The 1,153,433-nt window shown below is 37.7% G+C and overlaps 2 non-coding genes and 2 pseudogenes across 2 annotated transcripts; 1 reads left to right on the plus strand and 3 right to left on the minus strand.

The window, feature by feature from the left end:
• Positions 1 to 17,821: 17,821 nt before the first annotated feature.
• Positions 17,822 to 18,920, minus strand: LOC138437014 (superkiller complex protein 8 pseudogene; annotated as a pseudogene).
• A 289,902-nt stretch (positions 18,921 to 308,822) lies between these two features.
• On the minus strand, positions 308,823 to 308,892 carry TRNAG-UCC (transfer RNA glycine (anticodon UCC)). The gene has a single exon. It is a non-coding gene; the product is annotated as a tRNA-Gly (tRNA).
• A 215,004-nt stretch (positions 308,893 to 523,896) lies between these two features.
• Positions 523,897 to 524,028, plus strand: LOC138438464 (small nucleolar RNA SNORA70). Its single transcript, XR_011256392.1, has one exon. It is a non-coding gene; the product is annotated as a small nucleolar RNA SNORA70 (small nucleolar RNA).
• A 51,523-nt stretch (positions 524,029 to 575,551) lies between these two features.
• On the minus strand, positions 575,552 to 575,864 carry LOC138436270 (large ribosomal subunit protein eL36 pseudogene; annotated as a pseudogene).
• Positions 575,865 to 1,153,433: the final 577,569 nt, after the last annotated feature.

A 1,153,433-nucleotide genomic window follows, 5' to 3' on the forward strand; every position in this document is an offset into this window, starting at 1 on the left:
TGCTCAAAAGATTTTGAAAGTAGTAAGCAGAGATTTCCCTTCTCTTATGGTTGTGCAAAGAATTTACTTACTGAGCAGAGGCTCTGTATTTTATTTTCTGGAGCTCCCTCCCCTGCCCCAGTCTGTTAACAGCTGCTCATTAAGGACAATAGGAATGTGTATTTCGCCATTTTTTTCTGGGGAAATTTCTGGAAGGCGGATAGAACTGAGATATTTCAAGCCAGTTCTCAGATACCTACTTGTCTAATATGACCTATTTTAATATTTTATTCCCATACTTCCAATGTCCTCTTAGGTCTCCCCACTAAAGGGAATCATAGCATTTATCATTTAGACAAGAGATTATTTATTTAGGGTCTGCTGAGGTCCTTGAGGGCTTCACAGGGGGCTCAAGCGGTACAGAATCTGTCTGCCAATGCAGGAGATGCAGGAGATGTGGGTTTGATCCCTGGTTTGAGAATATCTGCCGGAAAAGGAAACACAACCCTCTCCAGTGTTCTTGCTGGGAAAATCCTATGGACAGAGGAGCCTGGTGAGCTACATGGATTGCAAACAATCAGACACGACTGAACGACTGAGCACTGAAGGTCCATGAAGGCTGAAATCAGTCATGTCTATTTCATCCACTGCTGGCTCCTCAGTACCCAGTGAAGTATCTCACATGCAGTAGGTGCTAAACTATTTGTTGAATGAAATCAGGTTTAATGGAACTACCCCACCTCCCCAAATCAGGCCAGTTTTATGCTGAAGTTCATAATGAATTTATTCTTATTCCCTATACAAGTCTAAGAAGCTTGCTTGCCTGGTTTCCAGATTCACAACTGATCAAAAGTCAGATTCAAATGTAAATCACATATTTATATCTATATCCATGTCTACATTTCAGGTATTGGGTGGGAAGAGAAATTCCTAGATTTAATACAATCTTGGAAAGAAATCTCTCCTACTATACAAAACCTGCTGACTTGGTTATATCTCTGTGTTGCAATGTCAAGCATCTATAGTTTTCACTCTTATTATTTCACGCTCATTGTCGAGGATAAACCCTCAACATCAGTAAGCTTCTGCTAATCCCAACAGTGAAGACCTCAGTGAAGACCTCTCTTAGAATTTATGTCAGGGATTATCAGCTTTGTAAAATGTTTTGTGGAAACAAATGGTTCACTGCTACCTCAATTGCAACTGTGTGTGATTTTAGAAGCTTTATTTGAGGTTCTGAGAAGTAAGAAAAACATTAATTTGGCTTAATCCATTTTTTCCCAACCTAATTTGTTCAGGAAAACTTTCCTACTCATGTAACAACTAGTAGCATCGTCACGATTTGAAGAAGGAATTTTGGGAAATATGGTTGACGGCTGGAGCCTCTTCAGCTGCTCTGTGGCAGGCTGAATAATAGTTATCTAGGTTCAAAGGTCAAAGGTTATCTAGGGTCAAATTCCTTAAATCCACAAGTGTTACCTATATGGTAAGAGGGATTTTGCAGATCTGATTAATGATCCTGATATGGGGAGATTATACTGGAGTATCTTGGTGGACCCTAGATGTAATCATAAGCATCTTTATAAGAGGGAAGCAGAGGGAGATTTGAGGATAGATATAGGTAGATTTCCACAATGGAAGCAAGAGATTGGAGTGATATGAGGAAAAAGTCCCTAGCCAAGGAACGAGGTAGGTCTCCAGTAGCTAGAAAATACAAAGAAATGGATTCTCCCATAGAGATTTCGGAAGGTGCTAGTCATGCTGACACTTGCTTTAGTCCAGTGAATGGTTTGGACTTCAGCTCTCCAGAATGGCAGAAGAATGTACATTTGTATTGGGTTAAGCCACTGTTCGTAATTTGTTATAGTAGCATAGGAAACTAACACGCTCATCATATCACTGCCTACTCAAACCCTGCAGTGACTCTCAGTTACCCTTAGGAAAGAAAAATCCAAGCTCCTCAATGTGGCCTACAAGTCTGTACCCAGTTCCACAAACCCTTCAGCCTGAGCCCTGCTGGTTTCTCTTGTCCATAGTGTTTAAATTGCACTACTCTGCTTTCTATTACTTGAATCTGCCAAATTCAATCCTGTGTCATGGCCTTGCACTGCTAAGCCCTCTGATGCATTTGTTGATCTATGTATTATCTGTTTTTCCACTGCTCGGAGAAGAGAGCCTGCACATAGACAGCACTCAGAGGACACTGGTTGTTGAATGTACAGGTGGATAATTGAACATGAATGTGGTTTCAGCTTTCTTTGCCATCCTGATTGCTTCCTTCGGATTATGTTCTGGCTGGTTTATGTCTTTTAAATTATGATTCCCAGGCCTGACTCCAGTAGTACAGACCTGATCTGACCATTGCCAGGCAAAGCTGAGATATTTCTTGAAAGCTTTAGAGAGCTTATATTTCATATTTTTGTGTCTGAATTATTTTATAATACATTTTTTAAAAAGGAGCAAAGTCTGAATCTGTTTTTAAAAACACCAAACTCAGATGGTATTAACACTGACATCTTCCCCAGACATCCTGTCTAAAGTTGTAGACTACTTTTCACCAACATTCCCTGTCTCCTTTTCTGCTTGATTCTTAATATGCACCCCTAAGCCCCTATGTATTTTGCTTATTTTTCTTGTTTGGTGTCTGACTCCACTAGAAAATGAATTTTATGTTGATGAGGAGTTTGCTATTTTTAAAAAACTGCTGTATTCCCAGTGCCTGAAGACTGAGTAGCTCAAAGTAGATGGTCAATAAATGCTTATGAAGAGAACAGATGAGTGAGTCAACCAACCAGTTGCATTTATCCAGTCAAATATTGGCTGCAAATTATTTTCAAAATTATTATTCTTTTAAATTATTTCTAGAAAGACAGATTTTTAAGAAAATTCATTTTCTCTTTTTCCCAGATTGTACTTCTTCTGTTTCCCCTGCTGTTCTGTGTTGCTAATTAATGGAACGTAAGTGGAGGAGTCAGGCCTCCCTCCCACGTCTGCTCCATTAAACCTCTCTAACCTAATTCTCTCTGCTCTTTACCCTTCTGGCTGTGACATCGATGCCAGGACAACATGGAATGCCATGTGTTGAGGCTGGCAGAGTCTCTATCAGTCTGGGACCCTGTGCAGTTTTATGGAACCAAATAGGAAATGCTTTGAACTGTCTATATGAGGTAGAAACTAGACTCATTTCATGTGAGCCTGTGATACATCTGTGGGTGTATTTGAGGCAATAGATAGTCTTCCCTAACAAACAAATATATACAAATAAATAGTCTTCACCTATTAAAGCAATTAACATGCAAAAAAGGCTAAGACAGATGAAGGATAGTATTTTCATTATCATCTTTATTTTTCCTGCATCCTACCTTTGAGGTCCGTGCTTACACATGACAGTTTGAGGAATGGGTTACGGGATAACTAGGTCACCCCTAAAGGATACCCTTAAAACCATTTATTCTCCCTTTGAGGTGGCAGGAAGCAATATCCCTGTTTTAGCATTTCTCCCACATCAGGGTGATTTACGGAAGCCTCTGACTTCTTGGGATTGCAGCAATTGTTTGGCCATTGCCCAGGTGCCAGTACATAGTCTTTAAAGAATCAACCATCTTGTAGTTCCCCTCACACACACCCTCATTGGCAAAGACCTGTGTAAGCACTGTAAACCCTAGACACCTTTGGTGAAAGATCAAATCGATAATCTGGTGTGCTCAGCAAACACAGATAGAGGAGGTTGGACGCAGAATGGATGATGCCCATTATAGTTGACACATGCATTCTTCACAACAATATTGCACGCACATGCAGTGTATAACCCAGGCAGTGTATAGTCCATGCATTGTATAATCCATGCAGTGTATAATCCAGGCAGTGTATAGTCCAGGCAGTGTATAATCCAGACAGTGTATAATGCATGCAGTGTATAATGCATGCAGTGTATAATCCAGGCAGTGTGTAATCCAGGCAGTGTATAATCCAGGCAGTGTATAGTCCAGGCAGTGTGTAGTCCAGGCAGTGTATAGTCCAGGCAGTGTATAATCCAGGCAGTGTATAATCCAGGCAGTGTATAGTCCAGGCAGTGTATAATCCAGGCAGTGTGTAATCCAGGCAGTGTATAATCCGGGCAATGTATAGTCCAGGCAGTGTATAGTCCAGGCAGTGTATAATCCAGGCAGTGTATAATCCAGGCAGTGTATAGTCCAGGCAGTGTATAATCCACGCAGTGTATAATCCACGCAGTGTATAATCCACGCAGTGTATAGTCCATGCAGTGTATAGTCCATGCAGTGTATAGTGCAGGCAGTGTATAATCCAGGCAGTGTATAATCCAGGCAGTGTATAGTCCAGGCAGTGTATAATCCATGCAGTGTATAGTCCAGGCAGTGTATAATCCATGCAGTGTATAGTCCAGGCAGTGTATAATCCAGGCGTGCTCAGTTGCTTCAGCTGTGTCTGACTCTTTGTGACCCAATGGACCATAGCCTGGCAGCCTCCTCTATCCATGGGAGATTCCCAGTAAGAATACCAGAGTGGGTTGCCATTTCTTCCTCTGGGAGTTGAACCCGTGTCTCCTGCATCTCCTGCATGGCAGGCAGATTCTTTACCTGCTGAGCCACTGGGGAAGCCTGTATAATCCATACTTCAAAATATATTTATGGCTTTCCCATTATTTGTTTTCTACAATATCTCATCAGGTGGGTTGGCACATATAGTTCCCAGTTTGTAGGAGGAACTGAGCTATAGAGGCATTAAGGAGAGCACCCATTTTAGGGGGTAACAAGCTGCTTTGGAAGAAATGGGGCAACATCATTAGATGATGCTGAACTGGCATGACCTGCATGAACATTTCTCTTCACTGGGAAGAGGGATAGGACTAGGGTCAAAGTCAGGACGAGATGGATTGGCTCTAGCAGGATATGAACATCCTGAAATCACAAACAGCCTTTATGTGTGCCTGTGTGCACTGTATTGGAAACAGTCCATAGCCTTCAGCAAACTTTTGAAGGGATTGCTGCTGCTGCTGCTGCTAAGTCGCTTCAGTCGTGTCCGACTCTGTGCGACCCTATAGACAGCAGCCCACCAGGCTCCCTCATCCCTGGGATTCTCCAGGCAAGAACACTGGAGTGGGTTGCCATTTCCTTCTCCAATGCATGAAAGTGAAAAGTGAAAGTGAAGTCATTCAGTCGTGTCTGACTCTTAGTGACCCCATGGACTGCAGCCCACTAGGCTCCTCCGTCCATGCAATTTTCCAGGCAAGAGTACTCGAGTGGGGTGCCATCGCCTTCTCCGTTGAAGGGACTACACACTCTCAAATGGTTAAGCACCACTGTACAGGTGTTCTGTAGCTGTAAATTGTTTTGTGTTCTGCAGAAACAATTGATATCCAAAGCCTTGCTATGGGAAAATAGTGCTTCTGTATAAGAGGAAAGGCCCATAGAATCTTCTCAGGCAGAATTTATATCTGTCTTATGGATATTTACTTTACAGCAGAAACAATATGAGTACCCATCCCCATAATCCCAGAGAATTCCTTTGGCTCTACAGGATCAGATTTACTATTTTGCCAAAAAATAATAAAGACAAGCTTGCCATTTTTAGAGGAAAATGCTTAGCATTAACAAAATCCTGCGGATCCATCCTAGGTCAGGTGTATGAGGCTCAGAAAGCTTTTATTTTGTACATTGATGTTTATACAGAGGGAAGGCTGGCTTACCAAGTTCCTGAAGGAAGTCAAAGTTGCTGGGATATCAGATAAAGGAAATAGGGACTTAGGCTCTTATTTTATAAGCATTTCTTTGCTTAGAATTTCAGAGGGGTTGACAAGGTCATGCTCACAACTCTGACTATAAACATGCCTGTCCTAGGGACAGTTTACACATTTTTCTGAACAAGTTGCTTAGCCAAGCATAGACCAGGAATGAAACCATCACCCTGGGAGGGTGCTATGCTCAGGGCACAGGGCCTACTGAGGGACAAAGTGTGAGGGAAAGGAGAAATAGCTCTTAGAGTTGTCCTAAAATTGGGGTCATTATAAACTTCACTTTTTTTTTGTCTAGAAATTAAACATTAAGCTTGCTTGGTCACCAAGGGCAAACCCTGAAGGCAGTTGCTGGCACCAGCTGGTTGTTTGGTATTTTGGCCCTAGGAGCTGACTCTAGGGGAGTTCCTTTTCATAGCTTGGAAGTGAAGTAACTGAATTCTCAGCACAGTGTTGATTTGGGGAGATCATTTTGGTTTGCACAATTTGGAGTTCTGAGCACAGCATGTAATCGGAGTGACAGTGATGAGGTGAGGAAACTGAGGAGGCTGCCTATTCTTATTGAATCTCTCATCTGTGTGTTTTAGTGAGACTAGAATGTCCTAGATGCCACCTCATGATTGCTGGCAACATGGTGAATGGGTCAGGTTTTCCACTCAGGATGTAGAAATATATTCAAGAAACTGAAGTGAAATGGAAAACATGAAGAGGCTATCTTCTTTATATCCCTCCCTTCTTCCTTCACTCTTTTTTAAATTTAAATTTGGCCATGCCTGGTCTTAGTTGCAGCATGGGAAATCTTGGTTGCAGCATGCAAACTATTAGTTGCAACGTGTGAGATCTAGTTCCCTGACCAGGGATCGAACCCCAGCCCTCTGTATTGGGAGCGTAGCCACTGGACCACCAGGAAAGTCCCTCTTCCTTCACTCTTTACCTACTGATTGTAATAATGGTCATCTCAGCATTCATCTCTTTGCCTTTCTAGAACTTATCATGTCTCAGCTACAAATAGATTACTGTGACGCTGCAGGCAGGCCTGAGCTCTACTCGTTTTCTGAGTCTTGAGCTCTGTTGTTGGCCAGGATTTTGCATGTTTTGCTGCTGCTTAAAGGAAAGAGATTGGGATTCAAAATAATCCATTTGCCCATAGAAGATAGGAATGTATGCGTGTGTACTTATATGAACGTTGCAATAAGGATCTACTGCAATGGAGTAAATGGAGACGCTGGAGACAGCATAGAGAAAGGGAGGGTATTCTTTAGTTAGAGGACATGGGTTCTAGTCCCAAATACCCTCTCCCCACCCCATGCTAGCTATGTGGCTTTGGCCAATTCAGTTAAGCTTTTTAAGCCTCAATTTCTTTTGTATTTAAATATATTTAAAATAGAGCGCCCTATCGTGTAATTATCAAGACCAGATGAGCTAATGCCTTATTCAAACATAAGATGGTGTTTCAGTCAGGAGAGTTTAGGTTATGTTGTCGTACCAAACATTTTTGGAATTTCAGTTGCTGAAAGTAATAACTTTTTTTTTCTTTTCTCACAGTTCATGTCCAGAATGGGTTGGACTCTTCTCACTGAAGTTTCTCAGAGAGCAAGCTGATAAAGATTCCATCTTGTGTTGCTACTGTCTCTGTGTGCAGTGACCATGTGCTTCCATGATTAGTGCATCAGGGAAGGAGAACACTAGAGTCCAACGCTGGCAATTACGTACATAGCCTAGAAGTGCCATTCATTTCTGCTCACGTTTCATTGGCCACAAATAGGGTCTTATGTAACTTTAGAGGAGACAGCGGTGTCATCCAACAAGAACCTATTGAACTTTAGTAATGCCAAAAGCATAGGTGGTTTTGTGGAGTTTTGTTGGTCCTAAGATGTACCTTTTCTCCCCTCATTTTAGTATCTCTGAAGTTGAGATGCGTTTAACAATTAATATCATCTAATAATCACCAGAAGCCATTCTTTCAAATTTTACCTCTGAAACCAGAATGCAGCTGACAACTGGTGGTATCCTGGATTTAATGATAATATGGCATTATTGCTGTTCTTTCCAAATGCTTGGCCTTCCATGATCCAGAAGGACCATGATCGCGTCGGGCCTATAATCACAGCAGTGCTAGATAACGACCTAATTACTATTGCGAGATGTATGCTAAGCCCTTTCTCTCAGTTCATTCACTCAGTCATGTCCGACTCTTTGCAACCCCTTGGACTGCAGCACGCCAGGCTTCCCTGTCCATCACCAGCTCCTGGACCTTGCTTGAACTCATGTCCATCAAATCAGTGATTCCATCCAACCATCTCATCCTCTGTCGTCCCCTTCTCCTCCTGCCCTCAGTCTTTCCCAGCATCAAGGTCTTTTCCAATGAGTCAGTTCTTTGCATCAGGTGGCCAAAGTATTGGAGTTTCAGCTTCAGCATCAGTCCTTCCAATGAATATTTAGGACTGATTTCCTTTAAGATTGACTGGTTGGATCTTCAAGTATTCTCCAACACCACAGTTCAAAAGCATCAATTATTTGGCACTCAGCTTTCTTTATGGTTCAATTCTCACATCCATACATGACTACTGGAAAAGCCATAGCCTTGAATAGATGGACCTTTGTTGGTAAAGTAATGGCTCTGCTTTTTAATATGGTTTCTAGGTTGGTCATAGCTTTTCTTCCAAGGAGCAAGTGTCTTTTAATTTCATGGCTGCACTCACCATCTGCAGTGATTTGGAGCCCCCCAAAATAAAGTCTGTTACAGTTTCCATTATTTCCCTATCTATTTGCCACAAAGTGATGGGACTGAATGCCATGATCTTTGCTTTTTGAATGTTGAGTTTTAAGTTAACTTTTTCACTCTCCTCTTTCACTTTCAAGAGACTCTTTAGTTCTTCTTCACTTTCTGCCATAAGGGTGGTATCATCTGCATGTCTGAGGTTACTGATATTTCTCCCAGCAATCTTGATTCCAGCTTGTGCTTCATCCAGCCCGGCATTTAGCATAATGTACTCTGCATAGAAGTTAAATAAGCATGATGACAATATACAGCCTTGACATACTTCTTTCCTGATTTGGAACCAATCTGTTGTTCCATGCCCTGTTCTAACTGTCGCTTCTTGACGTTCTTGTACTGTTTGTGTGGGGCCCCTGGGAGGAGAGAGTTTCCTGAGGTTTTCTCTCACTCCCAGGAAAGACAATCTTCTTTTCTCTTACCTTGATATTGGGCTCCCATTCTGAGACAAGTCTTTGAGGCCAGAAGGGCCCATAAAGAATTATAAGACAGAAGCCTCCTCAGTGGCAGTGACAGCATCGTTTCTTTCTGTCCAGACAATTCCCTAGACATCCAGAGGGTCAAGATAAATGATGATTTGTGATTCAAAATTCTCATTCCAACTGCTGAAGAAGTGTCACCATTAGTTCATGTCTGGATGGGTGTCCAGGCTGTCTTACTTTCGGACTTTCAGTTCCGTTGCTCAGTCATGTCTGACTATTTGTGACCCCACGGACTGCAGAACGCCAGGCTTCCCTGTACATCACCAACTCCGGGAGCTTGCTCAAACTCATGTCCATCAAGTTGGTGATGCCATCCAACCATCTTATCCTCTGTCATCCCCTTCTCCTCCTGCCTTTAATCTTTCCCAGTATCAGGGTCTTTTCCAATGAGTCAGTTCTTCCCATGAGGTGGCCAAAGTATTGGAGTTTCAGCTTCAGCATCAGTCCTTCCAATGAATATTCAGCACTGATTTCCTTTAGGATTGACTGGTTGGATCTCCTTGCAGTCCAAGGAACTCCCAAGAGTCCTTCTCCAACACCACAGTTCAAAAGCATCAATTCCTTTATGGTCCAACTCTCACATCCATACATGACCACTGGAAAAACCATAGCTTTGACTAGACGGACCTTTGTCGGCAAAGTAATGTCTCTGCTTTTTAATATGCTGTCTAGGATGGTCATAACTTTTCTTCCAAGGAGCAAGCATCTTTTAAATTTCATGACTGCAGTCACCATCTGCAGTGATTTTGGAGCCCTCAAAATAAAGTCTGTCACTGTTTCCATTGTTTCCCCATCTATTTGCCATGAAGTGATGGGACTGGATGTCATGATCTTAACTTTTTGAATCTTGAGTTTTAAGCCAGCTTTTTCACTCTCTTTCACTTTCGTCAAGAGGCTCTTTATCCTTTTCCTTTCATGGCCTTCCAGGTCATTGCCTTGAAACACCAGATATTGTCTTCTCTCTCATTCCTGGTTTCCTCACCTGTGGACTCCTAGAGTGTCTGCTCTGCACACCTGTTCACTCAGATGATGATGGCTGGTTAGAAGCAGGAGGAGAGACTGAGGATTGTGCAGGCTGGGTAGGGGGCTTGAAGGGGAGTAGGGAATAGAAGGGAGCATGAGGTATATCTTAGCCTGAAGCCATCTGAGGGTTGAAGTAGGGAGAAGAAAGCACAGGTTTTCTCCATGGCTTCTTCTCAAATTTTGTGGGTTTCCTGGCCTCTAGCTCATATATCATAATACTTTATGCATATCTCTGCAAATAACATCATTTTTGGCAAGAAGATTGAGATTAGCCTTCCACACTATTCTCATTTGCAGCCCAGGCAGCCTGTCATGTACAATTTAGTATTTAAACCCTCTCAATTATGGCCAAGATAATGACCTTTATGGGAATTAGTGGCTGGGTAACAGCATGTCCTTTTGGGGAGCTTCATGGCAACACATCTAAGTTAGACCCACCTCTTGGGCATTCGTATCTGCTTAGAGACCACCTGGGGCTGACCCTGCAGCCAGAGAGCCCTCTTCTGTCAGGCTATGGTTGCCACTGGAGAGTTTGGGGTAATGTGCTTATTCAGAGCCTGCTTGGTTTGTGTTCTGACTCAGATTTCCTAGGTATTGACACTTCTTTTCCTCTCATCTCTGCTTTTAACTTGATTCACATGTTCAAGTTTTGTTGGAGGCCACCTTCAAATACCATTGCATTTATGAGTCACTCCCTGGTGACTGCTGGGTCTCTACACGGCCCTGTGCTTTACCTACTCCTTCCCTACCCAACATGTCCTGTGTGCCCCCAGAGAGCTGCATTTCAGGCTTTGCTTCAACCCTCTGGCCTCAGGCTGCTGCCAGGTCCTAGCCTCCTCTTGTTGACTCCAACTGGTATTGCTCCAGCTTCTTGCTGCTGCTGCTCCTTGAGGATATGGAAAGTCCCTACCACAGGGCGCAGAAGCCCTGCTGCTGCATTTCCAGCCTTGCTGCCTCCACCTGATCCTGCCGTTGTACTCCACCCCTCCTCCCAGTGGAGACAGTCCTACCCTGGCTCAGTCAATAACAAGCCTCCATGGTCATGGGGGCTGTTAACCGTCTTGCTCCCTTTCTCATTCTTTTTTTTTTAATTAAAAATACTTCTTTTATTGTGTTACAGTATAGTTGATTTACAATGTTGTGTTAGTTTCAGGTGTATAGCAAAGTGATTCAATTTTATATATACATATATCAATTCTTTTTCAGATTCTTTCCCCATATAGGCCATTACAGAGTACTGAGTAGAGTTCCTTGTGTTATATAGTAGGGCCTTGTTGATTATCTAATGTATATATAATAGTACTCTTGCCTGGAAAATCCCATGGATGAAGGAGCCTGGTAGGCTGTAGTCCATGGGGTCTCTAAGAGTCAGACACGACTGAGCGACTTCACTTTCACTTTTCACTTTCATGCATTGGAGAAGGAAATGGCAACGCACTCCAGTATTCTTGCCTGGAGAATCCCAGGGATGGGAGAGCCTGGTGGGCTGCCATCTATGGGGTTGCACAGAGTTGGACACGACTGAAGCGACTTAGCAGCAGCAGCAGCAGCAGCAGCAGTGGGTTTATATTAGTCCCAACCTCCTGCACCTTTCTCCTTTGATAACCATAAGTTTTTGTTTTCTAAGTCTGTGAGTCTCTTTCTGTTTTTTAAAATAAGTTCATTTGTATCATTTTTTTTTGTAATTTCACATGTAAATGATATGATATTTGTATTGATAATATTTAATAACCATCTCAACATGGTCATCCGTGTTGCTACAAATAGCATTATTTCCTTCTTTTTCATGACTGAGTAATATTCCACTGCATACATGTACAACAACTTCTGTATCCATTCGTCTGGCATTGGATTTTTAGGTTGTTTCCATGTCTTGGCTATTGTAACTAGTGCTGCTATGAATATTGGTGTGCATGTATTTTTTCAAATTAGAATTTTCTCCAGATATATGTCCAGGAGTAGGATTGCTGGATCATATGGTAGTTCTACTTTTAGTTTCTTAAGAAATCCCCATAGTATTCTCCATAGTGGTTGTACCAATTTACATTCTCCCTAACAGTGTAGGAGGGTTCCCTTTTCTCCACACCCTCTGTAGCATTTATTGTTTGTAGACTTTTTGATAATGCCTTTTCTCATTCTAACCTGTCTCTTTTCAATGGACACTTGATTGATGTCACAGAAACGTTAGCATTGGACAGCACTGGGCTCAAATATTGGTACTACCACGTATTTTACCAAAGTTGGTTTCCCTAACTATAAAAATTGAGTATGTTGTTGTTTAGTTGTTAAGTCATGTTGGACTCTTGTGTTCCCATGGACTATAGCCCACCAGATCATATGTCCATGGGATTTCCCAGGCAAGGATACTGGAGTGGGTTGCCATTTTCTTCTCCATGGGATATTCCTGATCCAGGGATCAAACTTGCATCTCCTGCAATGGCAGGCAGGTTCTGTATCACTCAGTCACTAGGGAAGCCCCAGAATTGAGTATCAGTTCAGTTCAGTTCATTTCAGGCACTCAATTGTGTCCAACTCTTTGAGTCCCCATGAACTGCAGCACACCAGTCTTTCCTGTCCATCACCAACTCCCAGAGCCCACTCAAACTCATGTCCATTGAGTCAGTGATGCTATCCAACCATCTCATCCTCTGTCGTCCCCTTCTCCTCCTGCCTTCAATCCTTCCCAGCATCAAGGTCTTTTCTAATGAGTCAGTTCTTCTCATCAGGTGGCCAAAGTATTGGAGTTTCAGCTTCAGCATCATATTCAGCACTGATTTCCTTTAGGATTGACTGGTTTGATCTCCTTGCAGTCCAAGGACTCTCAAAAGTCTTCTCCAACACCACAGTTCAAAAGCATCAATTCTTTGGCACTCAGCTTTCTTTATGGTCCACCTCTCACATCCATACATGACCACTGGAAAAACCTTATTTTCCAACTGAGTGTAGCAATACCCAATTGAGTATAGCAATACCCAATTAAGCACTCAGTATACAGTTCATGAACACTGACTATTAGCATGTTATTAGTATAGGAAGTGGGATAACTATGGTTAAGTCCACAGAGTTTAGGGCCAAACAGACTTGAGTTTTAACTTTTGCCTTTCTGCTTAACCGAGGTCTGTTTCAGTTTCTGACTCCCAGCCTGGTGCTCTTGCCATTTCTTGGGGCTGTCTCTCCATAGTTTACTTTTCATGTTGGTAGATGGGGGCCGAGCCAACTCCTTGGACAGACTACTGTAAACTGCTAGATCTAAATAAAGAGGTGTTTATTATTGCAAGGAGGAGGACATACAAGTAATTGATGATCTCAGTCCATCCTCTTAACAGAAGAATACTGGCTCTCTGTGGCTCCAGGAATTCTGTTTTCCTTGGCTCAGATTGTGTTTTGGAGAAGAGCTAGTGCCAGGGTCAAAACTGGCACTTCTTATTGAACACGAGTGATGGAGAAGTTATTAAGGTGCTTGGAAGGAAAATGTGCCCTTTGTCTCTGGACAAAGAAAGAGGGAAGAACCACCATTTGATTGGGCTAGGATAGAAGGAATGAACTCATAGGACTTAAGAAATTTGTAACCAGATTGTCTCTTTGCCTGGCAAGCAAGCCAGTGACTTAGCAGTTTTCTTGTCAGCAGAAGGAGAAAGGCTGAGAATGTCAGAGATCAAGACTCTGAAGGGAGCAGGTTATCTTTTTGGGAGATTTGACAGCAGTTAGGCTAGAGATGGGTTTAACATGGATAATTGAAATTCACATATAATCCTAAGCAGCAGCAGTGATTGCCTTGATTTTATCTTGTTCCATTCTTCTGCCTACCTTGAGGGAAGCTGCAAATAAATTTTGGAGGATGAGCTTAAAGATGAGCTGGCAAAGCAGAAGAGGGGAGCCCAAGTTAACCAGAGCCCTGGGGTTTGAGCTGGAAGACCAGCAGGTGCCGGAGAGAGGCACCAGGACAGCTCATACCTCTCCCTCCAGGCCCCAAACATGCAGAGGCTAATTTCTCCTTGGTTATTTGGGTCAGATGGGTTCCCAGACACACAGGACTTGCATACCTACTGTCCACCTTTCGAGGATTGTAGAAATACATTGTTGCATTGGAACACTCAAATTCCTGCAGTGTGCTGCTTTAACTGCATCATCACGTGAATTGTGTTTGGAATAGGCTGGGGAGCATTGACTGTTAAGAGCTTTTCTATGAGCTCCTTTTAGAAGGAGAGAAATCACTGTTTAATCATCTTTTTGCAAAACTCCGCATTTCCATTTATCCCAAGTGTATGAAATCTCCCTCCATCTCAGATTCCAATTTAGTCCTCTAAGAAATTCTGATAGCTCCAAATTTGTAACTCTCAAACCTTGTTCTTAAAAATAGTTCTATAATTTCTCTACAACATGATAGAATTTGCAGAAATTCTGGTTGTGTTTCCTGGCTTTCCCCAAAGGCCTTTCTTCACCAGGGGATGCACTATAGAGAGTGAGGGCTGCATGATGATAGAGAGGGCCATCCCCAGAGTGCTCCAGGAGCAAAGGAAGAAGAAATACCTGCCAAATGCACAAAAGGAAATAGGACAAGAACCCTGGGTTAGAAACTCACAGCGCTCAGTCCCGAGGGGCTGGGAACTTGCTGTTCAGATGATCTCACTGTGAAAGTTTCAGAGACTCAAGGGGGTTTATTAATAGTTGGGGCACTGAAACTTCTGCTGCTTGTAGCAGTGACCTTTACAATAGCAGGTTTGTCTTTTAAAATATCTAGAACTTGTGCTTAATGTTCTTACTGATTTAAAGCAGGCAAGGGAGCAGTAAATCAGATTATCATCCTCAGGAAGGAGAGCAATCTGGAATGTTAATTTTCCAGCTGAGGTTACTGGAAATTTCTTTTCTGTTTATTTATTAACAGGAGAGAATTAAAAAAGGAGGAAAGCCAAAGGTAAGAGGTGTTTTTTTTTTAATTCAGAAAAGCATGTATTCCAGGTTTCCATTCTTGACACTTGCTGAATTATTAACTTCTTGTCTCTTATATTTGCCTTAAAGTTATAAAGATCCAGAGAATCTCTTTCAATGGAACAAGAGATTTTGTCCCTGTATGGCATATGGACCCTGGGGATTCGTAAAGGATCTATTAGCCACCCCATAATCAGAGAAGAGGTTTCTAGATGGCAGATCAAATGTAAGATCACTGTGTTTCTTAGCTACTTAACTGTGACTGTATTAGAAAATGCCTTAATTGTTTTTTTTTTTTTAAAGTAACATATGGGGTTTTGGCAGATATGTTTGCCTTTTCCCTCTTTAATTGTAAATGTGGAATATTCTTGCCATTTAGCACGGCTAGTAGATATTTTCCCTTTCCCAGGTAGTTTATTATTGGAGTTTACCCTTTGTGTCATTACTGTCTGTATGTACAGTGTGATACATACTCTGTGAACTCATCTTCTCAGAACCACGAGAGTTGAGCAGCTTCTCTGGTGGTGAGGGTACATCAGGGCAGAGACCTGCTCTGGGAAAGGGTCTGGAGTTGGGTGCCAGAGAGACCCAGACTCAACCTGGCACTGCTGCTCACTCACTCTGTGGTCTTAAAGCCCATGAGCACTCAGAGCTGCAGATTTACACTTTTATGCATGGGATAGTGGCATTGACCTTGAAAAATGGTTGTAAGGTTGGATCTGTATGTTTATGAAGTGCCCAGTGTGGTATCTGACTGGTTAGTCTGGAATTTCATGGCTGTAGGATTGGCCCAATCCAACAATAAAAGTCCTGCTAAATCCCCCCAGTGTCCTGATTTTGTGAAACTGCTGATTGAAGCTGGAGGGAAGAAAAATAAGTCTATTATGAATGGAGCGATCATGAACTCAGAATTCCAAGTCCCCTCAAAGAACATGATGTATCAACTTCAGCTCCCTTTTGTGGGAAATGCTGTAGGAGTTTTAAACACAGGCTCTGAAGCTTTCTCTGGAATCACAAGAATTGTAGGCTAATTACCAGTGTCAGAGGAGTGCCTCATGAGTAATGGCTGCATTCTCTAATGACTCTTGGGATAATTAATCAGCATAATTTAGTGAGCTTTCCATGGCCTTCTTTTCTCAACAGTGACAACTTGATTAGTTTGGACATAGGATAATAGTTTGGTACTTAAACAGCGCTGGCTTCATAATGCTCATTTTCATGATTCTCATTTTCTTCCTCTTGAATTTTTTGAAACTTTTAATTATTTAAAAACCTGAAAATTCCTTTAAAAAATTAATAGAGAATCTTGAGGCTCTAGTTTTGATCATTTATGTGCTATCATTAATGGATAAAATTTTATTCCTCATAGAGAGGACACAGCTGTGCAACAGCTATGAAATTCTATTTCTTATTGCTGGGTTCTTCCTGGGCTTAAATATTTGAGGCAGAGCCAGTAGTGCATCTTATCAAACTGATAGCAGGCAGATTCATATAGAGAAGAGAGCACTGGACTTGGATTGACCAGTTGGTACTGGTTTATCTGGGGCTTTCCCTGTCTTTGCCCTGAAAATCCTGTATCCTAGGAAACCTCTCAGTCTTAGGTCTACAGAGACATCTTGCCCAGGCTGTTCTGATTATGGAAGTTTCATGTCCAGAGAAACTTAGGAAAACTAAAGATCTGAGTTCTAGTCCTTGCTCTGCTGCCACATAGCCATGTGACATTGGCCAAGTCACTTTGTTGAAAAAATTGAGGGATTGGATCATATAACCCCTCAAATCCCTATTAGGAGCGCCCCTTTGGCTGAAGAGGCAGCTTATTATTGGAATTTACCCTGTGTGTTATTATTCAAGGTTTTCCTTTCTTCTAAGAAACCAGTATCCAGTTTGTTTTGAAAGGCCCTATAAATGAATTCAGGCTCTGAATTGGGTAAATTTGTTCAGAATACTTCTGGATCAAATCGGGTATGGAGGTAGTTGATGCTGATGATATTGTGGTCCTGAAGTAAGCAGGTGCTGCTCTTGATGTTAGAAACCGAACACCCGGCGCAAGTATCCTACATTTCATGACCAGGGAGGAAATCGGCTGTGATTTTCTGTTTTAGCTAACATGTAGTAATTCTCCACTAGTGAGGCTGAAGCCTTGGTTGCAACTCTGCAACCAAGCCTATTTATAAATTGGAATAAATGTTTCCAAACCAAGATCAGCCATGTGCACAGAGCTGGGGTGACACTGATGGTTTGGGGGCACTTAGAATGGGGGGTGTTGTTCACACTGGACCAATGATCACTCGATGTGAAAATAGCTTCCTAATTGCCCATCATGTGCTTGGGATCCAGACACAGATAAGACTCGGCCCTGCCTTCCACAAGCACTCTGTCTTGTGAGGGATGTGGAATAGTCATTAACTATTAAATACAATATGGCAAGTCCTGTAATGGAAGCATAAGCAGAATGATATGGGGGCGTGAGGAGGAAGCAATTGATTCCACTGTTCTGCTGCGTATGGCTGTGGCACCCACATCCCCAGGCTGCCAGCTCATGCATGCGTCTTCATAGCCCAAAGTGTGGGACCAAGATGCCCTGAAGTTGTGAAGCTCTGTGGTTGTTTTCTTTGAATAGGATAGAATGTCATCATTATGGCTGTTACTGTTCAAGGCAAAAAATAAAGATAATAAGCATGATTTGAGTTTCCATTGAGTTTTCCTGAAATCCCATATCTAATTTCCTTCCATTAAGCTTTTCAACTTAATAGCTGATGAAACAGTATGTGCACACATTATAAATATGTCCTTTTAAAATCTAATTACTCCCTGTAATGGGAGATAGCAAAGAAACTTGGCTTCTGTCATTTTGAACTGTTGTTCAACTTTTATTTATTTTATTTTTTTTAAGTTTTTGATAAACTTTTTAATAAATGCTATATTAACAAGCTAGAAAGGTAAGGAATGTCATAATCAATCTATACGTTCTCTCTGCAGCATTAGCCTGGAAGATGTTGATGTTTGAATGGGACAATCATAGATGTGAATTTCCTGGTCATCTCCAACAGACACAATTTTTGAGCCATTTCCATTGTATTTTACTCCCCAGACCTGATCCTGGTGATCAAAGAAGGTGTGAACACAAGTCCTCATTCCAACATCCCAAACTTTAAAACTCTTTCGTCAGATGAACTGGAAACAAAGTGTGTCATCAGGACAAACTGCAACGTTCAGCACCCGGGATGCATGGCCACTCAATGTGCCAGCCAAGTTGGCATGTTGTACATCATAGATCTTGATGTAGCCAATATCTGAAGCAGTGACAAGGAGCTGTGAATCCGGGGAAAAAGTCAAGGAGCGAATGGGCATAGCATGGCCTTCCAGCGTATGCAGAAGTTTCCCAGTTGCAATATCAAAAATATTGATGATTCCGTCTATGGCTGCACTGGCCAGGTATTTCCCATGAGGACTATGTGCAATACTAAGAATGAATTTCCCTCTTGTGTCCAAAGAATACTCCTTTTCCCCACTCTCCACACCAAAAATATTCACTTTTCCCATGTGAGTTCCTGTGGCCAGATATTGAGAATCAGGAGAAAAGGCCAAAGTCCAGGTATCCACAGGTCCTGCATCTATAGACTTTACCTGTTTGCCATTTTCCAAGTCCCAGAGATGAATATGAGCATCAAGAGAACTGGATGCAGCAATGGGCAGGGTGTGGCTGATGTCCAAAGACACCACACCCAGCTGGTGGCCCTCCAGACTCCACTGCAGGTCCAGCTTCTCATCATGCCATTTCCAGACCTTCACCAGGTCATCCAGGGATGCTGTGACCACTGTCTCAGAGTTTTCTTTCTTGTTTGACCCCCAGGCACCTGACCAGATGGCATCATCATGGGCTTGCTCTTGTTTAAAGAGAATACTGTACTGGTTGGTCATCTCCTTAACCAAGGATGAAGGGCTAAAGGCCAGACAGCTCGCCTCACTGTCCGGCTGCACTGCCTGTTGTTCAACTTTTAAATAACAGTAAAATAATGACTCCAACATGAAGTTTCTAGGTAAATGAGCATTAGTGTAGTCCCATGGTTAATAGTATAGTGATTATTAGAATAAAGTGCTATAGGACACTTGATTTTATATCTTACATTAAGGAAAACTTGACTTTTGTGTTTAATAACAAGAAGTTTGAAACTTTAGAGAGTGCTTTTCCTCCTAGTAATGGGGAGCATTTCATGTATTTTTTGATTTCTCTTTATAATATCCTTGAAAGAAGGGAGGAAGAGGTATTGCATTGTATGTTTTATAGAATAGGAAATTGCAGCCTTGCCTAATGATGTACAGCTGATTAAGGAAAAGCCTTTTCTCTGCTTCCGTGTCTCCTCACCTATTGTCCTCACAGCAGGTTGTGCTGTTTTGCTGTGATCTTCAAGATATCTCAGGAAGTCACATTTTCTGATGAAAAAGTTCACTTGCGCTTGTGGAAACTCAAAACTCCATGGGGGCCACTCCTCCAGGTGTCATTATAGCTGAGATTATGCAATTTTGAAAAATTTATACCAGCATTCTTCAGGTCTTCACTCCCAACAGCTAAGGTTCTGGAGGAGTCAGACTCCTTTCTTTAAAATAGAATGTTTGAATTCAAACCAGGTTTCATGGTACAAGAGTACTTGTTGCCACAAAACCCCAGCACATGTCATTAAGGTTGGATATAGCCAGGAAGCCCAGTGCTAAACAGTGACCTGGGTGTGAGAGCTGAGAAGTGGTGGGCAGAATTGGCCGGAGACTATGGGATGTGGATCTTTGTGCTGACTCTATCATAAATTTGCTGAGTGATACTGGGCCTCAGGGTCCTACCTGTTTGTAAAGTGAAGGAGCTACACTGTATTGTCCAATAGTGTAACTATTTTAATTAATTAATTTAATGAAGTTAAAAATCTAGTTCTGTCGCACTAGCCACATCTCAAGTGCTTGATAGTCACATGTAACTGGTGGCTGCCGAAACGGACAGTATAACATAACATATTTCCATCACTGCAGAAAGCGCTGTTGGAGAGCCCTAAGTTAGATTGTATAAATGGCTTCCCAAGTGTGTTTTGGTAAGTCTTCAAAATTTTGTAGAAGTTCCTTAGAGGCTCTGAGAAGAGTAAGGGAGAGCCTAGCAAGCAAATGGAGCTCCGAGCATCCATCCTGTCTTCATTTTCACCTTCTTTAAATACAATGGGTGTAGTAATTTTGAAACACCTTTGAATTTAGGTTCTTTCATCAATCTGTAACTGTTCTATCTCCACTGTGTTCACCATTATAAACTCTAGAGAAAAAGGGGGGAAAGAACAGGGCAAATGTTCTAATCAAACAGAAAGGGGAAGAAAGAAAACCTGTCCCATCCAGCCGGAGGAGCTGTGGGAAGCAGAAGGGGAATTGGGGAATGGGAAGGAAGGCACATATGTTCGGGTTCTCCTCACTGGCTGAAGAACTGTGATGGGGGACTGAGTTGGTAGTTGAGGGGAGCTGGGCTTTTGGTGCTGCTCCCATTCAAAGCCCTGGGAGGTATCCTTGAGGTGAGACCATTGTAAGCTGGAGTTGTCATTTGGTGACAATGAGAACCTGATCTTAGCTCCTGAGTGGAGCAGAAGTTGGCTCCTTTCTTTAGGGAGCCTGGCTGGGAAGCTTGCTGGAAGTGTGAGTGGGTGGTATGGTGTACATGGTCATGTTGCTAAGGCTGCAGGATAGGAATTTAGGGTCAGAGGAATCACTGCTAAACTTTAGGGGCCCAGCAGGTCTGGTAGGAGCTGAGATGGGGCCAAGAGAGAAGGGGGATCCTGGACCTGACCAGGCCAAGAAAGAACAGCTTGTGAATTAAGTATGTCTGCTGTAGATGGGCAGTTGTAGAAGCCGCTGGAATGCCTAGGTGGGGTTGTGAGGTTGAGTAACCATACTTCATGTGGACCTGACCAGTATACACTCAAGAACTGGCATGAGGTGTTGGTGGAGGGGGAGGGCTACCTGCTCTCCATCCCAACCTCCAATGTCACAAAACCCCATATGCTCCCTGTACACCCAGACACCTCCTGGGGAGGACCTGGGATGGGCAGAAAACCAGAAAGGCTGAGTCAGTCAAAATGAAACTAAGTTAACTCAGTCAGTCACTCAGTTCAGTTGCTCAGTCGTGTCCGACTCTTTGCGACCCCATGGACTGCAGCATGCCAGGTCTCCCTGCCTATCATCAACTCCCAGAGTTTACTCAAACTCATGTCCATTGAGTCAGTGATGCCATCCAACCACCCCATCCTCTGTCATCTCCTTCTCCTCCTGCCTTCAATCCTTCCCAGCATCAGGGTCTTTTCAAATGAGTCAGCTCTTTGCATCAGGTGGCAAAAGTATTGGAATTTCAACTTCAACATCAGTCCTTCCAATGAATATTCAGGACTGACTTCCTTTAGGATGGACTGGTTGGATCCCCTTGCAGTTCAAGGGACTCTCAAGAGTCTTTTCCAACACCACAGTTCAAAAGCATCAATTCTTCAGTGCTCAGCTTCTTTATAGTTCAACTCACATCCATACATGACCATGGGAAAAACCATAGCCTTGACTAGACAGACCTTTTTTGGCAAAATAATGTCTCTGCTTTTAATATGCTGTCTAGGTTGGTCCTAACTTTTCTTTCAAGGAGTAAGTGTCCTTTAATTTCATGGCTGCAATCACCATCTGCCGTGATTTTGGAGCCTGAAAAAATAGTCTGCCTCTGTTTCCACTGTTTCCCCATCTATTTGTCAGGAAGTGATGGGACCAGATGCTACTTTCTGCCATTAGTGTGGTGTCATCTGCATATCTGAGGTTATTGATATTTCTCCCAGCAATCTTGATTCCAGCTTGTGTTTCTTCCAGTCCAACGTTTCTCATGATGTACTCTGCATAGAAGTTAAATAAGCAGGGTGACAATATACAGCCTTGATGTACTCCTTTTCCTATTTGGAGCCAGTCTGTTGTTCCATGTCCAGTTCTAACTGTTGCTTCCTTACCTGCATACAGGTTTCTCAAGAGGCAGGTCAGGTGGTCTGGTATTCCCATCTCTCTCAGAATTGTCCACAGTTTATTGTGATCCACACAGTCAAAGGCTTTGGCATAGTCAATAAAGCAGAAATAGATGTTTTTCTGGAACTCTCTTGCCTTTTTGATGATCCAGCGGATGTTGGCAATTTGATCTCTGGTTCCTCTGCCTTTTCTAAAACCAGCTTGAACATCTGGAAGTTCACGGTTCATGTACTATTGAAGCCTGGCTTGGAGAATTTTGAGCATTACTTTACTAGCATGTGAGATGAGTGCAATTATGCAGTAGTTTGAGCCTTCTTTTGCATTGCCCTTTTTTGGGATTGGAATGAAAACTGACCTTTTCCAGTCCTGTGGCCACTGCTGAGTTTTCCAAATTTGCTGACATATTGAGTGCAGCACTTTCAGAGCATCATCTTTTAGGATTTGAAATAGCTCAACTGGAATTCCATCACCTCCACTAGCTTTGTTCATAGCGATGCTTCCTAAGGCCCACTTGACCTCACATTTCAGGATGTCTGACTCTAGGTGAGTGATCACACCATCGTGATTATCTGGGTCATAAATTGATATGCACTTGTTCATTTCTTCATTTCTGTGTCCTGTCTAAGCAATGTGGTGTCAGGACTTTGGGGGTGGCTTTGTTGATCTGAGGTCTTTTATTCATTTTTCCACTAGACAATAATTTACTATTGTTGTTCTTGTCGCTGTTCAGTTGCCCAGTCATGTCTGACTCTTTGTGACCCTATGGACTACAGCACGCCAGGACTGCCTGTCCCTCACCATCTCCCAGAGTTTGCCCAAGTTCATGTCCATTGCATTGGTGATGCTATCCAGCCATCTCATCCTCTGGCATTCTGCCTTCTTTATAAAAATCAGCTTCATTACAAAAACATTAAAAAGTTCTGTCTTCTTTGCAATGAGTATAGTGTAAGTAAGTTTTTTACTCTAAACCTTAATTGTTGACCTTGAATTAAGCATTTGGAAAAAAAAGAATCACTTACTAAAATAACATTGAAACTCATTGGATAAGATGACCTCTACAGTTTACTTTCTCTGAGTCTTTGTGATTATTTTATTCTAAGATGCTCAGAAAGCAGTATAGCCACCGCACACCATATCAACCAGTCAGCCAGCAAGCGTACTGAGTAAGGGTCCTGGGGGAAGATATACTGTTTATGATTGTACACGTGTATAGACTAAGTCTCTATGCAAAATGTATATCTTACTTTATTTCCTGGTCAAAGAAGTTAGATAATGCTTGTCTAGATGGGGAGAGAGGATATACATACCCATAACTGGAGCTTTCCTAGATTTCACCCTCTGTGGGTAACTGGTTAAATCAGCAATGCTAGCTGAAAATTCTGTCATCTTTTGACATAGAATATTGGATTTAAGGCCCTTGTGAGGCCCAAATGCACTCCTTGACCTTGAATTTTCCCACTAAATTTCCCCTTTTCAAGCATTTTCTTTTTGTATATGTATAGTTGAAGAGATTTATATTACTTGCAACCGAAAGTGCCTTTAATAAGATAAGAAGGGAGATCTTGGGGTCAGGGAGAAACTTTGAAAGGCTTGCATGAAGGGCTAAAGCTCCTGAGTGGAAATGAAGGCCAGTCTCCTCTTCATCTCATTTCAGATGCTCTGAATCTAGCCTCGTGTTTGCCACCATATTTTCCTTTGTCCTCATCACGCCCTCTGGGCTCCTCTTCATTGTTTTCATGTGTCTCACCAATTCCCACCTTCTCACCCTCCAGGTTATATTAATTCCTCTGCTTTGTCCAATTTCTGCTTCCTCCTCAAAGGTCACCTCCAAACTCTGAATTTCTCAGGGAGGCAGCACTGATGTTGGTTCAAATCCTGTTTCTGCCAGTTACTAGCTTTGCAATTTTGGGCAAAGTGCATAAAGTCTATGCCCTGGTTTTCTCATCTGTGAAGGGGGTGGGTAATAATAGCATCTACCTGTTAGGACTGGTCTGAAGGTTAAGTGCTTGTAACAGCAGCTGGCATGGTGAACACACTTTCTTCATCAGTTCTGCATTTGCCCTGTGTCGCTATTAATTGCCCCTTTCTCCCTCACTACTTGGTTCTAAGCTTCTCCCGTTTATTCATTAGTACTGTGGCCCCTCTGTCTGTAATCTCCCATTTTCACAGAATCCAGCTACTTCCCTTTTTGGTAACTAAGATGGTATTGGCTTAGCTTCAGCCTTTGACTCTTCTCTCCTTGTCCATGGTTTCATGCAGATTTGCAGCTCTGGGGTCTGATCATACCTGCAGGTTCTTTCAGTGTCTTGGAAACAATTCATCTGGGCCATGAACAAATGTAAAGCTGCTCTTGCGGGATCTTCTCATTCATTCTCTGCTTTCCTTCTTTATTGATGATGTGTGCTCTGCTCTGCAGAGTCAGCATCATTTTCTTAGCAGCAAAGAGGAAAGCAAAATAGGATTTGAGTAATTCTGCCTTCTCCCTGTGACTGAGTACCATTATATTTTCTGGCTCTGAGATTGCACCTATTCCCTTCTCGTACATAAGTTAAAGTGCCTTTATGGCTGTCTCTGTCTCTCTGTACAGGCTTCTGTTATACTCGATGCACCTGAATCATGCAGCTGAATCACTGCAACATGCCTGCGCTTCCTCCAGGACTTGTCTGCCTGATTCTAGCTTTGTCTCTTTAACTCCTACCAATGGATGTATGTGCTTCGGCTTCTGCATCTTGCTTGGTTCTAGATCTGTTTCATTTTTGTTTGTTTTGTTACGCTGACCTTCTTTGTTCTTTAGTTCAGGGTTCAGATGCCTTGTCCCCCTTGGAAGTGTGTCCTGATTCAGAACTTTGGTCCTGGTATGGCCTGGGTTTCTTGGGGAAATAGAAATAAACTGAATCTTGGAACGTGGTGGGTGGTATATTAAACACTGTGTTAATGAGGTTAAGACCATACAAAGTTCTAAACCTGATCTTTGGGCTCTGTTGACTGTGATTTGAGCCTTTCTTTATGGAAAAGTTGTTGGTCTCTGTCTTTTTGAAATCAGGAACTTACTGCTTTCTGAGGCTATAAATTTCATGTCACTGAAAGTGTTCAAACGAAGAGCAGGTTTCTATTTAGGTTATTGAAATAAGATTGGATGGGAGATGAGAGCCAGAAGGCCACTGGATTCTCTGCTTTACAGAAGATTGACCTTGAGGATACCTTTTCCCTTTTAAAACTTGTCTTGGTACCTAGCCCAGCACCCAGGACAGATTGGACTTAGAGTGGATGCTTGTTGTAGGGTGTATGTTGTCCCAAGTTTTAAGGCCCAGGCCTTCTGTTCCAGGCTCACTTCCCATTTGAGGCTCCAGATATACTAGACTGTTTCCACTCCCTGAACTATGTATGTTCTCTCTTACTTCCTTGTCTTTGAACATATAACTTCATGTTCTTGGAGTTTGTCCCCTCTCTTCTCCCCCTGCCCCTCTCTGCTTTACACCTGCCTCTTTTTAAAAAATTCATTTTAAATTAGAGGATATTTGCTTTACAATGTTGTATTGGTTTCTGCTGTACAACGATGTGAATTAGCTATAAGTATACATATATTACATATATCCGGGCTTCCCAGATGGTGCTAGTGGTAAAGAATCTGCCTGCCAGTGCAGGAGATATGAGAGACACAGGTTTGAGCCTTTGGTCAGGAAGATCCCCTGGAGGTGGGCATAGTAACCCACACCAGTATTCTTGCCTGGAGAATTCCCATGGGCAAAGGAGCCTGGCAGGCTACAGTCCATGTGGTCACAGAGTCGGACGTGACTGAAGCAACTTAGCACACACGCACATACATATAGCCCCTCCCTCGCGAGCCTCTCTCCCACTCCAGCCTCGCCACTCCACCCGTCTGGGTTGTCTCGGAGCACAGAGCAGAGCTTCCTGTGCTACGGAGCTGCTTCCCCCCAGCTATCTGTTTCGCACATGGTAGTGTATATATTTCAATGCTAGCCTCTCAATTCATCTCACCCTCTCTTTCCCCTACTGTGTCCACAAGTCCTTTTTTTACATCTGTGTTTCTGTTCCTGTCTGGCTAACTCTTAACTTGACCTTGGGACAGTCTGGCTTTGGCGTCTCTCAGTGTTGTCCACTGCACCCTGGGCTTACCTTGTGGACTCACAGGACTCACCTCATAGTGCTATGATCCTCTTTTATTCTCTCTCCCATATGAAATGTCCCTCTTTCTGGGGCCCAGGGACTGTGTCTAATGCCTTTTCATTTCTCCGAGTGTCCATCACAGTGCCTGGCAGACTAGGAGTCTAATCAGTGGTTGCCAAGTGAGTTGTGACTGTGGTTTCCAGGTTTTGCAGACCAAACATGTTTCTGTTGCCTGATTTATTTCTGTCTCTGATCTTTCCTTTGTGGGGCTCAATTAGAAAGAACTTTGAAAGGAAAACATAAGTGATGACATAAGAAAAATTGCCCTAGTGCACTGGAGACACCAAACCACCCAGCACCTCTTTCTCAGTCAATATGTGCAATATGAGAGAAATTGAGCTGTGCTGGGCAATCCTTATCTGCTTTTTAGTGTGACTTGGCAGAATTAAATTATTCTTTCCCTTGCACTTCAGGGAGTAGTTGGATGCTTTAAAATTCAAACCAGTACTTTGGGATATCAGAGCTGGACAAATTTTTGTCCAGACAGATACGTAGTGGATGGAATAATCACTCAGTGGGCATTGGGACTTTCTCTGGGCATCAGTTTAATTACCAAAATTTGTTATAAAGCTGTACTTTGGCTTCTTTAATGCATATGCATATCATTCCTGAATCGAATTTATGAAAATGTATTGGGGTGGTATTTAAAAAACTTTAGGGAATAAGTCAGAATTGAAAGTTCCAAACAAATGTAATTATTATTGTATGCATATTGTGTCCCACCTCCCTGGTGGCTCAGAGGGTAAAACATCTGCCTGCAATGCAGGAGACCTGGGTTCGATCCTTGGGTCAGGAAGATCCCCTGGAGAAGGAAATAGCAACCCACTCCAGTACTCTTGCCTGGAAAATCCCATGGACAGAGAAGCCTGGTAGACTACAGTCAATGGGATCACAAAGAGTTGGACACGACTGAGCGACTTCACAAAAATCTTGTGTTCAAAACTTTGGCCCTCCTGAGAAGGTGTTGACTTCACAGAATAGGCTGACTTCCTATTAATTAAAGGAAAAACAAATGTGCTGACAGAGTAGTTCTCACCTCTCCTTGGGCTGACCTTGGGAGATTCACTTCAGCTTTCTGGACCTCCATTTCTCAGATGAAAAATTAGGAATTTGTTCATCTTCAGAATCTATCCAGGTTTTAAAATCTGTAAATAAGGTACATCTGCTTTTCTTCTTTCTGAGGATTTGCACCTGAATAGTAACTTTGTGGCTGAAATGATAAACTTCTTAAACATAATTTATGCAATGAATGTTTATTGAACACTTACTTTGTGCTGGTCCCTGAGTTTATAACAAAATCTCTGTTTCTGAGTCTTGAAGAGGGCTTGACAAACTTTTTCTCTAAAGGGCCAGGTAGTAAATATTTCTGGGGGCTACCCTGGTGGCTCAGATGGTAAAGAACCTGCCTGCAATGCAGGAGACCCAGGTTCTATCCCTGGGTTGGGAAGATCCCCTGGAGAAGGGAATGGCAATCCACTCCAGTATTCTTGCTTGGAGAATTCCATAGACAGAGAAGCCTTGTAGGCTACAGTCTGCGGAGTTCGAGTCAGACACTACTGAGTGACTAAAACTAAATAAGTATTTTTGGCTTTTCAGACCAGTGTCTTTCACAGCTATTCAAATCTGCCTTTGTAGTGGGACTGTGAAGAAGGCTGAGCGCCGAAGAATCGATGCTTTTGAACTGTACTGTTGGAGAAGATTCTTGACAGTCCCTTGGACTGCAAGGAGATCCAACCAGTCCATTCTGAAGGAGATCAACCCTGGGATTTCTTTGGAAGGAATGATGCTAAAGCTGAAACTCCAGTACTTTGGCCACCTCATGAGAAGAGTTGACTCATTGGAAAAGACTCTGATGCTGGGAGGGATTTGGGGCAGGAGGAGAAGGGGACGGCTGAGGATGAGATGGCTGGATGGCATCACGGACTCGATGGACGTGAGTTTGATTGAACTCCGGGAGATGGTGATGGACACGGAGGCCTGGCGTGCTGCGTTTCATGGGGTCGCAAGGAGTCGGACATGACCGAGCAACTGAACTGAACTGAACTGAACTTGCAGTGGGAAGGCAGCCTCTGGCAATATGCAAATGAGAGGGTGTGGCTTTGTAAATAATCTCCTTATTTACTAAAAAATGGGATGATGGGCTTGATTTGTCCTGTGGGCCAGTTTGTAGATTTCTGATTTAGAAGGTAGAGGTATTCACTAAATACATAAACAAATAGATTTCTCTGAGATAGAAGATTTTGCACAAGCTAGGTATTTCCTGTTCATGGAAGTTAAACATTCTAGTTTTAAAAAAAAGCTTTGACTTTAATAAGAAACAAAAAACAAGGAAAACAGTGAGTGTCAGCACATAATTAATCACCACAATGGGGTGCAGGTTTTGCCATGATACAATATAGGGCAATTTATCTGAATCAGGTTGAGGATTGGGGCAACCATGACCTGTCCTAAACTGCATGGTGATGGGCAGCTGAGAAAGTACAGATTTGCACAGATATCGGTCACCATGAAATGACTATTAAATGTATGGCATTTGGTGACATATAATTGATCAATAATATTCTTACAATTTCTGCTTTGCTCCTGTTCAATCAATCTTAGTTTGTAAAAACTTTCTGTAATTGGAAAATGAGTCAGAACCAAGAAAACAAGTTTCATCATTTAAAAGTACATTTTGGGAAACTCGAAAGGCATCAGTTATTTGTCACCGATGCAGAGAACAAAAAGTGAAAAAAAAGGTTCATTTGCTTTCTGGTGCCAGGCTTCCTAAAAAAACAACATAAATTTAACAATACTCCTTTGTGCAAAAGTGTATTTGCAGACCTGTCCGGGAGACTTAAGATTAACTAAGAAAACAGTTCTACTATCCAGAGATGATTTTGCTGCTGTGAATTATACTGGTGATATTGCCTTACTCTGCAGTCATTTTTAGTTCTTTGCCTTTGTGGCAAGTTGGTCTGGTGCAGAGGGAGGCTAGCATGTCCTTGGCCATGCTTTTCTATGTGGCCTTTCCCTTAAACTTTGTATCAGCCCTACTGGGCAGATGGAGAAAAAAATTATGACCCTATCAGTGATGTCTCCGGACAAAGAGCAAGTGCCATTTAGACCCTCCATGGACTGAGACCTAGCAAGCAGACACATAATAATATTTCACTCCAAGAGAATTGGCAGTAGGATCTTTAGATGCATGTGAAAGGCAGATAGTTCGACCCCTTCATCATATACAGACCCATGTAATATAATTGTGTTGTCCTTGCCTTTGGCTCCAGTGGTCAACAGTAGGCTACCCAAGGATGCTTAGCAGCTTGTTCAAGAATCCTTAGGTAAAGAGGGAAAGAAATGGATATCTATTGATTGTCTACTATGAGGGCATTTTATGTCCTGAATCTCACTTAAACACCTTCTGTGGTAGGGATTATTATACTATTTGCCTTAGCAGGAAATCAGGGCTCAGAGGTTAAATGAGGTTAAGGAGGTTAAATGACTTGCTCCAAGTCATGTCCCCAATAACTAACTGACCACGGATTTAACTATCACTTGGACTCCAAAACCTCTTTCTACTCTGTGCTATTTCAAAACGGTTTGATCAGAAATAGCCAGCTTATTTTGCTGGCAGTTCAAAGAGAGAAATAGAACTGCATTCCTGGTATACACTGATACCTAGTGCAATGCCTTCCATTCATAGGCAGGGAAGGTAAGGGCCCCAGGAGTGGTTCTCAACCTTGGAGATACATTTAGGGAACTCGAAAAAACTACTGGAGTTGTGTCTCCTTCCCAGTGATTCTGCTTTGATTGTCCTGGGTTGTGACTTGGGCATGGATTAAACCAAAAGGAATATAATCGCATTACAATGTTATATTAGTTTCTCCTGTACAATGAAGTGAATCGACCATATGTACACATACATCCCCTCCCTCTTGGACCACCCTCCCTTCACCTGCCCCCCTCCCACCCATCTAGGTTATCACAGAGCAGTGAGCTGAGCTCCCTGCGCTATTCTATGATCCCCACTAGCTATCTGTTTTTACACATGGTAGTGTATAAATGTCAATCCTAATTTCCAAATTCGTCCCACATCGCTGCTCCCCTCCTCACATTGACACGTCTGTTTTTTGCTTCTATTCCTGCCCTGCAAATAAGTTCATTTGCACCATTATTTTGGGATTCTGCATATATGTGTTAATAGACAATATTTGTTTTTCTCTGTCTGACTTACTTCACTCTGTATGACGGAATCTACTTTCATCCATGTCTCTACAAATGATGCTATTTTGTTCCTTTTAGTGGCTGAGTAATATTCCATCATATATACATACTACCACTTCTGTATCCATTCATCTGTTATTGGATATTCAGGTTGTTTCCATGTCCTGGCTATTGTAAATAGTGCTGCAATGAACACTAGGGTGCATGTGTCCTTTTGTTTTTTTTTTCTTTTTTAATATGAATTTATTTATTTTAATTGGAGGCTAATTACTTCACAATATTGTATTGGTTTTGCCATACATTGACATGAATCTGCCACGGGTGCACATGTGTTCCCCATTCTGAACCCCCCTCCCACCTCTCTCCCCATATCATCTCTCTGGGTCATCCCAGTGCACCAGCCCTGAGCACCCTGTATCATGCTATGAACCTGGACTGGCGATTTGTTTCCCATATGATAATATACATGTTTCAATGCCATTCTCCCAAATCATCCCACCCTCACCCTCTCCCACAGAGTCCAAAAGACTGTTCTATACATCTGTGTCTCTTTTGCTGTCTTGCATACAGGGTTATCATTACCATCTTTCTAAATTCCATATATATGTGTTAGTATACTGCATTGGTGTTTTTCTTTCTGGCTTACTTCACTCTGTATAATAGGCTCCAGTTTTATCCACCTCATTAGAACTGATTCAAATGTATTATTTTTAATGGCTGAGTAATATTCCATTGTGTATATGTACCACAGCTTTCTTATCCATTCATCTGCTGATGGACATCTAGGTTGCTTCCATGTCCTGGCTATTATAAACAGTGCTGCGATGAACATTGGGGTACATGTGTCTCTTTCAATTCTGGTTTCCTCGATGTGTATGCCCAGCAGTGGGATTGCTGGGTCATAAGGCAGTTCTATTTCCAGTTTTTTAAGGAATCTCCACACTATTCTCTGTAGTGGCTATACTAGTTTGCATTCCCACCAACAATGTAAGAGGGTTCCCTTTTCTCCACACCCTCTCCAGCATTTATTGCTTGTAGACTTTGGGATAGCAGCCATTTTGACTGGTGTGAAATGGTACCTCATTGTGGTTTTGATTTGCACTTCTACATGTGTCCTTTTGAATTATGATTTTTCTCTGGGTATATGCCTGGTGGGATTGCTGGGTCATCTGATAGTTCTATGTTTAGTAGTTCTATGAGATGTTTGTCTATTTTGGAGATTAAATAAAAGCTACCCAGGTGATTTGTTTTATTTATTTATTTTTTTTTAATTTTAAAATCTTTAATTCTTACATGCATTCCCAAACATGAACCCCCCTCCCACCTCCCTCCCCATAACATCTTTCTGGGTCATCCCAGGTGATTTGAATGTAAAGCTAACTAGGATTGAGAGCCACTGCCTAGAAAGGCTGTATTATATGACATGATAAGATGGACATCATTTGAATGTGGTTCATGAGGGACTTAAATATATACATATATACTATATATATATATATATATTTTATTTTTTGTCTGAGACAGAAAAGAGAGAATATTTGGAGTTTCTGGTTAAAGCAGCTTTTTGTCCAAATCACAGCATATTTTATGGCTTAATATGAATTGCACTGCTGGTTTGACACCCTCCCAGACTGTCCCTTAGGATTTTAACTGTGAACTTGGGATTTAACATTTAGGATTTTATCTTAAGAAGAAAGCATGATACTCCAACAACAAAAATGATGGAATGTACAATTTCAGAAAGGTCAAGAATAAATAGGAGGAGGCAATGGCACCCCACTCCAGTACTCTTGCCTGGAGAATTCCATGGATGGAGGAGCCTGGAAGGCTGCAGTCCATGGGGTTGCGACGAGTCGGACATGACTGAGCGTCTTCACTTTCACTTTTCACTTTCCTGCATTGGAGAAGGAAATGGCAACCCACTCCAGTGTTCTTGCCTGGAGAATCCCAGGGACGGGGGAGCCTGGAGGGCTGCCATCTATGGGGTCGCACAGAGTCAGACATGACTGAAGTGACTTAGCAGCAGCAGCAGCAGCAGCAGCAGCAGCAGCAGCAGCAAGAATAAATAACACCAAGCTTGGAAATAATTTTCCTTGATTTTTAATTCTGGAAGAAATTTTGAATTTAATAGAATAGAAGTGTGGATGTAGTCTTGGTGTAAGAACAGAGGGGAAAATCTTATGTGAATTCCGAGACCTTAAGAAAAACCTGATATATGATTCTCATTTTGTGGCTTTGTTCAGCTCTTTTCCACAAGCTCAGCTGGAAGAGATAATAGCTATGGAAACAAGCAAACAAATCGTCCTTGGATTGGTGGCAGAGACTGGTGCTTTTCAGGAAGGGTGGGTTTTAGTTAAGGAGCCAGTGGGGTGGCAGTTTGTAGTTTGGAAAGTGTATTTACATATATTCTGTTATAGAGTGATTGTAAAGTAGCCCCATTTGTTCAGTTTTTTGTGTATATGTGTCCTGTGAAATGTTTTTTAGAGTCTACCCCCAAACCTTTGAATCCAGGCTGGTCTTGTGGTTTAGTTAGCTAAGAGAATGTGGTGTAAGTCCTACCACATTCTGTCCCTAGGACTCAAGAGAACTTTGTTGCTCTCTCTGTCTCTGTAATGGGAACAAATCTGGACTTGCCTGTTAGAGATGAGAGGCCACAGGGAACAGACTAGTTATCCCAGTGATGCCATGCTAGATCACCAAAGACCAGTGCCAAGCACATGCTCAGACCATTAAAACTGTCCCATCAAGTCCAGCCAAGATCAGAGGAATGCCTAGCCTTCTCATGGACCCAGGAGAAATAACAAATTAAGTTACTGTGGCATTATGCAGCAAAAACTAATACAACATTGTAAAGCATGTATATCCTAATTTTTTTTTTTTAAAAGACAACAGATACACATCCTCAGATGTAAGGGATGTGGGTTTGATCCCTGGGTTGGGAAGATCCCCTGGAGGAGGGCATGGCAACCCACTCTTGCCTGGAAAATCCCCATGGACAGAGGAGCCTGGCCGGCTGTAGTCCATAGGGTCACAAAGGGTCAGATACAACTGAAGCAACTACTTATATAAGTGACTTATAACACATGCACACATCCTCATGTGACTGTAAAAAGGATTATAATGATCCCTTTGTAGATGAAGAGACTGAGGTTCTGAGAGGACACATCTCGAAGATATCCCTCCACTGTAGAAAGGGTGGAGGTGTTCAAAGTAAACACAGGCTTTCAAACCAGGGAATCCCTGGTTCTGATATCTACTAGTTGTAAAATTTTGGGATGAGTAAGTTTTCTCAGTTTGTTTCTCTGTCTCTAAAGTGGAACCAACAGGATCTTGCTTATAAAGTTGCAGTGAGGATTAAAGAAGATAATCTCTAATCTGTGTAAAGGGTGAGTCTGTTGTAAATTCTCTGTAAGTTATAGCTTGTGATGATGATGATGATAATGGTGATGAGAACTAGTCAATATTACCTAGTTAGGAGGGGTCCGGGACATGAATTCAGGTCTCTTATTTGCTAATTCAACAAACTTTCTGTCTCCCTGCTCCCAACCTCCCTTTCATTTTCTCCTCTGTATTTCTCTTTCCTGTTGTCATCTCCTCTGATATGTTCTAAGAACTTATTTTATGTTTCGAAGCCAGCATCAGCTCTACCGTATTTTTAAAAGTCTTGCTTTGTCCTTGAAGTGTCTTCTCCTCACCTTGCAGAAAGCTTATTTAGTCTCAACAATTTTTACGTTTTGTGTAACTCTCACCGGCCCATCTCTGTGTATTTGAGAATACGGTTTTATTCTTGCATTTCCACTTATTGCAATGAAATTAACTTCTTGGAATAAACATTTTAGTCCTTGTTTTAAATGTTATTGTCTATTTGTTTATTATTTCTCCACATTTGGATGATTTCTCCTCTAGAAACCAGTGAGTGAAGATGCTGTGCAGGACATGGCTCATGTTTGTAGGTGGGCAGTGAACACCACTGACTTGTGGGTTAACTATAAGAGCAAAGCTGTGCAGCAGAAAAACAGTGCATCTCAGAGTCCCATTGTCTAAAATCCTGGAGAGAAAGGAAATATATATCAAGATTATTTGTGGAAACAATTATTCAGTACTGCTGGCTTCATCAGAATGTCTTTTAACTAAAATTTGGAAGCCTACTATTAATCAAGTTGCCTTGGGAAAGATCACTACTTCCCTGAGGATCCCCATTTTAGCATCGAAAAGCAGATGTTTTGCTAGCTAAGAAACAAGCATTTTTTTAACAGCAACATGCAGAGTTTAGTCAGCAAGAAACACTAAGTTTAATTTATGGTCATGGCTGTATTTTTCCCTCTTGGAATTATTAACTCAAATGATGCTAACAAGAACTAATCTCTAGGCTTCTGAGGTTGCTGGTTGTTTTATTTTAAATGAAGGTTTTCAATCATTTCTAATTTTAACTTGGTTTAACTGTTAAAAATCTGATGATTCAACCTATGGTATTCTGGGTGCCTATGTATGTATGTGTGTATACCATCTAATTATGGTCTAATTATATACCTAGATTTAAAAAATCAGTAATTTTGGATCTTTAAGCATAACTTTTGAAAACCCTACCTCTGGATGTATGGCTTACTACACTTGTACTTTCATTGTTTATATCCATTTCTATATATGAATTACCTTGTAAATCTCCTTCACTGGCAAAACTTAATGTTATTTTGAGTTAAAAATGACTTAAACAGAATATTCTAGATTTATTTAAGAAAGTGATGGCTAGTAAAACAATCTATTTGAAGAAAGAGAAATAAAGCACTGATTTAGGTTGCAGTTTAAGATTAATTTTTTGGTTGTTTTTGTTTTTTGCCTTTCATACATGATTGTTAAACAAAGGATACCAATGACATAGAGCTGGAAATGTGACTTGGTACATAATCACTTTTTTTTTTTTAATAGCAGAAAGATTTAAAAGTACATGAAATCTTGTGATCAGATCCTTGGTTGGTATGTGGGTATAATTTCAGCTTTATACTGAATATTGAAGTCTTCATGGTATTTCATTAGACAGTCATGCTCTCGCGGCTGGAACCCTTCCAGTGAGGGGGGACTCATTACTTGAGAGGCAGCTTCCATTATGGCATCACGCATTTTGTTATAAAAGTTGTAATTAGCTACTCAGTTCCATTCTCCACAAAGCACTGTTACTAATTTGGACATGGGAACAGAATTGATTCAAAATCTGAAAGTAGACCCAAAGGTAGGAATCCAAGGCTGTTTCGTGCCCACCATTCGTACTCCTGTTGCTCTTTGTACCTCCTCCCTTCTGCTAAGCGGACATCAATAGACTCAGCATACATTTTAGTTTTTATCTGGTATGTTCCTGTTAACCTAGAACTCAGCACATAGCTGGACACACAGAGTGCTGTTCTCTGAATTTAACCAGAAATAGGAGTTGAAAGTGAGGTGGCAGTTCTCTGTCTGTGGTTGGGCTTGAAACAGTACTAGACAAGTTTGGTGTATCCAGAACTTTGTTTTCCTCAGCTTTTAAAACACTGTTTCCTGAGATGAGCAAGTTATAGATTCAGAGGTTTACTTATCTCTCAGAATGTCAGTGAAAGTGAAAGTGAAGTCGCTCAGTTGTGTCCGACTCTTTGTGAACCCATGGACACCAGGCTCCTCTGTCCATGGGATTTTCTAGGCAAGAGTTCAGGAGTGGGTTGCCTTTTCCTTCTCCAGGGAACTTCCCGACCCAGGGATTGAACCCAGGTCTCCCGCATTGTAGACAGACACTTTTTTTGGGGGGGTGACAACTGTTCATGAGATTTCTTCATAAGGCTAAACAAAAAAAAGTATAAAGGGATTCTAGGGTAGCTCTCTGAACTACTTTCAGAAGTTATAGAAGGAAATCTTAGTACCTTACCATTGTATAATTGAACCTTTTTTCTTTGTGTTAGAGACTTGTTAGGTATTAATAAATCCTATTTCCTTTTCCTGGGCACACAGAAAGGTTGAATTTACCATCATTCCTTGCATTTGGTTTGGGGCCAAGTACCTGGGTTTTGTTCAGTGAAATATGGTTGGGAGTGATGTGTGCTATTTGTTGGCCTAGTCATAAAATCTTCCACGTTTGTCTTTCCCTTTCTGGGAAAGGCCATGTGTTGGAGATGATAATATCAAAAGCTACAAGGGGACAATCTCTGAATCATTTAGTTCAGTTCTTAATTATTCCATAATTATTTCTTACATCAATGCCACTGTCATTATTTATGCTATTAAAACTTGAAGACCCTCCTTATTTCTTTACCTTATTACATAGGTATTTTAATTTTGTAAGTGAAATGAAATAAGAAACATAGGAAGTTGGCAATATTTTTTAAAAATGACATAATTCTAAAGGAAATGACCTTATATTTGAGATAGAGGATTGGGGAAAAAACTAAAAAAATTTAATGTTCAAAGGTTGGATAAATGAAATACTGACAAATTGCCTTTCAAAGATAATTTTGATTTGAATATTTCTAAAACTTGATTATATGCTCCCGTATTAAAATCAATGCTTTTTTTTTTTTCAAATGCTAAAGCAAATGATTCCTGAAGGGTCCACTTTGTTTTCCAGTATAGCTTAAAATTGAAAGGAAAATATTAGTGCAGTAAAGCATGTACTACTGTAATAGAATTTTCCCCTCCATTTACTGCAGTGGCATTGCTTGAATGGAGTGGTATGAAAGCCATATACACTATATTATTTTTATACATCTTAATAAAAATATCATACATTTTTTTCACCAGCTTTTTTCAAGATTGATGTATCCTGATCAATATGACATGAATCTTATTGAGAAATCATAGGCAAGATACAAGATAAACACACTTTCAACTTAAAGTGCAGTTTTTCCTGGTAAACAGTTTGCAATGACTAATCTGTAGGCACCTTAATTACTCCATAGAATCCATGTACTAGGTTGGGATGGCACCAGGCTTCCTGCTCATCCACGTCCATCTGCCCACTCGGTTGATGCCTCTGCTTCATAATATGCTAATATCCTCCTCCACATCTCCACTTTGGAAGCATTCTTTGAATATGCTCCTTTAAAAATAGTTTGTTTATTTATCTACGTTTGGCCGTGCTGGGTCTTCGCTGCCATGTGGAGTTTTCTTTGGCTGCGGCGAGTGGGGGCTGCTCTCTAGTTGTGCTTGTGGGCCTCTCATTGTGGTGGCTTTTCTTACAGGCTCTAGGGCTTTGGTAGTTGTAGCAGGTAGGCGCAGTAGCTTCGGTTCTTGGACTCTAGAGCACAGGCTTAATAGCTGTGGCACACAGGCTTAGTTGCTCCACGTCATGTGCGATCTTCCCTACCAGGGATCGAATACCACTGAGGCACCAGGGAAGCCCCTGAATATTCTCATTTTTGCAGCTGCTATGCAGTTGGGATTTTTTTTTTGTTTGTTTTTTTTTTTTTTTTTTGTGAGCATGTCTAGAGCTTAATTAACCTTTATTACTTTGAAATCTGTATTCATGCTTAAGTGTATGTCTTTCTGCTTTTGAATTTTCAGAAACGCACATTTGGATAACAATGGGAGCATTTGGGAAAATCAAATAATTATCTCAGCTTGGCCACTACGAAGTTGCATAATTGCTAGCAAATTATTCTACTTCGCTGAATCTCTATTTTACTGTCGGGAGCTGACAGCAATTACCACTATTTACCTCCAAGTAGATTATTCGTTTTGATATTTGTCTTTTAAAATGGTAGAAAAGAGGATTATGGCTGATAAGAAGACTATAAAAAGGACAATGTGATGTGGAGCTTTGCATCAGGAAAGCTGGGTGTGAATCTAGGTTCTATCATTTATTGTTTTAAAATCTTACACAAGTTATTTAATCTCCAGGCCTGTTTCTTCAAATATGGAATAGGATAATCTTACCACTATCACAGGATTGTTATGAGGATGAAATAAAATGCCTAGCACAGAAGTGGTCTATAGGAAGAGCTCAATAAATATTTGTTAACTCAAGAAATTAGATGTAAAACTTAAATTCCCCTGCAAATGGCATAGAGCCGTGTGGAGAGTGACACCACCCTATAAATAGACCACCCTATAAATAGTTATCTCTTTGTTGATCCAAGGTGATTCATATTTATGGTGAATAAAGAATTCTGATTTAATTCTATCATTTCACTGTCATTAAGAGTGGAGAAAGAAAGAAGGACGGATCTTTTGATTAGTATAATTACAAGAAACCCAGAAGTCAGAAGTCCTGCCAAGTCATTTTCTGCTCCAAACCTGCTGATAGAATTCATTCTGTTTGGAATAAAATCTGAAGTCTTTACTGTGGACTACAAGTCCCTGTAAGATGGATGGTGGATTAGCTTCCTCTCTCTCCTCCTTACTCCCTCTAATCCAGTTCCACATGTCTTCTTGCTGATTTGGACCACTGAGCTCATTCCCATCTGAAGCCCTTTACCATCCCCTGCATGGAACATCTTTTCCCCTTTTCCCGGATTTTTGTGTAGCTGAATCATTTCCATCATCCCAGTGATTCCTTTAGGATCACTTCCTCAGTAAGAATAAGATAGTGTAAGATAGTCCCTTCCTCGACCAACCCTGTTACCTTCTATCCCATGAATCTGCATATTTTCCTTATACAATAGTAAATATATCAGACAGCACTTATCATCTTCTAACATTGTCTACGTATAGATTCCTTGTTGTTTAGTCACTAAGTTGTGCCCGATGCTTTGTGACCCCATGGACTGCAGCCCACCAGGCTCCGCTGTTGATGGCATTTCCCAGGCAAGAATACTGGAGTGGGTTGCCATGTCTTCCTCCAGGGTATCTTCCCGACCCAGGGATTGGACCTGTGTCTCCTGCATTGCAAGTGGATTCTTTACCACTGAGCCACCAGGGAAACATAGATTTCTTATTCATTATTTGTCTCTCTCACTGAAATATAAACATCCGAGAGTGCAGAGGATATTGTTTTGCTCATTGCTATTCCTCGTGTCTAGAACAGAGCTCAGTACAACAGGTCCTCAAAAATATTTGTTGCAGCAATGCATTACTGTGTGGATTGACCTTACTATTTCGACAATATTATTTACTACTGACCTGTGTTTTAATGCTTTTTCATTAAAGCATTAAAAGGTTCAAATCTTATGGACTCAGAGGTAGAAACACTTAGCTAGCTGCAATTGAGAGCTTGATGAAGGAAGATACTTTTAGAAATACTGAATTTCCTGTTGGTAAAGAGAATGGGCTTATAGGAGGGAGGTGTTGACTTGGGACTGAAGATCACTTTAGGTGCCAAGAACCGTCAGGAAATTGGAAAGGTCATGATGATTTTTACCACAGAACTAAGGATGCTGTGACAGGCTGTGGGACAGAGAGAGGAGTAATCCTGCTAGTCATTTTAAGAGTGAAGGCTGGAGACTAGGATGAACTATAGTAAGAAATGGTGAATATATATATTTGAAACATTCATTCATTTGGCTGCCACCAGGTCTTATTTGTGGCATGCAGGATCTTCAGTTGTGGTGTGTGAATTCTCAGTCGTGGCATGTGGGATCTAGTTCCCTGACCAGGGATCGAACTTGGGACCCCTACAGCGGAAGCATAAAGTTTTTACCACTGGACCACCAGGGAAATCCCTCGGTAAATATGTTTTGTTCATGAAAGCTGGGGACAGATCTGCCCACCATGATCCCTAATGCCATCATGCTGACCCATAGAGTGACCTTGTGATCCTCTCCTGTGTGTGGACATTGTCTGCCTACATTCTTTCCTCTTTCCACCCTTGTGCCCTTCCATCCCTATTTTTTTCTAAAGCCTTTATCTGTGACCAAGTTATTTTCTTCTTTTATGATATTTTATTATTTTATTTTAAATTTGTTTAAACATTTCAATTTCTTGGCAAAGTAATATATGCCTAAGATAATTCAAATCATGTAGAAGAGGTTCTGATTCTCTTCTATAAAGAGCAACTGGTTTCCACCCCATGTGTCACTTTCCCTCGCTTGTTTCCTTGAGGCCAACTCCTTTATTTATATTTTCAGTCCTTCTGATGTTTAAGGTCAAAACTCTAAAGTAGTCCTATCTAACAGAAATGTAATGTGAGCCACATCTATAAATTCTAAATTATCTAGTAGCCACATTAAAAAAGCAAAACACACATACAAAGCTGATTTTAGGAATATATCTTATTTAACCTAGTATATCCAAAATATTATCACTTCAACATGTAATTATTTTATTAATGAGATATTTTACATTTTTATATTATTTTCAAAATTTGTGGTGTAAATTATACCTACAGCATAAGTTGTGGCATAACTTATACCTCAAGTTGCAGTAGATACATTTTAAGCGCTCAGTCTGGAGAAGGAGATGGTAAGCTACTGCAATATTCTTGCCTGGTGAATCTCATGGACAGAGGAGCCTGGTGGGCTATGGTCCATAGGGTTGCAAAGAGCTGGACACGACTGAAGTGACTTAGCATTCACGCAAGTGCTCAATAGCCGCACGTGGCTGGTCTGCTATATTGAACACCGATGCTCCAGATAATGTATACCAGATGGTATTTTTTGATTTATAATACAGTACATATTTATTTTTCGTGATATATATAATTGCTCTTTGATTTGAAAGATAAAGTTGCTTAAACACTGCTTGTTTCTCCTGTTCTCTTCCTAGTGTTTATAGAAACATACACACACACAAACGTACAGCTGTATATCTGTATATATGTATGTAATTTATACTTACAATTTCAGGTCTTCTATTGGTTAACTTTTATAAATTTAAGTAATATGTAAATTTCTGATTCTTCAGCTTCAGTAATAGCTCAGTTATGTCTCTTGACCCCTCACCTTCTACCACATTCTGCACATTTCTGTCCTTTCTCTCGGCTCCATCTTTTGTCAGCCACTCTTCAGTAGAGCCCGGTTTGTAAATATTAACAACTGATTCTGCAACTGGGTGTTTTAATCCTGCTAGAAAATTATATAGACAAGGAGGGAATCTCTGTGTAATTTTGATTAATATTGATGGAGATATAGGCAACCATCTGAGAGCTGAAAAGGCATTCCCTTTCTGTAGGCCAATAAATTATGTAGTAATGGTTTTTGATAATGGAATGAAGTATCAGATGTGAATCTGAATTGGGACTTTTATTATTTTATGAGGCCATTCTTCGAGATTAAATATAGTAAGGAAATAGATTCACATTTGACATGTAAATGATTCTTCCTCCTGCTGAAGACAGCTGGTTCTTTATGGGTCAGGGTTATATTCTGCAGAAGACCAAATGCCAGAGGTCCAGAGTCAAAGGAAACATAGAATTGGAAATGGCATGTGTGTTTTAGTAATATTGGGGGCTAATGTTGTTCACAGAAAAGAGTATTTGCAGGTACTTTTGTGTTTAAAATTAGAATTTGATATATTAAAATTATAAAATAAAAAATTTAAAAATTGAGCTATTACAGTCTGATCTAAAACTCTTACTTACTATTACTCTATTTATAAATCTAGTAAATGTTACCAGTCACTCTTAATTGAGTTTATTAATTAACTTGATTAATTATAGTCCTTTAAATATTTTAAACTTTAATGGATTTTCTCTTCTTAGAACTAAATGTCTATAACAAGTAAATTATTTCAAGGTACTTAAATTCTCTGGTTAGTTTAATAAATAAAATTTATAAATATGGTAGTTCTCAAGTTTTTCTAATATATTTTAATAGTATATACAAACATAGGCAAATTCATTTATACCTTTTAACTTAAACTCTAAGTTTGAAGCTCAGTTATTCAATTACACATTTTATTTGATTATATATTTTAATCTGTAAGTTGCTTTGAAGTGCCAGATTTTCTAAGCAATTAAAAAATATTGAGACCATGGGTTTGATTACTGTATCATCTCTATTTCTTGTCTCATTATTCTGGGCATTAAAAAATCCTTAGCCACTGAGGACAGGGTCACCATCCTGAGCAGACTGTGGTTACTTTTCTGGCTAAGAAGGTTAGGAAGGGTAACTGGCTAGAGATTTGGAGCTGGGCTACAGTTATTCAAAGAGGTTTTCCTCATGGCCACGTGAGTCTTGCCCAAGACCCTTTTCCATCAGTGTTATAGTTTTTTTTTTTTTTGGCAGCCTAATTGCCTGGAGTCCGAGTTAAGACCTTCTTGATTCTTATGTGACATATTTCAGTTTTATTATTTTATGTAGGTAGATGAAATTCTATAATTCCTACCCAGGTTGCTTTATCACTAGATGGGAATCAATTAACCAATTCAAGGTTCACATCTATCCTTAATTCTTTTCTTCATCTCTCCTAACTGGCAGAGCTGGGACACCTAGGAATTCTTTAAAAAAATATTTATCTATTTTAATTGAAGGATAATTCAGTTCAGTTCAGTTCAGTTCAGTCGCTCAGTCGTGTCTGACTCTTTGCGACACCATGAATCACAGCACGCCTGCCTCCGTGTTCATAACCATCTCCCGGAGTTTACTCAGACTCACGTCCATCGAGTCCATGATGCCATCTAGCCATCTCATCCTCGGCCGTCCCCTTCTCCTCCTGCCCCAAATCCCTCCCAGCATCAGAGTCTTTTCCAATGAGTCAACTCTTCTCATGAGGTGGCCAAAGTACTGGAGTTTCAGCTTTAGCATCATTCCTTCCAAAGAAATCCCAGGGTGGATCTCCTTCAGAATGGACTGGTTGGATCTCCTTGCAGTCCAAGGGACTCTCAAGAGTCTTCTCCAAAACCACAGTTCAAAAGCATCAATTCTTCGGCGCTCAGCCTTCTTCACAGCCCAACTCTCACATCCATACATGACCACATGAAAAACCATAGCCTTGACTAGATGGACCTTAGTTGGCAAAGTAATGTCTCTGCTTTTGAATATACTATCTAGGTTGGTCATAACTTTTCTTCCAAAGAGTAAGTGTCTTTTAATTTCATGGCTGCAGTCACCATCAGCAGTGATTTTGGAGCCCCCCCCCCCCCCCCCAAAATAAAGTCTGACACTGTTTCCACTGTTTCCCCATCTATTTCCCATGAAGTGATGGGACCGGATGCCATGATCTTCGTTTTCTGAATGTTGAGCTTTAAGCCAACTTTTTCATTCTCCTCTTTTACTTTCATCAAGAGGCTCTTTAGCTTCTCTTCACTTTCTGCCATAAGGGTGGTGTCATCTGCATATCTGAGGTTATTGATACTTCTCCCGGCAATCTTGCTTCCAGCTTGTGTTTCTTCCAGTCCAGCTTTTCTCATGATGTACTCTGCATATAAGTTAAATAAGCAGGGTGACAATATACAGCCTTCATGTACTCCTTTTCCTATTTGGAACCAGTCTGTTGTTCCATGTCCAGTTCTAACTGTTGCTTCCTGACCTGCATACAGATTTCTCAGGAGGCAGGTCAGGTGGTCTGGTATTCCCATCTCTTTCAGAATTTTCCACAGTTAATTGTGATCCACACAGTCAAAGGCTTTGGCATAGTCAATAAAGCAGAAATAGATGTTTTTCTGGAACTCTCTTCCTTTTTCCATGATCCAGTGTATGTTGGCAATTTGATCTCTGGTTCCTCTGCCTTTTCTAAAACCAGCTTGAACATCAGCGAATGCACGGTTCACATATTGCTGAAGCCTGGCTTGGAGAATTTTGAGCATGACTTTACTAGTGTGTGAGATGAGTGCAATTGTGTGGTAGTTTGAGCATTCTTTGGCATTGCCTTTCTTTGTGATTGAAATGAAAACTGACCTTTTCCAGTCCTGTGGCCACTGCTGAGTTTTCCAAATTTGCTGGCATATTGAGTGCAGTACTTTCACAGCATCATCTTTCAGGATTTGAAATAGCTCAACTGGAATTCCATCACCTCCACTAGCTTTGTTCGTAGTGATGCTTTCTAAGGCCCACTTGACTTCACATTCCAGGATGTCTGGCTCTAGATGAGTGATCACACCATCGTGATTATCTGGGTCATGAAGATCTTTTTTGTATAGTTCTTCTGTGTATTCTTGCCATCTCTTCTTAATACCTCTGCTTCTGTTAGGTCCATACCATTTCTATCCTTTATTGAGCCCATCTTTGCATGAAATGTTCCCTTGGTATCTCTAATTTTCTTGAAGAAATCTCTAGTCTTTCCCATTCTGTTGTTTTCCTCTATTTCTTTGCATTGATCGCTGAAGAAGGATTTCTTATCTCTCCTTGCTATTCTTTGGAACTCTGTATTCAGATGCTTATATCTTTCCTTTTCTCCTTTGCTTTTTGCCTCTCTTCTTTTCACAGCTATTTGTAAGGCCTCCCCAGACAGCCATTTTGCTTTTTTGCTTTTCTTTTCCATGGGGATGATCTTGATCCCTGTCTCCTGTACAATGCCACGAACCTCATTCCATAGTTCATCAGCACTCTGTCTATCAGATCTAGTCCCTTAAATCTATTTCTCACTTCCAATGTATAATCGTTAGGGATTTGATTTAGGTCATACCTGAATGGTCTAGCGGTTTTCCCTACTTTCTTCAATTTAAGTCTGAATTTGACAATAAGGAGTTCATGATCTGAGCCACAGTCAGCTCCTGGTCTTGTTTTTGTTGACTGTATAGAGCTTCTCCATCTTTGGCTGCATAGAATATAATCAATCTGATTTCGGTGTTGACCATCTGGTGATGTCCATGTGTAGAGTCTTCTCTTGTGTTGTTGGAAGAGGGTATTTGCTATGACCAGTGCATTTTCTTGGCAAAGCTCTATTAGTCTTTGCCATGCTTCATTCCACATTCCAAGGCCAAATTTGCCTGTTACTCCATGTGTTTCTTGACTTCCTACTTTTGCATTCCAGTCCCCTATAATGAAAGGACATCTTTTTTGGGTGTTAGTTCTAAAAGGTCTTGTAGGTCTTCATAAAACCGTTCAACTTCACTTTCTTCAGAGTTTCTGGTTGGGGTATAGACTTGGATAACTGTGATATTGAATGGTTTGCCTTGGAGACGAACAGAGATCATTCTGTCGTTTTTGAGATTGCATCTAAGTACTGCATTTCGGACTCTTTTGTTGACCATGATGGCGACTCCATTTCTTCTGAGGGATTCCTGCCCGCAGTAGTAGATATAATGGTCATCTGAGTTAATTTCACCCATTCCAGTCCATTTTAGTTCACTGATTTCTAGAATGTCAATGTTCACCCTTGCTATCTCTTGTTTGACCACTTCCAATTTGCCTTGATTCATGGATCTGACATTCCAGGTTCCTATGCAATTTGCTCTTTACAGGATCAGATCTTGCTTCTATCACCAATCACATCCACAACTGGGTATTGTTTTTGCTTTGGCTCCATCCCTTCATTCTTTCTGGAGTTATTTCTCCACTGATCTCCATTAACATATTGGGCACCTAATGACCTGGGGAGTTTCTCTTTTGGTATCCTATCTTTTTTTTGCCTTTTCATACTGTTTTGGGGTTCTCAAGGCAAGAATACTGAAGTGGCTTGCCAGTCCCTTTTCCAGTGGACCACATTCTGTCAGACCTCTCCACCATGACCTGCCCGTCTTGGGTTGCCCCACGGGCATGGCTTGGTTTCACTGAGTTAGACAAGGCTGTGGTCCTAGTGTGATCAGATTGACTAGTTTTCTGTGAGTATGGTTTCAGTGTGTCTGCCCTCTGATGCCCTCTTGCAACACCTACCATCTTGCTTGGGTTTCTCATACCTTGGGCGTGGGGTATCTCTTCACGGCTGCTCCAGCAAAGCACAGCCGCTGCTCTTTACCTTGGACGAGGGGTATCTCCTTACCACCGCTGTTCCTGACCTTCAACATGGGCTAGCTGCTCTAGGCCCTCCTTCGCCTGCGCAGCCATTGCTGCTCGGGTTGGTCCTCTCCGCCGCCGGCCCTGGCCTCGGGCGTGGGTGGCTCCTTCCAGCTGCTGCCCCTGGCCTCGGGCTAGGGATGGCTCCTCAGGGTCAACGCCCCTGGCCTCGGGTGCGAGGTGGCTTTTCCCGGCCGCCTCTGACCTCGGACGCGGGGTGTCTCCTCCCAAACGCCCCTCACCTTGGACGCAGGGTGTCTCCTCCCAACCGCCCCTGACCTAGGACGTGGGATAGCTCCTCCCGGCCACCGCCCCTGACCTCGGACGCAGGGTGTCTCCTCCCAGCTGCTACTGACCTCGGACGCAGGGTGTCTCCTCCTGGCTGCCACTAACCTCGGACATAGGGTAGCTCCTCTTGCCGCCTGCGCTTAGTGCGCCGGCTCTCGCAGCCGCCTGAGCATAGCATAATTACTTTACAATATTGTGGTGGTTTTTCCCATACATTGACATGAATCAGTCATGGGTGTACATGTGTCCCTCCATCCTGAATGCCCCTTCCTCCTCCCTCCCCATCCCATCCCTCTGGGTTGTCCCAGTGCAGCAGCTCTGAGTGCCCTGTTTCATGCACTGAACCTTCAATCTGTTTCACATACGGTAATATACATGTTTCAATGCTATTCTTTCAAATCATCCCATCCTCGCCTTCTCTCATAGAGTCCAAAAGTCTGTTCTTTTTATCTGTGTCTCTTTTGCTGTCTCGCATACAGGGTCATCGTTACCTTCTTTCTAAATTCCATATATATGCAGTAATATACTGTATTGATGTTTTTCTTTCTGACTTACTTCACTCTGTATAATAGGCTCCAGTTTCACCAGTCTCATTAGAACTGACTCAAATGTGTTCTTTTTAATGGCTGAGTAATACTCCATTGTGTATGTACCACAACTTTCTTATCCACTCGTCTGCCAATGGACATCTAGGTTGCTTCCATGTCCTAGCTATTGTAAACAGTGCTGCAATGAACATTGGGGTGCACATGTTTCTTTCATTTCTAGTCTTCTCGGTGTGTATTCCCAGCAGTGGGATTGCCGGGTCACATGGCAGTTTCACTTCCAGTTTTTTAAGGAATCTCCACACTGTACTAGTGGCTGTACTAGTTTGCATGCCCACCAATAGTGTAAGAGGGTTCCCTTTTCTCCATACCCTTTCAAGCATTTATTGTTTGTAACCTTTTTGATAGCAGCCATTCTGACTGGTGTGAGATGGTACCTCACTGCGGATTTGATTTGCATTTTTCTGATAATGAGTGATGTTGAGCATCTTTTCAGACACATAGGAATTTAAGTGGATTCTATACATCTGACATCTTTACCTGGCTCTTCAGTTACCAGACTAAGGCCTTGCTAATGTACAGGAGATAGTGGTTTGTTTTTGGTAAATACTTCAGAAGTCATGATTTTCTTTGTAGATCATGGAAGTGACCATTGTGCTGGGAAAGATTGAAGGCAAAAGGAGAAGAGAGTGGCAGAGGATGCTGGGACCATTGTGTAGGAACTTGCAGTAGAACTTTCAAGTCAAAAGAGCTGCCATTCCACTGAACTGGAAGCCTCTAAGAAGGATGAGCTCCTAGAACTTCAAATGCATGATCAGGGGCTGGAGGAACACAGTCATGGAATACCTGCTTTGGGGGAAGGTGGGACTTTTTAGCTTCCACAGTCCTTTATTCTCTCATAAACAAGGGTGAAAAAATCTTATTTTTCAGACTCTTTCCCTATTAACCCAGCATATACTCTTATTTATAACTTCTTGAGTAACTAATGTGTGCTAGGTCACGGGATGTTCTAATCTCTGTGGAGTAGAAGTTCCTTCCGTTGCTGTCCTAAGATGTTTACCTATAATCTACTAATCACTACTTCTTGTTGAAGAGAAAATAGCTAATCTCCCTGGTCAGCGTCTGAAATATTCCTTGGGTCACACTTTCCCAGGGGGTAGAGTTATATAGCCTTGACTAGACAGACCTTTGTTGGCAAAGTAATATCTCTGCTTTTCAAGATGCTATCTAGGTTGGTCACGACTTTCCTTCCAAAGAGTAAGCGTCTTTTAATTTCATGGCTGCAATCACCATCTGCAGTGATTTTGGAGCCCAAGAAAGCTGAGCACCAAAGAATTGATGCTTTTGAACTGTGGTGTTGGAGAAGACTCTTGAGAGTCCCTTGGACTGCAAGGAGATCCAACCAGTCCATTCTAAAGGAGATCAGTCCTGGGTATTCTTTGGAAGGACTGATGCTGAAGCTGAAACTCCAATACCTTGGCCACCTCATGCAAACAGTTGACTCACTGGAAAAGACCCTGATGCTGGGAGGGATTGAGGGCAGGAGAAGAAGGGGATGACAGAGGATGAGATGGCTGGATGGCATCACCGACTTGATGGACATGAATTTGAGTGAACTCCGGGAGTTGGTGATGGACAGGGAGGCCTGGCGTGCTGTGATTCATGGCGTCACAAAGAGCTGGACACGACTGAGCGACTGAACTGAACTGAGAGTTATATGGGACTCTGAAATGCTTTCTTTTCCTCTCTGTACCTTCCCTTTCTGTACTCTGCACCCACGGGCTTCTCCCCTGTCCCTCCAGGTGAGTAAGGCAGGCTGGGCATACTGTTTAGGCAGTTTGGTATGCAGACTCAGACTCTGCTCAGACAGCTGGTCATTCTCAAGTTCAGAGGCCAGGGAGAAGAAAGAGCCTTGCTTGAGGTCTTTACCTTCTTCTCCAGTCTACCTTCTAGTAGAGTTGGGGTTTTGGGCACTTGTTCAACTTTGATAAAATTAGCCTTTGTTTCTCATTTTGCTATTGGTTCTTGTGGGTATGTTTCTTTTGGTTGAGGATCTCAGAGTGATAGATGGAGAATAGAAGGATTTAAAACTCTGTTCCTATGAGTCCTCATATTGAGAAAGACTTAGTAACATGCTTTGCTGTTGTTGTTGTTCATTTGCTAAGTTGTGTCCTACCCTTTGTGATCCTATGGACTATAGCAGGCTTCCCTGTCTTCCACTATTTCCCGGAGTTTGCTCAAATTCACGTCCAATGAGTCAGTGATGCTATCTAATCATCTCATCCTCTGCTGCCCTCTTCTCCTTTTGCCTTTATCTTTCCCGGCATCTTTTCCAATGAGTTGGCTCTTTGCTTCAGGTGGCCAAAGTATTGGAGCTTCAGCTTCAGCATCAGTCCTTCCAATGAATATTCTGGGTTGATTTCCTTTAGGACTGACTGGTTTGATCTCCTTGCAGTCCAAGGGACTCTCAAGAGTCTTCTCCAACACCACAATTCAAAAGCATCAATTTTTCAGTGCTTGATCTTCTTTATGGTCCAACTCTCACATCTGTACATGACTACTGGTAACAAGCCTAGGTTACATAAACCAATCAATAGTTAAAATAGGGTTTGAAATAGACTTGTCTCCCAAACCAGGGTGCATTTCACGCTGCCTTGTGGCTCCTGAACTAGTGCAGGTTTTGAACCACAGAGGAGTGATCACGATACTTCCTGTGGCTGCTGCTTCTTACGGGATGCAGGTCACACTGTAGACATCTACTCACTCACTGGTTCACAACCTTTTGAATCTCAAGACTTCTTTACACTCTTAAAGTGATTGAGGATTCCAAAAAACTTTTGTTTGTATAGGTTGTATCTTTTGACATTTACTCTGTAAGAAATTAACACTGCAACTTCTGTAACACTTGATGTTCTTTTCATTGGCTGATCTTGGCGGCCTGATTTCGACCCTACCAACCTCTGTCCCTGTTATAGCATCTCACCTCGGGGTTGTGGTGTGTATATGGACACACACATGGGCATTAACTATGCATACTGCCCATGACATTTGCTTCTTGGCATTCTGGGGACATGTGAGCAGATGGGAGTATGGCTTAACAATCTGTTCAGGTTGTGCCTTCATACACTATGCATATATATATATATATATATATATATATATATATATATATATACTCTTTACTTGAGAGGGTGCCATTTAAAATTTTTGCTTAAGGATGCTTTGTGTGTTAGAGGCAGCTCTGAAGTAGTGTGATTGGACTCGCTTTTTTGGAAAGATGACTGTGACATCAGTATGTATTGAATGATTTGGAATGGGGAGGGGTAAGAATCAGGCAGTTCAGTTAAAAGGAATCTAGCTCAGAAAAATTAAATTCAGATAACTTACGCTTGTAAAGTGACCTATATTGCTGAACCTTTCCTGCAGGCTTGTCAAATTGCTAATATGGAACATAAAGTTGGGGATTCCCTGACAATTCTATGTTTACTTTCTTAACCTTAAGTTTACCTTACCTTTAGTTTTTGCATTTAACCACATCATAATTTATCACCCCCAATTTTCCCCATAGTTAATCTATTAGTTACTAGCCCTCAGGGACTTTTGGTGCTTTAGAACTGCTTTGGAGTCTTAAAGACATTTTGCTTGTGTTAGTTTCTTACTCAGAGGGAAACATGGCCAGTTCGGTGGTGCCACTTCCCCCCAGTGACCTTCACAGGCTCAGTGATTGATCTGAGGATGAATGAAATTTGAGAGCAGCTCTGTATTCCCCATAGATAAGAGGCTTGTTTGCTTCACAAGCTTGGCTTTGTAAAATACCTCCCTGTCCTTCTTGTGTCCAGTCACTGTGACTTACAACTAGGTTTAAGGCACCCTGTGGTGATAAGCAGAAGTAGAAAAGCTGTGAAATCCAGGTGGTATGCCATTTAAATCAATTAAGTGGCATTTAAAAATTGCTGCTCTCTCTAACCTTGGAAAATGGAAGACTGTTAAGGAGAAAAATTTACTTTTATTATATGAAGGAAAAAATTTACTTTGTATTTCAAGCAATATAATCTTTTTGGTATTGTTTAATATATATATTAACATTCCACTGTCTTCTTGCAAAGCCTGGCCACAATTGATTAGATTAAGCAATTTGGCTCTTAAAAGTTAAATGAATTATTTATCAATTATGGGTTGTTTCCAATAAGTAAGCATTTTTTTTCACATTTAAAATCTTTGTAGATAATTTGTGATTCTAAGTCAGCTACAAGGTGAGTCAGCAACATACACTGGAATATGATTACTGTGTGATTAGCAGCTTGATTTCAGGATGATCCAACCTGCATATTTGGCAGGCATCAAGTATTTTCTAATACAGCGTCAGGCACACTCATGTGCTTGTTAAATTTCTTCCTATGTGATGAGTATATGAATCTTTACAGTAAGCCCTGGTTTCCCCAGCAAATTCCTTGTGCCTTCTGCTACCAGGCATACTATTGATGTGTATGTGGGGTCCCCAGCCACTGGGATCTAATGCCTGATGATCTGAGTTGTAATTGATATAGTAATAATAATAGAAATAAAGTACACAATAAATGTAATGCTCATGAATCATCCTGAAACCATCTCCCCCTGATTCCAGGTCTGTGGACAAATTTTCTTCCACAGAACTGGTCCCTGGTATCAAAAAGGTTGGGGACTGCTGGGACTATCTACTCATTCAAACAGAAGAAGGGACAGTTTTCTTGTTTACTAGTGCTTCCTGGGTGTTATAGGCTGAATTGTTTTCCTCCCAAATTCATATGTTGACATGATAGCCCCCAGTGCCTCAGATTGTGATCCTTTTTGAAGATAGAATGTAATTAAGATGAAGTCATACTGGAGTAAGGTTGGCCCCTCATTCAATATGGCTGTTATCTTTATATATTAAAGAAAGGACATTTGGACACAAAGATATACACACATGAAAGTAAAGGCAAAGGTTGGGGTGATCCTCCTGGAAGCCAAAGATTGCCAGCCAACCACTGAAAGCTAGCTGAGGATATGGAATGGATTCTTCCTTCCAACTCTTGAAAAGGAACCAACCCTGCCAACATCCTGATTTTAGACTCCATAACTGAGACAGGGATTCCTGCTGTTTAAGCTACCCACTTTGTGGTTCTGTACTAATACACTGCATTTGGGAAAGGAGCAAAATCAGCAATGAAGGAATATTTCCTAGTGCTGTGCACTCCTTTCACAGCTTCCCATGCTTTATGTGCTGTCAGAATTCTCACTCTTTTATTACCTTCATCATAGTTCCTCATCGTTTCTTTCTCTTTGGAGAAATTGCATAAAGCCTTTAGTATCTAGAATGGGAGACTTTTGCATAGATTAATGAGTCTTAGAAGTGCAAAGACTTACTAAGTGGCTTGGAATATGTTTAGAATGTCCAACTCTAGCAAATTTGAGAATTTTCAGGTTGTATGCATATTTTTTTCTGTAATCCTAGAAGTGAAAGGCAAACATCTGAAAAATGGTGGATATTTTAGCATACTCAGTAAAAAGATGAAAGACAGCAAAACTACAATTAATGAAAAATAAAGTTGGAATGAGGACCTTATATGTATAGGTGAATGTTTTATTCTATGAATAATGAGAGCTACAAGTAACTTCTGAAGGGAGTGACATAATCAGTTATTTAAAACAATTTTCCTTTTTTTAAATTGGGGTAAAGAATCTGCCTGCAATGCAGGAGACCTGGGTTTGATCCCGGGGTGGATTTCAGTGGATCCCTGGTGGAGTTCAGTCCCTGCGTGGGGAAGATCCCCTGGAGAAGGGAATGGCAACCCACTCCAGTATTCCTGCCTGGGAAATCCCATGGGCAGAGGAGGCTGGTGGGCTACAGTCCATGTGGTGGGAAAATAGTTGATTTACAAGGTTGTGTTAGTTTCCGGTATACAGCAAAGTGAATCAGTTATACATACATATAATATACATTCTTTTAAAAATTCTTTCCCCATATAAGTCATTACAGAGTATTGAGTGGAGTTCCCTGTGCTCTACAGTAGATCCTTATTATAGGTTTTATATATAGTAGTGTGTATATGTCAATCCCAGTCTCCCAATTTATCTTTCCCCTCCATTTATCCCCAGGTAGTTATTTGAAAATTTATTTTGAAATAAGTAGGAAGATGCAAAGAAATATCCAGGGAGATCCAGTGTGCCCTTTATCCAGGCTCTCTTAATGTGAACATCTGTCATAACTATAGTGTAAAATGAAAACCAGGAAATTAACATTGACATAATCTGCTTATTCAATTTCACCAGCTAATATATGTACTAATTCATCTCATTTGTGTGTGTGTGTGTTGCTATGCAATTTTATTACATTTGTAGCATAGCATAACCACCATTACAACCAAGATTTTTTTTATTGTACCATTACTGCAAGATTTTCTCATGTTAGCCTTTTATAACCTTACCCATCTCCTCCCTCACCTATTTCTAAACCCTGGTGACCATTAATCTCTTCTTCATTTGTATAATTTTACCATTTCATAAATTTCACATAAGTTGAATCTTGAAAAATACACCCTGTGACCTAAACTTTTTTAAAATTAATTTTTATGGAGTTGAGTTGATTTTTACAGCGCTGTGTTAGTTTCTCTGTGTGCAGGCTCAGTTGCTCAGTCATGTACCCCATAGACTGTAGCCTTCCAGGCTCCTCTGTCCATCGATTTCCAGGTTAGAATACTGGAGTGGGTTGCCATTTCTTGCTGCAGGAATCTTCCCAACCCAGAGATTGAACCTGCATCTCTTGTGTCTCCTGCATTGGCAGGCAGATTCTTTACCACTGTGCCACATGGGAAGCCCATGTGTTCCGCTGTACAGCAAAGTGAATCAGTTATACAGATATTTATATCCACTCTCTTTTAGGCTCTTCCCTATATAGGGCATTACAGAGTATTGAGTAGAGTTCCATGGGATATACAGCAGGTTCCTTTTAGCTATCTCTCTCTCTCTCTCTCTGTCTCTCTCTGTCTCTCTCTCTCTCTCTATATATATATATATAGCATTTATATGACAAACTTTTTTTATTCAACATATTTTTGTTGAGGTTCATTCCTTTTTATTACTGAGTAGTATTCCATGGGCTGTCTGTACTAAAATTTGTTCAAGCATTCACTTACTGAAGGGCATCTGGGTAGGTTTTGGTTATTGAAAATGAAGCTACTATGACATTTGTATCTAAATTTCTGTGTGAAAACAAGTATTCATTTCTCGGCTGTATATGCCCGAGAGTGCAACTGCAAGGTCTGTTGGAGTAAGTCTATTGTTAGTTTTAAAAGGAAATGTCAAACTGTTTTCCAGAGTGGCTCTACCATTTTGCATTCTCACTAGTGATCCCGCTTCTCTACGACCCCCCCAGCTTTGGTGTTATCACAGTTCTTTTATTTTCAGTCACTCTGAGACATATAATGATATCTTATTGTAGTCTTAATCTGTGTTTTTCAAATGGCTTATGTTGTACACCTTTTCATGTGCTTGTTTTCCATCTGTATATGCTCTTCTGTGCAATGTCTGCGCATACCTTTTGACCATTTTTGAGTCGAATTGTTTTTCTATTGTCAAGTTTTCAGAATTCTTTATATATTCTGGATGCAAGTTCTTTGTTGAGTATGTGACTGTGAATAGTTTCTTCTGGTCTATAGTTTATCTCATCATCCTTTTAACAGCATCTTTTTCAGAGCAAAAGTTTTAAATTTTGATAAAATCCAATTTATCAGCTTTCTCTTGTATGTACTGTGATTGTAGTATCAAGGATGTGATCATTTTTATATTTTTGAATGTAAAGGAAGAAAAGGAGAACACTAAGTGAGGTGAAAGGTAGATAGTTGCAAGGCTGTTTCAACAGTACACGTGCAAAGCCAGGGTCAGCAAAGCTGAAGAGAAGAGAGTAAATAGTTCTATCAGGTATAGATGTAACAGGACTTAGAAAGCAATCATATTAAGGCTAGGGTATCAGGAGACATTTGGAGTTTGGGTTTGTATAATGGAGTGGATAGCTTTGCCATTACCTAGAATGATTACAGAGAAGGCGATGGCACCCCACTCCAGTACTCTTGCCTGGAAAATCCCATTGATGGAGGAGCCTGGTAGGCTGCAGTCCATGGGGTCACAAAGAGTCTGACACGACTGAGCGATTTCACTTTCACTTTTCACTTTCCTGCGTTGGAGAAGGAAATGGCAACCCACTCCAGTGTTCTTGCCTGGAGAATCCCAGGGACCGGGGAGCCTGGTGGGCTGCCGTCTATGAGGTTGCACCGAGTCGGACACGACTGAAGCGACTTAGCAGAATGATCACATGAAGGAAGAGCAAGTTTGAGAGATGGGGCTGGGATGACCAAGTCTGAGATTAGACACAAAGAATTTAAGGTGCCCATGGGACATCCAGGGTGAAATATTTAGTGGATGGTTAGAGAGATGGGTCTAGACCTCAGGTGAGTGTTGGAAACTAAAGACATGGGCTTAAAAGTTGTGACATTCAGGTGTGCTTGAGGCCATGGGAATAAGTGAAACCACCTGGGGAGATGCTGTGATTTTAATTCTATGTGTTAAATCAGAAGACAGTAGTGGGCTTCAGTGAACATGAAAACAATCTGAAAACTGAGAAATTCCATATTCTCTTCTGTTATCAAAAGGTTCTGTAAATCTGGAAAGGCAAGAATCTTTCAGTGTCTTCCTTTGGAAAGTGGATCAGAGAATGATTCTAATTTATCTGAGTCACTGAACCTTAAACATATGAAGGACATGTCACTAGATAGGTCCCTGACTGACAGAAATGGTATGGACCTAACAAGCAGAAGATATTAAGAAGAGGTGGCAAGAATACACAGAAGAACTATACAAAAAAGATCTTCATGACCCAGATAATCACGATGGTGTGATCACTCACCTTGAGCCAGACATCCTGGAATGTGAAGTCAAGTGGGCCTTAGGAAGCATCATTATGAACAAAGCTAGTGGAAGTGATGGAATTCCAGTTGAACTATTTCTCATCCTAAGAGATGATGCTGTGAAAGTGCTGTACTCAATAGGCCAGCAAATCTGGAAAAACACAGCAGTGGCCACAGGACTGGAAAAAGTCAGTTTTCATTCCAACCCCAAAGACAGGCAATGCCAAAGAATGCTCAAACTACCACACAATTGTACTCATCTCACATGTTAGCAAAGTAATGCTCAAAATTCTCCAAGCCAGGCTTCAACAATACATGAACCATGAACTTTCAGATGTTCAAACTGGTTTTAGAAAAGGCAGAGGAACCAGAGATCAAATTGCCAACATCCGCTGGATCATGGAAAAAGGAAGAGAGTTCCAGAAAAACATCTATTTCTGCTTTATTGACTATGCCAAAGCCTTTGACTGTGTGGATCACAATAAATTGTGGAAAATTCTGAAAGAGATGGGAATACCAGACCACCTGACCTGCCTCTTGAGAAATCTGTATGCAGGTCAGGAAGCAACAGTTAGAACTGGACATGCAACAACAGACTGGTTCCAAATTGGGAAAGGAGTACGTCAAGGCTGTATGTTGTCACCCTGCTTATTTAACTTATATGCAGAGTACATCATGAGAAATGCTGGACTGGATGAAGCACAAGCTGGAATCAAGATTGCCAGGAGAAATATCAATAACCTCAGATATGCAGATGACACCACCCTTATGGCAGAAAGCAAAGAAGAACTAAAGAGCCTCTTGATGAAAGTAAAAGAGGAGAGTGAAAAAGTTGGCTTAAAACTCAACATTCAGAAAACAAAGATCATGGCATCTGGTCCCATAACTTCATGGCAAATAGATGGGGAAACAGTGGAAACAGTGACAGACTATTTTTTGGGTTCCAAAATCACTATAGATGGTGACTGCAGCCTTGAAATTAAAAGATGCTTGCTCCTTTGAAGAAAAGATGTGGTCAACATAGACAGCATATTAAAAAGCAGAGACATTACTTTGCCAACAAAGGTCCGTCTAGTCAAGGCTATGGTTTTTCCAGTAGTCATGAATGGATATGAGAGTTGGAATATGAAGAAAGCTGAGTGCCAAAGAATTGATGTTTTTGAACTGCAGTGCTGGAGAAGACTCTTGAGAGTCCCTCGGACAGCAAGGAGATCCAACCAGTCCATCCTAAAGGAAATCAGTCCTGAATATACATTGGAAGAACTGATGCTGAAGCTGAAAGTCCAATACTTTGGCCACCTGATGCAAAGAACTGATTCATTGGAAAAGACCCTGATGCTGGGAAAGATTGAAAGCAGGAGGAGAAGGGGATGACAGAAGATGAAATGGTTGGATGGCATCACCGACTTAGTGGACACGAGTTTGAGCAAGCTCTGGGAGTTGGTGATGGACAGGGAGTCCTGGCGTGCTGTAGTCCATGGGGTTGCAAAACGTCGGACATGACTGAGTGACTTAACGGAACTGAACTCTCTAACTCATCTTTGTATTCCAGACTTATAACATTAAAAGAAAATGTGGTTTAACTACATTTGGAATAAGAGAAGCATTTCAGTCTGTTGCATTTATGCAATGCCACATGAGGTAAATCAAAGAAAAATGAAAAAGGCAACTTAAAAAACGTAATAGTTGCCGGAAAGAGGTATTTGAAGATCAGCTTTTGATCAGCATGTGCCATCTAAGCCTTTAATTTTTAAAATGCTCCAGCACAGTAATCTATTTTCATGCTGTGATTGAAAGAAAGGGGAAGATTACAATTCTTTTAAAGAGAAAGACTGCTGCTTGTGGTCTTGGAAAATAATAGCACTATGTTCTGAAGCTGGAAGCCCACCCTGCTCTTAGCACCATAAGCTGTGCTTAAAGGAAAAAAAAATATGCAAGGAAGAATACATCACACTATATTTAAAAGGGATTTTTTGTTAGTGCTGTGGCCGAAGAACCTTGAGATTCTGGAGTAGACAAATGAATTTCAGGTGCAGTGGTCTCTCCTAGGTACCCTCACAAGCCCACGGTGGCCTCCCCATCACCGCCTTCCCCTGCCCTGGCTTCCTCACAGAATATTCCCTTGTACTCTTGGCTCCCCTCCACCAACAGAACATGCATGGATTCCTATTTGCCTTTCTTATGTATCAGGCTGTAAAGAGTTTGGGGTCAGAAAATCAGAGTTCCTCTTGCATATGACACTGTAAAATACAAAAAAGAGGCAATCAAGTGTGAGCAATCAATCTGCAGGGTAGGCTGTATGGGTCTCCAGGTGGACTCTTTGGGGAAGTAGAGATGTGTGTGATGTCCAGCAGGTGGCAGTGTGAGCACATGACAAGGTCAGTAGAGGCACCCTTTTCCCGAGGGCCAGGACCTGTCCATCTCTGAGGGTTCTGTTCATCTCTGAAGGTAGGTTTCCTACCCTTTAGCCGCTTCCTTTTAAGTCCTTAACAAATCCTAAACAAGTCTTTCCATCTGATGATTTGTAGAAGCATCACTTGTCTCTCTCTTCCATTGGTGGCTTATTTTGAAAGGCCGAGCTCTTTGAATAAATGAGCCAACTATACAATGTGAAGGGAAATGAAATGCTTGATAGCCATGTGATGGCAAGTTTGTTTGCCTCAAGCACTTTGTTGGCAGAATGATCAAATAAGGACAAGGTCGTGGTTTTGATCTCTGTAGAGGCCAGTTAGCTTTGTTCTATTGGGTGGCCAAGGGTTTCATCTGACATGTGTTTAACTACCTGAAAATGTCTGTTTTGCATATGGGAGTCAGTGTTAAAGTGTTGCTCGGTCAAAGAAATTCACTAGGGTTAAAAAAAGATTGACCTCAGAGTCATGCAACCTTGGGTCCAAATTCCTGCTCTGTCACACAGTGGCTGTGTAACCTCAGTAAGTTTCTCTCAATCCTGCTTCCTGTTGCCATAATGCTGTGTGAAGGTGACAATGTAAAGAAAGTGCCTGGCATTCTGTAAGTGCTTGAGCGAGAGTAGCTAGAAATAGTAATGATGTGAAAATCCATTGACTGTTCCCATGGCAACTTGCCTGCATTCTTTGTATACCAAGGGGAGCCTGGTTTTGTCCTCATGCCCTGTGAAGATACAGTCATTTCTTTGCTTCAGTGGAGCATCTGTTTAGAGCCTTATCCTTTCTCCTCTTGCTGGTCTCAGGCTACAGAGAGGAGCCTGAGGTGGAAGATGGTCTGGGTTAGAAAGAGCAGGTTAAATGTACAGTGTTCGCATATTGCTGTGTCCCATGGCCAAATATAGATGACCTTTGGATGATCTCCCCTGTCTGCAGAACTATGAATGGAATATGAGATACCTAGGTCAGGTGACTTCTCCAAGGGAAGAGGACCAGATTCCTCACCCTCTGATCACTCACACACATTGTTATTTAGCAGGCACTCCTAACCTTTGTTATATCCTTGCTATTCTTGTAGGGATCGTTCTCCATCTCAGTGCATAGCTCCACCATCCATTCAGTTTTGTAAGCCAGGCATCTAGGAACCATGCTGCTTATCTGTCTCTGCTTTTTGACGGGTTCACCCAGTCTTGTTCAGTTTTATCTTCAGAACACCTCTTAAGTCCATTCCATGTCTTGTTATCTGTATTACCGTCCCTCTTGTCCACGACATCCTAATTCCTTCGAGATCTCTACAGTGAACTCCCAGTGGTGGGCCTGCATTCTCTCTGTCCCTTCACTAGTCCCTAAATGGCAACCCACTCCAGTAGTCTTGCCTGGAAAATTCCATGGATGGAGGAGCCTGGTAAGCTACAGTGCGTGGGATCCCAAAGAGCCGGACACGACTTTTCTTTCACTTTGACTTTCTCTGCCCTGAAGTTAGAGTGGTCTGCCTGCTCTCTCACTGCCTACAGGGTCAGGATGAAACTCTTGACCACTGCTTACAAAGTCCTGCCTGGTCTGCCTTCATTTCTCAGCTGCAATCATCTGTTATTAGTTCCTTGGGTTTGTTACTTTCATTTCCACCTGTGGACACTTGCCTGTGCTTTTCTCTCCTCCATTTCATCATTAACACTATTAACCTTTCCTCAGTTCAGATAGTCTTAGGAATTCTTCTTTTTTACCACCCCAATTAAGTAAAGTAATAATAATGAAACAGCAAATCCTTATATAGTAGTTATTAGGCACCAGTCCTCTCTATGATAACTCAACTTATTTAATCTTCATAACAACCCTGTGTGGTAGATATGCTACTGTTACCCCTGTCTTACAGGTAAGCAAACAGAAACATAAGGAGGTAAGTACACCGACTTGCTCAAGGTTATCTGCTTGACTAGTGGTGGGGCTAGAAGTCAAACCAAGGGCAGCTGGCTGCAGAGCCTGCCCTGGGTCTCAGCCTCGCTCCATGGTGACAGGCGCTCACAGCACCGTTTCCTCTGTAGCCCCAACTACAGGCGCAGGTTTATCTTTGGTTATTGGAACGTTTATTTCCCTGAAGAGACTGTAGGCTCCATGAAGACATGTTTGTTTTTTGCTCTCCTGGTAGCCTTTGCCACTTGGGGCACACAGTAGGAGCTGAATAAATGCTCGGATGAGCAAGTACACGTGGATGGGAACTATGGACAAGCACTGCTAGGTGCTTCCACATCCAGGCCGGACACGCTTTACATGATCTGGTTCTCAGGACAAGCTAATGAGGCAACTCTGTCTTTATCTTTCAGCTGTGGAAGCGTAGGACTAAAGAGGCCAAGGGACCTGCCTGAGGCCAGGACTGAGGCAGGGTGTGATCCACGTGGTCTGACGTCAGAGCTCAGCTCTCTGCACCTTGCCATGTTGCTTCTTGCTTTTTTCCTACCCTCTTTTCCTTCTCTTCTCCTAACGTTGTTTTTCCCTCTTCTTCTAGGTCCCTGAATAAGACCTTCTGTTCTCAGAATATGGGAGGTATCAGCACAGTAGAAAGTGAAGCTGACCATCTCTCAGGAGGCAGGTAGGCTACAGCTATTTAGTGCCAATATTACTTCACTTTGAGCTCTTAATGATTACAGACATTTTCAGTATATTTAGTAAGTTTATTTATTTTGTTGCATTTGGCCACACTGTTATCTGAACGCAGGGATTTTTACATTTTTGTATCTGCAGGTTTCAGAACACTGTGCCTCCACGAGTTCATCTTAATGCCAGATGTGGGAGAGCAGGGGGGTGGTGCTTTGTTTTGGCAGGAAGACACAGAAGAATAGCCCTGGTGTCAAGAGGCTCACATTCTTGTGGGGAGAGACTGACATACAAACAAAAGGCCCCGGAGCAGTGTGTCATATGCGTGGGGTTGGGGGAGGGCGGTGGGCTCTGGGAAACCTTCACAGACACATCTGCTCCACAGACCTGGGTGTGGGTTTCTGGACTTCCTGCTCAGGGCTAAGGTTCCATCCTTGTGAATTTTACCATCTGGAGGGAGAAAAGATTGTTCAGTAATTACAGATTATAATTCATATTATGAAGGAAAAGAGCAGGGTAGGATGAGAGAGAATCACAGAGCCATGATTCAGTCTGTGGAGATGGGAAAGGGTTTCGAGAGGATGAGGCCCTGGAGCTGAGCTGGGGAGAAGGAGTGGGTGTGAGGCCCACTAAGGACAGGTGTCCAGGAGTCTCAAAGCAGGAGCTGGTGCTCACATGAGGCAGGAAAGGCTTGAGGCTGGAGTAGCTGCAGACGGTCAGTGTGGCTGGGTGCAGTGACCAAGGGTGACAACGTGAGGGGTCAGATCAGGCAGGGCCTCACAGGCCATGGTTGGGGGACAGATTTCACTCAACTCTGCTGGGAACACAATCACTGAAGGTTTTACGCAAGTGACTGCCATAACGGGACTACTGTGTACAAGCAAGGCTGGTTGCATTTTGAAGAATGAACTAGACAGGGACAGACAGGAAAGTGGAGAGAACAGTTTGGCAGAGGTTTGAGTCTGTTAGTAGTTTGTAGGATGCTATGGCTAGAGTGTGGCTCCTCAAGGGGATTTCAACAAGCGGAAGTGGTTGGACTGGAAGGGAACAGAATGTGCAAAATCAGGGAGCAGGAGGAAGGAGGGTATGGTAGGGAAGTGGCTCTGCAAGGAGCAGAGGGAGGTGGTGGTAGGAGAGCTGGGCACCGCAGGGCCCCCGGCTCTGCCAAGAAGATAGAGTTGGGAGATGAAGGTACTAAGCATTTAAAGCAGATCTTTAACAGATCAGCTTTGCTTTGCAGAAAGAGCTCTCTGGGGTGCTCCTAGGAGACTCAGTGGGAGGGGAGATTGGAGCTTGGTGGTTACTGAAATAGCCCAGGGACAGGAGAGATGGTGTTTTCCCAGTAGTTGTCAACAGCGATAACTACCATTTATCAAATGCCTGATGACATGCAAGCCATTGTACCAAGTACCTGACATCTGTCATTTCTAATCTTTGTCACTAAAATTCCCCACCACACGTCCTCTAAGGGGAACACAGGGGAGGAGAATGCTCTGATCAGACACCCCCTCCTAGCAGCCATGGAGCCTCTCAGCACTGTGCGGGGTAGCATTCTGTTTCTATGAGGAAATCACTATTCTTTGATGAAGCAACTTTTCTAAAGTCAGTAGAGCTGAATGCATTGAAGAAGTGAGATTTGAACCCTAATCTCTCTGATTCCAAAGACCATGTTCTTTCCATTATATCAAACACTTCTTCATAACTCTAGCAAAACCTGTGCTGATATAATTATTTATATGAATGTTTTTCTTTGTCTACTAGAATTTGCACTTGTTGAGAATGGGCATGCATGCTAAGTCGCTTTAGTCATGTCCAACTCTTTGTGACCCATGGACTGTAGCCTACCAGGCTCCTCTGTTTGTGAGATTCTCCAGGCAAGAACACTGGAGTGGGTTGCCATGCCCTTCTCCAGCAGATCTTCCTGGCCCAGGGATTGAACCTGTGTCTGTTGTGTCTCTGGCATTGGGAGGTGGCTTCTTTACCACTAGCGCCACCTGGGAAGCCCTTGTTGAGAACAGAGACTGTGTATTATTCATTCCTGCACCCCCAGTGCCAAGCACGGGAACTGGCACAGAGTAGGTATATTTTGACCAGAAGAACCTATATAGATGTGGTGAATATACACAATGGAATATTACTCAGCCATAAATAAGAATGGAAAATCCCCATTTGCAGCAACATGGATGGACCAAGGGAATATTGTACTTGGTGAAGTAAGTCAGACAAAGATAAATACTATACCACTTATATGTGGAATCTAAAAAATAATATAAATGACTCTACAGACAAAATAGAAACAGACTTACAGACACAGAAAACAAACTTATGATCACCAAAGGGGAAAAGGAGGTAGGGGATAAATTAGGAGTAGGGGACTAGCAGAGACAAGCTACCTATATAGAATAGATAAGCAACAAGGATTCACTGTACAGTGCAAGGAATGATATTCAATATCCTGTACTAGCCTATAATGGAAAAAAATCTGAAAAAGATAGCTGAATCACTTTTCTATAAACCAAAACCTAACATGATATTGTAAATCAAGTCTACTTCAATTTAAAAACCTCTATTGAACAGAGGGTAGTTCTCCTATTAAGAATCTGAAGTCCTCTTTCATTGCCCACTTGAGTGCCTTGTCTGTTGCCGTGAGAGACAGCGCAAGTGAAGAGCAGCTGGCCCATGTTTCCACCTTTGTAATAAAGTCGTCAGTCCTGATGGCTGCAGGGAATACAACCAGAGGAGAAAACCCCATGTTCTGTGCCGACTTTCCTCCAAACCTGCTCACACTGATGCCAGCTTCCCCAAGCCCACATGCCTTTAGTTTGAGGTCCTTCACTGTGAAAGCATCGGCAGGGCTGACAAGTGGAAAATCAGTTGGTAAGTTTATTGCGAGGCTGTGGGTTATAGGCATCTTATGGGTTTTGAGAATTATGCACACACATTACTGCAGAGATGCAGGTTTGCTGAAAGAAGAGATGGTAATTGTGCAGCCAATTAAAATTCACACTGCGTAACACCAACATTTTCTCCTAGTGCTAGCTGATAGTAGGTTTTAATTATGCAGTAATAAAAAAACCCCAGAAAAACAGCAGTAAATTACAATCTGTTTCTGTGAACGATCTTAGTCCAATAGCTAAAATCTACAAATTATATAAAGCAAATATTTCCAATTAAATCACAGAATGTTTGTAGAGCTCTGTTTGTGCATCAGGCATCAGCATATTTTTAATTGCCACCTTGCCGTAATGGTTACAGAGCATGATCATTGAGTAGGGGATGGGGGACAAAATGGAATTGGCACATAGGGGAGGGGCTGGGGTGAGAAACCAGAAGCTCTGGGACAATACAGAGGAATTTAAGGGAATTCCCTGGTGGTCCAGTAGTTAAAACTTAACCTTCCAATGCAGGGGGTACGGGTTGGATCCCTGGTTGGGAAGCTAAGATCCCACATGCCTTGGGGTCAAAAAACATAAAAAAAAAGTAGTATTGCAACAAATTCAATAAGGACTTTAATAACGGTCAACATATTTTCTTTTTTAAAGGAATTTGAGTGTCAGAGCCAGTGGAGGTCTTCCTTGGCTCCTTGCAGCGTCTGGGATCAGGCAAGAGTAAGAGCTCTGCACCGCTGGCCAGGCATAGAGACGAGGGATCAGCTGTGCCCAAGGCCAGGACTACAGTTTGTTCACTTGCTCGGAGCATAACCTGTTGGTGTTGGGGGCTCCAGGCTGCAAGGAGGGCATGGCTGTCTCAAGCATCTTATTCCCCTGTCCTCCTAGCAGTTCTAAACCTCTCTTTGAAGAGTTATGGTGGAGCCTGAAGCTTATAGAACTTTGGGATCCTTTAGAAAAAAAAACAGTACAAAAATATCTTTTCTTTTGAAGAGTTTATAAAAGTATATGACCTTGCCAGGACTTAAGTTTAATTAATTTCACATAAATCCATTTTTATCTGTGACCCTTGAGTTCTACACTCTTGCAAGAGGTAGAGTGTCTTGAAGATGTTTGTGAACTTCATATAGCCAAGAAAACCCACGGCAGGCAAGGAAAGCAGCACCCCTGGGATGTCACTCACTCAGTTGTACACTTGGGTCAGGATGTATCTAAACCAGCAGCTGTTTCTTGAGTGTTTCCTTTGTGCCAGGTGCTGTGAGCAAGGCCAGTGCTTTGATGCTTCATACTCTAGCATAACAGTTTTCATTTCATCCCTTCCCCAAATAATGTTAGCATTAACTAGCCACTTTAAAAAATTTTTTATTTTATTTTGGAGCATAGTTGATTAACAATGTTGTGTTAGTTTCAGGCATATGACAAAGTGATTTGGCTGTACATATACATTTATCTATTCTTTTTCAAATTTTTTCCCCATTCAGGTTATTACAGAATATTGAGAAGCATTGCCTGTGTTATACAGTGGCTAGTTTAGCTACTTTGAATGACAGAAACTGGGGTGGAAGGAACTTTCTTAAGGGCCTATGTGTGAATTTGCTGTTGCAGACTTTGCATTAGCAGGGGGTTGCAGGGGGTGCTTGCATTTTTTCCTGACAAGATCTTGGTATCCTGTGACAGTGCCCACGGTGGCACTAGAAGGGTCTTGGCTTTTGAGGATATCCTGGCACATGCCCTGCCCTCTCTCCCCCACCCCCGGCTCCTACAACCAGTATCAGTGGCTGAAAACGACCATGATTACGTAGATCCCAGTCCTTAACCAGGACAATTCATAGGAGTCATCTGAGGCCCTTGATAAAAATGGTGGATTTCTCGAGCTTTCCTGACTCCTACAACAGAGATTACAGAGACAGAGCCTGTGAATTTGTACTTTTAGCAAGTACTTTAGGTGTTTCTTAACATCAAGCAAGTTTGGGTATCGCTGAACCAAAGAACATGTGAAACACTTTCTAAGGTAATAAGGAAATGTGAGTTTTCACTGGGTAAATTAATTGAATAGGTAGGAAAAAAGGGAGTGCCATAATATTCCTAATGATGGGTGATAAGAAGTAAAAAACAGAGATGATGTAATCATGCATGTATTGCTTGCCAGGTACTGCACTAAGCGTCTAGTGGCTAAATCATTTAATGCTCCCCACAGATCTTTGAGGTAGAGCCTTTTTAACCTCCCTTTTACAGAGGGAACACATAGTAACTTGCCCAAGTCATGTAGAGGATGAACTCCAGATTTGAACCTTGGCAGCAGGATGCTGGAGCCCATATGCTTTCTGCTATTTTATACAGACTGAAATATTGTCTAATCCTGGAGAAGCTACATCACTCAATATGGAGGTCAGGAGAAGAGCCTAGAACACTCTTCCAGCTGCAATGGAACCCCTTAAAGATGCTCTGGTTCAATATCCAGGGTCTTGAGGCTGCTGTGGCGTGGAAGGCAGTGAAGTGGAATATCATCAGGGTGAGTTTGGATCTTGTGTGTGAGACACTGCGGGCCTCCCTGAGCAGTTTGCTGCAATGATGCCCTTGATCATGTGAGAGGGGATGTGGCCCTGGGTGAGAGAGGCACCCGGGGGCAGTGGCAGGAGTGGTGTTGTGTACCAATCCACCTCCTGGGGAGGGTGGTTAACAGTGGGGTGGTATCTAACAGCCTTTGTTCACTGTGTGAGCATGTCCGTTTTCTTTTTTTAAAAAAAATTGTATTTGTTTATTTATTTTTAGCTCTGCTAGGTCTTTGTTGCAGTTTGGGCTTTTCTCTAATTGTGGCTAGTGGTTGTGGCTCCCAGCCTGTAGAGAACAAATTCAGTAGTTGAGGTGCTTGGATTTAGTCACTCTGCTGCATGTGGGATCTTTCCTGGATCAGAGATCAAACCCGTGTCTCCTGCACTGGCAGGTGGATTCTTTACCACTGAACCACTCAAGAAGCCTGATTGTGTCCATTTTCTGTTGATGTTGTAGCAGATTACTATAAACTTGGCAGTTTAGAGTAACACCCACTTATTTTCTCAATCATGTGGGTTGGGAGTTTAAAGTAAAATGTGGCTCTCTACTTAGAGCCTCGCAAGACTAAAATCCAGAAGTTGGCTAGTTTGGGCTCTTATCTGGGAGTTATGGGGAAAGTTCCACTTCAAACTCGTTCAGGTTGTTGGCTGAATTCAGTTTCTTGCTATTATAGAATTGAAATTCTTATTTACTTAATAAGTGACTCCTTTCATCTTGAAATAAAAAGTGGCATTTCAAGTATTCTTACTGTTTGAAACTTTGATGACTTCATCTGCTACCAGGCAGAGAAAGATTTCTACTTTCAAAGTCTTATTTGATTAGGTTAGGCTCACTGAATACTCCAGGATAATCTCTTTACTTTAAATGATCAGTAAGTGTCAGTTGCTCAGTGGTGCCTGACTCTTTGCGACCCCATGGATTACAGCCCACCAGGCTCCTCTTCATGAGATTTTCCAGGCAAAAGTACTGGAATGGGTTGCCATTTCCTTCTCCAGGGGATCTTCCCAACCCAGGGATCGAACCTGGGTCTCCTGCACTGCAGGCAGATTCTTTTACTGACTGAACTACAAGGGAAGCCCCAAATGATCAGTAGTCTATCTGATTAGTCAACTGATTAGTTACCTTAATTACATCTGCCATGTAATTATATAACAATGCAAATTACATAGTCAATATTCAGTGAGCAAAGGCCATGGGCCAAAATTCTGTCTAGCACAGTGACCTCAGGCAAGATCTCTTGGAGTTAGTAGCCTAAAAGAAATGCTAGTTTTCATAGACATGTGATATGTATAGAAAGCAAGATATTTTGCTTTAACACAAGGAGTTATATATTATTCTGAAATTCTGTGTTCCATTCCAAGACAGCATATATTTTCCAAATAATGACTTGAAAGCTAAGAATGAGCTAAAATAATTTCTTTTGGAAAATCTGCTAAAATAATACCAGAAGCAGTATGCATCATTTATCCTGCTCATCCTCCACCTACCCTCCCACTTCCTCACTCACCAAGTTGACTTGAAAGTTTCAAAGATCCTTTTCATTAAATTCTGGAGTGTAAAGCTAATAGACTATTAACCAGTGATAACGCCAGACTACACTTTAATGTGTTCCCCCCCACCCCAGAAAAAGCATACCTCTAAGCGACACTATTTAAAAAGAGTATTTGAACCAGTGTCTAATTTGAAGAAAATGAATACCTTGAGAAATAACATGGATACCTTATAATTTTTCAGTCAAAAACTGTCAAACAGAAGTTCCCATGTACTGCAATTTTTTTTTATACGAATTCACTCTAAAGTATTTGTCTTCCTCCATGTCCTTTGCAGAAGTTCATTGAGTTTCACACTCTTCTGTAAGTTATTGGAAATGAATGTGGTCTTTTATTCTATGTACATTCCAAAGAACATGTTGGCATTGAACGATGACAGTAAGGATGGAAAAAATGAAAAACTAAATGTAGTTCCAGTTTCCAAGATTTAAATGCATCATATTTTAAGGTTGGCACCTTCATATACATGCTATTTCTTGGTAGTACAGAGAGGACAAACAAGAAGCTTAATTTTTCTGAGTACAAAACAATGGGAAAAAAAATCTATTTTTAATTAGCTTGGGCTGATATGAATGATGAGAGCAATGCAGACTCTGTATTTTATTTGCATTGTTTTTACAGTTATACAGGGATACGTGACCTTGAATTCAGTATAATGAATGAGCCCTTTAATCAACTTTTATATAGATGATCGATCTGAAAATTTAGCTCAGCAAGATAATCCATAGCATGCTGTCCAGGATGCATGTGTCTGACAGCTTTGTGCAGCCCATTATGGGGCAAACAATAGGATAGTGTTAGTCGTTCAGTCATGTCTGACTCTGCAACCCCATGGACTGCTGCCCGCCTCTGTCCATGGAATTCTCCAGGCAAGAATACTGGAATGGGTTGCCATTTCTCCAGGGGATCTTTCCAACCCAGGGATCAAACTTGGGTCTCCTGCACTGCAGGCAGATTCTTTACCATCTGAGCCACACAGATTAGATGGGGCAAGTAGACAGAGGTAATATACCTATGTTCTATTGTAACTTCTGCAGCGCGATCCCACTTATACTGAGTATTTTATTTTTATGAGAATTGAAGTTATTCATATTCCTATGAGTTCCTTTTAGAAACATTAGAAAATACAGATAAAGAAAAAAGGAAAAAATAATTCCATGTCACAGATAGCCTCTTTTCCTCATGGTGAGGGTATATATACACATATACACAAACATATATCATCTATCTATCTACATACTTTCAGATTTTAAAAAATACACGTGTAGATAAATTAAGCTATGTACTATGTTGTGTATATACTCTGTGTCTTCAGATAGTAGCTGGTGTCTTGTGACAATGTTTACTGTGATTGCTGATTATAGTCACAATTCTGAAAATTTAAAGTAATTTAAGAGTTTTTGGTTGTGATCATTTGAGCCCTGTGCTTCAGTGATCCTTGTGCTCATCCAGCATTTCAGCATATTCCAAAAGGCTGAATAGATGAGTGGGTCAGAGGCTGAAACATAGCTCAACTCTAATTACCAGTTCCAAACAGTGTTTTTGGATTTCCCCATTCAGTGCTCCAGGGCTCCATCTCCTGCTACAATTTGATTCTGTAGGGCTTTGAAAAGTCACTTCGCTTAATTCTGCAAATCCTCAGAGGCTGATAAGCATCACAGATGGAAAAACAATCTGATATTTGTTGTCAAGAGACAACAAATTAGCCAGGGTTAGAGTCAACACCCCTTCATTCCAAGTCTACGGCATCTCCTGTTTCTTCACTCCCGCTCTGCCTCAGGAAAGGGAACCTTGTACAAATATTCGCATGCTTTATGCAACCAGGAGAAGTTACTCTGAAGTAAATGAAACTTCAATGATCATATCCTAGCCTTTCCCCCAGAAAACATTTACTATTCAAAATATGTCCAAACATATTTTGAGAGCAAATCTTTAATCCTATACAACTTGAACATAAAAATATTTTCAGTAAACCTCTTTAAATAGTTTTAAAGAGAATGAAACTATGAATTATAAACAAAAAGTAATTTCACATAAGAAATACAACAGTACTTAAACTGTTAAAGGAGAGGAGTGTTGCCCCTCAAAGGGAATTTCCATGAGAGGATTTGTTTTTGTTGTGATGAAGCTGTTGTTTTTGCAACTATTTTGAAATTCATCCTAGCTTCAGGATCAGTTTATAAGGTATACTAGGAAAATACTATTACCTGGTAGTCTCACTACTGGTATTTGAGCAGACCCAAATGTATTATCCACCTTGAACATCTATTTCAGTTCTCTCCATGTCATGTTTACATCTTAAAGACAAAATGAAGTAAGAATAACTCTTCCGTGATGGTGATTTTGCTATCCTAGAAGCTGGGATAGCCTCTGTTCAAAGCAATGTAGACCAGGCCCTAAAGACCATTCTGAAAGAGAAGTTCCAAAAATGTTCTGAGCAAAGCCAACAGTGCCTGTGAGAACCGTGAAGACACATTCTACACTGCCTACTTTGTAGGAGATAAAAAATGGGATGTTGAGTTCTGGCACATTGTTCAAATGATCAGTTTCTATTACTTTGTATGTTGATCTAGCATATACGCTTTCTGTATTATTTATAATAGCTGTCATTCTTTTCAGCTGACAAATCATCGGTGAGAATTTCTTTGCCACTAGAAAATATATATGAGGAGTTCCTCTTTTGGAAAGATAGTAAGGGCTGAATAATCAAACAACAGGGTTGTATTGAAGCAATATAGTTTCTGCTGTACTGAGTTCAAGAATCAGTTCGATACAGGATACAGGATGCTTGGGGCTGGTGCATGGGGATGATCCAGAGAGATGATATGGGGTGGGAGGTGGGAGAGGGGTTCAGGATTGGGAACTCATGTACACCCGTGGTGGATTCATGTCAATGTATGGCAAAACCAATACAGTATAGTAAAGCAAAATAAAGTAAAAATAAAAATTAAAAAATAAAGTTTGTAAATGAGGTACATGTAGAGAGCCAAAAATCAATCTATATTTAATCCTTCCAGTCACTGTTAACAGACCTACAGTCCCAGTAAAGAAGGGAGAAACACAGAGATGTATGGAAATGTAGGGGTGACATATAGAAATGCAAGCAGAGTGGGGGAATCAAGCAGTGTCTGCCTGTGCCTTTACATTCCTCCCTTTTTGTATTTTGGCCAGGACAAGGCAAAATAGACTGGATCAGAGGCCCAAAGGCTGATGTCAGAAGTCTTTATGTAGGCACTATCTCTTATTAAAAGACGGGCAGGTAGAAGGACACGTGAATGGGGGCAATCTTTGCGCTATTTACAATATAAGGAAGATTGAGAGTCCCTGCGAAACTTCCACTTTCCACACCGATTAGTGAAGTCAGGAGTAAGGAATATTTAAAGCACAAAAAAGACATACGATTTTTTTTTTTAAAAGAAAAGAGGTCATTCATGTATAAACATAATATTTGGTCTTACTACAAAGCATAGCGATTATTTCGAGGAGATGACCCACAGTATTCATATTTTTTGTTAAAATGTCTTCATTATAATAACTGGAGGACTGAAGATGAACAAATACTCAAATAACTGCTGAAACCACTGAATATTGTACTGAAATGCAGTCTTTCCCTACCATCCTGAGCAGCAATAGACAAGGATTTGTAGAGTGATTTATTTCTCAGTGATCCTTTCCTTATGTAGCTTAGATCACAATTCGACTTTTGTCCTTGAATAGAATATGATTTTCAAAATGAGGTTAGTATATACATGTATGTAGATATATGGTATATGTAATAATGTTTTTTTCTCACTTATTGGATATCAACAAAGGCCTTTTCCCCCAAGGGGGACTATGTTAAGTTGCAAATACTTTTAATATATTAATTTGCATGAAATGTTACCATCTATTGACCAAAGGTATCATGCTTTAGGAGAATATTAAAAACAACAGAGCTTATTTTTTGCATACGACATTAGATCCTCAGTGTTATTTCTGATGGTGTTCATAATGAAACAGCAAAAAAAACCAAAAAAGTCATTTAGTTGCCCCTCTATAAAGCACGTCACTTGTGGTCTAGGTCTTGAAGTGTTCTTAATTAGGCAGACAACCTTGTTAAAGGGAAATGGAAATAGCCAATAATTGTGCATGAGATCTAATAAAGGCATTATTGAGGGAACCAAGGAAGATATATTTCTGGACAAAAAAGAGCAGTTACTCCCTTTCTGTGACATTAGTTTCTTAAAGGAATGAAAAAAAAAAAAGATTCTGAAGAGAACATAGAAGTTCAGTTTCAAATAATTTCAAATAGTTTCAAGAACACCTGAACTACTTGGCTTTGATTTTCTGCAAGCATGTCTTTAAGCTGGTTGAGTAAATACTGGGAATGACTGAGTGGGATATTTCAAATCAAAACTGGCTTTGAGAACTAAGGTTTAGGACAAGAGAATTAGAAAAGGATTTTAACTCCTACATAAAACAAGACACCCCAGTGAAACGTCTAACAACCAAGTGAATCAAACCAATGTAATCAGTACCCTCAATGCTACAAACACAGACACATGCTGGATAAAAGCAAAATAACGATAACAACATAATAATAATGAAACTGAGCTTAAAAGGTGAATACCTAAGCAGAAAAATGGAGAGGGAACTCAAAGCCAGAGCAACAGAACAGAATATATGGACTTAAGCTACAGAGAGTTAGAGGGGAGCTCTTGCATATAGCATGGAAGATTGGATGGCTACCGCATCCAGAGAAAAGAGATGAGAAAACTAAGGAAATAGCATGGAAGTTTTCTGGATGCCTGGAGCTAGAAGTAAGGTTAAAAACAAAAGTCAGTTACAAGAAATCAAATCCCCAAATTTAACTTATTTTACTATTACAGTATTAGAACTACAAGCTGAGAAATCATTAACAAATCTGTTTTGAAGTCCTCAGAAAAGCAAATAGTAAACCACTAAATGTGGATTCTTCCATAAAACAGAGCCCTTAAGATATCTTCGAAAATAGAACCCTCACTGAGTATGAGTTCATAATTAAAATGGTAAATTATGTGAGAAAATTATGTATCAGGACAGAAAATTAGCTGGTGCAAGATAGAGGGGGAGAATTAGTACTCCAAGCAGAGAAAATAGAACAATCTGAAAGATTCTTTACAATAAGTATAATTAAAGGACTTTTGAGCTTAATGAAGGAATAGAAACTGTAATAAATATGAACTGATGTATAGAAAAAGAACATGTAGATTTGAAAAAATTCAAGTAGAACCTCTAAAAATAAAAAAGTAATTAAAATTATAAATAATACATGACTTAAATAACATATTAAATACCAAAAGGAGATAACTGACCAAGTGGAGAGGGATCTGAGGAAGGTACTAGTGGGCTGAACCTAAAGATAAAAAGAAAGACAGACAGTAAGTACTGGCTAAGAAACATGGAAGAGAGAATGAGAAGGCCCAACAGAAAGATGGGACAGAGGCAATAATTTAAGATATAATACCTGATTTTTTTGTAGAATTGAATAAATGTATTAATGCCTAAGTGGCAGAAGCACACAAGTTCTAAAGAATATGAAATAGATTTGCACATGGACATCCTATGGTGAAAACTGCAGATCCATTTAAGGCATAGACAAAAATGTAAAAGCAGCCAGAGAGAAAAACTAACGTCCTGCTGACAGTTATCAACAGTAGACTGCAAAAGAAAATAGAATAATAGGGAGAAAAATTTAAGGGAAAAATAACTGTTAACTTAGACTTTTTTTTTTTACTTTACAATACTGTATTGGTTTTGCCATACATTAACATGAATCTGTGGAGAAGGCAATGGCACCCCACTCCAGTACTCTTGCCTGGAGAAACCCCTGGATGGAGGAGCCTGGTAGGCTGCAGTCCACAGGATCGCGAAGAGTCGGGCACGACTGAAGCGACTTAGCAGCAGCAGCAGCAACATGAATCTGCCACGAGTGTACACCTGTTCCCCATCTTGAACCACCCTCCCACCTCCCTCCCCATACCATCTCTCTGGCTCATCCCAGTGCACCAGCCCCAAGCATCCTGTATCCTGCATCGAACCTAGACTGGCGATTCGTTTCTTATATGATAGTATGCATGTTTCAATGCCATTCTCCCAAATCATCCCACCCTCTCCCTCTCCCACAGAGTGCAAAAGACTGTTCTATACATCTGTGTCTCTTTTGCTGTTTCACATACAGGGCTATCGTTACCATGTTTCTAAATTCCATATATATGTGTTAGTATACTGTATTGGTGTTTTTCTTTCTGGCCTACTTCACTCTGTATAATCGGCTCCAGTTTCATCCACTTCATTGCTGCTGCTGCTGCTAAGTCGCTTCAGTCATGTCCGACTCTGTGACCCCAGAGACGGCAGCCCACCAGGCTCCCCCGTCCCTGGGATTCTCTAGGCAAGGACACTGGAGTGGGTTGCCATTTCCTTCTCCAATGCATGAAAGTGAAAAGTGAAAGTGAAATTGCTCAGTCGTGTCCTACTCTTAGCGACCCCATGGACTGCAGCCCACCAGGCTCCTCTGTCCGTGGGATTTTCCAGGCAAGAGTACTGGAGTGGGGTGCCATTTCCTTCTCCACCTCATTAGAACTGATTCAAATGTATTCTTTTTAATGGCTGAGCAATACTCCATTGTGTATATGCACCACAGCTTTCTTATCCATTCATCTGCTGTAGTATATCTAGGTTGCTTCCATGTCTTGGCTATTATAAACAATGCTGCGAAATGAATTGCCAGTCTAGGTTCAATGCGGGATACAGGATGCTTGGGGCTGGTGCACTGAGATGACCCAGAGAGATGGTATGGGGAGGGAGGTGGGAGGGGGGTTCAGGATTGGGAACTCATGTATACCCGTAGCGGATTCATGTTGATGTATGGCAAAACCAATACAGTATTGTAAATTAAAATAAAGTTCTATTTCCAGTTTTTTAAGGAATCTCCACACTGTTTATGTAGATACTTTTAAAGATTCTTTTCTATTACAGATTATTACAAGGTATTGAATATACTTCCCTGTGCTATATAGTAGGTCTTTGTCTATTTTATATATGGTAGTGTGTGTATGTTAATCCCAAACTTCTAATTTATCTCTCCACTGACCTCCATCACCATGATCCCCTCTGGTAATCATAAGTTGGTTTTGTATTTCTGTGAGTCTATTTCTATTTTGTAACACATCAAAATTTAAAGTAAGATAACAGTATCATGTTGTTGATTTTAACCATTTTTGAAAACTATATTTTACCCCACCTAGAGATATATAGGTATCCTTATCTCCTCTTCTTTTGGAAGTAAATGGATTTTCTTCTAGCTGTCTTTTTCAATGAGTGTAGGTCTTTTAAATGTCCTGACATTTAATGCTGTTTTTTCAATGGGCCAAAAGTTTAGGTTCCTGTTCTCCCAGACAGCCATTGGTCTCCAAACCTCTAGTTTTGTGGTGTTAACATTTAATCCCAGGGCACTTCTGGCTGCTGAGTTTGTCTAGCAGTTTGGTTTCAGTATATTAATTTTATGAGCTTTGGGGATTTCTGTTTCTTTCTTGTAAGCTGAGCAATGCATTTGAACTTACATTTGCAATTTTTTATCCAGTGTCTAGATTTTCTGTAGCAGGTGGGCTTTTCAAAACTTCTAGTCTGAGAAGTGCACACCCTTAAAGCATTCTTCTTACTGCAGTTAGAGTGAAATTTCCAAATATGAGTCTGACCATATCTCAGTTTACTGTTCAAAACTCATCAATGACCTCAATAACTGTAGAGATAAAGCCCATATTCTTCTTTTCTAGGATGGTTAATTTATTTCTTTTCTTTTTAAACTTGTAAATTTTGTATTAGGGTGTAGCTGATTAACAGTGTTGTGATTGTTTCAGGTGGACAGTGAAGGGGCTCAGCCATACACATAGAGGAGCCCACCATGCTCCTCTGTCCATGTGATTTTCCAGTGGAAAATTCTCCGCCAAACTCCTCTCCTGCCCAGGCTGCCACATGACATTGAGCAGAGTTCCATGTGCTCAGTATTGGTTATCCATTTTAAGTATAGCAGTGTGTACATGTCCATCCCAAACTCCCTAATTATCCCTTTCCTCACCCTTCCCCCTGGCAACCGTAAGTTCATTCTCTAAGTCTGTGAGTCCCTTTCTGTTTTATAAGTTCATTTGTATCATTTCTTTTGAGATTCCACATATAAAGGGTGTCACACAATATTTCTCCTTCTCTGTCTGCCTTATTTCACTCAGTACGACAATCTCTAAGTCCATCCATGTTGCTGCCAATAGCATTATTTCATTCTTTTTAATGGCCAAGTAATATTCCATTGCTATGTATGCTACATCTTCTTTATCCATTCTTGAAATGGTCCATCAGCACCTGCACAATCTGGAAACACCTCTATCCTCATCAGGTGCCTTCCTCTCTTTACTTCAGCCTGAGAACTCCCTTACTTCTGTAAAGGTGGTATTTCTTTCAGCCTCAAGACTTTCACATATACTTTTCTCCTGGATCACTTTCCTTGTATGCTCTCCTGTATCACACTTCCTGGATCACTTTTCTTGAATGCTTTTATCTAGTTAACTTTCTTGCTAGCATCTAAGTTCCATGAGGAGTGGGGTCATCTTTGCAGGTTCCTTGCTGCATGCCACGTGTTCTGGTATTTTAGACATTCCACAGTATCTGTTGAATGATGTGGTTTAGTCGCTAAGTCGTGTCCGACTCTTTGTGACCCCATGGACCATAGCCCACCAGGCTCCTCTGTCCACGTAATTTTCCAGGCAAGAATACTGTGGGTTTCCATTTCCTTCTCCTTCTTCCCCACCCAGGGATTGAACTTCGGTCTCCTGCGTTGCAGGTGGATTCTTTATCAACTGAATCACCAGGGGAAGCTATGATTCCCGTGGGAATCATTCAATAAGTGAGCTGCTTGTCTTCATCTTTACACTTACTTTTCCTCCTCTGTTCATTGTCTTTTGAATAGGACCATGCATTATCTTTCAGGCTAGAAATTGGAGCCATTCTAGTCTCCTCTCTCTTCTACCACTGGTAATTAATAATCTTGCTAAATATTTAAGAAAACTATTCTTTCTTTTTAGTCTTGCTACCACTATCCTGCCTGAGTTCATTATTTCTTACTTGGATTATTGCATATATTTCCTAACTGAGTAGCTTGCTGTAGCTTGGCTCCTGCAAACAAATCTATTTCCCTTCCCTTAAAGTTCTTAAATGTTTGCCCACTAATGCCTTAGTCTGACATGCATATTTATTGTGTTCCTTCTTCATCTCCTGTCTCTCTCTATTCCACATGCATCACAAACTTGAGCTACATGAATTAAACTTTCATAGAGCACCTATTATTTGGCAAGCTATACACTAGAAACTGTAACCTACATCACTTCAGTTACTCCTCTGAAACTCTGAGTTTGTATTTTCCTCAGGAGGGAACAGAGATGTAGGGAGGAATGGCATGGTCTCTAGATCATGTTGCTGACCTGCGGCAGAGCCAGGACTGAAAGCCTGATCTTCTGAACTCCAGAACCCATCTTCGTTCCATTAGTGTGCTTCCAGGAAAAAAGTCTGAGAACATCTTGAAGAAGAATGAAATCTACCATTGAGTCACTGAGGCAAATCGCAAGATGATGTCATGGTGATATAAATATCAGATGCCAATTAAGAGATGCATCTTTAAAAGGTCTTAAAGGAAGCTTTTTGTTATTTTCTGTTTTTTTTTTTTTTTTTCTTTTCTGGTTTCTCTCCACCTCTTCCTTTCCTAGTCCATGGAAACAAAATCAAATAATATTCCTTAGAAACAAACTCAGACTTACCCCAACCCTAGACAAAATTAGAAGACATGTTTTTTTTTTTAAATCTTTTTATTTATTTTGGAATATAACCAATGAACAATGTGGTGATAGTTTCAGGTAGACAGCAAAGGGACTCAGCCATACAAAAACATTTATCCATTTAGAGGGCAGGTTTTATATGCATCATTTTGATATGTCTTCTGATAGAGTTTAGAGTTATATTTTCCTTGACTTTCAGTCTTAAGATTCTCTTATTACTGCTTGATGCTCTTGTTGTTTTTTTTTTTTTTCTGTCAGTAATATAGAAGGAGCACCTGGGATCTATGTGTATCCCCAGTTTCCTTTCTTCGGTATTTCCTGATCCTGTGGGGAAGCAGTAAAGAATCTGCCTATAATGCAGGAGACGTGGGTTCAATCCCTGAATCAGGAAGATCCACTGAAGGGAGAAATGCCAACCCACTCCAGTATTCCTGCCAGGGAAATCCCATGGACAGGGAAGTCTGGTGGGCTACAGCCCATGGGGTCGCAAAGAGTTAGACAGGACAGCTTGATGTGTATGCGCACGAAGAGCCTAAATAGCGGTTCTTAGAGCTAGGATCCGGATTCCCGGAGCCAGTCCCTTTACCAGCTCCTCCTTGTTGTACCTCTAAATAACTACTGAATTCTTCATTTCTTCTCCAGCTTCCCAATCACCTTTTTAACCACTGACTTTGACCATCTCAGATTTATTCTGCACATTATTTCTAGAGTAATCTGTTTGAAGCAGAGCACAAGTATAACTGTGTTATTTCTTTGCTAAAAAAAAAAAAAAAGCCTCTCAGTGGCTCCTGGTCAGCACAGGATAAAAGTCAAATAGCTCAGCATAGCCGATACCTGCCCCTGCTCCAGCTTTCTCTCATAATCCAGTGACATTGAATGAATGTGGTTTCTTAAAATGCTGACTTTTAAAACATTTTAACTTATTTTTAAATTAAATATAGTTGCTTTGCAATGTTGTGTTAATTTCTGATGTACAGCAAAGTGATTCAGTTATATATAGACATACAGTTAAGACCTTGTTGTTTATCCCTTCTATATACAATAATTCACATCTGCTAATCCCCAATTCCCAAAGCATCCCTCCCCTTGCCCAGCATTGGCAACCACAAGGCTGTTCTCTACATCTATGAGTCTGTTTCTGTCTCGTAAATAGGTTCATGTGAGTCATATTTTAGATTCCACATATAAGTGGCTTCATATGGTGTTTTTCTTTCTCTTTCTGACTTATTTCACTAGTATGGTAATCTCTAGGTCTCTCCATGTTGCTGGGTTTCCCTGGTAGTTCACTTGGTAAAGAATCTGCGGGCAATGCAGGACATCTAGGTTTGATCCCTGGGTTGGGAAGATCCTCTGGAGACAGGATAGGCTACCCACTCCAGTATTCTTGGTCTTCCCTGGTGGCTCTGACAGTAAAGAATCCACCTGCAATGCGGGAGATCTGGGTTCAGTCCTGGGTTGGGAACATCCCCTGGAGGAGGGCATGGCATCCCACTCCAGTGTTCTTGCATGGAGAATCCCCACGGACAGAGGAGCCTGGCAGGCTACAGTCCATGGGGTAATAAAGAGTTGTGCATCACTGAGTGACTAAGCACATCCATGTTGCGGCAAATGGCATTATTTCATTCTTTTTTATGGCAAGGTAGTATTACATTGTATATATGCACCACTTCTTTATCCATTCATCTGTTAACGGACTTTTGACTGCTTCCACATCTTCGCTAATGTGAGCACTGCTGCTATGAGCATAGAGATGCATGTTTATTTTAAAATTAGAGTTTTATTTGGATATATGCACAGGAGTGGGGTTGTGGATCATATGGTAGCTCTATTTTGAGTTTTTTAAGGAACATCCCTGATGTTTTCCATAGTAGCTACACCAATTTACATCTCCATCATTACTGTAGGAGGATTTCTTTTTCTCTATACCATCTCCAGAATTTGTTATTTGTAGACATTTTAAAGATGGCCACTCTGACTGGTGTGAGGTGGTGCGTATTGTTAGTTTTGATTTGCATTAAGGAACTACTTTTTATACTTCTTCAAACAGATGGTGGGTTTGGGTTATTTTGTTAGGCACAGTTACCTTGTGCCTGCCTATTGACATTTTTTTCTGAAAATATTTCAAAGGTGAATGGATTTCTAATTCCCTGGTCTCAAATCTGATCTGATGTGGCTAGGAGAAGCAGGCTGTGACATAACACAGTATGGTACAGAAACCACCAAAGCAGGGCCAGAGGGTCAGGTGGGGACTTGAGGACTCTTTCATCAGGCCATGGGTAGGTTCATGGAAAATATGTAAAGTCCCATAGACTCATTCTTCGGCCACTCTAACAAAGACATTCTGAAGAGTTCAGTGCTGGTACCTCATTAAAGACTGCATTTAGCTTGGGTTCATTCTCCCACTTCTCAACTCCTGTTCATCCAGCAGAACTTTGAAATATTGTAAATGTCCAGCCCTTGCCAACACAATTCCATTACAGATAACTAGTGAACCCAAACAGCAAAGCATAATAGGCAAAGCTTCAGATCAAATCACTATCATGAAGGAGAAGAAATCACTATCATGAAGGAGAAGAAATCACTATCATGAAGGAGAAGCTTGAGTTAATTTCATGAATGTGTGGATAAAGAAAAAAAGAGAAACTAGAACAATTAGAGAGGAGGTGTCCTCTACAGTAGACAAATGAATCCTAACAGGAGTTATGCTCCTAAAAGAGAGAAACTAACACATGGAATACAGTGTTTTAAATAATAACTCAAAAAGATTCTCCTAAAATAAAGAACCCAATGAACAATGTTGGAAAGACTATATAAGGGGTGGGGTGAAATATAGCTGTCTAGATCAAGATATATTTTGCTCAAGTTATACATTATGTCAAAATTATCAAAGATTAAAAAACAGAAGTTAAAGTAATGGAATTACTTTTGGAGAGAAGAAGCAATGCACCTTCAAGAGGTCAGTGCCTGGAATAGCTTCAGACTTCTTCCCGAATGTGATTCTAGGAGACAACAGAGCAGCTGCTACAGAGTTCAGAAGGAATATGTGGCCCCAGATGTTATAATTGGCCAAGTTCTCACTCATTTATAAAGCAGCAAGTAAACGTTCTTAAATATGGAAGAATTTATGGAATATGATCCCTATGATCCCTTTGAAAAAGCACTCCTTGACAAAACCAAAACCAAAACAAACCAAGCCAAACAAAAAACCCCAGAGAATCAAAGGGTCAGTCAGAGTATTGAACTCAGAAATGGAGCACATATAGGATCACTGATTCCAAAGAAATACGGACCTAAGAGGAAACACCTAGGGGATTATGGTTGTGAATGGAATGGAAATGTGACATATTTTAGGGCAGAAAAACAGTAAAACACCAAGATAAATGTGGATGTAGGGAAAAGAGAAAGAAGGAGGGAAGAAGGGAACAATTTTAACATTTCATCCTCCATAACAGGGTTGATATGAACTAAAGCTGAAACATGAAATTAAGAATAAGGAAAATATAATAAATAGTCATTTATCAGAAGTTCAGCAATTTCCTTTCGTTTTCTTTCAGATAATTGTACTTCTGTTAAATTAATGTGAAACTGTACTTAATACTCCCAGTTAAAATGTTATATATGTTCTGGCCCTATTGTCATAAAATTCTTCCTGTCCAACTCTGCTCGCCTGTCTGAGCGGCAGTATGTTTAAAGCAGAGCTTCTCAACTTTATTGTGTCTATGAGTCACCTGGGGTTCTTCCTGGAGTGGAGGCTTGGGGGAAGGGCATGAAACTCTGCATACTGAGTAAGTTCCCAAGTGTTGTTGGCTTTCCTGGTGGTGCTGGTGATAAAGAACTCACCTGCCAATGCAAGAGGCCTAAGAGATGCAGATTTAATGCCTGGGCCGGAAAGATCCTCTGGAGAAGGGCGTGGCAACCCATTCTCTCATTCTTGCCTGGAGAATCCCATGGACGGAGGGAGTCTGTCGGGCTACAGTCCATGGGATCACAAAGCGTCCGACACGACTGAAGTGACTTAGCATGCACACACACACATAAGTATTGCTGGTGCTGCTGCCACTTGGACCTTACTTCGAGCAGCAAAGGAGTTTAGGCAGTGAACACTGAACTGACCTGGTCCCAGATGGCCTACATTGGATTGCTGGAGCAATATTCTCAACAATAATCTATAAAACGAGAATAATAATAGTGCCTGCCAACAAAAGTTAACTATGATGGAAATTCCAGTCAATCCTAAAGGAAATTAACCTTGAATATTCATTGGAAAGACTGAGGCTGAAGCTGAAGCTCCAATATTTTGGCCACCTGATACTAAGAGCTGATTCATTGGAAAATTCCCTGATCCTGAGAAAGATTGAAGGCATGAGGAAAAGGGGGCGACAGAGGATGAGATGGTTGGATGGCATCATTGACTCAATGGACATGAGTTTGAGCAAGTTCTGGAAGATGGTGAAGGACAGGGAAGCCTGGCATGCTGCAGTCCATGGGGTCGCAAAGAGTCAGATACGACTGAGCGACTGAACAACAATGTGATAAAAATTGATTATTGTTACAAACCATGTTAATCCTGGACCAGAAGCCTAACTTCTCCCGGCTTCAGTTTCCCCATTTGTAAAAACTGCTACCTCATAGAACTGTGTGACAACTAGAAGTAATTTATTTAAGATGCCCTTCATTGTATCTGGCATAATATAGATAATCAGTAAAGGAGAATTACCTATATTTATTGTTATTATATGTTATAATGTAATAATACTTACTAATCATTTCTTCTAATAACCCATATAATCATAGATCTACCAATCCATTTATTCACTCACTCACATTTTATTTATTCATTCTATAACTAATTTTTGAGTTTTTCCTCTGTTTTAGGACATGCTAGTTCAAGCAGTAGGATTATGTCCATAAACAAGACAGTCTAGCGGACCTTTCAGTCTAGTAGGAGAGAAGCAAAGACATCTTATGCAAAGCCATAGTTAAGTGTTGTGAAGAAAAACTAAAGCAAGATTGAGGATAGAAGATGATGCTTGGGGTAAGGAGAAGGATTGTTAGACAAGCGGTCAGGACTGGTCTCTTAGAGGAAGGGACAACTGAGCAGACACCCAGATAAGGTGAGGGAGCGGAACCTGAGAAGTTCCAGGGAAAATATTTCCATCAGAGGTTCTTATGAGGTTGGGGGTCTGTGTTTCTAGTTCTGAGAGAATGTGATACAATGCCAGAAGTTAGAGGCAGGGCCAGATCAGTATTTTCCAAACCCAAAGTCATAGTTCATCAGTGGGTTGCAAACAGCATTAAAAAAAAAAAAAAAAAAAAAAGGATGGGTCAGGATAGAAGGCATCACAGTGCATAGTGTAAGGGTAAGTGCTGCTTTGTGGAATTAAATATATGTACATGCATGTGAATATGTGCTAAGTTATGATTTAAACATGAATTTCTTACTTTAAGTACCGGTGCGATGTTTCAAATATAGTGGACCAAATCATGTTGACCCTTGTGGTCTGTGATAAAGAGCAAAGGTTTTATTCAGAAAGGCAAGAAGCCACAGAAGGAGTCTGGCGAGCAGAGGAGAGCCACAGTGGGACTGATGTATTGAAGTTCTTTGACTTCTGAGTGGAAAGCTGACTGAGGGGAGCAAGAATGAGAGGAAACAAGGATAACTTCTTGCCAAATCACCTCTTACCTATAGCACTGTGGTAGGCAGGTAGTGTCTCCCTGCGCCACCAAAGGTATCCAAGTCCTAGACCTTGGAACTTGTGCATATGTTATGTTACGTGGCAAAGGGGACTTTGCAGATATGATTAAAATTGAGATGCAGAGAGTATCCTGGATTCTCTGGGTGGACTCAGTCTAATCACAAGAGTCCTTAAATATGGAAGGGAGCGGCAGAAGAGAAAGTCAGGGTGATACGATATGAAAGACACATCACCTACTATTTCTGGCTTTAAAGATGGTGGGAGAGGCCATGAGTCCATGGATGTGGGGTATTTGTAGCTGCTGGAAAATACAAGCATCCTAGAGCTTTTGGAAAGCAACTTGACACTTTGATTTTAGCCTGGCATGGTCTGGTTGGACTTGTTAACCTACGGAACTGTATGCTTATAAATCTGTGTGTTTTAAGCCACTGCATTCATGGTGATTACTTCTGGGAGCAGCAGGAAAGTGGCACAAGCATGTTGTCTCTTAAGCCCGTCTTCACCCCCAGCCTCACCACAGACCTCTTCAGAGCACTGACATGAGGTCTGGATTTAAGTTCCCTCAGTTTCCCTCACTGCCCCACTGGTTCCCCACAGAGCTCTCTGTTCCTTCTGCTGTCTACCCTGTGTCTCGTTTCCATTCTGCATTTCCAGCACCTTCTCTCAGTGATTCTCAATAGAGATGCCCAGCAGTGAGGGAACACTCAATCTGAAATCTTTTGTAGTCAAAAAGAGATATAGAATTAAGTTGAGGAAAATGAGGAAAGAACTGAGGTTGGGGGGAGGCTGCAACTAATTTCTTTCACTTTTGAATTTTCATTTTAAAATGTTAAGACAAGTGGCTTATCTCATAGCTGTTGGTATTCAATGATGAAAAGTTGATGATTAATTCACTTTGGGTTTATTATAGCAAAGGGCAATGGTTTAGTTTGTCCAAATTCAAATATAGGGCTGAGCTAGTTGCTTTTAATACCTTCTGTAAATTTGTGGGCTCTACTGAAGCCAAGTTCTTTGTGGTTTATCACCACTGGCTGGATCAGTGTTACTCAAATACTCTACTAGCCATATGGTCTTCAAATAGAAATGAGATGTCATCATTTTACTGTGAATGGCATCATTAGATTGATCTAATGAAAAATATAAGGGATAAATGTTTCATTAGAACTTATTCAGTAATGATACTGTCTAGTATTGAGGAAGTTTTTTCTAATTTTGACAGTTTTCTCACACAAAGAACTCTTAATCCTCATAGAGATCTTGTTTGGCAAGAAGGACAGGTGTTCATATATTCTGCAGATGATAAGCAAGGGACTCTGGGAGGTTACGAGATCTACCGAGAGTAAGTGGCAGAAACTAGAACCCAGGTTGTCAGATTCCTAATTAGCATCTTCACCAATTCCCCTTGATATCCTAAAAAGCTTCACCTTGTTTGTTTGGTATCTTAGTGGGAATGATCCACATGAGGTTGGCCCTGACACTCTGAAACTCCAATTTTTAAATATTTCCAACCATTCAAATAGAGATTTGTAACATCTACAACCTTGGTATGCAGTGAATAATAAGTACAGTTTAACCACTTCTTGCTGGTTAGGGTGTATTAATATCAATGTTGATTATTGTATTGTGAGGTCCTTAAAAACCATTAGGGTTGTCAGTGCCTATCCAGTATGGTTCTGCACTGCCAGCCTGTTATTATTGTATTGTCTTTTCTCCTCAATAGTTTTTGCCTTCCCAGGACAATGGCTTCTATTAATAACACTTGCTTGTTTTCTTCTCAAAGAAAAGTTGCCTGTGGAGTAAGGTGCATGGACTTTGTGACAGTCTCCCTTAATGAATTTGATATATCCTAGATGGTTCATGTTATCAGAAGTCTGACTATAATACCATTCACACTGGATATTACTATGAAACTATAAGTAACACTCTCTTGAAAAGGAGACTATATGGAGCTTATTTATTTGCTGTCCTGGGTCTTCTCTAGCTGTGGCTCTCAGGCTCCTCTTGCTGGGATGTGTGGACTTAGTTGCTCTACAGCATGTGGGATCTTAGCTCCCTGACCTGGGATCGAGTCCACATTCCCTCATTGGAAGGTGGATCTTTAACCACTGGACCACCAGGGAGTCCCTGCCTGGAGCTTATTTTTAAAATATTGCTTACATTTATTATCTCGTAGGAATCTGATGACAGGTGTTGAATAACATTCAAATGCATAGATAAACAGGGCACCTTGAAATCTGCCCTCAGATAAGATTGTCTTTTATGGAGCAGCCACTAAGTAACAGAGTTTAAACAATATTACAAAATAGAACAGGATAATGTCAACTTAACAGAGTGTTTTTTTATTCCTATAAATTCCTTGCTGCTGCTGCTGCTGCTAAGTTGCTTCAGTCCTGTCTGACTCTGTGCAACCCCATAGACAGCAGCCCACCAGGCTCCCCCATCCCTGGGATTCTCCAGGCAAGAATACTGGAGTGGGTTGCCATTTCCTTCTCCAATGCATAAAATGAAAAGTGAAAGTGAAGTCGCTCAGTCGTGTCCGACTCCTAGGGACCCCATGGACTGCAGCCTACCAGGCTCCTCTGTCCATGGGATATGCCAGGCAAGAGTACTGGAGTCGGTTGCCATCACCTTCTCCAATAAATCCCTTATGCAAGTCTTAATAACCTTTAATCATGTTCCACTCTGCCATTATAAACAAAGTACTAATTTGTTATTTGGTAAATAGATCAATGGTATTTACAAGTTAATCTTAGAATACAAATTCTAGGGCATTTTTTTCCCCCCTGTAAAGCTGTTTGAACTTTACAGCCACCTTATTAGTTCTTATTTTAAAATATTGAAACAATATTACCAGGAGAAATTTCAATTTTGTATGAGATAGTTCATTGACTATATTAAATACTCATGCCCAGGAGAATTTTGATTGAGAACACTGTTAAAAAGAAAAAATAAAAACCGTGTAAATTTGCAAAAGAAAGCAAATGTCATATTACTTAGCAAAATGTAATTTCATAATTTAAATTCCATTGATGGCAGAAGGGTATTTCTTGGGGATTTTGCCTACAGTGGAAAGGAGAGAGCTAGAATGGACTTGATTCTGGCCTGTGTGAATCACACCTGTTGGGTGGTGAGAGAGCAGGCTTGTTAGCTCTCGGTGCCATTTGAGCTGTGCTTCTTACTCCTGGTTGAAATTGCTTGAAGTCTTCCCCTGTTTTTACCACCTCTGCTGTATGACTAGTGCTGAATAAAATGCTGAGATGCAGGCTTCCACTGAAACTGGTGCATGAGCTTGAAAGGATGCGGACACTTATCCTCTCTTAGACAGATATAAGTGTCATCTGCACGTGGTTTTCTATTATGCTATTGAACACATCTCTTTATTGACTCATATCCTCTTAGACCTTCTTGCAGGGCAAGCTCTAGTGTCTTATTGCTTGGGTTCAAATATTGGCTTTTCTGCTAACTGCCTTAGTTGCTTTGAGCAAGTCATTGAATGACTCTGGGCTTTAGTTTCCTCATCTAAATAAAAAAAAGATTATGCCTCATAATTTTGTCATGAAGTCTAGGTGAGTTAATAGCTGTAAAGCACTTGGATCAGTGCCTGGTACAGTAATAAATATGGAATATTAATAAGTATCAGCAATTAATGGTATTGGGCTACAAAATCTTTGAGGTCACTGGTTTATTTAAAATTGCTATATCTGCAATATCTGACATGACATACAGTAGAGGTTCAGTATTTAGGCTGAATATTTATGTAGTATATTTTCTAAGAATTGAAAGTCAATGCTGATACTAAAGTTTTATATTTTCTAGTCAACCCATTAGGAAACAAATCACTGTCAGAAAAGGTCAGGTTGAAAATATCAGATTAAAGATACAACCCCCAAAGAGCATATATATAAAGATGTTTATAGCAGAAACTTTGTTTCTATTGAGAGAAAATAATATACCTTGATATGTATTTATAGGCAAAATTCTTATGACAGAATATCTATCTTAAATGTTCACCTGTTTTTGGCTGTTCAATGAATGATTTACTACTAATGACTGAAACTCTGATCAAGTATTTCACATCACTTTCTGAGTGAATTGACCACCATTCTTATCTCCCAAATCTGGCAGTCCCAATTTCCCTCACCCTATTCTACTCTTTCCCATATAGACACAAAGCACCTTATTATATTATATTCTATCTGGTTTAATTGTTTGTTATTTGGCATCTATATTCTTTGGCTAGAATATAAGCTATATGAGGGCAGGTATCTTTGTTTGGTTCACTAATGTATCTTAAGTGCCTGGAATAGCACTTGGCTTGATAATACTTAAACTCAACAAATCTTTTTTTCTTTTTAAAAAATAATTATTTATTTTTAAATTGAAGGATAATTGCTTTCCAATATTATGTTGGTTTCTGCCATACATCAACATGAATCAGTCTTAGTTATACAATATGTCCCCTCCCTCGTGGCCCTCCTTCCCACCTCCCACCGTATCCCACCCCTCTATGTTGTCACAGACCACAGTTTGAGCTCCCTGTAGACTCAATAAATTTTTATTGGCTGAATGAATGAACTGATTCCATAGGCTTAATTCTTTAAACCTCTTTCCTCTCTGTAGTGAAAATATTCTTAAATTTGAGGGCACAGGATTTCATGTGTGCCCTTTCATTGGTTATACCACTTTTACCCCTAGTCAACCAAGTTACTCATATCAGTTCAGCTGAAATGAAACCTTCCTTGATAAAAGTGAAATTAGACGTTGCTAAGATTTAATCCCCAACATAAGCATAAATACTAAAATAGCACTGGAACACAGTGTTTAAAGAGAGAGTATGACTGTCCAAAGCATTTTATGTCAGCAACAAATCAAAATATCAGCTTCAAAGTATGCCACGGGGCTTAATTTTATTTCTCTTGCTAAGAAAGCTGCAGCCATGTAAACCTATTTTCATTTCTCAGTAGGCAGTCACTGAAATTTCTTGCATGGATCTTGAAACTCTGGAAAGGCTTAATAAACTGTGTGTATATGTCTGTGTATCTCTCTGTGTGTATAGTTGGAGATGGAGGAGGGTGTTGTGCTAGGCCAGATTCCAAGTTTAGAGTGGCTTACTTCATACAACACAGAGTCATATGGAGCTACCCAATATCTTGTACTTAACTTCTGGTTTTGCTCTAGTCTTAACTATACAGCTTGGAGTTAGTTATATGTAGGTAGAAATAGAGGTGGGCTTCCCTGGTGGCTCAGACAGTAAAGAATCTGCCTGTGATGCGGGAGACCCAGGTTTAATCCCTGGGTTGGGAATATCCCCTGGAGAAAGAAATAGCAAGTCACTCCAGTATTCTTGCCTGGAAAATTCCATGGACAGAGGAACCTGTATAGTTCGTGGGGTCACAAAGTCAGACACAACTGTGTGACTGACAGAGAGGTAGAGGTACAGATGGTTAGAGAAAAAGGGAGAAAGGAACAGACCTTCAGTGTGATATTTCATGTTTTGACAAATGACCCGTATGATCACATTAGTAGTGAAGATGCTGAAATTTGTCACTCCAGAAAGTTCCTGTGTGCTTATTTCCAATTAATTCTGCAAACTATAGGTAAATATTGCTTTGATTTCAATCACTTTAGGTTAAGTTTGAATTCTTTTGAATTTCATATAAATGGAATTATGTAGTGTATACTTTGTATCTGGCTTTCTTCGCTAAATATAAAAATTTTAAATTCATTCACATTGTTATGTGTTGAATTCAGTTCAGTTGCTCAGTTGTGTCAGACTGCTTGCGACCCCATGGACTGCAGCAAGCCAGGGCTCCCTGTCCATCACCATCTCCCGGAGTTTACTCAAACTCATGTCCTTTGAGTTGGTGATGCCATACAACCATCTCATCCTCTGTCATCCCCTTCTCCTCCCGCCTTTAATCTTTTCAGCATCAGGGTCTTTTCCAAGGAGTCAGTTTCTCACATCAGGTGGCCAAAGTATTGGAGTTTCAGCTTCAGCATCAGTCCTCCAATGAATATTCAGGACTGATCTCCTTTAGGATGGACTGGTTGGATCTCCTTGCTGTCCAAGAGACCCCCAAGAGTCTTCTCCAAGACCACAGTTCAAAAGCAACAATTCTTCAGCACTCAGCTTTCTTTATAGTCCAACTCTCACAACCATACATGACTACTGGAAAAACCATAGCTTTGACTAGATGGACCTTTGTTGGCAAAATAATGTCTCTGCTTTTTAATATACTGTCTAGGTTGATCATAACTTTTCTTCCAAGGAGCAAGCATCTTTTAATTTCATGGCTGCAGTCACCATCTGAAGTGATTTTTGGAGCCCCCCCAAAATAAAGTCTGTCACTGTTTCCACTGTTTCCCCATCTGTTTGCCATGAAGTGATGGGACCAGATGCCATGATCTTAGTTTTCTAAATGTGGAGCTTTAAGCCAACTTTTTCACTCTCCTCTTTCAGTAGTTAATTTAAAAATTTTAAGTGGTATTTAGTTGTATAAATATACCCCTACTGGTTTATTCTGTATTGTGTTGATGGGCATTTGGATTGTTTGCAGTTTTTGGTTATTATGTAAAGAGCTACTTGAGGAAGTCTTCTTGTGGACATGTGGATGTATTTTTTTTGTGAACATACATTTTCATTTCTCTTAGGCAAATATGTAGCTGTAGAACTGCTGTGTCAGGGTAGGTGAGTTCTTAGCTGTATAAGTAACTGCCAAGATTAATATTAAAAGAAACACAAAACTGATGCCTTTTTATTACTGTAGTAATGTGAGAGCTGGCCAGCTGCATTGTACACCTGAATTTTAATGCAACAAATTTTCTTAGTTTAATAACTTCTATGAATTTTTTAAAATAAATTGAATCTAACTGACATACTATCACATAAGACTTAAGTTTTAATTGAAATACAGGGTAAAATACTGTAAATGTTTTTTTGATGTGCCTATGTAATATGTTGCATCCATAAGGGCATATGTTTGCTTAAGACACAATTCTGCAGGATGCTTCTCTAGGTCACTTTATCTTGACCATGATCCTTGGGAAGGATCCAGCCAGTAGAGGTTTCCATATATACCAAGCACTCTATTGAGATGTTATCAGTGGTGAGTTGAGAAGACTAGGCTCATAGTACATAATGAGAACTGTGGGAGGACAGAATTTTCTTTTATGCAGTTAGGAATGTGATTTTATTTATTTACTTTAAAATTTTATTGATGTATTATTGGTTTACAATGTTAACTTCTGTTGTACAGCAAAGTGATTCAGTTATACATATATATACATTTGTCTTCATATTTTGCGTATGATTTTAGACAAGTGCCAAGGTTATCACTGCTGTTCTGTAGATTGGTATATTGAAGTTACTTTTCAAGTAGGAGTTTAAAACAATTAGTAATAGTTATGCCAGTGATGTATATATCAATATATGGTTGTTCAGTACCTAAGAAGCACCCAATGAGGTTATTTCCAATTGTATCCCTCTTCCTCCACTGCTCCCAGGGATAGCTGTAATCTTGAATTTTGTGCTTAGCATTTCCTTACCTTTTTTTAAAAATAGCTTTACCTTCTATGTTTTCATATAATATATAGCTTACATTTGCACGGTTTTTACATTTGTATGAAAGAAAGCATATCATATTTTTTGAGACTTGCTTTGTTCACGTTTAATTTTAGATTTATTCATATTGGTGCGTGTGGTTGTAGTTCATTCATTCTTTTTTTTTTTTGAACATTTGCTAATTCATTTCTCTTCTTGGTAAAAATTAGAATCATTTCTAGTTTTCCTTTTCTTTGCTGTTAAAAACAATGATGTTCTAAATACATTTATACATGTCACTTGGTGAATATGTAAGTACAAAACTCTCTCTAGAGTAGTCTTTGGAGTGGAAATTGATAGGTCATGTGGATTTCCATTTTCCTAGATTTTTTTTTTTTGTCTAGACAAGTTGTTTTCTGCCAGACAAGTTATTTTCCAAAGTAGTCATATTAATTTAAACTCTAACTGATAGTGTATTAAAAATTCTCTTTGTGTCAGCACTTCTTATTGTTTGCTTTTTAAATTTTGTCAGTTTGGTACATTTAAAATGGAACCTCATGGTTTGATTTACATTTTTCTGATTACTAATGAGATTAGAGTGCTTTTTCTAATTTTCTATTTGTGTTTCTACTTCTGTGAAGTGTCTGCTTGTTTATTGCCCATTTTTCTAAAAGTTTCTCTTATTATTTGTAGATTTTCTTTTTTAACTCTTTGTGGATTACATATGTTGCAAATCACTTCTCCCAGTCTTAATCTCAAAGATAAATTCAACCAGTGAAGTATATTTGTTCAGTTGTGTCCGACTCTTCGAGACCCCATGGACTGTAGCCTACCAGGCTCCTCTGTCCATGGGATTTTCCAGGCAAGAATACTGGAGTGGGTTGCCATTTCCTTCTCCAGGAGATCTTCCCGACCCAGGGATTGAACCCGGGTCTCCTGCATTGTAGGCAGATGCTTTACCATCTAAGCCTCAATCAAATAAATCAGTTTTTTCCTTTGGAATTTGCACTACTTTGTCCTGTTAAAAAAATTCTTCCTTGTCTGGAGTTCATTAAGAAATTCAATTATACTTTCTTCCAGAAAATTTTCAAGTTTTCTTCTTTTAATTTACAATTTTCAATTTAATTTTATTTTTTTCCATATGAAAAGCCATTTGTTTCAACACAGTTTACTGCAAGGTTCTTCCTGTTCCTCTGTTTCTATCACATATAATGTTTGCATGTATGTGTCAGTTGCTCAGTTGTGTCTGACTCTTTGCAGTCTTATGGACTGTAGCTCCATGATTCCATGGACAAGAATACTGGAGTGGGTAGCTATTCCCTTCTCCAGGGGATTTTCCCAACCCAGGGATCGAACCTGGCCTCCTGCAGTTGCAGGTGGATTGTGTATGGTCTGAGCCACCATGCATAATTTTATTCTTGTACTTTCTGCTGAGTTCTTTTGGTCTACTTTTCTTTTCCTATGCTAATATCACACAGTCAGATTTGGTTACAAAATACTAAGCATCATTGCAGCAATGACTAACTAAATAGCCTCTTTAAACAATTCTCTCCTTTGTAGTCTTTGGAAAAGTTTGCACAAAATTAGAATGGGTTTGTTCTTTGAACATTTGGTAGAAACTTGCCTGTAGAGCCATCTGGGTAGATCCTAAATTACTGATTAAATTCATTTTGTTAGAGGAATTTTCAGGCTGGTATAGTGTTAATATTCTTTTATATTTTCATTCTCTGTTGCATCTGCAGTTGTGTTCTTATTTTAATAACATTTTAGTTTAATTGTGCTCTCTCTTTTTTTCTTTGATTAATTTTGCTAGTACTGTAAGTTCAGTATTCTTTTTCAAAAACCAACTTGTGGCTTATTTAGTTTTCTTCTTTATACTTTTATTGTCTATTTAAGTTAATTTTTGTTTTTGTCCTCATTGTCTTTATATGGATTTCTTTGAGCTTATTATCTTGTTCTCTTTCTTTTTTGAAATTGAAGTATAGTTGATTTACAATGTTTCAGGTGTACAGCAAAGTGATTCAGTTATACATAAATATATATGTGCACAAATTTTTTCATTTTCACTCATAGGTTATTGTAAGATACTGAATATAGTTTCTTGTGCTATACAGTAGGTCTTTGTTAATTATCTATTATATATATAGTAGTGTGTATGTGTTAATCCCAAACTCCTAATTTATTTATATATTATTCTTTTCTAATGACTTGAATGTTTAGACTATTAGTTTTTAGCCATTCTTATTAAGTAGTAGAAGCATATCTGGCTATCCATTTGTTTCAAAGTACCATTATGACCAACCTAGATAGCATTTTCAAAAGCAGAGACATTACTTTGCTGACTAAGGTCCATCTAGTCACGGCTATGGTTTTTCCTGTGGTCATGTATGGATGTGAGAGTTGGACTGTGAAGAAGGCTGAGCGCTGAAGAATTGATGCGTTTGAACTGTGGTGTTGGAGAACATTCTTGAGAGTCCCTCGGACTGCAAGGAGATCCAACCAGTCCATTCTGACGGAGATCAACCCTGGGATTTCTTTGGAAGGAATGATGCTAAAGCTGAAACTCCAGTACTTTGGCCATCTCACGCGAAGAGTTGACTCATTGGAAAAGACTTTGATGCTGGGAGGGATTGGGGGCAGGAGAAGAAAGGGACCACCAAGGATGAGGTGGCTGGATGGCATCACTGACCCATGGACGTGAATCTGAGTGAACTCCGGGAGTTGGTGATGGACAGGGAGGCCTGGAGTGCTGCGATTCATGGGGTCACAAAGAGTCGGACACTACTGAGCGACTGAACTGAACCGAACCATTTTAGCCATATCTTAGAAGTTATGATATGTGGGGATTATCTCTTTTGTTTAGCTATAAACATTATATAATTTAATGTGATTTCTTTCCTGACCTTTTATTTCTTTAACAACATTCAACATAGATTTTTCGTGTGTGTACCTACTATACGTCAGTCTTTTCTAGAACATGGGGATATACCAATTAAAACAATTGGAGATTTTTTTTTGATGGTAGTATGGATCAGCGGTGGCTTGCTGCAGGGTTGGGGGCACTGAGGGTAGCAGTACGTGCATGGGATCTTCTGAAGGAGGTCACCATTATCTTCATTACCTCCACCGTGGTTTGAACGTGAACATGAAGTCACTCAGTTGTGTCCGACTCTTTGCAACCCCATAGACTGTAGCCAACCAGGCTCCTCTGTCCATAGGATTTTCCAGGCAATAGTACTGGAGTGGATTGCCATTTCCTTCTCCAAGGGATCTTTCCAATGCAGGGACTGAACCCAGGTCTCCCGCATCAAAGACAGACACTTTACCTTCTGAGCCACCAAGGAAGTCCCACCATAGTTTGGCCCCAGGTAAATAGCAGGGAGGGAACACAGCTCCATCCATCAACAGAAAATTGGTTAAAGATTTACTGAGCATGGCCCCGCCCATCAGAACAAGACCCAGTTTGCCCCTCAGTCAGTCTCTCTCATCAGGAAGCTTCCATAAGCCTCTTATCCTTCTCCATCAGAGGGCTGCTACTAAGTCGCTTCAGTCTTGTTCGACGCTGTGTGACCCCATAGACGGCAGCCCACTAGGCTCCCCTGTCCCTGGGATTCTCCAGGCAAGAACACTGGAGTGGGTTGCCATTTCCTTCTCCAGTGCATGAAAGTGAAAGGTGAAAGTGATGTCTCTCAGTCCTGTCTGACTCTTAGCGACCCCATGGACTGCAGCCCACCAGGCTCCTCCGTCCATGGGATTTTCCAGGCAAGAGTACTGGAGTGGGGTGCCATTGCCTTCTCCCCATCAGAGGGCAGACAGACTGAAAACCACAATCACAGAAAACTAACCAAACTGATCACATGGACTAGTCTTGTCTAACTCAATGAAATTATGAGCCAGGTCATGTAGGGGCACCCAAGACAGATAGGTCATGGTGGAGACTTCTGACAAAATGTGGTCCACTGGAGAAGGAAATGGCAAACCAGTTCAGTATTCCAGTCTTGAGAACCCCATGAACAGTATGAAAAGGAAAAATATAGGACATTGAAAGATGAACTCCCCAGGTCAGTAAATGCCCAATATACTGCTGGAGATCAGTGGAGAAATAAGTTCAGAATTATGAAGATATGGAGCCAAAGCAAAATCAATACCCAGTTGTGGACGTGACTGGTGATGGAAGCAAGGTCCGATGCTGTAAACAGCAATATTGCATAGGAAACTGGAATGTTAGGTCCATGAACCAAGCCAAATTGGAAGTGGTCAAACAGGAAATGGCAAGAGTGAACATTGACATTTTAGGAATCAGCGAACTAAAATGGACTAGAATGGGTGAATTTAACTCAGATGACCATTATATCTACTATTATAGCCAAGAATCCCTTAGAAGAAGTGGAGTAGCTGTCATAGTCAACAAAAGAGTCTGCAATGCAGTACTTGGATTCTATCTCAAAAATGACAGAATGATCTCTGTTTGTTTCCAAGGCAAATCATTCAATATCACAGTAATCCAAGTCTATGCCCTGACCAGTAATGCTGAAGAGCTGAATGGTTCTAGGAAGACCTACAAGACCTTCTAGAATTAACACCCCAAAAAGATGTCCTTTACATTATAGGTGACTGGAATGCAAAAGTAGGAAGTCAAGAAACACATGGAGTAACAGGCAAATTTGGACTTGGAGCCAAACAAAATGAAGGTGGGCAAAGGCTAATAGAGTTCTGCCAAGAGATTGCACTGGTCATAGCAAATACCCTCTTCCAACAACACAAGAGAAGACTCTACACATGGACATCGCCAGATGGTCAACACCAAAATCAGATTGATAATATTCTTTGCAGCCAAAGACGGACAACTATACAGTCAGCAAAAGCAAGACTGGGAGCTGACTGTGACTCAGACCATGAATTCTGTAGTGCCCAATTCAGACTAAACTGAAGAAAGTAGGGAAAACCACTAGACCATTCAGGTATGACCTAGATAAAATCCCTAACTATTATACATTGGAAGTGAGAAATAGATTAAAGGGACTAGATCTGATAGACAGAGTGCCTGATGAACTTTGGTTCGTGACACTGTACAGGAGACAGGTATCAAGACCATCCCCAAGAAAAAGAAATGCGAAAAAGCAAAATGGCTGTCTGAGGAAGCCTTACAAATAGCTGTGAAAAGAAGAGAAGTGAAAAGCAAAGGAGGAAAGGAAAGATATAAGCATCTGAATGCAGAGTTCCAAAGAATAGCAAGGAGAGATAAGAAAGCCTTCCTCAGTGATCAATGCAAAGAAATAGAGGAAAACAACAAAATGGGAAAGACTAGAAATCTCTTCAAGAAAATTAGAGATACCAAGGGAACATTTCATGCAAAGATGGGCTCGATAAAGGATAGAAATGGTATGGACCTAAAAGAAGTCGAAGATATTAAGAAGAGGTTGCAAGAATACACAGAAGAACTATACAAAAAAGATCTTCATGACACGGATAATCATGATGGTGTGATCACTCACCTAGAGCCAGACATCCTGGAATGTGAAGTCAAGTGGGCCTTAAAAAGCATCACTGTGAACAAAGCTAGTGGAGGTGATGGAATTCCAGTTGAGCTATTTCAAATCCTGAAAGATGATGCTGTGAAAGTGCTGTACTCAATATGCCAGCAAATATGGAAAACTCAGGAGTGGCCATAGGACTGGAAAAGGTCAGGTTTCATTCCAACCTCAAAGAAAGGCAATGCAAAAGAATGCTTAAACTACTGCACAATTGCACTCATCTCACACTGTAAGAAAGTAATGCTCAAAATTCTCCAAGTCAGGCTTCAACAGTATGTGAACCATGAAATTCTAGATGTTCAAGTTGGTTTTAGAAAAGGCAGAGGAACCGGAGATCAAATTGCCAACATCTGCTGGATCATCGAAAAAGCAAGAGAGTTCCAGAAAAACATCTATTTCTCCTTTATTGACTATGTCAGAGCCTTTGACTGTGTGGATCACAATAAACTGTGGAAAATTCTTCAAGAGATGGGAATACCAGACCACCTGATCTGCCTCTTGAGAAATTTGTATGCAGGTCAAGAAGCAACAGTTAGAACTGGACATGGAACAACAGACTGGTTCGAAATAGGAAAAGGAGTACATCAAGTCTATATACTGTCACCCTGCTTATTTAACTTATATCCTGAGTACATCATGTGAAATGCTGGACTGGATGAAGCACAAGCTGAAATCAAGATTGCTCAGAGAAATATCAATAACCTCAGACATGTAGATGACACAACCCTTATGGTAGAAAGCAAAGAAGAATTAAACAGCCTCTTGATGAAAGTGAAAGGCGAGTGAAAAAATTGGCTTAAAGCTCAACATTCTGAAAACTAAGATCATGGCCTCCTGTCCCATCACTTCATGGCAAATAGATTGGGAAACAGTGTTAGACTTTATTTTTTGGTCTCCACAATCACTGCAGATGGTGATTGCAGCCATGAAATAAAAAGACACTTCCTTCTTGGAAGGAAAGTTATGATCAACCTAGATAGCATATTAAAAAGCAGAGACAATATTTTGCCAACAAAGGTCCATCTAGTCAACCCTATTGTTTTTCCAGTAGTCGTGTATGGATGTGAGAGTTGGACTATAAAGAAAGCTGAGTGCCAAAGAATTGATACTTTTGAACAGTGGTGTTGGAGAAGACTCTTGAGAGTCCCATGGACTGCAAGGAGATCTAACTAGTTCATCCTAAGGGCAATTAGTTCTGGATGTTCATTGGAAGGACTGATGCTGATGCTGAAACTCCAATACTTTGGCCACCTGATATGAAAAACTGACTCATTGGAAAAGACACTGATGCTGGGAAAGATGAGGGTGGGAAGAGAAGGGGACAACAGAGGATGAGATGGTTGGATGGCATCACCAACTCAAAGGACATGAGTTTGAGTAATCTCCAGGATTGGTGATGGACAGGGAAGCCTGGCATGCTGCAGTTCATGGGGTTGCAAAGGATTGGACACGACTGATCAACTGAACTGAACTGAAGTGAGGTGATTGGTACCTGCCTATATATCTTTGGCTTATCTTGTGGTAGTCGCCTGCAGACTCTTTCTATAGATGTTAATGTTTTCCTGCATCTTTCAGTCTGAGGATGTTCTCTAGCTACAGAAGTAAGGTTGGTCATGTGGGAAGTCTAGAAATACTGCAGAATTAGTACCCAGGGGTATGGGATAATTATGATCCACGCCTCACTTAATCTTTCTGGACTGTGGGATGGAGCCTGTTTCTCCAGTGGTAACCTGCTCAGGATCACTGGCTTTCTTCCCTTTCCTCCCTCATTTCTCAGCCCTGCACTGTGCTTTCTGGCGTTTCCTCTCAAATGAACTACTTACATTCATCTCTTTATTTCAGAGTCTGCTTAAAACAAGCATTCATGAAAATTACATTCTGATGGGGAAGACAAGAAACAATAGATGTAATAAATAAGCAAATTACACAGTATTTTACAGGTGATAAATATTACATGGAAACAGTAGAGCAGGGTAAGGAGTTCTTTGGATAGGAGATGTTTTGCAATTTTATGTATTTGTTTACTTACCCCTGTCTTGCAGTCATTTCCTACCTGGAACCACATGCTAGTCAGACACGACTAGTGACTGAAGTGACTGACTGACTGAAATGATATCGTAATAGTATATGTCTTTCTCTGACTTATTTCACTTAGCATAATGCCTTCAAAGTCCATCCATGCTGTTACTAAAGGCAAGACTTGACTATTTTTTATGGCTGAGTAATATTCCATTGCATGTATAAGTCACAGCTTCTTTACTCTTTCATCTGTTATAGCTACTTAGGTTGTTTCCACATCTTGGCTATTGTAAATGGCACTGCAATGAACATGGGGTGAAGATGTCATTTTGAGTTACTAGTTTTGATTTTTTTCTGCAGTTTTATATTGGGTGGTATGGGTAGGCTTCATTGAGACAGTAGCATTTAAGCAAAGACTGAGGAAGTGACAAATTGGGCCATGTGGTGTCTGAAGATTATGCTTCGTGTATCTGAGGAACAGTAAGGACCTCAATATGCTTGATGAACAGCATGAAACCTGGTAGGAAAGGTGGATAAGAAGGTAGTGTAATCAGTTTATGTAAAGTGTTTTATGTCATTAGATGCATTTTGGTTTTTACTCTGAGTGAGATGCAGAGCCATTTTGGTTTTGTGAAAAGAAATGACATGATTGGCTGTAAATTTCAAAAGGAGCACTGGGACTGCTGGGGTGGGAACAGTCTCTAGAAGGCCAAGAGTAGCTCAAGGAGATACGTTTAGAGGTCATTGTTACATTTCAGATGATTGATGAAGTGTTTTGCTTGAGAGTAGGAGCAGTAAAGATGGGGGGTGGTAGTTCAGTTCAGTTCAGTTCAGTCACTCAGTCGTGTCCAACTCTTTGCAAGCCCATGAATTGCAGCACGCCAGACCTCCCTGTCCATCACCAACTCCTGGAGTTCACTCAGACTCATGTCCATCGAGTCAGTGATGCCATCCAGCCATCTCATCCTCTGTCGTCTTCTTCTCCTCCTGCCCCCAATCCATCCCAGCATCACAGTCTTTTCCAATGAGTCAACTCTTCGCATGAGGTGGCCAAAGTACTGGAGTTTCAGCTTTAGCATCATTCCTTCCAAAGAACATCCAGGGCTGATCTCCTTCAGAATGGACTGGTTGGATCTCCTTGCAGTCCAAGGGACTCTCAAGATTCTTCTCCAACACCACAGTTCAAAAGCATCAATTCTTTGGCACTCAGCCTTCTTCACAGTCCAACTCTCACATCCATACATGACCACAGGAAAAACCATAGCCTTGACTAGACGGACCTTAGTTGGCAAAGTAATGTCTCTGCTTTTGAATATGCTATTCAAGCTGGTTTTAGAAAAGGCAGAAGATCCAGAGATCAAATTGCCAACATCCGCTGGATCATGGAAAAAGCAAGAGAGTTCCAGAAAAACATCTATTTCTGCTTTATTGACTATGCCAAAGCCTTTGACTGTGTGGATCACAAACTGTGGAAAATTCTGAGAGATGGGAATACGAGACCACCTGACCTGCCTCTTGAGAAATCTGTATGCAGGCCAGGAAGCAACAGTTAGAACTGGACATGGAACAACAGACTGGTTCCAGATAGGAAAAGGAGTATGTCAAGGCTGTATATTGTCACCCTGCTTATTTAACTTACATGCAGAGTACATCATGAGAAACGCTGGGCTGGAAGAAACACAAGTTGGAATCAAGACTGCCGGGAGAAATATCAATAACCTCAGATATGCAGAAGACACCACCCTTATGGCAGAAAGTGAAGAAGAACTCAAAAGCCTCTTGATGAAAGTGAAAGAGGAGAGCAAAAAAGTTGGCTTAAAGCTCAACATTCAGAAAACGAAGATCATGGCATCTGGTCCCATCACTTCATGGGAAATAGATGGGGAAACAGTGGAAACAGTGTCAGACTTTATTTTTGGGGGCTCCAAAATCACTGCAGATGGTGACTGTAGCCATGAAATTAAAAGACGCTTACTGTAAATATTTTGAAGGTAGAGCCAAATGAATTTCCAAATGATTGATCTATGGGTTGTGAGAGGAGAAAAGGGATCAAGGATCAATCCAATTTAGGATGTACAAGGCAATAGATGGAGCAATATTGAGGGAGAAAATTTCAGACATGTAACTTTGAGGTGTCATAATATGAATATTTAAAGCCGTGAGATTGTGAGTGGAAACGAACAAGAGTAAAAGTCAAAGATCTAAGCCACTGCTCACTCCAACATGCAAAGATTGATGAGGGGAGGAGGAATTTGCAAAGTAGATTTAGAAGGAGTGATTAGAGGGGTGGATTGTGGTGTTCTGGGAGCCAAGTAAAGAAATAAATATAAACACCATGGATTACTTATAATAGATGAAGAATGAGAACTGGAGGTTGAATTTTTCCCCAGTTTTATATAACTGAAATACAGCACTGTATAAATTTAAGATGTACAGCATAATCTGACTTACATATGCTGTGTAAAGATTAATCTCTAGTTGACATCCATCATCTCATACAGATACATATGCTATATAGCAGTTTTCCTTTTTGCCTATTTTCTGTGGAGAATTTTATTCTGGAGTTGTAATTAGGCATATGTTAGCCCTTCTCATTTTATTTCCTTGCCACTTTACCTCTGTTTCATATTTCACTTAAAAAATTCTGAGGAACATACTGTGTAATAGTATTAGTTCTGTTTATTTTTATCTAATTTGCTCTTGACCCACTCATATTAGTCAATTAAGTTAGGCTATGCTGCGGAGACATATAAATCCTAAACTCTTAATGACTTGAAACATCAAGTTTATTTTTCATTCACACAAGTTGCTCTGAGTGTCTAGCAGTTCTGTAGAACAGCTCGCTTTCACACTGGGATCCAGGAATCTAATTTGCTTACATTTTGTGGCTTTTCCATTTCAGCATGGGGATTCAAGGCTTGCCACAGCAGGAAACAGAGAATATGCAAAACTTATGCCTGTTCCTGCTTCAGATTAGAAGGGACACATACAACTTCTGCTAGCATCCTGTTAGCCAGAAATAATCACGTTGGCCACAAACTAATTTCAAAAGGGGCTATAAAATTTAGAGGAACACATGGAATAATAATAATGACCTCTGTAAAATGCTTGTTTTAAATTTCTATATTAACAATGATTTGAATTGCCATATGAATGTATCAGGAATACAAAGTTTTATGTACAGCCTAAAAATGTTTAAGCTCCTCTAGTGGCTCGGTGGTAAAGAATCTGCCTGCCGATGCAGGAGAAATGGATTTGATCCCTGGGTTGGGAAGATCCCCTGGAGGAGGAAGCGGCAACTCACTCCAGTATTCTTGCCTGGGGTGTCCCATGGACAGAGGAGCCTGGCGGGCTACAGTCCACGGGGCTGCAAAAGAGTCTCACACAACTTAGTGACTAAACAACAACAACAACAACAACAATAAATGATTATAAAAAAATTTTCTGTATAACTCCACCCAGGTTAAAAACATTATTAGCACTCTAAAATACAGCATTCACTTCTCTTTATCATAATCTTCTCACCTCTAAAAGCAACCACTTTCCTGACGTTGATGATAACTATTTCCTTATATTCTTTATAGTTTTCCACTTATAAATTTCTCCCTAAACTATATAGTTTAGTATTGCCTGTTTTGGACTTTATATGTACTGTCAGTCAGTCAGTTCAGTCGCTCAGTCGTGTCCAACTCTTTGTGACCCCATTAATCGCAGCACGCCAGGCCTCCGTGTCCATCACCATCTCCCGGAGTTCAATCAAACTCACGTCCATCGAGTCCGTGATGCCATCCAGCCATCTCATCCTGGGTCATCCCCACCTCCTCCTGCCCCCAATCTCTCCCAGCATCAGAGTCTTTTCCAATGAGTCAACTCTTCTCATGAGGTGTCCAAAGTACTGGAGTTTCAGCTTTAGCATCATTCCTTCCAAAGAAATCCCAGGGTTGATCTCCTTCAGAATGGACTGGTTGGATCTCCTTGCAGTTCAAGGGACTCTCAAGAGTGTTCTCCAACACCACAGTTCAAAAGCATCAATTCTTTGGCGCTCAGCCTTCTTCACAGTCCAACTCTCACATCCATACATGACCACAGGAAAAACCATAGCCTTGACTAGATGGACCTTAGTCGCAAAGTAATGTCTCTGCTTTTGAATATACTATCTAGGTTGGTCATAGCTTTTCTTCCAAGAAGTAAGCGTCTTTTAATTTCATGGCTACAGTCACCATCTGCAGTGATTTTGGAGCCCCAAAAAATAAAGTCTGACACTGTTTCCCCATCTATTTCCCATGAAGTGATGGGACCGGATGCCATGATCTTCATTTTCTGAATGTTGAGCTTTAAGCCAACTTTTTCACTCTCCTCTTTCACTTTCATCAAGAGGCTTTTTAGCTCCTCTTCACTTTCTGCCATAAGGGTGATGTCATCTGCATATCTGAGGTTATTGATATTTTTCCCAGCAATCTTAAATCCAGCTTGTGTTTCTTCCAGTCCAGCATTTCTCATGATGTACTCTGCATGTAAGTTAAATAATCAGGGTGACAATATACAGCCTTGACATACTCCTTTTCCTATTTGGAACCAGTCTGTTGTTCCATGTCCAGTTCTAACTGTTGCTTCCTGACCTGCATGTATTTTTTAATTAAAAAGGTATTTATATATTTTTTTATTTTCAGTTGTTTTGGATTTTCATGGACACACAGGCTTTTTCTAGTTGCGATGAGGTGGGGCTACTTTCTAGTTGCAGTGTGTGGTGGCTTCTCTTGTTGTGCCTCATGGGCTTTAGAGCTCTGGCTCAGTAGTTGTGGTACCTGGGCTTAGATGCTCCATGGCATGTGGGATCTTCCTGGACCAGGGATTGAACCTGTGTCCCTGGCATTGGCAGGCAGATTCTTAACTACTGGACTACCATGAAAGTCCCTGCCCCCCCGCCCTTTTTTAAAATAACTTTTTCTTACCTCCTGTGATGCATCTATGTTCTTGTTGTAGTTTGTTCGTTCCCTGTGTCAGCTATTGATGGCCATTTAAATAGTTTCCAGGTTTTTTGTTTTCTTTTGGTATCATGAACAATGCTGCTATAGCCATTCTTGTATCAGTTCAGTTCAGTTGCTCAGTCGTGTTCGACTCTTTGAGACCCCATGAATCACAGCACGCCAGGCCTCCCTGTCCATCACCGACTCCCAGAGTTTACTTAGACTCATGTCCATTGAGTCAGCGATGCCATCCAGCCATCTCATCCTCTGTCGTCCCCTTCTCCTCCTGCCTCCAATCCCTCTCAGCATCAGAGTCTTTTCCAATGAGTCAAATCTTCGCATAAGGTAGCCAAGGTACTGGAGTTTCAGCTTCAGCATCATTCCTTCCAAAGAAATCCCAGGGTTGATCTTCAGAATGGACTGGTTGGATCCTTGTAGTCTAAAAGACTCTCAAGAGTCTTCTCCAACACCACAGTTCAAAAGCATCAATTCTTTGGTGCTCAGCCTTCTTCACAGTCCAACTCTCACATCCATCAGTTCAGTTCATTTCAGTCTCTCAGTCATGTCCAACTCTTTGTGACCCCATGAATTGCAGCATGCCAGGCCTTCTTGTCCATTACCAACTCCTGGAGTTCACTCAGACTCACATCCATCGAGTCAGTGATACCATCCAGCCATCTCATCCTCGGTCGTCCCCTTCTCCTCCTGCCCCCAATCCCTCCCAGCATCTAAGTCTTTTCCAATGAGTCAACACTTTGCATGAGGTGGCCAAAGTACTGGAGTTTCAGCTTTAGTATCATTCCTTCCAAAGAAATCCCTGGGCTGATCTCCTTCAGAATGGACTGGTTGGATCTCCTTGCAGTCCAAGGGACTCTCAAGAGTCTTCTCCAACACCACAGTTCAAATGCATCAATTCTTTGGTGCTCAGCTTTCTTCACAGTCCAACTCTCACATCCATACATGACCACAGGAAAAACCATAGCCTTGACTAGATGGACCTTAGTCAGCAAAGTAATGTCTCTTCTTTTGAATATGCTATCTAGGTTGGTCATAACTTTTCTTCGAAGGAGTAAGCGTCTTTTAATTTCCTGGCTGCAATCACCATCTGCAGTAATTTTGGAGGCCAAAAAAATAAAGTCTGACGCTGTTTCCACTTTTTCCCCATCTATTTGCCGTGAAGTGATGGGACCAGATGCCATGATCTTTGTTTTCTGAATGTTGAGCTTTAAGCCAACTTTTTCACTCTCCTCTTTCACTTTCATCAAGAGGCTTTTTAGCTCCTCTTCACTTTCTGCCATAAGAGTGGTGTCATCTGCATATCTGAGGTTATTGATATTTCTCCCAGCAGTCTTGATTCCAGCTTGTGCTTCTTCCAGTCCAGCGTTTCTCATGATGTACCCTGCATATAAGTTAAATAAGCAGGGTTGTGTTGTCTTTTTTTTTTTTCAGCTTTATTTATATAGAATGCCATATAGCATGAAGTAAGTTTAGAGTATACAGATTTTACTATATACATCAGAAAATGTTTAACACAATAAGTTTAATGAATGTTCATCACCTTATATAGATGTAAAGTTAAAGAAATAGAAAAAGGCTATTTCTTATGATAACTTAGAATTTATTCTCAACTTTCATATGTAACATTCAGTAGTGTTAATTATATTTATCATGTTGTACATTACATCTCTAGTAATCATTTATCTTATAACTGGGAATTTGTTCTTTTTGACCACCTTTATCCAGTTCCCACTCCCCCATCCCTTGCCTCTGATCTCTCTTTCAATGAGTTTGTTTGTTTTTGAAGAATAATTAAGTCATAGCATTATGTTACTTCCTGTTAAGACAAAATAGTGATTCTATATTTTCATATATTTTTAAATGAGCACCATGATAAATCTAGTTACCATCTGTCACCATGCAAAGATATTATATAGTTATTGATTATATTCCCCACACTATATACAGCCATATATAAACATATATATGATTATTTTCAATTACTGATCTCTTAAGTTCAAATGTATTTAAATAATCCTGCATTTTTCGTGGTTTTGTTTAGTTGCTCAGTTGTATCCAGCTCTTTGTGACCCCATGGACTGCAGCACTCCAGGCTTGCCTGTCCTACACTATCTCCTGGAGTTTGCTCAAACTCATGTTCATTGAGTCAGTGATGCCTTCCAACCACCTCATCCTCTGTTGCCCCCTTCTCCTGCCCTCAATCTTTCCCGGCATCAGGGACTTTTCCAATGAGTCGGCTCTTCATGTCAATTGGCCAAAATATTGGAGCTTCAGTTTCAGCATCAGTCCTTCCAATGAATATTCAGGACTGATTTCCTTTAGGATTGACTAGTTTTATCTCCTTGCTGTTCAAGGGGCTTTCAAGAATATTCTCCAGTATCACAGTTTGAGAGCATCAATTCTTCAGCCGTCAGCTTTCTTTTTGGTCCAACTCTCACATCTGTGCATGACCACTGGAAAAACCATAACTTTGACTATACAGACCTTTGTCGGCAAAGTGATGTCTCTGCTTTGTAATATGCTGTCTAGGCCATCATAGCTTTCCTTCCAAGGAGCAAGTGTCTTTTAATTTCATGGCTGCCGTCACCATCTGCAGTGATTTGGAGCCCAAGAAAATAAAGTCTCTCACTGTTTCCATTGTTTCCCCTTCTATTTGCCATGAAGCGATGGGATTGGATGCCATGATCTTTGTTTTTTGAATGTTGAGTTTTAAGCCAGCTTTTTCACTCTCCTCTTTGACCTTCACCAAGAAGCTCTTTAGTTTCTTTTAGCTTTCTGCCATTAGGGTGGTGTCATCTACATATCTGAGGTTATTGACATTTCTCCTGGAAATCTTCATTCCAGCTTGTGCTTCATCTAGCCTGGCATTTCACATGGTGTACTCTGCATATAAATTAAATAAGCAGGGTGTATTTTAATAATCCTGCATTTTTACCCATTGCCTATTTTTACTATTTTTGTTATCATATTTTACATTGTTCTGTTTTGTGTATCCCTTAACTACTTATTGCAGAAAGAGATGATTTTTGCTACTTTTGTCTTTAGCCTTCCTACTAGCTTTGTATATGGTTGTCTTACTACCTTTATTGTATATTTGTCTTTACCACTGAGGTTTTTCCTGAAGGGGGGGGCCAGTTCTGGAGCTAATAAAATGGCATTCCAAAATGGCACTTGCCAGCACCAGTGTTCTTATCATAGAATAATCTCCCTCCAGCCGCTGCTAATGTCTATGCCCCTGGAATGAGCTTCCATTGCCTCCTCCCTCCCTGGGTGGCTCTCCAGAGGTGCATCTGACCCAGGCTCCTTTCAAATTCTTGCCTCTGCCCTGGATCCCAAAGTGTGTGAAGATTTTGTGTGCACTCTTTTAAGAGTGGAGTCCATTTCCCACAGGCCCCTAGGTCTTCTGCAAGTAAGCCTTGATCCCTGTCTCCTGTACAATGTCACGAACCTCATTCCATAGTTCATCAGGCACACTATCTATCAGATCTAGGCCCTTAAATCTATTTCTCATTTCCACTGTATAATCATAAGGGATTTGATTTAGGTCATACCTGAATGGTCTAGCAGTTTTCCCTACTTTTCAATTTGAGTCTGAATTTGGTAATAAGGAGTTCATGATCTGAGCCACAGTCAGCTCCTGGTCTTGTTTTTGTTGACTGTATAGAGCTTCTCCATCTTTGGCTGCAAAGAATATAGTCAGTCTGATTTTGGTGTTGACCATCTGGTGATGTCCACGTGTAGAGTCTTCTCTTGTGTTGTTGGAAGAGGGTATTTGCTATGACCAGTGCATTTTCTTGGCAAAACTCTATTAGTTTTTGCCCTGCTTCATTCCGCATTCCAAGGTGAAATTTGCCTGTTATTCCATGTGTTTCTTGACTTCCTACTTTTGCATTCTAGTCCCCTATAATGAAAAGGACATCTTTTTGGGGTGTTAGTTCTAAAAAGTCTTGTAGGTCTTCATAAAACCATTCAACTTCAGCTTCTTCAGCATTACTGGTTGGGGCATAGACTTGGATAACTGTGATATTGAATGGTTTGCCTTGGAGACGAACAGAGATCATTCTGTCATTTTTGAGATTGCATCCAAGTACTATATTTCAGACTCTTTTGTTGACCATGATGGCTACTCCATTTCTTCTGAGGGATTCCTGCCCGCAGTAGTAGATATAATGGTCATCTGAGTTAAATTCACTCATTCCAGTCCATTTTAGTTCGCTGATTCCTACAATGTCGACATTCAGTCTTGCCATCTCTTGTTTGACCACTTCCAATTTGCCTTGATTCATGGACCTGACATCCCAGGTTCCTATGCAATATTGCTCTTTACAGCATTGGACCTTGCTTCTATCGCCAGTCACATCCGCAGCTGGGTATTGTTTTGGCTTTGGCTTCATCCCTTCATTCTTTCTGGAGTTACTTCTCTACTGATCTCCAGTAGCATATTGGGCACCTACTGACCTGGGGAGTTCCTCTTTCCGTATCCTATCATTTTGCCTTTTCATACTGTTCATGGGGTTCTCAAGGCAAGAATACTGAAGTGGTTTGCCATTCCCTTCTCCAGTGGACCACATTCTGTCAGACCTCTCTGCGGCAGCCGAGAGGAGCTACCCCGCGTCCTCTAGACCTCTAGGGATCAGCAAATGTTCCCATGACAGATACTGACATCAGGATTTTGTTCCCTCTTGGATTCTGCTTCTTGTCGCTGTCTTAGCCTCTGAGGATTGCTCTCAGTTTCTTGTCAGTTCTGTGCAGTTGTAGAGGTGTCTTTCCTATTCTTTCTGCTTCCCCCAAAGGAAGGAAATCCAACCTGGAGAGATAAATATTCAGTCCCATGAGGATTTTAAATGAGATCTGATGTTTCATATTGTGTAAAAATAAATGAAGTATTATTTTCTTAAATAAGCTGTAAAGTAGATTCAAGATAGTCATTATAAAATGTCACTCTCCCTTGCCTTTGGTTATTTCTTGACTAGGAGGAAAATTATTTGGGTTAAGATTAGAAATGCCCACGTGGGTGGACCATATGGGCCAGAGGATAAAATACTTGAAAATTAATAATAAACAGTGAGGGAAGCTGGCTGAGAGGGTGCTACCTTCATACTGCACTTATTTCATCTTAGATGCTGATAAGAGGAACTAGAAAAGGTAAATATTTTGATTGCTGTTGAAGATGATTTTATAAACTGCCTGCTTAAATTTAAAGATGGAAGCAATTAGAATTGAATTTATTTTCTTTGGAAACAGTGTTTAATATATTATTTAAGACCTATTTAACAAATAATAAAATATGTACAATTGTCTTACAGATCCTGTTGACGAACATGTGAACATTGTTTGCCAGCGCAGTGGGTCCCTAATCTATATAATTTAACAATACATAGGAATTATTGGTGTGGAGAACTTTTAATATTGATGCAAAATGACCGACTTTGATTTTTTAATTGTTCTTAGCTAGCAGTTGAAATTTATTCTTATTTTAAAAGGAATATCTCTGGCTGTTTAAATGCTCTTTAAGTTCCACTTTTAAAAATAAATCCATTAAACAGTAAAATTCTTCATATATTTTCATCTAAACAAAAGTATAGAAGCAGAGATTATTTTTAATAATTATAAAGCACATTTTTGAATCTAGATTGTATTTTACTTAATTCTATTACCTAAATTGTATAATTTAAATATTTAATGTATAAATATATATGATTTTTTAAGAAACAATTTTTCATAAGTGGAAGGCAAATGTATAAACCTTTATTATATAATACCACTCTATTTTAGGTTAAAAACGATTAGATTTGAAGCTCAACAGAAAATCATCTTTTATATAAGAAAATTGAATTTTAGTATATTTTAGTAATTTCCTTTTTAGTTACTCACCCACAAATTAAATATTAAATAAAACACTTATCTTGCAACCTAAGTTTAATTTATAAAATATGCCTGTAGTATTGTTACATTTACTGTAGAGTTTAACTATTGTTTTTGGCTTGGTTATACTATGACTTAATAATTTTACAGTGTTGACTTGTGTATAATATTTTACAGATTTTCTGGGTAGCACTATCCTTTAAAGAATTTTTTCCATATTAAGAAGTTAAGTGAATTAAAAACAAATGCTAGTATTTATTTTAAAATAGCCAATAAAGCAAAATTTCCTTTAATGAGTTTTAAATGAAACTATAAATTTTTTCTAGTACTGGTTTATACTACTTTAGCCACGACCAAGTATATTAACAGCAGAATTTTTATAGCCAATGGAAGGGATATTGTTAGGAATTTTATATTCTAAAAATTAATAAGTGGGAAGAAAACTTCCTGTTTAAATGTTATCTAAACTCTACTTTAAAAAATAAATTCATTAAAGAATATTCCTATTGACAGAGGGCTAATTAATCTCCAGTAATCATTCTCCCACTCTTCTTTAGAGAAATAAAATCTCCCAGCCAAAGTTGTAACAGGGTACATGGCCGTACAACTTGATCACTTTTCTCAGCCTTTCTGACAATCAGATGTGGGCTGTAGACACAATTCTGCCACAAGTGTGTGTGCAAGTGATATGTGCAGCCTTCTGGTCATGTTCTTTGTAAAGGAAACTTCTTGCCCTTCATTTTCTCTTCTTCCTCCTGTGACAGTCTGGACCAGGCAGATACGATGTTGCAGAGGAGAGCTAGTTCTTGATATGCACAATAGGGTAGCACCGCAAGGGACAGCAAGATAAGAAAGAAGGACCTGAGCCGTTGGAGACCTCATGGGGCTGAACTTGCCTTTCTACCTAGTGCTGCACTGAGACCACCTACCAAGTCTAGACTGTTGAGTTCAGTTCAGTCGCTCAGTTGTGTCCGACTCTTTGCGACCCCATGAATCGCAGCACGCCAGGCCTCCCTCTCCATCACCAACTCCCAGAGTTCACTCAGACTCAGGTCCATCGAGTCCGTGATGCCATCTAGCCATCTCATCCTCTGTCGTCCCCTTCTCCTCCTGCCCCCAATCCCTCCCAGCATCAGAGTCTTTTCCAATGAGTCAACTCTTCGCATGAGGTGGCCAAAGTACTGGAGTTTCAGCTTCAGCATCATTCCTTCCAAAGAAATCCCAGGGCCGATCTCCTTCAGAATGGACTAGTTGGATCTCCTTGCAGTCCAAGCAACTCTCAAGAGTCTTCTCCAACACCACAGTTCAAAAGCATCAATTCTTCAGTGCTCAGCCTTCTTCACAGTCCAACTCTCACATCCATACATGACCACCGGAAAAACCATAGCCTTGACTAGACAGACCTTAGTTGGCAAAGTAATGTCTCTGCTTTTGAATGTGCTATCTAGGTTGGTCATAACTTTTCTTCCAAGGAGTTAAGTGTCTTTTAATTTCATGGCTGCAATCACCATCTGCAGTGATTCTAGAGCCCCCCAAAATAAAGTCTGACACTGTTTCCACTGTTTCCCCATCTATTTCCCATGAAGTGATGGGACCGGATGCCATGATCTTTGTTTTCTGAATGTTGAGCTTTAAGCCAACTTTTTCACTCTCCTCTTTCACTTTCATCAAGAGGCTTTTTAGCTCCTCTTCACTTTCTGCCATAAGGGTGGTGTCATCTGCATATCTGAGGTTATTGATATTTCTCCCAGCAGTCTTGATTCCAGCTTGTGTTTCTTCCAGTCTGGCGTTTCTCATGATGTACTCTGCATATAAGTTAAATAAGCAGGGTGACAATATACAGCCTTGACATACTCCTTTTCCTATTTGGAACCAGTCTGTAGTTCCATGTCCAGTTCTAACTGTTGCTTCCTGACCTGCATACAGATTTGTCAAGAGGCAGGTCAGGTGGTCTGTTAGAGAGGAGGAAAAGGGCTTCTCTCTTGACTGCATCAGTTGAGCCACTGATTTTTTTTGAGTCTCATAAATATAGATGTTTAGTCTATATCCTAACTAACGCATCTAAAAATAGGCTAATACATCTTCTATATCTCTCCAACTGGATAAGGTCACCATCACTCTGTGACTATTGAGCACAGAATGATGGCTAGTGAGATTGAAGAACTGAATCTTTTATTGTATTAAATTGGTTAGTTAATTTAAATTTATTTATTTTAATTGGAGGATAATTACAATATTGTGATGGTTTTCATCATGCTTTGGTATGAATAGGCCATAGGTGTACATGTGTCCCCTTCATCCTGAATTCCCTCTCACCTCCCTCCCCACCCTATCCCTCCAGGTTGTCACAGAGCACTGGATTTGGTTGTCTTGTATTACACTGTATTTAATTTTAATTCACTTAAATTTAGATAGCACATGTAGCTAGTGGGTACCATATCAGGAAACACAACTCTAAAATTTTAGACATTATGCATATAGCTAATAAATGAAAATCTGAATATTTATCAGGATAAAATTTTACAGGGACAAAACATTGTTTACAAAAATATTTTTTAAATGAAATAATAGTGGACCCTTGAGCAACACAGGTTTGGATTGTGTGAGTCCACTTATGCATGATTTTTTTTCTACTAAATGCATACTACAGTGCCACATGATCTGGGGATAGTTGAACCTATAAGAGTAGAGGAGAACTGACTGTAAGTAGAAGTCAGAGAGCTGACTGTAAAGTTATACATGAATTTTTGACTTCATGGACAGTCAGTGCCCCTAACCCCTGAGTTCTAAGGTCAACTGTACACTTGATATACAATATCATGTTAGTTTCAGGTGGATTGCACAGTGATTTGATATTTGCATAAATTATGAAATAATCATGAAAATAGGTCTAATGTCCCCATACAAAGTTACTACATTGACCACATTTATTGTGTTGTATATTACATCCAAGTGGCTTATTTTATACCTGTAGGTTTGTACCTCTTAATCTCTTTGACCAATTTTGCTTACTACTCCACCTCCCTCTCTTCTAGAAACCACCCGTTTGTTCTCTATATCTATGAGTCTGTTATGTTCTGGTTGTTGATTGGTTTTGTGTTTTAGATTCCACATATAAGTGAGATCATATGACATTTTTCTTTGTCTGACATTTCACTTAGCATAATATCCTCTGGATCCATCCATATTATCCCAAATGGCAAGAATCACTGGGATACAGATACCTTTCAAAATAGTGTTTTTGTTTTGTATGGAGAATACCCAGAAATGAAATTGCCAGCTCTTATGGCAGTTCTGTTTTTAATTTTTTGAGATGCTTCCATACTATTTTCTGTAATTGCTATACCAATTTACAATCCATCAACAGTGTACAAGGTTTACCTTTTCTTTGCATCCTCACCAGCCCTGGTTATTTGCTGTTTTTTAGAATATTTAGTGATGGGATGGTATCTGATGGATTTGATTTGGAATTCTCTGATGATTAATGATGCCGATTATTTTTTGTGTGTCGATTGGCTATCTGTATGTCTCATTTTGAAAAATCTCTATTCAGGGTCTTTGCCCAATTAGGTTAGTTGTTGTTGGGGTTTTTTTTTTTTTGATGTTGAATTGTATGAGCTCATTATATATTTTGGATATTAACTCCTTATTATATATGTTTACCATTCAGTAGTCTGCCTTTTCATTTTGTTGATAGTTCCTTTGCTGTGCAAAATTGATTTAGTTTGATACAGTCCTATTTGCTTATTTTTGGTTTTGTTTCCCTAGCCTGAGGTGACAGATCCAAAAAAAAAAATATTGCTAAGACCAATGGGATTAGTTACCTTCCAAATTTCCTTGTTCTTTTTGATATAAGAGTGTGTACATGAAAATTGATGATGAGGAAACATTTTGAGTTGGGTTGCTGCACTCAATATGCCAGCAAATTTGGAAAACTCAGCAGTGGCCACGGGACTGGAAAAGGTCAGTTTTCATTCCAACCCCAAAGAAAGGCAATGCCAAAGAATGCTCAAACTATCACACAATTGCACTCATCTCACATGCTAGTAAAGTAATGCTCAAAATTCTCCAAGCCAGGCTTCAACAATATGTGAACCGTGAACTTCCTGATGTTCCAGCTAGTTTTAGAAAAGGCAGAGGAACTAGAGATCAAATTGCCAACATGCCCTGGATCATGGAAAAAGCAAGAAAGTTCCAGAAAAACATCTATTTCTGCTTTATTGACTATGCCAAAGCCTTTGACTGCGTGGATCACAATAAACTATGGAAAATTCTGAGAGAGATGGGAATATTAGACCACCTAACCTGCCTCTTGAGAAATCTGTATGCAGGTCAGGAAGCAACAGTTAGAACTGGACATGTAACAATAGACTGGTTCCAAATAGGAAAAGGAGTATGTCAAGGCTGTATATTGTCACTCTGCTTATTTAACTTATATGCAGAGTACATCATGAGAAATGCTGGACTGGAAGAAGCACAAGCTGGAATCAAGATTGCTGGGAGAAATATCAATAACCTCAGATATGCAGATGACACCACCCTTATGGCAGAAAGTGAAGAGGAGCTAAAAAGCCTCTTGATGAAAGTGAAAGAGGAGAGTGAAAAAGTTGGCTTAAAGCTCAACATTCAGAAAACAAAGATCATGGCATCCGGTCCCATCACTTCATGGGAAATAGATGGGGAAACAGTGGAAACAGTGTCAGACTTTATTTTTGGGGGCTCCAAAATCACTGCAGATGGTGATTGCAGCCATGAAATTAAAAGATGCTTACTCCTTGGAAGAAAAGCTATGACCAACCTAGATAGTATATTCAAAAGCAGAGACATTACTTTGCTGACTAAGGTCCATCTAGTCAAGGCTATGGTTTTTCCTGTGGTCATGTATGGATGTGAGAGTTGGACTGTGAAGAAAGCTGAGCACCGAAGAATTGATGCTTTTGAACTGTGGTGTTGGAGAAGACTCTTGAGAGTCGCTTGGACTGCAAGGAGATCCAACCAGTCCATTCTGAAGGAGATCAGCCCTGGATGTTCTTTGGAAGGAATGATGCTAAAGCTGAAACTCCAGTACTTTGGCCACCTCATGCGAAGAGCTGACTCATTGGAAAAGACTTTGATGCTGGGAGGGATTGGGGGCAGGAGGAGAAGGGGATGACCGAGGATGAGATGGCTGGATGGCATCACTGACTCGATGGATGTGAGTCTGAGTGAACTCCAGGAGTTGGTGATGGACAGGGAGGCCTGGCGTGCTGCGATTCATGGGATCACAAAGATTCGGACGTTACTGAGCAACTGAACTGAACTGAACTTCTGTCAAGGTAGAAGAAATTTTCTCTTACCTGTCTAGGTTCTTCTGGCTGGTCTAAGAATTAAATTGATATGAGACAGATTCACAAGAGACAATCAAACACACGTTTAAGAACAAGGAGAGACTCAGGAGAACTGAGTAACTTACCAAAATGGCTAAAGCCCTTTACCTTAAATATTATCCTCAGCTAACAACAAAAGAGGATGTTGAGAATGGGGAGAATCAGTTATGGGAGGTGACCAAGAAAAGCACAGTAAGCAAGGGTAAGATTGTTATACATATTTAAGTCATTGCCTTCTCTGCTGGTAAGAATTACTAGAGATTTCATCATTCTTCTCTTCCTCTTACAAATGTAGCTTTCTCTTATAAATGTAAATGTTTCTGATAAAGGTATAATTCCTCCTTGATTTTCAGAGTTGCTCCCATGTCTGTTGTTTCTTAGAAAATAAACAGCTTAAGATAAGTCGTATGCCAAAGACAGATCTTTTGGGGTTCTGTGGCATAACAGAGTATGTTCTGTTTCCCTACACTTCTAATTAACAGAAATGCAAAAGAAAATATTTCTGCTTAAGGCCTTGGGTTCACATTGGTTTTTCCACTTTAGCAGCTATCATTATTAAATCCTTTAAATTTTATGTCTAATATGAATATTATAAATAATGTTTATAGTATAGATTTTTAACCTCTCCTCCAAGTTGAAAATGTACTCTTTTTATTGAAAAAAAAATTAGTTTTCATCCATTATAATTTTGAAGGGAGGAGGGACTAAAAGTATCTAACTTCAGAAATTGTAGATTTTTTCAACTGGCAGGGGTTTTAGAGATCATTTAGTGCATTCCTTTCATTTTACAGGTAAAAATGGAATGCTCAGCATAGACAACTTGCTTCAGGTTGTATATATGTGTATATGTTTACACACATATTACTTCTTAAACCTTTAAAATTATTAGTTGTACTGTTACTGGAGGATCTCCCAGTGGGAGATCCCTTCCAGGGCTCTTGTCTAACACTTGGAAATGAATTGTCTGAGAAGGCCCATGTACTGACAAAACAAAAGACTTTATTGAAAAGGGGCACTTGAGTGGAGAGCAGCAGGGTAAGGGAGCCCAGGAAGACTGCTGTCATGTGACTCACAGTCTCATGCTTGATAGCAATGAGCTTAGCTTTTCAATGATTGTCTCTGGGCAATCATCTTGCCTGTTCTATATTTGATCTGCCTTGGGATTCTTCCTGGTGGTGTGCACATCTCTTAGTCAAGATAGATTCCAGCATGAGGGTTTCTGGGAGGTTGGCAGGACCTCTTATGGGCTGACATCTCCTCCCTCCTATTGGCCCCTCCCCAATTCTTTGGGCTGGTGGTAGCTTCTCAATTCTGGGACCTTCTATTGTTGCATAGCTCAAGCAAACATTTATTTTTGTGCCTGGCCAGGGCTGGCAGTTTTGGTCAATGGTTCCCTATAAACACACCTCAAAGTTGGGCTTTGGTGAGTTCTCCGTAGGTATCTCAGGATTCTCAGACAGATTGGGAGATGGATCAGAACATCCTGAAGTCTGAATTAAGACTAATGCTCTCTCCCTAAGACTGCACTGACGCTATACCCGAGGATGGGAATGAAATCAAACTTCTCAGAAACTGAAGGGATAATCAAACTGTTCATAATCACAGTGGGAAAAAACATGATGCCAGAGCAGTGGTTAAGGTCTTAGGTTAGTCTGAGCTCATACAAGCTCTGTGTCTGCTAGTTTTGTTCTGTATTTTAAGAAATTTTCAAGATAAATGGTATGCCTTATGACTAAATTCTAGCATGAAATATTAGATAAAAATTAGATAATCTTAGAAATCATGGAAATCATTTAGTTCAGTTTCCTTATTTCAGAATAGTAAAACAAATCTGGTTTCAGTTTTATAACATATTTAATTATGGTAGCATCAAAACACATAATGAGCAATTTGCTATTTTTTAAGAGTCAGAATAAAAATAAGCAACAATGTACTTTAATTAGATATAAAGCAGTTTCTGACTAGAGTGTTTGGGATTATTAGAGTTAAAACTTTCTACATAATATTTTAAAACATTTTAATTTCAAATAGATGTCAGGTAAACATAACCAGTATGCTGTATTCATTTGAAACATATTTTGTAATTTTGCTACACAGCAGAAGTCTAGGGGTGAACATCCATGATCATTACCATCATATTTAAGATAAATTGATTTCAAGATTTTGGATCATTTTCACTATCAATATTCGGAATTCCTTCTCCGGTAGATTCCCTACTTCTTCCTCTTTTGTTTGGTTTGGTGGGCAACTCTCCTGTTCCTTTACCTGCTGAATATTCCTCTGTCTCTTCATCTTGGTTATATTGCTGCGTTTGGGGTGGCCTTTTTATATTCTGGTAATTTGTGGAGTTCTCTTTATTATGGAGCTTCCTCACTTTGGATGGAGTTCTATCAGTGGCTTGTCAAGGTTTCCTGGTTAGGGAGGCTTTTGTTGGAGTTTTGGTGGGTGGAGCTGGGTTTCTTCTCTCTGGAGTGCAGTGGAGTGACCCGTAATGGGTTATGAGACATCAAAGGTTTTGGGATAATTTTGAGCTGCCTGTATATTGAAGCTCAGGGGAGTGTTCCTGTGTTGCTGGAGAATTTGCATGGGATGTCTTGTTTTGGAACTTGTTGGCCCTTGGGTGGAGCTTGGTTTCGGTGTAGGTATGAAGACATTTGATGAGCTCTAAAGTGAAGGGCTGGAAAAAGATATACCACGCAAATAGAGACCAAAAGAAAGCAGGAGTGGCAATACTCATATCCGATAAAATAGACTTTAAAACAAAGGCTGTGAAAAGAGACAAAGAAGGCCACTACATAATGATCAAGGGAACAATCCAAGAAGAAGATATAACAATTATAAATATATATGCACCCAATATAGGAGCACCGCAATATGTAAGACAAATGCTAACAAGTATGAAAGGGGAAATCAACAATAACACAATAATAGTGGGAGACTTTAATACCCCACTCACACCTATGGACAGATCAACTAAACAGAAAATTAACAAAGAAACACAAACTTTAAACGATACATTAGATCAGTTAGACCTAATTGATATCTATAGGACATTTCACCCCAAAACAATGAATTTCACCTTTTTTTCAAGTGCTCATGGAACCTTCTCCAGGATAGATCACATCCTGGGCCATAAATCTAAACTTGATAAATTCAAAAAAATCGAAATCATTCCAAGCATCTTTTCTGACCGTAATGCATTAAGATTAGATCTCAATTACAGGAGAAAAACTATTAAAAATTCCAACATATGGAGGATGAACAACACACTTCTGAATAACCAACAAATCACAGAAGAAATCAAAAAAGAAATCAAAATATGCATAGAAACTAATGAAAATGAAAACACAACAACCCAAAACCTGTGGGACACTATAAAAGCAGTGCTAAGAGGAAAGTTCATAGCAATACAGGCATACCTCAAGAAACAAGAAAAAAGTCAAATAAATAACCTAATTCTACAACTAAAGCAACTAGAAAAGGAAGAGTTGGAGAACCCCAGAGTTAGTAGAAGGAAAGAAATCTTAAAAATTAGGGCAGAAATAAATGCAAAAGAAACAAAAGAGACCATAGCAAAAATCAACAAAGCCAAAAGCTGGTTCTTTGAAAGGATAAATAAAATTGACAAACCACTAGCCAGACTCATCAAGAAGCAAAGAGAGAAAAATCAAATCAATAAAATTAGAAATGAAAATGGAGAGATCACAACAGACAACACAGAAATACAAAGGATCATAAGAGACTACTATCAGCAGTTGTATGCCAATAAAATGGACAACGTGGAAGAAATGGACAAATTCTTAGAAAAGTACAATTTTCCAAAACTGAACCAGGAAGAAATAGAAAATCTTAACAGACCCATCACAAGCACGGAAATTGAAACTGTAATCAGAAATCTTCCAGCAAACAAAAGCCCAGGTCCAGACGGCCTCACAGCTGAATTCTACCAAAAATTTCGAGAAGAGCTAACACCTATCCTCCTCAAACTCTTCCAGAAAATTGCAGAGGAAGGTAAACGTCCAAACTCATTCTATGAGGCCACCATCACCCTAATACCAAAACCTGACAAAGATGTCACAAAAAAAGAAAACTACAGGCCAATATCACTGATGAACATAGATGCAAAAATCCTCAACAAAATTCTAGCAATCAGAATCCAACAACACATTAAAAAGATCATACACCATGACCAAGTGGGCTTTATCCCAGGGATGCAAGGATTCTTCAATATCCACAAATCAATCAATGTAATTCACCACATTAACAAATTGAAAAATAAAAACCATATGATTATCTCAATAGATGCAGAGAAGGCCTTTGACAAAATTCAACATCCATTTATGATAAAAACTCTCCAGAAAGTAGGAATAGAAGGAACATACCTCAACATAGTAAAAGCTATCTATGACAAACCCACAGCAAACATTATCCTCAATGGTGAAAAATTGAAAGCATTTCCCCTAAAGTCAGGAACAAGACAAGGGTGTCCACTTTCACCGCTACTATTCAACATAGTTCTGGAAGTTTTGGCCACAGCAATCAGAGCAGAAAAAGAAATAAAAGGAATCCAAATTGGAAAAGAAGAAGTAAAACTCTCACTGTTTGCAGATGACATGATCCTCTACATGGAAAACCCTAAAGACTCCACCAGAAAATTACTAGAGCTCATCAATGAATATAGTAAAGTTGCAGGATATAAAATCAACACACAGAAATCCCTGGCATTCCTATACATGAATAATGAGAAAGTAGAAAAAGAAATTAAGGAAACAATTCCATTCACCACTGCAACGAAAAGAATAAAATAGGAATATATCTACCTAAAGAAACTAAAGACCTATATATAGAAAACTATAAAACACTGATGAAAGAAATCAAAGAGGACACTAATAGATGGAGAAATATACCATGTTCATGGATCGGAAGAATCAATATAGTGAAAATGAGTATACTACCCAAAGCAATTTACAAATTCAATGCAATCCCTATCAAGCTACCAGCCACATTTTTCACAGAACTAGAACAAATAATTTCAAGATTTGCATGGAAATACAAAAAACCTCGAATAGCCAAAGCAATCTTGAGAAAGAAGAATGGAACTGGAGGAATCAACTTGCCTGACTTCAGGCTCTACTACAAAGCCACAGTCATCAAGACAGTATGGTACTGGCACAAAGACAGACATATAGATCAATGGAACAAAATAGAAAGCCCAGAGATAAATCCACACACATATGGACACCTTATCTTTGACAAAGGAGGCAAGAATATACAATGGAGTAAAGACAATCTCTTTAACAAGTGGTGCTGGGAAAACTGGTCAACCACTTGTAAAAGAATGAAACTAGATCCCTTTCTAACACAGCACACAAAAATAAACTCAAAATGGATTAAAGATCTAAATGAAAGATCAGAAACTATAAAACTCCTAGAGGAAAACATAGGCAAAACACTCTCAGACATAAATCACAGCAGGATCCTCTATGATCCACCTACCAGAATTCTGGAAATAAAAGCAAAAATAAACAAATGGGATCTAATTAAAATTAAAAGCTTCTGCACAACAAAGGAAAATATAAGCAAGGTGAAAAGACAGCCTTCTGAATGGGAGAAAATAATAGCAAATGAAGCAACTGACAAACAACTAATCTCAAAAATATATAAGCAACTTATACAGCTCAATTCCAGAAAAATAAACGACCCAATCAAAAAATGGGCCAAAGAACTAAATAGACATTTCTCCAAAGAAGACATACGGATGGCTAACAAACACATGAAAAGATGCTCAACATCACTCATTATTAGAGAAATGCAAATCAAAACCACAATGAGGTACTACTTCACACCAGTCAGAATGGCTGCGATCCAAAAATCTGCAAGCAATAAATGCTGGAGAGGGTGTGGAGAAAAGGGAACCCTCCTACACTGTTGGTGGGAATGCAAACTAGTACAGCCACTATGGAGAACAGTGTGGAGATTCCTTAAAAAATTGCAAATAGAACTACCTTATGACCCAGCAATGCCACTGCTGGGCATACACACCGAAGAAACCAGAATTGAAAGAGACACATGTACCCCAATGTTCATCGCAGCACTGTTTATAATAGCCAGGACATGGAAACAACCTAGATGTCCATCAGCAGATGAATGGATAAGAAAGCTGTGGTACATATACACAATGGAGTATTACTCAGCCGTAAAAAAGAATTCATTTGAATCAGTTCTGATGAGATGGATGAAACTGGAGCCGATTATACAGAGTGAAGTAAGCCAGAAAGAAAAACACAAATACAGTATACTAACACATATGTATGGAATTTAGGAAGATGGCAATGACGACCCTGTATGCAAGACAGGGAAAGAGACACAGATGTGTATAACGGACTTTTGGACTCAGAGGGAGAGGGAGAGGGTGGGATGATTTGGGAGAATGACATTCTAACATGTATACTATCATGTAAGAATTGAATCGCCAGTCTATGTCTGACGCAGGATGCAGCATGCTTGGGGCTGGTGCATGGGGATGACCCAGAGAGATGTTATGGGGAGGGAGGTGGGAGGGGGGTTCATGTTTGGGAACACATGTAAGAATGGAAGATTTTAAAATTTAAAAAATAAAAAACTGAAAAAAAAAAAAAAAGGACACAGTAAGCTGTTAAAAAAAAAAAAAATGTCAGGAGCAAAAGCATCAATTCTTCGCCACTCAGCTTTCTTTATAGTGTAACTCTCACATCCATACATGACCACAGGAAAAAACATAGCTTTGACTAGGTGGACCTTTATTGGCAGAGTAATATCACTGCTTTTTAATATGCTGTCTAGGTTGGTCATAGCTTTTCTTCCAAGGAGCAAGCATCTTTAATTTTATGGCTGCAGTCACCATCTGCAGTGATTTTGGAGCCCAAGAAAATAAAGTCTCTCACTTCTATTGTTTCCCCATCTGTTTGCCATGGAGTGATGGGATCAGATGCCATGATCTTAGTTTTCTGAATGTTGAGCTTTAAGCCAACTTTTTCACTCTCCTCTTTCACTTTCATCAAGAGGCTCTTTAGTTCTTCTTCACTTTCTGCCATAAGGGTGGTATCATCTGCATATCTGAGGTTATTGATATTTCTCCCAGCAATCTTGATTCCAGCTTGTGCTTCTTCCAGTCCAGCATTTCTCATGATGTACTCTGCATATAAGTTAAATAAGCAGGTGACAATATGCAGCCTTGACGTACTCCTTTCCCAACTTGGAATCAGTCTGTTGTTGCATGTCCAGTTCTAACTGCTGCTTCTTGACCTGCATACAGATTTCTCAGGAAGCAGGTCAGGTGGTCTGGCATTCCCATCTATTTAAGAATTTTCCACAGTTTGTTGTGGTCCACACAGTCAAAGGCTTTGGCATAGTCAAAAAGCAGAAATAGATGTTTGTCTGGAATTCTCTTGCTTTTTCGATGATCCAGGGCATGTTGGCAATTTGATCTCTGGTTCCTCTGCCTTTTACTCTCCCTAGCAGAAGCTTTAAAAATTTTTTATTATAATTTCTTACATTTTTTTTCTTTGGATCTCCTTTTGGAAAGAACATAAGGTAAAAATAATATTTGTTGTTAGGCTAAAATACTTTCTTTGCCTATGTTAAAACTTGACACTCTCAATAACTATGGACCCCATGAAATTAAAAAGATGCTTACTCCTTGGAAGGAAAGTTATGACCAACCTAGATAGCATATTCAAAAGCAGAGACATTACTTTGCCAATAAAGGTCCGTCTAGTTAAGGCTATGGTTTTTTCAGTGGTCATGTAAGGATGTGAAAGTTGGGTTGTGAAGAAAGCTGAGTGCCGAAGGAGATCCAACCCCTGTCCATTCTAAAGGAGATCAGTCCTGGGTGTTCTTTGGAAGCAATGATGCTAAAGCTGAAACTCCAAAACTTTGGCCACCTCATGCAAAGAGTTGATTCATTGGAAAAGACTCTGATGCTGGGAGGGATTGGGGGCAGGAGGAGAAAGGGACGACAGGATGAGATGGCTGGATGGCACCACCGACTCAATGGACAAGAGTTTGGGTGAACTCTGGAGTTGGTGATGGACAGGAAGGCCTGGCATGCTGCAATTCATGGGGTCGCAAAGAGTCAGACATGATTGAGTGACTGAATTGAACTAAGGTCCATGTAGTCAAAGCTATGGTTTTTCCAGTAGTTGTGTATGGATATGAGAGTTGACTAAAAGGAAGGCTGAATGCCAAAGAACTGATGCTTTCAAATTGCGGTGCTGGAGAAGACTCTTGAGAGTCCCTTGGACAGCAAGATCAAACCACTCAATCCGAAAGGAAATCAACCCTGAATATTCATTGGTTCCAATGAATGCTGAAGCTGAAAGTCCAGTACTTTGGCCACCTGATGGGAAGAGCTACCTCATTGGAAAAGTCCCTGATGCTGGGAAAGATTGAGGGCAGGAGGATAGAGGGTAACAGAGGATGAGATGGCTGAATGGCATCATTGACTCATTGGATACGAGTTTGAGCAAACTCTGGAAGATAGTGAAGGATAGGGAAGCCTGGTGTGCTGTAGTTCATGGGGTCGCAAAGAGTGGGACATGACTTAGTGACTGAGAAACAGCAATAATATGATAACATAATCTTACAGAAGTTGATAAGACCAGCTTGGTCTTATTCTGTGACCTATAACAAAGTCAATGTGAGTGGTGTTTTTTACAACTAGTTTTACAAGTACATGATTGTTTTCAATATTTGCTAAAAATCCTCAAAAAAATAATCCTGGTCAATTCTATTACTTTAGAAATTACACTCTTAAACTCAAAGAACAAAAAATGAGAAATTAAAACTTTCCTTTAGAAAATGTCTTAAAAAGCTGTCACTGAGTCAAAGAAGTAATTTGATAAAGACAGTAGTCGACTAGAAATAGAAACTGCTATTTAGCTCCTGGAATAAAGCCCTGGAAACAAGCAGCTACACAGCTACATTTTATAGACTTTAACTGGGCTATTAGCTTTATTGTTCGGAGAATATTAATTTATACAAAAGAATAAGCAACCTTAACTATTTCTTGGATGAAATGAACAATTATTTCATATTAAAACTTAAGAAAAAATTACACAACTCATTTAAATTCATGGTACTGCCTTGGTAATTTTCATTACACTGATTTGCAACTACAACTCACTCCTGAAATCCCCTTGTCTGGCACTTACTTCTTAGCAAAATCTAATAGTACAGAATTTCACCAAAGTCTCACGTCACAATGATTTCTCTCCTTTTCTTACTTGGGGAAGATTTTGTTCTCAACCTAGTTTAAAGCAGTCGGGAAAACAAGTGATTAAAGCATATCCAGTGACACAGCATCCTTAGTTTTGTAGCATAAGTTGCTTTCTTAAGTTATGTACAAAATATTCATTGTAAATTTATTGTAAGGGGAGATATGCACTGAAATTGGCACACTATAACTCAGAAATGTGAAGAAAACCATCTATCTTCCTTTATTTTATAGCTGATCTCATATGTTCTCAAATCCTTCTGCTCACAAAGAGAAAGAAAAGCTTAATTTTTTCTATTATGAGTAATCCCATCTTCCTTCAGTTTAAACCAGTTTTTCGGTAAGGAGATTGACAAATGCTTCAAAGTCTTTTCTCCCTCCTTTTCTGGTCTTCGCAAGACTGTTCTCACCTTGGGAAACAGAGAAGGGCCCATCCATGCATGACGTTGACTGACAGCCCATGCACAATTGTTTTTCTTCGGTTGAGGTATTCATCTTGATAGTTTCTGGGTAGCAAAGTCTGATGTCATTGCTCTCTTTTATCTGTTGTGATGATGGTCCTTGGTGGGTGTGATTCTTGTTTTGTTTGTTTGTGTGGTTAAATGCAATGATAGCTTTTCTCTTGGGTGACTGTGTCATTCCCCTGATGACTGTGACCTAGCTTCAGCTCCTGTTGGCAGTGGTTTCCCTGATTTTGGCTAAACTTCCAGTTTGCTCATTTTCTTAGACAGACTCTCTTATGAACCTTCTGCTACAGATTTCCTCATCTTCTTTCTGCAATAATCTTATTAGGGAGCTCACTAGCTAGAATACTCAGCTATTTTTTGCATTCTTCCTGGGACATGATGGGAGCTTTCACCCTCTACATACCTGGCATAGGCCAAAACACAGCATCCTGCTACTGTTTGCTCTATGTTAATGCAAGGCCTTCTTCAAGATGGTCCCCTTATAGACTCTCAAATGGGAATGATGACACCGAACCCTCTGCTTTTGGTTACTCTGGCGTCTCTGGGATCTTCCTACCATTTTCCCTTAGAGCTGGCCCCAGTGCAGAAGGTACCTTGGGAACAGAGCAGGAGACAGGAGAACACCCATGAATAGCCTCTCGTTCCTTTCTCTCTCTACTCGATCCTCTTCTTTTGCCCAGAAGGGCTTTATTCTTACTCCTCTTGTCTTGCCGGGACTTCCATTAGTTAAATCCTGCTTTCTTCTGTGGATTTGCTCTTTTTAGTGGGGACAGAAAATGGTTAAGGATTGCAAGGAAAGAAATCAAAAGGGAAAGTATATCAATAGATATTAAAAAAAAAATGCTCAGTACATTCTTCAAAATATCCTTAAAATTTCATGGAATGCTATGCCTATTTTTGAAGTAAGCAGCCAGTGAGAGAAATTAAGGGAAGTGAGATACAAGCTTATACCTTGGTTTCCCTGCTGTAGAAACACACCAACCAGGAATATTTACTGGAGTCCCTATACTGTGCTTGAAGTTTGGGGAATAGTAACAAAGCACAGGACATTGAAACCTATCCTTAAAGAACTTATCATGTAGTTATGGAGATAAGACTGATGTGCTATTGATTAAAGGTGGCAAATGAATGCTTAATGGATCAACACTATCATAGTACATAGACAAAGTGATTAATTTTGGCTGAGCTTGTGAAAGAACATTTCACTGAAGGAGGGGGTGACATGTAAACTAATCTTAAAGATATGATAGGACTCGTATTGGTAGAGTAAAGGGAGGATGGTGGTCTAAGGAAAGGACATGACTATAAGAAATGTATGGAGGAGGAAGGCAGAAAGTGCATTTGAGAAAAAGTAATTAATTATTTTAGTCAATCATCTATGAAAACAGTACTTGATAAGACTGAACAACAACTTTGCGATGTCATATTTTGAGACATGGCTTGATTTCCCCCTATTAACAGTTGACTGAGACACGGCACTTGGAAACAGTTGGGACCTGAAAATAAACTCTCAGTGCAGTAAGGTGGCTGCTATGAGCACACACACGTGTCCTCGGGTAACTTGGTGGTCGGGGTCCAGGCTCCAAACAACTGGCTTTTGTTTTATCAAGGCTTCAGTGGTCATAGTAAATGTGGAAGGAAGCCAGGGATCTTTACAAGCAAGTAGAGTACAGAATTCAGAAGCTGTACTGCTTAAAGACCAGGTGGCTACAGGGGAAGTTTTTAGTGGCGGCAAAAGCTATAATCCAAAGGAAGACTTGAGAGTGGCAAGAAGAAAGGGCTGTATCCCTGTGGGAGTCATCAGATAAGGACACAGGCTTGCTGGACAGGAAGGGTCCCTCAAACTCTCTGGGAATCTCATCCAATCTCAAGGCTTATGGATGACACACAAGTGTATATGAGTTGCTCCAGGCTATGCAGTTTACTGGAAAGAATAGAATCTGGAGTTACAGATTACTAGAATCCAGACAGTGTCAGTTTCAGCACTGGCTCCATGTTTGGGGTCAGTAACTTTAATATCCATTAATTAGAAAAAAATAATGGAGATGAAACCTCATAGTTAAAGAGTCATGTTGAGAATTGTTGGTAGATGTGATTATATATGTAGACCATCTGGTACATAATAGACATTGAGTAAGTATTCATTTCCCTTCTACTTACTGATAGCATTTTCTCATTCTCAAATACTTAGAGCTCTTTTTTTTGCCTAGATGCCCACACAGTATCTCAGATCAGTTGCCTGCTGTTGAATTCATTACCTTCACTCCCAAGCCTGTTTTCTTCCTATTTCCTATATGCATGTATGGCACGACCACACTCCCTGTTGGAAAGCCTTTTACCCAGAGGTTATGAGGATGCAGCATTGGGATGAGGGGGAGGCAAGATATGTTAACTATGCAAATGCAGGGTCAGATTTTATCTTTATTGAAAATCTGTTGTTTTATTCTTAATGCATATTTAGCAATAAATTTTGTTTTAAAAATATTGCATTAAAATATCACTTGATTGCTGAAGTTTAAAAACCAAAGTGCATCCTTAAACATTTCTTACCTGCCTCACCCTAGTCTTGGCCCTACAGTAACGCTCTTCAGTAATGCTCTACCTGGAGAATAGTGTGTTTGCTCTGCATATTAATATTTAAAATTTGAAATGGTTTGCCCACATTTAAAAATTAGGAGAGGTCATGTAAGAATGCAGATTTCTGACTTTTCTTGAAAGACTCCAAAACCTGGCAACACTGGATCTGCGTTTCTGATGACAGCAGTTGGATAGAGATAAATAGCAGCGACCTTCTGTAGAGAGTCATGAGCTCACCAGTTTGCCACAGTCCTCCCGTTTCCTCTTGTATGTACCAGTGTGTTCCTACACTTTACCTCTGTACGTTGTTTTTTTCCTTCTCAGATCCCTGATTATTTTCCTCCTTCATTCATTCCTTCCTCACTGCTAAGCCGCTTCAGTCGTGTCCGACTCTGTGTGACCCCATAGACAGCAGCCCACCAGGCTCCCCCGTCCCTGGGATTCTCCAGGCAAGAACACTGGAGTGGGTTGTCATTTTCTTCTCCAATGCATGAAAGTGGAAAGTGAAAGTGAAGTCGCTCAGTTGTGTCTGACTCTTCGCGACCCCATGGACTGCAGCCCACCAGGCTCCCCGTCCATGGGCTTTTCCAGGCAAGAGTACTGGAGTGGGGCACCATTGCCTTCTTCGTCCTTCCTTACTAGTGGTTTTTTTTTTTTTTTTTTTTTTTTTTTACTGAAAATGAGCCTTTTGGGAATGAATACAGACTGGTTTGTATTAAAACTTATCAAATGCTGAAGAAAAACCTGTGGCTGGTCCATGAGGCAGCCACAAAGGGGTGCATGTAAGGCTTTGGCCAGTGAGGGAGCCCCCTAAAAGGCGAGAAGGGAAGGGCCCAAGCCTTCCTCCTTGCACATCAGCAGGGATGCTTGCGTCCTGCTCAGGTGCAACCCCTGGGCTCAGAGATTTGTGGCAGAGACCCAAACACACAGCCCATTCTTGTGGTATGACACTTTTATTGGTGTTAGCTGGGGCAAGAGGTTAATGATTACAGAGCCAGAGCCTGGGCCAACCAGGGCATCCATCTAGCCCCAAGATGGAAAATAATTTTCCACACTAGAAAATACTTGTGAAAATAAATAAAAATAAGTGATGTATAGATCTAGAAAAATTTCTTACAAACTGAACTATTGTACAACAAATCAATGTGAGAATAATATATGCAAGTAATATAAAATATATTAAGTACATTGCATCAACATGTTTCATAATTCATAAATATATTTCACCTACTTGCTGTTTGTAATAATCTCTGGGTTCTGGAACTAGATGATTTCTTACCAAGTGACTATTTAATTCTGCTTTATTCTTTAAGTTACTCATCTATCCTTCTTTTTCTGGCCAGCTCATCTCCATGTTATACTGCCTTATGTTTATAGGATCAAAAAGTAGTAGAACTTTAAAAGAATTTTTTTCAGCCTTTCTCTTTGACTATAGGCAAGAAAGCTGAATACAAGAAGGTTGAGACTTGTCAAAGATCATACAATTAATAAATGAAAGACAGGTGAATGGGTAAAAGAGTTGTGGTACACACACACACACACACATACACACACACACAATGGAATATTACTCAGCCATAAAAAAGAATGAATTTCAGTCAGCTAAAATGTGGTGGATGATCCTAGAGACTGTTATAAAGACTGAAGTTCAGTCAGAAAGAGAAAAATAAATATCATATATTAATGCATATATATGGAATCTAGAAAAATGATACTGATGAACCTATTTGCAGGGCAGGAATAGTGATTCAGATGTAGAGGACCATCTTGTGGACACAGCGGGGGGAAGAGAGTATGGAATGAATTAAGTGAGTAGCACTGAAATATATACATTGCCATGTGTAAAATAGATAGCTGATGGGAAGTTGCTGTATAACACAGGGAGCCCAGGCTGGTGCTCTGTGATGACCTAGAAGGGTGGGATGAGGAGGTGGGCAGAAGGGAGGCTCAAAGGAAGGGATGAGGAGGTGGGTGGAGGGGAGGCTCAAGAAGAAGGGATATATGTATATATAAATGCTATGTAAATAACTCTTAAGAGTATTCTTTACCAGCTGAGCCACAAGGGAAGCCCAAGAATACTGGAATGGGTAGCTTATCCCTTCTTCTTCCTGACTCAGGATCTTCCTGACACAGGAATTGAACTGGGGTCTCCTGCATTGCAGGCAGAGTCTTTACCAACTGAGCTATGAGGAAAGCCCATATATATATATATATATATATATATATATATATATATATATATATATATATTCAACTGTAAGTATATATATACTTAAGGCTGATTTGCATCAGAGGGCAGACAGAATGAAAACCACAATTACAGAAAACTAATCAAACCAATCACATGGACCACAGCCTTGTCTAACTCAATGAAACTATGAGCCATGCCGTGTAGGGCCACCCAAGACAGATGGGTCATGGTGGAGAATTCTGAAAAAGTGTGGTCCGCTGTGAAGGGAATGGCAAACCACTTCAGTATTCTTGCCTTGAGAACCCCATGAACAGTATGAAAAGGCAAAAAGAAAAGACACTGAAAGATGAACCCCCCAGGTCGGCAGGTTCCCAATATGCTACTGGAGATCAGTGGAGAAATAACTCCAGAAAGTATGGAGAGATGGAGCCAAAATGAAAACAATGCCCAGTTGTGGATGTGACTGGTGATGGAAGTAAAGTCCAATGCTGTAAAGAGCAATATTGCATAGGAACCTGGAATGTCAGGTCCATGAATTAAGGCAAGTTGAAAATGGTCAAACAGGAGATGGCAAGAGTGAACATTGACATTTTAGCAATCAATGAATTAAGATGGACTGGAATGGGCAAATTTAACTCAGATGACCATTATATCTACTACTGTGGGCAAGAAGAAACGGAATAGCCATCACAGTCAACAAGAGTCTGAAATGCAGTACTTGATTGCAGTCTCAAAAACGACAGAATGATCTCTGTTCGTTTCCAAGGCAAACCATTCAATATCACAGTAATCCATGTCTATGCCCCAACCAGTAATGCTGAAGAAGCTGAAGTTGAACAGTTCTATGAAGACCTACAAGACCTTTTAGAACTAAAACCAAAAAAAGATGTCCTTTTCATTATAGGGGACTGGAATGCAAAAGTAGGAAGTCAAGAAACACATGGAGTAACAGGCAAATTTCACCTTGGAGTACACAATGAAGCAGGTCAAAGGCTAATAGACTTCTGCAAAGAGATTGCACTCATCATAGCAAACACCCTCTTCCAACAACACAAGGGAAGACTCTACACATCATCACCAGATGGTCAACACCAAAATCAGATTGATTATATTCTTTGCAGCAAAGATGGAGAAGTACTATACAGTCAGCAAAAGCAAGACTGGGAGCTGACTGTGACTCAGATCATGAACTCCTTATTACCAAATTCAGACTTAAATTGAAGAAAATAGGGAAAACCACTAGACCATTCAGATATGACTTAAATCAAATCCCTAACGATTATACATTGGAAGTGAGAAATATATTTAAGGGACTAGATCTGATAGACAGAGTGCCTGATGAACTATGGACGAGGTTCGTGACATTGTACAGGAGACAGGGATCAAGACCATCCCCATGGAAAAGAAATGCAAAAAAGCAAAATGGCTGTCTGACGAAGCCTTACAAATAGCTGTGAAAAGAAGAGAAGTGAAAAGCAAAGGAGGAAAGGAAAGATATAAGCATCTGAATGCAGAGTTCCAAAGAATAGCAAGAAGAGATAAGAAAGCCTTCCTCAGTGATCAATGCAAAGAAATAGAGGAAAACAACAGAATGGGAAAGGCTAGAGAACTCTTCAAGAAAATTAGAGATACCAAGGGAACATTTCATGCAAAGATGGGCTCGATAAAGGACAGAAATGGTATGGACCGAACAGAAGCAGAAGATATTAAGAAGCAAGAATACACGGGAAAACTGTACAAAAAAGAGCTTCACAACTAAGATAATCACGATAGTGTGATCACTCACCCAGAGCCAGACATCCTGGAATGTGAAGTCAAGTGGGCCTTAGAAAGCATCACTATGAACAAAGCTAGTGGAGGTGATAGAATTCCAGTTGAGCTATTTCAAATCCTGAAAGATGATGCTGTGAAAGTGCTGCACTCAATGTACCAGAAAATTTGGAAAACTCAGCAGTGGCCACAGGACTGGAAAAGCTGTTTTCATTCCAATCCCAAAGAAAGGCAATGCCAAAGAATGCTCAAACTGCTGCACAATTGCACTCATCTCACACACTAGTAAAGTAATGCTCAAAATTCTCCAAGCCAGGCTTCAGCAATACGTGAACCATGAACTTCAGAAAAGGCAGAGGAACCAGAGATCCAATTGCCAACATCTGTTGGATCATGGAAAAAGCAAGAGAATTTGAGAAAAACATCTATTTTTGCTTTATTGACTATACCAAAGCCTTTGACTATGTGGATCACAATAAACTGTGGAAAATTCTGAAAGAGATGGGAATACTAGACCTGACCTACCTCTTGAGAAATCTGTGTGCAGGTCAAGAAGCAACAGTTAGAACTGGACATGGAACAACAGACTGCTTCCAAATCAGGAAAGGAGTATGTCAAGGCTGTATATTGTCACCCTGCTTATTTAATTTACATGCAGAGTACATCATGAGAAAAACTGGGCTGGTTGAAGCACAAGCTGGAATCAAGATTCCTGGGAGAAATATTAATAACCTCTGACATGCAGATGACACCACCCTTATGGCAGAAAGTGAAGAAGAACTGAAGAGCCTCTTGATGAAAATGAAAGAGGAGAGTGAAAAAGTTGGCTTAAAGCTCAACATTCAGAAAACTAAGATCATGGCATCCGGTCCCGTCACTTCATGGCAAATAAATGGGTAAAAATGGAAAAAGTGAGAGACTTTATTTTTTTTGGCTCCAAAATCACTGCAGATGGTGATTGCAGCCATGAAATTAAAAGATGCTTCCTCCTTGGAAGAAAAGCTGTGGTCAACCTAGACAGCATGGACAGCATATTAAAAAGCAGAGATATTTCTTTACCAACAAAGATCTGTCTAGTCTAAGCTATGGTTTTTGCAATAGTCCTGCATGGATGTGAGAGTTGGATTATAAAGAAAGCTGGGCGCCGAAGAATTGATGCTTTTGAACTGTGGTGTTGAAGAGTCCTTGGGACTGCAAGAAGATCAAACCAGTCTATCCTAAAGGAAATCAGTGCTGAATATTCATTGGAAGGACTGATGCTGAAAGTGAAACTCCAATACTTTGGTTGTTTGATGCGAAGAACAGACTCATTGGAAAAGACTCTGATGCTGGGAAAGATTGAGAGCAGGAGGAGAAGGGGACAACAGAGGATGAGATGGTTGGATGGCATCACTGACTCCTTGGACATGAGTTTGAGTAAACTCTGGGAGTTGGTGATGACTGGGAGCCCTGGCGTGCTGCAGTCCATGGGGTCGCAAAGAGTTGGACATGACTGAGAGACTGAAGTAAACTAAACAGCAGAAGCTATTAACACGTTGGAAAGCAATTATCCTCCAATTAAAAAAAGAGAAATTAGAGCCCAGCCCATATCTTTGAAGATAAACTTCACTACCCGTACATTCTATATTAATGTTTTTTTAAAAGCCTCTCCTCTACACTTCCTGCAACCCTGGAAAGCTAACTCAACCACTAAACCACTGTCATGGTTAATTTTCAGTTGTAGTAATATCATCTTTGTTTTGGGTTCCTTGCTCCAGAATACAACGATTTTGGCTAAAAAAGCTTTGATGCTGAAGAGAGAACAGAGCAAAGTCCCCAGGGACAGTTGGTACAGCTGAGTGTGTTTTGGTGTGATAAATGACAAAAAATGAAAAAGGAGGAGGAAAGAGGACAGGTACTGCTTCACCCGACTCCGTATGATCTTTGCCTGCGGAAGTCAAACCAATTTGCTCCACTGAAGCCAGGCCACAGCTTAGCTTCCCTTTCCTATTTTCTCCTGGGATAACAGCTTAGAAAAGTATTATTTTAGGACCTGGAGAGCTATCTTTCTCTTGTCATAGGTTTCACTGGGGATGGTGTTATGCTTGTATACTTTCTAAATATCCTTTAATGCCGGGGTCCAGCCCCGGTGGATCCAGGGAATTCGAAGGGTGGACGGCGTCGGCGTGGAAAGACTTGTTTATTTATTAATGAAAGATTAGATTAAGAAACTATAGTGTAGTAAGAAGATTAAGTGGAAGAAGAGGGCTGAATAGCTTGGTTTACGCGGAAGGCCAATAAAATCCCAGACAAGGAATTTGCACCATCTACGTTGGGCCACCGGCGCCCGCTTGAATATCTAAGGATGCCTCGCCTTAAGCTCCCTTTCTCGCGGGTCTTAACAGCCGGGGCAAGTAAGTAGACGTGGAGAGCCTCCGCGCTCCAGGTGGAAATTCAGCCCGAAATTAAAGTAAAGAGCAGAGAGAGGGAAAGAGAGAGAAGAAGAAAGAGAGAGAGGCACGGGGGGAGCCAGAGTGCCAAGAAACCAGGCCGGGAGACTAGTTAGAGAAGCTGGTCCAAGAAGCTGGCCCCATCCTTTATTGTTCAGAAGGCCTTTTATACTTTTTGATAAAACACAGAGATCAATGGGTAACACAAGATTATGTAGCGTTCGCAGCTCAAGCTCTTTCTATACATCATTTGGCATACAAAAGGTCTCAGGTGATTTACATCATCTTCTGGCCAAGAGGCTTGTTAACACTTTTTGGCTCTCTTCCTTAATGAATGTTAATCTTGTTTCCCCTGAAGTGTTTTTCTTTAATCTACATTTCCTTAAAGCATTAGCATTAAAGTTACATCTCTATAGAACAAAGGTGCAGTGGGATATAACAAAGAAGGTACTTAACTCAAAGATCTAATGTTGCTAACACAAGGTCTACTACTTGTTTTTCTAACTATATCTACAACTAAAGGATGTGAAAATTTGGCAGCAAATATTGACTCAACAAATGAAACCTTTAATCAGTCCTATTCTAAAGATTTTGACTCCTCGGAAGCTCCTACATTCCTAGGATGTTTTAAGCTTCCTGTGCCTCCTGCGGTCAGGAGGCCTCAAACAATCACACGCGCAGCTGTACGAGTCCTGCAGGCAGGCTAGAAAGCCATCAGAGGGTTTTTTGGATTGAAACACTCTTTTAAATGCAGAAGACTAAAGCCCTGAATTGACTTTTTCCAGAAAATGTCAGAAGAGTGGAAACGCAGAGCACAAAAGCCGGCAGATTTTTGTTGGGGTACATGCTTAGGAATTTCCAGAGGGGTCCCTGAAGTCTGAGCACGCCTTGCGTATGTCAGCTTCCTTCCTCATGACCTTGTCACGGGCGGGATTCCTCACACTGGCTTCCGGCACTTTAAGTCAATATTTATTAGTGGGAATTGAACTCTTAGGGCTGAGGATGACCCTTGTACATTATTGCCTAAGAATCTGTGAAGTTGTGATGTGTTAGTCTTTACCAGTTATTCAAACACTAAGCTAGGTATTACTGTGAAGGTACTTTATAGATGTGTTTAAAGTTGGTAATTGGGCTTCCCTGGTAGCTCAGCTGATAAAGAATCCACCTGCAATGCAGGAGAGTGCTGGAAGCCAGCATGAGGAATTCCACCCGTGACAAGGTCATGCGGCAGAGATCTGATGGGTAGGGTCGAGTCAGATCTCAGGTTTTCCCCCTGGCATTTCCTGAGCATGTACCCCCAAAAATAAGAATCTGCCTGCTTTTCCACTCTTCTGACATTCTCTGGAAAAAGTCGATTCAGGGCTTTAGTCTTCTGCATTTGAAAGAGTGTTTCAATCCAAAACCCCTCTGATGGCTTTCTAGCCTGCCTGCAGGACTCATACAGCTGCGTATGTGATTGTTTGAGGCCTCCTGACCGCAGGAGGCACAGGAAGCTTAAAACATCCTAGGAATGTAGGGGCTTCCAAGAAGTCAAAATCATTAGAATAGGACTGATTAAAGGTTTCATTTGTTGAGCCAATACTTGCTGCCAAATTTTCATATCCTTTATTTTTAGATATAGTTGGTATATAGGGAAACAAGTAGTAGACCTGGTATTAGCAACATTAGATCTTTGAGTTAAGTACCTTCTTTGTTATAACCCACTGTGCCTTTGTTCTATAGAGATGTAACTTTAGTGCTTTAAGGAGACGCAGATTAAAGAAAAACACTTAGGGGAAACGAAATTAACATTCATTAAGGAAGAGAGCCAAAAAGTGTTAGCAAGCCTCTTGGCCAGAAGATAATGTAAATCACCTGAGACCTTTTGTATACAAAAAGATATACAGTAAGAGTCTGGGCTGCTAACGCTATGTAATTTTGTATTACCAATTGATCTCTATGTATAATCAAAAGTGTAAAAGGCCTTGAAGGACAATAGAAGGACAGCCAGTCACTGGACTGGCTTCCCCCATGTCTCCTCTTTACTCTAATTTCAGGCTGAATTCCCATCTGGAACATGGAGGCTCACTATGTCTACTTAATTGTCCTGGCTTTTAAGATCCGTAAGAGAGAGAGCCCAAGGCAGGACACTCTCCAATGTTCAAACGGGCGCTGGCGGCCTAACGTAGATGGTGCAAGCTCCTTGTCTGGAACTTTATTGGTTTTCCACGTAACCCAAGTTAATCAGCCTCTTCTCTCCACTTAATTTTCCTACTACACTATTTTTTCCTAATCTAATCTTATATTACTAAATAAATAAGTTTTCCTCTCCGACTCCGTCCACCCTTCGAATTCCCTGAATCCACCGGGGCTGGACCCCGGCAGGAGACCCCATTTCGATTCCTGGGTGAGGAAGTTTCCCTGGAGAAGGGATCGGCTACCCTTTCCAGTATTCTTGGGCTTCCATGATGGCTAAGATCGTAAAGAATCCACCTGCAATGCGGGGGACCTGGTTCAATCCCTGGGTTGGGAAGATACCCTAGAGGAGAGCATGGCAACCCAGTCTAGTATTCTTGCCTGGAGAATCCCTTTGGAAAGAGGAGCCTGGTGGGCTACAGTCCATGGTGTTGCAAAGAGTTGGACATGACTGAGCAACTAAGCACAGCACAGCCCAAGGTCCATAATCACTAGTGTTTAAGTAATGAGATTAATCTAGATAATTTGTATGAGCCTAGTTCAATCGGTTGAAAGACCTATGAGCAGAGCTGAGGCCTCTCTGAATAAGGAGAAATTCTGCCTGTGCAACTTATCTTTCCTGAGAGTTTTAGCTGGCCTTTCTTGACAGCCTGCCATATGGGTTTCAGACTTGCCTAGATAGCACCCGTAATTGTGTGAGCTGGTTCCTTGCAGTACGTGTTAACACATATCTCCCAGTCTGTTTCATTGGTTGAATGTGACTGATAAGTGGAGAAGTTAGGTACCTGGATGGTGTTTTTCTGTGTGTAGCACTTGGCGTCTTGAAGATGCTATAGCTGAGCACTGGGGTGGGAAAAATGGATGTTCTTAGATGCCAAATCGTAGTACAGATGCTTTTATAAAACCAGTCAAAGGGTTTCTAACTTAGAAGAAGTGGTTCATAGTGACTACTAACCATGAAATAAAATTTGATAGGGTGTTAGGCATGTCCTGTGTTCTAACTCTCCAAAGTGAGGTAAATTTTTATAGTTTTCAGACTTCAACAACTGAAGTTTCTCAAGTTAATAAACCAAGCTCATTTTCTAGTTCTGGATGTTATGGACAAAATGTCAAGCAATTGCATATTTGAGAGGCCAGAGATAGAGGTTGGTGGATTTCATTGTGCTTACTCTGGAGATCTCATTTCGATGACAAGAAGTGCGCTATGGAACATTAATAATACTCAATCTTAATTGTCAGAGCATTTCCCAACAAAATGCTTTCTTTTTCCAATCTCCTGCTTTCTGATCAGGTCCCAGCCTTTCACGATATTTCTTTTACAGAAGTACATCTCAGCGTTCCTCTACCTGGGAGAAGAATGTTAATTGAATAGGGCTCAGGGCCTCAACTCAGGCCAACTCATTGGTATGGAAGCAGTGTGTTCCTGCTCCTTGCATGGCTGAGTTAGCAGAGTCAGGTCTGTGTGACTCATAAATCATTTTAGAATTTTAGCAGAAATGGCATCTAAAAAGAAGAAATAGATAAAGGATAGAGAGATCAAAATTTAAAAGTGCACTATGAAAATGAATTGAAAATGTATTAAAATGTTGAGGAAGAGGCTGACAAGGTATTAACAAATGAATTAACCTCGTATTTTATCAGAGTACTTCTACTTTGGGTTTAATTTGCACATTGTTATGTTCAAATTCAGAACTCTAGAGCTAGAGTTCTGAAGGTCTGTTTCTTTTATAATGTCTCTTAGAAATGTTTGTAAAGGGCTACCAATAGTATGTCTAAAGCCAGTGCTTTACACTTGTGATTTTGCAGAAAATACTCATCAACAATCATTTCTAAGGGACATTATGAAAGAAACAGGCATTCAAAAGTCTAGCTCTATGTATAACATGTATCTACACACTTAGATGGAAAGACATATATGTATATACTTATATACACATATGTGTATCTCTCTTTCTGTATAGACACATATCTCCCTATAATATATAGGTTTATAGTGAATGAATTTTCTTACAGTTCTTTCTGAAATTAGCTGTGGTGGGAAAACTTAACATGAGATCTACCCTCTGAAAGTTTTTCCTAAGTGTCCCAGGAAGGCCCCCATAGGGTCCTGCTTGGTTACATGGGGAAAAAAGAATTCTAAGATGTATAGTAGTTCTGAATGACCATCTCCCAGTTACAAGTTATCTTGTAGCTTCTGTATTTTAGTGATTAACATTCTCTTTGTTGGGGTTATTACTGTGATGCATGTTTAATATCAATCATGGTGGTGGCAGGGTATTTCACTCACTTATTCTCACTGGAGCAAATTGGAAATAAAAATTAACCACCAATGACTCACACAACAAAAAATATTATGCCAGCTTTCTTAATATTGTTAAAACTTGAGTAGCTTTTTGATAAATATTCAAACTTTAAAGCATTTTAAAGCAACCCATTGAGTTTCTGATATGTATAGGGTTTTTTTTTTTTTTCATTTCACATTTGGCATTTTTCCCTCCTTTGTTTCTACTATAAAGATCAGAAACTCAGTTGTTTCCTTTATACTTTACCAACCTTGAGTTGGCCTCAAACCCAGGTTCTTTTTCCTTCAGCGCTCAGTTCTGGGTATTTGTTTTCTCTCACCTTAGGGGATTGTCTGCCTTACTGATTCCAAAGAAATTGTGATATATTTTAATTTTGGGGGGTAAAAAATCTTCATAATCAAACTTTTTCCAATTATAGATGTAATTAAAAAAAATTCTGGGAGTAATTCTGGTGGAGCAGAAATGCTGAGAATGATTCTCTCTAAATCTCCCCAACTCTTGTTTGACTTCTTTGAAGGACAGAAGCTGAGTGTAATGTTAATAGTTCTTTTCCAGTTTACTCAACAACTACACTCCAGGCTCTCAGAAAAAGATTTTCCTCAGTAAAGAATCCATGAAAAAAATCAGGATGTAAGCATCTATACAAATGTGCACATCTGTATACACACAGGATCATGGGGATTAGAGAAAATATAATTACACAATTACAGATGACTTAGAAGCTAGGAAAAGTGCTACCTTCCCCACATATATCACAGTCTTTCTTAGTGCATATCAGAAGAAGACAAATATATTTTCAAAGAGTTTTGCCAACAGAGAGAAAACAGGACTAACATTTCAGAAGGGATCTTAGGTTAGCCGGGGGAGGAATTATTTTTAAAATTTTTAGAAAGTAGAACTAATGATTGTTCAAGAGAGTAAACTCTCCACTGGGTAATTTTAAGACTAGCCCTAACTATCATTTGTTTTACATCATTTACATGGAAACCTGGGGAATGATTAAAAGATCTCCAGCTAATAGATCATGCTAACATAAATATATAATTTTTCCACTGGTACACGGAGTACTTATTTTTCTAAATCATAGCTCTGTTTATAAAAACCATATTCACATTCACAAGTAAGAATAGTAACAGTCTTATAGTACTATATATATATATATATAAGTACTATATATAGTACTTATAGTACTAAGATAACTTAAGTTATTTTACTTGCAGGATTCTGCTTATCTTCTTCCTTGATTTGCTTAGAAGAGAATTAAAGTTGGCTTGCATTTGCTGGCTACATGAGAACTCTTCTTACGCAAAAAAAAAATAACAAAACAAAACAAAACTCAGAACCATGCTAAACAACAGGGAAACATTAAAAGTTGAGTTAAAAATCATCTGGGGATAATCAAGCATCTTATTTAGGAGACTCAGTGACAGAATTTTTGTGCTTTGTTTTGTGTGCCTTACTAAGATGTTCATTTCAGGGCTTTAAACATTCGGGAAATAAATTCAGATCAGGTATTTTTCCACTGGATGAGTTCACTTCAGTTCAGTCACTCAGTCGTGTCTGACTCTTTGCGACCCCATGAATCGCAGCACACCAAGCCTCGCTGTCCATCACCAACTCCTAGAGTTCACTCAAACTCTTGTTCATCGAGTCAGTGATGCCATCCAGCCATCTCATCCTCTGTTGTCCCCTTCTCCTCCTGCCCCCAATCCCTCCCAGCATCACAGTCTTTTCTAATGAGTCAACTCTTCATATGAGGTGGCCAAAGTACTGGAGTTTCAGCTTTAGCATCATTCCTTCCAAAGAACACCCAGGACTGGTCTCCTTTAGAATGGACTGGTTGGATCTCCTTGCAGTCCAAGAGACTCTCAAGAGTCTTCTCCAACACCACAGTTCACAAGCATCAGTTTTTTGGCACTCAGCCTTCTTCACAGTTCAACTCTCACATCCACACATGACCACTGGAAAAACCATAGCCTTGACTAGATGGACCTTAGTCGGCAAAGTAATGTCTCTGCTTTTGAATATACTATCTAGGTTGGTCATAACTTTTCTTCCAAGGAGTAAGCATCATTTAATTTCGTGGCTGCAATCACCATCTGCAGTGATTTTGGAGCCCCCCAAAATAAAGTCTGACACTGTTTCTACTGTTTCCCCATCTATTTCCCATGAAGTCATGGGATCAGATGCCATGATCTTAGTTTCCTGAATGTTGAGATTGAAGCCAACTTTTTCACTCTCCTCTTTCATTTTCATCAAGAGGCTTTTTAGTTCCTCTTCACTTTCTGCCTTAAGGGTGGTGTCATCTGCATATCTGAGGTTATTGATATTTCTCCTGTCAATCTTGATTCCAGCTTGTGCTTCTTCCAGCCCAGCGTTTCTCATGATGTACTCTGCATAGAAGTTAAATAAGCAGGGTGACTAACAATTGGTAATTTGGATTAGAATGTCCTAGAGTTCCCAAGAACATTTTTGCCTATGTTTCACCTTTGATTCTCCCTTCTTCTCTCCATTTCTTACTATTCTTGCAGGCCATTTTTACCTGTCTTTGTGAACCCTTCAATTGCTTGAACCCTTCAAGTTTCCAAAATAGAGTTATTCAGACTAGGTTATAGGAAAGGAGAAACCTGAACAATTTAAACTTTAGATAATTCCCTCATAACTGTTTGCTTAAATGAAAACACTTCCATTATATACATTTCAATATGTACACATTCCAAAGTTCTTTCTTTTGAGGTACTCTTGGTACCTGTGCTCGGTAAGAATTATTACATTTTTCCTTGTGACATGAGATGCTTGCTATTTCCCCTTTGTTGGGAATCCATGGTACAACAGATGCTGAGCAAAAAAGGCCCTGGGAACACATAGCCCCTGATTAATACTGCCCATAGACTTCCCCCAAAGTGTACAGAAATCTAGCACACTTCCTCAAAGTCCATATCCTGCCCTAAGTGCATCTGATGGGCTAGAAAATAAAACAAAGACAGGTCATAATAACAAGATAAGTCACTACCATTATACCCTGTCTGTTTGGTTCTAAGGCAGGAAAATTTTATATTTTAACACATATATGACTGAGCTACATCATAAAATTGATGTATACATTCATTTTGGTAGTTTCTATTTTTCCTTGTTTTTCTCTTATAAAGCTATTTGTAAACTATTTCCTTTATAATCCATGGAACCTTAAAATTGAAGAAATAGGTCATCTTAAAAATACAAAGACGCAAAGAGGCCAGAAGAATGCCAACAAACAAAAACAGTCTTTTAGAAGCTTCAGGTCCTGTGTAGGGAGGACTAGAGAATAGTGTCCTGACTATAATATTTCAGCTTAGATTTATGGTGGACTTGGTTGTCTAGAAAATTATGTTTTCCTAATTGAATCAATATTTATTAGATGCCAGCAGTATGGCAGACACTAGACTGGGAACCGGTTTTATAAAAGTGAATAAGATCAAGTCTGTACATTCTGAAATAAAATTTATGGTTTTAGTTTTAAAAAATTGCCTTAGTGTTCTAACTATAAAATTACTAAATAGTAAGTACATATCTGAAAGAACATAGCAAAAGCAATTTAATGGGATATAATAAAATGTAAACCAACTATATAGTGCTCTTTAACCTGGAATCAGAGTCAAGAGTTTAACAGTAATGAATTTATGACTCATTAGGACTAAGAGATTGTAATTTTAAAAAGAACATGACATTTAGGTGACAGTTTAAAAGGCATTAAATCACTGTGTTCAACCTTGTATTTCACGTATCTTTAAAAGGGCAACAAAAATATTTGTAACAATGTGACTTGTTCCATTTTTTCTGTTAATATTTGTAACAATTTATTGCTACAATGCTGATGAATTAAACTATATTGATTAAAGGTTATTTCAATAGGAGACTTAAAAAGGACTTTAAAAGGGGCTGTTCTTACAGACTCTATATTCTTAAAATCTGTTTATTATTGCCCTTTCTTTTTCCTGTTTAGGGTGTTTTCTTTAATATAAGGTCTTGTTAATAATCATGAGCTGTGGGAAGCAAATGCTCTAATAATGAAATTTGATTAAGTAAAATTTGACAGCCAGTTACATTTATTCAAAGTGTAGACTGAGACTATGAAAAAGTGAGTACATCTTAAATCTGGGCTAGTGAGAGAGAGGATAAAAGGATAAAATGAAGGGTGGGGGCTTTGATCGATGGTAATGCATGAGGATCCAACCACTAGAGGCAGAAGACCAAAGGAAGAGTGAATGTGAATGTGAAGTCGCTCAGTCGTGCCCGACTCTTCGCGACCCCATGGACTGTAGCCTACCAGGCTCCTCTGTCCATGGGATTTTCCAGGCAAGAGTACTGGAGTGGATTGCCATTTCCTTCTCCAAGGGATCTTCCCAACCCAGGGATCGAACCCAGATTTCCCACATCGTAGACAGACGCTTTACCGTCTGAGCCACCAGGGAAGTCTGTGTTTAGAGGGTTTCTTGTATAACTGATCCCCTAGAAGGATTGTCTGCCCATTTAATGCCCTTACATGTACCCAGTTTGTGCTGGACCAAGGTTAAATCTGCAAATGCTGCATAATTCTTGAATTTATTGTGATGGGGACTAGGAGACCAGTGACTGCTACTCCTGGTTCTATGGTTTTCCAAAATATTCCATTACCCTAGGGTTTGTTGTGGGCGCAGCAAAGTGCTGCCGTTAGGGGAGAGTGTTGTCTGGGGCAGGGTGGTCCTTTCTGTTAACATGCACACATGAAGAAATAAGTTGGTCTCAGAGACATGCATCGTGGGTGGGCCTAGGGGTGCATTCACCATTTTGGATGTAGCAGGAAGGAGACAATGAGGCTGTGTCGTGCTGGTTTCTCTCTATCTATGTTATAGGGGAGGTCCAAGCATCATTATTTTGAAGTAACATTATGGAGACAGGGGTTAGAGCTAGGGTGATGATATTAAAATAGGGACAGGGTGGAATTGAGATGTGCCACTCTGTGTCTCAAATGCTAGTGGTTTTTTTTTATTTTATTTTTTTTATTTTGAGGCTAGAGGATCAGAATTCAATAAGTTTTTCCATTTCAAACACCTTGCAGAACACAAAAAATTTTTGATAAAGGTTGGTTTAAATTTCTTATACTTTCTCTCCTTTTTTTGAGTTTTTTTTTTTTTTTCATTTTTCTTGTCCATATGAAATGCTGGTTTTCAATCTGGCAATAACAGTTTTCTCTATATCTATGTCTATCTCTAGCTACATCTTTAGCTCTACATACATAAGACTTAATTTTTTTTTTTTTTAGGGCAAAACAAAGACCTTTGTTTAAGGAATGTGGTTATATGCTACATTTAGATGGGCTGGAAATAGACCTCGTATGTTATTTAGGCAGGGGTGCTCTGTTTGGGGATTCCCAGGTGGCTCAGTGGTAAAGAATATGCCTGCAATGCAGGAGACTTGGGTTTGATCCCAGGGTTGGGAACATCCCTTGTAGAAGAAAATGGCAACCCACTGGAGTATTGTTGTCTGGGAAATCCCATGGACAGAGAAGTCTGGCGGGCTAAGGTCACGGGGTCTCAAAGAGCCAAACATCAACACAGCCACTGAGCATGCACACACATGCGCAATGCTCTATTGAAAATATCATGAAGTGTTTTGGGGTGAAAGGATACCCAGAGAAAACTCTAAACCGTTGTCCAAATCAGTTGATGATAAAAAATAAATTCTTTACAGAGAAAACAATATCTCTGATATTTCAGTGGCAGCTGCATTCTGTGAACTGCTGTTTATATTAAGCAGCATTATTAGGAGGAGATAGAAATTATAAATCACCTCTGCTACTTTACAGTTATTGGAGTATACACAATATCCATACGTGTGAAAAAGAAAAGGATACTACAAAAGTATTAATGTACAGGGTCAGGATTAAAGGTAGCAACCTCTCATGATTGATATTGTTAACTTTTGTCCTTTAAAATATTGTGGTAGAAATATATACAACAGAATATGTACTGTTTCAATATGGTAAGTGTACAATTCAGTGTGAATACATTCACAGTATTTGATGTTGTTACATTTTGAAAATTAAAAATTTGGAACTAATTGGTTTCAAATCAAAATTTTGTGTTCCTTCTACTGGTAGAGGGAAAGGATGGAAAAAAAAATTAAAAAAGTGAGTGTGAGATTGAGGAATAAACAAAGTTGATTACAATTTTAGATGAAGGTTTTGTTTGTTTTGTTTTTACTGACACTATAATTTTTATTTTCTTCTATTGGTTTCATAAAGTCTTAAAACACTATCCCCAAATCAGGTGAAGTGAAAAGCAATTACATTTTGTAATACAGAATGTTTTTTGAAATTTATATTTCTTCCCTTTAATGACTAAGCTCTTAGAAAAATGTTGCAATAACACATCAGAAATATGTTATATTTAAAAGGAGAGTTCACTGTTGTACCAAAACTTATGATAAAATTTTGGGCTTTAAACTTAGAAGACATGTTAGTGATCACCAACTCTGAATTCCTCATTTTATAACCGAGGAAAATGAAGTCCATAAGGATTTATCTTTCTATCTACCCATCTGTTTGCCTATAACATGCTTTGTTTCAGAAAGTATTTTAAAGTGGTTTACAATGATACATAAAAGACAGAAAGATAAGAAATTGGATATAGGTGAAAAAGGCAAGTGGGAAAAAAGAGAAGGATCATAAAAAGAGTAGTCAGAGCTGAAACTGACTCAGAAGTACATACTATTAAATCCTAACAGTTTGGTGAAGTTTAAGTCTCAGACTAAACTCTAAGTGCTCTCCTGGTCAGTGTAGACAAGGAAATCTGATAGCTAAACAATTCAGAATTTCAAAGATAATAGTGATCTAATTGTTCAGAAGATGGACCACTATATACAACACAAAAAAGAAATGTTTCCCGAGAGTCTTATGAAGAGGGCACATTTTCTAAATTAGCAACGTCTTCAAAGCCTTCACTGTGGGAGACAGAGTAACAGATTCCTAGGACTGTTCCTCATGCAAGATGATTGGGTCTTGGCTGAGTGCCATTCAGTAAGAGTTCTCCAGAAGTGATATGAAGCCTACTCCTTCAGTCCTGGGAAGGATACTGGTGTGTTGAGTCCCATGAAGGGCAGCTAAAACTTCTTTCTCATTTAGTCATTAGGGACTCAAACTATGCTTTTCCAGGTGGTTGAGAAGAGAGCTATAACTTGGCATGGTAAAACTTCTGGAACTCAGTTGTCCAATAAATCAGTGTTTTGCAAACCTACTTTGGGCATGTGAATCTTCTGGGTGCTTGTTAACAAAGCAGATTTCTTGTCTCATGTTTATTGGTGATTCAGAAAGTCTAGGCGAGGCCCAAGAACCTGCATGTGACGCAGGCATGAAGAGCTGTACTTTGGGAAATTCTAGATCACCTTTCTCAGAAAGGAGATTGGTCACTTCATCTTTGTGTGGTACATCCACGATTCAGTTGAAGTCTTTGTGGGAGTTTTCCCCTCCTGTTTTCGGCCTTTCCATCTTTCTCCATCTTCTCCTTGAGCTCCATGCATTTTAAATAATTGCCGATTTCGAGCTGGACAGAGCTCTGGTTAGAGCTGAGAGTTCCTGATTTACCCCAGGCAAATGCACAATATTAGCCATTTCCTTAAAGCTTCTTTGCAGTGTTATTGAGAAAATGGGGAAGGGAAAAGTAGGGGATTTACTTGGTGTAAAGAGAAATCTGACTTCTCTGGGATTAGGAGTTTTTAATTCCTGATCAAACTTTCCTACTTTCTGTGGCCCCATTTCTCCAAATCTTTATGGCCATTATAGAAGGAAAAGAAAACAAGAAGGTGATACACAGACTCCTGGTGAGGAGGAATATTTCATCCCTGATAATGTTTAGACTTGTCAACACAAGATGATTTTTTTTTTTTTAAAATGGGGACCAATTTTAGTCAAATTTCTGAATGTTTTAAAATTCCTTGCAGATACTCCCTTATCGCCTGTACCAAGGGTGGACAGCTTTTTTTCCTCTTCCTATGGTACATTACATTTGAAACATTATTGTAGCATATCTGTTTGGGAGCAGGGGGCAGAGGAGAGAGATCAGAGCAGGAAGAGAAGGCTTCATTCCGCTGCTCTGTTCTAGCCTTGCTACTCCGTCAATGGTCTTTATACCAGCAGCATCTGGACATCACCTTGAAACTTGCCCAAAGTGCAGAGTCTCTGCCTCATCCTAGATTTACTGAATCAGAATCTTCATTTTAATGAAATACCTAGTGATTCTTGCACATTAAAGTTTGTGAAGTATTAGGATAGTGCCTCTCAAAATTTTGTGAACATTAGAATCCCTTTCTGGGTGGAATGCTTTTTAAAACAGATTCCAGAGATTCTGAGTAGGTCTGAGATGGGACCCATGAACTTGCACTAACAAGTTCCAAGTGATGCTTATAATGGCTATTCACACACTGAAAGCAGTTTTGGGTGAACAGCAAAATTGAGCAGAAAGTACAGAGATTTCCCATATACCAGCGCCACCCCATAGCTTATTATTATTAACATGCCCTACCAGAGTGATAAATTTGTTACATTTGGTGAATCTACATTGACCCATCATCACCCAAGGTCCATGATTTACGTTAGGGTTCACTCTTGGTGTTGTATGTTCTTTGTGTTTTGACAAATGTATTATGATATATGTGTGTGTGTGTGTGCGCGCGTGCATGTGTGTATACACACACCATTGTAATTTCACACAGAATAGTTTTACATACAGAACATTTGCTGCGCTGTGCTTAGTCACTCAGTCATGTCCAACTCTTTGTGACCCCATGGACTGTGGCCCGCCAGGCTTCTCTGTCCATGGGGATTATCCAGGTAAGAATACTGGAGTGGGTTGCTATGCCCCTCTCCAGAGGATCTTCCCAACCCAAGGATTGAACCCAGGTCTCCCACATTTCAGGCAGATTCTTTACCATCTGAGCCACCAGGGAAGCCCAAGAATACCGGAGTGGGTAGCCTATCCTTTCTCCAGGGAAACTTCCTGACCCAGGAATTGAACCAGGGTTTCCTGCAGTGCAGGCAGATTCTTTACTAGCTGAGCTGCATGAGAAGCCCACATATGGAATAGTTTCCACTAAAAAATCCTCTGTGTTCCACCTATTCATCTTCTTCTCCCCCTTAATGGCAACCACTGATCTTTTTTCCTATTTATTTAGTTTTACGTTTTCCAGGGTCATATAGCTGGAATCATACAGTATGTAGTTTTTTAGGTTAGGTTAGGTTTTGTGGTTAGTAATATGCATTTAAATTTCCTCCATGTCTTTTCATGGCTTGATAGCTCATTTCTTTTTAATGCTGAATAGTAGTCCATTGTCTAGATGTACCACAATTAATTTAACCAGTCACCTACTGAAGAACATCTTGATTTCTTCCAAGTTTTGACAGTTATGAATGAAGCTGTTGCAAACTTTTATGTGCAGGTTTTGTGTGGACATATGTTTTCAGCTCATTTGGGTAATTATCAAGGAGTGTGATTGCTGGATTATATGGTGAGACTAAGTTTAACTTTTTAAGAAACTGCAAAACTACCTTTCAAAATGGTTGTACTATTAATATTTTGTATTCCCACCAGTGATGAATGAGAATGCCTATTGTTTGATGTCCTCACCAGCCTTTGGTGTTGTCAGGGATTCACATCTTCACCATTTTGATAGTCTGTAGTGGTATCTCACTGTTGTTTTCATTAAGACTTCCCTAAATGACATGTGATATGGTGCGTCTTTTTGTGTGCTTATTGGCCATCTGTATATCTTCCTTGTTGAGGTGTAAAAATCTTTTGCCCAATTTTTAATTGTGTTGTTCAATTTCTTATTTTTGAGTTATAAGATTGTGGATTGAAAAAAAAATGCACCAACTGAGAACTGTGAGTTAAGTTTTATTTGGGGCAAAATGAGGACTATCATCGAGGAGACAGCCTCTCAGACAGCCCTGAGGCACTGTTCTGAAGAGGCGGTGAGGGAGGTCAGTATACATGGGATTTTGGTGGAGGGGGGTCCATGCAGTCAAGCACGCATTTTGGCAAAAGATTGCTGCTAATCACGAGGGGCAGATGTCTCCATTAATGATGTGAGCATTTTTCTGGATGGTGCAAGAAAATTGGGCTCATAAAATCTTCTCCTGAAAATAACTATCTGAAGGCCTGTGCTGCCAGTTTTTCCCAGAGCACCGAGCGCCTCATTCCTGACCTCCATCCCGAATGCCTTTCAGGGTGTGTTCATTGTCAGCAACTGCAGTGGTGAGTGACTTCATTCTTGTAAAAACAGATGGCAAGTAATAATTTTCAGTTGGCAGAGTTCTTTGTATATTTTGGATAACTGTCCTGTATGTCTTTGGTAAATGTTTTCTCCCAGTCTTCTCGTTCTCTTGACAAAACGCTGCTTTTTAAATGGGCCATATAGAATCATCTAGAGGATTTTAAAGATACTGATTTCTTGGAACTCATCCCCACAGATTATGATATAATCAGTCAGCATAGGGTCAGGGAATCATAGTTTTAAAAAACTTCCTCAAGGGATTCTTAAGTAGTTCAAGTTTAAGAAGCACTGTCCTAGAGCACTGTTACTCAAACTTGGGTGTACAGCGTAATCACATGGCAAGTTTTCACTTTGTATGTACTGATGCCTGAATCTCGCACCCAGAGATTCTGATTTGATTGGCATATGGTTCAGTCTGAATGTTCAAGGTTTTTAATGGTCCTTGGGTGATTTAATGTGAATCAGAGTTTGAGAACCACTGCCCTAAAATGAACTCTTGAGTAATGCCAGAGCTATCAACACAAGCAATGCCTGGGAGAATTATGAAACATCCCCCATTATGTGGAGGAATTAGTCATATGGTGTCTATTCCTCAGTTTGTCCCCTGGCATGCAGTTGGGGGACAGAATATGGGCTCTTTCACCAAGAGTTGTTGAGCTTTGCATTCACACAGTCACACAGATACCAAATTCCTCGTCACTAGGACAGGGAAGACAAGTTAGTATCAACCTCTTGATGATGTACAAAAATGATTACCATGTGGAGGTAAATTGTCTTTTCTGTACTTCACTGACAAGAACAGAGAACACTTAGACATTACTACTTGGTTTCTTCCTTTCCAGCTTTAAGGAGACCCAAAGGACACACATGGAGGACTGTGGGCAATAGAAGATGGGCTGGGTTGAGAGCACAGGGGGAGACGTGATGAAGGGAATAAGATGATAGGGACCTGATGATCCAGAGGCAGCAAATGTTCACAGGGAAGAGAAGATGAGACGCCCAGGGGTGGCACAATGCCAGAAAATATGAGATGATGGACAATTTTGGCAAATGCTTTTGAAAGATGAAAAATAAGGTTTAAATTAGTTTGGGGGAATTGCTTTGTTAATTGCTACATCATTTATGACCTAGACCACATACGTTGTGGATTTACGAGCATCACATTGTTATGAGAAGATGACACAAAATGGAAGAAAAGATCCTGAAGCTCTAGTCCTTCTCAAGGAGCTTCTACCTGATGCAGCCATTGAGTATCACTGACTTATAGATATAAAGAAAACTGGACCCAGAAATGGTGACTCGTCAGTGTTAGTCAAAGACAGAGATGAAATCTGTATTTTTTTTCTGACTCCAAAGCCCAGCGTTTTTTACTCCACCTTGTGCTGTAGACTTCATGATGACTGTTACTACTTATTGAAAGATTGCTACATGCAAGGGACAAGGCGGTGCGTGTTAAACACATTATTTCATTTAATCTTCAACATTTCTGAGAGGCATGCAGTGTTCTCCCCATTTTACAGATGAGAAAGCTGAGAATTAGAGATTTTAGGCAACTTAACCAAAGTCATCTAGCTATTACAACATGGACCAGGGTTTATATCGATGTCTGTCTAATTCCCAAAAAGTACTCCTTCCATCATATGATACTGATTTTTTGTAAAAAAATAATGGAAATTCCTTAGCCACTTTGACCTACTCTGTCTCTGTTTCATTCACTAGGTCTGGTTTCTAGGTCATAGAAGGGATTGAGCTCTGACTTTCAACCACAGTTCCCATCTCATGCTTCCTCTTTTGCTCAAGTGTCAGACATGCTGGATGATAAATAAGACGTTCTGTTCTCAAGGGCCCCAGCCTGTGCTGACACTTTGGAGGAAGGGATGCTACTTGGTTAGTACAGATTTTACCCTACTTTTTTCTTTGTTCTTAGAGACATTTGGGGAAAAGACACTGAGTAGTAAAGTGGCCAGGGGTCATAGCAGTCATCTGCAAATTTTTTGGTAGTCTATTTTGTGTAGGGCACCTGGTAGGAGGCAAGATATTGAAAGAGGTTTGAGATAAAGTTCTGGCTTTCAAGGAGCCTATAATTTATTTAGATGATTAGAGCTTTTGATCCAAACAAAATCCCCCCACCCAGTACTAGTTAGAATACCATTGTCTATCTTTAAACTTCTCACATAGGCCTAGTAGACTATTTTAAAATATTAAGAAATTCAGTTCCTAAATGGAACACCAGTATATAAAACATAAAAGCAAAACTGTTTTGATTGCAATAGTGGGATATGCCTGGAACCCCACGGGCTCAGTCACCTTTTTCTCATCTGGTAGCTTCTGAGGCATCTCATCAACAGCCTCTTCCAGGGAACACATGTAAAACTCTGTGAGGTGCTTGGAAAGATCCTGGATGCACATTCAGAAGACTAGAATTTTATTCCTTACTCACTGATAACCTTAGCGAACCCTTTAGTTCAGTCATTAGGAAGCTTCTGGTTCATGCAAGTGACTCCATTTCTGAATTTCAGGTTGTCTTCTGTGGGCGTTGAGTATTTCTCAGAGGGAATGTGACTTGGAAAGATCTCCAATGTCCTTTACCACTTTGGCATCATTCTGTTTATTGTGAACACTCAAGACAGCAGTGCAGAGGAGCAGAGGTTTCACGTTCCTCGCCCCTGAGTCAGGGTTGTTCATTCGTTTATCTTCCAGTGATACTGGGGAAGGGAGGCAATACATGCATCTTCTATACTCTCTCTCGCTGCTACTCAGGCTTTTTTTTTCTTTTTTTTTACCCACTCAGAAACAAAAATCTTCTCCAGTATTTATTCAACATTAACTTATTAACCTCACTTCTCTTTCCCCTGGTTTCTAGGGGCATTCTAGCAATTTGTATCATCTGCTCACCTCATCCAGCTCAGTGCTTCATATCTTATAAGGACCCTGCATTTGGTTCATTGTTTCCTCCCCCTGCTCAGTCTTGACAAACTGTAGGAATTATTTGAGTGTCTATGTGGTCAGTCTAGGCAGCACCTAGCCTCTGAGTTCTGTAATGTCTTCAATTGCAGTGTAAACTGCAACCTATTTCATCCTCCTGTTGCAATGATCACATTGGAACTGCTTGCTTTCTGAAGCTTTACACTCTGTTACTCTGATAAAAATATGACAGACACCTTCCTTCTTTCCTGCTAAACCTACTACACTCCGATCAAACCTGTTCTCAGATATAGTCACCTTTGCCAGTGCTTTTCTTTATGTCCTTTAGCCTCTCCTGTCCACAGTTGTTTCCCTTTCTAGCCCAGACAGTCACTAGCATCACTCTCTCCTTAATGCTCATGCATTAAGGGTCTATCCCCTCTGTTTTTCTTCTGTCTGTTAAGGCAGACGGGACACGTCCCCCACTTCTTCCTGTGGTTAGACTTTACCTGAATTAAATTCCTGACTTCTGTTCCTGCATTGCTTCTTCCAGGAGAGGAGGAAAGACTTACCTGACTGGTGCATTTTGAAGAGGCTCTAAGCATGCTTAGTTCAGCTCCTTCTCGATCCTCTTTGGGATTTGCCTGCTTGCAGAGAAGGAGGACACACAGTTGCTTCTGAGCTCTGCCTGCCTACAGAGAGCTTACACTCTGCTCTGCTCCTCCTTGAGGTGGAGGAGGGGTGGGGCTCACATTGTTCCTGCTACCTCAATTTCAGTTCGTTCTGCAAACTAGCCTTTCTCATGAAAGGTTGTCGTGTAGTGCCTCCTCTCCTTCCAAAAAATTTAAAAAATAATTGTTCCAACTCTGGCTCAGTCCTTAAATATGAATTCTCTCCATCTTTACTCAGTTGGCCAAGTACAGCTGGAAGCAAGTCATAAGCTGCTGCTGTTCATTACTATTGTAAATCCACAGTGGAGCCTTGATGCTGCTGGGCAGTCCTTCCCTTGCCATTAGGGGGCTGCTTTCTTCTCTTCCTCCTGGCAGGTCCACTCACATTCCCTGATTCCCCTGAGAGCCTGGTCTGCCCAGTCCATGACCAGCAGTTGAAATCATCCCCTGAACATCAAGAAGTTGATAGACACGAAGGTTCTTACATCTCCATACCTGTAATATTTTCTATCACTGCCCATCTTCTCTTTTCTTCTCTCACCTAGAAGAAGCATTTTCTGCTGGTTCCAGGTTCATTTCTACATTCGTCTCTTGATCTTATCCTTTTGTTTTCCCTCAAGTCTTTATGTCATTGATTGATCCCTCTCTGCTTTCTCTCCTCTTTGCTTGCTTTTAAGAGTGTATTCGGGAGACTAAAAACATTTGAGCCTCTCATCCGGAAGTAAAGGAGTCTGTCCCATGGCTCTGTGTACCTTTCCAGTTACAGCCACATCTTGGCTCCAGTCTGTTCTAGTTCTCTGTCCTCTTGTCCTGCATTAACATTTCCATCCACTTCCTTCAGGTTTTTACTGCCTCCTTCCCTTTCCCTCAACATATATTAAATCCGCCCTTACAAAAGTCTATGCACATGGTTTTAACTACCAGCTGTTTAGGAAATGATCCCAAATCTATCTCCAGGTCTCTTCCAATTCTGTATACTCAGAGGCAACAAGGGCTATTTTTCCGAGCCCCACCAACACCTCAAACAAAGCAATGCTCCAAACCCTACTCTTATCTCCTCACTAATCTTCATTCTCTTTCCTCCTCTTTCCATCCTTCTTCCACTCTTTTTAACAGGTTTTTCCATCTCAGTTAATGGCAACTTTGCCATTCCAGCTTCCTAAACCAGAAACTTTTAAATCACTCTAGATTCAGCCTTTTTTTTTTTTTTTCCTGGCACCTGCTCACCCTCCCATCTGGCTTCCTGTTATTTAGTCACTATTGTAGAGTCACTGAATCAAATTGAATATTTTAAAACAGATCTCAGTTTTGTTCTTCGACTCTTCATTTTTACTGCCATGGCCCAGTTAGAACCTCTGTCTTTTGCCACAATTGCCAAGGAAATGGCAACCCACTCCAGTACTCTTGCCTGGAAAATCCCATGGACTGAGAAGCCTGGTAGGCTACAGTCCATGGGGTGGCAAAGAGTCGGACATGACTGAGCGAATTCACTTTCACTTTCTTTCCAAATAGTTTATCTGTCTTACATGGCTGACTCTCCCTCAATCTGTCCCTCTTAATGCTGTGAAACAGCATGGTTTTTGAAATGTAATCTGATCATGCTATTTTTACACTTAGAACTCTTTTCTGGTTTTGCATTGTCTCTGGAATGAAAGCCCAAATTCCTTTTCATGGCAAGTAATACCCTTCAGCATACTGATCTCTGTCCACCATTAATGGTGTCTTTTTCCATAATTGCCCCCACTCACACCACTGCAATGTGGCAGTGTGGGATGCCTTTCTTTCAGTGCTTATCAGCAGAACTCCTCTTTATCTTTCAGATCCTAGCTAACGGGTTACCTACTCATGGAGGTCTATAGATCTCTACATACTTACACTCTGTGTTGTATTACTTTACACATGGATATCATTTTCTAGATGGAATGCTACGGGGTGGGGGGGCTATCACTGCCTTTATCTTTGCATACACAGTGAACACAGTATTTAGCACATAGTCAACACTCAGAAACTGTTTGCTGAATAAAACTGAAATGTGCTAGAGATTGATGAAACACTATGACTAAAGGGAAATACACCAAATATAAAAATAATTTATGTGTTCAACTGATAGAATCTCAAGTGACTTCCTCTATCTTCTATAATTTGGTAAAATTGAGTTTAAACTGAAAAGAAGTATAAATATTAAAGAGAAATGTTATAGAGGGTAAACCCATAGTGAATGTTCTTCCAAGCTAAAATTTCTCAGGGAAAGTTTACGAAAGGTAGGTAACTTTGACGTTGGGCTCAGGGATTCAGAAAGATAAAATAAAGAAACAAATAAACAAAACAGTGAAGCAATCAGTTGAGAAAGATAAATTTAAAAGAACCAGAGACTTACCTGGCAGTCCAGTGGATAAGATCCCATACTTCCACTGCAAGGCGCACAGGTTCGATCTGTGGTCTGGAAACTACGATCCTGCTTGTTGTATAGTGCAGTCAAAGAGCAAAACAAAAAATCATGCTGTATATGCTTTCTTCATTTATTCATTAAAAATGCTCACATCTTTAATCACTTGTGTCCTACCCTTTCCCAGTGTCTTTAAATGAACTTACAATGAAAGATTAAGTAAATTAAAGTTCTTAAAAAAAAAATGAGGCATAGTGGTCTTGGGTGGCCATGGCAATGAGGGTATTGAACCTAGCCGCTAGACTATGAGGGCTAGTGGCTAGTGACAAGGCCCTGGTTTGTCTGCTTTGTAGAAATGAATTTCAACAAAGAGATGGAAAGCAGTAAAACAAGGAAAGTGTATAGGAGGAGGAAAAAAAAAGAGTACTTGTGAATAGACACACACAGGCAGGCTCAGAAAGACAGAGAGTCATGCCTTCATGGTAGTTTAAATCACTTATATGGGGCATTTCTTCTGGGTTTCCCCTGGCCAGTCATCTTGCTCGGCCTGGCTCTCAGTCCATATTTGGCATATTTCAGCATCCTCACGTGTGTGTGTTCATCTCTTAGCCAAGATGGATTCCAGCACAGAGACCCGTGGAAAGTTTGACACCGCCTATTACGGGGTGGCACCCCTCACTTTTTAGCCCTCAAGGAACCTTTCTGTGCATGAATTGTCGGAAAGATCTTTTTGACCTTAAGAATGAAAAATATGTAGTCTCTTTATCTTTTGTTTGGGCAGGTCTCAGGTCCTCTCTGCCCCTGCCATTATTTTTATCTTGGAGTATCTGTCCACAGGGGACAGACTTCAGCTTCTCAACCTGGGGCCCATCTATCTCATGTCTCAAAGGAAATGAGATCTAACCAAGTAAAATGAAGGCAAGAATTATATTGCACATCAAGTTCGAGCTATGAAGGTCTTTGTATTGGCTAAAGATGAGTCACTGATTTGGCTTTGACCTTTCTAGTGATCAATGGGAGAGAGAAAATGATAAGACCTATTTGTTGCTCCTGTTTAATTGCTAAGTTGTGTCTGACTCTTTTGTGATCCCATGGACTGTAGCTCACTGGGCTCCTCTGTCCATGGGATTTTCTTGGAAAGAATACTAGAGTGAGTTTCCATTTCTTTCTCCAGGGGATCTTCCCAACCCAGGGATCAAACCCAGGTCTCCTGCAATGGCAGACTGATTCTCTACTACTAAGCCTCAAGGAAAGATTTTAATGACCACAAAACACAGACTCAAGACATTCACTTGGAAATGTATATTTTGTCTTTTAGTATACATTTTCACAAAGGATGATGTGTTGAAATTAATGAATGAAATTTTATCTAACCTCATAAAATGAGTTGGCATCTTTGCTTGATCCTTTTACCCTACTACTTCCTGAAGTAGGTCCTTGGAGAATCTCATGAGATGAATACTTTTGGTATTACTAATGGTTTCCAAAATTCTATAGGAGAAATATACCAGAAAGATGGGACCCAGGTGGCACTAGTAGTAAAGAATCTGCCTATCACCGCAGGAGATGCAAGAGACACAGTTTCAATCCCTGGTTGGGAAGATGACTGGTGTAGAAAATGGCACCCCACTCTAGTACTCTTGCCTGGAAAATTCCATCGGCAGAGGAATCTGGCAGGTTACAGTCCACAGGGTTGCAAAGGGTTGGACATGACCAGAAAATAAATTCTGTTGTTATGTTTGATTGTTTCTAATAAGAAATTTAATTTTTGATTTCTTAGGATATCTAGACTATAATGTTTCCTGGATTAAAAAATGTTGTGAGGAATAAAGCATTTGCTTTAATGATATTTGGAAGTATTTTGGAAACTGACCTTCTAAGCTCAAAATTTCCTGTTGTCTTCAGCTTCCACAGTGAAACTAATAACTGTAGTATATACTCAAAAAGCACAGGTCCCACTTAATCATGTGGGATTCAGGGCTGCCTCTGTGAAGGCTCAAACAGAGTGAGTAGGCTTATAGTTAAAGGCAAACTTACAGGTTCTTTACTATGAAGGAAGAAATTATAGTGGAATTGAAATGCTCTATTTTCCCGTTTGTATCTGAAGGGAATGTTCAAAGGGGAAAAAGGCAATATCCAAAGGCTGAGTACATTATGCTTTTTGAGTGTGCTCCAGTAGAAACATAATGTCAAGTATATTGATTTAACGACCAAATCACTGAATGTAGAAACTGTAATTAAATATACTCTTGAGAACATAATTAGGGAGGTAGTATGATTATTTAATGAATAATGAGGACCAAAAATTTTGAGTAATAAAAACAGGGAAAAGAGCCTTGGATAGATACTCTTTTCTAAGAATCCAAGTTTCTCTTTGTTAAAAATAGTTCTCAAAGCAAATCTCTTAATTTATTTCCCATTGAGAGATTTCCCTCCTTAGTTTGCCTTGTCTTGGAAGCTGTTGAGTTTTCTTCTTTTAAACTCCCTCTCATCTTTTCACTACGGTTTTTATACCAGCCTCTTTGTATCTTCCTGGACTTTACAACTATCTTATTGTACCATCTGCTGCCTCCTACTTGAGTCAACAATGTTAACAGATATGGCTTCTGCATTCAAGATAATAGTGTATTTGGGGGCATGTCTTCACTCTCATTCTTTTCCAGATATAACAGATTTGATAGCTACATACTTCTGACCTGACAGCACGGCCCTAATATTTGAAAAGAAAGCTGAACAGTTTTTCATATATCTTGTGTATCTTTGTTATTTGATATGGAACATACTTACAAACTGGATTATCAATATTCTTATATAACTAAATAAGTATCCATATGATTTTAAAATATTTTGATAAGTAAAAAAGACCCTCATGTTCTAAGGCAATGCACAACTTTTCTTCAAAAACACACAATTTTTGTTTCTAGTAGTATCACAAATAAGAGTGGCGAAGGAAAACTGCATATTGTAAGCTAAAGCACTCTGCTTTAATTTTTATGCCATTGATTTTTCAGGCCAAATCAAGGGAAAAAATACTGCATTTTGAAATACCTGAATATATTCACATGGTAAGTTATTTATTTAAATCAGGGTAATTTAGTGGGTTATACTATATGTCAAGAGCCACATTACAATGCCATAAAACATCTCATAAATCACAAAAGAGGTACCAAGAATAAAGGGGACGGCAAAGGAAATCTTAAGAGACATTGTAATAGCACATTTGGCAGTACAGATTGTTGAGTTCTGAACAGACCAGAATGATGCAGTTTTTGCCAACAATAATAGGGAGGAAAAATACTTTCCATGGTAAATCCAAGTTCTAAACGAGTGGAGCTGTATGGCTATTAAAGAGCCCATGGAGACAACTTGAAAGCATGCTTTATTTCTTGTATATTACATTATTAGAGGTACTTACAAAGATTCACAGGTATCTACAAACTACCAGGTTTATGATAATGGGTAAAGTGAATTATGTTTAACTTATATATGTCTCAAGGAACTTCACACAACATTTCCAAAGAGTCCAAAATTTTTAACAATCTATCAGTTTTCTAAATGTGGTATATTAGTTAGCTTTTGTTGTGGTACCAAACAATCCCAATAGTTCAATGACTTATAAGAACAAATGTTTATTTTTAACTTGTATTGTAAGAGGGCTGCAAGTTAGCTGAGATGTCTTGGCTGGGCTCAACTGGGATGATTACCTCTATATATCTTCTCATTCTAGGACCTGGGCTGAAGGAGCAGCCCCTAACCAGGTTATGCCATTCTCACAGCAGAAGGCAGAACACAAAAGAGATAGAGCCTAGCCATGCAAACATAATCTGTATATCTGATGGAAAGTGGCTTAAGCCTGCCCACATTCTGTTTGCAAGAGCAAGACACAAGACCAAGTCGAAAGTCAGTGGGGTTGGAAGTACATCCATCCTATGGTTAAGAATGGCAAATGTAGGGAGGAAATGAGTAATTAAGAACAGATAATACAATCTAACACTTTTGATAAAGGTACTGTTGGTAAAAATTAATGTTTTGTGGAAATTTCCCTAATAAAATTCTGTCAAAGTTCATTGATAATTTCCTGTAGTATAATCTATTAATGCAATTAATCTAAATCCTTATTATCTTCCCTTACCTGCAGCATTTGATAATCTCCTCCTTGAAACATTTTCCTCTTTTTGATTCTATAGTATTTTTCTTGATTCTCCTCTTATCTATCTGAAGATCTCTGTATGTCTTCATTAATTATCTTTCTTCCTGTGGTTCTAGAAATAAGACTTTACCACTTGATCTTTCAATGGCTTTCTTATTGCTAACCAATTTCAACACCAAAACCTCCTATGATTTCAATGATCTCTTTCATGTGGAAATAACTCAAATGACTTTCTCTAGTCCTGACTTTGTACTTCTACCTGCCTTCTGGGATCTCTATCTGAATGGCGTTTGACACTTTGAAGTCAATATTGTCATTAGAAACTTCTTGTCTTTCCATCTACATGTGTCCATCTGGATTTCCCTATTTCTCTTGGCAGCACCATTTTCTAGGTCATTCTGACTCAAACATATGAATCATATTTGAATCCCTCCTTCTTCTATCATCCAATCAACAAATGCTAAATCATGAACTATTTCATCATCACGTTTCCCATAACCATCCACTTACTTTCCCAACACCATCATTCTTCATTCCAGCCCAACCACTTCAAAATAATAGTCTACTCTCCTTTGTTCTACTTCCTTTATCTTCTTGTCACCAAGTTTTCCAGATCAGAGCTCATAGAACTTTCTAGTTACCCTCAATGTCTAAAGTGAAAGTGAAGTCGCTCAGTCGTGCCCGACTCTTTGCGACCCCATGGACTGTAGCCTACCAGGCTCCTCTGTCCATGGGATTCTCCAGGCATTAGTCCTGGAGTGGGTTGCCATTCCCTTCTCCAGGGGATCTTCCTGACCCAGGGATCAAACCCGGGTCTCCCGCATTGTAGACAGGCACTTTACCATCTGAGCCACCAGGGAAGTCCTCAATGTCTAAATCAGTCACAAATTTGCTCTGATATACAAGAATTTTCACAGTATGTTTCTATCTTTTTTGGGTTGCCTTCTAAAAGTTGAGGTTCACAGAAGCTCCTGTCAAAACAAGCAACGTGATATTACTTGAACACATCCAGTTTTTCCAGATAGTGGAAAAACATCTTTTATCTGCTGTTTTTTTTTTTTTTCTTCTTTCTGGTGTATACTCCTGGCTTCAATTTAGGTCCAAGTGCTGCATGTACTCTTAAAGTTCAGTCTCAACCAAAAGATTCCTTCTAAGAACTTTGTTCAGTAGTGCTTGGTTTTCATCTCTCAAGTGCATAGATTTGCTATGTGTTCCAGTGACCAATAAAATTATTCCTTTATTGAGACTACTGTTTTTGAGGGGATGGGGAGCAAGTAGATATTACTTGTAATTCCTATAGCATCTAGCTTAGAACTTTGTATATAGTAAATTTATAATATTAATAAATTAATAAAATTAATAATTTTAAAACTTGAACTCAGGAGGCAGACTGACTCTCTGGCACTATAAAAGTTAATTATAATTATTTTTGTTATTAAATCTTCATTAAGTGCTCACAGAATATGGTTACTTTTGAAAAAGTCATGTTATTTCCTACCTTGTTTATAAAGTAATTATAAATGAGAACAAGCACATTTAACATAGGGATAATTAAGAAATGGTTTATCTTATTATTTACAATGGACAGTCATTATAATCCTTTTTGTTGGGAGTGGGGGGTAAGATCCATTCTTTGCACTAAGTTAATTTCTGTCTTGGGTGTTTAAAATTAGCCTATGCAGTAAAGAAATTTCTTGATGTAAACTGTTTCTGCATCTTGCAAAAGATCATTAAAATAACTGAATCTCCTTAGGAGATAAATATGAAAAGAAATAATGTACTTTTACTCTGACTTGCTCAACAGTTCAACTTACGTTAGTTATTATTCTTTCTGAATAGTTACCTTCTATACAGCTGCCTTGTTTCACAGTGAACTTAGTTATTCAAAAATAGGTGAGTAGGGAGAGTGTGGGCTGATCTGCTCTTAATTTCATTTTTTAAGATACAGACGTTAACTTCTAGTGTTTGTTAGTAATTAAATGATATAATTTTTAGAAATGTTAATATCTCAGAGTCATCACACTACATTAATACAGTTGGGAAATATAATGGTATTGATGTCAGAAAAAGAAGTGAATGTGCACTTAAAAATTTGTTGAGATGGTAGATCTCATGCTAAGTGTTTTTACCATAGAAACAGACAAAAAGATGAGAACAAAATAAAAATCCTAAAGGGATGTAGCTAAAATTTTAGAGGTGATGGATATGTTTATTACCTTGACAATGGTGATATGAGTATATGCATATGTCCAAGCTCATTAAATTGTTTATATTAAATACATGTAGCTTTTTGTATAGCAATTATAACTCAATAAAGTTGTAAAGCAAAACAAAACAAAAACATCTTTAATAGAATCTGAAACATATTCAAGATATAATAACAGTTTCCAGGAATTCTGAGAAGTGAGTGAAGGAAAAATCAGTATGATGGCCTAAAATGAGAACAGGCTTTGGAATAACATTTTGTACATATCCAATTAAACTGTGTGCAGCACAGAAAAAGATAAGTTTCCCAATTCATTTTATGCTAGCATAACTTGACTGCAAAACCTTCCAAGCCAGAATAAAAAGAAAAACAGAGACCATTCTCATTTATGTGTATTGTTGCAAAAATTATTAATAAAATGTTGGCATGTTAAATTGGACACCAAAAAAGGATTAAAAAAAATCATTATACTTCTATGTGTTTTATTAAATTTGAACTTTTTTGGAATAAATATAAAGTTTGTCAGTTTCCCACTGGAGTTTCTTGCTATTAAACTTTCAAAACATTTTTGTGGTTACTGTCAAAAATAAAGGTCTCACTTTTGTTTTTAATTCCTTCAGTCCCCTTGTGTTTGGCAATTACTACATAAAAAAAATTAAAATGACATTGAAATTTATTCCTTAGATCTCTAAATAACACCTAAATTTTGTATGCAAATGTCTTCTTAACATAGTGAGTTTTAAAACTTTCTTAAATGCAGAGGTTTGGCCTGTTCTTTAAAAATCCTCAAAACAAATATGCAAATTAATTAAAATAGGGACAGTAGGTGGTTAGATGTTTATATGTTTAAAATAACTTGTGTTTACCTCATTTTATGAAAACAATCCATCTGAGGTATTTTTGCTTGTTCAAGTTGTACAAGAGACAAAACCAATATAAAAATCACTTGTATGGGAATAAAATATTAAGTATAGGTGATAATTCAGCATTTATTAGTGACTAACCTGTTTCTATAATGTAGTTATTTAGCCACCTAGAGTCTTGAATTTCTTATCTATAAATGAAAGATGAGGACTGGATGGTCTTTTTGGTTCCAAATCCTAATGTTTTTAAAACCCCAAACCAAAATTATTCTGTGAGTAGGATCCATAGATGGCAGTACCATATAATAAACACAATAGAAGAAAAATGATGTTTTCCTGTTCAGATTAGGGAAAACACATAATTAAAACTCATCTGTTTTGGGGTTTCAAATAGAAAAGAGAAAGCAAAAGCAAAATGGCCATCATCACTTAATTTCTAGCTGCTGCTGCTGCTAAGTCACTTCAGTCGTGTCCGACTCTGTGCGACCCCATAGAGGGCAGCCCACCAGGCTCCCCCATCCCTGGGATTCTCCAGGCAAGAACACTGGAGTGGGTTGCCATTTCCTTCTCCAATGCATGAAAGTGAAAAGCTTACATAAGGTAAAGATGGGAGAAGAACTAACATTTTCTTTTTCTATGTAGACAATGTATTGAAGAATAAACAATTAGGAGATTCCTAAAGGACTTAGAGACTCCAACTCTCTTAGAAAACTGGATTTTGAAAAAGGCACTGGAAATAATGCACCTACTGAAAATAAAGTAGAAAACCCAGAAAACAAAACCTTAAACTGAAATGACATTTAAATGTGCAGCGGAAACATTACTTTAGGATGATTTATAGGTAAAAATATGTACCTGACCTAGTAAAAAAAAATCTGCACTGTAGGATATTTTGAAATTGACATTCTTTTACTTTAAATGGCATAAAGTATCTTAACCTAGGGCTTCCCTGGTGGCTCAGTGCTAAAGAATCTGCCTGCCAATGCAGGAGACTTGGATTCAGTCCTTGGGTTGGGAAGATCCCCTGAAGAAAGAAATGACATTCCGCTCCAGTATTCTTGCCTGGGAAATTCCATGGACAGAGGAGCCTGGCAGGTTACAGTCCATGGAGTCACAAAAGAGCTGGACATGACTTTAGACTAAACAACAAAAAAACTTAATTTTTTTTTTAATTGTTGGAGGACAGCACAGTGACTGGCTTTGAAAGTGTATCAAGGGATTTGTTTGTATAGCATTTTACATATCCATGGTAGAGTGGGTGGTTTTAGGAACTTTGAGGACAAATGTAATCGATGAAGACTGAGATTTCCAAATAAAGTCACAATTCAACCCATGCTTTTTATTACCAATATAATCACCCAATTCTTATAGATTTGGAATTAACAAATTAAATTTTCATTAAAGAAAAATTCCTTGAAAACTATATTTGAATATGCTATTAATATCTTACAGTACATGTAAAATCAGGACATATATAATATATAAGACCAGGAAAGAGTTTTTTCCTTTCAGAATGCTTTATAAAGAACTTTCTCACATTATAAATTATTATTACCATGATGAACTGGACAAATAGCCAAGAAGGAGTTACTCATAGAATATGAATTGTTCAACCCTAATATTTAATACTACCAGCCAGGGAAAGTGACTAATATTCTTCACTATAATACGCATTTAGAGGCTGCACAAGGAGAAACTTCATTCAACTTTACTAAAACATCAGTGATGTTGCAATGTAAGAAAATGAAATACATCTCAACAGCAAAAGAGATAAGTACCTATTATCCATGCAATTCATAGTCCTAACAATTATAATGTGGGTGTTGGGGGCTAAAATGTCTGTAATTCATACATTCAACAGTCATTCTTTTAACACCATCTGTTCCTAGATGTCAGCAAATGTGGAAATTTTATGTGGGATAATGCATTGCCCTCTGATTGTCTGCAGTCTCCTTGTCAGGTAGACATGTATAGCTTGAAGTAGATACAGGGCAGAGCACAGAGTGGAACATCAGAGTGGAGTTGGGGAGTTTCCTGGTGGTGAGTTACGGGCATCACATGCAATGGCAGGGAAAAATGAGAACTAGGAGTCTAGAGGGATGGCAGTGGGAGATGCAGTGTTTCTTATTGGAAACAGGGTAACCTTCATGGCTCCTTCTGTAACAATGAGCTTGTAGTGGACACCTTAACAGGCTTTATCCCTTCTAAGCCTGCCTCTTCCGGTCTTTACATTCTCTGTTGCTGGTCATTGCTTAGGGGTCTGGTTCTTGCTCTCTGTCAGCTACACTGGGTGTTTTTTTCTTAGGCTTCACTCACACCTACAGGCTTTCTTCCAGTACCCACTACTCAGCATTCTCCACCAAAGACAATCAGGGGGTCAGAGGGTCAGGGGCCAAGCTCCTGTGTGTGTGGCTGTGTAAAACTAAAAAAAATTGCTTAATTAAGAAAGCAGCACTAAAATTAATCAGGATTGTGAGGTGAATGTGAGAGAACAATTTGATCTTACATGGACAAGAAAATACATCTGAATTTGGTGTGATAGATAATACCTACTGAAAGATACTGAGCAGAAAAGTGATGTAATGAACGTCATTTTTTCACAATGTCTGTTATTTGGAAGTGGCACACTGGATAGGAACCTTGTCACCTGGATTAGACTAGTAGCTCCTTGAAGGCAAGGTTCTTCCATCTGCTCTCAGGGGTCTCCTAGGAGGCCCGAGTTCCTAATCACTCAATAAATACTAGCTGATGGAGAGAGGTAGTTCTTAAATTATCTACTTAGAAATAATTTTGTCTCTTTTGAAATTGTATGAACATTCCCATTTTTGTTTCCAGTCTTTCTCTGAAAGGGCAAAACAGACACAAAATTAAAGAGAGCTTTCATAATGCTGCCCCCCCTTTTTTTTCCCTGTATATCCTATTAACTTTTAAAAATAGTTAAGACATACACTGCTCTTTGAAATAGGCCTGTGCTGTATGACTGTGATTAAATTTGTCTTCATTCATCAAGAGTTTTTCATTTTCCATTTATTTCTTACATTTTAATCCAGTTCTAACTAGGGAAGAGAGCCTTGAATGAACCTGAGGTTACCTAATTCAAATCAGGCATATAAATTGTCTTGATTTTCAAAAATAAAAATACAATAGATGTAGTACCATAATCAGGAACAGAAGGTAATAAAAGTTCACATTAAAAACTTTGCAAATGATTCTGATGGGCTTTTGTTGTATTATAGAATGCTTGCTACCTGAAAATATAAGTAGTGACATATTTTGATGTTAGTATAGTGTTTTATACTTTCAGCATTTTGCTTCGTTTTAAGTCGCTAATATGACCTTAGGAAAACCTGTCTCTTCTTAATTGACAGCTATTACAGAGGCATAGTCCACTTCATTTTCCTCTGTATTATTAGTTTTTATTAGGTTTGATGTTTGAACACCACTATACAAGTTCAAATATTACCAAAAAATTAGGTAGAATAGCAGTATTTAAAAATTATTTCAACTTTACCTCTGAAGACCTAGTTTTTGTTACCATGGAGTAACTGTGGAGACTTTCCCCATGTTTTTCCAAATTCAGATTAGTAAAGTGGCTTGTCTTAAAGACACTTAGTTGATGCAAATAATTATGATCTAGGAATATCTAAAGTTCTAAACTTAACTATAATCATAGATAAAGGAGAGTAAATAATCTTTTTTGAATTTAGATATCCTTGTCACATTCATTCTTTGTTTTCTCCTCTATTGACCCCACAGGCTTAGCACAATGGCTGAATATCAAAGGTGCCAGAAAGATTTAGTAGATAAATACACATGAAGTTAAATGTTAAAGTCACCATCACTTTTCTTAGGTCACTGATTATTGCTGTCCTTTTATTTTTTAAAGACTTTTTTTGGAGGGGTGGGGGGGCTTCCCTTGTGGCTCAGCTGGTAAAAAATCCACCTGCAATGTGGGAGACCTGGGTTTGATCCCTGGATTGGGAAGATCCCCTGGAGAAGGGAAAGGCTACCCACTCCAGTGTTCTGGCCTGGAGAATTCCATGGACTGACTATACTGTCCATGGGGTCACAAAGAGTCGAACGTGACTAAGCGACTTTCACTTTTGGTTTAGAACGAAACTGAGAGGTGGGTACAGAGATTTCTCATATGTCCCCTGCCCCAACCCATGCATTCTCCCCCACCCCTGCTTTAGCAACATCACTCACCCCAGAGTAGTACATTTTTACCAAAGATAAACCTACAGTTACCACAGTTTACCTTAGGGTTTGCTTTTGGTATTGTACGTTCCATGGGTTTGGAGAAATGTATAATGACATATTCATGATAATAATGAATAGAGTATTTTCAGTTCCTAAAAGTCCTCTGTGCTCTGCCTATTGATCTCTTCCTCAATGTCTTCTTCCTCAGCTGCTCCTGGAAACTACGGATCTTTTTACTGTTTTCATAATTTTACCTTTTTCAGAATGTGACACTGTTGGATTCATGCATATATGGCTTTTTCAGATTGACTTGTTTCACTTAATAATATGCATTTCAAGTTCCTCCATGTCTTTGCATGGCTTAAAAGTGCCTTTCTTTTTAGAGCTGACTAATACTCCACTTGTGGGTATACCACCATTTATTCATCCATTCACTGAAGGACAACTTGGTTGCTTCAAATATTGATGCGCTTTTTAGAATAAAACCCAACATGTTCAATAGCATAAGAAAAGAATGTCAGGATGTAAAGTACCTCTTTATCTTTTGTCTAGCTTCCAGATTAGTGATTTCACTCATTGTATTATAGGATTTTACAGTGGGATTGAAGGGGAAGCTAGAGGTGGTGGCAGAGCTGTGATGAGTTTAGATCTCATTTATTTTGAATCTGTTATTTTAGTTGAGGACGATTGATTTTGATCAGTGCCAAAATACAAAGTATCTGCCAGTGCAGACCCATGTAATCTTACTAGCCACTTTGTAGAAAGGATTCACCTTTCTAGTCCTGACAGCTTTGATACAGCAGTGCAAAGGAAGGCTGTTCAGGACCCTGGATGTCCAGGCAGATTTGGAGGAGGGTAGGATTCATATCATGGAGAGAAAGAGAGAAAAGAATGAAGCAAGGAGAGATTGAGCACATAGGATGTCAAACACTTTTTCCTAAATGACCTATCTTTGTATTTACTGTATGTAACTTGTCCTTTATATTGAGTTCTATGGATTTTGTCCACTTCCAGCTACTACTGTCCATTTCTCTGGAGATGGAAAATTTTTCCATGCCCTTTATCTTTTACCACTCTTGAATTGACTTCAAACAGGCTTTTATCCCTCACCAGTCTAATGAAATACATCAGTGGCCTTTATGTTGCCAAAATCAAAGGTCACCTCGCAGTTCATATCTCCCTTGACTTAGCAGCATCATTTGACACAGGTGATTATGTCTTCATTTTTGGAACATTTTTTAGATTTGATCTCCAGGAATAGACTCTTTCCTCATTTTCCTCCTATTTTACAGGCTTCTGTCTTTTATTTTCTCGTATTAAATCCCTCATACATTCATCTCAAACCTCCTAAAACTGGAGGACCCCAGAGTTCAGTTTTCAAACTGCCCCGTTCTGTCTAACTGTACTCACTCCCATGATGATCTCCCCCTGTCTATGGCTTTAAATATAATCTATATGCTGACTATGCTTAAATTAATATTTCTACTGCACACCTTTTCTCTCAACCCTGGATTCAAACAGCTTACTATGTAACAAACATCACTACTTGGATGTCTGATTAGCCACTTCAAACTTCATTAGTTTAAAGTAGATACATGATTTTTCTTCCCAACTGAGAGAGGCAATTCCTAGGCAGGTTGGTAAGAAGTCTGGGGTCCCTGAGATGGAAAAAGGGGTCTGGGGCTCTCAAGGAGGAGTTAGAGGTCTGGAATTCTCAAGGAGGAGAAAAGGACAAACAGCTTTTTTTTCCTCTACATTTCCTAGTCACAACAAACAGCCCAGTTTAAACTCTGTACTAAGGATTATATAATGACCATGTATCCTGCTGAGGACAGTTTTGCTTTCCTGAAAGCCTTCTGACTAATCCTGATATTTTAGAATGTATATTATGGGAGTGGGTCAGGTAAAATCTTTCTATTGTTAACTTCTAATCCTGTTATCTTAAAATGTGAACTGCGAGAGTGGGTCTGGTAAAATTTTTACAACCTTGAGACGTTCTTTTGATTCATTGTAATAACCAATTAAAAATTATGTAACTCCCTTGCTAACACTAGCGACGGGGGCACTCTCCATCACCCTTCTGATGTCTATGTCAGAAGCTTGCTCTGTCCCTTTTCATACTTTAATAAAACTCTGCTACCCTGGTCTGGAAGCTCAATCTTCTTCTTCGGAGATCATCAATCTGACATGGTAAGCTATCATAACCCTATTAGTTCCTGGTATTCTGCATCTTGATGAGTGGAAAATTCATTCTCCCGCTTTCCCTGAACCAAAACTTTGGGGTCACTTTTTACTCCTTTCTTTTTCACATACACCCACATCCAGTGAGTCAGCAAACTCTGCCAGAGCACTTCTTTCAGACCTCTTCTATTATCATTCTGGTTTGCATCATTCTCTTTTGCCTGAATAAATAAAGAGACTTCAAGTCTCTTTATCAGTTTTTCTGTTTTCACCTTTGACCCTACCACATACTCTCTACATAGCATTCATGGAGCTCCTAATGCCGAAAACTCAGCCTCTCTGAAAGGGTGCCAAATTGAATTTTGGAGACCATTTTGGGTGAAGTAGAAAAAGGTAGCTTTATTGTCTTGTCAGATGAAGGGGGACACAGTGGAGCCCTGCCCTAAAACACTGTATGTCCCAACCCAGGAGTGGTTGATGAAGAGTTTTATAGCAATAGTTGAAGGGTGAGGTTGCTGATAAGATTAGGGTATATGCAGGGGCTATATTCCTTTAATATGGTTTTAGGTAATCTTATGAATTTCTGTGGTTCCTTTAATCTGGCCTCTGGTGGTCTTCTTGAAGAGCTTCTCTGCTTCCTTTGATCTGGAATGAAGAATGATGACATCTTCTATTCCACTGGAGGTTTTAGTTCACTCAGTTCAGTTCAGTCGCTCAGTCGTGTCCGACTCTGCGACCCCATGAATTGCAGCACGCCAAGCCTCCCTGTCCATCATCAACTCCCGGAGTTCACCCAGACTCATGTCCATCGAGTCAGTGATGCCATCCGGCCATTTCATCCTCCGTTGTCCCCTTTTCTTCCTGTCCCCAATCCCTCCCAGCATCAGAGTTTTTTCCAATGAGTCAACTCTTCTCATGAGGTGGCCAAAGTACTGGAGTTTCAGCTTTAGCATCAGTCCTTCCAAAGCACACCCAGGGCTGATCTCCTTCAGAATAGACTGGTTGCATCTCCTTGCAGTCCAAGGGACTCTCAAGAGTCTTCTCCAACACCACAGTTCAAAAGCATCAATTCTTCGGTGCTCAGCTTCCTTCACAGTACAACTCTCACATCCATACATGACCACTGGGAAAACCATAGCCTTGACTAGACGGACCTTAGCTGGCAAAGTAATGTCTCTGCTTTTGAATATGCTATCTAGGTTGGTCATAACTTTCCTTCCAAGGAGTAAGCATCTTTTAATTTCATGGCTGCAGTCACCACCTGCAGTGATTTTGGAGCCCCCCAAAATAAAGTCTGACACTGTTTCCACTGTTTCCCCATCTATTTCCCATGAAGTGATGGGACCGGATGCCATGATCTTCATTTTCTGAATGTTGAGCTTTAAGCCAACTTTTTCACTCTCCTCTTTCACTTTCATCAAGAGGCTTTTGAGTTCCTCTTCACTTTCTGCCATAAGGGTGGTATCATCTGCATATCTGAGGTTATTGATATTTCTCCCAGCAATCTTGATTCCAGCTTGTGTTTCTTCCAGCCCAGCGTTTCTCATGATGTACTCTGCATAGAAGTTAAATAAGCAGGGTGACAATATACAGCCTTGATGTACTCCTTTTCCTATTTGGAACCAGTCTGTTGTTCCATGTCCAGTTCTAACCGTTGCTTCCTGACCTGCATACAGATTTCTCAAGAGACAGGTCAGGTGGTCTGGTATTCCCATCTCTTGAAGAATTTTCCACAGTTTATTGTGATCCACATAGTCAAAGGCTTTGGCATAGTCGATAAAACAGAAATAGATGTTTTTCTGGAACTCTCTTGCTTTTTCCATGATCCAGCGGATGTTGGGAATTTGATCTCTGGTTCCTCTGCCTTTTCTAAAACCAGCTTGAACATCTGGAAGTTCACAGTTCACGTATTGTTGAAGGCTGGCTTAGAGAATTTTGAGCATTACTTTACTAGCGTGTGAGATGAGTGCAATTGTGCGGTAGTTTCAGCATTCTTTGGCATTGCCTTTCTTAGGGATTGGAATGAAAACTGACCTTTTCCAGTCCTGTGGCCACTGCTGAGTTTTCCAAATGTGCTGGCATATTGAGTAGAGCACTTTCACAGCATCATCATTCAGGATTTGAAATAGCTCAACTGGAATTCCATCACCTCCACTAGCTTTGTTTGTAGTGATGCTTTCTAAGGCCCACTTGACTTCACATTCCAGGATGTCTGGGTCTAGATGAGTGATCACCCTATGGTGATTATCTGGGTCATGAAGGTCTTTTTTGTACAGTTCTTCTGTGTACTCTTGCCACCTCTTCTTAATATCTTCTGCTTCTGTTAGGTCCAGAGCATTTCTGTCCTTTATCGAGCCTAGTTTTGCATGAAATATTCCCTTGGTATCTCTAATTTTCTTGAAGAGATCTCTAGCCTTTCCCATTCTGTTGTTTTCCTCTATTTCTTTGCATTGATCGCTGAGGAAGGCTTTCTTATCTCTTCTTGCTGTTCTTTGGAACTCTGCATTCAGATGCTTATATGCTTCCTTTTCTCCTTTGCTTTTCACCTCTCTTCTTTTCACAGCTATTTGTAAGGCTTCGTCAGACAGCCATTTTGCTTTTTTGCATTTCTTTTCCATGGGGATGGTCATGATCCCTGTCTTCTGTACAATGTCACGAACCTCATTCCGTAGTTCATCAGGCACTCTGTCTATCAGATCTAGTCCCTTTAATCTATTTCTCACTTCCACTGTATAATCATAAGGGATTTGATTTAGGTCATACCTGAATGCTCTAGTGGTTTTCCTTACTTTCTTCAATTTAATTCTGAATTTGGTAGTAAAGAGTTCATGATCTGAGCCACAATCAGCTCGTGGTCTCGTTTTTGTTGACTGTATAAAGCTTCTCCGTCTTTTACTGCAAAGAATATAATCAATCTGATTTTGGTGTTGACCATCTGGTAATGTCCATGTGTAGAGTCTTCTCTTGTGTTGTTGGAAGAGGGTGTTTGCTATGACCAGTGCATTTTCTTGGCAAAACTCTATTAGTCTTTGCCCTGCTTCATCCCGCATCCAAGGCCAAATTTGCCTGTTACTCTAGGTGTTTCTTTAAAAATACTGTTACATGTATCCCTTAAGGCAGAACCAGGATCCTCCTCCAAGGTCACTCTGTTGTTTCCTGGCTGTTCTTCCAGTTTCTCTGCCTTCCCTTCCTTCCCTCATTAGCAATTGTTTGAGTCTGCCCTTTGGGACTCTTGGAAGTCCTGGGGGCTTGAGTCTATTCCCTATAAAAAGGGAACAGGGGACTTGTTTCCTTCCACCTCAGAGCCTTTAAACTTTGCACGTTCAGTTCCCTCTCTTAGCATTCTCTTTCCTCATGTACCTGCCTGATTTGCTCCAATACTTCATCAGGTATTTTCCCCAAAACAGAATAGCAGTCTTCCATCACTCTATCCTCTTGCTCTGGTATCACCCAGTACCTTCTTTTCCCATCGGACTTATTTATTTGTTTATTTCTTCATTGTTTCTCTCTATTAGGAAACAAATGCCATAAGGGTAAGGACCTTGTCTCTTTCCTTCAGAGTTATACACACGGTTCTGGAACCATACCTGGCATCTAATAATATTAGTTTATTAATATTTAATAAGTATTAAATGAATTAATGTTAAGGGGTTGAGGACAGAGATGTGTGAACAATAACACAGTAGAAATACACATGTAGGGCAGAGCACATTGTAAGTGGCTTTTAAGGAATATAAAAATTCTCTGGTAAAAGTTAGAAAGCTATAAATATCACTACCTGAGACATAAGGACTCGGAAGAAAAATGGTTACTGTCAATCTCTATTGCCTCACTACATTCTTACCTATTCATGACTTCTTTTTTGACCTCCTTCTCTACTTGGGCTTTCTTTGTCTTTTTTCCTTAGAAGTACACCCAGAGGAAAAAATTAAAAATAAAATCTTACTTTCTAAGTTATTCTTAATATAATTTATTCCATCTGACATGTTTCATTGCCCTATTAACTTTGGCAAATATCCTTTCTTACTTGAATGTAACCACAAAGCAAGCCTATAACCAGTTAATTTAAAAATGTTTATTTAAATACTTATTACTCACTTGGATTCAGAAAATACCAGAATGGCTGCACAATTACATAAGCCATAGCCATATAACATAAATATAAGAGAGTAAGAAAGAACAAAGAGAAAAGTAAGTTAAGGTAATTAAGCAGAATCATGATTAAGACTTTGTTATTATGAAAGCATGCCATAGAGAGGGGTCATTTAACTACAGCCAGGAGGTTAAACCCAATTCAATGCCTATTTTTGTAAATAAAGTTTTATTGGAACACAGTCACATTCATTCCTTTGTTCCTTGTCTTTGCTGATTTCACATTACAATGGGAATTGATAGCTATGACAGAGTCAGTATGGCCTTTAGAGATGGAAATATTTACCATCTGGCCCTTATAAAATGTTTGCTGATTCCTGCCATAGAGTCCCATATGCCCATGAAAGATGGGCCCCAAACTTGGTTCTAAGCTTTCTAGTTGCTAATGAAGAGATCCAACTTTCTCCATTCACGAGGGCCTCAGTTTCTATAGAACAAAATAAATTTCAGCTTTCTAGGTTGAATACAATTATTTCTGGGGCTGAAAACCAAAAGGATCTGTCTGTGAAGGATCCTTATCAGTAGAACCTTGACTAATGTAACAGTGTCCTTTGTAAGATGCTCACACTAAACATGGTAAAGGACACATTCCAATTGCTTAAAATATCCCTTCATATAGGCTGATATCTTCACACTAAAGTTCAGTTCTCTCTTTGTGGGAAATTCTGTGAGGAACCATGGCATATGATCACTTGCGTAAGCATCTCCATTCAAATTTTATGACCATTCATTTTTATGATTTTTAATTTTTTCATATATGGTGTTTTATTATCATGTTATACACTCAACATTTGTCTAATCTTGGGCAAGTTAACTTTTCTTGGATTCATTTTGGAAAGAGTGGAAAAAATATTAGGTCAGTGCAAAATACACTTCCAGTGGTGTAGAGGCATTAAAGGGTATGCCACATTTGTGGATTGTTAAAAATTTGAGTATATATGGTAATAAATGGCCTGAGGTAGGGTTGGTGCAAAGTAATTTAGGGTCAGATTGTAAAAGATCTTGTTAAATAATTTGGGCTTTATCCAGTTGGCAATGGGGTCCCCACTAATATTTTCAAAGTCATTTTTGACTGTATGTCTTTTAGCTAAATACTGAGGAAAGTAAAGTCATTTAAAAAACAAAGAATAAGGCCATTGTGCTTTGTCTCCCCCAAAGCAACTCCAAACAGGTGTTCCTGCCCACTGTGGAATGATATAAGTCTAAAGAATTGCTTCTAGTAGGTTCTTCCGCTTTCCACCCCCCCTGGCTTTTTAATACTACCTCCTTAGGGTTCATGACTGTCTTTTTCCAAGGTCAAGCCTTTTCTGAATCCTCCCAGTACCCCTTTCCTGCAGTGTTTTTAACACAAACACATGCTCTGTCTGTCAAGTACAGTGTAAAAATGACTTTGCTGGAAGGCGTGTAGATTTCTGGGCATAAGCTGCACATGGAGCAAGCATTATGAGCAGATGGCCTCATTACTAGATCCAGCCTGAGCCAGACAGAAACAGTGCCGGGGCTTTTACAGGATGAGACAGTTATGGCTTTCTGATCTTCAGCTCCGTGCTTTGGTTTCAGGTCTACAGTTAGATTCAGTTCAAAACAATTCTCTTTGGAACTTCCATTTTATATTCTACCCTTATTTAGCATTATATATATATATATATATATATATATATATATATATATATATATATATATATATAAAATCTCTTTGGAACTTCCATTTTATATTCTCCCCTTGTTTAGCATTATATATATATAATCTCTCCTCTAGCTGCTCTCTGTATGCCTGGATAATTTTACATACTGGTGTTTTTTACTCTGGTCTGCTCCAGTTCCCTTAAGGTCTATCTCGATTCTTTAGTCTCACTGAGTTTGCCTACCTCCTGGTTTTTCAGTTTTCTTAAGCATCTTTCGTGCATCACTCTCCCTGGATTGCCCTCCAATCATGTGAGCATTTCTCAGTCTAACTTTTGGTTGCCTGTCAATCTGTTTAAAAATAAGTATGCCAACATTTCTCCTTTTCTACTGAAAAAAACATGGTTATAAGACAGTTTGCAGTAAAGTCAGGGCAAGGTGAGGGGTATGAGTATTCTTACCCATTAATATTTAAGAATGTGATGGTGAAAGATAAGGGAAACAATTGAGAGACAAATGAAGCCTGAATGCATAATTTATATTCCTTCAAACTCTCTTTCTCAATTTTAGGCAGCTCTTGCTTATCTCAGTAGAAAAGAAGCAAATTCTCTGGTCTTTCTTTCTTGATTCCTTGTAGTGTAAATAGGAAAGAGTAGTTTTCCAGTTTCCTTCTTTCACTTGAGTATTATACCTATTATTGTTTTCTCAGATACAGCTTAAGCTTATTGAAGGTAGGGGTAATGCATTTACTATGCTGTATCTCCTGCTGCACCAACATTTAGCTATGAAAATCTCTTGCTTTTGCTTTGTTCTGTGTTGATTTTATCCTCAGGTTCTTGGTGGGGATAAGCTGGTTTCCAGTTGGCTCTGCTCTTAATAGCTTTCCAAGCTCAAATTCAATAGAAAAGATAGCATTTCCCTAAGTTGTTGTTTAGCAATGAAATTAAAAGATGCTTACTCCTTGGAAGGAAAGTTATGACCAACCTAGACAGCATATTAAAAAGCACAGACATTACTTTGCCAACAAAGGTCCATCTAGTCAAGGCTATGGTGTTTCCAGTGCTCATGTATGGATGTGAGATTAGGACTATAAAGAAAGTTGAGTGCCGAAGAATTGATGCTTTTGAACTGTGGTGTTGGAGAAGACTCTTGAGAGTCCCTTGGACTGCAAGGAGATCCAACCAGTCCATCCTAAAGGCGATCAGTCCTGGGTGTTCATTGAAGGGACTGATGTTGAAGCAGAAACTCCAATACTTTGGCTACTTGATGTGAAGAGCTGACTCATTTGAAAAGACCCTGATGCTGGGAAAGACTGAGGGCAGGAGGAGAAGGGGATGACAGAGGATGAGATTGTTGGATGGCATCATCAACTCGATGGACATGGGTTTGGGTGGACTCCGGGAGTTGGTGATGTACAGGGAGGCCTGGCGTGCTGCGGTTCACGGGGTCACAAAGAGTCAGACACAACTGAGCGACTGAACTGAACTGAACTGTGTCTGACTCTTTTGCAACCCCATGGACTATAGCCCCCCAGGCTCCTCTGTTCATAGGAAATCCCAGGCAAGAATACTGAATTGGGTTGCTATTTCTTTCTCCTTCCTGACCCAGGGATCGAACCCTTGTCTCCTGCATTAGCAGGTGTGTTCTTTGCCGTTGAGCTATCAGGGAAGCCCCATCTCCCTAAGCAGTGCAAACAAAATATCTAGACTATCATTTGTTTTAATTAAATCATGTGTATCCTTGAAGGGTTATCATGTCCAGAGTGATGAAATAACCCAGTTGGTGGCGGGAGGAGTGCAGGAGCTGGACAAAGAGTCACCTCCACTTGAAGCACAGGCTTGAGTGGAAGAGAGATGATCCTCAAAGGAAAATTGATTATTCCCCAAAGATGGGGAAATGGGTGATGGTTATCTAACACAATAAATGTTCACTACAATGGTCTTATTAAGAAAATTTTAAGGGTAGTACTATGCTCTTGTAGCTTCCATGAACTTTGAGTAACAAACACTGAATGATTCTTTGAAAGCTTTAAGTTTCCCAAGAATGGCTCAAGGCAGGCTTTGATGACAATTTGAAAGCCATCAGAGGCAAAGTGAAAGCTACAAGGTGTTGCTAAAAAGATATTCCCCGGAGGGTCAGAGGAGCCCTCCTATTGCTTATAAAATAAGGTACAAAGCCTTAGCTTGATACATAATATCTTTTACAATCTGACCCCAATTTATTTTTATTTCATCTCCTGCCAATTTTTACTGTATTTTGTATAATCCGGCCAAACATACTTTCTTATCAGTCTCTAAACAACACGTCACACTATTTTAGGACTCAGTGACTTTCCCCCCACCTCTTTTCTTGGGTTGGGAAGATGCCCTGGAGAAGGAAATGGCAATCCACTCCAGTATCCTTGCCTGGAAAATCTCATGGACAGAGGAGCTTGTTGGGCTGTAGTCCATGGGGTTGCAAAGAGTCAGGTACAACTGAGCGACTAACACTTACTCAAAGAAAAAATAAAGAAAAATGCTCAACTCAATGACTTATTTTTTTTGAAACTGATACATTTCTATTTTTCATGAATGAGGCTCAAATATTATTACTTGTGTAAAGGTCTCAGAGAGGGTTTAGTCACCTCTACTTGAATACTTGTGTAGATAGTATCACTATTAAGCTTAAAAAGGATTATAGAGTCCCTGGCAATCCAGTGCCTAAGAATCCATGCTTTCAGTGCAGGGAATACAGGTTCAAGTCCTGGTCAGGGAAGTTCTGTATGCTGCATGGCACACCAAAAAAAAAAAAAAAAAAAAGACTATAGAAGAAGGAACAAGTTTGACTAGCAGAAAGAGGATGAGGATAATGAATTCCATCTTGAGTAGGTAAGACTGAGGTAACTGTATAGGACTGATTTGCTGGTATTTAGAAGCACTGGATCTAGGTATTCAGCTGGGTGGCCTGATATGCAGATACTGACCTGGGTGTTGCCACACTGAAGTGGTGAATGAGATTTCATAGTGAGAAGATCATCCAGGGTGGAACTGTGGAGAACACAACATTTAAGAGGAGGCTGAGGCACTGAATAGTCAGTGATGGAGATGAGGGAGAAGGAGCAGAGAGGTATGAGGAGACGATGGGGTAATCTCAATAGGTGAACAGTGACCAGAGAGACAGAATTTGGAGAAGGGAGTGAAGAGTGTTCAGTGGTAGAGGCAGCTCAAGGAGGATAAAGACCAACAAGGGACCAATGCCTTTGAATTCATAGGTGATGAGTTTGAGAGAGTTTGAAAGGACCTTGAAGCCTACAGAGGGGACTGTAAGAAGGAGTACCCCTTTTGGGTATTAATGGTGCTAAAAGGCAAGTCTCATGAGTATCTTGTGATGGGAACCAAAAATACAGAATTTTTTCCAGCATGAATAAAAGAATTGGAGTTACAACCTTAACTCTTTTTCCTGCAGGGGGTGATGGAGATTCATCACAGCATCATAATGGATTTTTTTCTAGAGCATTTCCTTTGAAGAGAGCATTGTTTTTTGTGAACATAATAACAGAAAAATGTAACTTCTTAAAAATCATATCGGTAACTCTTTGGGAATAAAACTGACCAAATATATTGTTACAACCTATCACATAGCACACAAAATGAAGTCTACTGATCTGGATAGAATGGAGTTGTTATTGATATCTTGTTCCCTCTAAACAAATATCCGTCTTTAGTCTATCCTCAGGACCTTTATTTTTCAAGTGAAAAAAGCTTATTTTGTAGTTACTAAATCACTCACTGGTGGTTCCCTGGTGAGAAAACAGTAATAAACTTATAAGGAAAAATATGCTAGAATATGTGGGCTTCTTTGATATTCAGTATTGACATATTAAATCTCCAGATTCATCCTGAATTAGTGAGAGGCTGTGTGGTTGTGGGGTTATGTTTGGTTGTCAGAAAAGATCTCAAAGACATCATGGGTTCATTTTGTTATTATTTCTGGGTTCCCTCCTGTAATCCAGTAGGTCTGGAAATTCAGTTAATAACTTACTCAGGGCAATCTAAGCTTTGAGAAAAGGGACATAAAGGACCTATTTCAGATCTGTGAAACTGATTTTTAGCCAAAGCAGTTATTGATCTTAAGATATGTGTCTTCAGATGTGTAGAGCAGACTTTTGGACTCTTTGGGAGAGGGAGAGGGTGGGATGATCTAGGAGAATGGCATTGAAACATGTATACTATCATGTAAGAAACGAATCACCAGTCTAGGTTTGATGCAGGATACAGTATGCTTGGGGCTGGTGCACTGGGATGGCCCAGAGAGATGGTATAGGGAGGGAGGTGGGAGGGGGGTTCAGGATTGGGAACTCATGTACACCCGTGGCGGATTCATGTTGATGTATGGCAAAACCAATACAGTATTGTAAAGTAAAATAAAGTAAAAAAAAAAAAAATGTGTCTTTACAAACTGCTATGTGGGAAATTAAAACAAAAATTAGAGGGCTGCCTGATGAGTATTCTAAGAATAATAACTAAGTAATCCTGTCTACTGATCTGTATGCCTTGATCTAGGCAATGAAGCAGACATATGGCCCATTTCCCCCTGTTAACTTTGGTTCTTAGGCCTCTTGAAGTCTTTGATAAATGCCATGGAGTGTCTCTGTGCAAAAGCTTTTTCAAACATTTCAGTGATTCCGGAGTCCCAGAAACTGAGACTTACAATCTCAAATCAAAAGATCACAAGTTAGGGATGCATAGTCTAGAGACTTTATCAATGCTTAAGCATGTACTTTCCATTCCTGCACCAGCATTTAGATTAATCAGCCCTTGTTTGCTTCAGGCCATGAAATTCTAGCACCTCCTGACTCATTTCCTAATTGACTCAAGCAAGGAGGTTGGTTATAGGTATCTTCCTCAGCTAGGATGTAAAAACACCTTGAATTCTGCCTCTTGGGTAGAATCAGCAGAAATTCCTCCTACTATGTTTCGTTCAGCTTGTGATTCTGAGACCAAAAAAAAAAAAAGGCAAAGAAACAAAAAATTTAGAGTTAATGTCCAACTCCTGGAAACATAAATTAAAAGTTAGTATGCTGCTTTTGTGATGTGATATAATTTCTCCAAATTGTAATTCTCTTTCAAACTTGATCCTATACTCTGTCTTGAAGTGTGGGCAGTTGAAAAAATAGCATGTCAAGAATATTTTACTCTAACTGTGGGAGAGGATAGTGAGCCTCTTATTCAGCCCTACTGTGGATTAGATTTGTTTGTTTATATCATACCGATGCAGGACAGATTGAGGCAAAACAGCATTTTGATCATCCTTGAGTTCTAAATCTTTGCTGATTTCCTTTTTATGTTTTTAAAATTTTTTTATTACTTTATATTGGAGTACAGTTGATTCATGGCATTGTGTTAGTTTCAGATGTATAGCAAAGTGATTTGGTTATACATATATATCTATTCATTTTTGGATTCTTTTCGCACATAGTGAAGTCACTCAGTCGTGTCTGACTCTTTGCGACCCGTGGACTGTAGCCCACCAAGCTCCTCTGTCCATGGGATTCTCCAGGCAAGAATACTGGAGTGGTTTGGCATTTCCTTCTCCAGGGTATCTTCCCGACCCAGGGATTGAACCCAGGTCTCCCACATTGCAGGCAGAAATACGGTCTCTCAGAAAACTTCCTATAGTGACACAGAACTTCAGATCCAAGTACTAACATCAAAGATTTCAAGGAAGGAAAGGAAGCCAGGTTGAAAGAAGAAGGGGGAGGAGGCAGGAGAGGCGGGGTGAAAGGGGTGGCCTTACAGACGTCTCCTGCCACCTACAGATACCCAGGCGTTATGGGACTTTTCCCTGGGCCTCCAGAGAAGGGAGGGCTGGAACTCAGACCTACCAGAAATCAGACTAGACCAGAACCAGAATTTGAGTTCTCTGCCAAGAGGAGGTGATCAGTCTCCAGTCCTCAGCTCAGGCTGAGGGCCCTTCGACCAGATTCCTGCGTCCAGGACTGGGGGACTAGAAAATCAGGGAAGGATAGGAAGGGTTAGGAGAGGAAAGAGAGAGGGAAGGGGAGAGAGGTCAATAAAGTCTCTTGTTCCTTACTGGTTGGGGCACTCTGGCCAGTTGTCCGCGTCAGGAGGAGGCCAGGGACAAAAGGGTCCCAGTTGCGGCCGCTGGGTCTGGTCCATTGGCAGGCAAGCTGGCCCCTGAGTACCCTGAGTGGTCAGGATGTCAGTCTCAGTGAAGAAAAATCCCACCAGAGTTGCCATTTGTTGCAGGAAGGCGGACCCCTTCCAGGGCCTGAAACTGGGCTCTTGTCTAACACTCGGAAATGAATTGTCTGAGGAGACATATGTGCTGACAAAGCAAGAGATTTGATTGGGAAAGGGCACCCGGGTGGAGAGCAGTAGGGTAAGGGAACATAGCTTGTTAAAAATATTGATTATAGTTCCTTGTGTTATATAGTATTTGCAGATTACCTCGCTTTACCTTGTTAGCAAGGTAATGCTCAAAATCCTTCAAGCTAGGCTTCAACAATACATGAACTGAGAACTTCCACATACAGGCTAGATTTAGAAGGGCAGAGGAAGCAGAGAGCAAATTGCCAACATACGTTGGACCAGAGGAAAAGCAAGAGAATTCAAGAAAAACATCTATTTCTTCTTCATTGACTACACTAAAACCTTTGACTGTGTGGATCACAACAAACTGTGGACAGTTCGTAAAGAGATGGGAATACTGGACCACCTTACCTGCCTCCTGAGAAATCAATATGCAGATCAAGAAGCAACAGTTAGAACAAGACATGGTACAATGGACTGGTTCCAAATTGGGAAAGGGGTATGTCAAAGCTATATATTGTCACCCTGTTTATTTAACTTATATGCAGAGTATATCATATGAAATGCTGGGCTGGATGAATCACCAACTGAAATCAAGATTTTGGGAGAAATATCAACAACCTCAGATATGCAGATGATACCATGCTAATGGTAGAAAGTGAAGAGGAACTAAAGAGTCTTTTCATGAGGGTGAAAGAGGAGAGTGAAAAAACTGGCTTAAAACTCAACATTCAGAAAACGAAGATCATGGCATCCAGTCCCATCACTTCATGGCGAATAGATGGGGCAAAAGCAGAAACTGTGACAGATTTAATTTTCTTGGGCTACAAAATCACTTCAGACAGTGACTGCACCCATGAAATTAAAAGATCCTTGCTCCCTGGAAGAAATGCTATGACAAACCTAGAGAGCATGTTAAAGAACAGAGACATCACTTTGCTGACCAAATCTGCCTCGTCAAAGCTATGGTTTCTCCAGTAGTCATAAATAGGTAGGAGAGTTGGATCATAAGGAAGAATTGATGCTTTTGGACTGTGGTGCTGGAGAAGACTCTTGAGAGTCTTTTCGAATCATCTCATTTTCTGAACTAAAAGACATAAAACTAAATGTCTCTTTAAAAACAGCGAATTTTATTACATCTATTCTCCCCCAAATTCCCTCCCATCCAGGCTTCTACGTAACATTGAGCAGAGTTCCCTGTGCTATACAGTAGGCCCTTGTTGGTTATCCATTTTAAATAGAGCAGTGTCTACCTATCCATCCCAAACTCCCTAACTATCCCTTCCCATCCTTTCCCTCCCCCTGCCCCAGCAACCACTAAAAAAAAAAAAAAAAAAAAATCAAAACAGAATTTTAGAACGGGAAATGGTCCATGGAAAATCATCTGTTTGTTTTTTATTTTGCAGTTGAAAAACTTGAGGCCCAGAGACATAAATTCATCTGGGGCTAGTCACCCTGATAGTGGCAGACTTACAATGAGAGTTTTGGCCTTATAAGGCATCTCCTTCTAGATTCTGATTAATAACATCCTAAAGAGCAGAACTGACTAAAAGTTCCACACCTTATAAATCAGCGTGGAGCTTGCCCAGAGGGTGGAATAGCTTGTGAATTCAATTACCATCTAGATTCCAAGAGACAGAGAGGAGTACATGAAAACAGAACTTTAATGTTTTGCAGCTTATAAAAGAACCTCTTGTGGTAAGCGATCATCTCGATTATACTGCTCTCTGATGTAGATACAATTTGTCTTGAGGTCCTTGTAAAAAAATTATATAATTTCCAGAAAATGTGAACTTTGGCTCTGTATTCTAAGCAGAAGTGGCAGATAAATGCACCCACTTGATATAAAGGATGAGAGTAGTCATCATACAACCCAAGAAAAATAAACTAGTTCTGTGTATTCACAGTGAAAAGTGTCTCACTTAAGTTTTTTTTTTTTTTTTTTTTTGGTGTGATAGTAGGATGGTTTTCTTTAATATCTCTTATGAATTGGAGAAGAAAGCTCATGGATGATAACTTAGAATATTATGTGAGGGGTTATTTATCCTTAGAAAAGGGAATGTGAAAATTCTAAAGAAAATAGAACATTGTCATTTATCCTCAAGAAAAACAGATTTTATCTGAAAGGCATATTATCCGTCTTTCTTACTATGTCTCTTATGAGAGGGACTGCTATTAAGTCTGTTAAAGCATTTTGGGACTCAGAAAAGAAAAATAGCTAAAGGGACTAAGGCTAAAACAATGCTAGTCTCCCGCCATACCACAGGGAGAAGCCATAGAGTAGTTCCTGACTTGCTTATTTTCCTTAATTAGGACAAACCCCACCCTCAAATGCTCTCACATGAAAAGCCAACAAATGCTCCAGGGAATCAACCACAACTTCAGACTTTCCAATTAACTACCCTTTTTCTTACCTTTTATCACTGATAGTCTTTGAGGTATGTTTCAATTAATATAAAGTCTATAATAAAAAATATCTCTAAACTTATCAGCTTCTAAAATATTATACACATTATCCAAAACAATTCCTATGAACAAATCAATACATATAAATTATTATTATCCATTAACAACAACAAAAAATACCCTTAAGAGACACCAGGCAACATGGTGGCATGAACCTGGGACTTTGGATCTCTCTGTGTCACAGGTCCCTCAAGTATAAGATGGGAAAATGTGATGACTTCGTATAGAGTTGTTACATTTCCATGAGGTAAATGGTGAATGCATTTAGAATAGGACATATAGTATGGACTGTATATTTTAGATAATGTTGTGGTTGTTATTGCTATTATTATTACATTATTGTTTGTATTATTTATTAAGCCTGCATTATGTTTAATCCAACATAAGCACATTATATCCTTGTTCTGTATTTCCTCATTTAATCTCCATAACAACCTTGAACTTTGTAGGTAGGTATCATTAATTGCATTTTACTATGGATGAGACCACAGTTGAGAGAGTTTAGGAAACCCAACTAAGCACACAGAGTGAGAAGCAGAGGTATAGTTCCAAAATAAGTCTATCTGACCTCAAAATCCATGCTTTTAACCACTGCACTAAATTTATATCCAGCTGATCTTTTTATATTTGTGAAATTTTTCCTAAATCATGACCATCTTGCAAGACCATAGGATTGAGTAAAAAAATAGTCTTGCAATTCGGTTATGGACTAAGGTCTGGCTATATATTTTTGGATGGAGAGGGAGATGGGAAGGAGCTTCAAAAGGGAGGGGATATATGTATACCTATGACTGATTCATGTTGAGATTGTACAGAAAATAACAAAATTCTGTATAGCAATTATCCTTCAATAAAAAAATTAGCCTCCAATTAAAATAAATTAATTTAAATTAAAAAAATGTTACATTTATTGTTTTTTCTTTTTACATAAACAATAAATACCTTTTGTTGAAAAATTGGAAGTTTCTTCTAATAAAGAGTAAAAATATTATCATCCCTACTGAGAGGTAACTATTGTTATCTCCTTGGTTGTATATTCTTTCACTATTCATGTTCTGAATTTCATCTAGCTCAATGATCTATTCTTCATTGGTTGTAAAGTCTTTATAATTTATTAACAGCATTTGCGTAGAATACATAAGGATAACGACTATTTTCTTTTCTTCTATGAGTAAGATATTTTCTTTCTATTAAATCTTTGAGTGGCACAAAGCCTAGACTGTGGTTTACCAGTGGGGTTAACCCAATGTTTTTAATGACCAAAAAGGTAAAATAAGGACACAAAAATAAAATATAATACAGTAAAACACTGTAGGAAGAAAGAAAATCACTGGTGGTTGGGAGTTCTTCACTTCTTTGGCTTAGCTCTCAGTGTTATTCCATTTTAATAAGCATGTGGTAATGGACATAATCTATGTTTTTTTTCCAGGCCAAGTCTCCATCCTGAGTTCTTTTGTGAAGTGTGGGTTTTTTTTTTTTTAAACCAGAAGAAAAATAATGATAATAAAAAAGCTTCCCTAACCTCAAGACATTTACAGTTCATCCCTTTGCCAGTGAATTTAAAGAAGGTGGTAACAGGAAAATATCAGTTTGTGTTGCCTCAAATTTTAGGACTCATGGAAAGACTGCATGAATTGCAGATGATTCTACTCATAGATTTTAAAGACATTTTATGGACTGTGTTGAGGCAACTAATACCACTTCTGTTGGGAAAACAACAACAAAAACCAAAATAGAGGTTAAATCAAATTACCTATAGGTGGAAAAGCGATAGTACTTTCCTTTCTTATCTACTGTTTTACTTCACTTTTGAACTTCATAAATTTTTCAATAAATCATTGCCACTGTTATTCTTCATTGTGGGGTGACTATAATGAAATAAAAAATCTAGGCTACAGTTAAAAAATGACAGAAGTGGAGGCCACAAAGGAAATAGACTTTTCAAGATAAAATATAGAACAATATCTAAGAACAATAACTTCTCGGTGGCAATGTTAATATTCCAGTTTAATCTAGAGCTATTTTTCATGGAGTGAGAATAAAGAAGCCACATTTACTGCCTGAATGTGACTCGGTTTATTTAAAAATTTATATTAAACATTTTGAAGTTTGTTTTGTGTTTTTTAAAAAATATGTTCATTTGAAAGGAAATCCAATAGTTTCAGAAAACTGTTAAGTAAACTTTAGTCACTTAAATCACAGATACTTGAATGCTTTTCTGTTTTAGGATCTTTAGTTTTTGCTTATGCCACAATTTTTATATTTTTAGATGCATCTGCTGTTACAACAAGGAGTAACTTTTGCAGGAGATTTGATGTTGATTGTTATGAATAGTTATCTAAACAACTGTTTCTAGATTCTAGTTTAACTGTACTGCACTAAGGCATAGCCAGTAGAGATAAATGAAATAGTCATTCAGCCTAATACAGACTAATCCTCTTCATTGTGTTATGCAGAGAGTTTTCACTTTAGATACTCATAAGTCTGAGTTTACAATCTCAGCATCAAAGCCCTTTAATGTCAGTGTGCCTCCTTAACATGCCCCAAAGTACACTTTTCTAGTTTTAGCAGTATTTATTAGAGATTAAAAAAATAATTTGTGTTTTATATTCCAGGCCCCAGGTATGGTCGAAAAATACATCTGCCATTTAAGTCATTTGAAGAACAAATGCTAACCACATTTGATGCATAGACAAGACCTCAAATCTACTTTGGTATTTTCTCAGCCTTACTTGTCCGGCAAAATGTAGCTGAGTTCTATTGTTTTAAGAGCTGTTCTGCCTCTGAGGTCTTATGATTCAATGCTCATGCACAAAAGGTGCCTGTCCTGTATGTGTCAGGGCATCACCAAAGTCTGAAGCAGTGAGAAGAAATCCTCTCACAGCATATTAGTCATTGGCATGCTTTGCTGTTATTGTTGTCAGTTTTAAAAATGGTTCTTCAGAAACAGACCTGCAAACTGGGACATGGAGCAAAAGGGATGGAAAGCAGAGTAAGTGACAGTTGAGAGTGGCTTTATTTTTTTCTTCTCTGCCAAGGAATAGTTATAGCTCATGCCTGTTGGAATGGTGTGAACATGGGATTCCTGCCCATTTGCAATTCACATTTTAAGTAGAGTACCTGAAATTCCTATACACACTGATACTGAGGTTCTGATTGTTCACAATCATAAATGTGCCACAAGCTATCAGAAACATCCAATGGGCTGCAGTTCAAAATCCTTCCCTTATCCAACCCCTTATACCCCTGTTTCAGAGGATTCAGAGAGGCTGAGATGTTATAGCGGTATCACATGTAATTGTGGTGACATCCTCAGATACTGAGATTTTTCTCTGCCTTTGGATATGCTTGTGTACATCCCAGGTGATTCAGTGGTAAAGTATCTGCCTACCAATGTAGGAGACACAAGAGATGCAAGTTTGATCCCTGGGTCAGGAAGTTCCTCTGGAGTAGGAAATAGCAACCCAGTCAAATATTCTTGCCTGGAAAATCCCATGGACAGAGGAGCCTGTTGGGTTACAGTCCATGGGGTTGCAAAGAATCAGACACGACTGAGCAAATGAGAACACAGAAGACACGTAAGTATTAACATTTGGCCATCAAGTGTGTGGATATTTACTTTAGAAGTATGAAGTTGGGACATTTTGACATTCAATCAGAAAAAGAATATCCTGGGAAGTCTGCCATACCCTGGTTGTGATTTTAGTTCCTTCACATAATCCAGAGCTTCCCTGATAGCTCAGTTGGTAAAGAATCCACCTGCAATGCAGGAAACCCCAGTTTGATTCCTGAGTCAGGAAGATCCCCTGGAGAAGGGATAGGCTACCCACTCCAGTATTCTTAGGCTTCCCTTGTGGTCAGCTGGTAAAGAAAATACCTGCAACGTGAGAGACCTGGGTTCAATCCCTGGGTTGGGAAGAGCCCCTGGAGAAGGGAAAGGCTGCCCACTGCAGTATTCTGGCCTAGAGAATTCTATGGACTGTATAGTCAGTCCATGGGGTCACAGAGTCAGACACAACTGAGCGACTTCCACTTTCACTTCAGTTTCACATAAACTAATCTCTCTGAAAGATGATGCTGTGAAAGTGCTGCACTCAATATACCAGCACATTTGGAAAACTCAGCAGTGGCCACAGGACTGGAAAAGGTCAGTTTTCATTCCAATCCCCAAAAAAGGCAATGCAAAAGAATGCTCAAACTACTGCACAATTTCACTCATCTCACATGCTAGTAATGCTCAAAATTCTCCAAGCCAGGCTTCAGCAATACGTGAACCGTGAACTCCCTGATGTTCAAGCTGGTTTTAAAGAAGGCAGAGGAACCAGGAATCAAATTGCCAATATCCACTGGATCATGGAAAAAGCAAGAGAGTTCCAGAAAAACATCTATTTCTGCTTTATTGGCTATGCCAAAGCCTTTGACTGTGTGGATCACAATAAACTGTGGAAAATTCTGAAAGAGATGGGAATACCAGACCACCTGACCTGCCTCTTGAGAAATCTGTATGCAGGCCAGGAAGCAACAGTTAGAACTGGACATGGAACAACAGGCTGGTTCCAAATAGGAAAAGGAGTACATCAAGGCTGTATATTGTCACCCTGCTTATTTAACTTCTATGCAGAGTACATCATGAGAAACTCTGGGCTGGAGGAAACACAAGCTGGAATCAAGATTGCTGGGAGAAATATCAATAACCTCAGATATGCAGATGACACCACCCTTATGGCAGAAAGTGAAGAACTAAAGAGCCTTTTGATGAAAGTGAAAGAGGAGAGCAAAAAAGTTGGCTTAAAGCTCAACATTCAGAAAACGAAGATCATGGCATCCGGTCGCATTACTTCATGGGAAATAGATGGGGAAACAGTGGAAACAGTGTCAGACTTTATTTTTGGGGGCTCCAAAATCACTGCAGGTGATGACTGCAGCCATGAAATTAAAAGATGCTTACTCCTTGGAAGAAAAGTTATGACCAACCTAGATAGTATATTCAAAAGCAGAGACATTACTTTGCCGACTAAGGTCCGTCTAGTCAAGGCTATGGTTTTTCCAGTGGTCATGTACGGATGTGAGAGCTGGACTGTGAAGAAGGCTGAGCGCTGAAGAATTGATGCGTTTGAACTGTGGTGTTGGAGAAGACTCTTGAGAGTCCCTTGGACTGCGAGGAGATCCAACCAGTCCATTCTGAAGGAGATCAACCCTGGGATTTCTTTGGAAGGAATACTGCTAAAGCTGAAGCTCCAGTACTTTGGCCACCTCATGAGAAGAGTTGACTCATTGGAAAAGACTCTGATGCTGGGAGGGATTGGGGGCAGGAGGAGAAGGGGACAACCGAGGATGAGATGGCTAGATGGCATCACGGACTCGATGGACGTGAGTCTGAGTGAACTCCAGGAGATGGTGATGGACAGGGAGGCCTGGAATGCTGCGATTCATGGTGTCGCAAAGAGTCGGACACGACTGAGCGACTGAACTGTACAATGAGTCCTGCCCTGTCACTATTTACTGGACATTTGTCATATTTATGTTTGCCTATCATCTTTTTTTTTAGTCTTTCTATATTTAGAAAAATCCCTAAGTTATGAGGATAGTCTTACTATTCTACAAATCAGAACTAAAATCCTCAGCACCTCCCTGGTACCTAGGATATACCTGGGCTTCACCAGTCAAATGCACCAGGCAGATCTATGCTTCAGTTATGAGCAATGGGAAGAAAGAGTTTTGAGTTCAGTTCTACTTAGCTGGTGGGGAGGCACATGAAGCATTACTGTTGGAGGGAAATAAACTCTACTCATTAAAAGTGTATATAAACTATAAATGTACCCTGATTTTAAAAGTTCAAAATGTAAAAAAAATTAGCATTTTTAGAGCAAACAAAATGCAATAATGTGCACTGTACTATGAATATTTAATAGTTTTGATCCTTCCCTGGAATTGGTTCTGGTTTGTAAAAGAAACCTGCCAATGCCAATCAGTTTTCAGTAGACTATTATGTGGGGAGTTCTCACCCAGGCCTTTAGTTCATCTCTCAACTATGTTAAGTTATGCATCCCTTTATTTGTCCAAAAGAAAGCTTTGAGTTTATAGAGATAGTATCTTATTCAGTTTGTGCTGCTATAATAGAACAATATATAGACAGGGTAGATTATAAACAATAAAAATTTCTGTCTACTAATTCTGGAGCTTGGAAGTTCAACCTCAAGATGCTGGCAATTTGACGTCTGCTAAGGGCCTGCTTTCTGCTTCATAGTTGGGCATCTTCTCCCTGTGTCCTCCATAGCAGAAGGACGGAGAGAGGGGACTCTCTGGGGCCTCTTCCATAAGAGCACTAATCCCATTCCTAAGGTCATGAAGGCAGCTTCATGACTTAATCACTTCCCAAACACCTCACTTCCAGATACCATCACTTTGAAGATTAGGTTTCAACATGGGAATTTTGAGAGGATGCATGGTCTGTAGCAGTTGGTAATATCTCATTTGGAGACCTGATCTATAGTCACTTCTATGATTTTATTTCAAAAAAACTCATCTCCTTTTAGACTTTATCTAAAAGGAGAAAGTTTTCCAAGAGTACATTTGGAAAAAAATATTTTTCTTATATATAAAAGTATTCCATTCTCTGATGAGTTTAGTCAGAAATATTTTGCACCCTGCTAGATGCCTAGTGAAAGTAAATACCAGAAGCCTCCTGTTATTTGATATGGTAAAGATAGTGAATGTTTACATATCCCAGATGCATGCTAAGAACTGCACTTCCTTGGAAAAAAGTTCTAAAGATTAAATTTGCTATGAAGTTAAGCTTTCTTCATCATGATCAGATCAAATGATCTTTAAAATAAGTTACTTAACCAAAATCTATGCAGGATGGCCTTTACTTTTGGATGGGTTTCTCTGACTAGTTGGGAACACCGGGGAAGAGAGAATAACATTTCCTAATTCAATGGCTTGTTGATTTCATGGTTGAGTTCGGCAAGGAGCATCTAGTCAGAATTTTATCCAAATGTACTCATGTACATTTGCACAGAGGGTCCCTTCAGCTCTGTTCAGTCACTCAATCATGTCTAACTCTTTGTGATTTCATGGACTGCAGCACGCCAGGCTTCTCTGTCCATCACCAACTCCCGGAGCTTGCTCAAACTCATGTCCATCAAGTAGGTGATGCCATCCAACCATCTCATCCTCTGTTGTCCTCTTCTCCCGCCTTCAGTCTTTCCCACCATCAAGATCTTTTTCAAGGAGTCAGTTCTTTGGACCAGGTGGCCAAAGTTTTGGAGCTTCAGCTTCAGCATCAGTCCTTCCAATGAATATTCAGAACTGATTTCCTTTCAGATTGACTGGTTTGATATCCTTGCAGTCCAAGGGACTCTCAAGAGTCTTCTCCAATGCCACAGTTCAGAAGCATCAATTTTTCAGTGCTCAGCCTTCTTTATGGTCCAACTCTCTCATTCGTACATGACTACTGGAAAAACTTTAGCTTTGACTATATGGATCTTTGTTGGAAAAGTAATATCTCTGCTTTTTAATATGCTCTCTAGGTTTGTCATAGCTTTTCTTCCAAGGAGCAAGCATCTTTTAATTTCATGGCTGCAGTCACCATCTGCAGTGATTTTGGAGCCCAAGAAAATAGTCTCTCACTTTCTATTGTTTCCCCATCTATTTGCCATGGAGTGATGGGATCAGATGCCATGATCTTCGTTTTCTGAATGTTGAGCTTTAAGCCAACTTTTTCACTCTCCCCTTTCACTTTCATCAAGAGGCTCTTTAGTTCCTCTTCACTTTCTGCCATAAGGGTGGTGTCATCTGCGTATCTGAGGTTATTGATATTTCTCCTGGCAATCTTGATTCCAGCTTGTGCTTCATCCAGCCTGGCATTTTGTATGATGTACTCTGCTTATAAGTTAAATAAGCACAGTGACAATATATAGCCCTGATGTACTCCTTTCCCAATTTGGAATCAGTCTGTTGTTCCACGTCCAGTTCTAACTGTTGCTTCTTGACCTGCATACAGATTTCTCAGGAGGCAGGTAAGGTGGTCTGTTATTCCCATCTCTTCAATAATTTTCCACAGTTTGTTGTGATCCACATGGGCAAAGGCTTTGGCACAGTCGATAAAGCAGGAGTAGATGTTTCTCTGGAATTCTCTTGCTTTGTCTATGATCCAATGAATGTTGGCAATTTGATCTCTGATTCCCCTGCCTTTTCTAAATCCATCTTGAACATCTAGAAGTTCTCAGTTCACATAGTGTTGAGGCCTAGCTTGGAGAATTTTGAGCATTACTTTACTAGTGTGTAAGATGAGTGCATTTGTGTGGTAGTTTGAACATTCTTTGGCATTGCCTTTCTTTGGGATTGAACTGAAAACTGATATTTTCCAGTCCTGTGGCCACTGCTGTATTTTCCAAATTTGCTGGCATATTGAGTGTAATACTTTAACAGCATCATCTTTTAGGATTTGAAATAGAAGATCCCTTGGGAAAGAATTATTAAGTAAGAGATGGTCATGTCACATATGAGTCAGAATTTCTCTTTCTCCTAGTTTGTTAGCCTTGTCACTTGAATCATGTGGTAATAATCCAGGAAAAATAAACTTCATTTCTCAGTAATGATTGTAAGGACATCTCTGCCTTCTTGATGGTATGTTTAGCCCGATTGCAACAATAATCGTCCACACATAAATGTTTTGTTTTCTTTAATTACTGCGCATTTTACACGTGGATAATTATCTCTTAATTAGCCCTGAGGGAGAGGAATACCTTTATGAATTGTTTGGATTCAAATTTTTTTTTTTGGTACAATAACAGAGATATTGTATTCAAGGTGTTTATATTACATAGAATTAAAGAGGATACTCATTAATTTGAAATTTTAAAAATATATACAAGGAAAGTGAAACACCAGTTTATTGATAGAAGCTTTTTCATACATACATACATAGACTGCCTCTACTAGAACAGCATGAAACTGATACCACGTTTAGGTTACTGGCCTTCTGGTTATAATTTAGATTATTTGGGTGAACATTTATTGAATATCTACTCTACAGCAGGCCCAGTACTGGTAAATATAGTAATGAATGAAACATGGCATCTGCCGTTAAGGTCCTCAGAATCTTGTGTCACAGAGACTCAGCTGGGTTAGACTGTAAGGACTGCTGAGTACTAAGAAATCCAGGAGTAAAATTACTTTGATTAGAAATTTGCTTTAGTGAGGGTTTTGAACACCTTTTAGGTCAGAATCAGTAAAAATCAGTAATATAATCTATATTTAGCTATGGTTCACTCTTCTCAAATGACCATAAATGATGTATAAGGTGCTGTTCACAGAAGCTAGCCAATAAAAGTGAAATAAGTTACAGAGTCAACTGTGCTTAATTACAACTAAATATTACCCTTTCTTTTTTTTTTAAATTTGGTTTTTTAAGATTGGTTTTCTATTGAAGGATAATTGCTTTACAGAATTTTGTTGTTTTCTGTCAAACCTCAATATGAATCAGCCATCTCCCTTCTCATCCCACCCCTCTATATTGATACAGAGCCCCTGTTTGAGTTTCCTGAGCCATATAGCAAATTCCTATTGGCTATCTATTTTACATATGGTAACGTAAGTTTCCATGTTACTCTTTCCATACATCCCACCCTCTCCTCCCCCTCCCCATGTCCATAAGCCTATTCTCTATGTCTGTTTCTCCACTGCTGTCCTGTAAATAAATTATTCTGTACTATTTTTCTAGATTCCGTATATATAAGTTAGAATGTGATATTTATCTTTCTCTTTCTGACTTACTTCACTCTGTATAATAGATTGTAAGTTCATCCACCTCATTAGAACTGACTCAAAGGTGTTCACTTTTATGGCTGAGTAATATTCCATTGAGTATATGTACCACAACTTTATCCATTCATCTGTTGATGGACATCTAGATTGCTTCCATGTTCTAGCTATTGTAAATAGTGCTTCAATGAACAATGGAATACATGTGTCTTTTCCAACCCTGGTTTCCTCAGGGTATATGCCCAGGAGTGGGATTGCTGGATCATATGGTGGTTTTACTCCTAGTTTTTTAAGGAATCTCCATATTGTCTTCCGTAGTGGCTGTATCAGTTTACAGTCCCACCAACAGTGCAAGAGCATTCCCTTTCCTCCACACCCCCTCCAGCATTTATTGTCTGTAGACTTTTTGATGATGGCCATTCTGACTAGTATGAGGTGATACCTCATTGTAGTTTTGATTTGCATTTCTCTAATAATGAGCAATGTTGAGCATCTTTTCATGTGTTTGTTAGTCATCTATATGTCTTCTTTGGAGAAATGTCTGTTTAGGTCTTTTTCCCACTTTTTGATTGGGTTGTTTGTTTTCCTGGCATTGAGTTGTATAAGCTGCTTGTATATTTTGGAAATTAATTCTTTGTCAGTTGTTTCATTTGCTATTATTTTCTCCCATTTGGAGGGTTGTCTTTTCACCTTGCTTATAGTTTCCTTTGCTGTGCAAAAGGTTTTAAGTTTAATCAGGTCCTGCTTGTTTACTTTTGGTTTTATTTCCATTACTCTAGGAGGTGGGTCATAGAGGATCTTGCTTTGATTTATGTCATCGAGTGTTCTGCCTATGTTTTTCTCTAAAGGTATATAGTTTCTGATCTTACATTTAGGTCTTTAATCCATTTTGAGTTTATCTTTGTGTATGGTTTTAGGAAGTATTCTAATTTCATTCTTTATTGAAGAATGAAATGAAGCACCATTTATTGAAGAGGCTGTCTTTGGCCCATTGTATATTCTTGCCTCCTTTGTCTAAAATAAGGTACCCATAGGTGCATGGGTTTATTTCTGGGCTTTCTATCTTGTTCCACTGGTCTATGTTTCTGTTTTTGTGCCATCACCATACTGTCTTGATGACTGTAGCTTTGTAGTAAAACCTGAAGCCAGGAAGGTTGATTTCTCCAGCTCCATTCTTCTTTCTTCTCAAGACTGCTTTGGCTATTCAGGGTCTTTTGTGTTTCCATATGAATTGTGAAATTTTTTGTTCTAGTTCTGTGAAAAATGCCATTGATAATTTGATAGGGATCACACTGAATTTGTAGATTGTCTTTGGTAGTATGGTCTTTTTCACAATATTGATTCTTCCTACCCAGGAACATGGAATATCTCTCCATCTGTTTATGTTGTCTTTGATTTCGTTCATTAGTGTCTTATAATTTTCTGTGCACAATTCTGTTTTCTCCTTACGTAGATTTATTCCTAGATATTTAATTCTTTTTGTTGCAATGGTGAATGGGATTGATTCTTTAATTTCTCTTTCTGACTTTTCATTGTTAGTATATAAAAATGCAAGTGATTTCTGAATATTGATTTTGTTTCCTGCAACTTTGCTAAATTCACTGATTAGCTCTAGTAATTTTCTGATACTATCTTTAGAGTTTTCTATGTACAGTATCATGTCATCTGCAAGAGCTTTACTTCTTCTTTTCTGATCTGGATTCCTTGTATTTCATTTTCTTATCTTATTGCTGTAGCTAGGACTTCCAGAACTATGTTGAATAATAAGTGGGCACCCATGTCTTGTTCTTGATCTTAGTGTGAATGCTTTCAGTTTTTCACCATTGAGAATAATGTTTGCTGTAGGTTTATCCTATATGGCCTTTACTATGTTGAGGTAGATTCCTTCTATGCCTATTTTTGAGGGATTACTTTGCAGACTAAGGTCCGTCTAGTCAAGGCTATGGTTTTTCCAGTGGTCATGTACGGATGTGAGAGCTGGACTGTGAAGAAGGCTGAGCGCTGAAGAATTGATGCTTTTGAACTGTGGTATTGGAGAAGACTCTTGAGAGTCCCTTGGACTGCAAGGAGATCCAACCAGTCCATTCTGATGGAGATCAACCCTGGGTGTGCTTTGGAAGGAATGATGCTAAAGCTGAAACTGCAGTACTTTGGCCACCTCATGCGAAGAGTTGACTCATTGGAAAAGACTTTGATGCTGGGAGGGATTGGGGGCAGGAGGAGAAGGGGACGACAGAGGATGAGATGGCTGGATGGCATCACGGACTTGATGGACATGAGTCTGAGTGAACTCTGGGAGTTGGTGATGGACAGGGAGGCTTGGCGTGCTGCGATTCATGGTGTCGCAAAGAGTTGGACATGACTGAGCTACTGAACTGAACTGAACATTTGTTGTAAAGCTGGTTTGGTGGTACTGAATTCTCCTAACTTTTGCTTGTCTGGAAAGCTTTTTATTTCTCCATCAATTTTGAATGAGATTCTTGCTGAGTACAGTAATCTTGTATGTAGATTTTTCCCTTTCAGTACTCTAAATATATTCTGCCATTCCCTTCTGGCCTGCAGAGTTTATTCTGAAAGATCAGCTGTTAAATGTATGGGGTTTCCCTTGTATGTTTCTTGTTGCTTTTAATATTCTTTTTTTGTTTTTAGTTTTTGTTAGTTTGATTAGTATGTGTCTTGGTGTGTTTCTCCTTCGGTTTATCCTGTATGGGACTCTTTGCCTCTTGGACTTGATTGACTATTTCTTTTTCCATGTTGGGGAAATTTTCAACTATAATCTCTTCAAAAAATTTCTCATACCCCTTCTTTTTCTCTTTTTCTGGAACCCCTATAATTCAAATGTTGATGTGTTTGATATGGTCCCAGAGGTCTCTGAGACTATCCTCAGTTCTTTTCATTGTTTCTACTTTATTCGGCTCTTCAGAAGTTATTTCCACTATTTTATCTTCCAGCTCACTAATTCGTTCTTCTGCTTCAGATATGTTGCTATTGATTCCTCCCAGAGTGTTTTTAATTTTAGTAATTGTGTTGTTTGTCTCTGTATGTTTATTCTTTAATTCTTCTAGGTCTTTGTTAATTGATTCTTGCATTTTCTCCATTTTCTTTTCAAGGTTTTTGATCATCTACACTATCATTATTCTGAATTCTTTTTCAGATGGTTTGCCTGTTTCCTCTTCATTTGGGCTTCTGTGTTTCTAATTTGTTCCTTCATTTGTGTAGTATTTCTCTGCCTTTTCATTATATACATATGTGTGTGTATATATTTTAACTTATTGTGTTTGTGGTCTCCTTTTCCCACACTTCAAGTTTGAATTCTTTCTTCCATTTGGTTTCTGCCCTCCTAAGTTTGGTCCAGTGGTTTGTATAAGTAAGGGTGAGATTTGTCCTTAGTTTTTTGTTTGTTTGTTTTTCCTCTGATGGGCAAGGCTGGGTGAGGTGGTTGTCCAGTCTGCTGATGATTGGGTTTGCATTTTTGTTTTGTTTGTTGTTTAGATGAATCGTCCTGCACAGGGTGCTACTAGTCATTGGGTGATGCCAGTTCTTGTACTCAAGTGGTTTCCTTAGTGTGAGTTCTCACTATTTGATACTCCCTAGGGTTAGTTCTCTAGTAGTCCAAGTTCTTGGAGTCAGTGCTCCCACTCCAAAGGCTTAGGGCTTGATCTTTAAAAGGACAAACCCGTCTTCTTTTGTTTCTGGTTCTGATGGCTTTCTAGATTCTAGAGGCTTTCTGAGGAAGTGAAACACTGCTGCTTCTGCTGTTACCTGATGCTCGTGCTGCAGTCCCCCATCATACTGGACCAGAACCCACCACCTTGCTTCCAGGGTTCAGCCGCAGCAAAGACTGAGATCTCAGAAGTCTAAATGTTACCCTTACTTTTGAACAGAGGCTTAAAAGTTGATCATAAGACCAATCTATATTAATTAATGATTTATAGTATCTCATTTGGCTTTCTCCATTCTGTGAAATAGAGTTTCTTAGAGGTTTTAGTTGCACACCATGGAATTTATCTTGGATAGTGTACCAAAACCACAGAGACAGTGTTAAAGAGCTTCTTTGACAGGTCTGAGAATCAGACACAAGGATATGTGTCTAGGAACAACATCCAGCACTTATCTGCAGAACTGGCGCAAAGAAAGAGTATCTTTGTGCCAGCGTCCCAAAGTGAATAAAGTACCTGGGTCTCAAATTTCCTGCAACTATTACCATCATCAGCACCCATTTAACTTTTGTGGCAGGAACTCAATTTGCAACCAAATGCACTGGTGTGTTTGACAATCAATGGTAGCATGCCACTGTAGAAATAAGACAAATGTAAACCCTATTGGCATTTTTTCTGTTCATTCAATTGCTCCTCCTTCTACATTCTTGACAACTCTGAGTTCTCCAGTCAATACTCATCATTCCTATATCACAAGGTTTCCCAGGAGAAGAGGGGTTATAATGGGATATCAAAAAGTAAGCTGGCTGTTTTTGAGCTCTTAACTATCAAGGGGAGGGTGGTCCTAGGTAAAGAGCTGGGGAAGGCCAGAGCAGTGTGAAGACACTGAGACTTTTGTGAAGTGGGGTCTGCAAGTGGATAGGTAGGATGTGACAAAAAGGAGATGGGAGTACAACAAAAGAGAAAGTTGTCTTAAGACCCTTGTTGTGGGGGAACATATACCCAGCACTAGAAGTCATCTCATGCCACGTTTAAAATCATTAAATCAAAATGGGTATTCTTGAGTGAAAGGTAGTGTTGCCATGGCTTTGGATAAGAGACTGCCTTTTTAAAAACAAAAATGACAAAAATAACTAAGAACTGTAAGAAACTTTGGGCCAAAAGTCAGATTTAAAATAGTCAATTCCTGATAATTTTTTATGACTTCATTGATTCTATATTTACTTATCTATTTAAAATTAATTTTTATTGGAGTATAGTTTATTTACAATGTTGTATTAGTTTCTGCTGTACAACAAAGTGAATCAGTTATACACATACAAATATTTATTCTTTTTCAGATTCTTTTCCCATATAGGTCATTACAGAATATTGAGTAGGCTTCCCTGTGCTATACAGTAGGTTTTTGTTATCAATCAGTTCAGTTCAGTTTAGTCACTCAGTCGTGTCCAACTCTTTGCGACCCCATGAATCGCAGCATTCCAGGCCTCCCTGTCCATCACCAACTCCCGGAGTTCACTCAGACTCATGGCCATCGAGTCCGTGATGCCATCCAGCCATCTCATCCTCTGTCGTCCCCTTCTCCTCCTGCCCCCAATCCCTCCCAGCATCACAGTCTTTTCCAATGTGTCAACTCTTCGCATGAGGTGGCCAAAGTACTGGAGCTTCAGCTTTAGCATCATTCCTTCCAAAGAAATCCCAGGGTTGATCTCCTTCAGAATGGACTGGTTGGATCTCCTCGCAGTCCAAGGGACTCTTGAGAGTCTTCTCCAACACCACAGTTCAAAAGCATCAATTCTTTGGCACTCAGCTTTCTTCACAGTCCAACTCTCACATCCATACATGACCACAGGAAAAACCATAGCCTTGACTAGATGGACCTTAGTCGGCAAAGTAATGTCTCTGCTTTTGAATATGCTATCTAGGTTGCTCATAACTTTTCTTCAAGGAGTAAGCATCTTTTAATTTCATGGCTGCAGTCACCATCTGTAGTGATTTTGGAGCCCCCCCAAATAAAGTCTGACACTGTTTCCACTGTTTCCCCATCTATTTCCCATGAAGTGATGGGACCAGATGCCATGATCTTCGTTTTTTGAATGTTGAGATTTAGGCCAACTTTTTCACTCTTCTCTTTCACTTTCATCAAGGGGCTTTTTAGCTCCTCTTCACTTTCTGCCATAACGGTGGTGTCATCTGCATATCTGACCTTATTGATATTTCTCCCGGCAATCTTGATTCCAGCTTGTGTTTCTTCCAGTCCAGCGTTTCTCATGATGTACTCTGCATAGAAGTTAAATAAGCAGGGTGACAATATACAGCCTTGATGTACTCCTTTTCCTATTTGGAACCAGTCTGTTGTTCCATGTCCAGTTCTAACTGTTGCTTCCTGGCCTGCATACAGATTTCTCAAGAGGCAGGTTAGGTGGTCTGGTATTCTGTTTTATTCTATTTTTGCCAAAGATTTTTATTTATGACTCAAGCATATTTGTCCATTTACTTGAAGGTTTCTTCCAAGGTCAAGATACTATCCAGTGATTCAGACAGTCTTAAAAATAGAAAGACATCTTCTACAGTAGAAGTCACAATGCTTCCTCACCACTTTTCCCCCTCCCTCTACTCTCAGCCAAAGCAGGTTATCAGGAGCCTGGCCCCACCCCCTTCACCTCCTCTGTGGAGAAGACGTATGTGGGACTCCATTTTCCTTCTAAAGCTCTCATTGTATTATTTAGGGGATAAAGACAAAGGAAAAGAAGAGCAAAGGATCAGTTTAATGGAGTTTTCTAAAAACTTGTAAACTAAATAACTTATTGAAAAGACTTTAAATATGTATATGCTTCAGTGATTATTATTATTCTTTGCAAACAGCTGATATTTATATGAAAGTTGTGAAGCACATAATAATAGTTTATCTTGTTTATCAGTATATTCCCATGTAGTAAAAATTCCCAAAACATGCTTATCCTCACATCATCTTAAGGATAATAGTTATCTTTAGGAAGAAAGGGAGGGGAAGGGGAAGAACTATGAAATGGGGCTTCCCTGGTGGCTCAGATGGTAAAGAGTCTGCCAATAGTGTGGGAGATCTGGGTTTGATCTGAGGAGGGAAGATTCTCTGGAGGAGGGCATGGCAACCCACTCCATTAGTCTTGCCTGGAGAACCCCACGGACAGAGGAATCTGGTGGGCTACAGTCCATGGTGTCTCAAAGAGTCGGACACTACTGAGCGACTAAATTGAACTGAACTGAAGCACTGAGCTAGAGATATCTTATTTTTAAAAAGAGTCTGTTGAGACAAATGTGGCAAGAGGTCAATGATTATTCTTGAAAAGAATGGTATCAGTGAAATGATTTTGAATTCTTCTGTGCATTACAAGATATTTACCAAGAGGAAAAAGCATGTGAATATGTGAAAAGGAGGATTTGGGCATCAAAATCATGCCCCCCAAATATATCACCCTTAAAAATTCTAAGAAGACAAGAAAAATATCATCAAACGTATTTGTCATGAGCACATTTTTAGATAGGTAAAATTTATGGTAAAAGCATATATATTGCTGTTTACATGCACTGAGGCTTATATAATCATTTGGAAATTTGCATTTATATGTGTATAATTTATTATTTGGGGAAATATCAACTAATACTAATTTAAAAGTTTCTTTTCTATCTTTGACAATAATATATTTTGTTCATAGCTATAATTTATTTGGTCATTAGTCAGAGATGCAATCCTCCAGTTACAGTACTGTTAATATGGAGAAATGTGGTCCAATCAATGACTTAGTTTATGACAATTTCTAGAAGAACGCCTTGATGAAATTTAGAAGTAGAATATTGTGTAGTTTACTTAATGCTTCCTGTGAGGGTGTCCAGCACATACCAGGTGACAAGTTTAATAAATATTCCAAGGTATATTAAACAAACGAACAAAAAAAGCAAATTTGTGACTGGCATGTATAGAATATTAACATGTGTGAAAAATGGAAGGGGATAGGTAAATTCATACTAGTATTTAGTTTTTGTATATATAAACATTTTTTGGAAGGACACACACACACACAGTTACTTATAATAGCCAATCATCCTGTTTGAAGTTGTGGAAGGGGCTGTATAAACAGAGGGACAGACTGGGGGAGTGGCTGTTGCTGTGAGCATTTTCATACTTTTTTGAGTTTTGAACTTTGTGACTATATTATTTGTTCAAAAATGAATTAAAATAAAAAATAGAAAATTTTATGTTTTAAAAATGAGTTATTACTTTTGTGAAACTTTTCTTATAAGCAACAGAGCTATAATTTTCTTTTTTGGTACTCTTTACTCTTGTTCATTTTACCCAAGCCATTCTAAATAACCAAACTGCAACATCTGGGACATAAATTACAAATAGATTTTGCTGTAATTATTTTTATGTTGGTAAGTCATTTGAAAACTATAAATTTAGGGGGACTATCAATATGACCAATTTTACAGTCTGTAAATTTGATGGCTTTCTCAGAAACTATGGCATTAATGGTCCACAGAAGAAAAAAATAATGAAAAGATTAAGAACTACATAAAAGAGAATAACCAAATACATGGGCCTGTAATGTAGACCTCAAGTTTTTATAAATGTTAGCCTTCTGGGAAGCTTTCTGGGTTCATGGTTGGGAGGCAGAGAAGATATGTCTGTGAAAATCGTGAAGACTTTCAGGGTTCATATTGAAACCCACTGAATTATATAATTTAAGTGTTGTTTCCAGCTCAACCAGTCATTCCACTACAAGAAAGGCAAAGAGAAGCAATAAAACCATATGTAAGATGAGTCCTTTTAGAGGAAGTTAAAATAACTTGGTTTATTGGTGAGACTTGACTATACTATATAGCTTCTTGGGCTCCAAAATCATTGCAGATGCTGACTGCATGAGATTAAAAGACACTTGCTCCTTGAAAGAAAATCTATGACAAGCCTAGACAGTGTATTAGAAAGCAGAGATATTACTTTGACAACAAAGATCCATATAGTCAAAGCTATGGTTTTTCCTGTAGTCATGTATGGATATGAGAGTTGGACCATAAAGAAGGCTGAGCACCAAAGAACTGATGCTTTTGCACTGTGGTGGTGAAGACTCTTGAGAGTCCCTTGGATGGCAAGGGGATCAAGCCAGTCAATCCTAAAGGAAATTCAGTCCTGAATATTCATTGGAAATACTGATGCTGAAGCTGAAGCTCCAGTACTTTGGTCACCTGATGTGAAGAGCAAACTCATTAGAAAAGACCCTGATGCTGGGAAAGATTGAAGGCAGAAGAAGGGGATGACAGAAGACGAGATGGTTGGATGGCATTACTGACTTGATGAACGAGTTTGAGCAAGCTCCAGGAGTTGGTGATGAATAGGGAAGCCTGGCATGTTGCAGTCCATGGGGTTGCAAATAGTTGGATATGGCTGAGTGACTGAACAATATATTATGTCAGTACATATTTTGACCTACTCAGTTTAAACAAGAAAAATGGTATTAAATATAACTAAGGATAATATGTATAAACAGAAGAAAGAAGCTCTTGATTATAAAAGTGTTAGTTAACAAGGAAGATCTTCAATCTTATAAATATTGGACAAAATCAGAAGTTCCTTAGGTGATGTAGGCATTTGATGGATAAAGTGTTCCTTTTGAACCTTGAGTAATGGTCCCCATAGACCATTTAAAATGTGTCACAAAGAAATTATCACTTGGTGAAATAATTGTTTCTCTTCTTTATTATGTAAATAATTCAATATTTAGGCAAGATTACTTGTTTAAGGCTTCATATTTTCAAGTTGTATACTCCCTGAATGGTACATAGCAGATCTTTCTGACCCAGGAATTGAACTGGGGTCTCCTGATTGCAGGCGGATTCTTTACCAGCTGAACTACCAGGGAAGCCCGCATATTTTGTAGATTGTTTAAAGCATCAGGTGTTTTAATCACTACAGCCTTTTTTTTTTTTTAGTGATTATAGGAATGATTTATGTTTATTTTTAATGCAGATGGAAAGAATTTACAAAACTATAAGTCAACATTCATTTAAATTTGTCTTATGTGTCATAATTTCTCTTATAACCGCTTCATTGTATCACAATATTATATGTTTGTACAATATTGATTTCCCCTAATAGCTTTTATGATCCCTAACATGCTACCAATATGCAGAGTAAAAATTAATCTTACAGTCAACCTTAAAGTTTTCAAGTTTGTGTAAAACAGCATAAAGTGTATACTAAAACACACTTTTTAAGCTAACAATTTTAGCATGAAATGATTCAACAACACAGATTGGCCAGAAACTGATTTTTGGTTTGGGGAAAATATTATTTCCCTAATCTATTGGTAGCACAATTGACTACTATCTTAAACTACTCTGAGAGATATTAAATATTAAAACAATATAACTATCAGGAGTCTATTGCATCAGTGTGTGCTGAATCACATTTTAAATTCTGAATGTAGTTTCACAGACCCTCAATAATGTTATTTTGCTGTATTATTTTTTTGAATTCTCAGATAATTGTTCCTGAAGGAAATTAATGATCAGAAATTCCTAATCCAGAGAGGATATTTAGGTGTTAGCTTTCAGCTAAAAATTTAGTTTAGTGATTATAATAACATCAAGTCAGGCCAGATAATCACATGCTGAGTTTTTATTCATTCTCCCACAAGGAGATGCCACAACTTGTTCAAACATTTGTTTCAGTGTTTATCAGTTTTCACTGCTGCTGCTGCTGCTGCTGCTAAGTCACTTCAGTCATGTCTGACTCTGTGCGACCCCACGGACAGCAGCCCACCAGGCTCCGCTGTCCCCGGGATTCTCCAGGCAAGAACACTGGAGTGGGTTGCCATTTCCTTCTCCAATGCGTGAAAGTGAAGTCACCGAGTCGTGTCCAACTCTCAACGACCCCATGGACTGCAGCCCACCAGGTTCCTCCGTCCACGGGATTTTCCAGGCAAAAGTACTGGAGTGGGGTGCCATTGCCTTCTGGATTCCACCTAAATCTCTTAGGCTACATTTCAGTGAAGGAAAAAAAGAGAATGGGTAATTTTCTACATTATTTCTCCCAACTTTTTATTTTGACAGATTTTAAGAGTAAAATATACCTTTCATTTAATTGCAAACATTTACCACATTTGCTCTCCCCGGCTCTCCCACCCCATCCACTCATGTGTCAGTCAATCACTGTCTATCATCTATGTATCTATCCATCTCTGTGTCTAAGTTGCAACCATCACTACACTTCACACTTAACTACTTCTGCTTGTAAATCATAAGAAAAAGGACATTCTTGTACAATACCAATCTCGCTCCTAAAATTAGCACTCAGTAATATCACATAGTGTATCATTTATGTTCAACTGGGAGAATGTCTTTTAAAGCTACCTTTAATAATTCAAGAACTGGTCCAATTTCTTGCATTACATTTGATTGTTATGTCATGTCAGTCTCTTAATCCAGAACACTCTGATTACCTTTTTCTTGTTTATTTTTCTCAATTGTTTCATGAAAACTCTTAATAACAAAATAGGACATTGCATAGATAATTAATAAAGAACTTTCTTCTACTGAAGCACCCTTTATATTAAGAGCATACCTTTCTTTAAAAAATTTTTTTTTAACTGGAGGAAGACTGTTTTGCACTGTTGTGTTGGTTTCTGCCATACAACAGTGCTAATCAATCATAATTATATATATATATATCCCCTCCCACTAGAGCCCCCCACCCTTTCCTCCCACTCCACCCCTCAGGTCATCACAGAGTGGCTTCGCTTCCTGCGACATATAGCAGCTTCCCACTAGCTATGTATTTTACCCATGATTGTGTATATATGTCCATGCTACTTTCTCAATTTGTCCCACGCTCTCTTTCCATCACTGTGTCCACAAGTCTATGTCTGCATCTCTATTTCTTCCCTGCCAATAGGTTCATCAGTACCAATGTTCTAGCTTCCACATATATGTGTTAATATACAATGTTTGTTTTTCTCTTTCTGACTTAATTCATTCTGTATAACAGACTCTAGCCTCATCCATCTCACTACCACTGTCTCAAATTCATCCCTTTTTATGGCCGAGTAATATTCCATTGTATATCTTGTTTGTTTTCAATGATATTATCTTTTTTTGAAGAGCATAAACCTATTATCTTGTAGAATGTTCTACATTCTGAACTTCAAACATATTTCCTCCTGATTAGTAATCTTGTATTTAATATGTAATCAGTAGAATTATATGGGAGGTTGTGTGAATATCTTGTTAGCTCCAAACCTTTCACCCAGTGGTTTTGGCCTCTAATGATGATCCTTGTCTCTTATTACATTGATTATAGAAATGGGATTTTGCTGAGTTAGTCCTTCTATCTACACTTATCAGCTATATTTATGCATATGCATGCTTACAATGGTTGACGTTAAGGATAAAAATAAGCCTTCAGTGTGAATAATTCATCAGAGTGGTCAACTTAGTGGCTTGGCACAGTTGGTCAGTACATGCGGCTAAGGAAGCCAAAGACATAGCTTTAGTGTTCATATGGAGCCAATTACCTGGGCTCTGTTTCAAGGCCATGGGTACAATTTTCCTCTGCCAGCTCAAGAATGTGTGCCAGCCACCACCTGGGTAACAGGGCATGAAATAGGGCTAGAGCTGTACACATCATTTTATTCAAAACACAAATTCTACTAATGGTGGGTCATCTTTTTTTACATGAAAGATGACAATTATTACTATAAAAATTCTATTTTCCCAGTTTCTTTCTTTAGGTCTTATTTTATGAATATGTAAAGATTTTTCTGACTTGCTTTTCTATTTCTGGCAGGGATTAAGGACCAGCTACTCTAAATAATACTTCTGCTGAAAGAAATTAAACATGATGTAAAATATATTCTAAAAAAGGCATTTGAAGTTTAAAAAAAGGTGATGCATACTGCCAAAAAATTTGTTCTCTTAAAACCTCCAAAAATCTAAAGGACATTTTTAAGAGAAAGCAAAAACAAACATAGAAGTAAAAGAAAAAAAAAAGTTGAACAATTCAAACAAACATTGTCTGAATAAAAAAATTACAACAGTGTCTGCTGCTGCTAAGCTGCTTCAGTGGTGTCCGACTCTGTGAGACCCCATAGACGGCAGCCCACCAGGCTCCCCCATCCCTGGGATTCTCCAGGCAAGGACACTGGAGTAGGTTGCCATTTCCTTCTCCAATGCATGAAAGTGAAAAGTGAAAGTGAAGTTGCTCAGTCATGTCCGACTCTTCCAGACCCCATGGACTGCAGCCTACCAGGCTCCTCCGTTCATGGGATTTTCCAGGCAAGAGTACTGGAGTGGGGTGCCATTGCCTTCTCCACAACAGTGTCTGCTGCTGCTGCTGCTAAGTTGCTTCAGTCGTGTCCGACTCTGCGCGACCCCATAGAAGGCAGCCCACCAGGCTCCTCCGTCCCTGGGATTCTCCAGGCAAGAATACTGGAGTGGGTTGCCATTTCCTTCTCCAATGCATGAAAGTGAAAAGTGAAAGGGAAGTCACTGAGTCGTGTCCAACTCTCAGCGACCCCATGGACTGCAGCCCACCAGGCTCCTCCGTCCATGGGATTTTCCAGGCAAGAGTACTGGAGTGGGGTGCCATTGCCTTCTACTAGTATTTAAATTGGAAAAAGATATGATTAGTGCTAATGTGTTTTAAATCCTTTTATTATCTGTAGTTTACTGTTAGACCTTATTATATTAAACAAGCATGTTAAAATGTAATGGTAATCATTAAAAGAATAGAAAGAATATATAAATTCCAAATCAATATATGAGACAAAAGTTCATCAAAAAAAAGTAGGAGCCAAAAAATCAATAGAATAGAAGAAGATAGGGAAAAGGAAGGGAACAATTGAGATGAATAAAAAGTAAAAGAGCAGGAAGTTCAAATATGTCAGTAATTATAATAAATGTAAATTGACAACTCATCAGCAGAATGACAGATTGAAAATGATTTATCTTAAATCATTAAGATAAGTGTTATTTCTAAAAAACACATCTATAGTATAAGGACACATAAAGTTTGAAAGTAAAAGGGTGGAGAAAGTTTTATCAGGCAACTACTAATGAAAGAAATCTGGTGTGGATATATTAATACCAAAAAAAAAAAAAAAAGGATTTTAAGGCAGAAAAACTTATGTATAAAGAAGGTCACAAACCAATGAGAAAGGTTTTGTTTCACTAGGAAAATATAACAATTCTAAATAGAAGTGAAGAGAAAGTCACTCAGTAGTGTCTGATTCTTAGCAATTCCATGGACTATATAGTCCATGGAATTCTCCAGGCCAGAATACTGGAGTGGGTAGCTGTTACCTTTCCAGGGGATCTTCCTAACCCAGGGATTGAACCCTGGTCTGCATTGCAGGCAGATTCCTTACCAGCTGAGCCACCAGTGTGAAACTAATAAAATCATCATAGTGAGAGATTCCATAACTTTGCCCATTATTGATAGGACTATAGAAGATAAGCAAAATTTTATAAGATCAGATAGGTACTGCTGCTGCTGCTGCTAAGCCGCTTCAGTCGTGTCTGACTCTGTGCGACCCCATAGAAGGCAGCCCACTAGGCTTCCCCATCCCTACAAACCTGACTAAATAGACATATACAGAATTCTGTATCCGAAATTAAAGAATATTCTGTATCCAACATTAAAGAATACACATTCCTCTCAAGGTTTTATAAATGGGGCATTTATAAAAAATCATTTTGTACTGGGCAATGAAGCAATTTTTCATCAAATTTTGAAGTTATTGTTCTGGTTAAAACCTCAGAGCACAATGTAATTAAGTCAGAGCTTAAAAATGAAGGATAAATAAAAATGTTCTTAATATTTGGGAATTAAAATAAATTTCTAAATTAATCATAAATCAAGGAAAAATTATAATGAATATTAGAGATAAAAACTAAGAACTGAAAGAAAATAAAAATATTTGATATAAAAATTGAGGAAAGCAATACAAGTCATATTTTGAGAAGAACTTTTAGTCTTAAGGGCTTATATTAGAGAAAAATGAAAGTTGAAAATTAGTGAACTAAATATACAACTTAAGATATTCACAAAAGAACTGAAACATTAATCTAAAGAAAGTTGGAGGAAGAAAATAATGGAGGTGACATAAAAAAAAATCAATGAGCTAGAAAACAAAGACACAGTAGAGATTAATCAACAAAGAATTGAATTAAAAACAAGAAAAACATTTGGCAAAACTGAGCAAGAGATAAAAAGGAGGGAAGACAGAAATAAATAAAATATTTAAAAATAAAGGAATGAGATTGGAAAAGAGGAAATGATAGTAATTGAACATAGATTAAAAATTTCAGTTAAAAATCAAATATTTCAGATTATATCTAAAATCCAGATTATATATAAAATCGAGTTTTTAACATACAAACCTGGCACAGTAAGGTATGACATTGGAAGTAAAATTTTGGAAAAGTGATATAGGAGAGTAATACCAAATAAATTATAAAGAAACTATATTAATAGCACACCAAGTAAACTTTAAGACACAAAGTTCAAATGATACACTATGAGAGACATAAAAAATTATAACTTGATAGTTTCAAGTCTCTAGCAAGTTGTAAGAGTTTAAAATATTTATGACCTTAACAAAGATGCACACACATATGACAAAACTACAAGTAGAATTTGTTAAATTCACTGTCACAGTGGAATATTTTAACCCACATCTTTCAGCAATTGACAGACTGAATATGTTGATAAAACCTCTTTGCAAAACCACTTGATATCACCTTGTAAACTTAAAGACTTGTGCTAACCCCATGGCCCATGGTTTTCCCTTCTAGGCACATGCCTAAGAGAAACTCTTGCACATGTGAGCCAAGAAGGTTTGTATCTGCAGTGTTTGTAACTGCAAAAATTTTAAGCAACTCAAATGTCCAACTGAACTGACAGTTGGCTTATTCTACGGTAGTTTGAACAATGCAGAACTGATAATTAATGAATTTCAGTGACATAATTCAATCTGTATGAATTATCATTTTGAAGTAAATAGACCATCTTTAGAAGAATTATGCCATTTAAATAAAGTGTAAATAATGCAAAATAAATATTATGTTATATTATTATACAACCATATGTGATAAAACCACAAAGAGAAATATGGAACTAATAAACACAGAATTTGTGGTAGCAAGGCTGTGAGACATACAGCAGGTGGGAGCTTACATGAGAGCGCACAGGAGCATCAAGATCCTGGCCGTATTTTGTCTTTCAAGCCCGGGACAGGTAGCAGCTTGGAGATTCATATATTTATTGCATATATTATAAATGTTCCTTTGCGCTTATCCAATAATCAGTATAAATAACATGATACAAAATGATGTAAGTAAGATTGAATAATGGAGAAGAAAATGGCAACCCGCTCCAGTATTCTTGCCTGGAGAATTCCATGGACAGAGGAGCCTGGCGGGCTACAGTCCATGGGATTGCAGAGTCGGTCATGACTGTGCTCACACACACACACACACACACACACACACACACACACACACAGAAGATTGAATAAAGAGAAGTATGACTTTCAGAATCCTTAGCTGGTTTTGCTTGGGGAGGGTCTGGAAGGTATTGAATCTAAAAAGTAGATATATTAATGAGATAATTTCTCTTTTTCCAAATGTAATACAGATTCAGAAAATGTTTTCAGAAAAAACAGTGAAATATTATGAGCCTTTGTATCTTCTCCAAATTCTTTCATGTCCTTTTTGTTTGCAGTAAAAATTAGACCTGCCGTGATGGGTTTACCAGTCCTAAATGTATACTCATAATTTACTTGTTCCTCTCTTTTGCTCATGTTTCTTCTTTCTCGTGTCTTCCTGACCTTTCTAGTCATGTTCCTTACAAACTCAAATAATCGACTGTGATCCCCTGTAACCTGAGTGACTGGGATGGGATGATTCAGTCCGTGTTTCCCTTGAAGTTGGGAAAACACTCTTTTGTTTGTGGCAACACTCAGGTCCTTAGAACAGATGGAACTTGGTTCCTGTAAGAGTCCAAACAATGAGTCTCTGGATAGCTGAAGAAAAACTGAGTGGAAAATAAGGCCTAAGGTATGAAGTCAATAAAGGCGTGTGCATGTGGGTGGAGACTGTGGGGAAACTGAGGTGCTAGGAAAGCTTAAAGTAAGTAATAAAACAGGGACACCTTTGGGGAACAAGGCAAATGCGATAGGCTTTTATTTACTCCCTGTACTGTTTGGAGGATGTGAGTCTGTTTCATTAAACTTAGCAGTCACAGAGGGACGCTCTTTCGGCTTCATCTTTGAAAAAAGTGTTTGTTTTAGATTATTCCATCAAAGTCACTTGTTTCTTTTATTTACCAATTTATATACACATAATATGTCACTCATTTCTTAATAGGACATTGAGTTTCATCAATAAAAGTGTCACTATTGCAAAGGGTCGTCAGTGATATGTAAACTTGTAATTTAGGCAGACTATGAATAAAAGCCTAACCATCAGTCATCCTGCAAAGATGAAAAAAATTAATTTACTTTCAAAGGAACATTTTAATCATAAAGCAGTGAGTAAAGATTGCATTTGAATTAGAGAACCGACATTAGTTTGGTTATTTTTAGATTGCTTCAGAGCAGTCATTTCAGTTCAAATCCCTATGTCACTGATGTTTTTCCAATCACATGCCTATTGATTCCTAACTCTCAAGTCAAAGAAAGACAGTAAATAGATCACCTTTTAAAATGAGTAAGTGAAATAGAGTATGCATACTTGTTGCATTCAGAGATGGGGAGAACTATTTTAGTCACATTCCTTTCCCTGCAAGAAAAAAAAAAAGTCAGAGATTACCTCTAGTGCCTAAGAACTTTTGGTCAAATGACTTATATCACAGAATTTAAAGACTCATAAAAATAAATATGTCTCACTTAAACAATTACTAAGTCATTTAGGCTTACAGAAAAAATGTTATGTCTATTTTCTTCATTCCAAAGTCATTCAATGCCTGTTGGATCAATAACAAGTCTAATAACAATATTCTAACTTTGTCAAAGTGGGATGAGAACTACGGAGAAAATAAAATTCTTGTCAATATCAGAGGTTATCTCTCCTATAAAAAATTCATGAAGGCTTGGTTAGCTCTCAAGGAGTGTAAACATTGATTTTGATGAAGTTGATCTCTGGGGAGCTTTAAAAAGTATTTCATATGCACATTTTCCTTAATGAATCCCAGTTTAAACAAGCAACAAATAAACAACAACAAAAAAAACCCAAACACGTACACCACAATTTGAAACTGTTGTAAGGAGGGTAAAGTGAAAGTCACTCAGTTGTATCCGACTCTTTGTGACCCCATGGACTGTCCATAGAATTCTCCAGGCCAGAATACTGGAGTGGGTAGGGTAGCCTTTTGCTTCTCCAGGGGATCTCCAGGGGATCTTCCCAACCCAGGGATAGAACCCAGGTCTCCTGCATTGCAGGCATTTTCTTTGCCAGCAGAGCCACAAGGGAAGCCCAAGAATACTGGAGTGGGTGGCCTATCCCTTCTCCAGTGGATCTTCCCTACCCAGGAATCAAACCAGGGTCTTCTGCATTGCAGGGGGATTCTTTACCAACTGAGATATCAGGGAAGCCCTAACACCAAATTTTGAAACTGCTGTGTAATGGTGAAAAGATGAACTGTATCCAGGACTTGGAAGTAATCATTTAATTTTTAACTTGATGCTAAAATCAATTATGGGTAAAAGAGAATTTTTAAAGACAGTTCAGTTATGTCACTCAGTCGTGTCCAGCTCTTTGCAACCCCATGGACTGTGGCACGCCAGGCTTCCCTGTCCATCACCAACTCCCAGAGCTTGCTCAGACTCAGGTCCATCAAGTCGGTGATACCATCCAACCATCTCATCCTCTGTCGTCCCCTTCTCCTCCTGCCGTCAATCTTTCCTAGCATCAGGGTCTTTTCCAGTGAGTCGGCTCTTTGCATCAGGTGGCCAGAGTATTGGGGTTTCAGCTTCAGCATCAGTCCTTCCAATGAACACCCAGGACTGATTTCCCTTAGGATGGACTGGTTGGATCTCCTTGCAGTCCAAGGGACTCTCAAGAGTCTCCTCCAGCACCACAGTTCAAAAGCATCAATTCTTCGGCTCTCAGCTTTCTTCACAGCCCAACTCACATCCATACATGACTGCTGGAAAAAGCATGGCTTTGGCTAGATGGACCTTTGTTGGCAAATAATGTCTTTACTTTTTAATATCCTGTCCAGGTTTGCCATAGTTTTTCTTCTGAGGAGCAAGTGCTTGTCTTTTAATTTCATGGCTGCAGTCACCATCTGCAGTGATTATGGAGCCCAAGAAAATAAAGTTTGTCATTATTTCCATTGTTTCCCCATCTATTTGCCATGAAGTGATGGGACCAGATGCCATGATCTTAGTTTTTTGAAAGTTTTAAGCCATGTGAACAGACATATCAATATAATAGGGTTATATTTCCTCTGCTTTATTTTTTTAACAGGGTCATTGTCATCTGATACTTAAGAGATAATAATGAACCCCTATTTGTACATAGAAGAAAAAAAAGATTTTTCCTAAACAGTTGCATAAGGGCTCTCTTGCATCTATTTTGAATATGCTCAATCCGCTTGTCCACAGCAGATTCAAAAGATATGCTAAGAATTCTTTTTGGATGTACACAAATCCTGATTTAAACTTACTGGTAAAGTCAGCACAGTAGTACCTCACCTTACTCTTTGTAGCAAGAAAGATAAAAAAAGTTGCTTCGTATCATGGCTGTTGGGAATAATGCATTTTGTTTGTTTTAGAAGTGAGGTAGTTGACAAACTTAATAACTTATAATCAATATGATTACATGACTTACATGGTCTTGGTTGGGATCTGGACTTTAAGTCCTCCCCAGGTAATTCTAATCAGTCCCAGGGTTGAGGATCACTGGGTTGAGGATCATTGGGTTAAACCAATAAAGTTTCCTTGAGGCCTATGGATGGCCTTCATTTCTCTCCCAGGTGAGAAGGCAGAAAGCAGTGATTCTCTTAAATATAAGGAAGTGTAAGAAGTCTCGACCTTTTAATCACCTAGGGAGCTTTACAAATACCGTTGCCTGGGCCACCGGGTAGAGAATCACAAGCATAACAAATATAGGAATGAAAGATTCAAATTACTACAGACTTAATCCTCAATGTACCCTAATTTATATTTTAAAGTAAATAATCTTAACAGTAGTATTAAATTGAGTCCTATAAAAATGTATACAAATGTGCATAAAAATGATCAGACATCAATCACTATTAAAAATACTCATGTTCTAAGTGATTGCAGTTTATTAGTAGCAATGCTAAGAAAAGCTGCTCTAAAATTTAATTTATTAGTTTGTAAAATGAAAGACTGTCTTAGGTGAGGATTGAGAGGGTAACAGGTAGGAAAGCCAGGGGTCTCCAAATGGAGGAAATAGGCTGCAAGTGTCTCTTAAAATTCTGTGTTGCTATGACGACACCTGGTTCCACCTGAACTGAATGTTTCTCGAGCCTTGAGCTAACAAATGTGTTTTCCTTATGGAAATATTTTTCTTAAGCTCTGTTAATGAAACTATGTATTGGAATTTGCCTTTCTTTGGAATATGCTTTGGAATTTACCTTTCTTCAAAATGGTTCCACCTAAGACTAGCTTTTGGCTGATAATAGTTCAACAAACCAGTATTCTTATTAATTGTTTTATGGCTGGGAAATGATACACTTTGTGCCATCATATCTCAAAAATGCATATTGTGGGAGAGGGACCTGGTGAAACTCCGTCAACCTTGAGGTGTCTCTCTTATCTGATTAATTACTTTCTGCTGCCGCTAAATCGCTTCAGTCGTCTCTGACTCTGTGCGACCCCATAGATGGCAGCCCACCAGGCTCCCCCGTCCCTAGGATTCTCCAGGCAAGAACACTGGAGTGGGGTGCCACTGCCTTCTCTGAATTACTTTCTAATAGACATAAAACAGCTTGTTAAAACTAGCGGTGGGGGGTACTCTTCATCCCCCTTCTGATGTTTATGTCAGAAGCCTTCTCTGTTGCTTTTTGTACTTTAATAAAACTCTGCTACACAAAAGCTCTTGAGTGATCATGTCTGGTCCCTGGTCCTGCAGCTAAATCTTCTTCAGATATCAAGAATCCTACACCATTCACCATAAGCTATCAGGATGATGATGAAGTTAATAATGACGATTTTGATGATAATGATGATAGTTAATATCTATGGCCAAGTGTTAGTCAGTGTGTTAAATATGTATATTATTGCATTAGTCATCACTGAAGACCCTATAATAGGTACCAAGATGACTCCCTTTTTATAGGTGAGGGAACTGAGGTTTCTGGAAATTAAATGGTTTCACCAAGGTTACAGTGATATTCCATGGTAGTGCTAAGTCTTTAATTAACACTTACTCCTTAATCAGCAGGCACCAACTCAACCTGGAGAGAAACTCTATGAATATAATCTATGTGGAAAAGCCACCAGAAGAAATTCTAACCATATTACACCCAAAAGAAATTACACAGGAGAGAAATGCAATGAATGTAAAGAATATGGGAAAGTGTATAGTTATCCTTCATTGGTTAGGATCCATGTGTGATAGATCTCAGCTGGTAAGAAGTCCTATTTTAATTTTGTGTGTGTGTTTGGTGGTGGGGAGGCAGAGCTCGGCTGGGGAAGGGAAGCGGGTTGTCAGCCCCCGATAGTGAAAGTGAAGTCCTGGAAGGTACCTGCTCAGTGGCTGTGAGAGACTGAGTGTCCCAGGGTGGGCTCAGGGTGGGCTCAGTGTGGGAGTCTCCCCTGGGAACTCTTCCCAGCCGTGGGTCATGAAGCATCAGCCTGAAAGGCAGAGGCAGGCAGTAGGGGATCCCAGCACACTGTCCTGATGAAGGGATGTTTTTTTCACATTCTCTGCATTCCTCAGGCCTCCCTCATGGCTCAGGGGTAAGGAATCTGCCTGCCAGTGCAGAGGACACAGGTTCAATCCTTGGGTCAGGAAATCCCCTGGAGAAGGAGATGGCAACCCATGCCTGCATTCTTTCCTGGAGAAACCCCACAGACAGAGGAGTCTGGAGGCTACAGTCCATGGGGTCACAAAAGACTCAGACATGATTTTGTGACTAAACATCTGCATTCCTCTTGCTGGACCCCATGCTGGTGAGTAACTTCATATCTGAGATTGCAGAGATCACATTGAAGAAGATGCACTAGTTTTCTTTACTAAGGTCAAAAATAGATGTCATTATCATTATTATTTTCAAATGTTAGAATTAGGAAGGCCTGGGAGATATGACCTAATACTAGCTACAGGCATAGAGTTTTGTGTTTTATTTTGCCAGAACCCAGGTTGAGAACAAGAGGTAAAATTCTATATCAGTTTCCTGAATAGTTGGTATAGGGAAATGAAATAATATTGCTTGAAGCAAAACTGTTGCTTCTTGTTATACTTAAATAAGAATTTTATTTTTTAAGGATTAGAAGTTTGAGGTTTCTTAGGTGCTGAGTAAGTCAGAAGAGGATTTTCTAGTTTTTAGTGAAATTTTAAGCAACTCAGGCATAAATCAAAAAAAAAATTTGTTGGTTACCTAGTTAGAAAAATGAATTTTGCATAAAATTGTTTAATGTCACAGACAAAGCCACAGAAGTTTAATTCATAACAGTTGAAATTAGCACTCTTTTGGATGTTATTCAAACTAAAAGTGTGATGATGGTGTGGGGGTGGGGGGGGGTGATGTAGATTTAATGGCTCAGCAGCTCTGCCAGGGCAGAGACTATCTCTGTTTTGCTCATAGTTGCATCTTCAGTGCCTAGCAAAGTGCTTGGCATAGAGTCAGTGCTCACTGAATATTTACTGAATGAATGAAATAAACCAGCCACAGGAATGTCAGGGGTTTGCCCGAACCATAGACGTGATGGCAGCCGAGGATTTTAATGTCTTGAGGATTATCTTTCTTGGCATTTCCCATTATCTGCCTCTTTGTGTCTTGCCTTATTCTTTCAGTCCAGGTCATCCTTGTGACTGGAAACTTGGTCATGTGGAACATGTGTGTCCACATCTTACATATTCTGCATTAAAAATGTCTCTACTTTTAGAATTCAAACTCTAAGGAGAAAGTTTCTGATTAACTCAGGTGGAATTCAGCACTTACTATTAGAATAGGCACGGCAGCTGGAATTATGTAAGAGCATGAAAGCCTCAGCCTCTGCATGGTTGGAATGAGGAAATGGGCTTTTGCCAGTTTCCTACTCTGCAAACTTCATCATCTTTGAAGAGAAGGGCCTTATCCAAACTACTGGGTCATGAAAAGAAAAAGGAGATATAGTCCCTGTTTCTAAGGTATATATTCTTTATGATGATTCAAGATGACAAGATCTGAAGGACAGGAGCCTTCGGATGTGCAGAAGCCACTAAAGTGAATGGAGGTTATTATGATGAACATGTACAAGGTAGAAAATTATAGGAGAGCAATTGAGAAGTAATGAGAATAACTTTCCTGATTATGCCTAGAGAAGAGAAATGTGATTTCAGCAACATTTGTTACTTAAGTGTTTCTGTTGAGCAACTACCCTGTGGCAGTTATTGCAAATGGATCATGTTTAGATCAGGATGATCTGCGAGGTAGAGTTTTTCCCCAAACAAGCTGGAATCCACTTGTGTGAAACTGACTCATAGGAAGCCAACCGTATGATACCAACAAGGAGAAACCACAAAATCTACTTAAAGAATTATATAGAGCTCCTTCAGACAATGTTCATCAAGTTAACAACAATAAGGTTGGCATTAGGAATTCCTCTCTTCATTTTCACCAACAACCCCTTACCCTCACCCAACCAATGATGTAGCTATTAATATATGTATGCTGAATGTACTCTAGACAATAACAAAGTCGCTAATCTTCTCTTTTCCTTTTTGAACTTTTTCATAAGCCTAAACTTCTAAGGACTATTTCTTTCTCTTACTCCTTTTTCCTCTTTTTTTTTTCCTTTTCTCTTTCTTACATACATACTCCCTTCTGACGTGTTTCTGATATACGCACTTCAAGAGGCTAAATGATCCCTGAAAACCTATTGTTACCTATAATTTCTACATACCTTTCAAGTCACCAGGGTAAAGCACTCCTTGGATTTTTAAGCCATACTGTTGCAACTTGCTTGGTTTAAGGAGAGGTCAGAATGAGAGATAAATTTTAGCCCAGGTCCACAACTATCCATGCAGAGCTTCAGTGTGAAATTGTGCTTTTATTAACTAGATCTTGTTTGAGCAACTTCCTAAATATTATATAAATTCAGAGTTCTATTGCACATACATCATGTGAATGAATGCCAAAGAATAAGTCTCATTTTTCCTCATTTTCCTTCTATTTTTGAACACCTTAGGTTGGGAATCTCTTCAGGCTTGCTTTCTGCAAATCACTGGGTACAGAAACGTTATTGCAAATGTGGAAAAAACGTGCAGAGAACCTGTGCTTCTGATAATGTCTGACATGAAGGAATGCATTTGAAGGTTAGTCCTTGAATACATTTTAATCTTTCACTTAGGTCAGCCAGTGTTTGCCAAGTATGTGCTATGTGCTAGAAGCTTCTCTGGACATTGAGGGTACAAAGATGAATAAGACATGGGTGCTGTACTTGGTTGATAAAACAAGTTTTCTTGCTGGTTCAGACATCAGAGGTAAATTTTAATTACAGAATTCATGTGAGCAAGTTAGGGTATAGTTGACATAAAACAGTGTATTAATTCCAGGTGTACAACCTAATGATTTGAAATTTGTGTATGCTGCAAAAGGATCATCATAATAACTCTAGTTAATACCCGGTTATCTTAATTATTAAGCCAGCAGGCAATGAAGCTGGTTCCACTGCATGTTTCCCCAGTTTGTTCTCTGTTGGTCAAACAGAAGTCACCTGAGTGGGTCTTTCCTTCACGAAGGGTAATATGGTGGTGCCGAGGGGGCCACCTTGTTTCCAGTGTCACATGCTATTGGTCTAGCCTTGGGCTCCACGAGCTTCAGGTGCCAACTGGGTGATTGGGTACTGACTATAAACTAGGCAGGATAACAGAGAGGGGGCAGGGAGCTCTCTTTCCCTTTGAAGTTCTGACTCAAACACTGTGCTAAACCACCCTTTAGAGCTAATGAAAGTTCTCACTTTTCTTGACCCTCTTGTCCTGTCTTCTGAGAATGAGCATCGTCAGAGGAACCACCATCTCTGTGTGGTAGAATTGCCTAAGGCCTTGCCAACAGGCAGCTAACTGGGAATCAGTGGAGATCCAGAATTCGGCTTTTTCCCTGTATATCCTCCTTTATCCAGACCCTGTCTGTGAAGTAGCTTTCTAGTTATAGTAACATTTTCAGGGACCAGTTTTCCTGAGCTTGACCTGAGCTTAAGAACTATATCAGAATGGGATGGGTTGCTTAGAAGGAGGTTAATATGCTTCTCTCATTGGAGTGGTTGGGGTTTGTTACAGAAGGAATTTCTGTATGGAGTGGGTAAAGGTCACTCTTTCTAACTCAGCAAATCTATTGAGATTATTATTCAGGTGGTAAAAGCCGATAATGCCCATCCCTTGAAGGCTTTTGTTTTAACCAGGCTTGTATCTGTCTAGTATTTTTATAACTGACCCAAAAGAGGTCTATCAACAGAAGGGAAAATTCAAGGAGAGGACCAGTATAATGTTTGAATTTTTCTTATACCCCTCTCACTGCAACAATGATCTAATCACTTATTTTATAGCCTCTTAACTGTTGCTTCCCTAAATGTTATTTACATGTAACTGGTTAGAATTACAGACTTGGTTTCAACAAAGGGAAAAATAGAGGTTTTGGAAATAGTTTCCTGTTTCTGTTACAAATATAAACTGTTAAAAATTGTAAGCTGTTAAGCAGTGCTGAATTTTGCTGTTTTGCTGAAAACGTGATCAAACAGGGACAAGATGCCTTATTCATCACCTTTCTTTCTTTATGTGTTCTCTTGGGGTTGCCAGCTTAGCAGATTATCTGAATCTTAATTATGTTAGAAACTAAGTACAAACAAATCCTCTGGTTTCCTCAGGTGATTTTTAAAGAATAAATAACTATGAGTTACTACGCAAAATCAAAAGGGAAAATAATTGAAAATTAACCAGAAGAGGGACAGAGATGATGTTTCATTTAGTCATCTTCAGAGACCTACTTAACCAAAGCACATATTATATAACACATTTCAATGATATTAAGCATAATATAATTAAAATTTACAGAAGCTGCTCAGCTTAAGAACTATGAATTTGTATGCAGAGTGTTATCAAAAAACTGTTGTTCTTCCATATTTATTACTTATAGTCAGTATAATACTTTCCCCATCTTGGTGATAAAGTAACTGAGATCTAAAGAGGTAAGAAGCCTAAATTTTCATAGCTGGAGCCAGAAGCTAACCCTAGGTCTGCCTTCATTGCAAACTCATGCTTTTGGTGGGATGATATGAAAGAATAGCACTGAAACATGTATATTACCATGTGTAAAACAGATGACCAGTAGAAGTCTGATGCATGAAACAGGGCACTCAAAGCCCATGCTCTGGGACAACCCAGAGGGATGGGGTGGAGTGGGAGGGGGTTTCATGATGGGGGGACACGTGCACCCGTGGCTGATGCATGTCAATGTATGGCAAAAAGTACCATAGTATTGTAAAATAATTACCCTCCAATTAAAATAATTAAAAAAACCCTGTTTTGGGGTAGGCGTGGTTCCCTTTACATCAAATGTATGCTGTGATTTTCTAAGAATTGTACAGGCTTCCTGAGAAGTCTCTTGAGAATCTGACTATGTGGTGTGGTGAAATGATGGGAAAGACAGAAGAGCGCTAGCAAGAAGTTTGGTTCTATTTGATGGGGAGTGTATGTGGGACAGTGTAATACTTGCAGCCTACCGCCACCCCGCCGCCCCACCCCGCTTCTGCCTCTTAAAAACATCATCAATTTTTAAAGACAAAAGTATCTCAAACAAAATTAAGTCTAAAGGTTCATTGTATGGTGTTAAAATCCTTTTCAAACATTTTATGGTGTTTTCTTCATTGCAGTTTATTCTGATGAATGTTTCTTTCCAATCTGTTTTTTAGCTGTCTTGTGAGTAAGAGAACTTGGTATTTTGTTTGGCAAGTTGTACACTCAGCCCAGTGATGGTGGTGGTCATGGTGATGTTGAGCTGTGTGTGTGTGTGTGTGTGTGTGTGTGTGTGTGTGTGTGTTGGGTCATGTTTAAGGTTACTGCATTTCTCCTGAAACATAAAGTCTTGGAACCACATAAGTAGAGTTTATGACTACAGTATAATATAAGAGGTATTGAAAAGAAAGTGTGTGGAAGAGAATATTTTCCTTTTAAACATTAAATTTATACTAGACAACAGTGCTTAATGAATATTTGTTTGTTAATATTTTTCCTATACCAACAGTTGTGAGTGGCTGTGGGCCAAAAAGACCAGCACAGTGGTATACACTAAGTTGAATATTGGTGATTCAAAAGCCAAGAAAGGCATAGAAAGAGGACTACATACCCACGAGCAGAACTAATCTTGGGGTTAGTTCCAAGTTCCTGACAAAAAGCCAGAAGCCAGAGGATCTTGACCCTTGACCAACTGTGAATTTGATTTCTATCTCATGAAGACCTTACTGTGAGACTCATAAGGACAAGGGAACAGTAAAGACAGTAGAAATAGTTTATGGCACTCACATCTTTAATACTTAACCACTTTTCGACTGAGCTCTGCTTCCATGATGTACCTCTGGTCGAGTGGGAACCAATCCTAAATTGAGCCTGGCCTGGAGACCTGTTAGTGCTAAGATTAAACTTTATGCTAATTGAGTAGGAACAGGAAAGATTTTTCTTATCAGAGTCATTGCTGGAACCTATAGATCTGATACAGTGTTTCAGAATCTTTTCAGAAGAATTATCCTTTGAAAGTGCAAATATGGTCCTTATCCTGGCTTTTCTGAGAAGAGTCCTCAACATTTTTACAAGGAAGGTTTTCCTTTTCTCAAATCTTGTGTCCTCAGAGAGTGTGGGAAGTGCATGCAGAAGATGAAGATAGAAAGGATTGTTATCTGGGCGTGAGGTTACCTGTCCCATGGTTGGGTCCCCCTCCTTGCTTTCAAGCCTTGGGAATGGATTTGGAAACTGGTTAGGAATGGCAACCCACTCCAGTATTCTTGCCTGGAGAATCCCATGGACAGAGGAGCCTGGTGGGCTACAGTCCATAGGGTCGCAAAGAGTTGGACACGACTGAGCGACTTAACTAACTTAGGAAGATGAAAACAAGTAGGTAAGGGTTTGAGGTCTACAGCCAGGTTCCAACCAATGGATTTTCATTATTAAATTCAACCGTTGACATGAATTGGTGAATCCCTGAGTAGTCACTGAATCATAGGACATAAACATAGGATACAAGGTAGAAGTCAGTCTTTGCTGGACACTATGCCAGGGTACCTTTCTAGGTTCATGAGAATTTGAGCATTTGTTTTCACTCCAGTATTGATGCCTGGAAAATCCCATGGACCGAGGAGCCTGGTAGGCTACAGTCCATGGGGTCACAAAGAGTCGGACACAACTGAGTGACTTCACTTTCATAACGCTTAGTGAACTTCTAAAGGTCAAATTTAGAAAATAAAGCTTGATTTTGAGTTCTGGTAAATAGGCTCAACTTAGGTGCAAATTTAAAATGAATTTACTTTGCTGTAATTATTGCCCTCAACTCTGATTTTAGCTTTTCTTGTGAGTAGCATCTTAAATGATGTTTTGGGCAGGATCTGAAATCTGCCAGTAGTTTCTAGCTTAAAAAAACTCCATACGGGTTAAAATTCTAACCTCCTATATAACTTCAGTTTTGTATTTCTTACCATCTGGAGTGGCAAGCATTGTGTTACCTTTGATACTCTTTGTCATTGTCCTGTTCCTCTTAAATTCCTATTAATTAATACTGGTAAGCCAGGAGGAGAAAGGTACTCCTATCTCTTCCTTAACTGACCTCCATGTGGTTTATTCGTTATTACTACTGGTTTGGACAACACTGCCTAGCCACCGATGACCTCCAAGTGACAGGTGTCCATAGGTTGGCTGTCTGGAGATGCACATGTGTTTGGGATGATTTTTGTGGCAGGGCCCCTTTGTGTGGGACTGAGGTGTCTTCTTATCACACAGGTGCCCTTGAAGAAAACCTGGCTCTGGTTTAGGCTGAATCTCTGTGACCTTCCCTGGCAGCTAGCCTTCACTGGTCTGGTACAGCTTAAGTCTAACTTATCTCTCTGTCTACATGACCCTGAAAAAACACACTTTCTACTACTTCAAGTGGAGGATGTTCAGGCCCTTCCTGGTTTCCTCCTCTTTTTATCCTGCTTTCTCTTGCTAGTTTCCTACCTCCCTAGTTCTACAGGCATGGAATGGGGGAGATCTCTACAGCTGCTGTATAAGCAGACATCCTTGGGGGAATGAGATCATGTTTTCTTAAGTGAAAGTTGCTCAGTCATGTCTGACTCTTTGCGACCCCATGGACTAGACAGTCCATGGAGTTCTCCAGGCCAGAATACTGAAGTGGGTACCTTTTCCCTTCTCCAGGGGATCCTCCCAAACCAGGAATTGAACCCAGGTCACCCACATTGCAGGCAGATTCTTTACCAGCTGAGCCACAAGGGAAGCCCGTTCTTTTCTTAAATTGCCCCCAAATCTCTGAATGAGACCCTGGGAGCCTCCCTCTTCACTTGAGGAATGTCTACATTCCACATAGGTTTCTGCTCCATTCTCTAGGTCAGTAACTCAGGACTCCCACAGTTACTTTTGTCCCATTTATAAGTGAAAAGGAGAGTTGGAGCTGGGGATTGGGATGAGGCTGAATTGATGACTTGAGAGTGTTAGGACAGGTTTGTCTGCTTCCTAGTAAATTCTGACACTTGTTCCTGGACTCTTGATGTTGGCCATCCTGTTTAAAATGTGGCATGGTCTATGCTTCTTGATTTTAAGCTTTGGGTCTTAGGTGCTGATTCAGGAGCAACAGAAAATATCCCACTCAGCTTTCTCTTATACTATCTTTTCTTTCTGCACAATTTTGCCTATCGTGTTTTTTCAGAACTTACCCTATCTCCAAGTAGAGAATAAAAGGACACAACTGAAGCACATTTATTAATAGAGGATCATATAACTTAAATCCAAAAGGCAATACTTTTAAGGGTAAAAGAGCTTCCCTAGTCAAACAAGGATGCCAGGATAGTGCCTGTTGATAGCGTCTGTCCCTGGAAAATTGGGATCTGTGTTCACAGTAGCTACTGGCTCCTTGAATGTGTCAGTTCTTCATGGAATGCCTGTATGTGGTTTTGCTGAAGTGAGGATGAGGGGTACCAGGTTTGTCCAGGTCTCCAGAAGGAGACAGACTGTGCAGTTGTTAATGGCTGCTGAAGGTCATGCTCACTGGAATACCTGAGTCTCCACGAGAGGTTAATAATACAGAGGATAAAGCTATATAATTATAGCATACATCACTTTTGTAAACTTAGTTCCTGAAATACTTTTGATACACTTTTGGGGCCAAACTCTTTGGATCATAAAGGTGGATTGATTGTACATGGACCCTGTTGTAAGGAGTTTATGATCCAATGTTGGAGAAGGATGAACAAATACCTACATCACAGTAGGATGATAGTATCTTACAAAAAGTAACATGGCAGAGTTTCTGTCTCAAAAATAGTAGAAGGCAAGCTATTTTAGAAGGGTACTTTTGTGGTATCTTATAATTTGGTGATTTATTTCAGAGCTTAAACTGGAATTGTAAGACAATGGAATGATGTTTCACAAACTGTACAAATATGAAAGTTTATATGTTGAATCGTTTGTGTAAACAAGGATGAGTAATCTTGTTTGGTGGCTGCACGACTTTGAGGAGATACCCTAGTCCAAGGGCAAAGGAGAAGCTCCAGAAAGATGGTAGGAGGGGTGAAATTGTATTTAGAATCAAACCCCATACCTGCCAGAGACGCTCAGAGGGCTCAAATATACCTTGTGTGCACCAGGACCCAGAGACCACATAGAGACTGAGACAGAACTGTGTTTGAGTGTCTCCTGAGGAGGTACCCTGGAGAAGGAAATGGCAGCCCACTCCAGTATTCTTGCCTGGAAAATCCTATGGACGGCAGAGCCTGGTAGGCTACTGTCCATGGGGTCGCAAAGAGTTGGACATGACTGAGTGACTTCACTTCACTGAGGAGGTACAGGTCAGCAGTGGACTGCTGCAGGGGCAGGGGCTCTGGGTGCAGTAGAGCTGGGTATGGCATAAACCCTCTGGGAGGAGGTCACCATTAACCCCACCACAGAGCCACCAGAACTTATACTGGACTGGGGAAACAGACTCTTGGAGGGCACAAACAGAACCTTCTGTGCACCAGGACACAGGAGAAAGGAGCAGTGACCCCACAAGAGACTGACCCAGACTTGCCTGTAAATGTCCAGGAGTCTCTGGTGGAGGTGTGGTTGGCATTGGCCAGCTGCAGGGTTGAGGGCAGCGAGTGTAGCAGTGTGTGCATGGGATCTTCTGGAGGTCACCATTATCTTCATTACCTCCCCCATAGTTTGGCCTCAGGTCAAATAGCAGGGAGGGAACACAGCCCTGCCCATCGACAGAAAGTTGGATTAAAGATTTACTAAGAATAGCCCTGCCCATCAGAACAAGAATCAGGTTCCACCTCAGTCAGTCTCTCCCATCAAGAAGCTGTCCATAAGACTCTAATCCTTCTCCATCAGAGGGAAGACAGACTGAAAACAGCCATCACAGAAAACTAACCAGTCAGATCACATGGACCAGAGCCTTGTCTAACTCAGTGAAACTATGAGCCATGCTGTGTAGGGCCACCCAAAAAGGATGGGTCATGGTGGAGACTTCTGACAAAACATGGTCCACTGGAGAAGGGAATGGGAAACTACTTCAGTATTCCTGTCTAGGGAACCCCATGACAGTATGAAAAGGCAAAAAGATAGGACACTGGAAGATGAACTCCTCATATTGGGAGGTGCCCAATATGCTACTGGAGATGAGTGGAGAAATAACTCTAGAAAGATTGAAGAGACAGAGCCAAAGCAAAAACACCCCGTTGTGGATGTGACTGGTGATGGATGTAAAGTCTGATGCTATAAAGAGCAATATTGCATAGGAACCTGGAATGTTAGGTCCATGAATCCAGGCAAATTGGAAGTGGTCAAACAGGAGATGGCAAGAGTGAATGCTGACATTTTAAGAATCAGTGAACTAAAATGGACTGGAATGGGTAAATTTAACTCAGATGACCATTATATCTACTGCTGTGGCAAAGCATCCCTTAGAAGAAATGGAGTAGCCATCATAGTCAAAAAAATAGTCTGAAATGCAGTGCTTGGATGCACTCTAAAAAATGACAGAATGATCTCTAAATAAGACCAGGAGCTGACTGTGGCTCAGATCATCAACTCATTGCCAAATTCAGACTAAAATAGAAGAAAGTAGGGAAAACCACTAGAACATTTAGGTATGACTTAAATCAAATCCCTTACGATTATACAGTGGAAGTGACAAATAGATTCAAGGGATTAGATCTGATAAACAGAGTGCCTGAAGAACTATGGACAGAGGTTTGTGACATTGTACAGGAAGCAGTGATCAAGACCATTCCCAAGAAAAAGAAATACAAAAAGGCAAAATGGTTGCCTGGGGAGGCCTTTCAAATAGCTGTGGAAAGAAGAGAAGCAAAAGACAAAGGAGAAAAAGAAAGTTATACCCATTTGAATGCAGAGTTCCAAAGAATAGCAAGGAGAGATAAGAAAGCCTTCCTCAGTGATCAATGCAAAGAAATAAGAGGAAAACAATAGAATGGGAAAGACTAGAAATTGCCAGAGTCCAGCTCCAGCAGCTGAGGATTCAACCTGAAAAGATGGACCGTCAGCGATGATGTAGCTTCTGACTCATAGTACAGAGCTACATCCGGTGGATGATGATGTAGCCTCTGACTCACGGGACTACCTCTTGATGTAGCCTCTGACTCAAAGTATGGGACTACATGTTCATTTCAAGCTTCAGGTTCTCTTTTATACTTTGACAAGAGCATTGCATCAGAGGTTTGACACTCCCAGTTTCCCCCACCCAGATTTATCTTGTTGCCCTACAAACAAGATTTCCTGCTTCAGCTGATTCTCTCAGAATCAACTTAACTATTATCTCCTTTCTCCTATGTGTCCTATACTTATCTTGTGATTACATTGTAACTCATGCCACATTCCTCAGTTTATTTCTTATCTTTCTAGATCCTGTTTGCTCCTGGCATCTTACGATCATTATCTCCTAAAAAGGCTTCTGGCTATTCTTAATTAATCCTAAACCCTAAACTCAGCAAACTTCTTTTGCCATAAACATTCCCTCACAAACAGGTCTCAGATAATAATCCTTCCCATGGCCTCAAGCTTTGGCCTGTGGGCTCATCCTGGGACATTCTTTGTAAAGATCCTTGAACAAATGTCAATGGTTATTTTATAGATTATTTTCAAGGCACAACTGTAGAAGGCTTTGTGCTTTCTCATGCTTCTCTCAAGCACCTTAACATTCTTTCCAGCCAACTCAGCCGAAGAAAGGAAAGAACAAGTCAGAATCACAAGGCCTAACTCCTTCATCCTAGGACCCTGCCTATGAGATGAGGAGAGGGGGTTAGGGCTGTGCCTCCATTTGTCAGTAATGCCTAACTTGGCTCCCAACAAGAAATCACTTCAAGAAAATTAGAGATACCAAGTGAAGATTTCATGCAAAGATGGGCACAATAAATGACAAAAATGGCATGGACCTAACAGAAGCAGAAGATATTAAGAAGAGGTGGCAAGAATAGGCAGAAGAACTATAGAAAAAAGATTTTCATGACTCAGATAATCACAATGGTGTGATCACTCACTTAGAGCCAGACATCCTGGAATATGAAGTCAAGCAGGCCTTAGGAAGCATCACCACGAACAAAGCTAGTGTAGGTGATGGAATTCCAGTTGAGCTATTTCAAATCCTAAAAGATGATGCTCTGAAAGTGCTGCACTCAATATGCCAGCAAATTTGGAAAACTCAGCAGTGGCCACAGGACTGGACAAGGTGTTTTCATTCCAACCCCAAAGAAAGGCAATGCCAAAGAATGCTCAAACTACTGCACAATTGCACTCATCTCACATGCTGGTAAAGTAATGCTCAAAATTCTCCAAGCCAAGTTTCAGCAATACGTGAACCGTGAACTTCCAGACATTCAAGCTGGATTTAGAAAAGGCAGAAGATCCAGAGATCAAATTTCCAACACCTGCTGGATCATCAAAAAAGCAAGAAAGTTCAAAAAAAAAAAACCAACCAAAACACCATCTACTTCTGCTTTATTGACTATGCCAAAGCCTTTGACTGTGGATCACAATAGACTATGGAAAAGTCTTCAAGAGATGGGAATACCTGATGACCTGACCTGCCTCTTGAGACACCTATATGCAGGTCAGGAAGCAACAGTTAGAACTGGACATGGAACAACAGACTGGTTCCAAATAGGAAAAGGAGTACGTCAAGGCTGTATATTGTCACTCTGCTTATTTAATTTATATGCAGAGTACATCATGAGAAATGCTGGGTTGGAAGAAGCACAAGCTGGAGTCAATATTGCCAGGAGAAATATCAATAACCTCAGTTATGCAGATGGCATCACTCTTATGGCAGAAAGTGAAGAAGAACTAAAGAGCTTCTTGATGAAAGTGAAAGAGGAGAGTGAAAAAGTTGGCTTAAAACTCAACATTCAAAAAACTAAGATCATGGCATCTGGTCCCATCACTTCAAGGCAAATAGATGCCAAAACAGTGGAAACAGTGACGGCCTTTATATTTTGGGGCTCCAAAATCACTGCAGATGGTGACTGCAGCCATGAAATTAAAAGACGCTTGTTCCTTGCAAGGAAAGTTATGACCAACCTAGACAGCATATTAAAAAGCAGAGCCATCATTTTGCCAACAAAAGTCCATCTGGTGAAAGCTATGGTTTTTCCAGTAGTCATGTATGGCTGTGAGAGCTGGACTGTGAAGAAAGCTGAGCGCTGAAGAATTGATACTTTTGAACTATGGTGTTGAAGAATACTCTTGAGAGTCCCTTGGACTGCAAGGAGATCCTACCAGTCCATCCTATAGGAAATCAGTCCTGAATATTCATTGGAAAGACTGATGTTGAAACTGAAACTCCAATACTTTGGCCACCTGATGCGAAGAACTGACTCATTGGAAAAGACCCTGATGCTGGAGGAGATTGAAGGCAGGAGGAGAAGGGGAAAACAGATGTTGAGACATTTGGATGGCATCATCGACTCAGTGGTCATGAATTTGAGTAAACTCCAGGAGTCAGTGATGGACAGGGAGGCTTGGTGTGCTGCAGTCCACGGGGTTGCAAAGAGTCGGACACGACTCAGTGACTGAACTGAACTGAACTGAATCTTGTTTGGAACCATCTTTGTGTGTCATAATAGTAATTTTAGATAATGCATACAGATTAATCCTGGAGAGAAAAATGAATTCAGAAGAGATACAATGTAACATTGTTCAGTTAATCAACATGTGAAATAATTCTCTGATTCTCCCACAGCATTTTTTTTTTATAAAACCTTTGTTTAATCTGAACTCAGTAACTTACAAAGCATTAGGAAATGTGTTCTATGGTAAGTTCATATTAAAAAAATACATCAAAATCCAAAATAAAACCATACCTTAATAAATAAGGAAACTTTGCAAAAATTTCAAGCTGGTTTTTTCTTTTTAAAGTTGAAGTATACTTGATTTACGGTGCTTTCCTGATGGCACTGGTGGTAGAATCCACCTGCCAATGCAGGAGACCTAAGAGATGCAGGTTTGATCCCTGGGTCATGAAGATACCCTGGAATAGGAAATGGCACTCTGCTCCAATATTTATAGTTTTTAAAAAAATTTTAAAGGGACCTTCATATTGTTCTTCACAGTGGCAACACCAATCTCCATTCCCACCAACAGTGAAGGAGGTTTCCTTTTTCTCCACATACTCTCCAGCGTTTGTTATTTCTATACTCCCTAATGATAGGCTAGTTTTCTTAGTTGGTTAGGGCTCAAGAACATTTTGGTCAAGACTGAGAGATTAATTCTTAAATAAAATCTTGGTTGCCTAAGCAGGGCAAGCAACAGCTACACCCAAATGTTAGACTTGGAAGTAAATGGTTTTTGGTTTTGATGGAAAATGGATGAGAAACTAGAAATCAGTAATTGCTATGAACTATTCAGTGAGTCATTTTCAAATACATACAGCAAATGTGCTCTGTTTCATAGTAAATGTAATTGAGCAGTAATGTCTGTATATATAAATATTATTTTAATCTAGTTATGCATATAAATATTTTCTTTCTTCCTTTATATTAGAAATAGAATTTCCAGTTGCATAATATTCTATATTATTCTAATATTTTGTGTACATAATTTACTTAAATAGGTAGTGAGGTAGAAGAGACTTGAAACTAATTTCTAGCCTAGCTTCTTCCAGTATCTAATAATATGCTGGACGTGCAGGTATAAGGCACTTTACCTTTCTGTCATTCACTTTTCAAGACCAAATATGCTTATCTTAGTTGAAAACTCTTTGCTTTGAAAAGCATTTCACAACTATTTTCCCATTTTATTGTTTTAAATATCTCTAGACGAAGACATAATGTTATTTTTTGTTGTTGTTGTTTTTTCCCCAGTGGGAAATCGAAGCAGAGAGGTTAAGGTGTTGCTGTAAGCTACCCAGTTATAAATGGCGGGAGCCTGGAAAGTGGGTGTTGTGGTTCCCATGCAGTTTTGCATTCCTGTGCCACCATGGCACTTCCAATCCATGGAGGGCAGGAAAGAGGAATTATTGAAGGAATCTCTATGATAAACAGTTGTATTTTATATCATACAATAAATAGTTTATGGGTTGTTTTTATATACACTAAGGCATCTAGTTATTTTAATAACCTTATAGGCAGAGATGATAAACATTGTTTTATAGGTAAGGAAATTAAATTCATAGAACTGAAGTGACTTATACAAATTGGCACAGAGAGTGAGTGATAAAAGAGACCTTGAATTCTGTGTTTCTGACACCTGGACTGTTATAAATCAGTTGTCTCTTAGATCAGTTGTCTTCTTGGCTCTCAACTTACTCTTAGAAATGGGCTACTTGCTGATGCCAACTTTAGCATGGTAGACAGAGAAACACAATTCATAATTCTGATTATTATTTTCACCCATAGAACTTTTTATCTTCTTTCATTAAATTTAGTACCTGTTACTAAAACTATGGACTAGAAATTTTTTTTTGCTTTAAATTTAAACGATAGAATTCCTTGGACACTGAATTTTGGCCTATTCAGTAAGCCTAAGTCTGAGAAAACAGGCCCTGAAGAACTAGGTCTTGTTTAGTTGACACACTTTCACTGACCCTTAGCTCAAATTGTTGCTTTCCACAGGTACATATGTTTACAGCATGCCATAGGATTTTCTGTTTCTTGATCCTCATATTTTCAATGGCAGAAAAAATCTCTTGAACAAAGATTATAAGGTGTCAGATTCCATCACAGTGTGTTTCACAGATAAAATATGCAGAGCCACCTCCTCATGCCAGGCACTATAAGAAGAATTTGTGTGGAAATACAAAAGAACATTGGGGCTTCCCTGGTGGCTCAGCTGGTAAAGAATCCACCTGCAATGTGGGAGACCAGGGTTTGATCCCTGGGTTGGGAAGATCCCCTGGAGAAGGGAACAGCTACCCAGTCCAGTATTCTGGCCTGGAGAATTCCATGGACTGTATAGTCCATTGAGTCACAAATAGTCAGACATGATTGAGTGACTTGCACTTCACAGAAGAGTAAGACAAAGTCTCTCTTTGGGCCTAAGCAGTGAGAGAGAGACCTGTGAACACAGTTATCTTACTCTGCAAGTGCTGGAGTGGAGCTGCATATGAACAGCCAAGAGAGGAGGAGAAGGTGATATGAGCAGGCAATGGGAAGTTAGTAGAAACTGGATAAGCAGACAAAGGGAAACAACGTTAAGACAACCCTAAATCTTTTCTAAGAAAAATTATACAATATCAGTATAGCTGTGGAATAATTTTATATTTGAAATTCAAAAATAGTAATTGTTGAAAAAAGCATTAAATTCAATATGTGCACTGCAGTTTTCCTATACATTAATTTGGTATAAGCTATTTTAATTGCAGAAGTTACATGTTCATGCTATAAACATTTTTACATTTCAGGAGAATATAAAGAGATGATGTGCCTTTCCCTTACCTAACATACCTCTTCCCATGGACTGTTCTGAATCTTTCTGAACTTGTTTTTAATATACATTCAAATGGCTATATTCTTACCCTAATTATCTTTAAAAACATTCATAGAAAAATTAGTTTCATGTTAGGAAGTTTCTGAAGAGGTCTCCTAATATTTACCAGCTATAAGTTCAAAGACTGACACTGGGAATCGTTTAGTTCAACCTTGTCGCTTTGTCATGTCAGACACGGAGACCCTGAGGGATTAAATGTTGGTGTGGGTCATCCATGCAGTTAATGACAACACTCCCTGTCTCCTGCCCACCAGGACCATGATTTGATGGTCCTGTTTACTTCATTGACTCAGGCTATCTCAACCAACCATCCAAACAAAAAAATAAAATAAAACACCCTGTGTTTCAGGGTATTATTAAGATTTTTTAAACACGCAAATAATGAAAGCAGATACTGGTGTCCTTGAATTCATGCCTGTTCCCTAAATTCTGTGTTTTTTTTTTTTTTCGTTTTTTTCCCTTTAACTATCTTGTGGAAACAGACCAAAGTCTCTCCAAAATGTAGTGGTTTCTATAAATTTTCCTATTTTTAAGATATATTGAAATGAAACTATTCACCAAATTGGTAACTGATTATTCCCAATAAAAATGGGGGTGGGGGTAGTAAGTGTGTATATTGAATGATTAGGGCATTGATGACTCAGGAAAACTGATCACTGGAATCCCTGGAATGAATGCCGCTCAGGAAATCTCTTCAGATTTACCTATTATTAGAGTAATAAGGCCAAGAAGCAATTTATTATGCATTAATTATGTATTCACTCTGAAGAACAAGTAATTCTTCTTAAAATGGCCTTCTCAAGTGAAGACAAGTTTGTAGTTGCAAGAACATCACTAGCAAATTTTTTTTTCCCCTTTAGGAAAAATTATTTTTAGGAAAAATAAGATTTGCATGTATTGAAGTTAACTGTAATCTCTTAAACATCTGTCCTGCTTCAGGGGCAAATAGCAAAGCTAAATTCCTTATTTTTATGTGGCTTTTATAAAAACCCCACAGAATCCAGAGTAATAGATTTCTTTAACTGAAAGGAAAACAATTATTATGACTGTGAAATACCAAGGTGGGTTGTGAAAATTGGAAAAATGGCCCTACCTCGAGCACTAACCTCTGTCTCTGGCTTAACCCCATTTTTGAGATGTGACATTCTCTCCCAAGGTCATCATGACTCATTCCAATTCTTGACTAAAAAGAATAAACTTATTCTCACAATGGTGATCATGACCTTTGCAGCAAGCAAAGCCTCACCTTTGCTGTTTATTCCCTTTAAAAGCCCATGTGTGTTCATTGATCAGAAAATAAATCCGTAATCCTGTGGGTCCCACGGAGTGCCCACACCATAAAACAATTAAACAATGAAAACCCTTTAAAAAATGACAGAGGTCCAGGGTACCGCCAAACGGTCACTTCTTTCACAGCACTTTATGTATTTGGTGCAGCATTTCTGCATAGACTAGATCATGGAAACCAGTGTATAGAAATGCTTCTGCTGTATATTTATAGTTTACATTTTTGAACTATCAATGAAAAATATTGATTTGCTTTAAAGGTCCTACAGTAATGCCCAAATGATCCCAAACTAGGATTTCATAGGATTTACATACTGAGTTTTTTTGACTCTGAGTTGTCTTATACGGTCTGAATTTTTTCTTTGAAATGTATACAATTTATAAATTTGGATTGTCTTTTGTGTCAAAGCGCCATTACATGCAAGCTTTCTTTAAAAACAAAAACAAAAACAAACCTACCAGCCTGTGAAAGATTTATCATTCTGAGAAGTGTCAAGAAGGATGGATTTGGTGGCCATGAGCCCGGGGAAGTACAGCATTTTGCCTGTGTAATATCTCATGCTTCATTTTTATTACAATGACTTGCCTGTAGCATGGTTTCATTTCAGTTTATCCTGTTTCTTTTAGAACTCCCACCTATGCTAATTGTCATGGCTAATTATTCTTACAGCAAAAGGCAGACAAACCAACAGAAGATAGGCTCTTTCAAAGAACAGCTTTGTAAAGATACATTTTCCTGTACAGTAGTGCGGTTGATGAGTAAAACACTCTGACACACACTGACTGCTTAGTCTAGAAGTGTCACAGATCTTGACATTAATCTGTGTATCATAGATTTTGTATGTCAGGATAGGCTTTTAGTCACCAGTTAACATTGTTAGGAAATACACATATCAGATGAGTTGATGTTCACAATAACTCTCCCTTTAATGAGAAATAAGTGATTTAATTAATAAGTTATTTAATAAGTAAGGGTTGATGTACATAAAATTTGCAGGCCAAGTTCCTCTGCCGAAGAGGCCTTTTTAGGATGGACAAGGATCCCTTATCTTTACCCTCTATGATGAAGGGAGAAAACTCTCTGAATTGTAAATTCCACGTAGGCATGCTTAGAGACATTGGGATGAAAACCTTGCAAACTGGATTCAGCTGGTATTGTGCTTGACACTCAGCCACGGCATGTGCATGAAAGCTTCAGTCATCCAAGATACACTTACAAGGGAAAGTTAGTAGGAAATCTCCCAAACCTGTGAACTCCCAGAACCAGGCAGTACAAACCGAAAGAGCACCAGAGCAGTGGTCTGGGTTGCAAGCGCTCTTGGCGCACAGCTCCTGCTATTGTAGTTATTACCTTGTTACCACCACTTACTCTACTGGGTGCCAGCGCTATGCCAGGCACTGTAAATACAGTATCCCTTTACATCCTAAATGAGTTCATTTTGAAAAAGGAAAAAACTGAGCCTCAGAAAGATTGTGGCACTGTTATGGCCACAAACCTAGGAAGGGAGCAAAACACCAGAGTGTCTGTGTCTCATCAGATAGTGAATATCACAGCCTTATTTAGTTGGAGGAAGGGAAAAGGGACATTTGAAAGAGAGATTTTTTTTCCCATAGCAAAACTTGGAGACCTTTTACTGTTTCCGGAAACAGTTTTCCTCCAGAGCAAATCTGTTAACCATTTCTATTTCAAAAGCCATAATGCATCTGACTCACTCTAATGAAAGAAACATAATAGGAAGAGGGTTTTTTTCTTTGAAACTCAGGTATTTTAATAGCTGAGTTTCCTAAAAGTGATTGCTATGTTATTCTAAAAAAAGAATGAGTCATGTAAACAGTGCATTTCCTGAGAAAGGTCATTATCAACAGAGTACAAGGTCACGTGTAATATGTCTATAGGTGACTTTTTTGTGTTTAGCTGGAAAAGGCTTCTTGCAAAGACAAGCAATATCTGAAGTGACATATTCCTAAATCTGTTCTGAGAACTGCCACGTGAAACTCTGTTGTGGAAACTTGGTTTCTTAGCAAGGGTCTAATACTTTGGCCACCTCATGTGAACAGTTGACTCATTGGAAAAGACCCTCATGCTGGGAGGGATTGGGGGCAGGAGGAGAAGGGGATGACAGAGGATGAGATGGCTGGATGGCATCACGGACTCGATGGACGTGAGTCTGAGTGAACTCCGGGAGTTGGTGATGGACAGGGAGGCCTGGCGTGCTGCAGTTCATGGGGTCGCAAAGAGTCGGACACGACTGAGCGACTGAACTGAATGTGGTTTAGTGCCAGGCACATTTGGAATAGATTTGCTTTGTGGCAGTTTCAGACAAGGGGCCCTTGGGGTTCTGTTTCTTCAGGCTAATGTTCTTGACCACAAGGTGTTCCCTTTTGGCTTAATGTGCTAACCTGGCAGGCTTCCCATGAAGACCAACCATTTTACACAGACAGCATTTTCTCCTCAGCGCTTCTGCCTACAGTGTAACCTTCCTGAGTCTTTAACAAGGTGCCTTTCTCCTTCAGCCAAATGAAACATCCCAGTGGAAGAGAATTAAGCAGGAGTAGAACATCATATCCTGGAGAAAGGCAGGGCAACCTACTGCAGTATTCTTGCCTAGAGAATCCCATGTACAGAGGAGCCTGGCAGGCTTCAGTCCACAGGGTTGCAGAGTCAGACACAACTGAAGCGACTTAGCACACAGGCATGCACGCAGAACATCACAAAGAATTCTGGGAGCTCTAGGGGATATTCAGTGTTATCAGGGTAAAAAAGAAAGTGCAGGGGGCAGAATATGCCAGTTTATTAAAAAGACTCAGAAGCTTTGGGAGGTTTAGGATATGATTAAGTATCAATTTAGTATGAGAATAATTTACTTCCTGTGGAATATGATACATATAGAAATTCAAGATTTTACTTGCATGGCAGTAGAGGAATGATGGGGAGTGGTCAGAAGGATCACTCCTGCTCATACTTATCACCCCAACCACCAATTGTCTACTCAACCATAAATTCCTTAGAATTGCGGGCAAATCTCAGATGTAGCTCTCCATTTTTTTTTTTTTTTAAACACCGTGCCTAGCACATACTGGGGACTTAAGAACTGTTTGTTGAAAGAATAATAGAATCCTAGTTTAGAATTCAGACCATTGAATGATAAAGACACAATATTTCCACTTAGGAACTGCATAGTCTCTTAGTATCTTATAGATAAACATTCTGATCAGTTCAGTTCAGTCCCTTAGTCATGTCTGACTCTTTGTGACCCCATGGACTGCAGCATGCCAGGCTTCCCTGTCCATCACCAACTCCTGGAGTTTACTCAAACTCATGTCCATTGAGTCGGTGATGCCATTTAACTATCTCATCCTCTGTCATCCCCTTCTCCTCCTGCCCCTAACCCCTCCCAGCATGAGGGTCTTTTCCAGAGTCAGTTCTTCGCATCAGGTGGCCAAGGTATTGGAGTTTCAGCTTCAGCATCAGTCCTTCCAATGAATATTCAGGATTGATTTCCTTTAGAATGGACTGGTTGGATCTCCTGCAGTCCAAGGGACTCTCAAGAGTCTTCTCCAACACCACAGTTCAAAAGCATCAATTCTTTGGCACTCAGCTTTCTTCATAGTCCAACTCTCACATCCATACATGACTACTGGAAGCACCATAGCTTTGACTAAATGGACCTTTGTTGGCAAAGTAATGTCTCTGCTTTTTAATATGCTGTCTAGGTTAGTCATAACTTCTCTTCCAAGGAGAAAGCATCTTTTAATTTCATGGCTGAAGGCCCCATCTAGAGTGATTTTGGAGCCCGTAAACATAAAATCTGTCTCTGTTTCCATAGTTTCCCCATCTACTTGCCATGAAGTAATGGGACCAGATGCCATGATCTTAGTTTTCTGAATGTTGAGTTTTAAGCCAATTTTTTCACTCTCCTCTTTCACTTTCATCAAGAAGCTCATTAGTTCTTCTCTTTCTGCCATAAAGGTGGTGTCATCTGCATATTATCTGAGGTTATTGATATTTCTCCTGGCAGTCTTGATCCCAGCTTGTGCTTCATCTAGCCCAGCGTTTCTCATGATGTACTCTGCATATAAGTTAAATAAGCAGGGTGACAGCGTATAGCCTTGACATTCATTTCCTCTTTTGGAACCAGTCTGTTGTTCTATGTCCAGTTCTAAATTGTTGCTTCTTGATCTGCATATAGATTTCTCAGGAGGCAGGTCAGGTGGTCTGGTATTCCATCTCTTTCAGAATTTTCCAGTTTGTTGTGATCCACATAGTCAAAGACTTTGGCATAGTCAATAAAGCAGAAGTAGATGTTTTCCTGGAGCTCTCTTGCTTTTTCGATAATCCAGCAGATGTTGGCAATTTGATCTCTGGTTCCTCTGCTTTTTCTAAATCCAGCTTGAATATCTGGAAGTTCATGGTTCACATACTGTTGAAGCCTGGCTTGGAGAATTTTGAGCATTACTTTACTGGTGTGTGAGATGAGTGCAATTGTGCAGTAGTTTGAACATTCTTTGGCACTGCCTGTTTTAGAGATTGGAATGAAAAGTGACCTTTTCCAGTCCTGTGGCCACTACTGAGTCTTCCAAATTTTTTGACATATTGAGTGCAGCACTTTCACAGCATCATCTTTAAGATTTCAAATCGCTCAACTGGAATTCTGTCACCTCCACTAGCTTTGTTCATAGTGATGCCTCCTAAGGCCCACTTGACTTCACATTCCAGGATATCTGGCTCTAGGTGAGTGATCACACCATCGTGATTATCTTGGTCGTAAAGATCTTTTTCTGTATGTTTCTTCTGTGTATTCTTGCCACCTCTTCTTAATACCTTCTGTTTCTGTTAGGTTAACTATCTTATAAATGCTTATTTAATTTTTCATTGGAATATTTAGATGTTTCTTAGTCTTAGCACTATGTATATATTTTTAACCTTGAGTTCTTCTTTTGAAGACTTTCAATGTGGCAAGGTATCTTGAGAGAGAACAAAGACAGTACTTCTTAACTTCTGATTTGTCTTCCTCTTATCCAGCAAGAAGGACTTTTATACTGTAAACTAGAATAGACCTGACTAAGGGCCAGGAAATCAATGTGGAGCAGTGGTCAGAAAGGACCTATGCATAGGTTTTCAGTGATTTCCAGGCTGTATGCACAAACGCATTGCCTCTATAGGTAGTGAAATGATGACTGATGTGATGGGGCAAATGCCTTCAGCACATTTAGAAATATCACAGAGATGAAGTCATCTGGGAGACTGGAAATACTCTCTTTGTTTTGATTCTCTTCCAGAGATGAGGATGTGGATGCAAGTAGGTTTTAGGGACGTAATCCCAGGAAGCACAGAATGGGAGTGGGAAAGTGAGCTGAGGGGAGAAGGAAAGCCAGTAAAGATGCATTGATTAGTGAATTATTCCTGCTGAAAATTAAGCTCACCTCATCTTACATTGTGAGAGACTGCCAGTTATGCCTCAGTTGTCTTACCAAGGGGATCCATCTAGGGTTTTTAATCCATCAAACTTTATCCCTCATTAGGATGGCCTGGAGCATTAACCCTCTGGCAAAGTCTACTCTGCTCAAGTCTTCTTTGTCCCTCTGGCAGATATGAAGGAAGTATGCAGTGACCTTCAAAGGTGGTAATGAGTGGGGTTCTCTTGACATCTGCTATAGAAAGATAAAAGTAATCTTAAACTGCTATAGATAGAAGGAAAACTCCAGAATCTTTATACCAGTGAAATGGATGTTAATTTCCAGAAAAACAAAAAACAGAAAACAAAAAAAACAAACCCCCAAAACCCTGCCTATTGTTTTTGAATGCTCAGAGAAAAAGCACTGAAACTAAACAATGCCAAGTAAGCCTTATTAAAAAAATTTTTTTAGAATGGTTCATCTGACGTCTTGATTTAGAAGCTCATGCAATCAACATTTTCCCCCCTATATCCTATAGACAAAAATGGATGGAAGTGCTGATGGGCAAATTCACAGGTAATTGATCACCATACCTAGCCTGTTGATGACTTATTCTTTGTCATCCTGGGTCAGTGTGTTTAGTCCTTTAAAGCTAATTCCTTTTATTTTGAAAAATATAAAAATATCTCATGCCCACAGGGATTTTGATGTGTCCTTTCACTAAGGCAAGCTTTTCTTCTCAGTCATGAATATCTTTGACCTAGATGAAGGTGTCTGGTGGCATGCCCTAAAGCCTTTCCTGCACTGTTGTTTGTTTGTTGTTTTTAAATGCTTTGAATGAAGACATGGAAGGCATATCTGAAAAATTTCCATCAAATAGCTCCTATGAAAGGTGACATAACTGGATTCAATAAAAGCTCTCAACAGACTGGAATGATGACCTGAACCTCATGATTGATTTTTATGAGGAAGGAAATGTAAAATCTTTCACACAAGTTCAAAAAAATTAAAATATGCCTGAATAAGGTGAGGTGTATTCTGGTTTACAGTAGCGACTATAAGAAAGATCTAGGGCTTTTAGTTCATTGCAAGTTGAAAATGAGCTAATTTATTTTAGCTGTCAAAAAAAAACCTAATGCAGTCTAAGATGAAAGACATAAAAGCTTTATGTCCAGAACATAAGAGGTTCCACTGAGTGTCTCACTAGTTCAGTTTTATCTGTTGGATTGTACTGTTCCAAAAGCTTTTTCTGAACTGGTGAGAACATTAGAGGTCACTTAGATCCTGAGTGTGTATTCCCATGGTGGTATTCAGGGTATGCCAGGCATACGAGAAACCTAAGGATAACTATGTCAGACCTTCCAGGAACACCCATATCACTTATCTGGTGAGAGAAAGGGGACCAGGTTGCTTGAGTTGAGTTGAAAAATGATTTTCAGGTGAAACCACATATTGATATAATTATTAAATCACATATATGACATTATGAAGTAGAATACAAAGTCCACATCACATTTTGAGTTAAAACATGAGACTGCAAAAACATTTCAGCTTGTAGAAGGTGACTTTTGAGAGCTATTTCGAGAACTTTAAAGCCATGGGTTCAATTTCCTCTGCTAGTACTTTTATTCAACAAATATTTGCTGAATACCTGCTGTGTGCTAAGCACTCGTGCTAATTGCTTGAGATATATCAGTGAGCAAAAGGACTGAAGAGTCCTGCCTTGATGGAAACATAAGTAGAAAAGTTTGCAAAGTAAAGTTTATTTTGTAGATGAAAGTGTCAGGAAACACAAAGTTAGTTCTGAGTTATAGTCCTAGTTATAGTCCTATACGTCTACCGTTTGCTGGCTCTGTAATCTTCGTCATTTCTTTGTCTCAGTTTTCTCATCTATATAATGGCAGAATGAGACATATCTACTTTTTTGATGGGAGTATTCAATAAGATAATCTGGGCCAAACACTTGGGAAAGAGCCTGATCTAGAGCTCATGTTCATTATGTCAGTAGACGATGGTCGTATTACAGAGGTCAGGTGCCTTGCTTAAATTCACACCATTAGACAGCTACAGCTTTGTACTTAAGCTCCATCTTTCAACTCCCACTTCTGACCTCTTTGTGTGACAGCACAATTCTGGGTGTTATGACCTGTAAAATAAACAAGGTTTACTTTTACTTTTTCTGTTATTACAATCAGATATAGTGAGAAAAAAATCAGGAAAACACATAGATGCAGAAAATGAAATAACAATAAAACAAAAATGACACAAAAAGAAAAGCTTTATAATCATAACATCTTAGCAGAAATTTAGATGTGATCTGTCAACTTTTTATTTTTTAATTTTTTTGTTATTTACAATGTATTAATTTCAGGATACAGCAAAGTGGTTCATATATAATATTCACATGTATTTTTTTTGGCTTCTCTGGTGGCTTAGATGGTTAAGAATCCTCCTGCAATGCAGAAGATTTGGGTTCAATTCTTTTCCATTATAGGATATTATAAGATATTGAATATAGTTCCATGTGCTTTACAGCAGGTCCTTGTTTATCTATTTTATATTTAGTAGTGTGTATCTGTTAATCCCAAACTCCTAATTTATTCCTCCCTCCCTACCCCTTGCCCTTCAGTAGCTATCAGTTTGTTTTCTATGTTTGTGAATCTATCTATACTTTGTAAATAAGTTAATTTGTTTTGTTTTTTTTTAGGTTCCACATGTAAATGATACTATATATGTTTATCTTTATCTGCCTTAACTTCACTTAGTGTGATAATCTCTTGGCCTATCTGTGTTGCTGCAAATGGCACTATTTCATTCATTTGTATGGCTGAGTAATATTCTGTTGCATCTTTGTCTGTCTATCTTCCACTTTATCATTCATTTGTTGATGGGCATTTAGGTTGCTTGCATGTCTTGGCTGTTGCAAATAGTGCAATCAGCCCTCTTTTTAATGCAGAGTCTTTAGCAGAGTTATATTCTGCACAATCCTGAGTTCCTATTTATTATTAAAGCACATGCTTTGCCCCATGTAATTAGAAGCTTTCTCTTTTTTTTCTTTTATGAGAGGGTTGGACTGGACTATCAGCAGGGCTCTTTTTCCATTTTGCTTTTATTGTTGGTCATGCCTGTGGCTTGTGGGATCTTAGTTCCCTGATCAGGAATTGATCCCGGGCCCCCAGCAGTGAAAGCACCAGGTCCTAACCACTGGACCATCATGGAATTCCCTCAGAAGTTTTTTATTACCATCATGCTTAGTAACTACAAAATAGTCTTCTGAGTATGTGACAGTTTTCTTAACCATTTTCTTCAGAGTGAACATTTAGTCTGTGATAATAAAAATCTTGTATGTGAGTATCTTTTATGGCCCTCCTCTTGTAAGAGTGCCCTTCTTGCCAACAGGGAAAGCTCAAACTTCTGCAGATGGTAGTTCTGCTGTGTAAACCGCTACTTCACGGAACTCAAGCCTGAGTCTTCTACTTACCCTCTCAGACTTATTTAACCTCCCCAGGCAAAAATCTTTCTTTTTGGACATAGTTTTTCACTTGGTTCCCTCTGTCTTGGATAACCTCTTTAGATAACTTCTTTGGCTCCCATGTCATTCCTCTTCTAGAATATTCTCTCTGAATATCCTCTGCTCCTCATTTAACAAAAACAAATTTATTCTGTCCCCACTTATGTCTCTTGCTTTTCAGAACTTACCCATGATATCTGTTAGTGAAATGGCTGAAAGGGTATTTAATGGTGTGTGTGTGCAGCTGTGTGCATGTTCAAGTATATAGTTTTGGACTAAAATTCTGAAAAGCCTTGGAGCACTTTTGAAGTTTATGGCTTGTTAGACTCTGAAAGGAAAATTGTGTGAGTTGCTTTTGGGTTAGGTGTTAAAAAAAATATACTGCTTGGGGTGTTTATTGGGGGAAGTTTTATATAAGCGGAAAACATTCCCTGCCACTCTGATATATACTGTACGCAAAAAGATGATCAATCCAGATCTTCTTTAATATAAAGAAAATATGATCCATAGCTTTTGGTCATACCATTTCAACTCTGCGACTCAAAAATTGAAACAAATTTTTCCATAAAATGCTGGAGAATGATGAAGGCCTCAGGGAAGCAAGTGTGCACTGGCCTCACATCCTAGTGCTTTTTGGAATAAATGTTCAATATTACTGATGTTTCATCTGAAGGTCACAAAGTGTACACAGTGAGGGCTATATGAGTATCAGGCTTTCTGTATTAAGATTCAGAATTCGTACCTAAAGCTTGTGGCTGTGTACCGTTCCACACGACTGACTTTTTCAAATACATCAAATATTCTTTTCCAGTGTAATTAATGCCAACCTACTGACATTATCAGAATGCACATGAAACTCTAAATGAATATGCCTTTATATTTAACTCTTAGTTCTTACCTAGAGGCCGGGAATCATCACAAAAACAGAAATAACCTTCCATTGTACCAGGAACTGTCAAAGCAGCACGTTTGTTGAATTGTAGAGATAAGGCAATTCTGTACTCATGATCAAATGTTTATAAATCTGGAGACCAGGAATGATTCAAATTTGAATTTTTTTGCAGAATTCAGTAAGGTACTACAATGATGTATGATCGTTCGGCTATCTAATACAAGTTCTGATGTCTAATTTTGTCCAAATTTCTTTACATGTTTCCCTTTTGATATTTCTGTAGCTCTAGCACTCTTGTACACTAGTTTTTAGACTCACTGGAACAGTTGGATATTTTCTCAAAATAATCATACAACTTCCTGAACCCCTAGTGAACATTTTTTGGGACATATTTCTATTTTTTCATTGTCTTTATCTCTCATTACTCTTTCTTTATACTCACACGTTTCATGTATCTGAGGTCAGGAGTTAGAAAGTCAGAGCCAGGACCAGAGGGCCAGCCATGGCATTCCTGGGACCTCATGGACCTCAAAGTGGGTAACCTCCACTGCTGATGAGCTCAGTTTTTCTTTCTGTTTGCCTTGTCACTTCTAAGTCTACTGGATACCTGGAGTCTGTTCTGCCACCCCTTGGTTTGGTTCTAAGACAAGACCTGCAGACAGAATGCAAGAGCACTGTAGACCCCTGCCCCTCGCCTAGCTACACTCCGATGGATGCTGGAACAAAGGTGAAGGAGACCACTGTCCTTGTATGGGTTGTACGATTTTGAGGAAGAATTCTAAGCTGGATGAGGGAGGAGTATGAGACAGCTGCCCTCCATTTCTCTCTTAAGAAAGCCAAGATGCTCCTCTCATTCAGGGTGCAAGCATTTCTCTATTCAGATGGATATGTATTTAGTCTCTTAGATGCCTGCCATTGTGATTGGTTCTAAAAAGACATAAACGTGAAAATATATGTCTTCAGTGAACTTACAATTTAAGAGGGTTTGAAGAAGGTGACAAATGAAGGGACTGAGAGGAACAAAACTATGATGTTAGTGAAACACATGGGAGGTGCTTACTAAGCACTTGCTGGAAGAGTGACCGGATGTATGCATGGTTGGTGTGCCACTGGGGGGTCAGAGGCCAGAGACGTCATGTCTGTTTTGGGAAATCAATTCCTGAGATAGGATTTTGAACTTATCTTTAAAATAGAAATAAGATATTAAAAGGTGGCTATGGAGGGAAATCTAGGTGTAGAGTATGGCATAAGTGAAGAGCAGCAGGGAAGTGCTGTGATCTGTTCAGAGGATGTGGGTCACTTTTCAGGCTGCAATGAGCATGTGGTGTGGGGCAAGGAGTAGGAGATTAAAAAGTCTGAAAGATAGTCTTGGATCCCACCATGGAGAACCTTGAATACTTGGCATGGGAGCGTGGCTTTTATTTTTTGAGCTATGGAGAGCCTTCGAAGAATTTTTAAGGAGGGCAGCGGCCTGAGGAGAGGTCTACTTTGGAAGATCCCCTGGTGGCATTTTATTAAACATATTTGAAAGGTGAGAGCCTAGAGGAAGAGGTATGCCAAGAATCTACTACAGTTGTCCAGGCAAGTGTAGAGGAACAAGAAGGCAAGAGGGAAAGGAAACAAAGGAAGCTAATGGGGCTTAATCATTGATTGAACTTAGGAGGATGTGAGAGAGAAGGCATTAAAGATAACTTTGAGGATTTGAGTTGGAGTAACCAAGAATTTTGGAGAAGGCAATGGCAACCCACTCCAGTACTCTTGCCTGGAGAATCTCATGGATGGAGAAGCCTGGTAGGCTACAGTCCATGGGGTTGCTAAGAGTCGGACACGACTAAGTGACTTCACTTTCACTTTTCATTTTCATGCACTGGAGAAGGAAATGGCAACCCACTGTAGTATTCTTGCCTGGAGAATCCCAGGGACAGAGGAGCCTGTTGGGCTGCCGTCTTATGGGGTCGCACAGAGTCGGACACGACTGATGTGACTTAGCAGCAGCAGCAGCAACCAAGAATTCTGGTGCTTAGAAAAGAAATTGTGGGGTCATAAAGGAAAACTGATTTAAGAGGGAAGGAAGAAAATTGGCTTGTTCATTGATACACTGAGAAAGTAGCACATAAAGGCAGACAGGGAGAGATGTCTCTTAACAAAACATGTAGGCATTAAACACAGGAGAGAGAGAGCAGGCATTTGGGATCAATTTCTGCAGTGGGGAGAATGTAGAGAAGAGGACTGTAGAGGGAGCAAGTTGGAGGTGGAAAGGAGTCTACTAGAGGGGCAGGGAGAATGAATTTTAAAACTGTAGCTGTGGATTCTCCTATATTGAAGTGCCTGTTATTTTTTAAGCACCTTGTGAGCTGAATATTTTTGAGGCACTCGCCACCCCTAAAAAACCAAATCTTCTCTAGAGATCAGATCAAATCACCATCTTCTGGGGGTGTTTCAACCTTAGCTATCATTTAACACATAAAAATTGGTATGCCTTCTTTTTCTCTGTGGCTTTTCTTTATCATCTCCATGACTGTCCTAGCTCATTTATTTGTTTCTTTTGGTCTCCTATCTAAATTGTTCGCTGTCTATCATTTTATTATGACTCCAAGTTTTCAATGTTCTGTAGTGATAAAAGCTAGGTCAGGCTCTAGTTATAACAGGGGCCTGGCTGTTGCTTTAAAATCAACAAAAGCTGTGACTTTGGGGGTCTCTGTGGTGCTATTTGCTCTCACTGCTTTACTGTTACTGTCTGCAGAAAAAAAAAAAATCCAAGACTTCAGTATAAAACACAGTGGAGACAAACTCTGTATGTGTACATGTGTGTGTGCATATGTGCACATATGTGCTCGTATGTGAATGAAATTAGCTCATCTGATGATATAATCCATACCAGTACCATGAATGATACCAAGAGTCCCGTGTGATAAATATTAATAGAAACTATCTAAAATTAACAAAGAGTGATGCCAGTCTCCCACGCCGTTTAGGGGTGACTCAGCCTTAAAACCTTGCTGTCGATAATAGTTTCCAAAATGCTTTCACACATACGCCATGTCTGGCTCTAGCCTTTTTCTAACCTCACTTCCTCCTTCTGTTGCTTCAGTAATTTGGCTCCAACAACCCTGGCTCCTTACTGTTCCTGGAAAGTGCTAAGCATGTGCCCACCTCAGGGCCTTTTCCTTGCAATTCTTCTGCCTGGAATATTCTTACAGATGCCAATACAGTTTACCTTCTTGCTGCACTCAAATCTCCTCTCAAAAAGCAGTTCTTCAGATGAGAACCTGCCTCCCTTTCCCCACAAAATACAGACCACCTTGTCATTCTTTATCCCCTAACCTTGGTTTACTTTGCTTCTGAGCTCTCATCACTCCTTGAAGGTGTCCATCCACCCATTTATTTGACTTGTCCTTCTCAATAGAATGTAAGCTCCAGGAGGCCTGGCACTTGGCTTTTGAACAGCTGTATCACTGATGCCTAGAATAGTGACATTCAAAAAATATTTGTTAAAATAAATGTTCAAATGCACGAATTTGATTTCTTAAAATAATTTTGTGAGGCAGGCTGGGCAGACAGCCCTGTTTATAAAGTGGAGACTGGGATGAAGAGACTTTGAATGACTTGCCCAAGGCAAAGACTTGAGATCAAGGTCTCTTGGCTCCAACTTCATAGTTGATCACTTACATGCCCATGTAAAGAGTACCTCTGACAGGTTTTTAATCTTGGGCTTTTGGACTAGATTTAATTTCATGCATACTTTCTGATACGTTGTTCTCTTAAGCCAAAGCTTTTTGCAACTATTAAAAATTCTTTTGAAATTTTGCTTTCTTTCTTCTCTAGAGAAATCCGGGGCAAGAGGAATGTTTTATTTTTGCTGTGTTCGATAAGTCTCTAAGGCACATATTTATGAAGAGCTGAGCTACAAAATGGCTTTGTCTTTCTTAGCATAATGCAAACAATCTTTAGTGTTGAAGGAAAGTGAAAAAGATTTCGTGTTCCTTCCAATTCATTCTGCCACCAGCTCAGAATCTAAAGAGAACTCTGTGCTATGACCAACTATCTGAGATTCAGGAGCAAGGCCAAAATAGAGTCTGCATAGAAAGGTTTCCTATTAGTTGCCACTATTGCTATAGTTGTTATTGTTGTACTTTCACTAAGCAGTGTCTCACTCATTGCAACCCCATAAACTACAGCATGCCAGGTTTCTCTGTCCTTCACTATCTCCCGGAGTAAGTGCAAACTCATGTCTGTTGAGTTAGTGATGCCATCCAACCATCTCATTGTCTTGTCTCCCCCTTCTCCTCTTGCCCACAATCTTTTTCAGCATCAGGGTCTTTTCCAATAAGTCTTGCTTACTCTTTGCCTGTTACTATTTTAAATTATGCAAATTTAAAATGCAATGTGATACTGCCTCTGCCCTGAAGAGACTCACTTTTTGTAAGGCAGGATAGTCAAGTGAACCATTAATTACACAGTACAAATCAATTCTGAGCACTGAAGAATTGATGCTTTTGAACTGTGGTGTTGGAGAAGACTCTTGAGGGTCCCTTGGACTGCAAGGAGATCCAACCAGTCCATCCTAAAGGAGACCAGTCCTGGGTGTCATTAGAAGAACTGATGCTGAGGCTGAAACTCTAGTACTTTGGCCACCTGATGCGAAGAGCTGACTCATTTGAAAAGACCCAGATGCTGGGAAAGATTGAAGGCAGGAGAAGAAGGGGATGACAGAGGATGAGATGGTTGGATGGCATCACCAACTCAATGGGCATGCTGCTGCTACTGCTGCTAAATTGCTTCAGTCGTGTCCAACTCTATGCGACCCCACAGATGGCAGCCCACCAGGCTCCCCCGTCCCTGGGATTCTCCAGGCAGGAACACTGGAGTGGGTTGCTATTTCCTTCTCCACAATGGACATGAGTTTGGATAAACTCCAGGAATTGGTGATGGACAGGGAGGCCTGGTGTGCTGCAGTCCATGGGGTCGCAAAGAGTCAGACACAACTGAGCAACTGAACTGAACTGAACTGACAAATCAATTCATGCTCTGAATGCTCTGACCCCAAACAGGTTCTTCACCCAGATTGGGGCATCAGGTGAAACTTCCTGAGAGGGCAATTAATGCTTGATATGTTTATGACATGGAGCTAGATAAGAGCCAGACCACATACATATTTGTGTGCCATATTCTGTTTACTTGTTTTAAAAAATATCATTGGCCTGGGAGAGATTTTAAGTAGGAATTGATGTGACTAGATATTTTTCTTAATAGCTGATAAAATAGTTGATGCAATCTAGGAGAGAAGTAATGATAACAGCAGTAAGAAGGAAGGGAGAAGCAGTCAGGGTTTAAGAATACTAAGGAGAGAATTTATTGCCAAGATATATTGATTGATGGAGGGTGGTTAGTGAGGAGGTGCAGCCCTGCGTGATGATGCCCAAATTCCAAATTCCTTCCTTAAGCTGTGTGTGGACAGACAGCTTGCTGTTTACTGAGAGAGGGACTAGAGGGAAAGGAATTTTGTTGGGATGAAATGACAAGTTTATATCTGGTCATGTCATGTTTGATATTTAGTTAGGGATATCTAAAAGTTATTTGGATTACATACCAGGAGCTTAGGATCAAGAATGGTAAGATGCATATTTTGGGAAGTTTATCGGTGGGAAAAGGAGTCAATATCTTCAAAGGAGAGTCTGTAGAATGTGAGTAGAGGAGTTTTGAGAGTAGACATTTCAGGAAAACATATTAAAGGAGAGAAGAACAAAAAAATTAAGGAGAGAAGAAGAAGATGGGTGAGAAAGGATGATTAGAGAGTACAAGGTCACCAGTAATTGACTCTTCATTCTTTCTGCAATGTTCTTATATTCTGATACTTTCTCTAAATTGGCTCATTTGAGTTTTTCAAGACATGGACTTCTATATTCTTACAGGGTTTTTAAAAAGTCACCCAACTTAGTTATTTCCCATCACGGAGGCAAAAGGTATGCATTTATCTTACCTAGAGACAAATCAAGAATATCTGAATTCAGACAGGTAAGAAATTATCTGTCACCAAAAAAGGAAGTTTACCATTATTCTAAGTAGTCACAGTTTGAAACATTCTCTTGCCTAGAATTGAAAGTGACATTTTCAAAACTGAAACAACATGACCCCTAGACTTTAGCTGCTATGTGTTGTCACAGCATTACATAGAGTAAGACATAGACATTAAAGACGTCACGGATCAGAACACTGCACACGTGAGAAGTGGAAGACAATACAACAGTGAGTCCCCCCCTTTTGTTCAAGGATAAAACATACAAGCAGGGAAAAAGCCCCGAAAATCGAGTCTTAGACAACCAAAAGTAAGTTTTAGATCTTTATAGTTCTGATATTGCTGATTATGGTCTGTTAGTCCTCTCTATCTCCCCCAAATCTCATCAATCCTGTGTATTTTAAGTTTAATAGCCATATGAAATGACTAGGGCCCAGAGCTGAGTGTAACTGTGTGGGGAAGGGGAAATGAGGTGGCAGAAGTTCAATAAGGGAGTGGGATGGGTCATGAGACCAAATTTAGGGAATGTGGGAAAGCATAAGCATTTATTTTCACTCATTCATTCATTCATACAGTAAATAAGTATTGGGGACTTAATGTGTGTAAACACATGTCTTCTCCAAGGGCACAAATGTAGTCCAGTAAACGATGTATCCATGTAACTGGATTACCAGATAGATCAAGAAGCGGCAACAGGCAAGATACAGGTGGTCATCCACACAGGTTATATATACAGGCGGTTATATATACAGATAGTTTGGAGAACAAAAACATTAAGCAGAACTATACAGAGAAGATTAAAGGAGGGGATAAAGTTTGAGCTGTATGGAGTAAGACTTAGGAATAGTAATTCTCAATTCTGGCTGCTCAATAGAATTGCCTAGGAACTTTAAAAAATGGTCAGTAAGTAGGTGTCTCACTGGACCATCTAAAATACAACCTATGGGAGAGAGGGTCAATTATTGGGGAAAAAAAAAAAATTCTCCAGGTGATTCTCCTATGCATTCAAAATGGAAAACCACTAAATTAAGTTAGGGAGGAAAAGAAATTTCTAATTCTTTTCTAGTCTATGTTTCAATTGTTATTAACTGAACACGCTTAAGTAAAATACTCATTCTTTTATAACCAATTTCTTCTTCTATGACTTATAACTCCTTATAATTTATTTTTTATTTTATTCCTTTGCATATAACATTTAAAAATAGTTTCAAATTCAAGAAATCTAGAATGCAATTGGGTTTTATTTTAAAAAGTCTTCAAAAATTATTCTGAATTTATTATAATTCACTTTAATTTCTAATTAAGTATTTACTTTTGATTATTTCTAATTATGAGAGAACTGTTCAGTTATGGTCACTTTGTTTTAAGGCAGGCAAGTGCAGGAATAAATTTTGAAAAAGAGATGTTTACTGTAGGCTTTGGGAATTTAAATATTCTGAATTATTCAGGAAATTAATTTATAATTAAATAAATTAACTTATTAATTAATTAAATTATAATCAATAAATTAAATTAAATCAATTACATTAATAAATAAGCTATTTTCCTAAGTCATTATGCATAATTGTAGTTATTATATGTGCCATTCAGTTGTCTATAGGGGAGAATTATATTATGCTGATAAACAGCGAATGGAAAGCTATGGAGAAAGTTTAAATACTTTTTATTTTTAAAAAACATAGGTATTGCATTATTTCTTAATTATATCTCCATATAAGTAAAGTAAGCAAAACTAAATGAATAAATAGCATTATATATATATAAATGCATTTACCTGTAGAAATATAAATACAAATGACATTTTGTTAATCAGAGTTTGTGGTTATATAGGATTCTCCATTCTACAACATTCACTTAATACTGTTTTTTTCCTTTCCTTGTATAAACTGAGACTCTAGAGTACCTTGTGACTCAAACAGATGTGCATGACCTAATAGTCTTGTTTGAATGTGATATTGTAGAAAGACCTAAGAGTATCAGATACAAAAGAAAATTTAATCTGGCATATTTTATTTTTGCTGTTATTGTCCAGAAAGAGATTAATATAGCAAAATTCGGCTAAGCACAATAGTTAATTAATATTTTGTAAAATGGAGGAAAATGGTCATAGCAGACACTATTTAGTTTCTATCCAGACTAATTCTGGTCCTCTGTTAATATCCAATTGAGCATCAAATACATACAAGACCCTGTCATGTGTGTTATGGCAAACTAAAAATTACTTTTCAACTGAGGCAGATGCAGAGAAGGAGGGGGAGAGATTGATGATTGAGAGAGAGCTGGAATGATCAGAAAAGGCTTAAGGGCAGGTAACGCTTATAAGAAAAGGTTACCTCAGGGATAGAATCTTATTGATTTAACATTCTTTATTTATATGTTTTTGTATTCTAAAAGTTTTGACAGTCAACAGGTATTTCATTCTAGTCAAATTTATTAGGTAAAAAATTGCTGGTCCTGAACAAGGATGAGGATGTGAGGGTTTGGATAAAGAAGAGGAAGGAGAGAATTTCAGGTGGGATGTGTGGCAGTAGCCAAATTACAGAATAGAAAAGGACAACTGATGTTAGGAAGGGCTGGATGGAGGGAAGAGAAGCAGGAGATAGGCAGATAAGCTATGTTGGGGCAATTTCTGGACTGGTGGTCTACCTTTGGCATTCTAAATGTACCATCTGTACAGATTGATTTTAGGACCTGAGATGGGTCCTGGTTCTCTGAAGGTTACCCCTAACTACCAACAGATTGCTGAAAAAAATACAAATAATTTTAATACTTTAATCAACCTTTCATCAGCATACAGTAAATATCTCTTTTAGATTTGTCTGCTTGGTATGAATTATTTCCATTCTAACATGAACAAAGAATTTGAAAGCAGAGGCTGTTAACTGTATGGGCCAAGAAAACAGGAAAAAAAGGAAACGTGATAGCATAGCCGGGTAGGAGAAGGATCCAAAAAGGGGACTGAGGGCCAGGCACATTTCTCCTTCACAGTAGTTCTGTCCTGTGGCTTTGGTGGCAACAAAGGTCAGCAGTGTTGGAAATGAGAGGCTGCTTGGAGGGACCCATTTTGTATGTAGGTTCTCCGGATATTCATCTGCTTCACTCCCTTGGAATGTAACATCCAATTTCTTTATTTTGGCTTTGACTGTGCTTCATGCTATGGAAAGAACTCAGGCTTCATATTCAGGTCTAGCTGCGACTACAAAGGCAGCTCTCAGTTCAGTTCAGTTCAGTCACTCAGTCATGTCCGACTCTTTGCGACCTCATGAATCACAGCACGCCAGGCCTCCCTGTCCATCACCAACTCCTGGAGTTTACCCAAACTCATGTCAGTGATGCCATCCAGCCATCTCATCCTCTGTCGTCCCCTTCTCCTCCTGCCCCCAATCCCTCCCAGCATGAGGGTCTTTTCCAATGAGTCAACTCTTTGCATGAGGTGGCCAAAGTATTGGAGTTTCAGCTCTGATGCCCATTCATTTTATGATAATGATCAAATTCTGTAACATCTGTTAGATTCTATATCTCTAATAATGGGATATAATAATCCTTCACTGATAGGGTTTTATAGGAGTGAAATAACCGAGCTTTAAGAAGTGCCTGACACGTGATCATTCCTAGTTTCCTTTTCCACTTCTAAAGTTGACCTCTGTAGGCTTATTTCATCTTGGGGATTTGTTTTTCCTTGTGTGCTTCAGCTTGTTGAGAATTCATAAGCATTAAGAATGATCATTTACAGGACTACAGCCCATAAAAGTGTGCCTTTTTAAACAGTAGGCATTCAGAAATATCAATCACTTCATGTTCTAAACAAACAACAATCAGAAATATTGTATGTGACAAAGCATTTTTCCCCTGTGCTAGGAAACGATCCATAATGTTTTGCATTTACATTCAGTACAAGTAGACTTGTGACTTCTTGGTACAATCATTTAATGCTGCAAACCAGCATTTGTTATGTTCCTGCTCTTTACAGATTGGGCTGCTTCAACATTTTATAGGCATTTATGACAGTATAACTTCAATTGTTGTCCAGGTACAAACTGTCCAGTGGGTAGGTTTCCTTGTATTGTTGGCACTTTATTTCATGAAATGACATGGCTTAAAGTGACAGGAAGTGACCTGAAGCCTCTCCTCTTGCCTAGAGAGCAGGCCGTAGCTAGCCTCAGCCATGAGGTATAGGTAATGAATAGGGTGTCCTCAATATGGTACTTTGAGAGTGAGGGAGCCTTAGGTCACCTTAGTCCAGAGAAGTCACAATTTACCTGACCTCTCAATCCACTAGAATAGAAAATTTTGTGGGAATGACCTTTCTGGTCTCAGAAGCTGGAAAGAAATAAAAACATTTAAATCACATCACATTATTCCCTTAATTAAATTCCTCTAGAAAGTGGAGAGTGAAAAAGTTGGCTTAAAGCTCAACATTCAGAAAACTAAGGTCATGGCATCTGGTCCCATCACTTCATGGGAAATAGATGGGGAAACAGTGGAAACAGTGTCAGATTTTATTTTTTTGGGCTCCAAAATCACTGCAGATGGTGACTGCAGCCATGAAATTAAAAGATGCTTGCTCCTTGGAAGGAAAGTTATGACCAACCTAGATAGCACATTAAGAAGCAGAGACATTACTTTGCCAACAAAGGTCCATCTAGTCAAGGCTATGGTTTTCCCAGTGGTCATGTATGGATGTGAGAGTTGGACTGTGAAGAAAGCTGAGTGCCGAAGAATTGATGCTTTTGAACTGTGGTGTTGGAGAAGACTCTTGAGAGTCCCTTGGACTGCAAGGAGATCCAACCAGTCCATTCTGAAGGAGATCAGCCCTGGCATTTCTTTGGAGGGAATGATGCTGAAGCTGAAACTCCAGTACTTTGGCCACCTCATGTGAAGAGTTGACTCATTGAAAAAAGGCTCTGATGCTGGGAGGGATTTGGGGCAGGAGGAGAAGGGGACAACGGAGGATGAGATGGCTGGATGGCATCACTGACTTGATGGATGCTAGTCTGAGTGAACTCCGGGGGTTGGTGATGGACAGGGAGGCCTGGCATGCTGCAATTCATGGGGTCGCAAAGAGTCAGACACGACTGAGCGACTGAACTGAACTGAGTGGCTTTTCATTGTATTTAGAATAATATCCAACTCCTTACAATGGCTTTTGAGATCCTCCCTAATCTGTTCCTGCTTTTTCTGATTTCCTCTCCAACCATTTCCCCTCCTCTCCCATGGGATCTAGTCATTCTGAGATTCTGTCTGTTTCTAGAGTGTGCCAAGTTCCTTCTCCTTTAGTGTGGCACTTCCTGTTCTCCCTGCCTAGAACATTGATCCATGAGCACTTACTTCTTGTTATTCAGTCTCATTTCAATGTCATTTCCCTTGAGAGCTGTTTCTGACCCCCTAAGCTAAGCTATAGTCACCTCTTAAATCTCTAGCACATCCTGTGTTTTATTTTCTTCACAGCACTGAACCCTTTCTGAAATTTTATCACTTAGCATTTAACTTGTTTATTATCAACACCCCTCCTGCAGAATGTAAGTTTCATGACTGTAGAGGGTTTGTGTGTCTTGTTTGCTGTTGCATCTCCACTGCCTACACTGGTGCCTGACCTACAGTCAGGCGCTCAATACATATTTAAATAAATAAGTTGTGGAAATAAGCAATAGAGAAATGGAAAACAGAAATGAGGTTTGAACTGATTGCCTTTATATTCATAGATATGCAGTGCATCATTTTTTTCAGTTATTAATGATTTGCTAATGGGAACAATCTACAAATTGTGTCATCAAAAGATTTCAAGTTTGGCCTTACGACCCAGCAATCCCACTGCTGGGCATACACACCGAGGAAACCAGAATTGAAAGAGACACATGTACCCCAATGTTCATCGCAGCACTGTTTATAATAGCCAGGACATGGAAACAACCTAGATGTCCATCAGCAGATGAATGGATAAGAAAGCTGTGGTACATATACACAATGGAGTATTACTCAGCCGTTAAAAAGAATACATTTGAATCAGTTCTGATGAGATGGATGAAACTGGAGCCAATTATACAGAGTGAAGTAAGCCAGAAAGAAAAACACCAATACAGTATACTAACACATATATATGGAATTTAGAAAGATGGCAATGACGACCCTGTATGCAAGACAGCAAAATAGACACAGATGTGTATAATGGACTTTGGACTCAGAGGGAGAGGGAGAGGGTGGGATGATTTGGGAGAATGGCATTGAAACATGTATACTATCATGTAAGAATCAAATCGCCAGTCTATGTCTGACGCAGGATACAGCATGCTTGGGGCTGGTGCATGGGGATGACCCAGAGGGATGTTGTGGGGAGGGAGGTGGGGGGGGGGGGGTTCATGTTTGGGAACGCATGTACACCCGTGGTGGATTCATGTCAATGTATGGCAAAACCAATACAGTATTGTAAAGTAAAATAAAGTAAAAATAAAAATTAAAAAGAAAAGATTTCAAGTTTGTTTTCCCTTTCTCTGAATCGGAACACTGGCCAATGATATCAAATGAGAATATGTATGTCTCCATGCACTTTCTAAGTAGTTTAGAGCTTACTTTTGGTATTTATACCATGTTGGTCTAGACTTGCTCCCAGAAAATCCCGGGCAAATGAACTTGAATAAGAGACCTCCAATAAAGATTTTATTACTATAAAAACTCACAGTTATTTTCAAATATGATTGGGACCTAATGATTTTGTAAATTGTCAAATTACATTAACAAGAACTATTTTTTGAAGATGGGCTCTAAATCTATTGCATGAACCAGATCTGCCTAGATTTAACCAGTAATATACCCTTGGTAAAGCATAGATTACTTCAGTCAAAATAGCTGTACCAAGCAAAAGTTTCTGGCAAGATGATTAATTCTGCAAATGGGTGAAAGAAATAATAACCTGGTTCCCAAGATTGCTGTCACTAAGCCTTGAGAGGTGGCAGTGAAGGGAAGAGGAAGATGGTTGCTGGGTCCCCAGTGGAAATATTGGGTTGGCCAAAATGTTAGTTCAAGTTTTTTGTGTTACGGTAAAACCAGAATGAAATTTTGGGCCAACCCAATATCACCGCAATAGACCTCAGCCTCCTTACCCTGTCTCTTTACTTCTGACTCTGCAAAAATAACCTAACAGAGGCACTTGCATGATAAATGCCTGCAGGAAAGATTAAAATTCTTTATTCAAAGGGAACAATAGACTATCTCATTTGATGTTTACTCACTGTGGAAATGGAATTAACTTTATTCTACAGACCATACAGAATAAAGAAGATGGAAGAGGTATAGAGACTTGCCGTTCCGTTTTAGAGAGTTTAATTTAACAAACATGAGACTGCATTTTCTTCCAAGAAATTAGCTTCTTAAAATAGATGAAGAATCTGGAATGAGCATTTGAGGGAGCATAACATTTGCTTTTGACTAATATATAATATATAAGTATGTCAAGATCACTGAAATCTAAACTAAAATACAAAGGATGATTAATTCTTTAGGGATGTTTTAATTTTGCATACCTATGTGTTAGTTTTGTGTGCGTTGTATGAAATAAACAGCAATTCTTTTTTTCTGTCTTTTTGAAATATCAGGATTTTAGTAATGCCTTTTAACTTAAGATCGGTTGCTGTCATTCCAGTATATTTAGATCTGGTGACTCAGAAAGCTATTTGGGGCTTTGTTAAACTTCAAATGGAACATGTGTATACCTGTGGTGAATTCATGTTGATGTATGGCAAAACCAATACAATATTGTAAAGTAATTAACCTCCAATTAAAATAAATAAATTTATATTAAAAAAACCCTTCAAATGTTATCCTACATTAAAAGCTAAGGATTCTTGAGGTTAATTTGTATTCTATTGCTATTTTTCTTCACCACTGAGCAACTGAAATTTTCTAAACTACTCGTATTCCATTTCAGCAGGATTTATGTTTTCAGAATAATAGCTAAAAAAAATTGAAAGATGCATTAGGAAAAAAGTAGAACACAAGATATTGTATTGTTACTACCTGTATAATTCATCTTTTTATCCAAAGGAATCAATTTTCTTTGTACTCCAATATTTATCTTTTAGTTTATAAAGTAAATACTTAATGTCAAGCTTATAGGTTTCTCCAAAAGCCTCCTTTTCTTCTTAAAATGGACTGTTTAGTTTGTTTATTTGTATGATGGCCTTGATTCGGAGGGAAAAAGGGCCACTAAGTAAGCCTTGCTTCCTGCTGAAAGAGTGACATAGCAGACAGGTTTCATACTCAGGGCTCAGATTTCAAAGAAAACTTTAGTATCAATCTGTGAGATCTGCATCAAGAAATGAATAGATTCTTGCTAAAAAGTGAAAATCCTGATAAAGCACAAATTATTTCAAATTATCCCCACTTTAGTAGACAATATAATTAGGAATTTTTGAGTCTTGGATTTCTACTTTGTAACCCTTTCTGTCATGCAAGTTCTAATACTAGAACATTCCCTTAATCTTGATATCTGACTGACGATCCTAATAATACCCTATTCAACATAGTACCCTTGATACCGATTCAATAGCACAGTCACCTTGCATGTGTGTAATAGAGCAATCACATGTGAGAATTAATGTTTTTGTTCTCAATTTGCACTTAAGGAGAAATCAAGGACCTCATAAATTCAGTTCAGTCTATAGCCTGTTACATATAGAAACTTCATCTTGGTCAGTGGCTTAAGTTCTGACTCAAATTTTTTTCATCCTTAAACTGCATCAGTTTCCCTAGAAGACCAGTTTTATATCTCCCTCCTCAATGGGAAAGGTAACAAAAAAACAATAATCTCTTAACTTCCTCTTTCATTGAAAAAGAGGATGTCTTCATTTTCCCCTAATAGTTTCTCACCCTGAGGTGGAGAAGTTGAAAATCATATGAAGTACCCACTGGTAAGTTCTTGGCTGTAGTAGAACAGTATGGCTCTCAGCATCTCTCATTGGCTATACTTCCCATAGGGCTTGGCAGTTAAGTGAAGTCTGTTTACTTTGGCGGTGGCTCTCCCAGGGCCTCCTAAACTGGTGCTATGTGCCCTCTACTCTTGGCCAGCTCAGAGTGACTCTCTCCAGCCTACCTACTAGAAGGTTATTTATAGTAGTCCCCCTTCTGAGGAACCATTTCCTTAAAAAAGAAATATTTTGGAATACTTTTGAGTTGTACGAGGGAAGCATAGCCCTTCTTCAGGGCATCTTCTCCAGGGATTGAACCTGGGTCTCCAGCACTGCAGGCAGATTCTTTACCGTCTGAGCCATCACAGAAGTCCAGCATAGCCCTATATCAAGGAAATAAAGTAACTGATTAGAAGAAATTGAAATTCCATTAAAACAGTGTAAGCGTGTTTCATTATGAAGAAAGAGGGATATATCAGAGAAGCGAAGGTAGGATATACAACTGAACACCAAGAAAAATCAGACCTGAGAGCAGGGGTGCCAGCAAAAACCAAGAAACTTTTCTCCCTTTGAAGAGCCTAAGCTACTCCATCTTGTAAAAGAGCTCCATTTTGCAAAGGTACCTGGCAAACAGACTTAGACTTTGCATATTGCCTAAACTTGCCCCACTGTGCACGAGCCAATCCGCCCTTAGGTTAAACCTCCTGACTTTAAGTTCAAGAATTTGTGATTTACCTTGGAAGTAATGATTTACCTTTGTGATTTACCTTGGAAGTAATGAGTTACATTTGTGATTTACCTTGGAAGTAATGAGTTACCATGGAAGTAAAAAAAAAAACCAATCAGAAATCCACACACAACCCTATAGAAGAGGGTAACCAATCAGTAGTCCTTCAGCCTGAACACCCCCTTTGTTACCCTTTCACCTGAATATTCCCTATATAAGCAGTGTAACCCAAAACTCAGGGCTCCTCTCCTTAGCCGCTGTGTTGGTAACAGTGGGAGCCCCAGCTCGAGCTTGGTAATAAAAACTCTCTTGCTTTTGCATCAGATACCGGCTCCCTGGTGGTCATTGGGAGATTTCGCAACTTGGGCATAACACCTTACCCTTTCCACTTACATAGGTGTCTTGTCTGTCCTTTGCTACAGATGCAGTCTTGCTGGTCATCGGTATATACGGTCTGAGCATGGTTTCCACATCTTCTAAGTTTATGAGAACATCTAGATCCAGAGGCTGTTTCCAGCTGTTACGTCTTAATCTCCAATTACACGTCTTAATTTGAAATCCTGAGAAGAGAGCATACATCTTGCCCATAGACCAGAGATCTGAAACTCGGTTTCATCCATTGTGGTCAGGATTGGTAGAATGTGATAGAAATATGGTGTCAGGGTCCAACTGTATTAACTGAGGCTATCAGTGGGAATGGCAGTTTGCCAAAAACAAAATGTAGAAGAAACAGGCTTGCTGCTTGAAGTGTGTACTCTAACTATAGTTTAGTGTTATGATCCTTGGTGCCTGTTAATTTTTTTATTTCAAAGAGGGGCCTACATCTGGTGAGTTTCCTTTGCCTTAAAGAGTATGCCTAACTGTTCAAGATTGCCAAGTTGTTCTCACCCTCCTGTCTTTTTGATATTAGGGGATCTTGGCAACAGCTCTAAATTTCTCTTGAAACATTCAATCCACAGGGTACAAGACCACTTCCAGTTAAGGCCAGGGTGTCCCAAAGTAAACATGCAAACAGAATTGTAATAAACACTCAAGTCTATAAGAAATAAGTAATTATGAAGCTTGATATCAGATTTTCTGCCTTAGTATACTAGAGGTATAATTACTATCTTCTGAGCATACCAAAGGAAATGGTATTTATTTCCTAGGGCTGCTGTAAGTAAGTGCCACACATTGGGTGGCTTAAAACATCAGAAATCTATCGTTTTGCAGTTCTGGATGCTAGAAGTCTGAAATATGGCTGTTAGCAGGGTTGGTTGTTTTTGCAATGGACCACCTTGTGTACCCCACCCCCTAGTTCAAATATTGAGGCCTGATCCCTAATGTGATTGTATTTGTTTATAGAATGTTTATAAGCTAGAATTTTTTAGAAGGTTATAGGATTTTTAATTAGAATTAAAGGAAGTCATCAGGGTAAAGCCCCAATCCTATAGAACTGTTGGCTTTATATAAGAAGAGAAAGAGAGTGAAACATCTTAGATTTCTCAACCTTCCAGAATTGTGAGAGAAAATTCTGTTGTTTAAGCCATCCAGTCCATAGTGTTTTTTTTTAATGGCATCCTAAGGAGACTAATATAGGGAGATTCTGTTTCTTGCTTTTCTCCTTGCTTTGGCATTTGCTGAGAATCATTTGGTGGTATTGGTTTGTAGATATATCAATCCAGTCCCTGTCTTTACCATCATGTCATGTATTTCTGTCTCTGTTTAGACAAGGATATCCGTCATTGGATTAGGGTTCTTCCAAATTCACTATGACCTCATCTTGTTGATTACATCTCAAAAAACCCTATTTTCAATAAAGTTCACAGATACCAAAGGTCAGGACCTCTGCATATCTTCTTAACAAACACAGCCTGCAACAGAGATCCTGCTTCAGAGTTACATACATTTCTCTTGTTGTTTGTTGGGAGAGGCAGTCCACCAAGGGCCCCTGAATGATCTAAAATACAAGGTCTGATATGCTCTAATCCTGAGCCATTTCTGTAGCTGATTGAGCAAGCAATGAAGGCAATCCCAATGCCATGACTATCTGACCTTTCTCCGTGTGGGAGAGGGACAGGCTTATTTGCTGCTTGCTATAAAAGTTTCTGAGCCCTTCGCCCCAGATTCCTCTAGTGTGGTGCAGCCCACAAGGTACCTGCACTCTAGGACTTACTGTCACTCTGCGGGAGGCGGGGACAAGTGAGATGGTGCTACCATGCCAATACTGCAGCTTGTCTGCTGTGTGTGACTTTCAAACTGTCTTTCTTTGATTCAATCTCTCATTGTCTTCTTTTGACATCTGTGGAGTTATGCAAGCCAGCCTGCTGTGTGCTTCATCATCTCCCTTGGAATCCTGTTTTTCCTTGCCATATATGAGACTGGAGTTCTTCCCTGACACTGGGCTGCTTCTTTTTGGCCTTTCATTCTTTTTGCATTTTGAGGCAAAATGCCTCATATGCCATTGCTCCACCTAGGATGCCCTCTCTCAGGGCTCCATGCATGTGTGATCACAGAGGGTTCTGCACCAAGAAGGGAAAGAGCTTGCTTTAATGCTTACTTTAAATGCTCTGCTTTTCCTGTTTTCTGGTCTTAATTTTTGAATAAAGGCCTCAACATTCTTATTTTATACTGGGTTCCACAAATTATATAGCTTGCCCTGCCTCTCTCTGGTCAGGTGATGGATTTTCAAAGCTCAGTTTAGAAATAATAATTGATTGCCTCTCTTCCTCCTCCCATCACTTTCCCATTTATTTCTTGCTCTTGTTCCAGTTGCTAGATGGATTTGCAGCTGTCCTATGGAAATCATATTCGTTTTAATTCTAAAGCCTTCAGTCGGCAAAAATCCAGTGGTTAAATAAATCCACTTGCTTATGAAGTATATGTCTGTTTTGGCTTCCTTATTAAGAAATGAGCATCAGGAACTCAGGCACTGCTCAACACCTGAATACATAAGTGCAGAAGATATCTTACTAAGGTGCTAAGGCTGAGGACCTACTGGAAGAATCTCTATGTTTAGAACAAAGTGTTATTCATTTCTTACATCTCTATATATTTCTATAATTTATCATTTGATATATATATATATTTATCCTTTTCAGTTCTATTTGCAGTTATTTTTTTACCCCAATCTACCACCCTTTATTCACCCCATTATAAGCACTGTGAAAATTAACTTGTGTTTTACACTGGTAAAGCTTGCCATGACTTGGGAAGTATCCTGTTGGGTGATTCTATTGCTTAAACTTAATTTTACTAGGCTTGTTCTGAAGACCAGCATACGACTTTGGCATCCAGGCAGAGACGTCTGGTCCACAGATCTTTTTGCTTTAGTGAACAGAAGAATGAGGCAGCTGTACAGTGCTTGTAAAAACTGTGGCCACAACCTACATAATGAAAGGAAAAAACTGACACTTGCCAAAATATGAAAGACCTGACCAGGGGAAAAATAAATTTTTAATAAACCAACTGGATTGGAAGATATGATTATTCAAAATGGCCAGGTTTGTAGGTTGTAGAAATCCTGATAATTATTCTTACTAACTTTGCCTTAACTAATATGAGTTCACTTACAACATGCATTGTGAAATGAAGCAAAATACTTCATAACATTAGTGATGTAAACTGTTCTCAGCATCACTGATTTCTGAGGGGAAACAATGGGATATCTCTAGTATTAAAAATTTACTTCAAATAATGAAGTCACTTGAAAAAAGAGATACACCCACACTTTTTTTCTTTTATGGAATATTCCTTGTAGGCTATCTGATAAATGTCTTATTGAGTGACTCAGTATATCTATGGAAACTTAAAAAGTGTACATTTTTAGTTCGAAATTTCATGCAAAGGTATTCCAAGCTCGGTATACTTTATGCCAATTGCTGTTGGCATTTTATGCCTATATATGTAATGATTCCTGATGTTATTAGCATTTTACTTTCAAAACTTTCTCCAGATGCCAATTTGACTTCCATTTTCTTTCTGCTTTACTACCACTGGGTTTCTATTTTAAATAGGACCCACTAGAAAGAGGGAACTGGAACTTTTAGAACTTGGGAACTTCTGTGTGAAAAGAATTGCATGTTCTCTGAAATTCATGTTCTTTGTTCCATGAGAACATTAGCACGTCCCCTTCTCACTTCACTTCCACCTCCCTGTGTCCTGATTAGGCTAGTGAACAAGTTGACAGGTTTTCACTGTGTTCTTTCTAGGGGAAATGACTGTTCCCAGTGCATAATAACAAAGTGATGAACTTGATATACCAGTTGTACCTTTTCAGTATAGGTACAGAAAGAATTTCTGTTGATACAAGTTTTCACCTTTGGAGATTCTGAGTTTGTTCAGTCACTAAGTTGTGTCCGAATCTTTGAGATCCTATGAACTTCAGCATGCCAGTCTTCCCTGTCCTTTGCTATCTTTCTGAGTTTGCTCTAACTCAGGTCCATTGAGTCAGTGATGCCATCTAACTATCTCATCCTCTGTTGCTTCCTTTTCTTCCTACCCTTAATCTTTCCCAGCATCAGGGTCTTTTCCAATAAACTGGCTCTTTGCAAGAAGTGGCCAAAGTATTGGAGCTTCAGCTTCAGCACTAGTCCTTCCAATGAATATTCGGGGCTGATTTCCTTTAGGATTGACTGGTTTGATTTCCTTGCTGTCCAAGGGACTCTCAAGAGTTTTCTCCAACACCACAGTTCAAAAGCATCAGTTCTTTGGTGCTTAACCTTCTTTACGGTCCAGCTCTCACATCTGTACATTAATAGTGGAGAAACCATACTTTGACTATATGGACCTTTGCCGGCAAAGTGATCTCTCTCCTTTTTAATACGCTGTCTAGGTTTGTCATAGCTATTCTGCCAAGGAGCAAGTGTCTTTTAATTTTGTGGCTGCAGTCACCATCTGCATTGATTTTGGAGCCCAAGAAAATGAAATCTGACACCGTTTCCCCATCTATTCACCATGAAGTGATGGGACTGGATGCCATGATTTTAGTTTTTTGAATGTTGAGTTTTAAGGCAGGTTATTGACTCTCCTCTTTCACCTTCATGAAGAGGCTCTCTAGTTCCTCTTTTCTTTCTGCCATTAGGGTGGTATCATCTGCATATCTGAGATTGTTGATATTTCTCTTTTTAATCTTGATTTCAGCTTGTGAGTCATCCAGCTCAGCATTTCATATGATGTACTCTGTATGTAAGTTAAATAAACACAGTGATAATATACAGCCTTGATGTAATCCTTTCCCAGTTTTGAACCAGTCTATTGTTCCATGTCCAGCATGAACTGTTGCTTCTTGTTCTGCATACAGGTTTCTCAGGAGGCAGGTAATGTGGCCTGGTATTCCCATCTCATTAAGATTATTCCACAGTTTGTTGTGATGCACATACTTAAAGTCCTTAGGGCAGTCAATGAAACAAGTAGATGCTCTTTTTTTGGAATTTCCTTGGTTTTTCTGTGATGTAGTGGATATTGGCAATTTGATCTCTGGTTCCTTTGCATTTTCTAAATCCAATTTATACATCTGGAAGTTCTCAGTTCACATACTGCTGAAACCTAACTTGAAGTATTTTGAGCGTAGTCTTGCTAGCATGTGAAATGAGGGCAATTATACAGTAATTTGAACATTCTTTGGCATTGCTTTTCTTTGGGATTGGAATAAAAACTGATCTTTTCCAGTCTTGTGGCCACTGTTGAGTTTTCCAAATTTGCTGGCATATTGAGTGCAGCTCTTTCACAGCATCGTCTTTCAGGATTTGAAATAGCTCAGCTGGAATTCCATCACCTCCACTAGCTTTGTTCATGGTATTGCTTCCTAAGGCCCACTTGACTTCACACTCCAGGATGTCTGGCTCTAGGTGAGCGACCGCACTATCATTTGGTTACTAAGAGCTTTTTGGGTGTACATTAAGACTTTTTTTGTATCTGAGTTTGGATATTCTGAATTCATTTCTTTTGAATATGACATTTAGAATTAGTCTTATACCTGTTGCAGCTTCTCAAGTAAGAATAATCTGGCTTATTTAGTTGTTAACTTTTACTGTAACACATGCACAGAATAGAGTTGGCATCATTAAAGTCACTTTTTGAAGTAGCAAATATCAAATGGGACTCCTGGAATCCTCATGAGCAGCTTAAAAATAAGTAATTTTTAGTTTTCCCACCACGAGCTAAATATAGTTACTTTGGACCTTGAAGAAATCCAAACACAAGGAAGTAAAAATTCAGTAGTAGTCAGAGTGCAACCCATGATATTTGAACAATAATCACGCATTGGTCCCTTTTCCCAAAGCATCATTGTCATAAGAAAGATACTGTGGAAACAACTTGTGAGCATTTGATCAGTTTCCCACTCTTGTGGGCTGAGAATATCTGTAAGTTTAAGAAAATGCTAATACATTTAAAAGTGAAACATTGCTAAATCACATCTCTTGGTCTACTTGAGCCCCATGTAGCCTAGCCCATCTCTCTCCAGATCAGACCTGAAATCCTAGTTTCAGGAGAAGTCATTTAGTAATATACTTTAGTAGTCAGTAGTTGTTATTCTCACAAAACTTCTCTGTTACACAAAATTGCATTTCCCAGAGTTATACACTAAGTAGAAAGAATGAAGTAGCAACTGGTCAGACCCTCTAATAGGACAGTCCTTTCTATAACCAAGGGGTTGATTATATCTATTTGCAAGAGTCAACTGAAAAGGTGAAATACTTGCTTTTTTCTTCTTTTCAATAATTTGACTACCTGATGCAAAGACCAACTCATTGGAAAAGACCCTGATGCTGGGACAGATTGAGAGCAGGAGAAGAAGAGGGCAAAGGGGATCAGATGGTTGGATAGCATAACCTACTCAATGAACATGAGTTTGAGCAAACTCCAGGAGATAGTGAAGGATAGGAAAGCCTGGCTTGCTGCAGCCCATGGGGTAACAAAGAGTTGGACATGACTTAGTGACTCAACAACAACTTCTTTTCTGCTATGAAAACAAGCTGTGATTTGTATGCTCTGGTTCATATTCTTTGTCACTTTGAGAATGGAAATTTCTTTTTTTTTTCCTCCAAGTGGTACAGTGGAAACTGATATTTTCCTTTGTATTGACTCTTACTAAAAAAATTTCTATGTTTCTTCCCAGAGTGATCATTTAAGCTAGAAAACATGTCAGCATGACCATCATCAAGTACTAAAATTTGTACTTTTACATTTGTGTTTGCTTTTCTGAAATAATTTTCCATTAAAAAAACTTTAAATTCCATAATGTCAACACAGCTTAAGATCACATTATTTAAAGAAAATTTAATACATTGCCTGATAGGACTAGATCATTAAAAAGATGACACTGAAATCTTTTGAAATATATGTAAATTGTATTTTGTAATCCTACATAGTGTCAAAGTGAACTGATTTAGTCAGGTTGACACTTACATTAGCTTAGAATTTGTAAATATCAGCAATTCATTTTGTCACTAGCAGAATTTGCTGTCAGGGATTTTGACTTTAGCCAGCAAAGTGAAGGGGCCCAGCATGCAATCAGATTCTTAAAATGTAATGTGAGTAATGTCCCCAAAGAATTGTAAAAGCATAGAAGGAGTTTCTAATGTAGTAATTCATTCTTCTCCCCAGAAAAAAAAGATTCTACTCAAGTATCCCCAATAAGTGAGGTGACTCAATAAACACAACTTGAGAAACTTTCTTGATACAAAAATAAAATACTTTGAGGCCTCAAGTTTAATTTTTAAAAGTCATTTCTATTTTGCAGTATACTCTGCTTCATAGTGGGTTTCCCAGATGGCTCAGTGGTAAAGAATCCACCTGAAAATGCAAGAGACATAGGTTTGACCCCTGGGTCAGGAAGATCCCCTGGTGGAGGAAATAGCAACCCACTCCAATATTCTTGCTGGGAAAATTCTATAGACAGAGGAGCCTGGTGGGCTATAGTCCGTGGGGTTGCAAAGAGTTGGACATGACTGAGTGACTGAACATTCATACTTCATAGTATGTCAATGTTTGCTTAAATAAAAATATTTTTCCATTTTGCTATCAGGACAAGAATTCGCTCTTTAGGAATTTGCATCATTATTTATCCTATGGTTATAAATACTTTGATTTAACACTTGTACACAGACTGAGGGCTTCCCTGATGGTTCAATGGTTAAAGAATCTGCCTGTAATGCACAGGAGATGGAGGTTCAATCCCTGGGTTGAGAACATCCCCTGGAGGAGGAAATGACAACCCACTCTGATATTCTTGCCTGGAAAAAATCCCACGGTCAAAGAAGTCTGGCAAGCTACAGTCCAAAGGGTCACAAAGAGTCAGACATGACTGAGCATGCGTGTGTGCGCACACACACACACACACACACATACACACACACACAAGATTGGTTAAATATACTCATTTAAGAAGTAGGGGTATAAAATAAGTTTTGGGTCTGGGCAGTTAAAACTCAAGTAAGATCTAGGTACCTGAGGTCACAATGAGGGAAAATTCTAAATAAAAGGAAGTAACATTTTTTCCTACTTCCTTTTTAATAGAAAGTAGCCTGTTACTAGGGATCCAGACTTTTTGTCGTCCGGGACCTGATTCCAATGAAAGTAGCTGCTGATCTCCAAACTTTGCTAGCCAGCAAGAACATTCAAGCCTGCTAGGAAAGATCATAATAGATAAACTTAGAACATCAGAATAAGAGGCACAATGCACACACAGTCCTCTTTACTCACCCGAGATAATTGCTTTTTATCACTTTAGACAGAGACAAGAGATTCTGTGATTATAATATGAACAGGCCCAGAGAGGGCATTGACTTTAAAACTATGGTTCCCTTTCTTCTAGGTGGTTGCTGTTCAGTTGCTAAGTCCGACTCTTTGTGACCCTGTGGATTGCAGCACAACAGGCTCCTCTATCCTCCACTATTCCCCAAAGTTTGCCCAAATTCATGTCCCTCAAGTCAGTGATGCTATCTAACCATCTCATCCTCTGCACCCACTTATTTTGCCTTTAATCTTTCCCAGCATCGGGGTCTTTTTCAATGAGTCGACTCTTTACATCAAGTGGCTAAAGTATTGGAGCTTCAGCTTCAGCACCAGTCCTCCCAGTGAATACTCAGGGTTGATTTCCTTTAGGATTGACTGGTTTGATCTCCTTGCTGTCCAAGGGAATCTCAAGAGTCTTCTCCAGTACCACAGTTCAAAAGCATGAGTTCTTTGGTGCTCAGCCTTCTTTGTGGTCCAGCTCTCACATCCATACATAACTGCTGGAAAAATCATAGCTTTGACTAGATGGACCTTTGTTGGCAAAGTGAAGTCTCTACTTTTGAATATGCTGTCTAGATTTGTCTTAGCTTTCCTTCCAAGGAGCAAGTGTCTTTTAATTTCATAGCTGAAGTCAACATCCATAGTGATTTCGGAGCACAAGAAAAAAAATCTGTTATTGCTTTTACTTTTTTCCCATCTGCTTGCTGTGAAGTTTGGGGACCGGATGACATGATCTCTGTTTTTTGAATGTTGAGTTTCAAGCCACCTTTTTTACTTTCCTCTTTTACCCTCATCAAGAGGCTCTTTAGTTCCTCTTCACTTTCTGTCATTGTCATTTTCATATCTGAGGTTGTTGATTTTTCTCCAGGCAGTCTTGATTCCAGCTTGTGCTTCATCCAGCCTGGCATTTTGTGTGATGAACTCTGCATATAAGTTAGATAAGCAGGGTGAGAATATACAGCCTTGATGTATTCTTTTCCCAGTTTTGAAGCAGTTTGTTGTTCCAGGTCCGATTCTAGGTTCTAACTGTTGCTTCTTGACCTGCATACAGGTTTCTCAGGAGATAGTTAACATGGTCTCATTCCTACCTCTTTAAGAATTTTCCATAATTTGTTGTGATTCACACAGTTGAAGGGTTTATTGTAGTCAATGAAGCAGAAGTAGATGTTCTTCCAGAACTCCCTTGCTTTCTCCAGGATCCAACAGATGTTGGCAATTTGTTCTCTGGTTCCTCTGTCTCTTCACAATTCAGTTTGTACATCTGGAAGTTCTTGGTTCACATACTGCAGAAGCATAGCTTGAATGACTTTGAGCATAACCTTACTAGCATGGGAAATGAGCACAACTGCATGGCAGTTTGAACATTCTGTGGCATTGCCCTTCTTTGGGACTGGAATAAAAACTGACCTTTTCCAGTCCTGTGACCAGTGCTGAGTACCAAGACTTTTTCAGGAATAATTTTTTAAACTGCTTAAAAAAAAATCTAGGTTCAATTACAGTTTTTTTCAACAGTAAATTTTAAAAATTATGTTTCAAAGGTTGCAATTGATAAATGTGTGGTGGGCACAAGTTATAATCGATTCTGAGGTTTTGAAGTATGTGTATTCCAAGAGGAAAGGCAGTTGTTTAACAGAATTTCAGACCTAAAGTACTTGTCATTACTTTTTTTTTTTTTTTTATCAGCAACACATCCAGTGAGTCTGCCTTCATGGAATTAATTCTTAAATTAGAAATATAGGCTTGGTCAGAAAGCAGTGAGTGATGGGAAAACATACTACTTAAGTTACTCAGTGGACATTCAGTATTTGATTTGCTTTTAAACATGTTTGATTGATAAAATTAAATACTTTTCCTATTAAAATAAGCATAGTTAGTAGTTTATAATTGAAAGGAATTTAGAGATCAGTTAATCTTACATTTAATGAATGAGGAAAAGAAAGGCCAACAAACTTTATGTTATTTAAGGTGACACTGCTACTTGACAGTAGAACTTAGACTTGAAACAAATATTTTGGTTCCTTATTACTTATCATGATACCATACAGTTATCCCAGATAAAGAACAAGTTAATTTACAGAGTGAAGAGGAAAATGCATAATGACAGCCTCAGGCAGCCTTCTGAATATTTCATCTGACTTTGCTTCTATTTTTCTGAATTATCAGGATCATTATTTGTCAGACAAACTTCAAACAGGATTTTTAAACCTTCTATCCCAACATGTTGATAATAACAGCCACTGAAAAAAATAATAGTTTACAAATGAAAATATATATGTCTGTGTGTATATATATATATAAAGTCTTTCTTCTTTTAGAGAGTTGGAATAATGGAACAGTACCATCAGTTCCTCAAGAAAGTGCTACTTTCTTCTCTCAGGTGATTATTAAAATTACTGATTTAAAAATTTTAGCTCATATTGCTTAGTGATACCCTAGTGTGTTATAGTGCAGATTTTCTCTCTAGTCCTTGTAGACTGTCATATCATTTTGGGAAGCTCCAGAGAAACTTTTCCCCATTTCCTCTTAGGGAATTTCACCACCACTTACAGTCAGGGTACAACACACTTGGACTATGTCTATACCAAACTTATGACAGGGCTGTCCCAATTGGGGTTCCTAAAGTTAGTAATGGAGATTTGTACATTACTTTTAGTATTATAGGAAGCCTAATGGAAACTGAAGCTTTATTCATTTGCACAAGATGACTAAAATGCCAAGCAGGTTCTTTGCTTTTGTTTGGAGTTACATTAACTCAGGGTGATTATTCATGCTTGTCAGTGCTCCTGATTGGTAGCTGCAAAGACCCTTGATGAATAAGGATAGAGAAAGAAATCAATTAATATGTAATGAATGTATTTTCTTAGTAGACAGTGATCACTAAAATGTAGGTAATAAAAACCTCATAGATGAGAATCATAGAAATAGTAACTTTGTCTATCAGAAAGGTATATAAGACCAGGCATATATTTTATTGCATACACAAAATTATAGATTTCTGTTTTTCTCCTTCCATTTTACCTTTATAGAATCTTTAAGATATTTTTATTTTGAAGATGAATATACTCTTAACATTAAAATAGTTTGAAATTGTTGAGATTATAGTAAGTAAAAGTTACTATGAAGGCATCTATAATCTCTGTTTCAAATCCCAGAAAATCGTATTCTGGTCGGTAATAGATGATCAGAGGAAGAAAAATGAATATTCTCCCTGCCCTAAGTCCATTTCCTTTAAAAGGTAGCTTCGTTAGTACACTCAGTTAGATGATGATATTAACAAAGCTACCTTTTCTTGCTTTGATCTAGTCTCCATGCTGTAGTTATTAGAAGATCCTTTGCAGATCACTTTCCATTGAATTTTCATTGCTTTTGCCATAATCCTCACATGTTTTGAGGCTGACTTTGTCTTCTGCCTCATCTGTTATTTTACCTTGTTCTTCCCGCTGTAGCTTTATAAGATTTCTTCTAGGTCCTCACACAGGTGTGAATCCATTTCCCTCTCTTTACCAGGGAGATCCCTACTCATATTTGGGGTTCATCTTCATCTTCTGGTAGTGGGGCTGGATTCATATGTGCCTGGCTGCTTAGCCTGAAGTGGTCTTGGAACTCTTGCCAACTGTCTGGTTGGTGGGTAAGACCACCAACCCAATAGGCTATCCGGAGGATTCCAAAATTGAACTTACTGGTGCCTTTGTCCTTATAGTAGAACAAGCTCCCCCAGATGGCTACTACCAGTGTCTGTGCCCCCAGGAGGAGTCCGAGTTGCCTCTTGATCTCCTAGAGGCTTTGTAAGGTTAGCAAGTGGGTCTGGCCCAGTCGTGTTTTCAAATGACTGTCTCTGCTCTAGGTCTCAGAGCATGTGAGATTTTGCGTGTGCCCTTTAAAAGCTAACTCTGTGTCCTACATCCTTCTGCCTCTCCTGTTTGCAAGCCTCACTGGACTTCAAAGCCAGGTATTCTAGAGGTTCATATTCCCAGTGGAGCACCCCCAGACTGGGAAACTGGATGTTCAGCTTGGACGCTTCCCTCCTTGGGGAGAACCTCTGCAGTTGTGATTGACTTTCTGTTTGTGTGTTGCCTACTAGGGCTGTGGGTCTTGACTATGCTGTGTCTTTGCCCCTGCTACCCATCTTGCTGGGATTATTTCTTTATATCTTTAGTTGCGGAAAATCTTTTCTGCTATTCTTCAGGTAGTTCTTACATATAGTTGCTCTATAAATATGTTTTGGTGTGCCTATAGTGCAGAAGCAAAAGATATTAAGAAGAGGTGGCAAGAATACACAGAAGAACTGCATTAAAAAGGTCTTAATGTCCCAGATAACCATGATGGTATCATGGTTAGACCCAGACATCCTGGAGTGTGAAGTCAGGTGGGCCTTAGGAAGCATGAGCAAGGCTATGAGCAAAGCTAGTGGAGGTGATGGAATTCCAGTTTAGCGATTTCAAATCCTAAAAGATGATGCTGTGAAAGTGCTGCACTCAATATGCCAGCAAATTTAGAAAACTCAGCTGTGGCCACAGGACAGGAAAAGGTAGTTTTCATTCCAATCCCAAAGAAGTACAATGCCAAGGAATGTTCAGACTACCACACAGTTGCACTCATTTCACATGCTAGCAAGGTAGTATTCAAATCCTTCAAGCTAGGCTTCAGCAATATGAAGATCCAGACATACAAGCTGGATTTAGAAAAGGTAGAGGAACCAGAGATCAAATTGCCAACACCCATTGCATCATTGAAAAAGCAAGGGAATTCCAGAAAAATATCTGCTTCATTGACTATGCTAAAGCCATTGACTGTGTGGATCACAATAAACTATGGAAAATTCTTAAAGAGATAAGAATAGCAGAATACCTTACCTGCCTCCTGAGAAACCTGTCTGCAGGTCAAGAAGCAACAGTTAGAACTGGACATGGAACAATAGACTGCTTCAAAATTGGGAAAGGAGTATGTCAAGGCTATATATTCTCACCCTGCTTATCTAACTTATATGCAGCAGACATTATGCAAAATTCCAGGCTTGATGAAGCACAAGCTGGAATCAAGATTACTGGGATAAATTTCAATAGCCTCAGATATGCAGATGACACCATCCAAATGGCAGAAAGTGAAGAGGAACTAAAGAGCCTCTTGATGAAGGTGAAAGAGGAGAGTGAAAAAGCTGACTTAAAATTCAACATTAAAAAAGCTAAGATCATGGCATCCAGTCCCATCATTTCATGGCAAATAGATGGGGAAACAATAGAACAGTGAGAGACTTTATTTTCTTGGGCTCCAAAATCACTGTGGATGGTGACTGCAGCCATGAAATTAAAAGACATGTGCTCCTTGGAAGAAAAGCTGTGATACATCTAGATGTATTAAAAAGCAGAGACATCTCTTTGCTGACAAAGGTCCATCTAGTCAAATCTATGGTTTTTCCATAGTCATATATAGATGTGAGAGATGGACCATAGAGAAGGCTGAGCACTGAAGTTTTGATGCTTTCATACTGTGATGCTGAAGGAGACTCTTGAGATTCCCTCGGATAGCAAGGAGATCAAACCAGCCAATCCTAAAGGAAATTGACCTTGAATATTCATTAGAATCATTGGTGCTGAAGCTGCAGTTCCAATACTTTGGTCATGTGATGTGAATAGCTGACTCATTGGAAAAGACCCTGATGTTGAGAAAGATTGAGGGTGGTAGGAGAAGGGGTCGACGGAGGAGGAGATGATTGGATGACATCATCAACTCAATGGAAATGAATTTGAGCTAACTGTGGAAGATAGTGAAGGACAGGGAAGCCTGGCACACTGCAGTTCATGGGGTCACCACGGTCATAGTCAGACACAACTGAGTGACTGAGCAACGACGTAGTGGGGGCTGAGCTCACGGTCAGAGCTCTACCATCTTGCCCACCATCATGTCACATCATTTTTTATTTTAAATTTATTTGGGTACATGTTTTGTTGGAAGGAAAAGAAAGGGATATTTAAGGTCCAAAGTCTACATCAAAGGGGTGGGGAGGGGGATGGGGAATTAGTGTTTGATAAGGACAGAGTTTCAGTTTAGGAAGGTGAAAACTCAGGAGATGGATGATGGTTAGAGTTGCACAACAATGTGAATGTGCTTAGGGCCACTGAACTGTGCAGTTAAATATGGTTAAAAGAGTATGTTTTATATTTTGTGATTTTTACCAATAAAAAAATTCTCCCTCTTTAGCGCTACATTGAACAGAGAATCTCAAGTCAATTTAGAGAAAAGCAATATCTTTGATTTTAAAAAATCTACAAAAGTTCTAACTTTGAATTCCTGAGACAATATATAAAAGAGAATGAAACTTTTGCAAGTATTACCCGCACAGAGCCTCTGAATCTAGAAAAAAAGCTGATGTGGTAGAATAGATAATGCAGATAAATATGCTTCCCATAGTTTCTGGATTTCAGTTGATTGAATATGCACAGAAGAATACAAATGTTTCTTTCTTCTAATTGGAGTTCATAGCAGGTAGTTCATTCATTCATTGAGTATGCATTGAGTACCTATTGTGTACTTGGCAATGTAGATAAGTAGGATAATTAGAAGAAAATCTTGAGTTACTTATAGTTTTATAGGACAGATAAATAAATGAGCAGGAAAATAAAATTTAGTCTCCTAAGTCCTATAATACGGTGTTGTTGGATAGAGGAAATATCAGTCTTGGAGTGTTCAGGGATGGTGTCTAAATAATTGTGACACTGAATATTTAATGCCAGGGATGACATGATCAGATTTGCATTTAGAAAGTTGTCTCTGACTGCCAACAGGGGAACAGATTGAAAAGAAGTGAGGTTAGAGAAATGGAAACCAGTCAGGTGGCTGTTGTCTTGCTAATAATAGCTCACACTGAATGAGTGCTCCCTATGTGCCAGGCACTTTTTAAAAGTACTTTACATATATTTATTTAATCCTCCCAGCAATATTATGAAGTGAGTTGCTTTTTTCCCCCCTCATTCTTGCTTTGCAATAGAATAGGGATTTTAAGAGTTTTCCAAGGTTGTACAGTTGGTAAGACACAGAGCTAGGTTTTGAATGCAGTCACTCTGGCTCCAGAATCCAGGCTATCAACCATTATGATATGCATCTGCCTCACAGAGGTATCCAGAAGACAGATTAATAAGGTGAAAGAAGTGGCAGTAGGGCTGGTATTGAGAGGATTCTTGGAAAGATATTGGTGAGCTAAAATCAACAGGACTTGATGCTTGATTAGATTAGGAGGCTAATGGAAAGGAAAATGCCATGAGACTCTTTAGTTTTTGGCTTTGGCAGTTGGGTGAGTGGAAATTCCTTTCACTGCAATTGGGATCCCAAGAAGAGGGCTGGTTTTGTTGTTTAAAAAAAAGTGAATTCTGTGCATGTTAAGTTTGAGGTCTCTGTGGAATGTCTTAGTGGAAACATTTAGTAGAGTGTTAGAAATGTGTGGAGATTGAGATCTGGATTGGATATACATATTTAAGAACTATTGGCATATTCATACATATATATGTGTGTATATGTAAACATATACATATACATGCATGTGTATGTGTGTGTCTGTAAACATATACATATACACACATGCATATATACCATATATATGTATATATGGTTAAAGTAATTGAAGTGGGTAGGGTCATACTAGGAAAAGTTTTAGAGTACAATGAGAGCTAAAGAGAAAACTGTGGGCAACCCTATTTAAAGGAAAGGTACAGGAGAAGATTCCACAAAGATACTGAGAAGGATGGAACAGAGAAGTAGGAGGAACCTGAAGAGAGCCATGGAAACCAAAGAAGAGTTTTAAGAAAGAGGAAATGGTCTTAGAAGAGTCAAGAGCTATAGAGAAGCTAATCTGAAGGCAGAACATTAAGAAGTTTACAATTTTGGTGAGAATAGTTTCAGCAGAGTAGTGATTGTAAAAGCTCCATGCTATTACTCAGCCATTAAAAAGAATACATTTGAATCAGTTCTGATGAGATGGATGAAACTGGAGCCGATTATACAGAGTGAAGTAAGCCAGAAAGAAAAACACCAATACAGTATACTAACACATATATATGGAATTTAGAAAGATGGCAATGATGACCATGTATGCAAGACAGCAAAAAAGACACAGATGTGTATAGCGGACTTGTGGACTCAGAGGGAGAGGGAGAGGGTGGGATGATTTGGGAGAATGGCATTGAAACATGTATACTATCATGTAAGAATCGAATCGCCAGTCTATGTCCGATGCAGGATACAGCATGCTTGGGGCTGGTGCATGGGGATGACTCAGAGAGATGTTATGGGGAGGGAGGTGGGAGGGGGGTTCATGTTTGGGAACGCATGTACACCCGTGGTGGATTCATATCAATGTATGGCAAAACCAATACAGTATTGTAAAGTAAAATTAAAAAAAAAGCTCCACACTGCACTGGATTAAAAAGTAAATGACAGCTCTAGTAATTTCTGGTGGAGTCTTCAGGGTTTTCTATGTAGAGAATCATGTCATCTGCAAACAGTGAGAGTTTTACTTCTTCTTTTCCAATTTGGATTCCTTGTATTTCTTTTTCTGCTCTGATTGCTGTGGCCAAAACTTCCAGAACTATGTTGAATAGTAGCGGTGAAAGTGGGCACCCTTGTCTTGTTCCTGACTTTAGGGGAAATGCTTTTAATTTTTCACCATTGAGGATAATGTTTGCTGTGGGTTTGTCATATATAGCTTTTATTATGTTGAGGTATGTTCCTTCTATTCCTGCTTTCTGGAGGGTTTTATCATAAATGGATGTTGAATTTTGTCAAAGGTTTTCTCTGCATCTATTGAGATAATCATATGGCTTTTATTTTTCAATTTGTTAATGTGGTGGACCCAGCAATCCCGCTGCTGGGCATACACACCGAGGAAACCAGAATTGAAAGAGACACACGTACCCCAATGTTCATCACAGCACTGTTCATAATAGCCAGGACATGGAAGTAACCTAGATGTCCATCAGCAGATGAATGGATAAGAAAACTGTGGTACATATACACCATGGAGTATTACTCAGCCATTAAAAAGAATACATTTGAATCAATTCTAAAGAGGGGGATGAAACTGGAGCTGATTATACAGAGTGAAGTAAGCCAGAAAGAAAAACACCAATACAGTATACTAACACATATATATGGAATTTAGAAAGATGATAACGATAACCCTGTATGCGAGACAGCAAAAGAGACACTGATGTATAGAACAATCTTTTGGACTCTGTGGGAGAGGGAGAGGGTGGAATTATTTGGGAGAATGGCATTGAAACATGTATAATATCTATAAGAAATGAATCACCAGTCTAGGTTCGATGCAGGATACAGGATGCTTGGGGCTGGTGCACTGGGATGACCCAGAGGGATGGTACAGGGAGGGAGGAGGGAGGGGGGTTCAGGATGGGGAACATGTGTACACCCGTGGCAGATTCATGTTGATGTATGGCAAAACCAATACAATATTTTAAAGTAATTAGCTGCCAATTAAAATAAATAAATTTAAATAAAAAAATGAAAAAAAGTCATATCACAGAAATCATAGACTTCGTAGCAATAAAACCAGTGTCATAAATACCGAGTGTAATAAATTGGAAGATTAAAAGTTAATTGGCAAAAAAAAGTAAATGACAACTGAGAATATATAGACAGTTGCTGTACATACATCTTCAAGAGCAGTTTTATAAATTTTCAGATGGTAACTTTTATTCATGTCTTATGAAAATAATTTGCCACCCTAGAGAACCAGACAGGATTATTTATTACTACCTACTGGAAATTAGCAGGTATTCTCTATTTAGTGAGATTTGAGACATCAACATTTCTTTTCCATCAGCATATCACTGGTAATTCTATCATTCTATCATCATCATTCTAAATTCTATCATTAATATTGCATGGCTGTGAGCTAACGCTCCTGGAGAGGGGATAACAGAATTAAGCTTCAAATAGTTATAACCCTTATATGAAAACACATTTATTTTGTCTTTTTCCTGGAAGTGATAAGAAGAGAGCAATTCCATACAGGTAACTTAGGATGAAAGTCGGTGAGGGAGGAGGCACAGAACTAGGGGGAAGCAGCTGGAATTCAGTACATGGCGGGTATATCTGAAGAATACATGTTCATGTATTTGGATGTAGAGGAGGATGGGCAGGAAATGATAGTCCAGAAGATAAATTGTAATTCCTTCATGCTCAGCTTTGCATAGAGCTCACCCCTGTCTGCAAGCGTCTACTGCCCTGACTGTGTGTAAATGACCACAGCTAATTAGTGCAACTTACAAGCAGCAGTACATTTCACAAAACATCTCTGAATACTTCTCGAGTTTCTCTTTGTGTCCTTAAGGGAGCAGTTGTTAGTAGGCATGTGGCTTGTGAAAGTGCCTTCCTTTCTCATACAGTTTGAATGATGAGGAAAGAGTAGCAGAGTACTGGCTATTTTGAGGGAAAGGAATATAACAACTGATGAGATAGCTATAGAAACATCTTTTGTCTTCTTTGTAAGTTTAGATACTATTGATGTTCAGAATAAATGCTTGTCAGTTATGTGTGTGTGTAATCTTAGAGGTGTACTGTCCCCATATCCTGGGAATGTGTTAACAGATACACTGGCCAGCTAAACACCTCATTCCACTTTGGAAGTGTGCTGTTGGAGGAAAGAAGCATGGGTCTTGAAGTAAAATCAATGTCTGTGGATACAGGGCAGAATTCTTAAAAAGAGGATGGAAATTCTCCTGAGGAAGGCTGGAAAATTGAGACAGTTTAAAGTGAGGACTGAGAGGAAAGAGCTCATCCTAAAGCAATTCCCTGAGAAGGTTTAATTCCTTGGATTTTCCCCTCTACCTCCCATAAGGTGGCAAACTATGAGAAAAGTCACAGTTAACATATAAAGTTCCGTTTAACCTTATGACCTAACCTTATTTCTAAACTTCATAAAAATTCTGATCCATCTCTATGTGGTGGTGGTAAAGATAACATAGAAAGAAGGAAGTTAGGAAAGTAGACCCTGCCTCCATATCAGAGTTTCTTCTGCTGCCTGTGGAATATTACCCTTTACAGCAGGTGACAGAATACGGTAATTGCTTCCTATGCCCACTGTCCCAAAGTTAGACTGCAAATTGACATGAGATATTCAGAGGGGCCTGTGCCTGTCACAGGAAAGGCAAGGGGATATTTATAGAACAAAAATGAAATCAAAGCCACAGTCTGTCAACAGACTGAGGGTGTACATGTTTTTAAGAATAAAGAATGCAATGCATGGCATCTGAAGGAAGGCTGTGGAGTAGATGTTTTTCCTAACGTTGGTTTGTGGGCTTCAGAAGCTCTAGCAGCTCTTGAGTCAATAGGAAGAATGAACCCCGCCCTTCAGTGTTATTGGTACTTTCGTTCTCAGTGATTGGAGCAATGGGCAGCCATACTTTCCTTGGTTCCCATGGCAGTGATCTAATTTTTGTCTTTTAATCCAGTTAAATATACCAACATGTATAATCTGGTCACTAGGAACAGAAAAATTCATTTGGGTTTCTCCTTAAAATGGCATGGAGAACCCAAAAGAACTTTTTGGCCAACCAAGTAATACTGGTTATCATCCTTGTGAGAAGTCTTAGGAGACAATCTCAAAGCTTCAGCTCGAGGCGCATTTCACTTAAAAAAAAACCCCTATCTTTCAGCTTAGTATGTTACTTCATGGATTTTATTTCTATGTGAAAAAGAAAGTGAAAGTGTTAGTCATTCAGTCGTGTCTGACTCTTTGAATCTCCATGGATTGTAGCCTGCCAGGCTCCTCTATCCATGGGATTTTCCAGGCAAGAATACTGGAGTGGGTTGCCATTTCTTTCACCAGATAGCTGTGTACCCCTCTCTCAATTTGAAGAAATATTTTACCATGTTTGCTTCAAATCTCTGCCCTCTGTCTTCCTCTGTCCTCTCTCCCCACTTGCCCCTCCTCCTCCTCTTCTTTCTTTCCCCACCTCCGTCTCAAAGAAATACAGATCACAAATACAGCCAAAGCACCATCCCTCTCCCTTCTTTTTCTCTTTTCTTCCCCAGAAGCTGGTGTGTTTCATGATAAACATGATGTGGAGTAGAAAGCATGTTGCCGAAAGATACTTACAGTTCATTTACATCTATGTAAATTTTAAAAGTACATAGAACAATACTATGTATTGTTTGATTAAAGAAATAGGAAGACTCTTTCCGCATAATAAATAGAAAAAAAATAACCAATTCATGAGGATTTATGTTCACAAGCAATAAACAACTTGCAGCAACTCAAGATATACTGAGCTGACATATCCACTCAAGGACATCTTAATGTTCTAAATTATTAGTCAATAGTAATGTGTCTTCATATACTTAATAAGAATACTTTTGAGCTACAACTACTCCTTTTTTTTTATCAGTTACATATCTTTTTTGGTATATAAACCTAGAGCCTTATAGATATAAAATATACTGCATAATAAAATGCTTTCCTTGGTTGGGTTTAGCTGGTAATAAAGTAATTAAATGCCCTGACTTGGAATTCCAACTGATTTACTTCAGTAGAAATTACCCCATAAAATTCTCACCCAGTTGTATAAGCTAAGTTTCCATTCTATTGCATTTTAAATTATTTATAGGGATGCTGGGGTCTGGGAAAATGGAAACAGCAGAACTATATAATATACTAAGGTTAGCTTTTTAAATGATTGGTCAAGGTATATGTACTTAATAAAGTTAAAGATAATATTAACAACCTAGCAAGTCAGTTTTCTCTGTGAAGCATGCCTTAATGCATGACCCCCAATAAACTTTCTTTTCTTATTCTTATCATTGAATTACATTATTTTTGTTTTTTTCTCTATTTTGTATGTTTACTTTTGTCTTTTCTATATTCATAGTGTCTAACACAGTACTAGGCACATAGTAGGTATTGATGAATAATTATAATTTGCATGGTTTTAAATATTTTAAACTAAAAAGAATTTATCTTAGGCATGCTGCTGCTGCTGCTAAGTTGCTTCAGTCGTGTCTGACTCTGTGTGACCCCATAGATGGCAGCCCACCAGGCTCCCCCGTTCCTGGGATTTTCCAGGCAAGAATACTGGAGTGGGTTGCCATTGCCTTCTCTGGATTTTAGGCATAGGATTATGTAAATAGGAAACATGAAGGTTGTGGTTCTTTACGAGTGTAAATTTACTGTTTCACCCATCTGATTCTTCATTCTGATTGTTAAGATACTAAGAAAAAATTGTAGAGTAATCCTAAAGAAAAATATAATAGGAGCTAAAAAATAGAGTCTTTTGCATGGTATTTTAATTATTATGCTCTGGGTTATTATTTGTGGTAAAAAGTGTTCAACTAAAAAACTAGATTTGATTCATTGAATAGTATCAACTCTTTGCCATTACAAACATGAAACCATTCTTATTTTTGTTCTTCTTACTGCTTTTTTCCTATCATTTTCAACTAGGTCTCCTGATTTTCCCTTTCCTGTTCTTCAATAGAACTTGGTTAGATTGTGTTGTTTCCTAGTGACATTCAGTATTTAGAGATTTTATCCATTTTAAATCGCATTCAAAGTTCTGTCTCTCCTTTTTCCATATACCAGGCCCCAGAGTGTTAGGATGGGAAGAAAGGAGAAATTTCTTTACACAAACGATCACTATGCTCGTCTCCTTCCTTTGAGTTGCTGCTGCTGCTCTGGTTAACAAGTATTAGTCATCTATATCCTCTGTGTGGCTGGTGCCCACATGTTGGCTGTCTTATGTATATGTATGTACAGAGGGTCAGAGGCTTGGAGGAGCTATGGGGTCTTCTCACTGTACAGAGTCCTACCTTGGCAGCTATAATGCCAGATTCATCACTTCTACCCAATTTTTTGCCTTAAACTGCTGCCACTGATATGTACCCCACAGTCTTTTGCACCTGTGTATATATAGATGGTTGGATGGCATCACTGACTCAATGGACAGGGGTTTGGGTGGACTCTGGGAGTTGGACAGGGAGGCCTGGCATGCTGCGATTCATGGGGTAGCAAAGAGTTGGACACGACTGAGTGACTGAACTGAACTGATATGTGCATACATGCATGTATGTGTGTGTGGTGTGTTTTCTTCCAGCATTGACATTTTTTTATGGTTGTACTAGCCAAATGACTATAGCCCAGTTACCATCAATGATGTCCATCTGACCTATGGGAAACTTACCTTGAACACCCCAGATAGAAGTGGAGATTGCTTACCTGTAGGGCATCCCAGACCCTATGCCTGTCATCTCTCTCCAGCTGCCTTTTCTCCTCCAAAGGCACAGGGGAAGATCAGCAATCCCCCTTTCTTGATCATAACTCCACTACTGAATGAAATAGTAATCACAATTTTTTGCAGGAATCCCCAGTCTCTATAGTGATTCGCTTGGCATCTTCCCTCCTACTTGGTTCATGGAATTGTCTGTGTATGGGGATAGGCTGTAGGAAGAGTAGCCTCTTCCTCATGTTCCCCATCCATCCTTAGTCTTAGAGGCTGCCTTAGAGGCTGGGAAGGTGGGTAGGAATAGCAAAAACATTTCTGTGGCCTCCTTGTGATTCTGTGAAGCTTTCTGACTCTAACCTTTAGTGGTTCTCCTTGTATGTGGGCGTATACATTTAGTGCCTCTTAGTCCTCAGGATTAGGCCAAATTTCCTACCATATTTTGAATTATAGACAGTTTCCAAAATAGCTGGCAATAGTCAATTCTTCCTGCTATTCATGCCTTTTCTTGTGAGGTACCTTCTCTTTGTGTGTGAACTGAATCTAGAAACTCATTTCTTTTTAAAAAATTTATTTTTAATTGGAGGGATATTGCTTTACAATATCATGTTGATGTCTACCATACATCAACATGAATCAGCCATAAGTATACATACGTCCCCTCCCTACTGAACCTCCCCATCACCTCCCAGCCATTCCCACCCCTCTGGGTTTTCACAGAGGATTGATTTGAGCTCCCTGAGTCATATAGACAATTCCCACTGGCTATTTTATGGGTGGTAATGTATATGATTCAATGCTACTCTCTCAATTCATCCCACCCTCTCCTTCCCCCACTGTGTCCACAAGTTTGTTCTCTATGTCTGTGTCTCCATTGCTACCCTACAAATAGGTTCATCAGTACCATCTTTCTAGATTCCATATATATATATATATATATGTATATATATATATATATATATGCACTAATATATAATATTTGTTTTTCCCTTTCTGACTTACTTCACTCGGTATAATAGGCTCTAGGTTCATTCACTTCATTAGAACTGACTCAAATACATCCTTTTTTATGACTGAGTAATATTCCATGGAATATATGTACCACAGCTTCTTTATCCATTCATCTATTGATGGACTTCTAGGTTGTTTTCATGTCCTGTGTCCTGCTGCTGCTGCTAAGTCACTTCAGTTGTGTCTGACTCTGTGTGACTCCATAGACGGCAGCCCACCAAGCTCCCCCATCCCTGGGATTCTCCAGGCAAGAACACTGGAGTGGGTTGCTGTTTCCTTCTTCAATGAATGAAAGTGAAAAGTGAAAGTGAAGTCGCTCAGTCGTGTCCGACTCCTAGCTATTGTAAATAGAGCCACAATGAACACTGGGGTACATGTGTCTTTTCAATGATGATTTCCTTAGGGTATATGCCCAGTAGTAGGATTGTTGGGTCACATGGTAGTTTTATTCCTAGGTGCATAGAATCTGGCAAAAGTGATGAGATATGACTCTGGAATTTAGGTTATAAAATCCTGGCACTTCTATCTTATTTGCACTCTTTCTCTGAATCTTCTCACTCACTTGCATTAATGAAGCAATCTGGCATATGTGAGCTACATTATGGAAAGGCCCACATATCAAGGGGCTGAGGGCAGCCTCTGGTCAATAGCTGTAGGGAGTAATTCCTACCAAGAACCATGTAAGTGAGCTAGGAAATGAATCCTTTCCCAGCCAAGCTCTGAGCAAAATCTTGATTGCAGCCTGTTAACTCTGAAACAAATGACATACTTATGTGGCACTGGGATTTCTGACTCACTTATTATCCTGTGAGATAATAAATGTTTTAAGTCACTAAATATTGGGGATATTTGTTACACAGCAGTAGATAACTATTACATACTGCTAATTCTCTTTGTATCTTCTTTATTGATATTGCAAGGAGTAGGTACAGACATAAGCATTTCATTTGTACTCATATAATTGTCAATTATCCTATAACATATGGTTTAATAAAGCTTATTTCTTAGGGATTTTTTAAAAATTTCTTTTAGAAATTTGAAGTTTATTCTCCTCATTTTCCTTGTCTGGCAAATATCTTAATTATCTTTCTGACCAGGCAAGATGTCAGGTGATTTTGCTTCTGAGTTTTTTGATGGCAAGTCTAAGTATTAATACATTGCTAGATAAAGAAAATTTGACTGCAAGCTCTATTTTTCTTTAAAGGTCAATAGATTCACTAGGAATACCAGGCTTTAACCCAATATCTGCTTTGAGTATAGCCCATTATAATATAGAGTTTTAATTAAAAATTTTTAAAGAAGTATTTTCAGTCCTTTTTCTCTAATGCTAGTCAAGAAAGGAGTGAGATGAGAAGGAAAGCAGATTTTCCCTTTCCCTAACCAAATATACATACCTGACCTTTCTCCTTGAAGTGTCTGAAATATAGTCCTTGAAAAAAAACCTGCCAGATTGAGTCTCTTGAGAATTTTTCCAGTTCTAAAAATTTCCCTTGCTCCAGATATCATGGATATATATTTTAAATTGCTATTGCTTAGAACAGGCAGACAACATATTTTTCTTCTCTTTAGAAAAAATAAGTCTTCTGTCTTTCCTTGTCTTTATTCAGTAATATGTACATAAGATAGCATAGCAATCCTCCTAACATCCTAGCCCTTGAGGGAAAACTGTCTTCTTGTCCATTCAATGCTATTCATACTGTATTTCTGAAAACAACCCTTTAGTTTCAGTTTTATAACTCATGGGACTTCCTCTTGTATTGATTCCTTGATTCATATGATAATCTCAATAGATGCAGAAAAAGCCTTTGACAAAATTCAGCACCTATTTATGATTAAAACTCATCAAAAAATGGGCATAGAAGGAACCTACGTCAACATAGTAAAGGCCATATATGATAAGCCTACAGCAAACATTATTCTCCATGGTGAAAAACTGAAAGCATTCCCCCTAAGATCAGGAACAAGAGAAGGGTGTCCACTTTCATCACTATTATTCAACATAGTTCTGGAAGTTCTAGCTACAGCAATCAGAGAAGAAAAAGAAATAAAAGGAATCCAGATTGGAAGAGAAGTAAAATTCTCACTCTTTCCAGGTGACATGATACTGTATGTAGAAAACCCTAAAGATAGCATCAGAAAATTACTAGAGCTAATCAGTGAATTTAGCAAAGTTGCAGGATATAAAATAAACACACAGAAATCACTTGCATTTCTATATACTAACAATGAAAATCTGAAAGAGAAATTAAGGAATCAATCCCATTCACCATTGCAACGAAAAGAATTATATATCTAGGAATAAACCTACCTAAGGAGACAACAGAACTGCACACAGAAAATTATAAGATACTAATAAAAGAAATCAAAGATGACATAAACAGATGAAGAGATATTCCATGTTCCTGGGTAGGAAGAATCAATATTATAAAAGTGACTACTACCACATGTGATCTACAGATTCAGTGTGATCCCTATCAAGTTACCAATGACATTTTTCATAGAACTAGAACAAAAAATTTCACAATTCATGTGGAAACACAAAAGACCCTGAATAGCCAAAGCAGTCTTGAGAAGAAAGAAGAGTGGAGCTGGAGCAATCAACCTTCCTGGCTTCAGGTTTTACTACAAAGCTACAGTCATCAAGACAGTATGGTGATGGCACAAAAACAGAAACATAGACCAGTGGAGCAAGATAGAAAGCCCAGAAATAAACCCATGCACCTATGGTTACCTAATTTTTGATAAAGGAGGCAAGAATGTACAATGAGCCAAAGACAGCCTTTTCAATAAATGGTGCTGGGAAAACTGGAGAGCTACATGTAAAAGAATGAAATTAGAACACTTTCTAAGACCATACACAGAGGTAAACTCAAAATGGATTAAAGACCTAAATGTAAGATCAGAAACTATAAACCTCTTAGAGGAAAACATAGGTAGAACACTTGATGACATAAATCAAAGCAAGATCCTCTATGACCCACCTCCTAGAGTAATGGAAATAAAAATAAAAGTAAACAAGTGGGACCTGATTAAACTTAAAAGCTTTTGCACAGCAAAGGAAACTATAAGCAAGGTGAAAAGACAACCCTTCAAATGGGAGAAAATAATAGCAAATGAAACAACTGACAAAGAATTAATTTCCAAAATATACAAGCAGCTCATACAACTCAATGCCAGAATATCAAACAACCCAATCAAAAAGTGGGAAAAAGACCTAAACAGACATTTCTCCAAAGAAGACATACAGATAGTTTGCAAACACATGAAAAGATGCTCAACATCACTCATTATTAGAGAAATGCAAATCAAAACTACAATGAGATATCACCTCACACTAGTCAAAATGGCCATCATCAAAAAGTCTATAAACAATAAGTGCTGGAAAGGGTGTGGAGAAATGGGAATGCTCTTGCACTGTTGGTGGGAATGGAAATTGATACAGCCACTATGGAAGACAATATGGAGATTACTTAAGAAACTAGGAATAAAACCATCATTAGTCAGTTCAGTTGGTCAGTCATGTCTGACTCTTTTTGACCCATGAATTACAGCATGCCAGGCCTCCCTGTCCATCAACAACTCCCAGAGTTCACCCAAACTCCTATCCATCGAGTTGGTGATGCCATCTAGCCATCTCATCCTCTGTTGACTCCTTCTCTTCCTGCCCCCAATCCCTCCCAGCATCAGAGTCTTTTCCAATGAGTCAACTCTTCGCATGAGGTGGCCAAAGTATTGGAGTTTCAGCTTTAGCATCAGTCCTTCCATTGAAGAAATAGGACTTTAGAATGGATTGGTTAGATCTCCTTGCAGTCCAAGGGACTCTCAAGAGTCTTCTCCAACACCACAGTTCAAAAGCATCAATTCTTCGGTGCTTAGCTTTCTTCACAGTCCAAATTTCACATCCATACATGACTACTAGAAAAACCATAGCCTTGACTAGATGGACCTTTGTTGGCAAAGTAATGTCTCTGCTTTTGAATATGCTATCTAGGTTGGTCATAACTTTCCTTCCAAGGAGTAAGCGTCTTTTAATTTCATGGCTGCAATCACCATCTGCAGTGATTTTGGAGACCCAAAAAAATAAAGTCTGATGCTGTTTCCACTCTTTCCCCATCTATTTCCCATTAAGTGATGGGACTAGATGCCATGATCTTCATTCTCTGAATGTTGAGCTTTAAGCCAACTTTTTCATTCTCCTCTTTTACTTTCATCAAGAGGCTTTTTATTTCCTCTTCACTTTCTGCCATAAGGGTGGTGTCATCTGCATATCTGAGGTTATTGATATTTCTCCCGGAAATCTTGATTCCAGCTTGTGTTCTTCCAGTCCAGCATTTCTCATGATGTACTCTGCATATAAGTTAAATAAGCAGGGTGACAATATATAGCCTTGATGTACTCCTTTTCCTATTTGGAAGCAGTCTGTTGTTCCATGTCCAGTTCTAACTGTTGCTTCCTGACCTGCATAGAGATTTCTCAAGAGGCAGGTCAGGTGGTCTGGTATTCCCATCTCTCTCAGAATTTTCCACAGTTTATTGTGATCCACATAGTCAAAGGCTTTGGCATAGTCAATAAAGCAGAAATAGATGTTTTTCTGGAACTCTCTTGCTTTTTCCATGATCCATCAGATGTTGGCAATTTGACCTCTGTTTCCTCTGCCTTTTCTAAAACCAGCTTGAACATCTGGAAGTTCACGGTTTGCGTACTGCTAAAGAATTTTGAGCATTTCCTTCTAAAAAAACCATCATATGGCCCAGCAATCCCACTCCTAGGCATATACCCTGAGGAAACCAAAATTGAAGAAGACATGTGTATCCCATTGTTCAGTGCAGCACTATTTACAACAGCTAGAACATGGAAGCAACCTAGATGTCCATCGACACATGAATGGATAAAGAAGTTGTGGTACATATACACAATGGAACACTTCTCAGCCATAAAAAAGCATGCATTTGAGTCAGTTCTGATGAGGTGGATGAATCTAGAACCTATTATACAGAGTGAAGTGAGTCAGAAAGAGAAAGATAAATATTGTATTCTAAGGCATATATATGAAATCTAGAAAAATGGTGCTGAAGAATTTATTTAGAGGGCAGCAATGGAGAAACAGACATGGAGAATAGACCTATGGACATGGGGAGAGGAGAGGAGAGGGTAAGATGTATGGAAAGAGTAACAGTGAAACTTACATTACCTTATGTAAAATAGATAGCCAACAGGCATTTGCTGTATGTCTCAGGAAACTCAAACCGGGGCTCTGTATCAACCTAGAGGGGTGGGATGGGAGGGAGGTTCAAAAGGGAGGGGATATATGTGTATAACGATGGCTGATTCCTGTTGAGGTCTGACAGAAAACAACAAAATTCTATAAAGCTATTATCCTTCAATAAAAAATGAATTTAAAAAACTCATGTGAGACGGCTGTTTATGCTTCATTGGTAATGTACTTTTGTATTTAACATCATATTCTAGTACTTCAGATTAAAAAAAAAAACAAAAACAAGGATACTTTAGTCATTTCTTTCAAACACTGCCCTGGCTCTCTTTCTGGGTTCCTAGCTTCACTTCACAGTTCTCTCAGGCTTGTCAGCATGTTTTCTTCAGTCTGTATTTCCAACTTAGAAGGAACTCTTTTCTTTTTTGGTGTGGTGGTTATCAGGGCTCAGTCTAAGTTCTAGTTCCTCCAAAAAGCCCTTTAATACTCTTCCACTTTTCTCTCTAATTTGCTACTGCTAATGAATTGTTGAAAACTTTTGATTGTTTTCATTTCTTAACTTAGACATCACAGTCAAAGTCCATGCCTTTTCTATGTAGTTATTTTCTTAAGACTAAAAGTGACGAGTAATTGGTCGAATTTTAAGCTTTGGAAGGTTGATGGGATGGACATTTTAGGGTCCGGCTATCTTCCTAGTTAGGCTTCCCTTGTGGTTCAGCTGATAAAGAACCCACCTGCCAATGTAGGAGATGCAAGAGACAGAGGTTCGAACCCTGGGTTGGGAAGATCCCTTGGAGAAGGAAATGGCAACCTGTGTGGGTGAGGGTGATTTCAAACGGGAAAATTTCCTCCTTCCTCATACCCTTTATATCTCTGCTGGATCCTGTTAGTATACTTCAAGATTTCTCCTTAACTGCTTGTTGATCATTGAACCAATCAATATAATTTTTAAATATAGTTCTGTTCTTAGCAAGATTATTGTGAATGTGTTGTTGATATATTGAATTTATAGAGTAACAGTTGTGAGTTTTTCTGGTCAAGATTCTTTTTGGTAGTCACTCATGAGTCCAATATATACATTGCATCTTAGTTATAACTTTTTAGGAGACCCTTGAAAAATCACAGGATATAAGATGGTTAACTGCTAGAATTGAAACCTATGGGTGGAAGTGACAGTTCACACAGAAGAGGAGGACCAGGTTAGACATCCCTCCAAATGTTAGCCCAAATAGGATTTTAGTTCAAGCTTAGGGTGTGTCTGGGGCATGGGGAAGGGGGAGGGAGGGGGAGAGAAGGAAGGAAGATGATGGAGAGCAAAATTGAGAGGCAATGTTATTAATATAAGTGAGTAATAGTGTGGGTTTTCTGGAGTTGAACATTCAAATACAATAAATGATTCATGAAAATTGAACTGAAAATATTGACCAACTTTGTTGACACCTAAGAGGGGATAAATACAATTATTCATTTGACAGGAAAAACTATTTTACCTTTAGGAATTGGAAATATACAAAGATCTCAGTGTTGGTAAAGTTCTACCTTTATGTAGAAAAAGTAGAAAAAATGCCCATTCAGATGCTTGCAAGTGTTTTAATATTTGGAATTGTATAGACAAGACATCTATTTGAATTTTCATGTTAGATATATTTCATTATATGTAAATGTAAAATTAGAGACTTCATCCCACAAATATTTATTAACTGCCTGCTGATGATGATATGCTGAGAGAAGATAAGAAAGGTGATAGAAGATGTTTGAATTTTATTTTGTATAAAGTGAAGAATCTTAAATTGAATAGTAGAATGCTATACAATATACATTTAGCATTTTATTAAATATTTCCTACAGCTTAATTGGATTTTTCTTGTGTACAGTTCTATTAATCTTAATACAGGTATAGATTAAAGTAACTATTACAACAATTAGGCTACAGAACTGTCCCATCACTCCCAAAACTCCTCTCAGAGTCACAGTGTTACCCACACCTAAGCCCTGGCATCTATAGTTTGTTTTTCTTTTTGAGAATGTCATATAAATGGAGTCATAGACCATGTAACTTGTAAGGTCTAGCTGCTTTCATTCCACATAATGCCTTTGTTGTGTGTATCAATATTTTGTTTCTTATTATTGCTGAATAGTATTCTACTGTATGGATATATCACTATTTAGTAATCCATCATCTGTGGAAGAATATTTGGCATTTTCAGTTTTGGTGATTATGCATAGAGCTACTATAAACATTCTTGTGTACAGATTTTTCTGTGAATGTAAATTTTAATTTCTCTAGGGCAAATCAAGGAATGGGATTGCTTGTGTCTGTACAATTTATAAAAAGTGTCTTATAATTTATAAAAAATTATAAGAAATTGCCTAAGCTTTTTCCAGAATATCTTTCTGTTTTGCATTCTTACCAGTGGTGTATCAGAGTTCTATTTGCTCTGGATTCTCCCCAAACTTGATATTTCAATAGAAAAATTAGCTATTCTTATAGATGTATAGTGATATCTCATTTTGATTTTTGATTGTATTTCTCTAATCACTAATGATATTGAACATATTTTTGTGTGTGTTTGCCATCCTTCTGTATATCTTTTTTGCTAAAGTGTCTGTTTAAGCTTTTTGCCCATTTTAAATTGAGTGGATTGTTTCCTTTATGTTGAGTTCTGAGAGTTCTTTATATTTTGGAAAGCTCTTACATTGATATCAATGCAGACAGCGGATTAGGCAAAAATATCTAAAGGCACAGAAAGAAGGGAGGGAGCAGTAATTGATTTTCTACTATGTATGGCTTCTTCTGAAATGTTCTTGTACATCTGTTAGTATTTTGGATTCATGCTTATCTCTTGACTCTGAATATCTACTTGAATATTGAACGGCTGACCTGATGAGATGGCTGGATGGCATCACTGACTCGATGGACGTGAGCCTGCGTGAACTCCAGGAGTTGGTGATGGACAGGGAGGCCTGGCGTGCTGCAGTTCATGGGGTCACAAAGAGTCGGACATGACTGAACGACTGAACTGACCTGAACTGACCTGACTTACTGGTTTTGATAGACTGCAGCTTAGTAATAGCTTATATACTTGCTTCTCCCAACAACGAGTCAGTTATCACCACTCCCATGTCCCAGCTGAGGAAACGAAAGGGCGCAGAGAGACCAGCACTTGTCCAAGGCCACTTAGATAGGTGAGCTGGAATTGGAACCCAGCAATGTGGTTTCTACACCATTTCCTTTTTCCATGGTCCCGGAACAGATTGAAAAGCAAAATATATTCCATTATCTGCATGTAATCACTTAGGGAGGGCAGAAACCCTCTGACCAGACCGTACATTAACCATTTACACCATATGTGTATGTGGTATATATTTTGGTGATGGTCTAAGATTCTTGAGTATTTTTGGGTGGGAAACTCAAGACCTGATCTCCAGTATTCAGCTCCAAGCTTACATGAGATCCTCAGTCATATTTCAACTGTGTGCTAGCTAATAACTCTCTGCTCTTTTACAAGTAGAAATTATTCATATTTTTTTCTGATCAAAAAGTGCCAAAGTAAATTTATTTAATTTTTATTAAAATAGATAGAAAGTTCTGTACAGATTAGTAAAATTATATGTAAAACCAGTTACAGTTTAAAAATAAAATATAGCTGGAACCACAACACAGCCTATTAAATTGGAACATTATTCTAAGCTTGGATGTGAATTACACAAAATGACTTGAGGAAAATCATATTTTCCAAACCTAGCAGATGTTATTATGCCTCTCAAATCCATTTCCATTTTTTTAAACTCCTCTGAATACAAATTTCCCCAACTGGTATTTATGGTCTTTGGAAAGTCATTTAGTTGTTCCCAAGGACAGAGAGGGTATTAGAATCTTTGTAGAGTGGTGTACAAAAGCTAAGTGGAAGAGCTGGGAGATTACCCTCTAGGACTGACCCCTACATTGGGTTAAACCTCCATTCTTTACAGACCAAAGGCAAGTATTTTTCCCTGTCCCTCACTGGAGAATTATGAATTTATAGAGAAGTCTTTACACATGATTATACCATGAAATTTGAAGGAGTGTTAAACTTACTTGGGCTTAGGAAAGCTTTTCTAGGAATATTGCCCTGGCAAAGGTGAAGTATTTTCATCAGATTTATTAGCCAAGAGAGAAAAGCTTACTTTAATGTTCCCACTGGCCCCTTAAGTTATTTCTGTCTATCTGCTGTGGAGGAAAATAATTAAATTATTGATGTTTGTTAGCCCCTATGTGTGACTGCGTTTTCATTTATATTGTTCATATACCCAATGTAAATATTCCAGACTTCAAGTAAATCAGTGACTCAAGACCAAAGATATATTAGTTTGACTAGTGATGCCAATGTTTTCATTCCATCCAAGGAAAGTGGTATGGACTGATTTTTTTTTTTTTTTTTTGCTGCCAATTAATCCCAGTGTGATTAAATTCAGGATATGTAAGTATGTATTTCCAGGGCTTGAAAAATTCCCGTGCCTTGGATTGCTTCAGAAATGTAAACCAACCTTTCTTTAATTATTACCCTCTAAACAATATCAAAGGGTAAATACAAAGGTCCAACTATCCCATTACTAGGTCTGTGTGCAGCCTGCCAAATACTCCTGGGGAAATGAGGTGGCCAGGGAGAAGGACTGGCCATCTGTTTTCCTGGAGTCATGCTTTAAATGTGATCTTGAAAAAAAAAATGTCTTATCTCTCCATCCCACTTCTATTCTGGGGCCCCTTGTTCTGGGTTCAGTTGAGTCCCATCTGAGAGTCTATGCTATGCTGATATCATATAAAATATTATTGGACATTTTGCACTCTCCCCCTTTCCCCAAAAGACTTCATTTTCCAAATATTGGGTGAAAATATTTCCAGATTATATTGAAAGTTATAAAGTGGCTTTAAAAAAAGAATTCTGTTGAAATAAGATTTAAAAAATGTCATTCTGGAAACATTGGCAAACACCTCAATGAAGTTTTAATAAGAACATTCTTTGGTGTTCCCTTAACTGACCAAGCACTTAGAGATGATCCTTCATCTATCTGAGGTATAAGGGAAGGAGCCCAGAGTGTTTGTTTCCACAGATAACCATTCATTTCACTTTGCTACATTGATAAACTTTGCAATAGAACTGCTAAGAAGCAGCGAATCCAGTGATTTGAGATATCTCTAAAGAGAGAAGAAAGTAGTATTGTGTTTTGTATCGTCAAGGAACCACTGATGCAATAATTTAGGACAAATCCTTTCTTGTTCCCTTTGAAGATGGCAGCAAAAAGATATTTCTTAGGGGCACTTGCAAAATACTTGAGTGGCTTTGATTTGCAGTGTGAATCTTGGAGATCACACTAACATGAGCAGGGGGAAAGCTTAATGTCCGAGGAAGTTGTTTACTTCTTGGTACTAAAGTAGGTAGTACAACGTGGCACTTCCAGCATTCTTAATAAAGAGCTTCTCCAGTGAATTACAGTGGGAAATCTCTGCTACGTCACCAAAACTTTTAAACTATTTACTCCTTAGACAAACTATAGCAAAGTAGTAAAATAGTTCAGAGGGGGAAACACCCCAAACAGCATGTCTCCTTTAATGAAAATACTTTGGATCTTTTAATGGCAAGACATTGCTGACTCTCTCCTTTTATTACTTAAAAATGCTTTAGGGCTTTCTTTTTTTTTTTTTTATGGATAGAAGGGGAAATAGCCACATGTAGTCATTTAGAAAAATTTTATTGGAATATAGTTGATTTACAATGTGGTGTTAGTTTCTGCTATACAGCAATGTGTGTCAGTTACACATATATACGTCTTTTCCATTATATGCCATTACAGAATATTGAGTTCCCTGTGTTATACAGTAGGGCCTTATTAGTTGTCTATTTTATATATAGTAATGTATATATGTCAATCTCAGTCTCCTAATTTATCCCATTTCCCCATCCCTGCTTTCCTCTGGGCACCCATAAGTTTGTTTTCTACTCCTATGACCCTACTTCTGTTTTGTAAATAAGTTCATTTGTACCATTGTTTTTAGATTGCATGTATAAGTGATATCATCTGATATCTGTCTTACTTTCCTCAGTATGACAGTCTTTAGATCCATTCATGCTGCTTCAACTGGCATTTTTTGTAATGGCAACTCTAGTCACTTTTGAGGAGAATTAAGGAGCATGGGTCATTCCATAATTTCAAAACAAATATCATGTTATTTAATGCATAAAAGGAACAAGATAATGGGAGAATTAATTACTTGACAAAATGCTTAATGCAATAAAATAAGAGAATTGGCCCCAGGATGAGGTCATGTCCACAATATTGTGGGGCAAGTGGTTCGGGCTCTTTGTTTTTGTCTAGTGTGTCAGGGAATTTACAAGCAAACTGACAGTTTTAGATTTCTGCTCCCCCCACCCCCTGTTCTACTACACAGTCTACACAAATGCCTCACAGTCTTGGTGTCAAATAAAAATGGTCTCACTTGACTTTGGGGGATTATTAAATAATCTTTCCTTACACAGAGAGCTCACACACAGCCCCCAGGCCTGGAATCTCACCAATTTACTTCATCAAAATGTTTTCTTGTTCCTGTTGAGCAAAATAGGGTTTAGCCAGTTTGAAAATAGTTTTGCAGTTGATTTGTAGTGTTTTTCTCATTCTAATAGATTAAGATAAACACACACATACATTTACTGCATGGATTCTACTTCTGACATTACATCATTGTTATTGTTATTATTCAGTATTATTAACATAGTATGTGTATGTTGTCACCTTTGTTGTGTCTGACTCTTTGCGACCCTATGGACTGTAGCCTGCCAGGCTCCTCTGTCTGTGCGATTCTCCAGGCAAGAATACTGGAGTAAGGAGACTTTTCCTCTTCCAGGGGATCTTCCAGACCCAGGCATCTAACCTGCATCTCTTATGCCTCCTGCAATGGTAGGTGGGTTCTTCACCACCTACCGCCACCTGGGAAGCCTACTGTTAACCTTGCTGTAGTCAAATGTATACATAGAGGAATTAAATATTAAAAATGAATTTAGAATTGTAAGAGAACCATTAAGGTGTTGGTTTGGATGCTACAAGAGAGGCCTTGTATTATATGGATCACATGTTCCAGTTTCAATTTGGGCTGTATTTCTAATTGAAACAGACTCCTGGGCTTTGTTAAGTTTGAGTTTAGGTTCTGAGCCTGGGTTTGGCTAAATTTTTTTTGGTGACAGCTCTGCCGTAGTCCCTAACATTTGATTTTAGCCACCACCAGCTGTCGTGTGAGCTGGCAATCTCAGCATTGGGACAGTGCCCTGAGACTCCTTGGGTCAGCAACATGTAAATAAATATTTACATAGATATTTCAGATTTCCAACCTGATGTGCCTAACTTCACCCTTTCCTCCCAATTTCCTACTACTTTAAATCTGCTCTTTCCTGGCAAAACAAATTTTATAAAGGCAAGTTTCTTTGCTAGGCTTTCAGAAATTTTTACAGAGAATAAAAGTTTAATCAGTTTTGCTCTTTATGAGAAAAATTCCAATAATTGAAATCGCAGATTTCTATTAGGTTTTCTACATTTAACAAGAGGAAAGTTCTTAAGCAAGAAGGAACACAAATGGTTTTTATTAATATTCATACAATATTACTTCCCACTCACAATAAAACACATTAAAATTGAATCAACTAGTTAGCAAAAGCACCTAATGTTAATTCTCCAATCATGTTGTTCATATTTAGATCTTTATTCTGATGTTTCTTGCTTTGTTAGAAGCTATAAAAACACCTGCCTTCTACATCGTGTCTGTGTACAATTTCCACAGCCTAATACCATACAGAACATTAATTCCCATAAATTATAATTAGTTTCTCACGCTTCTTCTGCAATGTTATTGTCTATAATTAATATGCAACATAACTTTAAATGAGTAGAATAGTAAATAAGTTTTAATACTCAAAGTGCTTTAAAATTGGGGCAAAACTTTCTGTATGTGCCTAAAATCTTAGGTCTTCAGTCACTGGCGGATTTTGTAAACTACACCTTTATCAACAATATAGAGACTTCTCATGTAGGATAATCATTCTCAATCAGAGGTAATTTGTCCCCTTTCCCCAGAGGGTAAGTGGCAATGTCTGGAGACCTTTTTGGTTGCTGTAACTGGGAGATGCTACTGGCATCTAGTGAGTGGATGCCAGAGATACAGCTAAACATCTTCCAGTGCACAAGCCAGTCCTCTCCCACCCCAACACACAGACATACAAACAACAGCACACCAAAACATTATTCAGTCCAAGATATAAACAGAGTCATGATTGAGAAATCTTCATTTAGGACAATACACAATATAATTTTGTGGATTCATGTTGATGTACAGCAAAACCAATACAATATTGTAAAACAATTAACCTCCAATTAAAATAAATAAATTTATATTAAAAAAACAAACAAACTGAGCAGCTGAGATATGTTAATTTAAATTACCAAGGAGTCTTAAAATATATTTCTTTGATTTTGGGGACCAAATAAGATATTATTGATTTTAAATGATTTTTAATTTAATGTCTTGTCAGGGAGGAAATGTAGAATGATGAAGGAGAAAAGAAAAAAAATAGCTGTAGTGTTTTGTTTTCATTAATAGATCAAACTTCAAGTGTAAATTCTCCCAAGGCATTTTGGGTCAGCTTTAGTAGATAACTGGGAGAAAACGTCAGTGTAATTCTGCATGACAGTCTCTTTAAAGCTCTGTTGTAGAGCTATAGCTTAAGAGAAAAAGTGTTGTAAAGTTGTTTCTTGGAATAGGAGTAGTTGTCAATACTGAAAAGTTTATTTGATTAAAGTCTTACTCATCCTAAGAGTATTTCAGATTTCCTCTCCTTCCCCAAATCAAATTAATGGATAGCTTTTTCCCTAGAGCTCTTAAAGAGCAAAGTATTTTAAAATTTCTTGTTTTATATAATCATTAACAATAGATGTAATTGTACTTTTTAAAATATAAATTTATTTATCTTAATTGGAGGCTAATTACTTTACAATATCGTATTGGTTTTGCCTTATATCAACATGAAACTGCCACGGGTATACACGTGTTCCCCATCCTGAACCCCTCTCCCCTCCCCATATCATCCCTCTGGGTCATCCCAGTGCACCAGCCCCAAGCATCCTGTATCCTGCATCCAACCTGGACTGGTGATTCATTTCTTATATGATATTATACATGTTTCCATGCCATTCTCCCAAATCATCCCACCCTCTCCCTCTCCCACAGAGTCCAAAAGACTGTTCTATACATCTGTGTCTCTTTTGCTGTCTCGCATACAGGGTTATCATTACCATCTTTCTAAATTCCATATATATGCGTTAGTAGTACTTTTAAACAGCCCTGGTGAAGTTTGAGATAAATGCTCCTCAGATATAGAATATTAAAACTCAGTTTACTCACAAGCAAAACTAATTTCATAGAATATATGATGCACGGAGGCAGGGACCTCCACTACCATGAAATTAGCTCTGGTTCCCAATACCTGGAATAATTCATTGTTGTTGTTCAGTCGCTAAGTTGTAGCGGTCTTTGTTGTAAGGTCTTTGCGACCTTACGGGTTGCAGCACACCAGGCTTCCCAGTCCTTTACCATCTCCCGGAGTTTGCTCAAACTCATGTCTGTTGATCTGGTGATGCTATACAACTATCTCATCCTCTGTCAGCCTCTTCTCCTCTTGCCTTCAATCTTTCCTAGCATCAGGATAAGATGGATTCAGGAAATATTAGTGAAATTCGCACACATAATCTAGTTGTGCCAGTCTGTGGATGATTCTGTGACGTGCCTGTGTTTAAGCATTAAAACTTACACTCAGAAGAGACTACTTAGAATGAGAAGCTGTATCAAAGAGTCTGCAGATTTAGTTATATTCAAAAAGCCTGGAATAAGCAAGTCTAGGGTAGTGGCTTCCCTAATGCCAAAAATTTTTAAGTGCTTGTGGCTCATATTTGCTGTTGAGACCACTTTTTCTCACTTCCTATCCCAGAAATGTTGTGAGGATTGTACACTGTAGACATTACTGCAATCACAGTGAACGACAGAACTTACACTCCTTTTGCCTCCTATCCCATATACTGTAGAGTGACAGCTGCCACCAACACGACATTTACTTACACAAAACAGTTTCACTTAAACTAGAAATATTCTGATTTGTTCAAAGATATTTTATCCATTTTAACATTTATTCCTTTGGCTCTTTTAAAAGTTTTCTTTATGTATTCACTTTTGAAGTGCATTTAATCATATTTTTGCAACTATAACTCAGAGTGGCATATGAGCCATTAGAACTTTCTTGGATACTTCATCTGAAATGAGTGAATGGACGATATCTTCACTCCCGAAATTATAACTTCTGCCTAAGAACTGATGATTCCCACCTCTTAACTCTATTCTAGGCCTCTCAAGCAGCTCCCATGCTACTTCTCTAACTTTATACTGGAAGACTCTATTTGGATTTCCATTGGTTTCCAGTTAAACTTGCTTTAAAGTAGACTCACTATATTTCCCCTCCCAGAGCTTATTTTCTGTTTATATTTCACTTAAATAAATAGATTTTCTGTTTCTATCCATGACAAAATCTGAAGAATCTTAATTCAGCCTTGTTTCTCAGCATATTACAATTCAATCATTAACAAACAGATTAAGTTTTTCATGACTCATGCTTATGTTCTACAGTTGATTATTCATGTCACCTGGTTAGCAACTGGCCATTTAAAATAAAAGTCAGAAAACATTTACTGTCTATAAAAAGATCCCTTAGACCTTTCACATCGATTTATGAATCTTTATTGCTAAGGCAATGGCACGCTGCTCCAGTACTCTTGCCTGGAAAATCCCATGGACGGAGGAGCCTGGTAGGCTGCAGTCCACGGGGTTGCTAAGAGTCGGACACGACTGAGGGACTTCACTTTCACTTTTCACTTTCATGCATTGGAGAAGGACATGGCAACCCACTCCAGTGTTCTTGCCTGGAGAATCCCAGGGATGGGGGAGCCTGGTGGGCTGCCGTCTATGGAGTCGCACAGAGTCAGATACGACTGAAGCGACTTAGCAGCAGCAGCAGCAGCATTGCTGGTCTGAGTAAAGTTATGTGAAAGCTAACATTCTGGAAAGCTACTTTTAGTTAAAAGTCCAATAGGACAAAATATCATCAATAATAATACTTAACATTGGCCCAGGGTGGTTTCCCACAAAATCTGAATTACAATATACTCTCAGGGTTATGGTGAAAACCGTAGTCTAGTCCACTTTACACATTTGGAAAGGCAAGTACATAAAGACTGTTCTTTTTATGAGTCATACAATAAATTGAAAGGAAGAATTAGGATTCAGTTCATATTTATATATTTCCAATTCAGTATCTCCTCTAAATCCTATTGCTTTCCATCTTTGAAAAATTGTACTTAGTGGGAATTTGGGATTAATTTTGTTTTTATTTTGTCCTTTGAATATACCCTGCTCCTTGTCTCAAAGCCTTTGTACATGATATTTTCCTGCTTGAAAATTTCTCTGCTTTCTCCCAGCTTTATTTCCCTTTAGCTAATTAAATGCCTTCATTTTCAGATCCCAAGCCCAGTATCTTTTCTTCAAGGAAGCCTTCACTTACATCCCTTAGTAACTCAAATGCTTGCTATAAATATCTGTATTTTTTTTTTCCAAACATGTTACAGTAAGTATTCTGTTTTTCAGTCTCTCTGTATGTGTGTGTGTGTGTGTATGTGTGATTATTTGTTTAATGATTTTGTTTCCTCCTTAGACTATAAGCATTATAAGAGCAAAACTTGTGTTGATTTTGTTCTCCATTGTGTTTGCAGGGGGAAGGATGTCTAGTACATATTAGAAATATAACTGTATAAGGGAATATAATGCTTGAAAAAAGTAAGATGATATGTTAAAGGAAATTGTATTTAAATTGTGTAAGAAAAATAAATAGAAAAAATACAAGGAGAGAGTGTTTGTTATGGGCAGAAATTAGCTTCTAAAAGTCCTGAGACCAAAAAAGGAATTCCATGAACCCACTGAAATTTTCTTAAACCTGGAGATAGTTCTATAAGCTGCTTTCTGTTATTTACTTACATTATTAGCAACAGTAAATGTTAGTGTGCTTACCATAAATTTTACCATCTTATATCTGCCTAAAGATTTTGATCACTAATTACTAAATAATGGGTTCATTTGGGGTGCCCTGTCTAAATGAGGCATTTTATGGAGACAAGAGTAGACACTTCTTCAGCATAAAGTTGTTCTCTGTGATTTATTTTATGGTTGAAATCTTTTATTAAACATCTTCTCTGGGAATGGACACCATATGCTAGAAAAAAGTGAGCAGAGAAGGTCAAAAAAGGATTTTTAAAAATGCTAATAAACTATTTACTGTGATTTACTTACCCTTTCAGTCCCATATAGTTTCATATTGTTTTTTATTTCCATCAATGAAATTTTCTTCAAAAAGTGTAATTTATTTCCCTAGTTGACCAGAGTAGAATTCTTCAATGAGTGTTTATTATGTGCCAGGTACTTACTAGGTCATGCTGATAATAGTAAGATAAGATACATCCTTACCCTTCAGAGAGATGGCAGACTCTGAGAGCTGTTATGGGGAGGAAATTTCTCTTTCCTCTGGATCTGAATCTGAACGATGTTAACTAGGAGCTGTTGGGGTCTCCCTTGGCTAGCCTGAGGAATAAACTATGGCAGCAGGATGGGTTTTGAGACAGAGAGGTGTCATGTGGGTATTATGAGGGCGCAGAGGAAGAGGACTAGCCTTACAATGATTCTGGTTATGTTTCCCAAGGAAAATGAGACTTAAGCTTATTCTAGAATAAGCAACAAGAGTTTACCATGTGAAGAAGGAAGAACTGGCATCTTAGAAAGAGGAAAAATTATGGGCAGAAGGACAGAGGAAAGAAAGACTTTTGAGGAGAGGCGTATATATTTCTTCAGGAGGAGCAGGGACCTTGGGAAGCGTCTTGAATATCTTCATAGGATAGTTGAATTTTATTCTGAAGGTGGCAAACATCATTTGAAGAATTTTAAATAGAGAGTGGTGATTGATTATAGACAATTTGATAAGATTCAAGAAGGAGTGTAGAATAATTCTTTAGATTCTGATCTGGGCAAGACAAAGAATTCAGAAGGAAGAGTAGGTCTGACAGGTAGGTAATTAATTGGTTTTTCTCATTAAACTAAAGCTGTAGCATGTCCAAGTGGAATTGTGAAATGAGTAGTTGGATTAAAGGATTTGGAGGCCAGGAAAGCATTTAGGGCTACAAACAGACAAATATTTACAAATGGATGATTATAAAGGTGGTAGTTGAAAGCAGAGGTATGACTACAATATTCTTAGCACACACGGGGAGAAGGGAAACGATCCCCTATTTGTCTTGTGTTGAAAGTATTTTGGTTTTGCCATCCAGCATTCATTCATCTTACCCTTTCAAAGAATACCCCATGTTTCTTTGGGTTACTACCTCTATCTAGCTTTTATCGATTGACACTGATAGTGTGATCGGCTGTGGGTCGCTGTTTACATAGGCACCAGTCAGTTGGCATATTCCATTCCTCTGGCCTCAGTAACTGGTTCATTGGTGGGCATGTGACTGAAAATAGGCTATTAACAGTAAGAAACAGGATGCATTTGAGCTGTTGTGTGCATGCGTGCTCAGTCTCTTCAGTTGTGTCTGACTCTTTGCGGCCCTGTGGACTGTAGCCCGCCAGGCTCCTCTGTCCATGGCATTCTCCAGGCAAGAATACTGGAGAATCGTTGCTTGCCTTTCTCCAGGGGATCTTCCCGACCCAGGGATTGAACCCAGGTCTCCTACATTACAGGCAGATTCTTTACTCCTGAGACATTAGGGAAACCCTATTTAATCTGGTGAGGGGAAGAAATTTCTCTTTTCTTCTGAACTTGAATCTGGAAACTGTTAACTAGGAGCTGTTGGGGGCTACCTTGAATAGCCTGAAAATAAAACCAACACCAAAGAATCCAGAGGAGATTAGAGATGGAGAAGAACAGTCATGACAAAAACCTCCCTACCCTGCTGTACTTAAAAAGTACTTAAGTTCCATTAGAAAAAAATCGAAAACGTTGTTAATGAGAGTTAGGAGATGCTGCATGATCTTGTCCCCAGCTGTCTCACCAGCCTCATTTTTCCCTCATGTCCTTGTAATGTGCCACGTTCCTTTCCATATGGGGTCTTTCCATATGCTATTTCTCCACTTAGAGCTTTATCTTTCTCTCTTTGCCTAGTAAGTACCCTCTATTCCAGAGACCCGAGAGCCAGTGCCCCAGGAAAGAAGGCCTCTCCTGACCAGCATATGTCCAGTTGGGGTTATTTATATGCAGGCTTTCCTGGTAGCTCAAATGGTAAAGAATCTGCCTGCAATGCAGGAGACTTGGGTTTGATCCCTGGGTCGGGAAAATCCCCTGGAGAAGGGAATGACTACTCACTCCAGTATTCTTGAGGAGCCTGGCAGGTTACAGTCCATGGGGTTGCAAAGAATCAGACATGACTGAGTGACTAACACTTTCACTTTTCTTATTTTAGACCAGGAGTGGTAAATGTTTTTCTGTAAGGTAGATGCTTGTGTTCAGCTGTGTCCAACTCTTTGCAACCCTTTGGACTGTAACCTACCATGCTTCTCTGTCCATGGGATTTTTCAGGCAGGGATACTGGAGTGGTTTGCCATGTCCTTGTCCAGGGGATCTTCCCAATCCAGGGATTGAATCTACATCTTCTGCACCTCCTGCATTGCAGGCAGATTCTTTACCCACTGAGCCACTGGGGAAGTCCACTTTTCTAAAGACCTATTTTAAGCTTTATAAGCCATGTGGTCACCATCACAACTACTCAGCTCTGTTGCTGTGGTTGAAAGCAACCATATACAATATGTAAATAAAGAGACATAACTGTATTTCAATACAATTTTATTTACAAATACCGTCAGTGGCCATATGTAGCCCACAAGCCACAGTTTCCTGAGCTGTGAAAACTCTGATCCTGGATTGCAATTAAATATTCACCATGGTAATTATTTGATTAATGTTTGTGTCTCCCTCCAGATACTAATCTCCATGAAATCAGGGACTATGTGTTTTTGCTCAGCACCATATAAGAAGTATGGTGTCTAGTATATAGTACAGCTTTGTGCATGTTGAATTTGTATGTTTAAATCATTAGAGGAGAAGGAGGCCATGAAGAAGACTGAGAAGGAATGAGCTAGAGTAAGTTGTAGAATATAGATGAAATGGAATTCTGAAATTTTTAAGGAGAAAGTTTAATGGAAAAATTCCTGTTTGGAAACTAGGGAGATATGGATTAGCCCTGAGAAAATACTTTTATTGCAGTAGTGGGGTGGGGAGGGACAATCAAGAGTCAGCTTATTTTTAAAGACAAGAAGGTGGGAAATATAGACAAGTATTTTGTGAAGTTGACTGTGAAGGGAAGGAGTGGGAGTTACAGCCAGAGGGAGATTTAAGCCACTTAAATGAAACCAACATTTCTAGAATAAAACAGGGCAATATTTTTTTGACACTACAGTATGTAAAAAAGGTCTTAAATAGAACATAAAATCACTAAACATGAAGGAAAATTATAACTTGGACTTCATTAAAATCAAACACTTCTCTTTCTCAAAGGACACTATTTAGAATATTTAAAGAAAAGTTACAGTATAGAAGATCTTTTATATAGGTATAATATAATTCAGAAAACTAAGATCATGGCATCTGGTCCCATCACTTCATGACAAATAGATGGGAAAACAATGGAAATAGTGACAGACTTTATTATTTTTGGCTCCAAAATCACTGCAGATTGTGACTGTAGACATGAAATTAAAAGACGCTTGCTCCTTGGAAGAAAAGTTATGACCAACCTAGAGAGCATATTAAAAAGCAGAGACATTACTTTGCCAACAACTGTCCATCTAGTCAAAGCTATGGTCTTTCCAGTAATCATGTATGGATGTGAGAGTTGGACTATAAAGAAAGCTGGGCGCCAAAGAATTGATGCTTTTGAACTGTGGTGTTTGAGAGTCTCTTGTACAGCGAGGAGATCCAACCAGTCCTTCCTAAAGGAAATCAGTCCTGAATATTCATTAGAAGGACTGATGCTGAAGCTGAAACTCCAACACTTTGGCCACCTGATTCCAAGAACTGACTCATTTGAAAAGACCCTGATGTTGGGAAAGATCGAAGGTAGGAGAAGGGGATGACCGAGGATGAGATGGTTGGATGGCATCACCGACTCAATAGACATGAGTTTGAGTAAACTCCAGGAGTTGGTGATGGACAGGGAGGCCTGGCGTGCTGCAGTCCATGGTGTTAGAAAGAGTCAGACATGACTGAGTGACTGAACTGAACTAAATGTAATAATATATACTATGTATGTATATATTATGTATTATAAATTATATATGAATTTATATATAAAATATAACTGTTATATATACATGCATATATGTGTATATATATGAAAGGGATGGAGAGAGAGGGACATTGGGAGAAATATATCTACAGTATGTAAAGAGAAATAGGAAGCAGGCACCCCAGAGAGAATCATGGACAAAATATTTGAACAGATCCTTCATATCTGAATGATCAATTAGCCTGGGAAAAGTTGGTCAATCTCATTACTTGTCAGGTAAATGTAAATTAAAACTGTAATTAGATATCTCTACGCCTGTGCCAGAATAACCACCATTACATACAAAGCTGAAAATACCAAGTTTTGGAGAGGACGTGGAACAACTGGATCTCTCGTATATTGCTAGTGGGAGCGTAACTAAATCCATTTACTTTGGAAAACTGACACTGTCCACTAACCTGAATGTGTGCACACTGTTATACAGAAATGCTGCTCTCAGGTCTCTATCCCCCCAAATGGATGTATATGTCAGCCAAGAGTGTTCCTGGTAGCCCTATTTTACAGTTCCTACTAGAAATAAATCTGTCACGTATGGAATACATTATAGATTATTCCTATAGTAGGATACTATACTGACTCATTTGAAAGAACTGACATTCAAACTGACTCATTTGAAGAACTGACTCATTTGAAAAGACCCTGATGCTGGGAAAGATTGAAGGCAGGAGGAGAAGGCGATGACAGAGGATGAGATGGTTGGATGGCATCACCAACTCAGTGGACATAAGTTTGAGTAAACTCTGGGAGTTGGTGATGGACAGGGAGGCCTGGCATGCTGCAGCCCATGGGGTCACAGAGTCAGACATGGCTGAGCAACTGAACTGAGGATACTATACAGCAATGAGAATTAATGGGCAAAGCTACATGCATGCAACAACATGGATATTTTTCATAAGCACAATATTGATCCAAGAAACCAGATACAAGAGAGAATATATAGATTAATTCACTTTAGAGAGAATTGTAAAATAGGCAAAATTAACCAATTGTATTAGGGGTCAGCATAGTGGTTATCTTTTGGAGAGGGAATCCCTGGTGGGGCAAAAATGAAGGTTTCTAGGGTGTTGGTAACCTTCTACTTATTGATCTGGAAGGTGTTTACACAAGTGCATTCACTCTGAAAATTCCTTTTATGATTTGTGCACTTTTCTCTATATCCTATTTCAGTAAACAAGTTTATTAAGCAGATGAATGCTTAGAGTTGTTTGCTACCATTTGTATGTTGATTGGAAAGGGCCAATGAAAGGGAGGGAGAGGAGGAATTTGATGGGATGCAGCCCAGAGGAGGTGAGTAGGATGAGGCGGGGGCATAGGTGTTTTTAATTAGACAGAAGGTCTCCTTTCCTTTCCTTTACATCTTTTATCCTAAACTTCTCTTACTTGTCTGTCTCTCCCATCTTCACTCTTTTGGGTAGTTCAAATTTGTCTAAAGAATTGCAAAGAATTGCCTTAATGTGAAATTCTTAGAAGCGTTGAGGCTGTTTTTTAAAAAGGTTTTCCAATGGTTTTGTTCTTGGTTAGACCATCCTTGGGCTTCGCTGGTAGCTCAGCTGGTAAAGAATTCTCCTGCAAGGCAGGAGACCCCAGTTCCATTCCTGGGTCAGAAAGATCCCCTGGAGAAGGGATAGGCTACCCACTCCAGTATTCTTGGGTTTCCCTGGTGGCGTAGCTGGTAAAGAATCCACCTACAATGTGGGAGACCTGGGTTTGATCCCTGGGTTGCAAAGATCCCCTGGAGGAAGGCATGGCAACCCACTCCAGTATTCTTGCCTGGAGAATTGCATGAACAGAGGAGCCTGGTTGGTCTACAGTCCATGGGGTCACAAAGAGTTGGACACAACAGAGCGACTAAGCACAGCATAGCATACAGACCATCCTTACATTGATTAGGAACTAAGACAGATTGTGTTTTCTTCTTCTCTTCATTCTGTGCATATGAGAATAAAGATTCGATTGGGCGCTCTGGTGTAGGCACTTATAATAGGATCAAGTACAGAATAGAAATACTCTCTGTATGAAATTAAAAAATAATAAGGCCCCAATGTATACTAAAAGCAATTTATTACATTCTAACAACTTGATTATCTCCTTTGGAAAGAGTGAACACTTCTGCCTACTTCTTTTCCGTTACTGCCCAGATTTGCCTGAAGTGACTTACCACTTTACAGTTGCAACTGAATTAATCTTATAATTGTTTTGGTTTTCCACCTGGCTGAAGTCATGGGGGCTTTCTTTCAGAATTGGGCCAAATTAGGCAGAATTTCTTTGGAATAACTATACATCATGGTATATAGAACATTTAAGGACTAGATTTGCAGAGGAAATGAAAGTAACTTCTTGGGAATTAGAACTCTGTCATTTGAGCTTTCTGAAATTTTTTGACTGGCACAGTATCCCTGCATTTGATCATATTGGGGTGATCTCTTTTCTTTAAGGGCTTTATGAGTAGTCTTCCTTTCCAATCTGTTATCTCTTGACTACTGGAGAGTGAGGCTGTGCAGATCATTTCACAGAGCCTTTGTAACCAAGTCACTGCAGATTAAACAGGAAAGAAAAGAGTTTCCTGATGTATTCCAATTGTCATGGCTCCTAGATTTGTTTAATAATGACACAAATTGTCTTTATATTGTTTCTTTCTCTCATCAAGGGAACCACTTTCCCCCCCTTTTTTTCCTTTCTGGTAAAACACAAGATAAACCTAGCCACATGTATGCAGGACAAATCCTACAACTTATGAGGTCTAGTTTAAGTTCTATATCTACATGAATGCTTCCAACATTGCTACAAACCTTAACTATCTTTTTTTGTGAATATGTAAAATGTATACACACTCCACCTGCAAGTCATTGGCTAACAATATAACTTTATCACATGTACTTGTCTGATATTTCCAACTGGATTAAAGCTCTCTGAAGATAAAAATCATGCATTACATTTCTGATTTGTAAACTCTGTAAATGGTTTCTGTTTTTTCATGACATCTTAAAAAATAAGTACAAGAACCCTATTAATATTAAGAAAGAAACCTACATTCTCAAGTCAATTTCATCCAGTTTTAGAATTAGGCATTTTTATAATAACTCACTACTTTTTTGGAATCCATAAGAAAAATGAATTGGTAAGCAAGAGTTGGAATGCAGAACTCAACTTCAGTCAAGATGAAAATAAAGAGAAGTAGGGAGTTATGAGTAGCTTGGCTATTTATGTTTGAAAAATTTTTTTCTTCAATTATTTGGAACATAGCCACACACATCTGCTTATGTGCCAGAATTTGGGTTTACACCTTTGGTGTGATGGAACTAATTTTACTAAAAATATCTTGACTCAACAATTTTATAACTTTAAAACCAAATGTTACTTTTATGAGTTCTAGCCATTTCCTTTTTTTTTCCCAAAGCATTAGAACTAAGAAAACACAACTGCAGCTAACCATCAATGGGAGCTATTTGTTATAATGACAAGTGACAGTTGTTTATAATTAAATCATTCATTTCCGTGGGAAAAAAAATAAGGCTTTGTGCAGAAAACATCAATACCAAAGTACAAACAGTTTTCAGCTTTTCTAAGCACCAGTTTCATTTATTTTTTTAAATTGAGCTTTACTTTTGAGTATACAACTTTGTTTTTATTTTTTGGGTTTTGATTTTCTTAAGTCCTATGAGTGGTCCAGGATACATTTAGCAGAGCACACATATTTGATTAGATACTGGTGAGATCAATCAATGTCATGACGACAAAATACAGCAATTATCCCAGTCTGGCATTACAAAGATGTTTTCTAAGGCCACAGGAAAGATCAGAGCAGGACAGAGTGGCAACCAAAGGTCTCCATGTAGAATAGGGGAATTGATGTGGGGTGTTAGGGAGTCAGGCTGAGATGGCAGAGCTCAGCAGCGGCAGGTATATTATGACTCACTTGAGAACACTGAGGTGTCATGTCTCAATTCCCAAGCCTCCTCCTGCCTCATGCTCTTGTTCATGTTCCATACTTTTTTGTTCAGTCCTATTCCACACCCTAGTTGGCCAAGAACTGTAACAATTTCAATCACTTCCGATTTTCTTTACAAAATTTCTTCTTAATTGAAGGATAATTATAATGTTGCACTGGTTTCTGCCATACATCAACATGAATCAGTCATAGGTACACATATGTCCCCTCCCTCTTGAACCTCCCTCTCACCTCCCACACCTTCCCACTCCTCTAGGTTGTTACAGAGACTTGGTTTGAGTCCCCTGAGTCATGCAGCAAATTCCCATTGGTTATTATTTATTTTGCATGTGTCCATGTGTTTGTTTCCATGCTACTCTCTCCGTTTGTCCCACCCTCTCCTTCCTCTCCCCCTTTCCTGGGTCCATAAATCCATAAGTCTATGAGGTGGATGAATCTAGAGCCTATTATACGGAGTGAAGTAAGTCAGAAAGAGAAAAACATCATATATTAATGCATCTCTCTATATATAGAATCTACAAAGATGGTACTGATGAACCTATTTTCAGGGCAGTAATGGAGACACAGACATAGAGGAAAAAAAATTATTTTTGTCTCTGGGTTTCTGTTCCAATTAATCCTTTCTCTTCTTTTGCTTTGTCTCTGGTATTGAATGCATCCGGTGTTTGTTACTTTCCTGATTTCTGCAGAATTGGATCTCAGTTTCTAATTCAACCTCAAGGACCAGTAAGTCATTCTTTATGTAGAATTTTTAGAAACATTATTGATCTAATTTTTACAAGGTTTCTGCTTCTTGACTAATTTGTGCCTTGAGCACTACTTCCTTGTAAATCCACAGAGCCCTAAAATCCACAAAATAACCCAATGGATGGAGTACTGTAGGTTCAACTGTGGTAGCAGTAAGTAATTCATAATGTGTGCATGGAAACTGGAGAGACAGAATTGCAGGAAACCCTGGACAGAGGTGTGATAATGGGTTATGTGATTATGAAAATTACATCTGAGGAAGTAACAGAATTGGAGGACTATAGGGGCTCAGATGACTTTAGAGGCCTAATTCTTTGGCTGTGGGAGAGGAAAGATTAAAAGGAAGGAAAGGGAGAAATATGCTACTGAGGGGCAGATTTTTTTCCTCTCCAATAGAGAACTGATCAGCCTGTAGAACTGATAAGAGATTGTGGTGGCAGAACCGATCAATCAGCAAGCCAGATTAACAGTGCACAGAGGTAGGACAGCTACAGGATGTGGCCTCTGCAGGTTTTGGTGCAACTGCCCAGACTTTCATTAGGAAGCTGACAATTCAGTGTTCATGGGGCCAGTTCTATCATATTTATTTCTGGTAAATAAATAGTACATTGCATTTTTGTTTATTTTGACAAACATGCACTAAACACCTATGATGGGCTAGGCCTATGGCATATACTAAGGACAGAAGAGAGAAACGAAGAAATGATAAATAAGAAAGGGAACAAGGGGGAGTTCCCTGGTGGTCTAGTGGTTAGGATTCAGTGTCTTCACTGCTGTGGCTTGGGTTCAATCCCTGGTCAGGGAACTCCCTCAGGCCTCATGGTGTGGCCAGAATAAAAAGAGGGTGGGCGAGGAAGGTAGAAAAGATGGAAAGAAGGGGGAATAGAATTAGTTCCTTGGTTCCTGTCCTCAGGGAATGTATCTTCTCATAAATTTTGTCATCACTCTTAGGTTGTATTAATAAAATACTAAGTTAGAGTGACGTCACACTATCGTAAATATAAATATTATAGGTTACTTTAAGTGGATGGTCCAGCAACTCTCACTTTCTCAAAACTGTGTATGCTGATCCAGAGATAGCTGAGTGATTGCTTCGGCTTAGCTGTTTCATCTTACATTTGGACACATTTGCATTTTACATCTTACACATTTATAAATGTGCCCTTATGATGACAGCTCTGGTTTTTCTTTTCCTTTCTTCAACATTATCAGATATTTGATACATGGTTTTCGGCGCTGCAGATTTTGGTCAGATGGTCAGATGGGTATGAAAGAAGTCAGATCAGTGGCATCTGTCATTTTCATGGGCTGAGGTAGGCCTGGGACAGAGACAGAGTCTGTGAAGTTAAAGATAAAAAAACTTGCTTAAGATAGAAGTTAGGAGGCCCCGAGTAGGAGGATATATGGGGTTTTCAGAAATTGAGAACTAAAGCCTATAGCTGGAACAAAGTTTCTCTACTCCACATTTAAATTTTGGGGTACCCATCAGCTGTCAGGCTATCCACTTTCCTACAAGGATGGCTAAGAAATGCCTCTTCATCAGAGGTAGGCCCTTTCAGCCTGGCTCTGCCCCTTTGAGTTCATGAGTTCATGTAAAACAAAGGCTGGAAGTGAGCTGGTTATACCTTTTGCAGAGAGTGATTCTTCATGCAGAGAATCACTTTTTTTTTTTTTTTTTCTGTCCATGCAGTGTGGCTTATGGGATCTTATTTTAGCAACTGGGGATTGAACCCAGGCCCTCAGCAGTGGAAGTGCTGCGTCCTAACCACTGGACCACCAAAGAAGTCCTAGAGAAGATACTTCTTTCATTCTCCTTTTTATGGGAGTTGAAAGGTATCCAACTGGTGGTTGTCTCTCAAGGCAAAGGAAGGGAATCACAGAGTTTGGGCAAGTCTATTAGACTGGTAAAATGACCTCCAGTGTCCTGTAGAATCTCTGCCAGGCAGCTAAGCTTGCTGATCTTCCCTGATATTGCTGAAATCAGGCACAGAGCTCTGAGATGCTTGGCATCCTGGTATGGTGCCTTAAGTTCTCGGTCCCTAGAGTTAGGGAGAATGGACTTATCGATATCTTTAGGCTTCTGAGTTGTGGGTTATAGTGGTATATGGGCCTTGGCTTATAAGTTTCCTGGGTTCTGCTATATTTAGGAGGAAAAGCTGATGTGCCAAAAGACTGCTGCTTAAACCAAACACAAAATAAGAAGAGGAATAGCCTTGCCATAGGCAGCACATAGAAAAATACCTTTCTTTCTCCCTTTTTCCTATAGTATCAATGATAATCTCAATGAAAAGGTCAGGGACTGAAGACTAGGGTAGTTCTGGTTTAAAATATTCTCACCTACAGTGTTTAAAGGATTTTTCCTAATTTTTTCTAATTGTGAGAGTAATATTTTAAATGAGCAGAATAGAGTATTAACAATGAAAATGGAACTGCTTTAAAAAGTGCATGTTAAAAAATTTGAAAAAGAGTCAGATTAGTATGTCATGATGAAGCTCATTGCCCAGAGAAAAGGGGAACTCAAGACAGCATGTTGGTTACAATTATTGGCAAAAATAAAGTTGTTTTATATTTATACCGCATGACTTGATATTGCTCAGTTTCAGTAGTTAAGAGTTCTGCTCAGTGAGCCCTGCAGGAGGTGGATAGCCAACAACTGGTGCTATTTGGAATCTTTCATCCTTGGCTTGTGAGTTTTAATGATTGACTTCGGGAAAATAGGATATACTTCACTAAGAATTACACATTATCTTATCACATTAAAAATACGCTAGTTGAAAACATGAAGGACAGGCATCCTACTTGATAGGGACACACTGAGAGTTTTCTTTTTGTTGCTACATGTAAGAAAAGACGCCGTTAAAACTTTCCTTCAGAAGTTTATTGAAAGCATTAGGCAGCAGAGGAAAAGATTCAAAAGATAAAAAGATTGGAAAGGAAGATACAAAATTGTCATTATTCATAGCTGACATCTAATATATTATTTCAGTAATAGTCTAGCAAGTTTCCTGAATACTAATTAATGGATAAAAATAATGGACTTTTCTATACATTAGTAATTATAGATAGAGAATGATGTCATTTAAATAGCTTTAAAAATAACAAATGGGAATTCCAAATTCCTGTAAGGTTATGGTATTTAACTACCTAAATCTGAACTTCTCTCTGTATTTTCTAGAAATATTTAAGGTTAAAAACAGGAAGAAAAATGCACTCTTAATTCACACCTACAGCATAATCAGGAGAAAGAGAAATCTACAAACTGACTTGAGCTTGTAACTGGGAAAATAAATATTTAAAACCATCAGAGTCACCTCTAGATCCCAATCTAGGACAGAGTCAAGTAGAGGATATGTAGAAACAGGAGGGAGGCAGGTGTTAGCAGGAGTGAAGCACAGATCAAATCACTCTCTGAACAAAGGGTTCCACTCTCAGTGTGAATGCTGAAAATCGATGTGAATCCTAGTGTAGAAGGGTACCAGTTACCAGGGAATCAAAAGGAAGAGGCTTGAAAGTTTATGTGACCAGCAGTGACCAACGTGACAAGGCATCTATTCTGGGGAATTGGAGGCAGTTTGGAAGGAAGAAGTTTTTCTTTGAAGGCTGATTCGTGAGGGAAATTAAAGGAACAAGCAAGATATAAACATTACTTATTAAGAATATTGCCAAGTATGAAACATCTGCCAAAGGTACATCTATTGGGAAAGCTCAATTTTTCAATACCAACCAAACACTAAGAAGACATTAATCCACCTAAAACCTTCACTTCAGTCTCTTCCATGGAGAAACACCTGTTATTTATGGTTCAGGAAAGTCCAAAACATTGAAAACTGAACAGAAAATGACAGGCAACACCTACCCAAAGCTAATTTAAGAGGGAAATTAGAAGTGACAGATCAAAGTTTTTCACACTGTAAAAACATTTCTTAACCTCCCATACCGCTAGAAAAACAACTAGGAAGTAGAGGACAACTGAAACACATCTCAACATTCATTAAATACCATTAAACAAGTATTTTTACATGTGAAAGAACACTTGGAATCAGAAATTCAGAAACCTAGAATGGAGAAAAACAACAGCATAAAAGGAGAAGAAAAGAAAAAAGAGGAAGATGTGAGACAAAAGTTGATCAAATAACCTCAGCGGGAACTGTTGAGAAAAATATTTTTAATAATCATTTCAGAGACAAAGACACAATTATAGCCTACTCTAGGGAGAATGGTTAGACTGAAAATATGAAGGTGAGGCATGGTCATAGCCAGTGTTTTCTTTTTTTTTTCTACGTCGCTTCAGTCTTGTTTGACTCTGTGCAACCCCATAGACAGCAGCCCACCAGGCTCCCCCATCCCTGGGATTCTCCAGGCAAGAACACTGGAGTGGGTTGCCATGTCCTTCTCCAATGCATGAAAGTGAAGAGTGAAAGTGAAGTTGCTCAATTGTGTCCAACTCTTAGGGACCCCATAGACTGCAGCCCAACAGGCTCCTCCTCCCATGGGGTTTTCCAGGCAAGAGTACTGGAGTGGGGTGCCATTGCCTTCTCCAGAGCCAAGTGTAGGAAAAGCAAATAAGAAAAGTAAATGAATGAGAAAAGAGAATACAGGCAAAGAGAGTCCAACATACAAGTGATTGTGATCTCCAAGGAAGTATAAATAAAGTAATAGAACTAATATTTTAAAACTATAATTCAGTAAAAGAAATTGTGGAAACTTAAAACTACACTTACATTTATCTGATGGAAGGGCCTACTGTGTACCTGAACATCTGACCATAAATGTCATCTCTGAGACATGTCCTAGTTAAACTTTCAGACTTAAGGAAAACTCTTGAGGTAGGCAAAAAGATCATCTGGTATTCCCTTCCAGAGTACACATATTGAAGGGCTAAAACCATCATTCCTCAGATGTCACTGTGGCTAAGGTTTTGAATAAGATTTAATTTCTACCAATAAGATGCACACATGAAACTGAATTCAGAACTGAACTAGGTGGAGAGAGATACAGTGGTAGACAGAGATCTGTTTTTCTGGCATTGTTCTAGCATGAGAGTCAGCAGTTCTGGCAGCAGCTTCTAGACATCCAGGTTGTGATCTCAGTGGTGTAATGTTAGAACCAGCTGTTGGCACAAGGACTTAACAATTTTGCACTTCTCTGACAATCGTGAAGAGAGCAATTTCCCTGGTGGGCCAATTCTGGGGTGTTCTGGGAGTCAACTTTGGAGCAGAAGAACACTTAGTCCTCTGAACTAAGATCTCTTCATTCTTAGAATAGTTAGAGATATTTTGCCTCTTTTTAAAAACTGAATCCTAACTGGTAAAATATCCTATGGGAGAAAATATCTTAAGGAAAATATCTTGAAAAGTTGATGTGATATGTGTGTTGGTATTGCTGATTCACTTTGGTGTACTGCAGAAACACAGCATTATAAATAAATCATACTCCAATAAAAACAAACAAAAAAATAGTTGATGGTATTCTCTTGAATCTCCTAAGCCATAGAATTCATTATAGAATACCCTGAACTATTAGACTACCAATATTTGCAGCCTTCAATACACCAAGTAACCTGGCTATTCTTCCTCCAGTCTCCACTGAAATGGTCATTCGAGAATCAAGCCCGAATCAATCATTCCCTTACTATCTTGCTCCTACCTCTTGTCTTATGTCTACTACTTTTCAATGATTACAGAAGCTACTGCCATATCAATCAAAGCAAGCCAGCTCTATTAATTCTGCAACCTGCATTACAGAGGGATCGCCTAGGCTTTTTTAGGAAATGTTAGGACCGGACTCTGGCCTGTCATCTTGGCTAAGGCTAAGACAAATAGGGCTAGCTCTTCCCATAAAGTTCCTTGTTATGGGGCTTTGGGGACTGGCAGAGGGGCTTAAAGCTTTGCTTTCAAGTGAACACTGTTCCTAGCTCTGCTGTTACTGTTTCCTAGGGAAGGTGAGTTCTTAGAATATTGTTGGAGAAAAAGAGGATTGTATTCCATTATAAAAGTTAGTCTATCTAGGCATCTAGGCGAGGACCTAACAGAGACCTGGAGTTTGATCATAGAAGAGCAATTGCCTCGGCCAAACCTAGAAAATGAAAGGATAATTTAGGTTGGTCCCAAGGCAATGGAAATCAGAGGGTAAAGGCAAAGGCATTGGTGGGTTGCCTGTTATGTGCTTGTCACAGCAAGATTGTGAACTTAGGAATGAAAGGGTAAAACTCTTTCAAAGGGGCATGTGTGTTGGCATAAGAAGGTATGCTTATTTTTGTCTCTTGCCATTGTGCTTACTGCAAAGTCTTCCCAACAGTTTTATGCAGCTGGTCTCGCTCCTATCTGAGGTAAGTACTGGCTAATTATTAAGAACATGAATGCTGCCATGAACATGCCTCCAAATCCCCATTTTACCCTTTAACATATCTGTGACCTAGGGCTTTCCACGCGACACAGTGTTAAAGAATCTGCCTGCAATGCAGGAGACACAGGAGACTCGGGTTCAATCCCTGGATCAGGAAGATCCCCTGGAGGAGGAAATGGCAACCCACTCCAGTATTCTTGCCTGAAAAATCCCATGGACGGAGGAGCCTGGTGGGCTACATTGTGTGGAGTTGCACAGAATCGGACACGATTGAGCAACTGAGCATGCAACAGGTTATATGGATAAGATGTTCATAATTCAATATAGATATAACTGTATTTCATTTATTTGTCAAAATAGCTACAGTTGTTAGAATGCCTGAGGAGAGGTTTATGGAGGGCAATTGGATTTTTGGGTGCATGGAGGAGACAGATCCCATGGCAGGCAGCAATGGGGCTTCTCAGTCCTGGGAAATGAATTCATGGGAAGATGGGAATAGATAACTCCTGAAGTTAAGGGAATGATGGAGAATACACTTATCATGCAGAACAGAGTAGGCCCTTGGTAGCAAAGAGGAGGTCAGGACAATAGGGCCACTGTGGACAGCTTTAATGCCTTTGTCTTCTATTTAATCTATTCAACCTCCTTTGGTCACTACAGCCTAGTAAGTCACATTGAAAACTTAACTTTACTGGCTCAGGCCAAATAGCCTAGGGGAGTCTTTGTTTCTGTAATTGAAAAGCAATATAAGAAGCAAAGGTTTTCAGGATGAGCTATCATCTGCTTCCACAAAATTCAATACTCCACTAGAAGTGAAAGGTGCACTCGATTATTAAATGTCCACTTTATTTACAGGAACATGCCTAGGACAAGACTAAACAGCAAGCTTGCAAATTTTTATTTGCTGAATCAGTGAACAGGCTGGTGATAACTCTATTCTTTATGGTAATTGATTCACAATGGTTGGTTTTTTTTTCCTGGGTATGTGATGAGGAAGGAGGAAGAAGAACAAATGTTTTCTCTCTCTACAATGCTTAAATCAACTTCCTAGTATTTTAAATGTTTGGACTCTTAAGAAGCCCATGCATTACATAACTGAGTGAAGTGGGGTTTCAAATGGCTGCACTCTTTTCTACCCCTAGGTCAGCTAGCTTATCTCACTGAGGTAAGAAAAACCTATACCTTATTACGCAAAACCTCTCAGTGTCCTTTTCAGCTGAGTCCCACCAAAAAAAAAAAAAAAACAAAAACAAAAAACAACACACACACACACAAAACCCACATTGCATAGGCAGGGACCATGGCTCATGCTACTTATTTTTTCAGGTATATTTCATATCTATATCAGACCAGTTCTCTGACTCCTTTGTATCCAGTAGTCATTGTGCTAATTTTTATGCAACTGATTTAAAAATGTGGTTCCAAATCTAAAGATGGCTAGAAAAAATGAGAGGACAACTTGTTTGATAGATCTTCCTCCTTTGCCATTTTAAGAGTCTGGTAATTATCTGTATAATGTAAACATCTGCAAATAAATTAATTGGTTTACTATAGTCTGGGCTTTAGACTGGGGCTTTCCAGGTGGCTCAATGGTTAAGAATACACCTGCCAATGATGGAGACACGAGTTCGATACCTGGGTTGGGAAAATTCCCTGAAGGAGGAAATGGCAACCCATTCCAGTATTCCTGCCTGAAGAATCTCATGGACAGAGGAACCTGGTGGGCTACAGTCCACAGGGTCATAAAGAATCAGGCATGACTGAGCCACTGAGCATGCACACACGCACTCAAGGAGCTTTGAAAATTTTCACTTCTATTCAATAGAAAAATAACAGAAAGGAAAGAGAGTAGCTATTAACTTGGCCTTGTGAGAACTATATCTTCTGGCTCTCAGAGGGTAGAGAATATTGACTTAGTGACTTTTCACCTCCATTCATCCTTTGGGCAATTAAAATTTTTGTACCCACTGTGTGCCATGCCATCATCCCACAACTCTCAGAGGCTCCATAAAACTTCTGAAGGTACATAACATCAGCATGTTATAGCTTACTGTCTTAAAACTTAAATCCTTGTTTCTTCTACATGCTTAGTATTGGCTGCTTTTCTTTCAAATGCTTGGAGAATTCATTTTCAACCTTTCTCTCCTGGACTCCTCTGCTCCTGCCCTTTCCTGCGCCACCACTCCCCTTGAACCTTTCAATGCCTCTGAATATTCTGAAATAGGTGTGACACATCAAATCTGTTTTCTTTGCAAAATGGCTCACTCATCTGTTGCAGAACTTAGGACTTTATTTGTTGAGGAAAGCACCAGAATGTTCCCTGATGGAAAAACAACAACAACAACAACAACAACAACAACTTAATTTTAAAATCACTTATTATCTCTTAGCCTGCAGCCACCTGATGTTTAAAAAAACAAAAACAAAGAACAAGCAAAAAACCCTCTAGAATCCAACTCTCTGTAAATGATCCTTTTAATTCACCTTTGCCAGAAAACACTTACGTTTTTTTGCTGAAGGAACGCCCAAGTTTTTTACCATTTAACTTCCAAACCACATCATTGATTTACCCTTTCTTCTGCCTGCAGGTATTTATGACTATCCATCATGAAGAACACAGACCTTAGACTAAAAACAAGGTTAAAGATGAATAGGTTTAACATACATATACCATGAGAGATAGCTGCTCTGCGTTGTCACTTAAATCAAGCTGTGTAAGAGTTTCTCTCTTGGTTGGCTGACAAGAGAGCAGTGAGCTATGTGAGGAGAACGCTGCACTATTTCCCTTGGGCGCTTTGACCGACAATCAAGTGTGATAAGTCACAAACCATTCCAAGTGCCAAGGTAAAGAAAATGTATAAAAGAAAGCTCCTCTTACTTGGTAAGATTAGCAGGAGACTTTTCTTAGAAGACTGATTGTATTAGAATGCCTTTAAAAAGCCTTTGTTTTGCACCTTTCTGCAAACTAAAAGTAGATATACATTAAAAACTCTGGGAGAGGAAAAAAAATCACTCTTGTTTTTAGATGATAGATGTCGATATTCTGGTCTTTTGTATAAAATAACAGATTGGTCCTTTCTGGGTCTACGTGCAAATCTATCTTATAGGGCCAAAGGATCACACCAGCCCCAACTATGTGCACACCCACACCCCCCCCCCCCCCACACACACACCCTGCCAGTATATATTTGCATAAATAATAACTCTGTTGGGGAAAAGAGTTGATGAGGATAGAAATTTTGTGTATGGGTATCTAAGGTAAGAAGGAGAACACGAGAGAGAAGCATCTAGTTCCACAGGGTTGTGTCGGGCTAAGTCTGCCACACTTTCTCCCTGGTTCTATTTGAAATATATCCTAGATCGGGTAAAATCAGGACTGAAAGGTGATCATCCCGTCTTGGGTATCCTGTGGGTTTTCTGATTCATGCATCCCAGGACACAGCACCCTGGGCAAAGCGATAATCCCCGGATGAACAATGCAGAACATGGATGAGAGCCTGACGCCTGGTGGGGCCTGGCAGATGCTCTCCATCCACGCTGGATGCCATGCTGAGGCCTGGTGGGTGAATGGCAGTGCCTGGTGTGCACAGACTATGCGTGTGCTGTGTGAGACATCTCCCAGGCACTTGCAGGAATATTCCCTAAGAGGCTGCCCAAAGAGGGCCCTGTATTCCCTGCCCAATTTGGATGACCTCATGAACTAGAGCAGTGGTTTCAGTTAGAGGGGACTGAGGACTGCAGGGAGATGACATGACTTGTGTAAATTTGATGAGAACCAGTTAATCAGAGTTACTTAAGACATAAATATCTTTTTATGTAAGGTGCCTTTCCTGAAAATACTGTGGGTTTGAATTTACAGATTTAATTAAAGTGTTTATGTTCCTAATCTTTAAAAACTTTGTTTAAAAAAATACTCCTTTAAGAATTGGGTTCCAGGCAAAAGCAGTTTACCTTAAGCAAACTTGGGACTTTGTGTCATAAAACATCCCCAAAGCCCACTAGATGATCGGGAAAGGTGAAAACACATCAGTATGGAAACTCAAATTCCACTACCTAAAAGCCTCTACATCCTCACAGAACCCTCCTTCTGTGGCTGGTGGGATTTGCAGCAGTTTGAATGTGAGGAGGCTGAGATATTGATTTGTTAGTTAGTGATGAGTCTGCTTTCCTATATAATCTCTGAGTTATCCTGCTTTCTTACCTCCACCATGTTGACTGAAACTCTCAAACCAGGCTTCTGTTTTGGTTGACCTTCTAAGCACTCCTGTTCCTTAAAGGGACCAGAGCATTTTTAAAAAATATAAATTTATTTATTTTAATTGGAGGCTAATATGTATGGCAGAGCCTTTTCTTTAACCCAACTCTCCATGCTTGGTGTTCTGGTAACTGTAGTAGTAGCTTTGACCAACTCTTGTAGAGGTCTGGACCCAGAGGAGGGAGTACTTCTCTGATCTTCCACCACTGCTGTGAATTCATCCTCGGGGCCACGATGTCATTGCTAATCAGATTTGCCATGGACTGTCTGTCCGTACGGTATCTCACCTTTCAAGTGACTTTCCAACCCACCCAGAATATCATTAGTGATTCTGAACTTCATGTGAGTCTTCCTTGCCCTCCCAGAGCTTCACTGATGCTTCTCAAACTGAAATTTGCACGTGAAACACATGGGGATCTTGTTACAAAGCAGGTTCTGTTCATCCGGTCTAGGGTGGAGCCTATAGTTCAGCTGCTGCTGCTGCTCCTGGAACCACACTTTGAGTAGCAAGGCTTTTTTTTTTTTTTAACCCAAAGTGCTTTCTCCTTAGACTTCTCCCTGTTGGACCTCAGATTCTTCCTATTTCTTTCTGACCCCTTTCACCAAAGTCTCTACATACTTTAGCTTGAGGTATCATGATTGCTCTCCAAATCAAAAGTACCAGACCATTTGTTGACCCAAAGTGAGGTGACCTTCTTCAAATCAGCTGAGCAGATTCTCATTGCAAACCAGAATTTCTCTACATCTCTTACTCTCTTCCCACAGTATATTATTACCTTCTGTAACCTATGAAGATAGTTCAAGTTCAATAGCATTTGTCCTGTCTGCAACATTCTGTCTATAACATAGAGTCCCAAGCCACTATGAGAATGTGCTTCCAAGTCTGCGGACAATCACCTAGAAACATGAATCCAAGTTCACTCAAAATGGCTAACACTCTGTCCCCACTGAACCTGAAATATAAAGTAGCATATTCTCTTTGCCATGTTGTATCTTCAGTTTCCTCTAAACTATCATGCAAAACTGATGAAAGGCCTACATTAGAGGCTTAAGATACTTTCGGAAAGGAATGACAACTGGCAGGGAAAGTTGTTAAAAATTCTAGCAAAATTGAAATATTTCCTTGAATGGTCGTAGAAAGGTACTTAACAATAAACCTTTGCAATGATAGTGGACACTTCTGCCAGTGTTAACCTCACTTTCTTGATCTGAATTTTTCTCTAGGCTTCCCAAGCATCCCTCTGACATCTCTCATCCTAAAGGAAAAGATAGCTTCACTCCTTTGTGTCTTTTGTATCCTTGTCCTTCATCTGTCCCTTATAATGTCTCAAAGCTTTGGGGAGTGGCATGGACTTCGGCTGGGTAGGCAGCAATTCTTTTCATTGTCTGGTTTCAAAAGCTGTTCAACTTTACTTTGCTCTTCAGTATTTTCATCAGTTTGAACTATGGGTTTGAATGTTCTTTAATGGATTGCCCTATTGGGAGACTCGGAGCACAGAATACATTTAATTAAAAAGAAAAAAAAAAACAGTTTATATCCATGTTGAGAAAAGTGTATTTCCTCAGTGAACAAGGGCATGTGGTATCCTGCACTTGAAGTTGATTGACATGTTACAGTGATCATTTGTTTTCTTTTTGTCTCTGCTAAGAGTCTGTTGAAATGACAAAGAGCAAAGTCAATCTCGAATGGACCAAAAAAAGTGTCAGATTTTGACCCATTATGTAATTTTTACCCTGAGGCATGGTTTCTTTATTGGTAAATAGAAGCTCTCAGAATATCACAGAATTTTACAAAGGGATCTAAACCTACCCTTGATATGGTGCCATGGGAGAACAGAAACACCTTCATTTTGGCCCTTTGGTACACTGGGGCTCATTAGATTGCTAAATCACTCACTAACATCATGTTCTAGAATTGATATTTTCACTCTGATTTATATCCACATGGGATGATTCATGAATTAAAGGAGATAAATCTGATGGTACCAATTGTCAAGTGTTCCATTATTAGTGGCCTGCCTTTCATCCAGTTTTTAATTGGAAAGGGCTTTACCCTTCAGTCAATCATCACTGACATAATCATCATTAGAGATGCACAAGATGTCTCTCTCACTCATCTGAGAGGAATAGGACACTCAGAGAGATTCTATAAATTTCTCAAGGTCACACATGATGTGAGTAGTAATCAAGAGCTCGAATGTTCACTTCTTATTAGAGTACTTGTTAATAAACGAGTCTATACACATTTTCAAACCCTAATGCAATTTTCAGAGTACCTCATTTTCTCTGTTATTAAAAACCTCCATTTCAGCAGGCCCTTTGGCTATAGTCTACATCTCTACAGACACCAGGCCCAGAAAGTACGCTTAAAAACTAAAATATACTTCTGGGAAGTGAGAATATGCTCCAAACTCTGTTCGTGCTTTTCTACTTGCAAAAAAGTTAAAAGTGTTTCTTACTGTTCATTTTTTTCTCACACTTCAAATACCAAGCAGCTCAGTGTTATTATCATTCTAGTTTGGCAGTAACCATGTCAATGACTATCTCAGTCATCAGTAAGCTGATAGCATCATGGAGATGGGTTGTCAGAACTATTAAGTGTGTATCATTGATGGACCACAACATCTGGTTCTTGCAACATCTCTATACCTTACTTTCTCAACTCTTAGGTTTCCTCACAATACCAAATTTTAAGAAATCCTATTATACATTATTTAAAATTTTTACTTTAGAAAACATATAATATTTACTACTTTCCAGGCACTGTTCTAGGAACTTTACATACTTTAACTCATCTACTTTTATAGCAACCCCTATTGTAGTAAATACTATTGTCATCTCTGTTTATAGAGAAGAAAACTGAAGCCTATAAAGACTAATTGTTTAAACCTACACAGCTAGTTGGAGGAGGGCATGGCAACCCACTCTTTCTTGCCTGGAGATCCTATGGACAGAAGAGTCTGATGGGCTACAGTCCATGGGGTCACAAAGAGTTGGGTACAACTGAAGCAACTTGGGACACACACAGCTAATAATGTTTGAATTGCCCTTGGGACCGAGCCTGATTTCTGAATCCATGCTCTTGATCACACTGTTCTCCATTATGAATTACTACCCTTGCCTCAGTCCTTACAGTTCTCAATTTCTTAACTTGAGGTTTGAGAGATCTTTCTTTTCCTTACTTAACCAGTGCTTTGAGGCTTGCTCTGCTAGATTCATCATAAAATATATCTGGATTAATGATGAAAGATGTCACCAAGTCCCTCGGTTAGCCTTGTAAGTTACCAGTCAAAAACATTCAGACCTTTTAGAAGATTCTCTTTGGAGAGTTCTCATCTGTTAAGTGAAGAATTATACTTAATAGAAATCCCATGCCTGAAGAACTCCAATCAACTGTCCTGTACTCTCCCAGCCCCTTTTCTGGCTAACATGTACACTGCCAGGCAATCGATATAATTGGTGACTGGACCTTAGCAAAAGTGGATTCTGAAACAGATTTGATTCATAGAGAAGGTGACTTGAATATTCATCTTGAACTACCAAAGTAGTTTTTATTCCCCCTGAGTTTCTCAAAACCGAAATGTATGGAAGCTCTTTCTTTTGAACGATTGAAGTGCTGTCAACATAGTAGATAGAAGTCAAGTAATATTGGGAGTTTTGTAGGAAAATTCTTATGTGAGATTTTTGAACTGAGAGGAAGTGTGGTCCTTAGGTGTATAATAAATCAGCCCTGTGTATCAGGAACATGGAATATATTTCATTAAGAGTATTTTTTTATTTTTTTGGTGGGGAGTCCTTTGGTTGACCTAAGGCTTTATTGTGGGAACTAGGAGAGTTCAGCTGTGTTGGAATGGAAAAGGTAACACCTGCATTTGTTTCTCAGCATTTAGTGGGTGAGGAAAAGGGCCTAAGTGCCTCGTCCTTCCTATGAGGCCAGTGGTATTGCTATTGTGAGCCCAATCCAAGAAAGACATAGGCAGTTTCACAAGGAAGCTCCCACAGGTTGCTGACAGCAATATAGTTGTGTCCCACTTGCAGATAACATCATACACAAAACCTAGGCTTTAAATAAAGATTGTCTATTTGCATTTTTGATGTATTCTTCATAAGGGATTCAACAGGGAGTTACTTTAAATAGCTTGTTTCCTTAATGTGCTTAAAATAAAATTTGAGTTAAAAACCACTTCACAGAAACATCACTACAATAAGGGAAGTCTAATTATAACTTTAGAAAGAGAATAATATAGCTCTTTATATAGAACATGTCAATAGGAGATAGATGTGTTTTTGTTTCCTTTAAATCCTTGTTTGATATTCATATTACCTGATATGTAAAGTTATCTTATATTTTTATCATGATTTATAGTTTACATTGATTTCAGGTGTGTTCCTATTGTGACTGGACCCTCACTGTAATATCCCTGTGAGGTCAGTGATGGAGGAACTAATAGCTCATTTTACAGATAGTAGAGCTTGCTACAGTTTTGAAAGGTTGGGACATGCCTCTTAAGAAACAGTTGGAACAGCATTTTTCAGCCTTGTGAATCTGTGTAAATGGTATCTGTCCATGCTTCACCCCTGTAAGCTTCAATTCAATAGGGTGAGCCTTGGGAATTTATGTTTCCAAGGCTCTTTGGGTGAATCTGAAGAACACTTAGGGTTGAAAATAATTAGGAAGATTTGAAGGACTTCGATTCAAACTTAGATCTTCGACATCAAGTCTCCTATATTCTCTGATTTACTTTGCTGCTTCCCTGAACCTAGATTCTCTCTGTTGTAGTTACTAGTTAAATTGCTAGACACTCTTGAAAGCGTGAGTAGAAAACCACAGGAAGGCCATTTATGAAAGGGTGATGATGCCAAAGCCCATAATTCAAATCCTGCTTCTCCCAATATCTTGTACAAAACTTTTGCTTGAGGACCTGGTTTCTGCCTTGTGTGCATCAAGTGCTGACAGACAGGAGAGGGCTGTCAGGGTGGGAGTCCCAGAGAGTAAAGGTGATGGTCTGGAGCACTAGTTATACTCACCGCCCCCAGCTAAGCACAGAATAAATAGGAGAAAACATGCAACTCCTGGCTTCTCTCTGGTGATGGAAATAGTTGGGGTTTCTGTGTAATGACTTTATGAAGAGCTGCTTTAGGGACTGGTTTCTGCCTTTTTTGACTCAGGGTGTTGATGCAATCAGTCATTCTCTAGAAGTCAGGGGGCTGATGAAAACAAAACAGAGCTGGGTGAACAGCGGCAGCTCCAGAGACTTGCCATACTACAGATTTATACCAGAGGGAGCAAGAGATGACAAGCAGTGAAAATAAAACCAGCAAATACTCTAATTTGAAATTGAAAAGCATAAGACCAGAGAAGAGGCAGCCAGAGAAAATTGAAAGGCCCAGAAAACCTCTAGCTGTACTAATTGGTGGTTTTCCCTATATGAAGTCAGTCTTTAAGACTGACTAGGACTAAGGCTAGCAGGGTAGCTGTTGCTTCAAACACAGATATCTCAATTAAAAGCTACAAGGCATACAAAGAACTAGGGAAACATGGCTCAATCAAATGATCCAAATAAATCTTCAGAAACCAACTCTTAAATAAAGGGATTATATGGCTTGACAAAAATTTCAAATTAGCCATCATAAAGATGATAAGTAAGCTTAGGAATGCAGGGCATAGACAAAATGAAAATATCACAGAGATTAAAAAAATTTAAAACCAGAAATTTTGGAACTGAAAAATACAATAAATAAATTAAAATATTTGCTAGAGGAGTTCAACAGAAAACTCAATCAAGCAGCAAATGCAGAAAATAGGAGGGTGGTTACCAGGAGCTTGAGGGGAGAGAAGAGCAGACATGGAGAGTTGCTATCCTCAACAGATAGAGAGTTTGTCATGCAGGATGAAAAAGTTCTACAGATCTTTTGAGAAATAGGGTGCATATAGTTAACAATACTGTATTGTACACAAAAAATTAGGAGGGGGGAGGTTTCATGTTTTGTTTTTTTTAAGCACACACATACACACATGCTTCAAAGTGAGTGATCATGTCTCTATTCTTCCAGGACCTAAAATCATTTGTAATTCAAGCCTTCTAAAAGCAATACCTTTTCAAATAAGACTTTCCTATCCAGAAATAGTACCTCTTCTCACCCTCTGTCACCTTATCTGGCTTTATTTTTTTCCCTAGGATTAATTGCAATGTGCTACTATGTTTTATGTTTATACGATCTTCAAAATATTTATTTTCCCTTTCCTCTATTAGACTATAATGTATCTGGGAACATTCTGCCTATTTTGATTAACTTTGTGATATAGCATATAGTGCCAGGCACCTTTTTGAATGAATGAATCAATAAATGTTGAATGAATGAATTTTTTAAAAATGAGTCAGAGTCTGACTTTTGATATTCCTGACTTGTTGAGCAGCATGACTTGGAGCTGATTTGTTTCCTGGACACGATTCCTGGTTTATGTCTCCTTCACCCGAAACCTCACTATTCTACCTTGAATCCGTTCATCTGATCCAAGACTCCATATTTTCCTTGCACATGTGCTAAGTCACTTCGGTCGTGTCCGACTCTGTGACCTCATGGTCTGTAGCCCGCCAGGCTCCTCTGTCCATGGAATTCTCCAGGCAAGAATACTGGAGTGGGTGGCCATGTCCTCCTCCAGGAGATCTTCTTGACTCAGGGATCAAACCTGTCTCCTGCATTGCAGGCAGATTTTTTACCACTGAGTCACTGGGGAAGCCCATTATTTTCCTTGGTGTTCTTGAATCAGGCAATCTGGTTGTAGCAGCAGCTTCATGGGAAGTGCATGACCATTACTTTCTGATGTTAAAGCCTGACCCCTGGTGAACAGATGCACAATCTAGAGCCTGGCCTAGAGGAACCAGTTGAGTTCACATTGCCTTTAATGATATTGATTAACTAAGTTTTTCTTCTCAGATAGAATAACTGACAGGATTATATTGGCATGGAAGACAGCTATAGTGATTTGGAAGATGAGAACTCTTTGAAAAGGGTTAGAGGAAATTTTTATCATACAAATGAGTAGGTTGAAATCTAACATCTGTAGCACCTTCTCTTCCATATCTTTGAGAAAAAAATTTTTGAAAATGGGCAGAGGTAGATACCACATAAAGACAAGTTTTTGTTTCAATAACATTCGTTAGCACTGATAGTTTCTGTTCTTAGAAAATATAAACAAGAAAATAATAGTAATAGTATGTAATGGTAAAAATACCTGTAATAGTAATGTACATAATAATAAGAATGATAATGTACAATACCCTTTACAGGCAAATGTCAAGAGTGTTTGAGTAATGCGTAGAGCTTTGAAATATGTGGGACCTTCATTCTATGTAAGGTGGGTCTGAACTTCCTTCTTGACTTTTATGCTGGTAGTGGTGGTTTAGTCGCTAAGTCTTATCTGACCCTTGTGACCCTATGGACTATAGCCTGTCAGGCTCCTCTGTCCATGGGATTCTCCAGGCAAGAATACTGGAGTGGGTTGCCATTTCCTTCTCCAGGGGATCGTCCCAACCCAGGGATCAGACCTGGGTCTCCTACATTGCAGGTAGATTCTTAACCAACTGAACTATGAAATGCAATAATATTGTTCAAGTACAGTTCCCTAAGAAACTCATAACAGTGTGAGCTACTTTTAAGTAAGCTGGGTCGTTAAAGGGATTTGTGTGTGTGTGTGTTTCTGTATATGCGTAGGATATTGGTATTTCACTGGAGGGATTAGGAGTCCAGCCTGGGAAGATAAGCTATTTCAGTGAGACACTGTAACAACCATAGAGACAGAGGTGTTTTAGAATTGGGATGGGGTTCTCTGGGCAATGCTCCTCCAGAATGTGTAGGATTATGAAACTCATTCCACCGCAGCAAAGGCAACTGAAGCCATATAAGGCATTTACAGAAAGTTCCACAGGATATTCAAGCCTCCTACAAATTTTTATGATCGCAATTAGTAGTAGAAAGCAAATAAGAAACACCATGTACCTGGAATCTCACTTATTGTTAGGGGAAAAAAAATTGATATTGTTTTGTCCTCTTTTTATTATGAAAACGGTTTTTTCTTTCCTGTTTTCTGGATTCTCATTAAAATACTTTTTTTCCCATCCCATTTTAGCAGCAGCAGCACCACCACCACCACCATTGCCAATACCATAGCCTTCTTTGACCCTCACTCTCCTCTACATGCACAATCTTCATTTTTGGTTCCACTTCCTCATATACTCTTTTCTCTTGACCTCACTTATGTCAGACTTTTACCCTCAAAACTCCCTTAAAACAGATTTTTACAAATCAATGTCTATAATGACTTTCACACACCTTCATTCAATCACTGTTTTTCTCTTACTGTTGCTGCTCAGCTGCTAAGTCATGTCCGACTCTCTGAGACCCCATGGACTGCAGCATGCCAGGCTTCCCTCTCCATCACCAACTCCCAGAGCCTGCTCAAATTCATGTTCATCAAGTCGGCGATGCCATCCAACCATCTCATCCTGTCGTCCCCTTCTCCTCTTGCCTTTGATCTTTCCCAGCATCAGGGTCTTTTCCATGAGTCAGTTCTTCACATCAGGTGGCCAAGGTATTGGAGCTTCAACATCAGTCCTATTGAGTAGCTGGATCTCCTTACAGTCCAAGGGGCTGTCAAAAGTCTTCTCCAACACCACAGTTCAAAACCTTAAGTTCTTCAGTGCTCAGTTTTCTTTATGGCCCAACTTGCACATCCATACATGACTTCTGGAAAAACCATAGCTTTGACTACACAGACCTTTGTCAGCAAAGTGATATCTCTACTTCTTAATATCCTGTCTAGGTTTGTCATAACTTTTCTCCCAAGGAGCAAGTATCTTTAATTTCATGGTTCCAGTCACTGACTGCAGTGATTTTGGAACCCAAGTAAATAAAATCTGCCATTGTTTCCACTTTTTCTCCCATCTATTTGCCATGATGTGATGGGACCAGATGCCATGATCTTAGTTTTTTTTGAATGTTGATTTTTAAGCCAGCTTTTTCACTCTCCTCTTTCACCCTTATCAAGAGGCTCTTTAGTTCTTCACTTTCTGCCATTAGAGTGGTATCATCTGTATGTCTGAGGTTGTTGATATTTCTCCTGGCAATCTTGATTCCAGTTTGGGCTTCATCCAGCTAGGTATTTTGCATAATGTACTCTGCAGGATGATAACATACTGCCTTGAAGTACTCCTTTTGCAATTATTGTTCCATCTCCAGTTCTAAGTGTTGCTTTTTGACCTATATACAGGTTTCTTGGGATTCAGGTAAGGTGGTCTATTGTTCCCATCTCTTTAAGAATTTTCCAGTTTGTTGTGATTCACACAGGACATGGAACAGCAGACTGGTTCCAAATAGGAAAAGGAGTACATCAAGGCTGTATATTGTCACCCTGCTTATTTAACTTGTATGCAGAGTACATCATGAGAAACGCTGGACTGGAAGAAACACAAGCTGGAATCAAGATTGCCAGGAGAAATATCAATAACCTCAGATATGCAGATGACACCACCCTTATGGCAGAAAGTGAAGAGGAACTAAAAAGCCTCTTGATGAAAGTGAAAGAGGAGAGTGAAAAAGTTGGCTTAAAGCTCAACATTCAGAAAACGAAGATCATGGCATCTGGTCCCATCACTTCATGGGAAATAGATGGGGAAACAGTGTCAGACTTTATTTTTTGGGGCTCCAAAATCACTGCAGATGGTGGTTGCAGCCATGAAATTAAAAGATGCTTACTCCCTGGAAGGAAAGTTATGACCAACCTATATAGCATATTAAAAAGCAGACATTATTTTGCCAACAAAGGCCCATTTAGTCAAGGCTATGGTTTTTCTAGTAGTCATGTATGGATGTGAGAGTTGAACTATAAAGAAAGCTGAGCACTGAAGAATTGATGCTTTTGAACCGTGGTGTTGGAGAAGACTCTTGAGAGTCCCTTGGACTGCAAGGAGATCCAGCCAGTCCATCCTAAAGGAGATCAGTCCTGGGTGTTCACTGAAGGGACTAATGTTGAAGCTGAAACTCCAATACTTTGGCTATCTGATGTGGAGAGCTGACTTCTTTGAAAAAAATCCTGATGCTGGGAAAGATTGAGGGCAGGAGGAGAAGGGGACGACAGGATGAGATGGTTGGATGGCATCACCGACACAATGGACATGGGTTTGGGTGGACTCTGGGAGTTGGTGAGGGACTGGGAGGCCTGGTGTGCTGCAGTTCATGGGGTCACAAGGAGTCAGACACGACTGAGTGACTGAAATGAACTGAAAGGCTTTTGAGTAGTCAATGCAGCAGAAGTATATGTCACTTTAAAATATCAATTATTTGATATTATTTTCCTTTGATTAATTAAAAATTAAATTCATGATTTTTTACCTTGCTGCTGCAGCTAAGTCGCTTTAGTCATGTCCGACTCTGTGCGACCCCATAGACAGCAGCCCACCAGACTCCCCCGTCCCTGGGATTCTCCAGTCAAGAACACTGGAATGGGTTGCCATTTCCTTCTCCAATGCATGAAAGTGAAAAGTGAAAGTGATGCCTGTTTAAAACTTGGTTTTCTTTTATGATTACAGTTTTAAAATATAAGGTGAAGTGTATGAGGAAAAAAGCAAGACTCTGAGCTCCTTATTCATGAAATCCATTAATGGAATCATTTGGCTATTTTATAGTCAGACAGCTGGGCTAATCACAGCTTTATGACTGGGAAAGTTAAGAATTTTTCCATTCACAGATGACTTGCAAACTCAATGAGCCTGTAGGAGATGAACTACTTTATGATCTCAGTCATGTATCGTATATACAACCTATGGCTTTTTATCTGTCTTGAGTGGCCTGTTAAGAATTTCTGAAGCAGGCAATCGTGCATAAAAAATCCCAACTCATGCAGTCTCATAGACTGAAAGAGGATTCAGAAATTTAGTTGGACTCTATTAACATTTTTAATAAGTAATGACTTTAACATGAAAATTAGCCTTTAAGATAGCAGGTAAACCTTACAATTGTTTTTTGTATCAGAAAAATTGTCCCTATATGCCCCCTTTTTAAAAAGCCTTAATTTTCAGATAAATAAATACCTGTATAAATTCATTGTCCTGGGTTTCTGCTGTATTTGTTTATTCCAGTGCATGCATTCTTGATGTCTTGTAGTTTCTGTAGACCAGAGATCACATTCCTGTTTTCAGTAAATGAAGGCTTACATTAGACCTGGCCTTTTTAAGGAAAAAGTTTAGAAAGAAAAGGATATGTTTAACAGTCTCATCACCTTCATAGAAGACTCTTTTTATTGCTCATTTAAAATAGTACATTTCCAAGTTTTATATGTACTATTATTACCAAAATTAGTTGTAACTATTGTTATGGACAGATATAAATAATAATACACTAACGGGGATCCTACCATTTTTTGGTCATGATCAGTCCTCATGTATTGCAGTTTTGATGCTAGTGTTTATTATGCAGTGTTGTAGATTGATGGCAGAGGGTGAGGATGTCAATATCCAGGTTCACAGGGTCCCACTAGCTTTCCATGTGTAGATACCAACTCAGTCTATTTTGTGCAGGTACTGTGTGAGTACTGTAAAAAAAAATATATATGATATACTTATAGACAACCAACCAATCTGGGCTACACAGCAACTATGAGGAAGGTAGACCAGGAAACAAAAACAAAAGAACAGAGCTAATGACTGAGTATGGAACAGTGATCAGTTTATTTACTTTGGAAACATCTTCATTGTTTCTTCATGAAATTCAGGTAAGCAATAGCCTTATTCATCGTGTTGTGCTTTTATGTTTGACTCACAGCAGCAAGTGACCTGTGAGTCTTCTTTTTTGTTTCTGCCCAAATCATTAAAAGCCATAAAAAATGGCTCATTGACTTACTCCTTATGATCAGGGTTCCTTGTGATGACTTGTTATAGCTTTATCTTCTTTCATTGAGGAGAATTTTTCTAATTCCCTGAGAGAAACCAGACCTACCTGCATTGTTTGTTTCTACCAGCCAGTTCATGTTCCTAAGATGTCTGGTAGTTTCCAGTCATGGAAACTATATTTTGCAAAAAAAAAAAAAAAAAAAAAGTGATGGAATTTTGTTCACACAATTGGGATACATTTTTTATTAAGATCTATAAAACTATAATATAATTTTAATGTTTTTTCTGGAGTAATATCTGAAGATATTTGATGACAGAATAAGAGAAAGGCATATTAAAAGGAGTTTTTAAGGATAAATATGAAAATGGCAGTGAAATATGGTTAACTGAAGAAATAAACACAATAGGGATAATTATTTGGGTATAATCACCTCTTGATGTCATTTGGAGAAATAAGTATGTCATTATGGCAATATATGAATGTAATATGTAGAAATTAATAACTGATCACATAAAATTGTCCTCCAAAAGTATAAAATATGGTGCTGCTGGTGAATGCTATATAGGGCTACTTCTAAGACTGGATTGAACATGTTTCAATATATATAGAATCTCTGTGTACCTTTCCTTCCCTGAGTATATTAAAGAGTTTCTTTTAATGATGAGTGCACCCTATACATAGATCATAGGTCATCTCATTTGATAGAAAGAAAATCTTATTTGAATCCCTCATTTTAGGCATACTTTGTGATTAAGTTTATTTATCAGAGATATATGGAAGCAACATCTCTGGGTGTTATTGTCACCCTGCTTATTTAACATATACACAGAGTACATCATGGGAAACGTTGGGCTGGAAGAAGCACAAGCTGGAATCAAGATTGCCAGGAGAAATATCAATAACCTCAGATATGCAGATGACACCACCCTTATGGCAGAAAGTGAAGAGGAACTAAAAAGCCTCTTGAAAGTGAAAGAGGAGAGTGAAAAGTTGGCTTAAAATTCAACATTCAGAAACTAAGATCATGGCATCTGGTCCCATCACTTCATGGGAAATAGATGAGGAAACAGTGTCAGACTTTATTTTTTGGGGCTCCAAAATCACTTCAGATGGTGATTGCAACCATGAAATTAAAAGACACTTACTCCTTGGAAGGAAAGTTACGACCAACCTAGGTAGCATATTCAAAAGCAGAGACATTTACCAACAAAGGTCCATCTAGTCAAGGCTATAGTTTATCCATTGGTCATGTATGGATGTGAGAGTTGGACTGTGAAGGAAGCTGAGCTCTGGAGAATTGATGGTTTTGAACTGTGATGTTGGAGAAGACTCTTGAGAGTCCCTTGGACTGCAAGGAGATCCAACTAGTCCATCCTAAAGGAGATTAATCCTGGGTGTTCATTGGAAGGACTGATGCGAAAGCTGAAACTCCAATACTTTGGCCACCTCATGTGAAGAGTTGACTCATTGGAAAAGACTCTGATGCTGGGAGGGATTGGGGGCAGGAGGAGAAGGGGGCGAAAGAGGATGAGATGGTTGGATGGCATCACCGACTTAACGGACATGAATTTGAGTGAACTGCAGGAGTTGGTGATGGACAGGGAGGCCTGGCGTGCTGCGATTCATGGGGTTGCAAAGAGTTGGACACAACTGAGCGACTGAACTGAACTGAATATCTCTGGATACTTAAACATATTTTAACTTCACTCATTGCCTATGATCATAAATAAGGAGGGGTGTCTAATAATATTAATTCAGAGACAAATTCAAGGAAATATTGATTACCATTGTATGAGTTTCCTCAGGGCAGTAGGAACATGCATCCTGTTTTTATCCTTTTGCAAATAGAAAGTCATACACACATAATAAAGTAGACCCTACTTATCGACAGCTTCTCCTTTCCTAGTTTCAATTACCTGAAATAACTTCAGTCTGAAAATATTAAATGGAAACTACCAGAAATAAACAACTAACAGGTTTTAAATTGTTTGCTTTTCTGAGTAACGCGATAAAATCTAGCACTGCCTCATTCTGTCCTACATGGGACATGCGTCATCCCTTTGTCCAGCCTATTTATTGATACATTCAGCTGCCTGTTAGTTACAGGAAAAAACATGGTATGTATAGGGTTCAATATCATCCATGGCTCCAGGCACCCATTAGGGGCTTTAAAATGTGTTTATGGTGGATAAGGAGGACTACTGTATTCATTTCAGGGTATTAACTATATTCCAAAAGCAAAATTAATCTGCATAACCCAGGGGAGATAATGGGAAAGAGAAAAGTAACAGAAAAAAAAGGAAAATACATTTAATTTGTATATATCTAATGGTGATTTAATAATACCCTCAGACATAAGGTTTTTTGAATTTCTGAAGGAAGAAACAAATTTTTACTTATGCTTAGCTGGCCAGGGAGTTATGTACCATCTCAGAGAACATATTATCAGAGATCCATACATCATAAACGTGTTCTTAAATAATTGTTGCATCAATAAATTTCACCAGCATGTTGACTGTTCTGAATTCAGTTGCAAAGGAAAGCATTATATTAGTGGCAGTTACAAATGGATCAGAAAAACCGACAGCATCTCAAAGGTTGTAGGTACTAAATGATACATAGAGCAATTAGTATTTTTAAGGATCTCTTAAACCAAAAGGCCTCTCCAGTATCAGATAAGCTGGCAGGATAATAGTAGGCTTTATTATCATCAACAAGACTGTCAGTATATAAGCAGAATCTTAGATGCTATTCCTATACATAAATACACTGTTAGCTTTTTTAAGCAGATGATTCACTGCCTCATGCACAAATAGCAAGGGCATCCAGAGTGAGAAACCAATAGTCTGCCATTTCCCAAACTTCATTCACTTCACTGGAAACAGGACCAGCTTTCAAACTGCTAAAAATACCCTATGAGTAACTTATGAAAAGACAGTGCTCCCTTTGGGAAACTGGGTTCCCTGAGTGAGTCAAATGTTCTATTTAAGCTATGTTTAAAAGGGCATCAGTGATTAAGTTCACACATACAGTTGAAGGAAATGACTAGATTCATTGTTATTATTTGACATGAAGAAAATAACTTTCAAATATCAAAGCTTGTTAAAAAGAATTATGGTAAAGACTTATGCTATGAGGACATCTCAATAAAGAAAACAAAATTCATTTACTAGTAGAGTCAGGAAAGAATTGTCTTCCTGGAACATTAGAGAAAGTCTGAGATTCTTTTTTCAATAAGTGAATCATTTTTGCTACTCTCCTTTATTACATGCAAAGATTATATATAGTTTTATTTTCATACTACTTTTATCCTTCTAATATTTATTGGAAGTTTTTTTTTCATTAAAAATTATTTATTTTAATTGGAGGCTAATTACTTTACAATATTGTATTGGTTTTGCCATACATCAACATGAATCCGCCACGGGTGTACACGTGTTCCCCATCCTGAGTTCTGGTCTGTAGTATACAGATATAATTATTCTCTTTCTATGCATTTTCAGGGTGGCTCTGGATGTGAAGCCCCTGGGTTAAGGTTAGGATTATCCCTCTTTTTCTAGGAAATATCTTGAATATGTCAAAATTTTGGGCTTCCCGATGGCTCAGCTGGTAAAGAATCTGCCTGCAATGTGGAGACCTTCGTACTATTCCTGGGTTGGGAAGATCCCCTGGAGAAAGGAAAGGCTACCCACTCCAGTATTCTGGCCTGGAGAATTCCATGGACAGGATAGTTCATGGGGTCACAAAGAGTCAGACAGGACTGAACGCATTTTACTTTACTTCATATCAAAATTTAAATTTATGTCAAACTATCTGTTACTTTTCTTTGGTAAAATATACAAAGCATAATATTTAGCAGTTTAACCATTTAATGTCTATAGTTCAGTGGTGTTGAGTACATTCACTGTTGTACAATCATCATTACCATTTGTAGTGAGAAACTTTGCATCATCCTATACTGAACTCTGTACCCATTAGATAAGAACTCTCCATTCCACCCTTCCCCACCCCTGGAAATCTGATTCTATTGGCTTTCTCTATGAATTTGACTGCTCTAAGTACCTCATATAGTGAATTATACATTGCTTGTTCTTTTGTGATTGGTTTATTTCACTTAGCATAATATTTTTACAGATAATCCATGTTGTAGCATGTATCAGAATTCATTCCTTTTTAAGGCTGAATACTATTGTATTGTAGATGTATAGACCACATTTTGTTTATTTATTTATCTGCTGATGGACATCTGGGTTCTTTCAACCTTTCGGTTATTATGAATAATGCTGCTGTAGAAACTGAGTATTTTTTTCTCTCATTTCATCCATACTTTCTGCATTATATTTATGTTCATAATATATTTTCTGTTGTGTATTGTAAGCTTCTTAGGACAGTCATTGCTCTGTTTTATGTTTATAATGACATAATATCCAGCACAAATTTTACATATCATTTCAGTTCAGTTCAGTTCAGTCACTGAGTCATGTCTGACTCTTTGCAACCCCATGGACTGCAGCAAGCAAGGCCTCCCTGTCCATCACCAACACCAGGAGCTTACTGAAACTCATGTCCATTGAGTTGGTGATGCCATCCAAACATCTCATCCTCTGTTGTCCCCTTCTCCTTCTACCTTCAATCTTTCCCAGCATCAGGGTCTTTTCAAATGAGTCAGTTCTTCACATCAGCTGGCCAAAGTATTGGCATTTCAGTTTCAGCATCAGTCCTTCCGATGAATATTCAGGGTTGATTTCCTTTAGGATGGACTGGTTGGATCTCTTTGCAATCCAAGGGACTCTCATGAGTCTTTGCTGACATCACAGTTCAAAAGCATCAATTCTTCGGCACTTTCTTTATAGTTCAACTCTCACATCCATGCATGACTACTGGAAAACTCTAGCTTTGAATAGATGGAATTTTGTTGACAAAGTGATGTCTCTGCTTTTTAATAAGCTCTCTAGGTTGGTAATACTTTCTTCCAAGGAGAAAGCATCGTTTAATTTCATGGCTGAAATCACCATCTGCAGTGATTTTGGAGCCCCCAAAATAAAGTCTGTCACTGTTTCCACTATTTCCCATCTATTTGCCATGAAGTGATGGGATCAGATGCCATGATCTTAGTTTTCTGAGTGTGTAGTTTTAAGCCAACTTTTTCACTCTCCTCTTTCACTTTCATTAAGAGGCTCTTTAGTTCTTCTTTGCTTTCTGCTATAAGCGTGGTGTCATCTGCATATCTGAGGTTATTGATATTTCTCCTGGCAATCTTGATTCCAGCTTGTGCTTCTTCCAGCCCAGCATTTCTCATGATGTACTCTGTGTATAAGTTAAATAAGCAGGGTGACAATATACAGCCCTGATGTACTCCTTTCCCAATTTGGAACCAGTCTGTTGTTCCATGTCCAGTTCTAACTGTTGCTTCTTGACCTGCATACACATTTCTCAGGAGGCAGGTCAGGTCATCAGGTATTCCCAACTCTTAAAGAATTTTCCACAGTTTGTTGGGATCCACACAGTCAAAGGCTTTAGCATAGTCAATAAAGCAGAAGTAGATGTTTTTTCTGGAATTCTTTTGCTTTTTTGATGATTCAGCAGATGTTGGCAGTTTGATCTCTGATTCCTCTGCCTTTTCTAAATCCAGCTTGAACATGTGGAAGTTCACGGTTCATGTACTGCTGAAGCCTAGCTTGGAGAATTTTGAGCATTACTTTACTAGCATGTGAGATGAGTGCAATTGTGCAGTAGTGTGAGCATTCTTTGGCATTGCCTTTCTTTGTGATTGGAATGAAAGCTGACCTTTTTCAGTCCGGTGGCCACTCCTGAGTTTTCCAAATTTGCTGGCATTTTGAGTGCAGACTTTCACGGAATCATCTTTTAGGATTTGAAATGGCTCAACTGGAATTCTATCACCTCCACTAGCTTTGTTTATAGTGATGCTTCCTAAAGCCCACTTGACTTCACATCCCAGGATGTCTGGCTCTAGGTGAGTGATAATCACACCATTGTGATTATCTGGGTCATGAAGATCTTTTTCATATAGTCCTTCTGTGTATTCTTGTCACTTCTTAATATCTTCTGCTTCTGTTAGGTCCATACCATTTCTGTCCTTTATTGTGCCCATCTTTGCATGAAAAGTTCCCTTGGTATCTCTAATTTTCTTGAAGAGATGTCTAGTCTTTCCTATTCTATTGTTTCCCTCTATTTCTTTGCACTGATCACTGAAGAAGGCTTTCTTATCTCTCCATGCTATTCTTTGGAACCCTGCATTCAAATGGGTATATCTTTCCTTTTCTCCCTTTCCTTTCACTTCTCTTCTTTCTATAGCTGTTTGTAAGGCCTTGTCAGACAATCATTTTGCCTTTTTCCATTTCTTTTTCTTAGAGATGGTCTTGATCAATGCCTTCTGTTCAGTCATGAACCTCTGTCCATAGTTCTTCAGGCACTCTGTCTATCAGATCTAATCCCTTGAATCTGTTTGTCACTTCTACTCTATAGTCATAAGGGATTTGATTTAGGTTATACCTGAATGGTCTAGTGGTTTTCCCCATTTTCTTCATTTAAGTCTGAATTTGGCAATAAAGAATTCATGATCTGAGCCAGAGTCAGCTCCTGGTCTTGTTTTTGCTGACTGTATAGAGCTTCTCCATCTTTGGCTGCAAGGAATATAATCAATCTGATTTCAGTATTGACCATCTTGTTATGTCCATGTGTAGAGTCTTTTATTGTGTTGTTGGAAGAGGGTGTTTGCTATGACTAGTGCATTCTCTTGGCAAAACTCTATTAGTTTTTGCCCTGCTTCATTCTCTACTCCAAGGCCAAATTTGCCTGTTACTCCAGGTGTTTCTTGACTTCCTACTTTTGCATTCAAGTCCTCTATAATGAAAAAGACACTTTTTTTGGGTGTTAGTTCTAGAAGATCTTGTAGGTCTTCATAGAACCGTTCAACTTCAGCTTCTTCAACACTAATGGTTAGGGCATAGACCTGGATTACTGTGATATTGAATGGTTTGCCTTGGAAATAAACAGAGATCATTCTGTCATTTTTGAGTTTGCATCCAAGTATTGCATTTTACATATAATGAATTTACAAATAATTCATTAAGATTTTACACATTTTATTTATTTATTTTTAAATTTAAATTTATTTATTTTAATTAGAGGCTAATTACTTTACAATATTGTATTGGTTTTGTCATACATCAACATGAATCCGCCATGGGTGGGGGAGGGGGTTTCAGGATTGGGAACACGTGTACACCCGTGGTGGATTTTACACATTTTAAAACCCCTTACTCTTCTTTATCAACCTCTCCTTTTAAATCATAATTTGAGTTCCCTTTTTCCAGCTGTAACTTTGTGAATACCTTCTGATTGTTGACAGAAAACTGAAGATGAGAATTTGGATGGGTAAAGGGGGCCAAAGACTAAGAAATTGACTTCTTCTAGTGAATGTTAAATGCTACCAATTAGATCACTAAATGCCTCTCAGATAAACTCTGGACTTTGTTCATAGCTACCACTATCATCAAAGACAAGGAAAAAAAATAAATAAAACTTCTATTAATGATCCTGGTCAAGTTCCTCTGCTCCTTTCTTGAATTTCCAGTTTCTTAAAGAATGCTCAGAATAAGTAGGGAAAAGGAACTACTCCAGGCTATACATCCAAGTGTGATAAAGTACATTACTCAACTACCAAAAGTAGTACAAAACTATATCAATGTTATCAGCATGAATCTGAAAGATACAGCATTTAAGTTTCAGCCTGACTCAGTGAGTTATTTAACAGCTTTCTTTGTGACTATAGGATAAAAACTCAATAGATGACAGTCACTCTTTGCCAATTTCATAGTGAAGTCTTGCAGGTGAATTAAATACCTAACTAGCCTGCCAATAGCTATTTTTTCTTAAGCTGATATCATTTTCACTACCATACATACATACCTATATTACATAAATTTAGAAATATTCTTTAGCAAGACTGATGCATAAATTGATTATAAATCTAGAGAAAGAGCTAGAAGTTAAATGATAAAAATTATATAATTTATTGAGCATTTTCTCTGGCCCAGACATGATGTACCAGGTTACTTGGCATTCAGAATTTTACTTGATCATCATATCTTTGCAAGGTTTCTGAAGGTTTCTGCATATATATATATATATATATATATATATATATATAGTTTATTTTTTCATTTCTAACCACTTGCTTTTTAGTAGAAAACAAAGGAGACTATTTCTTTTGTAACTATTTTAAAATAAATTTAAATTATCTTAAAATAAGTATACTATATACACAGAATAATATTCAGTAGGCATAATTAATGTGTATAAATGAGATCTTCCCAGCCCTGTGTCTAAATACCTATTTTTCCTTTCTAGGAGCAACCACTGTTAGGGATTTGGTTTGCATTATTCCATAGATATTCTCTGAAAATACAAACATAGTACTCTATGAAGTTGCTTTTGTTTAAAATATCTTAGATACTGTTTTATCTCAGTACAAATGGTGCCTCTTCATTGTTTTAATGGCTGTGTCAGATTATACTTTGTGGTTGAATCCTAATTATTTAACCAGTTCTCTGTTGATCAACATTTAGATTGCTACATTTTTCTTTCATTACTGAAACTAAAGCTTCAATGCATATCTTTGTGTTATATCATGTATGTGCTAAAATGTTTCAAGGATAGTTTCCTACCTAGAAATGAAGTTTCTGGAGATCACATGTAGTTTTAATTTTGTGACTATATTACAAAAACTCATTAGATGACAGACACTACTGGCCAATCTTGTAGTGCACAGATGTTAATTTGAATTTCTTTAAACATTTTTAAGGTTATTAAAAATGAATTTCCTCTTAAAAATTTGTTTATAGATTTCACAAAATCAATATTAGAATACAGGGAGGAGACAATCAGCAATTATTGCATTAAAGCTATAATTAAATTAAAAACCAGTGGCATCTTTTGTAGTGTGGTTGATGTCATTATAGATCTTGTATATCTGTGAGGCTTGGAAGAGCAGCAAAATGTTAGGAGAGGAGCATTTTAGAGGAAGAGGAATAAGCATAGAGGTAGAACCTAATATCATAGACATATCCTTTGAGGCCTGAAGGGCAGAACCATGTTGGGGCAGAAGAAGTCAGTCTCTGAGTATTTGGCCTTGTTTCCCCATCCAAATTCCCATCTTCAGTTTTCCACCAACAACCAGCAGGCGCTGACAAAGTTACAGCTGAGAAAAAGGAACTCAAGTTACGATTAAAAAGGAGAGGTTGATCAAGAAGATGAAGAGGTTTTAAATGATATCAAGTAGTTAAAGGAACTGGTGCTTAACTTAGGGAAGACAGGCGTCAATATGACACATGGTTTAAATATTTAGAGTGCCCATGGACAGATTTAAATAGAGCAAAGAGAACATGGTTTGTTGCTTTCACGTTTTCTCAGAACACACCCATTAGCGCTTATCTGTAAATATCAAGAATAATGCCTACAAGCATCAACCTTGATCTCAGGAACAGTAGTGGAACGCTACTGGTACTGCAATGCAGACTTAGCCCATTGTAAGAGATGAAAAAATACAGCTCCTCATTTCCTTGTCAAAATGGCCTTCCATGCTGATTTTCTCACGCTCTGGACACAAACCTGTTCTTGTGTATGTGAATACAAACAGTGCCTCTTCCAATGTTTTTTCTGGATGCTAGTCTAATGCTTTCTCTGAAATTCTGTGCTTCTGTTTCTTAATCCTTCTGTGTTTTTTCCAGGTTTATTTTTAGATCTTTATTTTTTAGAGTGGTTTAGTTTACAATAAAATTGAGGGAAAATATAAGATTCTCTTATATAGCAATTCCCCACATATGCATGAAAGTGAAAGTTGCTCAGTCGTGTCCAGCTCTTTGCGATCCCATGGACTATATACTCCGTAGAATTCTCTAGACCAGAATACTGGCGTGGGTAGCCTTTCCCTTCTCCAGGAGATCTTCCCAAACCCAGGTCTCCCACATTGCAGGCAGATTCTTTACTGGCTGAGCCACAAGGGAAGTCCGCTCCTCCATTTTCAACATAACTTACCAGGATGGTACTTTTTTTTTTTTTTTTCTTAAACCAAGGATGATCCTATCTTGACACAATATAATCACTCAAAGCCCATGCTTCACTTAAGAGTTCACTCTTAGTTTTGTATATTCACTGGTTAAGAGAAAGGTATAATGACAAGCATCCATCATGATGATATACTATTCTACCCTAAATATCCTCTGTGCTCTGTCTATCCATCCCTCCACACATCCCTCAGTCCATAGCAATTGCTGATCTTTTTACTGTCTCCATATTTTTGCCTTTCCCAGAATGTAATATAGTTGGAGTCCTACAATATATAGCCTTCTTAGATTGACTCCATTCATTTAGTAATATGCATTTAAGGTTCCTCCGTGTCCTTTCATTATTTGGTAGCTAATTTCTTTTAGCATTAAATAATATTCCATTGTCTAAACTATCACTATCATAGTTTACTTATCCATTCACTCACCGAAGGGTATGTTGGTTGTTTCCAATTTTTAGCAGTAATGAACAAAGCTACTGTAAACATAAATGTCCAGATGTTTAGACATAAGTTTTCAACTCTTTTGGTTAAATAGCAAAGATTAATAGTGTGATTATTGGTTCATATAAGAGTAAGTTTAATTTTGTAAGAAACTGCTAAACTGTCTTTCAGAGTGGCTAAACTACTTTGTATTCCCACCAGCAATGTGGTTCCTGCTGCTCTGAGTCCTCACCAGCATTTGATATTGTCAGTGTTTTGTGTTTTGGCTTTCTCCTTAGTGTGTAGTGGTGTCTCACTGATATTTTAATTTGCAATTCCCTAATGATGCCAAAGAATGCTCAAACTACCTCACAATTGCACTCATTTCACATGCTAGTAAAGTAATGCTCAAAATTCTCCAAGCCAGGCTTCAGCAATACATGAACCGTGAACTTCCTGATGTTCAAGGTGGATTTAGAAAAGTCAGAGGAACCAGAGATCAAATTGCCAACATCTGCTGGATCATGGAAAAAGCAAGAGAGTTCCAGAAAAACATCTATTTCTGCTTTATTGACTATGCCAAAGCCTTTGACTGTGTGGATCACAATAAACTGTGGAAAATTCTGAGAGAGATGGGAATACCAGACCACCTGACCTGCCTCTTGAGAAACCTGTATGCAGGTCAGGAAGCAACAATTAGACTGGACATGGAAAAACAGACTGGTTCCAAATAGGAAAAGGAGTACATCAAGGCTGTATATTGTCACCCTGCTTATTTAACTTCTATGCAGAGTACATCATGAGAAACGCTGGGCTGGAAGAAACACAAGCTGAAATCAAGATTGCCGGGAGAAATATCAATAACCTCAGATATGCAGATGACACCACCCTTATGGCAGAAATTGAAGAGGAGCTAAAAAACCTCTTGATGAAAGTGAAAGTGGAGAGTGAAAAAGTTGGCTTAAAGCTCAACATTCAGAAAACGAAGATCATGGCATCCGTTCCCATCACTTCATGGGAAATAGATGGGGAAACAGTGGAAACAGTGTCAGACTTTTTTTGGGGGGGCTCCAAAATCACTGTAGATGGTGATTGCAGCCATGAAATTAAAAGACACTTACTCCTTGGAAGGAAAGTTATGACCAACCTAGATAGCATATTGAAAAGCAGAGACATTACTTTGCCAACAAAGGTCCGTCTAGTCAAGGCTGTGGTTTTTCTAGTAGTCATGTATGGATGTGAGAGTTGGACTGTGAAGATGGCTGAGCGCCGAAGAATTGATGCTTTTGAACTGTGGTGTTGAAGAAGACTCTTGAGAGTCCCTTGGACTGCAAGGAGATCCAACCAGTCCATTCTGAAGGAGATTAGCCCTGGGATTTCTTTGGAAGGACTGATGCTAAAGCTGAAGCTCCAGTACTTTGGCCACCTCATGCAAAGTGTTGATTCATTGGAAAAGAGTCTGATGCTGGGAGGGATTAGGGGCAGGAGAAGGGGACGACAGAGGATGAGATGGCTGGATGGCATCACTGACTCGATGGACATGAGTCTGAGTGAACTTCGGGAGTTGGTGATGGACAGGGAGGCCTGGCGTGTTGTGATTCATGATGTCACAAAGAGTCGGACACGACTGAGCAACTGAATGATACACTTTGTACATAATTTTTACATGTTTATTTTCTATCTGCATATCTTCTTTGGTGAGGTTTCTATTAAGGTCTTTTACCTATTTTCAAAACAGGTTGTTTTCTTGAGGTTGAATTTTAAGAATTCTTTGTACATTTAGGATAATAATTCTTTATCTTATGTGTCTTTTACAAATATTTTCTACCAGTTTGTGTCTTGTCTTCTAATTCTCCTTATAACTGTTTTTTTTTTCAGGGAAGAAATTTTAAATTTTAATGAAGTCCTGTGTATCCATTATTTCTTTCATGAATCATGCCTTTGATGTTGTGTCTAAAAAGCTATCACAATACCCAATATTATCTACATTATGTTTTCTATGTTATCTTGTAGGAATTTAGGAGTTTTATAATTTTGCATTTTATAGTTAGATCTATGCTCTACTTTTGAGTTAATTTTTGGGAAAAGTGTAAGATCTGTGTCTAGATCTATTTTTGCATGTGGGTGTGAAGTTGTTTCCAAACCATTTGTTGAAGAGACTATCTTTGCTGCATTGTATTATTTTTGCCCCCTTGTCAAAGATCAGTTGAGTGTATTTATGGGGATCTGTTACTGTGCTCTGTTTTCTGTTCTACTGATCTGTTTGTCTATTCTTTTGCCAATAGCATATTGTTCTAATTACTGTAGCTTTATTGTAAGTATTGAAATTGGGTAGCATCAGTCCTTCAACTTTATTCTTCCCCTGCCCTATTGAGTTGGGTGCTCTGGGTCATTTGCCTCTTCATATAAACTTTAGAATAAGCCTGTTGATATCTACCAATAACCTGCTGGGATTTTGATTGTAATCCAATTGGGAAGAACTAATATCTTGACAATCTTGAGTCTTCTTATCCTCGAATATAAACTCTTTCTCCTCTTACTTAGTTCTTGTTTGAGTTTGTTCATCAGAGATTTCCGGTTTTCCTCATATAGATGTTGCTTTGCTTTAATTTTGTTAGATTTGTACCTCAGTATTTTATTTTTTGAGGGGAGATGCTAATATAAATGGAATTGTACTTTAATTTGAAATTCTACTTGTTCATTGTTGATATATAGAAAGACAGTTCAGTTTTGTATGTTAACCTTGTATCCTACAACCTTGCTATCACTTGTTAGTTTCAGGAGTTCTTTTCTTCACTTTAAAATTTTTTTCTACATAGATGATCATATCATCTGTAAATCAAGACAGGTTTATTTCTTCCTTCTTGATCTTTATTCCTTTTGTTTCCCTTTCCTGTCTTATTGAATTAGCAAGAACTTTTAGCAGCATTGGAAAGACTGGTGAGTGGGACATCCTTGCCTTGTACTTGTTCTTAAAGTGAAAGCTTTAAGTTACTCATTCTTTTCTTTTTTAGCTCTAGGGTAGAGACTGGGGAGAGAGGCTGACAATATAGCTATCTTGAGCATGAGTTCATGCCTACTTTGGTCTAGGGCAGAAGCAGAACCTTTGGCATGGAGCACCATAGGAAAATAGAGGAGGTAGGGGCTCACCTGCTTAGGTTGGGTGGGAATAGAAGCAGAGATACAGCAGGACCCCACTACTGTCATTCAACTATTGTGCCTAGAACATTATTGGAGGAAGAGAGTGACTAGACCCATCTGCTGGATCCTGGTTCTGAAGGAGAAATGATGTGTATATGAACACCGTTTGGGACCTTGAAACTATTTCCAGGGCCAGGAACCATATGTACAAAGTTCTGAGTTCTGAGTTAAAAGAGCTGTGCTTCAGTGGGAATGTTGGTCCTAAGGCTTTCCTGGGATAGCTTCATCTGTGAGCTTCCTGTAGGAAAGCTTTCTGTATCTATTCAGGATAGAACTTAAAACTTATTAAACATGGAGCAGAGTCATTTAAAGCAACTAATTCCATGATTAACCTTCAGAATGATCCAACCCACTTAGAAAGCCTAGGAAATTCCTGGTGTCAAGCAGCCAATAACATGACTAATTATGCTTATAGGCCTTAAATGGATGGTCTCTTGATGGATTCATTGAGGTATTCTGTTTTTGAAACCTATATTTTGACTTGGACCTTGTATCCACACCCATAATCTAATTCTGATTTCAGTTATTTAAATTTAATATCTTCCTGCTAGAGACTGCAAACTTGTGGCCACTGATTTGACCCAAATTATTGACCTCTGACTTCTGATTCATGCCCTCTAGATATGATACCTGCCTACATCTTCTTTATATGTTGCTAAGTTGCTTCAGTCGTGTCTGACTCTGTGCGACCCCATACTTGGCAGCCCACCAGGCTCCCCCGTCCCTGGGATTCTCTAGGCAAGAACACTGGAGTGGGTTGCCATTTCCTTCTCCAATGCATGAAAGTGAAAAGTGAAAGTGAAGTCGCTCAGTCATGTCTGACTCTTAGAGATGCCATGGACTGCAGCCTACCAGGCTCCTCTACCCATGGGATTTTCCAGGCAAGAGTACTGGAGTGGGGTGCCCTTGCCTTCTCCATCTTTATATGCTAGTTAAGGTTAAAGTTTGGCTTCTTTTATTGCTTACTACTTTATTCATACTGCCTCTAAATTTCTCCCTAATTAGATTCTTTTCAATCTAAGTGTAAGTCTTTATTAAAGCACCTAGGTAAAAACATACAGTGTTAAAGGTTACTTTATTTATATAAGGCACGTATTTTAGGGTGAAGGTATAATGAAATAAATTTATGACATAATCAAGCACTTTGATGCTTAAACTAACCTAATTTCCTCTTCGTCTTGAAAAGAAGAAATCTGTTATAAGTCAGTTAAAAGCTTGCTGTAGACTGTGAGATTCTGGTTCTTGTTTTTAAGAATTTAGGGGCAGACTGATATTATAAACTCTTCAATATTCTATGATAACACATGCCAATATCTAGCTTACAAATAACAGGGAAAGGGCTTCTGCTTGCCCTGCAGAGTTTCCTATTCGCAATTCTCTTTCCTATTTCCTTGTGGCTCATCAGAAATGTAAAGAATATCTTGGCATACTTTTCATTTTTGAAATAATGACCTACAGGAAAAAATATTCTTCATAGCTTTCTTGCTTCTTAGATGATCAATCATGCAAAGAACTCATATTCATAAGATTCTATTGAATATTTCACTTTGGTAAGAGCAGGGCATCAAGGTTTTAAGTATAAAGAAGATTCAAGGAGAAAAAACGTTTTGCTTCTCATTTTTTTGTGTCAAAGTAGTGTAATACTTGGGCTTCTCAGGTAGCTCAGTGGTAAAAAACCCACCTGCCAATGCAGGAGACTTAAGAGACACGAATTCGATACTTGGGTCAGGATGATCCCCTTGAGGAGGGCATGGCAACCCATTCTGGTATTCTTGCCTGGAGAATCCCATGGACAGAAGAGCCTGGAAGGCTATGGTCCATAAGGTCACAAAGAGTCAGACACAACTGAAATGACTTAGCACAGCACAGTACTGTGTAATGCTTAAAAATTTTCTCCCAAAGTTACTATAGACACGAGATGTCATTCCAATCCCAAAGAAAGTCAGTGCCAAAGAATGGTCAAAGAATGCACAATTGCACTCATCTCACACGCCAGCAAAGCAATGCTCAAAATTCTCCAAGTCAGGCTTCAATAGTACGTGAACCGTGAATTTCCACATGTTCAAGCTGGATTCAGAAAAGGCAGAGGAACCAGAGATCAAATTGCCAACATCTGCTGTATCATTGAAAAAGCAAGAGAATTCCAGAAAAACATCTGTTTATTGGCTATGCTAAAGCCTTTGACTGTGTGAATCACAACAAACTGTGGAAAATTCTCAAAGAGATGGGAATAGCTGATGAGCTGACCTGCCTCCTGAGAAATGTGTATGCAGGTCAAGAAGCAACAGTTTGAAATGGACATGGAACAACAGACTGGTTCCAAACTGGGAAAGGAGTACATCAGGGCTGTCTGTTGTCACCTTGCTCATTTAACTTGTATGCATAGTACATCATGAGAAATGCTGGGCTAGAAGAAGCACAAGCTAGAATCAAGATTGCCGGGAGAAATATCAATAATGTCAGATATGCAGATGACACCACCCTTATGGCAGAAAGCAAAGAACTAAAGAGCCTCTTGATGAAAGTGAAAGAGGAGAGTGAAAAAGTTGGCTTAAAATTCAACATTCAGAAAACTAAGATTATGGCATCTGGTCCCATCACCTCATGGCAAATAAATGGGGAAACAATGGAAACAGTGACAGACTTTATTTTGGGGGCTCCAAAATCACTACAGATGGTGACTGCATCCATGAAATTAAAAGTTGCTTGCTCCTTGGAAGAAAAATTATGACCAACCTAGACAGCATATTAAAAAGCAGAGAAATCACTTTTCCAACAAAGGTCCATCAGGTGAAAGCTATGGTTTTTCCAGTAGTCATGTATGGATGCGAGAGTTGGACTATAAAGAAAGCTGAACACCGAAGAATTGATGCTTTTGAACTGTGATGTTGGCAAAGACTCTTGAGAGTCCCTTGTATTGCAAGGAGATCCAACCAGTCAATCCTAAAGGAAATCAGTACTGAATATTCATTGGAAGGACTGATGCTGAAGCTGAAACTCCAACACTTTGGTCACCTGATGTGAAGAACTGATTCATTAGAAAAGACCCAAAATCTGGGAAAGATTGAAGGTAGGAGGAGAAGGGGTCAACAGAGGATGAGATGGTTGGATGGCATCACCAATGTGGACCTTTGTTTGAGTAAACTACAGGAGTTGGTGATTAACAGGGAAGCCTGCCGTGCTCAAATCCATGGGGTTGCAAAGAATTGGACATGACTGAGCGACTGAACTTAACTGAACATTACCTTTTCACTCATCTTATTCTACCCATTTCTTATTCTCTTGTACAGTTACCATGACTTATTAGTTTCCTGTTCTTATTCCAATTTTAACCCTTCCCCTCTTATCCCATTATTGTTTTTGTTGGCATTTCTCATATCCTGTCCCTTAACTAATACAAATCTGTGGTGTATTAATATACAAGCAATGGGAATGGTGTGGAATGCTACTTCTCCACATACTTTTCTTGGGTTAAAAAAATAGATTTAAGACACTGTATTTCAAACAACTTTGTTTTTGTCAAACCCTAATATGAACAGGGTGATATTTTCTCACCAACTTTGACTTGTTGAGAGAAGAGTTTTTAAAAAGTGCCATTTAAATAGCAGTCATTTTGTTTGGAAAAAGGCTAACTTATGCTATAAATCATAACAGAGCTTCCAGGAGAGTAGAGCATTATTCTCCTGAATGAGGAAAATGAGCATCTTTGTGTTATATATAATGGCAGGAAAGGGAAAGCATGTAGTTTTCAGGCCTACAAAATGTATATATTGCTGCTGAAGGCATGGGAAACTCACCCATGTGTGGGATGATTGTTTACCTAATGATTGTTCCACAGCCCATTTCTTGTGTATGTGATGCATTATTGATAGGCACCAACAAGGCCCCGATGGGAATTATATAGACTCAATGCAGTAATCATGGGCAATTTAGACATGGAAAATTCTTGGCACTTAAAAAATCTGTTGTTAAACTATAGAGTATAGTGTGGTAGCAATACAAAATAAAACCAACAGATGAAGGATAAATGTATTCTAAGAGTTTTCAAGCTAGACTAGAAAGACTGGTGGCTCAACTTTTGCTGCATTATTCATCTGAAAAGGTCTTGTGAAATGTGCTTTTTTGTAAAATATATTAGAAACAGTGATCAAAAATGTGAATGTCCTTCCTTTTTTGTTTTCTTTCTTCTCTCCTTCTTTCCTTTCTCTCCCCCCATCCCTCTGTCCTCATCTCTTTTTCTTTCTTTGTTTTTCTCTTTCCCCCTCTCTTCTTCTTTCCTTCCTTCCTTTCTTTCTGATGATCAGTCTATGGATTATTTGGAACAAATTTAGTCAAAATGTGGTTAGCTTCATTGAAAATAGCTCATATGTAGCAAGGGGTTGATTATTTGCTGAGATGCTTTCTTTAACTCAAGATATTGGGATGATAAGATTCTGGAACACTAAAATTATTGGATCTCTTGTTTGCAAGATGATATTTTCATTCTACTCTCATAGGGTATATAAACTTCTTAAACTGGTGATTGCAACAAAAATCTAGAACACTGGTGAATTCCAAAATGTACAGAAGTTCAGAGTCCAAACAGAAGTTGAACCAATAATAATGAAGGCTGTTTTTTTTTAACAGTCAAATTCCCAAAGTTTTAGTTCTGTCACAGAGTTTGAAGAACTCCAGAATTTTTCTCTAAAGATGAAGTCTCACAAAGGATCTGATGGGACTCCTCATGAAAGAAGATATACAGATGGAATGTGATAAGATGCTGAAATTTGTGTCATTATAGAAACAACAGTGAGCTATCACTTTACACCTATGATAGTGGCCAAATCTGAAAAATCAACACCAAATGCTGGCAAGGATGTGGACTAATAGGAAGTTTTATTCATTTCTAGGGGAATGCAAATAGGTAGTTAGCATTTTTTTTAAATAAACATATTCTTACCATATATCCATCAATTATATTCTTTGGTATTTATCCAAATGAGTTGAAAATTTATGTCCATACAAAAACCTACACACAGATGTTTATAATAGTTTTGTTTGTAATTGGCAAAAGTTGGTAACAACCAAAATGTCTTTCATTAGGTAAATGGATAAATTTGGCATATAAAGACAATAGAATATTATTCAGCACTAACAGAAATGAGCTACCAACCTGTGAAAAGACATGGAGAAACTTTAAATGCATATTGCTAAGTGAAAGAAGCCAGTCTGAGAAGGTGGCATACTGTGGGATTCAAACTGTGTGGCATTTTGAAGTGACAAAAGTATGAAAGCAGTAAAAAAAGATCAGTGGTTGACAGAGGCTGGAAGAAGGGAAGGATAAATAAGCAGGATATAGAGAATATTTGGGGAGAGTAAAAATACCCTGTATGGTACTATAATGGTGAACACTTGTCCAAACACATAGAATGTATGATACCAAGAGTGAACCCTAAGATAAAGTATGGAATGTGGGTGACAATGATGTGGCAATGTAGGTTTTTTGATTCATGATCATGATCAATTGTCACAGTGATCAACTGTGACAAATGTATTACTCTGGTGAGGAAATTCGATAGTGGGGGAGGTGGTGTATATATGAGAAGAGAAGGTATATGAGAAGTCTCTGTACCATTCACTCAGTTTTGCTGTGAACCTGAAACTGCTCTATAAAAAGTCTACTTAGAAAAAGAATGTGAGATTTAGTTAGATGGCTGGATAGAAGATAAATATACATGACTGAATATTTTTCTTTGTTCTAGCACTAAGCACTTAGACGTATAAATGGGAAAACTGTTCCATTTTCTCCACCTAGTTTCCTTCAGTTTACCTTGTTCTTCTTATAACTTTTAAAGACACTTCTGCCTCTTCTCCCAACCTACCTGTTCCTCCCTTGATCTTTTACCCTGGTTCACTTAAATCCTCTCCTCACCACTCTTTTATTTCATCTCCCTCTTCTCCACAGCCAAAGGAAGCTAAAGTTAAAAAATATATATATTCCTCTCCAAGTCAAACTTTACTAAATCACAAAAATAACTGCTGTGGTTAGTGTTTTTTTTTAAAAATTAAAGTCATTGACTGTGGAAATATGGCCAACAAATATTCATTGAGCATCCATTGTGTTCTCTCATTATGGCTTTCCTCTAATATATTTTATGTTTAAAAAAGATAGGGTTTCAGAATAAAATCTTAGTTCTTGATGATATAGATAACACTTTAAGATGTTTCAGCTTCTTTAGACCATAACCTTTATGATAGGTCTGTATTATTGGGAATCTGCTTTATCCATGTAGATAAAGTAAAATGGCTGATGGGGAAGCAAACTGCCTCTTCAAAGGTAGAATACAACTAGAATTTTGGCACAGATACAGTGATCCTCAAATGACTGACTTTGCAAACTTACTTCTAGAGTTATTATCTTTTGAAATTGCTAAGCTAAATTTAGGAAAATTTGAGAAATTTAAGAAAATTTAAGCAAAAATTGTCTAGGAAATAAATCTGCCAGTCTTAGTTTTATGACCTAAAGTTATTTGTATTTTCTGAGTCTTCATTTCTTTAGTTGTAAAGAGAGACTAATAATTATATGTCCCATATTTGGTTTTCATAAGAAAAAATGAGATAATTATTCCAAGGTCCTTAGTATAGTATGTGGAGTTCAAAAATCATAAAGTTTTATTAATAATAATAAATTAGAAAATATGATAGGTGAATCCATTGCATTTAGCAATAGTTGTAGGTATAAGATACTCTAGTAGACATTACAAGGAATGTGTGAGAAGAAAATTACAAAACTTTTTATGAATAAATAAACAAATTTAGTGAGCTTGCTTGGAGAAAGTTCATATTACAAAATGTTATTTCCAATGGAATATACAGACAATACAATTCTAATAAAAGTTTAAATAACAAGAATTATAGGGCATATTTATGCTTAGAATTTTATTATAAATGAGAGCTTTATTTGATTCTCTAGTCAAATGAGTTTAAATTAAACTTTGCTATTACTTAAAAAGCATGAACCTAGCATTTGTTTAATTGAAATAATATACTTTTGCCATTAACACAGTTCTGGTGTGGAAGAAACTATTCGCAAATGTTAGGTACTGTTATAATTCTCTCAGTGACATTTAAATTCTAGGCATGTAGACTTTGAAGTAAAGTCAACAGAAATCACCATGAAAAAAGAAAATGGTTCACTAGGAACTGTAAAGCAATAAAACCAGAAAAATTAGAGTCAAAAGCAAATAGAAAATATTTGTAGTTCTTTTAAGGCCATTATTTGAATTAACTCAGAAAGTAAGTCTCTTGTCATATAATATAATTTTGTAATGTACAGAATCATGTATCTGGGAAATTCATTTTATAGGAATAGGCAGATCAGAGGCAAAAGGATGCATACAGAATGAAATCATTAATCACTGCTGCATTAAAAAGTCATATTTTAACATCTGACTGGTTGAGAGATTTGGCTTAAATCAGTTTTAAAGCTTTTAGTAATAGCTGCTGCTGCTGCTAAGTCACTTCAATTGTGTCCGACTCTGTGTGACCCCATAGACAGCAACCTACAAGGCTCCTCTGTCCCTAGGATTCTCCAGGCAAGAACGATGGAGTGGGTTGCCATTTCCTTCTCCAATGCATGAAAGTGGAAAGTGAAAGTGAAGTCACACAGTCCTGTCTGACTCTTCACGACCCCATGGACTGCAGCCTACCGGGCTCCTCCGCCCATGGGGTTTTCCAGGCAAGAGTACTGGAGTGGGGTGCCATTGCCTTCTCCTTAGTAATAGCATGGCCATACTATTGTTTTATTGGTATTTTACTTATATATTCAAGGCATGTTAGTTTGCCACCTGCTTAATGATTATATGTATAAATTGCAAATAATTATCCAATAAGAGATGTGAATTTTCAGCATGAATGTGATTGATTAGAAAAAAAAGGTATTTGAGGATGAACAGTTTTGGCTATACCTATTGAGTATAAGATTACTGAGTGTAAAATTATGCACGTGAAAACCTTTGTAAAGGTTATTACACACCCAGAGCATATCAACAGCTGTGGCACAATTCTGTGGGAGCTTCTTGTCTTAAACTGTTTGCCATTTGTGCTCCTTGGTTTAGTTCTGCTCGTCCTAAAAAAAAGGTAATTTTTGTTTTTAAAAAAGAGTTTGTAATGTATACCTTCATGTAAGAATTGAATCGCCAGTCTATGTCTGACGCAGGATACAGCATGCTTGGGGCTGGTGCATGGGGATGACCCACAGAGATGTTATGGGGAGGGAGGTGGGAGGGGAGTTCATGTTTGGGAACACATGTAAGAATTAAAGATTTTAAAATTAAAAAAAAAATAAATAAAATAAAAAAAGAGTTTGTAATAGAATGTGCTATGAGTCTACAAGTTTACTCAATTATGTACATGCTAGATTAGTTGTGAATATTTGGTATTCAGAAATGTCACAGCTGACTTTTTTTTTCCTCCGTGAAGAAAAATATAAATCATAACAGATACAAATTTATATTTCAAAGATGGGTCAGTTCAGTTCAGTCGCTCAGTCGTGTCTGACTCTTTGCCACCCCATGAATCACAGCACACCAGGCCTCCCTGTCTATCACCAACTCCCAGAGTTCACTCAGACTCATGTCCATTGAGTCCATGATGCCATCCAGCCATCTCACCCTCTGTCATCCCCTTCTCCTCCTACCCCCAATCCCTCCCAGCATCAGAGTCTTTTCCAATGAGTCAACTCTTTGCATGAGGTGTCCAAAGTACTGGAGTTTCTGCTTTAGCATCATTCCTTCCAAAGAAATCCCAGGGCTGATCTCCTTCAGAATGGGCTGGTTGGATCTCCTTGCAGTCCAAGGGACTCTCAAGAGTCTTCTCCAACACCACAGTTTAAAAGCATCAATTCTTCAGCACTCAGCTTTCTTCACAGTGCAACTCTCACATCCATACATGACCACTGGCAAAACCATAGCCTTGACTAGATGGACCTTAGTCGGCAAAGTAATGCCTCTGCTTTTGAATATGCTGTCTATGTTGGTCATAACTTTTCTTCCAAGGAGTAAGCATCTTTTAATTTCATGGCTGCAGTCACCATCTGCAGTGATTCTGGAGCCCCAAAACATAAAGTCTGACACTGTTTCCCCTGTTTCCCCATCTATTTCCCATGAAGTGATGGGACCAGATGCCATGATCTTCATTTTCTGAATACTGAGCTTGAAGCCAACTTTTTCTCTCTCCTCTTTCACTTTCATCAAGAGGCTTTTTAGTTCCTCTTCACTTTCTGCCATAAGGGTGGTGTCATCTGCATATCTGAGGTTATTGATATTTCTCCCGGCAATCTTGATTCCAGCTTATGTTTCTTCCAGCCCAGCGTTTCTCATGATGTACTCTGCATAGAAGTTAAATAAGCAGGGTGACAATATACAGCCTTGACGTACTCCTTTTCCTATTTGGAACCAGTCTGTTGTTCCATGTCCAGTTCTAACTATTACTTCCTGACCTACATACAGATTTCTCAAGAGACAGGTCAGGTGATCTGATATTCCCATCTCTCTCAGAATCTTTCACAGTTTAATGTGATCCACACAGTCAAAGGCTTTGGCATAGTCAATAAAGCAGAAATAGATGTTTTTCTGGAACTCTCTTGCTTTTTCCATGATCCAGCAGATGTTGGCAATTTGATCTCTGGTTCTTCTGCCTTTTCTAAGACCAGCTTGAACATCAGGAAGTTCACGGTAGATATTGACAATTTCATGTGGTTTAGTCTAATACACCAGAAGAGCTATAACCATATGCAAGCTTTGGTGTTCTATGTTCATTTGAATGATTGAGAGGCTCACAAAGTTGGCTAATTAGTTGTCATTTTTTCTCACTATTGAACTCATCCAATGAACAGTCACATTGCAAAGATAAGTACACTATTTCTGATGCATGCTAAGTCACTTCAGTCTTTTCTGACTCTGTGATCCTATGCACTGTAGCCTGCCAGGCTCCACTGTCCATGGGATTCTCTAAGCAAAAATACTGGAGTGGGTTGTCATGCCCTCCTCCAGGGGATCTTCCCGACCTCATCTCTTATGTCTCCTGCACTGGTAGGTGGGTTATTTACCACTAGTGCCACCTGGGAAACCCATTATTTGATCATATTGCTTTACTTGAAAGGAAAGTTGGATGAAGGAAAATAAGTCTCTGAGGATGCAGTGATAAAATGAATAATCTTTCATGGTTTCCTTCTCTACATATCTATTTGAGATAACAAAAGAGACTGTTCTTTGGATTTTTTCAATCCACTGTTGTTCAAATATTTTGACCAATGATAGCTTGAAATGTTGAACCAGATTTTCTATTTGCTCACATTAGGATCGTTCTACATCTTATTACCTCTAGATACCACATAAAGCAACCAAAAAATTAAGTGTTTTAATTCATAGGTCCACCGGAAATTGGGGACCTTTGGAAACAAGCTTTCTCATTTTTTAAAGAAAGTTGACCTCCTTTATTGTGTAAGTCTTGGGGTTATGTTAGTTCTGTTTTCTTTGAAGAAATCTACTTCAGAATTGTCCCAGGAAAGGATAATTAATTAATTAATAATTAAAACTCTAAATTATAATTACAACTCAAACCCCTGAAATTTAGCAAGGGCTGGCTCCTTCTGTTTTTTCTTTTCCGAAGCAAAATCTGACATAACAGTTAAGTGATTTATAGATTTGTGGATTCACAGAAATATAGTGAAAAAAGAACTTAGAAGTGATTGAGCCTAGCTTTTTCTATTTTCTTTTCCTTCCTTTTGGATGAGGAATTGAAAATCTCTGGATCACTCAGCTAGTATTAAGGCCATGATACCAGATAAAGTCTTCTGACCCTATGTTTTGTGCTAAGGAACCCTAGAAAATTCTGAAAAATGTTCTGAGAAAACTCTAGTTAAATTGGACGGTAAAGCATATGCTTCAAATAATGCTTTTTACTCATTCTAATTGTAGGCTTGAGTTTTTGGTCCTTGAGAACAGCTATGAAGTGAAGTGAAGCGAAAGTCGTTCAGTCATGTCCGACTCTTTGTGACCCCATAGACTATACAGTCTGTGGAATTCTCCAGACAAGAATACTGGAGTGGGAGGCCTTTCCCTTCTCCAGGGGATCTTCCCAACCCAGGGATCGAACCCAGGTCTTCTGCATTGTGGGCGGATTCTTTATCGACTGAGAACAGCTATTGCTGTTGCTGTTGCTAAGTCGCTTCAGTCGTGTTCGACTCTGTGCGGCCCCATAGACGGCAGCCCTTCAGGTTCCCCCATCCCTGAGAACAGGTATAAGTCTCCATTAATTTTAGAGACTTCCTGGAGAATTGTGATCATGGCAGTTAGAGTGCTGATCTGGTGAGTGATGGGGAACATGCAAATTCCCTATGTTGTTTAACATATTGTGTTAAGTAACAGTTGTTCCCTGGATTCTCAGAGAGTCCCTGAGGGAAGCCCATTGGATTGCGTTTTGCTGTGATCAAAGGAAGCTCTACAACTTCTAAACAGGAGGGGTTTCAGAGTGATAATCTGGTTGAGGATGTTTCAGGAACACCCTCTTAAGCTGTATCATTAATTTAGATTTTATACTGATTTGAAATAGCGTTGAAAGAGCTGATGAAGATTACCAAGGGGATCAATTTCCTTCCAAGCTACCACTTCCTACTGGCTCTGCTGCAATAAGTGTTGGCTTCAATCTAACTCTCACTGGACATTGAAACCAAAGGTCCTCCTGGATTATAGTCTAAGCAGTAACTGCAGCATTTTTTTAGGAATGAAGCTCATTAACATTCCATTTAAACATAATTATACTACCACAGTTCTTGCAAAATAAATGTAGACCATCATTGCATCAATTTGTATTATTGCATGTATAAAATGGTTTCTGTTCATTGTGTTTTCTTGACAGTGTTTTGCTCTTGTTTGAGTCCAGGGAAATGAGAAGCCAAGTTTCTTAATAGCATTCTATCAATATAAGATTGCTTTTTACAGGATAGTTAAGGATACAAGTTATTTCTAACAGGAAGTTTTAGGAAAATGAGACAAGAGAGATGTGGCATACAACTGATTAGCATTTAGAAAGTACTGAATTAAAGTCTCAGAGTGTTTGCATGTTATTTGGGCCAGGTCACTTATATGTGTAACCACTTAACATGGGGCTTTTTACTAGTGATGAGAATGGAAGTGATTCCAAGATAGAGGCTCTAGGAAGCTTGGTTTGTTCTCCAGCATTCTTGGGCTTGGCAAAATAGTATGAGGCTCAGAGCCAGTCTACTAGAGTCTAAAAATAAAAGGTTTAGCTAACATTCATGCTTTTAAGTATTGTTATATCCAGTTAATAAGCAGCTCACATCTACCTCGCCATGAGGAGCTATTTGAGAGGGCAAATATGCCCACGAGAGGTGACCTCTCAGCCTAAATATATCTTTTCTCCCAAACATTTACAATTCTATCTGTAAAACATTTTTTTTTCAGTCACAAAAGAGTTGATTTATCTTTAAAAATAAGTGCCCCATGCTTCCAGGTGCTCAATGATAAATGAGGTTGGATTGCAGATGTGATTCTTTGCTAAGTTTGAGGCTTCTCGTCAGAGTTTTCTATAGAATATCTGACATCATTATTTAAGGAAACTCAGGAATGTGCCTCTGTTACTTTTAGAGACATAGCAGGGATTTCTTTGAGGAAACCTTTAATAGACACTGACACTAAAGTTAGAATAACTTTGAAAGAAGTAATGGAAAATGTTCAGAAGAGAGAACAGTAGTTGAATAAGAAAAATAAAGTTTTAAGGAAGTCCCTGGCATCATAGAAAAGCAGTTTATTATCTCATGAATAATCCTGTAAATGAAAGTTAAAGGACTTTTTTAGCCTACTATTTTGGTAAAAGTGAAAACAAAAATGCTGTTCACTGTTGTTGAAGGGTTTAGGTACTCTCGAAACAATCTAAATGGTAATTTGGGAAAAGTTTCAGAAATGTACCTCATCTCAGACTCAGAAAGTCCTCTTAGAGGAATTTATCCTAAGGAAATAAATATTTGCAACAAGATTTCATCATAAAGATTTTTATTACAGTATTCTCTTTATTATTGAAAAATGCAAATAAATAGCCTGTCTTATAGCAGAGACTGACTAAATAAATTCTGATATAATGCATATAAAACACAAAATGAAATTCTACTAAAATATTAAGATACTTGCTATGATTATTTATTGACATAGATATTCATATATTAATGAAAAAGTAGCTTAAAAGGCAGTGTGAATCAATGAAAATGTATAGAAGGGTATATAACTGACCTTGTTCCTTTTTGAAAGTAAGCTATAGATTTTATTCTGATTTCACCAGATTTTCTGTTAGTGTCCTTTTTCTTTTTTTATTAAAGTATAGTTAATTTGAAATGTTGTGTTAGATTCAAGTGTATTCAAGCGGTTCAGGGTACCATACTGCATTCAGTTGTCATGTCTCGTTAGGCTCTGCCAATCTGTGGCAGTTCTTCAGTCTTTCCTGTTTCTCAAGACCTTGACACTTTCCAAGGGCAATGACTGGGTGTTTGGTAGAATATGTCTTAATTGGGATTTGTCCTGTTAGGTTGGAGTTATGGATTTGGGGAAGAACACTACAGAATTTAAGTGCCATTCTCATCTCGTCCTATGAGAGAGTACATGGCAGCCGGAGATGGCTGGAGTTAGGTAGTGTCTCCCTGGGTTTCTCACACAAGTTTGTGCTGTTAGCAATTTCACTATAAAGTGTACCCTGTAAGTAAGTCTCATCTTACGGAGAGGTGTTCTCTAACTAGGTGATGAATATGAGCCGAGCAAGTGGAATTTTCTGGACAGAATTTCCTAGCTAAGAGAGTTCTGGAGACAGGAGAGGAATGAGCTGACTCCGTGTACAGTATTGTTTCCTGGAAATGTGACCAAGGGTTTCATTCCTGACTCCCACCAAATTCCTCCTGTGCCCCAAACTGCATTTTGGTTCATTCTCTACAAAACAAAAACTACCAAAATCTGCTTCCAACATTACCACTTTGCAGTTGACATACTGAGTTGAAAGAGATACTGGGCTTTGATGATATATTTTTTGCACATTTAAAAGTTAACTTCCTTAACTTATACAGAACTTCTATACATATTTAACAAAAAATGGGCAATTGATATGTTTATATAATTCATAGCAGAGGAAATAAAGCTGTCTTTAACACATTTAAAATGATATTCAATATCTGAATAAGATAAATGTAAATCAAAATGACAATGATAACATTAAGAAGTTACTAGAACAACAAAGAATGCTTGATTCCAAACTATATTCACAAAGGTTTGGGAAAACAGATGCTTCTCATTGTTTATGAAAAAGTAAATTGGTACAACTATTATTGAGAGCAATTAAACAGTATGTCTCACCAAAAAAAAAAAAAATTTGACCCAGTAGTTCTACTTTTATGTTATATATTTAGTATGTATCCTTTTTTACAATAAATATTGTTGATATGCTAGCATGTAAAATGTATATATTAGTAACCCAGGTTTCCCATGTTGCAGGTGGATTTTTTACCCTCTGAGTCACCAGGGAAGCCCAAGAATATTGGAGAGGGTCACCTATCCCTTCTCCAGGCGAACTTCCCAACCGACGATTTGAACTGGGGTCTCCTGCATTGCAGGTGGATTCTTTACCAGCTGAAGTACCAGGGAAGCCCCTAATAGTCTTTGTAGCAAGAGAGTAAATATTGGATTGGCCAAAAACTTCACTCAGTTTTCAGTAGAAATAAAAGACACATTTTCATTTTCACCAAGAACTTTAATGAACAGTGTATTCATTAACCAAATGACCTTTTTGGCCAACCCAATAAATTGCTCCATCAGCATACAGCGAATGCTAAAAACTGTATGTGTACCATTAAGGGAAAAATCTCTAGCATATTTTGTTGAGTTTGAACAAAGTAAAAAGTAAAACATAGGGCAGACTGCTGGTTTAGTCACTAAGTCTTGTGACCCCATGGACTGTAGCCTGCCAGGCTCCTCTGTCCTTGGGATTTCCATGGAGCAGACTAACATGTAAAATATGCTGCTGTTTGTACAGAAAATAAATATTTTATATGTTATTTTAATATTCTTAGGTTCTTTCCAGTAGGATACACAAGAAACTAGTAACACTAATTGTATCTGCAGAAGGGAATTGGATGGCTGGGGTCAAGGGTGCATGGAGGCTTATTTTTCACTGCATACTGGTCAGCACCTTTTGAATTTTCTACCTTTTATATGTACAACCTATTCAAAACTAAGTAACACTTTAAAATCAAAAACAAAACAAACAAATGATCTACCACCTCTTATTTTGAAGAGTAGAGCAAATATACATTTTGGAACTGAGCCTGAAGGCTTAATTTCCGTTCTCCTATCTACCGCTCATTTTGTGTCATGGTTAATTTTATGAGTTAACTTGACTGGGCCACAGTGTGCCCAGATATTTGGTCAGATATTCTGAGTGTGACTGTGGGGATGTTTTTGGTTGGGACTGAAGTTTGAATTGGTAGACTGAGTAAAGAAGATTGTTTTCTCTAATGTGGGTGGGCCCCATCCAATCAGTTGAAGGTAGACTCTCCTGACAATAAAAGAGAACTTTTCCTGCCTGACAGCCTTAGTTATGCAAGGACATTGTCTCCCCACCCCACCCCCAATTTTGTAGTCTAATTGAAAATTAGGCTCTTCCTGGGTCTTGAGCCTGTTGGCCTTAGTACTAGAACTACACCTTTGGCTCTCCATGTCTCAGGCTTCTGGGTCTGAGCTGGAATTACTCCATCAGTTCTCCTGGATTCTCAGCTGCTGTCTGTAGCTTTGACTTGTCAGCTTCCATAACCAGTAAGTCAATTTCTTATAATCTCTTTCTAGTATATATAATATCATATTCAAAGGAGATCACATGTGTGTGTATAAAATATTTATGTTTCCCATTTATCCCGTTCTTTTTCTCTGGAAAAACCCAATACACTTTGGAAAAGTACCAAAATAACAGAGATAACAACTGCCTCTCAGTGGTTCAATTGTCTGATAAAATGAGAGACTTACACTAGAACAACCACATATTCCCTTGTAGACTTCTGTATAACACAGTAATTTCTCTGTAGATGATCCTTGAGCCTGAGTTCTAATTCGCTCTCTTCTTACTGATTATTTTAAGATTCTAGTATGCTCAGCATATCCCAAACTGAGCATGTCTGTCAGCAAAGTTGTTTTCCTCTCTTCTGTTATTTTCAGTGGCATCAGGTCCTTGTTGTAGAAATAACAATATTTGAGCTTGCCCCTTCTCTCTGGATAAGGTAATACTTTGATATTTGTGATGGCAATCAAACAACAGAATACCAAGAGAAGAGGCAAATCAAAGGCTTATGCTCACTCTCAACTCTGAACAAAGTACAATACCAAGTAACACAGAAGTGCTATACAGAATTCTTCAGTTGTCTGAATAGTTCTGTGTTCTAGAGTTGATATCCATCTCCAGGCAATGGGAGAATATCAGCAGAGGTTTGCTTAAGCCTTGTATGAGGGTCTCTGTTGAGACTACTCATCTGTAGCTGTGCTCAAGCGAGCAAGACAGCCATTTTATTGTCTTACTCATAGGAAAAACACAGGACACTTAAATAGCAAATAACGATCTTCTTTTACCTTGGTATATGTGGCTTATGAACAGTTAATAAGACCTCATTTTATTATTAACAATTTATGCTTCCTACAACAAGGAAATGATTGTTTCATGATCTTTCCAGGGGTCTTGTCTCCTTTGTGAGGGATTCCTCAGAAATTCTATTATAAAATGTTACCAACATTCTGATTTGTCTTTTGTTCATCCCTCTTTCTCAGTCTGATGCCCAATCCTTGTGATGTCCCCTTTGAGATGAACTTATCCTAAGGGCTCCATAACTGCTTCTCTATGTTGGAACCTCAGCATTTCCTATCCAGATTTCTGCAACAAATATTCAGAAATATCCTTTAATTCTGACTCTACCACTACAAACCTATGCTCCATTCCCATCATTTCATGACTAATTTGCTCTAAATCCTGCTCTTTTTTCTGTCATTCAATTGCTGAGAAATTCTGCAGTGATTCCAGAGTCCAAAGTCATCCAAGTTGTGTTAGTTGCTCAGTCGTGTCTGATTCTTTGTGATCCCATGGGCTATAGACCCAACAAGCTCCCCTGTCCATAGAATTCTCCAGGCAAGAATACTGAAGTAGGTTGCCATTTTCTTCTCCAGGGGATCTTCCTGACCCAGGGATTGAATCTGGGTCTCCTGTATTGCAGGCAGATTCTTTACCATCTGAGCCACCAGGGAATTCTGAGTTGTAAGGAGTATCTGTAATCAATTCCACTTCCCATACTATATCAATATCTTATTATTCCACCTAATAAACCACAAAGACTTGCTAATTTTATGCCTAAACTTTCTGTTCTATCAATATTCATTCTCTGAAGTGCAGACATGATTTAGATAGATATACTTCATAAATGTAAATATATAACTTGATCAATATTTAAGTCAAAAGTTAAAACTATTTGTATTCAGATGGGCAAGGGTTGGAAATGTTTTTGTCTCTTCCTAAGCTATATAAATCTGGATAAGTTATTTAATCTCCCTGAACTTCAAATATTTAACCTTGAATTTTTCTGAGGATAAAATGATAGAAAATATTTAAGTTGTCTAACATTGTCTGGCATATAGTACTTAATAAATTAATGCATATTTCCTATTTTTAGTTTTGTTTTCTTTCTGTTTTTCAAACTGCAGTAGTCTGGGTTCAGTCAGGAGAGAGAGGTCAACCATAAGTTACACTTGTATAGTTAATATGAAGAATTACTAATTATGATAAAAGATGAACTATATGATTTAAAGAAACTTGGTATGTTACCTTGGGGTTGAGGGAGAGTAACCAAGAAAGGATAAGCTTGGAAGAGTTTTAGATCCGCTGGAGGAGGTGGAGTTCCAGCCCACTTGATAGCAGTAGTGTTTAGAGGTTTGGGCAGGCTGGGCTGGTCTGGAGTTCCTGGGCAAACAAGGGGCCAGGAAAGCATGCCTGTGAGCAGGAAGTCAACAGCTGGTGACATGGATGTGCAGGAAGTCTTGTAGAAGGCTTTTGTGGCACGCAGGCTTGCATGGATGTGGGGCATAAATGACTGCTTGGTGTGTGACCCTCCAGGATACAGATAGTTGCTAGCAGACTACAGTGGGGATTCCCAGGGCCTGGAGTACAGGAGGCCTTCAGAGCAAAGGATTCTGTGAGTGTGTTTGTGTGTGGGGAGGGGGCAGGAAGAAGGGAAGAGCAGGTTGTGGTTTCTGTGTCTATAGCACCAAGGAAAGGTTATTGACATTCATAAGATGCAATGTCATGGAGGGACCATGCTCTAGGCCAGTGGCTGGGCAGGCTCCACAGGATGTTTTCACAGCCACAAGGCTGACCCCCTGCCCCTTGCAGGAAATTGCAGAAAGCTTCTTCCTCTGGTGATATCTCTTGAATGCCATCTACTGAGAAGGCTTGACACTGTGTTACTGGCCAGGATCTTGGTCTTCCCCAATAAATAGAAATTGACTAGAGGCCAGAAAAAAAAAAAATTCAGGCAAGGCTTTATTGGGCCTGCTGCAGCATGGCAGAGAGAGAACAAACAGGTTCCCTTGCTTGCTCACTCCCCAGAGGGGGCGAGCTTGTTCCTTTTATGGAGTGATAGTATGGGTATGTCCAGGGGTCAGGCCAGAAAGGTGTCTTAGGTGTTTTGCCAACTGCTCTGGTGGTAGTGTTGAGTGGAGGGGGATATGTACTTTAGCTGCCAAAACCTGTTTTTACTCCAGGCTCTTCAAAAGTAGAAGCTGGGTTTTTTGGGTCACTTTTGTATCTTTTGGGTCCAGACTTTGTCCCAACTGTTCATGCACACAGTTATTTTTAGTCCCAAACTGTTTCTTTGTATTTTGTTGCTGGAGGAGAAGTGTGTCCAGGTGCAAGCATTGCTATCCTGTGGCAAAGGATCCCAGGTCCCAGGCTTGTCTCAATTGTGCTTGCTTTAAAGACAAAGATTTCCAATAATTCTCTGGTTTATCACAGAGTATACAATGAAATGTGTATTCAAAGCTGAGAAGCAATATTTTGATAACTGGCACAAGATCTATAATAGAAAACCAATTAGCAATGTCTAATTAAGATGTAACTTTTTCCTCATCATATTTTGTCCGAAGAAGTGGTAGGCTTTCCCTGTTTGGTGGTGTTTTCAAATGATTAACCAGGAATCCAGCAGGTATTGCTTCAATTTGTAATAGCTGAGTCAGGGTTTGAATACAAATGCAAGCTTTATTTATGGAATTATATGTTAAACGTGCTTAGCACCATTTTGTGTATTGGTTTATTCCAAAGAAGATGGAAACTGCATTTGGCAAGGGTCACAAAGAGTCAGACACGACTGAGTGACTTCACTTTACATCAAGAATACATGTGAAATATCCAAATAGTCTTTCTGTGGGCCTTTAGTTTTTTAAAACTGCAATTTACAACTTTTTCTGTATTAATCTCCCTTAGAAGAATTACAGTTACTCTTTTGTTGTTAAGAAAACATGCTTCCACAGCAGGCTGCAACATTTCCACACTTGTCCCTGGCCTCAGATTTCTATCCTTTAAGGTATGTGATCTTCTTCTGTGCTTTGGCGAGAGCATCACGTTCTTTTTCTTAGCTTGACTATGGTTTCTCTGTTGCTGTCTGAGCAAAGTGTCTTACAGATTTGAACCCATTCACTGCTCATCAAAACATGCCAAGCTCAATCAATAAAGTTTGATTTTTATGTCCTTCTTCCTTTAAAGGTATGCCTATAGCCTAGGAATCCATCTGATGAGAGATACTAGTAACTTTTCATTCTTTGCTGGACTCATTTTCCTGTGATTTTGTCCATGTCTGGGGTCACCTCTTATACACAATTTGACCTCATCAGCCTATAGGTACAATAACTTCCCACCCTCTTTTACTTAGGGGCTCAACCATGTTACTGTGAAGTGGAAGAGTGGGTTTGAATTCTAGCGTGTGTGTGTGCTGTTTCAGTTATATCGGACTCTGTGACCTATACTTTATTAATTGTGTGATTTTCTGAAAACTGAGGGATAATTTATTATGTGGAAATGCTTTACATAGACTATAGAAATTAAATTGTAAAAATGCAATGCAGAGATTCTGGTTGATAATATTGAAGCTGACAGTGATGATTCTGTGATGACAGTGATGGTCAGAATTATCTAGACAAATCTGCATTAAACTTCTACTTTCTGCTTCCTAGGAAGAATAGTTCAGATTTTATCTTAGTTTTTCTCTCCTGCTACTTCCCACTTTGTAGTTATTTAATTTTTTTGTGGTATGTCATCCATGGCATTTTGGTAGGATCTACATAAAACAGAAGATAGTATGATTTCACAACAAGGGTTTCTGGGTCAACTTAGATATCTCATATCTAGTACATTTCCAATTTAATATTTAACATTTGAAATATGTTTATATGGATTTTAAATGACAGAGAAAATTGAGAAGAGTTATAATTGAATAGATCTAAGAACTATTGGAGAGGAAAACTACAAGTAGTTCAAATTGACATCAATTCCTCATGAGATGAAGAGATATAAATGTATTTGAGAACACTGATTTCATGTTCATGAAAGGGTTATAAACTTTTCATCTTCATAAGTGGATTTAATATTAGACTTTTCACGTATAACAGTTGTTTTGTTGTTCAGTTGTGTTCAACTCTTAAACCCCATGAGCTGCAGCATACCAGGCTCCTCTGTCCTCCATTATCTCCTGGAGTATGCCCAAACTCACATCCATTGAGTCGGTGATACCATCCAACCATCTCATCTTCTGTGGCCACCTTATCCTCTGCTTTCAGTCTTTCCCAGCATCAGGGTCTTTTCCAATGAGTCAGCTCTTTGCATCAGGTGGACAAAATATTGAGCTCTAGCATCAGTCCTTCCAATGAATATTCAGTGTTGATTTCCTTTTGGATTGACTGGTTTGATCTCTTTGCAATCCAAGGAACTCTCAAGAGTCTTCTCCAGCACCATTATTCGAAGTTATCAATTCTTCGGCATTTAGCCCTTTTATGGTCCAATTGTCACATCCATACGTGACTGCTTGAAAAACCATAGCTTTGACTATATGGACCTTTGTTGGCAAAGTGATGTCTCTGCTTTTTAATTTGCTGTCTAGGTTTTTCATAACTCTTCTTCCAAGGAGTAAGAATCTTTAATTTCATGGCTGCAGTCATGGTGAAATTGCATGGTGAAATTGCAGTCACCATTTGCAGTGATTTTAAAGCTGAAGAAAATAAAATATGTTACTGTTTCCACTTTTTCCCCTTCTATTTGCCATGAAGTGATGGGACCAGATGCTATGATCTTAGTTGTTTGAATGTTGAGTTTCAAGCCAGCTTTTTCACTTTTCTGTTTCATCCTATTCAAGAGGTTCTTTAGTTCCTTTTCACTTATTAATAATTGTATCTTTTGTGAACAAAAACTTAGCCCCTGCTTTCTGGAAGAGTCAATTTTAACTTTTCCTTGCTTAATCTGTCTCTTTGGCTGCTTTTGTCATTATAATCACACATAATGGCCAGCCTCAGAGAATGCTGTCCCTCTCCTTGACTATTAAGCTAAAGTGCCTTTGTTCAGAACCCTGTCCACTTGGAGATGGCTAGAAGAAAGAAATTAACAAACTCTGCTGCCTAAGGCTTACCATTTTCGGAGATACTTGCAAGATTAAGTGGCTTTTTTATTTTGTTTCTTCACCTCCCCCAACCTCTGATCCATAAAAGATGCTGGCATCCAGACTTAGACAAAATGGTTTTTTGAGATATTAGTCTGCCATCTTCTTAGTCAGCTAGCTTTCCTAATAAAGTCATATTCCTTGCCTCAACACCTCATCTCTTGGATTCATTGGCTTATCGTGCTGTAAGCAGAGCAACCCTGGACTCAGTAACATGCTGAGGTTAGTGTTTAATTCCCTACAAATATTTAAGGTGAAGAGAGTTAGGCCCAGTTTCTAGATGAGTAAATCTGAATGCAGATTGCAGTTTGTGCCTGATGACAACAAAGCTTAAAAGTCCCCTACATAGGAACCTTCAAATTGAGAACTTTCAAAAAGGTAAACATGCATTTTCATGTCTAATTGTAAGTTAGTTCAAATTGTCTTGCATATTTTTCAAAGTACTGTGCTGCAAGATTAAAAATGTTTTCTTTATTTTTTGTATATTATTTTCGTGAAACGTATCATAAACCTATTACGGTACAGCCAGCTGTGTTAGTTAGGTACCTAGGCTAACTTTATTTGAATGACTAACTGGACTTAAGGACACTCTCTGAACAGAACTCATTTGTATGTAGGGAACTTAGTGTATGTCCAGATCCATCTTTGGTTATGCCTCTCTCATCCTGGTGGTGGTGGTGGTTTAGTCACTAAGTTGTGTCTGACTCTTGTATTATGACCCCATGGACTGTAAGCCCACCAGGCTCCTCTGTCCATGGGATTTGCCAGGTGAGAATACTAAAGTGGGTTGCCATTTTCTTCTCTAAGGGATCTTCCTGACCCAGGAATTGAATGTGTATTTTTTACCACTGAGCCACCTGGGAAGCCCCTGTCTCATCCTATCCATCTTTAAATATAAGAAACAGTGATTAGAGTATAAAATAACATGTGTGGACATAATATGTTGAATTAAGTGTGTAAAAACTGACTTCCATAAAGTCAATAATTATAGGAAAGTAATTCTCAAATCAAAATAATATGTAGATTTATTTTTAAGGAAAATTTAACTTATGGAACTCCAGTATCAAATTATTTTGATTATATTACAAATGCACAAAGATTTAAAGTACATATAAATTCCTTAGGTTTATGATTCTCATCTTACTTAAACCCAAATCAAATGTATAAATTAAGTACTAACAAAATTACAAATCAGTAACACCCAATTTAGAAGCATTATATAACATGCTAGATTATATTTTGTGGAAATCAACTTTCTATTTGAAATGAGAGTATGCTATCAACTGCCAAGTCTCATGTTTTTTTATGTTATGACCTAAATGTTCTATATTGACTCAATTCTCTCCTTTTTTTTCTATTTAGAGATTTGTGAGCTTTTATTTTATATACCACGCTGTGATGTTATTCATCCTTCATTTGTCATAATGCATTCATTTATATATTAAGCACATTCTATTCTTCAAAATTTTTTATAACAATTCATGTTTATAGTTTAAAAGTACAGGTGGATTATAAAAATTACAATAAGAATGCAACATCTATTATCCTCTTAGTACTCCTGAGAGCCAGTTTCAAGTCACTTTCAACTATATTTTAGCTGTTTTTAACCTTGGTGTTTACATCCTCTGGCAGAGACTGCAAGCTGCCCACCCATATCCATTCTCCTGTGATTTCTTTTTAACTAATGAAATCTCAGCTTTGTTAAACTTGACAATATATCTAGCTAAAAAATTATGGTCATTTTTTTTGCACAAATACAAAAATTTGGCTGTCTCATTGTCAGAACAATTAGTTCTACAAATCTGTTTCACATACATTCTTTTGCTTTATGCCCTTCCTCCAGTCTGGGATGCAGGCTTGATGGGTAAGGCTGTTGTAGCTACTTTGTGACTGAACTGAGAAAAAGGCTAGAGGACCACAGAAATACGGCCCTGACACTTTTGAACCACTGTCCAGGACTGGGACCGAGGGCTCCTGAATTCCTTGTTATGTGAGCAAAAAACAAAACCCCAATTGTGTAAGCCCCTGGTAATTGCAGAATTATTTCTAAATCAATTATTAGATAGTTAATCTATTTATAAATCTGTTAACCATTTATAGGTAATATATTTACCCTATTATGTCTTGATTCATCAAATTTAGACATTACCTATTTAGTTCCTAATATGGGAGATATACTATTTTTCTATCTCACCGCATGACATTAGTTTATTTTACTTTTCCCAATATTATTATAACACTAAGGCCCACTTGACTTCACATTCTAAGATGTCTGGTTCTAGATTAGTGATCACATCATCATGACTATCTGGGTCGTGAAGATCTTTTTTGTACAGTTCTTCTGTGTATTCTTGCCACCTCTTCTTAATATCTTCTGCTTCTGTCAGGTCCATACCATTTCTGTCCTTTATTGAGCCCATCCTTGCATGAAATGTTCCCTTGGTATCTCTAATTGTCTTGAAGAGATCTCTAGTCTTTCCCAATCTGTTGTTTTCCTCTATCTCTTTGCATTGATCACTAAAGAAGGCTTTCTTATCTCTTCTTGCTATTCTTTGGAACTCTGCATTTAGATGCCTATATCTTTCCTTTTCTCCTTTGCTTTTCACCTCTCTTCTCTTCACAGCTACTTGTAAGGCCTCCCCAGACAGGGAGTTTTCTTCTTTGCATTTCTTTTCCATGAGGATGGTCTTGATCCCTGTCTCCTGTACAATGTCACGAACTTCATTCCATAGTTCATCAGGCACTCTATCTATCAGATCTAGGCCCTTAAATCTATTTCTCACTCCCAGTGTATAATCATAAGGGATTTGATTTAGGTCATACCTGAATGGTCTAGCGGTTTTCGCTACTTTCTTCAATTTGAGTCTGAATTTGGTAATAAGGAGTTCATGATCTGAGCCACAGTCAGCTCCTGGTCTTGTTTTTATTGACTGTATAGAGCTTCTCCATCTTTGGCTGCAAAAAATATAATCAGTCTATTTTGGTGTTGACCATCTGGTGATGTCCATGTGTAGAGTCTTCTCTTGTGTTGTTGGAAGAGGGTGTTTGCTATGACCAGTGAACTAGAACCAGACATCCTGGAATGTGAAGTCAAGTGGGCCTTAGAAAGCATCACTATGAACAAAGCTAGTGGAGGTGATGGAATTCCAATTGAGCTGTTTCAAATCCTGAAAGATGATGCTGTGAAAGTGCTGCACTCAATATGCCAGCAAATTTGGAAAACTCAGCAATGGCCATAGGACTGGAAAAGGTCAGTTTTCATTCCAATCACAAAGAAAGGCAATGCCAAAGAATACTCAGACTACCACACAATTGCACTCATCTCACACGCTAGTAAAGTAATGCTCAAAATTCTCCAAGCCAGCCTTCAGCAATATGTGAACTGCGAACTTCCTGATGTTCAAGCTGGTTTTAGAAAAGGCAGAGGAACCAGAGATCAAATTCCCAACATCTGCTGGATCATGGAAAAAACAAGAAAGTTCCAGAAAAAAAATCAATTTCTGCTTTATTGACTATGCCAAAGGCTTTGACTGTGTAGATCACAATAAACTGTGGAAAATTCTTCAAGAGATGGGAATACCAGACCACCTGACCTGCCTCATGAGAAATCTGTATGCAGGTCAGGAAGCAACAGTTAGAACTGGACATGTAACAACAGACTGGTTCCAAATCGGAAAAGGAGTACGTAAAGGCTGTATGTTGTCACCCTGCTTATTCAACTTCTATGCAGAGTACCTCATGAGAAACGCTGGACTGGAAGAAACACAAGCTGGAATCAAGATTACTGGGAGAAATATCAATAACCTCAGATATGCAGATGACACCACCCTTATGGCAGAAAGTGAAGAGGAACTAAAAAGCCTCTTGATGAAAGTGAAAGAGGAGAGTGAAAAAGTTGGCCTAAAGCTCAACATTCAGAAAACAAAGATCATGGCATCTGGTCCCATCACTTCATGGGAAATAGATGGGGAAACAGTGGAAACAGTGTCAGACTTTATTTTTTGGGGCTCCAGAATCACTGCAGATGGTGACTGCAGCCATGAAATTAAAAGATGCTTACTCCTTAGAAGGAACGTTATGACCAACCTAGGTAGCATATTCAAAAGCAGAGACATTACTTTGCCGACTAAGGTCCATCTAGTCAAGGCTATGGTTTTTCCAGTGGTCATGTATGGATGTGAGAGTTGGACTGTGAAGAAGGCTGAGCGCCAAAGAATTGATGCTTTTGAACTGTGGTGTTGGAGAAGACTCTTGAGAGTCTCTTGGACTGCAAGGAGATCCAACCAGTACACTCTGAAGGAAATCAACCCTGGGATTTCTTTGGAAGGACTGATGCTGAAGCTGAAACTCCAGTACTTTGGCCACCTCATGAGAAGAGCTGACTCATTGGAAAAAACTCTGATGCTGGGAGGGGTTGGGGGCAGGAAAAGAAGGGGACGACCAAGGATGAAATGGCTGGATGGCATCACGGACTCGATGGACATGAGTCTGAGTGGACTCCGGGAGATGGTGATGAACAGGGAGGCCTGGAGTGCTGTGATTCATGGGGTCACAAAGAGTCAGACACGACTGAGTGACTGAGCTGAACTGATCATGTAAGTAAATAATTAGTTAAAAATTTTTTTTAGACATCCTTCTGGAAGACTCCATCTTCCTACCTCAGTCTGAACTGTCTGCTTGTTAGCCTCTGCATGTGGATCCCATGTGTTAAACTTTCTTCTTTGCTTTGGTGAAGCCCATCCTTTAGCAGATTACTGAGGAAGAAAGGGAGAAAACTTTGTTGATCTGAATTATCAGTATCCTAATCTCAAACTAATTGATGATTGCCTGGATTTAATTCCAAATTGAATAAAGACTGTTTTATTAAAATCTGAAAGTATTTTTGTAGACTTGAATGTTTAGGTTTGCTGTTGAGACATGTTTAAACATTTTAAGGTAACCCCTTTTATCCCTTTACCCTGGGCTTTATATTTCTAATCCTTTACATGCAATCTTTTTTTTTCCTTTGTGACTCTCTGAAGTGTTCTAAATATTAAAAAAAAATTTTTTTTGTTATATATATGTTGTGGTCTTTTTATTTTTCTTTCTAAGAGTTTTTTGTTGTTTGTTTTTCCTCCTATTTGGCTACTTTGGTTGACTTTTCTGTATTCTCAGCTCCCAAGATGTTACAGTTGTGATTGCTGCTGCTGCAGCAGTCATGTGCAACTCTGTGTGACCCCATGGTCTATAGCCCACCTGGCTTCTCTGTCGATGGGATTCTTCAGGCAAGAATACTGGAGTGGGTTGCCATGCCCTCCTCCAGGGGATCTTGTGGACCCAGGTATTGCACCTATGCTCTTATGTCTCCTGCATTGGCAGCAGATTCTTTACCACTAGCGCCACCTGGGAAGCCCACAGTTCTGATTAACCTCTTTTAAATATAATGCTAGTCTTTTTATATACGATATTATGAATACAGACCTTAGCATATTGATTATACTTTTTGAAGTCTTATTTGCAACTTATGCTACGTTGGAGAAGACTCTTGAGAGTCTGTTGGATTGCAAGGAGGTCCAACCAGTCCATTCTGAAGGAGATAAGTCAAGGGTGTTCATTGGAAGGACTAATGCTAAAGCTGAAACTCCAATACTTTGGCCACCTCATGCGAAGAGTTGACTCATTGGAAAAGACCCTGATGCTGGGAGGATTGGGGGCAGGAGGAGAAGGGACGACAGAGGATGAGATGGCTGGATGGCATCACCAACCCGATGGACGTGAGTTGGAGTGGACTCCGGGAGTTGGTGACGGACAGGGAGGCCTGGCGTGCTGCCATTCATGGGGTCACAAGGAGTTGGACATGACTGAGCGACTGAACTGAACTGAACATTTTTACATGCAATATTATGATTACAAACCTTAGCATATTCATTGTACTTTTTGAAGTCTTATTTGCTTCTTATGCTATATTTATTTGCTGGTTTAAACCTCTTTGATATTGAAAACTTTCCTCAAATGCCTAGTGCCATTGATGATTTATGTGACGATGACAATGGTGTGATCACTCACCTAGAACCAGACATCCTGGAATGTGAAGTCAAGTGGCCTTAGGAAGGGCCTTAGGAAGCATCACTATGAACAAAGCTAGTGGAAGTGATGGAATTCCAGTTGAGCTATTTCAAATCCTAAAAGATGATGCTGTGAAAGCCCTGCACTCAATATGCCAGCAAATTTGGAAAACTCAGCAGTGGCCACAGGACTAGAAAAAGTCAGTTCTCATTCCAGTCCCAAAGAAAGGCAATGCCAAAGAATGCTCAAACTACTGCACAATTGCACTCATCTCACACTCTAGTAAAGTGATGCTCAAAATTCTCCAAGCCAGGCTTCAACAATATGTGAACTGTGAACTTCCATATGTTCAAGCTGGTTTTAGAAAAGGCAGAGGAACCAGAGATCAAATTGCCAACATCCATTGGATCATCAAAAAAGCAAGAGATTTCCAAAAAACACATCTATTTCTGCTTTATTGCCTATGCCAAAGCCTTTGATTGTGTGGATCACAATAAACTGTGGAAAATTCTGAAAGAAATGGGGATACCAGACCACCTGACCTGCCTCTTGAGAAATCTGTATGCAGGTCAGGAAGCAACAGTTAGAACTGGACATGGAACAACAGACTGGTTCCAAATAGGAAAAGGAGTACGTCAAGGCTGTATATTGTCATCCTGCTTATTTAACTTATGTGCAGAGTACATCATGGGAAATGCTGAGCTGAATGATGCACAAGCTGGAATCAAGATTGCCGGGAAAAATATCAATAACCTCAGATATGCAGACGACACCACCCTTATGGCAGAAAGTGAAGAGGAACTAAAAAGCCTCTTGATGAAAGTGAAAGAAGAGAGTGAAAGAGGAAAGTGAAAGAAAAATTTGGCTTAAAGCTCAGCAATCAGAAAACTAAGTTCATGGCATCTGGTCCCATCACTTCATGGCAAATAGATGGGGAAACAGTGGAAACAGTGGCTGACTTTATTTTTTGGGCTCCAAGATCACTGCAGATGGTAAGTGCAGCCATGAAATTAAAAGACTGTTACTCCTTGGAAGGAAAGTTATGACCAACCTAGACAGCATATTAAAAAGCAGAGACATTACTTTGCCAACAAAGGTCCGTCTGGTGAAAGCTATGGTTTTTCCAGAAGTCATGTATGAATGTGAGAGTTGGACTATAAAGAAAGCTGAGTGCCAAAGCACTAATACTTTTGAACTGTGATATTGGAGAAGACTCTTGAGAGTCCCTTGGACTTCAAGGATATCCGAACAGTCAATCCTAAAGGAAATCAGTCCTGAGTATTCATTGGAAGGACTGATGCTGAAGCTGAAACTCCAGTACCTGGCCACCTGATGTGAAGAACTGACTCATTTGAAAAGACCCTGATACTGGAAAAGATTGAAGGAAAGAGGAAAAGTGGATGACAGAGGATGAGACAGTTGGACGGCATCAGCAACTCAATGTACATGAGTTTGAGTAAACTCCAGGAGTTGGTGATGGACATTGAGGCCTGGTGTGCTGCAGTCCATGGGGTCACAAAGAGTTGGACACGACTGAGCAACTGAACTGAACTGAATGATGATTTATTCATAATTAAGGCAAAGTCAATAATAAATTATTAAGTGCTCCATGTAGGATCATAGCTTGTCAAGTGGTGGGCTTCAATTTAGGGTAGGGTTTCTTAATATTAGCATCATTGCATAATTAGCATCTTGTGCTGGATGATTGTTTATTATGGTGAGTGGGGTTGTCTTGTACACTGTAGTAAATTTAGTATCATCCATGTCTTCTCTGTGTTAATAGCATTCCTTCTGAATGTGACAACCAAAAATGTCTTCAGATATCGCCAAATGTCCTTTGAAGGAACGTCATCATCACAGTTGATAAGCATTGCTAGGGAGTTGTTCATTTGACGAATCTGCCCACTTTCTTGTATGATGACTACAACTGCCCACTGAATGTTGGCTTCTGCCACTATATAAGAGACAGGGTTCTCCAGAGAAGTAGAACCTAGGAAATCTACTACAAAACTTTTAGAACTGATAAGTGATTTAGCATGGTTGCTAGAGCTGAGATTAATGTACAGATATATTATGTACAATATTTCTGTTTGCTAGCCAAAATGGTCAGGAATGAGATAAAAAACTACTTATATTAGAATAAAAATAATTAAATGCTTATTTTGGATGAGAGAAATTAAAGACTAAACACACTGAGAGATATGCCTTATAGGACTTAGACTATTTGGCTTCAAGACTTCTGAACTCTTTTAGTCATAAGATAGGGTGATGTTGTTGTCAAGATTGCCAATGGCAAAAAATTAGAGTGAAAGAGTTGTGGAGTAAAAAAAATTAAGCTCACCTTTTCCTTCAGGCACACCAAAATTACAACTATTGAGAAAACAACTATCTAGGAGAATAACCCACAGGGTAGCAGAAAAAATTTTCATAATTAAATATAAATTAAGAGGAACCAAAACAAAATGGGTAGGAAGGACAGAGAGATGATATGTTCGAGATTCATACTCCTAGGATAGGTGGCTTGCGAAAGAAGGATAATTACGGTTGCAGAGGGTCTCCTGAAGGAGCAAGGGTTCTGAGCCCCATATCAGATTATTCAGCCTGGGGTTCCTACTCCGGGAAAATGAGCAGCTAGAATATGTGACTTTGAAGCCTAGTGAGGCTTGTGTTTGCAACAGCTGGGAGGCTATAGGAAACAGAGGCTCTGCTCTTAAAGGGTCTGCTCTGTTCAAAATCTTACATTCCCTGAGTCCCACCCTGGATTGCAGTGGTGATTTCTTGGGTGTATACATGTGTCAAAACTTGTCAAATTGTACACTTGACCTATATCTTATATTTGCTACCATCCTTCACAATAAACTGTCAAGAGTTCCAGATAAAGCCTGAATACATAATGCAGAGGGAGAAATGTGATTTACATTGAATTTAAAATTAAAGTTTCAAACTAGATTAAATCAAATTAAAGGGAACCCTCCTACACTGTTGGTGGGAATGCAAACTAGTACAGCCACTATGGAGAACAGTGTGGAGATTCCTTAAAAAATTGCAAATAGAACTACCTTATGACCCAGCAATCCCACTTCTGGGCATACACACCGAGGAAACCAGAATTGAAAGAGACACATGTACCCCAATGTTCATTGCAGCACTGTTTATAATAGCCAGGACATGGAAACAACCTAGATGTCCATCAGCAGATGAATGGATAAGAAAGCTGTGGTACATATACACAATGGAGTATTACTCAGCCGTTAAAAAGAATTCATTTGAATCAGTTCTGATGAGATGGATGAAACTGGAGCCGATTATACAGAGTGAAGTAAGCCAGAAAGAAAAACACCAATACAGTATACTAACACATATATATGGAATTTAGGAAGATGGCAATGATGACCCTGTATGCAAGACAGGGAAAGAGACACAGATGTGTATAATGGACTTTTGGACTCAGAGGGAGAGGGAGAGGGTGGGATGATTTGGGAGAATGACATTCTAACATGTATACTATCATGTGAATTGAATCGCCAGTCTATGTCTGACGCAGGATGCAGCATGCTTGGGGCTGGTGCATGGGGATGACCCAGAAAGATGTTCTGGGGAGGGAGGTGGGAGGGGGGTTCATGTTTGGGAATGCATGTAAGAATTAAAGATTTTAAAATTTAAAAAATAAAAAACTAAAAATTAAAAAAAAAAAAAAGAAGGAAATCTGAAAAAGAGAACATATATGTATGCAAATAGCTGATTTAGTTTGCTATTCAGTAGAAATTAACAGAACATTTTATTTATTTTTTCTTACCCAACCTGCACTTTATTTTTTAAAATTTATTTATTTTAATTGGAGGCTAATTACTTTACAATATTATAGTGGTTTTTGCCATACACTCACATGAATCAGCCATGGGTGTACATGTGTTCCCCATCCTGAACCCCCCTCCCACCTCCCTCCCTATCCCATCCCTCAGGGTCATCCCAGTGCACCAGCCCTGAGCACCCTGTCTCATGTATCATACCTGGACCTGCAATCTATTTCACATATGATAATACACATGTTTCAGTGCTGTTCTCTCAAATCATCCCACCCTCACCTTCTCCCACAGAGTCCAAAAGTCTGTTCTTTACATCTGTGTCTTTTTTGCTATCTCACATACAGGGTCATCGTTACCATCTTTCTAAATTCCATATATATGCGTTAATATACTGTATTGTTAACATAACATTTTAAAGCAACTGTTCCAGTTCCAATGAAATTTTTTTAAAAGATAAAAGTTGAGAATTTTAGCAATTAAAAAATAAACTAGGCTAAATTTTAAACTAATTTTTTTGAAATTATTACATTTGACCAGTTTTTCATTAAGTGATGTGAAAATGATATTCCATATATCATCACTGCTGATTGATTGGAGAGGCATAAAACTATATAATAGTGTACATTGCTTAGTTTAGACAGCTCAAGAAACCAACCATATGAACATAGTAATATATGCTGTTTCCTTAATTAGTATAACAGAGGTACTATCATTTCAAAATATAAACTCAGTAATATTAATTTCATTGTAAAATATTGTTTATAGTATTATTGTTGTATAAAATTCCTTGAATGCATTGTTCTTATAATTTGAATTTTCCCCTGTATGTTATTTTAGCTGTGTAGAAATTCTTAACTCAGTTACTAGCATAAATCTTTAGTAAAACTGCATTTGTGTTAAAACATCATACAATTTGACCCTTTATCTGAATCATACCAACACTTTTTATTGCCCAAGGATCTGAGGAAAGGATGATTTTGATAAATTACTAATGCAATTCCTGCTATAAAAAATGCAAACCAGTGGCTTTTGCAAGCCTCTTGGAGACAGTTCTTTGGTCCTGATCTGCCAAACTGGATGTTCCACTCCTGGAAAGGATCCAATGACATTGATCTACAGTACTGGGAAAGACTCAGGATATAGAAGGTTTCCCAGAATTTTTTTGATTAACTCATGCATGTGATAATGCTAATAAATTCAAGGAAGAATCATGCATCTGATTTATTTTAACTGCAATCTATAAGCTATCATTTAAATTTATGCTTTATCTAAGTGCTATCTGAGATCTGGCCAGGGTGGGGACGGTTAAGCTGTCATAATAGTCAACACTAAGGGCAATTCTGGGAGGTTGCTGAAGAGTGTTCTTCGAATGTTGTTGCTGTTGATGGTATAATCTTCAAGAAGTACTTCAGAAGCATTTCTCTTGTGTCACATCTTCAAATAGTCTTCCCACAATTTATTGATTCCTAATGCCGTCTCCCCAAATCAAAAACAAAACAAGAAGCCCATGGAATTTTAAAAATTTCCTTCTACTTGATTGCTCTCTGTGGCAAACTGGCTTTCTCTGACTTAATATCCTGTATTGTGGTTTAAATCCATATTTTAATGCATAGCCTCTTAGTGATTATTAATTTAATAGTTCCTAAATATTCTGTATTAGATCCTTTATGAGATGAAACTACTTATTAAGAAAAAAAGCTACTGAAGTGTTTATACAGATAGCCATACTAAGCAGTTTTAACAGAGATGGGCTTCAACAAAAGGAATTCACTTATTCAGTAGGTAAGCAGAGTGACACGTTTTCATAGTCATTGTGTTTATTATGAAAGTCAGTCTGAAATTGTGCCCCATTGTGAAACAAGGGTAAGTCTGAAAACACCTTTAAAATCTGTCTAGCCAAGTGGTTGGAATAGCTGCATGGAGAAATAGTATCGAGTTTGAGAAATGACAAGTCTAGAAGTATAGGTTTGCCAGTGTTTCAATGTGAAATTATATTTTCCATTCCCTTCCACCCAATGATCATATGCATATATTACATTAGTTCAGTCAGTTGCTCAGTTGTGTCCAACTCTTTGTGACTCCATGGACTGCAGCATGCCAGGCTTCCCTGTCCTACATCAACTCCTGGAGCTTGTTCAAACTCATGTCCATTGAGTCAGTGATGCCATCCAACCATCTCATACTCTATCATCCCCTTCTCCTCTCACCTTCAAACTTTCCCACCATCAGGGTCTTTTCCAATGAGTCAGTTATTTGCATCAGTTGGCCAAAGTATTGGGGCTTCAGCTTCAGCATCAGTCCTTCCAATGAATATTCAGGACTGATTTCCTTTAGGATTGACTGGTTGGATCTCCTTGCAGTCCAAGTGACTCTCAAGAGTCCCTTGTATTTATTACGTACATATAGTCATATTTATTAGATAAACAAAACATACATATTCATATTTAACTTTTATATTTGTGCCTAGGTTTATATGTAGTTATAAACCTATTTATTAAAATTAAATTAGTTATTTAAATTAGACTAGTTATTTAAATTTTAAATAGTTTTAAAATTAGACTAGTTTTAAATTAGACTAATTATTTTCTTAAAATTTTAAAAAGCACATAAAATTATCCTCAGAATATCTTTCTTATAAATTAAATTTTAGTGTGAAGATACAGACTAACATACTTAAATATTTTAAAACCTGACTAAAGGAATACAATGATAGTAAATTATTGAGCTTTAATTTCCTACTATGGCAATGATAAGACTGGGATGGGCATAAGACTGGGATGGCCATAAAACAGGGGCTGGGTTCTATTCTTAAGTTTGTGCTGGACCTGCCTCGTTGATCACCGTGCAGCATTACTCCTGACAATGTAGAAGCTGAGTTCTCTCTGGAAAACATGGTCTTTCATTAAACTGTAAACTTTTAGATAAATATTTAACTCCTCCATGTGGACAGACTTTACAAAATTTTTAAAAGATTAATGCTTTTTACATATGATGATAGCTGATGCTATCATTCTGGATGTGCTTTTTTTTAAAAAAAAATAATTCAATAAGCATCAATCATCCACAAAGTGCAAAGACTACAGAGATATAAAGCTGAATAAGAATGTTCTAGGCCTTCCAGGAACATCCAGAGCACACAGTTTAGGAGACAAGTCATTCAATCCACACATTTCTAATTATATTTCTCAGGTACTCAAAGAGTTTAGGTTCATGAGTGCTACATACCACCATACATTATCTAAAAAAATTAGAACTTTGAGAAAAAGAAAAACAATATAAAATTATAGCAGGCTCGTTATCTTTGCCTATACAGAGCACAAAATAAAAGGAATATAAAAGAAGCAGGTGGGTAAGTTCTTTTGTATCATTTTTTAAAGAGTATGCATCTAAGCAATATCATACAATATTTCTGTCTCTGACTTCACCCAGTATAACAACCTCTAGGTCCATCCATGTTGCTGCAAATGGCATTATTTCATTCTTTTCAAGGCTGAGTAATATTCCAATGTATATACATGCCACATCTCCTTTACCCTTTCCTCTGTTGACGGGCCTTTAGGCTGCTTCCATGTCTTGGCTATTTTAAGCTGTGCTGCAGTGCACCCTGGGGTGCATGTTTCCTTTCAGAGCAAGGTTTTCTCTGGATATATGCCAGGATTGCAGATCATCCTGTAGTTCTGCTTTTGGTTGTTTGAAAAGCCCCCATATTTTCCATAGTGGCTGCACCGATTTACATTGCCACCAACAGTGGAGGAGGGTTCTGTTCTCTTCACATCCTCTCCAGCATTTATTGTGTGTGGATTTTTTGATGATAACCATTCTTACGGGTGTGAGGGTGATATCTCTTTGTAATTTTGATTTGCATTTCTTTAATTATTATCGATGTTAAACATCTTTTCATATGCTTTTTGGCCATCTGTATGTCTTCTTTGGAGAAATGTGTATTTAGGTCTTCTGCCCAATTTTTGATTGGGTTGTTTATTTTGATGATGTTAAACCTCATGAACTGTTTGTAAATTTTGGCAACTAATGCCTTGTCGGTCATATTGTTGGCAAGTGTTTTCTCCCAATCTGTGGGTTGTCTTTTCATTTTGTTTATAGTTTCCTTTGCTGTGCAAAGGCTTTTGAGTTTAATTAGGTCCCATTTTTTGTTTTTTGTTTTTATTTCCATTACTCTGCGAGACGGATCGAAAAAGATATTCCTGTGATTTATGTCAAAGAGTGTTCTGCCTATGTTTTCCTCTAAGACTTTTATTATGTTTGGCCTCATATTTAGGTCTTTAATCCATTCTGAGTTTATTTTTGTGTCTAGTGTTAGAGAATGTTCTCATTTCATTTTTTACATGCAGCTGTCCAGTTTTTCCAGCACCATTTATTGAAGAGACTGTCTTTCCTCCGTTGTATAGTCATGCCTTCTTTGTTGTACATTGATTGATCATAGGTATGTGGGTTTATTTCTGGGCTTTCTTTATAAAATAGAAACAGACTCACAGGCTACAAACTTATGGTTACCAGCGGGGAAGGGTAGGTGGAGGGATAGTTACAGAGTTTGGGGGTTTGATGTGTACACATAGCTATATTTAAAACAGATAGCCAACAAAGACCTACTTAGTGTATAGCACAAGGAACTCTGCTTAGTATTCTGTAACAATCTAATTGGGAAAGAATTGAAAAAGGATACAGGTATATGTATAACCATCACTTTGTCACTATTAGTCAACTATATCCCAATATAAAATAACAAGTTTAAAAGGAAAGCAAAAAAAAAAAAAAAAAAAAAACCAACCCCAAAACAAAAAACAGGTGGGAACTCTAAATACATTCTTCAGGAAAAGATCCCATTATCAAATATATCAAACACTTCACAGAAATTCACAGTGCTTGATGGTTAATACTTCTTTATCAGACCTACTATCTCTGATATCATCAGAAAGGCAGGGGAGGGAGTGGGACTGCAAATTATGCTGAGGATCATATTTGCTTCTACTTGGTGTTTGATATTTCTGGGTTGACTGGTAGCTGGGGTCCAGAAGCTCCCTATAGGTGCAATGAAATTCTCTAATACCACCTTTGCTCTTTCCCTAGTCTGCTGCTTTTGCCCTAGATCTCCACTCATGCTATTCAGGTGGTATTTTAGATACTCATGATATGTAGACTAAGATTAAACAAAGAGACACTGCATTTAGAGACTGATTCAGTGGAAAGAGGAGCTTCAGATAGGATGTGGGCCATCATCCACTGACATGCTGACTCGGAGTTTCTCTTTCCCTTGTCTGTCTTTGATTGGAAGTCAGTTTTCACAACAGTGTTTGACTTTCAACGTTACTTTTCTTTCTAATAACTTAGAGCATGTTATGTACTAAACTCTTTGCCGTTAAGTAAAATCTATATTTATAATTCTTAAAATATTAAGAATATAGCACAATAAATGAAAGAAGATTATAGGAAATATTCCTGCTTCTTCCCTCCTTTTCTCCATCCCCTCCCTCACTGTCTTCCTGTATTTCTTACTTTCTTCTTCTTGCCTTCTCTCTCTCCTCCACTCCTTTCCTCTCATCTATAATCTGTTCCTGTTCCCTGCCTCTGTTAGGTTAAATAGTGAAAATTTATTCAAGAAATTATGAACAAAATTTGTTCTAATTATCCATTGCTATTTAACAAATCACACAAAACTTAGTGGGTTAAAATAACATTTAAACTTATGAATCTGCAATTTGGACTTAAATCAGAAGAAAAGGCACATCTGTTCCTGTCCTAGGCTTCCCTGATGGCTCAGACAGTAAAGAATCTGCCTGGAGTACAGGAGACCTGGATTTGATCCCTGGGTCTGGAAGATCCCCTGGAGAAGGAAGGACTACCCACTTCAGTATTCTTGCATGGAGCATCCCATGGACCAAGGAGCCTGGCGAGCTACAGTCAATGGGGTCTCAAAGAGTCAGATATGACTGAGTGACTAGGCATGCAAGAATCTTCATGTTCTATCAGCTGAGGTGGCTTGATTTGGGGCTGGAGCATTTGCTTTTAAGATGGCTTACTCATGAAAAGAAAGTCGATACTGGTTGTTGGCAGACTAGAGCCTCAGATTCCCCTTCTCAAGCCTCTCCATGGCCTTGGTCTTCTTTCCACCATGTAGGTGAACTTCTAGGGAAATGATTTTAAGAGAGGGAGTTGGTGGAAGCTATACCACCTTTAATGATATAACCTCAGAAGTTATATAGAATTCTTTTCTACTTCATAAGCGGAAGCAGTTACAAATGCCCACCCAGATTTAAGGATGAAAAGTGAAAGTGAAAGTCAGTCAGTTGTGTCTGACTCTGTGACCCCATGGACTGTAGCTTGCCAGGCTCCTCTGCCCATAGAACTCTCTAGGCAAGAATACTGGAGTGGGCAGCCTTTCCCTTCTCCATAGGATCTTCCTAACCCAAGGATCGAACCTATGCAGGTCTCCCGCATTGCAGGCAGATTCTTTACCAGCTGATCCACCAGGGAAGTCCAAGAATTCTGGAGTGGGTAGCCTATCCCTTCTCCAGCAGATCTTCCTGACCCAGGAATTGAACCAGGGTCTCCTGCATTGCAGGTGGATTCTTTACCAACTGAGCTACCAGGGAAGGCCCTGGATTTAAGGATAGGAGAGGCAAGGACTCCACTTCTTTTTGAGGGAATGATAAGCTTCTGGAAAAGCACATGAGGTGGAAAAACATTGCTGTATCCATATAGGCTACAAAGGAAGACACATTTCCTAGTCTCAAGCTGTGATTTTAGACAAGTGAACAATTCCATGGTACTGTGTCATTGTGTGACAAGAGGAGGACAGGGTCTATGGAAACCTAAAGGTTTCCTGGAGGAAGTAACAGTCATGCTGAGATCTAAAAGCTGAGTAAAATCAGAAGTTTAAGTTTGAAGGGAGGCAGAAAAATGTTTCAGTGGTTTATCTACCACCAGGATAATAACTTTCTGCTATAATCTTCCCAGAGTTTATAATTCTGATCCCTGTAAGAATGCTGATACTCTTAGAAACAGTAGCCATTCTTCATGGAAACTCACCTTAGTTGAGTACCTCCCATGAGTCAGACATTGTGCTACTCACTTTCTTTATATTCTTCACCTAAAATTTTTATGAAGATTTCATAGAACAGTATTATCCTCTTATATAATTGAAGAAACTGTCTTAGATACAATTTAGCTGATGCATGATCTAAATCAAGACCTGCCTGACTTATCACATCTTCAGCTACCTCATACTCCACTTTCAGAAACATGTGTAGCCCTCAGAGGATTACCAGTTTAACAGCCAGAATAATATCAATGAAAATAAAATTAACAACTATTAAATGCTGACTCAATGTCAGACACTGTTCTAGGTTCTTGGAATGTATAAGCTCACTTATTTACCAATTCTGTGTGAAATAATTCATCAGGCACTTTACTGAAAGCACATTTTCACTTGGGTGGTTAGATGGAGAAAGATGAGAACAGCAGATACTTGGGACAAATGGATAAGGAGGAAGGCTATGAATTTGGTGTCAGTGGTGGGATAGCAGGACATAGGGAGAGGAGTGGGGATCCTAATATACACTGTCCATTGTTCAGTTTTGCTTGAACTACTCTGAGGGTGATGATGAACTAACTAACCTTTGTGACCAAAACCAACCATCTCAAGGTTGCAACGGTAGCTATCGTGCAGCGTTCTTTGGAGGAGAGTGTGTGAAAGTCCCCTGCAGCTGACCCACATATTAACTGTGATGAATTTCCTTTCTAGGTTCAGTACAATGTTCTGATATCTAAATTCTTTGCTATCAGGAATTTTACCTCTCTGACCAGACAATAAGGGACTTCACAGGTTACTCCCTTTCCTTGTCTCAGATCATCAACATAATTTGTGGGGCCTCTTGTTTAAAGTGTATTAAGATCCTCAAGACAACAATAGTAGAGCTTTAAACCAAGTGTGAGACCCTGTACAAAATGCAGGCTACACACTCATGAAGCCATTCCTTTCCCTGTCACTGGCAAACTATGTATCCCACTGATGTCCTCTGTGTCTCAGTTGCACATGGGTTATGAATACAAGGCTCACCTGTGAATTTGGGTTTGAGTGGTGACATCAGTGCCCTATAGGAGATTCTTCTGTTCTTCTGAGAACAGGTAGCATATAAATCCTTGGGACTACTGGCCACAGTAAACCTCTTTTTAATTAAGTGCATCACTTTTCTTCCAGTGTTCTGACACCCTGAGGTTTTTAGGAAGATTTATTACTCTGGGGACCTGGCTTAATATATATTTCTTGTGACAGGTAGAAATATACCAACCCAGCAAGTTGGGCATAGAGAAACATGAATTGCTGATGGTCTGAAACCTGCCACTCCTTTAAATTTTGCTGATCATCAGGCTTGCTTTTCATAGGCAGTGTGGCTACCTGCTATTAGCTGTTACTTAGTTTGTGCTTCTTAATATGAAGACTACTTGCCAGGTTACCTTTGTAGCATTAAAAAATTTCCCTTGACTTCAGAGCTAATTTCAAATAAAAGTGTGCTTGGACTTATAATCAGACCAAAGATTGGGGAATGCAGTGAATGGGACCAGAGATTAGGGAGTGCAGTGAATCAAGTATAAAGAAATAGACTCCGGATCAGAAATTTCCTTCTTAGGAACACATACTGTGTTCAATTTGTTTAAAATAGTTACCTGCCTGTGTCTTATTTCCCACTGACTTTATTTAAATATAGAAGGGTACAAAATAGTGAGTGCCTAATTACAATTCAATGGCCTGCCTTGCATATCATTGCTAATCATTTTATCGGTATTCTACTTGTTTTGCAACTAGATATACGCTTCTCAAGCACCATGTTTTATAAAAACTTGTTTATTAATATAATAGAATGTTAGAATTGAATTACTTTAGAGGATATTTATTTTTATTCCACCCAAGAAACATCTGTAGATTCGTTTTCCATAAAAGTGCTGTGATAAATGTTGGGCTGCCTAAATCACTAGATCCTGATTCCTCTTGCCTCTCGAAGGACTGCCTGCCAGTCAGGTGGAAAGAGCAAAATCCAGAGTCAAAATATGAGAAAAGGGCTGCTCTGATATAAATTAGTATAATGGGAACACAAAGAGGAGATTGGATAATGATTTAATTAATTCAGTTAGAATTATTCAGCTTCGACTATATGCCTGGCATGCTACCAGGTATGCATGAAGAAGCAGCAAAGAAGATAGACTTAGTCCCATGCTTCTTGGGGGAGAATGAGAGCAAATAGCTTTTCCTGGAGGAGTGAGAAGTCTTCATGCGGGAGGTGAAAGTTGAACTGAGTCTTCAAGCTTAAATAGAAGCTCACTGAGCTTCATAGGGGGGTTCAAAAAAGAAGCAAAGAACAGAGTTTTTTTTTTGTCCCACCTCTCACCTCCTCTAGCCATTTCCTTTATAGTGTTTATAATGATGGTTGGGTACATGAACTGACAGTTTTCATCAACAAATTTTCAGTTAGCTGTTTTAGTGAGCTGTGGCAGTTTCTTTCCATGGTGTCATTTATTTCCAATACTTTGGACTTTTTCAGTTTTAGCATACACAATGCTATATTCTAGTCTTATTTCCCCTTTGTTTCATGGGAGGCTTGCTCATCCTGTTGTATTCCTAATAGTTAAATGAGTGATTCATCTGCAGCCAATGTCTTTGTACTTTGCAGGTGAATGTAATGTATGCTGGGGGGTGGGGTGGAATAAGGGTGGGTGGAATAAGGGCGGGGAGATTAGGGCTGGCTTGGCTATCCTGGAATGAGTTCTGCCTGTGTAAGACTAATGGGCCCACTTTCTCTTCCAGGATCTTTGCTGCTGCCAGAAAAATGCTAAATATATAGCCTCAGCAGTATAGATCAAGTAGATGAACTTTTGGGGAAATGAGAGATTTTACATTTGTAATGTCAGCAAAGGGAAATGGGGGCTATAAAGTTCCCACTTGCCATTAGTGTCACGTTTCCAGCAGGTTTCGATAATGTGACTGAATCTATGTCCCAGGGAGATTTGGAGTCTTGATAGCTACTAGATTGTATATTTTGATGATAACTTCTTTGAACTGGCTTATCCAGCAATAATACCTGCAAGATGGGAGCACAGAAGACCACAGGGGGATCAACAGGACTATTGTGGTAAAAATATGTATATCTAATTTTCGGAGAGATTCAAAGCCATTTGAAGCATTTCAAGTCTGTATTAGCAACAGACAAGTGCTCTGTTTTAAAGGTGAGTAAGTCAAAAAGGCCTGAGCTTTGATTTTGTTTACTGAAAAATCACCAGACCTAGATTCATATCTGTGTTCAAATCTCACCTCAACCACGAATTAGCTGTGTTCACTGAGGCAAGCTATTAATATTTATCCTCTCTGGGCCTCAGGCTTCCCTGGTGGCTCAGATGGTAAAGAATCTGCCTGCAATGTGGTAGACCCAGATTTGATCAGGGTCAGGAAGATCCCCTGGAGAAGGGCATGGCAACCCACTCCAGTATTCTTGCCTGGAGAATTTTATGGACAGAGGATCCTGTCAGGATCCATGGGGACACAAAAAGTCAGATATGACTGAGTGACTAACACTTCTCAGGGCCTCAGTTTCTTGTCTTAAAATGGAGCTAAGTCCTGACTAGTAGGTGCTATATAATAGTAAAAGGAAATAGGGGATATAATGATAAAACTTTTCATTAATAGTGCTATACAAATTCTTTTTTCTCCTCTCTTGCACAGTCCTTTGAGATGTCATGTACAGCTCACATTTGATCAAGGCAAATTCTAATTCTGTTTATCAATTGGAGGTAATTAGGCTAAGTGCTAGGAAATTTGAGATCTAGTTATCTTTGCCACTTGAACGAGTCATTCATTTATTTACTCATACATTCATTTGCTGTTTTGGTTTGTAAATTATTTAATGTGCTTTGTCTCTAGTCACTCGATCTTTTGATGCTTCCGTTTTCAAACCTATGGATGAATATTAGTACTATTCCTCAAACTTCCTATGAGGATCAAAGGAAATTCTATGGACCTACCCAAGGGATGACCCTTATCTCAAATAATAATAGCAACAATAATTTCAGAGAAATTAAGTTGAGATTGCTAATGGAACTCAAAGACTGGAAGGCAAAGGGAAAAGATCAGTTTCCAGGCAAGAGCAAGGCTTCCAGGAGTGGCCTCCTAGGGACTCTGGGATTCCCCGTGTTAGATACTGGGAAGTGTGTGTTTGAACACTATCTTGAGTGTAGTGGGATGCCAGAAATTGAAAAGAGGCACCAATCATGCTATGGTTGACAGCCATGATTGAAAATATTTCTTTGAACAGGTGAGGTAAAAGAAAGGACACGTTTTAAAATTTGGACTGCAAGGACAGGCATGTGAATTCCCCTGGCTGCTCAATTTCAGTATCCAGCTAGCACCTGCCAAGGAGGGCCATCAGCAGAGTTTCTAGGCAGACTAGGCATGAGTGGGATGAGGAACTTGTATCCCTGCAACATGAAAGAATGGCAATAAGCAAAATATGAAAGAAAAAGGAAACATGTTATATTCCCTTTCATCCAGCTAAAGATCAGGTAAGGGTAGAAGATTTCTTCTTCTTCTTCTTTTTTTTTTTCTTCAGTGTTCTGGATCTGTACCTTACCAGGATACCAAAGTCTTCCTTCCTTCCTTCATCCCTCCCTTCCCTCCTTCCTTTCCTTCTTTATTTCTTTTTCTTTCTTTCCCTCCCTCTGTTCCTTTCTTGTTCCCTTTCTTCCTTTCATTGCAATAGGCAGGCTTAGTTGCCCCATACCATGTGGGATCTTAGTTCCCTGATCAGGGGTCAAATCCACGTGCCTTACATCAGAAGGCAGATTTTTTAACCACTCCACCAGGAAAGTCCCATGGGTAGAAGACTTACTGAAAACAGACTTTTAAAGATTTTTCCAACACCCTAACCCTTCCCATTATTTCTTTCATTCTCTTCCTCCTATCTCCTCTTCACTCCTCCCTGCCCCCAAATCTTTCACTTCTCTCCCAGCCTTCACATTCTACTGAAGTTGATGCTTGGTCAAGTGAGCATCTTTACCTATTCTTAGTATGGAGTTAGAATAAAGAGGGAAAATCAGATGGGATCAGCCTTTACCATGAGGTTCAGGGGATATAATTGATGAACTTAATCAACACATATCATTTTTAAAAAGATGGCAGTGTTATCACTGCTCTCCTCCTACCCATAAGATGGCTATCTAGGAGTACCTTATTTAAAGGTACTGATTTATGACTCCCCCTTAAATCGGATGATGAATTTGGGACATTCACTTATCCTTACTGACTCCATTGGCTTCTTGCCTCATGGGATGTCAACCAGGGAATGTTTCTCTGAGGAATTTATTCTATCCTCTTCCCCATTTCCAATGTGTTGTTTCCTCTTGTGCTAATGTCTTCAATTCAGTTCAGTTCAGTCGCTCAGTCGTGTCCAACTCTTTGTGACCCAATGAATCACAGCACGCCAGGCCTCCCTGTCCATCACCAACTCCCGGAGTTCACTCAAACTCATGTCCATCAAGTTGGTGATGCCATCCAGCCATCTCATCCTCTGTCGTTCCCTTTTCCTCCTGCCCCCAATCCCTCCCAGCATCAGAGTCTTTTCCAATGAGTCAACTCTTTGCATGCGGTGGCCAAAGTACTGGAGTTTCAGCTTTAGCATCATTCCTTCCAAAGAACACCCAGGACTGATCTCCTTCAGAATGGACTGGTTGGACCTCCTTGCAGTCTAAGGGACTCTCAAGAGTCTTCTCCAACACCACAGTTCAAAAGCATCAATTCTTCGGGGCTCAGCTTCCTTCACACTACAACTCTCACATCCATACATGACCACTGGAAAAACCATAGCCTTGACTAGACGGACCTTTGTCTTAGGGGCATGCAAACCACAGTAGCTGGGAACCCTGGGAGACTGAACATTTAGAAGAGTGCCCCAAATCTTAGCATTTATCTGTTCTCTGTTTAAGTTTCCAGGCTAAGAAGAAAAATAGCTTGTTTCAGTATACATTCCTTTTTATTCCTTGGATGAAATTAGGTAAGAGGGATTCATATTATAGGTATGATTTCAGGTTGTGAAGGTTCAATTCAATTCAGGTTGCCTCTTGAATTCTAGTGCTAAAAATTGGTCCTTCTTGTGGTTCTTGGACTTGATATGTTAAGAGGCAGACACTGTTGGCTGTGGTAGCACTAAACAGAGGCTTTTCATTTATATTTTTGTAAAAGAATAAAATAATTATATTTGGCTGGCAGGTAAAAGATGTAAAGCTAAGTATTGGCCTATTCTTTGTCCCTTCCCAACTTTCTTATAACTGGAAAACTTACTTTACAAATCAAGTAAGAACACATATGGGAAAATGGCCCTTTGAATGATTCTTTCAGCCGTGGTCATATGATACTTATGCATAATGTTAAATTGCCATGATCTATTGTGTCCTTGACTTCCCTGATGGCTCAGAGGGTAAAGCATTTGTCTGCAATGCAGGAGACCCGGGTTTGATCCCTGGGTTGGGAAGATCCCCTGGAGAAGGAAATGGCACCCCACTCCAGTACTATTGCCTGGAAAATCCCATGGATGGAGGAGCCTGGTAGGCTACAGTCCATGGGGTCACAAAGAGTTGGACACAATTGAGTGACTTCACTATTGGGTCCTTCCTCCTTGATACTTTAATTAATCACACATGTGATACAAACTATGTCTTGACCATAAATAATGCAGAGAAAATAATCGTAATATATAATGAAAACACACAAAGGGAATTCAACAGAGTCAGAGTTCATCATAACACACATAAATATTTTACTTTAACTTTGTTCCTCATTAGCGAAGTTTGGCTTCTGGATTTTCATTATTGAAGAAGTTACCTTGTTTCACTTCTGTTTTAAGATTTAAATATTTTCACATCATTCTTCCAAGGCTAACTTTTTTTTTTTTTTCCCTGAATTGATACCTCTAGAATGTCTACATTTCTCTCCTCTCCTTTAATGAAAAGCTACAGTTAACTTTTAGTGGCATCCATGTGTCACATTGTAGAACCCTTAGATACAGGAATAATAATAGCAGTAATAAAAACCAGAAGCTTGAAAAAAGACAAATCTTCTTAAAAGCTAAACTTTTACTTATATCTGAAGTTTTGAAAAAGGTCATCCAAAAATTCACATGCATATTTTCTTACCTTTAGCATTTGCAAAACTCTGATAGTTTGTTGGCTAAGAAACAAATCCTTTGCTTTTGCTTTTTTAAATTTATGATATAAAGTGAGATCCTAAATCACAAACCTAAAGCAACCGCATAAGACTCCTAGAAGATAACATAGGAGAAGATCTAGATGACCTTGGATATGTTTTTAGACACAACACAAAAGACACGATCCATGAAAGATATAACGGATAAGCCAGACTTCATTAAAATTTAAAAATTTTGTTCTATGAAAGACAATATTAAGAAAATGAAAAACAAACCACAGATTGGGAAAAACGTTTACTGAAGACACATCTGATAAAGGACTACTAATTAAAATATACAAGAAACTCTTAAATTCAACATTAAGAAGTCATTCTAATTGAAAAATGGGCCAAAGACCTTAAATGGGCTTTTCACTAAAGTAGGTATATAGATGGCAAACAAGGACATGAAACGATGTTCCACATCATATGCCATTAGGGAAACACAAATTAAGACAATGAGACAACACTACACTTCTATTAGAAGGGCCAAAATCTAGAAGACTGTCAACAGAAAATATTGACAAGGATGTGGAACAATAGGGAAATCTCATTCATTTCTTGTGGGAATGTAAAATGATATAGGTACTGTGTAAGACAATTTGGCAGTTTCTTATAGAACAAAACATACTCCTACCATATGATCTAGCAGTCATACTCTTTGGTACTTACCTCAAGGAGTTTAAAACTATCCATACAAAAACCTGCAGGTAGATATTTATAGAAGCTTTCTTCATAATTGCCAAACCATGGAAGTGACCAAGATGTCATTTGGTAGGTAAATGGAAAAGTAAACTCTGGACCACCCAGACAATTGGGTATTATTCAGTGCTGAAAGAAATGAGCTATTGTGTATATTTTGGATATGAATTACAGGTCAGTTGCTTCATTTGCAAATATTTACTCCATTCTGAGCGTTGTCTTTGTTTTGTTTATGGTTTCCTTTGCTGCGTACAACTTTTAAGTTTAGTTAGGTCCCATTTATCTATTTTTGTTTTTAATTTCATTACTCTAGGAGGTGGGTCAAAAAAGATCTTGCTGCAATTTATGTCAAAGAGTGTTCTACCTGTATTTTTCCTCTAAGAGTTTTTTTTTTCTTTTTAATTTAATTAATTAATTTATTATTTTTGGCTCTGCTGGGTCTTTGGGCTCCTCAGGCTTTTCTCTAGTTGCAGTGAGTGGGGGCTACTCTCTAGGTGCAGGGTGTGGATTTCTCATTGCTGTGGCTTCTCTTGTTGCAGGGCACAGGCGCTAGGGCACCACGCGCTTCAGTAGTTGTGGCGCATGGCCTTAGTAGTTGCAGTTCCCAGGCTCTAGAGCACAGGCTCAGTAGCTGTGGCGCCCAGGCTTAGTTGCTCAGGGTATGTGGGATCTTTCTGGATCAGGGGTCAAACCCATGTTTCCTGCATTGGCCGGCAGATTCTTTACCACTGAGCCACCAGGGAAGCACCCTCTAAGAGTTTTATACTGTCTGGACTTACATTTAGGTCTTTAATCCATTTTGAGTTTATTTTTGTGTATGATGTTAGGGAATGTTCTAATTTCATTCTTTTACATGTAGCTGTAAAATTTTCCCAGCACCGCTTATTGAAGAGACTGTCTTTTCTCCATTGAATACTCTTGCCTCCTTTGTCGTAGATTAATTGACCAGAGAGGTGTGTTTATTTCTGGGTTTTCTATTCAATGAGTGAAAAAGATGAAGATAAAGAAGATGTGTTAAGTAAAATAAGCCAGTTACAAAAGGACAAAAGCTGCATAATTCCATTTTTATGAGCTCTGTAGTATAGTCAAGTTCAAGGAAACAGAAAGTAGCATGGTGGTAGCCAGGAGTTAAGAGGAGAGGCTAATAGGGATTTATTGTTTAAAGGGTATAGAGCTTTAGTTTTGCAAGAGGAAAAAGTCCTAAAGATGGGTTGCACAATGGTGAAGGTGGTAAATTTTATGTTACATGTATGTTACCACAATTAAAAACAAAAAGTAAGGGAGAAATCCTAAAGTTAGTATATTCTCAAGTTTTAAGTTGAAATTTCAAAAGTTTTTTTTTTTTAACTTGAATACCATTTATCCATATGTCTATGAATTCATTCAGCAAATATTGATCAACTATTGCATAACAAATTGGGCTGTTCCTTGCCATTTATTTTGTGTCATCTTCCCAATAATTCTAGGAGAGAGATATAATTAGCTACATTGTTTTCTGAAAAAAAAAAAAAAAAAAGACACATGAAAGAGATACTTGTCCAGAGTCACAGTGTCACTTGACAGCAGAGCTTCAAGGATAGCTACTAGAATTTATCTGGCATGTCAATTCTGATGGATGAGAAAGGGCCTCCTGAAATGCTGCTTTGAGAATAAAATTGAAGCTATATTTGTACTCAGCTGCCAGGGAAAGGAAGAGGAGAGGCAGTTGCAGCTCTCATGCTAGACGCTTGTAATCCTTCACCCTTGCCCAGGTCTAAATTCCTTTTATTATATATCAGCTGAATTTTGACACTGCGGAAAGTGTCAAGAAGCAGAGTTCTAGTCAACATAGATTAGTTACATTGCTGTTTTTCAGAAAGTTGCAAAAAGCAAAATATTTAAATCTATAGGAAAAGGTAGGCTATGCATTTAATAAGCCTAAGACAATAGCTGTACTCATGGTAATGGGTAGGTTTGTTCTTTTATTTTTCTTCTCAAGAGAAAGCAAGTTATGGAAATAAGCGCAATTTACTTCAGTTTATTTTCACATTTATGTATAAAAATATGGTTCTTTATTCATCTAAAGGCAAAATTGAGTGTGTAATTCCAGTTAACAATTCAGTGTAGTTGTCAGAAATTTAGATATCCATCAAGCAGCCTCTGTAATGTTTGTTCACACATTGCTTTAGCTCCCAGTTCACATATTCTAACTCTAGGCAGTATATTTTCATCACTTCTATTAGGAACTATATATCTGTGAAATTTAATTTGAGTAGCTATTAAAAATAAACTTAAGTGCACCTCTAGAAAATGCTTTTTTTTTTTTTTTTTGGAATGGCGTTGTTCAGTCACTCAGTCGTGGCTGATTCTTTGAGACTGCATGGACTGCAGCACACCAGGCTTCCCTGTCCTTCACCGTCTCCCAGAGCTTGCTCAAACTCATGTCCATCGAGTCGGTGATGCCATCCTACTATCTCATTCTCTGTTGTCCCCTTCCCCTGCCTTCAGTCTTTCCCAGCATCAAGGTCATACCTAGTAAGTCAGCTCTTCGCATCAAGCGGCCAAAGTGTTGGAGTTTTAGCTTCAGCATTGGTCCTTCCAATGAATATTCAGGGTTGATTTCCTCTAGGATTGACTGGTTTGATCTCCTTGCAGTCCAAGGGACTCTTTTTTTTTTTTTTTAATTTTAGTTTTTTATTTTTTAAATTTTAAAATCTTTAATTCTTACATGCATTCCCAAACATGAACCCCCCTCCCACCTCCCTCCCCATAACATCTTTCTGGGTCATCCCCATGCACCAGCCCCAAGCATGCTGCATCCTGCATCAGACATAGACTGGCGATTCAATTCACATGATAGTATACATGTTAGAATGTCATTCTCCCAAATCATCCCACCCTCTCCCTCTCCCTCTGAGTCCAAAAGTCCGTTATACACATCTGTGTCTCTTTCCTTGTCTTGCATACAGGGTCATCATTGCCATCTTCCTAAATTCCATATATATGTGTTAGTATACTGTATTGGTGTTTTTCTTTCTGGCTTACTTCACTCTGTATAATCGGCTCCAGTTTCATCCATCTCATCAGAACTGATTCAAATGAATTCTTTTTAATGGCTGAGTAATACTCCATTGTGTATATGTACCACAGCTTTCTTATCCATTCATCTGCTGATGGACATCTAGGTTGTTTCCATGTCCTGGCTATTATAAACAGTGCTGCGATGAACATTGGGGTACATGTGTCTCTTTCAATTCTGGTTTCCTCGGTGTGTATGCCCAGAAGTGGGATTGCAGTGTGGAGATTCCTTAAAAAATTGCAAATAGAACTACCTTATGACCCAGCAATCCCACTTCTGGGCATACACACCAAGGGACTCTTGAGAATCTTCTCCATCACTACAGTTCAAAAGCAATTCTTTGGTGTGAATGTACCCTTTGAGAATTTCCCAGCCTTAGAAAACTTGCCTTCTAGGGTATTACAGAATTGAATGGACCATGAGCATCTCAGAAAGATGCTAGATAAATTTGCCTAAAGATTTTTAAAGTATTGCAGATAAAGACTCTTGAAAAGTGATGAAATTGGGTATATCTTATACTGACACTTTCTTGTAAGATATAAAGCCAAGACTCTAAAAAAAACCTCAAATAGTAAATTACTAATGTTGAAAGATATCTAAGAGGCCATTAAGTGACAAAGAAAGGAAACACATTAATCATAATACAGCAGTTTTTATAACCTTCTGCATACATGTGTTTGTAAATGCATAAATAGAGATTTAAGAAACACACCCACACTAAAATATATAAAGCGACTTCCGAATAGGTGGTGAAGGCATGGGGAAGAACAAAGAAAAGGTTGATTGAATATTTTATTATATATTTTGTATTGTTTGCTTTATAAGATACATACTATTCAATTTTGTGACTTTTGAAACTTAAAAGGAAAAAAATGAGCTTATTTTTGAAATCCTGTCTATATTCTGGTGTTGTTAAGTGAATAATACACAGTACAAAGAGACAATATATTTCTGTTGACACTAATTCTTCCAATCTCTTAAGTCATTTGGCCCAAAGCAGTATTTTCTCCAGATTCTAAATCAAAATATATTAGTGGATTAAATCAATATAATAGATCATTTCTGTTTCCTTCATCTCTTTGGACAATTTTTCTATTGAGTTGTTTGTCCTTTTCTTATTGATTTGTCAGAATTACGTAAGAATTCAGCTTACTAGTCCTTTGGTAGTTCATATATTTTTAAAGTTTCATCCAGTTAGTTGCTTGAATTTTCTTTTTTTACAGTTTTAATAATGAACAGAACTCCTTAATTTTAGTTTAATTGAATATATTTATATATGTGTGTTTAATTTATGGTGTGTTATTGTGGTTGTTTATAATCCAGTGTAATCAATCCTTATATCACTGCCAACCATATATTTTCTTGGCTTATAATGACTTATAACTGATTTTTGGTTTTTTCTTTAATTTTTAGTTTTTTCTTGAATTTCTGATCCAGTTGGAGTTTGTTTACACTGTGATATAAGATCTCATTACATTATGGAATGTGTTGTTTGGAAAAACCTATTTTCCCAGCAACCATTTATTGAAAACCCTGTGTTTTTCCAATTGATCTGCAAGCTATGCCCATTCTGTTGTAAATAAATTACAGCTTTTATACACGTGTCTGCTTTTGAGCTCTTTATCTTGTTCTGTTATTCATTATCTTTGTACCAGTTTCTCAATGATTTTTGCTTATTCCTTATCCCTATAGAGTAGTATTCTCAACTGTGGTTTTTCTTCAGGAGAATTCGAGTTGTCTTTGGTGATTATTTTTTACTTATAAATTTTAAAAGATTAGCTTGTCACTTCAGCAACGCATGATGTGAGGTCTTATGGAATTTTATTTGAATTTATGCATTCACTTGGAAAAAACTAGCATCTTTACGATATTAGTATTCCTACCTAACAATAAGCTATATTACTTTGTTCAAACTTTCATGCTATATTTGTATCAGAAGCCTCTTGGTCAAATTTTTCAGGTACCACCTCTTACCCTAGCTGTTGCTCTAGTGACCAGTTTTGCACAGGTTTGACTTGGCTTGATACAGGTGCATTAACACCTTCCTTGGGTTTCTGAGGCACATTTCTCATTTTTTTTACCCATTGGGAACACTAGCATGCATACATATGTACCCAGGAAGTACAGGGAAATATAGGGGAAGTAACACCTGGTGGGATTACCTTGACCAGTGAAAACCAAGCACAAAAGGATAAATGCATCCTTCTTGCCATTTCCCTGTGCAGCTTAACAATGTGGTCTTTTTACCACGTGAGGGCTGGATATGAAAACCAGCAGCTTTGCTGCTGAAGGGAGCCTACTTGATTTGGAATTGAGGTTAAGAAAACAGACCTAGTGACAGTGTCAACAAAACAGCAAACTGCGGGAAAAATGAATGGAAAAGACTGCTCCTTTGCTAGCCATAGGTTAAAGTGTCTTGCAATAAGCTGAAATCTGTCAAACCAGCCGAAATCTAAGAAATCTTAAAATGAGAGAGATATGGAGGGGCTAGTCAAGTTTTTCACATATCCCACACTGCCTTGGATGCTGTACACATAGTGGAGATCTGAGAGGGTCCAAGTTCTTCACACTGTGTTGAATGATGGGAAGCTTGTGTGCACATGTAGACAAGATCGGAGTGAGCCAGCAGAAAGTAAAACCTGAGTCAAGCTTGAAAACTGCTTGAACTTTGAACCGATTTCTCATCCCACACATAATTTCACCAGCCAAGGGTCAAAGTCTTACTAGATCAAAGTTTTGGAGCACAACCTCAATCTAATCATTGACTGACCACTAGATTATAAAGACACAGGGGTGACCCTTAGAAAGTTAGGCTAAGAAAAAGTAAAACAAGAGTTTAAGAAATAGTCATCAGCAGCCACATATCAAGAGGGTGACAGACTCTATAGATTATGTCCAGGTGTGTTAAATAAATTTGTAAAAAACAATAGCAACAAAAGTGCTCACAGGAAAAATAAAAATGCTGAACACTTGCAATATATTGTCTAAGGTGTTTCATTTTAATAAAAATAAGAAAAACAAAATATAAACCATGTAAAGAAACAGGATGACATAATTGAGAAATGATAAAAGAATAGAAACTGACTAAATGGACTCAGATGTTGGGTTATAATAAAAAAATTAAAGCAGCTCTTGTAAATACATTCAAATAATTAAAGAAAACCTTGTTTGAAGACTTTAGAAAACACATAATAAGGACTCAGCAAAGTTAATATTAGAAAGTAAAACAAAAAAGGAAGGTAAGGTATTATCATCATATGGAAAAGATCATTACATTGGTTTAGCAGCAGATATAAATGGTAGGAGAATAAATCAGTGAACTTGTAGATTTATTAATAGAAATTATATACTGCAGAGAACATGGATAAAACAAACTGAAGATAAATTTAAAACACCTCAGAGATCTATGGAACAACCTCAAAAGAACCATCATATTTTAAGAATAAAACATGTAAACAAGATGTAATACAGAAAAGAGTCAGCATCCTTTGGTGTCAGCTTAGCATGATTTTTCACATGTCAGTCATTCTTTCTCTTTTATTGCTTAGTATTAATACTATTCCATTGTAAGGATTGATCACAGTTAGTTTAACCAATGACCAGTTAATGAATGTTCCAGTTATTTCACGTTTTTGAGATTTGTATATTTGGCTGCTGTAAATATTTAGGGGTATTTGAGGGCACGGAGGAGAAGATGGGTTTTTTTTTTTTAACTTTACAATATTGTATTGGTTTTGCCATACATCAACATGAATCTGCCACGGGGTACACATGTTCCCCATCCTGAACCCCCCTCCCACCTCCCTCCCTGTACCATACCTCTGGGTCATCCCAGTGCACCAGCCCCAAGCATCCTGTATCCTGCATCAAACCTGGACTGGCGATTCATTTCTTATATGATATTATACATATTTCCATGCCATTCTCCCAAATCATCCCACCCTCTCCCTCTCCCACAGAGTCCAAAAGACTGTTCTATACATCTGTGTCTCTTTTGCTGTCTCGCATACAGGGTTAGCAGATGGGTTTTTATTTCTATTTGCTAAATATCTAGGAATGGAATGGCTAGATCATATTTGCTGCTGCTGCTAAGTCACTTCAGTTATGTCCGACTCTGTGGCAACCCCATAGACGGCAGCCCACCAGGCTTCCCCATCCCTGGGATTCTCCAGGCAAGAACACTGGAGTGGGTTGCCATTTCCTTCTCCAATGCATGAAAGTGGAAAGTGAAAAGTGAAATTGAAGTCACTCAGTCGTGTCTGACTCTTAGTGACCCCATGAACTGCAGGCTACCAGGCTCCTCCATCCATGGGATTTTCCAGGCAAGAGTACTGGAGCGGGTTGCCATTGCGTTCTCCAGATCATATTTAGGTGTATATTTATAGCTTTAAGAAACTACAAAACCAGTTTTTACTATTTTTCAAAGTTGTTTTTATCATTGTATGTTCCCAAAGAATGTATGAAAGTTGAAGTAGCTCCATATTCTCAGCCATATTTGCGAAATATTGAGGTTAGGAGAAGAAGGGGCCAACAGAGGATGAGATGGTTGGATGGCATCATCAACTCAATAGACATGAGTTTGAGCAAACTCCTGGATACAGTGAAGGACAGGGAAGCCTTGTATGCTGCAGTCCAAAGGGTTGTAAAGAGACAGACATGACTGAGCAGCTGAACAACAAAAACACACTTGGCATGGTTGGTCTTTTTCATTTTAGTCCTAATGCTTGTGTGGTAGTGTTTCATTGAAGCTTTAATTTTTATTTCCTGTGAAAGTGCTGCACTCCATATGCCAGCAAATTTGGAAAACTCAGCAGTGGCCACAGGACTGGAAAAGGTCAGTTTTCATTCCAGTCCCAAAGAAAGGCAATGCCAAAGAATGCTCAAACTACAGCACAATTGCACTCATCTCACACGCTAGTAAAGTAATGCTCAAAATTCTCCAAGCCAGGCTTCAGCAATACGTGAACCGTGAACTTCCTGATGTTCAAGCTGGTTTTAGAAAAGGCAGAGGAACCAGAGATCAAATTGCCAACATCTGCTGGATCATGGAAAAAGCAAGAAAGTTCCAGAAAAAAACATCTATTTCTGCTTTATTGCCTATGCCAAAGCCTTTGACTGTGTGGATCACAATAAACTGTGGAAAATTCTGAAAGAGATGGGAATACCAGACCACCTGACCTGCCTCTTGAGAAACCTGTATGCAGGTAAGGAAGCAACAGTTAGAACTGGACATGGAACAACAGACTGGCTCCAAATAGGAAACGGAGTACGTCAAGGCTGTATACTGTCACCTTGGTTATTTAACTTCTATGCAGAGTATATCATGAGAAACGCTTGGCTGGAAGAAGCACAAGCTGGAATCAAGATTGCCGGGAGAAATATCAATAGCCTCAGATATGCAGACGACACCACCCTTATGGCAGAAAGTGAAGAGGAACTAAAAAGCCCCTTGATGAAAGTGAAAGAGGAGAGTGAAAAAGTTGGCTTAAAGCTCAACATTCAGAAAACGAAGATCATGGCATCTGTTCCCATCCCTTCATGGGAAATAGATGGGGAAACAGTGGAAACAGTGTCAGACTTTATTTTTGGGGGCTCCAAAATCACTGCAGATGGTGACTGCAGCCATGAAATTAAAAGATGCTTACTCCTTGGAAGGAAAGTTATGACCAACCTAGACAGCATATTGAAAAGAAGAGACATTACTTTGCCAACAAAGGTCCATCTAGTCAAGGCTATGGTTTTTCCAGTGGTCGTGTATGGATGTGAGAGTTGGACTGTGAAGAAAGCTGAGCACCAAAGAATTTATGCTTTTGAACTGAGATGTTGGAGAAGACTCTTGAGAGTCCCTTGGACTGCAAGGAGATCCAACCAGTCCGTTCTAAAGGAGATCAACCCTGGGTGTTCATTGGAAAGACTGATGCTAAAGTTGATACTCCAATACTTTGGCCACCTGATGTTAAGAGTTGACTCACTGGAAAAGGCTCTGATGCTGGGAGGAATTGGGGGCAGGAGGAAAAGGGGACAACAGAAGATGAGACGGGTGGATGACATCACCAATTCGATAGACGTGAGTTTGAGTGAATTCTGGGAGTTGGTGATGGACAGGGAGGCCTGGAGCGCTGCAGTTCATGGGGTTGCAAAGAGTCGGACATGACTGAGTGACTGAACTGAACTGAATCACTAATTATGTGAAAATCATTCTATGTCATAGTTTCATCATCTATCTTCTATAGTGAACTGTCTTTTCAAATCTTTCTGCCTTTTTTTTTTTTTAAGTTTGGTTATTTGTTATTGAGTTAAAGAATTCTTTATGTATTTTGGATACAAACTTTTCATCAAAAATATGTCTTCCAACTATATACTTCTAGCATGTGACTTTCCTTTTCATTGTGTAACAGTGTCTTTTGAAGTATAAAGATCTACAAATCTGATGAAGTCCAATCTGCTGATCTTTTCCCCCTCTAGTTTGTAGTTTCTATGTTTTTTTTGAGAAATCTTTGCATAACCCAAGATCACTGAGCTCTTCTACTGAAGTTTTCTCCTAGAACTTTTTTTACAGTTTTAGTTCCTACATTCAGGTCTATGGTGCATTTTGAATTACTTTTCTGGGTTGTGTTTTGCCTCTTTTTGTTGTTTCTCTGGTTTTGAGGAGGTTCTTCATAAACATGGACTGATCAGTACTGAGCTGAATATGTGAAAAGAAATTTCTGAAGATCTGCGGAGATTTTCCTTGCAGCTTACTTCTGTCTGATACTTTGTTTCACTGATTCTACCTGCCTTGGCCTCACCAAATTGGCCTTGGCCACCTCTGCTCTGTTCCCTCAACTCAGGGAAACAGCTCAGGTGTGTGGCTTCTCCCTCTTTATTAAGTAGTCCACAAACTTTTTCTAGGCAGTAACTTGTGGCCACTTTCGGGCATACCTCATTTCTTTCCTTTTTTCAGGGATCACGATTTTGTGCTATTTTTTGGTCCAGTCCTGAAGAATTGTTGTTTCCAATATTGTTTCTTAATGTTTTCAGTTGTTTAAAATGGAAGGATAAACCCTGTGACTGAAAGCGTGAAGTTCCTGAAGAGGTTCTTGTATTTAAGACCTCAAAAATCTTAGTGACTGAGGTCCAACAAATATAAATGAGACAATGAATATAAGAAAATACAATGTTAGTGGACTTATTGACTATAAATAAAATTCGATTTCAGAACAGATGAGAATTTTTTTAAAAAGTTTCATAGAATCTCTTGAACTTTTTGTCTAATAGTGATTTGTTTAATAGATAAGAACCTTTATGATTTTCAGTGAAGAGCTTGACCCAAGACCCAAAGGGAAGCATGCATGAAAGATCTGAGTATCAGTAGGATGAGACAGAAGAAAAGTTTACTTACAGTGGGGTCAAGTGATGTGAGTCCTTGAAGCACTCTGGTAAGGCATTGACAAAGAAGGGACATTTGTTTTTATCCAAAATCTTAACTATATTCATCTGGCGGTGATGTGGAGAGGTGAAGACAGATTTAGAATAAAGGAGATAAACCAGATGGCTGCTACAATTCAGGCTTATTTGTTAGTGTGTGGTTATATAACACAGCCTAAGAGAAAGGGAACAAGTTTGAAATGTATTAAAAGGTTGGAACAAGAGGATTTAGTAACAAGGTTATAAGAAGAACAGTGATTTAACTAATGAATACAGGAAGCATTTTGAGGAGAAGGTATTCTATTTTGAATATTCTTTAGCCTTGAATTTTGAGAATTCAAAATTAACCGTGCCAGAGTAAACTGGGAAAAAACAAGAACTGTGTTCAGATCTAGTCATGATGTTATCATAACATACAATTTATGATTATAACATATATATATAAACATATCAAACTTATGCAGTTAATGATTCAGTTTTCTAATTCACTGGTTTTGTTTATTTTATACAAGTGAGAAAGGCTTCCAGTTTCCAGAACAGAAAATCATAAAAAGAGATTTATCCAAAGTGCCCTAAAACATAAAGAGCCCTATAAATGCTAGATGTTTTCTTCTAATCTCAGTCATGATCAGGATTAACTAGAGTCACAAGAATCACTGGCAAAAAAATGGGTGCTTTTGAGGGAAGGTATCATGGGAAGGCATATTGGGATGGTATTCTCAATGAATATTAATATTAATGGAAATAAAACTTGCATTTGGTTTGCATGCCACATGCATGGAGAAAAGGCAAAGAGGAAGGAAGTGGGTTGAGATGGCTTTAGCAGTTAGGTCTGTTTAAGTGCCAAACACATTTCTCTTATTGGAAAAGTCCAGTTTGCTGTGTGATTGCTGAGCTGCAAAGCTAAGGCAGGAGCCTTATGCCCCAATCATGCATAATGATACCCTTGCCCATTTTCACTTCAGACTTGAATTTTCCTTTTCTTGACATCTTATTGATTTATTTTTCTGGGGAGTCTTTCAAGAAGAAAACTCATCCTGAGGAAAAAAAATCAAGCCAAGTCTAATTGACTAAACTTTCCTAGTGCTCAATGCTGAAAAGCAAACCTTTCAAGTTTTTGCCAATTGGCAGGACTTTTAATGACAGGCTTCTAAGATCAAAGCAACCTTTTAACTTCTTTTAACAGTAAAATTCACTGGTGACTATTGACATGTAAAACACTCTCCAGGCAGAAACAGAAATCTGAGATCAGTTGAATATTACCAAGTATCCTAAATGGAGGACAATTCAGCATGCTCTCCATTAACCAGGCACAAAGCCTCCAGACCCAAGGAGAGAAGAGAAAGCATGTGATTGATGAGGGAATGTTGAAGAGCAAGCACTTTACAAATCTCACGGTTGGGGTGGGATTTAATGGCACAGAACGGTTTGTAGTCATTTATTGAAACACCAATAATTAACAATAAAAAGGAACTACTGTGGAGATGAGACAGGCCTACAATAAATGTATTTGCTTCCAAAAGGCACTATTTCCTCTTGTTTTCAAGAGAGAGGACTCAAAAAAAATGTTAAGGTTCTGGAAATTAGAAGGTACATGCTCTATTATCTAGCTCTTACTTTGTCAGTCAAGATGTTGTGTCTTTAATCAAATCACTTATCCCTTCTGGGTCTCAGGTCTTCGATTTTCACTTCAGATTTAAATTTCCTTTTCTTGACGTCTGCTATCAAGTGAGGCAACAGATGCTTTCTGCCTCTTAAAACAAAAACTTTGCTTTTTTTTTTTTTTGGTCTAAGGCTTCTGTAGTTGAGATAAGTGAAGTTGAAAACAAAAAGGGCATTATTTTATGACAGAGTTTATCAAGTTTTAGTAACTGTGGACCTCTATCCCCAGAAGTATTGGCTTGGTAGATTTAGAATGAAGTTCATTAATTCATATTTTAACCAAGTACTCAAGATGAGCAGTTGATACCTAAATGACATGTTAGCAACAGTTTCTCAGATCAGATTCTTCTTTGTCATATTTAGTCTAGCTCCATCAATTGTTCTCTTTCATCTTGAGATTGCAATTAAATTCCCAAAAATGAAACAGCAGGGACCATATGCATAAGAGAGATGATGAAGAGTCTTGACAGATCTCTGCCTCACTTTCTTGGGGCATGGGGTGGTTGGCAGGCGGGGAGGGTATCCTCCAAGCATCAGTTTCCTCTCTCTCATAGACTGTATAAGCAAAAGACTAGAAATGTGAGAATCTTTGGATAGTCAGACTGGGGATAGGAAGGGAGGATGAAGAGCTAGTTCTTCAAACATACTTAAGCTCTATCAGCTTCCTGTCACCCGCATAACAGATCATCACAAACTTTGGGCCTAAAACAATATAAGTTTATTGTCTTATAGTTCTGTGGTTCAGGTGTTCAACAAAGGTTTCACTGGCTAGGATTAAGGTGTCAGCAGCACTGAATACTTTTTGGGAGACTCTAGGGGAGAAGTCATTCCTTTGCCTTTTCCAGTTGCTAGAGGTTGCCTGCATTCCACTGCTCCTCATTCTCAAAGCCGGTTGACGTGGGCTGAGACCTTCTTACATCATAGCACTCTGTCTCTTGCACCTCTCTCTTCTAAGTCCATGGACCCTTGTGATTACATTATGTTTATCCAGGTAATCCAGGATAATCTCCTTATTTTAAGATCAGCTAATAATAATTCTAATTCCCCTTTGCCTTTTAATGTAACATATTCACAGGCTCTTGGGATTAGGATGGGGACTCTTTTGGAGGAGGCAAGATTCTGCCAACTACACAAACCAAAATAAGAGGTCTCTCAATCATTTTTCAAGACTGGAGAGTCTGTGAAAAGAGAGACTGGCATCTCTACCCTGGTAACACTTTTATTTAACCAATCAAGTCTGCCCTGCATCTCTCAGCAATGGAAAATATTAGTAAGTGGGATGACATACTTATTTCAATATTTCAGTATTTTATTTCAATATTCAGGTTATATGTATTTAATAGAGAGGAATTATTTACATTGCTCTTCTGTAAAACTATGTATACACACACACACACACACTATGTTTTGGAACTTTAATTAATCATAAACAGTGAAATGAACAAAGATCATGCTCCTACCTAATACCTGGTGGCTTTCGCCTCTGTACAACATCAAAGGTATATTCCATCTACCTTCTTGCCTTATTTTTAGGTTTTGAATACTGTTTCTGGCAATGTTTTTAAGGATAGAAAAGGAAGAGTCAGAGTTTATTTGAAAGGAATGAAAGGGAGAAGCAGAGTTTTTAACCTCACTGAGTTCAGGTGTGATCAGCAAAAATACAGCAAAGTTTAATATTATGAAGTGATGACAAAATACAGCATAGTTTTGGGCTTTATTTCCTGAAATGTACCAAATGTGCTCTTCTCCAAAATAAATGTCTATGAAATATGGAATTGTATTTCTGCACTGCTGACTCCTAAGTTTGGCTTTGTGACAGGTCATACCAAACTCAGTCAAATCAGTGACCTAAACTGAGATCGTTCATAATCATTACTACCCATTCTCTGATAAGATACAATCCTTCCAGGAGTCCTTCATATGAATAAAGTGCAAACCCTCAGTATCTGGCGATTCAGTTCAGTTCAGTTCAGTCGCTCAGTCGTGTCCGACTCTTTGCGACCCCATGAATCGCAGCACGCCAGGCCTCCCTGTCCATCACCAACTCCCGAAGTTCACTCAGACTCACATCCATCGAGTCAGTGATGCCATCCAGCCATCTCATCCTGTTGTCCCTTTCTCCTCCTGCCCCCAATCCCTCCCAGCATCAGAGTCTTTTCCAATGAGTCAACTCTTCGCATCAGGTGGCCAAAGTACTGGAGTTTCAGCTTCAGCATCATTCCCTCCAAAGAAATCCCAGGGCTGATCTCCTTCAGAATGGACTGGTTGTGTCTCCTTGCAGTCCAAGGGACTCTCAAGAGTCTTCTCCAACACCACAGTTCGAAAGCATCAATTCTTTGCCGCTCAGCCTTCTTCACAGTCCAACTCTCACCTCCATACATGACTACTGGAAAAACCATAGCCTTGACTAGACAGACCTTAGTCGGCAAAGTAATGTCTCTGCTTTTGAATATGCTATCTAGATTGATCATAACTTTTCTTCCAAGGAGTAAGCATCTTTTAATTTCATTAGCTCACTTAAAAATGTCTTGCCTGGTGGATACATTTTGTATTCTATTTTTACCAACCAGAGTTTAGGTAAATGCTTATTTTTCCTAATTGTCTCCAATTAACATTTATTTTATTTTGCCTTTTCATAAACAGTAGATGGCCCAATTTCTGACTTAGGGCTTATGTTACAATGGTCCTTGAATGTGAAAAACAGTTGAGTAGAACAAAAATTACATTTAATTCTCCTAAAATATGTCTGCTGAGACTTGGACACCAGGAGAAAAGTGGGATTGGACTTTGAAAAGTGGAGACTGGTGGATGGTGTTTCATTCCTTTACTTATGGAAGATCTGTGTTTATCTCATGTTGACTTCTGTTCTTCTTTAGTTTCTCCCACTATGGTAATTCTTTTGTTCTTCACTTTCTAGCCAAGGCACTCAGACTTTATCATCCTAACTGTCCAATTTCCTGTGTCCTTTACTCTTTCTCCCCTTTTAATTTTAGTGCCCAGAGAACCCAACTTTGTTATAGTCAAACTATCAATGTTCTGGAATCATGCGGAGGGTGTATGAAAAGAGAGTGCTGGGCCTCACTCCTAAAGATTCTGATTGAGTAGTTCTGGGGTCGGGTCTGAACAAATATGGAATCTAAAAAAGCAAAACTAATTGAAATAGAGTGTAAATCAATTGGGAGCTGAGGTGGGGTAATGGGGAGATGTTAGTCGAAGGGTGTAAACTTTGATTTACAAGATGAATAAGTTCTGGGGTTCTAATGTACAGCCTGGTGCTTATATTTAATCATACTGTATTATATACTTAAAAGTTGCTATCTAAGATTGAATAGATTGAATAGATAGGTGAAGATCTTTTATTTATAAACTGTAAAGCCCTTTTGTGATAATCCTTTATTTTTAAACTGTACCAATATATGTTGTCATCATAAATAATATGTGAAAACAATAATGCCACATTTTTGGTAAGCTACACTTTTGATAAGTTTAAAGTTCCAAGAGCCCACCTCACAAAAGACAAGACAGGAAATGATATAAAATGTGGTTATGTTATATATAGGCTATAAACTGTAAGAAGAAAAATGTGTTTCTAGAGTTGGTTTTTAGATGCTATTTTGAAAGGTGATTACTAATCTTCCAGGTTCTACCCTCCAGGCCAATATTCTTAAATATTAAAATCTTGGGGAAATTCTGTATTGCTTTATGTACTATTTATTGTTAGGTGAGGGCCAACATGAGATATGTATAGCTACATCTAAGGAGGAATTTAAGGTTGAGGGAGATGAAATCCAGGCAATGTGGTTCTGTCCCAGAAGTCAAATAGTACTGTCCAGGGCAGAAAATGTTTGCCTGAGTCTTTGGCCAATATAAGTGTATACTTCTCTTTAGTTCTTAATATTTAGTGTAATTGACTCTTTTGGGAAACAACTTTCTAAAATCCTTTTGTCAAAGGAGGAGGAGATTCCTTAGCCATTCTAAATGATGTCAAAAAAAATTCCTGAAACATTAAGAAAATGATGTAAATTGTGGTTCCTAGTGAGATATGTGTCAAAGTTCATTTATCACTTTGATAAATGAAGAGGGGAGGAGATACATTGGTAAACAATTTGTAGTGTAAAAGATGATGACCAAAACAAAGTGGTCATTTCTACATGGATAAAATAAAAAGTGTTAAATGTGTACAAAAAATAGGAAAATGAGAAAATCTAACAATAACCCATGGATTTCTTAAGAAAATCTGACAACTGATGGTTACATGTAGCCTGCATTATGCTTAACAACAAAACATCTTTAAGGAACAAAAAGAAGTTTCCTTTCTTTTCTGTTTCTCTTGGTAGCTGAAGAAACCTAAGAAGTCATTCTAACCATAAAGTAGAGAGCCTTCACAAATCAGCAGAAAGGAAATAAAAAGGACTAGCAGCAGGGAACGTCTCATAGTAGTCTCTTCTGTCTCCAAATTTATCTCCATGGAAAACACTCTGTCGCCTTTTGACACAGGCATTCTGCTCTCCTTGGCTGCTTCTCCCAGTTCTAGCCTTGTTGGTATTTGGAAACGGATAAATAAAAAAGAGCTCAAGTATTCAAATGACTCTTTAGGATAATGTCTGCCATAAGTTAAAAGCCATTATGCAACTATTTTATAAATACTGGCAGCACTCACCTGAGTGAATTACCTGAGAAGCAAACATAATTTTTCTTCTGGAATATGTAATATTTGTTTGATTGGCATGACACTCAACTGCTAACATTTCTAGGACACAGGTGTATAGTAGTGCGTGTACTTGTGTGTGTAAGTGTGTGTGAGACACTGCTAGTTAACTGGACTAGTTAATGATAGACAACACTAGTTAAATGAAATCTTTAAAAAACATTCTAATATTTCAGTATTGTATCATTCTTTTGCTTTTTTGAACATAGTATTTTTACTTATTTGGAAAATGCAGTGGCCTATGTTCAGTGATTTCAGTGGCTCAAGGAAAGAGCATTTTCTGTTCTCAAACTTCCTCCCTCTGGTACTGATACCTGAAATTTTTTTCTTTAAAAAATTTATTTATTTTAATTGGGGAATACTTACTTTACAATATTGTGGTGGTTTTGCCATATACTGACATGAATCACCCACGGGAGCATATGTATCCCTCCATCCTGTATCACCTCTCCACCCCCCTCCCCACCCTAACCCTGAAAATTTTATCCTAGAGATAAAATAAGGTATTCCATATACAGGGATACAGATTTTAAAGACAATAACTCTAGGAACAGCTATATACCTTCTTCTGTTCATTCAGATGAAAATGCCTTTCCTGAGGCTGGGAGAAAGCCAGATGAGCAGAAAATAATGGAAAAACTCTAAGACTATTCAACTTTGCCTACAACTGTTATACTTCTGTCATATGACAAGTATGCATGAAGAATACTAAGTTTCTTAATGCATTAGTAATTGTCTTCTAAAATGTCCTTATTGTATACATGCTTATATATATATATATATATATATAGAGAGAGAGAGAGAGAGAGAGACAGCTGATATGCAGACAGTGTATTTCTATTCCAAAAGTCAAACAGCAACATCCAGCATTAATTTTTTTTCCCTAAAATTTCTTTTAGGACTTTAAAGATGCTACAAAGCCAAAAACATCCAAACCTGAATTTTAAGACATGCTTTCAGAATTTTGAAAATGTTTCTCACTCTCTGCTGCCTCTGTGTTTCTGGTGAGTATTTGACCTTTTGTCAAAACTCTTTTTGCCAGTATGTCATGTGGGGGTGCACGTGTGTGTTGCTGCTTTTAAGCTTTATTTTTTTTATCTTTTATGTTCAAAAGCTTGACCACAATGTGGCTCAGTACAGTTTGTTTATTTATTTATTGTCTTGTTGTTTGTTGAGAATCCATATCTAAAATTTTATCTTTTATAAAATTTAGGAAATTTTGACATTATTTTATGAAATACGTATTTTTTGCCCCATTTTTTTCCTTCATCACTTAGGACACCAATTATATATACGTAGGAGTATTTGATGTTATCTACTAAGTCCTAAGGTTCTGGTCAGTTTTCTATCATTTTCTCTGTGTTTTTCTCATTGAGTGATTTCTATTGCTCTGTATTCAAGCTACCTTAAACTTTCCTATGTCATTACCTTAAAATATCAGTCAATTTAGGAAATTTTTAATTGCATGTGTTATATTTTTCATTCTAAAGTTCCATTCATTCTTTTTCTCATCTTTTCAACTGAGTTTTTTGTTTTTAAATTCGTATATATTTATTCTTTTTTTTTTGGAGGATAGTTATCAAAGACAGTTGAAAATCCTTGTCTCCTAGTTCTAACATCTGATTCATCTTCAGATTGGTCTCATATCATTTTCTCAGATAATTACTCTCTAGAATGTGTTTTATTTTCCTTGTCATGTATATATTTGGTGATTTTATATCATATTCTGGACATTGAGAAAATTAACTTATAGATAATATGGATTCCGTTATTTATCTCAAGTGGGTGGTGTTGCTTCTGTTTAGCAGGCAGTTGACTTGTGCGGACATGAACGGTTTGGGGGCAGTCACCCCAGTCTAAGTTTAGCTCTTTGGTATTCAGCTAAGTTGGTTTGAATCTGTTTCTCACACGAGTGGTTCCAGAACCAGAGATTGGGTATTCAGAATTTGGGAATTCCCTCCTGTCTCTCTTATTTTTCTTCAATTCCTCCATTCTCTTCTGTGACTATGATTTCTCCAACAGTAGTTTTCTGATTTGGAGAAGGAAATGGCAACCCACTCCAGTATTCCTGCCTGGAGAATTCCATGGACAGAGGAGCCTGGAGGGCTATAGTCCATGCGGCTGCAGAGTGAGACGTGACACTTGCCAACTTCCATGTTGCACCTGCTGCAATTGGCCTCAGGTTAAAAACCATGAAAATGAGAATCCAGTTTATTCAATGTTCCTCCCCAATACAATTTCTTCAGGTTGCTGATTTTGGTTTTATATCCACATTTTATAGCTGTTTTATGAGGGAAAATTATTCTGGTAGGATTTTACTCTATTCTTACCTGAGGTGGATATCAATAGGTTTTTTTTCCCCTGAACTGATTATTAAAATGTTTCTTTTATGTTGCAAGGATGGATTAAGCATATATGTATTCTATCAAATTGATCTGCTAGATAGCATAAGATTGGCACTTAAGATCATGGAGAAATTAGCAAATCTGTATTTGTCTTTCATAAAAATTACATATTAAATACCTCTTTAGGTTTAATAACATCTTTTAATATGCTACCATGAAACATCCAGTGTACATTTATGTAATATGAAAAATGTTCATAATATTTCCCATAATATTGCACAGAAATGGCAGTAATCAGTGTCAAGGTAAAGTATACATCAGTTGTCAAACATGATTATAATTATTGCAGTGTTAAATAAAGATATTGTAGGTAAATATTATTTACAAAATAATATTATTACAAAGGCACCTTGATATCCTACAAGGATGAAATTAAATTTATTGAAATTGTGCTTAAAAGAGAAAAACAAATAAAGGAAGAGGAACTTATTTTAATTTGGGGCTTAACTGCCTAGGCAATATAAAGAGATCCCTTGATTAAAAAAGGATACAATTTTAAAATGCAGCGAGCTTAACACGGGAAAAAACAAAGGATTATTATCCATTAACTTTATGTTGGATATATTAGTCAGGGTCTCCTCATGGAGTAGATAGCACAATAAACAAAGACACAGAAAATAATTTAATGAAGTAACTATTTGCAGAGGAAGATGCTGTTACCAAGGCTTTGTAAAAGCTCTGCTTATAGAAGAGGGGATACCCTATAGGGGAAGTGACCAGAGATACCATTCAGACTAGTCAGACCAAAACAGTAGCCTGATAGAGAGGGAGCAGGGGGTAAATATGATCCAGTCTTTGTTTTCCAGTCTCTGCTTGTATGTTCTGTTAGCTGAAACCAATCAGTCTACTGGGGATGCAGTCTACTGGCGTCAGTTGCTTGAGACAAATGGTATTGGGATGATTAAAGATATATGAGAAATTCTCAATAAATGTTGATATTATTTTTAAAAATGTGAGATTATTAATAATGTTATGATTTTCCCAACTTCAATCCTGAGGCTTTATTTTAAATAATTGCTATATCAAAATAAGTTAATTGATTTCCTAATTAAGATAGTGTAGCTAGGTGTAAAGTTTATACATGATATGTTTCTGGGCCACTATGGAGAAGCTGGTGATATTTCAAAGCTGTCAGTATCCTGTATCTTATGATTCTTGATTGTATATTTTAGATATACTTATGGGTTTCCCTGGTGGCTCAGAGGTTAAAGCGTCTGCCTGGAATGTGGGAGACCTGGGTTTGATCCCTGGGTCGGGAAGATCCCCTGGAGAAGGAAATAGCAACCCACTCCAGTATTCTTGTCTGGAGAATCCCGTGGAGGGAGGAGCCTGGTAGGCTACAGTCCATGGGGTCGCAGAGAGTCGGACACGACTGAGCGAATTCACTTCACTTGTGTTTCCTAAATTCTACACAATCAGGATTTTTTTCTTCAAACTCAGAATGATTATTTCATAGGAAAACTAAAAGTAATTTTTGTCTGATTAACAGTGAAATAGATAGCTTCTGTTTTAATTCTAAGTGTGGTAGTTTTTTTAAATAAATTTTTAAAAATTTTAGAATAATTTCAAATTTATAGAGAAGTTGCAAACGTTATACAGAGATTTTTTGTATATTCTCCACCCAGCTTCCCCTAATGTTAAGCATCGTACATAACTATGCTGCAGTTGTCAAAACTAAAAATTAACATTGTTAACTACATATTTTATTTGGATTTTTTCAGTTTTTCCAGTAATGCTCATTATAGTTCCAGGATCCACACAAGTATGCTGTGTTTAACTTAAGGCAGATTTATTATTTTTGTTTTACTTATTTCATGTTTGTATTGTGGGGGAAATACATAGAACTACAAATTTGGGGAAAAGGGAATATACCTTATCAAACTATCTCAATTTCCTAGAGGATTCTGTAATAAATTGTCATAAATTTGATGGCTTAAAGTTGAGAAATTTTTATCTAGTTATACCTAACATGTTATACTGGGAAGCATGGTATAGGTTTTTGTAAGTATTAATCCCGAATTCTTTGGTCTCAATTAGGAAGCCAGTGAAGCCTCAATTCAACGTTTAAAGAATTAAAAAATGTGATTTATACAATTTTATAACACAAGTTCAAGCTAAAAGCTGAAATAGAAGCAGAACTGAGTAGCTGCATTCATTTTAAAGAGCATATACAATATTTATAATAGTTCAGTGTCTTCTTTTGCAGTAATTTATGTCTATTCTTTTGTAATTCAGATATAATTGCTTAATTTCAATATGCTCCAAAATTTAAAATTTAGCAATGGGTGTGATCTAAAAGTAGAGAAGGCAATGGCAACCCACTCCAGTACTCTTGCATGGAAAATCCCATGGACAAAGGAGCCTGGTAGGCTGCAGTCCGTGGGGTCACTAAGAGTTGGGCATGACTGAGCGACTTCACTTTCACTTTTCACTTTAATGCATTGGAGAAGGAAATGGCAACCCACTCCAGTATTCTTGCCTGGAGAATCTCAGGGACAGGGACGCCTGGTGGGCTGCCGTCTATGGAGTCGAACAGAGTTGGACACAACTGAAGCGACTTAGCAGTGATCTAAAAGAAATCACTGTAACTGAAATGAAGGAAATATTAAAACAAGCTTTCCTATAATGCAGCGGCAATTAAAAATAAACACATAATCTCTTATTGATGGCATATTTTAAATTTTGTTGTTGTTTAGTTGCCAAGTTGTGTCTGACTCTTTATGATCCCATGGACTGTAGTCTGCTATTCTCCTCTGTCCATGGGATTTTCCAGGCAAGAACACTAGAGTGGGTTGCCATTTCCTTCTCCAATTTTATTTTATTTTATTTTATTTTTTTTTTTTACCATATTTTAATTTGTATTGAAGTGATCTAAACCTGGATTCATAAACTGCATTGTTAGGACAGTGTTTAGAGATTTCAGTTTACCACCAGTTCATAGATAAAGAACTGAAGTCTAAGGAGATAGGGGCTGGAACTTCAGGTCCCCCACCTTTCTAATTTTGACCTTATTTTATTGCAAATATATTAATTTGGGTAAGCTAGATAGTAATTCTCTCCTTTGTAGACCTTACAAAAGGTTTAGATGATAGGTACTATTGATGAATTGATCATTTGGCTGAAATCTTTATTAAAACCCTAATGTAATGCTATATAACACTAAGTGGTTCTATTTTAGTTGATAACTCTGACTTTGGAGTCTAAGAAAACCAGTTTTGAATTCTGGTTCTTTTATTTATATCTGTGTAGAAAAAAAGGATAGTAATAGTGCTTGGGAGTAATCCATAGATAACGCCTGAAAATCCAGAACTCAATGAACAAACACATACCACGACACTGCTGTTAATAACCATCCAGGTATGGTGATGTTGACAAAGGGAAATAATTCAGTGGTCACAAGGAAAGTCTACACTCAAGTAAAGGCTTAAACTAGGGCAATTCTACATTTGATATGATATAAAATGCCAATAATTTGAAAAATGAAGTGTTCTTAAGAATTTATTACTCTTAGAGCAGGAAAATCAATATATATAACATGAAATATGTCAATGAACAGATATAGCAAGTCATAAGTTCTAGATTTTATGCAATTCAAGTAATGAAAGAAATTTTTGAAAACCTCAATGTCACCAAGTATTCTACTTAAAGAATATCTTTCCTTATTACATTTTGCACAAAGCAAAATGAGACTGCTGGGAATTGTGTACAAGAAAAGGATCTGGCCTGATATAAAATCAGAATGGCTCTACTAACCTTACACAAGGACATTCCTTTTTTTAGCAAGAATATATTGCTCCAGAAATCTCCTAGCTAGAGAATGTTTGAGGGCAGATCATACTAAGTATAGAGAGTAATACTGTCAACATTAACCTAAATAGCTGATTCTAGAACTTGTAAAATAGTACAACATATGGTGGTGACATCACAAGATTTAATCTGTGACCATACTATTTAAAGTAATTGAAGTCACCTTATTTCTCTCTGTAGTCTTTAAATTACCAGGCTAATCACTATAGAGGAAAAGTGCTTTTACACTGGGGAGTAATGATGAGTGACACATGTGAAAATGATTTGACAGAAAGAACTATCAGAGACAAAACAAACAAATGCTGTTGTAATATCAGGAAATGTTGGTATTTAAGAAGTAATCTGTTGCTCAGTGAAATATTTTACTCTGCTCTAAGACACTGCATAAACAGATATCCTGCACCAATTAGAATGCTTATCTATCATTTTTGAAATACCAGTCTTAGTCCACTGACCTCAAACACACTCTTTATTTTTCTATTCAATGAAATCGTACTTAAATATATAGCTACATTAAATTTTTAGGCAAAAGTAAGCTTTTCAGGGAAAAAAAAATTCTCATCGAATATTACTCAGAAAAGAAAGACTAAGGCTAGATTTTAAAAAGAGTTAGAAAAGTACATGAGGAAAATTGCTTGATGGAAAGTAGTCATCTTATGTCAGCAAGGGCATAATGCAATTTTTCATTCATTAGTTTATTCAGTTGGCTTCCCAGGTGGCACAGTGGTAAAGAGTCCACCTGCCAATGCAGGAAACACAGGTTCAACCCCAGGGTCAGGGAGATACCCTGCAGGAGGAAATGTCAACCTATTCCAGTATTCTTGCCCAGAGAATCCATGGACAGAAGAGTCTGGGAGGTTGCAGTCTATGAGGTCACAAACAGTCAGATGAAGATTTATCAATAAACATTTGTTGATCTCCTAAAATATGCCATGCATTATTACAGGAAATGTTTGTGTGTGTGTGTGTTAAATAAGAAAGTTTGCAGTTTTGAGAAGTTCAAATTTTAACCTTCTGTGGTTGGAAGAAATTCTCCCCAAGAGACAACAAACAGCCTTGTTTACATCAGAGTAGTGATAATTCATAATGGTGGACTGTTTGACAAAGTCATCTATTTTTTTAAGGTATAAAGATTACTTGGCTATAATGATGGTAGTATTTTATTTTCCAAGTTGACAATCTCTAAGTTTACACAGCTAGAAAATTCATAGTAATGTCTCTTGCTTAACAGTTAAGCAACATAAATACCCAGACTGATCCTCCCAGTGAAAAACAACAAAATGTTGAATTATGAGCAGGCTAACTTGTACAAATAATCAGAGGCTAAGTAATTGAATAAAAAGGGGAACAGGGAGATCTTAGCAGTAGGACCTGCTTTCATCTGAGGGGCATTTGTGAAACCCTGTGAGCCTGCGATTCAATTCATATTAATTAAAGAATGTGGAGTCAGGAGTGGGGAGTCTAGCAGGAAATTCTTGTTCATGAAGCTAGAGGGAAACTTGAGAAAACAATATATTATAGAAGATTGAAAATAGATCAGAAATTAGAATAAATGTAAAAGGACTAAATGTTGTAAAGACAAAAATGTCAAATTTGGTAAAAATACAAATTCCAAACAATCAATATGCATGAGAAGCATACCTAAAACATTAGGACAAAAAAAGATCGATTGAAGAAGAATAGAAAGTATATATCAGATGAGACAGATACAATACAAAGAAAAGTTTTGTAGAAGTTTAATGTTTTTATATATAAATTTATTTATTTTATTTTATTTTATTTATTTATTTTTAGTTTTTTATTTTTTAAATTTTAAAATCTTTAATTCTTACATGCATTCCCAAACATGAACCCCCCTCCCACCTCCCTCCCCATAACATCTTTCTGGGTCATCCCCATGCACCAGCCCCAAGCATGCTGCATCCTGCGTCAGACATAGACTGGCGATTCAATTCACATGATAGTATACATGTTAGAATGTCATTCTCCCAAATCATCCCACCCTCTCCCTCTCCCTCTGAGTCCAAAAGTCCGTTATACACATCTGTGTCTCTTTCCCTGTCTTGCATACAGGGTCGTCATTGCCATCTTCCTAAATTCCATATATATGTGTTAGTATACTGTATTGGTGTTTTTCTTTCTGGCTTACTTCACTCTGTATAATCGGCTCCAGTTTCATCCATCTCATCAGAACTGAATAAAAAAATTATTTATTTTAATTGGAGGTTAATTATTTTATAATATTATATTGGTTTTGCCATATATCAACATGAATCCACCACAGGTATACACGTGTTCCCCATCCTGAACCCCCCTCCCTCCTCCCTCCCCGTACCATCCCTCCAGTCGTCTCAGTGCACCAGCCCCAAGCATCCAGTATCATGCAATGAACCTGGACTGGCGACTCATTTCATATATGATATTATACATGTTTCAGTGCCATTCTCCCAAATCATCCCACCCTCTGAAACCAGAATTGAAAGAGACACGTGTACCCCAATGTTTATCGCAGCACTGTTTGTAATAGTCAGGACATAGAAGTTTAATTTTTAAAACAAGGTAAATTACAAGTGAAAGGCTATTCTGGAAATAATGTGTTACTACTTAATTTCAGTTTACTAAGAAAGTATAATGACTTAAGTCTGAATCCAAGAAATATAACAACCTCAAAATATACAAACCTAAACAAATTATGGTTAACTACAGGGAGAAATAAGCATATCTACCATATAGCAGGGCTTCCCCTGGTTGCTCAGATGGTAAAGAATCTGCCTGCAATGCGCGAGACCTCTGTTCTATCCCTGGGTTGGGAAGATCCCCTGGAGGAGAGTATGGCAGCCCACTCCAGTCTTCATGCCTGGAGAACCCCCAGGAACAGAAGAGCCTAGTGGGCTGCAGTCCACAGGGTCACAGAGAGTAGGGTATAACTGAATGACTAAGCATGGGCACCATATAGTGGGATCTTGAGAAACCTTATATTATAGCCTTAATAAACCTTGTATTTATAGATCAAGCTGCCAAGCATAATTAGGATAGAGAAAATTTAACCTGGCTAATACATTTCATCTAATAGCAGCTATAGAATACTGTACTCAGCAAGTTAAGATTAGATGTTATTTTGAAACACAGAGAGGTTATTTTTAAAAAATGGTCATATACATACATGAAAAATGATATAATTCACACCAAAAATCTCTAACTACAATGTAAGAATTCAGTCAAAAAGATGATGAGAGTAAAATTGGTATGTTTTTAAATTAGGAAAAACTTCTAAGTAATGCCTACATAAATAAGAAACCAAAAATAAAAATTTTAAATTCTATAAACAACAAGAAGAAGACAAAATATTAAAAAAAATGTGATGCAGGTAAAGTGACACTTAGAAGGCAAGCTATAGGCTATATTGGTTTTGTATTGCTGCCATCATGGATTGCCTAAATTTAGCTTAGAACAACAAAAATTTTTTATTTTACAGCTCTGTAGGTCAGAAGTCTGGTATGGTTCTCACTGAGCTATAGTTAGGGTGTCAGTGAATCTTAAGTTGTATCACTCTGCCACCTCTTACCTCTTCCTCTTTTACTTTTAAGAGCTCGTGTGATTAGACCCAAAACTCTACTGGATAATCCAGGATAGATATATATCTAGATTTATGTCATCTACCTACGTACCTACCTACTAATTTACCATCTTAGCAACATGGGTTATAAAAAAGAGAGTTCAATAAAATGTTAGTATTAAAAATATAGACATAACTAGAGGTGATATAACAATTAGATAAAGAAATAACAAGTATAATATTAAGGATTTTATGACAACGTATTTGAAAGCTTTAGATGAAATGACAAATCCCTAGAAAAATGTAGTTTATGAAAACTGAGTTAAGATAAAAGAAAAAGATCCAAATAAGTCCCAAATGAAAGAATTATATCAGTAGCTAAATGCCACCCTGCAAACATAACTTTACATATAGATGGTTTTATATGCAAGTTCTCCAACCATTCAGGGAACAGTAATTTCAGTCATTCACAAAATATTCCAAAGAATAGAGAAAAACACAAACCAACACATTTTATAATGCTAGCAAAATTTAGGCACAAAAATTGATCAAAGATAGAAGAAGAATGAAAATTACCTGTTAAATACACTGAATATAGATGAGAAAAATTCTAAATAAAATATTGGCAAATTGCATCCAGCCACATTTAGCATTCAATAAAGGGTATTTAAGATAATACCCTCTATTTAAAGTAGTGTTGTGGGTACAGAACTGTGCATTGTATTGTTAATCTTTTCCCCTTATACATATTTTATAACTATTGATTTGAATTTAACCAGCAGTTAGCAATAACAATATGGTTCTCATTTTGTATGCTCCTTATGCAGTTATATCACATTTATAAATGTTAAATTAAAATTTTTCATGAGCTCATGTAAGGAAGAGATATTGTTCCATACCCCTAAACTACCCCCAGACCCTTATGCTACATATATAGTACACAGTATGACCTAACAGAATTAATAAAAGCATCTATGTATCTAGGGTTGTAATTCATCAAAATATTTAGGAAATTAGGAAGAATGTGATTTGAAAAGAGGATATGCAAATATGAAAAAGTCATCCATGGAATAGAGAAGTATGGCTGATCATTTTTATTTTTATGTAAAGGTGAACTTTTTGTCCAAGGGCTGGCTTGTGGCTTCTCTGGCTCCTGAAAGTATACAAATTAGGAAAACTTGATATGAAGATTTTGAAAAACTTTTTCAAACACCAATACAGTATGCTAATGCATATATATGGAATTTAGAAAGATGGTAACGATAACCCTGTATGTGAGACAGCAAAAGAGACACAGATGTATAGAACAGGGTTTTGGACTCTGTGGGAGAGGGAGAGGGAGAGGGTGGGATGATTTGGGAGAATGGCATTGAAACATGTATAATATCCTATAAGAAACGAATCGCCAGTCCAGGTTCGATGCATGATACTGGATGCTTGGGGCTGGTGCACTGGGACGACCCAGAGGGATGGTATGGGGAGGGAGGAGGGAGGGGGGTTCAGGATGGGGAACATGTGTATACCTGTGGCGGATTCATGTTGGTATACGGCAAAACCAATACAATATTGTAAAGTAATTAACCTACAATTAAAATAAATGAATTTATATTTTAAAAAATAGTTCAAAATAAGTTTCTTGTTATAGTGATGGGTTACATTTTATTTGTAAACCAACTTTACAATTCCATTAACTTTCAAGTATTTTCTTAAATAAAGTTGACACAACTTCCAGTTTGAAAAAGAAGAAAAATTGCAAAGGTGCGTGCCTCCAAGTAGCCTCTAGAGAATGAAAAGGAGGCCAAGTCTATATATGTTTAATTAGCAAAAAAACTTTCATAGGATAATGGAGATGGCAAATAACCCCATAGTGATACTGGTCATGAATGTGATAAATTAGAATTTGGAATACTCTTATTCATATAGCAACCATAGTCAAGTTTCTAATTGACATTTAAAGCAGAGAATCATAAAACAAGGTTTGGAATTATCCATATGATGAAAATAAAGCAACTGGGAATGTAATGCATTTTTCTTTTCCTAGAAGATGAAGTAATAGTAATTACTAAAATAACTATTCTTGTTATAAGTTGTCATGCTTGAAAAAGCATGAAGACAAAGTTTTTCTCTAGTAGCAGTAGGTCAGTTTTCAGAAAGACAAAGATATGTTGGATTTTAAAGTCTGCTTTTTTTTAGTCAGAATAGCAGATCATAACACCTGAGATAGATGGCTGCATTGACAAATCTAATACACATTAGTTTGTCAGAATTTTGTGTGTGCCTAAAAAATATTTTTAGCAACAGCATTGTTTTGTGCTATTTGAAACAGATGTATGTCTAAACATAGCTGTTTGCTTCATGTCATCAAAACTATGGTAAACATGATAATTATATACTCAACATTAATTCCAGTATGTCCTACTTTCTACTTTATCAAAAAATAATTTTGGTATTTCATTCCACAGTTTATGCAAATTCATACACACCTGTTATAAAAATGTTATTCTTATTTAGTGTTTGGATATAAACAGAGTAAAAGAAATACCTCACCCTCTGAAAGGAAGATCTTTTTCCCAGGAAAAGTGGCATGCCTTATCATTTGTATTACTTATCCATCTGATTTCACATTAAAATCATATTTTAGGCATTTAAGTCATAAGCTTTTCTTTTCCTCTGGAAATATTGCAGTGATACTACTAAAGCTCATCTTAAGGATCCCTTTTTAAAAAATAATATACAGGAAACTGCTCTTTCATTAAATACTAATATATTATCTTAAAATTATTCTTAACAGAAGCAAACCTATCCAGGATCTTGTTCTTATAATTGTGAAATAAGAGGAGAAACAATGAATAGAAGAAAACAAAATGATTATAATGTGAGTAATTCTTAAAAGCACATACGGTTCTATTCATTATATTTAGCGTCAGTGTCCTTGTGGTATGAATTACCTAACACTAAAGGGATTTTTGTTTACCACCAAGTAACATTCTAGGTTTTTTTTTTTTTCCAGAGGCACAGACACAAAGAAAGGTAATAAAACTTTGCCTAGAATTGTCAACACAACGAGGATTGAGACATGACTACATTAAACTTAATATTGATCAAAACCCCTTGATCATAGATCAATAGCTGGGATTTGGAAACTGGTCACAGGAAAAACAAACAAAAACAAACCCCAAACCAAAACACAACATGTGTTGTCAGAAATGACTCTGAGAGTCAAATTTTTTTTAACATTTTTTAAAAGAAGCAGGAAACAATTCCATTGTCTGCAAAACTCTAGATATAAATATTTCTAAATTATTATGACTTCAAAGAAAAGATTCTCTAACTTTAGGGCTTAAGAATTTTCTTTACTTTTCACTGATAGCATGTCCCAATTTAATCTGATTTGGAGATTTCCTTAGAATTTCTCAGGATTTTATATGTTTCTAGCATTACTGCTATAAAGAAATGGTGTTTGGTAACCGGATTCAGAAATATGCTTTCATTCCTATGTGATTTCCATTCTGGAGACTGTAGAGGGATAAAAGTTTAAGCTCCAAAGTAGTCTTTTGAAGTGTGTGTGTGTGTGTGTGTGTGTGTGTGTGATATGAGACTTTAATCTTTAGTAAGGAGATCAGCCCTGGGATTTCTTTGGAAGGAATGATGCTAAAGCTGAAACTCCAGTACTTTGGCCACCTCATGTGAAGAGTTGACTCATTGGAAAAGACTCTGATGCTGGGAGGGATTGGGGGCAGAAGGAGAAGGGGACGACAGAGGATGAGATGGCTGGATGGCATCACTGACTCGATGGACGTGAGTCTGAATGAACTCTGAGAGTTGGTGATGGACAGGGAGGCCTGGCGTGCTGCGATTCATGGGGTGGCAAAGAGTTGGACACGACTGAGAGACTGAACTGAACTGAACTGGACTGAATGTGAATTGTGGTTTTCACAGTAATGAAAATAGAGGTTTATGTTTTAGTATTTCCAAGTAGTAGCAAGTATAGCAAGTATGTATTTGATAAACTTAAACTCAGCATTTGTCTTTCTTGGTTTTAATTGATACGTAATCATTTTTGTTATATGTAGAAATATGTATAGAGAACATAGACATCAGAACTAAAGTTTGTAGAGGACAGGGTGTAATCCTTGTGGCTGTACGTGTACTATAACTCTCACAGTCAATGCTCTTCCAACATGATATGATACACGATGTGCACATTTTCAAAAGCATGATATTATTTGTAAAAATATTAGTTCTAATTAACTAAAACAGCCTTGAGTGAAAGTTGCTTCAGTTGTGTCTGACTCTTTACGATCCCATGGACTATAGCCAGCCAGGGTCCTTGGTCCAGGGCATTCTCCAGGCAAGAATACTGGAGTGTATTGTCATTTCCTTCTCCAAAACAGCCTTCAGTTCAGTTCAGTTCAGTTCAGTCGCTCAGTCATGTCCGCCTATTTGCGACCCCATGAACTGCAGCATGCCAGGCCTCCCTGTCCATCATCAACTCCCGGAGTTCACCCAAACTCATGTCCATCGAGTTGGTGATGCCATCCAGCCATCTCATCCTCTGTCATCCCCTGTCCTCCTGCCCCCAATCCCTCCAAGCATGAGAGCCTTTCCCAATGAGTCAACTCTTCGCATGAGATGGCCAAAGTATTGGAGTTTCAGCTTCAGCATCATTCCTTCCAAAGAACGCCCAGGGCTGATCTCCTTCAGAATGGACTGGTTGGATCTCCTTGCAGTCCAAGGGACTCTCAAGAGTCTTCTCCAACACCACAGTTCAAAAGCATCAATTCTTTGGTGCTCAGCTTTCTTTATAGTCCAACTCTCACATCCATACATGACCACTGGGAAAACCATAGCGTTGTCTAGATAGACCTTTGTTGGCAAAGCAATGTCTCTGCTTTTGAATATACTATCTAGGTTGGTCATAACTTTCTTTCCAAGGAGTAAGTGTCTTTTGATTTCATGGCTGCAATCACCACAGCCTTAGATAGCCTTTAATTACATTTACTTTACGTTTACTTGATCTTTACCCTTAATTACCAACAGCTTTTCAGTTTCAGCTTATATGTTTCAAAATATAGGAGATCCATAAAGGAAAATACAGGCTTTAAACCCTGTATTAAAAAAAGTTAATTTTACTTGAAAAGAAAAATTCTGCCCTATCAATTCAAATTAGCCCATTACTTTTGTAAGGGCATTACTTTTACCAGTGACAAATATGTTCTGCTCTAATAATCATATATCAGTTCCTAATGTGCCAGTTTCTGGTAAAAACAATTTTAAAATGAAGCATTTCAGAAGTACAATGTTTGCAGTGGGAGGGATGATTTTTGTGTAGACTTTATCATTTCACTTTATGAAAGAAATACTTGGCTATATTACCTCTACCTTAATTTGTGTCCTATGTTCTTAATATCCGTTCTGTCTTCCATAGCTGCTTTGAGCTGCCAGGCACCCAAACTCTTGCTGATGCTCTTACTATATATCATAAGGAAAGAAATACATTCATTCTTTATCTCAGTTTTTTAAAAACTGAAGTATAGCTGATTTACAATAGTTGTGTTAATTTCTGCTGTACAGCAAAGTGATTCAGTTATACATATATATAATTTTTATGGTTTATCATAAGATATTAAATATAGTTGTCTGTGCTATACAGTAGGACCTTGTTCATCCATTCTACATATAAAAGCTTATATCTGTTAACTTCCTCCCCCGTGGGAACCACAAGTCTGATCTCTATGTCCTTGAGTCTATTTCTGTTTCATTGGTAGATTTATTTGTATCATATCTTAAATTCCACATGTAAGTGATATCATTTGGCATTTGTCTTTATCTTTCTCACTTACTTCACTCAGTATAATACATCCATGTTGCTTCAAATAGCATTATTTCATTCTTTTTTGACTGAGTATCATTCCACTGCATACATGTACCATTTCCTCTCTATCTATTCATCTGTCAATGGACACTGAGGTTGTTTCCATGTCTTGGATACTATGAATAGTGCTTCTATGAACACAGAAGTGCATGTATCTCTTTGAATTAGAGTTTCGTCCAGATATATGTCCAGGAGTGGGATTGCTGGATCATATGGTAATTCTACTTTTAGTTTTCTGAGGAAGCTCCATAGTGTTTTCCATAGTGGCTGTGCCAGCTTATATTCCCACCAACAGTGTTGGAGGGTTCCCTTTTCTCCACATCTTCTCCAGTGTTTGTTATTTGTAGAGTTTTTCCTTCATTTAACTTTTTAGTCATTATGGACATCTAATTTAGACAATATTCTTTATCTCTGGAAGTAAATACAGACAATCACGTGCACCCCAGAAGGAGAGGTACCCCTTGACTGGCAAAGGCAATGGATTGTGCACTCACATTATACTACAGAGGCAGGTCCAATAGCTTTGGCCTTGAGAACTTTGGAAAGTGAAAGAGTTGAAAATTAAAGTAGGAAAAAGAAGTTTGTTGCAATTCTGAGCAATGAGTATTACAAATATTTCAAAGTAGCTGTAACATTTCTGTGACAGCTGTATCTGGGGAACGCCTCCTAAACCTAATTATACACTTTTCCTTTCTCTTCTAACTGAAGAGATGATTAGAGACAGAGGTAGAAAAGACAGTGATACAGACATAATTTTCACAAAAAGATTACTTTGTGCAATGAAAAGTGAAATGTGTTATTTGTAAATGCAAATTGAACTTACATCATTCCCAGTGACATAAAATACTTGGTGCCACCATAGCTCAAGGTATATATACAGTGACCTGCCTGGACAGTGTTCACCTTCTGAAGATATCTAAAGAACACACTCAATCCTCAGGCAAATGCTTATACATATTGTTTTCAAAGGAGATCTGGGTATAAGCTAGAGAAGAGTCGCCTCTTGTGCCTTGAATATGGGTCATAAAATGATATATATTCCTAATCAAAAATGCTGTTGCATCACAAGGCATTTACTTAAGTGAAATCAGCTTAAGAAATAACATGCAAAGGAAGAAATAAGTTAAATACCCTAGTAGACTTAGCCAGCAATTATGCTTAAACAAAGGGGACCTGGGGATGACTGTGGCATGGGAAATCCAGCTTTCCTGCTATTGTTCTTAGTTCTCCCCCTGGCTGTGAGTGGCTCTAGTTCTTCAAAGTACATTCGTTTTTCATTTTAAACTTTTTATTTTCTATTGTGGTATAGCTGATTAACAATATTGTGATAGTTTCAGGTGAACAGTGAAGAGACTCAGCCATGCATATACATGTATCCATTTTCCCCCAAAAGCCCCTTCCCATCCAGGTTGCCACATAACATTAATCAGAGTTCCATGTGCTATACAGTAGATCCTTTTTGGTTATCCATTTAAAATATAGCAGTGTAGTTTTTTAAAATATCAGACAGATTCTAAATGTAAGCCAAGCCAACCATTTCATCTACTGTTCATTTGAAGAAAGAAAGAAAGAAAAAACAAACAAACAAACAACAAAACCTTTCTCTTCCAAAACATGGCTGTATCAGGGCTAATTAGAAAAATGTATCTCCCCCAAGATGCTTGGTTAAATGATTGTCAAGGCTATTTTTTCCTGTGATTTTCACCTTTCGAGCTGATTTCAGGACCTATTCCAGGGTGAGTCTATATACTGATATTACAGATGATGGTACAGGTCCTAAGCAATTCTCAAGTTTCTTTAAAGGTCACAGAGTAGAAAGCCACTTGAAAAGAGAAACCATGTCAATCAGAAGAACCAATATCTTTCCATTGTTGTTTTTGTTCAGTTGCTTAGTCCTGTCCGACTCCTTGCGATCCCATGGACTGCAGCACACAAGGCTTCCCTGTCCTTCACCATCTCCTGGAGTTTGCTCAAACTCATGTCCATTGAGTTGGTGATGCCATCCAACCATCTCATCCTCTTTAGTCCCCTTCTCCTCCTGCCTTCAGTCTTTCCCAGCATCAGGGTCTTTTCCAGTGAGTCAGCTCTTTGCATCAGATGGCCAAAGTACTGGAGCTTCAACTTCAGCATCAGTCCTTCCAATGAATATTCAGGACTGATTTCCTTTAGGGTTGACTGGATTGATCTTCTAGCTATCCAAGGGACTCTTGAAAGTCTTCTTTAACACCACAGTTCAAAAGCATCAACTCTTTGGCACTCAGCCTTCTTTATGGTCCAGCTCTCACATCCATACTTGACTACTGGAAATACCATCAGTTCAGTTCAGCTCAGTTCAGTTGCTCAGTTGTGTCCGACTCTTTGCAATGCCATCCTTGACTATTTGAACCTTTGTCAGCAAAGTAATGTCTCTGCTTTTTAATATACTGTCTAGGTTTGTTGTAACTTTTCTTCCAAGGAGCAAGCATCCTTTAATTTCATCTTTCCATACTTCACTCTAATAAAATTCCTTATAGTATATTCCAGAGCCATAATGTTGCAACACTATATGTGAGAACTAGTGTGATGGTATAGATAAGCTATCATTTCTTTCTCTGCATTTAATTCATGCCTACTTTTTAAGCTTCAACCTTTGAGAAATTCTAAAAGGAGGACGTTAATATTAACATTGATACTGAGGGAAAATCAATAATAAAAAAATTACCTGAAGAATGGTGTTTATTTAAGTGACAATGACATTATAAGCAATTCGTTAAGGGAATTCTAGGAAGGAATATGCAGATATGCATATGACATATCTCAGATATGAAGATAACACCACCCTTATGGCCAAAAGTGGAGAAGAACTACAGAGCTCCTTGATGAAAGTGAAAGAGGAGAGTGAAAAAACTGGCTTAAAACTCAGCATTCAGAAAACTAAGATCATGGTATCTGGTCCCATCACTTCATGAAAAATAGATGGGGAAATAATGGAAACAGTGAGAGATTTTATCTGGGGAGGTGTATCAAAAATCACTGCAGAGGGTAACTGCAGCCATGAGATTAGAAGGCGCTTTCTCCTTGGAAGAAAAGTTATGACCAACTGAGACAGCATATTAAAAAGCAGAGACATTACATTGCAAACAAAGGTCCATCTAGACAAAGCTATGGTTTTTCCAGTGGTCATGTATGGATGTGAGAGTCGGACTATAAAGAAACCTGAGCACTGAAGAACTGATGATTTTGAACTGTGGTGCTGGATAAGACTCTTGAGAGTCCCTTGGACTGCAAGGAGGTCCAGCCTGTCTATCCTAAAGGAAATAAGTCCTGAATATTCATTGGAAGGACTGAAGCTAAAGCTGAAACTCCAAACTTTGGTCACCTGATGTGAAGAACTGACTCATTGGAAAAGACCCTGATGCTGGAAAAGATTGAAGAGGGCAGGAGTAGGGGATGACAGAGGATGCGACAGTTGGATGGCATCACTGACTCAATGGGCATGAGTTTGAGTAAGCTCTGGGAGTTGGTGATGGACAGGGAAGCCTGGTGTGCCGCAGTCCGTGGGGTCGCAAAGAGTCGGACACAACTGAGTGACTGAACTGGGCAAGGAATAGCCTGTGTCAATCTGGAATGTTTTAACATTAGAAGTAGATCTGACATTAGAAGTAGATCTGGTATGTCAAGATTTAACTTCTTTTAGATTTGCAGAATCTGATCTTTAGATTTTGAAATATTTCTTATTTCTGTAAAATTCTGGACACTTTTAAGGGAAATATAGTATAGCTATAAAATTTAATAAAAAATAATTATTAATACAGTAGAATGCAATGAATGCACAAAAACAGAGCTAAAGGAATTTAACTGATCTGCTCTGACAAGTAGGAAATCTATTCAACTTCAGAAACTCTTGGATGTTTTATGACAACTTCCATATTTATTATTTGGAAAGCATCAGATGTCTTTGAGAGTCATCATTGTGGAGCAGAGGGTAAGATCAAATGGTTTAGTTTTTCTGAATGATTAAGTTGCTGTTAAATGATTTAATTGTTTACTTTTATGATTTACATAAAATATTTCTCCTTATGTTTCCTTCATTTATAAGAATATATTAACCTATGAGGTAAAATGCCCTTATTAGCTTCATTCTATACGGTAATGTTATACTCTTTATTATTAGTAAGTGCTGCCAGCTAGCCACACACAAAGGGCATCTCTGTGTCTGATGTTATCGGTACTCAATTTTCAGGCCAGGAGAGAGACACTGTATACGGTGACTTTGAAAACTACAGACAAATCCAAGCAGCATAAAGATATTCCTCTGCATAAATATATTCCTCTGCATAAATATATTCCTCTGTATAAAGATCGCAATTCTAATTAATGCAACTAATTCTAATTAATGCAACTAATTCTAATTAATGCAAAACTCTTTTTTAAAAACCCTAAATAGTAGCAATAGCAACAAAACTCCTGGTCCTTCAAATCACTGTCCAAACCTCTTAATACTCAGGTAAATAAAGAATCTGCAACGGAAAAATAATTGTCAGAGTATCAATAAAACCACAATGGCCATCATTTTCCCTACTGAAAGGATATATTGGGGACTGAAATTATACAGATGTAGAAGGCAAGGGCCCCTGGGAAGACAATTTAAGTCTTTTAATAGAAATCAATAGCCCACTGTGGCAATTTTCTTTCTGATATTGTGTTATTACATAATTAAGTTTTCAACTAAAAAAGCTTTCTTGGAGCACTCTAAAATAATGGGAAAGTTACTCTTTTAATCCAGCTTAAAAAAATTTTGCTGCATATTATGCCTTTGAGAATCTTTAAAGGACCTTATTTCATTCAATGAATATTTAATTACCAAACAGTCTATGTAATACAAACTAACTGATATTCTGACAAGCTGACTGGAGTTGTGATTTTTTATAAATAGTTGGGAAATATACCAGAAGTACTGGTATATTGCACTTAGAATGTATTTTAAAAAAGGGTTTTGCTTAATTTAAACTGGAAGATTAGAATAAGTACACAAATAATATAAAGAAGTGAAGTTTTCTTGAGTAAGCTTATTGTTGGATGAGTTTAGTTACCAGGCAAAGCTATTATTCAATATTTTATTATAATACTTTCAAACTTATCTTTGAGATAGCTAATATAATTACAAGTCTATTAATCATTAAGGATCACTAGGGTCATTCAGCAGTGGCCACTGGACTGGAAAAGGTCAGTTTTCATTCCAATCCCAAAGAAAGACAATGCCAAAGAATGCTCAAACTACCGCACAATTGCACTCATCTCACATGCTAGTAAAGTAATGCTCAAAATTCTCCAAGCCAGGCTCAGCAGTATGTGAACCGTGAACTTCCAGTTGTTCAAGCTGGTTTTAGAAAAGGCAGAGGAACCAGAGATCAAATTGCCAACATTGGTTGCATCATCAAAAAAGCAATAGAGTTCCAGTAAAACATCTATTTCTGCTTTATTGACTATGCCAAAGCCTTTGACTGTGTGGACCACAATAAACTGTGGAAAATCCTTCAAGAGATGGGAATACCAGACTACCTGATGTGCCTCTTGAGAAACCTATATGCAGGTCAGGAAACAACAGTTAGAACTGGACATGGAACAACAGACTGGTTCCAAATAGGAAAAGGAGTACATCAAGGCTGTATATTGTCACCCTGCTTATTTAACTTATACGCAGAGTACATCATGAGAAACGCTGGGCTGGAAGAAGCACAAGCTGGAATCAAGATTGCCAGAAGAAATATCAATAACCTCAGATATGCAGATGACATCACCCTTATGGCAGAAAGTGAAGAGGAACTAAAAAGCCCCTTGATGAAAGTGAAAGAGGAGAGTGAAAACGTTGGCTTCAAGCTCAACATTCAGAAAACAAAGATCATGGCATCTGGTCCCATCACTTCATGGGAAATAGATGGGGAAACAGTGGAAACAGTGTCAGACTTTATTTTGGGGGGCTCCAAAATCACTGCAGATGGTGATTGCAGCCATGAAATTAAAAGACACTTGCTTACTCCTTGGAAGGAAAGTTATGACCAACCTAGATAGCATATTCAAAAGCAGAGACATTATTTTGCCAACAAAGGTCCGTCTAGTCAAGGCTATGGTTTTTCCAGTGGTATGTATGGATGTGAGAGTTGGACTATGAAGAAAGCTGAGTGCCGAAGAATTGATGCTTTTGAACTGTGCTGTTGGAGAAGACTCTTGAGAGTCCCTTGGACTGTAAGGAGATCTAACTAGTCCATCCTAAAGGAGATCAGTCCTGAAACTCCAATATTTTGGCCACCTCATGCAAAGAATTGACTCATTGGAAGAGACTCTGATACTGGGAGAGACTGGGGGCAGGAGGGAAAGGGGACGAGAGAGGATGAGATGGTTGGATGGCATCCCTGACTTGATGGACATGAGTTTGAGTGGACTTTGGGAGTTGATGATGGACAGGGAGGTCTGGCATGCTGTGATTCATGGGGTTGCAAAGAGTTGGACACGACTGAGTGACTGAACTAAACCGAACTGAACTGAGGGTCTAGTACCACTTAGAATATTATAGAACATGCTAGAAACAAGCTATTTTGATTTCAATAACATTTGTTAGTGATCTTCAAATAATATATCAATTTAATGTATGGTACAATTAACTGTGATTCAAAATCCTGGTAGAGTATTGGGGTGTGGTGGTGGGGATGTTAAACTCTGGAAAAATACAGAAGATATGTTTAGAATTTCACCAGAGAAAACTTCTCCACTGAATTCTGTAATAGTGGGAAATATTGTGATGGTTCCAAAGATATAGTGATAAAGCTCTTAATCATCCTCAAGACACTATCAGTACTGTGTTGAATAGTAAGAAACCCTTTAAATGAGCTTTTTAAATTATGTATTTGATTGCTACAAAATATGATATGATTTTACTTTTAAATCCTATCAAAATAGACTCTTTAACTTAATTTCACCATTCTTTGGAAAGAAAGCCCATACAATATAGTTTTTATTTGCAGAGCTTTCCCCTTTAGGAATCAACACGATGTCGCTGCCTTGGTTTCCAATATGGCAGGAGAGAAGCAAGAAATTTTCCACTCGTTTCTGCGTAGAATCACTCAAAAGTGATAGTGTTATGGCAAAAGATGGATTACGTGGTTTTTAGAGTAACCATACTAAAAATTAACAATATATTCCCAAAGATATTTAAATTATAATTCAGCAAAATATTTCACATATTTTAAGGTATTCATTATGTAAGACTTCATTGTTGTTAAGTCGCTAAGTCATGTCTGACTCTTTGCGACCCCATGGACTGCAGCCCACCAGGGTCCTCTGTCCATGTGATATTCCAGACAAGAATACTGGAATAGTTTGCCGTTTCCTTCTCCAGGGTATCTTCCTGACCCAGGGACTGAAGCTGTGTGCCTTGTATCTTCTGAATTGACAGGCACATTCTTTATCACTGCTCCACCTGGGAAGCCCAAGAGGACCAAGTAAACTTATATGATACTTTGTCAGCATCAGTGAGGGAGTGCCTCTTCCTTAATAATTTGATAGTGCTTATCCATTTGCCACTGTGCCTTTTCCAGAATGGACAGACTTATCAGCAGTACTAACATCCACTGGAAAAATACTGCATTCCTCAGAGAGTAGGGGGAGAGTAATAATGGAAGATAGAATGGTTAAGGTTCCAAACTTCCTAAGACTTCTGCTGTTGTGAAAGGGTCAAATTACTGTGGGGTTGATGACTTGAATGCTCTACTCCTGCCCCCTCCCTCCATCCCTTCTTTCTGTTTTTTCCAACCAGCTAGTTCTAGTTCTCCAAGTTTCAGGTTATATGCTTTCTTAGAGGCACTTTCTGAAAACGTCCACACAGAGTTAAATAGTTTTATAGTATCTGGTGCATGACTATCAGTGGACTTAATACTGAGTGTTCTGAATGTTTACTTGCTAATTTCTCTCAGTAAATCAAAATTTCTCAAATTAAGGAAATGTATTAATTTCCCATTGTTGCTGTAACAAATTACAAATTGAGTGGCTTAAAACAAAAGCCACAGATACAGATTTAGTGACTTAAAGTGACATTTATCATCTTAGAGTTCTGGAGCTGAGAAATAAGAAATAGGTTCCGTTGAGCTAAAATCAAGTTACTGGCTCTATGGCATTCCTTTTGGAGACTTTGATTGGGGGCAATTAGTTCCTTTGCATTTTCCAGATTCTTATGGGCTGCAAGAATTCCTTTCTCACAGTCCCTTCTTCAATCTTCAAAGTCGGCATCTTCAAATTTCTCTTTCACACTGACCTCTGCCTTTCCTGTCACATCTCTTTCTCTAATTCCAACTATCCTGCCCCCCTGTCCCTTTGTAAGTACCCCATAGTTACATTGGAATCACCTAGATATGCCAGGACAATCTCCGCATTTAAGAATTCCTAATTTAATCACATGTGCAAAGTCCCTTTGCTAAGTAAAGTAACATTTATAGAGTTCAGGTTGTAGGACATCTTTGGCAGGGAAATAGGCAGGGATGAAGGGGTAGAAAGAAGAGGCTATTTGTCTAATGACCACAGGTACCACGTCAGTTTTTTTAAAATAAAATCTGGGATCTAGTTGGATGTGTGACATATTATAGATGTTCAATTAACATTTGATATGTAATATGTAAATTAAGATGGCATAACACAATGTCATTCAAACAATAAATGTAATAAAAATATCTGAAAATTTGCCCATCTGTCTTTCTCATTAAAATATCTTCAATACAGTAAAGAGCTGTAGGGGGGCAGCTATGTCATAAGATACAAAATCCGGTGGTAACTCTACTTTGTGAAGGAATTCACATACCTCAGAATGAGTTGTCCTGTAGGAAATAAAAACAATGTAATTGTATTGCATCCACTCAACAGAAGAGCTCTTTCAGTTTTTCAAGGAATGATGCCAAGGATGTTCCCATTCTTCTCACCTTTGCTCTCTGCTCTATTTTCTCTCTCCTATGAGTTTCTTTTCTATAGTTTATGTCTCAACTTCAAAATTCTATACCACAAGATACTAAAATTAAAATTATAAAACATTAGTATTTTCTACACCAATTCTAACTAACTTGTCTTTTCTCTTTAAAATTGAAAATATATACTCCATTTTCCAAAATACCTTTTTTCTATTCCAACCAGAATCTCTGTTACCTGAAAACTCAGTTTGTCTTTGAGGCTGGGCAAGCACAAAACCTGAAAATTTCAGGATGTGGGTGGTGTAGAAAGGACTTACTGGAGCTCAGAGACATAGTTATAACAGATTGCTATATGCCTGCTGCTGCTGCTAAATCACTTCAGTCGTGTCTGACTCTGTGCAACCCCAGAGACAGCAGCCCACCAGGCTCCCCCGTCCCTGGGATTCTCCAGGCAAGAACACTGGAGTGGGTTGCCATTTCCTTCTCCAGTGCATGAAAGTGAAAAGTGAAAGTCTCTGTGGAAAACACATTTATCCCAAATTTTGTTTGTTAGAAGAGGAATGCATGTTTGTTTGTTTGTTTTTCACAATTAAGGACAGAGGGTTAAGTTATTCCACAGTACACTTTCCTTCCCTTTCTTTCTGAAAGTGTTAGTTGCTCAATTCTGTCTGATTCTTTGCCACTCCAAGGACATAGCCTGCCAGGCTTCTCTCTCCCTGAAATTCTCTAGGCAAGAAAATGGAGTGAGTAGCCACTTCCTTCTCAAGGGGATCTTCCTGACCCAGGGATCAAACTCTGGTCTTTTGCATTGTAGGCAGATTCTTTACCATCTGAGCCACCAGGGAAGCAGTCCACCCTTTTTTGATTAACTGATTGACTATTAATTTCATTCCTCACTTCCATTTTCCTTCCTCTGCAGCCTGTTAGCCTGTTATGCTAGTGGTTTGATTTGTACTTTAGAATTTTTATGTTAAATGGTAAACTTTTTAGTTATCATTACATTTGCTAGGTTTTTACCTGTAAGATTATAATTTACATGCGAATATTGTATTTTTACTTCTTTTCATTTAACACTGGCTTTTTAATAGCTATCCATGGCATAGAGAATCCATCTAGTTGTTTGCTTCTATTTGCTGAATAGTGTTCCTCAGTATGTGTCCACTATATTTTTCTAATTCATTTACATTATTTTTCTTATTTCTTATTTATAATCATGGGCTCATACATTGCCTTCAACTATCTACTTGAGTAAAACACAACAGAGAATACCCTTGATAATCTAGTGACCATGGATTTTTCTGAGCATTTATTTTTTAATATAAACCTTGAGTAACATTGCTGGGCCATTAATCTTGATTTAAGTAAACACTAGGGATTTTTTTTGTGTGTCTGCACTTGTCTACCCCTACCAGTAATACATGAGTGCTCCTGCTTGATGTCCTCAACAACATGTGGCATTCCAACATTGCTAATCCCTAAGATAAAAGTAGTATCTTATTCCCTCTGATATTGATAATCCCTCTGATTATCAATATATTTGAACATTGCTTCAAACTCAGATATTAAACCATTATGCTTTTTCTTTTTGAAAATTGCCATGCAACATTCTCTTCCTGTTTGTCTAGTATGCTTAATATTCTCTTTTGTTGACATACTGGCTAGCTTTCTTTATCATAGATATTAATCACTTATTAATATTAATGCTACCACATTCTTCCATATTTATATGCTATACTTGGGGGTTCCACAGTGACCTTTTCTTCATGGGACGTTGGTTACATTTTTTAAGGGTCAAATAAATACACCAGCAATATGAGCAAGTCATGAGTTATAATAGCTGAACAGAATAGCTTATGAATCACCTTATCACCTTCATTTCATGGCATTGACAAATAGAAAACATTTTCCCCCATGCTTGTATTCAGTCAAGTACTCTGTATCTTGTGACTTTGAATTGGGTTAACTAAACCAAGTTGAAATTAACTTTTCCAAAATTTCCCTCTTTGGATTATGATGATCCACAGGAAAAAATTCATGAGGTATAGAGGGTAAATGTGAAATCGCAGTCATTTCTATATTCTAAACATCAGTGTAGGGTACCAGGAACTGCCATAGATTATATGATTGTTGTTGATTTGTTTGCTCACTTTGTTGATTTGGAGCCACATTGGTGCCTCCAAGTCCTTCACTTCCCACAGTATCTTCTCCTGCATGTCCTCCAAAGTGCCAGATCCTGATTAATTTCCTTCTTCAACTTCTATGCAATTTGTGAACAGTTCTGTGATGTGGGATCCCAGTTTCACCTGCAAATAACTTGTATTATCAAGGATGAAGGCAACTTGAAATAGATGTGGATTCCAGTTGATTATTGCTCTGTAATGCTTTTCTTCACATCTGCCAGCTTTGCCAGCTTCAGACTCAACAACAGACACAAAAGCAATAGCTTTACTTAGACTTCTTCTCCTGTTTCCACAGTTGTGTAAAAACCTAATCCCCTAATAGATCCTTTATTCCAGATTTCTCTGCTTCTCTGACCAAATTCTGGCTGATACAGTATATGAACAATAGAGGGAAGTAGATACTTATATGTAAAAATATAAATATAGAAATTTACTTGTCATTGAATCAGACTTGGAACATAATTTTGAGCAATCAAAATATAAAGCCTTGTTTGTGGAGACAGATTATTTAATAGAAAATATTGAGTTGGCCAAAAAGTCTCATCATTTTTTTCCCATAGCATCATTCAGAAAAACCTGAACGAACAATTTGGACAATCCAATAGAACCAACTATGTTAATTACACTCTCCAAGAGTAATCATTTTAAAATCTATTTTGCATAATGCATTATTTTGAGAACCTGATAAGAAGCTATGGCTCCTTTCTCAAAAGAAAAGTACAAGTTTCTATATACTACTTTAGAATGTTCACAGATCTGAAGCCTGTCAACAGGCCAAAATCACTGAGGAGTTTGTGAATCCCTGCGTGAAAACTCCACTACCAAACCAAGGCATACCTTTTGTTCCTTGTGAGTTTAGTTTGTGCGTATCTCACTTCTTTAGAACCTGGTTCTAATATGGATAAGATCACATACTCACTGCATGCACAGTCCAAATGCCTTAACTTTTCCAACCAACACAGATCAAATATCTTTCACATGTGTGTTATGAGTCACAATCAGGATCTTGCATAAAATGGCTCAGCGAAAATTTATCCCCATTGCCTCTAATAAGCAATTGAAATTTCTGCCAATAGTGGTTGATGGTACCATCTTGCGCTCAAGGTAACAAACTCCTAAGTTAATATCGGTACTTAGTGTCTTTTTCTGAAGCCAGCAGTTGATAATAAACAGTTAAACTGTTCACTATGTTCCTTGATACATTTTTACTGTTTATATTTCTGTATGACTATCAGAGTTCAGATGTTTCGGAACTTTCAATCTATCACTGTGATAATGGATACAGAGTTTGTTTTGGAGGGGTGATGGAAAAGTTCTAGAATTTGATGGTGGTGATGGCTATGTAGTCTCTGTGTTACTAAATTTTATGGTATGTCACAAAACTTTGGGAGCTTAGGAAAGATGAATGGCCTCTTCTCAAGTGTGGCTCAAAATCAGCCCTAGGGAACTCCTGATTTCTTTCCTATCCATAGTTGTCTGGCTTATTTTTTTCCAAAGCAGTTATGACTTTCTGACGGGCCATTTATTTGTTTATTGTCTCATGATTCCAGTATGTAAATTCCATGCTAATAGGAATTTTATCTGTTTGGTTTTTTGCTCTATCCCCAGTGTCTAAGTGCCTGGCACTCAATGTATATTTTTGAATGGATAAGTGAGTAAATTCCTCAATAAGACAAAAAAAGTAAAATATGGTGGGGATGCATCTAATGGGAAATTAAGGTAGAAGATCCTTTAAAATACAGTACATAGGCAAAGAGACATACTATCTTTTGTTAAATCCCACAAGTATTTTTCCCTTCAGGACTGAAATAGTTGCAGATTTCTTTCACTGGACTTGCTTTGCTAAAAGTATAGTTACCATATTATACTGAAAATGCTTATCATTGAAAACTGTAATCACAATAATCCCAGAATTTCTCTAGTTCAATACAGGTAAATGAAATATGCCACTAAGATCATAAGGAGAGGTGCACCTTCCTAATCCAGCAAGACATTGATACCAAGTGGTAAAACTCCTCTGCCCCCAGTAGAGTGAGATCGAGTGAAGATCCTTGCATGCAGGCGTGAAATCGTGACTAAGAATCCAGCTTTCCATCTACAGTACCATTTCACGTTCCACTGGAACGCCCGTGGCTCTGAGTAAAGTCTGGGAGTGGATAGCAGTGGCATCTTGCATCTTTCAGAGCTGGGTGGCCCTAGCATGACATTTACTCTGTGCCCACTGGGGACTGGCAGAGCTCTAACAATTCCCAGTTCAGCTAAAGGTCAGGATACATAGGGGGATTATATTAAAAAATGGTTTTTTTAATGGTTTCTGTACACTCCAGGATTTCTCTTGTGGATTTGGTCTTCCATTGCCATGTCAGTTTTCTCTGCAGCCCTGGTATCATTGCTCTGGCAGTGACCAGATCTTCTCAGTTCACTGTCAGTTTGGACTTTGTGTATCATACCCGTTTGGCTTGGTATCCAAGAGAGATATTCCAAGAATGACTTGAAGCCTTATGCTCTGTTTTTATCACATCATAAGGTACTCAGCTGGATGATGGCTTTTGGCAAATAGAAGAACTATGTTATGTGCAGATCATCCACTTACTTCCCATATGAATAGAGAAAGACATTAAAAATCTATATCTGTTTTAATGTCTTTTTTATTCCAAGGAGAAATAAATAAGCCAAAGGAACATATTTGCAAAGTTTTAGGTACCCTTCAAAGCACTATCTTTAATCCTAAACATCTCTATGGATTTAAGTAAGGTCCACAGATGCCATGGACATATTTGAAGCATAAACTGGTAAGGTGGAGAGAAGGAAGCTTGACCAACCATCCTGGTTTGCCTGAGACTGAAGGTTTTGCAAGAAGTGAGGCTTGAGGGCTAAAACTGGGAGAGTCGTGGGCAAATCAGGATGGTTGGTCACCCTAGAGGAGGAGGTGAGAAGAAAGGAGGGAAGGTGGTGGACATTATTAGAAGTCCACCCACAAGTAATTACTTATTCATGCACTGAATCAATGTTTTCTGAGCATCTGCTGAGCCCAAGCCTGCGCCAGTGGTGCACAGTTGTAACTAAGCCTCATGGTGCAGAGTCCACTTGTCTAGTGGGATTTGAGAGCCTAGAACTGAGTAGGAACCTACTTATCTTGTAGTTAAAACCATCGTGCCCTAATTTACAGAGAAGAGCTCTTAAGACTGGAAGGTTTTGAATGTCAGACATTCCTATAGTGCATAAGACCGTTCAGACTTCAGTTCTCCTAAGAGCTGCTCTGTTTACTGAACAAAATTCTTTCTTTCCCTGTCTCCTATCAGCAGATGCTTGTATTTCAGCCATGCCAAATCCCCTCATATTCCATCTGTGTCTACTCAGCACATATATTTGCATTCTACTATCTCTACATCACCTCTAGATGTCAGATTGAATTACAACTTATTACAGAAATGAGAATGGAAATTTACAGAGGAATGCTGACTTAAGATAGTTACAAACAAAAGAGAAAGGATACATAGAAATATGCACATCAACATTTTGTGTATATACACTCGAGTTCATCCTGCATATTTTCATCTCTTAAAATACTTACCACTTTCTACTTTGTATCATAATTATTTAGAGGTATATGTTGTATCTTTTTGAGAGAGGGGTTCATATCCTACCTATGTTTTCACCTCTGATCTCAGTATTCTTCTTGATGCCTCGAACATAGTGGCTTCTCTATAAATGTTGCCAAGGAACTAATACATGAGTGGAAACATATTTTCTCAAAGTCAGTTTGGGCAACTATTTCCTTAGTTCAAGGACAACTGGTTTGACCTTGATTGAAAGTAGTCTCATAAAAAAAGACATTTAGCTTCCTAAATGTCTGCGTATTTTGGACTTTGTGAAAGGATTTACTGCCACAAGATCTGTTCTATTTATCTTTTCCATTGAGGATTGCTGTTACCAATAGGGACCAATATCTAACATTACAGAAAATAGGAAAAGAGATGGAAACTTATCTAGATGCTGATTTGACAAGTAAACTTGTTTTTGCTAGTATCTAATACAATGCCTGCTGTTCTCTAAGAAATTAGATGAATGTGGTAAATAAGGTAAATACTTCTAATGCATAGGATCCAAACAAGAAGCCTGTCAGGCTCTCTGTTCAAGGGGTTTTTCAGGCAAGAATATTGGAGTGGGTTGCCATTTCCTTCTTCAGGGGTGAAGGGATCCTGACTCAGGGATCAAACTCGGGTCTCCTGTGTCTCCTGCATTGCAGGCAGATTCTTTATCTGCTAAGCCTAGAGGTATTTACTTTAATTCAATCAAAAGGGATAGTGATTTTGAACTGTTGGGATCATAGAATTTGTGGAGATGGCAAATTCCTTTTGAAATCAGAATAAGGATACACAGAACTTTCTTTATTCCTAGGAGAAGAGAGATCAACCCAATCACACATTTAAAGCCCAAGTAACTTTCTCTGAATTGTTTCCATTCACTAAGTATTGCTCCACCTTGATGTACCATCAGTTCATCAAGTCTTATAAAATTCAAGTTAGTTTACAGAGCATCTTTCAAATAAACCAAGTTATTCTCCAGATTGTCTTTTCAATGTGTTCCTTATTCTCTGGGTCTCAAGTTCACCTTGTAACAAGAAGTACTTTACTTTGTGATTTTCCTGCCCAGCAGGGACCAGAGCTTTTTCTCATCTGTACTTGAGACCACTCTCAAGGAGTTTTCTCCATTTTCTCCACCCCTAGGCTTCCTCTAGCTGTTCAGACAGATGGCTTAAAGATTGAACTCTGTTATGCATCCTCCTGCCTTCAGAAAACTTTTCCCATTTAAGTCATCTTGGATCCAACTAAAATGTCTCTTATTTTTCAAATGAACATTGTTGTCACTATTCTTAGCTAGTAATCAACTACTGGGCTTCCCAAGTGATGCTAGTGATAAAGAACCTGCCTGCCAATCCAGGAGATGTAGGAGACATGAGTTCAATCCCTGAGCGGGGAAGATCCCATAGAGGAGGGCATGGCAACCCACTCTAGTATTCTTGCCTGGAGAATTCCATAGACAGAGAAGCCTGACGGACTACAGTCCATGGAGTTGTAAAGAGCCAGACACGACTGAAGCAATTTAGCAGACATGCACTGCTAATACTACTACTAGTATTATTATTATTACTATTAAAATTTTTAGGAGCTATCAGGTAAAGCTAGTCTTCACTTTGCCACATGTTTTTGAGTTAGGCATGCTGTTATGACACTTAAAATGTTTTATTATTTCAAATCTCTTTGATTAATGTACATATATATTAAGCAAACTGCCAGCAAAATGATTCTTTCACTAATCCTTGATGTTATATAAATCAACTCTTCAACCAAGAAAGTACTTTAAAAACTTCTTGCTTAAAATGTATAAATTTCACTTTGCATAATAAGTGTTTACTCTAGGTAGAAGTAAAGTTTCAAATTTGCTGACTATCTAGAACACATGGAATAATCAGTGTAATTTGGAATGCTTGATTATAGGGTTTCATTTATATCACAACAGACAGAAACTGAATTACTTCAATCTGTTACAAATGTATTTCAGCCACCCACATTATTCTAAAACAATACTGTGGAAATAATGTTTGTCCATATGCTTTATAAATGCCTTGACTTTTAAAAATCTGAAGAGTTATCCAGGGAATAATTTGGTGGTTTTACCACTTCCTTCTTCAAACCTCAAACACTTCCATTTTGTTCAATGTTGTAAGTGAAGTGAAGTCATTCAGTCATGTCCGACTCTTTGTGACCCCATAGACTGTAGCCTATTAGGCTCCTCCATCCATGGGATTTTCCAGGCAAGAGTACTGGAGTGGATTGCCATTTCCTTCTCCAGGGGATCTTCCCAACCCAGGAATCGAACCCGGGTCTCCCACATTGCAGGCAGACGCTTTACCGTCTGAGCCCCCAGGGAAGCCAGTATCAATGGTCCAGTTTAAAATGATAACTGTAGGTTTATATAGCTTTCAAAAAATGGAGGCAAGACTCCTTAATAGTAATATATTTTAAGTTTGAGGTCTCACCAAGTAACTAGATCAGAAACAGTGTGCTTTCGATGGTCAAGACCATCACTCGAAGCTCTGTGTAGTGTGGAGACATTAGCATATGTTATAAACACCTAAATGCATTGATTTAACTTCCTCATAAAGCATGTTCTAAGTTGCATATGAATTTTCAGCGCTATGGAACTAGATGAAGAACATTGCAGGGGATCAGGGACAGTTCTTTGTACTTAGACATCCTAACTTTGAACCTTAGTTCTCCTGGTTACAGATTTGTACCCTTGAACAAGTCATTTAGCCTGTCTGACCCAAGTTTCTAGGAAACAATGATCTCAGATGATTGTGACAGAAAATAAAATAGATTATAAATATGAATAATTATTTCTACCTTGATGAAAGTACATGAAAACATATGATGAACTGATAATCATAGTGTCTGTATTTCTAGTTCTTGAACTGCTCTACTCACTTAACCCAATTAAGATGTTGATAGTACATGACAAATTGTTTTTATTTGCCAACAAAAGTCTGATAAAAAAAAAAACCCCTTATTTCAGCCCCTTCATTCTGATTTCATTACGACCATGGCTCTAAATCACTTCCCCTGCTTCTCTGTTTTGTTTCTTTTGTATATTTTAGGGTAATTTCCATCTAAACATTGTATGAACCACATCACTGAAATCTAATTAGCAGATCACCTGCTTCAGCAGCATGTGCCTTTATCTCATTACTCCTCCCCTGTGAGCCATATGTTTGCTTCCAACATCAATCTTTCTGTGTGATTATTGCAGCAAAGAACTTACTTGGTTTTGTAACAACTGTCTCACCTCTTTGCAAGGCAGTTCTGTTCCTGAGTTTCCCAAGGCAGACACCCTGCAGTTGTCTTTTTCAGCCCCATGCTGTGACTGTGTGGTATGAAGGGCGCAAAGTAATAACAGTTTCTTTTTCTATCCAATGTGCTTATGTGCTGAGTTATCGGTTTTTTGTTTTTGCTTTTTTTTCTTTACCTCACTGATAGTAAAATACGAAAAGCTACTATTACACTGTGATTGTTGTATACTTGTTCTTTCTCTTTGGGGCCATTGTTTCCCCAGGAAGAATTATATTCACATCATGTCGAACCTTGCATCTAAAAGCTGTGATTATGCCTTGATATAATACAGAGAAATTTTTTAAAAAAGGAAAAGAATAAAAGGATGAGTGAGTTGGAAACAATGACCAGTTTTTTTTTTTAAGTTAGATATTACCCATTTGAATATTGAACTTTTCATTGTTGAGTAAAAAGCTCTCATGGAAATCTTTTGATTATTTTATAGAACTAGTAGACCTTGGATAATCTTATCCTAAACAGCCCAGGAAGTTTCTGAGATGAAACGAAAAACTTTGGTGTAAATAGTGTCCACTTTTCTGCATGATCCACTATTTTATTTTAATGTTTAACACAACAGAATTCATCCATTTAATATATATGTGTTTAATGCCTGCTATGTACCAAGCACTGTTGTATACAGTGAATACAATAATGGGAATACAATAATGGATAAGACATACTCAGTGCCCTTATACATCTGAAAAGCCATGAGGAAACTAGACAATGAATAAGGATACAAAGCAAGTGGTAGTGAGTGCTGAGAGAGGAACAGGACACCAAGTTTCCTAACCTGGTAGAGAGCTACTCTGAGAGTACAGCATCTAAGCTCATGCCTAGGAAATGAGTAGAACTGACTCCAAGTTCATAGTGATATTGCTTCATGAACAGTGGAAAGACCTGAGGATGTAAGCAGAGTTGAATGTAGTTTAAATAGAACCTCTTCTAGAAAATGTTCATTAGATAGCCCTCAGAAGATGACTCAAAAGGAAAAAACTTCACTACCTGACTCTATCAAGTCTCATTATAAAAGTTTTCCTAGCCCCTTATATCTTTTCTTCTATAATTGTATTCTCTCCCCAAATTTTATTATGAAAAATTTTAAATATAAAAGTTGAAAGAATTATACAGTGAACATGTGCTAAGTTGCTTCAATCATGTCCAACTCTTTGTAACGCCGTGGAACATAGCCTGCCAGGCTCCCCTGTCCGTGGGATTCTCCAGGCAAGAATACTGGAGTGGGTTGCCATGCCCTCCTCCAGGGGATCTTCCTGACCCAGGGATCGAACTTGTGTCTCTTACATCTCTTGCATTGGCAGACAGGTTCTTTACCACTAGTGCCACCTGGCAGGCCCACAGTAAACACACATATGGTAAAAACCAAGGTTCTACAATTAACATTTTGCTCTAATAACCTTTTTCACATATTAATGCACCTATGCATTCCTCTACTTATTCATCAGTCCATGAATTTTTTAAAGCAATTCAAAATTAGTTGGAGACATCAGTATCCCTAATTTCAGCATGTACATCATTAACTAGGGTTTTATATTGGCATATGTCTGAGTGTGTATGTATATATAAAAACAAGTATATTTGTATATTTTATGTATAGTGTACACACAATGTAACATAAAAAACAGAGCCATACTATTTAATGTCTTGAAAAGTATATATACTTATGAAACTCAAACTCCTATCTAATATATATTATCATCACCACTAAAAAGTACCCCCATACACTTTCCTAGGCTGTTCCTTTTCCCATCGCTCCCAAGACAAACACTGCTCTCATTTATTGCCAGTATAGACTCATTCACATATTTTAGAACTTTATATAAATTGAATCGTAGAGTATAAACTCTATTGTGTAAGCCTTTTTTTCATTTAGCAAACTGATATTGAGTTTTATTCATATTTTATATATATATTCATATTATATATATATATATATATATATATTAGTAGTTCCTTTGAATTGTCAACTAATGATCATCATGTGAGTATATTACAGCAGTCTCTTTAGCCATTTTCTGATGAGAGACTCTTGGGTTGTTTCCAAGAGTAACACCTTCATGAATAAAAAAGCTCTGAACTGTCTTACACAGTGCTTTCTTGAGAACATATGCTTTTTGAACTTTTAATTGTATATTGGGGTATAGCCAATTAACAATGTTGTAATAGTTTCAGGTGAACATCTAAGGGACTCAGCCATACATGTACAGGTATCCATTCTCCCCCAAAGTGCCTTCCTGTCCAGGCTGCCACATAACTTTGAGCAGAGTTCCATGCATTATACAGTAGACCCTTGTTGGTTATCCATCTTAAATATAGCAATGTGTACATTTGGTGGACATATGCTTTTATCTCTGGCTTTTAAGGAGAAGTTTTAATTTTGATGAAGTTTAATCACTTTTTCTTTATGATTATTGTTTTTTGTGATATGCCTAAGAAATACCAGCCTATGTCTAAGTAGTGAATATATTCCTTTATAAGTATTCTACAAGTTCTTTAGTTTTAGCTTTTCTGTTTAGGTCTTTGTGCCACCTCAAATCAATGTTTTGTATGTTATGAGATGGGGCTGAGGCTACTTTTTTTTAATGTGAATATTTAGTTATTCAATATCACTTATTGAGAAATCCTTCCCTCCCCCCACTGGATTGCTTTGGCACCCTTGTCAGAAATTAAGTGATCACGTAGATTTACTTTCAGTCTTAATTTCTATGGTTTTATAATAGTAAGTTTTGTTACAAGTTAATGTAAGTCCTCCAACTTGATTCCTTAAATTCTAAGAAAGATTTTGTTATTCTCTGTCATTTGTGTTATTGTTGTTCAGTCTCTAAGTCGTGTCCGACTTTTTGTGACCCATGGACTACAGGACACCGGGTTTCCTTGTCCTTCACCATCTCCTGAAGTTTGCTCAAACTCATGTCCCTTGAGTCTGTAGTGGCATCCCACCAACTCTTCTGTGTCGTCACCTTCTTCTGCTCTCAGTCTTTCCCAACATTACGGTCTTTTCCAGTGAACTGGTTCTTCACATCAGGTGGCCAATGTATTGGAGCTTCAGCTTCAGCATCAGTCCTTTCAATGAATACTCAGGACTGATTTCCTTTAGGATAGATGGGTTTGATCTCTTTGCTGTCCAAGGGACTCTCAAGAGTCTTCTCCAGCATCGACAGTTCAAAAGCATCTTCAGAATTCAGCCTTCTTTATGGTCCAACTATCACATCTGTACATGCTGCTGCTGCTGCTGCTAAGTCACTTCAGTCATGTCCAACTCTGTGCAACCCCACAGACAGCAGCTCACCAGGCTACCCTGTCCCTGGAATTCTCCAGGAAAGAACACTGGAGTGGGTTGCCATTTCCTTTTCCAATGCATGAAAGTGAAAAGTGAAAGGGAAGTCACAGTCGTGTCCAACTCTTAGCGACCCCATGGAATGCAGCCTACCAGGCTCCTCCATCCTTGGGATTCTCCAGGCAAGAGTACTGGAGTGACTACTGGAAAAACCATAGTTTTGACTATACAGATGTTTGTCAGCAGAGTGATATCTCTGCTTTTTTTTAAAAAATATAAATTTATTTATTTTAATTGGAGGTTAATTACTTTACAATATTGTATTGGTTTTGCCATACATCAACATGAATCCACCACAGGTATATACATGTTCCCCATCCTGAACCCCCCCTCCCTCCTCCCTCCCCATACCATCCTTCTGGGTCATCCCAGGGCACCAGCCCCAAGCATCCAGTATCATATGCTGTCCAGGTTTGTCATAGAAGCAGTTATCTTTTTATTCTTCTTCCAAGAAGCAGGTGTCTCTTAATTTTGTGGCCGCAGTCACCATCTGCAGTGATTTTGGAGACCAAGAAAATAAAGTCTGTCACTGTTTCCATTTCTTCCCTTCTGTTTGCCATGAAGTGATGGGATCAGGTGCCATGATCTTAGTTTTTCAAATGCTGAGTTTCAAGCCAGCTTCTTCACTCTCCTCTTCCACTGTCATCTACAGGCCCTTTAGTTCCTCTTCACTTTCTTCTATTAGGATGGAGTCATCTGCATATCTGAGGTTATTGATATTTCTCCCAGCAATCTTGATTCCAGTTTATGATTCATCCAACCCAGCATTTTGTATGATGTACTCTGCATAGAAGTTAATAAGCAGGGTGACAATATACAGCCATGATACTCCTTACCCAATTTTGAGCCAATCCATCATTCCATTTGTATTTCCATATAAAATTTAGAATCCAATGATCAATCCCTAAAAATATGCCCGATAGTATTTTGATTTAGACATGGTTTTTTACATTGCTCACTGACTTCCGCACATCATGGTGAGATCCTCAGGGGGGATCTCTGAAGAGCATAAGGGAGAGAGGGGTAAGGTGGGAGGGCAGGAGGGATAGAGTATGCACCAGGTGGAAGATGTACTACTTACTGTGACTCATCTTGGAAGTCACACAGTATCACTTCCTCCACATTTTATTTTTCAAGTCAGTTCCAAAATTGCCATAATCAAGGAAAGGGGAAAAGACTTATGGGGACAGGTTACTAGATTCAGCAAGAGGATATGGTACCAGAGATTTTGCAAGGACTATTTTTGGAAACACAATTTATCACAATTTTCGTAGTATTTTGGTAGATTCATTAGTATTATCTAGATAAGCACTCATGTTATTTGCAAGTAGAAATTTTTTTCATTAAAAAAATTATGTTTTTAATTTCTTTTTATTATCTTATTTCAATGACTAGTACCTCCAATCCAATTATGAACAGAGTAAGGGTAAACATCTTTTCCTTGTTTCCACTATGGGAGAGTGTTTTAATATTTCACATTAAATGTGATACTAGATATAGTTTTTCATAGATGCCCTTTATCAAATTGATTTTTCCAATTTACACAGAGTATTACTTATAAATAGGTGTTAAATATCATCAACTGCTTTTTCTGAATCTATTGAGATGATTACATGGTTTTCCTCTTCTATCCATTAATATAGTGAAGTATAGCTCTTTTTGGTTATTAAACAAATGAATTTTTGAGGGAAAAAACCTACTGGTTTATGATCTATGACCTTTTTATAAGTTGTTGAAGTCAAATTTATAATACTTACAATATTTTTTGTGTCTATGTTCAGAAAATAAATAGGTCTATAATCTTAATTGTGTAAGCTTTGATATAAAGGTCATGCTAACCTCAAAAAAGCAAGTTCACAGTGTTCCTTTCCCTCTATTTTTTGAAAGACTGTTGGTAAGTATAATGTTATTTCTTTCTTAAAATGTCATAACATTCACCAGCAAAATCATATGGGACTAGAATGTTATTTGTAGGACAATTCCTCCACAAATAAAATTTATTTAATTGATATAAGGTTATTCATGTTTTGTATTTAGTTATGTGGTATCTTGGTTAGTTACATTTTTCAATAATTTTTCCATTTTATCTTAATTTTTGAATACATTGGCCACTATGGAGAACATAGTGGAGATTCCTTAAAAAACTGGCAATAGAACTGCCATCAGTTCAGTTCAGTTCAGTTCAGTCGCTCAGTCATGTCTGACTCTTTGCGACCCCATGAATCGCAGCATGCACGCCAGGCCTCCCTGTCCATCACCATCTCCGGAGTTCACTCAGACTCTTGTCCATTGAGTCAGTGATGCCATCCAGCCATCTCATCCTCTGTCATACCCTTCTTCTCCTGCCCCCAATCTCTCCCAGCATCAGAGTCTTTTCCAATGAGTCAACTCTTCGCATGAGGTGGCCAAAGTACTGGAGATTCAGCTTTAGCATCATTCCTTCCAAAGAAATCTCAGGGCTGATCTCCTTCAGAATGGACTGGTTTGGATCTCCTTGCAGTCCAAGGGACTCTCAAGAGTCTTTGCCAACCCCACAGTCCAAACGCATCAATTCTTTGGTGCTCAACCTTCTTCACAGTCCAACTCTCACCTCTATACATGACTACTAGAAAAACCATAGCCTTGACTAGACGGACCTTAGTCGGCAAAGTAATGTCTCTGCTTTTGAATATGCTATCTAGGCTGCTCATAACTTTTTTTTCCAAAGAGTAAGCATCTTTTAATTTCATAGTTGCAGTCACCATCTGCAGTGATTTTGGAGCCCCCCAAAATAAAGTCTGACACTATTTGCACTGTTTCCCCATCTATTTCCCATGAAGTGATGGGACCAGATCCCATGATCTTTGTTTTCTGAATGTTGAGCTTTAAGCCAACTTTTTCATTCTCCTCTTTTACTTTCAAGAAGCTCTTTAGTTCCTCTTCACTTTCTGCCATAGGGGTGGTGTCATCTACATATCTTAGGTTATTGATATTTCTCCCAGCAATCTTGACGACGTAGCAATCCCACCGCTGGGCATACACACCGAGGAAACCAGAATTGAAAGAGACACATGTACCCCAATGTTCATTGCAGCACAGTTTACAATAGCCAGGACATGGAAGCAGCCTAGATGTCCATCAGCAGACGAATGGATAAGAAAGCTGTGATACATATACACAACGGAATGTTACTCAGTTTGAATCAGTTCTAATGAGGTGGATGAAACTGGAGCCTATTATATAGAGTGAAGTAAGCCAGAAAGGAAAACACCAATACAGTATACTAACACATATATATGGAATTTAGAAAGATGATAATGATGACCCTGTATGCGAGACAGCAAAAGAGACACATGTATAGAACAGTCTTTTGGACTCTGTGGGAGAGGGTGAGGGTGGGATGATTTGAGAGAATAGCATTGAAACATGTATATTATCACATAAGATATGAATCACCAGTCCAGGTTTGATGCATGAGGCAGGGTTCTCAGGGCTGGTGCACTGGGATGACCCTGAGGGATGGGGTGGGGAGGGAGGTGGGAGAGGGGTTCAGGATGGGAAACACATGTACACCCATGGTGGATTCATGTCAATGTATGGCAAAAACCACTACAATATTGTAAAGTAATTAGCCTCCAATTAAAATAAATAAATTAATTTTAAAAAGGGAGCAAGACATTGATCTGGATGTTTTCTATTTTTTCCATCAGACTTGTCCACAGATTCTATGAAGAACTGAGGGTATACTTTATTTGCCTATCATTATATATAGGCAATTATTTTTTAATCACTGAGAAGTGAAATTTAGTGTCCCTTAATAATAGCAAGGAAAAATAATAATACATCTGTTTGAATTTGAAGAGTCTTGTGGAGGCTCAGAAATAGTTGAGCATGAAAACATTCTCTGTAATATTTCATTTGTTTTCCATTATCTATAAACTGATGTCTTAGCTTCTTAGTCTAGTTTCATGGAATCTGTGATCCGTTCCCTCTTCACTTCTTCCAGTGTCTGGTTCACTTTTCCTTGGTAGCATCTATTCACACCAGATAGGCTACCTTTTCCTGGTCTTCCCTCTAGGGATGCTTGTCTTTACCCGTGAGCCTTCACTTTTGCTGCTTGACTTCCAAATCACCTCCACATTTCCCTCAGTCTGAATATGCTCTCCTTCCTCTCCATTTATCTTCAAAACCTGAGTCAAGTCCAAACATTTCCATATTTTCTTTCCAGTTTTTGCAACATACAGTGACTTCGTCCTTTCAGTTCCTGTGGTACCACTAATTCTGAATTTTAGTTACTCTTTATAATTACTTTGTTTTGTATATTCAAACCTCTTTGAGAGTAAGTACCATGTGTAATATTTATAAAGTGTTTATATTTTCTGCCTTAAATATTGATTATGTTTAAAATAAGTTAAGCAACCAAACTTTGGTCAAACAAACTTGGGTTCAAATACCAGGTCCTCCTATTCAGTAAGGTAATCATGGATAAGTTACTTAACATCTCCAAACATTTTCTTTCTTTCTTTATTTTATTTTTTTGGTAATCAAGAGATGATACAAGTATAAACTGGGAATAGTAAGTTGAAGGTAAGTACTAAATAAGATAATGGATATAATATGTATGATGCATAGTTAAATGGTAGTTATTCTTATAATATGTATTTAGTGAGTCAGAGTTATCTTCATGGATGTTATTCTTTGAACTGAGGCATGCTGAGGCAGGACCATTTGGTTCTAGTGCAAATTAGCTCCAAGTGTTATCCTTATTTTGGTTATTTATCTGTTCTTTATATCTTCTGTTTTCTATCTCAACTTCAAGCTATTGACTGTATCCTTCTTTTGATGTCAGTATACTTATATCAAAGAGCACCTCAGTCTTATTTGCTTTTAATTTTATATACAGTAATGCTAGGTTTGGGCCTAAAACCTACACTGCTTTTATAATGACTAAGGGATGGAAATTTTGATGCTGCAAATCTTGAACCTGTGCCTGGCACACACTAGAGATTTCATAAACAATTTTTAATTGGTGAGTTAATCAGTTTATTAACAAATGAATAATGAACATATGAATAAAATTAAGGCATGAGTAAATGCTTACTGTTGGCACTGTTTACTTTTAGGTATAACTTGTTTCCTGAATTCCTCCGAATCTATTTGTCCTAGTTGCTGAATGACACCAACATTGTACTTGGTTTAATTCACTTGGTTTTCGTATTTTGGTTTGAGTTCTATTTAAAAGTTCCCCCCTATTCTCCTTGCAATTTTTGCCTCCCTAAAATCTATTCATATTTGGAACCACATTGACAAGATGCATGATTCCCTTTGTTACTTGTAAGAATTTCTCCTTACATACCAGATCTTAGTCATTAGTAGTGAATTTTGTGTTTCAGCTTGTCCAAATGATGAAAATAAGATCCTCTCCTGACACTTGGTGAATTCCTGCTTCAGTCAAACTTATCTTCTCACTAAGACATTCCATCTGGTTCGCTTGGCTTCAGGTAGTACAGATTTTGGTGTTCAAGATACTCCCTACTGCCAGCTCAGTCCTCTGCTCTATTGCTTTCTCTTACAAGCTGTTAAACTTGCTCTACTTACTGTCCCTGCAATTCCTGTTTTTGTAGTATGCGACATAAGGAACAGACAACCCAGCCAGATGGCAATAGTGTTCAATATACACTGGTCTTCACATTCTCTTGCTTAGTCCATAGGGTAGTATTCTCTGCAAAAAGAGCCCAATTGTTTTTTATGGACAGTATTTTCAGGTGCACAAAAGTTTTAAAATACTTGTATTTAATGTCAGAATCATATTCTAGGTCAGTAGTTTAGAAGCATTTTTCTAAACATACAATAAGAACTTGAACGCTAAGACCTGATAATGCATGTATGCACTGTAAGGCATATGCTTAAATCATTACTTAATGCAATGGTATAGTTTTATTTTTTCTAGCCTGTTCTGTTTTTATCACATTGTATTTATTTTAAAATAATGCTTGTTACTATCCGCAACTTGGTCATGGCTTCCATGTTGTATTAAACATGTTAGATTCCTGGATTGCACAAAATTTTGGTATTCCTGAAATTTCTTTCAAGAGAAGTTACTGACTTTATTAACTTTCAGTCACAGTGATCTCCATTTAGGGAAGTAAAACAAATAAAACCCCCAAATGAGTGCCAAATAATTTGGTATATCATAGATTTTTATTGTTAAATAATTTGGTATGTTGTAGATTATTAATTATTTCTCTCTGACTCAGTGTTTTGTACCCTTCCAATCTCATGGAGTATCATACTCAATCCCTTTCAGGTATTCATTCATGCCTTTTGTTGTTCAGTCACTCAGTTATGTCCTACTATTTGCGACACCATGGACTACAGCATGCCAGGCTTCCCTGTCCTTCACCATCTCCTGAAGCTTGCTGAAACTCATGTTCATTGAGTCAGTGATGCCATCCAACCATCTTGTCCTCTGTTAACCCCTCCCAATCTCTCCCAGTGTCAGGGTCTTTTCCAGTGAATTGGCTCTTCACATCAGGTGGCCAAAGAATTGGAGCTTCAGCTTCAGCGTAAGTCCTTCCAATGAATATTCAGGACTGATTTCCTTTAAGATGGACTGGTTGGATCTCCTTGCAGTCCAAGGGACTCTCAAGTCTTCCCCAACACCACAGTTCAAAAGCATCAGTTCTTTGGCACTCAGTCTTCTTTATGGTCCAACTCTCACATCTACGCATGACTACTGGAAAAACCATAGCCTTGACTAGATGGACCTTTGTCGGCAAAGTAATGTCTCTGCTTTTTAATAATACTCTGTCCATGTTTGTCATAACTTTTCTTCCAAGGAGCAAGCGTCCTTTAATTTCATGACTACAGTCATCATCTGCAGTGATTTTGGAGTCCAAGAAAATCAAGTCTCTCACTGTTTCCATTGTTTCTCCATCTATATGCCATGAAGTGATGGGACTGGATGCCATGATCTTATTTTTCTGATATTGAGTTTTAAGCCAGCTTTTTCACTCTCCTCTTTCACCTTCATCAAGAGGCTCATTAGTTCCTCTTTGCTTTCTGCCATTAGGGTGGTGTCATCTGCATATCTGAGATTATTGATATTTCTCCTGGCAATCTTGATTCCAGCTTGTGAGTCATCCAGCCTATCATTTCACATTTCATTCATACTTAAAAATCCCATTTAGCCAATCTGAAGTGTTATAGGCATTGAAAGTCAAAGGTATGAGAGATGTTTTGAAAGAGGACAAATAGATGGGGAAACAGTAGAAACAGTGTCAGACTTTATTTTTTTGGGCTCCAAAATCACTGCAGATGGTGACTGCAACCATGAAATTAAAAGGCGCTTACTCCTTGGAAGAAAAGTTATGAGCAGCCTAGATAGTATATTCAAAAGCAGAGACGTTACTTTGCCAACTAAGGTCCGTCTAGTCAAGGCTATGGTTTTTCCAGTGGTCATGTATGGATGTGAGAGTTGGACTGTGAAGAAGGCTGAGTGCTGAAGAATTGATGCGTTTGAACTGTGGTGTTGGCAAAGACTCTTGAGAGTCCCTTGGACTGCAAGGAGATCCAACCAGTCCATTCTGAAGGAGATCAGCCCTGAGATTTCTTTGGAAGGAATGATGCTAAAGCTGAAACTCCAGTACTTTGGCCACCTCATGTGAAGAGTTGACTCATTGGAAAAGATTCTGATGCTGGGAGGGATTGGGGGCAGGAGGAGAAGGGGATGACAGAGGATGAGATGGCTGGATGGTATCACGGACTCGATGGACGTGAGTCTGAGTGAACTCCGGGAGTTGGTGATGGACAGGGAGGCCTGGCACGCTGCAATTCATGGGGTTGCAAAGAGTCGGACACGACTGAGCGACTGAACTGAACTTGAAAGAGGACAAGGTTGGGTATTTCTGTCACAGGAGCAACAATTTTCATTAGCTAGGTCCTCTCCATGATTTTTACAATGGAGGATATATTTTTGTCCCCAATGGTGTTCTTCAAAGTTGTAAAAGATACCACTTCAAAAAAAGAGGTCCCGTGCTATCAAAGAATTTTGGAAAATTCAATTTTAAACAAAGCTGCTTTTTAAACTAAAAGACTTCTCCCAATATTTTTATGCTAACAGGAATTCTGAATTTGTGGTTCAGTCTGTCATGCGATACCACTTTTAAAATACAATTGTCAAAACTATTGAAAAGCATACACTGAGTGAGGGGTTGGGAGACTACAGTTCTCATTCTAGATCTGTATGCCCTTGATGTTTCAATAATCTGAAGAGTTAGGAAACAGACTAAATAATCACTAAAATCCTTATAGTTTTATTCCTCTAAAATTCAAAGAGTTTGAGAAGTTTCCAAAAGGGATTTGGAAACCAAGTGTTGATGAGGGGCTGGGGCAGAGGGTTTACTCTTAGTATGGTCTCATTTTCCATGGCTCCTCATCCTCAACCTTCTTATTCAACAAACAGTCATAACTCTGTTCTGTTTGTTATAAAATTTTTGCATTTAATTTCATTTCAAACTTATTGAAACCTCCTACTTATAGTGGTTTGGGGTTGGAACCACAGACACCTAATTTGCAGGCACCAAGTGTACTTGCAGGCTTCAACAGGCTAAAAATATACCCACCCAAGTTTTGCAGTCATTTCCATTTTCTTAGCCAGAACCTTGAGATTTCAGTATCTAAAATTCAGACTGGAACTTTTACGTAAAAGATTAGTGATCACTTGTAAGTCTTATATATTCTAAGTTGAAATGAAAAGTATCAAAATAGTAATTGAAGGAGGAAGAGTAATTTCTAGACAGAATATTTAATTATTTGGGAGTAATTCCTAGAGATTATTCTTGAAAAGATCATTTTTGTTAATTAAAATTCATAGCTATTCTGAGTAATAAATAAATTAAGCAAAGTGGATTGTTTGGAATCCAATAGGAAAGTGAAAGTCGCTCAGTCATGTCTAACTCTTTGTGACCCTATGTACAGCCCATGGAATTTTCCAGGCCAGAATACTGGAGTGGATAGCCTTTCCTTTCTCCAGGGGATCTTCCCAACCCAGGGATCGAACCCAGGTTTCCTGCCATTGCATGTGGATTCTTTACCAGCTGAGTCACAAGGGAAGCCTATATATCAAGCTGAACCACAACAGGAAGGTAGAAAATAGTAAACCTTTATTTATTAGATTTGAAAACAGCCATCTCATCCTCTGTCATCCCCTTCTCCTCCTGCCCTCAATCCCTCCCAGCATCAGAGTCTTTTCCAATGAGTCAACTCTTTGCATTGAAAATTTTCATAATTTCATAATTTCATAAACATTATAGGTCCATAATTTCATAATGACATTTCAATTGTAAATCTTATGTTAATAAATATCTAAAAAGTCAAACAACAAAATTCTATTAATAGAATAGGTATTATAACTACTTTAGAGAATTTAAGAAAGTGTTTCATTTTTCCAAACCATATTTCCAAATTATCTAACTTGTTTGACTTTAAATCATTTACATTCTGCCTGAGAGGTTTAACTTTGAATAGATTTTTTGAGATAAGAAATTTGTGTCGAAGTTTTTTATATGCTACTCCTATTAACACCTTACATTAGTATGCTTTGTTTGTCACGATTTCTGAATTAGTGCTGAAACGTTTTTAACTAAACATCATACCTGAGTACTTTTTTTTTTTAACTTCATGTCCCCACTCCCTTCTTTTTTTTTTTTTTTCTGTTCTTGGGTCCTATCTAAGATACCACAGTGCATTCAGCATTCATGGCTCCGTAGGCTCTCTTTTACTGTGGAAATATCTCATGTCCTCATTTTTGATGACCTTGCCACTGTCAAAGAGTACTGCTCAAGTATTTTGTAGAAAACCCCTCAATTGGAAATTGTCTGATATTTTTTCTTATGATTAGACTGAGATTATGGGTTTTTGGAGGAAGACAAAAGAGGTTAAGTGCTATTTTCATTAGATTACATCAAGGTTACATAATGTCAACGTGACATCACTATTGATGTTAACCTTGATCACCTGGCCGAGGTAGTTTTAGTCAACTTTCTCCACTAAAGAGCTATATCTCTCTCTTCCTTTTCAAAACTGCATTCTTTGAAAGAAGTCACTTTTGTATCACTCATACTTGAGGGTGAATATAATGGCTTTAGAAAATAATATAAAAGTAACATATAATGGTGACATATAGATTTATATAGCACTTTACAACTCATGAAGTAATTTTACTTACTATGATCTGTCACCAAATTCTTGTGGAAGAAATCATAGAAGTAAGAATAATTGATAAAACATTAAGGAGGTGCAGAAAAAGGATATTGATCCTTCTAGGAAAATCCATTGAATGACAGCTGGTTGGCTTTAGACTTCTTAGAATATTTCATTATTTTTCCTCTTATCTTGTATATTTTCCAACTGTCACTTAGAATTCATCCTTTGAATGTCTTGCCATCACCCCAAAATCAATGCTACAAATGAAGACCCATCATATTTTCTGTCCTCTCCCTCTGCCACCTTAGCTACATGTCTTGCTGTCTTGCTCTTGCTTTTCTGTCTATCTGTCTCTCTCTCTCTTTCTCACACACACACACACCTTTGTTAAAATAACTTTTCATCAAAATGTTCCTGACTCTGCCGAAAGAACCACCCTTTCTTCTGTTATTGAGGCTGGATTCTATGAGATTCTATGGATTACTTGGAAGTAATTCTCTGATTTCACTTTGAAGTCATCAATTTCCTTCAAAAATGTCATCCATTTCTACCCCTTTCTCTTTGGTTGTGAAACCTAAACCCTAGCTCCTCAGATCCTTCATACATAGACCATTACAGTTTTTCTAGTTGTTCTCTGTTTACAATAATTCTACCTTGCTATGGTCATAAATACTATTTTTTTTTATTGTGGCATTTCCCTGTTCAAGATACTTAGTAATTCTGAATCTTGGCACATTTCTACATGTCTTCTGGATTTGACGTAGGAAACGCGATCTAACATCCCACTCCTGTATGATAAGCATGTGAAAATCTAATCAGATTGAAATAATGGCCCTAAAAGTCTGTGGTTCTCCTCTCCTTAAATGCTCTCCTAATGTACCCACTCATTTATTCAGACTCTAGTGATTCTTTCAGAGAAGGCAACGGCACCCCACTCCAGTACTCTTGCCTGGAAAATCCCATGGATCGAGGAGCCTGGTAGGCTGCAGTCCATGGGGTCACACAGAGTTGGACACAACTGAAGTGACTTAGCAGCAGTGGCAGTGATTCTTCAAGGGTCAGTTTACATTCTATCCTTCATTGAAGTACATCTTAATAAAATCTTAAGTTCAAAGCAAGTTGAGGTTGATAGACAGTGGAGAGAATAAGCTAGTTCTCTTAAATCATTTGATGGCTTACAGTGAGGCAAAGTTTCTGTTTTTTTATTCCTTTGTATTCCCTACAACACACAGACTAATGATGGACATGTAATAGGTTGCACAATAAATGCTTCATGTTGATTGATTATGAAGTTTCTATTTCTTTTTAAGGAATAGTCACTGAAACATGGCTGCCTTCCCCTTCGCATTTATCTGCCAGCGTTAAACATTAATTAGGCTATGTATTCCAGTTTTTCAAATATAACACTTATTGAAAAGAAAAAAAAAATCTTCCTAAAGTGTCTTCTCAAATTTTAACTACATTCTGCTGGCTATTTTCCAAACTTGAGGTATTTTTACCCCCTTTGGAAGCTTTCTATACAAAATGGATTTTAAAATTCTCTTTTAAAATTATATACTTACATAGCAATTATGGCTTTGTAGACAATATAAAAACTCTAACAAGGAGGAGGAGCTGAATAGAGAGCCAGTTTTTCCTTTACCAAAAATGGAAAAAATAATATTTGGAGGATTTATATTTGTTTGCCTCCTGTGGAAAATTTAGAGAATTATTTTTAAGGTCATATTAGAAACAGTTCCAAGTGAATGCAGTAAAGGCCTCCCTAGTGAGTTGGAGTGGTTTCCAAATCAATCCCATCAAAAGGAGATCTTACTTAGAAGCTTCAGAACAACTCTCAAAATGCCTCTATCCTGGGCTTTCCAATAAGAGTGAAACAGAACAAATTAGAGAGCAAAAGTGGGTCTGGAGAGCTGTTTGCTAAACAGTAAAACAACTCAGGATACTGAACTGGAGAAAATTATTATTTTTATCCCCAAAGTTTGTTTCAGTAGTGGCTTTACATGAAAGCGTAATTACTTTAGAAAGTGCTTGGGGAGGGGCGTGGTGGTGAGTGAGTATGGGAGGCCTAAAACTGAATTAATTCAATCAGCAAGAGGGGAGAGGAACCTAGCCTAGTGACTCTATAGGGATACATCAGTGTCCATTCATTCAGCTGTCAATATGACTGCTTCATCACGGCTGAAAGCCAGAATATCCACTTAAGTTACCAAAGACTGGGATAAGTTATTAAAGCCATGTGAAGAGAGGGTTTTGGTATCTTTTAACAACTATATGAAATGAGTTTTCTTGAAGGTACCTCATATTGTACTATCACATTGAAATCAGTGTTGTTTACAGAAAAAAGTGTTTTGCTGAAAAGTTGTAATAAACCTGTCTCTCTCACCAATTATTATTTGCAACGAGTAATAAAGCCTTGCTTATTATAGGCAGACATGCCGCCTGACTTTACAAAAATGAAGTTCTAAAACAAGCAAATCTAGTAAATGTATAGATGCAACCACATACACATTATAAACTCAGTTTCTCTGGTCTTACTCTCTCCTTGTCCTTTTTTCCTTCCATTATTTATTTCTTTAATGACTGTTGCCTGTTTGGGAGCTGGCCAAGTTAAATGAAAGGTGCAGCCTTGGTTGGTGAGAGACATTATGTTTACCTGAAGCCTGTTGAGATGTAGCAAGCTTACCTAACAAAGGAAAAGATTCGTGTGATTTATTGGGTTGGCCAAAAAGTTTGTTTGGGTAACATCTTATGGGAAAACCTAAACAAACTTTTTGGCCCCGATACTATCTCCTGAGAATTTCTTTAGGTTGTCATCATTTAAGAAGCCAGATTAGACAGTTTTTAAGAACTAAAAATTTTGAATATTTGCTTTCAATTCAGTGGTTCAATTTTTCTTGTTGGAAATGTATACTTCACAAGAAAGTGGAAGATGGTTTTAAACTTTTACTCATTTAAAATATTTTTCTTTTTATCTCTCTCAAGGAAATAAAAATCATGAAATGGCATGGCACATTTTTATAAGTAGTCTTTCAAAGGTCATAATGTGAAATATTCATAAATATTCTAGATAAAATGCACTAAATGTGCAAGCCAAGAAAAATGTGAAAAAAATCAAGCACTGACTAAACACAATAATCATGGAAAAATCTCAATCCTAAACAATAGGTAACTTGTTTTCTGTATTAAAAGTGCTTTCACATAAGTTATATTAATTGATCTCTGTTAATTCTTTCAACAAAATTAAATTTATCCTATACCACTGAACTTAGTGAGGTCTGATTCTTGAGGGAATGGGACTAGCCAGGTGAAATAAAGGAAAATTGGAAAAGTGAGATATTGCTCCTGATTCCTAAATCATTGGTAAAATTTTCTTTTCTTTTTTGATATAATTTCTAGAGTCTCATGTCCAGTTCAGTTCAGTCACTCAGTTGTGTCCAACTCTTTGTGACCCCATATACTGCAGCACACCAGCCTTCCTGGTCCGTTACCAACTCCTGGAGCCTGCTCAAACCCATGTCCTTTGAGTCAGTGATGCCATCCAACCATCTCATCCTCTGTTGTCCACTTCTCCTCCTGCCTTCAATCTTTCCCAGCATCGGCGTCTTTTCCAATAAGTCTGTTCCTCGCATCATGTGGCCAGAGTATTGGAGCTTCAGCTTCAGCATCAGTCCTTCCAATGAATATTCAGGGTTTATTTTCTTTAGGATTGACTGATTCCTTTAGGAATGGCTCATGTCCAGGGACAAAGGAAATTGCTATTATTCAAGGATGAGATGATTGTAGACAATTCTAACTTACATACAGAAAAACTAGTAGAACCAATAATTGAGTTTTTCAATGGATTACAATACTAGTTCAATATACAAAAAAATCAACTATTTTTATATTTGCATCAAGCAATTGGAAATTGAAATTCAAAAATATTTTAAAAAGCATCAATAATATTTAAAGATAAGTTATATGGAGAATGCTCTTTCTCTCTCTGTATGCATACATATATATATATATATATATATACACACACACATATATATATACACGCACACACACACACACATATGTATACACAATAAAATTTATATTATATTCCTGACAGGAATTGCAAAGAGTTAAACTGATGCAGAGATATGCTATGTTCATGCATTGAAGTTATACTTATATATATGTTATGTAAGTTTTATATATGTTACATTATTATAATCATTTTAAATGTAAATAATTAAAACTTTAAAAGCAATTCTTAGTTGATGGATCATCCAAAACCAAAGGTGGGCCAGATTTGACCCATAAGCCATTATTTGCTGACCTCTGTTATATATATCATAATTAGCATATGAACAATAATACAGGGCCAAGTGTTACTTATTTAGTATATATTAGTAAAATGAGCAAGTTAAGATATATGTTTTACGTCCAAACCTACTTTTAAGTGTAAGAAACTTAAGCTGAAAATTATCATATGTTTTTTACACTGAAATTTAATATCAGTTGAAGTGTAAGAGTATGTTTATTATTGGAAAAATAAAATGATTAACTGATGATAAAAGTGATTAATTTTGTGTACAAATCAATTAGGAATTTTACATGGTCAATCAGTAAAAGATTAATTGGATAACATTTCAAAGCTTTCCAACCAGAAATATTGATAATATTTTAAAATCTAAAGCAGATTGCTAGAGATTTATATCCTAATTCTAATCTTACATAATTGTGCTTTGTAAGCGGACAAAGCTGGTCCTGAACCCAAGTTTAACTGCTTGATGGCCAATAAGCAAGAAACAAATGTGGGTGGAAAAGAAAAAGTTGCTTTAGTCAGGAGGGCAGAAACCCAGGAAGATGGTGGACAAATGTCCTAACACCATCCCCAAGATGCCAGTTAGGAGACAAAGGTTTTAAAGACAGTGTGAGGGAGGGGGCTGTGGTGTGTGTGATCGGCTTGTGTAGAATTCTCAGATTGGTTGGCATCAAGGTGAAATTTTGGACCTCATTAACCTTCTGGTTTCAGCTGCCCTGGGATCTATGTGTTTACAATCAGCAATTTTCATCTGATGAGGGTCTGCTTCCTGTAAAAACAATTTAAGGGTGTGTTTCAGACCTTTATCTGTATCTTTCAGGGAATTGTGAATTTGATGACTGCTATGTGACTGGTTTACAGTCTAAATTATTACCAGTTTCCAGGGCCAGCCTCCATTCTTTTCCTACATCTTTACATTTCCTGATTCATTAACTCTTCAGTCAGCTCTTTGGGAACTTGAAAAGCTTGGGAAATGAAAGCTTTTCAACAAACAGCAGGCAGATGGAGGACATGGTGGAGGATCTGTTCCTGGAAGACTCCACAGGGTCCTGTTTGGTTACGATGCTTCCTTTCCTTTGATCCTACTCAGTCTTGAAGAGGACAGGTATGGAATAGGAAAGGGAATGCAATTTTGGATAGAGAGGTTAATCATAACTTGGCAACAGAACTCAGTTTTGGGGACTTGGTTTCAGTTTTATAACAAAAAATATTAAAAAGTAATCTGTATAAATTGTACTTAATCTTTATTATTCTTTTCCAATGATACCACGAGTGTTCCTAGCAGAAAAAATATTCTTTTAGACTTTCCTATCATTTAAACATAAATGAAAAGCAATATAATTAGCTCAAAATTTCGTAAGGGGAAAACAAGTCTTCAAGATAACATTTAATAAAAAATTTTCTATTTAGGCATCTTTGATCTAAGACTGATAAAGAATTTAAAGAGTAAAGAAGAGAGTTGTTACAGGTAAATGAACTATTCAAAGCAGTTTTTGTTCTCATCAATCAAACTTCAAGACAATAGACTTTACAAGAATGCTTTCAGAAGTTAATTCCTTACAGCTTTCAAGTATAGTGACTAAAACTTAAATGAAATTTTGAGATAATTTCTATGGCCATTTTTAATAAACAGGAAGGATTCTAGAGATCTATTTGTGGTATCAATTCTAGATACAGTGTTACTTCTAGAATATTATTAATGAAAAACTTATTCATGAATTATATGCTACTGTGCACCTGAAGACTGGTGATATTAGTAATTTAACAGTTTCGTGTACATTGCATAGTTGAGCATTTCAAAATGATAAGAAATCATCTTTAACTCTGACAGCTCTGTGGGTAATGATGAATTAAATCTTGCTTCTACTAGACTAGCTTGCTGAGAGAGTTCTTGGTCCAAACAAATAGAAACATTGTGAATTTACCTGAAAAATATCTGTGGAAGGGAAAATTTTAAAAAATTTCATGCAATTTCATTGACAACTGAACAAAATTGATGAATATTGTGAATGATTACAAGCGTATGATGTTTTAGCCCCATCCTAAAGTTGTTTGTTCAGGAAGTAGTGATAGGACTATGCAATGGAATGGAATTGTAAGCCACATGCCAAAAGATCATGGACCCTTTTTAATCATTATTCAGCCAGGAACAAATTATATGATGTAAAAAACAAACAAACAAATAAAAACACGACAATCTGGAACCAGTTTGTCATGTATTTATATATGATGTTTATGTACCACTATGACAAGTGAAAAGTCTTCAGTTCAGTTCAGTTCAGTCGCTCAGTTGTGTCCGAGTCTTTGCGACCCCATGAACTGCAGCACACGAGGCCTCCCTGTCCATCACCAACTCCCGGAGTTCACTCAGACTCACGTCCATTGAGTCCGTGATGCCATCCAGCCATCTCATCCTCTGTCATCCCCTTCTCCTCCTGCCCCCAGTCCCTCCCAGCATCAGAATCTTTTCCAAGGAGTCAACGTTGTTCCAGTGTACCAGCTTTGAGTGCCCTGTTTCATGCATTGAACTTGGATTGGTCATCTATTTCACATACTGTTCTCTCAAATCATCCTACCCTCACCTTCTCCCACAGAGTCCAGAAGTCTGTTCTTTATATCTGTGTCTCTTTTGCTGTCTTGCATATAGGGTCATTGTTACCATCTTTCTAAACTCCATGTGCTATGCTGTGCTAATTTGCTTCAGTCATGTCTGACACTGTGCGACCCCATGGACTGTAGCCCACCAGGTTTCTCTGTTCATGGGATTCTCCAGGCAAGAATACTGGAGTGGGTTGCCATTTCCTTCTCCATATATATGTGTTAATATACTGTATTGGTGTTTTTCTTTCTGACTCACTTCACCCTGTATAATAGGCTCCAGTTTCATCCACCTCATTAGAACTGATTCAAATGTGTTACTTTTAATAGCTGAGTAATAATCTGGTGTGTATATGTACCACAGCTTTCTCATCCATTTGTCTGCTAATGGATACCTAGGTTGTTTCCATGTCCTGGCTACTGAAAACAGTGCTGTGATAACCATTGGGGTACACATGTCTCTTTCGATTCTGGTTTCCTTGGTGGTATGCCCAGCAGTGGGATTGCTGGATTGTGTGGCAGTTCTATTTCCAGTTTTTAAAGGATCTCCATACTGTTTTCCATAGTGGCTGTACTAGTTTGCATTCCCACGAACAGTGTAAGAGGGTTCCGCATCCTCTCCAGCATTTATTGTTTGTAGACTTTTTGATAGCAACCATTCTGACTGGGGTGAGATGTTTTTGATTTGCTTTTCTCTGATAATGAGTGATGTTGAGCATCTTTTCATGTGTTTGTTAGCCATCTGTATGTCTTCTTTGGAGAAATATCTGTTTAGTTCTTTGGCCCAGTGTTTGATTGGGTCATTTATTTTTCTGGAATTGAGCTGCAGGAGCTGTTTGTATATTTTTCAGATTAATTCATTGTCAGTTGCTTCATTTGCTATTATTTTCTCCCATTCTGAAGGCTGTCTTTTCACCTTGCTTATAGTTTCCTTCATTGTGCAAAAGCTTTTAAGTTTAATTAGGTCCCATTTGTTTATTTTGCTTTTATTTCCATTACTCTAGGAGGTGGGTCATAGAGGATCTTGCTGTGATTTATGTCAAAGAGTGTTTTGCCTTTGTTTTCCTCTAGGAGTTTTATAGTTTCTGGTTTTACATTTAGATTGTTAATCCATTTTGAGTTTATTTTTGTGTACGGTGTTAGGAAGTATTCTAGTTTCATTCTTTTACAAGTGATTGACCAGTCTTGCCAGCACCACTTGTTAAAGAGATTGTCTTTTCTCCATTGTATATTCTTGCCTCCTTTGTCAAAGATAAGGTGTCCATAGGTGCGCAGATTTATCTCTGAACTGTCTATTTTGTTCCATTGATCTATATTTCTGTCTTTGTGCCAGTACCATAACTGTGTTGATGACTGTAGCTTTGTAGTATAGTCTGAAGTCAGGAGGTTGATTCTTCCAGATCCATTCTTGTTTCTCAAGATTGCTTTGGCTATTCAAAGTTTTTTGTATTTCCGTAAAAATTGTGAAATTATTTGTTTAGTTCTCTGAAAAATACCATTGGTAGTTTGACAGGGATTGCATTGAATCTATAGATTGCTTTAGGTAGTATGCTCATTTTCACTATATTGATTCTTCCAATCCATGAACATGCTATATTTCTCCATGTATTTGTGACATCTTTGATTTCTTTCATTAATGTTTTATAGTTTTCTATATATAGGTCTTTTGTTTCTTTACGTAGATTTATTCCTAAGTATTTTATTCTTTTTATCACAATGGTGAATGAAATTGTTTCCTTAATTTCTCTTTTTGTTTTCTCATTGTTAGTGTATAGGAATGCAATTTCTGTGTATTAATTTTATGTCCTACAACTTTACTATATTCATTGATTAGGTCTACTAATTTTCTGGCGGTGTCTTTAGGGTTTCCAGAGGAAACGCTGGAGAGTTTTACTTCTTCTTTTCCAATCTGGATTCCTTTTATTTCTTTTTCTTCTCTGATTGCTGTGGCTAAAACTTCCAAAACTATGTTGAATTGTAGTGGTGAGAGTGGGCACCCTTGTCTTGTTCCTGACTTTAGGGGAAATGTTTTCAATTATTTGCCATTGAAGGTAATGTTTGCTGTGGGTTTATCATATATGGCTTTTATTGTTGAGGTATGTTCCTTCTATGCCTGCTTTCTGGAGTGTTTTTATCATAAATGAGCATTGAATTTTGTCAAAGGCTTTATCTGCAATCTATTGAGATAATCATATGGTTTTTTTTTTTAACAAATATAAATTTATTTATTTCAATTGGAGGTTAATTACTTTACAATATTGTATTGGTTTGCCATACATCAACATGAATCCACCACAGGTATACACATGTTCCCCATCCTGAACCCCCCTCCCTCCTCCCTCCCTGTACCATCCCTCTGGGTTGTCCCAGTGCACCAGCCCCAAGCATCCAGTGTCATGCATCGAACCTGGACTGGCGTTTCATTTCATATATGATATTATACATGTTTCAATTCCATTCTCCCAAATCACCACACCCTCTCCCTCTCCCACAGGCTTTTATTTTATTTATTTATTTTTTAACTTTTTTTTTTTTTTTAGCTTTTAGTTTTTTAATTTTAAAATCTTTAATTCTTACATGCGTTCCCAAACATGAACCCCCCTCCCACCTCCCTCCCCATAACATCTCTCTGGGTCATCCCCATGCACCAGCCCCAAGCATGCTGTATCCTGCGTCAGACATAGACTGGCGATTCAATTCTTACATAATAGTAATTTTAGAATCATATGGTTTTTATCTTTCAGTTTGTTAATGTGGTGTATCACACTGATTGATTTGTGAATACTGAAGAATCCTTGCCTCCCTGGGATAAAGCCCAGTTGGTCATGATGTATGATCTTATTGACATGTTGTTGGATTCTGTTTGCTGGAATTTTGTTGAGAATTTTTGCATCCATGTTTGTCAGTGATATTGACCTGTAGTTTTCTTTCTTTCTTTTTGTGGCATCTTTATCTAGTTTTGGTATTAGAGTGATGGTGGCCTCATAATAGGAGTTTGGAAGTTTAGACTTCTGTGTTGTCTGTTGTGATTTCTCCATTTTCATTTCTAATTTTGTTGATTTAATTCTTTTCCCTTTTTTTCTAGATGAGTCTGGCTAATGCTGTGTCTATTTTATTTATCTTCTCAAAGAACCAGCTTCTGGTTTTGTTGATTTTTGCTATAGTCTCCTTTGTTTCTTTTTCATTTATTTCTGCCCTGATTTTTATGATTTCTTTCCTTCTACCAACCCTGGGGGCTTCATTTCTTCTTTTTCTAGTTATTTTAGGTGTAAAATTAGGTGATTTATTTGATTTTTCTCTTATTTCTTGCAGTAAGCTTGTATTGCTATGAACGTTCCCCTTAACCTTAGCAGTGCTTTTACTGAATCCCAAAGGTTTTGGGTTGTTGTGTTTTCATTTTCATTCGTTTCTATGCATATTTTGATTTCCTTTTTTATTTCTTCCATGATTTGTTGGTTATTCAGAAGTGTGTTGTTTAGTCTCCATTTGTTTGCATTTTTAATAGTTTTTTTTCCTGTAGTTGACATCTAATCTTACTATATTGTGATCAGAAAATATGCTTGAAATGATTTCAATTTTTTTGAATTTATCAAGGCTAAATTTATGGCCCAGGATGTGATCCATCCTGGAGAATGTTCTGTGTGCACTTGAGAAAAAAGTGAAATTCATTGTTTTGGGGTGAAATGTCCTACAGATATCAATTAGGTCTAACTGGTCCATTGTATAATTTAAAGTTTGTGTTTCCTTGCTAATTTTCTGTTTGGTTGATCTATCCATAGGTGTGAGAGGGGTATTAAAATCTCCCACTATTATTGTGTTACTGTTAATTTCCCCTTTCATACTTGTTAGAATTTGCCTTATGTATGGAGGTGCTCCTATGTTGGGTCCATTATATTTCTAACTGTCGTATCTTCTTCTTGGGTTGATCCTTTGATCATCATGTAGTGTCCTTCTTTGTCTCTTTTTACAGCATGTATTTCAAAGTCTACTTTATCTGATATGAGTATTGCTACTCCTGCTTTCTTTTGGCCTCCATTTGCGTGAAATATCTTTTTCCAGCCCTTCACTTTCAGTCTGTATGTGTCCCTTGTTTTGAGGTAGGTCTCTTGTAGACAGCATTTTTGTATCCATTTAGCCAGTCTTTGTTTTTTGGTTGGGGGATTGAACACATTTATGTTTAAGGTAAGATGATCCTGTTGCTACTTACTTTATTGTTTGGGGTTCAAGTTTATAAACCTTTTCTGTGTTTCCTGTCTGGAGAAGATCCTTTAGTATTTGTTGAAGAGCTGGTTTGGTGGTGCTGAATTCTCTGAGATTTTGCTTGTTTGTAAAGCTTTTGATTTCTCCTTTATATTTGAATGAGATCCTTGCTGGGTATAGTAATCTGGATTGTAGGTTTTTTTCTTTCATCACTTTAAGTATGTCCTGCCATTCTTTTCTGGCCTGAAGAGTTTCTGTTGAAAGATCAGCTTTTATCCTTATGGGGATCCCCTTGTGTGTTATTTGTTACTTTTCCCTTGCTGCTTTTAATATTTTCTCTTTGTGGCTGATCTTCATTGGTTTGATTAATGGGTGTTTATTATCAATTTTGGGTGTTTCACCTTGGGTCTATCCTGTTTGGGACTCTCTGGGTTTCTTGGGCTTGGGTGGTTATTTCCTTCCCCATTTTGGGTAAGTTTTCAACTATTATCTCCTCAAGCATTTTCTCATGGCCTTTCTTTTTGTTTTCTTCTTCTGGGACTCCTATGATTTGAATGTTGGGTGTTCAACATTGTCCCAAATGTCTCTGAGGTTGTCCTCATTTATTTTAACTCTTTTTGCCTCTCTGCTTAATTTATTTCCACCATTCTATATTTCACCTCACTTATCCTATCTTCTTCCTCAGTTATTGTACTGTTGGTTCCTTCCAGAGTGCTTTTGATCTCAGTTATTGCATTATTCACATTGGTTGACTCTTTATTTCTTCTAGGTCCTTGTTAAACATTTCTTGGATCTTCTCAATCCTTGTCTCTTATCTATTCATCTGTAACTCCATTTTGTTTTCAAGATTTTGGATCATCTTTACTATCATTATTCTGAATTCTTTTTCAGGTAGATTACCTATCTCCTCCTCTTTCATTTGGTTTGGTGGGCACTTATCATGTTCCCTTACCTGCTGAATATTTCTCTGCCTTTTAATTTTGTTTAGATTGCTGTGTTTTCAGTGCCCTGTCTGTAGGCTGGAAGTTTGTGGTTCCTCTTTATTGTGAAGGTTCCTCTTTACTGTGAAGGTTCCTCCCTGTGGGTGGTGTTGGACAAGTGGCTTGTCAAGATTTCCTTGTTAGGGGAGCTTGTCTGTGTTCTCATGAGTGGAGCTGGATCTCTTCTGTCTGGAGTGCAAGAAAGTGTCCAGTAGTGAGTTTTGTGGTGTCTGTGGGTTTGGTATGGCTTTTGGGCTTTCTCTTTTAAAGCTTAGGGCTATATCTGCTTTGCTGGAGAATTAGCATAGTATGTCCTGTTTTGGAACTTGTTGGCTCTTGGGCGGAGCTTGGTTTCAGTATAAGTATGGAGGCTTTTTGATGAGGTCTTGTCTATTAATGTTCCCTGGAATCAGGAGTTCTCTGATGTTCTCAAGTTTTAGAGTTAAGTCTCCTGCCTCTGGCTTTCAGTCTTATTCTTACAGTAGCTTCAAGACTTCTCCATCCATACAGCACAGATGATAAAACATCTAGGTTTATGGTGAAACAATTTTCCACAGTGAGGGACACCCAGAGAGTTTCACAGAGTTACATGGAGAAGAGAAGAGGGAGAAGGGAGATAGAGATGACCAGGAGGAAAAGAGGGGTGAGTCACAAGGGGAAATAGCTATCTAGTCAGTAATCAATGCCCTAAGTGTTCTCCACAGCATGGAACACCCAGAGAGATTCACAGTGTTAAGTAGAGAATAGAAAGGGGAGGGAGGAGATAGAGGTGACTTGGGGGAGAGAAGTGAGAGTCAAAAGAGGAGAGAGCAATCAAGCCAGTAATCACACCCCTAAATAAAAATGGATGCTGAAGATCAGATTCTCAAAAGTACAAAATTGATAACAAATACCCCAAATACCAAAGATTAAAAATCTAGAGTAGAGGTTAGACTCTCAAAACTATGATATTAAAAATACAAAATGAAATAAATCACAAAAGTTATTAAAATATAGATATGAAATTTGATTTTAAAATAGTGTTTCTTTTTGCAAGGTAATAGGTTATAAAAATGAAAATTAAAGGAGTAATAAAGAACTTAAAAAATTAAAATGTGATAATAGTAAAAATGTATCTAGACATTTCTCTGGACCTGCTGTGGGCAGTGTGGGTCAGTTCAATTTCAGATAGTTCCTAGTTCCAGCTTGTACTTGTTCTCAAGGTCTATCGGCCCCCTCCAATGCTTAGTCAATCTTAACTACACTTGTCAATTCCAGAGCAGTTCCCTCCTCTTTGTTTATTTTCGCTTACTCTGTTTCCAGGTCTCTTTAGTGTCTAATTTCCACTCTGTCACAAGGGAGTGAAGATGGTCACTTATTTAAGTTCACTTGTTCAGTTGTGTGGTAGGGAGGGAGAAACACTACAAACAAATATTGCTGGCATGTGTGGGGAGTGCTGGTAGTGAATGGGCCACAGTGGGTTTGCTCCAGCTCACAGCAGCATGTGCTTTCTAACTGTACACTGCTCAGGTTCCAGGGTACTCTGCAGGGCACTGTCCAACGTGCACTTCCCAAGCCTAAGCTGCTCAGGTTCATGTTCTTGGGTATTCTTCAAGGGCACAGACTTGGTTGGGCATGCGTTTGTGCCCTTCCCAGGTTGGAGCAGCTCAGGCAACCAGGTGCTTGGCAAGCGCACTGTCCCCGGTGGGCTGTGCACGTCTTAATCATTTCCCTGATCCTGGCAACTTGGTTTCCCAGGTGCGCCGTGAGAGCACCATCTCAGGTGTCCTGTGTGTCTCCTCTGGGGAGCAGATCTCAGGCTGTGACCCTCCTCAGTTCAGTACAGTTCAGTTGCTCAGTCGTGTCTGACTCTTTGTGACCCCATTAATCACAGCACGCCAGGCCTCCCTGTCCATCACCAACTCCCAGAGTTCACTCAAACTTACATCCATCGAGTTGGTGATGCCATCCAGCCATCTCATCCTCTGTCGTCTCCTTCTCTGCCTGCCCCCAATCCCTCCCAGCATCAGTCTTTTCCCATGAGTCAACTCATCGCATAAGGTGGCCAAAGTACTGGAGTTTCAGCTTTAGCATCATTCCTTCTAAAGATATCCCAGGGCTGATATCCTTTAGAATGGACTGGTTGGATCTCCTTGCAGTCCAAGGGACTCTCGAGAGTCTTCTCCAACACTACAGTTCAAAAGCATCAATTCTTCGGCGCTCAGCTTTCTTCACAGTCCAACTCTCACATCCATACATGACCATGGGAAAAGCCATAGCCTTGACTAGATGGACCTTAGTTGGCAAAGTAATGTTTCTGCTTTTCAATATGCTATCTAGGTTGGTCATAAATTTCCTTCCAAGGAGTAAGCGTCTTTTAATTTCATGGCTGCAGTCACCATCTTCAGTAATTTTGGAGCCCCCCAAAATGAAGTCAGCCACTGTTTTCACTGTTTCCCCATCTATTTCCCATGAAGTGATGGGACCAGATGCCATGATCTTTGTTTTCTGAATGTTGAGCTTTAAGCCAAACTTTTAACTCTCTTATTTCACTTTCATCGAGAGGCTTTTTAGTTCCTCTTCACTTTTTGCCATAAGGGTGGTATCATCTGCATATCTGAGGTTACTGATATTTCTCCCAGCAATCTTGATTCCAGTTTGTGCTTCTTCCAGCCCAGCATTTCTCATGATGTACTCTGCATGTAAATTAAATAAGCAGGGTGACAATATACAGCCTTGACATACTCCTTTTCCTATTTGGAACCAGTCTGTTGTCCCATGTCCAGTTCTAACTGTTGCTTCCTGACTTGCATACAGGTTTCTCAAGAGGCAGGTCAGGTGGTTTGGGATTCCCATCTCTCAGAATTTTCCACAGTTTATTGTGATCCACACAGTCAAAGGCTTTGGCGTAGTGAAGAAAGCAGAAATAGATGATTTTCTGGAACTCTCTTGCTTTTTCCATGATCCAGCGGATGTTGGCAATTTGATCTCTGGTTCCGTTGCCTTTTCAAAAACCAGCTTGAACATCAGGGAGTTCACTGTTCACATATTGATGAAGCCTGGCTTGGAGAATTTTGAGCATTTCTTTACTAGCATGTGAGATGAGTGCAATTGTGTGGTAGTTTGAGCATTCTTTGGCACTGCTTTCTTTGGAATTGGAGTGAAAACTAACCTTTTCCAGTCCTCTGGCCACTGCTGAGTTTTCCAAATTCGCTGGCATATTGAGTGCAGCACTTTCACAGCATCATCTTTCAGGATTTGAAATAGCTCAACTGGAATTCCATCACCTCCACTAGCTTTGTTTGTAGTGATGCTTCCTAAGGCCCATTTGACTTCACATTCCAGGATGTCTGGCTCTAGGTGAGTGATCACACCATCATGATTATCTTGGTCACGAAGATCTTTTTTGTACAGTTCTTCTGTGTATTCTTGCCACGTCTTCTTAATATCTTCTGCTTCTGTTAGGTCCATACCACTTCTGTCCTTTATTGAGCCCATCTTTGCATGAAATGTTCCCTTGGTATCTCTAATTTTCTTAAAGAGATCTCTAGTCTTTCCCATTCTGTTGTTTTCCTCTATTTCTTTGCATTGATGGCTGAGGAAGGCTTTCTTAGCTCTTCTTGCTATTCTTTGGAACTTTGCATTCAGATGCTTATATCTTTCCTTTTTTCCTTTGCTTTTCACTTCTCTTCTTTTCACAGCTATTTGTAAGGCCTCCCCAGACAGCCATTTTGCTTTTTTGCATTTCTTTTCCATGGGGATGGTCTTGATCCCTGTCTCCTGTAGAATGTCACGAACCTCAGTCCATAGTTCATCAGGCAGTCTATCAGATGTAGTCCCTTAAATCTATTCCTCAGTTCTACTGTATAATCATAAGGGATTTGATTTAGATCATATGTGAATGGTCTAGTGGCCCTCCTGGCAGAAGTCAACTCTCAGGATCCCAGGAAGATGTGGTTAGCAACTGGGAGCCTCCTCACAGTTTGGTGGAAGATGTTGGTCTCTGGGGCCAAGATTGTAGCAGCCCCTTGCCTTCTGGCTCTGGCTGTCCCATGCCTGCCTCTCTGCCTCTGGTGCTGGAGGTGAGGGGTGGGTGGGCTGTATGTGCCCGCTAGCTCTCCTTTGGTATTTTGCTTTGTAGAGCCTTTCGTGGGAAAGCTCGCTCTCTCTCTCTCTCTCTCTCTCTCTCTCTCTCTCTCTTTTTTTCCTCTCTGGTGATCCCACAGTTTGGGTTGCTATCTCATGTTAGCTTCCTCAGATTGTCCTCAAGACATTCAGGCCCAGTACTTACCCTGAGTGCCAATTATGCCACCCGCACCTTCCTGTCCATCCTCTGCTCACTGGTAGTGGATGCAAGCATCTGGGCTACTTCTCCACTGGCAGTTGTGATTAGGCACTTATTCTCTGAGGCTTTTTTTCCCCTCCTGGTTATGTTGCCCTCTGAGATTCCAAAACTCTCCACAGACTTGCCTGTGATAGGGTTTTCTACTGTTTGGAAACTTTACGACTCCCTCCCCAGGATGGGTCTCCATCCCTAACTCTTTTGTCTCTCTTTTCATCTTTTATGTTTTGTCCTACCTCCTTTCAAAGAGAGTGGGCTGCATTTCTGGATGCCTGGTGTCCTCCGCCAGCACTCAAAAATTGTTTTGTGGAAACTGCTCAGCATTCAAATGATCTTTTGATGAATTTGTGGGAGAGAACGTGGTCTCCCCATCCTATTCCTGTGCCATCTTGGGACCGCCCTAGTAGTTCTATTTTTACTTTTTTGAGCTATCCTTACTCTGTTTTCCACAGTGGCGGCACCAACTTACATTCCCACCAACAATACACAAGGGTTTCCTTTTATTCACATTCTGCCCAGCATTTGTTATTTGTGTTCTTTTGATGACAGCCATTCTGATAGGTGTGAGGTGATACCTCATTGTGGTTTTGATGATATTGAGCATCTTTTCATGTGCCTGTTGGCCATCTGTGTAATCTTTGGGAAAATGTGTGTTTAGAACTTCTGTTCATTTTTAAATTGGGTTGTTTGTTTGATATTGAGTTGTGGGAGCTGTTTATATAGGTTGGATATTAACCCCTTATTGATCATATCATTTACAAATATTTTATATAGTAAGTTATCATTTTGTTAGTGTTTTTTTTTTGTTGTTGTTGTACAAAAGCTCTTAAGATTAATTAGGTCCCATATGTTTATTTTTGTCTATATTTCCTTTACATTAGGAGACAGATTCAAAAAAATATGATTTATGTCAAAGAAGGTTCTACCTATGTTTTCTTCTAGCAGTCCTATGGTTTCCTGTCTTATTTTAAGTCTTTAACCTATTCGGGTTTATTTTTATATAAGGTGTTGTGCATACTCAGTTGCTTCAGTTGTGTCTGACTGTTTGTGACCCTATGGACTGTAGCCTGCAAAGCTCCTCTCTCCCTGGGCTTCTCTAGGCAAGAATACTGGAGTGGGCTGCCATACCCTCCTCCAGGGGATCTTCCTGACCCAGAGATCAAACCTGTATCTCCTATGTCTCCTGCATTGCAGGCAGATTCTTTATCCACTGAGCCAGTTGGGAAGCCCTATATGGTATTCAGTTCATTTCAGTTAAGTTCAGTCGCTCAGTTGTGCCCGACTCTTTGTGACCCCATGAATTGCAGCACGCCAGGCCTCCCTGTCCATCACCAACTCCTGGAGTTCAATTAGAGATGCTCTAATTTAATTCTTTCACATATAGCTGTCCAGTTTTCCCAGCACCATTTATTGAGGAGACTGCCTTTTCTCCATTATGTATTCTTGTCTCCTTCATTGTAGATTAATTGATGATAAGTGTGTGGTTTTATTTCTGGGCTTTCTATCCTGTTTCCTTGATCCATGAATCTGTGTATGTGCCAGCACCATACTGTTTTGATTGCTGTAGCTTTTATTATAATCTGAAGTAAGGGAGTGTGATATCTCCAGTTCTCATCTTCTTTATCAAGACTGTGTTGGCTTCAGGGTCTTTTGTGTTTTCATACATATTTTAAAATTATTGTTCTGGTTCTATGAAAAATGTCCTTGGTATTTTGATAAGAATTGCATTGCATCTGAATATTGCCTTGGGTAGTATGGTCATTTTAAGAATATTGATTATACTAATTCATTAATATGGTGTATCTTTCCATCTGTTTTCATAGTCTTCAATTCCTTTGTTCAATGTCTTACAGTTTTCCAAGTATAGGTCTTTTATCTCCTTAGGTAGGTTTATTCCTAGGTATTTTATTCCTTTTGATGTAACGATAAATGAGATTATATTTTTAAATTCCACTTTCAGTTATTTCATTGTTTCATTGTAGAAATACAACAGCTTTCTGTATATTAATTTTGTACCCTACAATTTTACCAAATTCTTTGATGAGCTCTAACAGTTATCTGGTAACATCTTCAGGATTCTTTTCAATTAAATTTATTGAAGTATTATTGATTTACAATGTGTTAGTTTCAGATGTATAGCAAAATGATTCATTCATATATATATATGATGATATATATATATCCCTAATATATATAATGATATGTATATATCCCTGAAAGAGGGGGAAAAAGGGACAGATATAAGAAATACTGGAATAAATATGGGCTGAAAACTCCCCATATTTGGTAAGAGATACATCTATATATTCAAGAAGCTGTATGAATCTAATATAGAATAAATCAAAAATACAACATAATTAGCTTTTGACTAAAACAGACAATAAAAATCTTAAAAGCAGTCAGCTAGAAAGGATACCTTACATAGAGGGGGAAATAACTCAAGTTACAGAGGATTAATCATCAGAAACTGTGGCTATCAGAAGGAACTGACATAACATTTTCAAGTGCTGAAATAAAGGAATTGGCATCCCTGAATCCTATACCCTTCAAAATAATCCTCTGGCATAAAGGGGATATCAAGGCATTATTAGATGGGGAAAAATTAAGAGAATTTGTTTCTAGAAGACAACCTAAAAACTGACCAAATTAAATTTTCCAAACAGAACAAAAATGATTTAAAAAAAAATCTTGGCACATAATGAGTAGGTACAGTAGGCAGTATCTGGATCACTGGGCAAAACTAGGTATGTGGTATTAGGGATCTGTCTGTATTATGTCTTACATCTACATATGAATCTACAATGAATTCAAAGTAAAATTTGAAAACAAGTCACTAATTTGAAGATATTTTAGCTCTTTTTCAAGTGGTAGGGACTCCTCTTCTAGCTCACTATATCCTAGAGTTTAAGTTGGAAATTTAGGAAGAAATTTTTATAATTATCATAGGATTGAAAGAAGGGAAATTCCTAAAAGAGTGAAAGAAGGCTCTACTGATTTTATATATTAATTACAGTTTAGACAAAGTCGTAGAAGTCACATTTACCAAAATTTTTAATATCTACAACTTAATTGTCCATCCCTCTTACCATCTCCATCCCCTCACTATGTTTTTAAAACTACCTCCCTCTCTTTTGGCTTCCCAAGTAACGCTAGTGGTAAAGAACTCATCTGCCAGTGCAGGAGGTGTAAGAGATGTGGGTTCGATCCCTGGGTCTGGAAGATCCCCTGGAAGAGGACATGGCAACCCACTCTAGTATTCTTGCCTGGAGAATCCCATGAACAGAGGAGCCTGGCAGGGTATAGTCACAAAGAGTGAAACACAGCTGAAGCGACTTAACCCGCATGTACCCTCTTTTCCCTCTTCATCACAGTGAAACTTCTCAAAATACAATTGTAGTGGTTGCCTCCACTCATTCACCTTGACTTTTGTATTCCAATCTCATTTCTGATCCAACTACTGCTCTCAAACTTCCATTAAACATTAGCATATCACTATTCAATCTTTATTTTAATTAACTTCTCAGCAACACTGAACATTGTCATTTACTCCCCCCTTGAAATAAATTTGTTTGCATTTATTGAAATACAAAAATAATTGAAAAATAATTTTCCAATTCTCTTATTACTTAGGACAGTTCTTTTTTTAGGCCTCAAGAGCTAGTCCCTCTTTTTGACAACTCTTAAATGTTGATACAGCTTAAGATTTTTTTTTTTATATTGATCCTTCTTTCACTGGGTTGGTTATCTCATCCACTCTTACAACTTCATTATAAATTATATGGTGATGCTTGAACTTTGGATCCTCTAATCAAACATATTTACTTGGATATTCCAAGATATTGTAAAATTAATGTATAAAAACAAAGTCACCATCTTTCCTCTACATATATTTCTTCCATTTTCCCCAAATAAGTGGACAGTACTATCATCCATGCAGTTTTTTAACTGAGAAGTCTGGTGTTATAATTTCCTCCTTGTTTCACTTTCTCAGCATTCATTCTTTGATTGTATGCCATCATTTTACCTCCCACCCCTATCATCCCACTAATGCAGGCCATAATCATTTCATCTGTATTTCTGCAACAGCTGCTTATTGGGTTTCCTTGTCTCCAGTCCTGTCTCTTCCAGTTACCTCTGGTCGGAGAGTCATGCAAAGATATAATCCAGTAAGTGGTTGGGAACATAAATTTTTTAAAAATTACTTCACTCATTCTTTCAAGTATCAAATATATGTTAAGTACCTCCTGTAGACTAGCCACTGTGCCAAGCACTGGGGTTGTGCTGCAGAGTTTTTATCCTCATCTACTTCATGGATGGCATGTCACCAAAGAGGTCTTCTCTGGCCACCCTGTCTGAAACAGAATTCTATTTATATGCATGTCTTTTTCTACTTTCTTGATCTATCATGCATTGATATTTTTCCATTTGTTTATTGTTTTCCCCTTCAAAATATAGATACCAAGAGTGCTGGAAGCTTAAGTCTGTTTTGTCCATTGTTATATCCCAAGGCCTGAACAGAACAGTGCTTGCTACCCAGTAGATTCTCTATATTTGAATGAGGTAATAAGTCCTGATTTGGGGGAAATAAATAAGGGTCAATTTTTTTCAAAAAAACAATAGTTATATGTTTCAGGCAAGTAGATGAAGGAAATAAAAAGGATCCCCAGAAGAAAGTAACTGAGAAAGTGCCTTCACTTAGAGGTGGTTGGAGAGATCCTCTTTTAAGCTGACACTTGAACCATAGAAAAGATAAGAATACCATGGAACAGGATATTTTAAGATGATGAAGCAACATGTATAAAATTCCTCAAGAGGAAAATAGAAATTGTTTTGCAAGCATAAGCAATAAAATAACGTTACCACTGCTAGAATGTGGAGCTTGATATGTGATGATGTGGTCATGGGAAGGAATTTGGGTTTATTTTAGTCAGTGAGAAAACTAGTGGCAATAGATTGTTCTGCGTATATGTGTCTAACGTGTAAGTAAGTCTTGGTTAAAGATCTGACTTTCCTGCCAAAAGTTTCATGAGGGCACATTTCATTCACTTTGTTAATGTCTTATGCAAAGCCTGTTATATTTATAGGGTTTATTAATTAGATTGATTGTGTACAGGCCTGAAATGAACTTCATTAACCACATCCTTTTTCATTGCCAATCTTAATAAAAACCTCAGTAGGACCTGTACATATAATCTCAACAAATGTCAGGTTGAATCCCTAAATACCATCCTCCAATATCTTATCAAAGGGTCCTTACATAATTGATAGTGGTAACGACTCCACCTGCCATTGCAGGAGATTCAGGTTCAATCCTTGGGTCAAGAAAATCCCCTGGAGGGAAAAATGACAACCCACTCCAGTATTCTTGCCTGGACAGAGGAGCCTGGCAGGCTGTAGTCCATGGGGTCTAAAAGAGTTGGACATGACTGAGTATGTACACATTACCTAGAAGTAAGAAGCTCTTCCTTTTTTGCTTGATTTCCAACTCCCTTCCCCTCACCAAAAAAGTCAGGATTAAAAGGTAGAAATTTGCTCTTGGTGATTTATGAGTTTCCTGAGTTCCCTTTCATTGGGATTGTTCAAGTCAAATCTGACTCATAATTCATCAGCTATTCAAAAGAACAGAATCTTATAATGGAAGGGTTTGAACTGCTAGAGAACACCAACATTCTCTACAAATATAAGATCTGAGTCTTTCATGGCTACTATCATAAATGCCTTTCTAATAGCTCATTAAATAAATTATACTAGGTTACTTTAGATAAAAATAAATTTTTTTTTTTTTGCCTCAGTAGCTCCTTAGTGTTTGACCTTGAAAAGATACAATTTTGGCCTCTGATTTCACTTACATTTGCAGCCAATGAAAATATCAGTAAACATTTTGTAAATAAAAATAAGCATGCAAATACTTAACAATAATAATGCAAACTGGATTATAACACAATTGCAGCTGAGTATGAAATAGAAGTCATGGAAATCTATTATTAGACCAAAGTTTCTTTTATACTATAATTGAATCCATCCCACCATATCCCAAGTGCTCTCTCCCTAGCTTATTTTTGGAAAAGGATTAAAATTGTGTAGTCTATAGTCTTTTCACAGTTATTTTTAAAATGGAGCTATAAGTAAAATTTCATATGATGAGTTTCTCATTTTCTGAATTTTTTAAAAAAGCCTGCAAAAATTGTAAAGTAGCCAGATTATACTCATATTGGTTATGCAGGCTCCAAGATTTACCAGAGTCACAATATTTGACATTACCAAGACTATTTTTATTTTCTCAGTCGTATATATATGACTGTCAAAAAAAATTTTGTTCTCCTCCCTGATAAGAGGAGCTTAAAGTAATTCTGATTAATGACTTCATTGTCATCTTTTAAAAATATTTTTTAATGCTGCTCTTTTTTTTATTATATGTAGATGTTAGTTTTCTAACTACATAAAAATAAGCATGACATTAATCACAGCCTAATAAGTGAATTCTAAAAAATACTTACGGAATAAAAATATACTCAGTAGCTTGAACACACCCAAATTTCCATATAAAGAAGGCTTATTTAAATACCACCACAAAGATGTGCTCTTTACAAGCTAAAAATGTCCATAAGGTTGCTGTGGTTTGGTTTATTTCCTTGATTTGATGCACATTAGTGCCTATGTGAAATATGCCAAAGCTCAATAGAAATGAATCTCATTAGTATTTAAACACAGCAATTAATTTATGTTGTTATTTATTGGCCAATTATATTAGAAATTATAGTGTTTAGCAGAGGACAATCAGTTTTCTAAGAGCTATAATTTTGCCTGCAGTGGGTAGGAGACAGATACGATCAATGCTCACAGCAATAGCATCCACTGTGTTTCCCCTATCTTCTAAATATATCTGATCTTATAAATAAGAAATGTGCTAAACTACACTTTCTCAAATTTTTCATTGGTGTTCAGTGCTTTGAGTAATTTTTACTTCCTCCTCACTGCCTTTTCCTCCTCCATATCTGAGACTATTTCATACAATAACCTGAATTTCTTGAAAAGTTTAGATTTTGTTTCAATTATTTTCATAATGAATTTAAAAAATACATTGTACTTCTTACTTTGAGGAGCTATATGGTGGAAAAATATATTTATATGAGTTCATAAATAAAATTGCATAAACTTTAAATGCAACACTGTATTAACTTTAAATACAACACTGCATTATATTGATAAAAAGGGATATAACAATGACCTCTCTTTTACTGAAGTATAGTTGATTTATAATTTAATATTATACAAGTATACAGCATAGTGATTCAGCATTTTTATAGATTATATTCCACTAAAAGTTATATGATAATGGCTATAATTCCCTGTGCTATACAAAATATCCTTGTTGCTTATCCATTTTATACATAGTTTATATCTCTTAATTTCATACCCCTAATTTCCCCCTCCCCCATTTTATATCCAATCTGGTAACCATTAACTTGTTTTCTTTATGTGTGGGTCCATGTCTGTTTTGCTATTCATTTCTATTATTTTTTAGACTTCACATATCAATGATATGATGCAGTCCTTATCTTTATCTGACATTTATTACTAACATTAAGTACAGTATAATATTCTCTAGGTCCATCTACCTTGATGCAAATGGCAGAATTCATTCTGATGGCTGAGTAATATTCCTGTGTGTATAGGAATATTACTCATTCATCAGAATGAATTCTGCCACACGTGTGTGTGTGTGTGTGTGTGTGTGTGTGTGTATATATATATAGAGAGAGATACAATGTCATCTTTATCCATTCATCTATTGATGGACATTTGGATAGCCTTCATATCTTGGCTGTTGTAAATAGTGATGCTATGAACATTGAGGTGCATGTATCGTTTTTAAATAGTGTTTTCATTTTTTCCAGATGTATACTACATAATAACATTGTATCATAAGATAGTTCTGTTTTTAGTTTTTTGAGGAACCTCTGTACTATTTTCCATAATGCCTGTTAATTTATAATTTAATATACAAGTATACAGCATAGTGATTCAGCACTTTTATAGATTATATTCCAATTTATATTCCCACTGACAGTGTACCAATGTTCTGTTTTCTCCACAATTTATATTCCCACTGACAGTGTACCAATGTTCTGTTTTCTCCACACTGATGGCATTATGTATCAGATGCATGAATTGAGGCCTCTATGCCTCTGTCATTCTGCATTGTCTTTCTTTCCCTTCCTTCCATCTTCCTCTGATCTCTCCCTTTTCTTTAAACAGATGTTAAATAAATATTATTGTCATGATCTAAAATGTTCATTAGAAATCATACATAATCCTTTTCTTTAGGAAACAAGATGTCAGGATTATAACAATCCATGCCAACTTTCTCTAACTAGAATTGGGTCCTTAGTAGTTAAAGAGCTGCAATTTTTTGAGTGCTTTCCGTGCACCAATGTGTTTACATATCAGTTAACTTTTTGAACGGTACTATGAGATAGAATGGAGAAGGCAATGGCAACCCACTCCAGTGTTCTTGCCTGGAGAATCCCAGGGACAGGAGAGCCTGGTGGGCTTCAGTCTATGGGGTCACACAGAGTCAGACACGACTGAAGCGACTTAGCAGCAGCAGCAGCATAAGATAGAAATTACCACCCTTGTGTTGAGAGGAGAGAACTGAAGCTAGGGAGGTTAGGTAACTTACCCAGTATTTCATAGTTTGCTGTTGTTGTTCAGTTGCTTCTCTTTGAGACCCCATGGACTGCAGTACACAATGCTTCCCTGTTGTTCACTGTCTCCAAGAGTTTTCTCAAACTCATGTCCATTGAGTCGGTGAAGCCCTCCAACCATCTCCTTCTCTGTCACCCCCTTCTCTTCCTGCCCTCAGTCTTTCCCAGCATCAGGGTCTTTTCCAAAGAGTCGGCTCTTCACATCAGCTAACCAAAGTGTTGGAACTTCAGCTTAAGCATCAGCCCCTCTACTGAATATTCAGGGTTGGTTTCCTTTAGGGTTGACTGATTTGAGCTCCTTATTGTCCAAGGGACTTTAGAGTCTGTTAAACCTAGGCTTTGAACTCTGCTTAGCTTGCTCACAAAGAATATGCTTTTCATATAATACTGCCTATTCAATGTTATTTCATTATCTCAGATTTTGTTTTCATAATAGTATTAAAGATCAATCAGAATTTGCCATATCAATGTTTAATTAGGATTTTGGATGCATGTTTGGAGAGAGAAAAATAGAGATAGGAAAGCAAAGGTTACTGCCAAGTTCTTTCATATTTATTTTCTCTTTTGATCTTGACCATGGTCCTGCTTATACTAGGAACTTTGTCTTATTCAATTCTGGTACCCCATTGTTCAGAATGCAACACATTTTTGTTGAATGGATAAATTAATGAGAAAGATATCTGTGAGATAGGTATCATCATTTTCATTTTGTAAAATTGAGAAAAATGAGGCTTAGAGAATTTAAAAGATTTGCCTAAAAATCATCCTGCTAATAAGTGGCAGAACAGGATTTTTGACTCAGCTCTCTCAGAGTCCAACATTTTACTGATTAACAATTAGATAATAGTACTTTCCCCACCAAACACCATTACTTTAGAGACTTCAGATTGACACTGGTTTTACAAGTGGAAAATCAAGTGACATTTTAAGCACAGTTTATAATAGCCAGGACATGGAAGCAACCTAGATGTCCATCAGCAGATGAATGGATAAGAAAGCTGTGGTACATATACACAATGGAGTATTACTCAGCCATTAAAAAGAATAACATTTGAATCAGTTCTAATGAGGTGGATGAAACTGGAGCCGATTATACAGAGTGAAGTAAGCCAGAAAGAAAAACACCAATACAGTATACTAACACATATATATGGAATTTAGAAACATGGTAATGATAATCCTGTATGCGAGACTGCAAAGGAGACACAGATGTATAGAACAGACTTTTGGACTCTGTGGGAGAGGGAGAGGGTGGGACGATTTGGGGGAATGGCATTGAAACATGTATAATATCATGTAAGAAGCGAGTCGCCAGTCTAGGTTTGATGCAGGATACAGGATGCTTGGGGCTGGTGCACTGGGATGACCCAGAGAGATGTTATGGGGAGGGAGGTGGGAGGGGGGTTCAGGATTGGGAATTCATGTACACCCGTGGCAGATTCATGTTGATGTATGGCAAAACAAATACAGTATTGTAACGTAAAATAAACTAAAATAAAAAAATAAATGCTTTTCCCCATATCAGTCTAAACAATACAACTCAGTGTGCCTGCTGGAATTGATTGTTTCCCAGTTCACACTGAGGTGAAGCATTTCAGCCAGATGGAAATTATCTGCATCATCTACTACTCTGTTTTGTATAGCTGACATTTTTCCATAACTAGACTTTCTTTATTAAGGAATCATTGTGTTGATTCACATTCTGATACAAGCTTCTTATCTCACTGCTATGGACTGGGGACAATGGTTCAGTGATAGGCATAGATCCTGGTTTATACTTTGAGTTGTCTTGGATAATAAGACCTCTCCTCAACCCACTGAGCCAGAATCTGAAGGTGATTTACATGTACATAAAATTTTGAAAAGTACTTCTATTGAGGACATTTTCAAGTCGGCTTTTGCGTATCCACATTTGGGTACAATCTTTGAGGATGTCCAATAAATGATTATACATGAATAATGTTTTAAAATATAGAAGAATTTCATATACACATATTCTTTTGCTTCTCACAATGATCCTTTATCATTCTTTTTTTAAAATAAATTTATTTATTTTAATTGGAGGTTAATTACTTTACAATATTGTATTGGTTTTCCCATACATCACCATGTATCCGCCACAGGTATACACGTGTTCCCCATCCTGAACCCCTCTCCCTCCTCCCTCCTTGTACCATCCCTCTGGGTCATCCCAGTGCACCAGCCCCAAGCATCCAGTATCGTGCATTGTACCTGGGCTGGCGACTCGTTTCATATATGATATTATTCTTATTATACATATAATGTATTTTAGGCTTAGGAGACTAAGAACTTGCTCCAAAGCACAATATACTGAACTGTACAGTCAGAGCTTATTCTCAACTTTCCAGGGCTAATCTTTCCCATTAATTCCTTTGTGATTTTCTTCTCTTTCATTATGAATAGGAGAGATTCACTACAGTAGACATCCAATATGAGTGTGTTTAGGAGGAAATTATAGATTTCACTTCACATGGTACCCTGTGAAATATTTATACAATTTGTATTGCCATCCTGTGAATTATATACAATTATATATATATATTCAATTTGTGAGGCAATCAGTAGAAGTGCTATAATTTTCAAAATTTCCAAGTCTAACCTTGGCTCAGGAGACAGAGAAATTATGAGCTCAGTTATATTGCAAATGAACATCTTATAACATATAAACAGCCCAAAGCACATTACATCACAATGCTTTAATAAAAAATAATTAAAACAAGGAAATAAACTGTCACATGTAGCAAAATGTACCCAAGAACCAATTAAGAGGATGTAAATGAGGTTCCCCAGAGAGAAATGTGCTGACTTGGGCATTTGCAGGTCCTTTTCCTAAATGGTGAAGTCTATAAGGAAGGTAAAATTTGAATGAGAAACTTGTTTAGGAGTTCAGTACTGAAGGCCATTTGCTGACATCTGTTCCCATGTCTCAGATTAAAATAATTGTATGTCATCTGTTTCTCATTCTGTGTATAGAATAAAAACAAATACTGGTATGTCAAGAATGCCACTTACTCTCTAGTAATGCAATTCTGTGTATGAAAGGCAGTTATGAGGACATTAAATGGGCACTTTCTAGTTCTTGTGAAGGAAATGGCAAGCCACTCCAGTTTCCTTGCCTGGGAAATCCCACGGACGGAGGAGCCTGGTGGGCTACAGCCCATGGCGTCACAAAGAATTGGACACAACTGAGTAACACTTTCTCATTCTTGTCATTCACCACAAATGTTCATGGTGAAATCAGAGAGCAGGTAGAAATGAATACAAAGCCCAAACTGTCATTCAGTTCAGTTCAGCTCATTCACTCAGGTTTGTCCGACTCTTTGCGACCCCATGGACTGCAGCACGCAGGCCTCCCTGTCCATCACCAACTCCTGAAGTTTATTCTCACTCATGTCCATTGAGTTGGTGATGCCATCCACCTGTCATTAATATTCCCCAAATAAAAAAATCCTAACATTGTGCTGTGGCAATTACACTATTTTTTTTTTAATTTTTATTTTTACTTTATTTTACTTTACAATACTGTATTGGTTTTGCCATACATTGACATGAATCCACCACGGGTGTACATGCGTTCCCAAACATGAACCCCCCTCCCACCTCCCTCCCCATAACATCTCTCTGGGTCATCCCCGTGCACCAGCCCCAAGCATCCTGTATCCTGCATCGGACATAGACTGGCGATTCGTTTCTTACATGATAGTTTACATGTTTCAATGCCATTCTCCCAAATCATCTCACCATCTCCCTCTCCCTCTCCCTCTGAGTCCAAAAGTCCGCTCTACACATCTGTGTCTCTTTTGCTGTCTTGCATACAGGGTCATCATTGCCATCTTTCTAAATTCCATATATATGTGTTAGTATACTGTATTGGTGTTTTTCTTTCTGGCTTACTTCACTCTGTATAATAGGCTCCAGTTTCATCCATCTCATCAGAACTGATTCAAATGTATTCTTTTTAATGGCTGAGTAATACTCCATGGTGTATATGTACCACAGCTTTCTTATCCATTCATCTGCTGATGGACATCTAGGTTGCTTCCATGTCCTGGCTATTATAAACAGTGCTGCGATGAACATTGGGGTACATGTGTCTCTTTCAATTCTGGTTTCCTCGGTGTGTATGCCCAGAAGTGGGATTGCTGGGTCATAAGACAGTTCTATTTGCAATTTTTTAAGGAATCTCCACACTGTTCTCCATAGTGGCTGTACTAGTTTGCATTCCCACCAACAGTGTGGGAGGGTTCCCTTTTCTCCACACCCTCTCCAGCATTTATTGCTTGCAGACTTTTGGATCGCAGCCATTCTGACTGGTGTGAAGTGGTACCTCATTGTGGTTTTGATTTGCATTTCTCCAATAATGAGTGATGTTGAGCATCTTTTCATGTGTTTGTTAGCCATCCGTATGTCTTCTTTGGAGAAATGTCTATTTAGTTCATTGGCCCATTTTTTGATTGGGTTGTTTATTTTTCTGGAATTGAGCTGCCTAAGTTGCTTGTGTATTTTTGAGATTAGTTGTTTGTCAGTTGCTTCATTTGCTATTATTTTCTTCCATTCAGAAGGCCATCTTTTCACCTTGCTTATATTTTCCTTTGTTGTGCAGAAGCTTTTAATTTTACTTAGATCCCATTTGTTTATTTTTACTTTTATTTCCAGAATTCTGGGGGGTGGATCATAGAGGATCCTGCTGTGATTTATGTTGGAGAGTGTTTTGCCTATGTTCTCCTCTAGGAGTTTTATAGTTTCTGGTCTTACATTTAGATCTTTAATCCATTTTGAGTTTATTTTTGTGTGTGGTGTTAGAAAGTGATCTAGTTTCATTCTTTTACAAGTGGTTAACCAGTTTTCCCAGCACCACTTGTTAAAGAGATTGTCTTTACTCCATTGTATATTCTTGCCTCCTTTGTGAAAGATAAGGTGTCCATATGTGTGTGGATTTCTCTCTGGGCTTTCTATTTTGTTTCATTGATCTATATTTCTGTCTTTGTGCCAGTATTTTGACAGCATCATTGACACACTGAATCTTATGGGTACAACTGAGAATACATTTGATTGAATTACAGCTGCCATTCCTCAGGAACTAGAAACACTGTGGAGTTTGGACACAACAGTCATGGAAATGCAATGAACACTTGTGATGTCACCTAGTAAGTGAATTATCAGAATTACTCTCTGCAAATTGGTAGTCATGCATTGTATCTACTCTTTTCTATAAGTCAGAGGTGGTCCAGAGCACACAGGAGGCTCAGATAGGTTTCTGGATGGTTGGTGGCAGTGCTGGATGTGCCAGCTTGGTTTCCTTGAGTATTATTCCTGTTGTCACTTAAGTCCCGGGAGATGCTGCAGGACTGAAAAAGTGGTATGCAAAAGTTTGTGTCTTCCCTGTTTGGTACTGATAATGACAGGAGGAGGTGAGTGTTTCAGATAAGCGGCTTCTTTTTTTAAATTAATTATTTTCTTACTTTACAATATTGTATTGCTTTTGCCATACTTCAACATGAACCTGCCACAGGTGTACAGTGTTCCCAGTCCTGAACCCCCCTCCCACCCCCCTCCCTATGTGGATGTGGCAATGACTGGCAGCTCTAATAGTCAGAATGATAGAAAAGATTATTTTTTATTCTGTTTCTGAACTACATTTAAAAATTCCTTAAATTATTATTAATTTTTCATACAAAGCCTTTGAAGTAGGTATATTATTTTAGAAATATATACAGTTTATAGTATCCACCTATAAATAGAAAAAGTAAGATTTGAGCTGCTGGGAGTAGTACTTGATCTCAAGGTTTAAGTAAGTTCTTGATTATTTTTCTCTCTCTTCTACATGAAGACATGCTACTAGCAAAGTACTGAACATATATTGAGTCACTTTTCTAGATTTTTTGGCTCACTCATCTCTGACTTCCCAAGTGGATTTGGGAATCACTATCCAAAGTTAAGGTACCGTCTATAGGCATAGAAGGGAGAAAAGGAAATCAACTCATGCAGGGACTGAATTGAAAACCTCTGCATAGTTCTCAGTCTGCTCCTCCCTTGTGCTTCCCATTTAGCGCTTTTCAAAGGCTGGCACTTGGATGACTGCTCCTCGTTTCTCCCATTCAGCATTCTCACTGAATTATTGCTGGACTCTTTAGATTATCTGGTCAATTATTTTTCCACTGTCTATCAAAATAAAATAGGAACATTGATTTCCTTTGAGACTAATTAGGAGAAAAGAATTTGAAATTAAGAACAAATGTATAGGTAGTATTAGTGGTAAAGAACATGCCTGCCAATGCAGGAGACACAAGAGACTTGGGTTTGGTTCCTGGGTCTTGAAGACCCCTTGTAGGAGGACATGGCAACCCACTCCAGTATTCTTGCCTGGAGAATCCCATGGCCAGAGGAGCCTAGAGAGCTATAGTCTACAGGGTCACAAAGAGTTGGACACGACTGAAGCGACTTAGCATGCACACACGTACTCCCTAGAAGAATGATTTTTTTTTTGGAAAATAGAGCCATTCTCTTAAATTTTATGTAGGAAAAGCATCTATATTGTGAATAATTTACACTTGTTGCTACCTCAGAGTTCTGTTCAGTGGCTTGCAGATGTAGTATTCACATAACCAGAATCCCTAGATAGAATTATAGTTCTTAATCCTTTTAATTGGCCAGAATGGAGCCTATAAAATTGACAGATAATCTTTTAGATTCTGGTATATAATCATCAGGAAAATATGCAGTAAAGACTTCTAGTCTGTCTGCCATTCAATATGCAATTAGTTGCCTTACCCACCAACCACATCTATATGATCTGATAATCTAAGAATAGTTATATATAATATATATAACTAATTTTGTTTGTTGTTGTTTAGTCACTATGTTGTGTCTGACTCTTTGCAACCACATGGACTGAAGCCTACCAGGCTCCTCTGTCCATGGCATTTCCCAGCCAAGAATACTGGAGTGGGTTGCCATTTCTTTCACCAGGGGATCTTCTTGACTCAGGCATCTCCTGATTTGGCAGGAGGATTCTTACCATTAGCACCACCTGGGAAGCCCCATATAATTCTCAAAATTTCAGAGTCTAAACTTTGCTCAGGGGACAGAGAAAAATATAAGCCCAATTTTCTCTCTCTATATATTATAAATACTATACTATATATACACACACATATATAAAGAGAATATATGGAATATATATATTAGTTTTTATAAAAGACTGGCTATGAAAAGACTCAGGCTACCACAGAAGTATTTTACATATTGGCAGAATGTAAGAGGAAAGAAAGGCTAATTTGACATCCATCAATTTCACTAAAAACATATCAGGTTCAAATATCAAATAGTAGCATTAATAAAAATTGAGTAGTGTGGAAAGAATTTTCTTGTAATTTTTCCTGATATAAACAAGATGATGTAAACAAAGAACTATATCGTATTTAACATTCCTAATCACTCCGAGCTGCTTTATTTTGGACAACTAAACCAATTATTAATAGAAACTTGCAGTAAAAAATATATGTGTGTTTTTAAAATTTTATTGAGATAACAGTGGCTTATATAACATGTTTAATGTGTGCAACATTATATTACTATTTCTGTATGCGCAACAGCGTGCTTAGTACTAAATATTTAGTTTCCCTCTGACACCATACAGTTGATTAACTTTACCCATTTTGCCACTGCCCCTTCCCTTCTGGTAAGCATTATTATTCTACTTCCAGTATCTAGTGTTTGTCTTTTTGGTTTGGTTTGTACTATTTTGTTTGTATTTATGTTTCACAAGTGAGTAAAACCAGATGGCATTTTTCTTTCCTTGTTGGATTTATCTTACTTAGAGTAACATCCTCAGAATCCATCGATGTAGTCACAAATAGCATGAAATACTACTCAGTCATAAGAAAGATTCAAGTGTATCTTGAAAAAGACTCAAAAGATACAGGGTCTTACCATGAGGTATATTAGCCAAACTAAAGTTTTTTTTGAATGACTCCTACTATAAATATCCATCATATTATGTTCAGCCTTCTTACATACTATGTAAAACGTTAATTTAGAAAACAAAATATTCTGATTCTGTCCAATTCATAGCTGATCACTGGATAGATTTTCTGAGTTTCACTGTAAATTGTAAATTAAGCAAAACTATGGATGGCAACTAGAAGGTTCTATGCTAGTTGCAACAGATAAATGGTTTCCTTTTCATACCTGTGAAGAATAGCGATCATTGCAGATAAGACATTTATCAAGATAGAATATCTGTTGGACAGCAGAGTCTCAAGAACTTTCAAAGGATCAGCATCATGAAGAGTATATTCTCCAACCATAGCAGATTTAAATTTAGGCTAAAAATGAGATGCCTAGAAAATCTTCAAATATTTGGAGATTAGACAATATACTTCTAAATAATCCCTGGGTCAGAAAGAAATTAAAAGGGGATATAGAAAATATTTTAATCTGAAATTACAATGAAAATAAGACATACCAAATTTTGTGGGATGCAGTTAAAGCAATGCTTAAACACACACACACACACACACACATATATATAACTTTAAATGCAATATTAGGGATGATATTTATACTTAAGAAATAAAGAGCATATTAAAACCAAGTAAGTAAATAAAGGGAATAATACAAATTAGAGTAGAAGTCAATGACAGAGAATATGGAAAAAGGAAATCAGCAAAGTCAAAGTAGATTTTTAAACAGATTTTAAAAATGGACAAGCTTCTAGCCAAATTGATCAGTAAAAGAAAAATAGCCTGAATTAACACCAAGAAAATATCATTCATGCTGCTGCTGCTAAGTTGCTTCAGTCGTGTCCGACTCTGTGCGACCCCATAGACGGCAGCCCACCAGGCTCCCCCGTCCCTGGGATTCTCCAGGCAAGAACACTGGAGTGGGTTGCCATTTCCTTCTCCAAGGCATGAAAGTGAAAAGTGAAAGTGAAATCGCTCAGTCGTGTCCGACTTGTAGTGACTCCATGGACTGCAGCCCACCAGGCTCCTCCATCCGTGGGATTTTCCAGGCAAGAGTACTGGAGTGGGTTGCCATTGCCTTCTCCGATAATTCATATATCAATATAAATCATCACTGAATCACATTCACTGAGTAGGCATAGATAACTGTCAGTGGGGAGTCTACTTGAGGCAATGTTTCTCAAAGTTTGGCAGCACAGATCAAGTGCCTTAAAACTGTTCTTGCCTTTTGAGTCAGAAATGCAGCTTTTAGGACTGCATACTATGGAGAACATGAGATATGCAGTCAGAGATTAATGTGTGAAGTTTGTCTTACTTCCTCATTTACAATGGGCAAAATGATACCTATCTAATATTCCCAGAAAACTGAATAGTTAAACTGTGGTGCATCTGTGAGATGAAATATCACGTGGCCATTATAAATCATATTTACAATATTTATTAAATGACAGTGGTCATTTTATATGGTTTAATTTAAAGCTTGATTATAAAACTGTATATGTACTATTATTCCATCTTTTATAGAGAAAAAGAAAGTGGTATGTGTATCCCCTAGAAGTCATACTATTTTTTCTTTTATTTTGTTATTGGTAGAATATAGATATAATTTAAAGAAAGTATGTGTGTTCTGCACTGAAGGAATAGAAATTATCCTGCAGTGAGGTAAACAGAAAGTGTGAATTTAAGAATTCTAAGTACCCACTGTTGAGATACAGATGGAGACTTTGGATAATTAAAAGACGGAATGACAGTATAACACCCTTAAGAAATAAAGCAGAAGATGGAAGTTAGGTGAACAGAAGAAGCTGTGACTCTATTTGACTAATTTTATTCTCAAATCAATTCTTTTACCTTCTCTATTATTTGCTAGGACTGGCATTAAAAAACTACCACTGCCTGTGTGGCTTGAAACAACTGACATTTTTTTCACTCACAGTTCAGAAGACCTAAAGTCCCAAGTCAAGGTATGGGCAAGGTTGGTTCCTTCTGGAGGCACTGAAAGATAATTTGTTCCAGCTTTCTCTTCTGGCTTTTTGCTGTTGCCAGCAATTCTTGGTGTTCCTAGCCTGTATGCACCCCTCTCATCTCTACCTCATCACCTGGCCTTCTTCCCTTTTTATCTTTTTGTGAATCTGCTTCTTTTAAGGACACCAGTCATTAGATTTAGGAGTCACTGTAATCCACCATGACCTCATCTTAACGTAACTACATTTGGAAAAACTCTATTTCTAAATAGAATCATATTCCAAAGCACCAATGGACATGAATTTTGGGAGGACACTGTTCAATCCACTACACCTTCTTTCTCTCTTTCTTTTTTATCTGGAATGGGGAGAAGAAGTCAACATGAAGGTTGAACCATCCACGGTGAGCAACTCAAAGGTGCTCTGTGAATAAACCTTAGAATTGGAATAAGACAGGTCCAGCTTCCTCTGCAAATGAGAGGAGAAAGTATGTGGAAATGTCATGCCCAAAGAGGGCTGGGTACAAACTCTGTAATACTGAGTTATGCTTGAACTATCTGTTTATATTGTGCATGGAAGTTATTGTAACTAAAAGTTCTCTTTTGAAACACCAGATTTGCTTTATAATTTTTGATGAATAGTAGTTTTATGCTGTATCATGGTTTTAAATTTGAGAAAATATTCTTTTATATTGCACATAGATTTTAGTTCTTAGATTTCTTCCTAAACAATGCTATCCAGTATACACATGTGCTGGGGATCAATAACTTTACCTCTATATGTGGTGTTTATAAAAATCAATTTTATAATTGTGTATGTGAGGCATTCACCAACATTCCACCCTGTTGTTTTGGTAGCTAATATATTCTTTTTGCAGTTAGGTGTTTGGTGGCTAGTAAAGTTAGCTAATTACACAGTGCTACAGAGCCTGCATAGCTCACAATGTACTTAGCAATTATTTGCTGAAAATGTTTTTAATTCTCTTTCATGACATTTTCAAATATAACTTAATTTTCCTAACACTGTCCTATAATCCCTTATTAGAAATACTAATCTGGAAACTTAATAATTAGACAGCTCTCTGTTATTACAATGGCAGTTACTTTAGATGTTTAGTCTTTATAAATCCAGCCTGAACACTGTTTCATTCCTTAGACAGTTACCAAGAGCTGAGATTTCAACACTCAGATGCCATGAGGGCATTTGGTAGCTTTCTTGTTTGTTGACAATGCAGCTGGCACAGTCATGATGTCTACCATTAGTGTTAGTAGTGAATTATTACTAAAAAAAAAAGAATATGTGGTCATAAAATTATTTTTATAATTTTCCAGAAAAACATGATCACTACCAGGAAGAAATTCCAATATTTTAATTTTTCTAAAAGGAAAAAAATTTCTAACCAAAATAGGATACAATCTCAATAATATTTTCCAGTATTTTAAGAAATCTAAAAATAATGTTAAACACATGTTAATTCATTCAACTATCAGGTCAAATTAGAAGGAGGACAAATCATACGTTTCATTTAAATTTGATGCCCTTTGATCAGGTCTGTTGGTCTATTTTTCAAATTTGGATTATTCTACTCACTTTTCCTATTAATAAGGGTAAGAGTAGGAAAATTTCCAAAAGACAAGTAGTAGTTGGGAAAAAATGAATGTCAGAATGTAGCTAAGATTATATTAATTTATGATTTAACATGAGTTCCTTGCATCTCATCAGTTAGTGTCAGTCAGTGTTAGTTGCTTAGTCATGTCCAACTCTTTGCGACCCCATGGACTATAGCCTGCCAGGCTCCTCTGTCCATGGAATTCTCCAGGGGTCTTCCCTATCCAGGAAATGAACCCTGGTCTCCTTCATTGCAGAAAGATTCTTTACCCTCTGAGCCACTGACAAATCCTGGATCTCCTAGAGGATTGAAAAAAGATGTCAGGAGCATTTTGTATCCTTTGCTAAATCTCTGCAAAACACATTGTGCACTGGTAGCTTAGTTTCCCCTAGGTAAAAATTCATATGACATATTCCTTTTAGAATTTAGCAACATGGAGATTTTTCTATTTCAAATGAACTAATATGTTTTATTTTTATCTGAAAATAAAAACCATAAAGCCTACTGTGTTAACCCTCCAGTACCGACAGGGAGCTACCTCCCCCTTGGAACTCCCCTGGCCTGCCTTTTTATATTTATACATTTTCTCATTGAGTAAGTCATTCAAGTAATCATAAATATGAGAAGTACAATGAAAAGGGACACAAACATTCCTATTTTCTGTCATTACTCCTATGTACTATTATCATTTTGATCTCTAATATATATTTTTGGGTAGAAAATCTATAGTTTATAGAAAATTGGATTAACTAACTTGTGCATAGCGTTTTATAACTAGATATTTTACTCAAAAATTTACTATTAATATACATACCATCTTGGATACATCCGAGAGAATTATCCTGAGTAAAAATAATAAAATTTCCAATATTGTATACTATGGGATTCCATTTATATAGTACTCTTGAAATAACAAAATCAGTTGCCAGGAATTAGTGTGGGAGGAGGAGGTGGGCGTGGCTATAGAAGATCGACAGCAGGGATTCTTATGGTGATGGAACTGTTCTGTGTTTTGACAATGTCAGTATTCTGGATCATATACAGGATTATATTCTGTTTACTGTTTATAATACACAGGATTGTATTCTTAGCTTACTAGGATATTACCATTGGGAAAAATTAGGTACAGGGTATATGGATTCTCTCTATAATATCTACAACTACATACGGATCTACAGTTATCTCAAAAAGTGTGCATTAAAATGACGACCCTGTATGCAAGACAGGAAAAAAGACACAGATGTGTATAACGGACTTTTGGACTCAGAGGGAGAGGGAGAGGGTGGGATGATTTGGGAGAATGGGAATTCTAACATGTATACTATCATGTAAGAATTGAATCGCCAGTCCATGTCTGACGTAGGGTGCAGCATGCTTGGGGCTGGTGCATGGGGATGACCCAGAGAGATGTTGTGGGGAGGGAGGTGGGAGGGGGGGTCATGTTTGGGAACGCATGTAAGAATTAAAGATTTTTAAATTAAAAAAAAATTCAGTGATCATCTCTTCATGTCAATAGCTATAATCAATATTTCAATGACTGTCTAATATTCCACAGGTACCTTTATAATTTCTTATAAAGTTAACATTACAATTACCATACAACCAGCAATTCTGCCTCTAAATGCTATCCCAGCTGAAATGAATACTTCAATTGACACAAAACATTTTATACACAGACATTTAGATACTTGGTGCATCCTCACCAAACACTGAGAAGGATCCAAATTTCCTTCAAGTGCTGAATGAGTAAATAAACTATGGTATGTCCATGTGGTGAGCTATTGTTCATCAGTTTAAGGAAATGAACTATTGATACATGCTATTAATCAATTTTAAATACATTGAGTAAGGAAGCCAGACTCAAATCCTTGTATAACATCCCACTTATGTGACATTCTGCAATAATAAAAATTATAGGGACAGATTGATGATTAAACATTGACTGAATTAGGTGGCAAGTAGGGGGTTATGTGTGTGTACAGATTGTATGAGGGAAATTTTGAGCAGTTGGTGAAACACAACATCTTGAAGGTTGAAAACCCAGCTGCATGTTTGTTGAAATTTATAGAACTGAATTTATAGAAATTTACTGAAATTTATAGAAATGAATTTTGCTTAATAGTAATTTACATAGTATAGCAGATATAATTTACCTTAAAATAAATAACTTACCTTAGAATATCCACCATAATTTCCTTTTAAAAATTCATGTAATAAGCAAAAAAGTATCAGTGATTATAAATTGAGCTATTTCATGAATTCTAGGATAGTTTTTCTGACCAAAAACATCAAGGGAAAAAAACAAAGATCTATAACTTTACAATAACCTATTTTTTCTTCTATCTTTAAGAAAGAACTACTAGTAATAAATAATCTGACTGATGAATTTTAATATGACCAAGTTAACTTGATATGCCTGGGGAGTTTCTTGATATCTTAACTAAATAATAGAACTGATCATCAGATTATTTAATTAACTCAGTTACATTCTATTTTCCAGCCACACCACATGACTCAAAATAATATTTAAGAATACATTATTAAAACTTCTTGATTTCATAGTCTCCTTTTAAATCAGTTTTAGGCACTTAACCAGCTCTGTCCTGATTTACATGAACTATAGGTAACAAGCTGGTTTTTTTCCTGCGGGAAAAAATTAGAAAAGGGTGTTTTAAAAGTTAGAATATCACTGCCTTGTTACATTAATGTTTATGGAGTGTATTTGTTTATTTGTTTATGGGGTGTATTAATGTTTGTTAATGTATTTGGAGTGACTTTATTTCAGATTCTTTTGAAGGCATAGGAATGGATGCTGCTGGTGCTGTCACTTCAGTCGTGTCTGACTCTGTGCGACCCCATAGACGGCAGCCCACTAGGCACCCCCGTCCCTGGGATTCTAAAGGCAAGAACACTGGAGTGGGTGGTCATTTCCTTCTCCAAAGCATGAAAATGAAACGTGAAAGTGAAGTCGCCCAGTCCTGTCCGACTCTTAGCGACCCCATGGACTGCAGCCTACCAGGCTCCTCCATCTGTGGGATTTTCCAGGCAAGAGTACTGGAGTGGGGTGCCGTTGCCTTCTCCGAGGAATGGATGCTAAATTATCCTAAGTCTAATGAGGATACTCTATTACTCTGATTAGGTAAAACTGTACTGTCAGATGACTTCCCATCAGGAAGTTGGAGCTCCCTTTTTGTTTCAGAAAACTCAAAATCATGCCCAAATCTGATGCTGTAATGAAAAGAAAAATGAACCAGTGTGTTTTTCTGGCAAGTTTAAGGCAGTAACTATCCAGCTTTTACTGGGGGAAAATATGTCTTTTGCCATCAGTCCCCAACTCCAAGATTCACAAAAACATGTTTCCTGCAATTTCAGAGCTAATGAGCTTTCCATTATATTAATAAAGCTCTATACTTGAGAAGGTGAAAAAAAGTACTTCCAAATGGAGTATGAGGAAAACAAGGGTGAATTACATTGTGTGTTTACAAGTCCAAGGTATTGTTGAAAGCTGGCATTCCTTTATATTTATAAAGAATATGTTGATATTATATACAACAGTGGCATTTTTAAAAACATGAAGCTACATTAGATTTAACATTAGTCATTTTTAAAATATGGAAGCTTACTGGCTTACTTCACTCTGTATAATCAGCTCCAGTTTCATCCACCTCATTAGAACTGGTTCAAATGTATTCTTTTTAATGGCTGAGTAATACTCCATTGTGTATATGTACCACAGCTTTCTTATTCATTCATCTGCTGATGGACATCTAGGTTGTTTCCATGTCCTGGCTATTATAAACAGTGCTGCGATGAACATTGGGGTACGTGTGTCTCTTTCAATTCTGGTTTCCTCGGTGTGTATGCCCAGAAGTGGGATTGCTGGGTCATAAGGCAGTTCTATTTGCAATTTTTTAAGGAATCTCCACACTGTTCTCCATAGTGGCTGTACTAGTTTGCATTCCCACCAACAGTGTAGGAAGGTTCCCTTTTCTCCACACCCTCTCCAGCATTTATTGCTTGTAGACTTTTGGATCACAGCCATTCTGACTGGTGTGAAGTGGTACCTCATTGTGGTTTTCATTTGCCTTTCTCTGATAATGAGTGATGCTGAGCATCTTTTCATGTGTTTGTTAGCCATCCGTATGTCTTCTTTGGAGAAACGTCTATTTAGTTCTTTGGCCCATTTTTTGATTGGGTCGTTTATTTTTCTGGAATTGAGCTGCATAAGTTGCTTGTATACTTTTGAGATTAGTTGTTTGTCAATTACTTCATTTGCTATTATTTTCTCCCATACCAAAGGCCGTCTTTTCACCTTGCTTAGATTTTCCTTTGTTGTGTAGAAGTTAATTTTAATTAGATCCCATTTGTTTATTCTTGCTTTTATTTCCAGAATTCTGGGGGGTGGATCATAGAGGATCCTGCTGTGATTTATTTCAGAGTCTATGTCTGATGCGGGATACAGGATGCTTGGGGGTGGTGCACGGGGATGACCCAGAGAGATGTTATGGGGAGGGAGGTGGGAGGGGGGTTCATGTTTGGGACTGCATGTGTGTGGTGTTAGAAAGTGATCTAGTATACTAGTATACCAATACTAGTATACCAATACAGTATACTAACACATATATATGGAATTTAGAAAGATGGCAATGATGACCCTGTATGAGAGACAGCAAAAGAGACACAGATGTGTAGAGCGGACTTTTGGACTCTGAGAGAGAGCGAGAGGGTGGGATGATTTGGGAGAATGGCATTGAAACATGTATACTATCATGTAAGAAACGAATCGCCAGTCTATGTCTGATGCAGGATACAGGATGCTTGGGGCTGGTGCGTGAGGATGACCCAGAGAGATGTTATGGGGAGGGAGGTGGGTGGGGGGGTTCATGTTTGGGAACGCATGTATACCGGTGGTGGATTCATGTCAATATATGGCAAAACCAATACAGTATTGTAAAGTAAAATAAAGTAAAAATTAAAATTAAAAAAAAATATGGAAGCTTAGCAACTAATACTGAGAAGGGAACGACAGAGGATGAGATGGCTGGATGGCATCACTGACTCGATGGACGTGAGTCTGAGTGAACTCCGGGAGTTGGTGATGGACAGGGAGGCCTGGCGTGTTGCGATTCATGGGGTTGCAAAGAGTCGGACACGACTGAGCGACTGAACTGACTGATATGTAATAAATGTTAACAATATGAAGAAAAAGAAAAATACTTACACCTATTGATTGTGAACACACAAACATGCTGTTACTGTATAATATTATAGTATGAAAAATTCAAAATCAGTGTTATATGACTGGCAAAAAATGAAAGTTCTTTGTTAGCTTTGTATACCTATTCAATAATTAGCTGAGGTTGTAGTGTGCAAACTCTTAAAAGTATTTCCTAATTAGGTACAAATTTTATTTTAAAATTAAAAAAAATAACACCATCAGGTCTACCTTTCAGTATTGTACTTCACAATAAAAGTTATGTGATTGTGTCACTGTGTGGGTGTGTGATCCAATTATCAGTAAATTAAAATATCCACTAATGGAAAAATGGTTATAAACATTTACATACACCCCTTGATGTTGATAAACTGCTATAATTACTTTTTCATAAACCATGTCAAGTAAATAAAGGAGAGGTATCCATAAGCTTTATTTGAAATATGAGGACAATAATAAACAGGTCAAGAGATAGCATTGTTTGTGATGAGCACCAGATAGGATAATTCTATGTATTTTAAGAAATAGTCTCAGGAAGAAAAACAAGGAGGAGGAGAGGATCAACAATTGAGAAATTTATGGCTGAGTATATTCAGCATATGCAGCTGCTAAGTCACTTCAGTTGTGTCCGACTCTGTGTAACCCCATAGACAGCAGCCCACCAGGCTCCTCTGTCCCTGGGATTCTCCGGGAAAGAACACTGGAGTGGGTTGCCATTTCCTTCTCCAAGAATTTAACAGGTAACTTCTCTCATAATCCAGTTGATAAAGAATCCACCTGCAATGCAAGAGACTCTGGTTTGATCCCTGGGTTGGGAAGATCCCCTGGAGAAGGGAAAGGCTACCCACTCCAGTATTCTGGCCTGAAGAATTCCATGGACTCTATAGTTCATGGGGTCTCAGAGAGTCAGACATGACTGAGCAACTTTCACTTCACTTCCATTATTATATACCAAATATAGTATGATAATGGATAATGAATATATAATTTATGATTAGATAGAATTCTATTAAGGTAAGAGCTATCAAACTTAGGCCAGGTTTCTTCTTGAAAGGTTGAATCAAAGGTGAAAACTGAATGAGAATTGGGCATATTTTTCTCATCCCACCTCTAATAGTTCACACTATACTCTTGGGAATTCAGTGTGGTATGGGGGTGTTGAAAGAAGTGGAAGACTAGAGCCAACTACTGAAACCAGTGTGAGGTGCTTTTATTGGCACTGTCCTGACAAAAAAATACTGACTGAACAGGAAAGAATTCTTCCTGTCCTCCTGACTTTTAATCTCCAACTGCTATGCCGTCTATTGGCAGAGACTATTAAGATGGTTAATTGACTAAAGAAAAGTGTAATTTATAAAGTCCTAACTAATGACAACTTGATAGATGTTTAATAGATTCTGGGAAAAAAGAGAAAGCTCAAATTTGTAGAGTATGTCTATATTATGGTAAAAATACTTTTATCATCATGAGTGAGTGAGTGAAGTTGCTTAGTTGTGTCCGACTCTTTGCAACCCCATGGACTGTAGACTACCAGGCTTCTCTGTCCATGGGATTCTCCAGGCAAGAATACTGGAGTGGGTTGCCATTTCCTTCTCCAGGGGATCTTCCTAATCCAGGGATCTAACCCATGTCTCCCGCATTGCAGGCAGATGCTTTACCCTCTGAGCCACCAGGGAAGCCCTTGCTTCCAAATATTGAACATGATGAAACCGTATGACAATGGTATTCAGCTATGATAATGATCAGTTCAGTTCAGTTCAGTCTCTCAGTCGTGTCTGACTCTTTGCGACCCCATGAATCGCAGCACGCCAGGCCTCCCTGTCCATCACCATCTCCCGGAGTTCACTCAGACTCCCGTCCATCGAGTCCGTGATGCCTTCCAGCCATCTCATCCTCGGTCGTCCCCTTCTCCTCCTGCCCCCAATCCTTCCCAGCATCAGAGTCTTTTCCAATGAGTCAACTCTTCACATGAGGTGGCCAAAGTACTGGAGCTTCAGCTTAGCATCATTCCTTCCAAAGAAATCCCAGGGTTGATCTCCTTCAAAATGGACTGGTTGGATCTCCTTGCAGTCCAAGGGACTCCCAAGAGTCTTCTCCAACACCACAGTACAAAAGCATCAATTCTTCGGCGCTCAGCCTTCTTCACAGTCCAACTCTCACATCCATACATGACCACAGGAAAAACCATAGCCTTGACTAGACGGACCTTTGTTGGCAAAGTAATGTCTCTGCTTTTGAATATGCTATCTAGGTTGGTCATAACTTTTCTTCCAAGGAGTAAGCGTCTTTTAATTTCATGGCTGCAGTCACCATCTGCAGTGATTTTGGAGCCCCCCAAAATAAAGTCTGACACTGTTTCTACTGTTTCCCCATCTATTTCCCATGAAGTGATGGGACCAGATGCCATGATCTTAGTTTTCTGAATGTTGAGCTTTAAGCCAACTTTTTCACTCTCCTCTTTCACTTTCATCAAGAGGCTTTTTAGTTCCTCTTCACTTTCTGCCATAAGGGTGGTGTCATCTGCATATCTAATGTTAATAATAATAATATGATTGATCTAAATGATCTCAAAGGAGATAATGGTAAAATGTTGTAAAGTAATTAAGAAGTGATATGTTTTTAGTATTTATTTTATTTAGTGTAATTTAATTTTGTTTATGTAATTTAACTTTAAATAATACCTGTTTAACAACCAGCTGACAAAATTCCTAAAAATTTAACAGTTGGCTCTTGTGTTCTGGTATGTGTTGGCTCCAATATACTACTGAGACCCAGCCCAATATCACAAAATAAAAACCAGAAGACTAGATACAGATACAGCTCACCTCTTATTCAGCTCAGTGATTCCTTTGAACAATGTTATGCTCTAATAAGAACCAGCTATCCTTTATACAAACAAAGATGCACTCATTCTCATCCCCAAAAAAGACAAACTCTAATAGTCTCTTTCTCTCTTTCTCTGGGCAATGATAGTGCACTTCTTATTCAGCCACAGTTCTGCACATATATGTGTGTGTATATATATATATATATATATATATATATATATATATGAGAAGATAAATAACAGACTGTAACATTAATAGCTCCCAATAACCCTTATGCATGATAATATAAAAAAGGAGGATATAAAAAGGGAGTTAGCTAATATATACAAAAGTAAATTAATTAATGACCTGTGTAGCTGCTATAATCTTTTTTATTGTAAATGGCCATGAAGTTGTAGTTGACATTTCTACCTTTCTTAACCCACTGGCCATTCCATTTTCTGCCAAGTCATAACCATACATTGTTGTAATCATTTACCTAGTGATTAACTGAAGATTTGCAATCTTCAGTGACCTTCGTCCCATTGATTTTCCATTAACTTTTATCATTTGATATGGAAGCAATAAGCATCTCAAAGAATTCCTAATATTTCAGACAAAGCTGTTGTATAGCAAAAATCCATTTTTACTCTCAGTAATCAGGAAATATTATTCCTCTTATCTCATTCTTCATCCATTGGTCCAGTGATACAGAGCCCAAAATGTCCAGGTGACAGTTTCAACTTTGAAATCAATAGAGCTATTATGTCTACCAATAAAACCCTTTTTCTCCTGATATTTAAGACCCCAAACTAGAAAAACTCAAGATTTCTCAGTCAGGAAAAAATTCTTTGAATGGGTTATTAGGTATAATAGCAATGAGAATCTCTCACTTCTTCTTGATTTCTGTGAAAGTGTTAGTCACTCAGTCATGTCCAACCCCTTGTGACCCCATAGACTGTAGCCCGCCAGGCTCCTCTGCCTGTGAGATTTCCCAGGCAAAAATACTGGAGTGGGTAGCCATTATCTTCTCAAAAGGATCTTCCTAAGCCAGGGATTGAACCCAGGTCTCCTGCATTGCAGGTAGATTCTTTACTGTTTGAGCCATCAGGGAACCCCTGTACATATGTACTATAGAATGGAAGAAATATAGCACATGTATAGGCTGCTAATTTAATTATAATCTTTATGCTGTAAGATAGTACTCCAATAATTCATGCCGTTTATTTCATTTATTTATAACTGAGTCTCTAATCTATTTTTAACTGTTCTGCCAATCTAGCTCCTTCCGTATGATGGGTTCCATGATAAGACCAATGATTCTATGAATATAAACATTGCTGTACCTCTTTTGCAGGAAAATGAGGTCCTCAGTAATGAGAAACATTATATGGAATAGGGAAATAATAAGGAATTCCATAAGTTCACAGATGATAATATTGGCAGGGACAGCATATTCATATCCAAAGTGCATGGCTCTTCTAATATCCCAGATCTCTAGTAAAGTATTCCTATTGTATGCTCTCCTTCTCTCATGTTCATGATCTCATTCTGAAAATCCAAATAATCTTATTGTTATTTAATGAATAACTACATTAAATAGGAAACAATATTACTGAAGAGTCCCCCTTCTAGTCCTTTCCACTCTCCACGCAAATTCACAGCTTTGACACACAGCAGCTTGGAGCAATAACTCACAAAGAGAATTTGCTACATGAAATCTAGTAGAAATATTTTAATAGATGCTAATGATCATGCATAAATACTTAACTACTCATATATAGAATAGAGGGAACTATAAATATCATCTTAAATAAAGCAAAATGAGACAGTTTTTAATATTAAGGAATTGGGAGCATATGGTCTGTTTGCAAAATCTGGAAATGGCCTATTTAGGTCTAAAGGAAGAAGTGAAGAATAGAATTGGCTTAAAAGTTTATCTATGCCCTTATATGATTTTTCTTTCTTTTTATCTTTCTTGATGGAACTACTGTTATTTTTATATTGAGAAATTTAATAGTGACAAATGGGCAAGAGCTTCATTAAATAATTAAATTATAATAGTGAAAGTTATATTTTCTTTACAGTTGTACCTTTTCACAAAACAGCCCTCTCCATTCCCACTATGCCAAAGAAGAGTCCTGGGGAGGAAGGTGAAAATGATGAGTAGAAGGTAGAAAAAATTCTTCTTATACTTAGAATCATACTTGAATACTTACTTTGGAAGATTGATTACATGATTGCAACTCTACCCTTCCTTTTTTTTTCTTTATTTATTTTAAATATAAGGTTATTTATTTTAATTGGAGGTTAATTACTTTACAATATTGTACTGGTTTTGCCATACATCAACATGAATCCGCTACAGGTATACATGTGTTCCCCATCCTGAACCCCTACCCTCCTCCCTCCCGTACCATCTCTCTGGGTCGTCTCAGTGCACCTGCCCCAAGCATCCAGTATCATGCATCGAACCTGGACTGTTGATTCATTTCATATATGATATTATACATGTTTCAATGCCCTTCCTTTATGTTCTCTCTTGACTATGTGGCTTTGTAATTTCTCCTACTAAAATATGCAGCACATGTTTTCATGACCCTTGATTTTTAGGTTGAGCCAAGTGACTTACTTTGAACAGGAGGATAAAGTGGCAATGATAAGCTATGAGTTTCTAGCCCAGGCCTTAAGAGAGCTTGCTGGTTTGTGCTCTCTACTGCACTTCTGCCATGACCATGAGAACAGATTTCTCTGTCGGTTCATGCAGGATGAGAGACTTTTGGGGACAGAGCCTTTCTAGCACAGCTAAGACTAGTTCAGCTTATCTGCAGATAAACAAGCTAAATAGATGCTTGTTGAACATTATGTGTTTGGTATGCTGTGTTTTTGTGGCAATAGATAACACACAAATTTAATGATAGCATACATTCAAAGTAATTTCACTAAGATACAGAGTGAGAGAACAGAAAATAAGAAAGCTTACCTTGAAAAAATAATTCTACTTCAAAGATGATAGTACCAAAGTCATCTCAGGGTTAAAACATCTCTAGGAAAGAGATTCTGAAAACTCTGAATAACTGTGGCTCTTTGGAAGTTCCTTCTAAAGGTGAATCCAGTCCTCAGTGTTTCAGTTTATGTCTTTTTGCCATCAAGGATTTTAAATCAAATTGACTAAAGCCCTTCTTTCAGAAACTATTTTCAACCTGAAAAGGAAAATAATTTTAAGTAACAAATTAAATTGTTTTTTAAGAATCTGTAAAACTCTACATGGCAATAGTTAAAACCTGACAGATGACATAAATTTAATTTAGAAAATATTTCTTGAATATTTTTGGAAGGTGTATACATGGTCTCAATAAAGGATAGAAATGGTAGGGACTTAACAGAAGCAGAAGATATTAAGAAGAGGCGGAAAAAAATACACAGAAGAACTGTACAAAAAAGATCTTCATGACCAAGATAATCACGATGGTGTGATCACTCACCTAGAGCCAGACATCCTGGAATGTAAAGTCAAATGGGCCTTAGGAAGCATCACTACAAACAAAGCTAGTGGAGGTGATGGAAGTCCAGTGGAGCTGTTTCAAATCCTGAAAGATGATGCTGTGAAAGTGCTGCACTCAATATGCCAGCAAATTTGGAAAACTGAGCAGTGGCCACAGGACTGGAAAAGGTCAGTTTTCATTCCAATCCCAAAGAAAGGCACTGCCAAAGAATGCTCAAACTACCTCACACTTGTACTCATCTCACATGCTAGTAAAGTGATGCTTAAAATTCTCCAAGCCAGGCTTCAGCAATACGTGAACCGTGAACTCCCTAATGTTCAAGCTGGTTTTAGAAAAGGCAGAGGAACCAGAGATCAAATTGCCAACATCTGATGGATCATTGAAAAAGCAAGAGAGTTCCAGAATAAACATCTATTTCTGCTTTATTGACTATGCCAAAGCCTTTTACTGTGTGGATCACAATAAAATGTGGAACATTCTTCAAGAGATGGGAATACCAGACCACCTGACCCGCCTCTTGAGAAACCTGTATGCAGGTCAGGAAGCAACAGTTAGAACTGGACATGGAACAACAGACTGGTTTCCAAATAGGAAAAGGAGTACGTCAAGGCTGTATATTGTCACCCTGCTTATTTAACTTCTATGCAGAGTACATCATGAGAAACGCTGGGCTGGAAGAAGGACAAGCTGGAATCAAGATTGCCGGGAGAAATATCAATAACCTCAGATATGCAGATGACACCACCCTTATGGCAGAAAGTGAAGAACTAAAGAGCCTTTTGATGAAAGTGAAAGAGGAGAGTGAAAAAGTTGGCTTAAAGCTCAACATTCAGAAAACTAAGATCATGGTATGCAGTCCCATCTCTTCATGGGAAATAGATGGGAAAACAATGGAAACAGTGTCTTTATTTTTCTGGGCTCCATAATCACTGTAGATGATGACTGCAGCCATGAAATTAAAAGACGCTTACTCCTTGGGAGGAAAGTTATGACCAACCTAGATAGCATATTCAAAAGTAGAGACATTACTTTGACAACTTAGGTCTGTCTAGTCAAGGCTATGGTTTTTCCAGTGGTCATGTATGGATGTGAAAGTTGGACTGTGAAGAAAGCTGAGCACCAAAGAATTGATGCTTTTGAACTGTGGTGTTGGAGAAGACTCTTGAGTCCCTTGGACTGCAAGGACATCCAACCAGTCTATCCTAAAGGAGATCAGTCCTGCATGTTCATTGGAAGGACTGATGTTGAAGTTGAAACTCCAGTACTTTGGCCACCTCATGTGAAGAGCTGACTCATTGGAAAAAACCTTGATGCTGGGAAAGACTGAGGGCAGGAGGAGAAGGGGATGACAGAGGATGAGATGGTTGGATGGCATCATCAACTCAATGGACATGGGTTTGGGTGGACTCCGGGAATTGGTGATGGTCAGAGAGGCCTGGCATCCTGCAGTTCATGGGGCCACAAAGAGTTGGACACAACTGAATGACTGAACTGAACTGATACTCTTGTTAACCACGTCTTATTGATGAAACTGAGGGCCCTTAAAGATTAAGCAACATAACTAAAATTGCCTAGCAGATAACAGAGCAGGGATTTGAACTTAATTTTATGACTCCAAGTCTACTTAGAAATCCTTTGCCAAAGAAACTTTATAGAATGAAAAAGCATACTATCTTTAGCCCTCCATGTTGTATCATGTTTTTAGTTCAAATAGCCTTCTTATATAGAAGAGAGCCTTATGAGCAAATTAAATTAATAGAGTATCTTTGGGTTTTCTTTTGGTTCTTAGGGTAAATATGCAACCTAATCTTAACAAAGTATCCAAAAGAAAACTTTTTTAGGATATTAAGTGTTTTTGATTTGACATCCTTTCAAGAGAAACTTCTCAATATTATTCATATAAAGAAACAATAGTTACTTTAAAGAAATCATTTTTAAAAATAGTAATGAGTATGCCTAATATTTATTTATCACATTTTATATGCCAGGTGCTATACTAAGAATTTTATAGGTATCACTATAATTATATCTCATAACATTTCTAAGATTATATTGATCACAATATTCACTTTAAAGGTGAATAAATTCAGATATAGAGAGGGAAAATAACTTGTCTAAATACACATAACACAAAAACACTAAACTTTTCATTTGAACTCATGAAATCTGAATCAGGAATACATGCTTTAAATCATTAGACTACGCTCTAAAGAGTGCATCTCAATATTGGAAAGGTCTTTTGTTGGCGATGTTCCTATAAGTGGCTGTTCAGTTTGAACACACTAGAACAAGTTCAATTGTTCTGCCTAAGAAAGTCTGTTAGAAATGTAAGGTGTAAAGTAACTGATATGGAAGATGGGGCAATAAGGTGTTCAGTTTTCTTAGAGAATATAGCAGGAGTGTGTTAAAAAGCAGAGAATCAATTTGCGGACAAAGGTCCATTAGTCAAAGCTATGGTTTTTCTAATAGTCATATATGGATGTGAGAGTTGGACCATAAAGAATATGAGTGCCTAAGAATTGATGCTTTCAAATTGTGGTGCTGGAGAAGACTCTTGACAGTCCCTTGGACAGCAAAATCAAACCACTCAATCCTAAAGGAAATCAACCCTGAATATTCATTGGAAGGACTGAGACTGAAGCTCCAATACTTTGTTCACCCTAGGTGAAGAGATGACTCATTGGAAAAGACCTTGATGCTGAGAAAGACTGACGGCAAGAGAAGAAGGGGGTGACAGAAGATGAGATGGTTGGATGGCACCAGTGACTCAATGGACATGAGTTTGAGCAAATTCAGGGAGATAGTGAGGGACAGGGAAGCATGGCATGCAGCAGTCCCTGGGGTTCAAAGAGTTGGACATGACTGAGCGACTGGACTACATAGAAGGAGAGCTCTCTTAATGGTGGTACCTTGGTGAAGATTCGGAAAGTGACTAGTTAATGTGAATTCATGATATTTAGTGTAATGTTGTGTGTGATCTGAAATCTTCTGTTTTTCCTAAAACAATCAATTAAAAATCACATCTCTAATCCATTGGTAAAGGGAAAAAAATTGGAGGAGGAGATAAAATGACTTAATATTGTGTCTTCTAACAGCTTAAGGCCTAGGTAAAATGGGCCTGCAGTGATATTTAGATAGCAGCGGTATGGCTGTATTTTAAAGAGGTGGTTCCTTACATAGTAAAGACCCCTGGAATGTATCTGTCCTTTTTCAACCTCAGGAAACATTTTTCTCTTAAATTTTTGGTTCTATTTTTATCTTTTGGTCAACATGAAATGCAAAATTGGTCAGCTTTCCATTTTTAATGTTGACTGCTATATATGTCAAATTCTTCCTTCTAATAATGTTATTATTCACAGAGAATCCAGAATGAACTCTGAAAAACCTAAATAACATCCTGTCTCTCTCATAGTTTAAAACTTTTTGGCTTCCCATTGCTCTTGCAATGAAATTGAACATCTTCACAAGGTGAATTAGACCTTACCTCTTTCTCTGATTTTATCTCATGATCCAATCACACTGGTCATTCATGGAAACACTGAAACGTGGTCCCATCTCAGGCCCCTTACCCATCCCATGCTGTTCCTTCTGCTTGGAATGCTGTTTCCCCAGAAGATGGGCTCTTCTCTCATTCCTTTCAGGTCTCGTCTTTCCAATAGAAGGGTCTTCCCTGAGGACTCTTCCCTAAAATAACGCCTTCCTTTGTCAATTTTGACATTGTCCTGCTTTATTTAATGTACTTACTACTGCCTAATATTATTGGGTCTCCCCCTCTCATAATGTCAATAGCATGAAAGAAGCCTTTCTTTTGGTTTATCCTGCTGTATCTCCAGTGTGGATAATCTAGACCGAGCATTCTTCGTCATTCAGTTGCTGTGAGCCTACCATCAGATGTTTTTAAGTAAGCCTGTTTCAAAGTTATGCAAGGCTATAGCTATTGTGTGAAAAGATTATGGAAGGAACAGAAAAAAAAAATCAACATGTGAGAGGCACCTCTCTAAAGAATATGTCTAAGTAATTATTGTTTATAGTTATTTACCCATGTAATTAATAATGATGATGATGATGGTGGTTGTCAAATAAATAGAATACAAAGTTTATGTAGCACTCACAGTGTAGGCATTGTTCTAACTGCTTGTCGTATATTATCCATATTCCCTTGCGATGGTTGCGATTGCCACACATCTTATAGAGATGCAAACTGAGATCACAGAGCTAGGAAAAGGCAGAACCACAATTGGATACACAGCGGTTTTGTTATCAAGAGTCTATTTTCAGAACCACTGCCTTTTTCAGAACCTTACCATTTTCCAAAAGAAACTCCTAACTTGACCTGCAAAAGCCAATGACTTCAATTTTCAAAATATTTCTGAAACACCCAAACAAATGCAAGGAGGGCGTGGGTTGTGAAAGTAGACACGTTCCATGATACCAATGTATCCATATATTTTTCCCCACAGCAGAGCAAGGACTCAGATCGGTTCCTAAGGAGCTTCCTCCACTCCCAGCCCAGGACATTCTCCCTCCTCTTTTCCCCCAGGATTTGATATGTTCTAGAAATTTGGAGCGGGTAGCCATTCCCTTCTTCCTGACCCAGGGATCGAATCCATGTCTCCTGCATTGCGGGTGGATTATTTAACCATCTGAGCCCCAGGGAAGTCTTCAGTCCAGTTCAGTCGCTTAGTTGTGACCGACTCTTTGCGACTCCATGAATTGAAGCAAACCAGGCCTCCCTGTCCTTTACCAGCTCCTGGAATGCATCCAAACTCATGTCCATCGAGTCAGTGATGCCATCCAGCCGTCTCATCCTCTGTTGTCCCCTTCTCCTCCTGCCCCCAACCCTCCAAGCATCAGTCTTTTCTAATGAGTCAACTCTTCGCATGAGGTGGCCAAAGTATTGGAGTTTCAGCTTCAGCATCAGTCCTTCCAAAGAAGACCCAGGACTGATTTCCTTTAGAATGGACTGGTTGGCTCTCCTTGCAGTCCAAGGGATTCTCAAGAGTCTTCTGCAACACCACAGTTCAAAAGCATCAATTCTTCAGCACTCAGCTTTCTTCACAGTCCAACTCTCACATCCATACATGACCACAGGAAAAACCATAGCCTTGACTAGACGGACCTTTGTTGGCAAAGTAATGTCTCTGCTTTTCAATATGCTGTCTAGGTTGGTCATAACTTTTCTTCCAAGGAGTAAGTGTCTTTTAATTTCATGGCTGCAATCACAATCTGCAGTGATTTTGGAGCCTCAAAAAATAAAGGCAGCCACTGTTTCCACTGTTTCCCCATCTATTTCCCATGAAGTGATGGGACCAGATGCCATGATCTTAGTTATTTGAATGTTGAGCCAACTTTTTCACTCTCCTCTTTCACTTTCATCAAGAGGCTTTTTAGCTCTTCAGTTTTTACCATAAGGGTGGTGTCATCTGCATATTTGAGGTTATTGATATTTCTCCCCGCAATCTTGATTCCAGCTTGTCCTTCTTCCAGCCCAGCATTTCTCATGATGTATTCTGCATAGAAGTTAAATAAGCAGGGTGACAATATACAGCCTTGACGTACTCCTTTTCCTATTTGGAACCAGTCTGTTGTTCCATGTCCAGTTCTAACTATTGCTTCCTGACCTGCATATAGGTTTCTCAAGAGGCAGGTGAGGTGGTCTGGTATTCCCATCTCTTGAATTTTCCACAGTTAATTGTGATACAATAAGTATCACAATTGACACACAGTCAAAAGCTTTGGCATAGTCAATAAAGGAGAAATAGATGTTTTTTTCTGGAATTCTCTTGCTTTTTCCATGATCCATCAGATGTTGGCAATTTGATCTCTGGTTCCTCTGCCTTTTCTAAAACCAGCTTGAACATCTGGAAGTTCATGATTCATGTATTGCTGAAGCCTGGCTTGGAGAATTTTGAGCATTACTTTACTAGCATGTGAGATGAGTACAATTGTGCGGTAGTTTGAGCATTCTTTGGCAGTGTCTTTCTTTGGGATTGGAATGAAAACTGACCAGGGAAGTCTAGAAACTTACTAATGTTATTTCCCTTTCCTCCCATGCTGAATTGGAAATTATTTAGTTTCCTGTTTCTTCTAAACTATTACATAGTGGTATGTTGGTATCAAATAAGATTTAAAATTTTAAGCTTCCAGACCTTCACATTGGAGCTACTTCCAAACCTGATGGAGAAAACTTCAGAAATCTTAGATTTGGCCAGTGAGAGTAACTGTAACAGACTACTTTGGGGAAAGGGGAGCATGTTCATGGGAGGTGAGAGGAAGTATGACTATTGGATATAAGAGATAGCCTGAAGAAAGTATTTCTAATTTTACATCAAATTGTCTATCACTCCCAATCATTCCTTAACTCACCGCCTTGATTAGTTCAGGTGACTGTTTCCTGCCATCTTCCTTGCAAAAAAGAAAAATGCCATTTCTCAGGTTTCCTTATAACTGTAGCCAAAGGAGATAGAAATTGCTGGGGTTTTCTGAAAGAAAACTTTTATCTTTAATATCTAGGCTTTCACAATTATGTTACCAATGTAGAAATAACAATGTATGTTTCTTTCTTGCCTTTTCTACAAGCTGCTGTGTTGACTAATCCATGTAGTATCTATGCACACAGCATATTACATTTCTGGAGGCTGTTACTTCTATCATGCTCACCAGTAATGCTTGGAAGGTTATGGGGCAAGTGTAAAATAGCAAATCCTATCTACTAGAAATGTTTAGTTCTGTTCTCCCTCTAAAAAGGATGAGGCAGGTTCAGGGGATGTCTTCTGTTAACCATTTCTCTTCTTTGGGTCTTTTGGTTTCTTGGTAAATGCTATTTGCATGAAGGGACAGCCCCCCACCCCCTTCTCAGAACTGCTGCCATTGAGGCAGAACTTTTAGGAGTGGCAGGTTAACAGGTATTTTTTCCTCCATTGAAATAATAGTGGTGAATGTCAGAGTTCTTGATAGATACTTGAGTGTGCTCCAAAGTAAGCAGGCCCTGCTGATAAGTGGGTAGCTGAGGTTTATGCTTCTGTAAAATTCACTGTCTAAGCAGCTACCTAGAAGCGCTTCATTTTTATATCGACTGTTTCTGACTGGATACTTTCACCAAGGTGGCAGATCTCTGGTAGTTATTATTTGCTCAAGGAAATCTGTTGGTGTCCAAATTTTTCAGAAGGTTGAGCTAAAATAGATAAAGTTATAATAGGTAAGGTACACATTGCTACTGAAGTTGGAACATCTTTTACTCAGGATGATAATCCAAACTACTATTAATATTTCAACAAACCTTCCCAAGTGGCACAGTGGTAAAGAATCTGCCTGCCAATGCAAGAGACACAGGAAACATGGGTTCGATCCCCGGGTGGGGGAGATCCCTAGAGAAGGAATGCAACCCACCACGGTATTCTTGCCTGGAAAATTCCATGGGATCTCAAAGAGTTGGACATTACTGAGCATGGACGCATGCAAGCCTTTCCTATTTCTCAGATGTCTCTCATCCTTTCTTAAAAAAATGCCCCCATACCTCCTTCTGTTCATGGAGTATGAGTGTTTTATCCTGATTTCTTTCTTATTCCTTTCTTGGGTTTTTCCTCTCACGTGCTTGGCTGAATTAGTTTTTTCTAATTAGAGATTTTAGGTATTCTCAAAAAAGAGTAATACATTTCTCCTTTGATTCTTTTCCTTCTTTCCTCTTTATCTATTGTTCCTACATTTTATACCATTCTTCAAATATTTCAGTCTGAAATTGAAAATTCACAAGGGATTTCAATAATCCCATGAAGTCATGTATGTATATATACATTTTTTTTCACAAAGTTATCATAGTTATATAATGATCTCATTAGTTCCCATTATTACATAGTGTTTATTTGAAAAATTTGCTCAAATAAACATTTAAAATCTGTTACATTAAAATATTTACTTTTTTTCTTTTTATTCAGTTGTTTGCTTTCAAAAGTACATTTTACCTTTAGCCAGTTCTGATATAAATGTTAAAATTTATATTACAGGGGCCTAGAGAAGATTTTTGGAGAAAGCAATGGCACCCCACTCCAGTACTCTTGCCTGGAAAAATCCCATGGATGGAGGAGCCTGGTAGGCTGCAGTCCATGGGGTCGCCAAGAGTCGGACACGACTGAGTGACTTCACTTTCACTTTTCACTTTCATGTATTGGAGAAGGAAATGGCAACCTACTTCAGTGTTCTTGCCTGGAGAATCCCAGGGACGGGGGAGCCTGGTGGGCTGCTGTCTATGGGGTCGCACAGAGTCAGACACGACTGAAGTGACTTAGCAGCAGTAGCAGAGAAGATTTTGGGGCTTCCCTTATAGCTCAGTTGGTAAAGAATCCGCCTGCAATGCAGAAGACCTGGGGTTCAATTCCTGGGTTGGGAAGATCCCTTGGAGAAGGGAAAGACTACCCACTCCAGTTTTCTGGCCTGGAGAATTCCATTGACTGTCCATGGGTTTGCAAATAGACAGGACTGAGCGACTTTCACTTTCAGAGAAGATTTAAACTATATAGAGAGCAGAAAATTGAGGTCAGAGTGTTAGATGCCTTCTTCAAAATCATGTAAGTACACTTATATAATCAGCACTGTAGCTGATATCTTGTTATCCTTGAATAATTCACTGTGCTGAATGTGAATTTTTAATAATTTATATTAACATCTGAATTGCTTTCAAGTTCATTTAAAAAAATCAATTGTAATTCAAAATAGCTATTTTTAGCAAAGTCCAATGGAGTAAGTACTTAATTGAGGCAATTTGGAGAACTTTTACATTCATAGTCATAAATAACTGGTTCATTATTTTTCATAAGAATGTCATATTAAGACAATAGTTAATGAATCTTTCACTGAAAAGACCTGAGCCACCATAGCCTTTGTATTCAATGATCGTTAAAATTATTTGATATATAATTTTGACTCCAGGCACAGATGCATATTATAACATTGTCTAAAAAGCAAATCCAAAGTAAAACTGCAGTGATGTAATTATAGTGTGTTAGTTTTCTATTGTTGTATGACAAAGCACCACAAACTTAGTGACTTAGACTAACACTCATTTATGAGCTCATATTTTTGTGTTCAGAAGTATATAAGGGCTTGACCAGGTAAACACTCAGGGAGTCACAAGGTGGAAATAAAGCTACACACCAGCCTGAACTCTTTTCTCAAGGCTCTGGCAAAGAATTCTGTTCTAAGTTTATACTCCTTATTGGCAGAGTTAATTTCTTTGGTGTTGTAAGACAGATGTTCTCATTTTCTTGTTGGCTGACAGCTAGACTGTACTATCAGTTCCTTGAGGCTGTCTGTGTTTCTCATCACGTGCCCACCTGTCCTCCCCTTCTAGCCAGCAAGGCAGGTTAAATCTTTCTTGTACTTTGAATCTCTCTGACTTCCTTTTCTAATTAGAAAGATTAGATCCCAGGAAGGGATCTAAAAAGGAAGCCAGAAAGTAGTCTCTGATTTTAAAGGGCTCATGTGATTAGATTGGATCCCCCAATCTAATCTCTCTATATAAAGGGCAGCTGATTATTAATCTTAATTACACTTGAAATGTTTCTTTGGCTGTGTTAAATAACATGTTCCTGGTGTGATGTCTCATCATGTTAATAGTTCTGGATATTACGGGAGGAAATCTTGGGGGTCCACTTTTAGAATTCTCCCTACTACATATAATAATTTTTTTTCCCTAAGGTTAAGTAGGAAAGTGCCCAAGACAATGACAACTGTTAAATGGTATTGCTGAATGGACTCAGTACTCTATTACATCATCTTGACCATTACCATCAATAGATACCCATATTCTAAATTCCTGCTTGACTTTCCAGCTCTAATATCAGAATCTGTGCTTTCCCCTTCTTATGGTTTATCATTAGAACATTTCCACATATCTCGTTCTTCTGCTAACAAGAAATACTTTCCATTTTGTAGTAGATACTTCCAGGGCCCTTTCTTCTACTTTTGAAATACTTTCTAATAAGATGCTACACGCAAAAACAGTTGGATCTAGGGAGAGCGTTGGCAGTTTCCCTAACACAGTTGTAAATATTCTCTGCTTCTTTAGAACACTTCTGGGAAATTGTTTACCTCTTTGTAATGGCAGAATTACATTTAAAATTTATATTTTCTAGGTTAAATTTTAAACAAGTTGATCACTGTCCTGAAGACAATCAGAAAATATTTTTTTGGTTGGTTGAACTAAGGCACACTAGTTTCTAAATCTGTTTTATTTTTGAAGAGCATAAATTGAATCATAGTTCTGGCCAGTTTAAGTCCCCTTTTTTCTCAGGTAATAATTTACAAGAACCTAAATCTCATAAATATTGTTTTCCTTGCAGAGATTTGGATTACTGTAAATGTCTTTCAGGCTCATCTGCATGTAATCACTTCAGTCATGTCTGATTCTTTGCTACCCTATGGACTGTAACCCTATGGGCTCCTCTGTCCACGGGACTTTCCATGTAAGAATACTGGAGTGGGTTGCCATTTCCTTCTCCAGGGGATCTTCCCAAGACAGGGATTGAACCTGTGTCTCTTATGTCCCCTAAATTGGCAGGTGGGTTCTTTGCCACTAGCACCACCTGGGAAGCCCTCAGGCTTATATAAATTTATTTAATAATGGGGGCTCTATCTATTATATATACACTTCCTTCTTATCCAATATAAACAAAGTGTTAAAGACTTTGTCACTATCTCATGTGGTGTGTCAATTCTCACAACAGATCATTCATGAAAGGCAAGCTGTTCTCTCCACAACTGAGGATCTACTTCTATTGAAGATTTATCTCATAGCCTTCATTTATGACATCAGAGGGGGGAAAATATTTTTTATTCTCCCTGTTTGTTGCCTCTTAGTTAGATTTATTTCTTTTTCTGTTTGAACATTTTTGTTGTAGTTTCTCATGAAACTCAGGTACAGGGTTACTTAAACATTTTTGTTCAAGAAAAATTACTAATATGGTTCCTTAGGACGTGTTTATCATCTATCCATCCACAGTCTTTTTCCTTTTATCCTTACTCACCACCATTTCCTCTTGCTTTATAGGTTGCCATTTTAACAAATCTTTGAGTACGTAAGTATACTTGAAAATATGTGGTGTTAACCTCTGTATGTTTATTTTCACATGCTATAGATCTTGTTCCGCCTATTTTCACGCATGACTGTTTCTGTGCATATGTTTCTGGGATTTACTTACAGTGTGTCTTACACATCTAGTTATTTCCTTCCAACTTCCGGACTGTATTCTTTAGTGTGTGTGTGTGTATGTGTGTGTCTGTGTGTGTGTGTCTGTGTGTGTGTGTGTCACATTTGACTTTATTTCCCTAATAATGGAATCTATATTGCTCCCAAATCTCCAACACTAGAACCACAGAACAGTCCTGGTCTGCATACTTTAAACTCACTTTGTGTGAGAAAGAAATGAGGTCCTATATTGTTTGATTAAAAAATTAAAAAAATTAAAAAATTAACTTAATTAAAAAATTTTGCCTTTTATACAGTTATAGTCAAGTTCAAGAGTTTCATGCACAGATCTGGTTACTTATAACGACTCTGTTTCCTTTTTGTTTTTTCATAAGCCTGATTCCTGCTACTCCTGGTGAAAGAGATATGCCTAATTTTTCATATGTCTTCTGCTAGAAACTAGTTGCTCTAGCCATGTAATTGTTGGGACAAACTCCCTTTCATTTTTATTATAAGCTAACAGTCTAATATTTACTATCAAGGCAATAGTGTAGAACTCTAGTAACTTTCATTTTATTTTTCCCCCAATTTAAGGAAATTCTAAATTTCCCTGCATAGACAAAACTGTACTCTCCAAAAATCTAGTAGTCAGTGGCACTTCTGGAAATGTGATAGAATTACAACCCAGATCATTTGTACATTGAGTATTGTGTGATAGATGACCAGAAATGCTACCTATAAGACCAGTTCTAAAATTTCTTCTACTAACAACTATATGCAAATGGACAATCTAGAATAAATGGACAAATTCTTGGAAGGCTGTTTCTTTCTCAGAATGAACCAGGAAGAAATAGAAAATATGAACAGACCAATCACAAGTACTGAAATTGAAACTGATTAAAACACGCCAACAAATGTCCAGAACCAGATGAATTCATAGGCAAACTATATCAAACATTTAGAGAAGAGTTAATACCTATCCTTCTGAAACTTGTCCAAAAAATCACAGAGGAAGAAACACTTCCAATTCATTCTATGAAGCTACCTACCTACCCTGATACCAAAACTAAAGACACCACAAAGAAAGAAAGTAATGAGTCTCTATCACTGATAAACACAGAGATAAAAATCCTCAACAAAATAGTAGCAAACTAAATCCAACAATATATTCAGAGGATCATGCACTCTGAGCAAGTGGAACTGATCCCATGGATGTAAGAATTCTTCACTATATGCAAATCAATCAGTGTGATGCACCACATTAACAAATGGAAAAAATAAAAACTATATGGTAATTTCAATAGATGCAGAAATATCTTCTGAAAAATTTCAACACCTACCTCAACATAATAAAGATCTTATATGACAAACTCACAGCTAACACTATCTTCATTGGTGAAAAAGCTGAAAAACACTTCTTCATTCCCTCTAAGATCAGGAACAAGGCAAGGAATGTCCACTGTTGCCACTTTTATTCAACATAGTTTTGGAAGTCCTAGCCATGAAAAATAGAGAAGAAAAAGAAATAAAAGAAATTCAAATTGTAAAAGAAGTAGTAAAACGGTCACTGTTTGCAGATGACATGTTACTATACATAGAAAATCCTAAAGATGCTACCAGAAACTGCTAGAGCTCATCAATGAATTCAGTGAAGTTTCAGAGTATAAAATTAACACATGAAACTCTCTTGCATTTCTATATACTATGAAAGACCAGTAGGAGAAATCAAGGAAATAATCCCATTTACCATTTCCATAAAAAGAATAAAATACCTAGGAATAAACCTACCTAAGGAGACAAAAGACATGTACTCTGAAAACTGTAAGATGATGATCAAAGAAATTGAAGCTGACACAAACAGATGGAAATATATACCTGTTCTTAGATGGGAAGAATCAATATTATCCAAATGAATATACTACCCAAACCAAACTACAGATTCAATGCAATCCCTATCAAGTCATGAGTGGCATGTTTCACAGAACTAGAACAAAACAAAAAAATAATTTTAACTTTATATGGAAACACAAAAGGCCCCAAATAGCCAAAACCATCCTGAGAAACAAAAACAGAACTGGAAGAATCAGACTCCCTGACTTCAGACTATACTACAAAGCTACAGCAAATAAGCCAGCAACATAAATCACACAGATATAGATCAAAACAGAAATATAGATCAATGTAATAGGATGGATAACCCAGAAATAAGCCCACATATCTGTGATCAATTAATCTACAACAAAGGAGGCTAGACTATACAATGGAGAAAAGATAGTCTCTTCAGTAAGTGGTGCTGGGGAAACTGGACCACTACATATAAAAGAACGAAACTAGAACATTTTCTAACATCATACACACACACTCAAAATATATCAAAGACCTAAATGTAAGACCAGACTCTTAGAAGAAAACATGGGCAGAACCCTCTTTGAAACAAATCATAGCAATATTCTTTTTGAACCACCTCCTACAGTAATGAAAATAAAAACAAAAATTAGGGCCTAATTAAACTTAAAAGCCTCTGCACAGGAAAGGAAACCATAAGCTAATTAAAAAGATAGCCCACAGAATGAAAGAAAATGAAAATCCCTTGCAAATGAAGCAAGATTTATTCATTCAAAGATATGCAGATTATACAAAATAGCTCATGCAGCTCTGTCAAAAAAAAAAAAAAAAAAGCCCCCCAAATGGGCAGACCTAAATAGACATTTCTCCAAAGAAGACAAACAGATGTTCAAAAAGCACATAAGATGCTCAACATTACTAATTATCAAAGAAATTCAGGCCAAAACTACAATGAGTTATCACTTCATACCAGTTAGAACAGTAATCATTAAAAAGTCTACAAACAGTAAATGCTGGAGAGGGTGTGGAGAAAAGGGAATCCTCCTACACTGTTGGTAGGAATGTAAATTGATACAGCTATTATGGAGAATAGTATGGAGGTTCCTCAAAACACTAAAAATTGAGCTACTGTATGATCCAGCATCTCACTCCTAGGCATTTATCTGGAGAAAACTATGGTTCAAAAGGATACATGCACCTCAATGTTCTTTGCAGTACTATTCACAATAGCCAAGACATGGAAGCAAGGTAAATGTCCATCAACAGATAAATAGATGATGAAGATATGGTACATGTATACAGTGGAATATTACTCAGCCATGAACAGAATGAGGCAATACCACTTGCAGCAACATGGATGGACCTAGAAATTATCACACTAAGTGAAGTAAGATAAACAGAGAAGGACAAATATATAATATCACTCATATGTGGAATCTAATTTTAAAAACACAAATGACCTTATTTACAAAACAGAAATAGACTTACAGATATTGAAAACAAATGTATGGTGACCAAAGGGAAAGCATGGACAGGGTAGGGAGGAATAAATCAGAAGACTGGGATGAATATATACACACTATTATATTTAAGATAGATAACCAACAAAGACCTACTGGTTAGCACAGGTAAGTCTACTGAATATTCTTTAATAATCTATATGAGAAAAGAATCTAAAATAATGAGTATATGCATAACTGAATAATTTTACTGTATTCCTGAAACTAACACAACATTGTAAATCAACTATACTCCAATAAAATCAAAATTTAAATTTGTTAGCAGCTACATTCAATATGAAACTCTGTCCTCAGAATATGTCCACCTTTGTAGAAATAAAGGAGAACTTATGGCAGAATTTACTAACTTTACAAGGTCTTCCTAAATGTATTCAAGTAAACCCTAGTCTTTCAACTGTCAAACAAATGTAAATTGAGTCTTGTTATCAACTCTTTACAGCAATGCAAATGTCTTTGTGTACATATATTACTTCACATTTTTTCTCACATTTTGAACATAGAGCAGTCTGTTTCAATCTGGTAACTGTCACTCTGAACCTCTTTCCCTGAGAATTTCTGCAATCTTGGGAGCAGATAAAAAAAAAAAAAACTGGGTCATAAGCAATATAATTAACTTTTTTTCTAGTCAATGTCTCTATTAAAAATAACTAAAAAGTTTTATTTTTAATTTTATTTATTTAGGTAACTAATGAAAAAAAATAACTAAATAGGTCAACTTCTATCCTAGAGAGATATATCTGTGTAAGTCTGTGCAGTTGTCAGAGTAATACATGTTGGAATAAAAATTAAGCTGACTACAGAATTAGCTCTATTTCTGTATGGCCTCAGATTCATGGAGCAATTTCTTGTGTTGAAGCACATGAGGACATTTTGAGGGCCCAATAGAGTTTCTTCTGACCTTCTTATTGTTTTTAGACATACCAGGGAATAGTGTCATACACTGTCTCATCTTGAAATTATGAATGATTTATGATTGATGTAATCAGATGTAAGAATTAAAATACAAATAGTTAAATTTTAAGTGTAAAAATATTTAAGAAAACTGTAGTTTTCTATATAAGATATGGTTGAAGGTATAAATGTTTTCAGAGCAGGTTAATTTATCACTAATGAAGTGTACCAAGACATAAATAATAAATGGTAAAAAGTAGATAGCTAACAGGAAATTAAACTCAATAAGATATATAATAGCATTCAAACTAAGGAACCATCATATGTTTTATCCTAGTTTCTCTCTTAAATCATCATGGAAAGATGGAAAATCATTTGACCTTAGTTTCTCTTCTGTGGGAGAATAGAAGTGCTTTGAGAAAAATGAGGGGATATATGACTCATGAAAGTAATCACAAAGTCTTTATATACTTAAATATTTTTAATATTAAAAATGATAAAACATATATAGGAAGAGATCAAGAAGTCAGGGTAGGAGGACATGGAGCTTAACCCCCCAAAACACACATAAAATACATCTATATTTGGAACAATTCTCACGTTAACCTAACTGGAAACTGGCAGAAGAGATGCTATACAACCAAAGCTGCAAGAAAGAACTCCACATAACCTGGTAGGTAGGACAGAAATAAGGCATTGAGTCAGGACTTGCACCGTGGGAGGGATCCATAAGAAAGAGAAGAGAAGGTTCACATGAGTGGACACTTGCCTTGTGTAGCAAGCAGGCTGAGCTATTATCTGGGCATCCCAGTTGTGGGATACCACACAGAGGGGACAGGCTTCCTTGCCTCTTAGGAAATCCACTGAGACAACAGGAGGGCAGAAGAAGCTTAAATTCTACTCAAGAGGAGTGCAAGCATGCAGGCTTGTTAACTTAGGGTGCAGAGAGCTTTTCACTGGTGATTGCCACATCGCCACACCTCCCAATAGAAACAGGTGAACATCCCAGCCTCGTTCACTTCACACCACAGTCTGGCTTCAGATCTGAGTCGAGACTTTTTCGGGCTATTCAGAGAAAGACCAGAACGCCTGAGGTATGAGCCGGGTGGAGCCATGGAGGCTCCACATACTCGGGGCAGCACCAAAAGAGTAGTAGCTAAGCATTGAAGCTGGCAGATAGATCCTAGGAGATGACCCATCTAGCTTTACAGAGACAGCCTGGAGGGGGCTAGGGTGTGGTCCGGGTGGGGTGATGATAGCCATTGTCAGCCCCCTTAGGACTAAACAGCAGTTTACCTCCCAATGAGAGTGTTTGGCTCCGTTCACTCTCTCGACTGCATACCTCAGCTTAATACTGGATCTGAGACAAGTCCTGAGAGAAGACTGCCAGAGACAGCCCATATTATAGGCAGCAGTGTAGCCACTTCAATTCCTGTAGGATGCAAAATTAATATACAGAAACCTGTTGCATTTCTTTATGCGATTAATGAAATATCAGAAAGGGAATGTTATAAAAACCCTATTTTAAATCACATCAACAGAAATAAAATACCTAGGAATAAACTTAACCAGAAGGTGAAAGACCTACACACTGAAAACTTAAAATATAGACAAAGGAAATTGTAAATGATTCAAGAAATGGAGGGATATCATATGTTCTTGGATTGGAAGAATTATTGTTAAAATGGTCATAGTACTCAAAGCAACTTACATATTTAATGCAATTCCTATCAGAACATCTGTGACACTTTCCGCAGCACTAGAAAGAATAATCCTAAAATTTATGATACCACAAAGGGCCTAGAATTGCCAAAGCAATCCTGAGGAAAATAAACAAAGCAGGAGGAGTCCTCTGTTCAGACTTCAGACTCTACTACAAGCTACAGTAATCACAACAGCATAGTACTGGCGCAAAAACAGACATATAGAGCAAGAGAACATAATGGAGGGCCCAGAAAAAAACCCACACACCTGTGGTCAATGAATCTTCTACAAAGTGGCAAGAATTTACAATGGAAAAAACACAGGTCATGTTGGGAATGCTGGACAGCCACATGTAAATCAATGAAATGAGAACATTCCCTCACACTACATACAAAAGTGAGCTCAATGTGTTTTAAAGACCTCAATATAAGACATGACACTGTAAAACTCCTAGAAGAGAATATAGGCATAACGTTCTCATACATAATCAGTAATACTTTCTTAGATCAGTCTCCCAAGGCAAAAGAAATAAAAGCAAAAATATACAAATGGGACCTAATCAACTTAAAACCTTTTGCCCAAAGGAGATCATTAACAAAATGTAAAGACACCCACAGAATGGGAGATAATATTTGCAGATGAAGCAACCCACAAGGGATTTAACCTCCAATATACACAAATAGCTCATGTGTATCTCAATATTCAGAAAACAAACAACTCAATAAAAAAAATGACCTAAATAGGCACTTCTCCAAAGGCCAAATAGCACATGAAAAGATGGCAACCTCACTAATTATTCAGCTCAGTTCAGTTCAGTCGCTCAGTCGTGTTATTAGAGAAATGCAAATCAAAATCACAACAAGGTATCACATCATGCTGGTCAGAATGGCTATTATCAAAATTCTACAAATAATAAATGCTGGAGAGGGTGTGAAAAAAAGGGATCCCTCCTATATGATTTGTGGAAATGTACTTCAGCATAACCACTATGGAGAACACTATGAATGTGACTTAAAAAACCTAAAAACAGAGTTAACGTATGATCTAACAATCCCACTCCTGGGGGGGTGGGGTGGGTGGGGGTGGGTGGGGGTGGGTGGGGGTGGGTGGGGGTGGGTGGGTGGGTGTGTGTGTGTGTGTAAAAAGTGAAAACTCTAATTTGAAAAGATATATGCACCGCGATGTTCACAGTAGCACTATTTACAACATCAGAGACATGGAAACAATCCAAGCGTCTGTCAACAGCTGACTCAAGATCTGAAGATATACATACACACACACACACACACGAACAGGAACAATAGAATATAAATCAGCCATATAAAATGAAATATTGCCACTTGCAGTAACATGGATGGATCTAGAGAATATTATACTTCATAAAGTCAGACAAGAGGACAAATAGTATTTGGTATCATATATATATAGAATATAATAAATAATACAAATGAACGTATATACAAAACAGATTCACAGTACAAGAGAATAAACTTATGGTTACCAAACTGAAGGAGGAGGGAAAGAGGGACAAATTATATGTGTATGGAATTAAGGGATACAAGCTACAATACATAAAACAGATAAAACAGGACATACTGTATAGCACAGGGAATCACATTCAATATATTATAATAACCTGTAATGGATTATGATCTGAAAAAAAAATCTGAATCACTATGCTGTACACCTGAAACTAACACAATATTGTTAAGTCAATTTTAGTTCAATTAGAAAAAAAGTGATAAACTACCAATTTGGTAGACCAAAATAATTCAAATAGTTTCTTTCAGATTATCATAATGAATAGATGCAAATCAATGCAAAGAAATTAGAAAACTCCCTGGTGGCCAATATGAATGAAAACTGTGAAGTGTAAATGCATGGATGCATGGAACTACAGCTGTATCAAACAATTGCATTTCCCCAATAAAAAAGGTACCCCACCCTTTCCCTTGGGTATACATTTTTTTTCATTGTCTCCCTTGTTATTTCCTACTTATTCTTTAGATTATGACTCTGCTGCTATCCTCTCAGCCCACCATTAGCTGATAACTTGTACAAGGTTGTTCTCTTTGTTGTTTCCAGAACTCTGTGTGTCTACCCCTTGTAACATATCCTACCTTAAACTATTGATTTTGCTTTCCTGCTCCCTTTTCCAGACTTAAAATTCTTTGGGGTTCAAATTTTTGTTTTGTTTATTTTCATCCTTACTATCTAGCACAATTCTTAATGCATGATAGTGTTTTAAAAAGAGATGGAAGGAAGGTAAAGAGGACAGAAAGATAAAGCAGGAACTGAAATAGAAGAAAAAACATCTTAAAATGTCTTTAAAGAGTGAGAAATATTAATCTTAATTTCAGTTTTTTAAACAGCTGTAGTCCTCCTGAAATAAAAGGATAGACCTGTCCAATGGGCTTTAGTCTATGCCTGAGGCAGAAGTTGCAAAGCATACACAAAAGGAATATAGTGATTTTATAGTAAAATTATGTAGCTGTTTATGTAAAAATGCCTAATCTTCCAGTAGGCATGCAGTAGACTAATGTATCCCTTAATTACCATACAGAAGATATACTGATAGACTATGTGGAATAATTTGTGTAGCACTTTCCATTTAAAGCATCTAGATTAAACATCTAAGGATAAATGAATATATGATGGGAAAAAACTAAACAGAGCCTCATAATCCTATGGATCATCACTAGTAATATCAACCTATACATACAGAAAGGAAGCGTATACATACAAAAGAGAAGAGAAAGAAAAGAGGGCAAGGACATTTGAAGAGTTAATGGGAAAATTCCCAAATTTGATGAGAAATATGAATCTACACATTCATGAGGCAAAATAAATTCCAAGTAGGATAAACTCAAATATTTCTATGCCTAGGATTATCATAGTAAAAATGTCAAAAACCAAAGAATGAAAGACTCTTGAAAGTAGCAAGAGAAAAATAATCATCACATATAAGGAATCTTAAATAAGATTAACAGCTAACTTCTAATCAGAAACCATGCGGGCCAAAAGCAGCAAATAACATAGTCAAAGAGTGAAAGGAAAAGACTGTCATATCCAGGTGGCTAATAAACACACGAAAAATGCTCAGCATTACTTTTTATTAGAGAAATGCGAATCAAAACTACAATGAGGTGTCACCTCATACCACATGGCCATCATCCAAAAAAATCTACAAACAGTAAATTCTGGAGAGGATGTGGAGAAAAGGGAACCCTCTTGCACTGTTGGTGGGAATGTAAATTGGTACAGCCACTATGGAGAACTGTACAAAAATTTCTTTAAAAACTAGGAATAAAACTGCTATGACCCAGCAATCCCACTACTGTGCATATAACCTGAGAAAATCATAATTGAAAATAGCCAGGAGATGGAAGAAACCTAGATGTCTGTCAACAGATGAATTGATGAAGAAACTGCGGCACATATATACAATGGAATATTACTCAGCCATAAAAAGGAATGACCTTGGGTTAGTTCTAGTGAGGTGGATGAACCTGAAGCCTATTATACAGAGTAAAGTCAGAAAAAAATATTGTATATTAATGCAGAAAAAATGATATTGATGAATCTATTTGCAGGGCAGGAATACAGACCTAGACATAGAAAACAGACTTATGGACACAGCAGGGGAAGGAGAGAGTAGGATGAACTGAGACAGTAGCTCTGGAATATATTTATATTACTATGTATAAAATAGATAGATAGCTAATGAAAAGTTGCTGTATCATGCAGGGAGCTCTGCCTCGTGTTCTGTGACAACCTAGAAGGGTGGGATGGGGTGGGAGGTGCGAGGGAGTTTCAAGAGGGAGGAATCATGTGTATACCTATGACTGATTCATGTTGATGTATGAATTCAACACAACATTGTTTTTATCCTCCAATTAAAAAATTAAGTAAAACAAAACAAAAAATTCTATATCCAACAAAATTCTTCAGAAATGGCAGAAACATTAATATACCCTCAGAAAAGTAAAAAAAATGGGGAGAATCCATTGCTAGCACCCTGCCCTACAAAATTACAGTAATCAAGATAATTTTTCAGGCTGAAATGAGAGCACACAATAGTAGCACGAGTCCACATAAAGAAATAAAGGCATCTGCAAAGGTAGATATAAAAAACAGTAAATATATTTTTGTTAGCTTTGTTTTCATATCTGATTTTTAAAACTGGCATAAATTGATAATTATAAAAATGCTTATAACAATATAATTTGTATGACAATAATATCTTAAAGGAAGAAGGAATAAAGGAAAGTTATACTGAAAAAGGAAATGAAAATCTGATGGAAAATATGTATACACACAGGCTTCCTGGGTAGCTCAGCTGGTAAAAATCCACCTGCAATGCAGGAGACCGTGGTTCGATACCAGGGTGGGGAAGTTCCCCCGGAGAAGGCATAGGCTACCCACTCCAGTATTCTTGGGCTTCCCTAGTGGCTTAGATGGTAAAGAATCAACCTGCAGTGCGGGAGACCTGGGTTCGATCCCTGGCTTGAGAAGATCCCCTGGAGGATGGCATGGCAACCCACTCCAGTATTCTTGGCTAGAGAATTGCCATGGACAGAGGAGCAGGAGCCTGGTGAGCTACAGTCCATGTGGTCGCAAAGAGTCAGACAGGAATGAGCAACTAAGCACAGCATATGTATATACACATGGATAAATATATACATAGTTCATAGTTGATATTTGAATGACAGGCTTTGCCCAGTGTGCAATGGCTGCAAATAGCAGGCTCCTTGGTAGTGTATGCAACCTGTTGCCTGTACAGGCTGCCCTAAGGGACCTTGGAGACAACTCTTCCTAGTGGGCATTCATGACTGGCCTGCTGTTTCCCAATCTAGACTCCAGACAGGTATGCGCGGTGCCTTTGGAAAGCCTCAGGGCACAGTGGCCAGGGTCCACATTGGCCAAGCCATAATCTCCATCCGCACCAAGCTGCAGAACAAGGAACATGTGATTGAAGCCCTCCGCCGGGCCAAGTTCAAGTTCCCTGGCCGCCAGAAGATCCACATCTCTAAGAAGTGGGGATTTACCAAATTCAACGCGGATGAATTTGAGAACATGGTGGCAGAAAAGCGACTCATCCCAGATGGCTGTGGGGTCAAATACATCCCTAATCGTGGTCCCCTGGACAAATGGCGGGCCCTGCACTCATGAGCATCAGCGCTGTCCCCTCCTTAATCATGCTCACCAATAAATGCTATTTCCTGTCCAAAAGAAAAAAAAAAAGAATGACAGGCTTTGGTATTTATGTATTTATTAAGTCAAGATAACTTACTGAGCATGAGGTTTTAATCTGTACATGTAAACAGATGTATATATTCATTCCTGTGTGTAGTTAATGTGACATTATGTTACATTTGGGGGAATGGATATATTTTGTTGAAGTAGCAACTATTAAACAACTGCACTATCCTATAATCCTAGTTTTACATTTGGAGAACTTGAGACAACAGTTATTTATGTACGTGCATGCGTGCTGTTGCTTCCGTTGTGTCCAGCCTGTTTGTGACCCTATGGACCATAGTCTGCCAGGGTCCTCTGTCCATGGGATTCTGGATACTGGAATGGGTTGCCATGCCCTCCTTTCAGGGGTTCTTCCCAACCCAGGAATCAAACCTGTGCCTCTTACGCCTACCTGCAAGGACAGACGGGCTCTTTACCTCTAGGGTCAACAGTTGCGTATGTACCGTCATACTCAAATAACTTTTCTCTTTTTCATAACTGAAAAACAGGAGGTAATTAGAATCAGTTGTTGTGAAACAGGAAATTAAAACCTATTCTAAGTAAGTGGAGTATTTACAAATTATTGGGAAGAAACTAAGTTGTAAATATTCTGCTTAATTACATGTTTTGACAATTTTCAGTTGAACACTCAGTTTTCTGGGGATACCACCAGGATAGTTATGCCAGAAATTTTATGCTTCCTCTTGATGAGACAAAATTGTCAGCTGGATTTAATTTTATTTTTTGCAGTTCAAAATTATTCTCCATAAGAGCCTTGTTACCTTTCCTTTGTACCACAGAGTAGAAAATTCTGAAAAAATATATATGTACCTGTATAAAGTGTATAAAATATATATGTACCTGTATAAAATATATATGTACCTGTATAAAGTGTTGTATGTCTCCTTCCTATGTATGGATTCAGGTCCACATCAAAATATCAATTTCTTTCCAGGATACAGTAAATTGCACAATCTTAATGTCCTCCTGAATTTTATTTTTTAATTCATCTTTGCATGTGTGTGATATGTTGGTTAATCACAGACCACTTTCTTTGGAGATATTTGTCAGCCTTTAATTCCTCATTAGATAGCAGACTTAATCAGTCCTGAGCATGAACTCAGGTTCTAAACTGGGTACTTTCCCCTGAGCATTGCATTATATTTACATACCAAGATTTCAGTGCTTATACCTGGGGATTCTGCCTGTGTACCAGGGAAGTACTCTCAAACCTTGAAACAGATGAGTCCATCCATCGTCTCAGCCAAGGTGTTCTTAAATTTATTGGCAATGCAACACTTCTCACCTTGAGAAATCAACAAACATGTAAAGTCTCAAAAATTTATTCTTTGGTTCCTATACCCAGGCACCAACCGTTCATTGTATAAAACTATTTGCCACTCTTACTTTCCTGATTTCCACTTAACTTCAGCTCTCCTGTCCTCTGGTTAGTGTGTTTACATATAACGTTTCTTGGAAAAAATATCCAGTCTCTCTTTCAGATACACTCTTCTTCTACCTGCTTCTCTCCCCATAATGGTATCTGTGTGTAAAATGCGGGAAGGAAGTCGTGAAACTTAGGTGACACCAAGGAAAACTGGAGTCAGCATCTCCCCCTACTGTCCGGATGATGTGCCTTGTCCTGCTGGCATTTGCAGCTTATTTGGGACTGCCATAACTTACAGTCTTTTTTTTTTTTTCCCAGCTTTCTGTACTTTTCACCAGCCTGTGGCTAGCTGTTCTGCTCTTAACCTTTCTTATGGAGTACTACACTTTGCCACAGAGTCCCATCCAGGCCTGAGATTTGCCAGAGTATCCACACCACAGGGGAAGCCAGGACTCCTCAAAACCAGGGCTTTTCTTTACCTGACCATGCTGGGCTGCCATGTAAATTTGTTCCCCAGGTTAGTGACGTTTTTCTGAGGCTCAAGACAGGAAGTAAGTTTCGTGCTCTACTCTATCATGAGTATTTATCTAAGCTTTACCCTCCCCTATCTAGATTTGGCCCAGAGAGTGAAAAATCAGAGCATCAGTCCCATCAGTCCCAGAGTCAGAAAAAGAGTAAGATTTTCATTCCTCACAATCATATCTATCTACCAGTAAGCACCAAGAACTCTTGCTGAGTAGGAATATCTTTTTAATCTATATGGATGTGAAGCAAGTAGATAAATGTATTTGGAAACTCCTCTCAAGGCCATTGAGTCCATTGTAAAGTTATTATCTAAAATATAAGTGGCAAGGCAAAACTATTTTAACATGAAGTGTTAAAAGAAAATAAATTTGTCTTGCCACTTATATTTTCAAAAAAATTCACATTTTTAGCTTCTGGTTTTAAATCAATAATGTTAGCTTCTCCCTCCATTGTTTCACTCTTGGTTCTTCCATTATCAAGTACCTGGAGGAGGTGGGTCTATACAAGAAGGTTTTTTTGTCACCATTAGGACAGCCAAAGTCACAACAGCAAATGAAGTCAGAGGGAGGTCCAAATTGGAGATAAGGGGTGGCATAGCTGTTTAAGTCAATCTTCATTTTTAAATTCAGATATATTAAGATAGAATTCACATACCATACAATTCTCCCATTTAAAATATACAATCTTTCAATGTTTTTTCTTGCATATTGAGAGGTTTGAACAAATATCATCACTGTCACTTTTAGAACATTTCATCACCTAAAAGAGAAAGTTCATGCCCTTCAGCTGTCACTCCTTATCACCTCTTCTCCCTTTCCCCAGGCTTAAGCAGTAACCCACCTTCTGTCTCTATGGATTTCCCTATTCCAAACTTTCATATGAGTGGAATCATATTATGACTAGTTTCTTTTTTCAAGGTTCATCCAAGTTGTAACATTTAGCAAGTACATCATTCCTTTTTTGGCCAAATATTATTCCATTTTATGGATATGTCATATTTTGTTTATTCATTTGTCTGTTGATAGACATTTGCATCGTTGCTACCTTTTGGCTATCGTAAATGATGCAGCTATAAACGTTGGCATACTTGTTGCTGGAAACAGAGATACAAACAGATGTTCTAGATATATATCTAGGAGTGAAGTTGATGGATATGATAACTCTGCTTAACTTTTTCAGGAATATCCAAACTGCTTTCTACAGTGTCTATGATATTTTACACACCTGCCAAAAGTGTGCAAGAATTCCAGTTTCCCCAAAGCCTCACCACCATTTGTTGTTTTCTATTTTCTTATAATAGCCATACTAATAGCTGTGAAATAGTATCACATTATGACCTAAATTTGCATTTCCCTAGTGATACTGAGCATCTTTTCATGTACTTATGAATCATTTTTATATCTTTGGAGAAATATTTTCAAGTCCTTAGCCTGTCATTTAATTGGGTTTATGTTTTCTTTGTTGTTGTTGATTTGTAGCAGCTCATTATATATTCTTGATATTAATCTCTTACCGAGTATATGATTTGCAAAAATCATGTTTATAGTTTTAATTCTTAAATTTAGGCCTTTGTCAATTCTGTTAATACTTAAAAATGGTGTGAACTTCATTGTTTTGCATCTGCATATCCATTTATTCTAATACCATTTGTTGAAAAGACTATTACTTCCAGTAAATAGTCTTGGTCCCCTTGTTGAAAGTAAGTTTATCTTAGAAGTGGGGATCTGCTTTTTGTCTAAATCAAATTGTGTATTGCTATTTGTATAAGAGAAGAATAGCTTCAAGAAAAACATCTTCATGGATATTCTAAGTGTTGACTGGTGATTGGATTATAACCAATAGGAAAATCAGTGGTAAAACCATTTTTAGAAAAACAATTCTAACCATTTATTTGGTGACTCATTACAGAAGTTAATTCTGTAGAAGCTGTTGACAATTAGGTATGGACAGAATGAAGATTTGTGCTTCTGACTGTTTTTTCCAAATTCTGTTTTTCCCAAAGCCAAAAAATGAGAATGTCTGAAAACTAACAGTAATGTGATCACAATCAAAGCTTTGACCCTCAAACAGGGAATATCATGCCTCAGAGTGTATAAGCAGCTCATGTGTAGTTTCTACTGACCATGAAATTACAACACAGAACAGATCTTTGTCAGCAATGTCACAACTGCTTTAAAGGTGAAGGTCATAATACAACATACAAGGTGACGAATTACTGAAACCCTTTTGATAAAGATACTCCAGAGTACTTTACAAAGATCTGAATACTCATCAAAATGTTGCTATATTCAAATTAGAACCAATAAGGAAAGTTTAAATATGTTACCTAATAATTTCTAGAACCACTTATTATATATTAATACAATTTAATTTGTGTGAATTATATAGTACAGGCATCACTTTTTTCTTTTACGTATTTCAAATTCTTTAACTATAATTTACAGCAAGGTGAAGTATGAGTTTTATTCTCCTTAATCAGAGAATCAGGTAAGTAAACTTAACTACTCTGCTCTGTGGAATAATTACGAGCCTTTGAGTGAGAGAGAGAGAGAGAGAGAGAGTGTGTGTGTGTGTATGTGTGTGTGTGTGTGTGTGTGTGTTTATATGGATGTGATCATGTGCCAAGAAAAACTCAGAAACAAGTAATTAGGTTGGAAACTGCTACTCCTAATGAAGAGTCAAATATTTATTAAGAAAACTTAATGAGTTTTAAAACTAGTATACATTATTTAGACACAACATGGACACAGTTAATAGCTTAAATACTTCTAATTAGCATTAATAAATGTATTTACTGAAAATCTGCAGAAATAATACTCCTGCCTCCTGTTGGATGAAGTAACCACATCATTAATCTTAATATCAGTGCTCTCCCACTAGTATGTAGTACTCGTAGTTAATAATAAGAAAAGCAGTACTGCTACCAAAGTGTCTTCCCACATTAATATGGAAACACTAATTGTTGCCTAGCTCCTAAAATAGTGTGAAAAGAAAAATCATGTGTTCATTTTTTTCTGTTTTTCTGAAAGAATGCCTAGTGACAATTCTCAGCAAGAACTGAATAAACTAAAGTCAAGATAACTACTCAATTATTAAAAAGTCTACATTCTGAAATATTCTTTCAGCACTGTTATGAAGAAATAATTATTTCCTGTGCTCTATGTCTGAGGTGAACCTTCACACTTTCCCAGCTCTGACATAAAGCCTGTGGCTTCTGATATGAATGCCAACAGTCTTAACAATGAGTTCAAGCTTTGACATTTTAACTGGTCTTCTTTATTTCTCTCCAGATATTAGAGTTTAGGAACAAAGAAAGTTGAGGTGAGGTGAGCAGATGAGAGAAATTGGGTGGCAAACTAGGCTGGCCAACTTAGACCATATTAGTCTTCCTTGCAGTTAGTCATGACCAAATGATCAAGATATGGACAATGAAATATTAAAGAAAATTTCTGGTAGGCCTTCTGAAAAGCTTTTGTAAAAGGAATGAATTCAGCTGGCATGCAATTTTCTATCTTTCTGCCTTCACTTTGCCTACTTGTTCCAGGGAAGTAGACATAATGCCTGCAGGATCATCAGTCATCTTGTAGTCATGAGAACAAAGCCCACGTGCTCAGAATACGGCAGAAGAGAAAATACGAAATTAGATCACGGGCACATGCAGTCATCCCAGAGCTCAGCTCCAAATCTCTTGTTTACTTAAGGAATTAAACTGCTCTCAGTTTAACCAATTAGAGTTTTATGTATCTAAATCTAAATATAAATTAAAATATACAAGAGATAAGGTGCCTGACCCCAGTATATTTAGAGAATTTAGTACACAGGTCTTTAGAGTAAATCCCACTATCATCTTTGTTTTGGTCTGAAAGTCAAAAATTGCTTTATCTGTTAGTTTTGAGACTTAAAAAATCTTATTATACCTACTTGTCAATAAAGGCCCCAAGCCGAGGAATAAAACTGTGAAGAAAAACAGCAAATTTAGAACCTGAGTATTGAGGAGGACTATGAAGGCAACTGCCCTCTGCTATGGTAAAGTCCCTTAAAGCCAAAGCATAATGTTCTGGCGCATGTGGGTGTATGATGTAACTGGGAAACAGAAACAAACGTTGATTTGTTTTCTTGTGACTTTATGAACATACATTTTTAATCAAGGTAAATAATATGAGTACCTCTTTTTCATGGAAAGACCCATCTCTTCCACATTAGATCATTTTTCTAGATTTGGGAGAAGGCATTTTTGTTCCCTTCCTTTGGGATCCACTGCTCCAGTGTCTTTATCCAGAGATTCTAAGTTGATGAGGGGCATAGTACATCACTGCTGCTAAGTTGCTTTAGTCGTGTCCGACTCTGTGCGACCTCATAACGGCAGCTCACCAGGCTCTGCCCTCCCTGGGACTCTCCAGGCAAGAACACTGGAGTGGGTTGCCATTTCCTTCTCCAATGCATGAAAGTAAAAAGTGAAAGTGAAGTTGTTCAGTTGTGTCCGACACTTAGCGACCCCATGGACTGCAGCCCACGAGGTTCCTCCACCCATGGGATTTTCCAGGCAAGAGTACTGGAGTGAGGTGCCATTGCCTTCTCCGATAGTACATCACTAACTTGTCTCGAATCAGCTCACAGGTGAACTCACATGATTTCTTGTAGCATCATAGAAATACCATAGCTCCCAGTACTAATCATCCATTTATAGTCTGAATTTCTGTCTGCATTTCTGATGCCTAGTTCTTCCCATAAAAGCCTGAGCCAGACTTGCCTGTGGGTGTCCAGGGGTCTCTGGTGGAGGTGTGGGTTGGCAGTCAGGGGCACTGAATACAACAGTCCTGGGAGCCAGGGCATGCTGACTTAAGTCCTTTTGAAGAAGGTTGCCATTACCCCTACCATGTTTGGCCTCAGGCCAAACTACAGGGAGGGAACACAGTCCCACCCATCAGCAGAAAACTGGATTCAAGGTTTACTGAGCACAGCCCCACCAACTAGAGCAAAACCCAGTTTATTCCACAGCCAGTCCCTCCCATCAAGAAGCTTCCACAAACCTCTTATCCTCATCCATCAGAGGGCAGACAGAATGAAAACCACAGTTACAGAAAACTAACCAAACTAACCACATGGATCATAGCATTGTCTTACTCAATGAAACTATGAGCCATGTTGTGTAGGGCCACCCAAGACGATGGGTCATGGTGGAGAGTTCTGACAAAATGTGGTCCACTGGAGAAGGGAATGGCAAACCACTTCAGTATGCTTGCCTTGAGAACCCTATGAACAGTATGCAAAGGCAAAAAGATATGACAATGAAAGATGAACTCCCCAGGTTGGTAGGTGCCCAATATGCTACTGGAGAAGAGTGGAGAAATAGCTCCAGAAGGAATGAAGAGGTTAGGCCAAAGCGGAAACAAAGCTCAGTTGTTGATGTGTCTGGTGGTGAAAGTAAAGTTAGATGCTATAAAGAACAATATTGCACAGGAACCTGGAATGTTAGGTCCATGAATCAAGGTAAATTGGAAGTGGTCAAACAGGAGATGGCAAGAGTGAACATCAATATTTTAGGAATCAGTGTACTGAAATGGACCAGAATGGGCAAATTTAATTCAGATGACCGTTATATCTACTACTGTGGGCAAGAATCCCTAGAAGAAAAGGAGTAGCCCTCAAGTCAACAAAAGAGTCTGAAATGCAGTACTTGAGTGCAATCTCAAAAATGACAGAATGATCTCTGTTCATTTCCAAGGCAAACCATTCGGTATGACAGTAATCCAAGTCTATGCCCCAACCACTAATGCAGAAGAAGCTAAACAGATCTGTGAAGACCTACATGACCTTCTAGAACTAACACCCCCCAAAATGTCCTTTTCATCATAGGGGACTGGAATGTAAAAGTAGGAAGTCAAGATATACCTGGAGTAACAGATAAGTTTGATCTTGGAGTACAAAATGAAGCAGGGCAAAGACTAACAGAATTTTGCCAAGAGAACACACCAGTCATAGCAAACATCCTCTCCCAACAACACAAGAGATAACTCTACACGTGGACCTCACCAGATGGTCAATACTGAAATCAGATTGATTATAATCTTTGCAGACAAAGATGGAGAAGCTACATACAGTCAGCAAAAACAAGACTGGGAGCTGACTGTGGCTCATATCATGAACTCCTTATTGCAAAATTCAGACTTAAATTGAAGAAAGTAGGGAAAACCACTAGAGCACTCAGGTATGACATAAATCAATCCCTTACCACTATATAGTGGAAGCGACAAATAGATTCAAGGGATTAGATCTGATAGATGGAGTGCCTGAAGAACTATGGATGGAGGTTCATAACATTGTACAGGAGGTGGTGATTAAAACCATTTCCAAGAAAAAGAAATGCAAAAAGCCAAAATGGTTGTCTGAGGAGGCCTTACTAATTGCTGAGAAAAGAGAAGCCAAAAGCAAAGGAGAAAAGGCAAGATATGTCTGTATTCAGGTCAAGAAGCTACAGTTAGAACCAGGCATGGAATAATGGACTGGTTCAAAATTGGGAAAGAAGTATATTAAGGCTATATATTGTTACCTTGCTTACTTAACTTATATACAGAGAACATCCTGCAAAACATTAGACTGGATTAAGCACAAACTGGAATCAAGATTGCTGGGAGAAATATAAATAACCTCAGATATGCAGAAGCTACCACCCTTATAGCAGAAAGTGAAGAGGAACTAAAGAGCCTCTAAATGAAGGTGAAAACAGGAGAGGGAAAAAAGTTGGCTAAATTCTCTACATTCAAAAAATTAAGATCATGGCATTCAGTTTCATCACTTCATAGCAAATAGATGGGGAAACAATGGAAACAGTGACAGACTTTATTTTATTGGGCTCCAAAATCACTGCAGATGGTGATTACAGCCATGAAATTAAATATGCTTGCTTCTTATGAGAGGTTAACAGGCAGGAAGGCCAGAGGTCTCCAAACGGAGGAAATAGCCTGCAAGTGTCAGACATTTTTATCTCTCTTAAGCGGCAGGAGGAAACAAACTACGATATTTTTTCCTTCTCTATACAAATTTAAAAGGAGGTTTCATAATAACACATATATATGGAATTTAGAAAGATGGTAAGGATAACCCTTTATGCGAGACAGCAAAAGAGACACAGATGAAAAGAACGGACTTTTGGACTCTGTGGGAGAGGGAGAGGGTGGGATGATTTGGGAGAATGGCATTGAAACATGTATACTATCAGGTAAGAAACGAATCACCAGTCTATGTTCAATACAGGATACAAGATGTTTGGGGCTGGTGCACTGGGATGATCCAGAGAGATGATATGGGGTGGGAGGTGGGAGGGGGGTTCAGGGTTGGGAACTCATGTACACCCATGGCTGATTCATGTCAATGTATGGCAAAACCAATACAGTATTGTAAAGCAAAATAAAGTAAAAATTAAAAAAAATAAATAAAAGGAGGTTTCTCTTAAAATACTGTGTTGCCATAATGACACCTGCTTTCACCTGAAATTAACTATTCTCAAACCTTGAGTTAACCAATGCATTTTTCCGATGGAAATGTTTGTCTTAAGCTATGTTAATGTACTATGCATTTACACCAGACTCTGTCTTCAAGTCGGTTCTGCCTAATGGCTCAGAACCTACTTGACAAACCAGTATGTTATACTCAGATATTGTTCCCCTAATCTATGTAAATGAAACTATGTGTATGGTAATCTGCCCTTCTACAAGATTCAAGTTAATCATTTTATGGCCCAGCCTGAATTGTCTGGTGTCAAAATTATCCCAAAATGTATCTTATGACTGAGGGGCCTAGTGCCATTCTGAGTTTTAAGACATTCCTTTCTTTCATTAACAGACTGAAAAGCTGGACTGGAAGAAACACAGGCTGGAATCAAGATTGCCGGGAGAAATATCAATAACCTCAGATATGCAGATGACACCACCCTTATAGCAGAAAGTGGAGAGGAGCTAAAAAGCCTCTTGATGAAAGTGAAAGAGAAGAGTGAAAAAGTTGGCTTAAAGCTCAACATTCAGAAAACGAAGATCATGGCATCCGGTCCCATCACTTCATGGGAAATAGATGGGGAAACAGTAGAAACAGTGTCAGACTTTATTTTTTTGGGCTCCAAAATCACTGCAGATGGTGATTGCAGCCATGAAATTAAAAGACGCTTACTCCTTGGAAGAAAAGTTATGACCAACCTAGATAGTACATTGAAAAGCAGAGACATTACTTTGCTGACTAAGGTCCATCTAGTCAAGGCTATGGTTTTTCCTGTGGTCATGTATGAATGTGAGAGTTGGACTGTGAAGAAGGCTGAGCGCTGAAGAATTGATGCTTTTGAACTGTGGTGTTGGAGAAGACTCTTGAGAGTCCCTTGGACTACAGGGAGATCTAACTAGTCCATTCTGAAGGAGATCAGCCCTGGGGTTTCTTTGGAAGGAATGATGCTAAAGCTGAAGCTCCAGTACTTTGGCCACCTTATGAGAAGAGTTGACTCATTGGAAAAGACTCTGATGCTGGGAGGGATTGGGGGCAGGAGGAGAAGGGGATGACAGAGGATGAGATGGCTGGATGGCATCACGGACTCGATGGACGTGAGTCTGAGTGAACTCCGGGAGATGGTGATGGACAGGGAGGCCTGGCGTGCTGCAATTCATGGGGTTGCAAAGAGTCAGACACGACTGAGCGACTGAACTGAACTAAATGAGTGACTATATAACATCCAGCTGAAGACTAGCAGGGGGTACTCTTTCTGCCCCCTTCTGATGCCTATGTCAGAAGCTTTCTCTACCTCCTTTATACTTTAATAAAACTTTATTACACAAAAGCTCTGAGTGATCAAGCCTCATCTCTGGCCCCGGATTGAATTATTCTCCTCTGGATGCCAAGAATCCTGGCGTCTTTTCATTCAGCAACAACCTTTCACTTGGAAAAAAAGCTATGACAAAACTGGACAGAATATTAAAAAGCAGAGACATTGCTTTGCTGACAAAGTTCTATCTAGTCACAGCTATGGTTTTTCCAGTAGCCATTTATGGATATAGACCATAAAGAAGCCTGAGCATCGGAGAATTGATGCTTTTGAACTGCGGTGCTGGAGAAGACTTTTGAGAGTCCCTTGGACTGCAAGGAGATCAAACCAGTCAATCCTAAAGGAAATCAGTGTTGAATATTCATTAGAAGAACTGATGTTGAAGTTGAAGCTCCAATACTTTGGCTACCTGATATGAGAGCTGACTCATTAGAAAAGACCCTAATGCTGGGAAAGATTGAGGGCAGGAGGAGAAGGGGACAAGAGAGGATGAGATGGTTGAATGGCGTCACCGACTCAATGGACATGAGTTGAGCCAGCTCCGGGAGATAGTGAAGGACAGGGAAGCCTGGCATGCTGTAGTACACGGGATTGCAGAGTTGGACATGACTGAGGGACTGAACAGCAACAAGTTCTGTCAAGTTGTAAAAGGAAGAAAACAAACTAGAACCATGATTTTCAACCATGTTTGAACATTAGAATTGTTCTTTTAAAAAATGATGCTTGAACCCTCAGTCTTACCTATAAATCAAAATACTGATGCCCTCTCTTTAATTCTGTATATGTTTTCCAGGTGATTTTCATAAGCAGTTGAGGTCAAGAACCACTGAGTCAGAAGCTAGAAAGGTAGTTACGGAAATTCTTGGCCCTGGACTAGAGATATGGGCACAAATAATTAGGGCTTTTGGAATGTTAGGCCACTTACTTTTTAATGGATGTTACTTGCTGCTTAAAAATCATGCAAGGTATGCCCATTGCTTGTAAGGCAAATTTCTAGGCCTGATTTTCCAGCCTCTTCATTTCCCCCACAGACAGTTTATGATCCAGCCAGTTCACATTGTCTCTTGTCTTATGCACCTCCCTTCCTGACTGTTAGCTCCCAGAGAGCATGAACTGTGGCTTCTCATCTCTGTAGACCTAAGGATAGCCCAATGCCAGACACAAATAAGGGACTAAAAAAATAAGCCCAGAATTGTGTGTGTTTGTGTGACCATCTCACTTGGTCCATAAGCCAATATGAAATGAGGCTCACATGTTTTCATGGATAAAGATTTACTCCTTCAATATTTATTGTGACATTATCATAAAGCTGACATTGTGCTAAGACCTGAGGACATCCTATAAAGCAGGTGTGAGCTGCCTTAGAGGAACTCATGTTTCAGTGTGTGTCATTTACAAATACTGAAAAGCATACAAGTGAAGTGAAGTTGCTCAGTTGTGCCCGACTCTTTGTGACCCCATGGACGGTAGCCCACAACTCTCCTCCATCCATAGGATTTTCCAGGCAAGAGTACTGGAGTGGGGTGCCATTTCCTTCTCCAGGGGATCTTCCTGACCCAGGGATTGAACCTGGGTCTTCCACATTGCAGGCAGACACTTTACCATCTGAATCGCCAGGGAAAGCATGCAAAGAGGTGAGAAAAACACGCTTTGGTTCAGTGTGAGAAACAGTAAATACAGACATTAGATTAAGTATTATTAACTATTATTATTTATGTTTAATTATCATGCAATACATTAATAAAAATATTGTTAAACACATGTCAGATTGTAAGAGCAACACACACCTACATGTTCTTAGGATTTCACTCCCAATATATCAATAGCTGTTTGCCGACAAATTGCTAACTACTTGTTTCTGGGGAAGCTTCATAATTCATGTGAAATTTCATCCCTTACTTAAGAAAGGATATTTCAGAGAGGTTAAATAAATAAGATAAATGAAGTATCATAGGGAGAGAGATACAGGAATTAATGAATTAAATAATGTGGGCATAAAGAAGATGGATTTGGAAAGATTGGGAATGGATGGAGGGAGTTATATTAATACATAAATGTATATGTACATGTGAACTCCACACTACTGTATTTAAAGTAGATAACCAACAAGGACCTACAGTATAGCCCAGGAAACTCTGCTCAATATTCTGTAATAACATAAAAGGGAAAAGAATTTGCAAAAGAAGAGATAAGCATGTATAATTAAATCACTTTCCTGTATGCTTGAAAGTAACACAATATTGTTAATCAACTATACTCCAATAGAAAATAAAATAAAAGCATATTTCAACTTTCATTGTATTAAAAGGTACCCCTTGTACTATTTTAAAAAGACATATTAAAGGAAAATGTTTTTCTCCAATCATTAATTACTCATTTTTCCTTCTTTCTAACCAATATGTATGTGATAACCAGAGCTTACAATGATGTTGACTCTAAGTTATGGGAAAGGGTGGTTAAATATAGAACTAAAATATTAAAACAGATTTAAGAGATGTAGTTCAACATCAGGATTTCTTTGATGAGAAACGTATCTCTTTCAATATAGAATATGTTTTACTTTTCAAAGTTATGTCAAATTGTGCAACTCTTTAGGTTTTACATATCATGAATCAAAGTTCTGGAATAAAAGGGGAGTGTAGAGTGAAAAGAACCCTGGGCACCAGAAGCAGAAGAGGACAATCCAAAGACAAATGGACTTTTCTGGACAAAGATCAGGTCCCGGCCTGGAGGGAGAGCTGACCTCCCACAGTATAGCCATGGCTACATCAGCCGCTTGCTGCACTTTTGCAGATCAAAATGGTGAGCCAAATGCCCTGTAATGAACTGCCCCAAGCTACCACTCTGTGCCCTCTCAAGACTGATTTTGATTGAAATGAATTTCTTCAAAAAGGAAAATAGCAATGCCTAAGGCAAACATCTTTGTCACTAGTATTGACAGTGTGGCCCTAAAATGTGGGCTTGCTCTGGGTCTGGCATCTTTTGAAACATATAAAAAGAAGAATGGAGTGAACATACAGGGTCTCATTTCACTCGGAACAATATAAGTTACTCTGTGGAATTCATGAAAGCAAAATTAGAAAGAGATGAAGGCTTTGGTTATGTCCTTCTCTATGATTGGTTTGCTTTTCATTTTCTGAAATACATCCTAGGGTCTCATAACCAACTTGCTGCCTCAGTTGATATATGCTCTTGTCACTGGGAAATGTATTTCCAATTCCTAAGTAGAAGCTGAGCATAGAAGTAAAATTACATTCCAAAGCAACACATACATTTGACATGTTGCAAGTCTTTTTGAGACCTGCTTTTCATCCCTTGGGTTAAAATAGAATTAAAGGAAAATATGACCTAAAGTTTATATATAGTAACAAGGAAGTACATGGTGAAACTCTTGTTTTGTCCACAAGATTTATCTTAGGGAAAATAACTCAGCAATTACTTTATTTTACAATAGAGATCTGTTGCTTTGTAGACAGTTGAGCACAAGACAGATTCTGCAATGTATGTTTAATTAATATAGATTTTCTGGCCTAGGCAACAGACTCAACAAGTGCCATCAAGTGACATGGGTCCAGATTTTAGTTTGCCACTTTAAAGAGAATCTACTTATTTTAAAATTTTTATTTTTACTTTATTTTACTTTACAATACTGTATTGGTTTTACCATACATTGACATGAATCTGCCACGGGTGTACATGAGTTCCCAATCCTGAACCCCCCTCCCACCTCCCACCCCATATAATCTCTCTGGATCATCCCAGTGCACCAGCCCCAAGCATCCTCTATCCTGTATCGAACGTAGACTGGCGATTCGTTTCTTACCTGATAGCATACATGTTTCAATGCCATGCTCCCAAATCATCCCACCCTCTCCCTCTCCCACAGAGTCTAAAAGTCCGTTCTATACATCTGTGTCTCTTTTGCTGTCTCACATAGAGGGTTATCCTTACTGTCTTTCTAAATTCCATATATATGTGTTAGTATACTGTATTGGTGTTTTTCTTTCTGGCTTACTTCACTCTGTATAATAGGATGAAACTGGAGCCTATTATACAGAGAATCTACTTTTAAACATGAAGCTTTTTGAGAAACCTGATAGGTACTGCCTCAAGGCTTACATTAACAGTTCATAGGTTATATTGATATTATGTACCTTTGACATGATGTGATGAAGCACTTTACCTTGGTGATCTTCTTCCCCCAAATTCATAACTACAGTCTAAAACATCAGATGATTCCTAGTGGAGGGACATTCTTCAAAGTATCTGAACATTGCTCTTCAAATCTGTCCAGGTCATATAAGCAAGAAAAATCCTAAAAACTGTCACAATCAGAAAGAGCCAAAAGGACATGAGAATAAATGGAATGTGATACCCTAGCTGGGATCCTGTGGCAGAAAAAGGATGCTGCATAAAAACTAAGGAAATTGAATAAAGGAGAGAGTTAGGTTAATACTGATAGCTTACATGGAATGGTGTTGGATTTGTGACCTCTGAAGATTTAGCTTTGGGACCAGGGACCAGCCTTGATCACTCAAGAGCTTTTGTGTAGCAGAGTTTTATTAAAATATAAAAAGGGACAGAGAAAGCTTCTGACATAGACATCAGAAGGGGGACGGAATATATGGGAGCTCTCTGTACTATCTTTGCAACTTTTCTCTAAAATCTAAATCTGTTCTAAAATTAAAAAAAAAATTAACTGTGATGCTGTTTTGATTTTCCTGTACCACTACTGTATTAATATTGCAAAATTTATTTTACAAATGAGAAAATTGAAAGTCATAGAATGTAAATGGTTTGAACTACATGACTGCACATGGAGATAAAGGAATAAATCTCTGAACTTGGGTCTGCTCATTTCCAACGGCAAAGCTCTATTGAATAGGTTTAAAGCCTGAGCTGCTTACGAGGGTTTGAACACATATCCTAACAACAGCGTGTCTCATTAACTTCCTTCCTTCAAGTCTTTGTTCAAATCTCACCTCCTCCAGTGAGTCTGTTCTCACCACGTATTTAACACAACATAGATCTTCTGCTTTCTTTACCCGTAACACTTTACATCTTCTAACACATCACAGTTTACTAATTTATTATCATGCTTGTTGTTTACTGTTTATTAGAATATGTTATAGGAGATCATAGACTTTTATTATATTCACTGAGCACAGCAAATAGTGCCTAGGACACAGAAGATTCTTAATAAATGTCTGCTAAATGATCGAATCAACCTGGCATTTCTGAGGAAAAGCTTCTGTTCTTTGCGGAAGGTCATTGCATGTTCTCAATTAGCATGAGTCATTCTACAGAGGTGGGAAATTACTTGATTTTTTTTTTCAGCCTCTTCATTTTAATTTACTTGTCATAACATGTTTTCATAGTCATCTTTCCTATATCACTTTTTTGTGTGACTTTGACCCTTCGTTCCTCTGAGTCTTCTTTCTGAACTCATATTACTAACATTAAGTACACAAAAAGAGATAATAGGTGTTGGTGAGGGTTGGAAAAAAGAAAACCCTTGTACACTGGTAGTGGAAATATTAATAGACAGTTATTATGGAAAATGGTATGTAAACTCCTCAAAAATTTAAAAACTGAACTATTATTTCTACTTGTGGACATAGAGCCAAAAGAAATGAAATCATTGTCTTGAAGAAACATCTACCTTATCATGCTCATTGTAGCTTTATTCTAAGTCATGATATGGACACAACTTAAGTATCTGTGAAGTGTCTGTTATCATCATTACAACTTGTGTCCACTATCATCCTTACTGCCTCCATAGTTTGGTCTCAGGTTGCACAACAGGGAAGGAACACAGTCCAACCCATTAACAGAAAACTGGATTAAAGATTTACTGAACATGGCCCCACCCATCAGAACAAGACCCTTTCCCCCCACAGTCAGTCTCTCCCATCAGGAAGCTTCTGTAAGCCTCTTATCCTCATCCATCAGAGGGCAGACAGAATGAAAACCACAATCACAGAAACTAATCAAACTGATCACATGGGTCACAGCCAGTCTAACTCAATGAAACTATGAGCCATGGCCTATAGGGTCACCCAATTTGGACAGGTCATGGTGGAGAGTTCTGACAAAATGTGGTCCACTGGAGAAGGGAAGGGAATGGTAAACCACTTCAGTATTCTTGCCTTGAGAACCCCATGAACAGTATGAAAAGGCAAAAAGATATGACAATGAAAGATGAACTCCCCAGGTCGGTAGGTGCCCAATATACTACTGGAGAAGAGTGGAGAAATAACTCCAGAAGGAGTGAAGACACAGAGCCAAAGGAAAAAACAACATCCAGTTATGGCTGTGATCAGTGATGGAAGTGAAGCCCGATGCTGTAAAGAGCAATATTGCATAGGAACCTGGAATGTTAGGTCCATGTGTGTGTGTACGTTAGTCACCCAGTTGACTCTTTGTGACCCCATGGACTGTAGCCCACCAGGCTTCTCTGTACATGGAACTCTCCAGGCAAGAATAGTGGATTGGAATGCCATTCCCTTCTCCAGAGGAACTTCCCAACCCTGGGATCAAACCCTGGTCTCCTGCATCACAGGCAGATTCTTTACCATTTGAGCTACAGGTAAGTCTAATGAATCAAGGTAAATTGGAAGTGGTCAAACAGGAGACGGCAAAAGTAAACACCAATTTTTAAAATGAGTGAACTAAAATGGACTGAAATGGGTGAATTTATTTCAGATGAACATTATATCTTCTACTGCGGGTAAGAATTGGCAAGAGTGAATGTCAACATTCTAGGAATCAATGAACTAAAATGGACTGGAATGGGTGAATTTAACTCAGATGACCATTATATCTACTACTGTGGGCAGGAATCCCTTAGAAGAAATGGAGTAGCCCTCATAGTCAATGAAAGAGTCCAAAATGCAGTACTTGGGTGCAATTTCAAAAACAACAGAATAATCTTTGTTTATTTCCAAGGCAAACCATTCAATAGCACAGTATTCCAAGTCTATGCTCCAACCAGTAACACTGAAGAAGCTGAAGTTGAGCGGTTCTATGAAGATCTACAAGACCTTCTAGAACTAACACCCAGTAAAGATGTCCTTTTCACCATAGGGGAGAGGAATGGAAAAGTAGGAAGCAAAGAGATACCTGGAGTAACAGGCAAATTTGGCCTTGGAGTACAAAATGAAGCAGGGCAAAGGCTAACAGAATTTCGCCAGGAGAATGCGCTGGTCATAGCAAACAAACTCTTCCAACAAGTCAAGAGATGACTCCACACAAGGATATTACCAGATGGTCAATACTGAAATCAGATTGATTACATTCTTTGTATCCAAAGATGGAGAAACTACATACAGTCAGCAAAAACAAGACCGGGAGCTGACTGGCTCAGATCATGAGCTCCTTATTGCAAAATTCATTCTTAAATTGAAGAAAGTAGGGAAAACCGCTAGACCATTCAGGTTTGACCTAAATCAAATCCCTTACAGTTACACAGTGGAAGTGACAAACAGATTAAAGGGAATAGATCTGATAGAGTGCCTGAACAACTATGGACAGAGGTTCGTGACACTGTACAGGAGGCAGTGATCAAGACCATTCCCAAGAAAAAGAAATGCAGAAAGCTAAAATGGTTATCTGAGGAGGCCTTACAAATTCCTGAGAAAAGAAGAGAAGCCAAAAGCAAAGGAAAAAAGGAAAGATATACCCATTGGAATACATTGTTCCAAAGAATAGCAAGGAGAGATAAGAAAGCCTTCTTCAGTGATCAGTGCAAAGAAATCGAAGAAAACGACAGAATGGTAAAGACTAGAGAACTCTCCAAGAAAACTAGAGATACCAAGGGAATATTTTCATGCAAAGATGGGTACAATAAAGGACAGAAATGACATGGACCTAACAGAAGCAGAAGATATTAAGAAGAGGTGGCAAGAATACACAGAAGAACTATGAAAAAAAGAACTTCATGATCCAAACAACCACAATGGTATGATCATGCACCTAGAGCCAGACATCCTGAAATGTGAAGTCAAGTGGGCCTTAGGAAGCATCACTACGAACAAAGCTAATGGAAGTGATAGAATTCCAGTTGAGCTATTTTAAACGCTAAAAGATGATGCTGTGAAAGTGCTGCACTCCATATGACAGCAAAGTTGGGAAACTGAGCAGTGGCCATGGGACTGGAAAAGGTCAGTTTTCATTCCAATCCCAAAGAAAGACAATGCCAAAGATTGCTCAAACTACCACACAATTGCATTCATCTCACACGCTAACAAAATAATGCTCAAAATTCTCCAAGCCAGGCTTCAACAGTAAGTGAACCACGAACTTCCAGATGTTCAAGCTGGTTTTAGGAAAGGTAGAGTAACAAGAGATCAAATTGCCAACATCCATTGGATTATTGAAAAAGCAAGAGAGTTCCAGAAAAACATCTACTTCTGTTTCACTGACTATGCTAAAGCCTTTGACTGTGTGGATCACAACAAACTGTGGAAAATTCTTCAAGAGATGGGAATACCAGACGGCTTTACCAGCCTCCTGAGAAATATGTGTGCAGGTCAAGAAGCAACAGTTCACACTGGACAAGGGAAAAAGGGCTGGTTCCAAATTGGGAAAGGAGTACATCAAAGCTATATATTGTCACCCTGGTTATTTAACTTATATGCAGAGTGCATCATGTGATATGCTGGGCTGGAAGAAACACAAGCTGGAATCAAGATTGCGGGGAGAAATTTCAATAACCTCAGATATGCAGATGACACCACCCTTATGGCAGAAAGTGAAGAGGACCTCAAAAGCCTCTTGATGAAAGTGAAAGTGGAAAGTGAAAAACTTGGCTTAAACCTCAACATTCAGAAAACGAAGATCATGGCATCTGGTCCCATCACTTCATGGGAAATAGATGGGGAAACAGTGGAAACAATGTCAGACTTTATTTTTTGGGGCTCCAAAATCACTGCAGATGGTGATTGCAACCATGAAATTAAAAGATACTTGCTCCTTGGAAGAAAATCTATCACTAACCTCGACATCACATTAAAAAGCAGAGATATTATTTTGGCAACAAATGTCTGTCTAGTCAAAGCTATGGTTTTTCCAGTGGTCATGTATGATGTGAGAGTTGAACTATAAAGAAAGTTGAACACCGAGGAATTGATGCTTTTGAACTGTGGTGTTGGAGAAGACATTTAAGCGTCCCTTGGACTACAAGGAGATCCTATAGTAAATCAATCCTGAATATCATTGGAAAGATTGATGCTGAAGCTAAAACTCCAATACTTTGGCCACCTGATGTGAAGAACTGATTGATTGGAAAAGCCTCTGAGGCTGGAAAGACTGAAGGCAGGAGTGGAAAGGGACAACACAGGGTAAGATAATTGGATGGCATCACCAACTCTATGGACATGAGCTTGAGCGAGCTCCAGGGGTTGGTAATGGACAAGGTGGCCTGGAATGCTGCAGTCTATTGTCGCCAAGAGTTGGATATGACTGAGCAACCACACTGAACTGATACCTAAATTCAACTACAAAATAAATAAAACTATAGTGTCAGTAGTCATTGATATGCAATTGTATCAGTTTATTCTGTGATATTCTGAAATATATTTCTCTAATACCATTCTTCATTTTTATATAGCTTGTAAAATTATGAAAGCAGATCTTTTTACTATGCATTTTCCTAAATATTTATATGTGGAAACTAATGCTATCACAGGATTACTAAGGAAGCCTAAATGGGTCTCCTCCTTTCATTCTTATTGCATTGCCTGTCTCCTGCAGTTGAAATTAAAGAACATTCCAAAGCAAAATGTAAGCCATTGTTACATCCATTTTCCCTTGAAAAAAATATATATATTAAAAAACCATATGTGAGTGTGATCAAATATCTTACATAAATTATATGTCTAAAGGGATTAGGTAGTATTTGTGCCATGCGTTATCTATTATATTAATTATTTCTGCAGTTGAGAAGTTTGGGTTTGGTGACATCTGATTTCACCTGATCAGATAACTTTTATGGAAGCTGTTGCATTTATATGTAACCATAAAATTTCAATTTTCAGAAACTAAATTTTGATGTGAGGTTTCTGTATCTCCCCTCTAGTATAGTCAGCTCAATGTGTATTCAAAGCCACTTCATATAAAATGAGGCTATTTTGAATATAAGACAAAGCTAAAGTTGTAAACCCCCAGGACTGACCATTTGTTATCAATATAAAAAATAGAACCTAATGATCTATAAGATCTTTTTCAATTATACTCTCCACTTTCATGCATTCAACAAGTGGTTTTTGAGAAATTAATATACAACAGATTATATATATATATACACAAAAGATTATATTTTATGTATATATACACAAAAGATTTTTTAAAGCACTGTGGAAGCTATGTAGGTGAAACAAGAACATTGTCCTTGGGTTGCATGCATGCCAAATTGCAACAGATAAAGCCAAATAGAGAGCAATACACCCCTCAAAAGAATATAATAAAGTACAATATCAGGATATCTCAGCAGAGAGAGAAAGAAGTAAAAGACACCTACTGGAAGAATTCCAGTAAGACCCTGAAAGTTAGATAGCATGGAATCAGACTAATTTTGGTATAAAAAGTTAGTGGAGATGCATTTTCATGAAAAAAGTACTTGTTATACGTGAACACTTGGGTGAAAATGAGGAGTATACATTCCAAGTGAGGAATGTATATAGAAGAGGAGAATGGGTAATTAAGCACACCATGAAAAATATTAACATTTAAGGCAATGATGAAAAAATAGACACTAGTAATTAAGCCAAATTAGAAGCAAAACCAAAAACTATTAGCCTCCTATAAATCAAAGAAGGAAAGAATCTAAAGAATGAGATCAGCAATGTTGGATTCTGGAGAAGGGTCTATTTAGTGAGCAGTGAAATGAACCACTGGATTAATGACTTTTAGTTCACTGATGATCTTATTAAGGTTGATTTCAAAATGAAGAAAAATTAAATTGAAATGAGTTAAAGAGTAAGGGAAGATAAAGTAGCAGAAAATAATTAGAGTCTTGGCTTATATAGTGTATCAGAGAAGGAAAAAAAGAACAGATGGTAGTTGGAGTGCAAGGCAAGTTTGGGTAAGCCTTTTAAGGATGAAGGCAGTGCTAACACCATACAGACAGAAGAATGGAATCATAGAAAAGGAAAGAATGAAGACACAAGATTAAAGAAACTTTTGAAACAACGACCAAGGAAATTGAGAGGGGTGACAGTACATAGGTGGAGTTAGCACTTTGAAGAAGGTGACATATGACTTCCCCTGAAATGAAAGTGTAATTCATGTGCTTTTAGGGGAGGGGTAGTCCATGGGGTAGTTAAGAGTCGGGCACGACTAAGCGACTTCACTTTCACTTTTCACTTTCATGCATTGGAGAAGGAAATGGCAACCCACTCCAGCGTTCTTGCCTGGAGAATCCCAGGGACAGGGGAGCCTGATGGGCTGCCGTCGATGGGGTCACACAGAGTCAGACACAACTGGAGCTACTTAGCAGCAGCAGCAGAGCAGGCAAGTCACAGTCTCAGGCACATTATATCCATTTGTCTATGAAGAAAAATACAAGGTCCTCCTTTTTTTAAAGAAAGAAGGAGGGCTATAGAACTTTAATAAAGTGATTATCTACAGCTGTCTGAACTTTTTCTGTAATCATTTGGAACCAATAGAAGTGATATTGCTGTTGTTATTTAGTTGTTCAGTCATGTCCAACTCTTTGAGGCTCCATGGACTGTAGCCCACCAGGCTCCTCTCTCCATGGGTTTTTCCAGGAAAGAATCCTGGAGTGGGTTGCCATTTCCTTCTCCAGGGGATCTTCTCTACCCAAGGATTGAACCCACGTCTCTTGCGCTGGCAAGCATATTCTTTACCAGTGAGCCCCCAGGGACACACTATGTATAAGACAGGTAACTAATGAGAACCTCTGGGTATAGCTCAGGGAACTCTACTCAGTGCTCTGTGGGGAGCTAAATGGGAAGGAAATCCCAAAAGGATACATATAGATGATTCACTTTGCTGTACAGCGGAGACTAACACAACATTGCAAAGCAACTATGAAGCAATAAAGTGCGGTGAAATGAAAGTTGCTCAGTCGTGTCCGACTCTTTGTGACCTGATGGACTATATGGTCCATGGAATTCTCCAGGCCAAAATACTAGAGTGGGTAGCCTTTCCCTTCTCCAGGAGATCTTCCCAACCCCAGGATTGAATCCAGGTCTCCCACATTGCAGGCAGATTCTCTACCAGCTGAGCCACAAGGGAAGCCCAAGAGTACTACAGTGGGTAGTCTATCCCTTCTCCAGCAGATCTTCCTGACCCATGAATCAAACTGGGGTTTCCTGCATTGCAGGCCATTCTTTACCAACTTAACTATCAGGGAAACACAAACTGCAATAAAACTAATTTTAAAAAAAAGAACTGTTATTTTTAAAAAAAGAACTTAAAATTTTTCTTTAAAAAAGACTTTCAAAAAAAGAACTTAAAAAAAAGAACTCACACCCTCTCCAGCATTTATTGCTTGCAGATTTTTGGATCGCAGCCATTCTGACTGGTGTGAAGTGGTACCTCATTGTGGTTTTGATTTGCATTTCTCTAATAATGAGTGATGTTGAGCATCTTTTCATGTGTTTGTTAGCCATCCGTATGTCTTCTTTGGAGAAATGTCTATTTAGTTCTTTGGCCCATTTTTTGATTGGGTCGTTTATTTTTCTGGAGTTGAGCTGCATAAGTTGCTTGTATATTTTGGAGATTAGTTGTTTGTCAGTTGCTTCATTTGCTATTATTTTCTCCCATTCAGAAGGCTGTCTTTTCACCTTGCTTATATTTTCCTTTGTTGTGCAGAAGCTTTTAATTTTAATTAGATCCCATTTGGAACCCTCCTACACTGTTGGTGGGAATGCAAACTAGTACAGCCACTATGGAGAACAGTGTGGAGATTCCTTAAAAAATTGCAAATAGAACTACCTTATGACCCAGCAATCCCACTTCTGGGCATACACACCGAGGAAACCAGAATTGAAAGAGACACATGTACCCCAATGTTCATCGCAGCACTGTTTATAATAGCCAGGACATGGAAACAACCTAGATGTCCATCAGCAGATGAATGGATAAGAAAGCTGTGGTACATATACACAATGGAGTATTACTCAGCCGTTAAAAAGAATTCATTTGAATCAGTTCTGATGAGATGGATGAAACTGGAGCCGATTATACAGAGTGAAGTAAGCCAGAAAGACAAACACCAATACAGTATACTAACACATATATATGGAATTTAGGAAGATGGCAATGACGACCCTGTATGCAAGACAGGGAAAGAGACACAGATGTGTATAACGGACTTTTGGACTCAGAGGGAGAGGGAGAGGGTGGGATGATTTGGGAGAATGACATTCTAACATGTATACTATCATGTGAATTGAATCGCCAGTCTATGTCTGACGCAGGATGCAGCATGCTTGGGGCTGGTGCATGGGGATGACCCAGAAAGAGTTTTTGGGGAGGGAGGTGGGAGGGGGGTTCATGTTTGGGAATGCATGTAAGAATTAAAGATTTTAAAATTTAAAAAAAAAAAAAATAAAAAAAAAAATAAATAATAGCATCTGTATAAAAATAAAAAAAAAAAATAAAGAGTCAGACACAACTGAGCAACTTCACTTCACAAAAAAAAAAAAAAAAAGAACTCAACTCAGTATGAAGTACTATGAATTAAAAATTTTAAATGAAGAGTAGTAGACAAATTAGGAAACCACTGAAATTGCTCATGCAAAATGCAATGAGTGTTTTATTTGGAAGCATTAGTATTAACAGTAAGAAGAAGCAAAAGCAAAATGTAGCATTTGGCAATTATTTTCTTCTGCAAATTTTTACACCTAATATTTATTTTCATTGTCAGTCTGAGTTGATAGAATAAGTTTTGTATAGCCTATCCCACAAATAGAAACAGATTAGAGAAAATAGATAACTCTCTAACACCAAATTGATTGTCAGCTAGAGTGAGGAGAAAATTGCCCTTATTTTCTCTCCATAATATCATTAAACTACATTAAAGTCACTACCTCCAATCCAGTAATCTACTGTGACACTTTTTTCACTCTTTTTTTCTATATTCAACACCAAAATCTGTAGGTTTTCTTTTCTTCACATGACTCCAGTTTTCCCTTCCACCACTTCCCCACACTCTTGTTTTAATTTAGACCCTTATCATATCCAAGCAGAACAGTAAAAGAGGCAACAAGTGATTTCCAGATCTTTCATCGCACCTTCCCCATGAAAATCTTGTCATAACACTTTCCTCTTTGTAGAAGATAAATTAAAATTTGACTTTTTGCATGAATCTTAATGCATACTACTAGATGACAATGGCAACCCAGTCCAGTACTCTTGCCTGGAAAATCCCATGGATGAAGGATCCTGGTAGGCTGCAGTCCACGGGGTCACTAAGAGCCAGATACTACTGAGCGACTTCACTTTCACTTTTCACTTTCATGCATTGGAGAAGGAAATGGCAACCCACTCCAGTGTTCTTGCCTGGAGAATCTCAGGGATGGGGGGAGCCTGGTGGGCTGCCGTCTATGGGGTCACATAGACTCAGACACGACTGAAGCGACTTAGCAGCAGCAGCAGCAGATGATAACTTGTTTTCTGACTTATATTATTTTCCATAAGACTGTGTTCAGAGTCTATTGATCCATTCCTATATCCACATTTATAATACTTTTCTCTACCTTATATAGTAAAGTTAGAGACTTAAGCAAAAGATCCAATGCTCTTGATTAATTTGGATGACTGTTCATAAGTTTGAAAAATCTAGGTAATCAATTCAGACAAGATTTCCTTTTAAAATTATGGAAATTATTATTATTTTCTTTTTTTCTTGTGATATAATGTCTTCATGACCTCTGTAGTGCCCAGAAAGAAGATGCATAGAGTTATCAATAAGCTTTAAAATAATATTTTTTGTAGTTAGCAATAAATTCCTGAGCCAGTCAATTGAATGATCGTAAAGATTTTAATGGGTTTCTCTGGTGGCTTAGATGGTAATGAATCTGCCTGCAATATGGAGACCCAGATTCAATCCCTGGTTTGGTGAGATCCCCTGGAGAAGGGAGCAACTGACCACTTCAGTATTCTTGCCTCAAGAATTCCACAGACAGAGCAGCCTGAAGGCTACAGTCCATGGGGTCGCAGAGTTGAACACGACTGAGTGACTAAGACAACAAAAACTGCTTGAAAGCCTCATACTAAACTTGTGCTTATCCTAGGATGCAAAGGCATAATTTTCTAATTCTAAAAGTCTAAATGACATTGGAATGATAAGCCAATTAATATAAGTGTCTATTCTTTCTATTAACAATCCTGTCAACTTCTTTGATATGTATATGAGGAAGGATATTGAGATATATTTCTTTTAAATGAAGTGTTTCTCTTCAGTGAACACATTTCTAACTTGTAGCTTCTAAAGAATCACCCAAAGCAGTTTTATCTGATGTAGATCTGAGACATGTCCCTTATCAACTAAATGAAAAAACTTTATGGTCCTTGCCACAAAGCATTAATGTGATTCAAATAAAGTAATCTTGATAGTCCTTGCAGTTTTTGTGAAAGATTTTCCCCTTTATGACCTTTGCTAGCATATTTGAGTAACAAAATTGAAAAAGATTAAAAATAATAATTTTTCCAATTGGTAGAGTTTCTAAATTAACTTGATGGAAGCGACATCAGCATATTTGTGGGACATCATTTTCACTGCTTCATTCCCTCTTAATTGATGAAAGTTCCTGAGATGACACAGAGAACCCTCTTTGTATTCCAGCTACAGGTATTTTCATTAAATTAGTCTTACCTATGCTCCCTCAAAGAACAATAAATGCATTAGATCATAGCTAAAGTCACTCAGTGCTACAAATAGAAAAATAGAAAAATCTCATTTACCATTTCTTTGATCACAGTCTTTAAATTGAAATCAGAAGTCACTCATGCTTCTGTCAAATCAGTTGGAACTGGTTTGAAAGCTCAAACTGAAGTTCATATACTCAGCAAATCAAAGGCTAAATGAACTGTCTGAAAGTCTAACAGAGTGTGATGAAAAGCAGTGCAATTTTTCATGTAAGTCAGCCAAGTTACCGCTACATAATATGCTGCAACTGCTATAGTGCTTTATATTATCATTCCACTCTTGCTTGGTAACTACAGAATGTTTCATGACACCCTTAATAGTAACAGAACTTAGAGAAAAAGCAAATCTCCAGTGTGCATAAATATATGTGCTTATAAATGTATCCTATAATATTTTCAAATAGTTAGAAGTATGTTATGCTTCTATTAAAAATTTTTTAGGAATTTTCTTAGTGTGATAGATCTATGATGTTTGGTTTGTACTGTTGCTTTGCTTTATCCCAAAATACTTCATGTGGCTCTTAAGAGTCATTCAGCGCTCCTAACTATCCAGTAATCTTGCATGAGTTTAAATCTTACTATCTGGATAGGGAGACATTCACATATAGAACTAAGTAGGTTATGGCTGCTGCTGCTGCTGCTAAGTTGCTTCAGTCATGTCCGACTCTGTGCGACCCCATAGACTGCAGCCCATGAGGCTCCCCCATCCCTGCGATTCTCCAGGCAAGAACACTGGAGTGGGTTGCCATTTCCTTCTCCAATGCATGAAAGTGAAAAGTGAAAGTGAAGTCACTGAGTCATATCCAACTCTCAGCGACCCCATGGACTGCAGCCCACCAGGCTCCTCTGTCCATGGGATTTTCCAGGCAAGAGTACTGGAGTGGGGTGCCATTGCCTTCTCCGAGTCTTAACTTTATAACAGTATTATTTTTATTAGCAGCTGAATAGAATTCTTTATGCATATATACTACAATCTTACCTTAGAAAAAATTAATTTTAATTCAAGCTATCCCTTCCCATATATAGAAAAATGGCTCTTGTGTCTAAATGTATGAATTTGAATTTGTCTCTACTTAATTATCTATTCATAAATTTCTAATAAATGCTAGCCTGGCAAAGCTATAACATGAACTATTAAGTAAGACAAATCTGGGATAAATTATTTCCTCTGCAACCAGGTGTGCCATTTGATTTTCATATGTCTTTTTAAAAAATCAAGAAAAATTTTGTCTATTTTGGGTAATTATATTACCGGTGAGATACAGTGTATTAAGGTGCCTAGTCAGCACACACTGTGTGAGTGCTAAGTTGCTTTAGTTGTGTCCAACTCTGTGCAACCCTGTGGAATATAGCCCACCAGGCTCCTCTGTCAATGGGATTCTCCAGGCAAGAATGTTGTTATGCCCTCCTCCAGGGGATGGAACCTGCAGTCTTCTGCATTGGCACATGGGTTCTTTACCAAAAGCGCCACCTGGGAAGCCCAGTCAGCATGTAATTACTCTAAAATGTAGTGATTAAAATTATGATTTGCTATTTCTGCTCAGTAGTTTTGGACACTTGATTCTGTCATCTTGTGTATTAGATGCCCCACCCTACCCCAAATTTCACAACTGTGCTTTCTTTTGCTCTGCATTCAAATTATTGATACAAATAAGGAAAACAGTGACAAGGTAGAGAGTATGATGCAATAAACACTTCATTTTATATTGAAATATATTCATTAATAAATAATCAGCACATAAATAGTCAACCATCTATGGATCAGTAATGTGTGGTATTTAATCCCATAAATAATCGCAAGGTACCAGAAGGCATTCTGTCAGACACTCTGTTTAAATGCACACAAACATGTATGTACAAATATACACAAGCAACAAACATGGGCATATCCATATCAATTTTAAGATAAAGTTGATATCATGTCATTCTGGCAAGTCTTGTCAGGTGAACCTATGGTAAATCTTGGTTATTTGACAATTCTGCCACTAATTATGCACATAAAATTTTGTTAGATAGTTCTTCAATATATTTCTTCACTTCTGTTATCCACTATTTTTTTTATCTTTTTGGAAATTAAAGGAATGTTTTCTTTTTATCTGATTTCTGTTATGATTACTTGAGTTCATCTGTGATCATATCTTCGATGTCTATTCTCTAGCAGAATTTAAAAACCATTCTTCATTCTACAAAAATTTCCCTCACTTTATTAGTACTGCGTTTCTTGGTGCAATGGAGGGGAAAAAAAAGAAATTCTCAGAATTTAAAGGAGCAGACAATTTGGTATGTGGTGATTGATTAAATGTATGTTATGGCCACAATATGCAAAAGTCAAGTATATTTCTATTATATTTTTAAATAATATAGATTAGCACCTATTGAAGACAAATATCCATTACAGTGAACTGTCTGCATGTATTTTTTGTTTAGAATTGAAATGGGTCAAAAATGTATTAGTGAAAAGTTTTGAGAACTTCTATAGATATAATTGCAAAAGGTACAAAAGCTGTTAGTAAAAACTATTATTTTGTATTATCTTAATTAATAAAACACACTTTCCATTAAGCAGATGTTTCCCTAGACCTAGCTCTCATTTTCTGGATGGTTAGGACTACACATTGTCTTTATTTTTTGTCCCCTCTCACTTGAACATCCCCCCCCTCCACACACAACATCCCTCCCCATCCTACCCCTTAGGTTGTTACCAAGCCCCAGTTTGAGTTCCCTGAGTCATACAGAAAATTCCCATTGGCTATCTATTTTACATATGGTAATATATGTCTCCATGTTACTTTCTTGGTGCATCCCAACCTCTCCTTCTTCCCCCTCACAGCCATGTCCGTAACTCTGTTCTATATGTCTGAGAATCACACCTTGTCTTGATGGCTTACATTGTCTCAGCATTGGTAATGGCAGCTTACATGTTTCTGTGAGTAGCACGAAATACATATATATACACAATGTAAAAGCCTTCTTAAGTGAACAATGCAAAGAAATAGAGGGAAACAATAGAATAGGAGACTAGAGATCTCTTCAAGAAAATTAATGATACCAAGAGAACATTTCATGCAAAACGGGCAAAATAGAGGACAGAAACAATATGGATCTAACAGAAGCAGACGGTATTAAGAAGAAGAGGCAAGAATACACAGAAGAACTATACAAAAAAATGTCTCAATGACCCTGCTGACCATGATAGTGTGATTACTCACCCAGAGTCAGACATGCTGGAGTGGGAAGTAGGCCTTAGGATGTGTTACTGCAAAAAAGCTAGAGAACGTGATGAAATTCCAGCTGAGCTATTTCAAATCCTAAAAGATGATGATGTTAATGTGCTGCACTCAATGTGCCAGAAAATTTGGAAAACTCAGCAGTAGCCACAGGACTGAAAAAGGTCAGTTTTCATTCCAATCCCAAAGAAGGGCAATGCCAAAGAATGTTCAAACAACTGTACAATTGAACTCATTTCATATGCTAGCAAGGTAATATTCAAAATCCTTTAGGCTAGGCTTCAACAGTATGTGAACCAAGAACTTCCAGATGTACAAGCTGGATTTAGAAAAGGCAGAAGAACTAGAGATCAAATTGCCAACATCTGATGGATCATAGAAAAAACAAAAGAATTCCTGAAAAACATCGACTTCTGCTTCATTGACTATGCTAAAGCCTTTGTGGATCCCTGTGTGGATCACTACAAACTGTGGAAAATTCTGAAAGAGATGGGGATACCAGACTACTTTACCTGCCTCCTGAGAAACCTCTATGCACATCAAGAATCAACAGTTAGAACCAGACATGGAAAAATGAACTGGTTCAAAACTGAAAAAGGAGTATGTCAAGGCTGTATATTGTCACCCTGCTTATTTAACTTATACACATCATGCAAAATGCTGGGGTGGATGAAGCTCATGCTTTAATCAAGATTTTGGGAAAATATCAATAAACTCAGATATGCAGATCACACCACACTAATAGCAGAAAGCAAAAAGGAATTAAAGAGACTCTTGATGAAGGTGAAAGAGGAGTGTGAAAAAGCTGGCTTAAAACTCAACATTCAAAAAATGAATATCATAGCATCTGGTCCTATCTCTTCATAGCAAATAGATGGGGAAACAATGGAAACATTGACAGACTTTATTTTCTTGGGCTCCAAAATCACTGCAGATGGTGACTGCAGCCATAAAAGTAAAAGACACTTCCTCCTTGGAAGGAAAGTTATGACCAACCTAGACAGCATATTAAAAAGCAGAGAGATTACTTTGCCAACAAAGGTCCATTTAGTCAAAGCTATGGCTTTTCCAGTAGTCATGAATAGATGTGAGAGTTGGACCATAAAGAAGACTGAACACCAAAGAATTGATGCTTTTGAACTGCAGTGTTGGAGAAGACTCCTGAGAGTCCCTTGCACAGCAAGAATATCAAACAGTCAATCCTAAGGGAAGTCAACCTTGAATATGCATTGGAAGGACTGATGCTGAAGGTAAAGCTCCACTACTTTGGCCACCTGATGTGAAGAGCCAACTCTTTGGAAAAAGACCCTGTTGTTGGGAATGATTGAGGGCAGGAAGAGAAGGGGGCAAGAGAGGATGAGATGGTTAGATGTCATCACTGACTCAATGGACAGTGAGTTTGAGCAAATTCTGGGAAATAGTGAAGGACAGGAAAGTCTGGTGTGCTGCAGTCCATGGGGGTCACAGAGAGTCGGACATGACTCTGTGACTGAATAACAACAATACAATGTATATTTATGTGTGTGCTTAATGCATTATAGAAGCTTTTTTAATATTTAGGCTTTATTCTTTATTCATTTTTACACATGTGCCAATATATCCTTGAGAGAAAACATTAAAAAAATAGGAGAACTTTAGCAATTAACTTTCAGAAAGTGGAGGGAAAATAAGAATTACAAAGTAAAATATACTTCCATAGTATCTCTCAAAGGAAATTACAATAAAATTTAATTATCCCAAAATTATGGGGGAAAAGTTTACCAGCTTTACTACTCAATGTTAGTTAAGATTTGAAATTCAATCTTTTGGTGTATGTATTTGCAAGGTTTTCTTAGGATATCCTGAGCACTTACCTAGCTGAGTATATAGGTAGAAACACTGGATCAGGACAATGAAGTGAAGTGAAGTCTCTCAGTCGTGTCCGACCTTTGCAACCCCATGGACTGTAGCCTACAAGGCTCCTCCATCCATGAAAATTTCCAGGCAAGAGTACTGTAGTGTGTTGCCATTTCCTTCTCAAGGGGATCCTCCTGACCCAGGGATTGAACCCTGGTCTCCTGCATTGCAGGCAGACGCTTAACTGTCTGAGCCACCAGGGAAGATCAGGACGATAAACGCTCTCTAATTGCTACACAGGGACATCCCCAAGTTTTTCCAAGACCTAAATAACATACACTAAGCCCAGTGCTCTCTGCTCTGATTTGAACCAGTAGACAATTCCCAAGCTTTGAATTCAGCTTCTTAGAAATCATGATTGCAGGAAAGTCATGCACCACATAAGAGTGAAATATGAGAAGGAAGAAATGGAGTAGTGTCAGCAAGATGGTGAGACAGAAATTTCTCATGCTTGTGCCTTTATAGAAACATTATTTTCATGACCATCCACATATGAGAATACTTTCGCAACAGGTAAAGGCTGCAGGTGAAAGAAGACAACTAAGTGCAGCACAGAAATAAACATTTTTTTAAAATGCACTAATGACTATAGACAGGAGGTGTTATATCACCCCCCTCCACCCTCTCTCAAGTCTGGGCAGCCCAGCACCTCTGAGAAGCACTTTCCCTTTGGCAGAAGGAGGGTAAACTGAGCACTGACCTCCCCTTACTACCAGGCCAACCACCTTGGCCTCAGGCACCTATGACCTCAGGCTCCTGACTGAACCCAGACTCCGAATTGGCAGTTGTGACCCCAGCACGTATGGCACATATGCTAGTCCCTACAGATGCAGCTCTGGTTACAGTCCAGCAAAAACTGGTCCTCTCGGCTTTCAAAATCCACGCTGGTACCTGTGAATCCAGGTACCACACTGGCACCCATGAACCCAGGCTGCAGACCCAAATCAGCGATCACAGACAAACCCTAAGCCAGTACCCTTGGTTTTGGGGTCCAGGTCCACTCCAGTGCCAGATTTGCTTATGGCCCTGGGCTTCAGGTGCTGAAGTGATCATAAGGAGATACCCTACATCCAAGGACAGAGAAGCCCCACCCCAGCAAGATGTTAAGTGCTGGATCAACAGTGAGGAGATACCCCATGTCCAAGGGCAGAAAAGCCCCAGCAAGACAGTAGGAGGGGCTATCTTGCATTTAGAATCAAACCCCATTCCCACCAGAGACACTCAGAGAGCACTCAAACAAACCTTGTGTGCACCAGGACCCAGAGACCCCACAGAGACTGAGACAGAACCATGTTTGAGCCTCTCCTGTGGAGGTACGGGTCAGCAGTGGACTGCCACAGGGGCAGGGGCTGTGGGTGCAGCAGACTTGGGTATGGCATAAGCCCTCTTGGAGGAGGGTGCCATTAATCCCACCACAGAGCTTCCAGAACTTACACAGGACTGGAGACTCTTGGAGGGCACAAACAGAAACTTGTGCACACCAGGACCCAGGAGAAAGGAGCAGTGACCCCAAAAGAGACTGACCCAGACTTGCCTGGGAGTGTCCAGGAGTCTCTGGCAAAAGTGTGGGTCAGTGGCCTGCTGCTGGGTTGGTGGTACTGAGTATAGCAGTACATGCATGAGACCTTCAGAAGGAGGTCTCCATTATCTTCATTACCTCCACCATAGTTTGGCCCCAGGTAAATAACAGGGAGGGAACACAGCTTCACCCATCAACAGAAAATTGGATTAAAGGTTTCTGAGCATGGCCCCGCCCACCAGAGCAAGACCCAGTTTCCCCCTCAGTCAGTCACTCCCATCAGGAAACTTCCATAAGCCTCTTATCCTTCTTGATCAGAGGGCAGACAGACTGAAAAACACGATCACAGAAAACTAACCAATATGATCACATGGACCATAGCCTTGTCTAACTCAGTGAAACTGTGAGCTATGCCTGTAGGGCCACCCATGATGGACGGGTCATGGTGTAGAGCTCTGAAAAAATGAAGTTCACTAGAGAAGGGAATGGCAAGCCACTTCAGTATTCTTAATTGAGAAACCCGTGAAGAGTATGAAAAGGCAAAAATATAGGACACTGAAAGATGAACTCCCCAGGTCGGTAGGTGCCCAATATGCTATTGGATATCAGTGGAGAAATAACTCAAGAATGAAAAGATGGGGCCAAAGCAAAAACAGCACCCAGCTGTGGTTATGACTGGTGATAGAAGCAAGGTCCAATGCTGTAAAGAGCAATAATGCATAGAAATCTGGAATATTAGGTCCATGAATCAAGGCAAATTGGAAGTGGTCAAACAGGAGATGGCAAGAGTGAACATCAACATTTTAGGAATCAGTGAACTAAAATGGACTGGAATGGGTGAATTTAATTCAGATGACCATTATATCTATTACTGTGGGCAAGAATCCCTTAGAAGAAATGGAGTATCCATCATGGTCAACAAGTGAGTCCAAAATGCAGTACTTGGATGCAACCTCAAAAATGACAGGAAGATCCTTGTTTGTTTCCAAGGCAAATGACTCAGTATCACAGTATTCCAAGTCTATATCCTGATCAGTAACGCTGAAGAAGCTGAAGTTGAAAAGCTCTATGAAGACCTACAAGACCTTCTAGAACTAACACGCCAAAAAGATGTCCTTTTCATCATAGGGAACTGGAATGCAAAAGTAGGATCAAGAAACACCTGGAGTAACAGACAAATTTGGCCTTGGTGTACCAAAAGAAGCAGGGCAAAGGCTAACAGAGTTTTGCCAAGAGAACGCACTGGTCATAGCAAACACCTTCTTTCAACAACACAAAAGAAGACTGTACACATGGGAATCACCACATGGTCAAAACCAAAATCAGATTGATTATATCCCTTGCAGCCAAAGATAGTGAAGCTCTATATAGTCAGCAAAAACAAGACTAGGAGCTGACTGTGGCTCAGATCATGAACTCTTTATTGCAAAATTCAGACTTAAATTGAAGAAAGTATGGAAAACCACTAGACCATTCAGGTATGGCCTAAATCAAATCCCTTATGATTATACAGTGGAATTGAGAAATAGAGTCAAGGGATTAGATCTGATGGAGTCACTGAAGAACTATGGGAAAAGGTTCATGACATTGTACAGGAGGCAGGGATCAAGACTATCCCAAAGAAAAAGAAATACAAAAAAGAAAAATGGCTGTCTGAGGAGGACTTACAAATTGCTGAGAAAGAATAGAAGTGAAAAGTAAAGGAGAAAAGGAAAGATATACACATTTGAATGCAGAGTTCTAAAGAACAAGGAGAATAAGAAAGCCTTCCTCAGTGATAGGTGCAAAGAAATAGAGGAAAACAATAGAATGGGAAAGCCTAGAGATCTCTTCAAGAAAATTAGAGATACTAAGAGAACATGTCATGCAAAGATGGGCTCAGTAAAGGACAGGAATGGTATGGGCCTAACAGAAGCAGAAGATATTAAGAAGAGGTGGCAGGAATACACAGAAGAACTGTACAAAAAAGACCCTGATACAATCTTCATGACCCTGACAATCACGATGTTATGTCACCCTAGAGCCAGACATCCTGGAATGTGAAGTCAAGTGGGCCTTAGAAAGCATCACTATGAACAAAGCTAGTGGAGGTGATGGAATTCCAGTTGAGCTATTTCAAATCCTAAATGATGATGCTGTGAAAGTGCTGCACTCAATATGCCAGCAAATTTGGAAAACTCAGCAGTGGCCACAGGACCGGAAAAGGTCAGTTTTCATTCCGATCCCAAAGAAAGGCAATGCCAAAGAATGCTCAAACTACCGCACAATTGCACTCATCTTACACGGTAGCAAAGTAATGCTCAAAATTCTCCAAGCCAGGCTTCAACAGTATGTGAACAATGAATTTCCAGAACCAGAGATCAAATTGAAAACATCCCTTGGATCATCGAAAAAGCAAGAGTGTTCCAGAAAAACATCTATTTCTGCTTCATTGACTACGCCAAAGCCTTTGACTGTGTGGATTACAACAAACTGTGGAGAATTCTTAAAATGATGGGACACCAGACCACCTGACCTACCTCTTGAGAAATCTGTATGCAGGTCAGGAAGTAACAGAACTGAACATGGAACAACAGACTGGTTCCAAATAGGGAAAGGAGTATGCCAGGGCTGTATATTGTCACCTTGCTTATTTAACATATGAAGAGCACATCATGAGAAACGCTGGGTTGGATGAAGCACAAGTTGGAATCAAGACTGCTGGGACAAATTCAATAACCTCAGATATGCAGATGACACCACCCTTATGGAAAAAATTGAAGAACTAAAGAGCCTATTAATGAAAGTCAAAGAGGAGAGTGAAAAAGTTGGCTTAAAGCTCAACATTCAGAAAACTAAGATCATGGCATCTGGTCCCATCACTTCATGACAAATAGATGGGGAAACAGTGGAAACAGTGACAGACTTTGTTTTTTTGGATCCATAATCACTGCAGATGGTGACTGCAGCCATGAAACTAAAAGAGGCTTGCTCCTTGGAAGAAAAGCTATGACCAACCTAGACAGCATATTAAAAAGCAGAGATATTACTTTGCCAACAAATGTCTGTCTAGTCAAAGCTATGGTTTTTCCAAAGCTATGGTTTTTCCAAAGCTATGGTTTTTCCAAAGCTATGGTTTTTCCAGTAGTTATGTATGGATGTGAGAGTTAGACTATAAAGAAAGCTGGTGCTGAAGAATTGATGCTTTTAAACTGTGGCATTGGAGAAGACTCTTGAGAGTCCCTTGGACTGCAAGGAGATCCAACCAGTCCATGCTAAAGGAAATCAGTTCTGAATATTCATTGGAAGGACCGATACTGAAGCTGAAACTGCAATACTTGGCCACCTAATGTGAAGAACTGACTCATTTGAAAAGACCCTGAATCTGGGAAAGATTGAAGTCAGGAAGAGAAGGGGACGATAGAGGATGAGATAGTTGGGTGGCATCACTGACTTGATAGACATGAGTTTGAGTAAACTCTGGGAGTTTGTGATAGATAGGAGGCCTGGTGTGCTGCAGTCCTAGGGGTTGCAAAGAGTCATACACAACTGAGCGACTGAACTGAACTGAACTAACCTGAACTAGGCTTCAGGCCAACTCCTATATAAGACCAGTTCTTATAGCCCAAGGCTTCAGTGGACCCAAGGTCCTGGCATTCCCAGTAAACCTAAAGTTAGCAGAAAAAATAAATGATAGAGATTATAGAAGAAATAAAATAGGGATTAGAACAAACAATAGAAAAGATCATTCAAACTAAATTGGTTTTTTGAAAAAAATACACAAAATTGACAAATGGTTAGTTAGACTTCTAACAGAGAAGACTCAAAGTAAATAAAATCAGAAATAAAACAGGAAATACCACTTGTGATGCTACAGAAAAAGAGAAGATCATTATAGACTACTGTACACATTTATGGAGAAGGCAATGGCACCCCAGTCTTGCCTGGAAAATCCCATGGATGGAGGAGCCTGATAGGCTGCAGTCCATGGGGTCACTAAGAGTCAGATACGACTGAACGACTTCACTTTCACTTTTCACTTTCATGCATTGGAGAAGGAATTGGCAACCCACTCCAGTGTTCTTACCTGGAGAATCATATGGACGGGGGAGCCTGGTAGGCTGCCATCTGTGGGGTCGCACAAAGTCAGACACGACTGAAGTGACTTAGCATACACATTTATATGCCAACAAACTGGATAACCAGGAAGAATGGTTAAGTTTCTAAAAACACACAGCTACCAAGACCTTATTATGAAGAATTAGAAGTCTGAACAGACCAATATCAAGTAATCAGACTGAATCAATACTCAAAATCCTTGCAACTATGGTCAACAGGTACATAAAAAGATACTTAATTTTCCTAGTCGTTAAGAAAATGCAAATCCAAAGCACCATGGACTGTCACTTCATGTCTCTTAGAATGGCCATCATCAAAAAGGCAAGAGAAAACATATGCTAGTGAGGATGTGAGAAAAACAGAATCTTTGGTGGGATTGTAGGAATAGAGGATCCTCAAAAAATTAAAAAGAGAGCTACCATATGATGAAGCAATTTTGCTTCTGGAATATATCCAAATAAAGTAAAAACACTAACTCAATAAGCTATCTGCATTCCTATGTTCACAGCACTGTTATTTATAATAGCCAGCTATGGTAACAATCTAAGTGTTCATTGTCTGACTAACAGATAGAGAAGCTGTGCCATAACACACACACACACACACACACACACACACACACACACACAGTGGAATATTATTCAACCATAAAAAATAAGGAATTCTTTCCATTTGTGACAAAATGGATCAGCCTTTAGGGCATTATGCTACACAAAATAAATTGCATGAAGAAAGACAAATACCATATGATCTCATTTATATGTGGAATCTAGAAAAAAAAAAAAGAAGCTCATAGGAAACAGAGATCAGATTGTGATTATGAAAGGCAAGGGTTGGGAAGGGGAAGAATTTGATTCAAGTAATCAAAAGGTACAAACTTACAGTTAAAAGATACATAGGTCCTAGGGAAGTAGTATAACATGCTGGCTACAGTTACCACTGTTGTATGATATATATGAAAGTTGTTCAGAGTGTAAATCCTAAGAGCTGTCATTACAAGTAGCAAAGTTTTCTTTTCTTTTCATTTATTTTTATTGTACTATATGATAAGATGGATGTTATCTGATCTACTGTGACAACTATTTTACCATATATGTAAGTACCCTTTAAGTTGTGCACGTGAAACTCTAGCAGTGCATTACGTCAATTATATTTCAAACTGAATAAATAAACAATAAAAATAGAGTCAAAAAACTTCCCAACAAATAAAAGCCGAAGACCAGATGGCTTCACTGGTGAATCCTGCTGAATGTTGAAAGAATTAAATCAGTCCTTCTTAAACTCTTCTAAAAAATAGAAGAGGGGGAAACATTTCCAAATATATTTTAATAAGGATAGCATTATACCAAAGACAAACATGGACATTACAAAAATGAAAGCTACAGGGCAATATCCCTGATGAACACAGATGTACAAATGTACAGAAAAATACCAGCAAACTGAATTCAACAGCATGTTGAAAAGATAGTATACCATGATCAAGTGGGATTTATCCCTGAGAATACAAGGGAAGTCCACAAGGAGCACAATATACACAAATCAATGAATCTGATACACCACATTAAGAGTGAAAGATAAAAATCATATGATCATCTTTATTCTCAATAGATACAGAAAAAGCTTTTGGTGAAATTCGACATCCTTATAAAAATTCTCAACAAATTAGTTTTAGATACAATGTACCTCAAAATATAACAAAGGCCATATCTGACAAGCCCACAGCTAATCATACTCAGTTGTGAAAAGCTGAAAGCTTCTCTAATTTCAGGGGCAGGACAAGAATGCTCACTCTTACCAGTAAAAGAGCTATACACTGAAAACTGTAGAATGTTGATGGGAAGAATTCAAATAGGTAGAAATGTACCCCTTGTTCACAGAACTGTTCAACTTCAGCTTTTTCAGCATTACTGGTTGGGGTATAGGCTTGGATTACAGTGATAATGAATGGTTTGCCTTGAAAACAAACAGAGATCATTCTGTCATTTTTGAGATTGCATCCATGTACTGCATTTTGGACTTTCTTGTTGACCATGATGGCTACTCCATTTTTTCTAAGGGATTCCTGCCCACAGTAGTAGATATAATGGTCATCTGAATTAAATTCACCCATTCCAGTCCATTTTAGTTCCCTGATTCCTAGAATGTCGACATTCACTCTTGCCATCTCCTGTTTGACCACTTCCAGTTTGCCTTGATTCATGGACCTAACATTCCAGGTTCCTAAGCAATATTGCTCTTTACAGCATCGGACCTTGCTTCTATCACCAGTCACATCCACAACTGAGTATTGTTTTGCTTTGGCTCCATCCCTTCATTCTTTCTGGAGTTATTTCTCCACTGATCTCCAGTAGAATATTGGGCACCTACCGACCTGGGGAGTTCCTCTTTCAGTATCCTATTATTTTGCCTTTTCATACTGTTCATGGGGTTCTCAAGGCAAGAATACTGAAGCAGTTTGCCATTCCCTTCTCAGTGGACTACATTCTGTCAAACCTCTCTACTATGACCCCTCCATCTTGGATGGCCCCACATGGGATGGCTTAATTTCATTGAGTCCCTACAAGACCTTTTAGAACTAACACCCCCCAAAAATGTCCTTTTCATTATAGGGGACTGGAATGCAAAAGTAGGATCAAGAAACACCTGGAGTAACAGGGAAATTTGTACTTGGAGTACGGAATGAAGCAGGGCAAAGCCTAATAGAGTTTTGCCAAGGGAACACACTGGTCATAGCAAACACCTTCTTCCAACAACACATGAAAAGACTCTACACATGGACATCACCAGATGGTCAACCCTGAAATCAGACTGATTATATTATTTTCAACCAAAGATGGAGAAGCTCTACACAGTTAGCAAAAACAAGACTGGGAGCTGACTGTGGCTCAGATCATAAACTCTTTATTGCAAAATTCAGACTTAAATTGAAGAAAGTAGGGAAAACAACTAGACCATTCAGGTATGACTTAAATCAAATCCCTTATGATTATACAGTGGAAGTGAGAAATTGATTTAAGGGACTAGATCTGATAGAGGGCCTGATGAACTATGGATGGAGGTTCATGACTTTGTACAGGAGACAGGAATCAAGATCATCCCCAAGAAAAAGAAATGCAAAAAAGCAAAATGGCTGTCTGAGGAGGCCTTACAAATAGCTGTGAAAAGAAGAGAAGCAAAAAGCAAAGGAGAAAAGGAAAGATGTAAGTATCTGAATGCAGAGTTCCAAAGAATAGCAAGGAGAGATAAGAACACCTTCCTCAGTGATCAATGCAAAGAAATAGAGGAAAACAACAGAATGGGAAAGACTAGAGATCTCTTCAAGAAAATTAGAGATACCAAGGGAACATTTCATGCAAAGATGGGCTTGATAAAGGACAGAAATGTGGTATGGACCTAACAGAAGCAGGAAACATAAAGAAGAGGTGGCAAGAATACACAGACGAACTGTACAAAAAAGATCTTCAAGACCAAGATAATCACGATGGTGTGATCACTCACCTAGAGCCAGACATCCTGGAATGTGAAGTCAAGTGGGCCTTAGAAAGCATCACTACGAACAAAGCTAGTGGAGGTGATGGAATTCCAGTAGAGTTGTTTCAAATCCTGAAAGATGATGCTGTGAAAGTGCTGCACTCAATATGCCAGCAAATTTGGAAAACTGAGCAGTGGCCACAGGACTGGAAAATGTCGATTTTCATTCCAATCCCAAAGAAAGGCACTGCCAAAGAATGCTCAAACTACAGCACAATTGCACTCATCTCACACGCTAGTAAAGTCATGCTCAAAATTCTCCAAGCCAGGCTTTAGCAATACGTGAACCGTGAACTTCCAGATGTTCAAGCTGGTTGTAGAAAAGGCAGAGGAACCAGAGATCAAATTGCCAACATCCACCGGATCATGGAAAAAGCAAGAGAGTTCCAGAAAAACATCTATTTCTGCTTTATTGACTATGCCAAAGCCTTTGACTGTGTGGATCACAAGAAACTGTGGAAAATTCTGAAAGAGATGGGAACACCAGATCACCTAACCTGCCTCTTGAGAAACCTATATGCAGGTCAGGAAGCAACAATTAGAACTGAACATGGAACAACAGACTGGTTCCAAATAGGTAAAGGAGTACGTCAAGGCTGTATATTGTCACCCTGCTTATTTAACTTATACATAGAGGACATCATGAAAAACGCTGGTCTGGAAGAAGCACAAGCTGGAATCAAGATTGCCAGGAGAAATATCAATAACCTCAGATATGCAGATGACACCACCCTTATGGCAGAAAGTGAAGAGGAACTAAAAAGCCTCTTGATGAAAGTGAAAGAGCAGAGTGAAAAAGTTGGCTTAAAGCTCAACATTCAGAAAATGAAGATCATGGTATCCGGTCCCATCACTTCATGGGAAATAGATGGAGAAACAGTGTGAAACTTTATTTTTGGGGGCTCCAAAATCACTGCAGATGGTGACTGCAGCTGTGAAATTAAAAGACACTTACTCCTTGGAAGAGAAGTTATGACCAACCTAGATAGAGTATTAAAAAGCAGAGACATTACTTTGCCAACCAAGATCTGTCTAGTCAAGGCTATGGTTTTACCAGTGGTCATGTATGGCTGTGAGAGTTGGACTGTGAAGAAAGCTGAGCGCTGAAGAATTGATGCTTTTTAACTGTTGTATTGGAGAAGACTCTTGAGAATCCCTTGGACTGCAAGGAGATCCAACCAGTCCATTCTAAAGGAGATCGGCCCTGGGTGTTCATTGGAAGGAATGATGCTAAAGCTGAAACTCCAATACTCTGGCCACCTCATGCGAAGAGTTGACTTATTGGAAAAGACTCTGATGCTGGGAGGAATTGGGGGCAGGAGGAGAAGGGGATGACAGAGGATGAGATGGCTTGATGGCATCACCGACTCGATGCACATGAGTTTGAGTGAACTCCGGGAGTTAGTGATGGACAGAGAGGCCTGGCGTGCTGTGATTCATTGGGTCACAAAGAGTTGGACTCAACTGAGCAACTGAACTGATACCCCTTGTTCATTTATTAAAAGAAGGAATATAGTTAAAATGTCCATACTGCCCCCAAGGCCATCTACAAATTCAGTGCAATCCATATCAAAATTCCAATGGCTATTTTACAGAAATAGAAAAAAGAAAAAGTCTAAAATTTATGTGGAACCACAAAAGACCTGAACAGCCAAAATAATCTTGAGCAAAAAGAACACATTGGGAGCATCACATTACCGAATTATAAATATACTACAAAATTATAATAATCAAAATATCTTGGTACCAGCATAAAAACAGACACAAAGACCAACAGAAAATAATAGATATATTTACAGTCAAATTATTTTTAACAAAGCACCAAGAACACACAATAGGAATGATGAGTCTCTTTAATAATTGGTGTTGGGAAAACTAGTTTCCCTCATGCAGTTGAAAGAAATTGGATTCTCATCTCACTATTTATGTACAAATAAACTGAAAATGAAGTAAAAATTGAAATGTAAAATCCGAAACCACGAAACTATCAGAAGGAAACAGAGGAAGAGCTTCATGACATTGCTCTTGGAAATGAGTTTTTTTCATATACATATGACCCCCAAAGCACAGATAACATAAGGAAAATTAGACAAATGGATTGCATCAAACTAGAAAAAAACATTCTGCATAGCAAAGGAAACAGTGAACAGAATGAAGAGACAACCTGCAAAATAGGAGAAAATATTTGCAAACCATATATCTGATAAGGCCTTAATATCCAAAATATAAAAGAAACTTAACTCAATAACAAGGAAACAAACAAACTGATATAAGAAATAGGCAAGGAACCTGGATAGACATCTCTGAAAAGAAAACATACAAATGGCCATAAGATATGAAAAGATGCTCAATATCACTAACCATAGGGAAAAGCAAATGAACGCCACAATGAGCTATCACATCACACCTATTAGGACGGCTATTATCAAAAGAGAAGCAGTAGCAATTGTTGCCAAGAGTGTGGGGGAAAAGAGCCCATGTTCACTGTTGGTGGGAATGTAAATTGGTGCAGTCCCTGTGGAAAAAATATCGGTTCCCTCCCCAAAATTTGAAAATAGAACTGCCATATGACTCAGCAATCTCAGCTCTGGATATAAACCCAAAGGAAATGAAACCAGAGTCTCAAAGAGATATCTGCACTCAGCATTATTCACAATAGCCAAGGTCTAAAACCACACTGTCCACTGAGAGATGAATGGATAAAATAGTGAGAACACATATATATATATATGAATATTTAAAAATAGAATATATATTAAAATATAACATTCTCTTCTATGTACCATAGAGAGAAAATAGAATATTTTTCTGCTATGAGGAAGAAGAAAATCCTGTCATTTGTGACAATATAAGTGAAGTTGGAGGACATCTATGTTACTGAAATAAGCCAGACAGGGAAAGACAAATATTGTGTGATTTCATTTATACGTGGAATCTGAAAAAAAAAAAAAAATAGAACTTAAAGGAGCAGAGTAGAAAGGTGGTTACCAGGAGCTGGTAGAGTAGAGGAAATGGGCAAATGCTAATCAAAGGGTACAAAGTTATAGTTATATAGGATGACTAAGCATAGTTTTCTAATGTACAGGCATGATGACTATAGTATGTTGGGAGCCAGCGTGAGGAACTCCGCCCATGGCAAAGGTCATGAGGAAGGAAGCTTGGCATACGCAAAGGCGTGATCAAGCCTCAGGAGACCCCCTGTTCCCGAGCATCTACCCCCAAATCAGAGTACTTTACCCCATAACCATTTCTCTCGGAGAAGGAGTTAACTTGCAGCTCCAAGTTAATAAAAATTCCTGGATGTGACACGAGTGTTTCAACTTACGAACTCTGAAGGTTTTCTGGCCTGCCTGATCAGGCTCGTCCGGCCACACGTGATTGTTTACAGCCTCCCAACTGTGAGAGGCATGGGATGTTTTAAAGCTTTCTAAATACAGACTCTTTTGAGAAGTTAGAAGATCATTAGTATAGTATTAGTGGGTCGATTAGGAACTATATTGGTGAAGGGTTTTTTCTTCATTTGTTGTGCCAATAATTACTGCTAATTCCCTGCCCTGGGTGTGACAAGGATGTCTCAGGTCAAACCTCTCTGCTGACAGACTAGCTTGTGTGACAACCTCTCAACCATAAACAGCACAGAGAGTTTGGAATATTAGCATAGGGCTTTTTTCATTGATGAGTCAATGATTGCCATCAGGCCTCCATATCTTAGGCACCTGGGAATATATTAATCAATGTATTTGGAATATAGAAAAGGAAATATAGTAGTTTTTTGATGTTAGCAATACTAGACTTTTTGAGTTAATGAATTTTCTCTTTTGTTATAGATCACTGTACTTTGTTATAAATCACTATAAATCACTGTGTCCTTGCTATGCAAAAATGTAATTTATCACTATCTTAAGACTAAATAGAGCTTAAGGGAAACATTGGTGAAGGGTTTACATTTGTTGAGCCAATATTTGCTGCTAAATCTCCATATTCCTGCCCTTATAATGAATATAACTAGCATATAGGAGAAGTAAGTATTAACCTCTAAGATTAATCATGTTAAACCTTAGTTTAAGTAAATTCCTTTCTTGATTGTAACTCACTACATCCTCACCCTATAGGAATGCAACTTTATTTGGAGGATGGCGCCTGATTTAAGAAAAAATCACCCCTGGAAAAATAAGTTTTCTGGTTAACTGACCGGTATCAGAAAGGGTCATAAAATGTCAGCAGACCTCATGGCCAGAAGATGATGAAACTCATAAGACCTTTGTATAATTTTATACGAAGCACCTGATTGTGACAAGGGTCAGGTCTGCTGACCCCTGCGTGACTCTGTATTCATCCCTATGTATAACAAAAAGGTATATAAACAAACCTAAAAAAAAAGAAATCAGATCAGTTTCTGGAAAGACTGATTCCCCCGTGTCGTTTCTTTCTTGCTCCCCGCGTTCCTGGCTGAATTTCCATCTGAGATGTGGGTACTCACCAAGCCTGCTAATTCTGCCTGGGCTTCTGAGGTTGGACCAGGGAGGCCTCAGTGCCTCCTCTCCTTTGGGAGAATGGAAAGACGCATGTGGCCTACATAGGTGGTGATTGGTATTCCATGTAAACCAGTTATTCAGCCTCTTTTCTCCACTAATTCTCCTACTACACTATCTGTTTCTAATCTCCCTCTATATCTGCAATTAAATAAGTTTTTTCCAGGACGTCGATTCTGTCCCCACCTTTGAATTACCCTGGATCCACCAGGGCTGGACCCCGGCAATAGTAGTTAATAGTATTATATTACATGCTGGAAATATGCTAAGAGAATAGATTTAAGATGTACTTATTTTGAAAAAAATGATAACTGGGTAAGATGGTATGTTAATTACTGTAAATTAAGTAATTATTTCACTATTCTCATGTATATCAAACCATGTAATATGTCTTAAAAATATACTATTTTTAATAAAAGTATATACATTTTAAGAAGAGTGAAATATGTCAGGTAGAGTTAATATCTGGCATTATTGTGTATTTTCATACTGCCTTGTACATACATCTCCTTTCAAAATTAGAGCCTGATCAATTTGGGGCCTAATTCATGAAGGTAATTTTTTGAAATCACAGACCTGGGACCAGGCTCTAAACAAAACTACTATTCAAGAAATTAACATAATTAAAAAATCAAGTAGTTTACTTTTTTCTGTGACATAATTTACTTATTTTTCTGCCATTTTCCTCTTCTTGTTGTTCAGTCGACCAGTCATGTCCGACTCTTTGTGACCCCATGGACTGTATCATGCCTTCACCATCTCCCAAAGTTTGCCCAAAGTCATATCCACTGTGTTGGTGATGTCATCCAGCCATTTCATCCTTTGATACCCTCTTCTCTTTCTGCCCTCAATCTTCCCCAGCATCAGATACTTTTCCAATGAGTCAGCTATTCACATCAGATGACCAAAATACTGAAGTTTCACTATTTTCTTCTTACTAAAGCTCTAAGATTGTTTTTAGCAATATAATCATTCATTAGAAGTCAGAGCTTATTTAAGATCAATCAGAATGGAAAGTATTACTGAAATTAAAATATAAGTCAAGGAAAAAGTAATTTGTATGTACATTCAAAAATTTTTGCTGAGCTTTGAAAACACAGTGTTAATAGGAAGCAAAATACCCTTGTATTGACTGTGCAGCCAACTGTTAAATGAGAAAAGTGTCTTATTTTTAATTTTGAAGATTGACTACTTTTGAACACTAGTTATCTTTTAAAGCAGTCTAATTAAATTCTTCACTTAAGCCATCTAGGCTAGAAAGATCATTATATGAAGAAAAATGTTTAAACTTGTTTTCATCTGCAAATCAAGGACCTTTTAAAATGTGATATTTAATTAATTTAACCATTTTGATAATTTAATATCCATTAAAATAGAAAATTTCTATCCATTGTAAAAGGTAGTATGAATAAAGAGAGGCAAAGGCCCTTGATGTTTGAAGTAAAGGTTTTTTTTTTTTTTTTTTTTTTTTCTGCACCTTGCTAGATTTTCCCTGCACCTTGGTGTCCAAACTAACCTGGCAATAATTCACAATTTCCTATGAAACACCTCATGCAAGTCAACATCTCATTTATTTGGCTCTCTTTCCTTGGATTCCAGATCAAAATACCCCTATCCTCTGTAAGTACAAATACATTCAATACCCTGAAGCATTTTAATAGCATAGTGAGTATCCCTCCTTAAGTAACATATATTTTTTTCTTATCATCATTAGCATCAGTTAGGAGTTTCTTAGAATTGCAGAATCTTAGTTTTTACACCAGAACTTTGAAACAGAATCTGTATTTTATAATGATCCCCCCTAGTGACTTAGCAGCAGCAGCAGCAGTGATTTCTGAGTACATTAGAATTTTACAAATATTACTTTAGAGAGAAAGCCTTAATCCTGAAATTGTATTTTCAAATATTTTATTTACCTTTTCTAATTTTGGGCATTTAATTGTTTAAACTTTTTATTATCCTATTAATATATGAAAGCTCTCTAATGATGTGCAATGTTATTCGGCTGCTGCTGAGTCGCTTCAGTCATGTCCGACTATGTGCGACCCCATAGACGGCAGCCCACCAGGCTCCGCCGCCCTTGGGATTCTCCAGGCAAGAACTCCGGAGTGGGTTGCCATTTCCTTCTCCAATGCATGAAACTGAAACGTGATGGGATTTGCCAGGCAAGACTATTGGAGTGGGGTGCCATTGCCTTATTCTAGTTGTTGGCAATTTGTTTCCATTCTAATTCTTCCTTTGTTCTACTGATTTCTAAATTAATACTGTTCTGGTCAGATAATATACTTCACATTATTTTGATATTTTGATGTTTATAGAGTTCTGTTTTATGACCCAGCATTTTGTCTACGTTGGTGAATGTTTCATGTGTACTTGAAAATGATGCATACTCCATAATTGTTAGATGTAGTAATCCAGTGTCAAGCCAATTTCTTAATGGTGTTAAGAAGCCTTTTATATCTTTATTGACTTTTATGATTCCTATCAGCTATTGATAGGGTAGTGTTAAAATTTCCAAAGTTGCTTGTAATTTGTCTATTTTTCCTTTAAATTTTTTAGTTTTACTTTTGTATTTGAAATTCCACTTTTGGTGATCAAGTACAGCATACTTTGTCTGATGTTAATATACCCATTCCTGCTTTCTTATTCTTAGTATTCTCAAGGTATACACTTCACCACCATTTTATTTTAAAGCAGTCTCAGTTCAGTTCAGTTCAGTCACTCAGTCGTGTCTGACTCTTTGTGACCCCATGAATTACAGCACTCCAGGCCTCCTTGTCCATCACCATCTCCTGGAATTCACTCAAACTCACGTCCATCAAGTCGGTGATGCCATCCAGCCATCTCATCCTCTGTTGTCCCCTTCTCCTGCCCCAATCCCTCCCAGCATCAGAGTCTTTTCCAATGAGTCAACTCTTCACATGAGGTGGCCAAAGTACTGGAGCTTCAGCTTTAGCATCATTCCTTCCAAAGAACACCCAGGGCTGATCTCCTTTAGAATGGACTAGTTGGATCTCCCTGCAGTCCAAGGGACTCTCAAGAGTCTTCTCCAACACCACAGTTCAAAAGCATCAATTTGTATCATATAGACAGTCTTGATTTTTTTTTAAAATTTGATCTTACAATCAATACCTTTAAAGTATTCATTCCTTTCCCATTTATTTTATGTTTGGCATTTATTCCAAACACTGATGTAGCCTATATTCCTGTTTTATGTTTTTTGATTAGTAACATTTTTTCTATACTTCCCTGGTGGCTCAGATGGTAAAGCATCTTGCTTGCAGTGTGGGATTTGATTTGTATTTTCTCTGTTGAGTTTTAAGATACACCTTTTTGCATTTTATTTGATTTCACTGTATCTTTAACTTATCATAGTTTATACCCAAACAAATATATGAAATTTACAAGCATATAATTCTATTTAACACTTTTCTGTCCTATATGCTCTTGCTACTTATCTTCTAAATAGTCTATAATGCTGCCATGTATAATAGTTTTTTTTTCTTTAAACAACTACCTTGGAGAAAAATTTAAAGATATATTTAAAGTTTCATCATGTATAAACACATGTACATTTATGTATAATTTGATATTTTCCCTTTGGACAGATAAAGAAAAATATATTACTTACATGTGGAATCTAAAAGATGGTAAGAATGGACTTGTTTACAAAACAGAAAGAGAATCACATAAGAAAACAAATCTAGGGAGGAGGGATAAATTGGGCTATTGAGACTGACATGTACACACTACTATATACAACATATATAACTAATAAGGACTTACTGTATAGCACAGTGAACTCTACTCAATAATCTGTAATGACCTATTCAGGAAAATAATATTAAAAAAAGAGTGGATATATGTATAACTGATTCACGTTGCTGTATGGCAGAAACTAATACAACATTGAAAATCAACTATACTCTAACAAAAGCTAATTTTTAAAAAGGTGAGAGTTTTTAAATACAGATTATTATAACATACACATTGTTCTGTGCCTTAACACTTTTGATTTTATATATGTTAGAAACTTTCCATGCAGATTCCAGCTGTAGCTCAGAAATAAAGAATCCACCTGCCAGTGCAGGAGACACAGGAGATTCAGGTTCAGTCTGTGGTTCAGGAAGATCTCCTGGAGTAGGAAGGCAACCCACTCCAGTATTCTTGCCTGGAAAACCTCATGGACAGAGGAACCTGGTGGGCTACGGCCCATGGGTTAACAAAGAGTTGGACATGACTTACTGACTTAACAACAACAAGTTATATTTTATAACAGATGCATGTTTTTCCATTGTATAGGTATGCTATCATTGACTTAAGCAGGCTAATGTTGAGTATTGCTTGATGTTAAAAACTGTTTCAGTGAACAATCTTTCCTTTACATCTTTATATACAAGTGATGATTTCTGTAGAGTAAATATCTAAATGTGGAACTACATAACAAAGAAAATACTTTAATTGTCATAGATGTTCTTCCAAAAAGATTGTACCAATTTACAGTTCCATCTACAGTGTATAAGAGTGCCTAATTCTAGGACTTACTTTTAAATAGTTATTGGCTATAATTTATATACAAAATTACTCTTTTAGGAGTACCATTTGACATATTTTCTAATTGTATAAAATTGTATATCTTTCATTACAATGAAAATACAATATCCATCACCCCCAAAGGCTCTGTTATGACCATTTAAAGTGACCCCTTCTTATCTCCAGGCATCCACTAATCTGTTTTCTGTCATTACTAGCTTTGCCTTTTACAGAATTTCATGTAGATAGAATTAAACAGTACCTATCTTTTGCTTATTAATTCTTTCACTTAACAAAGTGTGTTTTAGTTACAGCTATGATGTTGGTCATTTTATTGCTGACTGGTATTTTATAGGATGGTTAAAAGATAATTTGTTTATCCATTGGTCATGTATGGATATGAGGGTTGGACTGTGAAGAAGGCTGAGCGCTGAAGAGTTGATGCTTTTGAACTGTGGTGTTGGAGAAGACTCTTGAGAGTCCCTTGGACTGCAAGGAGATCCAACCAGTCCATTCTGAAGATCAACCCTAGGATTTCTTTGGAAGGAAAGATGCTAAAGCTGAAGCTCCAGTACTTCGGCCACCTCATGAGAAGAGTTGACTCATTGGAAAAGACTCTGATGCTGGGAGGGATTGGGGGCAGGAGGAGAAGGGGATGACAGAAGATGAGATGGCTGGATGGCATCACGGACTTGATGGACGTGAGTCTGAGTGAACTCCGGGAGATGGTGATGGACAGGGTGGCCTGGAGTGCTGCAATTCATGGGGTCGCAAAGAGTCGGACACAACTGAGCGACTGAGCTGAATTGAACTGATTCTCCATTTGATTGACAACTTCAGGTGTTTCCAGACTCTAAGATAAATAAAACTCTGAATACTCATGCATAAGTTGTATGTGTGTGTTTTCACACATTTTATTTTGTTTATCTGTTCTTACACAATGGGATTGCTAAATCATATAAGTGACATACATACTGCTTTAAATTTCTCAAACTGCCCATGCCATTGTGCAGTACTATCAACAATGTAAGAGCATTCCAGTTGCTCCACATTCTCTCCCATACTTGGTAATGTCACATTTTTATTTTTTAATTTATTTATTTTTTAGTTTTTGGCAAGATTTATTGTGAACAGAGGGGAAGGGCTCAGTCCTTGGCTGCCACTTTCCTCATGGCAGAAAAATGTTGCTCAGCTCCTCTCTCTTCCTCTTTGCGTGGATGTGTGTCGCCACCCTTTTCTTGATGAACTTGAGGGCCCACTTGTCCTTGGAGACCTTGAGCAGCTCCATGGCTCCTCGCTCGTAAGGGGTGAAGCCACACACCTCCCGGATCATGTCCCACATGAACTTGATGTGTTTGGTGAGACGCCCGCGGCAGCGGCTGTGCCTTGGCTTGCCCACGTTCTTGGTCACCTGTGACCCTTGCTGAGGCCCGCGGCCATAGGCTAGCACATAGCCATGGCTGTTGTTCTACAATGGCTGCCGTGGCGGAAGGACCACATTTTTCTTTTTTAAAATTTAACCATTCTAATGGGTGTTGGTGGTTTTTATTGCATGTCCCTGATAACTGATGATGTTGAACTTCTTTGACGTTTTATTATTCATTCATGTACCTTCTTTGTGAAGTGTCAGTGCAATTGTTTGACCCATTTTATATTTGTTTGTTTGTTTTCTTATCATTTTCATGCTACTGACACATATGTGGAAAGAAGCATGAGAAAATGGACTTGGGAAAGGAAGCAAGGCTTGTATCTGATTATTACAGAAGAGAAGACTCATTAAGAGATTTCAAGCTCTCATTGGGTACTGATTTCTAACATAATTCCACAGTGATGAGAACAAACTCTATATGATTTCAGTACCTTTATACCATGAAATCTTTTCACCTGGTTTTACATCCTTGGATATGTTCCAGTGTCTGTTAATTTATAGTCTATGGGAATTTGAATAGAATTTGTATCCTACTAGTCTCTTAAAATTGTAAATTTTAATTAGGTTGAACTGGTTAATAGTGCTTTTCAGGTCCACTATACCCTTCTACTTTGTGGATATTCATGCTATTAATTTTTGGAAGTCTGATATTGAAACTCCAACTAAAATTCAATTTATATACTTAAAAACTAATACAGTGGAACTATGTGTAAGTTTGTTCTTTTTATAACTTAAATAAAAAAGAAAGGAAATAAAAAATAAATAAAAGGTCCTTAAATGTCCCTTTGTGGGTTTGTCTTACTTTCTCTTCTTGATTAAATTATCTCAACTGGGGGTTACTCTCTCTAGGCTTTTGAGTTTATCTTTCTCTGATTCTCTCTGTGGACTAGGACTCTTAGATTTATCTATGACTACAAACTGAGGAAGCGATTATAATCAAAGACTCATAATTACTCTTTCTGGTACCATGAGCAAACCTATTCAGCTGTACCAAAAAAATGCATGCATAGATGTACGCATGCATGCTCGGTCATGTCCGACTATTTGCAACACTATGGACTGTAGCCTGCCAGGCTCCTCTGCCCATAGGATTTCCAGGCAAGAATACTGGAGTGGGTTGTTATTTCCTCCTCCAGGGGATACTCTCGACTGAGAGATTGAACCCGTTTCTCTTGTGTCTTCCATATTGGTAGGTGGATTCTTCACCAGCTGAGCCACTAGGAAAGCCCCCAACCAACAAAATGGTGGTTCTCTTTCCCAGCGTCTACACACTGAAATCCAGCTACCAAATACTGGTACCTCTGCTTATGTTCATGAAGAAAAAGCAAATACCTTACCCAAGGGAATAGAAAGCTTTAAAATAGCCTGCCAATACTGGAGAAATACATTCAATAATTACAGAATGATATATACTCATGGTTGCGTTTGTGTGTGTGCATTTGTGTATCAAAATAGTGAGCATTATTTCCAGAAATGGACATATAGGCAATTTCTCTGTTTTTTCTTAAAATTTTCTGTGCTATTTGAACTGTTTAAAATAAATAATATACTATAAAATGTGAATTTAAAAAATCCAATTTTAAAAGTACATTTCTGTCTCAGGGTTATAATACAATGGAACCATTGCTAAATAAAATCATTCTGGTCTTTGTAAAATAAGAGCAAGCGAGTGAGAGATTTCAAGATTTTCTTTAAGCAGTTGTTCTGAAACCTGAGGCTTCCCTGGTGACATGGATTTGATCCCTGGCTCTGGAAGGAAATGAAAACCCACTCCAGTATTCTTGCCTTTGATATCCCATGGACAGAGGAGCCTAGTGGGCTACAGTCCATGGCGATGCAAAGAGTTGGGCATGACTTAATGACTGAGCACATATGCACTCTGAAACCCACCTACATATTAGAATTCCCTGGAAAGACTGGAAACCTACCCATGCCCAGGTCCAACCAAAATGCAATTAAATAAGAATTAGTAGTGATAAGGAAGTCTCAGTAGTTATTAAATTTCCCCAAATGATCCAATTATGCATTTAGGATTGAACACAACTTCTTTATAAACTTTTGCTACTGGTAGGATTTTCAAAAGGATTAAAGTTAAGTTGGCTTTAAATCCCATTATGATATTAGCCAGACTCATCAAGAAACAAAGGGAGAAAAATCAAATCAATAAAATTAGAAATGAAAATGGAGAGATCACAACAGACGACACAGAAATACAAAGGATCATAAGAGACTACTATCAGCAATTATTTGCCAATAAAGTGGACAGCATGGAAGAAATGGACAAAGTCTTAGAAAAGTACAACTTTCCAAAACTGAACCAGGAAGAAATAGAAAATCTTAACAGACCCATCACAAGCACAGAAATTGAAATGGTAATCAGAAATCTTCCAGCAAACAAAAGCCCAGGTCCAGATGGCTTCAAAGCTGAATTCTACCAAAAGTTTAGAGAAGAGCTAACACCTATTCTACTCAAACTCTTCCAGAAAATTGCAGAGGAAGGTAAACTTCCAAACTCATTCTATGAGGCCACCATCACCCTAACATAAAAACCTGACAAAGATGCCACAAAAAAAGAAAACTACAGGCCAATATCACTGATGAACATAGATGCAAAAATCCTTAACAAAATTCTGGCAATCAGAATCCAACAACACATTAAAAGATCATACACCATGACCAAGTGGGCTTTATCCCAGGGATGCAAGGATTCTTCAATATCTGCAAATCAATCATGTAATTCACCACATTAACACATTGAAAAAGAAAAGCCATGATTATCTCAATAGATGTAGAGAAAGCCTTTGACAAAATTCAACATCCATTTATGATAAAAACTCTCCAGAAAGCAGGAATAGAAGGAACATACCTCAACATAATAAAAGCTATATATGACAAACCCACAGCAAACATTATCCTAAAAGATGAAAAATTGAAAGCATTTCCCTTAAAGGAACAACACAAGGGTCCCCACTCTCACCACTACTACTCAACATAGTTCTGGAAGTTTTGGCCACAGCAATCAGAGCAGAAAAAGAAATAAAAGGAATCCAAATTGGAAAAGAAGAAGTAAAACTCTCACTGTTTGCAGATGACATGATCCTCTACATAGAAAACCCTAAAGACTCCACCAGAAAATTACCAGAGCTAATCAATGAATATAGTAAAGTTGCAGGATATAAAATCAACACACAGAAATCCCTTGCATTCCTATACACTAATAATGAGAAAGTAGAAAAAGAAATTAAGGAAATAATTTCATTCATCATTACAACGAAAAGAATAAAATACTTAGGAATATATCTACCTAAAGAAACTAAAGACCTATATATAGAAAACTATAAAACACTGGTGAAATAAATCAAAGAGGACACTGATAGATGGAGAAATATGTTCTGATCCATTGTAATGGATCAGAAGAATCAATATAGTGAAAATGAGTATGCTATCCAAAGCAATCTACAGATTCAGTGAAATTCCTATCAAGCTACCAGCGATATTTTTGACAGAGCTAGAACAAATAATTTCACAATTTGTATGGAAATACAAAAAACCTCGAATAGCCAAAGCAATCTTGAGAAAGAAGAATGGAACTGGAGGAATCAATTTGCCTGACTTCAGGCTCTACTACAAAGCCACAGTCATCAAGACAGTACGGCACTGGCACAAAGACAGAAATATAGATCAATGGAACAAAATAGAAAGCCCAGAGATAAATCCACACACCTATGGACACCTTATCTTCGATAAAGGAGGCAAGAATATACAATGGAATAAAGACAATCTCTTTAACAAGTGGTGCTGGAAAAACTGGTCAGCCACTTGTAAAAGAATGAAACTAGATCACTTTCTAACACCACACACAAAAATAAACTCAAAATGGATTAAAGATCTAAATTTAAGACCAGAAACTATAAAACTCCTAGAGGAGAACACAGGCAAAACACTCTCCGACATAAATCACAGCAGGATCTTCTATGACCCACCTCCCAGAATATTAGAAATAAAAGCAAAAATAAACAAATGGGACCTAAAAATTAAAAGCTTTTGCACAACAAAGGAAACTATAAGCAAGGTGAAAAGACAGCCTTCTGAATGGGAGAAAATAATAGCAAATGAAGCAACTGACGAACAACTAATCTCAAAAATATACAAGCAACTCCTGCAGCTCAATTCCAGAAAAATAAATGACCCAATCAAAAAATGGGCCAAAGAACTAAATAGACATTTCTCCAAAGAAGACATACAGATGGCTAATAAACACATGAAAAGATGCTCAACGTCACTCATTATTAGAGAAATGCAAATCAAAACCATAGTGAGGTACCATTTCACACCAGTCAGGATGACTGTGATCCATAAGTCTCCAAGCAATAAATGCTGGAGAGGGTGTGGAGAAAAGGGAACCCTCTTCCACTGTTGGTGGGAATGCAAACTAGTACAGCCACTATGGAGAACAGTGTGGAGATTCCTTAAAAAACTGGAAATAGAACTACCTTATGACCCCGCAATCCCACTGCTGGGCATAGACACCGAGGAAACCAGAATAGAAAGAGACACATGTACCCTAATGTTCATTGCAGCACTGTTTATAATAGCCAGGACATGGAAGCAATCTAGATGTCCATCAGTAGATTAATGGATAGGAAAGCTATGGTACATATACACAATGGAGTATCACTCAGCCATTAGAAAGAATACATTTGAATCAGTTCTAATGAAATGTATGAAACTGTAGCCCATTATACAGAGTGAAGTAAGCCAGAAAGAAAAACACCAATACAGTATACTAACACATATATATGGAATTTAGAATGATGGTAACAATAACCCTGTATGTGAGACAGCAAAAGAGACACAGATGTATAGAACAGACTTTTGGACTTTGTGGGAGAGGGAGAGGGTAGGATGAGTTTGGAGAATGGCATTGAAACATGTATAATATCATATAAGAAACAAATTTCCTGTCTAGGTTTGATGCAGGATACAGGATGCTTGGGGCTGGTGCACTGGGATGACCCAGAGAGATGGTATGGGGAGGGAGGTGAGAGAGGGGTTCAGGATTGTGAACTCATGTGCACCCGTGGTGGATTCATGTTGATGTATGGCAAAACCAATACAGTATTGTAAAGTAAAATAAAGTAAAAAAAAGAAAGAAAGAAAGAAAGAGATAATGCCATTTGTAGCAACATGAATGAACCTAGAGATTGTCATACTGAGTGAAGTCAGAAAGACAAATGTTATATCATGAATCTCAAGGTAAATAGATACTTTAAATATTGACTAATATTAAATATGTGTCCATTAAAGAAAATCAAAGTGAGATGAATTTTAGCTCATTGTAAAATGGGACAAATATTCTAAAGATATGCTGCTACAACATCTAGTACATAATATCAAACATAGCTCTTTCTAGCTGCATGTTAGCAGCTCAGTCATGTCTGACTCTTTGCAACCTCATGGACTGTAGCCCTCAAGGCTCCTCTGTCCATGGAATTCTCCAGGCAAGAATACTGAATTGGGTTGCCATTCCCTTATCCAGGAGATCTTCCCAACCCAGGTATTGAATCTGTGTCTCTGACGTCTCCTGCACCACAGGTGGACTCATTACTACCTGAGCCACCAGTCAGGAAAGCCCCAGTCAATACTTATTTTATGTAAATAAATGGACACTTTAGGAGAATGCAGAGTCCCTACCACTGCAGTGTCTTTAAGCAGAAGCTAGATAGCCATCTGCTAGTGATACTGCTTGAAATATTTCTAAAGGGGTAGAAAATTGGTGACAATGACTTATAAAGTTTTTTTTGACCTCTAACATTATTTGATCCTATACCTTCAATGGAAGGACTGATGCTAAAGCTGAAACTCCAATACTTTGGCCACCTCACGTGAAGAGTTGACTCATTGGAAAAGACCCTGATGCTGGGAGGGATTGGGGGCAGGAGGAGAAGGGGACGACAGAGGATGAGATGGCTGGATGGCATCACTCACTCGATGGACGTGTCTGAGTGAATTCTGGGAGATGGTGATGGACAGGGAGGCCTGGCTTGCTGTGATTCATGGGGTCACAAAGAGTCGGACACAACTGAGCGACTGAACTGAATTGAATACCTTCAATATTTTGACATTTACACTTCACAATACGTTGCTGATATTTCACCTGCTATGGGAGAAAAATGAAGTTTTAACAGAAAAGTTTTCTGACCCAATTCTTTTTTCATATTTGAAGAATTCTTATTAATTTTCTCTTAGGTTAGGCAGAAGTGTATGGAAACATGCAGGCTCTGAAAATTGAATTAGTAACACATGACAGGAAATGGAGTTGACCGGATTGTAAGAATTAAATATGGAAAGGAGTGGTTTCTAAATGAAACCACTAGACCATACATGTCTGAGACTTTGTGCTTTTGGCTGCTGAAAACAAGACATTTCATTCTTGTTTTTTAAATAAGATCCTTCTTCTCCACCTTTGAAGCTGCATGGATTAGAGTCATTTATGCCTACTGCCTCAAGACCAACTTTATTAGCCTTCCCTTACCCCTGCAAATAGTAGGAGTCCAGCCTAAATATGACATTGATAATGTTTTATCATGCTGGTAGCTCAACTTTTTACTTATCCTTTGTATTGTATTTTCCACACTGTATTATAAACTTTATAACAACATTCTAATTGTTATTAAAATTTACAACTCCATATTTGTTTTCACAGAATTGCTTGTACTGACAGAGTCTGTTTTTAATTGTTTATGAAAATCACTACCTTCCCTTTGTCCAGAACTAAAGAAAAATTTGTAGATTATAGATAAAATTTTTTAAAAAAACTTTTCTTCTGTCCTACCATGATCCTTCCTTTTACTTTTTTTAATCTAACCTTTCTACTCTTTCCCTCAAATTACCTTTAACCCATTATGTTCCAATCTTGCATTTTCTGTGCATGACAAACATGATACTACTTTGCTACCAAAAGCTTAATACATAAAACTTGCTTTATATTCCCAAGTTTTGGATAGGAGCACTTAGCTATTTATTCAACATTTATTATCTACCCACCATATAAACGGTACTCAATAAAAAGTCATGAAATACAAATACTTTCACAAAAAAACATGCATTATAATTTGGGGGGCAGTACGATGAAAGTGAAAGTAAAGTCGTTCAGTCATGTCCAACTCTTTGCAACCTCATGGTATGTAGCCTGCCAGGCTCCTCCATTCATGGGATTTTCTTGGCAAGAATACTGCAGTGGGTTGCCATTCCCTTTTCCAGGGGATCTTCCCAAACCAGGGATTGAACAGAGTTCTCCCACTTTGTGGGCAGACTCTACTGTCTGAGCCACCAGGGAATCACTGTCACCAGGGGGCAATAAGATAGATACACCAACACATCCTGAAGTTACACAAAGAGAAAGCAAATAGATTAAATTAATTTTGGCAGCTAAGGAGACATATCTGCCATATTTCACTCTACAAAGATTTACATGAGATATCAAAACAAGAACTTAAAGGTACTGTTTAAAAGTTTGATATTTGTTATTGACACTTGCAAGAGCATCTAGCCCAACTATATTATGCCCCATACCTACAAAAATATATTAACAGATGGAGACAGCTCGCTAAGAATCTGCAAAGGCCAAAAACTTAGAAGAGGAGGAATGAAATTAAGATTCTAATACCTAGATTACACTTCGGGCTACTCCAGTGGAAACTAAATAGACAGATATCCCTTCATCACAATGATATATCCTCCTCAGTAAATTCTGTGCAGCATACTCTCCCTCATATCACTCTCTCCTGAATCAAGCTTTCATGTGTGATTGGTTGACAAAACCTTGGTCATTTCTCTGATTCAGAATGAAGGAGATTAGGAAGACAAACTCAGGTTTTCAGCTTGAGCAGTTTGGACCCCTGATGTACTGGTTTCTGCTAATCCAGAAAGTATTCAAAAGATGCTCAGTAGTAACAAGTATATAAATAATCGCTGGGGTATCAAAACAGTCTTTTTTAGATTGATAGTTACACAATTCTCATCACAAACTTCCTAGACAGCAATCACATAGTAAGCAGTTAATGGTTGAGAGAGGATTTCTAACAAAGGAAGAAAATAATAACCATCTTAGAAAGAATAATTCTTTAAAAAAAGTTTTTTATTTGACTTTATTTTACTTTACAATACTGTATTGGTTTTGCCATACATCAACATGAATCCGCCACGAATGTACTCGTGTTCCGAAAGAAAGAATAATTCTTTAGCAAAGAGAGTAGGTATTAGCAGGATATAGACACCAAATTTTTTTTCATTTCTTTGCCATAGAAATATTAAGCATACTATTTAACTGGTTATACATTTTTAATCCCTACTTAGTAAAATGTACTCAGCTGAGACTTTCAGTAAGATACCAGAAAAGAAAGTGTGTTGTTGGCTCAGTTGTGTCTGACTCTGCGACATCATGGACTATAGGCCACCAGGCTCCTCTGTCCATATTCTCCAGGCAAGAATACTGGAGTGGGTTGTCATTTCCTCTTCCAGGGGATCTTCCTGACTCAGGGATTGAACCCAGGTCTCCTACATTGCAGGCAGATTCTTTACAGCCTGAGCCACTAGGGAACCCTCAGATGTTAGAAAACCTGACTCCAATTCTGTAGTGGAATTCTATGCAAAGAAGTTCTATACCTGATAGGCATTTGCTTCATAGAGCGAGTGGAATTTATTATTTCTGGAATTTGAGGTGTGCCTGAAAACACAAGTCATCTTTAGTCATATACAAGTGTGCCACAAAGCTCTTTGTAATGTAGCCCACCAGGCTCCTCTGTTCCTGGAATTCTCCAGGCAAGAATATTGTAGTGGTTTGGCATGCCCTCCTCCAAGGATCTTCCCAATCCAGGGATTAAACCCAGGTCTCTCACATCACAGGCAGATTCTTTACCATCTAAGCCATCAGGGAAGGCCAAGAATACTGGAGTGGGTAACCTATCCCTTCTCCAGGGAAGATCTCCTGGATCTTCTCAACCCAGGAATTGAACCAGGGTCTCCTGCATTGCAGGCAGATTCTTTACCAGCTGAGCTACCATGGGAACCCCTACCTGCCAACAGCTCTACATAATGGAAGCTGGGCTAAGAGTTGTTGTACCACTGCTGCAAGCCGAGGAGACACTGAATGTACTCTATTCAGCAGCAGGAACTAAAAACCTTGTCAAAATCATGCTGTTTTGGAGACAGGCTGGGATGACTTTCACAGGATCAACAAACCTGCACTGTGAGGGCAGCTGATCTGTCAAGGAAGCTGATCTGTTTTGTCCACCTGACCTGGTGGCTGCCACAAAGGCCCGTTGTCTCCTGCCAATCCCTGGGTGTATCTGTACCGCATGCTGCTCCCCCATGTCACTTACACAGCACTGCCATTCATCAAATGGGCTCCAAGTAGGCACTCTGCTGGGGTCTCTCCTAACTACTGTAGCGTTTAAAGGATGAGAGAAAATACAGTGCTATAGTGCTGGCAGCAGCAATGGAACAAAGGAAATGCACATTTGAACAATGTCTGATGTAAACATCATCACTATAACAATTTGAATTCACTATTAATAATTACTTATAAGCTTTTATCTTTTCTTTCTCTGCCCCCATTTTAGGATTGTTCCTTTTTGCTGATGCTGGATATTTGTTGTAAAAAGTTCTTGAAAAGCTCTATAAAAGATTTTGTTGTAACTGTCATTCTTAAACAGGATTTTATCCGTCTTATGAATGCAGTTGTCAGCAAACCAGGGCAGAATCAGCATGAGCTTAGGTCGGTGGGGAGAAAATATTTTTTCCTTATTCTGTTTAGAGATTCAGAGCCTTGGGTTTGAAGACTGATTCTGATTTTTGTTGTTGTTTTTAGTGTATACTTTCCCTTTCTTTCGCTTCTTGGCCCTTTGGCTAAGATCAAGTGGTGGCTCAGACGGAAAGCGTCTGTCTACAATGTGGGTGACCTGGGTTCGATCCCTGGGTCGGGAAGTTCCCTGGAGAAGGAAACGGCAACCCACTCCAGTACTCGTGCCTAGAAAATCCTGTGGAAGGAGGAGCCTGGTGTCCACGGGGTTGCAAAGAGTTGGACACGACTGAACGGCTTCACTTTTTTTTTTTTTTCCCCCTTTCTGAGCCTCAGTATCCTCAACAACATAATGGAAGCAAATAAGACAAAGTCAAACAACAACAAAAAGAACCTAGTTCATAGCGCTAGGACTATATTTAATATAAAATAAGGAAATAGTTGTAAAAGTACCAGTAGCAGTACTTGAAAGATGGTAGCAATTCAACATATATTAACTAGATATAGATGTGGTTCACTATGAATTTGCATAGACAGCAAACAATACATATTAAAAATAGAAAACCTGGTCAAAAAATATTCTGCACTTTTCATGTAAACAGAAAGTATAGTTAAAATTTTTCAATTTCCATATTGCCCTTGGAAAAGTGAAACTCCATGGCCTTTTTTTTTTTTTTTTTTTTACTACTTCCACTGGTCCTTCACCATAGTTTGAATAGTAGAAATGAATTTAAATAAATTGTGACTTCAGTCACACTCAAAGAATTCTTCATGAAGGGATTATTTTAAATATATACAACAAAAACATTCTGAGAAGAGCACATATCCTTTTTTAGGTGAGTGTTCTCATTATGCTTTAAATTATTTTAAAAATATATAGGATGCACAGTTATATAATGTGTTTTGCTATTCTTGAGCTGGCAAAATAATGATGATCTGTATAAAACTGTATTCATAGTATAGCAAAATAATCTTGACTTTTATTAGAGAAGAAGACAAAATGATTTTGGAGAGGTTTCAGTTTGACTTCTCACAATTTGAAGCTTCTTGTAATAATGAGTGATTTCTGGTTGAAATACTGAATTAATAATTAATGGCAGTGTGTGTCAAATAAAAATTTAAGTGCCTAAAATGAGTGGTTGCTTCTGACTAATTTTTGGCCTTTGCCAGATGAGATATAAAAAGGTAGGCTGGAACCCCCGATGAGACAGAATGACCTTGGTCATTTAGCCAAGACAAAGGGAAGGCAAACCACTGACTGAAATCCAATTAGATAATTACATTTCCTTTAACATAAAATTCTCAAATTATTTCAATTAAATATTATATTTTCATTTCCCTGCACTCTTTTTGCTTTTTCATTTCAGGTTAGACATGAAAATGAGAGAGCTACTGATTTATTCAGGGAGACTGGCAATATCATTTTAGCTGTAGGAGAGATGATGTTTGTGATGTTTGGTATGAAACTTACAAATAGACTCCACAGCTGAAGTATTGAGTGATTGTTCAAAAGGTAAGTAAAAATAAGAAGCAGGAATTCGAAGATGATAAGAGCTGGATTTCGAAGATGATAAGAGCTGGATTTCTAACGTGTTTTCAGAGGAAAAAAAAAAAAGGTTTAAGCTGAAGGAAGCCCGTGTTGTAAGCTAGTTCAGGGGTCAGCAAACTTTTCTGCAAAAGGCCCAATAGTAAATATTTGAGGCTCATGGGCCACATAGTAACTTTCACAACTATTCAGTGATGCCTGTGCAGAAGGCAGGCAGCCATGGGCAGTACACGGACAAACAAATGTGGCTGTGTTCCAGGGAAATATTTACAAAACCAGGGGTGAGGCAGGTTGAGATGCAAGTTATTAATATTTGTGGACCACTCATTTAATCTAGGGGCTTCCCTGGTGGTTCAGACTGTAAAGAATCTACCTGCAATGTGGGAGACTCAGGTTTGATCCCTGGAGAAGGGAATGGCCACCCACGTGAGTATTCTGGCCTGGAAAATTCCATGGACAGAGGAGCCTGGCAGGCCACAGTACATGGGGACACAAAGAGTCAGACACAACTAAGCAACTTTCACTTCAGTTCACTTCATTTAATCTAATGTCATTAGAGGAGAGGAAAATCAGGTTCAGAGATACCGTGTGTGTGTGCTCAGTCACGTCTGACTCTGCAACCCCATGGACTGTAGCCCACCAGGCTCCTCTGTCCATGAGATTTCCAGGCAAGAGTACTGGAGTGGGTTGCCATTTCCTTCTCCAGGGAATCTTCCCAACCCAGGGATCAAACCTGCATCTCCTGCAATGGCAGGAGGACTCTTTACCACGGAGCCACCTGGGAAGCCCTCAGAGATACTAAATGAAGTTAAATGATATCATTAACTCAAGTTCCTTAAAACTTTTTATCAGAGCTCAAGTTGCAGCCAAGTTTTCATGTATCCTAATCTGCTCTTTTCCCATTGCATCGCTGTTACATAAATGCACAAAAAGTGGCCTCTGTGTGTTGGCCCCAATGTTACTTCTTCCCTTCAAACTGAGACCTTCCAGCTCCAAAGCCTGCCAGCACCAGACTCAAATTTTTGCACCTGTAGTTATTTTTAAAATAGACAAAACAAGCAAATGTTTGGCTATGTCTAGCTTTCCTGGTGCTGCTGCTGCTGCTGCCGCTGCTGCTAAGTCACTTCAGTCGCGTCCAACTCTAGTGACCCCGTAGATGGCAGCCCACCAGGCTCCCCCGTCCCTGGGATTCTCCAGGCAAGAATACTGGAGTGGGTTGTCATTTCCTTCTCCAATGCATGAAAGTGAAAAGTGAAAGTGAAGTCGCTCAGTCATGTCTGACCCTCAGCGACCCCATGGACTGCAGCCTACCAGGCTCCTCTGTTCATGGGATTTTTTAGGCAAGAGTACTGGAGTGGGGTGCCATTGCCTTCTCCCGTCTAGCCTTCCTACTTTGAATATACTATATAACCTCACCAACCAGCTGTTACCTGTTGATCAAATGGAACCTTGAAATTTTAAAATCCCTCCGTTTCAATTCTCTGACCAAACAGTGCCCCTAAGAGGCAAAGAGCACACAGATCTAAGCCCCCTTTCAGGTTCCCCTCTCCAGTTAGAGTTGTCTTATCTCGCTCCCCTTCTGAGTAGCAGACACAGAGCCACAGCTTCTGGATAAGCTTATTCTGTGAGGGACATCTTTACATGCAAACCTGTCAAAGAATTGCCAGCCAAAACCGGATGTTCTCTTGCCTGACATGGTCGTGTATTTTACCTGGACCAGTCCATAAATCCCCTGACTTCCTACAATCATGATTCATATAAAGCAAGAAAAACAGAAAATAAAAATAAGAATATTTAAGTCATCTTTAGACAGTTTTCTGCAATTACCAAAATAACTGTTTTATAACAGGAAATTATTTCTGTAAAGTATGTTTCCCAGAGTTCCCTTTGCTCTAAAATGGTTAAATTATTAGGATTATGTTCATGTGTGCAACCCCTCTGTGGAAGATACTATACAATATCAAAGAGATTAAGAAGTAATATGCATTTAGCAGATATAAACTTTTTCATTATAGTCTGTCCACAATGCATAGTGGGAAGTGGTTACAAATTTTCTGTGATAGGATGACAGGAATAGTAAGGGCTTTCAACCACTCCCTATCGTTGTGAATGTCCTTTCAAAGAAGAGTGTGTGTCCATAGTGTAATTGAAAAATATGTCTGTGATGCAAATAAAATGGCAAGATCGCCTCCCACCAATATTTACAAACGACTATTTGAAAATATAAAGGATGAGTTTCAAATTTTCTAGTTAACTTTTCTGTGAGCAGACTACTTTAAAATGTATCATGATACCAGTTGAGTAGTATGATAGATTAAGATTAGTGTTCAGGAAATATTCACCTTCCATAACCACCATTTACATTGGAAGACTATACTTTTCATTATGTTGATTCAGGACTTGGCCATGTAACTTGCTTTGGCCAGCAGGATTCTAGCACACATGATATAAGCAGAAGCTTGAAGTCTTTGCATAGTTGGGCCACATATAAGGAAACATAGAAGGCTGGAAAACAGTGACTTGTAACACTGAAACACTTGGTAAAGGTGTTGCCTAAAATAAATTGAAAAGGAAATTTACACAAAAAATTGAGTGATGAGATTTTGAAAGAGAATGTTAAAAGTATGAAGCGTGAGCGGGTTCCTGCTAGTTGTATTTGTTTCAATGATGCAAGAAAATGATGCACTTACACCAAGGCTGTCTAGTTTAAAATATAATTTAGAAGGAAATTAAAGATAAATTTCAGAGTCAGAATTTTTCACCAAATCAAAGGTAAGTCGCTTAAATGCAGTTGCAGGGAAAAGATCAAACATAGTATGCAATCATTAATAAATGGGCTCCAGGTAAAGACCAAAGAGTGTGTCTTCAATACCATTTTGTTATTTGTTAACACTTTTGAAAATATTTAGATGGTACCCAGTAGACCGTTCTTCTGTACTGAAATGACTTTAGAAAGATTAAATGCCTTGTTATATACACACTTGTATCCAACTTACCTGAAATTAAATAGTTCTATCTCAAAAAGGATTATGAATGTAGCTATTGCCAAAGGAATTGATCTGTCTTTGAAAAAGATGTGTACTAGCAAAAACAATGCCTGCTGAGTCTACAATATCAAAGTAATTGAGATGCAAAATTACATATGGTCTCCAATATCATAAAGGGAAGGAACAAGCTGGAAAATCGTCTTGGCTATCAATATTCATATTGATATCATAGCCAATATTCATATTGTCTATCAACTCTCATATTCTAACTCTGCAGACATGGCCAAGGAGGGTAATGGAAAAGGAACTGCATCCCAAAGGTGGAGTCAAGAGCTGGCAGGAGTGAAGGACTCAGGTACCATTCTGTAGGAACAAAGTTGGGACTAGTCAGTATATTCTGGAGTCAAAGGACCTGACAACATCTGTCCAGGAGAATTTCAGTATTCAATGGTCCTCTGACTTCCACATGCTTTCTACGTTTCATCTTCTGTTTTAAAATCAAGAGTTTAAGAAGGAATAATTGAAATTAACAAAATATGTAGACCTGAATATAGACAAATGTACATGTCAGAATCTCTGGAATGCAGATGCAACTACAGAAGTTAGTGGTGAAATTATACCCTTAAATGCATTTAATAAAATCAAGTAAGAATGAAAATAAATAATCAAAATATTCATCATACAAAGCTATCCTTAGAACAAATGGCTTCTTTTAACTGGACTTCTCTGTGAAATCAATGTTGTAGTTCAATCCTTTGCATGGTTGTGCTAAATTCTACTATAGAGTTAACCACATTCATTTATCAGTTTTCTTGTTGATGAAGACCTGTGCTACTTCTAATTTTTAGTTATTGTGAATAAAGCTGCTATGAAAATTCAGATATAGTTCTTTCTGTGGACATATGATTTTATTTCTCTTGTATTAATACTTAGAAATTAAATTTTGGGTCAAATGTTAGGTGAGGTTTTAACTTTGATAAGAAACTGTCAACTCTTATGTCCAAACTATCTTATATTCCAGCAGATACAGCATCTGAAAGGAATGATAAGTACATCACCTCCTTGTTAGGTTACCAAGAAAGTTATCAAAAATAAATTTAAATCCAGTAATAGTTTATGGTTTTAAATTTAAAAAGCAGCTTGCCTATACACAAGCACTTATCATTTAGTAAAATATAATGAAATAATTCTATTACAAAAATAAAAAGGAAAATCTTATATTAAAATATAACTAAGAAAACATTAAACAGGAAATATACAAGTACCATATGAATGAAATCATGAAATATTAGTGAGGAACACAGAAGATACAAATAATTGTAAAATATGCTATAGTCCTATATAGTGAAAAATATCAATTTTCCTCAAATTTATAAATATAATGAAATAACAATCAAAAGTGCCATAGATATATGACAGAAAATTACAAGCTCATATTAAAATTTATATGGAAGATTAAAAATTAAGTTGAATTTTATGTGATTGTGTAAATGTGAAAGAACAATTAAGATATTTCAGAAAGAAAAGTACAAATAAATGTATAATTTACTTAAATAAGATATTTGAATGTATTTAACAGAATGGCATTGATGCAAGAACTCACAAGTTTATAGAAGAAATTATTAAAAGAACTGCATTGGTTATCCATTTAGAAACAAATACAGTTAGAATTTGGGGCTTCTCTGGTGGTTCAGATGGTAAAGTATCTGCCTGCAATGAGAGAGACCTAGGTTCTATCTCTGGGTCAGGAAGATCCCTTGGAGAGTGGAATGGCAACCCACTCCAGTATTCTTGCCTGGAGAATTCCATGGACAGAGGAGCTTGGTGGGCTAGAGTCCATGAGGTCACAAAGAATTGGACATGACTGAGTGACTAACACATACACCGACAGTTTAAAATTTACCTCAAACCATCTACTAGAAAAACTCCAGAGTGATTTCAGAGGGAGAGATGAAGAGAGATCTTAAATGTATAGTCATTTGAAAGTCCCTTCCTTTTATTCAATAGTGGAGCTTTAGAGTATAAGGAAAACAGAGATCATCTGGTCCAGACTTATTTTTTCAAATTATATTTTGTAAAATACTACCCTGAATTAGATTGAGAAGAAAAGTGAGCCTAGAGAAAGATAAGGGATACTAATGAATCTTTGGAAAGAGAAAGGGAAACTGAACCTGTGGGGCAATTTGAGGTTGTATATAAGGTTGCATTTTGAAAAGGTTCTACAACAGGTAGGTAGCTAGGTATGTAAATGTTTAATGAGAGACAGACAGATTTCTTCCATGCCAGGTCCATCTCTTTTTAAATTTTCCGGCATTATTTTGGATTGAGAATACTATCTTGGATTTAAGTGGAACTATAGCTGCTATAAAATAGTGTTTTATGCTATGACTAGATATTAGAAATACATGGATGTTTCTAAGTTGGTATATCATCTGCAAGAGAAAATCATAAAGAATTAATGCAATTATGCCTTTATCTGTAGGGAAATTTGGAAATCAATGAAATGTGATTTAATATCCATATATCTTTAGTAATAACATGAGCACAAAATTAATGCATTAAAATTTTTTCACATATGATGCCAGCACTACTTCTGTGATAATAATAACAAGTCTATCAACACATAATGATTAGTTCATGTGATCATTTAGTAGTTTTATGTAACATTAGTAGTTTAAAATGAATTCCATATTTCATGAAACAAAGTCCACTTGCATTGTCATGAGAAAAAGCAGCAGATCTTTCTAAAGAACACCAACCACTATTACATTCACTATGAAAATACACTTTAGATTCGACAGGAGTCCTATAATATACCTGAGATCTTTAAGTTTGCCAACCAAAAATCTGGAACTGAATTGCTGCTTCAGAATTTATTAGCAAAGTGTCTTTGCACAAGTCACTTTTTCCTCTGAATACATTCACTCCTTTGTAAATGTATTGTGAAAATCAAATGGGGGACTATAAAACATACAGTGTATATCAAAAAGTGCTCCGCAGATTGTGGTTGTTGGTATTGCTACAACAAATGGGGGCATGAGAAGATGTATAGGAATGATTTTTAAAACTTTAATTTTCTATTTTCATCACAAGTTTTATATTTAACAATGTGATTGTTAATAATGTTTTATGATATTTATGCCTTGGAAAAAATTTAAAATTCATTAGCTCATAAACTACCATACAATTGCACTCATTTCACATTCTAGCAAGGTAATGTTCAAAATCCTTTAAGTTAGGCTTCAGCTGTAAGTGAACTGAGAGCTTCCAGAAGTACACGAGGGATTTAGAAAAGGTAGAAGAACCAGAGATCAAATTGTCAATATTTACTGAATCATAGAAAAAGCAAGGGAATTCTAGAAAAAAACATCTACTTCAACTTCATGTCTGACTATTCTACAGTGTTTGTGTGGATCACAACAAGCTGTGTAAAACTCTTAGAGCAGGGAATGTTGGACCACCTTTCCTGTCTCCTGAGAAACTATATGCAGATCAAGCAGCAACAGTTATTATTAACAGAACCAGGTATGGAACAATAGACTGGTTCAAAATTGGGAAAGTAGTATGTCAAGACTGTGTATTATCACCATGTTTATTTAACTTATATCCAGAGTACATTATGTGAAATGCAAGGCTGGATGACTCACAAGCTGGAATCAAAACTATTGGAAGAAATATCAACAACCTCAGATATGCAGATGTCACCACCCTTATGGCAGAAACTGAAGAGGAACTAAAGAGCTTCTCGATGAGTGTGAAAAAGCAAAGTGAAAAAGCTGGCTTAAAACTCAAAAACCTAAGATCATGGAATCCAGTCCCATCACTAGATGGCAAATAGAAGAGGACAAAGTAGAAACAGTGACAGATATCATTTTCTTGGGCTCCAAAAGCACTGCTGACAGTGACTGTAGCCACAAAAATAAAAGACGCTTGCTTCTTGGAAGAAAAGCTATGACAGACCTAGGCAGTATATTAAAAATTAGAGACATCACTTTGTGGACAAAGGTCTGTATAGTCAAAGCTAATGGTTTTTTCAGTAGTCATGTATGGATGTGAGAGCTGAACCATAAAGAAGGCTGAGTGCTGAAGAATTGATGCTTCTGAATTGTGGTGCTGGAGAAGGCTCTTGAGAGTCCCTTGGACTGCAAGGAGATCCAACCAGAAAATTCTAAAGGAAATCAACCCTGAATATTCATTGGAAGGACTGATGCTGAAGTTGAAGCTCTGATACTTTGGCTACCTGATGTGATGAGCCAACTCATTGGAAAAGATCCTGATAGTGGAAAAGTCTGAGGTCAGGAGAAGGGGGAAACAGAGGATGCAATGGTTGGATAGCATCACTGACTCAGTGGACATGAGTCAGTCACTCAATGGACTTCTCTCTGGGAGAGAGTGAAGGACAGCAAAGGTTGCCATACTGTAGTCCATGGGGTTGTAAAGCGTTAGGCATGACTTAGTGACTGAATAATGAACAACATAAAGCATAACAATTTCTATGAGTTTGTTAAATTTCATGTACTTTATTCATTTTTAGGAACACATTATTGAAGCATGATTTTTTTTTTTAGTAAAAGGCAAATGATTTATTTGATCTGAAGAGAAACCAGAGTATTTTTGAGGTATGACTGACATACAAAAATCTGTATATATTGTATACACCTTGATGTATTTGTGGATAAAAATACACCCATGAAAGCATCACCATAATCAATGCCACAAACACATCCATCACCAGACTGCTCCTAATGGCACCTTCTTGGTCTGCTCTTGACACCTATTCAAGAAAAGATTCTGACAGTTGTCCCGGAGGACAGTCCCAACTGAAAATCATATTTTGAAATATATCCTCAAGTAGCTGGTGTGATAGGGAAAACTAATGATTCCAGGATGTGATATTGAAAATAAAATGCTATGGTATTGTAATAACTGCATCTTCAGACAGTTCCTTTTAAAGGAAATAGAAAATAAGGGTCTAGGTATGGAAAGAAAATGTAGAGAATTGCTTGGGGCTGGTGCACTGAGATGACCCAGAGGGATGGTAGAGGGAGGAAGGAGGGAGGGGGGTTCAGGATGGGGAACACGTGTATACCTGTGGTGGATTCATGTTGATGTATAAGCAAAACCAATACAATATTGTAAAGTAATTAATCTCCAATTAAAATAAATAAATTTATATTAAAAAAGTGTTACTAGACTTGAAAGCAATTATGATTCTTTTCAGGGTGTATGTGTATAATGGAAAACATTTTACAAAAGATCATTTTTCTTTCATACAATGAAGTAATAATAGTACTGATTTTGTCTAGCATGGGGAAACAAGAGGATTACATTTTGAGTTAGAGGAACTGTGTAATAATGTTGGAATGACCCATTCCTATACCTGTCTGCTCATCAGCTTTCTCATTTTAAAATGTGGACTCTGAGGAGAAAGGCTATCTAAGATTTCTTAACATTCTATTAATAAAAGATGATGGTAGGGTAGGGTGCAAAACAAAGCAAAAAAAAAATACAGCAGGAATTCAACATGTCTGTAAGAAACACTAAAAACTACTTGCAGATTTTGACTAGGTGTAAATAGAGGGAAACAATAGAATAGGAAAAGACTAGAGTCCCTTCAAAAAATTTGGAGACACCAAGGGAACATTTCATGCAAAGATGGGCACGATAAAGGACACGAAGGTAAGGACCTAACAGAAGTGGAAGGTATTAAGAAGAGGTGGCAAGAATACACAGAAGAACTGTATAAAAGGGTCTTAATGAAATGGATAACCATGGTGGTGCGGTCAGTCACCTAGAGCCAGACAGTTTGGAATGTGAAGTCAAGTGGGCCTTAGAAAGCATCACCACAAACAAAGCTAGTGGAAGTGATGGAACTCCAGCTGAGCTATTTTAAATCCTAAAAGATGATGCTACTAGAAGTGCTACACTCAGTATGTCAGCAAATTTGGAAATTTCAGCAGTAGCCACAGGACTGAAAAGATTGAGTCTCATTCCAATACCGAATAAGAGCACTGTCAAAGAATATTCAAACTACCACACAACTGAGCTCCTTTCACATGCTAGCAAGGTATCACTCAAAATCTTTCAAGCTAGGCTTCAACAGTATGTGAACTGAGAATTTCCAGATATATAAACTGGATTTAAGAAAAGGAAGAGGAATCAGAGATTAAATTGCTAACATCCACTAGATCATAGAAAAAGAAAGGAAATTCCAGAAATACATCTACTTCTGCTTCATTGACTATGCTAAAGCCTTTGATTATGTGGATCACAACAAACTGTGGAAAATTCTGAGAGATGGGAATACAGGACCACCTTATCTACCTCTTGAGAAACCTGTAGCAGGTCAAGAAGCAACAGTTAGAACCGGACATGGAGCAACAAACTGTTCCAAAATTGGGAAAGGAGTATGTCAAGGCTGTATATTGTCACCCTGTTTATTTACATTATATGCAGAGTACATCATGTGAAATGGTGGGCTGGATTAAGCACAAGCTAGAATCAAAATTTCTGAGAGAAATATCGACAACCTCAGATGTGCAGATGATACCACACTATGGCAGAAGGTGAAGAGGAACTAAAGAGCCTCTTGGTGAAGGTGAAAGAGGAAAGTGGAAAAGGTGGCTTAAAACTCAACATTCAAAAAAAGGAAAAAACTAAGATGATGGCATCTGGTCCCATAGCTTCATGGCCAATAGATGGGGCAAAAGTGGAAACAGTGGCAGGTTTCATTTTCTTAGGCTCCAAAATCACTGTGGATGATGACCACAGCCACTCAATTAAAAGATGCTTGCTCCTTGGAAGAAAACCTATGACAAATTTAGACAGTGTATTGAAAATTAGAGACATCACTCTGGACAAAGGTCCATATGGTCAAAGCTATGGTTTTTCCAGTAGTCATGTATGGAGGGGAGAGTTGGACCATAAAGTAGACTGAACACCTGTCTATCCTAAAGGACATCAACTCTGAATATTCATTGGAAGGACTGATGCTGAAGCTCCACTACTTTCACCCCCTGATGTGAAGAGCTGATTCACTGGAAAAGACCCTGATGCTGGGAAAGATTAAGGGCAAGAGCATGATGGGGGGACATAGGATGAAATGGTTGGAATGGCATCACTGACTTAATGGACATGAGTCTGAGGAAACTCAGGGAGACAGAGAAGGACAGGAAAACCTGACCTGCTACAGTTCATGGGGTCACAAAGAATTGGAAGTGACTTAGAAACTGAACAACAACCAATGAGTGAGTGAAAGTTGCTCAGTCATGTCCAGCTTTTTGCGACCCCATGGACTATAGAGTCCTTGGAATTCTCAACACCAGAATACTGGAGTAGGTAGCCTTTCTGGATTTTCCCTACCCAGAGATAGAACCCAGGTCTCCTGCATTGCAGGTGGATTCTTTACCAGCTGAGCCACAAGGGCAGCCCAAGAATACTGGAGTGGGTAGCCTATCCCTTCTCCAGCAGATCTTCCCAACCCAGGAATTGAACTAGGGTCTCCTGCATTGCAGGTGGATTCTTTACCAATTGAGCTATCAGAGAAGCTGAAACAACAACAAACATAGGCTACCTATGTTTCTGAACCTTGTGTGTATCAGTATCACTTAGAAAAAAATTTAAATATATATATAAATTACTAGATCCCACCACTCAGAATTTCTGACCTAAGAAATTCATCCTCATTGTATTGTGAACTCACTAAAAACATCCACTTATATTCCCAATACTCAGACTAATTTAGGCTCAGCAAAGGTATACAAATTTTAGGTTTTGGGAGAAACAGCATTATAATATGTGGGGAGAATGCAAGAAAGTGTGTGTCGCTGTGAGTGTTTGTATAAAATGAATCCTTAACACACATCGAACTCAAGTGTTACAGGGAATGGACGAAGAGAGAAAGGACATCAACTATTGTTTTAACACAAAATTGGAAGAATTAAGTTGAAAATCAGAAATTCCAAAGTCAGAAAATTACAAGTTAATTGTTCAAGCGGATAAGTACAATGCAAATAGTATGATGAGTTGATGCTAGAAAGGAAAGCAAGTTAATGTGTCTATCTAGGCACATTATTCTATAAGCCAAATGCTTCCAATTTTTAATTTTATAAAAAAATTGATTATGAAATGCTTTTTTCTGTAAAATGTTACAAAGAAACTTAGCACATGAATTAGATCTTTAAAAGAGTAGCAATGCTGAAAAAAACATTTGCATCTTCTTAGCCTTACAGGTCTTAGGAGCTAGCCCAGCCTCCAACACATTTTCATTAAATAAACACAAGGTTTTACAAAATGCAGAATGTAGCAATCAGATTTGGGTGGCAAAGCACATTGATGGCCGAGATTGCTTATCAACCTCTTGGTTGTTCATCAGAAGCAGCTGGGACTGTGAACATGAGTGAGGTCTAAATTTTGCTATCTAAAAGCTTAGATCACAGGAGTCTGGGGACGTCGACTCTCCAGATCTGGGAATCATTTCCAGTTTCATCCCTGAATAGTCCCACATTTATCCGTTGTCATTCGTACAGGACACATAGCACATATGAAAAACTGGAGCTTATTTCAACGAACAGTAATGCTTCTTGGTGTCTGGTAAAGCTTTTTAAGTGTATGGTGAAGATGAAAGTGAATTTTGTGTAGTGCATGCCAGCTTCTTTGTAAGAAAACATCTAGTACAGAATAGCACACAGCTTTCTCTAGCTGCTGACGAGAGACAAAGTGAAAGGTGCATTCATGATTTCATACAGCAAGCTAAACCAGAGTTAAGTTACCAAGTACATGTGATTAACCTCAAGCAGATGCAAAGGCTTTTATGAAATCCAATCTATACTAAAAGCTAATGTAATAGCAGGTATTACCCATACTACTTCCATCAGCTAGGAATTGACTTGGCCCCAAGTAAAAGAAAAGCTGTACAAAGTTTCACAAGAATTTATTTAATTTATGCACCAAGAAGTACCAGGAGTGGCTTTTCTAGCAGCTTAACACCTGTAGAGGGATGCTCCTTCTTTCTTTTTCACAGCCTTTAGTGATGGCTGCTTCAGTTTCGTGCACTGAGAGCCTCTTCCAGACAGACAGAAGGAATGAGGAGAAGAGGCCGCACTGGCCAACCAGCCGTTATGTTTCATTGTAGCTCATGGCAACGTGCATTTTGAAGGCAGGATGGAAAATTGGTGTTTCAGCTTTATAATGACTGAACTAGTTAGAAGGGAAGTGGAGCTTAGGACATCCAACTTAAGTCTAATACTAGTTCTAATATAAAAAATATTTAAATATGTCTTAAATATTAATGTTAGAGAAGACCAGAGGAAACAATATATAATTGAAAACTTCTTATAACATATCCTAATATATCTCTACTTGATCTATATATCTAAAATGTTTTGACATTCTTACTATTTTTTATCTTGCTGAAAGAAGTCAAACATTTTCACATGACAATGTCATAATGTTCACATACCTCCTCTAATTTCAGAGGTTAGGAAGTAAACACGATGTCCATTTATGTATCTTCTAATATTGGCCACCTTTATGTCATTAACTGGCAACATTTTCAAATATAAAAGTACCATTTTAAATAACATTTTAGGAAGAAAAACATTGTTATTTTAATTTTTTTCTTTCTTTTAAAAAAATTAATTTATTTATTTTAATTGGAGGCTAATTACAATATTGTAGTGGTTTTGCCATGCAGTGACATGAATCAGCCATGTGTGTACATGTGTCCCTCCATCCTGAACCCCCCTCCCACCTTCCTCCCTATCCGATCCCTCAGGGTCATCCCAGTGCACCTGGCCCTGAGCGCCCTGTCTCATGCATTGAATCTGGACTGGCCATCTATTTCACATATAGTAATATACATGTTTCGATGCTTCTCTTGCAAATCATCCCACCCTCACCCCTCTCCCACAGGGTCCAAAATTCCATTCTTTATATTTGTGTCTCTTTTGGTATTTTAACAAAAATGGCAACAACCCCAGGGTTCATATTTAGGATGTAATATTCCAGTGCTATAATTTGATAGATTTTCAATCACATGATTAAAATAATTTTATAAGATTAGTGTGCTGGATTTAATGAAAAATAAATGTTTATTTTTAGCCTGTACTTTTGGATTGATTTTGCAAGCCTATTAAATCAAAATTTACTTTGAATGCAAGTAGGATGGCATAAGATTAACTGAACAGACAGGTGGTATTCATAGGATTTCTTACAGAATAATGGATTATAGAAAGGTGTGCATTAAATTTTTAAAACAAGTTGTAATATAGGTGTAATGGATTCCCTGAAGAAGAGAAGTAGAAGGAGCAGCAGACAAATGTTTGAAGAAACAGTGATTACAGTTTCTCAATTTGATGAAAAAAATGGACACCATACGTCCAGGAAACTCAACAAGCACCAAGACAAGAAATGTGGAAACAACTATTCCAAGGCATATCACAGACTACTCAAAAACTATGGAGAAAGAGAAAATCTTAAGACCAAGTAACCCCTCTTCCTCCTGAAAAGACATGGTATATAATGTAAAAAGAATAGCTGTAGGCATGATTCCAGATTTCTCATGGGCAAAGATGCAAGTGAGACTGCAACCACCACAGCTCATGGTACAGCTGTATAATGGCATAGATAAAGCAATGAAAAGAATGAACTATTAATATGCATGCAAAATGAATGAACATCAACATAATTATCTGAAGCCAGACAAATCTCACTGTGTGCCTTCATTTTTATCAAATTATAGAATAGTCAAGTTGATTATTAGTAACAGCAGGTCAGTGGTTGTCTGATGGACAAGGTGCAGAAACTGAAGGGGAACAAAGAAACTTTCAGGGGTGATGGACAAAATTATTTTCTTTTCTTGTTGGACTAGGCTTCCTACACACATCATAATTTTTTAAACTTTTTGAGATAATTTTAGGTTCACATAGAGTTATAAGAAATGATACAGAGGGAACACATGCCTTCTTTACTCAGTTTCCCCTGTTAGCAAATTCATGCATAATTATAGTACAGGAATTATATAAACAGGAAATTCATATTGACACAATCTACCAACCTCATGCAGATATTACCAGTTTTACATATACTCATTTGTGGGTGGGTATTTAACTGTATACAGTATTATTGCCTGTGTTGCTTCATGTGACCACCACCAGTCAAGATATAGATATAGATATAGAATGGTTCCATTGCTGTCTTTTCACTATCCTTTTATAGCCACAGTCACTTGGTTTTCTATCCTTCATCACCACCATACCCCAGGCAACCACTAAACTGTTTTCCATCTTTTTAAGTTTGTCATTTCAAGAATATTATGTAAAGTGAAATTATACAGCATTCACTAAATACAATGAAATGCACGTATGTTTTTTCATTTTGCTGATTTTGGTGATGATTTCTTGTATCTATATGTCATTCCTATCAAGCTTTACATTTTACATATGGTCAGTGTGTATGTCAATTATACCTCCACAAACTACTTTAAATAAAAACAAAATAAAAATCCTATGAAGCAGTACACACTGCTAAATCCTGCCATGGTTGTCCACATCTTCTTTTTATGCTGACTTTAGCATACAATGAAAATGTGCAGGGAAATATGATAAAACTCTTATGCCAAATGGTGTTTTATTCACCACTAAATGTGATAGGTTATAAAGGCTCCAGTATTTTTTTTCCTGTGCAAACTCTTGCCAATTTAAACATGAAGCTATCAAAGCTAAAGGACACATATGTCCATTTTCAAACACTTTGGTAAGTGTAGAGCTTTTACTTAAGAAAAACTTTTGACTTGAAAACTTGGATTCCCCAAAAACTTGTCATGAAAAATCCTGCAAATTTGCTTATCACCTGGTGAAGAAAAGTAAGACAATTATTATTATGGAACATGGATGAGGCCAGGTATTACTAAAATTATTAAGCTTGGAGTAGAAGAAAGCTCAAGCAAATCATCTCGAATGATATCTACTCGAATCACTATTTGCTGAAGTTCCTTTTATGACATTTATCTGCAGCATGAAATAGGGTGCACTTTATTTTAGGACAACTTTTTGATTTTCATCTACTCCAGGCAAACTGACACCATTGCAGAAGTCATTGAATTTTGTTATATCCCTTCATATATTACAAAGGATATTATCATATAGAAATATCAAGATATAAAATTCTTATTACATTTATTCTATGGAGCATCTATAATTTTTGACGATATCATCCTACTTTAGTCATGAAAAGCATCCATAAGTCATTGTTTCTGCATTGCCTATGTTATCCTCAAATACTATTAGGCTAAAATACAGTTAGTGTTACTGTTTCTTAGGTTTTTCTGTCAAACAAGCAAAGTAGCAAGATAAGTGTTATACTGGGGATAAAGAATAAAAATGAGGTTGTGTGTTGTGAGGTTGATCATGAGATGCCATTTGTTCCTGGAGATGTGCCTAAAAGTTAATGATCAAACAGCTCGTATAGAATAGGAAATCCATGTGATTAGGTATGTGCATAGTTGAGACTTTTGCTTTTTTTGTTTCCTCACAGAAAACGCATCAATACTCAAAAGTTTCCTCTATTGTCATATATGTTAATAGTTGCCTCATGAGCATATATTGCAACATTTGATTTCTTAATGCATCGTCCTCAAGCCAACCTGAGATTTTTAATGTATTAAGCCAGACAATTGTCTATCAGAATCCACTTATTAAGTTAGCAATAAGGTGACAATCCCCAATTTTCAAACAATTTTTCATTAATCCCATCTTCGTCATTGTCACTACTTTATCCTGGTGACAAAAAATTATCGAAAAAAGCACATATAAGCAGGTAATATTAATTACAACTCCATTTATTCTGGCCCTCCCTACTCTCCTTTCCATTATAGATTACAGATTTATATTATAGAATAATAAAAATTCCAATGTGACCCTTGAGTTTGTAGGACCCAGTGTTTATGTTTTATCTCATGTTGCCCAGGATTTGAAATTGCCAATGTTCTTTCTGACACTGTTCAAGATCTCTTCAAATTTTAGTAGTCAGCTTTCATCTCATAGGACTGACTTTCAAGAACACATTCTTATAGCTTCCAAGGCCATTAGCCAAGATTTAGAGTTCTGAGGTTATGCAATCAGAAAGCCTATCATTAGAAGGAACAAGCTCAGGGTTGGGAGGTCCAGAGATCACTTCATCATTCCAACACACTCTGAGTTGGTTTTTGTAGATTTGAAGCAATAGTAGCATTTCTTCCAAATTCTAAGACTAGAGAGTGATTGAAGGCTGGGTGAAGTCCTCTATATTGTGCTTCTGTCTAGTCTCATTCCACTGCGAGTGCCCCATCTTTACTTTATTAACAGTAATCTTTACATACTACTTGCCTTCCTTATTTAGCTATTAAATTAGGAGTTGTATTTCTAAAAATCTGTGCCGATCCCCATGATGTAATACTGACATGCCTCAAGCAGCTTGAATAAGAGGAATCCAGAGTCTTCTAATGGGTCTGACCCAGCACATTTCTTCACGCTGAGTAAATGAACCAGCACCACTCAGTCCTAACTTTCTATTGTTTTATACCAAGTTAAGCATTTTTGCCTAGCATGCAATTACTAGTGCCTAACTTCTGAAGTTCACAAAACACCAGAACATCTGACCAAACCCCAGCCCATGTTAGCAACGTTTTGGCAAATGTTCTCTCTACCTGAATTGAGATATCAACACTAACCCTGGAGTATTTTAGGTGGAGAGGTTATAAAGTTGAACCTTCTACTGCATTGCAATTAGCCAGGATATCCTTGGCCTCCAGAGGGTGGTACTTTAGGTCATTTGGGTTTCAAGGTGCCATATCTAGGCATGGTGCAGAAATTCTGGATTACAACATGAGTAAAACAGATTCTGCTAGCTTGTGCCAGCTCTAAAACAGCTATTAGGCACCAACCTAAGCCGGCAGTACATTCAGTTTATGGGTACAATTTCCATGCTTAAATCAAAGACCCAAACTTGGCATCGTTTTATGAAAATTGAAATGGCAAGAGATCTTCCCTCCTATGTTATTAATTATTTATAATATTATGTAATACTTTCTGAGATACATTTTCAGAGCCAGAACAGGAGAGCACTCAGCAGTAGTCTGGCCACCTTAACAGGTATCCTTCCTAAATAGTGATTAGAATAAAACATTGTGTATTGGTGAAGCACATTAAACTAGTAATAAAATTCTAAGAGTTTTCTCTTAATTAAAATTAGAGTGAATCAAACTGGGCATGGAGTAATAAGCAAAATAAAGTTCTTGTCTATGAGTGCCTTTGGAAAGAGTACTTGCCAGTGAAGCAGCATAAGAATAGACTCCACACTTAGGATTTATTGCAAATAAAAACTAGAATTTAAGACACAAGATGATGCCTGTCTACATCAAGTACAGAGGCCCAACACCATCTAGAGTTTTAGATGTCTGTCTACATACTAGATGCTTCTTATTGGCCTTTAAATATGTCCGTATTGTCCCCATTAAAAAGAAAAGCAAGAAGAACATAAAAAGAGGAGGAGGTATGAAAGAAAAAGAGGAAAAAGCAAGAAAATGGAAAGGAAAAGAGCAAAGAAAAGGAACATCAACAATACAAAGACTACATAATTCAATGGAGAAAGCATTTAGTACCTTTCATCTCTGATGAGACATAAACTTTTCTTTGCCATTATCTGGGTTCCCTGACTTCCTTAATAATAAAATACCTAATTTTTAGCTGGGCATATGGCCTACTTGGAATAAAGGATACATTTCCCAGACTCTTAATACTAGGCTTGGCTACATGGCTAAGCACTGATCAACAGAATGCAAATAAAAGTATATGAATGTGTCACTGTTGGAGTAGACAAGCCTCTGTCATCCCTGTCATCCTTTCTTCTTCCTGATGGCTGGATTGCAGTCATTATGGCCTGAGAGTCAACAGAACTCCAAAATTATAAAATGGAAGCTGATGATGGGGAAGCAAGCTGACAGAGGTGGGTCCTGATTGTCATGAAGCTTAAATTTACACAAAGTTACCAGACCACGTGACCTGCCTCTTGAGAAATCTCTATGCAGGTCAGGAAGCAACAGTTAGAACTGGACATGGAACAACAGACTGGTTCCAAATAGGAAAAGGAGTACGTCAAGGCTGTATATTGTCACCCTGCTTATTTAACTTATATGCAGAGTATATCATGAGAAACGCTGGACTGGAAGAAACACAAGCTGGAATCAAGATTGCCAGGAGAAATAACAATAACCTCAGATATGCAGATGACACCACCCTTATGGCAGAAAGTGAAGAGGAACTAAAGAGCCTCTTGATGAAAGTGAAAGTGGAGAGTGAAAAAGTTGGCTTAAGGCTCAACATTCAGAAAATGAAGATCATGGCATCTGGTCCCATCACTTCATGGGAAATAGATGGGGAAACAGTGTCAGACTTTATTTTGGGGGGCTCCCAAATCACTGCAGATGGTGATTGCAGCCATGAAATTAAAAGACGCTTGCTCCTTGGAAGAAAAGTTATGACCAACCTAGATAGTATATTCAAAAGCAGAGACATTACATTTCCGACTAAGGTCCGTCTAGTCAAGGCTATGGTTCTTCCTGTGGTCATGTATGGATGTGAGAGTTGGACTGTGAAGAAGGCTGAGCACCAAAGAATTGATGCTTTTGAACTGTGGTGTTGGAGAAGACTCTTGAGAGTGCCTTGGACTGCAAGGATATCCAACCAGTCCATTCTGAAGGAGATCAGCTCTGGGATTTCTTCGGCAGGAATGATGCTAAAGCTGAAACTCCAGTACTTTGGCCACCTTATGTGAAGAGTTGACTCATTGGAAAAGACTCTGATGCTGGGAGAGATTGGGGGCAGGAAGAGAAGGGGATGACAGAGAATGAGATGGTTGGATGGCATCACTGACTCTGTGGACGTGAGTCTGAGTGAACTCCTGGAGTTGGTTTTGGACAGGGAGGCCTGGCGTGCTGCAATTCATGGGGTTGCAAAGAGTCGGACATGACTGAGAGACTGAACTGAACTGATATGTCAATTATAGCTCAATAAAGTTGAAAAAGATTATAGTGATTGTGCTGTAAGGATGACATAATGTTGAAAAGTTGTGGTACAAAAAGCCTGATTTCCTTTTACAAATGCTTGCTATTAAAAATGTGCTTAATAGGAGATTGATGCTTCAACCATTCCCTGGTGGTTGAATGTTTTGGACTCCGTGCTTCCAGTGCAGGGAGCGTGGGTTCAGTCCCTGGTTGGGGAGCTAAGATCCCACATGCTGCATGGTGTGGCCAAAAAAATAAAAAATAAACTAACATGTGCTTAATAAATGGTAGCTATTATAATGATGATGATGTTTTTAGTAAAGCATTGAGCTAGGCAGTATGTGTACAGCAAGACAGTCCCTATCCTCAGTGAGCCTGTAATAGAGGATAGACATACCAAAACATATTAAGATGCATAAAATTGTGAAATATAATCAGATAGTAATAACTTTTAATTTTATAATGTACTGTATATTTTTTCCTGAGATTCTTAAAGTCACTGTAAAACTCTATTGAACTTTCACCTTTTAGATATAGATAGCTCCAATAATAAAAATGGGTTTTAGTAGTAAAACTACAAAACATCCACAAACCATCTGTTTGCAATCAATCCAGTTTATTTTCCACAGTAGAACAGAAATAATCCCAAAATTTGGTTTGTCATGTCCTTTAACCAAAGATCTGAAAGGAAAAAACCCTATTATGCCATTTCAATGCATATCATCTTTTAAAGTACAGCCTGTTTACTTGAGGGAATATAATTTCAATTGTGATATGTATATAGGATAGATGTTATATGTGTGTATATTGTTATTTGCTTAAAAATTGGTGGTAAATATGAAGCCTGACTATAATATATACCTATTTAATATATTTAATAATAAAATTCTAATAGTACTATTCACAATTTTATTTTATATGGAGAAAATTTAACCCAGTGCATTGATATCTTGAATATATCTATATTTTTTTTTACCAATGTGAGATTTTTAAAAAAATTATAAACAACTGCAGATTAAAGTTTTAAAAAGAGAAAGTGACAATTCATGTTTTTCTCTTGGATTTTATTTTTGGTAATGCCCATGTTTCAGATAATGATATTAGATAATTAACATTTTAAAAATAAATTAATTTCAGTAATGGAATCAGATTGTCTCATAAAACCACAAGTTATTTCCTCACATGTACTATATAAAAATGGCCCTCAAATTTTTCTTTTAATCAGTAAGCTTCATGAATATTTTTTTCAATTGACATAATATAGACTATGGAGAACAGGCACTTAATATGGATAAAATAATATCCAAAACAAAAAAAGTTCTGGATCTTTATGCACTCAGGTTTCCTTCTTCCTCACGTGGCCCCTGACAGGATTCCTATTGGCCAATAAATCATGAAGAAAAATCTGTGTGTGTGTGTGTGTGTGTATGTGTGTGTGTGTGTGTGTGCGCATGTGCGTGCTTGGGAAATGAGGTGTTATTGTGAAGAAGTCTCTTCTCTGACATGTTATGAATGCATAAGTCACATGACCCCACTTCAGTCATCTGGAAGCCAGCAAAGAACTAACCCAGTGATAAAGTTGAACGTAAGGTGGAAAACAAGAGAAGGAAAAAATCTGAGACTATCTATTATAACATTGTTGACCCATTAAATCAACAAAATCTAGAACCACCCTATGTCTAAGCTTGCTGTTTAATGAGGAAATAAATTTTCTATTGCTTAAATCAGTTTGAACTTCCTGTTACTCTAAGTCAAAAGTCTCCTGATTAATAGTCTCTGCACAATTGGAAAACCACTACGTACAGACCAGTCATAGAACGGATAAACAGATTGTGGCATATCCATATAATAGAACACTACTTAACAATAAAATCAATGAGCAGATACATGCAATGACATGGTTCAATCTCAAAAGCATCAAGCTAAATGAAAGAAGTGAGACTAAAAATGTCACTAACTGTACAACCAGATTTATACAAAATTCTTGAACGGTCAAAATCAGACCAGTGATTAAAAGATGGCGAGGGAGAGGTTTGACCCCCAAGAAGCAGAAAGGGAATTTTAGGTGCTGAGAGAAATGTTCTATATCTTGACTATAGTGATGATTACATTCATTATACATTGTACATACATCATATAAGAATGATGAACTTTTCTTCCACGTTGTCCATTTTATTGGCATACAACTGCTGATAGTAGTCTCTTATGATCCTTTGTATTTCTGTGTTGTCTGTTGTGATCTCTCCATTTTCATTTCTAATTTTATTGATTTGATTTTTCTCTCTTTGCTTCTTGATGAGTCTGGCTAATGGTTTGTCAATTTTATTTATCCTTTCAAAGAACCAGCTTTTGGCTTTGTTGATTTTTGCTATGGTCTCTTTTGTTTCTTTTGCATTTATTTCTGCCCTAATTTTTAAGATTTCTTTCCTTCTACTCACTCTGGGGTTCTCCAACTCTTCCTTTTCTAGTTGCTTTAGTTGTAGAGTTAGGTTGTTTATTTGACTTTTTTCTTGTTTCTTGAGATATGCCTGTATTGCTATGAACTTTCCTCTTAGCACTGCTTTTATAGTGTCCCACAGGTTTTGGGTTGTTGTGTTTTCATTTTCATTAGTTTCTATGCATATTTTGATTTCTTTTTTGATTTCTTCTGTGATTTGTTGGTTATTCAGAAGTGTGTTGTTCAACCTCCATATGTTAGAATTTTTAATAGTTTTTCTCCTGTAATTGAGATCTAATCTTAATGCATTATGGTCAGAAAAGATGCTTGGAATGATTTCGATTTTTTTGAATTTATCTAGTTTAGATTTATGGCCCAGGATGTGATCTATCCTGGAGAAGGTTCCATGAGCACTTGAAAAAAAGGTGAAATTCATTGTTTTGGGGTGAAATGTCCTGTAGATATCAATTAGATCTAACTGATCTAATGTATCGTTTAAAGTTTGCGTTTCTTTGTTAATTTTCTGTTTAGTTGATCTGTCCATATGTGTGAGTGGGGTATTAAAGTCTCCCACTATTATTGTGTTATTGTTGATTTCCCCTTTCATACTTGTTAGCATTTGTCTTACATATTGCGGTGCTCCTATATTGGGTGCATATATATTTATAATTGTTATATCTTCTTCTTGGATTGTTCCTTTGATTATTATGTAGTGGCCTTCTTTGTCTCTTTTCACAGCCTTTGTTTTAAGCCAGAAAGAAAAACACCAATACAGTATACTAACACATATATATGGAATTTAGGAAGATGGCAATGACGACCCTGTATGCAAGTCAGGAAAAAAGACACAGATGTGTATAACGGACTTTTGGACTCAGAGGGAGAGGGAGAGGGTGGGATGATTTGGGAGAATGGGAATTCTAACATGTATACTATCAAGTAAGAATTGAATCGCCAGTCCATGTCTGACGTAGGGTGCAGCATGCTTGGGGCTGGTGCATGGGGATGACCCAGAGAGATGTTGTGGGGAGGGAGGTGGGAGGGGGGGTCATGTTTGGGAACGCATGTAAGAGTTAAAGATTTTAAAATTAAAAAAATAAATAAATTTAAAAAAAAAAGAATGATGAACTTTATGTAAGTTGTACCTCAGTGAATTAAAAAAAAATCTCTTTTTAAAATATATAAATGCAAATACTCCAAAAAAGGACTGGAAGTCATCATGTTACAATATCTTCTCAATACACAGTAGCAGTGATAAAGTATTTTACAAGTAATATTTTGCTAATATTTAAGTTTTAATACTAAAAAGTGATGCTCTTTCTAAGTTACTTGCAATAGATTTAATGTAATCCTTAGAGTAACATGACTTTTCCTCACTTGCAGTCCTTTTCTCTAACTGAACGTCTTCAATAAATAGCTTAGCCTCTCTACTGCACTGTTGGAAAATGACGTGTTCTGCTTTCTTAACCGCGAGAGAAAAAATGATCATCCAGTGTCCACTTGAATGCTCCTGATGAATGTCTCCACTGACTTTTTAAAAGATGAAAAGCTATCCAAGTATTTAAGAAGTAGGAAGAGTCAAGACCATCAAGTATTAAAAGTAAGTAAGGATTCAAGGTTTTCATTAGAAGAATTTTTCCTGAGCTTGCTGGTCATTGGAACATTAATTATGAGTAGTTTGGCATAAGTCTTTGCTAATGCAACACTAGAGCAGCTCATTCTCCTAATGGTTAGCTCTAATTCATGGCAAGGTCTTTCTTATAATAAGCAGAACTCTGGCTTGCTTTAACTTATAAACATTTATCTTCTGAATGAGGCCTTTTCTTTTACCACATTAGGAGTGCTTAAATAATTGAAAGCAGCAGGCATTTCCCCATCCCTCTCTACATTTCTTTTCTTTCTAGGGTCTGTGTGTTACAAGGATGGAGGAAAAGGAACATTTCTTTATCCATGAGGTTATATAAGAATAATTTTATTTATTTTTTCATCAGCGATGAGTAAGAAAGACACAATTTGTTTCTCTCTCTATTCACACCATCTACCCACAGCATCTTCTCTCATCCACCTGGAAAAAAATGATCAATACAGGCAAAGGCCTAATATCTATTCCTCTCTAATGGTCAGAGTTAATATTCCAAGTTCACTGACCATGTCTGTCTTGGCCTCTCGCAGTTTCTCTCCCAGATGACAAGAATGCCTCTAAGTGGCAGATATTCTGCTCAATCCTATCTATGTGGTAAGCTCACCACTAAAGACCTTCCCAGTCTTACTGACTATAGGAAATAACAGTTTTTCAACTGCCTGGCCTGAAACTGGATGGGCAAGAGAGTTCAATTCATAATGAAGAGTGTAGAAAGCCTCTCTTCACTGTTAGGTCCAAGACACATTTTCACATTCAATGTGAACAGTAAGCTGTGTGCTTTGGATAATAAAGTTGACACTGGATGCATTCCATCTTTCATCCAAATCCTTGAACTTCATCTCAGTTGGCTCAGAATTTAGAGTGAGTCTGAGTATTATTCAGAGCTGGCGAATGTCCCCTTATAATCCTTAGTTCTTTCAATTCTTTTGTACATGTTGTCCTTATTCTCCAACATTATGTTTATCTTTTTCTGAATAGTCTTTAATTTGTGTAGGCAACTCTAACACTGTGGCCTCTGAGAATCATAATATACTTGAAAAAATCCTTAAATTGACTTCAGTTAGACCTTGGTTCACATCCTGACTCCACTGCTTACCAGACGAGAGTGGCTGGGCAGATTACTTCACAGCCCTGAGCCTCGGGTTCTCCATCTTGAATAACAGAATATCAACCTCACAGGACTGTTATGAAGCTAGAGATAATTGAGATATTAATAGCATTTGTAAGTCATTTAGCATAGTGCCCGATATACACAAAGTCCATGAAGAATGTAGTTTTCCTTTCAGTGTTCTCACACACTGACGCCTATTTCAGTGTCATACCTGGGACATACTGAAGACATTTTAAAATATAATACTTGCTCCACAGACTACACATATTTTGAGAAAATTTTGTGGAGCTGATTTATTTCTATATAAATATTGTAAGACAATCTCTTTTAAAGGAAGTTATACCTCCTCAAACGGAGAAGGCAATGGCACCCCACTCCAGTACTCTTGCCTGGAAAATCCCATGGACGGAGGAGCCTGGTAGGCTGCAGTCTGTGGGGTCGTGAAGAGTCAGACACGACTGAGCAACTTCACTTTCACTTTCTTTCTTTCACAGTGGTACTGATTCATACCAGGATTCCCATCTAATATCAGCGTTTCTTAGAGGTCAAAGGGCAGTGTAAATAAAATGTTGACACTGGGCCTGCTTGAAGTTAACACAACACTGCTTGAAATTTTCCTTTGAAGTACTAGTGAAGACAAATGAATGTTTATGCCTCCTTTGTGGTGTGGTACTGCACTGGTTTGGGAGAGATGTGATTTGGGATGGAAGGCTTCAACTGCAATGGTATACAAAACTGGTGGGTAGAGGGGTGATGCCCTTCCATAGGTCAAGGTGATCCTCACACTCTTTGATCTTCACCTGTGGCAACCATATGTGATCCATGTATCTAAGGAGACAAAAGTAGTTGCATTTTTGGGTACGTTTTGCTCAGGCCTTCTAATGAGGTGAAGATATTGTATTTCCTGCTTTGTATCCTTCTGAGCATCTAATTAACTATAGTATTATATTACTATTCTCTATTATTAGACTTTATTGCCTTTTTGTTTATGTCACATGCGTCTTATTGCCAATCTGAAACCATAGCCCTAGATTTGCTACTGCCAGGAGTCTTTCATAACTTATCTGAATCGTTCAGAACCAATAGAACATTTACCAAATGCTCCTGGTTCATCAGAATAATAACCCTGGCATTTGCAATTATTGACAGATCACAAGGTTGGGGGTCACAGAAGTTCAGGATGTATTACACCATTGAGTAGCTACTGTGGCTACTATGTAAGATAGAAGCCAGAAAAATGGGAAGATGCAGTCTGTGAAACACTGCAGTGAACTTGTGTACCTCCCTAAAATTTTACGCAGTATCTTTATAAATATGCATTGATTATTTCTCAGAATATGCTCACATTTTAAAGAGGTGCTGAAACATGACCACATAAAAGGTTAAGAGTTACTACTTTACTTTAGAGAGGCTGAATGCTCTTTAGAGATAAATTCAGGCAATTTATGTGGAAAATTACTTCTTTGATGCCTCCAGGTTACCACTTAGCAAATTACTCTTAGACTCTACTAAGTGGCCTTAATTACCTAAAATTAAGGTTAATTTTTCCACCTAAAATGTCTTGCTCAGCTCTGAGGAACTTACTCAAACAGTGTTAAGGACAAGTTTTTCCAAGAGTTCCAGAACAATTGGCGATGTGTGTATGCTTAGTCGCTCAGTACTGTCAGACTCTTTGACCTCCTGGACTGTAGCCCACCAGGCTCCTCTATTCCTGAAATTTTCCAGGCAAGAATACTGGAGAGGGTTGTTATTTCCTTCCCCAAGAAATCTTCCCCATCCAAGGATCGAAACTGTCTCCTGCATTGGCAGACAGATATTTTTTAATCACTGTACCACCTGGAAAGCCAACAATAGTCAATACATTTTTTCTAATGATGGTTATCAGAATATTCCTTCATCTTTCCATTAGAGGAAAAATGCTCAAATAGGAGCAAAGTTCATGTAAAAACTGTTACTTTGATTGGCACTGGGGACAAAATAGTTGAAACAAAGTATCCCCTCACCCCAAGCCTCATCTAATGACCTTCCAGTTCCTGAAACAGAAAGAAGCGTTCAGGAAAGAGCAACAGCACTGCGCTCAAAGAAAAAAAAAAATCACAAATGGAAAGAACTATTCACTACTAGTATTGGTGATTATGGTAGCATTTACAACCCATAGACAGTGTTTCTTTTTTAACATGGAGATTGTATACATGTGCTAATGTATCCCTTAGGAAAGGCTTTCCCTTCAAGTGAGGCAATAGCCAAGCTAGAGTAGCCTAGACTAGAGACTTGATTTTCTCTTCCTCATTCAACAAGGGTAGGATAATTATTTCTTGTAGTCATTTGTTAAGCCAGCACCAAGGATTTAGGACTGGCATCACTACAGTTGCCCAGGTCTTTTTTTTTCAGTGTTCTGAAATGATGGAAGTTATTCTGATCATCATATCCCCACAAAGATTTCATTCAAAATAATGAGACAGGTAAGGTGTAACCCAGAACAAATGCTTCTTCTTGAATCTACTATAACTTTATACTAAATAGGAGTAATTTTCTCTGAACTATCTCTGTCCCCAAAGGGCTTATTCCCAGAATTGAGTCACTTGCCAAACTCTAGAAAAAGTGCTATCTAGAACCAAAGTTGATGATGTCAGAGGTCACCACCTAATTAATAAACAAGAGATATTAGCAGAGATTAAGTAGTAATACTAGCCTTGGAGTAAGCAGCCAGTGTTTTTATTTTTGTTTTATTTCATTTTGTTGTTTGTTGAGCTTCAGTTACAAAGATTTCAATTCATCATAATCCACAGTTCAATTTATAGTCTCATCAGCGATCAATGCAAGAAGCCTCTCTTTTTTGAATATTATATATATATTTACTTACCATGTTTGGTCTCCATATAGCTCTATTTCCCTCACATGGGACAATGGCTATGCTCATTTACTGCTGGCTTTGATATTATTTCCATGCCTTTGTAATGGTCAAAAGTAAAATATCTGTACTTTTAAAGATAAAGCACATCAAGAACTCTTACTGATTAATTTATTCTGCATTCATTATTACAGATTTTCCTTGGCTTCGTTAAAATTTGCCAATTGAATCTAATTTATCTCATGACATAAATTTTAATCTCAATGATGTTAACCTAGCTATTCATACCACAAAATAAAAACAGTCTCTGAATACCAATAATAATATTTAAGTCATCAAGATAGTGACTAGGTAGTTCAAAAAACACAACAGTATGGTAATAGCATAAAAATAGATGCATAGACCAATGGAACAGAATAAGGAGCTCCAAAATAAACCCTAATAAACTAACTAATATTTGAAAAGGAATCAAGAAAAGAAAAGTTAGTTTCTTCAATAAATGGTGCTAGGAAAACTAGATATTCATATACAAAAGAATGAAACTGGATCCCCGTCTTGCACCTCTCCCCCAAATTCATTTTAAATGGATTAAATACTTTTGCAAAACCTGAAACCATAAAACTCCCAGAATAAAACAAAGGAACAATTTTTTTTCCATTGGTTTTGGCAATGATTTTATGGCTATGTCACCAAAAGCACAAGCAATAAAAGCAAGAACAAGTAAGTAACCCCAAAAGCTCCTGCACAGCAAGGGAAAGCATACACAGAATGCAAAGGAAACTTACTGAATAGGAGAAAGTATTTGCAAACCACAAATGTGATAATGTATTAATACTCAAAATATATAAGAAATGCATATAACTCAACAGCTAAAAACTCTACAGTGAATAATCCAAATTTTACAAGTGAGAAAATAGATATTTTTCTTTCTTTAAAAAAATTAATTTAATTGGAAGCTTATTACTTTACAATATTGTGGTGGTTTTTGCCAAACATTGATATGAATCAGCCATGGGTGTACCTGTGTCCCCCATCCCAAACCACCTTCCCGCCTTCCTCCCCATCCCGTCCCTCTGGGTTGTCCCAGTGCAGCTTTGAGTCCCCTGTTTCATGCATCAAACTTGGACTGGTCATCTCTTTCACATATGGTAATATACATCTTTCAGTGCTATTCTCTCAAATCATGCCACCCTTGCCTTCTCCCACAGAGCACAAAAGTCTGTTTTTTCTATCTTTGTCTCTTTCGCTGTCTCATTTATGGGATCGTTGTTACCATCTTTCTAAATTCTGTATATATGCATTGATACACTGTTTTGGTGTTTTTCTTTCTGATTTAATTCACTCTGTATAATAGGCTCCAGTTTCATCCACCTCATTATAAATGCTGGAGAGGATGCGGAGAAAAGGGAACCCTCCTACACTGTTGGTGGGAATGCAAACTAGTGCAGCCACCATGGAGAACAGTGTATAGATTTCTTAAATAATTTAAAACAGATCTTCTGTATGACCCCACAATCCCACTGCTGGGCATACACACTGAGGAAATCAGAATTGAAAGACATGTACCCCAGTGTTCATCACAGCACTGTTTGCAACAGTTAGGACATGGAAGCAACATAGATGTCCATCGGCAGATGAATGGATAAGAAATCTGTGATACATATACACAGTAGAATATTACTTAGCTATGAACATAGACATTTTTTTAAAGAAGATGTTTAAATGAATAACAAGAGCATGAAAAGGCATTCAACCTCACTAATCACTGCTGCTGCTGCTAAGTCACTTCAGTCATGTCCAACTCTGTGCGACCCCATAGACAGCAGCCCGCCAGGCTCCCTTGTCCCTGGGATTCTCCAGGCAAGAATACTGGAGTGGGTTGCCATCTCCTTCTCCAATGCATGAAAGTGAAAAGTGAAAATGAAGTTGCTCAGTCATGTTCGACTCTCAGCTACCCCATGGACTGCAGCCCACCAGGCTCCTCCATCCATGGGATTTTCCAAGCAAGAGTACTGGAGTGGGGTGCCATTGCCTTCTCCGCACCAATCACTAAGGAAATATGAATCAAAAAACCACATGAGTCTTATACCATAAACCACCACTGAAAAATATGAAATGCTGATAGTTAGTTACTGGCTTTCCACATAATTTTCCCTTCTGAAAGCACAATCTTTATCGGAAAAAGGATCAGAGAAACCACTTCTGCTCCTTGATCCAGCTCCCCCTCCTGGACTTTATAATCACAAATGAGATGTTTTTTAATATAATAATTTATCAATATTACCATGAAACTGAGCAAAAGTTGGCACTATATGTAGGACTGGTGAATTGGAACAGACTAAATTACATTGCTATCCAGGAAAGCAGCATATCTTCTATTAGACACACTAATGTCTAAGAAGTCAGTATTATACCTAACCAAACATCTCACTACATGCTTTTTCCATCAGAGAGAGAGATATAGATGGCAATAGTTATAGCTTATAAAAGAAGAAATTCCTTATAGGAATTTACTCAGTTACGCAGATCAAGAAGTCCCACCATCTGCCATGTTCAAGCCTGAGAACTAGGAGAGTCACTGATGTAATTTAATCCAAGTCCAAAGAAGGGAAAACCAGAAGTGCCAGTGTCTGGACAGAAGAGAGTTGTCACAGGTAAGTAGAGAGAGCAAATTCATCCTTCCTTCACCGTGTTTGTTCTATCTGAGCCCTCAGCAGGTTGCGTAGTGCACATGGATGCAAGCAGAGGTGGCCCTCTTTACTCATCTGCTGATTCAAATGCCAGTCTTTTCTGGAGACACTGTCACAGACACGCCTCGAGATAATGCTGTACCAGCTGTCTGGGCATCCCTTAGCCTAGTCAAGTTGACTCATAAAGTTAACCATCATAGGAATCAACAATTTTCCTTAAACTATTATTGCCTGAATACCCTCTTCAACATTCTGTTAAAAATATTAAACTCTACCGCTTCATATAATCCAGATACAGCATCTAGGTCCTTGATTTCATAACTTTTCCATATCCACTTGCCTTGCTCTATTTTTGCCATGCATCTTATCACCTCCTAATGTTCTATATTATTTTATCATTATATTTTCTGTCTCCTCTTGCTAAAATTCAAGCTTTATAAAGACTAATTTTTTATCTGTTTTAGCCTAGTGATATATTTCAAGCATCTTTTAAAAATATCCTTATGACCCAGCAATCCCACTTCTGGGCATACACACCGAGGAAACCAGAATTGAAAGAGACACATGTACCCCAATGTTCATCGCAGCACTGTTTATAATAGTCAGGACATGGAAACAACCTAGATGTCCATCAGCAGATGAATGGATAAGAAAGCTGTGGTACATATACACAATGGAGTATTACTCAGCCGTAAAAAAGAATTCATTTGAATCAGTTCTGATGAGATGGATGAAACTGGAGCCGATTATACAGAGTGAAGTAAGCCAGAAAGAAAAACACCAATACAGTATACTAACACATATATATGGAATTTAGGAAGATGGCAATGACGACCCTGTATGCAAGACAGGGAAAGAGACACAGATGTGTATAACGGACTTTTGGACTCAGAGGGAGAGGGAGAGGGTGGGATGATTTGGGAGAATGACATTCTAACATGTATACTATCATGTAAGAATTGAATCGCCAGTCTATGTCTGACGCAGGATACAGCATGCTTGGGGCTGGTGCATGCGGATGACCCAGAGAGATGTTGTGGGGAGGGAGGTGGGAGGGGGGGTCATGTTTGGGAACGCATGTAAGAATTAAAGATTTTAGAATTTAAAAAATAAAAATTAAAAATAAAATAAAATAAAATAAAATTTTAAAAAATATATATATACCTAGTAAATACTAGGGGCTCAATATCCATTTCATAGATGAACTTAAATAAAATCTTATTTAATGTTCAGTTCAGTTTAGTCACTCAGTCGTGTCCGACTCTTTGTGACCCCATGAATCACAGCACGCCAGGCCTCCCTGTCCATCACCAACTCCCGGAGTTCACTCAGACTCACGTCCATCAAGTCAGTGATGCCATCCAGCCATCTCATCCTCTGTCATCCCCTTCTCCTCCTGCCCCCAATCCCTCCCAGTATCAGAGTCTTTCCAATGAGTCAACTCTTCACATGAGGTGGCCAAAGTACTGGAGTTTCAGCTTAATGGTACATAGTTTCCTCTTTTTCTCTTCCTCTTCTATAGTGGACTACTCTTTGATAAAGTCCAGTGTAGAGTTATTTCTTGTAATATTCATCCAATTCCATTTTTTAGATAACAGAAGTAGTGTTTACCTATCTAACATACAAACACATTTGATTAGTCTCCATATATTTTAGTTTATCATGGATTTCTTGTAGATTATTTTCTTATATTCTCTCAAATAAGTAAGAGTAGACACATAGTACAATTCAAACTTTTTCAAAAAGCATTTCTAAGAAGGTGTTGCACATATGAACACAGTACTAATGACCATATCAATGGAGAGACATATAACATATTCTGTTGGTCTCAAGAACATTTGTGTGTTTGTTTTTTGTTTTGCTGGAAACTGAACTGTAGCATTTTACATATACTCTCACCTCCAAAATGCCCAGAGTAAAATGCTTTTGGTGCGAGTGTTGTTCAATGAGAGACAGTAGCATTGCTATAGTTCAATCTACATGGTGTAGTAATGAAAGACATGGTTCCCTAAAAGACTGAAAAAATATTTCTCTCTAGATTCTTATCTCACTGTCAGAAAGGGACTCGGGCTCAAAGAAAACGTAGTCTGATACTTGCAGATCCTTAAGGATTAAACAACCAAGATTAAATTCCTCACTCTTGCTTCTGACTGTTGATTGAACCCTAAACCATGTTTCATAGGTTGATGGAAATCAGAGTTAACTTTTATCTATAGGAAAATAATATTTTTATAGCTGCTCACAATCTTCCCTGTAAAACTGTCAATTTTACAAATGTTGTTGGCAATAGAAGCATAAGTTGCAATGCCTCAAAATAATCCTAAGAAGTGCTATGCAATAAAAATAAATATCCGTGGCCTGTTTTTTACTGAAACTATTATTTCTTGATTCACATTGACATTGCTGCTGCTGCTGCTGCTAAGTCGCTTCAGTTGTGTCCGATTCTGTGTGACCCCATAGACCGTCCCTGGGATTCTCCAGGCAAGAATACTGGAGTGGATTGCCATTTCCTTCTCTAATGCATGAAAGTGAAAAGTGAAAGTGAAGTTGCTCAGTCGTGTCCAACTCTTAGCGACCCCAGGGACCACAGCCTACCAGGCTCCTCTGTCCATGGGATTTTCCAGGCAAGAGTACTGTAGTAGGGTGTCATTGCCTTCTTTGCACTGACATAGCAACAGTTGCTAATATTTTTATTCATTAGATTTATCTTCTTCCTCTTATCTGCTTGCCTCCTTGCCTCTTATGAAGACATAAGAACATATATTCTCATGACAGTTAGGGTGTTAATGACACTATCAGTATGGCCCAAAGGAGCAGCCAACCAGAGCACCTGCCTTTCTCTCTCTTCTTATATTCATTTAATTGCAAGTCCTTCTTCCACCATGTATACACAAGCATATCCTCCCAAAACTCCGCAAAGAGTAGACCCACTGAGTACGGTGGTATTATGCCACCAACCAGAGAGTATCTTCTCTTTTTGAAACAATCGCAGTCTTAAAGGATATTTGTAATATTATCCTTGGTGAGTATATACTAATATTCTTCATGAAATGCTACTCATAGGGCTATCCTGCCCATTATCAACCTAGGAATATGGCTATTAATTAATTGTGTAGGCAAATTACCTGTTGGGGTATCATGTGGGCAGTATAAGTAAATTCTGGACTCAAATTTTCTGGATTCAGTTCACAGCTCTGACATTTACTAGCTTTGTGACATTAGGCAGGTTACTTAAACCTCAGGATTTGTTCATCTGTATAAGCCAACCTATAAAAGGATGGTTGTGATGATTTGGTGTGTTATTATCTGTAAAGATCTTAACAGTTTCTGGTATCATATAATCTAAGATGCTATTAGCAATATATAGCTACAAGTGATGGGGTGTTTTAGACATATGTTGATGGTGACATTCAGTATCCTTCCAGTTCTTATTCTCCCTATCTCTTAGGAAACTGAACTTACCACTGTCCCTAGGCAACTAAAAATGCTAAATAAATCAGCAAAGACCAGTAAAGGACTGGATTTATTTGTAGTGTTTCCTTATAGAAAGTAAAAGTAAAAGTGAATTTGTAATATCATAAAAGATTTTTAAAATAATTTCTAAGACTTGAGAGACTGTAAACATTTCTCTGTACTGAATAGAAATGTATTGCTTTACTATTATTTTATATATGAAAGTCAAATTGATATTTTAAAAATCAGTAATGTGCCAAGTGGAGAACTTCTGGCTGATTCTATTTGTGATTCAATCCTTCTTTGTATTTAGGCTATTACAAAGCAAGATAGAGTCCAAGATGCCCATAGGACTTGTGCAAGATAAGCTTTTACTACATAGACATGTGATATTAACAGAGTGGAGGATTTACCAAAAGATCTGCTTTTAAAAACTCAAGAAAAGTATAAGCATCAGTCACAACACTGCCTGGACTGTACTGAATAGTAAAAAATTCTTTCCTTAGATTTTACTGATATACTTTCAACATGAAATAGCATATGAATAATTTCTCCCTTTAAAAAGAACTTGTAAAAATTGGTACAGAATTAATATTAAAATTTCAATCACATAGGCCAAGTCAACAGAAAAATGAACCATTACCTTACCATCCTAAAGAAGTACTATTTGCATTTATTTTTTTGTTTGTTTTTTATTTTTTTATTTCATTTTATTATTTTTTTAATTTTTAGTTTTTTATTTTTTAAATTTTAAAATCTTTAATTCTTACATGCATTCCCAAACATGAACCCCCCTCCCACCTCCCTCCCCAGAACATCTTTCTGGGTCATCCCCATGCACCAGCCCCAAGCATGCTGCATCCTGCGTCAGACATAGACTGGCGATTCAATTCACATGATAGTATACGTGTTAGAATGTCATTCTCCCAAATCATCCCACCCTCTCCCTCTCCCTCTGAGTCCAAAAGTCCGTTATACACATCTGTGTCTCTTTCCCTGTCTTGCATACAGGGTCGTCATTGCCATCTTCCTAAATTCCATATATATGTGTTAGTATACTGTATTGGTGTTTTTCTTTCTGGCTTACTTCACTCTGTATAATCGGCTCCAGTTTCATCCATCTCATCAGAACTGATTCAAATGAATTCTTTTTAATGGCTGAGTAATACTCCATTGTGTATATGTACCACAGCTTTCTTATCCATGCATCTGCTGATGGACATCTAGGTTGTTTCCATGTCCTGGCTATTATAAACAGTGCTGCAATGAACATTGGGGTACATGTGTCTCTTTCAATTCTGGTTTCCTCGGTGTGTATGCCCAGAAGTGGGATTGCTGGGTCATAAGGTAGTTCTATTTGCAATTTTTTAAGGAATCTCCACACTGTTCTCCATAGTGGCTGTACTAGTTTGCATTCCCACCAACAGTGTAGGAGGGTTCCCTTTTCTCCACACCCTCTCCAGCATTTATTGCTTGCAGATTTTTGGATCGCAGCCATTCTGACTGGTGTGAAGTGGTACCTCATTGTGGTTTTGATTTGCATTTCTCTAATAATGAGTGATGTTGAGCATCTTTTCATGTGTTTGTTAGCCATCCGTATGTCTTCTTTGGAGAAATGTCTATTTAGTTATTTGGCCCATTTTTTGATTGGGTCGTTTATTTTTCTGGAGTTGAGCTGCATAAGTTGCTTGTATATTTTTGAGATTAGTTGTTTGTCAGTTGCTTCATTTGCTATGATTTTCTCCCATTCAGATGGCTGTCTTTTCACCTTGCTTATATTTTCCTTTGTTGTGCAGAAGCTTTTAATTTTAATTAGATCCCATTTGTTTATTTTTGCTTTTATTTCCAGCATTCTGGGAGGTGGATCATAGAGGATCCTGCTGTGATTTATGTCTGAGAGTGTTTTGCCTATGTTCTCCTCTAGGAGTTTTATAGTTTCTGATCTTACATTTAGATCTTTAATCCATTTTGAGTTTATTTTTGTGTGCGGTGTTAGGAAGTGATCTAGTTTCATTCTTTTACAAGTGGTTGACCAGTTTTCCCAGCACCACTTGTTAAAGAGATTGTCTTTACTCCATTGTATATTCTTGCCTCCTTTGTCAAATATAAGGTGTCCATATGTGTGTGGATTTATCTCTGGGCTTTCTATTTTGTTCCATTGATCTATATGTCTGTCTTTGTGCCAGTACCATACTGTCTTAATGACTGTGGCTTTGTAGTAGAGCCTGAAGTCAGGCAAGTTGATTCCTCCAGTTCCATTCTTCTTTCTCAAGATTGCTTTGGCTATTCGAGGTTTTTTGTATTTCCATACAAAGCTTGAAATTATTTGTTCTAGTTCTGTGAAAAATGTGGCTGGTAGCTTGATAGGGATTGCATTGAATTTGTAAATTGCTTTGGGTAGTATACTCATTTTCACTATATTGATTCTTCCAACCCATGAACATGATATATTTCTCCATTTATTAGTGTCCTCTTTGATTTCTTTCATCAGTGTTTTATAGTTTTCTATATATAGGTCTTTAGTTTCTTTAGGTAGATATATTCCTAAGTATTTTATTCTTTTCGTTGCAATGGTGAATGGAATTGTTTCCTTAATTTCTTTTTCTACTTTCTCATTATTCGTGTATAGGAATGCAAGGGATTTCTGTGTGTTGATTTTATATCCTGCAACTTTACTATATTCATTGATGAGCTCTAGTAATTTTCTGGTGGAGTCTTTAGGGTTTTCCATGTAGAGGATCATGTCATCTGCAAACAGTGAGAGTTTTACTTCTTCTTTTCCAATTTGGATTCCTTTTATTTCTTTTTCTGCTCTGATTGCTGTGGCCAAAACTTCCAGAACTATGTTGAATAGTAGCGGTGAAAGTGGACACCCTTGTCTTGTTCCTGACTTTAGGGGAAATGCTTTCAATTTTTCACCATTGAGGATAATGTTTGCTGTGGGTTTGTCATAGATAGCTTTTATTATGTTGAGATATGTTCCTTCTATTCCTGCTTTCTGGAGAGTTTTTATCATAAATGGATGTTGAATTTTGTCAAAGGCCTTCTCTGCATCTATTGAGATAATCATATGGTTTTTATTTTTCAATTTGTTAATGTGGTGAATTACATTGATTGATTTGCGGATATTGAAGAATCCTTGCATCCCTGGGATAAAGCCCACTTGGTCATGATGTATGATCTTTTTAATGTGTTGTTGGATTCTGATTGCTAGAATTTTGTTGAGGATTTTTGCATCTATGTTCATCAGAGATATTGGCCTGTAGTTTTCTTTTTTTGTGACATCTTTGTCAGGTTTTGGTATTAGGGTGATGGTGGCCTCATAGAATGAGTTTGGAAGTTTACCTTCCTCTGCAATTTTCTGGAAGAGTTTGAGTAGGATAGGTGTTAGCTCTTCTCAAAATTTTTGGTAGAATTCAGCTGTGAAGCCATCTGGACCTGGGCTTTTGTTTGCTGGAAGATTTCTGATTACAGTATCAATTTCCGTGCTTGTGATGGGTCTGTTAAGATTTTCTATTTCTTCCTGGTTCAGTTTTGGAAAATTGTACTTTTCTAAGAATTTGTCCATTTCTTCCACGTTGTCCATTTTATTGGCATACAACTGCTGATAGTAGTCTCTTATGATCCTTTGTATTTCTGTGTTGTCTGTTGTGATCTCTCCATTTTCATTTCTAATTTTATTGATTTGATTTTTCTCTCTTTGCTTCTTGATGAGTCTGGCTAATGGTTTGTCAATTTTATTTATCCTTTCAAAGAACCAGCTTTTGGCTTTGTTGATTTTTGCTATGGTCTCTTTTGTTTCTTTTGCATTTATTTCTGCCCTAATTTTTAAGATTTCTTTCCTTCTACTAACTCTGGGGTTCTCCAACTCTTCCTTTTCTAGTTGCTTTAGTTATAGAGTTAGGTTATTTATTTGACTTTTTTCTTGTTTCTTGAGGTGTGCCTGTATTGCTATGAACTTTCCTCTTAGCACTGCTTTTATAGTGTCCCACAGGTTTTGGGTTGTTGTGTTTTCATTTTCATTAGTTTCTATGCATATTTTGATTTCTTTTTTGATTTCTTCTGTGATTTGTTGGTTATTCAGAAGTGTGTTGTTCAACCTCCATATGTTAGAATTTTTAATAGTTTTTCTCCTGTAATTGAGATCTAATCTTAATGCATTATGGTCAGAAAAGATGCTTGGAATGATTTCGATTTTTTTGAATTTATCAAGTTTAGATTTATGGCCCAGGATGTGATCTATCCTGGAGAAGGTTCCATGAGCACTTGAAAAAAAGGTGAAATTCGTTGTTTTGGGGTGAAATGTCCTATAGATATCAATTAGGTCTAACTGGTCTAATGTATCATTTAAAGTTTGCGTTTCTTTGTTAATTTTGTGTTTAGTTGATCTGTCCATAGGTGTGAGTGGGGTATTAAAGTCTCCCACTATTATTGTGTTATTGTTGATTTCCCCTTTCATACTTGTTAGCATTTGTCTTACATATTGCGGTGCTCCTATATTGGGTGCATATATATTTATAATTGTTATCTCTTCTTCTTGGATTGTTCCTTTGATCATTATGTAGTGGCCTTCTTTGTCTCTTTTCACAGCCTTTGTTTTAAAGTCTATTTTATCGGATATGAGTATTGCCACTCCTGCTTTCTTTTGGTCTCTATTCGCGTGCTATATCTTTTTCCAGCCCTTCACTTTCAGTCTGTATGTGTCCCTTGTTTTGAGGTGGGTCTCTTGTAAGCAGCATATAGAGGGGTCTTGTTTTTGTATCCATTCGGCCAGTCTTTGTCTTTTGGTTGGGGCGTTCAACCCATTTACGTTTAAGGTAATTATTGATAAGTATGATCCCGTTGCCATTTACTTTATTGTTTTGGGTTCGGGTTTATACACCCTTTTCGTGTTTCCTGTCTAGAGGATATCCTTTAGAATTTGTTGGAGAGCTGGTTTGGTGGTGCTGAATTCTCTCAGCTTTTGCTTGTCTGTAAAGCTTTTGATTTCTCCTTCGTATTTGAATGAGATCCTTGCTGGGTACAGTAATCTGGGCTGTAGGTTATTGTCTTTCATCACTTTAAGTATGTCTTGCCATTCCCTCCTGGCCTGAAGAGTTTCTATTGACAGATCAGCTGTTATCCTTATGGGAATCCCCTTGTGTGTTATTTGTTGTTTTTCCCTTGCTGCTTTTAATATTTGTTCTTTGTGTTTGATCTTTGTTAATTTGATTAATATGTGTCTTGGGGTGTTTCGCCTTGGGTTTATCCTATTTGGGACTCTCTGTGTTTCTTGGACTTGGGTGATTATTTCCTTCCCCATTTTAGGGAAGTTTTCAACTATTATCTCCTCAAGGATTTTCTCATGATCTTTCTTTCTGTCTTCTTCTTCTGGGACTCCTATAATTCGAATGTTGGAGCGTTTCATATTGTCCTGGAGGTCTCTGAGATTGTCCTCGTTTCTTTTAATTCGTTTTTCTTGTTTCCTCTCTGATTCATTTATTTCTACCATTCTATCTTCTATTTCACTAATCCTATCTTCTGCCTCCGTTATTCTACTATTTGTTGCCTCCAGAGTGTTTCTGATCTCATTTATTGTGTTATTCATTATATTTTGACTCTTTTTTATTTCTTCTAGGTCCTTGTTAAACCTTTCTTGCATCTTCTCAATCCTTGTCTCTAGGCTATTTATCTGTGTTTCCATTTTGATTTCAAGATTTTGGATCATTTTCACTATCAATATTCGGAATTCCTTCTCCGGTAGATTCCCTACTTCTTCCTCTTTTGTTTGGTTTGGTGGGCAACTCTCCTGTTCCTTTACCTGCTGAGTATTCCTCTGTCTCTTCATCTTGGTTATATTGCTGCGTTTGGGGTGGCCTTTTTATATTCTGATAATTTGTGGAGTTCTCTTTATTATGGAGCTTCCTCACTTTGGGTGGGGTTCTATCAGTGGCTTGTCAAGGTTTCCTGGTTAGGGAGGCTTGTGTTGGAGTTTTGGTGGGTGGAGCTGGGTTTCTTCTCTCTGGAGTGCAATGGAGTGACCCGTAATGGGTTATGAGACATCAAAGGTTTTGGGATAATTTTGAGCTGCCTGTATATTGAGGCTCAGGGGAGTGTTCCTGTGTTGCTGGAGAATTTGCGTGGTATGTCTTGTTTTGGAACTTGTTGGCCCTTGGGTGGAGCTTGGTTTCAGTGTAGGTATGAAGGCATTTGATGAGCTCCTATTGCTTAATGTTCCCTGAATTCAAGAGTTCTCTAATGTTTTCAGGCTTTGGGTTTAAGCTTCCTGCTTCTGGTTTTCAGTTTTATTTTCACAGTAGCCTCTAGACTTCTCCATCTATACAGCACCGATGATAAAACATCTAGGTTAAAGATGAAAAGTTTCTCCACCTTGAGGGACACTCAGAGAGGTTCACTGAGTTACAAGGAGAAGAGAAGATGGAGGGGGTAGTTAGAGGTAACTGGAATGAGATGCGGTGAGATCAAGAGAGGAGAGAGCAAGCTAGCCAGTAGTCACTTCCTTATGTGCGCTCTATAGTCTGGACCGCTCAGAGGTATTTACAGAGTTATACGGGGAAGAGGAGAGGGAGGAAGTAGACAGAGGTGACCAGGAGGATAAGAGAGAGGAATGAGTAGGAGAGAGACAAATCCTGCCAGTAACCAGTTCCTTAGGTGTTCTCTACCGTCTGGAACACACAGAGATTCACAGAGTTGGATAGAGAAGAGATGGGGGAGAAAAGAGACAGAGGCCACCTGGTGGAGAAAGAGGAGAGGCCAGAGGAGGAGAGAGTGGACAAGTCAGTAATCTCGCTCTCAGGTAAACTTGGGTAGTGAAGTTTGGGTTTTTAAATGTACAAAATTGACAACAAAGATTAAAAATCTGGAGTAGAGGTTGGATTTTCAAAGATACAATATTAAAGAAAAGCAGAAGGAAAAAGGAAGAAAGAAAAAAAAAGAATTATTAAAAAACAAACAAACAAACAAAACAAAAAAAACAAAACACCAACAACCATCCAAAGAGTATATATGGTGTTTGCCTTAAAAAAAAAAAAAAGTCTTTTTTTTTTTAAAAAATAGTAATACTAGGTTATAGAAATAAAAATTAGAGGAGAAATAGAAGACTTAACAATTAAAAAAAAGCTCGGAAAAAAAAGAAAAAAAAAAGCAAAAGGCAAAAAAAAAAAAGAATGATTTTAAAAATATTAAAAAATTAAAAATATATCTGGCTCTTCTCTGATGTTATGGGCCGTGTGGGCTCACTTCCAAGGTGGTTCCCTCTGTTTAACTTCTTCTGTTTGCTGGTTTTTAGGCTCACTAGTTCAGTCGCGCTGTGGGGAGGGGGGATGCTGCAAACAAATAGCACTGTCGTGTGTACACAGTATCTCTGCCCCGCTTGACCTGTCCTTTCTCGCGGCGTACAAACCGCTCCGGCTCTACGATGCTCAGCCGGGAACCGTCTGGGGCCGGCCCTAGGCTGCGTGCACTTCCCCGGTCCAAGCCGCTCAGGTTCGGCCCTCAGGCAGCCCTCAGAGGCACAAATGCGGCTGGGACTGCGCTTTGTGCCCTTCCCAGGTCCGAGTAGCTCAGGAGTTTGGCGAGCGCGATCGCCGGGGCTTGTCACCTTTTCCGCCGCTACCGCTCAGCTCTCTGGGTGGACCGCTGGCGCACCCCGTGAGGCAGACTGTGACTGTCCAGCACCCCCAGAAGTCTTAGCAAAGGAGCCTGCTTGCAGTTAGGTAAGTAAAGTCTCTCCGGGTCTGCAATTGCCCCTTTCCAGTCCTTACGGCTCTGGCTGCCTGTCCCCGGCGGGGAATGGTCTGCAGCCGGCTTTTTCCGCTCCGTCCTTTGTTCTGTGCTCAGTCCTGGCGGTGTCTTATGTTCGAGCTTTTCGCGTGGTAGCTATCCCACAGTCTGGTTTGCTAGCCCAAGTTAGATCGTTCTGGTTGCGCGTGGGGCGTTCCTGCCCGATTCTTACAAAGCACTGCAGCCCGCGCCTCCCGCGCGTCCCTGCCCTGCCCCCACTTCCCAATGGCGGATGCAGGCGTCTGTGCTGCTTTTCCGCTGGGGGAGTTACTGGTGGGCTTGTAATCTCTTGGTTTTAATTATTTATCTATTTTTCCTTCCTGTTATGTTGCCCTCTGTGTTTCCAAGGCTCGCCACAGACTCGGCAGGGAGAGTGTTTCCTGGTGTTTGGAAACCTCTCTTCTTAAAATTCCCTTCCCGGGACGGGCTTCCCTTCCCGGGACGGAGCTCCCTCCCCACCTCCTTTGTCTCCTTTTTCGTCTTTTATATTTTTTCCTACCTGTTTTTGAAGACAATGGTCTGCTTTTCTGGTTGCCTGATGTCCTCTGCCAGCCTACAGAAGTTGTTTTGTGGAGTTTGCTCGGCGTTGAAATGTTCTTTTGAGGAATTTGTGAGGGAGAACGTGATCTTCCCGTCCTATTCCTCCGCCATCTTTTTCTGTCTCTCACTATTTGCATTTAAAAGAGATATTTGATTATTACTCTAGTTGGGTGAAGAAAAAACTGAAATGAAACTAAATTTTGTGATGAATTTCAAGTAGTTTCTTTACCATAGACATGTTATTTCCTAAATATCAATCTAGAGTCATATGAAATCAACATTAAAATATTGAAGTCCTTAAAAACTGGTTCTGCATTTCAATAGTTTAAACACTCAGCCCTACTCCTTCCTATAGAATTTCTCATTTTTGAGTATTTTAATATAGAGTTAGTTCTTTATGTTCCATTTTGTTATATAATAGCTTTATTGGTCTAACAATGATGTATATTGTCTTTTCCTACTTCTGCTTTATTTAATGCCTTTCTGTTTCCTTTAGAGAAGAAAGGGTAGATGGGAGAATGTAATATTCTTGGGCTGCCCTGTAGTTCTGGAATTGTGGGTTACTGGGAAGAAGTCCAAGACCACCGTGATTTCCGTTTCTGTACTGACTTGCTCTTCTACCTGGATACACATGCTTTATTCTGTCCTTGAAATTTAGCAACAAAGGGTGTTTGTAACAAACTTTACTAAAAAATCTCTAGCACCCCTCTTGGCTCTGCAGCTCTAGTTCACCCTTAGTTTTCCTCTGTTTCTATAATTTTATTTTTGTAATATTTCTTCCCCACCCACCAAATCTTCTATTCCTCTTCAGCTTGTTGTCACTTCTCCTATTTGAGACATAATTATCTGTCAAAATCATGTGCTCTGAACATCTGTGTGATAAACGATTTACTTAACTATATTTTGTGTTTTGGGACACAATTGTGTATTCTCTGTCTACTTAACAGAATGTGGTGCTTCTAAGAGAAAAAAGTGTTACAAGGGGCAAGTAATAAATACAAAGACATTAAAAGCTACGCATTTGCTAAATAAAAATAGCATCCCTGCAGTAATTGTCAGAATCACATGCTGTATCAAATAGGCTTTGGCTGAAGAGCATCGTTTGTCAAACAGCCTCACTGAGAACATCTCTCCCTTGGAACCCTCCCTGCCAGCATAATTTCTGCTGATTTCAAAGGTTTCTTTGTGGTTATCTTAGGTCTCTCCGCCAGCTTGCCACAAAGGGCAAACTGATCTTTTACCATCATGCACCCAACTCAGGATTTTATCCTACCCATTTTTTTTAGAGAGAATTAAGTTGCTTTTTCATACTGAAGATGTTAGTTTGGGGCATCTATAATTTGGGGGCTTGGCAAAAGACTAAATAGAATAGTCAAGAATAAAGACATTTGAACTTTCAGAGGCAACATATAAAATGAAAGTTTTCTTAGGAAAAAGAAATTGTCTTCTTTATATTTATCTACTGTTGTTCTTTCTTACTCACCAGACAAAAAAAGTTTTGTTGTAAAAGCATTTTTTAAAGTGGGAACTTATAAATTTACAGTCAAATTTAAAGGCTCTACTCAAAAAATAGGCAAACAACACATTTTGGGGCCATTATGAAAAATCAACTGCATACTCACCGTATATTTTATGGATTGCTAAATGTTCGTGGTAGATTATACATAGGGCAGTCCTCATCAAAGATCTTAGGATGACACAAACAATAATAATGCATGAGTGTCTTTGGTAAGGGTTTGAGAGCAGTATAGAAAATTCTTTAGGAGCTTCGAGAGGATGAGCCCACTTTCTTCTGGAAGGAATCAAGAAAGATTTTATCAAATAGTCAAGAGATAGAGAGAGGTGAACAGAATGAGAGAGTAACAGTGGAGGCAGGCTATTACAACGGAAGTGTTCCCGCTCCCCCAGGAAATATCCTATCTAATGACAGCTGTGACCCTTAAAGGTTATTAAAAGTTGTATAGCTATTGCACACACATCAGTAGCTTTACAAGGCTCTCTGATAACAAGTAATATGAAATGAAATTATAGTTGATACTATATTTAGTACCAGGTCATTGATTTACAGAAGGTCAAGGTTAGCCACAGACTGAACAGCTGAAGCTTATGTTCCTCTAGTCAGTTAGCTTTTATTACCATCCCTACACACACGTGAGCGCGCACACACGGCATTTCATCCTAGACTGTTAGCTTATTTTCCATTAATTTTATATGTCTTCTGCCATCCCACGTCCCTGATTCTCATGTCTGCAAATACAGTGACACTCCTTAAGAGGTACCCTTCTATGACTCCATTATGTTCCAAAAGCTAGCTTTTAAGCTCCATGTGATTTCATTTTTGCTATAGTCCTAGTGCCTGTAACACGATGAATACTCAATAATAGTTGTCAAATGAACAGAAGATTAAGAGACTATCAGAGGGCAGCCTGTTTGACAAGCAGAAGATGAATTATCATGTCCATTTTGTAGATAAGTTTGCAGAGATAAAGAGAGGTTCTAATTCTCTAACTTGTGCTCGTTTTATCATGAGATATTGCTTTTACTCAAACAATGATTAATGGTACCAATTACAGATTGGGTGCAGGAGTAATATAATGATGGTTTGGATACATAGAACCTACAATGGTCCCTCAAATCATGCTATATAAGCATCAGACAGTTGGCCAAGGAGGTGATAGTAGTATCTAATGAGAGATAATACAACTGGGAAGAGACAAAAATTAAACATGTGTGGTTTGTCACAACTTCCTCAACTGTCCTGCCCTCCAACTTCACCTTTCCCTTCAATCTCTCCCCTTTCTATAAGCTGGATTATTAAGAATTATACTTTCAGTTAATGATTCCAAACTGTTTTCTTGCAAGGAGAATTGGGGCAATGGTAGAAACAGCACAGGAGTAGTGAGATATTTTCATTAGAAGGTGCTTGAATTTATTGCTGAATTAGAGCAAAAGCAATGAAATAGAGTTATACAGGGAGAAACTGAATCTATGTGAGTTATGTGAGAGTGATTTTGGGTACATTTTGTCATAAAATGGTGAGATCCTTAGATATATTTGCACATTATGTGTGACACTGTTCAGTTCAGTCGCTCAGTCATGTCCAACTCTTTGCGACCCCATGAACTGCAGTGCACCAGGCCTCCTTGTCCATCACTAACTCTCAGAGCCAACCCAAACCCATGTCCATTGAGTCGGAGATGCCAGCCAACCATCTCATCCTCTGTCGTCCCCTTCTCCTCCTGCCCTCAATCTTTCCGGGTCTTTTCGAATGAGTCAGCTCTTCCCATCAGATGGTCAAAGTATTGGAGTTTCAGCTTCAGCATCAGTCCTTTCAATGAATATTCAGGACTGATTTCCTTTAGGATGGACTGGTTGGATCTCCTTGCAGTCCAAAGGACTCTCAAAAGTCTTCTCCAACACTACAGTTCAAAAGCATCAATTCTTTGGCACTCAGCTTTCTTTATAGTCCAACTCTCACATCCATACATGACCACTGGAAAAACCATAGCCTTGACTAGACAGACCTTTGTTGACAAAGTAATTTCTCTGCTTTTTAATATGCTGTCTAGGTTGGTTGTAACTTTCCTTCCAAGGAGTAAGCGTCTTTTAATTTCATGGCTGCAGTCACCATCTGCAGTGATTTTGGAGATAAGAAAAATAAAGTCAGCCACTGTTTCCACTGTTTCCCATCTATTTGCCATGAAGTGATGGGACCAGATGCCATGATCTTAGTTTTCTGAATGTTGAGCTTTAAGCCAACTTTTTCACTATCCTCTTTCACTTTCAACAAGAGGCTTTTTAGTTCTTCTTCAGTTTCTGCCATAAGGGTGGTGTCATCTGCATTTCTGAGGTTATTGATATTTCTCCTGGCAGTCTTAATTCCAGCTTGTGCTTCTTCCAGTCCAGTGTTTCTCATGATGTACTCTGCATATAAGTTAAATAAGCAGGGTGACAATATATAGCCTTGACTTACTCTTTTTCCCATTTGGAACCAGTCTGTTGTTCCATGTCCAGTTCTAACTGTTGCTTCCTGACTTGCATACAGGTTTCTCAAGAGGCAGGTCAGGTGGTTTGATATTCCCATCTCTTTCAGAATTTTCCACAGTTTATTGTGATACACAGAGTCAAAGGCTTTGGCATGGTCAATAAAGCAGAAATAGATGCTTTTCTGGAACTCTCTTGCTTTTTCCATGATCCAGCAGATGTTGGCAATTGATCTCTGATTCCTCTGCCTTTTCTGAAACCAGCTTGAACATCTGGAATTTCATGGTTCACGTATTGCTGAAGCCTGGCTTGGAGAATTTTGAGCATTAGTTTGAGCATTCTTTGGCACTGCCTTTCTTTGGGATTGGAATGAAAGCTGACCTTTTCCAGTCCAAATTTGCTGGCATATTGCGTGCAGCACTTTCATGGCATCATCTTTCAGGATTTGAAATAGTTCAACTGGAATTCCATCACCTCCACTAGCTTTGTTCATAGTGATGCTTTCTAAGGCCCATTTGACTTCACATCCCAGGATGTCTGGCTCGAGGTGAGTGATCACACCATCGTCATTATCTGGATTGTGAAGATCTTTTTGGTACAGTTCTTCTGTGTATACTTGCCACCTCTTCTTAATATTTTCTTTTTCTATTATGTCCTACCATTTATGTCCTTTATTGAGCCCATCTTTGCATGAAACGTTCCCTTGGTATCTCTAATTTTCTTGAAGAGATCTCTAGTCTTTCCCATTCTATTGTTTTCCTCTATTTCTTTGCATTGATTGCTGAGGAAGGCTTTCTTACACTGATGAACTGGTAGAAACAAAGCTTTTATAAGTTTTGCTCTATGCTAAAAATAGGAATCTCTAGAGAGACTGTAATGAAGATTTCAGCTCCTGTTAATCATCTTTTAGTTGCCAGACATGTTGCTCACTGAACACAGGTTCACTCACAAGTGGCCATGAGGCAGCTGAGTTACTATGCTTTCCTTGTTGTCTCCTGATTTGGTAGGAATGTTTCAGCTCTATATATTGTAGCAGAAAACATGATATATAGGGGCCCACATGTAGAGGGGTTAATTTCTTCTCAGCTAATAAGAAGTCTAGAAGTACTTTCTTCCTTCAGAAAAGGATGTGGGAAAAGGGCCTGTGTCCAAATAAATATAGAGAATTCATAACACTGTGCAAGTCTCAGTAAAAACAGAGGGTGTTCTGTGAGGTATTTCATGTACCACTATTATGAAGTTAGTCAAGGATAGTTCAGAGGAAGGAATAAAGAGGCAAATAACAGGAAAGTATGGAAAGTATGTTTGCTGAAGTATTTAAGAATATTCATTTCTGTTGTAAAGACCATGACAAAAAAATAACACAAACTTAAGCACAAGAAGCAAGTAACTGCTGAGATACATTAAACACAGAGTTAGCATAGCACATATATACATGTGTTAATTATAAGAGAGATGATGGAAGGAATAGGTAAGCCTTATCTATTCATAAGACATATATTAGGTCATCTCCAGTTGGTAGCAATGTAATCAGGTATTCATAGATGACACACATTCTGGCCTTAGGCATCCTCTTCCAAATCACAGATAACCTGCTGAGTATCCATGTTTTTTATCGGTCAATTTTAACCATAACCAGTAATTTACCTTGACTCTCCCTAATAGAGCAAGTATCTTTAGGCACAAGGTACCTTCCATCTGCCAAACCTTGCTAGGCTTGTCTTCTGAACCATAAGATTAACAGAAGAGGTTGGTGTGATTTAGAGATAGAATATACAAACATTGCACAATGTAGAATCCATCTTTCTTGCATTTTATTTAAGGATACTTCCTTACCCTGTTATTAATATTGATAGTTGTTAATATTATATATAATACATGGATATTATATATGCATATGTTATATATTAATTGTATACATATCAGTCATTGATAATATCAACCATATAACATATTATAGCACATAATATTGTATATATGCATGTATTATATGTAACATAATTATTAATATTAACAGCTAATAGTCACAGTATGCAAGTATTTGCTCCAGGAAATGACTGGTTTTCAAACAAATCAATTTCCTTTGCATCTAATGAAAATTTTGAAAGAAGATTTTATATAAAGAAGCTATTGAATGTGGAAACTGGTGTTTATCTCCTATAGATATTTTCCTCTTGATATTGCAAATGAAACTTTTCATGCATACACAACTCAGAGCTGACTTCCAAGCAGAGTGCCTAGCAAAAGAGATCTCCCTGTACAGCATAGACCCTTGGAAGAAGGCTGAGTGCTGAAGAATTGGTGCTTTCAAGCTGTGGTGCTGGATGAAATTCTTGACAGTCCCCTGGACAGCAAGGAGATCAAACCTGTCAATCCTAAAGGGAATTAACCCTGAATATTCATTGGAAGGACTGATGCTGAAGCTGAAGGTCCTGTACTTAGAACTTGATGTGAAGAGCCAGCTCACTGGAAAACACCCTGATGCTGGGAAAAATTGAAAGCAAAAGGAGGAGGAGGTGGTAGAGGATGAGATGGTTAGACAGCAGCACTGATTCAATGGCCATGAGTTTGAGCAAACTCCTGGAGGCAGTGAAGAATATTGGAGCCTGGCTTGCTATAGTCCATGGGGTTGCAAAGGGTTGGACATGACTTAGCAACTGAACAACAACAACAAATCAGAGCCTTAATGTCTATATAATCTCTATTATAAACTTATCTGCCTGAGCATGTGTGTATCCTTGGTTGAATCATGCTGGTTCTTATTCACCTCTTTTACAATTGCTCTTTTTTCCATGTTGTAAAAGTTCTAGAACTACACTTCATTCAATTTGACTCTTACTATGATACCTTACCCCAGATGCACAGTCCTAAAAAAAGCCTAAAAGCATACCACAAATCATTCACCATAATTATTCTTTTTATGTCTAATGTTTGTTCACCAAATGGTTAATACATTCAAGACCTGATGTTTTTATGTTAATAATAATTGGAATGAGAATTCAATTAAGACGAAAATATTAGCACATAAATCCACGTGGTCAAAGGAAAGAAATTAAAATTTTCAATTATGTACACAGTTTTATTATAGAGAATAATGACTGAGTGATTACTAAAATAATTTCAAGCATAAAATTATATTACGTTAGTATAAAATTCTATTGAAGTGAAGTAAAAATACAAACTTATGAGAAAAGGGAGCAACATAAAATTTATAATAATAAAGAGAATTGTTCATTTTAAATAATTCATAGTTAGTAACAAACTGCTATTGCATTAGTACACCATTGGAAATATATAAAGGGATGATATATGCTAATTATTTTTTAACATCAAATTTTACAGTATATGATAAATCAACACCTGTTCCAATTGCTTAAGTTTAGTATCTAAATGGATTTTTTAAAATCTAGAGGTAACTACAATGTGTACAAAGTAGTATACTAGTAAAATACAAAAATATTATTACAAAGTGCAACAGACTAAAATTTCCAGATAAAAGACAAAGAATATGATAATAGTGAAAAAAAACTTGGACTCTTATAAACTGACTAGTGTTTATATGGACCCAAAGGACTCAGGTTAATCAATTCAATATTGAAAGAGAAGAACAATGTTGGTGAACTGATTACTGACTTCAAGACTTAAAGCTATAGTAATCAAGACACTGTGATATTGTACAAAGAGTAAACAAATCAATGGAACACTAGAAAGTCCAGGAAGAGACCTCTATGAGGATACTCAGTTCTTTAACAAAGGAACACTGGCACTGCAATGGAGAATGGACAGCTTTTTCAACAAATGGTATTGGAACACTGGACATCCACATACCAAAAGAAAAGAATCTAGACATAGACCCTACATCATTCACAAAAATTAATTCAAAATGATCATGGACATAAATGTAAATTTTAAAATTATGAAATTTCTAGAAGATGTAATAGAAAATCCAGATGACCTTAGATATGGCCATAGTTTTAGATACAATACCAAAGGCATGATCCATGAAAGAAATAATTCTAAACTGAAGAAATGGAAGCAAAAATAAACAAATGGGGTCTAATCAAACTTACAAGCTTTTGCACAGCATAGCAAAGGAAACCACAGGCAAAATGAAAAGACAACCTACTGAATGGGAGAAAATATTTGCAAGTGATGGGATTGATAAGGACTTAATTTCCAAAATATACAAAAAGCTCATATAACTCAACAACAACAGAAAAAACAACAACAACTAAAAAAAAAAAACCCAACTGAAAATGAGCATAAGAACTATATAGATGCTTCTTCAAAGAAGACATACAGATAGCCAACAGGTCCATGAAAAGACGCTCAACATCACTAATCATTAGAGAAATGCAAATCAAAATTACAATAAGGTATTACCTCACATAGGTTAGAATGACCATCATTAAGAAGTCTACAAATAAATACTGGAGAGGGTGTGGCAACAAGGGAACCATCTTACACTGTTGGTGGAAATGTAAGTTTGTGCAGCCACTATGGAAAACAGTACGGATATTCTCCTAAACACTAAAAATAGAATTTCCATATGGTCCACCAACTTTACTCCTGGACATTTATCTGGACAAAACTGTGATTCAAAACATACATGCACCCCTATGTTCATAGCAGCACTATTCACAATAGCCAAGACATGGAAACAGCCTGAATGTTCCCTGATGGACGAATGGATAAAGAAGATGTGTCATGTAAATACAACAGAATTCTACTTAACCATAAAAAAGAAGGAAATAATGGCATTTGCAGCAACATGGATGCACGAGAGATTACCATAATAAGTGAAGTCAGAAACAGGGAGACAAGCACCATATGATATTGCTTATATGTGGAATCTAAAATATGGCACAAATGAACATATCTACAAAACAGACATGGATTCACAGACAGAAGAGACTTGTTGGTTGCTAAGGGGGGTGGTGTGAGACGGATGGAGGAGGCGGCTGGGGTTATCAGATGCAAGCTATTATACATAGAATGGATAAATAGTGTGTTCCACTATACTTAATCTAGAAAATGAACAAGCAGCTACCATATAGCACAGGGAACTCTGCTCAATATTATGTAGAAACTTAAATGGGAAAATAATTTGAAAAAGAACAGACACATGTATAACGGAGTCACTTTGCACAGCAGAAATTAACACAACATTGTAAATCAACTATATTTGAATTAAAACATAAATTACTGTACCAGTTTTCCCAGGGAAAACAAGAAATAATTGTTAAACTGGCTTTATTAAAATTGAAATTAAAAAAAAATTCTGCTCTGTGGAAGACAGTGTCAAGAGAATGAGAAGATAAACTACAGCCTGGGAGAAAATATTTGCACAAGGAACAGCTGATAGAGAGTTGCTATTAAAAATGTTAAGAATTCCTAAAAGTTAGTCATAAAAAATAATAACCTAATTACAAAAGGGGTTATCATGGTAACTATTTTGAAATGTACAGAAATACAAATCACTGAGTTATATGAAGACTGATGTTGAAGCTGAAGCTCCAATACTTTGGCCACCTGATGCAACGAAGTGACTCATTTGAAAAGATCCTGATGCTGGGAAAGATTGAAGGTGGGAGGAGAAGCGGATGAAGAGAATGAGATGGTTGGATGGCATGACCGACTCAATGGACATGAGTTTGAGTAAACTCCGGGAGGTGGTGATGGACAGGGAGGCCTGGCATGCTGCGATTCATGGGGTTGCAAAGAATCGGGACACAACTGAGTGACTGAACTGAACTGAAGCTGCATGGGGAGAACTTGGGTGTTAATTTATCCCATAATGTTTAAATGTTATATGTGCATTATGAAATTATAAGGGGAAGAGGTAGTAGAATTTATTGAACTCTATGAAATAGTCCTGGGATTGGTGGGGGAGGAGGGGCGGGTTTCTAGATAGTGTTTGCTAGAGAGGGCCCTGTTATCATCAGGATCCCAGTTCCTCTGTTTTCCCAGTCTGTTTTCCTCCACGTGTCAGCTGCATCCTTTCCTCCTTGTAGTAAGGGTTGGCTGTTACAGTTCTGGTTTATAGTATATGAACACAAGACTATGCTGAAAAGGAGAACTTCTATTATTCAAACTATCAGGCAAAAGTACTTGACTTCACACACATCAAACCTACATAGGTTATGTCCCTGCCTGAATGAATCCCTGTGCAAGGAAGTAGGGGCAAAGCCAATTACTCTCCACCCAGGATGTGGGTGGAGGTTGTGGAGTCAGCCAACTAGGGTGACCACTCTGCTCAGTAGCCTGAGACTTGACATGCTCTAGTTGATGCTTCTGTGTCCCACAAAACCTCTTAATCCCAGGCAAACCAAGATGCTGGTCACCATACAACCAGCAGCGTAGACATAAAAATCAGCTGCCCCCTTCCCCCAAATCCATGCTCAAGTCTTATTACTAGGTAGTAGATTTAAATAAATGACTATTTCTACTTTCTTATAACAGACATCTTTCTCCCATAGGAACTACTGAATCTTTTTCAATTATAGAATTCCACACTTAAAGAATTTCTTAAAATTTTTATCTCTTTCTCTTGAATGATCAGTTACTATCCCTTATATTTTCTGATATTATTTGATGTAATTTTCTAGTCTGTCAGCAGCATTTCTAAACCTTCTTTAGAATCAGAGCCCCAAAACATGAGATCCTATGGAGGGTGTTGTGTAACATTTTACAGTTTCAGAGATATTTTCTCAGCTATTCCCCAAATCCTGGTTAGGTAGGAGCTAGAAGGAGCTGTCTTCTGAGAAAGATCTGTAATTTCCTAGCATAAAGAAGGTATTTAAAGGCCACTTTATTTAGAATGATAAAGTTAATTGTTTTCTTAAATTATGTCAAACAATATCCTGGTTAATTTCTTGATTCATCTCAATTTATGTTTATTGTTTGCAAATATTCTACTAGTTTCCCTGATGAGCTTATAAAGCAGTAAGTTTTACAGTTAAATTTCTCTCTCATTTTCTGTTTACTTTTCACTGTGTCTAAATGTGTGAAACTGAGACTTCGAGGTTCTGTCCAACTACTAATAACATCAAAGAAAATATTAAGCTATTTGATCATTATTATGTAAAACAGATGGGAAGAATTTCATATGTTTTATATCTTTCATTAGGTTAATCTCAGGGATGGGTTATAGAATCTGCAGGAATTCTTGTTAAAAATGGAGATTTTAGGCTTTTTAATTCAATAATTTGAAGTGGTAAGGACCTTGCTTTGAATGAGGATCCAAGACTAATCTCATTAAAATAACCTCTGGTGTATTTATAAATGCAGATACCAGGCTGGAAACTCTAGGAAGTAATTCCAAAGTTTGTAGACAACCATGAAATCTACAGTTCTGAGAGAGTCTGAAACCAGAGTGTTGAAATTCCACCCCAGCTGAAGCTTTAATTTTGTTTGTTTTCAAAGATATTAGATAACCTGAAGGGGTCGAAACCCATAGGGTTTCGATGAAAAATGTCATGGAAAACCCCAATATCCTCCATCCCCTCAAAAAATTGTGATTTGGAGGTCTTTTGGAATACAGCTACAAAGCGATCATCTGTGAGTGTTAATATGGTGAGAAGAACAATAATTTCTTTTGAATTAAAATTTTGTCAGAATTGATCAATCATTTCCGCTTCAAGCCTTTGGAATTAAATCCCATTATAGCACAGGGTTCTTTTTTCACCTACAAGGACATTTTCTGATCAAGAATTCATTCAGTAACTTTGCTGTATCCACAGAGGAAATGGCTGTGACCTTTCCGGCCTGAAAGGTTATGCATTTTGACAGGCGGCACTGAGCCAATCCCTCCAACCACTCGGCACAGACGACCACACACTGTTCTCCTGAGGCATGCTGCTACTCATGTTGTTTAATCACATTCGGCATGTCTGGAGCTGAACGTCACTCAGAACATCAGAAAGAGAAAAATCTGTGCTACCGATTCCATAGAAATCCTCAGTGAGAAGCAACATTCATAGCTGGCTGGTGATTTAACAGATATGTGTTTGCTTCCAAAAATATCGTCCCCTTCTCTCTCTGTTATTTGCCACCATATCTAACTGCAGCCTCAAACATGAATTTTGATTTGTCAGAAATTACAGAACTTGTTAAAAATCAAAATAAAACATTAGATACCTTCTTTGCTCCACATTATGTACAGAAAAATGAATCGCAGCCCTGACTTAAGGCTTATACCCTGGTTGGATTATACATGTATACATGGAGTATACACTAATACATGTTTCCTATCAGACTCCTTCATTTATCAAATGTTAGCTCTATTTTGACCTATGTCAGAAACAAAGCATATCCCTTCTAACACACACAAACACACACACACACCACCTGGAATTCATCATGGATTTTGGGAATCTAGCCATATTGCTGAGATTCAAGAATAACAGTGAGTGCTCACATCACATTTTGTAGGAATGTGCACCATCTCTAATTGATTCCTCAGTTGTCTCAGTCTCTTTTTCTTTCTCCTCCAGCTCCTGAATTTTTCAGGAATAATATGAATTGTCATTTTTCCCTTTATAACAATTCAGCCAGACATTTGCTGTGCTCTGTGCTCAGTTCTGTCTGACACTTTGTGACCCCATAAACTGTAGCCCACCAGGCTCCTCTGTCCCTGGGATCTTCCAGGCAAGAATGCTGGAGTGGGTGGCCATTTCCTCCTCCAGGGGATCTTTTCGACCCAGGGATCGGACTCCTGTCTACTGCATTGGCAGGCTGATTCTTTCCCACTGAGCCACCTGCCTATCATCAAACTTCAACCTCTACCCTAGGTTCCTTATGAAAATATCTCCATGAAAAAAAATACAGTTTTCTTCTCCAGAAAAAATCTAGTGAGTAAAAGTTTCTCCACCTTCAATTTATGAAACAGCATTGACAAACACAAGAATATTCACTAAAGTGTGAAACTATGGTATAAGGAAAGGGTAATAGAGTTGTGAGAAAACTGAAAACATCACTGATGGCTGGAGTACTTAAGGACTTGCTGAGATGTCCTTCTGATCTGTTCCCAGGATAATTTATGATTCAAAGAAACAATGCTCATATGTTTGCTGCTTCTCTTTTCATTAAATACTAAGCTTACTGAGGACAGGCACTATGCCTAAACTGCTATGTAGACTGCAACACTGAGAACAAGGTTTTAGGAAAAGAGGGAGCCAATTTTAAACTGAGGAGTATCTTGACTGAGTCTTGAAAAAAGCGTAAGATTAAGGTGCTTTAAAGTAAAAAGAGGAAGCTTTCCCAGCAGAAAGAATAAAATGAGTCAATTACTGGAGAACTTAAGGACTAAAGAAACAGACTTAACAATAAATAATGTAAAGGAGTTGGCAGATAATGAAAAGTGAGTGTGTTTAAATTAGACAGTGGTCAGGAAAAGGGAAACTTGAATGCCTGTTGGAGGATGTTAGATGCATAGTGGCAGAAAATAGAATGATCAGAATTTTTTGAACATAGAACATAACTAAGAAGACTAGTATCCAAGAAACTTAATTATACTCAATATGTGGGTCACTTATGTTCCTTGCTTTTTCAGAGTGTCTAAAGTATTTGGGTTTCTCCTATTAAATCAGAGTTGCTATCTCTCTTTTTTTTTCTGTTCCATTTCTTCCTCTTTCTATCTCTTTTATACTATTTCTAGTCTACCAAACAGAATATTATACATGCTGCTGCTGCTAAGTTGCTTCAGTCGTGTCTGACTCTGTGCGACCCTATAGATGGCAGCCCACCAGAATCCTCTGTCCCTGTGATTCTCCAGGCAAGAATACTGGAGTGGGTTGCCATTTCCTTCTCCAGTGCAAGAAAGTGAAAAGTGAAAGTGAAGTCGCTCAGTCGTGTCCGACCCTCAGCAACCCCATGGACTGCAGCCTACCAGGCTCCTCCATCCATGGGATTTTCCAGGCAAGAGTACTGGAGTGGGGTGCCGTTCCTTCTCCGAATATTATACATAGCACAGGTTTATTCTAACAAGTGAGAAATATTTGAAAAACTCACTTAGAAAGAGGTTGTAAGGTCTTAAAATGTAGGCTCTCCTGCAGTGATATGCAAAAGCATTAAAAGCAGAGACCAAAGCTCAATACTCAGGAATTACTATAGGAGCAATTTTTATCACCGCAGTAGGGTTAGAGTATTGTGGGCCGGAGAAGCAGGTAATTTGGACTTCAGAGTACAACTCAAATCCCACTTAATAAAAAATAGATTCACAGTTTATTGATAAGATCGATCTACTTGACAACAAAAGAAAAATTAAGCCCTAAATGTTTATATTATATAAATCTCTGACAGCTATCGTTCTTCCTATTGTAATCACCCTGTAAACACAGAATAGATCCTCATCCAAAATTTAGATTGGATGTTCCCTGATACTGCATACACACCAACAGGGTAGGAAAACTTTTATTACTTACATAAATAAGACTTTCTGGGAACACAGGGCATAACACCCTAGATGGTAAAAAAATGGCTTAAGACAGTGGGGAAAGGTTCCTGTCTTTTTGAGTTCATTTGTTCCGTCGTGTCTGACCCTTTGTGACTCCATGGACTGCAGCACGCCAGGCTTCCCTGTCCATCACCAACTCCCAGAGTTTACCCAAACTCATGTCCATTGAGTCACTGATGCCACTAAACCATCTCATCCTCTGTTGTCCCCTTCTCCTCCTGCCTTCAATCTTCCCCAGCATCAGGGTCTTTTCCAGTGAGTCAGTTCTTCGCATAAGGTGGCCAAAGTATTTAGAGTTTCAGCTTCAGCATCAGTCCTTCCAACGAATATTCAGGACTGATTTCCTTTCGGATAGACTGGTTGCATTTTCTTGCAGTCCAAGGGACTGTCACGAGTCTTCTCCAACACCACAATTCAAAAGCATCAGTTCTTCAGTGCTCAGCTTTTTTTACGTCCAACTCTCACATTCACCATGACTACTGGGAAAACCATAGCTTTGACTATACAGACCTTTGTTGGTAAAGTAATGTCTCTGCTTTTAAATATGCTATCTAGGTTGGTCATAACTTTTCTTCCAAGGAGTAAGCGTCTTTTAATTTCATGGCTGCAGTCACCATCTGCAGTGATTTGGGAGCCCCCCAAAATAAAGTCTGACACTGTTTCCACTGTTTCCCCATCTATTTCCCATGAAGTGATGGGACCAGATGCCATGATCTTCATTTTCTGAATGTTGAGCCTTAAGCCAACTTTTTCACTCTCCACTTTTACTTTCATCAAGAGGCTTTTTAGTTCCTCTTCACTTTCTGCCATAAGGGTGGTGTCATCTGCATATCTGAGGTTATTGATATTTCTCCCGGCAATCTTGATTCCAGCTTGTGCTTCTTCCAGCCCAGCGTTTCTCATGATGTACTCTGCATATAAGTTAAATAAGCAGGGTGACAGTATACAGCCTTGACGTACTCCTTTTCCTATTTGGAACCAGTCAGTTGTTCCATGTCCAGTTCTAACTGTTGCTTCCTGACCTGCATACAGATTTCTCAAGAGGCAGGTCAGGTGGTCTAGGATTCCCATCTCTTTCAGAATTTCCCACAGTTTATTGTGATCCACACAGTCAAAGGCTTTGGCATAGAATCTGTCTTTTTAGGTTTTTATTTTAGTACAGGGGGTGGGGCCAAGATCAGGTCTTCTGCTGGTGTACGGGGGATTGCATGGCTTAAACTTCCCATTGGCAACAAAGGAGAAAGCATCCATGCTTTGTTAACAGCTTGTCCAGATTAAGGTCATAGGGTAGAGAGGGAAAAGGAGAGGGGATGCTAATAGCAATTATAAGTTAAACATGAAATGAAGTCAGACTCTTCATTTTACTTTCATAGTTTAATTTGCCTCAGTATCCCAAAATCACAATAGGTTTTTTTTTTTTTAAGAGAAAGACATACATTTTTTTCTTTTCCCGAGTAATCTTACAGAATGTGATATTAGCACATGGTGTTATACTAGTTCATTTTCCCTAAACACTAGTCACTGTAATCAACTCTCCAAAATCCTTTCACTCTAAACAACAGTACTCTCATTCCCATAGTCAGAGATTAGAAATAGGCATATGATGATAACCTGGCAGGTGAGACTAGAAGGGAAGCTTACTGGGAATTTTGGGCAGGATTTCCACACTACCAAAAAGAAAACAGAAAGAAGAGATTGCTCTAATTTTTTACTCTGGTAGTTGCCAAGCTTGAAAGTGGTACCTGAAAGTCCTGAAGTTAAAACATCCTAATTTATATACCTTGTCTAATAGAAACGCTCTGGCCAAAGAACCAATTTTTATATAGTCACACCTTTAAATGAACAAGACGTTACCATGGTAATGTGCAAAGAGTATTACCTGCTGTATGGGACAACCTGAATTTCAGCTCCTGTTCTAACCTTTACCAGCACTGTAAACCTGAGTGGCAATTTAAGTCATCTTGAGCATCAGTTTTATTCATTTGTAAATAGTGAGTATGTATTAACACTCCCTAGATATGTTTTGCAGAGTTATTGTTGTAATCATATAAACTAATGTTATATTCATTACTTAATCATTAATTGAAACATATTTAATGAGGACCTACTGTAGTCAAATATTATGCCCAGAGTGCAGAAAAGACTGGTGAATACAATAAAGTCCCTACCTTCACAGCATTTATAATATAGTTTAAGTAAATTTCTCTACATATTATAAAGACTCAAATACACATAAATATGCATTCACTACACATTATTAGCACCCACCATGTGGGAAACGTTGTTTTAGGTGCCAAGAATTTAAAAATAAAGAAGATACAATTCCTGCTGAGACATAGGCAACTGCATTTATATTGCATATAACTTAATAACTGCTTCAACAATAAAAAGCAAAATATCAGATAAACCTGAGGGCTAAACAATGAAAATATTAAGTTTTTAAAGTCACAGAATGCTTGGATATAGACTTAAAATGTCAACAAAGGTATAGCTCTTCTTTCCAAACTTCAGCTCTATGGAAGCTAGGCAAGTATGTATCTGGCACAGGGGACTAGAATAACAGTACTGATAGGCAAGTCATGATTCGTCCTTTGGGTCTGAAAACATTGTGCTACAAACAGAACTGACAAGAAAGAAGATAAATGGCTCATGGGAAGGTGATTAAATATGTTACAATATCTATGATGATTATATACTATTTAAAAGTAACAAAGTAACATCTTAATTTTTACAAGATATTAATTTTGTGCTGGGGAGCATCATTCTCATATCATACAGTTGCTAGTCCGTAATTTGCATGTTTATAAATTTGTGATTTTCATGTTTATATGTTTGACTATTTTCTCTAAGTAGGCTTAATCTAAAGTTGAAAAGAAATCTAAAGGTATAATCCCTTTGGATTTAATTCCTATTTACCTTTGGATTTAACACTAGACTCCTGAAGGACCTATCCATGGTACTGGCTAGATCAAGGAGTTAAAAACAAAATAATACATGTACTCAGTTTACACACTGAGCCTTAGATATATCTCAGAGAAAGAGATACATGTCAGTTTAAATTCAGCACAACTCAGAATCAAAAATAAAATTATCTTGCATTTTTCTTATTTTCAAGAATAAAATTATTCTTGCATGTATAGTTTTTTGAAGAATGTCTTAAATCTTATTTTACTCATAAAACATGTTTATGACATCAAATGGAAAACATTTGTTTTTATGAGTGAGGTAACTGAAACAGGGGCTTCCCAGTTGGCTCAATGGTAAAGAATCTGCCTGCCAATGCAGGAGATGCAGGTTCTATCCTTGGATCAGTAAGATCCCCTGAAGAAGGAAGCAGTAACACACTCCAGTTTTCTTTTTTTTTTTCTTTTACTTTATTTTACTTTACAATGTTGTATTGGTTTTGCCATAAATCAACATGAATCTACCACGGGTGTACACATGCTCCCAATCCTGAACCGCCTTCCCGTCTCCCTCCCCATACCATCATCTCTCTGGGTTCTGGCATGGGAAATCCCATGGGCACAGGAGACTGGTGGGCTACATTCCGTGGGGTCACCAAGAGTTGTACATGACTTTGCGACCAAGCATGCACGTACCTGAAACAAAGACCTCTGAATGGCTTTTAAAAAAATACCCAGTATATCTATGTCAGCAGAAGACTATATTCATTATGGTTCAGGTTGGAAAAATTTGGTAGCACTCCAAGCTCACAATCATATTTGCTCAGCCTGGAAGTTGACATTCAAGGACTTGAGATAGTAAGAATTCTTCAAAGTTGATGAGCCATTCATATGATATGAAGAACACTTACCAAGGTACTAAAATACAAAACTAGCAAGAGGTGAAGTCATAAAAAAGCAGTTTAAAAAAAATGAAAATATAGTCCTATGTACCGTATAATTTTGTGAATGCATAGACGCAAATATCAGACTAGAAATATAATCATCAAAATGTTAAGAGTGATTACCCCGAGTGAGATAATGAGGGAATCTTAATTTTTGTCTTTCCTTTTTATGTATTTTTTTCCAATACTGAAAATATATTAGTATATACAAATGACTAATATATTTAATAATAAAATGGGTGGTGACATGGAACAAAAAAGAATCCAATCCTTTGTCACATATGCCAATTCAGTGTCTTGCTTCATGTCATTTTTTTTAAATTGTTATCTTCAAAATTGGATCTTAATCCTTCAGAAAACTCCTAGAACAAGGAAAGTATGTCTATCCTTTGATTATGCTCTTTATCAAGTATAGGCTTTTCCTTGGCTCTCTGTCCCCTTAGGCTTCATTAGAATTGACCAAGGATTTTAAGCCAATAGGAAAAAAAAAGTCCATTGATTCAAGGCAATTCCATGTTTTTTCATACCAAGAAAGATTAATAGGGATAATGGATTTGCAAACCATTTTCCAGGACTTCGTGTTTTCTTTCTGGCTCAAAATTGCCACTGCTGCTGCTGCTGCTGCTAAGTTGCTTCAGTCGTGTCCGACTCTGTGCAACCCCATAGATGGCAGCCCACCAGGCTCCTCTGTCCCTGGGATTCTCCAGGCAAGAATACTGGAGGGGGTTGCCATTTCCTTCTCCAATGCATGAAAGTGAAAAGAAAAAATGAAGTCGCTCAGCCATGTCCGACTCTTAGCGACCCCATGGACTGCAGCCTACCAGGCTCCTCCATCCATGGGATTTTCCAGGCAAGAGTACTGGAGTGGGTTGCCAATGCCCTCTCCTATTGATAATAAAATCAAATTATATGCACAAAAAGAGACATGCCAATAGTGTCATCTGAAAAACAAATAAACAAACAAACCAAAACGCTCTAGAAACATGTACTTAGAAAATGTAGAAGCCTCACTCTTCAGTGATATTATAATTATTAGTAAGGAAACCGGTCATTAATTTTTTTTTTCTGAGCTGCCTTTCTTTAAAGATAAATGTTAATACTCATATGATTCTCTATTTCCTGCTGCAAAACAATCTACTCAAAATATCTTTATCATAAGATTTTTCAGGAAACGTGAAGCTTTTCTTGCAAGAGTAGGGAGTGATATGAAGCAACAGAGAAATTACTACATATGCAGACAGAGCAGGTAGCTATTATGGAGATAGACATGAGCATTAACCTTCATTCCCATAATAACTTCAGCTGAGCTAGCACTTTCTGCATTGTGCAAGGTCTTTACATGTGTGATTCTTACGAATCATTCCAATTTGGAATGAGTGGGTAGTAGCTGTTCTCTTCATTTTATGTGCAGGAAAACTGTAAAAACACCAGAAAACTACCCGTTTCCAGTGTTATGTAAATCAATATAGATGGGTAAAGAAACCCAGTAATTTACAGAGAATATAGTTAGATTTCAAAGTTACCTTTTGAAAACAACAGCTTTAAAATGAGTGCATTTTTTAATATATCTTAAATTTAAATGGAAGAAACAATTATATGTCTACATGCCTACCAAAAAATAGAATTAATAATATCAGTTCCTTGATAGAAAATGTGGACAGCTTAAACAAACATCTAAAAGGGGAGCCTCCTTAGGTGTCAACACATACCAGAACTATTTAATGATGGGATGGTAACAAACACACCTCTATACCAAGGAGAAAGATATCCCCCTTTTTTTTTTTTCCTTTTATATTACATGCCACTAATAGGATCATAGAATGTGTAGGTTTGAGCATTAAGGACTAACAATTCAAATTTCTGAACATCTTAAGGAAAATAAAGCCATGTATAAGGGGTTACATTCTTGAGTAAATATTCTTGATATTTTAATTAGTTTATGGGAATTCTTAGGGCAAATGAAGAAATTTATCATACTCAAATTGAAGACAACACGAACAAGTTACAAATTTTTAAATCACCATAGAAATCAATATTTTGTCAAAATTTTAACAATTAATTGGTGTCAACATTTCCCTAGAGACTTCAAATATAAAACATCTCTAACACTAAGGCTACTATCCTTTTGCCTTTTTCTCCCCCTCACTAATTCAGGTAGTTTCCAGAACTCCACTAACAAATAGGATGATCATTTGTTTTCATAGAAACCTCTGCATTTTGTGCTTTAGGGTTATCTTGGGGCTATCCTAATGGCTCAGTAGTAAAGACTGCCCTTGCCAAGCAGGAGATGCAAGTTCAATCCTTGGGTTGAGAAGATCCCCCAGAGAAGATAAGAGCAACCCATTCCAGTGTTCTTGTCTAGAAAATCCCATGGACAGAGGAACCGAGCAGGCTACAGCGCACAGGGTCACAAAAAGAGTCAGACATGACTTAGTAACTAAATAACAAAGTTTATCTTAAAATACTTATAAATGGCATCTATAAATGTGTTTTTCTCCCCTTTTCCTGAACAAGTATACCCATTCTCTTGTACTAGACTTTTACTCCTCCCATTGCTGCTACACTTGGCATAACATCCATTCAAATGAAAACTCCAGGCTCAGACTAAGCAAAGGCTACTACCATTTACTTACATTTTCTGTACTTCATGAAAAAATTATTGTGACAGTTGCCTTTAATCCTTATATGTAGTTTTAATGTATAGACTAAAGCTTGAATTTTGTCTGATGATACTGGTTAACAGCTATGTTGTTTCAAAAACCTTTCTTCTGTTGAGGTACAAAGCATTTCAAAACTTTCTCTCTGGTACAGAAATAGAACCACAAATGGCAGTGGATGCCCCCTCTTTATCCCTACCAACAGAACCATGACCAAATTCAATAGGGGTAGAAATTTCCCTAAAATGCCTTCTTTATATTTTATGGCATCCAGCAACCTATGGGATAATGCGCATTATCCTCGTTCATTTTTGTGATGCCAGAAATTTCCACTTCATTTAGTAATGAAAATCAGCCTTCCAGAAAGATGAAAAATAGGGATATTCTTTTATATTTTTTATTATTGAGGTTAAATTTGGTGCAAAATCTTTTACTTATGAGACTTATGTGCATAATTTTCTGTTCTTAGCCATGAGGAATTTCTTTGCTTATCTCCTAAGGCTCAAATATGTTAGGGTTTCTGTCTATTGGAAAATGTCAGATAAAACACTAAATTAAATGAGGTAAAGCTTTTTTCTCCTTTTTACAAGGCTGCTTAAAGGAATCAGCTTAAATTAAAAAGAGCAATGTAAAGAAGATAAAAGGTAAATGGTGACTGGTTTGACATGATGAATGTGTAGCTGATTCCAGGCTGCCTCATGAAAATGTCACAGTGCTGGGGAGATTTACCATTTTCTTCACTAAGCCAAATGCTATTGTTACTCATATTCAGTGAAGGCCATCAAATGCCATTTATACAATATATAATAGATTTTTAAGATACATCTGCAATAGTCATAGGTCTCAATCATGCTGTCAACTCTTGGAGTTTTGCACCAAGTTAGGAATGGCCAGCCCTGGATCATGACTGGCCTAGAAGTTAGTCAGTTGAGACAAATGTAAAACATGATGGGGGATCAGAAGGAAGGGAGGAAAAAAGGAAACAAAGAGTTTGGAAGCCTAACCCATTTAATTCTTTAAGAAGAGAAGCATGTGAAATCTTGGAAGCATTTTCTATTCCAAAACACAGGCCTAATGGTAAATGTCTGTGACCAGCATTTTTATTTTGACTTGAGCTACAGTTTTAGATTGATGCGGTCAGTTAATTGCTCAGCTGTGCTCAATTGCATTACATTTGAAACTACTAGATTAAATATCATGAAAGGGTGTTTAATCCTCCTCCAGGGAAATGGTATCTTACTAAATACATGATTGAGGCATCAATAGTAAACAAATATAACTTTATATTTATATGAAGGAAGGGAAGAAAAAGCTTGGGCATCCCTTCACACTCCCCACCTGCACATGATGTCTCAGGGATCGGAAGGAAATTCACGCCTCTAATTTGAATCGCAAGCAGATTGCTTTAAGAAATGCGCCACATAGCTGGCTTCAGGAAGAGCTTTAAATTCTTGGAGCAAAATACAGCACTTCTGTCGGTTTCAAACATCTCATAACTGCATGTTAATTTCAAAGGGTTCAGAAGGAGGCTTTGCCAGCTTCATGTCACTAATCCCACAGTTGGATCATTGTTAGAGCTGGATTTTTTCATTTACAGTCCAGAGGGGCTAATTGACTTGAGGAACAGGAGGTCAGGTTTTTTTCTCAGTTCAGTCCCTGAGTTTGGGTCACCTGGGGATATAGGCGTTACAGGGCCTCAAATAACCTTGAAGTTTCCATCTTTGAGATAAACAGTCTTATAAAATAAATGCCCTTTATAAGCAAAGAACAACAGTGGAAAAAAAAAATCGCAGGTAGAAGAATAGCAATTTTGGCTTTCTCCTCTTTCCACACCTCACAGAGCTCTCACTACTCCAGCCCTTCAATCCTGTCTTCATGAGTGCAGCCACAGTTTTAACCATTGCCTCAAACACTTCGGACCATTATTTTTTTTAATGGATCCCAAATTTTAGTGTGGCCAGCTAATCATCTAGAAAAGTATCACTAGAAGAAGCATTCCCTTCTTCTTCACTTGCTCCTCCTCCTCCTTCTACTCCAAGAAGCACAGACTTTGGTTGTGAAAGCTCTTCATTTTAGCCAGAAAATAATTTGGTGGGTATAAGTTATCAGGCACAGTTTATTTGTTCCCCTTCCTAGAACCAATATTGTTTGAGTTACACTACAAGACTCTTTTTTTTTTTTTCAATTGCTTTCTTTTTCACAGAGCTATCTAGTGGTGGGGATGGAGTAGGAATGATGACCTTTCCAAGGGGAAGTGTTTAGTAAGTGTGGAGTGGAAGCTTGATCTTTCCCTTAGGGCATGAAAAAAAAAACCCACACAATAGACCCATCTTATAGAAGGTGATATTACATTATCCTGCAGAAGAACAGGAGAGTAGTTAGCAGAGGAGTTCATCCAAAGAAAGAAGAAATAAATGCCATATATAATTATGTTTTCCTCCCTCAAGAAAGTTTGCATAAGACGTGAAATAAGCCTCAAACTAAATAGCTGTTGCATTAAGCAAACTATTAAATGGAAGGGGTGGTATTTGAACATAGGATATCTGAGTCCCAAATCCAGACTCTTTCTGGGGAACAATTTTGCTTCATTCACAAAGTCAGTCAACCTACAAATGAGATTTTCATTCATACACTCAACAAAAGTGATCAACTGCAATCCAGTCACGACATACGAGTTGGGGAGTACAAATGGTAAAACCAAGGTCCAGAGCCCAAGATTTTATATTCTAGTATAACTCATATACAACCATAGGAAGACTATATTTGATATCCAACTATCCTTACTGATATTCCATTAATTAGGTAATAATTGTTAGAGATTCACAGATCGAATCAAAGTGTTTGAAGAAGCAGTTAGATGTCATAGCCTCCAAATGCTTTGACCAGTGGTAACTGATTTTACATGCTTTTAAGAGTTTTGAAATCTCTGCTGACTTCCTCTGCCTCTTCCTCTCTTCACAATCAATGAGAGAGTAATTACTGCTATTGATGACGTCTGAGTTGGTGTAGATAGCAATCTAGTAACCCTGGGGAATTGTGGTTAGCGTATTTAGAACAATTACTTTGGAGATATTCGCAAATGAAAAGAAATTTATAAAATGACCTTGGGAAGAGCAGTGATAAAACTTTAACGAGGACAGTGCCTAAGGCTGGATTTCAGTGTCACTAAAACACACAAATTATATGCAAATCTAAGAGTATGCCTCTGGAAAATCCTTGTAGAAGCCGTATTTGTAGATCATTTCAAAATGCTGACGTTAGGCAGAGATGACACTTTTAGGACCTTAGTCTATTACAATCTATCCAAGTAGTTTTCTGCCATAGCATAATAGTCTGTGAACACTGAATTAGCTTTATGTTTATCAGCCTACTTAAATGTCAGTTACATGCATAAAGTATTAGACTAAATTTTGACTACAGACATACTTTAAAAACCAAATTTTCATTTGCTAAATCTAGAGTTATAAGGCCAACTGTGAAAATAAATAATGAATTATAAAAAGAAATTGGCAGACTCAAAACAAGTTAGGGAAATACTTTTCCGAAAATCTAGTTGTAAAACATCCAGTAAAATCAGTTTCAGAACACTAAAACTGGGTAAAATTGTAAATATTACATTCCATCTTCAGTTAATAAATCAATCAGTCAAAAATCTACTGTGAAGAATTCTGAAGACAAAAAATGGGTTCTCAGTCATTGTCACATAGGAAAAATTTTCAGTGTACTTGAAATGCATTCTGAGCTATGAGCACCTTAGTGCAATCTTCTTCTGGGAAAGAGAAATTCTTTGACTGTCCAAAGTTAGGAAATCTTCAGGTCAGACTATCACAATCCACACTTTACAAAAATGAAAAGCCTAGAGGAGGATGTCCTGAGAAAGGGATGACAGGGGTGTGAACATTAATTAAACAGTAAAAACACAGAAGCAGACAGGATGCCTTTGACATTGTGAGATGCAGGAGGAGATTGGTAAGCCTGACACAGATGGTGCAGGATAAGTTGATCATATAAGTTAACATTGGATTCTTGAAGCCTGAACCATGACCCTTCCCATCCCCCAAACTATGTCACATTCAGAAGGGCATCTCAGCTCTACCATCCACCATAATTGGGAATATTATAAACTAATAAGTATGTTTGCTGGTCTGCCTATGTTCCACAGTTTCATAGACCTAGCAGGCACTTGTGTGTGTATTGAGAGGTACAATATAACTGTGGTAGAGAAGAAGTAGATAAATAATAGCACTATACTTTTGTATGAATGGAGTTCATAGTCACTTTTGCCAGTTTTATTTCCATGAATAAATATTTTTAATTATCTATTCAGAATCTTGGTTGGAAAAAAGGACATTTTAGTAATAAACATTTCAGCCATTATAAACAAATCTTTACAGTAGAGCATTCAAGTTCATGATTGAGCATGGACAAAAGTGCTTATGTCATCAAGAGAAAGGGTTGACTGCAAATCCGACCAAACGTTACCTATTGCATAAGACTCTATATGGTGATGTGATGAATTTTTATTACAGATGCATAATAGAGCTGTAAATAGAGATATAAATTTGAGTGTCTTCAGAGCATATATAGCTGTTATAAAATTACCAAGGTAACAAGTATATCTAGAGAATATAAAAAGTGTGAGGGCTAAGCCAAGGGCATATCAATATTTAAAAGTCAGCAAGATGATAAAGAAAAAACATGGAAAAAGACCGGAAAGGAAATACCAATTAGGTAAACAGAATTGAAGAAAGACTATGTCTAGAAATGAAGACATGAATAAAAATGTCAAACCATGCTGAAAGTTAAACAAGGTCTGCTGCTGCTGCTAAGTCACTTCAGTCATGTCCGACTCTGCAACCCTATAGACGGCAGCCCACCAGGCTCCCCCATCCCTGGGATTCTCTAGGCAAGAACGCTGGTGTGGGTTGCCATTTCCTTTTCCAGTGCATGAAAGTGAAAGGTGAAAGTGAAGTCACTCAGTCAGGTCCGACTCTTAGCGACCCCATGGACTGCAGCCTACCAGGCTCCTCCGTCCATGGAATTTTCCAGGCAAGAGTACTGCAGTGGGGTGCCATTGCCTTCTCCTAAACAAGGTCTAATAGTTAATAGTTGCTAATTCAGTTGAACCAAGTGGAACTCCTTGGTGAACTCTACCAGAGCAATTCTCACAGAGTGGTAAAGGCAAAATCTGGATTGAAATGAATTCGAGAGGAGAGAAATTAGAGACAGTGAGGTACACGCATACAGGACCAGAGAGGAGATTTTAGATTTTGAAAAGATTACTGGGAAACAGCCATCTAGAGAGATGGGAAGGGAACTATGAATAACTAAGAAAGGCCATCACCCGGTGCCCATTATCTCAGTGCAAAAAAATAAATGAAATGCATTTTATAAGTTATAAAATAGTAATTTAGGAGAGTGACACAGTGAATGAACTAGGTAAATAAAATGGGCACCCAGGGCCTTTTTAAGATAGGGATCATGAAATGAAAGTTCAGGTGAGTCAGCATGTTTGGGTTTCATTCTTCAGACATATTATATTGTCCACATAGATGGAGAAGCAGCAGTAGTGATAAGAGATATATACTGAAGGGTTATAATGAGCCAGACTTCATAACACATGCCTCAGAGGGTTATTTAATTTAATTTTTACAACAATCCTACAAGGTAGTAACGACTTTCAGTTTACAACTTCCACTGCTTTATAGATTGGGAAAGAGTTCACCATGAGTAAGTGGCAAAGCCAGAATCTGAATGTAGATGGTAGTTAAGACTCTGACTTCATATCCGCTCACTACTCTGCAACGTCTCAGGCACTCTGTTTCATTCTGTGAACAGCAACCTCACTACCTTTTTAAAGTCTGGTTAGAAAATATTCCCATTCCTTCTTATGCCCCAGCCCAAAATCCTCCCTTGAGTTTCAGACCTAAATATTTTTTAGCCGACTTGGCCTTTCCCCTGGACATTCAATCCAAAATCAACGTGACCCAAACAGCTCTTAATTTCTTCTCCCCAAGCCAGCTTCTGTTCTATCTTCCCCATCTTTCCATATTATAATACAATAACTTTTTAAAACAAATTCCAAAATATTTATGGTTACCTATAGGAGTTAAAAATGTAAACACAAAGTAAATAGAGTAAAAATTATAATGACCATGGAGAAATGGAAAACTCACAGAATATTAAGTAAAAAACTGCAAAATAATATACTTAACTAGAAAGGAATATGTGTGAATTACAATGCTTATTTCATCAAATCAGACCATTGATGTTTCTTTTTGAAAATTACTATTTTGGTTAAATTATCACAGTTAAGAGGGGAAAAGACATTCAACATAGACACAATATATGAGACCAAAAAAGTATATCTTCCATGTTTTCAGAATAGAAATTGGTCTTAAAGTGTTGCTAAAAAGTGATAATTCTTGAAAGATTCATGAAAAGACACTGGATTCCTTGCAGTTAGTATCACTAACTGTTTAACTTATTTACCGAATATTTAAAAGTTTCTATTTTTCTTCTAAGTGCTCAGAAATGTGATAAATAATCACTGAGGATTTTTCTCTCTGACAATTACACAGCAGTAATAAGAGCATAAGAAGAGAGAAACTGAAGGATTTCTTGCAGGTTTCTGAAAACAGCAACCTGTGATTTTCATTAAATAGTTCAAAGGCTTCCTGCTGATACAATCATTTTCTCCATCTACATCTCAGAATTTGTGTCTCCTAAAAAGGACACCTGCTTAAAGATGCAAGTTTTGATTGAGTCAATGTATAAAAGTATACCTTATTTAAACCTTAAGTAATTGCAAAAAATATTTTCATTCCAAATAAAGAATATGGTTTCATTAAGATCAGCTATATCTCTTGATGAAAATGTAAATTTAAACTGGAAAGTCATGGAGATTTCTGTGAAATGTGGTATCTTGCCTTGCTGCATTCAACCAGGGGGCAATAAGGCTGCAAGATATGTCTGTGTAAAGGTGTATTCACATGTCTATTAGAAGAAGTCATGGTTTTTGACATACTTATTTTTTTCTTATATGATATGCTATTATGATCTCAAGCAGAAAGCCTCTCTGAACACTCCTCCCAAAAAAAGACCTTGACACTATGATCACTATCATTTAAAAATTTAACAGATCTAACAAAAATAAGATTTTTCATATTTCTTAATAACATAACACTCTACATTATATATGATTGCAAATTGTTTTCATGTCATATCTGAAGGTCTAGAAGAAATAAGGGAGAGATGTAAAATATATATTATATATTGAGGGAGATGGTTCTGACTAGGATATTGACTAGGGGATCCTGGGTGAGATGAAGGTAATAAACTTATTGGTACAAGGGGCTATTTCAAATCCTGAAAGATGGTGTTGTGAAAGTGCTGCACTCAATATGCCAGCAAATTTGGAAATCTCAGCAGTGGCCACAGGACTGGAAATGGTCAAGTATCATTCTGATTGCAAAGAAAGGCAATGCCAAAGAATGTTCAAACTACTGCACAATTGCACTCATCTCACATGCTAGCAAAGTAAAGCACAAAATTCTCCAAGTCAGGCTTCAATAGTACATGACCCGTGAGTTTCCAGATGTTCAAACCGGATTTAGAAAAGGCAGAGGAACCAGAGATCAAATTGCCAACATCCATTGCATCAAAAGAGCAAGCGAGTTCCAGAAAAACACCTACTTTTGCTTTATTGACTATGCCAAAGCCTTTGTTTGGATCACAACAAACTGGACATTTTTTGAAGAGATGGGAATACCAGAACACCTGACCTGCTTCCTGAGAAATCTGTATGCAGGTCAAGAAGCAACAGTTAGAACTGGACATGGAACAACAGACTGGTTCCAAATTGGGAAAGGAGTACCTCAAGGCTTATTTGGTACTCCTCAAGGAGTACCATCACTGTGCTTATTTAACTTGTATGCAGAGTACATCATGCAAAATGCCGGGCTGGATGAAGCACAAGCTGGAATCAAGATTGCCTGGAGAAATATCAATAACCTTAATATGCAGATGACACTACCCTAATGGAAGAAAGAGAAGAAGAACTAAAGAATCTCTTGATGAAAGTGAAAGAGGAGAGTGAAAATGGTTGTTAAAACTCAACATTCAGAAAACTAAGATCATGGCATCCAGGCCCATCACTTCATGGGAAATAGATGGGGAAAAAATGGAAACAATGACAGACTTAATCTTTCTGGGCTCCAAAAATCAATGCAGATGGTGACTGCAGCCATGAAATTATAAAACACTTGCTCCTTGGAAGAAAAGTTATGACCAACCTAGACAGCATATTAAAAAGCAGAGACATTACTTTACCAACAAAGGTCCATCTAGTCAAAGCTATGGTTTTTCCAGTAGTCATGTATGAATGTGAGAGTTGGACTATAAAGAAAGCTGAGTGCTGAAGAATGAATGCTTTTGAACTGTCATGTTGGAGAAGACTGTTGAGAGTCCCTTGGACTGCAAGGAGATCCAATCAGTCCATCTTAAAGGAAATCATTCCTGAATATTCTTTGGAAGAACTGATGTTGAAGCTGAAACTCCAATACTTTGGCCACCTGATGCGAAGAACCAACTCATTAGAAAAGACCCTGATGCTGGGGAAGATTGAGGGCAGGAGGAGAAGGGGACAACAGAGGATGAGATGGTTGGGTTGCATCACCCACTCAATGGACATGAGTTTGAGTAAGTTCCGGGAGTTGGTAGTGGACAGGGAGGCCTGGCGTGCTGCAGTCCATGGGGTCACAAAGAGTTGGACACGACTGAATTTAACTGATAAGGGGCTATAGAAAGGGAAGATGAATGGGATTTTCTGTTTAGGGTATTACAAGAGTAAAATCAAGATGGTGGTCAGAATGAATCCTGATCTGGAGGCTCTTGGGAAATGTTTTACCTCCAAGCTCATTCTTGTTAAATCTATTGTATTATTCTTTTTATTTCAGTTTCTATTTACTTTTCTTCAAGTTCACAGCTTCTTTCCTTGGCTGTATCAATTCTACTAATGAGCATATCAGAGGAATCTTTTGTGTTTGAAATCATGATTATTATGGCTAATAGGCTGGCATTTCCTTTTATGTGTCAGAGTTTCTATCCTCTGCTTAAGGCTCCCATTTGCTTGTACGTGTCACAACTAAATTCTTTACCAAAGTAATCACAGTCATTCAAAGTTCCAGTGTATAAATTAATCATCTGGGTCATCTCTGAGTCTGGTTCTGTTTACTGCTTTTCAGTTGCTTTTTCCTTCCTTTTATATGTTATCATTTCTGGAATATCAGCTGTCTTAAAAAAAAAAAAAAGACTCTCTGGGGAGGCCTTACAAATAGCTGTGAAAAGAAGAGAAGTGAAAAGCCAAGGAGAAAAGGAAAGATATAAGCATCTGAATGCAGAGTTCCAAAGAATAGCAAGAAGAGCTAAGAAAGCCTTCCTCAGTGATAAATGCAAAAAAATAGAGGAAAACAACAGAATGGGAAACACTAGAGCTCTCTTCAAGAAAATTAGAGATACCAAGGGAACAGTTCATGCAAAGATGGGCTTGATAAAGGACAGAAATGGTATGGACCTAACAGAAGCAGAAGATATTAAGACAAGGTGGCAAGAATACACAGAAGAACTGTACAAAAAAGATCTTCACGAACAAGATAATCATGATGATGTAATCACTCACCTAGAGCCAGACATCCTAGAATGTGAAGTCAAGTGGGCCTTAGGAAGCATCGCTACGAACAAAGCTAGTGGAGGTGATGGAATTTCAGTGGAGCTATGTCAAATCCTGAAAGATGATGTTGTGAAAGTGCTGCACTCAATATGCCAGCAAATTTGGAAAACTGAGCAGTGGCCACAGGACTGGAAAAAGTCAATTTTCATTCCAATCCCAAAGAAAGGCAATGCCAAAGAATGTTCAAACTACCACACAATTGCACTCATCTCACATGCTAGTAAAGTAATGCTCAAAATTCTCCAAGCCAGGCTTCAGCAACATGTGAACCGTGAACTTCCAGATGTTCAAGTTGGTTTTAGAAAAGGCAGAGGAACCAGAGATCAAATTGCCAACATCTGCTGGATCATGGAAAAAGCAAGAGAGTTCCAGAAAAACATCTATTTCTGCTTTATTGACTATGCCAAAGCCTTTGACTGTGTGGATCACAATAAACTGTGGGAAATTCTGAAAGAGATGGGAATACCAGACCACCTGATGTGCCTCTTGAGAAATCTGTATGTGGGTCAGGAAGTAAGTTAGAACTGGACATGGAACAACTGACTGGTTCCAAATAGGAAAAGGAGTATGTCAAGGCTGTATATTGTCACCCTGCTTATTTAACTTACATGCAGAGTACATCATGAGAAACGCTGGTCTGGAAGAAGCACAAGCTGGAATCAAGATTGCTGGGAGAAATATCAATAACCTCAGATATGCCGATGACACCACCCTTATGGCAGAAAGTGAAGAGGAACTAAAAAGCCTCTTGATGAAAGTGAAAGAAGAGAGTGAAAAAGTTGGCTTAAAGCTCAACATTCAGAAAATGAAGATCATGGCATCTGGTCCCATCACTTCATGGGAAATAGATGGGGAAACAGTGGAAGCAGTGTCAGACTTTATTTTGGGGGTCTCCAAAATCACTGCAGATGGTGATTGCAGCCATGAAGTTAAAAGATGCTTACTCCTTGGAAGGAAAGTTATACTATCCTAGATACTATATTCAAAAGCAGAGAGATTACTTTGCCAACAAAGTCCATCTAGTCAAGGCTATGGTTTTTGCAGGGATCAGGTATGGATGTGAGGGTTGGACTGTGAAGAAGGCTGAGCACCAAGAAATTGATACTTTTGAACTATGGTGTTGGAGAAGACTGTTGAGAGTCCCTTGGACTGCAAGGAGATCCAACTAGTCCATTCTAAAGGAGATCAGTCCTGGGTGTTCATTGGAAGGACTGATGCTAAAGCTGAAACTTCAATACTTTGGCTACATCATGTGAAGAGTTGACTCATTAGAAAAGACTCTGATGCTGGGAGGGATTGGGGGCAGGAGAAGAAGGGGATGACAGAGGATGAGATGGCTGGATGGTATCACCGACTCGATGGACATGAGTTTGAGTGAACTCCGTGAGTTGGTGATGGACAGGGAGGCCTTGTGTGCTGCAATTCATGGGGTGGGGTCACAAAGAGTCGGACACAACTGAGCGACTGAACTGAACTGAACTGTCTAAAGCAGGAGAGACTGAGGTAAACTGTGTTTATACCTGGAAATGGACATGTCTTTTTGTCAGGCCATCAGTGCGCAGGATTGAGTCAATCTAGTCAAGAAGGACATTTGGTTTTCTTGTTAATATGGTTTTCAGCAGTGCACCACAGACCTGAAATTCCTCTAGGATTGACTGCCTTTGCTCTGTGCTTAGAGCTTAGGTTCAGCTGTTAGAGTTTTTTCCCTATTCAATTATTCCCTCTTTCTTGCAGCCCAGGAGAACTCTTCATGCACTTTTTCTTTCCCTAGAGTCTGCTGTTATTTATACTTTGTCTTAGGCTCATGTCGTGAGTATAGTTTTTTTTTTTTTGTTCTAGTTCCACCTAAGTCTAAGGGTTGCCCATATGTTTAAGTCTTAGTGGGGAGCCTTCTCCATCTTCCTGTGATGGGTCTTAGGTGTGAATTTTCTGCCCACCGGAAGTAGTATCTAACATTTATATGGTGTCTTTATAGGCTCTTAGGCTCAAGGAAGTTTCTTGCTCCTCCCTCCAGTGGTAAAAACATATTTTTCTAATCTTAAAATGCATCTGTGAACCTTTGTATCTATCCTATATAGCTGATCACCAATTTTGACAAGAGGAAAAGAGCATTCATTCCTACTCTCATAGCAACTTCTTTTCCTTAAGAGATAAGAGCTTGAAAAAGTAGGCATGTCTTTGTGCCAATCTCAGCAACCATCACCTGCTCCACTGAACAGAGGCCCTCACTAGTCTTCTGCTCAGTCCTTTTTTCCTCCAACCTGAGACCTGAAGTCCCACCTAGTTCCTGACAACAGCGTATGGGAAAAAGCTTACAAGTGAGTGTGAGCTCCCCTTGTCTGTGTGTGTGTGTGTGCTCAGTGGTCTTCTACTCTCTGTGGACCCAGGGACTCTAGCCCACCAGGCTCCACTGTCCATGGAATTTTCCAGGCAAGAATTCTGGAGTGGGGTGCCATTTCCTACTCCAAGGGATGTTCTCCATCCAAGGATCAAACCCACATCTCTTGGGTCTCTGCATTGGCAGACGAATTATTTATCAGTAGTGCCACCTGGAAGCCCTAGTTTCTGAGGACACCAGCTGTTTTAGTCCATGATTGGCTTTGGGGGCTTTGTTAAAATTTAACTGATTCTGGACCGAGCCTCTTTTTCCTGTGTTCTGCTGGTCTGTGCTGCAGTGTCCACAAAACTTTAGAGAGGCTTGGCCCACTGGAATTCACTTCAAGGTTGTTTGGCAACCTCAGTTCTCTGATCATGGTTTTCAAGTAATGACTTGGATGAAAGTTTACTAGGCTTTTACTCATTTTTGAGATGGGAGCAACACCCTCTGTGGCTTTCTATAGCTTAGGAAACCAAAATTCCTTGCACATCAGTTTTAAAATTTTGAATGTGAATTATTTTAGTTGAGACACACTGTAATTCTGACATTCTCACTTATCTTTACTAAGATTTATGAATTAACCTTAGTACTTGTACTTTGTTTCATGGTAACTAGAGACATTTGAATTTGCAAAAACCTGTTCAAGTTCAATATTGTAGCAAATCTAAGTTTTTCAGAGATTCAAAATACCTAAAATCTTAGAGATTTTAAAGACAATTATTCATTTGAAATGGTGAATATATAATCTTTATTAAAATTCATCTTTAAAATTTCAAAAGGGATCTTCTGTATTAACTTTTTATCTGCATATTAACTATATTTTATATATTCTAACAGTAGAGAAAAGGTTAGCACTTCCATAAACAGTACTTAGAAAAAGAGGTTCTAGGTTATAACTGCAAGTGTAAATATAAAAATCATGACTCATTGATTTTCAGCTTGAGTTTTTATATTTCTTTAACAACAAAAAAAAGAGTTGTAAATAAAGTAGAACCAAAAAAACAAATAAGGACAAATGTGTTTGTGTACCAAATTATCATTCAGGTATAGCTGATTGATTAGAACCTAAAAGTGTACAGTTGCTATAAAAGTGTGTGCCTAGCACTAGCTGTCTCATCAAGCTGTTCATTTTCCAACTCAAGAACAAAGCCATCTAAGTTGCTGACCTCATTTGCTTAGACCAGGATGAAAAGGAGAAAAAAAAAATAGAGCCTCTAATTTCATAAACTGTTTAGAAAGTGCCTAGCTTCCTTGAAATTCAAATTGGCTAAGATTCAATAAAATAATAAAAATAAAAAAGCAGAGCAACTTCAGTTTTCTGGCCTATGCCTCTACCCTCAGGCAGGCAGATATCCAAATGTTTTAACCAAAAAGCTGTCTGCTATAGTTCATATTCTTCAAGGGAGAGATTCTGTTATAGATTTTAGGGTTAAATTTTTGTAATAGATTTTAGGGTTAAATTTTTCACAGGCTTAGGAGGTTACATTTGAGCTTCGTAATTTGGTGGAAGATGCAGAAAAATGAACTGTACCATTTTGTGTAAAACATTATGGTCAGGAGTAAGAGCATTTGGCCTGCATTTAGGACTATTTATAAATATTCACTAGCATGCAAACACTGCAGCAAAACTGACTTGTTTTCTTTCCTATGTTTGGCACAAAAATAAGTGTGTCAGTTACCTATTGTCACAATGATAAATACCCTTATACTCAGATAACAATTAATTTGGCTCATCTAGTCTGGCCTTGGCTTGTGGCTCTGATCCAGGCTGTTTAGGTAACTGGGCAGTGTATACCTGATGCTTGCACTAATGATGAATCACGGTGGTGCAAAAGACAAGTCAGGTATTGCTATAGTAATACTGCATAAGGAAACTCCTAAAATCTCAATGGTGTAAATTATAAGCATCCCCCAGCCCCACCTCCATTCAGTGTGTGGGCAGCTATGATTTAGGCTATGAACAGGCTGGACTTAATTAAAGTTTAGGGTTTGGGTTCAAATCCATTTTATACACCTCCATAGGGTCAATGGCAAACCACTCCAGTGTTCTTGCTTGGAGAATCCCAGGGACAGGGGAGCCTGGTGGGCTGCCATCTATGGGGTCGCACAGAGTCAGACACGACTGAAGCAACTTGGCAGCAGCAGCAGTGGCATGCTTTTCTCAAGGCAAATCTGGAAAAAGAGCCACACTGATGCTTACAGGCACATTGAAACTGTTTACATCATGCCGTTTGGATAAGTATAATCAAAGCAACACAGCCAAACTAAATTCACTGAAGCAAGGGAGTATGCTCTGCCTCAAAGAGGATGCTAATGTGAGAGAGTATTCACTGTGCAACATGCCAGTATATTAGTGTAGGCATCCACATGTCGTTGAAGATATAATAATCACCATACATATGCATTCAGTGATCATTTGTTCAACCAACTATCAGGCTAAGACATATGTCATCTAATTTGACCCTCAGAAGACCCCTTTGAAAACATACTACAATCATCCACATTTACAGACAAGAAAACTGAGACAAAGGGGTTATGAGTCATTTCCCAACTACATGCAGGTTCTATGTGTCCACAGTGGTATCTGAACCCAGGTGGTCTCCCTCTAGAACATGGCCTGCAAACCACTGTGATAATGACATTGTGTTGATTGAGTCATCCCACAACCAGACTGAGCAATCAAACTTTCTGACTGGTTGACACTATGACTCTTTATTGAGTGCTATGTTTTCTGGATTGTAGATAGATATTGACCACATGGATTCACAGTGCTTCTAGTGTTCAGGGACATCCCTGCACTCCCTGTAATCAGGCCTTTTAAGCTTCCTGTCCACTTATACTGGGGTTTTGTCTTCCAGCCTTTCTTCAGACTGTTTGTCAACTGGCTGATTCCTAAATAGCCATGTGCCAGTTTATAATCTGCTTGATCTCCTAGTCAGTGATGATGTCCCATATGTATCACCTGCAAGACTTAACATATGCAGTTCAGTCAAGTATTTCTGAGCCCTCCTAGGAGCATCAGCATATCCTCAGTACCACAACAGTGGAGCAAGAGGAGAGAAAGATCCTGAAGAAGGCACCAAATGCAGACCACAGAACAGCAGAGGCACCAGAGGTGATCTTTCCTATACTAGAAAAGAAAAAAAGTGAAATTCAGAGAAATTGGTTAGTTCATTAAAGGTTGCTCAAATGACAAGCTGCACAGTCAACTCTCAGTTCAGAGTTTGTATGATTTCTAAAATGATCTCACCTAATATTCAAGACTGCCTTCCATAACTAGCCAGAATTTAACACGAGTCTAACAAAACTCACTTCCAACTATGCTCCTACACTGTAGATTAGAGTCACAGAGAACTTCCCCAAGTCTATTTTCTCCCTGCAGAAAAGCATCTTGAACACTTTCCCCATTAATCTCCCTAATTCACTTACACCACAAGTTAACAAATCTAAATTCTTCCTTCTGACTTTCAAGCTCCTGATTAACTAATTATTAATACATTTGTCCTAAACTGATAGCTATAAAGGCAGTAGGAATCACAAATGCCATTCTACCCTGTGGACCACAGGTAGTATTTCTCATTCAACAACAGTGACAGATCATAATTTATTCTCACATGAATATGTTCAGAAGTCCACCAAAAAGTGTATCTTTCTGATCTACTTTTCCTGCATGATAAAACCCAATTAAATGACACTCAAACATCAGCCCACAGCACCAATATAGTGTGTGTGTTAAGTCGCTTCAGTCATGTCCGATTCTTTGCAACCATCTGGACTATAGCACACCAGCCTTTTCTGTCCATGGGACTTTCCAGACAAGAATACTTGGAGTGGTTTGCCATGCCTTCCTCCAGAGGATCTTTTTGACCCAGGGATCAAACCTGTGTCTCCTGGGACTCCTGCATTTCAGGCAGATTCTTTACAGCTGAGCCACCAGGGAGGCCAAAATAGTGCTATATTGAGTGTTATTTTTCTTTCTTTTGCCTTAATTAGTCACATATATCAAAAAGCTATCCTTTATATACAAAGATGGGTCAATATTCTTATAAAGAATTTAGTAGAGAAAACTACATTCTCACTCTCTTTCTCTACATCCATAGAAATAAAACAGGAAAATAATCATAAAGAGGGAATCATAATGTGGTAGATATGACTTGAGTTTAAATGTCAAAGGATATCAGTTCTGCCAATAAAAAAAACTAACTCTGTGATTTGAGAAAGTTACATCCGTCATTTTCTTGGATCTCCTAGTAACCCCACTAGCTCACAACTATCTCATTGTGGTTTTCTCTCTGCCCCCAAATCTATTCAACTGTTTCCTTTCTTAGTAAATGGTATAATCACCACCTATTGCTTAAGCTAGAAACTTGGGAATCAGCCACCTCCTCTTGCTTTCCTACCAACTCAGTGAGATACTAAGTCTTATCTAGCTTACTTATAAATATATTTAAAATATGTCCTCTTCTTTCTACATCAGCTGCCATCACCAGGTTCAAGTCTTAAAGCTCTGGCAACAACCTTTTAACTCCATTCCCTACATGCCTTCTTGTTCCCAGTCAGTCCACTCTCCACAAAACAGAGTACTACTCTGTTTGCAAAATGTTGCCTTAATCATGTCCCTCTTCTTCTTGAAACCCTCCAATGGCTTCCCATTGCCTGAAGATGCAGAATAATACATTGCCTGTATAGCCTAGTTTCTCTCTTTACCCCTCCTAGTCTCAACTTGAAAGTCCCCTTCCACCGTTGTCTCTATAGCTACACCAGCCTTCTTTCATTTTCTTTTATGTGTTCTCTTTTGCTTTAGGACATTCATATATGTTCCCTGTGTCTGGCACTGTTCTGGCCTTCCACCCTTCACTTACTATGTGGCTCTAAACCTGTTCATTCTTCAGTTCTCAGCTTAAGGTCATGATGACAGGAAAGTTCTTTTTGTTTTCATACCCCAGATTAGGAAAGATATAGGATATTAAATTATATCTACAAATTATGCAATACTCTTTTCAGAAGGTGGAGCCTAATTATACTTCTTCCCCCTTGAGTGTCGGCTGTACTTAGTGACTCATTTCTCACAAATAGAATGTGGTGGAAATGACACTATGAATAATGAGCAAGTTATGAGACTAGGTCATAAAAAAGTACTGTGGCTTCACTTACTGCTCTTTCTTTTGGATCATTCATTCTAAGCAAAGCCAGAAGCCATATCATGAGGATATTCAAGCAGCCTTATGGAGAAGCCAATGTGGTAAGGAACTGAGCCCTCTTGCCATAAACCACATGAGTAAATCATCTTTAAAGTAGATCCTTCAGTCCCAGAACCTGCCTAACAACCTCCCTAGTCAGCATAAGTCTGCAGTCTTGTGAGACACCCTGAGCCAGTGCCAACCAGCTGGGCCAATCCCAGATTTCACTGTGTCTGTGTGCTCGCTCACTCAGTTGCATGTGCGACTCTCTGCAACTTCATGGACTCCAGCCCATCAGGCTGCTCTGTCCATGGACTTTCCCAGGGAAGAATACTGGAGTGGGTCGCCATTTCCTACTCCAGGGGATTTACCACTGTGCCACCTGGGAAGCCTGAAGATTTCACTTTAAGATAATAAATACTTGTGTTTTAAGTTGATAAATTTTGGAGTAATTTATCCTGCTGCATAGATAACTATCACAGCATGTGTGTCATCAGGCATATTCAAAATATGTTCATAATATTTATGCCTTATAACTACATAACTAAATATTTCATAATAATATCTAATAAATGGCACCTATGCTTGATAGCAACTTCACAAAGGTAAAGACTATATATATGTTTATTTGCTTATCATTTTATTCCTCTTCATTCCTCTCCAAAACAGAGCCTATAGTACACAATAAATATTTCTTAACAGTATTCATCTATCTGAATTAATATGTATGCTAATGCTACAGAGACAGAACCTTCTGGTTATTTAATGAGTGCTATTTAAGTGATTGATTTATTCATTATGCAAAATTAGAAAAATAGACATCCTTATGGCAGAATGATTAAAATTTCTCTTTTAATGGTGCCTTCTGGTAATGAGATAAACCAGTACATCCCTACAAACATCTGAGAAATGATCCTCTCAGCCATGAATAGAGGCTTCAAAATCAACTCAAGAGTTTTGTAAAAGAATTATATTTAGAGTAACAAAACATGTAAGGAATAGATGGTTGCTATACAATGCAGTGTGAAATGTGCTATTTAAAGTAACATTTTGGGGTGCTTTGTCTTTTAGTCATTGACTCAACAAATTCATTTTTTAAAAATAGTCTTTAGCTTTTGCATTCTATTATCAATAAATTGGAAAATTCTGTAATGTATTTTGAAGATAGAAAGTCAGTCTAGGGCATTACAACTCTTTTCCATTACCTAGAGCTAACATGATCTAGCTAAATTTTTTATTATATTTGTGACTGTCTTTATAAATTTTCTAATAGTAATTTTCTTTCCAGGATGTTGGAGCTCCTAATATTGAAATATTAAATTCAATTATCATTCTTTCTGTTAATATCATTACTTGACCTCTTCCAAAACATTGCTCTACATATTATAGGAATTTTGGCACCTAGGTTCACTTTATTTCTCTTATTCTCATTCACTCTCATCACTCAAGGTTAGCTTAAAGCCCCTTTGTTCATTCACACATTCAATAAATATTTATTGCACCTCTATTTTGTGCCATAGTACAGAATTTAAAACTATGATTACATCACTGACCAGATCCTAATCTGGTGGCTGAAATGGTCCTTGAACAAGTAAGTATTTTATTGCAACTCTGATAGGTATAGCTTACCAAGGAGAATCAGATTCTGTAAGGTATATATAGGAGAAAATGGGAAAAGAGTACATCAAGGCTGTATATTGTCACCCTGCGTATTTAACTTCTATGCAGAACACATCATGCCAAATTCCAGGATGGATGAATCACAAGCTGGAATCAAGATTTCCAGGAGAAATATCAATAACCTCAGATATGCAGATGATGCCATCCTAATGGCAGAAAGTGAAAAGGAACTAAAGAGCCTCTTAATGAAGGTCAGAGGAGAGTGGAAAAGCTGGCTTAAAGCTCAACATTCACAAAACTAAGATCATAGCAACCAGCCCAATCATTTCATTGCAAACAGATGGGGGGAAAAATGGAAACAGTAACAGAGTTTATTTTCTTGGGCTCCAAAATTACTGCAGACAGTGAGTGCAGCCATGAAATTAAGACACTTGCTCCTTGCAAGAAAAGCTATGACAAAACTAGAGGGTGTATTAAAAACCAGACATTACTTTGACAGCAAATGTCCATATAGTCAAACCTATGTTTTTGCCAATAGCCATGTATGGATGTGAGAGCTGGACCGTAAAGAAGGCTGAGCACCAAAGAATTGATGCTTCCAAACAGCAGTGCTGGAGAAGACTCCTGAGAGTCCCTTGGACTGCAAGGAGATTGCTGCTGCTAAGTTGCTTCAGTCATGTCCAACTCTGTGCAACCCCATAGATGGCAGCCCACCAGGCTCCCCCATCCCTGGGATTCTCCAGGCGAGAACACTGGAGTGGGTTGCCATTTCCTTCTCCAATGCATGAAGATTAAACCCTGAATATTTACTAGAAGGACTGATGCTGAAGTTCTGATACTTTGGTTACCTGATGCAAAGAGCTGACTTATTGGAAAAGACCCTGATGCTGGGATAGGGCAGGAAGAGAAGGGGGTGACAGAGGATGAGACAGTTGGATGGCATCATTCAGTCAATGGACATGGGTTTCAGGACACTCTGGGAGATACTGAAGGACAGGAAAGCCTGGTGTGCTGCAGTCCAAAAGGTTGCAAAGAGTTGAACACAACTTAGTGACTGAACAACAACAATCCTAGAATACCAATGCCAAAGAATGTTCAAACTACCAGACAATTGCGCTCATTTCACATGCTAATAAGGGTTATGCTCAAAATCCTTTAAGCTAGGCTTCAGCAGTACGTGAACTGAGAACTTCCAGATGTAAAACTGGGTTTAGAAAAGGCCGAGGAACCAGAGATCAAATTGCCAACATTCACTGGATCATAGAGAAAACAAGGGAATTCCATAAAAATATCTACTTCTGCTTCATTGACTACACTAAAGCCTTTGACTGTGTGGATCACAACAAAGCATGGAAAATTCTTAAAAGATAGGAATAACAGACCACCTTATTTGCTTCCTAAGAAACTGTATGCAGGTCAAGATGCAATAGAAACAGACATGGAACAACCGTCTTGTTCAAAATTGGGAAAATGTACATCAAGGCTATATATTTTCACCCTGCTTACTTAACTTCTATGCAGAGTACATCATGCAGAATACTGGGCTGGATGAATCACAAGCTGGAATCAAGATTGCCAGAAGAAATATCGACAACCTCAGATATGGATATAGTGAAGGACCCATGCTGCAGTCCACAGGGTTGCAAAGAGTGAGACATGACTTAATGACTGAACAACATCTTCATCACCCTAGAATGTTGGTTAGGGCAAAATATAAAAATGGATATAATGAATATAGGCATAAAGATGAAAGTTTAAAAAAGGTTTCTCAATCTCAGCACTATTTATATTTTGAGGTTATCTTTTATCTGTGGTTGTGGGGGTTGTGGATTGTGGAATGTTTAGCAGTATTCTTGGCCTCTACCTGTTAAATGCCATTAGAATCCCTTCTCACGGTGACCAAAATTGCCAGATGCCCTCTGGTGTACTGCTGTCATATTTAGCAAATAAGCACACCAGAAACCTAGCTGAATTTTAATTTTATATAAACTACAATTATTTTTCATATAAATATGTTACACATATTTCATGGGGTATACTTATGCTTTAAAATTATTTATTGCTTAATTGATACTCAAAATTAATTAGATGTTCTGTATTTTATTTGGCAATCCTACTTGGGGGAATGAAATTACCCTTAGTTGAGAACCACTGCTTTAAGAACTTATTGATGAGTCCTTAGACTTTCAGTCTTATGGACCACTGATCTACTAAACATCTCTAATTTTATATTTTGTTCACCTTATCAACTCAAGGCATTCTTCTTGCTCTCAAGGAGCTTATCAGTTCAGTTCAGTTGCTCAGTCGTGTCTGACTCTTTGCGGCCCCATGAATTGCACCACGCCAGGCCTCCCTGTCCATCACCAACTCCCGGAGTTCACTCAGACTCACATCCATCGACTCGGTGATGCCATCCAGCCATCCCATCCTCTGTTGTCCCCTTCTCCTCCTGCCCCCAATCCCTCCCAGCGTCAGAGTCTTTTCCAATGAGTCAACTCTTTGCATGAGGTAGCCAAAGTACTGGAGTTTCAGCTTTAGCATTATTCCTTCCAATGAACATCCAGGGCTGATCTCCTTTAGAATGGACTGGTTGGATCTCCTTGCAGTCCAAGGGACTCTCAAGAGTCTTCTCCAACACCACACTTCAAAAGCATAAATTCTTTGGTGCTCAGCTTTCTTTACAGTCCAACTCTCACATTCATACATGGCTACTGGAAAAACCGTAGCCTTGACTAGACAGACCTTTGTTGGCAAAGTAATGTATCTACTTTTGAATATGCTATCTAGGTTCATCATAACTTTCCAAGGAGTAAGCGTCTTTTAATTTCATGGCTGCAGTCACCATCTGCAGTGATTTTGAAGCCCCCAAAATAAAGTCTGACACTGTTTCCACTGTTTCCCTAGACTATGAATAAACTGAGATTCTTAATAGGGCTCAATACTATAGTATCATCTCTGTTTCTTTTGTCTTCTTTTATCTCTAAATTTACACTGGAAATGAAACAATTCTAAATTACAACCAGTTTGAAATTCTTATCAAACTTCTCTCTTCAGATGAATTCATTCATTACAAAAATTTAAAATACTAATGATTCACAAGTATCCATGGCCTACCTCCTAAATTCCAGATTGAAACTACAACTGACCACTAAATAGCCTATCTCACTGGGATCTCAAATTCAAAGTGACTTAAGTGAACTAAGTGACCTAAACTCTACACCTTGGATCTCAATCAACTACAAGTTCTGTATTTGCTAATTTAATTACAGGGATCATTACCTTTACTGGTAGGCAAAGCTTCTAAAAGCTTTGAACAGTTATTTAAAATTTTTCTTCTCCCTCTTTCTACTTACATAGGCTAGTGATAGATAGAATTCTATGAACTCATGATTGTTCTGAGAAATGGGATACTTCTTGGCATATCAATTAACAAAGGACATCATAATCATCAGCGATTGCAGCCACTGCCAATGGTGAACTGGTATTTGCTGAGGGAATGCAAGAAGGAGGAGAATACCTGCCATCGAGCAGCCATCAGACTGCAGCCACTCCCTACAGTGAGCCCTGAGGAAACAGGATATGAAAACACAGGATACTGGCCCCAGGTACATATCAAAGGGATGATTTCTGTGAGCCCATTGAACCCAGACTTTCGCATCTTCCCATACATAGAAAAGCACTAAATTCTTTAACTTGAAATACCCAATTTTCCTTTAATTACAATAATCATTTGATGTTCAGATTACCTACCCTTTGTTGAAAAAAGTCTATAGAACTTGGTCTCCCCCTTAGCCCACTGTTTAACTCTTTTCAACAGTTATCTAAGGGTTACTTGAAAAGCTGCCTCCCAGGCTTGAAGTCTTACAAATTCCCATTGAATAAAACATAACTCCAAACTTTTAAGTTGTGAATATTTTTAAGTCAACAACTGCCCCTGGTATATACATACATCCTCTCAGTTATTCAATCAAACACAAATCTAGGTGCCGCTACAGAGGAATTTTATAGCTATGATAATGTAGCAAATCTGCTAACCTTAAAATAGGGAGATATTCCAAATCTGGTGAGTTCATAAAAGAAATGACCAGTTCTTGAAATAAAGATTCAAAGTGAGACAGATTTAACATGAAGGAGACTCTTCACTGCTGGGTATGGAATGGATGGGCCTATGAGGCAAGGAATCTTATCAGTGTCTAAAAGTTGAGAATAGTCTTTGGCAGACTGAAGTAAGGAAATAGGAACCTCAGGAATCTCAGTCCTACAACCACAAAGAAGTAAATTCTCCCACAAGCTCTCTAAAGATCCAGATGAGAAAGAAACCAGGTCTTGAAATTGGCCTGTAGATTCTGAGCAGAGGACCTAGATAAGCCATATCTCTACTTCTGACATACGGAACTGTGAACTAATAAATGGGGATTATTTTAAATTGTGAGCTTTGCAGTAATTTGTCACACAGCAATAGAAAACCAATATAGGCTATTTTTGAGAGGGGTATTATTTCTTCTAGTGCTGGTACCACAATGTGTCTCCACAAGGTATGTGTGAATCTTCCTCTTTTTTCATTACCACTACAACAAATTATCAAAGAACTTATCTCTGACATGATGATTGAAAATCTAGACTGGCCCTTCCATAACATTCTATCCTATTAAAATATCTGTTCATCTTACATTGATCCCAGATAATTGTAGGAAGTTGAGTCCTTCCTCCTTTGTCTCAAAACTTTTAAATCATTTTATATCACTTTATGATAAGATATGGTACTTATCTCAATGATCTTATAGCACAGCCCACTGTATGCACCCACTCCTACACTAATCTCTTAACACCTTGAAGTTAGAGATGTGTACTTGGGGGTGGCCCCTAATGATGAATAAATGTTTTAACCATGGGTTTCCTAGTGTCTCGCATTCCACACCATTGTCTTGTTCAATATATCCAGTTCAATATGACGAAATGAACACAGAACTTGGAGTTGCGCCTTCTTAAATGGCTGACTCATCTACTTAGCATTAGTTTTGTGATCTAGAATTGGCTGCTTTGGCCATCATGATCCTATTTTCCTCCTCTCTAGATACATAATATGAGATAACTTTAAGGAAATGACTTTGAAAAAATGAACTAATCAGATTAGATATTACTTATGAGAAAAATAAGTCTTTTGTCACTTTAAGCCTATAGTTTGGTTTTTTGAAGAGGGCTGATAAAAGCTGCTGGGCCTCATTAGCAGAGTTGGAGTAAGGTTCAATAGAGGAAGATTAGCAACAAAACAATATAAATAATTGGAAGAGCTAGATACAGTGCTATCTGGTGACATCTCAATTTTAAAAGTCATCTGTAACTCAAAATTTGGTGATGCTTCCATTTCCTACCACTATAAATTTCACCTAGGCAGTCTGCACTCAGAATATTTGCTACTGAAAAATTTGCATCATAATTATTAAGACATTAGCTAGCCAGCCCATTTTTGGGACAAAAATATAGCCTATCATATATAGTTGAAAGAAAAAAAGGCTAACATTTTCAGATAAAATGACTTGGGAGAGATCACATGCTTTTAGTTATTAATACTTTTAAAAATAAAATTGAAATCCAATTAAAACAACTTCCATTTTGGGTATGACAGCATTTTTATGTTTGACTCTAATACAAATACAGACATTGAAAGAGTTTCTGTAAGCCATTCTTTAGATCTGAATTATTTCCTACTTTGCTTATAAGTATTATGTTTATCAGTGAGTCATCAAACAGCATAGATAATTATCATGTATTTCTCAAGCATAAATCAAATTCAGGAACAATGAATAACTGAATACTATTTAACTCTTGTTTAAAAATTCTTAAAGGAAGTTGTCTTTTGTCTCCCCTTATTTAAAGCATTGAAACATTTTTCCATTCATCTAAAAAACCCATGACAACTTTACAGCCCATTCCAGTTTATGAACAGGAGTCCACTTCTAAGAAACAATCTCACTTTATTACCCAATTTTCTCTTCTTTGGACAACGTCTTCTTTTTTAACTCTTTCAACTTATAGAAACATTAAGTTTCATCAACTTCACTGAAAACGAGATCCATTTTAAAAATTTAAGTGAAATTGTCAGATATTAATAAGAGTTTTGGAGAAGGAAATGGCAACCCACTCTAGTATTCTTGCCTGGAAAATCCCGTGGATGGAGGAGCCTGGCAGGCTACTGTCCATGGGATTGCAAAGAGTCAGACGTGACTGAGTGACTAACACACACAAAACGAGTTTAGGCCCTAAGCTATTAAAGCACCAAAATATTTCTTTCTAGAAGCACTTTGAAATAACTTTACAAATATAATCTTCAAAACAGTCCTAAGAGACAAAGTAATGAAAATTTTTGCCTAAGTCTACTTTGTGGTTGACATAATATGGATGAGCAAAGTGTATTCTCCATTTAGAATACAGCATTGGAGACTTTATCTACCAATATGGAAAAGCCACAGAAAATTTTGGTTAATCAGTATCTTACCCCCAAATTCCTAGTGGGAAATAGAATGGCTAAGTCTTCATTGTTTCTATAAGAGTATACTTGCCCTGTACAAGTTTTGTCCCTTCGGTGAGCTTTTGTGTCTGTCTCATCCAAATGCTTAACTTAGACCCTGTACTTGCTTAGTCACTCAGTTGTGTCCAACTCTTTGTGACCTCATGGACTGTAGACCACCAGGCTCCTCTGTCCAAGGGATTTCCCAGGAGAGAATACTGGAGTGGGTTGCCATCAACTTACACCCTAAACTTCCATCATTTTCTAAGGAAGGAAAATCTACCCAACTCTCTAGTGAGTCATGTTGACATTACTAAATATGTCATAAAATAAAAAAGAATAGCTATACTCTATACTAAATAGCAAATGACTTAATAGACATTCATCAAATATATTTCTCTACTCCCCAAAACTTCGTCTTTTATTTCCCATCTCTTTAACCCCAACCCCAACTGTTTTTGTGTCTGCAAGTCTCTCCCACCTCTTTTCTGAAAGAAAGGCCTCTCTTCTAATTTTAATCCAGAGGAACTTTACCAGGATCTCATAATCCAAGAATCTAGCCAACTCCATGCTTCTAGCCTTTTCATAGAATTATCAAAGTATTCACAAAACAAAATGAGATCTCTATCTAGTAAAGACTGGAATTTAAAAACAATAATTTTTTTAAATGACTTTTGATATTAATGTACACATTTGATTTGGCCATTAAAGAGGATCCATTAGAAGATCAAGAAGATTTCTTTTCAGCTTTCTGTATAAACTCAATAAACATAAGCCATTCAGATGACCACATTCCATAAAGTTCAAGTGAATCGTTTCATGGCACTGTATACAAATAAGCATGTATCCCATTTACAGTAAACTTACACACATGGAAGCTTTAATGTTTTGAAGATAAATAACCCACTAAAAAGTCCATCAAGATCTTTATTTTTTAAATCGGGATTTTTGGTAAAGATAAAACAAACAATTATCTATTTATTTTGGTTGGCTAGGATTGTAATCACTCAAACCGAATGTAACATAAAATAAGGACAATGTAAGGTAGTATCTTTTCAGCTATTCATTCCCACCCTCTATATTTTATACCATGTTCATCATCTCTCATCAATTTCCTCATTAACTTTATACTGAGAGGGCAGATGGAGAATAAATCATAATCCTGGTACTCAAAATTTATTCTGGCGTAAGAAAAGAGATAAGCATACATAATTCAGGTCATCTTGCAGGTAAATATATGTGAAATCATTTATATTAAAACATACTCACATCACACAGACAGGACTAAATTCTAAATGATTTTATCTTTACTTTTTTACATAGGTAATTTTACCCAGTTGCATGACTTTAATAAAAGCTATAAACTAATAGCTATCAAATAAAGTGAGGCTTACGAAGACATGAGTTTTTGGATTTGAGAGAGTTTCTGAGTTACAGTGCAAGGAAAAGATAGCCATCAGGTACCATGAGTTGAAAAGAGAAGGGAAAATAAAATGAGACAAATATAGCTAGAATTTGCAGGACAGACAATCGGAGAAGAGAGAGCTACACAAAGAAAGAACACTAGAGATGAGTAGAGGCCCCCTCAGGTATTCCGCAGAGGACTGATCTGCACATGGAAATGAAGAAACTGCCCAAGCCAAGGGAAATACTAGGGGGAAGAATGTCTCGTACTGCATAAAGCTGAGGCCAGTGCCTACTGCTGACAGCCAGAAGGGAAAACCTTATAACATATGGAGCCTAGGCAGAGTCCTCAAGATGTCTAGCTTCAGAAGTGGAGACTAATTAGCTCTAGCTCACTGCTTCTCAAACAGACATGATCTTTACTCCCAGGGGACCACTTGAAAATGTCCAGAGAAAGCTTTGGTTGTCAAAATAGAGGGGTGGGGGGCACTCTGGCATTAGATAGGTAATGGCAGATGCCACTAAACACTGTACAGCCGAGCATCTCTTACCAGGAATTACCTACCCCCAAATATCAGTGATGCCAGAGCTGAACAAATTTCTCCTAGAATGAGACAGCCCTGTCTCACCTAACAAAATTTAAAAGCAAGATTCAAAAGGGTCATATTCTTTCCAAGAAATTTAACTGAGTCCCAAAACAAAGTTCAAAATATTTACATGAATATGGAACTATCCAGAACTCACAGGTAATAGTTACCATCTCTGGCATCAAATAAAAATTGCCAGATATACAGAGGAGGAGGACACAATGGCTGACAACAAAAGAAAAAAAAAAGCAGTTAAAATCAACTCAGATCTAAAAAGTTGGTAGAAGTAACAAATGCTTAGAGTAGTTATTATAGCTCTCTATGTGTACAAAAAGTTAAGTAGAAAGGTGGAATATTTTAAAACACAAATCAAACTTCTAGAGATGAAAACTATAATAGGTAGGATTAAAGAATACTTTGTGGGATAAATGGGAAATGAGATACGGCAGTAGAAAAGTAGTGAACTTGAAAACATAGCAATATAAATAAACTAAATAAAAGACATATAGGGAAACAGAAAAGATTTTAAAAAGAAAAAACATATCACCAGTGAGTTGCAAACAATTTCAAGCAACTACATATGCATGTAACAGTAGTATTTTTTTCATTCCATATTGAAAAGTTATATACAGATAAGAATTAATAAAATGCTAAAACTGAAGCAGGCTAATGAAGATATATTTGGAAGCCCTGAAGGAGAGGAATAGATGAGGCAGAGACAGAAAACAGTTTAAAGATTTCATAGCCATAATCTTTCTAAATACAATAAAACTGTAAGCCCCTAGATCTAAAAAGCTCAAGACCCAGAAACATAAGAAAAACTATAGTAAGACACATCATAACCAAATTGCCTGAAATCAATAGTAAAGAGAAAACCTTAAAATCCAGAAAATTGAGGTGAAAAAGTCATGCTTTAAAGTGCTGACAGTGCACAAAACTTGTCCACTTGGATTTCTATAATCTGCAAAAGTATATTTGTGACCCTGCATTAGGGAAAGATTGGATTAGGGATAATTTCAAAAGTGTGATGCATGAAAGAACAAAATTATAGATTGGAATAAAAATTTAACACTCCTGTTCTTTGAAAGACTATTAACAAAATGAAAAGATAAGCCACATATTGGGGCAGAAATCTAGCAAATCATCTTCTGATAAAGAGCTTATATCTAATTAAAAAAACACTTACAATTAAATAATAAAAATAAAATATGGCCAAAACATCTGAAGTAATACTTCTTCAGGAACATATATGGATAGCCAAAAAGCACATGGCAAGATGTTCAATATCATTAATCTCTAGGGAAATGCAAAGTAAAAGTATAATGACATACTGCTACCCTTCTAATAGAATGGCCAAAATTTTAAAAAAGACTGACCCTGTTTAGCGTTAGTGAATTTGGAGGAACTGGAACTCTGTTATACTACTAGTGGGAGTGTAACATGGCACACTCACTTTGGAAAATAATGTAGCATTTATTAAAATATTAAACACATACTGCCAACAGACTAAGCCATTCCACTCCTAGGTATTTACTCAAGATTAATGACAGTATATGTTCAATGTTCATAGCAGATTTATAATAGCTGGAAACAATCCAAATAGTAACAGCTGAATAATCATCTAATGATATATCCATGCAATGAAGTACTCCTTAGTTTAAAAAAAAGTGAATACATTTTGAAACATGCAACATGAGTGAACCTCAAAATTATTTTATATGCTAACAATATATAATAGCTATTATATCAATCATATTATATTAAGAATTCAGACTCCCTCAAATAGTACATACTGTATGATTCCTTCCACCTATGTAAAATTCTAAAGAGTGAAAACTAATTTATAGTAATAGCAGTAAGTAGTAGAATGGTTGCTTGAGGTTCAGGCAGTGAGAAGGGTAGGAGGGATATGAAGCTGAGATTAATAAGCACCACAGGGGCATTTGGGGAGTTTGAATAAGTTCATTATATTTCCTTTTTAGTGATAGCTTCATAGGTATATCTATATATCAAAATACACGTTAAATATGTGCACTTACTATGTTTGTTAAGTCGCTTCAGTCATGTCCAGCTCCTTGCAACCCCATGGATTGTAGCCCGCCAGGCTCCTCTGTCCACGGGATTCTCCAGGTAAGAAGACTGGAGCGGGTTGCCATTTCCTCCTCCAGGGGATCTTCCCAACCCAAGGATAGAACCCATGTCTCTTATGTCTCCTGTATTAGCAGGTGGTTTGTTTACCACTAGCGCCACCTGGGAAGCATTAAGTCAGTTATAGTAACATTTCAGTAAAGCTATAGCTTTACTCTATTCCACAGGAAGATCCCCTGGAGGCAGGCATGGAAACCCACTCCAGTCACAGGCTGTGGTTCACAGGGTTGCAAAAAGCCGGATGCAACTGATGACCACGCAAAGCTATCTTAAAACAAAATAAATATGTATATATTGAGTTGGGTTGGTAATAAGCAGACTTACTGGTAGTTTTAAAGTATTTTTGACTTACTTAATTTTAAAAATTTATGTTTTTCTGTTTCTTTGTACTTTATTTGCCATTTCTTCATCAAAACTCACCTTGGTTTCTTAGGGAGTGAAGAGTCTGTTTTGCAGAAAATATTTTCATTTTGAAACATGAACATATGGAAGTAGTGGAAAGGGTCATTTTATTTCTAAATAAAGAAAGAAATGTCTCAGTTTCCTTCTAGCTTTTAATTCTCACTATAACGCACAATCTTCTAAAGCATATTAAACTACCCAAATTCAGTTTTCTATGAGAATGAATTATTTAAGCAAATGTGTTTCCCTGTTTCCAGAAGTTTCTATTCCATAGAAAATGAACATTTTCTGGTTACTTTTCCTTGGAATATTTTAGCGCCATTATGTTATTGTGTCATTTTTTAAACATGATTTTCATGTAGAAAGTACTAGAATTATCTGAAATAAGGAGACTGCAAAATATAAAAGAAAGTGTAAAGCAGTTGCTCGTACTGGGGTAGGCAGATCTGCTCGGAGACCTTCATCTTTGCAATAAATTCTGGCACTCTTGACATAAGTTTCTTAGATTATAAACCTGACTCAAATACACCTGCTGATGAATTAGATATCTTCATTTTTATCAATTTACTTACTCAGTTATTCATTTATTCAGGATTAATGGAGAACCCATTTTACCCCAAATATCATAATAGGAACCATAAACAATTAAAAAGTAGAATTTCTAGTACTTATATTCAGGGAGCTTATGATATGATTTGTTTGTAGAAAACAAATGGTAAAGAAGTGAAGTGAGTATATTAAGTTACCACCCAAAGAGTTAGATAGTTTAATTAAAAAGAAAAAGGAAGTAAAAAAAAAAGATGGAAAAGATTCATAGAGTGAACTTCGTTAGCGCGGAATTGTTAGTGTCATAGCCAGCCTTCAAGATGGCTTCCGATGACTACCTCCTCTTATTATTTATACTCTTTCATACCACCTTCCTTTTCACCCCTTTGGCTAGGACTGATCTATGTGATGAATAGAATATTGCAAAAATGACTGAAACTAGTCCAGAAAAAGCATGTGGTTTTGACTTTGAAGCACTCTTCTGCAGGAAGCCAATTGCCATGTTGTGAAGACAACTCAGTAGCCCTATGTAGTGGTTCATATGGTGAGTGACTGAAGCTTCCAGTCAAGAGCCAGCACCAACTTGACAGCCATGTGAGTGAGCTATCTAGAAAGCAAATTCTTAAGTAGTGCTGACTTAGTGAAAGTGAAGTCACTCAGTCATGTCCGACTCCTTGTGATCCCATGGACTGTAGCCTACCAGGCTCCTCCCTCCATGGGATTCTCCAGGCAAGAGTACTGGAGTGGGTTGCCATTTCCTTCTCCAGGGGATCTTCCCAACCCAGGGATCGAACCCTGGTCTCCTGCATTCCAGGCAGACGCTTTAACTTCTGAGCCACCAGGGAAGCCCCAGCCTTCAGTTAACTGCAGTTACTGCCAACTTCAAGACTAGAAACTTATGGGAGACCATGAATCACTCAGCAAAGCCACTCCAAAATTAAAAATTTAGAAACCCATAGAAACTGTTGAGATAATAAATGCTTGGTGCTGCTTTAAGCCACCCAGGGATAATCAGTTACACAGCAATTGATGTTTAATGGACTTAGGCAAAGCTTGGAATCAAAACTGGCTCTACTTTCTGTGAACATGGTCAAGTCATTAACCTATCTAAGCCTTAATTTACTTAACTGTGAAAAAGTGATATCATCCAACTTTGGATACTTTATTATGTCTTTGTGGTAAACAAAAAAAATTTTTTTTAATAAGAATTTTATAAAACTTCAGATATAATGAATATTATTATTAGCTTTTTCCATATAGGGATTTAGTATTTTCTGTTAACCCTTTTATATTCTAATTTTATTAGGAAAACATTGTTGATGATGAACTTTGAACTCCATAGAAGAAAGAATATTTGCAGAGCAAAGCTTATAGGTATGGCAACCTCATGCAAATGTCAGGTTTAATGTTAAGGCGCTGAAAGTTCAAGTCACTCAGTTGTATGCGACTCTTTGTGACCCCAAGGACTGTAGCCTGCCAGGCTCCTCTGTCCATGGATTCTCCAGGCCAGAATACTGGAGTGGGTAGCCATTCTCTTCTTCAGGGGATCTTCCCAACCCAGGGATTAAACCTAGGACTCCCACATTACAGGCAATTCTTTACCATTGGAGCCAGAAAGCACTGATGGGGACCAAACAATGAACATATACACTCAGAGGTTACTATCAGAGACTGAGTTTGAAAAATTCAGAGATACAATAAACATGAGAAGAGGATATATCCTCCTCCGATATTTTGAAAATTCTAGGGGCTATAAAATTATCTTCCTATTGGTTCTGTTAAAATTGTCTTCTTGTTGATTGTTATCACTTTTCCAATTATTTCCAGCTTTTTACTTCCTCTTTTCTGCTACTTTTTCTTCTTCTGCCTAAATCTCACTTTTCATAGGGATTCCTTTATAGTTAAATGTTTCCACATTTATCATCCTGATATAAAACCTTATAATGATCTCACCTACAAAACTGAGTTTTTTTTAATTTTTTAAATTTAGCTTTGTTTTTAAAAGGCAAAGCATTATTTTGTGATTCCTCCTGTTTAGAAAAGTGTCTGAGGCCATACCATGTTATTTCTTTCTTCAAGTCAGGGAGTTATACAATATGTATGATTTTCTCCCCTGCTGTTCTTACAGGATATTTCTTCTAAACCTTTGTCAGTATCTTCAAAGTCCTCACTTGCACCTAAAAATAACAGGACTAAAAAATTGCTCAGCTATGCGCTAAGTGCTGTTGTCATCTTTCTAAGGTAGTATTAAATGACAGAATTAGAGAACTTCAGTTATTCATATATGTTGCAAGGTAGAAACCGTCTTCGCACATATAGATATTACTTAGATATGAGATTACTAAGAAAAATATTTTTATAAGCAATATGAATTTTCATGCTCATTAGCACAGTTTCTGTTTCAGGTTTTGGACCTCTTTCAACATCCTATCTCTTTTGGATTCTGTGAAGATAATTAACTCATTAAATAAATGTTACCACTCTTTATTCAATGGTCTAAACGTTTCTGAGGTTAAAATTTCACATTTTCTTGTTGACCTAGAGATTATGAATATAAAAATTAATATTTTTAAGTGGATATGAAAATTCTTTTTCTATCTTGCTAAAGATATATGTCTCCTATATCATACAAAGAGAATTTGTAGAAGAAAGCAGGGAAGCAGAAACAGGAAGCAAGAGACTTCTTTGGTATATTCAGTTTTTTTTTTTTTTTTAACTCCCTCTCCTTTCTTTGATGCACAAAAGGCCTTGATGTGTCTGGGAGTATATGATGATGTAAAATGTGCAATCTCATTGACTGTAGAAGAGCCAGGTTTATTTTTGCTCTTCTTTGCCTTGTGTTCATTTTTCCTCTTGCGTAAGCTTCTTATCGACATTAATTTTAGCCTCTAAAGATGTTTGCATAACAGAATTAACATGTAGTGTCTAAAATAGTCCTGCAAACCATAGTTTCAAATGCATTAGGAAGATGAATCATTTCCTTAACATGGGCCACTGTGTTATTTGAAATGATTACTTATGATACAGAAGCAATACATAATTAAGCAGGGCAAAAAAAAGAAATCAAGGAAATTCAAACAATAAGTGCTTCTTCTGTTCTTCATGGAAGACAGGAGAAATCTGAAACTGTTTCTTATTTTCATTTTGAAATGAAGGGGTGTTGAGAACTGTAACTATGTATTCTAGTAGAGAGTAGAAAAGATGGGCTGCAGAGATGAAGAAATGGGCTGAGACCAATTTACATCACTCTGGGTAACCAATTCTCTACAAGACTATTACTGGATACAGATCATTGCTGTGAATCTATTTTTTATGTGAATTTTACTTTTCTGTGTATGTGTTACATTTTATTTACCCCTCTTGAAATAGCTTCAAAATAAAAATTCTGAGCCAACTCTGAACAACAATAGGGAAGGGAAAAGGGGTTAGCTATTTCTAGTGCATTCAAGTGCATAAGATTCTTGAATCTTTTTTTCCAGGCTTTCACTCTTAACAGCCACACCAGTACCACGGTGAATACTAATGAAATGTAATAGAGGGCATCAATCATGGCCCATCCAGGCTAGGGACATAACCATGTACAAAGTAATAGTCCCCCTGGCTTAATGAAGCAGTCTTAAAGAAAAACTATTTGCATTCAAGTTCAGAGGAACTGTCAGAGAGCTTGTAAAAGAGGAAGATAACACTTCTTATCCTGAGTGATCTCGGAAACTAGACTGTACAGTTTCTAAGGGCAGACATTGGTGCAGAGAATCTCTACCATCTTACTTCTCTTTCTCCTACTTACTGTGCCTCCTCAAAGTCTGAGTCTATAAACTTTACTGAACAAATGTTGATAAAAATCATAGGAGACAAAGCATTAAAGTGAATAATTAGAAAGTAAAACATCATAAACAGCTAGACTTAGTAAGATTTATACCAGCAAATAATTTTCTCTGCAATCTTCAAGGTTTGCTATTTGTGGAGTTCAAATTAATATCTCTCTCTCTGACTTAAGCATCATCGTTTTGCCATCTTCTTGGACTATGTTTCTATATTCTATATATTCCTCCTTTCTAATAACAAATAAGTCCCAGGAATGGTTTTGAAATTCACAAACTTTGGGACCAAATAGCATGCTGCTGCTGCTGCTAAGTCGCTTCAGTCATGTCTGGCTCTGTGCGACCCCACAGACGGCAGCCCACCAGGCTCCTCTGTCCCTGGGATTTTCCAGGCAAGAGTACTGGAGTGGGTTGCCATTTCCTTCTCCAAGCTATTGCCTAAATACATATCAGAGACACTATCACAGCAGCTACATTCTTGAAATCACTGTATTAGTTACAAATTTCTCCCTGGAAGAAGCTCCTGATTAACCTCAAAAGCATTGAAATAAAAGTGAACTGTAATGTGTTAAAACACTAAAATAGAGTGTGTAATTCATTCTAGCACATCATATTCCCATAATCTGCTCAGGACTCATCTTTCAAGACCCTTCTTAGACCCGCTCCCAACATGAAAACTCATTGCAAATAAAAATGGTTATTATAGAACAGACATATACACATTTATTTAGTAATATATTTGATCATGAATGCAAAGATTCCTCAGGCCAGGGTGCATGCATAAATTTAGTTTATAAATTTGTCCCATGTACAAATGAGTCTTCATCTTTTTTTTCCTCTTGTTATTCTCACCATATACAATATAGATGTGGAAATAAAGAAACAGGCTGAGGTCCATTTATATCACTTTAGGTTACCAATTGCTGATGAAACAATTACTAGATACACATAACTGATGTTGAATGTATAGGAAACAACCTTAGCTGAATTCCTGTATCTACCTGAGGGAGGAGGTATGGAGAAATTTGGTGTATTAGTTAAATGTTGCTGCAGTAATGCTTCATGACAAAGAACCACAAAATTTCAGTGGCATGCAATGATACGCATCTATTTTTCACCCTGTCTGCATGTCAGTTAGCACGGCACTGTCTCAGCCTGTGCACCTACACATCTGGGGAACTTGTTCCTCTTAGTTCATGCTGGAGCAAAGGCTGAACTAGCAGTAATACCTAAACCACACTCTTCTCATGGCAGAGATCTGAAGCCCCTTGGGGGGCAAGCCAAAACGTGTAATATCTCTTAAGGCCTAGACTTAGTATTTAACCACTGACCCTGCTGCTCATTGTCCTCTGGATAAATCATATTCTTTGGTCTAGGATAATATCAAAGGGTTAAGGTAATATACTCCTGCTATGGAAGAGGGGCGCATAAGAGTTGAATACATGCTGAGAAGTATTCTAAATCTACCCTAATCTCCTCCTTTATTCAAAAATATTCACATCCCTCTCATTTGCAGAAAGAAAGCTCACTATCATTCCAAGAACCCCGAGTTTCTTTTCCCAAGTTTTATCAAAACAAAGCATCAGGCTTGAAGGCCAGATGTAGTTCCTCATGAGCCACAGATCAACTAAAAAGAAAAATTACATGCTCCCTACCCAGGCAACACAAAACAGTGTCAAAGGGACAGGGTAACTCCAGCAAACACTTCCACAGAAAAAGGGGAATTCGAGTGGGAAAATGTTACTAGGACCCCTAACTTGTAAATAGACTGTCTTATTTGAATAAGCCCTAGTTCTGCTCCCTGGAAATAATTCCTTAGTACACTATTTTCTATGGTTTTCAGCTTTACCTTCGGGAAGATTCTTTATGTTTCATCTTCCTCGCCCACTTCAAAAGAGAACATACCCTCTACTTTAATTGTCTGTTTCTCCATAACAAAATCCAGTGGTTTTAAAGGACAGTGACTTACTATTTCTCATGATTCTGTGGGATGCCTGAATTTCACTGATGGTTCTCCTACTCCATATGCTGTTTTCAAGGGGAACACACACGGCTGCATTCATTCGGGAACTTGGCTGGAGCTGGGACATCCACGATGACCTCACTTATAAGTCTGGTGGCCAGTCCTAACTAGTGGTTCTAGCAACTAGATTCTCCACTACATGATCTATTTATGAGGCTGTCACTGTTCAGGAGGACTTTGTTATGACACGCAGTAAACCACACTTATGGCAGAAAGCAAAGAAGAACTAAAGAGCTTCTTGATGAAAGTGAAAGAGGAGAGTAAAAACATTGGCTTAAAATTCAACATTTAGAAAACTCAGATCATGGCATCTGGTACCATCACTTCATGACAAATAGATGGGGAAACAGTGGAAAGAGTGGCTGACTTTATTTTTCTGGGCTCCAAAATTACTGCAAATGGTGACTGCATCCATGAAATTAAAAGATGCTTGCTCCTTGGAAGAAAAGTTATGACCAACCTGACAGCATATTAAAAAGCAGAGACATTACTTTGCCAACAAAGGTCCATTTAGTCAAAGCTTTGGTTTTTCCAGTGGTCATGTATGGACATGAGAGTCAGACTATAGTGACAGCTGAGCGCCAAAGAATTGATGCTTTTGAACTGTGGTGTTGGAGAAGACTGGACTGCAAGGAGGTCCAAGTAGTCCATCCTAAAGGAAATCAATACTGAGTATTCATTGGAAGGACTGATGCTGAAGCTGAAACTCCAATACTTTGGCCACCTGAGGTGGAGAACTTACTCATTTGAAAAGACCCTGGTGCTGGGAAAGATTGAAGGTGGGAGGAGAAGGGGACAACAGAGCATGAGATGGTTGGATGGCATCACTGACTCAATGGAGATGAGTTTGAGTAATCTCCAGGGGTTGGTGATGGACAGGGAGGCCTGGCATGCTGCAGCCCATGGGGTCACAAAGCGTCGGACATGACTGAGCGACTGAACTGAATTGAAAGCTGCTTTGAATCAGTTTGAATCTTTTAAATCTTGCTTTTGAGACTTCTTGGTTTACATCCGGAGCAGTCTCTGGCTTAATCACCCTTTGACTCCATTAGTGAGGCAATATCTTACTTAAGACTGTCCTGGCTGCCTCCTATATTTTCAGTTCTCCCTGTTCTTGCTGGTGAGAATGCAAATATTCCCCAACAGCATGAGCTCTTAGAATAGCTAAAAATAGCTTTTTCCCTGACTTCATAGTCTTTGGTGAAGATCTGAACTCAGTCAAAACATGACAGTTCTTCCCCACTTTACATATCTTCAAAATGTTCTCTGTGTTGCTCTTTTCCCATATTTTCTCCTGAAAATTGTAGCCTGGAATCACCTAATATTACCCGAACTTTCATTATTGGAAGTTCACACACACACACACACACACACACACACACACACACAAAACCTGTTTGTTTTCCCACTCACTGCACTGCAGCCTAGAAACTCTTTCCTGGAATGTCAGCCAGGGAAATTGTAGGGTTCCCTCTACTGATTTTCTTCTCTCACTGACAGAAGTCCTGCCTACTGACCAATGTGTGAAAACAGTTGTTTCATAGATTTTGACTGTCCTTCTATTTGCTGCTGCCGCCCATTTGCTTCAGTTGTGTTTGACTCTTATGCAACGCCATGGTCTAAAGCCTGCCAAGCACCTCTGCCCATGGGATTCTCCAGGCAAGAATACTGGAGTGGGTTGCCATCCCCTTCTCCAGGGGATCTTCCTGACCCAGGGATCGAATCCTGGTCTCCTACATCTTCTGCATTGGCAGGCTGACTCTACAACTAGTTGCCACCTAGGATGTCCTGTCCTTCTACTTGGTTATGGACAAAGTGCAATTAATCCTTTATTGCTGGAGTGAGGAACAGTGCCCAAATAAAGTGCTTTATAGTAGTCTATTTTATCCTTGCTCCTGGCTACTTACCCATATTTTATTTTTAGTTGTCACTTTACCATTTATAATATGTAACTTTAATTTATAAAAGACTACTTTCAAGTGCTATTATTTCATTTTACATACATTACAATAACTGACAACATATTTTAATATCTCCCTCCTATTCTTAGGGTTGCAAAGGCACACAGCAATACTGTGAACATTTGTGTACAGGTTTTGTGTGGCACAGGTTTTCATTCTTTTGGGTATATCCAGATTAGTTGACGGAGAAGGCAATGGCACCCCACTCCAGTACTCCTGCCTGGAAAATCCCATGGATGGAGGAGCCTGGTAGGCTGCAGTCCATGGGGTTGCTGAGAGTTGGACACGACTCAGTGACTTCTCTTTCACTTTTCACTTTCATGCATTGGAGAAGGAAATGGCAACCCACTCCAGTGTTCTTGCCTGGAGAATCCCAGGGATGGCGGAGCCTGGTGGGCTGCCGTCTATGGGGTCGCACAGAGTCAGACATGACTGAAGCGACTTAGCAGCAGCAGATTAGTTGAATTGCTGGATAATATATTAACTCTGTGTTTAGCCCTCTGAGTAATTGTCAGACTCTTTCCAAACTGGCTGAACCACTTAACATCCCCACCAGCAGTGAACAAGGGTCTTCACAACCTCGCCAACACTTATTACTGTTTTTGTTATAACTGTCCCAGTGAGTATGAAGTGGTATCTGGTGGTTTTGATTTGCATTTCCATTATGGATAACTCATTGTGGTTTTAATATGTGTTTCCCAATAGCTGATAATATTGAGGCCAAGTGTCTGTTATATCTTTTGCCCATTTTTAAGTTGAGGTGTCTATTTTTTTATTGTTGAATTTTGAGAGTTCTTAAAATACTCTGGCTATAAGTCCTTTGTTGCATATGTGGTTTGCAAATATCATCTGCACTTCTGTAGCTTTTCTTTTCGTTCTTTTAACAGTATGTTTTCAAGAGTAAACTTTCGTAATGCTGATAGTCCAGATCACCAGATTTTTTCTCTTATTTATTGTACTTTTGTTGTTGTATTTAAGAACTATTCATGCCGTAGGGCATGAAGATTTTTTACTCTGTTTTCTTATTGAGGCTTTGAAATATTTTTATTCAGATCTATGATCATATTGAGTGAATTTTTATATAAAATGTGAGATTTAGTTGAGGTTAACTTTTTTGCATACAGATGTACGTTTGTTCCAACATCATTTATTGTAAAGACTATTCTTTTATAATTGAATTGTTTTTGGACCTTTGTCAGTGTTCAGTCAGAGAAGGCAATGGCACCCCACTCCAGTACTCTTGCCTGGAAAATTCCATGGATGGAGGAGCCTGATAGGCTGCAGTCCATGGGGTCGCAAAGAGTTGGACATGACTGAGCGACTTCACTTTCACTTTCCTATTCTCTGTACTATTTTCTCACTCATTTTGTTGACATGTGTTATAAATGTTTTATATATTGTTACTGTTTACATAAAGAGTAGATTGTCTTTTAAAACAAACACTTTTGTTTCCCCCTAAAGAGAATGAGAAAATAAGTCTTCTGTATTCATATGCATATTAACCATTTCTAGAGTTCTTCATTCCCTCAGATAGACCCAAGTTTCTTTCTCAAATTATTTTTCTTCCTTTTAATGAAGTTTTTACATTCTTTGTAGTACAGGTCTGCTGGCTACAAGTTCTCTCAGCTTCTGTTTATATAGTAGTTTTTCCTCACACTGTTGATAGATATAGAATTCTAGATTGACCATTTTTCTTTGTCTTGTTTTATAATTTTCCTTCAACACTTGAATATAATCACCTCAAACTTTTAGGCATAGTGTTTTCCCCTCCTTTTAATCTTGCATGGGTTTTGATGAAAAAGTTGAATTCTTATCACTGTTATCCTATACATACTGAGCTATTCGTTGCCCACTTTTGTATTTTGTTCTCTTGTATAAGCTATGAAAATTTCCATTCTAGACTTTCTATGATCATAGTTTACATGGTAAGTTTTTCTCTTTCCATACTTTGAATCCCCTGGCTGTCTATATGCATATATGTATATACACATATGTATTGTCTTGAGACAGTATATAATTTGATTTTGTTTTTATATTCAATATGAAATTTCTGCCTTTTAATTCGAGTGTTTCAATTAAATTAATTCAGTTGGATTTAACACTGTTTGTCCCCTCTGTTTCTTCTAATATTCTTTCTTTTCTTTTATACATTTACTGATTGTTTTTATAATTCAATTTTCAGTATTTTTTGATCTTTTAAGCTGTATCAGATTCCATTATTTTTACTGGTTACTCTAGAGATTAGCATATATACTCTTAATAATCATTAGCTTTAGTTTACTTAGTATTAACAATTTATCACTTCACATAAAATATAGAAAGCTTGCAACAATACATGCCTACTTACCCCCTAGTCTTTTGTGAGATAGTCATTATATGTTACATCTATATACATTGAAAGCTTATAATACTATGATTTTCTTGCATTAAAAAATTCTGCATAGTTTCAAAAACAATATAAAAATTGTCTTCTATATTTATTGATATGTTTTCACTCCCAATACTATATAGTCCTTTCTGGATTTCCCATTTTCCACCTGATATAATTTCCCTTCAATCTGCAATATTCTTTGTTGATCTAAAAATGTTTTTACTTAGCCCATATTATCAAACTAGAATTTCCAAGAATTACAGACTTTTTTGGTATGGTTTTGCCTGAATATCTAGAAATGGAGAAGGCTTCAGACAGAATAGCTTTGAATGATTAAATCAGCATATTGGTGTCAGGCTTATCGATTTTCAGATCATTAAAACTCTAAGTAGATATATAAGCCTGTTGGTTGAGATAACAGTCAGAACTGAACATAAAAAATCATCAGCATATAGAACAGGCATTATTGAGCTGTGAGACCAGAAAAATAATCAACCAGGGATTGAGGGCAGATGAAAAAGTGAAATATGGACCATCTCTCAGGACACTCCGACATTAAAATATTTGGAAGGAGAGAAAGTAGTAATAGAAAGTGAGAAACAAAAATCCACAAGTTAGAAGGAAAATTAGTAGTTTGTGGTACTTGGCAAGCCATATAGATGAACAGAATAAACGAAGATAGAATAATCAACTGTGTTAAGCACTACTGACAGATAAGATGAGGAAAGAATATGGGCCATCAGAAGTAGCAGCAGGTAGGACTTGGCAACACTGATGTTTTGATGAAGTGATAGCATTAATATTCTGATTGAAGTGGGCAGTAAAGTTTTGATTTGACAAATGTGAATGCTAAACACTCAATGCTCAAAATTCGCCTAGCCATTCTTTAGGAACACGTGAACTGTAAACCTCCAGATGTTCAAGCTGGTTTCAGAAAAGGCAGAGGAACCAGAGACCAAATTGCCAGCATCCACTGGATCACGGAAAAAGCAAGAGAGTTCCAGAAAAACATCTATTTCTGCTCTATTGACTATGCCAAAGCCTTTGACTGTGTGGATCACAATAAACTGTGGAAAATTCTGAAAGAAATGGAAATACCAGACCACCTGAGCTGCCTCTTGAGAAATCTGTATGCAGGTCAGGAAACAACAGTTAGAACTGGACAAGGAACAACAGACTGGTTCCAAATAGGAAAAGATACTTATATGCAGAGTACCTCATGAGAAAAATTTGGGCTGGATGAAGCACAAGCTGGAATCAAGTTTGCTGGGAGAAATATCAATAACCTCAGATATGTAGATGACACCACCCTAATGGCAGAAAGTGAAGAAGAACTAAAGAGCCTCTTGATGAAAGTGAAAGAAGAGAGTGAAAAAGTTGGCTTAAAGCTCAACTTTCAGAAAACGAAGATCATGGCATCTGGTCCCATCCATTCATGGCAAATAGATGGGGAAACAGTGGTTGCAGCCATGAAATAAAAAGATGCTTGCTCCTTGGAAGAAAAATTATGACCAACCTAGACAGCATATTAAAAAGCAGAGACATTACTTTGGTAACAATGGCCCATTTAATCAAGGCTATGTTTTTTCCAGTAGTCATGTATGCATGTGAGAGTTGGACTATAAGGAAATCTGAGCACAGAATAATTGATGCTTTGGACCTGTGGTGTTGGAGAATACTCCTGAGGGTCCCTTGGACTGCAAGGAGGTCCAACTAGTCCATCCTAAAGGAAATTAATCCTGAGTGTTCATTAGAAGGACTGATATTGAAGCTGAAACTCCAATACTTTGGCCACCTGATGTGAAGAACTGACTCATTTGAAAAGACCCTGATGCTGGGAAAGATTGAACGCAGGAGGAGAAGGGGATAGCAGAGGATGAGATGGTTGGATAGCATCACTGACTCAATGGACATGAGTTTGAGTAAACTTTGGGAGTTGGTGATGGATATGGAGGCCTGGCGTGCCACAGTCCATGGGGTTGCAAAGAGTCAGACACAATTGAGCGACTGAACTAAACTGAAACACTTTAACTAGACCATAATAATGATGTACAAATAATATTACATTTCTTTTTACAATTTTATTTACAATATTATTATTTTATAATTTTAATATTTGGTTAGATTCATACCCAAAAGACAACTACCACTTCACTGAGAACTATCCTCCACCTCTGTCCCTGAAAGTATATTGCAAGAACATTTCCTCTCAGCCCTAACTGATTTAACGAAATGGGAATTTATGCCCCAACCCAACCCCACCAGCTCACCACTCTAGTAAATTTGAATCAGATTGTGCTGATTATTTGAACTGGGTACAAGTTCTTCCAACTGCATAGAATTACAAAATGAGAAAAGGAACATGTATAAAAAGGAACACATGAACTCTAGAGATAGAGAATACTTATTTTCTAACATATTTCTACATCCTGATTTTCATTCTTCATGAACTCAACTGCTCTTTCTTCCTTTGGATTCCATGAATTACTCTTGTATGCTGATGATTTCATTTATTCCCTAAGCAGGTGACCTCAATATACAAATACAAAATGAAAACACTCTTTCCCCACATCAGTCAGAGCCTTGAACTTTAGCTCACTTCCATGCCAATCTCATCCACTCTGAGTGTGTAAGTCAGAAAACAAGGGAAGAGAAGTCACCGTATCAAAATGGTTACGGTCTTTTGGACTAAAATTAGCTTTTTAATAGAGAAATTAGGGAATACAATTATCATGGTCACATCTCCCTGTCATGGGGTTGATGACATCCAATATAACCTATTTTAATATGGGCACATTTACTACCAAGAGTGTTTCTTATCATAAAAGAAGACTATTTTTGAGCTAAACTCTATTTTGAGCTAAGTGGCTGGAAGCCAGTTGTGACATGCAAATATTAACAAAAAAAATCCTGATTATATGGTATGATATGATGATATTAATATCATGATATTAATAATAATCCTGATAATAATATGGTATTTACTCATGGATTTTGAAATTACTCAAAATGCTAATATCTAGAGAATAAGATAATAATAATAAGTAATAAGTAATAATAATAAGTAATAATAATAAGTAATAATAAGAGTAATAATGTATGATTAAGTGATGCTTTCAAATTGTGGTGCTGGAGAAAACTCTTGAGAGTCCCTTGTACTCTAAGTGTCAGTCACTCAGTCATTCCCGACTCTTTGAGACCCCATGGATTGCAGCCCACCAGGCTGCTCTGTCCATGATATTTTCCAGGCAAGAATACTAGAGTGGGTTGCCATTTCCTTCTTCAGGGAATCTTAAGGAGATCAAACCAGTCAATTCTTTTTTTTTTTTTTAATTTTTAGTTAATAATTTTTATTATTTTTTTAATTTTTTTAATTTTAAAATCTTTAATTCTTACATGCATTCCCAAACATGACCCCCCCTCCCACCTCCCTCCCCACAACATCTCTCTGGGTCATCCCCGTGCACCAGCCCCAAGCATGCTGCACCCTACGTCAGACATGGACTGGCAATTCAATTCTTACATGATAGTATACATGTTAGAATTCCCATTCTCCCAAATCATCCCACCCTCTCCCTCTCCCTCTGAGTCCAAAAGTCCGTTATACACATCTGTGTCTTTTTTCCTGTCTTGCATACAGGGTCGTCATTGCCATCTTCCTAAATTCCATATATATGTGTTAGTACACTGTATTGGTGTTTTTCTTTCTGGCTTACTTCACTCTGTATAGTTGGCTCCAGTTTCATCCATCTCATCAGAACTGATTCAAATGAATTCTTTTTAATGGCTGAGTAATACTCCATTGTGTATATGTACCACAGCTTTCTTATCCATTCATCTGCTGATGGACATCTAGGTTGTTTCCATGTCCTGGCTATTATAAACAGTGCTGCGATGAACATTGGGGTACATGTGTCTCTTTCAATTCTGGTTTCCTTGGTGTGTATGCCCAGCAGTGGGATTGCTGGGTCACAGAACTAGAACAAATAATTTCAAGATTTGTATGGAAATACAAAAAACCTCGAATAGCCAAAGCAATCTTGAGAAAGAAGAATGGAACGGGAGGAATCAACTTGCCTGACTTCAGGCTCTACTACAAAGCCACAGTCATCAAGACAGTATGGTACTGGCACAAAGGCAGACATATAGATCAATGGAACAAAATAGAAAGCCCAGAGATAAATCCATACACATATGGACAAAGGAGGCAAGAATATACAATGGAGTAAAGACAATCTCTTTAACAAGTGGTGCTGGGAAAACTGGTCAACCACTTGTAAAAGAATGAAACTAGATCATTTTCTAACACCGCACACAAAAATAAACTCAAAATGGATTAAAGATCTAAATGTAAGATCAGAAACTATAAAACCCCTAGAGGAGAACATAGGCAAAACACTCTCTGACATAAATCACAGCAGGATCCTCTATGATCCACCTCCCAGAATTCTGGAAATAAAAGCAAAAATAAACAAATGGGATCTAATTAAAATTAAAAGCTTCTGCACAACAAAGGAAAATATAAGCAAGGTGAAAAGACAGCCTTCTGAATGGGAGAAAATAATAGCAAATGAAGCAACTGACAAACAACTAATCTCAAAAATATACAAGCAACTTATGCAGCTCAACTCCAGAAAAATAAATGACCCAATCAAAAAATGGGCCAAAGAACTAAATAGACATTTCTCCAAAGAAGACATACGGATGGCTAACAAACACATGAAAAGATGCTCAACATCACTCATTATTAGAGAAATGCAAATCAAAACCACAATGAGGTACCACTTCACACCAGTCAGAATGGCTGCAATCCGAAAATCTGCAAGCAATAAATGCTGGAGAGGGTGTGGAGTAAAGGGAACCCTCCCACACTGTTGGTGGGAATGCAAACTAGTACAGCCACTATGGAGAACAGTGTGGAGATTCCTTAAAAAATTGCAAACAAACCAGTCAATTCTAAAGGAAATCAACCCTGAATATTCATGGAAGGACTGATGCTGTAGCTGAAGCTCCAATACTTTGGGCATCTGATGCAAAAAGCCAAAATGTTGGAAAAGACCGTAATGCTGGGAAAGATGAAGAGCAGGAAGAGAAGGGAGAGACAGAGGATAAGATGGTTGGATAGCAACACTGATTCAATGGATATGAATTTGAGCAAACTCCAGGAGATAGTGAAGGACAGGGAAACCTGGCATGCTGCAGTCCTTAGGGCTGCAGAGAGTCCAACATGACTTAGCAACTGAACAACGATAAGACTAGAAGGATACAGAAATCTTGTAGCTAGGTAACCATCTGAAAAGAGTAGTGTTACTTTACTATGTCTTAGTTGAAGCACAATGCTTCCCATCGGCAAAGTAATAATTTGAACATTTATGAGAAATTCTTATGATCCTACAGGCACAACTGGAAGCAAGACTTTACTGTTCAAATATAAAAGAAAAAAAAAACCATGAATCATCAAATATGAATATTTGAATCCGAACTAGAAATGAGAAATAGTAAAATGTATATACTTATGTCAACATATACATAGTGACATTTATAATATTATATGTTTTGATAATATAAACAACATAATGGGCCAAAAGAAGAAATGTGCCTTTTAATTCAATTTAGGTAATTATGTAGGATAAATCTTCCCTGGTAGCACAGCTGGTAAAGAATCTATCTGTGAAGCAGGAGACCCTGGTTCAATTCCTGGTTTGAGAAGATCCACTGGAGAAGGGATAGGCTACCCACTCCAGTATTCTTGGGCTTCCCTGGTGACTCAGCCAGTAAAGAATCTGCCTGCAATGTGGGAGACCTGGGTTTGATTCCTGGGTTAGGAAGAGCCCCTGAAGAAGGGAACAGCTACCCATTTCAGTATTCTGGCCTGGAGAATTCCATGGACTATATAGTCCATGGGGTCACGAAGAGTCAAACATGACTAAGCAACTTTCACCTCCACAGTACGAATCTACTAACACCTTGTTCAGTTATACTTACAAAAAAAGAAAAAATAAAGAACCTCCTACAGTCCTCCCTATTTGTAAAATTTTAATTGCTCAATAGTCAAGAAATAAGAAAATTCTAGTTCTGATCAATCTACTAAGTTTTGTTTGTTGATAAGCACGGAAATCATTGGCCTGCAGTGAAGAAGGTGACTAGAATGCTGATACAGCTAATCCTTTAGTAGAGCCATGTACCACCTGCCCCTTTTTTAGACAGAAGTGAATAAATATGCTCAATATGTTCCAAAGAAAAGAACAAAGATAAATCTCAGGAAACCAATCTTAATGAAACACAGATAAGTGATTTATCTGAAGGTTCAAAATAATGGTCAAAGAGATGTTCAGCAAGGTCAGAAGAGTATTAACAAAGTGAGAATTACGACTAAGAGATAGAAATATATTTTTAAAAAATACCACAAAAGAATCCACAAAACTGAAGAATAACTAAAACACACGCAATACACGGATTCAATAGCAGTCTAGATCAAGTAGAAGAAAAGATCAGGAAATTCAAAGATAAATCAGTGGAATTCATCCCATCAGAGATGCAAACAAAAAAGCTTGAAATGTTCAAAGAGCTTGAGGGATTTGGGGACACCATTAGAAGACCTAAGAGGAGGTCTTGGAAGGAGAATAGAGAAAGGGGCAGCGAACCTAAAAATGAAATCATAGCTGACAAGTTCATTAAACAGGGAATAAACAGATGTCCGAATCCAGGAAGCTCAAAGAGTACCAAAAGAGATGGCTCCAAAGGACTCACACTTATGTCCTAAAATAGACTGTTATAATTAAGATATTTTACCTAAATCTCAAGATAACCACAAAGAAATAAAAGCTGTCATAGATTCACAAAAGAGAAAGAAAAATAATCAAAGCATTCCACTACAGAATATCACCAAATCATGAAGCGAGAGAGTAGTAAAGTAACAAGTTACAAAACATCCAGAAAACACTTAACAATATTAAGTTCATACCTATAAATTATTACTGTAAACGTACTAAATTCTACAATAACAAAAACATAGCATGACTGAATGAATAAAAAGAACAGATAAAACTATGTGTTGCCTACAAAAGACTCAATTCAGCTTTAAGAATACACACAGACTGAAAGTGAGCAGCTGGAAAAAAGATATCTCATGTAAACTGAAACCAAAGAAATCAAGATTAGTAATATTTACATCAGAAAAAAAAGAGGCTTTAGGCAAAATAATACTGAAGCAAAGCAGATAATTACAGATAATTACAGAAGAACTGTACAAAAAAGATCTTCATGACCCAGATAATCATGATAATGTGATCACTCATCTAGAGCCAGATATCCTGAAATGTGAAGTCAAGTGGGCCTTAGAAAGCATCACTATGAACAAAGCTAGTGGAGGTGATGGCATTCCAGTAGAGCTATTTCAAATCCTGAAAGATGATGCTGTGAAAGTGCTGCACTCAATATGCCAGCACATTTGGAAAATTCAGCAGTGGCCACAGGACTGGAAAAGGTCAGTTTTCATTCCAATCTCAAAGAAAGGCAATGCCAGAGAACACTCAAACTACTGCACAATTGCACTCATCTCACACACTAGTAAAGTAATGCTCAAAATTCTCCAAGCCAGGCTTCAGCAATTTGTGAACCGTGAAATTCCTGGTGTTCAAGCTGGTTTTAGAAAAGGCAGAGGCACCAGAGATCCAATTGCCAACATCTGCTGGATCATGGAAAAAGCAAGAGAGTTCCAGAAAAACATCTATTTCTGCTTTATTGACTATGCCAAAGCCTTTGACTGTGTGGATCACAAGAAACTGTGGGAAAGTCTGAAGGAGATGGGAATACCAGACCACCTGACCTGCCTCTTGAGAAATCTGTATGCAGATCAGGAAGCAACAGTTAGAACTGGACATGGAACAATAGACTGATTCCAAATAGGAAAAGGAGTACATCAAGGCTGTATCTTGTCACCCTGCTTATTTAACTTCTATGCAGAGTACATCATGAGAAACGCTGGACTGGAAGAAACACAAGCTGGAATCAAGATTGCCGAGAGAAATATCAATAACCTCAGATATGCAGATGACACCACCCTTATGGCAGAAAGTGAAGAGGAACTAAAAAGCCTCTTGATGAAAGTGAAAGTAGAGAGTGAAAAAGTTGGCTTAAAGCTCAACATTCAGAAAAGGAAGATCATGGCATCCGGTCCCATCACTTCATGGGAAATAGATGGGGAAATAGTGGAAACTGTGTCAGACTTTATTTTTCGTGGCTCCAAAATCACTGCAGATGGTGACTGCAGCCATGAAATTAAAAGACGCTTACTCCTTGGAACAAAAGTTATGACCAACCTAGATAGCATATTGAAAAGCAGAGACATTACTTTGCCAACTAAGGTCTGTCTAGTTAAGGCTATGGTTTTTCCTGTGGTCATGCATGACTGTGAGAGTTGGACTGTGAAGAAAGCTGAGTGCCAAAGAATTGATGCTTTTGAACTGTTTTGTTGGAGAAGATTCTTGAGAGTCCCTTGGACTGCAAGGAGATCCAACCAGTCCAATCTGAAAGAGATCAGCCCAGGGGTTTCTTTGGAGGGAATGATGCTAAAGCTGAAACTCCAGTACTTTGGTCTCCTCATGCGAAGAGTTGACTCATTGGAAAAGACTTTGATGCTGGGAGGGATTGGGGGCAGGAGGAGAAGGGGATGACAGAGGATGAATTGGCTGGATGGCATCACTGACTCGATGGACGTGAATATGAGTGAACTCCGTGAGTTGGTGATGGACAGGGAGGCCTGGCGTGCTATGATTCATGGGGTCGCAAAGAGTCGGACACGACTGAGCGACTGAACTGAACTGAAAGAGGTCAGTCCAGAAAAGGATGTAATAAAGTGTAAATATTTATATAGCCACCATATATAAAGAATTGTTACCTGTTCAGAAGGGAGAAATAGACAACAGTACAATAATAGAAAGGATAATTCAATACCCTACTTTCAACAATGGATAGATTCATCAGACAAAAAATGAATCAGGGAGCATTGGGTTTAAGCTGTATGTTAGACTGGATGAACCCAACAGAAACAAAACAATCCACCCAAAAGCATGGAATAAACATGCTTCTTAAGTGCACATAAAACATTTTTAAGGACCAATTATAAAATGTTAGGCCAAACAAAAATCTTAATAAAGTTAAAAATATTCAAATCATATCAAGCATGCTTTCCAATCATATGCTATGAAATAAATATCAATTATTAAAAAATAAAAATGAAAATTTTGTCTAGTTTGTACATTTCTGAGCTGAGTGCTTGAAGGTGCCAGTTGAACTGAAAAGCAAGTGTTGTTTATTTCATTGTCAGGGTGAGAGTATGATGGAAGAGAGTTTCTAACATACTTTGGAACCAATTTAAACATTTCAAGGAAAAAACTTCCCTGCTTAATAGTTATGCAAAATATTTTCATTGAGTGAATCTTGAGTTAGAGAACAATTTAGATCTTCTCTAACTTCTTTTACTAACAGTTTGTACTTTTTACATATTTAACAATAAAGTTAGGAAAGTTGTTTTGCAGATACTTTTTTTCTTAATCAAATTTTTTTTTGGTTTCATGAGTTTACCAATATTGAAACCTAATAATTTCCTCTTATACATTTGCCTTCAAATTGATTTTAATTTCTGTGTCTTAAAAAATTAAATCAGTGGCAAAAGTAAAAAGTATTTCAAGTAAATTGAAACATATGTCAATCAATTAACACAAATAAGGTTTTGCCATTAGGTTCTAAGTCTTATTTAATTGTGATGTTTTAAAGCTTCATGGTACTTTGATATTTATAAGCACGTTCATTTCAAGAATCTATGAGGGGCAAAGGAAATAAATATAAAAGTAGGAAATAGGCAAAGGATAGGTTTTAAACTGATAGTTTTGTTAGATATTGGGTAGAGAAGCTGATGAAGCCAAGTGATAATGAGATGATATGTCAGAGTGATTCCAACTCAAGAAGATACGTGGAATTCTCTGGGGAAAAAAATAGCATTTAATAAATTCTGGGTTTATTCTTAGTTCTGAATGACTTTATATCATATTTATTTTCTTATGTTTAAAATCCTTTAAGTGAACTAGAGAAATATGCTGTTTAACAAAATCATTTGCTAAAACTTTTTGTAAAATAATACCCTGGAAATATAAGCCAGAGTTCAGATATATCCATTATGCCCACATATATAGTTAATAAAAGACTAATGTACAGCAGTAATATACTACATTTTATCAATTCTAAAATGCATTTAATTTTTAAAAAATATTATTTCCCAAAATCAGGTTGCATTTCACATTTATACTCAGACACTTACTCATAGTTCAGTGATTTTAAGTTATGTGCCTTGATGGTTCTGTGCATATTGAATTTATTTGTTACTTAAGTCTTCAAAAGGTTATCCTGTGATTTGGTACTGAAAGAAAAGACATTATGTAATCAGCTAGACATGAGAGCAGGGTGGCAGAGAACAAATCCAATATAAGTGAAGCAAATATTTTTATTTAGAAAAATGACTTCAATTTCATATTTGTTGCAAAGCAACAAATATATATATATATCCTAAGGAAGAAAGATCTTCCCAAGTAAGCAAATCTGTGTTATTACTCATTTAAAGGTGTCAAACACCAAGTAATGCAACTGATGACAGTCAAAAAAATGAATACCTTAGAGTAGGTCAAAGAAATTCCTCTATGTCACACTGTTCAGTACTGTTTTTAGAGTTCATTAAACTTGAATTCAGAAACATTAAAATAAAAAGAAATTCCAAAGCAACAAACATCTATTGTGATCAATTTATGTGTCATTTAGATTCATTTGTAAAAAGAATAGGTCTTAGAATTTTTCTAACATATTATTTTTCTTTCCTAATGTTGTATAAAACAATGTTATAACTGGTTTCACCTTAGAGTCTATATGAAACAGACTGAAATGTGAGATATTAGAAATCAAATATTTATACCTAACATACATGTACTATTTTATGGTAACTGTTATTAAAAGTTTTTATTACTTAATATTTATACATAAAAATGAAAAAAATTGAAAACTTGTGAGAGTTACCAAAATGTAACCAAGTGAGTAAATGCTGTTGGAAAAATTGTGCTGATATATTTGGTTTTCACAGGGTTCCCACAAAGCTTTAATTATTTTAAAAACACAGTATCTGCATAGTCTAATAAAGCAAAGGACAATAAAATGAGATGTGCTTGTATGACAGTATTTCATGCACACACACTGATATTTTCTTTCTAAACGACCGGCAGATATTGTTCCTATTCCTGTGGTACATACACACTACACACTGATGAACATCAATGGATGTAATCAAACCCCTTCCAGCAGGAAAAGTTTATTTCTTTAGGTACTAATCATTACTTTGTATCAAATTGCCTGAGTGGAATTCTTAAGAAGAACCATGCAATAAGTTATTATCTACATGCCTGTATGTACTGAATAGCCTGCCCCTCCCCTGCTCAGTGGTCAAGAATATGTCTGCCAATTCAGGAGATTCAAGAGATGCAGGTTCAATCCCTGGGTCAAGAAGATCCCCTGAAGGAGAAACTGGCAACCTATTCCAGTATTCTTGCCTTAAAAATTCCATGGACAGAGAAGCATGGCAGGCTTCATGTGGTTGCAAACAGTTGGAGTGACTGAGCATGCATTCACACATCCCCCCAAAACTGTCTTCAACCCTTCCCAGAGGGCTGCTCATGGCCAATGGCTCATGTGGAAATTCAATGACCTATCTCCCATGCCTCAGTCTGAGACATCAAAAGCCATCCTATCTCCACAGGCTTTTATAGGACATAGACTAAGTCTACAGTTGCAGCCACCTTGTGGGCCAGCTTTTCTCCATACCCAGCCCTGCCTTTCTCAGTTCTTTACAGGTGTTATATCCCAATAAACCTTCTGCACACAACTCCCCATCTCAGAGTGTGACTGTGGGAAACCCAGTCTAAAACACTATATGATATTCAAATTTTCAGCATGGAAAGAGTTCACGGAGTCTTGAATGGTACTTTATCTGTAATTTTTAAAATAAAATTTTATTTGTAATAGAAACCACAGTGCCTTGGGTTAAACAAGGTAAGAGGATTAGAAACTGGTATTAAAAGGGAGGCTGGTTTGTGACTGAAGAAAAATAGCCTGATACATGATGACTCGCATACAATATTTTATTTCCATAAAAGAATAGATAGTGTGTTTCCTTGTAGTGATTTAATGTTCCTTTCACAGTGCAGCTTCCCCAATTCCTAGGGCATTATATTCCAGGGGCAGCAAAAGGGAGAAGTAGAGAGTCGGTGATCCTTTCTAAAAAGCAGCACTCTAAAACTTGCGTATATCAGTTCAGTTCACATTCCATTGTCTTGACTTCATTCTTTAGCTTCAAGGGAGGCTGGGAAAATTAGTCTAGATAGGATCCAAGAAGGGAAAGTGGATTTTTTGATAAGTTAAAAGAGCCCTTGCTATACATAATTTTCAGAGTGTAAATGAACTCCCAAGAGAAATGGCCAAGTAAATATGTATTTTCCTAAATCTACTCATTCCCATTGGAATGAAAACAAATGAACCAATTTCAAAGAATGAGACCCATCTTAAAGTGAAGCTCAAGGATTTTCACAACCTCATACTAATGTCATGTTAGCTAGACATCACACAATTTTAAAAATGATAGAAAAAGAAATCCAAGATATAATATATACCTTCCTAATATAAGTAGAAGGTAAAAATATTTTCTAAAATAGCCACAGTCCCTACTTTGGAGGGATAAGAACTAGTTATTTGTTGGAATCTTCTAGGAAATTAAGAATCCTATTTGAAATCCAAATAAACTTCCAAACGAGATTTTGAAAACTGACAAAATGACTCTTCATTTGGAGTGATAAATGACATTAGCTAATAAAATATTGAAAATGAAATATAACTACAGAGTATGTATTCTTCCATGTAAATGTGCTATGAAATAGAACACTATGACTATTATAATAACCGACGCATAAGCCAGCACTCAGTACAATGACTGACATATAGTAGGCAGTTGGCATACAGTTTGTCAATAAATGAATTAAATGACAAATAATAAAGTAGCCAGAAACTGAAGAAAGTAAATATTCATTTTATATTATGGCATTTCAAATGGGAAAGAATGAGTTTTCACCAAATATTTATAAAGTACATATTTTCTGGAAAAGAATCTGTTAGATTACAACCAACCAACTCCAATGCATGCACAAATACTTTATTTTACCAAATAAATAAAAAAGCATAGGCGATTGAAAGAATCAGAATGTTGTATTGTTTATCCTCATTACCTTACATTAGAAGAAAACTGATTTCAGAGAGGTTAAGTTTCTATTAAAAGACAAATTTAGTAGAGAGCCATAACCTGGATATCTGGTTCAGTGATTTTCAACCATATTGTGCTTCACTGTTGTGCTTTGCTCAGTCATGTCCAGCTCTTTGTGACCCCATGGACTGTAGCCTGCCAAGCTTCTTTGTCCATGGAATTTTCCAGGCAAGAATACTGGAGTAGGTTGCCATTTTCTCCTCCAGGGGATGTTTCTGACCCAGGGATTGAGCTTGCATCTCCTGCATTGGCAGGGGGATTCTTTCACCTCTGGCCACGTGGGAAGCCCATTATGCTTTATTAGAAAACTGTTACATATACATAGGCCCAATGGGAGGCTCAAATTTAATTACTCTACATTCTCATCCATGGAGATATAGAGAATTGAATTAAAAGGTAATTAAGCTTGAAATCTTAAAAGTATTGATATTTCCTATTTTCAAAAATCTCCAATAAAAGTAATCCCACCACAGTTTTTATCGGAGTGAGTAAGCCCTTGAGTTTTAATACTCCAAATGTCTAATCTTAAATCTCATTTGCTACAGTTTGAGCTTCCTTCCTCATTGTCTTCTTGGAGTAGTTCATAGTGGTCTCTTTTATAGAACTCAATTTTAGTAGAAACCTAGAGATGGCAAAAAGCACTTTTTCTTCAAGTAACATTAAATTGGTTTGAGTCCACCTTCTAAAGTTTTCAATGTAAGAAATCGTATTGTCAAAAGAATAGACCCTATTCAACTAATATATTGATGCAGGAAGTTTTAGATCATTTTCTGAATTAGTTGCCTTAGCCCTGAAACTTCTGTTTCTGAGGTTGTGAAGTGTACAGCCTGCCCTGCTCAGTTCCCCTTTCCTGTTTCACTCACGTTCCAGCTGCAGTTGAGGACTGACAGCGACAGCTCAGGCTTACCTGTCTCCTAAGGTTTGCCACTGGCTTGATACCTAGAAAATGACACTGTCTCCACAAAGGGTAGTCTGCAGCACCTCATGACTGGCTGACTGTGCCGGACGAAAGGTCAGCTCCTCATCCATGTGGGGCTTTACATTACTCTTCATGTTCCAGAGCTCACCCAGGCTCTGGAATGACTGTGGGCTTGAATGGCTTTGGGCTTCAGCTAAGCCCTCATCTTCGCAGATTGCTCATAGCCTGCTTCTCTTACTCCCCGGCAGTGAGTTCAGCAGTGCACTAACTAGTGCAGCAGTCCCCAGTCTTTTTGGCATCAGGAACCGATTTCGTGAAAGACAGTTTTTCCATGGACCTGGGGTAGGGGGATGGTTTCAGGCTGATTCAAGTGCATTACACTTATTGTGCATTGTATTTCTATCGGAGAAGGAAATGGCACCCCACTCCGGTACTCCTGCCTGGAGAATCCCACGGATGGAGGAGCCTGGTAGGCTACAGTTCATGGGGTCACAAAAAGTTGGACACGACTGAGTGACTTCACTTACTCACTTATTTCTATTAAGATTATATCAGTTCCACCTCAGATCATCAGGCATTAGATCCAGAGGTTGGCTGCCCCTAAACAGCCTCCAGAACTCCTCCTCTGGTTCTATCTTATGACATATAGAAAAATACACTTATTTATTATATCCATCTATTTCTTCACTTTACTTAGCTTATGACACTGTATTCGTTTAGCTGTAGCTAGTTTTCCCCCCTCAACTTCTCATACAGAATTGAGATATAGTTGAAGCATGACTTCATGACCCAATTTACATGGCAGCAAGTAGAGAAGCAATTACAGGTAACAGGTAGTTAACAAGAAAGGGTCTCTGAAGTCTCTTGGAACACGGAACTATGGAGACCTCATAACAGGATGTGGAGGCAGTTATTCACTTCTCCCTTCAGTCATGCATTCAACAGTTCAGTTCAGTTGCTCAGCACCGAATCGCAGCACGCCAGGCCTCCCTGTCCATCACCGACTCCTGGAGTTCACTCAGACTCCCATCCATCGAGTCAGTGATGCCATCCAGCCATCTCATTCTCTGTCATCCCCTTCTCCTCCTGCCCCCAATCCCTCCCAGCATCAGAGTCTTTCCAAATGAGTCAACTCTTTGCATGAGCTGGCCAAAGTACTGGAGTTTCAGCTTTAGCACCATTCCTTCCAAAGAAATCCCAGGGCTGATCTCCTTCAGAATGGACTGGTTGGATCTCCTTCCATTCAACAAGCACATGTCAAATATTTTCTATGTGCCAAGAAGATATTAAATACATGTTGGAAATATTAAATACAATGGCACCCCTCCCCTAACAGATAGAAACCTTGCCTTTAAGGAAGTTAAATTCTATTGCAGGAGGTAAAAGAACATTTATTTCATAATTACAAGAAATGTTATAGTTTCTGTGATAGTAAAAGCTGGAGGTGCTTAGTAGCACATAGCAGAATCACCATCTAACTCAGCATCTAGTACATGACTTTCTGGGGGAAGCAACACCCATACTGGGGTGTGAAGTTTGGGTTACCATTAGCAGAGAAATTAAGTAGAAAGCACACACACACACACACACACACACACACACACACAGAGAGAGAGAGAGAGAGATAGAGAGAGAGAGAGAGAGAGAGAGAGACCATGTAAGAGACCCAGAATCAAAAAATGGAATATTTGAGGAAGGTGAGGTGCAGTATGTTTGTACTGGGGGAACGAGAACGAGAGACTAAAGACTAGGAAGGAAAAAGTAGACGGATCAAAATGACCTTATTATTTATGATTGAAAGACTAAGATCCTTCTGTCTCACCTCATTTGAGTCAGGCAAGGAATAATCTTGTCTCTTCATCGTTACATAGCTTTCAGAAAGCAATGTTACAAATCACTAGAAGGTATATATAGTCTGGTCAGTGACAAAGCAGGGGACTTGAGAAGTGGTGGCATTTTGAAGCTCTGAAGAGCTTTATCACATCCCTATGGTATCTCAAAACTCTATCATCTTTGGCCACAGGACTGCCAGAGTGCTGCCACAGGACTGCATTACCCTCACAATATTGTTTATATTGGTATGGTTCTTTGACATTTACAAAGATTTTTTTCCTGGACTTAGCCTACACTTTTGTTCTTAGCTACTAGCCTTTGCTGGTTCAAGTGACACTTTCCATTAGGTAGATCAGATAGAATATTTTATCACAGTCATTTAGGAGGAGAGGCAAATGAGAACACACACTGAAATGACTTCATAAATTAACAAATCAAGAACAGGTTGAATTTTGGACACTGTCCTGTTTTCTTGACTCCATGTCCAGAGCTCAACCTTCATCCATCACACGCCCATCTCAGTTCATTCACAAAGCAGAGGACAGGAGTCAAGATGTAAAACACTGTTTAAAATCATTAGCTTTTATAACTTGAATCATTTTATATAGGTCTGTGCCCTGTTAGAGAAGAAAGTCTAATGGAAACAAGATTCTTTCTTGTGAAAGAAAGAGAAGAAAGGGGTGGGGGGTGGTTAATCATGATTTTTCATGATTTAAGTTTTTAAATTTAAGTTTTAAGTCATTTCAGTATACAAGTTGCACTAAGAAATAAAAACCAGTGAGTAGACTAATTTCAAATATATGAGGATTACTTCAAACAGAAAACTAAGGATGTGTGTATCTGTGATGCGTTCAACAGAAATGGTGAACAACTGCTGACATGACCACAACTGAGTGATCAAGCAATACCTTCAAAGGCATGGGGTTTGGCGGATTACAAATAAATTACATTCGGTCTGTTACAGTGCCTGGCAAACATCCAATTTTCTAGCAGATAAAATAGTTTTGCTTTATCTTCCCTGAAAGTGATTAAACTACTTTGCTGATGTTATTCATTCTCCATATGAAATTAGGACCATTATTTGAGAAAATATGTAATTATTCATATGTCACATAGGAAGATGTTTTTTCCACAGTAAGAGGTATTTGGAGATACTGATGTTTTATACCTGTCTCCTTTGTGGTAATCACAAATGTCCATCATGCAGTGCAAGTCCACTATGGAACTCTGATGTATGTCCTGGGATGGCAGGTCTTTTTCTCAGTAAAGGAAAAAAGAGCAGAGAGAACTCAGCATGTGACAGGAGCACGTTCTTCTCAATAGTCCAAAGAGGACACACACCCTGAAGACAACTGTGAGATAAGGAAGCTTCCTTTGAATCCTCCCTCATCCATTGCGATGTCTACTCTTATGCCATCCCTTAAGACAGGATCATTATCCCTGTGTGTGTCTATGTCAGACTTAACCTTCGATATCTAGTCACTCTTATTGTCTTCTCCCACAGGATGCTTGGTTTTCAATTCAAAAAAGCCTGTATTTTGTACTTCATGTCTTGCTTGGAAACTCTGTACTCACATTAGTCTTATAAGAAAAAGAAAAGGAAAATATTACTACTTGTGAAAATAAAGTTTTGTGGATAAACATTTTTTAAAAACTGAATTATAGACATAGACAAATGGGGAAATTAAGGAGGAAGTTGATGCCTCTTTTCTCTGTTCCAGCACAACCCATTAGTCTTCTGAGAGTGAAAGAACACTTCAGATGTTTCTAATGGAGGGAATTTAAAACTGGGGATTGGGTACACAGGTGGTAGAAGAGCTAAGAAATCAAATATGGGCTTGGGATATTAAGTAACAGTTAAGAAAACATAGTGATCAATTTAAAGTCTGTACAAGATGATTTCCAGATTATACCATATTTCTTCAGAGATATTTCTGGGGAAATGTCTGCTTTTAACAAAAATTGGGAACCAAGAGGATTACTTGGTTTAGAAGGAAAGATGATAATTTGTGGTGATTATGGTAAATACAAGCCAATATTTTAAGTATGATTATCAGTATTTGGCACAGAGGAAATACTAAGTGTGCTTTGCTTTGATTTTTTAAAAAAATATGTAAGAAGTATTATGCTAAAATGATGGCTAAATCACCTGTATACATTAAATATTTATCAATAGTGGGTAAAATCACAAACAGTATGTGTAGATGATAGATTAAAAGCCAAGGATCAGACTTAAGGAATATCTCAATATAAGTGCTAAAAGGAAAAGAATTAGAAGAGGCAAATAACTACATTGTGCATCTTTGATGAACCATGTTCAATATGAGATGCTTTATGAAATGTGGAAACAATAATTAATGAAAGCCTCCTGAAAAAAGCACAATATTGGAAATAAAAATAAATCACATTTCATTAAAGGGACACTATGAGGCAAACCATTTGAACCTACAAATGCTTTTTTAAATGTTCAGATACTATACTATATATAAAGCTCTTTAATTGACTGATAAAATTAAATGATATTGCACATTATCAACCATAGTAACAAAAAAAGGGTCCCCTTTTTCCCCAGGTTTATTTAAACTGGCATAAGAACATTGTGTAAGTTTAAGGTGTTAAATATTCTGATTTGATACACTTACATGTTGTAAAATACCACATTCCTTAGCTAACACCTCCATTAAGTCACATAATTACCACTTCTTTTTTGGTCTCAAGAATAATTTTGTCCACGTTCTCATCTCTTTCAGAATTGCTAGGTTTCTTCTCACATGTTTTTTAAGCTTTCGTACAGAGATTAGGGGTTCTTGCTCCCATTTCTTTTACTTCTCAGCTTTCCTCTACCCAACTAGAGTTGTAAACACTATCACAAGACACCAGCTTTTGGGAGACATGGTGTAAGTAACTGGAAAGCCACAAGTCACGGTGTCTTTATTTTCTACATTGCTGACGTAACACATTACCATGAACTTTGTAGCAACTTGTGGATTTAAAACAACACAAAGATGATTTATTTTCTTACTGTTCTGTAGGTCAGAAGTCACAAGTCCTTGTAGGCTTCATGGGAAAGTCCATTCCTCACTTTTTTCCAGCTTCTGGAAGTCACATGCTTTTCTTCTGCAGTGGCCCCTTTCCTCAGCAACATCGCATCTTTCTGACCTTTCTTTCCCTGTCAGCTCCTCCTCTCATCACAGCTGAGAAAGGTTCTCCTTTCTAAGGACTTGGGCGATACATTGGTTTCACCTGGATTATCCAGTATTGTCTCCATTTGAATTTCATCAGATTAGCAAACTTCATTGCATCATTAATTCCCTTTTGCCATATTCACAGGTTCTGGTGATCTGGCAGTCAGCAAAATATTAATAATTATGCCTCTGCCAATGAGGGCCATGTCTGGATCACCAGAACCTGTGAACAAGGCAAAAGGGAATTAGAGTCAGGGGAAACAAAAGATCTAGCCATCTCTCCCCACTGGCTTGAAAATCCCTTTGAATATGAGAATCATAAAAAGTAATTTGTCAAGTGTTTTCACTAAGCCAATAAGAATATTTGCTAAATTGATGATAATTGGCTATTTACCAATCTGAGGTTACTCTGTGGATATCATGCCCTTTGTCGTCATAAGTCAAAGCATCACATCTCAGTCCACTTGTTTCAGACATAGACAAAGAAAGAAAAATGCTGAGATTCATCCATAATATGATGTAGTCCTCTAAGAGAAGACTTCAAAGTAACAGTTTGGCAAATCATAGTTTCATAGTGTGACCCTCATATTTCTCCTCTGATTTCATCTGCTGTGGCTACTGCCTTGCCCATTCTACTCAAATTAGGCTGGCTTCCTTGCTGTCTTTTAAACACAGCTGCCATGCTTCTATTCAGAGCCTTTCCACTTTCTCTTTTATTTTTTTCAATATAAATTTATTTATTTTAATTTGAGGTTAATTACTTTAAAATATTGTATTGGTTTTGCCATACATCAACATGAATCCACCACAGGAATACATGTGTTCCCCATCCTGAACCCCCCTCCCACATCCCTCCCCATACCATCCCTCTGTGTCGTCCCAGTGCGCCAGCCTCAAGCATCCAGTATCATGCATTGAACCTGGACTGGTGATTCATTCCATATATGATTTTATACATGTTTCAATGCCATTCTCCCAAATCATCCCACCCTCTCCCTCTCCCACAGAGTCCAAAAGACTGTTCTATACATCTGTGTCTCTTTTGCTGTCTCGCATACAGGGTTATCATTACTATCTTTCTAAATTGCATGTATATGCATTAGTATACTGTATTGGTGTTTTTCTTTCTGGGTTACTTCACTCTGTATAATCGGCTCCAGTTTCATCCACCTCATTAGAACTGATTCAAATGTATTCTTTTTAATGGCTGAGTACTACTCCATTGTGTATATGTACCACAGCTTTCTTATCCATTCATCTGCTGATGGACATCTAGGTTGCTTCCATGTCCTGGCTGTTATAAACAGTGCTGTGATGAACATTGGGGATACATGTGTCTCTTTCAATTCTGGTTTCAACAAACACATGAAAAGATGCTCAACATCATTCATTATCACAGAAATGCAAATCAAAACCAATGAGGTACCATTTCATGCCAGTCAGAATGGCTGTAATCCAAAAGTCTTAAAGCGATAAATGCTGGAGAGGGTGTGGAGAAAAGGGAACCCTCCACTTTCCCTTGTTTCCCTGGAATGCTTTGCTCTAAAAATCAACCTTTTTCACTTCACCTTTCTCAGGACACTGAAAGTGAAATTGAAGTCGCTCAGTCGTGTCCGACTCTTTGCGACCCTGTGAACTGTAGCCTACCAGGCTCCTCCGTCCATGGGATTCTCCAGGCAAGAATACTGGAGTGGGCTGCCATTTCCTTCTCCAGGGGAATCTTCCCAACCCAGGGATCGAACCCTGGTCTCCCACATTGCAGGCAGAGGCTTTAATCTCTGAGCCACCAGGGACATTACTTAGTTGCAAACTTATCAACAAGACTGTCCTTGGCTACCCCTCATGAAGTTGCAAAGTCCCAACCCTAATTTCTATATCCTTTCCTGTTTATGATTTCTTCCTATTATTCTGTTTTTATCTTTATTGTTTACCTGATCCCTCCAAAAGTTATGATCTTCTGTGTGTGTGTGTATGTGTGTGTCTGTGTGTGAGTGCACACACACTCTCAGTCATGTCTGGCTCTTTGCAACCCCATGGATTGTAGCCCACTAGCCTCCTCTGTCCATAGAATTTTCCAGGTAAGAATACTGGAGTGGCTTGCCATTTCTTACTCCAGGGGGTCTTCCCAACCCAGGGATCAAACCTGTTTGTCTTGTGTCTCCTGCATTGGCAGGCAGATTCTTTAACAACTGTGCCACTTTGGAAGCCCTGATCTTGAAGCAGAAAATATTTGGTGGACTCTCAGAATTAGAACTTTCCTAGGCACTCAGTAAAAAGGAATAGATTTCTATGACACTTAATTCCAGAATTCCAGTAGGTAGCTTTAGTATGTAACCAACCAGTGAGTTCTTAAATGGTAGACTCTCTATCTTGTTTGTCTGTTTACATTGTAGTTCCACAGTGCCTGGCAAAAAGTAGGTAGTTAAAAGTATGTTAAACTTAAAGTTAGTTATATTTTATAATAATGTTGGGAATCTATTGTCATAGAAGAGTTTTGAGTCCCAGGCGTCTTTGATATTATGTAATAACTCATGAAATAGGATGCCTTTAACAAAGTGAGTGATTTTGTGGAGACGAGGTAATTGGGAAGGATAAGTTCTTTCCAGATAAGAGGGAATTAAGTATACTTCCTTTCACTTCAGATAGTTTTACCATATTTAGGGGAGGGAGATTTATGCTAGAGAGGAATTATAAATCTCATGAAAATACTATTCTCCTCTAAGAAGAAGCACAGAATGTGGGAGGAAATTCTGGCAAAATGGTCACTTACTAAATTCAGCCAAAATCTTGATGGTTTAAGCAGAAAATATGGTATTTTGAAAAGTTACACCCCAGAATAGAATACTTGAAGCTTGCTTTCATTTAATTATAGACCTTCCTGATTTCCTAGTCAAGCTGTTGCCTGTTGGTGGCCCTTCACATAGAAACAGTATTAACATAGCAGTGCTTTATATTAGCTCTCAGTGGTTTTGCTACTTTAAGGATTCTCCAACAACTTGCTAAACTTGTCTTGTACAGTTCTGATTATACTTTCTATATATGCCTTTAAAGCTATTTCTCACATACTGACACCAACCTATAACATGAAAAAAGGGAGGATAAGGGCAAAATAAATCTGGAAAGTCTCATATATGCTGAGGTAAACATGTAGATTTGATTTTTTCTTATTTTATCTCCTGCACTCTTTCATTCCCTACTTTGATTTATTGCCATCCATTACAAAGGAGTAAGAAAGGCATACTGAGTTTCTTAAACCCAAGATTCAATATGGAAAAGATAAAAGTATATAGGTTTTTTTAATCAGCCCACAAAAGAGAATCTGATGTTTTTCCAAGATTCTCTTTAATAATTGTACCTAGTTTCTCCATTACGGGTTCTCTCTGTTCAATCCAAATATTGTCTCTTTTCTCTGTTTAAGTATTAAGCAAGTGAGTAGCAAATCCATAAACATAAAATAGACATGATTTTGAAAACACACATGGTATGAGGTTTGATGAGTTCTCTTTCCCTCTAGAAAATAATCTAACACAAAATAGTATTAAGAATTTCTAATTGAGAATGCTTTGAGAGAAGCAGTATTAATTTTCCCTATTTAATCTGGTTACTTAAAATATTTTTTATTATTTTCATGAGTTAACAATATTTACTATAACCAATCTTTGGCTGATGTAATTTTCTAACCATATATTATATATATAATATACATATATATATATATATAGTGCAAAATGAGTAAGTACTGCAATCAAAATTCAAGATGAATCATAAGATTATTTTTAAAAAAGCAGTTATAATTTTCAAACTTAATGATAAACCCCATTCTCCACATTTCACCTGAAAATTTATGTCATATGATTAAGAAAAACAGCTAAAATGGATCTGGTAGAATTAAGCTACAAATATTTTATAACAATGTACATGGAAATATCTTAGTTCTCAATGATGAAAGAATTGTCTGCGAATCTGGACTATGTAATTCTTTGTTATTTAAGAGTAGATTTCTATAGTATTTCAGTGAAGAAAACCAAACACTATCTCAGCTAAGACTAACACAGACAACCTGAGACAATCACAACATTATTAATCGAGTATACACCAATAAAAAGAATAATAAAGTTTATTTTAAAATTAACATGAAAAGTAATATGTTGATAAAATATACCCTTGACACAGTGGGGTGAGAATTGTACTTGACCTTTGAGTTTTTCTCTCCAAAACTCATAACCATCGTCTAACTATGAGAAAATCATCAAACAATTCCACTGTAGAACATTCTATAACATGCCTAGCCAGAATTCCTTAAAAATGTCAAGGTCATCAAAAACAAAGAAAGCCTGACCAAACTATTACAATCCAGACAAGACTAAAGAAACATTGTGACTAAACAAAATGTGATATCCTGGATGGTATTTTTGAACAGAAAAAGGATATTAGATAAAAAAAGAATCAAATCCCTTATGATTATACAGTGGAAGTGAGAAATAGATTTAAGGGATTAGAGCTGATAGATAGAGTGCCTGATGAACTACAGACAGAGGTTCCTGACATTGTACAGGAGACAGGGATCAAGACCATCCCCATGGAAAAGAAATACAAAAAAAGCAAAATAGCTGTCTGGGGAGGCCTTACAAATAACTGTGAAAAGAAGAGAAGCAAAAAGCAAAGGAGAAAAGGAAAGATATAAGCATCTCAATGCAGAGTTCCAAAGAATAGCAAGGAGAGATAAGAAAGCCTTCTTCAGCGATCAATGCAAAAAAATAGAGGGAAACAACAGAATGGGAAAGACTAGAGATCTCTTCAAGAAAATTAGAGATACCAAGGGAACATTTCATGCAAAGATGGGTTCGATAAAGGACAGAAATGGTACTTAACAGGAGCAGAAGATATTAAGAAGAGGTGGCAAGAATACACAGATGAACTATACAAAATGATCTTCATGACCAAGATAATCACAATGGTGTGATCACTCACCTAGAGCCAGACATCCTGGAATGTGAAGTCAAATGGGCCTTAGAAAGCATCACTACGAACAAAGCTAGAATTCCAGTGGAGCTATTTCAAATCCTGAAAAATGATGCTATGAAAGTGCTGCACTCAATATGCCAGCAAATTTGGAAAACTCAGCAGTGGCCACAGGACTGGAAAAGGTCAGTTTTAATTCCAATTCCAAAGAAAGGCAATGCCAAAGAATGCTCAAACTACTGCACAATTGCACTCATCTCACATGCTAGTAAAGTAATACTCAAAATTCTCCAAGCCAGGCTTCAGCAATACATGAACCGTGAACTTCCAGATGTGCAAGCTGGTTTTAGAAAAGGCAGAGGAACCAGAGATCAAATTGCCAACATCTGCTGGATCATGAAGAAAGAAAAAGAGTTCCAGAAAAACATCTATTTCTGCTTTATTGACTATGCCAAAGCCTTTGACTGTGTGGACCACAATAAACTGGAAAATTCTTCAAGAGATGGGGATACCAGACCACCTGACCTACATCTTGAGAAACCTATATGCAGATTAGGAAGCAAAAGTTAGAAATGGACAGGGAACAACAGACCGGTTACAAATAGGAAAAGGAGTGCGTTAAGGCTGTATATTGTCACCCTGCTTATTTAACTTATATGCAGAGTACATCATGAGAAACGCTGAGTGGATGAAGCACAAGCTGGAATCAAGATTGCTGGGAGAAACGTCAATAACCTCAGATATGCAGATGATACCACCCTTATGGCAGAAATTGAAGAGAAACTAAAAAGCCTCTTGGTGAAAGAGGAGAGTGAAAATGTTGGCTTAAAGCTCAACATTCAGAAAACGAAGATCATGGCATCTGGTCCCATCACTTCATGGGAAATAGATGGGGACACAGTGGAAACAGTGTCAGACTTTATTTTTTTGGGCTCCAAAATCACTGCAGATGGTGATTGCAGCCATGAAATTAACAGACACTTACTCCTTGGAAGGAAAGTTATGACCAACCTAGATAGCATATTCACAAGCAGAGACATTACTTTGCCAACAAAGGTCCGTCTAGTCAAGGCTATGGTTTTTCCAGTGGTTATGTATGGATGTGAGAATTGGACTGTGAAGAAAGCTGAGTGCCAGAGAAATGATGCTTTTGAATTGTGGTGTTGGAGAAGACTCTTGAGAGTCCCTTGGACTGTAAGGAGATCCAACCAGTCCATTCTAAAGGAGATCAGCCCTGGGTGTTCACTGGAAGGACATATGCTAAAGCTGAAACGCCAATACTTTGGCCACTTCATGCGAAGAGTTGACTCAGAAAAGACTCTGATGTTGGGAGGGATTGGGGGCAGGAAGTGAAGAGGCTGACAGAGGATGAGATGGCTGGGTGGCATCATCAACTCAATGTACATAAGTTTGAGTGAACTCCGGGAGTTTGTGATGGACAGGGTGGCTCGGCATGCTGCGATTCATGGGGTCGCAAAGAGTTGGACACGACTGAGCAACTGAACTGAAAGAATCTAAATCACATATGTGGTTAATAAGAATAAAAATAATGTATAAATAGCAATTAATAGTTGTGACAAATGTGACGAATGTAACATACTAATATAAGGTGTTTCTCATGGGGAAACTGGATATAGAAACTACTACCTTTGTAACTTTTCCAATAATCAAGAATTATTTTTAAAAATGTTTATTAAGTATTTCCTAAAGTTTACCAAATGTGTCAATATAAACTTTTCATAATATATTTATTCATAAATATGAAATGAAATAAGAACTATAAAATATTTTTTCAGTTCCACTAACTATTTAAAGGGTTCAATAGCCACATGTAACTAGAGGCAATCTTTTAAGACATTGAATATTGAACAGAAATGATCATTGTAGAGAGTTGTTCTATTGCACAGTGTCAGACTATGGAGATGTCGCTCTTTCAACTGCTGACATGGTCTTGAAGAAGCTATTTGTTATTTATTCATTATCTTAATAGGAAACATTTAAAAAACTAGCAGGGCACCCAGGGGTAGTGCTTTGTAACAACCTGTAGGGATGAGTTTGGAGGGAGGTGGGAGGGGATTCAGGATGGGGAGACACATGTATACCCTATGGCCGATTCATGTTGATGTATGCAAGATCCATCAATATATTGTAATTATCCTCCAATTAAAATATATAAATAAATTTAAAAAATAAAAACTAGAGCAAGTAGAAAATCTTAAAGGCAGCTACAGAAAAGGTATATTAACTTTAAAAGGTATATTAACCTTAAATGAAGGTATGCATTTCACTTTACTGATTTCATCTGCTCTTTTTTTGGTATTATTTTTTCCTCTTTCTGTTCTTTTTTTTTTTTTACTTTCTTGTTCAATTTTTTAGCTTCTTGTTAAACTAATAACAGATTAACAGTCTCAAGTGTTTTTAATATGTAATGTAGAGATAAACATTAAACTAGACATATACATTTAATGCCTTAAGATTAGCTATATATCACATTGTGATATTTTTTTAAACTCAGTTTAATATATATTCTGTTTTATGTTTGCTCTCCTCTTTTCTCAGTGTAATGTTATTAGATATTTTACTTCTGTACATGTTATACTTGTTATACAACATGATTGTTATTGCTGTTTTAAGGAATCAGCATCATTTTTAAATTTTTTCACAAAATTACACTTCTTCGTCCTTTAATGTAGTTTCATGCTTACAATAATTTCTTTGTTTTAGTGCATCTTACTTCAGCAATGTTTTTTCCTCAGCTCTGCTTCTCTAGAAGCATTTTTAATCTCAATTTCATTTTACAAATATATTCTGTGTATAAAACTCTAGTTTAGCATTGATTTATCTATTTATTTGCCCTTTCAGCAGCACACTAAATGTGTCATTCCACTATCTTCTTGGTTCAATGGCTTTAATTAAAAAACAAGATATATTTTATTGTTTTATTCTTTTAAAGTTAATATACCTTTTCTGTAGCTGCCTTTAAGATTTTCTACTTGCTGTAGTTTTTATTTTTTAAATTTATTTATATATTTTAATTGGAGGATAATTACAATATATTGATGGATCTTGCATACATCAACATGAATCGGCCATAGGGTATACATGTGTCTCCCCATCCTGAATCCCCTCCCACCTCCCTCCAAACTCATCCCTACAGGTTGTTACAAAGCACTACCCCTGGGTGCCCTGCTAGTTTTTTAAATGTTTCCTATTAAGAACTGGTGTGGTTTTCTTTCTTTTTTTTTTTTTTTAGTTTTTTATTTTTTAAATTTTAAAATCTTTAATTCTTACATGCATTCCCAAACATGAACCCCCCTCCCACCTCCCTCCCCATAACATCTTTCTGGGTCATCCCCATGCACCAGCCCCAAGCATGCTGCATCCTGCGTCAGACATAGACTGGCGATTCAATTCACATGATAGTATACATGTTAGAATGTCATTCTCCCAAATCATCCCACCCTCTCCCTCTCCCTCTGAGTCCAAAAGTCCGTTATACACATCTGTGTCTCTTTCCCTGTCTTGCATACAGGGTCGTCATTGCCATCTTCCTAAATTCCATATATATGTGTTAGTATACTGTATTGGTGTTTTTCTTTCTGGCTTACTTCACTCTGTATAATCGGCTCCAGTTTCATCCATCTCATCAGAACTGATTCAAATGAATTCTTTTTAACCGCTGAGTAATACTCCATTGTGTATATGATGTTGATCCTGCTTAGGATGGGCAGACCATAGTGAATCCATGGGTTCAAAAATTTCACCATTTTTATTATGTTGAGGTATTTTCCTTCTATTCCTGCTTTCTGGAGAGTTTTTATCATAAATGGATGTTGAATTTTGTCAAAGGACTTCTCTGCATCTATTGAGATAATCATATGGCTTTTATTTTTCAATTTGTTAATGTGGTGAATTACATTGATTGATTTGCAGATATTGAAGAATCCTTGCATCCCTGGGATAAAGCCCACTTGATCATGGTGTATGATCTTTTTAATGTGTTGTTGGATTCTGATTGCTAGAATTTTGTTGAGGATTTTTGCATCTATATTCATCAGTGATATTGGCCTGTAGTTTTCTTTTTTTGTAGTATCTTTGTCAGGTTTTGGTATTAGGGTGATGGTGGCCTCATAGAATGAGTTTGGAAGTTTACCTTCCTCTGCAATTTTCTGGAAGAGTTGAGTAGGATAGGTGTTAGCTCTTCTCGAAATTTTTGGTAGAATTCAACTGTGAAGCCATCTAGACCTGGGCTTTTGTTTGCTGGAAGATTTCTGATTACAGTTTCAATTTCCGTGCTTGTGATGGATCTATTAAGATTTTCTATTTCTTCCTGGTTCAGTTTTGGAAAGTTGTACTTTTCTAAGAATTTGTCAATTTCTTCCATGTTGTTCATTTTATTGGCATATAATTGCTGATAGTAGTCTCTTATGATCCTTTGTATTTCTGTGTTGTCTGTTGTGATCTTTCCATTTTCATTTCTAATTTTACTGATTTGATTTTTCTCTCTTTGGTTCTTGATGAGTCTGGCTAGTGGTTTTTCAATTTTATTTATCCTTTCAAAGAACCCCACAGCAAACATTATCCTCAATGGTGAAAAACTGAAAGCATTTCCCCTAAAGTCAGGAACAAGACAAGGGTGCCCACTTTCACCGCTACTATTCAACATAGTTCTGGAAGTTTTGGCCACAGCAATCAGAGCAGAAAAAGAAATAAAAAGAATCCAAATTGGAAAAGAAGAAGAAAAACTCTCACTGTTTGCAGATGACATGATCCTCTACATAAAAAACCCTAAAGACGCCACCAGAAAATTAGTAGAGCTAATCAATGTATATAGTAAAGTTGCAGGATATAAAATCAACACACAGAAATCCCTTGCATTCCTATACATGAATAACAAGAAAGTAGAAAAAGAAATTAAGGAAACATTTCCATTCATCATTGCAACTAAAAGAATAAAATACTTAGGAATATATCTACCTAAAGAAACTAAAGACCTATGTATAGAAAACTATAAAACACTGATGAAAGAAATCAAAGAGGACACTAATAGATGGAGAAATATACCATGTTCATGGATTAGAAGAATCAATATAGTGAAAATGAGTATACTACACAAAGCAATCCACAAATTCAATGCAACCCCTATCAAGCTACCAGCGATATTTTTCACAGAACTAGAACAAATAATTTCAAGATTTGTATGGAAATACAAAAAACCTCGAATAGCCAAAGCAATCTTGAGAAAGAAGAATGGAACTGGAGGAATCAACTTGCCTGACTTCAGGCTCTACTACAAAGCCACAGTCATCAAGACAGTATGGTACTGGCACAAAGACAGACATATAGATCAATGGAACAAAATAGAAAGCCCAGAGATAAATCCACACACTTATGGACACCTTATCTTTGACAAAGGAGGCAAGAATATACAATGGAGTAAAGACAATCTCTTTAACAAGTGGTGCTGGGAAAACTGGTCAACCACTTGTAAAAGAATGAAACTAGATCACTTTCTAACACCACACACAAAAACAAACTCAAAATGGATTAAAGATCTAAATGTAAGACCAGAAACTATAAAACACCTAGAGGAGAACATAGGCAATCTGACATCAATCACAGCAGGATCCTCTATGATCCACCCCCCAGAATTGTGGAAATAAAAGCAAAAATAAACAAATGGGATCTAATTAAAATTAAAAGCTTCTGCACAACAAAGGAAACTATAAGCAAGGTGAAAAGACAGCCTTCAGAATGGGAGAAAATAATAGCAAATGAAGCAACTGACAAACAACTAATCTCAAATATATACAAGCAACTTAGGCAGCTCAATTCCAGAAAAATAAACGACCCAATCAAAAAATGGGCCAAAGAACTAAATAGACATTTCTCCAAAGAAGACATACGGATGGCTAACAAACACATGAAAAGATGCTCAACATCACTCATTATTAGAGAAATGCAAATCAAGACCACAATGAGGTACCACTTCATACCAGTCAGAATGGCTGCGATCCAAAAGTCTACAAGCAATAAATGCTGGAGAGGGTGTTGAGAAAAGGGAACGCTCCCACACTGTTGGTAGGAATGCAAACTAGTACAGCCACTATGGAGAACAATGTGGAGATTCCTTAAAAAACTGCAAATAGAACTGCCTTATGACCCAGCAATCCCACTGCTGGGCATACACACCGAGGAAACCAGAATTGAAAGAGACACATGTACCCCAATGTTCATCACAGCACTGTTTATAATAGCCAGGACATGGAAACAACCTAGATGTCCATCAGCAGATGAATGGATAAGAAAGCTGTGGTACATATACACAATGGAGTATTACTCAGCCATTAAAAAGATTACATTTGAATCAGTTCTAATGAGGTGGATGAGACTGGAGCTGATTATACAGAGTGAAGTAAGGCAGAAAGAAAAACACCAATACAGTATACTAACACATATATATGGAATTTAGAAAGATGGCAATGATGACCCTGTATGCAAGACAGCAAAAGAGACACAGATGTGTAGAGCGGACTTTTGGACTCAGAGGGAGAGGGAGAGGGTGGGATGATTTGGGAGAATGGCATTGATACATGTATACTATCATGTAAGAAATGAATCGCCAGTCTATGTCCAATGCAGGATACAGGATGCTTGGGGCTGGTGCACGGAGATGCCCCAGAGAGATGTTATGGGGAGGGAGGTGGGAGGGGGGTTCATGTTTGGGAACGCATGTACACCTGTGTTGGATTCATATCAATGTATGGCAAAACCAATACAGTATTGTAAAGTAAAATAAAGTAAAAAAGAAAATTTTTAAAAAAATTTCACCATTTTTGGCAAAATCTTTGCCTTTATCTCATAAAATATTGCTTCATGCCAATTATATTTTGCTTTCAGGGACTCTAACTTGGTATACATTTGACCCATATATTTCTTTTGTTCTATATTTTCATTCTTTGTTTTCCTCTGTGCTGCACTTTGATCATTCTCTATTGATCTGTCTTTGGGTTTACTAATTTTCTTTTTCTATGTTCAATACTGTATATTACCTCTATCAAATAAGCTATCAACATTAGATACTTTAAAATTCTAGAATGCCCATTGGATTCTTTTTCATGTATTTCAATTTTCTGCAGGCATTGGTCACCTTTTTCATGTTTGTCTCTGTTTTCCTCTGTTATCTTAATATGCACTAATCGTTGTTATTTTTAAATCCCTGTGTACTAACTCCAACAGCTGACAAATGTGTTTTTCTCTTTTTTCTCTTTCTCTTTCCGATCAATCACATTTTTCTGGATTTTTAAAATGTATATAGCATTTTTTTCTTATTACTTTATTTTGTACATTGCATGTAACCATACATAGGTCATTTTAATGATCTTCTAGAAAGTTTACTGTACTAAAATAAGCTATACTTTAATAATAAACCAGCTAAATACATGAAATAACCACAAAACAAAGAATGCTCTTGGAACTAAAAGATAAAGGTTTCCAGTGTATATTGTTAGGTATAAAAATTAAAATAAAAAAAATACAATGCTTTGCATGATTAACATCAGGGAAATATAAATCAAAACTGCAATGAGATAAAAACCTGTCAGAATGCTATCATCAAAAACATCAGAAATAACGAGCTTTAGTGAGGAAGTGAAGATAGAGGAACACTTGTTCACCATTGGTGGGAATGCAAATCCATACAGCCACTGTGGAAAACAGTATGGAAGTTCTTAGGAATATTAAAAACAGAACTACCACATATTTAGCAATTCCACTCCTGGATACTAGCTGAAGAAAATGAAAATACTAATTCAGAAAGATAAATGCACCACTGTGTTCATTGCAGCATTATTGACAATAGCCAATACAATGGAAACAACCTAAGTGAATGGATAAAAAGATGGGTACAATGAAATATTACTCAGCTATTACAAAAAGAATGAAATCTTGCCATTGTGACAACATGGATGGATCTTGAGGGCATAATGCTAAATGAAATCAGTCACCCAGAGATAAACATTTTATACTCTCATATGTGGAATCTAAACAAATAAATATGAACATGTAATATATATATTACATATAGCAACATATCACAATATTTTATTATGAGTAAATATAAATCAAGTCTTACATACAAAGGGGAGATTGGTGGTTGCCAGAGGCAGAGAGTAGAGATTAGAAAAACGGGTGACATTTTTTTCTTAAGATTAAATAAGCTGAATTAAAAAGAAGAATTTTGTTTAAAAAAATACAGGCATTAAACAATTTGGAACAATTAGCAAGAGGTATTTAGTTTAATTTTTTATTATTAAAACCCCCCAACATACATCTGGAAGCGCATCATTTCATTCCTTCAGTATTCCAGAAAATTTATATCTTCTTTTCAAAAGGAAGAAGGGGTAGACAAAGAAGGAAAAGAAAAGCCAGAAGAAATAAGAAGAAAGGAAGGCAAGGAGAGGAATGATGAGAGGAGAAAGAGAAAGAAGTAAATAGCACCGTATCTGAAAATGACATCACCAATCAGAGCCTTAGAAATTACTTTCTATAACTGTGTTACATTCTTCATCAAAGATAAAAATATTCCTTGGCAAAACATTAAAGAGTCCACTTTTAATTATGTGTTCTTTTATAATAAAATTACTCATTTTTATATTAGATTATCTCTACTTTTAAGTACACAGCTATTTATCAGGTCAACTGCTATGTGTATGAATCAAAGCTGTATTCTGACTTAATCTTGGCCCTTATTCCAATTTTGCTGTATCTCACCCAAATATGTTAATGCTGTGGGGGAAAAAAATTTAAAAAGCAAACAAACAAACAAACCCATCTATCCAATGAGAAGAGTGATCTTCTTGAAAAAGAAAGAGTGTTAGTCACTCAGTAGTGTCTGACTCTTTGTGACCTCATGGACTGTAGCCCGCCAGGCTCCTCTGTCTATGGAATTCTCCAGGCAAGAATATTGGAGTGGGTTGCATTCCCTTCTCCAGGGGATCTTCCTGACCCAGGGACTGAAACAGCATCTCATATCTCCTGCATTCCCAGGCAGGTTCTTTACCATTAGTGCCACCTGAGATCTTCTTGAACATAAATGATATTCATTCTCTTGGCAAACAATATAATTTACATCAAAACATTTATTTATATGTTTACTTATGTAAAATAGTTAAATTTGTACATGTTTTTATACATATAATATGGTGGGACTTAAAGCAATAAAGATAACTAGCAAAAATCATAAGCCATAAATTCTTAGCATTAACCCTAAGATTCACAAAGTGATTAATATTTGACTGAATCTAGGAATTTCCTAAAAAATACACATCAAATGACTACTAATGTGTCAACTAAAATAATTGAGCGCTCAGTACTGTTCAAGGCAATGCAAGTCAGTATTTGACAGCTCTGTTAGAGATGTAATTCTTACACTGAGTAAAATTAATTAATTCTCTCCTTAGGTCATGTCACCTATTAATTACTATACAGACAATTCCCATATCTAATTCACCAGCCTTGTCCTCTAAAGAAATTCTCAGCTTGAATTCAAATTATCTTTCATCACTGCCTTTTATTATTAGGTGTACAGAGTAAACTCTTCTAAATCAAAGTGACCAAAATTGCATCTGAGTGTCATTATCCTTCCCACATCTGCATTATTTATCTCACACCCTCCTAATTACACTAGAAAATATCTTTAATTTTGACCTTTACTTCATCCCAAATAGTTACTCCTTCAATAATTTATTTTGATTTTTACTTATAGAATATTACTAATATTTATTTCCACATCATTTCCACTTTGACAGCCTCTATAAGCCTTCGTTATATATCCTCCTCTTTTTCCTTCTTTTCCTTCTTGGTTGAAAATATTTGCTCTGACTATAATCTCTAGTTTATAATATAATATATTACTCAATGCATGGATCTTTTGCTTTATTTACTCTAATGATATAATGAACACTGTGACCACATTATTGAACCTTAGAACTGGAAAATCAACAATAAATATGTACTTCTTTCTGATCCCAAGACCCCGTTTCTTCCTAAATTCCAAACAAACCAAATAAACTTCATGTCTACAGTTTTATATTGAGTGTTACTACTAATATCTGATTTGGTCATCTCTCTCTTAATCCTTTTTTTCAGACATATCTTGAAGTGTGATGATCACTTGAAATGGAAGTTCAAATGTCATGTTTTAAGAAACCTCTGGTAATATATTTTTATTACAGTACCACAAGATCTATAGCATTTCAAGGAGAGCTGCTATTTCGACGGCTATAATCTTATTGATGAACAAAGGCTCTCTTCCCATTTGTATGTCTTCTTTACTAAATTTGAGTAAAATTTTATTTTTTATAGGTTTTATATACCTTTTTAAAGAATCTTCCCAAGTGCTCTTTAGTTTTTGCTTTTCGTTATTATAAGTGGTATCTGTTTTTAAAAGATTGTTATTGAAAAATAGTATACCCACAAAAAATAAACATATCAAAATGGTATAGCTTAATGAATTTAAATTTTAAGTAAAATTAAATAAATTAACTATAGCTAATCTAAAGTATGTTCAGTTTAACTGGGCAACCAGTATCAAATCAAGAAGACATTAATTGAAGTTTTTTTTTTTAATTTACCTTTTTTAATTTTTTTGCATGTTTTTACAACTGAGGGTTCCTGTATGATATATTGGGATTGAGACATGACTGAAGTCCTCAGGACAGAATACAGAGGAGGAAAGAGCTTTACAGAGGCTGACCTAAGGATTGGCACCTGAAGACTGCAAATATTAAGGTCATTCTTCAACGTCATGAGAACTTTTCCATCTTAGTCCCCTCAGACTGTCATTTCCAAGGTGCAGTCATCACCCTGTGGCAATCATAGGGTTCATCTTATTTGTTGCCCATTTTGGGGGGATCTCTTCATTTGTTGCCAAATGTTCAGTGCTTGCAAAACCAATTTCCACATATTTTGCTCTTTCTTTTTTTCTGATTGCTTCAGGTAGGATTGTAAATTTGATTTCTATCAGTCCATCTTGAAGGGAAAATGAACTCTCCTTCTTGTTTCCATTTTAACTTTTTATGTCTAATAAGCCAAAGAACACTTAAGTCAGATGAAATAAAGTATAAAACAGAATTCAAGTTGTAGAAGTGACTTTAAAAAATGAGGGGTCTAAAATATATAGGACCTTCCTTGAAATATGAGCTTTGCTCTTTGAAAAAAAAACAAAACAAAACAAAAAAAAGGTTTACTTTGAATATGACCTACTAGAATTAGTATTTGAAGGGAAGACCATGAATAGTCATAATTTCTTTAATCTGATAGAAAACTATATTAAAGTAACATATCAAGGTGATACTCATAACAATATTAGATGTGTTTACAATAGACATAAAAATGCCATAAAATAAACTCAACCACAATGGATTTTACTTATGTTGTTTTCTTAGTTTTGTTTATCCTGCATTTCACATCTCCAAATCCCACTCAATCTTGGAAGATCAGTTTCAACCCTACCTTTACAGAAAAGCATTCCAAACAGCTCTAAGCTTTTAAATTACAGCCTTTATGACATAAGAAAACAAATTCCAGTGTTTTATGTCATTCTATAATGTAAAAAATGCTATGATAGCAGAAATTAACAGCTTTTCCCACATTATTATATACCTGCATACATTAATTTTTTCCCTTATAACTCAGACTAATTTACTTGTTATCATCTTAATAGATTATATTTATTATAAACAATACATAATAAGCATGTAGTTCAGGTTCTAAATTTCAATCTGCCTTTATAGAGTAAGAACTGTCAGATGTTCAAGCTGGTTTTAGAAAAGGCAGAGGAGCCAGAGATCAAATTGCCAACATCTGCTGGATCATCGAAAAAGCAAGAGAGGTCCAGAAAAATATCTATTTCTGCTTTATTGACAATGCCAAAGCCTTTGACTGTGTGGATCACAATAAACTGTGGAAAATTCTGAAAGAGATGGAAATACCAGACTGCCTGACCTGCCTCTTGAGAAACCTGTATGCAGGTCAGGAAGCAACATTTAGAACTGGACATGGAACAACAGACTGGTTCCAAATAGGGAAAGGAGTATGTCAAGGCTATATATTGTCACCCTGCTTATTTAACTTCTATGCAGAGTACATCATGAGAAGTGCTGGGCTGGATGAAGCACAAGCTGAAATCAAGATTGCTGGGAGAAATATCAATAACCTTAGATATGCAGATGACACCACCCTTATGGCACAAGTTGAAGAAGAACTGAAAAGCCTCTTGCTTAAAGTGAAAGAGGAGAGTGAAAATTTGGCTTAATGCTCAACATTCAGAAAGCTAAGATCATGGCATCTGATCCCATCACTTTATAGAAAATAGATGGGAAAACAGTGGAAAGAATGACAGATTTTGTTTTTTGGGGGCTCCAAAATCACTGCAGATGGTGACTATAGCCATGAAACTCCAACTGCTCTTTGGAAGAAAAGTTATGAACAACCTAGACAGCATATTTAAAAGAAGAGACAATACTTGGCCAACAAAGGTCCATGTAATCAAAGCTATGGTTTTTCCAATAGCTATGTATAGATGCAAGAGTTGCACTATAAAGAAATCTGAGTGCCAAAGAATTGATGCTTTTGGACTGTAGTGTTGGAGAAGACTCTTGAGAGTCCCTTGGACTGCAAGGAGGTCCAACCAGTCCATCCTAAAGGAAATCAGCTCTGAATATTCATTGGACTGACTGATGCTAAAGCTGAAACTATAATACTTTGGCCCCCTGATGTGGAAAAATGACTCATTTGTAAAGACCCTGACGCTGGGAAAGATTGAGGGGAGGGAGAGAAGGAGATGACACAGAATGAGATGGTTGGATGGCATCACTGACTCGATGGACATGAGTTTGAATAAATTCCCAGAGTTGGTGATGGACAGGGAGGCCTGATGTGCTGCAGTCCATGGGGTCACAAAGAGTCAAACACTACTGAACTAAGACCAAAGGAAATGGCTTATAATCATTCTATTTAAAAAAAGTGATCTACTGTTAATGAAGGCTGTTTGTGAATGGTCACAGTAATATGAGTCCTAAGTAAAGATAGGTTAAGAACAATAAAAATATAAATATAAAGTCCTTTAGATAGAGCCAATAACCAGCAAAAAAAGAAACAAAGAGGAAACATTGAGTGTTATAGATGCAAATAGGATTTTAGCTGACACATAGAACTAAGATTCAGGAACAAATTGAAATTTGGATGGCGAAAGAGATAGATTGGGAGAGTTTGAAGAAATGCAAGGAAATTTGTCTTAAAATACCCAACTGTTTAATTTATTGGAGAATTTTTGAATGGCAGGTATGTGGAGGATCAAAATTTTGCCCCCAGTATGAATATTCAATTGAGTCAGCATCTTTTATTGGGTGGTTCCTCCTTTCTTTCACTGTATTGTATGAAAGCACCATTGCCATTAATCAAGTAATCATTTATATATAGGTCTGTTTCTGGTCTTTATTCCATTTGCCCATCTTTCAAAGTTTATATTTGTACAATATATTCTAAGAATTAAATGGCTAATTTTCACAGAAGAAAAACTCCTAGTATACTGATTTGTCTTTAACTGCATCCATAGATCAATTGGAGGGAAATGATATTCCATATGAGCATGGTTTATAATTCCACTTATTTGTCTTTTCTTTTCCTCCATGAGAATTTTTAATTTCCTTTGCAGAAATACTTTTTATGTAACTGTACGGATATGAGAGTTGGATTGTGAAGAAAGCTGAGCACCGAAGAATTGATGCTTTTGAACTGTGGTGTTGGAGAAGACTCTTGAGAGTCCCTTGCACTGCAAGGAGATCCAACCCGTCCATTCTAAAGGAGATCAGCCCTGGGTGTTCTTTGGAAGGAATGATGCTAAAGCTGAAACTCCAGTACTTTGGCCACCTCAAGCAAAGAGCTGACTCATTGGAAAAGACTCTGATGCTGGGAGGGATTGGGGGCAGGAGGAAAAGGGGACGACAGAGGATGAGATGGCTGGATGGCATCACCGAGTCGATGGATGTGAGTCTGAGTGAACTCCAGGAGTTGGTGATGGACAGGGAGGCCGGGCATGCTGTGATTCATGGGGTCACAAAGAGTTGGACATGACTGAACAACTGAACTGAACTGAACTGAACTGTAGTAGTCTCCCTTTATCCATGGTTTTGATTTTCAAGATTTCAGTTACCTGTGATCAATCTAGGTGACAAAACATTAAATGGGAAATTCTAGAGCTAAACAATTCATATGTTTGAAATAGTCATCTATTCTGAGTAGTGTGATGAAGTCTCATGCCATGCTGCTTCCTCGGGCCTGTGATATGAATTATCCCTTTATTTAGCATATCTCACCCATTAGTTAGTTCACCCTCTCAGCTTTTAGATCAACTGCCTTGCTGTGGAAGTGTTGGTCTTCATATAACCCTTATTTTACTTAACTATGGCCCAAAGCTCAAGAGTAGTGATGCTGACAATTTGGATAAATCAAAGAAGTCATAAAGTGCTCCGTTTAAGTGAAAAGGTGAAATATGTTGCCTTAATAAAGAAAGAAAAAATATATATGATGAGTTTCCTAAAATCTATGGTAATAACAAATTTCCTGACCAAATTGTGAAGCAAAAAGAAATTCATGCTAGTTTTGCGGATGCACCTCAAATTGACAAAGTTATGGCCACAGTTCAGTTCAGTTCAGTCGCTCAGTTGTGTCCGACTCTTTGCAACCCTGTGAAGCGCAGCACGCCAGGCCTCCCTGTACATCACAAACTCCCAGAGTTCATTCAAACTCACGTCCATCGAGTCAGTGATGCCATCCAGCAATCTCATCCTCGGTCGTCCCCTTCTCCTCCTGCCCCCAATCCCTCCCAGCATCAGAGTCTTTTCCAATGAGTCAACTCTTCACATGAGGTGGCCAAAGTACTAGAGTTTCAGCTTTAGCATCATTCCTTCCAAAGAAATCCCAGGGTTGATCTCCTTCAGAATGGACTGGCTGGATCTCCTTGCAGTCCAAGGGACTCTCACGAGTCTTCTCCAAACCACAGTTCAAAAGCATCAGTTCTTCGGTGCTCAGCCTTCTTCACAGTCCATCTCTCAAATCCATACATGACCAATGGAAAAACCATAGCCTTGACTAGACGGACCTTTGTTGGCAAAGTAATGTCTTTGCTTTTGAATATGCTATCTAGGTTGGTCATAACTTTTCTTCCAAGGAGTAAGAGTCTTTTAATTTCATGGCTGCAATCACCATCAGCAGTGATTTTGGAGCCCCTCCCCCCCCCAAAAAAAAAAAGTCAGCCACTGTTTCCACTGTTTCCCCATCTATTTCCCATGAAGTGACGGGACCGGATGCCATGATCTTCGTTTTCTGAATGTTGAGCTTTAAGCCAACCTTTTCACTCTCCTCTTTCACTTTCATCAAGAGGCTTTTGAGTTCCTTTTCACTTTCTGCCATAAGGGTGGTGTCATCTGCATATCTGAGGTTATTGATATTTCTCCTGGCAATCTTGATTCCAGCTTGTGTTTCTTCCAGTCCAGTGTTTCTCATGAGGTACTCTGCATATAAGTTAAATAAGCAGGGTGACAATATACAGCCTTGACGTACTCCTTTTCCTATTTGGTACCAGTCTGTTGTTCCATGTCTAGTTCTAACTGTTATATAATATAGAAATGGATTTGAATTTGTAAAAGATTTTGATAGAGACCACATTTATATAATTTTTATAACTATATTTTTATAACTGCTCTACTTTAATATTAGTTATTACTTCTAATCTCTTACCATTCCTACTGTATAAATTGAACTTTATCATAGGTATGTGGTCTTCCCTGGTGACTCAGATGGTAAAGAATCTGCATGCAATGCAGGAAACCTTGTTTCCTTCCCTGGGTTGGGAAGCTTCCCTGAAGGAGGCACGTCCGGGGAGTCCTCCTGGACAGAGGAGACTGGACGGCTACAATCCATGTGGTCTCAAAGAGTCAGACATGACTGAGTGACTAAGCACACACACAAAGGTATATAGGTATAGGAAAAACTAATACATATAGGATTTGCTACTGTCTACAGTTTCAGGCCTCCCTATGGGACTTGGGATGTAACTATCACAGATATGGAGTGCTCACAGAATGAGATAGATGGGTAACAAGGTAGTTTCAGGTGGCTTGTATTATCTATTTCTGTTAGTCAGTTCAGTTCAGTCACTCTGTCGTGTCAGACTCTGCAACTCCATGGACTGCAGCACGCCAGGCTTCCCTGTCCATTACCAACTCCCAGAGCTTGTTCAAACTCATGTCCATCAAGTCAGTGATGCCATCCAACCATCCTGTCCCTTGTTGTCCCCTTCTTCTCCTGCTGAAGGCCTTTCCCAGCATCATGGTCTTTTCCAAGGAGTTAGATCATCACATCAGGTGGCCAAAGTACTGGAGTTTCAGCCTTAGCATCAGTCCTTCCAATGAATATTCAGGACTGCTCTCCTTTAGGATTGACTGGTTTGACCTCCTTGCAGTCCAGGGGACTCTCAAGAGTCTTCTCCAACACTACAGTTCAAAAGTATCAATTCTACGGTGCTCAGCTTTCTTTGTAGTCCAGCTCTCACATCCATATATAACTACTGGAAAAACCATAGCTTTGACTAGATGGATCTTTGTCACCGAAGTAATGTCTCTGCTTTTGAATATGCTGTCTAGGTTAGTCATAGCTTTTTTCTAAGGAGCAAATGTCTTAATTTCATGACTGTGGTCAACATATTCAGTGATTTTGGAGCCCAAGAAAATAAAGAATGTCACTCTTTCCATTGTTTCCACGTGTATTTGCCATGAAGTGATGGGACCAGATGGCATGATGTTAGTTTTCTGAATGTTGAGTTTTAGACAGCTTTTTCACTCTCTCTCCTTTCACTTTCATCAAGAGGGTCTTTAGTTCTTCATTTTTTCAGGTGGCTCTATATTCTTACCAACAGTTGACATTGTAAATCTTTTAAAATTTATTTATCTGATTATTTTTTAATTTTTAAGTAGGGTTATATTTTTAAAATTTATTTTAAAATGAAAGATAATTGCTTTACAGTATTGTATTTGTGTGTGTATAATCCTTAGAGTTTTATATGTATATCATCTGTACACAGTAACAGTTTTCATCTTCCTTCCAATTTGACTTAGTTTTTTTCTTTTTCTTGTCTGAATTCTGGTGGTTAGGACTTCCAATGCTATGTTGAATACACTGGCAAAAGTGGGAAGTCTTGGCTTGTGGATGATCTTATAGGAAATGCTGGTGCACTAAGCGCAGGCAGCTGCGACTGGCCTGTGCACTAAGCGCGCGACTGAGAGGAGCTACCCCACGTCCGAGGTCAGGGGCAGAAGCTAAGAGTGCCAGGCTGCGACAGCACAAGAACGGCCGAGAGGATCTACCCTGCGTCCAAGGTCAGAGGCGGCGGCTGGGAGGAGCTACCCTGCATCCGAGGCCAGAGACGGTGCCCAAGAAGAGCTACCCTGCATCCAAGGCCAGGGGTGGCAGCCGGGAGGATCAACCCCATGTCCAAGGAGCGGTGGCTGCCTGGGCACAAGAGGGCCTAGAGGAGCCATCCCACGTTGAAGGTCAGGAAGGGCAGTGGTAAGTAGAGACCCCTCATCCAAGGTAAGGAGCAGCCGTGAAGAGATACCCCACACCCAAGGTGAGAGAAACCCAAGTAAGATGGTAGGTGTTGCAAGAGGGCATCAGGGTAGACACACTGAAACCATACTCACAGAAAACTAGTCAGTCTAATCACACTAGGACCACAGCCTTGTCTAACTCAATGAAACTAAGCCATGCCCATGGGGTAACCCAAGACTGGCGGGTCATGGTGGAGAGGTCTGACAGAATGTGGTCCACTGGAGAAGGGAATGGCAAACCACTTCAGTATTCTTGCCTTGAGAACCCCATGAACAGTATGAAAAGGCAAAATGATAGGATACTGAAAGAGGAACTCCCCAGGTCAGTAGGTGCCCAATATGCTACTGGAGATCAGTGGAGAAATAACTCCAGAAAGAATGAAGGGATGAAGCCAAAGCAAAAACAATACCCAGCTGTGGATGTGACTGGTGATAGAAGCAAGGTCCGATGCTGTAAAGAGCAATATTGCATAGGAACCTGGAATGTCAGGTCCATGAATCAAGGCAAATTGGAAGTGGTCAAAGAAGAGATGGCAAGGGTGAACATCGACATTCTAGGAATCAGTGAACTAAAATGGACTGGAATGGGTGAATTTAACTCAGATGACCATTTATCTACTACTGCGGGCAGGAATCCCTCAGAAGAAATGGAGTAGTCATCATGGTCAACAAAAGAGGCCGAAATGCAGTACTTGGATGCAATCTCAAAAACGACAGAATGATCTCTGTTCGTCTCCAAGGCAAACCATTCAATATCACGGTAATCTAAGTCTATGCCCCAACCAGTAACGCTGAAGAAGCTGAAGTTGAATGGTTCTATGAAGACCTACAAGACCTTTTAGAACTAACACCCAAAAAAGATGTCTTTTTCATTATAGGGGACTGGAATGCAAAAGTAGGAAGTCAAGAAACACCTGGAGAAACAGGCAAATTTGGCCTTGGAAAGTGGAATGAAGCAGGGCAAAGACTAATTGAGTTTTGCCAAGAAAATGCACTGGTCATAGCAAACACCCTCTTCCAACAACACAAGAGAAGACTCTACACAGGGACATCACCAGATGATCAACACTAAAATCAGATTGATTATATTCTTTACAGCCAAAGATGGAGAAGCTCTATCCAGTCAACAAAAACAAGACCAGGAGCTGACTGTGGCTCAGATCATGAACTCCTTATTACCAAATTCAGACTCAAATTGAAGAAAGTAGGGAAAACTGCTAGACCATTCAGATATGACCTAAATCAAATCCCTTATGATTTTACAGTGGAAGTGAGAAACAGATTTAAGGGACTAGATCTGACAGATAGAGTGCCTGATGAACTATGGAATGAGATTTGCAACATTGTACAAGAGACAGGGATCAAGACCATCCCCATGGAAAAGAAATGCCAAAAAGCAAAATAGCTGTCTGGGGAGGCCTTACTAATAGCTGTGAAAAGAAGAGAGGTGAAAAGCAAAGGAGAAAAGGAAAGATGTAAGCATCTGAATGCAGAGTTCCAAAGAATAGCAAGAAGAGATAAGAAAGCCTTCTTCAGTGATTAATGCAAAGAAATAGAGGAAAAGAACAGAATGGGAAAGACTAGAGGTCTCTTCAAGAAAATTAGAGATACCAAGGGAACATTCATGCAAAGATGGGCTCAATAAAGGACAGAAATGGTCTGGACCTAACAGAAGCAGAAGATATTAAGAAGAGGTGGCAAGAATACACAGAAGAACTGTACAAAAAAGATCTTCATGACCCGGATAATTACGATGGTGTGATCACTCATCTAGAACCAGACATCCGGGAATGTGAAGTCAAGTAGGCCTTAGAAAGCATCACTGTGAACAAAGCTAGTGGAGGTGATGGAATTCCAGTTGAGCTATTTCAAATCCTGAAAGATGATGCTGTGAAAGTGCTGCACTCAATATGCCAGCAAATTTGGAAAACTCAGCAGTGGCCACAGGACTGGAAAAGGTCAGTTTTCATTCCAATTCCAAAGAAAGGCAATACCAAAGAATGCTCAAACTACCGCACAATTGCACTCATCTCACAGGCTAGTAAAGGAATGCTCAAAATTCTCCAAGCCAGGCTTCATCAATACGTGAACCGTGAACTTCCTGATGTTCAAGTTGGTTTTAGAAAAGGCAGAGGAACCAGAGATCAAATTGCCAACGTCCACTGGATCATGGAAAAAGCAAGAGAGTTCTTGACTATGCCAAAGCCTTTGACTGTGTGCATCACAATAAACTGTGGAAAATTCTGAAAGAGATGGGAATACCAGACCATCTGACTTGCCTCTTGAGAAATCTGTATGCAGGTCAGGAAGCAACAGTTAGAACTGGACATGGAACAACAGACTGGTTCCAAATAGGAAAAGGAGTATGTCAAGGCTGTTTATTGTCACCCTGCTTATTTAACTTCTATGCGGAGTACATCATAAAAAACACTGGACTGGAAGAAACACAAGTGGAATCAAGCTTGCTGGGAGAAATATCAATAACCTCAGATATGCAGATGATACCACCCTTATGGCAGAAAGTGAAGAGGAGCTAAAAAGCCTCTTGATGAAAGTGAAAGAGGAGAGTGAAAATGTTGGCTTAAAGCTCAACATTCAGAAAACAAAGATCATGGCATCTGGTCCCATCACTTCATGGGAAATAGATGGGGAAACAGTGGAAATAGTGTCAAGCTTTATTTTGGGGGGCTGCAAAATCACTGCCGATGGTGATTGCAGCCATGAAATTAAGACACTTACTCCTTGGAAGAAAAGTTATGACCAATCTAGATAGCATATTCATAAGGTCCGTCTAGTCAAGGCTATGGTTTTTCCTGTGGTCATGTATGGATGTGAGAGTTGGACTGTGAAGAAGGCTGAGCACCGAAGAATTGATGCTTCGAACTGTGGTGTTGGAGAAAACTCTTGAGAGTCCCTTGGACTGCAAGGAGATCCAACCAGTCCATCTGAAGGAGATCAACCCTGAGATTTCTTTGGAAGGAATGATGCTAAAGCTGAAACTCCAGTACTTTGGCCACCTCATGCGAAGAGTTTACTCATTAGAGAAGACTTTGATGCTGGGAGGGATTAGGGGCAGGAGGAGAAGGGGACGACAGAGGATGAGATGGCTGGATGGCATCACTGACTCGATGGACATGAATCTGAGTGAACTCCGGGAGTTGGTGATGGACAAGGAGGCCTGGAGTGCTGTGATTCATGGGGTCACAGAGTCGGACACAACTGAGCGACTGAACTGAACTGAACTGACTAGCTTTTCACCATTTAATATGATGTTGACTGTAGGTTTGTCATATGTGGCCTTTATTATGTTGAGGTGTGGTCCCTCTGTACCCACTTTGTTGACAGTTTTATCATGAATTGATGTTGAATTTTGCCAAAAGTTTTTTCTGCATCTCACTGTCATTCCTTTTTTATCATTTTGGTTGTGAAAAATCTTTTTTGCTAGTCTTCAGTCATTCTCATCAATTCTTGCTCTGTGAAAGTTAAAGTCACTTGCCATATCTGACTCTTTATGACCCCATGGACTGTGGTTCACTGGGCTCCTCTGTCCATGGAATTCTCCAGGCAAGAACACTGGCGTGAGTAGACATTCCCTTCTCCTGGGCATCCTCCTGACCTAGGGTCTGAACCCAGGTCTCCTGCCTTGCAGACAGATGCTTTACCATCTAAGTCACCAGGGGATATTTGTAATTCTGGTGTGCTCATGGGTGGAGGTGAGCTAAGGCTTCCTACCCTACCATCTTGGCCACAGCAAGCCCAGAAAGAACTAGTTTTTCCCAAGAGGACCCATATCCTGTTAGATGGTATAGGATCACCTGACAAAAATGCTGATTTCTGAGTGTCTTTGCTTACTAGGGTGGAATATCATTCACTAGATATCAAGACCCATCTATATTAGGGATCTATATTCAGTTCAGTCGCTCAGTCATGTCTGACTCTTTGGGATCTATATTAGGGTTCTACAACATAGCTTCATGGACATTGAAACTAACTTGAGAAGCTCAAACTGCTGGTACTGATTTGTGGACTTCTGTAAACTCCACAATTTCAGGACTAAATTCTATTCCTTTGCCATCTGTGAGACAATGCCCAAGAGGACACAGAGATGATTTCCACAGAGTCACTCATTTCTGCCTGTGAAGAAAGCCAAAGGAACCCTCATACCTATAGTTCTATCTTATTGTGACTGGTACTTAGTGAGCCTGATGATAAAAATCCCCTACCTAGTCTTGCTACTTTCTGTTTTCATCTACTATAACCTGTGTTTATTTGCCTACCTGTTTGGAATAATGTATTGTTCATGGACCTGAGTTTTCAAGAAATTCTTCAAATCTTTTATCCTATGGTATAAACAAGATATAAGACACTTTTATTTCCTTGCTCTAAAGAAAGAAAAATAATTCCTTTATATTATATTGCTGGTGTATGTACAAATAAATAAACAAAAAAAGCCTATTTATTAAACTATTTTCAGAAACCTACCTTTTTATTTCCACATATATAAGGAATTATATTTTAAACTTAAATTATATATATATAATTTAAATTAAATATAACAAATTTATGTTTAATTATAAGGAACTCTATTTTAAATTATTAGTATATTAAATAATTTAAATAAAATAAATAGAATAAATTTAAATTTATTTTAAATTTAAATGATATCAATAAAGATATTGATGGGGGAAAATAGAATGGTTTTCTTTTTTCCTACAGAATATGCATCTATCAAAAGCTTAATTTATCAAAGAATAATAAATCATTTTGGGGTTGTCACTAGCTTTGATTCTTGTGATTCTAATTTATATCAATAAGAAGGCTGGTCTGTTGGGACAGAAATTCAATTAAGAGTGCATATACCTTGATGTCAGAATGAGCTTTGCCTTAGTTTCCTGAGACTTTTGGAAAAAATCTCCAAATCTGATATGCTTTAGTTTGAAGGACTGCCTGTTTCCAAGGGGATTTATAAGAAACAGACTTCTGGAAATGGGTCCAACAAAAAGCAATATATAGTAATGACAGATCACACCCAGCAGGTGGCTCGGGACGATGACAATAGAGGCCCTAAAGGACAGAAAATTGTTGTCAGGCATTACTCTGTTGATTCACTGAGATCCTTGGAAGCAATCATTGTGCACTAATCACTGTCATCTACTTCTAGTGATTATTGGTTGAGGAGAACTTAAAAAGAGCCCGAATGGAAAACTTTTTAACACTCACACCCTGGAAAAGTAATCTTAGCATGCAATTCACATTTCGTTTCAACATAAACACTTACACAAAATCCCAGTTTATAAAACTAACAAAAACAGAACAGTTTTTGTAATGGGAAAGGTTCTGAAACTCAACTTCTCACCTTAACAGCATCAATTTATTAGGTTCTTCTTAGAGATTAAGCAGGAAAAAAAGCCATATAAAAATAAGTGATATTCTGGAGTATTACTTATTGTCAGATCATTTCCATGTATTCATTGTTACTTGGTGTGTGCATTTTACTGAGCTACCTGAACATCAGCTATGACTTTTTTTGTGTGACATTTTTGATGGTTAACAGATGTTAGATGAGCAATCACAAATGTTGAGAGACCCAGGAAGTGACTTTTGAAGTAGTACATGTTGAATACACTTTTTGCAGCAACAGAATCAGTCCACACCCATCTTTTGCCACACTCATGGCCTGTGGAGAGCAGTCCTAGAGCCATGCTTTCCCAAGAGTTTTTCTAAGAATAAGGACAACACCTTATGTTTCTTTTCAACACCAGATCCATTTGATATATTTCACTTTTGAATAGTATCACATTCTTTTCTGGAATACAGCATTTTGGTTTTACCTATTATTTCTCCTACCTTATAAATATTTGAGGAGATATTTAATTCCTGGAAGTACCTACAACTCTCTTGCTCATAGCAGATACTCAGTATATGTTTATAGTGGTAAGGAATTGGGATTTGGAAAGATTGGGTTTGAAAACAGTAGCTACATAAGTTAGCTGTGTAACTTTGGTCAAGACAATCCATTTCTTTACTTTTCAGTCCTTCAGTTCAGTTCAGTCGCTCAGTCGTGTCCGACTCTTTGTGACCCAATGAATCGCAGCACGCCATGCCTCCCTGTCCATCACCAACTCCCGGAGTTCACTCAGACTCGCGTCCATTGTGTCAGTGATGCCATCCAGCCATCTCATCCTCGGTTGTCCCCTTCTCCTCCTGCCCCCAATCCCTCCCAGCATCAGAGTCTTTTCCAATGAGTCAACTCTTCACATAAGGTGGCCAAAGTACTGGAGTTTCAGCTTTAGCATCATTCCTTCCAAAGAAACCCCAGGGCTGATCTCCTTCAGAATGGACTGGTTGGGTCTCCTTGCAGTCCAAGGGACTGACAAGAGTCTTCTCCAACACCACAGTTCAAAAGCATCAGTTCTTCGGTGCTCAGCCTTCTTCACAGTCCAACTCTCACATCCATACATGACCACTGGAAAAACCATAGCCTTGACTAGATGGACCTTAGCTGGCAAAGTAACATCTCTGCTTTTGAATATGCTATCTAGGTTGGTCATAACTTTTCTTCCAAGGAGTAAGTGTCTTTTAATTTCATGGCTGCAATCACCATCTGCAGTGATTTTGGAGCCCCCCAAAATAAAGTCTGACACTGTTTCCACTGTTTCCCCATCTATTTCCCATGAAGTGATGGAACCAGATGCCATGATCTTCGTTTTCTGAATGTTGAGCTTTAAGCCAACTTTTTCACTCTCCACTTTCACTTTCATTAAGAGGCTTTTTAGCTCCTCTTCACTTTCTGCCATAAAGGTGGTGTCATCTGCATATCTGAGGTTATTGATATTTCTCCTGGCAATCTTCAGTCCTTACTACTAGCTAAAAAGTAGCTAATAAGAATAATCATTCTAAACTGAGAAGGAGGGAGGTTGAGAGGGCTAGAAATAATGTTTACAAAACACCATATTATCTGGTACATAGCAACCCTCTGAAATTCTAGTTGCGTTATTTTTTTATGAATATTGTTAAAATCATTGCTGAATGACCTCATCATACCTAATTCAGTTTAATAAATGCTGTTAGCCTACCAAATGTATCTCTATTTTTAGTTAGACATGAGATGCCTAAGCAACAATAATTTCTTTACAGTTTGTTAACTTTATTTGTGCAAGAGAAAAATACTAACATGTGTTGGAACACTAGAATAATTCAGCTCCATAAGTGCTTAGGAATATTTCAAGGAAATGAATCAGTACACAGCCATTGATAGTGTCACTGATATTTGGACCCTTGTATTAAATGACATAAGGGTAGAAGATAGTACCTAGTAAGATATTCAAAATAAGTCTGTTTATATTTTATAGTTGGAATCATCCTAGTATATCACATTAATTAAATTAATTCTATTTTCTATTTTATCAATTTCCCCAAAATGGTAGCTAAAGTTTAAGCTTGATAATGTAATAGATGAAAGTGTATTATACTGTTAACACTATTAAGAAAATAACTTTAAGGTAACTTTCTAATTGAGCACTGACACAAGATATTAATGAGTATGATTTAAGTATAGAATCAATTGAGTAGTGCTAATATGTCATTTGATAAAGTGGCAGAGGGCATGGGATCAGACGTCAACCTGACAGATTGTACACAGAAGCAGGCAACATAAATAAACAAGTTCTCTAGAACCAAATGTAAACTACTGTGAAATTTTGTGTCATCTGAAACTTTGATAATTCTCGTTTTTTATTATTATTTGCGCTGTTTATACACTACATATTATGAAAGACTTTTTCAGAGCAGAGAGCTCTACCACTGTTTTGTTGACCTCCTTCCAATTTTTTCACCCTGAACCATTAAACTACTCTTCTTAAATTTAACTATTTTGAGGATAGTGCTTCAGAGAAAATTCAAATTCAGTTGTTGACCTTGGTCATGGTCCTAGCTTCACATGCTAACTTGTAAAAGAGAGTAAACCTGAAATCCTTCTTGATCGATGATCTATAAAATACATGACTTGATCATACAGAGAAGACCTTATATGCTATTATTTACATTTAAAAGTGTTTTTTCAGCTTAAGCAAACAAATGCAGTACTCCAGCATTTCTTTTGGCTTTCATGAGGTCCATCAAATCAGTGTGATTTGTTTCTGGATTGGGAAAAGGGCTTTATTTTATAACTGCCATTTTATTCCCCTCACTTTCCTCCATGCACAAAACAGCTGTTAGCAACAGGATAGGTGGGGATTTTGCTCTCAGGACATATTAAACAACATCAGTCTCTAGCAAAGTGGAGGAAGTGGGGTAAGAAGTCTCAGTTCCAAAAGGGTGTGATGTGTGGCAGGGTATTCTGCATGTATGATGTATTCTGAGTGCTCCCTGAGCAACCTGCTGGGAAAACAGAAACTCCTAACAATGAATACAGATACGAAAATCACAAAATCAAAATTTAATATATACTGATTTAAAAAAATGGAAAATGATGGGAAAACAGAGAAATCAGATTTCAGACATGAGACTTTGAAGAAGTTTATTTATTTTTTTTAATTTGAGATTTTTTGGTCCTGGAATTAAGGGAGACCCAAATCACAACTCACTGCTGGACAACCATCAACAAAAAAGACTAGAACTTACCAAAAAAGATATTCTACAAGACTGAGAGAAATGAACTGGAGTGGTATTTATGGTTAGGTGAATGATGCAAGGCATGAGGGGTGATGGGCAAGTTAAGCCAGCAAAGATGGATAGATGTTTTAGAGACGAAAATAATGGATGAATACAGAGCAAAGGGTGTACATGCATGCTAAGTCACTTCAGTTGTGTCCAACTCTTTGAGACCCTATGGACTGTAGCTCTCCAGGCTCTTCTGTCCATGGAGATTTACCAGGCTAGAATACTGGAGTAGGTTGCCATGCCCTCTGCCAGAGGATCTTCCTGATCCAGGGATTGAACACATGTCTCTTATGCCTCCTGTATTGGCAGGCATGTTCTTTACCACTGGTTCCACCTGGAACCCATAGGAGCAGGGTATGAGGTCACAATTAACATTTATCTGGAAATAATGTGAATATAAAGTCTATATTATATAAATATGATTCTCACTGAAGAATAGAATACAGTCAAAATGCACTAAGAAGGGAATAGTGCTAACTCTAAATTAAATGCGCTACTAAGTAAAAACGTAGATGTGTATGTATTAATACTAGCCGAAATATCCCTTTCAACTTTGCCTGCTAAGCTAAGTCGCTTCAGTCGTGTCCGACTCTGTGTGACCCCATAGACAGCAGCCCACCAGGCTCCCCCATCCCTGGGATTCTCTAGGCAAGAACACTGGAGTGGATTGCCATTTCCTTCTCCAATGCAGGAATTCAACTTTGCCTAGCCAAAGAAAAATAGGGTTTAGATTATGGACTTCAATACTACTTTGGATACTAACAATGTGGACATAAGCAAGTCAGTTTAATGCCTTGAAGTCCATATAACAATATCAACTCTTTTTATTAATTAAAAAATATTAATTGAACACCAATTATATGTCCAGAGCTAGTAGTGCTTGGGTTAGGTAGTATTAGGGGATTCATGGGAACAGAGGAAATAAGGAATCAAAAGATACTGAGCTTGTGAGCTAGTTAGGAAACACAAAACAAAAAACAACTGAGAAATAAGATGATGTTTATGACTAAAGTTTAAAAAACCAATCTTTTAAAATAAATCTAAGGAATGATTTTGGAATAAAGTAAAACAATATTCTTTTAAATATATTAATACATGGACTGAACTTGGACTCAACAAGAGCTGGGCTCTTTTTTTTTTTTTTCTTACTTCTAACAGCTGTGTGAGCTAGGGTATGTCATTTATCTCTCTAAACTTTTATTTCTTATCTATAAAACAGGAATTGTAGCATTCCTTTTAGTGTTGTTTTGTAGTTTAATATGTCAATGCATTTATAACATTGAACATTTATCCCTGGTGCCTAATAAACATCAAATAAATGATACTTTAAAATTTGCCAGTGGAATTAACATAATAAAAATGGAATAAAACAAATAACATGCCCTATTAAAATATTGGGCCCTTTTATTCTTTTACCTTGCTTGATCCAATGGATGTATATAAAAAAGCACTATAATCAAAGACGAGAAACGTGTTTGCCTGCTACATCTACATAAAAATTTATTTCTTCCAATGAACAACGCTGTGTGCCCTGGTTGATGTGTGTTATCTAAGTATTTATTATTCAAAGTGACAGTTAGATCAAATAAATGTTTCATTTCATCAATTTAATGAAACAATTATGCTCAACAGAAAATTTAGTCTTTGTAAACAACTCACTTTCATGTATTTTCAATTATCCTGCACTTATTTCTAAGTAACTATAAAAGTAATCTAGCAATACTATAAGGCTTCATGGATTATTTAATGTCATTTTGACACTCTTATTATCTTATTTGTTTATCCCTATTTTTCTTGGTTGTCTATTTAATCTAACTCTCTTTTTCTCCTTCAATTTATTTTGAGGAGAATAAAATTTTCATTTTTTCAAATGACATGGTCTGATTGAGATAGGGGTATCTATTGAGAATTACTAAAAATTTGGGGAGAATCAATCCTCACATGAACTGAAAAAATAAGAAATTGTCCCAGACATTCACCCCTCCTCACTTAAAATACCAAGAAACTCAGGAAAAGTTGTGGGAACATATTTGCCAATACTGAGGGCTGCACACTCAATATTCAGATAAACACAACTGATCATAGTGTTTTGGTTTATTGTTAGGATGTAATGCCTCTAAATCTATTGACTGAAAGGTTTAAGCTGATTTTATAGATAACTATCCTCTTTTCTTCTTATCACACTTCATCTGTATTTCTTTTAGAAATCCCCACTCAATTGAAGAGGGTACCTTCCCCCCGCCCCAGTTTTATTGACAAATAAAACGTTGACAAAACTGTCAGATAATGGACATGGTGATAACTTGATATCCAAACACATCATAAAACATTCTCCCTGAGTTTGATTAACATATCCATCACCTCACCTATTTATTTTTTGAATGTATGTGTGAAAAATGCTCAAGTTCTTCTCTCAGCTAATTTCAATTATACAATACAGTATTATCTACCAACCAAGGTCACCATGTTAAACACTAGATAATCAAACCAATTCATTTTCTAACTAAAAGTTATGCATTATCAGCCTCACCCTTTCCCCCCATCCCATGGCAAGCACCATTCTACATGTGGGTATACAGATATCTCTTCAAGATAATGGTTTCATTCCATTTGGACATATACCCAACAACAGACATCCTCATACTCTTAGGACTAACAAAAAGACAAGAGATATTAATAATAAAAGCTGGCAGAAATATGGAGAAAAATGACCCCTTGTTGGTGAGAAAGTACAGCTTTCTGATATAGCTACTATGTAAAGCACTATGGAGATTCTTCAAGAAATTAAAAATAGAACTATTATATGATCCAGCAAACCCATTTCAGGGTATATGTTCAGAAGATGTCTTCTGCAGAATGAAAACTTCCTGTCATCTGACTGGTCTTGAATCCATTTGGTGGAAAATCATTTAACAAATCTTGTTCTCCACATTGTTATTCTTCACATACTATCAATATAAAGTTTAAGAGCACAGGTTTAGAAACTTACAGAAATTATTTAGATTTTCAGCTATGTTATTTGTTAGCAATAAAATGGTGTTTAAAAAATACTTTCACAGGGTTATTGTAAGTATTAGATTTTATAATAGATATATTAAGCGTTTAGCACAATGCTTAGTAAATTATGATCACGTCAATGCAAAATGTATGTGCGTGTGTGTCTGTATGTGTATAGCTATGCTGTATTCTTAGTCACTCAATTGTGTCTGACTCTTTGTGACCCCATGGACTGCAGCCTGCCAGGCTCCTCGGTCCATGGGGATTCTCCAGGCAAGAATACTGGAGTACCTTCAGGGAATCTTCCCAACCCAGGAAGCTAATAACGAAATAGTGTTACTAGTAATGAAAATGCTACATAAATAGTAATTCATGCTTTCAAATATCCCAGTGTTGATGATGGTCAGCAAATATTTTTTAAAGATTCAGATATTGAATATTTTCTGCTGGCATACAATTTCTGTCACCAACAATTCAAATACCCCACTGTAGCACAAAAGCAGTCATAGACAGTACGTAACAGAATAGGCGTTTCTATTTTCCAATACCTTCTTTACAAAAACGGGCAGCCAGCCACATGTTTGCTGATTCATGATATAAACTATCATAAGTTTATTTGGTACTTGTAAAAGTAAGGTAAATGTTATAAATTTAACATCAAGTAATATATGAAACATGCCACGTTTTTAATTTTTAATACTCTACCATAATTTCATTATAGTTAGATAAAGCAGTTTATGTTCTTACATATCTTCATCTGGCTGCATGTTTATTTCAACAAATACCCATAAAGTAACAACCAAGCTCCAAATATTGGATCATGTGCTAGAATAACAGTGATGAATAATGCATGATCCCTTTCCAAAATGGAATAAAAATGCTTTTTTTCCCCATGGTATATCTGTATTCACATGCAAGGAGAGCAGGGTTATGAATCTACAGAAAATGAATATGCTCTCAAAGTCCACAGCTGTAGCAGATTGCAATAATCATCACCACATTTGGCACCTTTCCACCATCAAAAATCAGAATCTCTTTCTCCATCCCCTGACTCAAGCTGTGGTCATGTGATTTGCTCTGATAACAGTGCAGTGATGGATAAAAGCAGAAGATTCAAATGTTCTTTAAAGTTGAAAAGTATATCCTTTCTTGCTGCTCTTTTGGAACCATAGACCATTATGTGAAGAAGAACAACTTACTGGAGGATAAGAAATCCTGTGAAACATAAATGAGACATCAGAGTTGAGACTCCCCAGATTAACCACACTGCCAACAACAGATGTATCAGCTCTAAGCCATCCAACCTTGGCTGAAACTCCAGTCAACCTAACATATCAGAGAAGCTGGCACAGACCAAATAAACCATCCAGGTGACCCATATCATCTTAAGAAATAATAACTTTGAGGGTAAGAATGGATACATGTGTATGTATGGCTGCATCCCTTCGCTGTTCACCTGAAACTATTACAACATTGTTAATCGGCTATATCCCAATACAAAATAAAAAAGTTTAAAAAAAACACATTGAATTTAATAATTGTTTTTTATACATCCAATGGTAACTGACATAATAGCCACTCATCTGTCATATGGAAACACATGTAATTCATTGGCATATCCACATGTATGTTCATTTTTATGAGTGTGTTTGTATAGTATTTGGGCTTCCCTGGTGGCTCAAATGGTAAAGCATTGGCCTGCAATGCAAAAGACCCAAGTTTGATCCCTGGGATGGAAGATCCCCTGGAGAAGGAAATGGCAACCCACTTCAATATCTTTGCCAGGAGAATTCCATGAACAGTGGAGCCTGGCAGGCTCCAGTCCACAGGGTCACACAATCAGACACGAGTGAGTGACTAACACTTTCAACACTTTGTATAGTATTTATATTTCTAGAACAGTCATACTCACAGCCCTATATTATTTTGTCTGTTTAATATATATTACAGTTTGGTTAAATTGAGATATTTTATAAAGAATGCCAATTAACATATTATTGACATCTTTAAATTGGCATTCTTCAGTTACTGAGAAAGGGTCTGTTTTCAAGGGAAAAAAATGAAGAAACTGGCACTATATGAACTTTTGCCCAAAATTAAAATGTGGAACAGGTAAAAATATGTGATATGCCATATGTCACCTGGGCTTCTATTACTGCAGTAATTCATAACATTTCATCATGCCAACAAAACTTAGTAGTCTGTATAATATGATCTTCAGTCCACTGGCATTTATCATTGCTTCATATTATATTACTCAGTAAAGGGATGAGATTTTTGACTATTTAGAGGGCCATTAATTCCTATAGTTCATTCAGTAACAATTCCTATGACAAGTTCTAATGGGCTCAAGGTTTTTTAACAAATAATGTTCCCATAAAAGGTGAACAATTCTTCTTTGCCCACAGTAGAAAGCTCTTCTTCACTTAGCAATAAATGTCAATTCTTGAGCTATTGGATACCTAGTAACACTATACCCCATAAGAGATCACGGATTGAAAATCAAGGTGCTCATCTGCGTGACAGCCCCATAGCACCTTAGAGCTTGTGGACTCTCCAAAGGGAGACTGCTTTCTACTGCCCCATTCAGCTTCCAACAGGGGTCTTTCCATTTTTTTTTTTTCCTACCTCTTCATATAAGTCCATATTATTCTTAGGATTGTACTCTAAGAAGAGTCTTCTTTCTAGTGACTTGAACTTGGTTTTTGGTTTTCTGTTTCTTTATTTTGGATATGACAGTCATATTTTATTCATTTCCTTCTTGTCAGAACTATTCTCCATTTCTGAGCACTAAGTAAAAACAAAACAAAACACTCCAAAATGAGAAAACCTTTAGCCTCATTATAAGGCACATTAGGACAGATGTTTTTCATAGAAGAAACTGAGCTCCAAATTCCTCCTTTATTCTATGAAGATCATCTATCAGTAAGTCAGAGCTAAGGCTACTGATAACAATATACAGTGGCTGTCAAAGTCATAATGGAGACAAATAAGAATTGTCATCAGTCTGTATTGCTTTCAGTTTTCCTTCTTTTTCTTATTCTCAGTATCCAAAATATATGTTTCTATTACTATTTGAAAAGAAACCAACTACTTCACCAAGACACTTGTAATTTCTCAAGCAAGATGTCCCATTTCCTCCTTATTCTCACCCAACACTGTATGGTAAAATCTTTAGAATATGTTCACTTCTTCATTAAAGTCTAGATGATTTGCAAAATTATATTAATTTCAGGTGTACATGTAGTGATTTAATATTTTTATAGATTATACTCCATTTTAAGTTATAAAATATTGACTATGTTCCCTGGGAAGTACATTACATCTTTGCAGCTTACTCATTTTATACCAGTAGTTTATACCTCTTAATCCCTTTCTCCTATCTTGTCTCTTCCCCACCCCTATGCACACTGATAACCATCAGTTTGTTCTCTGTGTCTATGAGTCTACTTGTGTTTCCTTATATTCATTCGTTTCATATTTTAATTTTGGCATATAAGTGGAAGCATACAGTATTTGCCTTTCTCAGCCTGACTTACTTAACTAAGCATAATATCCTCCAGGTTCATTAATGTTCTTGCAAATGGCAACATTTTATTCTTTTTATGGCTAAGCAATATTCCATTGTGTATCTATATACTACATCTTCTTTATCCATTTATTAGTTGATGGACACTTAGGTTGCTTTCCCATCTTGGCTATTAAATGCTGCTGCTATTAACATTAGGGTACATATATCTTTTCAACATAGTGTCTGGCTTTCTTTGCAAATATACCCGAGTGGCATTGCTGGCCTATATGGTGGTTCTACTTTTTGTTTTTCTGAGGAACCTCCAGACTGTTTTCTGTAGTGGCTGCACCAGTTTACATTTTCACCAACTGTGTACTACAGTTTTATTTTCTTCACATCCTCATCAATATTCATTATCGTCTTGTTGATTCTAGGAGGTATGAGGTGTTACTTATTGTGATTTTGATTTGCATTTCCCTGATGATTAGCGATTTGAATATCTTTTTGTGGGCCTGTTGGCCAACTGTATGTCTTCTTTGGGAAAAGGAAGTCTTCTGTCCATTTTTATTTTGGTTATTTTTAAAATATTGAATTGCATGATAACTGCTTAGATATATCATTTACAAATATTTTCTGCCATTCAACAGGTTGCCTCTTCCTTTTGTTAATGGTTTTCTTTGCTGTGAAAAAGCTTTTACATTTAATTAGATCTCATTTGGCTTCCTAGGTGGTGCAGTGGTAAAGAATCCACCTGCCAATGCAGGAAATGAGAGAAATGTGGGTTCAATCTCTGGGTCTGGAAGTTACCCTGGAGTAGGAAAAGGCAACCCACTCCAGTATTCTTGCCTGAAAAAATCCTGTGGACAAAGCGTGGTGGGCCACAGTCCATGGAGTCACAAAAGAGTCAGATACCACTGAGCAGGCAGATATCATTTCTTCTCTCTCTCTCTCTTTTTTTTTTTTTTTTAAGATTCATTTATTGATAGAGTTTTGGCTGCACAGGGTCTCCATCAATGCATGTAGGCTTTCTCTAGTTGCAGGGAGTGGGGCTATTGCTTGCAGTGTGCAGCCCTACTGTGGTGGATTTTCTCGTTGCAGAGCACAGGCTTTGGATGCTCTGGCTTCAGTCGCTGTGGCTCTCAGGCTCTAGGGCATGTGCTCAGTAACTGTGGTGCGTTGGCTTAGTGGCTGTACAGCATATGGGATCTTCCTGGATCAGAGACTGAACCCATGTCCCATGAGTTGGTCACTGGAGTGTTTTGCTTTGTTTCTTTTCTTTTTTTTTTTTTTTAAGGCAGGCAGAGTTTTAACCACTAGACCACTAGGTAAGTCCCTCCTTTCTTTATTTTGGGTTTTGTTCCTCTTGCTTGAGGACACAGATTAAAAAATATTTCTAAGATTTATGTCAAAGAGCAAACTGCTTATATTTTCTTCCAGGAGTTTTATGAGTTCTGATCTTACATTTAGCTCTTTAACCCATTTTGACTTTATTTTTATATACGACATGAGAAAAAGTTCTAATTTTTTTAATTAAAATTTTTTTTTAATTTTACTTTATTTTACTTTACAATACTGTATTGGTTTTGCCATACATTGACATGAATCCACCACGGGTGTACATGAGTTCCCAATCCTGAACCCCTTCCCACCTCCCTCCCCATACCATCTCTCTGGGTCATTCCAGTGCACCAGCCCCAAGCATCCTGTATCCTGCATCGAACCAAGACTGGCTATTCATTTCTTACATGATATTATACATGTTTCAATGCCATTCTCCCAAATCATCCCACCCTCTCCCTGTCCCACAGAGTCCAAAAGTCTATTTTATACATCTGTGTCTCTTTTGCTGTCTCACATACAGGGTTATCATTACCATCTTTCTGAATTCCATATATATGTGTTAGTATACTGTATTGGTGTTTTTCTTTCTGGATTACTACACTCTGTATAATTGGCTCCAGTTTCATCCACCTCATTAGAACTGATTCAAATGTATTATTTTTAATGGCTGAGTAATTCTGAGAGAGATGGAAATACCAGAACACCTGACCTGCCTCTTGAGAAATCTGTATGCAGGCCAGGAAGCAACAGTTAGAACTGAACATGGAACAACAGACTGGTTCCAAATAGGAAAAGGAGTATGTCAAGGCTGTATATTGTCACCCTGCTTATTTAACTTCTATGCAGAGTACATCATGAGAAACGCTGGGCTGGAAGAAGCACAAGCTGGAATCAAGATTGCCGGGAGAAATATCAATAACCTCAGATATGCAGATGACACCACCCTTATGGCAGAAAGTGAAGAGGAACTAAAGAGCCTCTTGATGAAAGTGAAAGAGGAGAGTGAAAAAGTTGGCTTAAAGCTCAACATTCAGAAAACGAAGATCATGGCATTCGGTCCCATCACTCCATGGGAAATAGATGGGGAAACAGTGGAAACAATGTCAGACTTTATTTTGGGGGGCTCCAAAATCACTGCAGATGGTGATTGCAAGCCATGAAATTAAAAGACGCTTACTCCTTGGAAGAAAAGTTATGACCAACCTAGATAGCATATTAAAAGCAGAGACATTACTTTGCCAACAAAGGTCCGTCTAGTCAAGGCTATGGTTTTTCCAGTAGTCATGTATGGATGTGAGAGTAGGACTGTGAAGAAGGCTGAGTGCCGAAGAATTGATGCTTTTGAACTGTGGTGTTGGAGAAGACTCTTGAGAGTCCCTTGAACTGCAAGGAGATCCAACCAGTCCATTGTGAAGGAGATCAGCCCTGGGATTTCTTTGGAAGGAATGATGCTTAAGCTGAAACTCCAGTACTTTGGCCACCTGATGCAAAGAGTTGACTCATTGAAAAAGACTTTGATGCTGGGAGAGATTGGGGGCAGGAGGAGAAGGGGATGACAGAGGATGAGATGGCTGGATAGCATCACGGACTCGGGTGTGAATCTGAGTGAACTCTGGGAGTTGGTGATGGAAAGGGAGGCCTGGCGTGCTGCGATTCATGGGGTGCAAAGAGTCAGACACGACTGAGCGACTGAACTGAACTGAACACTTCATTGTGTATATGTACCACAGCTTTCTTATCCATTCATCTGCTGATGGACATCTAGGTTGCTTCCATGTCCTGGCTATTATAAACAGTACTGTGATGAACATTGGGGTACACGTGTCTCTTTCAATTCTGGTTTCCTTGGTGTGTATGCCCAGCAGTGGGATTGCTGGGTCATAAGGCAGTTCTATTTCCAGTAAGAAAAAGTTCTAATTTTATTCCATATGAAGTTGTCCAGTTTTCCAAACATTATTTATTGAAAAAAAATCATTTCTTTATGGTATATTTTTGTCTCCTTTGTTGAAGATTATTTGAGTGTATGTGACTATATCTGGACTTTCTATTCTGTTCCATTGATCTGTGCATCTATTTTTGTTCAAGTACCATGTTTATTCATTACTGCAGCTTTGTAGTATAGTTTGAACTCTGGGAGCATGACACCTCCAGCTTTGTTCTCCCTTCCCAGGATTGTTTTGGGTATTTGAAGTCTTTTGTGGTTCCATATAAATTTTAGGATTATTTATTCTAGTTCTGTGAAAAAAAATGTCACAGATATTTTGATAGAGGTTGCATTAAATTTATAGATTGCTTTGAGTAGTATGAACATTTTAACAATAGTATGTCTCCCAATCCATGGACACAGAATATCTTTCCATTTGCATACCTCAATTTTCTTCCTCAGTATCTCCTTGTTTTCAGAATATATGTCTGTCACCCACTTGGTTAAGTTTATTTCTAGGTATTTTATTCTTTCTGATTCAAATGGGATTTTTTTTATCTTTCTCTTTCTTATAGTTAGTTATTGGTGTATAGAAAAGCAACAGATTTTTGTATATTAATTTTGTACTCTGTAACTTTAGTGAATTCATTTATTAGTTCTAACAGTACTTTTTGGTGGCCACTTTAGTGTTTTCTATATAGTATCATGTCATCTGCAAACAGTGGAAGTTTTACTTCCTTCTTAACAATTTCAATACTGAACTTTTCTTTTTCTTGTATGGTTGCTGTGGCTACACTTTCCAATATTCCAGTATAGAAATGGGAGAGTGGGTATCCTTGTCTTGTTCTTGATTTTGGAGGGAAAATTTTCATCTTTTCATATGTGTCAGCAATGGGTTCTCATAAAAGGTCAATATTATGTTGAAATGTTTCCTATATACCCATTTTGATGAAAGTTTTATCATAAATGGTCATTAAGTTATATCAAATGATTTTTCTGTGTCTATTGAGATGATCATGAGACTTTTATCCTTCATTTTTTAACATGATGTATCATATTGGCTCATTTATAGATATTGAATCATTTTTTGCATCCCCAAAATAAATCTCTCTTAATCATGATGTATGATCTTTTTTGTATATTGTTGAAGTCGGTTTGATAATATTTTGTTGAGAATTTCTGCATCTGTATTCATCAGAGATATAGGCCTCTGTTTTTTGTGGTTTTGGCATTAGGGTAACTGAAGCCTTTTAAAATTGATGTAGGACTGTTCCATCCCAGTCATTTTTTCAGAACAGTTTGAGAAGAATAGATATTAGCTCTTTTTTATATCTTTGGTAAAGGTCTGCTGTGAAGCCATCTGATCCTGGACTTTTTTTCCCCAGAGAGTTTTTTTGTTTGTTTTGTTTTATATTACAAATTCAATTCCACTCCTTGTGATCAGTCAGTTAAGATCATCCATTTCTCCCTGATTAGGTTTTAGAATATTGTGTGTCTAGAAATTTATCCATTTCTTCTGGATTGTCCAGTTTGTTAGCATGTAACTGTTTGAGTATTCTCTTATGATTTTAACTCTGTGATGTCAGTTGTGATTTCTCCTCTTTCATTTTCTATTTTATCTTTTTGAGTCCTCTTTGTTTTCCTAATGAACCTAGCCAAAGGCTTATCAATTTTGTTTATATTCTTAAAGAACCAGCTTTTGATTTCCTATATATTACTCTATTATTTTTTGGTCTCTATTTTTATTTCTATACTGATGTCTATTACTTATTTTCTTTTCTTGGGATCATGCATTTGCATCCAGCTGGAGGATCAACTCATTTGGAATGTTCAAGGTGACCTCATACAATTTAGCCACATTATTTCACCACTAAGCCTTTCATCCTATATTTAGCTATATTGTCTTCCTTTGCACATTAGTATCAGGGCCATGTTTCAAGCAGATGAGGAACAAAGATGCAAGACCTTTTAAAATTTATGCTCCAGAACTCATATATCATACTTAAATTATTCTACTGGCAAAAATGAAAGACATTGACATTTTAAGTTTGGGAGGGTGGAGAAATAGACTCTATCTTTGGATAGGAAAGTAGTAGTGTGAATAGAAAGGGACGTGCATAACTGGATGGAAGGAAGTTGTGTTCATTAAAGAAAAAAAAAACATGAATGCAAACTTTATGATATAACCAAGAAAAATACCACTTATGTTGGAATGAAGATCAACAAATAATATGGTTTATGGTTGAGCACAGCAATTCTCAACTGATGTTTTAGGGGGTGCATATTTTTCCTCAAGATAGTCAAAGAAAAAGCATGAAAATTATTCTGTTCCTCACTGAGTTTTGAAAGAGTTATGTATTATATTTTATTCAGAGACTATGAGTCTTAGCATAAAGAAGGTTCTCAATTAAAGGCTAGAATAGGGATACTGTTGAACTTTGTTTAACTCAGAATTTGAGTAGGGGCACATGCTGCTTGTGTTGACGTAAAACAAACAGACTGCCAGATATTTCTCTAGCAAAGATATCTATTCAGGATCAGTAGATTTGTGGTCTGTAACTATGGAGAGTCACATGAATGTCTCTGAACATCAAGGTAAGGAGATCACTTTCATAGAGATGAAAAGGGAGTTGGAAGGACTTGCAGTGAACAAACAGTCCATGGCTTTTCATTAGCACCTTTCTAGGAGAGAAGACGAGTTTTTCTTCTGCCTAGTGGGCTCTCCTATCACTGTGATTTGTGAGAGCTCCTACTTCAGATCCCTGACTCAATTTAATTAAGGTTTCTATTCATTGATTTTTACACTAGTTATCCTTATCCTAAGTGTATTCTGACCAAGACAGTTCTGATTTGCAAATTTCTGGGATAGATAAACAGGAAATAGCTGCAAAAATGGATACACAGTTTAGCAGGCACAATTACTATCATCTTCATTGACAACTAAAAACCATTAAGTGCCAATAATTACAGACATAACTATGGGTCAGTAATACAAGGTATAACTTTATGCTGTTTTCTATTAGACTGGAAACATCCTTTCCCTGCTTTAATTCATTATATGTTCTTTATATTTTAATAAGATAACTGTCAAGATTCAATGAGTTAAACTGTAATTTTTTCAAACCAGTTTTGAGGCAGCATGTATAACAATTACTAGTTTTAAAGTGTTATTCTAAATTGTTTGCATATTCCATCTATATAAGGAAAACACATCTTTTCCTTACCAACATTCCCTATAAGCTGTTTAAAAATGTATATATCCACAATATATTTGGAAAGGATGGCAATTCATCAAAATAAAACATTTTCTCATGCCAAGTTTCAAAGCAATATCACAGTTAGTCATTATTTCCATATGTACTCATTAAATACCCATGACATGGAATAAATGTGGATTCAGTAATGGAAGAACTTTATTGTAGCAGATGGCATCTACAAAGCTATTTAAATACAAGTAGACAATGATGATTGCTTAGTCCTCCATAAACTTAACAAATGCGTATGTATAACCACATCTCACATTTTGTAAAACATTTAAGTTTCAGAATAACATTGTGGGACAATAATATAACATTATAAAATAAAAAAGTGGCAAACTCACTGTTTTATTAACTCAGGAGAATATTTCTTTTGGAGAAATCTTTTACTGCCTTTAATAATTTTCAAGTTTCAGGTCTCATAATATAGCTATGCAATATAAGATCTTATTTTCTCACTAAATAGATAATTCCATAATAAGGTAAAAATGAAGTCTATGGCCCTGGCAATATCATGGGATCCAGATTGCTTTTAGAATGCTATTGAGGGACTCCAAAGTAGAAAATATCAATTTATCTTGAAATGATGCTAGATCTCAATTATCTTCTCTGACTCCTATATTAATATTCTTCAGTTCTTCTTGCTTGTTTGTTAACTTGAAACATTATAACATAATAAAAGGATATCAATTTATCCTCAAAAATGTAAGACAAATCATATCACTTTAGAATTCATATTTCCTGCTGGAACTGTGTATTTTCATGAATTTTAAATGGAAAGACTATAGCAAATGTATCATGTTTTAGGCAGTACTCAAGCTAAGAATAAAAGGGAAAATTTAAAAAATTAGGTACATGGGAGAACAAGATGGCAGAGGAATAGGTGGATGTAGAGTACATCTCTCTCCATAGATACATCAGGAATACACTTCAGACACAGAAGTGCATGCAGAACACCAGCTGAGAGTAGACAGGAGTACCTGACCAGTGGAAAAGAGTATATACAAACACTCAAAACTCTCATAGGAAGCTGAACAATAGACAGGCTGGCCCGTTAAACACCTGTCACACTGAACTACAGAGTAGGACCCACCCAGGGTGCTCTTTTCAGTGACTGATGCACTGAACTACAGAGCGGGACCCCAGTCGGGGGAAGGGGGCTGTCTATGTGCATAACACACAGAGCAACAGAGAAGGACCCCAGGCAAGGGAGCCCTCTAAGTGCCTGAACTGGTGGAGCTACAGAGAAAGTTTAGCCAAAGAGGTCTACTGATCGCCAGCTGGCCAACGCAGTTGGTGTCCCTGCACACTTCGCACTGCCAGGATCCCTGCAAGCCAAGCAGCTGTACCACCTTCACACTCAACTCTCACTGGGGCAGAGCTGCCACAGGCAAAAAAAAAAAAAAGTCTTGCATTTATGCATGCAGGGTTGCTCCGGCCATGTCTGACTCTTTGCAACCCTGTAGACTGTGACCTGCCAGGCTTCTCTGTCAGAGAGGGGGTTTTCCAGGCAAGAATATTGGAGTGTAGTGGCCAAGACTGGTTGCCATACCCTTGTAGAGCACAGTATTTCCTACTACCCTAGTCGCCAACCCCCCTGAGGACCTGGTGCCGCCAGAACCCCTGTGACCCAAGCAGCTGCACCACCTGCACACCTGGCCCTCACAGGGGCAAACCCAAGCCCTTCAGGGCAGCCTCAGGAGCTAAATCCCAGTGGATGATCACATGTAGGGGTGGAAATAAAACCACAACTGAAACCCAGGGTCAGTGTGGCTAAGGAAGAGGACCCAAAACCTTCCCACCAGCTATACAAGCTGCAGATTAAATCCACATGATCAACTAAGCAGACTCTGTCTATGGAATATATAAAAGGCCATTGAGAGTGCCCACAAGAGAAAACGCACTAGCTCTGATAGCTGTAGACATTGGAGACAAGAACACAGAGGAGTCAGACCAGATTAGAATCTGAGCAGCCCCCAAGGCAGGTCCAGAGATCAGCACGGTGTTGGAGGGCATCCTAGGGAAGCAAGGTGAACTGTGATTCCCAGAGCAGGAAAAGACTCTGAAGCAGTGACCCAAGAAAGACATTTATTATTCTTGTTTTTTAACTTGTTCTGTAGATTCTTTTGGATCCCCCTTCCCCCCACCCACCTTTCTCTCCCACTCTGTTGTAGTTGTTTATTTTACTGGCACTAAGAAATCCAATTAAGTTTTGAGCTTGTTTCTTTTTTTCCTCAGTCACATTTTTCTTTTTTTTTTAATTACGGTTATAAACCTCTGCCTCTATGTTGGGCTTTTGCAGTTCTGTGCAGTTTTCCTCTTTTTTTTTTCTCTCTCTCTTTTTTTTAAATTTTAATTTTTTAAACCTATTGTTGTTTTTCTACATTTATTCCTTTGTTTGCTTTTCCTACTGTTCTTTTCCCCTTGCAGTTAATCTTTACAATATATAAATTTTCTTCATCTACCTCTATTTAACTTTGCATATCTATTCTTTCTTTCTTTTCTTTCTCTCCTTTCCTCTCAACATATTTGCTAGTTTTATTTTCATTGCTTTATTCCCCAATTGGCACCTTGCTTTAGTTTTGTTCTATAGTTTGTGCTTTAATTAGTTTTTTTCTGGTAGATATAATTTTAGGTTTCCTTTGTTTGCTGGGTCAAAATCTATTGTACTTTATTTTTGTTGGACTGTTTTGATTTTGATTATGGGTGTATATTCAGTCATACTTTCTATTGTTGTTATAAACCTCTACCTCTATGGGCTTTTGCAGTTCTGTGGAGTTTTCCTCTCTTTTCCCCTCTTTTTTCTTTCTTCTTCTTATGCATATAAACTTCTTCATTTACCTCTATTTAACTTTGCATATCTATTCTTTCTTTCTTTCTTTCTTTCCTTTCCTCTCAAAATGTTTGTTAGTTTTGTTTTCATTGCTTTATTCCCTACTTGGCACCTTGCTTTAGTTTTGTTTTCCAGTTTGTTCTTAAGTTAGTTTTGTTCTTAACTGGTAAATATGACTTTTGATTTCCTTTTTTTGCTGGCTCAATCTACTGTACTTTATTTTTGTTGGACTGTTTTCATTTTGCTCATGGGTGTACATGTATACGTATATATTCCATTATTTCAATTATTTGCCTGATTTTGTAACTACCATTTGTCTGGGTTTCATCTTTGGTTTCTTGTTTTTCAATATTTGGTTTCATCTCACTTAATGCCATAAAAACCACTTGTGGAATCTTCGTTCCTGACCAGAGATCAAGCCCTGAGCTTTTGGAGTGAGAGCACTGACTCCAAGACCCTAGACTACCAGAGAATTAACCCTAGGGAGTATCAAATAGTAAGAACTAATATAAAGGAAACCACTTGAATACAAGACATGACATCACACAACCGCCAGTAGCATCCAGTGCAGGGGGCCTCGTCTAAACAACAAACAAAACAAAAATACAAACACAACTGTCAGCAGACAGGATTACCACCTCACTCAGCCTTACACATAGGAGGAAAAACAAACAAACAAAAACTCAGCACAAATCTCACCCTATATGAATCTCACACAAATCACTGGACCAACCTTATGAGGGCAGAAACCAAAAGGAAGAAAGAATTCAACCTTCTTCAAGAAAAGAATTCAACTATCCTTGAAGCCTGGGAAAAGGAAACCTCAAACATAATAACATTTAAAAAAAAAAAGGCAGAGAAATACTGCACAAATGAAAGAACAAACTAGAAATACAGAAGTCCAAATAAATGAAGAAAGGAAAGAAAAGTGAAGTTGCCCAGTCATGTCTGACTCTTTGCAACCCCATGGACTGTAGCCTCCATCCATGGAATTTTCCAGGCAAGCGTACTGAGGTGGGTTGACATTTCTTTCTCCAGAAATAAATGAAGAAGAAATAGGCAAACTACCTGGAAAAGAATTCAGAATAATGATAGTAAAGATGATCAAAAACCTTGAAAACAAAATGGAGAAAATGCAAGAATCAATTAACAAAGAACTAGAAGAATTAAAGAATAAACATACAGAAACAAACAAAACAATTACAGAAATAAAAATACTCTAGAAGGAATCACTAGAAGAATATCTGAAGCAGAAGAATGAAGCAGTGAGCTGGAAGATAAAATGGTGGAAATAACTTCTAAAGAGCTGAATAAAGTAAAAAGAATGAAGAGAGCTGAGGACAGTCTCAGAGACCTCTGGGAACATATCAAATGCACCAACATTCACATTATAGGGGTCCCTGAATAAGAAGAGAAAAAGAAAGGGCATGAGAAAATTTTGATGAGATTATAGTTGAAAATTTCCCCAACATGGAAAAGGAAACAATCAGTCAAGTCTAAGAGGCACAAAGAGTCCCATACAGGATAAATCCAAGGAGAAACATGCCAAGACACACACTAATCAAACTAACAAAGACTAAAAACAAAGAAAGAACATTAAAAGCAACAAGGGAGAAGCAACAAGTAATGTACAAGGGAAACTCCATATGCTTAACAGCTGATCTTTCAGCAGAAACTCTGCAGGCCAGAAGGGAATGGCAGGATACATTTAAAGTACTGAAAGAGAAAAGTCTACAACCAAGATTACTGTACCAAGCAAGGATCTCATTCAAAACTGATGGAGAAATAAAAAGCTTTTCAGACAAGTAAAAGTTAAGAGAATTCAGTACCGCCAAACCAGCTTTACAACAAATGTTAAACGGACTTATATAGTCAAGAAACACAACAGAAAAAAAAACATCCACAAAATCAACCCCAAACAATTAGAAAATGGCAATAGAAGCATATATATCAATAATTACTTTAAATGTAAATGGATTAAGTATTCCAACCAAAAGACACAGACTGTCCGAATGCATATAAAAATGTAAAGTAATTAGCCTCCAATTAAAATAAAGTAAAAATATTCATAAAAAATAATAAAGGAAGAAGACCCATATGTATGCTGTCTTCAAGAAACCCACATCAGACCTCAAGACACATATAGTCTGAAAGTGAGAGGATAGAAAAATATATTTCATGCCAATGGGAAGCAAAAGAAAGCTGGAGTAGTAATCCTTATATCAGACAAAATAGACCTTAAAATAAAGAAGATTACAAGAGATAAGGAAAGACACTACATAATAATCAAGGGATCAATCCAAGAGGAAGACATAACAATTGTAAATATCTATGCACTCAACATATGAGCACTTCAATACATAAGACAAACAATAACAGATAGAAAAGGAGAGATTGACAGTAACATAATAATAGTAGGAGACTTTAACACCCCACTCACACCAATGGATTGATCATCAAAACAGAAAATTAATAAGGAAACACAAGTCTTAAATGATACATTGGATGAGACGGATCTCATTGATATCTTCAGGACATTCCATCCAAATGGAAAAGAATATACCTTCTCCTCAAATGCATATGGAACATTCTTCAGGACACACCACATCTTGGGTCACAAATAAAACCTCAGTAGCTTTAAGAAAATTGAAATCATATCAAGCATCTACTCTGACCACAGCACTATGAGACTAGATATCAATTACAAGAAAAAAAAAAACTGTAAGAAACACAAACACATGGAGATTAAACTACATGTTTCTAAATAACCAACAGGTTACTGAAGAAATTTAAAAAAATTCTAGAAACAAATGACAATGAAAACATGACAACTCAAAACCTATGGGATGCAGCAAAAGCAGTTCTAAGAGGGAAGTTTAAAGCAATACAATCCTACCTCAAGAAACAAGAAAAACATTGAATAGACAACCTAACTTTACACCTAAAGCAACTGGAAAAAGAAGAACAAAAGAACCCCAAAATTAGTAGAACTAAAGAAATCATAAAGATCCAAGCAGAAATAAATAAAAAGAAATGAGAGAAATAGTAAAGATTAATAAAACTGAAAGCTGGTTCTTTAAGAAGATAAACAAAACTGACAAACCCTTAGCCAGATTCATCAAGGAAAAAAGAGAGAAGAATCAAATCAATAAAACTAGATATGAAAAAGGAGAGGTTACAACAGACAATGCAGAAATACAAAGGATTATAAGAGACTATTATGAACAACTATATGGCAATAAAATAGATAGCCTGGAAGAAACAGACAGATTCTTAGAAAAGTTAAATCTTCCAAGACTGAACCAGAAAGAAATAGAAATTATGAACAACCCAATCACAAGCACTGATATTGAAGCTGTGATCAAAAATCTCCCAAAAAACAAAAGCCCAAGGCCAGATGGCTTCACAGAAGAATTCTATCAAACATTTACAGAAAAGCTAATGCCTAGGCTTCTAAAACTCTTTCCAAAACTTGCAGAGGAAGGAACACTTCCAAACTCATTTTATGAGGCCACCATCACCCTGATACCAAAACCAGACAAAGACAAAACAAGAAAAGAAAACTACAGGCCAATATCACTGATGAACATAGATGCAAAATCCTCAACAAAATTTTAGCAAACAGAATTCAGCAACACATCAAAAAGCTCATAAACCATGATCAAGTTGGATTTATTCCAGGGATGCAAGGATTTTTCAATATATGCAAATCAATGTGATATACCATATTGACAAATTGAATGATAAAAACTATATCATCTCATTAGATGCAAAAGAAATCCTTTGACAAAATTCAGCACCTATTTATGATTAAAACTCTTCAAAAAATAGGCATAGAAGGAACTTACCTCAACATAGTAAAGGCCATATATGATAAACCTACAGCAAATATTATTCTCAATGGTGAAAAACTGAAAGCATTCCCCCTAAGATCAGGAAGAAGACAAGGGTGTCCACTTTTACCACTATTATTCAACATAGTTCTGGAAGTCCTAGCTACAGCAATCAGAGAAGAAAAAGAAATAAAAAGAATCCAGATCAGAAGAGAAGAAGTAAAGCTCTCACTTTTTGCAGATGACATGACACTGTATATAGAAAACCCTAAAGATAGTATCAGAAAATTAATAGAGCTAATCAAGGAATTTAGCAAATTTGCAGAATATAAAATTAATACACAGAAATCACTTGCATTTCTATATATTAACAATGAAAAATCAGAAAGAGAAATTAAGGAATCAATCCCATTTACCATTGCAACAAAAAGAATTCAACATCTAGGAATAAACTTACCTAAAGGGAAAACAGAACTGTACACAGAAAATTATAAGACACTGATGAAAGAAATGAAACATGACCTAAACAGATGGAGAGATATTCCATGTTCCTGGGTAGGAAGAATCAATATTGTGAAAATGGCTATACTACCAAAGGCAACCTGCAGATTCAAAGTGATCCCTATTAAATCACCAATGGCAATTTTCACAGAACTAGAACAAAAAATTTCACAATTCATATGGAAACACAAAAGACCCTGAAATACCAAGGTGAAGGTGAAGTCGCTCAGTCGTGTCTGACTCTTTGAGACCCCATGGACTGTAACCTACTAGGCTTCTCCGTCCATGGGAGTCTCCAGGCAAGAATACTGGAATGGATTGCCATTTCCTTCTCCAGGGTATCTTCCCGACCCAGGGATTGAACCCGGGTCTCCCGCATTGGAGGCAGACGCTTTAACCTCTGAGCCACCAAACAATGCCAAAGCAGTCTTGAAAAAGAAGAATAGAACAGAAGGAATCAAGCTTCCTGACTTCAGATTATACTAAAAAGCTACAGTCATCAAGCCAGTATGGTACTGGCACAAAAACAGAAATATAGACCAATGGAACAAGATAACCCAGAAATAAACCCATGCACCTCTGGGTATATGTGGTACATATACACAATGGAATATTACTCAGCCATAAAAAGGAATGATTTTGAGTCAGTTCTAATGAGGTGGATGAGCCTAAAACCTATTACACAGAGTGAAGTGGGTCACAAAGAGAAAGATAAATACCATATTCTAATGCATATATACAGAATATAGAAAAATAGTACTGAAGAACTTATTTACAGGACAACAGTGGAAAAATAGACATAAAGAATAGACTTATGGACATGAGTAGAGGGTGAGGAGAGAGTGAGATGTATGGAAAGAGTTACATGGAAATGTATACACTTACATTACCGTGTATAAAATAGATAGCCAACAGAAATTTACTGTATGGCTCAGGAAACTCAAACAGGGGCTCTGCATCAACCTAGAGGGGTGGGATGGGGAAGGATATGGGAAGGAGGTTCAAAAGGGAGGGGATATATGTATACCTATGGCTGATTCAAGTTGAGGTTAAAACAGCAAAATTCTGTAAAGCAATCATCCTTCAATTAAAAATAAATAATTTTTTAAAGAAAAAAAAAGGAAGATAATCACACTTCTGGTAGTCATGGAGAACCTACCTTTAAATATAACTGGGAAATAAGAAACTGATTTTTTTTTCAGACATTGGACAAAAGTTAGTACAGGACAGTGATCCCCAAGGGAAGGAAAACAAAGAAGATGAGCCCTTTAATTTCTCCATTTACTGTTTTGTGGGAATTTCTTGACTAGGACAGGAAGAAAACAGAGTTCAAAATGAAGAGGAGTCAATGCAGCTACAATCCACAGAGGAAAATGCTGTAAGAAGGTGAGATTGCTGAACACCAAGAGAGATTCTAGAGATCTGCAGAAGGCCCCCTCTGGTCTTTGGCTGAGTTCTGATTAGCAGATTCTTTAAGATGAGAAAAGAACCATATGGTAGGAGCAAGTGAAGTCCTGGAGCTTCTATAGGGCCAAAATGTTGGTTGCTCAGTAATGTCCAATTCTTTATGACCCCATGGACTGTAGCCTGCCAGGCTCCTCTGCCCATGTAATTCTCCAGGCAAGAATACTGGAGTGGGTAAACATTCCGTTTTCTAGGGGATCTTCTTGACTCAGGGATCAAACCCATGTCTCCTGCATTGCAGACAAATTCTTTACCATCTGAGCCACCAGGGAAGCCCACATATAGGGCCAAAGATAGTTTCTATTCTTACCAGTTAGCATTGGAAACCTCACCCATGATTCCAGGAATTATAAACAAATGTTGCTGATATTTCCCCCATTTTTCCTGATATGTATGAATTAAAACTCTGAGCATTATATATTAAAAAAATAAGACTGAAAGGTGGAGAGAAGATGCAGACTGGCTAGAGATTTCAGGATCTAAGGAACAATATGTGTTAAGCTCCCTGTATATTCTTTTTGCCTCATAGACTTTGATTTGATCATTGAGAAGCCAGAAACCTGGAATACCAATGGGCATAGACAAAGCAAAGGCCCAACAAAAGCCTATTCTCTCTAACTAAAAGATGAGAAAAGGGGCAGTCTAGTAAGATAGACAGTAACTGTTCCGCTCCAGCCAAACATCACAGAAAATTTGTCCCCTATCCTCACCCTCAGTAGCAAAGGCTCAATGGAGAGCTTACACTTGTACCCTTGCCAGGTGGGGCCCTGAACCCTGCAAGCCTTGTTAATTGCCCAGCTGTGAGACTGAAGAAAGAGCCCAGAAACCAGGACAGAGACATCAATGATTATAGGTTATGGAATCTTACAGGCCAGAAACAAAAGGTCCTACCATGCACGGTAGATGGCAGGCTAAGCATGGCAGTAATCTGCACTGCTGGGAGATGGGGAGGGTGGAATTGACATCAGGATAGCTCATCTGTTACCAGGGATACAAGCAGAAGATCATGTCCCTCACAGTCCCTTGGGTTAATGATCATCACGGGGGCAGATATTTCCCTTTGATAACCTAGCATGGTGGAGCAGTTCTGGTCTAAGGATTAGAACAGTAACTACCTGGGGCAGGGGGGAAAGCACATGGGTAGTTACTGATTAAACTTGGGGTACAAGTGAAGCAGGGACTGGTTCAGTGAGAGATGTATGAAGGGCAGGAGAACCATCATCTTGAGTGGCCTGATCATGCTATCTGGCTACATCAAGGTGCTGTAACACTGTGCCAAGGTGGTGTCAGAGAAGGCTGAAAAGGAACTGCAGCGTTTGCCCTCCACCAGATGGTAAACAAAGACTCTCTTTGATGGTGTCATTGGAGACCATATGTGGAGCCTGGACTTCCATCTTTCATGGTAGTAATGATACATCTCACTCCCTCCTTGTTGGAGTGGCACAAAGAAGGTCTAGGGGAGATTAAGAACTTCTACAACCACTCATCTATCATGAGGCTATCTTCTCACTGCATCAGTATAAGCCAAGTGAATATGGGTTCCAGGTATCTATGGAGTCCACATAAGGAACTGTATTTCCATGACTTTTTATATCTTACAGAAATGAGAGGACATCTCCCTTTCCTTACTAGGGTGGTATCAGAGGAACCATGCCAAAAGGAAATATTTAACTATGATCCAGAGTCTCATTAAAACAATACTCTAAATGTCCAGGTTTTATTTGAAAATCACTTTTCATACTAAGAACCAGAGAAATCAAAATTTGAATGAGAAAAGGCAAAGAAGTTATACAGGTGTTAGAAATTTTGGAAAAGGATTTTAAAATAACCATGGTTCAATGAGCAATTGAAACACACTTGAAACAAACAAAAAAAAGAATATTAGCAAATAGAAATTCTCAGAAAATAAATACAATACACAAAGAAGGACAAAATGGAAATTTTAGAAATAAAGATACAACAACCACCAAAAAGCAACCCTGTGTTCAACATCAGGATTGAGGGAACTGAGAAAATAATTAGGGAAGTTGAATACAGAATGATAGATATCACTCAGTCTGAACAACAGAGAGGAAAATAACCAAGAAAAAAAAAATATATCAAAGCCTCAGGGACTTGTGGTACCATAACAAAAGATTTAGAGTTTGCATCATCAGAATTCCAAGAGAAGAGAAAAAGGGTTGAGAAGAAAAATAGTTTAAAAATTAATAGCTAAAATTTTCTCAAATTTGGTAAGATACTTAAGTCCACAGATTTTTTAAAGCTGTGCAAGCCTCAAACAAGATAAACAAACAGCAAAATACACATCAGTATCCATCACTGTCAAACTTAATTAAAATTCAGCTCAGTTCAGTTCAGTTCAGTCGCTCAGTATTAGTGATTAAAAAAAAGTAAGAAATAACATCGTACCAGTAAGGAAAAAGCAATTCAAATGTCAGCCAAGTTTTAATAAATCACAGAGGCTAGAAGAAAGTAGCACCAACTTTCTCAAGCATTAAAGGAGGAAACCTGTTGAATCAAAATTCTGTATCCAGGGAAAATACCCTGCAGAAATAAAGAGAAAAGTCAAGATATTATCAACTGAAAAAAAAGATGAAAGTTTCTCACCATCACCTCTCTTCTAAAAGAATGGCTAAAGGAAGTTGTCTAAATAACATGATTTAAAAAAAAAAGTCTTGAGAACTCAGGAATAAGAAAACAAAAAGAAAGCAAAAATATGGGAAAATATTATTGTATATGAAAGAAAATTTAAAAATCAGGAGTTTTTAGGTTAATATCAGATAAAAGAGACTACAGATGGCTTGAGAGAGATGAATAGGTTATAAAGGAGGTTCAGAAAATGATAATCATAGAATGTAGGTAGTAAACACATGGATATTCATTATGAACTTTTTTCAGTTTTCTGTACATTTAAATTTGATAATTGTAGAAAATATATCCATTACCAAAATACAATAGGAAAAAAAAATCAAATGGTATTGCCTCAGCAGGAGGTCAAAATTAACCATGTGGACTTCCCTGATGTTCCAATGGTTAAGACTCTGTGCTCCCAATGCAGGGGACCTGAGTTTGATCCCTGGGCAGGAAACTAGACTCCACCTGCCCAAACCTAGATCCGAGGCAGTCCAAAAAAAAAAAATTAACCATAGTAAAAAGTTGCTGTTGCCCTGCCTAATAAAGGTTAAAAGCCAGCCTCCAAAGGGTAGAAATCACTTCTACATAGCTGTATTTCAGAAACAAGACAAAGAAGATTTTAAAGAATTCAAAAATATCCAGCATCTAACAAAACAGAATTAATTATATCTGGCAACCAAAGAAAAATTACCAGGCATATAAAGAAGTAAGAATGAACAAGCCAAGTTGAAAAACAAATCAATCTATAGAAATTGATTTAAATAAGAGATAGATGATAACTTTAGGATAAAAGGACACTAAACGAGTGTTTATAGTTATATATGCTCAAGAAGGTAGAGCAAGCAAAGGGATTCTATGTAAAATATAATAAAGATCCAAGTTGAACATATTGATACTAAAAAATCTTACACTTAATATGAAAAACACACTGGTTGGAATTTATAATTAGATACTGTAGAAAAATGATCAGTAAATTTAAGGACATAGCAGAAGGAGTTATATCAAATAAAACATGAAGAGTAAACAATAACAACTATGGTAAATATTAATATAAAAACAAAGCATCACTGAGCTGTGGGACAACTTCAAGTGGCCAGAGTATAAGCAGAGTCTAAAAAGGAGAAGAGAAAGCAAAGAGAACAGGAAAAAATAGAACAGAAAAAAACTAGTTGAAGAAATGAGACTAAATGTCTTCCAAATTTAATAAAAACTATAAATTCACAGATTCAAGAAAATTAACAAATATTAAGTATAAGAAACATAAATAAAATTCTGCTAAAGCACATGATAATCAAATTGCTTATAGTAATGATAAATGGAACATCTTAAAACAACTGCTGCTGCTGCTACTGCTAAGTCACTTCAGTCGTGTCTGACTCTGTGCGACCCCATAGACGGTAGCCCACCAGGCTCCCCCGTCCCTGGGATTCTCCAGGCAAGAATACTGGAGTGGGTTGCCATTTCCTTATCCAATACATGAAAGGGAAAAGTGAAAGTGAAGTCACTCAGTCGTGTCCTACTCTGTGCGACCCCATAGATGGTAGCCCACCAGGCTCCTCAGCTCATGGGATTTTCCAGGCAAGAGTACTGGAGTGGGGTGCCATTGCCTTCTCCGCTTAAAACAACTAGAGAAGATATAATATATACAGAGGAATATAGAAAACAATGACGCAGACTTCTTTTTAAAACAATTCAAGGCCAACAACAGTGCAAAAACATACTTAAATGTAAGAGGAAAATCTCCTAGAATTCTGTAATAAGTAAAAATAATCTTTTTAAAACGGAGACAACATAATATTCAACATCCAACACTAAGACAATTTATCATCAGCACACTTGCTGTACAGGGAGTTTTAGAGGAAGTCTTTCATGAATAAGAAAATGATGCTATATTGAAATATGAATTTTAATAAGGGAAAATATGTGGGTACTTGTAAAAGTATTTTTTGCTCTTTTAAACTCTTTAAAATGTACTTGACTATTTAACAAAAATTATATTGTGAGATTTAAAATGTATAAAGAAATAAAATATTTGACTATAAGAGCAGAAGGTTAGTAGGAAGATGGTAGCAACTATTACAAATATATTCTTTTATGCTTGGAGAGTTACAATAGTTCTTTGTTCCATTCTTCTAAATTCTATAATTCTTTAGAATTATGTGAAAAGTATACATGGACATGATTCCCTTTGTAAAAAAATTCTAGAATATACAAAGAAATCTATAGTAACAGTAGTTCAAAAATTGGCTAGAGATTGTAGGGGAAAATATAGGAGGGAGGAATGGATTTTACAAGGATCGATGGAAATTATCAGGGTTGAAGGAAATATATCGTAATTATGGAAATGGTTTCATAGGTTTATACATAGTTCAAATATGATTAAATTATATACTGCAAATACATGCTGTTTTATTGTATGCTAATCATAAACTGATAAAAGTAGTTAATTAGAAGTAAAACAAAGCAAAATAAAACACAAGAAGTTTAAATTATCAAAGGGAAAATGGAATCATTCTCCATTTGAAAAAATTGAAAAAGTTAGTTCTCTCTTTCAAAAAGCCTCAAAGTTGAGCATGTATTAGTGTCAAGCCCTTTGTATCAAAAACATTCTATAGATGAATTTCTTTTATATTACATGCATACCAGGAATGTAAATTTATTATGCTCAGTTCGCAGGAGGGTAACAGTTGTTAGAGAGGCTATGTGACTTGCTCAGGGTTACAGAACTAGTGACTTAGTGCGTGCTAAGTTGCTTCAGTCGTGTTCGACTCTTTGCAACCCTATGGGACCATAGCCCGCCAGGATCTTCTGTCCATGGGAATCTCCATGCAAGAATACTGGAGTGGGTTGCCATGCTGTCCTCCAGGGGCTCTTCCCAACCCAGGGATCAGATCCAAGTTTTGTATGTCTCCTGCATTGGCAAGGGAATTCTTTAGCACTAGTGTTACCTGGAAGCCCAACCAGTGACTTACAGAACCAGAATGCAGACCTGAGGATCCTTTTCTTTACTGCCTATTTCATCCTACTAATACTGGTATTATATAAAATCAATGTCAGAATCAATTTTAAGGCATTTTTTAAAGCGTACATCAAATTTGCATGTTACATTTCTTTTTTTGCAAGCCCCATCCCCCATAATGGAACTGATATTAGTATAGAAAAATACTGTCATTTCAATTTCATTTGCCTTTGTTTTTGTGTAAATAGCTCAATATCTATCATATAGCCATTTGGTTTTTTTCATTCCATTCTTCTGAGAAGTTTATCAAATTCTTCTCATCTGGCCATTATCATCTAATGCATAAATTATACTCTGAAAAAATATAATCTGATTATCCATATAAATGGCTCTTAAATATGGTAGTTTTGTTGCTTCTTACTTTAAGGAGTTTCCTTGTGGGACTGGAAACTATATATTTAAAGTCTTGAATTTGGAACATATCAAATTACTTGCAAAACGAAGTCAGGTTTCTGACCTGGGCCCTTCTCTGTATTCTCCCTGATTGGGATATGGTATTTGGAAATAAAACATACACATAATTTTTAAAAAGGCATTTGACACTTGAGCAAAATAAAAATAAGTTAAACTGAAAGAATTGCTTGCTTTCCAGAAACCTCTGTCTTTGTAGCTAGTGAGTTTTTGTTTTGTAACATTGTCAATCTTCCTAAGATCTTAAAGAATCCATCCTCCTCCTCATGTTTCATCCTGGATGTTCCTATTAAGTGTTTTCATTATTTTATTAAAACTTTCCCTCAATTTCACTCTAATTCACCCTTTCATTCAGGCCCACAGCTGCAATACTAACACGTGAGTCAGTGGCAGTATCTCTCTGACACAATTTCATCCTTTCCACAAATACCCTTCTGACCATTTCCAGACCAATTTAAGACAAGCTTGTTTCCTCAGGTTGCCTCATTCTTAAATTTCTGAGAATAGCAATCTAAGCTAGAAATATAGAATTCCAGGTCAAAATCTGGTTATAACTGCTCATATCAGTTTGAGCTCATTTTTTTGAAATTTTCACTTGTAAACGACGGCTCTCAATATCCAGTGAAGCGAATGTTTCTGGATCATAGCTTGCCTGTTAGTTATAAGTGATCCTCTAGGCACTGCTGTTGATATCAAGAATAGAAAGACAAATCTCTATTTTCTAGAATATTTAATATTCTATGTAGTGGAGCATCTTTCTAATTTGAAGGAGGACTTGCTTTCTAAGAATAAATGGCAATAAGAACTTGGACTGACTTGCAGCAGCATGAATGAACCGAGAGAGTATCATACAAAGTGAAGTAAGGCAGGAGAAAGACAAACAGTATATGATATCACAAACCTGTGGAATCTAAATATGGCATAAATGAACTTATCTACAAATAGAGACTAACTCATAGACATAAAGAATAGACTTGCCATTGTCAAGAGGGAGGTGGGTGGGGGAGGGATGAATTGGAAGTTTGGGGTTAACAAATGCAAACTCTTAAATATAGAATGGATAAACCAGGTCCTAATCTTCCAAACCCAGGGATCAAACTCATATTGCAGGTGGATTCTTTACCATCTGAGCCACCAGGGAAACCCATTAATATAGCACAGGGAACTATATTCAATATCTTCTGATAGATTGTAATAGAAAAGAATATGAAAAAGCATTCATATATATAATGTATTCTTTTTCATATATATATATATATAGCTTAATCACTTTGCTGAACAGTAGAAATTAATATAACCCTGAAAATCAACTATGCTTCAATAAAATATATTTTAAAAAAGGGAAGAAAAGAACTTGGCCTTACCAAAAGAATGGGTGGCCAATAGGTGTAATATTATATTTGGTCAAAAATGATATGTGATTATAAAGTATGAGGCTAATATTCATTCATTCCTTATAAATTAAGTTTTAGCAATACCACAAGTGGTATTTCTAAAAATGTTTTGAGAAATAGAAATACCTTGAGCAATAAATCACTTCTCACTTTGATATATAAGATTTGAAATCAGAATCACTTTTTATCATGTATTTATAAGCCCTGCCATGTCCCTTCTCTCTCTTTCATCTTTTTGAGAGATCGTTTAATAGCATTGGAATTACTCCCAGATTTTAAAATAAACACCACAAAGCCAGATACCAGAAAAATGTCTTCTGATCTAATTGAACCAATGGAATAATGTTGGTACTTGTTGAGTCAAAAATCCAAACCAATTTGAGTTTATAAAAATCATAACTCCCAAGAAGGAATCCAAACATGCTAAAGAGTTTTGTCATATTGCAAATGTTTTGCACAGAAAGAGTAATTTGGATTACAGTTTACTTTGGAAGGTTCGCCTTTCAATACTTTTATTTGGCCTACACTAAATTTACTGTGGGATTACTGCATTAACTAATTTTAAAAGGAAACAAATACAAATAAAAAGCATTCAAAACCATCCTAACACTAAATTTTCTTCTATTTAATTCCCTATTGAGGAAAATAACTACACACACACACACGTATGTGCACACATATATGTACTTTTTAGATTAATTAAATAAATTATATTTGACTTCATGGGCAAGTTACTGTGAATGCATTTTGTTTTACTTGAGAGTTTTCTCAGTGGTCTGTTTATAATTCTATTTGGAAAAATAAATTCCTGAAAGTAAATTTTATTACTCTTCATAAATAATAACTTGAAAAGTTTAGGAAAATTAGACTCACCAAAGAGAAAAGTCTAATAAAATATGAGCTATAAATAGCAGAAAAGCAATTCAGCCAAACTATTCTGATGTTGCATTGTACCTAAATGATTTGTTTAAATTCAGGAGAAATAATAAAATGTGCACTTCACAAAATCAAAGTTTTTTTGTCAATTATGATGGCAATCAAACAGGAGTCTATATGACCATTTTCTTTGATGTTGCTTGCTAGCCTCTAATCCCTCTCTTATCATTATACACAAATACATCCAAATTAATAAAAACTTAATTTAGAATGCTTAATAATATTGGGAAATTGAGAGAATCCTTAAAATTATCTTTAAAAATATCTTAATTCAGAGATACATGGCAACATGCAAGCAACTTTCTGATTCCTCATCTGCTTGGTTTTATTCAAAGTGCCAAACATATTTGTTGGGAATTAATAAACTTTGTTTTGTTTTAAGCTTGCAGAGAGATGGCTTTCCAAATCTGTTTCTTGAAAATGTGGCTCTGCAAGGACCATCCTGGAATTCACAGAGTTGACTATATATAACCTATCAGTAGACACTGTTTTCTTGCCTCAATTTTCATGCTGAATTGGAAGCTTGGGGTTTCAAATCACAGCACAAAAACAATAAAAGGGAGAATTTAAGTGAAAGAATTCAATTTACATATATTAGCTATAACAATGTTCCACTATGTAGGGTTGATGATGATCTCAGTTTCCTTCTGGATTAGGAGCATCATGGATAAAAGCTTGTTCTCTAGAGTCACTCAACAAGCTTTTCAACACTTGAGCAAACTTTCCTAAGGGTGACATTTCCTATGACTCAGTTTCCTCATACATAAAACTGGGCTAGTGAAAGTCAGCCATTAAGAGGAAAATGCAATGATACAAATATCCACACAATCTGAGACAAATCAAGGAGGAAAGCAAAAGAAACAGGAGGGATGCTGCTGAGCATAAAATAGGATGGTAGGTATAAATCCAAATATTTTGATAATTGTATAAGTATACTTGTATAAAACATTCCATTTATGTATTTTCAGACTGCACTTAAAGTTTCAAAAATTTAACTATGAGCTGTCTACAGGAGGAACATATAAACATACTGATATAAAACTAAGAGAAGAAAGCTGAGGGAAAAATAAGTAAGTGACAAACTATATCCTAAAGAAAGGCTGTGCAGCCACATTAACATCACATGAACTAAGCTTTAATGAAGAGAAGATACTAGAAGTAAGGAGAGGAATTCCCAATGGTGAAGACTCACCAAGGAGATATAGGCATTAAAATTTGTATATATCCAGTAAAATGTAGAAAGCAAAAAAAAAAAAAAAAAGACACATCTATGAGAAGAAATAATGAACTCTACAAATAGAGTGGGAGGTTTGAACAAACCTTTCAACATTTTAGAGAACATGATGGAAAGGTCAACATTATCATAAAATACAAAAACTAAATATTACTAGTGAACATAATTTCCTGAAAATTCCCAATACAATAACTAACGTCTGTGAAAAAGAATATATCACTTATACCAAAGTGTGTATCTTCTATTTGAGGTTGTATGATGAAACAGCCAAGATATTACAGCATTGTCATATGTTAGACATGACATGAACTAGATGTCAATGCCAGCTCTGGAGTAGCTATGTATCATTCCATATTAGTTTACAAGATCTGAAAATAAAATCTTTTTAGCTCTCATGCCTCCATCCTTTCAACGTTCTTGTTCAATCTATGAATGTGCTATGTCCAACTCTTTTGCATTCCATCAGCAACTTGACAAAGCCAGACCCATTAGCTTAACACAGTTTTTAATAAAAGAACATTTATTACTGCTTCCCCCCAATGCTCCTTAAGGCAAGATTCTATCAATAATGGACTATTCCATTTTCCAGTTTTTGGCTTTATTAGTTTCCATCCAAAACTTAATCAAGATTGAACGCCAATGAATAGAGAATCAGCTTAGCCCTTGAAGGAGTAAGAACAAAAGATAAATGTGATGGGCAGATTCTTATCACTGCCATTAGAACTACAGAAAATAAAATAACAACTAGATCTTTAAAGACTTTAACAATGAAATTACCTGGCTTGCTTATAATTTGGAAAAGTAAACCCAGCTAGGGCCAGTCAATGCAACTGCAGAAAAGGGGGAAACTTGATTGCTTTTCCACACATGAACACATCAATAAAATGAAATCTTTCCCCTTTTGTCCAAGTATTGACTATAATTATAGATGGGAATGATTTCTTAGTTACTATAAAATATGGACATGTGTTTATATTGCTTCTAACTATTAAAGGAGTATAAGGAGGCTGTAGTTTATTGAATGCAGTTTTGAAAAACAATGGAAGGGAGAAGCCATTACTGCACAATATTGCGCTCCTTTATCATTAGCTTGAAAGCACAGCCAAAGAGTAACATGTCTAAACTAGTTCAGCTACCGTTTTATTATTAATTCCCCACAGATTGTTCTATCACTACATGCTTTTTCATAAAAGAAAGGGAACGCAAGTATTATTAAATAATACTGTCCTTAAACAATACTGTGTCTTAACAGCTGTGTAGATCTCTATTTTTCCCATAACACAGTTCAAAATGTCATCAGGCTGTTAGGAAAAACCAAACCTCTTGCTTTATATTTTTAGAAACAGAATGGAAACTTGAGAACAGAAGTGGATAACAGATATCAAAAGGAAGATATTCTGAGTCTGAAACTGTAAGTTGGAGGTTTAGAGATAGAAAAACAGTCAAGGGATATCTCTGCTGGTTCAGTGGTTAAGACTTCATGCTCCCAATGTAGGGGGCAAGGGTTAAGGGAGCTAGAGCCCACGTGCTGCAACTAAAAGATCCTGTATGCCACAACTAGGGCTTCCCTCATAGCTCAGTCAGCAAAGAATCTGCCTGCAATACAGGAGATCCGGGTTCAATTCCTGGGTCAGGAAGATCCTCTGGAGAATGGAATGGCAACCCACTCCAGTATTCTTGCCTGGAGAATCCCATGTGCAGAGGAGTCTGGCAGGCTACAGTCCGTGGGGTCTCAAGGGTCAGACACGACTTAGTGACTAAATCATGATCACGACACAACTAAGACCCAGCACAGCCAAATAAATACATAAACAATTTTTAAAAAAGGAAGAATGTCATGAGTTATATTGCAGGCCATTCACAATAACTTTGCCATATTCTTACTGATTATTATTACTGGTTTTACACCAGTCTACTGCAAGACTCAATGGAGTGTCTGTCACCAGAGAGCAACATGCTTTCTACAGTTTCTTTAATTTTACCTTGTGGCAGGCCCCAATGGCTCTTCTGGTTAATCATAAGTGGCAAAACTTATTCACCAATCTCTTCAATCCACACAGTGTCTCAGTTTAGAAACCAACTGTTTAGGCCTGAATAACAGTGATAGAGGCCATCTCGCTTTCAAGTTAAAATTAAAATTTCTTCCCTGGCTTACTGAATATAAATGAGAATCTGGAAAATGGGAAAAAGGGGTATGTAGTGCTTTATTCCATCTCTGCCAAATATTTCTAGTCTTCCTTTCCTGTCTTGTTAATTTTAGTTTCAGACACCCTTTATGATTGTATCAGTGGGAGGGCATGGCAGCAGAAAAATTTCTAAAAGACTGTTGTTTACGTGGAAATCTACCACCCTCTGAACTTGATGATGTTTATACTGATTCTTTTGAAGAAAAACTCCCATCACTTTGATCGCTCAACTGAGGTTCCGTAAACTCTGGTGAATCATCTCCATTCTAACTTTCCCCCTGTGATTTCTTTCACATATCCCAGGCATCTGTTATTATGTCCAGCTTTTTTCTGCTGAAAACTTTGATTATATTTGAAAATTGCCTAGTAATGGCTTTCTTTATTTATTTCATGTATATATACCAAAGAAGATTCTCATGCTTTCGGTACCCTTAAAACCCTAAATGCTTTGTGAGTTCAGGCCAATTCTCAGACAATAAAAATAGTTCCTTTTCTCCACCATTAAAGCAACTGGTTAGTCACTCAGTATACCTTCAGATTTCTTTGTTGAATGTCAGACACCAATTCATGGTGTCCCACAGAATAAACAAAACCATATAGGATGCTCTGAGAGTTCCCAATTAAAGACCTGGTTCTTAAACTTGGGATGAAGGACAGGGCCGCCTATAACGGTTATGTATAGATGTTATTATAAACAACATGCCAATATCTCCCTACCAAAATTATTGACGTATCACCATCTCTAATCAGCTCAAGCCCTCTTATCTCCTCAGTGGGGATGATGGGTTTAAAAATCACGGTTGATAGACACTTCTGGAATCATGCACTTGCACCCCTCTTTGGAATATAGTCTGCATTGCCATGGTACTTCAACTACAACTTCCGTTTTACATTGTGCTTACGTCACATCATTATTCAAATAAGGAGACTACTTGGACATAACTAATTTCATTAGAGACCTTATTACTGAACAAATTTAATCTTAGTTTTGGCTAGAAATTCAGTAAACAAAATATTTAAGGTACTATGATTTTTTAAACACTTAAATAACACATTAAAAAAAGTACACTGGCATTTTACTAAAATTTGTTATTTGAAGAACTTTTTACTAGCAGTCTTTTAACTATTCCATAGTGTCATTGTTTTTAATAGACTAAATAAGTGAATAGTTAGAGATAAGTTAGGTAAAGAACTTGTCACAAATAAATGAGAGTCCTGGTGAAATTAAGTACCCAGGACACTTCTTGCCCCTAAGAAATATTGCCCCTATTGTGTCTCAACAATAATTTTGTCATGTTTTTCAGATTATGTATGCTTAGGTCAGCAGAATCAAACTCAAGACAAGTTTTTATAATGATTAATGCATAATATTAGGTCCTTTTTTCCAGGTATAGTTTTGCTCTTTAGATGACAGGAGCTGCAAAATATCACATTCAAACTGTGTCCCTGGAAAACACTGTGTTAAGAAATTTTTTACACAAATTTGTTAATGTATTTTCCAGAAAGCTCTAGTAGAAAGGTGTCCAGATCATTCTTCTAGCCATAAGAGAAACTAGTAAAGAAAACTGCTGACAGTAAAGACTATAGGGCTAAGTCCAAGAAACCTAGATTTTCCACTTCACAGAAGTGTCATCTCACACAAGATGTTTAATTTCCTTGGACCTCATTTTTCTTGTTTTCCAAAAATGTTTAATAATCCTACACAGCCTGCTTTACAGATGACGAAATAAGCAGCAGGCATGAAAGTGCTTTGAAATTTTAATAAAAATTCAATCACTTTATTCAAAAATTATTGCCATCACTGCCAGCACTATTCCTTGGATTTTCCTTAAAGTCTAATGTGGGATATCATAACTTAGGTTTAAAAAAACTCTAAAGTTCCTGAAATCGATAACTTTTGATTACTTGTGACTATTATCACTATTAACTTTTCCCCCAAGAAAATTCTCTGATGTCAGTGGGACTGGGAGAGTTGTGAGAGATCAGAACTGGCTAGTTTGATAATGTATATATTATGATTATTTTTGAAAGACCAACTAAAATTTGTCTTTCTCTAAAGATTGTCATGAGCACAGTTACTCATCTTTAGCTGAAGATTCAGATGTAATTTTACATGAGTAAAGGGAGTGCTTGACCCACAGTCAATGCATAATATATCTATTTTGACAGGAAGCTTCATGTATCAAAAGAATTATTTTGGATTAATCTAGAGCAGGTCACTTAAAACAAGTGCTAGGAAAAGTAAAAAATCAACAGCACTCAGTAATGTAGTAAAGTTAATACATTTCCTCTGGTTTTCAATGTCAATATTAAAAACAGCTGTAATGTTAGAAAAGTATCCAACCCCAAATGTGTAAGCCATGCCAAAACCTCAAAACCACCAAAGGTATAAAACCACGTCCTATTTAATTGAGGTTGGATGAAGAATGATAGTAAAATATTTCTTGAGGTTTTAACATGGAGCTTTCCTCAAGCCAGGAGAGAAAACAAACCCAGATGCTCATATGGCGGACACACTTCCTTTTCTAATGTTTTCATGAAGCCTCCTAGTTAATTGTTTATAGCGGCTCTCACTACAAAAAGAGTAACATTTTTTTTGGAAGCTATTCCCAAATATGGATGCTTGGATCTATAAATCATATTTTTCTCAGTTAAACTCTGAATCTCATAGGAGACTCAATCTCAAAGTGATGCAGCTTCTTGGAAGCACAAAATGAAGCTAATTCTTAAATCATTACAACTTGCTGTCTGGCTAAGAAAGTACCACTTGAGTAGCTATTTATCACAACCTTCAGCTAAGGGGTGGTCTGACTAATACCTAATATAGACTCCAGTTTATTCCATTAGAGATATTTAAATTAAGTGATTTTGTCTATATCATCTCCTTATGACAGACACAACTAGATTCCACTTTACGAAATTTTACACTAAATTATCCTTTACTTCCAAGTGATCTGAATTGAGAAAGAGCCATGTTTAAAGATATTGCTGTCATAAGTTATCAAGTGCGGTAAACTATGTTTCCTTATAATTATTCTGACTACTATCATTGCATATAATCAATTTATATTTTTGCTTTTATTCATTGGCTTGGCATCTTAAAAGCACAGATATTGACAAAAATTATACAAAATTAACACGATGTATTATTTTCTGTGAAGATACTTTTTCCCTAGGATTTTCTATTCTTTGGAATGCATGTTGACAACTAAGAACACAGTTAAAGAGACACAAATTTTCTGCTGTTTCCAATCTTCAGGGGGTATTAGTATCTAAAACATCCCATAAGCATCATGACCTATTTATAATTATGTGTGGTTGTTGTTTATTGAAGTAAATTGTTTTCTCAAATATATATCCACTCAAATTTGACTCTAGCTCCTAAAAATCTACAATTTTAATAGATTTTTGTGGGTGTTTGTTTTTGGAGGGGTGGCACTCGGAAGGGATCATCATTATTCCCTGGAGACAATTCAATTACCATTCTTTACTGTTTCTTTTACCTAGAGAGTAACCACAAGGAAAACATTAAATAATAGTATAACAGTTGTATTATTATTGCTGCCATAAAAAGTTACAAAAAACTTAGAAATTTAAATAATAAAGTTATTCTCTTATAGTTAGTTCTTGGAGTTCAAAATTCTGAACTAGCTATTAGCAGACCAAAGTCAGATGCATACAAATTATGTTCCTCTCTAGAGATTCTAGGGGAAAGTCTATTTCCTCACAGTTTCCAGATTTTAGAGATGCACGTATTCCTTGGTTCATAGTCGCTTCCTCTATCTTCAAAGCCAGCATTTTTCAATATCTCTGAAAAAAGAATCCACCTGCAATGCAAGAGACCCTGGTTTGATTCCTGGGTTGGGAAGATCCCCTGGAGAAGGGAAAGGCTTCCCATTCCAGGATTCTGGCCTGGAGAATTCCATAGACTGTATAGTCCAAAGAATCACAAAGAGTCAGACATGACTGAGCAACTGCCACTTTCACTTCCACTTCTTAAGGGCCTTTGTGATTAAAGTGAGCTCACTCAGAAAACCCTTTATAATCTTCACATGTTAAGGTCAGCTGATTTTATCCATTTTAATTCCATCTGTAAACATAATTCTCACTTGCCATGTGATATTACATATTCAAGAGTTCCATGGATTAGAACATGGGCATCTTCAATGGTGATGGTGGGAGGCATTATTCTGCCTACTACAATAATCAATCTGTAAAACATTCTAATACAGTTACTTCCAATGATAAGCTTCACAACTGAATTCTCTCTAACATGCACATCCATTGACTTCATTATCTTAACACCTGATGGGAATTTTGGGTTGAATGTTCTAGTTCTCATTTGGTTCTCTATTTCCAGTTTAGAGTTCTTTAGTACCATGATATAGCATTATTATTTCTTAATTTAATAGGACTAATCAACAAGCACTATATAAACACAACATGTGGGTCATATTCTGTTTGCTTATTTGATGTTCCTCCTTTTTAATTTTATTGTTGTTGTGATTTTAATTTCTATTTGGCAAGTTCATAGTGCTGTAAGCCAAGTGGAATTATTCCATGGCAGGTTGCCTGCCTTTCAGAGACCCCCTGAAGTGGTATGACACATACCCCTATAATGTGAGCAACAGTTAATTCATATGAAGTGCTTTATTATGCTAACTTTAGGTTTATGAACCAAAATGTCTTGAGTATCCATTGTGTGCTGTGTGCTTTAGATGAGTAATTTTCCTCTTTCTTTCTAAGCTGCCTTTCATAGATGATGCAGCTAAGGTTCAAAGATATTAGGGAACTTGGACAAGATCACAAGACAATACATGGTAGAACTGATATCTGAATTTGATTCCATTTTTTACAATTACTTAATAATATACTGTAGCAAAATGTAAGAAAGGTGGTTTAGGAAACTACTTGTAATTTTGCTAGGAATGAAAAAAGGAAAGAGTGATGTCATATTAATAAGGGTGATACACATTTTAAGGACTAGGTGGTCAACAGCACATTTGTGAAAAGACTGGGAAAAAATAAGGATTACAAGAAAGTGACTGAATTAGCCTTATCAAGCTACAAAAGAGTAGTATTGGCCTGATGCTTGTTCAGATGGCAAACTGCAAGAAGTTCAAGCATGACAGGAAATGTAGAAAGAGATTTAAAAAAAAAAATCAGGGTTAAAATAAAAGCACTGAAGGAAAGAAAAAAGAATGGACAGCAAGTAGAATAACTGGCAAAAAAGCAGCTGTTGATGCTTGCAAGTAATGGGCATGGAGTTGCACAAGAATGAAGATTGAACCTTGATTCTACTATTTAGTAGCCATAACTTTGGCCATTGGATTAGCTTGTTTGGGCTATAGTTTCCTGTCTGAAAATCAAGGGCAGTAATAACTCAACATTGTTACAAGGATAAACATAATCATTAGATACATTAGTTCTAGAATGTTTAAATAGTAGGGAAAAAAAAGAAAGAAAGAAAATGGGCTTGCTTGAAGACAAGGAAAGAGCAGAGACAGGCCTAAAGAAATAACAGAGAGATGTTACTTTTGATGAGATGAGACTGAGGGGCATGAAATCTAGAAAGCAGATGAAAGGATTGACATTCTTGCCAAAGATATACATTGTGTGTATCTTCTTAAACAAACCCAAAAAGCACTCTGTAATGGTGAGACTGAGATACCATGAAAGGAAGTCACATTAGGGGAAAAAATTCCTTTTGGTTGGGTCTTTTTACAGTTCCCCAAAATCTCATTGTCTTTGCCTAGTCTGTATTTCTATAGTCACTTGTGAAAGTCCTGACAAGAAAGAATACAAGACCTTAGAAATGCTTCTCAAATAGACAGCATTATTATTAGGTTTCTGGGCTTCCTTGACAGCTCAGTTGGTAAAGAATCTGCCTGCAATGCGGGACACTTGAGTTTGATCCCTGGGGTGGGAAGATTCCCTGGAGAAGGGGAAGGCTACCTGCTCCAGTATTCTGGCCGGGAAAATTCCATGGACTGTATAGGATCACAAAAGAGTCAGAGACGACTGAGCAACTTTCACTTTCTTCCTGCAATTTAATTAACTCTCCAGGTTTGCTGTGAAGAAGGCTGAGGGCCGAAGAATTGATGCTTTTGAACTGTGGTGTAGGAGAAGACTCTTGAGAGTCCCTTGGACTGCAAGGAGATCCAACCAGTCCATTCTGAAGGAGATCAGCCCTGGGATTTCTTTGGAAGGAATGATGCTGAAGCTGAAACTCTAGTACTTTGGCCACCTCATGCGAAGAGTTGACTCATTGGAAAAGACTCTGATGCTGGGAGGGATTGGGGGCAGGAGGAGAAGGGGATGACAGAGGATGAGATGACTGGATGGCATCACGGACTCGATGGACGTGAGTCTGAGTGAGCTCCGGGAGATGGTGATGGGCAGGGAGGCCTGGCGCGCTGTGAATCATAGGGTCGCAAAGAGTCAGACACGACTGAGCGACTGAACTGACCTGAACTGAACTAGGTTTGCTGTATTTATTGGTACTCCTGTATACAGTGGTGTACAGATGAAGACTGGCATTGGTGTTCTTCCCTATAGCAATGACAATCATCAGGAGACTCATGGTCAGTTAGGCTCCCGTATAGTTGGCTATGTTCCCAATCAAGTAAAAACATCACTGCAACGTTGGTAGCTTATCTCAAAATGAATGTGATTTAGGCTACACAATATTTGAACTATAGCCAGAGTAAACAATGCATTTATTTCTTTTATTTCATGAGAAATTACTACAAACATAAGTTGGCATGACTACTCATTCTCTTCTCATATTTAGTTTCATATAATATACCATATGACTTTTCATTAGAAATTAATACTAGGAAGACTTTACTATTTCTGTTGACATCATAAGATTTCTTTGATTGAGGAAAGACAAAAATAGAGCACACTAGGATGCTTTTGTTTCCTTGGTTTGGGTTGTTTTTTTTTTTTCTTATACAAAATTCATAACTAAGCAAAACACTTGACTGCAGTTATTTTGGGTTCTCTGTAAGATTTTTGTTTTGAAAATTTATATGACAATGGTATGTATACTATCATGTGAATTGAATCGCCAGTCTATGTCTGACGCAGGATGCAGCATGCTTGGGGCTGGTGCATGGGGATGACCCAGAAAGATGTTCTGGGGAGGGAGGTGGGAGGGGGGTTCATGTTTGGGAATGCATGTAAGAATTAAAGATTTTAAAATTTAAAAAATAAAAAACTAAAAATTAAAAAAAAAATGCTATTATATATCCAACATAATTATAAATTAAAAAATACAAAAGAAGAGATGAGGAATATGTTGGAGTCGGAGTACAGGAAGTTAGCCTTCCCCCACCCCCAACAATCATATCTAAAACATATCTACATGTGGAACAATTCTCATGAAAACAAACTGGATACTGGAGAACTCCCATAAAACCAAAGCATTAAGAAAGACCTCCACTTAATCCGATAGAACAGGGGGAAAAAGCACTGGGTTGGAGCCTGCACCCCAGGAGGTATCTGTAAGGAGAAGGAGGTCTGCACAGGCAGCCCTCACTCAGGGGAGTGAGCAAATTAAACCACAATCTGGATAGTCCTGTGGTTTTGTGCAGGGAAGACAGGCCCCCTTGCCTGATGGAAAATCCACTTTCAGACAGAAGGACTAGAGAAGCCTAGACTAATTATGAAGAGTATCCACATGCTGTTTTCATGACATTCAGAGTGGAGAGAGCCCTGCACTGGGGGCTACCACCTAATAGCAATTCACTCTGTGAAGTAGAGAATACACCAGCCCTGCTCACTCCATATCAGAGCCTCGCATGTGACGTGGGCAGGTACTCGGACAAGAGAGAGACTGGGACATTTGGGGTGTGATCCAGGCAGAGTAATAGAGGACACTGTCAGAGCACACATGGGCAATGCCACAGGAGCACAAGATGGCTAAGCGCTGCACCTCGGGAAGACAGCCTCTGAGAGGACTCCTCAAGCTATGCGGAGACAACCAAGGGGGCCTATGGCATGGCCCAGGTGGGGCAGCAACAGCCCTTATCTGCACACTTAGCAGTATTCAACAGTTCACTTCCCAGTGGGAGTGTCTCAGCTTTACTCACTTCACACCACAGCTTGGCTCTAGATCCAGGGCAAACAGGTCCTTGGACAAGTCTGCCAGAGAAGAGGCATAGACCTCTGGTGATGGTGTCACCATCTCAGGCCCTACAACCACAGCACCCTGATTCCCAGCCCTAATCTACTCCACATAATAGCCTTTCACTAGATCTGAGATTTACACACCAGGGAAGGCGATGCTTCTGAGCAAAACTGCAGATGCCTATTCAGGTGGCACACTGGTCCACTGTAGCATAGGGGTCTCAATTGTTTTAGAAAGTACCTCCTTTGGGGCAGGGCACACACTTGAGGAAAATAGAACCTGATTCAACCCCATCCTAATGGCTTCTATTCCAACAACTGGGGAGTAGTCTCTACCTCTGACAGGTGATTACAGCCATAGAATAGATAGGAGTCCTATGTCACACCCAAAATAAGCTCTAGATTCTACAACAAAAATCACACCTCCTATTAAGGGGGTAACATCCAGCACATCTGGGAGGAAGACATGACTTGTATAACACAACCAGCCCTCTTAACCAAAAACATTGGAAACACGTTGTCTATAGAAGGAAGCTCCCACATAAAAATACCCTTTAAAGACCAGAGGAGACAATTGTTTCTCCTACACTGATACAGACAGAGAAACTTAAAATGAAAAGGTAGAACTATTCCCAACTAAAATAACAAGAGAAACACCCGAAGGAATAATGAAACAGACCTCACCAGTATACTAGATCCTGAGTCCAAAATGGAGGTAATAAAAACGCTAAATGAATTAAAAAATATAATTGATAGAAATGCAGATAACTAGAACAAGGAACTAGAAACTATAAAGATGAACCAATCAAAAACAGACAATCTAGAAAAAATAAAGATCAGAAAAAATGACACAGAAGAATAAGTGATCTGGAACATAGATAGAATAATAGAAACCACCCAGTCAGAACAGCAGACAAAATACAAATGAAATAAAAATAAAAGCAATATACAAGATCTTTGGGATAATATAAAACAGAAAAAAACCCTGGTGGCTCAGACGGTAAAGCGGCTGTCTATAATGCAGGAGACCTGGGTTCAATACCTGGTTCGGGAAGATCCCCTGGAGAAGGAAATGGCAACCCATTCCAGTACTCTTGCCTGGAAAATCCCATGGAGAGAGGAACATGATGGGCTACAGTCTATGGGGTCTCAAAGAGGTGGCAAGAATACACGGAAGAACTGTACAAAAAAGATCTTCACGACCCAGATAATCATGATGATGTGATCACTAATCTAGAGCCAGACATCTTGGAATGTGAAGTCAAGTGGGCCTTAGAAAGCATCACTACAAACAAAGCTAGTGGAGGTGATGGAATTCCAGTTGAGCTGTTTCAAATCCTGAAAGATGATGCTGTGAAGGTGCTGCACTCAGTATGCCAGCAGATTTGGAAAACTGAGCAGTGGCCTCAGGACTGGAAAAGGTCAGTTTTCATTCCAATCCCCAAAAAAGGCAATGCCAAAGAATGCTCAAACTACTGCACAATTGCACTCATCTCACATGCTAGTAAAGTAATACTCAAAATTCTCCAAGCCAGGCTTCAGCAATACGTGAACTGTGAACTCCCTGATATTCAGCCTGGTTTTAGAAAAGGCAGAGGAACCAGGGATCAAATTGCCAACATCCTCTGGATCATGGAAAAAGCAAGAGAGTTCCAGAAAAACATCTATTTCTGCTTTATTGACTACGCCAAAGCCTTTGACTGTGTGGATCACAATAAACTGTGGAAAATTCTGAAAGAGATGGGAATACCAGACCACCTGACCTGCCTTTTGAGAAATCTATATGCAGGTCAGGAAGCAACAGTTAGGACTGGGCATGGAACAACAGACTGGTTCCAAATAGGAAAAGAAGTACGTCAAGGCTGTATATTGTCACCCTGCTTGTTTAACTTACATGCAGAGTATATCATGAGAAACGCTGGACTGGAAGAAACACAAGCTGGAATCAAGATTGCCAGGAGAAATATCAATAACCTCAGACATACAGATGACACCACCATTATGGCAGAAAGTGAAGAGGAGCTAAAAAGCCTCTTGATGAAAGTGAAAGAGGAGAGTGAAAAAGTTGGCTTAAAGCTCAACATTCAGAAAATGAAGATCATGGCATCTGGTCCCATCACTTCATGGGAAATAGATGGGGAAACAGTAGAAACAGTGTCAGACTTTATTTTTCGGGGGCTCCAAAATCACTGCAGATGGTGACTGCAGCCATGAAATTAAAAGACGCTTACTCCTTGGAAGAAAAGTTATGACCAACCTAGATAGCATATTCAAAAGCAGAGACATTACTTTGCCAACTAAAAGTCCTTCTAGTCAAGGCTATGGTTTTTCCAGTGGTCATGTATGGATGTGAGAGTTGGACTGTGAAGAAGGCTGAGCACCGAAGAATTGATGCATTTGAACTGTGGTGTTGGAGAAGACTCTTGAGAGTCCCTTGGACTGCAAGGAGATCCAACCAGTCCATTCTGAAGATCAACCCTGGGATTTCTTTGGAAGGAATGATGCTAAAGCTGAAGCTCCAGTACTTTGGACACCCAATGCGAAGAGTTGACTCATTGGAAAAGACTCTGATGCTGGGAGAGATTGGGGGCAGGAGGAGAAGGGGACGACAGAGGATGAGATGGCTGGATGGCATCACGGACTCGATGGAGGTGAGTTTGAGTGAGCTCCGGGAGATGGTGATGGACATGGAGGCATGGCGTGCTGCGATTCATGGGGTCGCAAAGAGTCGGACACGAGTGAGCGACTGAACTGAACTGAACTGCGCAACCTAACTTTATGCATAAAGGGGCACCGTAAGAGGAAGAGAGAGAGATGCATTATAAATCGTTTTTGTTGTGTCTGACTCTTTGCAACTCCATGAACTGAAGCCTGCCAGGAATCCATGGGATTCTCCAGGAAGAATACTGGAGTGGGCTGTCATTCACTTAAATAACTGGATCAAAAATGTATTTGAAGAAATTTTGGCTGATAACTTTCCAAACCTAAAGAAGAAAACAGATATTCAGTTACAGGATGCACAGAGGGCCCGAAAGAAGATGAACCCCAACAGACTCATACAAAGACATACATCAATCAAAATGGCAAAAGATAAAGATAAAGAAAAGTTTCTAAAGCCAGGAAGAGAAAAACAGTGAGTTAGAAGGGAACCCACATGAGGCTATCAACCGAATTGTCTGCAGGAACTTTGTGGGCCAGAAGGGAATGGCATGTTATACTGAAAATCCTGAAAGGGAAATACAGCAACCTATCAGCAAGATTGTCATTTAAAATAGGGAGAAAGAATTTCTCAGACAAACAAAAACTAGAAGAATTTAGCAATACTAAGCCTATCCTAAAAGACATATTGACAGGGGTTTTCTCTAAATAGAAAAGAAACAAGATCTATAGAAAAGGGCAAATCATAATACAAAAGGCAAATATATAAAAACACTGAAGTTCACTTAAATAAGCAGGTACACAGGTTAAGAAAACAATAAAAAATTGTAAACACCAATTATAATTACAATTAACCATAAAAATATAAGCATGAAGATGCAAAATAGGACATCAAAATTACAAACTGTGAGGGAGGGGAATATAAAATGTAGATCTTTTAGTATGTGTTTGAACTTGAATGACTATCAGTTTAAAGCAAATATAAAGTTCTGGATCAATGTACTTGAACTCCATGGTAACCACAAACCAAAACAATACATAAGATTCACACAAAAAAATTAAAAACAAAAAGGAACTCAAATATACTACAAATCATTAAAATACAAAAGGAAAAGGGGATGACCCAGAAAGATGTTATGGGGAGGGAGGTGGGAGGGGGGGTTCATGTTTGAGAATGCATGTAAGAATTAAAGATTTTAAAATTTAAAAAAAAATAAAAAATAAAAAAAATAAAAAATAAAAAAAAATAAAAAATAAAAAAAAAAAAGAAATGACCTATAAAAGAGATTCAAATTACCATCGGGGTGCTAATCAGAAACTTTCCCTCTGAGTCTGCCTGTGTGTCTATCTACACATACTGTATTATTTTTTCCTCCTAATAAATGCTTTGTTTCACTAAAAAAAAAAAAAAAGGAAAAACAAAAATAAGAAATGAACAAAGAACTACAAAGAAGTGAAAGGCATGAATTAAATTGGCAATAAGTATGCATTCATCAAAATTACTTTAAATGTCAATGGACTGTATGCTCTGATCAAAAGACACAGGGTGACAGATTGGATTAAAAAAAATACAAACAAGAACCTGAAATATGCTGCCTACAAGAGAGTCACTTCAGGGTGAAAGAATGCAGACTGAAAGTAATGAAAAATGATAGTTCAGGCTAATGGAAAAACAAGAAAGTATGAGTAGCAATACTAATATTAGACAAAACAGACTTAAAACAGAGTCCATAAAGAAAGACAAAGAAGACATCATCATTATACAATGATAAAGGGATTGCTAAAAGGGAAGAGGTTCTTACACTTATTAACATATACACATTCAATTCAATATAGGAGTATCTACATATATAAAACAAATACCAATAAACAAATTTGAAAAATTGGAAATAATATAAAAAAAGCAAAAGATTTTTAATATTGCATGATATCAATGGGTGAATTATCAAAACAGAAAATCAGTAAGTCAACAGAGTTCCTAAATGATACAACAGACCAGTTAGACTTAATTGATATCTATAAGACACTGCATGCATACACAGAAAACAGAAAAAAGCAGAATACAAATTCTTGTCAGCTTGCACTTAGTGGCAATGATGAAGAGTCACATAATTATTTTGAGAAAACAAAAGCAGGGGGTTTCACATTGAGAGAGAAAAAAGACTGTTAAAAAATGGCTTTCAATTAAAATAAATAAATTTATATTAAAAAAATGACTTTCTTTGGGTTTCCCCTTCAATATTTTTTTAAATTTGTCGGTGTTCTAAGAATTGATTATAGATACAATAAAATACATACAACTATATCAAGAGTTGAATGGTTTTATGGGAAATGTTCTTTTTTCTTTTCATTTTAAAATTTAATTAATTTAAATTTTTTTCTCATTATTTTACTTTATTTTACTTTACAATACTGTATTGGTTTTGTCATACATTGACATGAATCCACCACGGGTGTACATGCATTCCCAAACATGCACCCCCCTTGCACCTCCCTCCTCATAACATCTCTCTGGGTCATCCCCATGCACCAGCCCCAAGTATGCTGTATCCTGCGTCAGACATAGACTGGCGATTCGATTCTTACATGATAGTATACATGTTAGAATGCCATTCTCCCAAATCATCCCACCCTCTCCCTCTCCCTCTGAGTCCAAAAGTCCGTTATACACATCTGTGTCTTTTTTGCTGTCTTGCATACAGGGTCGTCATTGCCATCTTTCTAAATTCCATATATATGTGTTAGTATACTGTATTGGTGTTTTTCTTTCTGGCTTACTTCACTCTGTATAATCGGCTCCAGTTTCATCCATCTCATCAGAACTGATTCAAATGAATTCTTTTTAATGGCTGAGTAATACTCCATTGTGTATATGTACCACAGCTTTCTTATCCATTCATCTGCTGATGGACATCTAGGTTGTTTCCATGTCCTGGCTATTATAAACAGTGCTGCGATGATGTTCTTAATAAAATGAGTCAATTGAATTGACTCATTGTGGAATTGAATAGTGCGCTGATTTTGTCTTTCAATGTAATGCGTATTATTTTCCATTTGATGTTACTGGTAGATTTAAAGAACACTGTATTGATGTTCTTCTTCAAGATAATACAATATTGACTACAAAAGGGTTCTTGCATATCCATACAAAATTTTCTTTTAGGTTTACAATCAAATCTGTCATTGGCTGAACGTTTTAATCAACCAATTATTAATATTTCTAAGTATACAATCATTGATCTCCATGAACATTTTGTAGATATTATAGCATTACTGAGTTCCTACTGTGTTTACCATATACCAACTGGGCTATCAGGGAAGACCACTAGAAGAAATAGTATTTTTTTTTTCTAGTAAAGGTTATATGACAGGAACAAGTTTAGAAGTATTGAAAATCAAATAGGAAGAAATATCTTTTATCTTACTTGATCCATGGAAGTAAACATTTGAGTTGAGTCTTGAAAACTGGATGGCTTTAAATAAGCAAAAATAAAGGAGTGAGCATTTCAGAAAGAGGAATGCACCAGCAAAGCAGTAAGACGGTAGAATGCAAGACACATTTAGGAAGTTCCTGTTTATACAAGGAAAACTGGTTAAATAATTTCACAAGATGAGTTAGCAAACAGCTAGTCTTGGTATTGTTTGCCTTAAATATAAACCCATATATTTTCCCTTTACTATGATGTCTCTCTTCTGTTGACTCTTTAGGAAGAAAAGTGGTACTCAAGCAATATGGCACTTAGGGACATTATTCTAACTATGCTATACAGAATAGATTGCAACAGAAATTCTCTAACAAACTTTGGGAATGGTTCATGCATGGAGAAAACCACACATGGAGGAGTAGTTTATAGTTTTCAACCATTTATTTGAACCTGTTCTCTCTACCAAGGTATTAAGATCCATAGGCTTCTTTCTCATTTATCCATCTTTATTTAGCTGTTTAGACAAGTGTAAATTTTTCTGTATTTATATGATGTCTCTAGCAATGTGGACATTCTATAATGTCAAAACACCCTTTTAAGATCTGTCAATTAAGATTTGGAAAACGATCTAGTCTCTGGATAATGGAAGCATCTTTGAATGGGGGTCACTTAGCCTAGATTTTCCAACAATGAAGATTAAACTGCTGTCTTTTTATTTTAAGCTGCTGTCTTGAATATAACCACCTTCCTTTGTTCATTCACAGCTCCTGGGAGCATTCTACATTTCATTTTCTGAGTGAAAAATCTCCCAGGGAAGCTTCATTAGCTCTTTGACCTAATTATACACCAGAATCTTTGGTAAAAAGGAAAAAAAAAAAACTGGTCTCTGGGGCAGAAACACCTTAAAAATACTTTTGGTTAACAAAAACAGAAGGAAAAATATAAGTATTGAGACATTACAAAACGTCTTGCACTTGAGAAAAATCATTAAATTTCATTCTAATTTTTCTCATGTAATTAAATGGAGATAACATAATTTTGATGATTACATCAGAGATTTGTATATATGTTCCGAAATGTTTAAACTGATCTGTAAATATTGTTAAAGTATTTACTTAAATAATAAGCTGTGTTATTTTAAGAGTAAGAAACTAATACAGCACTCACCTTACATTTAAATATATGAACCTTGTTCAACCTCTCATATATATATATATATATATATATATAGTTTAAATCTGAATTTTAAATCAAGTTTTCTACTTTAAAATGTTATTTTATTACTGTTGGCTGTGTTAGCTCTTTCCACCCTCCAACAAACTTTGTGCAAACTTAATTAGAGAAGGTATGTTCTAAAATTTTTGAAAAATATTTCAAAAGGAAATACAAATGTATATTATCTCTCTCATTAAGAATGGTACACATCTAAGTAGAGTGAAGCCTTCTGTGATTCTCTAATTTAAGGAATAAATAAAATCTACCTCTCATGTAAATTTTTTTTAAGAGAGAGAGAAAATGAGGATGATATTGTAATTTAAAATCGTATTTAAAAACACAAATTCAAGATCATTTGAAACTAAAATCAATTCAGTATACTCTTGGCATTTGACCAAATTCTGTATTATTTGAGTGTCTGTTTTGTCTTGATTCCTTAGTAATACTACACTTGTTATGTCTACTTCACTTTTTTCCATCCATCAGGATGAAAGCTTTTTTAATGGAAGAAACTTGGAAGAATTTTTTAATTAAAATACCCAATTTCTTTGCACATCATGATATTATAAAACATTTGATTGCAATGTTAGTGAAATCACTAATTTCTATATTGGAGATATTCCTAGAATGTTCTAGGTACATTCACAGCCAGACTTTATAAGCTCAATATAATCCTGTGATTAGTTCCAGGAAAACAGAGTGAAGTGCTTCAAACCTGATTTTTCTAAGTGGTCTAGAATTTATAGCTTCTAAAACCACAAGAAGTAGACATGATTATATGGCATGGATTTCAATGAATATTATCAATACAGCTACTTTTAAAAAATTATCTGTTATTACTAATAAGCAAAATGAACAAGGTTTAGGCTGCACATTTCTTTTAGCTTCTGTGGTCACATGCTGCTGCTGCTGCTAAGTCACTTCAGTTGTGTCCGACTCTGTGCGACCCCAGAGACAGCAGCCCACCAGGCTCCCCCGTCTCTGGGATTCTCCAGGTAAGAACTCTGGAGTGGGTTGCCATTTCCTTCTCCAATGCATGAAAATGAAAAGTAAAAGTGAAGTCACTCAGTCGTGTCCGACTCTTACCGACCCCATGGACTGCAGCCTACCAGGGTCCTCCGCCCATGGGATTTGCCAGGCAAGAGTACTGGAGTGGGGTGCCATTGCCTTCTCCATGATGGGTCTCAATTCCTCAGTCGCCAGTGCAGTGATTATTAGATGGATCCTGTCGAATGGAGGCCAGTTTTCAGGGCCATTCTCCTGTCAGTGGCTGTAATTAGGGGGACTAATTGGCTGGAGAAGAATGGTAATCTTAGCATAGGATTCTACACAGACTTTAAACTAAATAAAATAAAAATTGGTATATAAACCAAAATAGCGAAAACATTGGTTTTATTCAATTTTCTAGTTCTATAGTATCCTTTTATAATTTGATATCTAAATGTTCATTTATTTTTTATTAGAGATAGCATTGCTTTATAATATTAAGCTTCATGTGTATAGCATTCAGGCTTCCCTGGTGGCTTTTCAGTTTTACCTCTGTATACACTAGTGATCACCACCAAAAGTTTAATTTCAACCTGTTACCATACAGCTGATCCCCTTACCCATTTCACCTTTCTCCCTTTTCCTTTTCCCTTTGATAACCACAACTCTGTTGTCTGTACCTGCATGTATGCTTTGTTTGGTTTGTTCATTTATTAGGTTTTTCTCTTTGTTTGCTTGTTTTTTATATTCCACATAAGAGTGAATTCACAAATATTTGCCTTTCTTAGTCTGACTTATTTCCAAGTGTGGATTTGGAATTTGCAAATATATACAATCCACTTGGAACATCCAGCAGAACTGTTACTTAAAGTCATGAAACATTAGCTTATTTACAGGTCATCACATTCAGTCAGTAGAACAAAAGCAAGTAGTGTGCATCATAGCAGGTCACAGAACACTACGTTACACTCTGGACTGATATGTGTTTTTTTTACATAGTCCAAGAGAAAGCTTTCTCTGGTCTTTCCCAGCAACAGAAAGATGGTCATGCAGTTATCCTAGGTACTTTGATTCTCATTCTCAGTCACTAACAACAGAAACAACAATCCAGTGATCTGATCATTTAATCTTGACTATAACTCTAAAACTTAAATTAGTGTATAGTCCAAAATTATCTGAGATCTTAGCATTTAAGTTGTAGGATTCTTGAGGGTAGGAAGTATCTACACATATATATCTTTGAATTGCATGGGGGAAACAGTTGTAGATTTACCATTGTATTCCCCATCAGTTATATAAACTTATCAGACTATACAATTTCCTCAGACTATTCTTATTTTCATTTAAGGAGAAACATCTTTTTCACAGTTCTCCAATTTTCAGTTTCATTCCTAGAGGAATCAGAATCTCAAGATCAAAATAATATCATTGGATTTTTGTTACTTTAATTAACACTACAAATCAAAGATTTGAGTGTCTAGTGTCTTTTCCCTTAAAATGTCAGTTTATGTTTCTAAGGATTGATATATAAGTCACATTTACACCTCTACCTACAAAGTGTGCCTCTTTCTACAGTTTCTTTTATTTTAATCAGTAGATGGTTTTCTCAGCAGATTCTTATATTAATGTGGTGGTTAAGATCATAAGCTCTTATTATAATTAGAAAACTTGGGTTTGAATTCTTCATCTGCCAATTACTAACTGTGAAACTTCAGAAAACATATTTACACATCCTATGCATCAGCTTTCTCAGGATTTCTGTACAGATTAAATTGTTCAATACATGTTAAGGGTCAGAGTGCCTGACACAAAATAATACTCTCTTATTATTATCTATTATTGTCACAACAAACTGTGGAAAATTCTTAAAGAGATGGGACTACCAGACTACCTGGCCTGCCTTCTGAGAAATCTGTATGCAGGTCAGGAAGCAACAATTAGAACTGGACATGGAAAAAATAGACTGGTTCCAAATCAAGAAAGAAGTAATATTGTCACCCTGCTTATGCAGAGAACATCATGAGAAATGCTGGGCTGGATGAAGCACAAGCTGGAATCAAGATTGCCAGGAGAAATAATAATAATCTCAGATAAGAAGATGACACCACCCTTGTGGCAGAAAGTTAAGAAGAACTAAAGAGCCTCTTGATGAAAGTGAAAGAGGAGAGTGAAAAAGTTGGCTTAAAGCTCAACATTCAGAAAACAAAGATCATGGCATCCAGTCCCATCACTTCATGGCAAATAGATGGGGAAACAGTGGGAAAAGTGACAGACTTTATTTGGGGGGCTCCAAAATCACTGCAGATGGTCATTGCAGCCATGAAGTTAAAACACGCTTGCCCCTTGCAAGAAAAGTTATGACCTACCTAGACAGCCATAAAAAGAAGAGACGTTATTTTTTCAACAAAGTTCTGCCTAGTCAAAGCTATGTTTTTTCCAGTTGTCATGTATGGACATGAGAGTTGGACTATAAAGAAAGCTGAGCATCGAAGAATTGATGCTTTTGAACTGGGTGTTGGAGAAGACTCTTGAGAGTCCCTTGGACTGCAAGGAGATCCAACCAGTCCATCCTAAAGGAAAGCAGTCCTGAATATTCATTGGAAAGACTGATGCTGAAGCTCAGACTCCAATGCTTTGGACACCTGGATGAGAAGAAATGACTCATTTGAAAAGATCCTGATGTTGGGAAAGTTTGAAGGCAGGAGGAGAAGGAGATGACAGAGGATGGGATGATTGGATGGCATCAGTGACTCAATGGACATGAGTCTGAGTAAACGCCCGGAGTTGGTGATGGACAGTGAGGCCTGGCATGCTGCAGTCTGTGGGGTCACAAAGAGTTGGACATGACTGAGTGACTGATCTGAACTGAACTGATTATTATCTTTAATCATAGGTGGAGTATCAGTTAGGAAATTTCTATCTGACCAGTTTCTCAGGGAATTAAGTAATCATTTCAGAAGATAACATTGGCATAGTCTAACCTATAAGTCCTAATATCTTGGCCTCAGGAGTCTGGGAAGAGTTCATCTCCAAACAACTGTCAAACTCAGGAGCAGGAATGTGAAATAGAATAATTCAGGAGTGGGGTTAGTGGTTTGATGGGAAACTAGAGGGTTTATTGGTGGTTGCTCCTAAGGCTGGAAAAGTTAATTCCTACCACTTTGGAGGGAAAGAAGGGTGAAATGGCATTTCCTTAAAGGAAAAAAGTCATGTAGTCATGAGTGGGCATGCAAAGTTTAACTCCTAGGAGTGGCAGACTTCAAGGTCTCAGTTGAGAAACGTGGGCTTGCAGAAGAAGAATGGAAAAACTGGGCCATATGGCAAGCCAGGTCTTAGGGACTGGAAAGAGAGATTGAATCTGAGATCAGAGGCATCTGCTCTCTGCCACAAGGGACAACTGCTCAGATACCAGTGACCAGGGAGCAGGGCTGCAGGAATGACAGCTAACTCACCCGACCCTAAAGTGAAGGGCACCCAAGCAGAGGTTCTAAACTGTCATGGGGCCAATGGGCAGCCTGTTTTGTGTGTCTGGTAAGGACAAGCAGTTGACCTCAACATTGGATATGATGGCTGGCTGTTCATAAATGAACGAAAGGTTGAATTCTTTCAGTAACTTTTCACCACAGTCACCATTTATTATGTTTGGTACTTGCTACCTCTGGAATCCCAGGACACACTCAGCAGGCCAGGCTTGCTCACTGCCAATGACCACCACATTGGAACTCCATGGCTCACCCTGTCCTATTGTTGGCAGCGTTGCTCACATCCACGCCTTTTCTCAGAGCAGGAAGACCCTCCATGACTGTGACTCTGCCCAGCACTTCCTCAGACCTCCTCACTACCCTCTATACAATCTCTCTTCTGTTTGCTGAGTGACCATTGTTCTGTCTCCTTTCATGCATTCCCCAGGATAGACACCTTCATGTTCTCCTGTCTGGATCTACAAGAATCATTCCATTAAATCCCTCACTGATGCACAAGGAAGTGTGCTCCACTTGACACTTATTCTCTCGATAGATTTCTACTTTATGTAACTTTACAGAGTGATGAAAGGTGCTGTAAATTAAAACATCATCAGCCACATTTTCTTTTTATATACATTAAAACAAGCTAAATAAGGAAAAATAAACATCCTGATGATTTTAATAAGCAGTAATTTAAAGTTTGCAAAATGAGAACTGTATACAATTCAACAAGTAACTGGATTCAGGAGAGCTGGAAATCACAATCAAAATCTCAAAAGTATCTAATTTTCATCCCTCATCCTATCCCATATATGTAAATCCCTCAAAGCAGATAAAGTAAATTGCTGATATATTTTAACACTAGATTGTTTAGATGCCGTTATTTGTAGGTGATTGTCCCAAATATCCGTTTAATTGCTATTTTACCCTTTTCCTTTACCCTTTCTTATTTTACCCTTTTACCCTTTTCCTACTATTTCCTATTACCCTATTTCCTATTAGAAATAATTCATCATCACTGTCTCTTTGCTCAAATGTGTCTTGACTCAAATAACATTAACAAAAAGCAACTAAAGTTTCTGTAGAAAGGAGTATGTCTAGTAGCAGTTGCTCTCCAAACTCTGTTCTTTTTTTTTTTTTACTTTATTTTACTTTACAATGCTGCATTGGTTTTGCCATACATTGATATGAATCCGCCACAGGTGTACATAAGTTCCCAATCCTGAACCCCCCTCCCACCTTCCACCACATATCATCTCTCTGGATCATCCCCGTGCACCAGCCCCAAGCATCCTGTATCCTGTATGGAACATAGACTGGCGATTTGTTTCTTACATGATATTATACATGTTTCAGTGCCATTCTCCCAAATTATCCCACCCTCTCCCTCTCCCTCAGAGTCCAAAAGTCCATTCTATACATCTGTGTCTCTTTTGCTGTCTTGCATACAGGGTTATCCTTACCATCTTTCTAAATTCCATATATATGTCTTGGTACACTGTATTGGCGGAGAAGGCAACGGCAACCCACTCCAGTACTCTTGCCTGGAAAATCCCATGGATGGAGGACCCTGGTAGGCTGTAGTCCATGGGGTCGTGACGTCGGACATGACTGAGCGACTTCACTTTCACTTTTCACTTTCATGCATTGGAGAAGGAAATGGCAACCCACTCCAGTGTTCTTGCCTGGAGAAACCCAGGGACAGGGGAGCCTGGTGGGCTGCCCTCTATGGGGCTGCACAGAGTTGGACACGACTGAACTGACTTAGCAGTAGCAGTAGCAATAGCTGTATACTGTATTGGATTTTTCTTTCTGGCTTTCTTCACTCTGTATAATCGGCTCCAGTTTCATCCATCTCATTAGAACTGATTCAAATGTATTCTTTTTAATGGCTGAGTAATACTCCATTGTGTGTATGTACCACAGCTTTCTTATCCATTCATCTGCTGATGGGCATCTAGGTTGTTTCCATGTCCTGGCTATTATAAACAGTGCTGCAATGAACATTGGTGTATATGTGTCTCTTTCAATTCTGGTTTCCTCGGTGTGTATGCCCAGCAGTGGGATTGCTGGGTCATAAGGCAGTTCTATTTGCAATTTTTTAAGGAATCTCCACACTGTTCTCCATAGTTACTGTATGAATTTGCATTCCCACCAACAGTGTAAGAGGGTTCCCTGGAAATAAAAGCAAAAATGAACAAATGGGATCTAATTAAAATTAGAAGCTTCTGCACAACAAAGGAAACTATAAGCAAGGTGAAAAGAGAGCCTTCGGAATGGGAGAAAATAATAGCAAATGAAGCAACTGACAAACAACTAATCTGAAAAATATACAAGCAACTTATGCAGCTCAATTCCAGAGAAATAAACGACCCAATCAAAAAATGAGCCAAAGAACTAAATAGACATTTCTCCAAACAAACTCTGTTCTTTTTAAAATATTATCCCTAAAAGGATGGTGATATAAATGTGACTATTGCAAGGAGCATCTCTGTCACTCAGGCCTGACATGGCTAAGCTAGAAGGAGACTGTTCCACCTGTTTCCTAAAGCTATTTTGCTGTGTGTTATCTTAAGAATAATCTAAACTCAAATATTAAAAAATTGGCATATTATACGTTTATTATATTTTTTTTTCAGTTTTCTGGTTACAAAGTGCCATAGGTTTTGAACAGTCTCCCTCAATCCTATTTTTCCCAACTTCTGATTTTCTGAACTGAGGCTTTTCAGAAACACATATAGTGCGCCAGAGCAGGAATGTTTAGTTTTTCTGAGCTATATATCCCAGGACTAAGTCAGGGAAAATGACTGGGGTTCAAGGGATTGTTCATACTCCAAAGTATAACAGTAACTTTGAGGGGCACTATTTAATAATGTCTGTTTCTGTTCAGTGAGAAAGTTAAAGTGATGACACAGTAGCCAAATATTTTCACACGAGCCGGTTTTTCTCATACTTGAATACGTGGGCCTATTGCAGAAAGGACTTTTTTGCAGTTAAAATATCTTAGTTGTTTGTGAGTATTAGGATGGGAATGGATTGCTTAAATACTTCGCATTTCCTTTTCCTCTAATCATTGCCTATACATGAAACTTAAAATAATTCACAGTGTGAAAAAATTTGAACATAAATTATGGCTTAGAAACAGGATTGATTCTGGTAAAAAAAAACCGATCATGTTATTCATTTAACATCTTTTCTTAAGGTATATGGACAAAAGGAGAAAATGAAGTTAGGTAATTACTTCTTCAATTAGGTTCATGGCGGCCTTGTACAAATTCTTCTGTACTTCTGACTAAAAAGACATATTCCACAGCCCACAGTATACAGCAATAATTACAGAAGTAATTCAGGAAGGAAAAAAAAATAGCTTCAAGTTGTTGATTCCAGCTATTCTTCCAAAATGAAGCAGATATTGAGCACTGCAGACCTCCTTCAACAATAGCTTTAAGGTTAAATGGGGATTGATGATCAAGGGTACAGGCTCTCAGAGGAGGCTTTCTGAGATTAACACCTATCCAGCTCAGAAACATACATCTGAAGAGGAAAATTAATTAACTGTATTAATAATTATAACCATGCAATTTTTTCTTTTAATTTTTAGTGATAGGCCTGCCTCACAAGTAGAGAATTCCTTTCTTCCTAAAAGCAAAACTTGGCAAGTCTGACACATATATTTGTATATAGACTATGCCAATCCATTGAGGCAACCATGATGCAGTGATTCATGAGACTGGTAACTTACAAAGTAGCCATCTTTCAGAAATCTGGACAGATATAGAAGTAGAGGGGTATGACGATAAAGTAGAAGGTCTCAAATTAGACAAATTAAAGTTGAATTCTGTCTCTGTACTTGATTGTGTGATCTTAGACAGACAACCTCACTGAGTCTCAATCTCCTCAGTTACAACAAAGTACAAAACTCATGGCTGTGTTTAAACATTGAACTTAATATTGCTTGCAAGCCATTGGAACTCAGTAAATTTTAGATCTAGATAGAGAGAAGGATAACTTATTAACTGAATACAGCTCAATATAGCATACAGAGAGTAACATATGGTGTGATTTTAATTAATTTCCAATTTTCTTGCTTCTGATTCCTTAAAAACTTCATAAGTAATGGTAAGACCTTTATAAAGGTGTTTTGAGTGTGCTCAAAATCTGAATGAACAAATTAAAAAGTCACAGAACCCACCATAACAATGAGAATAAGACAGATAAGCCAAAAGCTCATGGTATTTTTAAACTGAGCAGAAACAAAGAAAACTAAATGAACTAAATTACAAAAAGTAATAAGCATTTCTTGAGAAAGAAGAGGTCTAAATCTGCTTTTCTCTATGTACAATAGTGAGAAAATGAAAAATTGACTACAGATGGCTGTAAAGAAGAATAAGTCAAATTTTTAGTGGCTATGTGTGGACACATATGATGGATTAGAATCCTGAGGAGTCTTAAGCACAGAGCAAGTTTGCATTCACTTGCCAATTCTTTCCCCTGGGCCATCCAAGAGTGCAAGGTAGAGTTCCTAAAGATGGAATAGGTCAAGACAGCAGAGAGATAATCCCACTGAGGTTCATGAGCCTGTCATTCATCGCAAGATACTGACGCTGCTTAAGATGATATTATGACAGAAGAATGGATAATTTCCTCCTGGTGGCTTTGGGAAGGACAGATGTAACTGACATAATTCTCTCTGAGGAACTCTAAGGATTCACCAAGCAGAAAGCTGACATGCCAAACACTGGGTGTGAATATTGGGCACTGACAAAAACCTCCCAAGGTACCCCAGACCTAGTTCAAATGCACTGAAACCAAAGGCTGGGGTTAGGGCACCAGGGAAGAGAGGGATCTCTTAAGGTAGAGGAAACTGGCGTTGCAATTGGAGAGCACAGAGATCACCCATGTACTCTTCAGCTGGACAGCAGACAATAAAGTGGATCTGATTCTTATAAGCTGGTAGCTAAGCTTTTATAAAAAGATCAGTGGAGTCTTGAGAATAGGGGACTGAAAAGTGTGCTTGCTCCCACTTCTATTAAAATTTTACTGGAAATCCTAACTGGGAAGAAGCAATAAAAGGCATGAAATCTATAAAGAAAGAAGTAAACATGTTCTTATTTACAAGTAACCTGACTGAACACTATGAAAACTAAAAGCAACTAATAAAAAATAACTAATGACAGAACTAGTAATAGAATTACAAAAGTCAAAGGCAATAACTTGCTGAACCTGAGTGATACTGGTTCACAAGAGCTGATTTTTTTTTTTCCAATTTTCAGGAATTTTATGTACAGGTTTTAAAGCAACAGAAATAAATTTAAATTAAACGTATGAAATAAGTTATATTAAAATCTAAAGTATACTCAGAAATGACCACCTCCTAATATATTTTAATACCTTTTAATATCTGTGGCTTGAGGATTTTACATCTACTGCATCTGTGTAATGGTAATACCGTAGATTAACATGCTACTGCACACATCATGCTAATTCATTTTAAACCATATACATTGGTAGCTTGATATCTTATACCAAAACTTTTATTCCATGGAAATTAGCAAACTGCAAACTTGAGCTCTTTTTTTTACTCAAAGAACTGACTATTACATTTACCAATTCAACACAGGCCACAGGGTATAAAACTAATCATATTTCTATATACCAGAAGTAAACAATTAGAAATAATCTAAAACATCAAATACCTAACAGAAAATATTAAATATATGCAAAATATCCCTCATGGAAATATAATACAGAAAATAGGAAAATATAATGAGATAAAGAAGACTTAGCTATATGGATTGTATATGGATTATTAAGACTCAATATTGTTGAGATTTCCACTATCTTCAAGTCTGACATGGATTCAATATAATCTTAGTTAAAATCCCAGATGTTTTTTTAAAGATATTGACATCTCTTTTTCTCAAATTTGAACTAAAATTAAAAAAAATTAATAAAAGCTGGAGGATTTATATTAACCGATTTCAAGGTCATATGAATCTGTAGCAATAAAGACAGTATTGACATAAGGATAGAGAAATAGATAAGAGGAATATAGAATCCAGGAGTAAACTCAAACATGTATGATTGATTCTTGGCCAAGGTTGTAAATCAATTCATTAGGGAAATAAAATATTTTTAACAAATATTTAAAAAATATTTTTAACAAACATTTTTGACATTTCGATATCCACATGGGAAGAAGTGAACTTTGTCTTATACTCAACTCCAAACACAAGTAATATAGAGTGAACCATACTCCTAAACTTGTAAGAAAATTTAGTAGACTATTTTTATTACCTTGGAATAGGCAAAGATCTTTTTTCCAGACAAGACATGACGACCACTAATCACAAATGAAAAGTGACAAATTAGAACTCATAAGAATGTACATTTCCTATTTATCAAAAGATTCCTTGAATAGAATGAAAAGGAAAGCCAAAAACTGGGATAAAATTGAAACATATATAAAAAGAACTTGTATCTTGAGTATATAAGAAACTACTACAAATGAACAAGAAAAAGGTAGACAACATAATTATAAAACTCACAAAAGATTTCAACAGACATTTCACAAAAGAAGATACACAGATGATCAATAATCTTCCATGAAAAGGTGATCAGAATTTTTGATTTTCAGAAAAATGCAAATTAAAACCCACAATGTAAGATCATTTCCACAATTTAGAATGTGTAAAATAACAAAGAACAGTAATATCAAAGATTGGTAGAGATATGGAGCAATTGAAATTGTTATATAATGTTGGTATGAATTTAAAATTGTATAATTGCTTTGGTGAATTGTAGCTGGTTCTTATAAAGATGAATGTATATTTAAACAGAGTTTTGGCAAAATTACTTTGTAATTGGTCAAATAGTAAATAGTTTAAGCTTCGTATGTCAGATGGTTTCTACTACAAATACTCAATTTGTCCACTGCAACACAAATGCAGTCATAGGAAATATGCCAACAGGTGAACATGGCCTTGTGTTAATAAAATTGTATTTACAAAGACAGGTGGTGGGCCAGATTTGGCCCACAGAAAGTAGCAATTTGTTAATTGCTAATCTAAATTATTAACTGAAATCCAATACTCATAAAAAATGAAAATATTAGCCTATTAAAAGATTTGTGTTCTAGTGTCTATAACAGCTTTATCTATCACAGACAAAATCTGGGAACAGCCCAAATGTCTATTAACAAGAGAAATGAATAAATAAATTCAGTTCTTTGTATAACAAAATATCATTCAGCAATGTAAAAGAATGAAACACTAGTATGTACAATTAGCATGAAGGAAATAACACACACAAACCCACAGACAATGCCAAATGAAGATGAATATGTTACCAACATAAGCACAGTGAGTTAGGATATTCAAAGTGACTGCAATTGTAATGCATTCCTAGTGACAGTATAAAATTTGTACAAACATTTTAAAGGACAATTTGGCAATTTTATCTAGGGTCTAGATAAATAGTGCAGATGTTAAATAAACTATACACTGTTAATTTTCCAAAGAAGGTGTCCTATTTTACACTCATGCCAGCAACTGCTCTATGACATAGCAATTTCATTCCCCTTTATTTATTTGTTTTTATTTTTTAATTTTTACTTTATAATACTATATTGGTTTTGCCATTGATGTATGGCAAAACAAACAAACAAACAAAAAAAGAAATAAGAAAAAAAAATAAGACCCTCAGGGGAACCACATTCCTAAGAGAGATCACCCAGTCTAAAGAGAAAAAAAAAGAACATGTTCACAAAAAGACTAGTTTAATAATGGGTACAGCAAAGTCATTAATGTAGGCGATAGCTGGAAACAGGCCAAGTATCATTCACCAAAAAAAAGAAGGCAATAACATTTTGACATGTTCATTTTAGACATATTCAATGGTTTACTACTTAGTAATTTAAAGGAATATACAAGTTACTGATATACTCAACATAGGTGAACATTTAGAGACAAAGGAATACTATAAAATCCAAATTATAGGACAAAAACAAAATCGGTGGTGATAGAAATCAAAAATAATTGCCTCTGCTAAAATGAGTATATAGTAGAGAAAGGGACATTTACAAGTAGTGACAACATTCTAACTCACTTTGAGTAATAGTACAGATGTGTATACAGTTATCGAAACTCATCAAATTGAAACTAAAACCTGATTTCATGACATGTAAATCATAAATCTCTTTTTTAAGTAAAACAGAAAAGAAAATGTTAACAAAAACTAATCACATAAATTGCCCCACACATATTTGACTTAGGCAATCACTGTACTATGTATGTTATCAAGGTTTAAAACCAGTTACTTGCTAACTTTGACATTAATCTATATATTTTACATCTTTAAATGTTCCTCTATGTCATTTACATTTGGGTGATGGAACAGAAACTTATGGGTATTTTATTATACTTTGTGCTTTACAAATCATTTATAGTTATTTTCTCATCTAATCATTAATATCTCTCTGAAGTATCAATGTGTTTATTTTATTCTTAAGAAATCAAAAGTTGAAAAATTTCTCCAAGACCAAAAAATTATTAATTGGCAGAACAGAACTTGAGTAATTTATGTTATGTTTTATATACCTGTTCTTTATAACTATGGCTACCACAGGCCATATCCTGAATTTATCCCACTACTAAACTGTATGCAATTGTGCTTCTACAGCAGACTTGTCTCTAGTTTGTCTTGCCCATCTCTCAGTCATCCTTATCTGCCTATTTTCAAAGAGGAACAAAATGTTAAGACAATGAGAATGTTATATTGTAAACGAAAAATGAAATTGTACAACAGCTTCCACCCAGGGGAGGGATCTGAAGTGCATGCATACACAGAAAACATTCTAAAGACTAATATATAAAAATGATAACTGCAATCTATGTCATTTGAATTCCCAAATCAGTGATGTACAGTGAATAAGCATTACAAGAAGTTCTCATAGCAGAGTTAGCAATCAGAAGTTGAACTTAAATATTTTATAATATATATAATTCAAGAGGTAGAGATGATGATAGTATTTTTTGTCTAATGAAAAGCTTTTACCTTCAGCCTAAGACAAGAGTGACAAATGGATTTCTGTTTACATGCCAACTCCCAAATGGTCAAGGTGGCTGCCTGAATTACAATGATGAGGAGGAGTCATAATCTTTGACTGGGCTTCATGAAAGTGTCATTAAATGGGCTTAGGATGGGAAAGTGGTACACCCCCCAACCCCGGCAAAAAAAAAAAAAGGCACTTTTTTAACATTCCTTGACTGTGAAGTGAAAGTTTCTCACTCATGTCCCTCTTTGCAACCCCTTGAACTATACAGTCCATGGAATTCTCCAGAATACTAAAGTAGGTAGCCATTCCATTTTCCAGGGGATCTTCCCAACCCAGGGATTAAACCCAGTTCTCCCGCATTGCAGGCAGACGCTTTACCAGCTAAGGCACCAGGGAAGCAAGAAAAATTCCACTCTGTGAAAACAGCTTTAGGAAAACAGCCCTCCCCTTTTCTTGATGTTTTTCTGGGCTTGCCCCTAGCTATATATACCACTAAAGTGAAGTCACTCAGTCGTGTCCAACTTTTTGGGATCCCATGGACTGTAGTCCACAAGGCTCCTCCACCCATGGAATTTTCCAGGCAAGAGTATTGGAGTGGGTTGCCATTTCCTTCTCCAGGGGATCTTCCTGACCCAGGGATTGAACCCAGGTCTCCCGCTTTGCAGGCAGATGCTTTACTGTCTGAGCCACCAGAGAAGCCCGTATATAAGAGCCAACCAATTGTAGATTAAGTATTTTAAATGTAAAAAAAAAAAAGAGAGAGGATTTCAGGATAGACAATATACATAGGTATATACTGATAGATGCTAGGTAGTACCAAGATGTAGTGTCAAGCCTTGTCCGGTTGGGGTTAAGACCTCCCTGGAATTCTCCTGTTATAATAGCTGCATCACACAGAGGTATCTTTTATAAGCAAATAGCTTATTCATTCCCCTGAACCCCTCTATCTTCTTATCCAAGAAGCTTTCTTTAGTTCTATCTTAGCTCTACAGGCATACCTTGGAGATATTATTCCAGACCACTGCAATAAAACTAATACAGAAATAAAGTGAGTCATATGGATTTTGTGATTTCCCAGTGCATTAAAAGTTATACTTTAATCTATTAAGATTAAAGTATATTTAGTCTTTAGTCTATTAAGTGTATAATAGTATCATGTCTAAAAACAATGTACATATCTTAATCAGAAAATACTTTACTGCTGAAAAATGCTAACCATCTGAGCCTTCAATAAGGCTTTCATATTTTTGTCGTAGAGGAACTTGTATCAATGTTGATGGCTCCTGACTGATCAAGGTGATGCTTGCTGAGGATTGGATAATTTCTTAAAATAAGACAACAAAAAAGTTTTCCACATTGATTAAATCTTCCTCTCACGATTTCTGTCTACTTGCAATGCTGTTTCATAACATTTTACCGACAGACAACAGAATCTTTCTTTTTTCAGAATTAGATTCAAACCTCTCAAGCCCTGTTATTGCTTGATCAACTAAATTTATATAATATTCTAAACTCTTGTTGTAATTTCAATGGTCTTCATAGCATCCTTACCAGGAATAGATTTCATCTCCAGAAACCACTTCTTTGCTCATCCATAACTACTCCTTATCAGTTAAGCTTTTATCATTAGATTGCAGCAATTCTGTCACATTTCAGACCCCACTTCTAATTCTAGTTATCTTGTTATTTCCACAATACCATAAGTAATTCCACTTGCAATTACTTACACCCCTGAAGTCTTGAACCTCTCCAAGTCATCTGGGAGAGTTGGAATCTATTTCTTCCAAATTCCTGTTAATGTTGATATTTTGACCCCTCCCCATGAATCACATATGTTCTTAATGGCATTTAGAATGGTGAATTCTTTCCAGAATGTTTTCAGTTTACTTTGCCCAGATCCATAAGAGGAATCATCATCTATGGCAGCCATAGCCTTACATAATGTCTTTCTAAAATAATGAGACTTAATAGTTGAAATTACTTCTTGATCCATGGGCTGCAGAATGGATGTTGCATTAGCAGGCATGGAAACAAAATTAATCTTGTCACATTATCAGAGTGCTTGGATGACCAGATGCATTATCAATGAGCATTCTGAAAGGAATATATATATTTTTTCTGAGCAGTATGTCTTAACAGTGGACTTAAAATATTCAGTAAACCATGTTGTGAACAGATGTGTTGTCATCCAGACTTTGTTGCTCCACTGATAGAATATACTCTGTAGAGAAAGAGTAAATTGAATATAATTCTTAAGTGTCCTAGGATTTTTTGGAATGGTAAATAAACTTTGGCTTCAACACAAAGTCACCAGCTGCATGGGACCCTAACAAAAGAGTGAGCCTGTCCTTTAAAGCTTTGAGGGCTTCCTTGGTGGCTCAGATGGTAAAGAATCTGCCTGCAATGCAAGAGACCCATGTTTGATCCCTGGGTTGGGAAGATCCCCTGAAGAAAGGAATGGCAATCCACTCCAGTATTCTTGCCTGGAGAATCCCACAGACAGAGGAGCCTGGCAGGCTACATCTATGAGGTCACAAGGAGTTGGACACGACTGAGCCAAGAACACTTAAAGCTTTGAAGTCAGGCATTGACTTTGCCTTTCTAGCTATCAAAGTCCTGGGTGGCATCTTCTTTCAATAGAAGGCTGTTGCATTGCAATGAAAATTTGTTTTATAGTGTAGCCACCTTCATTAATGATCTTAGCTAGATCTTCTGGATAGCTTGCTGTAGCCTCTATACCAGCACTTGCTGATTCACCTTGCACTTCTATGTTATAGAGATGGTTTCTTTTTTTTTTAATTTTTATTTTTACTTTATTTTACTTTACTATACTGTATTGGTTTTGCCATACATTGACATGAATCCACCATGGGTGTACATGCGGTCCCAAACATGAACCCCCCTCCCACCTCCCTCCCCATATCATCTCTCTAGGTCATCCCCGTGCACCAGCCCCAAGCATCCTGTATCCTGCATCTGACATAGACTGGCGATTTGTTTCTTACATGATAGTATACATGTTTCAATGACATTCTCCCAAATCATCCCACCCTCTCCCTCTCCCTGTGAGTCCAAAAGTCCACTTTACACATCTGTGTCTCTTTTGCTGTCTCACATTCAGGGTCATCATTGCCATCTTTCTAAATTCCATATATATGTGGTAGTATACTGTATTGGTGTTTTTCTTTCTGGTTTACTTCACTCTGTATAATCGGCTCCAGTTTCATCCATCTCATTAGAACTGATTCAAATGTATTCTTTTTAATGGCTGAGTAATATTCCATTGTGTATATGTACCACAGCTTTCTTATCCATTCATCTGCTGATGGACATCTAGGTTGTTTCCATGTCCTGGTTATTATAAACAGTGCTGCGATGAACATAGGGGTACATGTGTCTCTTTCAACTCTGGTTTCCTAGGTGTGAATGCCCAGCAGTGGGATTGCTGGGTCATAAGACAGTTCTATTTCCAGTTTTTTAAGGAATTTCCACGCTGTTCTCCATAGTGGCTGTACTAGTTTGCATTCTCACCAACAGTGTAGGAGGGTTCCCTTTTCTCCACACCCTCTCCAGCATTTATTGCTTGTAGACTTTTGGATCACAGCCATTCTGACTGGTGTGAAGTGGTACCTCATTGTGGTGTTGATTTGCATTTCTCTAATAATGAGTGATGTTGAGCTCTTTTCATGTGTTTGTTAGCCATCCGTATGTTTTTGGAGAAATGTCTATGTAGTTCTTTGGCCCATTTTTTGATTGGGTCGTTTTTCTGGAATTGAGCTGCATAAGTTGTTTTTATATTTTTGAGATTAGTTGTTTGTCAGTTGCTTCATTTGCTATTATTTTCTCCCATTCTGAAGGCTGTCTTTTCACCTTGCTTATATTTTCCTTTGTTGTGCAGAAGCTTTTAATTTTAATTAGATCCCATTTGTTTATTTTTGTTTTTATTTCCAGAATTCTGAGGGGTGGATCATAGAGGATCCTGCTGTGATTGATGTCGGAGAGTGTTTTGCCTATGTTCTCCTCTAGGAGTTTTATAGTTTCTGGTCTTACATTTAGATCTTTAATTCATTTGGAGTTTATTTTTGTGTGTGGTGTTAAAAAGTGATCTAGTTTCATTATTTTACAAGTGGTTGACCAGTTTTCCCAGCACCACTTGTTAAAGAGATTGTCTTTACTCCATTGCATATTCTTGTCACCTTTGTCAAAGATAAGCTGTCCATATGCGTGTGGATTTATAGAGATGGTTTCTTTCCATAAAACTCATGCACCAATTTTTGCTAGTTTCAGACTTCTTCTGCAGCCTTTTTTTTTTTTTTTAAATCTCTCTCACCCTTCATAGAATTGAATAGGGCCTTTCTTTGGATTAGGGCTTTCCTGGTGGCTCAGCAGTAAAGAATCCATCTGCAGTGCAGGAAATGGTGGCTTGATTTCTTGGCTGGAAACATGCCATGGAGGAGGGCATGGCAACCCAGTCCAGTATTCTTGCCTGGAAAATCCCATAGACAGAGGAGCCTGGTGGGCTACAGTCCATGGGGTTGCAAAGAGCTGGACATGACTGAGAAACTTAGCACTCACCCCATTCCTCTGGATTAGGTTTTGGTTTAAGGGAATGTTGTGGCTGCTTGTTTGATCTTCTGCCCAGATGACTAAAACTTTCTCTGTATCAGCCATGAGACTATTGTCTTTTTTATTATTCATGTGTTCACTGGAGTAGCACTTTTAAATTTCCTTCAGTGACTTCTCCTTTGCATTCATAACTTGGCTAACTGGTTCAATTCAGTTCAGTCGCTCAGTCGTGTCCTACTTTTTGCGACCCCATGAATTGCAGTGCGCCAGGCCTCCCTGTCCATCACCAACTCCCGGAGTTCACTCAGACTCACGTCCATTGAGTCAGTGATGCCATCCAGCTGTCTCATCCTCTGTCATCCCCTTCTCCTCCTGCCCCCAATCCCTCTCAGCATCAGAGTCTTTTCCAATGAGTCAACTCTTCACATGAGGTGGCCAAAGTACTGGAGTTTCAGCTTTAGCATCATTCCTTCCAAAGAAATCCCAGGGCTGATCTCTTTCAGAATGGACTGGTTGGATCTCCTTGCAGTCCAAGGGACTCTCTAGAGTCTTCTCCAACAGCACAGTTCAAAAGCATCAATTCTTTGGTGCTCAGCTTTCTTCACAGTCCAACTCTCACATCCATACATAACCGCAGGAAAAACCGTAGCCTTGACTAGACGGACCTTAGTTGGCAAAGTAATGTCTCTGCTTCTGAATATACTATCTAGGTTGCTCAAAACTTTTCTTCCAAGGAGTAAGCGTCTTTTAATTTCATGGCTGCAATCACCATCTGCAGTAATTTTGGAGTCCAAAAAAATAAAGTCTGACACTGTTTCCCCATCTATTTCCCATGGAGTGATGGGACCGGATGCCATGATCTTCGTTTTCTGAATGTTGAGCTTTAGGCCAACTTTTTCACTCTCCTCTTTCACTTTCATCAAGAGGCTTTTTGATACTTGATATTAAGTATATCTTGAATGACAGTTTAATGCCTTTGATCATTTTCCTGCAGGAATTGAAAAATGAGCAAATGACCGTGATGAAATGCATGTCCATATCTGTGTTTAGAGAAGACTCTGACTTCAAGGTGATAAATTCTGACCAGCCTCTTCTTGTGTTCCCAACCTCAGTGGGGCTTCTGGATACAGTCTGTAACCCATCTGTGAAAAATCTAAATACTGGCCATATTCTCCAGTTTGAATGGATACCTGTGGTTCTGACCTCCACTTGCTATCAGAGCCTGCATAAAAGTGTGTTTCTCCAACATGACCATTAATTCATCCATAGGTATACCCAGCTATTGACTCACTGACTTGTTCGTTTCTACAGTGATTCAGTCACCAACTTTTAATGGACAACTAGTCTATGTCAGGTACTGTGCTATGCATTGGAATTCAAAATTGAATGAAATACAACTTCTGCTCTAAGCTGTCTCATTGTACCAGAGTGGAGATAAACATTTCAGCAAACAATTGCAATATAAATGATAAGTACAATCAGACACATGTGTAAAGAGAACACACTAGGCAAAACCGATAAACTTTGTTTGAGTCATATAAAAAAAAGGGGGGGGCTTTTTAGTTCCTCTTCACTTTCTGCCATAAGGGTTGTGTCATCTGCATATCTGAGGTTATTGATATTTCTCCCGGCAATCTTGATTCCAGCTTGTGTTTCTTCCAGTCCAGGGTTTCTCATGATGTATTCTGCATAGAAGTTAAATAAGCAGGGTGACAATATACAGCCTTGACGTACTCCTTTTCCTATTTGGAACCAGTCTGTTGTTCCATGCCCAGTTCTAACTGCTGCTTCCTAACCTGCATACAGATTTCTCAAGAGGCAGGTCAGGTGGTCTGGTACATGAGGCCTAACTTTTGACCTTTCTAGGCTTTTGATATGCCTTCCTCACTAATTTTAATCATTTCTAGTTTTTTATTTCAAATGAGATACATACAAGTCTTCCTTTCACTTGAAAACTTAGAGGCCATTGCAGGATTGTTAATTGGTCTAATTTCAATATTGCTATGTCCCAGAGAGTAGGGAGGCCCTAGGAAAGTGAGCAAGAGGGGGAACGTGCCAGTTGGCAAAGTCAGAACACATATATTTATCAACTGTTTGCTGCTATATATGGGTATGGTTCATGGCTTACCAGAACCATTATAATAGTAAAATCAAAGATCACTCATTGTTTATAGATTACCATTACTAATGTAATAATAATTAAAATGTTTGAAATATTGCAAAAATTTACAATATCTGACACAGAGCAAATTGAAAAGTGAGCAAAAGCTGATGGAAAGTGGTACCCATAGACTTGCTCCCTGCAGGATTGCCACACACCTTCGCTCTATAAAACTTGTGAAGTGCAACAAGTCAAAGCATAATAAAACAAATATGTCTGCACTTTCTTTGTAATGATAATAAAAATACCTTAAATAAGTATGGTGTTTTTACAATTTATGAAACACTTTAAATTCTTTCCTGATATCTAATGCTTTAAACAGTTTTAGAGGGTAGCTTAATGTTACTCACATTTCTTAATAAGAAAAAATAAAGACAGAAAAATCTACAAGTCATTAACTTCAGAATGATTCTAGATTTCAGCTCCCTGACTTTCAACTCTTCAATACTCATCCCCAACCAAGAAACATGTACATAAATATATCATATACATAGTGTTTGCAAATAGAGAGCAACAAAGATATTCAGAAACAAGCTGGAATATATGCTGAAAGTACTGAGATAACTTTAACATAATGCTCCTGGGTAGGGCATTGTCCTGCTCTTTTAATCACTTGTGTAATGGAATTACTGACCCCAGTTGGTTTAGGTTCATGATTCCTGAAATAAAGCATGATCTTAGAATACTAACCATATTTTCAAGGAAAGGTAATGATTATTCTGATAGTCCCTCATTACATGCCCTGCAATGTAGGATACAAGAGATCTAAAGTCAGAACAATCAATTGAAGTGTAAAACTGTATTGAGCTTTAGAGAACTGATTTGAGAGATTTTTCTACTCTATAGATTAAACATTTTTGCTGGCATGACTTGCACACCCAATTATAGATACTGCACATTAACTCTGGACTGGGACTTCTCTGTTCTGTTTAAATATGCTCACTGATTCCACAAAGACTTTCTGCAATGCATTGGTAATTTGAGGTAACTGCATCTGTAAAAATCAGGAAAACCTTTTTTTTTTTTTTTCTTCTGTTCATGGTAAGCTGTGTTCCTATTTTTCAGATGGGTTTGTGGGGATAAAAATGTTTTCCACATATAGTTTGTTCTTAACCATCTTTCCTTTTTAAAGAATAGAAGATGGGTAACACAAATATAATCATTTTTAAGTTTAAATCCTTTTCAATTAGAGAGAATAGAAATATATGACCCTGCAGGATTTTTCAGAGAATTAAATAATATACTGAGTGAGAAATTATAAAGTGTGAATTATAACGAAAATGTTCTTAACTTGATACCTAAGGGCATATTGTCACTATCAAAACTGTCAGGGTCCACTGATAAATTTCAAGAAATTGAGAACAATTAGAATTATGTGAGAAGCTAATGGATGTGCACTTGTAATGCATCACATTTGAGCAGTTCTTTTTTGTGCCTCAGTGCCTCTTTTAGTAAAAGCACTTCATTTTCCACGTTTATAGATAAAGATACTAAGAGCAGACAACAAATTTATTTGAACAGGACTCTGGGATTCAGGACACAGTTTCCTTGATACCAACACTCTTGTCACTCCACTACACAGGACAAAACCATGGAACAGAAAGTAGATTTGAATCCATGTTTTGTGAAGTTTCAAAGCAACAGAGAAATCCTCAGTTGTCTACAATGTATTCATATATGGATTTTAATGTTCTTTGTCATCATCCCCTTCCTTTCTCATGTCTCATTTGAATAACAGACCAAGTAAGCAGAGGAAGCATTCAAATTCAAGTAGCCTGCACTCATTTGGGAGAAGTTTCTGGATGAAAATCTGCCCTCTACTGGAATGCAAACCTATGTGGAGAATGTTTCAAGAAGACATTCATTCAGTAGCTATTTTTCGAGCTTGCACCTTATACGTGGCATTGTATTAAGTATGGGGGAAAAGAGAAATTGAACCCTTTCAGCTGTCTCACTTGAGAAGGGTCTTGAGCATGTGAATATATTATCATATTTGCATTACAGGAAATTAATCACACATGTATTTAGAAAATAGATTGGTTCTCAATGTAGATTGAGTAATCAATTAGGATAATAGTGTAATAATCCAAATAGCAAGTGGTTGGGGGATAGACTTTGATTACTGTGATAGACTTTGATTACTATGATATTGAATGGTTTGCCTTGGAAATGAACAGAGATCATTCTGTCATTTTTGAGACTGCACCCAAGTACTGCATTTCAGACTTTCTTGTTGACTATGAGGACTACTCCATTTCTTCTAAGGCATCTTGCCCACAGTAGTAGATATGATCATCTGAATTAAATTTGCCCATTCCTGTCCATTTTATTTCACTGATTTCCACTTTAGTTCACTGACTCATAAAATGGCAAGTTCACGCTTGCCATCTCCTGTTTGACCACTTCCAATTTACCTTGACTCATGGACCTAACATTCCAGGTTCCTATGTGCTATTGTTCTTTACAGCATCAGACTTTACTTTTACCACCAGACACAACTGGGAGTTCTTTCCGCTTTGGCTCAGCCTCTTCATTCCTTCTGCAGCTATTTCTCTACACTTCTCTAGTAACATATTGAATACCTATTAACCTGGGGTGGCGGGTGGGGGTTCATCTTTCAGTGTTGTATCTTTTTACATTTTCATACTCTTCATAGGGTTCTCAAGGCAAGAATGCTGAAGGGGTTTGCCATTTCCTTCTCCATGGACCATGTTTTTTCAGAACTCTCCACCATGACCCGTCTGTCTTGGGTGGCCCTACATGGCATGGCTCATAGTTTCATTCAGTTAGGCACAGTTGTGCTCCATGTGATCAGTTTGGTTAGTTTCCTGTGACTGAGTAATGGGGAATGAAATGGCAGTGAGATGCAGAGAAGGGGGTGAATTCAGTAGATATTTAAATACTCGAATAAGAAGTTCCTGATGGCTGTTGGGCTGATTGATGACAAGACTGAGAGAAACTGACAGATTGAAGAACATGCTTGGATGTCTTATTGGAGCAACCAGGATGACGGTGATGATGCTGACGTCATAAGGAACTTTGGAACTTATAAGGTGACAGTGGGACTTAAAAATGAAGATTATTCATTTAAACTTGGGATAATTTAATCATTTTCTTCAAAGAGAACTTGAAGAAACTTCAAAAGTTTTCTGGAAAGATTTGAAAGTTTTATTTTATTGATTTGTTTATTTTGGGGACTAGGGTATGCTAGCCAGCACAGCTACAAGAACAATTAATACAGAAATTTTCCACAGTTGAGGTTCAATCTCCCCAGCATTTCAATAGGATGAACTCTGTCCTGTCTCACCGATGGGGATATTTCCATGCCTGTCATGTTGTGGTGTGTCATTGAGCCAGTCAACTGGCAGCAGTTTGATCTGTTTACCAAGAAAATTTGTCGCTTGAAATTGATTTGTTACCTTAATTCAGTGCCTGCTAAGCAAGATGGAATAGGAGGTAAAGGGAAGGATGTGGGGAATCTCAGCATCCTACATGACAGGCTGGCAAATTGGAATTCTTCCTGCTGCAGTGGGTTTGCACGTGTTGTCTGAACAACCTCAGGACATGCATTACATGGCCTTTCCCTTCAGTGAAGTGAGGGTCCCTGCAGCAGTTGGATCCTGTGCTGGGGCACCCATTCCTTATGGAATGGCAGCACACTAGCAATGTTAGGGTAGCTTACTTAACATTATGAGGCTAGAAGACTCAAGGAAACAACCTTCCAAATACGTATATACTTTAAGCAAAATTAGCCCCTTGGGATATGATTTGAATAGTATTCAATGTCTGTTTTAATATTTAAAATAGGGGAAGGGAAAAAAGAAAAAAATGAGTAAAACTTATTATAGCTACCTCCATCTCTACTGTGGCATTTATTTTTAATTCTCACTTCCACACTAAGATGTAGGCAATAGGGTACTACGCTTATTTTTAAAGATAAGAAAATAAACAATTAAGAGTTTTCATGACTTGCTGAGGGTCTTTTTTATCTTTAACAGTATAGACCTGACCAAGCAAAAATCTGATCGTTCACAGCAAGAAAGAGAACCAAGGTGATTTTTGCCCCCTTGGGGATGTGTGCCAATGTCTGGAGATGTTTTGGATTGTCACAGACAGAATGTAGTACTACCAACATCCAGTTGGAACCAGGGATGCTCTTAAACATCCTTAAATGCTCAGAAAAATCCCACACCACACTAATGTGCATAACAAAATTTATCCAGCCCCAAATGTCAAAATGCTAGGACTTTGGGTTTAGGCTATGTCAATCTAGATCAAAATTTGTAGGGGAGCTTCCCTGGTTGCCCACTGGTTAAGACATCACATCTTTACAGCAGAGGGCATAGGATTGATCTTTGGTTTGAGAACTAAGATCCTGCATGCTGTGAAGCACAGTGAAAAACAGGAAAAAAAAATTGTAGGTAATTAGATCAATTAGTTGATCTCAGTCAGTCATTCAGTTCAGTTACTCAGTCGTGTCTGACTCTTTGCAACCCCATGGACTGCAGGACACCAGGCCTCCCTACCATCACCAACCCCCAGAGTTTACTCAAACTCATGTCCATTGAGTTGGTGATGCCATACAATCATCTCATCCTCTGTTGTACCCTTCTCCTCCCACCTTCAATCTTTCCCAGCATCAGGGTATTACAAAGGAGTCAGCTCTTCACATTAGGTGGCCAAAGTATTGGAGTTTCAGCTTCAACATCAGTCCTTCCAATGAATATTCAGGACTGATTTCCTTTAGGATGGATTGGTTGGATCTCCTTGCAGTCCAAGGGACTCTCAAGAGTCTTCCCCAACACCACAGTTCAAAAGCATCAATTCTTCGGTGCTCAGCTTTCTTTATAGTCTAACTCTCATGTTCATACATGCTGCTGCTGAGGCTGCTAAGTCGCCTCAGTTGTGTCTGACTCTGTGCGACCGCACAGATAGCAGACCACCAGGTTCCCACGTTCCTGGGATTCTCCAGGCAAGAATACTGGAGTGGGTTGCCATTTCCTTCTCCAATGCATGAAAGTGAAAAGTGAAAATGAAGTCACTCAGTTGTGACTACTAGAAAAACCATAGTCTTGACTAGATGGACCTTTGTTGGCAAAGTAATGTCTCAGTTTTTTAAAATGCTGTCTAGGTTGGTCATAAGTTTTCTTCCAAGGAGTAAGCATATTTTAATTTCATGGCAGCAGTTACCATCTGCAGTGATTGTGGAGCCCACAAAGAACAAAGTCTGCCACTGTTTTCACTGTTTCTCTATCTGTCTGCCATGAAGTATGGGACTGGATGCCATGATCTTTGTTTTCTGAATGTTGAGCTTTAAGCCAACTTTTTCACTCTCCTCTTTCACTTTCATCAAGAGACTCTTCAGTTCTTCTTCACTTTCTGCCATAAGGGTGGTGTCATCTGCATATCTGGAGTTATTGATATTTCTCCCAGCAATCTTGATTCCAGCTTGGGCTTCATCCAGTCCAGAGTTTCTCAAGATATACTCTGCATGTAAGTTAGATAAGCACAGTGCCAATATGCAGGCTTGCTGTACTAATTTTCCTGTTTGGAACCAGTCTGTTCCACGTCCAGTTCTAACTGTTGCTTTCTGACCTGCATAAAGGTTTGTCAAGAGGCGGATCAGGTGGTCTAGTATTCCCATCTCTTGAAGAATTTTCCACAGTTTATTGTGATCTACACAGCCAAGCCTTTGGCACAGTCAATAAAGCAAAAGTAGATGTTTATCTGGAACTCTTTTGCTTTTTTGATGATCCAGCAGATGTTAGCGATTTGATCTCTGGTTCCTCTGCCTTTTCTAAAACCAGCTTGAACATCTGGAAATTCACAGTTCACGTACTGTTGAAGACTGGCTTGGAGAATATTGAGCATTACTTTACTAGCATGTGAGATAAGTGCAACTGTGCAGTAGTTTGAGCATTCTCTGGCATTGCCCTTCATTGAGATTGGAAAGAAACACATTTCCAGTCCTTTGGCCACTGCTGAGTTTTCCAGATTTGCTGGCATATTGAGTGCAGCACTTTCACAGCATCATCTTTTAGGATTTGAAATTGCTCAACTGGAATTCCATCACCTCCACTAGTTTTGTTTGTAGTGATGCTTCCTAAGCATTCCAGGATGTCTGCCTCTAGCTGAGTGATCACACCATCATGATAATCTGGGTCATGAAGATCATTTTTGTATAGTTCTGTGGATTCTTGCCACCTCTTCTTAATATCTTCTGCTTCTGTTAGGGCCATAAAATTTCTGTCTTTTATTGTGCCTATCTTTGCATGAAATGTTCCCTTGGTATCTCTAATTTTTTTGAAGTGATCTCTAGTCTTTCCTATTCTATTGTTTTCCCCTATTTTTTTTGCACTGATCACTGAAAAAGGCTTTCTTATCTCTCCCTGCTATTCTTTGGAACTCTGTGTTCAGATGCTGATATCTTTCCTTTTCTCCTTTGCTTTTCACTTCTCTTCTTTTCACAGCTATTTGTAAGGCCTTCTCAGACAACCATTTTGCCTTTTTGCATTTCTTTTCCTTGGGATGGTCTTGCTTCCTGTCTCCTGTACAATGTCACAAACCTCCGTCTGTTGTTCATCAGGCACTCTGTCTATCAGATCTAGTCCCTTAAATCTATTTCTCACTTTCACTGTATAACTGTTAGGGATTTAATTTAGGTCATACCTGAATGGTCTAGTAGTTTTCCATACTTTCTTCAATTTAAGTCTAAATTTGGTAATAAGAAGTTCATAATCTGAGCCACAGTCAGCTCTCAGTCTTGTTTTTGCTGACTATATAGAGCTTCTCCATCTTTGGCTGCAAAGAATATAATCAATCTGATTTCGGTATTAATGATCTGGTGGTGTCCATGTGTACAGTCTTCTCTTGTGTTGTTGGAAGAGGGTGTTTGCTATAACCAGTGCATTCTCTTGGCAAAACTCTATTAGCCTTTGCCCTGCTTCATTCTGTACTCCAAGGCCAAATTTGCCAGTTACTCCAGGTGTTTCTTGACTTCCTACTTTTGTATTCCAGTCCCCCATAATGTAAAGCACATTTTTGTGGTGTTAGTTCTAGAAGGTCTTGCAGGTCTTCATAGAACAGTTCAACTTCAGCTTCTTCAGCAATACTGGTTGGAACATAGACTTGGATTACCGTGACATTGCATGGTTTGCCTTGGAAATGAACAGAGATCATTTTGTCATTTTTGAGATTGCATCCAAGGAGAATTGATGCTTTTGAACTGTGGTGTTGGAGAAGACTCTTGAGAGCCCCTTGGACTGCAAGGAGATCCAACCAGTCCATTCTGAAGGAGATCAGCCCTGGGATTTCTTTGGAAGGAATGATGCTAAAGTTGAAACTCCAGTACTGTGGCCACCTTACACGAAGAGTTGACTCATTGGAAAAGACTCTGATGCTGGAAGGGATTGGGGGCAGGAGGAAAAGGGGACGACAGAGGATGAGATGGCTGGATGGCATCACTGACTCAATGGACGTGAGTCTGAGTGAACTCCGGGAGATGGTGATGGACAGGGAGGCCTGGTGTGCTGTGACTCATGGGCTTGCAAAGAGTCGGACACCACTGAGCGACTGAACTGAACTTCATTTCAGACTCTTTTGTTGACTATGATGGCTACTCCATATCTTCTAAGAGATTCCTGCCCACAGTAGTAGATATAATGGTCATCTGAGTTAAATTCACCCATTACAGTCCATTTTATTTTTTATTTATTTATTTTTTTAATTTTAGTTTTTTATTTTTTAAATTTTAAAATCTTTAATTCTTACATGCATTCCCAAACATGAACCCCCCTCCCACCTACAGTCCATTTTAATTCACTGATTCCTAAAATGTCGATGTTCACTCTTGCCATCTCCTGTTTGACCACTTACAATTTGCTGTGATTCATGGACCTAACATTTGATTTCAATGAGTTGCAATTTCAAGAAGGAATCCTAGTAGGAATAGAATGGGCCACTTAACTACATGCGAAAGTAGAAAATATATATTGCTGTTCCTATACTCCAGGGGAAATGTTGGAAAAATATTGCAATATTTCACGATTATTATGTGACTTCTCACCTATTTTTCTGAAGATAATAAAATTATTACAGGATAAGAATGACAATAAAATCAATGAAAATTAGTTAACTTCAACTTATACAGAACCAAAATTTACATGCACACTAAGACACACACATATATATATACATATGTATGTACATATATATACATATATGAAATACATATATAAGAATATAAGAGATACATATATAAGAATATATATTACATACATACATATTTACTAACACATACATAATTTATTTTCTAAACATATTGTTCACAAAGTAGACTCAACTCTTTCCCCAAAGATTTATTGATTTATCTGAAGCCCTTGCAATCATTTTGAGAATTCTCCCCACATGAAACTAATTCCAAATTTGCAGTATCAAACTTTTCATGAGGTACATAACCCTGAAGCCATCCACAATAAAATCCACAACTCAGATCTAGAAGAGGAAATCAACATACCCAAATCAATTCTTCATGGAAAGCTTCAGAGACAAGGCTACCAACTCTCATCATAAATAAGAAATGTAAAACATGTCATGAAGAGAATTTAAAATCCAAACACAGCTTCAAATTTGGAATGTCTCCAAGCAAGACTTTACTATTGCATTGTTAAATCTTGGATGCAGAATAACCATATAATTAAAGAAAAGAATCCTGCTTATTATAACATAGATATTTTTTAGTACTGGTACTCTTAGATTGAAGTAATTGATTTCATAACTGCATAAGATGTCAACAAGTCAAAATATGCAAATCTCTGAAATGCTAATCAATAGAAATAACAGTAGTAGCCTTGGAAGGGGCTACAGAGAAGTACAGTTAGCAAAGGACAATATGCAGCCCATGTAAATAACTGGGAGGTATTGTCAATCATTCTGGAGAATAGAAGGTGGAAAATGAAACCACAAGCGGTCTGGGAAAGATAATTGATATTGGATACCAATGTTTAGACACCATGGGGTGCACAAATATATAAGACATTGTTCTAACTTCAGCGGAAGACTAGATCACAAGAAAATAATAAAGTTTAAAGCAAAATAACTCATTTTTACAGTTAAGTTGGAGAATAGTTTCATAAATGTGTTATTTGGCTCTTGAGTTAAGGCTTAAAACTATAAATTTATATTGGAATAGATACTGGAATAAGGAGGGCGAAATCATACTATGTGTTTGTGATTTATAATAAGGTCCTAATTGCTTTTTTTTTTTAAACTCATACACTACTTCCTGTATTACTTATCTGTGGCAGGAAGGGGGACCCCTTTCAAGGCCCCAAACTGGGCTCTTGTCTAACACTCAGAAATGAATTGTCTGAGGAGACATATCTGCTGACAAAGCAAGAGATTTTATTGGGAAAGGGCACCCGGGTGGAGAGCAGTAGGGTAACAGCTCTGCCATGTGGCTCGCAGTCTCAGGTTTTATGGTGATGAGATTAGATTCCGGGTTGTCTTTGGCCAACCATTCTGACTCAGAGTCCTTCCTGGTGGTGCAAGCCTTGTTCAGCCAAGATGGACTCTGGAGAGAAGGATTCTGGGAGGTGGTCAGACATGTGGTATCTCCTTTTGACCTTTCCCGAACTCTTCCAGTTGATGGAGGCTTATTAGTTCTGTGTTCCTTACCAGGACCTTCTGTTGTAAAACAACTCATGCAAATAGTTACTATGGTGCTTGGTCAGGGTGGGCAGTTTCATCAGTGTGCTTCCCCTAACACATCCACTGACTACCTAAATTGTTACCGATAGATGTCTCCACAGTTCTTTACCCTCAGGATATATCCTATTTTGTCATCGCCTTTGAAATTTAAGCTCTTTTAGACAGAGCAGCTGTCTTCTTCACTTTTGTACTCCCAGGTTATTATAACCATAAAACAATGTAGGCAGTCTACAAAAATTGGTTGAAATAGAGAAAATGAAATCCCAGAGCAAGCCCTGCACGAGGCTGAAGACTGCCTTTACTCCTCAGGGGGAGATTATATGTGGAAATATTCTGAGATTGAGTAGAGAAACAGTCAATGAAGCAGTGAGTCATTTTCAGGAAAATATTTCTTTCTTTTGAAGAGCATTTGAACATAGCCCCTGTTGCTCACTAAAAATGCCACACATCCTCTGAAATGATGTACATAAATTGAGAAACACGAGTATTAATGCATCTATCTTTAGCAAATTCCTCTTTAGCAGTATGTTATTTATTGCTTGCTCAGAGTAAGTTTACAGATTTGAGAACTATATATAAGCAAGTGTTTAGTAAAATGATTTCCTCTTTAAGTAGAATCTCACTAGGAAAATCCCTTTCCTCCATTTTGCCCCTGTGAAACATAACCTAAGCACATGGTTTCTATAACACTAGGGACAGAATCACTTATCCTGGATGAAACTTTGTAGGTAGTTAGGGAGCTAGGTTTACAGACTTGTCATCTGTCTCACAACCTGTTAGCTAGAGTTTCAGGGCAAGTCTCTGTCCTGACACCCTAGGAAAAGTGGAAGTGAAAGTGTTAGTAGCTTAGTCATGTCCAATTCTTTGTGAGCCCATGGACTGTGGCCCACTATGTTGTTCTTTCCATGGAATTCTCCAGGCAAGAATACTGGTGTGTAGCTCTACCCCTTCTCTAGGGGATCTCCTTGACCCAGAGATCAAACCTGGGTCACCTTCATTGCAGGCGGATTCTTTGCCATCTGAGCCACCAGGGAAGAGCTAAGCAATCGAAAGAAAGTGAGAGTATTAGTCATTCAGCTGAATTTGACTCTTTGCATCCTCGTGGTTTGTAGCCTGCCAGTCTCCTCTGTCCATGGGATTCCCCAGGCAAGAATACTAGAGTGTGTTATCATTTCCTTCTCCAATACAATTCAGCATATGCTCAAATAACATTATAGAGAATCTTCTCATACTGTTCATGGGGTTCTTGAGGCAAGAAGTGGTTTGCCGTTCCTTCTCTAGTGGACCACTTTTTGTCAGTTAGTGGAGGTGATGGAATTCTAGAGAAGCTATTTCAAATCCTAAAAGATGATGGTGTAGAAGTGCTGCATTCAGTATGTCAGCAAATTTGGAAAACTCAGTAGTGTCCACAGGACTGGAAAATGTCAGTTTTCATTCCAATCCCAAAGAAGGGAAATGTCAAAGAATGTTCAAACTACACTACAATTGCACTTATTTCACATGCTAGCAACATAATGCTCAAAATCCTTCAATCTAGGCTTCAGCAATACATGAACCAAGAACTTCTAGATGTACAAACTAGATTTAGAAAAGGCAGACAAATCAGAAATCAAATTTCCAACATTCATTGGTTAATAGAGAAAGCAGGGGAATTCCAGAAAAACATCTACTTCTGCTTCATTGACAATGCTAAAGCCTTTGACTGTGTGGTTCACAACAAACTGTGGAACATTCTTAAAGAGATGGGAATACCAGAGCACCTTACCTGTTGAGTGGGTAACAGGCAGGAATGCCAGGGGTCTCCAAATGGAGGAAACAGGCTGTACGTGTCAGACGATTTTTCATCCCTCTCTTTAGCAGGAAGAAACAAACTACAAGTGTCAGATTTTTTCCCTTCTCTATACAAAATTAAAAGGAGGTTTCTTTTAAAATTCTGTGTTGTCATGAGGGCACCTGGTTGCACCTGAACTTAACTTTTCTCAAACCTTGAGCTAACCAACGCTTTTTTAATGGAAATGTTTTTCTTAAGCTGTGTTAATGAACTATGTATTTACCTTAGACTCTATCTTTCTTCAAGTTGGTTCCATCTAAAACTCAGAACTGACTTGACAGTTTACTCATGCAAATGTTCTCTTAAGCTATTTAATGAGACTATGTATTTGCTTAGAAACCTGACTTTCTTCAGGATTCATGTCAATCATTTTATGGCCAGAATGACTCACCTTGTGCCAATGTTATCTCAAAATGCATGTTGTGGGTGAGAGGCCTGGTGCCACTCTCTTAGTTTTGAGACATTTCCTTTCTCTGATTCAGTTCAGTTCAGTTCAGTTCAGTCGCTCAGTCGTGTCCAACTCTTTGTAACCCCATGAATCTCAGCACACCAGGCCTCCCTGTCCATCACCAACTCCCAGAGTTCACTCAAACTCACATCCATCGAGTTGGTGATGCCATCCAGCCATCTCATCCTCTGTCGCCCCCTTTTCCTCCTGCCCCCAATTGCCCCCAGCATCAGAGTCTTTTCCAATGAGTCAGCTCTTCACATGAGGTGGCCAAAGTACTGGAATTTCAGTTTTAGCATCATTCCTTCCAAAGAACATCCAGGGCTGATCTCCTTTAGAATGGACTGGTTGGATCTCCCTAAGGTCCAAGGGACTCTCAAGAATCTTCTCCAACACTATAGTTCAAAAGCATCAATTCTTTGGTGCTCAGCTTTCTTCACAGTGCAACTCTCGCATCCGTACATGACCACTGGGAAAACCATAGCCTTGACTAAACAGACCTTTGTTGGCAATGTCTCTGCTTTTGAATATACTATCTAGGTTGGTCATAACTTTCCTTCCAAGGAGTAAGTGTCTTTTAATTTCATGGCTACAGTCACCATCTGCAGTGATTTTGGAGCCCAAAAAGATAAAGTCTGACACTGTTTCCCCATCTATTTCCCATGAAGTGATGGGACCAGATGCCATGATCTTCATTTTCTGAATGTTGGGCTTTAAGCCAACTTTTTCACTCTCCTCTTTTACTTTCATCAAGAGGCTTTTTAGTTCCTCTTCACTTTCTGTCTTAAGGGTGGTGGCATCTGCATATATGAGATTATTGATATTTCTCCCGGCAATCTTGATTCCATCTCGTGCTTCTTCCAGTCCGGCGTTTCTCATGATGTACTCTGCATATAAGTTAAATAAGCAGGGTGACAATATACAGCCTTGACGTACTCCTTTTCCTATTTGGAACCAGTCTGTTGTTCCATGTCCAGTTCTAACTGTTGCTTCCTGACCCACATACAGATTTCTCAAGAGGCAGGTCAGGTGGTCTGGTATTCCCATCTCTTTCAGAATTTTCCACAGTTTATTGTGATCCACACAGTCAAAGTAGCAGCCTGCTAATAGGTATATAACTTCCTGTCAAAGACTAGCAGGAGGACACTCTTTCTGCCCCCTTCTGAAGTCTATGTCAAAAGTTTTCTCTATCTCTTTTATACTTTAATAAAACTTTACTATGCAAAAGCTCTGAGTGATCAAGCCTCACCACTGGCCCCAGATTGAATTCTTGTCCTCTGCAGGCCAAGAATTCTGGTGTCTTTCATGGCTCAGCAACAACCTTTCACTGTCTCCTGAGAAATGTGTATGCAGGTCAAGAAGCAACAGTTAGAACCAGACATGGAAAAACACACTGGTTCAAAATTGAGAAAAGAGTATGTCAAAGCTGTCTGTTGTCATCTTGTTTATTTAATTTATAAGCAGACTACATCATGGGATATGCCAGGCTGGATGAATCACAAGCTGGAATCAAGACTGCCAGGAGAAATCAGGAAAAAAAAGAAAAAGAGAAAAATATTAACAACCTCAGATATACAGATGACACCACCCTAATGGCAGAAAGCAAAGAGAAACTAAAGAGCCTCTTGATGAGGGTGAAACGGGAGAGTGAAAAAGCTGGCTTAAAACTCAACATTCAGAAAACCAAGATCATGTCAGTAAGTCCCATCACTTCATGGCAAATAGATGGGGATAAAGTGGAAACATAGTTTATTTACTAATAAAACAATGTGACAGATTTTACTTTCTTGGACTCCAAAATCAGTGCAGATGGTGACTGCAGCCATGATATTAAAAGATGTTTGATTCTTGGAAGGAAAGCTGACAAAACTAGACAGCATATTACAAAGCAGAGATTCTTTGCCTACAAAAGTTCGTATGGTCAAAGCTATGGTCTTCCCATTAGTCATGTATGGATGTGAGAGTTGGACCATAAAGAAGGCTGAGCACCAACGAACTGATGCTTTTGAATTGTGGTTCTGGAGAAGACTCTTGAGGGTCCCTGGACATCAAGGAGATCAAACCTGTCAATCCTAAAAGAAATCAAACCTGAATATACACTGGGAGGACTGATTCCAAAGCTGAAACTCCAATACTTTGACCATCTGATGCAAAAAGCCGACTCATTGGAAAAGACCATGATGCTGGGAAAGATTAAGGGCAGGAGAAGAAGAAGACAGCAGAAAAGAGATGGTTGGATAGCATCATTGACACAATGGACATGAGTTTAAGCAAACTCCAGGAGATAGTGAAGGACAGGGAGGCCTGGAATACTGCAGTCCCTGGGGTCATTAAGAGTTGAACCATAAAGAAAGCTGAGCATTGACTCTTCATAGGGGTCAATAACAGGCACTATTAGCTGCCTCCCAATAGATATTCACCTTTTCTTCCTTGTTAATATTTAGAATTTTAGTACTATTCAAAGAAGCAATGTTTTTAGATAAACAGTCATTTTTATAGCCTCCCTTGCTGATATGAGTGGCCATATCAGAAACACAGTCTGACTAAAGAGGCATAGTGAAAATTTTCCTCCAAAAGTCTCTGCTTTCTTGAAAAGGGGGACATCCATAGCTGCTATAGCTTTCATATCTCCTATTTTAAAGCAAGCCCCAATTTTCCCTCCAGATAATACACAATCTGTTCAATTTCCTTTCCCACAATTTTTCTCAAATAATTAATTTGCATTTTCTTCTTTCAGTTTTCTACTCTCACTCTATTTTAAACACATTCCAACCAGACATTCATCCACCACTCTACCAAAACCCTTCTCATAATCACTAATGCCCTCCAGCTGTCAACACCATGATTATCTTTCAATCCTCCTATTGGCTGATCTAACAGGAGATTTTCAAACTCTTGAACAGTTCATCATTTTTCAAACACACCCTCAACATTCTTCTGTTAGGAAGAACATTCTCTTCAGTTTTCCTCTGAATTTTCCAGCCTCTTATTTTTGTCTCTGCACTGGATCCTCCTTATATTCCTGAATGCAATGTGCTGGCTTGCAGAGTTTGGGCCTTAGAACTCCTCTCTCTCTTCATATGGTCCTTTGGGTCAACCCTAATCTCAAGTCTTTAGACCACCATCAATTCGCCAAAACTCACAAAGTTTTATTTTGGTTTTCAAGACTTCAGGTTTTAACATTAAACCTGAAGATTTAGTACTCAGATTTAGTACTTCCTTCACTCAGTTCCCTACTCAAAGGCCACGCTATCCTTCCCTGACCACACCACAGAAAACAGCCATTTCTCCAATCATTTTTCCCTCCTTGTTTCCTACATACCCTGCTCCATTGCAATGCCACCTACCACATATATATTTGAATATTTGTTTATTCTCTGTGGATTTTCAGTAAAATATGAACTTTGAGAAAACAGGTAGATACTGCATACCTAAAATAATGTTTGATACCTTGAAGATGGGGAAGCCTGGTGGGCTGCCGTCCATGGGGTCGCACAGAGTCGGACACGACTAAAGCGACTTAGCAGCAGCAGCAACAGCAGGTACCTGGTGATGGACAGGGAGGCTTGGCGTGCTGTGATTCATGGTGTCGCAAAGAGTCAGACACAACTGAGTGACTGAACTGAACTGAACTGATAAAGTAATATATTAAAATGTGTGAATGATGCTCCCTCTCAAAATATCTTTCTGACATTTTTTTCAAAGGCACAATGGAATTCACACTTTTGTTTTTCTTTTTAAAGGGACTATCCTAAGGAACATATGATGATTATGGACATAAACTGCTGTATTCAGGCAACATCACTTTGAAGAAGGGGGCAGATTATTGATATTTCACAACTGGGGTTCTAAGAACACCAAAAGAAAAGGCAGCTGTGAAAGCAGAAATAGTCCACAGACCAGGGCTCTTAGCAAGTTGGGATAATTACTAAAATCAATTCTGGCCCACAAAGAACATAAAAGCTTAACACACACTGTTAAATTGCATTTTGCTCACCTGTGGTTTACCACACTTTTTTTTCTTCTTTTTTGTAATGCTAAGATTTTATAAAGACCAAGTGAGATTTCTAACAGATCATTTAATGAAAAGTACTTATGGCAGTAATGGGAATGCCAACCTATCACAGATCTTAAAAATCTACATTTTATGTAACTTAGAAATTCATAAAATGGAATGAAAACTACCAAATCGATTCTAACAAATGACATTTAAATAACAGGTCTATGGAAGTACTTTTAAAAGTTTTTAACACTTATATATGATTCAATTTATTTATGATGTGATTAATTCTACTTGGATTGAAAAGTCATATGTATATGAATAATCCCATGAATATTTGGTAATTATTCATTCATTACCACATCCCACCTGATCCATGCATAATTCATGAATCCTGTAGTTGATTTTTCAGGATAGGAGATCATTATAGTCATAAGTCTATGGTACAAATGACTGCCTAGGCCTGGAGAAGGAGGGATCCACAGAGCACTGGCTTCATGCCCAGTCAATAGGAAAGCACATCCATGTGCTACCACTTCCTGGGAGAAGAAGTAAATGCCTAAACCAAAAGAATGGTGATGATAATGGTTTCAAGATTATTTAGACTATAGGAAATTCAGACAGACAAACTCAGCACAACTCTTCTGAGATCTTGTAACTCTATTCCATAGTATGTTCTTTAAGTTTATTGCCAGAAAGCCTCAGAAGTGATAGTGAAACTCATCTTTTGTTCCTCAAAATAATTCACATTTATCTATTTGAGGATTGCTAAGTTGTGGGGGTTTTTGTGTTTTTTGGTTTTTGACAAGGAAAACCTAGTTTTGATTATATTGTTGCAACTTTTTAAAAGAAAAACTGAACAAAACTTATTGAATATTTTGGAGCTTTCATTTTGGTCACTGGTATAAGTATACTGCGTATATCATAAAGATTTATGCAAACTAGATCAAAACACATAAAAAAAAAAACAAGACAGGCATACAGCAGGTACTCAAAATTAGGATCACTCTTCAAAGAACTAATTCCAAAACAAATTGGGTTCTTTAGAAGAATGGCTTGAAGGCATCTTTTGTCAAAACTAAGAAATGAGGGGTTTATTTTTGTCACCATCCAATCCCCTCTTTTGAACCATTTTATTTTTGTGTGGTGGCTTAGTGCTTGTCATCATTCTTGATTAATGGCTCTTTTAAGGAAAATTTTATAATTTATTTACATGACACTATCTCATTAATCAGATTACCTCTGCCAAGTAGTTACAGACTTTAAAAGATTAGCTATATAATGCGAGACTTCAACTAGTAGATGTCTGTTTTTGATCCAGTGTGTATATGTGTAGATGAGTGGGGGCTGGGGAGAAGGAGGGAGCTCAGAGGTTGATTTACTAAATTTATACATCATGGATTACAGCCTGGAAAACTTTACTTTCTGAAGGAAAGATTTGTGTTCTCATTTAAGGAAAATTATATAAGTGATGGTATTCAGCATATTTTCTAGGGACAGATTACAATGCAAAATATTTTTGAGTAGGTTATTACTTTACAGAACTTTTAAATGGTTTCCTATCCAAAAGTGACACATGATGTGTTATGCTTAGTTGCTCAGTCATGTCTGACTCTTTGTGACCCCATGGACTGTAGCACACCAGACTCCTCTGTCCATGGAAATTCTCCAGGCAAGAATACTAGAGTGGGTTGCCATGTCCTCCTTCAGGGGGTCTTCCCAACCCAGGGATTGAACCCAGGTCTCCCATATTGCAGGTGGATTCTTTACCATCTGAGCCACCAGGGAAGGGGAGGTGATATGTTAAACTGTACAAAGCCTATAATCTTGTAAGATTTTAAGAAAAAATTTTTTGTATTGAGAAATGGAATATTGCCCACCATATCAATTAACAAAGGATGTCTTTGTCATCATTGCAGCTACATCCAATGGTAAGCTGCGTTAGAAAATTCAGGAAGGAAACAAAGAATACTTGCCATCTAGCAGCCACCAGACTGCAGCCACCCCTGACGGTGAGCCCTGCGGAAACTCAGGATGTGGAAACACAGGGTACTGGACCTAGATACCTGAGATGCATATCAAAGGCATAATTTCAGCAAGCCCAGACTCTTGCATCTTCCCATACACAGAAAAGCACCAAGTTCCTGAACTTGAGACTTCTAATTTTCCACAGTAATCTTTTGTTCCTAATCCCTGCCCTTTGTTACAAAACTCCTTTATATCCTAACTTCCCTCTCACCTCCTCCTCTCAGGGTTACTTGAGATGCTGTCTCCTAGTCTGAAGTCCTAAACACTTCTGCTGAATAAAATATAATTCTCAACTTTTAGGCTGTGAATATTTTTTAGTCAAAAGGATTGTTCTAGACACTTAATTTTATTCACTTGCTGTAACCATTTCCAGGAAAATGTGCTTTTTGTTTTTCGCTCAGTACTGACCGAATGTATTAAAAAGAAAAACAAAGCTGTAAGTTTGGAGCCTTAATATTTAAAGTCTAACTTACCAATAATTGGATACAGAAACACAAATGAACTTTTTTTCCCCCTCTAATCTTTCTGGGTCTAAAAAATATATATTACATGTAAAATTAAAATTAAAGTTTTTTTTTCTTCCTCTTAGAAAGCTGGTACAAGCATATCTAGAGATCTTCTTGAATTAACAGGTAGAGAGCAGTGACTGGACAATTGATTTGGGGTGGTAAATGATAATGATACTGAAGAGCAGCAGAATATGTCATCTCAAAGTAAGACTGTAGGAATTCAGAATATGTTGCCCCAAAACATTCCACTTTGGTATATTGATTAATTTGAGCTGTAGATACTTGAAAAACAATAGATGCTAGAAAACAGAAAGAAGCTTTCTTTGAACATCCCTTAAAAACAGACTCTCCAAAGGAACTCAGTTGTCATAGATCTTTTCCCCAAGAGATTCATCAACCAGGGAATCTTGACTCTTTCCAAAGCAGAGGAGGTTAGAAACAAATACCCCACTCAGACAAACTTATCACAAACTGTTGATGGTGAGCAGATTTTGTCACCCTAAAATATTCTTCTTTAGCACAATGATGATTTTAGGCTCATTATTTTGTTTAAACAGGAGACACAGGAGAGGTTCTGAAAACCCAATAAAAGTTAACACATTGAAAGAGGTATTTGTGTTTGTAAGGGACATCTCTGTTTATGAGAGCATCCCCCTCCCTGAATGAGAAGAGTGAAAATGAAAGTCTCTCAGTCGTGTCTGACTCTTTGCAACCCAATGGACTAATCTCCAGGACAGAATATTGGAGCAGGCAGCCATTCCCTTCTCCAGGCAATCTTCCCAACCCAGGGATCCAACTCAGGTCTCCTGCAGTGCAGGCGGATTTGTTGGTGGTGGTGTTGGTTTTTAGGTAAGAAGTGGATTTATTCAGATATAGAGAGAAGTACGCTCCACAGACTGAGTGTGGGCCATTGCAGAAGGCAAGTGTGGCCACAGGTGGATTTTTCACTAGCTGAGCCACCAGGGAAACCCAGGAAGAGGAAGAGGTGGATGATCAAATCTCTAAAACCTATCAATGGAGAAAGTACTAACAAATCTACATAACAACTATATCCTTCTTTACTATGTTTTCCTGGTAACCACTCACAACTGGCTCCCCAACCTACATCTTTCTTTTGTTTTGGGCTAAAGATGGTAGCTGCAATGGCACCCCACTCCAGTATCCTTGCCTGGAGAATCCCAGAGATAGAGGAGCATAGTGGGCTGCCGTCTATGCGGTCGCAGAGAGTCGGAAATGACTGAAGCAACTTAGCAGCAGCAAGGTAATGGCCTGGTCCATTTTGGAGAGTTATTCAATTTTCCTGGGTAGCTTTCACATATTAGAAGGTATAAACATTATTAAGCTTTTGTTTGTTTTTCTCCTATTAATATGGTGGTTGTTTTATTACAGGAGTATCTCAGTCAAGAACCTAAAAGGGTAGAGGGAAAATTATTTTTTCTTTCCCATAATATCGCACCTCCCATTTGTTCTTCTACGGACCCATTCATCCTCCCTAAAAATCATTTACTATCCTTAGAGACCTACATTTTCTCTCCCCATTCCATATTATGAAAATACTTAAATCTGAATTCCAAGACACTTCAGAAGTGACTCATTTTTCCTTGGGTTTCTCCTATGTATACATGAGGTAAACATGTTAATGAACTGTTTATTTCTTCTCTTGTTAATGTCTTTTATTACGAGGATCTCAGCTAAGAACTCTGGTGAAGAGAGGGAAAATTACTTTCTCTCCTATTTAGTATAATAATGCCTATATCTCTTTTTATACTCAGTGCAGTTTCTAGTATCCATAAAAGAGTTTCATATGCTTATATGTTTAGATTATGGTTTATACTCCATATAGTCTGAAGATTTCCTCCCTAGAAAACATCATATGCCATTGATTCAAAATAATTTCACATGGAAAAAGTTACATTTGTGAAAATGTTAATTTGAGTAGATGCACCTGGAGGCTTAAAAAAACAGCTTATTATAAAATTTAAAAAACAACCTTACTTGAAGCTGCATGTGCAGAATGTATATTGTTGATTATTTTAGATAGTTATTGGTACTTTTCTGAAATGATTAGTCTTCAGAGTTTTAATTCCTACCCTCCTCTGATGGCATGCTGGAACTGATTACACAAATATAAAATTTAATCTTCTTCCAAGTCATGTGTTTTACAAGTGCAACTTAACTTTGGGCCATTACATTTAAAATTAAAGGATTTCAACTGAAGGGAAACAGATTTAGACTGTATGAATTCAATGACTTTTCATTTCCTTAAGCAGCAGCTAATCAAATCAATGTATATACTAAATACTCCGCATTTTCCCACCATTTCTCTTCTCTGTCTTCCACTGAAACACAGCCCCTACATAATAATGACTTGGACCAGTTCCCCACAGACTGCTGCTAACAATACCTCACAGTTTCTTTGCTGAGTTGCTTTAAAGTTTAAAATAGATGATTTAAAATTAGTGCAGATCTTTGCTGAACTTTTTCATTAAGAAGAAAATGTATATGAGAGAAAACATTTATGAAAGAGATCTGTAATAAAGTACTGCTATCTAAAATACACAAAAAACTTTTAAAACTCAAAAATAAGAATATAAACAACTTGATTTAAAAATATGCCGAAAACCTTAATAAATACCCTACCAAAGAGAATATATAGGTGGCAAGTAAGTACATGGAAAGATGCTCCACATCATTTGTTATCAAGGAAATGCAAATTGAAACAATAATGAGACCACTATGAACCATTTAGAACAAACAAAATGTAGAACACTGACAACATCAAATGCTGATGAGGAAGTAGAGCAACAGGAACTCTCAGCCATTGCTGGTGGGAATGCAAAATGATACAGCTACACTGGATTAAAGTTTGGCAGTTTCTTGAAAACCTAAATATAGTCTTACCATGCCATCAAGTGATTTCAATCCTTGGCATTTACCCAAAGAAGCAAATTAGTTGAAAACTTATGTCTACACAAACACCTGCACATAGATATTTATAGTAGATTTAGTTATAATTTTCCAAACTTGGAAGCAACCAAGATATCCTCCAGTATGTGAATGGCTAAAGTATAGCATATCCAGACAAAGGAATATTTTGCAACAAAAAGAAATACACACAACGAGCTACGTAAAGACCTGGGAGAAATTTAAATGCATATTACTAAGTAAAAGAAGTCAGTATGAATAGGCTACATACTGTTTAATTCCAGTTATATGACATTCTAGAAAAGGCAAAGCTATAGAGACACTAAAGAGATCAATGGTTGCCAGGAGTTACAGAGAAGGAAGAAATCAATAGGTGGGACACAGAGGATTTTTATGATGGTGAAATCATTGTGTGGTACAATAATGGGGAATACATGTTCTTATAAATTTTTTTCCACACCTATAAAATATACCATGCAATGAATGTAATGTATGGACTTTGTGTGATAATGATATGTCAATATAGGTAAACAGCTGTAATAAATGTACCACTATGGTCAAGACGTTGATAATGTGAGAAGATAATGTGTGTGGGGGGGACAGTGAATGTATGAAAAATCTCTGTATTTTCATCTCAATTTTTCTGTGAATCTAAAACTCCTCTACAAATTAAAGTCTATCTAAAAATACATTTATGCATTTATTTATATAGGCATAAACATTTACCTTCAGGAACTTCTCTCTGTGATGTGCCGGCAAATGTTTAACAAGCTGAAAGTAAAACAAAGCCAAAAAAAAAAAAAAAGAAAAGAAAATCACTGATTTGTACTATCTGCTGATGTGGGGAGGAAGGTCTTTTTCTCTTCCCTCCGCGTTTCTTCTGGATAGTTTAAGAATCAAATTGACATGAAACAGATTAAAAGGAAATTAAAAATATATATATAAAAGTTTAATAATATGAGAAAAACCCATAAAAACTGAGAAACTTGCCAAAATACCCCAAATCCTTACTTTAAATACCATTTTCAGCTAAGGACTAAAGAAGATGTTGGAGGCAGTAGTTTTGAACTCAAAAGGGGAGGAAGGTAATTGACATGGAGATGGAAAAACAAATGTTGGGTAAACAAATGTTTGCCGGGTCCTGCAGAGACAATGGGACATAGTGTGGACTCTTTCCTCTAGGTTCTGTCTAGTTACCCCCACCAAACCTAGCCCAAGTTCTTTGCAGAGATCTCTAGTGATAGCTCTATTAAGCCCCTTTATTTACATTCTTCGGGCAGCTAAGTGTTAATTGCTCAGTTGTGCCCCACTCTTTGCAACACCATAGACTGCAGCACACCAGGCTCCTTTGTCCATAGGGATTTCCCAGGCAAGAATACTGGAATGTATTGCCATTTCCTTTTCCAGGGGATTTCCTGATCTGAGGATCAAACCCGGGTCTCCTGCATTGCAGGCAGATTCTTTATGATCTGATATATCAGGGAAGTTAAGGCAGCTAAGGTGGAGATTAAAAAGAAAGAATTCCTGAGTGTTCAATTTCTTAAAAATTATGAGCTTAAATTAACCCTCATGCCAGATACACATTTTGGAGTGGCAAATTTTGCTCCCTTCACTGATTTCCATGGTGTAAATAATTCTGCCTTGGCCAGTTCCTATATATCAATGTGATGTCATTGAATGAGAAGTGGGGAAGATATACATGGTAGCACATCATATTATAGTACAGTGGATCTTTGAATAACAGAGGGGTTAGTGGTGCACAGAGAAAATCCATATAGAACTTTATAGTCAGCCCTCTGTACCCTTGGCTCTGAATCCAAGAACTCAGACAACTGTAGACTGTGTCACAAAGCAGTATGTATTTATTGAGAAATATCCACATAAAAGTAAAACTACTCAGTTCAAACCCATGTTGGGTTAACTGTATTTCCACCAGTCCCTTACATGACACAAGAATGTAAATCATTTCAATAGCATTCAGTTCAGTCGCTCAGTTGTGTCCGACTCTTTGTGACCCCATGAATCACAACACGCCAGGCCTCCCTGTCCATCACCAACTCCCGGAGTTCACTCAAATTCACGTCCATCAAGTCAGTGATGCCTTCCAGCCATCTCATCCTCTGTCGTCCCCTTCTCGTCCTGCCCCCAATCTCTCCCAGCATCAGTCTTTTCCAATGAGTCTCTCCCAGCATCAGTCTTTTCCAATGAGTCAGCTCTTCGCAGAGGTGGCCAAAGTACTGGAGATTCAGCTTTAGCACCATTCCTTCCAAAGAACACCTAGGGCTGATCTCCTTCAGAATGGACTGGTTGGATCTCCTTGCAGTCCAAGGGACTCTCAAGAGTCTTCTTCAACACCACGGTTCAAAAGCATCAATTCTTCAGCACTCAGCTTTCTTCACAGTCCAAATCTCACATCCATACATGATTACTGGAAAAACCATAGCCTTGACTAGACTGACCTTAGTCGGCAAAGTAATGTCTCTGCTTTTGAATATGCTATCTAGGTTGGTCATAACTTTTCTTCCAAGGAGTAAGCATCTTTTAATTTCATGGCTGCAGTCACCATCTGCAGTGATTTTGGAGCCCAAAAAATAAAGTCTGACACTGTTTCCCCATCTATTTCCCATGAAGCGATGGGACTAGATGCCATGATCTTAGATTTCTGAATGTTGAGCTTTAAGCCAACTTTTTCACTTTCCTCTTTCACTTTCATCAATAGGCTTTTTAGCTCCTCTTCACTTTCTGCCATAAGGGTGGTGTCATCTGCATATCTGAGGTTATTGATATTTCTCCCGGCAATTTTGATTCCACCTTGTGCTTCTTCCAGTCCAGCGTTTCTCATGATGTATTCTGCATAGAAGTTAAATAAGCAGGGTGACGATATACAGCCTTGACGTACTCCTTTTCCTATTTGGAACCAGTCTGCTGTTCCATGTCCAGTTCGAACTGTTGCTTCCTGACCTGCATATAGATTTCTCAAGAGGCAGGTCGAGTGGTCTGGTATTCCCATCTCTTTCAGAATTTTCCAGTTTATTGTGATCCACACAGTCAAAGGCTTTGGCATAGTCAACACAGCGGAAATAGATGTTTTTGTGGAACTCTCTTGCTTTTTCCATGATCCAGCGGATGTTGGCAATTTGACCTCTGGTTCCTCTGCCTTTTCTAAAACCAGCTTGAACATCTGGAAGTTCATGGTTCACATATTGCTGAAGCCTGGCTTGGAGAATTTCGAGCATTATTTTACTAGCATGTGAGATGAGTGCAATTGTGTGGTAGTTTGAGCAATTTTTGGCATTGCCTTTCTTAGGGATTGGAATGAAAACTGACCTTTTCCAGTCCTGTGGCCACTGCTGAGTTTTCCACATTTGCTGGCATATTGAGTGAAACACTTTCACAGCATCATCTTTCAGGATTTGAAACAGCTCAACTGGAATTCCATCACCTCCACTAGCTTTGTTCATAGTGATGCTTTCTAAGGCCCACTTGACTTCACATTCCAGGATGTCTGGCTCTAGGTGAGTGATTACACCATCGTGATTATCTTGGTTGTGAAGATCTTTTTGGTACAGTTCTCTTGTGTATTCTTGCCACCTCTTCTTAATATCTTCTGCTTCTGTTAGGTCCATACCATTTCTGTCCTTTATTGAGCCCAACTTTCCATGAAATGTTCCCTTATTTCTTGAAGAGATCTCTATTCTTTCCCATTCTTTTGTTTTCCTCTATTTCTTTGCATTGATCACTGAGGAAGGCTTTCTTATCTCTTCTTGCTATTCTTTGGAACTCTGCATTCAGATGCTTATATCTTTCCTTCTCTCCTTTGCTTTTTGCTTCTTTTCTTTTCTCAGCTCATGCACATAGATACAGATAAAATGTAGGAAAACAACTAGGAAGTGACATGTTTTGAGTATTTATAATTTAATTGTACATTGTTATGATTTCATTTTAAATAATGTTTGCGTTTAAGAATTTCCTTACAAAATCAGTGGAAACTGAATGGTTCTATTGGGCAAGTACATTCCGGCTCTAGCACTCCACTGGAAAACCTACATAGAGGAAAGTGCTATCAGCTGTACTTTGGGTTTAAACAGAGAATGCTACTCACCATTCCAACTCTACAAGGATTAAGTTGCAACCCACTGCAGTTGCTCAATGACAACACATATGAGATAATTCAGGATGGCAAAGAAAAAAAGGAAAAAAATAATTGGACAAAGCATTCCATACTTTTACGTATATGGACCCCTAGATTGTTCAGAAGCTTATTTAGCAAAGAATTTCAATGACCCAGATTCTTCCATCTTCCTCTCAACTACAAATTGGGACTTGCCAAGAACACTTGCCAGAGCCTGAACAACAACAAGGGCATTTTCCATCTGCCTCTGCAGAGATTTAACCCTGTAATGCTGCAGCTGTTGACTTTCAGCACAGTCTGAGGGATTTCAATGTAGAGAGAGGCACTTTGTGCTCCAGGGATTCTTGTGGAACAAGTCTTTAGATAGATATTTTCAGGAACTGATTTCATGATCCCAGTCCTTATTGTTGTTCAGTTACTCAGTCATGTCTCCTTGTGACACCATGGACTGCAGCATGCCAGGCTTCCCTGTCCTTCACTATCTTCCAGAGCTTGCTGAAACTCAAGTCCATTGAATCAGTGATGGCCATCCAACCATTTCATCCTTTGTCATCCCCTTCTCCTCCTGCCTCCAATCTTTCCCAGCATTAGGGCCTTTTCCAATGAGACAGCTATTTGCATCAGGCAGCCAAAGTATTGGAGCTTCAGCTTCAGTATCTGTCCTTCCAGTGAATATTCAAGACTGATTTCCTTTAGGATTCACTGGTTTGATCTCCTTGCACTCCGAGGGACTCCCAAGAGTCTTCAACACCACAGTTCAAAAGCACCAATTCTTAGGCACTCAGCCTTCTTTATGGTCCAATTTTCACATTCATACATGACTACTGGAAAAACCATAGCTCTGACTAGATGGATCTTTGTTGGCAAAGAAATGTGTCTGCTTTTAAATGTGCTGTCTAGGTTGGTCATAACTTTTCTTCCAAGGAGCAAGAATCTTTTAATTTCATGGCTACAGTCACCATCTGCAGTGATTTTGGAGCTCAAGAAAATAAAGTCTCTCACTGTTTCCATTGTTTCCCCATCTGTTTGCCATGAAGTGGTGGGATCAGTTAAGCCAGTTTTTTCACTCTCCTCTTTCACCTTCATCAAGAGGTTCTTTAGGTAGTCTTCACTTTCTGCCATAAGGGTGGTGGTATCATCTGCATATCTGAGGTTGAGGTTGTGGATATTTCTCCCAGCCATCTTGATTCCAGCTTGTGCTTCATCCAGTATGGCATTTCTCATGATGTGCTTGGCAAATAAGTTAAATAAGCAGGGTGACAATATATATAGTCTTGAGATACTCCTTTCTCAATTTTGAAACAGTCCATTGTTCCATGTCGGGTTCTAATATTGCTTCTTGATCTGCATACAGGTATGGCAAGAGACAGGTCAGGTGGTCTGATATTCCCATCTCTTTAAGAAATTTCCATAGCTTCTTGTGATCCACAGAACTAAAGGCTTTGGCATAGTCAATGAAGCAGAAGTAGGTGTTCTTCTGAATTCTCTTGCTTTTTCTATGATTCAAAAGATGTTGGCAATTTGATCTCTGGTTCCTCTGCCTTTTCTAAATCCAGCTTGAATGTCTGGAAGTTCTTGGTTCAAGTACTGTTGAAGCCTGGCTTGAAGAATTTTGAGTGTTACTTTGCTAGCATGTGAGATGAGTGCAATTGTGTGATAGTCTGAACATTCTTTTGCACTGCCTTTCTTTGGGAATGGAATGAAAACAGACCTTTTCCAGTCCTGCTGAGTTTTCCAAATTTGCTGGCATATTGAGTATAGCACTTTAACAGCATCAGCTTTTAGGACTTGAAATAGCTCACCTGGAATTCCATCACCTCCATTAGCTTTGTTTGTAGTGATGTTTCCTAAGGCCCACTTGACTTTGCACTGCAAGATATCTGGCTCTATGCGAGTAATCACACCATCCTGGCATCTGGGTCATTAAGATCTTTTTTGTATAGTTCTTTTAAGTATTCTTGCTATGTCTTCTTAATATCTTCTGCTTGTGTAGACCCATACAATTTTTGTCCTTTATTGTGTCCATCTTTACATGAAATGTTCCCTTGGTACCTCTAATTTTCTTGAAGAGATCTCTAGTCTTTCCCATTCTATTGTTGTCCTCTATCTCTTTCATTATTCGCTTAGGAAGGCTTTCTTGCTATTCTCTGGAACTCTGCATTCAGATGGTATATTTTTCCATTTCTCCTTTGTCTTTCACTTCTCTTTTTTTCTCAGCTATTTGTAAGGCCTCCTCAGACAAACATTTTGCCCTTTTGCATTTCTTTTTCTTGGGGATGATTTTGATCACTATGTCATGTACAAGGTTACAAAGCTCTGTCCATAGTTTTTCAGACACTCTATCAGATCTAATCCCTTGAATCTATTTGTCACTTCCACTGTATAATTGTAAGGAAACTGAGCCACAGTCAGCTCCCTGTCTTGTTGTTGCTGACTGTATAGAACTTCTCCATCTACAGCTGCAAAGAAGATAATCAATCTGATTTTGTTATTGACCATCTGGTGATATCCACGTGTAGAGTAATCTCTTATGTTGTTGGAAGAGGGTGTTTGTTATGACCAGTGTGTTCTCTTGGCAAAACTCTGTAAGCCTTTGCCCTGCTTCACTTTGTACTCCAAGGCCAAACTTACCTGTTATCCAGGTATCTCTTGACTTCCTACTTTTGCGTTTCAGTCCCCTATGATGAAAATTACATCTTTTTTCAATGTTAGTTCTAGAAGGACTAGTAAGTCTTCATAGAACGATTTAACTTCAGCTTCTTTGGCATTAGTAGTTGGAGCTTAACTTGGATTACTGTGATATTGAACGGTTTGCCTCAGAGACAAACAGAGATCATTTTGTTTTTGAGACCACATGCAATCTACATGTCAGACTTTGTTGACTATGAGGGCTACTCCATTTCTTCTAAGGGTTTCTTGCCCACAGTAGTAAATATAATGGTCATCCCAATCCTTTTATCTCTTCATATCGCCTTGTGACTAGCAGAAAACCTTATGTAAAGTAAGCACTTGAGTATTGAACTCCTCCTTCACTAAAATCGTATGTATTGACTTTCCCCCACTGCCTCTTTGGAGCAGTCTCTCAGAGCTCCTTAAGGTGCTTCCAGGCTCATTTTGCCCCCAATAAAAGTTAACTTGCAACTCTCAAGTTATGCATCTTTTTAGTCAACATAAACACACACTTAAAATCAGTAGAATCATGAACTTGAGATATCTTACTTTTTGTGTGTGATTAGCAAGCCAGTTCGGAGAAGGCAATGGCACCCCATGCCAGTACTCTTGCCTGGAAAATCCCATGGACGGAGGAGCCTGGTAGGCTGCAGTCCATGGGGTCGTGAAGAGTCAGGCACAACTGAGCGACTTCACTTTCACTTTTCACTTTGATGCATTGGAGAAGGAAATGGCAACCCACTCCAGTGTTCTTGCCTGGAGAATCCCAGGGACGGGGGAGCCTGGTGGGCCGCCGTCTATGGGGTGACACAGAGTCAGACACGACTGAAGTGACTTAGCAGCAGCAGCAGCAGCAGCAGCAAGCCAGTTTGCTACCATTACCAACTACTACTCTTAGGAAACTGGCTATTTTCTGATTTCCCTATTAAAGAGGTAGTGGTTTTATGATATTAAAAATGAAACATAAGAGATTTGGCAAAGAGAATACAGAGGTGTTAGAAACTGAGCTTCCTTCTAATATGCATGTCTCAGGGTCCTAAAAGTTCAGAAATTTCACAGCAGCCCTCATTTCAATAGCTGAATTTAAAATAAGTAAAAGCAAGAGAAAGCTTATTAATGCAGAATAAACTTCAAATTTTAGATTCTGGTGTTCATTTCTTGTTTGCAGTATTTTTATAGTCCTGTATACCTGTGGCAAATTCATGTTGATGTATGGCAAAACCAATACAATATTGTAAAGTAATTAACCTCCAATTAAAATAAATAAATTTATATTTAAAATAATTAAATTGTTAAATTTCCAAACATAGATGCCAAAGATCTCCTTCCCATTCATCAAGTATTTCCATCCAGCCTTCTCATCTGAACAAAGGTTATCAGGAATGGCACTCTCAGTCTTTTTATGATATTAGAAACACATAGCTAGCTCCTTTATTGTTTCCTTTATTTTTTATTATTTGCTTTGGAAACAGGTTGTGATGGAGATCATCTCAGCCATCAAAATCATCCACTCTCAAGATGAGTGTGTATCTGTGGTGTGTGGGTATGCATAGACATTCTCTTCATGGAATTTAACATTAGAGTGCTCATGTCTGGTGGTAACTGCACCAAAGGGTCTCTCTCTTTCTTTTTTTTCTTAGTAGCTAGGTAAGTTATTAATCACTAATCATGACTAAAAATTGTTTTAAAAGAAGATTCAATGACTCCAACTGGACTTCAAGTACCATAAAAAAAAAAATCTTATATTTTCTCTGTAAAAGTGCTAGTTGGTATAGATTGGTACCAAATTTTGAGGAAGTCAATTCAGTTATATTTTTTAACTTTCAACTTTAATTCTGACTAATTTTATCAATAACAGCTGGCTATATTTATTTATTTATTTCCTAATCCATGCATCAGATTTTCTTTCTTGGAGAATAGGAAAGAAGTAAAGATAGCACTGTTGAACTACTCATGTTACCTTACACAAAGAGGAATGTTTATAGCAAGTTTAACTTTGGGACAATTAAGCCTCTGTAGCACTTTTAGTGGCCAGTCAACATTTACCTCTATATGTATTCAGACAGGGTGGGAGACAGCTCCAAGATGGTCTCCAGTGAACTCTGCTTCTTGGTACTGATGCTTTCTGCTGAGTGTGCTGTGCTGTGTGCTGTGCTAAGTCACTTCAGTTGTGTCCTACTCTTTGTGACCCTGTGGACAGCGGCCCACCAGGTTCCTCTGTCCACGAGATTCTCCAGGCAAGAATACTGGAGTGGGTTGTCTTGTCCTCCTCCAGGGGGTCTTCCTGACCCAGGGATCGAACTGCAACTCTTATGTCTCCTCCATTGGCAGGCAGGTTCTTTACCACTAGCACCACCTGGGAGGCCCGCTACTGAGTGTAGGCTTTACCTGATTGCTGGCTTCCAACAAACAATGGACAAAAACAGGATGTCATTTTTGTAATTAGGTTACAAACATAGTATAATTGTAGTTTTTTTGTTTTTTCCCTTTGGACTTTTATCTCTCATGCTTTGGCTCACTTGCTCTATGAGAAGCCAAGTGGCATGTTGTGAGCAGTCCTATGGAAAGATCCAAATGGCAAGGAACCGATGTTTCTAGCCAATTGCCAGTGAAGACATGTCAAAGACTTGTAAGTGAGGTTCAGAGCATATCAACGGCTCATAGTTAAACCTTGTGATACCCTGGCTAACAGCTTGAATACAGCATAATTTGACACTTTGATCCAGTGTTGCCCAGATAAACACTCCAATTCATTATCCACAGAGACTGAAATAAGAAGTGTGTGTTGCTTTAAGCTGCTAAATTTATAGTACTTGTTACTCAACAACAGATTATAATACCATCAAATTCTCTGCTTTTCTAAGAAATCGCAAATGAATTTATATATATTTTTCAAATTCTAATCTGTTCTATCAATTAGTACATATAAACTATAAGTCTAGGGAAAATATGTGCCATTATAGTTTTTGGTGCTCTTTTATTTCTCATTTATGTTACAAATTAAATATAAAGAAGACTGTGGATTTCAGGCTAGTCTTTTTTATTTTATCAAGCTATAGTTTCTTTTAGGAACATTAGGTTCTCTCAATGAATAGCAATCTCTTAAGAGAGTATAGTTCTTTGAAATAGATTAGCATAGACATCTGCATAAACTATATTCTTAATTACAGAAAAGAATCAATAATAAAACTAATTATTTAAAATCATATTGGCATCCTTTTGTTAAAAAGACTCTTCAATTTAGATTTTCATCCCCAAATAAGCAGGACTCTTAATAGGTAAAGAAATGAGAAACTGAACTATGTTAAAAAGAATATTGGATAAGTTCTTAGTCAGGCAGTGAAATCCTTCCCATAAGACAAAAAGTCTTCAGAAATCGAGTGGATTTTTATTTGGATACATAGTTTCTAGAAGGTTTTAGGAAGTTGAAGATATACTATTTGATTGATTGTCCAATCTTGCCCCAGTAGGGTGCAGTAGAAACTCTCCACAGCAGTGGTTATGAAAGCAAGCCCTGTTGGGTTCCAGATCATGGAAACCATTGCTTGTGTCCAATTACTTGTTTGTAGGGAATAGACTCTAGCCTTCATGACCTTCCCTGAGTCCCAAAGGACAAATTAAAACAATTGCTAATCAGGGAAGGTAGGGGATGCAGAGAAAAAGGAAGAGTAGCCAACAATAGTGCAGTCTTGGGGCACAGTCCTGATTCTGCCTCAAAGGATACACATAATATCTTTTGAGCTCTTTATAGAACTAAACTCCCCAATTAATGGAAAATTTCAGCATTCTTCATTCCAGAGAAGCCCACCTGAGGCCAGATAAAGCTCATCAAAAGATTGGACTTCCCTGGTGGCTCAGATGGTAAAGTGTCTGTCTACAGTGCAGGAGACCTGGGTTCCATCCCTGGGTCAGGAAGATTTGCTGGAGAAGGAAATGGCAATCCACTCCAGTACTATTGCCTGGAAAATCCCATGGACAGAGGAGCCTGGTAGGCTACAGTCCATGGCGTCGCAAAGAGTCAGACATGACTGAACGACTTCACTTTCCTTTTTTTCCTTTCCTTTTAGTTGCTCAGTCATGTTGCACAGACTGCAGCTATCAAAAGATTACCTGAAACCAGATTAAAGGAGTGCAGGCTTTGCACACACCCTAATCTAAGCAACCCCACCTTGAACCACTGTTATCAAAACTCCTTAGTGATTCCTCCCAGGTTGGGACAAACAGTTTTGTTTTGTTTCGCTTTGGTTTTTAAAGACTTTTTTTTTTTTTTTTACTTTACAATACTGTATTGGTTTTGCCATACATCAACATGAACAAACAGTTTTTGACAGCAGAAGCCTGCTGTCTATCTCTTTGTTGGGTAAAGCAATCAGTTAGTTCAGTGGCTCAGTCTGACTATTTGCAACCCAATGGACTACAAAAAAGAATCTAATCAATCTGATTTCCGATTTGACCCTCTGGTGATATCCATGTGTAGAGTCATCTCTTGTGTTGTTGGAAGAGGGTGTTTGCTATGATCAATGCATTCTCACCTAGAGCCAGACATCCTGGAATGTGAAGTCAAGTGGGCCTTAGGAAGCATCACATTGAACAAAGCAAGTTCAGGTGATGGAATTCCAGTTGAGCTATTTCAAATCCTAAAAAATGATGCTGTGAAAGTGCTTTACTCAATATGCCAGCAAATCTGGAAAACTCAGCAGTGGTCACCAGACCAGAAAAGGTTTGTTTACATTCCAATCCCTAAGAAAGGCAATGCCAAAGAATGCTTTGTAGGGAACAAGGTATAAGGAAGGTTGAGAAGTGCTTGCAAACGAGACTCTCAACCAGGGCTGAACATTCTTGCAAACAAGATGTTCAGCTAAGAATCCTCTGTTCCCGTGGGAAAAGAACATTTCTTGCACACAAGGATGTTTCTCTGATTCCTCAAAAGGAACAGACCCAGGGACAAAACAGATTCTAAGTTGATAAGGAAGTTCCCCAAAACAAAGTCTTAGCTGCAGTAAATAAGTTAAGGTAAAGGTTATCTCGCCCAGCGCCTGCACACTGTATAGTCTCTAAATCATAGTGTTTGGCAACTTGCCCTGTAGGTTGTTGTGCAAGGGATATAAAATAAAGCAGCTGTAAGAAGCAAGTGTTAAAAATACAAAGATTCAAACCACTCTGCAGTGTTGGTGTTTCGTTCCGTCGCCAGCAATGCTCAAACTACCGCACAATTGTACTCATCTCACACGCTAGTAAAGTAATGCTCAAAATTCTCCAAGCCAGGCTTCAGCAAAACATGAACCGTGAACTTCCAGATATTCAAGGTGGTTTTAGAAAAGGCAGGGGAACCAGAGATCAAATTGCCAACATCCGCTGGATCATGGAAAAAGCAAGAGAGTTCCAGAAAAACATCTATTTCTGCTTTATTGACTATACCAAAGCCTTTGATACTGTGGAGCACAATAAACTGTGGAAAATTCTGAAAGAGATGGGAATCCCAGACCACCTGACCTGCCTCTTGAGAAATCTGTATGCAGGTCAGGAAGCAACAGTTAGAACTGGACATGGAACAACAGACTGATTCCAAATAGGAAAAGGAGTACGTCAAGGCTGTATATTGGCACTGTGCTTATTGAACTTCTATGCAGAGTACATCATGAGAAATGCTGGGCTGGAAGAAGCATGAGCTGGAATCAAGATTGCTGGGAGAAATATCAATAACCTCAGATATGCAGATGACACCACCTTTATGGGAGAAAGTGAAGAGGAACTAAAGAGCCTCTTGATGAAAGTGAAAGAGGAGAGTGAAAAAGTTGGCCTAAAGCTCAACATTCAGAAAATGAAGATCATCCCATTACTTCATGGGTAATAGATGAGGAAACAATGGAAACAGTGAGAGGCTTTATTTTGAGGGCTCCAAAATCACTGCAGATGGTGACTGCAGCCATGAAATTAAAAGATACTTGCTCCTTGGAAGAAAAGCTATGACCAACCTAGACAGCATATTAAAAAGCAGACATTACTTTGCCAGCAAAGTCCATCTAGTCAAAGATATGTTTTTTTTTTCAGTAGTCATGTATGGATGTGAGAGTTGGACTATAAAGACAGCTGAATGGTGAAGAATTGATGCTTTTGAACTGTGGTGTTGGAGAAGACTCTTGAGAGTCCCTTGGACTTCAAGGAGATCCAACCAGTCAACCCTAAAGGAAGTCAGTTTTGAATATTCATTGGAAGGACTGATGCTGAAGCTGAAACTCCAATACTTTGTCCACCTCATGTGAAGAACTGACTCATTGGAAAAGACCCTGATGCTAGGAAAGATTGAAAGCAGGAGGAGAAGGGGAGTACAGAGGATGAGAGGGTTGGATGGCATCACTGACCCTATGGATGTGAGTTTGAGTAAGCTCTGGGAGGTGGTGATGGACAGGGAAGCCATCTCATCCTCTGTTGTCCCCTTCTTCTGCCTTCAATCTTTCCCAGCATCAGGGTCTTTTCCAATGAGTCAGTTCTTTGCATGAGGTGGCCAAAGTTTTGGAATTTCAGCTTCAGCATCACTCCTTTCAATGGACATTCAAGACTGATTTCCTTTAGGATTGACTGGTAAAGCAATAAAGCTATTCTTTTCTACTTCACCCAGAGTTCTATCTCAGATTCTATTCAGCACCAGTGTACAGAGGCTGAGTTTTCAGCATCAGTAATATATTTTAAAAAGTCAGTTTTAAGTATATATAAAATTTCTAGTCATATTTGAATATTTGATGGGAAAATAGAAAAAAAAATTATTTATACATATTGTAGAATGATTATATTCACTATTTATAGAGAATTTAGTTCTAAATTTAAAACCATAGCATACAGACTTTTCAGTTACTATAAACTTCCCTTAAAAATGGAGATCCCTGGCAAAGAAATGTCACATGAAATAGAATTACGGGATAAAAAGTTCCCTCAAGTGCCTTGGGACACACTCTTAATTTAGAAGTTTATCTTACAGATAAATCTCAGTTGTAAAACAGGAAAAGCATTTTGTTAAATATTTTCTGGTAATAAATAACAGTGCAGTAGAGAAAAGTTCAGAGGCAGGACCTTCAGAAGGAAGTATGTTTCCCTCAGTTTTATACCTCAAAAGAGACTTTCTCAACTTCTTTCACAAGAAGGATAGCATTGTTTTCTAAAATAGAATTTATTGAAAGGAGAATAGACTTTGAAGCATGTTTCCTACCACAAAATATTTCTTGCTTAAGGAAAGTGTTTATAAACCTAATATTAAGAAGTCTTCATGCTCAAACTGATGTGGTTAAATCAAACTAATTTGCGACTTCCTATACGATTAATTTTGATTTTTAAAAATATTGCTTTTTATTGTAAAGATATTTACTACTAGATATCTGTAATCATTGTAAGAGATAAATGATAGATAATATAGATAACAGATAAGCATATTGATAATTTGTAGATGTATCTACATTTATATGTTTTGCTCTATCTATCATGTATGTTTAGCTGTTTCTATCTATCATGTAAAGGTATTTTTAACCCTAAAATATACTTCTAGACCTAGCATTATACACTAACACTCAGAACATTCAGTATGTGTATCATTTTAGTATTTTTCTAAGATTTCTCAAGGGTTTCTTTATTACTAGAATAGATTTGATAGTATTTTCAAATGTATGGGAAGTTCTCAAGGGAATTGAAATCTGTGGAAAAGAATTATGGCACAATAATAACTGTAATGAAATAAAATAGGTAATAATTTCTTCAGAATATTCAATGTACTCAAAACAACATTTCTTTCAAACTTGAGACATAATTTAGTTTGTCTTGTAACACACATAAATTGAAAGAATATATATTTAAAATAATCTTATAGAAAATAAGGATAAAATGTTTAAAATAACAAGTTTTATCTGATTTACAATTAATGTAGCCTACCAACATTACTTTTTATTTCCCCCAAAATTTCTTTTTCCTTGTTCAGCACTATCAGCAAAGCTTAACATGAGGCAAAACTTTACATGAGGTTTAAATGTCAAAATGAACTTTCCTTTAAATTGGTCTATTTTGCAATCTGAAGGCTTTTTTCTCCTGAATGAATGGTTGTGATTGCAAATTCAATTGATATAAAAAAAAAATCTAGTACTTAGAAAAAAATAGAAAACCATCAGGACATTTGACAACAAATTAGTTTTTATACTATGCTTAAAAGGAACAATTACTTAGTACCTTAAAGGAAAGTGCATAATGGACAAAATGACCCAACAGGGACTAAAAACACAATCTAAAAGCCGGAAGAAAATCTGCTGTTTTGGATAATGTGATAGAAATATCATTACTTGGAAGAACTTCTTTTTTACCAAATCAATTGTTTGTTTTTTGCTTCCTCAGAGAAAATATTCTAATTTCAATACGGAGCTCTCACTTTATCTTCACTTATAAATTATTTATATAGTTTAACTAATGAAAAGGTTCAAGCATCTCTGATTTATAGAAAAGGTGCAGCAATTTTGAAGTAGGATTATATTATTTTAAAGCATACTGCTTAAAGAAAAGAATCTTTCCTCAAACCATTTAATGCTTCTCTTCATGGTCCATCAAATATTTGCTTTTTCATCTCCTTGTCAATTGCCTTCCTCCTCTTTCAAGCCCAGACCATTAATCCAATCAACCTCTTTTGTCTTGCTGAAGATGGTATTTAAGGTGAGGGCTTTGTGCATTTCTTCAATGTCAGGTCCCATGGTAGGCTGCCCCCAAATGTGTTTTGATAATATATTGATTATTTTGGATTAAATTTACTAAAGAAATGGCCAACACAAGAGGGACGCTCAGATTCTCCTTTCTGTTTCTGTGAAGACAGGAAATAAGCCTCTCATGTGAAAGGTGTGCTCCCTGGATCTGGAGGCAGAAAGACCCCCTTATCACTAGAGACAGGGTTTGAGATGATAAGTCTTTTATAAACAAAACTTGTTACTTCTGTAAGTTACTACCCCAAGACCAAATTCTGTTTAGATTCTTCACTGAGTACCCAAAATCTACGCTTCTTCATCCTGTCAATACCTCACTTATTGTTTCTTCATCCAAAATATATAGAAGCTATCTATTTTGATCACTTCTTAGGTCTCATTTTTATGAGAACTTCATACACATGAACTAAAATTTCTTTCCTTTCTGTTAATCTATATCAATTTTAGTCCAGCCACAAGAAGTCAAGAGGGACAGCATAAGATATTCCACCTTCCCTGAGAGTTACTCTGTTTTCCTGGGTCTCTTCCATGTATACAAGTTATCGAACATTTGTTTTCTCTCCTCTTAATCCATCTCATGTTAATTCTTCGATCAGCCATAAGAACTTAGAAGGATAAAAGAAAAATTTTTCCTCCTGACACCCTGAAGAACCTAAGCTACTCCATTTTGTTAAAAGAAAAACTCTATTTTGTAAGGTTCCAGGGAAAGAGCCTTCGGAAATCCCCTGCCCTCACCCCACCACCCACGAGCCAATCAGACCCCAGACCAAAATCTCCTGACTTAACACTCAAGAACTTGTGGTCTACCTAGACAATAGGGACCAATCAAGAACCAACACACAACCCTTTGAAAGAAAGTGACCAATCAGACGTCCCCCTACCTAGAAATCCTATGTTTCCATGTATACTCCCTATATAAGCAATGTAATCCAAAACCCGGGGCTCCTCCCTATAGCCGATGCATAGGTAATGGTGGGAGCCCCAGATCAAGCTTGGTAATAAAAACTCTCTTGCTTTTGCATCGGATATTGGCTCCCCGGTGATCGGTGGGAGATTTCGAGACTTGGGCATAACACCTAACTCATATATTTGAAAGATTTCATATAAATGCCTCTTTTGATGGACGAGGTTCATAGGAAGCTATCTTATCCTCTTCGATTTCTTATGAATGTACACATTTTAAAGCTTCAAATCACATGTTTAAAATTGAAAACAGTAGTAGATTGGTGCCTAGCGAGACTATATGTCTTGATTATAGCTATAATAATATAGTAAGTAATGGGGGGAAAAAAAACTTCAAGAAAAATAATTAAATCAATGAAAACAGAGAAACTAGAAGTTGAGTGATAAATATAGAGCTGTGATATGCACAGGTGATAGGATTGAATGATAATAGGCTTGAGAAGGACAGAGAATATGCATGCATTTCTCAGTATCTACTTGTTTCAGGTGTTTTATTAGGCATCTTCTATTTTTTATAAAATGATAAGAGTAGATGATTCATTTTACAACTGAGCAAACTGTGGATAAGTGATGTTGCTTAGCCCAAGGCCACAAGCTTATAAGTTTTAGATCCTATTACTTGTAGTATATGGAGAAAATACTTACTTAAAGTTAACCTGGGAAATTTAGAGAAACTTACCATTATACAAACTTATAGTCATGACTCCAAAACTTCCTATACCTGATAGTATCATATGAGCAAATCAACAATGAGATGTGAAGTATTGTAAATATGTGTTGGTAAAGGGATACAGAAGGAGCATGGGCTATAAGCTAGTAATGGAGTTGGACTAAACGAGGGCTGTAATTAAATTTTCTTGGCTAAAATAATTAGAAAAAGGTAGAATATATTTACAGAAAAGTCAAGGTTTATGGTAAAACATACTAGGAAACTATAGAATACATTTTGAGGTGACATGGAAACATGAAAGCTTTTTCTAAGTCTTTCAGATTTATGAAATACTTCATGACAGAAATCTTACAGGTTCTGGGGTTACAAACAGGTGAAGGAAGTCCTGGCCCTTGGTGACCTTTTATTTCAAAAAGGGTAATACAATCAATAGGCAAACAGATAAAGAAAATAATAAAAACTCTGATAGAAGTGAGCTACAAGCTTATCTGAAAGTCAGCATTTCAGGCAAAAGGAAGAGTCAATGTACATAAGTTAGCCAAAAATGTGCTCAGAGTGTTTTAGCCTTCCAAGTATACCTGGAATGTATGACAGAGTTAAGTTTGCAAGAGGCGAGAGAGAAAGCAGATGAGTATTAGGGTGGTAGCTTGGAGGAACCCAGAACATGTAGAGTCTTAGAGGGCATTGCTTGAATTTTGCTAATTACTGTGAGAATTCATTAAAGGATTTTTATATGAGTGACATAATTTCACTCACATTCTGAAAGATTCATTATAGGAGTAGAGTGCAAGAGCACAAAGAAAATTCCAGTTATAAACTATTGCAACAATCCAGACATGAGACAATAATGGCTTGGAATTTAGCTGTAGAGGTAGAAAATCTGAGATTGGTTTAAAAAAGAGATCTATTTTTAAACTTAAGCCAACAGAGTTTACTGATAAATTAGGTATGGTACATGAAAGAAATAGAGGAAATATAGAATACTCCAACAAATGAAATAGGGTGGATGAGGAGGAAAGGATTTGCGAGTACTAAGAAATCAAAGTGTTAAGTTTGAAGTGAGTATTATATATCTAATGGTGGATATGAAAGTTTAGAATTCAGAGGAATAGTCAGATATAGAGATATAAAGTGGGAACTCCTAAGAAGACAAATAATATTTACTCCTCCTATAAGATTGAATGGGGTCTCCCACAGAGTAAGTGTAGGTAAAGAAGAGAAGTCTGAGACCTTAGCCCTTGGATTTTCCAACAGGTTAAAAGGAAAAGGAAAAAGAAGCCTAAGAAGTAGCAGCAATGAAGGCAGGAGGAAAATCAAGAGAGACTGATGTCCTGAAAGCCAAGTGAAAAAAATGAGTTGGTGATAGAGTAAATGATCAACTGTCTTGAGAACTAAAGTCACTGGATTTAGCAATCAGCTAGTAATTGTTGACCTTAACAATAGCTGTTGGAATTGGTTCGGAAGAAGGTCTAATTATACTGGTTTGAAGAATAAATGAGGGATAACAGATGAAAGCACTATTTTAGAGGAGTTCTTTTATATAATGTTGCAAAGAAATGGGGCACGAATTGGAGCAGAATGTGGGTACAAACAGATATTTTATTTTTTGTGTGTCTTTACTGAATTTGTTACAATATTTTCTGCCTTTTGTTTATGTTCTTTTTTTTTGGCTGTGAGTCATGTGGGATCTTAGTTCCCCAACCAAGAATCAAACCCACATTCCTTGCATTGGAAGGCAAAATCTTCACCACTGGGCCACCAGGCAAGTCCCCTACAGACACATATTTTAATACAGCACATATTATGTCAGGTTTTTATCCTAATTGAAATAATCCATAAGCGATAAAAAATGATAATGTAGCAGAGGGAGGAGAAATTGAATAGAAAAGAGAGAATGAGATGTGTTCTATAGAAAGATGAATATTTTGTCCATAATAAAAAAGGAGTAAGTAGATGTGCTCTTAGGAATGTTTACAGAAGTTCTCTTTGAATACTTCTATTGGAGTTCACACTATATATCTATTGTCCTTAAAAAGTACATAAAAAATCCATAGAATTAATTGTCCTTTGTGAAAAATGTGGCTTTTAGGTTAATCAAGAACTTTCAGGTCTTTTCATTCTCAAGTCAGTACTTAAAAAAAAATATTTTAAACATATAATAATTTTAATATATATAGAAATTAATATAAATAGAAATACTGATAAATATAGACATATTTAATGAATTCCTCTTTTCTGATTTGTTCTCAATTTTTATGAATGATATTAATTTTCTCATGTTCTCTTTTCTAACTGAAGCATGTTAACTTCTCAATAAATGTAGCTATTATTAGGAAAATAGAGTGGGAAATGTAATTTCTTGGTTGACATCACTTAATGACATTGAGACTTCAGACATCCTTTGTTTTTATGCAAATTGAGTCTTCAAAATTTTGTTCAATTGTGGAAAAACATTTTACTGCACATAAAACCTGAGAAGAGCCAACTTCATTCTTGAATAGTACCTCCTCCTAAAAACATGTTCTTAGGAAGATATTCACAAATATGTCTGTTACTAAAGGACTTCATTTTAATTTTCAGGTAAGGTCACCTAAATGAGCCAGCTGGATTTCCTAAAACTTGGTTTATTTCCTGATAAAATTATATAATCTCAAATCATGCACTGCTATGATTGAGGTTACTGCTTAACTCTAAATCCACTGATTTGGGGGGACATAATCAACAAACCATTGACATTGGCGTTACAGTGGGAAAACTCGGACCTAAGAAAGAAAATATTTTAAGTAGATAAATAAATCCTAATTCTCAAGTTACAATTCTTGACATGGAGTCAACTCTGACATGCTATTGTAGAGAAGAAAACTTTTCCTTTCTTCCCTTCTATGTTCCTTGGCTGATCTAATAATTTAACTGACATCAGACAAAATAACAGGAGGAAACCAAATACAGGAGTACATAGAAAGAGGAGATTTAAGGAAAGAAACAAAGCAGGCTGTTTGCATACATTTTTATAAACAAATAATAAATTCCTACAGAACTGAGAAACAAAACCTTCTGGGTACAGGGAAGTGAATGACTAAAAGAGTAACAAGTTTGTTTATAGACTTTTCTTGGCCTTGAACTCCCTATCTCAGGTGATAAAGCTGTCTCTCTATCTCCTGGTACAGGAAGGGTACTTTTCATATGGGAGTTTTAGCTTCTGCTCTCAGGTGGACAAATGAGGGTCAGAATGCCCTTTATAAATCAGTTGTTTCTTAAGTAACTTTATTCAAAATAATATGCCAAAGTGACATATTTTAGGGGTGGATTGCTCTGAACCTCAGCATTATTTAAGCAACAGGACAAAGCTTTCTCCTCAAAGAAAAGACCAAAACTTAGAAAGGATTATGTCACCACAAATCTTTAAATTATTTTATTTTAATGTAGCTTAGGATATTCTTGAAAGAGCAGCTGGTGATTTTTTAGTCTGGGTATCTGGATATATGGTAATGTTCCTCACCTTCCAGACGTCCAACAGTTAATTAAAGAAACTGATACATTTCCACCACCATCTAAACTGAGACATTCTAAGTCATGGAGGCTCAGAAATAAAATCAAAATTGTAGGAAATGGCAGAAACGTCAACATCTGAATATTGATTTTTTTTGATGAACAAGTATATATTTCTATTTTATATTTATAGTATTTATTTTTCAATAATTTAATTTTTTTATTTTTCAAGTATTTATATTTCAGTAATTTATTAGACAGCAGGATAGTTTTCTTAAACCATTGTTCAAACAAGAAATTTTAAAGGGAGCTTTTCTAAGCAGGGAATAACCACATACATATATTTCATTTTTATTTCTACCTTTTAAGAGGATATTATTAAATAGGGAGAGAATATTGCTATCTTTGCAATAATAGTGAGTATATTTCAGTTCTAGACACTTTTAGATTTATATAGGAAATGTAACACTGAAAGATTTCTGTTTTCTATTTTAACACTTATAAGTAAAACTTTGTTTTTATCTATCTGAAATGATTTCTTGAAGACATGGTTATGAATATAGACATATATATTTCTGCATTTGCAAAAACACTGTAAATGAAACACACTAGGGAAATTTGTATTTTTTATAAATTAAGTATCTATGTAGATAAAAACAAAATGTTTATAAATTAATCTACACACAATGCTTAAAATTTTAACCTTTTAAAGTTTAGATCCTAGGTATAGCTTTTCTATAATCATAAACAAATCAGGGGAAAACCAATAGTGAGTTCTTATAAAAGCATACCCACATATCATTTTATAAAGTTGATAGTCTTCTAAGAAAATCACTCATTGGTCTATTATTAATATTGCTATTTTGAAATTCATAACTTTTTTCATGACTGAAGAACAAAAGATATACAAAAGTATTTCCTGCTCTGAGAAGCCAGGCTATATTATTTTATTTTGGGAAAAAATTATTAATTTCAGTGTTTTTAGAAATGACTAGAAAAATAAAGGTGAGCTATTCAAATAAAGGCTTCATGGGAATAATGAAAGCAGGTTTTAGTATACTGAGTATGTTTTCATACTTTATGCTATAAATAACCAAAATATTACATACTGAAATGATACCAAGGAAGAAAAAATTCCAGGAAAATATTTTATTTGGGCAGATTTGGGGCTATATTTATAATATATATATTAATATTTATAGAGAAAAAGGCTGTTACACAGGGATTAATTTTTCCACGTATATTTTCTTTTATTTAAGAAAGGAGAGAAGTAACTAAAATTGTGGTCTTAAAAATACCAGTGCTTAATTAATGCTTTTCTCTCTAGTTTGACTTCCCATTCATGGAGAACTGAAAATAGAGATGATTTCTTCTCTCTTCTAACACATACCTGAAAGGAGGTAGTGAATCAAAGTCTAATTTTTGTTTGTATTTATTTGAATTACTCTAGTCAACATAATTTGAGAACGATCTCTTTTTTTAAACTACAAGCATTTATAAAGAATGAATATTGAAAAGTATAATAAAAAGAAAAAGGTCAGAAATATAGTTTAGAAGTATTAATTCTCATCATTTTTTACTGAACTGCATTTAGTTTTAACTTTTGACCATATTAACCACGGATTGATTCTCATGTAACCTATTTGTTAAAGGAACTATAGTTGTTGTTTAGTCACTAATCTGTATCCAACTCTTTTGTAACCCCATGAACTATATAGCTAGCCAGGCTCTCTCTGTCCATGGGATCTCCTAGCCAAGACTACTGGAGAGGGGTTGCCATTTTCTTCTCCAGGGTATCTTGCTGGACCAGGGATTAAATCTACATCTTTTGCACTGGCAGGCAGATTCTTTACTGCTGAGCCTCCATGAAAACCATTATCCGACCCTTAGGTCATTCAAGGTCTAGAGTACAAGATAAGCAAGGGAATGTGTGTGTTATGTGTGTTAGTTGTTCAGTGGTGTCCAACTCTTTATGACCCCATGGACTGTACAGCCTGTCAGGCTGTTCTCTCCATGCGATTTCCCAGGCAAGGATACTGGAGTGGGTTGCCATTTCCTTCTCCAAGCAAGGGAATAGGCAACTGTGATATCCAAGGTAAAAAGCTGTATGCTAGAGGTATGGAGAATGTAGGATGAAAATCTGGGAAGTGGAAGGTGGGGCAGAAACATTTGAGTTTAATTTCAATTTTAATTGCAGAATGGAAAACCTTAGATTGTGATCACCCAGAAACCAGAGATACAAGTGGAAGGAGCATTGCCCTAGTGAAGGAAAGATATAGCAACAGCCAGATCTAGGGCAGCGGTAATAGGGATAAAGAGTAAGCAGATACATTTAATATTCATTAAGGAAGTATGCAAATGACACCATCCTTATGGCAGAAAGCAAAGAGGAACTGAAGAGCCTCTTGATGAAAGTGAGAGAGGAGAGTGAAAAAGTTGACTTAAAACTCAGCATTCAAAACACAAAGATCATGGCATCAGGTCCTATTACTTCATGGCAAATAGATGGGGAAACAATGGAAACAGAAAATTTATTTTCTTAAGCTCCAAAATCACTGCAGATGGTGACTGCAGCCATGAAATTAAAAGATCCTCCTTGGAAGAAAAGCTATGACCAACCTAGACAGCATATTAAAAAGCAGAGACATTACTTTGCCAACAAAAGTCCGTCTAGTCAAAGCTCTGGTTTTTTCCAGTAGTCATGCATGGTTGTGAGAGTTGGACTATAAAGAAAGTTGAGTGCTGAAGAATTGATGCTTTTGAGTTGTGGTGTTGGAGAAGACTCTTGAGAGTCCCTTGTACTGCAAGGAGATCCAACCAGTCAATCCTAAAAGAAATCAGTCCTGAATGTTCATTAAAAGGACTAATGCTGAAGCTGAAACTCCAATACTTTGGCCACCTGATGCGAAGAACTGACTCATTGGAAAAGGCCATGATGCTGGGAGGGATTGGGGGCAGGAGGAGAAGGGGACAACAGAAGATGAGATGGTTGGATGGCATCATTGATTCAATGGACATGAGTTTGTGTAAGCTCTGGGAATTGGTGATGGACAGGCAAGCCTGGTATGCTGCAGTCCACGGGGTCACAAATAATCAGACAGGACTGAGCGACTGAACTGAACTGAAGAAAGTAGATAAATAGGGCTTGGATTTGTAGATTTGTGAATGAGGAAGAAGAATGTCAATGAATTTTAATCTTCTGCATTGGTGGGCAGATTCTTTACCACAGAGACACTGGGGAAAGGACTATTAGGCCTTAGTAAACTAACAAGGATTTTTGGGTGTGAAAATCTGAATTTTCCTCACTGACATGGAGAACAGACTTGTAGACACCAAGGGGGAAGGAGGGTAGGGAAGGGATGATAATAGAAAACAATATAAAAATAATCTATACACATGTATAACTGAATCACTTTGCTGTACAGCAGAAATTTACAAATGCTATAAATCAACTATACATCAATTCTTTAAAAAGTGAGCCTTCCTGACTTCTTCATTTCCGTAGAACCAAATTATTTTGCTTTTAGTTTTTATAAAATTCTGTGAAAAAAAGCTGTTGTGACTTTGAATAAAGAGATACAAACTTCTGGTTGCAAAATATATAAGTCGTGAATATGAAATGCACAGTGTGGGCAATATAGTCAATAACTATGTGATATCTTTGTATGATGACAGATGGCAACTAGACTTAACTGTGGTGATTATTTTGAAATGTATAGAAATATTGAAACATTATATTGTGCACCAGGAACTAACATAGTGTTGTAGGTCAATTATACTTTAGAAACAAGCAATCATATCAATAGAAAAAAAGATCAGATTTGTGGCTGCTAGAGGTGGAGAGTGGGGACAAGGGGAATTGGATGAAGACAGTCAAAAGGTACAAACTTCCAGTGTAAGTTAAATATGTACTAGGTATATAATGTACAACACGATTAATATAATTAATACTGCCATATGTTATATATGAAAGCTGTTTAGAGAACAAATTGTTAGAGTTCTAATCCCAAGAAAAAAAGTTTCTCTTTAATTTTGTATCTGTAGATAAAATGATAGATATTCACTAAACTCACTGTGGTAATTATTTCATGATATATGTAAGTCAAATCATTATCCTATAAGCCTTCAACTTAGAGCTGCATGTTTATTATATTTCAATAAAACTGGAAGGAAAAATGATCTGAACAGAAGCTGTTGTGAGTTTGAACAACATGTGATTCTACAAAAACAGCAAAAAATTTCCTCTGAAAATGTTCAAAACACAGTTTTTCAAATGATAATGTAAGAATACTCAAGTGACTCTTTGAAAAACGTATTGTCTGATCTTTGCACATGCTCTTTCACTAGCCTCATTGTTAAGATGACCTTGGTTGCTGGTTTATGACTTTATCATAAACCAAAGACAATTTTAATTTGTTGCATTTTTATAACATGCATCTTATTAATTTCTTTATATAAAATATTTCTGGAAAATGAAAGGAATGAAAGCTGTTGTGGTGAGTGTAAATATAAAAATATCGAGGTCATCAAGAGGAATATAAAAGACTGTGTCGATCGATTTCTGAGTGTGTCTGGACTGATCTAAGTGAAGAAAAATTATATTTCCAAGATGACTGCACAATAATTTTCTGCCAGGAGTCAAGAGACAGATGAAATTAATTACAATAGCTGATATAATTAGGGAAAAGATTACGACTTTAAAATTAACCCTCATAGCGAATTTTCAAATTTCTTGTTTTAATAAAACTGCACATGCAAAAGATTTTGAGCTCTTTGAGAGGGTATCATGTTTCATTTTTTAAAATTTCTTGAACTCTAATAAACTGTTTATTACCTGTCAGGTGCCCAATTGAATATTTATAATATAATGGATTGATATTTGATCAAAAACCACGTGAGTCCATTATGAAATATTTTACAACCAAGAGGAAAGCCAATCAAACTGACATTAATATTTAGCTGAAAGTTATACCTGAAATACTATTTCAGAAAATTACCTACTTGGAGAAATATATGCACAGTGACTAATTTTCATCATTTTTTGTCCTAACTGCCCTGTCTAAATATCAAATGTTGGATGATTTAAAATTTTAATTCACATAAAAAATAGAAGTCCAGCCAAAAAACATTATTTTTATTTTTTCCTCTAAAAAACTCTGTTTTATCTTTAGTCTTCTGATGTAATTTCTCTTCCTACCAATACAAATTTCAAAAGAAGGGCACTTTTTATATGCTCACTTTAACAGACTGGAAAAACTATGATATAGCACGCTGCTACTGCTGTTGCTAAGTTGCTTCAGTCGTGTCCGACTCTGTGTGGTCCCATAGACGGCAGCCCACCAGGCTCCTCTGTCCCTGGGATTCTCCAGGCAAGAACACTGGAGTGGGTTGCCATTTCCTTCTCCAATGCATGAAAGTGAAAAGTGAAAGTGAAGTCACTCAGTCGTGTCCGACCCTCAGCGACCCCATGGACTGCAGCCTTCCAGGCTCCTCCATCCATGGGATTTTCCAGGCAAGAGTACTGGAGTGGAGCACCAGTGCCTTCTCCGATAAACTTAACTTAGAATGTTATATTCTGAAAACTACAAAACATTGATAAAGGGAAATGCATAATACAAAGAAATTTTAAAAAAATCCCATGGTCTTGGACTGGAAGAATATTAAAATACTTATACTACCCAAAACAACCTACAGATTTAATGCAATCCTTGTCAAAATACTCATGGTATTTTTCACAGAACCAGAACAAATAATCCTAAAATCTATATGGAAGCACAAAAGACCTTGAATTATGAAAGCAATCCCAAGAAAAAAAGCAGAGCTGGAGGTAGCAGGCTCTCAGACTTCAGACCATATTACAAAGCTACAGTAATCAAAACAGCATGGTACTGGCACAAACACAGATACATATAAATAGATCATTGGAACAGAATAGAGAGCACAGAAATAAAGCCATTCACCTATGGCCAATTGAACTATAACAAAGAAGTTAAGAATATGCAATGAAAAAATATCTCTTTAATAAGCTGTACAGGGAAAATTGGACAGCAACATGTAAAACAATGAGATTAGAAAAGTTCTTCATACCATATAAAAGATGAGCCCCAAATAGATTAAAGACCTAAATGTAAGACCTGAAACCATAAAAATCCTAGAACACATAGCCAGAATACTCTTTGATATAAATTATAGCAATGATTTTAAAAGTCTTCTAAGGCAAAAGAAATAAAATCAAAAATAAATAAATGGGACCTAATTAAGTTTAAATGCTTTTCCACAGCAAAGGAAACCATTGACAAAATGAAAAGACATATTACAGAATGGGAGAAAATATTTGCAAATGATATGAACCATGATCAACTAGGGGTTAATATCCAAAATATATAAACAGTTCATGAAACTTAATATTAATTTTTTTTAATTAGCAGAAGACCTGAATAAACATTTTTGCAAATAAGATATACAGATGGTTCTACAGATTGTAGATGTACAGATTTCTCTTATTAGAGAAATGTAAATCAAAACAAGAATGAGATCACCTCACACATATCATCAGAGTGACTATCATCAAATCATCTACAAATAACAAATGTTGGTGAGGACGTAGAGAAAAGGGAAACTGCGGAGTTGGCAATTTGATCTCTTGTTCCTCTGCCTTTTCTAAATCCTTTTCTCAGTCTAAATTGGGGTGCATGTATCTTTTCAATTTTTTTGTTTTTATTTACTATTTTTTACAGATATATAGCCAAGAATGAAATTGCTGGGAAATATGGTAATTCTATTTTTAGACACTTGCTCCTTGGAAGAAAAGCTATGACAAACCTAGATAGTGTTTTAAAAACCACAGACATCACTTTACCAACAAAGGTCCATATAGTCAAAGTTATGGTTTTTCCAATAGTAATGTATGGATGTGCTGGTTGGACCATAAGGAAGGGTGAGCACCGAAGAATTGATGGTGGCTCTGGAGAAGACTCTTGAGAGTCCCTTGGACCACAAGGAGATCAAACCAGTCATTCCTAAAGGAAATCAACCCTGAATATTCATTGGAAGGACTCATGCTGAAGTTGAAACTCCAATACTTTGATCACCTGATGCAGACAGCTGACTCACTGGAAAATAACTGTATGCTGAGAAAGACTGAAGGCACGAGGAGAAGGGGCACCAGAGGGTGAGCTGGTTGGATGGCATCATTGACTCAATGGACATGATTTGAACAAATTCAGGAAGATAGTGAAGGACAGGGAAGCATGGTGTGCTGCAGTTCATGGGGTCACAAAGAGTCGGACATGACTTAGCAACTGACCAGCTACAATGCACCCCAATAGTCAAAGCAACATTTACAATAGGCAAGATAGGGAAGCAACTCAAGTGTCCATTAATAAAGGAATGGATAAAAAAGTGATATATGTATACATACAAACAAACATATATATATATATAACTATATATTTATACATATTTATATTTTCTGTTTTAGTCGTTAACTTTTGTCTGACTCTTTGCGACCCCATGGACTATAGTCCACCTAGCTCTTTTGTCCATGGCATTCCCCAGTAAGAATACTGAAATGGGTTGCCATTTCCTTCTCCAGTGAATCTTTCTTACTCAAGAATCAACCTGTCATGTCCTGCACTGGCAGGTGGATTCTTTATCACTGAGACACTAAGAAAGCTTATATATATATCTCTGTATCTATCTCTGTATCTATCTATCTATCTATCTATCTATCTTTTCAGTTCAGTTCAGTTCAGTTCAGTTCAGTCACTCAGTTATGTCAGACTCTTTGCAACCCCATGAATCGCAGCACACCAGGCTTCCCTGTCCATCACCAATTCCCAGAGTTCACTCAGACTCACGTCCATTGAGTCAGTGATGCCATCCAGCCATATCCTCCGTCGTCCCCTTCTCCTCCTGCCCCCAATCCCTCCCAGTGTCAGAGTCTTTTCTAATGAGTCAAATCTTCTCATGAGGTGGCCAAAGTACTGGAGTTTCAGCTTCAGCATCATTCCCTCCAAATATAATGAAAATGAGAGGATAAACCCTAAAGATAAAATGTATTGAGTTTCTACTCAGTTTATTATGTGCCAGATACAATGTACAAATCTTTCCTCCAAAATGGAAATACAAAAAGCTCCAAGAATAACACATTTTGCATAATGAGCAATGAAAACTGACCTGAAATGATATAAGGCTAATTATGAAAGTGAAAGTGTTAGTCATTCTTTTCTTTCTTCTTTAGAGTCACTCAGTTGTGTCGGACTCCTTATGACCCCATGGACTATACAGTCCATGGAATTCTCCAGGCCAGAATACTGGAGTGGGCAGCCTTTCCCTACTCCAGGGGATCTTCCAAAACCAGGGACCAAACGCAGGTCTCCCGCACAGTCTTGTCCAACTCTTTGCGACCCCATGGACTGTAGCCTGCCAGGCTCCTCTGTCCAGAGAGTTCTTCAGGCAAGAATACTGTAGTGGGTAGCCATTTCCTTCTCCAGAGATTCTTCCCAAGCCAGGGATTGAACCTGCATCTCCTGCAATGCAGGCAGATTCTTTACCATCTGAGCCAGCAGGTAAGCCCATCTCCCACTTAAATTCCAGTGCAGAAATATGACTGTGTCTGAATTGGACATGTCATCCTAGATCCCACTATCAGTTCAGTTCAGTTCAATTCCTCAGTCGTGTCCTATTCTTTGCGACCCCATGAATCACAGTATGCCAGGCCTTCCTGTCCATCACCATCTCCCAGCATTCACTCAAACTCACATCCATTGAGTCGGTGATGCCATCCAGCCATCTCGTCATCTGTCGTCCCCTCTTCCTCCTGCCCCAACCCCTCCCAGCATCAGAGTCTTTTCCAATGAGTCAACTCTTCTCTTGAGGTGGCCAAAGTACTGAGTTTCAGCTTTAGCATCATTCTTTCCAAAGAACACCCAGGACTGATCTCCCTTAAGATGGACTGGTTGGATCTCCTTGTAGTCCAAGGGACTCTCAAGAGTCTTCTCCAACAGCACAGTTCAAAAGCATCAATTCTTCGGCTCTCAGCTTTCTTCACAGTCTAACTCTCACATGCATACATGACCACTGGAAAAACCATAGCCTTGACTAGACGGACCTTAGTTGGCAAAGTAATGTCTCTGTTTTTCAATATGTTATCTAGGTTAGTCATAACTTTTCTCCCAAGAAGTAAGTGTCTTTTAATTTCATTGCTGCAGTCACCATCTGCAGTGACGTTGGAGCCCAAAAAATAGTCTGACACTGTTTCCACTGTTTCCCCATCTATTTCCCATGGAGTGATGGGACCAGATGCCATGATCTTCATTTTCTGAATGTTGAGCTTCAGGCCAACTTTTTCACTCTCCTCTTTCACTTTCGTCAAGAGGCCTTTTAGTTCCTCTTCACTTTCTGCCATAATGGTGGTATCATCTGCATATCTGAGGTCACTGATATTTCTCCTGGCAATCTTGATTCCAGCTTGTGTTTCTTCCAGTCCAGCGTTTCTCATGATGTACTATGCATAGAAGTTAAATAAGCAGGGTGACAATATACAGCCTTGACGTACTCCTTTTCCTATTTGGAACCAGTCTGTTGTTCCATGTCCAGTTCTAACTGTTGCTTCCTGACCTGCATACAAATTTCTCACGAGACAGGTCAGGTGGTCTGGTATTCCCATCTCTTTCAGAATTTTCCACAGTTAATTGTGATACAATAAGTATCACAATTGACACACAGTCAAAGGCTTTGGCATAGTCAATAAAGCAGAAATAGATGTTTTTCTGGGACTCTCTTGCTTTTTTGATGACCCAGTGGATGTTGGCAATTAGATCTCTGGTTTCTCTGCCTTTTCTAAAACCAGCTTGAACATCTGGAAGTTCACGGTTCATGTATTGATTGCTGAAGCCTGGCCTATATATTAGCCATAAAAAATAATGCAATTCTGCTATTTGCAACAATGAGGGTGGATATAGAAAATAATATGTTTAATGAAATTTCAGGCAAGACAAATACCATATTATATCACTTATATGTAGAACCTAAAAACAAATGAATGTGTATAGGAAAAAAGAAACACACTCAAAAGTACAGAAAACAAACAAATTGTTACCAGTGGGGAGAGGAAAGAAGGGAAGAGTAAGATAGGGTGTGAGATTAAAAGCTACCAACTACTATGTGTAAAATAGATAAGAAACAAAGATATATTTCATAGCATAGGAAATTATTGTCATCATCTTGTAATAATGTTTAATTGAGTATAAACTAAAAATACCAAATCACTACACTATATACTAGAAACGAATATTATAAATCAATTATACTTTGATAAAAAAAATTTAAAATAAAGCAAAATGCTCAAAGCATTTCTTCTAGAGCAGGAATAAAATAAAAATGTCCATTATCTCTAACTTTTATTAATGGCCTTCAGACACATGAAAAGATGCACACTATTTCTAATTATCAATGAGATGCAAATCAAAACCACAGTGAGATACCATCTTACACCTGTCAGGATAGCTGTTGTCAAAAATACAACAAATAACAAGGATTGGCAAATATGTGAAAAACTGCAATGTTAGCGAGATTATAAGTTGTTCAGTCACTGTGGAAAATGGTATGTAGTTTCCTCAAAAAATTATATATAGAATTGCCATCAGTTCAGTCCAGTTCAGTTCAGTCATTCAGTCGTGTCCGAATCTTTGTGACACCCCAGGCCTCCTTGTCCATCACCAACTCCCGGAATTCACTCAGACTCCCATCCATCGAGTCAGTGATGCCATCCTGCCATCTCATCCTCTGTCGTCCCCTTCTCCTCTTGCCCACAATCCCTCCCAGCATCAGAGTCTTTTCCAATGAGTCAACCCTTTGCATCAGGTGTCCAAAGTACTGGAGCTTCAGCTTTAGCACCATTCCCTCCAAAGAAATCCCAGGGTTGATCTCCTTCAGAATGGACTGGTTGGATCTCCTTGCAGTCCAAGGGACTCTCAAGAGTCTTCTCCAACACCACAGTTCAGAAGCATCAATTCTTCAGCGCTCAGCCTTCTTCACAGTCCAACTCTCACATCCATACATGACCACTGGAAAAACCATAGCCTTGACTAGACGGACCATAGTTGGCAAAGTAATGTCTCTGCTTTTGAATATACTATCTAGGTTGGTCATAACTTTTCTTCCAAGGAGTAAGCATCTTTTAATTTCATGGCTGCAATCACCATCTGCAGTGATTTTGGAGCCCCCCAAAAATAAAGTCTGGCACTGTTTCCACTGTTTCCCCATCTATTTCCCATGAAGTGATGGGACGAGATGCCATGATCTTCGTTTTCTGAATGTTGAGCTTCAGGCCAACATTTTCACTCTCCTCTTTCACTTTCATCAAGAGGCCTTTTGGTTCCTCTTCACTTTCTGCCATAAGGGTGGTGTCATCTGCATATCTGAGGTTATTGATATTTCTCCCGACAATCTTGATTCTAGTTTGTGCTTCTTCCAGTCTAGCGTTTCTCATGACGTACTCTGCATAGAAGTTAAATAAGCAGGGTAACAATATACAGCCTTGACATACTCCTTTTCCTATTTGGAACCAGTCTGTTGTTCCAGGTCCAGTTCTAACTGTTACTTCCTGACCTGCATATAGATTTCTCAAGAGGCAGGTCAGGTGGTCTGGTATTCCCATCCCTTAAAGAATTTTCCACAGTTTATTGTGATCCACAGAGTCAAAGGCTTTGGCATAGTCAATAAAGCAGAAATAGATGTTTTCAAGAAAATTAGAGATACCAAGGGAACATTTCATACAAAGAAGGGCTCGATAAAGGACAGAAATGGTATGGACCTAAGAGAAGCAGAAGATATTAAGAAGAGGGGGCAAGAATACACAGAAGAACTGTACAAAAATGATCTTCATGACCAAGATAACCACAATGGTGTGATCACTCACCTATAGCCAGACATCCTGGAATGTGAAGTCAAGTGGGCCTTAGAAAGCATCACTACGAACAAAGCTAGTGGAGGTGATGGAATTTCGGTTGAGCTATTTCAAATCCTGAAAGATGATGCTGTGAAAGTGCTGCACTCAATATGCCAGCAAATTTGGAAAACTCAGCATTGGCCACAGGACTGGAAAAGGTCAGTTTTCATTCCAATCCCTAAGAAAGGCAATGCCAAAGAATGCTCAAACTGCCACACAATTACACTCATCTCATATGCTAGTAAAGTAATGCTTCAAAATCTCTAAGCCAGGCTTTAGCAATAGGTGAACTGTGAAATTCCAGTTGTTCAAGCTGGTTTTAGAAAAGTCAGAGGAACCAGAGATCCAATTGCCAACATCTGCTATATCATGGAAAAAGCAAGAGAGTTACCACAGAATCCAGCAATTTCACTCTGGGTTATTGACCTAAAGAAAACAAAAACACTAATTTGAAAAGATATATGCACCCTATGCTTATTGTAACACTATATATAATAGTGAAAATATGGACTCAGCCTAAGTGTACATCAGTAAACGAATAGATAAGGAAAATATGATATATAATCAGTGGAATATTATACAGCTATACTGCTACTGCTAAGTCGCTTCAGTCGTGTCTGACTCTGTGCGACTCCATAGACTGCAGCCCACCAGGCTGCTCCGTCCATGGGATTTTCCAGGCAAGAGTACTGGAGTGGGGTGCCATTAAAACCTTGACATTGTGAACACATGGATGAGTCTAGATGGGATTATGTTACATGAAAGAAAGTCAGATAATAAAAGATGACTAATACATGATCTTATTTATATGTAGACTCTAAAAGTAAAGCAAACAAACATACAAAAAAAATACTGAAAAAATAGATACAAACAAGTAACTTGCATATAGGAGTGGGGTGGAGATGATGGGAGAAACAGGTGAATGGAATTAAGAGGTACAAAGTTTTATTGATAGTTATGATATTAACAAGCTACACGGATGTAATATACAGTATGCTGCTGCTGCTGCTAAGTTGCTTCAGTCGTGTCCGACTCTGTGCGACCCCATTGATGACAGCCCGCCAAGCTCCCCCGTCCCTGGGATTCTCCAGGCAAGAATGCTGGAGTGGGTTGCCGTTTCCTTCTCCAATGCATGAAAGTGAAAAGTGAAAGTGAAGTCGCTCAGTCGTGTCCGACTCTTAGCGACCCCATGGACTGTAGCCTACCAGGCTCCTCCGTTCATGGGACTTTCCAGGCAAGAGTACTGGAGTGGGGTGCCATTGCCTTCTCTGAATATACAGCATAAAGAATATGATTAATACTATTCTAATAACTTTATATGCAGACAGATGGTTGCTAATCATCGTGACCATTGTATAATATATTTTGGATCATTGTGTTATATATTTGAAAATATCACAATGTTTTTTCAATTATATTTCAATTTTAAATGTTTGTTGATTATATAAAAATTTTAACAATAAAAAAGCCCAGAGCAAACACTGTTCAAACTCCCCTTGATAAGCTTTTACCAAAAAATAAAATACAGGTATCTTTGACTGCAGTCATGAAATTAAAAGACACTTACTCCTTGGAAGGAAAGTTATGACCAACCTGGATAGCATATTGAAAAACAGAGACATTACTTTGCCAACAAAGGTCCATCTAGTCAAGGCTATGGTTTTTCCAGTGGTCATGTATGGATGTGAGAGTTGGACTGTGAAGAAAGCTGAGTGCCGAAGAAATGATGTTTTTGAACTGTGGTATTGGAAAATACTCTTGAGAGTCCCTTGGACTGCAAGGAGATCCATCCAGTCCATTCTAAAGGATATCAGCCCTGGGTGTTCTTTGGAGGGAATGATGCTAAAGCTGAAACTCCAGTCCTTTGCCACCTCATGCGAAGAGTTGACTCATTGGAAAAGACTCTGATGCTGGGAGGGGTTGGGGCAGGAGGAAAAGTGGATGACAGAGGATGCGATGGATGGATGGCATCACCGACTCGATGGACGTGAGTTTGAGTGAAATCCGGGAGATGGTGATGGACAGGGAGGCCTGGCATGCTGCAGTTCACGGGGTCACAAAGAGTCGGACACGACTGAGCGACTGGACTGAACTGAACTGATACTTCAGAGAATTGCAAGTTTGGTTCCAAGGTGCTGCTTTAAATAAAGGAAGTATCTCAATAATGTGAATCACAAGTTTTTTTTGTTTGTTTCCCCATGCATTAAGTTATATTCACATTAAACTCTAATATCTTAAGTGTGCAACAGCATTATATCTAAAAGAATGTGCATGAGAAATAAAAAACGTTAAAAAATATTAACCTTTATCTGAGGCGTCAGTGAATTGTAATCTTTTTGCTGAGAGAGGGTTTTGCTTCAGTGTTGGCTACTGACTGATCAGGGTGGTTGCTGAAGTTTGGGGTGGCTGTGACAGTTTGTTAAAATAAGACAATAATAAAGTTTGCCACAACAATTGACTCTTCCTTTCACAACATTATAAATGTTCCTTTTCTGGAACATTTAATGCTGTTTTATAGTTATTTACCCACACTAAAACTTCTTTTAAAATTGGAGTCAATCCTGTCAAACCCTGCTGCTGCTTGATCACCTAAGTTTATGTCATATTCAAAATCCTTCTTGTCATTTCTACTGTCTTCACGGCATCTTCACCAGGAGTAGATTGAACCTCAAGAAACCACTTTCTTGGCTTATCCATAAGAAGTAACTTCTTATCCCTTAATGTTTTATCACAAGATTGCAGCAATTCAGTTGCATCTCCAGGCTCCACTTCTAATTCTGGTCCCCTCGTTCTTTCCATCACATATCCAGTTACTCCCTTCACTGAAGTCTTGAACCCCTCAAAGTAATCCAGGAGAGTTGAAATCCACTTCTCCCAAACTCTTGCTAATGTTGATATTTTGAACACTTCCCATGAATCGCAAACGTTCTTAACACATCTAAAATGGTGAATTCTTCCAGAAGATTTTCAACTTACTTTTCCCAGACCCATTAAAGGAATTCTTAGCTATGGCAGCTGTATCCTTACCCATTTTTTCCTTAAATAATAAAACTCAAAAGTTGAAATAACTCCATGATCTATGGGCTGCAGAATAAATGTTGAGTTAGCAGGCATGGAAACAACATGAAACTCACTGTACGTCATCAGAGCTCTTGAGAGATCAGCTGCAGTGTCAATAAATATTAGTATTTTGAAAGAAAAAAATTTTTTTTCTGAGCAGTAGGTCTCAGTAGTGGGCTGTAAACAGATATACAGTCATCAGGATTTTTGGTCTGTTGATTAGAGCACAGGCAGAGCAAATTTAGCATAATTTGTAAGGGCTCTAGGATTTTCAGAAAGGAAGATGAACATTGGTTTCTATGTGTTGATTTTATATCCCACAACTTTACTATATTCATTGATTAGCTCTAGCCTGACTTCAGGCTCTACTAAAAAGCCGCAGTCATCAAGACAGTATGGTACTGGCACAAAGACAGAAATATAGATCAATGGAACAAAATAGGAAGCCCAGAGATAAATCCACACACCTATGGACATCTATCTTTGACAAAGGAGGCAAGAATACACAATGTAGAAAAGATAATCTCTTTAACAAGTGGTGCTGGGAAAACTGGTCAACCACTTGTAAAAAAATGAAACTAGAACATTTTCTAACACCATACACAAAAATAAACTCAAAATGGATTAAATATCTAAATGTAAGACCAGAAAATATAAAACTGCTAGAGGAGAACATAGGCAAAACATTCTCCAACATAAATCACAGCAGGATCCTCTATGATCCACCTCCCAGAATACTGGAAATAAAAGCAAAAATAAACAAATGGGATCTAATTAAAATTAGAAGCTTCTGCACATCAAAGGAAACTATAAGCAAGGTGAAAAGACCACCTTTGGAATGAGAGAAAATAATAGCAAATGAAGAAACTGAAAAACAACTAATCTCAAAAATATACAAACAACTCCTGCAGCTCAATTCCAGAAAAACGACTCAATCAAAAAATCAGCCAAAGAACTAAATAGACATTTCTCCAAAGAAGACATACGGATGGCTAACAAACACATGAAAAGATGCTCAACATCACTCATTATCAGAGAAATGAAAATCAAGACCACAGTGAGGTACCATTTCACACCAGTCAGAATGGCTGTGATCCAAAAGTCTACAAGCAATAAATGCTAGAGAGGGTGTGGAGAAAAGGGAACCCTCTTACACTGTTGGTGGGAATGCAAACTAGCACAGCCACTATGGAGAACAGTGTGGAGATTCCTTAAAAAACTGGAAATAGAACTGCCTTATGACCCAGCAATCCCACTGCTGAGCATGCACACTGAGGAAACCAGAACTGAAAGAGACGCATGTACCCCAATGTTCATCGCAGCACTGTTTATAATAGCCAGGACATGGAAGCAACCTAGATGCCCATCAGCAGACGAATGGATAAGAAAGCTGTGGTACATATACACAATGGAGTATTACTCGGTCATTAAAAAGAATACATTTGAATCAGTTCTAATGAAATGGATGAAACTGGAGCCGATTATACAGAGTGAAGTAAGCCAGAAAGAAAAACACCAATACAGTATACTAACACATATATATGGAATTAAGAAAGATGGTAAAGATAACCCTGTATGCGAGACAGCAAAAGAGACACAGATGTATAGAACAGACTTTTTGACTCTGTGGGGGAGGGAGAGGGTGGGATGATTTGGGAGATTGGCACTGAAACATGTATACTATCATGTAAGAAACGAAGTGCCAGTCTATGTTCGATACAGGATACAGGATGCTTGGGGCTGGTGCACTGGGATGACCTAGAGAGATGATATGGGGAGGGTTGTGGGAGGGGGGTTCAGGATTGGGAACTCATGTACACCCGTGGCGGATTCATGTCAATGTATGGCAAAACCAATACAGTATTGTAAAGTAAAATATATAAAAAATAAAGAGAAAAGAAAAAAAACATTGGTTTCTAAAGTCACCAGCTGTGTTAGCCCCTAACAAGAGAGTCAGTCTGTTCTTTGAAGTCCAGCATCAACTTCAGCTCTTTAGCTATGAAAGCCCCAGGTATTATAACATCTCCTTCCAGTATAAAGTTATTTGTCTGCATTGAAATTATGTTATTTTGTGTAGCCACCTTCATTAATCATCTCAGCTAGATTTTCTGGGTAACTTGCTACATTTTCTACATCAGCACTTACTGCTTCACCATACGCTTTTAGCACACAACACACACACACATACACTTCTGTGTTATGGAGAGTAATTAAAAATACTAATTTAAACATTTTTCACAGATGACAAATTTCTTACTATGTACTGATGGGTTTTGTTAAAACAAATGTCCATTTGTGCATATAACCCTTTGGTGATACATGATAGTGCCATGGCATAATTATTATGCTATGATCAGAAAACGAAGTAATGCAAATTTTATTTATGAATTAGGTATTCCCACTAAGTGACTATCAATTTATGTCAACAAACCATAAATTCGTAGAGCTCAGAAAGACAAAAGTAAATCATTGGCTTTCCACAAAATAGGTAGCTTTTATCTCAGCTCAAAAATAAGTTGTTATATTCATTTAGAGGACTTCCCTGGTGGCTCAGACGGTAAAACGTCTGTCTACAACGCGGTAGACCTGGGTTCGATCCCTGGGTTGGGAAGGTCCCCTGGAGAAGGAAATGGCAATCCACTCCAGTACTAATGCCAGGAAAATCCCATGGACAGAGGAGCCTGGTAAGCTACAGTCCATGGGGTCGCAAAGAGTCGGACACGACTGAGTGACTTCAACTCACTCACTCACATATTCATTTAGTAGGAGAAAAATTATATTGTTAAACTTTTAATTTAATTATTGGTTTTGTAGTTTTTCTTATAGATGTATAAGATCTGTATGTCATGTACATATATTTTATGTGCATGAGTGAGTGAGTGAGTGAGTGAAGTCGCTCAGTCGTGTTTGACTCTTTGTGACCCCATGGACTGTAGCCCGCTAGGCTCCTCCGTCCATGGGATTCTCCAGGCAAGAACACTGGAGTGGGTTGCCATTTCCTTCTCCAGGGGATCTTCCTGACCCAGGGATCAAACCCAGGTCTCCTGCAATGCAGGCAGATACTTTAACCTCTGAGCCACCAGGGAAGCCCCTATAATGAGAATAGCTAAAAGTCATTTACCTTGAAAGGAATTTTGAATTACTCAAGTTTGAGAAATATGTAACAAGACCTTTGAAAATATTGATAATTATTTAATAACTTTATCAGTCAGTTCAGTGGCTCAGTCATTTCTGACTCTTTGTGGCCCCATGGACTGCAGCATGCCAGGTTGACCTATCCTTTACTATCTCCTAAAGATTGCTCAAACTCATGTCCATTGAGCCAGTGATGCCAAACAACCATCTTGTCCTCTGTCATCCCATTCTCCTCCTGCCCTCAATCTTTCCCAGCATCAGGGTCTTTCCCAATGAGTCAGTTCTTCACATGAGGTGGCTAAAGTATTGGAGTTTCAGCTTCAACATCAATCCTTCCAATGAATATTCAGGACTAATTTCCTTTAGGATGGACTGGTTGGATCTCCTTGAAGTCCAAGGGACTCTCAAGAGCCTTGTCCAACACCACAATTGTATTTCATTAAAATTCAATTTAGAAATATTATTTTTTGAAGTCATAGTATTCTCGATTATTTAATGTAAATATTTAATACTTTGAAGTGAAGTGGCATCCCTCAGTCGTGTCCGACTCTTTGCGACCCCATGGACTGTAGCCTGCCAGGCTTCTCTGTCCATGGGATTTTCCAGGCAAGAATACTGGAGTGGGTTGCCATTTATAAATTAAGCATAGCTTATTGGATTGGCTTGCCTTGATAGTTAACTGTGACTTCAGACACTGAGGAAACTCATTTCTGTTTGTAAGTCACAACTTATCAAACGTATTAGAACATAAGCAATTCACATATAGGGAATGCTGATAAGTATGGCATGAGTTTGGAAGAGCTGGCAGCCTCAAATACATATTTTCTTAAACACTGATTTTTAAAAGATATTTCTGATAATTTCCCTGTTAGTTGAGTTAAAAATTTTTGTTAGCAACTGGGGTACATGATGAGAAAACTGAAGATTGAGAACATTCCATTCATCCATTTTTAAAAAATTTTAATAGCTAGTCTTAAACCAGTCTAAAGGTATTTTCTGATGCTTTATTTCATAACTCTCCATTTCAACAAATCTGATGATATAGTTCATGCCTCCAATGGAAGCAAGCAAATTGACTGGGAATTCGTCCAACTTCCCCATACAAAGTAATTATAATATTATTGACCATATTCCTTATGCTGTATATTATACTCCCTGTGACTTATTTATCATATAACTGGAGGTTTGTAGCTCTTAATCACTCCACTTATTTTTCCTGCAACCTCCTATACCCCTCCCTTCTGATAACCACTTGTTTGGTTTGTTCTCTTTATCTATGAATCTGCCTAGATACCTATGAGGTTTTATTTGTTTGCTTATTTGCTTTTAGAGTCCACATATAAGTGAGATCATGTGATATTTTTACCATCTCTGTCTGACTTATTTCACTTAGCATAATGACCTCTAGACCTATCTATGTTATTGCAAATGGCAAGATATCATTTTTTATGGCTGAGTAATACTTCATTGTGTAGATATACAACAGTTTCTTAATCCATTCACCTATAAATAATCATGTAGGATGCTTCTATATCTTAGCTATTGTAAACAATGCTCCAATGATCATTGGAATGTATATACCTTTTAGAGTTAGTGTTTTTTTCTTTTTTTGAGTAAATATACAGAAGTGCAATGGCTGGATAATGTGAAAATTCTATTTTTAGTTTTTTGAGGACCCTCTATACTGTTTTCCATAATGGCTGTACCAATTTATGTTCCTGACAACAATGCTTGAGCGTTCCTTTGTTTCCACATAATTATCAACACATTATTTGTTGTCTTTTTGATAGCCATTCTATAGGGTAGGTTGGTATCTCATTATGGAGAAAGCCAACTTTTTTTTAATGGAAAAAAATGCATAGCTGAAAGCTGTCCCTGTTCTTGCTCCCCTTTTGCTCCCACCCAACAACCAACTGAACAGTGGGGCCTGTAGTCATGGACTACTCCTGTTCTACAAGCAACACAAAGATAACATTTCTTTATTTTTAGAAGGGACATTTTCCAAAGTGAATCCTTATGATAATGGGCTTAGGGAAGAATAGATTATTTTCATAGGAAAGCTAATCAAAGAAAAGTCATTTAGGATTTAAACTGAAACTATTCAATGATACCATTACTGTAACCAGTTCCTTTTATACTTTAAAATTCATTTAAGACTAATTTTTACCAATTTTGCAGAAAGATAATAGGAAAATGGCTAACATACTAGATATAAATAAGTCACACTTGAGCTTCAATTTATGACTTAACTTCTTAAAGAGTGTATAAACCAACACTATCCAAAGCAAGATAGCTTAATGATTCTGGTGACCAGATTCACTTTTTTATTCCACTGACTTGTGTGTTGACTTCTGCAAGTTATTTCTCCTTTCTGAATCTGTTTTATATCTTTAAACGAAATGGGCAGACCAGCTCTGACATTTTCATTCAGAGCTTCCATAGAGATACCTCAGAGGTCTCTAGGGATTATCATAGAGAGGGAGCAGATGTCTACCTACTAATCTCTCACACCCATCCTCAACATTATTTAACATAAATTATTGCTATTATGTATTTATATATTGAGTTTAGTGGAAGTATTTTTTAGAAAAAAATGGACCTAGAAATATGTTTTTAAGTATTTGTAACTATGAGAATAGATTCTCTCCATGGTGCTTTCTAATGCCTGTAATTAAATCTACTAGCAATGAAACAGCATTCAGAACCTGTTATTACTGTTAATAATGACACCAGCATGTCACTAAAACACATACATTTTGATATAGTAAGTTACCACTTAAAATTAGGTTGTGAGGCACACATTTGTTTATAAATTGGCTAATTGGGAGATGGAAGGCATTTTCCCATAGAAACAGTTTTTCAGCTGAAGTGGTTAGGCTTGCTGTGGGGGGAAAAAAGGAGAGAGGAAAAAAAAAAAAACACAACTAATTGCACTGCTAAGGTTAAAACAGTCTGTGAATGAAAAACGTTTCCTGCCATATTAGTTAGCAAAGGATGTTGCAGTCATGAAGCCATCATGTCACAGCCACCCCAACAGAGAGCCTTGCATTCAGAATGCCAGCCACAAAGCCCTTAGCCACTGCAGCCACTGCCAAAGGTGCACCCAGAGGGGACTCAGGATGGGAAAAAAATAATAATAATAGGATACTGACCCTGGATACCTAAGGAGCATATCAAAGGAAACATTTCAATGAGCCCAGACTCTTGCATCTTCCCAAACATAGAAAAGCTTTAAATTTCTGAGCCTGAGATACCTTGTTTTCTTTAATTAACAGTAATTTTTTTGGTGTTTTGATTACCTGGTCTTTGTTGCCAAAACTCCTATATATCCTGGCTCTTCCCTTTCCAGAGCAGTCCCTTAGCATCTCCTGGGTTTGAAGTCCTCAGAAAGTTGAGATGCATAATTCTCAACTTCTATGTTGTGCATTTTTTTCAGTCAACAAGTCCATTTTCAATAAAGAAGAGTGAGACAAATACAAAAGCTGCAATTAAATTTCAGGAAGAAGAATAGTATTGCAGATTGGCTTTTTAAGTATTTAATATTTGAAGACAAATGATTAATCTGTTTAACTATTTTCTGTATTTAACTAGTTTCAAAGTTATCCAAAGAGCCATGATTTGAGAGACAGCTCTTTACTGATATTGGCATGGTGACTATGTATTCAAAAAAAGAAAAAGCCAGTAGTCATTTAGTTTCATTAGGAATGAGAAATTTGCTCAACCCCATTTAAGTCCTGATATTCCTCTCCAAGTTAAAACAAACCTAAAACTTTTGAGTTAACATTGGGGGAAAACAAAATAAATCAACAAATAAAAAGATGATTTTATAAAAAGAAAGTAGGAGGAAAGTTGGTGGCAATAGCTTTTGCTATCTAACTATCCTTACCTCTGTTCAGTGTGTGAATTGCTAATTAGAAGAGGCTGATAACTCAGGGAGGAGCTCTATTAAGACTGGTGGAAATCTTGCATGTTCTAAAAATCTTCCTGGGGTAAAATGTTTCTTAAAAAGATCAGTAAATGGAGGTCAAGAGAAATTAAATTTTAAGAGAATCTAAACATCCAGATAATTTTTCAAGGTAGTTGCAAGTATCTAGTTATTTTGAGGGCTATGAATTTCTAATTACCTAAAAATATCATATTTGCAAATGTTTCTAGTATTCTCTAGAAAAGTCTGTTTCACTTATGCTGTAGCATTTTCAAATGAAATATTGTAATGGAATAAGATGGTTCAAGATCCATGGCTCATTAATATGTTGTTCAACATACTGAATAAATGGGACAAACATCAAAAGTGATCATAGGTATAGGTAGGTGAAGTTGCTCAGTCGTGTCCGACTCGTTGTGACCCCAGGGACTGTAGCCTACCAGGGTCTTCCATCCGTGGGATTTTCCAGGCAAGAGTACTGGAGTGGGTTGCTATTTCCTTCTCCAGAGGATCTTCCCGATGCAGGGATTGAACCCAGGTCTCCCGCATTGTAGGCAGACGCTTTACCGTCTGAGCCACCAGGAAAGTCTCCTAAAAGTTATCATAAATATTTCTATAAAATTCTATATTTACCAATCTCAGTTCTAGGATGTTTATATATTTTGGAAGCATCAATGTCCTTCTTGACTTTCTAACAACAGAATAATTGGGCATTCTGCAAAGATTTGTTTCCAAGAGCCGGACTGTGAAAAATGGAAATTTCATATCATTATATTCCAAGATTATGCGTATCACAGAGAGTTACATGACCGTTCTGACCCAAGGGTTAACATACATTGAATCCTCTGCATATATTTTGAAACCTTGCAATTATGAAGAAAAATTTTAGTAGTCTGTAATCTGTATTGTTACATTATTAAAACTTCTTTAATATCTTTATATTTTAATCACTAATACAGGACCTCTTTCCTTACCCAGTCACAAGAACATAAAATTTCTTTTTCAACTGTTATGATAAGAATGGATTTGTGTGTTCTCACACAAAACAAAACAAATCACTCTTCTAATTTCCCACTTCCTGTTTTAGAGCATAAATTTCATTAAACAAGAAATCTGAAGAAAGCTGATTATATTCCCACAAGATTTTTATCTTTAGAAGAAACATGCTTTTTAGGCAGTTATTTTTAGGAAGGTAGTGCATATTTTTCCAGGTACTGATTTCCTTTTGAGGTGAGCATAACTGATAATCACATATAGTAATTCTATGTAATTTGGGGGAGATAGGCATCACCAAGCTTTCACACATGTGTCATGGGGTATATGAAGATTATGCTTTGATTAGACTTTTGTTTAATTTCAGGGAATGCAACAGTTTCTTGGAAACATGAATTTCTGAAGAAAAAAGAAGGATTCATTTTTCTGGTGAAGTAAAACTAAGGGACTAAACATGACTTTTCATTATAAAATGTCTACATGATGTTCCAGTAATGTTAGTATACTGTTGGATAACATCTTCCTTCTATATTTTCTCTCTCCTTTTGTGAAAGCTAAAAGTGACAGGATGAGAGATTACAGGATTCTTCATCAGCATTTAAATCTCCTTGCTACCGTGGTTCATCATGAGATGCATGGCACATGTAAGAAGATACCTAACCCCAAAATGTATTTACTATGAATAAGATTTTAAATATGGCATTCTAAATATTATACTTATGTAACATATATTTCTATTAATTTCTTGCCAACTGTTATTATATAAGAAAGTGAAAGTGAAAGTCACTCAGTAGCGTCCATCTGTTTGCAATCCCATGGAATATACAGTCCATGGAATTCTCCAGGCCAGAATACTGGAGTAGGTAACTTTCCCTTCTCCAGGGGATCTTCCCAAATCAGGGATCAAACCCAGATCTCTTGCATTGCAGGCAGATTCTTTACCAGCTGAGTCACTAGGGAAGCCCAAGAATACTGGAGTGCATAACCCATCACTTCTCCAGGGGATCTTCCCAACCCAGGAATAGAACCAGGATCTCCTGCATTGCAGGTGAATTCTTTACCAACTGAGCTATCAAGGATCACAAAAAACTGGAAAATTCTTAAAGAGATAGGAATACCAGACCACCTGACCTGCCTGCTGAGAAATCTGCATGCAGGTCAAGAAGCAACAGTTAGAAACGGACACGGAATAGCACACTATACCATGTGTGCTAATCGGGTTCCAAATCGGGAAAGGAGTAGGTCAAGGGTGTATATTGTCACCCTGCTTATTTCACTTATATGCAGAGTACATCATGTGAAATGCCAAGCTGGATGAAGAACAACCTGGAATCAAGACTGCTGGGAGAAATATCAATAACCTCAGACTGCAGATGACACCACCCTGATGGCAGAAAGCAAAGAGGAACTGAAGAGCCTCTTGATGAAAGTGAAAGAGGAGAGTGAAAAAGTTGGCTTAAAACTTAACATTCCAAAAGCACTCATGTACACCTGTGGCAGATTCATGTTGATGTATGGCAAATACAGTATTGTAAAGTAAAATAAAGTAAAAAAAAAGCAAAGATCATGGCATCTGGTTCCATCACTTCATGATAGATGGGGAAACAATGGATACAGTGAAAGACTTTATTTTGGGGGGCTCTGAAATCACTGTAGATAGTGACTGCAGCCATGATATTAAAAGACACTTGCTCTTGGAAGAAAAGCAATGACCAACCTAGACAGCATATTAAAATATGGAGACATTACTTTGCCAACAAAGGTCCATGTAGTCAAAGCTATGGTTTTTCTAGTAGTCATTGTATGCTTGTGATAGTTGGATTATAGAGAAAGCTGAGCACCGAAGAATTGATGCTTTTGAACTGTGGTGTTAGAGAAGACTCTTGAGAGTCCAGTTGGATTGCAAGGAGATGCAACCAGTTAATCCTAAAGGAAATCAGTCCTGAATATTCACTGGAAAGACTTGTGCTGAAGCTCTAATACTTTGGCCACCTGATTCAAAGAACTGACTCATTGGAGAAGACCCTAATGCTGGGAAAGATTGAAGGCAGGAGGAGAAGAGATGATAGAGGATGAGATGGTTGGATGGCATCACCAACTTGATGGACATCAGTTTGAGTAAGCTCCAGGAGTTGGTGATGGACAGGGAAGTCTGGCTTGCTGCAGCTCATGGGGTCTCAAAGAGTTGGACAGGATTGAGTGACTGAGCTGAACTGAACTGACAGAATTCTTAGTCGTGATTTTCCCAATCATGAAAAAAGACAATGACTTTTAAAAATGGAAGGGCCAGGTGACAGTCTTTTATATTCTAACAAAAAATCAAGTTTGTAAATAAAGGGCTTGCAAGATTCTTTTCTGAAACCCTGTTTCCTTAACCAGCATTGTTGTAAAGTTTATTACAAATGCATTAAAAGAGAACTTTGGATAAATGTAAATTAAGACATATCGATTTCAGAAAAGATATTTAAATTGAGTTGCACAATATCAAGAGGTGACTTAAATTAAAATTAGGATGAAGAATAAGATAATGCAGTTAGGCTATAAAAGAAGAACCAGAAATAAGACTTAAAATGTCTTAGGTAGTAGTTAAGTAACTGGAGCAGCTAAAAATCAAAACAGAAAAACTTAACATCATATATATTCACACATGACATATGCTGATTCATACATAGTTGCTCACATTTCAGTATCAAATAAAAATGTTTTAGTAAAGTATCATATAGCAAAGTGTGGCTCAAGGAGCTTCTACATGTAGCTGTGCAACCAGGTAATCACCAGCCAGATCAAGACAAAGGACATTTCAAAAAGTCCCCTCATGCCCCATCTCAGTGAATATACTACATGCCTAAGGCAATCATCATTCTCTCTAACCTATCACAACAGTTTAGTTGTGCCAGTTCTTAGACTTCATATAGCAAAAATCATACAATATATATCTTGTGTGATTATTTTCTTTTTCTCTTTCTTAAACCTGCGATATTTACCTAGACTGTTGAGTGTAACAGTTGTTCATTCTTATTTCTAAGCAGTATGCTACTGATAAGGTGTACCACAAATTCTTTATATAAGAATGTTATTGGTAATGAACAGTTCAAGGGATCTCATTTTTCACTACACAGGGTATTCAAGAATGCCCACCATAGTCTGTATTGCCACCTTTCATCTCCAAAGTGGAAGAAATAACAGTGAAATAAAAAGGGAAATCTCTCTGTCTTTTATGTAGTAGGATGATGTATTATTTCTCTGTTCCCCACATTTCAATAATTATAAGTAAATAAACAATTGAGCTCAGAATTCAAAAGTCACAGAAAGCCACTCCCTTAACAGAATGGCATGACTCAGTGACTGATAAACATGAAGCAATTCTGTGAGTAAACAAGTAGGAAGTGGAAGGGGACTTGGTATTAACAGAGATTTTAGCCATTCTTCAGGTGGAAGGAAATAAATGCTTTGTAACATACAAGCAGGCAATCACATATTGATGGACATGATTTGAGAAGGATATTACTAAGAGTGTTACAACTGATGCATATAATAACTCAACAAATTCACATTCAAAAGTTCCTTTAGACAGATATTTATACAACATTTGATCTAAAAATATGATCTCAGATTTTCCAAATAGTTCAACTATGGCATGGTTACCAAATTTATGAATGACTAAAAATCAGAAAGGTCAATCAATATAAGATGTAAGAAAATGACTCTATGATGAGCCAAATCAACATTATAAAGTTTGACAGGTATAAATATAGATACGAATTCCACACTAAAAGATATATGAACATAGTAGTGGAAACCAGCTTGCTAAAGAATACGTGCGGTTGTGTATGTGTTTGTCCTCATGTATATGATGGTAAGACTCTGCTTTTACTTACAAATAAATTTAGCATTAACTAAGATTGTCTGATTAAGAGAGGCACATGTATGCTTAAGTTGCATTAACTTAAAAAAAAATGTCTTGTGGAAGAGAAATACCAGCTCCTCTGTGCTCTCTCTGGTTGTACCATGTGATTATGTACAAATTTGGGAACCACATTTTAAGATCAACAACAAATTGGATAATTGGTCTATCAGTGATGTTTAATCATTGAAAGATCACAGATAATCTTTCATTGGGAATATACAAGAAGCCATATAGATATATCACCTAGAAAGTTGTGCTTAATGTTTGCATGCAAAATTTTATTTACAGTTTCAGAAAGGTTTACAGCATTCCTTACAACCCATCTATGAATTCTGTAGATATATGGGCTTCAGCTTAAGAATCTCTGATCTAAGACCAAGTGGTGAGGTGGTTAGAGTTTTTTTGTTTCCCTAACATATGAAAACAGTTAAAGGAATTGGAGATGTTTAGTCTGTAGTAAAGAACACTAGAAGGGTAAGGACAAAATACCTACTATCAAATATTTAATGCATTTTCATGTTCAAAAGTTATTATACTTATTTTTTGTATTCCCAAGGAGAAGAAAAACACCAGAGAGACATATTTTGTGTAAGTAGAAAATGGACAAATGATAGAAATTTAATTCAAGCTTAACATTCAATCAGTGCTTTCCACATGGTATGCTAGACTAGGAGAGGAAATGTAAATATCAAATGAATAAAACATAGTCTCTTTCCTTGGTATGTTCGGAGAAGGAAGATTCAGCTCAAAAAAAGCAAATATCCTTTAAGGAGCTGTTAAGAAAAATATATGCCAGCCCTCTTATGACTAGACAGTGCAGATATACACCTAGAGTAGATTTTCATTATTAGGAAAACAATGATTTGAATGACCCCAAAGAGTAATGCAAGCAGAGAGCATTTTAGTGGTACTCATTGACCTACGGAAAGGATGTGACAGTTAACTCCTGAGGCTTTGACACTTTTTCTGAAATGTCCTAGGTATGCAGAGGTGGTAGCTGGAGTATGGATGAAAAGCTATGCATAGGGGCTGAAGAGCATCTTGAGAAAAAGGAATCCAGATTTTTTTCCTCTTTGAGAATTCACTTTACTAGAGTCTCTATCAGAGAATGAAATGTTCAGGATGGATATTTCCTTGGAGGAAAAAAACCTTCAACTGAAAATTCACCCAAAAAGTGACAGCAGACCTAACTTGTTCTCAGGTGAGAGCTGATTCTAGCTAAGCAGGCTGCTTAGGCTGAAAACTCTGTCTGACTCAGCCACATGGACATAGCAGTCCTATTTTAAGGACCATGTTTGATCATGTCAGTGTGATCCAGAATAGCTGTAATATTGAGAGCGGAGAATACCTGGAGATCTTCCTGTAGTCTCTATGGGAACCTAGACTGGCAAAAATATTTATATCTATAATACTATACCCAATTAGATATTATCTTTCCTTTTAAGTCTGTGTCTATGTCTCAAGACAAAATAAGGAATGCTACTTTTTACCTACTCTGTGTTTCTCTTTATGCCAATTGATGATACATTTTAAGAATGATGGTGTCTATGCCCTTTAAACTTGCTCACATTACTTTCTCTTAGGATTCATACCTAACAGATTTCTATTCATGTGTTTATATATTTAGATAATTCTTAGCCCCTCCCCCCAAAGACCATATTGCTAAACTTAGGAAAATAATAATACCCCCTAACTACTGATTCATTAAAAATACCATTTGTGCCTCCATATCAGTTTTTCTGGGTCTATAGATATTAACAAAATGATTTTCACATAAAAACAAAGACTTTACTGGTATTTAAGTTTCCCAGATGATTGAAACTGTCATATACTTTAAAAGATGAATACCAACCATCTATCATTAAGAACTATTATTTTTTACAGCTATATATCCATTTCTTCCCCATGACTTAAGCCTTTAATTGTGATTTCCCCCCTCTAAATGAATCATCAAATAATTTGATGAATAATATCAAAGCAATTTGATGGGGTTTTGTTTAGTTTAGTTTAGTTTTGTTTACTTTTCTTAGCTCAGAGGACATTTTTGATGCAAAATGATACAATAAAAATATTACATTTTGAACAATCCTTTGGGGAAAAATTATATGCCTAAGGGCTATACCCATAGAGGAACTCTGAATTCCCAGAATATTGTTATAAGGCATATTCCCCCATCTACGTTCCCTCTCTATACTCAACAATAACAAAAATAAAACAACAAGGAAAACCACTTTCAGAGGCATGATTTAACCAGCTCAAGTGCAATCTGTTTCATACTGTGGCACTGCAGTCATCCTTAGAAAAATAACTTTGTAGTATCAGTTTCAAAGCCATCCCTCCCTTCTGTACAGCACTCCTTGGGAAACACAGCTAGCTTGGAGTGCCAGCCTGTCAGTCAAAAACCTTGATATTATGCCAAACATATGCAGAACACCATGGTTTCACTATGGAAGCTCAAGGGAAATATCTGTGTTTGTGTGAATGTGTTTCAATAGAATACAGAAATTTCAGGCAATTCAACTGAGTAGGGTAATGAAGAAATGTTGAAAAACAGAAAATTTTTCTAAGAGAAGATTAGTATATAAAGCATGAAGTAGGATAATTTTTTTAAAAGAAGAATACAAAACTGATTCTAACTATCCTGCTGCTGCTGCTAAGTCACTTCCGTCGTGTCCAACTCTGTGCGACCCCATAGATGGCAGCCCACCAGCCTCCCCCGTCCCTGGGATTCTCCAGGCAAGAACACTGGAGTGGGTTGCTATTTCCTTCTTCAATGCGTGAAAGTGAAAAGTGAAAGTGAAGTTGCTCAGTCGTGTCTGATTCTTAGCGACCCCATGGACTGCAGCCTACCAGGCTTCTCAGACCATGGGATTTTCCAGGCAAGAGTACTGGAGTGGGGTGCCATTGCCTTCTCCATCTAAGTATCCTAGGAGATATCTATTCAGTATTTGGTTGGTAACAATAACTTGTACGTTATCAGCAATGCATATAGGTTTCAACTAGTTTTTTGAAAGGATCCAGGCTATTGTTTTATAACATGATGCATTTATGCGGGTATGTCTGCGTGTGTGTTCGCGTCTGTGTGCACACATGCGCATGCCCTTAGTCCTTACAAACCAGTATAGGAATGCAGGCACCAACTGAAAAGAGGATCTGGAAGCTTCTCAGATAGACAGAAAAAAAATGAACCTATTATGGAAAGGAAAGCACAGGTCTATTTTGCATGGTTTAATGTTCTTATAATATTGAAAATCCTCTCTGGATCCATAAACTCAGTTTCAAACGATAATCTCTGCTTTGTTCTGGCACATTGTGCTTATCACAGAATTATGTTTTCTTCAAAGTTATTACTTGAGAGAAGAACAGCAGCCAAATATTAAAAAAATAACTTCCAAATATCTCATTTTTCTTCACAGATAAAGTAAACTTTCAAAAAAATTTTTGAATTGAAGATTTGGATGGCATTCAATGTTCTTCACTTCAAGTTTTAAGAGTCCAGGATATTGTGCCAAGCATACAAATCAACTGTATTGGAACTGTAACATTTTAATAAGAAGTCTTAGACATTGCCTCCACATCCCCACATGGCAGGACTCTCCTTTATTGGATCCATCTTTTGCCAAGCTGCCAACTTCCTCTATTGCTAAATGCTCATAAAACTGTATCTTCTCATTGACTCTCTTCTTGAGTTCACATTTTGTTCCTTAAGTGTCTATTCTCTGAATCAGGTTTGCTTTTTTTTTTTTTGTCACCTACACATCCTACACTTTCTACGTAATGTCACTTGAGAATTATCTTTACCTCTTGGAAGTACTGCCATTTCCATCACTAGAACAAAGTCTCTAGATGTAAAGAGCATTTCTTTGATTCAAACAGCAAAAGCAATGTTATCAAACTGGAGTTATAGCTGGCCACAGTGAAGTTCTCTCCAGATCAAACACCAGTTTTTTTTTTTTTTTAATCCTGTTGCCCTTTCTCTCTGACAAGAACGTTCATGTCTGTAAAGTGAAAGTTAAAGTCACTCAGTCATGTCCAACTGTTTGTGACCCTATGGGCTATAGGAATAGGGAATTCTCCAAGCCAGAATACTGAAGTGGGTAGCCTTTCCCTTCTCCAGGGGATCTTCTCAACCCAGGGATCAAACTTAGGTCTCCCGCATTACAGGTGGATTCTTTACCAGCTGAGCCACCAGGGAAGCCCAAGAATACTGGAGTGGGTAGCCTAACCCTTCTCCAGGGGATCTTTCTGACCCAGGAATTGAACCGGGGTTTCCTGTATTACAAGTGGATTCTTTACCAGCTGAGCTACCAGGGAAGCCTTCATGTCTGTAAGCAGTTGTGAAAGGTCTGGAGAAGATAAATTTCATATTATCATGGAAAAGAACAATACTAAAAGAAATGTTACAGTCCAAATGTTTACTGACTCTCCAGAGAATACATGAAACTAAATGAGTTATTTAAATAAAACACTCTAGGTCAATGGCTCCAGTGCATTAGTTAAAAAAAAAAAAAAAAAAAAAACTTTGTAAAGCAGAAAAGGTAGTATTTTTTTTTTCTTTTTAATGAAGCAGTCTGTTTCTTCAAAAGAAAAGTAAAGAAGCCATGTAAAGTGTCTTACCTTTTTTAGTCAAAAAATACATGGAGAAAAGTGGGGGCATCCCCTCCTAAGTTCCCCAGGCTTACTCAAAAGCAGCTGTGAGGTACTACATTTAAATCACTTGAAGGTTTTCATAGCACAGTTTGAAAATGATAGGACCAAGAGATACCAAAGTAAGAATAACAATGTTTATGATTGGGAAAATGTCCTCATGGTATATTCTTATCTGGTAATATTTTTTATTTTATCATTTAAATATCTATACTTCAAAAGATGTAAGGACATAAGGAAAAATAGAAAAATGCTTAATGGAAGTATAAGCAGATTTCTCCATCTGATTATACATTACTATTTTGAACAGAGTGTTCAAAAGTAAAGGAACTAACTCATTCCCACATTGAACTATATTTTATTTAAATAGCATGATAAGATGTAGTCATGCTGAAAGTATCACTTCAACCATGGTTCTCAAAGGACAAATGTACAAGGAGATCAAATCCTAAACATCAGATTGTCCTTTGGAAAGAAGTTTTGCAACTGGTTTCATTTTGGCACAAACAGCAGTTAGGTAATTGTCATCATTCTTATTAATGTCTCTTTCCAGAGATCATTAGAGAGGATGAAAGATAGTACTACTTTCGTAACTCAAATGGCATTAGTTAGGGTTTCTTTTTCTTTAGAAAAGATTTGATTTTAACAAAAATTTCATTCTTTTAAGGTAGATTCTTATTCTCTGATAGGAAAATATGATGTCACTTCCGAATTCTGCAAATACTTAAAGAAGAATTAATACCAATATTTCCAAACTCTATCAAAAAACTGAGTAATTCCAAACTTATTTTATGAAACCAATGTTATCCTGGTACCAAAGCCAAACAAGGGCTCTTCAAGAAAAGAAAAACACAGGCCAATATACCAGATGAATATAGATGCAAAAATCCCCAACAAAATACTAGCAAACAGAATTGAACAGTGTATTAGAAGGATTATACACCATGAACAAGTGGGATATATCCTTGGAATATAAAGGGCAACCCTCTCCAGTATATTTGCCTGGGAAATCCCATGGACAGAGGAGCCTGGTGAGCTACAGTCTACGGGGTCACAAACAGTCGGAGACGACTGAGCAAGTAACAAAAACACAACAAACACAAATCAATAAATGTGAAGTGCCATATTAATATGATGAAGGATAAAAGTCATATGATCAACTGAAAAGATTAAAAAAAACCACTTTTGACAAAATTCAATAACATTTTATGATTAAAAAAAAACAAAGAAACTCTCAACATGTTAAGGATAGAAGGTATAATAAAAGGCACATATAAGCCTACAGCTAACATTATATTCAATGATGAAAAGCTGAAGCTTTTTCTCTAAGGTCAGGAACAAGAAAAAAATGCCTGCTCTCACTGCTTCTATTAGATATACTACTGGGGTTTCTAGTCAAAGAAATTAGGCAAGGAAAAGAATACAAGGTATCCAAATCAAAAGGAAGAAGTTAAATTATTTTTGTTTGCAGATGACATGATCTTGTATATCAGTTCAGTTCAGTCGCTCAGTCATGTCCGACTCTTTGCAACCCCATGAATTGCAGCACACCAGGCCTCCCTGTCCATCACCAACTCACGGAGTTCACTCAAATTCATGTCCATTGAGTCGGTGATGCCATCCAGCATCTCATCCTCTATTGTCCCCTTCTCCTCCTGCCCCCAAACCCTCCCAGCATCAGGGTCTTTTCCAATGAGTCAACTCTTCGCATGAGGTGGCAAATTATTGGAGTTTCAGCTTTAGCATCAGTCCTTCCAAAAGAACACCCAGGGCTGATCTCCTTTAGAATGGACTGCGTGGATCTCCTTGCAGTCCAAGGGACTCTCAAGCGTCTTCTCCAACAGTACAGTTCAAAAGCATCAATTATTCGGTGCTCAGCTTTCTTCACAGTCCAACTCTCACATCCATACATGACTACTGGAAAAACCTTGACTAGACATACCTGGGTTATAGTCAAAATAGCCTTGACCAGGTGAACCTTTGTTGGAAAAGTAATATCTCTGCTTTTTAATATGCTATGTACGTTAGTCATAACTTTCCTTCCAAGGAGTGAGCGTCTTTTAATTTGATGGCTGCAATCACTATCGGCAGTGATTTTGCAGCCCCCCCACCACCACCGCAAAGAAAAGTCTGACACTGTTTCCACTGTTTCCCCATCTATTTCCCATGAAGTGATGGGGCCAGAGGCCATGATATTCCTTTTTTGAATGAAGAGCTTTAAGCCAACATTTTCATTCTTCTCTTTCACTTTCATCAAGTGGCTTGTTAGTTCCTCTTCACTTTCTGCCATAAGAGTGGTGTCGTCTGCATATCTGAGGTTATTGATATTTCTGCCGGCAATCTTGATTCCAGCTTGTGTTTCTTCCAGTCCAGGGTTTCTCATGATGTACTCTGCATAGAAGTTAAATAAGCAGGGTGACAATATACAGCCTTGACATACTCCTTTTCCTATTTGGAACCAGTCTGTTGTTCCAGGTCCTGTCCTAACTTTGCTTCCTGACCTGTATACAGATTTCCTAAGAAGCAGGTCAGGTGGTCTGGTATTCCATCTCTTTCAGAATTTGGCACAGTTTATTGTGATCCACACAGTCAAAGGCTTTGGTGTAGTCAATACAGCAGAAATAGATGTTTTTCTGGAACTCTCTTGCTTTTTCCATGATCCAGCAGATGTTGGCAATTTGATCTCTGGTTCCTCTGCCTTTTCTAAAACCAGCTTGAACATCTGGAAGTTCATGGTTCACATATTGCTGAAGCCTGGCTTGGAGAATTTTATACATTCCTTTACTAGTGTGTGAGATGAGTGCAATTGTGTGGTAGTGTGAACATTCTTTGGCATTGCCTTTCTTTTGGATTGGAATGAAAACTGACCTTTTCCAGTCCTGTGGCCAATGCTGAGTTTTCCAAATTTGCTGGCATATTGAGTGCAGCACTTTCACAGCATCATCTTTCAGGGTTTGAAACAGCTCAACTGGAATTCCATCACCTCCACTAGCTTTGTTCGTACTGATGCTTTCTAAGGCCTACTTGACTTCACATTCCAGGATGTCTGGCACTAGGTAAGTGATCACACCATCACGACTATCTGGGTCATGAAGCTCTTTTTTGTACAGTTCTCCTGTGTATTCTTGCCCCCTCTTCTTAATATCTTCTGCTTCTGTTAGGTCCATACCATTTCTGTCCTTTATCGAGCCCATCATTGCATGAAATGTTCCCTTGTTATCTCTAATTTTCTTGAAGAGAACTCTAGTCTTTCCCATTTTACTGTTTTCCTCTATTTCTTTGCATTGATCACTGAGGAAAGCCTTTCTTATCTCTCCCTGCTATTCTTTGGAACTCTGAGTTCAGATGCTGATATCTTTCCTTTTCTCCTTTGCTTTTCACTTGTCTTCTTTTTACAGCTACTTGTAAGGCCTCCTCAGACATCCATTTTGCTTTTTTGCATTTCATTTCCATAGGGCTGGTCTTGATCCCTGTCTCCTGTATAATGTCACGAACCTCATTCCATAGTTCATCAGGCACTCTGTCTATCAGATCTAGTCCCTTAAATCTGTTTCTCACATCCACTATAAAATTATAAGGGATTCAATTTAGGTCATACCTGAATGGTCTAGTGGTTTTCCCCACTTTCTTCAATTTAAGTCTGAATTTGACAATAAAGTGTTCATGATATGAGCCACAGTCAGCTCCCGGTCTTGTTTTTGCTGACTGTATAGAGCTTCTCCATCTTTGGCTGCAAAGAATATAATCAATCTGATTTCAGTGTTGACCATCTGGTGATGTCCACGTGTAGAGTCTTCTCTTGTGTTGTTGGAAGAGGGTGTTTGCTATGACCAGTGCGTTCTCTTGGCAAAACTCTATTAGCCTTTCCCCTGCTTCATTCTGTACTCCAAGGCCAAATTTGCCTGTTACTCCAAGTGTTTCTTGATTTCCTACTTTTGCATTCCAGTCCCCTATAATGAAAAGAATATCATTTTTGGGTGTTAGTTCTAAAAGGTCTTGTAGATCTTCATAGAACCATTCAACTTCAGCTTCTTCAGCATTACTGGTTGGGGCGTAGGGTTTGATTACTGTCATATTGAATGGTTTGCCTTGGAAACGAACAAAGATCATACCGTCGTTTCCGAGATTGCATCCAAGTACTGCATTTCAGACTCTTTTGTTGACCACGATGGCTACTCCATTTCTTCTAAGGGATTTCTGCCTACAGTAGTAGATATAATGGTCATCTGAGTTAAATTCACCTATTCCAGTCCATTTTAGTTCACTGATTCCTAGAATATTGGTGTTCTCTCTTGCCATCTCCTGTTTGACCACTTCCAATTTGCCTTGATTCATGACATTTCAGGTTCCCATGCAATATTGCTCTTTATAGCATTGGACTTTGCTTCTATCACCAGTCACACCCACAATTGGATATTGTGTTTGCTTTGACTCTGTCCCTTCATTCTTTCTGGAATCATTTCTCCACTGATCTCCAGTAGCATATTGGGCACCTACTGACCTGGGGAGTTCCTCTTTCAGTATCCTATCCTTTTGCCCTTTCATACTGTTCATGGGATTCTCAAGGCAAGAATATTGAAGTGGTTTGCCATTCCCTTCTCCAGTGGACCACATTTTGTCTGATCTTGTATATAGAAAATCCTATATACTCCAAATCTGTTAGAACTAATAATTGAATTAGATAGACTGTCAAGGTATATCAGCTTACAAAACAATGAGCTTCCAAAAAGAAAATTAATAAAACAATTCCATTTATAATAGTATGAAAAAGGATAAAAATTAGGAATACTTTTAACCAATATTGCTAGTGAAAGATCTGCCCACTGAAAACTATAAAATACTGATAAGGACAATGAAGGAAAACATAAATGGAAAGATATCCTGTGTGCAGTGATTGGAAGAAATAAAATTGTTAAGATTTCCATAGTATCCAATGATATCTACATATTCAATGTGATTGCTATCAAAATTCCAATGTATTTTCACAGAAATATAAAAAAAGAATCCTAAAATTTATGTGGAACCAGAAAAGTCTTGAAGTCAGTAAAACAATCTTAAGAAAGAAGAATAAAGCTGGAGGCATCACACTTTATGATTTCAAATTATAATAAAAGCAAGAATACTAAAAACAATATGGTACTGGCATAAAAATAGACACATAAACCACAACACAGAATAGATAGTCCCGAAATGAACCCACACATATATGACCAAATAATGCTGAATAAAAGCACCAATATTCCAGAATGGGGAAAGGAGAGTCTTCAATAAATGATGTTTGGAAAACTGGATATCCATATTCAAAGGAAAGAAACTGGATCTGTGTCTTATACTATACACAAAAACGACAATGTAGGCAATCAACAAATGAATCTACAGAGTACTCTGGTTTTTAGTAGTATAAATAATAACTGGTGGGGAAATATAATAAGTTACTTTATCTCTCTTAAAATATTTACACAAAAAATAGAAATACCTAGAGCTTTCCAAAAGATGAACAGCACTGACCTAATTCTTTAAAACTTTACAGGGCATCATTTAAACTAATTTATGAAAGGCAAAATATATAAAGGTATTACCCATAAGGAAATCTATACATTTGACAACATCAATTAAATATTATTTAGGGAAATGCTATTTATTTTATTAGTTTGAAGAACTTTTACAGTTTGTGTGGAAATATAAATATGTTACAACAGTCAGGAAAATTCTGGAAAGAGGAATAATGAGGAAGAAACTGCCTTGTCACATTAAATATAGTCTGCTGCTGCTGCTGCTAAGTCACTTCAGTTATGTCCAACTCTGTGCAACCCCAGAGATGGCAGCCCACCAGGCTCCTCCACTCCTGGGATTCTCCAGGCAAGAACACTGGAGTGGCTAAATATAGTCTAAGTTCCTATAATTAAAACAACTGAATAATGAAGAAAGAGTATGATAAAGGATACTGGAAGAAATTAGTAATTCTCAAAGCAGATTGACATGCACTGAAATAGTAATTCTCAAAATAGAGCCTCTTCTAGCAATACAAAAGACGACTCTATACATGGACATCACCAGAAGGTCAATACTGAAATCAGATTGATATAGTCTTTGCAGCCAAAGATGGAGAACTCTATACAGCCAGCAAAAATAAGACTGGGAGCTGACTGTCATTCAGATCATGAACTTCTTGCCAAATTCAGACTTAAATTGAATAAGGTAGGGAAAATCACTAGACCAGTCAGGTATGACCTAAATCATATTTCTTACAATTATATAGTGGAAGTGATAAATAGATTCAAGGGATTAGATCTGATAGACAGAATGTCTCAAGAACTATGGGCAGAGGTTTGTGACACTGTATAGGAGGCAGTGCTCAAGACCATCCCCAAGAAAAGGAAATGCAAAAAGGCAAAATGGTTGTCTGAGGAGGCCTTACAAATAGCTGAGAAAAGAAGAGAAGATAAGGCAAAGGAGAAAAGAAAGATATACCCATTTGAATGCAGAGTTCCAAAGAATAGCAAGGAGAGATTTTAAAAAAGACTTTCTCAGTGATCAATGAAAAGAAATAGGGGAAAACAACAGAATGGGAAAGACTAGAGATCTCCTCAAGAAAATTAGAGACACCAAGGGAACATTTCATCCAAAGATAAGCACAATAAAGGACAGAAATGGTATGGACCTAACAGAAGCAGAAGATATTAAGAAAAGGTAGAAAGAACACACAGAAGAACTATACAAAAAAGATATTAATTACCCAGATAACCATGATGGTGTGGATATTCACCTAGGGCCAGACGTCCTGGAGTCTGAAGTCAAGAGAGCCTTAGGAAGCATCACTATGAAGAAAGCTAGTAGAGGTGATAGAATCCCGGCTGAGCTATTTCAAGTCCTAAAAGATGATGCTGTGAGAGTGCTGCACTCAATATGCCAGCAAATCTGGAAAACTCAGCAGTGGCCACAGGACTGGAAAAGTTCAGTTTCATTTCAGTCCCAAAGAAAGGCAATGCCAAAGAATGTTCAAACTACCGGACAATTGCACTCATCTCACATGCTAGCAAAGTAATGCTCAAAATTGTCCAAGCCAGGCTTCAAAAGTATATGAACTGAGAACTTCCAGATGTTCAAGCGGGTTTTAGAAAAGGCAGTGGAACGAAAGGTCAAATTGCCAACATCTGTTGGATCATCAAAAAAGCAAGAGAATTTCAGAAAAACATCTACTTTTGTTTTATTGACTGCACCAAAGCCTTTGACTGTGTGGATCACAGCAAACTGTGAAAAATTCTTAATGAGATGGGAATATTTTATCTGCTTCTTGAGAAATCTGTATGCAGGTCAAGAAGCAACAGTTAGAACTGGACATGAAACAACAGACTGGTTCCAAATAGGAAAAGGAGTACGTCAAGGCTGTATATTGTCACCCTGCTTATTTAACTTATACGCAGAGTACATCATATGAAATGCCGGGCTGGATGAAGCACAAGCTGGAATCAAGATTGCTGGGGTTATTAATAGCCTCAGATTGCAGATGACACCACCCTAATGGCAGAAAACAAAGAGGAACTTAAGAACCTCTTGATGAAAGTGAAAGAGGATAGTGAAAAAGTTGGCTTAAAACTCAGCATTCAAAAAGCAAAGATCATGGCATCTGGTCCCATCACTTCATGGCAAATAGATGGGGAAACAGTGGAAAGAATGAACGACTTAATAATCTTGGGCTTCAAAATCACTGCAGATGGTGACTGCAGCCATGAAATTAAAAGACACTTGCTCCTTGGAAGAAAAGCTATGACCAACCTAGACAACACATTAAAAAGAATAGACATTACTTTGCCATAAAAGGTCCCTCTAAGTCAGGGGTGGTGGCAGAGGGGAGCTACCCAACGTCCAAGGTAAGGAGCAGTGGCTGCACTTCGCTGGAGCAGCCATGAAGAGATATCCCACTTCCAAGGTAAAAGAAACCCAAGTAAGATGGTAGGCGCTGATCGAGAGCATCGGAGTGTACACAGACGGAAACCACAATCACAGACAACTAGCCACTCTGATCACAAGGACCACAGCTTATCTAACTCAATGAAACTAAGCCATGCCATTTGGGGCCACCCAAGATGGACTGGTCATGGTAGAGAGGTCTGACAGAATGTGGTCCACTGGAGAAGGGAATGGCAAACCACTTTAATATTCCTATCTTGAGAATCCCATGAACAGTAAGTAAAGGCACAAAGATAGGACACTGAAAGATGAACTCCCCAGGTCAATAGGTGCCCAATATGCTACTGGAGACCCATGGAGAAATAACTCCAGAAAAAATGAAGGGATGGAGCCAAAGCAAAAACAACACCCAGTTGTGGATGGGACTGGTGATAGAAGGAAGGTCTGATGCTGAAAGAGCAATATTGCATAGGAACCTGAAATGTTAGGTCCATGAATCAAGGCAAACTGGAAGTGGTCAAACAGGAGACGGCAAGAGTGAAAATTGACATTCTGGGAATCAGCAAAGTAAGATGGACTGGAATGGGTGAATTTAACTCAAATGACCATTATATCTACTACTGTGGGCAGGAATCCCTCAGAAGAAATGGAATAGCCATCAAAGTCAACAAAAGAGCCTGAAATGTAGTACCTGGATGCAGTCTCAAAAATGACAGAATGATCTCAGTTTATTTCCAAGGCAAACCATTCAATATCATGGTAATCCAAGTCTATGTCCCGACAAGTAACACTGAAGAAGCTGAAGTTGAAAGGTTCTAGAAGACCTACAAGACCTTTTGGAACTAACACCCCAAAACGATGTCCTTTTCATTATAGGGGACTGGAATGCAAAAGTAGGAAGTCTAGAAATACCTGGAGTAACAGGCAAATTTGGCCTTGAAGTACGGAATGAAGCAGGGGAAAATAATAGAGTTTTGCCAAGAGAATGCAGTGGTCATAGCAAACACCCTCTTCCAAGAACACAAGAGAAGACTCTACACATGGACATTACCAGATGGTCAACACCAAAATCAAATTGATTATATTCTTTGCAGTCAAAACTGGAGAAGCTCTATATAGTCAGCAAAAATTAGACTTGGAGCAGGCTGTGGCTCAGATCATGAACTCCTTATTGTCAAATTCAGACTTAAATTGAAGAAGGTGGTGAAAACCACTAGACCATTCGGGTAGGACCTAAAGCAAATCTCTTATGATTATACAGTGGAAGTGAGAAATAGATTTAACAGACTAGATCTGATAGCGTGCTTGATGAACTATGGACAAAGGTTCATGACACTGTACAGGAGACAGGGTTCAAGAACATCCCCAAGAATAAGAAATGCATAACACCAAAATGGATGTCTGTGGAGGCCTTACAAATAGCTGTGAAAAGAAGAGACGTGAAAATCAAGGAGAAAAGGAAAGATATACCCATTGGAATGCAGAGTTCCAAAGAATAGCAAGGAGAGATTTAAAAAAAAAAAAAGCCATTCTCAGTGGTCAATGCAAATAAATAGAGGAAAACAGTAGAATGGGAAAGACTAGAGATCTCTTCAAGAAAATTAGAGATACCAAGGGAATATTTCATGCAAAGATGGGCTCAATAAAGGACAGAAATTGTATAGACCTAACAGAAGCAGAAGATATTAAGAGGTGGCAGGAATACACAGAAGAATTATACAAAAAAGATATTCAACACCCAAAAAAATCACGATGGTGTGATCACTTATTAGAACCAGACATCCTGGAATGTGAAGTCAAGTGGGCCTTAGAAAGCATCACTATGAACAAAGCTAGTGGAGGTGATGGAATCCCAGTAGAGCCATTTCAAATCCTGAAAGATGATACTGTGAAAGTGCTGCACTCAGTATGCCAGCAAATTTGGAAAACTCGGCAGTGGCCACAGGACTGGAAAAGGTCAGTTTTCGTTCCAATCCCAAAGAAAGGCAATGCCAAAGAATTTTCAAACTACTGCACAGTTGCACTCATCTCACACACTGGTAAAGTAAAGCTCAAAATTCTCCAAGCCAGGCTTCAGTAATATGTGAACCGTGAACTTCCAGATGTTCAAGCTGGTTTTAGAAAAGGCAGAACCAGAGATCAAATTGCCAACATCTGCTGGATCATGGAAAGAGGAAGACAGTTTCAGAAAAAAATCTATTTCTACTTTATTGACTATGCCAAAGCCTTTGACTGTGTGGATCACAATAAACTGTGGAAAATTCTGAAAGACATGGGAATACCAGACCACCTAACCTATCTCTTGAGAAACCTCTATGCAGGTCAGGAAGCAACAGTTAGAACTGGACATGGAACAACAGACTTGTTCCAAATAGGAAAAGGAGTACATCAAGGCTGCTTATTTAACTTATATGCTGAGTACATCATGTGAAACACTGGGCTGGAAGAAGCACAAGCTGGAATCAAGATTGCCCAGAGAAATATCAATAATCTCAGATATGCAGATGACACCACCCTTATGGCAGAAAGTGAAGAAGAGCTAAAGAGCCTCTTGATGAAAATGAAAAAGGAGAGTGAAAACATTGCCTTAAAGCTCAACATTCAGAAATCTAAGATCATGGAATCCAGTCCCATCATTTCACGGCAAATAGATGGGGAAACAGTGGAAACAGTGTCAGATTTTATTTTGGGGGGCTCCAAAATCACTGCAGATGGTGAATGCAGCCATGAAATTAAAAGATGCTTACTCCTTGGAAGGAAAGTTATGACCAACCTAGATAGCATATTAAAAAGCAGAGACATTACTAGGTCAACAAAGGTCCATCTGGTCAATTCAGTTCTTTCAGTCACTCATCAGGTCCTACTCTTTGAGACCCCTTTAAACCACAGCACACCAGGCCTCCCTGTTTATCACCAACTCCTGGAGTCCACCCAAATCCATGTCCACTGAGTTGGTGATGTCATCCAACCATCTCATCTTCTGTCATCCCATTCTCCTCCTGCCCTCAATCTTCCCCAGCATCAGGGTCTTTTCAAATGAGCCAGCTCTTAGCATCAGGTGGCCAAATATTGGAGTTTCAGCTTCAACATCAGTCCTTCCAATGAACACCCAGGACTGATCTCCTTTAGAATGGACTGGTTGGATCTCCTTGCAGTCCAAGGGACTCTCAAGAGTCTTCTCCAATACCACAGTTCAAAAAAATCAACTCTTTGGTGCTCAGCTTTCTTTCTAATCCAACTCTCACATCCATACATGATCACTAGAAAAAATCATAGCCTTGACCTGATGGACCTTGTTGACTAAGTGATGTCTCTGGTTTTTAATATGCTGTCTAGGTAGGTCATAACTTTCCTTCCAAGGAGTAAGCATCTTTTAATTTCATGGCTGTGTCAGCATCTCCAGTGATTTTGGAGCCCAAGAATGTAAAGTCAGCCACTTTTGCACTATTTCCCCATCTATTTGCCATGAGTGATGGGACCAGATGCCATGATCTTAGTTTTCTGAATGTCAAGTCTATGGTTTTTCCAGTAATCATGTGTGCATGTGAGAGTTGGACCAGAAAGAAAGTTAAGTGCTGAAGAATTGATGCTTGTGAACTGTGGTGTTGGAGAAGACCCTTGAGAGTCCCTTGGACAGCAAGGAGATCTAATCAGTCAACCCTAATGAAAATCAACCCTGAATCTTCACTGGAAGGACTGATGCTGAAGCTGAAGCTATAGTACTTTGGCCACCTGATGTGTAGGACTGACTCATTGGAAAAGAACTTGATGCTGGGAAAGATTGAAGGCAGGGTGAGAAAGGGATGACAGAGCATGAGATTTTTAGATGGCATCACTGACTCGATGGACATGAGTTTGAGCAAGCTCTGGGAGTTGGATGGTGGACAGGAAAGTCTGGCCTCCAGCAGTCCATGGGGTCGCAAAGACTTAAACGTGACTGAGGAACTGAACTGAACTGAAAATGGACCAAAATACAGACAATCATTTAATGTTTAGATAAGCTGACTTTTTAACTCACTGGGGAAATTAACTTATTTTCTTTTTTTTTTAATTTTTATTTTTACCTTATTTTACTTTACAATACTGTATTGGTTTTGGCATACATTGAATATTTCCTAATAAATTAGAAACAAAACGGCTTGCTTTTTTTGGTGGGAGAGAGGGTAGACTCACAATTCACTAAGTCTTAGGACAATCCAGGTATTGAACTGTAATGTTTGTGTTCAGAGTGATTGATTGAATTTTACTTGTTCTGTAGATTTGTGGGAATACTGGGAAAATATCACTAGCATGAACAGAATGAAGTATGGAGCCTGAAAATGATACCCATACATTATTCAGCAAATTTGGAAACCTTGGTAGCATATCTCCAAATTTATTTTTTTCATTTATATGTTTTAAAAATTAATTTTATTGCAGCATAATTGATTTACAATGTTGCATTAGTTTCAGGTGTATAGCAAAGTGAATCAGTTATACATATACATATATAGACTCTTTTTAAGATTCTATCCCCATATAGGTCATTACAAATTATTGAGTAGAGTTCTATGTGCCATATATAGTAGGTTTTTATTACTTATCTACTTAACATATAGTAGTGAGTACATGTCCACTTTAAATTATACTTCATGAATTGGGAAGATTTGTTCATTGACACTGGTCACCTTGCCGAAAAGGTTTCAACATGAAAAAGTGTTGCTAAAGCCTGCAGGAAGTCTCAATTGAGGGATAAGAACTGTTAGGAGGAAGTGACAGCAAGAACATAGTACTTAAGATTCAAAATAAGAAATCAACTCTCACATGATGTCACTTAGGACCATAGGGCTTAGAGATTTACTGAATTAAATTCAATTTTTGTCATGGTGGTTTTACATATTTGAATAAAGCAAAAGATTCCATTTCCATTTTGAAAAAAAAAAATCCACTCACATTTCTTACTCACGCAACCATTTCTAATTCATTTTTTAGTCTCAAGAGTTGTTGACCTCCTCCTTTTTTAATGTTACTGCACATAGCACTTATATTTTCCATTGTCTCTGTCTCCTACTTCAACACATGTCTCTCTTTTTTTGCCTCTAATCCTCTCTTTCAGCCTTAGAAGAGTGGGTTCACACTTAAGTGATCTCTGCCAGCTGTTGTCATTATCCACTGGCTTAGTATTTAAGTCCCTATAATCTGACTTTCCTCCCCAGCAACTTTCTATTCACAAGACCTAATTATTAAAGCCAAAAATATGTTGAAAAACAACACTTCAACCTTTCTACTATGCCTTAGGGTCACATTCCTCACAGCTATTTACAGTACGTGAATCATTTTTTTCACCCTTATTACCCAATCTAACTCTTTCTACAGCTCTTTCAGCAGTGATAGAAACCTCTAACCAATTAAACTATTCTCTAAATTGTCAGTGCTCATGTACATAATGTTTCATTTTTAAAAGAGGGATACCAATTTTTCAAGGAAAAATTGGCCAAGATGGAGCTAAATGTGATGAGGGAAAAGGCAAATTAACAAAACTTGCTAGTTGAATCCTGACCCCCTGTGTCAGCTTCTACTGCTCTGCAAGATTATGACAGTGATTTTTTTAATTAATTTATTCTAATTGGAGGATAATTGCTTTACAATATTGTGTTGGTTTCTGCCATACATCAACATGAATCAGCTATAGGGATACATATGTCTCCTCCACCTTGAAACTCCCTCCCACCTCCCACCCCATTCTCACCCCTCTAGGTTGTCACAAAGCACCAGATTTGAGCTCCCTGTGTCATACAGCAAATGTATCTGTTGCTTCATATATCTAATTTTACATATGTTAATGTACATTTTTCAGTGCTATTCTCAAATTGTTCCACCCTCTCCTTCTCCCACTATGTCCATAAGTCTGTTCCCTATGTCTGAGTCTCCATTGCCACCCTGCAGATAGGTACCATCTTTCTAGATTCCATATATATGTGTTAATAAATGATATTTGTCTTTCTCTTTTGGACTTATTTCACTCTGTATAATAGGCTCGAGGTCCGTCTACCTCATTAGAACTGACTCAAATGTATTCCTTTTATAGCTAAGTAATATTCCATTGTGTATACATACCAAAACTTCTTTATCCATTCATCTGTCCATGCACATCTAGGTTGCTTCTATGTCCTGGCTATTGTAAATAGTGCTTCAATGAACACTGGGGTACATGTGTATTTTTCAATTATGGTTTTCTCAGGGTATATGCTTCAGTGAACACTGAGGTACATGTGTAATTTTCAATTATGGTTTTCTCAGGGTTTTTTCAGTAGTGGGATTGCTGGGATTCCCCAAGTGGCTCAGCTGGTAAAGAATCTGCCTGCAATGCAGGGGACTTGGGTTCGATCCCTGGGTTGGGAAGATTCACGGGAGAAGGGGAAGGCTACCCACTACAGTATTCTGGGTTGGAGAATTCCATGGATTATACAGTTGCAAAGAGTCAGGCATGACTGAGCAACTTTCATTGAGCTTCCCTGGTGGCTCAGTGGTAAAGAATCTGACTGCAATGCAGGAGATGCAGGAAGCATGGGTTCAATCCCTGGGTTGGGAAGACCCCCTGGAGGAGGAAATAGCAACCCACTCCAGTATTCTTGCCTGGAGAATCCCATGGACAGAGGAGCCTGGTGGGCTATAGTCCATAGGGTCGCAAGGAGTCAGACAGGACTGATGTGATTTGATATATATGATATGGTAGTTTTATTCCTAGTTTTTAAAGAGATCTCCATACTGTTCCAGAGACAGAAATGGCAACCCACTCCAGTATTCTTGCCTAGAGAATCCTGTGGACAGAGAAGCCTGGTGGGCTGCTGTCCATAGGGTTGCATAGAGTCGGACATGACTGAAGCGACTTAGCAGCAGCAGCCATACTCTGCTCTGTACTGGTTGTATCAGTTTGCATTCCCACCAAGAGTGTAAGAGGGTTCCCTTGTCTTCATACCCTCTCCAGCATTTAGATATGGAAACAATGGAACTAGTGAGAGACTTTATTTTCTTGGGCTTCAAAATCACTGCAGATGGTAACTACAGCCATGAAATTAAAAGACACTTGCTCCTTGGAAGAAAAGCTATGACCAACTTGGACAGCATATTAAAAAGCAGAGACATTACTTTGCAAACAAAGGTCCATCTAGTCAAAGCTATGGTTTTTCCTGTAGTCATGTATGGATGTGAGAGTTGGACTATAAAGAAAGCTGAGCACTGAAGAATTGATACTTTTGAACTGTGGTATTGGAGAAGACACTTGAGAGTCTCCTGGACTGCAAGGAGATCCAGCCAGTCCATCCTAAAGGAAATTAGTCCTGAATATTCATTGGAAGGACTGATATTGAAGCTGAAACTCCAATACTTTAGCAACCTGATGAGAAGAACTGATTCATTAGAAAAGACCCTGATGCTATGGAAGATTGAAGGCAGGAGGAAAAGGGGATGACAGAGGATGAGATAGTTGGATGGCATCACTGACTTGATGGACATGAGTTTGAGCAAGCTTCAGGAGTTGATGATGGACCATCTGCCTGGTGTGCAGCAGTCTATGGAGTCTCAAAGAGTCAGACACGACCGAGTGACTGAACTGAACTCTAGCACTTATTGTTTGTAGACTTTTTGATGATAGTCATGCTGACCAGTGTGAGATGATACCTCATTGTAGTTTTGATTTGCATTTCTCTTAATAATGAGCGATGCTGAGCATCTTTTCATGTGTTTATTAGCCATTTGTATACCTTCTTTAGATAAATGTCTGTTTAGGTCTTCTGCCCACTTTTTATTGAGCTTTTTGTTTTTCTGGTACTGAGCTGCATGAGCTGCTTGTATATTTTAAGATTAATACTCTCCAAATTAAATTCTGTGACAGTGTTTTCAAGCCTATGGTCTACCATTCCAGATGATTTTAAGAGCTTCATGTTTTGCAGCCTGTGTTAAGATTTTTTTTTTGTTCTTTTTCATTTTCAAAGTATCAAAGTTATAATAAATATTAAGAAAAAATTTGCAAAGTATACATGTCCTGCACCACAAAATTCTGAATATTCTAATTCCCTATCATCATGGCAAAGTGAGCATCTATGTTCCCAGAAAAGAAACTAATTTGCAAGTAACATACCAAAGTTGAAATCTATACATTTTATATAAATGTGGACTGGGCCCCAAACTGCAGAATTAATTAATAATGATACATTATTAATTGTTTTATTAATTCAGCAAATTTCAGAATACCTAATAAACTCTTGTTAATGCATCTATAATTGGGAGACCTTGGAGAAGGGAATGGCTACCGCCTCCAGTATTTTTGCTAATCAATGGACAGAGATTAGTAGGCTACAGTCCGCTGGGTCACAGAGAGTCAGACATGACTATGGGACTAACACAACACAATGACTGGGAGATCAATTCTGAAAAACCCAAAGCATATGACCAACGTATGCATAAACCTCACTGGCTTTTTCCAAAAAGGACATCATCAACCTTTAGGACTTCAATCAATTAGAATCAATATGGCAATGCAAAAGGTGATTTTGAGCACTGTAGGAGGTAGTATTTGTGAAGTGCTTAGCAGAGTGCCTGGTATAGAAAATAGAAGTGGAGCACCCATTATATATTTACAACTGTTACCTGATTTAATCGGAGAAGGCAATGATAGGTATGTAAGGTAGTGTCTTTTGTCTGCAATGATAAGTTAGTAAGAAAGAAAGCAAAAGCTATGCAGCACTCAGTAAAGTATAGTTTGGGAGGAAGGAGAGATCAAATGGTCCAGAAGGACAAGTAGCTTTAAAGGACAGGCAGGACTTAGAACACGAGGTTCTCTCAAGTCCTTATCTTCCCCATGCTCTCAGTTCAGTTCAGTTCAGTCTTTCAGTCATGTCTGACTCTTTGCGACACCATGGACTGCAGCACATCAGGCTTGCCTGTCCATTATCCAACTCCCGGAGCTCGCTCAAACTCATGTCCATCGAGTCAGTGATGCCATCCAACCATCTCATCCTCTGTCGTCCTCCTCTTCTTCTCTTATCTTCAATCTTTCCCAGCATCAAGGTCTTTTCCAATGAGTCAGTTCTTCACATCAGGTGACCAAAGTATTGGATATTCAGCTTCAGCATCAGTCCTTCCAATGAATATGTAGGGCTGATTTCCTTTAGGATGGACTGGCTGGATCTCCTTGCAGTCCAAGGGACTCTCAAGAGTCTTCTCCAACACCACAGTTCAAAAGCATCAATTTTTCGGTGCTCAGCTTTCTTTATCGTCCATCTCTCACATCCATACATGACTACTGGAGAAACCATAGCTTTGACTAGATGGACCTTTGTTTGCAAAGTAATGTCTCTGCTTTTTAATATGCTGTCTAGGTTGGTCATAACTTTTCTTCCAAGGAGCAAGCATCTTTTAATTTCATGGCTGCAGTCACCATCTACAGTGACTTTGGAGCCCCCCAAAATAAACTCTCACTGATTCCACTGTTTCCCCATCTAATTGCCATGAAGTGATGGGACTGGATGCTGTGATCTTAGTTTTCTGAATGCTGAGTTTTAAGCCAACTTTTTCACTCTCTTCTCACTTACATCAAGAGGCTCTTTAGTTCTTTGCTTTCTGCCATAATTCTCTAGTATTCAATAAACATTTGATTTGTTAAAAATTCATCATCTCAGGCAAACAAGAAAACTCCTCTCATGGGAAAAAGTTTAAATGGAAATATTTTGACAGAAATGAAAAACCCCTAAATTTTCTCAGATTGTTTGGATAACTGGGGACTAGGAGTTTCTAGAACTGGGTTCTTTTGTTTTCCACCTTCATAATCCCATCCTTAAAGAAACCTAGTAGTCACTATACACATACTTTGAAATGTTATGCTGTGTGGGAAGTGTTGTTGTTGTTTTTTTTTCTTTTTTCCCTAATGAAATATTCTCTTTGCTTGAGTGGTCATTAAAAGAAAGAGACATGGAGGCTCCTATCAATTTGTATTTGCACAGTAATTGAGATGGAGGAAATTAAACTTTTCCAGTTTTTTTTTTAAGAGTACTCTACTTTGTAGTTGATTTAACAGTGAATTTTATCATTGTTATCCCATGAATGGAATGAGAGAGAAATTTTTTCTCTTTTTTGAGTTATACCTTGATGGCTAATTATTTTAGGGAACAAATAACTTTTTCACATTTTAATCCTAACAGCATTTTAAAAACTGGGACATACTAGGAGTTAACTCAGTCACCTCGTGCTTTCAATCCTGTGTTCTTCTATCCAATTATCTTTGCTTTATTATTGTAGTAGGAGGGGCCTAATACTATAAGGTGACATCAGCAATACTCATTGGGTTATCATCCAGACAATTCTTTCTGACAGCACCTTGATGCTATGACATGAATTCTGCACCTAACCTTCAGTTTCAAGGGCTTGTAGTTTTGTCAATATCCTTATGATAATCAAAGTCAGGGAGGCAGACTTATATTAATCAAAATCTCAAGAGAGCAAAATGTACATGTACTACTCTCCATTGAAGAACTTAATATCAAGTAGAACAGAATGTTCAAACTAGCTTTATCTTTTTATTCACTTTCAGACAGCTGCATCTGATAACAACTAGAAAGTTGATTTTAATTAAAGTAGATATTTTCAATGGATTTTGACATAAGGCCTTAATAGTCTGTGCATTCATCTGTACAGTGAGTGAGTATATACAATAAGCATACCTAATATAATCTAATGACTATTATTCATTGAGCCCCTACGATGGGACACTAAGGAATGAAGTGCCAGCTTCTCTTTCCAACTCTGGCATTTCTATGTTTCTTACAAACCACCTATCTTAAGTAAACATCCTTTTCCTTTTAATTTATTAACAGTATTGTCTTAGTCACAATTTAAAGATGTTTAATGTATTCACATTTTGATAGAAACTACACCCTCATCCCTTGATTAGGACCACTCCTTTTCAAGAAATAATTACTTATATGGGTGTATTTCCACATGACTGATTTCATCTATTTACATGTTGATTTCCTTCAATCTATTCTCAAGACTTTAACACATTTCCAAGTTCTAAAGAAAACTTCTGCTGCTCTATTACTTTTTGGAATGTGATTAAAAAGTCAGTCTTTTTATCTATACTTCTCTTACAGTGTATACTATCTTGCAATAATTTTCAATTTAGTTTCTATATTCAGTATTTTAAATATATCAATATATCATCTTTAACATGACCAAAAAATCTGAAGAAAAAGAATATATAGAGAGAAATATCTCCTGCTTTCACTTTGTCTCCAGTTTTTCTTTTTTTAATTTTATTTTATTATTATTATTATATTATTTTTTTTTTTTTACTTTACAATATTGTATTGGTTTTTCCATACATCAACATGAATCCACCACGGGTGTACACATGTTCCCAATCCTGAACACCCCTCCCACCTCCCTCCAGTTTTTCTTATTGAACTAACTCCATCCTAGAAACACCAATTAATTTCTTGTGTATCCTATCCTTCCATAGTTGATAGATACAAACAAATGTTAATATATATCTGTTTAGTTTCTCTTATAAGTGTTAGGCTATTGTACACACTGATCTGTATCTTCTTTAAAATTTGAATATATCATTTGGAAAACTTTTCAAATCAGTGTACAGAGGACTAATCATTATTTTGTCAAGTCATATAGCATTCCAATATATTAACATAACATAATTTGTTCAAACAGTTCTTTATTAATATTTATTTTTTCTATTCTTTAGCAACATGATAATGAATAATATAAACATATGTCATTTCATCCTTGTGCAAAAACTATACTTGCTATGCCAAAGAACATATACCAGTGTATTGAAGCACATATTGCCAAATTTTCCTCCAGGTGGTTTGTACCATTTTACACTCCCACCAGGAATTCATGAAAGTATATTTTGCACAAGTGTGTTAACAGCTTCTGGTTTTTGCCAATGTGTTACATGAAAATGGCATCTTATTAGAATATTAATTTACCTTTCTCTGTACGATTAGGAATAGAATTAAATTTATTCACTGAACAGATACTTATTGAATCTCTATTATGTGCCAGCTTTATCCAAGGTGATGGGAATAAAAATGAACTGAACATAAAAAGCATATATATGTATCTGACTATGCATGGAATCATGACATATAGTGAATTATTCAGTATAGTATTAGATGGTGATAATTGTCATGAAGAAATAAAAGTAGAATTAGGCGAAGGGAGAACGACAGTCAGGATAAACTTCATTGACAGTTACATTTTGGAAAAACTTTGAAAATGAGGGAGATAACTGGGAGAAGTGAATTCCAGGTAGAGGAAAGAGCCAGTGCAAAATCTCAAGGTGGAGAATAGTTGGCATTGTGGAGGAATTACAAGTTCAGTGTGACTGAAGCAGAACCAGAGAGGGGAGGAGTGATAAAAATTATTAGAGAGATAATGAGAAGCAGGAATGCACAGGGCTTTGGTACACAATGCAAAACACTTTGGCTTTCATTCTGGATAAATGAAAAGCCACTGAAAATATAAAAGTTGGGATGACCCAGAGAGATGGTATGGGGAAGGAGGTGGGAGGGGTGTTCAGGATTGGGAACATGTGTACACCCGTGGCGGATTCATGTTGATGTATGGCAAAACCAATACAGTATTGTAAAGTAAAATAAGGTTAAAAAAAAAAAGAAATGTCACATATTTTAAAGCTAACATATACTTCTAAAAGATCACTATAGATGCTATTAAGATTAAACCATACAAAGCAAGGGTGGAAGCAGAAAGATCAGTTTCAAGACTACTGCCTCAATCCTATCAAGAGATGATGGCAGATTGTTCCAGCGCTGAGTAATAAAACTGGGTTGTCAGATTCTGAATATATGTTCAAGATATAGCAAACAAGACTTCCTGAAAAAAACTGGATATGTAGTGTAAAGGAAATAAAGAAGCAAATTATTACTCCAACTTTTCTAGCTTGAGCAACTGGAAGGATGAAATTGCTATTACTCAGATTTTTTGTAAGATATATTTGCATTTCCCTTATTTTTTTAACTGAACTCTCTATTCATATTCTTTGCTTATTTTTCTATTGTGATTCTTGCTCTTTTTTTCAGATTTTCTAGATTATCTACTTATCTATGTAAAATAATACATTTATAGGTATAGATTCAAAATATATTATGCCAATTTATATTTTTCTTTGCTCATGCTACAGTGCGAGAGACCCAGTTTCAATCCCTGGGTCAGGAAGATTCCCTGGAGAAGGAAATGGCAACCCACTCCAGTACTCTTGCCTGGAGAATCCCATGGATGGAGGATCCTGGTGGGCTACAGTCCATGGGGTTGCAAAGAGTCGGACACGACTGAGCGACTTCACTTTCTTTCACTTTGCTCATGCTAGTTTTGAAGTGTTTTGGTTTTCTTCTGCTTGATTTTTTTAAGGCATGAGATTTGTAAAGTTACTTGAAATTATCCATTTTATTGGTTCCTGAATTTTTAGTCAGAATTAGAAATATTCTTGCTCCAAGATTAGGTATATGTTATTTATGACTTGTTTTATGGTTTCATTTTTTACACGTGCATTTTTAATCCACTAGACATCCATCTGGTGAAGCATGACAAGCATAAATCCCACCATGTCTAGATGACCATTCAGTTGTCCTCGATAATTTATTAAATTCTCTATATTTCCTTCATTTATTATATATGCTGCCTTTCATAACTTAGATTCCTAAATGTAACTGGGTCAAATTCTGGCATCATATTCTATTCCTTTCGTCTTCATGTCTGTTCAAGACACATGGCTGTGTGTTCTTTATTTCGAATTTATAATTATTTTTATAAATGGTAGGACTAAGCCCTAAGATCATTTCTCTGATCTTCATTTTCAAAAATTCCTGGTTATTTCTGTTAACTTACCATTTGATCTTTAGAAGCACCTTGGTTATTTGTTAAAACTATCAGCTCAGAGAACATTAACATCTTTATTTTTTTACTTCCTACCAGAATGCTTTTATATTTGAATTTGTTTCAACTTTTTCCTTTGTTTGCTTTTCTGCAGGTATTTTAAACATTTCTCCATATGGGTCTTGAGCTTTCTTTGTTCTGTTTTGATTGTAACTGAGAGAACTTTTCTTTTACCATATACCATCTAAGTTATTTGTTTTATTAATATATACACAAACAGCATGCATGCATCCTAAGTTGCTTCAGGTATGTCCAACTCTTTGCAACACTGTGGACCATAGCCTGCCAGGCTCCTCTGTCCATGGGATTCTCCAGGCAAGAATAATGGAGTGAGTTGCTGTGCCCTCCTTCAGGGGATCTTCCCGCCCCAGGGATCAAACTCACATCTGTCATTGGCAGAAGAGTTCTCTACCACTAGCGCCACTTGGGAAATGCTGATTTCTATATACTGATTTCATATCCTATTACCTTACTGCATTTTCACATTGTTTGTATGGTTTTTCAATAGGTTCTATGGTGAATTTCAGTTTCATAATAATTTCAAGTGCCAAAGGTGACAGTTTCACCTCTTTCCCTAATTTATGTCTAATTAGTAAGTGACCAAACAAACGAACTCCACAACAGTTTTGAGAGAGATCAGCCTCGGTCATCCCCCTCTCCTGTCGCCATACTACAGGAGCCTATAAATTAGGTGGGGCACTATGCACTTCTATAGCACTGAGGAATATTCTCTCAGAAAATTCTTCACAATGATAACTATTTGTTTCCTGTTTCCTTCTATACTCTGAATTTCCTAAATATTGTATTTTGTTCATATTTTATTTCTCCAGACACATAATGTTAATAAATAATACATACAAGTTAAATGAATGATTAGATAACTTAATGAAGATTATATGTCTTTACATAAAGACACTGGATAGTGATATTTGAAGATCTTTTTGTCTCTACATATAACTGCTTCTTAGTTTAAGACAGTTCACTATAGTAGAGCAAAGGGTTCAGAGGTCAACAAATCTTACTTCTTCACCCTCTGGCTATGTAATTTGGGGGCAGGCATATCAACTTTATAATACTTAATTTGTGAAATGCAAATGATGTATCATCAAGAATTCCTTCAAAGAAAAAAAGATATTGCAAATGGAATGATGACTACCAAATTAGAACTTTTCCCCTTCTCTTCAACACAGGCTCTTTAGGAGAATATTGACTATATGTGATAGCACTTTTGGTCCATTTCCCTGCATGTTCTAACTGCTGGCCTTTTGTCAGTGTTGATACAAACTCACCCCCTCATCCATCTCTCATTCTTTCTCATGCAGCTTTTCCTACCTTCTCTTCTGAGTAGGCAATGTAGAGTTCTTCTCTAATGCATCACTTTTTACTTGTCTAACTCAAATGTCTATATGTTCTCCACTTCTTTCATTTATTAAGAACACTATTAATAATAAATCTCTCCTTTGAAAATAACTATTTCACTATGATTCACTTATCCTGAACCCTGTCAGGCTTTGGGGTTTAAAAAGGAATCTGAAGACAAGTAAACCTCTTCCAACTCATTTGATGGGGACAAAATGGGTGATTAATATGAAAAGAAATGTCTTGACTTGTAGGCAGTGCTGTCATTGAAATTCACTTCAATTTCCTAAGGCATTTCCTTTTTCATTTCAATAAAAACTAAAACAGAACTAAGGAAAATCCATGCTCATGAAATCCTATTTCAACAGACTGACTTTGGGGAGATGACATCTCTTCTTGCATGGCCCTTTCTCACCCAGCTTCTCATTCAATTCTGATCCACAGCAAGTTGGTGATTGTTCAGCAAAACTCACAGAGGGTGGGAGGTGATGTTTCTAGGCCACAGTAATTAGGGTAGAATGGTTTGGAGAAACTACTGGAAAACTATGATGAGATGCCAGGAGCACTGTGGCTTTATTAGGAAAATGCCAAACAGTGCTAACAGTGTCTGGAAAATAACATTATTGCTTTTATTCTGCACTCCAGAGGGAGAAATTAGCCAATTAAAACATTCAGTGCTATGAGTACCATGCTGAGCATTCAGCTAAAAGATATGCCCAGAGATTATTTTATAATTCAACACATTGCTCTTCAACCAGCATAATGGCCTAATAACCATAGTGGTACAGCAAGGAGGGGGCAAAATTTTTTCTTCAAGACAAAGGATCCATCTGTAATGTAAGTCAGAATCAACGTTTTATATCAAAGTAAATCAGCAGGGAGAAAATTGTGAATATAAATGATAGTATATAGAATGGAAACTAGAAGGAGATAGAGGAATGGAGGGAGGGAAAGAGACAGAAAGGAATGTTTCACGTAGATACTATTCAGGAAATGCTTGTGGTAATATTTCATCACCTTTCATTTTAAGCAAGGTTAAGTAGCTTTTTCTTTGTGTGTCTCCCATATAATCATTTGCAAAAATGTCAATATCCCCCTTGTTATTATTTGACCTTTTGGGATGCTTAATGAAGAAATTAACAGGGTTTCCCCCCCCCCCCCCGCCTTGTCTACTTCTTTCTGTTTTTCTGGTCCCTATCTTAGGAAAGCTGAGTTACATGAGAAAGATAAAGGAAATTAAGAAGTGATTGCTTTCTCTTGCAAGTGAATGAACTTACTGCTTTCCTGTCTCTTCACAAGAAAATTTCATTAACAATATTAACCATGATATATGAAGAAGATAGTGGAGTAGGAAGACTCAGCACACCTCCTTTCACCAGAATATCAAAATTACAATTATTTACAAATCAACTATTAATGAAAAGACTGGAAACTACTAGGAAATATCTGCAATGAAAGATGCAAAGAAAGAACCACAAGAGTAGGAGGGGCAGATTTACGGTACAGCCAATACCAACACGCCCACACTGGTGACCCACAAACAGGAGAAAAATTGTAGAGGTTCTCCTCAAGGAGTGAGGGATCTGAGCTCCACATTGGGCTCCCAAATCCAGGGGTCTCATGGTGAGAAAACAAACCCTCAGAATGTTTGTTTTTGAAGGCCAGTGGGGCTTACTTTCAGGAGACCCAGAGGGCTATGGGAATAGAGACTCCACTCTTAAAGAGCACACACAAAATCTCACAGTTGTTGAGACTCAGAGCAAAAATTTGAAAAGAGCCTGGTCAGACCTACCTTCTAATTGTGGAGAATCTCCCAGAGAGGCAACAGGCAATGGGAGCTCATCCTGGGGACGCAGACAGGTGGTGGGCATTTCGGGAGCCTCTTCTACCACATGGACACTGCTGTTAGTGAGCATCATTTTGGAATCCTCCCTCTAGCTTATTGGCCTCACCCTGGCCTGGCCTGGCCCAAAGAGCTGTAGACACTAATACCAGGATGCCTCAGGTTATGCAACTAGCTGGGAAGAACCCCACTCACCAGCAGACAGGCTGCCTTAAGACCTTCTGACCCTACAGCTGCCCAGGACATGGCCCTGCCCATAAGATGGGCCAGGACATAGCCCCACACAGCATTGCACAGATACTAGACCCAGGACCTCCAGGGCCCTGCAGTCAGAGATCCAGACACAGTTCCATCAGGGAGCAGGCAGCCGTCCCAGAATCTCCTGGGCCCCAGCCCTGTCCACTACTAAGCCTGTTCACCCTTCAGGACCAGCCTTACCCACCAGCAGGCAGACATTAGCCCCAGGATAACTGCAGGCCAGCAGACAGCTGTGGCAGGACCCAGTCCACCCACTAGCAGTCTGATACCAGCTCTGACACCTTAGGTCTCTGGCCTTCCAGATTCAGCCCTGCTCACCAATGGGCTGACAAAAGTGTCAAGACACCTTGGATCCTACAGTCAGCTAGCTGGTCAGGAAACAGCCCTACCTACCAGCAGTCCAATGCTAACTCAGGGACCCCTGATTCCTGCATCCAGACCTAGGTCTGCTCTGTTCGCCAGTGGCAGGAACTAGCCCCAGGATCTGCTCCACCTACTAGGAGTAGGCAGCAAGTGGGAAAACTGGACAGCTACATGTAAAAGAATGAAATCAGAATATTTCTCACACCATATACAAAAGTAAATTCAAAATGTGTTAGGGACCTAAATGTAAAATTGAAAGCTATAAAACTCCTAGAAGAAAACATAGATAGAACATTCTTTGATATAAATCCTAGCTATATATTTTTGGATCCATCTCCTAAAGAAAAGGGCCGGGGGTGGGGGGGGGGAGCAAATATAAATGGGACCTAAATAACCTAAAAGCTTCTGCACAGTAAAAAAAAAAAAAAAATCAGTGCAACAATAAAACAATCTACTGCATGGGAGAAAAATATTTACAAATAATCTGACCTATAACAAGTTAATATCCAAAAATATATTAACAGCTCAAACAACTCAATGTAAAAAAATAAATAAAATAAAACTGGATTAAAAATCAGTTCAGGCAGAAGACCCGAACAGACATTTTTCCAAAGAAGACATATAGATGACCAACAGAAATGTGAAAAGATGCTCAGCACTTTTTAATTATCAAACAAATGCAAATCAAACAATGAGATCTCACCTCACACTTGTCAGAGTCTATCATCTAAATGTCATAAAAAAACAAATGTTGGCAAGGATGTGGAGAAAAAGGAACCCTTGTATATTGTTGGTGTGAACATATATTGGTACAGCCATTGGAATACAATATAAAGGTTCCTCAAAAAACTAAAACTAGAACTACCTTGTGACCCAGTCATTTCACTCCTGGGTATATCCAAAGAAAAGAAAAACACTAATTTGAAAGGATATATACGTCCCAATAATCATAGCAGCATTATTTATAATAGCCAAGAAATAGAAGCAATCTAAGTGTTTATCAACATATGAACAGATAAAGAAGATGTGGTATATGTATGTGTAAGTATATATATATAGACACACACACATATACACACACAGCGAGATGCTGCTCAGCCATACAAGAATGAAATTTGGCCATTTGCAACTACATGGGGCTTACCTGGTGGCTCAGATGGTAAAGAATCTGCCCACAATGTGGGAGACCCAGATTTGATTCCTGGGACAGGAAGATCCCCTAGAGAAGAGAATGACTACCCACTCCAGTATTCTTGCCTGGAGAATTCCATGGACAGAGGAGCCTGGCGGGCTACAGTCCAAGAGATTGCAAAGAGTTGGACATGACTGAGAGACTAACACTTCCACTTTTTTACTTCTCCCAACAACATAGATGAGCCTGGAGGGTTTATGCTTAGTAAAATAAGTCAGAGAAATGCAGATACCATATGTTATAATTTATATGTAGAATCTAAAAAGTTAAACAAGGCATGTTCAGTTTTTAAAATAAAAATTGTATATATTTTAAATGTACATGATGTTTTGACATGTCTCTATCTATATAGACACGATGAAATTACTGCCACAATAAAGCAAATTAACATAACTGTCCTCTCACATAGTTACAAATGTGTGTGTGTGTGTGTGTGTGTGTGTGTGTGTAGTGAGAACAAGGAGATCCACTGTATAGCAAATTTCCAGCATATAGTATAGCATTATTAATTATACTCACATTGCTGTAAATTAGATTTCTGGAACTTATTCAACCTATGTAACTTCAGCTTTGCATCCTTTGGCCAACATCCTCCCACTTCCTCCAACTACCCTCCTTGGTAACCACTGCTCTATCCTCTGCTTCTATGAATTTGACCTTTTAAGGTTCCATATATAAGTAATCATGTAGTATTTTTCTTTCTGTGTCTGGCTTATTTCACTTAGCCTATAATATACTTCAGGTTTATCCAAAGTGGTTGCTCTGTCTAGGGCATATTCATTTTTGACACTACATTTTAAAATTTACAAAGATATTCTGAAGCATATTCTTGAACTCAAGGGAAATTTCCTTTGTAGGAACAAAGTGGACAATGAGTTTCATCCTTATTTTTTTTCTGTTTGACGTCCCAAAAAGGCAAGATCAAAAATACAATGCAAAATTCAGCCCAAATATTGTAACAACAGATAAATTATCACAATAGTATAATTTCAAAATCTTGTGCTATGTCTTATTTTTATTCCTCTTTAGGGATTTCAATATCACTAAAATTTAAAACTGTTTTAAAGTGATTCATAAAATGATACTGAAAGAAAATCATTCACAAGAATGTTCACAAAAAATTTTAACTCTTAACCAAGAGAAGTTTAAATTTTATATGTATTCTCCATTGTTTATCAATAATTACAAAAGAAGAAGGGAATTCTTATATTAATGCAATGGACAGAATGTGTAAGTCATATAGAAATAAAAGAAAGAACCATGTTCATTTTATTTTTATGCTTAAGATATAATTACATATATACAAAAGAATTTACAAATTTTTAATTTTAGAACTCAAAACCCTAAAGATAACAAATAAAACTATGTTTTTTGTTTCACCAAGGACATGAATTTTAAATAGCTTAAAAAAATCATCTCAAGGCTACATATTCTGAAAAATATCTTGATATGAATCAGGTAGGAAAGCTAAAAAAAATACATATGATTCTCCATATAGCTGATATTTTAAAACCATAAAATAAATACCACAGAGATATTGAATGAACAACAACCTAAAAATAGAGAGGTAATTTGAAGGTCAAGTAGTTCTAAGGGGATTGGCCATCCCAGGAACTAGGTAGAGTATATTTTAAAGGCATCATTGACCATGGAGTGGGTTTTAACTTACTCAAGGTGGGGATTTGGAATTGAGACTCTTAAATAAAAATAGAACCATCAAAATGTTCTCTCTTTAGGGAAAGTGTAAAATAGAAAAAAGAAAAAAATGCTGCCCATTGGAAAAAGAAGATTACAAAATAAGCTTATCTGTTAGTCCTGAACTTGGATAGAAAAGAATGTCTCCCACTAGTATTGGAATACCAGGCATGTCTTATGTGGATTTGAGGTTCAAATTTATTCTACCTTCATGGTACAGGAAACTTCAAATCAAGAAAATAATTAGAAAAAAATTTAAATGTTCTCATAATGGTAGTTCCTGTCTTTCTCTGGTCCAATTCAAACCCTTTTCAGAGGAACTTCTCTTAATCAAGGCCCCATAGCTTTCCCACAAAATATAAGCTCAGTCTAAACTTTATGAGACTGAGAGACAGAGATTTATTTTAGAGATTTGGCTTGTGTGACTTGTTTAGAGATTTGATATTGTGGGACTTGGCTGTGAAATCTTCAGGACAGACTAGCAGGCTAGAAAGCTATATAAGATTGATGTTACAGTCTAAGTCCAAAGGCAATCTGGAGGCAGAAATCCTTCTTTCCTGGGACACCTCAGTTTTTTCCTCTTAAAGGCTTCAAATAATTAAATGAGGGAGGATAATTATATACAGAGGGTAATCTGCTTTATTAAAACTTTACTAATTTAAACGTAATCACACCAAAAATTCCTTCATAGAAACATTTAGATGGTATTTGACAAAAATTTGGTACCGTGACCTAGCCAAGTTGATTCATAAAAATGAACATGATAGAACCTAATAGATCTTTAAGAAATAAGAGTCACAGATATTACAAGATACAAATAAGTAGTGAAAATATTGAAAATTAGGATTTTGAGCATTACCTTGCATGTGAAATGAGTTGCAATTGTGTGGCAAATGTTTGACTTTGCACACATTTCACATGCTAGCAAAGTAATGCTCAAAATCCTTCAAGTTAGGCTTCAACAGTCTGTGAACTGAGAGCTTCCAGATGTATAAGCTGGATTTAGAAAAGGCAGAGAGACCAGTGATCAAATTGTCAACATCCATGGGATCATAGAAAAAGCAGGAGAATTCCGGAAAAGCATCTACTTCTGCTTCAGTGACTACACTAAAGCTTTTGTGTGGATCACAACAAACTACAGAAAATGTTTATAGAGATGAGAATATCAGACCACCTTATCACAATAAATGTGGAAAATTCTGAAAGAGATGGGCATACCAGACCACCTGACTTGCCTTTTAAGAAATCTGTACGCAGGTCAGAAAGCAATAGTAAGAACTGAACATGGAACAACAGACTGGTTCCAAATAAGAAAAGGAGTAGGTCAAGGCTGTATATTGTCACCCTGCTTATTTAACTTCCATGCAGAGTACATCATGAGAAACGCTGGGCTGGAGGCAGCACAGGCTGGAATCAAGATTGCCTGGAGAAATATCAATAACCTCAGATATGCAGATGACACTACCCTTATGGCAGAAAGTGAAGAGGAACTAAAGAGCCTCTTGATAATGTGAAAGAGAAGAGCGAAAAAGTTGGCTTTTCCAGTGGTCATGTATGTATGTGAGAGTTTGCTTTTGAACTGTGGTGTTGGAGAAGTCTCTTGAGAGTCCCTTGGACTGCAAGGAGATCCAACCAGTCCATTCTAAAGAAGATCAGTCCTGGGTGTTCATTGGAAGGACTGATGTTGAGGCTGAAACTCCAATACTTTGGCCACCTCATGCGAAGAGCTGACTCATTGGAAAAGACCCTGATGCTGGGAAAGATTGAGGGCAGGAAGAGAAGGGGCTGACAGAGGATAAGATGGTTGAATGGCATCACCAACTTGATGGACATGGGTTTGGGTGGACTCCGGGAGTTGGTGATGGACAGAGAGGACTGGCGTTCTGCGGTTCATGGGGTCGCAAAGAGTCGGACACGACTGAACGACTGAACTGAACTGAACTACCTGCCTCCTGAGAAACCTGTATGTAGGTCAACAAGCATCAGTTAAAACCAAACATGGAACAATGGACTAGTTCAAAATTTAGAAAGGCTGTATGTTATTACCATGCTTATTTAACTTATAGGAAGAGTAAATATATATGTACTGTCTGTATGATTTACAAGCTAGAATCAAGATCGCCAGGAGAAATGTCAATTACGTCACATATGCAGATGATACCACCCTAATGGCAGAAAGCAAAGAGGAACTAAAGAAGCTCTTGATGAAGATGAAAGAGGAGAGTGAAAAAGCTGGCTTAAAACTCAACATTCAAAAAACTAAGATCATGACACATCTAGTTCTCTCTCGATGGCAAATTGATGGGGGTAAAAATGGAAGTAGCGACAGACTTTATTTTCTTGGGCTCCAAAATCACTGCTGACAGTGACCACAGCCATGAAATTAAAAGACGCTTGCTCCTTGGAAGAAAAGCTATGACAAACCTAGACAGTGTAATAAAAAGCAGAGACATCACTTTGCCAACAAAGTTCCATATAATCAAAGCTATGGTTTTTCCAGTGGTCATGTACAGATGTGAGAGTCAGACCATTAATAAGGCTGAATACCAAAGAATTGATGGTTTTGAACTCCGTTACTGGAGAACACTCTTGAAAGTCCCACAGACTGCAAGGAGATCAAACCAGTCAATCTTGAAGGAAATCAACTCTGAATATTCTTTGGAAGGCTGATGCTGAAGCTGAAGTGTCAATACTTTGACCACCTGATACAAAGAGCCAACTCATTGGAAAAGACCCAGCATCATGCTGGGAAAGATTGAAGGTAGGAGGAGAAGGGGCTGACAGAGGATGAGATGGTTGTTTGGCATCACTGACTTTATTGACATGAATTTGAACAAAATTTTGGAGATAGTGAAGGACAGGAAAGTCTGGTGTATTCCAGTCCATGGGATCACAAAGAGTCAGGCATGACTTAGTGACTGAACAACAATAAATATGATAGCAACTTATCCTCATTAACTAAGAAAATGGATGTATAATTCTTCAGTAAATATAAAACTTTAAAGAAGACTGGTGATATATTAGGTCACATATTTCAAACAACTGGTCCTATTCAAATATGTTCTCTGATTATTTAAGTTATAAATACATATAAAATAACAACTAAACACCCATATATACAGAAATATAGTAAGGCTTCTAATAAATGTATACTTTGATTGAAAATCATAATGAAAATAGAAACCAGGCAACATTAATGGTTAACAATCTAGATTCTTGAGTTAAGACTACCTGAGTTGAATCTTATCTCCAGAATTTATTAGCTGTGTGACTTTGACCTAGTTATTTCACTTCTCTTTGTTTCCATGAAAAAGAAGAAAATAACTCTATTGACCTAATGAGTTAGTGTGAGAATTAAATGAGCTAAAATATGTAAAATTTTACCACAGTTCTCCAAAAGAAGTAAGTATTCAGTAACTATTAGCGCTAATAAAATAATGCTTAAATTATGGCAGAATATAAGTGAACTTAAGTATTTTTATTGGAGAAAACATTTAAAACACAAAGTATTTATTCACTTTAAAAACTATAAAAGAAGAAATTAATGGAATAGAATATAAAAGAGTAAACCAGGACCAAAAGAGCCTGAAATTGATACTTGGAAAAGGCTAAAGAATAGAACAAACACAGGAAAGAGTTTTCAAGTAAAAATGAAAACAAGACACAAACAATATGGGAATAAAGTAGCCATAACCTCCAAAATCTTATTTTTTCAGGTATAAAGCACTGATATACATGTTGTATATAAGCAGATACACAGTATATCTGTGGTATTAAAATTGTTTTCAACATTTTAGAAATTTTACAAAATATATTAAAATAACAATTTAAAACTCTGCAACTTCAATATGTTCTTGGAAAAACAGAAAAAGATGGGAAGTTAAGATAAGATTGATTGGTAATTTTTGTTTGTGATTATATTTACTTAATCACAAATTGATATTTTGGGCTCTGTTTTCCAAATCCGTATTAGCAAGAGCTATGTTGTCTAAAAATTATCACTGGACTAAAAATATTTATTTTTAAAATTGAGACAAATTGAAGATTCCCAGAGGACAAAGGAAGCTACAGGGAACTAATATTTGAGAGAAATTTCCAAGAATGATTATCAAGGTCACAATTTTTTATTTATTTTTTTAATTTTAAACTTTTATTTTTTTTATTGGGTTATAGCAGATAAAGGTCATCATTTGTAAACAGAACATGATTCAAAATCAATTCCCATTACTTACCCCTTGATTTAACTTGGGAAAATGACTTAGACGCATCATCTCTGTCTGGAAAATGGGTAGTATAACACCTCACAGGATTATTAATTGTGAGCATCATGATGAAAATTTTACCTTACAGTCCCTATTACATAAGGAGTATTCAGAAGGTGAGTTTTTGATCCATTCCCTTTCTAATCAGTGAAGGGTAGATTCCTGCAGTCATTGACTAAGTTCTTTTTGTTTGTTTGTTTGTTCTTGGAAATGAAAATCGGTTTTACCAACAGGAACAACCATAACCCCTTCTTTTCCACATTTTTAAGTTTCTTCTAAGGGATTTCTATTCTTAAGTGCTGCTTTTGGCTGGGTTACTTGGTTGCACGTAAACATAATGCAGAAGACTGTGAAACTTTCGTTTGTGCTATTAAAATAGAGATCTTATTTTTAACTTTTGTCTTTCCTTTTTGGCTGTGCGGGTCTTTGTTGCTGCACTTTTCTCCTAGTGGCAGCGAGCAGGGGCTGTCCTCTAGTTTCAGTGCTCCGGCTTCTTATCACAGTGCACAGGCTCTAGGGCACGAGGGCTTCAGTAGCTGTGGCATGTGGGCTCAGGAGTTTCAGCTCCCGCACTCTGGAGCACAGGCTCAGTGGCTGTGTGGCCTGGGTTTAACTACTCCAAGGCACGTGAGATCTTCCAGAGCAGGGATCAGACCCATGGCTCCTCCTTGGCTGGCAGATACCACTGAGCTGTCAGGGAAGCCCAATGTACAGTTTTACCTGTCCTTCCTTTTGCCTAGATAAACAGATGATCTCCTCATTTTTTTCTTAGAATCTCATATTATCTTGGCTTAGGTAAACAAATAAAAAATATAAGATGAAAAATATGTTAAAATTATTGAGTTAAAATCATTTTGTCACAAAATAATACTTTTTATAATCATTTCCAGATTCAATTATAAATATTTAATAAATAATTCATTTGGACTCTAACTCCAAAATGCACAACACATTAACATTGGTATAAATAATAATTCTTTCATAGACTATGTGATCATTTACCCCAAAGCTACAAGTTGAAGTCAATAGTTTAATGAGTATTCTTCACAGTATTTCTAGCAAATCATTTCTAGCCTATAGGACTTTAGTTTTCCACTCAGTAAATCAGGAAGCAGGAAAAAAAAAATCTGAACTATGTATTCAATTGTTTCCTACTTTGGGAATATGAACTGGCCAATTTGTTTTGAGTACAGCAAATTACAGAGTTAAATATCTCTTTGAATCACAGGAAGATCTAGTCCTCTGAGCAATTACTTAAATATCTTCTATTCAAAAAGAAAAAGGAAAGTATAACCTCTCAGAAGATAATGTAGGATCCACAGAACAAAAACATTGAGCAGTACTCAAAGCACTCTAAAAAGTTTAGATTGGTTTTCATCATTGCTACTGGCAAGCATTTTGAATTCTTTTACTTTGACCTCTCTCTTCTGAATGAGAACAAGGGGACAGATGATCATGGAAGAAGTGGTAAGACCAGAAGGTACAGGACATGGCAGAGTATAGCAGAGTGTACAGGTTTCCAATTACCTGACAACAACGACCAACCTAGGTCATTTTTCTCCCTGTTTTGTGCTGGGACCCCTGGACCTCTCCAGTTTTACACTACCACCATCACCTAATGTTTGTCAACCTGTGATTCTAATTTGAGGCCTATGTTTCACCATAATGTTTCAATTGCCTAAGCAAGAAATAACAGTAAGATGTAAAGAAATATATTTCACCAAAAGATGATCTGACAAAAACAACTGTTCAATATCTTGCATGAGGTTGAGAACTAGAATTAAGGACCTAGATTTAAAGCATAATTCAGTTCAGTTCAGTCGCTCAGTTGTGTCTGACTCTTTGCAACCCCATGAATCGAAGCACACCAGGCCTCCCTGTCCATCGCCATCTCCCGGAGTCCACTCAAACTCATGTCCATCGAGTCGGTGATGCCATCCAGTCATCTCATCCTCTGTCGTCCCCTTCTTCTCCTGCCCCCAATCCCTCCCAGCATCTGGGTCTTTTCCAATAAGTCAACTCTTCGCATGAGGTGGCCAAAGTATCAGAGTTTCAGCTTTAGCATCATTCCTTCCAATGAACACCCAGGACTGATCTCCTTTAGAGTGGACTGGTTGGATCTCCTTGCAGTCCAAGGGACTCTCAAGAGTCTTCTCCAATACCACGGTTCAAAAGCATCAATTCTTCAGTGCTCAGCTTTCTTCACAGTCAAACTCTCACATCCACACATGACCACTGGTAAAACCATTATCTTGACTAGACTGACCTTTGTTGACAAAGTAATGTCTCTGCTTTTGAATAGGCTATCTAGGTTGGTCATAACTTTTTTTCCAAGGAGTAAGCATCTTTTAATTTCATGGCTGCAATCACCATCTGCAGTGATTTTGGAGCCCCCCAAAATAAAGTCTGACACTGTTTCCACTGTTTCCCCATCTATTTCCCATGAATTGATGGGACCAGATAACATGATCTTCATTTTCTGAATGTTGAGATTCAAGCCAACTTTTTCACTCTCCTCTTTCACTTTCATCAAGAGGCTTCTTAGTTCCTCTTCACTTTCTGCCATAAGGGTGGTGTCATCTGCATATCTGAGGTTATTGATGTTTCTCCTGGCACTCTTGATTCTAGATTGTGCTTCTTCCAGCCCAGCATTTCTCATGATGTAGTCTGTATATAAGTTAAATAAGCAAAGTGACAATATACAGCCTTGACGTACTCCTTTTCCTATTTGGAACCAGTCTGTAAGGAGATGTCAATTCTACTTTTGGCAAAGCTTTTCATATTTCTTATCTATCAAGAAACAAAACAATGTTTTGGCTCCTTGGTGATTTAAAGACTCAAATGAACTGGAAATCAGGATGAAGAACAAACAGTAGAAAACATATCTTTTATATAATTAAATAAAATTTAACATGTTGAGAAAAAAGTTATTTAGCAATAACATTAAAAGATGATGGGGAGAATGGATAATAGCATGGAAAAATATACGCTACCATATGTAAAATAGACAGCCAGTGGGAATTTGCTATAAGACTCAGAAAACACAAACCTGGAGTCTGTGACAACCTAGAGGGGTACGATGGATGGGAGGTGGGAGGGAAGGGATATATGTTTACCTATGGCTGATTCATGTTGATATATGGCAGAAACCAACACAGTATTATAAAGCAATTATACTTCAATTAAAAATAAATAAATTTAAAAACAGTAAATGAAAGGTAAAATATTAAAACCTTAGAAAAAGTAGGCAAACCTAGTGACTTTTACAACAGTATTTTAAACCTTCAGATATAAGGATGTATACACACATATACATATATGTAAAAATATAAATGTATACATACACACACTAACACAGCCTTTAGAGACATAACATTTTTTTTCTTGTTTGTGTGTTATGTTTAAATTTTAATTGTGGCATCATCTTTGTTTCTTACCTTTCCTTTTGATTTTTATTCTTTTGCCTCTCTATGCTAAATTCTGATTTTTTTTTCTTCTGACCAATCTTTCAGTTCTAATTCTCTCTTTACCCATTAAAAATTTTATTATTTCTTTTTTTAATTTAAATTCATTTATTTTAATTGGAGGCTAATTTCTTTACCATATTGTATTGGTTTTGCCTTACATGAACATGAATCCGCCACAGGTGTACAAGTGTTCCCAATCCTGAACCCCCCTCCTACCTCCCTCCCCATAACATCCCTCTGGGTCATCCCAGTGCACCTGCCCCAAGCATCCTGTATTGTGCATTGAACCTGGACTGGCAATTCATTTCTTATATGATATTATACATATTTGAATGCCATTCTCCCAAATCATCCCACCCTCTCCCTGTCCCACAGAGTCCAAAAGACTGTTCTATACATCTGTGTCTCTTTTGCTGTCCTGCATACAGGGTTATCGTTACTATCTTTCTAAATTCCATATATATGCATTAGTATTCTACTGTATTGGTGTTTTTCTTCCTGGCTTACTTTACTCTATATAATCGGCTCCAGTTTCATCCACCTCATTAGAACTGATTCAAATGTATTCTTTTTAATGGCTGAGTTATACTCCATTGTGTATATGTACCACAGCTTTCTTACCCATTTGTCTGCTGATGGGCATCTAGGTTGCTTCCATGTCCTGGCTATTATAAACAGTGCTGTAATGAACATTGAGGTACATATGTCTCTTTCAATTCTGGTTTCCTCAGTGTGTATGCCCAGCAGTGGGATTGCTGGGTCATAAGGCAGTTCTATTTCCAGTTTTTTAAGAAATTTCCACACTGTTTTCCATAGTGGCTGTACTAGTTTGCATTCCCACCAACAGTGTAGGAGGGTTCCCTTTCCTCCACACCCTCTCCAGCATTTATTGCTTATAGACTTTTGGATCACAACCATTCTGACTGCTGTGAAATGGTACCTCATTGTGATTTTGACTGGCATTTCTCTGATAATGAGTGATGTTGAGCATCTGTTAGACATCTGTATGTCTTCTTTGGAGAAATGTCTATTTAGTTCTTTGGCCCATTTTGATTGGGTTGTTTATTTTTCTGGAGTTGAGCTGCAGGAGTTGCTTGTATATTTTTGAGATTAGTTGTTTGTCACTTGCTTCATTGCCATTATTTTCTCCCATTCTGAAGGCTGTCTTTTCACCTTGCTTATAGTTTCCTTTGTTGTGCAGAAGCTTTTAATTTTAATTAGGTCCCTTTTGTTTATTTTTGCGTTTATGTCTAGTATTCTGGGAGGTGGGTCACAGAGGATCCTGCTGTGATGTATGTCGGAGAGTGTTTTGCCTCTGTTTTCCTCTAGAAGTTTTATAGTTTCTGGTCTTACGTTTAGATCTTTAATCCATTTTGAGTTTATTTTTGTGTATGGTGTTAGAAAGCATTCTAGTTTCATTCTTTTACAAGTGGTTGACCAGTTTTCCCAGCACCACTTGTTAAAGAGATTGTCTTTACTCCATTGTATATTCTTGCCTCCTTTGTCGAAGATAAGGTGTCCATAGGTGTGTGGATTTATCTCTGGGCTTTCTTATTTCTGAACCCATCAATTACAACTGTTAAATCTGATTATTGTATTTGCCAGTTCTAGAATTTTCATCGAGCTATTTTTTACATTATTAAGTTATCTGCTAAATTTTTAATCATGTATGTTTACCTTATGTGTACTATGCTGAGTCACTTAGTAGAGTAAAACTCTTTGCAATCCTGTGGACAGGCTCCTCTGTCCATGGAGATTCTCCAGGAAAGAATACTGGAGTGGGTTGCCATTCCCTTCACCAGGGAATCTTCCCAATCCTGGGATCAAACCCAGGTCTCCCACATTGCAGGTGCATACTTTTCATCTGAGCCACCAAAAAAGCCCTTTTATCTTCTGGAAGACAATAAATATTGCTATTTTATAGTCTATTTTAGGTAATATCAGATGCTCTGTGGTTCTCTTTCTATAGCTTATAGTTTATAGTGGCTGCTGTCCATGTTATATTGTTCTTTTTTTTTTTTTTTGGTTGTTAACAATAGTAAAAGATTGTGCTGTGAAAGTGCTACACTCAATATGCCAGCAAATCTGGAAAACTCAGCAGTGGCCACAGGAAATGAAAAGGTCAGTTTTTATTCCAATCTCAAAGAAAAGCAATGCCAAAGAATGTTCAAATACTGCACAACTGCACTCATCTCACATGATAGTAAGGTAATGTTCAAAATTCTCCAAGCCAGGCTTCAACAGTATGTGAACCATGAACTTCCAGATGTTCAAGCTGGTTTTAGAAAAGGCAGAAGAGCCAGAGATCAAATTGCCAACATCCACTGAATCTTTGACAAAGCAAGAGAGTTCCAGAAAAACATCTACTTTTGCTTTATTGACTATGCCAAAGCCTTTGACTGTATGGATCACAACTACTGGAAAATTCTGCAAAAGATGTGAATACCAGACCACCTGACCTGCCTCCTGAGAATTCTCTATTCAGGTCAAGGAACAACAGTGAAAACTGGACATGGAACAATAGACTGTTTCCAAATTGGGAACAGAGTACATCAAGGCTGTATATTGTCATCCTGCTTATTTAACATATTTGCAAGTGAAATGCAGTGCCAAATGAAGCACAAGCTGGGATCTAGGTTACCAGGAGTAATATCAATAACCTCAGATATGCAGATGACACCACCCTTATGGTAGAAAGCGAAAAAGAGCTAAAGAGCCTCTTGATGAAAGTGAAAGAGGAGAGTGGAAAAGTTGGCTTAAAGTTCAACATTCAGAAAACTAAGATCATGGCATCTGGTCCCATCATTTCATGGCAAGTAGATAGGAAAAGAATGAAAAGAGTGAACAACTTTATTTTTTTCATCTCCAAAATCACTGCAGATAGTGACTGCAGCCATGAAATTAAAAGACACTTCCTCCTTGGAAGAAAAGCTATGACAAACCTAGACAGCATATTAAAAAGCAGAGACATTACTAACAAAGGTCTGTCTAGTCAAAGCTATGGTTTTTCCAACAGTCATATATGGATGTGAGAGTTGAACTAGAAAGAAAGCAAACTATAATTCAAAAAGACACATGTTCTTCAACGTTCACAACAGCACCATTTACAACAGCTAGTACATGGAAGCAACCTGGATGTCCATCAACAGGTAAATGGATAATGAAGTTGTGGCATATATATACACTATGGAATATTACTCAGTCATAAAGAGGAAAACATTTGGGTCAGTTATAATGAGGTGGATGAACCTAGAGCCTGTTATACAGAGTGAAGTAAGTCAGAAAGGGAAGAACAAATATTGCATATTCATATATGTATATGGAATCTAGAAAGATGCTACTGATGAACCTATTTGCAGGGCAGCAATGAAGATGCAGACATAGTGATCAGATTCTTGGACACACTAGGGGAATGAAAGGATGGGACAATAGAGCAACACTGAAACTTATACATTACTGCAATACAACTAGCCTGTGGGAATTTGCTGTAAGATGCAGGAAGCTGAAACCTGGTGCTCTGTGACAACCTCAAGGGGTGGGAGGCGGTGGGAGGTGGGCGGAAAGCTCAACAGGGAGGCGACATATGTCTGCTTGTGGCTGATTCATATTGATGTATGGCAGAAACCAACACAACATTGTAAGGCAATTATCTTCCAATTGAAAATAAATTTTAAAAAATGACCATATTAAAAAAAAAAGAAAGCTGAGCACTGAAGAACTGATGCTTATGAAATGGGGTGTTGGAGAAGACTCTTGACAGTCCCTTGGACTGAAAAGAGATCCAACCAGTCAATCCTAAAGGAAATCAGTCCTGAATATTCATTGCAAGGACTGATGCTGAAGCTGAAACTCCAATACTTTGGCCACCTGATGCGAAGAACTGACTCATTGGAAAAGACCCTGATGCTGGGAAAGATTGAAGGCAGGAGGAGAAGGGGGCAACAGAGGATGAGATGGTTGGACAGCATCACCGATGAAATGGACATGAGTTTGAGTAGGCTCCAGGTGTTGGTGATGGACAGGGAGGCCTGAGGTGCTGCAGTCCATCAGTTGCAAAGAGTCAGACATGACTGAGTGACTGAACTGAACTGAATATTATTCTTCCTACAAATACGTTTTTGTAAAAGTTTTCCAATTTTATTGAGAAATAATTGAAATAACACTATATAAGTTTAAGGGGCATAGCATGGTTTTATTTATATATATTATGAAATTATTATCACAAGTTCAGACAGCTTCCATCTTTTCATACAGACACAATAAAAAGAAAGAAAGAAAAGGGAAAAAAAATTATCTTTGTGATGGGAACTCTTAGGATTCATCCTCTTAACAACTTTGCTATGTATCACAGAGCAGTGATGTTCTTGTTGTTCAGTAGCTCAGTTATGTCCAACTCTTTGAGACCCCATGGACTGCAGCTTGCTAGGTTGCCCTATCCTTTACTATCTCCTAGAGATTGCTCACATTCATGTCCATTGAGTCAGTGATGCCAAACAAGCATCTTGTCCTCTGTCATACCCTTCTCCACCTGCCCAAAATCTTCCTCAGCCTCAGGATCTTTTCCAATGAGTTGGCTCTTTGCATCAGGTGGCCAAAGTATTGGAACTTCAGCTTCAGCATCAGTCCTTCCAATGAATATTCAGGACTGATATCCTTTAGGAGTCACTGGTTTCATCTTCCTGCTGTTCAAGGAACTATCAAGAATCTTCTCCAGCACCACAGTTTGAAACCATCAGTTCTTCTGTGCCCAGTCTTCTTTATGTTCCAACTCTCACATCCATTATGACTGCTGGAAAAATCATAGCTTTGACTGTACAGACCTTTGTTGGTAAAGTGATGTCCCTGCTTTTTGATAACCTGTCTAGGTTTGTCATAGCTTTTCTTCCAAGGAGCAAGCATCTTGTAAGTTCATGTCTGCAGTCACTGTCTTCAGTAATTCTGGAGCCCAAGAAAATAAATCTTTTATTTTCCATTCCCCCCTCCTCCCTTTTTTTTTTTTGGCCATGAAGTGATGGAACTGGATGCCATGATCTTTGCTTTTTGCATACTGAGTTTCAAGCCAACTGTTTCACTCTCCTCTTCCACCATCATCAAGGGGCTCTTCAGTTCCTCTTCACCTTCTGCCATTAGGGTGGTGTCACATCCATGTCTGAGGTTATTGATATTTGTCCTGGAATCTTGATTCCAGCTTGTGCTTTATACAGCCTGGCATTCCACATGATGTACTTTGCATATACATTAAATAGACAGGGTGACAATATACAGTCTTGACATACTCCTTTCCCAATTTGGAACCAGTCTGTTTTTCCATGTCCAGTCCTAACTGTTGTTTCTTGGCCTGCATACGGGTTTCTCGGGAGGAAGGTCAGGTGGTCTGGTATTCCCATCTCTATAAGAATTTTGTACAGTTGGCTATCTGCTGTCATGCTGTCCATTATAGTCCCAGTGCTTATTTATAACGAAAAGTTTATTGCTGACTCACTGAAAAAGTCTAAAACCAACTCATTGGAAAAAGACTGATGCTGGGAAAGACTGAAGACAGAAGGAGAAGGGAACAGCAGAGGATGAGATGCTTAGATAGCACCAAATACCCAATTTGAGCAAACTCTGGAGATAATGGACCCTGGCATGTTGCAGTCCATGAAGCTGCAAAGAGTTGGACTTCATGATGGAATAACAACAAAAAGTTTATACCTTTTTACCACCTTCCTCCAATTCCCCTCCCATACTCTTCACTGCTGGTTAACCATACGTTTGATTGGAAAGATAATTTGAGATCTAAAATTATGTTATCTTCCTCTATAGAGGATTATGATTGCTTTTGGAAGGCAGTGCCAAAAACAATCCCTTCCAGATCAGAGAAAATTTCAGTGTTTGAGAAGATAGTAGTTAAGCTACAATTCATGGAAGAAACTGCCTTCAGCTCATTAACAGTCCATGGATGTTGCTCGCACTATGACCTTTACTGTATGTAAAATGGTATGAAGAGTTCCTACTGTCTCATGAGGGTGGTATGAGAATAAAACTGAATCACACATATGGAATAACTTTGAAATACTAAAGAACATACCAGATATTGTGGTTAAAGTACAGTAGTGAATGCTCAATGAATAGAAAGATATACTTCCTTGAAAAACCATTGTATGTAAAGGACTATAAGCAATCTGAGAATTTTCCCATGGGCAGTTGGCATCTTAAAGTGAATAAATAAGAATTTATCAGCTTTGATTTAAAAGTGTTTACATTTTGGGTCCCACAGCATTTCTTCAAGGTGAATGTAAAATATGCCTTACACTTTGCAAAAGAAAATTACAAGCACAGGAGAGTAATGAAGTTTGCCTAGGTTACATTGAGCCTCAGTGGCAGATAAACAAAGATAACTAAGAATTTCTGTATTTACACCAGATGGAAGTACATGGTAGAAACTGTTGTTATGCCATTGTATTTGAAAGGGAAAATGGCCTTATAATATTCTGCTTGATCTTTTTAAAACATGTATTTATAGAAATACGTCACACATTTAAAATAATAAATAATTTATATGCTATATGTATAAGTATCTGTGTACATATATAATGTATATGTGCAAGATGAAGAATAATTTATAAACATCTTTGTATCCTTTGTATCCAACATCCTGCTTACAAAGACTAGCACAATTGGCACCTTTAAAGATGTCACTATGTGCCACAGCTTTCTGTTAATACATTTGCCTTTCCATTTATGAATCTCTTAGCATGTAATATCCATTTGTTTGCTTTTAACTTAATGTAAAAACTGTGTGTTCTTTTAGGAATGTACATTTTCCTTTACATTATATTTCTGACATTTATCCAGATTGATAAGTGAAGCTAGAATTCATTGTTTGACTGTCTTATTGGGTTACATTACATGAATATGCTACAATTCATTTATATATTTTACTGTTAAAAACACTTGGGTTGATTCAATATTCTGCTATTCAAAACCATACGGACACAGTGCACATATATATGAATTTCTCTAAGGCATAAGAAATACGAGTGAAATTTTGAGGCTATCAAGGTTATTTTTCTTCAGCTTTACAACACAATTCTAACTTACTTACATGATTTCTCAAGTAGAATATAAATATAAACTCCTATTAATATTGTATAAGTATTCATAAAGCTTTCAGTATCTTAATCAACATTTGTGTCAGTTAATTTAATTTTCACCAAGCAGGTGGTCATAGTTTTTCTTTTTATATTTATAATTTCTATGCTCCAATTAATAATGAGATTCATATGTTGATTTAGGATATTTTTTTTTCCTCTGTAGTGTTTTTGTACCTGAATTTTTCCTGTTGGGTTGTTTTTCTTTTCTCATAGGTCACTTTGAGTTTTGTTTATTCTAGATACTAATTCTTTGCTATTATCTGTGATACAAACATCTTCTAATTAAGACATACATTCTAATTTTTCTAATTTAAGATTTTTAAACTTTAAAATCTTGTCTTTATTAAAATATTTTCTTTATTTAGCATCTTAAAAATGTATACCTATTCTGAAATCATAAAATCTTGTTTTATATTGTCTTTTAATAGCTTTGTATTCTGCCTTTGAAACTAACCTTTGATCTCTCAGGAAGTATTTTTGAACCAAGCATATGGACATTATATATAAAATATACTTATATATATGTATAAACTTTCCCCCAACACAATTTATCAAAGTTTATTGATTATCTTTGATGTACTGAACCATGCCCATAACATGCCAGTTTTTCAGAATGTATGTGTATCTGACTCCATATTCCCTATTTTTCCCATTTTTCTATTAGTCCATCCATGAACCAATATTGCCTTGGTTATTCTAGTTTTATGAATTGATATTGTTTGAACAAATATCTTCACCTTGTTTTCTTTCTTCAGGTTAGTCTTATCTATTTTTAGCCTCTTTCCTTACTCTATTAATTTTAGAATCAGCCTTAAAAAAAAACACTTAAAAAATTAATAGCCAAGGAGGGTGTGGAAGAAAAGGAACTACACTGTTGGTAGGACTGTAAATGGTACAGCTCTATGGAAAACACTATGAAAATTCTTTAAAAAGTTAAAAATAGAGCTACCATATGACTTAGCATTCCTACACCTGGATATAAATCCAGAAAAGACAAAAACTTTAATTCGAAAAGATAGCTGTACTTCAGTGTTCATAGCAGCACTGTTTACAATAGCCAAGACATTGATACCACCTAAATGTCCATAACAGATAAATGGATAAAGAAAATGTGATACACAAATTAGAATATTACTCATCATTAAAAAGAATGAAATAATGCCATATTGCAGCAATATGGATGAACCTAGAGATTATCACGTTAAGTAAATTAGACAGAGACAAATATTGTATGATACTACTTATATCTGAAATCTAAAAAAAAAAAAAAAAAGATCCAAAGAAACTTATTTACAAAGCAGAAATAGACTCACATAGAGTACAAACTTAGAGTTATGCAAAAAGAAATTAGGAAGGGATAAATTATGAATTTGGGATTAACAGGTACACACTACTACATATAAAATAAATAACAAAGATAAATGGCAGAGCACAAGGAGCTACACTTAATAACTTGTAATAACCTACAAGAGAAAAAATATGAAAAAGAAGGAAAATACATATATATTTATATCAGCCCCCCTCAGAGAAACTGAATTATAACATGCATTTCACAAGAAACTTAGATGACTCATATACTTACTAAAGTATGAGAACCACAGGAAAATCCAGAAAAAATATGAATACAAATGGTAATAATAGGCACATTGATTTACAGGGAATGTATTATTTCACCATAAAATACAGTGTTTGTTATATATTTTCCTCCAGATAGTCTGGAAATTTCCTTCAATTCCTAGTTTGCATCTATCATTATAACAATATAGTCAATCATTTATTCATTTATTTTTATTAATGTGGTAAGCTATATTCATTCCTTTCCTGATCCTTTTATACTCAAGGTCAATTGGCTATAATGTATTTTTACATATTATTGAATTATTTCGGTATGTTCTAGTTTAAGTGAACAATGCTCCTATGTAAGATATCATTAAGACTGTTACACATTTTAGGGTTTGCAATCAATGCTCTTCTAACTGAATCACATGATTCAGGAGTTTTCTCACTTCAGTCTGAAAAATCATGGATAAGTCAGGATTGAATTCTTCCTTGACTCTCTGGTAGAACTCATTGGTAAAATCTATTTTTTCAGTAGGGCTTTTTAAACTATTGAATTTAAGATTACAGAATAATTCAGAACTTCTAATTCTCTTCAAGTGAAACTGATGAATTTTGTGTTAGTCACTCCATCGTGTTTGTCTCTTTGTGACCCCACGGACTGCAGCTGACCAGAATCTTCTGTCCTTGGAATTCTCCAGGCAAGAATATTGGAGTGGATTTCCATCCTCTTTTCCAGGGGGTCTTCCCGACCCAGGAATCGAACCCGGTCTCCTGCATGGCAGGCAGATGCTTTACCAACTGAGCCGCCAGGGAAGCCCTAGAGTGAATCTGATGGTTTTTTGTTTTTATTTACTCATCGCACCTAAGTTTGAAAATTTCTGGCATAAATGTTTTACAGGTTTTATTTGTTTTAATATCCGCTTTACTGGTAGAGCTGTCCCCTTTTCAATCTTGATAACAATCATTTGTATCATGTCCCTTTTTTCCCTGATTCATCTTATGAAACATTTCAAATTTTATTGAGTTGATGGTATTTTTTATCATATCTTTCTATGTCCTTAAATAATATTTTATACAGATTTCTTTGCTTTATTACATATTTTTCTTATTCCAATGCATGGTTCTGCTTGCTAATATTCATGCTGTTTCTTTTTGCTAATGTAAGTTTCAATATAAACATTTAAGTGTATATATTTCTCTTTATGTATGTCATGTTTGGGGACATGATATTATTTCCTTTATCAGTCAGCACGATGTATCACGAGCATGCAGTATTCGAGGTAAATGTTAAAAAGTCATTTTTTAGTTGAAACTCAAATTTAACTGGGTATCTTGTATTTATCTGTTTATGCATTTATGTATTTAGCTAACCTGGCAACCCTACTGTGTCTTTCCTAATCAATCTCTTACCCTGTATCACAACTCAAGTAAACCCTAATCTGCTCTCTGTCAGGATAGATTAGAATCATCTCTTTGAGAGTCATGTTCACTGCATCTCACCGCGTGTTGTCCTCTGTGTTTGGATTCTTTCACTCAGCACAATGTTTTGGCAGTTTGTCCATATTGTTGTGTGTGTTGCTAATTTGTATCTACTTATGACTGAATTGCATTTCATTGCATGAATATACCATGATTGATCTATTCAGCTGCTGATGAATAATTAGATTAATTCCAGGTTTTAGTATAATGAATAAGCTGAATGAATATTCATGTACCAACTCATTGAACATAAGATTCATGGACACACAGTTCATTTTCCTTGGGAATTTTATGGTAAGGTCATGTTTAAACTTATAAAAAAATGTTTCAAAATTTTCTTCCAAAGTGGGTGTCTTATTTTACATTCCCACCAGCAATGTATGAGAATCCCAGTTGATCATATCATTGCTAACAATTGGTATTGTCTGTTTTAGAAACTTCTCACTCTCTTATTATTACATGATCTACACGGCAATATCTCATTATTTTAATTTGTATTTTTCAGGAAACTAATGTTGTTACACATTTTTTTGTGTACTTATTAGTCATTCTTATATCTTCTTTGCAGAAGTCTCTGTCCAAATATTTTTCTTACCTTGTACTAGTTTGTTGGGGTTTTTATTGGTTTTAAGAATTCTTATCTATTTTATATAAAATTATATTGATACATATTGATGTATTTATCAATATATCAGTATATCTATAAATATGATAAATAAATATAAATAACTTATTTATGAAGACCTACTGAAACTCCAATACTTTGGCCACCTGATGCAAAGAACTGACTCATTTGAAAAGATACTGATGCTGGAAAAGATTGAAGATGGGAGGAGAAGGGGACGACAGAGGATGAGATGGTTGGGTAAACTCTGGGAGTTGGTGATGGACAACGAGATCTGGTGTGCTGCAGTCCACGGGGTTGTAGAGTCGGACATGACTGAGCAACTGAACTGACTGACTGAACTAATTTATATTGATATATTTATATTTTATAAATTATAAAATTTATACATTTTATATTTAAATTGATATTTAATTATCAATATATATGAGAGTACGCTTTTCCTTTTTATATATGTGTGCGCTTTTCCTTTTGCTATCTTTTCCTTTTTTTAATGCTGTCTTTTGAAGAACATTGGGTTTTGATACATATAAAATATATGTCCCCTATATATGTATATAAAATTCTTAGAGAATACATATATATACTCCCAGTATTTCTGTCTTTTCATTTTATAAAACTGTCTTTTGAAGAACAAGTCTTCATTTTAAAAAAGTTTAAATCATTAATTTTTACTGGGTTTGCTTTTTGAGTTTTATTAGAGGAAATTTTACTTACTTGTAGGTTGAGATTTTTTTCTACATATCAAAGTGTTTCAACCTGAGATTTGCATTTTTGACATATTTCAGGTTAATCTTGATGTACATCATGGACTCTGCAGTTTGTTCATAGGTAGAATTTCTTACTTCTTATACTTGTTTCCTGTTTAATGATAAGCCCTTTCAGTAAAGACGTGTGTCATGCTCATCACGGTACTTCTAGAATCAACTCTCAGTAGACATTTACTGAATACGTGGCTCTATTGGATGATAACAAACAAGAAATGATAACATTTCTACCATCAATTGGGTTCAACTAATTGGGAAAAAGAGCCCCTTAGTCTGGCAAAAACCACTACAATATTGTAAAGTAATTCACCTCCAACTAAAAAAAAAAAAAGAAATACAAAAAATAAAATAAAATAGAGGGGATAAGTATAACCCATCTTTTGTGGCTGCAAAAAGTACTAAATAGGTTACTACATTTAAAGAACTTAGAATAGGTCTGGTAGACAGTAAACATTCAGCAAACATTGGCCCCATTACCATCATCATCACCATCAGCAACAGCAACAGCACTTTTATTAATTGGCCACATATTTCCTTTTAAGGAAATCAAAACAACTTGTCACGCTCCTACCTTGCCTCTAGCACTGTTTCCAATAAAATGTTTCTACCAAGTACGGTGTACAGAAAGACATATTAAAAAAATAAAGAAAAGAAGGCTAGACGGCTTTTCATAGAAAATAAGTACACATCCTAAGCAGATGTATTATACACTGATGCTGAACCTCAGTCCCTTGGCTTATAAAGAAACATTTCCTAATCCCAAGTCTGTAAAGTACAGTGTTAACATTTTCACCTCTCTTAACGGCATAAATCGGTCCATAGAAATGTGTCTCCAGTCAATATCTGACTTGTTATGTAGATTAAATTTGACTTGGCATCCTGGGCATCTCTGTTTTCCAAATTAGATCTTCTGTCTTATTTTGGGATGCTTAAAAGGTTAAAAATCAAATTAAAACTTGTTTAATTAATTTAGATTGGTTTTAGCAGTCATATGTATATTAAAGTGAACCAGGGCAATTATATTAGTACTATTTATACTTCCAGGCCATTGGATGACAAAATGAAGACAAGATATAATTTAATCTAGCTCAATTTGTGAAAACCAACCTCCAATCTTGGCTTTTGTTCGAACCCCTGAGAAACTGAAATGAAAAATTACTATTTCAAAATGAAGCTGTCTGTTAAAATGTTGAAGATTTTGACATTAACTGTGACGTGTATCTGGGTGCTTACTTTTACACCTCTAATCCTCAGACTAAAATGGCATTCTAGAAATAATGACCCAGAACACAATAGGATTAGCATGGCATCTCTGAAGACAACTGTCACGGATGTTTAAGACTAATGGTTAAGGACATGAATCTTCCTTGCAGGATAATAAGTAGTCTGGATGAATGTCAGAGAATCCTGGACTGAGAATAAAAACTTAAATCCAAACAGGGTCTGTGATGCTTCAAGCAAGTTATTTTACCTCTACGAGTTTTAGTTTTCCTTCAGTAGCACTTAATCATGCCTGCTTGTGGACTAAAATTACACAATCTGTGAAAGCACCCAGCACAGTGCTTGGTAAATAGTTTTAATTCGTTCTTATTAGTATCAATTAAATGTGAATCTGAAGCTTCCACTGGCACAAACCTAAAAGATCCCATTATAAGTTAGTATCTAAGAATGAGTGTGAAGTTAGCAACGAAGGACTGAAGTATTATAGTAGGGGAAGACAAAAGTGACTTGAGCTCCTATTTCAAAAATAATCTTATGCCTCATTTTAATATGTGTAGCATCTAGCCATTCTTCAATCACATATTGCGGTAATAGGAGTGGTTTTGTTAAAAGGGTAAATATCAAGAATACTTTGGGCACTGGAGCAAGATTTATAATGCAGATGTATTACATAAAAAAATGGTGCCTCTCACTCAAAAAACACTTTATGAAGTTCTACCCCATTCCAAAAACTCCCTCCAATATCTTTCACTATTATTTACAACTTTAGGTGAAAAGTTTCCTTGCAAACTGTATGATTATCTAATAAATATTCTAAGAACATAGCTGGTAGTACATTGTGGGAAATGGAGGTAAATTATAGTACCAGACATCAGCAGAGTATCCAAAAAGAACATATGACAGGACTATTCATCCTTGAAGGATGACTCAGGGTGCTAGGGAACAATCTTCAGAGATTAATACAGTCTCTCCTTGCAAAGGGGTTAGGGTATAAATAAACGTAGAATAGACTTGTGGGACAGATGAGGGTAGCTAGCCATGGGCCATACCTAGAAAAATTAATGCTTCTCCATAACTGGGATCTGCCTTCTTACCCTACTTCAGATAAAATATAAAGCATTTCTATTAAATGTTCAGTACAACAATGAAAATGAGATAGAAATTATACTATTATCTGCTTTGAAACTGTTTTTTAAATACTATTTCCAAACCATCAACTTTCCTGGCCAGAATCCTTCACTTTCCACAAATTCTTTTCCCTTATATATTTTAGGGTAGTTGCTTTTAAACATATTTTTAAATCATAGTTAATGGTAAGGTAATCTATGCATTAACAACCATTGAAAGTTGACTACTGATATATAATTTCAGCTATTTAATTATCCCTAATCTGGTAAACACAGACACCAAGACACTTTTACTCTTCCATTAGTTATCAGGTGTCATTTGCCCTTTTCATCTGTCAAACTTTCCTTTACATACATTTTATAATAAATTATCAGAACCAGTTCATTTGTAAAAATCTAAGTAAAAGGAAGATTCAATGCAACTTTCCATTTCCAAACCTGATTTTCAAGTTGTATTATCTGTACAATGCACATGTGTTTCTTATTGACTTATACTTTAACCTTCTGTTTTAGGTTAAAATAGAATGGCCCAATGATCTATTTATCAGGATTACAATCTGATATTCTATAAATATTTATCTTTGGTTTCGAATCAAATGTTAAAGATCTCAAGTCTTAAGAGTTATAAAGTTATGATTTGACATCAACTCCCGAGTAATATGTAATATGGATCTACATGAACGGAAGTTTCAAGATATTCCTTTTGAAATATTCAAAATTCAGCAATTTTTGCTAAGGCCCCTGTTATGAGCCAAGCTTAGGGTGCCACCATCTTGCACTGGACAACAATATTTCCTAACTGGCCCATATTTACACCAAACATACCAAGTTATACTCCATATACAGCCAGGGTGATTCTTTTATAATTTAAACCAGATTCCATATCCACCATTACTTCCCCATCTCAATCAGCAAAAAGTCATTACAGCAGCCTGTAAGCTCCTAGTCGATCTTACTACTTACTGCAACTCTTTCCTCCTGCTCACAGGAATTCCTCCTTCATGCATTTTGCTGCAGCTATACTGGCCTATGTAGTATTCTCTGACCATGTCAAAGCACCTCTACCTCAGTGCATCTGTGCATTTGGCTTCCTCTAATTGGAATATTCTTCCCCTGGTTAGCTGCATAGTTCTCTCTCTTACTTCCTTTATATCACTAATTAAATGTTACTTTTGAAGGATCTGTTAACTAAAGCCTTAAAGCCATGTGGTCATTAATAAGACTCCCAGAAAGAGCTTGTAGAAACAGAAGTAAAATGCTATCTGAAACTTGGGAAAAGGAGACCCTTGCTCTGTAGTGGCAGACAATTTTAGTATCAGCATCGCATATAGTAACTTGGTAATCGAGCTGAAATTTCTAAGCACAGTGTTGAACGTGTTGCCTCATGCCAACAACTATAAGAATGAGTTGAAGGGCATTCTCCAATCTCACTCAGGTCTTCAGAGGCACTTTGATGGCAACTTCATAAGAAACCCTGACCCAGAATCACCCAACTAAGCCACTCTTAGATTCCTTATTCTCATCTCTGTGAGATAACGTTTGTCTCTTTAAGATGCTGGAATCTGGGTAATTTATGGTACACAGCAATAAATAATAAACACAAGTACCTTGTTTTTAAAAAGTCTTACTGGCTTATGAATTCTTCTGCATTTGACCTATTTCTCAGCAGAGCTAGGCCCTTTAGCAGATTAATAACCAGAAAGTGAGAAGAGGGACAGTAGAGTGGGATCAGGTATACTTTTGGAGTGGCTTAGGCCAAGTGGCTTAGGCTTCTGTCATTTATTGAGATTATATTAATGAGTTATAAACTTCTTGTTTTTTGAGCTATTTGAATATTCTTTTGAACACGATGTTCAGGATGCGCATCAGCTTTTTAAATTAAAGAAGCCTGGAATAGGATCAGTAACAACTGAGTTTTAAAGCAGGCAGTATCAGCTACATTTCTTGCTGAGTGCCTTGCCATATATTTTCCTCATATCCCTTTTGACATTTATTACGATTTCCTGGCTTCCAGCACCAAGCAAGCAAGAGTTTTGCTGGGGCTGCATAGCATGGATAGAGGGATTGTTTGACATTTTGGGGACATTATGTGGGAACAGCGGGACTAGTTCAAGTGCCAGGGTATCCATATGTCAAAAAATTATTACCTCCATTCTTTCCCAGCCTCATCAAAAACACTGACTCTGTTGAATTCATCAAAATTTGTTCTCTGCTGTTTACTGGTTGATGAATTAAACATAATGTTTGATATTCAATAGCGTATTAGTTCAATATTGTTAAACATAAAGATAGCACATGAAAATAAGGTTCAAACACTGAAAACAATTTAAACAGCCAATAACTTTTATCCAAAATCCATATTAGTATTTCCCTTACATCTTTCTCATCATTTCTCCATATTTAAGTTAATCATCAACAAAACCTTTACAGTGTGCTTCATAATGATTCCTCATTGACACCAGGGCATTAATTTTTGTTACAGAAATCAGGTTTCTTTTCTAAATGTGATTCATTTCCAGTCTCATACCATTTTGTTTAGAAAGTCTCATTTTAAGATCAAGATAGTTATTTCTGAACTGCTGATGCAAACACTGAAAATTAGGGCATTTTTTTTTTCTGTGTAGAAGATGCTGAATTAATGCCCTCAAATATATCCTTAATAGAAGATACAGTCATATATATGTGTTCCACTATTTACTGGGAATATTACTAAGTACTTTCAACTCTTAAAATTGCCTAATAATGATCTCTGTAAAGTTTAATTTCAGAGATTTTTAAAAATCTTTGCCCTATTAAGTAGGAAATACATAGATATAATTAAATACACAGATCTTATTATATTTGCATAGTTGTGTTCAGATAAATCTTTCTCTGACTGTAGAAAAGATGTAGTTTAGATGAATAAGCAGGGAAGGAGACCAGTTAAGAGATTATTTTAACAAACTTGGCAAGAATAGATGAGGACCTTAACCAGTACTGTGGATAATCACAGAGATGGATACACTGCTAAAAATTTCAAAGTAAAATTGGCAAGCAAGATTTGTTGCATCTTCCATTAACTATGAAAAGAATAAATGGGCATTTTGATAGGATTACCCCACAAACATTAATATCTTGCAGCTTCTAGGTGAGAAAAACACCAGATTGAAGATTGAAAGTGAAAGTAAAGCCGCTCAATGGTGTCCGACTCTTTGCGACCCAATGGACTGCAGCCTACCATGCTCCTCCGTCCATGACATTTTCCAGGCAAGATTGGCACCTTGCAGATTGGAAGTTTGGGAAGTTTTCATAGATAGTACACCTACAGTGATGTGTCAAGAGTCGCAGCACTGAGGCCCCTAAAGAGACTCTCTGGGAGGTAGGGAACCAAGCATGGGAGGAAGAACATACAGAAACTAAAGTTGCCTGCACCTGAAGAACTGGTTTGCAATCTATGTTCCCTTTTTCAAGGGACAAATAACAGGGATACTTTTAGGAATGCTACATATCAGGTTTGATACATTAATGAGCCAGGTTCAGAGACAACGTAATTTGAGCTTTCAGAAGTATAGAACAGCTGATATCAGATTACATTTGTGTTATGTGCGTCATTGTCCATAGGCACAAGAAGCACTGAATTGTATTTAACATCCCATCTGTGAATCAAATAAGGCATCATTGCTAACTGAACAATACAGCTGCCATTTTATATATGAACATACAAAGAATGAAGATTTCATCTGAGGTAAAGCTCTTCCTCTAAAATCTGTCAACAAAATATCCTAAAAATTGCTACCAGTATCATAATTGAGTGATATTCAACATGTAGTTCTAAACCAATAGCAGAATTGCCTGGGATGCTGCTAGAAACGAAATTCTCAAACCTCATCCTAGACCTATAGATACAGATTATCTGGGGTATGCAGATAGTACTTAATCATGCTATCTTAACAATGTGTATGCAAACTGAAGGCTGAGAATTACCCTAAAGAATAAGTGTACCCTTTTACACTGTATGACTTCTCCAGTACAGTCTACTGGAGAATAATTCCTGTTGTTGCTCTATAAGTTCTACCACAATAGGGAGAAAGGGAATGTGCCACATGAAAAGTTTATCAGAAAATACTGAGGCAAAGAGTTCTAGACAGGCAAGTAAATGATGGTAAAAATACCCACTTATATACAGATTTTTTTAAAATAGTAAATAGTACTGTGCTATATGATTTAAAGTTGTTGAATCTGTGGACATGAAGTAACTTCATATACTAAGGGCTGATCATAAGCTGTATGGGAATTTTCAACTGTCTTCCACACAGTTGAAAATATATCTGTGTATATATGTTAATATCTCGGAGAAGGCAATGGCACCCCACTCCAATACTCTTGCCTGGAAAATACCATGGATGGAGGAGCCTGGTGGGCTGCAGTCCATGGGGTCGCGAAGAGTCGGACACGACTGAGCGACTTCCCTTTCACTTTTCACTTTCATGCATTGGAGAAGGAAATGGCAGCCCACTCCAGTGTTCTTGCCTGGAGAATCCCAGGGACACTGAGCGACTTCCCTTTCACTTTTCACTTTCATGCATTGGAGAAGGAAATGGCAGCCCACTCCAGTGTTCTTGCCTGGAGAATCCCAGGGACGGGGGAGCCTGGTGGACTGCCGTATATGGGGTCACACAGAGTCGGACACGACTGAAGTGACTTAGCAGTAGCAGCATTAATATCTACATATATACATATATACACATATGCACATGTACTTGAAAAAATATATAGCAAAGATTATCATTTTACTTAATGGGAAAATATGAACTATAATAAGTAGTTTTTGTGATACAATTTTATACTATACACAATAATAAAGCCAAAATGGAGTAAAGACAAACTGAAAAGATAAATCTTTAATAAATTTGAAGGGAACATGGGAAAAAATTTTTATAACTTTGTCATGTGAAAGAAAATATTTGTTAAGTGAAACATAAACATGCATAATCTATAAACATCACAAATGAGGAATTATATCGAAATCTAAAAATTCAACAAATTAAAGACATGGTAAAACAGGGCACAAATGTTGAAAAATATTTTTACACATATCATCAGAAAAGCTGTAGTTCTGTTTACAATTTAAAGAAAATCTACCTAAAAGTAGGAAAGAAAAAAACTCATAACGAGATATGACATTTAAATATATTTCACAGAGAAATTCATTTTAAAAGGCTCAACTTCATTAGTCATCAGGAAAATGCAAATTAAAAATGATAGGGAGAAATTTTCACACCTATCATATTGAATATAAGAAGTTTGCCTTCAAAGATTTTAGTGCATAAATGGGTAATAAAAGCTTCCATATGTTTTGGATGGGGGCATTTTTAATTGGTATAGTCACTTTGGATATTGATTTAGTGATAAATAATTGGTCACTATACAGGAATGAAGATGCTGAAGAAAATAAGCAAGCCACTAAAGAATATGCATATTTCATGTATTTTATATGAATTTCAAAGAAAACAAAATTATTGGGGATCCATTCACATGAGATAAAACTACAATGACAAGCAAAAAATCAACAAACAAAATTTAGGATAGATAAATTGGGAAGCTGATAGTGCAATCTGAAGCACCCAGTGGTAGATCAAACTTTTCACAGAGGGCAGAGGGCAAGATATAACTATTTACTGTGCAAACAGAAAATTATCTAGTTGCAGGAAGAAAAGAGTAGAATGCATGTGTGTGAATAAATCTTTTCTCCATAACAAAAGCAAATAGTTTAGTGATCCCTGTCTTCTATAGGACTTTCTATATTTTATAACTAGTATCATTTATCATTATATTGAAATCTTCCATTTCAATAACTTAAAAAACTATTGAATGAAAGTTTGGTATTGCAAATCTCACTACCTATCTTCAAGTCTCTCTGTCCAGCAGACCAAACTCAGTGTTTCACTGATTCTTTCTGTATAACTTTCATCACCAGTTCATATTCTGATTGTTAAGAAAAAGCCATTCTCAAGAAATATCTAATGAACTTTACATTTCATATCAGCATGCATTTTCCAGAAATGACAGTGGTTTAGCAGGATAGCATTTTCTTAACAAAAGTACTTGCTGTCAATTTTTACTTAAGTTCATGTATGATGTAATTCATATGAAATGATTGAGATTTGTTTTACTACAAATTGTATATTATTTGCCTACTAGACAGTGCTTGCTAGGCAATAAAGAATAATGACACCAATTCAATTCAGAAAAGCAACAGCAGAAGGAAGATTTTCTGCAGGTGGAAAAATTACTTGTTAAAAAACATGATAAAAAAATAAGATGGACACAGATATAGGTCCTTGTTCCACAAATTAATAAATTAATGACACTGAGTAAACTTCTAAACCTCCCCAAACCCAAGACAGTTTATACGATATATGACAGTTCTTGGTTGTCCTATAGCTGATTTGGTATTTGGGTTAGAGATATATGAAACTCTTAGCACAGTTCCTTGATGAGATGACAGAGAGTAAGCCTTACTACTATTATAGACAATATTGGTTTGCTCATCCTAGAAACAGTTGGAATACATATTCAATTAAAAATTATTTGACATTTTTTTCCTAGAACAACTTGCATCCTGAAATTGCTTCCATGTGTTAAAAAATTAGTTTCAACATGTTATGAAATTAAAAGAATACTAATTTGAAAGCTAGTTTCTATAGCTAGATGCAGCTACAGAAAAGAGTAACCTTTTGCAAGATGCATAATTTTAGAAACACCCATTGCCTCTCTTTACAATGATACTGAAAAAATTTATAACTGTAACTTATAAATGTAATTTTTCCATCTAGCCAGGGCAGTTTGCTGAAGTGAATCTTTGTGGACAGCTCTTGTCAAGAGAATACTAGTCTTCACATTAAAATAATATTTATCTCCCTGTACCTTGCGTCCTTTGCTTTTCCTCCTACTTTTCGGTTTTAGTATTTCAATCACTCATTCATTCACATATTCATTCATTCCTGTAACATCTACCGGGCATCTAATAGGTGTTCACCATGAGTTAAGCGCATAATTCTCTCTCTCTTTCTCAGGTCAATTCTCCAAATGCTGTAAGCAGCTATGAAATTCTTGCTATCTCTCTTAAATAACAGTATCAGTTGATTTCTCCCCTGAAACTTTGAAGGCTAGAAGGGAATGGCATGAAATACTAAAAATCCTGAAAGTGAAAAACCTGCAACCTCGGATACTCTACCCAGCAAGAAAACTCTTAGAATAGAAGGAGAGTTAAAATAAAAAAATTCTCAGATAAACAAAAACTGAAATAATACAGCAATACAAAACCCACCCAAAAAATAAATATCTTTATTAAATAGAAGAGAATTTAAAAAATCTACAGGATAGGAAAAAAAATCACAACAGGAAAGGCAAATATATAAAAGGATTGAGGATCATTAATAGAAATAAGTGTATACATTAAAAAAGAAAAAAATGCATAAGCAATTACAACTCAATTAACAGTAAATGGACAAAAATGAAGATGCATAAGAGGACATCAAAATCATAAAGTGTAGGGGGAGGGGAACAAAAAATGTAGATCTTTCAGAATGTATTTAAACTGGTATGACTAATAGGATAAAGTAGACAAAGTACAACACACTTGAAAACCAGGGTAACCACAAATCAAAAAGCTATAATGGGTCACAAAAGTCAAAAAGAAAGGAACTCAAGCACAACACAAAAGAAAACCATTAAGCCACAAAAGGAAAATGGAAAAAGGAACAAAAGAGAATTTATTTATTTTTTTTTAATTTTTTTATTTTATTTTTTTTTCAAAAGAGAATTTAAAAATCAACAGGGAAACACGATTTAAAATGGCAGTAAGTCTGTACATATAAATAACTACTTTAAATGTCAAAGGACTCAATTCTCCAATCAAAAGACCGAGTGGCAAAAATGGATTTCACACCAGTCAGAATGGCTGCTATCCAAAAGTCTACAGGCAATAAATGCTGGAGAGGGTGTAGAGAAAAGGGAACCCTCTTACAGTGTTGGTGGGAATGCAAACTAGTACAGCCACTATGGAGAACAGTGTGGAGATTCCTTAAAAAACTGGAAATAGAACTGACATATGACCCAGCAATCCCACTGCTGGGCATACACACCGAGGAAACCAGAATTGAAGGAGACATGTGTACCCCAATGTTTATCGCAGCACTGTTTATAATAGCCAGGACATGGAAGCAACCTAGATGTCCATCAGCAGATGAATGGTAAGAAAGCTGTGGTACATATACACAATGGAGTATTACTCAGCCATTAAAAAGAATACATTTGAATCAGTTCTAATGAGGTGGATGAAACGGGAGCCGATTATACAGAGTGAAGTAAGCCAGAAAGAAAAACACCAATACAGTATACTAACACATATATATGGAATTTAGAAACATGGTAATGATAACCCTGTATGCGAGACAGCAAAAGAGACACAGATGTACAGAACAGTCTTTTGGACTCTGTGGGAGAGGGAGAGGGTGGGATGATTTGGGAGAATGGCATTGAAACATGTATACTATCATGTAAGAAACGAATCACCAGTCTATGTTCGATACAGGATACAGGATGCTTGGGACTGGTGCATGGGGACGATCCAGAGTGATGATATGGGGTGGGAGGTGGGAGGGGGTTCATGTTTGAGAACTCATGTACACCTGTGGCGGATTCATGTCAATGTATGACAAAACCAATACAGTATTGTAAAGTAAAATAAAGTAAAAATAAAAAAATTTTTTTTTAAAGCACAACAAACAAGAACCCAAAACATGCTGCCTATGAAACACTCACTTCAGAAGAAAGACACACAGATTGAAAGTGAGGGGATGGATAAAATATTTCATGCGAATGGAAACGACAAGAGACTGAAGTAGCAATACTCATGTTGGAAAAAATAGACTTTAAAACCAAATCCATAAGGAGAGAAGAACATTATGTAATGGGAAATGGTTCAATAAAAGAAGAGAATTTAACACCTGTTCAGATATAGCATATTATACTTATTACACGCTAGTAAACGAATGCTCAAATTTTTCCAAGACAGGTTTCAACAATATGTGAACTGTGAACTTCCTGATGTTCAAGCTGCTTTTAGAAATGGCAGAGGAACCAGAGATCAAATTGTCAACATCTGCTGGATCATGGGAAAAGCAAGAGAGTTCCAGAAAAACATCTATTTCTGCTTTATTGACTATACCAAAGCCTTTGACTGTGTGGATCACAATAAACTGTGGAAAATTCTGAAAGAGATGGGAATACCAGACTACCTGACCTGTCTCTTGAGAAATCTGTATGCAGGTCAGGAAGCAACAGTTCAAACTGGACATGGAGCAACAGACTGGTTCCAAGTAGGAAAAGGAGTACGTCAAGGCTGTATATTGTCACCCTGCTTATTTAACTTCTATGCAGAGTACATCATGAGAAATGCTGGACTGGAAGAAGTACAAGATGGAATCAAGATTGCCGGGAGAAATATCAATAACCTCAGATATGCAGACGACACCACCCTTATGGCAGAAAGTGAAGAGGAACTAAAAAGCCTCTTGATGAAAGTGAAAGAGGAGAGCGAAAAAGTTGGCTTAAAGCTCAACATTCAGAAAACAAAGATCATGTCATTTGGTCCCGTTACTTCATGGGAAATAGATGGGGAAACAGTGGAAACAGTGTCAGACTTTATTTTTTGCAGCTCCAAAATCACTGCAGATGGTGATTGCAGACAGGAAATTAAAAGACACTTACTCCTTGGAAGGAAAGTTATGGCCGACCTAGATAGCATATTCAAAAGCAGATACGTTACTTTGCCAACAAAGGTCCGTCTAGTCAAGGCTATGGTTTTTCCAGTGGTCATGTATGGATGTGAGAGTTGGACTATGAAGAAAGCTGAGCATGGAAGAATTGATGCTTTTGAACTGTGGTGTTGGAGAAGACTCTTGAGAGTCCCTTGGACTACAAAGAGATCCAACCGGTCCATTCTAAAGGACATCTGTCCTGGGTGTTCTTTGGAGGGAATGATGCTAAAGCTGAAACTGCAATACTTTGCCACCTGATGCAAAGAGCTGACTCATTGGAAAAGACTCTGGTGCTGGGAGGGATTGTGGGCAGGAAGAGAAGGGGAAAACATAGAATGAGATGGCTGGATGGCATCAGACATGAGTTTGAGTGAACCCTGGGAGTTGGTGATGGACAGGGAGGTCTGGCATGCTGCAATTCATGGGGTCGCAAAGAGTCGGACATGACTGAGTGACTGAACTGAACTGAACACTTATTAACATATAGGCACCAAATGTAGGATCATCTAAATATGTAAAGGATATACTAACAGACAAAGCAGGAGAAATTGACAATTATATGACAATAGTAGGAGACTAACTCCCCACTAACAAAAATGGACAGATAATAAGAGAGAAAATTAATAAGGCATCAAGGTCCTAAATGACACAATAGACCTGTTGTCCTTAGTTGATATTCATAGTATGCTTCTTGTTGCCACCGCATTCTCCTTTTGCCTTCAGTCTTTCCCAGCATCAGGGTCTTTTCCAATGAATCTGCTCTTTGCATCATGTGGCCAAAGTATTGGAGGTTCAGCTTCAGCATCAGTCCTTCAATGAGTATCCAGGGTTTATTTCTTGTAGGATTGACTGGTTTGATTCCCTTCCTGTCCAAGGGACTCTTAAGACTTTTTTCAGCACCACAACTCTAAAGCATCACTTCTTCAGTGCTCAGCCTTCTTTATGGTCCAACTCTTACATCTATACATGACTACTGGGAAAATCATAGCTTTGACCATATGGACTTTTGCCAGCAAAATGATATCTCTGCTTTTCAATACACTGTCTAGTTTTGTCAGAGCTTTCCTTCCAAGGAGAAAGCATCTTTTAATTTCATGGATGCAGTCACCATTCACAGTGATTTTAGAGCCAAAGAAAATCTGTCACCGCTTCCACTTTTTTCCCCTTCTATTCATCAAGAAGTGATGGGACTGGATGATATAATCTTAGTTTATAAATGAAATCAGAATATGCATTCTGTTCAAGAGCACATAGAACATTCTGTAGGATAGACCATGTACTAGGTCACAAAACAAACCTCTACAAATTTAAGAGGACAGAAATAATGTCAAGCATCTTTTCTGCCCACAATGACATGAAACTAGAAATTAACCGCAGAAAGAAAAATGATAAAATAACAAACACATGTAGATTAAACAATATGATGCTAAAGAATCAATAGGTCAATGATTAAATCAATGAGGAAATCAGAAAAGACCTTGAGACTAAAAAAAAAAAAAAAAAGTGAAAGCTCAACCTTAGTAAATCTATGCTTCTGCTGCTGCTAAGTCACTTCAGTCGTGTCTGACTCTGTGCGACCCATAGATGGTAGCCTGCTGGGAGCCGGCACGAGGAGTCCCACCCGTGGCAAAGGTCATGAGGTTAAGGGGTCGGACAGGCAAAGGTGAGTTGGGCCTTAAGGGAGCCTCGCTGAATTTTCTCGAACATCTACCCCCAAAACCAGAGTCTGCCTGCCTTACTGCATTATGCTCTCACCAACTCCTCTGACATTGACAGGGGGCTGTCCCCCACCACCTTCCTCTAAAAAGAATTAACTTAGAGCTCCAGCTAACAGTCTGCTGCATATAAATGAATGTCTCAGCTTAAACCCCTCCCTCTGATAGCTTTCTAACTTACTTGACCGGTCTGTCCGGATTTTTACAATTATGCATGTGAATTGTTTACAGCCCCCAACTGTGAGAGGCACGCAGCTTAAAACATCTTAAAAATATAGAGCCTTTTCTAAAAAGCTAAAAATTATATTGGTGATGGGTTTCACTGTTGAGTCAATGACTGCTGCCAGGCCTCCATAGTCTTTATCTTTTAGGCACCTAGAGGATATTAATCAATGTAATTGGATATAGAAAAGGAACATAGTAGTTTTGATGTTAGTAACACTAGACTTTTGAGTTAGTGAACTTTCTCTTTGTTATAAATCACTGTACTCCTCTTTCTTTGTTATAAATCGTTGTGTCCTTGCTACGTAAGAATGTAACCTTAATTAGTGCTTTCTGAGAGTGGCACCAGACTTTGGAAACAACAACACTTTTAAGGCAAATAAGGTTTCTGGTTGACAGACCCTTATCAGAAAAGGGCCGTAAAATGTTAATAGGCCTCCTGACCAGAAGATGATGTAAATCCCCTAAGACTTGTGTATACAGCTAGGTATACAGAGAGAAAGCCTGGTCTCGATAAGAGTCAGGGCTGCTGATGCTGCATAACTTTGTATTATCCATTGATCTCTATGTACAACCAAAAGTATAAAAAGCTCTCCCGGACAATAAAGGATGGACCAGTCACTGGAAAGACTGGTTTCCCCCGTGTGGTCTTTTCTCCTTCTTTTCTTTTCTGGCTGAATTCCCACCTGGGGTGTGGAGGCTCACCAAGTCTACTTATTTGCCTTGGTTTCTAAGATCCACGTGAGAGGGAGCCCAAGGCGGGGCACCCTCTGCTATTCAAGGCGCCGGCAGCCTAATGTAGATGGTGCAAGTTCCTTGTCTTGGAACTTTATTGGTTTTCCACGTAAACCAAGTTATTCAGCATCTTTTCTCCACTAATTTTCCTACTATAGTATTCTTACCTAATCTTATATTTCTAATTAAGTAGTTCTTTCCCAGACACTGACTCTGTCCCCGCTTCGAATTACCCTGGATCCACCGGGGCTGGACCCTGGCAGTAGCCCACCAGGTTCCCCTGTCCCTAGGATTCTCCAGGCAAGAACACTGGAGTGGGTTCCCATTTCCTTCTGCAATGCAGGAAAGTGAAAAGTGAAAGTGAAGTCACTCAGTCGTGTCCGACTCCTAGCAACCCCATGGACTGCAGCCTACCAGGCTCCTTAGTCCATGGGATTTTCCAGGCAAGAGTACTATGGGATGCAGTAAAAAACAGTTATAAGAGGAAAGTTCAGAGCACTAGAAGCCTTCCTCAAGAAACAGATAAAAATCTCAAACAATCTACTTACCACCTAAAAGAATCAGAAAACAAAACAAAACAAAACCCAAAGTCAGTAGAAGGAATAAAATAATAAAGATGAGAGAGGAAATAAATAAAATAGAACCAAAAATAATAGAAAAGATCAATAAAATTAAGAGCTGCTTTTTGAAAAGTTAAACAAAACTGACAAATCTTCTGCCAGGCTCACCAAGAAGAAAAGTTAGAGAAATCAATAACAAAATAACAACAACAACAACAACAAAAAAGTAGCAGAGGAGGAGAAATAAGAGTGGTAGAAACACACAAAAAGTCATAAAATACTACTATGAATAGTCATATGACAACAAATTGGACAACTTAGAAGAAATGAGTAAGTTTCTAGAAACATAGAGTCTGCCAAGCTGAGCCAAGAAGAAACAGATAATTTGAACAGACTGATCATTAGAAGTGAAATAAAATCAGTAATAATAAAAAAAAATCTCCCTGCAAACAAAACTCAGAACCAGATGGCTTCCTTAGGGAATTATATCAAATATACAAAGAAAAACTTAAACCTATACTTCTCCAACTATTCTAAAATACTGAAGAGGAGGCAACATTCATAAATTTATTTTATAAAGCCACAATCATCCTGATACCAAATCAGACAAAGACTATAATAAAAAATATTACTGGCCAACATTGTCCATGAATATAGAAGCAAAAATCTCAGCAAAATAGGATCACACACCATGATCAAGTTGGATTCATTTGAGAGTCACAAGGATGATTCAACATATGCAAATCAATCAAAGAGAAGACAAAAACCACATATCATTTTATACACGCAGAAAATGCAGTTGGTAAAATTCAACATCCATTCGTAAAAGAAACTCTTACCAAATGGTATAGAGCAAACATATTTCAACATAATAAAAAGCCATTTATGACAACCTAGATAGCATATTAAAAAGCAGAGACATTACTTTGTCAACAAAGGTCCCTCTAGTCAAGGCTATGGTTTTTCCAGTGGTCACGTATGAATGTGAGAGTTGGACTGTGAAGAAATCTAAGCGCAGGAGAACTGATGCTTTTGAACTGTGGTGTTGGAGAAGACTCTTGAGAGTCCCTTGGACTGCAGGGAGATCCAGCCAGTCCATCCTAAAGGAGATCAGTCCTGGGTGTTCATCGGAAGGACTGATGCTGAGGCTGAAACTCCAATACTTTGGCCACCTCATGCAAACAGTTGACTCACTGGAAAAGACCCTGATGCTGGGAGGGATTGGGGGCAGGAGGAGAAGGGGATGACAGAGGATGAGATGGCTGGATGGGATCACCAACTCGATGGACATGAGTTTGAGTGAACTCCAGGAGTTGGTGATAGACAGGGAGGCCTGGTATGCTGCGGTTCATGGGGTAGCAAAGAGTTTGACACTACTGAGTGACTGAACATAACTGAACTGATGACAAACTCACATCCAACATAATACTCAACAGTGAAAAGTTGAAAGCCTTCCTTTCCATTAAATTCTGGACGAGACAAGCATGCTCACTCTTACCACTACTCTTCAACAGAGTATTGGAAGTCTTAGCTACGGAAATTAGGCAAGAAGAATAAATTTAAAAACATGCTAATTGTAACAGAATGACCCTAAAAACTTCACACAAAAACTCTTAGAACTATTAATAATAAGTGAATTCAGCAAGGTAGCAGAAGACAAGATTAATATACAGAAATCTGCTGTATTTCTTTTCACTAACAATGAAGCATCAGTAAAAGAAAGTTAAAAAAAATCCCATTTTAAAATTATATCAAAAAGTATCTAAGAATAAACCCAAAAAGTTTAAAACCTATATGTGTAGCTGAAGGCATTAGTTTCTAACGTCAGACTCTTTGCAACCTTGTAGACTGTAGCCCACCAGGCTCCTCTGTCCATGGAATTCTCTAGGAAGGATACTGGAGTGGGTAGTCATTCTCATCTCCAGGGATCTTCCTAACCCAGGGATTGAACGCAGGTCTCCTGAATTACAGGCAGATTCTTTAACATCAGAGCCACCAGGGAAGCCCAAAGGGCTATATCCTGCAAACTATAAAACATTGCTAAAGGAAAGTGAAGATCATTCAAAGAAATGGAAAGATAGCTCATGCTCTTGGATTGGAAGAATTAAAGTCATTTAAAATGGCTAGTAGGGAAAGCAATCTAGATTTAATGTGATCTCTATCAAAACACCCATGATATTTTGCATGTATGTACTACAAATAATTTATATGGGACCAAAAAAACAAAAACCAAAAAAAACCAGAATAACCAAAGCAGACCTGAGGATAAAGAGAAAACCTGGAGGCAAAACACTTCAGGCTATATTATGAAGTTACTGTAATCTAAAGAGTATGGTATTGGTACAATAAACAGACACAGAATCAATAGACTAGAGAATCCAAAAATAAGCTCAAATACCTATGGCCAATTAATCCACAACAAAGGGGTCAAGAATATATAATGGAGAAAAGAGTTTATTCTACAAGTACTGTTGGAAAACCTAGACAGCTACATGTAAAATAATGAAATTAGAACACTCTCTCACACCATATATTAATACAAAAATAAACTCAAAATGGCTTAGACTTAAATATAAGACAGGATACCGTAAAACTCCTGCAGGAGAACATAGGAAAAGTATTCTAAGGTAGCAATATTGTCTTAAATCAGTCTTCCAAAGTCAAAGAAATAAAAGTTAAAAAAAAAAAAAACCCACAAATGGTACCCAAGGAAACCAACAAAACAAAAAGACAACATAGATTGGGAAAAAATATTTACAAATGATGTGACCTATAAGGTGTTAATATCCAAAATATACAAACAACTCATACAATCCACTGTCAAACAATAGAGAAGCCAACCAAAAATGCACAGTAGTCTTAAGTGCACATTTCTCCAAAGAAGACTTATAGATGGTAAAAGGCACATAAAAAGATGCTCAATGCTACTAAGTATTAGATAAATACATATCAAAACCACAGTGAGGTATCACCTCACACTGGTCGGAATAGCCATCATCAAATAATAAATGTTAGCGAGGGTCTGGAGAAAAAGGAACTCTTCTACACTATTGGTGGGAATTTAAATTGGTAAATCCACTATGGAACAGTATGGAGGTTTCTTAAAAAAAAAAAAAATAGAACTACCATATGACTCAGCAATCCCCTCCTAGGCAGATATCTGGAAAAGATGAAAACTCTAATTCAAAAAGATATATGCATGCACCCTAAATTCATGGCAACAGTATTTGCAATAGTCAAGCATGAAAACAACCTAAGTGTCCATCAACAGAAGACCGGCTTAAGATATTTTATATTTTATATTTTATATTTTATATTTTATATATATACAATGGAATACTGCTCAGTTATAAAAAAGTAAAATATTGTCAGTTGTAGTAATAAGGATGTACCTAGAGAGTACCATCTTAAGTGAAGTAAATCAGATAAAGACAAATATTATACTATATCACTTATAGGTGGACTCTAAAAAACATAATACAAATCTATATAATAATTTGGATCTATATACCAAATAAAAACAGACTCACAGGCATAGAAAATAAACTAATGTTTACCAAATGGGAAAAGGAAGGGAAAGAGATAAATTTGATTTATGAGATTAACAGATGTAGATTAATACACATAAAATAGATTATAGAATAAAAAGTTTTACTTTTCAGTCAATCTTTAATTTTCTCAGTTTTTCATGAAGAGCAGTCTTTCATATTTCTAGCTTATGTTGAGGATACCTTGCCACTCAGGCTTCTGCATAGTGATTCATGACTGTAATCAATGGTATTATATTAACGAGATTTTTCCAACTCAGTTCACAATAATAATGAATGGAAAATGCCTATACCCTCACAATCACTGAAGTATCTTATTGAGATATGCACTTTGGCTATATAGTTTTTGATAACTCGTAGCAAACTGCAATACTTGATTTCAATTATATTAAAATTCTAGGCTGGCAATTATATCAAAAAGACAAGGCATAGACCATAAATTATTCTAGGGGCTTATAAAATAAGATGATTCCTGTCTTTGAAGACTTTTACATTTAAAAATAAAATAAAACAAAAACTGTTTCTTTTAGTTATCCACTAACCTATAGCACAGTAATCCAAGTCTATGCCCCAACCAGTAACACTGAAGAAACTGAAGCTGAATGGTTCTATGACGACCTACAAGACCTTGTAGAACTAACATCCAAAAAAGATGTCCTATTCATTATAGTGGACTGGAATAAAAAAGTAGGAAGTCAAGAAACACCTGAGGTAACGGGCAAATTTGGCCTTGGAATACGGAATGAAGCAGGGCAAAGGTTAATAAAGTTTTGCCAAGAGAATGCACTGGTCATAGCAAACACCCTCTTCCAACAACACAAGAGAAGACTCTACACATGGACATCACCAGATGGTCAACACTGAAATCAGATTGATTATATTCTATGCAGCCAAAGATGGAGAAGCTCTATACAGTCAACAAAAACAAGACCGGGAGCTGATTATGGCTCAGATCATGAACTCCTGATTGCCAAATTCAGACTCAAATTGAAGAAAGTAGGGAAAACCACTAGACCATTCAGGTATGACCTAAATCAAATCCCTTATGATTATACAGTGGAAGTGAGAAATAGATTTAAGGGCCTAGATCTGATAGATAGAGTGCCTGATGAACTACGGATGGAGGTTTGTGACATTGTATAGGAGACAGGGATCAAGATCATCCCCATGGAAATGAAATGCAAAAAAGCAAAATGGCTGTCTAGGGAGGCCTTACAAATAGCTGTGAAAAGAAGAAAAGTGAAAAGCAAAGGAGAAAAGGAAAGCTATAAACATCTGAATGCAGAGTTCCACAGAATAGCAAGAATAGATAAGAAAGCCTTCCTCAGCTATCAGTACAAAGAAATAGAGGAAAACAATAGAATGGGCAAGACTAGAGCTCTCTTCAAGAAAATTAGAGATACCAAGGGAACATTTCATGCAATGATGGGCCTGATAAAGGACAGAAATGGTATGGACCTAACAGAAGCAGAAGATATTAAGAAGAGGTGGCAAGAATACACAGGAGAACTGTACAAAAAAGATCTTCATGACCAAGATAATCACAATGGCATGATCTCTCACCTAGAGCCAGACATCCTGGAATGTGAAGTCAAGTGGGCCTTAGAAAGCATCACTACGAACAAAGCTAGTGAAGGTGATGTAATTTCAGTTAAGCTATTTCAAATCCTGAAAGATGATGCTGTGAAAGTGCTGCACTCAATATGCCAGCAAATTTGCAAAACTCAGCATTGGCCACAGGACTGGAAACGGTCATTTTTCATTCCAATCCCAAAGAAAGGCAGTGCCAAAGAATGCTTGAACTACCGCACAATTACACTCATCTCACATGCTAGTAAAGTAATGCTCAAAATTCTCCAAGCCAGGCTTCAGCAATACATGAACTGTGAACTTCCAGATGTTCAAGGTGACTTTGGGAAAGGCAGAGGAACCAGAGATCAAATTGCCAACATCCGATGGATCATGGAAAAAGCAAGAAAGTTCCAGAAAAACATCTATTTCTGCTTTGTTGACTATGCCAAACCCTTTGACTGTGTGGATCACAATAAGCTGTGGAAAAGTCTGAAAGAGATGGGAATCCCAGACCACCTGACCTGCTTCTTGAGAAACCTGTATGCAGGTCAGGAAGTAACAGTTCAAGCTGGACATGGAACAGACTGGTTCCAAATAGGAAAAGGAGTACATCAAGGCTGTATATTGTCACCCTGCTTATTTAACTTCTATGCAGAGTACATCATGAGAAATGCTGGCTGGATGAAGCACAAGCTGGAATCAAGATTGCCAGGAGAAATATCAATAACCTCAGATATGCAGATGACACCACCCTTATGCCAGAAAGTGAAGAGGAACTAAAAAGTCTCTTGATGAAAGTGAAAGAGGAGAGGGAAAAAGTTGGCCTAAAGCTCAACATTCAGAAAACTAAGATCATGGCATCTGGTCCCATCACTTCATGGCAAATAGATGGGAAACAATGGAAACAGTGGCTGACTTTATTTTGGGGGGCTCCAAAATCACTGCAGATGGTGACATTTTTTAAAAGATGCTTACTCCTTGGAAGGAACATTCTGACCAACCTAGACAGTATATTAAAAACAGAGACATTACTTTGTCAACAAAGGTCCGTCTTGCCAAGGCTATGGTTTTTCCAGTAGTCATGTATGTATGTGAGAGTTGGACTGTGAAGAAAGCTGAGAGCCGAAGAATTGATGCTTTTGAACTGTGGTGTTGGAGAAGACTCTTGAGAGTCCCTTGGACTGCAAGGAGATCCAACCAGTCCATTCTAAACGAGATCAGCCCTGGGTGTTCTTTGGAAGGAACGATGCTAAAGCTGAAACTCCAGTATTTTGGCCACCTCATGCGAACAGTTGACTCATTGGAAAAGACTCTGATGCTGGGAGGGATTGGGGGCAGGAGGAGAAGGGGACAACAGAAGATGAGATGGCCGGATGGCATCACTGACTCGATGGACGTGAGTCTGAGTGAACTCCGTGAGTTGGTGATGGACAGGGAGGCCTAGGGTGCTGCAATTCATGCGGTCACAAAGACTTGGACAAGACTGAGCAACTGAACTGAAATGAAACCTATATTGAACATCTTTATCCAGAATCATTCAAGCAGTAGCCACAAAGAAGTGACAATTAGCCAAATATGAGAGATTACAAAAAAGGAATTATGTGCTTTGGAAGAAAACAAACCATCTGGAGAGTCAGAGCAAGATGGATTCACCCATGAATCTGGCATCTACCAACTCTGACTTTTGATTAAATCATTTAAGTTTTTTGATCCTCAGTTTCTTCATAATATTCTACAATATTATACACAAGGAAAAAATCACTAATACTCTTATATGTAAGATAATACAATCCTAGAAGGAAATTTATGCTCATTTTGAATTCTTGCTGCAGAGGGAGGAAAAAAAGTAACTGTCTTCCTTTTATGGCAGACAGGTAAGACATAAAAATTAACTGTTTAGCAGAGAGTTATTTCAGTCAACCAGAGTTTCTCTCTGGTTGGCAAATATCATCATAGGTTTTAAAGATTCAAGGCTTTCTTCTCTCCTAGTAAATCCTGGTAAATTGTCTAAAAATTTAGAAATTAGACATTAGAGCTGCACCATCACTGGTCTCAAGCTTCTCTCAAGATTCCAAACAATTGTTTCCCCACTGTTTGACTTACATTTCAAACAGAAGCAAAAAATTCTTTTATAAGTTATAAATTGGATGTTTATAATATAAATACTGGGAGAGATAATTTTGTGCAAATAAATGAAAATCACAAAAGAGGGCAAGCAAAGGCTATTTATTATAGCTTGCTATAGCAAGGGAGTCATAAACCATCACTTGTGTTGGGTAGAGACTCAAAGATAGTTATGGAAGTAGGAAAGCTTTATAGGGTAAATAGGGGAAGCCTTGAAGTATGCTTTACGTGGAGGTTTGCTGGCATCAGGAAATTCGAATCAGGTCAAGAGAAGTGAGCTATCCTCTGTGGTTGGTTTGGGAAGATAGTTGGCTTTCTCTGGTTGATCCCAAATTAGACAAAAGGAAGGGGGCAAAAATTAGTAAAGCTGACAGTTACTGACGAGGTCCTAACTACTCTGGGTTGATTGCTATGGTGACTGTGGTTTGACTCCCCAGGCTAGTTGCTGCAGAAGTTGTGGGATAGCATTCTATTCCTAGGGATAGACCAGTCATTGTCCATTTGTAGATTCAGTCTCCCAATACACAGGGCCTTTGCCAAAGTAAAATCTGTCAATTACTCATCTCATATAAATTCCTAATAGCAAATTCCAGGTCAGACTGATTAACTGGAATGATTGATGGAAGTATCAGAGGTGAAAAGTAAGAGAGGGAAAATGAGCAATAAAAGTTTGAGGAGGAGATGCCAGATGAGGCAGTAAAGAAAAATGGCAAATCATTGGCAGCAAATAGGAATGAACTGTGCATAAACGAGCTGCTGTAACTCAAGCCCACTGGCCATAGTAGCGCGAGCACATACATTCCATCAGCATGTATTTATTGATTTCTTATAAGCAAAACTCTGCTAGATTCATCGGAGAAATTAAAACAAAATTAAAACAAAATTATCACTGTTCTCAATTATTTCCAAGATGTGGAGTTCCTTTTTTCTATGAATCAGCCAGAATCTATAGCCCTTCAATTTCAGCAGCTGATGTTAAAGAACTCTAGTTTTCTCAGCTATCAAAACAGACATTTCTCCTTCTAATGAGCTTCTTTGAGCCTAGTGATAAGAAAGACACACTTGAACCTGCTTTCCACTATGAAGGGAGTTCTTCACCAGTCCTGTGATGCCTGAAATTATGCTATTATTTTGTCTTTAATTATTAACTAACAGACCTGCATCTGGGGAGTCAGAATGCAGTCCAGCCTTCAGGCTTCATCCATGTTTGCTTATTTCTTTGAAACTATATTAATGGCAATATCATTGCTTTAGTTACCTAAAAACTTAAGGGCCCTGGCCTTTATTTACATAAATATTGAATATTTTACTTTCTTACTGATTTAACCATTGTAGAGAAGATGATTTATAAAGACAGGCTTCTGTTAAATTTAAATAATGTATATGGTAGACTGAGTATCATTGGGGAACGAAGAGGGTGTTAAAAATGAAATCACCTTGAGGGCATAATACACACCGAAACTGTGTAAATCTATTTTCAATTAAAGTCCAAACTATAATATGACTCAAACACTTGCAGAGAGTTCTCATTATGGCATTTTTTCCCCAAGAAAGATGCACCTTACTTTTGAAGGACGATATTTTTTAAGTGGCAGTATTAGTTTACTTGATCTTCACTTCTCTTTTTCTTCTTCTTATCACTCCATTTTCCCCTTGCAGTACTTTGGTAAATTATCTCCCCTTTCCTTAACACAGTATGATTCGACTGAGTGTACTTTTGCTTAGTGAATCTCCAAACTCATGAAATGATTAGTCTTCTACTTACAAGAGAGGCTTTTCAGAAGTAATTGGATATATAGTCATCACACAGATATTGCATTACAGATAATTTCATTATGTTTATTTGAGGCATCAGAAAAAAAAAAAAGACCTAAAGCAAGTGAACAACATAGCCTTTCATTTTATATAAGTAATATATTATCTTCTATGGAAGCTTTTTTTAAATTCATGGAGCTGACACTTTGCTTACTCACTTACCACTTGTTCATACACACACACATTTGTACCAACTTAAAAAAAAATTGAAAACAAAAAGCACTGAAATGAGATCCATTTTCCACTAAGATAAAAAGAGGTTGCTGCTTTTTAATTTTGATGTTTTAGTTTGTAAACGAATGAGTTGGCATTCATTTAGTTCAGAGAGCACTTTCAGGAATCTTCTCTCAATTGTGATTCTTTAAACCTCTTCAGTGTTATTATTACTTTTGTGACTTGTGTTTGATCACTGAGAGTAGAACCTATTGTGTGCTTTTGTTTGTTGGTTTGTTTGTTTGTTTTTTGTGAACAGACAAAATAAATAGTAGTTTTTCTTCATTTGGTGAACTGAGAAGAGTACTGACTTTGATCCCCATCCACCGCCCAAATGCCCACCTTGGTAAGTTATGTAGGTCAGGTGATGCTGTTAGATCATTACAGAATTTCACTCTTGGAAGCATGTTTAATCTAAAAACTCAGATTCCTATTGGTCTGCACAGATCCTTTATGTAACATTTGATTTTTTCATAACTATAATACTTAACTACAGTTTATAATACACTAAAATTAAAAAAAAATCATATAGGAAATCAGGTTACTACAAAAAATCTGGTTCATCTAGTTTGAATTCCATGATGCATTTTTAATCACTGAATTTGAAGAGGATTTTTTAAAAAATCTGTCCTTGGATTAAAAACTTCATGGCAAATATGGGGAAACAATGGAAACAGTGACAGACTTTATTTTCTTGGGCTCCAAAATCACTGCAGATGGTGACTGCAGCCATGAAATTAAAAGATGCTTGCTCCTTAGACAAAAAGCTATGATCAATATAGATAGCATATTAAAAAGCAGAGACATTACTTTGCCGGCAAAAGTCCACCTAGTCAAAGCTATGGTTTTTCCAGTAGTCATGTATGCACGTTGGACTATATAAAAAAGCTGAGCACCGAAGAATGGATGCTTTTGAGTTGTAGTGTTGGAGAAGACTCTTGAGAGTCCCTTGGACAGCAAGGAGATCCAATCAGTCAATCCTAAAGAAAATCTGTCCTGAATATTCATTAGAAAGACTGATGCTGAAGCTCTAACACTTTGGCTGCCTCATGAGAACTGACTCATTGGAAAAGACCCTGACACTGGAAAAGATTGAAGGCGGGAGGGAAGGGGGGTGACAGGAGATGAGACGGTTGGAATGCATTGCCATATGGATGGACATGAGGTTGAGCAAGCTCCAGGAGTTGGTGATGGACAGGGAAGGCTGGCTTGTTTCAGTCCATGGGGTCACAGAATCAGACATGACTGAGTGACTGAACTGAACTGAACTGAACTGATGGGAAAGGAGATGTTTAAGACAGCCATGTGGGAAGAGGGGCTTCTCTGGTGGCTCATACAGTAAAGAATCTGCCTGCAATGTAGGAGACCAGGGTTCAAGCCCTGGGTCAGGAAGACCCCCTGGAGAAGGAAATGGCAATTCACTCCAGAATTCTTGTCTCAAAAATCCCATGGAAAGAGGAGCCTGGTGGGCTACAGTGCATAGAGTCTCAAAGAGTTGGACATGACTGAGTCCATGGAGCCACAGAGAGTCAGACATAACTGAGTGACTCATGTAAAGATGGCTCAATTAACTGACCAGATTGAATGAAACATCGGGTACACAGGAATAATAAGCATGAAATGTAGGCTGGGACCAGAATATAAGAGACTTTGAATATCAAGCTAAGCAGTCTGAATATAATCTAGCAAGCAATTGAAAAGTATTAAAGGTTTGTATATAGTGGCATGACTCTTCTAGTACAAATGTGCTGTGTATACTGGAGGCAAATAAAATGAATATGTGTTCAATATAATACACAGATATAATCATAGATCACATCTAAAAGTGAACATGAATCAAATTAAATTACTCAGGTTTTTGCAAATTTAGCATTGCTATAATACTTTCTACTTAATGGTGTGTAGGGTTGCAGGGTGGGCAAGTTTCCATGCTCTTAAACTCAGTCAGGCACTTTACATTCAGAGAATATTTCTGGGAAGACATGAAAAAAAGAGTAGAGAGAAAAACAGCAGCTCTGGGCTGCAAAACTGTGTGTAATTAAATAAGACTTATTTTGGTTGAAACCATGCGTAGAACGAGTACATGGTAGGAAATATGCTTTCATTTCCTTATTTTCTTGTTGAAATCGCCAGAGGACAATGTTGAGCTACAATAGAATAATCACTTCTAAAATGACTAGTAATCCGTTAATTGAAATGTCAATATTTAAACCATATTTATATGTCTATAATTTTTAATCAATTTTATTAATGTCATATGTAAAGGTATTAGGGATCTAATAAAAAAATCAGATGTATCCCCATACCCCTTGTTCTTTTCATCAAAAAAAAAAGAGAGAGAGAAAATAAATTTTATTTTCTTAAACAGTTGCAAGTTCTTCTTTCCCACAAATCTTTTGAAATTTTGCAAAAGCATGGGGGAATACTTACTGCATATCATATCTCTCAACATCTGAAATATAGCATACATTTAAAAAAATAAATGCTGTGAGTTTCCATTCAATACAAAAAGGTGAGTTATTTACGGTCAATGATCTTTAAGAAAACAAAATCAATTTTCAAACTAAAGACTTCTAAAAAAAGAATAAGTTATTCATTTTCCTTGAAGGGGGTTCACTAAGTCATTCATTCATAACTGCTCTCTTTGCAACTGTAATAAGCACACAATTTGAGGTTAAAAGCAAACAAGGAAGCAAACTAGCTGCAATGAGCAAATCATTTACAATTGTGAGATCTTCAGTCCTCACAGCGGCAATGGAATGGATATCTACCTCAGTGGTATCGACATTAAGTTCATATATAAAAACTCTCCAGAAACTGTGAAACCCTATGAAAATAATTCTCATTGTATTGAAAAGTTGACAATTAATGGCATAATCATTAATTCAGTCTAGTAATCAACATGCTAATTCCCACTACATGCCATTTTCTCAGTTAGTAGATTTTCTTTATAAAGAAAACTACGTGGAAACAGTGTGAGTTTCAGGAATTTCCTGGCAGGTTAAGACTCTGAGCTTTCACTGCTGAAGGCCCAGGTTTGATCCCTGGTTGGGGAACTAAGATCCTGCAATTCATGTGGCTCAGCCGAAAAACGGAAGGAGGGCACAGATGAGAGTCTTTAAGAACATAAAACAAGGGGCAAGATGAATCTCTTTTAATAAGCATTTGCTCTGCCAATTATTCTGGGTTCTGGAGAAAAAAAAGAATTCTCTTCATGCAAGCAAGAAATCAGGAAGAGAGACAAGCAACTAAAATGGAGTGGCAAATGCAAGAGAGAGAGGTGAGTATAAAAGGAGAGAGGTGAGTAACGGAGAGAGGTGAGCATAAAAGGCGAGAGGTGAATAACGGAGAGAGGTGAGTAATGGACAGAGGTGAGTATAAAAGGAGAGAGGTGAGTAATGGTAAGAGGTGAGTAATGGTAAGAGGTGAGCATAAAAGGAGAGAGGTGAGTAATGGAGAGAGGTGAGTATAAAAGGCCAGAAATGATGCAGCAAAGGAAGTAATAAATCCTGCTTGGAGGTGGAGGCTGAGTTAGAGTTTGTTGTAGAAAAGTTAACATTTAGGTTGAACCCTGTTGGAATTCTTCAGGGAAATAAGTAAATGAGGGTTTAAGGCATAAAACAGTAAGTACACATACATGAGTGAATGAGACAGTGTAATATGCTCATGGTATTTCAAGTATTGTTGCAATATAAGAGGAAGAACAAAGAAAGCGGTAAGAAATGCAGCTGAAAATGTAGGCTAGGACTAGCCCATGACAGTTCAGTAATGCTAAAATATTTGGCCATTTTGCTGAAAAGCATGGGGGCCTAAGACAGAACTATTTCCTCCCCATGCCCAAAGTCTGTCACAAGAGAATATAAGGGAAGATGCAGCTTTTTGATCTTACAGATTCATGCAGACTTACATAAATGACAAGTATTATAGGAGATAGAGAAATATAAAAATGCTTGACAAATAACTGGATGAAACATATGCACACAGCCCACATGCAAACAGATCTCTAGAGATAATGAGCAAGCAAATTGCTGGCTCCAGAATCTAAACAGCACAGAAAGTACATTAAATAACTGCTTAAAGATCACGATGTATAATTCTTCATTACAATCATTGAAAGGAAACTAACTCCAATATTTTTGGTAATCTTCACATAAAACTTTACATCTGGATATTTTCCTAGCCATTTTATTTAAACACAGTATACTTTGTACTTGGACTTTGAATAAGGTCAAATATGACATTTTAGACAATTTTATTTCTTCATTTGTTAGGAAAAAATGAAAAAGTAAGTAGATGGCAAACATTTTGTGAAAATGTGGCTTGTGATATAAGTACCTGAAATTCATTTCAAGAGGCACATATAATTGGCTAGTATCTACCATTCCCCAGGAAGAAAATAGGAAGCAGTGAGGGAAAATAAGAACATGGCCCTAAGCCAAATCTAGAGTCTGGCCTCACTTTACTGATAACTTCCCTGATAATCTTAAATCTTCAACTCTCTGAGCAACAAAGATTAAATCAAATATCTCCTATACAGTGCTTAGCATAATGTCTAGCATGTAGTAAACACTGACTAGATAGTAGCTGCTGCTATCAGTTTTCCCAGTCATATGTTATAAGGCTTAGACTGTAAATCTAAGGTCCCTTTTGGGTCTACTATATGATTTTTAATACTGAAAGTGAAATATTTACTGATTTTAGGTTATTTCTTCCTTTTTAGTCTTGGATGGTTATTCTCTTCCTTCTGACTTTAATTACAGAACATGGATGATGATGGGTCATCATTTTTATTGTCCAGAAACACAGTCTTTCCCTTATCCAGGGATAAAGACTGCCTATCTAGTGGCATAAGAATCACCTTGGGAGGATGCAAAATGTGTAAGTAAATTCATGAGTCACATAAACCCACAAAAATTCTGGTTCAGTCAATTTGGGGTTGGGTTCAGACTATTCTAACCATCTGGTCTGAAGAACATAGCTCAAAAAACAGTGTACCAAAGAACTAATACTGATTGTATAACACCACATTCACGAATAACAATTTTGGAGCTGCTATAAAGATGGGATGTTGTGATCATGGTTGTTTTCAAGAAATAGCCCAGATAACATTTTTTTTTACCTAATAGTATAACCACAAAATCAAAATTCAGGCCTTCTTCTTGTATAAAATAGGACTATGGCCTTGCAAGTGCTTGTACCATTATTCATCCTAATGTAATCGGACTTCCCGAAATCACTGCAGAACCTAATAAAGGACTGTGGATTCCGGGAATTGCAGTGGTTCCTACCGAGCCTCTACTGGTAGAGTCTGTTGAATTATTCACAGAGACAAGGAAGTATAGCCAGAGAACTGCATATATTCTGTATGTGTTTTTTCAGCTGGAAAGCTGATTAAAAACAACAACAACAAAAAACCCACTTAAAAACAAAAATGCTCTTCAAATATTTCAGTGCCTAGCCAGGCTAATCCTAATGACATCTTATGGAGCACACATAGAATTTCAGGTTTTAGCAAGACTATTCTTACTTACCAAAAACCACAGAAGATACAAATGATCACAAAACAATAAGAAATTATTCTTTATGTAACATGCTATTACTCAGCAATTAGAATTAAAAAATCATCTCTCAGTTCACATTTCATGTTATCATCATATAAAGATTTATTATAAAAGTCTCTGGAAAATTGTTGACCAAACAATAAAAGGAAATCAGAAAAGATGGAAGGCCAAGTATCCTAAAATGGAAGGCAAAAGTTATCAAGAGGATCAGTGGAAAATGCTTACCTGAGATTTTAAAAGGAGCTTTAACCAAAGCTTAAAAAGAGAGTAACAAAATCTATCTCCTAGGAAAGGTTATCTCCTTAAAATATTTAAGGAGATAATTTGTCTTTCTATGGAGATTTGGGCTTAAGTACAATACCTATCAGTTAGAAATAAAACTGTACTGTTTTATTTAATGTTTAACAGTACTATGAAATTAAGTGACTAATTTCTGAAGTTACAAGTTAAGCAAAAAAGATATTCTATGTCAAATTTCTTCAATATTCTTTGTACAGCAGAATAGACAGAATTCTAGGATATCACAGCCTAGGTCAGATTTTGAGTGGATAAACCTTTCTGAGACTTCATTTCAGGGAACTATAGCCCATGTCTAAACATTTATTTTTGGCTGGTTAGTCAGAATTTAGCCTGTGGGACCATAGAGATGAGTGTAAGAAAGACTCTATCTTCTGAGACAGTAAATGAGAATGCAGAGATGGAAGTTGAATGGAACACAGAAAGCAATGAATCAGAGAGGAGTATTAATATCATTAAAAAATATCTAATGATCTAAAAACAGTTATTAAAGCCAGGAGTTTGAGAGCTAGAGACATGAGCATAAGGTGAAAGGTCTAATTTAAGTGAAAGTGGTCTAAAGTGTTTATATACCATCAGGAACTTGGTATGTGGATGATGTTATCTATGGGTAACAGTTGTTGCTCACTCAGCCATGTCTGACTCTTTGTGACCCCATGGACTGCAGCATGTCAGGCTTCCCTGTCCTTTGCTATCTCCGAGAGTTTGTTCAAATTCATGTCTATTGACGTGGCAATGCTATCTAACCATCTCATCCTCTGCCACCTTCTTCTCCTGCCTTCACTCTTTCCCAGTATCAGGGTCTTTTCCAACGAGTCAGCTCTTCACATCAAGTGGCCAAAGTATTGGAGCTTCAGCTTCAGCATCAGTCATTCCAGTGAATATTCAGAGTTGATTTCCTTTAGGATTGACTGATTTGATCTTCTTGCTGTCCAAGGGACTCTCAAGAGTGTTCCCCAGCACCACAATTCAAAAGCATCAGTTCTTTGGTGTTAAACCTTCTTTATGGCCCAACTCTCATGTCTGTACATGACTTCTGGAAAAACCATTACCTTGACTATATGGACCTTTGTCAGCAAAGTAATATCTCTGCTTTTTAATATATTGTCTAGGTTTGCCATAGATTTTCTTCCAAGGAGCAAGTGTCTTCATGACTGCAGTCACCATCAGCAGTAATTTTGGAACCAAAGGGGGGAAAAAAAAAATCTGTCACTGCTTCTACTTTTTCACCTTCTATTTGCCATGAAGTGATGAGACCAGATGCTATGATCTTAGTTTTTTGAATGTTGAGTTTCAAACCAGTTCTTTCGCTCTGCCCTTTCACTTTCATCAAGAGGCTCTTTAGTTCCTCTTAGCTTTCTTCCATTAAGGTGGTATCATTGGCATATCTGAGGTTATTGGGATTTCTCCTAGGAGTCTTGATTTCAGTCTTTGCTTCATCCAGCCCAGCATTTCATATGATGTACTCTGCATATAAGTTAAATAAACAGGGTGACAACATACTCTTGTTGTATTCCTTTCCCAATTTTGAACCAGTCAGTTGTTCCATATAACAGGGATAAGGATAATGTCTGGAGCGGTCATTAGGGCAGACTAAAATAAAGCTGGATGGCTTAGCCATCGTTTACCATTGAGCAGAGAAGCAAAATTTGAGATCATTTCCTTATTTTATAGGCATAATTTAAACTTCCCAGATCCTTAAATTGGTCTCCTGCAAGTAGAAGGAATCTAGAGTACATTTTCCAACTACTAAATGGTAGAACATCACAACTATTTTTCATTTTTCTCTTCACTGTTTTACAGATTGTATATTTCCATCTATAGGTTTAACTTCAAATCCACTGGATTTTTTTAAAAATTGAAGAGTAGTTGATTTACAATATCACATTAGTTTCAGGTGTGAACAGTGATTCAACATTTTTGTAGATTATATTCCATTTAAATTTATTTCGAAACAATGGCTATATATCCTTGTGCAGTACAATATATCCTTGTTGCTTATCTATTATATACATAGTCATTTGTATTTCTTAATATCCCCTATTTTGCCCCTTTCTCCCTTTCCCCACTGGTAACTGCTAATTTATTCTTTATCTCTGAGTTCATTTCATCATTTGTTTTACCATCTCTCTTGATATTATGTACATCTGATGAATTTTAAAAATTATTTTATTTTAAAAATTTTTTATTGGAGGATAATTGCTTTACAATATTGTGCTGGTTTTTGCCATGCATCATAATGAATCGGTCACAAGTATGTACATATATAATTCCCCACCCTCTTGAACATCCCTCCCATCTCCTACTCCACCCCACTCCTCTAGGTTGTCACAGAGCACTGGGTTGAGCTCTCTGTGTTACACAGCAAATTCCCACTGGCTATCTATTTCACATATGGTAATAAATATATTTCTATGCTACTCTCTCAGTTTATTCCATCCTCTCCCTCCCATAGATACAGAAATTGTGGTACATATATAAACAGAATATTACAAAAAAAAAAAAAGAATGCATTTGAGTCCTAATGAGGTGGATGAAGCTTGAGCCTATATACAGAGTGAAGTCAGTCAGAAAGAGAAAGACAAATATTGTACATTAACTCACAGGTATAGAATCTAAAAAGATGGTACCGATGAACCTATTTGTAAGGCAATCATGGAGATACAGACATATTTTACTTTTTTAGAGCAGCTTTAGATTCACAAAAAATTGAGAGGAGGGTAGAGACATTTCCCATATATCACCCACTCCACACATCAACTCCACCACAAAAGTAGTAAATTTGTTAACAATTCATGACCCTACATTGACACATCATAATATCCAAAGTTCATAGTTTATGTTAGGGTTCTCTCTTGGTGTTGTACATTCTATGGTTTGGACAAATATGGCATTTAAATCATGTATCAATCATCAACTGATATCAATCAATATCAAAAATCAATGCATAACATCATTATAACATCATACAGAGTATTTTCATTGCCTTAAAAATCCTGTGCTTCACCTATTCAACCCTCCCTCCACCCCAGCCTCTGATACCTGCTAATCTTTTACTGCTCCATACTTTCGCATTTCCAGAACCTATAGTTGGAATCATATGGTTTATAATTGGTTTCTTTCACTTAGGGATATTCATTTTAGGTTCCTCCATATCTTGTCATAGCTTATAGCTCATTTTTTTCAGCACTGAATAATATTTTATGTTGTACCATAAACAGTTTGTTTATCAGTTCACCTTCTAAAGGGCCATCCTATGAATTTTTTATTTTGGTCCTTGTGATTTTGGGTTCGAAAATTACTATTTGGTCCTTCCATTTCTTTGATGAGATTTTTAAATTTATCTGTTGGCTTCAACAGTATTCATAATTGCTTGCTAAAGCATTGCTATGCCACCTTGGTGTTAAGAGTCTAATAACTGGCTTTTCTCATATAAGTTAATTTTTTTTTGTGTGTGTGTGAAATAACTTTGGATTGTACCTGGACATTTTAAATAAGATGTTATAAGAATCTGAGTCTTGTTTACATCCAATGGAGAATAGCTGGGTGGTTTGTTAATTCAAGATTAATGCCTTTAATATGCAGAATGAGATTGGATTGTGTATGAGGAAGCTGGGGATGCTCAGGACCTAAAAAGAAAACTTTATGGAGTCACTTTATTGAGCTTCTTCCTCTCCGTACTTTCCCCAGTATTTTCAAGTTCCCTGGAGATCTAGTTACCCCCCTCTGATATGAACTTCCACAGCAGTCCAATGTTTGGGGTAAAGCAATAGGGAAACACATAGAGAAAAAAGCAATGGGTTCCCTCAAGGTTTTGTAATCAGAGCTTCTTTGAACACAGAGAAAGCTATCCTTTCCTTAGAATTTGCCACTGTCTATCATCACCACCATGAGATTGCTTGAGGGCTGGGGCATGAAAGAACAGACAGAAGTTAAAAAAAAAAAAAGGTGATTTCCATACTTCCTTTGAGAGTTAGATGTAGCCTTTCCTGTTTTACAAGACAGAACTAAAGGGATTCTTGCTTCAGTATTTGAAATTCAGGCCTTCTCCTATCTGCTTTCTATGATTTACTTTACAGAGTTCAAACAGCTATTCTATGCATTCAGTCCATATTATGTGGTTGTATTCAGCAAAGGCAAGGTAGAACCAGAACACCTAGAGTTGATTTTAAAGCAAGTCTATTTCAAGCCAATTTGGAAATTTCACAATTTCTAGAAAAAGTTAAAGGCAATTTTATTAAGTGGAAAAATAATGATTATACATAGTGTGTGATGATATGTACATGCCTATTTCATACACAAATATGTTCACAAGCAAATGTATGTTCAAAAGTGTATAGCAAAAATGTGAGAGAATGGATTCATCCTTATGAAAAAGTTTCAACATAGGAAATTACCACATAAGTTATTTCTTTGTATGAGAGATTTGAAAGCTGATTTTAAAGTACATGTATTATAAGGAGAAAAAAATTCAAGTCGATATTAGTCATTCTTAGTTTTTTCTCAAAAAATTTCAGCAGAGTAAGTAGTAACTAATTTCAGAATGAGAAAAAATAAGTACATAGAAGAATGCAATCAAAGGAGCCTACTACCATTCATGTAACTTTCTAGATCGCATTCACGTTTTCAGCCAGCTTCAGTAGAGAGAGGTGCATCATACTCACATCAAACACTAATGGAACAACTTCCTTTCTCTTGGATTCTCAGCTTAGTGTATCAAGTTAACAGAATAGCTACTAAAGAATAATTACTTTCTTATAGGCATTTAAATCTACACTTTAGATTATTAAAACTGGTACTTTCAAAATGCAGTACTTTCTAAGGTACCCATCACTTCACTTGAATTATGAGAATCACTTGGCTGTTTCCTGTGTGTTTGTAATTAAAATAAATTAACAGGTTTGTAGAAAATCCTTTCTTAGAACCATGACACAGGGAACTTTTCAGCAAATATTTTGAATACAGTGGAGCTAAATATAGAGTGTCATGTAAAAAGTCTACCTGCAAGGGTTTTAAATGAATAATTTTAGATTTTAGAAAAAGAAAATGAAAAACATCTCTTCTCCTAATTGTAGTTAATTTACAGCAGGTATGACAGTGAGATGGTGGCCTCAATGGCATCCTAAACACGTGGATTGAAGATACAGTAATGGAGACATCAGACAGAGCTAAACTGGTGGTTTATTTTGGCTCAAGGTACTTTTGTTCCATTACTCCTATTGGCCAGTGTGTTGATTACTGAGCTGGAAAGATGAGTTGAAGTTATGCTGCAAATGTAGTTGAGTTTTATGGAAAGAAAGAGAGACCAGATATGCCAGACACCTTTCAACTCTTCAGAAAAGGTATTAAAAAAAATGTTAGTCAGAATAGGCTGTTTTGTTTTTTTTGTTTGTTTGTTTGTTTGTTTTTTAAAGAAGAGATATTAGGAAGCATCACTACAAACAAAGCTAGTGGAGGTGATGGAATTCCAGTTGAGCTATTTCAAATTCTAAAGGATGATGCTGCGAAAATGCTGCACTCAACATGCAGGCAAATTTGGAAAATTCAGCAGTGGCCACAGGACTGGAAAATGTCAGTTTTCATTCCAACCCCAAAGAAAGGCAATGACAAAGAATGCTCAAACTACCGCACAATTACACTCATGTCACATGCTAGGAAAGTAATGCTCACAATTCTCTAAGCCAGGCTTCAACAATACATGAACTGTGAACTTCCAGATGTTCAAGCTGGGTTTAGAAAAGGCAGAGGAACCAGAGATCAAATTGCCAACATCCGCTGGATTATTGTAAAAGCAAGAGAGTCCCAGAAAAATATCTACTTCTGCTTTATTGAATATGAAAAAGCCTTTGACTGTGTGGATCACAGCAAACTGTGGAAAATTCTTCAAAAGATGGGAATACCAGACCACCTGACATGCCTCTTGAGAAACCTATATGCAGGTCAGGGAGAAACAGGTAGAACTGGACATGGAACAACAGACTGGTTCCAAATCAGGAAAGGAGTACATCAAGGCTGTATATTGTCACCTTGCTTTTTAAACTTATGCACAGAACACATCATGAGAAAGGCTGGATTGGATGAAGCACAAGCTGGAATCAAGATTGCTGGGATAAATATCAATAACCTCAGATATGCAGATGACACCACCCTTATGGCAGAAAGTGAAGAAGAACTAAAGAGCCTCTTGATGAAAGTGAAAGAGTGAAAAAGTTGGCTTAAAACTCAACATTCAGAAAATTAAGATCATGGCATCTGGTCCCATCACTTCATGGCAAATAGATGCGGAAACAGTGACAGACTTTATTTTGGGGAGGCTCCAAAATCACCACAGATAGTGACTGCAGCCATGAAATTAAAAGATGCTTGCCCTTTGGAAGAAAAGTTATGACCAACCTAGACAGCATATTAAAAAGCAGAGACATTACTTTGTCAACAAAGGTCCATCTAGTCAAAGCTATGTTCTTTTCAGTAGTCATGTATGGACGTGAGATTTGGACTATAAGAAAGTGCATGGGGATGACCCAGAGAGATGTTATGGAGAGGGAGGTGGGAGGGGGGTTCATGTTTGGGAACGCATGTAAGAATTAAAGATTTTAAAATTTAAAAAATAAAAAACTAAAAAAAAAATTAAAAAATTTAAAAAAAAAGAAAGAAAGAAAGTTGAGCACTGAAGAATTGATGCTTTTGAACTGTGATGTTGGAGAAGACTCTTTGAGAGTACCTTGGACTGCAAGGGGATCCAACCAGTCCATCCTAAAGGAAATCAGTCCTGAATATTCATTGGAAGGACTGATGCTGAAGTTGAAACTCCAATACTTTGGCCACCTGATATGAAGAACTAACTCTTTTGAAAAGACCCTGATGCTGGGAAAGATTGAGGGCAGGAGAAGAAGAAGAAGACAGGGGATGAGATGGTTGGATGGCATCACTGACTCAATGGACATGAGTTTGAGAAAACTCCTGGAGTTGGTGATGGATGGGGGGCCTGACATGCTGCGATTCATGGAGTCGCAAAGAGTCAGACATGAACGAGTGACTGAAATGAACTGAAATGAACTGAAACTATCCTTTACAAATGAACATGGGTGCAAATTTATTTATAGGAGAATACAGTCTTCAGGATGACTTTTAGTGCACAGCACTGTGATCATTTAATAAGTAATAATTCATTTCTTTAATGTGTAACCTTCCATTTGAACCAAGGATTTATCAATATCTTTATACAGAAAAACATATACTATAAATGCAGGTTCAGTTGTAGATTCTGGGACCTCTGCCTGTTTATGAATCGACTACTTATCTAGCGCAAAGCACTGAAGCCAACTGCTTAAATACTCTATGCCTCAGCATACTCATCTGTAAAAGGTAGTGGTAACAGGATTACTGGAAGAATGAAATGAGTTAATACAAGTAAATTTGGATCTTATATATCACAGAGTATATACTCAATTGAAAAATTACCTTTCACAAATGGTAAAGAACCCGCTTACCGATGCAGGAGATGTGAGAGATGCTGGTTTGACCCCTGTGTTGGGAAGCCCCTCTGGAGGAGGGTATGGCAACCCACTCCAGTATTCCTGCCTGGGAAATCCCATGGACATTGGACAGTCCATAGAGTTGCCAAGAGTAGGACAAGATGGAAGCAACTTAGCATGCACACGTTGTTATAAAATCTGTTCATAGCCAATAATTGCTCTGAAAATAGAACAAATAATCAACTGAAATAGGATACTATAATAAAGTATATAATACAGAAGTATATATTAAATACATAAAATGAAATATACATAATACATGAATACTTTATTTTATGTAAATTTTATAAATATATAATCTCTTGCCAATTCACTTGAGGTCATTTTGTATGTAAGGCCTCTAAACAGAGTTTTACATCATCATCTTTCAGAAACTTGTGATGCATTATCTGTCATTTCTAGTCTTGATTTCTTTGAAGTGCAGTGAAAATTTAAAGGCATTTGTTAAGCAGTCTGAGTCCAGAATCCTTATAGATTTTTCCTGTTTCTCCTTTTTTTCAGTAGTCTATCTCTACCCAACATGGCAGTAATTTTTATAATATTACTTCTAGTTTAACTAATTCATATTTATCAAGTTTTTGCCATGTTCGACATCACTTTCAAGAAAAGACATTTGGGGCACTATTTCATTAATTTATATTCTATTTTATTAGCATTTTTATTCATAAAGAGGTATATAACACATCTAAGAATGGTTGAAACCAACCTGGCTGTCACATGTCAAGCACTTAACTTTCTGCTGGTGGATAATGTGGATTGAGAGTGGCTTGTCGGCTTGGTACAGTCTCCGTAATGTTTGCAGCAGTCAGTGTGGAGGAAATGGAGAGCAAGTCTCTTTGGTAGAACTAGTTAATATAGAGTTAACTAAGTGAGTTTCCTCTTTATGTTTCTTGATTTATCAGATGCTCTTCCCTTCAAGTGACCCATTTGTAGTGACTGTAAGTTTGACTTTTCAGGTTATTAAATAATAAGACTAAGCTGATATCATAAAAAATATTCATACTATTCCTAGTGATTCTGAATTTGGTGACATGTAGGAAAAGCCATTCTGAAAACTCCTCTTGGATGTTGGTGGGGAAATTCTAAGTTGAAATTCATTAAACAGTATCTGGTAGTCCTTGGAATGCCTAAAAAGTGATGTGAAAGGAAAAAGAGTATAAAAATATTGGCGTCATAGAACTGTAGAACTGAGCAAGATTTGGCTTTTAATTTACAAAGTAACTAATTTAAAAAACTTTATTAAGTCTGATGGAAATTTTTTCATCAGTATTGCGATATACAACAAACCAGAAACTTTTCAGCATGTATTAACATGTTCTCATACCATAAGAAAAGTTAAAGTTTAAAAATGAAACCAACTTTCTATCAAAAATAAATTTTAATATTTGGAAGATTCGGAATCAATTCAAAGTGTTTATTCTTACAAATGTCATTTTGGTAGTCACAGTCTCTAGTGAAACTTCAGTCATTTACAAAATCCAGCCAGAGGGGACATATTATCAAACCTTCCAAATTGAAAAGCTAAATAAATAATCCTTTGACACAGGACTCTTTCTTCCTTCCTAGGCTTCTAAATATTTGTCCCCCTTCTTTCTTTTTGCATAAGATCCTAATTTAAAAGTATACTTGTTAAAAAGTCTTTGACATGTTGAGGACCACAGAAGCCAAGGAGGATTTGATGAGAAGTGGCCAAGAATGAAAAACAGATAAAAGAGAAATTTACCGTGGTAAACTATAGAAAAAAAATTTTTTCTCCAGTGCTAGGGAAATTGGAGAGTTCCTACAATTCTCTTGTCACTCCACTCCTGACATTCTCCTTGAAAGTTGTTTAGATAACTTTCTAAGCCATCATGTCAGAACCAGAACAAGTACCAGCTGATTGCAGAAAGAATCTTTCTCCAATATTCTAGATATTTCTAGGTATAAGAAGATAGGAGAATATTCTACCTGGTAACAATAAATAAAATTAAGACATCATATTACATTCCTTTGGAACTCAACACTGCAAAACTCATTGTTGGACACAGAGATTGACTCAGAAATAAACCTGCAATACATTTGTTATTGCTGCTTTCAATTTTGTTTTGATCCAATTTTGAGGTCCTAAGTGGTACTACATCAGTCCTTTTTCTTGGGCAGCTGATTAAATCCATACCTCAAATTTCCCTTATCAGGTTTTATAACTTTGAGGCCATTGCAAAACTGTTCAAATTACCCTAGGTAATTATAGTTCAGTTTGAACAGAGTATACTTTTCTGCCTCTTAGATACTAGGATTGGCTATTAATCTTGCTTAGATAAAAGAATATGAGATGAAATGACAATGAGCTATTTCTGAGAGACAACCTTAAGAAACATCATGTATTTTCACTAAGCCCTCTTGTGCTTCTGTCATTTGATTAAGACAATCAGAATGCAGAGAAACGGGATGAACTGAACCCAAACCACAGCCTGAACCAACTCCAGTGACTCCTAGACATGCTTGCCAGAGTCACAGTCTCTAGCAAACCTGTGACTGAGAAATAACTATTTGTAACAAGCCACTGAATTTTTAGATTATTACATAGCATTAGGACAACAACCCGGAGAAGGCAATGGCACCCCACTCCAGTCCTCTTGCCTGGAAAATCCCATGGACAGAGGAGCCTGGTAGACTGCATCCATGGGGTTGCTAACAGTCGGGCACGACTGAGCGACTTCACTTTCACTTTTTACTTTCATGCATTGAAGAAGGAAATGGGCAGCCCACTCCAGTGTTCTTGCCTGGAGAATCCCAGGGAGAGGGGATCCTGGTGGGCTGCCGTCTATGGGGTTGCACAGAGTCGGACACAACTGAAGCAACTTAGCAGCAGCAGCAGCAGCAGGACAACCGTTGAAGAATACAGCATCAGAAAGTTGTGGTTAAATATAATGCATCTGCATCAAATGCACTTGACAGGTTGTATATAGATTCAGACAGGATGTAGATAGTGGGCATGACAATGCTAGTATGAAGAAGCAGGGTACCATCTCTAAGGACTGGAACTCAGAAGAATTTAAATCTTTTTGAAATTGAGAATGCTCATGGAAGGGTCTGAGTCTTGGAGAAGATAAGTAGATTTCCCAGGAACAAACTGAGATACAAGTCAATGAATACTTGAACTGGGATACTAGGTTAAGCCCTAGGAACAAGGATGCTTTAATGTTAAGCCACTTGGCCTTCAACTGCTGCTGCTGCTGCTGCTAAGTTGCATTAGTCGTGTCCTATTCTGTGCGACCCCATAGACGGCAGCCCACCAGGCTCCCCCGTCTCTGGGATTCTCCAGGCAAGAACACTGGAGTGGGTTGCCATTTCCTTCTCCAGTGCATGAAAGTGAAAAGTGAAAGTGAAGTCACTCAGTCAGGTTCAACTCTTAGCAACCGCATATACTGCAGCCTACCAGGCTCCTCTGTCCATAGGATTTTCCAGGCAAGAGTCCTGGAGTGGGTTGCCACTGCCTTCTCCATGACCTTCAACTAGGGTTCTCAAATTCTCTTCAACAAAGGAAAAAGTTGACCCCAGCATTTGCAGTAAAGATGCGGTAAGGATAAGACTGAAAGTTATCTCCAAATAAACATAAATAACTAGTTTATGCAGGGATCTGGGAAGCAGAAAAATCAACACAAAACTGGTAAAGAAGAATGCTTTAAAAATCACTATCCAAAGAAGAATTCCCATGTATCTTGGGTCAAACAGGTTTACAATGCAAACATTCTACTAGCTGGGGATTCTCTTTAATAAGTTTTCAGATTATATGTTTAAATACCTTTTTAACAGATTAATTGTTAAATCATGATTATAAACTTTTTTTTTTAATGTCCCTTACTGGACAACCAGTACTGAAACTTAGCAGGAGTTTTCACTGATAGTGGTAGAAGTTACCAGGAAATTCAGTAGTTTGCTTATTCTATTCAGCATGGAAGCACACACTATAGTAAACAGCAGAACATGAAGAGAGACATGTGTGTTCATTAAAGGGGCAGAATTTTCCTCAATTATTAACACAATTAAGATGGAAACAAAAAATTCAGAAGGTGGAGGAAGAGTGGAGAAAGTAAGCGCCTGCATTGAACAACATGCTGTGCTAAGTGAGGAAAATTAACCGTTTGTGGTGCTGTTCTCTCCATCTCATTCCTCTTATTTTAGCCTCTCGTTTACTGGTCCTTTGCTCTCTCCAGATTATAGTATTACTGTTCTCCCATTCCTAATCTTCAGCTATATAAAGCTTCTTGCTGTGTGGCTCTCCCCGAAGTTTCCTATGTGTCATGTCCTCAACATCCTGCTTCCTGATACACAGTTAACTTAGGCAACATGTAATTCCTCACTAATGTTGGAAACAGTGGTAGTTTTAAAGAGAGGAAAGGGAGAAGGACAAATCTGAATATGTCCAAAGAATTTTTTAAGATACATCAATAGGCCTAGGAAGGGAATAATCTTGACACTTTGCTATCAAGAAATCTTAAAGGAGTGCTAATAAAGTGAGAATTAAAGAATTCCTGGGGTGATTAGGAATGCAATCTCATCTAGGTAAGGTCATCAATGTCAATTTCTTAATTTAAAATGTGAGCAAAGGCCCAGAAAGGCAGTAATTTCCCAAAGACATATTACTATTTGTTGGCTTTTTGTCTCATTCATCTTAATTTACATAGCTGTATTTTAACAAGGAAATTTAACATCATTTCTTCAACTAAAGGGATTTGGGATCTTCTACAATAGTGCCAGGAGAATGGGGAACAGACGTGCTTGGTCACAATGCTTATGACATCTTTTGAGATTTTTTTGAAAAAAATTATGCCAAGTTCTCTATAAGGTCAACACATTTTACATCCTAGGAATTCCTAAGAATACCCCCAGTGAATACAGAATAAATATTTATAGCAATTAAAAACAATGACAATAACAACAGTAGAAATATACATACAGCCAGCATAGTATAGAGCAAAGAGGAGGCTTCTGGTTCTATTTTGAGGTTTACCACTTACGAGCTAAGTATCTGTAAATAAGTTTGAGTGTCAGTGTCTCCATATGTAAAATAGTCATAATACTGTAAACTTTGACCATCAATGCAAGGTTCATTTATTTACTCATTCCATTACCATTTACTAAGCCCCTACTTGGCTGCAAAGTTATCCAGGTACCAGAATTAGCAGGCAATAAGAAAGGATTCTCCCTGTTATGGCTGAGCTTATGATATGTGTGTATGTATGATGTTTATGTATGTGCATATGTTTCCTTGAGAGAGGGCCACAAAAGTTGATAAAAGATAAATAAGAAAGATAATTTCATACAGAAGTGTCATAAATTACATAAAACAGGAGGCTATAACAGGGAAGGAAATGCAGACAGTACAGTAATTTACATTGAGTAGTTAAGGAAGAGGTCACACTTGAACTGATACCTGAATTACAAGAGGACCTATACAAGCATAAAAATAGTTTAGGGGGTAAAAATAACAGGTGAAAGGGCCTGATATACATTCATATAGTAGAAATAAAAAATAGAAAGTAGTCTAGACTTGCTGGAGCCCAGTGAAAAGGCAGGAGATAAATTTGGAAAAGTTGGCAGGGGCAATGTGTGGTCTTTTAGACCAAGATTAGAAGTGAAATTTATTTTTTAAATGCAATAAAAAGCCATTATGAGGTATTACAAAGAAAAAGTTTTTATCTCCATTTAAAAATATACCACCCTGTTACATGTTGAATAGTTTGCAGTTGAGTAGGAAGAAGATTTAATAAGATATTTACTGCAGCAGTTCAGGCAAGATATGTTGTCAACTTTAGGTAGTGTGGTAAATACCTCAAAGAAATTAGCTGGTAGAAAATGAGCACATTTGGGATGTATTCTGGACTTCTTGGTGGACTAAAGATGAATACATTTTAAGGAGAATCAAAGATGGTTTTGATTTCTGGACTGACTCTGGAAAATGATACCTTCATAACTAAAAAGCTTGGTTGGAGAATAGAGTTTTATGGATAAACATAAAAATTTTGCTTTGACCTTGTTTAATCTGAGATATCCATTCTTTTTCTAAGAGTAGATAGCAAGTAGCAATTAGGCATAGGAGTCTGAAGTGAGTCAACATGTGGACGACATTTAGATCTACGAGACTGAATGAGATAGCACAGTGGGAGAATGTAGACCAATCAGTAAGATATGGAATTGCATTTGTAAAATACTTATCATGGTAACCAAAAATGAGTGTTTATATACCATCTTTACTTCTCTTCAAATTATTTCATTTCATGGGTGCAACAACCAATAAGGTTGGTCATATCTACCTCTTCTTTATAGCCATCAAAATGGATCACAAGACCACAATTTCTATCCTACCAAAAAAGTGAAATAGAAGTTAGAGGGATAAGGCAAGAAAATAGAAAAATAGGTGTGTATTTAACAGATAGGACCACACAATATTTCTAAAAACTCTACATACACGATGGTAATTTTCCAAATTTTGTATTTCATCTTTCCAAGATAGAAACAGAAAAATGCTTCCTATTTTCAAATGTGCTTCTGTAAAGGTGCTAGGATCTGATGCTAGCTAGATCTGCCAGTTAGGTGCTAGCAAGGTCTGTAAATGAGATGCATGTTCATGAAATGTGAATTTATATGTTAGGACTAAATGTTATTTCATTAGCATCTCTTTAGAATTTTTTCTCAATCAGCCATGTATCAGAATAATTTTCATCCTAGGCTGTGGAACATTTGAAAATTTTTCATACAGTAATATGTTTCTATCTTTTCCTTTCTAATAAAAAACTGTGTTTAACATTAGCAAGAAATTAAATATCAACTGACTTAACCATCTATTAAGAAGCAGGATGATAAGGATATGATACATAGTAGAGGCAAAATTTTCAAGTTATATACGACCTACATAAGGTAGTAGGTATTTGGCACAATCAAAAAGTAGGTATATTCACAAGATATTTGGCAGGACAGGAAGGCAGTGGTAGAATTCCTGGTATCCAGTCCCAAGTGTTCTCAAAGCCAAATGGAAGTGGCAGGAATATTTTCACTAGAGCTGTCTCCATAGATGAGTACTTCTGGCTGTGAAATTTTAAAGGCTGGTTCTCTGGACCTTTCAAATATTATGAGCTAATTATTATCATTTAATAAACTTATTAACAACATTATCTGGGCAAACAGACATGGAATTTGCAATTAAGACTGAATCAGACTTCCACTTCAAGATGGCAGATTAGAAGGACATGCACCCATCTCCTTCTGTGAGAGCAAACAGCTGTTGAACTATCAATAGGAGGATGCTCAGTCAGTTCAGTTCAGTTCAGTTGCTCAGTCATATCCAACTCTGTGACCCCATGAATTGCAGCACGCTAGGTCTCCCTGTCCATCACCAACTCCCAAAGTCCACCCAAACCCATGTGCATCAAGTCGGTGATGCCACCCAACCATCTCATCCTCTGTCAGCCCCTTCGCCTCCTGACCTCAATCTTTCCCAGCATCAGGGTCTTTTCAACTGAGTCAGTTCTTTGCATCAGGTAGCCAAAGCATGGGAGTTTCAGCTTCAACATCAGTCCCTCCAATGAGCATTCAGGACTGATCTCCTTTAGGATGGATTGGTTAGATCTCCTTGCAGTCCAAGGGACTCTCAAGAGTCTTCCCCAACACCACAGCTCAAAGCATCAGTGCTTTGGCGCTCAGCTAGTCCAACTCTTACATCCATACATGACCACTGGAAAAACCATAGCCTTGACGAGATAGACCTTTGTTGACAAAGTAATGTCTCTGTTTTTAACATACTGTCTAGGTTGGTCAGAACGTTCCTTCCAAGGAGTAGTAAGCATCTTTTAATTTCATGGCTGTAATTACCATCTGCAGTGATTTTGGAGCCCAAAAAGTAAAGTCAGCCACTGTTTCCACTGTTTCCCATCTATTTTCCATGAAGTGATGGGACCAGATGCCATGATCTTAGTTTTCTGAATGTTGAGCTTTAAGCCAACTTTTTCACTCTCCTCTTCCACTTTCATCAAGAGGCTCTTTAGTTCCTCTTCACTTTCTGCCAAAAGGGTGGTGTCATCTGCATATCTGAGGTTATTGATATTTCTCCTGGTAATCTTGATTCCAGCTTGTGCTTCCTCCAGCCCAGTGTTTTTCATGATGTACTCTATATATAAGTTAAATAAGCAGGGTGTCAATGTATACCTTTGATGTACTTCTTTTCCTATTTGGAACCAGTCTGTTGTTCCATGTCCAATTCGAACTGTTACTTCCTGAGCTGCATACAGGTTTCTCAAGAGGCAGGTCAGGTGGTCTGGTATGCCCATCTCTTTCAGAATTTTTCACAGTTTATTGTGATCCACACAGTCAAAGGCTTTGGCATAGTCAATAAAGCAGAAACAGATGTTTTTCTGGAACTCTCTTGCTTTTTTGGTGATCCAGCAGATGCTGGCAATTTGATCTCTGGTTCCTCTGCCTTTTCTAAAACCAGCTTGAACATCTGGAAGTTCACGGTTGACGTATTGCTGAAGCCTGTTGGAGAATTTTAAGCATTACTTTACTAGCATGTGAGATGAGTGTAATTGTGTGGTAGTTTGAGCATTCTTTGGCTTTGCCTTTCTTTGGAATTGGAATGAAAACTGACCTTTTCCAGTCCTGGAGCCACTGCTGAATTATACCTCAGACAACAATAATGATATCTTCTTGAGAACCCATGACATCTACATATACTCAAACTTTTATTGTTGTCATCTACATCTACACATGTAGATACATCTAATGGCTCCTGATCATGATTTTTCTATCACTCATTCTCCCAGTAGACTCTTATTTATCTGTGTCACTTACTCATACAACAGTGAAATTACTAAAATCCCTCTGTACTAATGATCTCCCTTGTCAAATCACTCATCAGAGTGCATAATGATTGACATATCAGATCAAAACACTACTATACAAGTCTCTGATAGAACTTCATATTATTCAAATTTTATTACTTTATTATCGACAATACACTTAGTTTTTCACCTCACTGATAACATTAACCTTTTGACAACTGAATTTTCCCCAATTCATGACTTTTCTTCTGATAGCACTTTACTCCTACTAGATAAGAACCAACCCACAGGCATTGGACTACACCCTTGCCATTGTTCCTCACTCACTTGCCAGTTAGTATTTCTTATTTGTACTATCAACTAAAACTCCAACTTTGCATAATTAAATGTTTTTAAATTCTCCACCCCTCCATTCAGATTCCTATATATAATTCTAAAAATAAATTTACAATTTTACAATTCAATTTTACAATTGAAAAATTTTACAATTGAAAGTTTTACAATAACTAGTGTTATTCTGAATGTAGTGTCTCCAGCAATAATTTCATGTATTAGAAATCTTGTGTGTTCTTCAAGCAAGTCTTAGAATTAAGGGGTTAAGATTTGGAATGAAAATGTTACATTTTCATCTTCAATAACTTTTGACTGATATTTAATGGTTCCTTTAATTAAGATCAGAGGCAATATGTAATGGTAGTACTAAGAATTTCTGTTCTGAGTTTCTCTGTGTCCTTCAGAATAAACACCATGTCTGAGTACTCAATGTTCTCAACAACAGAGCTGTTGCCAACCTATTTAGCTTTTTTATTTCGCCCACTTCCCCACATGAACCCCTTGATCCCTTCATATAAAGTACTCTGAACTCATAAACTGATGTTAAAACTCTTTTTTCTTATTCTGTTCTCTTCTTTCCCACTTTTAAAAAATGTAACCAATATTTCACAATTCAGTTCTATAATAACTGTCATTCATTAGAATTTCATTTCAATGAAGGGAATAATTATGTATTGTTCCACTGTGCTTCAACCAGAACCCAGAAAAATGCCTGACACAGAGCAATTGCTTAAAAATGTTTGTAAAATGCCGAAACAAAAGAAATGGTTTGAGGTAATCATTATTGCTCACTTCCAGCCTGTTTATATCCACTGCAACCCCTAAGATAAACTCAGATCTCTAGATAAGAGTGAGCAGTAGAAACCCGCTGCTTCAATACTGATGGGCATCTGAATATGACATTCATCCTGATGCAGCAAATTGTGCTTATAAAGTAGGTTTGAAGCATTATTGTTCATTAGCCACTTTATTTTTGGGATTCATATGCACAGGGACATTTGTTATGTTTTGAAAATTATAAGAAGGCACTTTTAACTTGTGGTAGTACTTGTTGAGATTTAAATACTATAGATGTACTTAATAGCCTGTTGAAAGTATTTCTTCTTGTGCTGCACAGATGTGCAATGAGAGCTCTTCTCTTCTGGTACCCTCTTCCATAATACAATTGATTAGGAAGAGAGTGAAGCCAGGAAGAGAAAGACAAATATCATATTTTAACACATATACATGTAATATAGATAACACTGACAATCTTACATGCAAGGCAGCAAAGGGGACACAGACATAAAGAAAAGAGTTTTGGACACAGTGGGGAAAGGAGAGGGTGTAATGAATTGAGAGAACAGCATTGAAATATATACATTACCATATGTAAAACAGGTAACCATTAGGAGTTTGACGTATGACACAGGAAACCCAAAGTTGGTACTCTGTGACAACCTAGAAGGGTGGGATGTGGAGGGGGGTGGGATGTGGAGGGAGGTGGGATCAAGAGGGAGGGGACACATGTATACCTATAGCCAAGTCATGTTGATGTATGCCAAAATGCATAAATAAATAGGTAATTATTCTCCAATTTAAAAATATATTTAAAAAAATTTTAAAAGTAACTTAAAAAGAGTTAATAATGAGACAATCCAAAGCACCAATCAAATGAATCTCATTTGACATTTATGAAACCAGGGAAATATGTTAACAAGTGAGTCTAGCTCAATACACGTTATAAATGTTAAAAGAAATGACTTACAATGTAAATGCTATTCAGAAGCCTTCTCTGATTCCAAAGGCAGAGCACTTTGACTTACAAAGTGAAAACCTACAGACAGTGCAACCCACAGAATATTTAATGTACTATATGATACTACTTAGAATACTTGGTAAATAGCATTATTTTGCTTGATGACTCAAAGATACAAATTACTATCCTGAATAGTTCAAACCCAGAAAGGGCTTGGCAGCAGCTGAGGGATTAGGGTGAGGTTGGTTCTTGCTACAGATGCTGCTGACAGTGCAGGGGGCAGGAGGTAGTTTCATAGACCAGACACCATTTCAGTAACTATGAGCTGCCTTTAGAGGACTGGAGAGAATCATGAAGAAAATGTCAGCATTTAGCAATACTATAAAAAAGGGTAATTACGGATGCAGGAGGAGAGTTTAAAGAATAGTATCCATGTTAACAGGAGTTGGAATTTGAGGGTTACTACAGAAAGCTCAACATTCAGAAAATGAAGATCATGGCATCCAGTCCCATCACTTCATGGGAAACAGATGAGGAAACAGTAGAAAGTGTCAGACTTTATTTTTTTGGGGCTCCAAAATCACTACAGATGGTGATTGCAGCCATGAAATTAAAAGACGCTTACTCCTTGGAAGAAAAGTTATGACCAACCTAGATGGCATATTCAAAAGCAGAGACATTACTGCCAACAAAGGTCAGTCTAGTCAAGGCTATGGTTTTTCCAGTGGTCATGTATGGATGTGAGAGTTGGACTGTGAAGAAGGCTGAACACCAAAGAATTGATGCTTTTGAACTGTTGTTTGGAGAAGACTCTTGAGAGTCCCTCGGACTGCAAGGAGATCCAACCAGTCCATTCTGAAGGAGATCAACCCTGGGATTTCTTTGGAAGGAATGATTCTGAAGCTGAAACTCCAGTACTGTGGCCACCTCATGTGAAGAGTTGACTAATTGGAAAAGACTTTGATGCTGGGAGGGATTGGGGGCAGGAGGAGAAGGGGACGACAGAGGATGAGATGGCTGGATGGCATCACTGACTCGAAGGACATGAGTCTGAGTAAACTCGGGAGTTGGTGATGGACAGGGAGGCCTGGCATGCTGCAATTCATGGGGTCGCAGAGAGTCGAACATGACTGAGTGACTGAACTGAACTGAACAGAATAGCAAGGATGGAGTATGCTTGGTCACATGACCACAGACAGTGTCTTGCAAAGGGATGGGAGGCACTCCATGTACCCACATTTATTTACCATCCAGCATTTGCCTCCCTCATATCTCAAATGGCATGTGTCCTGACTGAAAAGGATTCTTTAGGGGAGACAGTTCAACACATATAAAAACAACACACAGAGGCTACCATTACTATAGCACTGAGACAGCCTCTTAAAGAGAGAGTCTGAGTCGGGTAAAGGATTATTCACTGATGAAAGAATATTGGTTAAGGGCATGGATTTTGGAATTAGCTGAGTTTATATTCAAATAATGGACATGTCAGTTAAACTATGTGATATGAAAATGCTTATTTAAATTTCCTACCCCTTAGTTCCCTTTTTTTGTGAACCTGACATAAAAGCAACCACCTCACAGTATTGTCAAGATGCTTTTATGATGTGCTGTGTAATAAGTACTTAATACAGCACTCCACCTACAGACCAAACTCCTACACTAAGATCATCTCTAGACAAATCCATTCTGTCAACAGCTGATTAGATTGAATATGAACCACTAACTTAGGGGAAACCAATCCATAGTACAGAACAAACTATTCCTTTTCCTTCAGTAATTGATCAACAAGACACTGGCACTGTTGTCAGTCTGTGTAAGGCAGGGGCACAATTGAAATCCTGCAATTTCAATGAAACAGCAAGGATTGTAAGGGAATGGCCATGCCAACCATGTGCAAGCAGAGAAAAATAGTCTAGAGAGGGAAGCAGGGAGACAAATACAGCAAAAGAGAGATGAGGCAAAGGCATTTCATAAAATCTAAGGTACTGAGAAATTACCCATTTTCTTGCTTTCTAGTTTCAGTCCCACATGCAAGTTGGCTACATTATATTTCTTGCCCTGGGATGACTGTAAGAGTCTCTGTTGATGACTGAAACACATGAACTGTAGCCTTTTCTATGCTGCTGCTGCTGCTAAGTTGCTTCAGTCGTGTCCGACTCTGTGCAACCCCGTAGACGGCAGCCCACCAGGCTCCCCCGTCCCTGGGATTCTCCAAGCCATAACACTGAAGTGGGTTGCCATTTCCTTCTCCAATGCATGAAAGTGAAAAGTGAAAGTAAAGTTGCTCAGTCGTGTCCGACTCTTAGCGACCCCATGGACTGCAGCCCACCAGGCTCCTCCATCCATGGGATTTTCCAGGCAAGAGCACTGGAGTGGGTTGCCATTGCCTTCTCCGACCTTTTCTATAATGTGAGATCAGTTTGAGATTGTAATATAATCTATCATATTTCAGAGAGAACTGCTTTATGATATATAGGAAAGTTGCAATAAGAATAAATCCTAAGAATTCTCATTATAAAGAGGATTTTTCCCCTTTTTTTTTCTTTTCTTTTTATTGTATTTATATGTGAAGGTGGATGCTACCTCAAACCATTGGGTTAATCATTTTACAATAAATGTAAATCAAACACTGCATTAAACTTATACATGATGTGTTTCAAGTATTTTTCAATAAAAGTGAATACAAGTATTCCAGGTACTCTAAAATGCTAAAATTTTCCATACAACATGCTTTGTGGGAAAACTGGAAGCATACAGCAGCATCTTGATCTCTTCCTGCTCTCCCATCTTTACTCCAAATACAGGGCTCAAGTAGGAGTAACTGAATCAAGAGTAGGACTTTTGGGTTTTTTGAGATGTTGTTGCAGAAAGAGGCTCTTGGAAAACTAAAATGTGACCTGAAGGGTCTGGTATATGTGATACTGATAACAAAATAAACAGAAAAATTTCTGGATCTCAAATTCTCTTTGGACTCTTTCAGTTCAGTTCTGTTCAGTCGCTCAGTCGTGTCCAACTCTTTGCGACCCCATGAATCGTAGCACGCCAGCCCTCCTTGTCCATCACCATCTCCCGGAGTTCACTCAGACTCACATCCATCGAGTCCGTGATGCCATCCAGCCATCTCATCCTCTGTCATCCCCTTCTCCTCCCGCCCCCAATCCCTCCCAGCATCAGAGTCTTTTCCAGTGAGTCAGCTCTTCGCATGAGGTGGCCAAAGTACTGGAGCTTCAGCTTTAGCATCATTCCTTCCAAAGAAATCACAGGGTTGATCTCCTTCAGAATGGACTGGATGGATCTCCTTGCAGTCCAAGGGACTCTCAAGAGTCTTCTCCAAACCACAGCTCAAAAGCAGCAATTCTTCAGCGCTCAGCCTTCTTCACAGTCCAACTCTCACATCCATACATGACTGCTGGAAAAACCATAGCCTTGACTAGACGGACCTTAGTTGGCAAAGTAATGTCTCTGCTTTTGAATATGCTATCTAGGTTGGTCATAACTTTTCTAATAAGGAGTAAGCATCTTTTAATTTCATGGCTGCAATCACCATCTGCAGTGATTTTGGAGCCCCCAAAAATAAAGTCTGACACTGTTTCCCCATCTATTTCTCATGGAGTGATGGGACCGGATGCCATGATCTCCGTTTTCTGAATGTTGAGCTTTAAGCCAACTTTTTCACCCTCCTCTTTCACTTTCATCAAGAGGCTTTTGAGTTCCTCTTCACTTTCTGCCATAAGGGTGGTGTCATCTGCATATCTGAGGTTATTGATATTTCTCCCGGCAATCCTGATTCCAGCTTGTGTTTCTTCCAGTCCAGCGTTTCCCATGATGTACTCTGCATATAAGTTAAATAAGCAGGGTGACAATATACAGCCTTGGTGTACTCCTTTTCCTATTTGGAACCAGTCTGTTGTTCCATGTCCAGTTCTAACTGTTGCTTCCTGACCTGCATACAGATTTCTCAAGAGGCAGGTTGAGTGGTCTGGTATTCCCATCTCTTTCAGAATTTTCCACAGTTTATTGTGATCCATGCAGTCAAATGCTTTGGCGTAGTCAATAAAGCAGAAATAGATGTTTTTCTGGAACTCTTTAGAGTTCTTATATTAGTTGAATTAGAGTAGTTAGGTGAATAAGATTTCAATCTTTTCCTTCATATACAGAATATGAGCAAGATCAGTGAGAAAAGAAGTGGCTGAAAATTTGTGGTTTACTAGACTGTCAACCAACCAGGTGAGCTATTATGAATTAGGAGGCTATTAATAAATAGCCCACAAAGAGGGCTTAATCCTCTGTTTAAGCAGCATAAAATGTAGGACTCTGCCATGGGCACTTCTAGAGTTCTTTGTTGAGATTCAGTAAGTCTATGACATGTACTTGCTGGTCACATTAGGAATGTTATAAGAATTTAAATTACATTTGAGGTTATGTCCATTACATATGCTAATTTTAGCTGCTAGGAATATTCTCAGTGAGAAATAGCCACTATTAAGATTTCAGATTTAATTCTTGCCACAAGTCAGAGGCAAAACAATACTACATCTTTAATTTAAAGGTCATTGTAATAGCTGGAAAAAGGGAAATAAGGGTTATGTGCATCCTCCTCAAACTTACAACATCCATAGACTAGTTAATGTTTGTTTTTTAAATATAAATTTATTTATTTCAATTGCAGGTTGATGTTCTTACAGAATACTCACAGACCATAGATTTTAGCTAATATTTTAAAAAGATACTAACACTTCTGAAAATAATGTTCTTTTTCACATTGAAGAAAGGGATGAAATTATCATAGTTTCACCAAGGAATATAGCATCTTAATATATAGGTATATTTGAGGTATAGTTCAGGTTCCAATAAAATTTTCCTTCTAGTAGTTCACTTCTACTAAATTATAATGTGCTAACTAACAATGATAGGTCATTACTGAGAACAAATATCAAAGAAAAATTACAAGTATATTTCCCAGAATTAAAAGACATATGTTTTTGTATAGAAGGGACCAACTAAGGGCAAGAACAGTCAGAATACTGAATAATAAAACTTACAAACATATGCCAACATCATAATAACTTTCAATATTGAAATTTTCATCTGTATCATTGAAAACTGAAATACAGTGGAGCAATGGTCTCAAAATTTTGAATGAAATGGCACCAAATCCAGAGTATCATTCACAGAGAAACTTCTCCATTAAGTATCAAAGATAACATTTTGTCAGATGTACACATTTTTTAAAAAGTGTACCTGCCATGAACTCAACCCTAGCAATCTGCCACTAAAACTATGAAGGATATGTCAGCAGGGGAAGAGCTAGGATCCAAGAAATAGGAGATACTGGGAAAAAGAGAAAAGAAAGAAACACAATCATGAGTTACTAAATGGCCCAGTTGCAAATGATACTCCCCTGTTTCTTTGTTTTTTCTTTCTTTTTAAAAAATGTTGTATTTATATAAGATTATGGGTGTTAATGAAACTTATTACGGTAATGATATCATGATGTACGTAAATTAAATCATTATGATTTATACCTTAAAAAAAAAAGAAAATAAGGAACTACCCATTTAAATACTGAAGAGAAACTTCAGAATGATAGCTCAGTTTGGAGGCTAGAGAGCTTCCATGCAGATTGGAAAGCAGAAGTCTACAGAAATTATATTTCTAATGTATTTTTGACAGCAGTTTTATTGATATATAATTTATTGTTGTTGTTCAGTTGCTCAGTCATGTTGGGCTCTTTGCGACCATGAACTGCAGCACGCCAGGCTTCCCTGTCCTTCACCATATCCTGGAGTTTGCTCAGACTCAAGTCCATTGAGATGATGATGCCATCCAACCATCACATCCTCTGTTGTCCCCTTCTCTTTTTGCCTTCAGTCTTCCCCAGTCTTTTCCAAGGAGTCAGTTCTTCATTTTCAGGTGGCCAAAGTATTGGAGTTTCAGCTTCAACATTAGTCTTCCAATGAAAATTCAGGGTTGATTTCCTTTAGGATTGACTGGTTTGATCTCTTTGTTGTCCATGGGACTCTCAAGAGTCTTCTCCAGCACGACAGTTCAAAGGCATTAATTCTTCAGCGCTCAGCCTCTTTCATTGTCCAGCTCTCACATCTGTATATGACTACTGGAAAAACCATGACTTTGACTAGACAGACCTTTGCAGGCAAAGTTGTGTCTCTGGTTTTTAATATGCTGCCTAGGTCGGTCATAACTTTTCTTCCAAGGAGCAAGCGTCTTTTAATTTCATGGCTTCAATCACCATCTTAGCCTTTAGTAATTAAACTCATCAATTTTGTTTTGAAAAGCATTATTTTGTGATTTTAAATTAAAGACTCTTGATAGATAGCAAGCAGGAATCTGCTGTGTGAGACAAGGAGCTCAAACTAGTGCTCTGTGACAACTTAGAGGGGTTGGATGGGGTGAGAGATGGGAGTGGGGTTCAAGAGGGAGTGGACATATGTATACCTGCAGCTGATTTATGTTGATGTATGGCAGAGGCCAACACAATATTGTGAAGCAATTATCCTCCAATAAAAAAATAAAATCTCAATTGACTTACCAGAGGGGTCATCATGTTTTGTTCAAATATAATGTCAATACACCAATAGTTTCCTGTCACCCTTGATAATGTTTCATAAGAGGATCTTCTCTGGGGACCAATAATGGAGTGGGTTGCCATTTCCTTCTCCAGGGGATCTTCCCAACACAGAGATCAAGCCTCAGGTCTTCTGCATTACAGGCAAATTCTTTATCAACTAAGCTACAAGGGAATCCCCCAACCATTCCTTTCTCTAGGGTATCTTCCTGACCCAGGGACTTTGAACCCTGGCCTCCTGCATTGCAGGGAGATTCTTTACTGTCTGAGCTGCCAGGAAAGCCCCCATGGGGGTACCAAGTCTGAACACATAGCCAATCCAAACAGGTCAGCTTCTACTTTTTATCAGTGAGCTTATTACTTAAATTCTGTATTTGTCTGCTCTTTATCCCAAATCATTACACCACCAGAGTTGTGTGTTTCCAAAATATACATAATGGTAGCACTTGCATAAATGTTTCTGTTTATACTTTACACATATATCATCTCAAGGTGACAATCTAAATCACAATCATCATATTATTATACAAAGAACCAATCTTAAGAGACCTTTCCAATTATGTGACTGAGGGACAGTATAAAAAATACAGAAGTAACAATGAAAAAAGTAAATTTAACGTATCTAAAAAAACCCACACAAATAAAATGAAAATATGTCTGAAGAGGCTTAACAGATAGCTGTGAAAAAAAGAGAAGCAAAAAGCAAAGGAGAAAAGGAAAGATATAAGCACCTGAATGCAGAGTTGCAAAGAATAGCAAGGAGAGATAAGAAAGCCTTCTTCAGTGATCAATGTGAAGAAAAGGAGGAAAACAACAGAATGGGAAAGACTAGAGATCTCTTCAAGAAAATTAGATACCAAGGGAAGATTTCATGCAAAGATGGGCTCAATAAAGGACAGAAATGGTATGGACCTAACAGAAGCAGAAGATATTAAGAAGAGGTGGCAAGAACACACAGAAGAACTGTACAGAAAAGATCTTCATGACCCAGATAATCACGATTGTGTAATCATTCACCTACAGCCAGACATCCTGGAATGTGAAGTCAAGAGGGCCTTAGAAAGCATCACTACAAACAAAGCTAGTTGAGGTGATGGAATTCCAGTGAAATGAGCTATTTCAAACCCTAAAAGATGATGCTGTGAAAGTGATGCACTCAATATGCCAGCAAATTTGCAAAACTCAGCAGTGGCCACAGGACTGGAAAAGGTCAGTTTTCATTCTAATCCCAAAGAAAGGTAATGCCAAAGAATGTTTAAACTACTGCACAATAGCACTCATCCCACACTCGAGTAAAGTAATGCTCAAGTTCTCCAGGCTTCAGCAATATGTGAACAGTGAGCTTCCAGAGGTTCAAGCTGGTTTTAGAAAAGGCAGAAGAACCAGAGATCAAATTGCCAACATCAGCTGGATCATCGAAAAAGCAAGAGAGTTGCAGGAAAAAACATCTATTTCTGCTTTATTGACTATGCCAAAGCCTTTGACTGTGTGGATCACAATAAACTGTGAAAAATTCTGAAAGAGATGGGCATATCAGACCACTTGACCTGCCTCTTGAGAAACCTATAGGCAGGTCAGGAAGCAACAGTCAGAACTGGACATGGAACAACAGACTGGTTCCAAATCAGAAAATGAGTACGTCAAGGCTGTATATTGTCACCCTGCTTATTTAACTTATATGCAGAGTATATCATTAGAAATGCTGGGCTGGAGGAAGCGCAAGCTGGAATCAAGATTGCCAGGAGAAATATCAATAACCTCAGATAAGAAGATGACACCACCCTTATGGCAGAAAGTGAAGAGGAACTAAAAAGCCTCTTGATGAAAGTGAAAGAGGAGGGTGAAAAAGTTGGCTTAAAGCTCAACATTCAGAAAACGAAAATCATGGCATCCAGTCCCATCACTTCATGGGAAATAGATGGGGAAACAGTGGAAACAGTGTCCGACTTTATTTTGGGGGGCTCCAAAATCACTGCAGATGGTGATTGCAAGCCATGAAATTAAAAGATGCTTACTCCTTAGAAGGAAAGATATGACCAACCTAGACAGCATTTTAAAAAGCACAGACATTACTTTGCCAACAAAGGTCCATCTAGTCAAGGCTATGGTTTTTCCAGTGGTCATGTATGGATGTGAGAGTTAGACTGTGAAGAAAGCTGAGCACTGAAGAATTGATGCTTTTGAACTGTGGTGTTGGAGAAGACTCTTGAGAGTCCCTTGGAATGCAAGGAGATCTAACCTGTCCATCCTAAAGGAGATCAGTCCTGGGTGTTCATTGGAAGGACTGATGCTGAAGCTGAAACTCCAATACTTTGGCCACCTCATTCGAAGAGTTGACTCATTGGAAAAGACCCTGATGCTGGGAGGGATTGGGGGCAGGAGGAGAAGGGGAAGACAGAGGATGAGATGGTTGGATGGCATCACCAACTTGATGGACATGAGTTTGAGTAAACTCCAGGAGTTGGTGATGGACAGGGAGGCCTGGTGTGCTGCGATTCATGGGGTCACAAATAGTCAGACACGACTGAGCGACTGAACTGAACTGAATATTGTGTCCATCCTATAAATTAAATTTTTTCAATATCTCACAGTTTGAAACCCCTCAAGCACTTCCCTTGATGCTGCCCAATCTCAGTGTTCATTTCTTTAATCCAATAATTTTAAAGATATCTCTATAAATATTTTCTAAAATAAATCTGTATTTCATTTAAAATTCTTTATTCAATGACTAATTTTGGAAAATCCAGTAAGCTCCCATAAGCTATTTGCTACTGATTTCCAAGTGATAGCTAGAAAATTAGAATTCTTCAAAATAGATGTACAAATTGTTTCCTCCATTTTATTAAATAAGAATATAATCAGGATTATATATTTTTCCATTGAACCCTACCACTGTAGAAATAAACTAATATCTGCACTATGTAAAACCACAAAAATTAAGGTGGAGAGGCAAATTCACTTCATCATGCCCCTGAGTTTTTGATTCAGCTTTGTTAGGCGATTTTGCTCATTACAATAATTCACCAAGTACTCCAGCATTTGAGGATAGAAAGCACATTCAATGTCAAAAAATGACTTCTTTACATTTGCCAGCTTCCCATTGAGATTTTTTAACACTCAAGCAACCCCTTCCCATTAAAAGCTCTTTTGTGATTCCACCTTGCCTCTGGGTTTTCACTTGATGCAGATTCTCTCCAACAGATGCTTTAAAAATCTTTTGTTGGTGGCTTGGGAACCATCTCTCAATAAAAAGTGGTTCTGAGAAGAGCTCTTGTGGCTTCCCTGATAGCTCAGTTGGTAAAGAATCGGCTTGCTATGCAGGAGACCCCAGTTCGATTCCTGGGTTGGGAAGATCCCCTGGAGAATGGATAGGCTACCCCCTCCAGTATGCTTGGGCTTCCCTTGTGGCTCAGCAGATAAAGAATCTCCTGCAATGCGGGAGACCAGGGTTCAATCCCTGGGTTGGGAAGATCTCCTGGAGAAGGGAACTGCTACCCCCTCAAGTATTCTGGCCTGGAGAATTCCATGGACTATACAGTCCATGGACTCACAAAGAAAGGACATGGCTGAGTGACTATCACTTAACTTGTGGCCTATGGAGAGAGAGGCCACATAGCTACACAGCACTGCACACAGCTCTGCTGCAAACTGGCAGTGATACATCAAACTGCCCATGGGCAATATTAAGTACTGCATTATTAAAAAGAAACTTACCCATTCAGAGTGCTAAATTCATACTAAGTATTACTTTTCTCTAAAATCATTAAGTTAAGAATAGCTAGGATATTTCAAAGGTAAACTATCTTAACAATATTGTAAAGTAATTAGCCTCTAATTAAAATAAACAAAAATTATATTTAAAAAAGGGTAAACTATCTTAAAAACATAATAAAATGGTTATACAAAGATTAGCACTTGCTTTTGAAATATATATTTTAAAAAGTGAAAATTAATAGCTCCTGGGAGTGATTTTTATGTCACTTTATATATACATAGACGTGTGTGTGTGCGTGCGTGTGTGTGTGTATATACATATGTGGGCTTCCCAGGTGGTGCTAGTGGTAAAGAACCCTCCTGTAAATGCAGGAGACATAAGAAATGTGGGTTCAATCCCTGGGTTGGGAAGATCCCCTGGAGGAGGACATGCAACCCACTCCACGCTGCTAATTCCTTCAGTTATGTCCATTTCTTTGCAACCCTATGGGCCACAGCCCACCAGGCTCCTATGTTCATGGGTATGCTCCAGGAAAGAATACTGGAGAGGGTTGCCATGCCCTCCTCAGAGGATCTTCCCAATCCAGGGATCGAGCCTCTGTCACTTACATCTCCTGCACTGGCAGGTGGGTTCTTTACCACTAGCACCACCTGGGAAGTGCATGTGTGTACACACACACATACACACGCAGAGAGAGAGAGAGAAAGATCTTTAAGACAAAAATCAAAGTAAAGACTATATGATTCTGTGGAGAATTCTGCCTCTGACCTGCTAGGTTCTGAGGAATTACATGAAATTTTTGAAAATGAATGGAGCTTCTGCACAACAAAGGAAAATATAAACAAGGTGAAAAGACAGCCTTCTGAATGGGAGAAAATAATAGCAAATGAAGCAACTGACAAACTAATTTCAAAAATATACAAGCAACTTATGCAACTCAATTCCAGAAAAATAAATGACCCAATCAAAAAATGGGCCAAAGAACTAAATAGACATTTCTCCAAAGAAGACATATGGATGGCTAACAAACACATGAAAAGATGCTCAACATCACTCATTATCAGAGAAATGCAAATCAAAACCACAATGAGGTACCATTTCACACCAGTCAGAATGGCTGTGATCCCAAAGTCTGCAAGCAATAAATGCTGGAGAGGGTGTGGAGAAAAGGGAACCCTCTTCCACTGTTGGTGGGAATGCAAACTAGTACAGCCACTATGGAGAACAGTGTGGAGATTCCTTTAAAAATTGCAAATAGAACTGCCATATGACCCAGCAATCCCACTGCTGGGCATACACACTGAGGAAACCAGAATTGAAAGAGACATGTGTACCCCAATGTTCATCACAGCACTGTTTATAATAGCCAGGACATGGAAACAACCTAGATGTCCATCAGCAGATGCATGGATAAGAAAGCTGTGGTACATATACACAATGGAGTGTTACTCAGCCATTAAAAAGAATACATTTGAATCAGTTCTAATGAGGTGGATGAAACTGGAACCGATTATACAGAGTGAAGTAAGCCAGAAAGAAAAACACCAATACAGTATACTAACACATATATATGGAATTTAGAAAGATGGCAATGATGACCCTGCATGCAAGACAGCAAAAAAGACACAGATGTGTAGAGCAGACTTTTGGACTCAGAGGGAGAGGGAGAGGGTGGGATGATTTGGGAGAATGGCATTGAAACATGTATACTATCATGTAAGAATTGAATCGCCAGTCTATGTCTGATGCAGGATACAGCATGCTTGGGGCTGGTGCACGGGGATGACCCAGAGGGATGTTGTAGGGAGGGAGGTGGGAGGGGGGTTCATGTTTGGGATCGCATGTACACCCGTGGTGGATTCATGTCAATGTATGGCAAAACCAATACAGTATTGTAAAGTAAAATTAAGTAAAAATAAAAATTAAAAAGAAAAAGAAAAAAAAAAGAAGAAAAAAATTTTTAAAAAAACTTTCTTATCCTAAAATATGTTTAGATTCATAGGAATTCACAAAAATTTACAGCTAGATTTCATGCCACTTTCACCCAATTTCATTCCAATTGTTATATCTTAGTTATAATACAATAACAAAAGCAGAAATTTGACATTGGTGAGATGTTTGCATTTCTAAATGATCCAGAATTTTCCAATAATTTCTGACTGATAAAGAATTCTAGGTCAACAGATATTTTATTTTATTTTTCATTAGAAAAATACTGCACCACTTCCTTCTGGTCACTATGGTTTCTTCTTAGAAACTGGCTGTTGTTCCAATGGCTTTTTCCTTCCAGGAATGAGTCATTTCTCCCTAGCTTTTTCAAAATTTTCTTTGTGCTTAGTCTTCAGAAGTTTGAATAGTATATGTCTTAGTGCAGATATCTTTGAGTTTACTTTGTTTGAAGTTTACTAAGCTTTGTTAATCTGTAGGTTTTAGGGTTTTGTAATAGTTAAGAAATTTTCAGCCTTTATTTCTCCCAATGCTTTGTAAATCCCATACTTTTACTTCTCTTCTTCTAGGATTCTGCTGACTCAAAGCAATACTTTAAAGTCCTACATGTCTCTGAAATTTTATAATTTTTCCAATATATATCACTTTGTTGTTCAGACTGGGTGATTTCTAGTGTTTTATGTCTCAGTTTTATTTCTATTATTTTATATTTACTGACTCGCCTGTCTTTTCCACCCTGCTGTTGAGTGTGTCCATTGAGTTTTTATTTTTATACTTGTATTTTTTACTTCTAAATGTGCCATTGTGTTCTTTATAATGTTTACTTCTTTTCTGAGACTTCTATTTCTCTATTGAAACTATTTTTTAGATATTTTAAAGACAATTTTTAGATCAGTTTTAGGCTCACAAAAAATTGATGTGAAGGGAGTCCTTTATCACCTCTGACACTCAACATGTATAACCTTCTCAGTTATCAACATCACCCATTAGAATGATATATTTCTGACCAAGGATGAACCTATATTAGGTCATATTCATCCAAAGTTAGAAATGTACATTCTATGAGTTTTGACAAATATACAATGAGATATAGCCATCATTATTACAGCATCGGGAGTATTTTTCACTGCCCTAAGAGCCCTCTGTGTTCTGCCTATTCATCTCTTCTTCCTCCTCTCTCAGCCTCTGGCAACCACTGATCTGTTTATTATCTTCATAGTTTTGTCTTTTCCAAAATGTCATAGAGTTGAAATAATATATATAGCCTTTTTAGATTGGCCTTTTCACTTAATAATATGCATTTAAGCTTCCATCATAACTTTTCACGGCTTGACAGCTCAACTCTTATTAGCACTGCATAATAATACATTGTCTGGATGCTCCACAGCTCCATTCACTAAAGGGTATCTTCAAACCACTGAAGGGTATCTTGGTTGCTCCACAGGTTTCCACAATTATTAACTTTTCTGTTCAGGTTTTAGTGTGTTTACAGACAAGTTCTTTGGATAAATATGAATACGAAGGAACATAATTGATGAATTGTATAGTAACAGTACGTTTAGTTTTGTAAGAAACTACTAACCTATCTTCCAAAGTAGGTGCATCATTTTGTATAACCACCAGCGGTGAATGAGAGTTTCTGTTGCTCTAGTTTCTCGCCAGCTTTTGGTGTTGTCACTGACCCAGATTTTTCCATTTGATACATGGGTAATTATTTATCTTCTTGTTGTTTTAATTTGCATTTCCAGGATGACATATGATGTAAAACACATGTATATCTTCTTTCATAAGGTATTTGTTACAGTCTTTGCCCATTCTTAGTTGTGATGTTTGCTTTCTTATTGTTGAATTTTAAGAGTTATTTGAATATTTTCAGTAGCAGTCTTTTATTAGATGTGTATTTTGCAAATATTTTCTTTCAGTCTGTGGTTTCTTATAATTCTCTTGACATTGTCTTTCACCGAACAGATTTTTAAATTTTAGTGAAGTTCCACTTATTCTTTCATGAAATGTACTGTAGAATTGGTATTATATACATGTAGTGTAGATTAAGCATGCAAGATAAATACATCCATCACAAATCTGAATGTTTATATATTCAATATATGTCAGAAATGTCCAAACTATGTTCTGTAGGTGTTCAATAAAGCACTGGCATTTCAGCAGTACATCAAGATCATGGCAGCTTAATGAGCGAAGAGCATCAATTTTCAGTGCAGTATTCATTATGAGGCAAAAAGCAGATAAATAGCAACATCTCTTGTAAGTAGCAAAATAAAGTTAAAACACTGATCAATAGATGGGAGAGAGAGAGAGAGGATTGGACACTGCCAGGGAAAAGGAGTTAGACAGATGTGGTTTAAAATTGTGGCTCAAGAAGTCTATGAACAGTCTTATGAGAAAGAGTGGAGCCTTTTCAGGTCACATTCAATTCAACCAGATGTTCTCTTTCCCCCAGAGCTAGAGCTGGCTATAAAACCTTTTCCACCACAGCAAAGTAATTATGCAATGGTAGCGTCAGACATATTTGTGGACTATATTACCACTATATATTATCACTGAAAAAGTCAGTATGTCCTAATCCCCAAAGTGTGATTGATAATTCATTAGAGAAATGGATAAACAGCAGAGCAACAGAAATTAAGCAGTCATTTATTTTTAAGGCTATATTTTAAACAACTGAATAATCTCTTAATTTGCAATCAAAACCAATTCAAGAAAATGCCTAGACAAATGTCAAATAATACATGGAAAAGACCAAAAAATACCCAGTAACAAACAGAAACACTAGGCAGGAAGAAAATAGACACTACCCTCCCACTAAGTTTTCACAACTGAGTTTTGCAGAGTCCAAACCATTTGTTCATCCCTCCTCGTGACTCTTACCAACTGAAAACATGTCTGTTAAAATCAGGTCTCGTTCCCACCAGAGTGGAAGAGGATGCTTTTCCAAGCCTTCTGTTCCCAAAGGACCTCAGTTTGAGACTTCTCCAATACAGGTTCAGAGAGATGCTGATGAGATTGAAAGAAGGTGAAGCCAACAAGCTGAAAATTGCTTGCATTGCCAGTCTACACTTTTGTTAATAACTTTTTAGAATAAATCTATGTTTTGTAAAGAGTGAAATTATATTATATTCCATGCATTTATTAGAAAAAATCATTCTATGCAAATGCTTAGAAAATGGTCTTCCTAACATACTCAGTGTTTGGAAGTCGAAAGCCCAAGTGCTCATTTTTCGTATCTAGTCATACATCAGGTGTCCATCAGGATTACTGCCCATACTTCAGCACAATGACCCCACCCCTGACTCATGTAGTCCTATGAATCTCAGCTTTTCCTATTTTACTAATAACTGGTTAGGGGTAGGGATGGTTGCTGAAAGTAGAATGAGTTCCTTTCTGGGTAAGTGAATGCCTCTTCTCTTCCACAGAAAAGATAAGGTGGGGTCAATTATTTTACCACTCTATTATTTACCAAAAACCTTAAGGAAAATAATTTGTTATAATATTATATATGTATACATGGGTATTTGTGTTTACAAGTATACTTATAGTTCTTTTACACTTTCAGCACATATACATAACCATTTGGTTTCATGAACTCCATAAATGCTGTAATGTGGGGTTCAATTTTCTCAGAGAAAATCAGCTTTCTCTATGAACGCTCATGTTGTATTATCTTAGTATAGTGAGCCTCCTGATTGAGGTAGGTTAATTCAACAGAGTAAATACTTATTGTGCTCTTACTGTTTAGAACCAGTAATAATGAACTTTCTAAAAATGGTGACCAAGTAGAGTACATCACTTATGCTAAACTGTCCTCAGGAATCCACTTGGGCTCAGGTATGTGTCACTTTCATAAGACTAAAATTAGTAAGTTCTAACACTGTAGTTATATTAGAAATGGGTAAATTCATGTCAAATAAGCCCTCAATGCTTATTCAGAGATAAGACAGGCAAATGGAAAGCTGTGCAAAGACAGAAATCAATATTTTCTCATTTCAAATCAAAGGCAAACTTAAAACTAAAAGGAGTAAATATATATTCTATTCTATTCAACCTTCCTGAAAAATATGAGATGCCCCCATTGCGATACTATGAATTACCTCATTTGTGTGCCACATGATATTATGATTCCATGAGCAATAGACATTTACAGAAAAGGCTACCATAAACTTCAATTGCTTTCATAATGACTGCGAATAATGGAAATGCCTCTCACTGGTTTGATCTCTGGAGCAAGTGAGGAGACAAAAGCTCATTTCAATACAGAAAGCATTTTTCTCAGGAATCTCTTCCTTTTGAAATTTTCTGTCTTGCCTATGTCGTTAAATCTAGAGTTCTGATGGTTAGTAAACTTAGGTTTGTCTTCTGAATGTCTCTGATTTTTAAGTTATAAGGGAGATTTTCCCATCTGAGTGTCATAAAAAGTGTTAGTATTTTTATGTTATTTTGTTCCCAAGGTCTAAGTGTGTGGATACATTTATAATTTACAATAGGCATAAATATTAGCCAAACAATCATTTTAAGGAACAATAGTACAGACCAATTCACCTTCCAAAGATCCCTAGAGAATGGCAATGACCCTCCCCAGAATATTGAAAGAGGGAATGGAGTGTGATAAGGAGCTAGATATGTAGCTACTTACTGAAAGTCAGTTATAAGTTACTTTTATATGTAAAAAACTAGAAGATAATGCTTTCTTGACTTGTAAGCAGGAATCTCTTTATGTCATATTATAGCTTTAAAGTCTGTATACAGTCAATGCTAGAACCATAACAAGACCAATCAATTTTCACGAATGCAGTCATTAATTAAAAGAAAAAGTAGATGAACTGACAACACAAATTCCATATAATCCACTTGCAGGGTAAGGAAGCAATGCAGCATCTATCTCAAAGAAGGGCTGACATTAAGATAAAGAGAGTAGTTCTGAGAGCGTGGCTTAGGAAAGAAGAGATTTTCCAGCACAAAAATGTAGAAATGCTGTGTCATTGATCTCTGGAGCCAGTGAGGAGACAAAAGCTCATTTCAATACAGAAAGCATTTTGATCTCCATGAGGCCAAAGATGGGAAAATAAAGCCAAGTAGAATATTTAGAATTGTGTATAGTTTGTACATGATGTTATTATGTTATTTCCATGTCTTATTGTACCTTATGCTTTTTCCTCCATTCTCTACTCAAAATCCTGCATAATATTATATACAGTTTGACTGTTATTCACAATAATGTAGAAAGAACACTAGCTGGTGGGGCAAAGATTTGGATCTCAGCTCCTAACCTGTCAATGACTTGGTATTTAACCTGCTATGTCTGTGCCTCAATTTCAATTTCTCCATTTGCAAAAAATGAGATTAGAATTAAAGGATTGCTTGCTCCCAATTCTAATAATTATGAGACCAGAGAACTCAGAGGACCCCATCAGACATCTCTCTTTACTAATCAGAGAAGCCTGTGGGTTTTATAAACAGAAGAAGGCATTTCTTGCTTAGTTTACCTCTTTTCTTTAATCTAGTTCTCCAATTAAGGATTTCAAGGAAGTGAAACTGAGTCACCTTCTTGGATTTTCTTGACCTTTTAGGACTCACATGGAGTACCAAGTTCTTTTTCATTCCCCATACCATTTTGACCTGTACTGGTCCCCATTTGTTGAATAACCTTGAACACATATCTGTATCATTCTGTTGACATAATATACCCTGGAGTCTCTCTTTGCAGCTAGGCAAAATTATCTTATAAACTAAATAGGGGGCTCCTTCACAACAGGGAATGTATGTCATATATTTAATCTATTTCTTTAACCTCATAGCATTTAACACAAAAATGGAGACACAATATCAGAATACATAGACCCTTAAACCTTTATATCTGGAATTGGCTTAATACAATTTCATATCCCAATATATGTAAGTTATTTATATACTATATACTAGTACACTAAACTACTGGCAACCTACTCCAGCATTCTTGCCTGGAAATCCCATGGACAGAGGGGCCTGGTGGGCTATAGTCCACGGGGTCACAAAAAGAGTTGGACTTGACTTAGTAGCTAAACAATGACAGAAACACTCTGCTAATATTATATGTGCATTATAAAACATGCAAAAATTGAAATCATATTAGTATAAATGGAAGTTCTAACATTTTGTTACTAAACATTAATAGATTACCTCTAGCACTGACTTTAGAAATCACTGATTTAGATAGGTCTTTTCAAAAAGAGGGGCTTAGAGGCTTGTACAGAGATGTCTTAGAGATTGTTTCAATAGTGAAAACAGGAAACTGGAATGAGAGCTCTGATGTTTTCTACTTGTCACCCACCCACACTCATTTGCTTCAACCTGGTAACTTCAATATTTGATTGCTTTCCATACTATGGATTTATGAAATGTTGTTTATGTACAAAGAGTTACATTATAAATCATGTATTTTAAAATCATAATATGAATTATTATTTCCATTTAAAATATATAAACACAGACAATAATTTATCAAGTTCATACCAATTAAAGGTTAATAACTTGCTTATTTTCAATGAAGCCCACTGCATTTCATTTATTTAAGAAATATTTTCGTCAGTTTTTTATAGTTTTCTATACATCAAAGAGGACACTAATAGATGGAGAAATATACCATGTTCATGGATTGGAAGAATCAATATAGTGAAAATGAGTATAACTACCCAAAGCAATCTACAGATTCAATGCAAGCCCTATCTAGCTACCAGTGGTATTTCTCACAGAACTAGAACAAATAATTTCAAGATTTGTATGGAAATACAAAAAACCTCGAATAGCCAAAGCAATCTTGAGAAAGAAGAATGGAAATGGAGGAATCAACCTGTCTGACTTCAGGCTCTACTACAAAGCCACAGTCATCAAGACAGTATGGCACTGGCACAAAGACAGAAATATAGATCAATGGAACAAAATAGAGAGCCCAGAGATAAATCCACACACATATGGACACCTTATCTTCAACAAAGGAGGCAAGAATATACAATGCAGTAAAGACAATCTCTTTAACAAGTGGTGCTGGGGAAACTGGTCAACCACTTGTAAAAGAATGAAACTAGATCACTTTCTAATACCACATACAAAAATAAACTCAAAATGGATTAGAGATCTAAACGTAAGACCAGAAACTATAAAACTCCTAGAGGAGAACATAGGCAAAACACTCTCAGACGTAAATCACAGCAGGATCCTCTATGATCCACCTCCCAGAATTCTGGAAATAAAAGCAAAAATAAACAAATGGGATCTAATTAAAATTAAAAGCTTCTGCACAACAAAGGAAACTAAGCAAGGTAAAAAGACAGCCTTCAGAATGGGAGAAAATAATAGCAAATGAAGCAACTGACAAACAACTAATCTCAAAAATATACAAGCAACTTATGCAGCTCAATTCCAGAAAAATAAACGACCCAATCAAAAAACTGGCCAAAGAACTAAATAGACATTTCTCCAAAGAAGACATACGGATGGCTAACAAACACATGAAAAGATGTTCAATATCACTCATTATTAGAGAAATGCAAATCAAGACCACAATGAGGTACCACTTCACAGCAGTCAGAATGTCTATGATCCAAAAGTCTGCAAGCAATAAATGCTGGAGAGGGTGTGGAAAAAAGGGAACCCTCCTGCACTGCTGGTAGGAATGCAAACTAGTACAGCCGCTATGGAGAACAGTGTGGAGATTCCTTAAAAAACTGGAAATAGAACTGCCTTATGACCCAGCAATCCCCCCGCTGGGCATACACACTGAAGAAACCAGAATTGAAAGAGACATGTGTACCCCAATGTTCATTACAGCACTGTTTATAATAGCCAGGACATGGAAGCAACCTAGATGTCCATCAGCAGATGCATGGATAAGAAAGCTGTGGTACATATACACAATGGAGTGTTACTCAGCCATTAAAAAGAATACATTTGAATCAGTTCTAATGAGATGGATAAAACTGGAGCCGATTATACAGAGTGAAGTAAGCCAGAAAGAAAAACACCAATACAGTATACTAACACATATCTGTATGTGAGACAGCAAAAGAGACACAGATGTGTAGAGTGGACTTTTGGACTCTGAGGGAGAGGGAGAGGGTGGGATGATTTGGGAGAATGGCATTGAAACATGTATACTATCATGTAAGAAACGAAGTACCAGTCTATGTTTGATACAGGATACAGGATGCTTGGGGCTGTTGCACAGGGATTACCCAGAGATATGATATGGAGTGGGAGGTGGGAGGGGGGGGTTCATGTTTGGGAACTCATGTACACCCGTGCTGGATTCATGTCAATGTATGGCAAACCCAATACAGTTTTGTAAAGTAAAATAAAGCAAAAATAAAAATAAAAATAAAAAAGAAATATTTTCTAAGACTTGTTATGTACCAGCACAGATACTCTTATTAATCGTTATATTTTTCTGTATATCATTCCTTCTCTAAACATAAAATAGTAAAGACTATGTAACTGTGTTTAGAAGGTCATTACAACATTTCAAAGGGGGTTAATGTAGGAAAAAAACAAAAGCAAGTCTGCTTAGAAAATTATTTCCTAAAGAAAATTTACAGTCCAGAAGTCTAAAAAATACTGACAAATTTGAATGTATAGGAATTTAAAACTTCATACCAAAGCCAAGTCAAAAGACAAACAATAGGCTGGGAAATTTTTGCAACATAAATAATGAACAAAGGTTTATTTATAACACAAAGATCTCCAATAAATCAATACAAATGTGACAACTGGCCAACAAAGAAAAAGGTATCAATATTAATTTCATAGAAAAATAAGTAAAATTAGTCTACAAATATATGGAAAAAATATAATGCAAATTAAAATAAAAAGATAACATTATCCACTCAAATACATACAAAATAACATATTGATTATATTTATGATTCAAAAAATGTATGGGAACATTATCACATTTCTATACTAATGTCAGAAATAAATTTAAGAGAGATTTAAAGAGACAATTCGGAAGGGTCAATCAGAAATAAAAATATGCATTTTTTTTTTACCCTAGAATTCTACTTCTAATAATGTACACTGCAGAAAACTGCACATTTGCATACAACACTTTTTGCAGTGAAAGCTGGGGAAATTTGCATATAGCAGAAAAATAAATTAAAACATATATCAATTTTATGGACTAATATAACAATAAAAATAACATTTCTTTAGGTTTTAGGAAATGAAAAAAAATTAGCAAAAACAAAAGGCATGGCAATCTGTATGATAGGATTTCATTTGTGTACTCATCCACACTGAAGCAACAAAAGAATATAGCGTTTATTTTTGTAAATATGAATGTGTCTGTGTCTGTGTATGCACATACAGCACAATCTAACAAGAGTGACCTATGAAGAGAAAAGTAGAATGGACAGAGAAACTCTTCCTTTAAACTCTTTTTTTATTCTTTTTGTTTGAACTGTTACAATAGGCTGCTTTGTTAATTTAATTTAAACATCTAATGCACACAGTAAAATACACACACTCACATTCTCTCATTCTGTTGTAAGCACAGATAAGCACAGAAAAATATCACTTTAGACCTAAAGATTGAGTGCAAAGTTTGTAAAATGATTGGCCTGGCAAAAATTAATAATAGTCATAATCACAGTGGTGAAAAATAAAAAAGGTCTTTGAAACTTTCCTTTTGGTAACAAAATCTTCCTTGGCCCACCAATTCTTCAAGGATAGCAACCACATAAATGGGTGGGAAAGAGAGGCAAGAAATGAAATTGTAAGTACTTATTCTGCTTCAAAGATATGGCTAACATTTTATCTATATAATCTCATTTAATTCTCATTCCTTCGTAGTAAGGTAAGTTTTACTATTATTCTTTATAGATGAGATATTTGAGACTCCAAGAGGCTAAGTAAGTTACTCAAAGTTACTAACCAGAAAATCCTGAAGCCCGAATTTTAGTTGAGTCTTATTCCAAAATTAGCCTTATTAGTCAAGGTCATAACAGGAATAGCAGGAATGGAGAAGACATGGATTTGATCCCAGGCTTGAGAAGATTCTCTGGAGAAGGAAATGGCAAACCACTCTAGTATTCCTGCCTGGAGAATCCCCATGGACAGAGGAGCCTGGTGGGCTGCAGTCCATGGGGTTGCAAAGAGTTGGATACAACTGAGCGACTCAACACATATGCCAGTATTCTAGCCTGGAAAATCCCATGGACAGAGGAGCCTGGCAGGTTATAGTCCATGGGGGTCACAAAAGAGTCAGACATGACTTAGCAACTAAAGAACAATGACAGGAATAGCACACGTGAATTGGATAATTTAAAGAGTTTAGAGATGGGCAATTTATTAAAAATTGGGCATGAAGTGAGAAAGCCACAAAGGATAGTGCCTTTCCCAGGACTGGTACTCTCCAAAGCTGAAACTGCAGAGAGCAGAAGTGGTTATGGGAAGACAGCTCTTTGAAAAAGCCATCTCTGGGAGCTGTGACCTTCCCTTTAAGATACTGCCTCTCTCAGGAAGTTCTAATCACTTAGAGTAATATAATGTCAATGTGTTAAGGGATTCCTCTTGTAATTAAGTCTGACTTTCCAGAGGCTTATTTTAGAACATCCAATGAAAGAGGAATTAAAGGTCAGAAGTCACCAATCGAGGTTTTGCTGCTAATTTACAAGCTTCACTCTCTTAAGACTATTCCCTTACACAAGACATTGAAATCTTTTAAAACTTTTATTTTCTTTTATGAATCTCCATAGTGATACTGTGAATGCATTGATACAGCCTGGTCTCTAGAACCATCCAATAATTGGATAAGGAAATAAATTTTTTCTGCCTCTTTCTTGTTTCTATGGAAAACCAATACAATATTGTAAAGTAAAAAATAAATAAATAAAAATAATATAATAAAATTAAATTTAAAAAAAAAGAAAACAGATCACTGTTCATTAGGATCTCATTGGGTGGGGAGGCACAGAAGAAAAATAACTGGAAGCTCACCCACTGATTTGACTCCCATTTTGAGCAAATACATAGAAATTTAAGGAATGGGATCTTAAAATAGCAGAAAAATAAAAGTATTTGAAAATTAGTTTGGCACTGTATGAACAAAGGATAAATTGAGCATTGGGATGCATAGAGGCCATTTGTGAGAGGAAGAATCCCAGACCAGCAGACAAAATATGTGAGATAAACCCATGTTTTATTTAATGAGAAATGATATGTTTGAAGTATGGGTGATTTATATTAAACTTTGTGTGCATAATATGAAAATGAAATGAATTTGAGTTTCTACTTTAGGTAAATAAGAAAAAAGGGAAAAGCACAAAATGCTTAAGTTTATGAAAAACAAGTCAGAATTTTAAAAAACAAGAAGTATTAAATCAACAAAAGGGATCATGACAATATACTGAAAGGACAATGGCATTTTAAAGTACAGAGTTATTTAAACACAGGTGAGCTAACAAAAACTGTTAAGAAAATGTTCTCTCCTTTGAAATGTAAAACTATACCCTAATAAGTAAAACTTGTAAAATGGTTTTCAACCATGTATAAACAAAATATAGAATATTTAGCTATAGTATTAAATATTCCACACAGTGTTCTGCATTTTTCACAGTAAATATACAGGCAATTGAGTATGTTTATGTATGATCTGAAAATTGCCTTCAGTTCTCCTGTAGACTTGGTATGCTCTGCAAGAATGGCAAAGTAAGCAATTCTATCCTTTTTTTGAGGAAGGTGTGAGTGAGTGAAAGTCGCTCAGTTGTGTCCCACTCTGCAACCCCATAGACTGTAGCCTGCCAGGCTCCTCTGTCCACGGAATTCTCCAGGCAAGAATCCTGCAATGGGTAGCCTTTCCCTTCTCCAGGGGATCTTCCCCGCCTAGGGATCCAATCCAGGTCTCCTGCATTGCAGGCAGATTCTACTACCTCAGCCACCAGGGAAGACCATGGTGGAAGAATGAAGGTGTCAGCAGACATTTAACATGCATTTGGTCATCAGAGATTCCTTTAATGCCAATAGACAAAAGGTAGCAGTGCAATATTGTGATGACCTTAGTATTTCCATGGCATCACCATCCCCAAAGGCAGACGATAGAGCATAATGCTTCTGCTGCTGCTGCTTCCAAGTCACTTCAATTGTGTCCGACTCTGTGCAACTCCACAGACAGCAGCCCACCAGGCTCCCCTGTCCCTGGGATTCTCCAGGCAAGAATACTGGAGTGGGTTCCCATTTCCTTTTCCAATGTATGACAGTGAAAAGTGAAAGCGAAGTCGCTTAGTCCTATCTCTTAGCGACCCCATGGACTTCAGCCTACCAGGTTCCTCCGTCCATGGGATTTTCCAGGCAAGAGTACTGGAGTGGGGTGCCATTGCCTTCTCCGATAATGCTTATAAGTGAGACTATTTCTAGTTTCCTCATCTATAACAATTGGAATAATGCAACTTACCAAGGCTGTTGCATACAGCTACATAAACTGTGCACTCCACAAAACCAAAGGATGCCACCAGACAGTCCTGGCACTCATTATGCATCAGGAATTGCTCTAGGTATTTTAGGTATTAACTCATTTGCAATCCCCCTAGCAAACTGTAAGTGGACTTCCCTGGTGGCTCAGACGGTAAAGCGTCTGTCTACAATGAGGGAGACTCGGGTTCGATCCCTGGGTTGGGAAGATCCCCTGGAGAAGGAAATGGCTACCCACTCCAGTGCTCTTTCCTGGATGGAGGAGCCTGGTAGACTGCAGTCCATGGGGTCGCTACAAGTCGGACACGACTGAGCCACTTCACTTTCACTTTAGCAACCTGTGAAGTAAGGATCAGTATTAACTCCAGGCCACAGGTGAGGAAGCTAAGATATGGAGAGGTTAATGTTAAATAACTTCTTATATTTGGTCCAAAGAATCATCAACCAATGACAGATTTTTTTTTCCAGTTTGTATAAATAACCTTCAGTAGCTGAAGAAAGTTAAAACGTTAAATTTAGTATCTTAATAGTACAATTCCCTTAATAGTACAGCCACCCTTCCCTGGTGGTTCAGAGGTTAAAGCGTCTGCCTGCAATGTGGGAGACCTGGGTTCGATCCCTGGGTGGGGAAGATTCCCCTGGAGAAGGAAATGGCAACCCACTCCAGTATTCTTGCCTGGAGAATCCCATGGATAGAGGAGCCTGGTGGGCTACAGTCCACGGGTTCGCAAAGAGTCGGACATGACTGAGCGACTTCACTTTCAATAGTACAGTTCAGTTCAGTTCAGTCACTCAGTCATGTCCGACTCTTTGCAACCCCATGAATAGTAGCATGCCAGGCCTCCCTGTCCATCACCAACCCCTGGAGCTTACTCAAACTCATCTCCATTGAGCCAGTGATGCCATCCAACCATCTCATGCTCTGTCGTCCCCTTCTCCTCCCTCCTTTAATCTTTCCCAACATCAGGGTCTTTTCAAATGAGTTAGTTCTCCACATCAGGTGGCCAAAGTATTGGAGTTTCAGCTTCAGCATCAGTCCTTACCATGAATATTCAGAACTGATTTCTTTCAGGATTGACTGGTTTGATCTCCTTGCAGTCCAAGGGACTCTAAATCAGATTCGTTCCATCTGTTGATGCAGCACTATTCTAATTAGGTACTGTGATGCAGGAGAAGCTCTATAACCTCCTCTTTTCTCATTCAGTGGGTTAGCTATTTCATAAAGCATACTGGTAGCTATTCATAATATACCATATTCTTTGTAACTGGTAAGCTAACGACACTGTACTTCACCATTTCTATCAATATAGCTGAATGCTTTATAATAGTTGTATTTACTCCTAACCCAATATATTCCCTTTTACTTGGTCCTTTACTTGTGTCATTCAGTTAATCCTTAATGATACACTTTGCTGACACTTGTGATGATTAATGTATAAACTTGTCCAGGCTAAGAAATACCCACATATCTGGTAAAACATTACTTCTAGATGTTTCTATGAAGGCATCTCCAGAAAAGTTTAGCATTTGAATTGGTAGACAGAGTAAAGAAGATTGTTCTCCCTAGTGTGAGTGGACAGCAACAATCCCCTGAGGACTTGAACACAACAGAAGGGCAAAGGAAGGCAAATGATGTCTCATTGCCTAAGATGAAATATCCATCTTCTCCTGCCCTATGACGTCAGTGCTCCTGGGTCCCTAGCATTTGGACTCACACCAAGTTATCATGACAACTTCCCTGGTTCTCCAGCTTGTAGACAGAAGGTTGTGAGACTACTCAACTTCCACAGTCATGTGAGACAATTTCTATAATATATATATATATATATATATATGCACACACATGCATAGATGTGTGTGTGTGTGTGTATAGTTGTTGTTTAGGTGCTAAGTCCTCTAAACTTAGCAACAGACATCCAACTCTTTAGTGACCCCATGAACTGAAGACCCCCAGGCTCCTCTGTCTATGGGATTTCCCAGGGAAGAATACTGAAGTGGGTTGTCATTTTCTTTTCCAGGGGATCTTCCCAACCCAGAGATTGAACCAATGTCTTCAGTGTCTACTTGCAGGTAGTTCTTTATCACTGAGCCACCAGGGAAGCCCCCATATATATGTGTACATATTAATATATGTGTGTATATTAATATTTTACATATACCTATGTTTATCTATATCTATCTCCTATTGGTTCTTTCTCTGGAGAACCCTGACTAATACAACACTTGAAAAGTTAACTTGAAAAATGATGTTGAGATTTTGGCATTGACATGTACACACTGCTATATTAAAAATAAAATGCCTTTCCATGAAAAAATAAAAAGATGTTGAATTTAGTCTAAATGAACAAAATATTAAAGTCTGGGAAAGAACTCAATTACTATATATATATATACTCCAAGGGAAAAAAAATTAGTATATATTTAAATATTTTATGTATAAGCCTACTGTTTGTATTTATCATGTTATAAAATCCGACTTTAATTAACTTGTTCAAATAACAAAAGAATTTAGGTAAACTTTTAATAAAAAAGAAAGTAGGATTTTTCTGTATATATGCTCAGTCACTCTGTCATGTCCAACTCTTTGTGACCCCAAGGAATGTAGCCTGCCACAAGGCACCTCTGTCCATCAGGATCTGGATTCTACAGTAAGAATACCAGAGTGAGCTGCCACACCCTCCTCCAAGGGATCTTCCCAACTCAGGGACTGAACCCAAGTAGCTTATATTGCTGGAAGATTCTTTACCATCTGAGCCATCAGGGAAGACCAAGAATACTGGAGTGAGTACGTCTATTCCTTCTTCAGGGGAACTTCCAGATCCAGGAATTGAACCAGGTTTCCTACATTGCAGGTGGGTTCTTTACCAGCTGAGCTACCTGAAAAACCCTGTTCTGTATATACCTAGTCATTATGACATGCCAACCTGAAGTTTATCCTAAGATAATGACCCCGAGGTTGTTTTTCAACACTTTCATAGCAGAATTCACACATCTAAGTCCAAATGATTAGTGCATTTTGCACAAGCTGTAAATCTTACTTTCTTCCTATCATCTTCAGGGATATAGGCATGATTATGAAGTTTTGTGATGAATGTTTGATGTTTGCTTTGAAAGAGTCACAGAATCTTTATTATATTATGAGCATTCTATGTTTTGTATCTTAAAAACATGTACTAGCCTCATAACTCCCTCTCCTCAGATTCTCCAAATCTGAATACAGATAGTTAGAGCTGTTTCAAAAAATATCAGACTACCATTGAGTGATTTTCTTGCACAGACTCTGGAAAAAAAATCCAAAAGGAGTTTACTAAGATTATGTTTGCAAAGAAACCTAACTGTCAAGGTAAATATTTTGTGAGGGCAGCATTCACTAGCTCTATCTGCTTAAAATAAAGTTACATGCTCTTATATTACTTATTCAAGGAATTCTTTTATCATCATTAAATGAATTCAAACTACCTTCTATTTTTGAAAAATATATATTTTAAATGAACAATGATCTCTTAAAGATGGCTTCAGTATTGGAGGGACATTTAACTCCTCATCATAGTCAGCAGAGCTCCAGTCATATTTTGGGCTTTTGCTGATACACTTGGAAGGAATTAGTCTGTTTCATAGCCTAGTCAATTCTACTTATCCTTAAAGTATCAGCTTAAGATCACAATGTTGTCCCTTACCATTCTGCTCCATAGTTTTCCATACTAACCACATAGAAATCATGTGTCCTTAATTGTCTACATAGTACTTATTTCACTCTTTTAATAAAATCAGCCAAATATATGATTAAGTATAAATATTTTTGTCTTTGGAAAGCTTTGCTAGACAAACAAATTAAAAAGAAGTTTCTTAGACTCCATATCCTTACCTTTGTTTTGCCATGAGATCTAGTATGTATCCAAATCTAGTTTATTAGGAAAATAATCTGCTGATTAAGGTTATTGGTCTGGTTGTAAGAAAAAAAAATGATGCCTTAAGTAGAACCTCGTATAATGAAGAGTATCAAGTAACTTATAAACCTTAGATGCAGATTGGAGAATCAGGATCAGAAATAAAAAGGAGGCTATGGGAAAGAACAGAACATATCTGGTAATGCTTTGACATCTGAACACCCACTATCATCCCTGGACTTTTAATTTCATCACTGTTGCTATACATGATATGTCACCACTAGAATGAATAACTCTAAAATTTTGTTTAATTTTTATATCACTCTTTTAGTTTCACTAGTCTCATTCTTCTAGTTTCAGGAAGAGATTTGATCAACAATGTCTTTCTGATTATTTGGGAGGGGGTGAACTGGGAATATGCAACCCCCTTGGATCCTCAGTTCAGTTCAGTCGCTCAGTTGTGGCCAACTCTTTGTGATCCCAGGGCCTGCAGCACCCAGGCCTCCCTGTCCATCACCAACTCAACTCATGTTTACTCAAACTCATGTCCATTGAGTCAGTGATGCCATCCAACTATATCTTCCTCTGTTATCCCATTCTCCATGTGCCTTCAATCTTTCCCAGTATCAGGGTCTTTTCAAGTGAGTCAGCTCTTCGCATTAGGTGGCCAAAATATTGGATTTTCAGTTTCAACATCAGTCCTTCCAATGAATATTCAGGACTGATTTCCTTTAGGATGGACTGGTTGTATCTCCTTGCAGTCCAAAGGACTCTCAAGAGTCTTCTCCAGCACCATGGGTCAAAAGCATCAATTCTTTGGTGCTCAGCTTTCTTTATAGTACAACTCTCACATCCATATGTGACTGCTAGAAAAACCACAGCTTTGACTAGACAGACTTTTGCTGTGACAACACAGCAAAGTATTGTCACTGCTTTAATAGGCTGTCTAGGTTGGTCAAAACTTTTCTTCCAAGGAGCAAGCGTCTTTTAATTTCATGACTGCAGTTACCATCTGCATGTGATTTTGGAGCCCCCCAAAATAAAGTCTGTCACTGTTTCCATTGTTTTTCCATCTATTTGCCATGAAGTGATGGAACCTGACGCCATGATCTTAGTTTTCTGAATGTTGAGCTTTAAGCCAACTTTTTCACTCTCCTCTTTCACTTTCATCAAGAGGTTCTTTAGTTCTTATTCACTTTCTGCCATAAGGGTGGTGTCACCTGCATATTTGAGGTTATTGATATTTCTCCTGGCAATCTTGATTCCAGCTTATGCTTCATCCAGCCCAGCATTTCCTGCATGTAAGTTAAATAAGCAGGGTGACAACATACAGCCTTGATATACTTGACATACTCCAGTCCCAGTTGTGAACCAGTCTTTTGTTCCATATTCACTTCTAACTGTTGCTTCCTGACCTGCATACAGATTTCTCAGGAGGCGGGTCAGGTTGCCTGGTATTCCCATCTCTGTAAGAATTTTCTACAATTTGTTGTGATCCACAAAGTCAAATGCTTTGGCATAGTCAATAAACAGAAGTAGATGTTTTTCTGGAACTCTCTTGCTTTTTTGATGATCCAGAAGATGTTGGCAATTGGATCTCTCGTTCCTCTGCCTTTTCTAAAACCAGCTTGAACATCTGGAAGTTCACGGTTCACATACTGTTGAAGATTGGCTTAGAGAATTTTCAGCATTACTTTGCTAGTGTGTGAGATGAGTGCAATTGTGAGGTAGTATGAGCATTCTTTGGCATTGCCTTTCTTTGGGATTGGAATGAAAACTGACCTTTTCCAGACCCATGGCCACTGATGAGTTTTACAAATTTGCTGGCATATTGACTGCAGCATTTTCACAGTATCATCTTTTAGGATTTGAAAAAGCTCAACTGGAATTCCGTCACCTCCACTAGCTTTGTTTGTAGTGATGCTTTCTAAGGCCCACTTGACCTCACATTCTGGGATGTCTGGCTCTAGGTGAGTGATCACACCATCGTGATTATCTGAGTCATGAAGATCTTTTTTGTATAGTTCTTCTGTGTTTTCTTGCCACCTCTTCTTAATATCTTCTGCTTCTGTTAGGTCCATACCATTTCTGTCCTTTATTGAGCCCATCTTTGCATGAAATGTTCCCTTGGTGCCTCTAATTTTCATGAAGAGATCTCTAGTCTTTCCCATCCTATTGTTTGCCTCTATTTCTTTGCACTGATCACTGAGGAAGGCTTTCTTATTTCTCCTTGCTATTCTTTGGAACTCTGCATTCAAATGGGTATATCTTTCCTATTCTCCTTGCCTTTCACTTCACTTCTTTTCACAGCTATTTGTAAAGCCTCCTCAGACAACCATTGTGCCTTTTTGCATGTCTTTTTCTTGGGATAATCTTGATCCCTGCCTCCAGTACAATGTCACAAACTTCTGTCACAAAATTCTGTCTATAGTTCTTCAGGTACTCTATCAGATCTAATCCCTTGAATCTATTTGTCACTTCCATTATATAATCATAAGGGATTTGATTTAGGTCATACCTGAATGGTCTTCCAGTCCAGTGTTCCTGATGATGTACTCTGCATATAAGTTAAATAAGCAGGGTGACAATATACAGCCTTGACATACTCCTTTTCCTATGTGGAACCAGTCTGTTGTTCCATGTCCAGTTCTAACTGTTGCTTCCTGACCTGCATATAGATTTCTCAAGAGGCAAGTTAGGTGACTCTTGAGGGTACCTTGGACAGCATGGAGATCCAACCAGTTCATTCTGAAGGAGATCAATCCTGGGATTTATTTGGAAGGAATGATGCTGAAGCTGAAGCTCCAGTACTTTGGCCACCTCATGCGAAGAGTTGACTCATTGGAAAAGACTCTGATGCTGGGAGAGATTGGGGGCAGGAGGAGAAGGGGATGACCCAGGATGAGATGGCTGGATGGCATCACAGACTTGATGGACGTGAGTCTGAGTGAACTCCGGGAGATGGTGATGGACAGGGAGGCCTGGCGTGCTGAGATTCATGGGGTCGCAAAGAGTCGGACACAACTGAGTGACTGAACTGAATTGAACTGAACTGAATGGTCTAGTGGATTTTCCTACTTTCTTCAATTTAAGTCTGAATTCATGGAAAATAGATGGAGAAACAGTGGAAACAGGGGCTGTCTTTATATTTTTGGGCTCCAAAATTACTGCAGATGGTGATTGCAGCCATGAAATTAAAGACACTTAATCCTTGGAAGCAAAGTTATGACAAACCTAGACAGCATATTAAAAAGAACAGGCATTACTTTGCCAACAAAGGTCCATCTAGTCAAGGCTATGGTTTTCCCAATGGTCATGTATGGATGTGAGAGTTGGACTATACAGAAAGCTGAGCACAGAAGAACTGATGCTTTTGAACTATGGTGTTGGAGAAGATTCTTGAGAGTCCCTTGAACTGCAAGGAGATCCAACCAGTCCATCCTAAAGGAGATCAGTCCTGGGTGTTCATTGGAAGGACTGATGTTGAAGCTGAAACTCTAATACTTTGGCCACCTGATGCAAAGAGCTGACTCATTTGAAAAGACCCTGATGCTGGGAAAGGTTGAGGGCAAAATGAGAAGGGGATGACAGAGGATGAGGTGGTTGGATGGCATCACTGACTCAATGGACATGAGTTTGAGTAAACTTCAGAAGTTGGTGATGGACAGGCAGGCCTGGCATGCCTCAGTTCATGGGATTGCAAAGAATCGGACATGATTGAGAGACTGTACTGAACTGAACTGAACTTGGTAAGAAGGAGTTATGATCTGAGCCATAGCCAGCTCCCGGTCTTGTTTTAGCTGACTGTATAAACCTTCTCCATCTTTGGCTGCAAAGAATATAATCAATCTGATTTTGGTATTGACCATCTGGTGATGTTCATGAATATGTATAGAGTCTTCTCTTGTGTTATTGAAAGAGTGTATTGCTATGACCTTGGATCCCATATACCACCAAAATTTCTTCAATTCAAGGTACCTCAAATAGATTTCTATACTTAAAATAATGAAAAATACCCAGTAGCAAGACCTCATTTATTGGAGATATCAGCACAGTAGGTCAAGGTTGAAGACTCATCAATATATTACGGAAATTATGAAATTAAATGGTCCCACATTCAAATCCGTCTTTACAAGTTGTATGCTATGTAGTAAATAACATAATCTTCTCTGTATCAAAATCCCCTTTGGGAGCACATCTGTTACGAGGTCTAAGCGAGTCTGTGTCAGTGCTAGCGCTCCATCGCCCAGTCATTTCCAGCTGTTTGCAACTCTGTGGACTGTAGCCCATCAGGTTTCTCTATCCCCAGAATTTTCCAGGCAAGAATACTGGAGTGGGTTGCCATTTCCTACTGTAGGGAGTCTTCCCAACTCAGGGATAAAACCTGCATCTTCTGTATCTCCTGCATTGCAGGCAGATTCTTTACCATTGCACCACCTTGGAAGCAAACCTATACATTTTTCTAAATGTACCAAATTGCAAGAAGTGACCCTCCCAGACACTGAGCCATTTCTATAGGTGGAAATTATCACCCTCAGTGACCACAGCATAATTATCATGCGATTGTTCATTCTCCATTGGAGAGGGACTGACTTGGTTTCTGGTAGATAAAATGTAGATGACAAATTCATCCTGTTTTACCTAGGTTTTTAAAATGTTAAGATTTGTGACTTAAAAAGAGATGGTTTAAGAAATCATGGTCACGGGAATCATGACCATGAAGAAACCAGTTTTGGCTTAATAATGGAGGAAAGATCTGAAAGCAGAAAATAACAAAATTGTATGTTTAAATGACAATTAAGAAATGCCTTTGCGTGAAGTTATGAAAGGAGAAGAGAGAGAGTGATAGAAGCAGGAGGAGTAAAAGGAAAAGAATGTATAAAAAAAGGAAGAAGAAAGAGGGAACTTATTTCCATCCTATGTAACACCCAGGGATCGAACCCAGATCTCCCACATTACAGGTGGATTCTTTACCAGCTGAGCCACCAGGGAATCCCAAGAATACTGGAATGGGTAGCTTATACCTTCTCCAAGGGATCTTCCCAACCCAGGAATTGAACTGGGGTCTCCTGCATTGCAGGTGGATTCTTTACTAGCTCAGCTACCAGGAAAGCCCAATTTTATTAAAATAATAAATTATGCCAGATGCATATTGAAAGAATACATGAAATAATCAATTTCTATATTAATAGATGAATCAGAGTAGGCAAAATTAGAAATAAGACCTTATGTTAATAATAAATAACTACATTTCATTTAAAAACTACTCTAAGTGAGAGAAAAATATTTTGGGGAGATTGTCTATAAGACATAGGGCTTTTAAAATAGATTAAACAAACAAACAAACAAACAAACAGAGTTAGGAAATTAGCTGTGTTAGAGAAAACTTGGAGTGAGTTACAGATAATATTCACATACGAAGAATTTATATACTGAGGAAAACTGCTTTCTTTGGAAATAAAGTTTGGAAATCAATTTCCAAGTTTCCATAAATTCAGAAATCTAATGACCCTGTGAGGAATTGAAGATAAATTCTCAAAGACTACACTGATTTAACAAGATGAGATTAGTAAGTATTGTTTGATTAAGTCCTTGATCAAACCCCTCAGAGACAAATCTTTCAAGGTCTTAACAGGGAAGATTATACTTACTGGTTTCTGCACTGAATATTTGGCAGTGGAACAGAGAGGATTTCCCATACAGACCTTTTTAGAGATAAACTTCTGAAGGAATAATTCACTGAACATTATTTAATTAATCTGCACCATGCCCTGGGAAATTAAATTTAGATAAGATTCTCATTTTAGAATGAGAGACTGAAGTACAAAAAATAATTAATAGCCTTATGTCATAGATCAGAGCTTAAAGAAAACACAAATTTTCCCCATGTCTCCCCAGAGCTGACCTCCATCAAAGCAGGGTAAGCAAATACCTATTCCTGCACTCTGAAGGGCACTGGGAAAGCCCTCAAATGATTCTCTTCAAAAATATCAACAAGGTATGCAATGTTTTCTTTCAGATCAACTAGATTTTTGATGACCAAGAGAACATAATGCAAATAAATATCCCTGAGAGAATTAATGCATTACTATCTTAAGGTTTATTAGACAGCATATTTTCTTTTAATTTTCTACTTAATTAGGTCAAGACACTAACGAAATTGGTTTAAGAACATCTATTTTGACATAGTAGAGAGGCAGGTTGTGAAAAGCTGCAACATGAGATATTAGAAAGCATAAGATCCTACTCATATTAAAGAGTCAGTAAAAAAAGAATTAAGAAGTGGAGATTGCATAGTTAATTGTTTCTAAAAATGGTGGTTAAAGGAAATTGTATCTACAGCTAAGATTTTCCCAAAATCAATCCCTAGTCACGTCACATTGTCATCAGTCGTGTCAGACTCTTGTGTGACCCCATAGACGGCAGCCCACCAGGCTCCCCCGTCCCTGGGATTCTCCAGGCAAGAACACTGGAGTGGGTTGCCATTTCCTTCTCCAATGCATGAAAGTGAAAAGTGAAAGGGAAGTCGCTCAGTCGTGTCCGACTCTTAGTGACCCCATGGACTGCAGCCCACCAGGCTCCTCCATCTATGGGTGTTTCTAGGCAAGAGTACTGGAGTGGGGTGCCATTGCCTTCTCCAATCAATCCCCAACGAATACATAAGCTTCAGTGGATAACACAATATATGGATCCTTTAGACTATGTGAGCCTTTCCCATTGCAGATTATTATGGCTTAAATCTGTGTCTTGTACTTGGGCTTCCCAGGTGGCTCAAAGGTAAAGAATCTGCATGCAATGCAGAAGACGCAGGTTCAATCCCTGGGTCAAGAAGATCCCCTGGAGAAGGGAATGGCAACCCACTCCAGTATTCCTGCCTGGGAAATCCCATGGATGGAGGAACTTGCTGGTCTACAGTCCATGGGGTCACTAAAGAGTCGGACATGACTTAGTGACTAAACAACAACAAATGTGTCTTATACACTGGGCTATAACTTCCTTGAAGTAAAAAACTACTTTCATTTAACATATTTATTAATCTCCCTCTGTTTTCCAGACAATCTGGTAAAATAATGAAAACTTCAAGGTTCTTGCCCTTAAAAATCATAAGGACTAAATGTCTTTTATCCTTCCATTTCCTGTACCAAGACTAGTGATAGAAACACTCAAACAATTCTAATTCTTACTAAAATATATCACCTATTTTATTTTTTCTTCCGAAGAGGATGATATCTGTCTCATTCATAGAGTAATAAAATTAATTTGAAGAAATGTTCGGAGATCATACCAAAAATTACTTCAGCAAATACCCAAGAACAGCTAGAAAAAATTGAATACATCTAGTTATATGGAAGTAAATTTGCCATTACGTGCTGTAAACTTAGCCCCTTGACAACATTTACCGCCCTATAAAGTCTCAATAAGACTTTCTCACTGAAATACAGAAGATGATGAAAACGCAAATTTCACTGTCCTCTCTATCTTCATACTCCAGTTGACTTGGAGATTTAGGAAGTTCAAGTAGAAACACTGAGATTTAGGATTCCCTGGTGGCTCAGACGGCAAAGTGTCTGTCTACAGTGTGGAAGATCCGGGTTCAATCCCTGGGTTGGGAAGGTCCCCTGAAGAAGGAAATGGCAAACCGCTCCAGTACTATTGCCTGGAAAATCCCATGGACAGAGGAGCTTAGTAGGCTACAGTCCATGGGGTCTCAAAAAGTCAGACATGACTGAGCAACTTCACTCACTTTCACTTAGATGTGTTTGTATAAAGTTAAGGGTTATTTCTGAAAGAACCTATGGAAAATCTGATTAAACTTATCTTGTCAACATGGTAATTCAGATATAAATTCAGATATAAATTAATATAATTTAGATATAAATTAATACAAATTAAATACTATTAGAATTCAGTCTCTCAGTAACACTAGACATGTTGCAAGGGTTCATTAGAGATAGCCACCACACCGGGTTGTATAGATAGAGAACATTTCCACCATAGTCAGAAGTTCTAATACACTGTTGGTCTAGTCATAGGGCTGCACCTTGAGGTGAGAAAACAAATTAGATATTTGTCTGGGGCCTAAGTTATGCATTTCGGTTAGGCTTAAATTAACATACTACAAAAGTGGAATATGAAAAAGTTAGTTCTTTGAGGAAGAAACAGTGTAACTACTCTGAACTGAATCTGTAAGTGGCAGAAAGCATTATGTTGATTTAGTTAGTTTAATCTAACACTACTAAAAATAAGTGAGGTAAATTTACAATACTATTTTAAAAAGCTATGCTTAAGGGAATCTAGAAGAATTCAAGGAGCCAATCCAACATGATAAGAAAATATCTGTGGCTCACCCTTCTCCTAGCCATTCCTTAGGAATGAAACTGCGTTTAATATATCATTTAATCTAAACTCAATCTAGTATGGACACCTTATCTTCAACAAAGGAGGCAAGAATATACAATGGAGAAAAGACAATCTCTTTAACAAGTGGTGCTGGGAAAACTGGTCAACCACTTGTAAAAGAATGAAACTAGAACACTTTCCAACACCATACACAAAAATAAACTCAAAATGGATTAAAGATCTAAACGTAAGACCAGAAACTATAAAACTCCTAGAAGAGAACATAGGCAAAACACTCTCCGACATACATCACGGCAGGATCCTCTATGACTCACCTCCTAGAATATTGGAAATAAAAGCAAAAATAAACAAATGGGACCAAATTAAACTTAAAAGCTTTTGCACAACAAAGGAAACTATAAGCAAGATGAAAAGACAGCCTTAAGAGTGAGAGAAAATAATAGCAAACGAAGCAGCTGACAAAGAATTAATCTCAAAAATATACAAGCAACTCCTGCAGCTCAACTCCAGAAAATAAATGACCCAATCAAAAAATGGGCCAAAGAACTAAATAGACATTTCTCCAAAGAAGACATACGGATGACTAACAAACACATGAAAAGATGCTCAACATCACTCATTATCAGAGAAATGCAAATCAAGACCACAATGAGGTACATCTCACACTGGTCAGAATGGCTGCTATCCAAAAGTTTACAAGCAATAAATGCTGGAAAAGGTGTGGAAAAAAGGGAAACCTCTTACACTGTTGGTGGGAATGCAAACTAGTATAGCCACTATGGAGAACAGTGTGGAGAGTCCTTAAAAAACTGGAAATAGAACTGACATATGACCCAGCAATCCCACTGCTGGGCGTACACACCGAGGAAACCAGAATTGAAAGAGACATGTGTACCCCAATGTTCATTATAGCACTGTATATAATAGCCAGGACATGGAAGCAACCTAGATATCCATCAGCAGACGAATGGATAAGAAAGCTGTGGTACATATACACAATGGAGTATTACTCAGCCATTAAACAGAATACATTTGAATCAGTTCTAATGAAGTGGATGAAACTGGAGCCTATTATACAGAGTGAAGCAAGCCAGAAAGAAAAGCACCAATACAGTATACTAATGCATATATATGGAATTTAGAAAGATGGTAATGATAATCCTGTATGCGAGACAGCAAAAGAGACACAGATGTATAGAACAGTCTTTTGGATTCTGTGGGAGAGGGAGAGGGTGGGATGATTTGAGAGAATAGCATTGAAACATGTATATTATCATATGTGAAACAGATCACCAGTCCAGGTTCGATGCAGGTGCTCAGGGCTGGTGCACTGGGATGACCCTGAGGCATGATATGGGGAGGGAAGGGGGAGGGGGGTTCAGGATGGGGAACATGTGTACACCCATGGCTGATTCATGCCAATGTATGGCAAAACCAATACAATATTGTAAAGTAATTAGCCTCCAACTAAAATAAATTAAAAAAATAAAAGACAGTAATAAATAAATAAACTCAATCTAGTACAGGCATCATTGTTTTACAGTCATTTATATTAGTTCACATGTATTTATATACATTTCACACTACCCATTTCTGAATAGTTATTTTCTTTAGTGGTTTAATAGGGATCATATAGTTTGAAAAATATCGATTTTACTATTTATCAAAATATTCTCCAAGCTAAAGGAACATTCTCTATTGCACCTTTAGTCATTTGTTTTTCTTATTTAAAATACGAGTTGTTTAGTTCCCTAGGTAGTCCATTTAATTTCTCAACACTAACTGTTGTATTTTTCTATAATCCTAAAGTGGAAGATAATAACACGACTCTTCATCTAAAGTCTATAACCCTCCAGAGAAAAGGTCATCTAGCCTCTGAGTCAACATTCCTGGTAATGCTTTTAAAGTCACTCATGTTCATTCAGATTGTAAGCCATGATGTTTCTTAGGTGTTTTTCTTACATGTATTGGAACACCAGTTCTACCCACTGATTCATTCTTTATGTTGCTAAGGATACACAGACAGAGTCTTATCCATCTTCCACAAGACAGCACTTCAATTACTTTAAGGTAACTATCATTCCTCACTGCCCTTCAAGGCTTCTATTTTCTCAAGCCTAAATATTAGTTTCCTCATTCATTCCTTCCTGCCTAACTTTTCCTGCTGTTTGAATGGTCTTCTGTCAATAGAACTTATGGATCATTTTCTTCACCCCTGATGAGTTGCCAAAAGATTAAGTGCCAACTATGAGGCATCTTCCATGTTAGACTTTATGTGGTTATAGAAAGCAAAATCAACAACTTCAATCTCTTTTCTTGACAACCAAGAAAATCTTAACTGATCAGGTAACTGGTGAGCCTCTATTTTCTGCCTGTAGACAATTTAAGTAAGTTTTAATATTATTAAATGTTACAATTATTTTCAGAAAGTCCATTTATAAACAGGGCATCAGAAAATGTTAACAGTGATATGAAAAAGAAATGCATTTGATATAATCATGGCCCTGGGTGTTGTAATAAGAAAGAAAACACACACACACACACACTGCCAGCTGGAGTATATCACAAAGGAGCAAGAGACAAAACCATCAAGGGAAAGATTGGTAAACTGTAATTCAGTAAGTGGTTCAGACAGGAAAGAATCTGCCTGCAATGTGGGAGATCTGGGTTCGATCCCTGGTTTGGGAGGAGTCCCTGGAGAAAGGGATGACAACCCACTCCAGTGTTCTTACCTGGAGAATTCCATGGAGAGGAGCATGGAGGACAATTCATGGGGTTGCAAAGAGTCAGTAGACAACTGAGCAACACTTTCACTTTCTCTTTTCAAGATAAATCACATCTTCACACATAGAAAAAAATTTTCATGAAGGAATATAAAGGAAAAGCCATAATTTTGATAAAATTATTTTTAATACATGTAAACTATTTAATACAAAGGATTAGCAGCCAGCAACCATAAATAACTTATAGAAATCAAGTAAGAATAATTTTAAACAACCAATATGAGAGACAAGCAAAGGTTTTGAATTCATAGGGAAGAAATTCAAATGGCCAATAATAGATGTTCAATTTCACTAGTAAAAAGCACCATAAAATGTAATTAATTAAATTTATATCCACAAAACTTGCAACAAACATGTTAATATGAGTGAGTAAATAGTAACTCTCACTCATTACTGGTATGAAACAAAATTGATCTGCCAACTTTGAGAGTGATTTTATAATAATGATAAATTGATCTGAATAAGTGAAAATTATAAATAATCTATGAATAGTCATTGAGAATGAGAAACAGTATATATTATTGATGTAATCTGACTCTTCTATATTATTTTAAAAGATGGACTAAATCTACTTGTATTAAATCAAGTCACTAAATTTCAAAAATAATGTTGACAAAAATGTATATTTAAATATTGAAGCAATCGTGTAAATTTTTGGCAAAACAAAGAAATCGCTGAGCTTCCCCGAGCTCAGTGGTAAAGAACAAACTTGCCAATGCAGGAGACACAGGTTCAATTTCTGAGTTAGGAAGATCCCCTGGCAAAGGAAGTGGTGATCCACTCCAGTATTCTTGCTTGGAAATCCTATGGATAGAGGAGCTGGTGGGCTATAGTCCACGGGGTCACAAAGAGTCAGACATGGCTGGCTGACTAAACAACAATAAATCATTGAGGGAAGGATATATGTCAAAACAGGAAAAGGGGGGTTATTTCAGGGGGAAAAAAGTGATTAATGTCAGGACAGTTATTCAAAGAGCACTTAATATGCTTAATATAGTTTAATATTATTAGAATTTCTACAATGAAGAAATTTTCATACATTTCCTTTCAAACATTTATTTTCACAACCAAATTAAAATAAAATTATATAAATATACAACAAAATCATATAGCTATACATACATATGGTATATGTGTATATCTGAACCCTAACTTACTCAGAGAAACTGGCCATCATACTTAGATGATATTTTTAAAATCCACATGACTACCTTCACAATCCCTAACATGACACTTTAAACATGACACTCACACCTAAAAATTGCATTCCAAGTTGCATCTACCCAGCCTAAATGAAGTTGGTACATTTTTTGTTTGCAATAAGTACTTTATGAAGCCTAAGATTGTTAACTTTTATTGTAACTTCATCCTATAGTTATCCCATATTGTGCTTCAGTTCAGTTCAGTTCACTCAGTCATGTCTGACTCTTTGTGACCCCATGGACTGCAGCATGCCAGGCTTCCCTTTCCATCACCAACTCCAGAAGCCTACTCAAACTCATGTCCATGGTGTTGGTAATATCATCCAACCATCTCATCCTCTGTCATCCCCTTCTCCTCCTGCCCTCAATCTTTCCCAGCATCAGGGTCTTTTCCAATGAGTTGGTTCTTCGGACCACATGGCCCAAGTACTGGAATTTCAGCTTCAGCGTCAGTCCCTCCATGAATATTCAGGACTGATTTCCTTTAGGATTGACAGGTTGGGTCTCCTTGCTGTTCAAGGGGCTCTCAAGAGTCTTCTCCAACACCACAGTTCAAAAGCATCAATTCTTTGGCACTCAGCCTTCTTTGCTTATATCCAATCAAATGGCCTGATCAGTTTTCATAGATGATATTTGTAAGTCATGGACAGAGTCTTCACTTCAGTCTTTAGATTCTCATCTCCTTAATATTCACCTAGTTCTCATATAACACAATGTGCAGACCCTTACCACACTAATCACTGTCTTTTGGTCTCCACAAATGAAGTAGATATCTGCAGGCTGACACAAATATCTGTTGTGTCATGCCACTGATCGATCCATGCTATTCCAGGGAAGTTGAAGGAAAGGAGCAACGCTACCCTACCCAAGTTAAGGGAGATCAATATATTGAGAGGTGAGTATATAACATGAGGCGTTCCATTGTTGTTTCCATTCTAGGAAGTAGACTCTCTCTCTCCTTCTCCTTCTGTCTCTCTCTCTCTTTCAGAAATGTGGGATACAATATGAGTGTGAAGCCTGGAACTGCAGCCGTTTTGCTATATGAGGGAGGCACAGAGAGGAGAGCAGAGACTTAGACCAACTGAACTGGAATTGTCTTTCTGACTGTGCCTCACCCCCAATTTCTATCCTTACATACTTTATACATGTAAATAATACACTCTTCTACCAACTTTTAAGAGGAAATAGAGTTCAGGACTGTGGTCAAACCATTACCTTGAAACTTACACTTTTAAGTTAATGAAAAAATAATTCCTGTCATTATTTTAAAGAGTGTAGATGAGTTCTCTTCAAGTATAACTTAAAATTTCTTAGCTGTTAACTAAGAAAGCTGATTTAAGAAAGAGGAGTGTTACAGGTCCAAAATGTGAAATGGGTCATAATTAGAAGGAAACAAGTGAACAGATTGCATTAATAAGCTGATAATCTTTACTATTAATTATTTTTCTCAAATGGTAGCTTATTATTCCCTGATTAACAAAGTATATACCTCAAAACTACAGGATTAAGATATTTGGCAGGAAATTTTCATCAGGCTAGACTGTGCTGGCTACTCACAGCCTTAAGGAAGTGCTGCTACAGAGAATGTTTCCACTAAAGCTGACCGTTCCGAGATCAGAGGGAGAAGAAAAAGCTGCTCTTCTGGAAGAGGAGTTTTCCAAGGATCTCATTCAAATACGAAGGAGAAATCAAAAGCTTTACAGACAAGCAAAAGCTGAGAGAATTCAGCACCACCAAACCAGCTCTCCAACAAATTCTAAAGGATATTCTCTAGACAGGAAACACAAAAAGGGTGTATAAACCCGAACCCAAAACAATAAAGTAAATGGTAATGGGATCATACTTATCAATAATTACCAAAACATAAATGGGTTGAACGCCCCAACCAAAAGGCAAAGACTGGCCGAATGGATACAAAAACAAAACCCCTCTATATGCTGCTTACAAGAGACCCACCTCAAAACAAGGGACACATACAGACTGAAAGTGAAGGGCTGGAAAAAGATATACCACGCAAATAGAGACCAAAAGAAAGCAGGAGTGGCAATACTCATATCCGATAAAATAGACTTTAAAACAAAGGCTGTGAAAAGAGACAAAGAAGGCCACTACATAATGATCAAAGGATCAATCCAAGAAGAAGATATAACAATTATAAATATATATGCAACCAATATAGGAGCACCGCAATATGTAAGACAAATGCTAACAAGTATGAAAGTGGAAATCAACAATAACACAATAATAGTGGGAGACTTTAATACCCCACTCACACCTATGGACAGAACAACTAAACAGAAAATCAACAAAGAAACATAAACTTCAAATGATACATTGGATCAGTTAGACCTAATTGATATCTATAGGACATTTTACCCCAAAACAATGAATTTCACCTTTTTTTCAAGTGCTCATGGAACCTTCTCCAGGATAGATCACATCCTGGGCCATAAATCTAAACTTGATAAATTCAAAAAAATCGAAATCATTCCAAGCATCTTTTCTGACCATAATGCATTAAGACTAGATCTCAATTATAGGAGAAAAACTATTAAAAATTCCAACATATGGAGGTTGAACAACACACTTCTGAATAACCAACAAATCACAGAAGAAATCAAAAAAGAAATCAAAATATGCATAGAAACTAATGAAAATGAAAACACAACAACCCAAAACCTGTGGGACACTATAAAAGCAGTGCTAAGAGGAAAGTTCATAGCAATACAGGCATACCTCAAGAAACAAGAGAAAAGTCAAATAAATAACCTAATTCTGCAACTAAAGCAACTAAAAAAGGAGGAATTGGCGAACCCCGGAGTTAGTAGAAGGAAAGAAATCTTAAAAAATTAGGGCAGAAATAGATGCACAAGAAACAAAAGAGACCATAGCAAAAATCAACAAAGCCAAAAGCTGGTTCTTTGAAAGGATAAATAAAAAGGACAAACCATTAGCCAGACTCATCAAGAAGCAAAGAGAGAAAAATCAAATCAATAAAATTAGAAATGAAAACGGAGAGATCACAACAGACAACACAGAAATACAAAGGATCATAAGAGACTACTATCAGCAGTTGTATGCCAATAAAATGGACAACGTGGAAGAAATGGACAAATTCTTAGAAAAGTACAATTTTCCAAAACTGAACCAGGAAGAAATAGAAAATCTTAACAGACCCATCACAAGCACGGAAATTGAAACGGTAATCAGAAATGTTCCAGCAAACAAAAGCCCAGGTCCAGACGGCTTCACAGCTTAATTCTACCAAAAATTTCGAGAAGAGCTAACACCTATCCTATTCAAACTCTTCCAGAAAATTGCAGAGGAAGGTAAACTTCCAAACTCATTCTATGAGGCCACCATCACCCTAATACCAAAACCTGACAAAGATGTCACAAAAAAAAGAAAACTACAGGCCAATACCATTGATGAACATAGATGCAAAAATCCTCAACAAAATTCTAGCAATCAGAATCCAACAACACGTTAAAAAGATCATACACCATGACCAAGTGGGCTTCATCCCAGGGATGCAAGGATTCTTCAATATCTGCAAATCAAACAATGTAATTCACCACATTAACACACTGAAAAATAAAAACCATATGATTATCTCAATAGATGCAGAGAAGGCCTTTGACAAAATTCAACATCCATTTATGATAAAAACTCTCCAGAAAGCAGGAATAGAAGGAACATACCTCAACATAATAAAAGCTATATATGACAAACCCACAGCAAACATTATCCTCAATGGTGAAAAATTGAAAGCGTTTCCCCTAAAGTCAGAAACAAGACAAGGGTGTCCACTTTCACCGCTACTATTCAACATTGTTCTGGAAGTTTTGGCCACAGCAATCAGAGCAGAAAAGAAATAAAAGGAATCCAAATTGGAAAAGAAGAAGTAAAACTCTCACTGTTTACAGATGACATGATCCTCTACATGGAAAACCCTAAAGACTCCACCAGAAAATTACTAGAGCTCATCAATGACTATAGTAAAGTTGCAGGATATAAAATCAACACACAGAAATCCCTGGCATTCCTATACACGAATAATGAGAAAGTAGAAAAAGAAATTAAGGAAACAATTCCATTCACCATTGCAATGAAAAGAATAAAATACTTAGGAATATATCTACCTAAAGAAACTAAAGACCTATATATAGAAAACTATAAAACACTGATGAAAGAAATCAGAGGACACTAACAGATGGAGAAATATACCATGTTCATGGATCGGAAGAATCAATATAGTGAAAATGAGTATACTACCCAAAGCAATTTACAAATTCAATGCAATCCCTATCAAGCTACCAGCCATATTTTTCACAGAACTAGAACAAATAATTTCAAGATTTGTATGGAAATACAAAAAACCTCGAATTGCCAAAGCAATCTTGAGAAAGAAGAATGGAACGGGAGGAATCAACTTGCCTGACTTCAGGCTCTACTACAAAGCCACAGTCATCAAAACAGTATGGTACTGGCACAAAGACAGGCATATAGATCAATGGAACAAAATAGAAAGCCCAGAGATAAATCCACACACATATGGACACCTTATCTTTGACAAAGGAGGCAAGAATATACAAGGAGAAAAGACAATCTCTTTAACAAGTGGTGCTGGGAAAACTGGTTACCCACTTGTAAAAGAATGAAACTAGATTACTTTCTAACACCACACACAAAAATAAACTCAAAATGGATTAAAGATCTAAATGTAAGACCAGAAACTATAAAACTCCTAGAGGAGAACATAGGCAAAACACTCTCTGACATGAATCACAGCAGGATCCTCTATGATCCACCTCCCAGAATTCTGGAAATAAAAGCAAAAATAAACAAATGGGATCTAATTAAAAATAAAAGCTTCTGCACAACAAAGGAAAATATAAGCAAGGTGAAAAGACAGCCTTCTGAATGGGAGAAAATAATAGCAAATGAAGCAACTGACAAACAACTAATCTCAAAAATATACAAGCAACTTCTGCAGCTCAACTCCAGAAAAATAAACGACCCAATCAAAAAATGGGCCAAAGAACTAAATAGACATTTCTCCAAAGAAGACATACGGATGGCTAACAAACACATGAAAAGATGCTCAATATCACTCACTATCAGAGAAATGCAAATCAAAACCACAATGAGGTACCACTTCACACCAGTCAGAATGGCTGGGATCCAAAAATCTGCAAGCAATAAATGCTGGAGAGGGTGTGGAGAAAAGGGAACCCTCCTACACTGTTGGTGGGAATGCAAACTAGTACAGCCACTATGGAGAACAGTGTGGAGATTCCTTAAAAAATTGAAAATAGAACTGCCTTATGACCCAGCAACCTCACTTCTGGGCATACACACCGAGGAAACCAGAATTGAAAGAGACACATGTACCCCTATGTTCATTGCAGCATTGTTTATAATAGCAGGACGTGGAAACAACCTAGATGTCCATCAGCAGATGAATGGATAAGAAAGCTGTGGTACATATACACAATGGAGTATTACTCAGCCGTTAAAAAAGAACTCATTTGAATCAGTTCTGATGAGATGGATGAAACTGGAGCCGATTATACAGAGTGAAGTAAGCCAGAAAGAAAAACACCGATACAGTATACTAACACATATATGTGGAATTTAGAAAGATGGCAATGACAACCTTGTATGCAAGACAGCAAAAAAGACACAGATGTGTATAACAGACTTTTGGACTCAGAGGGAGAGGGAGAGGGTGGGATGATTTGGGAGAATGGCATTCTAAAATGTATACTATCATGTAAGAATCGAATCGCCAGTCTACGTCTGACGCAGGATACAGCATGCTTGGGGCTGGTGCATGTGGATGACCCAGAGAGATGTTGTGGGGAGGGAGGTGGGAGGGGGGTTCATGTTTGGGAATGCATGTAAGAATTAAAGATTTTTAAATTAAATATAAATAAATAAATATAATCCAACTTGACTGAGAAAAGGTATGTGATCATTTATACATATTCAGGGTTTAGAGAGCCAGACATCTGTCCTTGAAGACTGGTAGCATCAGAGACAAGGGGGAAGCAGACACAGCAGAAATAAGATTGAGGTCCAGGAATAGCGCTAGCTCCAAAGCACCTTTGTCAAGCTTTCTCTACCTTAAAAAGTGTCATGACTCCTTATTAAGGAGATATTGCTGGATTCAACCTAGAGCAAAATGTAGCTTATGCTTAACTCACTGCCTACCCTTCATTTACATCAGCCAACAAGGTGCACATCAAAGAGACCCTAGACCAGGCAGTGCAGCTACACCACAGCTGACCATCAGCACACAGGAATTCCCAGGCAATGTCCTAGGCTCAAGGACTATGATAAGCTAATGGCTCTGATTTTCTTGTAATAAATGAAAGCAAATAGACCAGACACCAAGTACTTTTAAAGTAGTGCCCTATGCCAGGAAGCCCCAGTCTGACTTATCACCCTTTGTTATCACAATTCAGAAGTCCACCTTAGTGTCTTAACTCACAGTAACAGGAAATGTGTTACAAAAGCAGCCCACATCCAGATTTTCACCTGAGTTTCTGATTAATTAACTTTCTCTTCTCCATTTCAGTTAAAAGATATATTTGTCCAAGTCATTTCTAATCTTCTTTCTATGACAAATATTTAAACCTTCACTTCTTGTTACACTTGCCCCTTGAATTTGTTTCTGAAAAGTCAGTCAATTTCCATTACATGATAACTTTACATGATAACTATGAAGTGGCAAACGGATTAGCAGCTCACAAAACTCAAGCCAGCCTGACCTTTAATTCAGTAATATGTTTTGGGATATAGAAATTGAAGAATACTGTATATTCAGCTCGAAGCAACAAAAGTGAGGGCAAACAATTCACAAGATTATTAGATTAAAGATATGGATTATGACATGATAGCATTCACTGTAATATTTATGAGAGGAAGCTGCATGTCTGTCCAAAGATGTTTATATAGCTCTGAGGAGTCCTGTGTAAACTTTATCTGTGTTCTGACTCATATATTTTTGTCTTCTATAAGTCACATTTTTTTAATTCATTTCCTTTTGTAAATTTTATTGAATTATAGTTGACTTACAATGTTGGGCTAATTTCTACTGTGCAGCAAAGTGATTCGGTTATATATTCATAATATATATATACACACACACTTTTTTCATATTATTTTCCATTATGGTTTATCATAGAATCCTGTGCTAGAATCCTTCATTTCTGATAGTTCATAATTTGTGAGAATTCATACAGATGAAACATTTTACAAGTACAAAACACTATATGTAAAACTATTATTTTGGGAGATAAGCAAAAAGAGAACTCAAATCCCTTGAAAAAACATTTAACATTGGTATGTAGACCAGAGGAGAAGGCAATGGCACTCCACTCCAGTACTCTTGCCTGGAAAATCCCATGGGCGGAGGAGCCTGGAAGACTGCAGTCCATGGGGTCGCTGAGGGTCAGACACGACTGAGTGACTTCACTTTCACTTTTCACTTTCATGCATTGGAGAAGGAAATGGCAACTCACTCCAGCGTTCTTGCCTGGAGAGTCCCAGGGACGGCGGAGCCTGGTGTGCTGCCGTCTCTGGGGTCACACAGAGTTGGACACGACTGAAGTGACTTAGCAGCATGTAGACCAGAACCATAATTTTTTTTAAGTGTTTTATTTAGGAATGAAAACTTGTCTGTGGAGAATCCTCCATAACAGTATTGTAAACTGACACTATACAATTAATGTTCATACATTACCTTTGAATAAAAACTGGTGAGTATCAATGAAAAATAATTCTTTAAATTGTAGTACATTGCAGCAAAGCAATAACTTGGATACATCATTTAAGAGCAATGCAAAATCATAATAGGCTCACTAGCTGCAGAATGAAAGAAGCTATAAGAAAGCTGAGTGCCAAAGAATTGATGCTTTTGAACTGTGGTGTTGGATAAGACTCTTGAGAGTCCGTTAGACTGCAAGGAGATCCAACCAGTCCATTCTAAAGATCAGCCCTGGGATTTCTTTGGAAGGAATGATGCTAAAGCTGAAACTCCAATACTTTGGCCACCTCATGTGAAGAGTTGACTCATTGGAAAAGACCCTGATGCTGGGAGGAGAAGGGGACGACAGAGGATGAGATGGCTGGATGGCATCACCAACTCGATGGACATGAGTTTGAGTGAACTCCAGGAGTTGGTGATGGACAGGGAGGCCTGGTGTGCTGCAGTTCATGGGGTTGCAAAGAGTCGGACACAACTGAGCGACTGAACTGAAATGAATTCTTATTTATCTTCAAGTGAAACAATTTTAAAACCTTCCTTTATTCCTTACTAAAATTTACTTGAGATATAAGAGTAATATATGAAATGCTTCACTTTTTAAAAGGCATTATAAAGGGATAGCATGGGATGGGAGAAATCAGGAGTTTGGGATTAAAAGATACACACTACAAAATATCTATATCTATATATAAATATAAATATAAAACATAGAGAACTATAAGCATAGAGAACTATATATTGTAATAACCTATAATGGAAAAGAATTTTAAAAAGAATATTTATAAATACAAAAATGTGTGTAGCTGAATCATTTTGCTGTGCACTTGAAACTAACACAGTGTTGTAAATTAACTATGCTTCAATAAAAATAACTATCAATATAAATGAATAAATAAATAAATGGCATTGCATTGAACAGTAATGCCTTATGCCTAATTTTCTAGGTAGCTTCACTGGAAGACTCCAAGGTGAGAATTCTTTCCCATACACTGTGCAGAGTGTGTGATGAGTTACAACACAGGCATTCACACATACACACACACACACGTGCACATTGATATAAGGGAGATTCTGCATCTGAGATACATGATGACATCGGAAATAAGAAGTAAGCAAGCATCTCTGTTTAGAAGGGCTATGCTTCTCAGAGAATCTGTGTACAGTCCACTGTTTCTCTCATGATCCTGAATTTTGTATTTTTATTATTAAAGAAGAAAGAGGTTATATTGAGTTGTGAGGAACACAGGACCCAACTCTACCGCAGGTATCAAATGTCTGGCTGGCAAAGGGATCTCAAGGTTGTGGGTTAGCATGTCATGTTTATAAGACTAAAAGTCTTTGTTAAACAATGTGCTTTACAAGGACAACTAGTTTCTGTTTAAGTAATTAGAAAATTTTTAGCTTTCTGGGTGAAGCTTCTAGATTTATGAATACAGTGAATTTTGAAACAGATCATCCTTTGGAATGTTCTTAAGTCATTGATTTCTCATAAAATATGTAATACTTTTTAGCATTACTTTTGGACTTCCCTGGTGGCTCAGATGGTAAAGTGTCTGCCTACAATGCGGGAGACCTGGGTTCGATCCCTGGGTTGGGAAGATCCCCTGAAGAAGGAAATAGCAACCCACTCCAGTACTCTTGCTTGGAGAATCCCATGGAGGGAGGAGCCTGGTGGGCTACAGTCTGTGGGGTCGCAAAGAGTTAGACATGACTGAGTGACTTCAACAAGTTTTCTGGCAAACTCTATTTGGAAAACTCAGAATGTTGAAGGTGAGAAATCATCTGAGCTTCACAGAAAAGAAATTAGAGACCCTGAGCATATATATTGTGATAGTTAATTTTATGTGTCAATTTAACTGGGCTGTGAGGTGTCCAGATATTTGGTCAAATATTATTCTGGGTGTTTCTGAAAGAGCAATTTTGGATGAGGTGAATATTTAAATAGATAGACTGAGTAAAGCAGATTGGCCTCTGTGAGTGGGCCTCATCCAATCAACTGGAGGCCTGAATATAACCAAAATGATGACCTTCCCCAAAATAAGAGAATTCTTTCTGTCTGATGGCCTTCAAACTGGAACATCAACTTTTTCTTGCCTTTGGACTCAAGCTGAAATATAAATTCTTCCTAAGTCTTCAGCTTGCTGGCCTTTGAACTGGAACTATATTATTGGATCTCCTGAATCTCCAGCTTACCAACTTGCCAACCTCCATAACTGTGTGAGCCAATTCCTTGTACATTCTCATGGTTCTGTTGCAGAACACTAATACATATATTTATATATGGTGAGAATTGTACATAAATCTATTACCAACTTCTGTTATATTCATATACATACATATATATGCATGTGTGTTCTTACTAATTAATAATAGGAAAATGGGAAATATTTATATATTGTCTGTACCTGTATCAAATAGCTTCTATTCTGCTAATCCTGGAAACAGATATATAATAAAATTACTAAACTCTCCATTATACCACATACAGAATAGTAGCTGACCCTCTTCAGAAAGATTTTTGCCCAAATGAGAGTATAATTTTTCAGATTTCTACCCCAGTCCTCATGTATAATTTAGAGAATAGCTTGTGGGATCCATCCCTTTTAACTTTTCAAACAGTCCTTAGAGTAACTTAGACAAAAAGAAGCATTTTCATTTATTTTTTGTTTGCATTTTGCTTTTGTTTTTGTTTGTTTCTGAGTATATGTAGGGAAAGCACTTGAAGGAAGAGAAAGAACTTTATAATGAAAGTACAGACTGTGTGGAGAGCCAATTAGAAAAGGCTTTTCAATATCAAATTCACAATTGGCTTTATACAAATCGAGGAAGAAGAGTGTCTGGGAAAGAATACATTGCTAATGTCTAAGAAGCCAAAAGAAAGCCTGAACAAAATGGGGCTTTCCTTTGAGCAAGGCACAGTTTCTCATTACAAGGTGTCTGTATTAGAATCTGTTTCGTATGCCAGACCAGCGTGGCCTTTACAGACTACATGGATCTGATGGGCCGCCAGTCATGTTATCTCTCAGGCTATAATAAGGCTATAAATGCCATGAGACTACTGAATGCCTATCACAATGCTTTATATAGAGACTCTGGAGTAGAGAGGTTCTCTCTTCCTTTTGATGTGGCAAACACTGAGTTTTGTAAACCTGAATCTATTAACAGGCATGCTCCTCATTCCTCATCTTGGTGACAGGATAGAAAATGGCCAACACACAAACAGGGAAACAAGGGTCTGAAAGAACAATCCCCAGTGACATCGTTCAAGGCCCCGGAGTCTTTAGTGCCAACTCTATCCCCAGACTTCAGAGTCATCTGAATTAAGATCTTTTCTTCAAAACTAGTACAAGTTCAGGTTCTGTTTGTGGCATATGAACCCTAATGCAGCTGACTTTTGGATTGAAAAGATAAAACTGTCCGCAGATGTATGTATTAGTGATGTTCTTGAAAAAATGTAATTGTAAGGAAAAATAATAGATGGTGTATCATTCTGATGACAACACCTTCCAAGTGTGGAAGGAGCTCAGGTCCAAACATAAATGTCCATCATTCGACGTATTCTTTGAACGTAAAGGTTCATGAAATACCATTTGTAGAATGTTTAATGATGAAAAGCAGTTCAATAATAATTGGGATCTGGGTTATTAGCATAATAATTATTTAACAATTTGACACGGAAGCTTTTACTGAAAACAAGGAAATGAGAATACGTTTGTAACCTAGTTGCTTTGAATTTTTTTTAATTTTTATTTTTTTTATTTTTAGTTTTTTATTTTTTTAATTTTAAAATCTTTAATTCTTACATGCGTTCCACTTTCAGTGAAAATTTCCAAACTAAAATGACTGACTGTCTTTTCTGACTTTCCTGATATAGGCTCTGAAATTGTATGATTGAGTGTAACATCTAGATAGTAACTTGAAACAGGAAAGTTACCTGGATGAAAACATGTAGATCTTGTGTAACTCTCAGTTATTTACAAATTGATATTATCTTTGTAACTCATCAAGCCAAATTCACTGGTTCCTCATCCATTTCACTATCCACAATTTGGAGTGTGATTAAGTATTGATAATGCCATCAGTTGGGGAGGATGGAAGAATTCATGGAAGCTGAGGGAAAATTATTATTGGGTATTCCTGTCTCTGAGTAATAAAGGTGAAAGTAAGTGATGGAAATAAATGTGGGAGATATTGATCAAAATGAAACTGAAATTGTTGGTTTCTATATTTTCCATTATCTTTTCCCAAACAGTCTTTTTAAAAGTAGGCAATTGTTATACTAATTATCCCAAAGGTTAAAATGAATCATAAAACAGTTGTTTATCTCCAACTTCACCTTGTAGGTTTGAGTAAGGGGAATGCTTTTAAAGGACAATATGTGTCTATAAACATGTTAACAGAGCATTTTCTTTCAAAATTATATTAGATAATTTATCAAAATAAAATTAATAATTCCTTCTAGCAACAGAGTGAAAGGATCTACAGCAACCTTTAAAAATAATTGTATTCATGATGGGTCCTAGTCAAAGCAAAGAATTACAAAATGTTGATTCTCTGCAACAGCTCAGAATTTCATTATATGGGGGCAAATATAACATTTCAAATTAAATTAGAAATTTATCACAAATATTCATATATTTTTAGCTATAAATGCAAAGTGTCCTTTTAATTAGTTGTTTAAATTATTCTCCTTTAATTATTTTTCACTGGAATTTTAAATTCTTTATAAAAATAATTTATTGTAAAGAATAACTCTGTATATTTATGGAGAGGTTAACTATTATGCCTGCTCAGTCATGTCCAGCTCTTTGCGACTCCATGGACTGCAGCCTGCCAGGCTCCTCTGTCCATGGGATTTTCAAGAATACAGGATACAGAGAAGAACACAGACAAGAATACAGGAGTGAATTGCCATTTCCAAATAACTATTATAAACATATATAAATATTCTGAAAATTATTTTTTTACTTCAAGCAAATATTTTAGCTCTGATACTGCCATAAAGTAAGGTAAAAGTATACTATTAAAAGTAAATTAGATACATTACTTTTCATGATGCATAGAATTTTGATTAAGGAAGTGGTTTTCAACTTTTGGGGGTCACTGATTTCTTTGTCAAATTAATCAAGTTTATACATCTATTACCCAGAAAAATGCACATATTATCTGATATTTATCACTTATTGGTGGTACATGAACTGTTGATTTAGACTCTAAATTTAGAACCAATGCAAAGTCGTTTATTTTTTAACATTAATTGTAAAAATCAAGTCACTGCCACCCATATTTGATGGTTTATATGGGTATACTCAAATTCTGAAACAACGTAATCTAAATGATTGAAAATTTGATTATTACTTTGGTCAGCTGCCTGGAAAAATGTAAAAAATAAGAAATATAATGAGTATGCCCAAGTCAGTATTCACATTGCAAAGAAAGACTCAAGTAACTATTTCACAATGACTCATGAGAAAAGGTATTTATTGGTGTTCTAAGAGTTTAAAAGCTCTTCAAAAAAATAAATAAATAAATACTTGTCTCATATTATTATATTCTTAAAACATAAAGCTTTTCTACCTATGGTGTAAATGGGAAATTTTTTCCATATCAACAGAAAGGAAAACAGCCTATTAAACAATCAAGAAAATAGACTTGCTTACAATTTGGAATAACATCAACTATTTGACATTTTCCTGCTCTTTAAGAGCTTATATTTGTAAACAGACAAACTCACAATTGTGAAGAAACACTCACACATACCTTCATGCCCTCCTAGTTATTTCTCTTATATTTTGTAATGAAAACATGGGTTCCATGTTGAGTGAGATATATAACATGGGTTCTAGAGTGAGATATGCCAGAGTAAAATCCCAGATTCACCAGTTGCTAAATGGCAAAGTATTTATCTTTATTTGTTTCCTTACCTGTCAAATATGTTTCCTTACCTTGAATGAGATTATGTGCTTTCTAAGGTTTTTGTGAAGATTAAGCAATGTAATATCTTTAAGTATTTATCCTAATGTATGAAACAGAGTAAATATTCAGAATATTAACTATGAATAATTGTGTAGTTAAACTGTAACAGTAGTAAAGGTAGTATTTTAAAAACTCAGCATTCTTCCAAAACTTTTTCTAGTAACAATAGTTATATAGATAGATAAAGAAATAAATATGCAGACACACACAGCCTGCAGTTCTCAATATATGGTCCAGGGATCTCTAGAGATCTCCTGGATCCTTTGCAGAGTTCATGTGTTAAAACTTTTCATCAGAATACTAAGACCTTATTTTCTTTCTTTATTCTCATTTTCTCACAAATGAAAAGAGAAGTTTTTGAGGCCAAAAGGCAGCAGCAGGTATGAGACTGTTGCTGCCCTCTAATAAGCAAGACATTAAAGAGATTTACAAGATGCAAAAACAATGCCACTATTCTCACTAAATTTTTTGAAAATTAAAATTATTTATGGAATATGTTATAAATATACAATAGCTAATCTATTGCATTTTTAATTATTTAATACATATATCAAATATGGATGCTTTTTAATTTCTAATAACTATGAATAGAGATAATTCACATAAGCAAAATATCTTTGATGTCCTTCATGTCAAGGAGTCTCAAAGCTAAGAAGATTAGAGCTACTGTCCCATAGGTTGCTTTATGATCTTAACCATCTATCAACTATATTTATCCATATCATGTCCATATATTCATGTCTACAATTCCATTTCTCTTTTGGCTTAATTATATCCCCAAATTAGTTCAAATATCCTTCTTCAAAAATACAACTTTATCTAATCCAACTGAGAGGGGCTGAGCTCTTAGCAGGCAAGTTGACTACAGATTGGTTTTCTTTGGGACATGAGCAGAGCTTGTTTAAGTTATAACAATACATTTTTCACCCCATTAATGATTGTATTTAGTTTGTTTGGTTTGGGATTTTATCACTATGTCTATTCTCTGAGCAAATTTGATAACCATGAAATCACACAAGGAAAATGGAAGGTGAGTCATTAATTAGGCATTTTCTTATCAGTTCTAACAGAACTCATATAATAATAATAGCTCTGGGGAAAGAAACCAATGGAAAATAAAAAACATAGTTGCCCCTAAGTCCACGAGCACCTAATCACTGTATATTTAATCAGTAACAAGGAGAACTACCTTGTGTATCACTAATCTGGTAGCATAAATGTGAACCAAGTGAATCCAAATTACAATTTAGTTATTAGCGTTACTCACCGATGCTGAATTTAATCTTAAAATTTCTAAATCTTTTAATTTCCACATGTTTTTGTACATAAAGGAACAGCTGAAATATTAAGTCTTTGTATGTTATTCATATTTTGCAGAGGATAGCTCATGCTCAGAACATCAAGGTCTCAATGTCAGTGACCCACACAATAAAAACTCAATACTATGGAGAAAAAAAATTCTATGTAAATACTTTAAGTTTTAATTTATCTTTAAAGGGAACACCTTCATTAAGTTTATATTGGCTTTCTATTACTGCTCTAACAAATTACTACAAACAGCAGTTTAGATAATGCAGTTATTCTCTTACAGTTCTAGAGTTCAGGGCTCTAAAATCAAGGTGTTAGAATGGCTACATTCCTCCTGGAGGCTTAAGGGGACAATCTTTCCTTGCCTTTTCTAGTTTTTGAAAGTCACCTGCATCACTTTGCTAGTGGTCCCCTCCTTTATCTTCAAAGCACACCACGCCAACCTCTGGTTTCATGGTCGTCTCCTTCTTCTTATTTTAACTTATTTGTCTACCTCTTACAAAATGTGTGATTTCATTGGGATCACTTGAATAATCCAGGAAAATTTCCCAGTTTGAAGATCCTTAATTAAAATGGATCATCAAGGGCCCTTTTTTATTCACTAATTCTGACGATTAGCATGTGAACATCTTTTGGGGAAAGAATATTATTTTGTCTACCACAATGATTAATGATTAATAAGTAATTTTTATGAAAGAAATTCTTGGTAATGATACTGAGGTTATCTCCATAACTATTAAAAGCATCTACTATGAAATATATTAAACAGATTTCTCCAAAGTACCTATGAATCAAAACAATTGCATATATTAACCTAACAACTACATAACGTGCTAGTAAATCAGGAATATCAGTTGATTTGCCAGAATGGAATTAAGTTATCTACAATAAATCTTGCTTTTGAGTTTTATTTGCCTATTTTGTTGACATTTCCATTCACTCTTCAGATATATATTGAGAATCAGATACCATGGGAAAATCACCATGTTAAAATGAATGGCCTAACACATTCTTTTCATTAAAGAAAGGTACAATATTTAGGGTGGAGAAGTTAGCTATGTTTGGACACACGTCCACAAATAAATACTTCCCTGTTGACTCAGACAGTAAAGGGTCTGCCTACCATGTGGGAGACCCTGGGTTCAATCCCTGGGTTGGGAAGATCTCCTGGAAAAGGAAATGGCAACCTACTCCAGTATTCTTGCCTGGAAAATCCCATGGATGGAGGAACCTGGTAGGCTATAGTCCACGGGGTCACAAAGAGTCGGATATGACTGCGCAACTTCACGTCACTTCACACAAATAAAGACCATCACAAGTCATTTACACAAGAAATTTAAAAGAAAGGATCTATTTAATGAGAAAAGGGCACTACAAAGAGGGCAAAATGGAAGTTCAGAGAAAAGAGAAATCTGTGGTGAGATGTGTTTATGAAGGTCCTATGACCCCAGCTGGGTCCTGGTAAGAGCTGAGCTTTGATGGAAAAGAGCATACTGGCTGGGTCTGGGAACTGCAGGAAGACACCACAGGTACAAGCAATCATCTGAGAGAGGTGGGGGATGTGTGTGGGACAGGAGACTCCTTTTTGACTGAATTGCATGTTTCAAAAGAATATTTAAAAATAAAGTTAAAAGTTTTTTTTTTGTTTGTTTGTTTTACTTCTGAATATGCTACAAAATATTTTATTTACTCATGGTATCAGAATGCTAGAAGGATTTTATTCTTTTGTTTGTTTGCACTTTTTTTCTTAATTTTTTTTTTTTTTTTTTTTTTTTACTTTACAATACTGTATTGGTTTTGCCATACATTGACATGAATCCGCCATGGGTGTACATGAGTTCCCAAACCTGGATCCCCTCCCACCACTCTCTCCATACCATCTCTCTGGGTCATCCCAGTGCACCAGCCCCAAGCATCCTGTATCGAACCTAGACTGGCAATTCATTTCTTACGTGATAGTATACGTATTTCAATGGACTGGGGAAATGTCTTGAATGACAGACAGGATTCAGATATTAGATTAAGGTCTAATAAAGATGGAAGAAACATAAGGTAGTAGACGAGGCAGTAAGCGATGCCCTGGTATACGGAAATGTTTTAATTGTCCCCCTAACTGTTGAGACACTCCTAAAGACAATGTGAGCAAGTACATAAAAAGAGAAAGAGAGAGAGATCGCTAATTTCTTTTTCTTCTTATGGTACTATGAAAAAGTAAATAACTTTATCCTAAGTTTAAAAATCAGAAAACAACAACAAAAAAAACAGGATAAAGTTATATTCTATAGAACCAGAACTTTACACTGAGTTCTCACGATTTGATTCAGGATTCCTGGATTTGGTTCTCTCATTCAAACTGCTTTAAAATCAAGTATATATGTTGTTTTTTTTTTTTTTTTTATTAACTGAAGATAATTGCTTTACAGAACTGTATTGGTTTCTGCCAAACATCAACATGAATCAACCATCAGTTCAGTTCAGTCGCTCAGTCGTGTCCGACTCTTTGCGACCCCATGAATCACAGCACGCCAGGCCTCCCTGTCCATCACCAACTCCCGGAGTTCACTCAGACTCAGATCCATCGAGTTAGTGATGCCATCCAGCCATCTTATCCTCTGTCGTTCCCTTCTCCTCCTGCCCCCAATCCCTCCCAGCATCAAAGTCTTAGGTATACATATATCCTTCCCTCTTAATCCTCCCTCCCATTTTCCTCCTCATTCCTCTAGGTTGTTACTGAGCCCTGGTTTGAGTTCCCCGAGTCATACAACAAATTCCCATTGGCTGTCTCTTTTACATATGGTAATGTTAGTTTCCATGTTACTCTGTCCATACAACCCACTCTGTCCTTCCTCTCCCCACCCACCCTGTCCCCATAAGTCTGTTCTCTATGTCTGTGTCTCCATTGCTGCCTTGCAAATAATTTCATCAGCACCATCCTTCTAGATTCCATACATATGCGTTAGTATATGATATTTGTCTTCCTCTTTCTGACTTACTTTGCTTTGCATAATAGGCTTTCTAGGCTCATCCACCTTGTTAGAACTGACTCAAATGCATACATTTTTATGGCTGAGTAATATTCCATTGTGTATATGTACCACAGCTTCTTTATCCACTCATCTGTTGATGAACATCTAGGTTGCTTCCATGTTCTAGCTATTGTAAATAGTGCTGCAATGAACAATTGGGTATGTGCATATTTTTCAATTTTGGTTGCCTCACTATATATACCCAGTAGTGGGATTGTTGAGTCATATGATGGTATTTATTCCTTGCTTTTTAAGGGATCTCCATACCATCTTCCATAGTGGCTGTATCAACTTACATTCCCAACAGTGCAAGAAGGTTCTCCCTTTTCTCCACACCGTGTCTAGCATTTACTGTTTGTAGACTTTTTGATGATGGCCATTCTGACCAATGTGAGGTGGTATCTCACTGTAGTTTTGATTTGCATTTCTCTGATAATGAGCAACATTGAGCATCTTTTCATGTGCTTGTTAGCCATCTGTATGTCTTTTTTGGAGACATGTCTGTTAAGGTCTTTCTCCCATTTTTTGATCAGGTTGTTTGTTTTACTGGTGCAGTCATCAAGACAGTATGGTACTAAAAATATAGACCAATGGAACCAGATAGAAATCTCAGAGACAAACCCACGCACCTATGGGTACCGTATTTTTGACAAAGGAGGCAAAACTATACAATTGGGCAAAGACAGCCTCTTCAATAAGTGGTGCTAGGAAAACTGGACAGCTACATGTAAAAGAATGAAATTATAACACTTCTTAACACCACACACAAAGATAAAATCAAAATAGATTAAAAACCTAAATGTAAGACAGAAAATATAAAACTCTTAGAGGAAAACATAGGCAGAACACTCTATGATATAAATCACAGTAAGATCCTCTATGTCCCACCTACCAGAGTAATGGAAATAAAAACAAAAATAAACAAGTGGGGGCTAATTAAACTTAAAAGCTTTTGCACAGCAACGGAAATTACACAAGGTGAAAAGACGAACCTCATAATGGGAGAAAATAATAGCAAATGAAACAACCGACAAAGGATTAATTTCCAAAACATAAGCAGCTCATATAAGTCAACACTAAAATCAAAGATATACACTTTTAATATCCTCCGTTTTGAATTATCCTTTTTACCTCACATTAGAAAGGATAATGAAAAATGGACTCCATGATCTTCAGATAGCAATTGATATAATTTACATTTCATCGGCTTTCAGAAGTAACTAATTTCTTGCCTACCAGTGAAAACATTAATTTTACAGTGCTGTTCTTATGGGAACCCCTGAGTGGAAAAGTTCCATCATTAAGAGAAGGAATGTGATCAGCACATTGGAATGTAAATTTCTTAGGCACAAGGGTTTCCTTACAATATTTTAATAGACCTTGACTTCCTGGTTCCCTTAATTTAAGAATTTATCAGCCATCAACAACAGTTCCAGGCATTTTCAATAATCCTATAAACAGGTTGGAAAACATTAACAAGGTACAAGAGATTGCATTTAGTTTAGATTTTTGAAACAACCTAAAATATAATAGTATTAAACCCGGCATGATTTAAATTGGTGGTAAAATGGTACCTTTGAGATTGTTCTCTGGTTTTATGTCTATGCCCATCTCCAGCCCACAGTCAGTCTGGATTGCCACTAGAACCACACACATATACCATAGCCTACTCTGGGGAGAGGGTTATCTCCTCTTGGAACATTAGGAAACACTGTCTGCTCTACAGCATTTCCCACTTTAAGTTACTTTGTGCCTTTGCTTGTGTGATTTATTAAATAGCAAACTAAAAACTTTCTATGGCTACTTCCTAGAGCATGTGTAGATTTTGATTCTAGTCCTGGATCTACTTCTCTTTTGTCGTTTGCGCCTAGACTGGACTAGAGATACTTAACACTATTGGATGCCGCAGACATGATAAGGCACCTGAAAGTAATTTGAAAATTATCTAAGTACCAGTGTAAGTTGCTCTTATTTGTAATGACGGTGGTAATAGCCTAGTTTGGTGGTGTGTTTCATCCACTCTCACACACAGGTACACAACAGAAAAAGAGAGCAAAATTTGGGGGCAGGGAGGGAGGGGAGGAGGGAGATGGGTGGAGAAGAAGAGAGAGAGTGGGCAAAGCTCCTCCCCATTAGTTCTTTAAAAAATGTTTTATTTATATTTGCTGTTAAAATTCGGAAAACAGAGAGTTCAAAGCCTGTGCCTCAGGTACTTCATCCAAAAATGAAAGTATAGAAACTATGGGAAACTGACAAGATAATGAAAATAATGAATATCAGATAGTCCTTTAAGAAAACAGTGCTATTTATCAAATACATCATTAGTATTATTCCTTATTAAAATATGCCCCATGATCATTTATAAATGCTTTCCTCTTGGCCTGGGGTATCCTCTTTTTCCCAGTCCCCTTCTCTTCCCATTTAGCATGTACACGCTCATTTTGTAACTTACTTTTTCATTCCCTTCCCTCTGACATCCACAATATCTTGTTTTGAGCTGGGGAGGAAAAACAACATGATTCCTGGCTTAGGTCCCAGATCAAATCCAGCTCACTCAAGGCAAATGTCAGAGATCATGGCCCCTGTGGTAAAAGAGTACATGGATCCCTGCAACCCTTCTCCAATGCTCATTTCTAATATGTAGGCTGTCCCCAGTCAAAAGTAAGTTCCCAGTGTAGGAGCATATTTATCCTATGTAGATTTTATTTTCAGCACCTTGAGTAGCACTTGGTCAAGTGTATGTGTTCAGAAAGACATTGCTGAATAAATACATACACTTCGCCTATAACATTGCCCTGAATCACTTTTTGAGGCAAATGGGGTAAACTTCATTTCAAATATCAGAAAATAGGAACAGCATTTGCAAGTTGTCCAAGGGTTACATTATATAACTCGTATTGATGAGAGCTAGATTTCAGTGCAGTCCTATGGGACTCTGAGCCCTAGGTTTTGTTTTCTTGTTTTTATTTCACCTGGGACCTTGCCCTGTGGGAATGGTTCCTTTGTACCAGAGCTGGAAATTTCAAATAAAAATATGATAAAGGAATACTTGCTTTATATACAATTTTTAAAAGTTCAAACAATGCAAAAAAAGTAGTATTAAGTTATATTGATAAATGAAAGGTTTCTCTAGCAAGACACATACAAAGTATCTCTAAATCATGGTGTCAAGTACTGTTTTTTGTTTGTTTGTTTGTTTCCTTTATGATACTCTCCTATATCAATAACCTCAGATATGCAGATGACACCACCCTTAAGGCAGAAAGTGAAGAGGAACTAAAAAGCTTCTTGATGGAAGTGAAAGAGGAGAGTGAAAAAGTTGGCTTAAAGCTCAACATTCAGAAAATGAAGATTATAGCATCTGGTCCCACCACTTCATGGCAAATAGATGGGGAAACAGTTGAAACAGTGTCAGACTTTATTTTGGGGGGCTCTAAAATCAGTGCAGATGGTGACATTTTTTAAAAGATGCTTACTCCTTGGAAACAAAGTTATGACCAACCTAGATAGCATATTCAAAAGCAGAGACATTACTTTGCCAACAAATGTCCGTCTAGTCAAGGCTATGGTTTTTCCGGTAGTCATGTATGGATGTGACAGTTGGACTGTGAAGAAAGCTGAGCACCAAAGAATTGATGCTCTCGAACTGTGGTGTTGGAGAAGACTCTTGAGAGTCCCTTGGACTGCAAGGAAATCCAACCAGTCCATCCTAAAGGAGGCCAGTTCTGGGTGTTCATTGGAAGGACTGATGCTGAGACTGAAACTCCAATACTTTGGCCACCTCATGGAAAAGACCATGATGCTGGGAGGGATTGGGGGCAGGAGGAGAAGGGGACGACAGAGGATGAGATGACTGGATGACATATTCGATTCGATGTACATGAATTTGGGTGAACTCTGGGAGTTGGTGATGGACAGAGAGGCCCGGCCTGCTGTGTTCATGGGGTCGCAAATTGTCAGACACGACTGAGTGACTGAACTGAACTGCACTGAACTGATACTTTAGGAGAAGGCAATGGCATCCCACTCCAGTACTCTTGCCTGGAAAATCCCATGGAAGGAGGAGCCTGGTGGGCTGCCGTCTATGGGGTCGCACAGAGTCGAACATGACTGATATGACTTAGCAGCAGCAGCAGCAGCAAATGATGATCAGGTTAACATTTTCACTGTTTCTTTTAATCTTAGACCTAAATGCTATAGTTTTCAATAAGTCAACCAATGAAAAGTTTAACTTATTTACCTAAAAAAAGCAATCTAAAGGTCAAAGAGGAGTTTTTAACATAAGGACAGAAGTCTCTGGAAAAATGATAGCATTAATTATATTTTATCATGTGCTTATTATACGCAAGACCGTATTTCATTTAATCCTAATAAAACTTTTAGGAAGTGAGTTGTTTTTTGTTTTTTGTTTTTTGCATCTTGCACGTAGGGTTGAGAAAAAAGATGCTTGAAGAAACTTAGTGACTTGCCTAAAATAAAATAACTATTAAGTAGCAGAGGAAGATATGTCTGATGTCAAAGTCCTAACTTTTGACAATACCTTGTATTAATTCATCAGATCTCTATGAACATAAAATATCAGGATATTTTGTCTTAAAAAGCCACCAGGATTTTAGTTTACTTTGTTATCATCTGTATTTTCTTATTACTTGAAAATAATGGCTTATTTCTCCACAAGTCTTAGAGTAAAATTACTCAAGTAATTTTAAAAGTACTCAAGGAAGTGTATCATGCTAGATAGAGTCCCTGCCTTAGCCCAACACGTGCATCATGTCAAGTATGAAATGTACAGGTATTAAACACTGTGTGAAAATCATCTGGTTCAGCAGAGGCTGGGACTGAAACTAGATATAAAGAATACAGAATCCATTAAAGAGGGAAAGGTCTTGTAGGCTCTACATTTACATATGTTATTCACTGGAAAAACTCTTTTCATCTACTCTCTATCTGGTGGGGAAGAAAAGAAAAGCAGAAAGAGAAGGAATGATAAGAAACATTCAGCAGGTTGTACTTACCACCTGTTCTTGAGTCAAAGACTGTAACAGAGCAACTCTCCTTCCCTCCGACTCACCCATATCACATTATTTTCTGTTTGGTTGGGTTGCAAGGTATATTCACTCAGGGCATACATTTGATTCATGATTCAAAACTAGATGATGAATCAGGAAAATACCCTTTTGCTTAAAGTTTCTGTGGCTGCTTGAAAATTCTCTTGGGAAATACATGACTCTTATGCATCTTTCACGGTAGTGAATTTAGTGACATGTGCAATGTAGTAAAAAGAGGATGAAAAGAAGAGGAGAAACAGTTTGGTGTCTGGAGACCAATTTCATCTGACACAGTAAGAGAAGAAAATCACAAAGTTTGCTTTGTTTTGTTTAAAGAATCTGGCTTTGAGGATAGTGGCATTTTGCAGTCACCATGGGATAGATTTCTTTGGGAAAAATGTCTCTGCTGGTGAACAGTTCTGAAGGTGACCTGGTAGGCTTAGAATTTAAACAAGAAATGTCAACAGCAGAAATGAGGGCTGAGGAGAACAACATTAATGCCTTCTGAGAAGAGACTGTAGGGACTTGACAATAAATAAAGTTGGAGTTTTTGATGTTTGGCATAATTTCCTCAAAGAAATTATGTTCAGTTACAGTTCTGATCCAAGCACTATTCTATGATATGTAGGTAGATTTTCAACTCTCAAAACAACAGTTCACATCCAAGTCAAATGGATTCTTCCAATTCTGAGGCAGAGAAGGTGTCAGGGCTTGTCAAATTTTCTGGAAGAGGTGAGAGAATTTTACATTTTGGTATGTGTGTTGGGGAGGGTTAGGAATATTAAAAACAACCTGTTGGTTGAAATAAAAACAGCTGAAAACCAGTCTGTAAAAATTCTGTATTAGATTACTCATGACATAAGAGTCTCAAGTGCCCGAGTTGTGTTGTAAGCCCAGTAACCTTTTAAGGAAGGGGCTGTTTTGATACTCATTTTACAAATAAAAAATTGAGGCTGAAAAATGAGATTTTTTTTCTCCTTCAGGTCAATGTTTCCAGATTGTGATTTTTATCTTTACCAGGGAGGAGGCTGGGATGAATGACCTAACAGTCTCCTGCAGTCAGATCTTTTAAATGTATTAGCTAAACCTTACCTTTCTCTGAAAGCTGCCCATTTTTAAGTCAGTGTTAGGAAAATCTTTATTTCATTTATTTTGTGTAAAGACAATTTTAAGTTTCATAGCTAATTTCAAACACAAAGATGTGGGAAATTCTTTTAGATAATTATGTAACATAAAAATGTACTGTATACATCTTTCAGTTGATCTAATATGTTAGAATTCTAGGACACTGCACGATAAAGGCAAATATGCAAACTCAGGCAACTTACAAGCAGTCAATTTAGTAAACAACAAACTGAATAGATGACATCTGCAATATATGGCCTCTATTGAGCAACATTTCTTTCCCCTGAAAGTTCAGAGTTAAATAAATTCCTACAAAGCAACTAAAGCTGGACCTGATACCAAAAACACCCTACTGTATTCTGGGTAGACTTTTGAAATTATAAACTAACTGCCTTAATAGTTTATTAAGTTTATATAATCAGCTTTATAGCTAATTAATAATTTTGTTTTGATAACTCTATATATCAGACTCCTGGTTTACAATTTCTTTAATGGAAGATATGTTATGTGACACAAACTTTAGTCACTAGTTATTGACATCACTGATCCCTGATGACACCAGGGCTATGAATCTAGCTTCCTAATGTTCATTCCAGTCTCCATCCACTGCCTCGCTCCAACTACTCACTCAGAGGATGCCTTTTTAGTTGGTCATGAGAGAAATGGATAAAGGAATAAAGATAAAGCAAAAATATTACCTAGGAAAAAATTCTCTGCCTATGTTAGGCTCCAACACTGATACAGATAGCAATCAAAATTTAGAGCTGATTAGTTTCCCAGTTTTATTATTTGAGTTAATATTTACTCATTTAATCTAAATCTACTCATTGAATAGCTGCCCATATAGACTGAGTGGAATATATATATATACACACACATACATATATGTATAAAATTTTGATACACACACACATTTATATAAAATTTTTGACACAGTTACTTGTCCCCATCAGTATATAATTTATAGTGCATATTTATTGGCCATGTATATTATCAGTATCTACTTATTGACAAGGATTGCTTGTTCCCATCAATAGGCAGATAATCAGATCTCATACACAAGGCATTAAAGTTCTGTAGTACCAACATTTTCTTTAATACATGGAATCCTCCCTTGGAAATGCCTGGTTTTTATTCATTTTTAACTCTATATATTTACTAAGAAGTTTTCAAACTGCATAATCTGGAAATGTAGTGTTACTAATGTAACACCTTAATAGGTATTAGTCCTAATTGTTAAATAACAATTTAACCCACCATACTGATGTTTTTTAATCTTTATTTTGTTTTGTAGCTATCCAGGAATAAGCTATATCTTTCTTGTTTCCCTGTTTTCTCATTTCCATGTTCTCATTCACTAGTTAACACACCCCCACGGAATCCTGATTTGGCTCAGTTTTCCTGTCTCTGTAACAGTCGCATCTGATCACCCTCGGGCACATTTGACCATCTTCACTCATCAGGCTTCCCTGGTGGCTCAGACAGTCAAGATTCTGCCTGCAATGTGGGAGACCAAGGTTCAATCCCTGAGTCAAAAAGATCCCCTGGAAAAGGGAATAGCTACCTATTCCAACATTCTTGACTGGAGAATTCCACAGACATGTGGACACACACACACACACACACACACTATGCATCTTCATTCTCTGCGATAAAGCTGCCAAATAGCAATCTCTCTCTCCCTCTCTGTTCTCGTTTTGTTTTGTTTTGTTTTTTTGACATTTGCTTTAGTTGCAGAGATCTGCAACACACTTATCTAAGAAGCTAATAATAGATAATAGCTGTATAATAGATGCTATACAGTCCATAGAATTCTCCAGGCCAGAATACTGCACTGGGTACCCTTTCTCTTTTCCAGGGGATCTTTCCAACCCAGGGGTCAAACCCAGGTCTCTAACATAGCAGGTAGATTCTCTTACAGATGAGCCACGAGGGAAGCCCAAGAATACTGGAGTGGGTAGCCTGTCCCTTCTCCAGTGGATCTTCCCAACCCAGGAATCGAACTGGGGTTTCCTGCATTGCAGGCGGATTCTTTACCAACTGAGCTATCATGGAAGCCGAATAATAGATAACAGCATCAGCAAAACCAGTGAAGTACAATCACTAATAAGACCAAAAGAGGGGGAAAAAAGTGTTGAGAAAATAAATCACAAAGTAATGCTGGTAGACTCAAGCCTTTCAGATCTCCCATTTATGTGGAAATGAAAACTAACTGCCTTAATTTTTTCTCTGCTAAAGTCTATTCTACACCTATATATGTGCAGTGCTCAGATTTATATTAATGTTAGTATATTCAGTGAGAAGTTCAAGGATTAAGAGAATGCTTGGATGCCCTTCCACTTCTTGTTTAATTGCAGGATCACTTAATTTTGCAGTATTTAAACTCATTGAATTATGACGCTAAGCCTCCAACTTCTCTATTCAGTCTGTGCTTTAAAGAAGATTCAGTTTCTACTGGTGTCCATTTTCACCCTATTATGCACATGTGAGATATGTACAGTTTGTTGCAATTAACTCTAGTTTGGAAATATTGAGACTTCAAGTTTTTCCAAAACTGCCAACTGGAGATGAGTTTTGTACTTAAATAATGGAGAATAAAGATGTCTTATACTCTTGAATATAGAAATAACAGCAAAAAAAGAAATAAGGGCAAATCATAACTGAATATACCAGGTATTCTTAACTCTTGGAGAAGCATATTGTATGTATTTAGATATAGTTCACAAACAAAACAAATCATTCCGTAAACTCATCAGGAAATTTGAAAACTTCAAGGGTCCCTTTTGCCTCAGTAACTTTTATAATACAAGGAGCCGGAGGAAGTGTATATAAATCATGTAAGATGAATGGCACCTAATCCTGTTCCCACTTCAAAAGGTCAGCAAACCAAAATAATATTCTGCCATAAAACATTCATTTTTACAGTTACATCCTTTAGTATATGAAGTTTCCAAGGGCATTCATAGCACTGAACCACTTTTAAAAAATAGCACTCCCACATCTTCAGGGCCCCACAGCTCCTTGGTACTTCATCTAGAATCTCAGATTTTTTAAAAAATATATTCTCTCCTTGCCTTTCTACTTTCAAATTGTACTTTATAAAGACCTTGTCATTGTAAAAGCTATTTTATTTTACATTCTAAAATACAATCAAGTATGTGGGTGAGAACAGAGAAACAGCTTGTTGAGAGGTCAAAGTGAAAAAGACAGAAAAAAGATTTTAAATCTTAACGTTTGAAAACAGAATAACAAAGACTATAAAATCTATCAAGAAAGAAAAGAAGAATTAAAGATGTTTGGTAAGTAGGTTTGTATGACAAAGCAACTGACATTTAAAGATGGTTATTTCATTGATTCTTCCATATAGTAGTAATAACTGGTTTGATGCTCCTTCTCCTTTTAAAATAGATGATTCATTGTTAATTAGTGCAGCCACTTCAGAAAACAGTATGAAGTTTCCTCAAAAACCTGAAAACAGAATTGCCATATGATCCTGCAATCTCACTCCTGGGCTTGTATCCAAACAAAACTATAATTCAAAAAGATATATGCACTCCTAAGTTCATAGTAGCACTATTTTCAATAACAAAGACAGGGAAACAATATAAATATCCATTTACAGATGAATGGATACAGAAGATGTAGTATACATAAGCAATGTCATACTATTCAGCCGTAAAAAGGAATGAAAAAATACCATTTGCAGTGGTATGGGTGGACCTAGAGATTATCAAACTAAGTGAAGTCAGAGAAAGACAAGTACCATATGATGTCACTTCTGTATGGAATCGAAAGTGTGACACAAATAAACTTATCTATGAAACAGACTCACAGATCTAGAGAACACACTTGTGGTTGCTGAGGTAGGGGTGGGAGGGAAGGGACTGACTGAGAGTTTGGGATTAACAAATGCAAACTTATATATATATATATATATATATATATATATACACACACACACTAATATACAAATAATATACTATATATATATATATATATATTTGTATACCTGAATCATTTTGCTGTATACCAGAAACTAATGCAACATTATGAATCAACTTCCTCTGTCAATAAGATTTTTCCAGGTAAGAACACTGGAGTGGGTTGCCATTTCCTCCTCCAGGGGATCTTCCCGACCCAGGGATGGAACCTGCATCTCTTGTGTCTTCTGCACTGGCAGGCAAGTTCTTTACCACTAGTTACACATGGAAAGCCCCGTACTTCAATAAAATAAATTTTAAAAGATAAAAAGCAATATAGATAATTCCTTGTTTGACTTCGCTAGATTATAGTAATACATTGAGGCAGAGGCATTTGCTTTAGTAATGGAATAAGCTAGCAAAAAGAATGGATAGTTATCATTTGTACATGAAATCTTAGTTCAATCGCATCTATTTCCTTAACACGCTGATTTACAGAAAAATATTTTGCCCCCCAGATCGTTTTCACAAAGAGATATCTTCCCATCACCTAAGGCCTAAGCTTTTATCTTCCTGTCAAAGTCTGCATATTAAGACTGCTCTGATATAGTAGCTCACGTGGCAGGATCAAGACAGTTTCTGACTTCAGCACCTTCTTGAAGTAGAAAGTCTTTCTTACAATTCAGGAACTCAGTCATGCAGATCATACACCTTATCATCAATCAGAAAAGAACCACAGTTGCCTTAAAGAACAATTAAAGGCTCAAGATTGGTATTTCCTTCCAGAGAGCTCAGTGATTCCCAGGGTACATTTACCACATACATATTCCATATGACACAGATGTAGAATCTGCTCCCTATGATGACTGACTTTTATGTTTCAAAACCAGTGTTTCCCCATTGTAGTTTGCTGTTGTCCAGAATAGATTTTGTTTAAACACACACACACACAATCTCTATGCTCATATTTGAAATATTTCTTAATGCTCCTATTGATTTTTACAAAATATTTTGGGATTATTTCCATCAGTTATTTTCAACCACTTATAGGAAGGGCTTAATTTTTACATAAGGAATTTGCAGCTGTGAGAAGTTAAGTGGTTTCCCAGAACATCCAAGTGTAGAGAGGCTTCTACTTTTAATGGAGACTATAAATGTTCTAAACTATTGAAAGACATTTTGCTCACAAGGCATATTTTGGATTAGAATGATTGAAATCTTGAAACACATAACTGCATATCTATTGAAAGACCAAGGGGATGATGGGGTGAGGGGTGTTACTTGTAGGCAGCTTGCCTTGAATGGCAATGAAAGGGACATTAATGGGTATCCAAGCTCATAATGATTTGGATCTAATTTTTCCATGACAGGCCACATCAGTTCCCCATACTGCTTAGGTCAGCCCACAGTAATCCAGGCTGTGGGAACAGAACATTTTAGGTCTTCATCCGGACTATTTTCTTATTTATACCACTCCAGCAAGGGGGATACAGCATAGAGCCACCAGAGGGCAGTAGAGAGCCAGGAGCAGTTGCAGAGGTGGCTTGACACAATAGACCCATCTGGTGCATAAGAATCTCACCAGCTATTTCACCCCTGAGCCAGGCCAGCTATCTCACCCATGAGCCAGACTCCCACTTAATAGAAGAAAAGAAAAATATTTAAAAGAGTTTTAGGATGCAGTCCTCAGCTATATCATAATGCTAGTATAGAGTAAGATTCCAAACAGACAAGTAACACAGAAAAATGGAAATAACAAATGCTTAGGAATCAGACAAATGTTGACCTGTTCAACATCTATTGAATGTCTACAATATACCATGTCTTCAGCAAGACTTCATCAAATTGAAAGATATAGTAAAGTACAAAGAAGGAAACTGATATAATAAGAATGCTTAAGGCAAATCCTTATGAATGTAAAGACATGATCTCTATGTAATTTGAGATCTAATGTGGACAAGGTAGAATATTAGGCTTTCTCAAAAGGTATTACTCAAAATGGTAATATTTAACAAAAAATAAGAAAGGAAGAGAGAAATCAGGAGAACAAAGTGGAAATTAGTAGAGTACAATAGAACATAAAGGGAAAGTTATCAATAAGCATAAATTAATTCACTGTATAAAATGCAACCAAGACGTAGGAAGACGAGTAAGGATGTTAAACAAATAAGAAACATATACACACTATATAAATTGGGCTTCCCAGGTGGCACTAGTGGTAAAGAACCTGTCTGCCAACGCAGGAGACAAGAGACTCAGGTTTGATCCCTGAGTTGGAAAGATCTCCTGGAGAAAGGCAAGGTAATCCACTTCAGTATTCTTGCCGGGAGAATCCCATGGACAGAAGAGCCTGACGGACTACACTCCATAGGGTTGCAAACAGTTGAACAAGACTGAAGCAACTTAGCACGCACGCACACATATATAAAATAGATAACTAGTAAGGACCTACTGTATAGCACAGGGAACTTTATTCAATAGTCTATATGGGAAAATAATCCAAAAAGAGTAGATATATGTATATATTATATATATAATATATATAACGATTCACTTTGCTATACAGCAGAAACTAACACTGTAAATCAACTATACTCCAATAATTTTTTTTTTAAGAAAGAAACTTCTAGATTTATCCCTATCATTATTGGTAACCTTCCATAAAACTGAGTCAGTATATTGGAGAGGGCAAACCAAGAGTACTTCTCTTTTTAAATTGAAAGTGGGTGGAAAGGAAATCAAATTGACAGGTGAAGAGTACTCTTTCACAGGTTTGAAATTAAAAGTAAGGAAAGAAATAAGAGTGTGGAAGGGGTAACATTTTTAGAAAGGAAAGAGACAATTTATGAAACTTGGATCCAATCGTTGGTAAAATGTTTGTTAAACACTTCAAAAAATCCAATTTGAATTTGTCTTAGAGGAGAAAAAAAATGCCAAAGCCAGGCAGAAACACAAACAGAACCCTTCGTGTTTGGAGTGTGGGGGAGGAAAAGTAATTTCCCCTCTATCCTTCTAAGTTCTTGGCTGAGATCCCCCTGTCACAAAAGAAATGAACAGGAGGAAAACATAAGTTTAATGACATGTATACCTTCTGTATACACGAAAGAAACCCAAGAAGACTGGGCAACTCCCCAAAATGGTCCATGTCACTGTCTTAAATACTATCTCCAGCTAAAGACAAAAGATGTCGAGGGGGAGAACCAGCTATGAACAAAAGCACGGTGAACAAGTGTAAGTGTGTTATGTAGACTCATGTCCACTGCCTTCTCCACTGATAAGTTTCTAGAGATCTAGTCATCCTGTTCTTCCTGGGACAGAGAGGGAGATATCCTTATAAATGAAGACCTCCCCTGCAAAAGTCTCTTGCAAAAGGGTAACTTCTATTCAACTTTCAGAACATTTCCTATGTCTACTGTTTCTTAAAAATAATCAGTCTGAAATAATCTATATGACCAAAAGGCATATTATGGAATATTAAATGCTGCTTTCCTTTAGGAGCCCCAAATAACACATTGGAAACCTGTACTTAATCATTCTCATAGAATCATATTATAGTCCTTCCAATATCTAACTGGACAGAGTACAGAATGACTTACTTATACAGAGTTTCAGGTTGTTTTAGTTTACAGTTATGACAAAAGTTTTATGTGCTAATTGTGTCTGGCGAGTTGGAGGGAACCCAAGTAAAAACTGTGTTCCTAGAGTGCATTGGGTTCATTTCATTAGGCTGCAAGGAGATCCTGTAATAATGATGGATTGCATCCATATACAAGTGTTTTCTCCACAGAGCTCTAAACACTATCCATTTCTTTAAAAATTCTGCATACTTATTAAATCCTGAAATACTCCTGAGGAGAGAAGTTAGTAGATATTTTTTTTCCTGGCAAAGGTACAAAGAGGCAATATAATGTGTTTATAGAGACACAGCAGGGCAGTATTTGATTAGCTTAACCTGGGTTTATGAGATATAGTTCAGTGTAAAAAAAGCATGATAAACAGCCTGAAGAACTATACATAAGGGAATACTGTTGCTGTTTAGTCACTAAGCTGTGTCTGAAAGTTTGTGAACCCATGGACTGTAGCCTGCCAGACTCCTGTGTCCTGGGATTTCCCAGACAAGAAGGCTGGAGTGAGTTCCTATTTCCTTCTCCAAAATAATGGAATACTAGTCAGCCATAAAATCTCATTGAATTTTGTGATCTTCAGCAATAGGGATGGACTCGGAGGGCATTAATCCAAGTGAAATAAGTCAAACAGAGGAAGAAAAATGCTGTGTGATATCATTGGTGGAATCTAAAAAATGCAACAAACTGGTAAATATAACAAGAAAGAAGCAGACTCGCAGAGACAGAGAACAAACCAGTTGTCACCAGTGTGGGGGGTAGGAAGAGGAGTGATATGGCCGGGGAGGTGGGGGTAGAAACTATTGGGTTTAAGACAGGCTCAAGGATATATTGTACAACACAGGGAATATAGCCAATATTTTGTAATAACTGTAAATTGAAAGCAACCTTTAAAAATTACATTAATAATAACAGTAAAGTGGAAAAACAAAAAAAAAGAGCCTGGGTCAGAACTATTTGCTAATCTTGCAGAACCTCCCAAAGAGGCAGGAGGCAATGTGAGCTGGGAGCAGACATTTTTGGAAGCTAGTTCTACTTCTATTAGTCTAGATAAATCTACCCAAATCTACTTTCATAACCAAGGCAATGATGATAAAAAGAAGTGGAAGTGGCAACCATTAAATTTAAAACAAAAACAATGCCTGTGAAACAAAAGTTTAAGAAATTCAAACAGATATCTGAAAAAAAATAATGCTATTCTAGGTTAGAAAATTATTATTTTTTTATTACTAACATCTTGGTATTAACCCAAATATAAGATAAAACACACAATCATCATTGTGTGTTTTAATGTTTACTGTGTGTGCTTCAGGCTTTGATCTGATTCAATTATGGATTCCTTAATAGCAAGAAATTGTGCTAAAAGCTTTACTTAAAAAAAATCAAATATTAAATATAAGACATTATTACTGGGCATCCATATCCCCAATTAAACTTTCTTGGAAACATATATGACAAATTATATAAAGTGTGGCCATGGAAACAGGGATGTTGACAGTTCTAATGTTCAAAATCACTGACCAGATTTGCAAACAGAACTGTCCAGATGCTTTAAAAAATCTGCCACTAGATTTCTAACTTTATTGATGCAATTTATTTTGGCTAAAGGAGTCAACAAGTGGCAATATACATGTGCTTAAACTAGATGCAATGTTCAATCTTTAGACAAAAATAATTCAATCGTTTTCTGGAAGCAAAGCACATTATAGCTGATCAAATAGCAAAAATATTCATTATCTGCATCTTTGCATTGATAAAAATATTTGCATTTTATATAAAGAGATTTAGAAGGAAAAATATATGCCCAGAGGAGAAAATCAATGTCTGTTAGAGCCATTTTGTTTGAAATGTCTTTTAGGAGGTTCATTTGAATTAATAACCATAATTTAGTAAACTCTCCATAAATGTGAGAATTACAAATACAGACTTACAAAATTACAAGTATTTTTGGATATTTGATGAAAACAGGCACACTTACCTAGGAAATAATTACTATGAATTAGATACTGTAAATGGGCATATGGCTTGATTGATGTTTATCTATCAGCCTACTTTAAATTTTTAATATTTTTTTAAAAATCACATTTTAAATGTTTAAAAATTAATCTAGTTGGCCAAAAAGTTACAGATTATTTTTTTGTATTATACTTAGGAAATAAAGGATGTAGTCATCAGAAGATCATTATCAGTATTAAATATATCTCAGCATTAAACATTATCAGTTATTAGATGCATATTTACAAACATATGTATTCATTTATTCCCAGAAACTAAAGAAACAAAATAAAGTGACTGAATGGATTTGGAAACTCTCATTTTCCCTATCAGTCTATGCTTAATTATCTTATTCATCCATAAAGTTTCTTCTTTCAAAAAGCTTTTGATAAACACTGGGTCAAATGCTCAAAGCAATTTCTCCCAGAGTCTTCTTGGAAAAAAGACAACAAAATAAATCTTACAAATAATATCTCCATGGAAGGTTTCCTGTCTGTTATATGCCTCAATAAAATTCAAACAATAATCCTGGCCCTTTGCTCTTGCATGATCCTAAACTATACTTTGCAAGCAAAACACTGGCCTAAGATGGCATTAAATTCAATAAAATTAGGTGACTGGTACTGCAGGGGCATTTAGATGGGTGCCGAAAGCTACTATCTCTTATCTGAATCTTGAACTACTGATTGCAATAACTCAAATTGGTCTAAACTCTTTGTACATCAGCGTAATATGTATATTTACATAAAGAGCAACACTGGAATGACAAGGAAAATGTGGTCTACTGATCATCTGATTCAAAATGCCATTCTCTAGACATTCCATTTTAATTACTACCAATTCAAATTATACCTTTCTTTTCTCCTAGCAGCTTTAATCAGAGAAGGCAATAGCACCCCATTCCAGTACTCTTGCCTGGAAAATCTCATGTATGGAGGAGCCTGGTAGGCTGCAGTCCATGAGGTCGCTAAGAGTCGGACACAACTGAGGGACTTCACTTTGACTTTTCACTTTCATGCATTGGAGAAGGAAATGGCAACCCACTCCAGTGTTCTTGCCTGGAGAATCCCAGGGACGGGGGAGCCTGGTGGGCTGCTGTCTATGGGGTCGCACAGAGTCAGACACGACTGAAGCAACTTGGCAGCAGCAGTAGCAGCAGCAGCTTTAATACTTTTATGTTCACTCAACTTTGAAGAATAGTCATTACATTTCCTTCTATAACCTGAGTAAATTAAACTAACCATTTAAAAACAGAAAAGGGGGGAAGAAATGGAGCTATTAAGGTTAGAGATGTACCTGGAGATATAGGAAGCCTAACAGAAAATATTATCCTTTCTTAGGCATATGATGTCTGTTTGACTAGGTACATGTGCCTTCCTTTCTTAAAGTGCAAATTTATCTTCTTCTTTTTTGTTCTGCAATGTTTAATATTTACCAGACTTTTCCTTCATTCTCTTTTCCCTTTCATCAGCTTTTGCCTAATATGTACAATGTGCCAAGAACTGGTAATACACAATGGAAAAAAAAAATTGACAAATTCTCTGCTTTGATGGAAGTTTAATTCTAGCAAAAAAAAAAAGTCATAAATACATCAGTGATAAATAGTTAAATTACATAGTATGTTAGGAGGTGTTAAGTGCTGATGGAAAAAAACAGAATGGGGGTACCTGGCTACAGTGGGTATCACAGCTTACAGATGGTGGCCATGTGCCTCATGGAGGTAGTTTTTAAGTAAGAATTTGAAGAAGGTGTGTGAATGACCCATCCTCCAGTGTTCTGGAGGAAAGTATTCCAGGTACAGGAAAGAGTTGCACAAATACTCTGAAACAGAAGCATCCTGGTGTGTTTGAATTTTTCTTTTTTTTTTTTTCCCCACTTGTAAACAGACTTCCCAGGTGGCTTAGTGGTAAAGAATTAGTTGGCCAAGCAGGAGACACAGGTTCGCTCCCTGGGTCAGGAAGATCCCCTAAAGAAGGAAACGGCAAGCCACTCCAGTGTTCTTGCCTGAGAAATCCCAGAGACAGAGGAGACTGGTGGGCTACAGTCCTTGGGGTCACAAAGAGTCTTATGACTTAGCAACTAAGCCAGAGTCTTTGTAGGAGCTTTGCACCATTCAGGCCATTGATACAAAATTATTTCTTCTTGAAAAATCTACAATAAAAGCAGACCTTTCTCAGGTTCTCAAATCTCCTACAGTTTGCAAGTATTTGGCTTAGCAAACTTCATTTCAGAAATCCTCTGTCATATGAGGAGGCCAGATTTCCAAGCTAAGACTCCTCCTTAAGATGACACTAATATGTGAACATTGCCTACTGCTGCATGAATATAGTTTTAAAGTAAAATATGCATATAAGTGATAACACTTGAACTATTTGAATCTTACAGTGTTTTCCTCAGTTCTTTGAAGTATATCATGAAAGAGGTTTTGCACTTTTTTCTTAGTTTTAACGTTAATGGCATTCATTGCCAGTACTGAGTACTCACTGCTTTCAGACAATGTTCTAAGGGGTTTATGCACATAATCTTATTTAATGTTTATAAAAACACAAACCCAATAAGACAGGCAAAATTTCCTCCATAGTATGTCTAACACGAATATTATTTCTATTTTATGCATTTTTAAATATTTATATTTTAATCAATTCACAGAGGTATATTTTATACAAAATCAAATTAACCCATTTTAGGTACATGGGTCAATGAGTTTTGACTAATGTGCATAGTTTCATGACTGCCATTACAATAAAGATTTAGAAAATTTCCTTCATCACAAGCCTCCTTTTATCTCTTAGCAGTCAATCCTCTCCCTCCCTCAAACCCATGGCCCCTAGAAAATAGTGATTTGCTTTTTCTTGCTATGATTATTTTATGAACTTTAATACAGAATCATAAAGTCTTTGGTGCCTGTCTCTCATTTAGCAAAAAATTTTGAGATTAACTGATATTGTTGCATTATGTCAAGACATCATACCTTTTTAATTGCTGAGAGATAATCCATTTTAATGATATTTTGTATTCTTTTTAATCAATCACAAGTTATGGACACTGCATTATTTCCAGATTTTGGCTATTATTCTTGACAGTGCAATAAATATTTGTATACAAGTCTTTATGTAACCATATGTCTTATTATATAATTTCCCCTCTAACTTTATAAGAAATTATTTTCTTTATAAGAAAGCTCTTTTCTTAAATAGATCTAGAATTCTATACTTTTCTTTTATTCTGCATGTATGAGATTTCAAGCCACCTTAGTTATTTACTTGATAATGTCAGATGTTTTTGTTAATTTTAGATACTCTAATAAGAGTACAGTAGTATCTCACTTGTGTTTTTAATTCATATTTTCCTAATGACTAATGCTGTTGAGCATCTTATTAAATTTATGTAACAACCATATCTCTTTCTTGATGAATTATCTCTTCAAATTATTCTCCATTTTTTAATCATCATTAATCCTAGTATTGAATTGTTTGGTTTTTTATATATTTGAAATAAAATGTTTTGTAATTATTTTCTCCTAGTTTTGGCTTAGTTTTTCATTTTGTTAACAATGTCTTTTAAAGAAGAAGCTTTTCTGTTTTTAATATTGAAGTAGTCCATTTTATCAAGATTTTTTGTATGTTGGTCATTTTTATATCATACCAATTTCCAATTTTTATTGCTAGCAATTACTAAAATTGATTCTTGTATATTGGCCTTATGTCATGTGACATTGCTAAACACAGTTATTTCTTCCAGTAGTTTTATGTAGATTTTTTTAAAACAGAAATTTTGTAAATAAAGTTAGTTTTATTTAATGTCTATTTCTTTTCTTGGCATTTTATTCTGACTAGGCTCTTCAGTACATTCAGAAATAAAAGTGGTAAAAACAAATATTTATACTCTGCTCACAAGCTTGGGCAATGAGCCTTCAGATGCCAATATTAAATATGATGCTAATCATTTTTTGTAGGTGCATTTTATCATGTTAGAGAAATATCTTTCTATTCCTAAACTGTTGAGAGTGAATATCACAGAAAGCTACTGACTTCTGTTAAATATTTTATGAATACATTCTGAAAATCATATAGGTTTTCTTTTCTCATCTCTTGACATATGAATTACAGTGATTGATCTTGAGTGACAAACCATACTTGCTTTCTGGGGATAAAGCACTCTTGTTCATAATATATTATACCTTTTACCCATAGCTATATTCCATTTGGAAATATTTGGCCAGATATTTACATCTATATTCATGGGTGATACTGGTATGGACGTTTTTCCAATGTCTTTTTCTGATTTTGCTATCAGGGTAATGCTAGCCTCCTGAAATGACTTTAGAAGTATTCCCTACTCATATTTGGTGGAATGTTTTCTATAGAATTTCAATGATTTCTTCCTTAAATGTTTGAGGAAATTCATTTGTTGAAACCATTTGGACCTAAAACATTTTTTGTGAGAAGGTTTTGATCTAGGAATTCTGTGTTTAGTAAGACTATTCAGGTTGTATGTACATATGTATGCATGTATGTATGTATGATTGAATGAGCTTTAGTGGTTTGTCTCTTGCCTTAAATTTATTCATTTTATCCTGATACTGACAATTCCTGATATAAACAATTTTAAACCTTTTTGTTTGTATTTACTTGGTAAGTTGAGTAAGACAGTCATTAATTTTATTGAAATATTTTTTTAAATCTATTTTTTTACTTTATTATTTCCTTTCCTATATCATTAATTTATACACTTCTTTATTTTGTATTTTTCTTTGGGTTTTATTTTGTTTTACTAGTTTCCTAACATGAAACTTTGGTCATTGATTTAAAACATTTATTCTTTTATTACATAAGTGTTATGGACTAAATTGTGTCCCCTTAAATAAATTCACATATTGAAGCCCTAACCTCACAATGTGACTGTATTTGGACTTAGGGCCTTTAAAAGTTAAGTGAAAATGAATTGATTAAAATTGATTAAGGTGAGCCCTAAACCAATATGTGCTGCAGAATGATATCAAGTAGGAGTGAATATCTTTGCCTTGCTTCCTTCTTAAAAGGAATACTTTCAGTCTTTCATCACTAAGTATTCTGTTAGCTGGTAGGTCTTTTATAGATGTCATTTATCAGATTAAGAAGTACTCTTCTATTCCACGTTTCCTGAAATTGTGTCATAAAGTGATACTAAATTTTATCAATTGCTTCTCTTTTTCAGTCTATATGATCAACCTGCTGAATCACTTTTGCATTTCTTGGATACACCCCATTTAGTGATATATATATAACTTATTTTTTACATTTATGATTATGATTAATATTTGGCATTTATGATTATGATTAATATTTGGCATTTATGATTATGATTAATATTAATCTATGTCTTTTTTTTCTTGTGATTTCTACTCTGATTTCAGAATCAGGTAATCTTTCTTTCCTAAAATTAGTTAAGATATACTCACTCCACTTCTATATCACAGAAGAGATTGTGGTGAATTGGCATTATTTCTTCCTTAAGTGTTTAGCAGAATTTCCCAGAGAAGCCACATGAATCTGTAGTTTTGTTACAATGATTTAAACTATAAGTTCAACTTTTTAAATAGGTATAAATTATTCCGATTATCTGTTTTTCTTCAGTGAGCTTTTGGAAGTTGGTATCTTTCAAATAATTTGATCCTTTTATCACAATTTTCAAATCTGTGGTTGAGAGTTATTTGCAACATTTCATTATTTTCTTGTAATTTATCCAGTGGCTCTGGTTTTTCATTACCTCTTTCCTAATGTTTGTGATTTGTGTCTTTTCTCCTTTTTTCATGTTCAGTAGGCTAGAAGTTCATTAATGCTATTATTCTTTTCAAGGAATCTACTTTTGGTTTCAATAGTTTCGTCTATTGTTTTTCTGTTTTAAATTTTAGTTGTTTTCTATTTTCCATTGAAATTATTTCCTTCCTACCAGTTGCTTTTAGTATAAATTCCCTTTTGCCTCTTCCCAAGTATTATGTTCTCTCCTAAATAGTCCATATTCAACCTTTAAGACTTTAACTTTCATATCTGAGTTTTCTTACCTTTCCCTTCTGTGCTCTGCAGCATTTGAATGACCCCTTGTGTCCTGTCTTTTCAAAGGGGCCTATCTCCTCTTAGATGGCATTCTATTTCTCTGCAACTTGTTATCAAAAAGCTTCAATAGTTATGTTTTAGTACTTTTTCTGTTTTGTTATTATTATTATAAGAAGGATGTTCATTTCAGTTTTCTATACATTCATTTCAGTTCAGAGGCTCAGTCGCATCCGACTCTTTGCGACCCCATGAATCGTAGCACGCCAGGCCTCCCTGTCCATCACCACCTCCCGGAGTTCACTCAGACTCACATCCATCAAGTCGGTGATGCCATCCAGCCATCTCATCCTCCATCGTCCCCTTCTCCTCCTGTCCTCAATCCCTCCCAGCATTAGGGTCTTTTCCAATGAGTGGACTCTTCGCATGAGGTGGCCAAAGTACTAGAGTTTCAGCTTTAGCATCATTCCTTCCAAAGAAATCCTAGGACTAATCTGCTTTAGAATGGACTGGTTGAATCTCCTTGCAGTCCAAGGGACTCTCAAGAGTCTTCTCCAACACCACAGTTCAAAAGCATCAATTCTTTGGCGCTCAGCCTTCTTCACAGTCCAACTCTCACATGACTACTGGAAAAACCATAGCCTTGACTAGACGGACCTTTGTTGGCAAAGTAATATCTCCACTTTTGAATATGCTATCTAGGTTGGTCATAACTTTTCTTCCAAGGAGTAAGTGTCTTTTAATTTCATGGTTGTATACATTAGGCAGAAGCATAACTCTACCTGCCTCTTTCTTACAATTTGCCAAATGTTATTATACATAATTTTCCTATACTTTCTTGTTTTCCCTTAAGTATGTCTTTTTATAGAGAGTATAAATTAAATTTGTGTTTATGTGTGTGTGAAGAGTCTATGCTTTCTAGTCATGGAATATAAACTTTATGTTTTTCTTGCATCATTACAATCTTATTGTCTGGAATAATTTATTTCCTTTTGAAAAAGAATATTCTTCCTTTGTGGATATAGTAACATTTTAAAAATAGCATTTTTCTCCTTAAAGCAATCAAAATATTTTAACTAGATCATTTAAACTATTTTTATTATAAATTTAAGCTAATACAAAGTTGAAGCTTTAGATCATATATATTTCAGACATTCCTCAAATTTTTATAACCTGGTACTTTTCTATTTAACTAAATAACATGTATTTATCAAATCTTGTGTTTATTGATTTGAGTTTTTAAATACAGACAGCAGAACCTACTATAGATCTTTAACCACACTGGGATTTTTTTTTTTTTTTAGATGTTTGAACTAGGACAAAGACTGGAAGAATGCAGAAACTGACACGAGCATGTCAGAAAGGCTCTCACAGAATTTAGCTGCCAATTAAGCTGCAGTATATATATCCCCATGATCAGAAAGCTGTGGAATCCACTGTTGGGTACAGAATCATACCATCTCAGATTAGTTTCACCAGCAAAATAGAGGTCTCAGTTCTTCCTGTGTCCTTGTATAATTTAGTTCTGAATTAATATTGTGTGGAAATGAATTAACTGGCACATCATAATCATAATCAAAAATCTGGTTTTAGGGAGTCTTAGAAATTTAGTTTTTAATTTAATTTTTGTGGCTTCTGTTAACAAACTCCTGTTAAAAGACAACTGGAATAGGTATTTAGGTAAGCCAGTGTCATGGATCTGTCTCAAAAAAATAATTAAGAAATATGCCTTTGCATAACCAAACCAAAATTTTAGCGAAGTAAAATAGCATATGAATAAACAATGTCATTTTCTAAACTCTGTTGATGGTAGGTCTGGCCAGTTGGCTTCATTCTAGCCAAAGCAATGTATGAGAAAATGTTATATATACTTTCAGAATGACTGGTTAAAAGGATTCGTGCATATGGGAAGAGCCCCCATGTCTTTGCCCATGTTTCCCATGTTTGCCCATGTTGGTCCATGATGCAAATAGTTGCTGAGGCTCCAGTGGCCAAGAGATGACCTTGCACACATCTAGGAAGACAAAGCAGAAAGAACTTAATATGATCTTCACTGAAACCATGAAGCTTTCATGCCAAGTCCTTGACTTCTTACTTCTGGACTTCATTTTAAAGAGAAACAGTTTCATCTTATTTTAGTCACCTTAATTTGGGGATCTTCATTAATATAAGTCCATATTAATTCCTTAGTAAGAAGCCATCTTGATCCAATCTTTATAACATTTTTGATGAGATAAAAATATTGTAAATGTCTCCCTATTTCCATCACTCCAAATTAGGGAGAAATCATAGGATTTTGAGTGAATTTTGTCCTCTTTCTGAAAAACCTGTTTGTCAGTAGAGGCAGATTTGTTAAGGTAGTCTTAGATACCATTGTTAATTGGTTGAATCTATACTTGAAAGAATTCTCTCTGACTAGTTTCCAGGACTAACGTAAAAATTTCCATTTAGGAAAATGTTATCTTAGTGAACTTTTAGTAGGATTGCTACGTTACTCTGAATTCCCCAATGTGCTATGGATACATTCATATGTGAATGTGTTTGACATATATATGATATGCATGTATATCATATATACTCAGAATGACTTTAATTTAATAAACCTTTATTGAGCCTACATTATATGATAAGTGTAGCAGATTCAAATATAAATATCTTTAAAGATCATAAATAGGCTCTATCTGACTCAGTGTAGCAAAATGCAGGGTGAACAGAAGAACTTGAAAACACAGTGGGGAAACATGCTAAAACAGAGAAATACAAATTGCATCTAACAGAATTTAATTCTAGAATGATGACTACCCTTCCAACATAAAATGAAAATAACAGAGATCATTCTCTAAATGCAGAGCAATGAGAAAATCCTATTCATGAGGCAAAGTTTTCATTATGGTTCTTTGAGTTTTCCCTCTGAGTCAGATGAGTCAAAACAGATTAAATGCTGAAATGGAGTTAATTCAAATAAATTAAAATTTAGAATTTGCACTTGGTTAGCTTCATTGCAATTGTAGTTACTTTTGACATCAATAGGCAGTGAATTTTCATTTATAACCTGAACAGGATTATTTCCAAATATGTGTGGAATATAATATAAAACATGGGTAAAATCTGACCTTAATTCCATTGCTGATTAGCCTCCAGGAACATTCTGGAATATTATGATGATATGTTCTATCTTTATATATTGATACATTCTGAAGTAAAAAGCATTTCTTTTCTCTAACTGTATATTTTGTCCTGATTTTAAGCAGAAGCATGTTCTCTTGTATATGCATACATTAATCCATCACATGACAAAAAGAATTCCAAATTTTGAAATCCATTTACAAGCTAGAATTTCTGCTCTACTGCTAATTATGTGAACTAAAAGGATTAATCTAACTTCTTTGAGTATGTTTTTATCTGTAAATGCGAACGGTAGTACTTGTGCTCCTTTACTCTCCTAGATATTGTGTAAATAAAGCTTGGAGTTGTGCAAGAGACCTTTACTAGAAATCAGAACAGAACACTGATATTTCATTCCTAGCTCTATCACAAAGCCCTCTACAAATTTAATCCATGATTTTCCTGACCTGTTCCTCAGTTTGCTAACTTGTAAATGGGGGGCTGAACCAGATTCATCTTAAGTTCTTTTTTGTTAATTTGATTTAAAGTAATTCAAACTTACAGAAAAGTTGCAGAATAGTAAAACATATACATGTACACAAAATCTCTCATATTCTCTATACCCCATATATCCTTTACCCAGATTTTTAACACTTTGCACAATTCTTTTATCATTCTCCTTTGCATACATATTTATGTATATATATATATGATTTACCTTGATATAAAATATAATTATTTTATGCACAATTTGATAAATGTTACATATGAAATTTTCACTTACCCATTTATACTTCATTTACATCCTGAGGATAAAACGCATTCTAATATCACTAAAATCTTTAGATTTTAATTATTTTTAACCATAAATAATAACATGTGAACTCATATTGTAAAATACAAAGCACTACTATAATTGTTGGAGAAGGAAATGGCAATCCACTCCAGTATTCTTGCCTGGAGAATCCCATGGACAGAGAAGCCTAGCAGGTTACAGTCCACGGGGTCGCAAAGAGTCGGACACGACTGAGCAACTTCACCTCACCTCACCTCACCATAATTGTAAATAGTTTTTCTGAACAAACTAGTCCAATATTATTTTATTAAAAAGTTTATTTCAGAGAAAATTATAGGAGTTCATTTTTGTCAATTTGGAAATATCATCATACCTAGGAATACCCCTACATGAAAATCTAATGAGTTCCAATTCTTATTTTTACAAGTGATAGAATTATATATACAATCTTCTGGAAATGAAAAGAGAAAAGGATTTGGACTGAAGATGGAACATATTTCATACATCAAACTGTCAGTGAGGCTTACATTGATCGAATGAAAAAGTATTTTAATCACATTGTGTAAATGACCTATTAAAAGATGATCAGTCCTGAGAATGAAATTATAAATTCTTTCCGCCCTTATGGCATCATGTTTTTAATGCATATTTTTTCACTTCAGTACATTTAATGTGTAGGATATATTTTAGTGAGGCATCCTTTTAAATAGAATATCACCAATAACAAAGCATATTCATTTCTGGACAAGGCTTGAATTATATAAAAATTTAGCTAGTAGAAAGAAAGATCTTCCCACCCACCAATGAGAAAATACATCACCTTATTTGGGATGATGGGACAATTTTTGCTTCAATTGTCACATGTAAGGCAGGGCTAAATTAAACAATAGCTTCAGTGACTAATGAGTTTTTCTCAAGAAACTGTTATTTGGCCATTATGCTCCAATTTTTAAAGAACACACCGAGCAAATCCATTTGAGCTTGAACAATCACTGAATCAACTCTTGGGAGAGAATTACTCTGACAGAGAAAGGAAATGTTCCCATTACCTCTTCACTGCTGACTGGATGCCAAGTTTTATTGTGACTATTGTTTCCTTTTCAGTTGCCATTGTGAATGACAGCATGGATTGCTAACATTCCACAAAGAAAGGCTTTTTTCTTTTTAAAACAAACCTTAATTTCCAAAGAACAATGCTATACATACAATTTAGTACTTTAAAGCTTTCAAGTATTTTGACCTTTAAGATTTCCTAAAGCATTCATGCAAAGCTCTTTTACTAACGACTTTTTTAAAGTCTCTGGCTGATTTAATAGTTTATTTAAAAAATACATTGCAGAAATTTTGTTCTTAACTATACAAACACATTAATGTTTGCTCATCCCCAAGGCCCATCCTAAATATAACAATGATGATGATGATAATAATAATAAATTATAAACATGATGAGAAATTCTGCAGATGCTAGTTTGCTGCTGCTGCTAAGTCGCTTAAGTCGTGTCTGACTCTGTGCGACCCCATAGACGGCAGCCCCTGGGATTCTCCAGGCAAGAACACTGGAGTGGGTTGCCATGCTGCCTAATAACTTGTCAAAGGTATAATTTTATAGATATCTTTCAGGTTATTTAATTATGTGACAGGATTCTAGTGTTTGTTTCAAAACAAACACAAATATATGGCTTGATCACATTCCTTCTCTGTTACCTGCTATAAGGAAAAGATGTTAGCAGAGATTTTGTATTAGATAATATGTGGACAGTGATAGAGACTTCAAGGTAACTCCCTTCTCCCACAGAACTAGAACTTCTGTTTTTAATATAAGTAACTAGTAATCCAGAATAAAGGCTGCAATTCTTAGGCAACTTCCAAAGAGTGTAGTTATATAACAAATCTCTGACATAAAAGGTGAGAGTGAATAATATATTCAATTTGGAGAATGTATCCTTGAAAGGAAAAGTGTGTCCTTTTTCCTTCCTACCTCTAAATGCTCTGGGAACATCAACATCTTAACTGAAGTACAATTTGGGACTTGAAGCCATGAGCTATAATATAAAAAATTACAGAGCAGAAAGTTGAAAACAACCCCGTCTTAAATATAAAATCCTAAGCTGTTTCCATCTTGAGGTTAACTTTTCTCCCATGTGAAAAAGGAATAAACTCACATGTAGCTTAACCAATTTTATTTTTATTTTATAAATGTTTTGAAATAATTATAGATTTACATATAATTGTACAAATTATAAGGAAATCTCTTCAGCCCTTCAGCCATTTTCCCTCAATGGTGATATAATCAGAAAATTGCAGTTTTATTAAAGGTCTCTGCTACAGACGTATTTAATGTTTTAATGGGTCTCGGTAACAAACTTAAGCCAATCATATCTCCTGCTGTATTTCATGCTACAAATTACTTAGAAATAGATACTGGAATAAATACTTTTAAGTCCTTTAAAAACCATAATTGCTCCTGCATAAAATTAAAGACTTATCAGAGATTAAAAATGAAGAGTGTATACAAAATGAGAGCATTAAATTCTCAAGAAAGGGTGAACTAAAGCAAAATTAATTAATGCTGAAAGGATGGCCAGGACAGGAATAAATATGCTCAAGCAATATTCTCAGGGAATTTTTCACAATTAACTGCCCTACTTACCCACAGTCTGCAGGGCAGAGTCACATTTTTACTATCGGATCCCTTAAGATCTCAATGTATAAAAACATTAACATAAAAAACAAATAAATAATTGGTCCAGGCTGGTGACAGTTCTCAGTCTTATGGAATAATCAAATGTATAGCCTTTAAAAAGGGACATGTCCTTGAACCAAGTCTGCACAAAACTCTTATTACACAAGAGCTCACAATCTGAAAGTACCAAGTGCCTGGGGAACTAATCAACCCTGAAAAGAATAGGAAAGTAAGACTTTGTTCTGTATAAATGTCCAAGGACTGCCCTCACAAATTACTATGAAGTTGATGGCTTGAAGCAAAAGAAATTAATTCTCACAAGGCCAGACATACGAAGTCTAAGGGCTAGGAGGACTGAACTCCCTTCAGAGACTCTGAAGAAGATTGTGTTCTTGCTTTTTCAGCTACCAGTGGCTATGGGCACTTCTACTATTTGTCTGCATTGCTCTACTCTCTGCCTCTGAAATCTTCTCCTCTCTGTGTCTCACATGAGGATACTTGTCATTACATTTAGAACCCACTGAGATACCCAAAATGATATCATCTCCACATCCTTAATTTATTTACATCTGTAAAGACACTTTTTCCAAATAAGATAACACTGGAAAGTTCTGGGATTCAGAATAAATCTTCTCAAGAGTCTGTCGTTCAACCTACCGCATCCTCTAAAGAATTTCAGATATGAGAGCCAGCACAGAGTAAATAATTGCATTGCTTTAAAGAGGCTGTAGTATGAGATTATGGAAAAATAACTTCCAGTTTTGCAAAAGACAAAAACCACTTCAAATTTAAATAATACAGTCACTGAAATGAAATAAACCAGTGAATAAATTATCCAGCAGCTTAAATACTGCTGAGATTATTGGTTATCTGGATCACATATATAAGGAAATGATATATAAATTGTATAACAACAAGGTTAAAAAAATAAATGTTATAAGAAGGTTTTACATTATCTATATATATCTGTATATATGTAAACATAGGCATGTAAACATATATATAAAATAGACATTCCAGAAGGACATACCAAAGTGACTAAAGACAGAAAATATAACAATGAGAATTTCTAGGAATTACTGAAGTACATAAATCATTATAATCAGGAATCATTACGACTCTTTAAAAAAGTAGATAAAAATTAATCCACCCATAGAGATGACCCAGAAAAGCTATAGCACAACAAGTAAGAAGACATTTAATGCAGTTACAGATCAAATTTTTTAGTCTGAAAGCAGACATCCCAATAGAAATAACAGGAAAAAAATAAAACAGAATAATGCTACACATACTGAAGATAGGCTTTTAAAAATACTATTTATATACTATTATAAGCAACAGTTAGAACTGGACATGGAACAACAGACTGGTTCCAAATAGGAAAAGGAGTACGTCAAGGCTATATATTGTCACCCTGATTATTTAACTTATATGCAGAGCACATCATGAGAAACGCTGGGCTGGAAGAAGCACAAGTTGGAAGCAAGATTGCGGGGAGAAATATCAATAACCTCAGATATGCAGATGACACCACCCTTATGGCAGAAAGTGAAGAGGAACTAAAAAACCTCTTCTTGAAAGTGAAAGAGGAGAGTGAAAAAGTTGGCTTAAAGCTCAACATTCAGAAAATGAAGATCATGGCATCTGTTCCCATTACTTCATGGTAAATAGATGGGGAAACAGTGGAAACAGTGTCAGACTTTATTTTCTGGGCTCCAAAATCACTGCAGATGGTGACTGCAGCCATGAAATTAAAAGACGCTTAACTCCTTGGAAGAAAAGTTATGACCAACCTAGATAGCATATTCAAAAGCAGAGACATTACTTTGTCAACCAAGTTCCGTTTAGTCAAGGCTATGGTTTTCCCATTGGTCATGTATGGATGTGAAAGTTGGACTGTGAAGAAAGCTGAGCCCCGAAGAATTGATGCTTTTGAACTGTGGTGTTGGAGAAGACTCTTGAGAGTCCCTTGGACTGCAAGGAAATCCAACCAATCCATTCTGAAGGAGATCAGCCCTGGGATTTCTTTGGAAGGAATGATGCTAAAGCTGAAACTCCAGTACTCTGGCCATCTCATGCAAAGAGTTGATTCATTGGAAAAGACTCTGATGCTGGGAGGGATTGGGGGCAGGAGGAGAAGGGGACAAGAGGATGAGATGGCTGGATGGCATCACAGACTCGATGGACGTGAGTTTGAGTGAACTCCGGGAGTTGGTGATGGAACAGGGAGGCCTGGCGTGCTGCGATTCATGGGGTTGCAAAGAGTCGGACATGACTGAGCGACTGAACTGAACTGACCGATACCTTAATTATTTATACTTACTATTTTTATTACTTACATTGATTACTTTTTCCAATATTTATTCTTAAATTCCTTCCTTTATTAGACTCAATGTATAAGGTTTCTCAGACTCTCTCTCAGAGTTACAGATGCATTTTTGAGCTCAGGAATCAATGGACACATACGTATAACCTCATTAAATGGAGTAAAAGATGGAAAGGGAGACTCTTTCCTGGTTCTAGCAGCGTAGCTTGAACCAGAAGTTTCAGCAGTGGTTTTCTGACTTCTGCGTGCACCTAAGGTGTATTCCCCAAACCAAAAGTTGGGATGGCCATTTCTAGAATCCAGCAAAAGCAAAACTCCTTTGTTATGACTCCTTTGTGGGTTGGCCACAGTATATTTTATGTTGTCTGCATCCTAGAGTACAACCTGAAAGATTAGGACCTTTCTGCAAATTGCTGGTCTTGTGGCAGCAGCAGACCTGCCGGTGAACCACACAAAGGCTTGAACACTTGTCAGTTTGCACACACTAGTTCTACTCACATTTCATTTGTCACATTTAAGTCTTATAGCCAAGTTGTTAAGTCAATCAGATAGAAATGTGCTAATTTGCTATAGGAGGAGACCACAGAAAATATTTTAAAAACAAAAATACCATCTACCAGTATCTAGAACTTATTTTGGCATGTTAATTTTCTACTTCTTGGCTTGACATTATAAGTGGCCCCTGTACCATGCTGGGATCTGATACTAAATTTAGCTCTGAAGGAAATTAGATAGTAGTGATAGAGCAAAAAGATAATTGTTATTCTCTTCCAAGGTGACCTGTGAGGTCATGTTATCTCTCCAACAAAGTAGTAGCCTATTCAAAATTGAAGGGGAGGTTTAGGCTTGCCTGGGAGGCTCTTTTCGGCTTGGGCATTTAGAATGCTTACACTTACAAAATCATTCAAATATCAAATTTTATTTTTGGAGAAGGCGGAGAGGGGGATCTTTTTTTTTTTCTTTCCCATAATCAGTGTTCAAATAAGGGACCTAGGGAATCTGCAGGCTTTAGTCTATTTTGCAATATCATCTCACAGGATCAGATTTTATTTGATCATTGTTTATTTTGTCTCATGCTAATTAAGGAAAGACATTAATTTACAAGGATCACAGATATTTTTGTTTCTCTGATTGGTCCTTATGCTAAGGATGTAAAGCCCTGATTCTGTTATTCTTATTTTTCTGTTATTCAGTATTATTAGAAACAGCCCATCTCACAGGCTTTTAATTTTATGTGGTTGTTATAGTATACTACAGAAGCTATCACTTAATCTGATAGAATTGTACATTCATCAACAAAACCTTTAGTAATATTTTTCACATTGGGAACCATGTTATGAAGATACCATTCTATAGTAGAAGAAGAGATATTTTCTCCTTTTAAACCAGCAATGGCAGGGAACTATTCAATTTTCATCCTTAAGAATGTGTTGCCTGCAACTACTTTTGGTGCCAAATACTTTATCAATAGAGAGTTGGCTTCATTCAGGTAAATTAGGAGTTTGGGATTAGCATATGTGTATTATTATACATAAAAGAGATAAACAACAAGAACCTACTGCATAGCACAGGGAACTAAGTTCAATAGCTAATGGAAACGAAAGTGAAAAACTGAATCACTTTGCTGTATACTTGAAACTAACTCAGCATTGTAAATTAACTATAATAAAAAATGGTTAAAAATAAGGACTCAGTTTCAGATAATAAATCCCCTAGCAATTTTAAGCAAAGAATATTTGATATGGATGAATGAGTGTTTCTAAAATTATTGGAAGGCCTTAAGGAACAAGTTCCAGGCTGGGCCTTCAAAATGACTCCTAGAATAGCACTTCAGAATTGGATCACTAAGAGAAATTTTGGCTTTGCTGAATTCTGGAAATCGCCATCTATTCCTTAGGTTCCAGGATCACAATACCTTAGCTGCATGCAAGGCTCAGGAAACTACAACTGGAAGTGTTGGTTCAAGCTACAATGAACAATGGAGTACAGAAACTTAAAAGTATTAGCCAAAAATAGAGAAGAGCATGTTCCATTAAATGGCTTCTCTATGCACAAAAGACCCCAAACTTTAGGGTTCAAAACTGATAAAACAGTTAATCATTTTAAGTTGCAAGGGTTATTTGTTCACTTTTACTATATTTGAAAATCCTAACCAATTCACAGACCACAGAGGAAAATGTCAACGTGTTTCCAGTAATGTCACGCAGTACCATCATGTGTGTAATAATATCTTACAATTGTTTCCTAATAATTTGAGTTTAAAAAGCTAAAAATGCTCTCCTTATAGGAAACAAGTCAAATAGAATAGCTGATGCAGGATTCTTGAAGTAAACAGAATAGGATTTTAAACTTTTAGAATCATGCTCATCTGTATGCTACTGAACATAAACTCAGAAAATATATAAGCTTTGTAAGTTCTACTTTTGAATGTTTTACTGTGTCCTTCAAGAGTATAATACAACTATTTCAGAAAGATGTGGAAGTGAAAAATAGACTGAATTTAAGTAGTCCCCTAGAGTTATCCTTGTTTTGCCCTTTTTCTTTTGATCGTTAATAACCCATTTCTTATTGAAAATAAGCTTTTTTTTTTTCCTGAATGAGTTTCCTAAGTGTCTTGAAAAAGTTATTTCTTAACTCTGACCTCCTAATGCAATATCTCTATGCTCCACCCTTGAACAGTTCATTTTCCAGGATATAGCAACATAATCCTTGTGATAGGGGCTGACTTTATGGAGAATAGCATGACTGAGACCCTGGAAGAGCCGCCTATCTCCACACCTTTCCTCATGCTAGAAGTTCAACATGTAATTTCATCACTGCCTTTTCTCATCAATGTATCTTTTTAAATGCAAATTGTTTTATAAAAATAATGAGTACCAAAACCCCTCATGCAAATATGTTCGTTTGTCATTTTCTTTTGGTGACCAGAATGAAAAACATTTTAGTATCAAGACAGAAATTAAAAATGGAGACAAGAATTTCTAAAGTAGATGCTGGTGTCCAAAGAAGATTGCAAAATTGTAAGGTTTGATTAGGTTTTTTTTTTTTTGAGCTAGAATACACTGCTTTATAATTATTCCAATTCTGTTCAAAACTTACCCTTTGATGATTGTTAATTAAGAGAGTAAATTGTACTTTTTTTTTTAAACCAATGGTCTCTTTCATAGTATTGCTAACATTTAGTGGCCAAACACTAGAAGACACCATAATAAACTGGTATCCACTCCTGGGTGAACAGAAATAGGCACTCCACATGATGGGACTATGGAATGTGTAAACATGGGCATCAGCACTACTGCTGTCTTAAATGACTGAGTATAGATATTAGGTGCTCCACATCTGTGAATAACAGCCTGGCCAATGAGTGCAGCTGAGGGCCAATCCTTCTCTTCTAAGAACTTCCAAATGTGACAGGAATAGACTTTTCAAATTAAGATGATAAAAACAGATATATTACCTGTACCATTTTTTGAAATTTGCTCAAAACCACCAAAGTGAACAGAAATCAGAAACACAACACAAACTCTACCTAAATTTTAGAAAGAAAGATCTAATTATTATAACCAAAATATCTGAAGATAGAACAGGGATGAGATAAAAGCAGATGATTTATCTAAGAGAGAAAGGTCCAAATTTAAGGGTAATGAGTTATAGTGAGGGAAAGATATCTCTAAGAAGCAAATGTATTGATCAGTTCTGCAGATATTCAAAAGATGAAAGAATTCAAGTAACAGATTAACATAAAAGCAAGCAGATGGCAGGGGCCTCAAAGTAGGGAATTTTTCAAGAGAAGTATGACCCCAAGATCCATGTTTTGCTCCTCATTTTGGAAAACAAATGTTTATCCTCTGTTGTGTTCTTATATAACTATGTTATCCTTTGGTGAGAATTTTCTAATAACTTCCCTTCATATTTCCTATGTTCTATCTTTGCATTTGAAAAATATAACCAAAATGTTGTACTTTATTTCAAGTTCTTTAAGATGCTTAATTTTAAGTAGCAGTAATAAAATTTGAAAACTTGAAATCAAAAATTTTTTCTGACTCTTGAATGGGAGAATAGCCAACTGCTGACAAGTATGGTTTTATATAGCATTCAATCTACGTTCATTAGTTGTGTGTCATTGGTTGAGTTACTGAACCTCTCTGTAACTTGGTTTCCTTATCTGTTAAAAGGATGATCATAATCCTTTCCTTAAAAGTATGATCATAATACATTTCTCATGGGTCATTTTAAAATGTTAAATATGTAAAGCATTTGAAACACTGGCCAGCACACAGAATGCTCTATTGGGATTGCCTATATTATGTTTAGGCTCTATTTTGATGACTACCTCCTAAGATCCTCTGTGAGTTAAAGACTAGAAAAATAACAAAGATTTGTTTGAAATTATTATTACAGTAGTAAACTGTTAGGAAGGAAGGTATTGCTAGTTGCTCACCCAACATTAATTCTGTACTTCTCCTTACTAACAGAAGCTGATCTTATCCAGTGCAACAAAATAACTAAATTTTAACTATATTTAACTATGTTTAACTATGTTTAACTATAAACAATTATATTTCACAGTCTTATTTGCATCCAATGAAGTATAAGTAGAAGTCATCAGATAGGCAATAAGGAAATCTTTTAAAAATGGGACTTTTTTCCCTTTTAGCTTTCCTGGCTTCCTTATTCTACCTTCTTGGTAGAATAGACATATTGTCTAGAACTACAATTGTCCTCATGTAGCCCGAGACAACTTCAAAGATGGAAAACATGTGCTAGGGAAAGAAGAAGAGAAAAAGATAAAAATACAGTATTTCCTAATATTAGCGAAGCAGCCATTCCACCCATATCTTCCCAATTTCCATGAGACAAAATTAAGTTTCAATCAATTAAACTCTCCTTAATCTGGATTTTTCATTATATGCTGCTAAACTCAATCCCAACCATGGAGGTCTATGGTGACTTCATTTGCATCATAGTAAGAATACTCTTAGAAAGATTGGTCATTGAGTAAAAAACAAAAGTCAAGTCTTTAAAATAATATATATTCAGAATTTACCACACAGAGAAGGCAAAGGCAACCCACTCCGGTACTCTTGCCTGGAAAATCCCATGGATAGAGGTGCCTGTGCAGTCCATGAGGTCGCTACAAGTCGGACACAGCTGAGCGACTTCAGTTTCATTTTCCCTTTCATGCATTGGGGAAGGAAATGGCAACCCACTCCAGTGTTCTTGCCTGGAGAATCCCAGGGACGGGGGAGCCTGGTGAGCTGACATCTATGGGATGGCACAGAGTCAGACATGACTGAAGCGACTTAGCAGCAGCAGAATTTACCACAAAGCCTACATTTTTCAGCCAGTTTATTTAGTTTTTGGATAATAAATTTCTCTCTGTTTGTATTATATTTCTCCGCTGTATCATCAGTCTCTTTTGTATACTTCTTATGAAGCCAACAAAATTTAAGTGCTTTCTTTTACTATTGGATTTTCCAGCATTATGAGCCTTAAGCTTTGATCAAAATTTTTGTTAACATTGCATGCCTCAGACTCCTGTGCAGTAATGAACAGTGTACCTTTACTGTGATCATTATGATCATAGTCAATAAAAATACCCCTGTGTATGTGTTTGTTGGCAATGCCTGAGTATGTGGGTTTAAGGATTAGGGGAGAGGAGAAACTGCAATTTTTCTTATTTGTCAATTTCAAGGTTCTCATTTCAAGGACTTATTGAGGTCTTGGATATGTTATATAGTTATGTCTTTATATTTAACACTATCTTGGCTTCCAGTAACTTCACAGATTTTTATCAATCTTGCACCACACTGAGATCCAGAATAGAGTCCCTTAAATACTTAACTTAGACTTAATAGTTCAGAAGATTTTTTTTCACTCTGTTTATAACCTCACACACTTCTGTATTGTTCTAGATATCCACATGATATGATCAGAAAGCAGAGAAGATGAGGGGTGATTGGCGGAGCCTTTACAAAGAGAAGCAGAATACAGCTATATTTGCTATCGGAAATTGACTATAAAATGTATGTCTCTGAACACCTCTTTATGAAAATTTGTATTTCAAAAACAACCACCAACACCCAGAGATCTAGACTTTACTGAACTTCTTACCATTTGGGATCCTTTGTCATGTCTGCAAGAATGAACAAAATCATTTAGCTCCTATACATTAACCGCACTAAAGGAGAATAATGAGTGAACATGAGTATCACAGGGTATCTCTGTTAAAGAAAGAGGGAAATTCAGAATTTCTTTCTTCTGCAATACAGAAGACTCTCTCTCAGTTTTGTAATACCTGCCTACCATTTTCACTGATGTACTCTTCACAAAATGAAATACCAGAGGAGAAAGATGGTATACTGCCATATCTTTAAACGCAAGTTATCTCAAGTCACTTTTATTTCCAGTCTGTTCTAGCTTCATTTTGACAGTGTTACCTCCTGTTAGAGAATGGGAAGAGGGGAATCAGCTCATCACCAAGTGTCTATTCCCTGGATTGGAAAAGGCAAGGGAGGCTTGTGTGAATAGCAGTACTGGTAGCACAGTGATTCCTAAGGGCACAAATGTACCAGATATGTGGAAGGAAGCTCCACATTTGAGGCTGCAGAGTGGGCATTCAGAATAGTGGAAGAGGAGCAAGGGGCGAAAGTCTTCAGTACATGTTTTGTCAAACTGCCATGTTATAACAGTAACCTTAATTATGGCTACATTGTACATATACATGTTGACAGTTAGCCATCAAAGATTTTTATGTATGGTTCAGATATGAACCTTCTGAAAAGAATGCTAAAAATGTTCTCAGTGATCCTGGCTCAGTGGTTCCTTGGTTATCCATGAGCAGTAAGTAGTCAATGGTATCTTTCCCTTACAGGACAATCCAACTGCACAAAGCAAACCAGGTGGGAAAGATGCTTAGTTGGCAAATCATAGCTCTTTCAAATCTTCTACCTGGGGTTGCTACATTTAGAAAACAAAATGTAGGAATTCAAATTAAATTTGAGTTTTAGATAAACAACAAATATATATAAACTAGTATAAGCATTTCCTATGCAGTATTTAGGACATACTAAAAAAGATATCTGTTGCTTATTTAAAATTCCAACTTACACAGGTAGGTATCCTGTATTTTATCTGATAAGTCTACTGCTACCTTATAATGGTACATTTAAAATGTTCTTCTCTTATTTCACCTACATGTGGAACTGAAACAAGACCATTTTTAATAGTCCTAACCCAGCACAACAAACACTTTGTTTATACCATCACTTTCCTCATTAGGATGGGAAATAGAGACATCTTTTATTTACTCATAACATAGTGGATAAGATATGTACCTGATAATTAGGTAGCATGTTTTTACTTTTATTTTTTATACCACTTTTTCATGATACAATCTTCGTATTTCACTAAACCATAAAACATCAAAGTAAGTCTTTTAAAAATATATGAAACAATAAAACAATATTATTCAACATTCCAGTATTTACATCACAAATTACTCAGGTAGATAAACCTTAACTAACCACTTTAAATTCCTATACTTTCCATATATTTTAAATTGGAGTAAGTGTTTTAAAATGAGTTCTATGTTTCTTTAACTTCTAAAATGAAACACCCAGAATGTACATTTCTGTCTTTGAAACTCTGGAACATAATTGGAGTGCCAATTATACTCATATGCATAAAAGAAACAAGAATCTAAAGAAATATTATCCAGTAGAACTTTCTCCAATGACAGAAATATTCAGTATCTGTTCTGTCCAAAATCTTGCACACAAGCCCATGTAGCTTTTGTGCACTTGAAATGTGACTAGTGCCACTGAGTGTTCTAAATTTTAAATTTAATTTTAATTAAATATAAACAGCTGCACACTAATATTTACATTTAAATATGCTGATTGTATCTTTTGCTACACTTGATCCATCATTTTCTTTGTCTGCCTAAGATGGAAAAGTATGAGACTTCATAAAAATTGCAATAAATCAGTGAGTTCTAACAACAAAAAAAAACTTAAGAAAAACAATACATTAACTGAATTTCTTTTAGACAAACTATTTTTTCAATAGGGTTGTTATTGTTTAGTTGCTAAGTCACAACAGATTCTTTGTGACCCCATGGACTGTAGCCCACCAGACTCTTCTGTCCATGGGATTTTCCAGGCAAGAATACTGGAGTGGGTTGCCATTTCCTTCTTCAGGGGATCTTATAGATCAGGGACTGAACTTGCATCTCCTGCATTGGTGGGTGGATTCTTCATCACTGAGCTACCAGGGAAGCTCTTTCAATATGGTATCCCTTAGTTAATGTTTTTATACCTGTTGTAGTTCAGAAAAAAAAGTACCATGGCCATCCTAACAATGACAAAAACAAATCTTTTGATTCTGCCTACACTTTGAGAACTCTAAATAAGATATACCATGCTGCTGCTGCTGCTGCTAAGTCGCTTTAGTCGTGTCCGACTCTGTGTGACCCCCATAGACGGCAGCCCACCAGGCTCCCCCATCCCTGGGATTCTCCAGGCAAGAACACTGGAGTGGGTTGCCATTTCCTTCTCCAATGCAGGAAAGTGGAAAGTGAAAGTGAAATCACTGAGTCGTGTCAGACTCTTAGCGACCCCATGGACTACGGCCTACCAGGCTCCTCCGTCCATGGGATTTTCCAGGCAAGAGTACTGGAGTGGGATGCCATCGCCTTCTCCATGGATATATCATAGAGACTTGTAAAGATCAAGAAATGCTTGATTAAGCAATAATCTTATTTGGAATAAGATTAAATCTTTTAAATCATATTTAAAAGTTTAACTTAGTTTCTATTGGCTCGCATAGTGACCTAAAATTTAAGGAAGACATCAAGTTGTGTTCAACTCTCTGTCAAGAACTGCAAGTCAATGTGAAGCTTATTTTCTCCATGTTTGCTGTGTCTCTATAGCTCATGGTAACCTCGAAATGTAACTGAATCTGTTCTGTCTAAGGAATTGCTAAAGTAACCAAGAAAATTTTGGCCCTAAAACTTTGCCCTTATCCTTGTTTTGCTGAGAATTTACACTAAAAACAAATTCATACTAAAGAGACACATGTACCCCAATGTTCATCGCAGCACTGTTTATAATAGCCAGGACATGGAAACAACCTAGATGTCCATCAGCAGATGAATGGATAAGAAAGCTGTGGTACATATACACAATGGAGTATTACTCAGCCGTTAAAAAGAATTCATTTGAATCAGTTCTGTTGAGATGGATGAAACTGGAGCCGATTATACAGAGTGAAGTAAGCCAGAAAGAAAAACACCAATACAGTATACTAACACACATATATGGAATTTAGGAAGATGGCAATGACGACCCTGTATGCAAGACAGGGAAAGAGACACAGATGTGTATAACGGACTTTTGGACTCAGAGGGAGAGGGAGAGGGTGGGATGATTTGGGAGAATGACATTCTAACATGTATACTATCATGTGAATTGAATCGCCAGTCTATGTCTGACGCAGGATGCAGCATGCTTGGGGCTGGTGCATGGGGATGACCCAGAAAGATGTTATGGGGAGGGAGGTGGGAGGGGGGTTCATGTTTGGGAATGCATGTAAGAATTAAAGATTTTGAAATTTTAAAAAAAAAAAAAAGGAAAACCTAATGAATGGAAAAAAATAAAATAAAATAAAATAAAAGAAAAAAAAAAGAAAAAAAAGAAAAAAAAGAATAACTTCACTTCTTTCTACAGAAGTAAAATAATTTTCAAGAAGTTCTGCCGATGTATGAGAGTCATGCTCGTGCTTATCCCCCTAAAATATTGCTTTAAACCCTGTCACATGTTTTGCTTATCTGAGCTTGTAGATTATTTATCTTCAGAGAATCTTCAAGGAATGATAAACATTAAAATTTTAGAAGGCAGAAATGAATGAGATAAAGCCCTGGAACAATAAAATAATTTCTTGACAAAAAAAAAAAAAAGAGAGATGAAGGGAGAAGAGAGTCCTCAAACAATTTTATACCAAGATTTGCCTTTACATGAAAAATTATGGACAAAACACAGAGGAGTTCTATGGCTGCTAGTTCTTGCTCAACAAAATTCTCCAAGTATTACTTTTAAATTGTTTGGCCTAGAGAGTTATGGAAGCAGCAGAATTTTCTACTAATATAGTAGTTTTTCTCTACTTAGTGCATATAATCACCACCAAGGAAGTTTGATAAGCACACCCAGGCCTATTTAGAAAGCATGTAGTGAGAGCTAAAACATGTTATTTTAACAAATAAAATGTTGATTAAATTTAGATTGTGCTTAGAAATTCTACTTGGGTATAAAATTTCACATTACTGGTAAGTAGCCAAAAAACGTTATGAGTGCCAGGGCTGAGGAAAACCTACGCTCACCACGCTCTGACCATGACTAGTGTTAAATGAACAGTAGAAAACAGCTATTAAGTTGTAGTAATGTATATTCTTTTATACACTGTTGGATTCAATTTACTTATATTTTCTTCAAGATTTTGAATCTATGTTCATAAGAGATATTGGTGTGTAGTTTCTGCATTTTGTAATATATTTGTCTGGTTTGGTATGGAGAAAAAACTGGCCTCATAGAAAGAATTAGGAAGTATTTTAACACCCATACCCAGATCAAAACACAAGAAATAAAACTTTGTTTGCAAATGAGGTAGGAAAACTGAAAGAATCAACAAAATTTCCTGAAACTAATGAACAATTATAGGTCATTGCAGAATATAAGGTTGCAAAATACAGGCTAATATACAAAAATCAACTGCTTTCCTACATACCAGCAATGAACAAGTAAGAGTTCAAATTAAAAATGCAATGCCAGGGGGAACTGTAAAGATGGCGTAGGAATAGGACGGGAAGACCACTTTCTCCCTCACAAATTCCTCAAAAGAACATTTCAACGCCGAGCAAACTCCACAAAACAACTTCTGTAGGCTGGCAGAGGACATCAGGCAACCAGAAAAGCAGACCATTGTCTTCAAAAACAGATTTTTAATCTTTGCTCTTAGGTTTTTGTTGTTAATTTTGTACATTTAAAAACCCAAACTTCACTAGCCAAGTTTACCTGAGAGCGAGATTTCTGGCTTGACCACTCTCTCCTCCTTTGGACTCTCCTTTTTCTCCACCAGGTGGCCTCTGTCTCTTTTCTTCCCCATCTCTTCTCTATCCAACTCTGTGAATCTCTGTGTGTTCCAGACGGTGGAGAACACCCAAGGAACTGGTTACTGGCAGGATTTGTCTCTCTCCTTCTCATTCCTCTCTCTTATCCTCCTGGCCACCTCTGTCTACTTCCTCCCTCTCATCTTCCCTGTATAACTCCATAAATACCTCTGAGCGGTCCAGACTATGGAGTGCACATAAGGAAGTGACTACTAGCTACCTTGCTCTCTCCTCTTAGGATCTCACCGCATCTCATTCCAGTTACCTCTAACTACCCCCTCCATCTTCTCTTCTCCTTGTAACTCAGTGAACCTCTCTGAGTGTCCCTCAATGTGGAGAAACTTTTCATCTTTAACCTAGATGTTTTATCATCAGTGCTGTATAGATGGAGAAGTCTAGAGGCTACTGTAAAAATAAAACTGAAAACCAGAAGCAGGAGGCTTAAATCCAAAGCCTGAAAACATTAGAGAACTCTTGAATTCAGGGAACATTAAACAATAGGAGCTCATCAAATGCCTTCATACCTACACCGAAACCAAGCTCCACCCAAGGGCCAACAAGTTCCAAAACAAGACATACCACTCAAATTCTCCAGCAACACAGCAACACTCCCCTGAGCTTCAATATACAGGCAGCTCCAAATATTCCAAAACTTTTGATGTCTCATAACCCATTACTGGTCACTCCACTGCACTCCAGAGAGAAGAAACCCAGCTCCACCCACCAAAACTCCAACACAAGCCTCCCTAACCAGGAAACCTTGACAAGCCACTGATACAACCCCACCCACAGTGAGGAAGCTCCATAATAAAGAGAACTCCACAAATTACCAGAATATAAAAAGGCCACCCCAAACGCAGCAATATAACCAAGATGAAGAGACAGAGGAATACTCAGCAGGTAAAGGAACAGGAGAGTTGCCCACCAAACCAAACAAAAGAGGAAGAAGTAGGGAAGCTACCTGAGAAGGAATTCCGAATATTGATAGTGAAAATGATCCAAAATCTTGAAATCAAAATGGAATCACAGATAAATAGCCTACAGACAAGGATTGAGAAGATGCAAGAAAGGTTTAACAAGGACCTAGAAGAAATAAAAAAGAGTCAAAATATAATGAATAATGCAATAAATGAGATCAGAAACACTCTGGAGGCAACAAATAGTAGAATAACGGAGGCAGAAGATAGGATTAGTGAAATAGAAGATAGAATGGTAGAAATAAATGAATCAGAGAGGAAACAAGAAAAACGAATTAAAAGAAACGAGGACAATCTCAGAGACCTCCAGGACAATATGAAATGCTCCAACATTCGAATTATAGGAGTCCCAGAAGAAGAAGACAGAAAGAAAGATCATGAGAAAATCCTTGAGGAGATAATAGTTGAAAACTTCCCCAAAATGGGGAAGGAAATAATCACCCAAGTCCAAGAAACACAGAGAGTTCCAAATAGGATAAACCCAAGGCGAAACACCCCAAGACACATATTAATCAAATTAACAAAGATCAAACACAAAGAACAAATATTAAAAGCAGCAAGGGAAAAACAACAAATAACACACAAGGGGATTCCCATAAGGATAACAGCTGATCTGTCAATAGAAACTCTTCAGGCCAGGAGGGAATGGCAAGACATACTTAAAGTGATGAAAGACAATAACCTACAGCCCAGATTACTGTACCCAGCAAGGATCTCATTCAAATACGAAGGAGAAATCAAAAGCTTTACAGACAAGCAAAAGCTGAGAGAATTCAGCACCACCAAACCAGCTCTCCAACAAATTCTAAAGGATATTCTCTAGACAGGAAACATGAAAAGGGTGTATAAACCCGAACCCAAAACAATAAAGTAAATGGCAACGGGATCATACTTATCAATAATTACCTTAAACGTAAATGGGTTGAACGCCCCAACCAAAAGACAAAGACTGGCCGAATGGATACAAAAACAAGACCCCTCTATATGCTGCTTACAAGAGACCCACCTCAAAACAAGGGACACATACAGACTGAAAGTGAAGGGCTGGAAAAAGATATACCACGCAAATAGAGACCAAAAGAAAGCAGGAGTGGCAATACTCATATCCAATAAAATAGACTTTAAAACAAAGGCTGTGAAAAGAGACAAAGAAGGCCACTACATAATGATCAAAGGAACAATCCAAGAAGAAGATATAACAATTATAAATATATATGCAACCAATATAGGAGCACTGCAATATGTAAGACAAATGCTAACAAATATGAAAGCGGAAATCAACAATAACACAATAATAGTGGGAGACTTTAATACCCCACTCACACCTATGGACAGATCAACTAAACAGAAAATTAACAAAGAAACGCAAACTTTAAATGATACATTAGATCAGTTAGACCTAATTGATATCTATAGAACATTTCACCCCAAAACAATGAATTTCACCTTTTTTTCAAGTGCTCATGGAACCTTCTCCAGGATAGATCACATCCTGGGCCATAAATCTAAACTTGATAAATTCAAAAAAATCGAAATCATTCCAAGCATCTTTTCTGACTATAATGAATTAAGATTAGATCTCAATTACAGGAGAAAAACTATTAAGAATTCCAACATATGGAGGTTGAACAACACACTTCTGAATAACCAACAAATCACAGAAGAAATCAAAAAAGAAATCAAAATTTGCATAGAAACTAATGAAAATGAAAACACAACAACCCAAAACCTGTGGGACACTATAAAAGCAGTGCTAAGAGGAAAGTTCATAGCAATACAGGCATATCTCAAGAAACAAGAGAAAAGTCAAATAAATAACCTAACTCTACAACTAAAGCAATAGAAAAGGAAGAATTGAAGAACCCCAGAGTTAGTAGAAGGAAAGAAATCTTAAAAATTAGGGCAGAAATTAATGTAAAAGAAACAAAAGAGAACAGAGCAAAAATCAACAAAGCCAAAAGCTGGTTCTTTGAAAGGATAAATAAAATTGACAAACCATTAGCCAGACTCATCAAGAAGCAGAGAGAAAAATCAAATCAATAAAATTAGAAATGAAAACGGAGAGATCACAACAGACAACACAGAAATACAAAGGATCATAAGAGACTACTATCAGCAGTTGTATGCCAATAAAATGGACAACGTGGAAGAAATGGACAAATTCTTAGAAAAGTACAATTTTCCAAAACTGAACCAGGAAGAAATAGAAAATCTTAACAGACCCATCACAAGCACAGAAATTGAAACTGTAATCAGAAATCTTCCAGCAAACAAAAGCCCAGGTCCAGGCGGCTTCACAGCTTAATTCTACCAAAAATTTTGAGAAGAGCTAACACCTATCCTCCTCAAACTCTTCCAGAAAATTGCAGAGGAAGGTAAACTTCCAAACTCATTCTATGAGGCCACCATCACCCTAATACCAAAACCTGACAAAGATGTCACAAAAAAAGAAAACTACAGGGCAATACCACTGATGAACATAGATGCAAAAATCCTCAACAAAATTCTAGCAATCAGAATCCAACAACACATTAAAAAGATCATACACCATGACCAAGTGGGCTTCATCCCAGGGATGCAAGGATTCTTCAATATCCGCAAATCAAACAATGTAATTCACCACATTAACAAATTGAAAAATAAAAACCATATGATTATCTCAATAGATGCAGAGAAGGCCTTTAACAAAATTCAACATCCATTTATGATAAAAACTCTCCAGAAGGCAGGAATAGAAGGAACATGCCTCAACATAATAAAAGCTATCTATGACAAAACCACAGCAAACATTATCCTCAATGGTGAAAAATTGAAAGCATTTCCCCTAAAGTCAGGAACAAGACAAGGATGTCCACTTTCACCGCTACTATTCAACATAGTTCTGGAAGTTTTGGCCACAGCAATCAGAGCAGAAAAAGAAATAAAAGGAATCCAAATTGGAAAAGAAGAAGTAAAACTCTCACTGTTTGCAGATGACATGATCCTCTACATGGAAAACCCTAAAGACTCCACCAGAAAATTACTAGAGCTCATCAATGAATATAGTAAAGTTGCAGGATATAAAATCAACACACAGAAATCCTTTGCATTCCTATAGACTAATAATGAGAAAGTAGAAAAAGAAATTAAGGAAACAATTCCATTCACCATTGCAACGAAAAGAATAAAATACTTAGGAATATATCTACCTAAAGAAACTAAAGACCTATATATAGAAAACTATAAAACACTGATGAAAGAAATCAAAGAGGACACTAATAGATGGAGAAATATACCATGTTCATGGATTGGAAGAATCAATATAGTGAAAATGAGTATACTACCCAAAGCAATTTACAAATTCAATGCAATCCCTATCAAGCTACCAGCCGTATTTTTCACAGAACTAGAACAAATAATTTCAAGATTTGTATAGAAATACAAAAAAGCTGGAATTGCCAAAGCAATCTTGAGAAATAAGAATGGAACTGGAGGAATCAACTTGCCTGACTTCAGGCTCTACTACAAAGCCACAGTCATCAAAACAGTATGGTACTGGCACAAAGACAGACATATAGATCAATGGAACAAAATAGAAAGCCCAGAGATAAATCCACACACATATGGACACCTTATCTTTGACAAAGGAGGCAAGAATATACAATGGAGTAAAGACAATCTCTTTAACAAGTGGTGCTGGGAAAACTGGTTACCCACTTGTAAAAGAATGAAACTAGATCACTTTCTAACACCATACATAAAAATAAACTCAAAATGGATTAGAGATCTAAATGTAAGACCAGAAACTATAAAACTCCTAGAGGAGAACATAGGCAAAACAGTGTCAGACATAAATCACAGCAGGATCCTCTATGATCCACCTCCCAGAATTCTGGAAATAAAAGCAAAAATAAACAAATGGGATCTAATTAAAATTAAAAGCTTCTGCACAACAAAGGAAAATATAAGCAAGGTGAAAAGACAGCCTTCTGAATGGGAGAAAATAATAGCAAATGAAGCAACTGACAAACAACTAATCTCAAAAATATACAAGCAACTTATGCAGCTCAATTCCAGAAAAATAAACGGCCCAATCAAAAAATGGGCCAAAGAACTAAATAGACATTTCTCCAAAGAAGACATATGGATGGCTAACAAACACATGAAAAGATGCTCAACATCACTCATTATTAGAGAAATGCAAACCAAAACCACAATGAGGTACCACTTCACAGCAGTCAGAATGGCTGTGATCCAAAAATCTGCAAGCAATAAATGCTGGAGAGGGTGTGGAGAAAAGGGAACCCTCCTACACTGTTGGTGGGAATGCAAACTAGTACAGCCACTATGGAGAACAGTGTGGAGATTCCTTAAAAAATTGCAAATAGAACTACCTTATGACCCAGCAATCCCACTGCTGGGCATACACACCGAGGAAACCAGAATTGAAAGAGACACATGTACCCCAATGTTCATCGCAGCACTGTTTATAATAGCCAGGACATGGAAACAACCTAGATGTCCATCAGCAGATGAATGGATAAGAAAGCTGTGGTACATATACACAATGGAGTATTACTCAGCTGTAAAAAAGAATTCATTTGAATCAGTTCTGATGAGATGGATGAAACTGGAGCCGATTATACAGAGTGAAGTAAGACAGAAAGAAAAACACCAATACAGTATACTAACACATATATATGGAATTTAGAAAGATGGCAATTTCCTGTATGCAAGACAGGAAAAAAGACACAGATGTGTATAACGGACTTTTGGACTCAGAGGGAGAGGGAGAGGGTGGGATGATTTGGGAGAATGGCATTCTAACATGTATACTATCATGTAAGAATCGAATCGCCAGTCTATGTCTGACGCAGGATACAGCATGCTTGGGGCTGGTGCATGGGGATGACCCAGAGAGATGTTGGGGGGAGGGAGGTGGGAGGGGGGTTCATGTTTGGGAATGCATGTAAGAATTAAAGATTTTAAAATTTAAAAAATCAAAAAAGAAAAGAAGAAGAAAAATAAATAAATAAAAGAACTCAGGGGAAAAAGGCCTTCATTATATTTTGTAAAGGATTTATTTCAAAATTTACTAACAATATGGTATTTAGTGAATGTCATTTTTTAACAATCAGGAAATGTATATTTGATTTCTTATAACTAATTAAAAATATATTTGATATTTTTGAAAAAAAATGAATACCATTTATAGTAGCACTCCTAAAATTTAATACTTAGATATAAATCTAACAAAATAGATATACGATTTCTTTGAGGAAAGTCATAAAACTGCTAATGAAATCAAAGAACTAAATAAATGGAGAAATATTCATGTTCATTGATTAAAAAAAAGATTCAATATTCAGCTCTTCCCAACTTGATCTATAAATTCAATGCAATTCCAAAGAAAATTTCAGCAAATAGATACTGACAAACTGATTCTAACATTTATATGAGAAAACCAAAGGCCCAGAAGAGCTAATACAACACTGAACAAAAAGAACAAAGTTGGAGGACTGTTTACATGACTTCAGCTCAAGGCTTATTGTAAAGATAGTTATCAAGATAAATGGTTTTGATGAAAGAATAGACAATAGGTTAATTAAACAAAATAGAGAGCTCAGAAATAGATCATACAGATATATCAACTGATCTTTGAAGAGGGAGCAAAGGCAATACTTTGGAGTAAAGTACTTGCTCCAAAAAATGGAGCAAAGGTAGCCTTTATAAGACATTATGCTAAAGCAACTAAACAACCACATGCAAAAAACATGAGTGTAGACACGGAACTTACACCCTTCATGAAAATTAACCCCAAATGGAAAATAGACCTAAATATAAAATTCAAACTTATAAAACTCCGAGGCAACAAAAGTACAGAATATCAAGATGAACTTGGGTGTGAATATGACATTTTAGACAACACCAAAAGCAAGATCCATAAAAGAAACAACTTCATTAAAATTAAAACTTCTTTGCAAAAGACAACGTTAAGAGTATAAGAGGACAACCCATAGACTTGGATAAAATCTTTGTAAAAGGCACAAATAATAAAGGTGTGTTACCCAAAGCAGACCAAGAACTTTTAAAATTTAATCATAAAGAATTAAGCATCACCACTGAAAAATGGGCCAAAGACCTCAACAGACATTTCACTACAGAAACTAAACACATAGCAGAAACACAAAAAAAGAACACATGAAAAGATATTTTACATCATATGCCATCAGGGAAATGGAGACTAAAATAGCAATGAGATACCACTACATGCCTAATAGGATGGCCAATATCCAGCACACTAACACCAGGAAATGCTGGAGAGGATGTGGAGCAACATGAACTCTGATTCATTGCTGGTGAAAATGCATGGTTCTACAGCCACTTTGGAGAACAGTTTGGTAATTTCTTACAAAACTAAGAAAACTCTTAACTTATGAACTAGCAATCCCACTCCTTGGAGATAAAACTTATGTCTACACAAATTATTCCACACACATTTGTAGCAGCCTTATTCATATTGTCAAAGTATAAATGCAACCACAATGTTCTTCAATAGATTGATAGATAATCTGTGGTACATCCAGACAGTGCAATATTATTCTGTGCTAAAAAGAAGTCATCAAACAATGAAAAGACTAAAAACCTTAAGTGCATATAACTTAAGTGAAAGAAAGCAATCTGAAAAGGCTACTGGCTGTATGAGTTCAATGGTAGGGCATTCTGGAAAAAGTAAACCTATAACAATAGTAAAAATATCAACGGTTTCCAGGGTTTGCTAGGAGGGATGGATGAATGGGTGGAGCACAAAGGGTTTTAAGGCCAGTAAAACTATTCTTTAGATACTATAATGGTGTATACGTGTCATTGTGCATTTGTATAGATGATTTCTGCCCTGAACCCTAGAATTTGCAAGTTCGGGAGATAAGACAGTTTAGTGTATCACTATTAAGAAAAAATTGACTTGGAGTACCAGAAAAAAGCACGTAACTCTCCATTTAGCTGGAAACAAGTTCTGAGGAACTGTAAATATGACTTACCTTTTCAACTTTCTTATCTGTGGTCTGAAAGACCTCTAGTATACCTTTGAACTATGAAATTTTGGACTCCACAAGATATAATTCCTTCACATCCACCAATGGATGAAATGTGTATACAGATTTGTCCTTCTCTTAGGTTCTGGTTAGTATAGTTCTGCTTTCTCAAGCATATAATTTTCTGCATACGCTATGTCTTCCTGTCATCATCGTTTCCCTGAAGGAACAATTTGTACTTTGATTACTGAAAACACAGCCCTTCCATGAGAGAGAACAAGTTGCCTGAGGAGAAGACTGGTTCCATTGTTTTTGATTTATTAATAGTCATGATTTATGTGGGCTGAATAGCAATTGCCATGTAGAAAAAGATGAAGAAGTACGGGTGGCCTACATGACATTTAGAATCAGTGGTATATTTTACACTACTGTTCTGGGGAAAATTTCTTCTTCAGAAAGTGCTTAAACAATCTAACAGAGGCCGAATGCTACTGCTGTCTGTCCACTTGTGTGTTCATGAATGTATACTGTTTCAATAAAAAGGGAAATCGTGTGTAGGTGTGTGTCTGTATGTATGTACACTCTTTTTTGAAACAACAAAAAAGTGGTGTGATCTTGGAAATGATAATGGCAATGGAACTCTGCCTTCTCAATTTAAAAGGGATTCTGTGAACTTTCAGTTATAAAATAAATATGTCATGGGGATGTACAGCTTTCCTGTGTCAATATAGCGAATGACACTGTAATGTGTTTGGTTACTAGATTTAAAACCAAGATCAATTTGTACTGTATATAAAAGTTGGATCATTATGCTGTACACCTGAAAAGAGTATTCGCTGTCAACTATCCTTAAATTTATACTCAAAAGCAGAGACATTACTTTGCTGACTAAGGTCCGTCTAGTCAAGGCTATGGTTTTTCCAGTAGTCATGTATGGATGTGAGAGTAGGACTGTGAAGAAGGCTGAGTGCCGAAGAATTGATGCTTTTGAACTGTGGTGTTGGAGAAGACTCTTGAGAGTCCCTTGAACTGCAAGGAGATCCAACCAGTCCATTGTGAAGGAGATCAGCCCTGGGATTTCTTTGGAAGGAATGATGCTTAAGCTGAAACTCCAGTACTTTGGCCACCTCATGCAAAGAGTTGACTCATTGGAAAAGACTCTGATGCTGGGAGGGATTGGGGGCAGGAGGAGAAGGGGATGACGGAGGATGAGATGGCTGGATGGCATCACGGACTCGATGGACGTAAGTCTGAGTGAACTCCGGGAGATGGTGATGGACAGGGAGGCCTGGCGTGCTGCGATTCATGAGTTGGACACGACTGAGCAACTGAGCGACTGAACTGAACTGAACTGATCCTTAAATTTTAAAAAGAGAGTAAATTTCATCTCTTTTTTATTATTTAAAGTGAAAAAGTGAACATGTTAGTCGCTCAGTTGTGTCCAACTCTTTGCAACCTCATGGACTGTAGTGCACCAGGCTTCTGCGCCCATGGAATTTTCCAGGATAGAATACTGGAACAGGTTGCCATTTCCTTCTCCAGGGGATTCCCGGGACCAGGGATCAAACCCAGGTCTCCTGCATTGCAGCCAGATTCTTTATCATCTCTTCCTACAGTTAGAAAAACTAAGTGATCTGATAACTAAAAATACTTAATAAGGGCAATTTGTCTTTGGGATAATTCTAACGTATGATCTATCAAACCACATGTTCCAAATAAACTAAATAAAGAATAATTTAAAAAAAAAGAAACTAAACCAATTTAATATAGTAATTAAAATACTTCTTATTCAATGAAAATATAGCTTAAGTCAATCTTGGATCAATATTTCACTCCAGAAATACCATTCTTGAACTGAATTTCAAAAATAAATAATAATAAAACTGAACTAACAATTTGAGACATGAATTTACTGAGTTTTGTGTTTGTGTCTGTGTGTTTCTCCCCCCGGTGGCACTTCATCTTGAAACTCATAGGCCTTTATTCTAGCCAATGCTCACCACTCAGAAAGCCTTCGTTTCAAACAGGAAGGTGCAAATTAGCTTGGAAATCATGCTCAAGAAGCTTCCTGGGAGTTTTCTACTCTCTCCAGGCCCCAACTTTATATACCTATCTTGTACTTCTCCTTTCATCCAAACTACCTTGGAGGGACATAATTTCAGCATCTATAAGGTCCCTGAGACTTATAGGGATGTGATACAATAAAGAAGTGTTCTATAGCCTCATTATTCCCTTCAAGCCAATTTCAAAGAAGCAGGGGATGTCATGGTCCACCAGGAGTCTACTTAACAAGCACCATAAAGAGATCATACATGAACCTTTGACTAAGTCCTCCATTCAGGTTATCAAGGAAGAACTAAATGGGGACATAGTGAAGAGGATTTTCCTCTTCATTCCTCCCATAACACTCTGCTGAATAATGATGCACTTGTAGCAGGCACGTAACCGCCAATATTTATTTCCAACTTACTCAGCTACAGGCTAAAGATTTCTGTGGATTACCTAATGTAACCTTCACTGCAAGCATATGAGGTGATTACTATGATCAGATCCATTGTACAGATAAGGAAACTGAAGTCCATAAAAAAGAATTGATCCATGGACAGTCACATCATTTGTAAGGATCAGGGCTAGCTGGTATGTAGAGCAGTCTGATTCCAGAGTCTCTCTGCAGCATGCTTAGGTCTATGAAAGTCTCAAAGTCACTTCTTAAGCCAATGAAGTTAATGGTTGAGGGCAGGAAGAAAGGTGTTTGACTCAGAAATAAAAATGGCAGAAACAAAGATCTGCCTTGAGGACTTAGCTAGAAAGCATGTTTTATTGACTGACTTTTATGGGCATTATGCAACTCTATCCACCTTGGAAAGGGAATCAGCAACAGTGAGTTCCACAGGATATCCTACATCCCAAATTAGGAACACTGTCTTCCCTGACTCCATGGTAAAGCTGAGTTGGACACAGCAGTCTCTACTCGAAGTTATCTACCCCACCTCCATTCAGCTAGACTTTCATAATATGCTCATACTAAGCCCAGAGATTTCATAAGATCTCATCACTGAAAGGCTGAGATATCAGGACCAAACGTCTCCTCATCATCCCCGAAGACCGATATTAAATAAGCACCAACTGAGTGGAAGATTTTAGTCCCAGCTCTTAGGAATTCTAAGGTATTTTTATATTTCAGGATTCAATATCTCCCTTTAGGAGAAACATGATTCACCATCTGCCTCTAAGCTATTCTACTCTAATAGGGATATCATTTATATTTCCAGCCTGGAAATCTCTCCTAAGTCTCAGACTTTGTAACCAAATGCTTCCCTGATGTTCCTACCTAAATGCTAATAAGATATCAAACTTAACATATGCAAAACTGAATTCCTAATCTTCCCCTCCAAATGTACTTCTTTCTCAATCTGCTTTATTTCAGTAAATGACAAGACTTCCCTTCCAATTTCTCAGGCCAAAACCTGTATTACCCTTACCTCATCTCTATTTTTCAAATCTTTATTCAATCCATCATGAATTCCTGTCAGTTCTTAAGTACATCTAATTTCTACCTACCTTTTACCACTCTCCCCACTATTGACTCCTCTCAAGACACCATCATTTCTTGCCTGGATGATAACAGTAGTCCCCCTCAGTGGGCTCTGGCTTCTGCCATTGTCCCCACCCTAGACTCTATTCTCTACATGGAAGCAGAATAATCCTACTAAAGTAAAACTCAGATGCTGTCTTTCTTCTGCTCAAAATACTCCAGTGATTCTAAGGTATACTTGGGGCAAAAGCCAGTGTTTTCTCAGTGGTTTTCAGGCCTTGAACAATCTAGCCCCTCCTGCTATTTTCCTCTGTGACCACATCTCCTACTACTTTCCCCTTGGATGATTCCCTTCAACCATATCAGCCTCCTTGGTTTCCTCATGCGAACCAGCTGTGCTCCCACCTCAGGGCAGTGACCTACTATGACCACTTTACCTGGAATCCTCTTCACATAGCAACTGCATGGTTTACTTCTTCATTTCCTGCAGGTCTGTATTCAAACATCAGCCTCTTACGAGATCTTTCCTGGCCATTCTTCCTCAAATGACAACACTTTCATTGACTGCTTCCCCTTCCTTATGTTTTTCATTAATGTTTTCTTGTCTTAGGATTTAGCATCATCTAATGTGCTATATACATTACTTGTTTGTGTTAATTCTCCTTTCAAACTAGAATACAGGCTTTATAATTACAAGGATTTTTTGGTTTTATTTCCAAAATGTAATCCCAGCTCCTTAAAAAATGCCTGGAATAATAAACACTCAGAATGAAGTATATAATGTGTTTTTATTTCTCTTTAAATAAAATTATTTAGCCTTATTTTTGGTTTAAATTCTAAAATATTATATACCATGTGCCAAAGAAGAATCTTTTCTCCCCCATGTTAAGGGTATAAACAAAGTTAGAAGCCTAATAGTTAACAAAGAATTTCTGGACAAAGAGAGTTGGTGTACTGTGAGACCCATTATAAAGTGGAAGAAGGGAAGGATGTCTACTCTTCACCTCAAGACTAGAGAAAAAGGACTCCACAGGACTTTGGAGAGTTTGACTGACATATGCAGTGGTCCAATTTACACCCTAGAAACTTAGAGGTTAAGAGGTTGGTTTAGGTATTGTTCCATCTCAGAAGGAGGTACCAGTTTGATACCTGTAGTCCTGATGAAAGAACTAAAGGTGAGTATTTCAGAGGCAGATTGTGTTCATAAAAGAAAAATTGAGCTGGAAACTCCTTAAAGGAATTTTTCCCAAGAGGGTCAACTGAGACCCAACAGAGAGACGATCTGTGCAGAAGTGCACCACCAAGCAGCCAGCTAGTGGGGAGCTTATCATGTGCATCAAGGGAACAGCAGGGGAGGGATGTTAGGCAACAGCAATCTCTTCTAAGAACATATGAAAGTGTTGCACAAGGTTGTGGCAGCTTGAAATATTTTCAAAGCTCAGAGAGCATTACAACCATTCAAAATAATATAAACCAAATAAGGAATTTTCCCTGCCCATTTCCTTCTCTCATTTTCTCTCATTTTTTGATCCTAGAAGGGTCAGAAAGCACTATTGGGAAGAAACAGAAAAAAAAAAAAACTCAAATCACAACATGGGGAAAGAAAGAATCTGCCACTGCACCTCTTTCCTCCTCTTGGCAGAATCATAGTGGGACAGAGAGAGGTAGAAAAGATACTAACTCTAGAGAATAAACTTAAAACAAGATGAATTGAAAATTAAGTTGCTTATAATTATATCCCATGAAACATTTGCTCAATATTTTTGTTACATATTCAATGAAAATGAAAACACTATGTTCATAGTATAATCATTTCTGTATGATGCAGCTATTTTTGGCATATGAAAGATCACCCTGTGAAATTTTCATTTTCCTAGTAAAATTTGCTCAACTTTTATACACAACAAAAATGTTCCTACCTGACACCTCTTCTTCACCAACAAAAAATATTCACCCTAATATATTTTTCCAGTAAAAGGGATCGTGCTCAATGTATAGGTAGATATAACACATATTAATTGACTGTGGTGAATAGAAGAAATTAACCTACCTGTTCCAATCACTCTATAAAAATGTCAGACTCAACAAAATGCTGGCTTTCAATACTGTGGGATTAATTATGACTTGCTAACAAAGGAGCTGAAATTTCTAATGCAAATCTAAGTATAGTCTTCCAGATGAAGGGAACAAGAACTATGATTTATTCTGCACTGTTCAGATCACTTAAAGAATAATGAGTGTCATTCTCATATTGTGTTATAAAAAGAAAAAGGCCAATCTAAAGTACATACATGAAAAGTAATCCAAGAAACTATATAGTTTAACAAACATGAAAGAACAGAACACTAAGCAGAAATATGAAACATGTCTTCATTTTAAAATGCTGTCACAGCTGGGAGGAGGGAAAGATGGCGGAGGAATAGGACGGGAAGATCACGTTCTCCCTCACTAATTCCTCAAAAGAACATTTCAACCCCGAGCAAACTCCACAAAACAACTTCTGTAGGCTGGCAGAGGACATCAGGCAACCAGAAAAGCAGACCATTGTCTTCAAAAACAGCATCCCCCCTCCCCACAGCGCGACTGAACTAGTGAGCCTAAAAACCAGCAAACAGAAGACGTTAAACAGAGGGAACCACCTTGGAAGTGAGCCCACACGGCCCATAACATCAGAGAAGAGCCAGATATATTTTTAATTTTTTAATATTTTTAAATTCATTCTTTTTTTTTTTTTTTGCCTTTTGCTTTTTTTTTTCTTTTTTTTCCGAGCTTCTTTTTAATTGTTAAATCTTCTATTTCTCCTCTAATTTTTATTTCTATAACCTAGTATTACTATTTTAAAAAAAAAAAGACTTTTTTTTTTTTTTTAAGGCAAACACCATATATACTCTTTGGATGGTTGTTGGTGTTTTGTTTTGTTTTTTTTTTTGTTTGTTTGTTTTTTAATAATTCTTTTTTTTTCTTTCTTCCTTTTTCCTTCTGCTTTTCTTTAATATTGTATCTTTGAAAATCCAACCTCTACTCCAGATTTTTAATCTTTGTTGTCAATTTTGTACATTTAAAAACCCAAACTTCACTACCCAAGTTTACCTGAGAGCGAGATTACTGGCTTGACCACTCTCTCCTCCTCTGGACTCTCCTTTTTCTCCACCAGGTGGCCTCTGTCTCTTTTCTCCCCCATCTCTTCTCTATCCAACTCTGTGAATCTCTGTGTGTTCCAGACGGTAGAGAGCACCTAAGGAACTGGTTACTGGCAGGATTTGTCTCTCTCCTACTCATTCCTCTCTCTTATCCTCCTGGTCACCTCTGTCTACTTCCTCCCTCTCCTCTTCCCTGTATAACTCTGTAAATACCTCTGAGCGGTCCAGACTATAGAGCGCACATAAGGAAGTGACTACTGGCTAGCTTGCTCTCTCCTCTCTTGATCTCACCACATCTCATTCCAGTTACCTCTAACTACCCCCTCCATCTTCTCTTCTCCTTGTAACTCAGTGAACCTCTCTGAGTGTCCCTCAAGGTGGAGAAACTTTTCATCTTTAACCTAGATGTTTTATCATCGGTGCTGTATAGATGGAGAAGTCTAGAGGCTACTGTGAAAATAAAACTGAAAACCAGAAGCAGGAAGCTTAAACCCAAAGCCTGAAAACATTAGAGAACTCTTGAATTCAGGGAACATTAAGCAATAGGAGCTCATCAAAAGCCTTCATACCTACACTGAAACCAAGCTCCACCCAAGGGCCAACAAGTTCCAAAACAAGACATACCACTCAAATTCTCCAGCAACACAGGAACACTCCCCTGAGCCTCAATATACAGGCAGCTCAAAATTATCCCAAAACCTTTGATGTCTCATAACCCATTACGGGTCACTCCACTGCACTCCAGAGAGAAGAAACCCAGCTCCACCCACCAAAACTCCAACACAAGCCTCCCTAACCAGGAAACCTTGACAAGCCACTGATAGAACCCCACCCAAAGTGAGGAAGCTCCATAATAAAGAGAACTCCACAAATTATCAGAATATAAAAAGGCCACCCCAAACGCAGCAATATAACCAAGATGAAGAGACAGAGGAATACTCAGCAGGCAAAGGAACAGGAGAGTTGCCCACCAAACCAAACAAAAGAGGAAGAAGTAGGGAATCTACCGGAGAAGGAATTCCGAATATTGATAGTGAAAATGATCCAAAATCTTGAAATCAAAATGGAATCACAGATAAATAGCCTACAGACAAGGATTGAGAAGATGCAAGAAAGGTTTAACAAGGACCTAGAAGAAATAAAAAAGAGTCAAAATATAATGAATAACACAATAAATGAGATCAGAAACACTCTGGAGGCAACAAATAGTAGAATAACGGAGGCAGAAGATAGGATTAGTGAAATAGAAGATAGAATGGTAGAAATAAATGAATCAGAGAGGAAACAAGAAAAACGAATTAAAAGAAACGAGGACAATCTCAGAGACCTCCAGGACAATATGAAACACTCCAACATTCGAATTATAGGAGTCCCAGAAGAAGAAGACAGAAAGAAAGATCATGAGAAAATCCTTGAGGAGATAATAGTTGAAAACTTCCCTAAAATGGGGAAGGAAATAATCACCCAAGTCCAAGAAACACAGAGAGTCCCAAATAGGATAAACCCAAGGCGGAACACCCCAAGACACATATTAATCAAATTAACAAAGATCAAACACAAAGAACAAATATTAAAAGCAGCAAGGGAAAAACAACAAATAACACACAAGGGGATTCCCATAAGGATAACAGCTGATCTGTCAATAGAAACTCTTCAGGCCAGGAGGGAATGGCAAGACATACTTAAAGTGATGAAAGACAATAACCTACAGCCCAGATTACTGTACCCAGCAAGGATCTCATTCAAATACGAAGGAGAAATCAAAAGCTTTACAGACAAGCAAAAGCTGAGAGAATTCAGCACCACCAAACCAGCTCTCCAACAAATTCTAAAGGATATTCTCTAGACAGGAAACATGAAAAGGGTGTATAAACCCGAACCCAAAACAATAAAGTAAATGGCAACGGGATCATACTTATCAATAATTACCTTAAACGTAAATGGGTTGAACGCCCCAACCAAAAGACAAAGACTGGCCGAATGGATACAAAAACAAGACCCCTCTATATGCTGCTTACAAGAGACCCACCTCAAAACAAGGGACACATACAGACTGAAAGTGAAGGGCTGGAAAAAGATATACCACGCAAATAGAGACCAAAAGAAAGCAGGAGTGGCAATACTCATATCCGATAAAATAGACTTTAAAACAAAGGCTGTGAAAAGAGACAAAGAAGGCCACTACATAATGATCAAAGGAACAATCCAAGAAGAAGATATAACAATTATAAATATATATGCACCCAATATAGGAGCACCACAATATGTAAGACAAATGCTAACAAATATGAAAGCGGAAATCAACAATAACACAATAATAGTGGGAGACTTTAATACCCCACTCACACCTATGGACAGATCAACTAAACAGAAAATTAACAAAGAAACGCAAACTTTAAATGATACATTAGATCAGTTAGACCTAATTGATATCTATAGGACATTTCACCCCAAAACAACGAATTTCACCTTTTTTTCAAGTGCTCATGGAACCTTCTCCAGGATAGATCACATCCTGGGCCATAAATCTAAACTTGATAAATTCAAAAAAATCGAAATCATTCCAAGCATCTTTTCTGACCATAATGCATTAAGATTAGATCTCAATTACAGGAGAAAAACTATTAAAAATTCCAACATATGGAGGTTGAACAACACACTTCTGAATAACCAACAAATCACAGAAGAAATCAAAAAAGAAATCAAAATATGCATAGAAACTAATGAAAATGAAAACACAACAACCCAAAACCTGTGGGACACTATAAAAGCAGTGCTAAGAGGAAAGTTCATAGCAATACAGGCATACCTCAAGAAACAAGAAAAAAGTCAAATAAATAACCTAACTCTACAACTAAAGCAACTAGAAAAGGAAGAGTTGGAGAACCCCAGAGTGAGTAGAAGGAAAGAAATCTTAAAAATTAGGGCAGAAATAAATGCAAAAGAAACAAAAGAGACCATAGCAAAAATCAACAAAGCCAAAAGCTGGTTCTTTGAAAGGATAAATAAAACTGACAAACCATTAGCCAGACTCATCAAGAAGCAAAGAGAGAAAAATCAAATCAATAAAATTAGAAATGAAAATGGAGAGATCACAACAGACAACACAGAAATACAAAGGATCATAAGAGACTACTATCAGCAGTTGTATGCCAATAAAATGGACAACGTGGAAGAAATGGACAAATTCTTAGAAAAGTACAGTTTTCCAAAACTGAACCAGGAAGAAATCGAAAATCTTAACAGACCCATCACAAGCACGGAAATTGATACTGTAATCAGAAATCTTCCAGCAAACAAAAGCCCAGGTCCAGATGGCTTCACAGCTGAATTCTACCAAAAATTTCGAGAAGAGCTAACACCTATCCTACTCAAACTCTTCCAGAAAATTGCAGAGGAAGGTAAACTTCCAAACTCATTCTATGAGGCCACCATCACCCTAATACCAAAACCTGACAAAGATGTCACAAAAAAAGAAAACTACAGGCCAATATCTCTGATGAACATAGATGCAAAAATCCTCAACAAAATTCTAGCAATCAGAATCCAACAACACATTAAAAAGATCATACACCATGACCAAGTGGGCTTTATCCCAGGGATGCAAGGATTCTTCAATATCCGCAAATCAATCAATGTAATTCACCACATTAACAAATTGAAAAATAAAAACCATATGATTATCTCAATAGATGCAGAGAAGGCCTTTGACAAAATTCAACATCCATTTATGATAAAAACTCTCCAGAAAGCAGGAATAGAAGGAAAATATCTCAACATAATAAAAGCTATCTATGACAAACCCACAGCAAACATTATCCTCAATGGTGAAAAATTGAAAGCATTTCCCCTAAAGTCAGGAACAAGACAAGGGTGTCCACTTTCACCGCTACTATTCAACATAGTTCTGGAAGTTTTGGCCACAGCAATCAGAGCAGAAAAAGAAATAAAAGGAATCCAAATTGGAAAAGAAGAAGTAAAACTCTCACTGTTTGCAGATGACATGATCCTCTACATGGAAAACCCTAAAGACTCCACCAGAAAATTACTAGAGCTCATCAATGAATATAGTAAAGTTGCAGGATATAAAATCAACACACAGAAATCCCTTGCATTCCTATACACGAATAATGAGAAAGTAGAAAAAGAAATTAAGGAAACAATTCCATTCACCATTGCAACGAAAAGAATAAAATACTTAGGAATATATCTACCTAAAGAAACTAAAGACCTATATATAGAAAACTATAAAACACTGATGAAAGAAATCAAAGAGGACACTAATAGATGGAGAAATATACCATGTTCATGGATTGGAAGAATCAATATAGTGAAAATGAGTATACTACCCAAAGCCATTTACAAATTCAATGCAATCCCTATCAAGCTACCAGCCACATTTTTCACAGAACTAGAACAAATAATTTCAAGATTTGTATGGAAATACAAAAAACCTCGAATAGCCAAAGCAATCTTGAGAAAGAAGAATGGAACTGGAGGAATCAACTTGCCTGACTTCAGGCTCTACTACAAAGCCACAGTCATCAAGACAGTATGGTACTGGCACAAAGACAGACATATAGATCAATGGAACAAAATAGAAAGCCCAGAGATAAATCCACACACATATGGACACCTTATCTTTGACAAAGGAGGCAAGAATATACAATGGAGTAAAGACAATCTCTTTAACAAGTGGTGCTGGGAAAACTGGTCAACCACTTGTAAAAGAATGAAACTAGATCACTTCCTAACACCGCACACAAAAATAAACTCAAAATGGATTAAAGATCTAAATGTAAGATCAGAAACTATAAAACTCCTAGAGGAGAACATAGGCAAAACACTCTCAGACATAAATCACAGCAGGATCCTCTATGATCCACCTCCCAGAATGCTGGAAATAAAAGCAACAATAAACAAATGGGATCTAATTAAAATTAAAAGCTTCTGCACAACAAAGGAAAATATAAGCAAGGTGAAAAGACAGCCTTCTGAATGGGAGAAAATAATAGCAAATGAAGCAACTGACAAACAACTAATCTCAAAAATATACAAGCAACTTCTGCAGCTCAACTCCAGAAAAATAAACGACCCAATCAAAAAATGGTCCAAAGAACTAAATAGACATTTCTCCAAAGAAGACATATGGATGGCTAACAAACACATGAAAAGATGCTCAACATCACTCATTATTAGAGAAATGCAAACCAAAACCACAATGAGGTACCACTTCACACCAGTCAGAATGGCTGCGATCCAAAAATCTGCAAGCAATAAATGCTGGAGAGGGTGTGGAGAAAAGGGAACCCTCCTACACTGTTGGTGGGAATGCAAACTAGTACAGCCACTATGGAGAACAGTGTGGAGATTCCTTAAAAAATTGCAAATAGAACTACCTTATGACCCAGCAATCCCACTGCTGGGCATACACACCGAGGAAACCAGAATTGAAAGAGACACATGTACCCCAATGTTCATCGCAGCACTGTTTATAATAGCCAGGACATGGAAACAACCTAGATGTCCATCAGCAGATGAATGGATAAGAAAGCTGTGGTACATATACACAATGGAGTATTACTCAGCTGTAAAAAAGAATTCATTTGAATCAGTTCTGATGAGATGGATGAAACTGGAGCCGATTATACAGAGTGAAGTAAGCCAGAAAGAAAAACACCAATACAGTATACTAACACATATATATGGAATTTAGGAAGATGGCAATGACGACCCTGTATGCAAGACAGGGAAAGAGACACAGATGTGTATAACGGACTTTTGGACTCAGAGGGAGAGGGAGAGGGTGGGATGATTTGGGAGAATGACATTCTAACATGTATACTATCATGTGAATTGAATCGCCAGTCTATGTCTGACGCAGGATGCAGCATGCTTGGGGCTGGTGCATGGGGATGACCCAGAAAGATGTTATGGGGAGGGAGGTGGGAGGGGGGTTCATGTTTGGGAATGCATGTAAGAATTAAAGATTTTAAAATTTAAAAAAATAAATAAATAAATAAAATAAAATAAAATAAAATAAAATGCTGTCACACAGAAGAAAATAAGGCATATTACAAAAAAAGAAAATTCAAACAGCCAATAAACATAGGGAAATATGCTCAATTTCAGTAATCATAAGAGACATGCAAATCACAATCAGACCCACCATATCAGGCAAAAAATTTAAATCTGATAGCATAAATTTGGGGAGGATATGGAGCAAAAGGAATTTTTGTTCACTGTTGGCTGGAGTATAGATTGGAATAATTAGAGATTTCAGCAGTTTCTAGTAACATTTAAGATGCATGCATCCTGTCATGGAAAAACTGAACTGCTGGATATATATCCTACATAAATGCATATACTCATATTTTCAGGACACAGTTTACCATGGGGTTTACCAGGTTGAGGAAAAATACCAAATAGAGGCAATATATTTAACAAAATCATATTATAAAGCACCAAAATTGAATAAACTCTTACTACTCATACAACTATAAAGTTAAGTATAAAAATCAGGGCACAAAATAATACAAATTCCATTTAAATAAAATTCAAAATAGATAAAACTAGGATATAAAATGTATACCCTAAATGTTCATCACAGATAAATGGATAAAGAAGGTATGGTATACACACACACACACACACACACACACACACACAGGACTACTAATCAGCCCTAAAAAGGAATGAAATTTTGCCATTTTCACCATGGATGAAACTGGAGGGTAATACACTTAATGAAATGATCCAGAGAAAGATAAACACTAATACCATAATTTGTATGTGGACTCTAAAAAGTAAAACAGAAAAACTTGTCCTATGTTTGTAATTTCTTAAAAATTCCAAGCCAAAGGAACTGAACAAAGTGATGGAGTAGGAGGACACAGAAATCACCTCTCCCCATGAACACATCAAAAATACATCTACACAAGGAAAAATTTTCACTGAAAACTAACTGGAGACTAGCAGAAAGACTCCTGTAAAACCAAAACTGGAAGAAAGATACATGTGGACTTGGGTATGCAGATAAGAGCAGTGATCAGGTCAGGACCTGTGCCCCTGATAGGGAACTCAGAGAAAAAAGGTAAATTATGCTGATGGAACCCTACCCTGAGGAGCAAGTGGCTCAAGTCTCACAGTGAGTGTCCCAACCCTGGGGTCTGACAAAGGAAAGCCCACTCGGCTCACCTGGTTGGAGAGCTATGGGAAGCCTAAACTCTTCCTGTAAGTAATACGCAAGCACCTGCTTGCTCTCAAAGCAGGGCTGAAACAGTGGATTGAATCCTGTAGCTGGCTGACCTGTTTCCTTTGACTGCCCTGGCACCCGCCCCAACCTGAGCCGAACGAAGGCTAAGCATTGTCGGCCTCATGCTAAACTCCATGCTGAGCATGGGTGCCCTGACCAGTGGAAAAGCTTGCCCGTGAGATGCTGAGGAGGCAGCCATTACTTGCCATTGCACAGGCAGCACATCAGAGGCAGAGTGGATCACTGACAGTGGCGAAAATACCACACACTGCGATTCGATCCTTGCCAAATGCCCTCCCACATCTCCTGTTCTAACACTGCTCATCTCTTGGACTGAGGGTGCAGTGCTAGGAAGGGCAAAAGCACACATTGAAAGGGAACTTAGCCAGCTGGCACCCAGCCCTGAGAGCTTCTGCTCTAGCCTGGGACCTGACCCCTCCTCTGAGAGAGCAGCTACAGCCACTGAGCAGAGGGGAAGCCACACTTCAACCTGGTTCTAGCCCTAGTCCCACCTCCTTCAAGCCCACCCCCTACAAAGGCAATAGCTGGCAGGCTGCTCTGAGAAAAGATGTGACTGAGAAAGCCCACTCTGAAAAAAGACATGAACATTTGATGTTAAATCCATTTCTCCCACCAAAGCCATTTGGCAAACACAGACCATTTACCAGCACAGACCATAACCAATATGCCCACATAAGGATACCCCTTCAACAGCTCCACAGGCAACTACTTCACCTCATTTCATAGAGACAGAAAAGGATAGGCAAAATGAAAAGACAGAATTTGTTTCAACTGAAAAAGCAAGCAAAAACCCCTGTGAAGACAACAAATAAAACAGAAATACACAACTTACTAGATTAACAATTCAAAGCATTAGTAATAAGATTGGTAACTAAATCAGGGAAAGAGATGAATATAGTTAGAATTTTAACAAGGAACTAGAAAATACAAAAAATAAACAGTCAGAACTGAAAAATACAATACATAAAATGAAAAGCACACTAGAGGAAATGAAGAGCTGACTAGGTGATACAGAACACACAACTGATCTGCAAGACAGGATAACACCTGTTACCCAATTACAACAGTACAAAGACAAACAATTAAAAAATGAAAACAACTTAAGGGATCTTTGGAATAATATTAAGCATACCAAGAGTCAAATTATAGGGCTCCCAGAAGGAGAAGAGAAAGAAAGAGGAGGTCAAAGAATACCCATTATTTTGTAATATCATATAATGGAAAATAATCTATAAAAATTCTGAACCACTATGTTATGCATATAAAAGTAACAACACTGTAAATCAACTATACTTCAATTAAAAAATATAAATTATATTTAATGAAATAATGACTGAGAACTTCCCAAACCTGAAGACAGAAACAGATACCCAGGTACAAGAAGCACAGAGGGTCTCAAACAAGATTAACCAAAACAGAATCACAACAACACATATAATAATTAAAACTGTAAAAATGAAGATAAAGAGAGAGTTCTAAAGTTAGTAAGAGAAAAACAAAAAATCATTCATATACAAAGGAACCTCATAAGGCTATCAGTTGATTTTTCTGCAGAAACTACAGGCCAGAATGGAATGACATGATATATTGAAAACTCCATGGCAATGAACGAAGTACTTTCTAATACTTAGAGCTATTCATCCAGGAAATGAGCTACATTCTTTTGTCCTTTGATCTTTCCGTCGCGTGAGAATTCAACCAGATTCAGATGATCGTTATTCAGGAGGAGTAAGGAAAGAATGTGTGATTTGAGTGGAGATTTGACTTCTGTAAATCCTAATTTTGACATTCTATAAGTGTGTAATTCTAGGTTTCTTTTCTAAACATGCTTGACTGACCTATAGAACTCATTCTCAGTGTTTTCCATGTTATAAGACCACAGAGCATTTACTTGGGGACATGTGTACCTTGCTCAGGATTTGAAGCCCTGATTTTTTTTAATTAATTTATTTTTTATTGAAAAATATCTGCTTTACAGAATTTTGCTGTTTTCTGTCAAACCTCAACATGAATCAGTCATAGGTATACATATATCCCCTCCCTTTTAGAACTCCCTCCCGTTTCTCTCCCCATCCCACCCCTCTAGGTTGATACAGAGCCCCTGTTTGAGTTTCCTGAGCCAGGGTTTCAAAAAGAATCAAATCCAATGATTGTTGCCATCTAGTTGGTGCCCTTTCAACCTGATACATTTTAAACCAACCTAGCTGCAAAAATATGAGGGAAAGGACCACTATATAATTCTCCTCTCTGAAACTAAATACTTATAAAAATGACTTGGAAAAACATATTATTTTCATTTAATTTAACCAAATGACTTTAAAATGTAAAACTGAAGAAAGTTCTTTGTCATTTATTGTTCCTAAGAGTGTATGAAGTTGTCCTGAATTAGAAATCATTAGAAATTAATTCCCGTACTAAGCAAACCAAAACAGATGAAATAAATGGAAAAAAAAATGAGAAGGAAAAGGAATTATCAGACACTGACAGGAATATGACAATGCCAAGAGAACAAGTCAAATTTAATAAAGATAAATTCTGCTTGAGATGTTTTCATCTATTCAGGAAACATTAAATACTGGCTAAAACATTTTTTCTCCGCTTAACTTTAAGAAATAGAGGGTGGAATATTTGAATTGTTCTCCAGTTGTTTCGCCATATGTGATATATCTAGGAGGCAATAATCATTTTCTTTGAATAAATCTCTTCCCAAATGTAAAAACTATCAGAACTTCCACATGATAATAAAGTTGGCATATCTTAGTAGTTAGGGAAGGTGATAAGGAAAGAGGATACCCAGGCTACATATCCGTCAGGATGAACTAAGTTATTGCATACTTACAAATGACTCCCAAATCTTAGTACCTTAAATTAAGGTATATTTCCAGCTTACACCATAGGTCCATTATAGGTTGATGAAGGTCTCTACTCCACGCCTCTTCAATTTTGACTCAGTTTAATCTCTCAAATGTTATTAGGTTCTATGTCTAAGGGAAAGAGACTTCATAATTCTTGAAAGAGAAATAAATACCCTAGTCTGGAAGTGACACAGACCCTTCTGCCTATTAAATCAGAATTAGTCGCAAGAACCCATTCAATTCTCAGGAGGTCAGATTGTAATACTGTGGCTACAAATTTTTTGGGTCTCTTTCCCTTGAGAAGATGGTTCTATAATCCTTTTCTTTGAATCTGAGTAGGTTTTATGACTACCTTTATAAATAGAATATGAGGAAATGACCCTGAACCAATGCCAATCTCCAAGCCCAGCCTTTAAGAGATAGGCAGTTTCCTACTCTTGGAATGCTCATTCTGGCAGAAGTCAGTTCCTATATATTTCTGACCTCTGTCACTGCTGTGAGACAAAAAGCCCATGTGGGACACATGGAGAGGATGGATAGAGAGAGCTGTCTGGCCATCAGGTGGGGAAGAACTGAAAATCCATTCCAGCACCCCTGTCTGAGGCCCCAGTCATATGTCTCTAGTCAAGTCATCAGGGACAGGGGAAAATGTTCACTGCTGCTGCTGCTAAGTCACTTCAGTCGTGTCCAACTCTGTGCAATCTCATAGATGGCAGCCCACCAGGCTCCACCATCCCTGGGATTCTCCAGTCAAGAACACTGGAGTGGGTTGCCATTTCCTTCTCCAATGCCTGAAAGCGAAAAATGAAAGTGAAGTCGCTCAGCTGTGTCCAACTTGTAGCGACCCCACAGACTGCAACCCACCAGGCTCCTCCTTCCATGGGATTTTCCAGGCAAAAGTACTGGAGTGGGGTGCCATTGCCTTCTCCGAAAATGTTCACTACAGAGACTTTTATCTGAGGATTTTGATTGTATCTAGTATATTTACCCAAAGAACTGAAATCTCATAAGCCCCTTGCACGCTATGATTTGAGAAGAACTCCAGGCAAAGATGAACTCATGCATTAATGTATACAGAGAAAAGGAAAAATAATGAATAGAAAAGAAGGATTTCATAAATGAAGTGAGAACAGTCTCGATATTGGAAAATATATTGGTTTTCCCCATATTTCCCCTCATAGGAGTCAAGAGTGACCAGAGAAACCCTGCAAGCTCTGAGTAGGAGGACATCTTTCTGGCCTCTCAATCTCTGGCAAAAGAGAAGACCCTCAGAATTCTGCTAGTTCCTGACAAGATGTTTCCTTTTCTTCAGCAATTACGGCTTTACCTCTGCTCTCCACTGGAGACCATCAGGACTAATCTCAAATTATCTTTCATTTCTAGGAATCTATGCCTCATTTGTTTCCAAGCAAATTAGACATAATACCCATCTGGGTGCAATTATGCCAATTCCTATTTCCCTTCCACTGACATAGCACTTATCATAAATGACATATTATATTTTAACTTATTTATTTGACCATTTTATTCTACACCCCTTTCTCCAGGATGAAAGTTCCATGCACGTATGAATATCTATCTGTGCCCTTACTAGCTGTACTCCCAAGACCCAGATCAGTGCCTGGCTGGGTTCCCTTTAATGCATGGCTGCAAGGATAGATGAACAAATGTAAAGGGGAAATAAGTGAAAGATTTTCGTTTTTGTAGATATGACCCCAAATTTTTAGGTACTGGAATTATCCTGTAAACTAGATACATTCTCCATTTTGATTTAATTTAACCCATAATTTCAATGGAGTTTAGGGACTGCTGTATCTTTAAAGGTATACAATAATTATGAGAAATTCTAAAAATAAATAATACAGGATAGAGACTTGGTTGGCAACTCTGTTGGCAACTGAAGATAATGGAATCACATTTGAGTTTACTATTTTGTTGCAATTATAACTTTATTCATTGATTTCCATTTCAATACTCTGCTTACAATTAGGATTAACCATTCACAAAGTGAATGGTAGTTAATACTTGGTAGATGAGTGATTTCATTTCTGCCAGATATGTATTAAAAATTTTAGAGATCAGAGCCATACCATCCCTTAAAAGTTTTCTTCCAAGTTCTAAATTTAGAAAAATTTTAAAAATGTATAAATAAAATATGAGACATGCAAAAGAAACTAAAAAGAAGCACCTGTGTTTTCATGAAATATTAATTATTATAAGCTATAAGACATGACAGGTGAGAAAATTTCCACATATTTTTTAAAAATGCAAAGACACTAAAATGAATACAAGCCTAAGTAACTGCATTTCAAAGAGAAAAAATACAATTTCAAAATCATTTCTAAGTATACAAAAGAGAGGAAATTTTCAAGGAAAACAGTAAACAAATATAATCCTTCTAACAGAGGATGAGATGGTTGGGTACATCACCAACTCAATGGGCATGAGTTGGAGCAAATTCCAGGAAATAGTGAAGGGCAGGGAAGCCTGATGCACTTAGTCCGGGGGTCACAAAGAGTCAGATATAACTTAGCCACCAAACAACAACAATCGATCCTAAGTGACATTAATATCAATTATTCTCAGGAAGTTTCCTGAACTTCAGTCCTTATAAAGATAATCCAAGTTGTCTTTAACACTGTCAAATTTATAGCCCACCTGCTAAATTAAAGTGGTGGGATTTTTCTCACTCTCTAATTAGTTTCCAGCAAACCAGCCCATCTTTCTAAAACATCTTCATTCCACAGCCTTAACCATTTCGGGAAATGGCAGTGCTATTCTTCCAGAACCAATGGAATAGAACACAACCTAGAGGACATTACTAACTACTCCCTTACATGATTCCAATTCACCATCAAACCATAAATATTCTCTCTTCAAAACACATTCTTACCATCCCTCTCTCATCTAAACAACCAAACTCTCTCTCCTAGGTTATTGCTGTAACATCCTAGGCAAACACTTTGCATCCCCCATCGCCTTCCTAAAATTTACTCTCAAAACAGCAGCCAGAGCAAATTTTCAAAGCATATGTCTGATCATGTCACCTTCTGTTTAATACATGGCAATGATTTTTTTCCATCTCAATTAGCTATTACCACAATGACTACATCTTAACTAGATTTTGCTGTCCCTCCAGACTTATCACTCATGATTCTCCTCGTTCTACCCAACTCATTCTATTTCAATCATATTTGCTAGTCTTCAAAAAGTCCATATTTAACTCCTGCATGATTATTTTCATTTTCTACTAATTCAACCTGGAAATGCCTTTCCACATATAACTATAATTGCATTGCTTGTTTTGTCGTTTTCTAAAGGTCTCTACTCAGTTATCATGTTATCAAGGAACCTTTCTTTCTTTCTCCCCTTCCTGCCATAACAAACATGCCCTATTCACATAAGCTTACACTATTTTTTTCCAGTGATTATTACTATCTGATAGTTTGTGTATTCATTTGCTTATTCATTTGTTTCTCTCTCACCAACTGAAACAAAAATAAGCTCCATGAAGGTAAGGAGTTTGCCTGTTTTGATGGATGCTATATTTATAGCTCTGAATATAGAAACTGGCAAATGATCTAAATTCTATCTTGTGTCATTCAGAAAAGACCCTGAGAAGCTGCATCTTGAAATATCCTGGGATGTCATGGCTTGACTGTGCTTTCTTTCACCTACTCAGTTATAACCTTACCTTCATTAAATGCTCAAATGAGTAACCCTTGAAGAGCCTTGTGAGTACTTTCAATTACCCATGCCTCTGTAATCAATGTAAGAGAATACCACTAAAGACAGAATGGCTGCGATCCAAAAATCTGCAAGCAATAAATGCTGGAGAGGGTGTGGAGAAAAGGGAACCCTCCTACACTGTTGGTGGGAATGCAAACTAGTACAGCCACTATGGAGAACAGTGTGGAGATTCCTTAAAAAATTGCAAATAGAACTACCTTATGACCCAGCAATCCCACTTCTGGGCATACACACCGAGGAAACCAGAATTGAAAGAGACACATGTACCCCAATGTTCATCGCAGCACTGTTTATAATAGCCAGGACATGGAAACAACCTAGATGTCCATCAGCAGATGAATGGATAAGAAAGCTGTGGTACATATACACAATGGAGTATTACTCAGCCATTAAAAAGAATTCATTTGAATCAGTTCTGATGAGATGGATGAAACTGGAGCCGATTATACAGAGTGAAGTAAGCCAGAAAGAAAAACACCAATACAGTATACTAACACATATATATGGAATTTAGGAAGATGGCAATGACGACCCTGTATGCAAAACAGGGAAAGAGACACAGATGTGTATAACGGACTTTTGGACTCAGAGGGAGAGGGAGAGGGTGGGATGATTTGGGAGAATGACATTCTAACATGTATACTATCATGTGAATTGAATCGCCAGTCTATGTCTGACGCAGGATGCAGCATGCTTGGGGCTGGTGCATGGGGATGACCCAGAAAGATGTTATGGGGAGGGAGGTGGGAGGGGGGTTCATGTTTGGGAATGCATGTAAGAATTAAAGATTTTAAAATTTAAAAAATAAAAAACTAAAATTTAAAAAAAAAATCAAAAAAAAAAAAAAACAAGCTCTAGAAGGAAAAACTGTAAAGTGTATATCCAACAAATAATTAATATTCAGAATATATGTCAATAAGAAAAACTAAGATCCTTAAATTTTAAAAAATGGGCAGAGGACTCGAACAGGAATTTTGCATGGCTGATTTGACAGTGACAAAGTTGTAAAAACATTAGGAGAAGTTCAAAATAAAATCAAAATGCAATACTATTTCCTAGTCACTAAATTTCTTACATGAAAATTTCAGATAAGACCAAATAAACCTCAAGGATATGAGGCAACCAAGGACCCTAATGCACTGCAGCTGCTGCTGCTGCTGCTGCTAAGTCACTTCAGTCGTGTCCGACTCTGTGTGACCCCATAGACGGCAGCCCACCAGGCTCCTCTGTCCCTGGGATTCTCCAGGCAAGAACACTGGAGTGGGTTGCCATTTCCTTCTCCAAGGCATGAAAGTGAAAAGTGAAAGTGAAGTCGCTCGGTCATGTCTGACTCTTCGAGACCCCATGGACTGGAGTCTACCAGGCTTCTCAGTCCATGGGATTTTCCAGGCAAGAGTACTGGAGTGGGTTGCCGTTGCCATTTTCCAGGCAAGAGTACTGCAGTGGGTTCCATTGCACTGCTAATGGAAATAAAACTGGTACAATCTCTTTGAAAAACTGTTGTCAATATGAAAGTTCACCCTATTCATCCATTGTGATGTACCAATTTTATTCCTAGTGATATGACTGATGACAATGTGTAGTTTATGAAAATTATAAAAAAGAAGTTCTTAAAAGCACTATTTGTAATAGTTCAACCTGAAAATATTCCAGTTGTCTTTCAACAGTAGACTAGGTAAATAATCTACAGCCATACCACCCTGAACGTGCCTGATCCCTTCTGATCTTGGAAGCTAAGAAGGGCTAGGCCTGATTAGTACTTAGATGGGAGACTGGGTAAACAAAGTTTTGTATATTCATATAATGGAACACTATATTCCAATAATGGTTAAGAAATTAAGCCACATGCAATATCGTGGATTAAATCTGTCAAAGATAATATTGAGCAAAAGGTCAGACACAAAACAATACACTCTATATGATTTCAATTAGAGAAACTTGAAAAAGAAGAAAAACTAATTTAGGCTGTTAGAAGTGAAGGTAAAGGGAACACTAGAGAAACTTCTGGTGAGCTGACATTATTTTACTGATTGACTTGCATGCTAGTTACATGCCCTTTACAGTGTTATAAAAAATGCATCCACTTGTAACCTTGGAGTTTGTATATTTTACATGCCTATATTTCAACAAAAAGTTAATAATTACATCATGAAAACATGATGTTTATTTTCATAATATCACATAGCATTAGTGGACCAAATATACTTAATTAATGACTAAATGTTGGACATAAAATTTCTCAAATTTGTTACTGCTTTAAATGCAGTATGTCCCTGTACTTACTTCAGTGTGGTTCTCTCTAGTTATTTCCCTAAATATGAGAAATGAATGTATTTAAAACTAAGAGGAATTTTTCAGAAACTGTTGGTGTGGAACTTCATATTTGGTATAAGTAACAAATTACCCCCTACAGAGTTGATGCTAGTGAAGATTATGCTATCATCTTTGGGTTATCTTCTGTACAATAATGTAAAACCAAAGGAGTCAGGATAAACATGGAGTTATTTCATGCTGTACTAAGAAGCTCTGAAAGATACTTGTTTTATCAGAGTATATTTCCTTTGGCATGAGATTTTTTCCATCAAAGGTTTATTCAAGGCAACGGTGCGTGAAAATTTCCACATTACCATCTACATAACAGTCTTTTAGGAACACTATTACAATAGGTTTCCATTCAAGGCAAGGGAAAATGCCTACTTTGTCCAAGCCCCAATCATTTTTTATATCTTATTTTCCTTTCATTAACCCTCCTTTCCTGGAGAAGGAAAAGGCAAATCACTGCAGTATCCTTGCCTGGAAAATACCATGAACTGAGGAGCCTGGTGGGCTACAGTCGGTTGCAAAGAGTCAGGCACAACTGAGCGATTAACAAACAGACAGAACCCTGTTTTCCATGCAGCTGCCTGTTTTCCTGTTTTCTTCCCTATCACACTCATTTTCATTTCCATGATTTTATTAGTTTTGCTGCGTGAATCTTGGTTTTCTAGATTGGCATTTTCTACCAAATCATACCTTACCCAGACTTTGGAGCCTAGTTCAAAGACTGTCATCTTCATAGACATTATTCTAATGCTTACCAAGTTTAAGATTTTTCTTTGCTAAATATCTTTGCTAAACTGCTATGTGTCATTTTGGAAGCAATGACTACTAAGTGCCATTTTCAATTTCCTGCATTCAAGTCAAGTATTGTACCTAGGATTTATCTTCTTTGCTAGAATGAGTGAACTTTTGGAGGCATGGTTCTCATATTTACCTCTATGTTCCAAACTCTCAGCAGGAATATAGAATATCACAGGTACCAAGCAACTATTTTGGAAACACTTAAATAATCATCAAAGACTTACCATATTACATTAGCTACTCATATTGGAGTATTTTATGGTAAAATAATAGAAAGATCACCTAGAGTCAGACACCCTGGAATGTGAAGTCATGTGGGCCTTTGGATGCATCACTACAAACAAAGCTAGTGGAGGTGATGGAATTTCAGTTGAGCTATTTCAAATCCTAAAAGATGATGCTGTGAAAGTGTTGCACTCAATATGTCAGCAAATTTGGAAAACTCAGCAGTGGCCACAGGGCTGGAAAAGGTCAGTTTTCATTCCAATCACAAAGAAAGGCAATGACAAGGAATGCTCAAACTACTGCACAATTGCACTTATCTCACACACTAGTAAAGTAATGTGCCAAATTATTCAAGCTAGGCTTCAGCAATACATGAACCGTGAACTTCCAGATGTTCAAGCTGGTTTCAGAAAAGGCAGAGGAACCAGAGATCCAATTGCCAACATCTGCTGGATCATCAAAAAAGCAAGAGAGTTCCAGAAAAACATCTATTTCTGTTTTATTGACTATACCAATGCCTTTGACTGTGTGGATCACAATAAACTGTGGAAAATTCTTCAAGAGATGGGAATCCCAGACCACCTGACCTGCCTCTCGAGAAACCTGTATGCAGGTCAGGAAGCAACAATTAGAACTGGACATGGAACAACAGACTGGTTCCCAATAGGAAAAGGAGTACATCAAGGCTGTATATTGTCACCCTGCTTATTTAACTTATATGCAGAGTATATCATGCAAAATGCCAGGCTGGATGAAGCACAAGCTGGAATCAAGATTGCCAGGAGAAATATCAATAACCTTAGATATGCAGATGACACCACCCTTATAGCAGAAAGTGAAGAAGAACTAAAGAACCTCATGAAGAAAGTGAAATAGGAGAGTGAAAAAGTTGGCCTGAAGCTCAACATTCAGAAAACGAAGAACATGGCATCCAGTCCCATCAATTCATGGCAAATAGATGGCAAAACAGTGGAAACAGTGACTGACTTTATTTTGGGGAGCTCCAAAATTACTGCAGATGGTGATTGCAGCCATGAAATTAAAAGACACTTACTCCTTGGGAGGAAAATTATGACCAACCTAGACAGCATAGTAAAAAGCAGAGACTTTACTTTGCCAACAAAGGTCTGTTTAGTCAAGGCTATGTTTTTTCCAGTAGTCATGTATGGCTGTGAGAGTTGTACTATAAAGAAAGCTGAGCACTGAATAATTGATGCTTTTGAACTGTGGTGTTGGTGAAGACTCTTGAGAGTCCCTTGGACTGCAAGGAGATCCAGTCAGTCCATCCTAAAGGAGATCAGTCCTGAGTGTTCATTGGAAGCTGAAACTCCAATATTTTGGCCACCTGATGTGAAAAGCTGACTCATTAGAAAAGACCCTGATGCTGGGAAAGATTGAGGGCAGGAAGAGAAGGGGACAACAGAGGATGAGATGGTTGGATGGCATCACCGACTCAATGGACGTGAGTTTGGGTAAACTCTGGGAGTTGGTGATGGACAGGGAGTCCTGGCATGCTGCAATCCATGGAGTCACAAAGAAGTCAGACATAACTGAGAGACTGAACTGAACTGAACAGAAAGAAATATTTTAACAAGGGTGAAAATTAGCATTACTATAAAATTTTGTTTGGGTTATACATAACAGATGCAGTCTACACAGTAAATAGTCAAGTATAAACTATCCAGTATGGCATCTGTTATCACAGGTGTGCATTAAGCACTTGTAATGTGGATAATCGAAACTGAGATGTGCCATAAGTGTAAAATACACATTAAATTTTGAAGATTTTTGGCAAAAAAGATAGAATGCAAAATATCCTAAAATTTTACATTAATTGCATATTTAAATTCTAGTGCGTGTGTTAGTCGCTCAGTCACGTCTGACTTTTGTGACCCCAGGGACTGCAGCCCACCAGGCTCTCTGTCCTTGGAATTCTCCAGGCAAGAATACTGGAGTGGGTTGCCATTTCTTTCTCCAGGGCATCTTCCTGACTGAGGGATTGAACCCAGGTCTTTTGCATTGCAGGTAGATTCTTTGCCATCTGAGATATAGGGTACAGGAAATGTTAGTATCTTGGCTATATTATGATAAATAAAATACATTATTAAAATTAGTTTTATCTGGATTCTATCTGTTTTTGCCTTCTTCACATGTGTCCTAGAAAATTTAAAATTACACTTTATATTTCTGTTGAACAGGCATGTCCCTAAGTCCTTTTAGGATAGAATCTATTACTGAAATATAGGGAAATTTTAGAAAATGCTTGTGGTTTTGTTCCTAAGATGTGAAAATGTTTGTGATGCTAAATTTTATGGAGACTTGGTCATTCTTCAAAAAATTTAGAATCACAAACATTCTGAATATTTATGTTAGGTCTTCCTGAAATAATTGCAATATATATTTCCATATTACTTTACCTCTTCTAGAAATATCTGATACTACAAAAAATATTGTGACAGAGGTCTGTGTGTATACCTGAAATCAGTAAGATTTTTGAGATCCTTGTTTTATCAAGAATAAAAGCTGGAAACATGAATATTGAAAATAAACTTTCAGATTAGTTTCTGTCTTTCTTTTGAAGTACATTAAGCTACTTTTGTGAGTCAATTAATTCTTACACAAATATTTATTATTCTATTGGCTTATGAGGATTAGTGCCATCATTTGGAATTTTTCTCATTCTACTTGCTTTCTTCATATTTCAATTTGTCAAGAATGTACAAAAAAGAATGATTTTTATTAATAGGCAACAGGGAGTTGTATTTGTACATGTATGTGTGAAAGAGAGAGAGAGAAAAGCCTTCAATCTGCAATATACACGCATTGTACATGTTTGCCCACATCCCTAATTTTTCCTTTCAGTGACAATCCATAAAATTAAGGTTACTACTCTTACTGCTCTCACTAAGTTCACCAATGGCTTTAAAACTGTAATTTCAGGATATTTTACTCAACTTTTTTGGGTACATATCACAATCAAGTATTTGTTTCTTGAAATTCTCTAGTCTCTCAATTTCCATGCTTTCTGCCTCTCTGATCATTTCTTCCTGATAGTCTTCATAAAATTTAATGGTTACACAGACATTGGCAACTTTCAAATCAATGTCTTTGGGCATTTTTCCTCCTGAGATGCAGTTGATGTGTACAGCTAACTCCTGAGGTGATACTGAACCTCATTTAGAAATGAACATGCCAAGTCTGAACTCATCTTTTTGCTACTACCTTCCATCCAATTACTCAAATGAAATGCCTGCAAGCAACTGTATATTCCACTCTGCTCCTTATTTTTATTATTAATAACTCAGCTCCTAAGCCCTGCTGCTGCTGCTGCTGCTGCTGCTGCTGCTGCTGCTGCTAAGTCGCTTCAGTCGTGTCCGACTCTGTGTGGCCCCATAGACGGCAGCCCACCAGGCTCCTCTGTCCCTGGGATTCTCCAGGCAAGAATACTGGAGTGGGTTGCCATTTCCTTCTCCAAGGCATGAAAGTGGAAAGTGAAAATTGAAAGTGAAGTCGCTCAGTCATGTCCGACTCTTAGCGACCCCATGGACTGCAGCCTACCAGGCTTCTCAGTCCATGGGATTTTCCAGGCAAGAGTACTATCACTTGTCAATTCCAGCTGTTAAATTTTTTAAATGCCCATTTCCTACTTCCTATTCATTTCCACTGCAGCTCTAGGAAAGGCCTTTATTATCTCCCTCTTATAGTACTGTCATAACTTAACAAGCAAATATATCACTTTGTCCCCGATATATCTTCTATACTTTTCTCGTGTTAACTGTTAACAATATGAAAATACATTCATGTTTTCCATGTTCAATTTCTTTAATGTTGTGTTGTTATCCTGAGAAGTGCTTCTCAAAGCAGTGCTGATGATCAGCATCAGAACCAGTGGATCAGAAACACCAGAGACAGGCCAGGAGTCTTCAGTTATATAAACTCTCCATGTAGTTACAGAATGCATACTACAGTTCGTGAGACACTCACATGGGAGCGAAGTAACCAATCTACTTGCAAGGCATATACTGCCCTTCCTTGTCTGATTGAAGTCTATTTTCTATAATCACATTCATTATTTGCTCTATCACTACTAAACTGATTTGTAACCCTATGAAGTTACTATTTCCTGTCACAAATTCATTTCTTTGCACAAACTGAAACTTCAGCTTGAGATTGCTTTCCATGTTCATTTCCTGGCAGTTTTTATTCAAACTTCAAATCCAGTTATTTGGCATTGGGGAGTTATTTTAATTCTGTGTCCTCAGTGTCTACAAGTATCAAGCATCTAATACAGCTGCCCCAATTCACCGTCCCTACGCACCATACTGTTCTTGAGTTATTTCCTCACTTTCCTATTTGTGTTCATTTTAGGCATCCTTTCTTCCTTTCTCTCATCAAGGACTAGCTTATTGAGTACAGAGATGTTGTTTTCTGCTATATTCCTTTTACTTAGAATAATGTATGACAAAAACTTGCTGACTGCCTCAATTAATAATTTAATGCTGGAAGTTAATAGATGATAAACCCCCAAATTTCACAATGTATGAGAAAACAACAAACTCTGGAGAGCTGTGTTCTCAGCCTAGTTTTTGTAGTGATAAGCAGTGAGAGTAAGTCTCTTTACAACCTCTGATGCTAAGGTTTCTAAACAGGAAAATGAGGCTTTGGAACGTTGGAATGGCTCTCAACCCTGGCTGGATTTTCCTATGATGTGTGGGGTAAAAATTCAGTGAAACTCCTCTGATGTGAGGACCCACCATCAGTAGTTTTGAAGGCCTTCTGTGGAGTTTCAGGGAAAAAGCAGTTTAGGCTGAGCCTGTCTTCAGCAGATGTGGTGTCATGTACCCACAATGTTCTCCTCTATCTTTTGTGACCTTCTGAGTTTTCATGCAAAAAGAATGACATTTATCAAGCTCTTAAAAGCACACATGGAACAGCTAAGCGATTTTTTGCATGACATTGCTGTTTCTGGTTATATATATTTTTTAAAAAAAGTCTTTCTGTTTTAACCTGAAGTCTGACAGGAAGTATTTGAAACTGGAAAAATATTAGAGCATTCACTTCTAAACAAAAGCACTGAGGTGAACAAATGCATTTTGTTTTGATTTCTCCGGACACACATTTCCCCACCTCTTGCTGTTCTGAGAACAGCATGTTCCCGGACATCTTTCAGAATCTCTGTCCTTCGTCTTTCAGTGGACATTCATTGACAAGGCATTTATGAGACGTCTGGAGAAAAAGATAAACAGGCCCTGACTCATTCTGAGATCAAGAGACCTGGTCAATATTGCTCCCTAACCTTGGTTCTATACCTACGGCCTCAGTCTGTGAGCTAAAGGAGAGACAACACACAGGGCATTTAAAGGAAAGCTAAGCTTAAGTCAGCCTTATGATATTCCATCAGGGAGAAGGCCCAGGGAAGATGCTGAGCCACGCTGAGTATATAAAGAGGAGTCCACACAAACAGAAAGAGGCACTATGTTTAGTCCAGGAAAAGAAAAAAAATCAACAGTCCTTACCCAATATTTAAGATTTTCTATGATTTGACACCATCCTGTTTCGCAAACTTTCATCTTTCTAAGTTTTTAATCTTTTTCTTGTATTCTAGCATCCAGATAAATTAAGCATACTATTCAGTCCCTGTAGAAGGTACATTATTTTGTTTTACTCACGTTATGCTCACTGTTTGAAGTCCCCCTATCTCCAATAACACAAGCTCAAACTTAGCTTTACTTCAAGGTCACCCTCATGTGCCTTTATCCACACACCCAGACATCTTTTCCTGCTCCAAATGGCAAGTACCTTCTCTCTGCTCTCAGTATATGGTACCCTGCTGGTGACTAAGTGTATCATCTCACATTTGGTATCATAGTCATATTTGTATAAATATTGCATCTCCAATTTTAAGTTCTCTTAAGGGGCAGTCTGAGTCTAACTCATTTCTCTGGCTGACTCAGTGCTTCAATCATCATCTTTTGTTTCCCAGGTGTTTTTTATTTTTGAGAAATAATTGACATATATCACTGTATACCTTTAGGAGTTTAAGATATACAGCATGATGGTTTGATTTACATATAATATAAAATGATTATCACAATTAGTTTAGTTAACATCTATCATCTCATAAAGATACAATAAAGAGAAAAACTTCTTGTGATGAGAACCCTTAAGGTCTACTCTTTTAACAGTTTTCCAATATATCATACAGCAGTGTTAACTACAGTTAACAGGTTGTACATTCCATCCCTAAGACTTAACTTCCTTGTAACTGGAAATTTATGCTACCTTTTGACTATCTTTCTCAAATAGCTCTTCCTCTTACTCCCAGCCTCCGGTAACCATTAATATGATCTCTTTTTCTAAGAGTTTGGTGACTTTATTTGGAGTCCACATATAAATGAGATCATACAGTAATTTGTCTTTCTTTGTCTGACTTATTTCACTGAGAATGCCCTCAAGGTTCATCCATGTTGTCACAAATGGCACAATGATTCCACTGTCTGTTATGGATGAACCATGCCACATTTTCTTTATCTATTTATCCACCGATAGCACTTAGGTTATTTCCATGTCTTGGCTACTGTCAACAATGTTGCTATGAACATGTGGGTGCAGATATGTTTTTGATATAGCGGTGTTTTTTTTTTTCCCTTTGTATATATTCCCAGAAATGGAAATGCTGGATCATATGGTGATTCTATTTTAAATTTTTTGAGGAACCTCCATACTGTTTACCAGAATGGCTACCCCAAGTTACATTCCCACCAATGGTGCACAAGAGGTCCCTTTTCTCCACGTCCACAGCAGCATTTGTTCTCTCATTGTTTTGATTCTACCAAGCATGAGGTGGTACCTCAATGTGGTTTTCACTTGTACTTTCCTAATGATTAATGATGTTGATCATGTTTTCATGTACTAGGGCCTAACACAGCATCTCAATTCTAGTTAGGCACTTCACAAAATTTACTGATACAAGAAAGATAAAAATAAGTATCATTTATTCAAAGTACATGTTATTCCATGACAAGAAGAAAAGCATTCATACTTGAAAGAGTGTAAGCAATCCCAGAAACTCTTGTTTCCTACAGAATAAACTGTTGATAGAGAACACACACAAACACACACATAGATGGAATAGTGAATTTAGTTATCATTTATTATGCCTCAACTGCTGTCCAGGATGCTTCACAGGCATTATCATTTTCAAATGTGACATTAACCTCACAAGATAGATTCTATTTTAAAGTAGGCAAACTGAGGTACAGAGAAGTTGCCTAAATTTACAGGGCAAGATAAGGCTTAAAATTGTTTTGTTGATTCCAAAACCCATGCTTTTTCCATTTAACTGTATTGCTTGGAGAGATGTAAAATTTGAAGTGCTGGGATTCTTTGAATGTGGTAAAATAAAAAATCCCCAAATCCCTAAGGCCTAAGATTACCATCTCTAAGGCAAGAACAAAAGATAAAAATAGGCAGAGTTTCCTATCTTCTGCAGTGCTTCATTTTCAGTATTTTAATTTTGTTATACTTTGAAAGAAACATAATTATAGCTACAGTTATTATTATGAACGTGGCCCTCCAATTGCAATGCATAGTCAATATGTTAAAAAGTTCTGTTTCAATAAATAAATATCTTTTATACACGTTGTTTAATTTTCTTACAAGAAGATTACAAACTCTTCTCATTTGTTATTTTAAAATACAGTCAAATAAACAATAGGGATGATTGAAGAGATATGTGGTTTTCAAAACCTCTCTGGGTTCCAGTTCTTTCATAAAAGTAGTAGGCTCTGAATTTTAAACATTTAAGGTAATCAAAGTGTGAAAAAAAATGATTCTGGCCTTAATTTGATAGCTCTTGTTCCATTTTAACATCTTTGGCAGTTGAAACAGCATTTCACTCATGTTAATTCAAGGGCATCTGAAGGTTGATTGGTACTCTGAGATTGGAATGATTTGGTTTTGATGCAGTTGAGTCTATCTATGCCGATTGTCTCTTTCTGCTGATCCAATCACCCATGCTAAAGGAGTATTTTCACATGAAGGTAAAATAGGGATGACTGAGTAGAAAATCATTTTGCAAGTTTTAAAAATATTAGGTTAACCAAGAAGTTGAAATTCTCGAAACTTAAGAGTGGTGATACTTATGTAAGGAAGCTACCAAATGTGACTCACTTTATTTCTCAATTTTTTCATGATCTGAAAGACTCACTTGATTTTCAGGATTTGCAGGGATTGCGCTTAGACAGTATGCAAATATACTGAAGCACATTACTTGCCTTCAGATAATGTCTTGAAGAATCATAGAAGATATGGAGAAGAAGCATAGACTATACATCAATTCGTCAACACAGGCTTTTCATATAGGTTTGAAAGCTTATCTGTTTAAATATTAAGTTGTTGGTTTAACAACTACAAAATGAAAATGACTAACAAATGTAATCCAAACAGAAGCTATTAAGGCCTATATTTTACAAATCGATGCCCTTGAGAGGCTTCTAGAAGAGATGAATAGCAATTCTAGAGTCTCACATGAATTCAGACTGCTCAGACCAACATCTGTAATTACTCTCCACCAAGATCTGTCAGCATTGACAGGTGACTGGCACCACTGTGAGCTGCAGATTCTGTAAATGATACCGTTTCAAACAGGCATATAAAATTTTACATCTGTCAATTTCAGGAAACTTCTCAATGTAGTTATATAGATAATGGTTTCTCTAGAGTCTAGAAAAAGGCAAACTCAAAATATATGTATTTAAATAATCAATGTGTTTCAAAACTATTACACTCTAATGCTAATAATGGGCCTACTGAGTAAGAACATATACTTCCTACATTTCTCATGTGAAAAAGTGAAAGTGTTAGTCGCTCAGTTGGGTCCAACTCTTTGCAACCCCATGGACTGTAGCCCGCCAGGCTCCTCTGTCCATGGGATTCTCTAGACAAGAATACTGGAGGGGGTAGCTATTCCCTTCTAAAGGAGATCTTCTTGACCCAGGGATCAAACCAAGGTCTCCTGCATTGCAGGCAGATTTTTTAGCATCTGAGCCACTAGGGAAACCCTTGCTATCTATTAAATATATCTTAATGCCTCAAAAAATTTACAATCTGCGATGTTAGTTTCATGCATGCCTTTGCTATTCCAAGAAAATTATTTATCTTCCAACAGTCTTATCTTATTTCAAATAAAATATTCTAAATATGTTTATATAATTAAGTTTGTTAACAACAAATACAGAAATCTTTCTTCTAATGTAATCTTATCATAAAGGAGCTTACTGAAAGTTGCTACATTCTTCAAAAGTGTTTTGTTTAACATTTAATACTTTTTTCATTTCTGAAGTATAAAAACTGAAGACAATATCCTTCCTTGGTTGTATTTATAACCACTAGCCAATCCTTCACTCAAGACTCAGCTTATTTAACAAAATATAATAAGAGCTATTAATCAATAATTTTAAAAAATTGAGTTTACCGTGTGTTAATCAAACAGGTTTAATTAACAGTATTCAGTGAGCTAGTATTAAAGTTGTATACATTCTAATGAGTTCTCTTGACAGAGAGAAAGCTTAACTGATCATTTTTACCCAGAATTGTTTCATCACATATAACATTTGGAAAAGTGAATCCAGTTGGTCTAGCTAATTGATTTTGCTAGCCTTGTAATGCAAGTTTTTTCATCTTTCCCACAGTGAATGTTTAAAGAGAACTGTTCCCCCAATTTACAGGCTAAACAATGGTTACCCCAATTTCTACATATCTCAGAAATACACCAAGAAGTAGTATTGAAACAGTAGCACACTATGGTCCTTGTCCCTTATGTCTTCTGCCTGCCTTTTGCCTCTGGAAAAACTGTAGCTAAATAATAAGTTTAATCAGAGAAGTGAAAACATGCAGAACCAAAGGAAAACAGTCAAAGGAGACCAAATAATAATGGTTTAGTCAGTAAGCATAGTCAAGGACCTTTAGTTCCTTCTCACAGACTATAGATAATATTCTTAGCCAGAGACTATCAGCTGTCTTACAGATACTGAAACCTCCACCCACTGGAGAAGTTAGCTACATGATGACCAGACTAGAGCCATGACTTAAGCTGCCACAATTTCAAGAATTGGCCTCAAGGAAATGGGAACGAACCGACTCTGACTACAGAAGTGAAAATTAACTGCATTTAAAACAATCAAGATGATGATGGTCAGACCACTGATGATCAATTTCATGAAGACTGTCAGAGCTGCCTGAGCTGCTTCTACATGGTAGACCCTTCCCTCTGTCTATCAATGCTCTTGCCCACTGCTTGTCACAGGGCGAGTGGACGTTTGGACAAGCATCTGTCCCTCCCCCAGCCACCAACCCCAATTACAGGCATCCAAAATAAAGCAAATTATCCATTCTGCCAACCTGGCCTCTTTATTGGCTTTTGAGCAGTGAGCAACCAGACCTCACTTTCAGTTACAATATGACAAGTCACCCAGAGCATGCAACATTTTAGTGGCAGACTGCTTGCACAAATGTAATATAATCGTTCGTTTTCCAGCTCCCCTTGCCAAGAGGTAGAGTGTGTTGTTCTATAACCTGAATTGGACTGGCCCTGTGACTTGCTTTGACCACAGGAATATGACAAATGGAGCACTGGGCCATTTTTGAACGTGAGCTTCAAGAGGCCCGTGGCTCCCACTCTCCTGGCTGAGGTGTTGTGTGAACAGGCCAAGGCTCTCTTACCAGACTATGAGAGACACAGAGTTCAGCTGTTCCTCCAGGTGCTATCCAGCCAACCTCCAAAAGTAGAGCCACCTAGCCAACTTGCCAAGATGCATACAGAGTACCTGGGACCAGAACTGCTCAACCGAGTCCAGGCTAAACTGTCAACCACTGAGTTATGAGCTAATCATGCACTGAGCTGTTGGGTTCACCTGTTACACAGCAACAGATAATTCATAGACAGCTTGGGCAGGAACACCGCTTCTCTGAAGACTTTAAGGTATTTACCATTTACCAACACCTTAGCATAATGTATATTCCAGAGTAGTGCTCAACAATGAATTATTTAATTTTTTGAAGTATTTCTATGATAGGAATAAACAGTTGTTTTTTGGTGTTTTGGTAATATTGAAATAATCCCATGAATGATCAATACCTCATCCACCTTACTAAATAATCTGAATACTTAATAGAGAAGGTTGAATCTCAAGGTGATGGACTGTTTTCCCAAAGCTTTTGATCTTGATTTAAACACACATCCTCTACTGCCTGGGCTTCCCAGGTGGTGCTAGTGGTAAAGGACCCACATGCCAGTGCAGAGACAAGGGTTGGATCCCCGGGTCAGGAAGATTCCCTGGAGAAGGACATGGTAACCTACTCTAGTATTCTTGCCTGGAGATTCTCATGGACAGAGAAGCCTGGCTGGCAGGCTACAATTCAAAGGATTACAAAGAGTCAGACACAACTGAAGTGACTTTGCATGCATGCACATACTCTAATGCCTATAACTCTATCAAGGACTGATCACAGTAGAAAAGTTAGATTCAATGTTTTCATCACATTTAGGGAATAAAGCCTTATAATGGTCTTATTACAGCTTCCACTTCTACTTAATGGTCCACTAAACACCCCCTTATTTGCCAGTGACAGACATACAGCAGCTTTTTTCTCAATAACATAGTCCTTGGAGCACATATGATCTGTATTACCTGGGAGCATGTGGGTAAAACAAAATCTCAGATCCCCCTCCAATACTACCACAGCAAACTCTACATTTTAGTAAGACTCTTAAGTAATTTGCCAATCTGTCAGCCTGAAGTCACCTGGAGACCACCTTTCCCAGCCCAGAAAATGATTCAGTTCAGTTCAGTCGCTCAGTCATGTCCGACTCTTTGCGACCCCATGAATCGCAGCACGCCAGGCCTCCCTGTCCATCACCAACTCCCAGAGTTCACCCAAACTTTTGTCCATCTAGTTGTGATGCCATCCAGCCATCTCATCCTCTGTCATCCCTTCTCCTCCTGCCCTCAATCCTTCCAAGCATCAGAGTCTTTTCCAATGAGTCAACTCTTCACATGAGGTGGCCAAACTACTGGAGTTTCAGCTTTAGCGTCAGTCCTTCCAAAGAACACCCAGGACTGATCTCCTTTAGAATGGACTGGTTGGATCTCCTTGCAGTCCAAGGGACTCTCAAGAGTCTTCTCCAACACCACAGTTCAAAAGCATCAGTTCTTCGGCACTCAGCTTTCTTCACAGTCCAACTTTCACATCCATACATGACCACTGGAAAAACCATAGCCTTGGCTAGACGGACCCTTGTTGGCAAAGTAATGTCTCTGCTTTTCAATATGCTATCTAGGTTGGTCATAACTTTCCTTCCAAGGAGTAAGCATCTTTTAATTTCATGGCTGCAATCACCATCTGCAGTGATTTTGGAGCCCAAAAGAATAAAGTCTGACACTGTTTCCACTGTTTCCCCATCTAGTGGTGAGACCAGATACCATGATCTTCATTTTCTGAATGTTGAGCTTTAAGCCAACTTTTTCACTCTCCTCTTTCACTTTCATCAAGAGGCTTTTTAGTTCCTCTTCACTTTCTGCCATAAAGGTGGTGTCATCTGCTTATCTGAGGTTATTGATATTTCTCCTGGCAATCTTGATTCCAGCTTGTGTTTCTTCCAGTCCAGCGTTTCTCACGATGTATTCTGCATATAAGTTAAATAAGCAGGGTGACAATATACAGCCTTGACATACTCCTTTTCCTACTTGGAACCAGTCTGTTGTTCCATGTCCCATTCTAACTCTTGCTTCCTGACCTGCATATAGGTTTCTCAAGAGGCAGGTCAGGTGGTCTGGTATTCCCATCTCTTTCAGAGTTTTCCACAGTTTATTGTGATCCACACAGTCAAAGGCTTTGGCTTTGAAAATTATTAGTGGCCCTTTAAAGATAGAGAAATAAAACTCAACTTATTTAGTATTTCTAAGTCATTTAGATACAAGTGAATAAAAAGATCTTCCCTCCAGGGAAGATTCTCTGGAGGAGGGCCTGGCCACCCACTCGATATTGTTGCCTGGAGAATCCCTTGGACAGAATTCTGAGCCTGGAGGTCTATGGTCCATAGAATCACAAAGAGTTGAACTTGACTGAAGTGACTTAGCATGCACATATAAAAAGTCCCACATACAAGCAAATTGAGAGATATTTTTTTAACCCTGTTCAAATTAGTACTACTGAGGTTTACATAGGTACTCACAAAGCACAGAAGTTTTCAATATTTCCCAAAAAAAGACTGTGGGAAATTTTCTCATCAATATGGTGTGAATGAAAAATGTTGCCTGCCATGTCAGCAAACAAAGGATGTTACAGCCACCAAACCACTACAGTGAGCCTTGAAGTGAACCCTAAGTGAACTCATGAGGAAGAGGAACATGTTGCCCACTGCCAAGCCCTCAGACACTTCAGTCATCCCCAAGGGTACCCCCTGAGTGGTGTCAGACTGGGAAAGAACAGAATACTGGCCCTGGGTAGGTAAGGTGCATATCAAAGGAATGCTTTCAATGAGCCCAGACTTGCATCTTCCCAAATATAGAAAAGTGCTTAAACTCATTAACTTAAGATACCTGTTTTTAAGTTAACTGTAACCTCTTGATGTTCCAACTACCTGATCTTTGTTGCAAAAACTCCTATATATCCTGGCTCCTCCCTGACCTCTTCTGAGCAGTCCTGCAGAGCTATCTGAGAAACTGCCTCAGATAGCTGAATGGACTGGTTCATTCCATGAATTTCTCAGAAAGGCAAGAATTTCTCAGAAAGTTTGCTGCATAGAGCAAAATTCTCAACTTTTAAGTTGTGCACTTTTTCAGTTGACAAGGGGAATAGTCAAGAAAAGGGGTTTTAATGGCAGTGAATGTAAAGTGTATTAATTGACTTTTGTCTATAAACTTGGGTTAGCTGGAGAAGGAATGAATGAGCAGGACTGAGGGAGAGGACCTGGGGGAATTATCTCTAGTCTTCAGTCGCTTTCTATTCCTTTGAGGAAATGCCTGAGAGACAAAGAGGTGGACACTGTGGGTCACTGTGACCATGTGGTCAACCAGGTTTTACCTTGTGTTTTGATAATCACAATGGAATCCGTGGATCCTTGCACTTTGCAAATTTATAAAACCATACAGTTCAAAGGGTGTCAGGCAGCATTTAACAGGAGGCTTCCAGTGTGCTGTTTTGGATCTGTCAGCAATTCTCTGTTCCTTATTAATTCCTGAATATTCAGGAATTAAGAGGAGAGGCAAGGCTCTCCCAGGGGCTGAGGAATCCAGGCATTCCCTTTGTAAGTTTTTTCTATATGGTGATAAGTACCTGCTTCCTTTTTATGAACCATATGGCAAGTGATTGTTTACAACCCTCTCTCTTTCATGTGGATGACCTCATGTTTCCTTGATAACTTGTAAGTTTTGATTTATCTCTCCTGAAAATAGCTATCTTGTAAGACAGTATAAATACCTACACAATGTTGAATAAAACACCTTTGCTCCATCAGAGCTTTGGTCCCCATGTCTTGCTTTCTCTCTGTCTCTGTCTCTCTCTGCCCCTCTCTCTCTTCTTCAGGCTGATCCCCTGGAGCGCAGAGGCTCTCTGAGTTCACTTTCCTGCCTGGGTTTCTAAGACCCACTTGAGAAGGCTCTCTATGCCTTCACCCCATCGAGAGGGCACCTGAGGCCTCCGTGAACAGAGCAAGCCCCGTGTAGGGGCTTTATTGGCTTTCTGCATAAACCAAGGAATATCAGCCTCTTTCTCTCTCCTTTACTTTCTCATTGGTCGACTCCAGACCACCAGGTTCTGGTCCATTAAAGGACCTCAACAAAAGGTGTAAAATGTCACTTTTCTGCTGTCGTGGTTCAATGAAAGAATTCTTTCTGAATAGGACTATCAGACCTGATAGTACATCTACTTGAAAAACAAACAGAAAGGGCTAAGAACTCTCCTATTCTCTTTTAGACTGAAAATGATCAGTCTTTCCAATCTTCTGAGAAAATGGTTTCTTGATCCTTTTTCAGACCCAACTGCCTTCCTTTAGGAAGCATTCTTTTTGTATTCTCAGCTTCAATTACTACAATTTGTTTTTGCCAATTTGTTCTAAAATGAAAGGAAAAGCTATGCACAAATGGTGAGGTTTATTTTTACCAAGACAGCAGAATCTAGGTTTGGATTGGAAAATAAAAGGAAGTGTATCTTATGTGAACTTTCTGACCACAGGGACTTAACAGGCTTTCTCTTCGAAAAGGAGAAGGAAGTCTCAATAACTCTGAATAATAAAGGTGTTTGATTTTTTTTCTCTAGCTGTAATTCACTACTTACAGGAAGCCAGAGAGGCTCCCACTATCATATTAACAAACGAACATGAGAATCACTTCTGAAGACATAGCCTAAGAAATTATCCAAATATGGAGTTCACAGGCATAAGTATATTTTGGTTTGGTTTTTGTATGATATTTAAAAATTGGAGGCAATTTAAAATCTAACAATACTGAAATAGTGAAATAAATCTGAGTATAATGCTATTAAGCACTATTAACCCATTATAATAACTTAATTATTAGTAAATAATTACAAAGATATTATATTTGCCATGATCACTACATAGAGATTTCACATGCAAAAGTGAAAACAAAATTTTATACTCTTAATTTGTGAAATGTAATAAACCAAAAAGCCACAAGCCTAATGTTAAATAACTATGTAGTATACCTGAAAGTAACTTAATATTGTATGAAACCTATTTCAATAAAATTAATTAGTTTAATCAAATAAAGGAAGAGCTGGATTTAAAAAAAAAAAGCCACAAGCCTGATAAAACTGCCTAATTTTATAGTTTCCATAGTTAAATAAATTTGCAACAACTTTTGGGTAAAAAAAAATGTAACACAGTACAGACACCTCTCACTTCAAAACAAAAATTATAATATAGTTTCATTTATTATATTGCTTTTAACTTTCTGTGCTTTTCTGTAACCTTATCAAAACCTATAATTTAAAGATGGATGAAGGCTATTATTTATGGCATAAACAGATAAAATGAAAATCTTCTGGCTATCGAACTGGAAGAAGCATATTAATATTGATTTTTAAATGCAGACTTAAATTGGAAAAGAGAATCCCCAGGGGGTCAAAATCAAAGAGGAAACTGAAAGGCAGAGCAATAGCTTAAGTGGATGCCTTGGCTGTCCTGAGTGGTTATTACAGAGGAGTGATCAACAGCATTGAGTTTTAATAATTACACAGGGAGAAAATATGAGGCTTTGTGCTGACCAGAGTCAGAGGGCAGTAAATTCTTCATGAAGGCTGGCCACTCAAAGGCTGTGACTGAAATGAAAGTGTGGACAAGAGAAATCCACTCATATGCATGGAGTGATAATAAGGCAATTAATCTGATCCTGTTTTCTGGGTAAGACAAAAAAAAAAAATTTCCTGGATAATTCATAGTTTTGCATCAGCCTTCATATTGGGTTGAATCTATAACTTTATGAGCTAGTAATAGAATATCTGGGGGGACTCACAAGCTGGATTCAGGATTGCCAGGAGAAATATCAATAACCTCAGATATGCAGATAACACCACCCCTATGGCAGAAAGCTAAGAGGAACTAAAGAGCCTCTTAATGAAGGTGAAAGAGGAGAGTGAAAAAGCTGGCTTAAAACTCAACATTCAGAAAACTAAGATCATGGCATCTGGTCCCACCACTACATGGCATATAGATGGAGAAACAATGGAAACAGTGAAACACTTTAATTCCTTGTGCTCCAGATCACTGCAGTTGGTAACTGAGGCCATGAAATTAAAAGACACTTGCTCCTTGGAAGAAAAGCTATGACAAACATGGACAACGTATTAGAAAACAGAGACATCATTCTGCCAACAAAGGTCCATATAGTGAAAGCTATGGTTTTGCCAGTGGTCATGTATGGGTGTGAGAGTTGGACCATAAAAAAGGGTGAACACCAAAGAACTGATGCGTTTGAACTGTGGGGCTGGAGAAGACTCTTAAAAGTCAATCCTAAAGGAAATCAGTCCTGAATATTCATTGGAAGGACTGATGCTGAAGCTGAAGCTCCAATACTTTGGCCACCTTATGTGAAGAACTGATTCACTGGAAAAGACCCTGACACTGGGAAAGATTGAAGGCAGGAGAAATGGACAACAGAGGATGAGATGGTTGGATGGCATCACTGACTTGAAGGATATGAGTTTGAGCAAGCCATGGGAGTGGGTGATGGAAAGGGTACTCTGGCGTGCTCCAATACATGGGGTTGCAAAGAGTTGTACCCAACTGAGTGACTGAACTGGAAATCAGGAATTATATATAAAGAAAACAAAAATGACAACCAAAAAGCATCATAAAGGCCAAAGACAATAAAATTAGAAACTGAGGAACACCGTGTTCCCTGGAAGTACGATAAAACCTGAAACATGAACTAAAAACAAAATCCATAAATACTTAAGTGAGTAATCCTCCAAATTGCAATTGCACCTATTTTTTCAATGTGATTAATTTGAACAACATAGCTTGACTAGGAATAAAATTCCCAATGTTGGGACACAGACACACACACGCACACGGATGAAAGTCAGTCATTCTTGCCCAAATCCCCACTTAGCTTGTTGTTTGCAAACTTTATAAGGCATTCACAGGCCAGAGATTCACCTTCAATAAATAGAGATGTCTATTGCACAGCTGTCTTTTGGCCATAAAGTAAGAGACTCTCTAGAACAAAACACTTAAAAACTGCATGGTAAAAAAATTTTAAAAATTAAAAAAAAATAAAAAAAAACTGCATGGTAGAATTTTGTCCCCATCTATTTTCAAGGGACAATGTAAGAGAATTAAGATAATATATTCCAAATGTTTACTTGCTAGATTTATCCTAACCATAATCAATCATCTGTGGAAAACCATCTCCAATTCTCATTAAATCACCTGATAACAAAGTATTCTCTAAGCCCATCTCAGAATATATCAAAATTCAACTTTATTTTACTAAACTTAAGGAAACAATGTATCTTATGTGACCTCTCCTAGAAACTTCAATATTTGTGTCTTTCAACATATTTCATAGGAGAATAAAGGGGTTTTGTAAGTAATTGCTTTAATTCTGGAAGGCCTGGATTGAAACATAACATGGTATTGTTGCCAGCTTCTTCTCAGCGCAAGAGGTCACAATACAGAAAACACTTAAGTGTTCCTCTAATGCCACCAAAGAAGCGACCAAAAGAGAACATTTTTGTATGTGATCCATGACCATGAGATAGAGCTTCTAGCCACACAGTCCACTGTAATCATACTGGAAGTGCTTTTGAATAAATTATCTCCATCTCATCATGAGAGTCCTGTTTCCACTTTCTTTGTTTTTCCTCTATTTATTCCACCTCTACCAACACCTTCAAGTCACTTTGCTTGCCCTTAAGTTCCTTTTAATGGGATATTTGAATTTTTCATAGGAATCACAGGAAAAAAATAAACTATATATTATCATTCTTATATCCAGTTATATCTTACTTAAAACATGACTTAAAATGGACCAGAGATGCTAGATTACAGTCTACTTCTGGGATAACATTTAAATATGAAGTTTATTGTGAAGGAGTAGGCACTAGCGACCGACTCCAGTACTCTTGCCTGAAAAATCCTATTTATGGAGGAGCCTGGTAGGCCGCAGTCCATGGGGTCGCGAAGGATCGGACACGACTGAACGACTTCACTTTCACTTTTCCCTTTCACGCATTGGAGAAGGAAATGGCAACCCACTCCAGTGTTCTTGCCTGGAGAATGCAAGGGACAAGAGCCTGGTGGGCTGCCGTCTATGGGGTCGCACAGAGTTGGACACAACTGATGTGACTTAGCAGCAGCAGCAAGGTATCCCTACCCATTCAATCAATGTGATTAAAAAAAAATATGCAAATTTTGCTTTATTATTTTGTTTTAACATATTCTCATTATAAATAAATTTTCAGTTAATAATTTATAGGAATCTTAGTTCTAACTATGGTCATTATGGATATATAATACTTTGTAGAAGCAAAATGATACTGATTGAAAGATTTTATGTCAACATTTTCATATGAAAGGTACATGTTTAAAATATGAAGGCCTTACAAATTTTTAATTAATACATTGATAATTTGTCTAGAAAGAGTGATCCAAGATGGTGGTAAAGGAAGACCTTGAGCTCACCTTCTCCCCTGGACACATTGAAACTACGAATAGAGCTGTTCTTCCTGAAGAAGACCTGAGGGCTGACTGAACAGCTACTGCACAGCTGCTGCTGCTGCTAAGCTGCTTCAGTCCTGTCTGACTCTGTGCAACCCCATAGACGCAGCCCACCAGGCTCCCCCGTCCCTGGGATTCTCCAGGCAAGAACACTGGAGTGGGTTGCCATTTCCTTCTCCAATGCATGAAAGGGAAAAGTGAAAGTGAAGTCGCACAGAGAAAGGCCAAACAAAAACAGGAAAGACAGAGAAAGGGTATACACACATCCATGCTGCAGCAGCCTGCAGTATGAGCACGGATTCACCCACGCTGGGATACAGTGAGGAAGCAGCAGTTGAAAGAGACTCTTCACTATATTGTAAGGAAATTCATCTACTAACCTTAGAGCTTCTGCACTCCATCAGGAAACTGCTGGAACTCTCTCGGGTTGCATGTAGCAGCAAACTGCATTGAGTCTCCCAATTCCAGCGGCCCCATCAAAGTGGTTTCCAGTGCAGCACCTCCCCAGGAATTGCTTCCAGTTTACAGACGCTACAGCTCCAGCCAGCCTGCCAATTGTGCAGGTGGAAGCAATCTTCCCAAGGTCCAGTCTTCAAGATCAAGAAAGGTAGTGGTTTCACCTGCTTACTAGAAACAGAAAGCAAAAGCCAAACAAAATAAGGAAATAGGAATATGTTCCAAATGAAAGAACAAAATAAAACCCAGAAAAAATTTCCAGTTAAACAGAGATGAAATATTTACCTAATTAAAAGTTCAAAGAAGTGGCAATAAGGATGATCACTGATCTCTGGAGAAGGAAGGAACTCAGTGAGAACTTCTACAAAGACTTGGAAAATATAAGGAGAAACCAATCTGAGCTTAAGAATACAATGACTAAAAAAATTTTTTTTAATATCTAATAGAGGGAATCAACAGTAGGTTAGATGATAACAGAAGAATGGATAACAAATTTCGAAGACAGAATAGTGGAAACCACCCAATCAGGAAACCAAAAAGAAGAAAAAGTTGCTTTTAAATGAGAAAACTTCAAGGGATCTCCAGGGAAACATCAAGCATACCAATATTCTCATTATAAGGGGTCAGGAGAGGGGAGACATAAAGGGACAGAAAACTTATTTAAAGAAAACTTCTGTAACCTGGGGAAAGAAACTCATCCAGGCACAGAAAGCAAAGAGAGTCTCAAATAAGATCAACAAAGAGAAGCACACCAAGACATAATCAAAAGGTAAAAAATTTAAAGACGGAATCTTAAAGGCAGCAAGAAAAAAAAAAAACACTAATCACATACAAAGGGAACCCCACAAGACTATTATTAGATTTTTCAACACAAAGTTTATAGGCTAGAACAAAGTGACAGGGTATTTCAAAGTGCTGAAAAGAAAAACAAAACAAAATAAAACAAAACAAAACAAAACCTACAACCTAGAATGCTCTTTTCAGCAAGATTGCCATTCAGAAAAGTTAGGAGAGAAGTTTCCCAAACAAGCAAAGCTAAAAGAGTTCATCACCACTAAATTAGCCATAAAAGAAAAGTTAAAAGGTCTTCTCTAAGTGGGAAACAGGGCCTCCCTGGTGGCCCAGTGATAACTGGCCAGCCAATGCAAGTGACATAGTTTGTTGGATCGTTGGGTCAGAAAGATAGATCCCCTGGAGAAGGAAATGGTAACTCACTCTGGTATTCTTGCCTGGGAAATCTCATGGACAGAGAAGCCTAGTGGGCTACAGTCTGTGGAGTTGCAAAACAGTCAGATATGACTTAGCAACTAAAGAACAGTAGCTACAAACTGGAAAAGAACAGGCCACGGTTAGAAATAAGAAAATACTGTTGTCTGATTGATTTCATTTAGCATAATACCCTCCAGGTCTATCTATGCTGCTACAAATGGCAAGTTTCCTATTCTTTTTTTTTTTTTTTTTATGGCTGAGAAGGAAAATGGCAACCTACTCTAATATTCTTGCCTGGAGAATCCTGTGGACAGTGGAGCCTGGAGGGCTGCTGTCCATAGGGTCGCACAGAGTCAGACACGACTGAAGCGACTTAGCATGCAGTGTTGCTTTAGTGTGTATCTATACCACATCCTCTTTATCCAGTCATCTATTGCAGGCACTTAGCTTGCTTCCATACCTCACTACTGTAAATAGTGCTGTTATGTAAGTAAGCATACATGTATGTTTTGATTTAGCATTTTCAGTTTCTTTGGATAAATAGCCCAGAAGTGAAACTTCTGGATCATATGAAAATTTTATTTTTAGTGTTTTAGGGAAACTCTATAATGCGTTCCATAGTGGCTGCACCAATTTACATTCCTACCAACAGTGAGCAAGGTTTCACAGAGAAACAAAAACAACTTATGATTTAATTTATACGCTGAAACTAAAAACCACAACTAGCAACAAAAACCATAAACCAAAACATAGATACAGAGAACAAACTGGTGGCTGCCGGAAAGGAAGAGGGTAGGAAGGTGGACAAAATAGGGGAAGAGTATTAAGAGGTACAAATTTCCAGTTATAAAATAAGTAATGGGAATGTATTATACACACAGGGAATATAGTCAGTAATATTGAAACAATATTACATGGTAACAGATGGTAACTAGACTTACTGTGGTGATCATCTCATAATAAATAAAAATATAAAATCACTGTTGTACACCTGAAACTACATAATACTATATGTTAATTAGCATGATAAAAGTGAAAATCTAGAATGCATAAATAATAAATGAAAATAAATTATGAAAAGATTTTATAATCTTCAATAAATCCGGCTTACTCCAGAATAACCTATTTATAAAAACAAAAATAATATTAATAATACTTTTTTATCTTAAACTTGTTTTTATAATTCTATATGTAGTAAAGAACCACAGACTTGGCATAAACTGTGTTTATTAGCTTCAAAATGTTCTCATAACTGATATCTTCACCAATATACTTCCTTTAAATTAAAAGCAGAGAAGTTTTAAGAAAATTATTTAAGAAAATTCTATATTTTATTTTTTAAACCATCTTCTGTATTTTAAAAAAAGTGAAGGAGAAAATTTATAGACCACAGATGTTTCTCACAGGAGAAATAATGTACACATTTAATGAAAAATAGAGTGAAATACACGACAGACTTAACAATACAGGCACATAAAAATCACGCAAACAAGCTCTTGTCCTGACTGTCATACATCAATAACTTAAGTTGAAAATGCTCACATTTATGTAAAAGCTTTCCTGAATAACTTCACTGTATAATACTATAACTCTAATACCTAATATAATATGTAATTATTTAATACAAGTCAAAAATCAACATCTTTTACTTTTAATCAGATACATTTTCACCTTAATAATTTTAATTAATATCTTATTTTCAGATAATCTTACATTTTAAATATCTTTTACCAGCTTCCCTGGTGGCTCGGACAGTAAAGAATCTACCTGCAATGCAGAAGACCCACGTTCGATGCCTGGGTCAGGAAGATGCCCTCGAGAAATGAATGGCAACCCATTCCAATATTCTTGCCTGGAAAATTCCATGGGCAGAAGAGCCTGGTGGGTTAATAGTCCATGGTGTCGTAAAGAGTGGGACATGACTGAGTGACTTTCACTCACTTAAAATAAATGGTAATTTTCTTGTAAAAATTTCAAAACTGTTGATTTTTTTCAATGCACTGAAATGAATTACAAGTCAAAAAAAATTATTTTTGACTCAAAGACACCTATACAGTAGATGAATTATTTCAGTATAATATTTTTAAGAATCAATCTGACAAGTTCACAAATTACCTTTCTTAATAAATTTCAATTTTCTTATCTTTGGGTAGTCTTTACTTGCAAAGAAGTTTTCTAAAAGGAATAACAATAATGTCTTTGTGAACTTGAACCTAATTTCAAATAAGCAACAATTTTAACAAGGCAGTAACTCAATGGTATGAGGCAAAGGTTACATCAATGCCTCTTTCTTGAGCAATATGTTGCTCTAGAAACATTCAAGAAATTCCTTGGCTCAAACCACATACTAAATGAGACAAAAGTGTTCTCCTTGGCACTCCTCAACTTTTAAAATGAATTAATAGCAATCTAAATGTGGTGATTTTACTGCCACATAAAAGAACAGGCAGATTGCATCAATACAAACTTAATGGCAAAATAACAGCAAGGCTGGGATTTCTAAGATGTTGATGTGAGAAAAGAAATTAAAACTGGAAATTCATAATGGAAATAACGGTGAGGGAAGCATATTCTGAGGGTTGTGAGATGGAGCTCACATCATGTTTCTTAGATGATGGATTTGGGAATGGTTCAGCAAGCCACTTTCTTCTTTATAAAAGCAAGTTCTTTGAGTGATTTCCAACCATGTGACTTTATTTTTTTTAATTTATCCTGTTGAAATATAGTTGATTCACAAAAGGTGAGAGAACTCTGTCCTCCAAAATTTCTCAGCCTAGTATTTAGAGCCTCTACTCCAACTATGTATTCATATCATTCCAATAGTGAGAAAACTGCAGCCCAGTGGGAATAACAGGCATCAGTTGAAGGCAGAGTAACATAACAACTTGTTCCTTACTAGCATTTCCATATAACAGACAGTTAGAGACAGTCTCTTCTCATCACTTTGCAATAAAACACTCATTAGATCAGGGTGGGATGGAGAAGAGGGCTCACCAGTTGCTGCCTGAGTAGGGAAGAAGAGATTGTGCTTTGTAAGGGCACAGATGTTGTGGAATATGGAGGGAAATGGAAGGCACTTTTTCCACTACATACCACTATACAGCATTTTACAGGGCCAGTCAAAACCTGTGCCCTGAAAGACTCATCTGCATTCTCTAAGGCTAGTCACCCAGTAACTTGCACTATCTTAGAGGGAACTGCAAAAAACACTATGACTTCTTCTGATATGTATCACTGGGAAGAGCGAGACAGTGTGTGAAGAAATCCAGTTTATAAGTGGTGAGACTCTATTATGGAGTGCATCGTTTCACTTACATTTTCTCCTTTAATCTTCATTATAGCTGTACATAGTTATACAGTCAGCAAAAAACAAGACCTGGAGCTGATTGTGGCTCAGATAATTAGCTCCTTAATGCAAAACTCAGATGTAAATTGAAGAAACTAGGGAAAACCACTATACCATCCAAGTAGAACCAAAATCAAATTTCTTATGATTATACAGTGGAGGTGACAAATAGATTTAAGGAATTAGATTTGGTAGACAGATTGCCTGAAGAATTATAGACTGAGGTTTGTAACATTGTACAGGTGCTGATGACCAAAACAATCCCTCCAAAAAAGAAATGCAAGAAGGCAAAGTGGTTGCCTGAGGAGGCCTTACAAATAGCTGAGAAAAGAAGAGAAGTGAAAGGCAATGGAGAAAGGGATAGAAGAAAAGAAAGAAAGTGAATTCGCTCAGTCGCGTCCAACTTTTTGTGACCCCATGAACTGTGGCCCACCAGGCCCCTCTGTCTACAGAATTTTTCAGGCAAGTATACTGGAGTGGGTTGCCATTTCCTTCTCCAGGTGATCTTAACCCAGAGATCAAACCTGGGTCTCCTGCATTGTGAGCAGACGCTTTACCATCTGAGCCACCACGGAAACCCCAACTAAAGATATACCACACGGAAAGATATATTTAACTAAATGCAGAGTTCCAGAGTATAACAAGGAGAGATAAGAAAGCTTTCTACAGTGAACAGTACAAAGAAATAGAAGAAAACAATAGAATGGGAAAGGCTAGAGATCTCTTCAAGAAAATTCAAGGTACCAAGGGAATATTTCATACAGAGATGGGCACAATAAAGGACAGATGACAAGGACCTAACAGAAGCAGAAGAGATTAAGAAGCATCAAGAATATACAGAAGAACTATATAAAAAAGGCCTTAATGACCCAGAGAATCATGATGGTGTGGTCATTCACCTAGAGCCAGACATCCTGGAGTGCGAAGTCAAGTAGACCTTAGAAAGAATTACTATGAATAAGACTAGTGGAGGTGATGTAATTCCAGCTGAGCTATTTCAAACCCTAAAAGATGACGCTGTTAAATCGCTGCACTCAATATGCCAGCAAATTTGGAAAATTCAGCAGTGGTCACAGAACTGGAAAATGTCAGTTTTCATTCTAATACCAAAGAAGGGCAATGCCAAAGAATTCAAACTACTGCACAATTGCACTCATTTCATATGCTAGCAAGGTAATGGCTGAAAATCCTTTAAGCTAGGCTTTAACAGTACATGAACTGAGAACTTCCACATGTCCAAGCTGGATTTAGAAAAGGCAGAGGAATCAGAGGTCAAACTGCCAACATCCTTTGGATCACAGAAAAAGCAAGGGAATTCCAGAAAAACATCTACTTCTTCTTCATTGACTACACAAAAGCCTTTGACTTTGTGGATCGCAACAAACTGGAAAATTCTTAAAGAGGTGGGAATAACAGACCACCTTACCTGCATCCTGAGAAATGTCTATGCAGGTCAAGAAGCGACAGTTAGAACCAGACATAATGGATTGGTTCCCAACTGGGTTCCAAAGGAGTACATCAAGGCTGTATTTTTCACCTTGCTCATTTAATTTACCTGTAGAACACATCATGCAAAATGCCAGACTGGATGAATAACAACCTGGAATCAACATTGTTGGGAGAAATATTAACAGCCTCAGATATCCAGATGATACCACTCTAAGGGCAGAAAGCAAAGAGGAACTAAAGAGCCTCTTGATGAGGGTGAAAGAGGAAAATGAAAAAGCTGGCTTAAAACAACATTCAAAAAACTAAGGTCATGAAATCGGGTCCCATCTAACAGGAAAAAGTAGCAAATAGATAAGGAAAAAGTGAAAATAATGACAGATTTTATTTTCTTTGACTCCAAAATCACTGTGGATGGAGACTGCAGCCATAAAAGTAGAAGATGCTTGCACCTTGGAAGGAAAGTTATGACAAACCTAGACAGCATAGTACAAAGCAGAGACATCACTTTGCTGACAAAGGTCCATACAGTCAAAGCTGTGCTTTTGCCAGTAGTCATATATGGATATGAGAACTGGACCATAAAGAAGGCTGAGCACAGAATTGATGCTTTTGCAATGTGGTGCCGGAGAAGACTCTTGAGAGTCCCTCAGACAGCAAAGCAATCAAGCCAGTCAATTCTAAAGGAAATCAATGCTGAATATTCATTGGAAGGACTGATGCTGAAGCTCCAATACTTTGACCATCTGATGTGAAGAGCTGACTCCCTGGAAAAGACCTGATGCTGGGAAAGACTGAGGGCAGGTCAAGAAGGAGGCAACACAGGATGCGATGGTTGGATGGCCTCACCATCTCAATGGACACAAGTTTGGACAAACTCCAGGAGATCGTGAAGGACAGGGAAACTTGACATGCTGTAGTCTATGGGATCTCAAAGAGTCAGACATGACTTAGCAACAGAACAATGACATAACTACATAGGTTGCGGATATGTATCCTCATTTCGTGGATGACCAAAATTAGGCTGAGGAATTAACAAAATTGTCCAATATAATAAAGAATAAACATATAAACCTTGCTGTATCTTATTCTCTAGCACCCAAGAAATAAAATGTCTTCATTAAGTACTTGCAAATTACCTACAGGCGAATTGGTAATAAGTACATATTTCTTTCTATAATAAAGCAGATCTTGTATGTATTTCTAGTCAGTAGACTTTAGACTTGTGTTGTAACTGATCAAATTATTACCAAAAGCTAATTGCAAAAATGTATTCCCTCAATTTTTGTGTTACATATTTGCTTCTACATCTAGATTTAGATAAGATGAAAAGGAAGTTAAGCTAAAAATTTGCAAAGCAGAAAACATCGCTGATAAATGTTTTTTTCATTATGCCAGTTATGAGACATGATTAAATAAATCATAAATAATAAAAGTACCTTAGATGCATTAGGAGACAAAGCATTTTAACCTAAATTAACATATTTTAAAATTACTTATGTATATTCCTGAAGAATATTCTAATAGGAATTAACCAAAGTAATTCACATTTTTCTACCAACTCTGGCTTGTTAAAAATTAATATATAACCAAGAAAAGAAAACAACAGGAGTTTCTAATAACCTCTTGCTAAAAAGATTCTTTCTACAATAAAGGGTTCAATAAATGTCCTTACAGGACTTAAAATATCTTTAAAAGTTTGTTTTTGTCCTAACATATATTAAAACTGTAACAACCAAAACTTTATGGCACAGATGTAATAAATAGGTGAATCAGTGGGATAGAATATGAAATCCTCAATATTTTCAAAATGAATACAGATTTAGAATTAAAATTATTTCACATAAAAAGCAAAAGAATCATTTTAAATAAACCGCATTAGATGATTGTCTATGCATTAAAAAAAAAGGTTATTTATACTATACACCAAAATTGGAGTTCCTGAGATGTTAAAATATGTAAAGACTAAGAAAATAAAACTACGAAAGTTTCAAAGATAACATGAATAATTATTTATATAATCTGCAGATGTAACTTCGAGAAGGCAATGGCAACCCACTCTAGTATTCTTGCCTGGAGAATCCCATGGATGGAGGAGCCTGGTGGGCTACAGTCCATGGGGTCACTAAGAGTCGAACACGACTGAGTGACTTCCCTTCCACTTTTCATTTTCATGCATTGGAGAAGGAAATGGCAACCCACTCCAGTAGTCTTCCCTGGAGAATCTCAGGGACAGAGGAACCTATGGGGCTGCCATCTGCGTGGTCGCACAGAGTCGGACATGACTGAAACGACTTAGCAGCAGCAGCAGCAGGTATAACTTTTGAATGTCTTTTGAGAAAAAGGTAGATATCAGAAAAGATGAACTTGGGGAGCCCCCAGGGGCTGGTCTGGATTCAGTTCAAGGAAAGAGTGTATGGATACAGCCCTAGCATCATTGCCCTTGATTCCTCGTGGAGATGTGTCTGCAGTTCAGTGGGCCATTCTTCTGACTCTGAGTGTGAAATCCACCAGGTCAGAAGGACAGAATTCCCCCTCATGACCTATGATATGAATGGTAAGGAACAAAAGCATAGCAGAACTCAGGGTTCACCATATTACCTATTGCCTTGAACCACAGATTCACACACCCACATTTATTTATTACTGTCTCATGGCCTCCCACAAAGAATATATTGATATATGGAAATATTGAATTATACAGAAAAATTTTAATGTCCACTTACCAAAAAGTTCATAATGATAAAATTTGGAAATATTTTTAAAGTCTCTATGTGTAGTATGTTTTGGGGATTCGGTCTTTCTAATCAATAGATCATGCAATTTAAAAGTCCAAAATTGAAGTGAACTTTACTGTTGTATTCCTTCAAACAAACATGAATGTTTGTTTCATAGATCTTCCTTTTAAGAAATATTCAGTATAATTTTCTTAGTATTTTCTTGTTCAGTTCAGTTGGTCGCTCAGTCATGTCCAAATCTTTGCAACCCCATGGGCTGCAGCATACCAGACTTTCCTGTCCATCATCAACTCCCAGAGCCTGCTCAAACTCATGTCCATCGCATCGCTGATGCCATCCAACCATCTCATCCTCTGTCATCCCCTTCTCTTCCCACCTTCATTCTTTCCCAACAGCAGGGTCTTTTCCAATGAGTCAGTTCTTCGCATCAGGTAGCCAAAGTATTGGAGTTTCAGCATCAGTCCTTCCAATGAATACTCAGGGCTGATCTCCTTTAGGATGGACTGGTTGGATCTCCTTGCAGTCCAAGGGACTCTCAAGAGTCTTTTCCAACACCACAGTTCAAAAGCATCAATTCTGCTGCACTCAGTTTTCTTCATAGTCCAACTCTCACATCCATACATGACTATTGGAAAAATTATAGCTTTGACTAGATGGACATTTGTTTGTAAAGTAATGTCTCTGGTTTTTAATATGCTGTCTAGGTTGGTCATAGCTTTTCTTCCAAGGAGCAAGTATCTTTTAATTTCATGGCTACAGTCACCATTTGTAGTGATTTAAATGCTGCCAGTTTTGCTTGCTTTTAAATGTTTAACCCTCTTGCAAAGACACCTTATCAGTATTCCTTTTGAAGACTCTGAAATTGGTTAATGTGTTAGTTCCACTTTTCCCATCTATGCTGAGCATCATCAGGATATCACATCTTTCCTGCATATTCTGAAGAGGCTTCTCTTCCCCCACAATCACAAGGCAGGTCTTGGAGCAAATCAGTTTTAAGAGAAAGGTGGTAATTTGGGTGAGCTAAGAATTAGGATGTAGTGGTTTTCCAACCACCAGCTAGTACACCTTCCCCTACTGTCCTGTGATGCTGTTCTTGTATATGACAGAACCTGATTTAAAATTCAAAGTGGTTTTTTCTTTGTTATTTGTTATTCATAACCACACTTCTTTTTGAATCTCTACAAGTTTTTAAAATATATTACTATTCACTCATGTCTCATGAATCCCCAGTCTTGGAGCCATTCTCAATTCAACCTTTCTCTCCTCTCACCTTCCACTGTAATATTTCAGCAGATCATTTCAACTCTTCTTTTGACGTATAACTAGAAGTATACTTCAAACTTTTTTTGAAATATAACAAGTATAGTTTTGAAGAATAATTTTCATCACCTCCACCACTAGTATAAGCTGCCATCTTCTCTTGTCTGGACTTAAATAGCTTCCTGACTGGTCTTCCAGCTTATGTAGCCCCACTGCTGACCATTCTGCACATAAAATGCAGAGTACTCTTTTTAACATACTTTTCTCTTCTCAAAAATCTTCAGAAGTTTCCCCTAAAAATCTAGCATGCTCATTCTTACATTGTTTACAAAGTACTTATAATAAACTCAGTAATCTGGCTCATCACCAAGTTCAGATCACTCTCATTTCTTTGCTATTCTTTACTATTTCTCAAAACCACAAAATACTCTCCTTGCAGGTCACTCTCCCTGCAAAGTTCACTTCTTAGGATGGAGGTTCTCACAGTGTAGTTCTTGAGCCAGCATCATTAGGAATATCTTGTTAAAAATACAAATTCTCAGGTTACTCTGCAGAGCTACTGAATCAGAAACCCTGCAGATCCTGCTCAGAAATTCATATTTACCAGGTCCACCAGGTGATTCTGATGTATACTCAAGTGTGAGAATCTTTGCTCTAATTATTCTTAAGGCAACTGCCCCAACTCATTCTATTCCTCTCTGACAACTTATGCTGATTTACTTTTTTTTCACAGCTTTTACCATTATCTGAATTGTATTAAATATTTTTTTGTAATCAAGCTTTTATCTCCCCGAATATGACAGCAGGAAAACATGTTTTTCCACTACTTTATTCATGGTATCCAGAATAGTATATCCAGAGAACAGGTGCTTAAAATGTATATATTTGTCAGATAAATAAATGAATGGACAGATGCATTCTGTTATTTCTGAGTTAAATTAGTACAATGTTATTGTAAACAAACTGATAAGCTTTTGGGGAGATCTGATCCTGAAGAACTGGGAAATATGAATCTAAGTAAATAGGTTCTAACACAAACTCTGTGCTTTTGAACTGTGGTGCTTGAGATGACTCTTGAGAGCCCCTTGGACAGCAAGGAGATCAAACCAGTTGATTCTAAAGGAAATCAACCCTGAATATTCATTGGAAGGACTGATGTTCAAGCTCCAATACTTTGGCCACCTGAGGCAAAGAGCCAACTCACTGGAAAAGACCCTGATGCTGGGAAAAATTGAGGACAAGAGGAAAAGGTGGTGACAGAGGATGAGATGGTTGGATGGCATCACTGACTCAATGGACATGAGTTTGAGCAAACTCGAGGAGATAGTGATGGACAGGGAAACCTGACATGCTGCAGTCCATGAGGTAGCAAAGAGTTGGACATGATTTAGCAACTGAACAATAACACAAACATAGATTTATAAGACTGATAAAGAAAACTTCAAGTCTTAGGTTCCAATAGACCTTGGTTTGAATCTCTGTTACTAGTCTTAGCTCCATTAAGAGCTTGTCTTTGAGACACAGTTCTCTTACTCATAAAATAGGGAAAATAAAAATAACTACTTGAGTAATCATGATGAATTCAAATTATACATTCTAAAAGTTCTTAGCACAACAATTGGGATATTAACATTCAAATAGGCATAATTTTCACATCCTATTTTTGAATGTCATATTCCAGGAAGAAAGCATATCAGCTTCCAACTATAAAAACAATATAACATCAGATTATGAATGTTGCCTTTAAGAATGGAAGTCAACCTTTTCTAAAATTTTCTTGCCTTGATCTTACTGTTCTCACACTCCTAAAAAAACCAAAGATAAGACTTATTTTTCTTGTGGTACATTTCTTTTTCTCTGAACATTCATAAAATAGTTACCTAAATCATAAGATAATGATTTCTGTGAAAAAATAATTATGGTTAGATAGTCAGTGGCAACCCAATCCAGTACTCTTGCCTGGAAAATCCCATCGATGGAGGAACCTGGTGGACTGCAGTCCATGGAGTCGCTAAGAGTTAGACACGGCTGAGCGACTTCACTTTACTTTTGCATTGGAGAAGGAAATGGCAACCCATGCCAGTATTCTTGCCTGGAGAATCTCAGGGACAGGGGAGTCTGGTGGGCTGCTGTCTATGGGGTTGCACAGAGTCGGACATGACTGAAGTGACTTAGCAGTAGTATGCTATGGAGAAGGCAATGGCACCCCACTCTAGTACTCTTGCCTGGAAAATCCCATGGATGGAGGAGCGTGGTAGGCTGTAGTCCATGGGGTTGATAAGAGTCAGACATGACTGAGCGACTTCCCTTTCATTTTTCCCTTTCCTGCATTGGAGAAGGAAATGGCAACCCACTCCAGTGTTCTTGCCTGGAGAATCCCAGGGACGGGGGAGCCTGGTGGGCTGCCGTCTATAGGGTCTCAGAGTCAGACACGACTGGAGGGACTTAGCAGCAGCAGCAGTAGTATGCTAATATAAACAATTCTTGCTGAGCTTTTCTTAAAGGCACATTTTAAAAAATTATAAAAATACTAATTTTGATTATGAAGTTAAGAAAGCCTTACCATTTTTCTCACCCTACTGCCAAAAAATCTGTATGTAGACAAGGAGATATAAACTTTAAAAAGTGACTTCTGAGCTTTTTTTTAAACTTAAATATTCTCAGTGCTCTTGTTTAGTAAAACATTAATTGTGCAATTGAAATCTCTGGATGGTGGTATTATACTTACTGGAATGTCCAAAAGAGAGTTTTGTTTCATCCTAAATCTTTCTTCCCCAGACTCCTATTTGCAAAAAATAAAACCATCATTCAGAGTTCCTGCAGCCAAAGATATAGTAGTCAAATTTGGTCTCTATGTTTCATTTCTAAATTTAGTCACTCGTGTATTAAATACTTATTAAACACCTACTCTGTGTGCCAAGTACTATTTTATATTATTAGGATACATCAGTGAAAAAAATTTTGTCCTCAAGGAGCTGACATTCTATAATACTAGATGGAGATGGACAATAAACAATACACATAATAAAGTATATAGTACTTTGGAACTTTTTAAGTGCAATGAAAATTAAAGTGAAGAGGATCAAAGTTGTGCAATAATGGAGGGAGGAATATGTGTGTGTGTGTGTGTGTGTGTGTATTATATACATACATATATATATATATATATATATATATATATATATATATATATATATATATATGTATACCAACAAAGGTCCATCTAGTCAAAGCTATGGTTTTTCCAGTAGTCATGTAGGGATGTGAGAGTTGGACTATAAAGAAAGTTGAACACCGAAGAATTGATGTTTCTGAACTGTGGTGTTAAAGAAGACTCTTAAGAGTCCCTTGAATTGCAAGGAGATCTAACCTGTCGATCCAACCTGTCATTCCAACCTGAATATTCATTGGAAGGACTGATTCTGAAGCTGAAACTCCAATACTTTGGCCACCTACTGAGAAGAACTGACTCATTGGAAAAGACCCTGATGCTGGGAAAGATTGAAAGTGGGAGAAGAAGGGGATGACAGAGGATGAGATGGTTGGATGGCATCACCAACTAGATGGATTTGGGTTTGAGTAAGCTCTGGGAGCTGGTGATGGACAGGGAAGCCTGGTATGCTGCAATCCATGGGGTCACAAAGAGTCAGACATGACTGAGTGACTGAACTGAACTGATATATGTATATATACCTTTTACATATATACATATATGCTTATGTGTGTGTGTGTGTGTGTGTGTGTTATACACCTTTCATCGGTATATTTTTCACCAGAAAACAACTATTCCTTAAAAATCACCAGTATAGGTAGCACTTGCTTTCCCTTAGATATCTTTGCCTACTCCTTTGTTGAAGGGGACAGGCTGTCTCCATGTCTTAGCTATTGTGAATAATGCTGCAATAAACATGAGAAAGCATAACCTGTCTTCAATAACCTATTTTCATTTTCTTTGAGTATATACCCAAAAGTGGGATTGCTGGATTGCATGGTGGTTCTATTTTTAATGTTTTGAAGAATTTCTGTACTGTCTTTCCTAATGACTGAGCCAATTTACAATCCTTGGTACACAACAGTGTACCAAGATTCCCTTTTCTACAAATTTTTGTCGACGCTTGTTCTCTCTTATCTTCTTGATGATAGCCATTCCTACAGGTTTGAAGTGTTATCTTTTTGGGGTTTTCATCTGCAATCCTGTGGTGTTTAATGCAGGTGAGCATTTTTCTCATGCAACTGTTGACCATGTGGATGTCTTCTTTGGAAAATTTCTATTCATTTACTCTCCCTATTTTTCAATCAGGTTTTTTAGTTGTGATGGTGGTTGCTACAGGTTGCATGAGTTCTTTAAAAATTTTGAATATCGATCCCTTATTTGATATACTGTTTACAAATATTTTCTCCCACTCCATAGGCTGCTTTTTTGTCAATTTGTGGATCTCTCCCTGTTATTTCCTCAACCTACGTCTAATTTATTAGCAAATCCTATGAACCCTACTTCAAAGATATATTTTAAATCAGTTCACTTTTTATTTTCATTATGCTTCCAGGTCACTATCACCTGGGGTTGGGCTATTGTAATTTTTTTCTGAACTGATCTGTCTGCTCTACTCTTTTTCCCACATAATTCATTCTCAACAAGGCAGCTGCTGCTGCTGCTAAGTCGCTTTAGTCATGTCAGACTCTGTGCGACCCCATAGACGACAGCCCATCTGGCACCCCCATCCCTGGGATTCTCCAGGCAAGAATACTGGAGTGGGTTAACAAGGCAGAATGATATATTAAAATTTAGATTGTATTCAGTTCAGTTCATTTCAGTCACTCAGTCATGTCCGACTCTTTGCGACCCCATGAATCGCAGCACACCAGGTCTCCCTGTCCATCACCAACTCCTGGAGTTCACTCAAACTCACGTCCATCGAGTCCGTGATGCCATCCAGCCATCTCATCCTCTGTCATCCCCTTCTCCTCCTGCTCCCAATCCCTCCCAGCATCAGAGTCTTTTCCGATGAGTCAACTGTTTGCATAAGGTGGCCAAAGTACTGGAGTTTCAGCTTTAGTTTCATTCTTTCCAAAGAACACCCAGGACTGATCTCCTTCAGAATGGACTGGTTGGATCTCCTTGCAGTCCAAGGGCCTCTCAAGAGTCTTCTCCAACACCACAGTTTATATTAGGATGTTAATATTAAATTGTTGTTGACAACTCAATATGTGAGAACACTGGGATAAGTATTTTCTTTTTTCCCTCAAAACATCGTTATCATTATATCCCATTTTAATTTTACATATGCAGAAACTAAACTATGTAAAGATCAAATAGTGGTACAAATTAAACTATCAGGTTTAAAACCTAGAGTGTAACTCTATGGCTTATACAATTAGCACTATATATTGTATTCTTCTCCTTAAAATTCTCCTATAGTTTCCATCTCACTTTAACAAAGTCCAGTCCTTACAAGGATATAATAAAGTGAGTATATCTTGCACAGTGTCAGGCATACAAGTATTTAATAAATGTAATTGTGCTTTCCCAACTTAACAATTGCTGTTGTTCTTAGGGATTAGTGGAACAGATTTCATTAAATGCTTTGTGAACTGGAATCTGAGCAAGTCACTCATTGAGCACACACAAATAAAGGTAGTGTGTAAAAGAGAATGGCATCTATATGCTCAAGTTTCCTATGTTTTCTGGCTATATATCTATATCAATCTATCTATCTGCAATGGCATATATCATAAATGTATAAACATATAAACGTCTGTAACGGAAAGGGAGACATTAAGAATTATTTCTGGTGCCAAGTGGAAATACATTTTTCAAGAGGTAGCATAGAGCTTTCTCTAATAAAAATTCTATGCTTTTTGAGAACTAAAGAGGAAAAGTGGTGACAGTCAAGGTTGGAGTAGAAAAAGAAGGACTTTAATACACATACAAGTGTCTCATAATATGAAAATTTTCCCACAGTTCAAAAAAAATTTAAATTATCTCCTCTGACCTCAAAAAAAAAAAAGAAATATTCAAAAATTTCTAAGAAGCAAGGAGCAAAATGAATTTTATATTACTTTTATTTTTAATCTCTAGATACAAATTGCTATTTAGTATGTTATTTTCTGTTTTATTGTTCTACCTAAATAAAAACTTTATACATACTCACACAGTCTTAAGGTTTTAAGTAGATTTACTTGATTTTGACTGCCTCCCCCTACCTCCCTAAACTGACAGGTACTTAAACTCTGTAAAAATGAGTAATTTCTGGAGAAACCAATAAACATTAAGACGCCTAGATTTGCTACCTGTTTCAATAGTCCAGTAATACCAATAATTGGTTGGAATATCTTTAAACCTATTGAGTTTAACTCCATAAGGGTGAAATCAACCTAACTGCAGCCTGGAGCAAATGAACTGCACCATAGAGCTCTCCAAGGTCCTGCCGGTGATGCATCTCTCAGACAGCCACTAATCTCAGACAAGGAAAACTGACATTCATCTGGCTGCTTGAAGACATATTGAATCCTACTACTCAATTTAACAGTTACAACTACCTCACCCAATGTCTTTGAATTCATTCATCTGGTTCACAATATCTCTTCAATAATCTTATCAGTTTACTTCTTAATTTTATCTAATCTATCATATAAACCATCTGTGAAAGATTACTAATTGTTAAGAGAGTCTATGAATAAGACTAGATATCTATACTGATTAAGTGTTTACTACAGTATATATAATAAGATATCCATTCAGATAATTGCATTTTAATGAAGATGACACAAAGTAAAAAGGTATAATAGAGCAATATGCAAAATACATGGAGACATAAGCATCTATACATTTCTGGAAGATTCACATAAGAATGTTAACATGGTGAAAAGTTGTGTGTTAAGGTACAGAGAATTACTATTCAACATTAGCATACTTGTACGTTTCTATTTTTAACATTTTCTGATGAAATCAGACATCTTTAAAAACAAAATCATGTAAATGTGTGAAATCTACATTAGACCAAATACAACAAAAGGCAAAGAGATATCTTGATAAATATGTACTTCATTGTCACTTTCTGCCCACATGTCCTTCTTGATCATAGTTTTCTTATTGTCAAATTGTGGAGGTTAGACTAGATGATGCATCAGTTGCACTTTGATTTAGATGATTTAAAATATCATCTATAAATATGTCTCTTAGTAATATTGCTAATCATACAATCTGCTACTTGACAGATTATAAAGACAGATGGAGTTCTTAAAGTTCTAGTATATTTCAAAATTTAACTTCTAAAACACACACCAAAATAATGTATGTAGTGACATGTTTAAATGGATAGGATGTAATAATTTCATAAGAAATTTTATATGCAACACAAAAAAGTTTAGAAAATGTCTTTGATGGCTAATGATGTTGAGCCTATTTTTATTTACCAATTGGTCATCTGTATTTCTTTCCTGGAAAAATATCTATTCAAGTATTCTAAACAGTTTTTAACAGAGTTATTTTTTATATTTTTATATTACATTTTTTATATTAAGCTGTTTATATAATTTAGATAGTAACCCCTTATCAATCATTGACTTATAAATATTTTCTCCCATTCAGTAAATTATCTTTTCATTTTGTGGATGGTTTCCTTTGCTGTGCAAAACCTTTCAGTTTGTTTAGGTCTCATTTGTTTATTTTTACTTTGTTCTTTTGCCTCTAGAGACAGTTCTAAAAAAATGTTTCTACAATTTATTTCAAAGTATGTTCTGCCCATGTTCTCGTCAAGGAGTTCTATGGTTTCAAGTCCTACATTCAGGTCTTTAATCCATTTTTAGTTCATTTCTCTATATGGTGTGAAGAAATGTTCTAATTTCGTTCTTTTACATATATCTGTCCAGTTTTCACATCACCACTTATTGAAGATATTTTTTTCCATTGTATATTTTTGCCTGTTTGGTCTTAGATTAATTAACCATAAGTGCTTGGGTTAATTCCTGGGCTATCTATTCTGTTCCATTAGCCTATATATCTGCTTTTGTGTCAATAAAATGTCATTCTGGTTACTGTAGTTTTGTAGTATAGCTTGATGTTAAGGACCATGATATCTCCAGTTTTGTTACTTTTTCCTAGGATTGCTTTGGCAATTCAGGGTCTTTTGTGGTTCTATATAAATTTTAGTATTATCTGTTATAGTTCTGTGGAAAATGGGTATTTTGATAAGGGATTGCATTAAATATGTAGACTGTTTTGTGTCCATTTTACATGTCCATACTATTTTTCTGACCCACAAACATGGGATATCTTTCCATTTCTATGAATCATCTTAAATTCCTTATCAATGTTTTATATTTTTTAGGTTATAGATCTTTCACCTCATTCATTAAGTTTATTACTAGATGTTTCATTTCATTTGTTGTGATTTTAAATGAGACTGTTTACTTTCTCTAATAGTTCATTATTCATGTATAGAAAAGCAACATATTTTTGTATATCTTATATTCTGCAAACACCAACATATTTTGTATAATCTTTTATCCTGCAACTTAACTGAATTCACTTATTAATTCTAATAGTTTTTTGGTGAAGACTAGGATTTTCTATGTATAGTACTATGCCATCTGAAAATAGTGACAGCACCATGATGAAAAAAAGACAATGAGATATCACCTTACACCTATCAGAATGGCTATCATCAAAAAGACCACACGTAACAAATGTTAGAAAGGATGTGGAGAAAAGGGAAACCTTTGTACACTGTTGGTAGGGATGTAAATTTGGATAACCAAATACATGGAAAATAGCATGGAAGTTCCTCAAAAACTAAAATTAGAACTACCATATGAGACAGCAATTCCACTCTAGCGAAAACATCCCTTGAATTTTCAAATGCTAATTTGAAAAGATATACATTCCCAATGTGCATAGAGCATTATTTACAATAGCCAAGAAATGGAAACAACTTAAATGTCCGTCAACAGATGAATGGATAAAAAAGATGTAGTAGATACATAAAATAGAATATTACTCAGCCATGAAAAAGAATTAATGTCTACAATTTGTGACAATGTGAATAGACCTTGAGGGTATCATGTGTAGTGAAAAAGTAAGACAGAGAAAGATAAATACTCTATGTTATCATTTATAAGTGGAATCTTAAAAAATGAATATAACAACAAATAGATTCACATATACAGAGAACAAACTAGTGGTTACCAGTGGGGAAGGAAGGCAGGGAGAGTCCTATAAACATAGGGATTTAAGAAATACAACCTATTATGTATAAAATAAATAAGCAACAAGGATATATAACACAGAGTGTTATATATATATAATAATAGTGTTTTATAATAACTTTAAATAGAGTATAACTCAATAGGAAATATTAAATCACTATATTGCACACCTGAAACTACCACAATGTTGTAAATCAACTATACTTCAATCAAAAGAGTTTAGAAAATAATGAAAGAATCAGTGATTTAGTGATCAGCAATTTGATTAAAGTTGCAATTTTCTAATTCTATCGAGTCAAATATGTTTATTATATATCTACCTTTTTGAAAATACTGAAACATATTATCCAAATTTTGACAGATATATCACTCCACTGATTTTTTAATTGTAACTAAGATTTTTTAAATTATAACAATCAACACTGTCTCCATGAGAGGTTCTTTAAATTTCTGGCCCAAAATTTGCCAGTATTCTTGAAGTTAGCTGGTATGTTAGTTTATTGCTGGGTGGCTAAAGCAATAGGAATGTATTTCTCACAGTTCCAGGGGCTAGAAGTCCAAGATCAAAGTGTCAGTAAATTTACTTTCCCCTGAGGCCTCTCTCCTTATCTTGTTCAAGTGCGCCGTCCCCCCCGCACGTGGTCTTCCCCTTGTGTGTGTGTATCTCTAGTCCCTAGCTATACACCCAAGTTCCTCTTCTTATAAGGCCACCAGTCAGGTTGGATTAGGCCCTACTGCAAAGGCTGCATTTTGGCTTAATCAGATCTTTTAAGGTCCTATATTCAAATACAGTCATATTCTGAGATACTGGAGGTTAGGATTTCAACAAATGAATTTGGTGATGAGGAAACACAATTCAGCCCTTAATAACTGGAGAAAATATCAGGGGATCTCAGCATTCAGTTGATCCCTGAGTTTTCAGAATGTCTCTATTCTCAGCTCCATTTGCTGTTCTCAAGAGCAGATGTTCTCGTCACAATTTCCCGAAACTAAATGTTCAGTTTTCCGCTGGGGTGGCTTCACTGCTCAGGATGAAAGAGGACCTAGATATTCCTTCTTAATCTCATCTCAGGCCATCTTTTGTTCAATCCTCCTCTTTTTGGTCCTAGTTTTATTGCCACTTCCAAAGCTACAAGTGCTACCAACGTTTGTGTGTTTGGGCTGTTAGCTAGTATTTAACTGATTGCTTCTTGGCTTTCACCCCTGGCTTAGAGATCAGGTTTCAGTT

The sequence above is a fragment of the Ovis canadensis genome, chromosome 3 (assembly GCF_042477335.2).
Source record: "Ovis canadensis isolate MfBH-ARS-UI-01 breed Bighorn chromosome 3, ARS-UI_OviCan_v2, whole genome shotgun sequence".
NCBI classification, from domain to species: Eukaryota; Metazoa; Chordata; class Mammalia; order Artiodactyla; family Bovidae; genus Ovis; species Ovis canadensis.